The sequence below is a fragment of the Anabrus simplex genome, chromosome 2 (genome assembly GCF_040414725.1).
Source record: "Anabrus simplex isolate iqAnaSimp1 chromosome 2, ASM4041472v1, whole genome shotgun sequence".
NCBI lineage: Eukaryota > Metazoa > Arthropoda > Insecta > Orthoptera > Tettigoniidae > Anabrus > Anabrus simplex.
The window spans coordinates 681,013,484-682,166,916 of NC_090266.1; the positions used below are offsets into that span (position 1 = coordinate 681,013,484).

Sequence of the window (1,153,433 nt, forward strand, 5' to 3'; positions counted from 1 at the left end):
TCATACTAGTGTTAATTCTTGTGAATACGTGTTTGAGGCCGGACTTTCTAAACCCAAGTTGGCGGGTTCAACCCCAGCTCAGACTGATGGTTTTTGAAGGTGCTTGTTTCAGCAGAATTTACCGGCACGTAAATTAATTCCTATGAAACAAAAATGCCGGCATCTCGATGTTTCCGAAAAACGTAAAAATAGTTAGTGGGACGGAAAACCAGTAAGATTTAGTATTCCTCATATTATTATTTATTAATTATAGATAGAGATAACTTGTTGCACATGGCACGTTAGATCATACGCGGGTCATTATCTGTGGTATACGTCGTCAGAATGAGAACGATGCATTCTCTCTAGGTGAAGTCCTGGCTGCTAACTCTATTCTTAAGCTTGTACTGCACTGGACATCGTACGTCAAATCATTCAGGGTGGTAATTCCTGAGGATCCTGACAGCGCGCGGCGATAAGATTGAGGTAGAAAGGTCAAGTGAGCGTGACGATTATTCCTGAATTTTCTTTTCCATTCTTGGAGACTTCGGACTCGCTATGAATACTAGCCTTTATGCCATTCATAGGTATGGTTAAATGCAGTGTCTCATGCATGTCCAAATTATTACAGGGCATTTATCAATAAGTTAAATATAAATACCCGTATGAGAGCAAGGCATACCCTATACACTCTGTAAGTGATGTAGCTTGCTTGTAATGATAACAAACACTCTTTAGGAAACGCAATCATGAGATAATTCCTTGTCTGTACTTTAAAATTAATCCTTCTATGTACTACTTACGCTTGTCGCAGGCAGATTTAGATTTGTAAGTACTGCATCATACATTTTAATGTATTGTATGCGCTTGTCTGCGTTTGAATCCTAACTTCAAGAAAGTTGTATATTGATGTGCACTGTTAAAGTTAAGACCGAAACCCCTGTGGAATGCCTGACAAGTATCGGTTTTTCTTTCTGATATGATAGTGGTAGAAACCTAAATTTCTTGGAGGATAAGCAGATTCAGAATCTATGAAAGTTGCACAGATTCTTAAAGCGCGAGTCTACTGGAATTTCGAGATGAGTTTCCTGGTATGTGAGTTTCAACTCGTGATGGAATAAGATTAAATGTCATAAATTCAAACGTATGGGCTCGGTGTTAAGTGATAAAGCTGTTACGGAGGCGCCAGAGCTGACGGCCCTGTTATACCATTTTTTTCTAGTTGCTTTACGTCGCACCGACACAGATTGGTCTTATGGCGACGATGGGACAGGAAAGGGCTAGGAGTGGGAAGGAAGCGGCCGTGGCCTTAATTAAGATACAGCCCCAGCATTTGCCTGGTGTGAAAATGGGAAACCACGGAAAACCATCTTCAGGGCTGCCGACAGTGGGGTTCGAACCTACTGTCTCCCGAATACTGGATACTGGCCGCACTTAAGCGACTGCAGCTATCGAGCTCTCTGTTATACCAGTAATTCATACTACTTTCATCTCGTTTACTTCCAACTTATGAGTAAGGCATCTTGAGTCCACCCAACTTCAGTCTCTTACGGCAAAGTCGATCTGAAAACATACCGAAGCAAAAACAGTTTCGTCTAGGAGTTAACTTCTTTATCAGGAGCCCGACTGAGTAGGTCAGGCGGTAGAGAAATGGCCTTCAGAGCCCAACTTAGCAGGCTCGATCGTGGCTACGTCCGGTGGTATTTAAAGGTGCTCAAATACGTCAGCCTCAAGTAAAACGACTTATTTTGGACAACATTTCGGCACCTTGGTGTCTCCGAAAATCATAAAAATGTAGTTACTCGGATGTAAGAACAATATACTGTAGTTATTTTATTATTTCGATTCTTTCTCCTCTTTCAAAAGTTCTTGAACGAGTTGTACACGACCAGCAAGTAGAATTCTTAATCAGACATTCTCTTTTTGATCCATTGCAATCTGGTTTCAGAAAGGAACACAGTACTACGACTCCACTACTTCGGGTAACAGATGACATAAGACTAGCAATGGACAAACGGCAGGTGACGATACTGACACTCCTTGACTTTAGTAGTGCGTTCGACACGGTAAATATAGACATACTATTATCCAAGCTATGCTCTCTGCATATCGGCCCGATAGCCCTAAATTTTTTAAGTCATACCTTACAAATCGTCGCCAGTACGTATGTGACTTGCCCTTCTTTGGAGAACAATTGAACGAGAAATGCAGCTATCCAAGCTAAGGGCGCCAGTCTTTAAGTTGATGACTTAAAAACAAAATCTATCTATCTATATATATATAAAGTAGCTTGTCCTGACTGACTGATTCATCATCGCCGAGCTTAAACTACTGGACATAAAGAGATGAAATTTTGGGGATATATTCATATTATGACGTAGGTGCTCGCTAAGAGAGGATTTTTGGATATTCCTTCGCTGAGGGGGTGAAAACGGGGGTGAAATTTTAAAATGAGTTGCTCTATATCTCAAAACTTTAAAAGTTTACAGATGTAAAAATTGGTATTTAGAATCTTCTTTAAAAATAAGGAAACACGTATTTTTTTGTTTTCAGAAAATCCCAATAGGAGGGGTGAAAAAGGGTGAAAATGGGGAAAAATGGGTTGAATGCCTTTAATCAGGATACCGGTACCTATATCTCAGAAACTGAAGATATTACAGACCTGAAAATTGGTACTTTTGACCTCTTTTAAAAATAAAGAAACACGTATTTTTTTGTTTTTGGAAAATCCAATTAATGGGAGGGTGAAAAGGGGGTGAATTTTTAAAATGAGTGAATCTATATCTCCAAACCTTTAAAGTTTGCAGATGTAAAAATTGGTATTTAGAACCTTCATTAAAAATAAAGGAACACGTATTTTTTTGTTTTCGGAAAATCGCAATAGGAGGAGTGAAAAGGGGCTAAAAAGTGGTTGAATGCCTTTAATGAGGCTACTTATATATCAGAAACTGAAGATATTACAGACCTGAAAATTGGTGTTTGGGATCTCCGTTAAAAATAAAGAAACACGTATTTTTTCGTTTTTTGAAAATCCAAATATTGGGGGGTAAAAAGGTGGAGGGTAAATTTTTAAAAATGAGTGTGTATACATCTTAAAACTTTAAAATTTACAGATGTAAAAATTGGTAGTTAGAATGTCCTCTAAAAATAAAGGAAAACGTATTTTTTGTTTCCAGTAAGTCCCAATAGGAGGGGTGTAAAAGGGTGAAAAATGGGTTGAACGCCTTTAATGAGGATACATATATCTCAGAAACGAAAGATATTACAGAACTGAAAATTTGTATATGGGATCTCCTTTAAAAATAAAGAAACACGTATTTTTTAGTTTTGGAAAATCCAATTAATGGCGGTTAAACAGGAGTGACAAATTGGGTGAATTTTTGAAAGACTATATCTACAGAATATCTTGGAAACGAAAAATGTTACAGACGTAAAAAGTGGGTGTTTGTAATATCCTGTAAATCTAAAGAAACATAGGTGATTTGTGTTTGGAAACTCCACTTAAGGGGAACTCAAAAGGGGTGAAATTTTAAAATGAGAATTTTTACAGTTTATCTCAAAACACGTAACATATTACAGAAGTGAAAAATGGTATTTTTTATCTCTATTAAACATAAAAAGCGTGTATTTTTAGCTTTCGGAAATACCACTTGGGTGGAGGGGGGGGGGTAAAAGTGACTGAAAATGGTGTTGAATTCTTTTAATTAGGCTACTGGTATCTCAAAGATGAAGATGTTACAGACGTGAAATTTGATATTTGCAACCTGCTTTAAAAATCAACAAACACGTATTCTCGGAAAATCCAATGAAGGTGGGGGGGATGAAAGAATTCAAAAAATTAATTGAATTAATTGAATGAGAATACATACATGTAATAAAAACTAAAGTTGTTACAGGCGTGAAAATTGGATCTCCTTTAAAAACAAAGAAAAACGCGTTTTTGGGGGAAACCATCTTGGAGGGCGGGAGTGTAAAGGAGTTGAATTCCTTTCATGAGGACACATAAATAAAAAACTGAAGAAGTTAGAGTCGTGATAATTGGTATTTAGGTCCTTCACTATTAAACAAACAAGTATTTTTTGCGGGGAAATTCACTTGGGAGGGGGGGAGTAGTGTGAAATGAAGTGAAAAAAGTAAATTACTTTTATGGGGATACTTATATCTCAAAACTGAAGGTAATAGATGTGAACATTGGTGTTTGGAATCTTACTTAAACATAAAGAAACAAGCCTTCTTTTAATTTTTTTTTTGGGGGGGGGGTGGCGGTAAATCAACTTAACGGCGGTGGGGTGTAGAAGGAGGTGAGACCAATTGATTTTACTGTTATTAATGTACTTATAAGGATCCTCCGTTGCTCAGGCGGCAGCGCGCCGGCCTCTCACAACTGGGTTCCGTGGTTCAAATCCCGGTCACTCCATGTGACATTCGTGCTGGACAAAACGGAGGCGGGACAGGTTTTTCTCCGGATACTCCGGTTTTCCCTGTCATCAGCCATTCGAGCAACACATAATAGTAATAATAATAATAATAATAATAATAATAATAATAATAATAATGTTCCGGACCGTCGTCAAATGTGCGGACCGCGCTGGTAACGGCTCTTGGACGGGTAATGACTAAAAATGCAGTCCGGCCGCGGGTTCAGTGCCGCCAAGGCACACAATATGACACCACGCCGGATCTCCTGACGGATTTTATCCATATTAAAAATGATTAAAGGAAAAGATGGCAAAGATTTACGGACCCAACTGACCAGGAGGAATACCTGAGCCTAGCCCGGGAAGTACGAAATCGAGTGCTGGAAAGGAAGATTGAAAAATGGGAGGAAACGTGCGGTAAAATAATTGAAAACGAGTCAGATCGCGAATTCCGGCGGATTATATATCTAAAAAATAAGCATTCAATTATAAATTTCAGTATAATACCGTAGCGAAGCACGGGTATCTTGCTAGTATATATATAAAGTAACTTGTCCTGACTGACTGACTGATTCATCATCGCCGAGCCAAAACTACTGGACATAAAGGAATGAAATTTCGAGGATATATTCATATTAAGATGTAGGTGCTCGCTAAGAGAGGATTTTTGGATATTCCGTCGCTAAGGGGGTGAAAAGGGGGTGTGAAATTTTAAAATGAGTGTGTTTATATCTCAAAACTTTAAAAGTTTACAGATGTGAAAATTGGTATTTAGAATCTTCTTTAAAAATAAGGAAACACGTATTTTTTTGTTTTCAGACAATCCCAATAGGAGGGGTGAAAAAGGGTGAAACAGGGGTGAATGCCTAATCAGGATACCGGTGCTTATATCTCAGAAACTGAAGATATTACAGACCTGAAAATTGGTACTTTTGATCTCTCTTAAAAATAAAGAAACACGTATTTTTTTGTTTTTGGAAAATCCAATTAATGGGAGGGTGAAAAGGGGGTGAATTTTTAAAATGAGTGAATCTATATCTCCAAACTTTTAAAGATTGCAGATGTAAAAATTGGTATTTAGAATCTTCATTAAAAATAAAGAAACACGCATTTTTTGTTTTCAGAAAATCACAATAGGAATCGTGAAAAGGGGTGAAAAATTGGTTGAATGCCTTTAATGAGGCTACTTATATCTCAGAACCTGAAGATATTACAGACCTGAAAATTGGTGTTTGGGATCTCTTTTAAAAATAAAGAAACATGTATTTTTTTGTTTTTGGAAAATACAATTAATGGGGGGGTGAAAAGGGGGTGATTTTTTAAAATGAGTGTATCTATATCTCAAAACTTTTAAAGTGTATGGATATAAAATTTGGTATTTAGAATCTCCTTTAAAAATAAAGAAACACGTATTCTTTTGTTTTCGGAAAATCCCAATAGGAAGGGTGTAAAAGGGTGAATAATGGGTTGAATGCCTTTAATGAGGCTACTTATATATCAGAACCTGAAGATATTACAGACCTGAAAATTGGTATTTGGGATCTACTTTAAAAGTAAAGAAACACGTATTCTTTCGTTTTTGGAAAATCCAAATATTGGGGGGTGAAAAGGGGGGTGAATTTTTTAAAATGAGTGTGTCTACATCTTAAAACTTGAAAATTTACAAATGTAAAAATTGGTAGTTAGAATCTCCTCTAAAAATAAAGGAACACGTATTTTTTGTTTCCTGTAAATCCCAATAGGAGGGGTGTAAAAGGGTGAAAAATGGGTTGAATGCCTTTAATGAGGATACTTATATTTCAGAACCTGAAGATATTACAGAACTAAAAATTTGTATATGGGATCTCCTTTAAAAATAAAGAAACACGTATTTTTTAGTTTTTGGAAAATCCAATTAATGGCGGTTAAACAGGAGTGACAAATTGGGGTGAATTTTTTGAAAGACTATATCTACAGAATATCTTGGAAACGTAAAATGTTACAGACGTAAAAAGTGGGTGTTTGGAATCTCCTGTAAATGTAAAGGAACATAGGTGATTTGTTTTTGGAAACTCCACATAAGGGGAACTCAAAAGGGGTGAAATTTTAAAATGAGAATTTTTACAGTATATCTAAAAAAACTTAACATATTACAGAAGTGAAAAATGTTTTTTTTAAATCTCTATTAAACATAACGAATCGTGTATTTTTAGTTTTCAGAAATACCACTTGGCTGGTGGGGGGTGGGTAAAAGTGACTGAAAATGGTGTTGACTTCTTTGAATTAGGCTACTGATATCTCAAAAATGAAGATATTACAGACGTGAAATTTGATATTTGCAATCTGCTTTAAAAGTAAAGAAAGACGTATTCTCGGAAAATCCAATGAAGGGGGGGGGGGGGTGCAAGAATTGAAAATGTAATTGACTTGATTGTATGAGAATGCATACATCTAATAAAAACTAAAGTTGTTACAGACGTGAAAATTCGTATTTAGATCTCCTTTAAAAACAAAGAAAAACGCGTTTTGGTGGGGAAACCATCTTGGAGGGTGGGAGTGTAAAGGAGTTGAATTCCTTTCATGGGGACACATAAATAAAAACTGAAGAAGTTAGAGTCATGATAATTGGTATTTAGAAGATCTTTTACTATTAAAGAAACAAGTATTTTTTGCGGGAAAATTCACTTGGGGGGGGGGGGGAAGAGTAGTGTGAAATGAAGTGAAAAATGTAAATAATTTTTATGGGGATACTTATATCTCAAAACTGAAGGCAATAGACGTGAACATTGGTGTTTGGAATCTCCTTTAAACATAAAGAAACAAGCCTTTTTTTTAATTTTTCTTGGGGGGGGGTGCGGGGGTGGCGGTAAATAAACTTAACGGCGGTGGGGTGTAGAAGGAGGTGAGACCAATTGATTTTACTGTTCTTAATGTACTTATAAGTATCCTCCGTTGCTCAGGCCGCAGCGCGCCGGCCTCTCACAGCTGCGTTCCGTGGTTCAAATCCCGGTCACTCCATGTGACATTCGTGCTGGAAAAACCGGAGGCGGGACCGGTTTTTCTCCGGATACTCCGGTTTTCCCTGTCATCAGCCACTCCAGCAACACATAATAGTAATAATAATAATAATGTTCCGGACCGTCGTCAAATGTGCGGACCGCGCTGGCAACGGCTCCTGGACGAGTAATGACTAAGAATGCAGTCCGGTCGCGGGTTCAGTGCCGCCAAAGCACCCAATATGACACCGCGCCGGATCTCCTGAAGGATTTTATACATATTACAATTATTATAGGAAAAGATGGCAAAGATTTACGGACTCAACTGACCGGGAGGAATACCTGAGCCTAGCCCGAGAAGTACGAAATCGATTGCTGGAAAGGAAGATTGAAAAATGGGAGGAAACTTGCCGTAATCTAATAGCAAACGAGTCAGATCGGGAATTTTGGTGGATTCTCGCAGAAAACGAGGCAGATCGCGAATTTCGGTGGATTATATATCTAAAACAATAAGCATTCAATTATAAATTCCAGTATAATACCGTAGCGAAGCACGGGTATCTTGCTAGTTTATAATAAAGTTCGGACGGACTCTCATCACAATGCACTAATCATTAAGCAGGAGATTTAGAAATCACAAGGCTAATTAAGGCAGACTGATTACAATGAACCAAGAAAATAACATTTATTATACTGAATAAAAAATGACTACGGTTTTACGAGAACTGAATTTAAAGTAGGAAATGAATTTAACAAAAAATCGAATGACTCTACCTCGCGGGAACTTACAATATTTTTAACTCGCTTGCTCACCATGTGGTCTTGTTCTGCTGGTCCTTGGAAAGCCTCCGTCCTTGTAGCTGGAACATCACCGGTCGTCTTTGAGATATCTCCATCTGCCGCCAAGTACCATTCCTGCCTTGCCAAGTGCATCAACCACTAATAGGATGTTGGCTTTAAAACTACCCCTCCCTGTTATGCTCTATCCCATATAATGGAGATGAGCCCTGAATCACCGTTAGATAAACCCCTTGGGTTATGCGGAGAGGATATTGAATTAGCAATCCTTCTAACTTTACTGAAAATGTGTACCGTAGTTTCATTTCTAGCTAGTTTAATGCTACCTATTGTTTTAGACTGGTACAAACTGGTCTAGTATTACAGCTGTTTGTACTTCCTGATGAGAGTGGTTATACGCCCATCATTCAGAAATTCCTAAGCACCACGTCGTGGTAACGAAGTGAAGCATGAAGAAGTGATAAACTATCAAACTAGTCCACGATGGTACATCAACCATAAGACAAGTTCTCAGACCTAAAGCGAAATACAAGATAGAATCGAATCGAATCGAATTTAATGAAGCCAAGAGCTCCAACACGCCCTTAAGTAAGCGTTACTGGCTCTAATTACAGGTCGAAACACGTGGTCCAATCAGGTGACACGTCTCTCCCTACCCCAGATATCGAAGATGAAGGGTCCCCACGATGATATCAACTGTTCTTCTATTATCCATTTCACCCAGTATCCTTTGAAAAATGTAGGCAGTAACCAGTTTGAATTACTCAGCTCGGAACACAGTAGCTGCGGTTACAACGCCTGGACACGTGCCGGCTTTTTCCAAGAATTGAGTTCTAAATTTGTCGCTTCTTCTTCCTCGATGATGTGGCAAGATAGAGGAAACTCTACTGCAAGTTAAATTTACACAAATGTCGCAAGAATCTGTGTTAATATAAGGATATTCAGCCCTCGTTTAAAAGTCGTAGTTACAAAGTAATGAAATGATAGTGAGCAAATGATCACACATGAATTATAATAAAATTACGTGCGAAGATAAATATCATGACGTCAAATATACCATTCCTGAATTAATTAAACATAATAAAATTAATTACACTGTGACGTCTGGAACGTTACACGTAGTGGTAAAAAATCAAAGATCCCAATGGGCTGTAAAATCATCCGGTGTCCCTCAAGGGTCTGTTCTAGGGCCCTTACTGTTCGTCTTGCATATTAATGACCAGGGGGCGGATTTCTGTGACCTAAAATGTATGAAATATGTATGCATTTATGACCTAAAACATAAAAATATGACCTGTAAAATTCAAAATATGACTTAATGAATAGCATCTACGTTACATAGAAACACTTTTATTACGATTGCTACAGGCTGCAATTAATTTAGAGTTTAAAAAGTTTTAATTCTTCGAAATCTTTAACCCAAAATTAACTAAAATGATGAATATTTCATGAACTCGTTAAGGTTACACAGCATACTCCTAGGCAAGGACGGACTCTGTGGAAGACATAAACACTACAGTTACTTTCACTGTTCAATAATGAATCATTTTTAATTAATACACAAAACATATGTTATTTGAATGAAACTTTCATACCTGATCTAGTCTCAATTATCAGAATTGTTGCAATTTATGACCACATGCATCTTAAGTTTGTTGAATGAGAATCCCCTCCTGTTGTCGCTGAGTATCGTCTTGCAGCGAGAAAATCTTATTTCGACATCACATGATGTAAGGGGAGCGTATTTGAATAGAGTTAAATCACGTGAAGAAAATACCTGGAAATCTGCACATGAAGGGTTTCCACAAAGAATGTCACTTATTCCAAGCAGGTACACAAGTCCGCTATTTTTTCCAGTACATTTTTTAATTTTCTACACACCCTGGATGCTATTGTTCCTTTCGCATGCTTTAATTACTGTTCAATGCACTTTACAACATCCAGTGCATCGCTTAGTTCTGCACCTGAAACTTCCAGTTGTGTGATTGCTCCAGATAAAGAATTAAAATTGGACTTTATGTAAGCCAGGTCCCCTTTTAACGTAGTGCTTGAAAATAAATCTTGCGTGGTTTTTATGGAGGACGATTCTGCAGGATCAAAAGACTTCACGATCTTCTCCACGACATCTAGGTTGTTGCAATAGTACACTGTGGCATCAAGCCAAGTCCCCCATTGCGTTATAATTGGCTTGGGAGGTAGGTGTTGTGAAGGTGCTTCTCCTTGAAATTTCTGAAAGCGAAGTGGAGATTTGACAAACAGTTTCTTACAGTTCGATATTAATCTATCAACTTCAGGGTAGCTACTTCTAACTTCTTCAGCTGCCCTATGCAAGGCACGTGCAAGACATGTCACATGCATCATTTTCGGGTATAGCATTTTATGTCCCTTGGCTCCCTTCACCATATACGGAGCAGCGCCAGTTATTAATAGAAAAATGTGCTCCCTCTTTGCCCCGTTTAGCCACAACAGATTCATTGAATTGTCGAAGAGAACTGCAATGGTAGAATGGTTTGTCTTCTCTAGCACTTCACATGTCAGGAGGAACGTATCTCCATGCTTCGGCTGTTAAGTTTCTTTAAAGGAATATTAGATGAAACCATAATCTTGCAGAGATCTTGTTAAAATTGTGAACACTGTGAACTTGATGTCGGGGTTTCGAATAGCAGACGTTGCCTATTTTCGAGTGCAGTATATCTAGTTACACAATTCTTATGTTTTACAGTATTACAGTGTTCTTGCACAGAAAAGCGTTTTTCGGCAGTAACTTTTACCTCACACAATTTACGGAATAATATCACTCCATCCGTACTGAATATGTTTTCACTGAATTCGCGAACAAAACTTCGCAACTTTCCACAAATTGAGACTTTCGTTTTAGGCATATTAAAAGGAACTGAATGACTGAAGCTCCCTAATGACCAACGTCATTCAGTGTGTTGAAGGTGGAAGAGGGAAGGGCGAAGGAGAGAGATAAGAACAATGACAAATAACTCCAGAATTACCTCTGCTTCCGTGTAAACAATAGCCCGGTTTCCAGGAATTGACCCAGCGAGCAAACAATAGCTCCTACCTGTTAGAAACATTCCATACACTACTTTAGAATGGTTCTTCAGTAGTATATTCCAGTCTATCCTCAAAAATAATTTCTAGAGCTAATTCTGATTTTTATAAAACGAAATTCAAATGAAAATTACCAAAATATGCCGTTATAATGATATATTGTTCAACATATGCCATAAAACTTAAGAAAGCCTAATAAAACCTGTTTAATTTTGATTATCATGCTTGGAAACGTGTTGAAAAAACAAGACTATAAGATATAATGTTAAGGGAAAAATTGACTTGTCATAGAAATCCGCCCCTATTAATGACATATCTTCCACACTTCATTATTGCAACTACCACTTATATGCTGATGATCTGCAGATATACAAACACGCCACTACAAACAATTTACATGAAACAGTTCAGCATATTAATTCGGATATTGAAAGGCGAACATGACATGTTCCAGATAGAGTCGGAACTCCTCTAGTGCTAATAAAACTTTCAAACCCTCAAGATCATGGATGGAATATTTGGCGTCTTCAGCCGATAATGTCCTAGAAACAAAAGCAATGGGTCGCCTTGAGAGTTTCCTGTCTGTCTGACTTATTTTACAAACCTTACAAAACTGCATTTATATTGAAAAATCTGAAATATCTGCATTTAAAATGGAAAATCTGAAAATAAATATTCATTAAATAAAATACACACTCGTCGGACTTTGTACTCACACTCACGTGTTACCTGCTTACTTACACATACGTTATTTAAAGGGCGCCAGCTGCCACTCAGTGCAGCATTAATGGAATGAGACTCTTGACTATCTCTAGGGTGTGGGGTAATAAGCTTACTTTTGACAACATACCATATAAGTTCTGGGAAAAGGAGATTGGCGTTCGGTTTCCCCATTAATTTCGAGGTTAAGATATTTTACTTTCATTGAAATAAAACCATGAATTCGTTTGATAGAACAATATATATTCTTTAAATCATATATATCAAAAAATAGTGAGTCTTGTTGCGATAAAACAGATGAGAATATGAAATTATAACATTGCAACTGAAAGAAACTAGGCATGAATTTGAATTCTTCTTGACCGGACATTTAACAATTTATACGAAATATTTCCCTCACTGATTCACTTGACTGTACCTTCAACACTTTGAGTGTAATTACGACGTATTCCTTTGATCTGGTGTTTACTGTAGATGTGTCACGCCTAACTTGGTGATACATCCTTGTGACTGCTTCTTCTCCATGTCATCTGACTTCTTTGTAAGTCAATATGATATTACCTCTTGGCAGGTCCAGGGTTGCCCTCTCTGACTCTATGGTAAGCCCTTGCGTCCGTGTCTTCAACTGAGTGAGCGACCAACCTTTTGGTCTCACTCTCTCAATGACCAATAATTAATGGCTCACTGAGTCTTCACCATCTCTCGTTCACACTCGTAGACTGACCAACTAAGGCCTCTTGATCTAGTAGACTTCTTCACTGTACTGCTTCCGTTTAAGTAATGACTGACGCTACAATATGCACCCACCTTTTATAGATGTTGGTTGACACAGCTACGTAATCTCCAGAAATAACAATGACATACTCCCACCTACGCGACAGATATTACATTCAGTGGTGAAATACCCCGGGGCGGCTGAATCTCTGAGCGAATATTCTAAATAAATACGATGACGTAGCCATGGCTTGGCAATGACTTGGCAGAATCGCCACCAATCTTACACAATGTACCAACGTCACATCCAATCTCTGATATTTACAACAATTCTCACTGTACAGGTATTGAGTGTTATTCTACACATACGTATATATGCATACATCTAAGTACAATCTTGCAAGCAACAGGCATTGCAAAATAGAATTGAATAAGACTGATAATTACAATAATAGTAATAATATCACAAATAAAATAATAATAATAATAATAATAATAATAATACAGATAAAATAATAAAATAATAAAAATACAGATATCATCTTGTAACGGGATTTGAACCGTTACAGCCTTCCGAGTTCCGTTTTCTGAAGAAGGACAGCAGCCACGCCCGATGACGAGGCGTCGGTTTGGTCAATGAATTTCTTTGAGAAATCAGGCATAGCTAAGATAGGGGCGTTACAAAGAGCTAATTTCAGATCTTCAAAAGCGGCTTGCTGAGACGGCCCCCATTCAAATTTGACACCTTTCCTACGAAGCAAGTTCAAGGGCGCCGCTCTGTTAGCGAAGTTAGGAATAAATTTCCTGAAGAAATTCAACATGCCTATGAACATGGCAATAACTTTGATGTCCTTAGGAGGTTTGAAATCACAGATGGCCTGTGTTCTAGAATGATCAATGGAAACACCATCGGGCGACACAATATACCCTAGGAATGACATGGAAGGTTTAGCAAAGGCTACCTTATATAATTTGACAGTCAACCCAGATTTACGAAGGCGATTGAATACCTCCTTTAGGTGATCTAGGTGGTCTTCAACGGTCTCAGAAAATTCAACGACATCATCAAGATAGTGATATAAGTATTCAGATTTGATGTCCGAGAAGACCCTATCTATCTTCTAAATTCTACAAATTTAGAAAACATTCCCAGCGACGGAGAAAAATCTTAGAGTTCGACGTGGATCCAATGTTTAGCCGTCAAAAGGGGCTTAATTTAGACCCATTCAACCACGCTCTGCTACCACTTGTTAATGTGTTTTCGTGGATCACAGAGGGGTGAAAGAAGGTACGGGCTTGAGGGGGTCTAACTACAATATCAAGAATTGAATAGAAACTTTAAATAAAGTTAATATTTCTTTTAGAATTTCAAACTTAACAAATTTCTTCACTGCTTGAACAATAACAATGAAATCTCAGGTACAATGCCAATTCAGTTACAAGGGTGGAACACCCCAGAATAGAGAATTTAACAATTTTGGGCCTTGAGCCCTCAATTTACACGTTTACAATTTCAAAAGAGGTATTGCTTCGACAAAGATAAAAATCTCACGAATACAAGAGAACTTTGCTCCAAGAAAGTTACCGCCTTCCAGAGGCACTCTTCAATATAACCGAAATTTAGGAAAAAGCTTACATGCTCTCGATTTCTTACAGCCTACTCAAGGCAACAATACATCAAAATCTTATAATCTCTGGCTTCTCAAGGCACGATTCACAAAATTTATTTTACACAGGGGTATCTATTACCCAACCTACTGGGCCTTTACGGAAAGAGAACAGGTTAAATGACTGGCCCAAACATAAACTGAATGGAGGCGTACACGTGCGCACCTAGAAAATGAAATATTAAAAACCTAACAGGGCTCTCGGCCCGAAGAAACAGGGCCTAGTCCCAAGCTACTGTGGTGACTGGAATGAAAAAAAAATTAATACATTACAGGAAAGAAAATAGTACGAAGTCGTAGTTACCTCAAAGCAAGATGAAGGGGGGCTCAAGAGGGTAACACACTCTCTATCCCGATTTACAGTTAAAGAATTTATGAAATTTTACTTAAAAGGGAGAAGTTTACATTAAAACGGTTACATAGTAAGAAATTCGGACCTTTCCCTCGTATAAATTCGCGGAGACAGCAAGAAGATATATTTTAGGTGGCCATTACCTGGCTGTTGTCCTGCCTGCCGAAGAATGAGGCGTCCCGCCTCCTGCCTTAACACACACACACTCAGAAAGACGACGATCAATGAGACAAGGTGGCCAGAAAGGCCGCAGTTTATATACCAGGAGGGAAGGTTCGAGAGGATTCTGGACTAATCCGGATACACCCTGTAAATTGTATTGGTCAATTCAAACTTTACACCAAAAAAAAACAAGAAGAAGCCTGTGATAGGGTGAAACATAATTACAGAAAATTATTATTGGCCAGATTCAAAACTGGCGGAATGAGAAAGAAGTGTTGCAACCCTTGAAATATATCAGAAAAACAAATAAAAGTTAATTTGCTAAAGAAAACCCATGAACACAAAATTTCTTTTAAAAAAACTTCCTTTACCTTGCACCAGAGTGCATGACCATAGTGTTTTGGTAGTGACATCTGTGGAGACATGTCCAAACTTCTTGAAGTAAACAAATACACAGCAAATAAATCCAGTCAGCTTAGGCAACTTCAGAATAACACAATTACTCAATCCTTCAGTAGTGACATCTTCTGATTAAAGTCTCAACTTTATGTAGTAGCAGTTGCACATTTGTTGGATAGATAGAGTTCATTAAGGCTTTTCTTTTGAATGTGCGGGGTTGAGGTGTACCTCCCGGTACATTATTATTATTATTATTATTATTATTATTATTATTATTATTATTATTATTATTATTAGACTATTATTACAAGCAAGATACCCGTGCTTCCGGGTTTAAAATTTAAGTTATTATTCAAAGTTTGACATATTGGAGAGCCCACTCTCAGCTGAGCCTGTAATATACGTTCTCATTTCGTACGTCAAACGGTTTTGTGGGAATGATTACTTATTTTATAATTTAGCACCCACTTGAACCCCGCAGGGAAGAATTTGAATGTTTTAATCCATATCGGATTTAACATCTAGGACGTAAAAGCGACCAACCTGTGATATTTTGATTTTGTACGTTGAACAGTAATGGAGGAATGAATAATTTTTAAGGGGTGTATGTTTTGAAATATTTATTAACATCTAGAACACAGAAGACAACCCTTCATAAAAAAGTCATTTTAGAGATTAAGCTTCCACGGTGTGTAGAATTATAAAATAAACTAAAAAAAGAATTTTGTTCGTATCTGAAACGGTTTCGGGAGGATGGATATCGTGTTTTTGAGAGTCAACCACTATCTAAACTTCTTAGGGGAAAAATGTTTTGAAGTATACGGAATTTTACACCTATGATATAAAAGAAGACCTTCCTCGTAAAATTAAAACTATGCACGCCAAACGGTTTTGGAGGGATGAATAATTTCGTTTGCGGAGCTAACCTCATTTGTCACTTTAGCGGTGGAACGTTTAAAAATATTTCCTATTTCACACCTAGGATTTAAAATATATATAGCTATTTGGAATTTTGTATTCGTACGTTAAACCGTTTCGGATGAAGGTATTAATATATTTGTTTTCAGATCTTAACCCCCATTTAACTATCTGAAGGGTAAACTTTGATTCAGAACTTCTGTTATTTAACGCCTAGTATATCATTTGATATTTTAACTTCGTAATTCAAACGGTTGCATATAAACGTACATTTTTGTCATCATTCCTTATTCTTCAGTGAAAACCCCCTTAGAGGTGTATTGTTTTAAGTCCACATATTATTTGTATCCCCATAAAAATAATTCAACTCTTCTTATATCCCTCTTAAGTTGATTACCTCCTCCCCACAACAAAAAATACGTGTTTATTTATTCCAAATACCAATTTCCACGTTCGTAACATCCTTTGTTTTTTGAAATAAGTATCCTCATACAAAGAATTAAACTCATTTTTCAATTCATTTTACCCACCCTTAATTGGATTTTCCGAAAACAAGAAATACGTGTTTCTCTATTTTAAAGAAGATGCCAAATACACATTTTCATATCTGTAACATGTTCAGTTTTTGAGATATAAGCATACTCATAAAAATAATTCAACTTCTTTTCAGTCCTTTTTATACTCCCTTTAGGTGGATTTTACAAAACCAGAAAAATACGTGTTCCTGTATTTCAAAAGGAGACCCAAAAACCAATTTTCACGTCTGCAATATCTTATTATTTTGAGATAACAGTACCCTACTAGAAATAATTGAACCCCTTTTTCAGACCTTTTTACCGCGCCACACAAGTGATTTTTCCGGAAACAAAAAAGTATGTGTTATTTGTATTTAAAAGAGATTAATAATACAAATTTTCAAGTCTGTAACATATTGCATTTTTTGAGATATACTCATCTTGAAAATGCACCCCCGTTGTCAGTTCTATTCAACCCCCTCCCTTAAGTAGATTTTCAAAAAACAAAAGACAAAAAAATACGTGATTCTTAATTTTTAAAGGAGATCCGAAATAAAATTGTCATGACTGCAACAACTTTAGTTTTTGAGATATACAGTATTTATCCTCAAAAAGGTATTCAGCCCTTTTCTCACCTTTCTTCACGCCCTTAAAGGGATTTTTCCGAAAACGAAAAAGTTCTTGTTTCCTTATTTTTAATGGAGATTTCATTTACCATTTTTCACGCCTTTAACATTTTCAGTATTGGATGTATAAGTATTCCCATAAAAATAATTCAACTACGTTCACTTCTTTTCACCCACCCCGCCCCGTTAAGTGGATTTTCCGAAAACAAAAATTACGTGTTTATTTTTAAAGTAGATTCCAAATACCAATTTTCATGTCTGTAACACCTTCCGTTTTTGAGATGTAAGTATTCAAGCTGAAGGTTGTCACTTTGAAAATTTCCTCTGATACATGTTCAGAATGTTTCAGCTGCCGTTACAGATGTACGGTGTAAATTTACAAAAGTTTGAATAAATCTGTAAGTATACGTCTCCGGACCCATGTTGTCATAAATTTTTATTCTTCTCTCTACGTGAGGAATCCATTCCTAAATTCTTGCCGTGCTGGAGCACCATCATGCATGAAAAGCATTTGTCGACGGGGTGCAAGTGGCATGTCTTCCAAGTAATCAGGCAATACAGTACGCATGAACACCAATGTTTAGGTCTGTAAACGTTTAAGTTTTTGAGATATAGATATCCTCATTTAAAAATTTCACCCCCCCCCCCCTTTTCACCCGCTTAGCGACGGAATACCTAAAAATCCTCCCTTAGTGAGCACCTACACCCTAATATAAATTTTCATTTCTTTATCTCCAGTAGTTTTGGCTCGGCGGTGATGGATCAGTCAGTCAGTCAGTCAGTCAGTCAGTCAGGACATGTTATTTTATATATATAGATTATTATTATTATTATTATTATTATTATTATTATTATTATTATTATTATTATTATTATTATTATTATTATCAATCCTCGCATCTATTTTCAAGTCCCAAGAAATTAGATTGCTTCAGCAGAGTTTGCCGTTAACAGGAAGTCACCGACATAGAACAAAATGCTTACTATATTTCAACCCAACTGAATCCCTCCCTGCCATTTTATTCCTTTCACTATATAATCCATGTAAACTATGAACAACAAAGATGGAAGATTACACAATTGTATAAACCCTCTACCAACCTTGATCCAAGATCTCATTTTACCATCAATTCTCACTGTAGCCGAAACGTCTTTGACTGCCTGTAATATACTGCCCTAATACAATAATTCCTCGATTCGTCTAACATAGTTTTCCCTGTTTCCATGACATATGCATTCTCCAGATAGGCCTATACGAAAAAGAAACGTAACTGTCCATTTCTATTCTAGCAGTTTTCAGTTAATTTTCGAATACTGAAAATTTGGTCCAGACAATCTTTCTGTGGTCTCAAAACGACACCGATTTTCATCCAACGTACTCTCTACCCTTAATCATACTATCGGTTCCAAAATATCAGTGAACACCTTGCCTGCTGAAATTCCTCTATAGATTTCGCATCCTCTCTGTTCCCTTGCTTATTATTAAGTGACCGGGCGAGTTGGCCGTGCGGTAAAGGGCGCCCGGCTGTGAGCTTGCATCTGGAGGATGTAGGTTCGAACCCCACTGTCGGCAGCCCTGAAGATGGTTTTCCGTGGTTTCCAATTTTCACATCAGGCAAATGCTGGGGCTGTACCTTAATTAAGGCCACGGCCGCTTCCTTCTCATTATTAGGCCTTTCCTATCCCATCGTCACCATAAGACCAATCTGTGTCGGTGCGACGTAAAGCAAATAGCCAAAAAAAGTTAGTGCAATTTGCCGTTTCGTACAAAGGCATCTTACGCAAATTCCATGGTATTTCTATTACTTTATGAAGCCAGTTCATCCCTGTATTCCCACTGTATTTCACCATTTCAGGTCTAATTTCATCTATTCCTGCCGTTTTATGACGATGTACTGTCGTTTATTTACCATCCTTTCCACTTCCTCGAGCGTAATTTCACTGCCATTGTTCGTCTCCTTCCCATGAAATGAATTCAGTAGATAGATATCTTTGTACGTTGAGAATATCTAAAAAATATTTCTTCCATCTGTCCAGTGATTCCCTAGGATATAAAATGAATTCACCCGATTTTCCTCAAACGCTATTAGTTTCCCTGAAAGGTTTCCCTGTCACTTGACCAGGCGTTCCCATGTTATTACCGATTTCTTCCCACGATCACATCTTCACAATTATTTCTTTCGCTCCGTTCCTGTCATCTACCGTAAAATTGCCTATCTGCATCAGGCCTTGTTTGGATCCATTCTTGATGCGCCTTCTTCTTACATTTACAAGCTGCTCTCACTTCATCATTCTACCAAGATATTACCTTTTTCCTACTTTTATACACATTTGTTCCAAGCCATTCTCTTGCTGTTTCTACTACATCATTCCTATATGCCACCTAATCTATTTCTATTTCCTGAGACTCCTTACAATATATTCTTCGGAACTTCTTACATAAATTACCCATGTTCTGCTGTCTAATTTCCTCACCCTGGGGATTCTGTACCGTTATTCGTCTGCAGATAGACTTCACTTTCTTTATGCTAGACCTTGGGTTTCTTAGTTTACTGCAGATGCGGAGTGTTCTTTATCGTAGAAAAATCCTCGGGATATCCGCACAGTTCTAATAGATTTCGTGAATTCAAATTCGGTTACGATATTGCCCCCAGATTGCCTTAGGGGATATGGTGGAATATTTAATTCATTAGGTTCTGTGCAGAAATAATGTAACATTCAACCATTTTAGCGAGCACTGCAGAGTTGTCACAGCCCACCATAGTGGAAGATTTAAGCCACCTTAGAAGAGGAAGAGCACGTTCTGTTGGGGGTTGTTAAGCAATTATATCATAAATGCACTTAGCCAGGCTATTACCTGGGAACTTTAGCCCGCCACACCCTGGAACCAAACTTCTGGAGTTTTTCACGCATCTGTGTTAGACAGAGAAACCTGAGATATGCATAAAAGGACATAGAATAGCTGAAATCCTTGGAATTAGACGAGTAGACCCCGTAAAAATGGCGCAGCCAATCAAATTGCTCCATACTTTATCGCCGAAATTCCCCGCTGAGGTTATTTTAGTTTATCTTGTGTGTTTGTGTAAGATTGCACATCAACTGGGCTTCTAATAACTGTATCGGAGTGAATATAATTTTTGGTTGACCCATTTAAATTAATTACAACGTAGGTGGAATATAATCGTTGTGCGCGACTGATCACGTGTGGATAGCGTTGGTGCAAGCGGAAGTAAAAACAGTGTCGCCAACAGACAAATGGCTTACGTTAGTTTAATCGAACCAACGCCAAGTGAATTATACAAAACGGTACGATCGTACTCATACTTTCAACTCCGTACCGTGATACAAAAAATAAGGAACCACGGACACCTGCTAGTGACTTAGCGAAGGTAATGGATTAATTTGTGGCGCTCCGTGATATCACCGGATGCTGAGTTAGAATCACGTAGTCAGACCGAAGGTTTATAACAGAGACGTGAACCGAACCATCGTTCAGTCCAACCCCCCCAGTTCGCAATATCCGTTCCTATCCACCCCCACCAAGCTACCCCTTAACGCCAGCACCTACATCTGACCTTGTCCGCCTTCTACTCACATCCCTCGTGAATATATCCTCCTTCTATCACATCATTGCACTTCACTTTCATCCCGGCACCCATGTAAGTGTAGCAACATTGTAATAATCTTATGTATTGCAGCAAATCAAGCCAATTGTACAAGAATTTAAATTAAGATAGCATGTAAAAACCAATGTACTAATGCAAAATCCTAATAAAGCACTACATAGTCAAGAGGTCGAGACCCCACAAAACCTCCTTCACTAAATCAAACCTCCATCCCCCCTCTTCCAACTTCATCATATCACCAAAACCCGCCGCATCTCCTGGCCAAAGAGAAGGCGTCACCTTCTAGATGGCCCGCCCCTCCCCTTCGGGGAGGGGAATGAGAACTTTCGCTAGGTCCTAGGTTCAGTCCATCAGTCAGTCAGGGAGCAGTCAATCAGTCTACACTACGTGTGCGTGTGCAACCGAATTCGAGCGAACGCCAAGTGACAGACTATTCCGATCTTGTATCAATATAATGCGGAAATGTACGTGAATATTCATAAACTATATTTATTCACTTCCCGTGGAGAAAATAGGCTCTAAGCAGGTGACATAATTAACGTAATAACTTGCTGTTGCCTAGGACAATGTACGATTTCATGAGAAAAGGGGAGAAGTACCACGTCAAGATAAACGTAGCCGGTTTGTCTTAAAAACAGTGGAGGTGGATAGGTTAACATTCCGCAGAGGCTAACGGAACATTTTGAGCAGGTCTAGAAGGGACGATTTTTATAAATGTGTAGTCACTTGTCTTCAAGTTCGAAACCATGTCCTTGAGCTCATTAAGGACATTCCTTGGACCAAACAAGCAGAGGACAATGAACGAGAACGGAAGAGCGCAAATAATCCCTGGCCACTCGTCTAGAACTGGTATCCCATTTGACCGAGACTGCCATTTTTGCCGCAGACCAGACCAGCTATAGCAGGGTCAGCCAACTGCGTGTACGTGTGATGTCAGGTAACACGTCACAAACTCTGCTCGGGCAGCGAAACGAAGTACTTAGTACTGTAACTGAGAAGTGAAGGCTAGAGGGGCGAGGGGAAACACAACGTCATTTGTGGGGGGAGGCCCAAGGGCTGCAGGTAGTACAATGCGGTTATGTGTAGTACATATTTCTCTCCACATAATTTATTGTAACGTAACTTTGTTATGCTAGTTAGTTGCTTTACGTCGCACCGACACAGATAGGTCTTACGGCGACGATGGGACAGGGAAGGACTAGGAGTGGGAAGGAAGCGCCCGTGGCCTTAATTAAGGTACAGCCCCAGCATTTGCCTGGTGTTAAAATGGGAACCCACGGAAAACCATTTTCAGGGCTGCCGACAGTGGGGTTCGAACCTACTATCTGCCGAATACTGGAAACTTTGTTATGAATTAACATAAAAGTGATAAAGCAACTTTATTTCTACATATACGAACTAAACTAGCTTTTTCCGGTGAATCTTCGGAACTGATATTGAACACAAAATTGCTGTGCTTTACAATATCATCCGCCGTAAAAAATAATGCTAATAGTAACAAACAGCACAGTTTTACAACAAAAATAGTACAGAGTGTAATCTGTAAACTCAAAACATACGTTTTATCTCATGATATCGATACTCAGTTTCCACTTGTGGGTTTCTTTGATTTTTGTAGTCTTGTTTCGTTTACTAGTTTTGCAATATTTGGAGTTAATGTTTGAGGAAACACTAAGTTTAAGAGCACACTTCAAATCGTGATCTGACAACTGGCTTCAATGTTTTGGTTTTGTTGATTTAAAATAGAAAAGATTCGTTCACAGGCATACGTGGAACCGAAAATACTCAACATTCTCGCTGCAAACATATGCAATCAGGGAAACATTTTTTTAATATTATGAGCCCAACTACTCCAGAATTGCGCCCTACCATGGAAGGTGCACCATCTGTTGCTATTGAAACTAGTTTGTTCTATGGCAAAGAAGCATTTTCAACAACACTTACAATGCAGTTGAAAATGTCGATGCCTTTCGTGGTATTCTTCATAGGCACTAAATCCAGTATTTCCTCCCAAATTGTAAAGTTTTAGTCAACCCCTCGTATGAAAATGGCTAGCTCGGCCGTGTCAAAAATATCTGTGCCCTCGTCAATTGCTAAGGAGTATGCCCGGAAGCTTTTTGTCAGTTCTAATAATTGTAGGTGGACATCATCAGATAGGTCTTGAATTTATGACGACACTGTGTGCGCGGACAAGCTGGTAGCTTCGAACTCTTGAATGATATTTAGACAAAACTCCTCACCTGCTAGAATTAAACATTCCTTTACGAATTCACCACCACTGAACGGTTTAAGTTTCTTTGCAATTAAATATGAAATTTTATAACTCAGTCGAACTGCTGACTCACTGATCGAATGCTCGACATGGTTATTTAATTTACCTTTCAGTTCTGTAATTACATGTCCCCTTTCATCTCCTTGATTCTGATCATAATCTGCTGCTTGATACAAACTGTAGTGGCGTTGCAAATGTTATACATTTACGTACTGTAGCTCTTTTCTACAAACTAAACATTTAGCTCTACCCTAGCAATCCTATCATTTTCAACAAATAAATATAGATCTTCCGATAAAGATAAAAAGATCGAAGGCGTAGATAGCTTCTCGCACCGTGATGTGCCCGGTTCGTCCATACTTATGTACTGTCCTGTGCCACTAACACCATACGGCTGAGGATATTGATAGGTATGTCAAAATCATTTTAAAAAAACTTTATTCGGAATTTGATCCTAGATTTAACAATTTGGAGTGTCTGAAAATTTATATTCAATTTTAAACCACGCCATTTTCAGATGTTGCAGATAACGTTGATCTAGACCTACAGTTAGAGTTATTAGATTTACAGTGTGATAGAGAACTAAGAGATACATTTTTAAATAAGAAGGATTTGTGTGGCTTTTTGTGAAAATTGTCTATAAAACCCGTAGCCACCAGCATGTATTGCACTTCACGTGTTTACTACAAAGCGAGGCTGTCTTTTCGTCTCCAGTCTACCCACCTTCTGCGCTCTTACGTTACATGGGCTCTCCGACGTCACACGGTCTCTCTTACATCACACGCCAGCCAGTTGGCCGACCCTGAGCTATAGGAAGTTATGTAAAAGTAGAACAGTGTCACAAATTACGCTGATGGAGTGAGATCATTTCCGGAAGCGGGTTAGAATAAATATTAATGTTAGAGCATAGAATTAAGTTGAAGAAGAGTGTTTCGTGTGTGCGTAAAATAATTTAATTTGGATATACAAAAATCTTCACCATGACAACGCTAATATTTAATATGGCTTAGATCGAAGGAAGATGCAATGGACCACATGGGATAGTCCAACGAATGAAACTTGGAGAATGTAAGTACCAGATCATTGAAATGTTGTTTTAATTACGGTAGTATGTAAATAATTAACTATACCCGTGATTACGCTGTCATCCGCTAGAGATAATTATGCCAACTCTTCTTTATCATAGATTTTAGAAAGGACAGCTCATATTGCTTTAAATGTGTAATAGTAGGTTACGTACCATAAATTACGGGCATGTCGTGAATTAATGTTGAGGGTTCGATGTTAAATCATTATCTACTTAACGTGTATGATTTCATTATGTTCAAGATTTTGGGATATCTTCTGTGTCGTTTAATGATCTAAATTTATATTTACCGTGTCCCTAATTTCTAAGCCATATCAGAATAATAATAATAATAATAATAATAATAATAATAATAATAATAATAATAATAATGCTCTCGACGACGTGGTTAAAAATAACTGTTTATGAACTTTTGTAAATTCAGATAATAATAATAATAATAATAATAATAATAATAATAATAATAATAATAATAATAATAATAATAATAATAATAATAATACTGTTGCGATTTCCATGAGTTATTCAACTGACCCTAAGAAGTGAATTTTACGAGGTTTTTAACATAACGTCAGAAGAGGTGGATACTGATATCCATGGGAGGATCTCTCGTTGATTAACCAGGTAGTATTCGTATATAATTGGGAAGGCAGTGTATAATTGGGAACTTATAAGAAATACATTATAAATGGTTTGCATTGTTTACGTAACGGTGAGTAAACTGATACAGTGCTGACCGGATGTGTAGAAGTGAGTTAAGGTCTGATAAAAATGAAAACATCAAGCAACAAGAAAAATGAGAGAGAAAGAAAGAAAGAAATCCCCCAAGAGGAGGAAATTGTTGAGGTACCAGTGGAGAAAATCCTGGGTGAATAAGTGACGAGCTAGTGAACAAATATCTACGAATAAGGATGGAAGGAATATTAAGAAAGCTTCGATGAAATAATAAGATAGAAATAAGAATCTACGTTGAAAATACGAAATGCAATAATGAGGGTCTAGGCGCTTTGTAAAAGAGAAAGGCAGATGCCTGCTTATAAATGTTCGAGTACAAGAGATAAAGACCGCCGTAATCATCCAGACGCACTGGAAATATTTAATTGATATTGAGTTGATTCCAGATTGTGTCCTCTGATATGAAGCAGAGTTAAATTGATACCCAATTATTTTATACTTTAAAATTACACCTGTGAATAATAATAATAATAATAATAATAATAATAATAATAATAATAATAATAATAATAATGATAATAATAATAATATAGATACTTGACACGGTAACATTTTAATAATGAGGTTAAACATTCATTTATTTATGTACAAGAAATTTTATTGACCTTTTATTCGTAATTTTATCATGGAAGGATGAGTATTGAATAAAGTTATGAGGATCTTTCAGCCGGATGTATTTTCAGTGCGAATCTAGCCTAATTTCGGTCGGATTCTTTGATGTTAAAGTTAGCGACGTTTCAGACTTGTTTAAAGTATTATAGTGACCATGATATGCGGTAATTGGACTTGGTCACACACACCTTACACAGTGAGACATTGCCATAGCCACTGTGCCGGGTGAAATCATTAGAGCATTCGGCGAAATTTAGTCATTTGTATGACAGGTGCGGTCAGCATCTGAGAGGTAAATAACAGTCAACTGGTACGTGATTTTATTGCTCTTTATAAATACTATCGGTTAGATGCGATAGGGTGTCTTCTCTTTCAGGAGTGTATTTAGATGGTAGAATTAGGATAGCTGAGGCTTAGCTGTTTCTTTATTTTGTCAGTGTGTTTTATGGTCAACGAGGGGGCATCCACGCTATAATGTAAATATGAGGTCCGTAACCTTAGGGGAGGAAATCAGCTTGGTTACGTATTTTAAAACAACATATCGCTGACAGTATCCAAGCAAATTGCAACTGAATAGTTAAATCACTGAATGGGCCTCTTTAGAAATGAAAATAAATAGGACTGTAAGTGTAAAGCTGTAGAATTAAGACGTTTTTTTATAACTGGATAAATTATACGCGAATCATGCAGACCCAGCAGGGTTAAACATTTGAATGCGTAATGATAATATGTAAATATGAAAATTTCTAACTTAGAGAATCCATGCTGACAACACAGTGACCATGAAATACTCATGGATTAATTTTGTTTGAGTATCCATCCAGGTCATGAACGGTCAGGACCATATTTAATGTTATGCTAATATAAAATAATAATAATAATAATAATAATAATAATAATAATAATAATAATAATAATAATAATGTAACGGGGAACAGTAAACTCCCAAACTGATGTGTGTTCTCAGGAAATTCCTAATTATTTATTCGGAACAGTGCCAATTCATATAATTCAATGTATGTCTTTTAATTATTTTATTTTATTTTGGTAACTGTCAATTAACTAAATATAACTTTAGCACTGCTCATAGTTACTTTATGTAACAATCATTGTATTTGACATTTTAGATGAAAGTTAACTAGGTTACGTCAGTCATTAATCAACATTGCACACCGGTGGTGTCAGCAATTTCAATTTAATCAATCAGTTATGGAGAGATAATTGTTGCTTATTGCGTAACCTAACTGTTGATTGTTATTTTACAGTTCGAGTCAATTTGATATTTTATTGCCCACTTAAAATGTTTTTGAATGTAATTAATTTCGATTAGAATAAATTAATTAGTAAAAATTTAATCTGGTCCATTCTCATTCAGTAGTGATAGTACCTGTAGTACTTGATTCCCTTGTGTACCAGCATTAGAAGAAGAATGACGAGCCGATCACACCCCAAGCAGATGAGAGTCTCCGAGCGGTAAATATATTTTATTACAGAACGCCGTGAGAGAATGATAGAGAAGATTACCGCTGATTCCACGATTCCAAGAGTACAATATAAGCTAGTCTATTACGGATCTGGTGTCCCTACCCTCTCATGTGTCACAGCGAATGGCCTTGTGCTAAAAGAATGAATTTATAGCTGCCGAAGGGCTAATTAATAGTCTCTCTCACTCCCATCCAATAAGGTTGCCTTCCACTGAGGCAACGGCCAAACAAACTGACCTGATCTTTCTCCGGAAATCCCTCTCTACCTCTACAGAAATTCATCCCTTCCAACGTCTTCCACTTGTTTACTGCTCAGCTCAGAGAGGCGAAGGAGTTACCCTTTTCCCGCCTTCGCCTGTACCTCTGCCTTTCAGAATGGCTTTTATCGGCGCTCCCCAAAGCTATGGAATTTGCTGTCAGGGAAAATCAAGAAAATGCCTTCTTCCAAAATTTCAGATATATGTAAAGGAAAATGTAATTTAATGCAAAAACTGCATGGGTTTGTGAGTGTGTCTAGGAAGAAGGAATGGCAGATTGGTAGCGTGAAACTATGCATGCGAGAAAAGGAGGAATGAGTGAATGACAGACTGGTAGGAGGAAAGGAAGTATGTGAGCACAGGAGTGATGGAAGGAATGGGTGATTAGGTAACTATCGACACAGAAAATGAATGAGCATTAAGAAATTAAGCATACATGCATACCCTGCACAGTAGTATTTAATAATTTTGTAAACCATATAAAAATGAAAACCTACAACCTGTTTTCCAGTCAGTGACCGGGTCAGGGATGGAATGAATGAAGCCCCTGGCTGCCGAAGCCTGTCGCACACCTCTGGGGCAATGATTAATGACTAACAGATGAAATTAAATGATATTGGAGAGCGTTGCTGGAATGAAAGATGGCAGGGAAAACCGGAGTACCCGGAAAACCTGTCCCGCCTCCACTTTGTCCAGCACAAAACTCATATGCAGTGACCGGGATTTGAACCACGGAACCCAGCGGTGAGAGCCCTACGCGCTGCCGCCTGAGCCACGGAGGCTACTTGTAAACCATGCAAATATTTTATACCGGTATAATATATCATCTTAAGATAGGTCTAGGGAACATTTTATATGTACATGGGGCTCCCTCTTTTCCTTACAACTGAGCTGAGTAGCTCAGCCGGTTGAGGCGCTGGCCTTCTGTTCCCAACTTCTCAGATTCAAACCTGGCTCAGCACGGTGGTATTTGAAGGTGCTCAAATAGGTCAGCCTCATGTCGACAGATTTACTGTCACGTAAAATACTACTACTACTACTTCTTCTTCTTCTTTATCTGTTTACCCTCCAGGTTTGGTTTTTCCCTCAGACTCAGCGAGGGATCCCACCTCTACCGCCTCAAGGGCAGTGTCCTGAAGCTTCAGACTCTTGGTCGGGGAATACAACTGGGAAGGATGACCAGTACCTCGCCCAGGTGGCCTCACTTTCTATGATAAACAGGGGCCTTGCGGAGGGATGTGAAGATTGGGAGGGATAGACAAGGAAGAGGGAAGGAGGCGGCCGTGGCCTTACGTTAGGTACCATCCCGGCATATCCAGATTTGTGGGGCATTCAGATGTGACAGTGACCCGATGTTGGACTGCATGGGAACGTGAGGGCAGACATACTTGTCGTCGAGGTTCCGGACAAACACGTGTGACCAACACAAGGCAGGATCACCATATTGTGCATCAAGCACATCGTAACACCTTCACATCTGTGCCTGCCATCCGAGAGCAAGTAATGGACTCCCTGCAGCATTTTGGTCGGAGACTAGAAGCAGCCGGACGAGTCCCATGCTTAGGCTGTCATTAACTCCACAACACAAATGGCTCGTTTGGAGTGGTGAAGTGCCCGGGAAGCATGGACTGCAGATGAATAGCGTCACATTGTGTTCAGCGATGAATCGCGGTTCTGCACTACCCCGGATGACCATTGTCTGCGATTATGGTGGCGACCTGGGGAGAGGTCCCATTCTTCCAATACTTTGGAGAGGCACAGCGGTGTTACTTCTAACGTCAAGGTATGGGAAGCCATCGGGTATGAAATCAGTTCACGGCTGGTAGTGATTTAGGGAACTCTGACGGCACCACGGTTCGTCACGGATATCCTCCATCGTCATGTGTTCTCTCTCATGCGACAGTATCGTGGTGCCATTTTTCAGCAGGACAATGCTCTTCCACACACGGCACATGTCTCTATGAACTGTCTGCGTGATGTTGAGGTACTCCCGTGGCCAGCAAGATCCCCATATCTATCCCCCATACAACATGTGTGGGACCAGATCGGACGTCAACTCCGTTCCGGTGCCAGTATCCAGGATATCAACGACCAGTTACAACGGCTGTGGCCCAGCATGCCTCAGGAGAGGATACAACGGCTTTATAACACCCTTCCCAAGCGAAACAGTGCATGCATTCAGGCCAGAAGGGGTGCAGCGTTATACTGATAAATGGACTCGTTCTGCCAAGTTCTTTGTAAATTTGACTCAATTTTGTAATCACTGAAATAACATCACGTACCCTCCCAGTACGTGAAGTTTCATTCCGTCTCTTCCTCCCCTTCTGGGTGCTTCATGTCTTTTGTCAGCCAGTGTATGTAATTAGCTTATGATACAGGTCACATTATAGATTTTTTTGTATTACTGACCGAGGATAACTTCCGTCTTTCTGACTATTTTTGCTGATCAACAAAGTAATTTAGTTTATTTATTTAATCGTGCAGAGGCTATATCATACACATACAATTTTAGGGGTTCCGTTGTCTGTAAAGTCATATATTTCGCCAAATTTGTATATATTTATCAGTTTCAGGTCAGTTCAAAATCGTATCAGTAGTTTTTTTGCTTTCGTGTCAGTCTGTTTGTTTGCTTGTTTGTTTGTTTGTTGTTTGTGTTTTTGTTTGTTTCTTTGTTTGTTCCACCATCATGGGTAAAGGGCTGAATAGATCTTGGCCAAACTTCATATTTAGAGTCTACACATCCAGAAGCAGGTTTTGATGTGCATATCATTTAAAAAATCACTGAAGTGACTGGGAGTTTGTAGGAAGACAAGAAAGGTCTTTTCCAATATTATCTTACACTATTGAATATATCTCGACCAAACTTCATATTTAGAGTCCACTCATTCAAAAGAAGGTTTCGATACGCCTACAATTTAAAAATCACTGAATAGACTGGGGATTTATAGGAAGACTGGCAGATTTTTTAATTTTCTCATACACTACTGAATATATCTAGATAAAACTTCACATTTAGAGTCCACTTATCCAAGCACAGGTTAAATATGCATATCGTTTAAAAATCGCCGAAAAGACTGGGGGTTTATACGAAGACCAGAAGATACTTTTTTCCATTTCCTCTTACACTATTGATTATATCACCACCAAACTTCATATTTAGTGTCTACTCATCCAGGAGCAGGTTTTGATATGCATAACTGGGGTTACTTTGTGACGGTTTCGACGATTTTTTCAATATAATCAGAATAATATCATTATGTATTAAGGTTTTTCTATATTGTCGTATGATTCCATCCTTTATTCGTGTTTTGTAATAATTTTTATGTGTATTTGCATTTAAGCTCTTAATATTTCAAGAAGAACTTGTCACAATGTTACCCCGTTAGGTGGGGTTACTTTGTGACACCATCTTTTTACCATTGTATTTCCATGTTTGGTGCAGATGTCACAAAGTTACCCCCATTAAGTGGTTAATTAAGACTTTGGCTAAATATAAAAGGAGAATTTCTTTCATAACCATGATAATACAACACACTGTATATTTTTAATCTCTCAGATATAACCACTTGAAATATTTGCATCATTCAAGAGAGAATAGTTTACAAACTGTTTACTTTTCGCTGTGTTTTGTAAGTTCTGGAATGTCATAGATTTCAAGTTTTCTCCTTTGTATGGTTGGATTAATTTTACACCATATTTCGTCATCTGCGTACTATATTTCATCCTTGATATCCACCCACTTCACGGTGCTATCCATAGCATTGACAACTGCGCCTTGATAGCACACATTCGTTATGATTCCTGGACAGTACTTGCCTTCGAATATTACAGTTACGCGTGTCCCAACAATCTTATCATCGGATTCCAAGATACGATGTTCACGAATAGGAGTTTCTTCAGAGTCAGAATTAAATTCTCCTTCATGCAGTGAACTGTCTTCTGACTCAGTACAGATGTCATCGTTGTCATATTTACTTCAATCCCCTTTTCGGGTGTCTTTAAAGTTCTTTCAGCGACAGTTCCCATCGGTGCCACTACAGCTAGGAATCTCATCTACAGTGTCAAAATCTGAAGCTGATATACTGCACTCATCATTTGAGCCTGATTGGTAAATTTAATTTATTATATCTGATATTGGATGGGAGATGTTTATACATGTCATCAAAATTATAAAATTATGGGACACTCAGGAGGCCACTGTATGTGAACAAAGAATTAGAAGAAGCCCAAGCTTCCTTTCTTTTCTGTAAGAAAATGCTATCTTTGTAAGATAAACAGTTAACATCCGGTCTGTTGCATCAGAATAGAAATTGCGCAGTAGTAGCGGAAAATTCCACTGGATGAGTGAGACAGAAAACAATGAACATTACTACCTGAAATCCCTTGGTCTGAAATAAACTCGTCCATACAAGTGACTGGCGAATATATCTGGTCCAATCAGGTTTCACCATTCAAATAATTTCAAAATTAGCGCGACGGAATATTAAATCGATCTGCAATAAAGGCAAATAATTAAGATGGACTTTATAACAGCAGGATATTGATATTGATCAAATAATTTTAGGACCAAGCAAATACATTAATGGTAATGGAAAATACTAATTGCGCACTGAATTCTCAGTTAGTAACAGAAATGTGCAGTTCCCGATACTAAGGAGTTGGTTCGACAGCGCAAGAGGAGAATTAATCCGACTAACGCTATCAAGATCATAAAAAATATTACAAACAATTTTTGGATCATGCTATACCAGTATATTGCCACGCATTTTATATAAGTAATTGAGTAATGCATTTCATCTCTTGAACATTTTATTAGGAGACGCACTCCAAAGGAGATTTTTGTGTGACAAAAGTATGTATCCTTCCGCCGATATGTAACTACACCACTGCAGAACCCGCAATTCGCAATAGCAGTTCTTCAGAAGGGGTCATGATGATAAGACGCGTGTTGAGTATCGCTCCGTATTCGTAATTATTTACAGTGAACAAAGTGTATCTGTCTATGTATACATACAAAGTTAAGTCACAGAAACACCCAGTGCCAATAACAGTGTTTTTCAGAATATCAGGGAGTGAAAATGATGGAAAAACATATTCTATGAGCCAATATACATATTGCAGACACGAGATTTTGAGTTGCGTAATAATTACTACACAATTGTAATACGGGTTTGTTATGCTCACTAGTGACGGAATTTTGACATTCTAACATACAAGGATATCACTGCAGTCTTGAGAACACTTTCCTTGTTCTGCTGTAGTAGTCAGCTGGCAAACAGCTATTTGGGGTAATCTGCACTTTCACCAGCAGGTTCTCTCAAGGCTAAACGCCACCCTCGCATCTTAAACTTTTCTTTTGTCAAGACCGCAGAGAAGGCCGACAACACCAGGTATTTGACGGCATGTGTATGAAACGAAAAGACGTCTAAGACGAAGAATGTTATTAAGTCTTTCGTGGTTGAGCACGAGATAGGATGTGTACATATTAAATGATTAGTGTTCTGATATCTTATACAAGAAGCACAGTGAAAATATCGTGTGAAAGTGTAAATCATCAAATATAATATTTTCTGTGTTAAATAATAAGTAGTGATTAAGCAATATAGACACATCAAGAAAAATGAAGAATAATAATAACGGAAGTAACATGGAATACTAACTTCCTATGGCGGGATTCTCTGACGGGTGGAGTAGTTGCTGTATGTGAGTATTATTCTCATATTATTATGTAGAGTCTAAAACATATCTTTATTGTGATTTAGATGTGGGTACGCGAGTCGTAGATTTAGACACGAGGGCACAGTCAAATTATTTAGGGTACTTTTTATTTTATATTGTGTAAATGTGCTTAGATATAATAATACACTGACTGACAGAGCAAATGCAACACAAAGAAGGAGTGGTTCGAAAGGGATGAAAGTTGGGGAAAAAACAGAGACGGCACGGACGAATAATTGATGTTTATTTCAAACCGATATGCAGGTTACACAATGCGCACGGCATCGACTCAGTAGGATGTAGGACCACCGCGAGCGGCGATGCACGCAGAAACACGTCGAGGTACAGAATCAATAAGAGTGCGGATGGTGTCCTGAGAGATGGTTCTCCATTCTCTGTCAACCATTTGCCACAGTTGGTCGTCCGTACGAGGCTGGGGCAGAGTTTGCAAACGGCGTCCAATGAGATCCCACACGTGTTCGATTGGTGAGAGATCCGGAGAGTACGCTGGCCACGGAAGCATCTGTACACCTCGTAGAGCCTGTTGGGAGATGCGAGCAGTGTGTGGGCGGGCATTATCCTGCTGAAACAGAGCATTGGGCAGCCCCTGAAGGTACGGGAGTGCCACCGGCCGCAGCACATGCTGCACGTAGCGGTGGGCATTTAACGTGCCTTGATTACGCACTAGAGGTGACGTGGAATCATACGCAATAGCGCCCCAAACCATGATGCCGCGTTGTCTAGCGGTAGGGCGCTCCACAGTTACTGCCGGATTTGACCTTTCTCCACGCCGACGCCACACTCGTCTGCGGTGACTATCACTGACAGAACAGAAGCGTGACTCGTCGGAGAACACGACGTTCCGCCATTCCCTCATCCAAGTCGCTCTAGCCCGGCACCATGCCAGGCGTGCACGTCTATGCTGTGGAGTCAATGGTAGTCTTCTGAGCGGACGCCGGGAGTGCAGGCCTCCTTCAACCAATCGACGGGAAATTGTTCTGGTCGATATTGTAACAGCCAGGGTGTCTTGCACATGCTGAAGAATGGCGGTTGATGTGGCGTGCGGGGCTGCCACCGCTTGGCGGCGGATGCGCCGATCCTCGCGTGCTGACGTCACTCGGGCTGCGCCTGGACCCCTCGCACGTGCCACATGTCCCTGCGCCAACCATCTTCGCCACAGGCGCTGCACCGTGGACACATCCCTATGGGTATCGGCTGCGATTTGACGAAGCGACCAACCTGCCCTTCTCAGCCCGATCACCATACCCCTCGTAAAGTCGTCTGTCTGCTGGAAATGCCTCCGTTGACGGCGGCCTGGCATTCTTAGCTATACACGTGTCCTGTGGCACACGACAACACGTTCTACAATGACTGTCGGCTGAGAAATCACGGTACGAAGTGGGCCATTCGCCAACGCCGTGTCCCATTTATCGTTCGCTACGTGCGCAGCACAGCGGCGCATTTCACATCATGAGCATACCTCAGTGACGTCAGTCTACCCTGCAATTGGCATAAAGTTCTGACCACTCCTTCTTGGTGTTGCATTTGCTCTGTCAGTCAGTGTAATTATTATTATTATTAATAATAACATAAATATGGGGCTACTTCAGGTTATTTGCAATGATTTTTATGATTGTGTGAAGCATAGTTTCAGTTTAATGTGGTGTCGTAAACATATCTATTTTGAGATATTTATAGGACCGTCGTTGGAAAATAATTTTATATTATTAATTAATTAATAGTGTTATTTTATTTGTGTGATCCAGCATATCGAGTTAGGATTGTAGTAACTTAATTCATTATTGACCAGAAATTATTTGAGTTACTATCATAATCTCAGTAAAGATGATAGTAATCGTTACTTTTTTTGTAGTGGAATCTCAGTAAATAATTGGGTGATTATTATCACTATAAAATGAACTATAAAAAGAACTATTTGTCAATGAAATGAAATGCGATGTTGAGTGACGATAGCGGTCAGTGATTTGTTGTGGTCCATATTTAACAGAATAGTGTGATATGTGATGTCATTCTCAAAGGAAAATTGAGAGATTATGCATTAGCTGTTGACTGGAAAATGTAGAGAAATCAGCGATGCAGCTGATGTGAATTGAATGCCGGCATTATGAAGCCGAAGTAACATTAGTATTGAAAAGCAGATATGCTAATGAACCAGTTGAAAATATTAAGTAGTTGAAAGGACCTAATGACGCGTTCGTAGGCTACTTGTGACGCAACATCGATTATTGATAGGTAAAACTTTAGTGAATATTTAGATTGCCACAGAAATATCGTGTTGATACGTGGAACACCCAATTGATTGATTAAGATTGTTAGATTATTGCTTACCTTCAGGAACTACTTTTTGCGTGAGACTACATATTATTATTATTATTATTATTATTATTATTATTATTATTATTATTAAAATATTTTTATTTTATATTTGGCATTCTTTTTTGTGCTACAGTCATTAGTGTTGATATGAACCTCATTTTATGAGCTTATAAAATGATTTTCACTCTGAATCAGGTTGAATAAACTACGAAAGTAATTGGTTTATGCTCGTGGTCAATGGTTGTTTCAGTGAGTTACTATTACCTGGACACTAAAATTAACCAATAATCAGTTGAACTAAATGCGATAACCTGATATGATGATTTTCTTTGAGAAAAGTTGTAGATACGACTTTTAGTGTATATTTGTAAATAGTCAGTGATAGTTAGTTGTTCCAATTTTTTTGTTAATGTGTTAGGCTATTTCATTTGGCTGTGTCTCTTGTTGTAAATAATACAGTACTTTCAGGATTTATTTTTTTCTTAAGTGGGAGAGTTATTTCTCTTTGATTTAAGTTATATTAATTTAGGGTAGGACTCGCGTACAATATAAGGAAATGTTTTAGATTCTAATGCAACAACAACAAACCCCGTGAATTTCATGTGTTACTGTACTGGATGGTCTGAACTAACATTTATGTATTTCAAAATTATATGTTAATGGAACATGAATTATGGTTGGACGGTTCAGTAACTATTTAGCAAAGAAATTATTATTATTATTATTATTAATTTGGAAAAAATATTCTGTAGGCAGTTGACTTATCTTTATTTTACACAGTGAGCAGTCTCTTTCTTTTGAATTGAAACATGTTATGGCAACTGTCATTGAAACAAGTGTTTAATAAAAGTATGTAAATGAGAGTAAATTGTAATCACCAGTGGTGTGATCTATCGGAATGTGAATGTTCTGAATCATAAATTTCATATACACAGTGGAAATGAATTATAGTGGACACCAGTGGTTAATTATTATTATTATTATTATTATTATTATTATTATTATTATTATTATTATTATTATTATTATTATTATTATTATTATTTTCAGTATGTTATCACTATGATTTACCTAGTATTTTTGAAGGCCTAATAAAATGATTGAGGCATGATATCAATCTTTTGAAGCGGTTAATTATGCATTTTTTTGAATTAATTATAATTTTAATTAATTAAAATATTAACATATTTATTTATTTATTTATTTATTTATTTATTTATTTATTTATTTATTTATTTATTTATAGGTAACTTCTGAGAAATTTTATTATCATTTTAACTGAATTTGATGGATGATTATTAGCACTTCTGATGCTTGACTTTGGTTAGCCACTGGAAAGTAATTTCGATAAAATTATTATTATTATTATTATTATTATTATTATTATTATTATTATTATTATTATTATTATTATTATTATTATTATTACTACTGGCCACTTATTATTATTATTACATTTATAAATGGTTACTATTACCATATTACCGTGCAAGTGTGTACATTTACACAAGTATTTAATGAATTTAAGTAACAGATTTGGTAATTAATTATAAAAATATTTCGAATTAATTAACAAATGATTTATCTTAAGAATTAATCAGTGATGTGATAACATATTTTATTTTATAAAAACATACTCTTGGATATTGTGACAACGTGACATTGAAGGTTTGAGTCTAAATTTACATCACGTTCACTAATTATGGATTAATTACATTTCTTCATTTTTCTTAATTATGATTAATAAAATTTATTTACAATTTTCAAAATCAGTCTGTGTCATGATTTTCATTTGGTTAGATAACTATCCTTAGTTGAGTTATACCTTATGCATCCCTATATCGACGACAGGAACTGATCGCGACTGAGATGGATCTCACAGCTTCGGTAAGTATATTCTTTTCAGGGGCATCCGTGGCAATAGTGATCTTCAAGTCAATACCGAAGCAGCTCTAGAAGGGTGCAATACCTCTTCCAGGTGGCACATCTATATATCTCCCATTTCTTCAGCCATTATCTGTTACCTTACCTCTTTTGAGATTCAGGTGATCAATGATACCTACTCACAGCTTGTTTCACAGCATCACCTTCTACATCCATTGCCCTGTTATACGTATGCTTCAGCACTTCCTCCTCGCTTAGAGGGCAAATACCACATTTCCTGAACAAAGAACGTAGATTATTCGGACCATTTTCAACTAGTTCTCCATTAGATCTTAACAAGAGACGGACATTCTTGCTTCGGTATAGTGGAACATCGTTTTCAGACTCCAGATTACTACAAAAGTCAATTTTAGAACACAGGGATTGCTTTGTGGCTGAGTCATTTTTGTCACAAAACCTCAAAGCGACATGAGAATCGTGCATGTTTATCAGGAAACATGAAATTAAGATTTCCACTAACTTTGGTGTGTGTACCTCATTAAAGTTTTCTGTCGCCGACAAAAGTTCCCCGCTATTCACAAAATCACGTGCTCAGTACAGTACACCAAAAGGCTCTCTGTGGCCAACAATCCAACACTTAGGAAATTATCATTGTACACACAGGTAGCAGCATTATTGAGGAGTGAAAACATATAGTGTTCATTGTCAGACCATCGATGCATATCCCGCAAAATATGAAATTATTATTTGGCACGCACCTGTCACAAAGTAACCCATGCAGTCACAAAGCAACCCCGGTTTACGGTATTATTTAAAAATTACTGAAGAGACTGGGGGTTTATACGAAGACCAGAGAGATATTTTTTTTCATTTTCTCTTACACTATTCATTATATCTCGAACCAACTTCATATTTAGAGTCTACCCATCCAGGAGCAGGTTTCAATATGCGTATCATTTAAAAATCACTAAATAGACTGGGGGTGTACAGGAAGGCCAGAGAGCTTTTTTTCAGTTTTCTCTTACACTATTGATTATATGTAAAATCTGTAGACTATATGTGAAACTCCCCTTTATTTTAAATAATTCTCCATAATTTCGCTTACTCTTCAAATGACGGAGAAAATGTATATTTTCTATGGGCTTCATGCTCTGCAGCCAGTGACGGACACCCTCGCAGACGTACAGCTATTTGAAGGATCCATAACAGGACAAAATCAGAGGATGCATCATATTTATTTCTCTCGGCTTTGAAATTACCCCCACCTAAAGTAAATGCTAGTTGCTTTACGTCGCACCGACACAGATAGGGCTTATGGCGACGATGGGACAGGAAAGGGCTAGGAGTGGGAAGGAAGCGGTCGTGGCCTTAATTAAGGTACAGCCCCAGCATTTGCCTGGTGTGAAAATGGGAAACCACGGAAAACCATTTTCAGGGCTGCCGACAATGGGGTTCGAACCTACTATCTCCCGAATACTGGATACTGGTCGCACTTAAGCGACTGCAGCTATCGAGCTCGGTTAAAGTAAACGAACACCGAGGTAACATGATGTAGACTTTTTCCTTTGGCGTCTGTCTGTCTGTCTGTCTGTCTGTCTGTCTGTCTGTCTGTCTGTCTGTCTGTCTGTCTGTCTGTCTGTCTGTCTGTCTGTCTGTCTGTCTGTCTGTCTGTCTGTCTGTCTGTCTGTCTCTTTGTATATTCCTAAAATTGGAAAATTGCTGGACTTATTTTAATCAAACTACGTACTTGGATTCTACTCACACAGGATTCTGTCATCAGGTGCATATGATATTATGGTATTTATAGGAAGATTTTTCTCAAATATTTTCGTTGACGTTAGGTCTATCAAAAGACTGTATACAACAAACGTTTAAGAATATGTTATTTCCGTTCCTTTATGCCATGTACGTATTTATCGTACGACGGATAATAACGCAGATGATTACGAATTTTTAGTCCATGTCCCTTCAATGTGGGCAACGGAAAAAACTAAAGAGCCAGTTTACTATTTTCGACAGGACAGATATTAAGGGAGGTCATCCCTCCATGCAGGGTTGGCGTCAGGAAGGGCATCCGACCGTAAAAAAGAGCCAAATCCACATATGTGTGACAAAGTTCGGGCACGCGACCCCACAGGTGTGGGAAAAGCGGTAGAAAAAGAAGAAGAAGATGTTAAGGGAGGTATCAATAATGTCAGAGGTCCACGACAGTGGTCAGAGATACAGTACAACATGCAACCTGAGAACCACAGAGAATTTCGCACAACTTCGGACCAGGAACTGTATCGTACAATAAATTCGGATTTCGTCATCATTATCTCTGTACTCTGTTCAGCTTCATCATATTTCATGTTACTGCCACGCGCTTTCGTACGAAAATATAATTTTAACATGTGGCATTAAACGTGTGAGTAGAGCCATGTTACTTCGCATAAATTTCTGAATTAAACATGTAATCCACTGCAAATTCCCGGGCGAAGAAGGGGGTACGAATGCTAGTCAGTCTTAAGTATAAGATTAACATTATAAATACAATAGAAAAGGCAAAAATTCAGCTGGACTATAAGCGGTCTTATCATAACCGTCAATGATAGGTTAGAAGAATCTGCATTAGATATTACTATTTGACCAGTATTTTGCGTCAGGTTTTGCCCTCACCAAGTTAGCTGGACATCAGAAGGTGACGACGCATGGTGGTGTCGGAAGTGTATCCCCGTTTCTTCATATTCACCTTGGACCTATCTACCCCGTCGCAACCTGTTCAGAAGTGATGGAGTAAAACTACATTGTACAGCAATTCAAGTGTTTTACTTTTGTCTCCTAAAATGATGTGTAAATGATTTACTTAACTTAAAAAAATGCAAATTTTTGAGCACTTTTGGACGGAAAAAATGATCCCCTTAAGCCATTCTTCTATTATTTACCTGATATCGGAATGGTTAAAAGGGTTAATGGAGATGTATTCTTACATGTTAAGACGATTTGGAAGATATTTTATCGTAAAGCTTGACTAGTTTCTCAGTTTTGTTATTGAAGATTCCTTCTATTAACCCACCCCCAAACACCATGGCACAACAGCCCCTAAGGGCCGTGGCCTACCAAGTGACTGCTACTCAGCACGAAGGCCTACAGATTACGATGTATCGTGTGGTCAGCACGACGGATCCACTCGGCCGTTATTCTATACCGGGGCCGCTATCGCACCGTCAGATAGCTCCTCAATTGTAATCACGTAGGCTGAGTGGACCTCGAGCCAGCCCTCAGATGCAGGTAAAAATCCCTGACCTGGCCGAAATCGAACTCGGGGCCTCCAGGTAAAAGGCAGGCACGCTACCCCTACACCGCGGGGCCGGCCCTTCTATTAAGGTCCGTTGAAAATATTTGTCACAGCTATATTAAAATTATTTTAATTTCATTCAATTATTCATTCTTCTTCTCTTCTCCAGGGTCGGTTTTTCCCTCGGACTCAGCGAGGGATCCCACCTCTACCGCCTCAAGGGCAGTGTCCGGGAGTTTCAGACTCTGGGTCGGGGGATACAACTAGGGAGGATGACCAGTACCTCGCCCAGGCGGCCTCACTTGCTGTGCTGAACAGGGGCCTTGGTTAGGGATAGAAAGATTGGAAGGGATAGACAAGGAAGTGGGAAGGAAGCGGCCGTGGCCTTAAGTTAGGTACCATTCCGGCATTTGCCTGGAGTTGAAATGGGAAACCACGGAAAACCACTTCCAGGATGGCTGAGGTGAGAATCGAACCCACCTCTACTCAGTTGACCTTCCGAGGCTGAGTGGACCCCGTTCCAGCCCTCGTACCACTTTTCAAATTTCGTGGCAGAGCCGGGAATCGAACCCGGGCCTCCGGGATGGCAGCTAATCACAGTAACCACTACACCACAGAGGCGGACTCAATGATTCATTTTAAATATTCCTTATAATGGAGTGTGAATTAGGTAGTGGTCTATCTGCTTGCTGCACCCAAGTGGCCGAGGTTCGAACCCCGTTCAATTCTGAGAGGAATATTTATCTTGTCGGGAAGAACATCTGGCCTTAAACCTCTGCCCAACACCCAAAATGGGGCAAATAGTTTCAGCTATCCCACAAATACAGTAAATTATATAAGCTGATGCCATTTGTCAGAGTACATAGGTTCAACGTTAGACTCGATAGTTATTGCCATCAAACAAGCTGAGATTCCTTTGTCTACTTCATTGCAAGGACATCACTAGGGCGGTCGCGAAAGAACTAGGGAGCTATACAGTAACATTTGGAATTTTAAATCAATCTTCTCCTCTCCTATATGCTCCTCTATTCTTTCTCGTCTTTTCCCCTCTTCTTCTGTCTTCTTTTCTCTTCTCGCCTACATTCCTCTTCGTTCTTTTCTTTTCTTCTCTTCTCATCTCTTCTCTGCCTGAATGACGCCCCAGGTTGTTGTTGCTCTAAAGATTTCAGCTCTGCTCTTCCCTTGAGAGTTTTCCTCTGGAGAATGAATTTTCACTGTCTTAAAACTCCTAGCGGGATTGAAATGATGCATGGTTGAGACGGAATCGACTGCAGGTCAACATGCCAGGAAGCAGATATCCCTATACGAACCCCTCGATCGCGATTAAAGACAACAAAGGAACACCCGAGTACATAACAAAAGTATTGATTGAAGGTCCAAAACAAAATGAGCACAAATTAGAAGGGAACAATATAACAAAATATATGGGGATATTACTTGGTATAAAATATAGCGCCGGCCCCGTGGTGTAGGGGTAGTGCTCCTGCCTCTTACCCGGAGGCCCCAGGTTCGATTCCTGGCCAGGTCAGGGATTTTAACCTGGATCTAAGGGCTGGTTCGAGGTCCACTCAGCCTACGTTATTACAATTGAGGAGCTATCCGACGGTGAGATGGCGGCCCCGGTCTAGAAAGCCAAGAAAACTGGCCAAGAGGATTCGTCGTGCTGACCACATGACACCTTCTAATCTGCAAGACTTCGGGCTGAACATCAGTCGCTTGGTAGGCCAACGCCTTTCAAGGCTGTAGTGCAATGGGGTGAGTTAGTTGTTTGCATCATATAGTAATGACAGTAAGCATGTCAGGAACATCACATAAGGTTACTGCAAGTTTTCATGACCAGATCCCGAAGAAATTGGTAAAAATAAAGTAAATTCGTGTCCTCATTCCGAGGTGGTGCAGCTCTTTTCAGGCACACCCCCATTGGAGGTGAGCTGCATGTACCGTATCAACCACATACCAGCCCTCCTGTCAGTTTTCTTAATTTCTGGCAGTACCGGGAATCGAACCCGGGCCCCCGAGGACGGCAGCTAATAACACTAACCGTTACGCTACAGAGGCGGACGAAGAAATTGGTGACAAAATAATATTGTTTAACGTTCCTCCTACTACTAACGATACCGAGCTCGATAGCTGCAATCGCTTAAGTGCGGCCAGTATTCGGGAGATAGTAGGTTCGAACCCCACTGTCGGCAGCCCTGAAAATGGTTTTCCGTGGTTTCCCATTTTCACACCAGGCAAATGCTGAGGCTATACCTTAATTAAGGCCATGGCCACTTCCTTCCCACTCCTAGCCCTTTCCTCTCCCATCGTCGCCATAAGACCTATCTGTGTCAGCGCGACGTAAATCAACTAGGAAAAAAAAAACTACTAACGGTGCTAACAAATGCCGAAGAATCGAAATTTTGTCCCGCAGAAGTTCAGTCACAACATACATTTTTCGCCACCAAACTTAGCCGCGACCGATTCCACAAGCCTGGAAACAAAAGGTCAGTGACTGACTAAGCTTCACACGGCAAAATACAAATCGAAACCATAGCACGAATTTTTCCTATATTATTTTGGTTTGGTCCTGGTACCCGCTGCTCAATAAGACCTTGACACTGTGTGACAATGACAGTCACCCCTACCTCGGACTACCTCACTCTTTCTCTCCGTTACTTCGCGAGCTGCCGGCATTAATTTCACAATGCTAACGAGTACTTAACGGGACCTGTGAGGAGGCCAACGTTACCCTCGGTCATGTTTACCTACATGACTCGTGCACTTTCCGCATGACTTTTAGAAAACCTCAAATTGTCAACACCAACCGACAATATTAATTACCTTTTTTTTTCCTGAATACGTATTGTCCTTTACGGATTTCGACGAGAACGGTTAAGGTGCAGTTTCCTCAAACTCTAACCCGACCGAGCTCGATAGCTGCAGTCGCTTAAGTACGGCCAGTATCCAGTATTCGGGAGCCCTGAAGATGGTTTTCCGTGTTTTCCCCATTTTCACACCAGGCCAATGCCGGGGCTGTACCTTAAGGGCACGGCCGCTTCCTTCCCACTCCTAGCCCTTTTCCTATCCCATCGTCGCCATAAGACCTATCTGTGTCGGTGTGACGTAAAATAATTGTAAAAAACTCTAACCCGATGGTACGGCTGACCTGGTGTAGAACTGTTGCTGTTAAGAACATCATGTAGATGGACCTCAATAATAATAATAATAATAATAATAATAATAATAATAATAATAATAATAATAATAATAATAATAATAATAATAATAATTGTACCGGGCGGTACACCTCCGCGCCGCTAATTCAAACATTGCGCCTGTTGGAACTCCTCTACAGGAGGAAGCCTGAACTTTAACAACCATGTTAATTCTAAAGTTTCTCAGAAGATGTCTCTACTGTAAATTTTGAAGTGTTCTGAACTATGTCAATTTCGATTCGTGATTGTCTGCTCCATAGCAAGAACTTTGAACATTCTCTAACAGATGTCTCTACCAAAACTGATAACGCTCTCTGGTGTAAAGGAATGAACAATCCGAAAGAAATTTAACATTCATAAGTTTTGTTTTTGCTAAATTTTGTTCTGTGGTTTGAGGGTTGGCAATATAATCCTTTATTTCCGCTTGTTTTGTATGTAGCCAATCAGGAATTTCTGTAATTAATTTTCCACCAATAAGGTGTTTCTTCTTCGTCTGGTGTATTAGTTTTTGCTGTTATCCAATAAAATTTTGTGGGCGGGTTGTAATCATTCATGAAACGTCTCGAATCTTCCACGAGGGTATATAAACTGCTGATTTTCTGGTCTCCACGCCACTTCAGTAACATCTTTCTTTGTGTGATTACGTAGCAGGGGGCGGGAAGCGCCTCTTTCTTCGGGCAGCAGTTCAACCATCAGGTAATGGCCGTTTTATAACTTGTATTCTTGCTAGCTCAGCAGTTTAACCCTCGGGGCGGGTTCGAAACTTTCCTCATGTAACCTATATTTAAAATGTAAAAGACACTTGGTATAAATTCTGTTTCCTTAACTACAAATTGGGATAGAGAGTGCCTAACCCTCTCGAGCTCCCATTCATTTTGTTTTGAGGTGACTACTTTTTTTTAACAGTTTCCCTTCTACTCGTAATGTCATAACATTTTTCAATCGTGCCACCTCCGTAGTATGGGATTAGCCCTTGCATAAGTGGCCTAGTGCCAAATAGGTTTTAAAGAAGTGTATTAGGAGTGCAGTTACGCCTCCTCTCAAGTTGGTATTTTGGGGGCCATGTAATTGTCCTGTTTCTTTATTGAATAGGCCTCAGTAGGTTGGGTATTTTACCCCTGTTTTCATGTGCTTGGAGGACTGCTTGAAGGTGGAGTTTGGTGTGGCCTTTGATAGGCTTGAACTTTGAGAGCGGGTTGCTCTTTCTTAAATTTGGTTTCTGTGTGCCTCGAGCAGGCTTTACTGAGTAATAGGGAGCGAGTGCTCCTGGGCATGATTGGGGTTTTCTGCCCCTTTGTTAAACCTTGTGTATAAGTAAAGTTGGGCTCATTGCTCAGGGATTGTGTTTCTGGAACTCGAAGCCCAATATACATTAATAAACTGTAATTGTACATTCTTATTTTGTTGCTATATAACTAAGTTCCTGTTGTACTTGTTATTTCTTGATCTCGAAAAGGAAATATAACCTTGTTGAATTTTAAATTAACTTTAATTTCGTAAGTTGAGACCTGTTCATCCCAGCACCTTCTTTCACCTCTAACTACCACGGATAACTCCGTAATAAGTGGTAGCAGAGCGTGGTTGAACGGGTCTCAATTTAGCCCCTTTTGACGGCTAAACATTGTTTTTGATTCGAACTCTAACAATTTTCTCAGTCGCTGGAATTTTTTTTTCCTTCAAAAAATTTCGTCATCATGTCCGGCCCTCGCGAGGTTCTTCATCCTTTCTATTTCCGTAAAGAGGAATTAATTTATGAACTATCTCTCAGAAACGTTCAATCTGGAGGCACGGTTGTACTCGACTCCAATAAGCTAAAAGATTCCCTTGATTTACCTATTACCATCCCGACTTTGGGAGAAAAAGAGATTGACGATGCTCTCTCCACGATCAATGACAATACTACTGAGCTAGCATCTGTAGTTAGTTTTTTGAAGTAAGTGATCCATCACCTAATCAACTCAAAAGAGTACAGGCTAGGCTGTACCACTTTTATAATAGGGTGTGTGATCTATTGTCTCTGAAGTTAAATGACGTTCAGGGTAAGGAAGCTAGCGCCCTTGCCGAAAACTTGTCCCAAATGTCTAGTAAAGTTAGTCAGTTGTTATCTGGACCTGCCATCCCTAAAGTCGACCAACCTATGGTAGTAAATATTGTAAATGGGGAGGATTCCTCTAAAGAGGAAGGAAGTAGTACTAAGGCGACTACACAACGAACATCTGCCCCATTAGGAACCGAGTCCGATCGTCGCACGTCCATTCCACCCTTTGTGTTAAATAATGCTCCTTCTGAATCTGCTTCTCCGCCACTTAGGCCCCTTCCTACTACGTCTCCGGGTTTCAGCAGTTTGCCCCATCCTTTAGCAATGTTACTCAGAGGTATTTCTAAGTTTTCGGTTAACTCTACCAGTGACGTGATTTCATTCTTAAGGTTTTTAGTTGAGTTTCAGGATCATGCTCTTGTTTTTTCTCTTTCTGCTTGTCAGATTTTGCAAATCATCTATCCCTATGCAATCGGTGTTCTCTCCGACAAAATAGTTAGGGCAATTGCGGATCAGTCATCCATAGAAGACTTCCATGCCCACCTGTTGGCAAATCTTATCCCCGCCCGAGCTAGGTCTTCGCTCATTCAAAAGTACTACTACCGAATACAACGGTTGGATGAAAATTTAGCAGACTTCATCCAAGACATTAAGTTTTACACTAGGGTATTTGCCCTCCAATTTCCCGAAGATCAAATTGTTCAGGTCATAGTGAAAGGTATTTCCCCTTCATACCGCTCATACTTGTGTTTTGCATCACGTCCGCAAACTTTCGCTGAGTTAGAGGCTATGGCTGTCTCAGCCGAAGGAGTCAGATACGCCGATACCTTGCGTGTAGCGAAAGAACCCCCTCCATCATCTGGTAATTTTCGGCCTCCACCTCGCCGACCCATCACACCCCGTACATGTTACGCTTGCGGGTCGCCTGACCATCTTCGTAATAAATGTCCATTGATCAAATCTAGTAGGACAAATAATGGAGCAGATTCATCCCAAGGCTGCTTTAAATGCGGCGCGTTTTCACATATTGCCAAGAACTGCCCTAATGCTAACAGCACCCCCTCCTGCTCAACTTCGAACAACAATCATAAGTGACTAGTGGCTTCGGCTGAGTCGGCGAACCCATCTTCCCGAGGCTCAGCCCCGAGTAAACATGTCGAAATTTCAGGGAAACCTCAGTCTTCAAATGTATCTTTTGAAGGCCCTAAAGAATGTCTTAGGATTGCGGCGGATACCCCCGCACCTGTTCCATTTCTTAAGATTGAATTGAATAATGAGCCTGTAACGGCTCTATTAGATTCTGGCAGTGTTTGTTCTATTATTTCGGCTGAATGGTACTCTAAATTGAAAACAGTTTGCAAATTTCCTGATTTTTGTTCGACTTTGGTTCAATATGTTTCGGCTAATTCTTCTCCTTTAGAAATTTTAGGTTCCTTAAATGCCAAAATTCGTATTTCTAAATTTACTTGGAAAGTTAAATTGTTTGTGGCAAAGCACTTGTCTTGCCCCACTATATTGGGAGCCGACTTCATGTCCCATACTGGTCTAGTGTTCGATCTTCAGAGCAAGTCGTGCACATTCAAATTTGCTTCTAATTGTAAAATCCCTTTACTTAAATGTAGTTCTGTGTCATGTTCATCTGTTTCGCCTACCCAGGATGAGATGTTGTTAGATCTTAGACATCTACCTGAGGAGCAGGCTGATAGTATTCGTAAGCTGTGTCAGTCGTTTCCAGAGGTGTTCTCTGATACTATTGGTGTTACTGACCTTATCGAATACAAGATTGAGGTTACGGATTCGATTCCTGTCCGTTTTCCACCTTATAGGCTATTTCCACCTAAAATGAAGGCGCTGAAAGAAATCATTGATCAGATGCTGAAGGACGGTAATATTCGGCCCTCTAAGTCGGCGTATTCTTCGCCTATTTTTCTAGTCCCGAAACCCCAAGGTAGCTTCAGGCCTGTGATTGATTATAGGGCTCTCAATCGGAAGGTGGTGTTACAATCTGTGCCCCTTCCAGACCTTCACTCGTGTTTTTCATGGTTTCGTAAGGCTAAGTTCTTTACTATCCTATATCTTAACCAGGCTTATAATCAGATACCGTTAGCAGAGGAATCTAAACACCTGACGGCGTTTGCCACTGATTGGAATTTGTATGAATAAAACCGCGTGCCTTTCGGCCTCCCCATGGGAGCAGCTGTACTCACTAGATTGCTAGATAGGGTCTTCTCCGACATCAAATTCGAGTACTTGTACCACTATCTTGATGATGTCGTCGTATTTTCGGAGACCTTCGAAGAACATCTAGATCATCTGAAGGAAGTTCTCAATCGCCTCCGTAAGGCTGGGTTAACTGTGAAGTTGTCCAAGGTTGCCTTCGCTAAGCCCTCCATGTCATTCCTAGGGCATATTGTGTCGCCCGATGGTGTCGCAGTCGATCACTCTAGAACACAGGCCATCCGTGATTTCAAGCCTCCCAAGGACATCAAAGGTATTGCTACGTTCATTGGTATGGTGAATTTCTTCAGGAAATTTATTCCAAATTTCGCCAATAGAGCGGCGCCCTTGAACTTACTTCGTAGGAAAGGCGTCAAATTTGAGTGGGGACCTTCTCAACAAGCCGCTTTTGAAGATCTCAAATTAGCTCTGTGTAACGCCCCTGTTCTGGCCATGCCTGATTTCTCCAAGAAATTCATCGTCCAAACCGACGCGTCGTCGTCGGCAGTAGCCGCAGTCCTTCTTCAAGAGACTGAACTAGGGAGGCGACCCATCGCCTATGCATCTAGGACTCTATCGGCTCAAGAAGCCAAATATTCCATCTATGAGCTCGAAGGTTTGGCAGTCTTATTTGCTTTACAAAAGTTCCGTCTCTATCTGGAACACATCAAATTTGACTTGGAGACCGATAACCAAGCCCTAAGTTGGGTCTTAGGTAGGCCGCATCGTACTGGTCGTATAGCCCGGTGGGCCATCCGAATTTCTGCCTTCCAATTTGATGTTAGGCATATCAGAGGTACTGAAAACGTGGTTGCTGACGGACTAAGCCGTATGTTTTCTAATGATGTAGAGACGCCTGATCTGGATGATAGTTCTTCACCTCCCGTGTCCATACGACCTGAGGTTAATGCCATCTTAACAGATGCTCCCATGCTCTTTAGGGATATTGAGAAATATCAACGTGAAGATCCGACGCTGGCTCCGATCATGGAAACCCTTTCTTCTGGGGAACATGTCGTCCCTTATGTTTTGAGGAATGGTGTTTTATGTTGCCCGTCGAGGCATGATCAAAAAATGAAAGTTGTTGCTCCAGCTGTTCTTGTACCAATGATTTTCAGGTATTATCATGAGACCCCATTAGGGGGGCATTTAGGCATCTTCAAAACCCGTGAAAAGATTCGTGAAATGTTCATCTGGAAGGGTATGGACGGAGAAATCCGTGTGAATTGGTAAAATATTGTAAATCATGTTGGCTTAGTAAACCCACTATGTCCACCAAGCTAAGTCTATTGTCTTCTCAGCAAGCGTCGCGCCCTATGGAACGTCTCTACATCGATTACGTAGGACCCTTTCCCCAGTCAAAGGGGAACGCTAACAAGTTCATCTTTGTATGTGTAGATGGTTTTACTAGATTTTCTTGGTTATTCCCGAATAAGCTGGCTACCGCTCAGTCCACCATTACTTGTTTAAATTCCATTTTTGCTTCTTTCGGTCCGTGTCAATATATTGTATCTGATAATGGTAAAGCTTTCACATCCAATCTCTTTCGTAAATTCTGTTTTGATCTGTCCATATCTCATGTGACTACTTCGGCTTATTATCCTCAACCATCTCTAGCTGAACGGGTCAATCGCAATCTGAGGTCGGCCCTTATTGCCTATCATCACGACGATCATTCTAGGTGGGACACGTCCTTGCATTGGTTAGCTTTTGCTATGAATTCGGCGGTTCATGAATCTCATAAGTTTACTCCAGCTTCTTTGATGTTCAAATTTGTTCCCAACACGCCGCTCTCTAACCTTTGGTCTCTTAGTGATATTCTACCTGAGACAATAGATCCAGATAATATTAAAGATCTTTGGAAGAAGGCTAAAGCCAATCTTAAAGTATGTCATGAAAAGATTAGGGAAAGATATGATCGTAGACGGAGACCCACCCATTTGAAGGTAGGTGACCAGGTGATGGTCAAAAATTTTGTTCCCGCGGGCAAGCTTCCCCCATATTTCATGGGCCGTGCATAATCCTAGATTTTCTTACGCCGGTCACGTTGTTGCTAAGCAATCCAGCCACCGAGAGGATATTTAGGGTTCACCTGTCTCAGGTGAAACCTGTGTAATTTCCGCACTAACTTAGCTTGTTTTATTTCTTGTTACATTTTGGAAGAAATCTGAAGGTTATATTTTTGGTTTCATTTTGAGGCCTTCTGCCCGTGGAATTATGTTCTTTGTTTCCTAATGTTCATTGTACAACCTCCCCCGAACAGTTAAACTGCTATCCTGTCCTTGCCATGCCCATTACCACGCTCCCGTCTCCTGCTTAACCACACACAGTGGCTAATTAAAATGAAATAAAGATCTCCACGCCGCTGGCCCCTCAGCTCCACCACAAGTACTGTACCCGAAAATCATTATGGTCCTACAAATTCTGCCGCCGAGATCTTCTTGTTTCAGTGCCTCCGCAGCCGCGCGGCGCCGTGCCTCTCCTGGAGTAGAGCACGGGCCCGATCTACTTCAGTGAGGACAACCAGTGTACGGCGAGCCGGAGCCCTCCTCCCGGCCAAGGCTGATGTGCGGCGGACCACCTACTTGTTGCCCCCGGCCTGTAAACGTTCGCCGCGTGTGCGGCGTGCTTCATCACCACTACCCCTCTCATGGTGCGGGCGAGCGGTATCTCAGGGTACTTGAAGGGTCCGAGCGGCCTCTTCTGGGCACAAGCAGCGGCGGCTGGTCTGGCCGTCAAACTTAATCAACATTGAATGTACTTAATCAGCCGCATGGACATTTCATATCAACAATTACTACATTTTTGGAATTCAATTGCAATATTTAGTGGACTTAAATTTTTTTTTCCTTTCAAGAATTAAAAGTTTTCCTTATGAATTCAACTACTACAAGCATGAAGACATTACATCAAAGTTACTACAAAGAATTTTGAAACTGGATCCAACCAATTTAAGAAACTTGTTTGTAAATCCTCCTGCAATTAATTTCTATATCAACATCATAACTTGGACCTTGTTTTAAAACAGAATCTGGTGTTCTTCTGTGTTACCCCTTGGAGGGTCTTTGGGGGGGGGGGGAGGTCTGTACCGGGCGGTACACCTCCGCGCCGCTAATTCAAACATTGCGCCTGTTGGAACTCCTCTACTGGAGGAAGCCTGAACTTTAACAACCATGTTAATACTAAAGTTTCTCAGAAGATGTCTCTACTGTAAATTTTGAAGTGTTCTGAACTATGTCAATTTCGATTCGTGATTGTCTGCTCCATAGCAAGAACTTTGAACATTCTCTAACAGATGTCTCTACCAAAACTGATAACGCTCTCTGGTGTAAAGGAATGAACAATCCGAAAGAAATTTAGCATTCATAAGTTTTGTTTTTGCTAAATTTTGTTCTGTGGTTTGAGGGTTGGCAATATAATCCTTTATTTCCGCCTGTTTTGTATGTAGCCAATCAGGAATTTCTGTAATTAATTTTCCACCAATAAGGCGTTTCACCTTCGTCTGGTGTATTAGTTTTTGCTGTTATCCAATAAAATTTTGTGGGCGGGTTGTAATCATTCATGAAACGTCTCGAATCTTCCACGAGGGTATATAAACTGCTGATTTTCTGGTCTCCTCGCCACTTCAGTAACATCTTTCTTTGTGTGATTACGTAGCAGGGGGCGGGAAGCGCCTCTTTCTTCGGGCAGCAGTTCAACCATCAGGTAATGGCCGTTTTATAACTTGTATTCTTGCTAGCTCAGCAGTTTAACCCTCGGGGCGGGTTCGAAACTTTCCTCATGTAACCTATATTTAAAATGTAAAAGACACTTGGTATAAATTCTGTTTCCTTAACTACAAATTGGGATAGAGAGTGCCTAACCCTCTCGAGCTCCCATTCATTTTGTTTTGAGGTGATTACTTTTTTTTAACAGTTTCCCTTCTACTCGTAATGTCATAACATTTTTCAATCATGCCACCTCCGTAGTATGGGATTAGCCCTTGCATAAGTGGCCTAGTGCCAAATAGGTTTTAAAGAAGTGTATTAGGAGTGCAGTTACGCCTCCTCTCAAGTTGGTATTTTGGGGGCCATGTAATTGTCCTGTTTCTTTATTGAATAGGCCTCAGTAGGTTGGGTATTTTACCCCTGTTTTCATGTGCTTGGAGGACTGCTTGAAGGTGGTGTTTGGTGTGGCCTTTGATAGGCTTGAACTTTGAGAGCGGGTTGCTCTTTCTTAAATTTGGTTTCTGTGTGCCTCGAGCAGGCTTTACTGAGTAATAGGGAGCGAGTGCTCCTGGGCATGATTGGGGTTTTCTGCCCCTTTGTTAAACCTTGTGTATAAGTAAAGTTGGGCTCATTGCTCAGGGATTGTGTTTCTGGAACTCGAAGCCCAATATACATTAATAAACTGTAATTGTACATTCTTATTTTGTTGCTATATAACTAAGTTCCTGTTGTACTTGTTATTTCTTGATCTCGAAAAGGAAATATAACCTTGTTGAATTTTAAATTAACTTTAATTTCGTAAGTTGAGACCTGTTCATCCCAGCACCTTCTTTCACCTCTAACTACCACGGATAACTCCGTAACAATAATAATAATAACCGTATGGCCTAAGCTACCGTGCGCAGGCATTTAAATTTGAACCCCTATAGGCTGCCTGCATGTCAATTTTAGTGTTACGTTTTACTCTAACAGTTGGCAGAGGAAAGCAGGTCTCTGCTGAGAGATCTATAATTGTATATGTATGAGTTGTAAGTAATTTTATCGGATAAACACCTAAATCTCTCATCAGGCTTTTTTTATATGGCGACATGGTGTGTCGAATGGACTTTTTTCCACTCTTCAAAAATCCCTTCACCTCTGCCAGGTCCCAAACATAGATCTTTGGATATGGAGACAGTCACTCTACAACATATCCCCTTGGGTGCTATGATTCTCAGCGCTGTCGATGTCATGCAACCTAATTGGAACCTTTATATTTTAGAACCAGATATGTATTAAATTAATCTCATTTTGCCTCAGACTCTCATACAAGTTATAAATTCGATCCAAAACCAGGAATCGTACCAAGTAATCTTGCTGTATTAGGTGACTTAATCTTAATCCTTTAGAGGTTACTGATGAGCACACTATACTCTATTTATTACTTGATGTTTAAGTCTCGACTCTGTGGTGTATTAGTTAGTGTGATTAGCTGCCACCCCCGGAGGCCCGGGTTCGATTCCCGGCCCTGCGACGAAATTTGAAAAGTGGTACGAGGGCTGGAACGGGGTCCACTCAGCCTCAGGAGGTCAACTGAGTAGAGGGGGGTTCGATTCCCTCCTCAGCCATCCTCGAAGTGGTTTCCCGCGGTTTCCCACTTCAGCTCCAGGCAAATGCAGGGATGGTACCTAACTTAATGCCACGGCCGCTTCCTTCCCTCTTCATTGTCTATCCCTTCCAATCTTCCCATCTCCCGACAAGGCCCCTGTTTAGCATTGCAGGTGAGGCGGCTGTCCGGACGAGGTACTGGTCATTCTCCCCAGTTGTATCACCCGACCCAAAGTCTCACGCTCCAGGACACTACCCTTGAGGCGGTAGAGGTGGGATTCCTCGCTGAGTCCGAGGGAAAAACCAACCCTGGAGGGTAAACGGATTAAGAATAATAATAATAATGTTATTTGTTTTATGCCTCACTAACTACTTTTTAAGGTCTTCGTAGACGCCGAGGTGCCGGAATTTAGTCCCGCAGGAGTTTTTTAACGTGCCAGTAAATCTACCGACACGGGGCTGTCGTATTTGGGCACCTTCAAATACCACCGGACTGAGCCAGGAACGAATCTGCCAAGTTGGGGTTAGAAGGCCAGCGCCTTAACCGTCTGAGCCACTCAGTCCGGCAAACGGATTAAGAAGAAGATGTTTAAGTCTACAGCGTGTGTCAGAAATACTTCGACAGGCGGTGGAGACGGAAGTCCTATAAACATTGAAATTATTATTATTATTATTATTATTATTATTATTATTATTATTATTATTATTATTATATTATTATTACGGACTTTTCGTGGAACACAGAAGTGTACGAAGGTGCGGGCATGAATGGGTGGACAGAGAAAAGATCAAATCTTAATTTAGAACTCGAAAATTTGAAACTTTATTTCTTTCATTTCCTTTTCTCTTTTCAATATTAAACTTTGTTAAACAATAACAAAAAACAGTTGGATAGAGAGATGGGGAGCTCTTCAGCTCTTTTAATAATAGTTATTTTAAACCACCGGGCGAGTTGGCCGTGCGCGTAGAGGCGCGCGGCTGTGTGCTTGCATCCGCGAGATAGTAGGTTCGAATCCCACTATCGGCAGCCCTGAAAATGGTTTTTCGTGGTTTCCCATTTTCACACCAGGCAAATGCTGGGGCTGTACCTTAATTAAGTCCACGGCCGCTGCCTTCCAACTCCTAGGCCTTTCCTATCCCATCGTCGCCATAAGACCTATCTGTGTCGGCGCGACGTAAAGCCCCTAGCAAAAAAAAAAGTAAGTTATTTTAAACCTATAAACGATCAGGTGCAATAGGCATAATGATTTTTAAAGAGATGAGTTAGGCAGTTCAAACGTTACACTGTTATCAAGAGCACAACTGCTCCAATCAATTACAAGTTAGGTGACGGGGCTCCAAAATTTACCACATACAAAAGAGTGTCTTTGCTCCACACAATTAACTAGGAGACTTCTCTCCAAAATTTACAAGATTCAAGCCTCTCCATTGCACAATCTAACTTTTACATGAGGTCAAATACAAACGGTTTTCACAGCCTTATTCGCTCGATAGTCTAAGATACATTTAAATAAGAATAATTAACAGAGGCAACAAGAGCCCATTCTACCTGGCCTTAGTGAAAAAAGAAAATATTTAATATGTCGGCCGTAAACCAAAAATGTTAGAAGGCGAACTGTTGCACTCCTTTCAAGTTCACTAGAAAATTCTAAAAACCCTATGTGGGCTTATGAGCCGAAGTTACACAGGCTAACTCTATACTACAGAGGTGACTAGATGGAGAGAAAATTTTAAGGGGAGCCAGAGGTGGTCAAATCCAAAAAATTACTGTATTTCATGTTTACGACTAAAAATTAACTTGAACATTCCTCTTCAAGGCAAAACTTTGATTTATCATTCTACTCGCCCTAGAAGTTGAGTTATTGCTGTTTCTATAAGTGCTTGAAGAGGAAGTGGGCAGCCGGCACAGTAATGCTTATCCTTGTCGCTAGATGGGGCTTCATTCATTACATTCCTAACCTGGTCGAATGACTGGAAACAGAATGAGCAATTATTATTATTATTATTATTATTATTATTATTATTATTATTATTATTATTATTATTATTATTATTTATAGCTGGTGCAGCCCTTGTAAGGCAGATCCTCCAACGAGGGTGGGTGGCATCTACAATGTATGGGAACTGCGTGTTTTTGTAGTAGTGGATGTTGTGTGTGAGTTGCAGGAATGCTGGAGACGATACAAATATCCAGTCCCCGAGCCAGGGAAAATTACCATTTTTATGGTTAAAATCTCTGACCCGGCCAGGAATCGAACCCTGCGCCCTCTGAACCGAAGGCGACTACGCCATAAGACCTATCTCTGTCGGGGAGACGTAAAACCAATGGTTGTGAAGGTACGCCATAAAAATACTGATCCGTTTGAGAGCATCTACATAAGAAATAGAATAAAATTCTCTTGTGAATTTAATTTGCAGCATAATTACGAAGAGATATTGCCACTAGCACCGGTAAACCTTTGAGATGGAGGAGTCTGACTGTGTTCTTAAAAAGTCCCGATGGGCCGATGACCTTCGATGTTAGGCCCCTTAAAACAACAATCAACAAGGAAACAGTCCCGCCAACTTTCGCATCAAGTTGATATCCAAGTTGCCACAGATGTTGAAGTGCGGTGGGGAAGATATGATCAGTTTATACGGAAACTTGAAAAGAAATGTGGTGAGGTTTGAAATGGAAATGAAATGGCGTATGGCTTTTAGTGCCGGGAGTGTCCGAGGACATGTTCGGCTTGCCAGGTACAGGTCTTTGGATTTGACTCCCGTAGGCGACCTGCGTGTCGTGATGAGGATGAAATAATGGTGAAGACGACACATACACCCAGCCCCCGTGCCAAAGAAATTAATCAATGATGATCAACATTCCCGACCCTGCCGGGAATCGAGCCCGGGACCTCTACGACCAAAGGCCAGCATGCTAACCATTTAGCATGGAGCCGGACTTTGTAGTGGAATAAGTGTCCTAATGAATATTTGTAAAATGTTCTCGTATATGTACATCACATACTTACATGCTAGTTGATGATCATTTCATTTTGTGGAATGTGAATGCTTACATATTCAATTTAATACACTGCTCAGGTTCATGAAAATGCATATTATTTTGTATTAAAATATGTATTTATATTTTGTACTTTCCTGCCATGTTTCATTCAATTTAATTTCATTTGGTTTCGTTTCGTTATCTGTTTAACTTCCAGGGTTGACTTTTCCCCCGGACTCGGCGAGGGATCCCACCTCTACCGCCTCAGAGCAGAGTCCTGGAATGTGAGATATTTTTGGTCGGGGATACAACTGGGGACGAGGACCACAACCTCGCCCAGGTGGCATTACCTGCTATGCTGAATAGGGGCCTTGTGGGGATGGCAAGATTGGAAGGGACAGGCAAGGAAGAGGAAAGGAGGCGGCCGTGGCCTTAAGTTAGGTACCATCCCGGTATTTTTCTGGCGAAGAAGTGGAAAACCACGAGGATGGTTGAGGTGGGAATCGAACCCCCTCTACTCACTTTACCTCTCGAGATTGAGTGGACCCATTCCGCTTTTCAAATTTCGTGGCAGAGCCGGGAATCGAAACCGGGATTCCGGGGGTGGTAGCTAATCGCACTAAACACTACACCACAGGGGCGGACTCCTGCCGTGTACTCACAAAAATTTATCACAATCCTTAAGAACTTAGCTTTAAGCTCCATTTTCGCTAACTTAAATAATAGCCAGTGTGTAACGCGAACTAGTACAACCTGTGTCTGAAAAGTTCGCTGAATGGTCGCCTTGGTTGTACACCGTGCTAGTTCGGACGATGCGCTCGCGCATACACATTGCGAGACATGACACAAAGTGCCCCCCATCGGTCAACTCAACACAGTTAAACGGAGTTGAACTCTGCACATCGCACGGAGTCAGTGAGAGGACTCGTATCATTGCACAATGGAGTGCAAAACTGAGCAACGCGTTAACATGAGGTTTTGCTTCCACCTAGGAAAACGGCAACGGAAACACACGCACTGTTAATGCAAGTTTACCACGCTCAAGCAGTGAGTAAAAGTGCGGTTTTGACTGGTTTAAACGCTTTCGAGATGGAAAGGCGAGATGGAGGACGAGGCGCATTCGGGTCGACCAACCACAAGCACATCTCCAGACAACATCGAACTTGTGCGACAGATGCTTGCGAATGATCGGCGACTCTCCTTACGAATGATAGCAGATGAAGTGGGTGTAGGCAAGGATAGTGTAAGGACCATTGCTCAAGAACATTTGAAAAAGCGGAAGATTTGTGCCCGGTTTGTATCGCACAACCTTGTGATAGTACATATATCACACCCCAGAATTATATGTAGAAGTTAGAGATATTATTGTCAGTATTCGATTATTATTATTATTATTATTATTATTATTAGTATTTCATTTATATATTTTGCCATTTATATTGGTAAGCTGGAAGATATCCACATATGTAGGTATGAGTAATTTGTTTTGCACGAGTGGGAAAACATTGCTTTAATAACTCTGGTAATTTGAATGAGTCATCTGGCTACCCCAGTGTTTGTTGATGTACTTGTGTCAGGAAATTCCATTAGTCATGTATATATCCCAGCCTGATGAGATGAGCTTGTTGTTGTACCAGGGAAATTTGATGATTCATGTAAAACCCCCGAGTGTTTGTTTATAACTTGGGAGAAAGAAGAGGTTTACTCATGATTGGCTGGCAAGCACCAATCCAGACGTATCATCTGAGAGGAGGGGGATGTTGATGTCTATAAAGGTTGATCATACGGCGGCAACCAGAGACATTGTAAGGGTGATTGTAGAGGTGATTGTAAAGGAACGAGAAGGAAGACAACTACAACTACAACTGAGGCACTGTACGGGAAAGAAGTGGTGCTGATACACGGTACTGGAGTGACACGGCAGCAATGGACTGGACTTCAAACGTTCGTGGAGCGTAGTCTAGTTATGTTCGTGGAAAGTGGCTGACTGTGGAGAGTGCTTGCGCATTAAGTATTGTAGCACTTGTGGCGGCCTAGCATTATATGTTGGTGAAAGCTATCTCAGACTTTCCATAAATTTATGTTGAGGATCGACAGACGTGTGTATATATCTTTACAACAAGTGTTAAAATATGTGAACCCAGTAGTACAAGGTACAGTATCTGTGTGATGTGATAACTGCCGATTATGAGAATCGGTAAGTCGAATTGATATAGAGACAGTGAAGGGTATTTATCTTCATACATGTACATTGTCCATCGGACTATCTACAAATGGTAGCTTAGTTCTCGCTTTCGTTTTCCCACGATTTTCATTATTATTATTGTTGTTGTTGTAAATATGGAGTCTTCCAGCAATATTTTATGTGTGTATTATATGTATAATGTTGTATGTTGATGAGGTGCTCATGCACGGAATTTGTTCAGAATATAGTTAGCTATTTTAGAATCAGTGTTATTGATGAACCTAGGTGCAGTTCCTACCTAATTAATTGTTTTCAGGAGGTTAGGTAAGGCCTGCAGCAGATGTACCAGTACGCAGCATTATGTACACGCCCTGGGATATAAAGTTTATCATGCTCTTATCTAAATTCGAGGGATCCATTCTCGTGAACTCTGGCGCCCATACTACGGACATTTCGGTTAATTATGCTTATTAATTTTATTAAGTTTTGAGTAATTTTTATTCATGATTTATTTTATTATTAATATGATTATATTTATTATCATCAAAAAAATGTGACAACCTGACAGACGAGCAGAAGCAAACTCGGATGGAAACGTCAGAAGATTTCATTGACCTTTGTGACGAAAATCCGGAAATGTTGAAAACCATAATTACAGGAGTTGAGTCGTGGTGCTACCAGTATGATCCGGAGACCAAGACACAGTCAATGCCGAGGTGTTCAGCGTCTTCCCCGCCTCCCAAGATGTGTCGGCGCACAAAGTCCGAGAATAAGACAATGCTGATCGCCTTTTTCGACAGCAATGGTGTCATTCATCATGAATTTGTACCCCAGGATACAGCTCTCAACGCGGAATTCTACGAGGGAGTTTTGAAACGGCTACTGCAACGCATCAGACTGGTTCGGCCTGAACTGTACCGGAGTGGACAGTGGAAGCTCCTCCACGACAATGCCCGTCCGCACACCGCAATCCGCGTGACCCAGTTTCTCGCTGAACGCCAGGTGACTGTTCTTTCACACCCTCCGTATTCTCCGGATTTGGCACCGGCAGATTTTTTTGTTTCCCCTTCTTAAATTAGTCCCGAAAGGCCACTGGTTCGACAGTGTAGCCGGTATCCAACAACGCGTGACAAGGGTTCTCCGGGAAATTCCAAAAGAAGCGTTTGCTACCAGCTTCCAGCAGCTTTACAGTCGATGTCAAAAGTGTGTTGTAACGAACGGAGATTACTTTGAAGGCCAGTAAAGGAGTTTTGTGTGTAACTTACGTTGTTTTTATTTCATGAGGCCATTCACCGAACTTTTCAGACACAGGCTGTACATACATAACACCGTTCATTGAATACACGACGAAAATTCCAAGACTCTGAAGGACTGTGTAGAATAAATAATATATTTTCCCTCTCCTGAAAAATTTGGTGTTTGGACTATGGTTCACCTTGTAAAAGAACGCTTCAATTGTAAGTCATAGTGCTTCTTACCACAAAATGAACGGCCATGCAAAAATCCAAAGCGCCTTTAACTTTGTAACAGAAAGACTCAATGAGGGACATTGCACATTGCATTAACCATTTATAGCAGTAGTTGACACATTGTTAAATATTAATTTTAGAAGGGTACACTAAAACTCTGAAGTGTTTTGTGGTAGATATTGAATAGTTTCTTTTCTGTAGCTGTTTATCCACACTGGGACAGGAAGATAGTGGTACTTTAATTAAGGTGTTTCCCTGACGTGAAAAAGAGAAAACATGGACAAACATTTTCAGGGCTACTGGCGGTAGGGTCTCCTGTACTGTACGACCCATACCACGAAGCTAACTCGCACGATGTATTACGTAGTCTTTTAGACATGCAGTTTTCATGTAATCCTATTCTGACTCTCTTACTTTGTCCATAAATTGATGCATGGCACGTACATATTTACGGGGAAAAGGATCTCCCGCTCATCTACATAAATACAAAAGCAAAGCAAAGTCATCTCCGTACACGCCATGAAGGCCCTTGGAGGGGTGGAAGGTAAAGGCTTCCACTATCCGTAACCTCGGCACTTGTTGGGATAGAGTGGTTAGCTCTATGTCCGGCCGCCTTTGCTCCCAGGAAATAACCTGGCACTCATTTTTGCTGAAGGCTGAGTGAACCTCAGGGCCATGTGCACCTCCGGAAGTGGAAATCTCATTTCTTAAATTTTACGACTTCCTGACAGTGATTCGAACCCACGTCCTTCCGGGCGAACCGAGCACGTCTTTACCGCCTTAGTCAGGCAGCCTCTATCTACAAAAATACAGTACAATTATAATTTTATCTGTATACCTCAAATATTTGCCTCACACCTTGCATTTGTCTCAGATTAGGTCGAAAGCATGTTCAGTTAAGTTTTTGACTGTCTGGGTGTCTATATGTTTGTTATTTTGTTTGTCACATCATCGCGGGAAAACAGCAGAACAGAATTTCTTGAAACTCCGTATACAAGTTCAAGGATAGTTGGGTTTTGCACTTCGCTACATATTATTTGATTAGCTCACAGCAGCGTAGCAATATAAATGGGGACAAAGTAGGAAATGTCAAATGTCGCTGTTAATATTAACTGTATCGAAAAATTGTAAATAATAAGATGCGCAAAATATAATTTCCTTTTGTGTCATGTTCACAATTTCAAATGTCTTTGGATATATTTTAAAAAACCATGGTGCAACGGCCCCGAAGCGCCTTGGCCTACCAAACAACCGCTGCTCAGCCCGAAGGCCTGCAGATTACGAGGTGTCGTGCAGTCGGCACGGCGAATGCTCTAGGCCAGGGCCTCTCAAACACCCAAAATCTCACGCGTGCAGAGCGAGGCGCAAGAGCTCCGTGCACTGTGCATCGGTGTTGCTCGGCATGACTCGGATCAACGCTTCGTCTCTGGGCTACTCGGCTAAGCTCGGCTCTACTCGGCTATACTCGGCTAAACTCAGCCCGGATTTGGAGCGCTACGGCGCAAGTGGGGCAGAGGGAGACAGGGGGAGCGAGCGAGACAGGCGTGAGGAAAGAGAGAGTAAGCGCTATTGCTCCAAATCGAGGAGTGGGGGGTCTGCACTCAGGTCAACCAAGCCAAGTCGTCTTTTGCACCATGCACAGTGCATGCACCACGCGCATGCACCCTGAGAGGCCCTGCTCTAGGCCGTTATTCTTGGCTTTACAAAAACATTCTAATTTAATATAAGTTAGGCTACGTACGAGCTCTAATAATAGAGGAATTCACGAAATCAGACTTTTGTGGTAAGTCCATCAAAGGTAAACATCACCGTTGTGGTAACGAGTTAACTGGCAATGGTGGTGGTTGCTGTCCATTATACATAATATACTATTTGATAACCGATAAACAAGTATACTTACGGAGTTTCTAGGAATCATCTGACTGTTATTTTAGTCCATTAGTGTATGTTTGCCCGGTTTAATACACCACTTTTGCAAGCGACAAGGGTCTATATATCAACCGAGTAGTGTCTAATTAGCTTATCCTGCTAACCTTATGATTGTGACCAGCCAGCCAGCTTGATATCGGCATATGAAGATGTCTCTCTCTCCTCCAACTCGTCGTCACGATTCTGAACCAACTCTCCACGAAGTTACCCGACGAACTGTCACGCCCTAAAGATTTCCCGTACTCATTATCTCCTCCGAACAATCTCGAAATAATTCCGCGAACGAGCGAGTTTGCCGTGCGGTTATGATCGCGCAGCTGTGAGGCTGCATTCGCGAGATAGTAGGTTCGAATCCCAGCGTCAGCGGCCCTGATGATGTTTTTCCGTATTTTCCCATTTTTACACCAAGCAAATGCTGGGGCTCTACCTTAATAAAGGGGCCACGACCGCTACCTTCCCAATCCTAGCCCTTTCCCATCTTTCTGTCGCCGAAAACGTTTGATGTGTTAGTATGACATTAAACAAGTAGCAAATAATAATTTGACGCACTGCCACACCTTCATACTGTACATTGGGTTAATAGCTAGGACTAAAGAAATACTCCCAGCTAAGTCCTCCCCTGCGAACCGTGTGACCTTGGCGCGGTGGGGAGGCTTGCGCGTCCCAATGAAGCAGATGGCCGAGCCGCAGGTGTAACCATATCGGATGGGTATCTGTTGAGAGACCAGACTAAGGAATGGTTCATCGAAAGGGGAGTAGCAGCCTTTCGGAAGTTGCAAGGGCGGCGGTCTGGATGATTGACTGATATAACCTTGTAATAATATTGAACATGGCTTAGTTGTGTTGATACTGCTACACGGCTGAAAGCAACGGGAAACTACAGCCGTAACTAACTCCCGAGGACATGCAGCTCTCTCTGTATGAATGATGTACTGATGATGGCTTCCTCCCGGGTAAAATATTCCGGAGGTAAAATAGTCCCCCATTCGGATCTCCAGATGGGGACTACGTGAGAGGGAGCGATCATCAGCAAGATTGATACTGACATTCTGCGAGTCGGAGCGTGGATTGTTAGAAGTTTGAATCGTTGTGGTAGGCTAGAGAATCTGAAAAGGGAGATGGATAGACTAAAGTTCCATGTAGTTGGTATAAGTGAAGTACGTTGGCAGGATGAACAGGATTTCTGGTCAGGCGACTACCGAATTATCAACACAAAATCAAACGGGAAATGCAGGAGTTGGTTTAATAATGAACAAGAAAATAGGGCAGCGAGTAAGCTACTATGACCAGCATACTGAAAGAATTATTGTCGTCAAGATAGACACCAAACCAATGCCCACCACAATAGTGCAGGTCTATATGCCAACTAGCTCAGCGAATGATGAGGAAATCGAAAGAACATAATATATGAAGAGATAGAAGATTTAATACAATATGTAAAAGGTGACGAGAATCTAATTGTGATGGGAGACTGGAATGCAGTGGTAGACCAAGGAGGAGAACGTAATGCAATAGGAGAATTCGGATTGGGACAAAGGAACGAAAGAGGAAGTCGGCTGGTTGAATACTGCACTGATCATAATCTAGTCCTTGTCAATACTTGGTTCAAACACCACAAACGACGGCTTTATACGTGGACGAGACCTAGAGACACTGGATGGTATCAAAAAGACTTCATTATGATTAGGCAGAGATTCAGAAACCAGGTGTTGGATTGAAAACTTTCCCAGGAGCAGAAGTGGACTCTGACCACAACTTGTTGGTCATGAAATGCCATCTGAAGCTGAAAAAAATGAAGAAAGGAAAGAATGCAAAAAGATGATATCTAGAAAAGTTGAAAGAAAAGAGTGTGAGGGATTGTTTCAAGGAATATGTTGCAAAAGGGATAAATGAAAAGGCTGAAGGAAACACGATAGAGGAAGAGTGGATAGTCATGAAAAATGAAGTCAGCAGGGCTGCTGAAGAAATGTTAGGAAGGAAGAAAAGATCAACTAAGAATCAGTGGATAACTCAGGATATACTAGACCTGATTGATGAACGACGAAAATACAAAAATGCTAGAAATGAAGAGTGCAGAAAAGAATACAGGCGATTAAAGAATGAAGTGGATAGAAAGTGCAAGGCAGCTAAGGAAGACTGGCTGAAGGAGAAGTGCAAGTATGTCCAAGGTTGTATGGTCCTAGGAAAGGTAGATGCTGCATACAGGAAAATCAAGGAAACCTTTGGAGAAAGGAAATCTGGGTGTATGAATATTAAGAGCTCAGATGGAGAGCCACTTCTAGGGAAAGAAGACAAAGCAGAAAGATGGTAGGAACATATCCAACAGTTGTATCAAGGTGAAGATGTAGATAATTTGGTTCTGGAACTAGAAGAGGCTGTTGATGCTGATGAAATGGGAGACCCAATTTTGAGGTCAGAGTTTGACAGAGCTGTGAGCGACCTAAATAGGAACAAGGCACCTGGAATTGATGACATTCTCTCTGAATTACTGACTGCCTTAGGAGAAACCAGCATGGCAAGGTTATTCCATTTAGTGTGTAAGATGTATGAGACAGGAGAAGTCCCATCCGATTTTCGGCAGAATGTTGTTATACCTATTCCCAAGAAAGCCGGTTCTGACAGGTGTGAAAACTATCGCACCATTAGTTTAGTATCTCATGCCTGCAAAATTTTAACACGTATTATTTACAGAAGAATGGAAAAACAAGTTGAAGCTGAGTTGGGAGAAGATCAATTTGGCTTCAGAAGAAATGTAGGAACACGTGAAGCTATCCTGACTTTACGTCTGATCTTAGAGGATCGAATCAAGAAGGACAAGCCCACGTACATGGCATTCGTAGATCTAGAAAAGGCATTCGATAATGTTGATTGGACCAAGCTATTTATGATTCTGAAGATGATAGGGATCAGATACCGAGAACGAAGAATTATCTACAATCTGTATAAAAATCAGTCTGCAGTGATAAGAATCGAGGGCTTGGAAAAAGAAGCAGCAATCCAGAAAGGAGTGAGGCAAAGCTGCAGTTTGTCCCCTCTCCTTTTCAATATTTACATAGAAGAGGCAGTAAAGGAAATCAAAGAGAAATTTGGAAAGGGAATCACAGTCCAAGGAGAGGAAATAAAAACCTTGAGATTTGCCGATGATATTGTTATTTTATCTGAGACTGCAGAAGATCTCGAGAAGCTGCTGAATGGTATGGACGAAGTCTTGGGTAAGGAGTTCAAGATGAAAATAAATAAGTCAAAAACAAAAGTAATGGAGTGCAGTCGAACGAAGGCAGGTGATGCAAGAAATATTAAAACAGGAAATGAAGTCTTAAAGAAAGTAGATGAATATTGTTACTTGGGTAGTAAAATAACTAACGATGGCAGAAGTAAGGAGGACATAAAATGCAGATTAGCACAAGCAAGGAAGAGCTTTCTTAAGAAAAGAATTTTGCTGTCTTCAAACATTGATATAGGAATTAGAAAGATGTTTTTGAAGACTTTTGTGTGGAGCGTGGCATTGTATGGAAGTGAAACATGGACAATAACTAGCTCAAAAAGAAAGAGAATAGAAGCTTTTGAAATGTGGTGTTACAGAAGATTGCTGAAGGTGAGATGGATATATCGAATCACAAATGAAGAGATACTGAATCGAATTGACGAGAGGAGATCGATTTGGCTAAATTTGACCAGAAGAAGAGAGAGAGTGATAGGGCACATCTGAAGACACCCAGGTATTGTTCAGTTGGTTTTTGAAGGAAGTGTAGGTTGTGTGAACGGTAGGGGTAGACCAAGGTATGAATATGACAAGCAGATTAGAGCAGATGTAGGATTCAGTAGTTACGTAGAAATGAAAAGGTTAGCACAGGATAGGGTGGCATGGAGAGCTGCATCAAACCACTCTATGGACTGATGACTCAAGCAAGCAAGTCCTCGTTTACTGAAGTGACTCAACCAAATTTCCGATGTTATTATTTTCCGTCTCCTAAATTGTATTTCTCAAGCACTGAGCAATATTTCTTCTTCTTCTTCTTCTTTATCTCCTTACCCTCCAGGGTCGGTTTTTCCCTCGGACGCAGCGAGGAATCCCACCTCTACCGCCTCAAGAGCAGTGCCCTGGAGCTTCAGACTCTGGGTCGGGGATACAACTCGGGAGGATGACCAGTACCTCGCCCAGGCGGCCTCACCTGCTATGCTGAACAGGGGCCTTGCGGGGAGATGGGAAGATTGGAAGGAATAGACAAGGAAGAGGGAAGGAAGCGGCCGTGGCCTTAAGTTAGGTACCATCCTGCCATTTGCCTGGAGAAGGAGGAAACCACGGAAAACCACTTCCAGGATGGCTGAGGTGGGAATCGAACCCACCTCTACTCAGTTGACCTCCCGAGGCTGAGTGAACCCCGTTCCAGCCCTCGTTTCACTTTTCAAATTTCGTGGCAGAGCCGGGAATCGAACCAGGGCCTCCAGGGGTAGCAACTAATCACACTAACCACTACACCACAGAGGCGGACCTGAACAATACTCAAGACAACTTATTGCTCGTACATTGAACATATGCAATGAGTTAATACTGAATACACGTTAAGGCACAGTCAATACTGTAACTCTGCTCTTCACATCGGAGCCAATGGCTAACGCGCTGACAGGAGAAAATAAATGTGAACATGACCGGTTGGGACCAAATAATGCTCAGGATTGTGTGGAATAGGGTGTGAAGACTCAAAAGCAGATCCAGCACCAGCGGGACAAATAAATAAATAAATAAATAAATAAATAAATAAATAAATAAATAAATAAATAAATAAATAAATAAATAAATAAATAAATGATTGTTTTTATGTCCCCATGACCATTTTTACGGTTTTCGAAGACGTCTAAGTAGGCAACTGGAATTTTGTCCCGAGGGAATTATTTTATGTGCCAGTAAACGTACCGCTACGAGGTGGACGCATTCGAACAGCTTCAAATACTACCAGACTGAGCTGAGCTCGAACCTTCTAAAACCGAGCTCGATAGCTGCAGTCGCTTAATTGCGGCCAGTATCCAGTATTCGGGAGATAGTGGGTTCGAACCCCACTGTCGGCAGCCCTGAAGATGGTTTTCCGTGGTTTCCCATTTCCACACCAGGCAAATGCTGGGGCTGTATCTTAATTAAGGCCACGGCCGCTTCCTTCCCAGTCCTAGCCCTTTCCTGTCCCATACTTACCATAAGACCTATCTGTGTGGGTGTGACGTAAAGCCAATAGCAAAAAAAGTAGAACCTTCTAAACTGGGCTCAGGAAGCCAGCGATCTACCGTCTGAGACACCCAGCCCGGTAAATAAATAAATAAATAACCGTAAGATTAATTTCGGATTTGATACCGAACCCCAACTCTCGGTGATGATGATGATGATGATTATTATTATTATTATTATTATTATTATTATTATTATTATTATTATACCACTTTTTTCACACTTGCGGACTCGCGGATACGAATTGTGTCACACATGTAGATTTGGCCCTTTTTACGACCGGATGCTCTTCCTGACTCCAACCCTATGTGGAGGGATATGATCACTATTTCGTATTCCTGTGGTGGTTTGCAGTGTAGTGTGTTGTCTGATTATCAAGAGGAGAGTGTTGGGACAAACACAAAATACCCAGTCCCCAAGTCAGAAGACTTATAAAAATCCACAGCCTGTTTCCAGTCATTCGACCGGGTCAGGAATGGAATGAATGAAGACCCCATCTAGCGGCGAGGATAGGAATTGTGCCGACTGCCGAAGCCTGTCGCACTCCTCTTTGGCAATGATTAATGAATGACAGATGAAATGAAATGATATTGGAGAGTATTGCTGGAATGAAATATGACAGGGAAAACCGGAGTACCCGGAGAAAACCCTGTCCCGCCTCCGCTTTTTCCAGCACAAATCTCACATGGAGTGACCGGGATTTGAACAACGGAACCCAGCTCTGAGAGGCCTGCGCGCTGCCACCTGAGCCACGGAGGATCTCAGAAGATTTATTCAAACGCAATTAAAAACCCCGATCCGTCCAGGAATCGAACCCGGGACCTTCTGAACCATATGCCTCAACGCTGATCATTCAGCCATGGGAGTAGATTTTTCAACTTGCTTTACGTCGCACCGACACAGATATGTCTTATGGCGACAATGGGATAGGAAAGGCCTAGGAGTGGGAAGGAATCGGCAGTGGTCTTAATTAAGGTACAGTCCCAGCATTTCCCTGGTGTGAAAATGGGGAAACCACGGAAAACCATCTTCAGGGCTTCCGGCAGTGGGGCTCGAATCCACTATCTCCCGGATGCAAGCTCACAGATGCGCGCCCCTAATCGAACGGCCAACACGCCCGATGAGATTATTATTATTATTATTATTATTATTATTATTATTATTATTATTTCATTTTGATGCTGGGGTTAACGTGGACATTAGCCCCAAGAACTGGCGTACGCAGAATTTCTCAAGTGTGTGTGTATGTGTTTGCGTGTGTGGTGAGGGGTGTTCATGTTAAAACTTGTCATTCAAATACAATTTACCGGTATTGTTATTACGTTCCCAACTTCTACTACTTCTATACTTACCTTTCAACTATTATTATTATTATTATTATTATTATTTTTTTTTTTTTTGCTAGGGGCTTTACGTCGCACCGACACAGATAGGTCTTATGGCGACGATGGGATGGGAAAGGCCTAGGAGTTGGAAGGAAGCGGCCGTGGCCTTAATTAAGGTACAGCCCCAGCATTTGCCTGGTGTGAAAATGGGAAACCACGGAAAACCATTTTCAGGGCTGCCGATAGTGGGATTCGAACCTACTATCTCCCGGATGCAAGCTCACAGCCGCGCGCCTCTACGCGCACGGCCAACTCGCCCGGTATTATTATTAGTAGTAGTAGTAGTAGTAGTAGTAGTAGTAGTAGTAGTAGTAGTAGTATTTTCAATCTAATGTACTACTTTGTATGTGAGAAACTAAAAAAGAGATACAGTTAATAATAGTTATTATAGAGTACAGATTGTTTGAAGTTTCATTTTAATAAAGAAAGAATTTGAAATGTTTAGGGAAGGGTTGGTTTAAACCCGGTAACGCCGTGTGATGTCTGTAGAAGTCTGAACGTATAATAAACTGGCTGCGTATCATATTGCCTTCTGTTCTCAAGGTTTCGAGATAGAACCTTGAAGCAGTCAGTAGCACATTTTAAGGATACCCGCATCCGTAGATTCATTGCCACGCATGAGAATACCTTTCTCGGGACAAAATTCCAGCACTTCGGAGCCTCTTAAGCCAGACAGTAGTTGATCGGACGACTTGAGAATAGAACCACAAAAACTCCACTTTGGAAATATTCCGGTGAGTTTACTTTGCCCTAGCGAAACTCGGTTGGCATAGCAGAGAAGGTATAACGATTACTACCTATAGATGTCCTGTTTCATTCAGCGTAAATTACTGTACACATGTAGTGATCAAGAATCGAGACCATATTAGTGACAAATAAATAAATAAATAAATAAATAAATAAATAAATAAATAAATAAATAAATAAATAAATAAATAAATAATGTACTTTTTTAAATGTGCTGTTAGGTCTTACTGCAACGATGGGATAGGAAAGGGCAAGTGGTAAGAAGGAAGCGACCGTTGCCTTAATTAAGGTACAGCTCCAGCATTTGCCTGGTGGGAAAATGGGAAACCACAGAAATCCATCTTCAAGGCTGCCGACAGTGGGGTTCGAACCCCTCCCCTGTCCTGCGTGCCCCTTACCTCACGGTCACTTGCTCGGTGAATAAATAAATAAATAAATAAATAAATACATAAATAAATTGAAGTACAATCGCAGTTTTCTCTTGAGTTTGCGTATTATATTCTGTTTCAGATTAGTCATTGAGAGTCTTCATGATCCGAGACCGAATCACTCAACTTCGATTTCCTAACTACACCTCGACATTCCTTTTTTATCCTGTTTTAATCACCAGATGAAGTGGAGGACTTCTCTCCAACATACGTAATGACAGCAGACTTCGTCCACCTGAAACTGCTCGGAGCGCTGAGGATAAACAAAAGATCTTTGAACCCTGGTCTCCCCTGATCTCCCCACTGCGAGTTGCGAGGAATTAAATAACCTGTGGGCCATTGTACACATTCACTAATGTGCTGCCAATGGGACTGCGGTGGTGAAATTCACGTGTAAATTAAATTGCTTTCTTTCTGGGTGGTGCATGGGTTGTTTGTTTTGTCCACGTGGACGCAGCTGGCTCACCATTGGTTGTCAGCAGGTCACGTGTGCTGGAGTTCCGTGGCGGGGGTGTAGGCCGGTGGGAGTGACAGGAGAAGATGCACTTGGTGACAAGACGTGCTGCGGGTGAGCACGAATAGCGAGTAGACCCGGTTCCAAACTCAAGGCAATCCACTCGTCCGACTCAGGCTGTAAACACACCCCACCCCACCCGCTACTCGTCTCGTGGCTGGCTAGCGGGCGCTCGGGCTCGCTTCACTTGCAAGTAGTTGTCGGTTAGGGGCCCGATGGCGATTCTCCTCCTCGTGGTAGTAGCGCTGGCGGTGACTAGGGTGCGGGCCTTCTCCGACTGGGGGCTCCTGGGTGGGCGCCCCACTCAGCCCAACTGTGTGGACATCCCGCGGAACATGAGTCTCTGTCACGGGATCGGCTACAATCAGATGCGCCTACCGAACTTGCTGGACCACGACACCATGGCCGAGGTCTCGCAGCAGGCCGCATCCTGGCTGCCTCTCTTCAATGTACGTTGCCATCCGGACACTCAGCTTTTCCTGTGCTCGCTCTTCAGTCCTGTGTGCCTTGACCGGCCCATCTACCCTTGCCGTAGTCTCTGCGAGAAGGTGAAACAAGGCTGCGAGGGACGCATGAAGACGTACGGCTACCCTTGGCCGGACATGTTCAAGTGTGAAAAGTTTCCTCTGGAGAACGACATGTGTATAACTCCTCAGTCCAACGTAGATTCCACCAAGGGTAAGTCCACATCTCACATTAACATGCATGGCCAGATCTTGTAGATCCAGTCAGAAGTAGATTTCATCTGACTCGTACTGTTATTGATTGGACTTGTCATTCCTCTATCAATAGGGCACATCAAACTGTCATGCCTCTTGAGAACTCTTATATTTTAATTACGTTTTGATTACTCCTTATTTTGCACGTTGGTATGTTGAGATTCCCTCCGATTTATCGGAAATATGCGTTGATGTAACACATTCCTTTAATCATGCTATGCGATAATGTCACGTATCTAGTCGAACAGATGATAACCCGGTCGAATGGAACGGTGACTTGAACTGTCAAAAGTACTGAAGATTGGAATGACGGATCGATTGATAGGTGGTTAGAATTTTTAATCTGGTAAATCCCAGCATTGTCTTATGAGTGAATTATTTATCTATCATCGTGTCTATCTAAGCTATCTATCACGATCTGTCATGGGTTATTATTATTATTATTATTATTATTATTATTATTATTATTATTATTATTATTATTAACAGCTGTGGTTTTCGTGCTAAGTTGTAATATCATCATACCAGAAGGTGGAAATATAAATACTGTTTAATCTATACAAATATAGGCCTGTACCACACACCCTACGTGGACGTGTTTCTAAACAATATCTCACATGGTCTTCCCTGAAACCATTGAGTTCCTATTGGACTTTAATGTTTTGTCTGTATGTCTCCTATTTCATCACTTAATCGAAGGGTTAACTTTGCTGAGAAACAGTCACGTATTCAGCAGTTTGTTTCGGAGAGGATTTTGGATATTTTGCCGGTGAGCTGATATTTTGTCCAAAAAAACGTGAGGATGATGATTTACGTTAAATACCGGTATGTACTTTAAAGAAAATATTATGTCATTGTAAATTTCTGGGCACACACTGAAATACAGCAGTGCGATGATTATTATTATTATTATTATTATTATTATTATTATTATTATTATTATTATTATTATTATTATTATTATTATTATTATTTCCACCTCCGTAGCGGAACGCTTAGCACTGTTAGCTACCATCGTCGGAGGCCCGGGTTCGATTCCCGGTATTGCCAGATTTTTAAGAATGGCAGGAGGGCTCGCATGTACTTAAAATGGTACATGCAGCACACCTCGGGTTTATTTACTTTATTATTATTATTATTATTATTATTATTATTATTATTATTATTATTGTAAGCCTCCGTGGCTCAGGCGGTAGCGCGCCGGCCTATGACCGCTGGGTTCCGTGGTTCAAATCACGGTCACTCCATGTGAGATTTGTGCTGGACAAAGCGGAGGCAGGACAGGTTTTTCTCCGGGTACTCCGGTTCTCCCTGTCATATTTCATTCCAGAAACACTCTCCAATATCATTTCATCTGTCAGTCATTAATCATTGCCCCAGAGGAGTGCGACAGGCCTCGGCAGCCGGCACAATTCCTATCCTCGCCGCTAGATGAGGCTTCATTCATTCCATCTGTGACCCGATCGAATGACTGGAAACAGGCTGTGGATTATTATTATTATTATTATTATTATTATTATTATTATTCCATTGTCGCTACCATCATCGACCATTTTTCTTGGGTTCATTTGCAAGCGGAAGTACTATCCAAGCCTAGTGAAATACGAGGGATCTTGCGAATGTCATAATTTATGGATCCTTCAGGACCCCAATCAGCACCTTCCTCATAATGCCGAATGTTTCTAAAACCTCAGTCTTCTGCAGCTCAGTGTCGATGTTTTAAGCTTTATTGGGTGAAGTGCGTCGTACAGCTGGTGGGCAACTTGTCCTAGTGCCTGATTCCATTCACCAGAGGTGGGTAGTGGTGGTATCTTTCTGTGGCCTTCTTTTCGATTTTCTCAGGAGCTTGGATTGTAGTGTCGATCACATATGTGATCTTTAACGCCTTATTATTATTATTATTATTATTATTATTATTATTATTATTATTATTATTATTATTATTTCCGGTTCAGTGGCTAAATGGTTAGCATGCTGGCCTTTGGTTCAAGGGGCCCGAGGTTCGATTTCCGACCGGGTCGGGGACTTTAACTTTAATTAGTTAATTCCTATGGCTCTGGGGCTGGGTATTTTTCCAGTCTTAAACGTTGGAATTCATCGCAGGTAGGGCCCCATCCCCACAGACACGCAGGTCGCCCATACGACCTCAAATCCAAAGACCTGCACTAGGCCTCTCCGGAGGCCACACATTATTATTATTATTATTATTATTATTATTATTATTATTATTATTATTATTATTATTATTTCCCCGATTTGAGAACACATTTGAACTTACTTAGATGATGTGTTTGCTTTCTTCTTTTCTCAAAACCTCATCTTCTCTCTGCTTTTTCTTTTCTTTCGCCATTTGCATTACGTCGCACCGTAAGGCACAGTCTGGTCTTATGGCGACGATGGGATAGAAAAGGGCGCAAGGAAGGAAGGAAGGAAGGAAGGAAGGAAGGAAGGAAGGAAGGAAGGAAGGAAGGAAGTAAGTGATCGCGGCCTTAATTAAGGTACAGTCCCAGCATTTCCATGGTGTGAAAATAGGAAACTACGGAAAACCATCGTCAGGGTTGCCGACAGTGGGGTTCGAACCTATCACCTCCCGAGTACTGTATAAGCTCGCAGCTACATGATCAAACCACGTGGCCAATAAGCCCGGTGCTGAAATTTGTCTTGCGTTCTTCCGTCCAGGATTAGTCGGTTCTAGTTTTGAGTTTATCTGCAAATCGGTGACTGCCGACAAATATTCTGAATGAAAATCTGTCCTGCGCAGTTTTGCCTCTTATGAAGATTTCCTGCAGGTCCTTTCTCTTTCACCGAGCTCGATAGCTGCAGTCGCTTAAGTGGGGCCAGTATCCAGTAATCGGGAGATAGTGGGTTCGAGCCCCACTGTCGGCAGCTCTGAAGATGGTTTTCCGTGGTTTCCCATTTTCACACCAGGCAAATACCGGGGCTGTATCTTAATTAAGGCCACAGCCGCTTCCTTCCAATTCCTAGGCCTTTCCTATCCCATCGTCGCAATAAGACCTACCTGTGTCGGTGCGACGTAAAGCAAACAGCAAAAAAGAAAAAAAAAAGAATAAATCTTTCAATGAGTCAATACTGTTCTTGACATTTCGTGAGAGGGAAAGGTTGAGGATTCATTGGGTCAGTCTGTCATTATTCATTCTGAGCATGTTACCGTACAATTTCAAGCGCCTTCTCCTGAAACTGTATGAGATCTGTGAGATTGCCCTTATAGGCCTACCTCATCCAGATTCCCTCAGTGCAGAATGGGCCGAAGATTTTTCTTAGGGTATTCTTTTTTGCTTTTCTATGTTACTAATTAGTGACCTGTCCTCAATGATCAAGGTTTCCGATGCCTATCATACATCAGGTTTGAGATTTCTTATACGTAGTGTAGTTACTCACGATCTTTTTTTTTTTTTTTTTTTTACAATTTGCTTTACGTCGCACCGACACAGATAGGTCTTATGGCGACGATGGGATAGGAAAGGGCTAGGAGTGGGACGGAAGCGGCCGTGGCCTTAATTAAGGTACAGCCCCAGCATTAGCCTGGTGTGAAAATAAGAAACCACGGAAAACCATCTTCAGGACTGCCGACAGTGGGGCTCGAACCCACTATCTCCCGGATGCAAGCTCACAGCTGCGCACCCGTAACCGCACGGCCAACTCGCCCGGCACTTAGGATATTTGTCAAATTATTATTATTATTATTATTATTATTATTATTATTATTATTATTATTATTATTATTATTATTATTTCCGCCTCTGTGGTATAGTGGTTAGCATGATTAGCTGCCACCCCCGGAGGCCCGGGTTCGATTCCCGGATCTGCCACGACATTTGAAAAGTGGTACAAGTGGTGGAACTGGGTCCACTCAGCCTCGGGAGGTCAACTGAGTAGAGGTGGGCTCGATTCCCTCCTCAGCCATCCTCGAAGTGGTTTTCCGTGGTTTCCCACTTCTCCTCCAGGCAAATGCTGGGATGGTACCTAACGTAAGGCCACGGCCACTTCCTTCCTTCTTCCTTGTTCATCCCTTCCAATCTTTCCATCCTCCCAAAAGCATTGCAGGTGAGGCCACCTGGGCGAGGTACTGGCCCTCCTTCCAAGTTGTATCCTCCGACCCAAAGTCTACCGCTCCAGGACACTGCCCTTGAGACGGTAGAGGTGGGATCCCTCGCTGAGTCCGAGGGAAAACCAAGCCTGGAGGGTAAACAGATTTTAAAGAAAGGAAGAAAGATTATTATTATTATTATTATTATTATTATTATTATTATTATTATTATTATTATTATTATTATTATTATTATTATTATTATTATTATTATTATTATTATTATTACATATTATTTCAGGGATGGGAGGATTAATGGACGAATATCTGCATAAAGTTAAATGTTATGGAGTGTACCAGGTATATGAAGGTAGTTTTAATTCAGTGCGGATCCAACTATATCTCACGATAATGAAACATCATTGAATACATTTGTAAATTAGGCTATAATAATAATAATAATAATAATAATAATAATAATAATAATAATAATAATACGAAGAAGAAGAAGAAGAAGAAGTGGGTTCAAACCCCACTGTCAGAAGCCCTGAATATGGTTTGCAGTGGTTTCCCATTTTCACGCCAGGCAAATGCTGGGGATGTACCGTAATTAAAGCCACGATCACTTCCTTCCCACTCCTAGGATTTTCCTGTCCCATCGTCGCCATAAGACCTATCTGACCGGGTGAGTTGGTCGTGCGGTTAGGTGCGCGCAGCTGTGAGCTTGTATCCGAGAGGTAGTGGGTTCGAATTCCACTGTCGGCAGCCCTGAAGATGGGTTTCCGTGGTTTCCCATTTTCACACCAGGCAAATGCTGGGGCTGTACCTTAATTAAGGCCATGGCCGCTTCCTTCCCATTCCTAGGCTTTACCTATCCCATCGTCGCCATATGACCTATCTGTGTCGGTGCGACGTAAAGCAATATAGCAAAGCGTAGACCTATCTGTGTCGGTGTTACGTCAAGCAATATAGCAATATAGCAAAGCGTAGACATATCTGTGTCGGTGTGATGTGAAGCGAATTGTAAAAAAAGACGAAGAAGAAGAAGAAGGTCGTGAGGTTATTTCAGACCCTCTGACGAGGGTGGGCAGCTTCTGCCGTGTTTAACAAACTGCGTTTTAATGTGTTGGGGGGTAGTATTCTGGGAAGTGTGTGAGGTACAGGAGTGTTAGGGACAGTGCATGCAACGAGTCCGCGAGCCAGGGGAATAACCGTTGAACAGTGAAATCTCTTGACATGACCGGGAATTGAAGACGGAGCACCGAGGACCGCTGATCACTTAGCCGTGGACCTCGACGTCCTTTCGATAACTCTGTAGCCTATTTTACTCAGGTGAATGCAATCAAAATCACATACATCAGTGCAGGAAGAAAAGCTTCACAAAAGTTGCCAGGTGATAAAGGCTGTAGTATGTATTCTTTCTTGCTACTTGTTTTACGTCACACTGACACTGACAGGTTTTATAGTGACGATGGGATAGGAAAGTCTTAGGACCGAGATGGAAGCGACCGTGGCATTAAGTAAGGTGCATCCTCTGCATATGCATGCAGTGAAAATGAAAAACCACCAAAATCATCCTGGTAGTTCCCGATAGTGGGGCTCGAGCCAACCAACTCCCGAATGCAGACTCACAGCTACGTGACCCAAACCGCATAGCAAACTCTCTCGGTAGGTTGCATTCAGATAATGGGCCGGTCCTGCCAACACTCCATTGTTACAGTTAAGTTTATATATTTTTTTAAAACTACACTGACACACATGAACATACACACATGTAGGGGTAGTATTGTTATGGTAATCTGTAATGTACGAATTGTTCAGAATAGGATGGCAAATATTAAATGTAGATTCAGTAGCTAGCGATATATTATAACCAAGGATTACTTTTTAGGAGGTCCGTAAATCAGTTACCACCAATAAAAATTATGTTTCGTGATTTTATGAATGGACAAGATGCAGCCATGGCCTTGTACCCTCACTCTTTGCATGGAGCTTAATTAGGAAGCCACTATGTCAAGAATGGCCAATCCCTCTCCGGGATCCGTGAGCGCTCGCCACAGATTTAACGCATTTCGGCCGGTTGACTGGAGAAATAATATTGAATAACCTCAGAATAATGTCCCGTAGTCCATGTTTTACGAATCTGGTTTAGTGGCAGGAAAACGTTGCACATCATATTCCTGTTACCACTATGGTGGCAGAATACAGAAATACTAAGTATGAAGGTTATTATGGAGCTTTGAATTTAACAGTCCCTAAATAACGTTGCATTATGATCGTGAATATGGCGACCATAAACAGAATTTCTGTGCCGTTGCAGTTCAGTGAATCATGTATGTAAAGGAATACTCCGGATATTAAATATACAGGAGTGGAAGGATGTGAAAAACAAGGTTGTGAAGAACAGCGGGGAGGAATATTAAACACGAAAGGACATAATGGTGTCCGGGAAGAAACTTTCGAAAGAAGTATTACTCGTTCACTTTTTTTGTGACAGATGGACACCCTAGTGCTGAATCGGTCGACCTCGGTTATCTTCGAGATTCGTATTGGCAACCTTTGAAACATAAACTATGAACCGCTTATGCATCGCTGTGGGACATCTGGCGTACAATTTACGTACTAGTATCGTTGTTGTTTACACAACAAAGCCAAACTGTAGAATTCATGCTAGGAACAAGATTCTCATCGAGAAATGTTATATAATACTATATAATGTGTGTTTGTGTGTGACACAGTTGTTGACATAAGATAATAAAGGTTTAGAAAATTCATATCGATCGACCATATTATCGATTCAAGTCAGATTGCATTTCCATTCAGTTGGCAGTACTGCCGAAACCGGGAGAGCTCCCTCCTTACTCCTCATCCTGTACAAACATCTATCACTAAAATGTGTGCGATTAATAAGTGCATAAATGTTGCATATCCATGTAAAATAGTACTTTATATGCGGTGTGTAAATGATATTGTAGGGTAATTTAGGTAAAAGTAAAGTGTTTGTAATGTTATATTAGTTAATGTAGATTATTAATATTGTGTTCACGTGATTTACTGTCTCAGTATTGATATTATAACACATTCGAAGCATCGGAGATAGATAAGGAACAATCGTGTAATTTTGAAACGCATTTTAGGCATAGGCCTATTCTAATTTATAAAATGTCCGGCTTCACGGCAAAATGGTTAGCATGCTATCCTGTGGTCGATGGGAACACGGGTTCAATTCCCGGTCCGGTCGGGGATTTTATCTTTTATTAGTTAATTCCTATGCCTCGGGGGCTGGGTATTTGTGTTGTCTTCAGCATTAGAATTCATTTTAGAAAGGGGCCCCATCCTCACAGATGCGCAGGTCGCCCATACGGAGTCAACTCGAAAAGACCTGCGCTAGGCCTCTCCGCAAGCCACACGCCATTAAATTATTTTTTTTTATAAAATGACATATGACTTGCTGTATTACTAAAACAGTAGGTCTAGTAATTAAACAACCTGGAATTCTTTTTTATATGCATTTGTGTGTAAAATCTAAATTGTATTGTGTATACTGTCACCTGTAAAGTAGACGAAAAGGATTATGCAACATTACTCTCAGGACGTACTCAACTGTAGCATAAAGGGCTAACGTGCCGAACCTAGATTGTTCCTTTCAGACGTTATGGGTACAATCTCTCTTGGACCATGTAATGCCAGGCAATGTATGTGGGATTTTTAATTGAAAGGTCACGTCACTGTGGTTCATATTCCACGTAAAACTGAAAGTCCCGTGACTGTGATCATGATATTAATTGTAACTTGGACCTAAAAGCGAAGAATCCGTAGCTAAGATCACAATATCATCAGTCATGTAAAACTGGAGGTCCCATGGCTATCATCACAGCATCAACAGTTGCGTAAAATTACCATCTTGCAGTTTTTTCTTTTAAATATGTATTCATTTCAATGAAATGTTGTAAGAACTTAACATTATTATTCTTCTTCCTTCTTAATCTGTTTACCCTCCAGGGTTGGTTTTTCCCTCGGACTCAGAGAGGGATCCCACCTCTACCACCTCAAGGGCAGTGTCCTGGAGCGTGGGACTTCGGGCCGGGGATACAACTGTGAATGAGGACCAGTACCCCGTCTGCTATGCTGAACATGGCCATGTGGTGGGATTGGAAGGGATAGACAAGGAAATGGGAACGAAGCGGCTGTGGCCTTAATTTATGTACGATGCCGGCATTTGCCTGGAGGGGAAGTAGGAAAGCACGGGAAACCATTTCGAGGATGGCTGTGGAGGGAATCGAACACTCCGCTTCTCATTTGACCTCCCGAGACTGAGTCGATCCCGTTCCAGCCCTCGTACCACATTTCAAATTTCGTGGCAGATTCGGGAATCGAACCCGGGCCTCCGGGGGTGGCCGCTACACCACAGAGGCGGACGCTAAAATTTAATTTTTGTTATAAACATAGGTTATGGAGTTTATAATTTTCAAAAATATTCGCAAAGAAAGTTAATTAAGCATTTACAAAATCTGTGTTAATGCCTGAATATATTCGTAGCTGTAAAAAATAAATGCAAATTCTGAGAAATACCTTCAACACTGAATTTTTTCCGAACAATTACCATTAGAAATGTTCAGTGACTGTTAATAACAATAGAAAATACGTTGTAGAATAAAAAATAGAATAAAATACAAGACACGTTACAATGGTAAAAATTTCAGAAAATACATATTACAATGAAAAATCAATTTAAAAACCTATTTTCTGTCATATGCCGGCCCCGTAATGTAGGGGTAGCGTTTCTGCCTCTTACCCGGAGGCCCCGGGTTCGATTCCCGGGCAGGTCAGGGATATTTACCTGGACCTGAGGGCTGGTTCGAGGTCCACCCAGCCTACGTGATTAGAATTGAGGAGCTATCTGACGATGAGATAGCGGCCCCGGTCTAGAAAGCCAAGAATAACGGCCGAGGGGATTCGTCGTGCTGACCACACGATACCTCGTAATCTGCAGGCCTTCGGGCTGAGCAGCGGTCGCTTGCTAGGCCAAGGCCCTTCAAGGGCTGTAGTGACATGGGCTTTGGTTTGGTTTTATTTTCTGTCATAACTGTGTATAAAACATTTCCAAATGTTTGTCGCGGTATGACAAGCTTTGAAGCAAGGGAAAATGCTCTGAGCTACGTCACAGTCTTCATGCATAAGCTGTATTTTGATACCCTTTTCGTACCCCCCCCCCCCCCCTCGTCCCCTTTTGCACTGTAACTGGAATTCGTCTGGGAATTGGAAAAGTAAAAGTGAAGTTAAATGCCATTCTGTGGCTATTTAAGAAACCAGGTACACTCGCGGTTTTAAATTATTTTACCTCATAGGCTACTGTTAGGCTTTCTGGAGAGGCTCTTTCAGTACCAGGTTAATTCCCGGGGCGAAAACGGCCGGGCATAGAGCTAAGCACTCTATCCCGTTTCGTGTCTAGGTTATGTAACCTATACTTCACCTTCAATTCCTCCAAGGGCCTTTATGGCCTGTACAGAAATAGCTTGGGCCGATGACATAAAGGCCCCTTTAAACATCAGTCATCAGTCATCATCATCATCATCATCATCATCATCATCATCAGAGATGGCTTTGGGTTTTACATAATATATAACTTGCCGTCTTGACGAGTATGTTGTCAAGATGATTGATATGAGGAAACTAGTCTCCTTATCCGGTAAAATATCACCTTGATTTAACCTCTTAACTTGAATTTCGGGTTTTAAAATTTTACGAAAAATGCGAACCCCGAAAATATACGGGAAAATTTGTTTCTAACTTTTCTCCTTTCTGACGCAGAATCGAACCCACGTCCTTCCAGGTGAACCTGAAACCCCTTTACTGTCTTGGCTAAGGGGTCCTTGTACATCATAATCTGTTCATAAGTTACTGCATGGGGCATATTCAGTTGAACAGACCGCAGAAGAAACAAGAGTTAGTATAAAGATCAATACAGGAACTGACTACTTATCGAACTAGTAGACGTATGGGAAAATTAAATGTGATATTTAACCGCATGAGGAGACTGGCTACCATGTATTAGTCACCTTGACAATGTAATCGACAAGTCGGCAAGTTGTACACCTTGTAACGAACCCAAACCATCTCCGTACAGGCCTTGGTGGCCTTTCGGACTGCTTAAACAAAACTGTTATAAAAATAAGCTATGGAGGTCCAACTCCTCGGCAGAATGGTCAGGATTAAGGCCTTCGGTTCAGAGGGTCCCGGGTTCCATTCCCAGAGGGGTCGGAGATTTTAAACGCCCGGAGACCGGGTGTTTCTATTTGTCCCAACACTCTCCTCTTCATATTTAGACAACGCACCACGCTACCAACCACCACAGAAACACGCAATAGTGATTACATCCCTCTACATAGGGTTGGCGTCAGGAACGGCATCCATCCGTAAAACAGGGTTAAATCCACGTGTCACACCCGGGAGCCTACAGGTGTGGGAAAAGCGTCAGAAGAAGAAAAGAAGAACATAGGCTATGGAGAATCATAATTTTCAAAAATATTCTCTAAGAACGTTAATTAGACCGTTTTAAATAAATATTTTGTAAGCCCGAATAAATTCGTTGCTGCTAAAAGTAAATGCAAATACTGTTAAATGCTTTCAGCACGGCTTCCAGTTGATTGACTTTTTCATTGTAATGTGTCCCGTGTTTCCATTGCAATTTTTGCATTGTCCTTTGTTTATTGCACACTTCATTCACTCTCACATATAATAATAATAATAATAATAATAATAATAATAATAATAATAATAATAATAATAATAATAATAATAATGTACAACCTGTGTCTGAAAAGTTCGCTGAATGGTCGCCTTGGTTGTACACCGTGCTAGTTCGGACGATGCGCTCGCTCATGCGCATTGCGAGACATGACACCAAGTGCCCCCCCATCGGTCAACTCAACACAGTTAAACGGAATTGAACTCTGCAACACATCGCACGGAGTCAGTGTGAGGACTCGTATCATTGCACAATGGAGTGCAAAACTGAGCAACGCGTTAACATGAAGTTTTGCTTCCACCTAGGAAAACGGCAACGGAAACACACGCAATGTTAATGCAAGTTTACCACGCTCAAGCAGTGAGTAAAAAGTGCGGTTTTGACTGGTTTAAACGCTTTCGAGATGGAAAGGCGAGATGGAGGACGAGGCGCATTCGGGTCGACCAACCACAAGCACATCTCCAGACAACATCGAACTTGTGCGACAGATGCTTGCGAATGATCGGCGACTGTCCTTACGAATGATAGCAGATGAAGTGGGTGTAGGCAAGGCCAGTGTAAAGACCATTGTTCAAGAACATTTGAAAAGGCGGAAGATTTGTGCCCGGTTGGTACCGCACAACCTGACAGACGAGCAGAAGCAAACTCGGATAGAAACGTCGGGAGATTTCATTGACGTTTGTGACGAAAATCCGGAAATGTTGAAAACCATCATTACATGAGTCGAGTCGTGGTGCTACCAGTATGATCCGGAGACGAAGAGACAGTCAATGCCGAGGTGTTCAGCGTCCTCTCCGCCTCCGAAGATGAGTCGGCGCACAAAGTCCAAGATTAAGACAATGCTGATCGCCTTTTTCGACAGCAATGGTGTCATTCATCATGAATCTCTACCCCAGGATACACCTGTCAACGCGGAATTCTACGAGGGAAATTTGAAACGGCTACTGCAGCGCATCAGATGGGTTCGGCCTGAGTTGTACCGGAGTGGACAGTGGAAGCTCCTCCACGACAATGCCCGTCCGCGCACCGCGATCCGCGTGACCCAGTTTCTCGCTGAACGCCAGGTGACTGTTCTTCCACAGCCTCCGTATTCTCCTGATTTGGCGCCGGCAGATTTTTTTTGTTTCCCCGTCTTAAATTAGCCCTGAAAGGCCACCGGTTCGACAGTGTAGCGGGTATCTAACAACGCGTGACAATGGTTCTCCGGTACATTCCAAAAGAAGCGTTTGCTGCCAGCTTCCAGCAGCTTTACAGTCGATGTCAAAAGTGTGTTGTAGCTAACGGAGATTACTTTGAAGGCCAGTAAAGGAGTTTTGTGTGTAACTTACGTTGTCTTTATTTCATGAGACCATTCACCGAACTTTTCAGACACAGGTTGTATGTATGTACGTTGAGTAATCAGCCCGAAGGCTAGTCTGATCCCCAACAGCTACACCATCAGCTGTCATAGATGGCCTAGGCATCAATGAAGAGGCATGCTGGGGAAATGCTTTTTTTTCTCTTTTTTTTTTGCTAGTTGTTTTACGTCGCACCGACACAGATAGGTCTTACGGCGACGATGGGACAGGAAAGGGCTAGGAGTGGGAAGGAAGCGGCCGTGGCCTTAATTAAGGTACTGCCCCAGCATTTGCTTGGTGTGAAAATGGGAAACCACGGAAAACCATTTTCAGGGCTGCCGTCAGTGGGGTTCGAACCTACTATCTCCCGAATACTGGATACTGGCCGCACTTAGGCGACTGCAGCTGTCGAGCTCGGTACTGGGGAAATGAGGGATGAGGTAGTTTCCCATTGCTTTCCTCACCGAGCCAGAAGTTGAAGCCAACTTCAATTATCAATAGTTTTATTATTATTAATGTGTGAGCCAGTGGCGGTTTCTGGTATAGCGCAATGGAGCAATGAACCTCCAGTTTATATCATATTGTACTCAACTACGTAATTTTCATAACTCCCTTGTCAATCTCGAAGCTCTTGCTAAGTCCCTCTATCCGTAATATACTCGTACTGGCTTTCAGTTTATGTGAGCTGCGCAAGGTCTGTGGCTGGATACTTGTCCGGAATGAACCCCCTTGCAAAGGCGATCTCTCCGTCCGTACATAGGCGAAGGGAGTGGCGAGGTGCGGGGGGACGAAAGCCAGCACTAAGGCAAGACCAGGATATCGCAGAAACGGATCTCTGTTCTTTACGCATGCGCAATAGGCCACTGTCTCAAGACTAGCTAGTCGTGTTGTTGGGGTTGGGGTATGTGCCTGCCATCTGTTGGCCTTACGGGAATTTGACTAGGCAACAGAGAATAGTGCACGTAACTAGCGCTAGTGTTGAAAAGCATCGTTACTACCAAAAGTCACATTAAACTGTCAAATTCCAATTAATATCTTGTCCCAAATACATCATTACTTACTAAACATCTATTCATTTGCCTTCTTTGGAATAATTACCTTTTGGAGAGGAACTTAACTCAAAAATCATTGAGGCAAAGAATAGCGGCAAGGTAATACCAATGAAAACTTTTAAATATAGTTGTTACTATTCCCATGACATCGGAAGCAGAAAGGTGTTTCTCTACCCTGAAGATAATAAAGACTTTCTAGCGCAGCACAATGAGCGAGGATAGACTTATTGCTCTTGCTATGTTGTCAATTGAAAGGAACTTTGTTCGAGACTCTGCGGACTTCAATGAAGCAGTTATTTCTTATTTTGCATATGGTAAAACTCGGCATGTAGGCCTACCGTATTTTCTGCTCCTCTCGTATTTGATCACATTTCTAGAACTTATGTCATCTTAGTTTAGGAGGTTACGGCCCACGATGGAAGAGAAGCTGGCTGAGAGGGGGAGAGGAGAGATTTGGGGGGGGGGGGAAGGCAATTTTTTCTTCTTTTGAACCCCCAGTGATGAAAGTCACGCGCCGCCACTGGTGTGAGCCCTACAGCAGTGCTAAGCAGCCAGCTTAAAGAAACCGAAGAGCGTTATGTGTTCCAGTTGACAGAGTTTGATGAAACCATGGTACTTCTTTCTTTTAAGGTGTTAACGACTTTTTAATGGTATTTGTTGCCTGCTGTTGATTGATGTATACAGTACTAGCAAGATACCTGTGCTTCACTATGGTTTTAAACTGAAAGTTATTATTCAAAGGTTTACATACTGGAGAGTCCACTGTCAGCTGAGCCTGTAAAATACGCCCTCAGTTCGTACGTCAAACGGTTTTGGGGCAATTATTATTTATTTTCTGATGTAACGCTCATTTGAACCCCACAGGGAAGAATTTATTTAAAATCTAGGATGTAAAAGCGACCAGCCTGTGAAATCTTGATTTTGTACGTCAAACAGTAATGGAGGAATAAATACTTTCTTAAGGGGTGAATGCTTTTTAAATATTTATTAACTTTTAGGATATAGAGGACCACACTTCATGAAAAATAAGTTCGTGATTGAAACGGTTTCTGAAAAGTAGATATTGTGTTTTTGAGAGTCAACCACCATCTAAACACCTCATGGGAGAAATATTTTGAAGTATACGATATTTTACACCTAGGACGTAAAAGAAGACCTTCTCGTAAAATTACAACTTTGCTCGTTAAACAGTTTTGGAGGGATAAATAATTTCGTTTACGGAGCTAACTTGCCTGCTGCCATTTCTTGATGGATACAGTACTTTTGTATCCATCTTTTGGCACAGGCCAGAGTAAAGTGTAGCTTTCACCGAAGTCCCCGTCTCATCCATGGCTGTGACAATATGGAAGCTGCTGGGGTACGGGTGGTGCTGAGTAATGGCATTCAGAGCACGACTAGTGCATCTGAGTGTTATGAAAGGTGTTGCTCATAGGGTCAGTCGTGCTGCAATAGCACTTTCTGACCCAGTGAGGAAAGCAATGGCAAACTACCTCACTCCTCGTCTTGCCTAGTACGCCTCATTTTGGTGCTACCATTGGTTTTTGCGGTTTCCTTATAACCACATAACCTTTGGTGGTGCTATTTGAGGATCCAACCAGCCTCTGGGCTGATGACCTAACAGACAGACGGAGCTAACCTCATTTAACACTTTAGGGATGGAACGTTAAAACATATTTCCTATTTCACACCTAGAATTTAAAATATCTACCGGTATTTGGAATTTTGTCTTCGTACGTTAAACCGTTTCGGAGGATGGAATGAATATATTTGTTTTAGCATCTTAACCCCCATTTAACTGTCTGAGCAGTTAAATTTGTTTCAAACCTTCTGTTATTTAACCTGCTAAAGTAAAACATAGACCAAAGAAAAATAGGTAGGTAAATATTCGTTAAAGGATACAGTACTTTTGTATCCATCTTTTGGCACAGGCCAGAGTAAAGTGTAGCTTTCACCGAAGTCCCCGTCTCATCCATGGCTGTGACAATATGGAAGCTGCTGGGGTACGGGTGGTGCTGAGTAATGGCATTCAGAGCACGACTAGTGCATCTGAGTGTTATGAAAGGTTTTTCTAGAGGACTGTTCAACTCTCTTGTTGGTACAATCATTGTAAATGCCACATAACCGTGCTCTTTTCCTTGTCGCCTCCGGAGTCTCATACCCAAGTACTTCTCTCACACTACTTGCAGGATTGAACCTTTAAAACGTTCCATCCATCGAAAACACTACATATAACATACTTGCAAAAATACACACTATTACATATTAGGTATGTTGTAGTGAGTATGTGCCGGCCCCGTGGTGTAGGGGTAGCGTGCCTGCCTCTTACCCGAAGGCCCCGGGTTCGATTCACGGCCAGGTCAGGGATTTTTACCTGGATCTGAGGGCTGGTTCGAGGTCCTCTCTGCCTACGTGATTAGAATTGAAGGGCTATCTGATGTTGAGATAGCGGCCCCGGTCTAGAAAGCCAAGAATAACGGCCGAGAGGATTCGTCGTGCTGACCACACGACACCTCGTAATCTGCAGGCCTTCGGGCTGAGCAGCGGTCGCTTGGTAGGCTAAGGCCCTTCAAGGGCTGTAGTGCCATGGGGGTTTTGGTTTGTAGTGAGTATGTGTTATTATTAGTATTCTCGACAGAATGGAAGCCTTGTAAAGTTACATTAACTGAGTCGACACTTCTCAACAACAGAAGCAACAACAACAACAAACTTCTAGGACTGAAATCATGTAGCACGAACCTTGCTCTACCACCTCTAGTTCATTGATGAGCCCTATTTGGTATGGGTCCCATGCGGCTGCTCCATTTTCCAGGATTGGCCTCGCGAGTAGCAAATAGCCTAGCGCCTTCGCCTGAGAACTGCTGCCCTTTAACACTGAATTACTGTACTATGGTTACTAGCAGAGGCTCGAGTAACCTGACAGTATTGTTTCAAACCATGGAGAACCCTTTGTAATCAACTGTATGTTTTTGACTTTTACACTCTTCGTAGGATTTATAATGAAGTAACTTCGAGCTGAAATATACACGTCACAAAGGTGCCGAACTCTACTTGGTTACTACGTTATCACCAGTTTGTAGACGTGTGAGTGCAGAAGCTACCTGTTAACATATGTTACTGTCTTACTGTAAGTAGGAATTTCAGCCAGACAATATTTTTCGTGTCCCAGGACCGTCAGGTAACTACTACCACGGTATTTGTCATGGGCGATTATTGAAATCTTCGAACTATTAACTTAATAGATGAAATTGAAAGGAAACTATTCCCAGTAAACAAGACATTCTCTTTCGTTCTTTCAGTCCGAAAGGTAGACTTATCTTTTCACAACGAAAATTTCTATGTTGGGCCAGACCAATTTCAATTAAAATTGGCAGGATGCTCAATTAAGACATCAGAATATCGCTGCACGCCTGACGTTGCTACTCAGGCTGTCCGTATCAAAGCAATATGAGTGATTCTAAACAGGAATCCAGCAGTTCCCTCGTTTGTGCCAATAAAATATTAACAACATGCATGGGATGACCAAGATTCCATACTACATAATATTTTAGCTTGCATTGTAAGCGATACAGAAGTATTAAAACCTTAATATTTTGATATATTCGCATACTGTACGTGTAAGTAAAATATGTTTGTAGAGCGTGGAATTCTGTTCGTGTTGTCAAAACCTCATTTTTCTGTGTCAATTATTTGTATGTAATTTTAAAATAGAACTGTCAGTATAAGTCTGTATTGCATACATAACAGCTTCGAGCCGCCCATCCATTTTTCAGCAATAAATTATAACACTACCATAGACTTTACGGCATTATTATCATATTTAGCATAAGTTAATTTTATTGATCATTCACCCACGTTCCATTGAAATCTGTCTGGTCGAATGCAAACTGTTCTCTTGTCGGTAGGATGCCCTTAGCTACGAACGGTATAGAAAACCAACTGTTGAACTCATCGGCTCGTGCAGTCTCCAGATAAACAAAGCATTCTTCCTTCGCTCAATCCAACAGGTAGACACAACTTTTCGCTTAATATGCGGACCCCTTCAAGGTCTGTTCCGCTGCAGCCTCTGATCCTAAGCTTGTCTACGGAATATAATTATGTGCAAGTTTGTATATAGATTTACATATACTATTAGCATTTCAAATTGAGCATTAGGGTCTAAATCGTGCAGGGCCTTGTATCACCACTCTGCCTGATGTGATAACAGTATTAGTGTACACGCCACCTCTCGATAAAGAACTCTGGTATGTTGCTATGAACGGATAGGCTCCCACTCTTCGAATACATGAAGATTTAAAATTAGGCCTAATTGCGAATGAAATGACCGTAAGTCCTTTCCAAGATTATTATTATTTACTATATAAATAATAATAATAATAATAATAATAATAATAATAATAATAATAATAATAATAATAATAATAAGTTTACGTTCCACTAACTACTTTTACGGTTTTCGGAGACGCCGAGGTGCCGGAATTTAGTCTCGCAGGAGTTCTTTTACGTGCCAGTAAATCTACCGACACGAGCCTGACGTATTTGAGCACCTTCAAATACCATCGGACTGAGCGAGGATCGAACCTGCCATTTTTGGGTCAGAAGGCCAGCGCCTAAACCGTCTAAGCCACTCAGCCCGGCTATTATTATTATTATTATTATTATTATTATTATTATTATTATTATTATTATTATTATTATTATTTAACGACCCTTCACCGAGCGCCTGCGCAGTTCAGGTCACGTAGCCTTGAACACGCATCGGGAGATGGTGGGTGAGACCCCAGACCATTGGCAGTCTTGAAGATGAGTTTTCCATGGTTTCCTATTTCCACACCCAGCAAATGCTGAGGCTGTAACTCAATTAAGGTCACGGCCACTTCCATCCGTGTCTTGTGTCGTTGAAAACCTTCCATGCGTTAATGCGACGTTAAACCACAAGCAAAGGAAAAAAATGTCCCTCGATGTGCTATTAATTTTAACAGACGTCGAGGTGTCAGTATTTGTTGTCCTGCAGAACTTCTTTAATGTGCCGGAAGCGTTAAATACCACCGATCTTGGGAACAGGGGGTAAACATCTAACCGACTGAGACGCAGAGCTTCTACTCTGTAAGTCTGTTTCCTCCACTCAGCACGCTGTTGTTGACTATACAGTATTCGTGAAGATTTTCATGGACGGACGGTGTTGAAGTATTTCATGGCCTCGTGAAGTTGACGAACAACATGTACAGAACACGCACATTTTATTCATACCCATCTGTTGTCGAAATGAAAGAATAAATATTTTTTTACTAACCAGGGAACAGTCTGTGTTGGGCCAGACGGTTTTCAATTAACCTTGACTGAATGATCAAGTAAACCCCAAACCCGCATAGCACTACAGCCTTTGAAGGGCCTTGGCCTACCAAGCGACCGCTGCTCAGCACGAAGGCCTGCAGATTACGAGGTGTCATGTGGTCAGCACGACGAATCCTCTCGGCCGTTATTCTTGGATTTCTAGACCGGGGCCGCTATCTCACAGTCAGATAGCTCCTCAATTCTGATCACGTAGGCTGAGTGGAGCTCGAACCAGGTCCAGGTAAAAATCCCTGACCTGGCCGGGAATCGAACCCGGGGCCTCCTGGTAAGAGGCAGGCATGCTACCCCTACACTACAGGGCCAGGGAATGATCATTTGGCATATCCTAAATTTAATAGTAATAATCATTTTGCAGTAAAATTAACAATAGCTGAACAATAGCTGGGTGGCTCGGAAGAGTTAGCTAATAATGACGTAGAATTACAGTCCTGAAGATGGTTTTCCGTGGTTTCCAATTTTCACACCAGGCAAATGTTGGGGTTGTACCTTAATTGAGGCCACGGCCACTTCCTTCTTATTCCTAGGCCTTTCCCATCCCATCGTCGCCGTAAGACCTATCTGTGTCGGTACGACGTAAAGCAAATAGCAAAAAAACCGTGGTTTCCTACTTTCTTGCAGTTGGCTTTACGTCACCTCGACACATATAGGTCTTATGGCGACGATGGGATAGGAAAGGGCTAGGAGTGGGAAGGAAGCAGCCGTAACCTTAAGTAAGGTACAGCCCCAGAATTTCCCAGGTGTGAAAATGGGAAACAACGGAAAACCATCTTCAGGTCTGCCGACAGTGGGGTTCGAATCCACTATCTCCCAAATACTGGATACTGGCCGCACTTAAGCGACTGCAGCTATCGAGCTCGGTGGTCAAAATACGTAAATTGCAAAGAACATAAATAACTTATTTCTTACAATGTAAATTTAAAATGACGTGGATTTCTGCCTTCTTTGTTTCATTATTTTCTGCCTCCTTTTCAAACTCGGGTATCGCCGCAGTGATGGAGAGTGACTAGGAGAACTTCGCCCAACCTTCACGGCTTGTGACGTAGCCACAACGTCATTGTGGTTGAATAGCATAAGGTCATCGCCTCCCTCACCGGCTCCATGGCTAAATGGTTAGCGTGCTGGCCTTTGGTCACAGGGGTCCCGTGTTCGATTCCCGGCATGGTCGGAAATTTTAACCATAATTGGTTAATTTTGCTGGCACGGGAGCTGGGTGTATGTGTCGTCTTCATCATCATTTCATGCTCATCACGAAGCGCTGATCACGTACGGGCGTCAAATATAAAGACCTGCATCTGGCGAGCCGAACTTGTCCCCGGACACTCCCGGCACTAAAAGCCATACGCCAATTCAATTCAGTCGCCTGCCTACCCGCGGGACGAAATGTCCAGTGTGAGCACCTTTGTTCTAAATACAGGCTAAGCTAAATTGCACGTACCGCGTAACCAACTCATTCAGTTGATACATTTGTAATTTCTCCTTTTCCACCTTGTTAGTTAGTTTTCACTGCTCGTGGCGAAGTTAAACTCTCGGCTCTCTCTTACACTTACCTTCGTAAGCATAAAACTTCACAGAAACTCGAACGAAAAAAAAGTTTAACTATATATAGTAAACTCGCATGTAAGTGAAATTAGTTCTACTGATAATACAAGCGTCCGGCTCTGTGGTGTAGTGGTTAATGTGATTAGCTGCCACCCCCGGAGGCCCGGGTTCGATTCCTGACTCTGCCACGAAATTTGAAAAATTGTACGAGGGCTGGAACGGGGTCCACTCACACTCGGGAGGACAACGGAGTAGAGGTGGGTTCGATTCCCACCTCAGCAATCCTGGAAGTGGTTTTCAGTGGTTTCTTACTTCTCCTCCAGGCAAATGTTGGGATGGTACCTAACTTCCCTCTTCCTTGTCTATCCCTTCCAATCTTCCCATCCCCCCGCAAGGCCCCTGTCCAGCATAGCAGGTAGGCCGCCTGGGTGAGGAACTGGTCATCCTCCCCAGTTGTATCCCCGACCCAGACTCTCACGCTCCAGGACACTGCCCTTGTGGCGGTAGAGGTCCGATTCCTCGCTGAGTCCGAGGGAAAAACCGACCCTGTACGGTAAACAGATAAAGTAGAAGAAGAAGACGATACAAGCAAGAGAAAATAGAGTTAAATTTTTTAGGAATATATAAATGCTGTAAGACTGATGTGTAAAATAAAAGAACTAAATTACATGTCCGACTCTTTGGCTGAATGGTCAGCGTACTGGCCTTCGGTTCAGAGGGCTCCGGGTTCGATTTCCGGCCGGTTCGCGGATTTTAACCTTCATTGGTTAATTCCAGTGGCTTGGGGGCTGGGTGTTTGTGTTGTCCCCAACATCCCTGCAACTCACACACCACACATAACACCATCCTCCACCACAATAACACTCAGTTACCTACATATGGCAGATGCCGCCCACCTTTATCGGAGGGTCTGCCTTACAAGGGCTGCACTCGGCTAGAAATAGTCACACGAAATTATAATTATTATTATACTAAATTACATAAAAATGACAGGGTGGAAATAGTAATGTCCAGTTCACAACACGACGACTTTCATTCCTGGAACTGGAAACTTTCACACCCTCCTTGCATTATGAAACGGTACGAAGCAATACATTCGAACCCAGCATTGTCAAAAATGTGGGGGCGGAGTGTCCTTCAATCTGTACATACTGTAGAATATTGATAGTAGCGCAGAGGGGTAACAAGGTATGATACGAGCCTGACTGGAGGAAGGAAAATTGCCGCCGCCCCCAACCAAAGAAAATGTGTAAAACATATCAATAACACATATAAATTTAATTACAGCAGATAATATCATGCAATGTATATCCTTTAATATATATAAAGGGCTTGCAATAAGATTACTAAATTATTTAATTCATTAAAAAATGTTTGAAAGTTGAATATTTTGTTGGAATTGAAGTACAATCTAAATAAATAAATAAATGCTTCTATCTTTGGTTTTTACATTTTAAAAATGTACTGTACTCGCATTTCATTCTGAAGAAACTTTTTTTGCTAGTGGCTTAACGTCGCACCGGCACAGACAGGTCTTATGGCGACGATGGGATAGGAAAGGGCTAGGAGTTGGTAGGAACCGGCCGTGGCCTTAATTAAGGTACAGCCCCAGCATTTGCCCGGTGTGAAAATGGGACACCTCGGAAAACCATCTTCAGGGCTGCCGACAGTGGGATTCGAACCCACTATCTCCCGGATGCAAGCTCACAGCTGCGCGCTTCTAACTGCACGGCCATCTCGCCCGGTCTGAAGAAACTAGACCATGCAGCGTTGTTTATGGGATGCAGGGGCATTTGCAATTTCGATGAAATCCATGGATGACACATTCGATGCTGAGCAGGCTAACTTCACATAGTCTGTCTGGGGTCATAATATTTCTTAGGTCGCTCTTAGGCCCTAATGTTACGTCACTGTAGTAGCGTTTCGGAGACGGGGCTGGGGAGAGATCGTCTTGAAATATACTAACATAGTATACTCATAAATCTAAACAAATCCCTAACATCTAGAATTCAAACATATTTAAACGTTCAGACTCTCTGACGGTCGAGATGCTCGCCTCCTGACCCCAGCTTGGTATGTTCGATTCTGGCTCAGTGCGGTGGTATTTAAAGGTGCTCAAATACGTCATTCTCGTGTCGGTAAATTTACTGGTATATAAAAGATCTCCTGCGGAACAAAATTCTGGCCAATAACATTATTTTTTCATGTTTTACAACCTAAATTGGATTGCCATGACTACCTTCTATGCCGTATGACAATAGACAACCATTTTCATTCTCATTAATGCATCCCATACACACTGAAGTCTTGACTGGAAATGCTTGTAAGGTGACATTGGCCAGAGGCTTGGAATTTTGCTTCTGATGTCTGTCTGTCTGTCTGTCTGTCTGTCTGTCTGTCTGTCTGTCTGTCTGTTAAGTCTACAGCCCGGAGGCTGGTTTGATCCTCAAATAGCACTACCAAAGGTTAGATAATCATAAAAATAATGTTATTTGTTTTACGTCCCACTAACTACTTTTACGGTTTTCGGAGACGCCGAGGTGCCGGAATTTAATCCCGCAGTTCTTTTACGTGCCAGTAAATCTACAGACACGAGGCTGTCGTATCTGAGCACCTTCAAATACCACCGGACTGAGCCAGGATCGAACCTGCCAAGCTGGGGTTAGAAAGCCAGCGCCTTAACCGTCTGAGCCACTCAGCCCGGTCCAAAAGTTAGAAGCAAACCGCAAAAACCGATGGAGGCGCCATAATAAGGCGTACAGGCATGATGAGGAATGAGGTAGTTTACCACTGTTTTCGTTACTAGACCAGAAAGTACTATTGCAGCATGACGGCCTTATGACTAACCCCTTTCATAATATCCGGACTCGCTAGTCTTGCTCCGATTGTCGTTATTCAGCACCACCGGTACCTCGGCAGTTTCCATATTGTGACAGCCATAAATGAGAATGAGAGTCGGTGGAAGTTAGAGTTTGCTCTGGCTTGTGCCATGCCACAGATGCAAAAATACTACATTAATCAAGAAAACAGCAATAGTTGATGCGTCTCTAATGTCATTGAGGAGTTAATTACATCAGCTCGTCGCGGTGGCTGTGACCATATGTTATGGTTCGATTTTCAGGAATCTCTAGCGTACGACCTGACTAGGTGTTGGACAGGAGCAGGGAATTAAGGTAGCGAAATATGGAGGACAGAGAAAATGGAGTGTTTGCAGAAAACTCTTAGTACACTAAAATAGTCACATGCAGACTACCTCTCTCCGTATCCGGGAGATAGTGGGCAGTCGTTAGCCCTGAAGATGGTTTTCCGTGGTTTCCCACCGTAATTAAGGCCACGGTCGCTTCCGTCCCACTCCTAGGCGTTCTCCATCCCATCGTCGCCATAAGACTTATCTGTGTCGGTGCCACGTAAAGCAAGTTCTTCTAAGATAAATGTCTACAGAAAGGAGATACGTGCGCATAGGAACATACGTTCAGTACGTATCTGATGCATGTATTTTGGGCACGTCTCATTCTATTGCCTTGCTCATTATTTGTATCAATAACAACTGTATCGCAGTGAATGATCTTTCTTTTCAGGGACCGAGGAGATAATACATTTTTCAACCGCTTCAAGGGATGCATGCGTCGATATATCCTGTAATATATGTTACAGTATGAGTTCACGATATTATAATATGACTTTAGCTGTTAGAAAGCCGGTGTTGACAGGTGTGAAAACTACCGCACCATTAGTTTAGTATCTCATGCTTGCAAAATTCTAAGACATATTATTTACAGAAGAATGGAAAGACAAGTTGAAACCGAGTTGGGAGAAGATCAATTTGGCTTCAGAAGAAATGTTGGAACACGTGAAGCAATCCTGACTTTACGTCTGATCTTAGAGGATTGAACTGGGAAGGGCAAACCCACATACATGGTGTTCGTAGATCTAGAAAAGGCATTTGATAATATTGATTGGACCAAGCTGTTTGAGATTACGAAGGTGGTCGGGATCAAGTACCGAGAAAGAAGAATTATCTACAATCTATATAAAAATCAGTCTGCAGTGATAAGAATCGAGGGCTATGAAAAAGAAGCAGCAATCCAGAAAGTGGTGCTGGATACCGTGGTTCAAATCCCGGTCACTCCATGTGAGATTTGTGCTGGACAAAGCGGAGGCGGGACAGGTTTTTCTCTGGGTACTCCCGTTTTCCCTGTCATCTTTCATTTCAACAACACTCTCCACTATCATTTCATTTCATCTGTCAGTCATTAATCATTGCCCCAGAGGAACGCGACAGGCCTCGGCACCTGGCACAATTCCTATCATCGCCGCAATTTGGCTTCATTCACCCCATCCCTGATCCGGTCATTGACTTGAAAATAGGTTGTAGGTTTTCATTTTCAGTCCAGAAAGGGGTGAGGCAAGGCTGCAGTTTGTCCCCCTTCCTTTTCAGTGTTTACATAGAACAGGCAGTAAAGGAAATCAAAGAAGAATTTGGAAAGGGAATCACAATCAAAGGAGAGAAAATCAAAACCCAAGGATTTGGCGATGATATTGTTATTTTATCTGAGACTGCAGAAGATATAGAGAAGTTGCTGAATGGTATGGACGGAGTCTTGGGTGAGGAGTACAAGATGAAAATAAATAAGTTAAAAACAAAAGTAATGGAGTGCAGTCGAACGAAGTCAGGTCATGCAGCAAATATTAAATTTGGAAACGAATTCTTAAAGGAAGTAGATGAATATTTGTACTTGGGTAGTAAAATAACTAACGATGCCACAAGCAAGGAGGACATAAAATGCAGACTAGCACAAGCAAGGAAGAGCTTTCTTAAGAAAATAAATTCGTTCACTTCGAATATTGACGAAGCAATTAGAAAAATGTTTTTGAAGATTTTAGTTTGGAGCATGGCATTGTATGGAAGTGAAACATGAACGATAACTCGCTCAAAAAGAAAGATAATAGAAGCTTTTGAAATGTGCTGTTACAGACGAATGCTGAAGGTGAGATGGATAGATAAAATCACGAATGAAGGGATACTGAATCGAATTGGTGATAGGAGATCGTTGTGGCTAAATTTGACGAGAAGATTATATAGAATAATAGAACACATCCTAAGACACCCAGAACTTGTGCAGTTGGTTTTCGAGGGAAGTGTAGGGGGTAAGAACGGTAGGGGTAGACTAAGGTATGAATATGACAAGCAGATTAGAGCAAATATAGGATGCAGCAGTTATGTAGAAATGAAAATGTTATCACAGGATAGGGTGGCATGGAGAGCTGTACCAAACCAGTCTATGGACTGATGACTCAAACAAAAACTCTTGGCTAAGTCTAGGGGCAGAAAAATGATTGATAACTACTTATCCGTAACAGTAATTTACTGGGAGTGTGATAACTGCGTCTTGACTTTAAATTAGGTACTGTCCCATCATTTTCTGGGATGGAAGTGGAGGACTACACCGCGTTCAGCCCTGTGCTAATCTATAATAGTAGAGTGGGTTCACTATTAGAGGATGCCAAAATTAACTAACATCACCACTTTCTCACTCAGGTGGCTACGGTTTGAAACCCCGCTCAATACAAGTACGATCTTCGGAAATATACACCTTTCTGGTTTGTAATAACTGGGGCCTGTTTTTTGAAAAAGCATATGTGCATGTGCAAATGTACATTTCGAGGGTTCGGAGTATTGGTGTTATGTTCTAAACATAACAGCTTATGCGTTTGAAAGTAAGGATAATTTCTATATTCTCCGGCGTGTTGAACTTCCTTGTCGTTGCAGTATAATCATTTAATCAAGAGAATTTCGATCAAGTAAAAGACATGATGAAAACTTGTAGTTGGTTATGCTCATGTATCCGTGAAGCGAATGGGTGTCTGAAAATGATATTCTCTCTCAAGGTGTGAATGTCATGCAAGTGCAACATTTCTTCACTTTCAAAAGCCATTGAGAGCTTAGAATCCCGTGGCGCACTCCGCCATGATTTATTTTAACATTTTCAAAACTTTTTAAAAGTGTAACTTCTAAGCGAAACTGGAGAGAAGATTAAATGCAAGTTATAAGCAATGTTAAATTTGAACCCAGGACTGAGGATTTCAACCAGGTAGTACTTGAGTGGTAGGCTATTACGTACCTCTGCCAAATGAATGTTTCGAGCTTTTGCCATTAGCATGTAACTAGTGTCAAAATCACGCGGGTTGACGAAGAATGATCTTTCTTAGCCTATAACCTAAATAATGACCAATAAATTACATATATTCCATATATTTTGTGCATATTTCCATGCACATTTTAAGTGTGTTTAGTGCATAAAGATACGGGTCATGGTAATAACATTTTCCGAATATAGATTATAGGTACAGGAATGTGCACCTGCATTTTTAGTTCAGTCATTGACATGGGAAAGATAATTTATCATAAAAAGTGAATTTTACAGGAGAAGAAAAAATAGTTTTTCCAACATTCTGAAGCAGATGTTACTAAAAAAATGTAAAATTAAGCAATCCATTTATCAGTTTAACACGCAAATTTATATTAATTATGTTTCAGGCACAAATTTTGCGATAAAATACGTTGTGAAATATCACTGTCTAATCAGTTTGTATGTTTCAAGAGGAAATTTCACGATACTACAAATGATTTCTTTCATCCATAGCCAATAAGTCTTCTCTTCGGTTCGCTGATGGTTGGTCTCCTTCCAAGTGATTGTAAGGTCTGTATTTTGTAGATCGCATTAGGACCGTCCTCTTTTGAGGATATGGTGCTCCTTCCATGGTTCTAACTCGTTGAATGATTGCCTTGTCTTGACTGAGGGAAGTTCAGCTCCTGGAGTCCTTATCCAGCTCACAGTGCTAATATTAACGCGTTGAGTATTCAAAGATCTCTTGCCTTCCACGGCGAAGTCACGAAAATCCCCAGGCATCATCATGATTATATGAAATGGTCGAACATGTTTAGCCTCTCTGATTATTTCCGCATCTTCTTCTGGAACTATTGTTGGGCACACGTAGTAACGGTACCTATGTATGAAAATAAAGAACTAGTATGGACGTCATATCAAGATACTGGAAATACTGACTTACCACTTTAAATGGAATAGGTTTCGGAGGCATTCTGAAAACTGAAATATCACCAAGACGAACTATAGTAGCTATAAAGAAGGCTTACACGCACGAACTACACGCAGTTGACTTTCAACAAATGGCAAAGTTTATACCTAAATCTACCAGAGGCACGGGCTGACTTGCTACCTTCTACATGCCAAACCTCGTGGACTTAACACAGGTTCTGTCTTGCACCAATCTTAGAAACGAATCAACTTGCTACCTTTCCCATGTCATTGGCATGAGCGTTTAGTATGTTCTCCATGAAAAAAATAAATTTCGGTTGTTTTTTTACTTACTATCTTTCTCATGTCAACGCCTCAATTATTTGGTCATTAGTTGCTTGTGGATTGTGACTGTAGGGACACATTCACGAACCTCTGAATTCATGAAACCTACACCATTGGCAATTTACACCGAAATAAGTCAATCCTGGAGGAAAATATTCAGTAATATCGCGATGACGGGCAGACACAACATGCCTTCAAGCGAGTTTGTATTTTAATGTTTCTTCTAATTGTTGAGACCCTCAAATATATATTTTTCTCAAATCTTCCTTCTTGATATTCACATTCCAAAAATATTGTACACTAGTGTCCAAGAGTTAAGCGCAATCACTAATCGAGGCCATACCGTCTGATAGGAATGTCAGACGGATTGCTGAAGAAACGGAAGCTGACTCACACACCATATGTCACACAACTTGTCCAAAAAAAACAGTGAGAGAAAGGTTCTGATAGCTAAGGTACACACTTGACAACAACTAACAAAACTTCGCAATGTCTTCCACAACAAAGTATGCTGTTAATAGGGTGTATGGTTACCCCTAACTGCCACACATGCTTCGCAGAGACGTGGCATGCTCTCTATCAGATGGTCCAAGAGCTCTTGTGGCAGTTGATCCCATTCCTCCGAAATGACAATGCGAAGGTCTTAGAGGGTCCTTGGTGGAGGCTGACGGGATGCAATTCGCCTCCCCAGTGCATCCCAGATATGTTCTATAGGATTCAGATCTACAGACCTCGTTGGCCAGTCCATGCGATGAATGTCTTCCCCCCAGCCAGAAATTCATCCACTAGAGCAGCGCGGTGCGGTCGGGCATTATCGTCCATTAAGAGGAAGTCTGGACCAACCGCACATCTGAAGAGTCGAACATGTGATCTCAGTACCTCATCCCTGTATCTCCGAGCGTTAACAGTGTTCCTCAGACCACCCATAAAGATGCGCTGGTCCGTACGGCCATTCAACATGATGCTGCTCCATACCATGACGCCACCACCACCATACTGGTCCTGTTCCACGATGTTCCTGTGGTTGTATCGGCTACCCGGTTCTCTTCAGATTAATTTGCGATGGGAATCGTTGTGCAAACTGAAGTGGGATTCATCTGTGAAGAGCACATGTCTCCATTCGTTCATGGTCCAGTTTCGATGTTGACCGCTCCACAGTAAACGGGCCCGTCTCTGTGCTGGAGTGAGCGGGACGCACACCGCTGGACGTCGAGCATACAGCCCTCCTGTTCTGAGTCTCCGGTAAACAGTTTGCCGGGAAACGGCAACCCCTGAGACGGCTGCAAGCTCCGCCAACAATTGTCTTGCAGGTGCATTCCGACTTCGTCTGGCGTTTAAGGCCAGATATCTGTCCTGCTGTGGGGTGGTTACCCTTGGTCGACCTGGTACTGACCTATGACTAACATCTCCTGTGTCTCGAAATCGTCTCCAGAGCCTGGAAATGACACTTTGTGGCACATTCAAGGATACGGCGACTTCGGTCTGTGTCTGGCCTGCTTCCAGGCGGCCGAGTATTCTACCCTGCAAAACGGGGTCCAAGTGTTGTCGTTGTGCCATTATGTTATCACGTTCACCACGAGGCTACACTCCGCATGCTATAAGAGGGAAAACACGACTGAGGGAATATGGGGCATAGGCACAGGCTGTGTTTACCTTGTGGTTACGCCGCTATTCAAAGCACGGAACACTCCTTTCCTATACAGAGCGAACACGTAAGGTTGGTAGTTGCATATGTCGTGCGATTTGCGGTCTATTTCCTGTTGCCCTGCTTACTCGTAAGTTATGCTTAACTTTTGGACACTAGTGTAGACTAAAGTCGAATATTGCACTCAAGGAAGAAATGGCATTCGACTTAAGTCGAATGTCGCAGCGTAAGGGTACTCAGCGATATTAATATTTCTTCCAATATTATGTACTTATTTGTTCAACAGAACATCACATAATATGTTTGAGTTACTTTATAACAATATTAAATTTAACAAAATTCAAACAGGTAGGCCTATGTATTTTTTTATTATTATCATGTCCAAGAAAGGGTTAAAAAATTAACAAATCCTCTCTTCTGAAGGATATTTAACTTTTGCCTTTATAGTGTACTAGCAAGATACCCGTGCTTCGCTACGGTTTCAAAATTAAAGTTATTATTCAAAGTTTTACATTTTGGAGAGTCCACTGTCAGCCGAGCCTGTAAAATACGCCCTCAGTTCGTACGCCAAACGGTTTCGGGGAAGTGATTGTTTATTTTCTGATCTAACACTCATTTGAATCCCATACGGAAGAAAAATTTGAATCTTTTAAACCCTATCGTATTTAACATCTAGGGTGTAAAAGCGACCAACATATGAAATTTTGATTTTGTACGTCGAACAGTAAAGGAGGAGTGAATAATTGTTTAAGGGGCGAATGTTTCTAAATATTTAACATCTAGGATATAAAAGACCAACCTTCATACAAAATTAAGTTCGTGCCCGAAACGGATTCGAAAGAATCGATATTGCGTTTTTGAGAATCAACCACAATATAAACCCCTTAATGAAGAAATATTTTGAAGTATACGATATTTTACAGCTAGGACATAAAAGAAAACTATTCTCGTAAAATTATAACTTTGTACGTCAAACGGTTTTGGAGGGATGAATGATGTTGTTTACGAAGCTAACCTCAGTTAACACTTTAGGGGTGGAATGTTCAAATATTTCGTATTTCACACCTAGGATTTAAAATATAACCACTATTGGGAATTTTGTCTTCGTACGTTAAACCGTTTCGCAGGTATGTATGAATATATCTTTTTCCAATCTTAATCCCCATTTAACTCTCTGAGCGGCTAAATAAATTCAACTCCCTTTGAGATATAAGTATCCTGAAACAAAGAATTAAACTAATTTTTCAATTCATTCATCCCCGCCCCTTAATTTGATTTTCCAAAAACAAAGTAATACTTCTAATCTTATTTTAAAGGGAGATTCCAAATACAAAAGTTCATGTCTGTAACATCTGCAGTTTTTGAGATATAGGCCCTAAGTATCCTCATCAAAAGAATTCAACTCCTTCTTCAGTCCTTTTTACAACCCCCAACACTTAGTGTTTTTTCCGGGACAATAAATACGTGTTACTTTATTTTTAAAAGAGATTAAAATGCCTATTTTCACGTCTGTAAAATGTTACGTTTTTGAGATATACTGTAGATATGCTCATTTTAAACATTAACCCCTTATACACTTCCCCTTAAGTGGTTTTTCAGAAAACAAATTATGCGTGTACCTTTACTTTTACAGGAGATACCAATTAGCAATTTTCTCGTGTGTAACATCTTCAGTATTTGATATATAAGTATCCTCATAAAAAGATTTCATCACTTTCTTCACTTCTTTTCATCCACCCTTAAGTGGATTTTCCGAAAAAAATATGTTTTCTTTATTTTTAAAGAAGATTCCAAATACAAATTTTCATTCCTGCAACATCTTCAGTTTTGAGAAATAACTATCCTCATAAAAAATTCAATGCATTTTTCAGTCCTATTTACAACCCCCTTAAGTGAATTTTCCGAAAAAAACTGTTTCTTTATTTTTAAAGGAGATTCAAAATACCAATTTTCATGTCTGTAATATATCAGTTTTGGAGATACCAGTATCCAAATAGATATATTTCAACCCGTTTTTCCCGTCATTTTTACACCCCGGTAAGTGTTTTTGCGAAAACAATAAATACGTGTTACTTTATTTTTAAAATATTAAAAATACCAATTTTTACGTCTGTAATATGTTACGTCTTTGAGATATACTGTAGATATGCTCATTTTAAACATTTATCCCCCCATTAACACTTCGCCTTAAGTGGATTTTCAGCAGACGGATTTTGCATGTTCCTTTACTTTTACAGGAGATTCCAAATGCCAATTTGCACGTCTGTAACATGTTACGTTTTTGAGATATATTGTAGATATACTTATTTAAAAAATTCACCTCCTTTGTCACTCCTGTTTACACCCTCTTAACTAGATTTTCTGAGAACAAAAAATACGTGTTTCTTTGTTCTTAAAGGAATTTTCATGACCTCACATCTTCAGTTTTTGAGATATAAGTATCCTCATGAAAGGTATTCAACACCTTTTTCGCCTTTGTGCACCCCACTCCCCTTTAAGAGGATTTTACGAAAACAAAATACGTGTTTCCTTACTTTAAAGAAGATTCCTAATACCAATTTTCACGTCTAAGAGTATAAAGTTTTTGAGATATAGATACACTCATTTTAAAAATTCATGCCCCCACCCCCTTTTCACTCCCTTAGCGACGGTATATCCAAACATCCTCCCTCAGTGAACACCTACATTTTGATATAAATGTATCCTCAACATTTCTTTATGTCCGGTAGTTTTGGCTCGGCGATGATGATACAGTCAGTCAGTCAGTCAGTCAGTCAGTCAGTCATTCAGGACATGTTATTTTACACAAAATATATAGGCTCGCTTTCGCTCTACATTAGAAGTGATCATTTGGAAAATTACTGTGACGATCCGGTACGTCGTTACGAAAAACGGATTGCGCCACCAGACGGCCCATACTGTATATTCGCGTACATACGTTGGCCCCATAATAATATTCTCCTGTACAGTATAGAAATTATTTTCCTAACCAAATGGGTAGCTATAGTCTTGAAACTTGGTAGATCTATCGTGGATGAAACGTTCTACATTTTCGTTCCTTGATATTTTGTAGTATTTGCATCGGGTACGTCGTAGATTGGTTTAGAACCTTAGATTAGGAGTACAGTGTCCAAATATTCCTTTTGATTCTCCGTAAAATCTGAAAATGCAGCTCTAAGGCATAAGGGATCATGATACGACTAAAATCACGGGACCGAAGATGTAGATCTCTTCATTATGGGTTGCGAATGTCTTGTCCACTTGGCGATTCGACTTACCGTTTAGCCACAAAAAAAAAAAAAAAAAAAAAAAAAAAACAAGACGAGTATAGATAAGCGTCGATGATGTACACGTTTATAAGTGCAGACCGTCATTTGTAAATTTACTGTGGAGGAACAAACGGATTGAGGTATAAGACGGCCCCTTTAGAAGTCTACATTTTTGGTCCTAAGACGTTTTATCGTATCTCGGCTATTTATGGCATAGATACAGGCACATTTTTCGATGTGCACGTTTATAAGTGCTGACCTTTATTTAGACATTTATTGTGGCGTAACAGTTTGTCGTATCGACATACCGATTGAGGCATAAGACTGTCACTTTAGTAGCCTACATTTGTGGTCCTAAGACATCATCTCGTATCTCGGCTATTTATGGCAAAGACACAGGTAAATGTTTCGATCTAGGCCAAATTTCGTACGTTTGTCACTAGTTGAGAAATTATTTCGCCAACTTACCAGACAGCTACAGTCTTGAAATTTGGCAGAAGTATCGACCACAAAACGATCTGTAATTTTGGTTCTTTGATGTTTTGTCTTATTACCGTCGGCTTCACCTTAGATTGCTTTAGAAGCATAGATACGGCTGAAATTTGAGTAGTGTTTGCAGATATCCCTTCCGTTTTCCCATAGCTGCATGGCGGCAGGAATAATGAAAGCCGGTTTACGTATGACCAATCGACGTGGCAAGTGACCTGCTGAATTTCGTTATCCTACCTCTGTTATAAGTGTTTCAAGCAGTGAAATAATGTATGGAAAAGAAACAGAATTGACTCATAATCGGAAAATGAAGTTCGATATAAGGTAGAAGGAGTCGAGATACGACAAAAAGTCATAGGACGAAAGTTGTAGATCTCTTCATTCCAGGGACCGAACGTGATATCCGTTTTTGGATATAAATTACAGCTTAGGCACAAAATTACTCGAAAGGAATGAAGATTGCCTCAAAATTTTGATACTTTTGGGAGTTAAAAGTTAAACAAACAAAAAAACCATGGTGCAACAGCCCCGAAGGGCCATGGCCTACCAAACGACCGCTGCACAGCCCGAAGGCCTGCAGATTACGAGGTGTCGTATGGTCAGCACGACGAATCCGCTCAGCCGTTATTCTTGTCTTCCTAGACCGGCGCCGCCATCTCACCGTCAGATAGCTTCTTAATTGTAATCACGTAGGCTGAGTGGACTTCGAACTAGCCCTCAGATCCAACTAAAAATCCCTTACCCGACCGGGAATCAAACCCGGGGCCTCCGGGTAAGAGGACCCCTGCACCACGGGGCCGGCAAAAAGTTAAACATTGGAACTTTATATAATTTCTCCGTCGGTTAAAGGGTAACAGCTATAATTTTGCCAAATTTCAATTTTCTAACATGCCCGAAATTTGAGTCCGCCATTTTCTTTGGGTTGGGGCTAAATATGAAAAATATGAACTTTCTGAAATTTGTTTCTTGGGTTACAACCTAATAGCTATCAGATTGCCGAATTTCATGTTCCTAGCTTATCTGGAAGTGGGTAAACATTAATGTCAGTGAGTGAGTGAGTGAGTGAGTGAGTGAGTGAGTGAGTCAGTCAGTCAGTCAGTCAGTCAGTCAGTCAGTCAGTTAGCCGTCTGGCTTTATATGATAGGGTGCATATATATATATAGAAAGATATGATACAGCCAGGCAATGTCTACGCTAAATAGTGCACACGTTCATTTGGAAATTTATTTCGGTGAAACTGTACCTCGTAATGACAAACGGATTGCGCCATCAGACGACGCTTTTAGTGGCCTATATCTTCTTTCAGAAGACATTTTGTCGTATCTCGGCTATTTATACCGTAGACAGAGGTGAATGTATCGATCTACATCAAATTCCGTACGCAGTTCACAAGTTGAAAAATTATTTTGCCAACTTCGCAGAGAGGTACAGTTTTGAAACTTGGCAGGCGGCTCGACCACGAAACGATCTGTAATTTTTGTTCTTTGACGTTTTGTCGTATCACCATCGGCTACACCTTAGATTGCTTTAGAAACTTAGATTAGGCTGAAATTTGAGTAATGTTTCTACATATTCCTTCCGTTATCTCATACCTTCATGGCAGCTATAATAATGAAAGTCGGTTTTCGTATGACCAATCGACGTGGCAAGTAATCTGCTGAATTTCGTGATCCTACCTCTGTTATAAGTGTTTCAAGCAGTGAAATAATATATGGAAAAGAAACAAAATTGACCCAAAATCGGAAAATGAAGTTCAATCTAAGCTAGAAAGAGTCGAGATAGGATAAAATGTCATAGGATCAAAGTTGTATATCTCTTCATTCCAGGGACCACGGTACTATCCATTTTCTGATAGACATTACAGTTTAGGCACTAAATACCTCGAAAGGAAGGTCTGCACCGGCATGAAAATTACCTCAATATTTCGATATTTTGGGGGGTAAACAGTTAAACATTGGACCTTTTTTATAATTTCTACGTCGGTTACTGGGTAACAACTATAATTTTGCCAAATTTCACTTTTCTAACACGCCCAAAATTTGAGTCCGCCATTTTGTTTTTGGGGGGGGGGGCAAATATGAAAAATTTGTACGTTTTGTAATTTTTCCTTGGGTTATGGCCTAATAACTATCAGATTGCTGAATTTCAAGTTCCTAGCTCATCTGGAAGTGGGTAAACATTAATGTAAGTGAGTGAGTCAGTCAGTTAGCCTTGTGGCTTTATATAATAGGGACAATGCATTCATGATAGCTAAGTTGAGGATACTTAGCAATTAAATATCCTGTTTAGGCAGCCTAAATAGGCATTAAAAAGGTTAAAATTAGCCCTGAAAGTAGGCACTACCAACATTTGTATAGGCTGGTGTCAAGTATTACTACTAATTTTACCACTTTTCTCAGATCCTGGTGAAGTCACAAGTGCGAACTGTGATGCATACAGTATTCTCTTTTCCTGTGGTGGTTGGTAGTGTGATGTGGTGTATTGTGATGTAGGGCCTATATGAAGGGTAGCGTGTGTTGGGGACACACCCAAACACCCGTCACCGAGTCAGGGTAATTGAACGGATGCGGTTAAAACCCTCGACCTGGCCGGGAATCGACCACGGGACCTTCTGAACCGAAGACCTCGACGCTGACCATTCAGCCAAAGAGCCGGACTTTGTATTAACTACTGCATTTGCCTTTTTAATTATATCCTGATCACTATTAAGTAGGGATGTAACAATGTTTAGCTGGCCCCGTCGTGTAGGGGTAGCGGAGGCCCCGAGTTCGATTCCCGGCCAGGTCAGTAACTTTGTACCTTGACCTGAGGGCTGGTTCGAGGTCTACTCAGCCTATATGATTAGAATTCAGGAGCTATCTGACGGTGAGACAGCGGCCCCGGTCTCGAAAGCCAAGAATAACGGCCGAGAGGATTCGCCGTGCTGACCACACTACACCTCGTAATCCCTTGGTCTTCGGGCTGAGCAGCGGTCGCTTGGTAGGCCAAATCCCTTCAAGGGATGTAGTGCCATAGGGTTTGGTTTTTTGGTTTGGTTACACTGTTTAGAAGTGCCAGTTTGTTGATGATCTCAGTTCTGTGAAGACAGGACGGAAGTGTAGTGAAACTGCTGAAGCAACTTACTCTCTAGCTGCTATAGGCTATATGTTTCAAGGTTTTCTGGTGTAAATGTATGCCTGGTTTCAGTCAGGATATTCCTAAATCGAGAAAATGGCCTCTCAATCGCACAGGACCAACAAGATACTGTACATTGAAGCAAAACGTAGAATTAAACGTAAAATATTCGAAGATAAAGTTTTAACTCTTAAAGAGTCCGGCTCCATGGCTAAATGGTTAGCGTGCTGGCCTTTGGTCACGAGGGTCCCGGGTTCGATTCCCGGCAGGGTCGGGAATTTTAACCTTAATTAGTTAATTTCGCTGGCACTGGGGCTGGGTGTATGTGTCGTCTTCATCATCATTTCATCCTCATCACGACGCGCAGGTCGCCTACGGGAGTCAAATCAAAAGACCTGCACCTGGCGAGCCGAACTTGTCCTCGGACACTCCCGACACTAAAAGCCATACGCCATTCCATTCCAATTCTTAAAGAGGCATTTACCACAAAGTTGGCTCTGACGCTCAAAATGGGCATTAACAAATGCCTTTTATTCGTCTTAATTTGACCAAAAAACAAATTTTTAACTTTACTCCGCATGTTTAGCAGTTAAGTTACAGGAACAAGAAACACTTTAGGAAATCTTTTAAAAAAATTAATCCGTTTATCTGTTAGCGTTGGTTTTCCCTTGGACTTAGCGAGGGATCTCACCTCTACCGCCTCAAAGGCAGTATCCTGGAGCGTGAGACATTTGGTCAGGAATACAGCTGGGAAGGAGGACCCAGGCGGCCTCACCTGCTATGCTGAACCGTGGACCCTTGCGTGATGGGAAGATTGGAAGCGATAGGCAAGGAAGTGGCTGTGGCCTTAAGTTAGGTACCATCCTGTATTTTGCCCGGAGAATAAGTGGGAAGCAACGGAAAACTACTTTGAGGATGGCTGAGGTGCGAATCAAAGCCCCTCTACTCAGTTGACCTCCCGAGGCTAGGTGGACCACGTTCCAGTCCTCGTACTACATTTCAGTTTTCATGGCAGAGCCTGGAATCGAACCCGGGCCTTGGGGGTGGGGGCTAGCAGGTAATCACATTAACCACTACACCACAGAGGCGGACATTAGGAAACCTCCTTAGCTTAATTACAACTAAGCATGTGTGAAATTTTAAATAAAGACTAGTAGCATTTTCATGCTCATGATTTTTTTAAATTTTGGCTTTCGGTCTTAACGGCCATTTAGCCAGCAACAGTTTTGTATGTTTCTGATTATTAAGTATTAATTATTAAGTGACTTGAGCCGGAGAAATTAACCAGACGAAGTTAAAATCCCCGACCCGGCCTGGAATCGTACCCGGGACCCCAGTGACCAAAGGCCAGCACGCTAACCATTTAGCCATGGAGCCGGACATGCTCATGATTGGGCTATGAGTTATTCATTAGTCATTACATAGGACGGCACCAAATGACGGTTCATGAATCAAGTATTCAAACTCTTTAGGCCTAATCAATCGCGACATTACCAGCACTTCGCCCTAATGTGGCACGGGGCCCGTCATATGGATTGCCACAGCTTTCCAGGACGCTGGCGGCTAGTGCCCCGTTGAGACGCTTCTGCAAATCTCCTTCGTGGGACAGTGCAGTGACAGTGCAGTAGGGGAGATATGTGCCAGAAAGCAAACGTACACCGTTACAGATCGTGAAGGCCCTTGAAGCACTATACTTTACCTCGGCACTAAGTAGGCTATTTCTTCTTCCCCCTCTTTATCTGTTTACCCTCCAGGGTAGGTTTTTCCCTCGAACTCAGCGAGGGATCCCACCCCTACCACCTCAAGGGCAGTGTCCTGGAGCTTCACACTCTGGGTCGGGGATACAACTGGAGAGGATGACCAGTACCTCGCCCAGGCGGCCTCACCTGCTATGCTGAACAGGGGCCGCACGGGGGGATGGGAAGATTGGAAGGGATAGAGAAGGAAGAGGGAAGGAAGCGGCCGTGGCCTTAAGTTAGATACCATCCCGGATTTTGCCTGGAGGGGAAGTGGGAAACCAGGGAAAACCACTTCCAGGATGGCTGAGGTGGGAATCGAACCCACCTCTACTCAGTTGACCGCCCGAGGCTGAGTGGACCCCTTTCCAGCCCTCGCACCATTTTTCAAATTTCGTGGCAGAGCCGGGAATCGAACCCGGGCCTCCGGGGGTGGCAGCTAATCACACTAACCACTACGCCACAGAGGCAGACAAGTGGAAATTTAATTTCTTAATTTTTCGACTTCCTGACGAGGAATCGAACCCACGTACTTTCGGTTGAACCAAATACGCCTTTACCGCCTCGGCTAGGCTGCCCCGTGGTGTTATGCGCCTCTGCTTCTATAAATGCCGGTCTCTTGTAACTTCATTTAGAGGCTTGACATTGTGATAAATATACAAAATAATTACGTCGCACAGACACAGATAGGTCTTATGCCGACAATGTGATAGGTGAGGGAAGTAAGCGACCGTGGCTTTAATTAAGGTATAGCTCCAGCATTCGCCTGGTGTGAAACTTGGAAACCATGGAAAATCATCTTCAGAGCTGCCGATAGTGAGGTTGGAACCCACTATCTCCCGAATGCAAGCTGATAGCTACGTGACCGGAACCGCACAGCCAGATCCTTGATGACACTTTGTGAAGTATCGTGATAACTGGCATCACTGAGTTGTCCGTCTTAGTGTTTATATTTGGAGGTCTTGGTCTTGCTAATGGCATGATCTCGGCATTCACGTCAAGGTGAAATGAGGCGCTTAAAAGAAGTTCAAAGTTTAGATAGAAAATAGAATTCCATGCTGAATATAAAACCATTTATACCGATTATGGCAAACTCAAATGCATGTAGATGTATTACTTTGCAGGCGTGAAGGTTTAGGGCAGATTTGGTAACAACAGCATAGCAGTGCAGTAGGTATGGTTTATCTTGGCGATCAAATGCCTGTGTCCGAATGTAAAATGCTTTTATACAAATAAGTGCAATCATAGAATAACGAGATAAATGACAAAAGCTAGTATTTCATATATTTAAGCATATACTATAATAATAATAATAATAATAATAATAATAATAATAATAATAATAATAATAATAATAATAATAATAATAATAATAATAATAATCCCACCTGCAGTACCTACTGGGTGGATTGAGTAGTTCAGTAGTTGCTGTTGCCGGTCCCAAGCCCGGGGAAAGGAGGAGGATTGGCTCAATGCCGTAAAATGACAGCTAGAGAACATCTTGAGGCAACCTCTAAGGGTCACTACCTTAATTGTAATTATTGAGGTTGATCACAATCAATCTCCCCAATATCTTCAACCTATTAGCGTGATGTTTTTCAACGACGCACCTTCCCCAGGAACTAGTAGACATACTAGTTTTTCTCGGTCATCGGATTCTGGGGACCGAAAACATCATGCGCGAATGTTTCGGAGCTTCCTAAATATCTTCGCCCAAAATGTAAGACTTTCATTGGTAGTCTAAACATCAACACACATCGGAAAACTGGGAAGTTAAAGCAATTAATAGACATGTTGGATAAATTAAACATCCAAATGTTAGCACTTCAGGAAACCAGATACACGGATGAAAATCATTTTGACTGAAGAAATTATAGAATTTACAAAGGCAAGCCAGCAATCTCCCTTTATAAGAAGCCATTAAAATTTGGCACTGGATTTGCTGTAAGAAGAAACATTATTAATTCAATACTTAACTTTCTTCACCTTCTGAAAGAATTTCAACATTATACATTAAATCAGGAAACAAAGCTTATACATTGATTAATGCGCATGCTTCCACCAATAACTACATTCGAAAAGATCCGTAAATGATGGAAGACTTCTGGAAATTGCTAGAAGAAACTACAGTCACAATTCGAAAACATCACATAAAAATTCTACCAGGAGATTTTAATACCCAAATTGGTAGAGAAAAATTATTCAGGACCATTGTAGGACTGTATCCAGCGCACAATAGGACTAGTAAAAATGGAGAAAGATTAATTGGCTTTTGCAAAAAAAATTTGATCTCAAATTAATGTCAATACATTTCCGGGCGCTTCCACACAAGAAAAAACCTGATCCTCAAATTTTCATTTATGATAATTTCAAATAGATCATGCGGCTATTTCCAAGAACAATCAAAAATAAATTATGAATATTGAAGTTAAGAAAGGAATCATTGACTCTGACCACTATTTATCCTTAATTAAGGTAAAATTTTAACCAAACTGGTCCATACCAAGAATAACAAAAACCCTGCGCGTCGGTCCGGAATTTCTTAAACAGATCACCAGTACTTTCATTGAATGTATCCCTACTCGCAATCGTTCGAACTGGGTAGAACTCAAAGACATACATTTGAAGCCTCCTCAAAATGTTGGCACATCACCCAGGAAACGCAAACATAGGTGGTGGAATGAAACCTGCGACAAGGCCATAAACTTTAGAATTAAAGCCTGGAAGAAATGGAATTATCATAAAACCGAACTAACCTGGCAGGAATTCACCAAAATACAGAAACAAACATAAAAAATCATCACGTGTGAGAAACGCAAATACAGTATGATCACTACAGATTGGCAAGACATTGAACAAGATTTTAGAAAAAACAATACACGTAACTTCTAAACAACTTTCCGAGAAGAATTATCAAATTATCAGGCACCTGGTCTTTGCTTCAAATGCCCGAATGGAATATTAGAAACGAATAATCAAGAAAACTGCAAACTTCTATCAGTGTATTTCACAGGTCTTTTAAAATGTGAATCCCCTAAAGAACAACTCACCTTTGAAACACCCTCATCTAATCAAAATTCAGAACCCCCAACATTGGAAGAAGTCAAAGAAATAATCCATGGTCTCAAAAATAAAGCCCCGGAAGATGGCATAATTGCCGAAATGTTGAAGGTATGAGGTGAGAGTGTAGACCGCAGAATCCAATGGATTCTTGAAAACGTCTGGATCACTGAAGAAATCCCTGAAAATTGGAATTGTGCGCTAATACATCCACTACACAAGAAAGGGAATAAAACTAACATCAATAATATTTATAGAGGAATTAGCTTGACACCAGTTGCTTACAAAATTATTCCTAGAGCCCTGCTTACTAGACTTGAGAAACAAAGAGACCATCTCAGTGGCGAATACCAGGCAGGTTTCCGAAAAGGAAGATGTTATACAGAACAAATCTTTGATCTTAAACCTACCCTACAAATACGCAAACCCAGACAAACTGTCATTCCTTTTGTAGATTTCAAAAAAGCGTATGACTTTATAGACCGCCAAACACTTTTCAGTACTCTAGAAGAATTTCAAGTGGATAAAAAACCAAGGGCATTAATCAGACAAACATTAACTGGCACTACTTCACAAGTTAAATTCCTAGGCGAAATATCTGATCCTTTTACTATTAACACCGGGGTCCGTCAAGGAGACGGATTATTAATGTCCAGAAAGGTTTCCCTGCTGCTTGACCTAGCCTTTCCAGGTTATTACCAAAATCTTCCCACGACGTCTTTTGGATTCAACAACTATTTGTTTCACTCTTGCTTTTTCATCTACGTACAATTCCCTGTCTGCATCAGCCCTTCTTTGGAGCCATATCTGATAAGCTTTCTTTTTATGTTTACTAGCTGTTCTCACTTCACATTCCATCAAGATGTTCGCTTTTTCCCATCTTAACACACAGTTTTACCTAGGCATTCCTTTGCTGTTTCTACTACAGCAACCCTGTAAGCCATCCATTCTCTTCTATAACCTGAACCTGTTTACTGTCCACTTTTCGAAACTTCGCACTAATCATATCCTTGTACTTCTGTCTAATTTCCTCGTCCTGGAGATTTTCTACCCTTATTCGTTTGCGGACAGATTTCACTTTTTCTATTCTAGACCTAGAGATACTTAGTTCACTACAGATGAGATAGTGGTCTGTATCATCGAAAAATCCCCGGAAAACCCTTACATTCCTTACAGACTTCCTGAATTCGAAGTCGGTTAATATATAGTGCACTATGGATCTGGTACCCATAACCTCCCATGTTTTTTTTGTTTTGCTTTACGTCGCACCGACACAGAGAGGTCTTATGGCGACGATGGGACAGGGAAAGGCTAGGAGTGGGAAGGAAGCGGCCGTGGCCTTAATTAAGGTACAGCCCCAGCATTTGCCTGGTGTGAAAATGGGAAACCACGGAAAACCGACAGTGGGTTTCGAACCTACTATCTCCCGAATACTGGATACTGGGCGCACTTAAGCGACTGCAGCTATCGAGCTCGGTTCCCATGTTGTTTTCATTGCTATTTTCTTTACGTCGCACCGACACAGATAGGTCTTATGGCGACGATGGGATAGGAAAGGCCTAGGAATGGGAAAGAAGCGGCCATGGCCGTAATTAAGGTACAGCCAAGCGTTTGCCTGCTATAAAAATTTGAAACCACGGAAAACCACCTTCAGGGCTGCCAACAGTGGGGATCGAATCCGCTATCTTCGGGATGCAAGCTCACAGCTGGGCGTCCTTTACCGCACGGCCAACTCGCCCGGTAAGCCTCCCATGTGTAGCGGTGAATAGCTTTATGCTTGAAGAATGTGTTCGTGACTGCTAAACCCATACTTGCACAGAAGTCCAGCAAACGCTTCCCATTCCCATTAGCTTCCATATCGTAATCATATTTACCAATCAGCATTTCTTCTCCTTCAGTTCTATTTCCAACACTCGCATTGAAATCGCCCATTAGTACTATTCTATCCTTGTTGTTGGCCCTGACTACGATGTCACTCAAAACTTCATAAAACTTGTCAACTTCATCCTCATCTGCACTCTCACATGGTGAATACACTGAGACAATTCTCGTCCTAAATTCTCCAACTGCCAAATCTACCCACATCATTCGCTCATTTATGTGCCTAACAGAAACAATGTTGCGTGCAATAGTATTCCTGATAAACAGACCTATCCAACATTCTTCTCTTCCCTTTCTAACACCTGTCAAGTACACTTTATAATCTCCTATCTCCCCCTCCTCGTTATCTCCCCTTCCCCGAATATCACTTTCTCCTAGCACATCCAGATGCACCCTCTCTGCTGACTCAGCCAGTTCTACTTTCTTTCTTCCCTAAACCTCATTAATGTTGATAGCTCCCCATCGAATTCCATTTCGTTCGCCAAGTTGTTTCCAAGGAGTCCCTCGCCTGCCAAATAGGAGTGGGACGCGGTAACTCCCATAGGTCCGAGGTTTGCTGAAAATGTTCTGAGCTCGGTAAATTCACGAAGCAGGATGCTATCGTTCTTATATAGTCTAAGTGAGGATGTCTCCTCTAACGGGTTAGGGGCAACCGTTGGATTGTATCGTCTGAGAACAAGGAGGGTCATGTCATAACTGAGAATACGTCCGAAATGCCCACTTCCATTCCATAGCAACTGGTATCCCGACTCTCAGGACCACTTACTAGGCCACTCAGCCGTTGCCCATGGTTCACGAACTAGGACGTGACTACAGTAACCCACACCGTGAACCATTATTATTATTATTATTATTATTATTATTATTATTATTATTACTGTTAGCCCGGCTGAGTAGCTTGGACAGTAGAGCGCTGGCCTTCTGAGCCCAACTTGGCAGGTTCAATCCTTGTTCAATCCGGTGGTATTTGAAGGTGCCCACATACGTCAGCCTCGTGTCGGTCGATTTACTGGCACGTTAAACAACTCAAGCGGCACGAAATTCGGGCATCTCCGCGTCTCCGAAAATCGTACAATGTGTTAATGAGACGTAAAATTAAGAAAACATTATAAAATTTTCATTATTAAATTAGTATTATTCTTCACTTCCATAGGTTCGGGACGGTTCATTGTCATCAAAATCTTCATCTTCGTGAGATGTATGTCTTGTCCTCCCAAGCAAAACAGCTGTCAGTTTCTCACTTAGACTTTTTTTTACTGTTTGGTTTACGTCGCACCGACACAGATAGGTCTTATGGCGACGGTGGGGTAAGAAAGGGCTATGAGTGGGAAGGAAGCGGCCGTTTCCTTAATAAAGGAATAGCCCCAGCATTTGCCTGTTGTGAAAATGGGAAACCACGGAAAACCATCTTCAGGGCTGCCGACAGTGGGGTTCGAACCTACTATCTCCCGAATGCAAGCTGACAGCGGCGCGTCCCTAACCGCATGGCCAACTCGCTCGGTCTCACTTACACTAAGCTATATCTCCTTGGAAACCAAAAAGTTAAAAAAAATTCAATGCTTAAATCTACTTTATTTTTCTTAATTTCACTTGGGGTCGTTTCTGAGCGCTCAAAGGAGAAACCACTTGCGGAGTATCATTGTCAACCATTTTATGCTCACGCATGTAGAAAATTGCCGTGTAGTTTTTCGTGTGTTCTTCCATGCTGCGAAATTATATTGTGTCGAATTAGTTCGTTTTTCCGGGCGGATCTGGAAATTTTCTTCTTCTCCTTAATCTGTAGGCCTATAGCCTTCAGGGTTGGCTTTTCCCCCGGACTCAGCGAGGGATCCCACCTCTACCGCCTCAATGGCATTGTCCTAGAGCTTCAGACTCAAGGGTCGGGGGATGAAACTGGGGAGGATGACCAGTGCCTCGCCCAGGCGGCCTCACCTGCTATCCTGAACAGGGGCCTCTGTGGGGGATGGGAAGATTGGAAGGGATAGACAATGAAGAGGGAAGGAAGCGGCCGTGGCCTTAAGCTAGGTACCATCCCGGCATTTGCCTGGAGGAGAAGTGAGAAACCACGGAAAACCACTTCCAGGATGGCTGAGGTGGGAATCGAACCCATCTCTACTCAGTTGACCTCCCGAGGCTGAGTCGACCCCGTTCCAGCCCTCGTACCACATTTCAAATTTCGTGGCAGAGCCGGGAATCGAACCCGGGCCTCCGGGGGTGGCAGCTAATCGCACTAACCACTACACCACAGAAGCGGACTCTGGAAATTTTTCCCCCTTAATTAATTTCTGTAGCTCGGGGGCTGAGTATTTATGATCGTCTTAATACACATTATACACACCACAGTACCAAACACGACAGACACGCACTAGTGGATACGTCCCTCCACATAGAGTTGGCGCAGAGAGGGCATCCTATCATATAATTGGAATTACTGAGTGAGTTAGCTGTTGAGTTTGCATTCGGGTGGTGACGGATTCGAGGATACTTTTCCGTAGTTTCCCATTTTCGCGTTATGCAAATGTACAAATTAAGGCCAAGTACGGGTGTTATAGTACATACATCGAAACAATCTATACGTCATTTCTACGTAATTACTTATTCGAAGTAGTATTGTTTCAGAATATGCACAAAGTTAACAAAATTTGGCTTATTTCATTCTCTCTTCTTATGGTATGTTAACAAAAATATAACAGTTTATATAATTAGCACAAACATATCGTAAATACTATATTTATAATATATATGGTATTATATACATATTAGACTACATATATAGATATATGTATAATATATTCGTACGACTGAGAAAAGCTATCGGATGTGCTGAGAGATAACATTTGAAGGTGTTATAAATAAGGCTTTCTCTTGTATAAGGTGAAGGGAAAAGTCATCTATGGATTTTCGTAGTACTTGGAAATATGTGGGATATACTCCTTTCTTCTCTACAACTTGCTTTACGTCGCACCGACACAAACAGGTCTTATGGCGACGATGGGGTAGGAAAGGCCTAGGAGTGGGAAGGAATCGGCCGTGGCTTTAATTAAGGTACAGCCCCAGCATTTGCCTGGTGTGAAAATGGGGAAACCGCGGAAAACCATCTTCAGGGCTGTCGACAGTGGGGCTCGAACTCACTATCTCCCGGATTCAAGCTCATAGCTACGCGCCCCTAACCGCGCGGCCAACTCGCCCGGTAGTTATACTCTTGTATGACGTATTTTTACTTTGGGTTGTCGTGTTAAATGATGATTAAGTATTTGGGAAATTGGGGGAGTGAGTAATACAGGGCTTACTACATCTTAGTGACAAATAAAGGACTGGAATAATAAATGACAAATAAACATGCATAGCTCTGAACCGGCGAGCCACTAAGTCTGACGTCCGACGTTCTCATACCACTTGTAATAGAGAACAAAGACTGCTTGACAAAGCTTGAGCATGAATCAAAGGAAGTTGTTGGCTTGGCATTTTTATTTGCCAACGTACCGCTGCGTGGCTGGTGTACTTGAACTGCATTTTGTTAGCCTCATGGACTTCCAGTGAAATATCCCCCAGGCTCTGACAAGCCAGCAGTCTTAATTCTGTGGCTATAACCCATGGGATCTACCTCAGGAAGGCAACATTCCATTTCAAGTGTATCTATCACCCGCATTGCCTTGTTGAGAATCTCATTGAGTCATCACGCTCTTCCTCTGGGCTCTAATGTTGTCTACTCTGAGTCTCCAGCTCAATTGGCAGTTAGCGGTGTGTACATGCTAATAATAATATTACTGGCTTTACGTCCCACTAACGGTTTATGGAGACACCGATATGTCGGAATTTAGTCCCGCAGGAGTTCTTTTACGTGCCAGTAAATCTACCTATAGGCTACCAAGTTGACGTATTTCAGCACTTTCAAATGCCACCGGACTCTGGCAGGATCGAATCTGCCAAGATGGGGTCAGAAGGCGAGTGCCTCAGCCGTCTCAGTAACTCAGTCCGCTGGATATATATAAAACTTCCACTGCTTTATTAGCGGGTATCAAGGAGTTCGGGCTGATATGTTGTAGGGTGACTGTACGAGATTTAGGAACGTGATCTCAAGCACTCAAGACAATTTGTGAAGTCTTTTACCTAGCTGGTCCCAATATCTAGGAGTAGCAAGCCAGAGGCCCCTTGTTCGATTTCCGGCCAGGTCAGGGATTATTACCTGGATCTGAGGGCTGATGAGGTCCACTAAGCCTATGTGAAAACAATTGAAGAGAAATCTGACGGTAGATACCGGCCCCGGTCTAGGAAGCCGAGAATAATGGCCGAGTGGATAGGTTACGCTGACCAAGCGTCACCTCCTAATCGTCACGCCTTCGGGCTGAGGAGCGGTCGCTTAATAGGCCAAGGCTCATACGAACTGTAGAGCCATGGGGTTCGTTTTGGCTAGCAGACCATACTGTGTATTTTAAGATCCCTCTACCTTACCGCTTTATGGTGATTGTATGTATGTATGTATGTATGTATGTATGTATGTATGTATGTATGTATGTATGTATGTATGTATGTATGTTGAGTCCTCAGCCCTAAGGCTGGTTGGATCCTCAACAGCTCTGCCATCGGCTGTCATAGATGGCCTAGGCATCACTGAAGAGGCGTACTAGGGAAATGTGGAGTGAGGTAGTTTCGCGTTGCTTTCCTCACCGAGCCAGAAGATGATATTACATAGTATGCCAAGCCCACTGAAATGCATGCATCAACCAACCATATGAGCAACATTTTCACACCATTCCTGGCTGCAGTTGGAATGGTATTACTAGCATCGCTCATACCTCAGTCACTTTCATATTGCCAAAGCCAAGGATAAGACAGAGATAGATCAATGAAAGTAACAAATATTATGCTGTTATCAGGAATGTGTGATACTTATTGAAACAGGTCCTCCGATACTTGCCGAGAATGTCCGTGGGAGTGCAGCAGACAAGTGTACCACGTTTTAAGGTCAAACCACTCAACATTGACTTCCCGGTCCCCAATCTTAGATGTGGGAGGTTGGTTAGACTCCATCTAAACGACCAGTACGTACTTCTAAAACTAGAGAAAGACGGTAACACTTGCAGTGGTGAAATGTTAGCTACTGGTGATCAACTCACTAAACAGGAATCTAGTGTTGCTTTGTTTATAGACTAGGGACAGCTCGGTCATCATAACGTGTTCTCCTTTGGAATTGGAAGTGGACATATATTTCTATTCCAATCACAAGAGTCGAAACACTTGACCTTGATCTCGTCATGGTTAATGAATTAAAGTGCTCAGTTGTGCTTTATACCCAGCAAGTGCTCGGATTGAAGGAGAAATGACTGTGCAACTGAGATTCGAAGTGGGTTCTCCTGGCTGGAGCCGTGGTCCTGCATTTGGTGAGAACAAGCTGCTGTGGACTGTGGAGTGCTGACGTGTAGACTGGCTGCAGTCGAGGGTGACATCATCTGGTCGGGTGAACTCGGCTGAACTCGCCGCGTCTCGGCTCATGGGGATGGACACCAGTCTCGTGTGTAAGCGAGGCCTAATTGAGTGCTCACTGGCCCCCAAGTGGGAGTGAGTGAGTGGGAGAGAGAGAGAGAGACATGGCCTCAGGTAGCCTGCCCACACTCATTGTACCAGTGAACTTCTCGCAATTACGCCTGTTAAATAATACAGATTAAAACAGTACACTTTAAATCCATATGGAATGGAAACAAAGCCAGGCGATCTTTCACGAGTCTATGTGAGACTTAGTTCTTGTAGATAAAGTGGAAAATAGACAAAGAACGCGACCTTCCTAAGAGGTACTAATATATTTTCTCTCATTGTATAATAAACCTGCATTTCGTGGTTCGTTTAGTTACATTCTATAGCTGGGTCGAGGTACGGATTACTGCGACTGAAACAGATTATATTTATGAGCTTATGTCCCTTCTGATTCGTATCTCACTGACCCTTCTGTCAGTTTAAGATGAAGGCCTCAGGGAGAATTACAGCAGGAGCAGAATGACAAGAAAATCGATGAGAAAGAGAAACGTGTGTCTGACTCCCCGATTGTAGTGACTATAGCCGAGAACAATGGTTCGGTATAATAATTTCGTGTGGCTATTTCTAGCCGAGTGCAGCCCTTGCAAGGCGGACCCTCCGATGAGTGTGGACGGCATCTGCCATGTGTAGGTAACTGCGTGTTATTGTGGTGGAGGATAGTGTTATGTGTGGTGTGTGACTTGCAGGGATGTTGGAGATAGCACAAACACCCAGCCCCCGAGCCATTGCTTGTTGTTTTAAGGGGCCTACCATCGAACGTCATCGGCCCCCTGAGCCATTGGAATTAACCAATGAAGGTTAAAATCCCCGACCCGGCCGGGAATCGAATCCGGGACCCTCTGAACCGAAGGCCAGTACACTGACCATTCAGCCAACGAGTCGGGCAATGGTTCGGTGACCTAGTAAGAAGTCTCGAGATAGTGAACCGTCCGAAGTTAAGCATGTTCAGTACAGGTAATGTTAATAAACTCATATACAGTTATGTTTTAATCGTCTTAGATCTACTGAAAGGACTGATTTCTTCTTTCTCGTAACAAATTGAGGACTTCCTGGAAACGGAACCGTAGGCCTAATCGATATCGAATTTGTTGGGGATACGTTGCAGTAAGATGAATACACTCGCTGAGATAGTAAGTAGGATGGGACTGGATGTCTTAACTTACAGAGATGTTCTGGGGTGGTTGGCACTGTAATGTGTTGTGTATAAATGATGTGAATTAAGACGATCATTAACACCCAGACTGTCCGGCCCCACGGTGTAGGGGGCAACGCGTCCGCCTGTCAACCGGCGGCCCCGGGTTCGATTTCCGGCCGGGTCAGGGGTTTTTAATTGTAAATGATTAATATCCCTGGCCTAGGGACTGGGTGTTTGTGTCGTACTTAACGTTCCTTTCCTCACATTCAACACTTTACACTTCCGGCATTTATAAAATACACGCACGTTCCTCACATGTGGTGCAAGTAGATCTTTCTAGGTCGACGCCCCGAACAAATAGCATTAAAAGAAAGCACCCAGCCTCTGAGCTAGAAAAATTAAAGCGCAGTAAAAATTCCCAAGCCGGTCGGAAAATCGAACTAGCAAAAATTATTTTTCGGGGAAATATATGTAGATTGCAGTTTAAAAGGTCTGTAGCGACTGAAATATACAGATGTGTAAATTGTTAATTCACTTACATTCGTTTGTAATGTCCTTCACATAGTTGTTTTTAAATAACCGTCGTGTAGAGAACATTGTAACTTCGCTAGAGACAAAAGTGAGTGAGTCTCAAAGTGCCATACATTTTTGGTCAAGTGTCCTACATTTCAGGCTTCTGTGTCCTCTATTTCATCATTGTCATGTGGTAACCGTAATAGTAGATTTGCTCATTCTGGAAATGCTGGGGAATGCTGCAAAAACTGAGCAGACTCCTGTGCAGAAGAATCACCGGGAACTGTTGTGTACCTGGTCACGTCTTTAGTAATGAAATATTATTTCTTGTCGTATTCTTTGATATACAGTACATGTGAATCGAGGAACCGCTGTCCCATCAGAGCAGTTTAAAGATATAAACCGCATTATTTGAATTTCTACGTCACATTTGTAAGCTATATGTATGTACATTTAAAGTGCTACTCGAGGAAAGAAAATACTGTTACGTGCTCATGCCGCGGTAGCCCCCCTCTAGTATTTCCTGAAAAGGATGAGGGCATGTGACGGATGCTCCGGATGCACCCCGAAGATTCTATTATTGCCGAGTAAGTGGCTACGTGGCTTGTGCCTCGCAGCTGTCAGCTTGCATTCTGGAGATAATGGGCTTGAATCCCACTGTCAGCAGCCCTCAAGGTAGTTTTCCATGGTTTCCTATTTTCACACCTTAATTAAGACCACGGTCGCTTCCTTCCCACTCCTAGCCCTTTCCTGTCCCATCATCGCCATAAGACCCATCTCTTTCGGTGCGACGCAAAGCAGACTGAAAAAATCTAGTACTTCATCACTCGGGATATAAAAGCAGGGTCTCCGCGAACAAGAAAGAGTTGTTCGACAGTGTGTGTTGGTGTGTTTGAGCAGACTGTTAGTGTTGAGAGAATGTCGTCGTGATTCTGTATTGGTAGTGATGGAGTCACTTTCGTTGTTTACTGGTTGATGCTAAATTGTGCTGTGTTATTGTCTTGCCGAGCGATATGTTTTTATTTTTTACGATTTGGTTTACGTCGCATCGACACACGGCGACGATGGGTTTTAGGAAAGGGCTAGGAATGGGAAGAAAGCGACCGTAGCCTTAATTACGGAACAGCCCCCAGCATTTACCTGGTGTGAAAATGGAAAACCACGGGAAACCATCTTCAGGTCTGCCGACAGTAGGGTTAGAACCCTCTATCTCCCGAATGCAAGCTGATAGCTACATGACTCAAACCACACAGCTTACTCGCTCAGTCGAGCGATATGTATTAAGTAGTTCAGAGTGTGGGGCAGTCACGTGAATTGATAGTGCGAGTTACCGGTCTTTTGTCATTCATTCTCAAGTATGTTTGTATGTGTGTGCACTACCGTACATTAAATTAGTGGAATAAAAGAGTCAGTGTTTTATTCGTAAATATTGTAATGTTTAAAAACTGATGCATTGCTTTATTTAAACCAGCTGGACTTTTGTTGATATCTCTGTTAGTTTGCGTGTTGTTGAATTTGATGCTGTAAGGTGGGCGAAGCATTGGCATACCATAGCTGTACAGGTACATGTTTTTATGAAAATCCACAGCCTGCTTCCAGTCATTCGACCGGGTCAGGAATGGAATGAATGAAGCCCCCATCTAGCGGCGAGGATAGGAATTGTACCGGCTGCCGAAGTCTGTCGCACTCCTCTGGGGCTATGATTAATGAATAAAAGATGAAATAAAGTGATATTGGAGAGTGTTGCTGGAATGAGATATGGAAGGGAAAACTCGAGTACCCGGAGAAAACCCTGTCCCGCCTCCGCGTTGTCCAGCACAAATCTCATGGAGTGACCGGTATTTCAACCACAGAACCCAGCGGTGAGAGGCCGGCGCGCTGCCGCCTGAGCCACGGAGGCTCTACATGTTTTACTCTATCCCTTATTCCCCAATGTGTACGTCCTTTCTCATACAAAGAGTACGTTTTCTCCGGAAGTATCAGTTCCTTTAACAGCAAAATTTTCAGTATACGTTCTTTCATTGTTGTGCATCAATCTGAATTTACAGTAAAAATAATAGGAGTAGTCGTAGTAGTAGTAAACCGACTGAACTATAGGTATGCAACACTGATCAATATTCTTCCATACAAGCCTACATGTCCGCCTCTGTGGTGTAGTGGTTAGCGTGATTAGCTGCCACTCCCGGAGGCCCGGGTTCGATTCCCGGCTCTGCCACGAAATTTGAAAAGTGGTACGAGGGCTGGAACGGGGTCCACTCAGCCTCGGGAGGTCAACTGAGTAGAGGTGGGTTCGATTCCCACCTCAGCCATCCTGGAAGTGGTTTTCCGTGGTTTCCCACTTCTCCTCCAGGCGAATGCCGGGATGGTACCTAACTTAAGGCCATGGCCGCTTCCTTCCCTCTTCCTTGCCTATTCCTTCCAATCTTCCCATCCCTCCACAAGGCCCCTGTTCAGCATAGCAGGTGAGGCCGCCTGGGCGAGGTACTGGTCATACTCCCCAGTTGTATCCCCCGACCAAGAGTCTGACGCTCCAGGACACTGCCTTTGAGGCGGTAGAGGTGGGATCCCTCGCTCAGTCCGAGGGAAAAACCGAACCTGGAGGGTAAACAGACGATGATGATGATGACAAGCCTACATCATCGCTGTGTGTATGACATTTGTTGGCTTATTTTCGGTATAGCGTGAGTAGTATTGTGTGCTTCGTTAGATCAATGACTGGTAACCTTGGGGTAAGTGTGTATATGGGAAACGTAGGAACATCCCTCCTTAGTTATACAGCATTACTGCCAAAACAACTAAGAAAACTGGTTGTTTTACGCAACATTTGATATCGTGAAACCACGGGACATCCAATTTCATGTGACTGTTGACATCGTGGTCATAGCCACAAAATATTCATTTTTCCGGGACTGTTGTTATTATTAGACCTTATTATTATTATTATTATTTACAATTTGCTTTATGTCGCACCGATACAGATAGGGCTTATGGCGACGATGTTGGTATTGTAATCATAGCCATGGGACATCCAGCTGTACGTGACTGTTGATATTTCGATTAAAGTCACAGAACCTCCAGTTTTACGCGACGGTTGATACATGATCATAGTCACGGAACCTCCAGTTTTACGTGATTGTTGATATTATAATAATAACCACGGAACCTCCAGCTGTACGTGACTGTTGATATTATAATAATAACCACGGAACCTCCAGCTGTACGTGACTGTTGATATTATGACCATAGTCATGGAACCTCCAGTTTTACGCGACTGTTGATACATGATCATAGTCACGGAACCTCCAGTTTTACGTGACTGTTGATATTATAATAATAACCACGGAACCTCCAGCTGTACGTGACTGTTGATATTATTATAATAACCACGGAACCTCCAGCTGTACGTGACTGTTAATATTATAATAATAACCGCGGAACCTCCAGTTTTACGCGACTGTTGATATTATAATAATAACCACGGAACCTCCATCTGTACGTGACTGTTGATATTATGATCATAGCCACTGCACCTCCAATTTTACGTGACTGTTATGATCATAGCGATGGGAAATCCAGTTTACGTTACTGTTGATATCGTGATCGTGGCCAAGGGACATTCAGTTTTACGTGGAATCCGACCCATAGGAACGTGACTTTTCGTTTCTCAAATTCAACGTGCATTATTTAAGGATTAACACCAGTACGTTAGCTCTCGGATCTTCTTTTAATGCCGGACTATGGAGGTAACTGAGCTATCACTCAATTTCACGGTATTATTTCAAACTCTGGTTTAGTACCCTGTGGTTTGTCACTTGACCACGCTGTAAACCCCACCAATGAAAATGTACTAATTTTTTGTTTCTTGTTTCTGATACTGGGACGTGTAAATACATAATGAACGGTTTCTTCGCCCGGTTTTTTGTGCCACGTTCCGCACTTAGACCTGTCATCATGAATGAGGGTGAGCCAGCTGTTTGTTTAGAAGCCTGTAGTTCTCAGTGGCAAGAGAGGAGGGAATTCCGTGATGATGTCCAGAAGGAGAACGCTTAGTACGTCTGGGGACTTGTTTAGTGTGGAGCTTGTGTTCTTACAGTATTTGTATTAGTGCACGTATATGAGATTAGTGTAGACTAGAATGCCACGTAAAGAATATGAATCTGGGCCAGGTGGATCATTTCAAGTACTTGACGTGTGTTCTCCCAGAATGATGGTCTATCAAGGTGCAGCGAAACTAATGCAGTTATCCCGCAGTTGTGGTCAACTGTAAGAAAGAAGTCAACTGTCGGAGGGAATAATTTCTTTACACTGGTCTGTTATCTAACTGACTTTGCTATACGGGAGTGAAAGGTGGGTGGACTCAGGATATATCATTCATAAAATAAAGTTAACACACATGAAGGTAGCGAGAATGATCGCTGGTACAAACAGGTGCTAAACAATTGTAGACAGGTACACGTAATGAATAGATAGATTCTAAGTTAGGAGTAAACTCGGTGGATAAACTTTTGCGTATAAACCAGCTTTGGTGGTGGGATCTTGTGAGGAGATTGGAGGAGGATACAGTATTTTAACTGTGGTCTCGAGCATGGTGTGTAAGAGAAGTAGAGGGAACCACGGGGAGGATGGTTAAACACGGTTTATAATGATTTAGGCCTAATGATAAAAATGTTTGGAACTATCGAGGCCACAGAGCTAGTTGCAATAGAGGATTCGGAGGTGCTTAGTTAATTCATGGAGGCTTGAAGACTAAACACTGAAAGGCGTTGGGGCCTACTTCTGTATTTTTTGCTATTAGTTTTACGTTGCACCGACCCAGATAGGTCTTATGGCGACGATGGGATAGGAAAGGCCTAGGAATGGGAAGGAAGCGGCCGTGGCCTTAATTAAGGTAAAGGTAGCTGTCATGTTGCATTCGGGAGATGGTTGGTTCGAACCCCACTGTCAGCAGCCTTGAAGATGGTTGTCCGTGGTTTCCCCTTTTCACACCAGGAAACTGCTGGGGCTGTACCTTAATTAAGGTCACAGTCACTTCCTTCCTCCTTCTAGCCTTTTCCTACCTCATCGTCGCCATAAGACCTATCTGTGTTGGCATGACGTAAAGCAAATTTAGTGTATGTATAATTGAGGCAACAAGATGGTTAATTTACAGGCTTGGGCCATCCTAGCCATCACCCTTGGGCTCTGTCTGTATTTATAAGACATCCCCGACAGACTGTGTTATTGTGGGATCCACATTGATTGGCGTTTATTTTGAGCAAGGGATTTGGGAGGAAGAGATCGTGGCCTTTGAGGAGGGGACCCTACCAGTATTTGCTCGGAAATAAAGCAAGTCATCTCCGTACAGGCCATGAAGGCCCTTGGAGGAGTGGAAGGTAAAGGCTTCCACTATCCGTAACCTCAGCACTTGATGGAGTTGAGTGGTTAGCTCTAAGCCCGGCCTTCCTTCCCCCCCAGGAATTAACCTGGTACTCATTTTTGGTGTAGGCTGAGTGAACCTCAATCTCAGGGCTATGAGCACCTCCGGAAGTGGAAGTCTAGTTTCTTAAATTTTACGACTTCCTGAAGGGGATTCGAACCCACGTCCTTCCGGGCGAACCGAGCACGCCTTTACCGCCTCGGCCAGGCAGCCCCTGCTTGGAAATAAAGGCGGAGATATTTCTAGATCTAGGATGACTGATAGCAAGATTCGACGGCACGGATATCCAAAACATGTCCTAAGTTTTGTTAGGAATAGATTTTCTCCGAATCACAGTGAGACATTTTCTCAAGGTTCGTTTGGAGAGAAGGTAAAGTAATTTGTAGACCTGATTTTTTTTACAGTCTGTTTTACGTCTCACTGTCACAGATAGGTCTTATGGCGGCAATGGGATAGGAAAAGGCTAGGCATGGGAAGGAAGCGGCCGTGGCCTTAATTAAGGTACAGCCCTAGAATTTGCCTGGTGTGAAAGTGGGAAACGACGGAAAACCATCTTCAGGGCTGCCGACAGTGGGGTTCGAATCCATTACCTCCCGAATGCAAGCTCACAGTTGCACGCCCCTAGGAGTCCGTCGTCTGCAATATCATTTATTTAGCCAAAGTTTGATATATTTATCAGTTTTAGGTCAATTCAAGATGATATCAGTAGTTTTTAGCTTTCGTGTCTGTTTGTTTGTTTGTTTGTTTGTTTGTTTGTTTGTTTGTTTGTTCCACCGTCACGAGTAAACGGCTGAATAGATCTCGACCAAACTTCATATTTAGAGTCTACTCATACAGGAGCAGGTTTCGATATGCATAAAACTCACCGAATAGACTGGGGGTTTATAGGAAGGCCAGGAGTGTGTTTCTTAAATTTTCTCTTATACTATTGAATATATTGCGACCAAACTTTATATTTAGAGTCTACTCATACAGGAGCAGGTTTCGATATGTATATCACTTAAATTCACTGAATAGTCGCGGTGTTTAAAGGAAGACTAGAAGAGTTTTTTTTTTAAATTTTATCTTACATTATTGAATATATCTCGACCAAACTTCATATTTAGAGTCTACTCATCCAGAATCGAGTTTCGATATGCATATCATTTAAAAATCACTGATTAGGCTAGGGGTTTATACGAAGGCCAGGAGAGATTTTTTCCATTTTCTCTTACACTATTGAATATATGTGGACCAAACTTCATATTTATAGTCTTCTCATCCAAGCGCAGGTTTCAATGTGCATACGATTTAAAAATCACTAAACAGACTGGGGGTTTATACGAAGACCTGAAGAGTTTTTTTCCATTTTCTCTTATACTATTGGCAATATTTAGACCGAACTTCCTATTTAGTCTTCTCATACAGGAGCAGGTTTCAGTATATATATAGGCTATCATTTAAAAATCACTAAAGAGAGTAGGGGTTTACATGAAGACCATTAGAGTTTTCTTCAATTTTATCTTACACAACTGACCATATCTCTGCCAAACTTCATATCTATAGTACTCATCCAGAAGCATATCATTTAAAAATCACTTGAATAGATTGGTGACCGAGCTCGATAGCTGCAGTCGCTTAAGTGCGGCCAGTATCCAGTAATCGGGAGATAGTGGGTTCGAACCCCACTGTCGGCAGCCCTGCAGATGGTTTTCCGTGGTTTCCCATTTTCACACCAGGCAAATGCTGGGGCTGTACCTTAGTTAAGGCCACGGCCGCTTCCTTTCCATTCCTAGGCCTTTCCTATCCCATCGTCGCCATAAGACATGTCTATATCGGTGCGACGTAAAGCAAATAGCAAAAAAAATAGATTGGGAGTTTATAGATTGACTAGAAGTGTTCCTTTTTCAGTTTTCTCTTACACTGTTGATTATATGTAAAATCTGTAGACTATAAGTGGAACGCCCCTTCAGTTTAAATAACTTTTGTTATGTACATCATTTCTCTTACTCTTCAAATGACGGAAAAATGACTAGTTTCTACGAGCTTCATGCTCTGCAGCCAGTGACGGACACCCTGGCAGACCTACAGTTACTTGAAGGATCCATAACAGGAGAAAATCAGGGGATGCATCGTATTTCTCTCGGCTTTATAATTACCCCCACCTAATGTATCTGAACACCGAGGTAACATGAGTTAGAACTTTCCCCTTTGATCTCTAGGTGTCTGTCTGTATGGTTATCTATCTGTTTGTATATTCTTAAAAGTGGAAAACTGCTGGACTTATTTCAACCAAACTACGTATTTGGAATCTACTCACTCAGGATTGAGTTATCAGATGCATATGATGCCATGGTAATCACATAGAGTTGGTATTTGTAGGAAGATTATTCTCAAATATTTTCGTTAACACTAGTTCCATCAAAATACTGTATACAACAAATGTTTGAGAATACGTTACTTCCGTTCCTTTATGCCTTGTACGTATTTATCGTACGACGGATAATAACGCAGATGATTACAAAATTTTGGATTTTTAGTTAAACTCCCGTGGGACATGTTGTGCATGTCACTTCAAGATTTATAACGGGAAAATTTAAAGAGTCTGTGGTGTATTGGTTAGCGTGATTAGCTGCCACTCCTGGAGGCCCGGGTTCGATTTCCGGCTCTGCCACGAAATTTGAAAAGTGATACGAGGGCTGGAACGGGGTCCACTCAGCCTCAGGAGGTTAACTGAGTAGAGGTGGGTTCGATTCCCACCTCAGCCATCCTGGAAGTGGTTTTCCGTGGTTTCCCACTTCTCCTCCAGGCAAATGCCGGGATGGTACCTAACTTAAGGCCACGGCCGCTTCCTTCCCTCTTCCTTGTCCGTCCCATCCAATCTTCCCATCCCTCCACAAGGCCCCTGTTAAGCATAGCAGGTGAGGCCGCCTGGGTGAGGTACTGGTCATTCTCCCCAGTTTCATTCCCCAACCCAAAAGTCTGAAGCTCCAGGACACTGCCCTTGAGGCGGTAGAGGTGGGATCCCCCGCTGAGTCCGAGGGAAAAACCGACCCTGGAGGGTAAACAGATTACGAACGAAATTTAAAGAGCCATTTTACTGTTTTCGACAGGACAGGTATTAAGAGAGGTATCGTCAATGTCAGAGCGCCACGACAGTTTGTCAGAGATACAATATGCAATCTGAGAACGACGGAGGATTTCGCACAACTTCGGACCAGGAACTGTACCGTACAATAAATTCGGAAATCTTCATCATGGAAATGGAAAATCAACAGCATGAATTACATCTAAATACAATAATTCACCCTGACAGGTAATGACATTTCAACTCTAGATTAGGTAACATTTTTGATGTCAATGAAATCAAGTCCTCAAATAGAAAAGCTACTATGATTTAATCAAGTTCACAGGTTTTTTAGAGATGGATGCACAATCGGAGGATACACATTTGCAATTCGCCGGGAGGCCTTACTCATGGTACAATTATTATTATTATTATTATTATTATTATTATTATTATTATTATTATTAATTTTATTATTATTATTATTATTATTATTATTATTATTATTATTATTATTATTATTATTATTGTACAGGGGTACACCTTCTCTAGCCAGTTAAATTGCGCGCCTTCTATAAAGCCATCTATGTAATCTATCTTGAACTGATGTTATGCAAGATGATAGGGGTTTTTAACCGTTAGATATCTCTGTCATCGGTTTTGTTGCTTCCCTAACGGGTCGAAATCTAATTAATTTATTAAGAAATGCGTATTGTGACAGGTGGAAAATCTTACGTTTTGAAGTTTGTTCTGTTAATGTGTAAAAGTTTTCAACACTTCTACTGGTTCCTTCTCCAGTTAAGTGCGGCGTGTCCTAACGGAGGCAGGGGCCGCGGGTGGCTTTCAGAAGACCCAGCAAAGCAAGGTATTGGCAGAATTTTCATAACATGTGATAGCTCCGGCAGATAGCTTGAGGAAAAGTTTCCAAACTTCTTTTATTTGTGTTAAGTTCTAAATTGAGTGGTTTAAATGTAGAATTTCGGCAAGTATGAAGACTCTGTTCTCTTCCCTACTGGGAAACATGTAAACTAAGGGAACAAAGAGTGACTACCTCCTGTTGATTCCCATTCAGACTGGAATGGGGTGACTAAGATTTCTAAACCTCAAAATTTCTTAACACTATCTTGGCATTTAATGTTTCTTACTTAGCCTCTGCAGAATAGGCTTAGCCTATGTATCATTGGGCCATAGGCCCACTTAGAGTTTTTAACCATTTCTATAAGGAGGGAAATAGTTTGACCTCCTATACTTTTGTTTATAGCAGATCACGTATAACCTTTTCCTTTTACACTAAGGCCTGGTAGTATGGGCAGTCATGCTCCTGTTTATTTGATAATTGTGTGAGGTGTGAAGTTCCCGTTAAGAAGAGTAAGTTATAAAACTGTTCTGCAGAAGATAAGCCCAAATCAGGGCTGCGTGACTATAAATACCTTATTTGAAGATTGTCAGGTATAACCCTGTGCGCTGTAAGAAATGTATGCCTCTGAGAGGCTGGACTATACAGTGTGATACAGCAGCCCCTTCCAATATAGTTTGCTGCAGCCCAACTGACGTGCACATGGTTATAGGAGTGCTATTCCCCTGCAGGCGTACTGTATGGTACTAATGTTCAGTGAGCACATTTTGCGCACGATTCTGAACCATAGCGAAATGTTATATCATCCGTTCGCAAAACATGACGCCTTGAAATCATGAAGCAACGTCCTTTTACAATGTAACTATGTTAATGTGTCGTGCCTCGTGACCGGGTGTAACGAAGAGGGGGATCAAATCATAAAACTAGGTAACAGTGCAATAACGAATGTCTTAAACACTGAACCGGATGGCGTAGGTACTCTGCTCTCGTCGTAGTACCAGCGTGTTTCCAGCAGTGTAGTGTAGCGGATGTGGTTAGATGTTCGGCTAGCAATGTACGGAATGTGCCAGCGGCGGATCGAATCCAGCTTCGTTCAAATGTTTTTGCATCGGTATGATGTTAGAATACGTAAACACAGACCCACGTTTGCCACATTCAAACAGTATAATGATCCTGTTATTCATCTTGTGCCCTGAGCATATTCCGCTGGTTAGGGCCTGAATGTACTGTAATCTCTGCTTGTCATTCGGCATGTTTTCCACAGAGGAATAAGTTGACATGCTCCTCATTTATGGGGAGGCAAGACAAAACGCGTGCAAGGCGCTACGTCTGTACTATGAATGGTATCCCGACAGGCGACACCCGGCTGCTACGACATTTCGCCGTGTTAATTAATTAATTTCGTGTGGGTATTTCTAGCCGGGTGGGCGGCATCTGCCATGTGTAGGTAACTGCGTGTTATTGTGGTTTAGGATAGTGTTATGTGTGGTGTGTGAGTTGCAGGGATGTTGGGGACAGCACAAACACCCAGCCCCCAAGCCATGGAGCTCTTGGTAAAGCTCAAGATGCTATGGGTAGAATTTCTGTTCATGCAGTAGTCGCCAGACGGACGGCTGGCTCGTGTTCACCTGTCATGCAGTCGCCCTTGTACTGATGTGTGGATTATTACGAGCTGCCTTCAGAATTACTTCTTCTGTTTCACCCGATGTAACGGTTCTATCGCGGACTGGTGGCTGGTTGGAAATCCCGCCTGTTGACCTTAGGTGTCTTTCAACACGGCGGAATGTCCGACTCATTAGCTAATGGTCAGCGTACTGGCCTTCGGTTCAGAGGGTCCCGGGTTCGATTCCCGGCCGGGTCGGGGATTTTAACCTTCATTTCTTCGAGGGCCATTGGACGGGCCAACGCTACATGCACTTTCTGCGTCAGGAACTCCCACTGCTACTGGAGGATGTGCCCTTGCACGATTGTTTGACGATGTGTTTGCAACAGGATAGAGATCCACCACGTTCGACTTTGCCCATTAGTAATCAGTAGAACGAGGAACTGCCCGGGAAATTGATAGGACAAGGCGGTTCTGTTACCTGGCCCGCTAGACCACCGGATTTAACGCCGTTAGACTTCTTTTTGTGGGGATATTTGAAGAACGCCGTTTACACTCAAGCGCCGCAAAACCCCGACCAGGTCTGGCAACTCATCACGGACGCCTGCCGAGCAATTACACCTGGGATGCTTCAGCGCGCAAGGCGATCTATTGGACACCGGGCCCGAATGTACATAAACCAAAACGGTCATCACATCGAGCATTTGCTGCGATAAAATATTGTCAGGGCAGTTGTGTTCTTATTATTTCCGGTCCGCATGTGTCCGGCCTGCTAACTAATTGGCCCTTCTTAGGACCACAAACACATTCATTCACATACAATTTGCATGAAAGCGGGTATTGAACTTACATTGCGTGCGGTACGTATTAAACAAATATTTCAAAAAATTGTAATCTTCCCCCCCGGACTCGAACCTCCCACGTGGCACGCATGACCGCTCCACCACCAACTACCCTACGGTTCCGTACGGCATACTGGGCAGCTTATAGCAAGTATTAGGTTTACTGCGGTCACAATATCAATTCAGTGTTTCGCCGGCGTGTCAGGTTCATATTATCTAGAAGACACACGCATGTCTTCCGGTGTTTAATACGAGTATAACATTACGGCGTCCTATCATGGTGAGGCGGTAAATACCAAGACATCCGGTTGTGTTGTCTGAGCATACCGGCAGGGCAGATGTTTTCAGGACGGAATGAATATTGTGGGTTGCATAAAACTACATTGAAAGGGGCGGTTGAATCACGCTGTATTAACTTTTGGAGCTTAGACTTTTAGGCTATGTAAGTGAGTGGAGCGAACATTCTCTTATAAAATAGTGTACCTGTTCAAAGCTATAATGCTCATCACTTTGTATATTGTCGTGTTGATAATTCTCTGTAGATTTTGTACCTGATTTTCGGACTCATAGTCCGCTGTTGTTATCGGAGCTGACGAGCTCATTTTTATTCTATTTCACAGTTATTTGTTCCAAATCTTCTATTTATCAAATTTTAAACTCAAAAAAGGAAAGAAATAAAATTTCGAATTCCGTTAAGTTCTACTCTTGTTAATTACTTGTCCACCCATTTACCCCTCACCTTCTTATCCCTCCGTGAGCCACGGAGACCGCGGATCAATTATTATTATTATTATTATTATTATTATTATTATTATTATTATTATTATTATTATTATTATTATTATTATATAATTCGCTGGGGCCATCAAGGACCACGTTAAGTCTTGTTGCATTTGACACTGAACTTGGCCTTCTTTAGAGCACAAATTTCCCTCATTCTTTGTGAGTGGGCCTGCTTACGCTCCTCTGTCCAAGGGGCATCGTGTCTTCTCTTCGGTTGCTCGTCTCGGTTTAGCCCGTTCGTCAATATTTTCTTGCGGAAGAGATCTCTGTTAAGGGTGTCTTCAGCTGAGATATGTAGCATTTGCAGGTCTTCTTTGGTATTTCTAAACCGGGGAATTGTGGTTTTGGGGTTTGAATCAAAAAAATTATTATTATTATTATTATTATTATTATTATTATTATTATTATTATTATTATTATTATTATTATTATTATTATTATATTTCATTGCATTATTCGTTTTACTTACAGGGTTGGTTTCTCCCTCGCACTCAGCGAGAGATCCCACCTCTACCACCTCATGGGCAGTGTCCTGGAGCGTGAGATTTTTAGGTCGGGCATACAGCTGGGGATGAGGAATAGTACTTCGCCCAGGTGGCCTCTCCTGCTGTGCTGAACAGGGGCCTTGTGGGGGGATGCGAAGATTGGAATAGACAGACAAGAAAGAGGGAAGGTACCGGCGCTGGCCTTAAGTTGGGTATCATCCCGTCATTTTCTGGAGGAAAAGTGGGAGACCACGGTAAACCACTTCGAGGATGGCTGAGGAGGGAATCGATCCCTTCTCTACTCAGTTAACCTCCCAAGGCTGAGTGGACCCCGTTCCAGTCCTCGTACCACTTTTCAAATTTCGTGGCAGAGCCGGGAGTCGAACTCGGGCCTCCGGGAGTTAGCAAAAAGGGTAATCCTCTCCCAACGAGTGGATTCAAATACCCCAACATTGGAGACAGAAGCAGAATCTCGCCTGCTGCGTTAGACAGCTGCCTTAGCCGCCCAATACATGGCACTGTAAGAATAATATTACCGGAGTCATAATGTTGCGTCAAACTTACGGTTGTTACAAGGTACATAAGTACTGCCTCGGGAGGAAATACTTCCGTTTATACGCGGGGAATATTACGGATACATGCTTTGTCCTTTTCATATCATATTATCATAATCTAAGCCTTTTAATTTTATGGGCAATCTTTATTCCCCATAAGAAATACGTCAATGACTGAATGTAGTAATATATGACAGCACGCACCTTCATCCACACACCTGCGTGAACGGTGCTTCACTTCAAATGCTATTTGCTTAGCTGAACGTTCGCGCTGTAGCCCGAGTCAGACTTCGCCTTTGAACACGTGACTCCTCGAGCTTGGCGCATGTCGGGTCGGCTCGATACCGCTCGAACACGGGTATCGTTTGCCCATCACTATCAAACACCTCATTGTTTGAGAAGCCTTTTTCGTGGACAGTCGAGATTTTCTTCTGATGACGCAGAGCACAGTTCTCTGCGAAACGTAAAGAATTTTCTTGACACGGCATTAGCCCAAAAGCCTATATCATGTCTATAACTAAATTGTAAAACAGTTGAAAATACAATTTCCAGGATTTCATTTTTGTAACGACATTGAACTGTCTGAGACAGTGTATAGCAGGTTAGTAAATTATCCTTTACAGATATACAATGCTGCGCACTTACGGGTTAATTGGCGCCTCATAACGTCTACCCTTCATGTCACCCAACATAGAGGTCGACGGTTGCGGAGTGGGCTTCGGCTGGTACGACGGCTCTTCATTCCGACCGACCAACCGAGCAGAGGAGGGGTGGTCGCGGCTCTACGCCTCTACATTCGGGAGACGGAGAGAGGCTGGCCCCCACCGTCGACTGTCGTGAGAATGGTTTTCCGTGGTTTTCCTTTCTCCTGCACTAAGGCGAATGCCGGAACAGTTCCTAGTACAGGCCACGGCCGCCAACCCCCTCGCCTTCTCCACACGTCTCGATCACCATAACAAATCTCCTGGCCTGAGAGACAGCGTCACCGTCCAAGAGGCCCGCCTCCCCCTTCAGGGGAGTAATGAAAACATTTTAGTAGTAGTAGTAGTAGCCAACATAGAAAGAGTCGCGCCACGCCAAGTACAGACGAATGACTGCCCTGTAATAATGCCACCTAGTGAACTCACAGGTTTTCTACAACCTAACCTATCAATGCACTCCTATCGAAACTACCCTGAACATTTTCCGAGAGAACGAACATCTTCTAGAAAGGCTATACGCAAGATAAAACACAGCAGCGACTTTTAATTTAAGGTTGAAAAGTATGCATTAGGGAAACGTGCAGGACCAAAAGGAATTTGTCATTCGAGTTGATATTGGAGATATGGAATTGTGCCAACATATAAAATAACATGTCCTGACTGACCGACTGACTGACTTATTCATCATCGCCGAGCCAAAACTACTGGACATAAATGAAATTTTGGGGATACATTCATATTAGGGTGCAGAGAGGATTTTTGGATATTCCGTCTCTAAGGGGTGAAAAGGGGATGATTTTTTAAAATGAGGATTGGTATTTGGAATCTCCTTTAAAAATAAAGAAACGTGTACTTTTTTGTTTTCGGAAAATCCCATTAAGGGGGTGAAAAAGGGGGAAAATGGGTTGAATACCTTTTATGGGGACACTTATATTTCAAAAACTGAAGATGTTACAGACATGAAAATTGGTATTTGGAATCTCCTTTGAAAATTAAGAAACACGTATTTTTGTGTTTTTGGAAAATCCCATGAACAGGAATGACAAACGGGGTGAATTTTTGAAAATTATCTCAGACACGTAATATATTACAGACTTGATAATTGGTATTTGCAATCTCCTGTAAAAGTAAAGAAACATAGATAATTTGTTTTCGGAAAATCCACTTAAGGGGAACTGAAAAAGGGGGTGATTCTTTAAATTAGCATATCTACTGTATATCTCAAGAACTTAATGTTACAGACGTGAAAATTGGTATCTTGACTCTCTTTTAAAAAATCAAGAAATGCGTATCTTTTTGTTTTCAGAAAATCCACTTAAGGGGGGTGTGAAAGAATTGAAAAATTAGTTGAATTATTGTATGAGAATACTTATATCTAAGAAAACTAAATATATTACAAACAAGAAAATTGGCATTTGGAATCTCCTTTAAAAAAGAAACACGCATTGTTGGGGGAAATCAATTTGTGGGGGTGGGGATGAAAAGGGAGTTTTTTACGAATATACGTATATCTCAAACACTGAAGATGTTACAGTCGTGATAAGTGGTATTTAGAAGCTTCTTTATACGTAAAGACACACTTTTTTCAGAAAACTCACTTAAGGGGGGAGTGTGAAAGGAAGTGAAAAGAAATTGAATTCCCTTCATGGAGAAACTTATATCTCAAAAATTGAAGGTTACAGACGTGAAAATTGGTATATGGAATCTCCTTTGCAAATAAAGAAACGCGCACTTTTTTGAGGGGGGGGGGAGAATGAACTTAACATGGGGGGGGGGGGGTGAAAAAGGAATTGAATTCTGTTTATGAGGATACTTATATCTCAGAAACTGAAGATGTTACAGACGTGAAAACTGATATTTGGAATCTCCTTTTAAAATACAGAAACAATGCATTTTTTGTTTTCGGAAAGTCCACTTAAGGGGAGGATAGGGGTGGAAAGAAGTGAAGAAGAAGTTGAATTATTTTTATGAGGATACATATATCTCAAAAACTGAAGGTGTTTCAGACGTACAAACGTGAAAACTGGTATTTCGAATCTCCTTTAAAATTAACTAAACACATTTTTTGTTTTCGGAAAATCCACTTAAGGGGATGAAAAGAATTGAAAAAGCGGGTTAATTTGTAAAATGAGGTAAAAAGAAGTGAAAAAAAAGTTGAATTATTTTTCATGTGGGTACTTATATTTCAAAACTGAAGATGTTACAGACGTGAAAATTGGTCCTTGGAATCTCCTTTAAAAATAAAGAAACGTGTATTTTTTGGTTTGCGGAGAATCCACTTAGATGGATTTGGGGGTGGGGGAAGGACTAATAAAGGGGTTGAATTGTTTATAGGGATACATACATCGTAAAAACTGAATATGTTCCAGATGAGAAAATAGGTGTTTGGAATATCCTTGAAAAATAAGGAAATATATTTATCTATTTTTTTCGACCAGAGTACAGTACAGTTCTATGTCGCATGGTCGTCTTTACCCCAAAAGGTAATACCACAAACGTGGTTTACAAAGAGTTTCTGTGGTAAATGAATCTCAGTTTCTCAGTGAGTTTGTATACTTTAGGGATTTTCTGATAATGTATTAGTGCAATGTTGAGGAACGATTACTTTTATTAAATTTCACGACCGAGCTCGATAGCTGAAGTAGCTTAAGTGTGGCCAGTATCCAGTAATCAGGAGATAGTAGGTTCGAACCTCATTGTCGGCAGCCCTGAAGGTGGTTTTCCGTGGTTTCCCCACTTTCACACCAGGCAAATGCTGGGGCTGTACCTTAATTAAGGCCACGGCCGCTTCCTTCCCACCGTCGCCGAAAGACCTAACTGTGTCAGTGCGACGTAAGGCAAATAAAAAAAATCCACGCGAGCAAAGCCGCGGATAACTGCTAGTTTCCTATATGCAAAGCAGGTTAGAGCTTAATTAAAAGATTGTATTTATGACTTGCGGCCTGGTGATGATCATACAGCCAGCACAAATGCATAGTCTGAACCAGATTATACAGTAGAAAATTGACAGGACAAGTACATATCACATACGCCTTACAATTTGCACCGGTGAAAGTTCTCACCATGTCCTGCACAGATATTCAGAATGGATCAGAGTTGATCGGTGGATGGCATGTTTGAGGTCCCAAGCTTGCGTTCAGAGTTAATGAAGTTAGGTGAGGAGGGTTCGCAGTGTGTATTATATGCAAAGGCCTGTATTCTTCAGATACTTTGTGATGTTTGGGACATCACTGCATGTTTTCAATTATTGAACTATATATTCAATTGATAAGATGTATATATTTAATCACTGATAGGTCATGTTTAAATTAATATATGTATAGGGAAGGGTTTTATCATCCATTTCAATCATCATTTCATTTCTTTGTATCCTGGCTATAACATATTCTGAACGAACAAATTATTGGGTAAAGTATTTCAACATCATTCATATTTATAACTTGCAGTAAATTTTCCAATAGCCGTTGTGAGGTGACCAGAGTCAGCAGGCTAATTTCAGCCCATTTCCAGGTAAAGTACGTCATCTAGGTTACGAGAGACCTCACCCTCTCTACTTCATGAAGAGACAGTTGATACATTATAAACGCCCACTTTTCGAACTTAGCTACCTGACGCTTTATTTCAGCGGGAAAGTTCAGCCTATGTGAATGAACGTAATGAAGCAACGTGATGGATTCACAGCAATACATAGGAGAAGGGATGAGACCTCGAATCTTACTGGACCATGTGATATGGCTGATGGAAGGTAACTTTTGAACGGATATACTTCGGAGACAAGAGCTGGAGAGGACATTCTGATTCTGATTCTCACTCTTGGAAGACACTCTTACTACGATTCTACGTCTGCACATCGGAGAAGATTTTAACTTAGTTCACTTCGCATCTGAGTAGTACCGTAGGATACTACTCAAAAGTTACTCACATTGGGACTTGTTATCTCAATGACGAGAGGTAGTCAACGGGAGACCGGTTTTGACTAGTATAGGGAAGGAGAGCTTTTATTATGAATTTAGCTACACTCCTGTTCCGTAATACGGAAGAATACAAGTGTATTCTCTCCATGAACATAACCCATGGTGGTTTTGCATTTAAAATTAGGACTCATTACGACTTTATGTAAGGAGTAAAGTAGGAAGTGTTAAAGGCTGGAAATGCATAAGTAGGACTGGAATCCAACAACAGATGAGGCAGCCGGTACGAGATCCACACATCATCAGCTTCAAGACAACAGAGTCTACATATGGTGAGCTTATGGCATAAGTTACTGCAAGTCTTCGCGCAACAGTTCATTTTCTTAGAGTTAATTTCATTCACTTTTTCTTTTGCTTCCGTAAGTTCAGATTTCGTTAATACGCCGTTACGTCACGTTTTTCATCCTAATAAATAGCTGTTTTAATTTGTATGTTCTGAAATTATTATTAATGATCCTTAAATTCCAAGTTAGTGTACTTAATGAATTTGTGTCCCGTCACCCTACCCCTGGGAGTGTTTTGAGTCTCATTACGTATTATTATTATTATTATTATTATTATTATTATTATTATTATTATTATTATTATTATTATTAATTATCAACTTTCGTTTTCAAGCCATAAGCTTGAAGACTGGCGCCCATGGGATATTGTTTATGGAGAAACAATGTAATATTATTTATTTATATTAATATTAAAGTGACCCGCCACGTTATCATTTTGTCAAACATCTGTGGGCCAAGTGGGTACGTCACAACTTCTGGCTGGTGGAGTACACTACGGTGCGTTTTGTAGCAAGTAAAGATGACATTCTGGTTGGTAGTGGTTCTTGTGGACAATTCTGCTGTTGTATTTAGGAACGTTTGTTGCCGGTTAGTAAATCGGTTGCGCTGAAAAACAATGTAATCAGGTTCTCCGAGGACACTCCGTCAACCTGTACAGTACTGAGTTTCGGCAACATGAATACGGAATAAATGACTGAGAAAGCTACCGTGGTTGAGTCTGATTCTGGTGATCCTTGTTATATATCACCTGTTCGAATTCCATTTAGACAACCAAGGCTCTGGCGATGGACGAGGTTGTATCGACAATATTGTAAATGATGTTGCTTGGATACAATTCTCTCTTCGTTCCACATATCGTGTGCTCGTTGTTTTGCCATACGAGTGCAGTCTATTGGATGTAAAGCACATCTAGGAAGTTGGCTTGATACTGGTGCTTGTTTTTTAAGAACTTGCTTCACGTCGCACCGACACAGATAGGTTTTATGGCGACGGTGGGATAGGAAAGGCCTAGGAGTTGGAAGGAAGCGGCCGAGGCCTTAATTAAAGTACAGCCCCAGCATTTGCCAGGTGTTTAAAGTGGGAAACCACGGAAAGCCATCTTCAGGGCTGCCGACAGTGGGGATCGATCCCACTATCTCCCGGATGCAAGCTCACGGCTGCGCACCCCTAACCGCACGGCCAACTTGCACGGTGTTGTGCTTGTTTGGTGATGTTCTCTACATATTCATTGCAGATAATTCCGCTGAGGGATTATATCCATACAAGAATGGCAAAAAAAACTCGGTCGGTTCCGTCTTGATATTTTCTCGAATATGTTAATAATTTTATCGACTCCATATCGCACCGGATTCATTATTGTTGGAGCTCGGAGTGGCTAAACCCTGCACTGACCTGTGTCCACATGTACGCACAGAGGACCCGAACGTATTATCATCCTATCACTACCATGCACGCTTGAAGCATTGTAGGCACACCCCTTCATGATGTGTAAGTTCCATTTTCCGTGTTGTACAGAGAAATCTCGCAAGAAGTAGCAGTCACTCCTTACTCAGTGCAGTTGGTGCTTGTGCCATGTTATCCTCACAGATCAGCCTGCCAAAACTCACCTCTTGTGAGATTTCACTCTCTGTTTCTGGACGTTGTTGTTGAAACTCGCAACTGTCTCATCACAAGAGGGGGAAGGATGGAAGTTGCCTTGCTGAAGCGAAAAGACTGCCCGGTTCATCCATAAGGACGTGTCTTCGATTCCCTGCTAGACAGTCAGAACATTTAGAAACGAGATTTCCACTTCTGATGAGGGATATAGCCCGGGGGTACACCCCTAAAATGAACACCAAGTTAATTCCTGGGGGTAAAGGTAGCCGGATATCGAGCTAACCACTCAATTCCCTATCGTGGGTAGGTTAAGAATAGTGGAAGCCTTTGCCTTCCACTCCGTCAAGGGCTTTCGTGTCCTGTATCAATCAATCAATCAATCAATCAATCAATCAATCAATCATACTGATCTGCATTTAGGGCAGTCGCCCAGGTGGCAGATTCCCTATCTGTTGTTTTCCTAGCATTTTCTTAAATGATTTCAAAGAAATTGGAAAATTATTGAACATCTACCTTGGTAAGTGATTCCAATCCCTAACTCCCCTTCCTATGAATGAATATTTTCCCCAATTTGTCCTCTTGAATTCCAACTTTATCTTCATATTGTGATCTTTCCTACTTTTAAAGACGCCACTCAAACTTATTCGTGTACTAATGTCATTCCACGCCATCTCTCCGCTGACAGCTCGGAACATACCACTTAGTCGAGCAGCTCGTCTTCTTTCTCCCAATTCTTCCCAGCCCAAACTTTGCAACATTCTTGTAACGCTACTCTTTTGTCGGAAATCACCCAGAACAAATCGAGCTGCTTTTCTTTGGATTTTTTCCAGTTCTTGAATCAGATGATCCTGGTGAGGGTCCCATATACTGGAACCTTACTCTAGTTGGGGTCTTACCAGAGACATATATGCCCTCTCCTTTACATCGTTACTACAACCCCTAAACACCCTCATAACCATGTGCAGAGATCTGTACCCTTTATTTACAATTCCATTTATGTGATTACCCCATTGAAAATATTTCCTTATATCAACACCTACAGTAGATACTTACAATGATCCCCAAAAGGAACTTTCACCCCATCAACGCAGTAATTAAAACTGAGAGGAGTTTTCCTATTTGTGAAACTCACAACCTGACTTTTAACCCCGTTTATCAGCATACTATTGCCTGCTGTCCATCTCACAACATTATCGAGGTCACGTTGCAGTTGGTTACAATCTTCTAACTTATTTATTACTCTATACAGACTAACATCATCTGCAAAAAGCTTTATCTCTGATTCCACTTTGGAAATTCCTGTGTAGTGACTGCGTGAGAATGAAGTTATATTTCCGCAGCACAGCTAACTGTGAATACTCTCCTTGTGAGCGAGACTCCCTGACACAATAAAGGTAATCAATTTATTCTATAGCTTTCCATTTAAACTGTCAGATGACTAACGTTATGTAAATACTGAACGGTGGGAGAAGACAAACGAGGTTCTTATGGAAATGATGTGGTCTGCATTAAGTAAACACGCCTTAGTAGGCGAAGTATAGGCAATTGTCAGGTCAGCATGAAGAAAGTCCGAACACAGTCGGAAAGCGTATTTACAGCCACGCCCTTCTTTTTCTTTTTCGTCTACTTCTTATTATTTTAATTATTATTTCCTTACAGTTGAACAATTTCTGTACTAACTCGACCGTAACATGGCACTAGAGCCCTGAAGGGCCTTGGCCTACCAAGTGACCACTACTCAGCCCGAAGGCCTGCAGATTACGAGGTGTCGTGTGGTCAAACGGCGAGCACTCTCGGCCGTTATTATTGGCTTTCTAGACCGGGGCCGCTATCTCACCGTCAAATAGCTCCTCAATTCTAATCACATATGCTGAGTGGACCGCGAAACAGCCCTCAGATCGAGGTAAAATCCCTGATCTGGCCGGGAATCGAAACCGGGGCCTCTGGGTAAGAGGCAGGCACGCTACCCCTACAACACGGGGCCACCCCTACATACGTTAGGGTTACGAAATATAATTCCTGGGACCGAGGATATCTCAGACTGAAAACTAGGATGTTAAGATTAAATACAGTAGAAATGATTTTTACGAGATAAAGATATGTATTTACTGATTGTTAGGTGCGCACCTTCTTTGTTAGGGTAAATTAAAGCTGTTCGGAAAGATATCACAGTGTGAAATTTCGCTTCTAGTTGCGAAAAGTGGCATTTTTTACGCACCCTTTTCCCCTTTTGGTACCTTTATCCCTTTTTCCTACAACCATGCCCATAATCCCATTTCTCCCCTTTTTTAAGTTTAATTCCAATTTATTCTATAAGATTTCTAATCAATATAAAATATTTAACTTTCAATTAACGTCTCCTCAGCTTGGTGTGTACGTGCGAATAGTAAGCCTATCTTTTTCAGTAAACACCACGCGGGAGTTGAGAGCAAACCTGAATCAATGGAAAATAATTGTGTTCGACAAAACTTCGTTCTCTCGCTTTACCGCTATAATGTAGCCCCAAATAATGAAATTGACAATGAGTGATTCTATTCCACCAGAATCAGTAGCCTGCTGTTCGTGACTGTGAGTTTGTTACTCTGAGAGACATAATCTGTTCGCATGGAGGCGGAGGCTGGTGACGCAGAGATGTCAGCAACCGCGCCCGTGTAGTTCCGAGAATTGAGACTGGGTTCTGCTCGAAGCTACTAGAAATCGCTGAGACTGCAGTTCCAGCATGAATGAGAAGATTCTGGTAACTGTCGTGGTGTTATGAGAGAGTGTGGACAGCAAGTGAGCGAGTGAGCGCAAGAGTGAGTTGTGTGATAGTCGCATTGAGTTAGCAAGTGAACTGCTGTTAGCAATTTGTTACATTACTAAATGAGTGTACTACTAAATGTTATCATGCCAGAGGTGTCCAGTGCCCGATTTATTGCTCTGGCTCAGGAATTCAAATAAGATTTCATAGACACTGATGGAACTGTTATGCGATGTACTATTTGTGATTCAAGAATTTTGTTAGATGAAAAACACCAGCGAGATCGCATCAAACAATTCATTTCTAGCTCTAAGCATCAAATGAATAAGGCTATTCAAGCAAACAAATCGCGGCAACCTCTATTAAAAAATGCGTTTCAACAGATTTTTTCAAAAAGCCAAAATTTGAAGGAATTAAACATTGATTTGTGTGCAGTTCTTACACAAGCAGGAATTCCACACTCAATAAGGTGAACCATCCATCCTTCGAGGGATTTGTTGAAAAATACACAAATATGTCAATGCCCGATGAGAGTAAGAAAAAACTACATGGAGCTTGTTTACCAAGAAACCATAAAAAGAATCAAGGAGAAAGTGTCTCATTGCGATGTGGGAATCATTGTAGATGAAACCATAGACTCAATTGAACGATATGTTTTGAACATTTTAGTTTTTCCCTTAGCAGGGGAAAATGTTAAGCCCATGTTGATAAAAATGTATGAGCAGCAGAAAGCCAGTGCCAGTACAGTAATGCAATCAGTTATGGACTTCCGTCAAAAACTCTGGCCTACTGGTATCGAGTTTCAAAAAGCTCTTCTTGTGGTTATGGACCAAGCTCCATACATGGTTTCAGCTGTTAACCGACTGAAACCTTTATTTTCTAAGTAGAACCAAGTGAAATGCTTGGTTCATGCCCTTCACAGGGTTTGAGAATCCATAAGGAACGAATACGACATCGCAAATCAATTCATCTCTGCCCTGAAGGAGATTCAACTGAAAGCTCCGAGTCGTGTTGTTGCCTATAGGGAAACCACTGGCCTGTCCCTTCCAAATTTCTCGGTCATTACTCGCTGTGGATCGTGGATTAAGTGCGCTGCTATGTTGTGTGAGAATGTTGACAAAATTAGAGAGTTTGTGTTTTCTTTGGATCCAACCGACGCAGGTGCAATTTCCAAGGCACAGCAAATTCTGTTACAGGAGGAAATACCTAATTTGCAGACAGAACTATATTGTGTCCATCGTTACAAGTACCTGACTGCAGTTATTAAAGATTAGAAGAACAAGGTCTGGAAAAGGGAAGGAAGCAGCGAAGGAGCAGTTAGATGGCTTTGCCAAAGACAAACTTGAGTCTAGTCTTCAGAAGAATCCAAACATTGAGGAATTCGCCATTCCGAGTGAATACAAGGTTTGCCCCACTGGTTTTTGTGTATGTCGAAAGAAGCTTTAGCATCTACAAAGACATTCTATCTCGTAACAGAAACAGACTTACTTTTCAAAATGTAGAGATGCTTCATATCTTGAAGTACAACAGCTTCATGTTTTCCCTTCTTTTGATGAGTGATAATTTGGTGTACTTGTTTGTAATTCAATAAACTAGAATAGAGGAAAGAGAAATCGTTGAATTAGTTGAATATACTAGCACCTTTTTGTCCCATTTTACTTTATTTGAGCATCTTTTCCCCTCCTCTTTTCATCTGAAATTTGCACCTAAAAATCCTAACCCTGGTAATAATAATAATAATAATAATAACACAAACATTACCGAGTGAAGTAGCCGCTCGTGTTAACCCGCTACGGCTCTGGAGCCAAGATCTGCTTTCGGGAGACGCATGGGTTCGAGCCCCCACCATTGGCTCTTTTCTGTGGTTTCCCATTTTCACTTCCAGGCAAATGCCGGGAAATTCCTATTCGTAGGCCACAGCCGATTCTTTCCACTTCCTTACCCAATTTCATCCGGATGTAGTCCGCCTCCGTAGCATAACGTTAGCACTATTAGATGCCGTCCTCGGTGGCCCGGGATCGATTCTTGGTATTGGCAGAAATTTAAAATTGGCAGAAGGGCTGGTGTGTGGTTGAATCGGTACATGCAACTCACCTCCATTGGAGATGTGCCTGAAAAGAGCTGCAATACCACCGGACGAGGACACGAAATTTACTTATCCGGCCATAAAAACTTGCCATATAAATTCATCTCATGTCATCCCCGACCCCGTATCAGGAAACGGGACTAAGAGGTGGACATACGATAACGCAAACTTTATGTTGTAACAACAGAAAAGATAGAGAGTAAATCGAACGCTGTACTTTTCTTTCTTGCCTATAATTTCACTCAGTTTTCCATTTATTCTAAATATATTTATAAAAATCTGTGCATTCCACATTCTGAAAATTGTATCATACAATATGGTACTCCTAATGGAGTCAAGTGAGAGACGATTTCATTCTTTTGTTAACTTCTTATTCTTCTTCATTACCCTCCAGGGTCGGATTTTCCTTCGGACTTAGCGAAGGATCACATCTCTACCGCCTCAAGGGTAGTGTGCTGGAGCTTCTGACACTGAGTCGGGATATACAACTGGGGAGGATGACCAGTACCTCGCCCAGGCGGCCTCACCTGCTATGCTGAACATGGACCTTGTTGGTGGATGGGAAGATTGGAAGGAATAGACAAGGAAGAGGAAAAGAAACGGCTGTGGCCTTAAGTTAGGTACCATCCCCGCATTTGCCTGGAGGATAAGTGGGAAACTACGGAAAACCACTTCCAGGATGGCTGAGGAGGGAATCGAACCGCTCTCTACTCAGTTGACTTCCCGAGGCTGAGTGGATCCCGTTACATCCCTCGTACCACTTTTCAAATTTCGTGGCAGAGCCGGGAATCGAACCCGGGCCTCTGCTATGGCAGCTAATCACATTAACCACTACACCACAGAGGCGGACCTTTTGTTAACTGCCTACCGTATTTTAACCTGAGATAAGAAAGATCGTTGTAAACTTGTCAGTGACACCAACTTCTCCTTCCGTAAAAGAAAAAAATGTCAGAATCTTAATTTTCTAACTAATAACTGGCTCATCCATCATACTCGAAGACGTCTGGTGAAGCAGAGAAGTAATACTAATGGATTTCTTCACACTATGAATGGTATTTAGGAGAACAACCTTGTAGATTTAATTTGGCTAAAGAACTGCGAACCGGGCGAGTTAGCCGTGCGGTTAGAGGCGCGCAGCTGTGAGCTTGCATCCGGGAGGTGGTGGGTTCGAATCCCACTGTCGGCAGCCCTGAAGATGGTTTTCCGTGATTTCCCATTTTCACATCAGGAAAATGCTGGGGCTGTACCTTAATTAAGGCCACGGTCGCTTCCTTCCAACTCCTAGCCCTTTCCTTTACCTTCATCGCCATAATACCCATCCGTGTCGGTACGACGTAAAGCCACTAGCAAAAAAAAAATACTGCAGAGTCTTGGGAATTACACCAGTTCGCGATAAAATTATTGGAAAGTTGGTTACAGTATGATGTTTCCATATGGGTTGTATTTCTGTTAACAGTTCCATGTGCATCGATATATTTGATCCCATTGTGTGCAATTGCAAGTTTTGGACAGGGGAACTCTGTGTGAAATGCGGGCCAGTGACCATCACCCTCTATTAGAAATGCAGTCTTCCTAGGTTTATCAACAAAGATGACATCTGATCTGTAATACTAATAGTGACTTTTGTTACTATGTGTGAAGGTGCTCAAATACATCAGCCTCCTATCGATAAATTTACCGGTACGTAAAAGAAATCCTGTGGTACAAAAATCCGGCACTTCGGCGTCTTCGAAAAGCGTAAAAGTGGGACGTTAAACCAATAACATTATTATAGTTACTACATATCAGACGTAAAAAGAGTTTATGACTTAAGTTTGCCAGTACTATTTTTGGAGTATAGCTAGAGGATGGCCGAAGAAGTTTATACTGGAGGAAATATTTCTGGCTGGTGATTGTTTGCGTCCGCCTCTGTGGTGTAGTGGTTAGCGTGATTAGCTGCCACCCCCGGAGGCCCGGGTTCGATTCCCGGCTCTGCCACGAAATTTGAAAAGTGGTACGAGGGCTGGAACGGGGTCCACTCCGCCTCGGGAGGTCAACTGAGTAGAGGTGGGTTCGATTCCCACCTCAGCCATCCTCGAAGTGGTTTTCCGTGGTTTCCCACTTCTCCTCCAGGCGAATGCCGGGATGGTACCTAACTTAAGGCCACGGCCGCTTCCTTCCCTCTTCCTTGTCTATCCCTTCCAGTCTTCCCATCCCACCACAAGGCCCCTGTTCAGCATAGCAGGTGAGGCCGCCTGGGCGAGGTACTGGTCATACTCCCCAGTTGTATCCCCGGCCAAGAGTCTGAAGCTCCAGGACACTGCCCTTGAGGCGGTAGAGGTGGGATCCCTCGCTCAGTCCGAGGGAAAAACCGAACCTGGAGGGTAAACAGATGATGATGATGATGATGATGATGATGATGATTGTTTGCTATTTGGTCGTGTCGATATTTGTAATCGGAATTGGCTAGCTATGAACAACATAAAATAATCACATGAATGCTTTCTGTTAATGTGAATCAGCGTCCGGCTCCATGGCTAAATGGTTAGCGTGCTGGCCTTTAGTCACAGGGGTCCCGGGTTCGATTCCCGGCAGTGTCCGGTATTTTAACCAAAATTGGTAAATTTCGCTGACACGGGGACTGGGTATATGTGTCGTCTTCATCATCATTTCATCTTCATCACGAGACGCAGGTCACCTACGGGAGTCAAAGACAAAGACCTGCATCTGGCGAGCCGAACTTGTCCTCGGACACTCCCGGCACTAAAAGCCGTACGCCATTTCATTTCAACTTGAAGCAGCGGCGACCACGACAAAAATTGTTCTGATGGACTGCATGTCCATGTGTAAATAGGAGGCGTGACCAGACATTATGGGTCGTTTGTTTGTTTAGTCCTCAGCCCGAAGGCTGGTTGGATCCTCAACAGCTCTGCCATCAGCTGTCATAGATGGCCTAGGCATCACTGAAGAGGCGTGCTAGGGAAATGAGGAGTGAGGTAGTTTCCCGTTGCTTTCCTCACCGAGCCAGAAGTTGCTATTACATATCAGTCTGCCAAGCCCACTGAAATACAAGCACCAGCCAACCCTATGAGCAATATTTTCACGCCATTCATAGCAGGGACTGGCTGCAGAAGGAATGGCATTACTAGCATCACTCATACCTCAGTCACTTTCATTTTGTCAAAGCCAAGGATAAAGCTGAGACAGATCAATGAAAGTAACAAAATTGCTCTAGCCCATACCAGAAGACATAGTGCACTGTAAACACTAGGTCTGCCATCAAAGGCATTTTGGGTCGAATACAATGAAAATAGATTGACATTTCTTGCCAGCAGCTGTGTTGATATTAGTGTTGGTGTTGTTATTTCCAGTTTCTATGCCGTAAGGAATTGTATGAAGATATATTTTTACTTGTATTGTTAATAGTGATATGAGTTCTGTTTTGTGGGTCATAAAACTTGATATATTCCTATAATTTAAGTGACACGGTAGTATGTGTATATATATAATTTCTTACTTTTATTTCTTGTTTATTTCTTTGTATGTTGTAGTCTAATCGTATAGCCACAGGTACATTGCGCAGATATATCGATTCGCCAACATTTAGGGTGCCTTCGCATTAATTTCAATTTCTCTTTTCCTCTAGGGGTCGATGACCTTCGATGTTAGGCCCCTTAAAACAAGCATCATCATCATCATCATCATCATCATCATCATCATCTTTTTCTCTACTCTGCTAGATGTCAGAGGAAACGTGGACCTTATTTGGCGATCTAAGGCTGAGTTATAATTAATTCCGTCGGGTAAACACCAATTGTGTTGCCAGAGATTTTTATGTGCCGATATCGGACGATATGGAGTGTCGAATGGACTTGTTTCTGCACTCCAAAATATGACTACTTCTGTTGGGTTTGAATCCACGATCTTAGGATCTTTGATTTTTATTCCCTCTGTGCAGTCTCTAACCTTAAATAAAACTTCCATTATTTTTCAAGGACGTGATTGGAAGGGAAGGTAATTTCGTGTTTATGAATATAAATGTTATATTTTCAGTTAGGTGCCAATTTTCGAGACTTCATTCAATCTCTCGGTGTTAATAAGATAGAGCTCTGTTCTGAAAACTGAGATCTTCCTGTGATCTACCGCAGTATTGTCAAAAACGGTCACTGGTGGACTTCGCTGTCGTTTTGCCACAAACCCCTGCTCATGGTTGTTCGCGCTCACAGCTTGCAGGTCAGTTGTAAGATGGCAGTGAGAGGAGGTTGACACTGCATGAATAATGGCTGCGTGTTTTACAGGTCACGTCCTAAAGCGAATATGATTTTCAACTTATTATTAATATTAAAATACGGCATGTGTTTCTATATATCAAATACCAGCTTTTGTCCTTTATCTGCCGGGCTGAGTGGCTCAGACGGTTGAGGCGCTGGCCTTCTGACCCCAACTTGGCAGGTTCGATCCTGGCTCAGTCCGGTGGTATTTGAAGGTGCTCAAGTACGTCAGCCTCATGTCGGTAGATTTACTGGCACGTCAAAGAACTCCTGCGGGACTAAAGTCCGGCACCTCGGCGTCTCCGAAAACCGTTAAAGTAGTTAGTGGAACGTAAAGCAAAATAACATTATTATTTTCCTTTATCTCGTTATCTCACGATTGCATTTACTGAATAAAAACATTCTGAAAAAGTGAATTTTAACATTCGGGCATAAGTATGTGGTCGTCCACATACACCTTTCCTGCTCCACAGCTATACTTTCTTTGTCTTTTCTTCTTGGGCACGTTGTTGTTGCGTCATCACGCTTACACTGTATACGTTCTGGTGCCATATGAGCCTGGCATTAGGTTTATGACATGGGTCACTGGAAGTAAGAAACTGAGGTGTTTGTTCTCAGACCACAGCAGTTTTCAGCAGCTATATTGGAAAAGGTGTACCCCAAACTTCTCCATACTCATGACAAGAAAATATTCAGATATTAGGCTACCTAGTTGAAGTCCTACAGCTTTCCTGCTCCTCTGCCTTCTATCCGAACGTGCTAGGTATTTCTCTATGATATGGCCGGGAAGTGGTTCGAACTCACGCCTCAATTACTTCTGGCTTCATTGCTGAGAGTATATTTCCCCCAGGTTCTTCCACATTCATGTCAGCGAATGCCATGAGAGTATCTGCGTTCAGGTCCTGAGTACTGGAATCAACCTTAAACCTTCATTAATTGCATCGCTTATTTGAAAAACTACGCATGTTCGTATTCAGGAAAAATTGGTCAGATATACACAGGGTAATAATATAAGTATTTACATATTCTAGAGAGAAAGAACCGAAATCAACCTCATTGTAAGAATATAACTATACTCTTAAACAACTTGTTTATTTGAGAAATCGCACATGTAATCAAAGACGAAAAAGTATCTTTCGAAAGAAGACATTGTCATAATTTTACTTCAAAATCCAAGTAGCTTGATCAGTGATTGCAAGACCGTACATTGGCAGTTAGGTAAGTCATATACTCCTGCTATCTACAACATCTACATTTCCATATTTACCCACTAGGCCTATCAAAGCATACCCAGAAGGTCATGTGCCAATCATTATGAAAAATCATCGTCGTGAATAAGGTACAGATTATTTACTCCATGAGAATGAAATTGAAAGCATCTACAAAAAGAATTCTCCTAGACTACTGCTAACAGGGAAGTGCACCTGAAGAACTCGAATAAAAGAAATGCAGCCTAACAGCTACAGTATTTAGTGCGAACTGCGAATCGTACACTGATATTTATTTACCTTTCTATAAAACATTTTCCTCTTGTAAAAGTTACATTTTTCATTTAGGGTCATCCTCATAAGTACTACTGAAAATTATTTTCCAAATTCAAATTCTCTTTGAGAGTAACACAACCTAGATGGAGGAATATTTGCTATAATATAGCAACAGTCTCTCTGCTGATAAGTTTTAGAGTATGATAGAGAGTTATGGTCAAGGTACATCACAGAGGTGGATCGCAGTATACTATAGCTGAGCACTGCGATCCCGTTGATGACAACACAGGAGCTCTGTACTAGTAACATGAGCAACAGTGCTCCGTTGTTGTGACGTTATAACAGGCAGATACTGTAACTGTTCATTTGTAATAAGACTGGCTTCAGAAGATTAGAATCAGTCATTCCAAAACGGGCACTTCTTAAAAATCATGTATTTTAATAATTTTTCAAAACGTGTATTTCTTATTTACATTATTTCGCCGACCGAAATTTCAACTAACATGGCTTGACAAGGAATATATCACATGCTTGCATGCATACGAATATTTTTGTTTCTTCACTTAGGTCTTTCCCGGTAAAGGCTGACATGTGCACATGTGTCCTCTTTTACAATGAACTCGTGATAATAGTTTTTTCTTAATTAAAGTGACAGTTTAGTGTAATAATAGTTGGCCGGACGAGTTGGCCGTGCTGTTAGGGGCGCGCAACTGTGAGCTTGCATCCGGGAGATAGTGGGTTCGATCCCCACTTCGTCAGCCCTGAAGATGGTTTTCTGTGTTTTCCCATTTTCACACCAGGCAAATTCTGGGGCTGTAGCTTAATTAAGGCCACGGCCGCTTCCTTCCCACTCCTAGCCCTTTCCTATCCCATCGTCGCCATAAGAACTATTTGTGTCGCTGCGAAGTGAAGCAAATAATAATAATAATAATAGTTGAAATTGTTTACGTCTATAAATGAAACAATTAAGGCCATGATAATGTATGTGCATTGCATATTGATTTTAGAAATCTAGAGTGAAATTTTAAACTGAAAGAGGCTGCTATGTAGAATAAACAAATGTGATGCATTTAAGTTGCAAATACACAAAATTTTATAAGAAACAATTACATTAAGTAAAACAACGTTTTTGTTCGTTACATACTAATCGCTCTTTTCTTGCAATATATCTTGTTCTTAGCCATATTCCCCATCATTCCCACTATTTTCCTTGTCTTGTTTTCCAGTCTACGCCACCTTTCTGGACCACTTTTGTAGCAAATCATACAAGCCATATAATAGCACATAGATCTGCCTGCTATTTTTCATTGACTGTAACACACTCAGCTGGACAGGGTTTCATAGTAGGCAAAGCTGGAATGACACCTGAATCTGCACATCGGGGCTGAGACCGTACGATTATTATTATTATTATTATTATTATTATTATTATTATTATTATTATTATTATTATTATTAAGGCATGTTTTCAACATTTCAGAGACATTACTGTCTCCCTCTAGTACATTATTCTATACACATGGTATACATGTGTACTTTCCTTCTACACTGTACCATGTTTCTAACGCTCCACATTATAGCCTAGCCATGGAAAGATGATATATAAGCACTTTATCTGCTGAATGGTATACATATCTACCTATGAAGATCACGTAACCAAACGAATGCAATTTTCGTAAATACGTCACATGTGCCTTTCTTCAAATGACAGATTCAGTTTCTGCGAAGAGTATTTACTAAACGGAATGGTAGCCTACATTTTCCTACAATTTTTTTTTTTTTATTTGTGCAAAATAAGGATTAGCTTATGTTAAATATTATTTCATAGACGAAAACTAGTTGGTTTCGCGGAAAGCTGTTATGGCAATTGGTTAAAAGATGGCAGTGGATTTGCACCTTCAGGTCGAGATTAACATTACGCAGATGTAGTTGGGGCAGAGGCCGACGCAGAAAAAGTGTTAAGGATCGATTCCCTGTTTATGAAAAAGGATTTTTTTTTGCTACTTGTTTAAATTCGCACCAACACATCGAAGGTTTCCGGCGACGGAACGATGGGAAAGGGCTAGGATTGGGAATGTGGCGACCGTGGCCTTTCTTAAGGTATAGCCCCAGCATTTGCCTGGTGTGAAAATGTGAACTACGGAAAACCATCTTCAGAGCCACCGACGGTGGGATTTGAACCCACGAATGAAAGCTCACAGCTACGTCACCCCAACCCACTGTTAACTACAGAGACTATTTTGGATGCTGTTGCCCACATGGGCTGACAAAAAAATTACGCTGTTATCCCTAAGGTAACTTTATCTTATAATCGTTAATAACGGATCAAATATTCATAAATCAATGTTTATAAAACAAAGAGTTATTCTTATCTTTGTGTCACCCCAACAAAATACGGTAAAAATACATATTAATAACACCACCAAACAAAATATATACAATTCCATATAAAGATCTATAGGGTCTTCTCGTCTTTCATATTTATTTAAGCCTTTTGACTCAAAAGTTAAATTCTACTTATTACACGGAGACAGTTAATGTTTCGTCAAACCATTCATTCCAGCCTTTGACAGTGGTGAAAAAAATTCAGAGTAAGTAATTCACCTATTATCTTGGTATGTTGTTATATTGTCTCCAAATTAAGTCTGCAAACTGGAGAGTGTACTTCTCATCTGAATTCAGAATACATTTTGTCCTGATCAGAAATACATTCTTGTAAGGAGACTTTAATTTATTGATTCTGATTGAGAACTTTAAATAAATTTAAGTTACTCGATCATAAAAAATACCACCTTTTGCCCTAGAACACCACTAGGCTAGAACATGTTGTGACATCGCTTTTAAATTTTGTTTAGGTTTGAATTTCTTACCCTGAAGAGATAAGGCGGGCCACGTAAGGGGTGCCAACCTATCTTTGGCCAGGAGATGTGTAGAGGAATACTAAGGAGAATCAGACACCGGTGCAAGCTATCCTGTGATAAGTCCAGTGCATGGACGATGTACTAGAGGAGATATGCCTCTCTTCTTTCTATATATGCCCTTTTAGGCTTCCGTGATCAAAAGGAAACTTGAATTTATTGCTTCCGATTGAGAACATTACGTAATCGTTTCGACTGAGTAATCTGAATGTATAATTTTTTTATGTTCATATTGAGCTTTCTGCAATAATTTTCTCTTTGTCTTATTTCCGATGACTCTGTTTACCATAGATATGAAGCTCCATGGGGCCAAAGTAACGCCGTATGTGCACTCATCCCTTTTTGACACCAAAGATATACCGAGCTCGATAGCTGCAGTCGCTTAAGTGCGGCCAGTATCTAGTAATCGGAAGATAGTGGGCTCGAGTCCCACTGTCGGCAGCCCTGAAGATGGTTTTCCGTGGTTTCCCATTTTCACACCAGCAAATGCCGGGGCTGTACCTTAATTAAGGCCACGGCCGATTCCTTCCACTCCCTAGGCCTTTCCTATCCCATCGTCGCAATAAGACCTATCTGTGTCGATGCGACGTAAAAACAAATAGCAAAAAAAAAGACACCAAAGATGATAATTATTTAGAAAATCCCTTTAAAATAATTGAAGTTTGAATTGGTTCTCACGTCCAGGTTTCCTTAAATTTATGATAGAGGCGGGAATCAAGCCCAATAGGGCCTTGATCCCGTGTGGCAAGCAGGGACAGGAATTGTACGAAAATGCATATTTCTTCTCCGCTGTCAGAAAATATGCTCACGTGGTGTATGAGTTAATTCCTAAATTTCCAACCAAACCAAACCAAACCCCATGGCACAACAGCCCCGGAGGGGCTACTAAGCGACCACTACTCAGCCCCAAGGCCTGCAGATTAGTGACGTGTGGTCAGCACGACGAATCCTCAAGGCAGTTATTCTTGGCTCTCTAGACCGGGGCCGCCATCTCACCGTCAGATAGCTCCTCAGTTGTAATCACGTAGGCTGAGTGGACCTCGAACCAGCCCTCAGAACCAGGTAGGAATCCCTGACCTGGCCGGGAATCGAACCCGGGGCCTCCGGGTAAGAGGCGGGCACGCTATCCCTACACTGCGGGGCCAAATTTCCATACATCGTAACACAATTTTATGTTGTTTATAACGCATATTCTGCTTGTTATTTCAATAAGTATATGCAAAATTATGCTGCATATTTGCTTGTTTTACTTGTATATTTTGTAAATATATTTTAATTTCCGAATAATATGTTCCATCGAGTCAGTCTTGAAATTGGCAACACTGTAGAAGCTAATACGCAACGCAAACATCAGCTCACGCCACATTGGTGAATTACCGATTTATCTGGTCGTAGCTGTTGCCTCACGGTATGAAGGTGGCTGTTAAGAAGTTCTCGGTATTGACTTCAAGTGTGGTGGTTATAGCCTACATAATATTACGTTTAGTTAAGTTTAATTTTTATTATTTTGGTATCTAATCCACTAATTTACTCAGAGGAAATTATTTCAAAATATTTAACCGTCGATCGCTTTAGAAATCGAATTCCGAAAATATCCCTGCAGGTTTACAATTGTTGTCCAGTTGAAACTTCAGGTCATTCAGTTCAGTCGTGCGGTACTTGTAGATAGTGAAGGCCTTGCGCTTGCCAAAAGCAAAAGCGAGCGACAAAGCTAGGTTACAGAGGTATCATAGAGAATTTGGCGCACATTCGCTAACTGCGGACGGTATAATTTTGTATTGCGGAGCGAGTGAGCAAACAGTTGTGACAAGCGTTTTCTAGTTCTTCAGCATTTGCATACTAATGAAGACAGAGTTAATATTAAAAGTAAATCCTCGAAAAGTGTCCCTGTACAAAAATTGTTCGGTGAATTTTCAAACAGTAACTTCTAGCAGTTCTCCATAGATTTGTGCGAAACACTCTTATTTGGCAGAACGTGCTGGGCAACATGGCTATGAGCAGCTCTGTATTACACCGAACATTGTGGAAACTCACAAACCCCACCGTCCGAAATTTCATTGATCAGTATACAAAGTTTTTAACCGAGCAAGTGGCCGCGTGGTTAGGGGCGCGAAGCTATGAGCTTGCATCCAAGAGATAATGTGTTCGAACCCCATATTTGGCAGCCCTGAAGATGGTTTTCCGTTTTTTCCCATTTTCACACCTGGCAAATGCTGGGGCTGTACCTTAATGAAGGCCACGGCCGCTTCCTTCCCACTCCTAGCCCTTTCCTATCCCATCGTCGCCATAAGACCTATCTGTATCGGTGCGACGTAAAGCAAATTTAAAAAAAGAAAAGTTTTAAGTGCCGGACCAAACTACTCATCGTGAAAATTATGTCAATAGGTATTACGATCTTACAATTGAATAGCGAACAGATCGGAAGTCATTTTGTGCGGATGCCAGTCGACGAAGTACAAGACAGGCAAGGACGGTTTATTGCGAATTTTATAGTTGGATCTCTCCATGAAACGGATCAACCACCCCATTTCTCCTTGAAGATGCAAATAGCTTTTCTGTTTCCAGTTATTTTGTTGACTGCCTGAACTTGCTATGGCCAGATGGTATTCGCTACGAACGTGCCCGATGTTGCGAGCCACATGATCAAAGCTGGTAATGCTCTTAAGTTATATTTCCAAATATGATACTTTTGACTTGTCTTGCCCATAGGTTACGTTGGGTTGCAGAAACAATTCGTGCAAATTTCCCGCTTGTAGATAAGCTGATATAATCTGTAGAGAAAGTATTGGTTAAGACGCGCTGTAGAAAACAAGCATTTAAAGCACCACCATCAAATGTTACAGTTCTACCAGAACCAGCTTTCACGCGCTGGGGAACGTGGAACGTTTGGAAACAATAAGGAATGTAGTGAATGCATTTGATCCAAATTATTCTTCTTTAGTTAAAATTGCTCAAGATATATTGAAGAATACAGAAGTGGAAAGTAACCATTCTTAAATATCCGCACATTTCTCTCATTTCCTTCCGCTATCAGTTCCTTGGAAACCAACCGTATTACGTTGTGCGTGTCGTTAATGAACTACAAAACCGCTATCTCTAAATTCAATTTGGTATCTGGAAGTGTTCGCAATGTAGTTAAGGAAATGATGCATAGTATTTTTCCAAAACCGCAGGATATAATCGAATGTGTGAGATTGAAGAAATCTTAGCAGGGCTAGTGAATTACCACTAAAAGCAGATCAAATTTCAGCTTTCGTATACGCAACTCTGAGTTCCTGTGAGGTGAAGAGAAGTTCTTTCCGCTATGAGAATATCTTAAGAAGCAATAGGAGACGGCTAACTCTAGAAAACTCAAAATATTTGGTGGTCGTAAACTGCAACAGAAAAGAAGTTGAGAATGTGGAGAACTAAAACTAATAATACTTTCGTGTGGCTATTTCTACCCGAGTGCATCCCTTGTAATGCAGACCCTCCGATGTGGGTGGGCGGCATCTGCCATGTGTAGGTAACTGCGTGTTATTGTGGCGGAGGATAGTGTTATGTGTGGTGTGTGAGTTGCAGGGATGTTGGGGACAGCACAAACACCCAGTCCCGAGCCACTGGAATTAACCAATGAAGGTTAAAATCCCGGGAATCGAACCCGGGACCCTCTGAACCGAAGGCCAGTACGCTGACCATTCAGCCAACGAGTCGGACAGAACTAAAACTGTGAGTACCATTATTTATTGGGAGTTTTTCATTCTTAAGGAAAATATATCTCTCTTCAATATCAAAGAAATTTTGACAACTTAAATAATTGGTTTCATGCTTCCTTTCAACGATGCAGATAGATCTTATGGCGATGATGGGATAGGAAAGGGCTAGGAGTGGGAAGGAAGCGGCCGTATACTTAATTAAGGTATGGTATGAATGTTGGAAACAACGGAAAAACATCTTCAGGCCTGACGACAATGGGGTTCGAACCCACTATCTCCCGAATGCAAGCTCACAGCTGCGCGACACTAACCGCACGGCGAACTCGCTCGGTCAAGTGGTAGCCACATTATATTTATTGACAGAGAGATGATATAAAATTGCCTTAAATTTTTATGTCATTATGATGTCTTAGCACTTTTTATATAGGCATATTTATGTGCATATTATATACGTTTTCAGTGCATAAATGGAAAGAGATTGTCCCTAGTGGTATGTCTAGACTCATGCGAGTCATGGCAGTACTTTACTCCTATCGTCTGTCAGTTGCCTGTCACTCCACTCTCCACTCTCCACTCTCCACTCTCTCCTACGAATCCTGACAAGTGTGCTAGTTATCTCAACCCTCTGTCACACCTTACCATTCAGAGATAGGCTATTTATAGTAAGGTATGCTAGGGTCTCTCTACCCACAGCGGGAATGGAGAAGCTGAGGAATGTGGATCGTCACCCTTGAACAGTTCGATACTGCAGAACCTGCTGTTCTATATCACCATGCATTGTCATCTTTCACGTTGAGCTCGCAGGTCGCATGCAAGTGTGCGACACATGGAGATGTCAACGCTCTGGGAACCCAAAAGTCGCGCTCAAGACAAAATTATACCTGATCAAAACACATAAATTGCGCTCGGTGGTCAAATTTGGGTGTACAGTCAGAGGCGGATCCAGGGAGGGGCTAAGGAGGGATTCAGCCCCCCCCCCCACGTCCCAGTTAAATTTAAAAGTTTACAAAGCTGTTTTTGTTCAGTAAAATTATACCTAGTCCGCCTCTGTGGTGTAGTGGTTAGCGTGATTAGCTGCCACCCCCGGAGGCCCGGGTTCGATTCCCGGCTCTGCCACGAAATTTGAAAAGTGGTACGAGGGCTGGAACGGGGTCCACTCAGCCTCGGGAGGTCAACTGAGTAGAGGTTGGTTCGATTCCCACCTCAGCCATCCTGGAAGTGGTTTTCCGTGGTTTCCCACTTCTCCTCCAGGCGAATGCCGGGATGGTACCTAACTTAAGGCCACGGCCGCTTCCTTCCCTCTTCCTTGCCTATCCCTTCCAATCTTCCCATCCCTCCACAAGGCCCCTGTTCAGCATAGCAGGTGAGGCCGCCTGGGCGAGGTACTGGTCATTCTCCCCCGACCAAGAGTCTGAAGCTCCAGGACACTGCCCTTGAGGCGGTAGAGGTGGGATCCCTCGCTAAGTCCGAGGGAAAAACCGAACCTGGAGGGTAAACAGATGATGATGATGAAAATTATACCTAAAAATTTTTTCCTGCATTAAATACGTAAGCTCTCACCAAAGATCGCTAGGGATGAATAGTAATACAGTGAAATGCTTTTAGTGTCGGGAGTGTCTTAGGACATGTTCGGCTCACCAGGTGCAGGTCTTTTGATTTGACTCCCGCAGGCGACCTGCACGTCGCGATGAGGATGAAATGATGATGAAGGCTACACATACACCCAGCCCCGTGCCAGCGAAATTAACCAATGATGGTTAAAATTCCCGACGCTGTTTGGGAATCGAACCCGGGACCCGTGTGACCAAAGGCCAGTACTCTAACCATTTAGCTATGGAGCCGGACGGTAATATAGTGACTACAGGATAGTACATACATACATACATTTATTGAACATAACAGGCGACTTCGCCCCTATACATGTTCACATGCAGAGTAAAATAAATAATAATAATAATAATAATAATAATAATAATAATAATAATAATAAGGATAATATTAATAAGAATAATATAGTATTCTTCTAGCAGTCATTAGAGGAGATAGCAGGGTTGAATATTAGATACGTCGATTAGATACCGCCGACTACAGGGCTTCACGACAAGTCACAGCGAGTTTGTGGATTGCGGTGCATAACCCTCTCACAAAGAATAAGTTTCTTACTTCACAAGTAATATTTGAAATAGTACTTGGAAGTGGATTATTTTCTATGCAATGAATAACAAACGTAAATGCTCTAGTGTTTCAATTTTTTCGTTTATAAAGCCAAAAGAATGAAGTAGAAGATAAAAAGTATCAACATTCTGCAGATAAAGGCTTCTTCTAGTGGTGCTGGCATGATTACTACTGAAAAAGAGAAAAAATCTGCAGATCGATGAAATAAATATAAGTGCAGTTACCGTATTAGTACCAGTTGCTGAAGGTAACGGACGATTGATTAGCAGCGTATCTAAGTATAGAACATTTCCATAAGTTAATAGTTAATGAATACTACAATAACTAACACGTTTCCGCAATGTTAGCAATGTCGTAACATACATAAGCATGTTTTAACGTGATTTAATAGAATCTAAGGGCGTTGTTGTAGAGCGAAACATGTAATTCTTTATTTAATAATAATAACGCTATTTGCTTTACGTCCCACTAACTACTCTTTTACGGTTTTCGGAGACGCCGAGGTGCCGGAATTTAGTCCCTCAGGAGTTCTTTTACGTGCCAGTAAGTCTACCGACACGAGGCTGACGTATTTGAGCACCTTCAAATACCACTGGACTGAGCCAGGATCGAACCTGCCAAGTTGGGGTCAGAAGACCAGCGCCTCATCCGTCTGAGCCACTCAGCCCGGCAGTTCTTTATTTAATAGGATATTTTTTTACAGGTATGGTGTAGTCATCTTTCTTTCTTTCTTTCTTTCTTTCTTTCTTTCTTTCTTAATCTGTTTACCCCCAGGGTTGGTTTTTCATTCGGACTTAGCGAGGGATCCCACCTCTACCGCCTTAAGGGCAGTGTCCTGGAGCGTGAGACTTTGGGTCGGGGGACACAACTGGGAAGGAGGACCACTACCACGCCCAGACGGCCTCATCTGCTATGTTGAACAGGGGCCTTGTGGGGGGAATGAGAAGATTGGAAGGTATAGACAAGGAAGAGGGAAGGAAGCAGCCGTAGCCTTACGTTAGGTACCATCCCGGCATTTGCCTGGAGGAGAAGTGGGAAACCACGGAAAACCACTGCCAGGATGGCTGAGGTGGGAATCGAACCCACCTCTACTCAGTTGACCTCCCGAGGCTGAGTGGACCCAGTTCCAGTCCTCGTGCCACTTTTCAAATTTCGTGGCATAGCCGGTAATCGAACCCGGACTTGGTGGGGTGGCAGCTAATCACGCTAACCGTTGTAGTGTCATATGTGTTATAATCAGTGTTTTCGTCAGGCTGGAAAGCTTGGTTTTACGACCAACTAACTACTTTTACGGTTTTCGGAGACGTCGAGTTGCCGGAATTTTGTTCTGCACAAGTTTTTTTACGTGTCAGTAAATCTACCGACACGAGGCTGACGTATTTAGCACCTTGAAATACCGTCGGACTGAGCCAGGATCGAACCTGCCAATTTGGGGTCGGAAGACCAGTGCTCTACCATCCGAGCTACACAGTACGGCGCTCAAAAGCTTTGAATTTACATTAGTAAGATGTTTGTGAAGCTACTGATAAAATGTATTTACGTATTCTACCTACACTATCTTTCATGAGTAGATATATAATATAAAATAAAATAAAACTGTCATTTTTCTTTACGTTAGGTGCTGCCTGGCGGAGGGAGTAAAAGAGTGCTCGGTTCACCCAGAAGGTCGTGGGTTTGATTCGCCGTCAGGAAGTCGAAAATGTAAGAAACGAGATTTCCACTTCCAGGCATGCACATAGCCCTGAGAGTCATTCAGCCTGCACTAAAAATGAATACCAAGTTAATTCCTGGGGGCAAAGATGGCCCTGCGTAGAACTAACTACTCTACCTCACTAAGAGCCGAGGTTAAGGATAGCGAAATTCTTTACCCTCCACTACTCCAAGTGCCTTCATGGCTTGTATGGATATGACTTTTCTCTACGTTATTTCTGTTTTCAAAACAGTGAATGTAAGTAAATTCTACTAGCAGCCCTTTTACTGCAAATACAATTTAACAGCGAATGTTTTCAAATTTCAGGGGGTCCTTGAAGAATATCATACTTACGATATTACTCATGCTGTTGGCAAGATATTGCGTGCATTTACAACGTTACATTTCTTGACTTAATCATGGAGACCTCCAGTAAACTTTTCCTTCCATGGGAATTTGGAGGACAAGCAGACACGCAAATTCAGGAGGGAATGGTTAGACAAATTTAAGTGACTTGCCTACAGTGAAGAATGGTGCGGCTATTTCTGAAAATATCGTGTGCTGTACAGTTTCCTCCCTCGGGGGCTGATGTGGACATAAAAACTGCATTGTCATTGAGTTGTAAAAACATGGATTAAACTTTCAAGATTTCGGGCTCAGGACTTCGATGTCGGATCAGATATGTCAAACTAACTCACTCCTCACCAAGCATTGTATGCCTGATTATGGGGCCACCATCGGTGCTTGCGGTTTCCCTGTAACTAAATAACCTTATGTGGTGCTTCTTTAAGGATCCAATTATCCTACAAGCTGTAAACTTGACAACTTGGAAGTAACGGATATGAAAGTAGCGAGAATAATTACTGGTACGAGCAAGTAGATCTCGGTGTAGTGGTTAGTGCGAGTAGCTGCAAACCCCTGAGGTCCAGGTTCGAGCCCCGTGTATGCCACAAACTTTGAAAATTGGCACGAGGTCTGAAACGGGGTCCTCTCAGGCTCGGGAAGTAAACTGAGTAGAAGTGTTCTGTGGCTTCCCACTTGTCCTCCAGGCCAATGCTGGAATGGTACCTACCTCAAAGCCACGGCTGCTTCCCTCCCTCTTCCTTGTCTATCCCTTCTGATCTTCCCATCCACGCACAATGTCCCTTTTCAGCATAGCAGGTAAGGCCTCCTGGGCGAGTTACTGGTACTCCTTCCCAGCTGTATACCCCCGACCTGAAGTGTCATGCGCCAGGACACCGCTCTTGGGGTGGTAGAGGTGGGATCCCTCGCTGGATCCGAGGGAAAATCCAACCTTGGAGGGTAAACGGATTGAGAAAGAAAGAATGAAAGAAGGAAGGAAGAAGGCAAACCGATTGAAACAATTGCAGGAGGTTATTCAGAATGAAGACATAAAAGCTTCGTTAATGATAAACTCTATGGTTAAGGCATTCGTACAACGCGACTTCGGTGGTGGGGTCATGTGAGGTTAATGGAGGAGGATAGGTTACCTAGAGGAATAACGGGTTTGGCACTGAAGGGTAAGAGAAGGAGACCAAAGCGACGTATACTTAGACTCAGTTTTCAATTACTGTATCTAATAAGAGGTGTGGTACAGAACGCGGCCACAGAGTCAGTTGCAGTAGTGGAGTGGGGGGTGCTTAGTTATTTCACAGCGGCTTGCAGACTGTACGCTTAAAGGCATAACAGTCTATAATGAAGATGGACGTATTATGTTTTATATAATCCTTTCAGTAGATGTGTGTCGGAATTTTGTCCCATGGGAGTTCTTTAACACACCGAAGTCAACGGCACGCCATCGCATTTAAACACCTTGGGACAACAGTTGGGTTCTTACCTGCTATCATGGTACACAAGGACAACTAACCGGGAGAGTACACAACTGAAAGGGTTCATTCGGGTCTCAGTGCGAGGTAGTACTGGGAACGAACGGAGCGGATGCGGAGGTTCCCGCGCATTCAGTCGGAGGCACAGAGTACAACCGCAAGTGAAATCCTGGCGGGAAAACAATCGTTTCCTTTTCTCTCCTTCAGGCGTCGCGGTTGGCTGCGAATCCACATTGCTAGGTCCGGTGCCGGACCTCCGCGGTGCAGGCTGCAGGACAGAGTCCGGATCAGCTGAAGTAGGCGTCACGATCCGGTTGTCGGTGTCGCTGGTAGAGTTATTTTTGTCATGATGGTTGGTCTTTTTTCTGGATGATGTAAAGGTAAGAGCACCAAGACTGTAGTAGGTGTCTCTTGAATTGAAGGTCCGCACGACTTCATCTGGTGGATATGTCTTGGCCATTGACAGATATTGTGTAGTTCAGCGCTCCATCCTTACTTAGGACTGTACCTATGAGCCAGTTTTTATCGGGAGAAATGTAGTCACGAACGGCTACTCTTTCGTCTTCGGAGAAATACCTATCGTAGAAGGATGTTGTCTTTCTCATTTTTTTCATCACGTCCCTAAAGGGAATCCGGTTTCAGGATGTCCAGTGAGGACCGTATCTCACGCTGCAAAAACCGCTGGTAGACGGGCACATCTTCTTTCTTGTCCAAATTGAGCTGGTTGGGCTGAACACGTTTCAAATTAGATGTTCCTCCTCCTGTTGCAAATGAACGCTTACACAGTTTACATTTGGCCCACTTCTTGCCTGTCTCTCGTTCGAAGAACGACCTAACTGCAGATTGACGACGCGGCATTTAGTCGAAAAATGTGTGTACACCGGGCAGGGCTCACTTGCGTACTAACCGCTCCTTCCCTCCTAACGTCTTCCGGTTACTTCAGTGTCACTCGCTACTCCGAGTACTTCGCTGCCACTCGGACATCGCCGGTTATCTCCGGAGGGGCGCTGTAATCGCTACTACCGATCGCCGATTCAATCACTCGGAACAAGCGCTTCGCTCCCAGCACTAGTTCGAGGTACTTGTGAATGTAATCGATAAATATAATAATAATAATAATAATAATAATAATAATAATAATAATAATAATAATAAAAAATATATAAAATTATTATTATTATTATGATTATTATTATTATTATTATTATTATTATTATTATTATTATTATTATTATTTGCTTTACGTCCCACTAACTAGTTCTACGGGGTTTAGGGAAGCCGAAGTACCGGAATTTAGTTCCGCAGGAGTTCTTTTACATGCCAGTAAATCTAGGGACAAGAGGCTAATGTATTTGAGCACCTTCAAATACCACCGGACTGAGCCAGGATCGAACCTGCCAAGTTGGTGTCAGAAGGCCAGCCCCTCAACCGTCTTGAGTCAGTCAGCCCGGCCCGATAGATAGACTTGCGCTATTATTTACTTTCGCATCACAGTGCAATACACTACATTTTATAGAATTTGTTGGGAAATATATTTTCTATTACTGCTGTTGATCACTTTTAAAACCATGGGACATCTTTGATTGTCATCCTTCTGCTGTATGTATAGCCTGTCATATAACTTGCGTTAATATGTCATTGGTGGTGGTGTGAGTAATCTGCAGTAATCTGAATTAAATATTGGGGATAAGTAACCCTGAACTTCTCCGCCCCGTGCTGTAGGGGGCAACGGGTCCGCCTGTCACCCGGCGGCCCCGGGTTCGTTTCCCGGCCGGGTCAGGGCTGTTAATTGTAAATGATTAATATCCCTGGCCTGGGGACTGGGTGTTTGTGTCGTCCTTAAAAGTTATTTTCCTCACATTCAACACTTTACACTTTCGCAATTACAATTACACGCAGGTTCATAACATATATGGTGCAAGTAGTGGCAAAAGATCTTTAGAGGTCGACGCCACGAACAAATAGCATTATAAAAACCGAACTTGAAAATATATTACTTTCACAGTGTTTGCCTGGAAGAAGAGAAGAAATATCTCCTACAAGGAAAGTGTATGAAGTTCCGGCTTAGGGTTTTGACAGAACTCTCGCAGTTGAACATGATATAGGATTTACTCTCGGGTGAAGTCAAAAACATTTCGCAATCATATCTAAGGGTAAACAGAAAGCGAAGAAAAATGTACTAGCGGAGGTTGGGCTAAATTCGCAGCACGGCTATTTCCGCACTAACTGAAACATAACTTTACCTCGGCTGTACCCCAGTGTGAGGAGTTCTGGTCGGCTCATTACTTCCTCTAGTACTCTGATGGTAAAGGTTGTAAATTGTGATGCGGATCCCTTTGGTGGTAACATCAAGAAACTTCCGTACTTATCCTGTTTACTGTGTTTGGAAGATAGGCTTTTACAATATTTGTTACTACTTTAAAGTAGCATTTTTGCATTATTACTGGCATCAAATTCAAGTGCTACTGTGGAATTACCGAGACTGCTGCAGATTTGTCCGAAGTATTACAAGTACAGGTAAGTGAATAAATTGAAACAGTAAATTATAATATTGTTTTGAACTACAAAAGAATAGCGTAAGTAACAGTTGCTCGGGTGTATAAATATTATTTTGATAATCATTCTCAACATTTGTCGTATTTCCAATGTTGCCTTAATATTGAGAATTTTGCCGAGTCTCCTCTGTGAATCGAACTCGGGCCACCGAGTACGGCGACTAATAGTGCTAACCGTTACACTACGGAAGCGGACTATGAAGACATTGGGCCGATTGCAGAAACGGCATTTAGACGATGTCTACGGTTAAACAATGCCTAAGTATGGCTGCCGCATTGCAGAGACGTTATTTATCACTTAGACACTGTCTAAAACCGATGTTCAACCGGTCATGTTTAAGCACTGCCGAGAGCACTGTTTAACCTCAAATGACAGGAGTGAATCACAATCAGAGGTTATGTACCGTGAAATATGTAATTTGTATTATCATGTTGAGACGATTCCGGAAAGAAAGGTTAGTCCGACGGCCTCTCTGTGGGTCACCCGCTGCTAAATCGCAGCAATTCGTTTGACATGCACGGGGAGATAATCAAAAAATAAGGTTCCGCTTTACGAGAGACTTGTTTCTTGAGACTGACAAAGTGACAGTCCGGTAACTGTCAACTTGAACAATTCTTGGCAATCGATATATTTTATTATATACATGGGGTAATTTCCATGGATTTATAGGTCACTTCGACTACATACATATCACAATTACGTGTCCCAATCGTCTGAGGGCTGTCACATACATCAACCGGGAGAGATTCACTTATATTTACTGCCAAGTAAACACACATAATAGTGAAAACTAAAAAGTAGGTTGTATGGGATTTTTATGTATATAATCGCATAGGTTTTCGGCAACTATCAGATAGGAAAAGGTAAGTGGTGGTGATTATCGTTTAAAGAGGACTGGGGAAGAAGAGCCGTGGCCATAATAATAGCCCTAGTATTTGCCTGGTGTAAAAATAGGGAAACTACGGAAAACAATCTTCACGGCTGTCGATGATGCGTTTCGAATCTACGATCTCCAGAATGTAAGCTACATCTATATGGCCCGTACAACACACTCGGTTACACATTACTATTGCTTCATCTTCCCTTTGTCGAAGCTACAGTATTTATGAGTAGATTACACTCACTGTAACAACATTATAATGAAAGCTACACTTCCCCGTACCGTGGCGTGTCGCTTTAGTGTCGATAATATTATGAGATTTAATTTGCACCGAAAGCGATACTCTTATCTGTGGGCAAGTCATGCTCAGCCATATTTGAGTAATGTGTAGGAAGACAAACAGCTGACTGGCGTTCGGCGCGCGCACCGGCGAATTTCATTGGTTGCGACAAGCAAAGAGTTACATGAAAGATACTTCTGTCTCCATTTTCAAACCAAAATTGAAACTTTAAGGGATGTCTAGTTAAACATCGATTGAACATTGTTTATGCAATGGAAGATCGTGAATGATTTAGACGTTGTTTAGATAGACGATGTCTAAGGCTTAAAACTAGTCATCGTTTCTGCAATCGGCCCATTGCATTTATTGTGTGTTGTCGGTGTGAAAAACAGCTATGTTTCCAGCACAACGTTGTGGCAGTCCACGATCATGACCTGGAGTTTCATATCCCTACACCTTCGCAGTTGTTTGTTTTGTTTTATCATCTGATCCACCTTTATAATATACAGAGGTCTGCAAGGCTGTGATCAGTTTTTAATTTCTTTATAACAAAAAAACCCGAGCGAGTTAGCAGTTCGGTTAGTGGTGCGTGGCCTTGAGGTTGCATTCGGGAGATAGTGGGCTCGAACCCCACTGTCGGCAACCTTGAAGGTGGTTTTCCGTAGTTTCCCATTTTTACGCCAGGAAAATGCTGGGGCTGTACCTTAATTCAGGACACGGCCATTTGCTTCCCACTCCCAGCCCTTTTCTCTCTGTGTCGATGCGACTTAAAACAAATTGTAATAAAAATATAATTTGAACCTTCGTCCTACGGACGGTGACACGACTGAGTGTGAGCTAGCAGGTGAACAGTGTTCGCCCTTCTCTGGAAACTGAAGTTGGAGGTCATCTAGAAATAAGATTGAAAAGGGAGGTCATTGTCCTGTCCACCCTTTGCAAACTAGTTTGCTACCGAGTCTCGACCGCATGCATCCACAACAGTTACCAGCTAAAGAGGCAGTGCAACCTATTCTCGTATTGGACACTGTATTAGCCGTTGTGTACTCGTCGTTGACGGGTTCGTTTTTGTGATAATGGAAGCAGTAATGCCATCTAACGGAGGCGAGTGACAGTAGAATGGGCAAAACACATCTCAATAATCACCAACAGTAGTCATCAGTCACTATAATGTTATTGCTGATAAGGAGCTTGGAACACTTCTATATGCTTCTTCAACTAAAATATCTACAAACTCACAATTTGCAACATTTGAACATCACTTCAAATTTTGAGATGGTCCATAGTGATCCTATTTGAAACTGTTCTTCAACTTCTATTCACCAACTTCATATCCTCAACGTGTTCTACAACTTCACCATATGCATCTGACTTTCGTCTTTTATCTTCAAGATCATGATTAACTTTGGATCTCTCGACTAACTTTTACTTTTATTCTCTCTTCTTTACTTTGATTATGTAAGATTTTTCGCCATCGTCTAATTATAACCGCCAGACTATCAACTTTACTTTTATGCAATCTTACTACTTGTTGTATAACAATCTGTTGTTTTATCCATTGTACTTATTTTAGCAGCCTTCTAATGTTAATTTTGTTAATACTTCCACTATTGTATCTCATCACATTGTATTTTCAAACCATCATTGTTATTTTTAATGTTATTTCACTTCAAATCTCTTCAAGATTTTAAAATTCATTTCATTACTACATGTTATTTAGACGCTTATTTTTAATTTAAGGTTAAGACTATGGCTGATGATGCCTTCAGGGAAGGCGAAACATGTACCACTATTAGCTAACAAATTTATGTAAATCATCCAAGACGATTTTGTATTGATTAGGTGGTCTAATAAATAACTTAATGTTATTATTTCAAACAGTGTAAGTCGTCATAATTTTTCTTCCGACTCGGCGAGATTAGGACATTCGAGGCCTACGCTTTCCAACCTTCCCTATTATGAATCCTTTTTTCCCCTCTTTCTTCAAATGATGGTCCCTTCCCGTTTTCCTTGTAATTTCGATGGGCATCGTTGTTTTCTTGATCAAATGGAGCTAATGATCACACAGATTTCAGCTTATAAAAAATAGCATTTTCCCCACCGCCAGTAGGTTCATTACCATGACGACTGAATATTTTCAACCGGCGCTTGAATACTTGAATATCTCCATCAGACGGTAAACATGTATTACCGGTACGTATAAAAAATTATATTGGAGCCAGATTCCCTATCAGTTGTTAAACCCCAAACTAACCCCACGGCACTACAGACATTAAGAGCCTTGGTCTACCAAGCGACCGCTGCTCAGCCCAAAAGCCTGCAGATTATGAGGTGGCGTGTGGTCAGCACGACCAGTCCTCTAGGCTGGGGCCGTCAGATAGTTCCTCAATTATAATCACGTAGGCTGAGTGGACCTCGAACCAGCCCTCAGATCCAGGTAAAAATCCGTGACCTGGCCGGGAATCGAACCCGGGGCCTCCGGGTAAGAGGCAGGCACGCTACCCCTACACCATGGGGCTAGTTGTTTACCAAGCCTTTTCATAAATGATTTCAAACAACTTCGAAATTTATCGGACATTTCCCTCGATAAATTATACCAATCCTTAAATTCCTCTTCCTATAAATGAATATTTACCCCAATTTCTCTTCTTGAATTCCAACTTTATCTTCATATTGTGATATTTCCTACCTTTAAAAGCTCCACTCAAGCTTATTCGTCTACTAATGTCATTCCACGCAGTCTCTCCACTGATAGCATGGAACATACCACTTAGTCAAGTAGCTCGTCTTCTTACTCTCAAGTCTTCCCAACCCAAACTTTACAACGGTTTCATAACGCTACTCCTTCGTCGGAAATCACCCAAAACAAATCGAGCTGCTTTCCTTTGGATCATTTCCAGTTCTCGTATCAAGTAATCCTGGTGTGGGTCCAATACCCCGGAACTATACCCGAATTGAGATCTTACCAGCGACTTAGGCCTATACGTCCTCTTCATTACATTCTCACTGCAGCCCCGAAATACCCTCATAACCATATGAAGAGATCTGTAACCTTTCTTTACAAACTCGTTAATGTGATCACCCCAATGAAGATATTTCCGTATGCTAACACATAGGTACTTAGGGATCTCCGTGAGGTATTATCACACCATCAACTCAGTATTTTTATATTTATTTGTTTGTACTTCCTACAATGATAGGTTGCCTAAATCTGACAAAGTATATCATAACACTTGAATGCTGAACTATGAAGAGTTTTCTGGAGTTAATCCTTCCAGAATATGAATATATACAAAAAAAAAAAAATCTCGGTCAATTGCGAGTATATCTATTCTCCGGTTGCTTCCACCGCCAGCAACACATGGCACCTCTTCATGTACCTCGTAACCTTCCTGGAAGAATACTGCTGCAATTCTAGATCATATTCTGTTGTGCCTAACATTCCAAAGCAAGTCCCCAAGCCCCCCCCCCCAACCCTTTCCCCCCGTGGACATGAACCAGGAACATGAGCTAGGGTTTCAGGCACACTGCAGTAAAAAAAATGAAATGGCGTATGGCTTTTAGTGCTGGGAGTGTCCGAGGACAAGTTCGGCTCGCCAAATGCAGGTGTATTGATTTGACTCCCTTAGGCGACCTGCGTGTCGTGATGAGGATGAAATGATGATGAAGACGACACATACACTCAGCCCCACTGCCAGCGAAATTAACCAATGATGTGTAAAATTCCCGACTCTGGCGGAGAATCGAACCCGGGACCCCTGTGACCAAAGGCCAGCACGCTAACCATTTAGCCATGGAGCCGGACCACACTGCAGTGTGTGCAGTGGACTCCGCACTTAGACGTTTCCGCTTGGTGAAATTACAACGTGAATGTTGTAAATGTAATTTCGTGTGGCTATTTCTAGCCGCGTGCAGCCCTTGTAAGGCAGACCCTCCGATGAGGGTGGGCGGCATCTGCCATGGGTAGGTAACTGCGTGTTATTGTGGTGGAGGGTAGTGTTATGTGTGGTGTGTGAGTTGCAGGGATGTTGGGGACAGCACAAACACCCACCCCCCGAGCCATTGGAATTAACCAATGAAGGTTAAAATCCCCGACCCGGCCGAGAATCGAACCGGGGACCCTCTGAACCGAAGGACAGTACGCTGACCATTCAGCCAACGAGTCGAACAACGTGAATGTTCATCCCGTTTACCACCATGACATTATCTGCTGTCCATCTGGAAATATTGTCGAGGTCGTTTTTCAGTCGCTCACAAACCTGTAACTTATTTTATATTCTACAAACTATGTCTTATCCGTGACTCCTTTCTTTATTCACATCATTCATATACATAAAAGAACATAAAGAACCGAGCAAGTGGCTGTGTGGTTTGGGTCACCAAGCTATCAGCTAGGGTTCCAACCCTACTGTCGGCAGCACTGAAGATGGTTTCCCATTTTAGCACCAGCACTCCTAGCCTGTTCCTATCCCATCGTCGCCGTAAGACCTATCTGTGTCGATGCGACGTTAAGCAAATTCTAAAAAAATAAAGAATAAAAATAAAAGACCAGTTAATTACAGTCTGACTCGTTGGCTGAATGGTCAGCGTATTGGCCTTCGGTTCAGAGGGTCCTGGGTTCGATTCCCGGCCGGGTCGGGGACTTTAACCTTTATTGGTTTCTTCCAATGGCCTGGGGGGCTGGGTGTTTTTGCTGTCCCCAACATCCCTGCAATTCACATGCCATACATAACACTATCCTCCACCACATTAACACGCAGTTACCTACACATGGCAGATGCCGCCCACCCTCATCGGAGGGTCTGCCTTACAAGGGCTGCACTCGGCTAGAAAAAAGCCACACGAAATTATTATTATAGTTAATTACAGATAGAACTCATATCTTTGGAGACATTTGGAAGTTTGTGAAAAATGTAATAATCACGAATATCTCCGTTATTTCTTTTAGGGTAAAAACGTATAAAATATAAAAGATACGAAATTATATTTTACAAAATTTGTATTTTGTATAGTTTTTAATATTAATAATATGAACGCAGAAATGTGACATCTCCTGTTTCGACCTCCTTAATATTGCTACGCCAGGCGGTAAAGGCATGCTCGGTTCGCCCGGAAGGACGTGGATTCAGGAAGTCGTAAAATTTAAGAAACGAGATTTCCACTTCCGGAAGTGCACATGGCCCTGAGGTTCACTCAGCCTACACTCAAAATGAGTACTATGTTAATTCTTGGGGCAAATGCGGCGGGGCGTAGAGCTAACCACTCTACCCCACCAAGTGCCGAGGTTACGGATGGTGGAAGCCTTTACCTTCCACCCCTCCAGGGGCCTTCATGGCCTGTACGGAGATGACTTTGCTTTTTGCTTTGCAGTGTTTATCGGTCGAATAATGTACAGCCTAATGTAGGCCTACACCCCGGCTGTCCCTGAACATAAATACCGCGTTGCGAGAAATTCTGTTCGGTCGTGTTCGCATAATGTGAACACAAACAAACAAACAAACAAACAAACAAACAAACAAACAAACAAGCAAACAAACAAATAGGCTATATACCTTTACACTTGTGTATACTTAATCCGAGATGCATACGAAGTATGATGCAAATATTTGAATTATACGAACAAAATTATAATGTTATTTATTTTTCCAATATGCAAACATTCGAAAAAAATCTATTTCTGGGAATACATTCTGTAATTACGGGATCTGATAAAACCTTTTTGCAGTAGTGTAGGCCTAATTCCGAACCAAGAGTACAAACCTTTTTTTGAGATATTTCACCTGAAATGTATCGTAGCCAGAAAGTGTAACTGAGGCGCTGTGTCAGGATCCGCACTTATATTGTTTTAAATTCCACAGAATTAGAATATTTGTCTGTGCGCAGTAGTAACAACAGCGGCCAGTAGCTACTAACAGTCGTGAAACAGACCCACAGTTCAGGATGGAGATGTAGTCGAGATGATTCCAGAGGAAACGGGTGTACTCTACGACAGGAAGTCTGTCAACGGTCACTTTATCTGTCATAAATTCTGCGTTTGTCAAGCAAGACAATCTCCTAGCTTGAGGACTGCTGGGTACAAACACTAATGGGGCAATAAACCTGAGAGGAGCGGCCCACGGAACATGTACATTAGAGTACTTTATTTAGGCCCTAAACCAACCTCTGCGGCTCTCAGAGAGGGGTAATGACTTCTTGGTATTGTGCTTCTTATTTTCAGACTTATGGTACTGCTAGGCCAACTGATATTGTAGAAAATCTGCAACACTTTAGCAATCTACATCTGAAAGTAAAAGAATTGACCTACCTCCTGTTCCTTTTATACTTTTGGTATCTTCTTCTTCTTCTTCCTGGCATTTTCCACAATTTATTGAAGTTGTCACTTTAATATGGATTTGAACCAATTCTTGCGGCCGGATCCCCTTCCTGGAAGAAATTATTCAATGTTGTGTGTTTCTGTGATAGTTGGTGGTGTGGTGTTTGGGATATGGATGACGAGAATTGTATTAACACTAGCATGAAGATCCAGTCCCCGTGTCCGAGATCTCAACCATATGCTGATAAATTCCCCGGTCCTGTTGGGAATCGTATCCGGAGCCCTCTCAACCGAAAGCTAGTACCCTGACCATTCAGCAAAGAAGCAGGACCTTTATCCTTTAGTAGGCTAGTTGAACTAAAAAAAAAGTTCACCGAGTTTTCGTGAAAACATCATGGGTAGAGTATGTCTTTTATAACAATGAACGACCGGGCGAGTTGGCCGTGCGCGTAGAGGCGCGCGGCTGCGAGCTTGCATCCGGTAGATAGTAGGTTCGAATCCCACTATCGGCAGCCCTGAAGATAGTTTTCCGTGGTACCGGGCGAGTTGGCCGTGCGCGTTGAGGCGCGCGGCTGTGAGCTTGCATCCGGGAGATAGTAGGTTCGAATCCCACTATCGGCAGCCCTGAAGATGGTTTTCCGTGGTTTCCCATTTTCACACCAGGCAAATGCTGGGGCTGTACCTTAATTAAGGCCACGGCCGCTTCATTCCAACTCCTAGGCCTTTCCTATCCCATCGTCGCCTAAGACCTATCTTTGTCGGAGCGACGTAAAGCTCCTAGCAAAAAAAGTTTTCCGTGGTTTCCCATTTTCACAACAGGCAAATGCTGGGGCTGTACCTTAATTAAGGCCACGGCCGCTTCCTTCCAACTCCTAGGCCTTTCCTATCCCATCGTCGCCATAAGACCTATCTGTGTCGGTGCGACGTAAAGCCCCTAGCAAAAAATAAAAATAAAAATAAATAACAATGAACGAACGCAAATATGGGAATGAAAAATTTGGCTTATTATATAACATTTGTTTATACGTTTTAGGGGAATGTTCACTTATCCCAAGTATCAACTAACAAGGGATTAAGCTCAGACGTTATTGCTTTATAAGGGGCTGCCTAGCTGAGGCGAGCAGGCCTGATCAGTTCACCCAGAGGGACGAGGCTTCGATTTCCCCAAGAAGTCGACGTTTTTGAGAAGTTAATGACGCTGCTTCGTGCCCTGGATGCCCATATGTTAAAAGAGCAATCAATGCAAGACACAACAAACACCACAAAAAAAAACACAAACGTACATAGCCGCGCGCACACCGCTCATCACTACCTGCCCCGCACCACCCCGACTCCTAAACCACCAGACCAGTCCCACTTTAAACCCAGACTTCTGTAGTCTCACTCAACTTCTAATCTTAAACTTAGTCTCGAAGTACTGGAATTAAGGGAAGAAGCCGAGGCAGTGCCTTCAAGAGATGCTGTCACACAACTGCCCTTTTCTAAAACACAACGACATGCGTCACTAACTTACTCTGACTCACAAAAAAATGATTTTACAATCTCCCCGCAACAGTCAGCTGTAATACCTCGTTACACTAAAATTAAGCAACATTGGGCGTGACGGGCTGAGTGGCTCAAAGGGTTGAGGCGCTGGCCTTTTGACCCCCAACTTGGCAGGTTCGATCCTGGCTCAGTCGGGTGGCATTTGAAGGCGCTCAAATACGTCAGCCTCGTGTCGGTAGATTTAGTGGCACGTAAAACATCTCATGCGGGACCAAATTCCGGCACATCGGCCTCTCTGAAAACTGTAAAATAGTTAATGGGACATAAAACCAAAAACATTATTATTATTAACACTGGGTGTCGTAGTGTGTCAGTCACGCTACCTAGCCATGGAGTTGTCCTCACAAGGCCTTTGACCCATCATTTTAATTTTAGTTAATTTACTTTCTCCTCAATTAATTTAAAAACCTGAAATCTCCTACCACATCGGAAATTACATGCCCCAACTACATCAAACTCTTTCAATTCATCTACTGTAAATAGTTATTTCATTTTTTTTGTTTGCTATTTGCTTTATGTCGCACCGACACAGATATGACTTATGGCGACGATGGGAGAGGAAAGGCTTAGGAAGTGGAAAGAAACGGCCGTGGCCTTAATTAAGGTACAGCTCAGGCATTTGCCTGGTGTGAAAATGGGAAACCACGGAAAACCATCTTCAGGGCTGCCGACAGTGGGGCTCGAACCCACTGTCTCCCGGTTACTGGATACTGGCCGCACTTAAGCGACTGCAGCTATCGAGCTCGGTTTTCATATAAATTACTTTATTCCATATTTTAACAAAACAATTACTGTATTGAAATTCGATAGTCGAATCCAAAACTTTCCCTAAGATTGGCAGAGGAGCGCTGTACCAGTGTTTTCAGAAGCGTGTGCCGCCCGCCCTCACCCGAGTACCAGGTTATTCCTGGCGGGGTAATGGGAGGGGCACGGCTCAGTTTAGCGGTACTTGAAGGTGTTCAAATATGCCATCTTCGTGTCCGTAGATTTACCGGGGCGTAAAAGAATTCATGCGGGACATGACTCCGGCTCCTTGGCGTCTCCGGAAACCATCCCAGTAGTTAAAGGTATATAAAACCAATAAAATTACTCTTATATTCACTACAGTTATTTACTGCACACCTCCACTATTTTCCTTTACAGTCAATCTTGTAGCCTACATCGAAATTTGAAATCGTCGCGAACCAATTACCTCTCATGTTTAATATTGAGAACAAGGCGATGCTTATTCGAAGGAATGTCATCTCATAGGTACTACTACTGCTTATCTCCGAGTGCTGCCCGACTGGTACTACGTGTTTCAGACTACTGCTTGTTTACATCCTGTGGTCTGTCATCCAGCTCTGTCACCAGGTACAGCAGCGCGCTGAATATATGGCGGCTCAGCCCTTGGGAGTTAGTGGTTCTTTCGTTGTAACGTTCTGTATATTTAGATTTATTTTATTGTTCGTTTGTTCATTTGCATGTACATTAGTATGTATTGTATTGTTTTTGCCTTTGTTGTACTCACAGATTCATCTTGTCCTGTCAGTAAAGCGAGACTCGTGTGATGGCTGTACTCGGTCCACTGACATGCCCGCTGCTCACTCCGCTGTCCTCTACCCACCGGGATAAACAAACATTAAAGTCCAAGTAAAATCACATTTTGAATAAGTAATGTACTATTTGGTGGCAGTAATAATATTTCGTGTGGCTATTTCTAGCCGAGTGCAGCCCTTGTAAGGCAGACCCTCCGATAAGGGTGGGCGGCATCCGCCATATGTAGGTAACTGCGTGTTATTGTGCTGAAGGATAGTGTTATGTGTGGTGTGTGAGTTGCAGGGATGTTGAGGACAGCACAAACACCCAGCCGCCGGGCCATTGGAATTAACCAATGAAGGTTAAAATCACCTGAGCCGAAGGCCAGTACGCTGACCATTCAGCCAACGAGTCGGACATTTGGTGGCAGTGATACATCATGATTGCACTATGTGACTATGCGACCGCGATGTTTAAAATATCCATGCGGGCTAGGTGACCGTTTGACAGGGTAATGTCTCAAGGGAGGGGAAGCTGGACGTAGAGGAAGCAGCAGTAGACTTGGGAATTAAAGTGCCGGCATATATGTATCAAGAAACAAAAGGTAATGAGTACTGAGTACATGGGTCAACCCGTTTTTGAAATGTTAAGCAAACATTGCACACATTTTACAAAAAAGTGAAATTTTACATTTTGGAAAAGCGATGAATTTAAAATGTAAAACATATAATAGGTCCGCCTCTGTGGTGTAGTGGTTGGTTTGATTAACACCCACCCCTAGAAGGCCGGGTTCGATTCTCGGCTCTGCCACGAAATGTGAAAAGTGGTACGAGGGTTGGAACGGGGTCCACTCAACCTCGGGAGGTCAACTGAGTAGAGGGGGGGGGGTTCGATTTCCACCTCAGCCTTCCTCGATGTTTCCCACTTCCCCTCCATGCAAATGCCGGGACGGTACCTAACTTAAGGCCACGGCTGGTTCCTTCCCTCTTCCTTATCTATCTCTTACAAACTCTCCCCCACCCCCACAGCGCAAGGCTCCTGTTCAGCATAGCATGTGAGGCCACCCGGGCGAGGTACTGGTCCTCCTCCCCAGTTGTATACCTCTACCCAATGTCTCACGCTCCAGGACACTGCCCTCGCTGAGTTCCAGGGAAAACTAACCCTGGACGGTGAACGCTATGAGAAAGAAAGAAAAGGTATATAGTCTAATAGTATTCTGAATTCTTACCTGTGACGAAGATAACAGTTAACTATAACTAGCATTATTTTCAAATTTTATTGAAGGGCAACGAGGCGATTCTCGGCGTCAATGATGTCCTACGTGTCTACCCTCGCCACTCCTATCGCTACGAGGCTGCTCAATCGAGAGCTGGCAGTGGAATTTCGTAAATTAGTTTTAAAATAATGTAGTGCATAATAAATTGGGAGATTTTAAAGACATACATTTTAATTATGTGAATGGAGGAGAAGCTGCATAAGTTTGGGGGAAATTCAAGCCTCCGCCAATTGCCGTTCCTACCTGTGGGACAAAATTCCGATACCCCGGCGTTTTATTGACCGTTTACAGTTAGAAAGGTTCTTTAAAATATGAATTAATACATTTTTACGTCACAGAGTGGTAGTGCGGGGCACTGAGAATTAGCGTTCTGTACGTTGCCTAGGTCACGTACACGGAACTTGGTAGAGAACCTGAGGCTGTATCTCTTGGCCAGTAGGACAGTACACCCCTCCTGCAACTGGTTTTAATATCAGCCAGCCTACGATAGAGAGAATTAACAAGGCACCTGAACAAACTAAATTTCTCATTCCAGTAGAGCACGAACAATTTGAAATTGTTTATTCGCATTGAACAAAAGGAAATCGACAACATTTTCCTTTCCATTTTCTTCGGACTTAGGACTTTCAGCCGTCATTTATCAGCGTGGGGCTGAGTGGCTCAGACGGTTGAGGCGCTGCCCTTCTGACCCCAACTTGGCAGGATCGATCCTGGCTCACTCCGGTGGTATTTGAAGGTGCTCAAATACGTCAGCCTTGTGTCGGTAGATTTACTGGTACGTGAAAGAACTGCTGCGGGACAACATTTTGGCACCTCGGCGTCTCCGAAAACCGAAAAAGTAGTTGGTGGGACGTAAAGCCAATAACTTTATTATTATTATTATTATTATTATAATTATTATTATTATTCATTTATCAGCGCTGGTTTGGTTAAAATTAAAATCATGTAACTGTTTTAATTTAAAAATTGCAGTGACAGACTGCTCGTATTACACATTCTGATCAAGAAATTATTCCTTTCTTGTACTGAATATCTGTCAAAATATCGCATTTTTAATGTTTCATCGAATGGTTGTCCGGCTCCATGGCTAAATGGTTAGCGTGCTGGCCTTTGGTCACAGGGGTCCCGGGTTCGATTCCCAGCAGGGTCGGGAATTTTAACCATCATTGGTTAATTTCCCTGGCACGGGGGGTGGGTGTATGTGTCGTCTTCATCATCATTTCATCCTCATCACGACGCGCAGGTCGCGTACCCGTCCTCGGATCTCCCGGCACTAAAAGCCATACGCCATTTCATTTCATTTTATCGAATGATTTTCTTTTGGTGAGTGCAAGTTATATAAACCTCTGTTTCTATTCTCTTAGAATAACAAAAATTGCATGCATATTTGGATGTGAACCAGTAAAATCCTTACGGAATTTAGAACGAAATCTCCCGCAAGCATTTGTGCCTCTTTGAGTTTCTGTTAACCCACATACCCACATTTGTGGAGGGAATAATGCGGAATCACTTACGTATGTGTCTGCTAAATAATCGTTGAATCCGCTGACTTCGGTAGGATGACAGGACATGAACTCTTCAATAAACGATACGTCGACTTCCGTTGGATCAAGGCAGATAAGCCCGAACACTGAACGCATCCAAATACCACATTCGGATTGTTTTGTTCTTGTAGAATGCCGATGATCATTCGGTCAAGGAGCCCGACAGCGTTTTCTAAATTTCGTATTATTAAAAAAAATATTTTAAATATTTTGGGGAATATGAATGTGTTCCATCCATCAAGAAAACGTAAGTTTGTTTATGCAGAAAATATTACTTTTACAATTGGCTTTACGTCGCACCGACACAGACATGACTTATGGTGACGAAGGGATAGGAAAGGTTGAGGAGAGGGAAGGAAGCGGCCGTACCCTTAAATTAAGGGTACAGACCGAGCGAGTTGGCCATGCGTTCAGGGCGCCCTGCTGTGAGCTTGCATTCGGGAGATAGTGGTTTCGAAACCCACTGTTGGCAGTCCTGAAGAAGATGGCTTTCCGTGGTTTCCTATTTTCACATCAGGCATTTTCTAGGGCTTACATTTATTAAGGCTACGGCTGTTTCCGTTCAACTTCTAGCCCTTTCCTACCCCATCGTCGCCATAAGATCTATCTGTGCCGGTGTGACGTAAAGCCAATTGTAAAAAAAATAAGGTACAGACCCAGCATTTGTCTGGTGTGAAAATGGGAAATCACGGAAAACATATTCAGGGCTACCAACCGAGGGGTTCGAAGAACCCACTATCTCCCGAATGCAAGCTCACTGCTACGCGACCCTAACCACACGGCCAACTCGCTCAGTAAAAATATTAATAGAGGCCTAAAATTAACAGGAAGAGAATGTTTACCTGAAGTGCTGTCAGTTGTCGTACTATGTAAAGCTTCGTGGTTATCGTCCATATTTTTAGATAGCTTTGGATACGTAGCGCATATAGCTGTGTAAGCATTTTGTTCAAACCGGAACAAATCTTTCTTTGTCAGATGGTCAGTGGGACTGGAACGAGTCAACGCTTTTCGAATCACTTTTCTAACCACTTCGGTTAAATCTTCACTGCCGAACGAGTTGGCCGTGCGGGTATGGGTGCATAGCTGTAAGCTTGTATTCGGGAGATAGTGGGTTCGAACCCCATTCTCAGCAGCCCTGAATATATGTTTCCCTGATTTCCTATTTTCACACCAAGCGAATGCTGGGGTCGTACCTTAAGAAAAGCCACGGCCGCTTCCTTCCCACTCCTAGCCCTTTCCTATCCCATCGTTGCCGTAAGACTTATCTGTGTCGGTGCGACGCAAAGCAAATTGTGAGGAAATATTCACTTGCCTTTCTTTTCTGCACTGTTTGAAACGTTTCTTTTTTGGTGGTGGTTTAACGTCGCACTGACACATCGAAGGTTTTCGACGACGCAAGGATAGGAAAGGATTAGGTTTGGGAGGGTAGCAGCCCTGGCGTGAAAATGGGCAACCACAGAAAACACCTGAAGTGGTGCCGGCAGTGGATATTCATTCAGCCGTAAAATAATAGTCACATACTTAAAAGTGTTGCTGCGGTTTTAGGGCGTTCGTAAACAACGTGAAGTTGGGTATGTGAGCGTAAGAGAGGTGGTCATGAAAATCCACAGCCTGTTTCCAGTCATTCGACCGGGTCAGGCACGGAATGAATGAAGCTCCCATCTAGCGTCGAGGATAGGATCTGTGCCCGCTGCCGAAGCCTGTCGCATGGAGGGTTGCTCACGCCTATAAATAATTTAAAAAAAATCAGTATCTCTCACCGTTGCGATTATATCAGCTGCTGAATTTAGTCAGTCAGACCGCTTCGTGGGCGAATTCAAATGGGCTTTACGAGCCGGTGTTTCTAAACTTGCACGTGGCTTAGGACAGGCCTCAGAGCCATGCCGAGGAATCAGAATCAAGCACAAACACACCGTGGGTTTCAGCTGGCTTAAGACAGGCTTCAGAGCCATACCGAGGAATCAGAATCAAGTACAATCACACCGTGGGTTTCAGCCGGCTTAAGACAGGCTTCAGAGCCATGCCGAGGAATCAGTATCAAGCACAAACACACCGTGGGTTTAAGCTGGCTTAGGACAAGCTTCACAGTCATGCCGAGGAATCAGGATCAAGCACAAACACACCGTAGGTTTCAGCTGGCTTAGGACAGGCTTGAGAGCCATAAGGAGGAATCGGGATCAAGCAAGAACACACCGTGGATTTCAGCTGGCTTAGGACAGACTTGAGAGCCATGCCGAGGAATCAGGATCAAGCAAGAACACACCGTGGGTTTCAGCTGGCTTAGGACAGACTTGACAGCCATGCCGAGGAATCAGTATCAAGCACAAACACACCGTGGGTTTAAGCTGGCTTAGGACAGGCTTCAGAGCCATGCCGAGGAATCAGTATCAAGCACAAACACACCGTAGGTTTCATCTGGCTTAGGACAGGCTTCAGAGCCATGCCGAGGAATCAGAATCAAGTACAATCACACCGTGGGTTTCAGCTGGCTTAAGACAGGCTTCAGAGCCATGCCGAGGAATCAGAATCAAGCACAAACACACCGTGGGTTTCAGCTGGCTTAGGACAGGCTTCAGAGCCATGCCGAGGAATCAGAATCAAGTACAAACACACCGTGGGTTTCAGCTGGCTTAGGGCAGACTTGACAGCCATGCCGAGGAATCAGTATCAAGCACAAACACACCGTGAGTTTCAGCTGGCTTAGGACAGGCTTCAGAGCCATGCCGAGGAATCAGAATCAAGTACAATCACACCGTGGTTTTCAGCTGGCTTAGGACAGGCTTGAGAGCCATAACGAGGAATCAGGATCAAGCACACCGTGGGTTTCAGCAGGCTTAGGACAGGCTTGAGAGCCATAACGAGGAATCCGGATCAAACACACCGTGGGTTTCAGCAGGCTTAGGACAGGCTTGAGAGCCATAAGGAGGAATCGGGATCAAGCAAGAACACACCGTGGATTTCAGCTGGCTTAGGACAGACTTGAGAGCCATAACGAGGAATCAGGATCAAGCACATCGTGAGTTTCACCTGGCTTAGGACAGGCTTGAGAGCCATAACGAGGAATCCGGATCAAACACACCGTGGGTTTCAGCAGGCTTAGGACAGGCTTGAGAGCCATAACGAGGAATCACGATCAAACACACCGTAGGTTTCAGCTGGTTTAGGACATGCTTGAGAGCCATGCCGAGGAATCAGGATCAAGCACAAACACACCGTCGGTTTCAGCTGGCTTAGGACAGGCTTGACAGCCATGCCGAGGAATCAGGATCAAGCAAGAACACACCGTGGGTTTCAGCTGGCTTAGGACAGGCTTGAGAGCCATAAGGAGGAATCGGGATCAAGCAAGAACACACCGTGGATTTCAGCTGGCTTAGGACAGACTTGAGAGCCATGCCGAGGAATCAGCATCAAGCAAGAACACACCGTGGGTTTCAGCTGGCTTAGGACAGGCTTGACAGCCATGCCGAGGAATCAGGATCAAGCACAAACACACCGTGGGTTTCAGCAGGCTTAGGACAGACTTGAGAGCCATGCCGAGGAATCAGGATCAAGCACAAACATACCGTGGGTTTCAGCTGGCTTAGGACAGGCTTGAGATCCATGCAGAGGAATCAGGATCAAGCAAGAACACACCGTGGGTTTCAGCCAGTGTCACCATAGCGTTTTTGCTGTGGCGCGATCTTGTCAGTTGGAAGTTCCATATTCAAATCCCTGCCTTGGTAAAGTTGTTTCTTCGTATGGTGCTTTCAAGTCGGACGTGAATCACATACAGAATTAGCAACTCAGCCCCGCAAAGCCCATTTGAACCATTTACTGTCGCTCGCGAAGCCATCTGATTTAACTTCAGTAGCTGATAAAATAACAACGGCGCGAGATGTCGAATTACATTTTTCAATTCTGAGATGAGTGGCTCGGACGGTTGAGGTGCTGACCTTCTGGCTGCAACTTGTCAGGTTCGATCCTGGCCCAGTCCGGTGGTATTTGAAGGTACATCAGACTCGTGTCCGTAGATTTACTGGCTCCTAGAAGAACTCCTGCGGGACTAAATTCCGTCATCTTTGCGACTCCGAAAACCGTAAAAGCAGTTAGTGGGCGATAAAGCTATTATTATTATTATTATTATTATTATTATTATTATTATTATTATTATTATTATTATTTCTTTCTTTCTTTCTTTCTTTCTTTCTAATCTATTTACCCTCCAGGGTCGGCTTTCCCTCGGACTCAGCGAGGGATCCCACCTCTACTGCCTCAATGGCAGTTTCCTGGAACGTGAGACTCTGGGTCGGGGGATACAACCGGGAAGGAGTACCAGTACTTCACCCAGGCGGCCTCATCTGCTATGCTGATCGGGGACCTTGTGGAGAGATGGGATGATTGAAAGGAACAGGCAAGGGAGGGGGAAGGAAGCGGCCGTGGCCTTAAGTTAGGTACCAACCTGGCATTTGCCTGGAGGAGAATTGGGAAACCACGGAAAACCACTTCGAGGATAGCTGAGGTGGGAATCGAACCCATCTCTACTCAGCTGACCTCCCGAGGCTGAGTGGACCCCGTTCTAGCCCACGTACCACTTTTCAAATTTGGTGGCAGAGCCGGGAATTGAACCCTTTCCTCCGAATGTGGCAGCTAATCACGCTAACCACTACACCACAGAAGCGGACATTATTATTATAATTTTCCAAATAATTTATCAGTATGGCCAACCCTCTGATACTCATATACCCGGTTCACGTTGTTTCCGACAATCCTGTATACGAGGGCGAATCAAAAAGTAAGTTACACTAGCTCGCCGCGAGGGCACGCTGTGTGTCGTAACCGTGGCCAATGCGGAGCAAGCTACAGTAACTGCTGACACGTCCGGTAGGAAGGTTGGTGTGGTATCCCGTCGTGTTGTGTGTGCAGAGCGGGCTAGGCTCAATGGCACGAAACTGGATGTTCACTCCAAATTGGAGGTGCGTGCAACGATCAGATTTCTGTGGGCCAAACGGCTCAATTGCACGGACATTCATCGTGAAGTCACTGTTGCATATGGTGAGCGTGCAATTTCTCGCCCATGTATTATAAAGTGATGTAAGCAGTTTGACGCCGGAGGCACGGATATCACCGAAGAATATCGCGAAGGCAGGCCCGCAACGTTCAGTACCGTTGCAAATGTTGACCGTGGGGTGGGATCATTAGAGAGAATCGGCGCATTACACTGCAGGGAATTGCCAGCATGCTGAATAAAATTTCTTATGGCGGTGTGTTCTCCATTGTTCACCAGCACCTTGGATTTCTTAAACTGTGTCAAAGATGGGTCCCACTTCTCCTCACCGATGTTGACAAGGGACAACGTTTCCAATCGTGAATGGTATTTTTGAAACGACACTCTGTGGAAGGCAACGAGTTTCTGCGGCAAATCATCACGGGGGATGAAACGTGGGTCCACCACTTCACCTCCGAAGCAAAGAGAACATCGATGAAATGGGTGCACACCACATCACCACCACGAATGAAGGCCACGATCCAACCTTCAGCAGGAAAGGTTATGGCGACAGTGTTCTTTGACATGGATGGTGTGATGCACGTGCAATGTATGCCGAAAAGCACGACAATCAAGTCGGCTTCGTATTGTCAAACGTTGAACCGATTGCGTAAGGCAGTTGAAGAAAAGCGGTGGGAAAAATTGAGCGCCCGTGTGGATTTTATTGCACGATAACGCAACACCTTACACGGCCTGCCAAACATCTGAACTGCTGCAGCGATTCAAGTGGGAGGTATTGCAACATCCAGTCCAGACTTAGCGCCATGCGATTATCATGTGTTCGGCAAGCTGAAAAAGGATCTCGGTGGACGACGATTCGGAAACGATGAGGAGGTGAAAGGCGCTGTCTCCAAGTGGTCACATAGCGCTGGAGGCGATTTCTACGAATCCGGAATCGGAAAGTTGGTTAACAGTTTCGAGAAATGTTTACAGCCTATTGGGAACTGTGTGGAAACGCGAACTTATATTGCATGTTGTCATAGCCATGGTGCCTATGTTTAGGTGGTTTCGTAAATGACCAGAACTTGGAATTGTAACTTACTTTTTGATTCGCTCTCGTAGATCACGTCTTATTCGTTCTGGAGTTAGAGTTCTAGGTTCTCTCCTACACTTAAGAACTTAATTTATGATACACAACTGCTCTAGAAAGGAGTGCATGGTATTGTACGAGTTCTGCGTGGGTACACTTTTCACAGAAACAATTGAACCTACAATAATTGGCTTTTACGTCGCACCAACACAGATAGGCCTTATGGGGGACGATGAAATAGGAAATTCTAGGAGTGGGAACGAAGCGGCTGTGGCTTTAAATAAGGTACCTCCCCATCATTTGTCTGTTGTGAAAATGGGAAACCGCGGAAAACCACCTTCGGAGCTGCCGACACTGGGGTTCGAACCCACTATCTCCCGAATTCAAGCTCACAGCTGCACGCCCCTAACCACACAGCCAACTACAGATATAATGTTTGTTGAGGGTATCGACAGGGTTTTTTGTATCTGCATGGGAGGTGAGTTATATATTGATAACAATCTAAACGAAGTCTGATGAAATTAGAAATACGAGGAACATACGCTCATTCTTATTTTTGAGCGACTGTACAACATTATACAATTTAAACGGACGTGGTGTATTGAAGGGTAGAATTATCAATTAAGACGTCAGAACATCGCTACTCGCCTGCCGTTGCTACACAGGCTGTCCACAGATTGACAAAATGCATGATTCTGAACAGGAATCGGGCAGTTTCCTCGTTTGTGCTAATAATTTATTATATTTAGAGGTCGTAAGTTCAGGCATTTATTTTGGCTAAAATAGGCATATAAAATGACGAAAATAGGCAGTATTTTTTTTTTAGAGTTTTACTGCTACTTAATATTTTACTGCTACTTAATACATTTTTGCATCGTATTTTAGCACTTCAGGATCTTGTACGGGACCCGGCAACCCAATCGACCAGTTGCTTGCGTAATGAGATCCTCAGTGCAGATTTGTGTAATACCAAAATATCGTTCACGCTTATGTTATTTATATATTAAATTAAAATGAAATTGATATCTTTATTATCAATACAGTACATTGGTTCTCTTTATTAATAATACAGTGCATTGTCCGACTCCTCGGCTAAATGGTCAGCGTTGAGGTCTCGGTTCAGAAGGTCCCGGATTCGATGCACGGCCGAGTCGGTGATTTTAATCGTGTCTAATTCTCATTGCTCGTGCACTGGGTGTTTTTTGTTGTCCCAGCACTTTCCTCTTCATATTCAGACAACACACCACACTACCAACCACCACAGAAACAGGCAACAGTGACTACATTCCTCCTCATACGGCAGGGTTGGCGTCAGGAAGGGCATCCACTCTTAAAACCGTGCCAGATAGACATGTGCGACCTGCGACCTCACAGGTGTGGGAAAAGCTGTAGAAGAAGATTATTAATGGAGTGCATTCTAATTATATTTTATTTCCACTGATTTTAGTATTTTTACAATAGCAGAAAACGCCTATAACAACTCAGAAAAGGCAAAAAAGGCATTAAACTTTCAAATAGGCAACGGAATCTAAAATAGGAAAAAAATGGCAAAATAATTACTGGCTCTCGTTTTCCCAAGTGTACGAGTAAGGTGAGGGTGTATTTTTCCCGAACGCAGGTCCGAACCTCCGCAGAGGTGTGCCTGAACCGGAGTTTACGTGCGGTAGGGTGGCCATTTCCTTTCCGATCCTCCATTCCCTTACCCCCACCAACAGCACGTGACAACCCATCCAAATATTGACCACGCCCAATGTTGCTTAACTTCGGAGATCTAATGGCGGTGTTTAACACGGCTACGACCGTTGAAACATGTTTATTTCTAACTGACACCTCGATATATCCATCCACCTGAAAAAGGCATATTGGATAACTTCCGGGCTCTAATTGTATTAATAACATGCACGTTTTTAAACAGATCAGCAAGATCTCAAACTACATAGTATTTTAGGTTTCATTATAAACAATTCAGAAGTATTAAAACCCTAATATTTTGATGTATTCGAATACTGTACATATCAATAAAATAGATTCGTAGAACGCACAATTCTGTTCTTGTCAAAATATTAGTTTCGGTGTATAATTGTAAAGTAGAACTATTGGTGTATTTCTACAGTGCATAGTCTAGCTCCATGGCTAAATGGTTAGCGTGCTGGCCTTTGATCACAGGGGTCCCGGGTTCGATTCCCAGCAGTGTCGGGAATTTTAACCATCATTTCGCTGGCACGGGGGCTGGGTGTATGTGTTGTCTTCATCACCATTTCACCTTCATCGTGACGTGCAGGTCGCCTACGGGTGTCAAATTGAAAGACCTGCAACTGGGCGAACCGAACATGTCTTCGGACATTCCCGGCACTAAAAGCCATGCGCCATTTCATTTCATTTATAGTGCATACGTCATCACCAACTAAATACTCTGAGCCGCTCAGCTAGTTTTTCAGCTATAAATTATAATGCTACGGTTGATTTTACAGATAAAGGATTACTACCATTAAATTTAGAATATGTTTGTCTATCATTCACCGAAGTTTCATTGAAATCTCTGAGCTCCTACCAAACAGTTCACTTGTAAGTGGGATAGAGTGATTAGCTCTAGGCTCTACGGCCTGCTCATGATATTCATTGTCTGTGTAAGCTGAGTGAACCTCCGGGAGATGTGCCTCTCCGGAGTGCAGATCTCGTTTCTAAATCTTTGACTTCCTGACGGGGAATCGAATCTGCGTCCTTCCAGGTAAACTTAGACAGCCCCTATCGTGATCATAACCTCTATTAGTATTTACGCACTGATCGTGAAGTATGAAAATGAACGTTAGGACGAGTCAGTATAATGATTCATAAACCGAGGTGACCGGAATGGTATTGGTTCGACCAGGTGGAGGACGATGTTCGTCTGAGGAGATAGGGTTCGAGTTAGGAGTCAACATACTGGATGAGGCAAATGTACTCTTTCATGCTCCACGCTAATTTAGGTCCCCGAAGATGCGCTATTATAGAAGGTGGTCACTGAGGTTCTGGACCTTTCAGAAATCACGTCTCGGTAAGTTATCTTTGTACAAGACGAAGTATGGCGTAATCTTGTGTGTCCTCGTTTTGCTTATCCTGGAGGTCAATCTGTGGACTTGACTTGGATGGATCACAAGTTGTTGCGTCACAGTCTCCATCGGTACTGTATAACGTTTATTAATAATACCCAAATTAAGTGAAGTACCTTGTATTTTATTCACTTGAACACTAGCCAGGGAAACAATCACTCTAACTGGGTAGAATAAAGAAACTGCAGATTTCCTTTCTTGGTACCGAGCAAGTTGGCTGCAGCAAATCCATCCACCTCCTCGTGACATGCACTTGCATACAGCACTACGCTCCCACGTAACGCAGTTGGTCAGCTCTAGGCTAAAATATTCGTGCCTACCATAATAGCATCTAAGATTCGAATCCCGACGAGAACGATTTTCTTTGTCCCCGTATAAATACAACGTGATGTCGTCAGGCAACGAACACAGCAAGTTTGGCCGAGCTAACTTCGATGATAAATGCTTCACTCCATTCTCACGTAGTATGCTATTCACACACGTCAAGAGAGCAAATGCTGGTTCTCGTCGAATACGGCAATTTTTGCACTCATGAGGCAGCGATTCGGTGTCGCGTTTCACCTAGGACTGCTCAGAGAAGGATACAGTAGTGGGCATCTACCGGGCAGCGTTTAAAGCGAGTTTCTACTAAGGAAAATGACACAGTTTAGTTGAAACTTCACAGGAGAACCCATTTTTAAATTCGGTGGTCCTCATGCAGGCGACCAACTTTCTTGAATGCCCATACATGATCCGAAAAGCAATTACGAGAAGGCGGGTTCCAAGGAATCTCTTTCCGATGAACATAGGGTCATTCGGTGCGCCTTTGCCGGGATGGAGTTTAATCGTAATTGGATCATGTAATCTTCCCTGATGAAACTTCTTTCATTTCGATGGAGATCGGACCGTTTGATGTTTATAGGGCACGGGGAGTCCGATACGACAAATGACATGCTTTTTAGTCGAGTTTTCACGCAGCAGCCGCACATCTGTGCTTCAACCGACAGGCGACCGTCTCACATCCGATTAATATTTGGACATTTTGCAGAATACTATGGTTCCGAATGTAAGAGAGCGATATTCAGAGATGATGTAACACAATTCGTGCAAGACAACACCCCAGTTCACACAAGCGGTCGTGTTCAGGGCTGGTTTCCTGAGCAGGAGTCCACTGAACTGCTCCAGACTTGAGCTCCATTGAACATGTGTGGGCAACATGGAAATGTTATATAAAGAAACACTAACCCCACTCTTCCCCGCGTTCGCATGATTTTTTTTTTTTTTTTTGCAATTTGTTTTACGTTGTTCCAACACAGATAGGTCTTATGGCGACGATGGGATAGAAATAGCCTAGGGGTGGAAAGGAAGCGGTCGTGGATTTAATCAAAGTATAGCCCCAGCATTTGCCTGGTGTGAAAATGGTAAACCACGGTAAACAACCTTCAGGGGTGCCGACAGTGGGGCTTGAACCCACTACCTCCCAGATACAAGCTCACAGCTACGCGCCCCTAACCGCACAGCCAACTCGCCCGGTCATGATGTTTCGTCGGACGTTACATTGGATGCATGGGAGGAGATTGCCCTCGACGAGGAATGCTTTAAGAAGCTTGAGTCAATACCACGGCGACTCAGATAAGTTGTTCAAACCGATGAATACTGGAAGAAGTATTCACGGCCTGTACTACGACTGCCAGATAAACATCCAGCCGCGTAGACTACAGTTTTGCAATTCTGGAAGATAAATATTTACTTGCATACTACCAATCTTTTTAGCTATGGAATTTATGCGGAATATGTAATAACATTTTTGTTGCATTGGCAGGAAGGTTACTGAAAATGTAGTAAATTTAGCGCGGTGGTATACCCGTTCCCGGATGTTTCATTTGTTTAGCGCCATTTCTTTTGAAATTGTCCAATATTAGACTATTGTTAAGCTGTAATGCGGACGTCCCAGCCGAGAAAAGAATTAGAACTGAAATCTACACAAAGGAAGAAACTTTAAAATTATTTTAGTATGTAAAGAAATTGTCCGCCTCTGTGGTGTAGTGGTTAGTGTGATTATCTGCCACCCCCGGAGGCCCGGGTTCTATTGCCGGCTCTGCTACAAAATTTGAAAAGTCGTACGAGGGCTGGAACGGGATCCACTCAGCCTCGGGAGGTCAATTGATTAGTAAACGGGGGGCTCGATTCACACCTCAGCCATCCTCGAAGTGGATTTCCTTGGTTTCCCACTTCTCCTCCAGGCAAATGCAGGGATGATACCTTATTTAAGGCCTCGGCCGCTTCCTTCTCTCTTCCTTGTCTATCCCTTCCGATCTCCCCATCTCCCCACAAGACCCCAGTTCAGCACAGCAGGTGAGGCTGCCTGGGTGAGGTACTAGTTCTCCTCCCCAGTTGTATCCCCGACCCAATGTCTCACGCTCCAGGACATTGCCCTCGAGGCGGGAGAGGTGGGATCCCTCGCTGAAGCCGAGGAAAAACCAACCCTCGATGGAAATCGGATTAACAAAGAAAGATGCATAACCCGAATCTTACGTTTTGCATCCAACTATTTCAGTCTTTTTATTTTCTACAACAATTTCTGAGTTTCGTTTCAATGCTTAATTCATTTTAAAATGATTTCTTCGAATGTGTATATTTCAATCCTAATTCTTTTCTTGACCTAAACTTCCACACATAGCGTAATAACATTCTAATATAGGACTCTAGTAATACAATTTCAAAAAAAAAAAAAAAAAAAGGCACTAAACAAAGGAAAACACCCGGGAAAAGGTAAACCATCGCGCGAAATTTCACTATATTTTCAGTAACCTTGTTGCCAACGCAATAAAATGTTACTACATATTCCGCGCAACAATCCCGTAGTTGAAATCCGTTGGTAGTACGCAAGAAAATATTCAACTTCTAGTTTGCAAAACTACGCATCTGACTGTTTATCTGACAGACGTAGTACAGGCCCTGAATATTGTAAGGCACGCAGCATATTTACACTTCTATGACAGTCCTTCGAGGAGTCTGTGATAATGAACTACGCGCTCATTGCTAGCATTCGAAGTTGAAATACAAAGAAGTTACACAATAGAGAGAGTAACGGGTTCCAGTAAAAAAGAGAAAATGCCGTTATTAGTAGTCGAACCCCGGATCACGTGATTGATAACCATCAACCTTTCCCCTTCATTAACACTTATATGCTGTGAAGTGCTTCCCATCGAGCCTCAGTTGCCAGGCGTGTCTCTCACCTCATATATTCTTTAACCATTATGGCAGTTTATCGTCCATTTCATTGTATTTATGTCATTCTGATACGCGGATAGTTGCATTGTGTACTAGAGCAATTCGTCAGGACATGGTTAACGATAAGTGAGTTGCATATCTTTTCTTTTGGTAGCTGTACCGCCTCACCCGGGAACGATGATACCCGATACAGAATTTCAACATCTGTCATGCTTCAGTTTTTGATTGTTCATCTGCACATTAAATGTCCGGCTCCATGGCTAAATGGTTAGCGTGCTGGCCTTTGGTCACAGGGGTCCCGGGTTCGATTCCCGGCAAGATCGGGAATTTTAACCATCATTGGTTAATTTCGCTGGCACAGGGGCTGGGTGTATGCGTCGTCTTCATCATCATTTCATCCTCATCACGACGCGCAGGTCGTCTACGGGTGTCAACTCAAAAGACCTGCATCTGGCAAGCCGAACTTGTCCTCGGACACTCCCGGCACTAAAAGCCATACGACATTTCATTTTTTGTACATTAAATGAAATATTGTTGTTGCTATTTTGCTTTACGTCGCACCGACACAGATATGTCTTACGGCGACGATGGGAGAGGAAAGGCCTAGGAATTGGAAGGAAGCAGTCGTGGCCTTAATTAAGATATAGCCCCGGCATTTGCCTGGTGTGAAAATGGGAAACCAAGGAAAACCATCTTCAGGGCCGCCAACAGTGGGGCTCGAACCCACTATCTCCCGATTATTGGATACTGGCCGCACTTAAGCGACTGCAGCTATCGAGCTCGGTGAATGAAATATTAATACAGTACTATTAATAATGTTGTTGCTGTTGTGATAAACATCTCGTGGTGGTTTTTGCTTTCGATACATATTGTAAGTAAAAACTGAAATAATATCACGTTTGTGTTGTTTCACATAATGGGGAACTGTGATAATAAATAAATTATTTCCTGCTCAAAATAATTAGGAATGCGTATAAATAATACATCAATTTCATGTAACCTACTTGTGGAAAGAGAGATGGGGATATAGGTGTTCAATAACTGAAATTGTACAGATCATAAGTGAAACATGTACAAAAACTATCTCAGAACATGGAAGGTCAGTTTGGAGCCTCACACTCGAGTTGTGCCGTGAATATCGTGATGGTGGTGATTATTGTGTTCAGTGATGTTACGTAATATTAAAGGAGAGTTAAGTTTATTTTTATTTACCGGACTTCACTGCAGGTGTTGAGATTGTATTGAGGAACAGATTTAAACTATTTGGACATGTTGTTTAATTTCGATTTTACGCTTTATTGTAGGAAATAGACACAGTAATATTTCCAGGTTCGAATTCATTTTTGTAGTGAATTTCACTTCATTGTGTTAGAGTTTCAACGAGGATCAGATTTAAATATCCGGACATTATATTAAATTTTCGATTTCGCCTGGCAGTATGAGTGATGTGTAGATACCATAACGTTGGCTCAACGATAGATCTAGGATGCCGCGTGCATTATATAACTTTAGGATGAGTTGACACAATAACGTAGGCTCAACGACAGGATTAGGGCGTCGTCTGTACATAGCCAAGTCATAGGTTAGGCATTTTTGCGAATCGACTTGAACGATGTTAGTGTTTGCAGTAGTGGATACGAATGTGAAAGATATTAGCAGGTACTATTTAGTCAATGTTTCGGCATAATTCTTACTAGCCAGAAGGTGCTCTCATAATAGAGATGCCTCAATAATGGCATGAATGTAAGGGTTGTCCCATGTGGAAACCTAGCTAATGGAGACTGATCCTTACTGCTTAGCCGCGCGTGTTCAAGTTCGATCAACTTTTGTTCGTATTTAATTACTTTTCTTCACTTTAATATTTATTTGTTCGGATGTCCGGTATATTATGATAGTGCCGTGTGTTGACACTTACTTGGTTTATATAGGATTTACATTACGAATGCGGTTTCGATTCGTCAGCTGCTAATATATTTTATTTTCATCTTTCGTTATTCACATTATTCAGGTGAGACGTTGATCTACCGACCACTTGTAGTTTAGTGTAATGGGACAAGTTTAGGTAGACCGATTTGTAATTGTAGTCGTAGTTATAGAAAATTGGAAAGATTTCCTTTAGCTTGTTTTATATTGTGGAATTGTAATTTAACAAATTTAAGGACGTAACTGTTTCATAACCTGGAAGTTGGTTTAGTAAGACAATTTTCAAGGGATGTATCAAACTTCAGTGTTTGGCATTTCTTCTAAATGCAAAATGAATTAATGTTAATATTATGTTAATAATAATAGTAATGATGAAAATATAATAATAATAATAATAATAATAATAATAATAATAATAATAATAATAATAATAATAATAATAATAATAATAATAATAATAAACTTCTGCATTCCATACACACGTGTTTTTGAGTGCTGAAAATATAAACACGAATACTCGTAAATGTTCAATGAACAAGTGCTTGGTGTAGATATATTCAACAATAAACATGCAGTTCTTACTAGGGAGGGTGGTTACCTAGTTGTACTTCTCATAAAACAAAAATTACCAACACCTCTTGCTTTGACTAAGATCACTATATTAACAGTCGGGTCAAACTTCAAGTTTAACTGTACCAATTGTCCGCGTTTAGTTCAACTCTTCTTGTTGTTGAAGACTCATCGTTGGTGTACGCAAGAGGGGGAGGGGGATGATTTTATCGGACTTAACCCACCATTAGAATTTATCTTTTCTTAATTGAAACGTAAGCCAGCCCGCGGTGAAGGAGTAGCGTGCCTGCCTCTTACCCGGAAGCCCCGAGTTCGATTCACGGCCAGATTAGAAACTTTTACCTGTATCTGAGGGCTGGTTAGAGGTTCACTCAACCTACGTGATTACAATTGAGGAGCTATCTGACGGTGAGATGGCGGCCCCAGTCTAGAAAACCAAGAATAACGGCCGAGAGGATTCGTCGTTCTGACCACACGACGCCTCGTAATCTGCAGGCCTTCCGGCTGAGCAGCGGTCACTTCGTAGGCCATGGCCCTTCAGAGCTGTTGCGACATGGGATTTTGGGTTTTAATTAAAACATAAAACAATATGATTATAATAGGTACAGTAATTGCATTTCATTGCAAGTTTCTCACATTCAGAGTAATACCTAAAATTATAGCATATAATAATAATAATAATAATAATAATAATAATAATAATAATAATAATAATAATAATAATAATAATAATAATAATGAACTTCATAGGCCCCTGTTCAGCATAGCAGGTGAGGCCGCCTGGGCGAGGTACTGGTCATTCTCCCCAGTTGTATCCCCGACCAAGAGTCTGAAGCTCCAGGACACTGCCCTTGAGGCGGTAGAGGTGGGATCCCTCGCTGTGTCCGAGGGAAAAGCCGACCCTGGAGGGTAAACAGATGATGATGATGATGATGATGATGATGATGATGATGATGATGATGATGATGAACTTCATCATTCCATACACATGTGTTTTGGACTGCTGAAAATTTAAACTTGAATTATTCTAAATGTGCAATCACCATGTATCTAGTTTATATATGAAAATGAAAACCTACAACCTGTTTTCCAGTCTTTGACCGGGTCAGGGATGTAATGAATGAACCATATAGGCTATCATTACAATGGGGTCGCCACTCCCAAGGTGATATATTAATAAGTGATAAATTGTATGAAATGATAATGGAGAGTGTTGCTGGAATGAAAGATGACAGGGAAAACCGGAGTACCCGGAGAAAAACCTGTCCCGCCTCCGCTTTGTCCAGCACAAATCTTACATGGAGTGACCGGGATTTGAACCACGGTATCCAGCGGTGAGAGGCCGACGCGCTGCGTCTGAGCCACGGAGGCTCTTAGTTTATATATACTGTATTAAACAATAAACACACCGAGCTCGATAGCTGCAGTCGCTTAAGTGCGGCCAGTATCCAGTATTCGGGAGATAGTAGGTTCGAACCCCACTGTCGGCAGTCCTGAAAATTGTTTTCCGTGGTTTCCCATTTTCACACCAGGCAAATGCTGGGACTGTACCTTAATTAAGGCCACGGCCGCTTCCTTCCCAATCCTAGCCATTTCCTATCCCATCGTCGCCGTAAGACCTATCTGTGTCGGTGCGACGTAAAGCCAATTGTTAAAAAAACATGTAAATCTTGCTTAGGGAGGATGGTTACTCAGTAAGTAATTGCAATCAATGGATGCACCGACCATTGATACCAACCAATGCACACTCGGCCCTATACCTTCAAGATAATTCCTGTGCTGATTCCTGCGGCACGTTGGAGTTCGGGAAATGTTAAAGCTTAATGTAAAATGAACCTATCTTGTAAAGAAATAAAACCGATAGTTGCCAGCAGTCAACACTATTGAAATATAACTGATTCTTAAGTTCATTGTTAATGTCTTAGGACAGTAGTAGCAGAAGGAAACGTAATTGAAATACATTGCATTTGAATAACAAGTTTAAAAAATGAACTCCCCTCCGTCCCCTTTGACGAAATTCTGCATACACCACTGATACTAATCATCTCTCCAATTACTTGTTAAAAAGGGGTGAAATGTTTGACGTTTCTTAATGCGATATACATAAACGGTGACTGTATTTAGCCATGCCAGGAAGGTCGTCTTTTGCTAGGAAAGTGTGTAATAGCAGGTAGTTATTGTTTCTCCAGTGCACGATTGCTTTTAATGTGAAAGGAAAATGTGGAGCGAGCTGCCGATGAGAGCTGTGCTGGGCACAGGGGGACGTGCACAGTAATTGATGTCATTTCCTCCCCGACTGTCAAGTCCTTGTGGTAAACTGTCAATCTAGTACCGTCTGTTCCCCAACTCTCTGCACCCCCCCAGCACATGAGCAAACGAACAGTCCCGGGCAGCCATCTACCCATTAGGAATAATACATACCCTTTCATGTCCTAATTCGCTCCTGTATTATCTTCTTCAGACTCAACGTCTACGTTTGGAGATAAATAGAATGATATTCTCTGGAATCGCAGTACTATCATTATGACTATCCATACTTGTAGCTTGCGAGTCGAAAATATATTGTTTACCTTCTTCATTTACAGATTCTGGGTCCTTATCTATATCCGTAGGTAGAATAGACTCTCAAATCAGCCATTTAGCGATTTTTAGCGTAAAAATGACTCAAAGAAAGAATTAAACTTTTCTTTTAGCGTGTAGGACCAAGAAAGCCGAAGAAGAAGTTGTGAAAACATAACAGAAAACCTTCTGTGGTGTGCGGAACGTTCGTCCTTTACATGTTGGGTGTAGCTCCTGCCAGGAATAATTATACAGGACATTATCACTGCTCAAAACATCAGTCGAACTTTAAAGCAACAAAGTGTCCGACTCGTTGGCTGAATGGTCAGCGTACTGGCCTTCGGTCCAGAGGGTCCCGGGTTCGATTCCCGGCACGGTCGGGGATTTTAACCTTCATTGTTTAATTCCAAAAGCCCGGGGGCTGGGTGTTTGTGCAGTCCCCAACATCCCCGCAACTCACACACCACACATAACACTATCCTCCACCACAATAACACGCATTTACCTACACCTGGCAGATGCCGCCCACCCTCATCGGAGGGTCTGCCTTACAAGGGCCGCACTCGGCTAGAAATAGCCACACGAAATTAGCAACAAAGTGACTACAGAATGTTAATAGTCAGTCAGGTTATAAAATCAAGCTTCGAGACCGTATCATAAATGAAACTCTTGGGAAATTACAATTATAGTCAGAGACTAGCAAGATACCCGTGCTTCGCTACAATATTATACGAGAACTTATAATTGAATGCTAAACGTTTTATATATAATCCGCCGAAATTCGCGATCTGACTCGTTGTCTGACAGAATCCGCCAAAATTCGCGATTTGACTCGTTTTCTGAGAGATTACGGCAAAGTTCCTACCATTTTTCAATCTTTCTTTCCAGCAATCGATTTCGTACTTCCCGGGCTAAGTCCAGGTATCCCACCCGGTCAGTTAGGTCCCTAAATCTTCGCCATCTTTTCCTATAAGCATTTTTAATATGGATCAAATCCTTGAGGAGATCCGGCGTTGTGTCGTCTTGGGTGCCTTGGCAGTAATGAACCTGCGGCCGGACTGCATTCGTAGTCATTACCCGGCCAGGACCTGTTTCCAGCGCGTACCGCACATTTTGACGACGGTACAGAACATTATTATTATTATTATTATTATTATTATTATTATTATTATTATTATTATTATTATTATTATTATTATTATTATTATTATGGACCCCACAGCAAGATGCAATACCGCTACTTGGCGATAAATTACATTTGCTGCCATTGTCATCGCTGACAATGTGACCAGCACCATTGTCGTACGTAGGCAAGTGTGCTGGATTTCTGGCGATACGAATGATATACTTACGTGCATTATGGACCTTATTATAGAGGTGAACAATTGCACGTTCAATATCATTCCTATCGTTTATTTCAAATGTGTTTACATTTTTATTTATATGCCGGGAGAATCCACTGTAATCTAAGAACGTTCTCCAAAGGAAAAGATGGCTCTTGTAAACGAAACCAGAAAAGATTAAAAATGATCGGTTTATGATAAGAATAAGTACATTGAAAATCCACAGCCTGTTTCCAGTCATTCGACCGGGTCAGGAATGGAATGAATGAAGCCCCAATCGAGCGGCGAGGATAGGAATTGTGCCGGCTGCCGAAGCCTGTCGCACTATTCAGGGGCAATGATTAATGCATGACAAATGAAATGAAATGAAATGAAATGAAATGATACTGGAGAGTGCTGGTGGAATGAATGATGACAGGGTAAACCGGAGTACCCGGAGAAAAACCTGCCCCACCTCCGCTTTGTCCAGCACAAATCTCACATGGAGTGACCGGGATTTGAACCACGGAACCTAGCGGTGAGAGGCCAGCGCACTGCCGCCCGAGCCACGGAGGCTTCTAATAAGTACATTATGAACAGTAAAATCAATCGGTCTCAACACATTTTTCACCCCACCGCCGTTAAGTTGATTTACTCCCCCCCCCACCAAAAAAAATTCGTGTTTCTTTATTCTATGTTTAAAGGAGTTTCCAAATACCAATGTTCATGTCTGTTACCATCAGTTAGAGATATAAGTATAACCATAAAAATAATTAACTTTTTTTCACTTATTTTACACTCCCCCCCCCCAAGTGAATTTTCCGGCAAAAAATACTTGTTTCTTTAATAGTAAAGGATCTTCTAAATACCCATTATCATATTCAGTTTTTGAGATATGTGTCCTCACAAAAGGAATTCAACTCCTTTTCACACCCGCCCCCGCCCCCCCCCGCCCCACCCATCATCATTCTCCTCTAAAAACGCGTTTTTCTTTGTTTTTAAAGGAGATCCAAATACCAATTTTCACGTCTGTTACAACTACAGTTTTTATTAGATGTAAGTATCCTCATACAATTAATTTTTCAATTCTTTCACCCCCACACCCCTACCTACATTGGATTTTCCGAGAATGCGTGTTTCTTTACTTTTAAAGCAGATTCCAAATACCAAATTTCACGTCTGTAAAATCTTCAGTTTTTGAGATATCAGTATCCTAATTAAAAGAATTCAACCCCATTTTAAGTGTTTTTTACCCCCACACCCCCACCCAAGTGGTTTTTCCGAAAACATAAAATACATGTTTCTATATTTTAATAGAGATAAAAAATACCTATTTTTCACTTCTGTAACATGTTAAGTTTATAGATATACTGTAGAAATGCTCATTTTATAACTTCACCCCCTTTTTAGTTCCCCTCAAGTGGATTTTCCAAAAACAAATCACCTATGTTTCTTTACTTTTACAGGAGATTCCAAATACCAGTTTTTACGTCTGTAATATTTTACGTTTCTGAGATGTACTGTAGATAAAATCTTTCTAAAAATTCACCCCAATTTGTCACTCCTGTTTAACCCCATTAATTGGATTTTCCAAAACAAAAAATACGTGTTTCTTTATTTTTAAAGGATATCCCAGGTACCAATTTTCAGGTCTGTAATATCTTCATTTTCTGAGATATAAGTATCCTCATTAAAGGCATTCAACCCATTTTTCACCCTTTTTCGTCCCTCCTATTGGGATTTTCAGAAAACAAAAAAATACGTGTTTATTTTTAAAGAAGATTCTAAATATCAATTTTTACATCTGTAAACTTTCAAGTATTGAGATATAGATACACTCATTTTAAAAATTCACTCCCCTTTTCACCCCCCCTATTTCGATTTTCCAAAAACAAAAAATACGTGTTTCTTCATTTTTAAAGGAGATCCCATATACCAGTTTTCAGGTCTGTAATATCTTCATTTTCTGAGATATAAGTATCCTCATTAAAGGCGTTCAACCCAATTTTCACCCCCTTTTCACGCCTCCAATTGGGATTTTCCGAAAACAAAAACTACATGTTTCTTTATTTTTAGGGGAGATTCTAAATACCAATTTTTACATCTGCACACTTTTAAAGTTTTGAGGTATACATACACTCATTTTTAAAATTCAGCCCCCTTTTCTCCCCCCGTTATTTGCATTCTCCCAAAACAAAAAGTACGTGTTTCTTTATTTTTAAGGGAGATCCCAAATACCAAATTTCAGGTCTGTAATATCTTCAGTTTCTGAAATATAAGCAGCTTCATTAAAGGCATTCAGCCCATTTTTCACTCCCCCTATTGGGATTCTCCGAAAACAAACAAATACGTGTTCCTTTATTTTTAAAGGAGATTCTAAATACACATTTTCACATCTGTAAACTTTAAAAGTTTTGAGATATAGATACACTCATTTTAAAATGTCACCCCCCTTTTCAACCCCTTAGCGACGTTATATCCAAAAATCTTCCCTTAGAGAGCACCTACATTGTAATATAAATGTATCCTCAAAATTTCATTTCTTTATGTCCATAAGTTTTGGCTCTGCGATGATGAATCAGTCAGTCAGTCAGTCAGTCAGTCAGTCAGTCAGTCAGGACATGTTTTTATATATATAGATTAAAATGTATTTGTCCTCGCATGTGAACATTGGGTCTGAAGATAATATTGTTATATTTCTTCCATGCTTCCCACCTTATTTGACCATGCGAATAATAATAATAATAATAATAATAATAATAATAATAATAATAATAATAATAATAATAATAATAATAATAATAAAGTTATTGGGTTTAAGTCCCACTACCTACTTTTAATGTTTTCGAAGACGCTGAGGTGCCGGCCTTTTGTCCCGTAGAGGTTCTTTATCGAGCCATTAAATCTACCGACACGAGGCTGTCTACCCGAGCACCTTCAGATAGCAGCGAACTGAGCCGGGATAGAACTCGCAAACTTAAGCTCAGAAGGCCAGCGCCACACTGAAATCAAGGCCATTAGTTTTTGATCTTACGGTGGAAGCTGTAGAACCCTGTGTGTTACCACATGTACTAAGGCCCACGAGAGTTGGAGTCTAACGTCTAGCGCCACCGGCGAGAAAAAGTCGACTAACGCTACTCGAAAAAATGGTATGTTGCTATGGCAACGATAACAGCGTTGCCACATTTAAGGAAGTAATCGCCACGCGGTTTGGCTTGCTCTATTTGTGATATTATTCGGAGTGGTACTGTGTCAGCTATGTTAATTGTTGCTGCTTTATGTATTTACGTGTTTGTATTCTGAATATTATTTTCGTAGTTAGTTTTTTGTAAATTAATCAGTGGCTAGTTCCATTTTGCTGTTGAGGTTATTGTCAGAAACTACTGATTTTGTTAGTAATATGACATCTAATACTTATCGACAATGACGAGTTCTGTCTTAAATGCTGGAATTATTTAGCACGAGCTTAGGAACGGGTCATAATTTATTGAGTTGCATTAGGCCTACGTATTTTATTAAACACTCAGCCGGTATGAAAGGGTGATATGCCGCAGATGAAGGTAACTATGACAGTGCAGCGTACTTCGTAGTTACTGCTTTCGCTGCTCAAATGTCCGACTCCAACTCCCGTGGGCCCAACTATAGCTTTTGAACGATGCTATTCTTTGATTTCAGTTGGGCTACTGTCCTTGTTAGGTACCCTTTGAAGGGCAGTATTCTGTCAAGTGTGACCCCAAGATCCTTTGGATATTTATTATTTGTTTATTTCCATTGGCCTCGTTTTTTGTCCTGTCAATTTCACGATATCTACTGATTACATCTTCTGTAATATTAGTTAGATTGTTATTTCCTCATTCTCTTGTTGTGTTCCCATCATGACCACCAACTACTATCTTCCTGTTACACTATTATGTAGTTCATTAGAGTCGGCAAATATCTTCTTATACTCTCTGCTTCTTTCGCAGAGGAGTTGGAGGAATATGACTCAGGGTTGGGGAGCGTGAACGTAGGGAGTGGATTTCTCTGTACTTATAATGATGCGCATAGTTTGGTTTAGCTGGACGTCGATCAATTTTGTGTGGTAACTACTTAGCCAAAGAGGGAGCAGTATTCTGCTGTGGAGTGGATAAGGCCAACGACTGATGATTTAAGGTGGTACTACGTAATTTTTAAATTATGTATTCCTTGATGTCATTTTAGCTGTTGTCATTGTCAGGTGTGACCCCCAGATACTTTGGATATTGACTAGACGATTGTCAGCGCTGTAGTCCCAAAATTCTCACAGGGTATACTGTAACACAGGGCATGAAAAATTCCGGATGAAAGACCAACCTCACGCATAAAATTAGTGGGTTACAGCTAGTTACAACAAACTTCCTTAAATTTGGCGTACATTAGGTATATAGAAGATATTCTATGATGACAACAAAGAAATCCATATTTTAATTCACTAGTTTGAAAATCTTAATTTGCTCACACGGTAGTCTCCTACTGGACCCCACCGAGCTCGCATCAGGGAGATAGTGGGTTTGAATCCCACTGTCGGCAGCCCTGAAGATGGTTTTCCGTGGTTTTCCATTTTCACACCAGGCAAATCCTGGGGCTGTACCTTAATTAAGGCCACGTCCGCTTCCTTCCCACTCCTAGCCCTTTCCTATCCCTTCGTCACCATAAGACCTATCTGTGACGGTGCGACGTAAAGCCACTAACAAAAAAAAAGATAGCTGCAGTCGCTGAAGTGCGGCCAGTATCCAGTATTCGGGAGATAGTGAGTTCGAACTCAACTGTCGGCAGCCTTGGAGATGGTTTTCCGTGGTTTCCATTTTAACTCCAGGCTGTACGTTAATTAAGGCCACGGCCGCTTCCTTCCCACTCCTAGACCTTTCCTATGCTATCGTCGCCATAGGACCTATCTGAGTCGGTGAGATGTAAATCAAATTGTAACAAAGAAAACAAATCTACTGGACCTACTTCCAGCTATGTAACAATCCATGGTGCCTCTTTTCATTTGCGATCACACTTTTCATTGGAACAAACTTTTGAATTTGTGTATGTTGTAGTACGGTGGTTTTCCAGCCACGTCTTCATACATATATTTATCAGGCTAAAATCTGTCAGCGGTGAGGCATTTGCATGTAAGAACGTAAGGCAATGAACAGTAGGGACCTTAAAACAAGTGATGGCTGATAATGTTATTTATCAAGCTGAACCATAGATCTTCACGATTGCGAGCGTAGCTGGAGAGAGAAAACTCACTGACAGAACGGTGAAATTAAAAAAAGAAAAGAAGCCAAAGTTGAAAGTATACGCAAGAAATAATAAGGCATACTTTAATGAGTGGAGTTAACCAGAGGGTATATGGCGTATACCCGCGTAAACCCTCCACTACAGCCCTGGCGATTGTCCTCTAAATACTCAGTCCACGTTGGCAAACTTGCTGCTTCAGTTTTATTACTGTCGATAATACTTTCCGCCTGAAATAAACAGGCTCCATTCTAAACATCCTCTAGTTAGGACAGTTAAGGCCTGGCAGAAAGCCTACTAACTTCCACATCAATGTGACCAAAAAGCAAGAATCGATTAGTAATTCTCCACCGTAGCTGCATAGTTACTCTAAATTTGCCTCGCAGAACGTGGTCGACACTGAACACGGACAGAAACAAAATTATGAGAGATGTGCTGACCTGTTGCACAAGTGGGAGAAAGTACTGAGATCATCATGCAAATGTGGATTTCCTGACGAACGTCAGATATACTGTCTTATGACTGGAAATTTTCTGGATTTCTTGGATGCTACTTGAGGGGCACTACAATTTATTAATAATTTAGAAATTTGTTTGTAATTTTTTCTTACCGTATTGGTGATCTTCGTGTCCGGCTCCATGCCTAAATGGTTAGCGTGCTGGGCTTTGGTCACAGGGGTCCCGGGTTTGATTCCTGGTAGGGTCGGAAATTTTAACCGTAATTGGTTAATTCCACTGGCACGGGGGCCGAGTGTAGGCCTATGTGTCGTCTTCATCATCATTTCATTCTCATCACGACGCGCAGGTCGCCTACGGGTGTCAATTCGAAAGACCTGCAACTGGCGAGCCGAACTTGTCCTCGGACACTCCCGCCACTAAAAGCCATACGGCATTTCAATTTTTTCCTTGGTCTTCGTAATGGCATACGCTAAATAAATAACATAGTATATTTCCTCATTCTCTTCATTCTCCCCCTCCATGTCTGTCTATTATATAGTTTATTGTTTTCCCACCATGTCTTATAACTACTATCTGTCTGCCAAATAATGTATTTCCTCGTTATCTTCTTGGCTTCTCACTTTGTCTTCTAACCACTACCTGTCTGTTATATCATGTATTTACTCATTCTCTTCTTATTTTCCCACTATTTCTTCTAACTCCTATCTGTCGGCTGTAGCATATATTAACCCATTCTTTTTTTGTTTTACCCGCCATGTCTTCTAACTGCTATCTGTCTGTTACTTAATTTACTTCCTCACCCTCTTCCTGATTTCTCTTCACGTCCACTAACTACATTCTACCTATTACATTCTTAATTTTCGCCGTTATTCAGATTAACGCAGTCTAAAATTAGCACTCGGTAGTGAAACGTTTCCCAGGCATATTGACCTAAAGGAACAGTAAAACTACACTAAGTATAATATTTCTTGGAATTAATTTTCAAATTACTCCGTCGTGTTGTGTACATATAGTGCATACCAAAGATATGTTAAGTACAGAGTAAAAATAACTATGCCGGGCTGAGCGGCTCATAAGGTTTAGGCGCTGGCCTTCTGACCCCAACTTGGCAGGTTCGATCCTGGATCAGTCCGGTGGTACTTGAAGGTGCTCAAATACGTCAGCCTCGTGTCGGTAGATTTACTGGCACGTAAAAGAACTCCTGCGGGACTAAATTCCGGCACCGCGGCATTTCAGAAAACCGTAAAAGTAGTTACTGGGACGTAAATCAAATAACATTATTATTATTATTATTATTATTATTATTATTATTATTATTATTATTATTATTATTAGCGTATTCTCCCATTAATGGAAGACGTCAAGCAAACAACTCAATCAAGCTTTCTTTGGGTTCTTCTTGTTCTTCCAATAGGCTTTCATTCTCTCTGAGAAGGCTTGTTTACGTTCTTCCGACCATTTCGGTCTGCACTGTTTTTGCTTTGGTTGCTCTGATGTAACTTCCCACTTGTTGACTTTGTGTCTGAAGGTGTCTCTTTCTAAAATGTCTGTTGCACATATGTTTGCGTTTTTGAGGTCCTTTCGAAGTTCGTCCAGCCAAGGTGTTGAATTCTTAAGTGAGCTAACATAATTTAATATTCTTTTTGACAGTCGATTTTCTGGTAATCTTGTGAGGTGTCCAAAGAATTTCATTCGTCTTTTCTTAATGTCAATTTCAATGTTTGAAACTTTTTCTGTTGTTTTGATTGATTGTAGCCTGTAACCATCTTGGGTATATCTTGCTCCTAGGATTTTCCTGATGATCTTCCTCTCTTGCTTTTTTATTTCTTCTAATTCCTGTTTACTGTTAAGTGACAATGTTTCACTTGCGTAAAGGACTGTTGGTTTTATGACTGTGTTGTAATGCCGAATTTTTGTCTGTCTTGACATGCATTTTTTGTTGTAGATGTCTTGAACTAACCCTAATGCCTTCTTGACTTTTTGGAGACGGTTTTGCTGTGAGATCTTCTCAAGGCCTGTCGGTTCGATGAATTCTCCGAGGTATTTAAAGTACGAGACCCGGTCGATTTTACCGTATTTTGTTCTCAGGCTCGTGATATCTGTCTTTGAACAGAAGAATTTAGTTTTCTCAAATGAAATCTGTAGTCCCACTTTTTCTGCAGATTCCTTAAGTATCTCAAGCTGCTTGATGGCAGTCTCCTAATCCTCTGTTAAAATCGCCAGATCGTCCGCAAATGCAAGGTATGGTACGTAGAGGTGGTTTTTGGGAAAGCCCAATCGGATCGGTTTCCAAGATTCACGTTTCTTGAGTTCCTTCTCCCATTCTTCCATAACCTTGTCTAGGACGACGTTGAACAGAATAGGAGAGAGTACATCACCTTGTCTCACACCTGTTTGAATGTCGAAGGGTTCTGAAATTTCTCCCATAAATTTCACTTTAGATTTTGTGCCCGTTAGTGTTTGTCTTATGAGTTCTAGGGTTTTGGGATCTAGTCCTCTCTCTTCTAGAATTTGGAATAGTGAGGGTCTGTCTATCGAATCATATGCCTTTTTGAAATCTACAAATGTGCATACTGTAGGCTTTTGTCTAAGGGCTCGTAGTTTAAGTATGGTTTTGAGGTTGAAAATTTGTTCTGGGCATGACCTGTTTGGTCTGAATCCTGCTTGAAATTCTGATAATTTGGGTTCTAATTGTTGTTGTGTTCTATGCAAGAGACAGGCTGATAGTATTTTGTATGTGACTGATACAAGAGAGATTCCTCTGTAATTGTTTACGTCTAACTTGCTGCCTTTTTTATGTAGTGGATGGATTAGAGCAATCTTCCAGTCATCCGGGAGCTTTTCGGTTTGCCAAATGTTTTGGATTATTTGTGTAATTTCTCTGAGTGAATTTGGGCCTAAATATTTCAGAAGTTCAGCTACAATTCCGTCTTCCCCTGATGCTTTGTTGTCTTTAAGTTTCTTGATATGTGAATAAATTTCTTCTTGAGTTGGTGGTGCCGAATTTTCCGGTATGATTTCTGGCTGTACTTTCGGGAATCTCTTTTTGGGTTCTGGACAATTTAAAAGCTGTGAAAAATATGTAGCTAATTCTTGTCAGTTTTCCTTATTTGTCAAGGCTAGTTTACCATCGTGCTTCCGAAAGCAAAGGTTCTGTGGGGAATATCCTTTAATTTGGTTCGCAAAGGTCTTGTAGAAATCGTGTGTGTTGTAATTTTTGAAGTTGTCTTCAATTGACTTCAGTTGGACATTGACGTATTTCCGTTTATTTTGTCTTAAAATCTTGGATACATGCTTGCGAACTTCGAAGAATTTCTTCTGTGTTTCTTCTGATTTGTTACAATTGTAGTTTTGAAATGCCTTTTTCCTTTCTTCTAGTGCGGTCTCACATTCTTGATTCCACCAAGGATGTTTTGGTTTCTTGCGAAGAGGGATTAGGTCCTTCGCCGTTTCGATGATTTTAGTCTGGAAATTCTCCCAGCTCTCTGCAGGTCGTTTTTCACATTCTTCTGAAATTTTGGAGTCCTTGATTTTGTGCAGATCAAATTTTGGAATCACCGATGTTTTCCTGTTGAATTTCCCTTTGGGTGTGAATTTAATTTTGATTCTGCTTAAATAATGATCCGAATCGATGTTAGCACCTCTGCGCACTTTCACATCATGAATTTCCTTTTGGTAATCATATGATATTGCCACATGATCAATCTGAAATTCTCCTAAATGATGGATGGGTGATCGCCAAGTTTTTTGCTTTTTGGGATTCTTCCGGAGTGATGTTGACATTATTTTGTTGGCATAACTCAATGAGGCGTGTGCCATTTTTATTGGTGAATCTGTGGGCTGGATAGTCTCCCACTGTCCTCCTGTATTTGTATTCTCTGCCAAGCTGTGCATTGAAATCACCGAGTAGAATTTTCACATCATTTTTAGGGATTTTGGCCATTTCTGTTTCAAGTTCTTCCCAGAATCTTTCTGTTTTTTCAGGCTCCTTTTTATTGTCTCCATTTGTTGGTGCATGCACATTAATAAAGGTGTATTTTTTGTTAGTATGCCTGATTCTTAAGGTCATAAGCCTATTGTTGATGGGTTTCACCTCTATTACTGAATCCAAAACTTTTTTGTCTACACAGAAGGCCATTCCTAACAATGCTGCTCCTTTACCAATTTTCTTGTTTGTTCCACTTATGAAGATCCTATAATTATTGTAATCCATCGTTTCTGAATCAGTGAAGCGTGTTTCTTGTAGGGCCAGAATTTGGATTTTCTGCTTTGTAAGTTCTGTTGTGAGATTGTGCGGTTTTCCTGTTTGAATCAGTGTCTGAATGTTGAATGTGCCAATGAAAGTGTGAGTCTTCCGTGGAAGTTTATCAGAGCACTCCGACTTGCTCTCTCGTATTCGCCCAAGCTCCCCAGAATCCGAATGCTTGGTTGCCACTTTAGAGTGGGTGGATTGTCCACCTGGGGTAATTTTGTCTTTACTTGTACGAGTCATGTCTGCTTGTAAGCAATCTTCTAGCTTTCGCTAGTGGTGTAGAACCAGGGATTGTTAGTTCCTGGAGCATATTTACAGCCGCACCTCTGGTGATCAGACGCTGACCACTTGCCGCTTGCTACAAGTCAGACGCGAAGTGGATTTGATTCGGTTCTTCCGCCCTCTCTGCCATTGGGATATGTCCTCTTCTGCCGTCGAGGCCGTTGACCATTTCTCTGTTTACCTCAGTTGATCCGGGGGGTGCTTATTTGGCTAAGCCTTATTCACACCTGTCCTGCATATCTAAAGGAGCTTCCCCTATCAGCCATATGGGACCATATATAACCAACCAGACCACAGATCCTAACCGACAACCTTCCAGTTTCACGTCGGATGCTGTACCGTTTCAACTATGGTGGCCTAGGACATATTTGCTCTGTTCAAAAGGATGCGAGCTGTTGTACTGCCAGCACAAGCGCGCACTCTACGCGAACTCGGAAGGTGTCCATTGATATTTCTTCCCTTCCGATTGATGGTTGGACTGATATTGCTTATGTAACGCAATTGATCTGGTGGAAATAATAGATTTTATTTGACATTTGATCTCTTTCCTCTTTTAGTCCGCTATAATTGCTTACTGTTTATTGAAACCAGCCTAATAAATAAAGTTAATTTCTTCAAAGATCAGCTTTCTATTTCTCCTTTGAATTTAGCATCCTTTGAGGGGCGTAAAAGGCGAGTGGCATGGTCACATGCTTCCCGCCACATGCTTCCCACATGCTTCGAATCCCTACTGTCCTTAGATGGCCAAAATCGAAAATGAAAATAAAATAAAAGTATCAATAATAATAATAATAATAATAATAATAATAATAATAATAATAATAATAATAATAATAATAATAATAATACGGTTTTCGGAAACGCCGAGGTGCTGGAATGTTGTCACACAGGAGTTCTTTAACGTGCCATTAAATCTATCAGCACGAGTGTGGACGTATTTGTGCACATCAAATACTTCCGGACTGAGTCGGGATCGAACCCGCCAACTTGAGCTCGGAAGGCCAGCGCTCTACCGTCTGAGTTGCCCAACCTGGCAATAATAATAATAATAATAATAAATTAATAAGAAAAAGAACAGACACCCGTATTGGAACACCGAATGTGACCAAGTCGTATTGAATACAAAAAAAAAAAAACGCATACCAGAAGTTCATCAGCAACCGTACACCTGAAAACTAAGAAAAATTCCGCCAAATCCGCAGACAGACCTCTAAACTCATCATACAAACCAAGAGGAAATACCTGGAGGACCAACTGAAGTCGGACTACAACACCAGAGATTTTTACAGCGTCTTCCGCAACAGATAAAATGGGTGCACGCCCAAGAACCTCTGCTTCAGAAAACAAAACGGAAAATTGGCACTCACAGATGACGAAATCACCTAGGAACTCGCCAGATACTTCGAGTCACTACTTAACTGCCCAGAACCAACGGAAAGGTTTCCATTTAAATCCCACCCGAACCCAAACCCAGACTCATCCCCACCTACACAAGAGGAAATACACCGACACATACAACGACTGAAAAACAACAAGGCATCCGGAGACGCGGCATCGTAGCAGAGCTTCTTAAACATCTAGGAAAGAATTCTCTCCAAGAACTCACACAAATCATACAAGAAATTTGGACAACGGAAAAACTACCAGAAAATTGGACAAACACCCTCCTCGTTCCACTTCACAAGAAAGGTGACCGAACAGATGTGAACAATTACAGGGGAATTTCCCTGGTGCAAGTCGCATACAAAATCCTCTCCGCAGTCCTCCTCCAAAGAACACAGGAACTACTAGAACCACTCATAGGCGAATACCATGCGGGCTTCAGGCCCCACAGATCCTGTGCAGAACAGATACTCAACCTGAAAACCATCTTGAAACTATGACACACAAGAAAATAACCCACAATCTGCACCTTCGTGGACTTCCAGAAAGCATACGACTCCATTGACGGGCAATCCCTCTTCCAAACACTGAGTGAATACGGACTGGACAACAAGACTCAAAAAATCATCAGACTAACTCTCACCAACACAACCTCCCAAGTAAAATTCATGGGAAATATATCTGAAAATTTTCAGATAAAAACCGGTGTCCGACAAGGAGATGGACTTTCCCCACTACTCTTTAACATAGCCCTGGACAAAATCATGAGAGAATGGGAACAAGCTCTAAAAGCTCAAGGAAATTGGCAACCATTAAGTATGACAAGAAAACATGTAAAAATCTCCTGTCTCGCTTTCGCAGATGATCTCGCGATCCTCGCAACAAACGAACAACAGTCAATCAGCCAAATCGAAACCATCAAGAAATACTCAGAAAAATTCGGCCTACAAATCTCCTTCTCAAAAACCAACGTCATGTGCAACCACTGCAGCCTCCAGAATTTGAACACGAAATTTGGCACAATCGAAAAAGTAACTGAGTTCCGATATCTCGGAGAAATTATAGTACCAACAGGAAAAGAACAGAAGGCCCTCGAGGTGCGCATCCAGAAAACGAAGAGAGCCCTCGGCCGAACGCAAAACATTTACAACAAAAAATGCCTTTCAATCTTCACCAAAATTCGACATTACAACACTGTGATCAAACCTGAAATACTATACGATCTCCACAGGAAAACAGTACTCGAAGACATCCTGAAAGAGGAACGTAAAATCATCAGAAACATTCTCGGCCCAAAACTGACTGACGAAGGATATAGACTGCAATCTCGTACAAAATCCGAGGAGCTCTCAAACCTTGCGGCCGACATCAGAAAAAGACGCCTGAAATTTTACGGACACATCAAACGCCTTCCAGAAAACAGACTGACAACAATCTTACTTGAGGCAACAGAAAACATCAAAACAAATAGGCGGACAACGGAAATCCGCCATGACCTGGAAAAATCAGGAATCAAAGTGGCCGACATCGCTGACCGAACCTGCTACAGAACGAAAATCAACAAGTGGGAAGTAGAGTCAGAGAGAAACCACAAGAAGAAGACAGGAGCTAAGTGGACAGAAGAACGAAGAACTACGATGAGAGAAAAATTGAAGGCTGCCTGACGAGGAAGGAAATGCACAACTTCTAAGTGAGCTTTGCGTGATCAGTTTTCTGGTCTTTTTCGCATCTAATAATAATAATAATAATAATAATAATAATAATAATAATAATAATAATAATAATCGAAAGCTAGCATTTTCAAAACTAAAGTGATGCAGCAAAAACGCGGTGGGGTCCTAGACAATACTCACAATTGGTGGTAGTAGTGTTAATAAATTGTTATATGTCCCCTTCCGTAGCGTAACATTTAGCACTATTAGCTGCCATCCTCTTGAGTCTGTGTCAATTCCCGGTACTGTCAGAAATTTTAGAATGGCAGGAGGGCTGGTATGTGGTTAACATGGTACATGCAGCTCACATCCAATGGGGGTGTTCCTGAAAAGAGCTGCACCACCTCGAGATGATGACACGAGTTTACTTCAATTGTTATATTTTAAAATAACTTACTTTCAGATATAACAGGAGAATAAATATTGAGCAAAAAAGCATAAAATGACAGAAACTATCGCTTATTATTCTCCTTCAAAAGTATTTCGAAATTAATCTACAATAACTTGCTAACTCACTACTAAAAATATACCTACATTGGACTGTAACCAAAAAAAAACCCTCAAAATAATCACTTCTATGTCTTCTCAATAAATCAGTGATTCAGAAAATAACGACATTTTGAAATAAAACTAAAAGACTCCAGAAATTGAAATCTACAAATTTACTGTTCACAGTTCAAGTTACAGAAGTTTTCACAGGATTGTTTGCGAATCTGCAAGCAACACTGCATGCAGACTGATTTCTTGCAGACAAAGCATGTCTAAATAATAATAATTTCGTGTGGCTATGTCTAGCCTTTCCTTGTAAGGCAGACCCTCCAATGAGGGTGGGCGGCATCTGCCATGTGTAGGTAACTGCGTGTTATTGTGGTGGAGGATAGTGTTGTGTGTGGTGTATGAGTTGCAGGGATGTTGGGGACAGCACAGACACCCAGCCTCCGAGCCATTGGAATTAACCAATGAAGGGTAAAATCCCTGACCCGGCCGGGAATCGAACCCGGGACCCTCTAAACAGAAGGACAGTACGCTGACAATTCAGCCAACGAGTCGGACAGCACGTCTAAATGAACCCAGTAATGGACAGAGAATGATGTTAATAGTATCAATGCAACACACTGCGCGGCCTCATAGATATCACCACGTTAATTGAAGGTAAAATATCCGGCCGAGAATACAAAACTCGAACAAATGATCATTTCATGTCTACTTCTGGACAAAACATGGCGGCCTCAGTTCCTGGAAGCGAGCTGGAAGCCAGCAGTCAATCACACCCTGCACCCTGCTGAATTAATGAGTTTTAAGTGATCCTTGTTTGGTGTGAAAAGGTTGCCAAACCACTTTCTTCCACACTCTCTTCAGTCTTTGCACTTTCTTCGTGTCGAGTGCAGAAGACGATTTGGCCACTCCGGCTGCAGTAGACGTAGTAAATCCTATAACCGCTAATAGACAGCGGACTGCGCTGGAGAGTAGTGGTGTGAGACGAGGTCCTTGTGTTTTGTCTCCGAGTATGTTAAGGATATGTATAGTCCCAGGTCGTTAGTAGGGGAAGCCACAGCTATCAGGTTACATATTTTGTTCAAACCTTGGGAAGTCAATCTACTGTACGTCAAAAATAAATAGACACGTGACCGAGGTTTTGTGTCACTGACCGATTTTAATGAGAAAATGGCCCTCTAAATTTAGCAGCCTGCATGCCTTTTTGCAGTCAGGTTTTACGTTTAGGCATCTTTCTGTTTCAGCCTATGTGGTTTTTTTCCTGACCCTTATTACCCGATTACATCGCTATTGATACCCATCACCAAATCTGGCCTGGTAACATGATGAGTTTGGGGACAGGCAGATACTCCTGTAGTATCACACTCCCACTCCTCCCTTCTATCTTTTTCTTCTTAGAACTAATAGCACGTCGGGGGCAATGTAGAATAGAGTCGATTGCCACGCGGGGGGAGCGGGCTACGAGGCTTCTCGAGAAAAAAAAAAAAAAAAAAAAAGCCTTTTGGCATTTTGCGTGAGACTACCTGTACCGCTGATAACCTAGTGGTCTGCATTCCTAACTTCCATGTGGGTGTCTCGGGAACGAGGATCGCCAGCGCTTAGGTGTTTCTTCACCTTTTCTTCTCCCTTTTCCTCTTCATTTTATTCTTAATCTGTGGCATTGTGGGCTAGGAAATGCGATATAATACGAGCTGCATCATAAAGTCCTTTACTATCCTCCCATTTTGCTACTCGTAGCTTGCCCAATCTTAGATTTTTCAGTTATTTCTATACCCACTGCTGCATTATGACAGGAGATCGAGAGAGAAAGAAACGATTTACTGCTGCAACAAAAAATCACAGTAGGACTATAGTAAACTTGTTTGTAAGGATACAGCTTATATCTAATCTGCATTTGTTAACAATAAATATACATAGAAAAAAGAAAATCAGACATAAGACAAATGAAAAAGAAAAAGGGGGAAGAACAGAAAAAGTAAAAGTGAAGTTCTACCGCCTTTCGAGCCAGAGACGTCAGGATGTCAGCTACTCGCATTAAAATTGCAAACAGGTATGCAGGCTGTTAAATTTAAACGGCCATTTTCTCGTTAAATGAACCCACGGATGCATATGTTTGTTTTTGACGTAGATCAAGCTCCCGAAGTTTAAATGAAATTGGTGAGCCCACAACCCTACCTCCATCCCCAACCTCCCCACCCTTGTAAGTGAAATTGAATCGAGGTCTAGCAATGCTAACGCAATGAGCTCGCAACAGTCATGGACAGAATTATGTAAGAAAATTGTCAGCTACCGGATGAAACTATCCTCACATAGGTCTGTACTTCGCTGTACGGGAGTAATGGCTGCGTGGACTCTCGATATGTTATTCCTGAAGCGAGATTAGTTGATGGTACAAATAGGTGGGAAAAATGGCAGGAGGGTACTCGGAATGAGGAGATAAAGGCTAAGTTGGGAATGAACACCATGAATGAACCCGTGCGCATAAACCAGCTTCGGTGGTGTGGTCATTAGAAGTGAATGGAGGAGGTTACCTATAGGGAGAGTATGGAAGGTCAGGGAAAAGGACAGGCCCCCTGCATGTAGTACCCTCTGACCTGTTGAAATAATCAGCTAAACATATCCACTATTTACAGGTTAAGTAACAAGGTATAATTTATGTGCATTTCTCATTTACACATATTTTCACTTCCTGGTTCATTTTCCACATTTTCTCATCGCATACATTTACATTTTTGTGTTTAATGCTGCCGAAATGTTGTTCCGAAACCGCGCTGAACGAGCAAAAGAACCTAGTTTGAAGGACTTATTTCCCCAAAAGGGGGGGGGGGGAGGGGGGTAAAAGACGCACCCATTTGCCCCCTGCGGACGGAGATGTACGATAAGGAGAGTCGAAGGAATGGCGAAAGGGTGAATGGCCCTCGTAAGGGACAGGTACAAAAAGCAGACGTCTCTTTGTTTACACAAGAAGGCGATTGATGGAAGGGAAGGCAGACGGCTGTTATTGTAGCCTATAATAATAATAATAATAATAATAATAATAATAATAATAATAATAATAATAATAATAATAATAATCCACTTGTGCCAACCGCCTACATAAGAATATAAGATGAACTTATATGTTGTGCGTTCTTAATTCCGCAGTGGCCAGAGATAGCTTGAATCCTTCCTCAATCAATCAATCAATCCATCAATCAATCAATCAATCAATCAATGCTGATCTGCATTTAGGGCAGTCGCCCAGGTGGCAGATTCCCTATCTGTTGTTTTCCTAGCCTTTTCTTAAATGATTGCAAAGAAATTGGAAATTCATTGAACATCTCCCTTGGTAAGTAATTCCAGTCCCTAACTCCCCTTCCTATAAACGAATATTTGCCCCAATTTGTCCTCTTGAATTCCAACTTTATCTTCATATTGTGATCTTTCCCACTTTTAAAGACGCCACTCAAACTTATTCTTCTACTAATGTCATTCCACGCTATCTCTCCGCTGACAGATCGGAACATACCACTTAGTCGAGCAGCTCGTCTTCTTTCTCCAAATTCCTCCCAACCCAAACTTTGGAACATTTTTGTAACGCTACTCTTTTGTCGGAAATCACACAGAACAAATCGAACTGCTTTTCCTTGGATTTTTTTCAGTTCTTGAATCAAGTAATTCTGGTGAGGGGTCCCATACACTGGAACCATACTCTAATTAGGGTCTTACCAGAGACTTATATGCCCTCTCTTTTACATCCTTACTACAACCCCTAAACACCCTCATAACCATGTGCAGAGATCTGTACCCTTTATTTACTATCCCCGTTATGTGATTACCCCAATGAAGATCTTTCCTTATATTAACACCCAGATACGTACAATGATCCCCAAAAGAAATGTCACCCCATCAACGCAGTAATTAAAACCGAGAGGACTTTTCCTATTTGTGAAACTCACAACCTGACTTTTAACCCCGTTTATCAACATACCATTGCCTGCTGTCCATCTCACAACATTATCGAGGTCACGCTGCAGTTGCTCACAATCTTGTAACATTTATTACTCTATATAGAATAACATCACCCGTCCCCTCTTAATTATTACAGGGTCAGGTAAAGCTTAGCCTACTCTAATTCTCTGAGATCTACCTTCTAGAAATATAGCCACCCATTCAGTCACCCTTTTATCTAGTCTAATTGTACTAATTTTTTCCAGTAGTCTCCCATGATCCTCCCTATTAAATGCTTTAGACAGGTCAATCGCGATACAGTCCATTTGACCTCCTGAATCCAAGATATCTGCTATATCTCGCTGGAACTCTACAGGTTGAGCTTCAGTGGAATAAACTTTCCTAAACCCGAACTGCCTTCTATCGAACCAGTTATTAATTTCGCAGACTTGTCTAATATAATAAGAAAGAATGCTTTCCCAAAGCTTACATGCAATGCATGTCAAATTGACTGCTCCGGAATTTTCAGCTTTATGTCTATCACCCCTTCCTTTATACACAGGTCTACTATAGCAGCTCTCAATTCATTTGGTATAGCTCCTTCATGCAAACAATAATCAGATAAGTACTTCCGATATGGTACTATATCCCAACCCATTGTCTTAAGTATATCCACAGAAATCTTATCAATTCCAGCCACTTCTCTATTTTTCAATGTTGTATCTTATTGTAAATGTCATTGTTATCATAGGTAAAGTTTATACTTCTTTAGCATTAGTCACCTCCTCCATCCGGACCCTGCTGACTGAATACATCTCCCTTTTGAAGATCCCCACATACACACTTTCCTTGTTCATAAATGATTCCTGGAATGTCCTTCTTGGAACCCGTTCCTGCCTTAAAATACCTATACATACCCTTCCATTTTTCACTAAAATGTGTATGACTGTCTATTATGCTTGTCATCATGTTATCCTTAGCTGACTTTTTTGCTAGATTCAATTTCCTAGTAAGTTCCTTCAATTTCTCCTTAATTCCACAGCCATTTTTAACTCTATTTCTTTCGAATCCGCACTTCCTTCTCAGTCTCTTTATTTCTCTGTTATAATAACGTGGGTCTTCACTATTCCTTACTACGTTTAAAGGTACAAACCTGTTTTCACATTCCTCAAAAATTGCTTTAAACCCATCCCGAGAGTCTGTTTACATTCTTATTTACCGTTTTCCACCGATCACAGTTACTTTTTAGATACTGCCTCATGCCTGCTTTATCAGCCATATGGTACTGCCTAATAATCCTACTTTTAAGACCTTCCTTTCTATCACGTTTATTTTTAACTACGACAAAAATAGCTTCATGATCACTAATGCCATCTATTACTTCGGTTTCTCTATAGAGCTCATCTGGTTTTACCAGCACCACATCCAGGATATTTTTCTCTCTAGTTGGTTCAATCACTTTCTGAATCAGCTGTCCTTCCCATTTGTTGGTCATGCTTCCTTTCGTTCGCATTTCCTTCCCAATTGACATTTGGTAAATTCAGATCTCCCGCTACAACCACATTCCTTTCCATGTCATTTCCCACATAGCTGATTATCTTATCAAATAATTCTGAATCCGTGTCAGCGCTAACCTTTCCCGGTAAGTACACTCCAAGGACATCAAGTTGCCTATTATCTTTAGAAATGAGCGTTACACCTAGAATTTCATGTTTCTCATCTTTAACATTTTCGTAGCTTACAAATTCTTCTTTCACCAGAATGAATACTGCCCCTACCACCATTCCAATCCTATCTCTACGATACATTCTCCAGGTCTGTGAGAAAATTTCTGCATCCATTATATCATCTCTCAGCCCTGATCAACTCATATTACAATATCTGGTAAATATATACTGTATCTATTAAATTAATTCTATTCCTTTCTTTACAATACTACAGTTCAACACTAACATTTTATGTCATCCCTACTTGACTTCCAGATCCCTGTACCCTTATCACCGCTCAGTTGGACAGCCTGATGATCCAGGAAACTTCGTTCTCCTTTTCGCAATGATGTCTGTCGTAGAATTCCGCGTTCCAATCAGACACGGGGTTTGTGCAAGATAAATGCGATTATTTTTCTTAGTTGCAGGTCTTATTCGTTGCTTTCTTACATTAATTTACTTTTCTCTATGCTCCTGTATGTATGTTGGGTATTCAGCCCGAAGGCTGGTTTGATCCTCTGCAGCTCCGCCAGCAGCTGTCATAAATAGCCTAGGCGTCACTGAAGAGGCGTACTAGGGAAATGAGGAGTGAGGTAGTTTCCCGTTGCTTTCCTCACCGAGCCAGCCACTGCAATTACATATCAGTCTGCCAAGCCCACTGAAATGCATGCACCAACCGACCCTATGAGTGATATTTTCACTCCATTCATAACAGGGACTGGCTGCATAAGCAATGGTATTACTAGCATCACTCATACCTCAGTCACTTTCATATTGTCAAAGCCAAGGATGAGACTGAGACAGGTCAATGAAAGTAACAAATTTGATATAGCCCATACCAGAAGACATAGTGCACTGTAAACACTACTTCTCGCCAGCAAAGGCATTCTATGCTCCTATATCAACAAAATGGTCAAACAATCGAAAATTCCATGTTTTAGAGGATTGTGTTTCCTTTGTAACAGTACCCAACTGTCCAGGAGAATGTACGGTACAGCAAGCAGGTAAATTCTCCTTTACACATGAGCAGTCCTGCACATTTAACGGTTAAGCACTCTGAAATTTCAACGGGCTGTGTCAGGATTCGATTTGGTAACCTTGAAGGTAGGAAGCGAGTGCTACGCAGCTGACTTCGATACATAATCAGTGGTTAACCTAACCTGAAATAATAATCTTGTAGTGATAAAATGCCTGACGAGACAAGGACGGTGAAGGTAGGAACTGTGGTTGTCGCTCCAGGCAGTTCACAAAGAAATAGCAAGCTCGACCACTGCAGTTTGTTCCACAAAGAGCAGTACATTTGCTTGCCCTCTATATAATAATAGAGTTGTTAAGTTACGCGTGCCTGAAATAATGATAAACCAATCAGTGCCCTAGGCAGATACAAACATGGGAGTTGCTTATTAGAATTCCTCTTGTGCTGGTATCATTCAGAAATGTTCAGTAAACATGCTTTCTGAAGTTGTTATAGTTAAGGTGTGTTCTCTTCCTGCCAAGATGAGCAAGTTCCGCAGAAGGACCCGGATATCCGCCTCCTTGGGTAATTCTGACACTCCTGTGATTTAAATTCCCTTCACTTCAAACTGAGCAGCCTTCTTCATTTGCATGGCACAGTTATCTTTCTGTTTAAACACTTGAATTGGCCATTTGCAAAAACCTTTATGTCTAAGTAAACAGAATGCTGAGAAGTGAAGTCCAAGTCCTACAATGCAGACAGATATGTGATTTCTCTTGTACTTTCTTTCTAAACTCTTTTTGAAATAAACTAACCCCATGGCACTACAGCCCTGAACGGCCTTGGCCTACCAAGCGACAACTGCTCAGTCCGAAGGCCTGCAGATTTCGAGGTGGCGTGTGGTCAGCACGACGAATCCTCTTGGCCGTTATTCTTGGCTTTCTAGACCTGGTTTTGAAATAAAGCGGGAGCGTATACACGTGTAGCTCAAAGGGAAATGTGTCAAAATGCTGAGATTTGTTTAGACAAAGCACGTTTTGCAGCCGCTGGAAGGACATGTGTTTAAATATCGATACTGAAAACAATGGTTATTGAAGCAGGTTGATGTGGAACTTTGACAGGACAGTAATATATTGAGAGACGTAATAAAATAAACAGTATTATATCTATTATCGTATTCTTCTTTTCCCAATTTCTTGGGGTCGGCACTTGGTGTGGGTTTGGCCCATTCTTAAGGCCGAGTGTCCTTCCTGACGCCAACCTTATGTGGAGTGATGTGTTTCTGTATGGTGTGTAGTGTGTAAATCAAGATGTGTATTAAGACAAACACGAGCAACCAGTCCCTGAGGTAGAGGAATTAACCAGACGGGATTAAAATCCTCGATCCGGCTGGGAATTGAACCCGTGCCCCTGAGAATCGAAGGCCAGTATGCTGACAATTCAGCCAAGGAGCCGGATTATATCTATTATTACCATTACGCTGTATTTCATTAATGCATTTTAATGGAGTGTGTAATTAATTTTGGTTCAGAAATCAACACAAACGACAGTAAGATGCTTTATGCTGCCCACTGAAAAACAAGACAATGGAGAAAACTGCTCCTTGAACCACAAAATCATGCATCCTAAGAATACCTGAAAGATATACAGTAACACTCCCCGCATCTGTACCTAACGTTTGCAGTCACTTCTACCAAGGATACAACACGTTCAGCGACTTTGTTTGTAGCCTTGTCGCTAAAGGTATTTTCGGAGGGACATAACACATTTCGCTAATGTGCTACTCACTTCATGTTTGTATTTCAGTGCATTTTTTCAGGAATTATGAAATGTTGCGGTAGGGTGGTCAATAAAGATAATTCTACTAATTTCAGATACCCTTGCTTAAACATGTTTCTGGTTCTTGATGAAGAAATATGTTAAGAAAAATGTATACGGTCACCACAAGCACATTGGATGTATGATGCATTTGGAGTTGAAGAAATGTGTTAATTAATAATGAGAACGACAATAAGCATTTTGGATGGATGAATGAAGAATTTGTGCATTTGGAGCTGAGCAACACTAATCTTCAGATATCATTGTCAGCTGATTATGGATAAGCGCATGATATTGTTACGTCCCTGGAGGTCAGTATCAGTGTTGTCGATAAACGTCGCTCACAAAAACGTTTGGCGTACTTCTTCCATTGACGAAGAAAGTATACAGGTCCTACCAAAAGTTTAAGGACACCTGCATATTTCATGAACATGATTCCTGTCCATTAAAATTTTAGTCTCAGGCATACGACTGTTTACAGGGAACTAGAACATATTTAGAGGACCATTTGATGAAATTTTCATTAAAATATCGGTCTTTGTTTCGATGTTATTGAATTTCTCGTTTATAATAATTAGAAAGAAAATAGCTATTTTTTTAATACTCGAGGATATTTGGGCAGTACCTTATGGGGATTACAGTAATAATCTTTGTTATGGAGAAATACAGATACTTGAACAATATTTATAATTGTAATAGAACAACTGAATATGTTTCCGTTTAAAAATATCCCCCGTTTAATAGCTCGCAGTAAAACCACAGAAAGTGGTAAAAGAACAAACGCCGAGCTCGATAGCTGCAGTCGCTTAAGTGCGGCCAGTATCCAGTAATTGGGAGATAGAGGGTTCGAGCCCCACTGTCGGCAGCCCTGAAGATGGTTTTCCGTGGTTTCCCATTTTCACACTAGGCACATTCCGGGGCTGTACCTTAATTAAGGCCACGGCCGCTTCCTTCCAATTCCTAGACCTTTCCTATCCCATTGTCGCCGTAAGATATATCTGTGTCGGTGCGACGTAAAGCAAATAGCAAAAAAAAAAAAAAAAAAAAAAAAGGAACAAACATTCCTTGACCTTGGCTGGACAGGTGGCCCCTGAAGCTACGGAGATCGTTTTTGTGTTACGTTGTACTGTAGATATCCCGCTATAACGTAACATACATATGATATTGGTAACTTGAGGGGTCTCCTGTCCATCCTAGGTGAAGGAATGTTTGTTTTTTTACCACTTTCTGTGGTTCTGTTGCCAGCTATAAAACGGGGGATATTTTCAAATTGAAATATATTCTGTTTCTCTATTACAGTTATAAATATTCTATAGATATCTGTGTTTCTCCACGACAAAAATTATTACTGTAACCCCCATATTGTACTGTCCAGATCTCCTCAAGTATTAAAAAAATAGCTATTTACTTGCCAATTATTATAAACAAGAACTTCAATAACTTCGAAAGAAAGAGCGATATTTTAATGAAAATTTCAGCAAAGGTTCCCCTAAATAGGTTCTATTTCCCTGTAAAGAGTCGTATGCCTGAGACTAAAATTGTAAGGACAGGAATCATGTTCATGAAATATGCAGGTGTCATTAAACTTTTGGTAGGACCTGTATACGGTATTCAATGGTTGAACAAAGGAAGTTGTACCAGGCAGAGTGGTTGTTACCTGCATGTGTTTATCCAGAATTGCGAGTACATTTTGTTGGTGACTGGAAATCAACTTGCTTTACTGTCATCTAGTGGATCATTTATGCCTATTTACAAAAGATGAGAAAAGTACCCGCTAGGTACTTCGGGATTTTTCCTTGTAAGGCATCTCTTCTTTTGCCACTTCAAGGTGGCGATAACTTCCAGAGTACTTTTTCATAGGCCAGGCATGTTAGTAGCCAAGATAGGTCGATGGGGGAGGGGGTTTATAGTTACAAAATGATGGTAGAATAGAATGAAGGTGCTTGCATTACAGAGGCACTGATGTGAGTGAATTAAAGATCTGTTGCTTCTACAATTATGTCTCTAAATGTTTATATGATTTATTGTTTATCGTCATTTTCGGTTTATTTTCTTTTTGTAAAAATTCCTTGCAAGGGTTTTCTGACCCCCTCCCCCCCTGACTTTGGCACTCGAATTTCTTTATACAAGAGTGTCAAGTAAGGATGCATGTTATTTAACATTGTAGCGCTTTTGTACAGAGAGGGGACATTGGGCGTTTCTTGGTCGTCCCTACAGTCCTCTTCCTCTTGGATTCCCTTATACCAGTGAAACTCAAATCAGCTCCACGGGCCAGACGCAACCATCCATGACATTACATCTTGCACACGGACAGCATTGTAGTAATTAGGAGGCGAATTTTAATGACCTAAAAATATTCAAAATATGAAAGCAAATATGACTTAAGAAGCATTCAGATATGATCGAAAAAGACAAAACATATGGACTTACACGTTAATTAATTACAATAATTCGGTCTTACAGTTAAATTAATTCACATATAACTAAAACATCCTAATCATTACTGGTTACATACTATTTCTATTATCTGTCTTTGTTCCATTTCGTTTTCTGCTATAGCAAGTAATGTGTCCTGAAAAGTAAAAGTACAGTAAACAAATTACAACAGTCAGTGACGAAATACTTGGACAGTGTCTAATCTGCTAATTATTTGCATAATGTGAATAAAATATTCGTACATGACATTAATTCCCACTATCAATGGAATTACACTGGATAATCACGTGCATTTTCAAGCTGGCAAACTGAAAACACTTTGGTTGTCAGACAGGGTGTGTTTATATCTGAAGAAACTCTGCTCGACGTCACATGATGTTATGGGAGCAAATTGGAATAAAGTTATTGCATCCGGGGAAAATTCTGGTTGAGCATCCTCAAATTTTGCTTCGTGTCCACAAAGAATGTCACCTATCTTGCGAAGAGTAGAATAACCTACATTAGACACCAACGCCCTTTCCGATTTTGTACTAATTCAACCAGCCACATTACCTTTTGCTCGCTTTGGATCATTCTCAGTTTGTTTTACAATTTCCAGTGCATCACGAAGTGGGAGCTCAAGACGAGTGATCGACCTCGACAATGTCTGGTGTTTTCTATGCCACGTTTCTGAACAAGTTCTTGTAAGAAATCAAATATAGCACGATTTTGATACACAACGAATCAGAATGACCATACTCTTGAATTACCCTTTCAAAGGAATCGCACTTTCTTTCAGTAATATTGAGTAGCATCGCGCCACGTCCCTCAGCGAGTAAGGATAGATAGAGGAAGGAGAGGTAGAGCAGGCGCTGTTTCTTTTACCTTCTTTAATCGAAGTCGAGCTTTCAGGAACATTTTCATCCCGTTAGAAATTAGCCTGTCTACGTCGGAGAAGTTGCTTCGAAGATCTTCTGCCACTCTACAAGTAATGTGGACCATTTCGGGGTAAAGTAATTCATGTCCTTTCCCTACCTTGGTCATTTACGGGACGGCATAGGTTACAAACCGTAGAATATTTTTCCTTTTTCACTGTCTGGTCGGAGTAGCTTTACAGCCTCAGCAAACAGCACTTCAAAGGCGGAATAATTTACTTTCTTCATATTTTCACATGTTAGAATAAATACTTCACCAGGCCGGTTTTCTTTCGTTACACCAATAATATCGTTTAATTACGTTGTGACTACTCCTACCACTACTGTAACATCTTAATCTCCTTCACACAATGTACATTACATTTGTTGAGCGCCATTTGTTTAAAAAAATTCGGAGAGCATGCCTCTTATCTCAGTTATCTCAAGGCGTGAGGTGATAAACTCACACATCTGGCAATACACAGGAATATGGATCAGGACACTTGTAGATTACGGTTGCATTTCCACAATTGAGGATTGTACTTGGAAATAAAATTACTTATTATTATTAAAATAAAACTGAGTTTATGACTATAATTTACGTCACAATGAACTATCAGTGCCTTACTTTAATTTAACAATATATATTGTTAAATCCTCAAATCCTCGTAGATGAGCTGAAGTCGGGAACCGTCTGCTGTTATCTTCTTATGTAACCTGGAGTTGACCTACATTCCCTGTACGAGTGTAGTAAACTCCAATGCAGTTACGTCCACTCAATGTTGATTGTATATATATATACCAAGTGAGACTTGATGTTACAATCAAAGAGAAAATTTAATCTAAACAAAGAAAGCTATTGACATGAACTTGAAATGAAATATGATATCGCCGCTGATTACATTCTTCTTCATGTTATTAATGCATAACATGTCTGATGCTGTAATTACCTTATGTCTGCACACACCGCTCTTGAACTTGAAATTCCTGGAAAAACCAATGAGCTGAAGTCGGGAACCGTCTGCTGTTATCTTCTTATGTAACCTGGAGTTGACCTACATTCCCTGTACGAGTGTAGTAAACTCCAATGCAGTTACGTCCACTCAATGTTGATTGTAAGAAATTGGAAAAATTTACTGAAAGGACCTGTATTATCCAGGCATACTATCTAGTTTCACACGTCCTGAGAATTAATATAGAGACTGTTGAAATAAAACAACAGTTCTATGCGATATTAGATGTATCTACGTAAGATTCAATTCTCGAACAAAATTCGCGAATAGCGTAGTAGAATTCAATAAAGAATTTGAAGTACCATGGCGACAATTAACTGTAAATAATCTTACATTGCGAACTTCTACCTGATGTTGCAATATCAGCCTAGTACAAGTCTCTGCTCAGCTCAGACCACCACTCGTAGACCTCTTCGACGATTCTTAGACCACTCACGAAGAACACCTCCTCGGAACTTCGTGACTCTTTTTGTACTCCTTGAGCATGGCTTCTGTTTCAGTGCAGCGTAATCTTTAAATTATAGAACTGCGGCGTCCCGGTAACTAATTCGTAACCCCTGTTTAGGAAAGGCTGAATTTCTTCGTCAAATACCTGAGGAATGTTCAAGAGAGAGGGGATGGGTTGGTTATCTGGAGTACGTCCTAATTAGCTGTCCCTCTGCTGCATGGACGTTAGAAAACCCTGATAGACTGCTGATATTTTTACAGTGATCGCAAATGGAACACAACCGGTTCAGTTGCCCTCGCATTTCCAGGAAATAAAAATCCTGTCACCTTGACCATTCAGGTAAACCTGAGATTAAGTCAAACTGCCTTATTCAAGATACGGTGTCCTGTCAGTCGCCCCCAGTGTCAATCGCTCCCAGCGTAAAATTTGTGACAATCGCTCCCAGTCCGGTCCAGCTGTTCACCGTAGAAATCGCCCCCAGAAAGGACCATTCTCATTAAAGAGTATTCCTGAGGGTGTTCCCCACCACTTATCTTTACTATTTAAATCCAGCAGTGTTCTGCAGGCCACCTACGATTATTGTTTTAAGAGGAAGTACAACTAGGTACTAATCAGAGAGAGAAAAAGAAAGACAAGTGCCACATAGGGCGTGAAAATGAAAGACTCGCAACCTCTTAGCTTTCTGGTCAGAAAAGAACAAGAGTTGACCAAGGGAGGTCACATAGGATAGATGAAAGTATGGAGCCTGGCACAAATAAATGGAAGCAATGCCAGGACTCAGTTAAGGGACCCGTGGTCGCCATTCCACGCTCTCCGAGCTCAGAACCCCTTTAGTCGCCTCTTACGACAGGCAGGTTATAAAGTGGGTGTTATTCTACCGCCCCCCCCCCCAACCCACAGGGAGAGGCCAGCTACGTACGGGCAAAGTGTTACACTGACTGTGGGTGACTATCAGTTGTGTTTAGGATGACTAACTGACTCCCATCACACTTTATCCAGGCTTTGAACTGGCTACACACAATATATTTTGTATATAGGCGTGTTTAAAATCAGCTATTGGCTTCGTCAGTTACTTTGTGCTAAAATTAAACTCCGTCAGTTTTAAGCATGGACATTTACTGTATTTACATTTCTCCCTGATTCTATTTACACTATTTACATATTTACTCTCGCCAATCAATGATGAACCTTCTGGATTTCATAGCAACTATTCAAAGTTTTTGGAGATGGGAAATTGTTTTCAAACAAGCGACAATATTACCACTTTCTTCATATTTTTAACGGTTATGTAGCCCATACATATCCACGAAATGCCACTGTAATATTTGTCCCAAGTGGAACACAACAATTCCTTTTACACAAATGAAGTGAAAAATCTGCGGTAAATTAAGAAATACCGTCGTTACTAGAGAAATATACATACGTACTTACGGGATGTAGACAGGACTCCCTTATGTTGTATTCCACTGCTCGTGCCGTCTTCTGTTTCTTTCTTGAGGTCCAGGGCTAGCACCGACGAATGGGAGTGCTATGTCTGTGAGTTCTCATTATCTTTGTCCATATGAGTAGCGTGGGCAGTTCAAACAGCAAAATAGCATGATCCTTGGACCAATAAATATATTACTCTTTGTAGAAAGGAAAATAGCATGATCCCTGGACCATTAAATATATCATTTAATGAATGAGTTAGGGCACAAAACGAATAAGCAACATGAAGAAAACGACAACTAATTAATGCAAACAACTTCAGTGAGCAAATACATCACATGCGAAAGTGTTAGACAAACAAAACACATACGGAAGTGCTGAGACGTAGCAGAAAAAAAAATAGTTGCAAGGTGGTAAAGTATGTATCCATATCATTCTCTGCAAATAAAATATTTCGTACTATTTCTTAATTTATCGCATATTTTCGACTTTATTTGTGTTAAAGCAATTATGGTGTTCCATTTGGGACAAATATTACAGTGATATATCGTAGATAGGTATGCGCTACGTAACTTTTTTTAACTGTTCTTTCCAGTCTCTCATCTAGAGCGATGTAGCGGTCTTTCTTCGTTTACCTTCCATATTGAGCTGGGCCCTTATCAGAACACATGGAGAGCTCTCTGCTTCTTTCTTTAGACATTTGATGAGGTCTTTGATTCGAGAATTTGGTCTTCCAAGTTCGGCGTTAATTTTGTTGTGCTATCCCTCGACGGACTTGGTTGTTCGATGACGCCTGCCGTAACAACTCCAAATCCCGACTGGAACTTCTTCATTCTCCACCCAAATTTCTACGAAATGGTCCAAAAATGCAGAAAGTTTTTCATTGTCAGGTACCCTGGAATGTATTTCCAACCAGCCATCGAAAACATCTTCAGGTCGAAGAAACGCTAAAGAAGCACACATCTCACTTCTTCGTTCTTCATATCCTCACAAGCAAGTTCCAAATCTTGAACTTTTCTCCAGATGCACCTTTTCATGTGGAAGTAGCATCCTTTTACCTCTACTGCTGGAAATACAACTTTAATGATCGAAACTGCTGCGGATTCAAAATCGACCGTCACTCTCGCTGTATTTCACTCTGGTATGGCCTCAATAAGAAGGCGAAAAAGCCGAATATATGATTCTTTTCTTTTGTTTGGCAAGAGAGCAAATATAGCTGGATATATATTTCTTTCGTTTTTCGAGCTTCCAATGTCTACATGAATGGTGTAAATTTGCGAAAATTGTTCACTGCAACTCTTAAAAGTTCCACCAATAAAAAAGTTTTGCTTACTTCTCAAAGCTTCTTTTACTAAAGTTCCACTAAAAATAATAAGCCGCTCGCCAGTGTTGTCTTTCAAAAGAAAACTATTCCCATCTGTCATGGTAAGCAATTCCATTTCCAGGATGACATCTTCAGACGATTCCGATTCTCGTTGATTACCTTGCGATTTGGCTCTGTGACGATATAATGCCCTTTTCGTAACTTGCTGTTGCTGGTATTTCGTTTACGAAATTATAGCCCTTGTTGTTGACAATACCCCTTTGTTCACAGTATATTTTAGAAACTGGCGTGGCCTCCTCGCGTGCTCTCTTCTTCGCCTGATTGAGAGCTTTTAATACTTCTAAGCGAGCTTCATCAGGAGGTCCACATTGATGCTTGCTTGAACACAGCACTTCACCACGTTGGCTCTTGATTGATCCTCGGCAACGTGCCGATCTCTTCTTTGTACAGCACCAAATTACAGTTTCATCTTCGTTTGTCCTTTTGACATTGTACGAGTAACCTTGGTAGTGAGCGCAAGGCCTCCCGTGACTGTTCGTTGAAACATCCAAATCAAGCACAACTAGAATGCACTAAATGAATATGATCAGAACACGATGACACTCGGAGCGAAAGTGAGAGGAACTAAGGCTAGCAAGCAAGTGCAATTTTTAGAGTGAAAGGGTTAGTCCTGTGGAATTTTCAGGAGGGAGCCGGACTGTGAGTGAGTCACGCTCAGTTGTAAACATCTAATGGACTGGGGGCGATTGTTATACATTTTAAGCTGGGAGCAATTGTCACTGGGGGCGAATGACATATATTAAAAAAAATGCAGTCTTTGACTGTCAAGGTTGAGCTCATTAGGAATTTCCAGTAAGTCTCCTTTCTTGATGCTTTTACTGCTACCTGCTATATACAGGGTGAAGCGAAATTCGCGCACTTGGGCGTCGTAGCGCGACTGCTCACATGCTAGCAATAAAAAATGTATCTCACAAAAGTTGGTCCTGCGAGTATATCCGGGAGAAAAAGGACGTTGAAGAGTGGCAATCTGGCAACACTGTAACCACATGTAGGGTAACTACCTCTGTCAGCAGATATTAGTCGTGCTGTACAGTTGGTGCAGTGGATAGAGTTTTGGGTTAGCGTGCAGGAGGTCGAGAGGGTCGATCCTGGTTTGAGGCGTATGTTTTTTATTTCGTAAATGTAGTTCAGGTGGTATGGTATCTAGCATCTTAATCGTCAACAGCGATTGCAGCGGGTCCTCTAGAAACGATTTGCACTTACATACTACGATGCTAGAAATGCACGAACATTCGTTTTCATTGGTCAGCTTTGAAAGACGCCCTTTCCACGTCGTGGGCGAGAATTTATTCGAACCACTTCATCTACTAGATGCGTTACAACGTGTTCAGCGTTACTAAATTTTGTAAATGTAGGATACATGTGACCTAAGAAACGGTGTCTTACTGTATTGTAGTATGTAATGTGCGATGGAAATTAGCAAATAAAAAAGTGCCCCAACCCAGGATCGACCCTTCGACCTCCTGCATGCTAACCCAGAACTCTATCCACTGCACTAACTGTACAGCATGACTAATACGTGCTGACAGAGGTAGTTACCCTACATGTGGTTACAGTGTTGCCAGATTGTCACTCTTCAACGTTCTTTTTCTGCAGGATATACTCGCAGGACGAACTTTTGTGAGAGACATTTTTTATTGGTGGCATGCGAGGAGTCGCGCTGCGATGCCCGAGTGCGCGAATTTCGCTTCACCCTGTATAGACTAAAAGTGAGAAATATTCCTTCCGCAGAAAGACACCACCTACCCGTTGCAGTAGTAATATATGCAAGTTTGCCACAGAAACTCGCGTACTGGTAAAATAACATTTAATGGAATTTGACAAAAATATGACTGTATAGACTTCTTCTTTCTCTTTTTCCTTTATGCCCTCGCAGGCGTCGGGTCCTTCAGCCACTTCCCATATGAAGTCCGGTCCAGTGCCAATCTGCTGAATTCTCGCCAATTCGTCGTCTTGTGATCCGTCCGGCTTCAAATCTAATATTTCTCTGAATTGTTGTGAAATTCACTCCATACGGGTAATTGACCCTGTGATGGAGCTAGGATAGTGAGAGGGCTGCTCCCTTAAAGCCTCTGTCCTTGCTTGATTTTCTTTCTGGGTTTACTCCCATAGCCTTTGGGTTAAAACCGTATCCAGAAAGCAGTGGATTGCCTTAGTTGATCCGCGGGTGTTTATTTGGTATAACCTTATTCGCACCTGCCCTGCACATCTACAGGAACTTCCCCTATCAGCCATTGGGACGCGCCGTGTCGGGGTTGAGGCCCCCCATCAACGTCTGTTCCCTGAAGAGTACTGACTGGCTCCTACTCAATTGAGAAACAGTCCCCAACCGGGACTAGAACAAGCACGGCTGTATAGACTTAAGCAGAAATATGACCAGTACCTCAAAAAGGTCCAGAATATAACACCAGAAGACTTACACACACTGTATGTCTTCCTATAGTTTGAAACCCAAATAAAGCTCTTAGAACAAATATAACATGCCATAGAAATCCGCCCATTAAGAATAACAAGTGACCGAGCGGGTGACTGCGCTGCTTGAGTCACGTAGCTGTCAGCTTACATTCGGGAAATAGTGGGTTCGAACCCCACTGTCGGCAGCCCTCAAGATGGTTTTCCGTGGCATCCTATTTTAACACCAAGCAAGTTAATTAAGTCCTTAATTAAGGCCATGGCCGCTTTCTTCCTACTCCTTGCCCTTTCACATCCTGTCATTGTCATAAGACCTATCTGTGTCTGTGCGACGTAAGGCAAATTGTTCGTTCGTAATCTGTTTACCCTCCAGGGTCGGTTTTTCCCTCGGACTCAGCGAGGGATCCCACCTCTACCACCTCAAGGGCAGTGTCCTGGAGATTCAGACTTTTGGGTCGGGGATACAACTGGGGAGAATGACCAGTACCTCGCCCAGGCGGCCTCACCTGCTATGCTGAACAGGGGCCTTGTGGAGGGATGGGAAGATTGGAAGGGATAGGCAAGGAAGAGGGAAGGAAGCGGCCGTGGCCTTAAGTTAGGTACCATCCCGGCATTTGCCTGGAGGAGAAGTGGGAAACCACGGAAAACCACTTCCAGGATGGCTGAGGTGGGAATCGAACCCACCTCTACTCAGTTGACCTCCCGAGGCTGAGTGGACCCCGTTCCAGCCCTCGTACCACTTTTCAAATTTTTGTGGCAGAGCCGGGAATCGAACCCGGACCTCCGGGGGGGGGGGCAGCTAATCACGCTAACCACTACACCACAGAGGCGGAAGGCAAATTGTAAAAAATAAAAAATAAAATAAAAATAACGAAGTGTACTTACTTTATATTACTTTTGTCTGCAAGCATGCTGCGGGATGTGAAGGTGTTGCGACAAGTTACCCAGTTCAAGAGCTTTCTTCTATGTTCCCTCACCCACTTACATTTATGACTGCACGGGCCAGGCTAGCTAATTATCTGAGCTATTGTGATATCTTATGGTCGATCACTTGGGCAACAACTGATAGCAATTTCAATATAATTTTGCTGTAGGTTGGAGGTAACAGGCGTTAATAAATTGGTTTGGTGCTGGGTTCACTCCTGTTCAAGTGGTGTAGTTGAGAACTTGATTCACTGTTAGCAACTGTGTCTGATGTCGCGTACGAAATGCAGAAAACATGATACCAAGTGTCGAAAATTTAAAATTTAATGATTATTGACGTGGTAAATATATCTCTAAGGAACAGGGATACGGTGCATTGTGTTTAATATGTAATGAAAGAGTATCGGTATTGAAAATTTATAACATTAAAAGACATTTTTCAGTCTATGATCCAGTTGCTGGTTCAGAAAGACTTTGGATAAAAACAGAAGACTGTTGCTGTCGGAGCAGGGCCGTCACAACGAGTAAGTTAGCAACACATGCAAGCTACGAAATTACAAAGTTGATTGTTGAGAATGGAAGATCATTTTCTAATGAATTCGTCACAGAGTGTTTAAAGTAAATAATATTTCCTGAAAAACAGAAAGTACTACATTTGATACGCTTGTTATTTAAGACTGTGACACCATGTGTGGAAGACCTCGCCTCTTATATTCTACATATATAGCACGACAAATTTAGAAAGTTTCAAACCTTTTCTCTTGCATGTGACGGAAGTTCAACGTAACTGATGCTAATTTATGTCCGTGGCGTTGCTGATAAATTTAATATGACAGGAGTTGGCAAAAATATACAGTAAGCACGGAACAACTACTTGCGCTGATCTTCTTGAAGCCATGTAATGTGTGTTCGAATTTAATGACGTCAAATGGATGCAGCTGTTCATTCCTCTAGGTCGGGGACTGGATACTTTATTCACAATTTGCTTTACGTCGCATAGACACAGATATGTCTTACTGCGACGATGGGACAGGGAAGGGCAAGGAGGAGGATGGAAGCGGCCGTTATCGTAATTAAAGCACAGTCCCAGCATTTGCCTGAAATGAACATGGGAAACCACGGAAAACAATCTTCATATAGCACTTGGCGTCAGGAAAAGGCACCCAAAAATTCAACATTTAGGGCTGTCACCCAGGTGGCAGATTCCCTATCAGTTGTTTACCAAGCCTTTTCTTAAACATTTTAAAAGAACTTGGAAATTGATCGAGCTTTTCCCTTGAAAAATTATTCCAATCCCTTGCTCCTCACCCTATAAATTAACATTTCCCCCAATTTTTCCTCTTGAATTCGAACTTTATCTTCATATTATGATCTTTCCTACTTTTAAAAGCTATGGTCAAACTTATTCGTCTACTGATGTCATTCCGCGCCATCTCTCCGCTGACATCTCGGAACATACATCTCGTCTCCTTACTCCCAAGTCTTCAAAGCACAAAGTTTGCAACATTTTCATGACACTACTGTTTTGTCGGGCATTACCCAGAACAAATCGAGCTGCCTTCCTTTGGACTTACAGGGGGAGTTGGCCGTGCGGTTAGGGGCGCGCAGCTGTGAGCTTGCGTCCGGGAGATAGTGGGTTCGAGCACCATTGTCGGCAGCCCTGAAAATGGTTTTCCGTGGTTTCCAATTTTCACACCAAACAAATGCTGGGGCTGTACCTTAATGAAGGTCACGGCCGCTTCCTTCCCATTCCTAGGCATTTCCTATCCCATCGTCGCCAAAAGACCTATCTGTGACCGGGCGAGTTGGCCGTGCGGTTAGGGGCGCGCAGCTGTGAGCTTGCATCCGGGAGATAGCGAGTTCGAACCCCACTGTCGGCAGCCCTGAAGATGATTTTCTGTGGTTTCTCAATTTCACACCAGGCAAATGCTGGGGCTGTACCTCAATTAAGGCCACGGCCGCCTCCTTCCCACTCCTAGCCCTTTCCTACCCCATCGTCGCCATGAAACCTCTCTATGTCGGTGCGACGTAAAACAAATTGTAAAATACATCATCTTCTTCGGATTTTTTCCATTTCTCTTATCAAGTAGTCCGGTGTGGGTCTCATACACTGGAACCATACTGTACATGGCGTCTTACCAGAGACTTATATGTCCTTTCCTGTACATCCTTAATACAACCTGGAAATACCCTCGTAATCATGTGAAGTGATCTGTAACTTTTCTTAACATTCTCGTAAATGGAATTACCTCAATGAAGATTATTCCTTATAGGCCTTTTAACACCTATGCACTTAAAAGTTATCCCCACCGAAAAAGTGCCAAGCGGTTTGGACCAAGTATTTATCAGGTTGCACTCGGGAAATAATGTGTTCGAACCCCTGTGTCCGCAGCGCTGAAGATGGTTTTCCGTGGTTTTCTATTTTCACACCACCGGGCAAGTTGGCCGTGCGGTGAGGAGCGCGCAGCTGTGAGCTTGCATCCGGGGGATAGTTGGTTCGAATCCAACTGTCGGCAGCCCTGAGGATGGTTTTCCGTGGTTTCCCATTTTCATACCAGACAAATGCTGGGGCTGTACCTTAATTAAGCCCACGGCCGCTTCCTTCCTTTCCCATTCCATCGTGGCCATAAGACCTGTCTGTGTCGGTGCGACGTAAAGCCAATTGTTAAGTGATCCTCAGTGATACCAGCTTGTTAAACATGGCCATGTCCACGTGTATGACACAGTTCGTGCCCTCGACTCCAGATTATGGGGAGAAGTAAGGCATGGAAGAAGAAGAAGAAGATAGTGAAGAACAATGAAATTTGCTTTGAATGGAGTAAATAAGGAGGTATGAGCTATAGTCCAATGTTGTATTAATAGAAGTAAGTTTGTCAGTCATGTTGCTAGATGTATGTAAGAGGGGGATGAAGGTTGTCACTGTCTATTAGACATTTCATTGTGTATGTCTACTCCTTAGTCCCGTTTCCTTATACGGGGGAATATATATATATATATGGCACATTTTTACCCCCGGATGCCCTTCTTAACGCCAACCTCAGATGAGGACCTAAGGTCCTAATGCTGAAAGAAGCATTCTGACGGTTCTTAGAGGGAGGTCCGTTTACTGCCTGCCTGGGTATGGAGAAGGGAGTAGAGGGTATAGTTGCAATGGAAACGTGGGTGGGTTCACTGCGGTTGCCATGGAGATAAGCCTACTGGTCGGCTCATGTTGCTTGGTGTTGCCAAACCTCTCACTTTTGAGTTAGGTACAGCAGAACACAGCGGTCTGAACGAACGAATAAGTGAGGCGGAAGCAAGGGGAAGGAGAAAGGAATGCAGGAATGTGGCAACACCGTGCAGTGGCACGTGCAATGCTCCTCCCTGCAGCCTTATCTGTCAGAATGCTTCTTTCTGTATTACGGGTATAATGAAGATTAAATGAATGAAGGTGAATGCAGTTGGATTAAGAAGATGGAATGAATAGGCTGTGGCCTATGAATAAGAACTGTCCCAGCATTTGTCTGGAAGTGAAAATGGGAAACGACAAAAAGCCATTCTGAGGACAGCCGACGGGGGGTTCGAACCCACTCGTCTCCCGAATGCAGAGCTTGCTTGGTTCTATAGCCGTAGCGCCACTCCGCTCGGTAAACATTTCATTACCTAACTAAATTGCCGTTCCTCTATGTTCTTGCTCCACTTCAGTATTCGAATACTAGCAGGTTGTTGGTCTCCGCACCCCATGATCGCGTGTTCAAACCCGGCAGAAGTAGTAGGATTTTTGAATGGTGGAATAAAGACTATCGTACAATGTCGATACGCAAAGTATTTGGTATTTACCGGGTTTTGGATTTTCCTTTAAAGATAAAGAAACTTTTTTTTTTTTGGAAAATCCAATTATGGGGGGCGAAATGGGATGAATTTTAAAATGAGTGTATATATGTCTCAAAACTTTCAAAGTTTACAGATGTAAAAAATAGTTTTTAGAATCTCCTTTAAAAATAAAGAAACGCATAATTTTTTGTTTTCGGAAAATCCCAATAGGACGAGTGAAAAGGGGTGAAAAAGTGGTTGAATGCCTTTAATGAGGATACTTATATCTCAGAAACTGAAGATATTACTGACCTGAAAATTGGTGTACGGGATCTCCTTTAAAAATAAAGAAACACGCATTTAAAAAAATCCAATTAATGGGGGTTAAACAGGAGTGGAAAATCGGGGTTAATTTTAGAAATACTTACCTCAGAAACGTAAAATGTTACAGACGTAAACATTGGTGTTTGGAATCTCCTGTAAAAGTAAAGAAACATAGGTCATTTGTTTTTGGAAACTCCACTTAAGGGAAACTAGAAAAGGGGTGACCGGGCGAGTTGGCCGTGCGCGTAGAGGCGTGCGGCTGTGAGCTTGCATCCGGGAGATAGTAGGTTCGAATCCCACTATCGGCAGCCCTGAAAATGGTTTTCCGTGGTTTCCCATTTTCACACCAGGCAAATGCTGGGGCTGTACCTTAATTAAGGCCACGGCCGCTTCCTTCCAACTCCTAGGCCTTTCCTATCCCATCGTCGCCATAAGACCGATCTGTGTCGGTGCGACGTAAAGCCCCTAGCAAAAAAAAAAAAAGAAAAGGGGTGAAATTTAAAAATGAGAATTTCTACTGTATATCTAAAAAAACTTAACAAGATACAGAAGTGAAAAATGGTATATCTCTACTACAAATAATAAAAGGTGTATTTTTAGTTTTCGGAAGAACCACTTGGGTGCGGGGTGGGGGGTAAAAGTGACTGAAAATTGGGTTGAATTCTTTTAATTAGGATACTCATATCTCAAAACTGAAGATCTTATAGACGTGAAATTTGGTATTTGGAATCTGCTTTAAAAGTAAAGAAACACGTATTATAGGAAAATCCAAAGAAGGGGGTGGGGGGCGATTTGAAAGTATTGAAAAATTAATTGAATTAATTGTATGAGGATACTTACATCTAATAAAAACAAAAATTGTTACAGACGTGAAAATTTGTCATTGGATCTCCTTTGGGGGGAATCGTCTTGGGGGGGGGGGGGCGGGAGTGAAAAGGAGTTGAATTCTTTTCATGAGGTATTTAGAAGATCCTTTACTATTAAAGAAACAAATATTTTTTGCCGGAATATTCACTTAAGGGGGCGAGGGGCGTGTGAATAGAAGTGAAAAAGTGAATTATTTTTATATGGATACTTATATGTCAAAACTGAAGGTAACAGACGTGAACATTGGTATTTGGAATCTCCTTTAAACATAAAGAAACACGCCCTCTTGTTTTTTTTGGGGGGGGTGAGGTAAATCAACTTAACGGCGGTGGGGTGAAAAAGGAGGTGACACCGATTGATTTTACTGTTCATAATGTACTTATTAGAAGCCTCCGTGGCTCAGGCGGCAGCGCGCCGGCCTCTCACCGCTGGTTCCCTGGTTCAAATCCCGGTCACTCCATGTGAGATTTGTGCTGGACAAAGCGGAGGCGGGACAGGTTTTTCTCCGGGTACTCCTGTTTTCCCTGCCATCATTCATTCCAGCAACACTCTCCAATATAATTTCATGTCATTTTTCATTCATTAATCATTGCCCCAGAAGAGTGCGACAGGCTTCGGCAGCCGGCACAATTCCTATCCTCGCCGCTAGATGGGTGCTTCATTCATTCCATTCCTGATCCGGTCGAATGACTGGAAGCAGGCTGTGGATTTTCAGTGTATTATGCTGATCATAAACCGATCAATTTTAATCTTTCCTGGGTTCGTTTTCAAGAGCCACTTTTCCTTTGGAGAACGTTCTTAGATTACAGTAGATTCTCCTGGCATATAAATACAAATTTAAACACATTTGAAATAAACGATGGGAATGAGATTTAAATAATAATAATAATAATAATAATAATAATAATAATAATAATAATAATAATAATAATAATAATAATAATAATAATAATAATAATGTTTTGGACCGTCATCAAAATGTGTGGACCGCGCTGGAAACATGTCGTGGACGGGTAATGACTACGAATGCAGTCCGGCCGCGGGTTCAGTACCGCCAAGGCACCCAAGAAGACACCACGCCGTATCTCCTCAAGGATTTTATCCATATTAAAAATGCTTATAGGAAAAGATGCAAAGATTTAGGCACCCAACTGACCGGGTGGAATACCTTTACCTAGCCCGGGAAGTACGAAATCGATTTCTGGAAAGAAAGATTAAAAAATGGAAAGAACTTTGCCGTAATCTCTCAGAAAACGAGTCAGATCGCGAATTCTGGTGGATTCCCTTAGAAAACGAGTCAGATCGCGAATTTCGGCGGATTATATATAAAACGTTAAGCATTCAATTATAAATTTCAGTATAATACCGTAGCGAAGCACGGGTATCTTGCTAGTCTATATATATATATATATATATATATATATATATATATATAAAACATGTCCTGACTGACTGACTGACTGACTGTCCGACTGATTCATCATCGCCGAGCCAAAACTACTGAACATAATGAAATAAAATTTTGAGGATACATTCATAGTACAATGTAGGTGCTCGCTAAGGGAGTATTTTCAGATATACCGTCGCTAAGGGGGTGAAAAGGGGGGTGAAATTTTAAAATGAGTGTATCTATATCTCAAAACTTTAAAAGTTTACAGATGTAAAAACTGGTATTTGGAATCTTCTTTAAAAATAAGGAAACACGTATTTTTTGTTTTCGGAAAATCCAAATAGGAGGGGTGAAAAAAGGGTGGAAAAAAGGGTTGAATGCCTTTAATGAGGATACTTATATCTCAGAAACTGAAGATATTACAGACGTGAAAATTCGTATTTGGAATCTCCTTTAAAAATGAAGATACACGTTTTTTTTTGAAAATAGAATTAATGGGAGGGTGAAAAGGAGGGCGAATTTTTAAAATGAGCGTATCTATATCTCAAAACTTTAAAAGTTTACAGATGTAAATTGGTATATGGAATCCGTTTTAAAAATAAAGAAACACGAGTTTTTGTTTTCAGAAAACAGGAGGGGTGAAAAGGGGGTGAAAAATGGGTTGAATGCTGTTAATGAGGGTACATATATGTCAGAAACTGAAGATATTACAGACCTGAAAAATGGTATTTGAAATCTCTTTTAAAAATGAAGGAACATGTATTTTTTGTTTTTGGAAAATCCAGTTATTGGGGGGATGAACACGGGGAGGGGGGGTTAAAATGAGTGTATCTATATGTCAAAACATTAAAAGTTACAGATGTAAAAATTGGTATTTGAAATCTCCTTAACAATAAGGAAACACGTAGGCCTATATTCTGTTTTCGGAAAATCCCAATAGGAGAAGTGAAAAAGGGTGAAAAAGGGGTTGAATGCCTTTAATGAGGATACTTATACCTCAGAAACTGAAGATATTACAGACCTGAAAAATGGTATTTGAAGTCTTTTTTAAAAATGCTGATGCTGTACCTTGATTAAGGCCACGGCCGCTTCCTTCCAACTCCCAGGCCTGTCCTATCCCATCGTCACCAAAATACCTATCTGTGTCGGTGCAACGTAAAGCCACTAGCGAAGAAAATAAAACAGGAATATCTTGGAAAGGTCTGTTTTCTCGCGATTATAGCTTTTTTTTTTTAAAATTACTGTTCCCCATTCAGCATTTCGCTGAGTAGTGGAGGTAAGCTTCGTAATGTAATGACACTCGATCGCCACCGTTCCCTTCCTCCAAAGTACGTTCGCTCTCTCGCTTCATTGTGACGTATGATTGCTACGTAGACTGCTCGCATGTACGTCACGCCAGCCCGGCCGCCCTGGGCTAGCCTCAGCGGGCGCCCAGCTGAGCACCTCTGCTCATTCGCTCTAACACTCATACAAACCGTTTACGTATTTAAGAGGAAATCTCGACAAAACCCCTTAAATGAGGCTATTGAAGTGCTAATTTGGATAATGACAGGGAGGGAATTCCATAGCCTTGCACCAGACACCAGAAAGGAGCGGTTGTATACTGACGAGTCATTAAAGGGTACCATGAGAGTTGAAGTCGATCTGGTAAATAAAATGAAATGGTGTATGGCTGTTAGTGCCGGCTCGCCAGATGCAAGTCTTTGGATTTGACGGCCGTAGGCGACCTGCGGATCGTGATGAGGATGAAATGATGATGAAGACGACACATAACCCCAGCCCCGTGCCAGCGAAATTAACCAATTATGGTTACAATTCCCGACTCTGCCGGGAATCGAACCCGGGACCTCTGTGACCAGCTCGCTAACCATTTAGCCGTGGAGCCGGACGTCGATCTGGTGTTATGCCCGTGGAAGTAGAAGAGAAAGAAGCGTAGATTCATTGAGCAGTCAAAGTATTAGTGTCGCTTTGTGCTAGTTTCTTATCTTTTTCAGTTTTCAGCGAGGAGACTTCCTAATAATACGGGGAGATGTGTGTCGGGAAGTTCCAATACACCTTTTGCACAAGTTCATTGCCTTCCGATGTTTCATTGTTTGTTCTACAGTTGTGTCAGCACAACATCACAGTCACTAAATATTCGCAGAATGAATGTTTGAATAAGAGTTATTTTCATACTCTGTGGAAGAATGGATTGTTTAATTTGCAGGAGATGAAGAGATGTGTAAACTTTTCTGCAGACGCCTCTTATGTGATCATTTCAGTTTGTTGTGTTATTCTTGATGGCACCTAGTTTCTTGTGGACTCTTGAAAAGGTATGGATTCCCCACAGAGCAACGAAGTGGGTGAAACCTTGATGTTTAGGCCATTTAAGAGCATTGGCTGCCCTATTATGATTGCTTGAGTTTCCTTCGGGTTAATGAAGATAGAAACTTTCAAAATTCGGTTATCTTTCGAACGAGCCTCATAGTGTAAAATAAAAAATTAAAACAGAAAACCTGAAACAGAACTGAAAACGTACACTTGATTGGACGAAATGATACTCTTTCAGTTCTTACGTCGTAACTTTTGATTTACATTATAATGTGCAGACTGAACGATGAAAGACTTAACAGTCTATAATGAAGATGTATGTATTATATGTGTTCGATTTGCATTTTAAAATCATTCAGTGTTAATAAGTCGATTCTGAAAAGCAGCATTTCTAATAAAAATGGCTGTTGTGTCGTAAAAAGATATTAATTCCATGTCAAGTGATACCCTAATCTGAAGATACCCTGTACAACTCTAGACGTATCAGAACGCGTCATACTGTTCCCTATTGATCCGAGAATGGCTATACGTCATGTACATCTCGTTAAATAAGAGACAGCTGAGTGTCGTGGACCTCAACACCTCTTTCTCCCCCTCGTTCGCACGAGAACAGTGATTCATTCCCCAATATGGAATCTGCACACTCATTTACCTTCATAATTTGTACTGACTTGATGGAAGGCAACATGGCTCTTTCCCTAGTAATGCAGGCCGGTCCCTCCTGTATACTATCAGAGATTCTCATCAGGAGGGCTAAAATGATTATCAACCAGTCCTCTGTTCCATCTTCATCTTTCACGAAGTTACAGATTCTCCATATGAATCATCCAGTTAATCAGCTAGAAGGGGCGTATTTTCACACTGATAGAACATGGAAGGAAGAAGCTGGGTGATCGAGGCAACAGGGACGCCACATGCATATGCACTACTCTTTCTTTCCGTTTATTCTCTCCTTATTTTCTTGTATTCAGTATGAAACCTTAACCTCTACCTCTATTATTGACAATTGGAGGGGTTTATCACCTGATATTTTGACTCAGTTTTACGGCCGGAAGCCCTTTCTGGTACCAACCCTATGTGGTATGTATTCACTGTTGCGGGATTCTGTGGTGGTTGGTAGTACGGTGTATTTTACGTACATGAAGAAGAGATTTGTATTGAGACATAAACATAAACACTCAGTCCCCACACCGCACGAATTAATCATATGTAGTTAATTTTTTACAACGGTCTTTACGTTGCACCGACACGGATAGGTCTTATGGTGACGATGGGATTGGAAAGGGCTAGGAGAGGGAAGATAGCGGCCGTGGTCTTAATTAAGGCACAGCCCCAGCATTTGCCTGGTGTAAGAACGGGAAACCACGGAAAACCATCCTCAGGGTTGCCGACAGCGGGGTTCGAACCCACTATCTCCCGAATACTGGATACTGGGTGCACTTAAGCGACTGCAGCTATCGAGCTCGGTAGCAGGAAGCGACCGTGGCCTTAATGTATACTTTGCTTGGTGTAAAAATGGGAAACCACGGAAAACCACGTTCGGGTCGGCCGACAGTGGGGTTCGAACCCACCATCTCCCCAGATGTAGTTAATATTTTCGGCTCGGTCTGGAATCGAACCCAGGGTCCTCTGAACCGAAAGCTAGTACGTTGACCTATCAGCCAAGGAGCCGCGAAATCTACCTTATATGTTAAGAGGTGATTGTTCAGGAGGGAGTGAATAACAATAATGTAATTGATTTTACATCTCATAATTACTTTCATGGTTTTTGGAGACGCCTTGTCGCCTAAACAATTGGTATTCAAAGAGTGGTACGTGTACCATTGGGGGTAAGCGGGGTCGTCTCAAGGGGTACGCAAATTTATCATAGTTAACTGTTTTCAACGAGCAATTCAGAGAAGGGTTGAGTCCATTCATTTTCAATAAAATCTTATTTTGATATATAGGCCCCTGCCACTACACGGAGTCCCCTTTCCGAACACTGCATTTCAAAATATGTGCCAGTTTGTACCGAGGTATGTTCTTTTTTAAATTTTGTTTTGAAATCCACTCATTCAGCTCAGAGCAAATGCAACACCAAGAAGGAGTGGTTCGAAAGGGATGAAAGTTGGGGAAAAAACAGAGACGGTACGGACGAATAATTGATGTTTATTTCAAACCGATATGCAGGTTACACAATGTGCACGGCATCGACTCAGTAGGATGTAGGACCACCGCGAGCGGCGATGCACGCAGAAACACGTCGAGGTACAGAGTCAATAAGAGTGCGGATGGTGTCCTGAGGGATGGTTCTCCATTCTCTGTCAACCATTTGCCACAGTTGGTCGTCCGTACGAGACTGGGGCAGAGTTTACAAACGGCGTCCAATGAGATCCCACACGTGTTCGATTGGTGAGAGATCCGGAGAGTACGCTGGCCACGGAAGCATCTGTACACCACGTAGAGCCTGTTGGGAGATGCGAGCAGTGTGTGGGCGGGCATTATCCTGCTGAAACAGAGCATTGGGCAGCCCCTGAAGGTACGGGAGTGCCACCGGCCGCAGCACATGCTGCACGTAGCGGTGGGCATTTAACGTGCCTTGAATACGCACTAGAGGTGACGTGGAATCATACGCAATAGCGCCCCAAACCATGATGCCGCGTTGTCTAGCGGTAGGGCGCTCCACAGTTACTGCCGGATTTGACCTTTCTCCACGCCGATGCCACACTCGTCTGCGGTGACTATCACTGACAGAACAGAAGCGTGACTCATCGGAGAACACGACGTTCCGCCATTCCCTCATCCAAGTCGCTCTAGCCCGGCACCATGCCAGGCGTGCACGTCTATGCTGTGGAGTCAATGGTAGTCTTCTGAGCGGACGCCGGGAGTGCAGGCCTCCTTCAACCAATCGACGGGAAATTGTTCTGGTCGATATTGGAACAGCCAGGGTGTCTTGCACATGCTGAAGAATGGCGGTTGACGTGGCGTGCGGGGCTGCCACCGCTTGGCGGCGGATGCGCCGATCCTCGCGTGCTGACGTCACTCGGGCTGCGCCTGGACCCCTCGCACGTGCCACATGTCCCTGCGCCAACCATCATCGCCACAGGCGCTGCACCGTGGACACATCCCTATGGGTATCGGCTGCGATTTGACGAAGCGACCAACCTGCCCTTCTCAGCCCGATCACTATACGCCTCGTAAAGTCGTCTCTCTGCTGGAAATGCCTCCGTTGACGGCGGCCTGGCATTCTTAGCTATACACGTGTCCTGTGGCACACGACAACACGTTCTACAATGACTGTCGGCTGAGAAATCACGGTACGAAGTGGGCCATTCGCCAACGCCGTGTCCCATTTATCGTTCGCTACGTGCGCAGCACAGCGGCGCATTTCACATCATGAGCATACCTCAGTGACGTCAGTCTACCCTGCAATTGGCATAAAGTTCTGACCACTTCTTGTTGGTGTTGCATTTGCTCTGTCAGTCAGTGTATTTGTTCGGGGCGTCGACCCATGTAGTTCTGGCACCATATTGGAATCTTGTGTGTGAGGAAAGCAAGATTAAGGACGTCACAAACACCATACCCCAGGCAAGGGATATTAAGCATTACAATTAAAAAACCCTGACCCGCCCGGGAATCGCACCCGGGGCCGCCGGGTGACAGGCGGACGCGTTGCCCCCAGTATATAGTAGAACAGTAATTGTTTCGTTAATAGTATTATACGTGTGTGTGTGTGTGTGTGTGTGTGTGTGTGTGTGTCGTTCCTAGGCAATGACAACCTCGTAATTCCACTCAAGAGAAGACCACGTTCCTCGATCTGCCTTGTGAACGCTTACCGCGTTACCTGAGAAGGGAACAGAGGACTCCAATGGTCGAATAATTGGGATATCGTTAAGGAATGAAAACGCCAGGAACCGCTGTCCGGCCATTGCTGATCGCTCAGTTTCCATGGCTAAATGGTTAGCTTGCTGGCCTTTGGTCACAGGGGTCTCGGGTTCGGTTCCCGGCAGAGTCTGGAATTTCAACCTTAATTGGGTAATTCCCCTGGCACGGGGTTTGGGTTGTGTGTCGTCTCCATCATCATTTCATCCTCTGCACCATGCCTCTCCGGCGGCCACGCGCCATTATTATTTATTACCGCTCAGTTTTGGGCTTCCCTTGTAAACTTTACTCCAAACTAGTTATGGGGTTTCGTTTGCCCAACGACGATATATATAATTGACATTATTGTTATTATAGGGGAACATGGTGGTGTAGTTGCTTAGCTGCTTACCTCCATCTCGGCGACCTTAGTTTAATTCCCGATGTTGCTGAGATGGGATTTTCAGTTGAAAATCCCGTGGTGTCAGGAAGGGCATGCGACCTCAAATCCCCGGCCACAACTCTTGAATATCTCAGTGCGTGCAGGGACCCTGAGCAAGCGGGATAAGCTGCGAAACATGATGATGATGATGATGATGATGATGATGATTATTATTATTATTATTATTATTATTATTATTATTATTATTATTATTATTATTATTATTATTATTATTATTATTATTATTATTATTACGGAGTTTCCGTGGAGCAGAAAGAGGTGAAAGAAGGTGCTGGGTAGAATGGGTCTATCTAAATTAAAACTTTAATCCAAAGGTTATATTTCTTTACAAATCACAAACTTAGCAAATTTTCCACTGAGTGAAAACAACAAAATCTCAGGTACAATGCCAATTTTGCTACAAGGGTGGAACACCCCAGAATAGGGAATTTAACAGCGTTTGGCTTCGAGCCCCAGATTTACAAGTTCTGAGCTACAAGCTCCAGTTTACAAAATTTACAACGTCTGCAAAATCGTAGTATTTAGACAAGGACAGGAATATCCCAATTAAAGAGCACTTTGCTCCAACAAATTTAAGCTTTCCAGAGGCACCCCTCAATATTACAGTTGAATTTAGAAAAGAGCTTACATGCTCTCCAACATTAACCAAGGAGACTGCGCTCCCAGTTTCTTACAGCCTATTCAAGGCAATGTTACATCAAAAATTTTATGAATTTCTGGCCTCTCTAGGTCCAACATATACTTTACAGTTTAGTTTCTCACGGGTAACTAGTACCCAAGCTACTGCGCCTTCGTGGGAAAGAAAAACAGGTTAAATAACTGGCCCGAACACAAACGGAATGGAGGCGTACACTAGCGCTTCTAGAAAATTAAGTAGGAAATCCTAATTGGGCTCTCGGCCCGATGATACAGGGGCTAATCCCAAGCTACTGAGGTGACTCAAATGAAGGTTAATTTAATACATTACAGGAAAGAAAAACAGTTACAAAATCGTAGTCACCTGAAACCAACTTGAAGGGGAACTCGAGAGGGTAACGCACTCTCTATCCCTGATTTACAGTTAAAGACTTTATGAAATTTTACATTAGCTGAAAAAATTTACATTTTAGAAAAGTTTGGTTACATACTGTAATTAGAAATTCGAACGTTCCCCTCGGATAAGTTTGCGGAGACAGCTAGAAAAATAGAATATTGGTGGCCATTACCTGGGCTGTTGTTCTGCCTGCCGAAGAATGAGGCGCCTCGCCTCCTGACTTAACACATACACTCAGACAGACGACGATCAATGAGACAAGGTAGCCAGAAAAGCCTCAGCTTATATACCCGAGGGGATTGTTCGAGAGGATTCTGCACTAAATCCGGACCCGTCCTCTCATTTTTATTGGCCGAATCAAAAGTTACACTCAAAAATCAACAAGAAGCCTGTGATAGTCTGAAAAATAATTATAGAAAAATAGTGATTGGTCAGATTCAAAAACTGGCGGAATGAGAGAGAAGTGTTGAAAACCTAAATATATATATATAAAAATGAAAGTAAATTTACTTGAGAAAACCTATAAAAACAAAATTTCTTTCAATAACAAATCATTCCACTTTGCACCAGAGTGCGTGACCTCAGTTTTGTAGAGACATCTATGGAGAACAGTTCAAACTTCTGGAAGTAAACAAACACAAAGCAGATAAATCCACTCGGTTTAGGAAACTTAGAAATTACAAACTTCTCAGTTATTCAGTAGTGGCATCTTCTGATTAATGTCCCAACTTCATGTAGTGACAGTTTCACGTTTTGTTTGATAGATAAGAGTTCTTTAAGGCCCTTCTTTTGAATAAGCGGAGTTGAGGTGTACCTCCCGGTACAATTATAATAGTTAATGCCGTTGCTGGCGAGATGTATTATGTACAGTGCACTTTGTCTTCTGGTATGGGCTACAGCAATTTGTTACATTCATTGCCCTGTCGGAGTCTTATCCTTGGATTTGACAGCATGAAAGTGACCAAGGTATGAGCAATGCTAGTAATACCATTCCTTATTCAGCCAGTCCCTGCTATTAATGGTCTGAAAATATCGCTCATAGGGTTGGTTGCTGCAGGCATTTCAGTGGGCATGGCAGACTAATATGCAATAGGAACTTCTAGTTCGGTGAGGAAAGCAACAGGACACTACCTCACTCCTCAGTTCTCTAGTGTGCCCCTTCAGTGACGCGTAGGCTATGATATCTTTCGGTGGAGCTGTGGAGGATCAAACCAGCCTTCGGGCTGAATACCCAACATGCATAATTTTTTTTTTTTTGCTAGGGGCTTTACGTCGCACCGACACAGATAGGTCTTATGGCGACGATGGGATAGGGAAGGCTTAGGAGTTGGAAGGAAGCGGCCGTGGCCTTAATTAAGGTACAGCCCCAGCATTTGCCTGGTGTGAAAATGGGAAACCACGGAAAACCATTTTCAGGGCTGCCGATAGTGGGATTCGAACCTACATGCATAAATACATGCATACATACATACATAGTATAGTTAACATTATTTGACATCCAGCAGCAGTCATTCATTGTTTCTGGTATAATCGCAATATACTAGTACTTCGGGGATTCGAAGGTAAAACAGTTGGATTTTGGGGTACGCCAACCAGAAGGTTTGAATACTACTGGTCTAAACCACTCGGCCCGGAACTGGACTCAATCTATGTACAGCATACATCTACCGAATTATGTGTTACGATAAGTTTTTAAATTTCAGTAAATAATAACAAAAAAACCGATATTGTAAAGAAAACCATTTTGATGAAGGGTATTAGTAGCGGTGGCGATAAGGACCGCGCAGACCTGCACCTCCTTCTTAGTCTCTTTACTTCTCTGTTATAATATAGTGGAGCTTTACCATTCCTTACCACCTTTAAAGGTACAGACCTATTTTCACATTCCTCAACAATTGCTTTAAACCCATCCCAGAGTGTGTTTACATTTTTATTTACCGTTTTCCACCGATCATAGTTACTTTTTAAGAAATCCCTAATACCTGTTTATCAGCCATATGGTACTACCTAATAGTCCTAATTTTAATATCTTCCTTACTTACACATTTATTTTTAACTACCACGAAAACATCTTCGTGATCACTAATACCATTTATTACTTCGTTTTCTCTATAGAGCTCATCTAGTTTTACCAGCACCACGTCCAGAATATTCTTCGCTCTAGTTGATTCCATCACTTTCTGAATCAGATGCCCTTCCCCTATTAACTTATTTGCCATTTGTTGATCATGCTTCCTGTCGTCGCATTACCTTCCCAATTGACATTTAGTAAATTGAGATCACCCGCTACAATCATGTTGCTTTCCTTATCGTTTCCCACATAGCTGATTATCTTATTAAATAATTATGAATCAGCGTCTGCGCTACCCTTTCCCGGTCTGTACACTCCAAAGATATCAAGCTGCCAATTATCTATAGAGATGAGTCTTCCACCTACAATTTCATGTTTGTCATCTTTAACTTTTTCGTAGCTTACAAATTCTTATTTCACCAGAATGAATACTCCCCCTCCTACCATTCCTATCCTATCTCTACGATACACCCTCCAGTACCATGAGAAAATTTCCAGTTGGTGTGGTCATGATAAAACCCACGACCTCGTGGCGAGTCAGCCTATGTAAAGCTCATGAGTACGTTACCCCGCTCACAACAGGTGCATGACGACTGTCTTATTTAACTAAATGTTTGATATAAATATGCTGTTTATATCGGACATTCTCATCGCTAAAAATGCTGGAGACTAAAAAGAAGCAAGAGTTGGCACGTTCATGTGGACTGCACACCTGCTTATTTGGACCATTTCCCAGATGACGATGTCAACATTTCCAGTTCACAGCAGCTGGGATGTTTCCCAGGGCCCCTGATTCTTCACAGTCCAATATTCTCGTAGATAGGAATATTAATATCGTTATTATAATGCCTGTGGAAATGTATTTATTTATTTATTTATTTATTTATTTATTTATTTATTTATTTATTTATTTATTTATTTATTTATTTATTTATTTATTTATTTCTGGTTTACGGCAGTGTAGCACGCCCCAATAACAGTAAAAGTACAATGATCCGTTACAACATAATAACTATCTTAGTTATAATATAGTCTAGGCTACTTGCTACTATAAGTTTACGCTAGTTTAAGCTATTGATTAACAATGAATTGTTCTTTTTTACTTCCTGTCGCAATGTTATTACTTCTTCAGCGTTGCAACAACATTTTGAACAAATAGATTAATTTGTAACGCTAGGCCTAGATTCCTATGTTATAGGGCAAGTTCACTGGAACTATTGCCCATTCTGTATAGTGGTGAATTGTTGTGGGGGATTGTTAATGCACTTTCAGTTCTGAATACAGTCCATGAATTCAGGCGAGGTACGCAGGAGTCCAGTAATAGAAAGGAAGTTCGGATTATCTGGGTTATGGTTTACGATTTTGAAGAAAATCAGAATCATATATTTTTCTACGAATTCTCAAGAAGAACCTAACTGTTCATATTTTCTAATGTGTTTATATATAATCCCACGTTCGTCTTTCTTTCACGGTGATATTAAGGAAACGAGGCGTTTCAACAGCTGAAATTGGCGCTGGTTAAATATCACCAAAATATACAATGAACCTCTCCAGATCACTATTTTTGAACTTGTTAAAGAAATATGTTTCTTTCAGTGAATTGATTGTTTCATCTTCGCCATGTTGACGCGCACGGCCCCATCTATCGGCAAGGGTTAAAGCTACATCCATATTGGAGTTCTGTCTCCTTCCACGATGATACTGAGCTACATTTCAGTGATTAGTTATTGATTATTACAATTACACTTACAGTATGTTGATTGATCATTCATCCGTGTTCTATTAACATCTGTGTGGTCGAACCCAAAGAGTTCTCTTATTAGTGCCGGGGTTGCAAGGGCTCTCGTGTCCTGTACAAAGACTGCTTTGAACATGCAAAGAAAAACACTGTTATGTACTGGTCCCAACCGTCGGCTGTCCCAAGAATGGTTTTCCGTGGTTTTCCATTCTCCTGCACTAAGGTGAATGCCGGGACATTTTCTAGTCTAGGCCACGGCCGCCAATCCCCTCACCTTCTCCGAGCATCTCCTTCATCGTAACAAATTTCCCTGCCAGAGAGACGGCGTTACCGCATAAGGGGCCCGCCTCCACCCTTCAGGGGAGGAATGAAAACATTTTAGTAGTAGTAGCTGTCATTAAATAACAAATTATATTGAAAAGTAGGAACATTCTTATGAATGTAATTTCACACTGAAGTAAGTTTCATTGTACAAGTATAGGAAGTGAAAATTCAGTGTTTCACAAGAGAGAATCTTAGTAATATTTATCCCCGGTTGATAGATTGGATGTATAAATGAATGAATGAATAATGGTCGTTTAGGACTTATTGGCATAGCTCTCAACTTTCCACTGAAGCAGATAGTTTTAGAATACTCACCTATGTCTGTCTGTTAGGTCATCAGCCCAGAGGCTGGTTGGATCCTCAAATAGCACCACCAAAGGTTATGCGGTTATAAGGAAACCCCCCAAAACCAATGGCAGCACGAAAATGAGTCGTACTAGGCAAGATGAGGAGTGAGGTAGTTTGCCATTGCTTTCCTTACTGGGTCAGAAAGTACTATTGCAGCACGACTGACCCTATGAGCAGCACCTTTCATAACACTCAGATGCACTAGGTGTGCTCTGAATGTCATTACTCAGAACTATCCATACCCCAGCAACTTCCATATTGTCACAGCCATGGATGTTAACTGGGACTTCGGTGGAAGCTACACTTTACTCTGGCCTGTGCCAAGAGATGAATGCAAAAGTACTGTATCCATCAAGAAATGACAGCAGGCAGACTCACCTATATGGGATTGATATTTCACATGAAGATCTATCTTGTATTAGGAAGGACAAACCGACCTTGGACGTATATTGGACAGTGAGATATAACTGACTTGAACTGTAGGAAAGTATAAAATATATCAATTTAAAGTGTTTAAACAGTTTTTATGAAACCTTCACGCTTACAATACGTGTTTTGATAACAACGAAACGTTGTAAACTTGTAAATGAATAAAACACTTTTTAATTATTTTATTATCCGACTCACTCGGACTCCATTTTAGAGGAACTTTCACTTACCTCAAATATCAACTACCAAAGGATTAAGCTCGGACGATATTGGTTTACAAAATAGTGTAATCGAACGAAGGCAGGTGATGCAGGAAACATTAGATTAAGAAATGAAGTCTTAGATGAATATTGTTACTTGTTTAGTAAAATAACTAACGATGGCAGAAGTAAGGAGGACATAAATGCAGACTTACACAAGCATGGAAGAGCTTTCTTAAGAAAAGAAATTTGCTCACTTCAAGCATTAATATAGGAATTAGAAAGATATTTCTGAAGACATTCATCTGGAGCGTGGCATTGTATGGAAGTGAAACATGGACGATAACTAGCTCGGAAAGAAAGAGAATAGAAGCTTTTGAAATGTGGTGTTACAGAAGAATGCTGAAGGTGAGATGGATAGATCGAATCACGAATGAAGAGATACTGAATCGAATCGGTGAGAGGAGATCGATTTGGTTAAATTTGACGAGAAGAAGAGATAGAATGATAGGGCACATCCTAAGACACCCAAGACTTGTTCAGTTGGTTTTTGAAGGAAGTGTAGGCGGTACGAACGGTAGGGTAGGCCAAGGTATGAATATTACAAGCAAATTAGAGCAGATGTACGATGCAATAGTTAACGTCGAAATGAAAAGGTTAGCACAGGATAGGGTGACATGGAGAGCTGCATCAAACCAGTCTATGGACCGATGACTCAAACAACAACAACAACAACAACAACAACAACTGTTTACAGTGTGCTTATAATTATTACTACTACAGTATTATTATTTTATTGTAATATACTAACATACTTTTTCTTAACAGTGCTTAAAATGCACAAACACATTAACGGAACATGTTATATATTGTGCCCTTTTCAAGGCACCCAATGCGGTGGTCTTCTTTCTTGATATGTGCGCCGGCTGCTCCTGCAAATAATGACATTTAAAATACCTACCGCCTCATGCAGACTCTTCTCCTCAGGGGTGGTGCGTTCTTGGATCCCTCGGGTTGATGGGCCACTCGTCGATCGGGGGTGAGGAAATGAAAGATGGCGTAGACTAAAGTATTAAATGACGGTACCCAAAGACTGATTAAAATTTAAATAAATAAAATGGTTTATTTAACAAAATTTGCAAAGTGTAAAATGAAAGTAAAATGGTGTAAAATAAAATAATATGAAATGAAATTAAAATTTAAAACGATTAAAAGATATGCATTACAATAAGTTAATTGTCTGCCTTAATAAATTTCGACTGAAGGTCGATTAAATTTAAATATTCTGGGTTACATCGAACCACTGTCTCCATGACGATGACGTGACCACATTTAAAACACTGGTCAGAAATACAGCCTCATTTGGATAAATGATTTGCAATACCTTGGAAAATGTCCTCTCAAAATATATTTGAGTAATTAATTAGTTAATTTGTTAATTCGTCAAATTGACATTGACTTTGAGGTGTCTATCAAATATTTAACCCATATTCAAATTCAGTTGGGAAACACCCAACTCTAAAATAATAATAGAATACACTAACCATGTGTAACAATAAAAAAGAAGAGAGAAAAAAAACAACCATGAACATGGTACTTTATCCGTTATATAACCTTTGCCACATACTTAAACTACTCGTGGCTGAAAACAAGAAAATTTATGGAACCAAAAACCTGAGTGCTACCATCACTCATTTAATTAATTAAACCTTACTTATTTAACTGTGATAGTCTGGACGCTTAAAATACTTAAATTAATTAGGCCAAGTGCCTCAAGTTTACATCTCAAATGAAAGCGATCCCTTTACATCGTTAACTTTACCTAGTTTGCCGCTGCCTGCATTTTCATTACGAATGCATATTTGTGTGGTACCAACTCTAGATGGCGGCAGATTCCATCTTATTTATGTAACTCATTTGCGGCACTTGTGATACAATTGCTTATTAAATATCGGTTCATTTGCCTAACTGAAATGTAGTGGATTTCTAAGGCTTGGTTATTACTAACTGTCTTCCGGTATGAGCATACCACTACTATGGTTTTGACTATGAACTGATCGATGATCTATCACCCTAACACATGAAATCTTATTTACATAAATGAACATGTTAATGGAGAAACACTGCTCCCAAGAAATAATGAAATTAAAATAACCTGACTACACCTATTTTATTTACATAAATTAAATACAAACACTATTCACGTATCATCAGATTCTAAAATAATACGGTGACAAAATATATACAAAGTAAAGATATTATAACAATAATCCAGATCCCAAAAATCGCTGCCTAATAAAATTTTAAAATAAAAATTCGCAATATCGAAGTATAAAATATTACCCTGATTCAAGTAGCAAAATTATGTGAATTTGATGGCAATCTTCTAACATCAGACGAAAAATGTCTGGACATGACACTATTCAATCTTTACGGACAATAATTATTGGTATTACATGTCATCAATGATTGTACATGACTGTCGAAACACACATTGATCGGTCCCTCTGTTCACAATTCACCTCGGACTCTAACTTGCATGTTTTCTGAACATCTATTTTCCCTGGAAACTATTTGAAACAATACAGGCTTTTCACCTACAACCATGACACATGTCATCGCATATTTAACACTCTCGGTTAAATTATTCATCTCTCAATTCTATTTATTCATCAATATATCTCGACGTAGTAACTCATAGTACGGCCTCGCTCGTATCAGGCGGGCGAAATAACTGTGTCGTTCACATATCCATTTTTACGACATTATTCATGACATGGTCCAAATATCACATTTTCCATTTTCAACGCAGATCATCAGGGATATTACTATTACTTTGCTCGTAATTTTGATCATCTACCGTTTCACATATCATGAGATATCAGAGCTAACTTATCAATGGCTTCCTGTCACTAATTATTTAACTGAAATAACGAGATTGCCTCTCAAAAACACGGCTATCAAAATGTGTAACCACGTTTACATAAAGAAATTAAATTTTGCGTATCAACAATATCGTCGCTAAGTACAAAGTATGAGAGCTACCGGAAACGGCCATCTGAATAATGATTACATAACATGAAATAATAAACTGGATGCGCTAGTAGCAAAAGTAAACATTTAAACTCACATGGCGGCATCTACAAAATCAAAACGTCAACAAAAATACCGCTCATTACCGTAGTTATTATTATTATTATTATTATTATCATCATCACTTTAAAATCTGCACTACACTGTATGTAAATTTCTTAGTAAAATAGGATTCTCATATGTCAAAATGACTTACTTCAAAATGATCCAGAAATAATATGAAAAACATTTACTTAAGGAAACTACGCAAATAACACTCGCTAACACTTATTTATTATTATTATTATTATTATTACGATCATGATTTTATAATTACTATTATTGTGACACTATGGCATTTATATTTCGAGTCATCAAATATAATTGTCGTAGTCTCACGTTTAACTCAAAAAAGAAAATGATATCAAACTATCATTAATATCATCCGACACGTGAATTATTTACAATCCTATCTAAAATTCTAAACTACATTTTTTGATCATCGATTGTTCATAGTCCTACATATTTACATATTTATATTCTGCTCATTTACCTTATTTGTGCTGGAGGCAGGTCGGATCACCCTCTGGCCTCCGTCATGATGAATTTAGTACTCCATCTTCAAGCTGATGTGGTTATCCGAGATGTCAGACGCACAAACTTGATGCATTTTTACGATAGCGTTGCACAAGTCCATATTTATATTAGCACTCGCATTTTAACACTCCTATGAAGATTATTCAATGACACTGCATTGAGCACCTGACGTGAAGTTGAAAGTCTGGACACCGCTACCTGCCTAGCCTCCTACTGTCGTCTCTCTCTCCCCTCTCAGTTTGTTTGTGTAAAGGATTATTGGTTATTCACCTTCTCTGACCATAACACTGGACTCAAAGTCTTAGTGCCGCAGCATTCCACTAGTGAGAACAAAGTCCTTCTCCCTGTAACTGGCTTGACTAATTCTCCTCCCAAATATCTCACTTGCAATAATAGTTCTATGAGAGTGTGGAAAAAATTAAATGTAATGTTCCCGATGATATGTGGAGAATTTTATAATAATCGTCCTCCAAAATATGACTTTTCCACGAAATATACAAGCTACACGTGAACTAGGAAAATGTTATGCAGCTACGTGTTACGAAGAGATTCATTGTTCATCTCGGTCCTAGCATGTTATAAGTTCATTCAAGGCAAGTGTTGAGAGTATAACTATCATTGTCATTCGTTAATTTAATTGCCTGATTATCTCTGCATAAACTAAAGTTGAATAAAAGTTTGTCAAAGTGTTCATTTCGGCTAAGATATTACTCACACAAGTAAATACATTACTCACTCGGATGCCAACAACTGTCTCTTACCGCGTTCTGTAAAGTCGCCTCCGTACATTTAAGTTCTCCCGCAAGACTGTCGGTTCGGACAAGAGTAAATTCTCAAACAAGACTGAAGATTCGTACAAGACTGAGGTTTACCACACTGGTGTCGTTGGTTTTGTAAACTGTCCTCCCCCCACTTCGAAAATAGTTCTGTGGAAGGGATGTAGCGTAATAATCCTGCACTTGGGACCGATTTATCATACGTCCTTAGGTTAGAATTTTAGAAAATGTGTTCAAAACATTCCTAATTTTGGTCCGATTTACGTGTTACATTGCGTTATGAGAAACGATCACAGGTTAATTTATACGACGGCGCGCGTCACTGGCTCTCTATTTTCTGCAAGAGTATGGCACCTTCCCGCCATGACTGTTCATTTCCTGGGCGATACCACTCTTCCATGTAAAATTGAAAATTTCTTATTTAACCACTGATTAACCACGCATTTGCACTGATAAATCCTCAAATATTGTTTAGAAGTCAGGACACAATCTTTCACAGCTACTTCGGGCACCAAATCGCGAAATACTAGCTGTAGATTCCCGCTATGACAAGACATTAAAATTTGCAATTTTGTGATTGGCTGAGACGTTCGCGCCCTTAGTGGCTTGGATTCTTCCACTTTCTGCTAAGGGATGACGGGCATTATTCGTTTCTCTGTCGCACATCTAGGTAGGGCGGATTCCGATGTGCGGATTCACGTGGGAACTGGATAGAAAGTTTCCACTTCTCGTCGGCATCATAAACATAATTGGACGTACCACTCAGGCCAGCTATTTCCTGTTTGTGCCTTAAGACGTATTCTGTGGATATATTTTCAGTCTGAACGGCGCCTGAATGTTGCTTTGTGAGACGGCAAGCTTTTCCCAGCCTTCTGCATTATTCCCATATGCGAATTATTAAACATTTAATTTATGCATCTATTATGCACATTCGCTTATGGGTGCAATATATAGGCTTGTTTTTCACCCTCAAGTTATACTTAACAGTGGTTTAAGACGACATCTACTCCCTCCTTTGGTTCGTGGGATCCCTGGTTCAGTTCACGGCCGGGTCGAGGATTTTTAACTTCGTCTGGTTAATTTCTCCGGCTCGGAGCCTGGGTGTTTGTGTTCGTCTTATATAAGTTCAGTTCATCAAGTCAGTTCATACTTAATAATAAGGAAAATACAAAATTGTAGCTGGCTGCATGGTCGATAAGACCGAAAAAAATAAAAAATAAAGTAAAAAGACCACGTCAGAGTACACGCGTGCACTATACAGCTGTTGATAACGCTGTATGTGTGTGGCTTGTGACCAAGTCGGCCCCCCGAAGAATCCTGCTCTACGTTAATAAATAAATAAATAAATAAATAAATAAATAAATAAATAAATAAATAAATAAATAAATAAATAAATACCGCATGCATCCATCCATTGCGTGTCAAACCCGACCGAAGTGATATCTTTGCGAAGACGGGAAATTCTTAAGACACTCGTTTATGTCGATATGTAAAAGAGCCCTGGAGACACGTCACCGTAGCGGTTCTTTTGGCGAGATTTTTACGGCATTCTAATGTGTGTACGTAGACTCCTGATTTCTCTGGTAAGAACGGACTCTAGTTATCTACAGCGGCGTGACCTGTTAGCAACGAAACGTCGAAACTTTACACTCAGTTCTCCCACTGACGTCAGCTCAGAAGAAAATTCAGCAGCTGAGGCCGCAGAATATATACTATTTATTGCTGGCTGTTTAAACTACACAGATACATTTTTGGTGACGCTGAAAGAGGAAAAATCTAGGACTGGGTAGACAGGAGCCGTAGCCTTAATTTAAGATGTAAACAGGAAACCATCTTGAGGGCTAGCGATGATCGGGTGCGAACCCAATATTTTTATACAGCTTAATAATCCGTACCGAATTGCCAAGTCGCACGGTACACGATATTATTATTAGTTTTTTCGTCTGAGTTAGATCGTGTAGTTCTATATACATTATGTACAGGTTTCTGGCGTTTGGAATACATGATATTATTCTTTTGAAAAGGCATCTGGAGTACCCCTATTCTATCCGAAGTAAGCAGTGTCCGCCAGGTAAATTAAATCGACTTTATTATTATTATTATTATTATTATTATTATTATTATTATTATCCGGCACATTGGCCGAATGGTCGGCTTCGTGGTCTTCCGTTCAGAGGATATTGGGTTCGATTCCCAGGCAGAGTGGAGATTTTGGTCAATTCCTTAGTCTCAGGGACTGGGACTCAGCACTAACCGCTTTATATACAGACGACACACCACACTACCAATCATCTAAAAAACGACACCATACTGAATACATCCTTCCGTGTGTATTTGACGTCAGGAAGGGTACTAAAACAGGTGCGTTTCATTTCGCACATGCGAACCTACCATGGTATAGGAAAAGTGGCTGAAGAGAAACAAGAAGAAGGAGGAGGAGGAGGAGGAGGAGGAGGAGGAGGAGGAGGAGAAAATGTTTATTATTATTATTATTATTATTATTATTATTATTATTATTATTATTATTATTATTATTATTATTATTGACCCTAGATACCTATCAAGATCAGAAAGGAAATAAAAACATAACTACGCTGTTGCCAGTCCCGAAGGCCCAGGATTCGTTTCCCGGTCAGTTCGGGATATTTTACCCGAGTCTAAAGGCTCAGCCTATGTGTCGCACTGACGTTCCCTCGTACTCTATAGGCCTTGGGGCTGAGCAGTGGTCACACGCTAGGCCAAGACCCATCAGGGCTTTACCTTCCAAAAGTAAGCAAAGTCATCTCCGTACAGGCCATGTGGCCCTTGGAGGGGTGGAAGGTATTCATTCTATTCTGTTCTGTTCTATTCTATTCTATTCTATTCTATTCTATTCTATTCTATTCTATTCTATTCATAACCTCGGCACTTGATGTAGTAGAGTGGTTAGCTGTACGCCCGGCCACCTTTGCTCCCAGGAATTAACCTGGTACTCATTTCGAGTGAACATCAGGGCCATGTGCACCTCCGGAAGTGGAAATCTCGTTTCTTAAATATTTCCACTTACTGACGGGGAATCGAACCCACGTCCTTCCGGGTGAACCGAGCACGGGTGAACCAAGCACGCCTTTACCGCCTCATCCAGGCATCCCCTGGGCTTTAGCTGCACGGTTTCAAAATATATACTTTTAGATAAAACATAAATTACATGCAGTTTTCAACTACTGGCTGTCTTTGTTGCGTAAACACATTCTGTATTTTGGAAACCAAGTGGAGTGTAGAGGAAACACCATCAACTGCACATCCATACTACAGCAAGTCCGTTTGCATGTTTGTTACGAGCATCTCTCACACCGTAGTACAATGACTGCTGCCTTCGTCACTTCGCAATGCGGCTCACCATGCCTTACATGGACACGCCTGGCCCTCCTTAGACAGAGAGGTCGTCGCCCCACGACGTCTCTTCCTCTCATCGTCGTTCTCTTGTGACGAACCTTTTTACGGACATCGTATCTTCTGGATTGTTAATGTTTGAAAGTACAATACCTTCCTGGCACAAACATTTGTTGGCTGAAATTTTTACAAGTCCCCTGGTACAAACACGACGGAAAGGAAAGGGCACGCGATCACAGTTTCTTTTTGGTAGCTCATACACGGAAGTTTATTTACACTTGTCAGAAAAAGAGTGCACTTAACGAGTTTAAATTAGTACTACTGACTATGCATGTTCACGAATAAACGTGTATAAGTACAGATTTAAGATTTTAGCATTTTAAAATTAAGAATTTAGCATTTAAAAATTAACATTAACATTTTTAGCATTATCAATGTTATCATTTAGCATTTTGCAGTGTTCTTCAATAGATATTTTCAAACAGAGAGCTGGATTTTGAAATATCAGTGTTATCAGCTGATGGATTTTCTAGGTTTCTTAGTTTAAATTCGATAAAATAACTAGGAAACAATAACTTTGAAGTAAAATTATGTACATTAATAAACCCGTAAGTATTATGGACCTGCTCACTCATAAAATATATCTACGTGCAATGCATTTAGAAATAAGTATTCAAGGCGGTAAATTACATTTTTGGTAATTTGAGCACACCCTTGAAATGTTTAACACAAATTAACTTATTTCAATTTTACTTTCACTCACCTTGTTAGCCTGACATTCAGTGATCACATCACTATTTAAGGTATTATGGGAGAGTGACCAAAATACAAGAAATATCGCAACCTGCGCCAGCCTTCTGATGTAAAATCAATTGTAAGTATAATACAGAGAGCGCATACACCCCGTCATGACTATTTTGCTTCTTATACACGAGGATATATCAAAAAATGTAATTTCGCTCCTAATTCGTGGAAGCACCTGCATTTCGCATTTTATATTCAATTTCATTTTTCTCAGGAATTAAAATACCACAATGATGAACTTAGTTGTCTTTTAAAACATCGAGTTCAGCATTCATCGCACATGCAAAAATCTACCATCTCGAATTAAAATCTATCCCTTTCTGATTTTCGTCTATCCATATACGGACATAAACGGTTTCACGGTTAGTTTTACACGTTTAGTAACGGTTTGAAGAACGTGTTTTCATTTTAAAGGTGTATACGTCTCCTAATTACTGTGCTCTCCCTTGTTCTTATTTTTCTGTATGAACGTTACAACTAACGACATTTTTCAAGTTCCTAATCTCTGCTGTTAAAAACACTTTAAAAAGGCTTCTATAACCCTTTAAATTATAGGAATAAGCAATCCAAATTAGTATTTAGTAACGTCAAACTGTTGAAGGTCTATGTTGAGCTATCTATAGGTTCACAATATGTAAACTGAATGTCATCATCAGGTGCCTGTGTGTAGCTTCTTTAATGCGTAACTAGAGGAACCGTTCTGCTCCGCAACATTTCTTTATGAATAGGTGAAATAACGTGTCTTGATATACAATTGCTTCATGCGTTACCCGGGTACATTCTTCAATGTTTGTTTTTAGGATTTACATTATCTGTTAGTTTGGTGTAAATTGAATTTTTGTACATGTCTTTATTGTGACGTTGATTTTACCAACTATTCTTGTCATCTTAGAATTCTTGTTGTGTGTTTAATTCAAAGTTTTAGCTTTATATTTTTACGTGGAAGTTCTCGTTGTTGAAGCCCATATTGTCTGGGAAGTAGCCAGTTCATTCAAACAATGAATAAAAGTAAGTGACAATTGTATGTTTTTACGTGTCGCGCTATAGATATGATGTACACGATCCCCACTCTCATTGGGACGGTCACCAGTTAGCCTAGCGAACCCGAGAACTGTGGATTCAACTCTAATCTCGACCATTTTGGACATTTTCTTTTTCAACCCTCCTGACTCCCATGCCTATGGAGGCTGAACTTGGACTTAAACGGCATCCAGAGTGTCAACATTCTTCTCAGCAATCCCGAAATGTAGGGATCCGACACTAATATTTTTCGATGATTTTTACATGTCACGCCTTACCAAACATCCAGCCGTAGGGGTGCTGGGAATGTCCAACCCTCGCAGTATTTTTCTCCAGATAGTAAGTTACACGTGTACTAAGTTTAGTTGCCTACAGGCGCCTGTCATTTTCGCCGATATCTTGACGTAAATATGTTATTACTTAACTCTGCGGAACCCGCTAAGTACAGAATGTATTGCAGACTAGTGCAATCCTTCGCCAGCAATTATTGAAGTGATCATTTATTGATTTAATTTTAGGATTACTCGAAGTTGACTGAAATTAGAGATTATCAATGCCTGATGATTCACCGGAGGGAAATTACGGAGAGAATTCTGGTACAGTATAACGGCTGGACGGACAGGACAAAGCTTGTCGTGATCCTAAGGATTATCAACAGGCTGAGGACTTGGGTTCGGAGCTCTGGGAGCGTATAGTCAGATCGGCAAAGTTTGAGAATTACCGTATTTTATCGCGTAATTCCCCCCTTTTTTCTCGAAATTGTTCTTGAAAACCCTAGGGAGGGAAATATGCGAGTGGTGCTTCTAGGCATTCAGAAAGGAAGGAAAACCGATGTATTAGGTAAAAGTTACATTTAGGTAATACCGATATGTGAAAAAAGTGGTACCTACCGGTATTTATTTTCAATTAACACAAAAGAATACTACGGTTTCATTGGGCTACAATGAAGAGCGGCAATGCATTGTTTCATTGTTTCTTTTCTCTCACTATTCTGTGGCCTCACTTTCTTCACTCTTATCACTATTTTCAGGCTCAGATAACACATCATCTTCTTCATATTCACTATTCCACAACATGTCGTCCTCGGAACCGTCAATGGCACAAGAAATTCCAGTTTTTTAAAAAAAATTCTTCTTAACAATATCGACACTAATTTTCTCCCACGCCCGGATTATCCACTCGCATATCGTCGGTATTGATGGCTTCATTACCTTGCCTCCTGGAGTCACCTGATGAGATCCCGCCGCCATCCATTCTGAATACAGGCGTTGAAGATGTTCTTTGAAAGGTTTGTTGACGCTGACATCTAAAGGTAACGACTTGTAACAACTGACCTAGAAGCACGTCTGCAACTTCACTGTTGAAATTTACGGTATGTTGTGACAATGGAAATATTTTTATGTCAAGTACCGCTGTGTTCATTGTTGTCCATTATCAAGTCATTTGAAGGCCACTCCAGTAAGAACAAACCAGGAGAGGGAATTATGCGCGATATTAATAAAATCATTTTTAATGATGAAAAATCGTAGGGGAGGGAAATATATGAGGGGGGAGGCTTATGCGATAAAATACGGTAATTATATTCTAAACCCAAGAATATTCACACACAAATATATACAAGATAAATGTACAATTTAAACACAATATATCTGACACCATTTACTCTCAATCCCTTCTCAACTTCAGACCCTTCTGAATGTCTCTTAAGTTTTTAAATACATATAATAATTATTATTTTGTCCACTTTTGGATACTTAACTACGGAGTAGAATTTGGGCACGTCCAATTGAAGTCTTCTTTCCTTGTCTCTTCGTTCTTCTGCGTAGATATCCCTGGGACCCGTCACTATTCACGGTGAGGCGTTATTCTCCCAAATATAAGTATTTACTAGTTTATGACGATGACTATATTCCAACACCTACTTTGACAATCGGTGTGGTAAACCCTTGTGATCGCTCACTGACGAATCACACTTATTTTCAGAGTCCCTTTACTTGCTAACAGTTTTCAGCTACTTACTCGCGGCTCTTACTCAAATTATACCAGCACTCCAACAGCTCCCTGAGCGATACTGTCCACAGTTGAAAAGCCTCCTTCGAGGGATGGAAGCCAAAAAGCCCTGTTGTTTACAAGTTATCAAGTTATATAGTTTCTTTCTATTATTTCTCGAATAATCCTACTGATTCATATACCACCACCACAAGTCACTAGTTCACGTCACGACGGCACTGTTCTCTGATTGGTTCCTTAGTATGGAAACTCCCTGTCACGTTTCATTACACACATTGTTCCAGAAGCTCTGAAAAGCTATTCCTATGTTCCTTACACGTAACAGTGTACATTTCCAACCCAGAAGAAATACGTGTTTAACTTACACAATGTTTCACAATATTGAGACACAAAGCTCTTGGCTTACGAGCTCCTACGCAACATCGAATGTTCTAAATCCTTCTTAACCGAGCTCGATAGCTGTAGTCGCTTAAGTGCGGCCAGTATCCAGTAATCGGGAGATAGTGGGTTCGAGCCCCACTGTCGGCAGCCCTGAAGATGGTTTTCCGTGGTTTCCCATTTTCACACCAGGCAAATGCCGGGGCTGTACCTTAATTAAGGCCACGGTCGCTTCCTTCTAATTCCTAGGCCTTTCCTATCCCATCGTCGCCGTAAGACATATCTGTGTCGGAGCGACGTGAAGCAAATAGCAAAAAAAAAAAAAAAATAAAAAAAATAAAAATCCTTCTTTGAAATATTCTGTCATTCCCATTATTATTATTATTATTATTATTATTATTATTATTACTATCATTTATGAATTATGAATTATAAACATATACAGACTCTCCTGTAATTTCCCATCATATTTACATGCGTTTATATGCCTGCTACTTTTTAGATCACAGGCTTTCTACCTTGGAGTTCGCGGATTCGAATCCCCTTCGAACCCGTTCGCTCTCTCGTTAACACGCGCAAGGCGCGTCGTGAACCGCCGTACACCACAAGCTGTTTTAGTAAACATTTTTAATATATAGATCAGACGTCATCACGTAGTTGCTCTAGGGAGCCGGTGTTACTTGCTCCGCTCGGGAAGGTTGTTTTTGTCACGTGACAAAAGATCAGCAGTCAGGCGGGTTGCATACCGTGGCCGTAATGTACTTGCGCCACTGGCCATCAATACATACTACGTCATGCACTTCCCCTACTTCTTCCCCTACTTGCCCGCTAAGGTGCTCTCATTCCTCGAGAGCGGGGAGCAAACCAGCTCCGAAGGCATTTCGCTCTCGACTGACGATGCCTGATATAGATAATACTTAATACTAACATACGCTATTACTAAAATATTTCGTACCGGGCGAGTCGGCTGTGCGCGTAGAGGCCCACGGCTGTGAGCTTGCATCTAGAGATCGTGGGTTCGAATCCCACTGTCGGCAGCCCTGAAGATGGTTTTCAGTGGTTTCTCATTTTCACACCAGGCAAATGCTGGGGCTGTACCTTAATTAAGGCCACGACCGCTTCCTTCCAACTCATATAACATTCCTATCCCATCGTCGCCATAAGACCTATCTGTGTCGGTGCGACGTAAAGCCCCTAGCAAAAAAATATTTCGTCCAACTCCTTGGATTAATGGTCAGCATTGAGGTCTACGGTTCAGAGAGTCCCGTATTTGATTCCCGGCCAGGTCGAGGATTTCAATCCCGTTTGATTAATTCTTATGGTTTGGGGACTGGGTGTTTGTGTTTGCCCCGACAGTCTCCTCTTCATATTCATGCAACTCCAAAATGACCTCGATAATGTTGTAAAATGGACAGCAGGCAATGGTATGATGATAAACGGGGTTAAAAGTCAGGTTGTGAGTTTCACAAATAAGAAAAGTCCTCTCAGTTTTAATTACAGCGTTGATGGGGTGAAAGATCCTTATGGGTATCACTGTAAGTATCTAGGTGTTAATATAAGGAAAGATCTGCATTGGGGTAATCACATGAATGGGATTGTAAATAAAGGGTACAGATCTCTGCACATGGTTATGAGTGTGTTTGGGGGTTGTAGTAAAGATGTAAAGTAGAGGGCATATAAGTCTCTGGTAAGACCCCAACTAGAGTATGGTTCCAGTGTACGGGACCCTCACCAGGATTACTTGATTCAAGAACTGGGGAAAAAATCCAAAAAGAAAAGGCAGCTCGATTTTTTCTGGGTGATTTCCGACAAAAGAGTAGCGTTACAAAAATATTGCAAAGTTTGGGCTGGGAAGAATTGGGAGAAAGGAGACGAGCTGCTCGTCTAAGTGATATGTTCCGAGCTATCAGTGGAGAGATGGCGTGGATTGACATTAGTAGACGAATAAGTTTGAGTGGTGTCTTCAAAAGAAGGAAAGATCACAATATGAAGATAAAGTTGGAATTCAAGAGCACAAATTGGGGCAAATATTCGTTTATAGGAAGGGGAGTTAGGGATTGGAACAACTTACAAATGGTGATGTTCAATAAATTTCCAATTTTTTTGAAATCAGTTAAGAAAGGGCTATAAAAACAACAGATAGGGACTCTGCCACCTGGGCGATTTTCCTAATTGCAGATCAGTATTGATTGATTGATTGATTGATTGATTGATTGATTGATTGATTGATTGATTGATTGATTGATACAACACACCACACTGCCAGCCACCGCAAAAACACGCACTAGTGGTTACATCCCTCCACATAGAGTTGGCGTCAGAAAGGGCATCCAGCCGTAAAACAGGGCTATATCCACAAGTGTGACACAGTTCACCCCTGCGACCTGACAGGTGTAGGAAGAGCGGTAGAAGAAGAAGAAGAAGAAGAAGAAGAAGATTTTACTAAAATATTTCGACATATTTTCTAACCCCATTTGGAGGGATGTATTCACTTTTGCGTGCTCCTGTGGTGGTTAGTATTGTGATGAGTTGAGTGCATAATAATAATAATAATAATAATAATAATAATAATAATAATAATAATAATAATAATAATAGTAATAATAAGCGTATTCACTATGCAGAGGCATGAGACTCTCATACTCATTTTTGTTTTTGAAGGGAAGGCGATAAGACTGATCGCCAACAATGAAATCCTTATAATCATCCCAGTCAGCTACAATTTCTACAACAGTGTGCACATGCAGCTCACGATGACGTTCTTCGATTTGATTTAAACTGTACGAAACTGCTCTAAATGAGCAATTTCCATCACATAATATAGGTACAATCATTCGGGTTTCCATAAGAGTAAATTAGGTGTCCAGCTGAGTGGCTCAGACGGCTGAGGCGCTGGCCTTCTGACCCCAGCTTGGCACTTTCGATCCTGGCACAGTCTGGTGGTATTTGAAGGTGCTCAAATATGTCAGCCTCGTATCCGTAGATTTACTGGCATGTAAACGAACTCCTGCGGGACTAAATTATGGCACCTCGGCGGCTCTGGAAATCGTAAAAGTAGTTATTGGGACTGTAAAGCCACTAACATTATTATTATTAAATTAGGTGGACAATGTTTGTAACAGATAAATGAGAGGGAAAAGACCCTCTTAAGGTGAAAACGTGAAATGGGAAGATGGAGAGGAGCAGAAACTCTACTTCGACTGGAAGAAATGGCGAGCGCTTGTACATCACCCCCGGGAAACTGGAACTGGAAAATGATAATGATGATTGTTCGTTTAGTCGACGTGAAATACTCTCGACAAACCACGAGTCCACGACTGACTGTTCGGTTATGTAGACCACACCGAGGAGACGTCATACCAGTGTGTCCGCGCATGCGTGGGTACCCTTTGGAATTCCCATCACGCACATGGCCAGCAGTGGACCAACAGGTGGCCTTGAAGTACTGGTGAGCGGTTTGGCCAATCAGAATGCTATATTCTTCTTTACTAATTTAAACATATCCGGCAGGAAATGTGTATGCTGTTAAAGACACTCTGCAAATTTACAGGCCAAGAGCTTTTGTCGGAATGCTTTACGATGTCAAGCGGTTCAGCCGTTCTCCTAAACTAGTGTTTTAAATATGTATTAAATGATTAAATATACCAAATAATGTTTAATCCTGCAAAGGAACCTAGAGCCACGCTATAATTTTACCTTCATACCCCTCAAAAAAGTTATACATTATTGAAATTACACACATTAAAACAAGTTTTGCATTACCCCTGTGTGTCGTATAAGTGTTGCTATCTTGGCCTGTTCTGGCAGATCGAAAATACGACCCTTAAGATGTTTGTATACACAGAACGTCACGCTCAAATGGGAGGCAGCATTTCACTAGTGTGGAAGCATTAGAGGTGTTTTCTAAGCTGTGTAGTGAGCATCTAGGATGGCACAACGTGCAGTGTTCACATGTTGAACTTGCTAATCACATAATATCAAGAAGAATGGTCAGCAAAGACAGTTGCTCGACTTGTGGGCCGTTATGTGGTTCGAACATGGAAGCGTAAGTTACAGGGAAGCAGGAACTATTGAGAACTTGCCTCGCGCAGGTCATCCAAGCTACGACTACAGTCGATGACCATTACTTTTGAATTTCAGCTTGAAGCAACTTTGAACGCAATGACAGCATGCTGAATAATGATCTTCGAGCGGCCGCATGTCGCCGCGTTTCAATTCAGATTGAACGAGTCACAACTCACTCTCAACGGCCGCGACGAGGCTTACGGTTAGCGCAGTACAGTTGGCCCTAATATTATACCGAATGGTCTCTTCATTATTGACATAAAGTTCTTTTCTTCGATAAGTGTCACATAAGCCTTGTTCCTGACGATCGCCGGCAAGACTATCTGCTCAGGCTTCACGTCTCGGACACACTCAAGGTTCTTAAACACTACTAAAGTTTGGGCCCAACGCCAGCCGAGCTGCTATTGGTTAACGAAATGACGTCACAGTAGGAGCAAAGCAGTCGAGCCCAGCGCGCAAATCAGTAGGAATCTCATAATATCAGCAAACATTACAGTTTCTCGGAACTAATTGCAGACCAGACATAAAGATTACTGCTGTTATAAGATTGAAAAAGAGTACAGCATAGTAACTTTTCATTACTTCCATTACGAATAAGGCGTAAATGTAACGTGATGGCACACTGACCAACGCTTGAAATTTGTTAACATTTCCAGGTTCCTCTATTTAGTTTGAGGAAGGTTACGCGCTTTCAAATCTGTAAACATAAATATTTAGAGATATAAAATCTTTGTCATATTAAATCTTTACAGCAGAAATTCCGTGATGGAACTACCGTATGCTAACATACGATATACTGACTCACCTCCGCAGGTATCGAGTTTAAAAGCTTAACACATATTATAACAGCAGCAGAAGTTCATATACGAAACCATGCATAGATAGTCCTGGAAAACCTACAACCTGTTTTCCAGTCTTTGACCGGGTCAGAGATGTAATGAATGAACCATATATAGGCTATTATTACAATGGGGTCGCCACTCCCAAAGTGATTTATTAATGACTGATAAATGCTATGAAATGATAATGGAGAGTGTTGCTGGAATGAAAGATGACAGGGAAAACCGGAGTACCCGGAGAAAAACCTGTCCAGCCTCCGCTTTGACAAGCACAAATCTCACATGGAGTGACCGCGATTTGAACCACGATATCCAGTGGTGAGAAGCCGACGCGCTGCCGTCTGAGCCACGGAGGCTCCGCATAGATAGTCTACTTTTTAAAAATTAAACAATAAGAAAGGACAGGAAAAACACTTCATTAAAACACAGTTCTACCTGTGAAATTAGATGTCATGGAGTGGTTGCTTTTGAAGATGAAATCCACTGTCGTGCCTTTCGCCGATGAGCTGCTATGGATTTTTCAGTTCTTGTACGAATGTTCATTTGTCGTATGCGTATAAATATTCTCGTTCTAACATACATTTTTAATATATACTGCTAATTATTTGACACACTTTGCGTATAATGTTGGGTATGCGTCACAGTTCAGCACGTCCGTGAGTGTCCCTGAAAATTAACTCAAATTCTTTTATTTGGTTTACCATTCTAACGAGTAGACCTCCCCGAGATAACATTTCTATCTATCCCACAGGGGCTGTACCAGAAGAAATGGAAGGCATTTCCCCAGTGAGACTTCGCATTGACCTGTCAAATTTTCTTTCACGGTCGGCGATGTAGCCGGCGAGGTACCGAAATCCCTCTGCTGAACAATCAGGTGTCGCTGTAGATTGCAGTGAATCCTTTTTTTTTTTTTTTTTTTGCTTTACTTCGCACCGACACAGATAGGTCTTTTGGCGACGATGGGACAGGAAAGGCCTAGGAATGGGAAGGAAGCGTCCGTGGCCTTAATTAAGGTACAGCCCCAGCATTTGCCTGGTGTGAAAATGGGAAACCACGGAAAACCATCTTCAGGGCTGCCGACAGCGGGGTTCGAACCCACTATCTCCCGAATACTGGATACTGGCCGCACTTAAGCGACTGAAGCTATCGAGCTCGGTCGGTGAATCATTAACGGCACAGTTTTCTATCGCAATGATACTGTACAATGAACACATAAATTTCACTCCAGCTACTATTACACTGTTCACGCAACTAACGAAAAGAAAATAAGTTCACCTCACTGCACGAAACACAGCAACTTAACAGAGATCTCACAGAAACGAACTACGACACATACACTGCGCAAAATACAGTAGGCCACTATATAAACCAACAGCAATATACGGAAAGAAATTACGTATAGTTATTACGTGGAAATCCTTTCTTTATAAGACAGACATATATAAACAACGAAATGAGATACCCATGCGGTTGTACGCTACACAGTCACGGTGCTCCTGTGATGACGTCACGAGCAGGACGAGGGAAAACTAACATCTACTGCGCAACCAATCTGGGCCACCCGTGGGACACACTGACCAGCACGTGCAGCAAGGTGGTGGCTTCCTGATGTTTTGGGATGGGAATATGTGGGGCTACCGTACGGCACTCCTAGCCATGCACAGCTGTACGATACGGGGACGACATCCTCTGACCCGCAGTGACACCGTATCGCCAGCATTTTGGAGGAAAATTTGAATTTATCGATTATAATACGCCCATCAGTCGTGCATTTCTCATTAATGACTTCCTTCGTGATCACGATATCGCTTGACTAGAGTGCCCGCCTTGTTACCCGGAAAAGAACCCTATCGAACATGCCTGTCATAAATTAAAGAAGGCCGTTTATAGACGTCATGATCCGCTCACTACTCCCTGTGATCTACGCCGAACCACCATTGTGCAGTGGGACAGTTTTGACCAATATTATCTTTATGAACTAGTGTGATGGATCAAAGCAAGGGGACGTGTTACCCGATATTAAAGGTACCGGTACTAGTTTGTGCTGTGTTCTGTTACCCAAATTGAGAAAGCAAAGATGCATTGTTGTTGAGGCTCTCATTCGTTTTATTCGGCATTAGATAACGCTGATATGGTACCTATGTCCCTCTTTCTTTTTTGTAAAGAGTGAGGAACTCTTCGGTCCGAGGTGATGCAAAGCTTTCTTCATGTGTATGTAAAATAATAATAACAATAATCATAGCGTTTGTCCCACAATGGAGCAGAGTCCGCTGTTTTGCAAGCCAATCTCCACTTGGTTATTTTAAAGGCATCATTAGAAACAACATGAACGTAGCGCATGTCTTCTTGAAGGCCAGCGTTTCTTAGGCCGACCACATGGCTTATTGCCAGATTGTGCGAAGTGCCATCTGTACAATAGATGACCCTTCTCGGCGCATTACTTGGCCATACCACCGAAGTCGGGTCTTAAGCACCTTGTCTACGATCGGGGCAACTAACATGATTTTCTGGATTTCTAGGTTGGTGACATGATCTAGCCGGGTCAGTCCAAGTGACCAGCCAAGCATGCGCATCTCCATGACACGAAGTGCTTGCTCGTGCTTGACTATGATGCCTTCGAAGAGCTTCAAGGCATGATATATTAGGCGAATGGACCGATGGTTTTGCGCAATCATTGACGTCACCCTTGCCCTTCCAAATATGAACAGTGATGCTTGTTGACCAGGACGATGGTAGCACTTCTTGTATGATAAACTGGTTGAACAAGGTTGCAATCAGCCCAGCACCTTGTTGTCCAAGCATTTTCCATGCTTCAGCTGGAATGTCGTCAGGTCCAGTTGCCTTTCCAGGTTTCATTTTCTGCATGACTTCCTGAAATTCCGAAGAAGTTATCAGTGAGACAGGTCCTCATATTGGTATTGCACTGTCTAGTGGAGTATTGAGTAATTCTGTGGTCTATTTTCTCTGTTGCTGAGGTTGGTGAGTCTCACTATTCAGGTCGGGACAAAGACAAGAAGCTGTCAGAGTGTGGGCTGTTGCTGGTACGTATTAGGTGCTTGGGATATCTTTGGTCGCGATTTCTTGAACTAGTGAATCGAGAAAGTGGACTAGCACATGATATAGTGGGGCCAATGGTAGTCTCTTCGCTAAGATTTTAGGTTGAGATGGTTGCTCCAAGACTCAACATATGGTACCATCCTAGCCTTTCCTAGAACGAATACGTAAAATTCTGCAACAAGAATCGTTCGCAGGATAGCTATTTGTCAGCAGAATAATTTGAATCTTATTGTACGATTTAACTGTACGGCTACGAAGGTGGATGCACTGTTGGCTGGTATCCTGGGCGCCGAACAGAAGAGTCAACCGACGTATTAATATTACACGCTCTCCGTAAGTTCATTTATTTGTTTATTTATTAATGCCTTTCTGTACACGGTGGGTCTCAGGCAAGGAAGCCTGCTATTATGCCAAACCAAGTTCAGATGTGGAAAATGAGAAGAGAAGAAAATAAGGCAATATCAGTTTTCTCCAAGTACCTCGTGTATGTTTGTGTGAATGGTCTACTTTCCGGCAGAAAGCAAGTATAAAAGTTAAACAGAAATACTCCCACGTAATGCAAATGATCTTACATGCGATAGATATAACGAACGTTGCGTGTCGCTGGGCATGTATGTAAAAGCAGTAGACATCCAGCGTGAAGGCATCAAGTGTGAAGAAAACGACTGGCAAGGGCCGTGAGCATCTGGTGCTCTAAGAGCGCATTCATGGGCTGACATTAATGACGTTACGCATTTGCTTGCTTCATTAGTTAACGTGAATCGGAGTTCAGTGCACTCGCATAGTACACGAGATGATAACCAGAAAGCTGTTCTGAAGCTAAATTCTTCACAAAATGTGACTCTAAAATGCACACAGTGATTTAGGAATTGATCTAGAAATGTTTTTTTCCAGAAAGGAAGTGTAACGCTAATGTTTGGAAGATGTGAAAATATTATCTTAGTTTAATTGTTCGTGTGACATGATTTAAAAGTATATTACTTGTAGGCCTATAGACAACTGAATATAGCAAAATAGTTGTTTCCCAACTTATTATGTGTAATATTATTGATCCACAAATAATACCAAAATAGGCTTCGATATGATGGTTTGCAAAATGTAGAAAAGCAAGCTTACAAATTTACGTGATTGTGAATATGATGATCATAGGGACAGGCCCTCCAAATTTACATGAACACCGAACCACAGCGACTTGACTCTTCATTTCAAAAATGTCACGCGCATTGGCTGGGATTAAACCCGTGGCCCACCTGGTGAAAAGTCAGTGGCAGTATAACTCTGCTATCATGTCTCCAGTTTGCTGCAGCAAATATGTTCCATCGATTAATGCTGTTGAGTTCTTTTGGCGTGTTAATGTATTATATTCCCTCGTCAATATCATAATTCTTGCTACTGGCTCTGCACCACGAGTATAAGGCGAGAGCCTTGTGTACTCTACACGGGGAAGGGCGAGTGAAAGTGGTCACTCAGTGACCTGAATGTGGAGGGTAAGGCTCCACATACTCTCGGTGTCTGGAACAGAGGATAAGGAACTGTCATGTGCTTACTTCACACACATCGGCCTGTTTTCTTACGTTAGAGGAAACCCACCGATCAAAGTGTCAAGCAGGTCATCTAGAAAGTGTACATGAAGGTAGGACGGAGGGGAGATCTTGAAGTACCTTTTACAGTAGGGGTTGGACTGAAATCTTTCTTATGAATTGATTCAGTACAGCTCACAATGCAATACAGCAGCGACGAATTAAAACATGGCCTGTCTAGTTTCAGAAAGTCAGCAGAAAAGACAATCGTGACTGTCACACAACTTCAGTATTGTACTGATCAGGATGTGGATGACGGCGAAGAGACCCCAAACTCAAGTTTGACTACCCTTCCAGCACTGTTCCACTAGCTCTCTTCTTCTAATTTTGTTTCTAACAGTGTATTTTATATGTTCTATGGAAAGCAGGGTAGGAGGTAATCGAAAACACGTTGCGAATAAGTTAAAAGTTTTAAGGTTATCCTGATAGGTCTTACTTTGAAGGTTTCTTTGGTGTATCTACTCAGTAGAGCATGTTCTCCCCGCCTCCTGCTACACTTCCATACACTAGGCTAGATGTTGTTCGAGTGGCCGAGAGACAAGAAAAGCAGCAGTTTTTATACCCTCGTGGAAGATTCGAGACCTTTCATGAATAATCAAGCCACACCCTCTTTCTTTATTGGTCCGTTTTGAAAATACACTCAAAGTCGGAGAAGAAATCCACGAAATGTCAAAAATTAATTACAGAAATTCTGGATTGGCTCAATTCAAAACTGGCAGAAAGAAAAGATTAAAATTGCCAACCCACAAATGAAAGAATGAAATATAGTTACAGGAAAACTTATGAGTACAAAATATCTTCAAGAAAAGTTCCTTCACTTAGCACCAGGGTGCATGATCATAGTTTTTTTAGTAGATACATCTATAAGAGAATGTCCACACTTCTTGATCAATGGAAAACAAAACAAGTTGAACTCCACACAGTATTGACAACTTCGTAATCACAAAATTTACTGTAGTGACATCTTCTGAGAAACTAATGAGTTGATCCAGTTTTTAAAGTTCAGAGTTTCTCTTGTAGAGGAGTACTTTAAGGCAGAAAATTCAAATGTGCGGCGTAGAGGTGTACCAGCCGGTACAATTACTATTATATTTGCAATGTGCTTTACATCTCACCGACACAGATAGATCTTATGATGGTGATGGCTAGGAGTGGGAAGGAACCGACCGTGGCCTTAATTAAGGTACAGTCCCAGCATTTGCTTGGTGTGAAAATGGGAAAGCACAGAATACCATCTTCAGAGTTGCCATCAGTGGGGTTCGAACCCCCTATCTCCCAAATACAAGCTGATAACTACGTGACCCAAACCGCACAGCTATTTGCTTGGTAGAAATCGAATTAACTAGCCACAACTTTCTACAGATTCAAATTAAATGTGGTAGTATACAATATAGTCAAGTCTGCATAAAATTAGATTTCTCCGAAATTAAGGGATAAAGTGAACGTCCACAGTTTTGAAAGTAGGTGACAATTAACTTCGAGCAGAACTTCAGAGTTTCTGTACAAATCTGTACATGAGTGGGCTGGTAGCGCAATTGAGGCGTTTACTTTTTGCAGTTTGTATGGCGTCATCGAATCCTAGCACAGACAGTTGGCATAAAATCTGCTTAAATATAAGAGACACGCTTTAGTAGATTACTTGCAAGTTAATGGAGCACATTTAACTAAACAATACCGCCAGATAGGCGTTCCTTAACACCTAGAATAGTTGAAAGGACTTCAAACACATAGCGTCATTATTATTATTATTATTATTATTATTATTATTATTATTATTATTATTATTATTATTATTATTATTATACAGCATGTATCAGAGGCGGAAGAAAACGTTTTTCGGCAAATAACCATGGGTCTGATAAGAATTATTGACGGACAAAATCAGAAACTGTACTGTAAGTTGTTGTTGTTTAAGTCATCAGTCCATAGACTGGTTTGATCCAGCTCTCCATGCCACCCTACCCTGTGCTAATCTGTTCATTTCTACGTAACTACTGCATCCTACATCTGCTCTAATCTGCTTGTCATATTCATACCTTGGTCTACCTCTACTGTTCTTACCACCTACACTTCCTTCAAAAACGAACTGAACAAGTCCTGGGTGTCTTAAGATGTGTCCTATCATTCTATCTCTTCTTCTCATCAAATTTAGCCAAATCGACCTCCTCTCGCCAATTCGATTCCGTATCTCTTCACTTATGATTCGATCTATCCATCTCACCTTCAGCATTCTTCTGTAACACCACATTTCAAAAGCTTCTATTCTCTTTATTTCTGAGCTAGCTATCGTCCATGTTTCACTTCCATAAGTGTGAAACTTAATTATGACTCTCACTCTTCAAAACCTCCAGTATACATATCTCATAAATATGCCATGACGTCAGAATGTAATGTCTGTTCTGTGACAACATGCAGTACGTTCTTGTTCGCTTAGTGCAGGGCGAGAGAGTGTATGAGACTCCAGTTGAGTTCGAGGAAGAGCTCGTAGCTCGAGCTGCGTACTCTCTGCAGCACAGGCGTGGCGTCTTTCAACGCGTACGACAGTCAATGGCACGTCGTTGCAGAATGTGAACTGAAGCAAGAGGACGCACTTTTGAGCATTTTTTTGAAGCTTGGTAGGATGATCAATGAAGACATCAGAACATCGCTGCACGCCTGCCGTTGTTTATTGGTATCCACCTAAAAATCTACTACTATTGATTTCCGACCTGTTGTTATTTAATTTTAAAAATATTTTTCGCCCTTCTCTCATTCCTAGAAATTTGAGTATTGAATTTTCGATACACTACGTTGATCATACACATATTTTAGATTGTTATGCCTTTTAGCCGTCCGCCTCTATGGTGTAGTGGTTACTGTAATTAGCTACCACGCCCGGAGGCCCGGGTTCGATTCCCGGCTCTGCAACGAAATTTGAAACTTGGTACGAGGACTGGAACGGGGTCCACTCAGCCTCGGGAGGTCAGCTGAGTATAGGGGTTTCGATTCCCACCTCAGCCATCCTCGAAGTGGTTTTCTGTGGTTTTCTATTTCTCCTCCAGGCAAATGCGGGGATGGTACCTAACTTAAGGCCACGGTTGCTTCCTTCCTTCCCTTTTCCTTGCCTATCCCTTCCAATCTTCCTATCTCCCACAAAGTCCCTGTTCAGCATAGCAGGTGAGCAGGCAACCTGGGCGAGGTACTGGTCCTCCTTCTCAGTAATACCCTTGACCCAATGTCTCACGCTTCAGGGCACTGCCCTTAAGGTGGTAGAGATGGGGTCCCTCGCTAAGTCCGAGGGAAAAACCAACCCTGGAGGGTAACCGGATTAAGAAAGAAAGATGCCTTTTAGCCTTCAATCTGCAAACATCTGTGAATTCCCTAAGTGGCTAAGTTTAGTTTAGTTTAGCTTATCCACAGCGTAGTGGCCTTTGGTTCACAGGGCCCCGGGTTCTATTCCCGTCCGGTTCCTGGATTTCAATCATAAATGGTAAATACCCTTGGATTGGGGACTGGGTGTTTGTACTATCCCCAACATCCGTGGAACATATACACCACACACAAAACTATCGTCCACCACAATAACATACAGATTCCCATACACGGCAAACGTCTCCCACCCTCACCGGAGGGTCTGCCTTACAAGGGCTGCATCAGACTAACAATAGTCACATGAAATTTTATATCATTAAATCATTAAATTCTCGTTACGTTCACGTCCATTAGTTCTAACTTATGAATGAGGTATCCTATGTCCACCGAGCTTTCACTCACATACCGTAAAGTCGATCTGAAAACACATCGATGTAGAGATAGTGTCGTTCGAGGCTAACTTCTTTCTTACATGATGTCGTTGATCGCAACTGCAAACTTACTTCATTAGTTTCGCTGCACTTTGATTCAATTTCGTTTAGTGTACCATCAACTTGGGAGAATGCACATTCTATATACATAATAAAGATCCACCTGTTCCAATTTCAATTTCCAGTGTAACATTCAATCCTCATAGGTTTCTTCCCTACTGACATCAATTTCGTCTTTGAAATGCTAATTCTCAGATCAAACTCGCTGCACCTCCCATCAAGCTTCAAGATGATATTATTATTACTGCTAGAAGTAGCAGTAGAAGTGGTGGTGGTAGTAGTATTCTCTTTTAAGTAAACAAACACAGCATTTTTACACTATTCAGTCGGGCACATGGGTACACTAGGCTCCTTACGCAACTAAACTCGCATTAAGATTCATAACATACACAAAATATCTTACTTGGACACGTGTTACATATTTCATGAGGAATTCTTCGAATTGCCCGCTTGGAACAACGTATCTAGTAGTCTGTTAATATAATAGCCCAAACAGCGTTCCTCATCCCATGGGAACTTCAGAAATACGATCTGACTATCGTACCTTCTAAGTATGACCGGCAAGAACAACGAATGATATTCCTTTTAAGAGACCATTAACGTTATGTGTATGCTAATGGACGATACATACTGCCTGTCGTATCGTGTCCACTTTCTATTTCATGGAAACGAAATATTGCTGAGGGTTATCCAAATTGAAATGCGAAGGATATTTGTGGTCCACTGAAATGATTTCACGAGCTTCATGTCGCTGTGTGGTAGCCAACCTCGTAGTGCCAGGCTTCAGACCTGGCATTTTCCCCACAATGGTAGAGGTATCGTCAGTGATGGTAGGTCTGATGTAAACAGATTAAGAATTTAGCTTGTCCTTCTCAATCTGTGAGTTCGAAGAGTAAACAGGTGAGTTGAGATGCTTCAATCACAATGGCAGACAGGTTATTTTATTTCATCATAAAAGGCATGACATAGGGCAAGATTAATTGCAATTTTACGTCCTTTAATATACTTTTCAGGTTTAGATTACATTTAGAGTATGTAACTTGTATGAAAGGGAAACCTTCTGCGAACTTCAACTTTTTAATCGAAAGGAAATAAACTTTCGGTACCTTATACCTTTACGATAATTACATACAATTACAATAATTATAAATTTCTACCTCACCTAAGAAATATCAACATTTCAGAATTTTCAAGGAGAGAAAGTTGAAAAGTTGCTTTTGGTATGTATGAGACTTCCAAATATAATCAAATAATATGGAATATTAAAACCACTGTAAAAGAAGTAAAACAATGCATTATTGCTGTTGTGAAATACAGCCTATAGCATACGTATTCCCGACCAGTACCCGTATTTTCAGGGTGAAAAGGTCCAAATTCTTCAATCATGCTACTGTTCGTAAAGAAATGATTTTCCTCAACTGTACGAACAATAGCTGTGTCTTGTTCAGGTTTACTTTCTTTCTTTTTCCTTTATTTGCCTGTAGAAGATCTGGTAGGTCTTACTCTCCACCTGTTTACCAAACGTCTGTCCATCACTGGATGGTCTCCAGTTTATATGGCGCTGCATACGTGATTTTTTCTGGAGGCATATGTGCCTCCCATATACCAACAATTGGATCTATGTTTATTGTTAGTTACATTAGTTACATGCTAACATGAAAGCACATGCTACTTACGGCATAACATGCCCACCATTAAACGAGGAAAAGAATGAATTCCACCCCTTGGAGTAGGCAGGCGATCCAGTGATCCTTACATGGACATACCATAGCTGACGATCCTGTAGCAAAAATATGTTCCTTTTTGTTTGTGATGAACTTGTGAACTAGAGCATTAACCCAGCATTTCGGGGGTTGAACTGCAATGTTCTGTCATACAATTCGTTTCAACGTTTTACAAGTTTAGAATCATTGTGCAAAGATTTCCTTATTTTGAACCTTTACATTCTTAGCCGTCTACAGGCAGGGCCGCACTTTTGTATCTGCATCCTAGCCCAGGATTGTGAGGAATTGCTGAGGGACCTAGACATTGTTGTGAGATGGACAGCGGAAAATTGTATGGTGGTAAATAGGATGAAAAATCAGATTGTAGGTTTTGCAAGAGAAAAAGTCCTCTCAGTTTTAATTATTGTGTTGATGGGGTGATACTACCTCAAGGGGAACAGTGTAAGTACCTAGGTGTTAATATGAGAGATGGTCTTCATTGGGGTGATAACATTAACGAGGTTGTTAAGAAAGGTTACAGATCTCTTCACATGGTTATGAGAGTATTTAGTGCTTGTAGTAAGGATGTAAAGGAGAGAGCGTATAAGTCTCTTTTTTTTTTTTGCTAGTTGCTTTACGTCGCACCGACACAGATAGGTCTTATGGCGACGATGGGACAGGAAAGGGCCAGGAGTGGGAAGGAAGCGGCCGTGGTCTTAACTAAGGTACATTTGCCTGGTGTGAAAATGGGAAAAAAAGGAAAACCACTTTCAGGGCTGCCGACAGTGGGGTTCGAACCTACTATCTCCCGAATACTGGATACTGGCCGCACTTAAGCGACTGCACGTATAAGTCTCTGGCAACACCGAAGTTAGAGTATGGCACCAGTGTATCGGAGCCACACCAGAACTACTTGATACGAGAAATGGAAAAGGTCCGTATGAAAGCGGCGCATTTTGATCTGCATGATTTCTGACAAAGGAGTAGCGTTACGATCATATTGCAAAGTTCGGGCTGGGAAGACTTGGGAGTAAGGAGACGAGATATGGTATGTTTCGAGATGTCGGTGGTGAGTTCGCGTGGAATGATATCAGTAGTCGAATAAGCTTGAGCGGAGCTTTGAAAAGTAGGCAAGATCATAATATGAAGATAAAGTTGGAATTCAAGAGGAGAGATTGGGGCAAATATTGATTTATAGGACAAAGGGATTGGAATAAAGTATCAAGGGAAATTTTCGATAAATTTCAAAGTTCTACGATTAAGATAAAGATAGATAAACAATTGATAGGAAATCTGCCACCTGGGCGACATTTCTTTAAGACTTCATTTCCTAATCTAATTTTTTTAGTTCCGTTTGGGCCTGCTATGGACCACATGGTTCTTATCTCTAGCAGCTTTCTTCTTTGACCAGTACTCCTTCATTCTTGCACTGTGAATGTCTTTTCGCTTCTGAGTCCATATCCACCTCCTCCCGGACGTACTGTTTTTCTGTTAGTGACTGGAGAGAGTTTTCTGATCAATGTTCTGTACCTGTTCCTGTCATAGATTTCACTGGGAGCAATGTCCAATTCTTGCGGGTCTTTTCTGACAAGTCTTGCCCACTTGGCATTAGTCGCTTTCTCTCTAGAGATGATGTGGAGGATTCTAGAGGTGAGCGTGTGATTGTCCATTCTCATGACATGACCATAGAAGTTCAATCTTCTCTTCCTCGTAGATGTTGTAATGCTCTCCAATTGTTGGTACAGTTCGTTGTTGTGCCTGATTCTGTACTTGCCTTCTTCTTTACTAGGGCCCATGATTTTTCTCAGGATCTTCCTTTCCTTCAGCTCCAGTTTTCTAAGTTGTCCTTTTCTTACCATGTTTAGGCATTCTGAGGCGTATAGTACTGACGGTCTCACTACAGTAGTGTAATGCCTGATTTTGAGGTTAAAGGAGAGGGATTTGGATTTGTACATACTCTTATATAGGTGGTAGGCGCTTTCCAATTTGATGAATCTGCTGTTCATGGCCTGAGCTTCATTCATGTTTGGCGTTATCCATTCTCCTGGGTATTTGAAGGAGTCCTTTTTTAATGCTATTTTGTTCGGGGCGTCGACCTATAGGAGCCGGCCCCGTGGTGTAGGGGTAGCGTGCCTGCCTCTTACCCGGAGGCCCCGGGTTCGATTCCCGGCCAGATCAGGGATTTTTACCTGGACCTGAGGGCTGGTTCGAAGTCTACTCAGCCTACGTGATTATAATTGAGGAGCTATCTGACGGTGAGATAGCAGCCCCGGTCTAGGAAGCCAAGAATAACGGCCGAGAGGATTGGTCGGGCTGAGCATTGGTCGCTTGGTAGGCCAAGGCCCTTCAAGGCCTTTAGTGCCATGGGGTTTGGTTTGGTCGACCTATAGAGATCTTTTGCCCCTACTTGCACCATATGATATGAACCTGCGTGTAATTGGAATGGAGGAAGTGTAGAGTGTTGAATGTGAGGAAAGGAGCATTAAGGACGACACAAACACCCAGTCCCAGTTAAAAACCCCTGACCCGGCCGGGATCGAACCCGGGGCCGCCGGGTGACAGGCGGACGCGTTGCCCCCTACATCGCGGGGTCGGACAGGAGTTAGTCCTAATCTAATATTATAATGGTTAATGTAGTAATAGACTACCTAACTGTAGGGCTAATAAGAACATTCATCGTCGCCATAAGTCCTATCTGTGTCGGTGCGACGTAAAGCAAATTGTAAATCTATATAATGCATGTATTAAGGTGTAATGCAGACATTTCGATTACAATAAATGACTCCCCAGTTACAGATGATCCGGAACTATGGGACTGGAGTATTCTATTCGGTGCTATTGTACATGTACTGCTCAATACGATCCAGTTGAAAGGTTGTGCTAAGTGATCTCCTGTGGTGGAACCTAGATGAATGTTGTAAAACATGAATTAGAGAAATGACATGGAAATTAACTGTCGAGGTGAAAGGGGCATGCATTAATAGTGAGCCTCGTGGGAGCAAGGAATACAATGCCATTGTGGATGAATCGGTAAGGACGGTTTGAACTAGAAATGAAGCCACTGTTGGAGTCCTGTTCCAGGAGATAATTTGAAATAATTCACAACTTCGTTGTACCTATGTACCTATGTCACCCTGTCACCCGGCGGCCCCTGGTTCGATTCCCGGCCGGGTCAGGGGCTTTTAATTGTAATGATTAATATCCCTGGCCTGGGGACTGGGCGTTTGTGACGTCCTTAATGTCCCTTTCCTCTCACACAACATCCCACACTACCGCCATTCGAATAACATGCAGGTTCGTACAATATGGTGCCAGTAGGGGCAAAAGATCCACATGGGTCGACGCCCCGAACAAATAACATTTTTTAAAAAATGTACGACAGAATGTCTCTTTTGATACTATTAATACAATGTTATCTTAAGCATGTATTCTGTCTGAACTGACACCTGTAAAAAAGGTTACAACACAAAGCTTGTTCATTCACTCGGGTAGTAACAATAGTGAGCATAATAGTTTTCACTCATCTACACTGGCAGTATGTTAGAGTTGATATGCTACTCATTTATGGAGATACATGACAGAACTCATTACTCCTGTATCACAACCGATTTTACGAGAAAATAAAACCGGCAGTCAATACGTTCTGGAGCTTTGAACGACGCTTATGTGCAGCTGGGGCACTTGTTGGATATGCTCCTTTAATCAAGACTTTGCTTTAGACGCTGTCTGGAATGACCCTCATATTGGTACACAGACCAACCTCAGCCGGTCGTCAGTTAAGGGAGTATTACATAACAATACATTTCATTCGTACCATTTGTAATTATCCGACTCTGTGTTGTAGTGGCCAGTGTGATTAGCTGCCACGCCTCGAGGCTCGGGTTCGATTCCCTGCTCTGCAACGAAATTTGAAACGAGGACTGGAATGGGGTCCACTCAGCCTCAGGAGTTCAGCTGAGTATAGGGGATTCGATTCCCATCTCAGCGATCCTCGAAGTGGTTTTCTGTGGTTTTCCACTTCTCCTCCAGGAAAATGATACAGTATCTGTTCGTAGGCTAAATGCGCGCTTCCCGTTATAACGTGTTATTCGCAGCTGTGATAGTTCCGTGCATTCATTACAATGTCCATAACTGAATTACCATTGGGGGCCGCCTCTGTGGTGTAGTAGTTAGTGTGATTAGCTGCCACCCCCCGGAGGACCGGCTTCGATTCACTACTGCAAACACTAACATCGTTCAAGTCGATTCGAAAAAATGCCTAACCTATGGCTCGGCTATGTACAGACGACGGCCTAATCCTGTCGTTGAGTCAACGTTAGAGTATCTACTCATTCTTAAGTTATTATAGTACACGCGGCATCCTAAATCTATCGTTGAGCCAACATTATGGTATCTACACATCATTCATACAGCCAGGCGAAATCGAAACATGTAACACAATGTCCGGATATTTAAATCTGATCCTCGTTGGAACTCTTAACTCATGAATTGAAATTCTGTACAAAAATGATCTCGAACCTGGAAATATTACTGTCTATTTCCTCCAATAGAGCGTGAAATCGAAATTAAACGTGTCCGAATAATTTAATCTATTCCTCGATACAATCGCAACTCATGCAGTGAAGTTCGCTAAATAAAAATAAACTCAGCTCTCGTTTGATATTAGGCAATATCGCTGAAAACAGTAATCACTACCATCACGATATTCACGACATAACTCGAGTGTGAGGCTCCAACCGACCTGCAATGTCAACACTCCAAACAGGTGTCACCGTGAACTGTCCAGTGAAGTAACTTGCCGTCGATCTACGCAACTATACTCTCATTCTCATAACATTTATTTTTCACACCCGCAGTATTTCCAGGCAGCGGTATTTTCGCCTCGTAAAGATACAGAATAGAAATCAGTTTACAATAATTAAGTATTATCTTGACCGTGTGTCAGAATGTATTTTGTTCGTGAGGTCGGCTATCACAAAATACACTTCGCTGGTAACAAATAGAACCGTCCCTTAGACTTAACTGCCGTTACCTACAATCTTACATAAAATAGTAATCATGGGAGAACATCAACTTGTACTTAAAATAGGCGTTACAACGCGCTCACTTGGATTTGACAACCTTTACATTCATCAATCGTTGTGGATTGCTACAGGACATCGCTCCTCTCATATTACACCTCAACCTATACACCATTTCACAAAAAATGCTCTCCAAAGAAATACAGGGCCTCTTATCCTCGGCGTCCTGCTTATTCTATATTACTCATAAAATACAGGCTCACTCTGCCTTTAACAGCTTTCTAACTATTCTCATAATATTTCATTTCCATTACAATCCATTTCCTTCTTGCTTGAAACTTTCTTAAATACAAGCGATCCCATAATCAAACAACTTTATAACTATCTCACAGTTAACTTCTCGAAATTTTTCCTGACCTCAGGAGCAAAATGGCATACCGCGATTTTCTGTATCACAAATACACGCTGTCACAAAATTTAAGTTTCCCAAAAATGCCTACTTACGATTTTCTTCACTGTATTTCGATATAAACCGCAAATCTCGTTTGACGTAACTGCTGAACACATAATTTATCATCTCAATTTTATCCTGACGTGAATATTGTAATTATTATTATTATTATTATTATTATTATTGGATAAATTGATATTTGACTTTATAACACTCATAACGGTTATATATATCGTTATCATCATAGTAACTTTTACCGGCCCGAACATTATTTCTTGATTTACATTGCAATATTTGACTTCACTTTTAAATCTTTTTAAAGTCTCGCGCGCTGATATAAATAATAGAGAAATCACCTCCAGACTAGAATAAAGACAAGACACATCATCGTCGTCGCAACACTTAACTTTACACACGCAACATGTACAACGTAATGTTTTTTAATTGATTTAAAGGGACAAGCATTTACATTTCTAACTACAAAACATGGTATTTAAATTAGACAGACCTGTAATTTCGTCGTTGGCATGGAGTTATCTTGGCTTCATTTTATGCCAGCAACCTCGGACTTAGCCTCTCATAATTGTAGGACACATTCTTCACTTAAACACTATCTTAAGAATACGTAGATTCTGCACTTGGCTTGAAGCAACACACATTATTATTATTTTTTTTAAATATCTAACACTTGACAATAAACTTTATTATGTACACTTATACAACAGTTAAACCACCCCGCTTCGTATCGAGAACTCAACTATTACAGTTCGTGGAAACCTCCCAACTCCTTCCTATCCAGATATTTCATAGGTGTGACTGACGGTGAGACACAAGCTCATCTCCGTCAGACTACAGTCCTCCCTTACCGATTACCAAAAATAACATTGTCCGCAGTAATTCACAAGAGCTATCTATGAATCTGCTGTCTCCCTATGAGAAGTTCAGGAATCCTACGATTATTTAACTTTTGATTTTCTTCCCCGACCTGGATGGATATCGTGGATACAATGTTATCAATATCTAATTTGTCTCCGTTACCATTTAGCACTTGGTAATATATTCCTCCCTCAAGCCACTAGCTTTAGAGATTTTACAAGTCTATTTAGCCCACTTTGAGCCTTCTTCTTAATGTCGCCTGATCCGCACTTTCGGGCCATTGAATGTTGACTGGCGCTCTTGGTTGAGGAGGGAGTATTTATGCATGTAGAATGGACGCTCTGCTTGACGTTATCTACTGTAGTTCAGTCATTCCAATTGATGACCATTGGACCGATTTCTTCGGGACTCACTCCGGAGATTCCAGTTATTTTTCCAGCTATGATGGTGTTGTTTGCTGATTTTCCCGTTTCTTTAACGGGCGTAATTAATTAATTTCGTGCACGAGGGTTCCCGCGTATTTTGACAGTATATCCTTGACACGTGTACCCCACTCTGCCAGTATGGATGCCAAATTTTCTCCGAGCCTTATTAAATACATTTCCACCCTGTGGACTTTAGTTTCATTTCCCAAAATTGTTAATTCCTTATTTCTCTCGCAATGAGGCTTATTATCCAGAATTTCATTATTAATTACCCGAGGTCTTCCGAAATGTTCCGACCTCGTTCGATGTTTGGTAGGCCGCTTCCCGCTGTAAGTTGTCATGCCACAGAACGCGAGAAAAAGCTTGCAATAAAAATATGGATGCACTCCATCTTGTAGTAGAAATTTAAGCAAGGTAGAATTATGGGTTCAATACGAAACATGATTATGTATAAACTCAACACTAGCCAGCAGTTACATTAGGAGGATAGAAAAGAGAGCACACTTTAGCTCATAATATGGAAAGGATATATACGCTAACCTAGTTACACAAGAACTTCCATATGCTGTAGTTGCAGTGAAAACATTTCAGCTTTGTACAGCCCTGATATTCACAGTAATTTTATTCCATTCGCAAGACGTGAAACGTGAGGAGGAGTTAGTGAACGCGGTTGTTATGTGTACCGTTAATGCAAGGAGGGTGGTGTTACGTGCTCGGGTATTTCTGTCATTGTGTTAGGAGAGGTAATTGAAGTAATTTCTAAGGGAGGTGGGTTGTGAAGAATTCAGTACTTTATGAAGGGAACTTAGAATGTGGTAAGTTCGTCGCACGCCTAGACATAGCCAAGATAAATGAGTAATTGTTGGCGATAGATGTTGGAACTATTTATTTATTTATTTATTTATTTATTTATTTATTTATTTATTTATTTATTTATTTATTTATTTATTTATTTATTTATTTATTTATTTATTTATTTATTTATTTATTTATTTATTTATTTATTTATTTATTTATTTATTTATTTATTAGTTGTAGCCTGAGGAGGCTGTTTGACACTAATAGTATAAAACATTTCACTGCTAATAACATAGCAATGAATAGAAATAAAATATAACAACACAATCACAAAATAGCAATTAACAAAAGTAATAACAATAAACAACATTAAAGACAACAATGATGATACAGCCAAGAATCATACCCCGGGAGAAGTAGCTATGGAAGAAGGAAGGAGAAATCTACAGCAAGGTCAGGTAAAGAAAGGAAAACCCTGGCTAACACTACATTGATCTTCTAGCTGTTTGCTTGGATGTGGTATAGGGAGAAAATATATCAGTGTTTGGAAGGGATTTACCGGTGGTAGGTAGTCGTTGAAAGACATATATATATATATACATTTTACAATTTGTTTTACGTCGCACCGACACAGATAGGTCTTATGGCGACGATGGGATTAGAAAGGCCTAGGAGTGAGAAGGAAGTGGCTCTGACCTTAATTAAGGTACAACCCCAGCATTTGCCTGGTGTGAAAATAGGAAACCACGGAAAACCATCTTCAGGGCTGCCGACAGTGGGGCTCGAATCCACTGTCTCCCGGATGCAAGCTAACAGCTGCGTGCCCCTAATCGCACGGAAAACTCGCCGGGTAGTGAAAGATTAAGTGTTTCTGCAATTCATGGTATGGTGGAGACACATGATGCAAATAATTCCTGCGTGTTGAGCGGGAGGGAATATGGATTGGAAAATAGGACAATAACATGTTGCGTTTAGTATGTCCTTTCATTATCTTATGTAGACAACACAGGTTGAGAACTGTAAACGGTTTCTCAAATCAAGTACAGTACATTGAATCGGTTTAAGATGTCTGATTTGGCACGTGTCTTAGAGAAGGATTACGAGCTTTACCGGTGGAAATGAGGAAACTAAAATCAATTTTCAACTTATAAACGTTAGTTATAGCAGATGGGAACCAAATAGAAGAAGAAAAATCTGAGATGGAAATGACATGACTGTGTAAAGTATAATTTTAAATCATGGGGATCTTGAATTTCTGTAAATATGTGAAGAATACAAAGACTATGCATAGCGGAGGATATTTTTTTCAAAGTGAGGAGGGAAGGTGAGTTTACTATCATGTATAATACCTAAATCTCTTACCTGTAAAGCCATTTCCAGTGCATTTTCTTGAATTTTACACAATGTCTTCATCCTGGATTTCAGTAATCAAAGGGGCATAGTGAAACACTTTATAGTATTAGCAGATTTGTTTCGATTCTTTGAACTAATTAGTACACAACTTCACAGCTATCTGTAGTTCAGAACTTTCACCAGGACTGGACACTTGTTGGAGAATCTTGAGGTAATCAGCGTACAGGAAGAGAGAACACGAGAATACTTCAGACTGTAGATGTATCGTACACGTGCGTTCTGCCCTCCATGCAGCTTCCCTGAACACAACGTCACAGTAACGAAAATGCTTCGAACATTTTTCGTTTAACTAAGTTCATGATATGTGGTCGTGACTGTACCAGTGCAACATTTCAGCTCCGCTCGTCTCAGCAATTGGATATATCTCTCTCAATTCAACCATCCTTGTTAACCACTACCGAGCTCGATAGCTGCAGTCGCTTAAGTGCGGCCAGTATCCAGTATTCGGGAGATAGTAGGTTCGAATCCCACTGTCGGCAGCCCTGAAAATGGTTTTCCGTGGTTTCCCATTTTCACACCAGGAAAATGCTGGGGCTGTACCTTAATTAAGGCCACGGCCGCTTCCTTCCCACTCCTAGCCCTGTCCTGTCCCGTCGTCGCCATAAGACATATCTGTGTCGGTGCGACGTAAAGCAACTAGCAAATTTTTAACCACTGGCTAATTTCAAGTCTTGATAACTCGCGCCCAGGATTCTAATTAGGGTGCTTCATAACTATAAATCCATGGATTAAGTTACATCAATCAGTACATCACACACATTAAGATACCGGAATCTATATATCTAAACTCCTACTTGATATTTTGTCTCAAAATTAACTTCAATGAAATATGCGAGAAACGGTGATAGACAAAAGGAATATTCATCTCAGTATATTTAGCTTCCATAAAACAGTCTGCCTTAGATTCGATATGCAATTTGAGATACAGGGTTCTGAAGACAGTTTTAGTTTGCTTGCGACAACAAATTGAATGGATTAGTGCAAATATATACTGGAAAATTGTTTGACTGTATTGGTTATAGTGGCTTTCATTTTCGAGAAATTTTATTTTATGTCCGTCAATCCGAAGATTGAAACTAAAATAACCAACATTTCTGTTAATTTGTGGAAAGTATGGCGATTAACACTTTTTCTATTACGTGAGATTAACATTCAAACTTTCTCATGGTTTTAGAATAGCGTGTGGAATTTATTCTGGGGTTGGAGGAGGTTTTTTCAGGAATCTACACTTTCATTTCAGCGCACATATGATAATTGTCGGAGCCGGGCAGAATGGCTCACCGGTTGAGGCGTTGGCCTTCTGACCCCGGCTTGGCAGGTTTGATCCTGGCTCAGTCCGGTGGTATTTGAAGGTGCTCAAATACGTCAGCCTCGTGTCGGTAGATATATTCGTACGTAAAAGAACTCCTGCGGGACTAAATTACGGCACCTCGGCGTCTCCGAAAACCGTAAAACGTAGTTAGTGGGACGCAAAGCAAATGATATTATTATTATTATTATTATTATTATTATTATTATTATTATTATTATTATTATTATTATTATTATTATTATTATTACAATTTGCTTTAAGTGGCACCGACACAGATATGTCTTATGGCGATGATGGGGTAGGAAATAATTAGGAATGGGAAGGAAGTAGCCGTGGCCTTAAATAAGGTACAGCCCCAGCATTTGTCTAGTGTGAAAATGGGAACCTGCGTAAAACCATTTTCAGGGCTGCCGACTGTGGGGTTCGAACCCACTATCTCCCGGATGCAAGCTCACAGCTGCGCGCCCTTAACCACGCGGCTAACTTGGCCGGTATTATTTTATTATTATTATTATTATTATTATTATTATTATTATTATTATTACCGAGCTCGATAGCTGCAGTCGCTTAAGTGCGGCGAGTGTCCAATATTCGGGAGATAGTAGGTTCGAACCCCACTGTCGGCAGTCCTGAAAATGGTTTTCCGTGGTTTCCCATGTTCACACCAGGCAAATGCTGGGGCTGTACCTCTTAATTAAGGCCACGGCCGCTTCCTTCCCACTCCTAGTCCTTCCCTGTCCCATCGTCGCCATAAGACCTATCTGTGTCGGTGCGACGTAAAGCAACTAGCAAAAAAATATTATTATTATTATTATTATTATTATTATTATTATTATTATTATTATTATTATTATTATTATTATTATTATTATTGATAACTGTCGGAAGTGTGTGTTTGACCTCACTGGGTATTCATCCTTTCAACCACAAAGGTCTGGGCTCATGTTAGGTAAATTAAATTAGGTCAGTGTTCCTCGGGTGGGCTTGGAAGGTGACGAAGGCGCTATGGACGGATGTATGCCTCAAACTGGTTACAAATAGGCGTTTGGTAGTTTATTGTCTGGCTGCTCATCTTGACTGCAGCAGTTTATCGTCCGTTTACAGAACGTGATTTTCTGTTCCTGCATAACGTTTCACGGCTCCACTGGAGTCGTATTTCCCATTAAAATGCAGAGAACCATTTGTAAAAGTCAATTTATTACCTCCTCATGAAATTCGTTTTGTGGCAGCCTTTTATAATTTAACGGACACTTCTGCCACGTTTGCTTTGTTAGTTTGAGTGGTCATAGAGCTGTCGAGTGGAGTGTCGGTGATAAGCAGCGTCTCCTTTCAAGCAGAACCCGGCCCCCAGGCTTGTCTCCTCCATGGTGGTGGCGATGGGCATATCGCACTCAGATGAACATCGAACAGTCTGGGATTTCAGATACCGATAATTTCCAACATTCTGTTCCTCGCAGCTTACTCCCACAGGGTATTCTCCATATTAAGATTTGCATTTGAGTTATTCTCTGCTCAAGATTGCTAGGTCGAATCCCGTCACACCAATTAGCTCTGAGAAGCGTTTAAATTCAAGTGACATGTGTTAGTAAAAATGGGCTGCCTAGCCGAGGTAGTCAAGGCGTGCTCGGTTCACCCGAAAGGACGTAGGTTTGATTCCCGTCAGGAAGCCGAAAATTTAAGAAACGATATTTCCTCTTCCGGAGGTACACATGGCGCTGAGGTTCACTCTGGCTACAAGAAAAATGAGTGCCAGGTTATTTCCTGGGGACAAAGGCGGCCGGTCGTACCCCATCACGTGCCGAGGTTACGGATAGTGGAAGGCTTTACATTCAACCCCTCCAAGGGACTTCATGGCCTGTACGGAGATGACTTTGCTTTGTATTAGTTAAATCACTGGTATTTTAATAAACCTTCATTCCGGGTGAAATTCCCGCATTCAAGGGCCTTTCAATACATACAGGGGAGGCTCGGCTAAATCCGCAGTAACTGAAATGTAACTTTACTGCGGCGTGGGGTTATTACTTCCTCTAAACACCTTGCACTATGATAGTAAAGGTTGTGAACTGTCCAGTGGATCCCTTTGGTGGTAGCATCAAGAGACTTCAGTCCTTATCCTGTTTACCGTATTTGAAAGGCGGGCTACTTTAACGTGAGTCCTTCCGTAAAATGTATTTACTACTTTCAAGTAGTAGTATTTTCACCTATGTTGGCATCAATTTTCACGGACTACTGTGGGATCAGCCATAACATGTCACGAAATTACCCAGACTGCGGTGGATTTAGCCGAAATATTACGATTTAAGTAGTCTAAGTGAATTAACTTAAAAAGTAAATTATAATATTGATTTCAAGTACCAAGTGAATGTCATCATAAGTAACCGTTGTTTGCCAGTGATAATCATTCTCAAAATACGTTATACTTCCAATTTTGTCTTAATACTGCGGATTTAGCCGAGTCTCCCCTCGTAGTTGAATGGTCGTTAAACATATTGAATGCCGGGCTGAGTGGCTCAGACGGTTGAGGCGCTGGCCTTCTGACCCCAACTTGACATGTTCGAACCTGGCTCAGTCCGGTGGTATTTGAAGGTGCTGAAGTACGTCAGCCTCGTGTTGGTACATTTACTGGCGCATAAAAGAACTCCTAAGGGACAAAATTCCGGCACCTCGGCGTCTCCGAAAACCATAAAAGTAGTTAGTGGGACGTAACACCAATAACATTATTATTAAACACAGAATAATTATTCTTATTCAGATTCTTAGTATTGTCCGACTTATTGGCTGAATGATTAGCATTGAGGTTTTCGGTTCAGAGGGTTCGATTCGATTCCCAGCCGGGTCGAGCATTTTAATCGCGCCCGATTAATTCTTCAGGCTCGGGGACTCGGGTTTGTGTTTGTCCCAACACTTTCCTCTTCCTATTCAGACAACACACTGCACTCTCAAACGTCACAGAAACACTATAGTGATTACATCCCTCCATATAGGGTTGGCGTCAGGAAAGGCATCCGGCCGTAAAACAGGGCCAATTCCACATATGCGACATCGTTACAGATGTGGAAAAATTGGTAGTAGAAGAAGAAGAATATTATTATTATTATTATTATTATTATTATTATTATTATTATTATTATTATTATTATTATTATTATTATTATTATTATTATTATTATTTCTTTCTTTCTTTCTTTCTTTTTTCCTTTCTTTCTTAATCTGTTTACCCTCCAAGGTCGGTTTTCTCTCGGACTCAGCGAGTGACCCCACCTCCATTGCCTCAAGGACAGTGTCCTGGAGCGCGAGACATTGGGTTGGGGGATAAAACTGGGGAAGGAGGACCAGTACCTCGCCCAAGCGGCCTCACCTGCTATGCTGAACAGGAGCCTTGTGGAGGGATAGGAAAATTGGAAGGGACAGGCAAGGAAGAGAGAAGGAGGCAGCCGTGGCGTTAAGTTAGGTACCATCCCAGCATTTTCCTTGAGAAGTGAGAAACCACGGAAAACCACTTCGAGGATGGCTGAGGTGGGAATCGAACCCACCTCCACTCAGTTGACCTCCCGAGCCTGAGTGGACCCCATTCAAGCCCTCATACCACTTTTTCAAATTTCGTGGCAGAGCCGGGAAACGAACCCGGGCCTCCGGAGGTGGCAGCTAATCACGCTAACCACTACACCACAGAGGCGGACATTATTATTATTATTATTATTATTATTATTATTATTATTATTATTATTATTATTATTATTATTAAGACTGGTGAACGTCTTTACTGTAGAGGCAGGTGGAGAAGGTGGGGATTGTTACTGTAAGAGGCGAAATACATCTTCGGATGGTTACAGCCCTGATGCGCTTTGGCCTACCACGCGATCGCTGTTCGTGCGAAGGCCTGAAGATTACGAGGTGACGCATGGTGAGCTCGAAGAATCCCTGGGATCTCTTGTTCACCGTCAGATAGATGTACACCGGGCGAGTTGGCCGTGCGGTTAGGGGTGCGCGGCCTTGAGCTTGCATCCGGGAGATAGTGGATTCGAATCCCACTAGCGGCAGCCCTGAAGATTGTTTTCCGTGGTTTCCCATTTTCATACCAGGCAAATGCTGGGGCTGTACCTTAATTAATGCCACGGCCGCTTCTTTTCAACTCCTAGGCCTTTCCTATTCCATCGTCGCTATAAGACCTATCTGTGTCGGTGCGACGTAAAGCCACTAGCAAGAAAGAAAAAGATAGCTCCACAGTTAAAGGGTCTTACGCTAAAGGGAACCAACTGATATAATTTGATTTCAAGAAATGGAGAAAATGTTGGCACATTCCCACAACTTATTTACTTACGGTATGAAACCAGTGCATAGTTGTAATAATAATAATGTTATTTGTTTTACGTCCCACTAACTACTCTTTTACGTTTTTCGGAGACGCCGAGGTGCCGGAATTTAGTCCCGCAGGAGTTCTTTTACGTGCCAGTAAATCTACAGACACGAGGCTGACGTATTTGAGCACCTTCAAATACAACCGGACTGAGCCAGGATCGAACCTGCCAAGTTGGGGTCAGAAGGCCAGCGCCTCAACCGTCTGAGCCACTCAGCCCGGCGTGCATAGTTGTAGTTGTAGAAAAAAAGGTTTACTTACTTACTGCATATAACAGAGTTTGTGAAGCAATTTAATAATAATAATAATAATAATAATAATAATAATAATAATAATAATAATAATAATAATGCTTGATTTGAATTATTTCGTGATTAATGTAATAATGATCTTGAACTGTAATGTTTAATACCTATAACTTATTTTGTAGTACGGTAACACATTGTAGGCCTACTACCAACATCATGCCACAAGGAAACCAAGCCTATCGGACGTTAAGAGTACGAATACCGTAAGGTTGTCCCTGACATAAAAAGAGCGAGCTTTACGCTTCCGTTTGATGTGGTTAACTTTGTTTCTAAGAAAATAGGCTAACTCCATCCAGTTGTACTCACGCAGGATGAGTGAATCCCGAACCACTTCGTGACAGGCTGACTAATCCTCGAGTGTGGGGCTGGCCTTCAGATAAACCAGGTTACTAAAATGTATCCCTGAAAAATGTTTAACCGTGGATTTTGCAAGGCTAGGAAATGTAAATGAGCACCTAACCACGTATGCCACGCAGCCGAGATAACTGCATCTTACATCACCTCACGAGGACTTCTGTAACGGCGGTGAAGGGCGGAGTATTGAAAGACAACTTTTCAGCTTATCTCACGTATTTCTGAGATCGTAGGAGCCAACTCGCCAGAGTTTAATATCGGACGCCTTTCCTGACACCATGCCAATTTTGAGGTGAAATTTCCAACACAGGATCGACCAGGATTCGAACCTGGGCCTTCTGAGTAAAAGCCAATCACCTAAACCACTTCGCTAATCACTCCCCGTGGTGTAGTTTGAAGAACGATCCCCCATAATCCCAAGGTGAAATGGGACATTATTACAAAGGAGCATCTAAACTCAGGTTGTAAGAAGTAAACTCGATCGATCAGTCAGTCAGTCAGAGAGTCAGTCATTGAATGAGTCAATTCATTTCACCCTCATCAATACACACTTTAATCGGTTTTATGACGAAGTTTCTTAGGCGCATTCCTCTAATAATTGAAGTAATTCCATCGAATCCAGTAACAGTATGGTATGGTATTTAAGAGTCCTTAAATGCAAGAGGCCACCTGTTTCAGTTTCTTGACGGATGTAATATTTTCCATCTGTCTCTTGACACAGGCCAGAGCAAAATTTAGCTTCCACCGAAGTCTCGGTCTCATTTATGACTGTAACAGTGTGGAAGCTATTGATGTATTAACATACAGAGCACGACTAGTGCATGTACATGTTATGAAAGGTGCTACTCTTGGGGGCAGCCCTACTACAATAGCACTCTCTGTCCCAGCGAAGACGGGGCGAGTTGGCCGTGCGGTTAGGGGCGCGCAGCTGTGAGCTCGTATCCGGGAGATAGTGGGTTCGAACCCCACTGACGGCAGCCCCGATGGTTTTCAGTGGTTTCCCATTTTCACACCAGGCAAATGCTGGGGCTGTACCTTAATTAAGGCCACGGCCGCTTCCTTCCCATTCTTAGCCCTTTCCTGTCCCATCGTCGCAGTAAGACCTATCTGTGTCGGTGCGACGTAAAGCATGTTCCAGCGAGGAAAGCAATGGGTATGGAATTATAGTGTCGCCGTCAGCATTTGCTGTTTTCTTACAACCGTATGAGTGAGCGAATGCTGCATGGTTTGCATCACATAGGTGTCAGCTTGCATTCGGGAGGTGATAATAATAATAAGAATAATGATGAAAATTAAAACCTACAACCTGTTTTCCAATCTTTGACAGGGTCAGGAATGGAATGAATGAAGCCCCATCTTACGGCGAGGATAGGAATTGTGCCGGCTGCCGAGGCCTGTCGCACTCATCTGGGGCAATGGTTCATGACTAACAGATGAAATGAAATGAAATGAAATGAAATGAAATGATATTGGAGAGTGTTGCTGGAATGAAAGATGATGTGGAAACCCGGAGTACCCGGAGAAAAACCTGTCCCGCCTCCGCTTTGGCCAGCACAAATCTCACATGGAGTGACCGGGATTTGAACCACGGAACCCAGCGGTTAGAGGCCGACACGCTGACGCCTAAACCACGGAGGCTTATAATAATAATAATAATAATAATAATAATAATAATAATAATAATAATAATAATAATGGCGTGTGACCTCCGGAGAGGCCTGATGCTGTTCTTTGTAGTTGACGCCGTATGGGCGACCTGCATGTCTGTGAGGATGGGGCCCTACCTAAGATGAATTCTAATGCTGAGGACAGCACAAAGAACCAGCCCCCGAGCCAGAGGAATTAACTAACTAAATTCAGAATCCCTGGCCCGGTCGGGAATCGAACCCAGGACCCCTTGGACCAAAGGCCTACACGTTAACCATTTAGCAGTAGAGCTGGACATTCCATGGTTTCCAATTTCACACCAGGCAAATGCTGGGGCTATACCTTAATTAAGGTCACGACTTTTCCTTCCCGCTCCTACCACTTTCCTATCTCATTATCGCCATAGGACCTATCTGCAACGATACGACGTAAAGCATATTGTAAATGCAAAACGAAAAATCAATAATAATAATAATAATAATAATAATAATAATAATAATAATAATAATAATAACCCTATGAACATCGGTGGAGCTGTTTGAGGATCCAGCCGGTCTGTGAGCTGATAACTTGATTTACAAATGGAAGAGACGCATGTCAGTAGATTCATGAGTCATGACACTAAAGAACCTCCTTTCAGGGCAAACTTGGAGCTCTGTCACTTTTCTTTAGGCCGACAGTACAGCGAATTATATTTAGCCTTCGTCAGCAGTCCACGATGGGTATTAGGTTAGTAGTGTTTAAGAACCTTGGGTATTAGACAATCCACTAACGAGTTCCGTCGGTTGTCAAGTTGCCCTCGCATTTCTGCTCTCCCAAATTAGATCAACAGCAGCACACGCGCACATCATCATTTTAATTTTTAAATGATTACTAACCTGTGTTATAGAAGTTCTTGAGAGTAGTGCCCATCTCCAGTTGCACATCCTCGACACTTAACCAACTTTCCATTCATTTTCAAGAGCTTTGCTTCTGCAATTCTCAAAAGCAAGTTTGCAGGCTTACAGATTTACGTGTTCAAAAGCGCAGGTCATTCATTTTTATGTGGATCTGAATCATAGGGGTACGGCTATTCATTAAAAAAAAATCCAACGTGCATTGACCGAGATTCGAACCGCTTCTTTTCCGGCTAGCAACCTGACATGTTGTCTGTCAGTTATGACAAGCCCTATAATATATCAATTTTCTGGCCTGATATTTTCTTCAAATTCCTGTTTTTATACACTGGTTTTTTAGACTTCCTCGCAGACAAATCAGAAAACTACGAATGATTGCCTACCTGCTGCCATCAGCAAGGGAACTATTCGCTGTGAGCGAAATCCAAAAAAAAATCCCCTTAAAAATGTATATGTAACAGAAGTTGAGCAAACTATAACTTCGGATCCCTTATGTACCATGCGCCGGCCCTGCGGTCTAGGGGTAGCGTGCCTGACTCTCACCTGCAGGCCCCGGGCGCGATTCTCGGCAATGTCAGGTTTTTTTCCCTAGATCTGAGGGTTGGTTCATGGTCCACTCAGCGTATGTGATTACAATGGAGAATGTATCTGACGGTGAAATGGTTACCATGGAGTAGAAAACCAAGAGTAACGGCCGGGAGGATTCGTCGCACTGATCGTGCGTCACCTCGTAATCAGCAGTCCTTCGGGCTGAGCAGCGGACGCTTGGTACGCAAAGGAAGGAAGCGTTCTTGGCCTTAATCATGGCACAGTGTGTCTCTGGTGTGAAAACGGGTAACCACACGGAAAACAATCTTCAGGGCTGCCAATGATGTTTTGAACCAGTGAGGAAGTATTGTTCAGTTGGCTTCGTAACGAGCTAAAGATGGTATCCAGCAGGTAGCAGAAGCATAGTCTCATATAACCTCAAAAATTACATTTGTTGGACGGTGATTGTTCTTGTAATATAAGCCTCAATTGCTACAGATTTAGAGGAACGCTCGAATATCACAAGTTTTCTTGAAGAAGTCCCTTTAACGAGTTAGTTCATTTGAAGAGAGAACCCCACTCTTGGCAGCCCTGAAGATGGTTTTCCGTGGTTTCCTATTTTCACATCAGGCAAATGCTGGGGCTGTACCTTAATTAAGGCCACGACCGCTTCCTTCCAACTCCCAGCCCTTTCCTATTCCACAGTAGCCATAAGACCCATCTGTGTCGGTGCGAAGTAAAGCCAATAGTAAAAAAAAAAAAAAAAAAAAAAAAAAAAAAAAAAAAAAAAAGGAGAGGTGTGGAGTGCCACAATTTGTCCTGAAGAAGGACACTAACTAGTTGGTTAATTTAAAGAGACGCTCTGGAGCCACAATTTGTCCTGGAGAAGGACACTAACTAGTTGGTTAATTTAAAGAGACGCTCTGGAGCCACAATTTGTCCTGGAGAAGGACACTAACTAGTTGGTTAATTTAAAGAGACCCTCGAGTGCCACAATTTGTCCTGGAGAAGGACACGAATTAGTCGGCTAATTTAAAGAGACGCTCGAGCGCCACAATTTGTCCTGGAGAAGGACACTAACTAGTTGGTTAATTTAAAGAGACCCTCGAGTGCCACAATTTGTCCTGGAGAAGGACACGAATTAGTCGGCTAATTTAAAGAGACGCTCGAGCGCCACAATTTGTCCTGGAGAAGAACACTAACTAGTTGGTTAATTTAAAGAGACGCTCTGGAGCCACAATTTGTCCTGGAGAAGGACACTAACTAGTTGGTTAATTTAAAGAGACCCTCGAGTGCCACAATTTGTCCTGGAGAAGGACACGAATTAGTCGGCTAATTTAAAGAGACGCTCGAGCGCCACAATTTGTCCTGGAGAAGAACACTAACTAGTTGGTTAATTTAAAGAGACGCTCTGGAGCCACAATTTGTCCTGGAGAAGGACACTAACTAGTTGGTTAATTTAAAGAGACCCTCGAGTGCCACAATTTGTCCTGGAGAAGGACACGAATTAGTCGGCTAATTTAAAGAGACGCTCGAGCGCCACAATTTGTCCTGGAGAAGAACACTAACTAGTTGGTTAATTTAAAGAGACGCTCTGGAGCCACAATTTGTCCTGGAGAAGGACACTAACTAGTTGGTTAATTTAAATTGACACTCCGGAGCCGCAATTTGTCCTGGAGAAGGACACTAACTAGTCGGTTAATTTAAAGAGACGCTCGAGCGCCACAATTTGTCCTAGAGAAGGACACTAACTAGTTGGTTAATTTAAATTGACACTCCGGAGCCACAATTTGTCCTGGAGAAGGACACTAACTAGTTGGTTAATTTAAAGAGACGCTCTGGAGCCACAATTTGTCCTGGAGAAGGACACTAACTAGTTGGTTAATTTAAATTGACACTCCGGAGCCACAATTTGTCCTGGAGAAGGACACTAACTAGTTGGTTAATTTAAAGAGACCCTCGAGTGCCACAATTTGTCCTGGAGAAGGACACGAATTAGTCGGCTAATTTAAAGAGACGCTCGAGCGCCACAATTTGTCCTGGAGAAGAACACTAACTAGTCGGCTAATTTAAAGAGACGCTCGAGAGACACAATTTGTCCTGGAGAAGGACGCTAACTAGTCGGCTAATTTAAAGAGACGCTCGAGTGCCACAATTTGTCCTGGAGAAGGACACTAACTAGTCGGCTAATTTGAAGAGACGTTCGAATGCCACAATGTCGATTTATCTACTCTACGCTTTAGTACTCTAAAATGCCAAACGACTCTACCAGGTTCAGTTCCACGACCTTGAACTTATGAAGTGAGTTCTGGAACGAGCCAACTCAAGGGGAATGCAGTGCCAAACCGCAGGCTAGTGCCGATGCATCACATCACTTTCACTTAAAATCCAACTTGACCTGCGCCGCGTTGCCTTCCTGACGTCATAGCCAGATAACCTGTGCTGTTTGTACAAGACAGCCTCAAACTGGTTCTAGTTTATATTGCTTGTCATTTCACACCAACTGTTTGGCCTTAAACTTGTTCTAATTGTTGCAATTATTTTGTAACTGTGATTTTATGTAATGATTTATTGGGCATAATTATAGAGATTTAGAGTTAGCATGGCCAACATTCCTCAGCACAGTAGTCTGCTCACCCGGACTATGCAAATGTGCTCAGGGACTCTAGCAGTAGCAATGCACTTGGGCTACTTGCCTGACAGGGAGCCCTTCTCCAAACCTACCTCCACGGCCATGTTCTGAGACTGATTTCTCCTGCTTCAGAAATATACCTCAGTGTAATATTCCCGAGGGGCTAAATGCCGTGATGTACGTATAGAAGTTTTCAAGGTTTCAGAATCGCACGTTAGAACATACACCTCAATAACATGTTGAAAGGTTTTATATGCCGAAGCCCATCGCACTCCTCTGGGGCAATGATTAATGGAATAAAAAGATGAGAGGGAAAACCGGAGTACCCGGAGAAAAACCTGTCCCACCTCCGCTTTGTCCAGCACAAATCTCACGCGGAGTGACCGGGATTTTAATCACGGAACGCAGCGGCGAGAAGCAGGTAAAAAAAATGAAATGGCGTATGGCTTTTTGTGTCGGGAGTGTCCGAGGACATGTTCGGCTCGCCAGGTGCAGGTCTTTCGATTTGACTCCCATAGGCGACCTGCGGGTTGTGATAAGGATGAAATGATGATGAATGCGACACATACACCCAGCCCCAGTGCCAGCGAAATTAACCAATGATGGTTAAAATTACAAACTCTGCCGTGAATCGAACCCGGGACCCCTGTGACCAAAGGCCAGCACGCTAACTATTTAGCCTTGGAGCCGGACGAGAGGCAGGTGCGCTGCCGCTTGAGCCACGAAGGCTAGTTTCAGAAATGTTGATTATCCTACGTAAATGCACAAAAATGACTAAATAACTCAGAACAAAGAAAGGCGGATTTCTGTAATCAGGGCGCGATAATCAGGATTCAGTTAGCAATGTGTAAGATGCACCAATTAAAAATGACATTTCATCAAAATCCTGACAATAATAATAATAATAATAATAATAATAATAATAATAATAATAATAATAATAATAATAATAATACTTTAACATTCCATGAGTTGTCGGTTTTAAGATACGACTGATTGTGAGTGCCATAACTGTGTTCAAAAATTAAACCATTTCTGAGTCCTAGCTCAGTAAACTGGTTGACAAAGGTGTAATCATATTCATATGAATTGAGTTTCCCAGTAACGACAGGTACCACAGACAGTAGTTTATGAGGACTGTTCACCGAAAGACGTAAGTTCGGTTCATACGCTGAATGGTTAGCGTACTGGCCTTCGGTTCAGAAGACCCCGGATTCGGTTACCGGCTGGGCCAAGTATTTTAAATTGCCTATGATTACTTTCTCTGGTTTGTGGACTGGGTGTCTGTCTTAATACACATCTCGCCATCTGCATAAAACACCAACCTACACAAAAACACGTGACAGTGCATGGAGTTGACGTCTGGAAGGGCATCCTATCATAAAACTAGGCGGTGTGGTATGAAAATCAGTATTTTCAGGACTAGAGTCATAGCGATTCGAAAGAATTCTAAGAAGATTGAATAGCCAGTCAGAAAACTTGAAGGGAGCGAGTTGGCCGTGCGGTTAGGAGCGTGGAGCTGTGAGCTTGCATCCGGGAGATAGTGGGTTCGAGCCCTACTGTCGGCAACCCTGAAGATGGTTTTCCGTGGTTTCCCATTTTCACACCAGGCAAATGCTGGGGCTGTACCTTAATTAAGGCCACGGCCGCTTCCTTCCCACGCCTAGCCCTTTCCTATACCATCGTCGCCATAAAACCTATCTGTGTCAGTGCGACGTAAAGCAAGTTGTAAAAAAAAAAAAAAAGAAAACTCGAAGTTTGAGGATTGTTTCAAGGATTTAGGGCAGAGATGGCAGTCTTTTCCGACTAGTGAGCCAATTAAAATATGGTATATTATCTTATGTTGCCTGCCATGCAATCTGTTATTTTCCTTTAAAAGTAGTCCTCGTAAACTACTGTCTGTGGTACCTGTCGTTACTGGGAAACTCACTTCATATGAGTATGATTACCATTACACCTTTGCATAGACCAAATCCACATGCATTTTCGACCTCAATAAATTGGGGGGAAAGATCCATAAGAAAATATTTACTCAAATACATAAAATACTAATGGTAAAATTCATTAGGAAGGAGTATTCCAAGCAGCCTTTCTTATGTCTATGAACTTTCTCTAGTGGAAGACTTTGCTGAAATCTTAGCATCGGATATCTTGGAACCTGAAAAATAAGCACAGTGAGTGTGGTATGAAAATCAGTATTTTCATGACTAAAGTCATAGCATTTCGAAAGAAATCTAAGAAGATTGAATGGCCAGTTAGAAAACTCGAAGTTGGAGGACCGTTTCAAGAATTTAGGACAGGGATGGCAGAGTTTTCAGACCAGTGAACCAATTAAAATATGGTATATTATCTTATGTTGCCTACCATGCAATCTGTTATTTTTCTTTGAAAATCTCTCCTTTGACTTCCACCTTCGAAATTATGTTTTATGATATATTATTTTATCATTATATTGCATCATGCAGTACATACAGTAAGTATATTGGACTGCATGTTCATGATTTTATTTTGTAAATACCGCACTAAGAAGCAGTATTCCAAGCAGCCTTTCTTATGTCGATGAACTTTCAGGCAAATGCCTGGATACCAAACTGAAGGCCACCTGGGCGAGGTACTGGTTCTCCTTCCCGGTAGTATCCCAGGCCCAAGGTCTCACGCTCCAGGACACTGCCCTAGAAACGGTAGAGGTGTGATCACTCGCCGAGTCAGAGGGATAAACCAACCCCTGGAGGGTAAGCGGATTAAGAAGAAGAAGAAGAAGAAGAAGAAGAAGAAGAAGAAGAAGAAGAAAAATACCACGTAAATTGCATTTTAAAATTATACATACCAGGCGAGTTGGCCGTGTGGTTAGGGTCGCGCAGCTGTGAGCTTGCATCCGGGAGATAGTGGGTTCGTACCCCACTGTTAGCAGCCCAGAAGATGGTTTTTCGTGGTTTCCCATTTTCACACCAGACAATACTGGGGCTGTACCTTAATTAAGGCCACGGTCACTTCCTTTCCACTCCTAGCCCTCTCCTATCCCATCATTGCCATAAGACGTATCTGTGTCGGTGCTACGTAAAGCGAATAAAAATGTTGTCACATTCCATAGCCCGAACAGGACACCGACGACGTGCTCTTTCTCCATGTAACAATTTGTTGCGAAACCTCCGGCAGTTAATAACAAAATATTGTTGTTTTTTTCTTTCTTTCTTTCTTTTTTTTTTTTTTTTTTTTTGCTTTACGTCGCACCGACACAGATAGGTTTTATGGCGGCGATGGGACGGGAAAGGCCTAGGAATGCGAAGGAAGCGGCCGTGGCCTTAATTAAGGCACAGCCCCAGCATTAAAATATTGTTTCATGTAAGTACAGTCGCAGATAATACCGCGTAATATGATAAAGCAGACGTGTTTGCATTCATTATCGAACTTCTACGTTATCTCATTACGCAGGAGAATAACACGCGGTGACCTACTCAGAACCGAAAGCTTTCTATCTATGAGCTGAATGGCTCAGACACTAGAACGCTGGCTCAATCCGGTGGTATGTTCAAATACCCCTGTCTCATGACGGAAGATTTGCGAGCACGTAAAACATTGTGGGGCAAAATTTTCGGCATCTCGGTGTCACCGAAAACCGTAAGAGTAGTTGGTGAGAAGCAAAACCAAGAAAAGGGTCTCATTCACGTCGAGATATGTACGATACGGGTGTCGGTAAAAGTAGCTTGCGATACATGTATCTCAGATTTGCATGCAGTATCAATTCAAGGTGCACATACTGAGACAGAATCATGAGACATCAGTTGTAAATGTACCAATAGATGACACCCTTGCCTGGCAATACCAATAGGCGTCACTCTGTCTAAACGTCGTAACACTAAGGGATTTTCACTTTCCCAGGGTGTAGTGCAAGTACTGGCCGCATTGGTGGCCCTTACTTGACTACCTGAACTGATCCCTAGGATCAGTGGTGTATTTGTTTTCATGTGAAACAGATCCTTGAAAGGCTTGTGAATGTACGACTCAATATTTCCCTTCTTCTAGACACATTCCTTATGAGGTAAGTTAGAAGTTTATTTTCTTATACAACTTCTTTTATGAAGGACGGTGAAGTTTCTTATTCTATAATGGGTTGCAGGCTCTATGCATTTGCTTTACTTGAAAAGATTAATCTTAAATTACATATGTTATTAAGGGGTGTCATCTATTGGTCTTACTGAACCCCATTGGCCCAATGGTTGACAGGGGTGTCAGGCATTGGGATCTTGTTCTACAAGGGAGTTGGCTATGTTAAGAGAGTTATTTTTAACATACATGGTAAACCGTGTTAATTTCATTATAATTTGAGTTCCAGAACCAGTAGTTGACAGGAGGTGTCAGGCATTGGCTCGTTGATTCGTTTCACAATTTCTTTTCTCTTTTTTATCCCTAAATTCAAAATGTAAAAAAGAATGTTAAATTATTCACAAGAGACCATGGCTGTTGCCATAGAAGAAGCGAGAAATGAAAGTTCTCTGATGGCAGCGGCCAAGGGAGTTCTTAGGGTGACACTATCGTATAAAGTCATTTGATTTCATTGTTTGTGTGGCTTGAATTTTTAAAAATTTGAAGACTGATTTCATTGTATTTTTACTCCAAAGACTTATGGCTTTTTTAATTTGAAAACTGATTACATCGCCCTTTTAACTTTAAAGTCTGTTTTTATTCAATTTTTTACCTAGGAGGCAGACATTTTATATTTTTTAAGTACTAGCAACTGTTTTCCTTGACTAGAACTATTATAAATATTCTTCCTTGCAACATTGATCTACATTAAATGTTTTTGTGTGTTTTAAAATATGTCGTCTATTGAGCCTAGACGTATGCCATCTGTTGGATATCTTCACTTGAGGGGTGTCACCTATAATGACTAACGCTAAACGTGAGGGTAAATGTAATTATCAATAGTCTAATGACGAAAATGGAAAACTAACCCCATCAGTTCTCATTTTGCCATTTTTTTTTCTTTAACGGTGTCATCTATATGTGCCTTTACCTTAGTTCAGAAAGCTATACCAAAGTGTTGACTCTCCAATCACTGTTTGTAGCATTGCAATAGCATTATCATAATCCTTAAAAATATAGGTGAAGCAATGAAGCTCAAAACAAGTTTGGTTCGTATATTCGGTAAGAAGATGCTCCACTTTCCACTGAAGCTAAAACATCTAAAGTTCTCTTCGGAAGGCGCAAAGAAAGCTGGGCATTTTTTGGTAACGAAAACTACTATCCGCCTAAATTTTTCAACAAATTCTGTTATTTCCGCTTCCCAAAGTTGTCCGTTTTAAAAGCCTTTCGACTTAGAATCTCACAAATATGGGTATAACCCGTGCATATTTAATAACTCTTAAAAATCCTCAAATGCAGACATATTTAATTGTTTTATTAACACGTTACAAAGATATTGACTCATACTCATGAAACATAGAGCAATTCAGACCTGTACCAGCATATCATGGTTGTGTTACAGACAACTGATTACCGAGATAATCGAACACACGTTGTAATTTATGACATGATACTGGTATGTGCAAGATGTATCGATACCAATATAATCATGTGTGTGGGCCTTCACTCTTTCTCCAGCAGGGAAGCGTGAACACTGCACTGTATGATAAATTTATCAAACTACAGTTTCCAATAATAAACACTGGAACATTGCCAGTATTTCGGACGGTATTTCAAAAAAAGCACACAATGAAAGTATGATAGTGTGATTAAGGTCGGGCCCTAAAAAGAATCCTTAGTGGCCATTTGAAAACTGTGTAGTGGCTTTAAGCATAGTCCCCAGTGCTTCTGGTGGCGCTTCTCTTGGCAGCGTGACGATTTTCCTCAGGCTACCAGGAACGCCGTCTGCAACATATCGGTCTCAAAATGGAAGTAGAAGGAACAGCACTTGTTATTCATCTGTGTACGTGGTTGCGGAATCTCCGGAAATGCAGAAATGGAAGATTTTTGGGTTCACGCATATTGGCAAGAAATGGCACTATTCGTCCACTGTACTTTGATTTTCAACAGAAGAAACAGTCTTCTAGGATGTGATCATTAGCTATTCCCAGTCTTTTCTCCTCACACTCCTACGCGTGTATTCCTCGGTATTCACATCCCACAAACCAGGACTCTGGAGTAACACTGTCTACGTTAATAACACCATAGTGGATGTACATACTTCAGAGATATTCAGCTTCTAAACGGTAATCTATTGAGGCGTTGACATGGAAAAGGTAATAAGTAAATAAAAAATTGAAATTTGGTATTTTCGTGGAGAAACTCAGTAAACGCTCATGCCAATGACATGGACAAGGTAGAAAGTCAACTGCTAAAGTAGATTATTTTCTACGATTAGCGCAAGACGGAACCTGTGTTAAATCCACGAGTGTTTGCCCACTCCTCTGGTGGAATTACGTATAACCTTTGCCAACTGTTGAAAGTCAACTGCGTGAAAATTTGTTTATAGCTATTATAGTTCGTCATGGTGATAGGCCTATTTCACTTTCCAGAATGCCTCCGAAACATATTCCATTCAAAATGGTAAGTCGTTATTGCCAGCATCGTGACATGACGTCCATGCTAGTTCATTGTTTCCATAAATAGGTACTACGTGTGCCTAACAATGGTTCCACAAGAAGATGCGGAAGTAATCCGCCAGGCTAGACATTTTCGACCACTTCATGTAATCATGATGATGCATACTCCTGAAACGATTTCGAACCGTGGTAGGAGCACATGATCCTCATAAGAGGACGGTACTATCACGCGATCAAGAGCATACAGACCTTACAACCACTTGGAAGGAGACTAACCATCAGCGAACCGAAAAAAAGGACTTATTGTCTATAGATGAAAAAAATAATTTGTTTTATGGTGAAATTTTCTCTTGAAACATACAGTCAGCTGACAAACTGATTAGACAGTGATTTTTCACAACGTATTTTATCGCCCATTTTGTACCTGAAACATAATTAGCATAAATTTGCGTATTAAACTGATAAATGGTTTGCTTCTTGATTTTACATTATTTTATTTTCAGTAACATCTGCTCCAGAATATTGGAAAAACTATTTTTTTTTCTCTTGTTAAATTAACTTTTTATGACTTTCCTTTCCCATGTCAATGCCTCAATTGGTCAGCAACTTTTTGGATGTTAAAGAAATCTGACACAGCCATTGGAACTAAAGTGCTGTGGAAGGATTCCGAACCTTAGCGTCTCTTACAATTTTAAACAGATCACTCTAAATGAAACCTTTCCGTTCCTCAGTCACAGCGAAATGAGCGTCACGTGGTAAAGAGTGTGTTTCTCACATAGACCTAGCTCCTAGCAATATAGCACCTTTGTAGGTAAAACCAGCATTTTTGTGATTTTAGCACTATCTTGAGGAATCCAGTTGAAATAATGCAAACAACAGGGGTTTTTTATGCATGATTATTTAAGAAGATCCTTCCAACAGCAAATCCATACAATATCTAGAATATGATGCAATGGACTGAACAGGAGCAATTTACTGTTAATAAACTTAACCATGATAGGTTAATATTGTGTTTGGTCCGTATTGACTGGTCTGAATGTGTAATATAACTATCTATAATAGTTTATTTAAATTCACCTTGATCAATACACTCATTAAATGAAAGAAACATTATTAATTAAACCATACATGTTTCGGGAAATCTCAACCATTCCCTTCATCAGTGGTTAGATCAAAGAATAACACAATATGACACAATCTTTTGTTTTACAATTTGAAGGAGTATTGTGTCCCAATACAACATATCAAAGAGTAAGGAGAACTTATGAAATATTATAAAAATGATCAATACATACAATTTTGGTTGAACTGAATGAGAACACTACACAAATTTAGGATCTTCAAGTTTTTCTTTTCTTTTTCTTTTTGTTCCTTAAATGATTATATGCTAGCCTAAACAGTGGGTTATCTTCTGTACTTTTCTCATTTAAACTTGATTCAGAATTACATTTTTGTGTAAGGTAAATTTCTAAATTTTCCAAAACATTCATCAGTTTTCCCTTTTTGGTCGAATGTAATAATTTCATGTCATTGGAAATGTCTGTAAATTTATGGGAGAACATATGGTTGAAATGAATCATAAATTTACAGACATTTCCAATGACATGAAATTATTACATTCGACCAAAAAGGGAAAACTGATTAATGTTTTGGAAAATTTAGAAATTTACCTTACACAAAAATGTAATTCTGAATCAAGTTTAAATGAGAAAAGTACAGAAGATAACCCACTGTTTAGGCTAGCATATAATCATTTAAGGAACAAAAAGAAGAAGAAAAGAAGAAAAACTTGAAGATCCTAAATTTGTGTAGTGTTCTCATTCAGTTCAACCAAAATTGTATGTATTGATCATTTTTATAATATTTCATAAGTTCTCTTTACTCTTTGATATGTTGTATTGGGACACAATACTCCTTCAAATTGTAAAACAAAAGATTGTGTCATATTGTGTTATTCTTTGATCTAACCACTGATGAAGGGAATGGTTGAGATTTCCCGAAACATGTATGGTTTAATTAATAATGTTTCTTTCATTTAATGAGTGTATTGATCAAGGCGGATTTAAATAAACTATTATAAATAGTTATATTATACATTTAGGAGCAATTTATTCAGAATGCCGGAAAAACTACTTTTTCTTCTCCTGTAAAATTCACTTTTTATTCCTTTGGTATGAAATTACACTGATGTTTCAAGTACGTGACCGGCTGCGTAGCATGGTTGATTAGATGCTTGCCATCAGTGTTCAAGCTTACTCAATCAATTCTCGGCACAGTCACTTGACATTTAAGAGTGCGTAAAGTTATTATGCCTATATATTTACTGGCACGTTAAGGAACACCTTTTCAAAACAAAATTCCCTAACATCGCCGTCTCCTACGACCGCTACTTGAAAGGGCATTACATATAGAGGGACATGATATCAGTGTGACGTTGTCGAAGACTTCTGATCAAGAGAGCCATGTGGGAGGTATGGCACTGTCGATGTTAAAATTGGATACCCCGTGGCTATGATCACGATATTAGTAGTTCCTCCTTTCTCTCATATGTTCGGTCATCCTGTTGTCCAAACCTCAGAACATGCCTCATTTTTCTTAAATATTTCAATACTGTATTTGAATTGTTCAGAAGAAGTGTAAAATAATTAAAGTGATGCACGTCAGTACCGAAAGAGCAGATTGCAGATTGTGTGTGTGTGCCTTCCGTCCTTCTTTCTTTTTTTTTTGCTAGTTGCTTTACGTCGCACCGACACATATAGGTCTTGACAGGGAATGGCTAGGAGTTGGAAGGAAGCGGCCATGGCGTTAATTAAGGTACAGCCCCAGCATTTGCCTGGTGTGAAAATGGGAAACCACGGAAAACCATTTTCAGGGCTGCCGACAGTGGGGTTCGAACCTACTATCTCCCAAATACTGGATACTGGCCGCACTTAAGCGACTGCAGCTATCTAGCTCGGTCTTCCTTCTTTCTGACCTTTTCCCCAGTTTATTGGGACTGGCACTTGATGTTCAGTTTAACACCGGGTGCCCTTCTTGACGCAAACCCTATAAGGAGGGATGTAATTATTTTCGCCTCTTTCCACCGCTCTATGTGCAGATGAAGATAAGAGTATTGAGACGGACACAAACACTCAGTCCATGAGTGAGAGGATTAACCATACGCAGATAAAATCCCCAGTCCGATCTGGAATCAAACCCGTGGTCCCCAGAACCGAAGGTCAAGGTTCTGACCATTCAATCAAGGGGCCGGACTGAGTATTTATTTATTTATTTATTTATTTATTTATTTATTTATTTATTTATTTATTTATTTATTTATTTATTTATTTATTTGTCATCAGTCTGTACAGAGTTCTCCTCCATTTTCACAGACACTATACATAGGTGTACATAAATGCCTGAATGAGTTTTTTTAAATGAATGATTCCATGACCGAATTAAATTGTCATGCATCCATGAATAAATGAATGAACACTTCCCTCCCAGTCACGGATAGCCACCAACTAAGGAGAGAGCATTCGGTCCGCAGGATAAATGCATGGATGGGATTATGCATAACTACTGCCCGGTCGTGTTATCCACCCCTGGTGAGAAAAAATTAGCCACCTTCCTAAGGATAACACGTCCGGCCCTTTCTCTTGAGGCCCAAACGTAAGACCCCACCTGATCTAATAGCTGTCAAACACTAATTTCTCACCATTCCCTAATTTCTGTGAGGCACACGTACGCGGAAATCCAGCTCCCCATGTTCCCCCGTCCCTATTCTTCTTTCTCTGTTGCATTTAGGTCACTCTACATATTCGATTGCGATAGGCCCGTCCTATCCCGTCGTACTTCGGTTATAGACTGAGTATTTACATACGGGATATTCGGAAAAATTGGCCCAAATTTTCGAACGAGTTTGGGGGCCTAAAAAGTGACGTAAATAGTGCATTCTTTTGGAAGAGCATGGTGGTGATACGCTCCTCTTCTCCTGACGTAACTCAGTACTTACCGATTATTCTCACCAATGGGTCGCGATCAATCCACTGCCATATCTTCACGGTGTAATCCCAAACCACTTGAAATATTAGACTGATATTTATTTTAAAATCCTTTCAATATGTTTATAATGGGCCGAAAAAACAAATGACAAAACATATTAAATAACTAGCAACATACTCGTGCTTCGCTATGGCTTTAAAATGAAACTTATTATTCAAAGTTTTACATTTTGGAGAGCCTGTAAAATACGTGCTCAGTTCGTATGTCAAACGGTTTTGGGGAAATGATTATTTATTTTGTAATCTACCAATCACTTCAACCTTGTACGGAAGAATTTGAATGGTTTAAACAATATCTGATTGAACATCTAGGACGTAAAAGCGCCCAACCTGTGAAATTTTGATTTTGTACGTCGGACGGTAATGGAGGAATGAATACTTTTTTTAAGGAGTGAATGTTTTGAAATACATTTATTAACATCTAGGATACAGAAGACCTCCCTTCATAAAATAAAAGTTATGTTCGTGCCTGAAACGGTTTAGGAAGAATGGATATTATGTTCATGAGTCAACTACCATCTAAACCTCTTAGTGGAGAAATGTTTTGAAGTATACAGTATTTTACACGCAAGACATAAAAGAAGACCTTTCTCCTAAAATTACAACTTTGTACGCCGAACGGTTTTGGAGGGATGAATAATTTAGTTTACGGAGCTAAGCTCATTTGACACTTTAGCGGTGGAACGTTTAAAAATATTTCCTATTTCATAACTAGGATTTAAAATATATACCGCTATTTGGAATTTTGCATTCGTACGTTAAACCGTTTCGGAGGAAGAAATTAATAGGCCTATATCTGTTTTCGGATCTTAACCCCCATTTAACTCTCTGAGGAGTTAAATTTGTTTCAAACCTTCTGTTATTTAACACCTGGGATATCATTTGACATTTTAACTTCGTAATTCAAACGGTTTCATATAAGCGTATATTTTTGTAATAATTCCTCATCCCCCAGTCAAAACCCCTTAGCGGTGTGTTGTTTTAAGTCCACATATTATTTGTATCCTCATTAAAATAATTCAACTAATTTTACTCCCCCCCCCCAAAGTTGATTCCCCCCGATAAAAACGCGTGTTCCTTTATTTTTAAAGGAGATTCCAAATACCTATTTTCACGTCCGTAACATCCTTCGTTTTTGTGATATAAGTATCCTCATACAAAAAATTAAACTCATTTTTCAATTCATTTACCCATCCTTAGTTGGAATTTCCGAAAACAAAAGAATGCGGGTTTCTTTATTTTTAAAGAAGATTCCAAATACAAATTTTCATGTCTGAAACATCTTTGAGATATAATTATCCTCATAAAAATAATTCATCCCCTTCTCGGTCCTTTTTACAGCCTCTTTAATTGGATTTTACAAAAACAAAAAAATACGTGTTCCTTTATTTTTAAAGGAGATTTCAAATAAAACTTTTCAAGACTGTAAAATCTTCAGTTTTGAGATATAAGTATCCTAAAAAGTTATTCAACACCCTTTAAAGGATTTTTTCCGAAAACAAAAAATCACGTCTCCTTATTTTTTAAAGGAGATTCCAAACACCAATTTTCAATCTTTCTTCCCAGCAATCGATTTCGTACTTCCCGGGCTAGATCCATTCATTCCGCCCGGTCAGTTGGGTCTCTAAATCTTTGCCATCTTTTCCTATAAGCATTTTTAATATGGATCAAGTCCTTGAGGAGATCCGGCGTGGTGTCGTCTTGGGTGCCTTGGCGGTACTGAACCCGCGGCCGGACTGCATTCGTGGTCATTACCTGGCCAGTACCCGTTTCCAGCACGGTCTGCACATTTTGACGACGGTCGAGAACATTATTATTATTATTATTATTATTATTATTATTATTATTATTATTATTATTATTATTATTATTATTATTATTATTATTATTATTATTATTGTGGAGGTATGTTGATGATGCATTCGTGGTCTGGACAGAAGGTCCCGAGAAACTTCATCTGTTCCTAAACCACCTAAATCAGCAACATCCGTCAATAAATGGAGATGGAGTCGGACGGATGCCTTCCTTTCCTGAATGTTCTAGTAAGAAAGAAATCGGACGGCTCCTTAGGACATACCGTCTATCATGGGCCTACCCACACAAATCGCTATCTTCATGCAGATTCTCACCACCATCCAGCACAAAAACAAGGCATTCTCACCACACTCGCCAAGAGGGCGAGACGAATTTGTGAGCCATCACATATCCAGACGGAGATGGTCACGCTCAAAGTCGCGTTCAAGAGTAATGGTTACAGTGATTTGCAGATTCATAGAGCCCTACATCCCAGAGAAACGACCAAGCAAAGCTCCCAGAAGGAAGAAGTGAAGGGAACTGCCTACTTGCCTTACATTTACAACACCACAGATCGAATTGCCAAGGTCCTCCGCAGTTCGAATTGCCAAGGTCCTCCGCAAACACAATATAAAAACCGTGTTTGGCACCGCCACTAAAACTGCTCACAGTCTGAGTAAAACCAATGACAAATTGTCCCCACTTTTGCATCCTGGGGTATACGAAATTCCCTGTACGTGCGGTGAAGTATACATCAGCCAAACTTGCCGGTCCATTGGTACCCGTATCAAAAACATGAACGTAATATTCATCTCAACCAACCTGACAAATCGGCAATAGCTGAGCACGCTCTATCGCCGGATCATGTCATGTTCCAAGATGCTCGAGCTCTTACCCACACTAGACACTAAAGGTCCAGGATTATACGGGAAGCAGTGGAAATACGTAGAAATCCTAACAATTTCAAAAGGGACACCGGCTATCAATTAAGTAATGTCTGGTTGCCAGCCATTAAGAATTTACGTATTTAGTTCCCTTCCATGTCCCTTCACTATTGTTATTTCGTCTCGGTGTTATCCAAATTCATACGTTCCTCGTCTCCAGATGTTTCATTCCAGGCTTATGTCTATGTCTTACACCTGTCATATGTTACGCAAACACGTTATGTGAACCGCTTAGTCTGATTGTGATGGTTCGGTCAGCTTCCGCTTCGAACGCTAGCGTTGTGCCACGTCCTGGGGGCCATCTGGTGGCGAATGAACGTACCATTTCCACTTCTATTATAACGTCCAAATTCAAAGAGTCATTGTTTAAGGAGCCTTTCTCGTGGACAGTCGAGATTTCTTCTGAGGACGCACAGCACAGTTCTCTGCGAAACGTTAATAATTTCATATTATTTTCTTGATGCTGCATAAGCCCAAAAGCCTATACACTATCATGTCTATAAGTACGGGCCGTGAAAGCATTAATGGCAACATTATTATTATTATTATTATTATTATTATTATTATTATTATTATTATTATTATTATTATTATTATTATTATTGTTACCGTGTTTTTGTGGTAGTTATGCGTGAAAGAAGGTGCGGGGTGGTGAACAGGTCTCAAGCTACGAAAGTAAAATTAATTTAAAATTTAACAAGGTTATATTTTCTTTTCAAAATAAAGAAATAACAAGCATTGCAGGTACAGAGTAGCAAGTCACAAAAGGTAGTTAGAATATTTACAGGATTCGGGCTTCGCGCCCTGACTTTACAATGCTTGGGCAATCAGCCCAACCTTACTTCAAAATAAGTATTAACAGAGGGGCAGAAAACCCCATTCATGCTCAGGAGCACTTGCTCCAAATTACACCGAAAAGCCTCCACGAGGCATCCAACACTCAATTTTCGAAAAAGAGCTACTCGCTCTCAACTTTAAGCCTCTCAAAGGCCACACCAAACTCCACCTTCAAGTTGTCCTCTCTGGACATAGACACCGGGGTAAAATACCCAACCTACTGAGGTCTATTAGATGAAAAAAAGGGGTAATTACATGACCTCTAAAATAACAATTTGAGAGGAGGCGATCTGCACTCCTAATGTATTTGTTTCAAAACCTAATTTGGCTCTAGGCCACTGATGCAAGGGCTAATCCCATACTACGGAGGTGACTTAAGAAAAGAAACAAATTTACATAATGTTAAAGAAGAATAGGTTGAGAAAATAAGTTCACCTCAAAACAATATGAGTGGGAGCTCGAGAGGGTTAAACACTCTCTATCCCAATATGTAGTTTAAAAGATAGAATAAATACAAGTTTCTTTACATTTTAAGGAAGATTACATAATGGAAAAACTTCGGACCCGCCCCGAGAGTTAAACTGCTGAGCAAGCAAGAAAAGAAGTCATTAATCGGCCATTACCTGGTTGTTGACCGCTGCCGGAGAAAGAGGGGCTTCCCGCCCCCTGCTATGTACTTTACACACTGAAAGATGGAACAGAAGTGGCCCGGAGACCCTAAAATCAGCAGCTTATATACTCTCGCGGAAGGTTCGAGGCGTTAGGGGAATGAAAACACCCTCCCACAAGCACTTTATTGGGTAGGATACAGCAACATATTCAAGTTGGGGGAAGATACATCCGATAGGTCAGAAATTAATAAAAGAAATTCGGGATAGGCTAAATACAAAACAAGGGGAAAGAGAGGGGTATACAGCCAACTTAAACAATAACAGAAAGAAATTTAACAAGAAACAAACTTTTGACGTAAAAATTTCTCCAAAAAAATAGTTCTTTCACTCCGCACTAGGGTGCACTTTTGTTGATCTTCAGTAGTGTCCTCTAGAAGAGAAAGTTCATACTTCTTACTACAAGCAAAACAAAAATACGTCGAAAATGACACAGTTCAAAAACTCCAAAATTTCCAGGTAGTGACATCTTCTGAGAAACTTGAAAGTTTATACCGTCAATAAGGTTCAGACTTCCTCCAGCAGAGGAGTTTCAACTGGCGCACATTTTAAATTAGCGGCGTGGAGGTGTACCGCCCGGTACAATTATTATTATTATTATTATTATTATTATTATTATTATTATTATTATTATTATTATTATTATTATTATTATTATTATTATTATTATTATTGACGTTCTGGACCCCGCAGCAAGGTGCAAGACCGCTACATGGCGGTAAATTACATCTGCTGCCATTGTCATTGCTGACAATGTGACCAGCACCATTGTCGAGCGTAGGGAAGTGCGCGGGATTTCTGGCGATAAGAATGATATACTTCCGTGCAACATTGACCTTATTATAGAGGTGAACAATTGCACGGTCAATTTAATTCCTATCGTTTATTCCAAATGTGTTTACATATTTATTTATATGCCAGGAATCTACTGTAATCTAACGTTAATTTCTCCAAAGGAAAAGATGGCTCTTGAAAACGAACCCAGGAAAGATTAAAAATGATCGATTTATGATCAGAATAAGTACATTATGAACAGAAAAATCAATTGGTCTCAACTCCCTTTTCACCCCACCGCTGTTAAGTTGATTTACCGCCCCCCCCCCCCCCAAATGCGTGTTTCTTCATGTTTAAAGGAGATTCCAAATACCAATGTTGACGTCTGTTACCTTCAGTTTTGAGATATAAGTATCCCCATAAAAGGAAATAACTTATTTTCACTTCCCTTCACTCCCCAGCCCCCTAAGTGAATTTTCGGGCAAAAAATGCTTGTATCTTTTATAGTAAAGGATCTTCTAAATACCAATTATCGCGACTCTAACATCTTCAGTGTTTGAGATGTGTGTCCTCATAAAAGGAATTCAACTCTTTTTCACCCCCGTCCCCCCCCAGATGATTTCCTCCCAAAAACGCGTTTTTCTTTGTTTTTAAAGGAGATCCAAATACCAATTTTCACGTCTGTAAGAACTTTAATTTTTATTAGATGTAAGTATCCTCAAACAATTAATTCAATTAATTTCTCAATTCTTTCACCTCCCACCACACCCTTCATTGGATTTTCCGAGAATTTACTTTGAAAGCAGATTCCTATTACCAATTTTCACGTCTGCAAAATCTTTCGTTTTTGAGATAATAGTATCCTTATACAAATATTTCAACTAATTTTTCAAATACATATTTCTTTATTTTAAAGGAGATTCCAAATACCGAATTTCACGTTTGTAATATCTTCAGTTTTTGCTATATCAGTATCCTAATTGATAGAATTCAACCCCATTTTTAGTCACTTTTACATCCCCATACAAGTGGTTTTTCAGAAAACAAAAGATACATGTTTCTTTATTTGTAATATATATATCCTCAGTTTTTGAGATATCATTATCCTAATTAAAAGAATTCAACCCCATTTTCAGTCACTTTTACGTCCCCATCTAAGTGGTTTTTCAGAAAACCAAAAATACATGTTTCTTTATTTTAATAGAGATAAAAAGTACCATTTTTCACTTCGGTAACATGTTAAGTTTTCTCCCACTTTTTAGTTCCCCTTAAGCGGAGTTTCTAAAAACAAATCACCTATGTTTCTGTACTTTTAAAGGAGATTCCAAATACAAATCTTTTACATCTGTAACATTTTATGCTTCTGAGATATACTGTAGATATAGTCTTTCTAAAAATTCACCCCTAGCAAGCTCGATAGCTGCAGTCGCTTAAGTGCGGCCGGTATCCAGTATTTGGGAGATAGTAGGTTCGAACCCCACTCTTGGCAGCCCTGAAAATGGTTTTCCGTAGTTTCCCATTTTCACACCAGGCAAATGCTGGGGCTGTACCTTAATTAAGGCCACGGCCGCTTCCTTCCCACTCCTAGCCCCTTCCTGTCTCATCGTCGCCGTAAGACCTATCTGTGTCGGTGCGACGTAAACAACTAGCAATAAAAATTCACCTCAATTTGTTACTCCTGTTGAACCCCTATTAATTGGACTTTCCAAAAACAAAAAAATACGTGTTTCTTTATTTTTAAATGATATTCTAAATACCAATTTTTACATCTGTAAACTTATCAAGTTTTGAGATATAGATACACTCATTTTAAAAATTCATCCCCCTTTTCACCCCCTTAGCGACGGAATATCCAAAAGTCCTCCCTTAGCGAGCACCTACATTGTATTGTTTTTTGTCATTTTTTCTTCTAAATTTGTTTATTATTATAATTTTTCAAAATCTGTTGTTAATTTTTCGTGATCTTTTTCTGTTTTGCAATGCATGTTATTGTACTATATTTTGTAATTTCTGTTGTTATTGGAGTGCAACTCTGTTACAGACATGTGTCATAAATAAATAAATAAATAAATAAATAAATAAATAAATAAATACAGTAAATAAATAAGTGAATAAATATATATGTACTCGCAAAATTTTATTTCTTTATGTCCAGTAGTTTTGGCTCAGCGATGATGAATCAGTCAGTCAGTCAGGACAAGTTATTTTATATAATATATAAATATATATATAGATAGATAGATGAGCCACTGAAATCTTTAAAATACTCTATGCAATGTACAGAACCTTAGATTCATCCACTGAACATCCCTCATTTAACAAAAGTTTATATCTTTAAAATACCATGGCTCGGATTGCACATGAATCCTTTAATAAATCTTCCCTACATGGGAAGTAAAACCTCAGTTCGCTTTTCACACAAGAAAGATGAAGTAAACTTTTGTTTCGCATGAATCACCAATGAGTAATTCCAACAGAAATGTTTTCTTAACAAGATCCATCTGAAGAGACCGTGATAGGCTCCTTATTGATGACTAATGAACAAAATTAGATTACTATTTAAATTAATTAGGACCTTCATTTGGTCCCTTTCGCTATCAAAATGCTAAAATATTGAGCTGTCAGCTTTAACCTGCTCATTTATAGACAATTTCATCATTGGGAATATTCTAAAAATGTTCGTTAAAAATGAGAAAATTCAAATGAGGGTTCAAAAACTTAGCCACAAATATTACTGTGGGCATAATATCATCCACATTCACACCTGACAGGGAAATACTAGAATAACTCACTGGACATTCTACAGTGCACAAAAAGTGCCTAATATATAAATCAGATGCTACCTTCACTTTCTAGTCTAATACCGTCCTTCTATGAACCAACATTGCTGATACGAAATTAATTCAAATACTACCACAGGATTCAATTCTACTGCAAATCATATATCAACACTGGGATAATTGTTATATGTCTTCGACGTTCCATCTAGTCAAATAATTCTGTTGTCACAACTTTAACACTTCAGCATTTTAGGCCTAACTCAATGGCACTGTAAAACAACTGTACACATGACCTCTTATATATTTTCTCTCTAAAAAACGGATCCCATTATTGTTATTATTATTATTATTATTATTATTATTATTATTATTATTATTATTATTATTATTATCATTCTCAAATTACTGACACTACGACACCACAGCACAGTCAGCTGGAGAGAATCGTCTCCACAAAACATGCCTCCTAAATGAATAATAACATATTTTTGAATACTGTGGCAAAAATTGGCCACTAAACCTTAAAATTATTACATATATGACACCTAGTTTCACATATACAAGAGAAAGATAAGATAAGATAAGGTAAGGTAAGATAAGAATTTTTATTTATCCTGGCAAAGTTAGGGATGTACTCCCTTTCTTACACTTAACCAGTCTTGATCCAGAACACACTTAATAATAACTACTACTTTATGTTGCAAAACAAAACGTAATAAGACGAAAGAATGTTTACAATACTAACAGTAATAATATAAATATAATAATCAATCCTATTGACATTAATGAAGAATCATATCCCACACAAAAACAAATCATGTCACGTATATACAAAAATCATATTTTACGTACATGCAAACATGAATATTAAGCACCAGCTAACACTGATTAAAATAACATTTCAAAGAGATATACGTTTCAAGAAGATACCGAAATATCGCCTTCAGTTGAGAGGTGAAGAGAAGGAATAGTGCGAGGAGAGAAAGAAAATGATCTTTGAAAACAAGAGGGAAATAGTGATGATGAGGAAGTAGGAGGAGGTGTTTTGAGGTCACAACTAGATGATTCATTCATGGTTTCCTAGTACTTCGACAGGGCATATTTAAAAGCTGAATTGCTGGACATTCATCTGACGTCCACTGGTAAGAGATTCCATTGTTGATCTGCAGTAACGGTGGATGATTTCGCGTATATTTTTGTTCTGTGGATAGCAGGGATAAACATATGGTGCCGCAGGATTGGGCACTTTTGTTATGGTCTTTGGAGAGGAGTTTGATGCGATTACGGGGATAGGCAGGTTGAGAAGTTTTCAGAATATTTTGCAAAAAGCAACGAGTATGAAGTGTGCATTGCACTTGCTAGCGAAGCCACCCGAGCCGCGTATACGACTACGGTGTGACATGGTCAGCGTAACGAAGCCCAGAAATAAATCTCACACAAGCATTCTGAACACACTGTAATTTCCTTCACCATTCTACTCCAAGGTGGTTTGTAAAGTATATCGCAATAATGAAAATGAGGTAATGCAAGTGATTCAACAAGAATTGTAGTTTAAAAGGGAAAGTGGATTTAAATGTGCTGAGACACTGTGGTTTTCCGTAGGCCTACATAATCTTATTCGAACGGGTACTCACTCATAATTCAGAGTAGGGTCATGGCGATGTCACCACCGCCCACTAAGAATAATTAGCCAGGCATAGATATGGCTGATTCATCCTGGTTTCTGCTCTTGGCGTTGTCATTAACATCGTAACTTTATTACACTATGTTCTAGAGTAAACACCGTCCAGTGGCATAGATAGGGGGGTATGAGGTAGGATATACTTACTATTATAAATATATATATATATACATTTGCTACTTTTAAGAAGGTAAATCATAATAAAATAATAAAAATTTCAATTTGTAGAAATATCCATTTTAAAATAGTATTGAAACCAACCCCCACGGCACTTAACGCCGTTGAAAGGGCCTTGGCCTGCGCAGCGACCGCTGCTCAGCCCGGAGGCCTGCAGATTACGAGGAGTCGTGTGGTCAGCACGACGCATCCTCTCGGCCGTTATTCTGGGCTTTCGAGACCGGGGCCGCCATCTCACCGTCAGATAGCTCCTCAATTCTAATCACGTAGGCTGAGTAGACCTCGAACCAGCCCTCAGGTCGAGAGAAAAGTCCCTGACCTGGCCTGGAATCGAACCCTGGACTTCCGGGCGAGAGGCAGGCACGCTACCCCTACACCACGGGGCCGGCTTAAAATAGTATTACTATTATCAATATCCATATCCCCCTGTGAATTGCATTTAAATGCACCACTGCATATTTAAAATGTGTATTAATAATAATAATGCTATTTTCTTTACGTCCCTCTAACAACTCTTTTGCGGGTTTCGGAGACGCCGAGGTGCCGGAATTTAGTCCCGCAGGAGTTCGTTTACGTGCTAGTAAATCTACCGACACGAGGCTGACGTATTTGAGCACCTTCAAATACCACCGGACTGAGCCAGGATCGAACCTGTCAAGTTGGGGTCAGAAGGCCAGCGCCTCAACTCACTGAGCCACTCAGCCCGGCAGAATGTGTATTATTATTATTATTATACCGCCCCCCCCCCCCCGCTGTCCGGCTCCATGGCTAAATGTTTAGCGTGCTGGCCTTTGGTCATAGGGCCCCCGGGTTCGATTCCCGGCAGGATCGGGTATTTTAACCATCATTGGTTAATTTCCCTGGCAAGGGGGCTGGGTGTATGTGTTGTCATCATCATTTCATCCTGATCACGACGCGCAGGTCGCCTACGGGGGTCAAATCAAAAGACCTGCACCTGGCGACCCGAACCTGTCCTGGGATCTCCCGGCACTAAAAGCCATACGCCATTTCATTTCATTACCCCTCTCCTCCCGCAAGGAAAAGTCGTATCTACGCCCCTGCCACCGTTATTCCTATAGATCTTGTCAACACACGATTCTTTCCACGTAGAAATATTGTTTCAAAACATCCCTACAATACGCCCCCAGTCAGCTCTATCCCTAACAGCTGGTGTTCTTGACATAAATGCTGGGCTCCGTCTGTTTTTCCTCAAGTTATTCTTCCCCGGTATTTGCATCGAAGCCTTACTGATATAACGTAATAATAATAATCTCTTACTTAGTGATTATTATTATACCACATAAAATGCCCCTTCGTAAACATCGCGAATGGTAGAAATATATTTCTAGCCTTCAATGTCTGACTGCGGCGAACTGTAATGTAAAGTTAGGCGCATAAACGAGTTTACGGCTTGCGACATGATGTGACGTGGGCTCACACTCTCCAACACTTCGTTAGAACTGAGTTACGGATTAATTGACCGCAGCGCGGTATAACATAGATTATGCTCTCGATTACATCGTAGATCTGAATAGGCCTATAACTGTGTAACTGCGGCATTAAGTAACGTGGGTTCTGTACTTAAGCACCCATGTAGAACTGATATTATGAACTGTTTTACCACGGCACGAAGTGACGTCGGGTGTGCTCTGCAGCCCTCCATTAGAACTAATGTGGGTTAACTACTACTAAAATATTTTCATTCCTCCCCTGAAGAGGGAGGCGGGCCTCCTAGACAGTGACGCAGTCTCTCAGAGGCCAGGGGATGTGCGGAGGTGAGGGGGTTGGCGGCCGTGGCCTGTACCAGGAACTGTCCCGGCATTTACCTTAGTGCAGGGGAATGGAAAACGACGGAAAGCCATTCTCATGACAGGCGACGGTGGGGACTAGCCTCTTGCCTTCTCCCGAATACTCGTGCCTAACAGGTTGGCTGGTCCGAGTACAGAGCTTTCGGACCACGGATCAGCCGTGGCAACTTGTGGGCCGATACCCACTCTGAATCCGCCGACTTGTGGGTTCAAGTGATGCTCTCCTTACAAACGGTATGTGCTCTGCGTCGTACATAACACAAGGAATTCAGGGATTCGCCCTTCAGCACTACAAAAATTATTCCTCTGGCCTGATTTATCTGATTAGCGAATTTTCGCATTCTTTAACATTGCTACAATTGTTCTTAAAATCTGTCCCTGCTTTCTCATACAGCTGCTTGATTTCTAAACAGGATTTTTATATTGCTTTACATCGTCGCCTTATTAGATCTAATTTCCTTCCGCGGTAGGTCATTCGGTAGCCACTCCCAGCTTTTCAGTAACGACGCCCACTTGACATGTGTTTCATAGAGTCGTGTGCAAATCAAAATACGCACAATTGGACATGGCATATTACAAAAAAAATATGCTGGTAATTCATAATAAAGATTCGCCATGTTCAATTAATTATCCGCTTTATTAATTAGGCTTTGTAAATCCATTTTTCTCGAATGGCAGGCTTCTCGTGCTTGGAACAGCGGAATAACGGAATCTTCCTATTGATCGAAGTCAGCCAAAGACGACGTTTATCTGAAGCAATATCGCTTATCCGAAAAGGAATAAACAACTCTTCCTCGGTCTCACTTAATGCGTCGTAACTTTCTCGGTATATCCCTTTTTTCAACTACGTATTAGGTTGCTGGTTCATCACAGAATAACGATAATGTTACAAAGGAATGTATAGTACCGGGTGAGTTGGCCGTGCGGTTAGGGGCGCCCGGCTGTGAGCTTGCATCCGGGAGATAGTGGGTTCGAATCTCACTGTCGGCAACTCTGAAGATGGTTTTCCGTGGTTTCCCATTTTCACACCAGGCAAATGCTGGGGCTGTACCTTAATTAAGGACACAGCTGCTTCCTTCCAACTCCTAGACCTTTCCTATCCCATCGTCTCCATAAGACCTATCTGTGTCGGTGCGATGTAAAGCCACTAGCGAAAAAAATGTATAATCAGTCGAAAAAAGAAAGAGCGCACGGTATTGAATAATTTGTGAGACTTAATTTCATTTATTATCGAAATATAATTTACCTTCCACGTAGATACGAACTCTGTGGATACCCACAGCGAACATTATATTTATAGATTCAGTTGTTTCTGAGAAGAGTGTACCTGCGAAGAACTTAAAGCAGCCTAGGATGCGATCACATGATAAGATATCAGAGCACTCCCACTGTATGGTATTCGTACTTCTTGCACGGAATTCACCCTTTTCTGGAAGTTGTCGATCTAAGAAACTGAACGATAGCCCGAATATCGTCTGAGTGAGCAGACACTTCTCTAAAGAAGCAGAGCCCACCGCCCACATAATCGAAATGCATGTCCATCTTTCCTGTCTAAATGTATCGCTACGCGTCAACAGCGGTTTAACACCAGTACCACAAAGAAATGACTAACTCATAGGGCGGTTCCGGCAGTAGCAATGCCTTCTAATGAAAACGTAAGGAAGTACAGTGCCCAGCGTGGAGGATCTGTAGATCGCAGGAAAAGGGATGCAAAGCCGTGCTACCTTTGTTTATGTCATGCCTTTAGGTCCCTACTGTCATCCGAATTTCTTTGGGCAAGCATTTCCAGAACCATATATCTAAATATGAATAAATATGCGGCTGTGAACTTGTTTAAATATATAGTGCAATTGAATTTCATATGTTATGCAAATTAGCATTTAATGATGCACATCAAGTTCTGAACTTAAAACTCAATACAAAATGATGCAGCCTTCTCCTGTTCATCAACAGATGTTTCTGTAAGTCATCAACACAGCTAACTCCCAGGCAACCAAAGTCTAAGAAATTCTATAATACTATTACTCTGTGAAACAAGATATGACTCGAGATGTTTCCTCCAGTTGAGTGCAAATTACTTTTTTACCCTATGTTACAGGCTGTTCCCCACATCTGAGGGCAACCATCCGCAAGATCGAGGAAATTGCCATAAAAACACGAAATTCGACAAAACCCATCATTTATTAAGTGAATATTCATTTTGAAGTGCTACGTGCAATCATTATTCTGCGTCACCCCGTGCCACATGGTCAGACAGTGAATGCTGTGTTTTATGAGTTTATTGTGGAGACTCATTTACATTGTGACGTTGGAGAGAAACGTCCTAAACCGCTTCCCAATGCCGTCATCCTTCATTACAGTGCAATCACCCACACAACAACCACTATTAAAATTTACTTCAGCATCACCTATATTCAGCAAACATTCCACTATTTGACTGATGGGACCACCGTTGCGAGGGAGACGCTCTTGTACACGAGAGGAATCGTGTAATGCAGGGCAGCGTGAGTGGGCAAGGCTTACCGATTGCCAAGATGGTGCCATTTGCTGTCGTACTCTTCGTCTGCAACGAGTAATTGAATTTATCCCGGACTAGAAAACCAAGAAACGACCGAAAATGTTCGTCGCACTGACTATGCGTCACCCCGTAATCTGCAGGCCTCTGGGCTAAGCAGCGATCACTTAGTAGGCCAAGGCCAGTGAGCGCTGTAGTGCCACGGGGTTTGGATTGGTTTAATTTAAATTATAAGAGATTCAAGAGGCATTTTTCATCAGGATAATGCTGGGCCGTACACTGCAAGGGAATCACAAAAATGCCCCAACAAAATTGCCACTTTTCTGCGGTCTGCCTGATCGCAAGATTCATTAGTCATTCAACATGTCTGGGATCAATTGATCGTCAACTTCATCAACCTAAGAGTTTACACAATCTAGAGAACCAGTTGCAGCAAATAAGAACAGATATACCGCAGAATACCATAGCAAATTGTATGCCTTCATGCCTGCTTATACCACATCTTGCATTCAGTCTAGAGGCGGACCCATAGGATACTGGAGTCTCCCTTAAAGAGTTCAGTTTTCCATAATAAACACGAATTTTTCTGGTATCACAATAAATTATTTACAGCAACGTTACAATCACCCATATCAAGATTCATTCAATTCCGACAACTCATTCTTGGTGCGTGATTTTTAACACTGTGTGTATATTAACAAGAGGGGCTGCCTGGCCGAGGCGGTAAAGGCGTGCTCGGTTAGCCCGGAAGGACGTGGGTTCGAATCCCCGTCAGGAAGTCGTAAACATTTAAGAAACGAGATTTCCACTTCCGGAGGTGCATATGGCCCTGAGGTTCACTCAGCCTACACCAAAAATTAGTACCAGGTTAATTCTTGGGGGCAAAGGCGGCCACGGCATTATTGCCACGTAACGGATTACGCTGTTTTGACCACTACTAGTATTCGTTATAGCGAAATATCTCTTGGAATATTACGTCATAGATAATGGTGGCTACCGAAGGTTGGGTACAAAAATATGGTGGTATAGTATTTTTCCACAGGGAACGACCGTGCGTGTTAGTTGTTTAAAAATATAGTGCGCAAACGAGTAACATTTGCCGGACTGCAATGACTGTGTGGATCTCGCAGAGTGTGTTTCTGTAGTTGTTGTTGTTGTCGTCGTTGTTGTTGTTGTTGACCAGCCTGTGCCAGGCCTAAAATTTATCGATGCAAAATTAGAATCAAAGCGCTCTGTGCAAAATATCTGCCTCTCCAAAGGAAACAGCTGTTTTAAAACATTCCACACATGAGGGTAATGTTGAGAAATGAATTGCTAGAAACATATAAAATGGAACATTTGGCTCAACCCTTTTCATATAATAATAATAATAATAATTTCGTGTGGCTACTTCTAGCCGAGTGCAGCCCTTGTAAGGCAGACCCTCCGATGAGGGTGGGCGGCATCTGCCATGTGTAGGTAACTGCGTGTTATTGTGGTGGAGGATAGTGTTATGTGTGGTGTGTAAGTTGCAGGGATGTTGGGGCAGCACAAACACCCAGCCCCCGAGCCATTAACCAATGAAGGTTAAAATCCCCGACGCGGCCGGGAATCGAGCCCGGGACCATCTGAACCGAAGGTCAGTACGCTGACCATTCAGCCAACGAGTCGGACTAAACTCGTGTCCTCATCCAGAGGTAGTGCAGCTCTTTTCAGGCACACCCCAATGGAGGTGAGCTGCACGTACCATTTCAATCACACACCAGTCCTCCTGTCATTCTTAAATTTCTGGTAGTACCGGGAATCGAACCCGGGCCCCCGAGGACGGCAGCTAATCACACTAACCGTTACGCTACAGAGGCGGACTTTCATATAAATTGCTCCAATTATGTTAAAAGCCATCACATGTGTAATTTCTTGTCATTACTTGGTATTCCTTCTCCAAAGAATTAGTTTTGAGCCATCTAAAATATTATAAATTATTTTTGTCATTTTGTTGTGTCAAATAATGGGAAAACTTGTTCAGTAAACACCTAATTAGAGCGATTGTGCTGACACCTTTCTGGAACACGTATAAGAGAAAGTATTTTTAGCTCTTTTCCAGACCTTGTACCCTTTACAAAAATGTATTTTTAAAGAAGGAATCAACAAAAATGTTTTCAGGTGGGAGATAGGATATCTAAAATTTTTCTTTTAATTTTTCTGAAACTCAAAATACAATTAGGTACCAATGGGTAAAAATCGACAAAGGTAAAATGTTCTTCCATGAAATGCTCAGTAGTTGTTAGATCTAATGACAAAGATGCCATGTTGTCAACACAGCCAGTGAAGGAGGCGACGGAAGTCTTTTTAATAATGTTATTTGCTTTACGTCCCACTCACTACTCTTTTACGGTTTCGGAGACGCCGAGGTGCCGGAATTTTGTCCCGCAGGAGTTCTTTTACGTGTCAGTAAATCTACCGACACGAGGCTGACGAATCCGAGCAGCTTCAAATACCACCGGACTGAGCCAGGATCGAACCTGACAAGTTGGGGTCAGAAGGCCAGCGCCTCAACCGTCTGAGCCACTCAGCCCGGCAGACGGAAGTCTGGGAAGCTTCCTTTAGTATCTATATTCACCTTGATATGAACGAGTTAGCCACGCGGTTGTTAGATATGTCGCTTCCAGCACGTCCTGGGAGCCATGTCATAACATATAACTGCAGTAAGGGCTTGCTTGATAAGCATGACTTCTGTTGATAATGATCGGAAGAAAGATGTTCCTCACAGAAATAAGAATCATCGACTAATTTGCCCTGAAATGAACCAGGACTTGGAGTGCACAATGCGTGTCTAACCCATATACCCCGTTTTATGTCCATTTTCACACCAGAAAATTGCAGGTGCTATACCTTAATTAAGAGCACGTCACTTCATCCCCAATCCTAGCCCTGAGTCACCAAAAACCTTAACACTCTTCACTTCTGACAAACAACATTCTGGCATGTTTCCAAGCACTGCACTTAGAGAAACGGTTAAACATAGGCTTACCTGGTTATTATTTCAGATCAATTGAAGTTGAAATCGAATGATAAAATCTTATTTTCAAATTTCCTCACTTTGTAAAACAATCTTTCTCACGGAAAACCATACAGAAGAGAAAAGCAGAATCAACTGGATTCCAGAAAACTGTCCTTCAAACATTTTGGGTCGACCAAAGTAGCGTAGCTTGGTAACTTAAAATCTGTGGGCACTTATGAAGTAGCTTTCCCAAGTATTGTACCTCATTTCAACTCCAGATATATGTCATAATTGTATTTTTCTTACCACAGTCAGACCCAATGTCCATTATAATGTAAACCAAATGTTGTATTTCTTTCTAATATTGTGCCGAAATGTATTACTTTTGATATGCCTTATTTGCATTTACGAACTACTCTACTTCAGGTTTTGGTTACACAACTCCATTTAACTGAGCCTGCTGAAACCAGAAGAAGAATTGAACAGCGGCCTGCAAGCATGGCTGACTATATACCAGATACATCTTCTCTTCCTCCTCGTCGGCAGGTGCAAAATGGGTCTCGGCCCACAAGTAGCCTTTGTTCATTTATTAACAAATAATCTCGAGTCACACACACACACACACACACACACACACACGCGCGCACACACACACACACACACACACACACACACACACACACACACACACACACACACACACACACACTGTTAAAGCCTTTGTTCATTTAATAACAAATAATCTCGAAAGTAATCTCTAAATTCTCTTCATACACACACCAAATGTTAAAAACTTTGTTCATTTATAAAAAAATAATCTCGAGAGTAATAATTTCTCTTCATATATACACACAAACACACCAAATGTTAAAACCTTTGTTCGTTTATTAACAAATAAGCTCGAGTGTAATCTCTATATCCTCTTCATATACACACAAAACAACTGTTGTTGTAATCATCAATATCTCTTCGCTAGCTAACAGATGTAACCTCTAAGTATTTGCAAAGCACAAACACATATATTGTGGGTGTGGAATAAACTTATTTAGTAACCGAATAGGTTATTTGAGGCTGTGCACTACTACTAGTTTTGAGAAAAGCGGGGAAAAAACTGTTTGCAACTTGCTAATATTTTGTTTTGAATTTTATACAATGAGTTTATGAGATCCTTCGTGATATTTCTGAACATTTTCTTAAAGAAATTCTCTTCTTATATAAGGGTGATATGGGATCCGGAAGTTCCTGGACACATGTGGTTTCTCAAATAAATAATCCCTTACCACCAAAACAATAAATAATTGTTTTCTACCTAACATTTACAAACAATATTTTAGTACAGTACATAGTCGCATTCATATCTGGAAAGTAAGTTGTGGCTTTAAATCTTCTCCATTCGTACAACAAAATTAATGTCAACATTCTGAACATTTTCTAATTATCTTTCTTTTTAACAATGTATCTTATTAAAGTTTTTCAGGTACAACATCTCTATTAACGGTACATCCGGAGAATTTCTTGCAAGGTGCGACGCGACGTAAGGCAACGCTTTTATTTCCATCCTCATCTGGCAAATATGTCTGTAACTTCTCCACACCCGTGATCTTTTTTCAACACGGATTGGCAAATATTCTTCTGTGCATGCTCTGTAGTAGGTAATGATGGAGCTGTAGATGTTGTAGACAGCCAGATTGTCCGACTTACGAGACTGTCAGTGACTGATCTAATTACTTGGTTTTTGAAAGTAAAGTAGTTACATTTGCTGATTTCGCAAGGTAATCTCTTGTCGTTTGCATGTGTGAGTTTTCAAATATACAAGGTGTTTAACACCCTTAAATTGTCCAGCTCCATTGCTGAATGGTCAGCGTCTTGGCCTCCGTTCCTCGGGACCCTGGGTTCGATTCCTGACCGGGTCGACGAATTCCCTTGGCTTGGCGACTGAGTGTTCGTGCCGAACCCAGTATTCCTACAACTCATATACTACCCACAACACTATTTTCTACCACAACACGCAGTTCTTTTTACACACGGGAGACGCCGGCCACCCCTGCCGGAGGGTCTGTCTTACAAGGGATGCACCAGGCTAGCAGTAGTCACACAAAGTAACATTATACCCGTACAGTGAGATGGACGTGTGTGTTTTGTCTCTAAAATATAGTATTATAACTTAGGCGTCGGATCTCTTTGGGTAAAGATAGACATATGTGCTTTGTCGAATAAACGACTCAGTCGTCGACGGAGGTCTTGAGCCCGAATCCTTTGCTCCCCAGATGCATAAACCAATCCCGCCAAGACATTCTACCCACAAAGAAATCACTCTGCAGCACTTGTTGAATAGCTGTTTGTGGTAGGGTTGGCAGGTGTCCCGTATTATATGGGGTTTCCGTATTTGAAGGTCTGAAGTACTATCCCGTTTTAACAGCGTGCGGGACGCCCTTTTTCCCATATTTTATAACTCACTTCTGCCACGGTTAAAATGATCTATTTACAGTAGCTTTTAATGAAGCAATCCTTCAACTTGAAAAATTAAACTTGCGGTTGCTGAAGCTTATGATACAAAGTTAACATTCACGACCAAGATAATTTCTAGAAATGATGATAATTTTTTTCGGTGGGGAAGTTAAATCAATAAAGGATCAACTCCTTCCAAACCTTAGGAATTAATGAAGTGATTTCTAACCTCAAGAGCTTTTACAGTGCTGTAATAAATTATCTGGAAGAAGCTTATGACTCCAGTGATGTTAATAGTTTTAAGAAATTGCATGCTTTACATTTAAAAGATGTTACATTTTCTGCTTTTGAAGAAAATATTAATTCTTTGAAATTTGATGTAATTTGTCCAGCTTTTAACTTGGATAGCTTTCATGAAGAATTTTCTTCCTATAACATTGAATTACTTGATGCTGAAGCTAGATATACGATACTGATAGTGATCAGAGTTGTAATGTGAAAGGAAATTGGGTGAATTTCCCTCTCAAGTTAATTTAGATGCTGTTTCAAATATACTAATGCTGGTATCTTATGTTCTAAGTATACCTGGTTCGAATGCATATGTTGTTACAGTTTTTCCATCTCTTAAAGAATGTAATGATGAAAGGAATATACGTTGAGCAACCTGCATGAAACTCCACAGCCTGTTTCCAGTCATTCAACCGAGTCAGGAATGGAATGAAGCTCCATCCAGCGGTGAGGATAGGAATTGTGCCGGGTGCCGGGTGCCGAAGCCTGTCGCAGTCGTCTGGGGCAATTAATAATGAATGACAGATGAAATAAAATGATAAAGCGAAACCTGTGCCCCCATAGCTCTTGCTTCCCCTTGTAGAAGAAGCTTGGCCTTTATGAAGGAACCAGATAACGAGAAGGTCCCGTTGAAAAATGAAATGTCGTATGGTTTTTAGTGCCGGGATATCCCAGGCTGGGTTCGGCTCGCCAGGTGCAGGTCTTTCTATTTGACACCCGTAGGCGACCTGCGCGTCGTGATGAGGATGAAATGATGATGAAGACAACACGTACACCCAGCCCCCGTGCCATTGGAATTAACCAATGAAGGTTAAAATCCCCGACCCGGCCGGGAATCGAACCCGGGACCCTCTGAACCGAAGGCCAATAAGCTGGCTGTTCAGCCAACGAGTCGGACAAGGTCCCGTTAAGAGCGATCCAGTACTCTCGATTTCTCCCTCTAACACACTTGAGTATTCTGAAAGCAACAAGTGCGACGTTTTTGCTTGGCTACCATCCAATGTGCCGAGGGGGAGACAAACATGCCAGGATGTGGCACAGCTTGACGCCTGTCCACCTCAGTCCATCCCTGCTTCACGTGAGTCCGCATCCTGATTTCAGTATTTTCCGACTTCGTTCTCATCTTCTCAAGTGAGAAGATTATCTTTTATCTAGACGAAGACATTATCACTAGTTTATCCATATCCCACGGTTAGCTCTTGTTCTCTTGTGAGGTTACCTCGTCCCTCATGGCCTTATTATCTTATAATTGAACGTTCCAACCTTAACCTTCTTTCTTAATAGGGCTGATGATCTCAAAGTCTACCCGAAAATCTGAACGCCATTCAATCAAACAATCGATCGAACAAGCAATTATTTCATCATCATCATCATCTGTTTACCCTCCAGGTTCGGTTTTTCCCCCGGACTTAGCGAGGGATCCCACCTCTACCGCCTCAAGGGCAGTGTCCTGGAGCTTCAGACTCTTGGTCGGGGGATACAACTGGGGAGTATGACCAGTACCTCGCCCAGGCGGCCTCACCTGCTATGCTGAACAGGGGCCTTGTGGAGGGATGGGAAGATTGGAAGGGATAGGCAAGGAAGAGGGAAGGAAGCGGCCGTGGCCTTAAGTGAGGTACCATCCCGGCATTCGCCTGGAGGAGAAGTGGGAAACCACGGAAAACCACTTCCAGGATGGCTGAGGTGGGAATCGAACCCACCTCTACTCAGTTGACCTCCCGAGGCTGAGTGGACCCCGTTCCAGCCCTCGTACCACTTTTCAAATTTCGTGGCAGAGCCGGGAATCGAACCCGGACCTCCGGGGGTGGCAGCTAATCACGCTAACCACTACACCACAGAGGCGGACAATTATTTTAAAAATATTTAATTAAAACTGCAAACTTGATAGCTCATCGACATTTTCTCCGAATACAGTACTCTCCGGTTCGAACCTCTGCCGAAGCTTACGTCATTTTTAAATTCAAAATCCTATACCATATGGTTCAGATTTTTCGTAAAGCTAAATGCAGTATCACTTTGATTTGAATAATGGCATTTCCGTAAAATACTAAACTTATTTGCTGTATTATTCTTTCTGGCCTTTACTCAATTTCTTGAAGTCGGCAATTTATGTGGATTTGGCCCAGTTTACGGTCGGATGTCCTTCCTGACGCCAATCCTATGTCCTCCTTCCTTTTCGTCATCGTTTCCACATCCCATCATGGACCTTTTCTCCCTCTTCTTACTTTTTTCTTTTCTTCACCTCTATTGTATACTGAGAGCGATATATCGGTATCTTCTGGAAATTCGTATTTTTTCCTTGTGTTTTTTAGTTAGTACATTTACTAGTCTCAAGAGGTCAAGTGGACTTCATCGCCTGAATCTAGTTTGTCAGCTATATCTTGCTGGAAACCTACAAGTTCAGCTTCAGTGGAACAATTTTACCTAAACCCGAACTACCGAGTATAATTCATGTGACAGAAAATGCAATTAACAGTTGTTTTAATTTAGTATGTTCTACAGTACCGCAAGACAGGGCATCGTCGCCGCCATTTCAGGCGTGTTCCGCTCCTTGACGTAGTCGAAAATCGCAGTCGTGAATATCCATGAACTGAAAGTACGGTTCCTTGGCTGAATGATCAGCATAGTAGCATTCGATCCAGAGCGCCCTGGCTAGAATCCCGGCTGGGCCGTGGATTTTGGCCACGTCGTGGCCTTAATTAAGGCACAGCCCCAGCATTTGCCTGGTGTAAAAATGGGAAACCACGGAAAACCATCTTCAGGGCTGCCGACAAAGGAGTTCGAACCCACTGTATCCCGATTACTGGATACTGGCCACACTTAAGTGACTGCAGCTATCGAGCTTGGTCTCTGGAATATTAAACGGACAACGCAGAACCGGGTACATGCTCTTGATCACTGCTGAAATAATTTGAAAGCACCAGGGAGTTTCAACAGAATATGAATAACACTGTAAGGATAATCATTTCACCCTCGTACCATATACTGTATCTGTATAGCACTATGTCGAATAATATAATACCGAGCTCGATAGCTGCAGTCTCTTAAGTGCGGCCAGTATCCAGTATTCGGGAGATAGTAGGTTTGAACCACACTATCGGCAGCCCTGAAAATGGTTTTCCGTGATTTCCCATTTTTACACCAGGCAAATGCTGGGGCTGTACCTTAATTAAGGCCACGGTCGCTTCCTTCCCACTCCTAGCCATTTCCTGTCCCATCGTCGCCATAAGACCTATCTGTGTCGGTGCGACGTAAAGCCACTAGCAAAAAAAAAAATAATATGTTCACATTCTTCGAAATAATGTGGAACTTTACGACATTGTAGTTATTTACTGCATACAATTTCTACACCAGCATTAAAACGTACCGTCAGATACCATTTTCAGTGCACGTACACCAGTTACTTAGGTACTAAACAGTTGGCTACACTGCGTCATGTGGGCGATTCAAATGGACGGTTTGAATGATGTGCCCTGAACTGAGCGAATTAGTGTGCGCTTCTTGTACCCTGTGTTCAATCGAGACAAGGAACCAATAAAGAATAGATCAGCTTTAAGATCAGTAATACATTCTGGTTCTCCCTACGAAAAACAATTCTGAGGAAAACTAACAGCAGCCGCATCACGAACAAGATGAATTTGAAGAAAGTGCAATCTTTAGAGCAGGGCCTCTCAGGGTGCAAGCACCTGGTGCATGCACTGTGCACGGTGCAAAAGACGACTTCCCTTGGTTGACCAGAATGCAGACCCCCACCCCTCGAATTGGAGCAATAGCGCTGTCTCTCTCTTTCCCCACGCCTGTCTCGCTCGCTCCCCCTGTCTCCCTCTTCCTCACTTGCTCCGTAGCGCTCCAAATCCAAGCCGAGTTGAGCCGAGCTTAGCCGAGTAGCCCAGAGACGAAGCGTTGGTCCGAGCCGAGACGAGTGGGACCGATGCACTGTGCACAGGAACTCTGCGCCACAGTTTGCACGCGTGAGATTTTGGGCGTTTGAGAGGCCCTGCTTTAGAGGAATGCGGGGCTCATAAACCTAATCCCCAACCATCAACGTCGAAGACAACTTGCCAAAGAAAGAAAACAAAATGATACAGGAAGAAGACAGCTACTACGCTGGTTGAGGCAAATATTTTACCGATGATTGGATAAATCGTGGCAGTTGTGAAAAATGGCGACACGAGGAGTGCTCTGGTCATGAAGGGATGGGTGCCGTCACATGCAACCACTGTTTTTAGATACGTTTTAGGGTGCGAACTGTTCAACGACAACATCATGGACTCTTCGGCAGACTGTTCTGGCAAGGGTACTCATTTACATGCTATACCTCTTTTGGGGTTTTCTATTTTTCAAAGAAACATTTAATGTTATTGCTACATTGCAGATGTGTAGACTACTAGGCAATGGCAGTGCAAAGGCCTTCTCACTTACTCGATTGATTACTTTGAAAAATAATCAGTAACCCGTTTCCGCTAATGGTTTAAACGATGTGCCTTGAACTGAGCATCCTAATGCGTTCATATTATTTAAATAAAAATAAATACATTGAACATGGAATTAAATACAATATTGCACGCTGCAACGGGAAGGTGTTTCTCGAAATTGAACATCTCAAGCCATACATTAAACCTCTCTTCCGGCTTTTGTAGTCGGGCTGAGAAGCTCAGACGGTAGAGCGCTGGCCTTTTGAGCCCAACTTTGCAGGTTCGATCCTCGCTCAGTCCGGTGGTATTTGATGGTGCTCCAGATACATCAGCCTCGTATCGGTAAATTTTCTGGCACGTTAATGAACTCCTTCGGGAAACATCCCAGCACCTCCTCCTACGTTGATCAGCCTTATCCGAATGGCGTTGTACCTGGTTACGGAACTTGCAGATATGGTGTTCATGTATGGTTAAGCAAATGGAAGCAGCAGAGAAGCCGGACAGTTGTACAGCAGGACCATATATCCACATAGGAGACATCCTGCTCACACCATGTTTCCACGATTGTTCCAACGATTAAGCAAAACAGGGCAGTTGGTAACACAGTACAATGACGGAGGAGGACGTTTGCTTCTGCTCGTCGGGATTGTCTCCCCTGTTGCACTCTTAGCACATGTAGTGTACGGTTCAGTCGGAGGTATCAGACCGATTTTTGCTTTAACTTATGACTGCCGGCCGCAGTGGTATAGTGGATACGGTGTTGGTTTACTAATCCCAAGTTAACGTGTTCAAAACCGACTGGGGTCGCTGGCTTGTAAGGGTGTTTAAAGGTGACAACCCCATGTCGTTGGCTTCCGTCACGTTGAAGAACTACTGTGGGACGAAATTCCGACCCCCGGCGTCTGTTAAGAACGGACGGACGTTAAACAACTTGGATTATAAATACATTTTGAGCCGTGCTGTGTGGTTCAGACAGTTGAGGCGCTGGCCTTCTGACTCCAACTAAGCAGGTTCGATCCTGGATCAGTCCGATGGTATTTGAAGGTGCTCAGATACGTCAGCCTCGTGGCATCTCCGAAAACCGTTAAAAAAGTAGTTGGTGGGACGTGAATCAAATAACATTATTATTATTAACACAGTTTGACTCGAACCTTTTCCGGACTGCAGTTCCTAATTTCAAATGGTCCGGCTACATGGCTAAATGGTTAGTGTTCTGGCCTTTGGCCACAGGGGTTTCGGGTTCGATTCCCGGCAGGGTCGGGAATTTTAACCATCACTGGTTAATTTCGCTGGCATGGGGGCTGGGCGTATGTGACGTTTTCATCATCATTTCATTCTCATCACGATGCACAGGTCGCCTACGGACGTCGGATCGAAAGACTTGCTCCTGGCGAGCCGAATATGTCCACGGACACTCCCGGCACTAAAAGCCATAAGCCATTTCATTTTTTTGAATCTCAAATTGATGTATTTGCAGTCCTCCATCATCCCTGAAAATTTGTAACATAATCTCGATACATTCTGTTCATACAATACCTTATTGTTATCATTGGGGAGCAGGGTGGTGTAGCGGCTTAGCTGCTTGCCTGGCATCCCGGCGAACGTGGTTTGATCCCTGGTTTTGCTGGGATGGGATTTTCAGTTCAAAATCACATGGTGTCAGGAAGGACATGCGACCTTGCGGGTGCGGGTGCGAACTGCGTCGCACATGTGTATTTGGCCCTGTTTTACGGCAGGATGTCTTTCCTGCCCTATACGGAGGGATGTAATCACTAGGGCCCGGATTCATATGCACTAAAATCTCCAAAAATATGCATGCACATATGCACTAAAAATTTGAAAATATGCACGAAAATATGCACTAAAATAAAACAAAAATACACTTACCAAACGCATTATTTAATTTTAATTACATATTAAATTGATAAACATGTTTCATTCCTTGTAAAATGATTCATGGCAGTAGGTTATTAACATTTTTTCGATGTTTTCAGGGGTCAATGACTTTCTGTTGTCGGACAGAATTAATTTGTACGCTGAAAATTATCGTTCTACGTCGATGCACGTAACTGGGCAATACTTGTACACTGGCACTGATTGCTTGGAACATTCTTCTGGCAAAGACTGCCTGATTCCACTTATGTTGTTGCTTATGGATTGAAATGTCAGAAAGAAGGAAATAGCTGTTGTGAAAAGGGCCATTATCCGTCTGCGACACTGAAAGCACTGTCCTTAATCAGGGAAGGCTTCTCGTGTTGCCCAGGGATGTAAAACATATACAGAGTTCATTATATTTTTCATTTCGTTCAGAAATCTTAAACAATCGAACGCACATAAGAGAAAAATATATCTATATATGCAGTAACGTTCAAAATATGCACTAACATTCAAAATATGCATTTGCATATGCGCATATGCATTATTAAAATATCCGGGACCTAGTAATCACTATTGCGTGTTTCTGTGGTGGTTGGTAGTGTAGTGTGTTGTATGAATATGAAGAGGAGAGTGTTGGGACGGACACAAGCACCCAGTCCCTGAGCAATAAGAATTAATCAGAAGCGATTAAATTTCCCGATCCAGCCGGGAATCGAACCCAGGACCCTCTGAACCGAAGGCCAGTACGCTGACCGTTCAGCCAACAAGTCGGACAACATGCGACCTTGAATCCCCGGTCATAACTCTTTCACGCCTCAGTGTGTGCAGGGACTCTGAACAATCGGGATAGGCTGCGGGAAATGGTGATGATGATAGTTAAGATTATTTGGCATCCATCAACAATCATTTGTTATTTCTGTTATAATCGAAATATACTCCTACTTCGGGGTTACGAAGGATTTTGGGGATACGCCAACCAAAAATTTGAATACCACACTCCTAGACGGTTACGCCGTAATTTAAGGGCCCCCATACACGTTACGTCTTTGCGCCCATCTTGTCTGGGCAGTTCTAAGACCCTCCACCGTCTTAGGCTTGGCTCGAAGTAAATCTGTCGTCGGTTGATTTTTCTGTGCGTGTACAGGTAAGCTGGCGAACAAGTTGGAGCCTGTGTGCAGTCTTCAGTCTTAGCATCAGTAAGCAAAGCAAAGTCACCTCTGTACAGGCCATGAAGGCCCTTGGAGGAGTGGAATGTAAAGGCTTCCACCATTGTTAACCGCGGCACGTGATGGGGTAGAGTGGTTAGCTCTACGCCCCCAGGAATTAACCTGGCTGAGTGAACCTCAGGGCCATATGCACCTCCGAAAGTGGAAATCTCGTTTCTTAAATTTTACGATTTCCTGACGGGGATTCGAACCCACGTCCTTCCGGGCGAACCGAGCTCGCCTTTACCGCCTCGGCCAGGCAGCCCCTCTTAGCATTAGTATTAACGAATATTGCTCTTACTGTGCACTTCACTCGTAGGTTGTAACATCGGACTTCATCCGGCTGTACCGTTTTAATCCCTGCTTGTGGAAAAAAAGGAACGAGTACAGGGGTAAAAAACAAATACAAAATGGCTGGGCTGACTGGTTCAGATGGTTGAGGCGCTGGCTTTCTCACCCCAACCTGGCAGGTTCGATTCCGGCCAAGTCCGGTGGTATTTGCAGATGCTCAAATACGTCAGCTTCGTGTGGTAGATTTACTGGCATGTAGAAGAACTCCTGCAGGACTAAATTCCGGCACTTCGGCGTCTCAGAAAACCGTAAAAGTAGTTAGTGAGACGTAAAGCCAATAACATTATTAAACACAAAATGTTGCTTATGAATAGGTACTGTACACTCGAAAGCTTTAGTATCTCGCGGCCAGAAATATTCATTTCAGGCAAGAAATCAGTACAGCACTCAGGAGCACCCAGCACCTGCTTACACACTCTCATCGTTTACATCCATAAGTCGCGTTAACACATGCACACATCTGAAGAGTGAGGGGAGGAGGAGAAAACGAAGTACGAGGATATCGAGCATGAACGAAACACACGCGGATGGGAAGGTACTTGCTTCCCCGCTTGCCCACACGCCCCACTGGCTCGACAATGAAGGGAGAGGGGAATGAACGGAGGAACAACACGGCTCCTTCAAGGCAACAGACGTAATGTGTAAGTCAACTCATTGAGGGTCAAATTCTCCAGTTTCTTTGCAATTCTTGTGTGCGAAATCTGGCTGAAATGTTAGCGGTCTCACCTTTGACTTCATTATCAAATGGCATCGCGCTCAACCAGTGTAAGAAAAAATGACCCTTATTTTCGTCAATGCCCTTTTAAATACTAGTATTACTACTACTACTAATACTACTACTACTACTACTACTAATAATAATAATAACAATGATGTGCCGTTGCTGGCAGGACCTAGTGTTTACAGTGCACTATACCTTCTGGTATGGGCTAGAGCAATTTTGTTACTTTGATTGATCTGTCTCTGTCTTATGCTTGGTTTTGACAATATGAAAGTGACTGAGGTATGAGCGATGCTAGTAGTGCCATTCCTTGTACAGCCAGTCCCTGCTATGAATGGTATGAAAATGTTACTCATAGGGTCGGTCGGTGCATGCATTTCGGTGGGCTTGGCTGACTGATATGTAATAGCAACTTCTGGCTCAGTGAAGAAAGCAACGGGAAACTACCTCACTCCTCATTTCCCCTAGTACGCCTCTTCAGTGACGCCTAGGCCATCTATGACGGCTGATGGCAGAGCTGTTGAGGATCCAACCAGACTTAGGGCTGAAGACTGAACATACATACAATAATAATGATATTTTATCCTCAAAAACCAAAGTAAAAATAACCTGGAATTAAATAATTATGATTATCAGTGACGCAAGGGGTTTGGAAAACCGTTCCTATGAAGTTGTTGTCAGCGCTGATCAAACAATTAAATGCCATATATTGGGTTGGGATTACATTGTACATACTTCATCGCAATTAAATTACAGTTAATTAAATTTTTACTTGATTAGGAAAATCTAGTATAGCCAGAATGTTTAACCATAGAACCATCTTAATCAGTTCCCGAAAAAATTGAACTGAGAGTGACCTCTGAGTGCGCAACGTCGCAAGCCACACCTCCTGGAAGACGAACACATCGTCAGGGTTGGCTGAAATCTTCGCCCAAACGTTACCTGTTTCCTTTCCCTCCCGAAATTCTTGTGATCGCGATTGTACGCGTAAAGTTGTCGGAGACTGATCCCGAAACTACATAAGAATCTGTGGTAACAACACCATGTACCTTTTTTAATATTACACTGTAAGCTTACGTTATATATAATGTTGATTAATATTTTTAAAGGAACGTGGAATTCATTTTTTTTAACTTGTTCCAATAACTTAGAGTTAAATTGTTCATTAAATTTATATGCGACCGTTTACCTCGTTTAAGGAACCAAGCTTTTGTCCATTTTGATCCAGTCCATTTCTTCTTAGCTTTGATTTCAAAGCTAATGCTGCAGTGGTGAAAATTAAAAGTTCCTCTAACTGACCGCGACACTGACAGACCGTATTCCGTTTTAGTTAGAACTGCGGAGGCAAGACGGGTGCTATAGGCCCCTTTAGGCCGGGGAGATTCGTGTTGGTGATGTGATTTGCGGAGAAAGTTGGGTGGGTACGGCCGTAGCCTATACATGATCTGTCCCGGCATTCGGCTTAGTGCAGGAAAACGGACAACCAAGGAAAACCATTCTGAGGACTGCCGAATGTAGAGCTGCAAGACTCTAGCCAAAACTAGCTGCTGTTAAGCCGAAGCCTACTCTATCACTACTCTTACCACTCATAGCTTAGCTATCTTCATATCGTTTATAGTTGTCCTTTGGCATAGTTAAATTTGTAACTTTTAGTCGGAGGATTAAGTAATGAATAAGATACGAAAAGCGGACCTTACCTTCAAGTACTAAAGTTCTCTTCCTTTTTTTCTTTCTTTCTTAATCTGTTTACCCTCCACGGTTGGTTCCTCCATCCGACTCGGCGAGGGATCCCAGCTCTACCGTTTCAAGGGCAGTTTTGCTGGAGCGTGAGACTTTGGGTCGGGTGATAAAACTGGGAAGGAAGGCCAGTACCTGGCCCAGGCGGCCTCACCTGCTATGCTGATCAGTGGGCTTTGTGGGGGATGGGAATATTGGAAGGGATAGACAAGGAAAAGGGAAGGAAATGGCCCTGGCCTCATGTTAGATACCATCCCGGTATTTGCCTGGAGAAGAAGTGGGAAACTACGGAAAACCACTTCCAAAATGGCTGAGGTGGGACTCGAACCCACTCCTCTCTCTACTCACCTGACCTTCCGAGGCTGACTGGATCCGGTTCGAGTTCTCGAAGCACTTTTCAAATTTCGTGGCAGAGCCGCGAATCGAATCTGGACATCCGTGGGTTGCAGCTAATCACTCTAACCACTATACCACAGAGGCGGACAGCAAAATTCTCAGGGGAGCAAAAATTATAACATGGGGCAAGATTTATTGATTTAGGAGCACCGGGCGAGTTGGTCGTGCGGTTAGGGGCGCGCAGCTGTGAGCTGGCATCCGGGAGATAGTGGGTTCGAACCCCACTGTCGGCAGCCCGGAAGATGGTTTTCCGTGGTTTCCCATTTTCACACCAGGCAAATGCTAGGGCTGTACCTTAATTAAGGCCACGGCCGATTCCTTCCCACTCTTAGCCCTTTCGTATCCTATCGTCACCATAAGACCTATCTGTGTCGCTGCGACGAAAAACAAATTCTAAGAAAAGGAAAATTTAGGAGCAAGCGCTTTCTGCACTCCTGAACAAGTAAGGGAACGGTTTGGTTCATGATTTAACCTCCAGATAGCATTGACATGCTATTTTTCTGAACTCTTGTAAATGCAAAGAATTTATGTTCAGGAAATTCATTACATATGTTTTCAAAGAAGATTTTAACACCAAAACTATATAATACTGAACTGTTTTCTTTGTTTCCATTAATACATTAATTCCGTATTGACGTGGGTGAAGTTATGTTTCCATTTCATAGAACTGCTATAAATGCAAGTGATTATTTTTAAATAAGATGACAGACGCTCTTGCGTATATAATAAAGCTGACTCAGTGGCGCACTCCGTTAGTCTCTGTTCCCAGAATAGCAGCTTCGATGCCGACTAAGGTCGGTGGCTTCTGAGGCAGTTCGAATGCGACAACAGGACAGCACGATTCAAAAAAGTCTCCCCTGGAGCATAATTCTGACACCTTGGAACCTTTTAAAATCTATTGCACTTAAACGGACGTTAAAACAAACAACGTTCTTCTTCTACCTTGAGCTTTCCACTTGTTGCAGAATCCCATAATATGTCCCTTCTCCATACATTTCTCTCCGATTTAGTCTGTCACATAACTGAACAGATCCCCTTTTAAGACACACGTACTTTTCTCCAGATCTTAGCTGATGTACTGTCCATGGCTGAATAGTCAGCGTCTTGGCCTTTTGGTACTCAGGTCTCCGCGTTCGACCTCCGGCTGGGTCGAGGGATTGTAATCTGAAACGGTTAATTTCCATAGTTCGGGGACTAGGTGTTTGTGCTATTCCTACCGTTCACACATAGCACAATCCTTCACCACATTAATACGCAATTTCCGTACACGGAAGATGTCACCCACCCTCGTCGGAGTATTTGCCTTTAAGGGCTGCAGCAGGCTAGAAATAGCCACATGGAATTCTTAAAAAAGCCGATGTACTCAAAATTCTGCACTGAGATAACAGCTGTCTCTTCTTGCAAGGAATATTTTTGCGTCTTGGAAAGCAACGTTAATTCTTAAGTTTTATCCACGTCTGGTGATTTTTGGTGGTCACTTAAATTTAAATTTTGAAGGTTGTGTAAGTTTTCTTTTTGTTTTGTGTCGCGCGAATGTCCCGCGAGGCTGTGGCCCTTGCTGTGGGACTATAGAACGTGAAGCAGTTAAGTTAATTTTTAAATACCGGAAAGTAGTTGGTGCACACGATCCCTTTAGGCTCGACTAATATCGGGCTATGTTTGTTTTTTCGCAAGTCTATTAAACTAAACTGAGCGTGGCAAATCTCCCAGAAAAGAAATATGTTAATCCCCTAAAACTAAACCAGGCCATTGAGGATTTCTTTCTCGTGATTTGGAGAATTAGGAGTCCGAGAAAATTAACTGAGGAACGCTATAAGCGAAAGATGTGGGTAGAAAGTCTTTGTGGAGCGAATTTTGTGCCCAAATATATTTTTAATAACAATAACAACCGAACCTCATTCACATTCTTACTCCTTTGCGTGTTCTTTTAGCATTGAAGCTAAGTTTTATTTCAGTTACATATTATTTCATGGTTCATGGTATGGGATTCCGTAATCTCGCCCTTGTTCATGAAACATGGGCAATGCCCCAGTGGCTTTGTAAGTAGAGTCGGGATACCATTTACTATGGGACGGGAGATATTCTGAGTCGTGGTCCTCCTTGTGCTCAGGCACCAAGGAATATACAATCCACCGGTGGTCCCTAAACCGTTCTCACTGGGACTATATGTACGTTGGGTAGCATCCAACCTAACATAAATTCACCGGGTTCAAAATGCTTTAATCGTGCCCCGGACCTATGGTAGTGACGGAGTCCAACTTCTATTTCACAGGTCAGGGGTTCTTTGGAAAGAACTTAGCGAAGGAAATGAAATTCGATGGGCAGCTGCAATTATTAATGGGGCTTATGGAAGAAATAAAATAGAATTAACTGAGTTAGAAAAGAGGATGCGTCTGGATGTTGAAGGGGTTCATGATGTTCGGGCAAAGGAAGATAACGGAAAGATATGAGATAAGAATAATAATAGCGTGTGGCCTCCTTAGACGCCACGTCTTTTGAGTTGACGTTGTATAGGCGACGTGCGCGTCTATGAGGATGGGGCGCTCCCTATGATGAATTCTAATGATAAAAATGGCACACACACCCAGCCCCCGATACATTGGAATTAGCCAATGAAGGTTAAAAATCCCCGACCAGGCCGGGAATAGACCCCGGGACCCTCTGGGCCAGAGGCCAGCCATGGAGTCAGACGGTACGTATATGAGATTATAAGGTGTTCTAAACAGATGTTACAAGGGGAAGGAAATATCGTGCGGGTGCGGCACGTAAATCAACGAATAATGATTATAGATTTGGTGGTTACAGGGATTAGGACAAGAATCGTCTCAGTGTATTCATAATGTGATATAGGTGGCACGTTTTGCATTGAGTGACGTCGTAGTTAGCGTCAACAGAAAGGACAGCATAGTGCTAATGGGCAATTTCAATGCAAGAATTTGTTAATGGAACTCCAGAATATGAGTATCCTATGTGGTGGGTACATGTGGGGAAGTTATTGAAGCTAATTGGAATAAGAAGCGTTCGCTGGACTTCTGCACTAGTATGACATTGTCAGTTAAGAATACATTCTTCAAGCATAAGGCTAATCGCCGCTACTCATTGAGGGTAGAGACAATGAATCCATAATAGACTACTGTATATCATAACTAGAGCGCGGATTATATGTAGAATAAAAATAACAAATATGTACATAAATATGTAGCTAAAATTGATAAAATATGTAGTTATGTATGTAATTATTAAAAAATATGTAACTTAAGATCTAAGCTTTATTTGATGTAAGGAAAAGGAAACAAACCCGAAAAATGTTAAAATTGCAGACGTTATTCAAACTGTAATTTTCATTTGGGGGCGCAATTAATAACTAATTATTTTCTAAATTTTCTGAGGTCATCGAATGCCTTCTGTCTGTTAGGATGTTCTTATGTACACTGACTGACAGAGCAAATGCAACACCAAGAAGGAGTGGTCAGAACTTTATGCCAAGTGCAGGGTAGACTGACGTCACTGAGGTATGCTCATGATGTGAAATGCGCCGCTGTGCTGCGCACGTAGCGAACGATAAATGGGACACGGCGTTGGCGAATGGCCCACTTCGTACCGTGATTTCTCAGCCGACAGTCATTGTAGAACGTGTTGTCGTGTGCCACAGGACACGTGTATAGCTAAGAATGCCAGGCCGCCGTCAACGGAGGCATTTCCAGCAGACAGACGACTTTACGAGGGGTATGGTGATCGGGCTGAGAAGGGCAGGTTGGTCGCTTCGTCAAATCGCAGCCGATACCCATAGGGATGTGTCCACGATGCAGCGCCTGTGGCGAAGATGGTTGGCGCAGGGACATGTGGCACGTGCGAGGGGTCCAGGCGCAGCCCGAGTGACGTCAGCACGCGAGGATCGGCGCATCCGCCGCCAAGCGGTGGCAGCCCCGCACGCCACGTCAACCGCCATTCTTCAGCATGTGCAAGACACCCTGGCTGTTCCAATATCGACCAGAACAATTTCCCGTCGATTGGTTGAAGGAGGCGTGCACTCCCGGCGCCCGCTCAGAAGACTACCATTGACTCCACAGCATAGACGTGCACGCCTGGCATGGTGCCGGGCTAGAGCGACTTGGATGAGGGAATGGCGGAACGTCGTGTTCTCCGATGAGTCACGCTTCTGTTCTGTCAGTGATAGTCACCGCAGACGAGTGTGGCGTCGGCGTGGAGAAAGGTCAAATCCGGCAGTAACTGTGGAGCGCCCTACCGCTAGACAACGCGGCATCATGGTTTGGGGCGCTATTGCGTATGATTCCACGACACCTCTAGTGCGTATTCAAGGCACGTTAAATGCCCACCGCTACGTGCAGCATGTGCTGCGGCCGGTGGCACTCCCGTACCTTCAGGGGCTGCCCAATGCTCGGTTTCAGCAGGATAATGCCCGCCCACACACTGCTCGCATCTCCCAACAGGCTCTACGAGGTGTACAGATGCTTCCGTGGCCAGCGTAATCTCCGGATCTCTGACCAATCGAACACGTGTGGGATCTCATTGGACGCCGTTTGCAAACTCTGCCCCAGCCTCGTACGGACGACCAACTGTGGCAAATGGTTGACAGAGAATGGAGAACCATCCCTCAGGACACCATCCGCACTCTTATTGGCTCTGTACCTCGACGTGTTTCTGCGTGCATCGCCGCTCGCGGTGGTCCTACATCCTACTGAGTCGATGCCGTGCGCATTGTGTAACCTGCATATCGGTTTGAAATAAACATCAATTATTCGTCCGTACCGTCTCTGTTTTTTCCCCAACTTTCATCCCTTTCGAACCACTCCTTCTTGGTGTTGCATTTGCTCTGTCAGTCAGTGTATATAGAAAAAGACCTTTCACTTCACATGAAGTCAGTGGCGCTTATTTCAAGTAAGGAATGATACTGGAAGATAAGTTCTCATTCTCAGGGAGTTGAACCCAATACGTTGGTCATACTTCTTTTAATTTGTGTCTTTCTCCGTAGTAGCAGCGACATGTCATTGACCCACCCTTCTCACTGTACTGTTACTTCTTAATGGATGCACAAACCATCAACATAGCTAAGGGATGCGATTCTTTGACAGAATACTTCACTTTAAATTATTAAGTAATTTGTTCAGATGTTAGAGATGTACAAACTTTTCAAACTATTTTCAAGTGTTTAATTAAAAAAACGTAAATTGATGTAAAATTAGTGAAAAGAGAATTGTGCTTTCTTTCAGATGCGCAATATCCTTCAAAATATTTAAAATATGTAATACTTATCAAAATGTTTATTATGCATCGAAATATGTAAAAATATGTAACTTTAAAATCCTGGAATAATTGTCCTTTTAGTGTGATTCCCCGACATTTTAGCTTTTCTTACGGCTACATATATGGGAACAGAATATGTGATTACATATAATCCAGGCTCTAATCATAACCGACATTGGAAATGTGTTAGGAATGTGCGGGCATTCCGGAGAACTGCAGTGAACTAAGAATCCCTAGGACTAGGACAGAGAAAATTAAATCAGTATGCAGATGGATACGCGTGAAAGTCCCCAGAGCGAGGGAATTAGACAAATGTATGCATACATGGGTAGACTACTGAAATGTTCCAAATAACAGACAGTCAGCAGGTTCAGAATAGAGAAAGAGAATGGGTGGCATACAGGGATACTGTTGTTGAAACAGGAAGGGCATGCCTAGGGCAGCTTGCAAACATAAGAAAGCTTGAAACTGGGACTGATGTAAAAAGGAAATACGAAGACGAAAGAAATAATGCGAAACAAATCATTATAGAGTTGAATAAGAAATTGAGATTGAGAAGAATTGAGATTATGGGGAGGCGAACAACGAAGGTAGTGAAATTACGTCCGAGGAAGAGGAAAGTAAGATAAATTAAATACGTTGTCATAGAGCAGCAGGAATAGAAGAAGTTATGTAGATTTGAAGTGGTGAAATATGGTGGGGAGAGAGAGATTAAATGGCTTCATAGAGTAATAGGATTAACATGGAATGTTAGTAAGATACCTTCTGGTCCGGTCCCGCGGTGTTGGGGGGTAACGCGTCCGCCTTTTACCCGGCGGCCCCGGGTTCGATTCCCGGCTGTTTGTAAATGATGAATATCCCTCGCCTGGGGACTGGGTGTTTGTGTCGTCCTTATCGTTCCTTTCCTCACATTTAACACTCTACACTTCCTCCATTCCAATTACACGCAGGTTCATATCACATGGTGTTAGCGTGATTAGCTGCCACCCCCGGAGGCCCGGGTTCGATTCCCGGCTCTGCCACGAAATTTGGAAAGTGGTACGAGGGCTGGAACGGGGTCCACTCAGCCTCGGGAGGTCAACTGAGTAGAGGTGGGTTCGATTCTCACCTCAGCCATCCTGGAAGTGGTATTCCATGGTTTCCCACTTCTCCTCCAGGCGAATGCCGGGATGGTACCTAACTTAAGGCCACGGCCGCTTCCTTCCCTCTTCCTTGCCTATCCTTTCCAGTCTTCCCATCCCTCCACAAGGCCCCTGTTCAGCATAGCAGGTGAGGCCGCCTGGGCGAGGTACTGGTCATACTCCCCAGTTGTATCCCCCGACCAACAGTCTGAAGCTCCAGGACACTGCCCTTGAGGCGGTAGAGGTAGGATCCCTCGCTAAGTCCGAGGGAAAAACCGAACCTGGAGGGTAAACAGATGATGATGATGATGATGATGATCACATGGTGCAAGTAGGGGCAAAAGATCTCTATAGGTCGACGCCCCGAACAAATAGCATTTTGAGAAAAGAAAAAAGGTACCGTCTGAGTGAAAGAAAGCAGTAACTAAGCAAGGGAATAGGAAGGAATGCAACAACTATCCAGGTATTTCATTGATCATTATACCAGTGACTCTTATGAATGAATGCCCTGAGAGCCCTTACGACAACTTTTTATAAAGCAGAGACATTACGCTTCTAACCTCCCATATTTTCATCGAAGACCTAAGCCATGCTCGAACAAAGCTCCTTGAAATTCCAAGCCAAGTCAAGCTCCAAACATAGTTCCAGAATATTCTAATTACTGTACTTTTAATTCGTTCCTTGCACCAGCAGACTATAGAATAAACATAAACACAAAATTGATTGCCCCTTCACAACATTTCTTGTCCTTGTCTTTCACCACACACCAAACTACTGATCATCACTGGCAATAAAATTTTACCGTATATAAATGCAACATGAGCCTCCGTTGCTCAGGCGGCAGCGCGCCGGCCTCTCACCGCTGGGTTCCGTGGTTCAAATCCCGGTCACTCCATGTGAGATTTGTGCTGGACAAAGCGGAGGCAGGACAGGTTTTTCTCCGGGTACTCCGGTTTTCCCTGTCATATATCATTCCAGCAACACTCTCCAATATCATTTAATTTCATCTGTCATTTATTAATCATTGCCCCAGAGGACTGCGACAGGCTTCGGCAGCCGGCACAATTCCCATCCTCGCCGCTAGATGGGGGCTTCATTCATTCCATTCCTGACCCGGTCGAATGACTGGAAACAGGCTGTGGATTTTCATTTCATAAATGGAACATATGAATTATATCTATTAATTTTTGCAAAACTTGTCATCTGAAACATATTAGTTGCAGTGAAACTTGGGCACTGGAGTGGTTTCTGAATATTCCGATAGTGTCCTTCAGTACAGTTGTTGCATTATGTATCATGAAGGCCTTCGACAGTCCAAACTGTTTACAGAAATTCTCAGAGAAATGTGAAATGGCCCCTCTGTCACTAGTCATCAAACCGAATAAAGTGATGATTTCCAGATGCTATGTCTCCTTGGTTGATATTTGAGTCTCTTCTTTGAATCTACTTATTCAGGCTGACTCTTACAGTTCTCAAGCCTGATTGTAGGGGATATGATGTAACATTGAGACGAGTTTGGTTTAAAGGTGATACTCACTGGAGAGACCACGTGGTTTATCCCTATACCTTCAACTGTTCACCTTGCTCCATGATGACAACAGTTGTCGAGACGTTCACTATGTGGACAAGCTCCCAGGACGTGAACTAGATTCGGACTACGGCAACGCTGGCAGGGGTTGTTGCCCTGGGATCTGCCCGGTACGGTCCTTGCGGCTGACACATTCGCGGTCATCATAATGCCTTCTCTCAATTCGCTACGTTGTGTGGTTTCCACAGAAATGTTCGACATATTGCTCCGAGGGACACCTCTTGACAGGAATTTAAGAAAGAAATGCGAAAGTGATTACCAAGGCTTAACTGAAATATACAACCACCTCAATCAAGAAGTAGGTGCAGGGAAAAAGAGAGAGCAGATCACCTAATCATCAACAAATAAGGTAGCTAGTATAAATCATTTCCATAACCACGAGCTAATTTTGTTATAAAACTAATTGTACCTGAAAGAAGAAATACTTGAGAGTACAGCAATGTTAAAACTATTACTAATATTCGGCTCACACGAGTATATTAACCACTGACTAGTCAAGGAATATGATATTTTGCAACTTACATAGCATTAATTCCACGAATTCCTGAGACGTGGTCAAAATGTTCGTTTATAGGGGTCACTGAATATGTCAGTCAGAAACAAGGAGTGTCTGTTCAAAAGGTGTTATTTCCATCACAATAAATTTGCGGGAAAACGCATAAAACGTAGAATGAAAGGCATATGGAACGTACCCTGGTCAGGTACGGTACACATTCTAAGGCATGGGATCTTTTTTGGTCTGGATTGCTGATGACGTTCGATAGTATTCAACTACTGCAATGCACATGGAAGAAATGCTAGTTTTTATTTTGAAGTGGAAACAGCACCTTTTGAACAGACAGACACTCTTCAAATACTCACTTCAACTATGTACCGTAATGAACCTGTGCAAGGGCTTTGGACTTGTCACGTACAGTTGGTTAAAGGATGTTCTTTTTTTATTTGATCTTTCCATTTTCTGCCCATGCATGAAGCTTGTATGGTCAATGACTGGGTCTTCTGTTGACAGTGACACTCTCCGTACGTAACAATGAACAGTTCGGGAAGGCCAAGCCCAAACCTATTCCAAATCCAGTCTCGCAATGAACAGGTGGCGAATTCCGTCCTGTGTTACATAATTCAACGTCTCCTGCACCTGCTGACGCGGTGCTATTCTCAAAGAGTGCTGAGTGAGGCATGTACTGATCATGCCCCATGCGTTAAAATGAATGGGTGTCCGAAGATTGTGCCGGTCATCTAACGTGTCGAACAATTTGTTGACGAGCAGATTTCTCAAGTGGGTGGATACTATGATTCTGGATATTATAACTTACATCGCATTCCATTTACAAAAGTGGCTGAATAATGCAGTGGACATTGTTCTTTACGTACCTCCCTACCTACTGTATAATTTTCCTCACAAACACCAGAGACGAGCGGGAATTGATTTGTTGTAACTTTTACCAAGACAGACTTGAGTGCAGTGGGTGAGCATACATACGCAAACAAACATCAGGAGGGCAAATGTAGAACTCATTCTTATTATTAAACGTTACTAAACTACATTCGATCATTCAGGTGTTTATGTCTTTATGCCAAAGAGACATGAAAGACGGCGTTGTGCTGCGATAAGTAGAAGTCTGACCAGAGATGTGCGTGCCCATACTTCTGCTGCATGTAATAATGATTTTCAAAGGTCTTATGAGGTAGTTTTCGGTACCAGTATTGCTTGAATGACTAAAAGTATTCTATGAATCTCCATGCAAAGGAAACATTTACAGCCGGGATGGGTGGCTGAGAAGGTTGAGGCGCTGGCCTTCTGACCCCACCTTGGCAGCTTCGATCTCTGTCCGGTGGTATTTGAAGGTGCTCAAATACGTCAGCTTCGTGTCTGTAGATTTACTGGCACTTAAAACTCCCGTAAGACTAAATTTTGGCATCTCGACGTAGTTAGTGGCACTTAAAGCCAATAACATCATTTTTTGAAAGAGTTGCATAATAAATGAAATGGCGTATGGCTTTTAGTGCCGGGAGTGTCCGAGGACAAGTTCGGCTCGCCAGATGCAGGTCTTTTGATTTGACTCCCGTAGGCGCCCTGCGCGTCGTGATGAGGATGGAATGATGATGAAGACGACATATACACCCAACCCCCCTGTCAGCGAAATTAACCAATTATAGTTAAAATTCCCGACCCTGCCGAGAATCGAACCCGGGACCCCTGTGACCAAAGGCCAGCACGCTAACCATTTAGTCATAGAGCCGGACAGTTACATAGTGTACCTTCTGCTTGAAGTACTGAAGATGCCTATTTTTTCCTTGTAATCTGCTATTATCACAACGATCCTCGTCACAAATAAGGAATTGTTCGATTGATAGAATTGCATTCATTTAATAATGGCAGAATCCAAGTGTATCATCTGATGCTCAGTCAAGCTGTCATGTGAGGATTTAAATTCTACTAGTACCATGCATTCAGTTCATTCAATGTATTATTTAAGTTAACTGAACAAGTAACGGATCAGTCTGTAGGCAACGTCCGCCTCCGTAGCGTAAGGGTTAGCACCATTGGCTGTCATTGTCGGAGGACTGGGTTCAATTTCAAATACTCCCCAAAATTTAAGAATGGTAGCAGGGCCCCTATGTGGTAATGGTGCATGCAACTCACCGTGATTGGGGAGGGGGGAGGGGGTGGAAAGAGTTGCGAAACCTCGGGGTGAGGACACGAGTTTAGTTTTACTAGCCAAGAATACATAAGTCAAGAAAAACTTTCACATTCTGAAGGATATAATTGATCATTATTTAATATTTTATTTAGGTCTAATAATTTTTAAACGACGAAAATGCAAAAATATTCCTAATACCTGGTGGGACGCAGTAAAACTTGTAGAGAAAGTAGGATACATACGGCAAATTTACAGTCAACCTCCTAAACAGAGATCTAAGATTAACAGCTTCGCCCTGTCTCTTTCATTTTCTCGACTCCTTTTCAACTTCATTACCTTCTTTTGAATGATCTTTCACCATTACAGGCACATAAGTTCATACAATCTGGTGTAAAACTACTTGTCCGAACAAACCTTTTATGCATAAAGTACGTCATTAAAATATAGATGTGCATCCGGGAGATACTGGGTTCGAACCCCACTGTCGGCAGCCCTGAAGATGGTTTTCTGTGATTTCCCATTTTTACACCACCAAATGCTGGAGTTGTACCTTAATTAAGGGCACGGCCGCTTCCTTCCCACTCCTAGCCCTTTCCCATCCCATCGTCGCCATAAGACCTATCTGTGTCGGTGCGACGTAAAGTAAATTCAAAAAGAAAAGATATTATCTTAATTTTTCCTCTCCTATTTCCCTTCCTTTCACAAGGCCTTAGGGACCCTTTGAACGAAAATCCATTCCCAATTTTGAGTTGTGCCACCTCACAAAGCCAGCTCTGGTATACAACTCTTGCTTCACATTATCCACTTCTCACTGCGAGCGTGTGGCGTGTTCGCGGAACCGGTTGCTCTCATCCGGACCGACTCCAGCGAGGTGTTGTCGAATTGGTCCGATGGTTATATCAATTTGGAGATCGACCAATAGTGGGGTCTAACTGGTGCGACGGTTGGCACAGGGGATGGGGTCGAACTGGTTCGACGCTAAAATATCAAAACCAAGGATCGAAGAAGCCTTGTCGTCCGCTCATATATTATACCAACTCTCCCAACAAAATGACACGGACAATATAGTAAATATATATTGGTCAGTGGCATGCACTGAACCCTATCTACCCCAGCGCTGCTGGGGTAAACAACTTTGTATTAACATCTTTCTAATGAAATGAAATGTCGTATGGCTTTTAGTGCCGGGATATCCCAGGACGGGTTCGGCTCGCCAGTTGCAGGTCTTTATATTTGACACCCGTAGGCGACCTGCGCGTCGTGATGAGAATGAAATAATGATGAAGAAACACATACACCCAGCCCCCGTGCCGTAGGAATTAACCCATTAAGGTTAAAATCCCCGAGCCGGCCGGGAATCGAACCCGGGACCCTCTGAGCCGAAGGCCAGTACGCTGACCGTTCAGCCAACGAGTCGGACATCTTTCTAATTATTCCTTAGAACGCTTTATATAATGTTTAAAAATTGCGAACATCTAAGCCAAGCTAAGTACAACTGTCTCGACAGTCTGCTCGCACTACCGCAGCTTAGCTTCTCCAGCGAGCTGGGTTTCTTTGCCGGCGCGATAGAGAGCTACCCCCAGCGAAATTTAAGGGCGCTTGGGTGACGCATGCACTTGGAGCTTCCTGGAGGCGGAGCTGTAGCCCCAACCACGACAGCAATTTACGGCGAAAGGCCAGCTAGCCTAGGTAAGGGGTGTTAGTTTTAATACTTAACACTCGAAGTCTTCAGCGCCACACACTAGAGACGGCAAGAAAAATATCAACTTCTTTACAGTACAGCCACTTGCACATCGTCTTGCTAATAAAAACAGAGCCAGTATATGAAATCAATTGTAATATAGCAGAATATATTTTCGTCCTTGGTTTCGGCATGTATACAGTTTTTTCGAGCAATTCATTGATGGTTTGTGTACAGTATGTGTTCCGATAGCCGCAGAAAAATATTTAGGTTGCCCAGCCTGAACACAAAGTTAAGTGCGAATGGTTGTCTGTGATGGTGGTATATAGTGAATTATTGTAGTGTTCCTCTTGGATTATAGGTGAAGGTTTCGCGAGTTCTGTGGCATTCTTCATGAATATAGCGTGTGTTATACGTCGAGACAAATATTTTCCCCCGTTTGTCGTTGATGCACGTACACTCAGTATGCGAGTGAAACTATAAAACTTCAACGACGGTAAAATACCAGTTAAATTTTGCTGATTAGTTTAGATTAGGCTTTTTAAGTAAAAACAAACAGTTAGTCCCAGTGTATTTTTGTGAAAACCATGACTGTACTATCACGAAGCGTCACCGGATGAAACTGTGAGTACATTGTTTAAAATCTGCTATAGATTAAGTTATGATGGTGTCGTCACTGCCGTGGATATCAGTTTGGAAGTATGTGCGAGCGTGTGGTTGAAAATATTCTTGAATTATCTTTGTCAGGTAGACCTTTCCACGGAAAAAGACCTTTCCACGAAAAATACAGCCTTATAAAATGGTAATGTTGACTTTAGAGAGTGTGGTGGGGCTACGATTGTTAATATCTAAACACATTTTTGCAGCTGGGGTAATTAATATGTTCACCGCACGCTACTGATATTGGACTTTCGGCGTTGTCAAATAACTTATAATTTCATCCTTGGATCGAAAAAGCCTTATTGTTGTCTCATATTTTATACCAACTGTCCCAATAAAATGACAATTTAGTAAATATATTCAGCGGCCTTTCGGCCTCGTCAAATAATGTAGGGCCTATATATGTAGTGGCCTTTAGGTTAGGTTAGGTTCCCCACTTTTCACCCGATTGTACCTTGTCACCTTTTGAATGTTTAAATCCCTCTAAAACGACTAAATTCAAGCCCTTGTCACTTAACGTGGATACCGTTGTACATTTGTGTTAGTACTACTCTGCACTGAGCCTGCCCGAGAACTGACACTGAGTCTAGTTGGTGAGGGGTCGGGATTAAGTTAGTAGGCCATTCGGGAATTCCTGCCTTTACCTGCCAACTATCCGGCGGACAAGTTCTACCGCGACCCTTCTCTATGGAATATTTTGACCGTGGAGCCATTTCTCAATAGTGATGATCCTCACGGTTCGAGGGATTGAGCCCTAAACTCTCTGAACCGAGGGCCAGTACGTTGATCTTGTACATCCCTACCTTTTACTTTTGTTGTCCATACTTCACAAGAATGATTTGCTGAAAGGCGTACAGTAATAATAATAATTTCGCGTGGCTATTTCTAGCCAGGCTTTTTAAGGCAGACCCTCTGATGAGGGTGGGCGGCATCTGCGTGTTATTGTGGTGGAGGATAGTGTTATGTGTGGCGTGTGAGTTGCAGGGATGTTGGGGACAGCACAAATACCCAGTCCCCGAGCCATTACAATCAACCAATGAATGTTAAAATTGCCGACCTGGCCGGGAATCGAACCCGGGACCCTCTGGACCAATGGCCAGCTCGCTAACCATGGAGCCGCACAGGTATACAGTGACAGGGTGGGATTCCGTTGGTTAGAAATCTGTAAGCAATTTGACATATGCTGAACACAGAATGTGCTGAAAAGTTACTATCTCCTACCCTGGGAGTTAAATGAAGAATCAGGGAAAGATAAGTTGGCAAGGAGACCGAAGATAACTTGCAGCTAGGAGAGAAATTAAATCAAGATGTACATAACCCTGTACACAATCTTCGTAACTGAAATGTACTGTATTAGTTCACAGAATAAAATGTCGTTATATTGAACGTTTTTAGTGAGTTAATATTCTCTCTAGGCCATGGGGGTTTTACGTGTTTCACGCTAAAGTTTACGGCATGATTCAATCCTAACCCAAATTCAGCATAAATGCACTCACCAGAACAAACATTACAGTGTCATCAAAGCAGCGGTTACAGTTTGAATGCCTATCGATGCATGTGGAACTATTGATATGAAAAGATATGTCTCAGCGTTATGGATTCCACGAAAAGTTGAATTTCCCGATATCAACATTCATATAAAAGCCTGCTTTCTTCAGGACAACACAGCCTTCACAATGCTGGATATATTTTCTGCTGTTTGAACCCGAAGCTTCGAGCTCCTTTCGTAAAGCAACACGGGAATCACTGAAGTTTATTCGGTAGGGAAATAATTATATGGTATCCGTACTAAAAGTCCACTCTGATTCTATACTCCTGGAAGTGATTTAAGAAATTTCGGTCTCATGCACCTCAGTGGCGGTTGGTCTTCACTCTGCGGATTTTAGACTCCTAGATCATTTTCTTTTAGTTTTCTTTAGTATTAGCGAGGAACATTAATACCTGCAACTTATAAATAAATGCAAATAATCTTAAGTGGCTATTGGTCAGTAGACATTATCCTTGAGACGATCTCCAGTCCCAGCCTTCTTCTCCTTCATGGCCTTTTCCCTATTACATGCGGTCGGCAATATGCGTGAACTGAGCCGAGTTTTATAGCCGGATGTCCTTCCCGAGGAGGTATATATTCACTATTTCATATTTCTGTGATGGTTATTAGTGTAATGTGTTGTATGTGGATGAATATATGAATTACGACGAACGCAGATACCCCTGAGCTAGAAGAATTAACCAGGCTTGTTTAAAATGTCCAACATGGCCAGGAATCGAACCCGGAACTCTCAGAACCGAGGGTCTCTACGTTTATCATTCAACCAAATAGCCGGACTCTGCACAGACGGTGATATTTGGGATATAATCATAATAATAATAATAATAACAATAATAATAATAATAATAATAATAATAATAATAATAATAATATAATTCCTTCAACTTTATGGGTCTTATGAGAAAGCCGGAATGTTGATCTAAAAGATCATTCTTTCATAAGCCTGTAAATCTGCCAACACAGCTCTCCCGCATTTAAACAATAGTCTTATGTCGAAATTCAGTCCGAAAGCCTTGAGTAAAGGAGGAAAGGGAAGGGGCCTTAAGAAAATTGGTGTGCAAGAAATGGATAAAAACTGTTGAAGAATTACTTTTGACCTCGCCAATGTGGTAAAAGTGACAAGTTACTTGTGGATTCAGACCTTTTATCTCATTTATTTCATGGCCTTCCCTCTAATTACATGGGAATTCTGAAGGGTCTTCCCACTTTCCGGTTCCGGATCCTGTTGAGCTCGCAGCTAGAGAAAAGCACGACTATACACAGTATTTGCCATGCAGGAGCGATGATTATGGGTTACGTAGCGAGCATGTAATTTTATGAGTGCGCTTCTTTACAGTTGTCCGCCAGCCCACAGTTAATGAGCACTTAACCCGCACGTTCCCGCTGTAGCTTTATCCACGCAAGGTAGAGGAGTAATGGGCAACGGAACTAGCACAAGAAATAGGGGAGACTCAGATAAATCAGCAATATCAAGGCAAAATTGGAAGTAAGGCGCATTTTTAAAATGGTTATCAAAATAGTATTTATACACTGAAACAACTATTACTTATATTTTTCAGCACTGCAAACTAATGTTATATAAGGGACAGTCAAATGAAAATTGAACACACGCCATAATACACAATCTTCGTGAAAGGTGGCAACACTGTTGTTACGTATCGACACTGCCATCGCTGTGGTAGAAGAACTGCATAGTGACAACTCTAGTGTGTTCGCCCAGCCAATTGCAGACTCCGCGGAGCTGTGGGGGGAACCATGGCTTGTGAGTGGTCCATGCCTGTTTCTTAATTCACTACCTGAAGAGTGATTTTATGTATTGATAAAGCTACAGAACACAACATAGTATTATTTGTATTACAGAGGGTTATTCCAAACTTAGGCCGTCGTAGTGCAGAGCTTTTTCGTCAATAGTACAGTAGTTATTTCTGAAAGAATGTGGGTTTCCTAACCTGTTCCAATAATAACCATCCCTTGCTGCCACTCACAACAATCAACAAGGCTTTTGAAGTAGTTAGCCAGTTCTGAGAACCCAGTAGTCAGCGAAGATGCAATAACAAAGACATCCTCCTTACGTAACCTCTAAATACTGAAGTTTCGAGCCTGTTTATAATTTATTCTCTGCAGTCAGTGTAGCTAAGTAGGCTTACTATGGACGGTTGAGTTGTAAATTATTTGGTCCTAGGAACGAGATTATCTCTTAATATTGTGACGGTCAGCGTATTTTGGTAATCATAACTGGAATATGCATTTCTTTTGTGTGTGTTCGTACCATATAAGTGTATTATTTTAATTCTTTTGGATGTGAAAACTAAAGTATGTATTTATTATTAACATATTATTATTATAATCGTTGTGTCGTTGTTGTTCATTGTAATAATGTACTACGAAATAAACTTGTAACTTTCCTTATCAGGAAAGAGGGGCCCATTTTCAATTATTGCGTGTGGGGGCCGACCTTCTTAGCGTCGCTACTGCAACCAGCTGTAGAAATTGAGGCAAGCAGAGAAGTGCGGTTCGTTTCCTGGTGGCTGAGGGGGTAGAGTAGCTATGTCTGCTGCATGTCCAGGACGAGTGTGCACGAGTGGTATAGGAGATTCCGAGAGGGCGCACACAACTGCAAGACGATGCGCATCCAGGACAAGCCCGTCGAGTCGGATGTGATAGGGTGGATTGATGGTCTTATCCGGGAAAACCGACGAATCACATTTTAGCGACCTGAAGAAAGTCATTTGTGGACGTCGGTTTCATTCGGACGAGGAAGTGCAGGAGTGGGTCCGTCAGCGGCTTACCTCTTTCTACAAAACTGGAATTGATCGCCTCGTCTACCAGTGGCACAAATGTGTTAACGCTTTTGGTAATTACTTTTGAATAAAACCATTCCATGGTCATGTTGTAGTAGGTGTTTGGTTTTCATTTGATTGCCCCTTATAATTTACTTTTACAATTAACTCAGTTATTGTAATTGTAATACTTCGGCCAAATCCACAGCAGTCCGGGTAAGTCAGCTACGTGGTATGGCTCATTCCCCAGTAGTCCATGGTTTAATTGATAATAACACTGCAAATAACACTGAAATAGTTATAAATATTGTAGGAAAAGTCATATTAAGGAAGCCTGTCTTCCAAACGTTGTAGTCTAAACAAGAAAAATGCTGAAGTTCCTTGCTCCTACCACAAAAGGGATCACTTCACAGTTTACCATCAGAATACCAGATGTTTAGAGGACGTAATAACCCTATCAGAACTTCTACTCACTCGTGCGTAAAGTCACATTAACGTAATATTTCAGTTACTGCGAATTTAACCGGGCCTCCTACCGTTTAATTCCTGAATTTTGATAAGCATCTTCTTGGTTTCTCTGGAACGGGAATACTTCAACTAGACATTTCACCACTATTACGTCTTTTTGCTTCTCATCGTGTTTATATACTGTAACTGAACCTTTGTTATCAACAGTCATTTGAAACAATACTCAGGAGAATGTGAGCAGATAATATTTACAATCTGCTTTACGTCGCACCGACGATAGGATAGGAAAGGGCTAGGTGTGCGAAGGAAGCGTCAGTGGCCTTAATTAAGGTACAGCCCCAGCATTTGCCTGATGTGAAAATGGTAAACCACGGAAAATCATATTCAGGGCTGCCGACAGTGAGGTTCGAATCCACTATCTCCCGAATGAAGCTCACAGCTGGGCGACCATAACCGCACGGTCAACTCCCTCGGTGAGCAGATATTTATAGCACTAACATTGAAATAAGAAAGAGCAGTCTTGTAAAGGGCTAATACGCCACATTGTGCAGAGGGTAAATCGTCCATAAAATAACCATTTAACAACCATAAAATTGCACATTTACATTGTCATTAATATTAACGCTGTTAAGATACAAAGTTTTCCTCAGTTTACGTCTGAATAATGGGGACTTGAATTACTTGGTTTAGTAGCTCCTACGGCTGTCGGTGAAGAATGTTTTATACACCGTATGTCACACAACGACGCAATTCTCTTTCAGTGATTTTCTCTCCTAGTTCATATTTTCACTAGACAGCTCTTTGCTCATTTGACAGATTGTTTTGCATCTAGAAGTTTTAATTAATGGCTGAATTTACTTATCGAATGTAATTTTAGTAACACCGTGAAAGTCACTTGATATGAAATTTTGATTCATCAGACAAAGTGAGTACTGCGAAGACTTATTTCGAGCCTCCAAATAAATTTAGTGTCGTGGTAATTGACGTAATGGATCTTTCTCTTAGTATCATCTTCAGAAAATCATTTTTGAGCTGTTGTAATGCTATTTATTTCACACCAAATTTTTTTTGCTAGTTGTTTTACGTCGCACCGACACAGATAGGCCTTACGGCGACGATGGGACAGGAAAGGGCTAGGAGTGGGAAGGAAGCGGCCGTGGCCTTAATTAAGGTACAGCCCCAGCATTTGCCTGGTGTGAAAATGGGAAACCACGGAAAACCATTTTCAGGGCTGCCGACAGTGGGGTTCGAACCTACTATCTCCCGAATACTGGATACTGGCCGCACTTAAGCGACTGCAGCTATCGAGCTCGGTCACACCAAATTGACTACATAGATTTCCTTAATTAATGATTATTAGCCGATGACAGAATGGAGCCAAATAATAATTTATTACGACAGTCATGAGTAAAATATGAACTTTCACATTAAAATCTGTATTTCGCCCCAGACTGTGTATTTACTTGCACTATCAACCGCCGCGCCGGTCAATTTTTTTTCTTTTTTTGAAGGTGTTAGTTACAAACTACAAACTACTTCCTATGTAAAAAAATTGAGAAACACACATTTCGCATATAAATTCTGGCTCTACCTATTACTGTATCGCTTTCGTATAAATTTAGACCGTTATCGTAGCTGATCGCTATCTGGCCAGAGTCATGCTCTGCTTCGGTATAGAGGAGACCGTACAGCCAGTGACTCCACACTGAGTGCTGGTGACGGAAACTAACCTGAAAACCAAAGGGAGGCAACAGCTTCGTACGAATGAGCTCCTTGATGTGGGGCGGTGGGCACTCAGAAGGGAAATGCCATTGGAACGCACTGAAAACATAATGTCGGACAGCAGCGTCATCAGTATCGAGTGGATGAAGAGAGCAGGTCGTGCTCATGCAGGGTCAAAATCGAAGAGCCTCAAGCGTAACCCAGATTTTTGTTTTTTCGGTTTAGTTATTGCGGTATGGAAGAGAGAGGGGACTCACTACACTATTATTCCCATAAACGCTATCATGGTTCTTGGTTTAATGGATATAGTTCATCATGCTACCCGGCTGACAGCCGGCTCTTCTGCGGTTCTAGGCCGCAAAGTATGAAGTTTGCAGTTGAAAGTATGAAACAGGCTGTGGCTACTCGGGACGAAATGTGACTTTTCGCTCCAGGAATACAGTACAGTGCAAAAATATAGGAAATAAGTGAAACTCACTGGAAATACAATGAACATTTCAGGAGTGGTAGTCATTGGGTCTGTTTTTCTGGAAACGGTGAAAAAGGCAGTAGTGGAGTTGCAATTTTGATCAGCAAACTGAATGATCTAGTGGAAGGATACAAACCTGTTTGTTAAATCACTACGCCTCAAGTGAGAGTCTTTCAGTCAACACCAGATGCTTCTGATGAAGCCATAGACCTCTTACATGAAAATCTTGATGCTACTGCTTCAGCTTCCCAAAATATAGAAATGACACGATGAGCATGTCACAACATCGGTAGGAAGGTATGGAATAGAAGCAAGAATTGAAGGAGGGGGCAGGTTTCTGGTGTTTACGATTAATTTCTTGTGCAAAGAGAGTTCTTTGGCAGGGAAAACTGCCCCGAAGTATGTTTGTGCTCCACAGTAACGCATTTCAACTAGCTGCAAACACAACACTGGAGAGTCGACGCTGTTTGGCTTTATATCACCCTCCTTGCAGCCAAGATCTCTGTACTTGCGATAGTCACGTCTTTGGTCAACTTAAGATCTCACCATTGATCGAGCGGTTCCTGATGCTCTGGACCAGTGGTTCAACAATCGTCCAGTGGCCTTCATTTTGGAGGGTATAGAGACACTTGTTCAGCGTTGAGATAGGTGCCTGAACGGTGGGGGTGATACTCTGTTGATTCTCTCGAACTGTCATCAGTATGCTGTCGTTTCGATATAATATATGTTGTCCGGTATCTACTATAGTGTAATTTTCTAGACACCAGTCTGTGTTTATTTATTTATTTATTTATTTATTTATTTATTTATTTATTTATTTATTTATTTATTTATTCAAAAACACAACATACAGCTACACTGAGCACATTTCACTTGTACTGTCAACAGACTAATTAACAAATGTGAAGTTTTGTAATAAAGCAACTGAGTAACAAGATCAGGTACACAGCCTACTAATAAGAACCGTCCAATCGAAAACCATGATAGTGCCCATGTTCATAGCTAAGTGGGTCAAGATGGCTGTATACCTACACATCTTATTCATAAGATATTATTTACATGCCTCTGGAATATAGTTTTGGTAGATACTATACCAAGCTCTTGTACCTTATTCATAATAGAACAACCTTTATGGAAGACTTGTAGTTTTCCTAATGCAATTTGAAATCCTTTCTGATTTGCTACGGTTCGTATTAAATGACTCGTAATTGTATTGATTAATAACTTCTGTTCTCTTTGTTTCCAGCGGAGGAGTGCGAAGTCTGCAATCAGGTGGAGACCTACGAAAACATTCTGGATAACTTCTGCCGAGCAGAATTTGGTGAGAGAAAAAAAGCTGTTTTATAGTATTGAGTAATGTTTAGTCTGAAGATATTATCTTTGGGGTGAATTACTTGAATATTTACTCTAATATTTGAAAATAATAAGAGAAGGTTACACCTTCAGAACTTCCTTCCTCTCTTAATTCATTATTCATTTTTGGCAACTTTATAATATTCAATTTCCAGTTGTCTTTCATGGCTGATGGATTATTGCATGTGTACTCAATGTAATATAAATTCAATATAAACTACGTAGGATTAGTGTGCTAGTGAATAACGAGATACAACTTGAAACACTTTGAATAAACGCCACCAAGTTTCTATCCAAACACAGAGCATGCGCGCAGGTCGTTCGTGTTTCGTTTTCCGCTAGTTAAAAATACAAATTAAGGGAACTGGTATGATTAATACAATATAAGTACGTCTTATTGATATTTCCAGATCAGTAAAAATGTATTTATACCTATATCTATGTTTGTACTGCCTCTCATATACTTCCAGGCTGCTGTAACATAATATAAGAAATATTAAATTAAGGACTGAGGCCCTTATAACAGGTTTCATTTCTGATCATTTACCGATTGAAGAAGTATTCAAAGATTAGAAAGAAGTGGTCACTGTAAAGTTCAAACAAACAGGAAGTCCGCCACCATATTTCTTGTATCTGTTATATTTCGAGGCACTAAACTGAGGAAAACTTGGTATTCTTAGAACATTCATTTCGATGATTATATATAAATATGGATTTTTTATGTTCCGTAAGTGGTTATTTAATGGAGCACTCACCCTAGTTCGAAATAGTACCTTATTAGATTTAATGTAATTCGTAATCTGTTGACATCAGAGCTTCAATTACTGCTTCACACTCGGCCTGCCAACGTTCCTTGGTCAATATGTTTAGCTTCTAGGGGTTCGATGCTTAGGAGGCGGCTCGAAGGCTTTGTTGCACATACGTGTCCCTTGGGTGCTATCTGTGCTCTGTACAGAGCTCTGATGAAGCTTGAAGTGATAGTGTTACGTTTAACAAAGATGTATTTAAGAAGAATACAATGCCATTTCTGAGTTTCATTACTATTACTGTCGATGAATGTCAAGACTGGGGAGGAATAAAAATATCAGTGAAACTCTTCCAATAGTAGATTTACTTAAAGACAAGAAAATGAAACTATTCTTCCGCGATATTCTCCAGACGAAGTACGAAGTCATTTCCATATTGACGGGTTGCAAGTTAATATCCTTCAACTCTTAACAAATCTTTATGGTTAATCAAAGTTTTTGATAAAAAATATATGTTGGTACATATTGAATTTCATTGTCATTAGTCAAGTTGGACATCTTTCATTCCCAGAAGTCTTTGCGAGAATCCCCTACATTACTACAATGACATTACTTCATAAGTTTGAACTCCATCACAGTGTCGTCATCTGCAATAACTGAGTAATGCCTACCTCATATCTGGTAATGGTTTCTCTGACCATCGCGCTCATCAAACGCGTCTCAGTGCTGTAGTTGTACGAATAGTTTACATCAGTCAATTCTTGAGGCTGCAGACGGACTCATTGGCTATGTCACTTCTTCAGCAGGGTCAAATTTCTAGCGCGCAGTTTCTTCACCAGGACTCCTTCCTGATCTCAGCTAAGATCATGTAGAGTAGAGGGAGATATTTTCCAATGGTGACCAAACTCATGTTAGTCATTCAGTTCAGTCCACCTCCAGAATGTATTGACCATGTCACAAATGACCCCGTCACACTGATACATTAAAAATGGAAGTGAATCAATGATCTGTAAGAAGTTTCACTGACTTTTGGCTTATTTTGGTGTCAACATATCTTCTGAATGTTGGAATGTAGCTTACTATCTCTTTTCCTTAGGGAGGAAGATACGCTATGATCTAAAGGTATGTCTGCTCTACGAAGCCAATGTGTAACAGATAAAACATGAAATCGTTTGATAACCCTGTCTTCTGTTTGTTTTGTTAAATTGTGAACAAATTTGAGAGTCATAGAGTAGTTTTATAAACGCTTTCATATTTCACTAGAATCCTTGGATTTCTCATTCGAGTCTACTGCGAAGTGTTTGTAATTCCAAAGAAATTTCACAGTTCCAGGACTCGAATCGGTAATCTTAATGGAGATATAAACTTTCCCCTTTGATCATTCTCATCACATTGTAATGTGTAATGTAAGGGTGCACTATTTTTACAGTGTGACATAGAGGCTCACCACCGGTAACGTTAGGCTGCATGTTCTATACCGAGTGAGTCAGCTGCGCCTGACGTTTCTGCTTTTAGGCATCCCATCGAACGTCAGTGGGGTGTTGGTCGATTTTCCTTTGTCGTATACCAAGCTACAGTCGCCTTTAAAGCACTTGCTGCGTCATCACTGCACGACGTTTGCAAAAAACATGTATGCGACAGGCATTTACACAATACATCAAACTGTCATACGGTTATGTAAAATGTACGTTCCAATGATAAGCTATCGATTGGTTATGAAATTATCGCTAAAAGCGATGTCATACTGATAGAAAACGTGTGTGTTTTTGTGAAGCGGGACGTAGTTTTGCACCAAGTAAGCTTTCTGATAAACTGTAGGCAACAGTCACCGTGGCGTAGTGGACTAACCACAGAGGTGTTGACGCATGTTGTGTTGGTAGGTGGGTTCGAATCCCACGAGCGATAATTACTTTTCACTTTTTAAACTTTGAGGATCAAATAAAGGGCCATTCGTGCCACATTCGACCAACAACATGCATGTTGAATGTGTAGTGGCCTGACACTTGGTGTAGCCTAGCAGTCCTGGTAATTTCTTCGCTGTGTATTCAGCAGATGAGTATGTTGACATGCTCCTCATCTACGGCGAAGCAAGACAGAATGCACAGGATGCACAACGCCTGTACCAGGAAAGATTTCCACACAGACAACCAAACGCAAATATGTTTAGGAGGGTGGAGCGACATTTGCGTATAACTTCGTCACTTTCCCGAACAGGTCCTGTTAGAGAGGCATAAGCTACTTCCGGTGAAACTGCTGAGATAGTTTTCGACACTTTCCGGGAGAATCCTCACACGAGTACCCGGGGAGTAGCACAACAGGCCAACATCAGCCAGTCGTCTGTTGTAAGGATATTACATTCCAGCTTTTTTCGTTCGTATCACCTGCAACTACATCAAGAACTCCACGGACGAGATTTCGAAACTCGTGTTGATTTCTGTGCGTGGATACTGAAACAAGTGGCAAATGATTCAACGTTTGTATTTCACATTTCATTTTCGGACGAGGCACGATTTCATAATAATGGCTCTGTGAATCGTCATAACATGCACTACTGGAGTGTTGAAAATCCCCACTGAGTAAGGCGGGCAGCATTTCATACACGATGGGGAGTAATTGTCTGGTGTGGTATACTGGGTGATCTCCTAATTGGACCATACCGAGGATCATTTGACAGGAGACCGGTACCTACAGTTTCTTCAAGACCAACTACCATTGCTGCTAGAGGATGTGCCCCTGGGTGAGCGTGTAACCATGTGGTATCAACACGACGGAGCTCCCCCTCACATGTCAGCAAATGTTTGCAACTACCTGAATGTTACGCATCCCGGTCGATGGATAGAAAGGCGAGGACCTTTCACCTGGCCTGCTAGATCCGCCGATTTGACGCCACTGGACTTCATCCTATGGGGCTATTTGAAGGATGTAGAGTAGGCTCGGTAGCCGGAAAATCCTGAAAGCCTACTAGATGGACTATTACTTCCGCTTTACAAATGCACACACCTTTCCTATCAGTATGTCATTGCTTTTAGCGTTCATTTCATACCCTACTGAAAGCTCATAATTGGCACGTACTTTTTAGATACCTGTATGACAGTTTAATGAATTGTGTAAATGCCTGTCGCATACGGTACATGTTTTTTGCAAAGGTAATGGTGCAGTGAGTGATTAAAGGCGAGTGTTGCTTGGTATACGCCAAAGGAAAATAGACCATAACGACACCAGTGACGTTCGGTGGGATGCATAACAGCATAAAACGTCAGGCGCGGCTGATTCACCCGGTGTAGCTTTCGTTGCCTCAGCTGCCAGATGGAATACTTGGTCATCGGCTAGTTCATCAAACCGCCGCGTCCCGAGGACTGACATATGTTGTCAGCTACATATCTCGTTGGTCAACGGTAGCTAATCCTACTATAGTTTACCTATCATAATGAATACAACACTACTTTTCTGAAATTCACCGCGTATAAAATATTTACCTTGATGGCAGGTAACTGAAGAAGCAAGGAACCGTCTATACTTGTGGAACTCTTCCTTCATCCTTTCCTCAAATCAAAGTTTCATCAGCAAACAGTGTTTATTCTTCTGCCATCATGGTTTCTTCTGCTCTTTCATGATGTAAGGTAAAGGTGTGTTCTGCCCGAAGGCATGTCCGAACCTCCGCAGAGGTGTACCTGAGCCGGAGTTTACGTACGGTAGTGTGGCCAGTTCCTTTCCGCTCCTCCATTCCCTTACCCCCCCCCCCCCCACCAATAGCGCGTGGCAACCCATCCACTTCTCGACCACGCCCAATGTTGCTTAACTTCGGTGATCTCACGGGATCCGGTGTTTCAACACGGCTACCGCCGTTCTTCATGATGTAATATCTTAAAATTATGAACGGTAAAGGTGACCATACATTTAATAGCTTCAAGACAATCCGATTAGTAGACCGTAACTTTCGGTATTGATATAGGGTAAAAATGAAGTTATTAACATGTATGTAAAGGATTCAATTATTGTACTATATGATCGACGTTGTCAGTTACAGCTGTACAGTATGTTATTTAACGAAAATACAGTTATTATATTCTGTTCTGTCCGCCTCTGTGGTGTAGTGGTTAGCGTGATTAGCTGCCACCTCCGGAGGCCAGGGTTCGATTCCCGGCTCTGCCACGAAATTTGAAAAGTAGTACGAGGGCTGGAACGGGGTCAACTCAGCCTCGGGAGGTCAACTGAGTAGAGGTGAGTTCGATTCCCACCTCAGCCATCCTGGAAGTGGTTTTCCGTGGTTTCCCACTTCTCCTCCAGGCGAATGCCGAGATGGTACCTAACTTAAGGCCACGGCCGCTTTCTTCCCTCTTCCTTCCCTCTTCCTTGCCTATCCCTTCCAATCTTCCCATCCCTCCACAAGGCCCCTGTTCAGCATAGCAGGTGAGGCCGCCTGGGCGAGGTACTGGTCATACTCCCCAGTTGTATCCCCCGACCAAGAGTCTGAAACTCCAGGACACTGCCCTTGAGGCGGTAGAGGTGGGATCCCTCGCTAAGTCCGAGGGAAAAACCGAACCTGGAGGGTAAACAGATGATGATGATGATGATGATGATGATGATGATGATGATGATGATGATATTCTGTTCTACTCCACTATATTACTTTCTGTTCCAAAATGCAATAATTAATACATGAAGGAACCAAAATAAAGCCTACAACATTTGATAAAGGTAAATCACTCGCAGACTCACATTGTTAATATATATCTCCACTTACTTCTATTCAAATAGAATACTTCTCTTGTAGTTTAGGTTCCTCGTTTCGATGTCATTTTATGTTAAAACAATTAAAGTAACAATAAATATCACCTTCAGAATCGTTTTTACTTTTCCAAGCAACATCTTGAACAAGATCGGCGAATATCGTGTCAACGCATCTTCCAGTGTGAACCATACAAAGAACTACACACGTTTCTTAGTATTAAGCTGGCAATCTACGGTGTGCGACTCGTGCAAGCCACATGCTAACGAACGCAAGTCCTTCGCAAGTGTCTTCGCGGTGCGATTCGGGAAGACAGATGGGCGACAGCTAGCCGGGTGTGTGTAGATTCACCGTGGGTCGTGGAGATAATGCACCTTAAGCTGTTTGACATAAAACAGTTTACCATCTTCTTCTAATCACACCAATGTTCTCTTCAGAGCGTCGTGCACTTCATTACGATCATGGTGCGATGGTGCTTTGTGTTCCAGATCACTACTTCTTGTTAATAAAATTCAATGAATTTAAAAATTTTCTCGTCTGACAGTTCCATTGAAACCAATGTGCAATATGACTACTTCTTTGTACCAAGAGCAGAAATGCTTGGTATACACATGCAAACACTTGGAAATGGCACGAGTGAGAGCATAATTAAAGCAACAAGGTCTAAGTCCGTGTAGCCGGCACCACAACCTTCACCGAATCACTTTGCGATTCGTCCATTAAACCTCTCCAAAGCGATCTTAGGTATTTGGTTCGGTGGAGCACGATCCGCACTGCGCCTTACCGGTGATCTGAATCATCATTATCAGATCCAAATTACGGGTAGCGCAAGTCCGCGAAAGTCTTTTTGGATACATAGTGTACTGAAAGAAGAATCAAAATAGTTTGTACCGTATTCTGATGACTCTGCCACCAGAATCGCAAGCGTACGTAGATCACCAATCTAACGTTGATCACCACGTTACCTTAAAGGCCCTCCACACTAGTCAGGCAAACACACAACAGGAAATCGAAAACAACAAACATACGAACTGTATGCTATCCTCCCCACGAGTCAACCAGACAAGCAAGCATCCCTCAGTATAGGTTGATCAAATATCATATCATGATCAATTTTATTAGTAAATTATTGTTTCAAAAAGTCCAGAGGTTGCTTGAGGTTCGAGTTTTGTAAGGCTACATTCTTCGCATCCATTTTGGAATGGTTTTCATGTGAAGAATCTCACAAGAAGTAGAATCCCCTGCGCCATGTTCGCAAGTGGTGGTAGTGTGGATGTCTCCTTTGTTGGCACGTTGACTGTGTAGAGCAGAAAACAGCAAAATGCCCTCCGTTTGGGTTGATAAAACAAGCCTTTACACTATTCAACCTTTCCATCAACTTGTTTACAGTTTACTGTTGATCTGTTAGGTTGGCTAATATGGAGGGCCTTTATGAGCTACAAGACCATGTACCTCAGTTAAAAGGACATTTTAAAGGCATCGGTTCTATGACTAGCGAAGAGTAAAGGGAAGATATTTTTTACAATTTGATTTACCTCGCACCGACACAGATAGGTCTTGTGTCAGCGATATGATATGAAAGGGATAGGATCGGGACTAAAGCGATCGTGGCCTTGACTGAGGCACAGACGGTGGGATTCGAACCCACTGTCTCCCGAATGCAAGCTGACAGCTACGCAAAAAGAAGAAGAACCCCCTGGAGTTATTAGGGTAATAGAATGATGCTCTTGGTCTTGCAAATCGAATATCGCAATATTCGTTATAGAACAAAAGTTTAGGAAGGAAGGTCGTACAATAAATACGAAACGATATAGGGTAGCACTAGTTCGTATAAGGAATGTAAAGTTCAACTGGCGCCCCCTAATTGTCAGGTACACCCCACAAAATAGCAGCCTGGAGAGTATGGTTGGACAAGTATGAACAGTCCACACTCTCCCTCCCTTATAACGAGAGTGTAAGAAGTGTGATGGCACTCTCTGTACTGTACTTGTGTTAAGGAACCCTTAGAACTGATCTGGTATGGCACTGTCATCTTGTGTAGCTTGTCATAATAACCTCTGCCTTTACAGTCGGTCAGCGCGTGAGAAAATTCTGAATGGATTTGGGCAGTTGATTAATATAAAAAATAGTAAAACACTTGAGATACATACAAAGCAAAATGATGAATACAATCGATTGCTTAGATACCTGACAATAAACAAATGAAGGGTAGATAAGAGCTTGAGAGATGAAATAAATGAAAGGGAAAATGTTTAGTGACTGAAAGAGAAAGACATACAGTATTCGAAAATAGACTCAAAAATCTTATCTCAAAGAGGGAAGATGATTTACTGTACATGTTTCGATCACCAAACAATCATTTGTAAATCCATGGACATTAATTCTGATATTTGTTATATATAACTCGTTAAATTATCACTCATAACTACTACAGTACGTTTAGAAAATCTGAAAATTCCCCGGTCTAGCTTCTCATAGAATGAGATGAGAGAGAAATTCAGTTGTGTGAAATGTAACCGATGCATGTCCTTCCGTTTCAAGAAGAATATCTTCTACGGAGCGAGTTGGCCGTGCGGTTAGGGCCAAGTAGCTGTGAATTTGCATTCGAGAGATGGTGGGTTCGAATCCCACCGTGGGCAGCCCTGAAAGTGGTTTCCGTGGTTTGCCATTTTCACACCAGGCAGATGTTGGGGCTGTGCTTTAATCAAGTCCACGGTCACATCCTTCCCAATCCTAGCTCTTTCCCATCCTTGCGTTGCCGAAAACCTTCAGTGTGTTAGTGCGACGTTAAACTAGCAAGAAAAGAAAAAGAAGAACATACTCCTCGCAGTAGCTGTTGGTGATGACAAGGAAATAAATAGGTAATTACGACTGATGAAGCGAGAACGGTAATTTTCTGTTGTTCTTGTAGCCGTCCATATTCATGCCGTAAAGCACTTCTTTCGTTTTAACTGCTTCTCTTCTTTGGTGTGTTTTTACGTCGGACCGATACAGAGAGGTCTTATAATGACGATGGGATAGGAAAACGGAAGCGACCGTAGCCTTAATTAAGGTTGCCTGGTGTGAAAATGGGGAACCACGAACTCTATCTTCGGGGATGCTGACAGTTTGGTTTGAACCTACTTCCCGAACGAAAGCTCACATCTATGTAACACAAGCCGCGTGATCAACTCGCTCGTTTTGACTGTTTCCAACAAGGTCGGTTTCCTTGTTCTGCTCCAGAGTCCTGCATAAACTGGTTTAGACTCGGTTCGACTTCGACCGGCCAGCGAACATAATGCAACGGTAAATAAAAAATGGTGTATGACTTTTAGTGCCGGGAGTGTCCGAATGCAACGGTTATACTGGGCCAAACATTGCATAGCTGTTCGGTATTACCTCTGCGTTTGGTGTCATTTAAGAAGCAACATCGAGTAGCTAACAGGTTACAGCCAAACATGGTAGTTCAATATCACGTAACTAACATGGGCAAATACGTGTTTTCTAACTTCCAAATTAGTTGAGCTACTTTCTTTATAAGAGAACAAATAACAAGACTTCCGCAACACTTTTAGTTTTCTTTGTTTCTTTCCTTCTGGAGTAAAATTAGAATTTTGGCGTTTCTTAGGTGGCAGTATAGATTGTGTTCGTACGAATTGGCAATTAATTTAATTTCGTCTGGCTATTTCTAGCCGGGTGCAGTCCTTGTAAGGCAGATCCTCCGTAGAGGGTGGGCGGCATCTGCCATTTGTAGGTAACTGCGTGTTATTGTGGTGGAGGATAGTGTTATGTGTGGTGTGAATTGGCAATTCAAAACTCGTTACTCTGATGAATGTTATAACAGTAAATTTATAACACTAAATTATTATTAACTTACACTCCTTCCTTTGTTACATCGAATATGTTTCATCTGTGTGTGTTGAAGTGCTCTCACACTAAATTGTAAACGTCTTAGACTAGGTGCAAAGAAGATTTTTGTATTTTAAAGATAAATATTTTTGGGATTCACCCTATCCTTACTTAAATGTATTCTTCTTCTAAATTATTATATAATGCAATACCTGTATTCACACTTCATTAACAAATATATGTATGTTAATTTATAATCGAGACCAAATTATTTTCTTACTGACAATAGGAATTGAAACAGAAAAATCACCATATCGCATTACTATGTTGTTGTTGTAAGTGGTAGTACGATTCCACTGCAAAGAAAGGAATTACACGAAGAGAAATATTTGACACACGTAGAAAAGAGCGAACATAAATTCGACCGGATCTTTCACATTCGTTTGTAGTTTACAATACTGCTTCGCAGAAACGTTTGGAGGTTTGCCGATATAGCCGGGCGTCAGATTGTTTCATTTAACCTTTGTCTTCATCCTCGGTCATGCAGGACTCTATTCAGCTCGTTCTCCCGTTGCGACTGGGCTTAAAACTCATGAACTGACACAGTAAATTAGTAGTAACTTACTGTCTTTCCTTTCGTACATCGAATGTGTTTCATCTGTGTGTATTGAAGTGCTCTCGCACTAAATTGTTAACGTCTTAGACTATGTGCAAAGAAGTTTTCTTTATTGTATTTTAAGAAGTAATATTTTTGGAATTCACACTATCCTTACTTAAAGTTAACTAATGCGTTGTTTTCCTGTGCACGTTTTCAAGATTTATTTCCCAGAAATTAAATAAAGCGAATATATGCTGTAACTGTGTAACTATGGAAACGAATAACAGGTAAGGAAGTGAGTTTTCAGCACGAGGTCCACTATTTCAGGAACAGAAAGATGTTCGTAAACTACAGTATTTAAAGACCGTTCAGAATATATTTTACAGTATTTCTAGTCCTGGCGCTCATGTAATAATCCTAGACATAAGTAGTAAATGGTAAATATTTGCGGTCATTTCAAGTGTTCTTGTTTATGAGAGCCCAAGTCGTGCAACAGGCATATTTGACCCTTTTGTGTAGATGTGTGTGAAGAACAAGATGTCCATCACCACTAATTGAAGCTGCTGTAGCAACAAACATAAGAACAGCAAGATATAACTAAATTTGTTTGAATATTGCCTTAGACATTTTCCATGAGACGTTTGCGCACCCACGTAAACTTAAACTGAAAGAGACTTGGAGAGAGTAGGAGAGAGAGGCCGAAACTGCATCGTGCCCGTCTGCGAACCAATAGTCCAGCCGAGCGAGCACTGTTCCTCAGACCGTGTGGTAAAGCAGACTGACTTGGGGTGCAGTGAAGAATTCGCGAAGGAAACGAACTCAGGAATTCATTATTGTACAAATGAATTTTACATTAGATCCTCTCAACTCTCCATTTCTAAATTTAACAAAAGCTCGCTGTACAAAACTATTAGTGGATATTGAGATGTTCTTTTAAAATGCAAATATTTCAAGTATTTCTTTTGCACCACTTCAAGTTGACAAAGATGAGTTTTGCAACTAGGGCTCCGCACCACGTTCGCATATTCCAGTTTTGGCTTGACCAAGGTGTGTTGTACAACTTAATACACGTTTTTATGTTTTAAGTGGCTTCACATTTCTTATCAGGAGTCCTAAAGTTCTACCACCTGAGGAGTGAAAGTCAGCTCCCGGTCTAATAATAGTCCGAGGTTTTTTCATTCTGTTGCGGCTCTCAGGTCATCGTACCCTAATTTGTACGTGAAGAGGATGGGTGCTTTACTTCGGCTCAACGACACTGACACACATTTTGGAATGTATAGATATAAGTTATTTTCTATTGCCCAGTCCGTTACGTTATTAAGTTCTAACAGAGATGTTCATAGTCGCTAATTATTGAAGTTACTGAATATTTTGAAGTCATCAGCATATCAGCAGCCATCAGAAAAATTCACTCGATAAAGCCCAATAAATAAATATTAACAGGCCCAAATTAAACCCTTGGATTGCTCCTGATTTTACAGCGTATTTTTTAGAGTTATATCTTCCATACGGCATATATTGTTTCCTTCCACTCAGGTAGGAACAGATTAAACATAACAACGAATGAGAGAACCCTAACTCATTTAATTTATTTAAAAGTACATCATGATCAATTTTACCGAAAGCTTTCTCAAAATTCGCGAGTATAACATCCATCCGATCACCGCTACCTAGTGGTGTGGATACCGACTGTGTAAAATTAACCAAATTTGTAACTGCAGATCGTTTTGAAAGGAATCCATGCGGTTTTTCTGATATTAAAGGTCTTATGTGATTCGATGTTCTGAAATATAGTACATATTCAAATATCTTTGCCACTGTTGATAATATAGATACCGGCCGATTATTGTTAATTAGCGTGGAGTCTCCTGATTTAAATATTGGGCACAATCTCGACACTTGCCATATGAATGGAAATTTGAAGGTTTAAAAATATAAATTGTAAATGAAAAGAAGGGGATACTTAAGATGGCCCATACAACCTTTAATTACATAATGTGGTATCTGATCTAGCCCCGCGGATGACTTTGGTTTAAGTTTCTTCATCGCCATTTCAACTATTTTATGGTTATAGTGCTGATGTATAAATAGTTTAAATTAACACATGGATTGCTCGGACAAATATATCGCACTATATCTGGAGCATATACCGAATAGAAGAAATTTGTAATCCTTCTGGGATATTCTGATCGTTATCTAATATGTTATCCCGTATTTGAATGCATTGCAATTACCATTACTGAATTTTCTCTGTTATTTGTAAGATAAGCCCCAAAATATTTTGTATTATTTAATATATATTGTTCTACTGATGCTATATACCTTTTGTAAGCTGATCTTGTCGCCGATTTTACTTTCGACCTTAATATTTTAAATTGTCTATTACAATATTCTGAAGTGTGCTTTCGTTTTCTGAAGTATTATTTTTCTTTTCGTAGTTTTATTATATAATTAGTAAACCAAATCGGATACTTTCTAGAACGTATCTTGCATGTTCCAGGAACAAATACGTTTATTGCCGAATATACGTTAGTGTAAAAGCAGTATACGGCATTATCGATAACAGTGCATTCGTGCTCCCTAATTTTTTACTTCCTAGCCCAAAATCAGCTCTCCTGAAATCGTAAGCTGTTTGGGAGACTCCACAACCGTTTCTACGATCTGGAGTGACCTGGAGTTCTGCTTCCAGGACGGGGCTGTGAGCGTCCTTAGAGAGTAGGCCTATGGAATCAGCGCTCTTTATACATAATACCGTTTGTTACCGACCGGCTAATTATCACTAAGTCCAAAGTTCTATCTTTATAATTTGAAACAGAGTTATATGAAGCCAAACTGTATACGTTTGTGAAATTTGTAAGCTCCTGGGTTTGTCTATTTAAATCTAGGTCTGTTTCATTATTGTATGTTGATGACACGTTAAAATCTCTGGGAATGATTTTATTGCTGTCGTGAATCTGAAAGTTTATGTTTTACACTCACACCTTGAAATTTTCCCTTAGAATCTGTGTTCCTTAAGCAGGGTAATAGGTTATACAGAGATTTAAAGAAGGTTGGGAAAAGTTTTCAAGGGTGATGTAATATCAGCAATACCGTCTGCATGTCCATATATTGTGCAATTACACTGGCACTGAAAATACACAGTAACAATATGACTATTAAGAGTAGGATTTATTCAGGAAATAGCGATTAAATTTACCGATTTATAAGACTGTACACTTTTGAGGAATGAGAGGGATGTAAATTATTTGTAAACTATATGGACATTTAATCACATATTTCAACAGATTGTCCACTTTTCATTTAGTCTGTGATATATTTTAAAGGCTTGAAATACAAAACCGATCTTCAAAATAAATAACCTCAGAGAACCTCATGCATTAGTAAAATATAGTTAATGCAAATTTTTCAACCTTCCATACGTAATAACAAAAACCGAAAAACAAACGAATTATGTTTTCAGATTTGGAGCATCAGCGTTATGTTGAATCACTTTTAGGTTTAGACCGTGTTCGTAAGGTCGAAGTTCTTGGTTGTCCTGTCATTTCTAACTGCTAGAAAAGGACAGATGTTTTTAGAACTGGATCAACACTGTCGACTTATGCTACGTTTTCTGTAGTTACGTTGAAGATGACATCACCGTGGATGGCTAACATAATGTTCTTTGTCTCCAGGAACAGAGTACCTTTGTCTGCTTTGTCCACTTTATCGTCATGTGCTTGGCTTCTTATTCTTCTCTTCCTTGAGTGGGTTGTGGTACCCAAGTGACATCGTCACTGACTTCTCTCCAAGGCAGCCACGGTTCGAATCCTGGTCAGCGCATTTGGAATTTTTAAATGAAAACCCACGTCCCCGCGGGTAATCCACGTATTATTCGCGGTCTTGAGTCTGTTGCCATGACACCATGTAAGCGATGATCTTGCTTACTTGTTTTCATGGGAGCCCCTATTCCCTAATGACATTTCTGTTTTCATTTGTTCTAATTTAGTGATGAGAAGCATATCATCCGTCTAATTCTACCACCTTTTACATGCCCTGAAGAGGCACGTTTAGTGTTCAACTATGCCTCATGATTGCGGCTTGACAGTTGTTAACTCCCTCTCTCTTTCTCTTCCATGTTTTGTATGTTATACTTCCATTCTAACTACTAGTCTTGTGGGTGTTGAAGCCCTGCTTAGTACTCAAATATGTTGTACATTGGTTGTAGTGTATTTATAGTAACACGCAGTTAAGGAGAGACTGTAGTCCATATGCTTACAACGATAAATTACCAATTTTGAGCCAGATTTTCTTCAGAGACCTGCAGTAAAAATGTAACTATAAGTATTCTTTCTTTTCGTTGTCCCAGTTTCTTTTGAATCTGAAATTTAAAGTGTAATTGTATTATACTTTTTTGAAATAAGAAAATATTTCTTATTTTGCTAATAAAATACACCAAGGAAGTTGGGATTCGAACCCTGAACTGGTCGTCCCGTATTGCTGGCATAAATCCCATTGGGATACGCTTGGAAGGACCGTCGGACAACGTGACAACACCACCTTGTCACAATTGAGAACTGGAGGAGTGGAATCGCATCCCCGTAGATGCCTTTCAACAACTTGTGAACAATATACCTGAGTGGCTACAGGCCGTCTTGGACACTAAGGATGGAAATACCTGTTTATAGTGACCAGTGTCCTCATGAAGTTCAGTACAAACATTAATATTTGAACATTTTAAATGGATATTAAAAAACCGATATATTTTAGTGAATACACAAGAAATTAAACTGTTCCGCTTTCTTTACCGGTCAGTGTAGTTTTGAGATTGTTCTTTCTAAGGTTCAACATGAAAGTTTTGCTGATGTCGTAACAAATGGTGCTGCCACATGCACCGCAGAATTTACACTTTATAATATTACGAACAGCGAATGACAGCATCTCAGTATTATCAAAATGTTCCCATTCATTGATTTTGTTTTTTACAGACAGAAACGTCATAATCATCTTCACATACAATCTCATTCAAACTATTTGCAGTCATACAAACAAAAAACAGTTTTCATTTTTTCAGGCATGACAATATCGTATCGCTATTATGATCACGATATGCACATCGGTTTCCATGATGTGTACGCTAGTTTCCGAATTACTTACACAATGGACAGTATTTGCACAGGTAATCTTCTTTCTATGAAGATCTTTTTTGCATTTTGCAGAAAGTCTTTTGAAGAAGCATCATGAACGCATGAAATCAGTAACCCACTTATTAATCAGATAAACAAAAACAAAACGGAGTGAAAACACACTTATTGGACAAACAAGGCTACAATTCGATGAACAATATTACCAGTATAAGTCACTAAATGATTATAGTCAAGATGTTTCATGGAGAACAGTTCCAAGGAATGAATGGGATCGTGGCATCGAGTGTTGAGGGACATTTGAATTGGATACTTATAAGCAGACAGGTACAAAGAGCCGAATTTGTAAACAGTAAGTTATTGATAAAAAATTGTCCCTGACAAACTGTTTAATGGATTTCTCCTTCTTTATCTGTTTGCCCTCCAGGTTCGGACTTTCCCTCGGACTCAGCGAGGGATCCCACCTCTACCGCCTCAAGGGCAGTGTCACGGAGCTTCAGACTCTGGATCGGGGATTCAACTGGGGAGGATGACCAATACCTCACCCAGGCGGCCTCACCTGCTATACTGAACAGGGGATTTGCGGGGGGATGGAAAGATTGGAAGGGATAGACAAGGAAGAGGGAAGGAAGCGGCCGTGGCCTTAAGTTAGGTACCATTCCAGCATTTGCCTGGAGGAGAAGTGGGAAACCACGGAAAACCACTTCGAGGATGGCTGAAGTGAGAATCCAACTCAGGTGACCTCCAGAGGCTGAGTGAACCCCGTTCCAGCCCCCGTACCACTTTTCAAATTTCGTGGCAGAGCCGGGAATCGAACCCGGGCCTCCGGGGGTGGCAGCTAATCACACTAACCATTACACCACAGAGGCGGACGTTTAATGGATTCAATTTTGAAAATTGAATCGGTCATTGACAATAGATTGACCACCACCACCACCATCATCATCATCATCATCATCATCATCATCATCATCATCATCATCATCATCATCATCCTTCTGCTTGTCCCAGTTATTTCTTGGCTCGCTTGAGCCTCCCAGGCTCATTTTTTTTATTTCGGCCGGGGTTTTAAGGCCGGATGCCTTTCTTGAAGCCACGTGATTCTAGAGATGAAAATGTCGACCGAGGATCGACCGGGACTCAAACCTCGTCCATCTGGGTGTAAAGTTAGAAGCTATGCCACTAAGCTAGCTACAAATTGATGGCCAAGTTAAAATAGCCGCACTGAGAAACGAACAAAAATGACAATTTTATGTGCTATGTTTATTTTATTATTCAAAGTTCTGCAAGTAATAATACTTTTTATGTTCTTCCTGGACCAAACAGGGAATTATGACCTTCAAATCGTTCATAGTTCTTTTTTAGAGTGACATAGAGTGCATAGAGCGGTTGATAATTAATGTTTCTGATCATGTTTCCCTTTCTTCCGAACCGTTACCGTACGGCATATTTCAGTCTCACTGTATAATTATTTTATGTGGACACATTGTAATTCTGAGGAGTCAAAGGTGATGCTGACAGCTTTGGAAATATTCAGAGATTTTACACTGATAATATTACCTGCCATAGTTTGAATGTCAAAGTTTTGAATAGTTTTGAATTCTTCCGATATCAAATGCAGACAATGAAAGGAAATCAAATGAATAGCACATTTCATATTTTATACGTGAGAGCTCGGAGATTTATTAACAGTATCACGTCTTTTTGTCTTAAAATCTCTCTACAGTCTTCGCTGGACCTACCTTCCATATGTAATGTCTCTTGGCACTTTGCAGCTATCTGGCTAATAATTTAAGTTTCTTCTTAAATTTGCCAATTTGTACCTTTCTACTAATAAGAAATGAATTGTCGTTTTAAGCCCCTGGATGTGATTTTTAAGCAAACACCTTTTTATCCCAATAAATTAGAATCCTAACTACTATTCCCAAAATCTGAATTCGAAAGAATAATCTAAATTGACAACAATCTCACGTTAATTATCCCGAAAGTTTCGCTACCTCCGCTATATATCGCTTGAACTATGCATGTTTATCTAGTTGTACTTCACCACAAACTCCATACCGGGTGAACAATGGATGGTTATCTGGTTGTACTTCACCACAAACTCCATATCGGGTGAACTAGGGATGGTTATCTAGTAGTACTTTACCACAACCTCAATACCGGGTGAACAAGGGATGGTTATCTAGTTGTACTTTACCACAACCTCAATACCGGGTGAACAATGGATGGTTGTCTAGTTGTACTTTACCACAACCTCAATACCGGGTGAACAAGGGATGGTTGGTTATCTAGTTGTACTTTACCACAACCTCAATACCGAGAGAACAAGAGATGGTTATCTAGTTGTACTTTACCACAACCTCAATACCGAGTGAACAAGGGATTGTTGGTTATCTAGTTGTACTTTACCACAACTTCAATACCGAGTGAACAAGAGATGGTTATCTAGTTGTACTTTACCACAACCTCAATACCGCGTGAACAAGGGATGATTAACTAGTGGTACTTTACCAATATCTCCATACCGAGTGAACAAGAGATGGTTATCTAGTTGTACTTAACCACAACCTCAATACCGAGTGAACAATGGATGGTTATCTAGTCGTAATTTACCACAACCTCGATAACGGGTGAACAAGAGACGGTTACCTAGTTGTATTTCACCACAAACTCCATACCGAGTGAACTAGGGATGGTTATCTAGTAGTACTTTACCAATATCTCAATACCGAGTGAACAAGAGATGGTTATCTAGTTGTACTTTACCACAACCTCAATACCGAGTGAACAACAGATGGTTATCTAGTAATACTTTACCAGTATCTCCATGCCGGGTGAACAAGAGATGGTTATCTAGTTGTACATTACCACAACCTCAATACCGAGTGAACAACAGATGGTTATCTAGTAATACTTTACCAATATCTCCATACCGAGTGAACAAGAGATGGTTATCTATTTGTACTTTACCACAACCTCGATACCGGGTGAACAATGGATGGTTATCTAGTTGTACTTTACCACAACCTCGATATCGGGTGAACAAGAGATGGTTATCTAATTGTACTTCACCATAAACTCCATACCGGGTGAAATAGGGATGGTTATCTAGTAGTACTTTACCTGTATCTCAATACCGAGTGTACAAGAGATGGTTATCTATTTGTACTTTACCACAACCTCAATACCGGGTGAACAATGGATGGTTATCTATTTGTACTTCACCACAACCTCCATACTGGGTGAACTAGTGGATTGTTATCTAGTTGTACTCCACCACAACCTCCATATTGGGTGAACTAGTGGATTGTTATCTAGTTGTACTTTACCACAACGTCCATACTGAGAGAACTAGTGGATCGTTATCTAGTAGTACTTCATCACAACCTCCATATCGGGCGAACAATGAATGGTTATGTAGTAGTACTTCTTCACAACCTCCATACCGGTTGAACTAGTGGACTGTTATCTAGTTGCACTTCATCACAACCTCCATACTGGGTGAACTAGTGGATTGTTTTCTAGTAGTACTTCAATACAACCTCCATACCGGGTAAACTAGTGGATTGTTATCTAGTCGTACTTCATCTCAAACTCCATACCGGGTGAACAAGGGATTTTTATCTAGTACTACTTCATCACAACCTCCATAAGGGGTGAACAAGGGATGTTTATCTAGTACTACTTCATCACAACCTCCATACCGCGTGAAGAAGGAATGGCCATCTAGTATTACTTTACCACCGCCTCCATAACTGGTGAACAAGGGATGGTTATCTAGTTGTTCTTTACCACAATCTCATTACCGGGTGAAGAATGGATGGTTGTCTAGTTGTACTTTACCACACCTTCCCTACCAAGTGAATTAGAGGATGGTTATCTAGTTGTGCTTCACCACAACTTCCATATCGAGTGAACTAGGGGATGGTTATCTAGTTTTACTTTAACACTTCTTCCATACCGAGTGAATTACGGGATGGTTATCTAGTTGTCCTTTACCACAACTTCCATACCGGGTGAATTAGAGATGGTTATCTAGTTGTAGTTCTCTACAACTTCCATACCGATTGAACTAGGGGATGGTTGTTTTGTTGTACTTCACCACAGCTTCCATACCGAGTGAACTAGGGATGGTTAGCTAGTTGTACTTCACCAAAACTTCCATACCGAGTGAACTAGGGAATCTATATCTGGTAATACTTCACCTCAACTTCCATACCGAGTGAAGTAGGGATGGTTATCTAGTTGTACTTCACCACAAACTATACGTCCCTCTAGCTACATTTACGGGTTTCGGAGATGCTGAGGTGCCGGAATTTTGTCCCGCAGGAGTTCTTTTACGTGCCAATAAATCTACCACATGAGGCTGACATATTTGAGCACCTTCAAATACCACCGGACTGAGCCAGCATCGAACCTGCTAATTTGGGGTGAGAAGGCCAGCGCCTCAACCGTCTGAGCCATTCAACCCGGCTAATTTTTTTTCACACCAGGTAAATGCTGGTGCTGTGTCTTAGTTAGGCCTAAGGCCACATTCTTTTCCTTTTCGATCCTAGCCCTGTCCCGTTGTCACCATAAGACCTACCTGTGTCGGTGCGACGTAAAGCAAATTGCAGAAAAATCCTTCTGTTATTTAACACCTACGATATCTTTTGAAATGGGGTACTCGTTTGTGGTATTATTTGATTCACTTTTGGGTATGAAATTCATGACATTAAATCCATCATAAATGAAAATATCCCCCGACGATCGCTCCTTGCTCTCATATTAGCGCATCCGGGAGACAGTGGGTTCGAATCCCACTATCGGCAGCCCTGATAATTGTTTTCCGTTGTTCCCATTTTCACACCAGGCTAACGCTGGGGCTGTACCTTAATTAAGGCCACGGCCGCTTCCTTCTAACTCCTAGGCCTTTCCTATCCCATCATCGCCATAAGACCTATCTGTGTCGGTGCGACGTAAAGCAACTAGGAAAAAATGTAAATTATGTTAGCAACTCGCTGCTCTAACCCACAGTACACTATAACTCAGAGAATTCCACTAGAGCGCTCCGAACGTCGTGACTTTCCCATTCCTCATACGACGTGACATTTCCTTTCGTAAATCCCATATGCAGTTTCTGGGAATCAAACCTGGATCGTCTTGGTGAGAAACGAGCACAATTGCCACGGGTATTGTTTCTATTACACCCTATTTTATTCCGTTTTTTCCTGCGGGATTGAGGGTTGTAGGAGATTTGGCAAAGTTTTACGGCCGGATAGGCTACTCTTCTTGACGTCAACCATTAGAGGAGAAATACTGCTTGTTAAGGTAATGGTGGTGAGTGTCGTGTCGTGTCGTGTAGTTGGCGACACATATCCACAAGTGACGCATTCTACACACGGCGACACATCTGTTCTGCGTCACTGACAACAAGCCACATGCTACACAAGAGCAACATTTGTTGCCAGACGCATGCTACATGTCACCCTTTGCCACAGGCAGTGGAATCGTACCTTTACAGTGTAGTATTAGGATATAAAAGTAACATAATATAAGGTTCAGGTCAGTTTTGGGGAGGAACAGGCATCTGCTGCAACTTGCAGCCCCTAACCAAACGTTACTTAGTACGAAATAGCGGTACTCTACCTCCATTTAACTTCCTCTACTCCCTTGTTCAATCCCTCTATCCCTTTCACCAGTTCGTCACCCAGATTCTTAACTATTCCAAGAAATGTTTGCAGTGACCCATTTACATTCCTAGTACTACGACGTGGTCAAAATAACAACCGGTTAAGTGACTTTTAACACTACACATTCTTCTTCTTCTTTCCTAGCGTTTAGTCCCGCACTGGTGCAGGGCCAGCTTAATACCACACACACATTATTACATATATATTGTATTTTTAATTTCGTGTGGCTATTACTAGCCGAGTGCAGCCCTTGTAAGGCAGACCCTCCGATGAGGGTGGGTGGCATCTGCCATGTGTAGGTAACTGCGTGTTATTGTGGTGGAGGATAGTGTTATGTGTGGTGTGTGAGTTGCAGGGATGTTGGGGACAGAACAAACACCCAGCCCCCGGGCCATTGGAATTAACCAATGAAGGTTAAAATCCCCGACCCGGCCGGGAATCGAACCCGGGACCCACTGAACCGAAGGCCAGTACGCTGACCATTTAGCCAACGAGTCGGACATATATATTGTATAGTGACCCACAAGCAAATAAGAATACAGTAACATATCGTCGTTGTGCCTGAAAAACCGCCATGTAATAACGTTTTTGGATAAATACTGACCCGCAGCACAATGTAATTCAGAGCGAGAATTCTTTGAAATTATTCACACAATATTGAACTTTAGATGACAGAAGTTTTCCGGTCAAAGTTCTAAGCTGAAATAGTGGTTTTCGCAGGAGCAATGCCATTACATTCATACATACTTCATCATTATAGACCGTTCAGTCTGCAAGCCTCTGTGAATTTACAAAACGTCGCCACAATCATCTGTTTGCAACTAGTGCTGTGGCCTCCCTTAGTTCTATACCTCTTATCTTTAAATCTTTAGAAACCGAGTCTAACCATCGTCGTCTTTGTCTCCCTCTACTTCTCTTACCTTCCGTAACACAGTCCATTATTCTCCTAGGTAACCTATCCCCTCCATTCGCCTCACATGATCCCACCGCCGAAGCCGATTTATGCGTACAGCTTCATGCATCGAGTTCATTCCTAACTTAGCCTTTATCTCCTCATTACGAGTACGCTCCTGCCATTGTTCCCACCTGTTTGTACCAGCAATAATTCTCGCTACTTTCAGGTCTGTTACTTCTAACTTATGAATAAGATATCCCGAGTCCACCCAGCTTTCGCTCCCGTAAAGCAAAGTTGGTCTGAAAACAGACCGATGAATAAATAGTTTCGTCCGGGAGCTGACTTCTTTCGTACAGAATACTGTTAATCGCTACTGCGAGCTCACTGCATTAGCTTTACTACACCTTGATTCAATCTCACTTACTATATTACAATCCTGGGAGAACAGACAACCTAAATACTTGTTATTATCTACCTGTTCCAGCTTTGTTTCACCAATCTGACATTCAGATCTCTTGGAGTTCTTACCTACTGACATCAATTTAATCTTAGAAAGGCTAATTTTCATACCATACACATTGCACCTATTTTCAAGTTGCAAGAAATTAGGCTGCAAGCTTTCGGCACAATCTGCCATTGAGACCAAGCCGTCAGCATAGGCCAGACTGCTTACTACATTTCCACCTAACTGAATCCCTCCCTGCCACTTTATACCTTTCAGCAGATGAACCATGTAAACTATGAACAATACAGGTGAAAGATTACAGCCTTGTCTAACCCCTGTAATTACCTTAAACCAAGAACTCATTCTACTGCCAATTCTCACTGCGGCCCAATTGTCAACATAAATGCCTTTGATTGACTTTAATTATCTACTCTTAATCCCATAGTCCCCCAGTACGGCGAACATCTTTTCATTCGGTACTCTGTCACATGCCTTCTCTAGATCTACGAAACATAAACATAACTGTATATTCCTCTCGTAGCAGTTTTCAGTTAACTGGCACATACTGGAAATCTGATCCTGACAGCCCCTCTGTGGTCTGAAACTTCCTCTCAAACACTGATCGCATCCTCCCTTCCAAGATGCCAGTGAATACTTTGCCTGGTATACTAATCAATGAGATACCTCGATAGTTGTTGCAGTCCTTCCTGTTCCCTTACCTATAGACAGGTGCAATTACCGCTTTTGTCCAATCTAAAGGTCCCTTACTAACACTCCATGTTAATCTTCTTATTCCATGAAGCTATCTTATCCCTGCCTTCCCACTATACTTCATCATGTCAGGTCTAATTTCATATATTCCTGTTCCTTTATCACAATGGAGTTTATTTATCAAGCTTTCTACTTCCTCAAGCGTAATTTTACTAACATAATTTTCCTCCTCCCCATGAGCTCGGATGTTTGCGACTTCACAACGAAGGTACCCTTTTACGTTGAGAAGATTTACAACATATTCCCCCCAATCTCTCCATGATTCCTCGGGATCTATTATGGGTTCACCTGATTTACACAAAACACTATTCATTTTCTTTTTCCCTCCCTTCGAGGATTCTTGATTACTGTCCAGAAAGGTTTCCCTGCTGCTTGACCTAGCCTTTCCAGGTTATTACAAAAATCTTCCCACGACTTCTTTTTGGATTCAACAACTATTTGTTTCGCTCTGTTTCTTTCAGCTACGTACAAATCCCTGTCTGCCTCGGCCCATGTTTGCAGCAATTTCTGATAAGCCTTCTTTTTACGTTTACAAGTTGCTCTCACTTCATCATTCCACCAAGATGTTCGCTTTTACCCATCTTTACACACAGTTGTTCCTAGCCATTCCCTTGCTGTTTCTACTACAGCATCCCTGTATGCCACCCATTCTCTTTCTATATCCTGAACCCGCTTACTGTCCACTGTTAGGAACTTCTCACTAATCACATCCAAATACTTCTGTCCTCGTCCTGGATATTTGTACCCTTATTCGTTTGCAGACATATTTCAGACTCTCTATCCTAGACCTGGAGATACTTAGTTCACTACAGATCGGATAGTGGTCTGTATCATCAAAATATTCCCGGAAAACCCGTACATTACTAACAGATTTCCTGAATTCTAAGTCGGTTTATATACACTTTATTATGCTTGAAGAATGTATTCGTTACTGCTAAACCCATACTAGTACAGAAGTCCAGCAAACGCTTCCCATTCCTATTAGCTTCCATATCATCCCCACATTTACCAATCACCCTTGCATATCCTTCAGTTCTGTTTCCAACTCTTACATTGAAACCACCCATTAGCACTATTATATCTTTACTGTTGACCCTAACTACGATATCACTCAGTGCTTCATAAAACTTGTCAACTTCACCCTCATCTCATCCTCATATGGTGAATACACGGACACAATTCTTGTCCTAATTCCTCCAACTGCCAAATCTACCCACATCATTCGCTCATGTACGTGTCTAACAGAAACTATGTTGCGTGCAATGGTAATCCTAATGAATAGCCCTACCCCACATTCTGCCTTTCTCTTTTTAACACCAGTCAGGTACACTTTATAATGTCCTATCTTTCCGCGTTATCTCCCCTTACCCGAATATCGTTTACTCCTGGCATATCCAGATCCATCCTCTTTGCTGACTCAGTTCTACTTTCATTCTTCCATAAGCCCCATTAATAATGGCAGCTCCCCATCGAATTCCATTTCGTTCGGTAAGTTGTTTTCAAGCAGTTCCTCGCCTGTCAAATGGGAGTGGGACTCCGTTACTCCCATAGGTTCGAGGCTTGCTTAAAATGTTCTGGGCTCGGTAAATTCTGTGAAGCAGGATGCTACCCTACTTGCACATAGTCTATGTGAGGATCTCTCCTCTAACAGGGTAGGGATCACCGGTGGATTGTGTAGTCCTAGCCGCCTGAGCACATGGAGGGCCATGACTCAGAATATATCCGATATGCCCACTCCCATCCCGACTCTCACGACCACTTACTGAGCTACTCAGCCGTTGCCCATGGTTCAGGAACTAGGACGTGACTACAGTAACCCACACCATGAACCATCGTTACATTCATGATTATTATTATTATTTAATTTATAAAAGCTATACTAATTAAAAATCAATATGAGCTGCGAAATTTTAAGTGAAAGTAGATGGTCTCTATTCTACGCAGGAAGTAAGAATTTATGTTTAAAAACAAAATATTTCCCAAGTTTTTCGAGCTTAGGCGCGTTCAGCGAATGTTTATCACGTATCCTGCTTTAGAGAACAATCTTTCGCAGGACACAGAGGTAGCAGGAATGTCGAAGTTAAGCCGGATCAATTTTGATAAATGTGGAAAGAGGTAACAGTTCTCACTCCACCATTGTAGTGAGTCCCGAATGCTATGCAGCAAATAGTCATCCAGGTATCGATTAATTTCAGTGGTAGCAGCTGACATTGGTTTGACCAATAAAGAAAAGGACGATAATAATATCACATAAAATTGATTATTATTATTATTATTATTATTATTATTATTATTATTATTATATTTCATTATATATAATTCACAATTTTATAATTGGGTTTACGAGCTTCTTCGGTACAATGTACATGGAAGAAGTACTATTTGGTACATACGCACATATGCTTCATACATATCGGTATATACTTAACATTGCTGACAACTAGACTTGACAGATATTTATGAGATATTTACTACATACAAACGGCCAAAATTATTAGTGGACGATTTTCATTAGTCCTCTGTGTATGGTTCATGCCAATAAACTTTCTTACTATATGGCAAGTGGCCATTATTATTATTATTATTATTATTATTATTATTATTATTATTATTATTATTATTATTATCTACCGGTAGGTTTTCCAGAAGATTTCACTTTATCAAAATCGGTCCAAATACAGAACTCACTCCTGCAGTCATCTCTTTCCAGAACTTGCCCACCATCATCTGCGTTAGCTAAAACATGCTCTTGTTTGCTGGATTTTGACAACGGATCAATTGCTCGCCTCTACTTAGAAATTTTATAAATTTTATGAAATGTGCAGTGACAGTGAGGTACCTCTCTGCATTCCTACACGTCCGTCCAGGAGTCAGTAGTTAAGCAGACACTGGAATTCGACGTTAAATGTTGACGAACAACTTTCATACGCTGCTGGTACAAGTGATGAAGTAACATTCTTCATATCAGGCAAAATGTAGGCTGGGTTTAATCCAGTACAAAACTCTGCAAAACCTTCATCTTCCAATATAGAAAAAAGACTGAAAATGGTAGCTTATCCAGCTTACTTTCCTGTACATCACTCATTTTTTCTTGGTACTGGTAAAGATGATGACAGTGGCTGTTGCCTCACTGCCCCATGGGCTGCAGGCGATGATGACGATTCAGGAGAACGGATAGTTACACGAGGTAGCACTTCCGATGTCTTTCCAGGACGTGATATTTGAGTACCGTGAACAATATCAGACCTACATGCACTGGTAGAATTCTGAGAGTTTAACAAGGACACATTTATTGTTGGGTAACTTCATTCAATGTGTTTCTTCAGGTTAGAATTCGTTCCACTGTAACTGAATTTTTGCTCATAGAAATCACATCCGGCAAATTTATTTGACAGTAAAATAAGATCATAGAGGACTCGTTTTCTGTCGCTTACTTATCGCACAGCGTAAAACACAAAATATTAAGTGAAGATACCACGCAAAACTGTTACGAGAAACTACGCAACTGTATACAGAATGTACCAGAATTATACCAGCAAAGGAATCAGGGATGCTCTTCGTGTATTATTAAGAACGAATGTGGAATCGGATTGGCGGAGAAAATCTTTCGATTCAAATTGATAAACTCGTCGCGTTTGCTATGCCAGAGCACAAAAGGAAGAAACGGAGAGGGAAGGGAGGTGGTGTGTATGACGGAGACAGAGATACCGCTCCGCGCGTATGCACAAGTTTCCTCGTTCGACCCGCACAGGCAATGTCCACAGTTCGTTTATTAAAGAGCAATAACTGAACACACAGTACAAGAACACGCTGTAATTAAGACACACTTGTCGGTCAAAGAATGCACCCTTTCTCCTCTCGTCTGTTGGTCGCAGTAACATTCTTTATTATTTAACATGCTCGAAGATGCAACGTTCCGGCCTAAGATTGTGTATTCCTTCACTCACAACATTGTAAATGGATCGAAATACTAAGCGAAAGAAACATCACACCCAGTAGTTTGATTACAGTAGATGTTCAATATGCCCCCCTCCCCACTTACTTCGATGCATAGTTTACAGCAGTGTAGTAGTGACGTTTGGACTGTGTTCATGATCTGTGGTATGTCACGAGCGACCTGAAAAGCTGCCAGTATTCTTAGTACAAGCTCATCTTCTCTTTCTACGGGGTTCGCATAGTGGGTAATTTGTGCACTGCCTTCTGGGGCTGACAAGTGACTCTGCGAAACGAACGAGAAACTTGTGCAGTCGCACCGAGCATTACCTCTCCCTTCCCTTCCCTTCCCTTCCCTTCCCTTCCCTTCCCTTCCCTCCCCTCCCATGACGCACAGCAACAGACAGTGGATGGCTCTCTGTCATAATTAGTAAATATGGCAAGTTCGTCAATTTGACTCGTGCGCCCGAAAGTAAGAAAATAACCCCGTTTTCTCGAAAAGAAAAAATTTCTCCGTCAATCCGATTGCACCGTCGTTCCTAAAATTACACGAAGAGCATCCCTGATTTTGTTGTCGGCATATTTCTGATACACTCTGTATAGTAAGTAACTAGTGAGCCTAATACAGCGCTCTTTAGACAACTAAAGAATATCTGTAATTCGGTAACCGGCTGATAAGTAACAGTGTAGGAGTATCAGTACTGCCTCTAAGCTGTTACGAAATTATCACCCGCCCTTGTGTAGAAGTGCGCGCATAAAGCGAGCTGCCGTATTGCTTGCTTTCTGAGGGTACGAACATACCGAAGATGCATCGCAGCTCGCGGTCGCGGTTTACATCGCCTCGATGTCACCTCCTGGTAACACAAACACACAGTTTTAAATGGAACCGTTCATGTCAAAGATGCTCGCTTCCATTCACCATCGCGATTTGCCAGGAGGTCTAGCGCGATGACAAGAAAGTTTGTGTTCTCATTGCTGTAGAACGGGAGGCATCGATATAGCTTGCTCCTGATTGGCTTGTCTGGATTGAGATCACGTGATATATCTCCCCCCCCCCCCGTTCTGCTGTGCCCTTGATCCAGGTGTTCACAGAGCCCGCGTGTGTATTCGTGTGGTAGTTATTGTACTTCACAGTATCAATTTTTGATTCCACATTGTGATATATGTATTGGAACGTCTCAAGGGACATTCTCATGTATGAATGGAATCTGTCCGGGTAGTGTTTCATTTTTTCAAATAAGTTGTGATATTCCCCCAGCTCCTTCCTTCTTTGATTTATAGGATGAGCATTCCACTGGCGGGCTGACTGATTTGAAAGTAGCCACCATCGTGTGCTTGTGCACAATGAATCACTATCTCCATTGCCACTTGAATATATACTCTATACTCCTAAAAGCTCAGCTTTAGAGGTTAAATTATCTTTAACTTGAACGCGGAGATCTAAACATTACGTCCACTCACTGTAAACAAATCTCAGAACACTGAAAGGTAAACCTCCCCGGTATGTTCACCCTCCATCGACCGCGACCGCGAGCTGCGATGCATCTTCGGTATATTCGTACCCTTTCCGTTAGCCAATCAGGAGCTCCCTTGGTTTTCCTGAGACAGTTACTATTGTACTGCGTTAGGGTCTCGGATGGAACAGAATATTATTTCTGGAACAGTTTACTATGATGGAATAGGATGGATTATCATGTTACAATATGTAACTCCCATCTCTGCTGCTCGTTCGATTACTCGCGCAGTACGGAATGTAGACCGTAATTTTCGCAACAAAACTCTGATAGTGTGTGTCTCCCATCTCTTTAAGAACTTGGTTAGGACTTGCCATTCATATGTACGTCTCTCTTGTGCTTGTTATACTCCTCCAAATTTCATTGATATGGTCCTCCAGAAAAGGTTAGACGAAGTAAGTGCCTAGTCGGTGGTCGGGCAAAGGGGTGGTCTTTAAGTTTAGGTACAAAATACTTTATACTTCTGGTACTTTAACTCGGTTCCTTTAATAATCAGTCTTTATGAGGGATGGTTTTTCAGACAGGTTTCACTGTATATATAAAATATGAATATTGTGTTTTATCCGCTAAACGTATTTTTAGAAGGGTATATACGGTGTAATTTTTTTTTTCTATTGGTTTTACGTCGCGCCGACACAGATAGGTCTTATGGCGACGACGGGAGAGGAAAGCGCTAGGAGTTGGAAGGAAAAGGTCGTGACCTTAATACAAATACAGCCCCAGCATTCCCATGGTGTGAAAATGGGAAACCACGGAAAGCTATCTTCGGGGCTGCCGACAGGAGGGTTCGAACCCACTATCTCCCGGATGCAACGGTGTAAAATATTAATTACAGTAATTGATAAGTTGGCCCTAATGTAAAATAAGTCATTAAGTAGTTAGTAAAAAATTGTTTATAACTAACGAAACCTAAATTATAACAAAAATAAAGAAACCTATCGGGATGGTATAAAGGAGAAATACTTTCATTAGTGCGAATGTTAATTAATAATTTAGTTACACAATAATTCACAAACAGCTGTTTTGAAAGCGAAATGAAGGGGAATGACTAGTGATAGAATGTGAATTTCAGTGGAGTGTGTCACAAACATTTGCCAGCGAGTTCAATAGCTGCAGTTGCTAAAGTGCGGCCAAAATCCAAATTGTAGAAAAAAAAGCTGGGCAGATACTAGCAGCAAGCAGACAGGATGACAGTGGAGGCACTTCACTGGCAGATTTCATATTTTTTACAACTTTCTTCTCTTCACACCAGGCAAATGCTGGGGCTGTACCTTAATTAAGGCCACGGCCGCTTCCTTCCAACTCCTAGGCCTTTTCTATCCCATCGTCGCCATAAGACCTATCTCTGTCGGTGCGACGTAAAGCCCCTAGAAAAAAACTTTCTTTACGTCCCACCGACACAGATAGGTCTTATGGCGACGATGGGAGAGGAAAAGGCTAGGAGTGGGAAGGAAGCGGCCGTGGCCTTAATTACGGTACAGTCCAAGTATTTACCTGGTGTGAAATTGGTAAACCACAGAAAACCATCTTCAGGGTTGCCAACAGTCGGGTTCCAACCCACTATCTACCGAATGCAAGTTATGTGACGCAAACCGCTCAGCTCGGTCTGCACAGCTCTGCGGCAACAATGTATATTTAAGTATAACGCCTTGGCTGAGTCGTCAGTAGAGCGGCCTTCAGTTCAGGGGTCCTGAATTCGATTTCCGTCCGCTGCGGAGATAATCACTCCTACATTTACAGACAACACACTCAATTTACAACCACCACTAAACGCGTAATGCGAGAATACATCCCTCAGTCTAGGGTTGGTGTCAGGAAGGGCATGAGGACGTACCACTGGGCCAGACGTATATCGCAACTGCAACTCTACCAGGGTGTGACAGAAGCGACTAAGAAAGGACGAAGTACGATACAGGTTACTTCATAAGTGTTAAGATTTCGAAAAATCAATACATGTTTGATAAGTTATGAAATGCATTATGAATGAATCTATTCTTAATAAAATGTTCGCCTGAGTACTGTAGGAATTCAATGGATGGGGTGTAATGTAAATATATTAACGTGAAACGCGAGCCGGAATGTAGGCTACTTACGTAACGCACTGTACTCTCCAGCTCAGTGATATGATACAAAATTGCGATTGACAACCTGCGGTTTTTTCTTTGAAAGGCTCTATTTAGAGATCCTATTTCCGAATAATCGTGTGTACCGCATGCTGAGAATAACTTAAAAAGAACATAACATTTAGGAGTATCGAGTATCTCTTAATTTTCACTGCACCGGGCGAGTTGGCCGTGCGGTTAGGAGCGCGCAGCTATGAGCTTGCATCCGGGAGATAGTGGGTTAGAATCCCACTGTCGACAGCTCTGAAGATGGTTTTCCGTGGTTTCCCATTTTCATACCAGACAAATGCTGGGGCTGTACATCAATTAAGGCCACCGCCGCTTCCTTCCAACTTCTAGGCCTTTCCTATCCCATCGTCGCCATAAAGACCTACCTGTGTCGGTGCGACGTAAAGCAAGTAGCAAAAAAATGTCACTGCAAGTGTACAGAATGCAGTGTATATGAATCTACTAGCTGCTGTGCCCATCATTTACGGCACAGTCACTTTTGTCGACCATTTATTGTGCATTCTACACAGAACTATGACTTTGAAATATTCGGATGCTCATTGAATGCATTCGTGTTTTGAACTTTCATTTCTATTGATGGATGTCAGTGTATGGGTACGGGCCCTGTGTGGAACATTTTGACTATATAAAAACCCGAAAACTGAAATAATATGGCACTCGGTTTTCTCCCTCTCAAATTGAATTTGCAGTCCCATTAATCCAAGTCTGATTGCTAGGACAATTTGAAACGCAAAGAACAAACACAGTCAACAGTTACGAAAATTCACCCTTTCTTTTTGATAAGTGTCTGACAGAATTTCCCTGGTTTTCCTTATCTTCACATCTTCTCTGCCCTCAGGTAGATCAAAAATTTCAGGCATAAAAACCAAGAATCAATTTAATATTTAAAAATTAGGCGGTTGGCTGTCACTAATTTAACGACAGCAGGGATCTGAGGGTTTCGGAGACTTACTTATTTTTTTTTTTTTTGCTATTTTCTTTACGTCGCATCGACACAGATAGGTCTTATGGCGACGATGGGAGAGGATAGGCCTAGGAATGGGAAGGAAGCGGCCGTGGCCTTAATTAAGGTACAGCCCCAGCATTTGCCTGGTGTGAAAATGGGAAACCACGGAAAACCATCTTCAGGGCTGCCGACAGTAGGACTCGAACCCACTATCTCCCGGATGCGCGCTCCTAACCGCACGGCCAACTCGCCCGGTGACTTACTTATTAGAAACTGACATCGATATATGCACAACGACAGCTAACCTCCAACTGAGTGCGCGGCTCAACACACCGCCATCTTATAACGGAGTATGCGTGTGACGGCACATATTTTGCACAATTTTTGCCTTATTTTGAAGCGCTATTTCATTAAAACTACTTTTCAGATCTTTTTCTTCTTATTAATTTTTTCAACGGGTAGTCTCCTCTTTTATCTGTCAATTGAGACAACAAACAATACTCTCGCTGATATACGCGTCTACCCAATCACTAAAAGCATCTTACAAGTTTTCTTTCCATATACCCGTTGTCGAGGATCGTAAGTCTACGCCAGGGCCTCTCAAACGCCCAGCGTGCAAACAGCGCCGCAGAGTTCTTGTGCACTGTGCATCGGTCCCGCTCTGCTCGTCTCGGACCAACGCTTCGTCTCTGGGCTACTCGGCTAAGCTTGGCTCAACTCGGCTCAACTCAGCTCGGATTTGGAGCGCTACGGAGCGAGTGAGGAAGAAGGAGACAAGGGGAGCGAGCGAGACAGGTGTGGGGAAAGAGAGAGACAGCGCTATTGCTCCAAATCGAGGAGTGGGGGTCTGCACTCTGGTCAACCAAGCGAAGTCGTCTTTTGCACCGTGCACAGTGCATGCACTCTGAGAGGCCCTGGTCTACGCAAACAACACGGACAGATGTACAAGGCCTTTAAAAGGCTGGTTATTCGCTGTTGGGCTTCAACGTTCATACGACTGATATTTCACTGATATTTCCTTTTTTCACTGTATGGGAATAAGTAAAAGGAACCGCAATGGAGATCCGTCGAGTTTTATGTATTAGGCTCCTTCTGATACCTCCTTGTGATATTTTGAACAACCTACTCACCTTTATCCTAAACTTTAGTACCAAGATTCATGAAAATTCACCGATCCGTTCTCTCATGGTGCTCTAATAGACAAATGGACAGATAAATAGACAAAAAATAAACTAAACACGAGTCCTCTTCGGTATAACAACCAACCATCAGGTTATTATTCATGAAGTACAGACAGAATACGACTTTATATATAAAGAGTACCGAGCGAGTGGATATCTGGTTTGGGTCACGTAGCTATCAACTTGTGGGTCGGTAGCCCTGAAGATAGTTTTCCGTGGTTTCCCATTTTCACACCACTGAAACGCGGAGGCTGTATATCCTTAATTAAGGCCACGGTCGCTTCCTTTCCACTCCTAGCCTTTTCCTACACCATCGTCGTCAAAGACCCATCTGTGCGGTGCAACGTATAGCATATTGTAAATAAAAATAAATTATATATATAGATTACAGCCCCTCCAACAAGTGTAACTTTTCCTGGATATCTCTCTCCCCGAATTTAACACTCTCAGAAAATCTTCGCGTAAATGGCTCCCGACATCGTGATCAATAATCAGTTGATTTATTTATTTATTTATTTATTTATTTATTTATTTATTTATTTATTTATTTATTTATTTATTTATTTATTTATTTATTTATTTGGCTTCTATCAAGTGGTGAAGTTAGGACGCCTGACGCTCTCTTACACGTAACCACATTTACAACACTTATCTGCAAATACGTTAATAGACTACTAAGACTCTCACATGTGTAAAAGAATTAAAATAGTATAGGTCCTACTGTACATTAACTGATATGAAATAATATCAAATCAAATCAAAATCGCTTTATTTGCAAATGAGGTGTCTTGTTTCTGGAACGTAGTATTTTTATGTTTGTGAGAAGTGACTGACATACAACTTAGTCTTGTATCGTTTTGTGGTGGCCTGGTATTACATGTTGCTGAAAGCTGGGAGGTGCTATATTTCAGACTTTCCATAATTTATGCTGAGGAACGACAAGCGTGTGTTGCCCAAATGTATATATCTTTACAACAAGTGTTAAAGTCTGTGAACACAGTATTACGAGGTACAATATCTGTGTGATTTTATAAGTGCTGATTATGAGAATCGGCAAGTCGTGTTGATACAGAGACAGTGAAGGGTTCTTATATACATATATGTACATTGTTCATCGGACTATCTACAACTGGTAGTTTAGTTCTCGCTTTCGTTTTCCCACTGTTTTCATTGTTGTTGTTGTAAATATGGAGTCTTCCAGCAATATTTTATGTGTGTATTATATGTATAATTTTGTGTGTTGATGAGATGCTCATGCACAGATTTTGTTAAGAATATAGTTAGATATTTTAGAATCAGTGGAGTTATTGATGAACCTAGGTGCAGTTCCTACCTATTTAGTCGTTTTCAGAAGGTTAGGTAAGGCCTGAAGCAGATGTACCAGTACGCAGCATTATTCGTACGTACACGCCCTGGGATATAAAGAATTATCATGCTCTATCTAAATTCGAGGGATCCATTATGGTGAACTCTGGCGCCCATACTACGGACTTTTCGATACATTGTTTTTATTAATGTAATTTATTTCAAGTATTTTATTCAGTTTTGAGTAATGTCATTTATTTATAATTTTATTTCTTCAGTTATTTATTTTATTCTTCTTCTTCTTATTATTATTATTATTAACAGTAAAGTTACAAGGGGGACGTGTCAGATAGACCAATTAAAGGAAATGATAAGATATCATTATAAGGTGTTAAAGGACTTAAGGCAGTGCGTTAAGAATGAGGTGGAAGGGGTGAAGGAAAACGTTGAGAATAACGAAGCGGAGATGGAAAAAGTGCGAAATAAAGTTCAGTTGCTGAAGGGGGAAGTGGCCAAACTGAAGAGAGAAGTAGCGGATGGAAACCAGGAACGAACGAAGACGAAAATTTTTATATATGGAGTTGAAGAAGCTGCGAAAGAAGATAAGGTGGCACTAGTTTATAAGGACGTGGTGGAGTTGGTACAGAACAGAATGAAGATAAACTTTTATGAGGTCGAGAAAGTGGGAAGAGTGTAAGGTTGTAATATATGTGGATAACAATTAAAATAAGAATTATTAACCATAACAATAAGATGAAAATAATCAAATATGAATAAAATAAATAGCGGTAGGGCAGATACTAAGGGATGTATCATCAACGTCAGAGCGTCATACAAGTAGTCCGAGATACAATATGCAACCTGAGAACCACGGAGAATTTCGCACAACTTCGGACCAGGAAGTGTACCGTACAACAACTTCGGAAATCGTCCATATTCTCTCTCGAATTTGTTCAGCTTCATCATATTTCACGTTACTGCCCCGCGCTGTCGTAGGAAAATATCATTTTAACATGTCGCATTGAACGTGTGAATAGAGCCGTGTTACTTCGCATAAATTCTTGATGGAAACATGTAATCCATTTCAAATTCCCGTGCGAGGAATGGGTACAAATGCTAGTATATACGTATATACGTGAAACTTGTATTAAGCGACCACCGACTGTTCCAAGAACATCTTTCTGAATTTTAGAAGCAAAGTGTATGTGCCTTTAAGCATAGTTACTGCAGATTATTTAACACGTTTACACTGCAGTTCTTTACTTCAATATACAGCACAGCATAAACGTTATGTCTAAGCTTTTACAAATAAAAAATGAACTTTGTTTCATTTTCATGAGGTTTTTTTAACTTCATTTTCCAAATTAACCACCCAGTTTAAATCCCCTTGTGATTTTAAAATGGAATTAATCTTAATTTCTGCTACATTAAAATTTTTGGTAATACCCTTTCCGGTAACTCAATTTCACTATCGCAGATAATTTTTACGCAGTCTTCAAGACATTCTTATAGTAAGGCCCACGAGGGCTGGAGTTGGACGTTTAGCGCCACTGGCGAGAAAAAGTTGAGCGCTGCTCAAAAATGGTCTGTTGTTATGGGAACGATAACAGCGATGCCACATTTAAAGAAGCTCTCGCCACTACTCTCAGTCACGTTTGTGATTGTACTGTGTTAGCTGTGTAGTTGTTGCTGTTTTATGTATTATTCACGTGTTTGTTTTCTGAATATTATTTTGTTGTTAGTTTATTCTTTGTAAGTTAATTAGTGATTAGTTGTACACTTCTATTCTGTATTGAACATATGCATTCGTTGAGGTTATTGTCAGAAACTGATGATTTTGTTAGTGATTATGGAATCTAATATTTATCGGCAATGACGTGTTCTGTTGCTCTTGCTGTAAATGGAAGTCTTTGCAACGTTGATTCAATGGAGTCGAAAATATCTACTATCTCCTTGATTTTGTCTCGGTGATCGGTATCTTGTTGGTAGAGGGTCGACTCAAAGAGAGACAAAATTGTAAAATCAAGAAATCTCTTGAATCTGATAACTAAGAAGCCTCGAAAGTTGTACCATTCGCTGTAAAAGTGTTCACTTTGAACACATTTTTCTTGTTCTGTATTTTAATGTAAGATTTTGTAATGTACCGGTGCTGCAATCTGAATATCAACATAATTTATATGTGTCAGTGTCCGTATTATGACACGTCATGCATGCACGCACCACACAAGCACCTTCATTGTGTTCTATCATTTTGTAACTATGCACACCCCCATCGGTCGATCCTGGCTATGCTACTAAGCCTCCAAGAAGGTTGTGGACATTTATACAGCTATCCCGTTCTGTGCAATCTAAGAAGGTTGTGGACAGTTATACAGCTATCCAGTCCTGTGCAATCAAATAAGGTTGTGGACAGTTGTACAGCTATCCAGTCCTGTGCAATCTAAGAAGGTTGTGGACAGTTATACAGCTATCCAGTCCTGTGCAATCTAAGAAGATTGTGGACAGTTATACAGCTATCCAGTCCTGTGCAATCTAAGATGGTTGTGGACAGTTATACAGCTATCCAGTCCTGTGCAGTCTAAGAAGATTGTGGACAGTTGTGTAGCTATCCAGTCATGTGCAATCTAGGAAGGTTGTGGGCAGTTATAGAGCTATCCAGTCATGTGCAATCTAAGAAGGTTGTGGACAGTTATAGAGCTATCCAGTCATGTGCAATTGAAGAAGGTTGTGGACAGTTATACAGTTATCCAGTCATGTGCAATCTGTATAAAAAATCAAAAATTTATAGCTGCATATGGTTTCGATAAAGAATATAGATTTATTAACGGATCGGCTGCTTTAGCTCTTTTGTCTCTTAAAGTCCCATTCAGCCCTTTTTTGATTCAGAAAGATTCTCACATTAGCGAAAGCTCCAGTAGACCGATAGCCGACTCTCCACTCAACCTTTCATTAGCCCCGGAGGAAACTCATTTGGGAAGCTGAGTGAGGCGTCCTGGAGCTTAGACCGTTATGGTTGGAAAGTTGTATTTCGACCAGAGTATCAGACTGGTCCTCAGGAACTTAATACACCATTCAGTATTTTCACAGAGCGAGTGTTGGAATTCCTGGAGAACACCTGTAGTCAAAATATTGTCTGTGAAAATTCTCTGCGCCTTAGGTGGATCATCTGCACTTCAATTTTCAATTCCTGTGATTCAGTGCGATTTATTGCGACTGATTGTTTTGATGGGCCGATAAAGTCATAATTAACCTTTTAAAAGAACATGCACATTTTCATGATCCTGAACTCTTGACATTCAATGCATAGTTATTAAAGGCACTCGAAGAAGTAGGGGAGAACGGGGCAAGTTGACGATGATAATCTCCCTTTGGACATTCCGCCGGAATATGGCGCGTTTTACGCCTGTGATGACATGCTTATTACTACTTACCTTTTCATGCAAGAGTACTGCAATGTTCAAAGTTCTTGTTTAAATAGCTTTTTCATAAAGTAGTAAAGTTTAACTTTATGTAAATTCGTCATCTTGCCCCATGCCCGGGGTAAGTTGACGAACCTATTGGGGTAAGGTGACGAGCATTCTTCTCAGCTATTTCAACACGGAACTTCACTGAAATTTGTTAAACATACCACCAAAACTTGAAGTAACTTAATTTTAATTATGTACTACACAAGGGCATACATTTCTAAAGAATATAAATGTGAAAAATGTTAAAATACTTTAAAATACATTTAAAATATTTTTTAGAAGTTCCTGCTTGAGCAGTCTTTCACGCCACCACAATTTACAATTATCACACGTCGATCCAATCTTCATTTAAAGGATGACCATAGGCTAATTTTATTCAGTGTTCTTCATAATGTCTTTCTGTTGTCACTTCTGGAGAGCAATCTTCCTTCAAATATTTGTGGACTGAGTGGGTCAATTCCACATGCTTCAAATCTTTCAATGGCGTAGTTTCATTACAAGACATCTGAGATTCTTTGACAGCATGCATTGCGGCTATCATGCTGACTTCATCCCAGTCCCGTCAATCCGTCTTCCGTTGATCATTTCTAGGTATTTCTGTAATTAGCGTACGGGTACGTGTGACTACGTGGCCTATACCTGACGAATTCGTCGACTTGCCCCAGACTACTTAGGAAGCGGTTTGGCCTTATAAAAGACAGATGTCTCGAAATCAAGATTCGGTTAAGACTCAACTAATTTGGAAATACATTAGCATTTAAAGAAAATAAGACGGTTAATTCATACTGTGAGCACACTATAGGCACCGTGCGCGTCGCTCTAGCGGCCGGGCGGAGAACAACACGTGAGGCAGACTCCAGACTCGCAGTAGCTTTTCTGTTATGACTGAGCGTGTAGTTACTCCGCTGATAATGGCAGAGAAAAGGAGGTCAAGTTAACGCAATTGTTGTGTTGTCGGATGTTCCAATACTCACGCAAATACGGGAAGTGAAGTACAAATATATTGTTTTCCAAAACGAGCGATAGATGTGGACCGTAGGAGGCGATGGATAATACAAGGAGTTAACCGAACGAAGTAAGTAGGCATACACATAGGTACTGCACATGTTTGCAATAAGTTCAGTTGATCCGATTTAATTTAATTTTTAGCACTGATAGATCACTTTGGCAACCTACGACTTACTCAAGAATATGTAGTGCACATTGCATCGGAAACAAAAGATCTGGACACCTATTAAGTCAGCCTATGTTCCGACAATATTTCCGGATGAATCCAAGAAGAGGAATATGTCGCCGGGATCCAGCTTACAGCGCTTTCACTGGCAACTCAAGCGTTTTAAAAAGGAAGAATGACGGAAAATTTTCAAGTACAGTTTGCCCAAGAAACATAACCAAGGATGCATCCGTGGGAACAGATGCATCTGAATTTCATTGTTCAGGCTTCATGTTTTCTTGTTCAATAAATGAAAACGACGTAAATACACAAGCATGTATTCCACTTAATTTCGGTCTGGGAGGGGACATTACGAAACATTCTAAAATCTGTGGAACGGAAGACTATCATGCAGACATCAAGGGTCCAGGTTTCCAAGGCTACGGTTCCATAAGGAACAATACACAAATGCGTGATTTAACAGGTGTGGACTTCAACGTCTTTGCCATGCGTTATTACCAAACTGTAATGTTTTGAAATTATGTAAAGAAACCAGATTATTCATTTTCCTAATGAAAATGAAAATCGCACTGTCCTATTCTGCTTTCAGAGTGTTCACAGGACAACAATTTCACGTACTTTGATGACCGTGCTTATGCAACTGGCACTGCTTACGAAACATTCCATATTCTGGCCTAGTAAGGAAAGTGTTCAAGAAACAATGTCTCCAGCATTTAAAAGAAATTACGGTAATTGTCGAGTCATTATTGACTGCACGGAATTTAGGGTTGAACAGCCTCCCCAAGTAGATCAAGAGATTGTATTTCTATTCTCAATACAAGGGTTGCTACACTGCAAAAGTTTTAATTGCAACCACGCCTAATGGCATGATCGCTTTAAATGTAAATGTTACGGTGGAAGAGCTAGCGATTCATTCATAACAACCGTCAGTGGTTTACTTTCCTTCAACCTGGCGATGAGGTCATGGCTGATAAAATATTTAGGCATCAGAACTAACTTATCTGGCCGCGGTATCATAATCGTGACACCACCGTTCTTACATGACGGGAGATTAACAGCTGAGGAAGTTGAGAGTACTTACAATATTGCGAGTGTTAGAATTCACGTAGAAAGGTGTATTTAAAGAATCAAAATATACAATATATTATAGAAATTGCCAACAGAACTTTTCCACACGTAAATGACATCGTCTATGTGTTGCGTGTTAACGAATTTGCAACCTCATCGAATACCACGAACAACAAATGAACTTCCATAGCATTCTATTGCTTCACTTTCCATTTCACTTCTGTAAGAATGTTCAAAGCAGCTCCCCCAATTGGAGATTCATTTACAAATGCGAGAGCTAAAATATCAAAGTTATGTCGCCTAGTTTTGATCCGATTTGCTTTCGTGCTAGCAGATATTCTTATCTTTTTTTCTTGAAACCATCGAGGGCTTCCTGATTAAGATAGTATCCAGGGAGATTTTAATTATATGATCTGTATCAACCTGCACTTTGCTGCTAAAAACATTTCGTCACTCACAGTGCGAAAGGTGTATTTGTCTGGCAAGCGCACGTCGTTAGAGACTTGTAAATATAATAGCTGTGTCACAATTTCCTCACATTCTTCTCTCTCCACATCATTCACTACCCTGTCTATCAACAAGGTGACTACGGCCCTGCATGATTCTTCGATTTCAGTACTTGCTTCTGCTCGATACTTTTTACGAAGACTGCAAGGGATGTGTTTTAAAATATCCTCAGCTAATTTGAAAGGGGGAAGAGATGTCCTCAATCTTTTTACCGAACAGTTCTTCTACGCGTTTGCCTTTTCTATATTTTTCTGTTGACATTGTTTTCGGGCTCGATTTTCCCCACTGTTGCGGACGATCTGTTTTGGAGACAACCCTTTCATTATTTAATATAATACACTACCGCAGCTACGCGTTTGCAAGTTCTTCTGGCGCCGGCAGGACAGGAACATTCGCTGGTAGAGACATTACAATTCCGGTCAACCTGAACACAAAATAAAAATGCGTACTACTTAGCAAACATGCATCAATTAATCCTTACTAAATAAACTATATACATTTTTACCTAACTACACCTTGCCTACCTTGTAACTTTTTGATGATGATAATAAATAAAAAATATAAAATATATCATAAATAAAAATATTTCTAAAAAACTTAATAAAATTAATAAGCATAATTAACCGAAATGTCCGTAGTATGGGCGCCAGAGTTCACCAGAATGGATCCCTCGAATTTAGATAAGAGCATGATAGACTTTATATCCCAGGGCGTGTACATAATGCTGCGTACTGGTACATCTGCTGCAGGCCTTACCTAACCTCCTGAAAACGACTAATTAGGTAGGAACTGCACCTAGGTTTATCAATAACACTGATTCTAAAATAGCTAACTATATTCTGAACAAATTCCGTGCATGAGCACCTCATCAACATACAACATTATACATATAATACACACATAAAATATTGCTGGAAGACTCCATATTTACAACAACAACAATAATGAAAACCGTGGGAAAACGAAAGCGAGAACTAAGCTACCATTTGTAGATGGTCCGATGAACAATGTACATGTATGAAGATAAACACCCTTCACTGTCTCTATATCAATTCGATTTACCGATTCTCATAATCGGCAGTTATCACATCACACAGATACCGTACCTTGTACTACTGTGTTCACATATTTTAACACTTGTTGTAAAGATATATACACACGTCTGTCGATCCTCAACATATAAATTTATGGAAAGTCTGAGATAGCTTTCACCAACATATAATGCTAGGCCGCCACAAGTGCTACAATACTTAATGCGTAAGCACTCTCCACAATCAGTCACTTTCCACGAACATAACAAAACTACGCTCCACGAACGTTTGAAGTCCAGTCCATTGCAGCCGTGTCACTCCAGTACCGTGTATCAGCACCACTTCCTTCCCGTACAGTGCCTCAGTTGTAGTTGTAGTTATCTTCCTTCTCGTTCCTTTACCTTCACCTTTACCATCACCCTTACAATGTTTCTTACAATGTCTTTCTTACAATCTCCTGGTTGCCGCCGTATGATCAACCTTTATAGACATCAACATCCCCCTCCTCTCAGATGATACGTCTTGATTGGTGCTTGCCCACCAATCATGAGTGAACCTCTTGTCAAGACCAAGCCCTGAACTACTTCTTCCTCCCAAGACAATAACAAACTCTCGGGAGTTTTACATGAATCACCAAATTTTCCTAATACAACAACAAGCTCATCTCATCAGGCTGGAATATATACATGACAAATGGAATTTCCTGACACAAGTACATCAACAAACATTGGGGTAGCCAGATGACTCATTCAAATTACCAGAGTTATTAAAGCAAGGTTTTCCCACTCGTGCAAAACAAATTACTCATACCTACATATGTGGATATCTTCCAGCTTACCAATATAAATGGCAAAGTATACAAATGAAATAATAATAATAATAATAATAATAATAATAATAATAATAATAATGATAATAATAATAATAATAAAATAGAATACTGACAATAATATCTCTAACTTCTACATATAATTCGGGGGTGTGATATATGTACTATCACAACCTCAAGTTTCACGATATATGGCGGCAAATTGCCAGACGTTTGTCGGGTGACTTTTCCTGTGATGTATCCGAAACTATTCGAAATTAACTCTTCACTGCCGTTCACGTGGCCACTGACAACAAGGTTTCTTCTTTTATTGCATGATGATTCACTTAGATCCCCGAATTGAATCGTTTTAAACCCACAACTTGTTCGAATGTTACCAAATAGCTTAATATTATAAGCTATTTGATGTTACACACGTTGTACTGAGACTCTCGCACTGCGCCTAACCTCTTGTTTCAGAACGGGCCACTATGCAGCGCTACTAGTAGCATTTCGATCTATCTGCACGGTGCCTATAGTAGTAGAAGCTTCCTGCACATACCTAAGATGTTTGAGTGCGACAGCGCCAGACACACAACCCCCTACCACTGCTTGTCACAGACTGAAAGAAATGTCCTTCTATGTGTAAGTTATACGTGTGAGATATCGGATCCAAGGTCACGCGGTAGCTAACTTAGTGAACACAATACTACAAAAGTTATGGTCAATTCGTCATCTTGCCCCGCTCGTCATCTTGCCCTGGTTTCCCCTACACTTGGGGCGAGATGATGGAGAAGAAGCCTACGTAAAATTTCAAGGAAACATTTTCACATTTAAAAAATGTGTGGCCAGATATGTTAGTTTTGTTGTTAGTAGTATAGACGAGACCAAGCGAGCTGGATAAGCCTACACGGTATGGGTCGCGTACTTGTTAGTTTGTATTCGAGAGATGGAGGGTTCGAACCACAACATCTGCGGCCCTTAAGATGGTTTTCTGCGATTTCCAGTTTTCACACCAGACAAACGCTCGGACTGTACCGTAATTAGAGCCACGCATGCTTGTTGCCCAATCCTAGCCCTTTCCTATTCCATCGTTGAGGAAAACCTGCAATGATGCGATGTAACGCCACAAGCAAAACTAATAATAATAATAATAATAATAATAATAATAATAATAATAATAATAATAATAATAATAATAATTTATCTTCCACAGTGAGACTTGTTTTAAATGATAATGCCCTACATCCTTCTGCAGTCATTTATTTGAAACATTAAACATTCTCATAAGGGCTCCTTGGCAAACCTCTGGAAATTAACCTAGCGCCTCCCAATCATCATTTTGCAGCCAGCTCTGTGACCTCATTTACAGTAGTTCCACATCTCCTACCATTAAATCATAAAAGCCGGTCTGAGTAGCTAAGAGTGCAGAGTGCTGGCCTCCTGATTTCAAGTTTTTAGGTTCAATCCTAGCTCAGTCCGGTAGTATTTGAAGGTGCCCAAATACACGAGCTTCGTGTCGGGGGATTTACCGGCACATAAAGGAACTCCTGCGGGACAAAGTTCCAGCACCTCGGCATCTCCAAAAATCGCAAAAGTACTTAGTGGGACGAAAATAACATTATTATCAGATCGTTATAAATTGTGTCTAATCATCTCCGCCTTGGTCCCCCTTATTCCTCTTTGCTTTCTTCCTTACAGACATAGCTTTAATCTGGGAAATAGTAATTTTCATATCATATTCACTACGCCTCTTTCAAGCTTCGAGATATTAGATTACAGACTTTAAGCACAATCCGTCATTAACTGCTACTGCTACTGCTACTACTACTACTACTACTAACAGGTCGTGAGGGTGACTTCAAGCTTCGTAGCTGAAGATGGTTTTCCGTGGTTGCCAGTTTTCACACTGTGCGTAGCCTATGCCGGGATGGTCCCTTTCATTAAGGCCACGACCGTTACCTTCCAAGTCCTAGTCTTTTCCCATCCCAGGATCCGAATACCTATCTGTGTTAATGGGAAAACCTAGAAAAAGTATACATGAGCGCTTCTGAAGTGAACGATGTGTCACTTGCTATTACGAGCATTCAAAAGTTTTGAGAGGAAATCCATATCACCTTGCATGAAGTAGGCAGTTAGCCTTGAGTGGAACTATAAGAGTTTAATTCTTGTTATTAATAGCCTGCATTACCATGCAGTGCATTGATTGAGGCATGTCTTATTATGCAAAGTACATTCCACCCATGCCTCGGGCCATGCGCTCTCTCTCTTCCCAGAATCACTTCTGCAATCAGTTACCCATTGTGCTCTCGCCTGACTGGCGCTACTTTACAATAAATATACACTTGTCCAGATTTAATGAATTATGGATCTGGTATTTGGACGTTCGTGTAGTGCTGCTGATGTAAATGACAACGGTGTTCGTAAAATTCTCAGCTAGATTCAATTATGTTAGATCCGGTTCAGACAGGAAGTGCGTCAGCTGTACGTGTGGCTGTGTAAAACAAGAAGAACTTGGCGCACTTAAATCAGGAATCTGACTGGACTTCTTAAAGAAGTTACAGTATTCGCAAATGCCACCAGAACTCTAAAGTTCTAGCGAGAAAATCCAGGGCACTTTTTCCGTCGCACTGACACAGATAGGTCTTATAGCGACGGCGGGAGATGAAAGGTCTAGGAGTAGGAAGGAAGCGACCGTGGCCTTAATTAAGGTACAGCCCCAGCATATGCCTGGTGTGAAAATGGTAAACAATGGAAAACCTTATTCAGGGCTGCCGACAGTGGGGTTCGAACCCACTATCTCCCGAATGCAAGCTGATGGCTACGTGGCCCAAGCAGTGCAACCACTTGCTAGGTCCCAGGGCATATGACGTAACAAGAACTGGTCTAGCGAGTAGACACAATGCAGAGCGGGGTCACCACATGGCTAAATCTTCTAAATGTTTTTGACTCAGTAAATGCAGCCACGGGATAACGAGATTGTCCAGCTTCTTGGCTGAATGATCACCGTGGGCTCGATTCCCACACGGACTGGGGATTTTAATCGTGACTGGTTAATTCCTCCAATTCGGGGCTTGGTGTTTGTGATTGTCTTAATAAACCTCTTCATTTATACACAACACAACACACTGCTAACAATCAAACCATCACGGAAACACGCACTAGTGAATACTTCCCTCCCAACACTGTTGGCGTCAGGAAGGGCGTCCGAACGAAAAACTAAGATTAATCAAAATTGTGGAGACCCCAGATAAAAGGGGAAATGGGCAGGGAAGATTGAGAAGAGGATCAAGAATAAGAAACCTAGTTTTAAATATATCTAAGCAAATGCTTATAATAATAATAATAATAATAATAATAATAATAATAATAATAATAATAATGCAAATAACATTTTCTTCATCAGGGGGTAATGAAACACAGGATTAAAAACTGACCTCTTCTGTTATTATTATTATTATTATTATTATTATTATTATTATTATTATTATTATTATTATTTACTTGAAAAGAGGTGCAATGAGTATGGTATGGAAATTAGCCTCTCGAAGACTAAATTGATGTCAGTAGGTAAGAAATTCAACAGAATTGAATGTCAGATTGGTGATACAAAGCTAGAACAGGTCGATAATTTCAAGTATTTAGGTTGTGTGTTCTCCCAGGGTGGTAATATAGTAAGTGAGATTGAATCAAGGTGTCGTAAAGCTAATGCAGTGAGCTCGCAGTTGCGATTAACCGTATTCTGTAAGAAGGAAGTCAGCTCCCAGACGAAACTATCTTTACATCGGTCTGTTTTCAGACCAACTTTGGTTTATGGGAGCGAAAGCTGGGTGGACTCAGGATATCTTATTCATAAATTAGAAGTAACAGACATGAAAGTAGCAAGAATGATTGCTGGTACAAACAGGTGGGAACAATGGCAGGAGGATACTCGGAACGAGGAGATAAAGGCTAAGTTAGGAATGAACTCGATGGATGAAGCTGTACGCATGAACCGGCTTCGGTGGTGGGGTCATGTGAGGCGAATGGAGGAGGTTAGGCTACCTAGGAGAATAATGGACTCTGCTATGGAGGGTAAGAGAAGTAGAGGTAGACCAAGACGACGATGGTTAGACTCGGTTTCTAACGATTTAAAGATAAGAGGTATAGAACTAAATGAGGCCACAACACTAGTTGCAAATCGAGGATGGTGGCGACGTTTAGTAAATTCACAGAGGCTTGCAGACTGAACGCTGAAAGGCATAACAGTCTATAATGATAATGCATGTATGTATGTATGTATGTATTATTATTATTATTATTATTATTATTATTATTATTATTATTATTATTATTATTATTATTATTATTATTGTAAGAACATCAGTTTTAAATCGTGCCAGAGTGCCGGAATTATGCCCTAAAATGAACTTTTGGACATGCGAGAAAGCATTAACCCTATTAAATGCCGACGAAGTCCGGCTCGTTGGCTGTATGGTCAGTGTAGGGGTCTTCGGTTCACATGGTCCTGGATTGGATGACAGCGGGTATTTCAGCCTCCTTTGCCTTGGAGACGGGATTTTTGTGTTTTTCTTAACACACACTTCTTCATATACACACAGAACAGCACACTACGAAACACCATAGTAGGGAATACATCCCTCCACGTAGGATTGGCGCCAGGAAGGGCATCCTGCTGTAAAACTGGGTCAGGTCCACATGTTCGACACAGTCTGCACACGCAACCTCACCAAAATGCCGGGGAAAGTGGCAGGAGAGTAAGAAGAAGAATGAAAAACAAGAAGAAGAAATCCCGATAAACTCTGCCAGATCTCCAACCCATAATCTTGGCTGGAGGAGGTGAATGCCTAAGTACAGTAACTAGACTATTCATTATCTCCGCTTTCCATTTTTTCTGGGAACAGCTTATCGTACTTTCAGGTTGTGAATGATTGTGGAGGTTGTTACAAATGGCTTTGAGGTTAGCTTATTGGCTGCACGATAAAGTTCATGTAGCCGTTAGCTTTCATACTCGAGATGATGAGATCGAACTTCACTGTCCCTAACTCTGGAGATGGTTTTCCATGGTTTATAAATTTCACACCAAACATATGCCTCGGACAAGGCCACGGCTCTACCTAATCTGTGTTAGGGTGACATTAATAATAGTTTTAATTGTATCGAATGATTCCAAGTACGAGCGCAGTACTCGGTCATTAAACGGGCGTGTTGATCTATACCACCTTATATGTAGCTGTGTAACACTGAACCACGCCTGCACGTTCTGTTGGATCACGCCGACATTTGTGGAAATAACTGCTAAGTTCCTGTTATGACGCTCTCTTATGAGGTGCTTCCAAGAAACCTCGAACATATCCAGAAAAAAAAAATATATACGTTTAAGAATTGGTTCGGATACAGTAGTATCGTCTGACCCTGTTTCTTAACTGAAATATTACCAAAACCCAGCCGATCATTCTAATACTGAAGGTGGAAGAAATACAGTTCTGAGCTTAAACATACATGTCCTAGTGGTGGGCCCGAGCATGTCCGAATTACCAATTACTGGCCGAGTATTTGTAACGTGACTTCCCATCTCCCCATTTTTCTTGCCTTAAATAGTTTGGGAAGAAAAGGAAAAAGACTCCTTTTAGCATTGAAGCAGAAAAACAACAGGTCCTGACAGCCTGTGAGCAAAAACAGACAAGTCACATGCGGTTTGGGCAAAACCATATATGTCCATTTATGCGCATCGAATTATTTTTTTTATTTTTTGATCCGTGTTAGTCATAGAGAGACCTTTCCTGTGTCAATAAAATATTGCACATTCATCAACTGCTATCCAGTTGCTAATTTAGGCATACGCTTTTTCTTTCTTCCTGATAACGTTTTTGTTGTACTTTTTCTCTAAAAATACATTTTTGTGATGGGCACATTGTCTAGAAAAGAGAAAAAGTGCTAAGAACACTATTTCTACAATACGTGCTGTGGAAAAGTACCGACACTGTCGTGCTAGTTATGTGATTATTGAGCATATGTTCCAATCATTTGACGCAGAGGAATCATAAAAGCTAAATATGCTAAATGACTTCGGGGAAGGGGGGAGTACAAAATAATGAATGTAAATTATACTGCTCACAATTTTCATCATAAATTAATTGAACCAATGGATACAAAAAAGATTCAGTCAGATGTTCCATTTAATCTGTTTCTAGCACGCCATTTCTCAACATTACCCACATGTGTGAACCATGATAGTCGTTGTCATTCTCTTCCCAAGAAAGTGGATTCGATCCTAGGTAAGGTCGGTGGCATTTGAGAGTGTTTAAATGCGACACCACCATGACATTCGCTTTCGGCAGGTTAGAGGACTCTTGCAGGACCAAATTCCAACAGCCCATCGTCTTTTAAAATATTTAGCCATTGGAGGCATGTTGTTGTTGTTGTTGTTATTATTATTATTATTATTATTATTATTATTATTATTATTATTATTATTATTATTATTATAGACTGTTATGCCTTTCAAAGTTCAGTCTGGAAGCTAAGTCTGTAAACTAAAATATATTTATCTCCAAAACTATTCCTGATAAAGTAATGCAATTTTCCAGGAACGTAGGTACTGTACTAGCATTTTCTTTTTCCCGTACTAAAGTAAATTGATTTATTTTATTTATGTTATTTTTATCTTATGGATATTAGTGGATATGTGATTTTGTCGGGGACTTCAGACACACTGATCCTATTGAATGGCCATCCCAAATCGTCAGTGTTCAAACTGAGGACATCTGGGTTGGGAGTCGAGTAGTTTGACCACTGCGCCAGAGCAACACAGTGTGAGATATTGCTCGACTAAACCAAGTCTAGGAAGCTGGTCACCGAGCTGTAACCACCAGATACTATCAGAACAGTGATTTCGGAACAAAAGGAGGATACAATGTTTACATAATGCAGAAAGTACCTTGAGTATGCGCATTATTAGCACAGTACTATGCAGAATATACTACCATCAGGTATGTGACCTTTGCCGGTGTAAAATTACGACAGGTGGGCAATAAGACAGACACTAAATGACTTCTCTTCTTTTTCATACCGGTTAAGTTTTGCTCAGAATTCTCTAATTAGAATACTGTGTCTAATTGGTTAAATATTTATGCAAGCGACCCGCCCAGGCCTCGCATGGAGCTTTTTTTTTTTTTTTTTTTTTACGTCGCACCGACACAGATGGGTCTTATGGCACGGAGCAATTTTAAATGTATGGTGATAGACACGTAAGATTTCCTCGTAGAGGACATTAGATGTTTTCCTCCTTATGTGTGTATAGTCACTCAATAAAAGAAAAAAAGAAAGGAGAATGAAGTCATGGTACTGTAGGCCTATGTTTGCACATTTAATATTTTATAGACTTATATTTTAATTATTATCAAAATAAATTCATCTCCCATGTAGACACAAACCCTATAACATTATAAGTTGTTTCTGAGTAAAGTATACCTGCGAGGAACTTCTACGGTACCAGGCGCTCATTCCTTTTTCGAGTGACTCTGCGTAGCCCAGTGTGACTTTCTCCAAGGCCTTTCCAGCCATCTGTCCGTTAGCTCGCTCCTTTCAGCCCATCCGAAATTTAAATCATTCCTGTGCGTTCACTTAAACGGCGATAACTCCTAAATTATTCACAGAAATTGTGTACTATTCAGGGTATTTTTATCTTAATTAAATTAATAAGTTGAGTAAACCGTTCTTTTTGATAAGAATTGCGTGATTAACCTCAAAATACAGTTGTTTTTATTTCTAGCGTTTTCAAGTCCCACTAAAACATACGTTTTCGGTGACGGAAGAATGGGAAAGGAAGAGGCCGTGGCCTCAGTCAAGGGACAGTTCCAGCATGTACCTGGTGCAAAAATGGGAAACCACACGAAATCACCTTCAGGGATGGCGACGATGGGATTGGAAACCACCATCTCCCGAATGCAAGCTCACAGCTAAGCGACCTTAACCGCATCGCCAACCCTTTCGGTCAATATAGTTTCTAATTTTATGGTTGAATATTTTGCTTCAAATTGTAACATAAAACCTCTTACTGGGCTATAACTTTTGCAAAAAAGTATAGCGTATAACGTATCTGATTGTACCCTAGAACATTTCATATTTAACAATTGCTCCACTCGCTTGGGGTCTGTCGTTGACAGTTTAGGCAGCGTAAGGCAAATAGGCGCTCGGATGGCCGTTTTTCTTTTTCACTTCTTTCACAAAAATCGCCTCTGCTCGACCTTTCTTTCACCGTCGATTTATATTTTAGACATCTAAATGCTGTTCGATAACACAACGGTGAATACCGCATGAAAATAGTTCGTTGGTTCTCGAAATAGCCCGCAAAAACGCACACAGTCACCTATTGGGGATTTAATTGAATAATAAATATAGATCTGCGTTTTTCAACCGGTGGCACGTAATCAGATGGCTGGGTAAAAAAATGAAATGAAATGTCGTATGGCTTTTAGTGCCGGGATACCCCAGGACGGGTTTGGCTCGCCAGGTGCAGGTCTTTCTATTTGACTCCCGTAGGCGACCTGCGCGACATGATGAGGATGAAATGATGATGAAGACAACACATACACCCAGCCCCTGTGCCATTGGAATTAACCAATGAAGGTTAAAATCCCCGACCCGGCCGGGAATCGAACCCGGGACCCTCTGAATCAAAGGCCAGTACGCTGACCGTTCAGCCAACGAGTCGGACAGATGGCTGGGTGAAATTTTAAAAATGAATTAAACCTTTAAATAATATTAGAAAGGTTTCTTTTCAGAAAAAATAAAACCTGTTACATGCCCTATCACAAACTTCATTACTTATTTCCCTGGAAATATTTACTGTCAAGACAGAGTCAGGGATCCATTTTATGATCGAGACACTTTGCCAGCAGTGTTGATAGATCGGAGAAAAGAACATGCTATTGAACTTCCATGTTGCACTACACTAAAAATGTTTTTTCCAAAACTTTTTGACTTACGAAATAAAGCGCGATGTGATTACCGCGAGATGGCCGAGAGGGCGTGGCTCTTCAACGACATATTTGATTAAGCAAGGATTTTCAAGACGTGCTCATAAAAAGAAAAACACATCAGAGTATGAGCGGGCACCGAACTACTGCTAATGATGAGCAAAATGCAGCATAATGGGAATAAACTGCATGCTCAAATATCTAATTACTTTTATGTCTATTTTACTCACTTTTTGAAATTAAAATAACCGAGAGAGTTGGCCGTGCGGTTAGGGTCGCATAGCTGTGAGCTTGCATTCAGGAGATTGTGAGTTTGAGTCCCACCGTTGGCAGCCCTAAAGATGGATCTCCATGGTTTCCCATTTTCACACCAGGCAAATGCTGGTGCTGTATCGTAATTAAGGCCACGGCTGCTACCTTCCCAATCCTAGTTCCTTCCCATCCTTGCGTTGCCGAAAACCTTCAGTGTGTTAGTGCGACGTAAAACCACTAGCAAGAAAAAGAGGAAAAAAGAATGTAGGATTTATGTTGGGTAAAAGAACAGTGTCCTATATTGTGAGATAATGGCACAAGTGATACTACCTTCAGCAACATCCATGCTGGGAAACAACTTCATTTATCAACAGGGCAAAGCGCTTGCTACAAATCCAAAGTTACACCTCACTGGTTTCATGTCGAAGTGATACCATGGCCGGCAAGAAGACTTGGCTTAAATCCTATATAGAGAACCTCTAGAATTCAGTGGCCTACAATTTAGGGAATGTGAAACCTACAAACAGTGAAGAATTGAGGTTTCAAAGCACCAATCTCTGGCGCCAGGTCACCCGAATCGAGTGTGTTAAGCTGATCTACACAATGCCATAACTCTTGGAATGGCCAATTTTTGTATGTCCTTCACTAAAATCCCCACTGCTCGGTTTTCTTTCGTCGTATAGTAATGTTTCATACCTCTAAACCTGCCTTGATAAATGCTCTACAGAACAGTGAAAACCTCAACAGAATCAATTCGGTGGTTCGGGAAATTAAGCCGTACAGACACAGGCAGACACCAATCGGGGACTTAATTTAGTAAAAAGTACAGATGATACTTCTCTATCAAGAGTAACCAGTTCCACGTCAAGCTAAACAAAGTTATGTAAATAAAATAAACTTACTGAATTCCAATTAATCCATTTACAGATTTTGAAACTTTTGCACATCCATAGAACATTTCTCTATACAGAGGCAGACGCTTTTCGCAAATTTTCCATCGTTCTGTGGGCTCGCCGCGTTATGTCAAATTGAAATTAAAACAGAACGCACCTAGTGCAAGCGTGAAATTTCGCGGCAGATCATGCAGCATCAGCAGGTTCAGTGAGTAGAGAAAAAGCACAGCAGTGTAGCACGTACCGTTTTTGTTGGCGACCACATGACTATGTCCTAATGTAAATCTTTACTCTCTTCCATATTGCTCCAATTCAATAAATGCAATAATAGTATTACGAGAAAAAGGGCAACAGTTTGTATTTGGTGTATTTACGCATATTCTCCATTAAATAATAATAATAATAATAATAATAATAATAATAATAATAATAATAATAATAACAATACTTTCTTTCTTAATCCGTTTACCCTTCAGGGTAGGTTTTACCCTTGGACTCAACAAAAGATCCCACCTGGTACCGCTTCAACCAGTGTCCTTGAGCGTGAAACTTAGGGTCGGGATTTACAACTGGACAGGAAGACCAGTACCTCGTTCAGGTGTCCTCACCTTCTGTGCTGAACAGGGGCCTTGTGCGGGATGGGAAGTTGGGAAGGGAGAGACAAGGAATAGGGAAGGAAGTGACCGTGGCCTTAAGTTAGGTACCATCCCGGCATTTGCCTGGAGGAGAAGTGGGAAACCACAAAAAAAGAACCCTTCGAGGATGGTTGAAGTGGGAATCGAACCCCCCCCCGTCCCATTCTGCTCAATTGACCTCCCACCGAGCTCGATAGCTGCAGTCGCTTAAGTGCGGCCAGTATCCAGTAATCGGGAGATAGTGGGTTCGAACCCCACCGTCGGCAGCCCTGAAGATGGTTTTCTGTGGTTTCCCATTTTCACACCAGGCAAATGCTGGTGCTGTACCTTAATTAAGGCGACGGCCGCTTCCTTCCCATTCCTAGACCTTTCCTCTCCCATCGTCGCCATAAGACATATCTGTGTCGGTGCGACGTAAAGCAACTAGCAAAAAAAAAAAAAAAAAATTGACCTCCCGAGGCTGAGTGGACCCCTTTCCAGTCCTCGTACAACGTTTCCAATTACTTGGAAGAGCCGGGACTCGAACCCGGGCCTCCGTGAGTGACATCATTTTCACGGATGGACAAAAAGTGCAAGTGAGTTTTAAAGATTCGATGTTTTAGGCAAATGGGAGGCAATTTACGCACAGCATTTCTAGTAAACAATATGCAATTGTCATATAAACAGCCCCGTTGGAGACAATGTTCCTCACCCCATAGGTTGCTTGTATTAGTTCCCGAGCACATTCTGTGAAGCTGTGGATGTCGCGGAGATGTAGAAGGACCAGAGGCCACCTGCTGAGTTGAGTACCAATTAACTGATGGCAGGGCAAGCCTCGTGGCGACCAGCGTTAGCACGCAGCTCCCCTAATATTTACATAAGATTGATTGAGTGGTTCTGAATCACCGCAGGGTATGTCCAAGAACTATACGTCATCTTTGTTAACGCAAAGGAGAAGCCGTGCTTGGCGCTTCATAATTAAACTAGGATATGCAAGACATATGACAGTACCTTCTCAAAACTCAGTCATTTCAGGAGGACAGTACATATGAAAGTGATCCGCGTTTAACACTGGGCGTTTTACTTCAGGACTTGAATGGTTCGAATCCAGATCACGAATTTTCAGCGTTTACCCCGTGTGTGGATTTACCGTGGAGTCTGCTGTACTCCAGACAGTATCGCCATTCATACATGCATACCTACCTACCTACCTACATACATGCATACATACATAGCGTACATACATCTTTATTATATACATTTATGCCTTTTATCGTTCAGTCTCCACGTCTCCGTAAAAGAACTAAGCGCCTCCATAATCCTCTATTTGTAAGTAGCTCACGTTATTTCAACGCCTCTTACATATAAATCATTAAAACTTCAGTCACCGAGCTCGATAGCTGCAGTCGCTTAATTGCGGCCAGTGTCCAGTATTCGGGAGATAGTAGGTTCGAACCCCACTATCGGCAGCCCTGAAAATGGTTTTCCGTGGTTTCCCATTTTCACACCAGGCAAATGCTGGGGCTGTACCTTAATTAAGGCCACGGCCGTTTCCTTCCCACTCCTAGTCATTTCCTGTCCCATCGTCGCCATAAGACCTATCTGAGTCGGTGCGACGTAAAGCAACTAGCAAAAAAAAAAAAAAAAAAAAAACTTCAGACACCGCTCGGGTTTCTTTTTCTCAGCGAAAGACAATCACGGAGGGATAAGATGACCAGGAATACCATCGATTAAAGTGAGCACTGGATAGATATTCCCCCAACAGAAGGTAGTGGGATTGTGTCACTCGTAACCATACGTAATAATAATGTTATTTGTTTTACGTCCCACTAATTACTTTTTAAGGTCTTCGGAGACGCCGAGGTGCCGGAATTTAGTCCCGCAGGAGTTCTTTTACGTGCCAGTAAATCTACCGACACGGGGCTGTCGTATTTGAGCACCTTCAAATACCACCGGACTGAGCCAGGATCGAACCTGCCAAGTTGGGGTTAGAAGGCCAGCGCCTTAACCGTCTGAGCCACTCAGCCCGGCGTAACCATAAGGTCAGTTGTTCGGTCCGTATGTCATACATGAACCAGCTTCTTCAAATGCAGCCATCCAAACACTCCCAGGTTTAAGATGTATGTAGAGAATTCGTTTGCGCCGACATCCCTCTTGACAAAATAAATAATACGGGACTGAGAAATTTCCTAACAAAATATATTCATTTTGAGACTCCAGGTGACCTAGCTCGATAGATGCAGTCGCTTAAATGCGGCCAGTATCCAGTATTAGGGAGATAGTGAGTTCGGATCCCACTGTCGGCAGCCCCGAAGATTGTTTTCGGTGGTTTCCCATTTTCACACCAGGCAAATGCTGGGGCTGTACCTTAATTAAGGCCACGGCCGCTTCCTTTCCACTTCTAGCCTTTTCCTGTCCCGTCGTCGCCATACTACCTATCTTTGTCGGTGCGACGTAAAGCAACTCGTAAGAGACTCCAGACGAATCCACACTTATACAATGTCATGCGTTCATTATTTCATTTGTTAGTGAATGTACATACAGGGTAATGAACAAACAATATATATAAAGCCCGTTCAAAACATAACCGAACTTTGAAAACACCACGCACTTGCGAAGTCTTAGATGTTTCCGGTAAGTGACGCTGTATAGTGGTGTCCTTCCTAAGTAACCAACCATTTGCTGCGCATTACGGAAACAGTTATCACTCAAAAGCTGTTAGTTTTCCGGTATGTAGATTATGTGTTGCGATTATCGTGATGTCTGACTATTACGTGCAGCGTATCAACATTTCACTTCTGCTTCAAACTGGTGCAAATGTAACGGAATCACACGGATGCGTGGGGAAAAAATCACAAAGACCGAAGAAAACACAACAGGTCAGGTCAAGCATAAATGTGTTGTCGACAATCTGTTTTTCTTAATACCGTTATACGAAAGGTGGTGTGCACCATTAATTCGTACCTGAGGGTCAAACGGTTAGTTTGAAAATACTACGCGATTGATTCGCGAATTTTTGATGACTGCGAAGGCTCCTCTGCTTCCCGTTCCAACCTCCTCACCTGATCTAGCCCCGGTAAACATTTTTGTATTCCTCAAACTGTAATTCACGCTCAACGGACGGCTACAATTCCGACCAGTGCACGTGAGTTTTTTGAAATAAGAAGTAATTGCCTGTTGTTCGGGTTTGAGGTAAAGCTTTTGGTCCCGCGGCTCCTTACGCGATATCAACAGTCACGCTAGTGTACAAGCTCACATATTACTTCGGCTATCGACTTCATTCTCTTCAAGAGAATAGTTTTTTTCTTTTTTGTTAGTTGCTTTACATCGCACCGACACAGGTAAGTCTTATGGCGGCGATGGGACAGGAAAGGCCTAGGAGCTGGAAGGAAGCGGCCGTGGCCTTAATTAAGGTACAGCCCCAGAATTTGCCTGGTGTGAAAATGGGAAACCATGGAAAACCATCTTCAGGGCTGCCGACGTTGGGCATCGAACCCACTAACTCCCGAGTGCAAATTACGTGATATAAACCGCACAGCCACTTGCTCGGCGCATCCTGATATCTTTTGATAAGCCTTTTCATATGGAGCGATTATAATAAGTGTGAAACAATTCACCAAACATGCTACTATCACTTATTTGTCAATGACATATCTTATAATTCTTCTTCTCCTTCTTTATCTGTTTAGCCTCCAGGGTATGTTCTTCCCAAGGACTCTGCGAGGGATACCGCCTCAAGGGCAGTGTCCTGGAGCGTGAGACATTGGGTCGGGGGATACAACTGGGGAGGATGACCAATACCTCGCCCAGACGGCCTCACCTGCTATGCTGAACAAGGGCCTTGTGGGGGATGGGAAGATTGGAAGGGATAGACAAGGAAGAGGGAAGGAAGCGGCCGTGGCCTTAAGTTAGCTACCATTCCGGCATTTGCCTGGAGGAGAACTGGGAAATCATGGAAAACCATTTCCAGGATGGCTGAGGTGGGAATCGAACCCAGCTCTTCTCATTTGACCACCCGAGGCTGAGTGGACCCCGTTCCAGCCCTCGTACCACTTTTCAAATTTCGTGGCAGAGCCGGGAATCAAACCCGCGCCTCCGGGGGTACAGATAATCACACTAACCACTACACTACAGAGGCGACTATCTTAGAATTAATTTGGTATTTATCTTGTCCTAAAAATTACATTACTGCAAATTTGAAATCAAGCATTTACAATCTAAGTTGAAGGGGAAAAATATGGCACAAGGGAATTGCTGTATGGTGGCGATATCAGGTGTTGGCGGGGAGGGTTTTCGTTTGGTCGGTCGGAATGGGGAGGGGGTTCTTGCCCCGCGGGAAAACTAGGCTACTAAGTCCCTGCAGGGAGCTAGCAAGCCACTGTTCAAGCATCCTGAGGCAGCAGGCTTGTGCTACAAGCAACGTTTAAGTTTCATAGTGTAACCGTACGTATGTACGATCCCCGAGTTTTTAGGTTAGAAAATTTTCGTATAGTTTGCAATGTTAAAATCATGTAATTTTGTTTATTTACAATGTAAAAACGTAATATTATAAGAAGAATGTGTAGTTAGGGAATATTGCATATGTGCATCATTATATTTTGTATACATTTCCGTTTGGGTAAGAGTCTGTAAATATGGCCTAGCCGTAAGGATTGTGCAACCGGGAAAACAGCGACTATATCGGGAAGGACGGTTGAGGTCAGTTGTGTGTGTTGCAACTAAGTGGCTTGGAAACACCGGGTACGGCAGGTTGTATCGGTTGAAGAATTGGAGTGGATCAATGTGGACATACATGAGTGGACGTTCTATGTCACATCAAATACTCGATAGCCAATGCGAGGGCTTTGTTTTGAGCGAGGTTTGGGTTGACTGAGTGACGCGGGAAGAAGTGCCTGTGAGAGCGTTGCTACCAGTAAACTTTTCAGGACGCTATAACCACGTGTAGCAAGCCTATATAAGCGTGTACGCGTGTGCGGCGAGTCATTCTCATTCTGATTCTGATACTTATTCTGATTCTGACTCTGATGCTGATTCTGTGTGTTTCTCATTTGTACCGGTCTGCGGGAGCTACGTATTTGCGCAGTTTGCTATGCGATCTGCTATTGTTTGTGAGTATCTGTTACGGAGTGAACATGGTATAATCACAACGACTTACCGGCTTTGCAGTGGACTTTCTGTAAAAGAAAGTGTTTGTTTGTAACTTGTCAGCCGAGTATGTAGCTTCAGTTGATGGAGAATTTTGTTGTTTGCTTGCTTCCGGACATGTAACGCTTTCTGTCCAGCCGGCAATTGGAAAGGATTCAAGACGTCGACGAAGAAGTGTAAATAAGCTTAGGGATGCTCTTCGTAAAGAAGGTTGCATCCATATGTAGAGAAATAGTCGTCGTACTTTTCTCTACCAGATTAGGATTCACGGTAACAGTGGAGTGCAGTGGGGCTCTTACCTGGAGGTATGTTAAAAGTATAATGATGTTGTATTTTTCATTGGTGATTTTAGTGGTTTGTAATTTGCCTTTGTAGACGGCAAACACGAGTTGGTCTCGTTAAATGATATTTTATTTTATTGGTGATTTTAGTGGTTTGTAATTGGCCTTTGTAAACGACAAACGAGTAAATCTCGTGAAGATATGATTTTGTTGGGTAGTATTGTGTACATTTGCTCTATGTAAACGGCAAGCACTAAGTGGGTTGCATAAGTGTTGATTTTTGTTGGTGTATGTCACATATTAGTTCTTATTCTGGGAGTAAAGTCATAGAATCAAACTTAAAGTGAGTCTTTTGTCAGTGGAGTGAGGCTGAACCTGGCATGTTACCCAAATTTAATTTCAGGGGTTATATAGCAACAGGTAAGGTTATAAAGTAAGTCTGGAGCCTCGTCAGCCTGATGACCGTCGCCTTGGGAGAAGGAGTGGCTCGTTGCTCTACATAATTAAATATTCCTGCAATTGTTTTGCAGGTGGCGCCCATTATCCTTGTTATTTACACTTATTTGAGTCAACGTTTATCTGTTCAGTATTTCAATAGCTTGCAATAGTTGCAATAGTTGGAAACTACGTAATATTTGTATTTTTATGTTCATTATTATTATTCTTAATGTTATTAATTGCAGTGGAATTCAACAACGCCTTTCGTATCTTTTTTGGGAGCCTTATTCTGTCTAATTCACTTTTCACTGCAAACCGCTGGATGGAAGCAACCAAGGGCTGCTGAAGTTCTTACCGGTGATGGAGATACGATCACCCATGGAACCATTCTAAATCCCGTTTCCTAATATTCTTTGCCAGTTGTTTTATGTTTTTCTCTGCAGTAAGAAAAGAAAAGTCAGCAATGCTTGCAAGATATTAATTTGGCTGATTCGTTGCGGAATTACGTGGTATAACGCATTGATATCATCGGGCATTAACATATGGCAGGTTTTTTCACAGTTTTTGCAGATTATACTTCATATTACGATCATTTCGCCATAGAGCAAGCTGTCATCCCATCTTGTCCAACAGGAAACGTAATCGGGGAAGCAGCGTACTTGGTAAAATATTATCCACATTTGTGGAAAATAAACTTGTTTTTGGTTCTGGTATGAAATGAGTACCTTTTCCCGAAACATTGTTTAAAATCTCTCTTCTTTTTCAAAAGAAATGTGGCATTATCTAATTCTAGACACCTACATCCACCGAGAAACTAAACTATTTTTAAAACTCAAAGCAAATAGGATACCTTGAATCTTTGAGGACTCTCTCACTAAATTACAAATGTTTTTTGCAAGTATTGCTTCAAGATACGAAATAGTTTGTAGCATATAGCACTGTAAAATCTGCATTACTGTATGAGTCAGGGACAAGGGAAGAAATGAAAGTAGTCATCTCCAAGCTGCAGAATTTCGTCAATCGCTGTTCGTGAAGAATTTTGAACATCTACGGGCCAGAAGTGATATCCAACCATAAACTCTGGAGAAGGACAGATCAAATGGCAAACATGGAAATGGATTAGGGATGCTCTGAGGAAGGTAAAAGAAGCCATCGAAAGAGAGGCCTTGCATTGAAACCCGCAGGAGAATGGAATGAAAGGAAACTCGGGCATTCGTTGTCAAGATCTGTCCAGTCTGAGGAATTGGAAAGGAAAGGAAATTAAATTGCGTATGACTCGCCAGGTGCAGGTCTTTCGATTTGACACCTGTAGGCGACCTGCGCGTCGTATTGATGATGAAGACAACACATGCACCCAGCCCCCGTGCCAGCGAAATTAACCAATGATGGTTAAAATTACAGACCCTGCCTGGAATCGAACCCGGAACCCCTTTGACCAAAGGCCAGCACGCTAACCATTTAGCCTTGGAGCCGGATATTGGAAAGGAGAAACACATCGAGTGAAGTGAAAAGGTTGGCTGTCAACAGGAGATGGCGAGACTTTGTGTTGATACCTGATGCCCTGTGTTCCACAAGGGACAAAAGAGTTAAGACAAAGCAAATCATTGCATCGCGAGGTGAATTATATTTCATAACCGAGCCTTAAAATGCTGTATATTGTCCTTATAAAGACTATCAATGAAAGGAAAATGGCTAAGCTTCTAAAGTAATATCACATAAAGACAAATGAAGGAGTGGAAAACATTGCATGAAGAAAAAAAAGGTGATTTGTTCGGTTACGATGCATTGTTCAGTGATATCATCTCCTTGATCCTCAGCCTCTTTCCTTCGTGCGTACAGCTCGAGTTCTTCCCCAAATAGCGCTAATCAGGTGCTGACCATATCTGTCTTCGAATAGTTTCATTCTCTCACAAGCCACCTTTCCTCCACTTTTGGCAGGGGATTGAAAATGGCCTTGTTTTGTTCCTTAAATCAACAATTCAGTACCACCATCACCATCGCCAAGTATAGTCTGCCTGTCATAGCTACACATAATAGCTCACCTTGGACGCCCAGAATCGGATTTCTAGTCCAGGTGTGCCCCGGAAGATTTTGGCGCGGAAAGCTGTAGGTAATGGTGTGAGTGCGACCCGGGAACATCTGAGTTATGGCATGAATACAAGCAAAACATTCGTACACATCTTGCAGATTTATTGGAACGGTGTACAACCATGCGTTACTAAAGATGGACAAGTACCTGCGTACAGTGTGTACAATTTGTTACAGATAGGTATGGTTAAAAATATTGTTTAAAAAGCTATAGCCTTAGTCAATGACCGTTGAACCTTTCATCTGTCGTGGTGAAAGACATTTCCTTGCCTTTTATTTACTTCTGCTTTACGTCGCACCGACACAGATATATCTTATGGCGACGATGGGATAAGATAAGATAAGAAAAGAAAAGAAAGGGCTAGGAGTTGGAAGGAAACGGGCGTAGCCGTAATAAATGTTCAATCCCAGCATTTGCCTGGTGTAAAAATGGGGAAACCATGGAGAACCATCTTCAAGGCTGCCGAAAGTGGGGTTCAAACCCACTATCTCCCGGATGCAAACTCACAGCTGCGCGCCCCTAACCGCACGGCCAACTCGCCCTCTTGACCTTTGCACTGGTAGCAACATCATTGAAACTGCCTTTACAAACTGTAGTCAAGTGACGGAATTCTGCTGCATCCTTAAGAAATTTGTTTTTACTTGCTTGTTGGTTTCTGAGCTTTACATATGTTTCGACTTGGATGTTCTGTGGAACATTTATAAGAATATTAAGATGGCTCGTATAAAGTAGCCCACTTGACGTGAATGAAATGTCATTTGTTGTTTGGCATTTTGAAGCGTTGAACTCCGACCGGATAATGGAGGGGAGGGGGGAACCTTGCATCACTCACGACATAATTTTCCTAATTAACAGTACATAATGTACATTTTATTTCTTGACCATAGTTAATTGCTAATTTCCAAGTGTGGCCGCACATGACCATCAAATATATTCCAGGCCACATTTGGACATGCCTGTTTGCTCAACTCTTCATCTAGGCCGCATATGGATGGATCTTAGTTCATATAATGTGAAGTGCCTCACCTATCAAAAGCGAACAGTTTGAATCCAATTGTTCAGCATCATACATAATATTTGCTCGGCTCTTTTTAGATTCTCTACAGAGAAATAATCGTGCGGTAACCTTTCTCAAGTCCAAAGTTGCCTTTCTGTTTACTAATGACAAGCAAAGCAATAAGTATTGAAGATATTGGAGTAGCCCAGGATAATAGGCAGAGTTCGCTCACGGCTCTAAGTTCCGAGTGGTGATGACTGCCCTTTTCCTACCCATTCAAAGGAAGCAAAAACAACAATAACAACAATGAGGAAATAAGAATATATAGCTGCTGTCCATCCTCCAGACAATCGCTGTTTACGCTTAGTGTTTCCATGTGTCCACTACGCACCTGAGTGTTTCATTCATATCACGACTCTGCTTTAACAAGAATTGTGACCACTGATGCAGAAAGAAGACGAGGAATACATTTTTGCTAACAATAGTGTGTCTCACCAGTCCGGTTCCTTGACTGAATGGGCAGCTTACTGGTCTTCGGTTCAGAGGGCCATGGATTCCATTTCCGACTGGATTGGTGATTTGAATTTTGTCTGGTTAATTCCTCTACCTCCCACTGTCGGCAGCCCTGAAGATGGTTTTCCGTGGTTTCCCATTTTCACACCAGGCAAATGCTGGGGCTGTACCTTAATTAAGGCCACAGCCGCTTCCTTCCAACTCCTACGCCTTTCCTATCCCATCGTCGCCATAAGACCTATCTGTGTCGGTGCGACGCAAAGCCACCAGCAAAAAAAAAAAAAAAAAAAAAAATCCTCTACCTCGCGGACTGGATGTCTGCATTCGTCTTAATGAACATCTTTATATTTACATACAACACATCGCACTACAAATCAATGCAGAAACACGCAATAGTAAGTACCTCACTTCACGTAGGGTTGGCGACAGGAAAGGCATCCGGCCGTAAAACTTGACTAAATCTATACAATGTGCTGACCCCAGGAAAGTGAGAAAAGGCCAGGAAGAAGAGAAAGAAGAACAAGAAGAAGAAATCTATTGAGCATCTCCACGCGCGATAAAAGCTACGACTCACACTGCAATATCTTGAATGCCGGATTGAGTTGCTCAGACGGTTGAGGCGCTGGTCTTCTGATTCGAGCTTGGCAGGTTCGACCCTGGCTCAGTCCGGTGGTATTAGAAAGTGCTCAAATACGTCAGCCTCGTGTCGGTAGATTTACTGGCACGTAAAAGAACCCTTGCGGGACAATATTCCGGCACCTTGGTATCTCCGAAAACCGAAAAAGTAGTTAATGAGACGTAAAGCCAGTAACAATGAATACCTTGAAAGCTCTATGATGATTTTTATTTAATTCAAACAAGTTTTTCTCCTGCACACATTTCGTGGACTAACGAAGGTATGGTAAATGATAGGCCTGCGATATGACATGTTGTGAAATAAGTAGTGTACTTGTGATAGTTCTGGCGCCAACTCACACCGCACTAGTAGTACGAACCTAATTTCCCGCTATCTTTTTTTAATTTTTTTTTCATTTTTCGACAATTTGTAATATAATCTGAGGAGGTACGGGTCGGAGCTGGGCCAGGGGTTAATGTACAAGACGGCGCCCGCGCGCAGCCTAACCTATCCTATTTTTTATTTTTTCCGAGTTTTTGATTTTTTTTTTGCTAGGGGCTTTACGTCGCACCGACGATGGGATAGGAAAGGCCTAGGAGTTGGAAGGAAGCAGCCGTGGCCTTAATTAAGATACAGCCCCAGCATTTGCCTGGTGTGAAAATGGGAAACCACGGAAAACCATCTTCAGGGCTGCTGATAGTGGGATTCGAACCTACTATCTCCCGGATGCAAGCTCACAGCCGCGCGCCTCTACGCGCACGGCCAACTCGCCCGGTTTTTGAATTTTTAAACATGGCTTCTCCTCCAGGTCTGTTGATGAATATTATGGATATTATTTCCTATTGGATTGTAGCCCTGTCGCCCACACCATCTAGCGGCTCGCTATCCGAGGATTCAACTAACCTGCCGGTTCACGAAACTCAATTTGCAAGCCTACGCATGGAGAGCAGGCTGCTGGCTATCTGAGGATCCAATCACCTGAAAGTTCACGAAAAACGACTTACAAACTTGCACAATGGATGCGGTCGATGCGGCAGGTGTGATTAAACACGTACAGAGGCAGAGAGAGGATAGACACAAAGACACGTGGACCAAAGACTACATATTGTCAAGAGCGATCTCATTGACGAAAGACAATATCTATAATGAGCAGGAACATGAAGTAATACGATTGGCTTCCCTAACATACAGTATATGGGCGCCGCCAGAAAGTACTATTTGGATAATAGGGTGAATTTTTTACAGCGATTAGTGACAACCGTAACTGAAATGAAATGGCGTATGGTTCTAGTGCCTGGAGTGTCCGAGAACAAGTTCGCATCGCCAGATGCAGGGCTTTTGATTTGACTCCCGTAGGCGACCTGCGCGTCGTGATGACGATGGAATGTTGGTGAAGACGATACATACACCCAGCCCCCGTGCCAGCAAAATTAACCAATAATGGTTAAAATTCCCGACCCTTCCTGGAATCGAACCCGGGGGCCCTGTGACCAAAGGCCAGCACGCTAACCATTTAGTCGGACCCTAACTGGAAAAGGGCTATACAGCAAAGGATAAACGGTTAATACAGGTCGCCAATCCTGAGGATAAACAAGACGTATGTAAAAAAAACGGTACCTAGCTTCGAAATTAAGCAAAATCGGGACTATTCAGTATGGGATTGTTTATATGAACGAGCTGAGACTGAGAGATGCAGCCAATTCTAACAATCCTCTCGCTATTGTCACCAAACAATACTTGAAAAGTGGGCTTATTTCTTGCATGGACAAGAGGGCTGTTAAGATTCTGACCGTGTTGAATTGAGGCCTAAAAGGTAATGTATTAGCAGGTGAAATAGTGCAGGTTCTTACAGATCATGGTGAAGCTACGTTACATTAGTCACAGGAATAAGAAGATGACGACGAGGGGTGGGCTCCAATTTGTTTTGCAAGCGGCATGCAAAGCATACCGAGGAGAGATAGATCAACGATTAGCATGACAAAAAGCCGTGCGTGCGGCACGAGTGCACGTGAGTCCTAAGAGTAGACTAATGTTACAAAAACGCAGGCGTGTTATCCCCGTGCCTAACGGGGAGGCTTCTTACCGGATCCATTCACAGGAATTGCTGTACTGGGTTCACTGCTGGGCGGTGCGAATGCCGTCGCAAATGCAGTGAAGGTCGTCGAAGAAGCAAAACAAGAGCTGGAGGAAAATAAACGGCATAATCAAACCATTGCGTTGCGCGGGTAAGTCGTAAACATGAACAAAACGGGACTCGGTATTATCTGACACAAAAACGTGTCTTAGTTGCACTGCTGCCACGAGCAGTGACCCACGAGGAAGTAATACGATATGATAAACAGTTGCAAATTCCCCATTTTTGCGGCGTGTTTATGCGTGACTGATTACCGCTACGTCCATGGCACTATGAAACTACTGTCATCAATCTAGAGGATTGTCATGGACTCATTTTGTGGCTTACGTACAGCGCGGCTCAACCGTGTGCTACTTTCACAGTTTCGGAATTCTTTCTCCTCCGGCAGAGCTCATGCGTTATTTCGGAAGCAGTGTAACAAAGCACTACAATGCGAAACGAGAGCAGAAGTTTAGCAGTCAGGACAGCGGACGCCTTTGTCTCACTTCCCTCTATAAGACCTGCTTAATATGGACAGTATGTTAACCGAAAGTAGAACGTTCGATGTGCATGGTAAAGGACCTGAAGTAACAATCTTCTTTAATCCACATATTCCACTGTGATATATCCCTTTGTGCTGGCACTTGTCTCATTTTATTGTTATAATAGACTCTGTAAAGTACCGTACGTAAAGACATCAGCGACAAGTATTACGAGGACTCCCCTGCGTTCATTCCAATGCCCGGTAGTTATTACTGAGACGATATTTTCGACTGCATCTGTGATGTCCTCGTTAGAAAATTCAACGAGAAAGTTTTCCTACCGGGAAAACCTAAGTATGAACTTTCAGTGGACAACGTGACACATCACTGTAACATTCTGTCCACTTTTAAATCGATTTTAAATTACAACCAGACTCAGTCGGCCGACTATTAGGTTTCTCGGCACGGGAAATTCTACCGAACGTGTCACATCAGTCTGACCAGCCAAAAAATCGCTGGAAGACCATCACGTATCCATCAGGTAGCCGTCGCGTATCCATCACAGACGTATACGTCAATCAGGTACCTTAGTATTCACTCCACGATATTATCATTACTTCGCCAAGTAGGTATATCATATCATACGTAAAACTCGAGCCGTGGTACTCTATCATTCGGTGAGTGTAATCCACATTAGATATATAAGTTTAAGCCTGGTGAGTAAAAACAAACGTTTCATCCAGTTTGACACTCAGACGCCCGTGACTACACTTAAAACCAGCATGAAGCAAGTGTACAGAATAGATCGTGCTATATAGAGAGTACAGACATTTTGTGCAGCCCACCGTCAGTTACCGACAACGTAAGCAATCACGCGTCAATAAAAAACTCATAATGAATTCTGTTATGGAGGTTGCAAACCCGATTGAGTTGCAGGAACGCATCACAAGAATTGGCCAGCATTCCTATCAACCTTTTGTTCAAGGTCTGAAAAATAATGATCGCATTCTTATCACCATCGGTCGGCAAGATATTCACACCCTACCGCATATGAGTTATCTCCATATCGAGGGGCAACTTACGAAAGCGGATGGTACCACGCCGACGACATTGACTTTGGCTAACCATGCACTAGCCTTCCTATTTTACGAGGTGCGTTACGAGGTCAATGGTGTTGAAGTGGACAGTATCCGAAGCGCTGGTATAACAAGCTGTAGAAACTTTAGCCCCCGTACGGAAGTGAAGAAAGTAAAGACGTTCGTATGGCTGGTGATGTTCCGAGTCTACCAGCAACTGGATGATTAGTACCGATGAAAAATTTACAGGCTATCTACCTCTAAAATTAATACTGGGGTTCGCAGAGGAAAACAAGCGGGTCATGCTGAATGCAAGACGATAGCTCATTCTTGTTCGACCGGGCAAGTTAGCCGTGCGGTTAGGGTCGCGCAGCTATGAGCTTGTATTCGGGAGATGGTGGGTTCGAATCGCACCGTCGGCATCCCTGAAGGTGGTTTTCCGTGGTTTATCATCTAACACCAGCCAAATGCTTGGGATGTAGTGCTACTGCCACTACCTTACCAATCCTAACCCTTCCCCGTTCTTGCGTCTCCGAAGACCTTCAATGTGTTAGTGGGACATTAAACCACTAGCAAACAAATATTCTTTTAGTGTTTGAAACGGTGGAAACTATGGCAGAAAACACTACGGGCTATTCTTTTATCATTCACGAGACGCAAATGTACTAGTTTCCACTCTCCAACATTTTCAGCAGAGTATGACTAATATAGAGTCGCTTAGAATAGAAAAAAAAAATATATATATATATTTTCTCACCATTTCTCAAGGCTATTATTAGTTTAATTTGTAGTATATTGTTAATTAACGATACGGACGCCTTAAGCGAAAATAGGCTTGTTTAAACCCCATATTTTGAAACAAGACGACTTAGCGACCTGCCTTTAAACCAATAATTTCCAATTACCGGGAGTGGGGAACACAAACTAGGTAGGCCCTACGGCCCACGTATTCTCTGTCGATGTGATGAATTCACCGTTTTCCTACCTAGTCGATTTGCGACGCTATAGACATCAGCAGTAGAATAGTCGAAACATTTTAAAAATAACTTGGCAGGCAGAACGGGGTATTTTAGTGTAATTTGAAGAGGAAAACATTTAAATGAGAGTGTCTTAACAGTTACTTCTAAATATCAATATTGGAGACACAGCACTTCATGCAATTTGGTGAAAAAACTGTTTAGGGAACAACGATGACGAGGCTGGAAGGAAAATATTTTGGTTTAAAGTTGCAGATATTGCCTTGAATATAAAAATGTCATCGCGAAGCATTTAAATGAAGAATATAAAAACCACTGTGAACCCATAATTCTACGATGAAAAATAAAAGTTCAAGGCTTCAACTGGGCAGTGTTGTATGATGTCGGATGACATTATTTTTTTATACATTCCTAATTTAGAGCCTTCTGTTTTAGAAAAATGAAATCATTCTCTCTCACTGTACCTCAAGGTTTAATAGAACCACGTTTAAGGACATATACTGCGGTGGTGAGAGTACTGCAGTGGCGGAGGCAGAAGAAAAGGAGTCATCAAACTTTTACGGGTTAATTGACCAGATCATCGATCTGCTCCCCTTTCAGCTCCATCTGCCAGGCTACCAGTATTTGGGGTCCGGAACCAAACAGGACATACGACTAACGTGTGGTGATTTGGGTATAAATGATCTTGGCGCAGCTTGTAAATAACATAATCTTGCATATCGAGCGAGTAAACGAAATGGAAACCCTGAATTGAGACGTGTAGCCGATCTAGTTCTACTTAAAAATAAGCAACGCCACTCGCAACCTCATCTACGACACCGGTGACAAGAATGAATAGATGCATTAATTTCTGCTGCTGCCATGAAGGGAAAAACTTGTCATTAGCGGTAATGGTCTAAAAATTAGACCTATTTTATAAGTTAAACATATATATGCAAATCAATTTGTAAAAACTTACACACTGTACGCACAGGCTTGATGATTGGTACCACGAGTCATGAAATCATGCTTATGACGCATTTAGCTTTTACTTGCTCTCCACGTTTTTGTACAACTAGTAATAATGTAATACCCATAAGCATGCGTAGTTATTCTATCTTTTGCGATTACTCTCCAATCATCATCAGGAAACAAGGCAATCTTTTTTCAGATATACCGTCGATATGTGATGTTAATTTGAACAATATCTCGACTGACTTTTAAAAATCTCTACTCCATTATCATACACTGTCCAACATTGGGAACAGAGTATAACTAATATAGTGTAGCCTAGAGAAACCAAAATTATTTCCTTGTCTATGGCTCATTGAGATTGAAATCAATTGAGATTTAGTCTGCCGCGTAATCGTCAGTTACGTGTCAGTTACCTAAGAGACTGCACAAATGTTTACTATCGTGAATCTAATCAACTAATCATCACTTTACTACCAACTACTGAATTGAAGAGATCATTCCTTAAACGACCATTATATTCAAAAGCGATCTGTATCCTAAAGGGTTTTCAAGACGTGAACCTTCAGCGTCACAAAATAATATAACATAATTCAAAAACTATTGTTTGTCCTTATTGTACAAACTTATTTAACAAACATGATGCTGGGCTGAGTGGCTCTGACACCTGGCAACTTGGCAGGTTCGATCCTGGCTCAGTCCGGTGCTATTAGAAGGTGCACAAACACGTCAGCCTCATGCCGGTAGATTTACTGGCTCGTAAAAGAACTCATGTGGGACAAAATTCATGCACCTCGGCGTCTCCGAAAACCGTAAAGAAAGTAGTTAGTGGAACGTAAAGCAAAGGAATATTATTATTCCAAGAACGAAAACCATTTCGTCTGGCATAAAAGACTACTGCTCTCCAAGTTCATAACAATAAGGTATTTGGGAAAGAAATTATATGTTTATTTTGTAATTACTTGATAGGAAATGCACATTTGTTGAGACAATGTGAATGTACAAGGACATTACGGGTAACATATTTGGAAACAGAAGAGCGAAATAATATAGAAAGGTAATCTGAATACCACACAATGTTTTTTTTTTTTTTGTTTTTGCTAGTGGCTTTACGTCGCACCGACACAGATAGATCTTATGGCGACAATGTGAGAGAAAAGGCCTACGAGTTGGAATGAAGCAGCCGTGGTCCCGAGTGCAACGAGTTGTCTCTAGACCTACCATGACTAGACGGTCATGAATTTGAGAATACGCAATATGAGTCATAAACATCCCTAGGACATTATTCTCAATTTCGCCAGTCTCGTATAAGGAGATTTATAAGTACGTAAAACAACTTCTGCGGTACAAAATGTCGTCGTCCGGGCGTTTCCTAACATCTACTGCGATTGAAGGGGTGTTGTTATTATGTTCAACCACAACCAAGTTTGAGCTGTGTAAATGGTACGAGGTGATTACCTTTCCTGGTAATTAGCATGTTCCGTATAAAAGACAGGCACAAAACACGTACGAAGTGCGATCCAACTCACAATCTCACTTTCTCTCGCCAGTACGTAGCAAGTATAATGCAGCCATTTAGAATAGTTCTGCTAAAATGCTGTACAACGAACTTGCGTCGTTTCAGCTAAATTTAATCTGATATAAGGGGGCACATTAATATTTCACTAATGAAAATGTGACCCTGTTACAAATTTAGTTTCTCCAATCCTATACGCCCCATTACAATGAAATTCAGTGTGCATGTATTTGAAAATATTGGTCCTCAGTCTACAGAAAAATATATCCTATTTATTAAAAAAGATTGATTGGTAGGTTTTCAAAATCCTCATTGTAAAATTTACGCAAAACTATAATTTGAAAAATATATTCGAGATGTTTAACATATTGAAATACTTTGAAAACCCTCACCGGCGTGACATAAGAGCGATTAGGAAGTGTGGGACGTGGGGGTGTTACAAACGGTGCTTAAACACGTCCGTAACGAATATAATACTAGCTGCATTTGGCATGTGGAAGAATTGCAGGGTAGGGTAAGAGTTCCTATGTTATTTATGTATGTTGTGAAGTGTTCTCTTACATTCTGGTCTTCGTAGACGGCATTTGTATTCACCTGGATTTTATGAGTAACCAGGTCCAAGATGTTCGCTAATGTTTCAGTTTTATATGATCCAGAAGTTATTTTAAAATATTTAAACTGGATAATCTAGAAAATCCAGCAGTTGATATTTTACCATTCAACTCTCTCTATTCGAAAATAACACTACTGTCGTAAATGCTAATATTAATAGAGCATCTCTAGATATGGATAGCCCAAACAAGAACCTGATAAATTTTCATTCACACGCCTGTTACTTTTTGAACAGCAAGGCCGGGCTGAGTGACTCAGACGGTTGAGGCGCTAGCCTACTGACTTCAGCTCGGCAGGTTCGATCCTGGTCCAGTCCGCTGGTATTTAAACGTGCTCAAATATGTCAGTCTCGTTTCGGTAGATTTAATGGCACGTAAAAGAACTCCTGCGAGACAACATTCCGGCACCTCTGCGTCTCCGAAAACCGTAAAAGTAGTTAGTGGGACGTAAGAAAAGATAACATTAATTGAAGAAAATGAAATGTCGTATGGCTTTTAGTGCCGGGATATCCCAGGACGGGTTCGGCTCACCAGGTGCAGATCATTCTATTTGACTCCCGTAGGCGACCTGCGCGTCGTGATGAGGATGAAATGATAATGAAGACAACACATACACCCAGCCCCCGTGCCGTAGGAATTAACCAATTTTAGGTTAAAATCCCCGACCCGGCCGGGAATCGAGCCCGGGACCCTCTTGAACCGAAGGCCAGTACGCTAACCGTTCAGCCAACGAGTCGGACATTGAAGAGAAAGTCGCTATGTATTCTTGATCTTAGTGCTCTTCGTCAAAAGATGCACGTGACATGGCTCTACGTTCGGTACACATTGCTTCTAGGCAGCGATTATAGTAAGATAATGCCGTCCCTCCAAGGCCTTACCTTGCAAGGTAAGGAATGATAGATTTCCCTCTTTCCCTGTGCAACTGGGTTTTCAAGGGAATTGTAATCCCGAGGTTTTCGTAGATATTTTGGCTTAAAGATCGTTGCAGTCCTAGATTTTGCCTACACGGGACAATCAAATAATTTCTCAGGGTCTTCACGAACTCCTTGGGAGTCTTTCGTGACCATGGGTAGCCATTTTCCCCCAGAGCACTTGTTTCCTATTAATATTATCTTATTTCTAAAATCATTGCTTCCAGAGTCATCAGATTTTGACGGGTCAAATGTTGCTTGGGTGCTCAGCATAAGATCTGAAGGGGCTGTGACTGATCACTAATTTCACCAGCATTCAACGAACAACAGTTCTGTCGTTCCTTTGCATCGCTTTTCTCCTTCCTCCTCTTCATAAAAGGGATTACCATCGTCATTATCGTCGCTAGTCTTCTTCTTTTTCAACCGCTTTTTCCCACACGTGTGGGGTCGCGGGTACGAAGTATGTCGCACATGTGGATATGGCGCTCTTACGGCGGGATGCCCTTCCTGACGTCAACCCTATGTAGAGGGATGTAATCACTATTGCGTGTTTTCTGTGGTGGTTGGTAGTGTTGTATGATGATGCTTGTTGTTTAAAGGGGCCTAACATCTAAGGTCATCGGCCTCGTATGTTGTATGAATATAAAGAGGAAAGTGTTGGGACAAACACAAATACCCGGTCACCGAGCCAGAAGAATTAATCAGACGCGATTAAAATCCCCGACCCGGCCGGGAATTGAACCCGGGACCGTCTGAACCGAAGGCCTCAACGCTGACCATTCAGCCAAGGAGTCGGACTCATTATCGTCGCTAGTACAGTGCCTGAATGGTCAGCGTACTGGACTTCGGTTACGAGGGCTCTGAATTCGAATTCGATTCGCGGTCGGGTCGGGGATTTTAACCTTAATTCGTTAATTTCGATGGCTCGGGGCCTGGCTGTGTATGTCGTCTTCATCATTAGAATTCATATAGGTAGGACCCCATTTTCACAGACGTGCAGGTAGCTTATCAGGTGTCGTATTATTATTATTATTATTATTATTATTATTATTATTATTATTATTATTATTATTATTATTAGTAGTAGTAGTAGTAGTAGTAGTAGTAGTAGTAGTTGTAGTAATATCACCAGGTGAGTTGGCCATGCGGTTAGGGACGCGCAGCTGTGAGCTCGCATCCGGGAGATTTCGGACACCACTGTCGGCAGCCCTGAAGATGGTTTTCCGTGGTTTTCCATTTTCACAGCAGGCAAATGCTGGAGCTGTACCTTAAATAAGGCCACGGCCACTTCCTTCCCATTCCTAGGACTTTCCTGTCCCGTCGTCGCCATAAGACCTATCTGTGTCGGTGCGACGTAAAGCAACTAGCAAAATAATAATAATAATAATAATAATAATAATAATAATAATAATAATAATAATAATAATAATGAGAACATGGAGTAGTGAATATACGGTTGCAGTCAGGAATGGCACTCGGCTGTACAACTGGGCCAGATGCACTTCAAGTGCCAACCCTGATAAAATGGACAACATGCCAGGATGAACAAAAACAGATCGTTGTTTGTACCATTGTAATATCCTTCTTCACGAAATCGTCCTGTTTTCCCTCGCCGCTTCATCTTTATCTTCTTATCCAGTTCCATGCACTCTTCTTCTTGTCCCTGACCTACTTGGGGTCGGCGTTATAATGTGGATTAAGCCCAGTTTTGCAGCCAGTTGCCCTTCCTGACGCCAACTCTATGTGGAGGGATGTATTCGCTCACGTGTGTGTGCGTTGTGAAGTGTTGAATGGAAATCAAGATACATATTGAAACGTTCACACACACCGAGACCCCGAGCCGAAGGAATTACCAAGATGTGGCTAAAATCCCCATGTTTCCAAATATGTAGGAAGTGATTGGGTGTTGGATGGTATATCCGAAAACAACACAAAAAGTCCGTATGAGCATATGCCTTGTGGTCGTCTGTATTGGTTATTAGCCTAGTTAGTTGGAGTCAGGCATTCCGTTACGAACAAGGTTGCAATGCCTGGAGTGTTCGAACGTGTCGTGTATGCTGGAACACCAACATGGCGACAGCTACTAGACAAGGGATGTGCCAGGTTTGCCACTACTTACACTTCTGAAGTCTGTAGCTCCTGAACGATCGATCGCAGTTTATGATGTCTGAAGCCATCTCTTTCCACTTTCGTCTCCATTAATTTATAATCGTTACGTTAGAATCGTTCTATGCTACAATGCAGAGAAGTGAGCATAAGTTCCAGATTTCAATTTTTAAAGATTTAAACAGAAATAAATACAAATATTTATCTTCTTCTACTTCTCCTTTATGTGTTTACCCTCCAGGGTCGGTTTTGCCCTCGGACTCGGCGAGGGTTCCCACTTCTACCACCTCAAGGGCAGTGTCCTGGAGGTTCATACTCTGTGTCGGGGGATACAACTGGGGAGGATGACTAGTACCTCGTCTAGGCAGCCTCACCTGCTATGCTGAACAGGGGCCCTGCAGGGGATGGGAAGATTGGAAGGGATATACAAAGAAGAGGGAAGGAAGCGGCCGTGGCCTTAAGTTAGATACCATCCCCGTATTTGCCTGGAGGAGAAGTGGGAAACCACGGAAAACCACTTCCAGGATGGCTAGGGTGGGAATCGAACCCACCTCTACTCGATTGACCTCCCGAGGCTGAGTGGACCCCGTTCCAGCCCTCGTACCACTTTTCAAATTTCGTGGCAGAGCCGGGAATCGAACCCGGGCCTCCGGGGGAGGCAGCTAATCACACTAACCACTACACCACAGAGGCGGACCACTTTCATCTCCGTTAATTTATAATCGTCCGGTCTCGACAGCCAAGAATAACGGCCGAGAGGATTCGTCGTGCTGACCACACAACACCTCGTAATCTGCAGACATTCTGGCTGAGCAGTGGTCGCTTGGTAGGCCAAGGCCCTTCAAGGGCTGTAGTGCCAAGGGGTTTGGTTTGGTTTTTAATTTATTATCGTTACGTTAGAATCATTCTACGCTAGAATGCAGAGAAGTGAGCATAAGTTCCAGATTTCAATTTTTGAAGATTTAAACAGAAATGAACGAATGTTTATTCATTTCTAAATATTTTGAGTGTGATTGATAGAATCTGATGATGTTCTTTCAAGGACGAAACATGTCATTCTATTTTTAATTAAGTTAAGTTATTTCCTTTTTCAGGTATTATTCTGTTACTATATGTTTTAATTCTCCTGTACTTTATAAATGTATTTATTGTCCGGCTCCATGGTTAGCGTGCTGGCCTTTGGTCCAGAGGATCATAGGTACAGTTCCCAGACGGGTATGGGATTTTAGCCCTGTTATACCTTGATAATAATAATAATAATAATAATAATAATAATAATAATAATAATAATAATAATAATAATAATAATAATAACATACGCCCGGAAGCACTGTACGCAGCAGAATGCCTTGCAATGAACAGAAGAGGTCTGATGGAGAAGCTAGAAGCTAAAGAAAGAAAAATCCTGAGAAAGATTCTTGGACCAATCAAAGAAAATGGTGAGTACAGGAGACGACACACCAGCGATCTGTACCAGCATATGGAGAGGATAACGGACACGATTCGGAAAAGGAGGATTAATTTTTATGGCCATATAGCACGCATGAGCACACAGAGACAGACCAATAGGATATTTTCCTACTTTCTTAATAAGAAAACCAAGGGACCCTGGTTTATCGAAGTTGAAAAAGACCTTCAGGAAATAGGAATCACACTCGAAGACATCCAGAAACGTGCTCCTCTCCAGAAAAAGCTCCAGGGATACAAGAGGTTCCAAGAAAGGCCAAAGTTGAAAACAGGCAAGAAGTGGACTGATGAAAGAAAGGAGGCTCACAGAACGAGAATGCGTGAGTACTGGGGAAGAATTAAAGCTCAAGGATGCAAACGGTTGAAATAACGTGGTCCACAGCAGGCCGAAACGAAGAAAGAAGAAGAATAATAATAACAAATACATCGGAATTGGGAAATATCCCGGTGGTAATGATCTCTTACAGTAGTTAAAACACAATCCACCGGGCGAGTTGACCGTGCGGTTTTGGTCGCGCAGCTGAGAGGTTGCATCCGGGAGATAGTGGGTTCGAATCCCATTGTCGGCATCCCTGAAGATGGTTTTCCGTGATTTCCCATTTTCACACCAGGTAATGGCTGGCCCTGTACCTTCATTAAGGCCGCGGCCGCTTCCTTCCCACTCCTAGGCCTTTCCCATCCCATCGTCGCCATAAGACCTGTCTGTGTCGGTGCGACGTAAAGCAAATACAAAATAAAAGGATAATCCAAAATTAATTTCGGCAGACTGAGGATCCTAACCGTTATGGATTGACCGTAGGGCATATTATGTTCAGAGGAACTTTTTGTGTCATTTTGGGATACACTATCAAACCTTCGATTAGTTCCCACATGTTTGGAAACACACTGCATAATACGTACCAGAAAGGAAAGTATATGTAGGCCTCGTAGGGGTTTACATACGTAAGAGCCAAAAGTGGTCCACCTCTGTGGTGTAGTGGTTAGAGTGATTAGCTGCCATCCCCGGAGGCCCGCGTTCGATTCCCGGCTCTGCCACGAAATTTCAAAAGTGGTACGAGAGCTGGAACGGGGTCCACTCAGCCTCGGGAGGTCAACTGAGTAGATGTGTGTTCGATTCCCACCTCAGCCAACCTCGAAGTGGGTTTCCGTGGTTTCTCACTTCTCCTCCAGGCAAATGCCTGGATGGTACCTAACTTAAGGCCACGGCCGCTTCCTTCCCTCTTCCTTGTCTATCCCTTCCAATCTTCCCATCCCCCACAAGGCCCCTGTTCAGCATAGCAGGTGAGGCCGCCTGGGCGAGGTACTGGCCATCCTCCCCAGTTGTATCCCCCGACCCAGAGTCTGAAGCTCTAGGACACTGTCCTTGAGGTGGTAGAGGTGGGTTCCCTCGCTGAGTCCGAGGGGAAAACCGACCCTGGAGGGTAAACAAACAAATAAAGAAGAAGAAGAAGATCCAAAATTGTAGTTCGCATTTATCTGAACACACTGTAATAGTATCCTTGGCTTAATGGTCAACGCACAGACCTCGTTGCAGGGTGTCCCATGTTTGATTCCCGGCCAGGCGAACGATTTTAACTGTGTATGGTTAATTCCTCGTGTGGTTATGTTCGTCTCAATGTATAAGTTCATCTCAGCACGTCAGTTCATAACTAATATAGAAAAAATTCCTACAGTATATAGAAATGCTGTACTAACAAGTACTGTATAAGAAAAAAAATAGAAGTAGAGGCTGGCTACATGGCCAAATAAAACCGAAAGCCAAAATTTAAATAAAAATGTATGGTAACTTCCAATACTCATTTACATTCCCAGGAAATGCCTTCGAGGAATATGTATTAGACTTAATTGTACGTGTGTTATTACATTAGGGATGAAATAGTAGTTCAAACCCAACTGTCAAGGCCCTCCCTGTAATGTCTGTTGGCTACTTTGATGGATTTGACCTCATTTTACGAGTGCTCTCGCTAAGTACTGTATAATGTGCATTCTTGACACCAACAACTGCTGATATCAAGTTCCAGCGTTATGGAACACTGAGCAGCTGAGAAACTGCAAACAAACGTCATGGGCTAGAGCAGGGGTGTCAAAGGCGTGCTGTGTGAGTATCACGTAAACGAATTACGAGAACATCGGAACATAATACCGCATATGAATTTTATTGGGAGAGCTGGTCGCACAGCTTTTGTCACATAGATGTCAGCTGACATTCGGGAGATAGTGGGTTCGGATCCAACTGTCAGCAGTCCAGAAGATGGTTTTCCATGGTTCCCCATTTTCACACCAGGCAAATACTGCGGTTGTACCTTCATTAAGGCTACTGTCCCTTCCTTCACATTACTTGCGCCTTCCTATCCCATCGTCGCCATGCATATTTGTATGGGTATGACGTAAAATATTAACAAATGTACACACATTGACAATTTATGTAACGCCTTCAGAACTGACAGTTTTTCCACTGACAGAAGACTTAATATTTACAGACTTTGGCCTCTTAAAGGCACACAAAATGAGCACCATCCATCAAAAGACGCTATGCTGTACATTTATGACGTTCGTGCTCAACTACACGTTGCACTGATAAAGGCTGTCGGCTGTTTTTAATCACTTATAATTATATGTTGTACAGAAAATAAATTGCATACAGTCTATTAAAAAAACACTTACCCACCCATGAAAACGAGTCCAACTCCTTGGCTTAATGGTCAACGTCGAGACCTATGGTTCAGAGGGCCCCGGGTTCGATTCTCGGCCGGGTCGGGGATTTTAATCTCTTCTGATTAATTCTTCCGACTCGGGGACTGGGTGTTTGTGTGTGTCCCAACACTTCTTCTCTTTCTACCGCTTTTCCCACACCTGTGCGGTCGCGGGTGCGAACTGCGTCGCACATTTGAATTTGGCCCTGTTTTACGGCAGGATACCCTTCCTGACGCCAGCCCTGTATGGAGGGGTGTAATCACTAGGCCTATTGCGTGTTTGTGTGGTGGTTGGTAGTATGGTATGTTTTCTGAATATGACGAGGAGAGTGTTGGGACGGACACATACACCCAATCCCCGAGCCAGAAGAACTAAAATCCCCGACCCGGTAGGGAATCGAACCCTGGACCCTCTGAACTGAAGGCCAGTAGGCTGACTATTCAGCCAACGAGTCGGACTGTGTTTGTCCCAACACTCTCCTCTTCATATTCAGACAACCTATTACACTACCAACCACCACAGAAACACGCAATAATAATTCTATCCCTCCAAATGGGTGGTGTTAGGAAGGGCATTCAGCCGCAAAACAGGGTCAAATCGACGTGTGCGACACAGTTCGCACCCTCGATCCCACTCGAATGGGAAGAAGCGGTAGAAGGAGAGGATTTATGAAACCGAAACATTTGATATTTCCTTAGCTAGTGCGAGTTTAGGCACATTTACAAGCTGTGGTTCATTTATTCAACTACTTTCAAAAAGTAGCATTCTTTTTCAGCTTCTTCAGCTTTTCTCACGCCTTTGTGGGGTCACGGGTGCGAACTGTGGTGCACATATGGACTTGTCTCTGTTTTACGGTCGGATGCCCTTCATAACGCTAACCTAATTGGAGAAATTTTATTCGGTATTGAGTTCTTCTCTGGTGGTTGGTAGTGGTTTGTAGTTCAGTGTATTCAGATGGACACAAGCACTCAGTCCTCGAGTGAGATGAATTAAGCAGACGTGACGGAAATTTGCGACTTGGCCGCGATTCGAAGCCGAGACCTCCAGCGCTGACCAATCAACCGAGGAGCCGGACCCCTGTCAGATGGCGCTATGTTATCAAAAACAAATGCAGCTAAGTCCATGAATACGTACACTTGATTTCAGAAGTGATGAGCGAAGATGTATAACTAGAAAATGTGTACGAATACACGGTGTTTACATCAGATGTGACATTAACCAAGCCGAAAATTGCAGAAGTAGCTTTTCCATTTTTTGGTAGCCGGATAACGTCGTACCAACATAAACAAGATAACCTATATCTAAGAAACTGTAACAACACCGAGGTGGAAGGGGTGATACCTGGGATCAACCCAAGAAAATATGTGCCTGCGTCCTACAGTTCAGACGTTGCATGAGGCCACGACAATATTGATGTTTTTGTCGATCATCGTCCGTTTTCTTCACCGACGAGGCCTATTTTCATACCAGGCCAATGCTGGGGCTGTACCGTAACTAAACCAATGATTACTTCCTTCCAAGTTCTAGTCCTGTCCTTCCCCATCGCCACGACTTGCCTTTGTTCGGTGCAAGAGAACAGAGACGAACGTCGTCTCGGGCTATAGTCTATGTTTGATATCCCTGAGGTAGATGACTGAGTGTTGGCAAGCCGACTAGCTCCCGACAAGAGTGAGGTCTCTAAAGGACAACCACTTACACTCAAGACAATATATCTCTGTAGATTACAAAATAGATGCTTTTCCCTATTATTTCGGGTCAGCAATACATGTGGATTTGGAACAGTTTTACGGTAGAATGCTCCTCCTGACGCCAACCCTATGTGGAAGGATATATCTATTCAGTGGTTTGTTCTGTGGACAAGAAGATAATAGACGAAAACAAACTCACGGACCCCGAGCCAGAAGAATAAATGAGATGTGGTTAAAATGTCCGGCCCAGTCGAGAATCGAAGGTTGCTTAGTCGGTTGCTTAGGAGTCGGACACAGTAATGCATACTTTCAAATTATTCGTACAGGTTGAAGGTAATTAGAAAATGTGCGATCTCTTTGTGGCAATATCGTCAAAACTAACGTGGTTTGGAATTGTCATGGCTGAATGTGGTAATCCACAGTAATAGTTTCAGTTCTGTTCTCGACCTCGGCACTTTGGGCGCCTGTCCTGCGTTCATTCAACTCTGGATTTTCACTGTTATTTTCAAGAAAATGACTGTATAGTGCCTTACCTTCGGTTTCAAGGAACGTATTCCAAACCTACTCACAAATAACAACACGTTGAGTCGACGATCTCCAGCAAGGCGACGTCGTTGAAATGAGTCCCTATGCCAGGTGTAATTCTGGAGTCGAGTACATGATCACCGTCTTCGATACCTGCTCCAAACTGGCTTTCGCAGAGCCGATACGTAATAAATCAGCAAATCTGCAAATGCAGCATTCAAACGCATCATGCAGAGATCTAAACGTCAACCTAAACATCTGCAAATGGCTTAAGGTAAGGTGTTTTCCAACAGCGTTCTTTCCACCTGTCTACGATCCCTAGGTGTTTGTTATTATTCCACCTATAGACATCTAAATCTAGCGGTGTGCTTCGTTTCAATCAAACTTTAAAAACGAACATGTGGCAAGAATTTATGCCTGGAAATCATATCATTGGCTCGATTTACTGCAAAGCCTAGAGGCGTATTACAACGATAGCGAGCATACAGTAGAACCATCGGAACAAAACCACGACTCGTAACAAAAAATATTCGACGGTTAAATAGTGCCGTCAGTGCAGTTGATCAGCGACGTCATCGATTTCGTACAGGTGATTGTGTTCGCATGAGTAAGCATTAGTCTGTCTTCGCCAAGGGTTACACACTAAACCGGAGCACGGAGATTCTTCGCATTAAAAAAGTTAAACTGACTAACCCAGTAGCCTATTCACTTCATAACCTGAGCGGCTAGCCCATCGATGGAGGATTCTACATGAAAGAACTTCGAAACACGCAATATCCCAAGCGCTACCACGAATAGAAAATATTTTACAAAAATGTGGCAATGAACATTACGTTAAATAGTTAGGCTTCAGTTCTGCGTTTAATTCTTGGATGAATAAATCTGATCTGGTTTAGCCGTCACTTCAAATCTTGATTTCTCTCTCTGCCTCTGTGTGTGTTTTTTAATCACTCCGGTCGTGTTGATCGCGTTCACCGTGAAAGTTTGTAAATTAAGTTTCTTGAACCTGAAACTTGGCTGGATCCTCAGATGAAATGAAATGGCGTATGGCTTTTAGTGCCGGGAGTGTCCGAGGACATGTTCGGCACGCCAGGTGCAGGTCTTTTGATTTGACACCCGTAGGTGACCTGCGAGTCGTGATGGGGATGAAATGATGATGAAGACGACACATACACCCAGCCCCCGTGCCAGAGAAATGAACCAATGATGGTTAAAATTCCCGACCCTGCCGAGAATCGAACTCGGGACCCTGTGACCAAAGGCCAGCACGCTAACCATTTAGCCATGGAGCCGGACATCCTCAGATAACGATCCGCTATATGATGTGCTCGACAGCGCCAGCAATCCATAATGGAAAACTCCCTAACATTCAGCAATAGACGTGGATAATTCTCCATCTTTAAAAAATAAAAAAAATAAAGAATTATAAAATAAAATTACGGAGGAGGCGAGGTTGCGCGTGGTCGTCATTTTATGCAGTAACCCCATCTCCAGCTCCGACCCGTACCTCCTCAAGTTAGGTCAGGTTATGTTTCAAGAATCAAAAAATTAAATAAATGAATCAAAATAGGAGTGACGAGGCTGCAGAACTGTCACAAATACAGTACAAACGACTTTTGATCGTGAAGAGGAATTTCATACCAGACATGGGGACTGCCACTGTCCCAATATCTTGAATTCTGACCATTTGCATACCCATTTACATGGAAACAAGCTTCATCGATCACAATTTAAAGCAGGGCCTCTCAAACTCCCAAAATCTCACGCGTGCAAACCGAGGCTCAAAGACTCCGTGCACTGTGCATCGGTCTGACTCGGCTCAACTCGTCTTGACTCGGATGGTGCAGTGCGCTGAGAGCGACGATGCCTTCGGTCATAGACAGCTTGTTTATCAGTGAAATAGACAAGCGCAAGACAACAACATAATAATGCAGCAACCTGTTTCGAAGGAAGTAAACACTTCCGAAACGCTATTTCAATCGAACTGGGAACTTTCGCATTTTTTCTCAGTCGTGATGATAAAGCCAGATGCTTAATCTGTGGGACAGTAATTACGTGATCATCAAAAATACCTATTTTTCAGTACAAAGGCTTTGCTGGAATTCTACGAAAATTTGTCGAAGGAAGATTTTCCTAAGATGCATCGAGAATCGGCTAAGTTTATTTCTACGTTTGGTTCCACATGTATATGTCGAAGTTTTCTTTTTTTCTGCTTTGATTTGTACGAAAACTAGATTGTGTGTGAGTATTTCTGATCGTAATTCAGAGAACGCTCTCAGAATTACTGTCAGCCGATCCCTCGTTCCAGATGTTACTGGTACAGTTGCAGAGAAAAAGGAAAAGAAGAGCTAGAGAAGATAAATTGTCTGCTCAAGCCATACTGAAAGACGAGTTTTTAACACCGGTAACATTGTCCCAAATACAACTGAGTGTCTCCGCTCACCGCACATAAACATTTCCCAGTGAGGGGAAAATCAGTGGGGAAGGTGAAAAAGACGGGGACAGGCCGAACGGGTGAGAGAGATGTAGGGAAAGAGGAGTGGGGGTTTGCATTCTGGTCAACATAGTGAAGTCGTCTCCAGCACCTTGCGCCGTGCAGTGCACGGGCGCATGCACCCTGAGAGGCCCTGATTTAAAGAGGAGGATGGACACTACCATCATTGGTGGATTGCAGCTTCTACCGACAGACGTTTTCGTGGGCAACTGGATCCCGTTGTGTTAACTATGTGCCACTGACACTCTGTAAGGATAAAGGTATGGAATTTTCAGTCTCCATAACGCCGATCCTTGTAAAATATACCACACTCCTGCGCCAATTGCCTTGAAGATGTCGTTGGGCTGATATCTCTTTTTGCTTGAAAATCTGCAAGCTTCTCCTCTGTTAATAACTTCTTTTGTGGTTCTCTCTTGTAAAACATACTCTGTTTCCCGTCATTTCCTGAATGACTGGGCTATGTGTGGTCTCGAAGGTATTACAGCGCCATGGAAACGACGTAAAAGTTTACGAGCAGTTCTGTCATACGATTTCTTCTTTAGGAGAAATGTTTCAATTCTATTTATCCGTTGTCCAATACTGTACATCACCATACTGATAGGAAATACAAATAACGTTCAACAACATGAGTAGGAATGCAACACTAATAACGCTAATACCGTGCGCTCATCAAGAACCCTACTCGTAAACATTATTATTCCGTACACTTACCGCTAACCATGCTCACTGCGCTGCCTGACCGCGCACTCTATTCCCACCGCTCTAGAACAAATAAAGCATTTGCCCAGTCAGTCTGCTCGGCAGTACGGGTAATTTTTTGCTGCCTCTCCCTGTAGATGACTATAATCCGTACTACATAATACTTTAGCTTCTATTATAAAATCTGCAACAGTATGGTGATGATTACTGTTTTCAGAGGAAGTACAAAACACTAATCAGAAAGAAAAATGGAATGCTCTAAAACTGACGGGGTCGGAAAAGAACAAGAGTGGACCAAGGGAGGTCGGACAGGATGGATGCAAGCGAAGAGTCTGGCACAAGAAATTGGAGGCAATGCCAGGACTCAGCTATGGGCCCCGTAGATGCCAACCCAAGTTCAGAGCAGTATTAAAAAGCCATATATACCCGCAGCCCATAGTACACCTGTTAGTAAAATAGGTGTCCGACTCGTTGGCTGAATGGTCAGCGTACTGGCCTTCGGTTCAGAGAGTCCCGGGTTCGATTCCCGGCCGGGTCGGGGATTTTAACCTCCATTGGTTAATTCCAATGTCCCGGGGGCTGGGTGTTTGTGCAGTCCCCAACATCCCTGCAACTCACACACCACACATAACACTATCCTCCACCACAATAACACGCAGCTACCTACACATGGCAGATGCCGCCCACCCTTGTCTGCCTTACAAGGGCAGCACTCGGCTAGAAATAGCCACACGAAATTATTATTAATATAGTAAAATAGGTATGTGCTCAACAGCGTTATTGTCAAAATCTCATTTTCGCGATAACGTATTTTATGTAACGTTCAAGTAGAACTATCGGTATATTTCTACGCCATCATCAGCTAATTGATCTTAGTCGGCCAGCTATTATTAACCCATTAATATAAACTAACGCTCATTTTACGGCAAAATAATTATCACCTTTAAATTTATGGTATCGACGATGTCAATGCAATATCTAGTCTCTACATATGTTTGCGATTTTCAGATTTTTACGTAGAATTACGCGCCGAATTACGCTGGTCCTTCTGGAAAAAGACATGAAATTGTTCGTCGAATACTGCCTGAGATAATTAAGAAATAACACTACCTCGCAACTGTTTGTTAGTGCGAAACTGAGCGCTATACGTCGTATCGGCAGTCGTGTTTGTTTGTGCTGATTCTCGTTGTGAAGGTAAGTTTATACACTGACTGACAGAGCAAATGCAACACCAAGAAGGAGTGGTCAGAACTTTATGCCAATTGCAGGGTAGACTGACGTCACTGAGGTATGCTCATGATGTGAAATGCGCCGCTGTGCTGCGCACGTAGCGAACGATAAATGGGACACGGCGTTGGCGAATGGCCCACTTCGTACCGTGATTTCTCAGCCGACAGTCATTGTAGAACGTGTTGTCGTGTGCCACAGGACACGTGTATAGCTAAGAATGCCAGGCCGCCGTCAACGGAGGCATTTCCAGCAGACAGACGACTTTACGAGGGGTATGGTGATCGGGCTGAGAAGGGCATGTTAGTCGCTTCGTCAAATCGCAGCCGATACCCATAGGGATGTGTCCACGGTGCAGCGCCTGTGGCGAAGATGGTTGGCGCAGGGACATGTGGCACGTGCGAGGGGTCCAGGCGCAGCCCGAGTGACGTCAGCACGCGAGGATTGGCGCATCCGCCGCCAAGCGGTGGCAGCCCCGCACGCCACGTCAACCGCCATTCTTCAGCATGTGCAAGACACCCTGGCTGTTCCAATATCGACCAGAACAATTTCCCGTCGATTGGTTGAAGGAGGCCTGCACTCCCGGCGTCCGCTCAGAAGACTACCATTGACTCCACAGCATAGACGTGCACGCCTGGCATGGTGCCGGGCTAGAGCGACTTGGATGAGGGAATGGCGGAACGTCGTGTTCTCCGATGAGTCACGCTTCTGTTCTGTCAGTGATAGTCACCGCAGACGCGTGTGGCGTCGGCGTGGAGAAAGGTCAAATCCGGCCGTAACTGTGGAGCGCCCTACCGCTAGACAACGCGGCATCATGGTTTGGGGCGCTATTGCGTATGATTCCACGTCACCTCTAGTGCGTATTCAAGGCACGTTAAATGCCCACCGCTACGTGCAGCATGTGCTGCGGCCGGTGGCACTCCCGTACCTTCAGGGGCTGCCCAATGCTCTGTTTCAGCAGGATAATGCCCGCCCACACACTGCTCGCATCTCCCAACAGGCTCTACGAGGTGTACAGATGCTTCCGTGGCCAGCGTACTCTCCGGATCTCTCACCAATCGAACACGTGTGGGATCTCATTGGACGCCGTTTGCAAACTCTGCCCCAGCCTCGTACGGACGACCAACTGTGGCAAATGGTTGACAGAGAATGGAGAACCATCCCTCAGGACACCATCCGCACTCTTATTGACTCTGTACCTCGACGTGTTTCTGCGTGCATCGCCGCTCGCGGTGGTCCTACATCCTACTGAGTCGATGCCGTGCGCATTGTGTAACCTGCATATCGGTTTGAAATAAACATCAATTATTCGTCCGTGCCGTCTCTGTCTTTCCCCAACTTTCATCCCTTTCGAACCATTCCTCCTTGGTGTTGCATTTGCTCTGTCAGTCAGTGTATTTATCCTGGAATAATTTGAAACAAAACTGTGGGTTAATTTAATTTAATTAGTCGAATAATTTATAAATTTGTAAAGTCGTAAATGGAAGTATTTATGATCGTCAAGGAAAAGAAAGAAAAATAAATCTTCTTACAAATAATGTGAACTTGAACAATTTTCTTCTTTGCCTGATCTGTACAAAGTCTACATCCAGAAGTGTAAAGAAGAAAACAAGTCACCGTTGTCCGGGAACACTTTAATTTTCATGTTCAGTTCAATGAACCTACAACCTTTTCGCCTTCAGAAGGATACAGCTCGAGAGAAGGACCAGGACCTCGCCGAGGCGGCCACATCTGCTGTTCTGAAAAGGAACTTTGTGGGGGCGGGGAATATTCGAAGGGTCAGGCAAGAAAGTGGGAAGGAAGCGGCCGTGGCGTTAAGTTACCTGTAGGTACCATCCCGGCATTTGCCTGGTAAAGAAGTGGAAGAAATGCGAAACCACGCAAAACCACTTTGTGGATGACTGAGATGGGAACTGAATCCCCTCTACTCAGTTGACCTCCCGAGGCTCAGTTTCAGTCCTCGTACCACTTTTCAAATTTCGTGGCGGAGCCGGGCATCAAATCCGGGCCTCCGGGTTTGGTAGGCTGGTAGCTAATCACACCAGCCACCACAGAGGCGGACGGCATATCTTCAAAAGGGAAGCACGTGCGGTAATGAGAACTGAATGTGTATTGCTGAAAGTGTGGGGGATTTAGTAGCGTATTATAAAATTATCAATGTCTGATGAGTTGCCGATGAATGCATTACCAATACCTTGTGTTTGATTGAAAAAGCGAACTCGTTCACAATTATTCATTTTCTCATGCTGTGGGCGGCCTATGTAAGAACTGCAGGCGTGCAGTGCAGCGATGTTCTGATGTCTTACTTAATTGAACACCCTATCAAGTTCCGTTGCATAGATTCCTTCGATACACCACATTCCACTTAAAACTTACTTTTAAGTTGATGATGGATTAATTTATCGTCCTACCCAGTCGCATTGCAATCGATCTGGTCCAACCCAAAGAGTTCTCTTTAAGTTCGGTTTTAATAATAATAATAATAATAATAATAATAATAATAATAATAATAATAATAATAATAATAATAATACAGTGTGGTTTCATACCACAGAGAGGCTGTCAGGATCAGATTTTCAGTATGCGGCAGGTACTTTGTAATTGAAAAATGCTACGAGAGGAATAGACAGTTGTGTTTATGTTTCGTAGATCTAGAGAAAGCATATGGCAAGGTACCGAGGGAAAGGATGTTCACCATACTGAGGGACTTTGGGATTAAGGGTAGCTTATTGAAATTAATCAAAGGCATTTAGGTTGACAATTGGGCTGCAGTGAGAATTGATGGTAGAATGAGTTCGTGGTTCAAGGTAATTACAGGGGTTAGACAAGGCTGTAATATTTCACCTTTGTTGTTCGTAGTTTACATGGATCATCTGCTGAATGGTATGAAGTGGCAGGGAGGGATTCAGTTAGGTGGAAATGTAGTAAGCAGTTTGGCCTATGCTGACGACTTGGTCTTAATGGCAGATTGTGCCGAAAGCCTAGTCTAATATCTTGCAACTTGAAAATAGGTGCAATGAGTATGGTATGAAAATTAGCCTTTCGAAGGCTTAATTGATGTCAGTAGGTAAGAAATCCGAGAGAATTGAATATCAGATTGGTTATACAAAGGTGCAACAGGTAGATATTTCAAGTATTTAGGCTGTGTGTTCTCCCAAGATGGTAGTATAGTAAGTGAGATTGAATCAAGGTGTAGTAAAGCTAATGCAGAGAGCTCGCAGTTGCGATCAACAGTATTCTGTAAGAAGGAAGTCAGCTCCCGGGCGAAACTATCTTTACATCGGTCTGTTTTCAGACCAACTTTGCTTTACGGGAGCGGCAGCTGGGTGGACTCAGTATATCTTATTCGTAAGTTAGAAGTAACAGACATGAAAGTAGCGACAATGATTGCTGGTACAATCAGGTGGAAACAATGGCAGAAGCGTACTCGGAATGAGAAGATAAAGGCTAAGTTAGGAATGAACTCGATGGATGAGGCTGTACGCATAAACCGTCTTCGGTGGTGGGGTCATGTGAGGCGAATGGAGGGGATAGGTTACCTAGGAGAATAATGGACTCTGTTATGGAGGGTAAGAGAAGTAGAGGTAGACCAAAACGACGATGGTTAGCCTCAGTTTCTAACGATTTAAAGATAAGAGGTATAGAACTAAATGAGGCCACAGCACTAATTGCAAATAGAGGATTGTGGCGACGTTTAGTAAATTCACAGAGGCTTGCAGACTGAACGCTGAAAGGCATAACGGTGTATAATGATGATGTGTGTGTATGTATAATTACTGTATGTCAAGTATGTGAATATTATTTTACGGCAGGATGAATATTACTTTTACCACGCAAGTGGCTGTGTGGTTTCGCACACGTAGCTATGAGCATTCGGGAGATAGTGGGTTTAAACCCCGCTGTCGCAGCCCTGAAGATGTTTTTCCTTGGTTTCCCATTTTCACACCAGGCAAATGCCGGAGCTGTACCTTAATTAAGGCCACGGCCGCTTCCTTCCAACTCCTAGGCCTTTCCTATTCTATCGTCGCCATAAGACCTATCTGTGTCGGTGCGACGTAAAGCCACTAGCAAAAAATATTGATAAGACTAATTAAAAAACATTTGCATACGTAAGGACATTTAAAATTGAATATTAGCTAACTTTGTTAAAGTTTCAAGTCATGTAGTCAATACAATTTACGTGAATTGTTTATTAAAATTCTTGATGACAAAAGTTCCTTCCCATTCCTCGCCATGTTCTGTCCCATCGTCGCCATAAGACCTGTCTGTGTTGGTGCGACGTAAAGCAAATTTTTTGAAAAGTATTACTTTTAAGTTTATGATGGATAAATTGATCATCCTACCCGGTCGCATTGCAGTCGATCTGGTCCAACCCAAAGAGTTCTCTTGTATGTTCGATTTTAATAATAATAATAATAATAATAATAATAATTGGAAATTGTAAAACCTTCGTTAGGAAGCCAATGAACAATTCCAGGGTGAGCTCATCCAGAATACAGTTTTGATCGCTAATTTGATGGTACTCTTATGTGGAACAAAGGCTACTTGCTACTTGGGAAACCACGATGTGTATCGCGGTGTGTTTCGCTTGTTACTGGTGGTCAGAGAGTCGTATCCAGTTTGGCCGGTGGAGGCGAGAGCAACTCAGCTGGCCTTGAGCGCTCGCCTGACCTTCACTAGCTGAGTCAACATATCTATGCATTGCATTCACTCAGCCGCTGCGCATTCGACTGCCGAGGTTCAAACACCCGCATTGACACAATTAGCATTCGTGTATTGTAGTACAGTTATGGCCATTACCAAACGTTGTAGTACCGTAGTATAATATTGACACTACCGTCAAACACTGTAGAGTGCATCATATCGTCATAACATCAACGCATCATATCGTCATAGCATCAAACACTGTAGTACGCATCATATCGTCATAACATCAACGCATCATATCGTCATACCATCAAACACTGTAGTACGCATCATATCGTCAGTGCCATCAAACATTGTAGTACTATATCGTCACTGCCATCAAACGTAATACTCATCATATCGTCATACCATCAAACAGTGTAGTACCATATCGTCACTGCCATCAAACGTAATACGCATCATATCGTCATAGTGTACCATCAAACATTGTAATAATATATCGTCAGTACAATCAAGCATTGTAATATCATATCGTTAGTGTCATCAAACAACGTAGTACAAGTTATATCGACTCTATCGTCAGATAGTATAGTAGCCTACACAGCATCTTATGCAGCCGCCGGAACTGAAACGGGGAATTATGCCCTAGCTTAGCATTTTCATGTTGATGAAACCGGCATAGATACGTCGTCGATCCGAAATTGCTTCATTCACGAATGGAAAACGTCTTGACGAATAAGTAGGACATTTTCCCGGCTCCATGGCTAAATGATTAGCGTGCTGGCCTTTGGTCACAAGGGTCCCGGGTTCGATTCCCGGCAGGATCGGGAATTTTTTACCATCATTGGTTAATTTCGCTGGCACGGGGGCTGGGTGTACATGTCGTCTTAATCATCATTTCATCCTCATCATGAAGCGCAGGTCGCCTACGGGCCTGCGCCTGGCGAGCCGAACATGTCCTCGGATACTCCCAGCACTAAAAGCCATACGCCATTTCATATCAGTAGGACATTAATTTGAAGCATGACCGTGACCTGCACGTAGGTTTTTAACCGGGCGAGTTGGCCGTGTGGTTAAGGACCCGCAGCTGTGAGCTTGCATTCGGGAGATAGTGGGTTCGAATCCCACTGTTTGGCAGCCCTGAAGATGGTTTTCCGTGGTTTCCCATTTTCAAACTAGGCAAATGGTGGGGCTGTACCTTAATTAAGGCTACAGCCGCTTCTTCCAACTCCTAGGCCTTTCCTATCCTATCGTCGCCATAAGACCTATCTGTGTCGGTGCAACATAAAGCCCCTAGCAAAAAAAGTAGGTTTTAAACACTGAAATCCTGCAGTGCTTTGAGTGAAGTGCAACATTTTGGGGTAATGTGTAAGTTCCTCTATTCGATCCGGACCATCGGCAGTATTGGAGACGGTTTTCTGTTTTCACATCAGGCTGTACTTTAATTTAGGGTACGGCCACCAGCTTCCTAGTCCTAGTGCTTTCTCATTCTGGCATCACCGAAAACCTGTAGGCCCTATATGTTTGCGTGACGTAACTACTAGGAAGAAAATATGTCCTTCATGATCTTATAAACTTCGGCCAAGTTGAGTTTTAACTCTTTTAGATCCTGTTAATTCCAGAATATGTACGACTGTCATTTTGAATGCGTTAATTACCTGGGATTTTAGCTTCAACCATGTAAAGTCCCTAAACGTACCCAGCGTATCCGAGATTAGGGGTATTGGCGCCACCGCGCTAATTTTGCGATTTGCCGGTGGTTAAGACTGAATGCCCTTTATGGCACGACGTGATTATTGAGATGACAGTTCGAACCCAGAATCCACCGGTTTTCGAAACTCGCCCGTCCATATGGAAAGACTGCCGCTAAGCAACACCACTAATCTCTTTCTCTCTCTCTATTTTTAACTCACTTAATCGCACGCACACACACACCATCGTATTTCTTTTGCAGCAGACAAATATTACCTTACTGGCAAGATTTGCTGTATTCACTTAATTACATTTGCAGCTTATTTATTGTATATGTAAATAATACGCACAGCCACCATCCTTATCCATTGACACAATGGTCGGTCTTGTGAGGCACATCCATGCCTACTTTTATGATACCTACCAAATTCTGTTTGGAGTAATCTATTTTAATGTTACCTTTAACAGAAGTAGCCGAATTCTGGTATTCATACAGTCAATAAATATGTGTTCTTCGGAAGTGGCGTACGCAGAATTGTGTTTGGGGGTCATTATTAAAATTGTTTACAATTGATATTATCGGTATTTTAAATTGTATTATTATTATTATTATTATTATTATTATTATTATTATATCATGTTACGGTTTTTGTTCGACTCCTTGGCAGAATAGACAGCATACTGTCCTTCAGTTCAGAGGGTTCCGGGTTCGATTCCCGGCTGGGTTGGGGATTTTAATCGCTTCAGATTAATTCTTCTTGCTCGGGAACTGGGTGTTTGTGCCTTCCAAACGCTCTCCTATTCATATTCAGAAAACATACCACACTACCATCCACCACAGAAACACGCAATAGTGATTACATCCCTCCATATAGGATTGGCATCAGAAAGGGCAATCGGCCATAAAACCCCACACCCACGACCCCATAAGTGTGGGAAAGGCGGTATTAGTCGAAGAAGTAGAATTACGGTATATTTATTATACCATATTCGAATGGTAATTATTAGGAATTATTATGACTGAGACCCTAAATTTGACTCAACAGGTGATAAGCACATGTAATAAAGTACACAAATGCTTATATCCTCTGAAGTGATTCTGTAATGCATTCTCGGTTCGACTTAAAGTGCAACTAATTCACTCTCTTATACTACCTATACTTGACTATTGTGACACTGTGTTGACTGAAATTACCTGCGACAGTAACAAGAAACTGGACCGGAGCCTGAATAGCTGCTTAAGATATATATTTAATCTGTGATATGATGCTCATATATCACCATATTATAAGGAACTGTCGTGGCTTCGAGTGCGCCAGCGCTGTGAATTTCACATGTTATCACTTCTGCACAAAATACTTTCCACTAATACTCCCAACTATCTTTCTTCACCATATTCTTACCTCTCGTCATATCATGACCACAATACGAGATCTGGCTCCTCTCTTACCATACCTGTAAACCGCACTGCTGCGTACAACCGCTCCTTCATAATCTCTGCGTCCAGGCCATGGAATTTGCTACTGGCGAACATAAGGGACAATCCCTCTCATCGCAAGTTTAAAGTGGCATGCCGCGAGTATTTGTTGAGTAGATCCTGCTGACTTGCTGGATAATTGTTGAGTGAATGAAAGAATGAATGGGATGAATGAACGGATTATTGCAGTTACATCACTTAAGTGTATTTTACTTTGTGCATTTTAAAATTAAGTATTATTTTATTGTCATTTTTAATATTATTACTCTTGTTTTTGTTATTAATATTATTTGTGTTATTTGTATTTGTAAGTACTGTATAAGTTATATACATGTATACTCTTCTAGTGGTTAAGTGTAAGAGAGGGCCTTGAGCCACCACTAAAGGCATTATCTATCTATCTATCTATCTATCTATCTATCTATCTATCTATCTATCTATCTATCTATCTATCTATATATATATCTATCTATCTAAATATTCATAAATACCTTAATAATATCTTCTAAATGTATTTTTTCACAGGCTTAGGGTGCATTTTATGAAACAAATTGTATAATAAAAATGCTCGTGCCATTATTACACTTAGGCTACATAATACCTTCCTCTCAATGGCCCGGTATGCATCAGCGTTTATTGCTGCTCATGGTGGGGTCGCACAGTACTGATAATCCATGTTCTGTTGTTGTCCAGAACTTAAGTAGCAATCATGTCAACTGTGTATGATGAGTATTCTGTTCAATATATATATATATATATATAAAATAAGAGTTTTGTCTGTACATTGCTCAGAATTTGAAAATAATGGTATTTCTGTATCGGTCATGTCCATAGTAACAAGAAAATGCACTTTTTGCTTTTCCGTAATTTCTGTCTGTCTGTATGTATGTACACGCATCACGAGAAAACGGCTGGAGAGAATTTAATGAAAATCGGTATGTGAAGTCGGGGGATGAGCCTCTACAATCTAGGCTATAAATAATTTTACTCACGCTGAGTGAAATGGTAGTTTAGGGGAAGGACTAAAATTGAATTTTCATTATTTATCTTATTAGTGGTCTAATGAAAATCGGTATGTGAAGTCGGGGGATGAGCCTCTCCAATCTAGGCTATAAATCATTTTACTCACGCTGAGTGAAATGGTAGTTTAGGGGAAGGCCTAAAATTGAATTCTCAACTATATATGTTATTAGTGGTCGTATTTTGAAGAAAATGGGTATGCAAAGTTGGGAAATATGTTTCTACAATCTAGGCTATCAATAATTGTATTCACGCTGAGAAAAATGGTAGTTTAGGGTAAGGCCTCAAATTTAATTCTCAAATATTATTATTAGTAGTGCTATCTTGATGAAAATCGGTATGCAAAGTCAGGAAATAAGTCGCTATAGTCTGGGCTGTAAATTATTTTATTCACGCTGAGTGAAATGGCAGTTTAGGGGAAGGCCTAAAATGTAATTCTCAAATATTTCTTATTAGAGGTTTAATCGATGAATGCTACATAACTAAGGTTATATAGTATTCAATTTCCTATTATTCATGTCTTATACATTGTTACCGTACTGGCTGATTACAAATATATTCATGAATTTGAATTTTTGTTACTAAGTCCATATCAGCGCCGAGTAACGAGAAAATGGGTAAACAGTATTTAATGAAAATCGGTATGTAAAGTCGGAGAATAAGAAACTACAGTTTACGGTATAAAATATTTTACAAATCACAGAGTCGAAAGAAAACTAAATGTGAAGGCCTACAGTATAGAAAGCTCATAACATTGATCAACAATACCATTACATTGACCATTGTTTGCCGTGATGTGCTTTGTGTCTTCTGTTGCCCCCCATCTCCGGTAGATATGATTACTGCTGCGTACAGAGTACTTTTTATTTGATTTACGTCGCACCGACATAGATAGGTTTTATGGCGATGATGGGATAGGAAAGGGCTAGGAGTGACTTAGGCCTTAATTAAGGTACAGGCCCATTATTTGACTGGTGTGAAAGTGGGAAACCATAGAATACCATCTTCAGCACTGCCGACAATGGGTTTCGAATCCATTATCTCTCGGATGCAAGCTCACAGCTGCGTACCGCTAACCACACGGTCAACTCGCCCAGTCGTACAGAGTGTAACAGCCTGCCTGAATATTGATGGGAAGTAGCTGGGGAGTTAGATAACTTTCTTCTTTAGCATGCCATTCCCCTGGTTTATAAATTTTCTGATACTACTGGTACGTAACACACTGGATCATCATAGCATTCGGGCTATTCAATCCCTACTCTGAGGCACTGATTGGAATGAACAGTGTGCATATTTAGCAGAATAATGGCAGATGAGTGTTCATGGCAATCTGCAGCCTGGTCATCCCAGCTCTGGAACTTTGGACTATTAGATTGGCACCGCAATCTAACCGCAGCACGGTTTGTTAAAAGTGATCAAACGTGCGGCTTTCCATTTGATCGAGTATTTTATATGATAGCATTGCTTTTAATCGCTACATTCATACTTACGTTTTTGTAATGACCTATGTTGATTTCAGTTAGGAAAACCACAAAGTCAGTCTTTCTGAGAATCCCGTAGCGAAGCACGGGTACATCAGCTAGTATATCTATATATCTAAAAGAACACGTCCTGACTGACTGACTGACTGACTGACTGACTCATCATCGCCGAGCCAAAACTACTGGAAATAAAGAAATGAAATTTTGAGGATGGATACATTTATATTATAATGTAGGTGCTCGCTAAGGGAGGATTTTTGGATATTCAGTCGCTAACGGGGTGAAAAGGGGGAGGGGTGAATTTTTAAAATGAGTGTAGGCCTATCTATATCTCAAAACTTTGAAAATTTACACTTATTCAAATTGGTATTTGCCGGGCGAGTTGGCCGTGCGCGTAGAGGTGCGCGGCTGTGAGCTTGCATCCGGGAGATAGTAGGTTCGAATCCCACTATCGGCAGCCCTGAAGATGGTTTTCCGTGGTTTCCCATTTTCACACCAGGCAAATGCTGGGGCTGTACCTTAATTAAGGCCACGGCCGCTTCCTTCCAACTCCTAGACCTTTCCTATCCCATCGTCGCCATAAGACCTATCTGTGTCGGTGCGACGTAAAGCCCCTAGCCAAAAAAAAATTGGTATTTAGAAACTCCTTTAAAAATAAAGAAACATGTATTCTTTTGTTTTCGGAAAATCCCAATAGGAGGGGTGAAAAAGGGTGAAAAAGAGGGGTTGAATGTCTTTAATGAGGCTACTTATATTTCAGAAACTGAAGATATTACAGACCTGAAAATTGGTGTTAGGTATCTCCTTTAAAAATAAACACGTATTATTTGTTTTTCGAAAATCCAAATAATGGGGATCAAAAGGGGGGTGAATTTTTTAAATGAATGTACTTATATCTCAAAACTTTAAATGTGTACAGATGTAAAAATTGGTATTTAGAATCTCCTTTAAAAATAAAGACCGAGCTCGATAACTGCAGTCGCTTAAGTGCGGCCAGTATCCAGTAATCGGGAGATAGTGGGTTCGAGCCCCACTGTCGGCAGCCCTGAAGATGGTTTTCCGTGGTTTCCCATTTTCACACCAGGCAAATGCCGGGGCTGTACCTTAATCAAGGCCACGGCCGCTTCCTTCCACTTCCTAGGCCTTTCCTCTCCCATCGTCGCCATAAGACCTATCTGTGTCGGTGCGACGTAAAAAAGCAAAATAGCCAAAAAATAAATAAATAAAGAAACATGTATTTTTTCATTTTCGGCAAATCCCAATAGGAGGAGTGAAAAGGAGTGAAAAAGTGGTTTGAATGCCTTTAATGACGATACTTATATCTCAGAAACTGAAGATATTATAGACGTGAAAATTGGTATTTGGGATCTCCTTTAAAAATAAAGAAGAACATATTTTTGTTTTTGGAAAATCCAATTAATGGGGGGGGGGCGTTGGAAAAGGGGCTGAATTTTTAAAATGAGTGTATATACATCTCAAAACTTTTGAAGTGTACATGTGAAAAATTGGTATTTATAATCCCCTTTAAAAAGAAAGAAACACATTTTTTTGTTTTCGGAAAATCCCAATAGGTGGGGTGAAAAAGGGTGAAAAAGAGGTTGAATGCTTTAAATGAGGATACTTATATCTCAGAAAAAGAAGATATTACAGACCTGAAAATTGGTATTTGTGATCTCCTTTTAAAATAAAGAAACACGTATTTTTTTGTTTTTGGAAATCTAATTAATGGGGATTAAACAGCAGTGACAAATTGGGGTGAATTTTTAGAAAGACTATATCTACAGTATATCTCAGAAACGTAAAATGTTACAGACGTAAAAATTGGTATTTGAAATCTCCTGTAAAAGTAAAGAAACATAGGTGAATTGTTTCTGGGAACTCCACTTAAGGGGAATTAAAAAGGGGGTGACATTTTAAAATGAGCATTTCTACAATGTATCTCAAAAACTTAACATGTTACCGAAGTGAAAAATAGTATGTTTTATCTCTATTGAAATTAAAGAAATATTTATTTTTTGTTTTCTGAAAAACAACTTGGGTGGAGGGGTAAAAGTGACTGAAAATGGGGTTGAATTCTTTTAATTAGCATACTGATATCTCAAAAACGGAAGACGTTACAAACGTGAAATTTGGTATTTGGAATCTGCTTTAAAAGTAAAGAAACACGTATTCTCGGAAAATCCAATGAAGGAGGGAGGGGTGAAATAATTGAAAAAAATAAATGCATTAATTGTATGAGGATACTTACATATAATAAAGACTAAAGTTGTTACAGACATGAAAATTGGTATTTGGATCCCCTTTAAAAACAGAGAAAAACGCGTTTTTTGGGGGGAGAACCATTTTGGGGGGGCGGGAGTGAAAAGGAGTTAAACTCCTTTCTTGAGGCCACATATCTCAAAAACTGACGATGCTAGAATCGTGATAATTGCTATTTAGAATATCCTTTACTATTAAAGAAACAAGTACTTTTTGACGGAAAATTCACTTAGGGGTGGGGAGATTGTGAAGAGAAGTGAGAAAAGTAAATTATGTTCTGGGGGATACTTACATCTCAAAACTGAATGTAACAGACGTGAACATTGGTATTTGGAATCTCTTTTAAACGTAGAGAAACACGCCTTATTTTTCTGGGGATGGGGGTTTAATCGACTTAACTGCAGTGGGGTGAAAAAGGAGTTGAGACCAATTGATTTTACTGTTCATAATGCACTTATTAGGAGCCACCGTGGCTCAGGTGGCAGCGCCCCGGGCTCTCACCGCTGGGTTCCATGGTTCAAATCCCGGTCTCTACATGTTAGTTTTGTGCTGGGCAAAGCGAAGGTGGGACAAGTTTTCCTCCTGTTACTCCGGTTTTCCCGGTCATCATTCATTCCAGCAACACTCTCCAATATCATTTCGTTTCATTTGTCATTCATTAATCATTGCCCCAGAGGAGTGCGACAGGCTTCGGCAGCCGGCATACTTCCCATCCTCGCCGCTAGGTGGGGGCTTCATTCATTTCATTCTTGACCGGGTCGAATGACTGGAAACAGGCTGTGGATTTTCAATGTACTTATTCTGATCATAAAACGATCATTTTTAATCTTTCCTGGGTTCGTTTTCAAGAGCCATCTTTTCCTTTGGAGAACGTCCTTAGATAAGTCTACAGTAGATTCTCCTGGCATATAATTAAAAATTTAAACACATTTTAAATAAACGATAGGAATGACATTGACGGTGGAATTGTTCACCTCTATAATAAGCTCATAATGCACGGAAGTATATCATTCGTATCGCCAGAAATCCCGCGCACTTGCCTACGCGCGACGATGGTGCTGGTCACATTGTCAGCGACGACAATGGCAGAGGATATAATTTACCGCCAAGTAGCGGTCTTGCATTTTGCTACGGGTTCCAGACCATCAATAATAATAATAATAATAATAATAATAATAATAATGATAATAATAATAATAATAATAATAATAATAATAATAATAATAATTTTCTGGAACGTCGTCATAACGTGCGGATCGCGCTGGAAATGGGTCCTGTCCGGGTAATGACTACGATTGCAGTCCGGCCGCAAGTTCAGTACCGCCAGGGCATCCAAGACGACAGCACGCCGGGTCTCCTCAAGGATTTGATCCGTATTAAAATGCTTATAATCCCACTATCGGCAGCCCTGAAGATGGTTTTCCGTGGTTTCCCATTTTCACACCAGGCAAATGCTGGGGCTGTACCTTAATTAAGGCCACGGCCGCTTCCTTCCAACTCCTAGGCCTTTCCTATCCCATCGTCGCCATAAGACCTATCTGTGTCGGTGCGACGTAAAGCCCCTAGCAAAAAAAAAAAAAAAATGCTTATAGGAAAAGATGGCAAAGATTTAGGGACCCAACTGGCCGGGTGGAATACCTGGACCTAGTCCGGGAAGTACGAAATCGATTGCTGGAAAGAAGGATTGATAAATTGGAGGAACTTTGCCGTAATCTCTCAGGAAACGAGTCTGATCACGAATTTTTCGGATTCTCTCAGAAAACGAGTTAGATCGCGAATTTCGGCGGATTATATACAGGGTGGCCCACTTAAACGTTTCACCGCAGATATATCTGGAACAACAAGAGATATTGAAAAATGACTTTCACAGGCATGAAGGCAGGGAAGGGGCTAATTAAAGTAAATACACTGACTGACAGAGCAAATGCAACACCAAGAAGGAGTGGTCAGAACTTTATGCCAATTGCAGGGTAGACTGACGTCACTGAGGTATGCTCATGATGGGAAATGCGCCGCTGTGCTGCGCACGTAGGGAACGATAAATGGGACACGGCGTTGGCGAATGGCCCACTTCGTACCGTGATTTCTCAGCCGACAGTTATTTTAGAACGTGCTGTCGTGTGCCACAGGACACGTGTATAGCTAAGAATGCCAGGCCGCCGTCAACGGAGGCATTTCCAGCAGACAGACGACTTTACGAGGGGTATGAGAAGGGCAGGTTGGTCGCTTCGTCAAATCGCAGCCGATACCCATAGGGATGTGTCCACGGTGCAGCGCCTGTGGCGAAGATGGTTGGCGCAGGGACATGTGGCACGTGCGAGGGGTCCAGGCGCAGCCCGAGTGACGTCTGCACGCGTGGATCGGCGCATCCGCCGCCAAGCGGTGGCAGCCCCGCACGCCAGGTCAACCGCCATTCTTCAGCATGTGCAATACACCCTGGCTGTTCCAATATCGACCAGAACAATTTCCCGTCGATTGGTTGAAGGAGGCCTGCACTCCCGGCGTCCGCTCAGAAGACTACCATTGACTCCACAGCATAGACGTGCACGCCTGGCATGGTGCGGGGCTAGAGCGACTTGGATGAGGGAATGGCGGAACGTCGTGTTCTCCGATGAGTCACGCTTCTGTTCTGTCAGTGATAGTCACCGCAGACGAGTGTGGCGTCGGCGTGGAGAAAGGTCAAATCCGGCAGTAACTGTGGAGCGCCCTACCGCTAGACAACGCGGCATCATGGTTTGGGGCGCTATTGCGTATGATTCCACGTCACCTCTAGTGCGTATTCAAGGCACGTTAAATGCCCACCGCTACGTGCAGCATGTGCTGCGGCCGGTGGCACTCCCGTACCTTCAGGGGCTGCCCAATGCTCTGTTTCAGCAGGATAATGCCCGCCCACACACTGCTCGCATCTCCCAACAGGCTCTACGAGGTGTACAGATGCTTCCGTGGCCAGCGTACTCTCCGGATCTCTCACCAATCGAACACGTGTGGGATCTCACGCCGCTCGCGGTGGTCCTACATCCTACTGAGTCGATGCCGTGCGCATTGTGTAACCTGCAGATCGGTTTGAAATAAACATCAATTATTCTTCCGTGCCGACTCTGTTTTTTCCCCAACTTTCATCCCTTTCGAACCACTCCTTCTTGGTGTTGCATTTGCTCTGTCAGTCAGTGTACTATGAACCAGTCTAAAACGTAGGAAGCGGCCAGTATCCAGTATTCGGGAGATAGTAGGTTCGAACCCCACTGTCGGCAGCCCTGAAAATGGTTTTCCGTGGTTTCCCATTTTCACACCAGGCAAATGCTGGGGCTGTACCTTAATTAAGGCCATGGCTGCTTCCTTCCCACACCTAGTCCTTCCCTGTCCCATCGTCGCCGTGAAGACCTATCTGTGTCGGTGCGGCGTAAAGCAACTAGCAACAAAAACGTAGGAAAATAGTATTTTCAACATCAACTTACGTTTTTTTAAATGGAAACCCTGTATTATTTCGTGCGCAATCGTTAACATGAAAATTCACATAAGTAATGGCGTTTGTTTTATCACAATAGGTCAATTACATCCCGAGATATTGCAACGTGAAGTTGACGCTTGAGATAAACGAAACGCGCAGCAGTTGCACATCCCGACAGTCAAGCGCGAAACTCACGGTCCTCTTACTCGGGATATGATTGCCGTACTACGATGCGACAGGCGCTATACTTAATGCTATTTGCACTGTTATCAAGGGGGATGAAAATAAGAGAAGGGTTTCCTGCCACAGCAAAAGGATATGTAAATAACGGTTTCTCCCTTGCGTGTTTTATTTACCTACACAGTACATTGCAGTACTCTGTACTGTACTACCTCAGAATGTACATAATTCGTACAGCAAAGTTACTGTAACGAAATTCTCTTATTTTCATCCCTCTTGATAGCAGTGCAAATAGCATTAAGTATAGCGCCTGTCGCATTGTAGTACGGCAATCATATCGCGAGTAAGAGGACCGTGAAATTCGTGCTTGACTCTCGGGATGTGCAAATGCTGCGCGTTTCGTTTATCTCAAGCGTCAACTTCACGTTGCAATATCTCGGAATGTAATTTACCTATTGCGATGAAATAAACGCCATTACTTATGTGATTTTTCATATTAACGATTGCTTACGAAATAATACAGGGTGTCTATTTAGAAAAACGTAAGTTGATGTTGAAAATACTGTTTTCCTACGTTTTAGAGTGGCTCATAGTATTTACTTTAATTAGCCCCTTCCCTGCCTTTATGCCTGTGAGAGTCATTTTTCAATATCTCTTGCTGTTCCAGATATATCTGCGGTGAAACGTTTAAGTGGGCCACCCTTTATTAAACGTTAAGCATTCAATTATAAATTTCATTGTAATACTGTAGCGAAGCACGGGTATCTTGCTAGACTATATATATAAAATAACTTGTCCTCACAGACTGACTGACTGACTGACAAATTCATCATCGACGAGCCAGAACTACTGGACGTAAAGAAATGACATTTTGGGGATAGATTCATATTAAGATGTAGGTGCTCGCTAAGAGAAGATTTTTGGATATTCTGACGCTAAGGGGGTGAAAAGGGGGAGTAGAAATTTTAAAATGAGTGTATCTGAATCTCAAATCTTTTAAAGTTTACAGATGTAAAAATTGGTATTTCGAATCTTCATTAAAAATAACGAAAACGTAGTTTTTTGTTTTCGGAAAATCCCAATAGGAGGGGCGAAAAAGGGTGCAAGAGGGGTTGAATGCCTTTAATCAGGATACCGGAATTTATATCTCAGAAACTGAAGATATTACGGAACTGAAAATTGGCACTTTTGATCTCTCTTAAACTAAGGAAACAGGTATTTTTGGTCTTTGGAAAATCCAGTTAATGGGAGGGTAAAAAGGGGGTGAATTTTTAAAATGAGTGTATCTATATCTCGAAACATTGAAAGTTTACAGATGTAAAAATTGGTATTTTGAATCTTAATTAAAAATAAAGAAACACGTATTTTCTTGTTTTCGGAAAATCCCAATAGGCGGGATGAAATGGTGTGATAAAGGGGTTGAATGCCTTTAATGAGGATACTTATATCTCAGAAACTGAAGATATTACAGACCTGAAAATTGGTATTTGGGATCTCTTTAAAAATAAAGAAACACATATTTTTGTTTTTGGAAAATCCAATCAATGGGGGTTGAAGAAAGGGCTGAATTTTTAAAATGAGTGTATATACATCTCAAAACTTTTGAATTGTACAGATGTAAAGTTGGTATTTATCCCCTTTAAAAATAAATAAACACGTATTTTTTGTTTTCGGGAAATCCCAATAGGAGGGGTGAAAAAGGGGTTTAATGCTTTAAATGAGGATATTTATATCTCAGAAACAGAAGATATTACGGACCTGAAAATTGGTATTTGTGACCTCCTTTGAAAATAAAGAAACACGTATTTTTTGTTTTTGGAAAATCTAATTAATGGGTGTAAAACAGGAGTGACAAATTGGGGTGAATTTTTAGAAAGACTGTAACTACAGTATATCTCAGAAACGTAAAATGTTACAGACATAAAAATTGGTATTTGGAATCTCCTGTAAATATAAGAAACATAAGTGATTTGTTTTTGGGAACTCCACTTAAGGGGAACTAAAAAGAGGATGAAATTTTAAAATGAGCATTTCTACAGGGTATCTCAAGAACTTAACATGTTACCGAAGTGAAAAATAGTATTTTTTATCTCTATTGAAAATAAAGAAACATGTATTTTTTGTTTTCTGTAAAACTACTTGGGTGGAGGGGTAAAAGTGACTGAAAATGGGGTTGCATTCTTTTAATTAGGATACTAATATCTCAAAAGCTGAAGATGTTACAGACGTGAAATTTGGTATTTGAATTTCCTTTAAAATAAAGGAATACGTATTTTTTGTTTTTGGAAATGGTGCTGGTCACATTGTCAGCAATGACAATTGTAGAGGATGTAGTTTACCGCCAAGTAGCGGTCTTGCATCTTGCTGTTGGTTCCAGACCATCAATAATAATAATAATAATAATAATAATAATAATAATAATAATAATAATAATAATGTTCTGGACCGTCGTCAAAATGTGCGGACCGCGCTGGAAACGGGTCTTGTCCGGGTAAGGACTACGATTGCAGTTTGGCCGCGGGTTCAGTACCGCCAAGGCACCCAAGACGACACCACGCTGGATCTCCTCAAGGATTTGATCCATATTAAAATGATTATAGGGAAATACGGCAAAGATTTAGGGACCCAACTGGCCGGGTGGACTACCTGGACCTAGCCCGGGAAGTGCGAAATCGATTGCTGGAAAGAAAGATTGAAAAATGGGAGGAGCGTTGCCGTAATCTCTCAGAAAACGAGTCAGATCACGAATTTTGGCGGATTCTCTCAGAAAACGAGTTAGATCGTGAACTTCGGCGGATTATATATAAAACATTAAGCATTCAATTATAAATTTCATTATAATACCGTAGCGAAGCACGGGTATCTTGCTAGTATATATATATATGTTATGATGGCTCACGTTCTGCTTGGTGTCGAAATGTTAATGGCTGGCAGACTACTTGTAATGTGGACATAATTTATCTGGAATTACCTTTGGCGTCCGCCTCTGATGTGTAGTGGTTAGTGTGATTAGTTGCCATCCCCGTGGGCTCGGATTCGATTCCCAGTTCTGCCACGAAATTTGAAAAGTGGTACGAGGGCTGGAACGGGGTCCGCTCAGACTCGAGAGGTCAACTGAGTTAGAGAGAGAGTTCGAGTCCCGCCTCAGCCATCCTCGAAGTGGTTTTCCGTGGTTTCCCACTTCTCCTCCAGGAAAATTGCGGAATGGTACCTAACTTTAGGCCACGGCCGCTTCATTCCCTCTTCCTTGCCTATCCCTTCCGATCTTCCCATCCCCTCACTAGGCCTCTGTTCAGCATGGCAGGTGAGGCGCCGCATGTGTGAGGTGCTGGTCCTGTTCCCAGTTTTATCCTCCGACCCAAAGCCTCACGCTCCTGGACATTGCCCTTGAGGCGGTAGAGATGGGATCCCTCGCTGAGTCCGAATGAATAACCAACCCTGGACAGTGAAAAGATTAAGAAAGGAAAAAGAAGGAAAGATTACCTTTGGCCATATTTAAAGACAGTTATTCAGTTGCACATTTAGTTAACGATTTTAATATTGAAGTGCAGTACTACACCTAGCCATCGTAATGAGCTTGAACTAGGGAAGAACATAAGTATAAGCATAAATAAACGGGCGAGTGATATAAATATCCGAAGGGATGAAAGAGAACATTATTATTGGATATGTGAACCTGTTTGCACTTCACTTTTCAGGCGACGGTGGAAATGGATACCTGAACGTGGCATAGAAACTGATTAAGTGTGATGCACAATACCTCATTACTTCGAGATGTTCTTCTCATTCCTCCCTAGTTACTAGGTTACTTTGATGTAATGCACTACACTCTACTCTAGTTCCATGCGGATCGAGTGCAACTCACCTGCTGTACTCGACGACCGAGCGGGTGGAGCCTGAGTAAAAGGAGTTTTTGTTCGTCTCTAGTTCGAACAGATAAACGGGCTGCACAGCTGTGTGGTCCATGGTATTGACCTTATCAGTCACTGCGCTTCAGTGTTGAAGTGGTAAGTGTAGTTGCCATTATGAACCTATGAAGTCACACACAATCATGAGACAAAATCAAATATAACAAATTTCATTATAATAACTCATTTTACCGGGCGAGTTGGCCGTGCGCGTAGAGGCGCGCGGCTGTGAGCTTGCATCCGGGAGATAGTAGGTTCGAATCCCACTATCGGCAGCCCTGAAGATGGTTTTCCGTGGTTTCCCATTTTCACACCAGGCAAATGCTGGGGCTGTACCTTAATTAAGGCCACGGCCGCTTCCTTCCAACTCCTAAGCCTTTCCTATCCCATCGTCGCCATAAGACCTATCTGTGTCGGTGCGACGTAAAGCCCCTAGCAAAAAAAAAACTCATTTTCATACATACATACATACATACATACATACATACATATTATGCCCTTTCGCCACATGGGTGCAATACATACATACATACATACATACATACATACATACATACATACATACATACATAATGTCTGCGGCTGACAAGAAGTCGCGGCTGCTTGTAAGTATGGCACGGGTAACAGATACTACACTCTGTGCTACAAACATTAGTCGCGACAGACAAAACGAGCTGTTTGAATCCATGCATATACCTCATCAAACTGTGTATATAATACACGTGTAACTAAGACACAATTGTACTACCAATTTGAAACTTCACGACAGCACTTGATTTCACAAGAGTCACCGCGGACAGAACAGGTGTTTGTTATCAGGTCTTGGGACTTGAGACAGGCGCATGCGTGGCAGCCATGCTTACCCCTCGCACCTCTTACCCCGCATCCAAGCGACTTCCCGCCAGACACCCATGTTGAAAATGAAAATCCACAGCTGGTTTCCAATCGTTATGATGGCTCACGTTCTTCTTGGTGTCGAAATGTTAATGGCTAGCAGACTACTTGTAATGTGGACATAATTTATGGAATGGAATGAATGAAGCCCCCATCTAGCGGCGAGGATACGAATTGTGCCGGCTGCCGAAGCCTGTCGCACCCCTCTGGGGATATGATTAATGAATGACAGATGAAATGCAATGATATTGGAGAGTGTTGCTGGAATGACAGGGAGAACCGGAGTACTTGGAGAAAAACCTGTCCCGCCTCCACTTTGTCCAGCACAAATCTCACATGTGGTGACCGGGATTTGAACAACGGAACCCAGCGGTGAGAGGCCGATGCGCTGCCGCCTGAGCCATGGAGGGTATACAGACGTCCATAGTACGTCTTGATTTTTGACTGCTATGGCTTTTAGCGTTCAACCTGCAAACCTCTGTGAATTAATTAACCGCCTCCATAAACCTTTACTTGTAACTCGATCTGTGCCCTCATTTAGTTTCACATCTCTGTTCTTTAAATCGAGTCGAATGATCGTGGTCTTGGTCTCCCTCTAATTCTCGTACCCTCCACGACAGAGTGCAGGGTAAGCTATACTCCTCCATTCGTCTCACATGATCCCGCCATCGAAGGCGATGTATGCGTACAGTTTCATCTATCGATGAATAATAAATTCTCACGGCAACATTGTACTCGAAACAAACCGTCAACGACCGAGCGAGTTGGTCGTGCGGTTAGGGTCACGCAGCTGTGAGCCCGCACTCGGGAGATAGTGGGTTCGGACCCCACCGTCAGCAGCCCTGAAAATGGTTTTCCGTTGTTTCCCTTTTTCACACCAGGCAAATTCTGGTGCTGTACCTTAATTAAGGCCACGGCCGCTTCCTTACCACTCCTAGGCCTTTCCTATCCCATCGGCGCCATAAGATCTACTGTATGTGTGTCGTTGCGACGTAAAGCAACTTGTAATAAAAACTAAGAAGTTGTCAACGTACAGTATATATAGGCCTGTTACTTATCGGAGAGATAATAATAATTTCGTGTGGCTACTACTAGCCGAGTGCAGCCCTTATCTGCCATGTGTAGGTAACTGCGTGTTATTGTGGTGGAGGATAGTGTTATGTGTGGTGTGTGAGTTTCAGGTATGTTGAGGACAGCACAAACACCCAGCCGCCGGTCCATTGGAATTAACCAATGAAGGTTAAAATCCCCGACACGGCCGGGAATCGAACCCGGGACCCTCTGAACCGAAGAGCAGTACGCTGGCCATTCATCCAACGAGTCGGACAAAACTCGTGTCCTCATCCCGAGGTAGTGCACCCCATTGGAGGTGAGCTGCATGTACCATTTCAACCACATACCAGCCCTCCTGTCATTCTTAAATTTCTGGCAGTACCGGGAATCGAACCCGGGCCCCCAAGGACGGCAGCTAATAACACTAACCGTTACGCTACAGAGGCGGACAACAGATACTGTGAGTAGGAACGAAGCATAGCAGTGCAGCAGATACTGTTCTGTTGGTGATCACATGCCTATGTCCGAATCTAAAACATTACACGATTTGAGCTTGCATCCGGGAGATAGTGGGTTCGAATCCAACTGTCGGAAGCTCTGAAGATGGTTTTCCATGGTTTCCCATTTTCACACCGGGCAAATGCTGGGGCTGTACCTTAATTAAGGCCACGCCGCTTCCTTCCCACTCCTAGACCTTCCCTATCCCATCGTCGCCATAAGACCTATCTGTGTCGGTGCGACGTAAAGCAAATAGCAAAAAAACAAACAAAAAACAAAAACTTTATGCCATAAATGCAATCCTGGGATAACGAGATATTGGACACTAGGTAGTATTTGATGTATCAGGTGAAATTAGCTGCCCCTACCATAATTTCGTTCTGCAACACAACAAACGTTTCAGATCGACGTGTCGTGAGGTCGATATTTCTCTGCTAGCATCCCGTATGGTACTAATGCACGATAAGCACGTGCCTGTCTTTCATGTAACAAGCCTTAACAGCTTCATTTTTATATAAACCGGTATTGGCTATAAAATCAAGTAGAGAATATTTAAAAATAACTTAAATATCATATTTAAGCGGTCCGACTATTCAATACATATAAAATGTATTAAATCTAGTACAAGTTTCTTCCCCTAAGGAACACCACCAGCTAGAATAAATCACACAGTATATCAGATACAAAAATTACATGACTAGATTGGTAAGACCGGGCGAGTTGGCCGTGCGGTTAGTGGCGTACGGCTGTGAGGTTGCATACGGGAGATAGTGGGTTCGAATCCCACCGTCGGCAGCCCTGAAGATGGTTTTCCATGGTTTCCCATTTTCACACCAGGCAAATGCTGGGGCTATACCTTAAATAAGGCCACGGCCGCTTCCTTCCCACTCCTAGGCCTTCCCTATCCCATCGTCGTCATAAGACTTATCTGTGTCGGTGCGACGTAAAGCCACTAGCAAAAAACGGATTGGTAAGACAAATTAACCCTCTACTGCAGGGCCTCTCAAACGCCCAAACTCTCACGCGTGCAGAGCGAGGTGCATAGGCTCTGTGCACTGTGCATCGGTACGCTTCGCCTCAACTCAGCTTGACTCGGATGGTGTAGTGTGCTGAGAGCGACGAAGCGTTTGATGGTAGACGACGTGTTTATCAGTGAAATAGATAAGCGCACGACTACAACATAATAATGGAGCAACCTGTTTCGAAGAAAGCAAAGACTTCCGAAAGTCCATTTCAATCGAACTGGGAACTTTCGTTTTTTTTTTTTTTTTTTGTTTTTTTTTTGGTTTGTTTGTCGTGAAGATAACGCCAAATGCTTAATCTGTGGGACGATAATTACGTGCGTAAGAAAATCGTCTATTGAAAGACACTACAACAGACTACATTCGGAAAATTATTGTGAAATCATAGGAGACGTCAGAGAGAAAGAATTAAGGAAGTTGAAACAGCTTGAAGAAGAGCATTCTATATCCACAAATGAGGTTTGTTCCAGTACTGTAGCATTTTCATTTTGGTTACAAGTTCTGCATTTTCTTTAAATTATGTTTACATTCCTCTCAAACATGTATGTGTATTTCTAATTAACTTTTTTAATTTTTTAATAACACTGGTAACCTTGTCCCATACAACTGTGCGTCTCCGCTCACCACACGTAAATATTTCGCAGTGGGGGAGAAACAGCAGTGAAGGTGAGGAACGCGGAGACAGGCCGAACGGGGAGACAGGTGTAGGGAGAGAGGAGTGGGGGGTCTGCACTCTGGTCAACCAAGCGAAGTCGTCTTTTGCACCGTGCACAGTGCATGCACCACGCGCATGCACCCTGAGAGGCCCTGCTCTACTGCATACTGTTGCCTTTAGGCAACAAATAACTTTTCACCTGTATAAATGGATAAATATTGTAGACAGAGGTAGTTTTACGGCACACCTTCAACTGTACAATCAATTAAACACATATCCCATATCACATAAGACAAAACAGCCCTACAACCAAAGGTACTCCTTCCACCCCGTCAACATCCACGCGAACCAACCACCGTTTATTTTACGTGGGCCCTCCCAATCACATTACCACAGGCTTCAGGAGTACCTCTGGCTCAACCTCAAAGACATTACCGACCTACGATTCTGCAAGTTGTACTTGCGCCTTGCAGTACGTACCCATGGCCAGTAGGTAGTAATGTTCGGTCTTTGAATGTTAAAAGCTTAGCGTAAAATCGTGAAAACTCGTATATATATTCAACTATGGCAATCCACATCACATATGAGTGTTAAGCTATTAGCCCCATTTAAGAATTGCTGGTACATCTAATACACTGACCGTATGTTGAATATTAAAGCTTGAAATTTTCTTCACCAAACGAAAACGAAAAATAATTCATGCAGTAGAGGGTTAAAAACACTTTTATACACAAGGACATTTAATATTGAATATTAGCTTTCTTAAAGTTTCATGTCATGTAGTCAAAAAAATTTATGTGAATTGTTCATTAAAATTCTTGATGGCAAAAGTTCGTGGAAACAAAGATTTGTATTCGTAAAACGAAGAATTTAAAATTCTTGATGCCAAAAGTTCGTGGAAACTAATATTTGTATTCGTAAAACGAATAATTTTAATTACATCTTCGTTTTCTCTACATCGTTATGAAGCTTCAGGGCTACAACACAGGCTAGAGTGTGCCACATGCAAGCAGTAAAACGTCGCTATTATTGCTTTTGTGCGCTGTGCACATTGCACTGCGGAATGAAGTCGCTTCAGTCATTCACCCACGTTGACATGCTCCTAATCTAGGGGAAGTAAGAGAGAATTCGTTGTAGGCACTTCAGTTGTATCAGGAAAGTTATTCGAACAGGCGACATGCGACTGCAAAGACTTTCCGCAATGCTGAAAGGAGTTTACGTAAAACAGGGCTTCTTCAGACGATACCACCTGTCTGACAGAACACAGTAGCATATGGTGAGATTGAAGATGTTCTGGACACAACTCGCAAAATCCCACGGACACGGACAGTTTTACAATAGGTGAACATTAGCTAGGTTTCCATTGTACGAATACTGCATGCGCACAAGTACTACACCTTTTCGTCTACAGCAGAGGTGCTCACGCTGGGCGAGCAGGGCGAGCAGGCATGTGAGGAGCATGATATTCAGCCACAGTGACGTTGCTGTTACGTCACAGGGGGCGAAGTTCCGCTAGTCACTCTCGATCAGTGCAGTGATACCCGAGTTTGAAATGGAGTCAAAAATAATGAAAGAAAGGAGGCTTCCCCGAATCTGACTGCAGGGACCCAGTGGGAAGAACTGTACTTTTTTTAAATGTGTGTGTATTCAATCAAGAGACCGTGCAAAATGCTTACTATTTCGGCAATTTGTTATATGAAAGTCCGCCTCTGTGGTGTAGTGGTTAGCGTGATTAGCTGCCACCCCCGGAGGCCCGGGTTCGATTCCCGGCTCTGCCACGAAAATTTGAAAAGTGGTACGAGGGCTGGAACGGGGTCCACTCAGCCTCGGGAGGTCAACTGAGTAGAGGTGGGTTCGATTCCCACCTCAGCCATCCTGGAAGTGGTTTTCCGTGGTTTCCCACTTCTCCTCCAGGCAAATGCCGGGATGGTACCTAACTTAAGGCCACGGCCGCTTCCTTCCCTCTTCCTTGCCTATCCCTTCCAATCTTCCCATCCCTCCACAAGGCCCCTATTCAGCATAGCAGGTGGGGCCGCCTGGGCGAGGTACTGGTCATACTCCCCAGTTGTATCCCCGACAAAGAGTCTGAAGCTCCAGGACACTGCCCTTGAGGCGGTAGAGGTGGGATCCCTCGCTAAGTCCGAGGGAAAAACCGAACCTGGAGGGTAAACAGATGATGATGATGATGATGATGATATATGAAAGAGGTATAATGTAGAATGTCACTACAAAACGCAATATCCTAATTCGCATGAGACTTCTGAATTAACACTCCAGTGGTCGCGCGGATCACAATAGTGATCCAGCCGTTTAGTTCCTTTTCCTCCTGCTTTTTGGTATCTCTCTGATAACGCAGTAGTCTGCTAACATTGACTGATGGTTGTTGCGTTATAAAGCAATTTATTCTTGTGGATCACAACTGTGATCCGTGCGACCACTAGCGTGACTTCTTTTGACTTTGTTTGTTTTCTTATTACGGTGTCTAGTTCATGTGCATATATCTAATTCGTTTTATGAGTTTATGTTACTTTTTGGTATATAAGTACAAAATGGATGACTTTGAGAATATAAATCGACGGCTGAATGAACCAGACTGTGAGGTACCTTATGGAGGGAGTAAGTGAGACAAATCACAAAGTTCGGTAATTTTTCAGGGATTGTTTATAAATGCATGCATGATTATATTCTATTGTACAGGAAATGAAGTTCTTTTCACAATGCATAATTATATTCATTGAATAAATAGCATAGAATAGCCTTATATTATAAAGGAAGTACGGATCACAACTGTGATCCGCGCGACCACTGATGTGACTTTCCTTCGCGCGACCACTGGAGTGTTAAAATGGTTAAAGAAGAAACATTTGAACGACGTAATTTCAATAAAGACTGGCACAAACTGTCTTTCTTTCGTAGAAGTGACTGCGTGCGCGATCTCGTCGCGTATAGAGGAATTAAATACTTAAAGCTTCCTTCCCAGCAAGTATCGTGATAATAGCCCTCGTCAGTCAAGCTGTGGCAGCCGTTAAAAGCAGGTGTGCGTTTAGTCGCCTCTAAACATTCACCACGGCTGATTTTCGTGAGCACCGTTACGCAATAAAGTTTTGTGTTCGCTTGAAGAAAAACGCTTCGGCAACCTACGGAGAGTTGAAGAGAGCTGGGACTCTGTTACGTCTCGTCGAGCTTTGCTTCCGATGGCATAAGGCAGTTAAGGATGGTCGAGAAAGCGCTGAACTGCAGGTAGAAAGAGCATCTGTCACAGCCTTAATGCCTAGTTTACACGATGCCGGGTGATGAGACAATTGTCAGAAGACAGTTGACAACGAATGGAGAATTACATGTCACAGTGATCTAAACAGTTCACTCTAGCAAATCAAAGGCGAACGTCTTGGAAATTGTAAAGTGTTCGGGACGATAAGCTATATATATCCATTCTTATAGAATGCGTAAATAATCGTATTTCTATAACGTTCCAATGCGAACTGATGGAATATAAGCGAATGCGAACCAGTCCGTCGTGCAGTTTATCGTGAAAATGGCTATCCTTTATGGGAATTGCTGCATATAGTGCGTTAGTATGTTTTGTAGGCACGAAAGAAACAAACAACCAGAAGCAAAATTTGCCCAATGGTTGCAGGTGCTTGGGATTGAAACGTACACACTTTCCAGGACGGAGAGTTCCCTCTAAAACGGCATGTTTTAATGCAGACCATGGAGCAAGCAACAGAAACTTGTTGTCACCAGTTATGGACCATGTCACCGTTGTTATATCAATACGATTATCTATGCATTTTATAAGAGTGGATACCATGCAGATCTTCTTGAAGACCTTACAACTCCCATGGAGTTCGTCCTTGATTCTGCTAGTTATTATCATTATTCGAGTCAAGGGTATCACAAGCAAAGTTACAAACTATTTACAGTAACTATAATATATGCAAATATGTACATTAAAATTGGTGGCTACACTGTAGCATAGTGAAATTCAAATACGTTTTGCCCAGTGGCGAACAACATTAATTGTCGCAGGGTTAGCAGCCATCAAATCTTCGAGTGTGCACTGGGTTGAAGAAAGTGTGCACTGGTGCAGATAATCTGCTTGGATCTAGTGATGCCTGTGCAAAGCCTGTCCAGTGTCCGCCTTACAGACCAAGTCTCCTTGTGCCCAGCAGCTATGTTTTCAGATAATAGTATCATCCAATGTTGTGGAGAGTAGTTTTCCCAAATCTCTACCTACTCTGGAGATCTTCCGCTGGTTGGTGGAAGCTGTTCCACTCAAGAAAATTTTCCTTGACTTCAGACGTTATGGAATGCGCTGTTGAATCAACTACCTTATAGCGGACAGTTTTATAGACACGCTAACAATTGGTCGCAAAATGTGATCTTCCGAGACAAGTCCCTGAACACAGACAAACGGAAGTAAAACGACACAACATACTCAACTACTTCGCTTAGATCAGAAGGTGTATCAGCAGCGGAATCTTTGATATTCAGTTCTCTTCGTATATTTTGTGTGCAATGTAGAGGCTACACGGTCTTCTAAGGTTGGAATGTGAGGATAAATATTGTTTTACGAAGTCGTAACAATGTTTAGTGTGCTTTGAGATATGAATTATACAGATATGGTATCAGATTTTTTTAAAATATTGACCCTTCTAAATACCCACTTCTCAGGTTATTAGCTACCAGCATTGGAGCAACTGTATGTTCGGGCCTATCAACATTTATGAGGAGTTCTTTCGCAAATGAACACCCTAAAAACTCGAAGAACTCTCTTAAAAAATGTGGGCCTTCATTCACAATATTAACGGCAGGTACTTTTGAGGTAGCTCCTAACGTTGAGAGTTTAGAGAGGTTAGTCTATCAAGTGAGTTTGCCGTGCGGTTGGTGGCATGTAGCTGTGAGCATGCATTCGGGAGATAGTGGGTTCGAACCCCATAGTCGGCAGCCGTGAAAATGGTTATGCGTGGTTTCCCATTTTCACACCAGGCAAATTCTGGGGCTGTACCTTAATTAAAGCCAGGACCGCTTCATTCCCACTGCTAGCCCTTTCCTAATCCTATCGTCGCCATAGGGCTTATCTGTGTCGGTGCGACGTAAAGCAAACTGTAAAAAGAATGTTACTGGTTTTAAGTCTCATTAACTAATTTTTCACGTTTTTCGGAGACGCCGAGGTGCGGGAATTTTGTCCCATGGGAGTTCATTTACGTGCCGTTAAATCTACCTACACAAGGCTAACGTATTTGAGCACGTTGAAATACCACCGGACTGAGCCGGGATCAAACCTGCCATCGTGAGCTCAGAAGGCCAGCGCTCTACCGTCTGAGCTTCCTAGCTCGGCCTTATTTGCTACAACTGATTTGCACACATGGTGTGTATTAATTCACTGATGAAACAGTAGATGAACCCATGATTCAGCCTGCTTTCTTGGTTTCAGTTTTTCTCACTTTAGAAACACTGTATCTTCATAGCCAAAAATACCACCCATTACTGGTGGAAATCTATGTAGCAGGTCTTCTTTTTGTTCATACACAGAAACACTGCAAGAAACAAATTAAACGTAAATCCGCTGCATCTAGGAAACATACCTTGCCGAGCTGAGTGTCTCAGAAGGTTGAGGCGCTGGCCTTCTGACCCCAAATTGGCAGGTTCGATCCTGGCTCAGTCCGGTGGTATTTGAAGGTGCTCAAATACGTCAGCCTCGTGTTAGTAGATTTACTGGCAAGTAAAAGAACTCCTGCGGAACAAAATTCCGACACTTAGGCGAAAAAGCAGTTAGTGGGACGTAAAGCAAATAACATTATTATTATTTAAACTTACATCGGTTTCGATCGTTATTTCCGTGACCAGTGATCAGTTTTGAGACTTCAAGAATTGGCGTTTGGTGAGTCAAAATTAATTCAGAACTTCAACTCAATTCAGCATGAAGTATGCTCTTTGCGCTCATCAGTAAACACCACCTGTAGTTTTGTTTTGGGCACCGGGTCGACGAGTGCGTAGAGGTGTTTGTACGCGCGGACGGAGAAAATCTCTTTCACTGCAGTGTTTAGTGGCGGGTTGCTTGTGTTACTGGATTAAGCAGTGACTGTTCAAAAGGCGCAATTTCCGCTCTCAGAAAGTTATGGAAAAACGCAAGGAAACTTACAATAAAAGGCACATGGAACGTACCCACGTTCGGGTATGGTACTACTTTTAAGGAATTGCATCTTTCTGGTCTGCATAGCAGTCCATAGTATTCAACTATTGCAATGCATGTGGACGAAATACTAAAAAAAATGTAATGAAAATAACACTTTTTGAACACATACTCCACAGTTATGACTAATAAAAGTTAATTTATTGAAGTTAACTGGAAGTTATTTCGATCCATTATGAAATTGTATCACGTGCGTACTAAGATTTTTGTATCACATACGAGGTCTGGTGTGAGGGTGGCCGTCATAAGCAGCTTATAACAAAGAAGGGGTAGGATGACATTGGTTTTTCTTTCGTAAATGTAGTCCAGGTGGTATGGTATCTGGCATCTTAATCGTCAACAGCGATTGCAGAGGGTCCTCTAGAAACCATTTGCACTTACATACCACGATCCTAGAAATGGAAGAACAATCGTTTTCATTGGTCAGCTTTGAAAGACGTCCTTTCCACGTCGTGGGCGTGAATTTATTCGCACCACTTCATCTACTAGATGTGAAACCTGTTTGTTTCAGCTGTCTATTTCTTATTAGTCTAACCAGGTATTTGTTGTTTCAGCGTTACAAAATGTTGTAAATGTAAGATACATGTGACCTCAGAAATGGTGTCTTACTGTATTACAGTAGGTAATGTCAGATGGAAATTAGCAAATAAAAAATGCGCCTCAACCCAGGATCGAACCATCGACCTCCTGCATGCCAACCAAAAACTCTACCCACTGCACCAACTGTACAGCACATCGAGAACGTGCTGACAGCGGTAGTTACCCTACATATGGTTACAGTGTTGCCAGATCGCTACTCTTCAACGTCCGTTTTCTACCGGATATACTCGCAAGACGAAAATTTGTAACAGACATTTTTTATTGCTGGCATGTGAGGAGTCGCGCTGCGACGCCCGAGTGCGCGAATTACGCTTCACCCTGTATACAGTATTCTTCTATATATACACTGAGTGGCCATTAGAAAATGTGCTGTGTATGATGACCCCTGAGCGTTGCGACTAGCTGAGCAGGCTGTCACAGACACCACTCTCGTGAAGATGGTAACACGTCGTGAGTTAACCGACTTTGAACGTGAGATGATCATCGGCGCACGGGTCACAGCATTGCGGAGATTACATGCGAATTCGGGATTCCGACGTCAACAGTGTCGAGGGTGGGTCTTCAATATCGCACAGAGAGAACGCTACCACCCGCATAAACCGCCCCACGGGAAGATCACAGATGTTTAACGAACGGACATCACGTCGCCTCCGCAGAACCATACTAGGCGCTCGACGGGCTACTGTGAGTCAGATCACCTCCCTATCGAATGTTGGGAATCAGGAACGCATTTCTACCAGGACTGTAAGAAGGCAACTGGACCGCATAGGCTTCACCAGTCGACCTTAGCTGACACCTCGACACAAAGCTCAACGACGTGCATAGACCCGCGAACATCGGCAATGGACCATGGAACCGTGGCGACGTGGGGTATTGTACAATGAATCCCAGTTCCAGTTGTATCGATCTGATAGGCGCGTGAGAGTGTGGCGTATGCCCCACGAAACTATGGGTCCTGCGTGTCAACAAGGTTGTGTCCAGGCGGGAGGTATGGGCGGCGTTCTCATGGTCGCAATAAGGCCCCATTGTCCGGCTGCAGGGAGCACGTTATGTGTACATTCCTTCAGATCATCTGCATCCCTTTCTGGCCCTAGAGTACCCTGATGGATATGCCATGTTTCAACAGGACAATGCGCCATGTCACCGCTCTGTGGTGGCACGCAGGTGGTTGGAGGAGCACTCCAGTGAAGTTACAACCATGGATTGCCCATCCAGATCCCCGATCTTAATTCAATCGAACATTTATGGGATGCTGTCACGTGGCACAGGCCGAAGAAAAATATAGCTTATATTCAAGTCCCAGTCTCATTTATGGCTGTAACTGTACTGACGTTGCCGAGATATGAGCGGTGCTCTGAGTAATAACATTCGTAGGACAACTCATGGAGGTACTCATAGGGTCAGTCGTGCAGTGATCTTCCTATTCATTATATTTCCTAAAGACTAGTCATACCTCCCAGCCTAATATGGACATGCAGTCCATCAGAACAATTTTCGTTGTGTTAATTTTCCTGTGCCAGAGTGTAAATAATTGCATAAGCTTTATGTAGTCTTAAAATATTAATACATTACATCATTTGCATAAATATTAAAAACATCCCCGGGCTGAGTGGCTCAGACGATTGAGGCGCTGGCCTTCTGACCCCAACTTGGCAGGTTCGATCCTGGCTCAGTTCGGTGGTATTTGAAGGTGCTCAAATACGTCAGCCTCGTGTCGGTAGATTTACTGGTACGTAAAAGAACTCCCGCGGGACTAAATTCCAGCACTTCGGCGTCTCCGAAAACCGTAAAAATAGTTAGTGCGACGTAAAGCCAATAATATTATTATTTTTAGAAATATCATATTATTCAATTCAGTCAGGCGGGCTTGAAGAAGGGTCTACCATCAGAACTGCCTCACCAAAATATTTCGGAATTTTTCTTTGATTGTGGTAACAATGGATGGGTGCCCGTAAAGCATGTTTCTGGTCTTACGAAGTACCGAAAAATGGAACATGTCAGATGAACATAATATTTAGCAGTAGTTTTTGTCCAGAATCCCTTTTATTAAGAACAAACAAAAATGTGAGTTTATTTGTGGCTCATTCTTAGTTACGATGCGTAAATTTGTAGTTACACATTTTGTCGACAGTTATTTGTATGAGTACACTGAGCATATTAGACCTTTCTGATTATTATGATGTTTATTATATAAAGGGGCCTAATATCCAAGACACTGGCCCACTTAAACCATTCTACTTGGCATAAATGGTAAATAGAGATAGTAGAATTTAGCATGATTACATTTTTGAAACTATGATAGCTCGTAAACTACTTATACTAGAATCCTGAGTAAAACACAGTTGACATCTACCTTACTCTAGTTTTCTTTCATTAATGCCAATAGGGATTGTTTCATTTGAAAAATGTAACTTGTTAAAAATTACACATTATAATAATTACGAGGGCTGTTTCTTCAACCTCCGATGGACTATAAAAAACGTCATATTGACATAACAGAATTATTTTACCACTAAATGTTTAGGACTATCATACTTACTTTTCCACATAATCGCCAAAACGATTTAGGTATTTGTCGTATCGTGACACCAGGTTTCCGATGCCCTCTGCAAATAAGTCTGCCACCAGTAAGGTAATGTGCGTTTGGACAGCCTCCTGAAGTTCTTCGTTTGTACGCCACAAATGGAGGTTTACGATCAGTGAATTTTCTACAGGTCCGCCTCTGTGGTGTAGTGGTTAGCGTGATTAGCTGCCACCCCCGGAGGTCCGGGTTCGATTCCCGGCTCTGCCACGAAAATGTGAAAAGTGGTACGAGGGCTGGAACGGGGTCCACTCAGCCTCGGGAGGTCAACTGAGTAGAGGTGGGTTCGATTCCCACCTCAGCCATCCTGGAAGTGGTTTTCCGTGGTTTCCCACTTCTCCTCCAGGCGAATGCCGGGATGGTACCTAACTTAAGGCCACGGCCGCTTCCTTCCCTCTTCCTTGCCTATCCCTTCCAATCTTCCCATCCCTCCACAAGCCCCCTGTTCAGCATAGCAGGTGAGGCCGCCTGGACGAGGTACTGGTCATACTCCCCAGTTGTATCCCCCGACCAAGAGTCTGAAGCTCCAGGACACTGCCCTTGAGGCGGTAGAGGTGGGATCCCTCGCTAAGTCCGAGGGAAAAACCGAACCTGGAGGGTAAACAGATGATGATGATGATGATGAATTTTCTACAGCACTCCCAGACATTTCAATGTTTTCACTGTACGCAATTGTGACTCAGTACTTAAGATACTAGAAACTTTGATCACGTTGGGTCCCAACAATGTTGACTGACGATCACAAAAGTCAGCGAATGGCGTCAGCCATCATGTTTCTCACGTATTACCATTATGAGAGGAAGAGGGTTTTTTTGTTTTTTTTGTTTTTTTAATCTTTCGTTACTGACGAAGAAACTTGAGTCCTGGATGCCACTCCAGAAACCAAAGAACAGTTCAAACAGTGAATACATCCTTCTTCTCCATACAAGCCAAAAGTTTAATATAATTATAATAGATGAATAAAATACTGAAGTAATTAAAAATAATAATTGAAATAAAAATAATTACTCGAAATGTCCGTAGCTTTGGCGACAGATTTTACCAGAATGGATCTCCCAAATTTTAATAGAGCATGATAATTCTCTTTCTCATGGCGTAAACATAAAGCTGCGTGCTGGTACACCTGCTTCAGGCCTTACCTAACCTTCTGAAAACGATTAAATAGGTAGGAACTGCAGCTAGGTTCAGCAATAACTCCACTGATTCTAAAATAACCAACTATATTCTGAATAATATGCGTGCATGAGCACCTCATCAACACACCAAAATTTACATACAATACACTCACAAAATACTGCTGGAAGACGCCAAATTTTCACAGTTTTCCAACAACAAAAACAAAAAACGGTGGGAAACCAAAAGTGAGGACCAGGCTATCATTTGTAGTCAGCCCGATGAACATTAATTATAAAGCATATATATGTAGATAAATACCCTTTACTTCCCATGTGTATCAACACAACTTGCATATTCTCATAACTGGCACTGCCGGGTTGAGTGGCTCAGACGGTTAAGGCGCTGGCCTTCTAACCCCAACTTGGCAGGTTCGATCCTGGCTCAGTCCAGTGGTATCTGAAGGTGCTCAAATACGACATCCCCGTGTCGGTAGATTTACTGGTACGTAAAAGAACTCCTGCGGGACTAAATTCCGGCACCTCAGCGTCTCCGAAGACCTTAAAAGTAGTTAGTGGGACGCAAAGCAAATAACATTATTATTAATAGCGTAACGGTTAGTGTTATTAGCTGCCGTCCTCGGGAGCCCGGGTTCGATTCCCGGTACTGCCAGAAATTTAAGAATGGCAGGAGGGCTGGTACGTGGTTGAAATGGCACATGCAGCTCACCTCCAATGGGGGTGTGCCTGAAAAGAGCTGCATCACCTCGGGATGAGGACACGAGTTTACTTTATTATTATTATTATTATTATTATTATTATTATTATTATTATTATTATTATTATAACTGGCACTTGTTATATCCCGCCTCTGTGGTGTAGTGGTTAGCATGATTAGCTGCCACCTCCGGAGGTCCGGGTTCGATTCCCGGCTCTGCCACGGAATTTGAAAAAGTGGTACGAGGGCTGGAACGGGGTCCACTCAGCCTCGGGAGGTCAACTGAGTAGAGGTGGGTTCGATTCCCACCTCAGCCATCCTGGAAGTGGTTTTCCGTGGTTTCCCACTTCTCCTCCAGGCGAATGCCGGGATGGTACCTAACTTAAGGCCACGGCCGCATCCTTCCCTCTTCCTTGCCTATCCCTTCCAATCTTCCCATCCCTCCACTAGGCCCCTGTTCAGCATAGCAGGTGAGGCCGCCTGGGCGAAAGGTCATACTCCCCAGTTGTATCCCCCGACCAAGAGTCTGAAGCTCCAGGACACTGCCCTTGAGGCGGTAGAGGTGGGATCCCTCGCTAAGTGCGAGGGAAAAACCGAACCTGGAGGGTAAACAGATGATGATGATGATGATGACTTGTTATATCACATTGATACTGTACCCTTATAATTCTGTGTTCACTGATTCTAACACTTGGTTTAAAGGTACTTTCACTCGATCAACACACGCTTGTTGTTCCAGACCATAAATTATGGAAAGTCTGATATACAGCACCCCATAGCTCTCACCAGCATATAAGACACCAAGCCGCCACAGGTGATATAATACTAAGTGCCTAAGCACTCCTCAGTTTGTAGGTCAGTGCCACACATCACATTCCAACAAAATTCACGTCAACAACGTTCCACGAAAGTTTTAAGTCAAGTCCTCTCCGTCGTTTTCTCGCATGCCTAAATAGACCTCAGCTTCCCCCCACCCCTACTCTCACATGATACGTCCAGATTGATCCTGGCCATTCTCACGAGTGGAAGATCCTCTTGCCATACCAAGACCATGCCCCGAACCTCTTCCGGGTCCCAAGACAATAACAACCAGGCTGCGTCATTGGACTCTGGGCTGTCCGCATGACTCACGGAAACTTTCCGAGTTGTAAATAGCACTGTTTTCCAATACGCTTGTACAAAACAATTTACTCTCATCACATATGAAGACCTTCCAGCTTAAAATTATAAGAATAAATATACAAATGAAATAATAATCATAATAATGATACGAATAATGGAAGTTTCTCTTGCTTCTGAATACAGTGCGAGGGTGTGGCATATGTACTATCACAACTGACGCTGAGGAAGAGGAAAACAATGGCTACCGTTTTTTGGGACCATAAAGGTGGCCATATATGGCCTTTATGGAGCAGGAGGCTGTCGAGACTTCTTTGCAGAGGGCATCGGAAAGCTGGTGCCACGATACGACAAATGCCTAATCGTTTTGGCGATTACGTGGAAAATTAAGTATGAAACTACTAAACTTTCAGTGATAAAATCATTTTGTTATGTAAATGTATCATTTTTATAGCCCATCGGAGGTTGACAAAACAGCCTTCGTATTAAACCCTGTATATTGCTACAATTATGAGCCTTTAGTTACACTTAATTTCTGTGAAAACAGCACATTCCATTTGAAAAATGTTTGGGATACAAGTTTTAAGTGATTCATCCTGTATTATTTATTTATTATTTACATATTTTACGCCCACATTGGAGCACTGAAATCAATACATTTGAGTTAATTTCTTCTTCTTCTTCTCCCAGAACTTTTTCATCCTCTCAGACCTGGAAGCCCTTTGTGTGTCCGATATAGTATATTGTTTCCGTTCAACTGCTTTTAGTTTGAGACTTATGCTTTTGTTCTTCAAAATCCTCTTCTCTTTTCTGTCTTTGATTTGTTGCTGAGTTATACCCAATTCTTCCAAATCGTCCTGAACTTCTTTGAACCAATTATTATTGATTTTATTCTTCAAAAAGTAATCGAATAGTTGTTTCAATATCCTGGTGTCTGCTAATCTTGATATGTGACAGAAAAAGGAAATTCTTCTTTTACGCATTGTAGATATTATTGATTCACATTCACGATAGACAATGTTGTTAGGCAACAATCTCCACTGTCCATCAACTTGGTGTTTTTTATTAATAATTGTTCTAAGAATTCTTCTCTCAGTTTTCTGTAATTTGTCTGTTGTAGATTTTACATTTAATTTGAATAAAGTTTCACTAGCATAGGTTGCCTCTGGTTTAACTATGGAATTATAGTGTTTCAGCTTAGCGTTTATCGAAAGAGATTTTTTTTTATAGGTTGGCCAGGTAAGTCTTTGTGCTTGTTTAAATTTAGTTGTTCTGTGTTCTATTGCTTCTTTTTCATTTGTGTTCCATGTTATTATTTCCCCAAGATATTTGAATTTCTGAACAATTTTAATCTCTTTATTACTGTTCAGCTGAATAACTGGTAAATCAACTTTAAAAGTTGGCATCATTTCTGTTTTTTCAAATGAAATTTGTAATCCCATTTTTTTAGCTATAATTTCTAGTTGTTCAATTTGAAATTTAGCCTCTTCATCCTGCACATAAAAATCGGTATTCATGGCGCTACTTTTCTTTTTGTCTTTTGAACACAGACATTAAAAGTGTAACATATATAATTTCAATTTTACTTACGATTTGCTTTACGTCGCACCGACACACATAGGGCTTTTGGGGATGATGGGATAGGAAAGGGCTAGGAGTAAGAAGGAAGCGGGCGTGGCCTTAATTTAGGTACAGCTCCAGAAGTTTCCTGGTGTGAAAATGGAAAACCTTGGAAAACCATCTTTAGAGCTGCCGGCAGTGGGGTTCGAACCTACTATCTCCCGAATGCAAGCTCACAGCTGCGCAATTCTAACTGCACGGCCAGCTCACTCGGTCAATTTTACTTTCATTTAACATTTTACTCTGCCATGCACTGAGAACATTACTATTCAAGGTTATATGTGCACTTAACGTCAATTGAAGCAGTCGCTGAAAGTTTAGCAAACAACAAATTGTAATTTAGTTTCCTTTTAGTCTGTTTCGGCTGTCTGCAATAGTTAATTTGTACGTGCTGAAAGAACTTTCTGCATCCGTGCCATTAGTAGCTGACCAGATGGACCTGAAGTGGCTACTTGAGGTAATTTTCGTTGAATTGCTAATCTGTAGGCGCTCGATCTATGAATTTCTCCAAGTACAATTGATTAAATGTTTGTGAAACTAATCATAACAAAAAAGTGATCTGTGTCTACGCTGTTAAAATATGGAATATTTGTCTTCAAGGCTAGCATTTTTTTCGCATTTTTTTACCCAATTTGACATTTTATTGTGGACTAGCGGATGTACCCGTGCTTCGCTACGGTATTCTACATTGTATTCGGATATCCAAGTAAATAGTGTACATGCAGTAAATAAAAATTGTTTTAAAATTGCATGTCTCTTAGCGTTATCCGAGAAAGAGCATGGGGAGGTCCCCGTACGTTGTTTCCAATGTAAAGTGTTTGTTACGGATTTGTGATATAACGGCAGGCTCACTTGCCTACTGCCATTCACAATCGAGTTGGGAAGTTTACATTATAATTGCAGGCCCAATTGCCTACTACGCGAACAGAATCGATTTGGGGAGTTTTCGTTAAAATGGTAGCCCCCCTTTCCTACTTCCAGACAGATTACAGTTGAGGAGTTCTATTATAATGGTAGGCAATTACCCTACTATTACTCGAAATTGAGTTGTGCAGTTACCATTATAATGCCAGGCCCATTTTCCTACTGCCAGCCAGCTTACTGCCAGTCACACCAAGTTGGTGAGTTTCCATCAAAATAGCAGGCCACTATGCCTAATGCCAGTCACATTTTAGATGAGGACATTTCTTTATAATGGCGGGCACCCTTGCCTACTGCCAAACACAATCGGGTAGGGGAGTTTTAAACAAAACTGCATGCTCACTTGCCTTCTGCAAGTCAAATCGAGAAGGGAACTATTCATTACAATTGCAGGCCTTCCTTACTAATGACAGTTACACAGGAGTTGGAGAAGGAACCCTTTCCTACTGCCAGTCAAAGTCGGTGTGGGGAGTACTGATTACAATAGCAGACACACCCTTTCTCGATAGCTAAAATTCGACATCAGTGAATATATAAAGATCGACATACGAAAGTATATGCGTGTTTAAAATACTGAAGACCTTCATTTACAGATTAACTGCTACTAAACGTACGTCATATCGACAAAGGATTATACCATAAGACACGCCGGATTTAGTGGCCTAAATGGCTGGTCCTATGATATGTCATCTATTCTTAGGTCAGATTGAGTTAGAAACTTGGAACAGGGTAAAGGTTTTGTAAGAGTATCTCACATTACATTACTTTTCGGATAATTATGTGACAGCTACATACATAGAATTTGGCTCACATATGGCTACTGGGTGGGCCAATTTTCGTGAAGAGTTTGATGATTCTGTATTTCATATAAGTAATTGAAAGTATGAATTATGCATGTGAAAATTCCAAATTGACTTAACATCGATTAATAGAGAAAAATCAAACGTAAAAGGGATACAGATAAGGCAAAAATCATAAGACCAAGTTTGTAGATCATTCCAAATTGAACGGAGATTGTGCTATCCGTTATGTGATAGGAATTTCCGAAGGTCTTCACCATCATTAAAATTGCCTGCATATTTCGAAAACTGTAATGATCTTGGTAGTTTTCCGTTCGTTACAGGCTAAAGCGTATAATTTTGTCAAATTTCAATTATCTTCTTTTTCTTCTGGCAGATTATGCCGCAATGTGGATTTTGGGCGAGGCAGGTAAAAATTAGGACTTTTAGGAAACTAAACCAAAAATTATGGAGATGGTCATTATTACCCCTTAAACGGAAAGCTATACGAAAATTTCGCCAAAATAGTCAGTGTAGAGGCACACAGTCGTTAGGATTTGATTTATATAGATAAGGAATCTGCTCCATGTAAAACACCTTTTGGGCTATGTCCGCTGGACTTAACCTGCAAAAGTGACCATTCATGATTTCTCCCTTATTAATCCTCCTGACGAAAAAATGCACATGAAGAAAAAAGGTTTAGAGGTGGAATTCCATCACGTTTGGTCGATTTCCAGTCAGGTTGGTCTTGTTCTGTATATATTGTGGAAGAGTAAAATCATCATTTGTGATCCCTATAAACCGCCAGTCCATTCCGGAACATGAAATGTTACTTACGTTTAAAACCTACCTTCAGTAGTCTTCAGTAGTTTTCAAGTTGTAAGGAATACGCTTTACACGCACCCGCTCGTGAGTCAAGTCCGATGGGACTTGTACAGAAAAACGGTCCGTTAATGATATCTCCCTTATTAATCCTCGTATCGAAATGATGCACATGAGAAAAAAGGTTTAGAAATTAATTTCGACCAAGGTAGGTAGATTTCCATTAAGTTTGGTTGTGTATATTTTGTGGAAGTGCAAAATCACTGTTACGGTTTCGTATAAACCCCCAGTCAGTTCAGGGATTTAGAAACAATATTTGCCATAAAACCTGTCAAGGACAGGTGTATTCTAAATATGAGTCTTGGTGGAAATACATCCAGTAGTTTGTAGCACTCGCGTACATACGGCGTAATTAAGGAAGAAATAATACAGTTAAGAAAGTTGAAAGTAATAGAAAATGGATTATAACTGAGGACAGCCGGATAACGACAAATATGTAAATGCCAAGTGAATGTATTGGAAAATCAAATGCCCCTCAATAAATTATGTTAGTGTGAGTTATGGATATAATAAAGCGGTAACAGAGAAGAAATTTAGGTCCAGTGATTCTTAGGTAAAGAAATAAGAAGAAGATGACTAATGGTGTTATTACTTTATCTATTCGAGGGCGGTGATAACATCCAACGATATTCCGCCAATATCCCGCAGATAGGCCGATTGACGCCTCTCTTGCCTTCTACCCAAGGAACAACCACGAATTTAAAAGCATGATGAGGAAAATGGCAATACGTTACTTCCCTGCTGGCATGCAGTCAGAGACGTTGCCATGGTAACCTGTAGGTTCGTTGTCGGTCTGTCGGTCACTCAATGCAGAGCATGATACCAGCGGAAAATTGTAAATTTTTCCGTCATGTGAAGAGTAAGGTAAATTATGAACATAACGAAAGTTGTTTATAATGAAGAGACTTTTCACGTACGGTAAACGAAGTTAACAGAAATTCAATAGTATAAGAGAAAATGGAGGAAAACCATTCTGGTTTTCCTATAAACCCCACGTCTATTCAAAATTTTAAAATGATATGCATATCGAAACCTTCCCCGGGATGAGTATACTCTAAATATGAAGTTTGGTTGAGATCTATCCAGCCGTTTCGAAGTGATGGTGGAAAATCCATTCTGGTTTACGTATAAACCCCCGGTCTATTCAAAGATTTTAAAATAATATGCATATCGAAACCTTCCCCGGTAGGAGTATACTCTAAATATGAAGTTTGGTTGAAAGTATCCAGCCGTTTCGAAGTGAGGGTGGAAGAACCATTCAGGTTTTCCTATAAACCCCCCCCCCCCGTATATTCAAAGATTTTAAAATGATATGCATATCGAAACCTTCCCCGGGATAAGTATACTCTAAATATGAAGTTTGGTTGAGATCTATCCAGCCGTTTCGACGTGATGGTGGAACAGACAGACAGACAGACAGACAGACAGACAGACACGAAACGTAAAAACCACCGATTCGGTCTTGAGTTGACCTAAAACGGATAAATATCTGAAAAATTGGCAAAACAAAGGAAATTACAGACAGCGGACCCCCTACAATTTTATTTATATAGATTATAAAATCAAAATGGTCACATTAACCACACTGAATGATCATTTAAACGTGAAATACACTCATTTATACAGCATCTGGCCATATTTCGTTTTTGTTGTGATTGTGAAAATCTGCCGTCCCTAACGAGATAAAAAAATCATGGCAGATCATTTACATGAATATGGAAGTGTTGCTCTGTTGCAGTGCCTGATTAATTGTTTGTGAAATTAATCATAACAAAAAAGTCAGCTATGAGCTTGCGAGCGATTACGTACCTGAATCCCTTCGGAAATAGTGGTAAAGTAAATTCATATCCTCATCCCGAGGTGTTGCAACTCTTTTCAGGCACACTGTCAGTGTACAATTTGAACCACATACCAGCCACTCTGCCATTCTTAAAACTCTGGCAGTACCGTGAATCGAACCCTTGCCTCGAAGGACGGCGTCTAATAGTGCTGACGATTACGCTTCGGAGACGGACGGAAATAATGGTGATAATAATGTTATTGGCTTTAAGTCCCACTAACTACTTTTACGGTCTTCAGAGATGTCGAAGTGCCGCAATTTAGTCTCGCAGGAGTTCGTTTACATGCCAGTAAATATACCGACACGAGGCTGGCGTATTTCAGCTCCTTTCAAATACCTCCGGACTGAGCCAGGATCGAACCTGCCAAGTTGGGGTCAGAAGGCCAGCGCCTCAACCGTCTGAGCCACTCAGTTCGGCAAATAATGGTAAAGAATCAGATTAAATAATTCGCCTCCCTACTTGCCATGTTGTAATATTTAATATTGTCCCAAAACTACGGCTCTACACTGGAGAGTGCATATCTCATCTGAATGCAAGGAAGGAAAGAAAGAAAGAAAGTAAGAAAGAAACAAACAGACAGACAAACAAACAGACAGACAAATAAATAAATAAGTAAATAAATAAATAAATAAATAAATAAATAAATAAATAAATAAATAAATAAATAAATAAATAAATAAATAAATAAATAAATAAATAAATAAATAAACGAACAAACCCCAGGGCGCTACAGTCCTGATGGGCCTTGGCCTTCCAAACGACCGCTGCTCATCCCGAAGGCCTGCAGATTACGAAGTGGCACGTGATCAGCACGACGAGTCTTCGCGGCCGTTATTTTCTTTCTAGAATCGGGCTGCTATCTCATCGCCGGATATCTCCTAATTTGTGATTACGTAAGCTCATTGGACCTCGAACCAACCTTCAGATCCAAGTAAAAATCCCTGCCCTGGCCTAGAATAGAAAGGAAAACGCATTTCTCATCTGAATTCAAAATAGCCTATATATTTGTCACGTTCATATTAAGATTTTTCAATGATGTTATCCTTGTCTTGTTTTCTATTACGTTATTGACCATATGTATGAATAAGGCTGTCAAAATTCCTTGGGGCCAAAATCACGTCATTTGGGCACCCATCCTTTTAAAGTTAGTCTTCCTGACCGCCCTGTGCACACACACCACATATACTCGTTGCAAGTTGTCTCGAGTGTTCTCATTGTTGGTGTGGAAGACACCCTCAAGGAAAGCGCTGTAATGAAGGAGCTCTAGTGAGGTTGTTTTCTCTCCCTCACACGTCGCGTACATATCCACGGTACTCGAGGGCTCATCCCTCTATGGACAGGAAGCTTGCAATTGCTTTCGATTCAAATAATTCGAGTATGGTATTAAAAATTAGCATTTCCAATCTTAAAGTGACGTCAGTCGGGAAGAAACCTAAGAGGATTGAATGCCATCTAGGGAAAACGAAACTCGAACATGTGGATTATTTTGAGTACTGAGGATGTGTGTTCTCCCAGGATGGTAGTACAGAAAGCGAGATTGAATCAAGCTGCAGAAAAACTAATATAGTGAGCTCAAAGTTGCAATCAACAATATGTTGTAAAAAAATACCTCTTGGACGAAACTATTCTTAGATTGTTCTGTTTCCAGACCGACTTTCCTGTACGGGAATGAAAGGTAGCTGGACTCATAATATATTATTCCTAAGTTGGAAGTAACAGACATATTAATACATCAAATGGATGTGGGCTGAATTACGTGTGCAGACGTACGTAAGTTATTAGAATAATTGATCAATTTTGTGGGGTTTTTTTTGTTATTTAGAAGAAAAAGAGTCAATTTCTTGATAGATGCAGTACGGTATATTTACATCTGTCACGTGGCACAGGCCTAAGAAAAATATATCTTATATTCAAGTCCCAGTCTCATTTATGGCTGTAACTGTACTGGAGTTGCCGAGATATGAGCGGTGCTCTGAGTAATACCATTCGTAGGACAACTCATGGTGGTACTCATAGGGTCAGTCGTGCTTCAATAGCACTTTCTGGTCCGGTGAGGAAAACAATGTCAAACTATCTCACTCCTCATCATGCCTTGTACGGCTCAGTATGGCACCGCATTCAGTTTTTACGTTTTCCCTATACATAACCGTATAACCTTCGGTGATGTTATTTGAGGATCCAACCAGCCTACGGGAAGAAACAGTAAAGAGTTCTGTGGTCCATGTATTGTATTATGCGTATATTTTAAGGACAGTTATTTCCCTTTCTATAAAGTTTCCTGACGTTGTTTGCCCAAATCAGCTGTCATTTGGCGATTGTAGAAGTCGATTTCCATCATTTGTTGCATATAGTTGTAATGTTTTCCGCCAGGATTAAAGACTACAGCAGAATTTTTTTCATATTCTTTTATATAATACCATTTAGTCCAGTTTTGGTGTGCGATTGTTCTTGAACACTTTTATTTAATTGATTTGGTTTTTAAAACGAATTTCAGGAGCCCTGTTCTGTGTGAGTTTACGAGGAAGGAAACAGATCTATTTTCTCGTAAGAAGACATTGACTGAATGTTAACTAAAGTAAGGCAGATTTTTTTCAACAAGATATTGCTAGGTAATTGAGTATTTCATAGGCAAGCGTTTGCAGAATAGATTCCTCGCTGACTCTTTGCTGCCAGTAGTGATTTAACGTCACGCTAAGGTTTTCGTATACGAAAGGATGGGAGGGGTCTAGGATTGGAAAGGAAGCGGCTGTGGCTTTGATTGAGGTACAACCACAGCATTAGGCTAGTGTGAATATGGGAAAACACGGAAGACCATCTTCGGGGCTGCCGACGTTGAGATTCGAACTCACCATCTTCCGAATGCAATCTGGCAGCTACGCGATCCGAACAGCATTCCTCACTGAATGTTGATGAAACCCACAGCCAAACGTAAGGGGAATATGATTGCACGCACTTACCGAACCCTGCGTGAAACGGAAGCAGTTTCTAAAGGCCCAAAACAATCAGAAACAAGTAAGCATTTATGCAATTTAGTTGAGCTCACTGGGCTATCACTTGCTGATTTTCTGCACTCTCTAATGAACTGAGAAAAAGGATGGGGTCGTCTGGGAGAGTAGTGGAAGTCGTAGGTTACTCCGCCTGAGAATGCGTTCGGTGCTCTCCTCAGAGTCGTATGTGGATACAGTGGCATAAATACGACTTTTCCTTGGGGGGAGAGGAAATAATAATAATAATAATAATAATAATAATAATAATAATAATAATAATAATACACATTTTAAATGGATGTTTTTCAAATGGATTTTGTATTATTTTTATCTTTGTAAAATTATTAATGTATCAATTTATGATAATGAGTACAAGACTCTCATGAGGGGAGATATATCCCCCTTACCTACGCCACTCTGTGTATATATGACTGGACTTTCTGTGAAGAGATATAATCGGATAATATGTTGTCTATGTACAGTGAAAAGGGTGTATAATTGGGAGTCGTACGCAACTACAAATTTCATAAGCCAGCGTGATCAAAATTGGATGTGCACAAGCAAGACCTGTTCAGTGCATTTACAGTGGGTAAAATAAGTACACAAGAACCTCGTTTGTCGAGCCCTCATTAATCTGGATATCCGGTTAATCCGGATCGAAAATAATAAAAATTCATTTTTACTTGTACAATATTTTTTTTACGGGGTCGACTCTTCTTGAACGTCTTTTCCGCCAAAGATATTTAGGGATAGGAATTGGAAGTAATTCAGCCACGGTCTATCAAAGGTACCGTCCCGGCATTCGCCTGGAATTGAGAATGGAAAACCGTGGAAAACCATTCCCAGGACGGCCGAGGTGGGATTCCAACCCACGCTCTTCTGAATGCAACGCACTACTAATTCACTGATGGTGAATTTGAAAATGAAATCGGCGCTCAGTCAAAAGAAACAATGATTCATGGTGAGGCAACAATGCAGCTGGACATACTGATGGCCTATTTACAATCCTAGGCTGAAATCACACCGGCAGAACTGTTGTTAGTAAAATGTCTTCGTGATCGTGCTGCGCGCAAGATATGGGGCAAGCCGCATATGCCGTGTACGAATACTTATTTTACCCGGTGTATTTCCGAGAGGTGAGAATAACTGTGTGTTATGTGGTTCTCATAATCATGGTCGCAGCACTACGATCCACAGATAATTTACTTCTGATAGTGAAAAGAAGCGTGCGACGATATCTGTGAACTTCATTGAAAGGTGGTAATGTTATTTCACCCAGAGAACCAGTCGTGATGTAAACATAAGCACGTGCTTGGGTTAACGTTTATTGGTTAGTGCTGCCGCGGCACACCTACGCGGAGACATGAAACTAGTTCGTTAGCCACATCATGGCTAATGCGATCCTAGATGCAAAATGTCCGAAATATAATTCCTCAAATAATTTAAGTCAGAGAAATATACAAGAAACTATTTGTATTCAATGTTATTTAATATAAACAAGCATTTCAAATTGAAGAGCACAAGGGACGCATTCGCTCATGCTTGACCCGCCATTTTGTTAAGCTGTGAGCTTAGGACGCAAGCAGATACAGTGTGTGAGTGAGACATTACTTGTTCTTGTGCAATGTTGATCACCGAGTTGAGTTCGCTAAGCATCGCAAAGGGAAATCTTTGAAAAGTGGTGCGAAGGCAATTGCATTGAATGTGTTTCATAAATTTTGTATGAAATACCCGACTTTAGCTTTAAAGGATTTGCGAAGCTGACATCCGAGTTCACTTGTGTTTCGGAGTGGAGCATTAATACCGCGCGCAGCGAACGACTGCACCAAGGATTGGTAAGAACAGCTGGGAAATCGAAGAAGCGCTTACTTGGAAGGCGTTCGTCCTTTATCATATTCTGATTAGGTAAAGTACCGGTACTGTACATTTTGTTTTAATATTGCCTCTTCTAAGTTCCTCGCTAGAATTTTATTTGATTAGAACATTAAATATGTGAAGTTTTACTTATATGCGCTGTTATGATTGATTTATTACGTATTTACGTTTCGCCCATAAATTCAAATCTACCTTTCTTTTCTGATATGTTAAATATCGAGATGCCATTTATCATTCATTGTTGTTTATTTTTCGCGGACAGTAAGTACAATTTGTGCCGTAATCCGCATCACAATTGCCTGTCAACTACTGTACATGTTGACGTCAGTGGTATCCGGCAACAGTCTATGTAGAGCTAATCCTGATGTAATCGCCGCAATCAAGCGAGGTAACGACAGTTTCAAGACTGCCCACGTGGTTCCTGCCATGTGTCCGAGAGTAGCCCAGTGATTCTCCAATCAGCGTTTAAACCGCGGATGGATACATACGGATACACATTTTTCTTTGTTTACATCAGGTTCGGTTCTCTCGGTGACGGGAGAAGTGGCAGGCCCTAAACAGATTGCGGGTAGTTTGCTAAGTAATGATGTGCGCTTTGTTGAATGGAACATTGCGGCCGTGAAATGGAGAGACTTGCCACCTCTACGTAAAAATGCGGAGAAAGTTTATGATGTTCTGGCCACTATAGACATAAGTTCAAGTGCATGAAGGAGAGAACCATATTGTCGCTGCACGAGCAATGCCGCGTATCTTGGAACGCTCTCCCTATCCATTCTTTTCCTTAAGACTGGTCACGCTTCCCAGCTACATATGGTTATGCAGTCCATCAGAACAATATTCGCCGTGTTCATTTACACATTAGCGTAGGAAAATGAAGCTTAGTGTACCGCACTGCAGGAATGTATTCCACCCTCTACCCTTCTAGCCTTTGAAATGTGGCACCGGCATAAGTCAATCCCAGGGTCGCTGACTGGGTACTACCCACAGAGATATCTTCGAATATTATAAACTAACCTTAAATTATTAAGCAGGATGGATATGAGAGAAGGTAAACTTAAATAAAAAGATCTGAATGAGAACCTTTTAGTAAAAACACAGATTTATTGAAATAAAAGGTTAAACTTTGGGAAAGTAAAATTCCTACACAAATAAGCAAAAATTCGGACTGTACATGGATACGTCATTCATTATCTTCGTCAACTCATATGAAAACTGGGTTTAATTTTACACAATTATTTACGAAGTCACTCCCTAATATCATTATCTATTAAGAATTTGTCAGCCTAAGTTATCAAATCAATGTTTCTTCTATGTCAACTATGACCATGAAAAACCAACAATCTTGTCCATGAATTCAAAATTCATCCAAATGCATCACTTAATTGAGTTCATATTACATCTCATTATCATTTACCAACATTACTTTACTCCACTAATTCCTTTTACCCAATTCATCTCGGTTTTTATTATGTTTGGTTGACACCATATTTCAAATAATAATAATAATAATAATAATAATAATAATAATAATAATAATAATAATAATAATAATAATGTAGCTGACCATCATTACATCCATCACTTTCGTCAGAGTGACCTTTGAAATCCAAAAAGAAATAAATTCAAAATACATCCCTCCACTCATGAACTCACTCTCCTGTATCAACTTCCCATACTTTCAAAACTATTCACTTATTAAGTTATAAAATCTTGTTATTATTATTAAATTATTTACATTGTTACAATACTTTCCATCATGGAATCGTGAAGCTGTTTGAAATTATTAAATCCTGACATTTGTTTCATCATTCATGAACTCCATAAGTTATTAAATTTCAAATCATTAAATCACTAATGATCATTAAGTCTGAGGTCATTACATCATTAAATAATCATTAAATCTGAAATCATTAACATTATTCAGTCCTCCAATTTGTTAAATCATTAAATTATTAAGTCCTCAAATTTTGTTAAATCATACTTAAAATTGTTAAGTCCTCTCAATTAAATCATTCTTTTATATCGGCTTCCTCCTCTCATCTATATATAGTTAACACGGAACGTGACCGAATCGATAATTACCCCTGACACCAATAAATTTAACTTACTATTCTGATTTATCATTGAAAAGAAAAATATTTCATATACGCATAATCAGCTGTTTCACTAATACATAAAATAAACACAAACTCCACAAACTCTGTAGCAAAGGACCTACACTAAACTGAAATTCCACCAAACTTACTCTACACTGAATCTATGACAATAGGACAGAACCATATTGCCGCAAACATATCAACCACAAGTGAAATGAATTCACACATCAAACAAAGGTTACAACTGCAAACCAGAATTTGCATTGCCAAAAGCATAGTAAAATACACATCACATATGCATCACACACAAAATCAGTCAAATACATAATTACCAGGAAAATCATGTTCATTGACTGGCCGGGCGTCGAACTCCGACCACCTGAATCGCAACATTATAGTGACCTATCATTTCCTATATTACAATGGACCGTCACGAAGTATACTTAGTATTTTAACTTCAATGTGCTGTTCCTAAATCACTCAATCAGAATTATATAAAAATGACATTTATTCTTTTATTTTTAAGACCCTAATCGACGCAGTTTGAATCTCCTTTAATATACACGTCCAGCAGTAAACGAACGTCTTATTTCCGAGCGCAACTCATATCTGTTTATTCCACTGACACGGCAATCTCTCCGTCAACACAAAATGAATATCTCTCCGTTCTAATTAACATATGTTTCTCTTAAATCATCTTTCGTATAACTGAGCCTTCCTGGGCGACAATAACTAGTATTTATGCGCATTCAACGCTTTCAATGCACGTTATTCATTCCATACTTCACATATTTAATTGCGCACTCCTCACAGGATTCGTAATATATTAAGAAACACTTACTTCACTTTGCCGGCACTATATTCAAATATTACGCTCCACAATATCACCGGTTCGTCTCCTGCTACTGGCGTTCGTATCTTCAAGGTCATACTTCGAAACTAATCTCACTAAATCTCAAGTGAATTATATGAGAGAATACCTATTCCCTCGCAGCACATTTTCATCTACTGGTTCAAAATACGTGTTACTTATTGATGAAACAGATTCTAAAATTTCACTGTAATGTGCATGGATGGCCAATGGTTCGTATCTTCAAGATGTCAATGAATTCTCTCTCGACGATCTTAACTTAACATCATGCAACATGCCACAACTATCCTACCTTATCCCCATGAATATAAAACACACACTGATTGCCATCTACACTACTTAAGATATTTACACACACGGATATCATTAGAAGATCACACATTATAAAAGATCGTATTTCAACACACGTTTCTTATTACTATAGAAGATCGTATTTCAACGCACATATCTTATTAGTTATTATTATAGAAGATCATATTCCAACACACGCTTCTAATTCTACATAAATCACTCCTCCAAGGCATCAGTATTGAAAGTTACTCCCTACATCTAGCTACCCTTGCTACAATAAAAAAGTATAAAGTGAACTTTCCATGCAAGAAAATTATTTACAAATTAAAAAACACAGCGGATCATATAATATAAGCAAAATATAATGAATCAGGAAATACTCATCGAGTTCAGTGGCGTTCCATGTCAGCCGCACAGCATATTTGACCTCAGGTCGGCCCCATGATGTGGTTTATTCCATCATAATGGTGGCATTAACATGTGCGCAAATCCCTTCCTCGATATCCGTGTTCTTCACTCTTGTTGGTTTTAACGTTTCACACGGCTTCACACGCATTATTACACTAAAAATACACAGAAATATATACATGAGTTACATATAAGTACACATTACACTCTTATCACAAGGTAATAATACTCCGTCTCTGCAATACTCTGCGATTCCCGACACGTGGCACTGCAAAGCGTCCCGCGACTTGATATCGTTCCGGTCTTTACTGCCCAACAAAAAGTTGATACCGCGAGACTTTATATCTCCAAATTCTAGACTATTTCCACTCCCAGTATCTAAGTGAAAATGAAATCCATCGGATCCAGTTATACTTTATAAATTGTTAAAGTTATTCGGCTGAGAAATGCTCACGATTTTATTCTACAGCGAACACCATGCGCCTTCCGTCCGACTCGGTCCGAACCACACAGCATAGTGCTTCTCCCGGACAGCGCGTGGCTTCTTCCTGCACGCTTGCCTCCTGGCATGGAGCTCAGGGAATCCCCTCATCAGTGGTGTAATATCCTGTCGTATATAGCTACATTTATTAATCGCAATAGTTCATTAGGAAAATGTCGTCTTAAAATTTCATCTATGTAAGAGCCTGAAATTTCTTCTACATTATCCCCCAGCGAATTTTTGCCAATATTGGAGGGCTTACATGCTGGCGTCCATATTTCTTTTCCTACCCAGCCTCAGGCGTGTTGTGCTCTGATTCGCTACTCAGAAGTCCTACCAACTTAAAATCTGATTAGCTCTATTACACTTCTTCTCAGTCTAGCGTGGAATATTCCATTGCTTCCATATTGCGCCATCAAATGACCCTGACACGTGGACTCTGGCTACGAGCTTAAACAAGCAGAATTTGCAACACATATCCGGCCTCTCGTGTAACTGTACTCCATTATTCCCGTAACTTTCTATAATTTTCAATATTCTATGCCAATGATATGAACCGTTTGTGTTCAGTATGTTTGCATGGCATCAGTATTTACGCACTCCTACACTGTGATGTATTTGAGGTTCATTTTCCTTTACATTCTGGCAATTCTAGAAATTGAACACAACGAAAATGGTTCTGATGGACTGCATATCAATATGCGGCTGGGAGGCGTGACCAGTCTTGAGGGAAATAATTGATAGGGAGAGCGTTGTCAGATACGCGGTATTGCTCGCGCAGCGACGATGTCATACACACAAACACCAAACCAAACACCGTGGCACTACACCCCTTGAAGGGCCTTGGCCTGCCAAGTGACCGATGCTCAGCCCGAAGGCCTGCAGATTACGAGGTGTCGTGTGGTCAGCACGACGAATCCTCTCGGTCGTTATTCTTAGCTTTCTAGACCGGGGCTGCTACCTCATCGTCAGATACCTCCCCAATTCTAATCACGTAGGCTGAGTGGACCTCGAACCAGCCCTCAGGTCCAGGTACACATCCCTGACCTGGCCGGGATCGAACCCGGGGCCTACGGGTAAGAGGCAGGCTCGCTACCCCTACACCACGGGGCCGGCGATATCGTACACAGTTCAAAAAAATTAGGGGAATATGTTTTGTAACGACTGGTATGTGAACGTTAATTTGATAGATGGGGTTCCAGTGGTCGTACAGCATACCTTGAGACCTTAGCTGCTCAGGGTATGTCAAATTGAAGTCTATAGGCGTACCCATGCATTAAACTGTCAGGTGACCCTTCAAAACAAAGTGAATAGCGGTGCGTCCGTTTGTCGTTGTGAGGTACACAGACTACTGCGATCATTTGAGCACGTTGTACGTAAACTAGCACATCCCATGAGACATCTTAACGAGGTTCAAGTCGCAGGGGCCGTCACTTTGATCCACTTTTCAAAGTGTCTCCGTCAGTTATTCAACGCTTGTGGAATAGCTACAAGGAGACAGGCCAGTTCACAAGAAGGGTTGGTCAAGGTCGTGGAGGCATGACAACCCCACAGGATGACCGATATCTGACCATGTGTGCGTTGCGGCGTCGTTCAGTAACTGTCAGAGGACTGCAACAAGACGTCAAGAGAGTCACTGGAGTCACGGTGTATGACCAGACAGTAAGGAACAGGTTAAGAGAAGAGTCCATACGACCCAGACGTCCTGTTCGAGTGCCCCGTTTAACGCAGCAACATCGCGCAGCTCGCCTTCTGTTTGCTCGTACCCACGTCAATTGACAACTTCGCCAGTGGAGACCTGTGTTGTTCACAGACGAGTCTAGATTTTCCCTGACACAGCGTGATGGACGTCAACGTGTATGGAGACGCCGTGGTGAGCTGTACATGCCAAATGTTACCCAGGAAGGCGACCGATTCGGACAAGGTTCTGTGATGGTGTAGGGTGGTATCAGTATTGATGGCCGTACGGATCTTGTGGTCGTCCGTGGTAATCTTACCGCTGCGGGTATATCGAGCAGGTACTTCTACAACATGTGTTGGTTGCTGCATACGGTGTTGGCCCTGAATTCGTACTCATGTACGACAATGCCAGGGCTCGTGTAGCGCGCATCACCAGAGCTGTCTTGCGAGAACTAGACATTCAAGAGATGGAATGGCCAGCAGTGAGTCCCGACCTTTTTCCCATCGAGCATGTGTGGGATAGGCTTGACAGAATTGTTCGTGGGCATCCTGTTCCACCAAAGACTCTCCAAGACCTCGAACAGGCTCTCATTGAAGAATGGAACTTGATACTGCAACGTGACCTCCGTCGACTTACACGGAGCATGCCACATAGGTGCCAAGCTGTGATAAATGCTCGAGGAGGACAACAACATACTGAAGCTCTCCAACTGTGATTAAAAAATCCACCCCGGAGGACTGTTATCACTTTCTTTTCGCCTCTATTTGGACATTTCCGTTTGTGTTCTGAAAATGAACGCGAATCCATCGATGTTATTTTGTGTACTTCAACGGTAAAGAATAAAGGTTTAGTTGGTAATATACTTGGCTGTGAGGTATTGTTTTGTGGAGCATGGCATACATTCAAAAACGTGTTCCCCTAATTTTTTTGAACTGTGTATTATCTGTTGCATCAAATAGAGTGTATCTTTGTGAGAGAGACTGTTTTCAAGGACGGAACGTTCAAATCTTGTTATAAATTACTTTAACAGCTCTTCACAATCTACGGGGAAGAAAATGGAAATTACATGCAGTTTGTAGTATTTCTGCTCAGTGATGAGAACAATACATTTATTCCATGGCAAAGTTACAGTAAGCGTAAAATTACTTAATTACAGTTATAATATGATGAGTGCAATGCAGCCTGTTAAGCGGCGGGGGAGTAACAGAATCTGCCCAGGGCTACTTCTTCTCTTCGGAATATCCCATCGTACAGAACTCGGATACACCCCAGCTAACGTTAAGTAAATCCATACTTGAATCCTAATATTTACGTTTTGATTACAAAAATGAATACATTCAGAAGCTTGTTCCACAAATAAACTCTATTGAGGTGTTGAAGGCTAAAATAGTACACTCGTATTCTGGCGTACCCCAAAAATACTAGAACTTACTGTAATCATTAGGTAGGCCCGCCTCGAACAGACTAGTGTTGAGTAGTCGCTTACGAATCGTAAACTGGGAGTTCAGTGTGTAAGTTGATTGTTCCAAGTTATCGGTTTTCTACAGCAGTTGTGTGTTCAGATAGCCAACGTGCGTTCGAGCCTCGTTGTATGGAGCTGCTGTGTGAAGTTTCTGTGGTGCATGCACAGCGAAGTGAAGATGAAACCTGTCAGTCAAGATTACGGAGGATCGCCTGTTCCAGGTGAAAACTGCCCGCCACAGACCCGCTGTAAGGACAAGCTAATAGCTAATAATTAGCGAAGTGTTGTCATTCATTATCGAGTATAATTGTGTGTGGTGGTTTTGCCGATATAGACGGGCGTCAGATTATTTCATTTAAGGCCGGTTTTATCAAACTCCTTTAAGGATTTACCGTCACGTAAAACTGCTTTAACGGGATTATTAACAGAATGGCTGTTTCATCTACCGTCGTTAACGCTAACGAGCCGTTAAATTCGAAGTTAATTTAACGTGGCACTCTCGTTCTGTTAAGCTGTTTAACGTCTTGTTAAAATAAAAATTGCTGGAAGATATTTTGTGTTTGGTGCTCAGGTGCTCTATTTAGATTACCTTCAAAATGCTGAGAGACAGGAAGTTTCACGGAAAAGTAATGACATACTTGAACTCACAGAAATGTTTTTGAACGGTATAGGTTATCTAAACCTGTCGTAAGGAAAGTACTCGAAAATGTAGAAGAGAGGTGAAAATACCCTACAGGATGAAATTCACCCCTGTCTTCAATGCAGCAATTCCTGATTGCACTGAGATGTTATGCAACGGTGTCATTCAGATCATTACGGGCGATATTATTCATTTGTTTATGTACAGGTTATCTAAACCTGTCGTAAGGAAAGTACCCGAAAATGTAGAAGAGAGGTGAAAATACCCAATGCAGCAATTCCTGATTGCACTGAGATGTTATGCAACGGTGTCATTCAGATCATTACGGGCGATGTTATTCATTTGTTTGTGTATTTATTAGTGCCTTGTTCAGCGGCGAAGTTAGGGCTCTAGGCCCTCCATTACACTTAACCACACTTTGATTACAATCTAAAATCAAATCCAGTGCTGTGAATTGTAGTAAAGGGATAAGTACATATACTGATATCCCATTAATTATTAACATGTAACAAACACTACGTTTTGTACAGAATATAAATTCAAAGGACGGGGAATCATCATCACATGTATCCTCCACCGTGTATAACATGGTAGGCCTAATTTCTGATATGATTGTGTACTGTAGTCTGTCCAGTTAATAAATATAAACTTAAAACCTCCGAATGGTGCTACGGAAGACATATCTCACACAGTAACACAATAACAATAATTTCATATAATGATACTTCTAATGTCTCATGATAAAGCAATAAATGGTGGCTCGCCGTGATATTCTGCATCACAGCCGATGCCATTACGAAGTGGCTTAACTTCCTCGACGATTAATGCAATAATCTTCGAAGTCATCTATTTAAATGCTGGAACAAATGTACCACCTCCAGTCTTCGACCGCTCCAACTTGCCATTCGAATAATCTTTTATATTTTGCGCTTCTTTCAGGTTGTCTTCTTCTTAAGCCGTCGTCTCCAAACGGAGGTAGATGATCCACACGGCCAGCTCCGATCTTGACGTTGCAGCCATGCCATGTGGATTTATTGGAATATCTCTCAGGATCTTTAATGCAGTGGTTTCCCGTTGCCTTCTGCATCCTAATGCCGTTGACCAAACTGGCTCCTCCGCCTTTGCGAACAATTTCTTGTCTCCAGGACAATAGAGTGCCCTTACCCATACCCGCTCATCCACTCTCAAAGAGACTGTTGGCACTTGATATAGGGGATCTCCTTATACCGGGAGATAATCGGTCCCTTCATTCGTTAGCCGCCTGCATATAAAATAATATTTTTATATGCAGTCGTTGCCCCCTTTCTACCGCGGGGAGGTGAATGTCATTGAAACAAGGACCAAATGGCATTTCCTTGTTTCTCTGGTTCTTTAGAGAGGTTTCAGGTTGTACAGGTATTTTATTTTTTTGCTGACCGTGTGGCCACATACAAGTGACTATTGAATTCATTTACTAATTCATTCCACGCCTTTCATTTCCCCTTTAGGTATGTATCATCCGTCTTTTTACATTCTATAACGCTCCCACATACGTAGCCAAGTCAACGAGTATCTGCAATTCTGCTCTAATTGTCTTTAGGTTGGCTCTATGGCGTCGTGTGCTCACCAGCTGCTAGATGGTACCGTTGCCTACGTCTGCGGTAGGTTTCAGCGTTATCAGATCAGTACAGCTTGCGCTGTTGCCACGTAAGAATGGCCGCGCCACTGTCTGTTTGCACCAAGGAAGAACAGCGTTCCGTTATCCGTTTTTTGTGGTCTGAGGGTGTACCAGGAGCGGAAATTCTTAGAAGACTTTCAGTGCAATACGGGGACAATTTTTTGCTACAGCGAAGTGTTTACCAGTGGATTGAACAGTTCAACAGGGGTCGCATGAGCGTGAAGGATGAGGAAAGATCCGGGCGACCATCTGCAGCCGTAACTGATGCTAATATTGAACAAGTGCATGATATGATCCTGATTAACAGACGAGTGATTGTTGATGACGTGGCAAACCATATGCACATTAGCCATGGTTCTGCATATGAAACCGTGCATAACAGGCTTAACTTTCACAAAGTCTCTTCTAGATGTATTCCAAAACAACTCAAATAAGAGCAGAAGCGCAATCGTGTAAGAATCTGTCAGAACCGACAGGACCATCATGCTAACGAAGATGAAACGTTTCTGAAGCGGATCATCACTGGAGATGAAACATGGGTTCACCACTTCGAACCTGAGAGCAAACGTCAGAGCATGGAATAGAAGCATCCTGGATTCCCAGTCAAAAATGAATTCAAGAGTCAACCTTCTGCAGGAAAAGTGATGCTCACAGTGTTTTGGAACTTTCAAGGGATTATCCTGAAACATTACCAGGAAATTTGGTAAACAGTAAACAGTGAACGTTACAGTGATATGCTGGTAAACAAACTGAAACCTGCAATTCGCAAGAAACGCAGAGGTCGATTGTTGGAAAGAGTTCTCTTGTCGCATGACAATGCGCTTCGACATACCGCCGTCCACACCGCTCAAACTCTTCAGGTGCTGCGTTTCGAGGTGTTGGAGCATTCTGCGTACAGTCCTGACCTCTCCCCGTCGGATTACCATCTGCTCGGTCCACTTACAAATGCTCTAAGAGGCCGTCGATTCAGCTCCGATCAACAGGTGAAGGAAGCGGTGCATGCGTGGCTTGCTGCGCAACCAAAAACGTTTTTGCAGAGGGAATCAGAAAGCTTGTGAAATGGTGGACATGTGCATTGAAAAGCAGGTTGACTATGTTGAAAAACTATATCACTAAAATGTGTATACTCTTTTTGTAATAAATTATAAAATATGATTGCAGATACTTACTGACTTCTTTCGTATTTTCGAAAGTAAATTGACAGTCGTTGTTTTCTCCAGTGAAATAAAATTATTGCCCCGAAGATTATTTCCCTTCACCTACCATTATGATTTTCTTTTGTGCGTAGTCTGATTTACTATCTCTTCTAATCAAGAAGTAAGTTCAGTTTGTAATGGGACCTTTTATTTCGCGCAAAAGGAGTACAGCAGAAAGCTGACATGCAGATCATTATACCTGACACTGTTCAGAAGAGCGAAATAATGTTAATGCTACGCACTGCTGACTTGATCGTTAACGTTAATGCCACGTTAGTTAACGAGCTTGTTAACAGTGCTCTGTGAAATGCGATTTACATAACGCTAGAATCTTGACAAGGTGTTAACTGACGCTCCGTCAGCGGATTTTTAAAACTGGTTGATGAAACTGGCCCTTAATCTGTTGTCTTCATACTCGGTCATGCAAGACTGTCTCGTCTGGACGTCCATTATAAATCCCTGCCGAAACAAGTTTAGACTAGCTTCGACTTCGACTGGCCAGCGAACATGATGTGATTGTTGTACTCGTCCGAACATTTCATAGCTGACTGGTCTTCTGCATTTTGTCCCTACGCGGTACTGCTTGATAAAAAAACATTGCATAGGTGACAGAGTACATCCAAATGTGACGCATACATATCGCGTAATTAACATGGACAAATACGTAGATAAATTATGTTTTTCTTTTACATAAAAAGTAGCTGAAGTATTTCATTATAAGAGAACAATTTCTATGATTTCTGGACCATTTTTTTACAATTTTATACCCCGTGATACAGCTGCCCCTATTCACTCAGTTTTATGCAACCCGCAGATTATAGTCTAACCTAAAAATATTGACCCTGGCTACTCACACCAATGCAACCAAAACAGCATTAATGATGGTAAAGAATCGTGAAAATTCTGTATCACAGCAACGTCATGTACGGAGAATAGGATGGCTGAATGACTAGAAGTAGTATGGACATAACAGCGGTCAGCGACAACGCGGTATAGCCGAGCGTCCTGAAAGCTAGAGGAGGGAATCGGTGTTCGTTAGGTGCAGGTTCGAGTACGATATAGGATGAATATTTTTATTTCGTTCTTAATGTTCCTGTGAGTCCCGTTGTCGAAGACAAATCTAAATAATGATCAGTTCTCATTTTGCAGATAACTCCGCTATGTTTGTTTATAAGTAGCTCTTAAAAGAGCTATTGCACTAAAGTAAGCTATTACCGATAGACGTGCAATGGGCTTGGGTATGGTCATTCAGTTAATGAAGCAAATGTTCAAAATGACCACCTCCTTCGTTAACGCAAATCTGAGCACGGTTGAGGAGACACATTCTTGTTTCCTGCAACATATGCGATGTAACCTGCCTGCAGGCTTCAGTGATGAGCTGCCGTAAATGATTTGGTCTCTCTGGCTCCTGTTCAAAGACAATTTCCCTTAAATAACCCCAGAAAAAATGTAGTGGAGTAGGTCAGGTGATCTAGCAGGTAATGTGACAGGACCCCCTCCCCCTCTTGTGCAATCCATCGTCCAGGATATATCCTATGCAAGTGGTTCCGTACTGCCAACGACCAGTGTGAGGAGCTCCATCCTACTGGAACCGTGTCATAAAAGGCACACATATCCAATAAGAGCGGGAGGTATTATCGAAGAGACTGTAGATAGCGTCGCCCCGTGAGGTGTCCTTCGAAGAAATATGGTCCAATTATCTTGTCTACACCGCACCATTGTACATGAAATAGAGCTCCCCTTATCCAGTGAGGATTTTCAACGCTCCAGTAATGGAAGCTATGACCATTAACAGTTCCCCTGTTGTGAACTCTGGATTCGTCACTAAAGAGAATGTCCGTTAAGAAATCCGCATCTGTTTCAACTCTTTGCAGTATCCATGGAGAAAATTCTATCCGTTTTTGAAAGTCATCTCCGTGAAGTTCCTGACGTAGTTGTTGATAGTAGGGGTGGAATTTATGGCGGTGCAATATGAGACGTACAGATACATGACTACCGGGCGAGTTGGCCGTGCGGTTAGAGGCGCGCGGCTGTGAGCTTGTATGCGGGTTGTACGCTATTACATTTTGAATGTCTTCTTCTTCTTCTTCTTCTTCTTCTTCTTTATCTGTTTATACTCCAGGGTCGGTTTTCCCTCGGACTCACCGAGGGATCCCAACTCTACCGCCTCAAGGGCAGTGTCCTGGAGTTTCAGACCCTGGGTCGGGGGATTCAACTGGGGAGGATGACCAGTACCTCGCCCAGGCGGCCTCACCGGCTATGCTGAACAGGGGCCTTGCAGGGGGATGGGAAGATTGGAAGGGATAGGCAAAGGAAAGGGAAGGTAGTGGCCGTTGCCTTAAGTTAGGTACCGTCCCGGCATTTGCCTGCAGGAGAAGTGGAAATCAACGGAAAACCACTTCCAGGATGGCTGAGGTGGGAATAGAACCCACCTCTACTGAGTTGATATCACGAGGCTGAGTGGACCCCCTTCCATCCTTCGTACCACTTTTCAAATTTCGTGCCAGAGCCGGGAATCGAACTCGGGTCTCCGGGGGTGGCAGCTAATCACACTAACCACTACACCACAGAGGCGGACGACTTGAAAAATCAAGTCTTCGTAAAGGATGCCTAGGCGAGTACGAATTAAAAATTTAAAAAAAGAATCGCTCAAGGATGGTTCGGACCCTCACCGCTGCAACTTGCCTATCCATCTACTTCTACCGTGCGCAACTTCGCGCAGCTACTTCAAGCGTGAAAGTTGTACTCTTATAACTCTGTATTCATGCGGACAGCGAAAGTTCTTGCTTCGAAAAGTTGCTGATGTGTTACATCCTTAAGGCCTGATTTTATGCCTTTATGGATCGCTCTAATGGTAGTAATTACATGGAGTAAGGAATCACATCTGCTGTACAGCATTTGCGTGTCATAGATTATAAAATACTGTTAAAAACACGTTTATATCAATTTCGATGTGATGAGACTATGCAAACCGGTCTAGAAATCCAACAATAACGGCCGAGAGGATTCGTTGCGCTGACCACACGACACCTCGTAATCTGCAGGCCTTCGGGCTGAGCAGCGGCCGCTTGGTAGTCCAAGGCCCTCCAGGGCTGTAGTACCATGGGATTAGTTAGTTAGTTAGTTAGTTAGTTAGTTAGTTAGTTAGTTAGTTAGTTAGTTAGTTAGTTAGTTAGTTAGTTAGTTAGTTAGTTAGTTAGTTAGTTAGTTGAGACTATACAAAATGGCGGTGAACTGACACGTCTGTAATCGACCCTAACCTATCACGTTACCTATGATACCGCGACAGCCCTTTTCTATCAAAAGAAAATGGCCTCTTGTACCAATCAGATGCGCAATTCTCTACCAATAGCTAAAGGAGTGGCTATGGTTTTTAAAGCACAGTAACATTTCGTAAAAATGACGATTAGTATTGGACTCCGCTCTACATAAAATGGTAGAGCGTTTTTGAGAAAGGCTACACTTACTGCCTGTTGTACCGTTTTTACATTGTGCGGGGAAGTCTATATCGGGATAACTACACGTAACATTGCTGCAAGATAAGATAGGGATAAGAGGCATTTAATTCCTAACCGGTTGCATATTGTCCGCCTCTGTGGTGTAGTTGGTGTAGTGGTTAGTGTGATTAGCTGCCACTCCCAGAAGCCCGGGTTCGATTCCCGGCTCTGCCACGAAATTTGAAAAGTGGTACGAGGGCTGGAACGGGGTCCACTCAGCCTCGGAAGGTCAACTGAGTAGAGGGGGGTTCGATTCCCTCCTCAGCCATCCTGGAAGTGGTTTCCGTGGTTTCCCACTTCTCCTCCAGGCAAATGCCGGGATGGTACCTAACTTAAGGCCACGGCCGCTTCCTTCCCTCTTCCTTGTCAATCCTGCTTCCAATCCCCCACAAGACCCCTGTTCAGTATTGCAGGTGAGGCCACCTGGGCGGGGTACTGGTCATCCTCCCCAGTTGTATCACCAGACCCAGAGTCTGAAGCTCCAGGATAGTTCCCTTGAGGTTGTAGAGGTGGGATCCCTCGCTGAGTCCGAGGAAAAAACTGACCCTGGAGGGAATACAGATTACGAACGAACGAACTAGTTGCATATTTCTTTTCTTTCTTAATCTGTTTACCCTCCAGGATTGGTTTTTCCCTCGGACTCAGCGAGGGATCCCACCTCTACCGCCTCAAGGGCAATGTCCTGGAGCGTGAGGTAATGGGTCGGGGGATACAACTGGGGAGAATGACCAGTACCTCGCCCTGGCGGTTTCACCTGCTATACTGAACAGGGGCCGTGTGGGGGGATGGGGATTAGGATTGACAAGGAAGAGGAAAGGAAGCGGCCGTGGCCTTAAGTTAGGTACCATCCCGGCATTTTCCTGGAGGAGAAGTGGGAAACCACGAAAAACCACTTCCAGGATGGCTGAGGTGGGACCCGAACCCATCTCTACTCGCCCTCGTACCACTCTTCAAATTTCGTGGCAGAACCGAGAATAGACCCCGGGCCTCTAGAGGTGGCAGCTAATCGCACCAATTACTACACCACAGAGGCGGACTGTTGCACATTTTTGGGAAAACATAGGGGCAGCTGTACCACCCGGTATATTTTTTCCCTATTGGTACTGGTACTTACATGGTGGCATAGAGATTGTGTCCACGAGCATTCGTGACACATAACTGTAAGATTAATACTATAAGCGATGTAATATACTATTTTTCTATATTATTTAAACATTGCACATTTTGTGTTTTCATAATATCTCATTGCGTTTACAAACACATGACACAGTATTAATAAATGGCTGGAGCATAATAATCGGAAATGCTCTCATAATGGCAAATCAAGCAGGAAAGTGCCTTGCTTTGAGACTAAGTTGTGATACGATTCTGCGGCAAATAAGTGGAACCAGAAGGGACGTAATTCATGCAGACACAAAGGACCGAACATATATTTAATACTCAGTTATATAATGCTCTTATTTTACAAGGAAACTTCGCATCATTCTGCCGCTGCCTGACTTCCTACTCTTCCGATTGCAGTTTGGGAAGCCAGGTACACAAAACGAAAAACCTAGATTACAACGGACTCCTGCTCATACCTTCCCTGTGTAACGGCGGGGAGCGAGTTCCGTTATTACCGGCAAATCAAGACATTTTGCCGCTTCAGAATAAAATATAAATACACGAATGTAAATATTTAAAATATTGTACATGTATATACATGTTTATTACTCATCATTTATTTCACATATTGTTGAAAATTACCTTCTCCCTCTGTAAGACATACCTGATATCATTTAAACAAATTATTGGCCACTTTCTGTAATTCCGCTTCAGTAATGGACTGGTATTGCACGTGTTATTTCGGCCTTACGTTCTTCTATATTACTGGGATTATTTCGGTAAACTTTGCCCTTTATGATTCCCCAAAGATAACAATCATAGTAAGTTAGGTCGGCTTATCTAGCAAACCATTAATCTATACTAATTATACGGTCATAAAACATACTGGACATTTTTTAAAAGAGGAATTTTTAAGTTACTACTAAATTTGAATATGCACGACTTGCTCTGAAGATCGGGCACGAGACTAGAATGCGACATAAAGTCTGCCCGCTGTATTAACCGGGCAAGACAACTGTTTAGCAATTTAATTTTCCAAGTAAATTTAGAAATGCGAACTTTAGCAAAAATTAGGCCTAAAATTTCTAAGGGTGAGGAATTTGCCGAAACGCATTTCATAGAAGACAAACGATAATCCGTAAATTTACAGCAAGCTTTCAATTTAAAGTACCACTCCTCAGAAATAATAAGGCTGATACTTCCAGAGGCTAATAGAGCAAGTTGCTTTACGTCGCACCGACACAGATATATCTTATGGCGACGATGGGACAGGGAGGGGCTAGGAGTGAGAAGGAAGCGGCCGTGGCCTTATTTGAGGTACAGCCCCAGTATTTGCCTGGTGTGAAAATGGGAAAGCACGGAAAACCATCTTCAGGGCTGCCGACAGTGGGGTTCGAACCCACTATCTCCCGAATACTGAATACTGGCCGCACTTAAGCGACTGCGGCTATTGAGGGCTAATAGAGCAGTGGCGGGTTCATTATTTATCTCGATTTTGAGAAATGGCACAAATCCTGGTGTCTCAGAAGTAATTTTAAGGCATTCCCTTGGGCCTTCAAAAGATAGAGAGGGTTTATTCCTCGAAGGGTTCGATGCCCGACTTAACGTGGGGTGAGTCTCGTGAAGTTGAACTTGTTGACTCAGCCGACGGTTCTAGTCATTTCCTATCGCCTAAGTTTGTGGATATCTCACTCTGGGTAGGCAAAATAGGTGAAGACGAAGCGGAATTACATTATGGAGGTTGCACTAGAAGTAGAACAGGAAGGTTTGCTGTTAGTTGAAGTACAGTTTTTGGCCAGGTGGAAGAACGACCCGCACTTAAAAACAACTCTGGGACGGGCCTGCTCCGTTCCTAGTTCCACTAGGTTTTACAACGGGACACTTACTGCGAAGATGTTCTGCCAATCCTCACGCATAGCACTTGCGTGGAGTGATTGTTCGGCGAGGTGGTGGCCGAGAACTGTTAGATGACGGATGGGACTCCCTAGCGACTCGTAAGGTGTCATCGTACCTCACTCCCTCTGCTGACACTGCCATAGCCTCAAGTTCGGAAAATGTCCTAGTTCTAGAAGCGAAACATAAATACAACCGGTAGGATGGAGAAATCCCTTCGACAATGGTCTGTACAATTTGATCTTCGGGGAAATGAAGAGCGAATACCCTTGTTTAAAACTTTATGTCTTGAATGAAATCAGTTAAATTCTCGTCCAACCTTTGGATTCGGAAATAGTACTTCTGTATTAAGGATGACATTGGTCTAGCTGGAATGAAATTGGCCAAAAGATGAGCATGGAAGTCTTCTATAGAACATCCGTCAGCTATTGCCTTCAAAATTTTATTTGAGAGGACGTCCTGAGAATATGGGTAAATTGTTTGAAGAATTTGAAAATGAGACAGAGCAAACACCAAAGCATGATCTTAGAATTCTACTAGAAAGCTCAGAAAAGAAATCACATCGTTAGTTGAATTCACCGAAAATTTTGAGTTGTCCTTAAGCAGCATGGCTAAGGGGTGGGACAAGCTGATAAAACCTGGTGAAATAATAGGGGACGGCATTGGAAGTTGAGGGGGGTTCAACAGCTGCGTTACTGATAAAGAAAGGTGGAAGTTGTAGATGATCAGATACTTGTTCCGATGAGGCAGACGTTTCCTGTGGAACCACCGATTTCCTACTCTCAGCAGACTTACTAGGATCCTCCTCCGTTGTTAAGTTTACAGTTTGAATATAGTCGCTTTTAGCACTAGCGGTCCCGGACAACAATAGACTAACCCTATTTGACATGTCGGAAAGGTGTTCCACTAAATTACTGGCTTCCTTAGCATGCTCATCCTTCAGTTTCAGGAACAATAGGTCCCACGCCCTTCTGTAAAAATGGAACAGTATAGCTTGAACACGCTTAAGCTGACTGGTAGGAAGGTCATTTACTTCAAAGAAACGTACAGCAGACGCTAGCTCAGTGGTTTTGTCAGTTATGGTGGACAGAGCCTAATCGATATCCTTCTCCTCAAACACTGGAATACAGATGGGAAACTAAAGATTCTTTAAGTTTCGCAATATCGGTAGCAACCCTGCCACCAGACTGGACTTTCCTAATTAGAAGTTCATAAAGTTATTCCTCCTTGCGCAGGTACCCCGGTGCAAGGACTTCTCGAGAACCAGACATAGTGAGTGGTAAGCTGACAACATTTTGAAAATTCCAAAAACGGAAAAAAATTGAGTTCGGTTTCAGATTCTATGAGGTGCCGTCAAAAGAGGCTTTATCCAGACCCATTCAACCGCGCTCTGCTACCACCTGTTACGGAGAGAGGTGAAAGAAGGTGCGGGCATGAATGGGTGGATAGAAAAAATTACTTGCAATTTAAAACTTCAAAATTTGGAGTATATTTCTTTCCTGAGTTATTTTTTATCCTTTAAAAATTTACACTTTTCTAAGCAAATAACAAAGAATGAGGTACAAGGTCTAGCTCGTGACCTCGAGAAACAGTACATGAAATATCTTGAATAATCAGATAACAAAAATTTAGCAACATGAGCTTGAAGCTCCCCCGTTTCTTTAAATGCTGTTTGTTCGGGGCGTCGACCCATGTGGATCTTTTGCCCCTACTGGCACCATATTGTATGAACCTGCGTGTAATTGGAATGGCGGTAGTGTCGAATGTTGTGTGTGAGGAAAGGAAGATTAAGGACGTCACAAATTCACCCTATGTGTGCTTATAGCCCGACGTTACAGGGGCTAAGCCTATACTACGGAGGTGACTAGATGGAGAGAAAGTTTTAATTTACAAAATTTAGAGGTATGTTTTAAAGATTACTTAACCATAGTCACCTCAATATCAAGTTGAGAGGGAGTACTAGAGGTTTCTCACTCTTCATTCCCTAAGTTCGGTTAAGTTGTTTAGACTAGTTTGAGAACTTACATTGAGAAATAGAAGTTGCATTTCGAAACAATTTTAAACCTTCCCCTCGCGCTATCTTTCAGAGACTATTATGATTACACGAAGTCTGCCATTACCTTGAGCTGGCGGACCTCCCGGCGATGGACGATGCAGCCCTTCCCCTGCCTCCACTACGAACACACTCTAAACCTCCTGACTGGAGCGATCGAAAAGACAACATGGCCCGAACGGTCCCAGCTTTTAAAGCAGAGAGAAAGGTTCCAGATTTCTCTGGGCCGAAACGCTGACACACACCCCTTTTCCAATTATATTGGATAATTCAATAAATATCAAAATCGCCCCATTGGTTAATTAAGTAAATGTACAAAATTCCCTATTGGCTACAATATTAAGTTTGCGGGAAGAGAGAGAAGTGTAGATAACTTTAGAACACCAAAAACAAACTATAAACAATTCAGTTTAGGAAACCTTAACACACAAAATTACTTTGCAAATTAATTGCTCATTCTCGCCCCAGAGGGCGCACATAAGTTCATAGTAGCGACATCTGTCGATAAAATGTTCAAACTTCTTCTACCACATAGTTTGAAGTACAAGTCACAGATGGCCTTCTAAAAGGCGCTCACTTTAAATACACGGAGTGGGTGTACCTCCGGTATTTTGCTATTGTCTTAAAGCTAATATAGTACATTTTTCCCTCCGGTGAGATATGGTGCAGGTCTTTAGAGTTGACGCCGTATAGGTGACCTGCACGTCTGTGAGGATGAGGCCCTACCTAAGATGAAGTCTAATGCTGAAGACGACACGAACACCCAGTCCTCGGGCCATAGGAATTAACTAATGAAATTTAAAATCTCCAACCCGACCGGAAATCGAACCCGGGACTCCCTGGACCCCTTGAACCAAAGGTCAGCATGCTGACCATTTATGCATGCAGCCGGACGACGTAAACTTGAAGTAGGTTTGTTAGTTGGTCGTACTGGAACTTAGTTCCGTTATGTAGACAGACGTCGGCATTTGCTTCTACAAGGAATTTTATAGAGATATTAAAGATCAAGACAGTTAATTCATTCATTTAGTCTCAACACTTGGAGATTAATTTGGAAAAAAATGCTTATTTCTATTTTTCGTAAGAGTTCTACGATTATCTTCCCGACACACTTAAACCGAAAAAACATTTCATGAAGCATCCGATTATTCTGCGCGATATAACTGAATGATACTTGAAACTCATTCGAATATTTGAACTGATTATTCATTCGATTATTAAACGTATTCCATTATCCCAACACTAATAGGGTGGATATTTATCCATTCAAAGAAGAACTGGCCCTGCTCGTGAATTTTGAAACTGGCCCAGGTGGAGAAACTTACTCTTACTAATCCTCTTCCTGGAATTCGTGAGTTTTGAGACGACACGCAATTCTCAGAAGTGAATAACTACTGTGATGTTTTGTACACCTGGCTACTCGCGCCGCAGTCAGGGAAATGGGAATTCGGCCAGTGGCAGAATAAGTTTCCTTGCAAAGTGAGAGCACTGTTGTATACAATACTGCTTCACGGAGATGTTTGGCGCTTTGCCGATGTAACCGGGCGTCAGACTGTTTTATGTATTCTATGGTCTTCGTACTCGGTCATATAGGACTCTAGTCCAAAAACACCACATTTCAATTTCTCCCACAGTTGCGCAATGAGAATCATGTCTGATGAACATGAAAACCTTTCCACTCCACGACGGTGGTAGATGTTAACGATAACTGTACGACTTGACACGTTAATATCTCCATAAGCAGCCCTTTCATGATCGTATTTATAGACAATTCTCCGCCAACACTCGATACTAATATACTGTAATTCTTAGTTTACTCCTATCATTTCTCTCATTTCTGTTTGCATTTCAGACCTTCATTCTCATATCTTCGTTTCTCAATTTGTCTTTCCTTGTCTTTCCTCTCATACTTCTTATGTATTTATTTCACAGGCTTGAATTTTGCTCTCCTCCCTACTCGTCATTGTCCAGGTCTCAGCCGCAAAAGTCAATATGTGTCTATATTACATTTTGTACATTATCTCCTTACACTTCCTTATTCCAGACAAAATTTCTTACACTCAGGTAGAATCCATTGCCCTGTTGCACCCTCCTTCTAACCTACATGTCCAGCTTTGTATTTTGCATTAATTCACTCCCTAGGTATTTGAAACTGTCAACAATTTCAAGGCTTTGGCCACCAATTTTCACAACGCCTTTCCCTTGACTTTCTTGTCTTGATATCACCATGGTCTTACTTTTCTCTGCGCTGATTTTCATACCATACTCTTCAATTTTCTTGTTCAATCAAGTTGTTCTTGTACTTCTTTGCTGTTCGTTCCCGAGACAACAATATCGTCTACAAATAGTAATCATTTCATCTCCATATTCCCAGATGCTTCCTTTGTTTCTTTTACCATTGGGAACAGAAAAGGCGACAGCACTCTCCCCTGTCTTAGTGCACTTTCATTTCTAAACCATTCTGTCTTTCGAAATGGAGTCTGCACGCTGCTGACACAGATTTTGCACATTGCTTGCACAGTTTCTACAGTTTGTGTACCCAGTCTCTTTTTGTCCACGGTTTCCCAAACCTTCTCCCAGGGAACAGACCAGACCAGACCAGACCAGACCAGACAGAACTGACCAGATCCATTCCATATTCCCAACTCTTTTCCATTAATTGCCTCATGCTGAAGATTAGGTCCACTGTAGATCTTCCACTTCTAAAGCCATACTGTTCCTCTTGCAACTCTCCTTCTGCCTTTCTTCTCATTCTCCTCTCTAATATTATTTTCAGTATTTTTGCCACTTGTGATAAAAGTGTGATTGCTATATAGTTATCCCACACCTTTTTGTCCCCCTTCTTAAAGACTGGTCTTATTATTGCCTTTCCCCGGTCTTCTGGTACACGTTTCTGTCTCCATATGCACTTTAACAATCTGTACACCCATTCTAGTCCAAGAGGTCCAGCTGCCTTCATAAAACCACTAAGTAAATAAGTTAATAAGGAGAAGACGAATAGCATAAACTGTTCCGAGGATTACAAGCAGTAGTTTCATAACAAACACATATTCTTGAGAAATTAAGTAAGTTTAAAGAAACATTGCGTTCGTTACCATCAGTAGTTAAAACTACGCCAAACGTATAAATCCAAATGTTGTTGTTATTATTATTATTATTATTATTATTATTATTATTATTATTATTATTATTATTATTATTATTATTATTTTCTGGCCTTTCCCCAATTTATTGCGAATGGCGCCTGGCACAGATCCGGTACAATTTTACGGCCGGATGCCCTTCTTCAGACCAACCCTATTTAGAGAGAAATATTTACAATTACGTGTTCATGTAGTGGTTGATAGTGTGATATGTTGTACAGTATATAAATGAAGAGAAATGTATTAAGACGAACACAAATACCAAGTCACAGACAAAAAGGAATTAACTACACACAGTTAAAATGATAATAATAATAATAATAATAATAATAATAATAATAATAATAATAATAATACTGGTTTTACGTCCTACTAAGAAATTTTACAAAGAGCTCGATAGCTGCAGCCGCTTAAGTGCGGCCAGTATCGAGGATGCGGGAGATAGTGGGTTCGAACCCCACTGTCGGTAGCCCTGAAGATGGTTTTCCGTGGTTTCCCATTTTCACACCAGGCAAATGCTGGAGCTATACCTTAATTAAGGCCACGGCTGCTTCCTTCCCACTCCTAGCACTTTCCTGTCGCATCGTCGCCATAAGACCTATCTGTGTAGGTGCGACGTAAAGCAAATAGTTAAAAAAAATTACGGTTTTCAGAGACGCTGAGGTGCCGGATTTAGTCCCTAAGGTGTTCTTTTACGTGCCAGTAAACCTAGCGACGCGAGGCTGACGTATTTGAGCACCTTCAAATACCACCGGACTGAGCTAGGGTTGAACCTGCCAAGTTAGGATCAGAAGGTCAGCGCTTCAACCGTCTGAGCCACTCATCGTGGCATTATTATTATTATTATTATTATTATTATTATTATTATTATTATTATTATTATTATGATTATTATTATTATTATGTCCGACTCGTACTAGCGTACTAGCCTTCGGTTCAGAGGGTCCCGGGTTCAATTCCCGGCCAGGTCGGGGATTTTAACCTTCATTGGTTAATTCCAATGGTTCGGGGGCTGGGTGTTTGTGCTGTCCCCAACATTCCTGCAACTCACATACCACACATAACACTATCCTCCACCACAATAATACGCAGTTACCTACACATGGCAGATGCCGCCCACCCTCATCGGAAGGTCTGTCTTGCAAGGGCTGCACCCGGCTAGAAATAGCCACACGAAATTTAAAAAAAAATATTATTATTATTATTATTATTATTATTATTATTATTATTATTATTATTATTATTATTATTATTATTATTATCGGCCCGGAGGGAACTCACCCAGGTCCAGCATCTCTAAGATTGCTATCAACAGCACTACTCGTGTATGACTCATTTCCGCCTGGCGGGCGTCAGTGTCGCGTCATCCTCTCCGCACATCGGAAATGCAACAAGATTCCTGCTATAACGGGTGACCATGTCATCCTTGTCTATAGGAGGTCTAGACATCCCTAAATTCTCCAGCCACTTTCACTGAGTTAGAAGTGCAGGTCTGCATGATCTTGCGTGCTGTTCTGTCCCACCCTCTGTTCCTCTCACTCCTGTACTGAGTCAAGGAAAGCTAAGTCGAAATAATTTCAAACAATTCCCATCAAGGGGGCCACTTAAGGCCACGGCCGCTTCCTTCCCCCTTCCTTGTCTATCCTTTCCAATATTCCCATCTCCCCTCAAGGCCCCTGTTCAGCATAGCAGGTGAGGCCGCCTGGGCGAGGTACTGGTCATCGTCCCCAGTTGTATCCCCCGACCCAAAGTCCGTTCCATGGAGAAATGAGATCAAGGGCCATTTTCGCAGAAACTCGTGTACAGTGGAGTCGCGATTTCCGACAATAATGGGACCTTGATGTAGTCGGTTACCTGAAAATATCGGATAATGTAAAATAACTAAAATGGGAAATATAATGGAGTGCAATTCAAATGAGAATTAATGACCTTAGATGTTAGGCCCCTTTGAACAATAAGCATCATCATCAAATGAGAATTATACACTTAATTTAGTTAATTCCATTTTACGTACTAAATAACATAAGAAAATAATGTAATAATCAGTCCGGCCCCGCGGTCTAGGGGGCAACGAGTCCGCCTGCCATCCGGAGACCCCGGGTTCGATTCCTGGCCGGATCAGGGGTTTTTAATATTGTAAATTATTAATATCCCTGGCCTGGGGACTGGGTGTTGGTGTCGTCCTTAATGTTCCTTTCCTCACATTCAACACTTTACACTCCCGCCATTTCCAAATACAGGCAGGTTCACAACATATGGTGCAAAGTAGGTCGACGCCCCGAATAAATGGCATTTATAAAAATATATATAATGTAATAATCATAATAATTAATTGGAAGGTAGAAACAACGTTCAAATACGTATTGTAATATTAAATATGTCCGCCTCTCTGGTGTAGTGGTTAGTGTGAAAAGTGGTCCTCAGCCTCAGCAGATCAGCTGAGTAGATGTGGGTTCGATTCCCACCTCAGCCATCCTGGAAGTGGTTTTCCGTGGTTTCCCACTTCACCTCCAGGTAAATACCGGGATGGTACCTAACCTAAGGCCACGGCCGCTTCCTTCCCCCTTCCTTGCCTGTCCCTTCCAATCTTCCCATCCCCCATCAAGGCCCCTATTCAGCATAGCAGGTAAGGCCGCCTGGGCGAGGTACTGGTCATCGTCCCCAGTTGTATCCCCCGACCCAAAGTCTGAAGCTCCAGGACACTGCCCTTGAGGCGATAGAGTTGGGATCCCTCGCTGAGTCAGAGCGAAAAACCGACCCTGGAGGGTAAACAGACAAAGAAGAAGAAGAATATTAAATATAATGTAGGTAAAGCACTAACCTTTTTAGAAAAAAAGAAATGACTAAAGGGAACAAACACACACACACACACTCACACACACACACACACACTCACACACACATGTAGGGTATTCGAACCAATAATGTCGGAGAGAGCGTGCATCTACACTCCCCGTCAAAAGTGAAACTTCAGTCTACTACTAAGCCTGCCTGGTGGCCGTGTCCGTTAGGTTGGCAAGTACCTTGGTTGGCCGGTGTGAGTGCTCTTGGTGGAAAATGAACTCCATTGATTCCATTCCTGATAATAAGCTGGGAAACCATTTGTTCTACGTCCTTCACTGTACTTAGCACTAGATTGCTTGTCAATCATCTGCGCAGGTCCATATGGAGTGAGGGCATAAGACGCTGTTAATGGTGATTTGTCCGTCGGATGGAGACGTTAATACTTGAGCACATCCCTTGGTAAGCTGTGGTGCCGACACCGCGTTTCACTCTCTCCCTCGGCGCTAAAAGCCATACGCTAAATACAGTGAATACATTTGACGAGTAATACAGAATGTCGGAAAACTTAGATTCTTCTCCTTCGGAGGTTGATAGGATCCTCATATAGCATCACTATAGATTATACGGTTGTATGGAAACAGGAAACACCGATAGTGGCGGTAAAATGAGGCGTACTAGGCAAGATGAGGTTTGAGGTAGTTTGCCATTGCTTTCTCCACTGAGCCAAAAAGCCATTGCAGCACAACAGTAACACTCAGTCATGGTCCGGCTGTCATTACTCAGCACAGCCCATACCTCAACAGCCTACATACTGTCACAGTCAAGAATGAGACTGGAAGTTCAGTGGAAGCTACATTCTGCTCTGGACTATGCCAAGAGATAGATGCGAGAATACTGCATACTTCAAGAAATGGCAATATGTTGATCATGAGCCATGCCCACATTAAATGCTCTGCTAGCTATACGTATGCATAACGCACGGGATTTCATGCTGTTTTCTTTTTCTTTTAAAGAATTTGCTTTACGTCGCACCAACACACATAGGTCTTACGGCGAGAAAGGGTTAGGAGTGAGATGGAAGCGGTCGTGGCTTTAATTAAAGTGCAACCCCAGCATACATGCCCGGTGTGAGAATGGGAACCGACAGAAAACCATCTTCAGGGTTACCGACAGTGGGATTCGATCCCACTATCTCCCGAATGCAAGCTGACAGCCACGTGCCCTAAACCACGTGGCCACTCGCTCTGTGGATTTCATGGAATAGAGCCTTGATGAGTGATGCATATCTGTTAGCCAAGTGCTTGCATGGGGTCACTAAATATCCCAATGAGTTTTAATCACATCATTTGAGAAAGAATACCAAATAATTAATTATTATTGGTCTAGATATTCTTAAAATGTGTGTTCTACGGTAGATGTAGTAATCTGTTGCAATTATGATGTAACATCCGGGATTGAAAAATATGGGAGTGACATTTGGAACCAACATAGCAAATTCTCTTTTTGTAACTTTCAAGAGACGTGTACATGAAGCAGAAAAGTTAACTGGACGAAATCTAGAAGCAGAAAAATGAAATGGCAAGTGGAAGAATCCGGAAATTACTGCGGGGATATTCTGAAGTTACGGTTGAAGAAGTGTTCCCTAACAGGGACCCCTTCATTTCATCTGCAGCGTGTTCAGAAGAGAGATTATGCACCGTGGTATCTTTAACATGAGCCAGCACCTCAGCTGCCCTCAGCGTACTGAGTACTGTATACCGGTACCGGACTCTCCAATCAGGTAAATAGTTCTTAGGAATCAAATCCCCTAACTCTTGCAGACTTTCACCAGTCTTGTAGATAATGTACGGAATCTCAGAGCAAATTATACTCGATTATTAAAACAGTTTACCGAGTGAGGTGGCTGCGTGGTACGAGTCGCATAGCTGTTAGGTTGCATTCGGGAGATGGGGTTTGAACTCCACCATCGACAGCTTTGAAAGATGGTTTTCCGTAGTCCCTCATTTTCGCAGCAGGTTAATGCTTGGGCTGTATCTCAACTGAGGCCACGACCGATTTCTTCCGTCCAAGACCTTTCTTTTCCCATCTTCGCCAAAACCTATAATAGTAGTTGTGAGGTTTAAAGACCATAAAGAAGGAAAACATATTGATATTTCGACAACATCCCTTAGAATTTCGGTTGTCCTCCCTAATCCAACATTATAAACAATTTTATTTTTAAAATATACTGTGGAAGTAACATTAGTTTTATTCGCCCTTAAGGCACCTGCCATAGGTTTATACCGGGTGGTTGTCCGGCCCCGTACTTTCTACGTAGAAGTGTCCTGCATGCACTGATGATGAATGGGATGCCTAATCGCTGGTTTACAAAGGAGCGCTACAGCGTGCTATATTTCACATGTGAAACAAATAGCAGTCATTTTACTACACACGTTCTGTAACAGGGTGCATTTATAAATACGCCAAAGATGCGGAAAATAACGTTCAATAACGCATTAACTTATACACATACAGACATTGCACTGTACATTCTATGTGCTTGAACGATCCATTTGCTCTTAAGTGCAACTCTCTTCGGCGAAATACGTTTATAGAAGGCTGGCGGCTATTTGAACACCCCTGCACATACCGTCTGTGAGCTTCGGCTGCATTCCGACCAGATTCTCCGTTGATTAAAACTCCATGTACTTGTCTGAGCACACCAGCCATTGCCGAAATGTCGACAGCAACTGTAGTGCTGCTGTACCAAATACCAGCGTACTACTTCAATTTCGGAAACGAGGCTCACTAACGCAAGGGGGCGCATTTGACGGGTAGCGCTTAGGAACATGCCATTGAGCAGCCGTCCACTTGTTATCTCTTCGTATTCTTACGTAGCCTTCCAGCAGGCAGTAATACTTCCGCGGAAGTCAGTTATTAGATATACCATTCATGATGAGTGCTGAACACAACTAAGTAACAGTGGCGCTGGCGGGCTACCTTGTATATTTCTATTCAGTTGATTTTTGATTGTAAATAGGCTCCCCATAAATTCATAGCCCGGACAGTTGAGCCTAAACTCACATACAAAGCCAACAACTTGTGCCTCCTCTAGTTTTTCCGTGTTATAAGCCGCACAGGTAAATCATACTCATTAACATTCAACGAACATAATCATTCCTTTTCAGAGCGTTGTCTTTCTACATATAAAAAAACATTTCACAACATTGAGATCACCCACTTTTTCATATTGTGAACCATTGGTGTTCATATATTGGGGATTTAGGTAATTTCTCTCTCTCACACACACATACACCTACCTATATGTACATCAAATTAATTATAATTGATCTGCATTTAGGGCTGACGCCCAGGTGGCAGATACCCTATTAATTGTTTAGCTAGACTTTCCTTAAATTATTTCAAAGAAGTTTGAAATTTATCGAAAATTTCCTGTGATAAAAGTATTCCATTCCCTACTTCCTCTTCCTATAAATGAATATTTGTCCCAGTTTGTCCTCTTGAATTCCAAAATTATCATCTTTCCTATATTTATTCGTGTACTAATGACATTGCATGTCATTTCTCCACTGACAGCACGAGCATCCGGCTTAGTCGAGCTGCTCGTCTCCTTACTCAAAAGTCTTGTCAGCCCAGTGTTTACAACATCATCGTAACACGACACTTTTGTCGGAAATCGCCCAGAACAGAACGTGCTGCATTCGTTTGGATCCTTCCAAGTTCTCTATCAAGTAATCCTGGTGTGGGTCCCATACACTGGAGTGATACTCTAATTGGGGTCTTTCCAGGGGCTTACACGCCCTCTTCTTTACACCGTTACTACAGCCCCTAAATACTCTCCTAGTCACATGAACAGGTCTGTAAACTTTCCTCGTTAATGTGATTACAGTGCCAGTCTTCTGCCCCTTTGAATGTAGTTTCAGGCCACACTTCGTACACACGCTGTTTATAGACAGCCTACAATCATCGGGCCATGCCGGTGTGCACATACTACGGATGTTACTGAGTACTTCGTCGCCATAAGACCTATCTGTGTCGGTGCGATGTAAAACCAATTGCTCAAAGAAAAAGGTTAATTAGTACACTCCGTAGAGCTCTGACGGTGTTATGCCATGGATTTAGGAAGAGTAACGCTCCTGAATGAACTCATTAGCCATTCGCAACTGCGAGTGAAACCTGTATACACGTACAGTAGAAGAGTGCATTCGGTGTACGCGAAGTGTACTGGATAAGCATAACCCTTACATTTATTTTGCCTTACTCCTGGGCATGTTGTCTCACATAAATGTTTTCAGGCCGGGCTGAGTGGCTCAGACGGTTAAGGCGCTGGCCTTCTAACCCCAACTTGGCAGGTTCGATTCTGGCTCAGTCCGGTGGTATTTGAAGATGCTCAAATACGACAGCCCCGTGTCGGTAGATTTACTGGCACGTAAAAGAACTCGTGCGGGACTAAATTCCGGCACCTCGGCGTCTCCGAAGACCTTAAAAAGTAGTTAGTGGGACGTAAAGCAAATAACATTATTAAATGTTTTCAGCGACTGGTGATCTGTGTTTTGATGATCAGGTCTGTACAGGAACATTTTGGCCGGTGGAAGGGACTGAGTCACGTGAACACAAGTTCGGTAAACCAGTGTGTGCTCGAAATGGTGACCTTCGAGTTTAATGCACCTTTGGGAACGCCGTTGAAATGAGACTCTGTAAGGTAACGGGTCTGAAGGCCTCCGTAATTAGATTTCGAAGGCTCTCCAGGATCTTCCGGCTGTTGCATGTGGTTATCTAGCGATCCACGGGACAGGTCCTCCCTTTCCCATCCACTGACCGGAGTGTGTAGCATTTAGGTGGTTGCGGACGTCTGCTGAATTGTGCGGTGCAGCTCCGTCATGCTGAATCCACATAACACGCTGTACTAGAGGCGCATCCTCTAACAATAGTGGTCATTGATGGCGGAGAAAATGGACATAGTGGGTTCCTGTAAAATAGCTCTCAAATAAACGTGGGAAAATTAGGTGGTTACACAAAATACCACACCAAACATTTACTTCCATCCACTGGTGACTGTCAACGCTCTAATAACGCGTGTTATGGCGATTTATTTTACCATTATTGTGAAACGCAATTCGTCCGAAAACGAGATTTCGAAATAAACGCGCCATCATTTGCTACTTCCTTGCGTATCAATTCAGCCGGCCCCGGGTTCGATTCCCGGCCAGGTCAGGGATTTTTACCTGGACCTGAGGGCTGGTTCGAGGTCCAGTCAGCCTACGTGATTAGAATTGAGGAGCTATCTGACGGTGAGATAGCGGCCCCGGTCTAGAAAGCCAAGAATAACGGCCGAGAGGATTCGTCGTGCTGACCACACGACACCTCGTAATCTTCAGGCCTTCGAGCTGAGCAGCGGTCGCTTGGTAGGCCAAGGCCCTTCAAGGGCTGTAGTGCCATGGGTTTTTTTTTTGCTAGGGGCTTTACGTCGCACCGACACAGATAGGTCTTATGGCGACGATGGGATAGGAAAGGCCTAGGAGTTGGAAGGAAGCGGCCGTGGCCTTAATTAAGGTACAGCCCCAGCATTTGCCTGGTGTGAAATTGGGAAACCACGGAAAACCATTTTCAGGGCTGCCGATAGTGGGATTCGAACCTACTATCTCCCGGATGCCATGGGGTTTGGTTTGGTTTGCGTATTGCGCCGTTCCCGCGTCCAGGCAAGGACACAAGAGATCCAGACTAGCTCTAACTTCAATAAATCCGGTGACTGAGTTCTACGGGTGTGAGTTCCGCAACAGAAAAACATCCAGGTCAATCAACGGTATTCTCTAACTAACGCAGAAAGACGTCTCTTACTCGTATTTAGTTAGGTACCATTCTCATTAATTCTTAAGGAAATCGTCGTCGATCCTTACCACTACAGTCTTACAACTAATCCTTATGCTAAGAACACAGAGAAAGAGTTTTTAGGTTTCACCATTCAAAATTTATTTAAATATTAAATCAGATATTCAAGAAATTATTTCAAAATTTTACCAATGAAGTAGCCTTTGTAATGAGTGACTCATTGTCGACCTAGTAATCCATGTCCGTCGATAACTTTGGAAAAATCACGTCTTTCGACTTCACCCTAAATGATTGAATGCCTTCTCGGCTTAAATAGCTTCCTTTCTTAGTACTCATTCATCTCCGAAATCATCAATTAATAGTGTAAATGACATGTAACATGTGGGAAGATTCTTAAAAAGAAACTGCCCTATCCTTCTCTTTCAATTCACCTAGCGAGTTGGGTGATGAGTAAATAAATTAAATTGACCACAGCTAATAGTATTTACAAGTGCCTTCTTGGCAAGAAAATAAAACATGAAAATTATTTACATTAAAAATGTAGGATGCATCCACAGAAAAGAAAAGAAAACTCCTATCAACTATTATTTACAGTCTTTCTAGTTGTATTCCTTTGAGAAATAAAGAATCGCATATGGAATTTCTGAGCTATTGTTCAGTCAAGAAATGGAGTTCCATTTGTTTAAGTCAACCATTCTTGGAAATCGCATTAGATTATGGTAATTAACACTTGATATTTATTCTAAAAACTGTCACATTACTTAAATTTTCACTGACTGATTGGCTGTCTGTAGTTTTAAGACTATCAATAAGGCTATTATAAACTCTTCTTGCGTTGTTCTGACAAGTACACACGTATATGTTTTACGTCTTAAATATTGATCTCTGCCTATCTAGTCGCTTCTTAGACACTCATATTTCCTTGCGTTACACATCATGAGCTAAGCTACGTCCATTGTAAGCCGTAATCATCCAATAAGTAACATCTTCGCAAGATTTAATTCATGAATTTAAGGTAATATGACCTTATCTTATTGACATAGACTACGTGCGTACGAAGTAGCAAGAAACGTCACCACACTGGTTATACAGGGTTATAATAACACATGCTACCAATGAAAAATCTACTTAATCGGATGACACTATCTCCAGCTAAAAGAAAATGATTCTCCTTCGAAAACCTAGGTCACCAGTGATCGGCCTATAGATTGAAATTTATACAGAAATGTAATTATTCAGTGAGAGTTCTCGAGATCTTCCTAAGCGAATCAGTGAAGGCTCAAATCTATCCAGAGTAAGCATATGCTTCTCCAGGTAACTTAATATGGATAAAAGAAACATTGCACTACACGTCCCGAGATCATGTCCTGAGCTAGATAAAATGCGTAGGCTTAGAATCATTGCGTGGAATTGGCGAGAAATCAGTGACCTTCTCAATTATAACATTTGAAGTCACGAGACCTTATTTCATGCAACTATGACTCTCTCTCGAAGAAACAATAACTACAACCATCATACATCATCAACAACTCTATATCATATCCATGACGCGTTAATCATTACTCTTATTTCACATAACCACACTATCACTTCATCACGTAATTCATTACCTTGACTTGCACATCAACGTGCCGCGACATTACTAAAATGCCTACTTTACTTACTACAGTCATAGTGCCAAATTTAACGTAACTTGGAGTAGTCTACTGCCATTCCTTCATAACACAAATCCTATGCATGATCTCGAACAATTTGACGTTGCTTAAGTTTATGACACGCAGATATAAATGCCTACTTCAATCTTTACACATCACTGATAATAATAATAATAATAATTTTAGCGATCTCTTCACGCATATCTCTGGAAAACATTACGATCGGGACATCACTTGGTGACCACGCCTACAAATGGAATTGACGTTTCATACGGATGAGTACCTACTTCCAATCAATTTAGCTAGATGTTTATTTACGCACTGTGTTCGCACAAATAAATATTACCAAGCAAATAAAGAAATATCTTCTTACTTACGAAAACGACTTGGATATTGGACTTAGCTTTGCTCACGATGGTCTCGGCGTTTCCTCCTCTCCGGTCATCTGAGACTAGGAACTGGTCATCTGGTTCCTCCACAAGTGGTCGGGTACATCGTGGCTTCTTATCATCGCTCACTGGTCATCCGGGACAGCCAACATCGTCTCGCCTCGTCAGGATCCAAGCAGCATCGCCTTGCTTCCTTACAGACCCATGGTGAAGACTCGTGCGTATGGAACAGAACAATGATAGAATATTTGACTCATTGCTGATATTTTCCAAGTACTATAGCTCTTGCGTTGCTCAGATTGCATAGGTTTTTACTGGGACACAGTTAAATCAATAAATAGTCTAGAATTGTCTAAGACATATATTCGGTATATTCTGATTTGAAATTAAATTTCTTTCCGCCGTCTTTTATCAGCCTAAATGCATTCAATTACTGGTCCGTAAGTGTCTTTCAATGTTAAACGGTGTCGGGCAAATTTCATCAAGGGCTTGCGTCACTGCGTGACGTAGTTCCACAGTAGTATATCTTATCTCTTATTGTTTCTCGTATTAAATCTCCCGCGCGGCGTTTAAATCTTGATCTCCGCAAAAATGCGTGTAGTCGGGAATTAATCTTCGTTTCCAAATCTCCAATATATCGCTCCGCTGGATAATTCCTTTAAAATGAGTTTTACGTCTTCTTAATACACCGAAGTCAGATTAGATAGTAAAAAATGAGCATCTTTTTTCTTGAATAATGGTTTCAAATAATGTCCATCTGTCATTTTTTTCTGCGCCTTCTAAACGCGGCTATTACCGTAACCGACTGACGAAAAGACTTATAATTTGGCCCGTACTGACGTTAAATGTATTTTATTTGAGATTTTGACCGCAGAGACTCCATCTTTGTTGCTCTAGCTCTTATAAAGAATTGTGAAACGGCACAGTATCAATTCACACAAGTTGACCCGGTGGTGATATTAGTGAAAGCGACTGTAGTACAAGATGCGTACTACAGACGACTGGCTGATATTAGCCTGTTGTGGCACTGCTTCCTGCTGGCCTTCTCACCCCAACTTGGCAGGTTCGATCCTGGGTCAGTTCGCTGTTATTTGAAGGTGCTCAAATACGCCAGTCTCGTGTCGGTACATTTCCTAACACGTAAAAGAATTCCGGCGGGACAACATTCCGGCACCTCGGCGTCTCCGAAAAGCGTCAAAAAGTACTTAGTGGGATGTAATAATAATAATAACATTATTACTATCAACATTCTGTAGATATTTAAACATTAAATAGAAGCTAAGGAATGACGATAAGCAAGATCCTTGCTCATTAACTACATCTCTTAAAAAAGGAAAGAATTTTCGTCTCTCCTATAACATGCAAATACGTAACTGTACATAGTAAAGTTGATTTACCGGCAATACATTAAACATTATGTACTGGGATTTTGTGGTGAAATAAATATCAAATTTCCTTAACTAGCCTTTAATATACTATAACAACTTCCTTAAAATTAACTTGGGAAAATTTAATCACTTCTTCTTCTTCTTTTTTCTAAAGCTTTCTCCCACACTACGGAAGTAAAATATCCCAATTACTCGTTGTTTTTGTGTTGTGATATTTTCCTATAGTTAGCCCCTCCCTTTAGTGAATCTGGATCCGCCTTTGATTTGGACTGTCGCGTCTAATTGGCAATACTGGTGTTACAATCGACAGCAAAGGAATACATTCGCTGAATCGGTCGTTGGACAAAAGTAATCTATATCTATATATATAAAATAACTTGTTCTGACTGACCGACTGACTGATTCATCATCGCCGAGCCAAAACTACTGAACATAGAGAAATGAGTTTTTGAGGATACATTAATATTACAATGTAGGTGCTCGCTAAGGGAGGATTTTTGGATATTCCGTCGTTAAGAGGGGAAAAAAGGGGGGGTGAAATTTTAAAATGAGTATATCTATATCTCAAAACTTTAAAAGTTTACAGATGTAAAAATTGGTATTTAGAATCTCCTTTAAAAATAAAGAAACACGTATTTTTTTTTTGTTGCTAAGGGGGTGAAAAGGGGGGTGAAATTTTTAAATGAGAATATCTATATCTCAAAACTTTAAAAGTTTACAGACTTAAAACTTGGTATTTGGAATCTCCTTCAAAAAAGGAAACACGTGTTTTTTTGTTTTCGCATAATCCCATTAAGAAGAGTGAAAAAGGGGGAAAATTGGTTGAATACCTTTTATGAGGATTCTTATATTCTAAAGACTGAAGACGTTAAGACATGAAAATTGGTATTTGGAATCTCCTTTAAAAATAAAGGAACACCTATTTTTGTTTTTGAAAAATCCAATGAATAGGGGGTGAACGGGAGTGACAAACGGGGTGGAATTAAAAATATATATCTAGGCCTACAATATATCTCAGACACTTAATATGTTACAGAGTTGAAAACTGGTACTTGGAATCTCCTGTAAAAGTAAAGAGACATAATGTTTTTGGAAAATCCACTTAAGGGGAACCAAAAAGGGGTGAATTTTTATAATGAGAATATCTACAGAATATGTCAAAAACTTAACATGTTACAGAAGTAAAAATTGGTATTTTTAATCCCTATCAAAAATAAGTAACACGTATCATATGTTTTCGGAAAAACAACTTGGTGGAGGGGGAAGGGGCGGGTAGAAAGGACTGAAATGTGGGTTGAATTCTTTGTATTAGGATACTGATTTCTCATAAACTGAAGACGTTACAGACGTAAGGATTGGTGATTGGAATCTCATAAAAAAATGCATATTTTCTTGTTTTAGGAAAATCCACTTAGGCGGGGGTGAAAAATGAAAAATTAGTTAAATTATTTATATGAGTCTACTTGTATCTCAAAAACTATAGATGTTGCAGACATGAAAATTGGTGTTTGGATTCCCCTTTAAAAGTAATGTAACACACATTCCTTTGATTTCGGAAAATCCTATTAAGGGGGGTGAAAGAATTGAAAAAATTATTGACTTATTTGTATGAGGATACTGATACCTTATGAAAACTAAAGTTGATGCAGACGTGAAAACTGATATTTGGAATCTCCCTTAAAATAAAGAAACGCACATTTTAGGGGGAGAATAAACTGGGGGAGGGGGTGAAAAGGAATTGAATTCCATTTATGAGGACACATATCTCGAAAACTGAAGATGTTACAGTCGTGATAATTGGTATTTAGAAGAGCCTTTATAAATAAACACGTATTTTTTGTTTTCGGAAAATTTACTTAAGGAGGGAGGGTGAAAGGAAGTGAAAATATTGAATTATTTTTGTGTGGATACTTATATCTCAAAAAACTGATGGTTACAGACGTGAAAATTGGTGTTTGGAAGCAAATGACTGTCGAAATATTCCGATTGGCTAGATTTGCTATAGTGCTGAAATAAATTTGATGCGACTCTAGCGATCAAGGAAGGGAGATGATATTGCTCTCTTCATTTTTTCCTTCCGCGTCGCAACTTGAACTACGCATTACGAATTGAGTGACTCCCTGTTTCTCTCTCGTCTTTTGCGATGTAGCTTACGGGTGCATTACATACGACTTTTTCCTTATAGACTTTATGTCATTCATTGTTTATTCAAGTAAGTTCCTCAGAGATCCCTTATTTAAAACTTATGTGTGTGGTCTCGTTCAGTTTCACACCGCTTATAATGAAAACATTAAAAACTGAGTTTAAACATCGTCACTTTGGTCTCCCTCTACATCTCCTACCCTCCACAGTCCGCCTCAAATGGCACTACCACCGAAGCCGGTTTACGCGTATAGCTTCACCCATCAGTTTTTTCCTAACTTAACAATTATCTCCTAATAATAATGTTATTTTTTACGTCCCACTTACTACTTTTACCATTTTCGGAGACGCCGAGGTGCCTGAATTTAGTTCCTCAGGCGTTCTTTTACGTGTCACTAAATCTACCAACACGAGGTTGGCGTATTTGAGCACCTTCAAATACCACCGGTCTTGAGCCTGGACCGAACCTGCCAAGTTGGGGTTAGAAGACCAGCGCCTCAACTGTCTGAGCCACATAGCCCGGCTCCAGGAGAATAAAGGAAACCTTTGGATAAAGGAATACTAGGTGTGTGAATATTAAGAGCTCAGATGGAAAACCACTTCTAGGAAAAGAAGACAAAGCAGAAAGATAGCACGAACATATCTGACAGTTGTATCAAGATAAAGACGTAGATTATATGGTTCTGGAACAAGAAGAGGCTGTTGATGTTGATGAAATGGGAGACGCAATTTTGAGGTCAGAATTCGTCAGAGATTTGAGCGACCTAAGAAGGAACAAGGCACCTGGAATTGATGACATTCTCTCTGAATTACCGACTGCCTTAGGAGAAACCAGCATCGCGAGGTTATTCCATTTAGTATGTAAGATGTATGATATACGAGAAGGGCCATCCGATTTTCGGCAGAATGTTGTTATACTTATTTCAAGAAAGCCGGTGCTGACAAATGTGAAAACTACCGCACCATTAGTTAGAATCTAACGCCTGCAATATTCTGACACGTATTATTTACAGAAGAATGGAAAGACAAGATGGAACTGAGTTGGAAGAAGATCAAGACTTGCATAACATTACGTCAGAGCCAGTTCTATATAAAAAGTACTGTGTACTGTCATCAGCGGGATGTTCTTGCTGTCAGTGGAGAAACGGCATGGAATTATATTAGTAGAAAATAATAGTAGGTGAAGAATTATCTGACCCTGTAATAATTAAGAGGTGAATTCCTCAAGGCAGTATTATTGGACTTTTATTATATATAAATTATATGAGTAAAGAACTGATCTCAGAGGCCAGGCATTTGGCGGATGATGTTTTACTGTCTTCTTCCTCTTTTTCTACATCTCTTCCCACACCTGTGAACTGTGTCGCACGTATGGATTTGGCCCTGTTTTACCGCCGGATGCCCTATATGGAGGGATGTAATCACATTGCGTGTTTCTCTGGTGGTTGGTAGAGTAGTGTGTGTGAATATGAAGGGGAAATTGTTGGAACAAACACAAACACCCAGTCCCCGGGCCAGAAGAATTAATCAGAGGTGATTAAAATCCCCGATCCGGACGGGAATCGAACCCGGCACCCTTTGAACAGAAGGTCTCAACACTGACCAATCAGCCAATCAGTCGGACGGATAGTGTTTCTCTGTATAGAGTAATAAATAAGTTACAAGATTGGGAGCAACTGCAAAAAAGGCTCGACAATGTTGTGAGATGGACAGCAAGCAATGAAATGATGATAAACGGGGTTAAAAGTCAGGTTGTGAGTTTCACAAATAGGAAAAGTCCTCTCAGTTTTCATTACTGCGTTGATGGAGGTGAAAGTTCATTATGGGGATCACTGTAAGTATCTAGGTGTTCATATAAGAAAAGATCTGCATTGGGGTAATCATATAAACGGTATTGTAAAGAAGGGTACAGTTCTCTGCGCGTGGTAATGAGGGTATTTAGGGGTTGTAGTAAGGATGTAAAGGAGAGGGCATATAAGTCCTTGGTAAGACCCCAAATAGAGTATGGTTCCAGTGTATGGGAATCTCAGCGGGATTACTTAATTCGAGAACTGTAAAAATCCAAAGAAAAGCAGTTCGATTTGTTCTGGCTGATTTCCGACAAAAAAAAAGCAGCGTTACGAAAATGTTGCAAAGTTTGGGATAGGAAGACTTCGGAGAAAGGAGACGAGCTACTCGACTAAGTGGTGTGTTCCGAACTATCAGTGGAGAGATGGAGTAGAATGATATTAGTAGAAAATAAGTGTGAGTGGTATTTTTAAAAGCAGGAAAGATCACAATATGAAGATAAAGTAGTAATTCAAGAGAACAAATTGGGGCAAATATTCGTTTATAGGAAGGGGAGTTATGGATTGGAATAACTTACCAAATTTCCAGATTATTTGCAATTATTTAAGAAAAGGCCAGGTAAATCACAGATAGGAAATCTGCCACCTGGGGCTGCCATAAATGCAGATCAGAGCTGATTGATTGATTGATTGATCGATTGATTGATTGATTGATTGATTGATTGATTGATTGATTGATTGATTGATTGATTGATTGATTGATTGATTGATTGATTGATTGATTGATTGAAGGTTAGTTTGGATTTAGAAGAAATGTAGGAACAAGTGAAGCAGTCCTGACTTTATGTCTGACCTGACAGGACCGAATTAAGAAGGACAAGCCCGCGTACGTGTCGTTCGTAGATCTAGAAAACGAATTCTATAATGTTGTTTGGGCCAGGCTATTTGAGATTCTGAACGTGATCGGGATGAGATAACGAGAAAGAATAATTATCTACAATCTGTATAAAAATCAGTCTGCAGTGATAAGAATCGAGGGCTTTGAAGAAGCGGCAGCAGCAATTCAGGAAGGAGGCTGCACTTTAACCCCCTCCTTTTCATTGTTTATGTATAGAACCGGAGATAAAGGAAATCAAAGAGGAATTTGGAACGGGAATCACAATCCAAGGAGACGAAATCAAAACCCTGAGATTTGCCGATGATATTATTACTTTATCTGAGACTGCAGAAGGTCCGACTCGTTGGCTGAATGGTCAGCGTACTGGCCTTCGGTTCAGAGGGTCCCGGGTTCGATTCCCGGCCGGGTCGGGGATTTTAATCGCTTCTGATTAATTCTTCTGGCTCGGGGACTGGGTGTTTGTGTCCGTCCCAACACTCTCCTCTTCATATTCAGACAACACACTACACTACCAACCACCACAGAAACACGCAATAGTGATTACATCCCTCCATATAGGGTTGGCGTCAGGAAGGGCATCCGGCCATAAAACAGGGCCAAATCCACATGTGCGACGTAGTTCGCACCCGCGACCCCACAGGTGTGGGAAAAGCGGTAGGAAAAGAAGAAGAAGAAGAAGAAGATCTGAGACTGCAGAAGATCTGAAGAAATTGCTGAATGGCTCAAGATGAAAATAAATAAGTCCAAAACAAAAGTAATGGAGTGCAGTCGAACGAAGTCATGGATCCAAGAAATATTAGATTAGGAAATTAAGTTCTAAAGGAACTAGATGAATATTGTTACTTGGTAATAAAATAAGTATTGATGGCAGAACTAAGGAGAACGTAAAATGCAGACTAGCAAAAGTAAGGAAGTACTGTCTTAAGAAAAGAAATGTGCTCACTTCTAACATTGATATAGGAATTAGAAAGACGTTTTTGAAGACTGTCGTCTGGAGCGTGGCACTGTATGGAAGTGAATCATGGTCGATAACTAGTTCAGAGAGAAAGAGAATATAAGGTTTTACAGAGAAACGCTGAGGGTGGGGCGGATAAATCAAATCACGAATGAAGTGGTACTGAATCGAATTGGTGAAAGGAGATCGATTTGCGTAACTTTTGAGAGAAAAAGAAATAGGATAATAGGACACATCTTGAGACATCCAGGACTTGTTCAGTTTTGTTTTTGACGGAAGTGTAGGCAGTAATATGACAAGCATCTTCAAATTCTCCCCCCCAAATATTATATACCTTCCGGGATACTCACCCCACATATTCTTGTAAATGTAAGGCCCACCCGTCCCCTATCACCAACAGAACGGATCTCGTAGCCGACTCTCCCACTGGCTCCATACACTCTCTTTTTTCCACCATGAAACTTAGAGGACCTAATCCACTTCATTACCAAACCTCCCACTCAGGTCTGAACACACACTTCACCTTCACCCCCCTCGAGACATTGGTTTAGCTCCTCATAGTACCCAGGCCCCTTTACTATTCTGTCCACTCACCCCCGCTGCCCACTCGAGGATGACAATGGTTATAACTGGACGGGACACCCTTCCATAATTTCCATGCACACCTAGCATAGCAGTCATCCAAGGTAACTCAAATACTGTGGCAAAATATGTACCTTGGGTACACCGAGCTCGATAGCTGCAGTCGCTTAAGTGCGGCCAGTATCCAGTAATCGGGAGATAGTGGGTTCGAGCCCCAGTGTCGGCAGCCCTGAAGATGGTTTTCCGTGGTTTCCCATTTTCACACCAGGCAAATGCTGGGGCTGTACCTTAATTAAGGCCACGACCGCTTCCTTCCCATTCCTAGTCCTTTCCTATCCCATCGTCGCCATAAGACCTATCTGTGTCGGTGCGACGTAAAGCAACTTGTAAGAAATTCAAATGATGACTTAACCCATTTAACCCTGACATCCTTCCAGAAGGATGAATGGGTAGTATGATTTCAACACCATCTAGCGGTGAACACGATTAGTTTGTGGCACGACTTACTTTGTTTACAGGATGATCTGTATCCTCTCATCGGTTAACAATCGTCTTCATTACAATGCAGCGTGCGACTGAAGTGAAATAACGTTCAAAGTGAAACAGTGTTTTTGGAATGGATGAACTGACTGATGTCATTGTAGAAGTGTGGGTATTATTTACCTAGATTATTTTCAGATCATTCAAAACATAGCTGATACTATACTAGATATGTCGTTTTAAGTATGAGATGAGCTTTTAGTGGGCTTCATCAGTGCTCGCCTACATAATTATGACCTAAAGTGGCGCATCCTTCCTGAAGGACATCAGGGAAATACAGTTACTTTTGTTTCAGGAAAGCCCTTACTCTGAACGAACTATTAGGGATTCTCGAAGAGAATGAAGTTCCCGACACTGAAGCACTCAACATAATAACTTTCCCTCCTGTTATGTCACAGATGAAGACTCAGGAGAAGAATATTTCCCTAAAATTGACCACCTTCCAGGTTCACAGTTGCGATCAGAGTTACAGCAGCAACTAACTTCGACACAGTGAACCCTCTGAATAAGGTTCTCCGCTTTTCACGTGTGCAAAGATGAACTATCTCAGTGACACAACTGCATTTGTTTTCAGTTTACAACAAAGAAATGGGTGAGATCGATCGGGCTGATGAGAATAATTCACTCTACAGGGTGTCAATCAGTGGAAAGAAATGGCATTTTCCCCTGATAGCACACATTTAGTAGAACAAAATGCCTGGAAACCCTATCGGACAGATGGTGGAAAACTAGATCATTTGAAGTTTAGAAAAGTGTGGCCACATCTAATTTGAAATCCAATAAAAGAGTAATTTCTGGTAAAGGTAAAGGGAGGCCATCTAAAAGGTAAAGTGGATGCACGTTTTGACGGAGTGGAGCATTACGTGGCAGATCTTTCAACTGACACTCACACTAAGAAAAAGAAAGCATCTTCATTGCAAACATTGCTGAAAGAAGTGTACTACAAATTGTATAAAATGTAACTATGCTTTGCACGTTTCATGCTTTGTACCATTCCACACAAAGGTGTAATGCTTAGAATATGATATGTGATGAGAAATTAATTACTTCATTAATGAAAATTGAATAAATAAATGAACGTTCTGGAATCGGTTAAAATTTATTTCAACAGTAGTGGATGATGTAGTAAATAGTGTATTTCCCTGACGTCCTTCTGGAAGGATGCTCAGAGAGTGGGTCTCCCTGGCGTCCTTCTGGAAGGATGCTCAATTTTCGACATACTAAGCAAAGGAATTTCGGCAAACCTTTTTCTTTCGCTTCATTTACAACCTCAATGATAGATTTCCATGGTAAAGTTCCTCATTACAAACAAAAACGAATTCAGGGTTATCTGGGTTAATGATGTGTATATAAAAATCTATGCTTACATTGTACATAATCTTGTCGACTTTGTAAACTGTATAGCCTATATCATATTGTCACTGTTAAAAATGGTGTGAAAGAAACATAAAAATAACACATTTTTAAATAATAAGAAGTTTAAAAAATGAAAACAATGAGAAAATAACAAAAGGTTAAAGTGGTCACCAAGTTCCACTGGTGTAAAGTTATTTCTCTGCTTCGAAGTAATACCGACCAAGCAAGCAAAATTCCTTTCTTTTGTATAATGTAAATTTTAGGTTCGAAGAAAATACCGACCAAGCAATAACATTTTTTATAGTGCCTACTTACTATTGTAAACCAATTGATGTCATAAAGAAGCTCATCCATAAGCAGAAAAAACAAATGCCATCTCCTTCTTACTTCACATCCTTTATCCCTCTCCTCAATCGCTCACTTCGTCTTCAATCTGCCTGCATCTCTTGGTCTTGGAGAGGGTGTAACCCTCTAGGTAGCCCACCCCATCCATTCAGGGTGGGGAATGAAAACATTTATGATCATGATGGCCAAAGGAAACATTTTCCTATACTAAGGTTAATGCCGGGACAGATCACTTTACAGTCCACGATAGCTAACCCCTCACCTTCTCCGCACCTCATATCACCACTGTAAATCTTCTTGGCCTGAGAGAGGCCCGAAGTACCCCTTCAGGTACGGAAGTAAAGCTTCATAAAAGAAAAGAGTAGGAAACCGAGAAGAGTACGGTTCGACCTAAGAGCGCCTAGTTTTGGATAGTCTTGCGAGAGGCAGAGGGACTGGTCCCCACATTCGGCTGTCCTGAGAATGGTTTTCCGTGGTTTTCCATTTTCTTGCACTAAGGCGAATGTCGGGAGATATCTTATTTTAAGCCATGGCTGCACCCATCTTCGCAAATCACATCACCGGAACAAAATCTCCCTGGCCTGAAACAGGTTGCCCACCATACGAGGCCCGGATATGAAATGAAAACCTTAACCGACCCCCACCGAATGAAAAGGACATGACCTGAATCTTCTGTAAGCACTAATAATTCATTTTTGTGACAAATATGTCACGCAGTGCAATGCCGAAAGGTTGACGTTGATTATTCTGCACCAGAGTCCGCTCATCTTTATGAAATGAACAGGACAGCGATACGGAGTCTGTAAATCTATGGACGATGAAGATAAGAAGCATTATAATCCTCATGAGCACAAACAGCATAAAGGGAGAGGATTTACGGGTAAGAAAATACATGAACAGGGAAATAAAAAAATTAATGTGTACTGAACTTGTCCAGCGCACGTGACCTGACGGCTGCTATCAGCAATCATCCAACACGAAACATATTCATATTGATTGTAACTGAAAACGAAGTTTCAGAGGGCTTTGTTCCCCGTGGTGCGTGCTATAATCCACTGCGCCCTACATCACGTGACAATGATGTTCCACTATGGGGCTACAATCGCCCAGAAGATTCCACCAATTTCGCTCTGCCATGAATGTAAGACTTGTTTTAATCAGAGACAACAACCCTGAGTAGATAAAAACCTACTCCACTTCATGGGTCATGGGAGGCTCCTTCCCAAACTTCAGTTCCAGATAATCGCAGATGAACGCGCTAATAGAGGCACCACATCGACGTTGGTTGTCACTAGTGCCCGCATTTTTATGTAAAATAAAAGTGCAAAACATGTACGGGAAACGTAGTAAATATCATCATCATCATCATCATCATCATCATCATCATCATCATCTGTTTACCCTCCAGGTTCGGCTTTTCCCTCGGACTGAGCGAGGGATCCCACCTCTACCGCCTCAAGGGCAGTGTCCTGGAGCTTCAGACTCTTGGTCGGGGGATACAACTGGGGAGTATGACCAGTACCTCGCCCAGGCGGCCTCACCTGCTATGCTGAACAGGGGCCTTGTGGAGAGATGGGAAGATTGGAAGGGATAGGCAAGGATGAGGGAAGGAAGCGGCCGTGGCCTTAAGTTAGGTACCATCCCGGCATTCGCCTGGAGGTGAAGTGGGAAACCACGGAAAACCACTTCGAGGATGGCTGAGGTGGGAATCGAACCCACCTCTACTCAGTTGACCTCCCGAGGCTGAGTGGACCCCGTTCCAGCCCTCGTACAACTTTTCAAATTTCGTTGCAGAGCCGGGAATCGAACCCGGACCTCCGGGGGTGGCAGCTAATCACGCTAACCACTACACCACAGAGGCGGCAGTAAATATCAGTGAAATATATAATTAGGTGTGTAATATTCACAAAATAAAAAGCAAAGCAAAGCCACCTCCGTACAGGGCATGAAGGCCCTTGGAGGACTGGAAGGTAAAGGTTTCCACCATTTTTAGCCTCGGCACGTGATGGGGTAGAGTAGTTAGCTCTACGCCCTGCCGCCTTTGCCCCCAGGAATTAACCTGGTACTCATTTTTGGTGTAGGCTGAGTGAACCTCAGGGCCATATGCACATCCGGAAGTGGAAATTTCGTTTCTTAAATTTTACGACTTCCTGATGGGGATTCGAACCCACGTCCTTCCGGGCGAACCGAGCACGCCTTTACCGCCTCGGCCAGGCAGCCCCTAATCTTCACAAAATATGTAATTCAATATGCCATATTAATAAAATATGAAGCAGTATCAATGCATTAAATTTAGAAAAATGTTCTATATTCCTTTTATTATGATTTATGTTTATGATATGAGACAATGAAATTGTTTAAAACACCTCCATATTTTACGATAAAGTTATCGTTGTTGCTGTAGATAATTTACACAGTATATTGCTTTGTAATTTTGACAGTAACTTTAGTTACTTATTAAATAATCAAATTAAAGTCATATTCAGAATACTTCGAATATTCAAAAAGAATGTTACGCGCTGCAAATCGCGAAGTACACTCATGTTCTGTCGTGATCCTAAGGATTCGGCTCCCTGGGGACTTGGATTCGGATATTTCGGGAGTTTAATCTTAGAAATAACAAGATCATCTTTACACAGACACACTCTTCCCTTCACCTGTATTGATCAGGCACATATTATACATTTACAAATTATACCATTAAGAAACCTGAAAATCTTTGTACAGATTCACTTGGTTAGATAGTATATCTCAAAATCCTTGACTATCCAGTTCATTTACACTCTGTAATACGATAAGATCAAACCCTACCAAAACTTGGTAGTTACTTAGCTTTTGATTGAAGATTTCTTCTTCCATCTGCATCGTCTTCTCTCTTGACTTCTCTGCGTCCACGATACCGTAGCCGCGCTGAGTGATGCAATATTTAGTTCAAGTGGATGTGTAAATACAGGACTCGAACACAACACCCTCAAACTCCGTCATTGATCAGAATAGTCTATCTCCCAACAGTTCTGACTACTAGGTTATGTTTACTGATAGGATAGGCTCGCTATGGCACTCGGGCTTCCTGACAAACAGTTCGATGTTCGTGTCGTTGCAGCTCTAAGTCTTTGTACTAGCAGCCCGCTAACTATGTTGCACACAGTGATTCCCTCACTGCCTCGCGTATCCCTTTTCAACTTCTGGACTGTTTCTCCCTTTGTAATGCACAGCCACCCACATGTTGTTCACACGGTAGTCGGACAGATTCTCCCCGATCTGTCGAAGTATCACGCCCTATATCTACGTTCGATGTTTCTCTGAGCTTTTCCCCTCTACTTCTGTAGAAGTAAGATTTTTTAAAGTCTGATTGGTTCACGAGTTCCTCCCACTAACTGATGGGGAGTGTCATGGAATTCACTAGAACAATTCGTTTCTTACTGCGTCAACAATCCACGCAATATTTGCTTCTTTTCGCTTCTAGAAACACTTACAAAACTTTCTCTTGCGTTTTCTGTTTTATCCCGACGCCGTGTAGCTGACTATTGCACAACATTACATACACTGATTTGAGTTGCACCAGCTTGCTTCAAGTAAAACTTGTATGAAGTCTTATGCTTTGAATACTCATAACGTAGAGCCCGGATTTCCATGCACTATCAAATCTCAAAATATGCATGCATTAATGCACTATAATATGGCAAAACGTGCACAATAAACCGGAAAATATGCACTATCAAATTTCAGTTTCCCTTGAAACTTTGTACAACTACCGTAATTTCTGCCAATGATCTTAATTTAAGCTCATCCTTTTATCTGTCAGCATATTCTTAAACACAGAAAATGATTTTCTACGTCAGCAGAAGTGACAGGTGGACACTTAAATGAAAACATTAGGGATAAATTGTAGCCAAATTGTACGTATTTTGCATTTTTACCACAATCTATCTTAGGCTTCGATCACATTGGAGGCACGCTTGTGCAAGTAATTTGGTGGCGCGTGCGTGCGCAAGCGTGCACATATAAACAAAATCTGCAGGAGAGCGACAGAAACAAGTGGTGACTTGTCCATCGCCGCTCACACTGCCCGCCACAAGCAAGTGCACGCTTGCGCAAGCTTGATCCGACCCAACTTCGAAAAAAAATATTTGTTTTGTAGTAGCAAGCGTGCATGATCTCAGTTGATTTCTGACCATCGAAACAGTGACAGTGTAATAATTTGGACTTCTTCAGGTGGCACACACTTTCGGAAATTAGACTGCCTCCTTATTCTAGGTGTGATTTTGTACAGTATATAGTAGAAAGTGTCTGGTATCATTCTGAAGTATTCAAAAAAACTTATCAGGCTGTCTAAGCAAATCGTTGAATATTCGTGCATACTCTCTATCTTCCTCTCTGTCCAAAAAATACTCGTTCTCGTTCACGCACACTTCCCTGATTTTCTGCTCATCCAAAAATAAAAGCTTTAAAACACCATTTTCCAAAACAATGTCCTCATCGTGTGACATCTCCATTTCGACTGGCCTGTTCATAATAATTAATTTCCACCTACTTGCATTTAGTGTGAGCCCATTGCTGTTCACGCCAGCTTGCGCACGCGCGCGCCACCAAACTACTTGCACAAGCGTGCCTCCAATGTGATCGAAGCCTTATACAAGCTTGACGAATTCAAAGTCAGGATTTGTACTGATCACTTTGTTCGCAGCTACTTATCCGTGCGATGATTGCAGACACTTTTGAATGTCTTCATTAACTGGTAACGATTGCCTGCTGCGATAACGAAGACGTGTGAGGGGTAAGAGTTCCGGGTAGGATATTCCATGATCACAACAGAAGAGGGTTCAGTGCAAAATCAAGGTTTGTGAGCTGCTACCTCAGTACCGTAACGCGGAGTCATAAAAGTGTGATACAAGGGATACAACACATGAGCCGTCAATAAGTAATGCACAATTTAAGGTTCAGTTTATAGCTGCGTATAATTGGGACACCTTTATTCCTAAGAATTACAAAGATCGACGTGTGGACTTCCGGCTTACGTCAATGTTTACTCAAGCAACAGATAAGAAAGTGCTTTGGTAATTGGATTATAGGACCTCCGCAATATGTACTGACTTTGATTGTCAGATAGGATGCCAGGAATACATTCTCCCCGTCTCTCAGTAATAGACATACTGTATAATGTAGAAAAATGGTCCCAAATTCTGCAAACCAACATTCATGAAAGGCATTATCATGCAACTTAACATTATATATGCGCCAAAGTCAGAAGAAATGTCACTATGCAATATAAACGTCCAAATATTCGCTATTATATCCAAAATCTTCAAAATATGCATTATGCATGACTTTTCTTTTAAAAAGGCCAAAACATGCAAACATGCACGAAAAAAATGGTTATTTGCAATCTTTAAGCCATAAAACGAATATTTGTAAAGACTGAGAAGTGTAACTAGCTTATTTAAAAACATGTATTTGCATGGAAATCCGGGCTCTAGCTCATAACTCTTTTTCACTTAATAAAATTGTCACTCAACATTTGAAACACTATAACTTCTCGCCACTGTTACATGATCATATAAACTCTAGATCAATACTCAATATCCTTGGTCTCGGAGGTCGCGGACTCGAGACTCGCTCGAGTCCGTTCGCTCGGCACTGAGACATGAAAGGGGGCGCGTCGCGACACGCGGTCGTGACAGTTCATAAAAACAGAACACTTTGAAAGACTAGAGATAGGACGTTCATGTTCACAGGACATGTTTATTAGTATGTTCTGCAGAAACGAGTAGCATTTCAGTCACCTAGGTTCAGCATGTGTCCTGTTGCCTAGTAGGCACTGGGTCCTCCATGGGCACTGATGACTTGTTCCATGCGTGATGGCATCGACGCGTATAAGGCGCGAATGGCGTTCTGGGGTATAGCCATTTATTCTGCATTCACCTGGTTTCACAGTTCATCTTTGGTGGTGGCATCACAGCGCCGCACCCGTCGTTTCACCATATCCCACACATTTTCGATCGGCGATAAGTCCGGTGAGCGGGCGGGCCAGAGCAATAGTCTGACATCCTGTGACAATAAGAAGGCACGTTTTCGTGCAGAAACATGTGATCGCGCAATGTCTTTCTGAAATATGGCGTCTGGGGTGTCGTACAGAAAGGGTATGGCTACGGGTCGTAGGATGTCATTCACGTAGGTCAAACTGGTCACAGTGCCCTGGACACGCACCAACTGTGATTTGTGGTTGTACCCAATAGCAGCCCACGCCATAAGGCCTTGAGTTGGCGCGGTATGACTTGTGGGAATGCAGTCAATGTGATGCCTCTCCCCCTGTCTGCGACGAACCAAAATGCGACCATCATGTTCAAACAAACTGAACCTGGATTCGTCCGAAAACATCATCTGCTACATCCTGTCCCCAGTGACGTCGTTCCATACACCATTGCAGTATAGCATGTTTATGCACATTAATCAAAGGTAGGCGGGGAAGTGGACGACGTGCCGGTAACTGAGACTGTAATAAACGGTGACGGACTCTCACTCCTGATAGTGTACGATGTGTTACACTGTTCTACTCTTGCGTCAGAGTCGAGGAGGCCGCAGATCTGTCCTGCAATGTCATTCGGATAAGGTGTCGGATCTTCTCGGGGGTGGTCTGGGTGGTGCGACAAGATCCATTCGTCATGTTCTACGGCCTTCTGTGAACGATTCTGTACACACCCGTTTCACTGCCGACACACTTCGTCCCACACGAGCAGCAATTTCCCGGATGGGTGAATCACATTCTCACCGAGCTCGATAGCTGCAGTCGCTTAAGTGTGGCCAGTATTCGGGAGATAGTAGGTTCGAACCCCACTGTCGGCAGTCCTGAAAATGGTTCATTGTAGAAACTAACAGCTTGAAGCCAAGTGTCCCATCGTGTTAAGATAACCTCAGGTGACAAGGCAATGTGCAGTAGATGTCCTTTGTAATATTGGGGCTTTCACAAATATTTGTTTGTTATAGCTATCAAATTATTTACCCTCGTATAATTCCTTCTCACGCTGAGTGAAAGGGTAGTTTAGAGGAAGGCCTAAAATTTAATTCTCAAATATTTATGTTATTAGTTGTCCTATAGTAATAGAAATCTGTATGCAAAATGGGAGAACAAGTTTCTAAAATTTAAGCCATAAATAATTTTATTCACGCTGAGTGAAATGGTAGTTTAAGGGAAGGCATAACATTTAATTTTCAAATATTTATGTTATTAGCGGTCATATCGATAAATACTACATAACTAAAGTTATTCAGTATTAAATTTCTGATAATTTATGTCTTATACATTTTACTGTACCGGCTATGATCACAGAGATATTCAAAATTTGGATTTTTGTTAGGAAGTCCACATTAGCGCCGAGTCACGAGAAAATGGGTAAACAAAATTTAATAAAAATCGTATGTAAAGTCAGAGAATAAGGAACTGCAGTGTACGTTGTAAATAATTTGATAAGACTCCCTAATATCACAGAGTCTAAAGAAAACTAAATCTGAAGGCCTACAATATAGAAAGCTCAAAAATTGATTAACAATAACATTACATTGCCCATTGTTTGTTGTGATGTGCTTTTTGTCTTCTGTTGCCATTCATCTCCGATAGAGAGGATTATTGCTGCGTACAGAGTTTTTTTAATTTGCTTTACGTCCCACCGACACAGATACGTCTTATGGCAACGATGGGATAGGAAAGGACTAGGAGTATGAACGAAGCGGCCTTGGCCTTAATTAAGGTACAGCCCCAGCATTTGCGTGGTGTGAAAATGGGAAGCCACGGAATACCATCTTTAGGGCTGCGAACAGTGGGGTTCGATTCACTATCTCCCGGATACAAGGTCACAGCTGCGCCCCCCTAACCACACGGCCAACTCGCCTGGTCGTACCGACCGTAACAGCCTGCCTGAATATTGGCCGGAAGTAGATGGGGAGTTAAATAACTTTCTTCTTTAGCATGCCATTCCTCTGGTTCAGAAACTTTCTGATACTACTGGTACATAACACATTGGTTCATCATAGCATTCGAGCTATTCACTCCCTCCTCTGAGACACTGATTGGAATGAGTAGTGTGCATATTCAACGGAATAATGGCAGAAGAGTGTTCACGGCTGTCTGCAGCCTGGTCACTCCAGCTCTGGAACTTTGGACTGTTAGATCGGCACCGCAGTGATGTTCTTTAAAAGTGAGAAAACGTGTGGTTTTTCATTTGATCGAGTATTTTATATGATAACATTGCTTTTAATCGTTGCGTTCCTACTGACGTTTTTGTAATGACCTATGTTGACTTCAGTTAGGAAAACCACAAAGACAGTCTTTCTGAGAATCCCGTAGCGAAGCACCCCATCAGCTATTTATAATATAAAAATGTGCTACTAAGATAACAAGCTTGGTTTTGAGATCTCACATAAGTCTAAATGAACAAAAATGTGTGGTTAGTAACGGCGACCACCATGCAAAATCGAAAAGCTTGAAGCAGATGGTCATTGGCGGTAACCATCATGAATGACTGGACAGTTGAGGGGGCAAGTGGAAAAGAAGCATGTCACATTGCTGGTAATTTTGAGAAAAAGTTATCAACACGCAGCCCGTAACTTTTTTGTTATTTACGAATAACAACCTTGTATCTCGCACTCACTCACTGTATATAATCCGAAAAATGTCTTGTTTATGAACTTCGGCTATCCTTTGTGTAAAACAGTCCCATCCCACATGTGTCGCTACCCTAATGAATCCTTGTTTCTCATTGGCTAACATGGTTGAAATAAGGGCTGCAAAATGTAGGGATTTACAGTATCTACTCTAGCTTGTGCTTCCTGAGACGTGATAACAGTACCAGAAAACTTGCACTCTCAGATAAACCAATAATAACGCTGGCTGCATAATCACAAGACTGGATACCACTGGAAAGCATAAATCAGGAAATAGATATATTGTAGTGATCTGTCATATAATTCTGGTTCTTGATATTATATAAGCCCTACTTCGTCAACAAAACTGCAATAGCCACTTACCTTATTGAAAATAATACCGTATTTCGGAACCCTTTCATTTTACAAACGAAGTATTAGCTACACAATGGGCATATGCCACAGATTCAGTGTTCTTTCGTCCGACTCGTTGGCGGAATGGTCAGCGTACTGGCCATCGGTTTAGAGGGTCCCGGGTTCGATTCCCGGCCGGGTCGGGGATTTTAACCTTAATTGGTTAATTCCAATGGCTCGGGGGCTGGGTGTGTGTGGCGTATTCAACATTAGAAATCATCATAGGTAGGGCCGTCATCTTCACAGACATGCAGGTCGCCTAATAGGCCGTCTACTAGAAAAAGACCTGCACCAGGCCTCTCCGGGGGCCATACGCCATTATTATTATAGTGTTCTTTTCATTAAATGGATAATAAATGTTTAGTATGTGATTATATTTTAGCAAGTAGATTTGTATGTAATGTCGTCCCTTCTGCTAATGAGTTTCAATATTTTCAATTTCATGCCTCATTTTTACACAATAGAGACTTAAACAAACTCATCTTTCCTGTAAACTTATGGTATTATGGCATGCCCTTGCCTTTCACTGGGCTAATCCCTGTGCTGCGAAGAACACAACTGCATACGAAGTTTCCAGACAGGCCAATAATAAAGCTAGCTGCATGATCACATGGCCGGATACCAACATATGATGAGTTACTTTCGGTGGACAAGCAGATTAGATTTCCGTCTCACTACACCATGTCACATTACGTCTAATTTGTTCAGTTAGGAAGAAACGAGTTTGATGGAAATTAATGTGCGGGACGTGACGCTCTTTCTCATTACAATTTCGAATGAAGTAGCTCTGTGGAACTTGGAGCAGATGATCATTCTCCTCAGTAGCTCACACATGAGGAGCTGCAGCACAATCTGTATTACAAGTTACATGATGTCACAATACAAAAATGCTCTTGCTGAGATCGAGGCCCATGTTCAGCTATGTAGAACAGCAAACAAAGTCGGGGTGTCGGAATTTGTCCTATAGCAGATCTTAAACCCTTTCAGAACTGACAAGGGGGATGTTTGGATTGGACCTGACAGATGTCAACGAAACTTCGGAGAATGTTAACCTAACATAACTTTAATGGTAAAGAACATATTGCCGTGAAATCAACGTCAATTTTGTAATTAATAGCTGAAATATGGATGAGTGACTGAGAGCAGTTAGGTGATTCTGATGTTGGAAGTCTGGAGAAGTACAATATGAACTTCCACCTTTCACAATGGTACGCCGCATGGTCCTTTCAACCATTTCCGAGCAAAAAAGATAATTCACCATTGTGGCACTTTCACCCTTTTCAATTTTCTCTCTTCATTTATGGCACGTATATGTTCACATAAAAGTTGCTCTGAACACTTCCTGGTATAGTGTACAGAATGAGTATTATATCCAAATTGAATATTTGTTATAATACATAAATTTATTCTTCTTCTGTTTACTCTCCAGGGTAGGTTTTCCCTCGGACTCAGCGAGCGATCCCACCTCTACCGCATCAAGGGCAGTGTCCTGGAGCTTCAGACTCTGGGTCGGGGATACAACTGGGGAGAATGACCAGTAACTCGCCCAGGCGGCCTCACCTGCAATGCTGAACAGGGGCCTTGAGGGGGGATGAGAAGAGTGGAAGGAATAGACAAGGAAGAGGGAAGGAAGTGGCCGTGGCCTTGAATTAGGTACCATCCCGGCATTTGCCTGGAGGAGAAGTGGGAAACCACGGAAAACCACTTTCAGGATGGCTGAGGTGGGAATCGAACCCACCTCTACTCAGTTGACCTTCCGAGGCTGAGTGGACCCCGTTCCAGCCCTCGTACCTCCTTTCAAATTTCGTGGCAGAGCCGGGAATAGAACCCGGGCCTCCGGGGGTGGCAGCTAATCACACTAACCACTACACCACAGAGGCGGACTATACATAAACTTTCTTTCCTCATAAACAATTGTTTACGTGAAAACATCATGAGCAGAATACGTTTTTATGAGAATGAAACGACACAGACAAATAACTGAAAAACTGTACTTATAATATTTTATTATCTGACTTCAGTCACTCCTTTTTTAGAGGAACTTCTCCCAAGTATCAACTACGAAGGGATTGAGTTCGGATGTTATTGTTTTATTAATATTAACAACGTGCTTGTCCGGCCCCACGGCGTAGGGGGCAACGCGTCCGCCTGTCACCCGGCGGCCCCGGGTTCGATTCCCGGCCGGGCCAGGGGTTTTTAATTGTAAATGATTAATACCTTGGGGACTGGGTGTTTGTGTCGTCCTTAAAGTTCCTTTCCTCGCATTCAACATTCTACAGTTCCGCCATTCCAATTACACGCAGGTTCATATCATATGGTGCAAGTAGGGGCAAAAAATCTCTCCCGAAAAAATAGCATTAATTAAAAAACGTGCTTATAAATTATTTCTACTATAACTAGAGGACCCGTACTGCTCCGCACCGTTCGTTATAAATAGCTCAGATGTCTTATCTTGCTATAACATTGCTCCAATGATTATGACCGGGCGAGTTGGCCGTGCGTGTAGAGGCGCGCGGCTGTGAGCTTGCATCCGGGAGATAGTAGGTTCGAATCCCACTATCGGCAGCCCTGAAAATGGTTTTCCGTGGTTTCCCATTTTCACACCAGGCAAATGCTGGGGCTGTACCTTAATTAAGGCCACGGCCGGTTCCTTCCAACTCCTAGTCCTTTCCTATCCCATCGTCGCCATAAGACCTATCTGTGTCGGTGCGACGTAAAGCCCCTAGCAAAAAAAAAATCAATTATTATGAAGGCGACACACGAACCCAGACCCCGTACCAGCGAAATTAACCAATGATGGTTAAAATTTCCGACCCTGCCGGGAATCGAACCCGGGACGCCTGTGAGCAAAGGCCAGCATGCTAACCATTTAGCCATGGAGCCGGACTGTATTACCTGTTACTTATGTTTAAAATGAATTTTTGTAATTTGTTCATTGTGACAAGTGATATTCTACGGCCTTTTTTTGTTTTGTTTTAAAATGTGTTTTATGTCGCACTGACACAGATAGGTGTATGGTAACGATGGAATAAAAACGACTAGCAGTGGAAAGGAAGCGACCGTATAACCCCTATCATTTGCCTCGTGTGAAAATAGGACCTCGGAAAACCACCTTCAGAGCTGCCGACAGAGGGTCTCGAACCCACTCTCTCCCGAATGCAAGCTCACAGTTACGTGACCCAAACCGCGCAGCCAACTCGCTCAGTTTTTTTACGAAAAATGTTGTTGCTTTACAGTTATTGTTGTGTGCTTTTAATTTAAAGTTTTCGTTTTTTATTATTTTGTTTCTCATTGAACTTGGTCCTTTAGACAGGCCAGATTGTCTGGGAAGTAGTTGATCCTAAAAAAAAAAGAGTGATAACTCTACATATTTACACGTCGCGCTGTAAATATGCTGTACGGCCACCGGGACTGTCGCCGATCAGCTTAGCTAACCGGAAACTGTACGTGTAATACTGTCTACAAACCACGAGTCCACGACTGACCGCTGAGTTATGAAGTCTACAGCGAAGAGACGTCACACCAGACGATGCATGCGTGTGCGCCCTTTAGAATGCCCGTCTTGCACATGTCCGGCATTGAACCAGTAGGTGGCCTTGAAGTACTGCCAAGCGCTTTGGCCAATCTGGATGCTACATTTTCTTTAATAATTTAAAAATATACGCAGGAAATGTGTATGCTTATCAAGACTCTCTGCATATCGACAGGCCAAGAGCTTACGTCCGAATGCTTTAAAATGTTTATTGGTTCAGACGTTCTCTTAAACTCGCGGTACCGGCAGCAAAAATCAGCCTAGAGTTTTGAATATATAGATTATTTGCCCTAACATAGTTTAACATACACAAACAGATAAACGGAATATGTAATACTAATATACAAATGTGCTGTAAATAAATAGGCTTACTTTTCACTTCCTGAAATTATACTTAACGACTGTGTAGCCTGCGACCACGGCAGTTGATAATAATGTCCATGAGTCGCTCTACAAGAAGTATCCGAAGAAACGGATTCTACGTTAAAATGTGATTGATTTTCACGTTATATACTCAGCCATGTTTCATGTTCACTTATGCTTCTAATTCTGATGAGTCCTGGTTGGTGGCACGGTGTTACAAAACAACAGAGCCAAAAACGACAAACTCAAGCGAAACCTTAGAAATAAGGTTAGCTGTCGTTTTGAATACATCGTGGTCAGTTGTATAGGATAAGAAATTATAATGGACACCGGGTCTGAATGAGAAGCCAGCCACACGACCTTGTTGCAGTTAAATACCTTCAGTGCACTAGACTCTCTAGGTCCTCAGTAGTCCGGTCTTTAGCCGTGATGTTAATTAGGCAGAGATGAGCTTCTGTTCTATCAACCGCTGTGCTACAACAATTATATTTAATTTAATTTAATTTCGTGTGGCTATTTCTAGCCGAGTGCAGCCCTTGTAAGACAGACCCTCCGATGAGGGTGGGCGGCATCTGTCATGTGTACGTAACTGCGTGTGATTGTGGTGGAGGATAGTGTTATATTGGTGTGTGAGTTGCAGGGATGTTGGGGATAGCACAGACACCCAGCCCCCAGGCCATTGGAATTAACTAATGAAGGTTAAAATCCCCGATCCGGCCGGGAATCGAACCCGGGACCCTCTGAACCGAAGGCCAGTACGCTGACCATTCAGCCAACGAGTCGGACAACAATTATATAACTGGACGCTAACCATTCTAACGTAGGCAACAAACTTTCGTTTTCAGTGTTTGTGAAGAACGCGTATAGCGTCGAGACTATTTATCATAGGATTGTGTTTAATGTCTCAGTTGACAGATACAAGAGGAGGCTACGTGTTGTAAAAAAAATCTGAAATGTATTTTTCATAAAATAGCGCTTCAAAGTAAGGCAAAATTTCTGCTAAATATGTGACGTCTGTTATAAGATGGCCCTGTGTTGACTCGCGCTCAGTGGGAGGTTAGCTGTCGTTTTGAATACATCGTGGTCAGTTGTATAGGATAACAAATTCATATCATATCACAGACCCATACTACACTGAGTTATTACCCACATTCCAAGTGTACCAAACATGTATTAATATTAATAATAATAATAATAATAATAATAATAATAATAATAATAATAATAATAATAATAATAATGATGAAATAAAAATGAAATGGCGTATGGCTTTTAGTGCCGGGAGTGTCCGAGGACAAGTTCGGCTCACCAGATGCAGTTCCTTTGATTTGACTCCCGTAGGCGACCTGCGCGTCGTGATGCGGATGAAATGATGATGAAGACGACAAATATACCCAGTCCCCGTGCCAGCGGAATTAACAAATTATAGTTAAAATTCCCGACCCTGTCGGGAATCGAATCCGGGACCTCTGTGACCAAAGAACAGCACGCTAACCATTTAGCCATGGAGCCGGACATAATAATAATAATAATAATAATAATAATAATAATAATAATAATAATAATAATAATTCTGTCCGCCTCTGTGTTGTAGTGGTTAGCGTGATTAGCTGCCACCCCCGGAGGTCCGGGTTCGATTCGCGGCTCTGCTTGAAGACTGAAGGTATAGGAGTCTTCTTTTTTACAAGATGCTTTCGTACCACCGACACAGATAGGTCCTATGGCGACGACGGAACAGGAAAGGGCTAGGAGTGGGAAGGAAGCGACCGTGACCTTAATAAAGATACAGCCCCAGAATTTGCCTGGTGTGAAGATGGAAAGCCATCTTCAGTGCTGCCGACAGTGGGATTCGAACCTACTATCTCCTGGATACTGGATACTGGCCGCATTTAAACGACTGTAGCTATCGACCTAGGTACATAACAGTCTATAATGAAGATGTAGCTCATGCAGAGTTTTCGGAAAGTAGCTGTACAGTTGGACTGCGGTTTACATTATGTTGTAAGTTCGAATCAGACTAAGTGTTTTCTAGAACCTTGCCGCAAGGCATATTAATAGAACTCATTGTTCATTCTTGTGTAACTTTTCCTGTATTAATTTGCTCCACTCTCGCGTGGCAATGGACTGCTTAATTCAACGTTAATCTGATAAATACCTATTGAGAATGCTGTGCTAGTGTAGTGTTTAATTATTTAATTTACCGAGCCAGTTGGCCGCGCGGTTAATGTCGCGTAGCTCTGAGGTAGCAATCGAGAGATGGTGTATTGGAATTCCATCGTCAGCAGCCTAAAGATGGTTTTCTGTGGTTTCCGTTTTGTGACAAAGTAAATGCTGCGGCTATACCTTAACCAATGCCACGACGGCTTTGTTAACACACAAAACACATTATTGTGTCAACGGAGAATCCTTACTCCACCCGACTTTTATCTGAGGGAAACTGTGAATTCCCATAGCGTACCGTGACCGCCCACGCGCGCTTTGTGATTTTAAAATCGCAGTGACTGCGTACATAACATATCTCAAGCACATCTGAAGAATATGTTTTACAGAAAAATTAAGCGGGTTCAGTCTCGTATAGCCACTCATGGACATCATTTCCAATATTATATTCATATAGGCCTAAGTGCACAAAAGCTTTCTGAATACCTCTTATTTCTACGGTTAGAATATATTATCTATGTAGACAATCCCCTGCCATTTATCGCCATTCCGAAAAATCTACCTTCGTTTTCAGAATTTCAGTCCCATGACAACAGAAAGCGACGTGAGGGAGGAGGTGATGCAGGAAGCGAAAGCAGAGTATTGAACGAGCGTGCCGACGATTTGGTCTCATCGAAACTTACACCTTAGAGTTGTCATGCAACTATTGATCGTTCCGTTACGTTCATATAATTCACTCAACAGGGATCATCGAACTATTCAGGTGAATGTGGAATATGTGGTTGTAGAAATGGACCAGAATATTTCCTAAGTAAGATGTAGTATCATTTTGGACGAAACAGAGTTTAAGCACTTGGCATTACGAAAACGATAATGAAGGTAACTGCACAACATAAAATCAAAGTATTATGTGTATATAGAACATCTAAAGGAAATAGAACCCTCAAATTTTACCAAATTTTGAGGATTCAAGTATTCTATCTTTGAATACTTGAAATTCATGTCAGTGTGAGAATAATTTCTTAATATCTACAATACAGTGAATGTTGGGATTTAAAATGTACAGTGAAGTTTTTTAAAAATTTCCTGGCATAAAGTATATGACCTACTTTTAAATGTTTGCTTTTTATAATCATTTCCCAGGTGACACTGAAAGTTTTAAAAAAGTCGGTATGAGACTTTGCCTGCATGGATATTTCTTAGACAAGAACAATTACTACAATTGTTTCAAGTTTCATATTCACTTTTGAAATTTGGCCACAAAATATCGGAAGAAAATAAATTTGATGTAAGAGAGTCATTTATGCTTCGTATATTTTACTGAGCGTACTCAAAAATGTAGTTACGACGGTAACAAGAATGCAAAACCGAACTACTCAAAATGCTTGTAACCGAACTCGATAGCTGCAGTCGCTTAAGTGCGGCCAGTATCCAGTATTCGGGAGATAGTAGGTTCGAACCCCACTGTCGGCAGCCCTGAAAATGATTTTCCGTGGTTTCCCATTTTCACACCAGGCAAATGCTGGGGCTGTACCTTAATTAAGGCCACGGCCGCTTCCTTCCCTCTCCTAGCCGTTTCCTGTCCCATCGTCCCCATAAGACCTATCTGTGTCGGTGCGACGTAAAGCAAATAGCAAAAAAAAATGCTTGTAATGTTGGAAATTATTATGCACACAGCAAAAAAGGACAGACTACACACCCGTAATTTTTAATATTAAATTTGTATAACGGTGGAGGCTATGTAATATCGCAGTCATGAACTAATGGTAAAGGGTTCTGTGTTTGTCGTATCAAACTGCATATCAGTTGTGCATTCTGTTGCTGGGAAAAATAGGTGTAATGTGCCCTCTATCTTAACGGTTAAAGCCGTTGATTTCCCTTAAGAATAATAGCCTACATTTGACTTCTTAGAAATATAGCACATTTTTTATACACACTAATTCCTTTCGGTCTTAACAGGCTCCTGATTTTAAAATATAATAATAATAATAATAATAATAATAATAATAATAATAATAATAATAATAATAATAATAATAATACTTTTATGTTCCACTAACGTATGTTACGGTTTTCGAAGACACCGAGGTGCCTGAATTTTGTTCCGCAGGAGATCTTTTATGTATGAGTAAATGTATTGACACGAGGCTGACGTATTTCAGCACCTTCAAATACCACCAGACTGAGTCAGTATCGAACCCACAAGCCTGAGGCTCAGAAGTACAGTGCCCCTTAAGCTATTTGCAGTGCCCTACCAACTGAGAAACTCAGACCGGCTATTTTAAAAGAGGTTGCCTAACCGCTGCTGTAAAGGCGTGTTCGTTTCACTTGAAAGAACATAGGTTCGATTTCTCATCAGGAGCTCAAAATTAAGAAACGATATTTCGTTTTCTAGAACGGCACATGGCACAAAAGTTCAGTCAGCTTGCCCGAAGAATGAGAACGAGGTTAATTGCTGGAGCCAAGGGTGGCTACCCACTCTATCCCACTTAGTACCAAGGTTACGGATACTGGAAGCCTCTAACTTCCTTTCCTTCCACGGAGAACCATTTTCAGGGCTGCCGACAGTGGGGTTCGAACTCGCTATCTCCCGGATGCAAGCTCACAGCTGCGCGCCCTTAACCGCACGGCCAACTCGCTCGGTACGACCGTTATTTTAAGGTAGTTTAGTGTGATGATGATGATGATGATGATGATTGCTATTTTAAGGGGATAAAATTCGAGTTCATCTCCTCCTGGTAGTTTATGTTATGTTTAATTTAGGTTTATTGGTGCTGTAAAATGTACATAGTGTGCAATCTACAGACTGTTGGCTAGCAGAGTAATGATCTGTCACGGTGAGCCGAAGCATTAAACCACTAGGCGCGCATCTTTTATGATCGGGAAAAGTAATTAGCGGGAACGCAAGGCTGCCCCTCCATTGTAGGCATTTGAACGGAGTGTGGATAAAAATATCAGTGAAGAATACATTTCTTAGTTTATTTTGTGAATTTAGGTGTCCTCTCTTCGGGTACTTTTATGTGATACTGTACTCGTAGTTGACACGGAGTGGTATTTAAGACAATGCTATTAGAAGCAATTTAAAGTATATTCTAGCCTGCCCGAGAAAATAGTAAAACATTGTATAACTCATATTATGGCTGCACCACGAGGGTCAGTTCGTCCACAGTTCGAGGTGGCCGTGGGGACTAGACATGCACTGACGCACTGTGGATACATCCCTGCCAAGTCTTTTTGCAATATTGCGGAAAGAATATGTGCTCTTCAGTTGGGAATTGGTAGCATACAGCTTGTTTGATTTACTATTATAAATATTGTTTTGATGTTGACTGGAAAATGAGAATAGGTTAATGAGCCCACAGATACAGGTAAAAGTCCCTGACCTGGCCGGGAATTGAACCCGGGGCCTCCGGGTAAGAGGTAGGCACGCTACCCCTACACCGCGGGGCCGACAATTTTATAAACGCAATAGGGAAAATTGAAGTATAGCGCCATGAAAAGGCGTGCCCACCCTGAACTGTTCAAATCGTTCTTGGTTTGGCCAAAATAATATAAGTTAAGTAAAACTCTTTGGGAAAACTAGAGCTGTAAAAGCACTGGAAATGACTCGCATGTTACCTATTATACTGTTAATTATCATGGTAATGTGTAAGAAAACTTCAAAAAAATAAAAATAGTGTTTAGAGGGAAAAAGGATTTACAAACCTGTACTGAAATAATTTCGCTTTATTTTATTTACTACAAGTTAGTTTAAAAATGCGGCACAAGTAGTAAAAGTCAGTTCTCCTTAAATAATTTTATAAACAAACCAAACCAAACCAAACCCCATGGCGCAACGGCCCTGAAGGGCTGTGGCCTACCAAGCGACCGTCGCTCAGCCCGAAGACCTGCAGATTATGAGGTGTCTTGTGGTCAGCACGACGAATCCTCTCGGCCGTTATTCTTGGCTTTCTAGACCGGGGCCGCTATCTCACCGTCAGATAGCTCCTCAATTGTAATCACGTAGGCTGAGTGGACCTCGATCCAGCACTCTGTTACAGGTAAAAGTCCCTGACCTGGCCGGCAAACGAACACGGGGCCTCCGAGTAAGAGGTAGGCATGCTACCCCTACACCGCGGGGCCGCAAATTTTATAAACACAATAGGGAAAATTGAATTATAGCAGCATGAAAAGGCGTGCCCAACCTGAGCTGCAATACATTGCTGAATCCTTCGTGGTATGGAGTGAATAAAGTCCTGGATCACGTCCTACGAATTTGCGGCCCATGGTTGCTGCACCGCATCGGTCGGTTCGTCCACAGTTCGAGATGGCTGTGGGGACTAGACATTCACCTTCGCACTGTGGATGCATCCCTGACAAGTCTTGCTGCAATATCGCGGAAAGAACATTTACCACCTCGTAGCCCTATTACACGGTCTCGTTCAAACTCAGTAAGCTGCTAACATTGCCTTCTTCGTCTCTTTAAAGGCATGCTTGACTCACATCTACCTCTCAACATCAACACTGGACACTCACGAAGTGTACAGTGCTTTGCAAGGTTATAGTGGCGCTACTAGCACCACTTCTCGTCGACTAGTATGCAAATTTGAACAGGTGTCATATTTCAAATGTGCAAACATGCCTCCCGGATTTCGTTTATCTAGCGCAACTCGTTCTTGGTGTTGGGATTTCATTTTCTGCCAGTTTATTATGTAGCATGAAATCTTGGTCATTTACACTGCCAGAAAATCAAATTCCTACACCAAGAAGAATGTAATTTAGGCTAAGCAACTGTCTAGGTAACGTATTTTTTTAAATTAATGTTTCCAGGTCACAGGTTCAAGTATGCGCGAGAAGACATGTGACATGGTGGTGCATTAATAACCGCTGTAGTTGCCGCGATTTTGGTTGCAAGCATGCAAACGTGCAGGAATGATGTTGATATGTCATTTTGTGGAATTGTTTTCTACGCCTGTTACACTTGGTCAGTCAAATCAGCAACGGTTAATGCTGTTAGTGGATGACGCTGGATTTGTCATCCCGTAATATTCCATACGTGCCCAATGGATGAAAGGTCTGGTGATGTCGCAGGCCAAGGCAATTAGTGGCACACTATAGAGCAAGTTGGGTGACAGCCGGTTCAGTCTGACGTACAAATCCGCTATTAAGGTTATTGGGATAACGACGAGAGTATTCCCACTGTCGGAGGGAATCGCTTCTCAGACCATAACTCCTGGTGCAGGTCCAGTGTGTCGTCGCTTCAGACAGTTTGGTTCCAAGCACTCACCTGGCCCCCTTATTACGAACCTACGGCCATCACTGGAACCAAGACAGAAACGGCCATCGCTGAGAACACAACAGATCTCCAGCTGGACACCACTGCAGTCTCAAGTGGCAGTGATTCGGAGTTAACGGTATGAATGCTCCAGAACGTTTGGTTCGGAGCTCTTCCTCAAGTAATCGATTTGTTACAGTTCGCTGTCACTCTGGTGCCAACTGAAGTTTCTGCAATATTATGGAAAGTACATATTACACGACCTCTTGCAAACTCAGTAAGCTGCTGACACTGCCTTCTTCGTCTCCATAAAAGAATGTTTGACTCACATCTACCTCACAACGTCAACACCGGATGATGACTAATGCTCACGAAGTGTACAGCGCGTATTTCAAGCAAACTTGCGTTGCAAGGTCATAATGGTGCTTCTAGCACTATTCTTCGTCGACTAGCGTGCACATTTGAATAATATTCAACTTTACAATTTATAACATATTTTATTTGTTTCGGCAGAGTGAAAACCATAACAGTGATATATTACCTTAGTCGGAAATCCGGCCCCGCGGTGTAGGGGACAATGCGTCCGCCTGTCACCCGATGGCCCCGGGTACGATTCCAGGCTGTGTCAGGAGTTTTTAATTGTAAATTATTAATATCCCTTGCCTGGGGACTGGGGTTTTGTGCCATCTTGAACGTTTCTTCCCTCACGTTCAAGACTCTACACTTCCGCAATTCCAATTACACGCAGGTTCATATCATATGGTGCAGGTAGGAGCAAAAGATCTCTCTAGGTCGACGCCCCATACAAATAGCATTTTTAAAAGAAACTTAGTCGGAACTGAAAAGAGATGGCTTCAGATATTACAAATTTGAATGGGTGTCATTTTTCAGATGTGCAAACACGCCTCCAGAATTTCGTTGATCTAGCACAGCTCCTTCTCGGGGTTGGAATTTCATATTCCGCCAGTGTATATACATACTAATGAGGAGAAAAATAGTGTGAAAATGGGAAACCACGGAAAACCATCTTCAGGGCTGCTGACGGTACTCACTATCTCCCGAATAGAGGCTAACATATACATAGCTGTAACCACGCTGTCAACTTCTTCGGTATGATTTATTATTATTATTATTATTATTATTATTATTATTATTATTATTTCTGCCTCCGCAGCGTAATGGTTTGCGCAATTAGTTGTCATCCTCGGAGGCCCGGCTTCAATTCCCGATACTGCCAGAGATTTAAGAATGGCAAGTGGGCTGGTATGAGATTAAATGGTACATGCAGCTCACCTCCAATGAAGGTGTGCCTAAAAAAAGAACTGTACCACCTCGGGGTGAGGACACGAGTTTACATTATTATTATTATTATTATTATTATTATTATTATTATTATTATTATTAAAAGAGCACAACATAGAAGTAGATATGTAGGCTTGTATGTATGCCTATGTATGCGTGTGATCGAGTGCTGGAGTTGGAACAGCTAGTGCTCAAACCTTGCGACACACTGGTAACGGAAGTCTCCACTCGTACTGGAGTGAGTTAGCGGCACACTTGGGAAAAACGATCAACGTAATAGTAGGCATAGCATCATAGAGCTCTTCCTGTACAGGCAAGGGATCAGAACTTATGGCTCACACACATTTCACTTGAAGGAATTATAACGGAAGGATTCATTATATTTTCACTTGTAGACTATTAGTTACTCGGACGAAGATATAGGGGCTGATGCACGTGTTGTGTACGCTATACCCCTGGTGATGGTGGCTGTAAGGTCAACTGGATATGATGCTGATAATAATAATAATAATAATAATAATAATAATAATAATAATAATAATAATAATAATAATGTAAGTGATAGAGTGGTTGAGGCAAAAAAAAGCTCTTTCCTCACTCATCCCTCTCATAGTTTGTTCGATTGTAATACCTTTCCTGGATTGATCACATCAATCACCCATGTTCGACTTTGCCGCTGTCAGTATCAACCTCGCAGTGATAATAAGCAGTTGCGGTTTATAGCGGTCCGAGTGACCGCATGTCCATGGTTTGTAGCTAGAAACAGAACACAGTGAAGAGTGGCCGATCCTGTACAGTAGTACATAAAATCAGACGATCTTGATATGTTGATTGAGAACTGAAAGAACGTTATTTTGTAGATAAATAAAACAGCTGGTGAAGGACTTTAATATTCAAGTTAGAATGATAAAGGACACCTATTTCTTTCAATATTTGCAATTTGAGCACGCCTGTTTGCAGTGTTTAGAATTTGCAAGCTGTTGAGAGTCAAATAAGATATGAATATGTGATATTTGATAGTTTGAAGGAGGGTTTTAAAAATAAAAATTTTGTTAATCCTCTGTCCTCTAGAATAGTATTAACATCTAAGCGGTCACTGAGATCATACTCCCATGTCAGTGTACAGATAATGTGTATATATGTATTGCACATTGTTAAGGAATAATAATAATAATAATAATAATAATAATAATAATAATAATAATAATACACCAGCAGATGACCAAAACAGGGTAATCTTCAGATGACAAATGGCAAGTTGACCAAGAGGAAATACCAAAGAAAAAGATTAGAATAACCTGGTCTAAAGGAAGAAAGGAAGCCCACAGTAAAAGAATGAAAGAAATATGTGTACGAAGGAAGGCAAATGCACGCCTGTAATTGTTTTGCGTAGTCCTAATGGACTTATTCGCATATTATAATAATAATAATAATAATAATAATAATAATAATAATAATAATAATAATGAACCAGCTTCAAACACAAGCTGCAAAGGCGGGCCTCCAGATCTCCTTTGAGAAAACGAAATTCATTACAAACATCAAACTGGCGTCAAGTGAGCTAGAAGGGACTCACGGAAAAGTCAAGCGGGTTGAAAAATTTAAGTATCTAGGTGAATGGTGTAATAATCGTGGTCGCCACGACATTTACATAATTTGATTGCCCACCCGAATTAATTGTATATATATGTGTATCATGTATCATATATAACTTTATTCATTATTAACGTCCATCATCATCATTTATGTAATTGTACGTAAGAACGAGATATTATTTTTATTTGTAATATATTAGAATATTCCGTGGTAATGCCAAGACAGGTCTTGCGCTAACAGGCTACTTGCTATCTTGCAATAGTCCAGGAAGGTTAATTTTGGATGGTTCTTGGAAACGTACGCAACAGCAAGGGGAAGATACATAATTTCGTTGTTGGGACGCTAAATTACCCCATATCACGTGCTCCTATCAGGAGGGCTTTTTCTGTCAAGGACAGATACTTCATCTATATGTAGACAGGGTAGTGACGTATATCGGATCTTATTGGAACGAGATGTCATGTGACACCAAGGGAGGAAGTGGGAATATGAAGAGGATTTATATAGATCTACACGGCGTGGTGAAGTTCATTCACCATTCGTGATTCCTCTTCATTCTGTATTCTGCATTCTGCATCCGACTCTGCTATTTGGGTGCATCGCTTACGATGTGCTTATACTCAATATTTCTTATCGGCTCTGTGAGACTTACTCAGTTTATTTAGAAAGACAAGTTCAAATAATATAGAAGGACTGGATGTTTTCCGTTCTCTATATTCAATTAATTCCGATGTGGAATTTCACATTGTACGGCTGGTACTATGGTTTTGGTACTCAGCAAAATAGGGAGTGATAGATTCAGGGTGGAATCCATTCCATGAAGCAGATGACAAGGATGATGCTGTTGGAAGAGGGACGACAACGATCAACCACGGAAGCAGACTACGAGAAGATCAACTCCGGTGAGCATGAGTTAGCCCTGTTATCGCAAGTCCACGAGTGTAGTATTGAATTGTAATCTCAGTCAGTAAATTTTAATTTTGATATAAAAACTCGTTTTTACGTAATTTCATATTTTTTTAGAATAAAACTGTTTGCTTTTTACATCGTTAAATAATTGACTTTTTAGTAGGTTCCCTATGTTTTTCCACATGGTATTTAATGGTTAGTATCCCTATACCTCACGACCGAGATAGTCTCATTAAATTATGTTTAGTACTTTTTATATCTAAATTCGGTTTCAAATTACATTTAATTTCGAAGCCTGGCGTCCAGCGTGCAATTGGTTTTAATTATCTATATCGGGTGTTTGATCCGTTACAATGGATAGAACCTAACATATCCGACAAAGAAGCCTTTGCATCACGCATGAATAAAATTGAAATAGCTTACCATCTGACTAAAAATGCCTATAACAAAATATCTATGTCTCTGAATGCAACAAGCAAACACTATTGCACTGTCATCCGGCCAGAGGCTCTATATGCAGTGGAATGTCTCGCCATGAACTCAAAAGGCATGATGGAGAAATTGGAGGCTAAGGAAAGGAAGATTTTGAGGTAAATCTTGGGTCCAGTCAAAGACAATGGCGAGTTTAGGAGACGACACATCCAGGAGTTGTACTCGCATGTGGAGAAAATAACCGACGTGATGCGGAAAAGGAGGTTTACTTTTTACGGACACATGGCCCGAATGAAGTCAACACGGTCAACCAACCGCATTTTCACTTTCCTGCAAGAGAAAACGTTAAAGGGGGCATGGTTCAGTGAGGTACAGTAAGATATGCAGGAGATTGGGATCTCATTCGAAGATATCTAGGAGCGTGACCCAATTAAGAAAAAACTCCAAGAACATCAGAGTTTCCAACCAAAGCCGAAGCTGAAAACGGGAAAGGCTTGAACGAAAGAGCGAAAGGAGCTACACAGTCTACAATTGAAGGAATACTAGACTAACATTAAAGCTCAAAGGAAACAATTGAAATGCCGTGGTCCTTGGTTGGCCGAAACGAAACAACAACAACAACAACAACAACAACAACAACAATAATAATAATAATAATAATAATAATAATAATAATAATAATAATAATAATTTTTGCTAATTGCTTTACGTCGCACCGACACAGATAGGTCTTATGGCAACGATGGGACAGGGAAAGCCTAGGAGTGGGAAGGAAACGGCCGTGGCTTTCATTAAGGTACAGCCCCAGCATTTGCCTGGTGTGAAAATGGGAAACCACGGAAAACCATCTTCAGGACTGCCGACAGTGGGATTCGAATCCACAATCTTCCGGATGCAAGCTCACAGCTTCGCGACTCTAACCACACGGCCAACTCTCCCGGTAATAATAATAATAATAATAATAATAATAATAATAATAATAATAATAATAATATATTCATTATAGACTGTTATGACTTTCGCCGTTCAGTTTAAATGCCTCTGTGAATTAACAAAGCGTCTCCACAATCCTCTACATCCAACTTGCTCTGTGGTCTCCTTTAGCTCCATATTAGAGTCCAGCATGACCGGGTATGAAGACCATTACATTAAATGAGATAGTCTGACGCCCGTCTACATCGGCAACCCACCAAACGTTTCTGTGAAGCAGTGTTATATAATGCAACCGAGCATGAAATAACGGCTGAGTACCTACGTTTATATTCGCTTCTTTCTGTCTGCATGAAATGCATTCCTTCTGGCTTCCTTTGTTTTCTGTACAATCACACCAACACCACAGACAACAACAACAACAAAAACAACTTAGCCATACGGCATGGTGTTTTCCTGTTTTAATTGTCATCATGAGTGAGAAAATAATTTTGTTTGAATTATTATGCACTAGTCATTAATTAATGTAATTATGTTTGTAAACACAATGATGATACTGTGAGGGGATCGACGCCGAAAACCGTCTATGGGTTAGTTCGACGTTCAACCATTAGAAAAAATACTATGAGAATACAAAATTTGCAATATTTACATCATTTTTAATGAGAATATATCCACGGCCCCTACACACACACACTCCAATTATTATTATTATTATTATTATTATTATTATTATTATTATTATTATTATTATTATTATTAACAGATACATCATCATCATCTGTTTACCCTCTAGGTTCGGCTTTTCCCTCCGACTCAGCGAGGGATCCCACCTCTACCGCCTCAAGGGCAGTGTCCTAGAGCTTCAGACTCTTGGTCGGGGATACAGATGGGGAGAATGACCAGTACCTCGCCCAGGCGGCCTCACCTGCTGTGCTGAACAGGGGCCTTGTGGAGGGATGGGAAGATTGGAATGGATATGCAAGGAAGAGGGAAGGAAGCGGCCCTGGCCTTAAGTTAGGTACCATCCCGGCATTCGCCTGGAGGAGAAGTGGGAAACCACGGAAAACCACTTCCAGGATGGCTGAGGTGGGAATCGAACCGACCTCTACTCAGTAGACCTCCCGAGGCTGAGTGGACCACGTTCCAGCCCTCGTACCACTTTTCAAATTTCGTGGCAGAGCCGGGAATCGAACCCGGACCTCCGGGGGTGGCAGCTAATCACACTAACCACTACACCACAGAGGCGGACAACAGATACATCACAATTTGGAATTGGTGGCAATGATCACTTACAATAGTAGGATAATGAAGTAAACTTTTCACTAGCTTAACATTACAACTCCGTCATATACAAATTCACACGTACCTAAAGTATTTCAAATTTTTTACACTATTATCTTAGCATTGTAAATACAACACGTTCATGTACAAATTCACACTTACCTTGTGTTTTAATTCCTTGATAATACAAGTTACAGACCGGGCGAGCTGGCCGTGCGGTTAGGGGCGCAAGGCTGTGAGCTCACATCCGGGAGATAGTGGGTTCGAACCGCACTGCCGAGAGCCCTGAAGATGGTTTTCCCTGGCTTCCCATTTTTACACTAGGCAAATGGTGGGGCTGTACCTTAATTAAGGCTACGTGCGCTTCCTTCCCATTTCTAGGCTTTTCCTGTCCCACCGTCGCCATAAGAGCTATCTGTGTCGGTGCGACGTAAAGCAAATAGCAAAACTAATATAATAATAATTTCGTGTGGCTGTTTCTAGCCGAGTGCAGCCCTTGTAAGGCAGACCCTCCGATGAGGGTGGGCGGCATCTGCCATGTGAGGTAACTGCGTGTAATTGTCGTGGCGGATAGTGTTATGTGTGGTGTGTGAGTTGCAGGGATGTTGGCGACGGAACAAACACCCAGCCCCCGGGCCATTGGAATTAACCAATGAAGGTTAAAATCCCCGACCCGGCCGGGAATCGAACCCGGGACCCTCTGAACCGAAGGCCAGTACGCTGACCATTCAGCCAACGAGTCGGACAATAGCAAAACTAATAATAATAATTTACAGTGGATTGAGCGTTACATTAAAATATGACACCACCACATAGAAATTTACACACAATTTACAGAATGCTCGAGGCTATTCTTTTTTACAATTTGCTTTACATCACACCGAAACAGATTGGTCTTATGGCGACGATGGGACAGGAATGGCCTAGGAGTGGGAAGGAAGCGGTCATGGCCTTACTTAAGGTACAACCCCAGCATTCGCCTAGTTTGAAAGTGGGGAAATCACGGAAAACCATCTTCAGGGCTGCCGACAATGGGATTCGAACCCACTATCTCCCGGATGCAAGCTCACAGCTCCGCGCCCCTAACCGCACAACCAACTCGCCCGGTGAGTCTATTCTTGAAGCATCTTACAGTTTTAGGAAAATGCTCTAAGACAGCTGCAGGTAGTGCATTGCAATAATCAACTCCCCGATTTACAAACGACTATTTACCATAGTTAGTTTTGTGCGGTCTACCTTTTACTTCACGCTGATGATCTGTCCTACTTATGTAACAGGGCTTTTCCAGTCGAATGTTTAACTCTCTCTAAGCTGGCTTATTCCTATAAGCATTATACATGACACATAACAGTGTTCGTTTCCTTCTAGTCGCCAGTGACTTCCACCCAAGTTCTTCTATCATAGGCTACTTGTCACACTGTTACTAGGATTGAAATCATTCAGCCTTTCACTGTACCATCTCAAGTTCCTGTTTAGTGTGGAGTCCATATTCCAGGACTGGCCTGATGAGTGATATATAGCCCTACGCCTTGGCCTGGGATCTGCTGCCCTTTAGCACCCTCATCACGAAGTGTAAGGACTTGTACGCTTTGGTAATTACACTTCCTACGTGGGTGTCCCATTTTAGTTCTCTCTTTACGTGGACTCCTAGGTACTTGGATGAGCCACGCTCTATACGGCACTATTGAAAGTCCCCTTGCCATTCTTTCCCATCCTAATATGACTGTATTTTCATTTTCATTTTGCATCCAGTAACAGTTATGAAGTATATTTAGATCGGCTTGTAATAACCTATTAGGGGCTGCCTGGCCGAGGCGGCAAAGGCGGGCTCGGTTCTCCCGGAAGGACGTGGGTTCGAATCCCCGTCAGGAAGTCGTAAAATTTAAGAAACGAGATTTCCACTTCCGGCGGTGCATATGGACTGAGGTTCACTCAGCCTACACCAAAAATGAGTACCAGGTTAATTCCTGGGGGCAAAGGCGGACGGGCGTAGAACTAACCACTCCACCCCTCCAAGTGCCGAGGTTACGGATAGTTGAAGCCTTTACCTTCCACCCCTCCAAGGGCCTTCATGGCCTGTACGGAGATCACTTTGCTTTGCTCTTTGCTTTTGATTTTTGTAATAACCTATTATCGCCAGTATTCTATATTCTTCTGTATATTATACAATCTTCCGCGAACAATCTGCAGGCACTTCGAATTCCGTTCGGCAGATCGTTGATAAACGCCGTAAATAAGAGTGGCCCTGTACTACTCCCGACGTTATAAAAACTTCGTCGGAGTATTTATTTCCCACCTCTACACTCTGCGTGCGATCTTCCGAAAAATTCCGGATCCAAAGAACCACCCTTTTATCAGTATTTATTTCTACTAATCTTCGGATCAGAATGTCATGTGGTACTACATCAAATGCTTTAGCAAAATCAATTAACAACATTAATCTTACAATTCTGAGTTACGAATTCCAAATGTTGTGGACACAGTACCATGTAAGGAAAAAATGCAAATTTTACACCAGAAACAAAGAAATATGTAACTGTAAAAAATGTCCACAAGTTTTAGGAATTTGTCCCATAGGCTATAATGAAATAGCATTAGTCAACCTTTAAGTTAGAGAAAATAACACCATTTCTGAACGTATTTGTCGATGTTACGCGATATTGAACCACCGCATTTGAATGTATTCTGTTCGCTTCGCGATGTTGTTTGTCAAACTACGGCTTTCGCAGGGGCGATATCGATCCGCTATGAAATATTCCTCCGAGTACAAACGTCGTATTATTCTCGCTGGCCGGTCAAAGTCGAATCGAGTCTAAACTAGTTTCTGCATGACTGTATCCCACACTTCTTATCATTAAATCACTCAAACCTGAGTCTAAACATCGTCACCTTGGCCATCTTTAGCCCTTCATGTCCGAGTCCATTATTCTCCTACGTAACCTATTCGCCTCACATGATCCATCACCGAAGCCGGTTTATGCGTATATTTCATCCACCGAGTTTATCTCCTCATTTCTAGTACCCTTCTTCCATTGTTCCGATATATTTCTACCAGCAATCAGTCTTGTTGATTTCCTGCCTGTTACTTCTAACTTATTTTCGCCTTTATTCTAAATACTGTACGTAGAACATTTAATAAATGGTTAAGTTGGCAGGAAGGTATTCTGTTGGGTGGAAATGTAATCAGATGGGCTTTCACCGATGACTTGGTCTTAATGACAGACTGCGCTGAAAGTCTGCAATCTAACATCCTGGAGCTTGTAAAGAGATGGAGCGAGTATGATAGGAACATCAGAAGACTTAAAGAGATGTAAATAGGGAAGAAACCTTAGAGGTTTAAATTTGTGACTTTTTTGATGATAATAATAAATAAAATCATGAATAAAAATATATAAATAAAATTACTCAAAAACTTAATAAAATTAATAAGCATAATTAACCGAAATGTCCGTAGTATGGGCGCCAGAGTTCACCAGAATGGGTCCCTCGAATTTAGATAAGAGCATGATAAACTTTACATCCCAGGGCGTGTACATAATGCTGCGTACTTTTACATCTGCTGCAGGCCTTACCTAACCTCCTGAAAACGACTAATTAGGTAGGAACTGCACCTAGGTTCATCAATAACACTGATTCTAAAATAGCTAACTATATTCTTAACAAATTCCGTGCATGAGCACCTCATCAACATACAACATTATACATATAATACACACATAAAATATTGCTGGAAGACTCCATATTTACAACAACAACAATAATGAAAATCGTGGGAAAACGAAAGCGAGAACTAAGCTACCATTTGTAGATAGTCCGATTAACAATGTACATGTATGAAGATAAATACCCTTCACTGTCTCTATATCAATTCGACTTACCGATTCTCATAATCGGCAGTTATCACATCACACAGATACTGTACCTTGTACTACTGTGCTCACATATTTTAACACTTGTTGTAAAGATATATACACACGTCTGTCGATCCTCAACATAAATTTATGGAAAGTCTGAGATAGCTTTCACCAACATATAATGCTAGGCCGCCACAAGTGCTACAATACTTAATGCGCAAGCATTCTCCACAATCATCCACTTTCCACGAACATAACAAGACTACGCTCCACGAACGTTTGAAGTCCAGTCCATTGCAGCCGTGTCACTCCAGTACCGTGTATCAGTACCACTTCCTTCCCGTACAGTGCGTCAGTTGTAGTTGTAGTTATCTTCCTTCTCGTTCCTTTACAATCACCTCTACAATCACCCTTACAATGTCCCATTACAATGTTTCTTACAATGTCCCTGGTTGCCGCCGTATGATCAACTTTTATAGACATCAACATCCCCCTCCTCTCAGATGATACGTCTTGATTGGTGCTTGCCCACCAATCATGAGTGAACCTCTTGTCAAGACCAAGCCCTGAACTACTTCTTCCTCCCAAGACAATAACAAACTCTCGGGAGTTTTACATGAATCACCAAATTTTCCTAATACAACAACAAGCTCATTTCATCAGGCTGGGATATATACATGACTCATGAATTTCCCGACACAAGTACATCACAACAAGCACTGGGGCAGCCATATGACTCATTCAAATTACCAGAGTTATTAAAGCAATGTTTTCCCACTCATGCAAAACAAATTACTCATACCTACATATGTGGATATTTTCCAGCTTACCAATATAAATGACAAAATATACAAATGAAATACTAATAATAATAATAATAAATCGAATACTGACAATAATATCTATAACTTCTACATATAATTCGGGGGTGTGATATATGTACTATCACATAACGCCCCCTTGGTGAATCGATGATATCACATATTATGATTCACCATAAAACAGAACTTCATACATAACCTTATAATGGCATAACTGAACACATAATTTACAGTAATAATGATATATACATTGCGTCTACTGCATTGTATTCGCACACACGAAATACAATTTGTCCAAACAACAATAATAATAATATGGCTATATACACACAACTCTGATTGTTTCATATAGCATTGAACACAATCCCTTCTTGCTACTGTACACATACATTAAAATTGATAATATATACATCCAAGGTGCAGATCCTATCTCTTATATCTGCGAAGGCTATAGATATTAAATGTCCCAAGAACCTTATTTTCAGCGGTTAGGAGCCTATAAGCACACTTGCCTATTCTACTGTCCACAGTATACGGACCCTAATATAAATGAAAAAACTATACATAAACTTAACATTGGCATCGATAAGCGAGGAATGCGTACCGTAATAAAACTCTAACTACTCTAGAATACATTCTATCTCACACACAAACATTCATCCCATTCGGTCACACAAGAATTATACAAACTTTCATTCGGAACATTCATAAAAAGGAAATCCCTATTTCTGAAATGCGCGGGAATCTCACTACGTTTACTCTTCCACAAAACCATAATTAATGCAAGCAAACAGATCACATACTTTTTCACACATTCCACATTGATATCACTCAGCAAGTCATTCACACAACTCTCAGTCTTAAATAAAACGTTACACACTCGCTTGAATAGACCTTCTTTCATCTCAGGCACACTTCCATTCTCACTTACGCTCACTCTATTACTAAAATTCTTACCATAATACACATCGAAATTGCTGCCGTTACTACTTAATGACCCAACAATTATACCATCTTCACCACATTCCATATCAGCTCCTACTTGCACCACTTTCATGCCAACAACACTGCTACTTTCGACTCTCCTATCAGAAGTTTCATTAATATCAAAGTCACCATTTTCACACATAATGGACCTAACTTTACTCTCCTCACGTACACTTAAATCAACAAAAACATCCTCATGACGTATACTCCGTGAACACTCTTCACTTACTAAACAACCTTCATCAACTTCACAAAAAACTTCACTTTCAATTTCAGAAACTTCTACAAGATTATCGATCGCAGCACCGCTATTACCATCACCACTAGCACAAAGTAAGACATCCGACACACCTTTCTTACTTTCATCACGCCCCCTATTCTCAAAATCTCCCTGAACACAAAACACAGGGTCATACAATAATTCCTCTTTCACGTCTACCTCGTAACTTACCTTTTTTCATCGCGTGAATAGGAATTTCGGTATCGGACTGCCTATCTGACCCAACTAAGAAGTCCGATTCCGGTTTAAATTACTTGACGTGGACTGTTCACTGTTATCATTTCTCGGCACTTGATCTGGAGGTCTTTGATCCGTACGCCCCCTACTTTCTGATTCCCCTTGATTAGGTCTTCTGCCATAATCTTCCTGGTGATTACCTCCTTGATTAGAGTGTCTGTTTCCCTTTCCGGAATTACCACCCTAATTCCCTTGCCTATAATGACTGAAATTCTGATTATTCCTATCTTCCCCTAGCTGATTACCTTGTCTCCCATTATCCCCGTAATTTCTACCTTCACTTTGCCTAGTCCTCCCCTGCCCTTCCAAAGCATCAAATCTCTCTAACAGCTGCTCTAATTCTTTAATCGTAACAATATTCTGCATACATGCAGCTAATACGACCTTCTCAGGAAAATGCCTCAACATCTGGCGGACTGTATCTCTCTCCGATGCTAGACCTTCAATATTCTGGCTGATCAGAACATGCGCCAAGAAATATTCCGTCATAGACACACCTTCCTGAGGTCTATATTTGCCAAATAGCACGCGATCTGTTTCCCTTCCCTGAATAGCATCACTCCAAAATTTAGAACTAAATTTCTCCCTAAATTCCTCCAAACTCGAAATACCCTGTCTATAAACTTGAAACCAGGATCTCGCTTCTCCAACAAATGCAATATCCAACATCTCATCAACCATACTCCATTCGATCAAACCATCGTCAAGATTCTTGGAAAACCGTTTCTCCACCGTTTTCAAGAATTCCATCGGATTAAACTGCCGACCATTAAACTTGGGTAATTCAGAGTCCTTCGTACAAGATACGTACCTATTACATATGCTGCTACCTACTTGGATTTGACTGATCTCCTGCCTTAACTTTATATGACATGCTTTAAATCCTTCTTCAACTACCATTCTGGCATTTCCTTCTACTGACTTGAGGTCATCTTTTACCGACTTAAGGTCTTTCTCCAATTTCTCATCCTTCTCATCTATACGCTTCGCTAAAACGTTATGATTGGATTAATTCTATCTATTTCTTCGACTTTATCTTCCACTATTTTTATTCTCTTATCACATTCCTTGCTGTTTTCAACAGATTCTTTCCTAACTACATTAAATCGGCATTCAATTTTCTCAGTCAATTCCAAGCGTTGAGATTCAACCTTATTATTGACTTCTTGAATTTCCCTGCTTTGATGGTCAAACTTCTGGTTCAATTCATCTATTCTACCATTCACAGCACTACTTAAACTATCAATTTTACTAGACAATTCAACACTCACTAAATTTAACTCCTTACTTTGATTCTCAATCTTACTGGACAATTCCGTACTAACTGAATTTAATTCACTATTAATACTGTATATTTCATTACTTAAAAAACTCAATTCACTCTTCAACTCTTTACTCTGACTATCAATCTTGCTAGACAATTCAACATTATTATTATCGATTTTACTGGACAATTCAACATTATTATTATCGATTTTACTGGTAACAGCATTTAATTCAACACTCACTGAATTTAATTCCTTACTCTGACTATCAATTTTACTAGACAATTCAACCTTCAACTCTTCATTCTTACTGTTTAATTCACCCTTCAATTCATTAAGTAGCGATTTAAGCATAATGAGCATTGAAGCCTCGCCTTGATCCCCTACATTCTGAGTTTGAGACAGGTTACTCGGTTCCTCACTTATCGTTGCCAATAGATCCTTCCTACTATCAGCCATTTTGCTACTCTCACTTAAATTAGATAAACTCAATGTGGTGAAATTCTTTTGCCTTCTCTTCTCCTGATTCTTAGTACCAGCAACTTTAAAAACCTCTCTATTTCTTAATTTTATAATACTCGACTCGCTACAACATTTCTTCATACTCCAAAATACACATGAAACATATAAAACACTTCACTGACATAGTTTGCAGAATTCCAACCACACCTGACAAGTGCACCTACGCTTATAAGCCTAACAGATGTACCAACCATTCAGCCCCACGTTGGGCGCCAATTGTGACTTTTTTGATGATAATAATAAATAAAATCATGAATAAAAATATATAAATAAAATTACTCAAAAACTTAATAAAATTAATAAGCATAATTAACCGAAATGTCCGTAGTATGGGCGCCAGAGTTCACCAGAATGGGTCCCTCGAATTTAGATAAGAGCATGATAAACTTTATATCCCAGGGCGTGTACATAATGCTGCGTACTTTTACATCTGCTGCAGGCCTTACCTAACCTCCTGAAAACGACTAATTAGGTAGGAACTGCACCTAGGTTCATCAATAACACTGATTCTAAAATAGCTAACTATATTCTTAACAAATTCCGTGCATGAGCACCTCATCAACATACAACATTATACATATAATACACACATAAAATATTGCTGGAAGACTCCATATTTACAACAACAACAATAATGAAAATCGTGGGAAAACGAAAGCGAGAACTAAGCTACCATTTGTAGATAGTCCGATTAACAATGTACATGTATGAAGATAAATACCCTTCACTGTCTCTATATCAATTCGACTTACCGATTCTCATAATCGGCAGTTATCACATCACACAGATACTGTACCTTGTACTACTGTGTTCACATATTTTAACACTTGTTGTAAAGATATATACACACGTCTGTCGATCCTCAACATAAATTTATGGAAAGGCTGAGATAGCTTTCACCAACATATAATGCTAGGCCGCCACAAGTGCTACAATACTTAATGCGCAAGCATTCTCCACAATCAGCCACTTTCCACGAACATAACAAGACTACGCTCCACGAACGTTTGAAGTCCAGTCCATTGCAGCCGTGTCACTCCAGTACCGTGTATCAGTACCACTTCCTTCCCGTACAGTGCGTCAGTTGTAGTTGTAGTTATCTTCCTTCTCGTTCCTTTACAATCACCTCTACAATCACCCTTACAATGTCCCATTACAATGTTTCTTACAATGTCCCTGGTTGCCGCCGTATGATCAACTTTTATAGACATCAACATCCCCCTCCTCTCAGATGATACGTCTTGATTGGTGCTTGCCCACCAATCATGAGTGAACCTCTTGTCAAGACCAAGCCCTGAACTACTTCTTCCTCCCAAGACAATAACAAACTCTCGGGAGTTTTACATGAATCACCAAATTTTCCTAATACAACAACAAGCTCATCTCATCAGGCTGGGATATATACATGACTCATGAATTTCCCGACACAAGTACATCACAACAAGCACTGGGGCAGCCATATGACTCATTCAAATTACCAGAGTTATTAAAGCAGTGTTTTCCCACTCATGCAAAACAAATTACTCATACCTACATATGTGGATATTTTCCAGCTTACCAATATAAATGACAAAATATACAAATGAAATAATAATAATAATAATAATAATAATAATAAATCGAATACTGACAATAATATCTATAACTTCTACATATAATTCGGGGGTGTGATATATGTACTATCACAAATTCCAGGTTCGGAATACAAAACTGGAACGGGAGGATCATTTCAAGTATTTAGGATCTGTACTGAAAGTGAAAGTGAATCAAGGTATAGCAAAAAAACTTTTGCAGTGAGCTCTCAGTTGCTATCAACCGTATTCTGTAAGAAAGAAGCCTCTTTTCTGACAGCTGTGCCTCAATAAGCAGGACCTGTATCGCAACCTCGTACTTTTATAAAAAGCCTCTTCAGTGTCCTAGCACTTCACCAGGCATGCAGAAATAGCATGAACGTGAAGATTCGTTCTTCCTGACCATTTTCATATTTATTTGGGATCGGCAGTTTTGAGGTTCAGGCCTTGTTTCGCGGCTAGATATCCATCCTGACGTCAGTTCTACGTAGAAGGATGCATTCACTAATGCTTGTTCTTGTTTTTGTTGGTAGTGTGATGGACTTTGTCTATATGAAGAGATTTGTGTTGATAAAAACACGCTGGACCGAAGACCTTGATCTTAGGCCCCTTTTAACTACAAGCAGCATCATTATCATACAAATACAAACGCCTAGTACCCGAGTCAACGGAATTAACCAGACGCTGTTAAAATCCCCGATCCAGCCGGGAATTGAACCTTGGGCCCACTGAACCGAAGGCCATGATGCTGATCAGTGAGCCAAAGCCTCACCTGTAACCAACTATCTTAGCCAGTCCCATACGTAAATGGTGAATGCGTGGATTTCTAATATGAGGACACCAGTACCTCACCCAGGAGAGACAAGGAAGAGCGAAGGAAGCGGCCGCGGCCTTAAGTTAGGTACCATCCCAGCATTTGCCTGCAGGAGAAGTGGGAAACCGTGGAACACCATTTCGAGGATGGCTGAGGTGGGAATCGAACCCCTCTCTACTCAGTTGACCTCCCGAGGCTGAGTGAACCCCGTCCCAGCGAACTCTGGTGGGCTAAGCTCAAATTAATACATACATACATACATACATACATACATACATACATACATACATACATACATAATCATTAAAGACTGTCATGCCTTTCAGCGTTCAGTCTGTAAGCCTCTGTGAATTTACTAAACGTCCCCACAATCGTCTATTTGCAACTAGTGCTGTGGCCTCATTTAGTACTATACCCCTTATCTTTAAATCGTTAGAAACTGAGTCTAACCATCGTCGTCCTGGTCTCCCTCTACTTCTCTTACCCTCCATAACAGAGCTAATTATTCTCCTGGGCAACCTGTCCTCCTCCATTCGCCTCGCATGACCCCACCACCGAAGCCGGTTTACGCGTACAGCTTCGTCCATCGAGTTCATTCCTAAATTAGCCTTTATCTTATCATTCCGAATACCCTCCTGCCATTGTTCCCACCGGTTTGTACCAGTAATCATTCTCGCTACTTTCATGTCTGTTACTTCTAACTTATGAATAAGATATCCTGCGTTCACCCAGATTTCGCTCCCGTAAAGCAAAGTTGGTCTGAAGACAGACCGATGTAAAGATAGTTTCGTCTGGGAGCTGACTTCCTTCTTACAGAATACTGTTGATCGCTTTATGACACCTTGATTCAATCTCACTTACTATATTACCATGCTGGGAGAACACACAACCTAAATACTTGAATTTATCGACCTGTTCTAGCTTTGTATCACCAATCTGACGTTCAATTCTGTTTAATTTTTTACCTACTGACATCAGTTTAGTCTTCGAAAGGCTAATTTTCATACCATACTCATTGCACCTATTTTCAAGTTCCAAGATATTAGACTGCAGGCTTTCGGCACAATCTGCCATCAAGGCCAAGTCGTCAGCATAGGCCAGACTGCTTACTACATTTCCACCTAACTGTGTCCCTCCCTGCCATTTTATACCTTTCAGCAGATGATCCATTTAAACTACGAACAGCAAAGATGAAAGATTACAGCCTTGTCTAACCCCTGTAAGTACCCTGAACCAAGAACTCATTCTACAATCAATTCTGACTGAAGCCCAGTTGTCAACATAAATGCCTTTGATTGATTTTAATAATCTACCTTTAATTCCATAGTCCCCCAGTATGGCGAACATCTTTTCCCTCGGTACCCTGTCATATGCTTTCTCTAGATCTACGAAACATAAACACAACTGCCTATTCCTCTCGTAGCATTTCTCATTTACCTGGCGCATAATGAAAATCTGATCCTGACAGCCCCTCTAAGGTCTGAAACCACACGCCCAAATTAAATTAATTTAAGAAGTAATTTAATTTATTGTAGTTGGTAAACTTTTTTTCCTGGTTATTTTATTTTATGTGCCGAAGTTGTCTGTACTTCACCTGGTTCCTCTTTTAATGTAATTTGCCTCTCACTTGTATGTAACTAAATCTTTAACCAATCAGAATCCAGGGGAGTGTATTCAAATAAATGGCTAACGTGTTGGCCTTTGGTCACAGGGGTCTCGGGTTCGATTCCCGGCAGGGTCGAGAATTTTAACCATAATTCGTTAATTCCGCTGGCACGTGGGCTGGGTGTATGTGTCGTATTCATAATCATTTCATCCTCATCACGACGCGCTGGTCGCCTACGGGTGACTAACCGAAAGACCTGCATCTGGCAAACCGAACTTGTCCTCGGACACTCCCGGCACTAAAAGCCATCTTTTCATGTATATGTATAAAGTAAATATTGTTGAGGCAGAGCCTTATTTATTACTTTTCTCCACTTGTTTTGTTCTCTTTTGTACTGCCAAAGCATTCTTCTTGATCCCCTGTCCCAACTTCCCTGTATAGGCAGCACCCAACAAAAATCCTGAGTACAGTAGAAATCCTTATGTAGAGCCTGGAGTCGAAACTAGGGCCATACGGGGAGATGCCTCTTTGGACCTAGGAGGTTTGTCACGACGACGAAAGATAGTGATAGTTAGGCCTACAATGTACAACTTGTGTTATACTGCCGTACTTAGCATGTCAGGTAGGCTAATTACACGGCTGTCACTCTCTCTACCAGCTGGCGTGTTGTTTCTGGAATCGGCCACATCACCACAGACAGCCTGGGGCTGGCCTCATGCTAATGGACTCTAATGGTCCAGCCCTGTCGTCTGCTCATTTCAAGCCACATAGGCTAGCCAGCCACTGGCTGTTGCTAATGGCTCACAGTCGACATCGAACAGTGACCTACGTCAAGTAACAGCTCCATCTCCTTATCAGTTCAGATACCGTCATCAATGATACGTCGATGTAAACAAAGCTAGAGTGGGGCTGATTCTTCTCAATTTGTGGAATCGAATGCTTAAGAGGTTATGCAAACGCTTCCAGTGCAGTGGCATTTCGATTTAACCAATGTAGAATAAAATACAAATCTATGTATTTTAACTTCCCTGCAAACCATGAGACCTTGCCGCGGTGGGGAGGCTTGCGTGTCCCAATGAAGCAGATACTCGAGTCGCATGTGCAACCATATCGGATGAGTATCCGTCGAGAGACCAGACCAGCGAATGTTTCATCGAAACGGGGTTAACAGACTTCCGAAAGTTGCAAGAGCGGCAGTCTGGATGATTGACTGGTATGGCCTTGTAATAACAGTTAACATAGCTTAGCTATGTTGATACTGCTTCGCGGCTGAAAATAACCTGAAACTACAGCCGTAACTAACTACTAAGTATATGCAGCTCCCTCTGTATGAATGAAAGTTGTACTGATAATGGCTTCCTCCCGGGTAAAATATTCTGAAGATAAAACAATCCCTATTCAGATCTCCAAGTAGGAATCACACGACTGGCGGCAGTCATCAAAAAGATTACTGTATACCGACATTTCGCGGTCAGAGCGCGGAATGTTAGAAGTTTTAATTGTTGTGGTAGGTCAGAGAATCTGAAAACGGAAATTGATACACTAAAGTTAGATGTATTTAGTACGTTGATAAGTAGAGCAGGATATTTGGTCGGGTGATTGCAGAATTGTTAACACAAAATCAAATAGGGGAAATACAGGAACTGGTTTAAATATGAATAAGAAAATAGAACAACGGATGCTTTACTATGACCAGCGTAGTTCAAGGATTATTGTTGTCAAGATAGACACCGAGCCAATGTTCATCACAATAGTGCAGGTCTATATGCCTACTAGTTCAGCCGATGATGAAGAAATCGAAAGAACATAGGAAGAGATAGAAGATTTAGTAAAATACACAGTATTAGACGAGATCAGAAACTAATATTGAAATGGGAGGCTGGAATGCAGAAGTAGAGAATTCGAACTGTGACAAAGGAATGAAAGAGGAAGTCTGCTAATAGAATGGTGTCGTCCCATTTGCGATCATTCTTATCAGTGACATACAAACAGTCAGGTTGCAGTGAGGGAATTCCCTACTGAAGGACTGGTACAGGAAGACATCCCTCAAGTAACTGGCGAAACTACATACTAGGATTCTTACGAATCGTATGTTGAAACTCGTTAAATTACTTATATTTACCTTTTGAGACTGATGCGTTAATATCGGGACTGACAGGGAATAAACAGGGCTCAAATGAACCTTTTATTTAGAGTTACTAGATGGTTGTAGGTGTAAAGGCGGTTAAATGACAGTGGGTTTTTAAGAAGAACAAAAGATGGGCGTATTAAAACCGTTGAATTTTAAACTTTCCAATTTCAAAACAAAGGTTTTTGCTGTAACACTTTGCTTCTTCGAGAGTGCTACCCTTTTTGAAGTGATTTTATTTCATCTCAAACTTAACAGTTAACCTACACTTTCTTATACAATAGGGGACACTATTAAATTACTGCTTAAATAATATTCAAACTGTTCAGACATCATACTGACACGTTAAGTAAACAGCTGCTCAAAATATAATTAGCCCACTTTCCATCTATCTTTATGTGTGTCTACCCCTTAATCTCGTTTCTTGATACCGAGTCAGGGTGAGATGAGATTAATGTATACGGGATGTTTCTGGGGCCAGATACCCTTCCTAGTACCAACGTCAGTTGAAGAACTAATGAAGATGAAATCTGTTATGGTGAATTAAATTGGGTAAGGGGTGAGAGAACTCAGCTCTGGCCTATGAATAGGAACTGTACCGACATTTGCCTGGAAGTGAAAATATTAAACCACAGACAACTATTCTGAGAACAGCAGACGGCGGGATTCGAACTTACACGTTTCCCGAATGCAGAGCTTGGCTCTATAGCCGTAGCGCGTTAAAACCCGCGGCCTCTCAGCCTACTTTCACCTATATAAGTAAAATTATAATTTTTGTCTGTACGCTCGGATTAGATGTACAAGATTCTAGAACTTAATGTCAAGAAAATATTTAGCTTGAAATAAGTTGAAGAAATGATAATTCTATAATGATAGCGCGAAAAGATGAGATTGCATTCGGGAAATAGTGGGTTCGAATCCCATTGTCGGTAGCCTTGAAAATGTTTTTCCGTGGTTTCCTATTTTCACAACATGCAAAAAACGTTCTGGGGCTGTGCCTTAATTAAGGCCACGGCCGCTTCCTTCCCACTCCTAGCCCTTTCCTATCCCATTGTCGCCATAAGACCTATCTGTGTCGGTGCAGTGTAAAGCCAGCGATGAAAAACCCATGTCACCAAACATCCCTGACTTTTCCGTAAATTTCTGTAAGAGTATCCATTATATAAAGCACAAGGCTTGCCTTTATTCGTCTCAATGACCTGCATATCGTAAGTAAGCACGCAGATAATAACATTACAAACAAAGCCACATCGACGATGGATGCCTACAGCTGGAATAATAAATTACAGTATGTTAAAAACTATAGACTAATATTACCTCAACCTTCAAGAGAGAGGTTGTGTGGAGTACACCTTAATTAGCAGTCCCCCTGCTGCATGGACGTTGGAAAACCCTGATAGACTGCTGATAATTTTACAGTGGTCGCAAATGGGACATGAACTGGTCTTTCTTCACATTCTTGTTTTCCACAGTAATGGGAGAGATTGCAAATGGGACAACTTTTGCTGTGGTCGCAAATGGGACACAACCGATAGAATTCTGCACCGATCATAATGTATCCCTTGCATTTCTTTGGTTCAAATACCGCAAACGACGGCTGCATGCGTGGACAAGACCTGTAAACACTAGAAGGTACAAAAAGTTCATTATGATTAGGCAGAGATTCAGAAACCAGGTACCAGCGAGTTGGCCGTGCGGTCAGGGTCCTGGAGCTGTGAGCTCGCTTTCAGGAGATGGTGGATTCGAATTCCAACGCTGACAGCCTCAAAGACGGTTTTTCGCAGTTTTTCATGTTTACACCAGGAAATTCTGGGGCAATACCTTAATTAAGGCCACGGCCGCTTCCTTCCTTTACCCATCCTTACTTACGTCGCGAAAAACCTTCCATGTGTTCGTGCAGCGTTAAACCTGTAGGGGAAAAAAAAAGGATTACAAAATCTAGATGATGGATTGCAAGACATTCCCAGGAGCAGACGTGGCCGTGGGCTCTGATCAACCTTCGGTGGTCATGAATTGCTGTCTGAAGTTAATAATAATTTCGTGTGGCTATTTCTAGCCGAGTGCAGCCCTTGTAAGGCAGACCCTCCGATGAGGGTGGGCGGCATCTGCCATGTGTAGGTAACTGAGTGTTATTGTGCTGGAGGATAGTGTTATGTGTGGTGTGTGAGTTGCAGGGATGTTGAGGACAGCACAAACACCCAGCCCCCGGGCAATTGAAATTAACCAATGAAGGTTAAAATCCCCGACCCGACCGGAAATCGAACCCGGGACCCTCTGAACCGAAGCCAGTGCGCTGACATTCAGCCAACGAGTCGGACGCTGTCTGAAGTTGATAAATTGAAGGAAGAATTGTATCGAGATGGGATATAGGCAAGTTGAAGGAAAGGAATGAAATAATAACAATAAATCAAAAGTCTTTACGTCCCACTGACTACTTTAATGGTTTTCGGAGACCCCGAGATGCCGGAATTTAGTCCTGCAGGAGTTCCTTTTACATGCCCGTAAATCTACCGACAGGATGCTGACGTATTTCAGCACCTTCAAATACAACCGGACAGAGCCAGGATAGAACCTGCGAAGTTGGGGTCAGAAGGCCAACGCCTCAACCGCCTGAGCCTCTCATCCCGGCTGAAGGAAAAGAGAATGAAAGATTGTTTTGAGGAATATGTTGTACAAGGACTAAATGAAAAGGCTGAGAGAAATAGAATAGATGTAGAATGTTGTTTGTTGCTAGTGACTTTACGTCGCACCGACACAGATAGGTCTTATGGCGACTGTGGGATAGGAAAGTGCTAGGAATGGGAAGGAAGCGGCCTTGGCCTTAATTAAGGTACAGACCCAGCAGTTGCCTGGTGTGAAAATGGGAAACCACGGAAAACCATCTTTATGTTCGAACCCACTATCTCCCGAATACAGACTCACAACTGTGCGCCCCTAACCGTTCGGTAGATATTGTTTCTAACGTAGTAGAATAATTAACAATGGCTGGAGGAGGACATAACATGCAGATTAGCACAAGTGTATGAAAGTGGAACATGAACAATAACTAGCTCGGAGATAGAAGCTTTTGAAATGTGGTGTCAGCGTGATGGGCAGACCGAATCACCAAGTAAGAAATACTGAATCGAATTAGTGGGGGGATAAACATTTGGGGCTAAATTTGGCAAGAAGAGATACAACGATAGGGCATAGCTTGAGATACTTTGGCTTGTTTTTTGAGGGAAGTGTAGGCGGGAAGATCGGTAGAGGTAGACCAAAGCATGAATATGACAAACACATTAGAGTGGACGTAGGATGTAGTAGTTACAGGATAGGGTGGTATAGAATACTGGATCAGACCATTCTATGGAAAGATTACCCGGAGAACCTCAACATGTCCTTTAATATCTTTTGCGTGTTTAGACGAATTTTATAGCCCATAAGTTGTAGAAAAGTCAAACTTTTCAGGAAGTCCAACCATTTAAACGAGAGGAAATTAAGTACATAACATCCTCACATTCAACTAGATTCATGACTTACGAATTAAAGAAAAATAAATTTTATTTAAATGCTGCTTTTAGTAAGTGTAAGACTATCAAATTATTATAATTAATGAACCACCTTTCCAATACACAAAATCCTTATATTTAGGATGAAACCATTTAATCACAAATTGGACATGTTTCACTCAACTTTGTGAGCATCATCAGCAATAGTTAACATAAATCATTGGTGGGTCAGGGCCCTGATCCTGGTGTATATCACAAAAGAATGTCTAATATACATTGATAAAAATATATAAATTTAACACTTTAAAAATAATCAATAAGATTATTTATGTCTATTAAAACAAAAATTTTTTCATTCAAATTGTTTAAAATGTAAAACGGAATGGATGGCTTAAATGTTAAAAATGGTATATGGTAATTAGATGTTCTTAAAAATAGTTGTCTAACATATCTACGCTCGATTATATTAGACTGTTTATGATAAAATCAGTTTTTCATATCAGGGTGAGTTCTTATTATAGACTATGTTAATTGTATTAATTATAATAATTAATATAATTAATAATTATAATAATAAATTAATTATAATAATTTGATACTCTGAACTCCAATACGGTTGGAAAATGAGATTTATAACTTTTAAGTGTAAGACTTCCAAATGATAGAATCAAATAATAGATAATCTTATTTAAACCATCGTAAAGGAAAATAGAACACTTCATTATGAATGAAGAAATATATACAATATTACTTTTCGCAAAAATAAACAATATTTTCAGGATAATAATGAGCATCAGCACATTTCGAATGCAACATCTGAAGTCCGCCCAGGCAACATTACTGACCAGTATGCGTGGCATTCCTTGTAAGATTTGCCTGCAGGCAAATTTGCTTCTCTCATACCAACAGTTCGACCCCTGTTGACCTGAAAAAGTATTGGAGCCATGCTAGTTGCGGAATAACTTGTCCACCATTGACCGCGGAAGAGAGTGCACTGTGGTAACCCCGCCCCCTACAGCAAGCAGGCGACCTTGTGTTTGTTTTCATCAGCCTACTTTCGCTGACGAGGCCTGTACATGAACCACCGAGTTAATATTTATAAATTTATTTATTCGCAATTGGCGTTCAGACCATACAATAAGCTACACTTATTATTAATTGATATTTCTAAGTTTCTTTTGACATCATTCATTGTTCACTAAAGTGATGTCAGAAGGGAAGAAAGCTAAGAGGTAGCAAATACGAAACTGGTACGGGTGGATCAAGTATTTAAAGATATTTATACTCCCAGGATGGTAGGTTAGGCTACTAATTGAAACTGAATATATTTTATAAGACTACCTCTGTCATATCTGAACCCCTGATCCCGGGGCCGACACACTGCCATTTTTCCACAGAGGGAACTTTGGAAGGAAGATGTAAAGGCTAAATTAGAAATAAACTCGATGAGTGAAACTATACGTATGACTCCAATATTACTAGAAATTACATCGAAAGAAGAAATTTCATGATAACAAAAGAATAAAAAGGAAGTACATTTAAACAAGAAACAAAAACCGCAATTAAAAATGACATTAAAAGCAATAGCAAAGAAATGGGCACGAAATTTGCAGAAAGAAATCCTTTGCGTGTAGCGAAACGTAAATACAACGCAGTTACTTAGAAATGCTCCCAAAATTTACAAAATATTCCATTTCAAGCAGTGCACCGCAATAATAGCTGCAAGGCAATTGCACATAAATTCACCCATAACTCAAATATTCCCAATTCCTTAATACTACGAGTTACAGTAGATTGGGCGGTACAAAGACCTACTAGTAGTCTAAAAATATAAAAACAACACTGCCACATACAACACTAAGATTTATAGAAATTTACCCAAAATTTGCAGGGCACTGGTGTCCATTCTTGAAGCAATTTTTGGAAAAGGCTCTAAGACAGCTACACTCTAATTATGAAATCCCGGATTTACGAACGAACATTTACCATAGTTACTTTTCTGCGCTCTACATTTTACTTTACTTTGCTTATGTAACAAAGTTTTTCTAGTCGACTGCTCAACTCTGCCCAGTCTGGCTTGTTCGTATAGACCAGACGTGTTGACGCTGGGCATCTCGTCCCGCAGGCGCCCAGCATTGCTAGCTAGCCATACACGTACAGAAAATCCTCAAGGGAAAATCCTCCGGGATTTCATTGGGGATTTCCTCAACCGAACCCTCGCCCACACACGGAGAGGAATTTCTTGAGGAAATCCTCAAGGAAAAGGCCTTGGGGATTTTCTTAGGGTTCAACTCCAGGTCAACACAACAGTTCTGTTGACTGATGGTGGTTGGTTGTTCACGTGGTGTTGGAAATAGTTTTCATCATAGTAATGTTTTGAACTCGCTTGCCACAAGCAAGGTTCATTCTGGTATATTTGTATAAATTATGTTAAAAGTTCTCGATACATGACGATACAGGACACTCCCGACAATCACTTCACTTCACTTCACTTCACAAATCCTCAACATATACACGCATACACGCAGCAAGAGACTGGGAAAATCCGGCCTGCTTGGCCTCAAGGCGAAAAAGAATTGAATTTTGTTCGGGATTTTTGGATCTCTCGCACCCAGCGCGGCCTCAAGGACGCCGCCACACACGTTGGGGAATTCCTCAAGGATTTGGACTGTTCAGGCCGAACCTTGAGGAAATCCCGCTCGTGTATGGCCGCCTTAAGTGGGCGGGCAGGCAGGCGATAAGCGTATGCTATTCAACCACAGGTACGTTGTGTTTACGTCACAGGCCGTCAAGGTGGGGAAGTTCTCTCAGTCACACTCGATCATTGTGGCAATACCCGAGTTTGAAATGGAGGTAGAAAATACTTATTTATAATTAAAGAAAGAGGGCAGAAATCCATGTCATTATCAATTTATATTCATCGCAGTTTATGTATTTTGACCGATTACAGTAAAGAGTTAGGCCTACAACCTCAATTAGTTTTGTACTGTTCGTAATTAATTGAACTTTTCATTATTCAGTTTTAAGAGGTGCTTTAGAAACATTTTCAATACAATACGGAGTTAACGTGGCTAAGCTGTGGCTTGTGGTTGCTTGGGTTTCAGTTAGCTGATAAACTCACCAACAATCCAGTCATGCTTACCGGGAATAACATCAGTTAGGTTATTTATATGAAGGCATACTCTCTATCTGCCGGCCCCATGGTGTACGGGTAGCGTGCCTGTCTCTTACCCGGAGGCCCCGGGTTCGATTCCCGGCCAGGTCAGGGTTTTAACCTGGACCTGAGGGCTGGTTCGAGGTCCACTCAGCCTACGCGATTAGAATTGAGTAGCTATCTGACGGCGAGATAGCGGCCCCGGTCTAGAAAGCCAAGAATAACTTCCCAGAGGATTCGTCCTGCTGACCACACGTCACCTCGCAATATGCAGGCTTTCGGGCTGAACAGCGATCGCTTGGTAGGCCAAGGCCCTTCGAGGGCTGTAGTGCCATGGGGTTCGGTTTGGTTTTTCATACTCTATATCTATTTGGTAGATACATTTACACTGTGTTTGCTGCCTGGGAGACTGATTACCTCGGATCGAGTAGGGGTATTTCAGTCGCCTTGACAAAGAATACTGCAATGTACTCGAAACGTCGGCAAACTGTACGTAATGTACAGATAACAATAACACGGTTCAACCCGGAAAATGATCTAAATAATTCTACACACCGTTGAAGCTTCACTGTTAACATTTACACTCTTGTTGTACTTTAATCTTGGATAGTATATATATCTATGTCTTCTCTCGTAATGAAACTACTTCACCATTTAGAGGTTAGCTATTATCATTGGACGCCTGATAGATACGTTTTAAATACTATTTTCGGAAATTCAGTGAACAGGGAAAGTCACATAACACTGTGCAAAATCAAGCAGTACACTTGCTGAATTATGTAAATATATTAAGTTTTGCTGAATGAATAACAGGAATTTTAACTGTTTTAATGGTAATACTGTTATTCCCATCCAAGTATCCTAAATAGTAGCTTGTACTCTTAAACCCTGTAACTTTGTACATTATAACACCAAAATTATAACGTCTTAGCTTTCTTTGAATGTATTAATATAAGAAAATAAATCTAAGTCTTTATATCGAGCGTAGTATAAATCAAGTCCGGAATATGTTGAAAAGGTCGGATTCTCTTGCGGTCAACATTTCACTGAGTAGTGGAGGAGAGCTTCGTCGTCACAGTCTAACACCACTGCTTCACTTCCCTGCCAAGTGTGTTGGCTCCCTCGCTTCACAGTGACGTAAGCATGCTACGTCAGCTGCTCGCATATACGTCACGCCAGCCCGGCCACACTGGGCTAGCCTCAACGGGCGCCCAGCTGAGCACCTCTGGTATAAACATTGTATATTGCACATTAACCGTGCTCTTTCCCTTCTAGCCCCCAGAGTCTCTCACCTAATTTTTTCTGTTATACGTTTCACACTATTTTTAGGATTATGCAACATCGTGCATAGTTATTTCTGATACCCTGCTGCTCACCCTGATTTACGACGGCCGTTTTATTCTCTCGGCCAAATGCTAGACTAAATTTGGTGAACCTGCCGGAAAGGATCAGATCGTAAGTACAGTGGTGACAAGCTGAATAATTACACGGTGCTCAACAATGTTTGGCATATTATGATTTTATATGGTATACGTCATAGCACTTCACACATGTTTACGGCGTAGACCTTATGCTATAGTCTGGGACACAAAGTGACGCTAAACCCAGATCAGGGTCGATATTCGTCCGATAGAAGGCACTTCTCTTGTCCATCAGTTTTACATCATCATCTATCAGGTGGGTGGTGTATAGACACTTAGACAGCACGTGCAGGACTGAGGTAAACATGGCAAGATTACTCATATTTGCAGTCAGATTTGATTCCCGGAATTTTTGTCACAGCAGAAACGTACCGTGGACATTTTGTCACACATTAAATCAATGTCACACGGACGTAATGTCACGAAATCAAAATTGCCACCGAACTCTATGTCATACTAGAACGTAACACAGACTTCTTGATGAAGATCACACGAACGCAGTAAAAATATGATTTTCCTGGTTATTTTATGCTGATTACTGATCAATCCATGCTAATCAGTAACATTTTCGGGCATGTGAAATTTACAGGTATAATTAAATCCATAAACTAGATTTGTTACAACTGGCAGGGAAGGGAAGAAACTTATTTACAAAGGTTATATATATTTGAAACACAGACCAATGAAAAAGGGAATAAGATGGGGGTGTGTATTTAGGGAAACCTGTGGTGTCATGATTATTGCTGCAAGTGATGTAATTGGAACACAAGTGTTGTCTGAATAAGAACATACACATACTCCTGACTGGGACTCTTCTAAAGACTCCGAAGGTAAGGAAGAAATTAAAAATTCAGCTAAGAGATCTAGGGAACCGCCTACTGCCATAGTACAAAACTCATTGGCTTCTACGTCAAGTGAAACTAACTTAAAAACTCCACAATAGAAACGCTGCGGAGAACTGTTAGACGCATAAGAACCAAAAAATTTACCTCCCGAACCAACGTCAATAGAAGGTTTAGAAGATATTCCTCAGATTTGTAAATAAACTACAGATTTAAAACGATGGCTACTTCACCTGGACACACGGGTAGGGCTAGTTTTATTCAGTTCAGACCGTAACTTACGAATAATCAAGGCATAGAAATATTGGATATGTGACGGTTCGTTCAGAGTTGCTCCCAAAATTACAGCAGAACAATATAGTATCCATTGCAGACTGCACGATGTCTTCTTCCCTGTATTATTTGCCCTCACAAAGATACGCAATAAAGTAACGTACGATGAGATTTTTCGTGTCCTGAAATACAACGTTTCTGCAAATATAATGAAGACCTTCAACCAGATTATATCTCTACTGATTATGAAGTTGCATGCTGTTAGGGAAGCATCTCCAAATAGTAATATCGCTGGGTGTTTCTTTCATTTTGTACAAAGCCTCTGGAGAAGGACACAAAAGGAAGGATTAGTGAAACAGTATCAGGATGAGGAAAATTCGGAATTACGTGTGCAGTTCCAGTCACTGTTAGCCTTGCCCTTCGTTCCTGTCAACCGGGTACCTGAAGCTTTGAAATCCTGAGAGATGTTGATGACGATCTACAGGCGATTTGTGATTACCTAGACGTAAATTATGTTTTAGGAAGATGGCATGGCAGAAGACGAAGAGCACCTCTGTTCCCTCCCGCAACATGGAATTGCTACGAGAGAGTACTATCCAATTTGCTACCAACAACTAATACGTGTGAGGCGTGGAACAACTGCATAAATAAAATTAACGGTCAGGATCATCCATCAATTTATAAACTCTTACATTACTTACAGATTGAGAATGCAGAGATATTTCGGGATATTGAAAGACTGGAAACCGGCCATTCACACAGGAAGAAGAAGAATAAGAGAGTTTACGTAGATTTCGATCGACGAGTTGAAAAAGTTATTGGAAGGTACCAGGAATACGAGGCCGTAGACAGACTTCTACAATATCTGAGAAACATTGGACGTAATTTTGCTGGTGTCTCTCAAATTTCTAAAATAATATTTTTGATTTGTAATCAATCTTATTTTAAGCCTCACTGAAAATGTTCATGTGACGAAAATAATAATGGCATTCTAGCAGTGACATTACATGGTTGTGACGAAGTGTCCATGTGACTTAAAGGGTGTGACGAAAAGTCTCTGGTACATGTTTGGTGTGGCAAATAGTCCGGGTACGTTCAGATTTTGGTATTGCTGCAGAAGGATGACGACAAGTGTATGTCGCCACTCTTGTTGGAGTGAAACATTTTTTCTACAATTGGCTTTACGTCGCGCCGACACAAATAGGTCTTATGGCGACGATGAGTAAGGAAAGAGTTAGGAGTCGGTTGGATGCACCCGTGGCCTTATTTAAGGTGCAGCTCCAGCACTTGCCTGGTGTGAAAATGGGAAACCACAGAAAACCATCTTCAGGGCTGCCGACAGTGGGGTTCTAACCCACTATCTCCCGAATGCAAGCTCACAGCTGCGTGCACCTAACCGCACGGCCAACTCGGTGAGTAAATCATTGATGTGTGAAGAGCTTGGGTAAAGTTTAGGGAGACACAAACGGTTTCTGATCGACAATGGACGCGACACCCACGCAAAACAACTCGCTGGGAGGATCGGTATTTGTTGCTTTCAGCACATCGTAGGCCCTCTGCTACTGGTGTCTCATTCCTCTTGGATCTTTAGAGGGCCACAGGAGTGAATGTGTCAGATCAGACAGTGACGAATCGGCTGCACGACAGTGAACTGATGTCAAGGATGCCTGTGCCAAAAACTCCTCTTAACCCTTAGCATAGGGCAGCTCATGTGAGGTGGGCAACAACTCATAGTCCATGGCATCAGGGACAGTGGAAACGTACACATTTTTCTGATAATCTTGCACCCATACAACAAGAGCATGAGAGTCTGGAGACGACCCGGTGAACGATGGAATGAGCCATTCATCCTGGAGCGTCATCAGCAACAAGGGGTTCCGTCATCTCTTGGGGTGGGGACATGTTCGATCCACATACGCCTCTATCCTGTCGAGGATAACATGACTGATCGTGTTCTTACTTTTCGTGTCCAGGTCAGATGCAATGTATCCAAAATTTAGCAACCGAGATGGCCTTGTCGTTTACTTCCAAAGTATCTTGGGAAGTGCAGTGCTCATTTATTCTCCCTCATTTCAGAAGATATGCCTGGTCCTGGGTGGCTTCGCACTCGCACTGTGTGCTGCTTCCTGCCGATATTCGTCCCCACTTTCTCTGTTTTGCCTACATCCTGAAACTCCGATTCTGAGCCTGTTTATAGATCTACAGATGGTCTAAGGGAGGTTTACCCCGGGGCTAATTCTTCCCTGACCTGCATTTCTGGACCATTCAGCTTCTATTCCACAACTTCATGCGAGTGCTTTCCTGAGATTGTTGAAGCGCCTGGCGTACAGTAAAGAAGCTCTTCCTAAGATTAAGACGACATTCAGGTTGCCTCCATACAGATGGTGGCATGCTCGTACTGGTATAGTTATAAGGTACAACATCCTCCATCCTGTAGTTACAGGATTTGCTGTCAATGTAGGCGAGAGGTTTACACTACTGGATGATAATGCTCCTGTCCATCGAGCCAGAGTTGTCGATCGATTCCTTGAGAAGCAACGCATACAGCGAATGGTGTGGCCGGCATACTATGCGCACATGAACTGTATTGAACCTGAATGGCGTGAAATTAAGAGATAAGTTGCTCACTATCGTCCTGTTAAAATTCAGAAACTGATTGACACTGCTATTCAAGTGTGGGATAACTCGCCCCAGAAAAATTTGGACATTTTGGTACTGAGTATGCCTCGCCATGTTCAAGCATGCCTCAGTGCCAGAGGTGGAAACACACGGAATTAATCTGCCACACAATGAACGATAATTTAGCGTTCAAAATCCCACATTACCAACTTTACGCTTTTGTTAAGTTTCTGTTGCTTTTGCATAGCTGACAGTACAATTTATGATCAGTCATTTTGAAGGTGACGAGTCGAAAATTGATGACGATATGTTGAACTATAGTGGATCATAGGTTTCATAACCATGCACGTACACATCGTAAAATAATGACTCAAAAGTATGGAACAGCATAATTTTAGTATCTTGTTCTGTTTTAATATTTGTCCACTTTTGATCGTATTCGTTCTGTGCCGTTTCATTGTTCTGAGAGCAATTACGAGGAGTCGAACTGCATGCGATTACCGCTAATGAATTTAAATAGTACGCATAAGATGTTAAAACATCAAGGAAATATGTAATTCCACGGAACAGTTACGATCAGAATCATAGTGGCCGTGAGCGAGACAAAGTAATGGTCGAATTGTTAATGCCAACACTTAGAGAAATAAAATCGAATTGAATGAACACTGAAAGAAAAAGCGCACGCAAGTCAGCTGCAAGAAGAGCGATTCGGAAGGAAATACATCAAGGTTATAATATCAACTAAAGAAAAAAGAGATATTATACGCTTATACGTGTAAGATACGTACAATTTTAATATTAACATTAAAAGAATTTCATTGAATACACGGCAAGACTCACCTAGCCAGATCATAAGAAGAGGGCATTGAACAGGCCTTTGTTTATAAGAAGACAGATTCGACTAGAAAACACAATTTTAGCCAAGCAAATACATTTAGCAATTGCAATTGAGATAAATACGTAAAGCTAAAGCAGACGTATTGGTAGTCTGCATAGAATTTTAAAAAACATAAATATTTATCTAAGCCGATACTTAAGACCATTATCATACAAGAAGGCTTTGCATTTGTCAATATGTTTTCACTAATCTCTTCTATGATTTCGTATTTCCCAAATTTCGCAAGACACCTACGTCATGGAGCTGTAAAGAAGAATATGGGGAAGCTGTCCGTAGGAAACCCAGCCGATTTGACGGGCAAAGCAGAGCTCCATTCCCGAAGAAATCCCGATGGTTGGTGGGGGAACAACGAAACTGATCAATGCAACTGACGGCTAAACAGAATTAACGCAAGCGCGGCAGGCGGAGAATAATATAAGTTTCAGAGTAATATCAATTGAATTCCGTAGTACCGAGCAAGTTGTCCATGCGGTCAGGGGTACGTGACTGTGAGCTTGCATCCGGGTGATAGTGGGTTCGAATCCCACTGTCGGCAGCCCTGCAGATGATTTTCCGTGGTTTCCCATTTTCACACCAGGCAAATGCTGGGGCTGTACCTTAATTAATGCCACGGCCGCTTCCTTCCAACTCCTAGGCCTTTCCTATCCCATCGTCTCCATAAGACCTATCTGTGTCGGTGCGACGTAGAGCAACTAGCAAAAAAAGAAATTGCGTAGTTTTCATGCATTGTAGATTGTTGTATTTTGATTATCATGTGATAGATCGTTTATATCTTCGAGACATATCAATCTAAGCTTTTTTCTCGCTGGTGACCCAATAGTGTGTCGTTTTAAGGAAGGAATTAGGCAGTCTTCTTAAGAAAATAAGATCATATCCAAGTAGGAAAGAGACTATATTGTATGATAGTGCGATTTCTACGATATCAATCAGTTATAGTATATCATGCCATAACTGTGTGAAATATTTTAAGAATAGGATGTCGTGGGAAGTTAGGGGAAATGTAGGATATCGTATTTATCAAATATAAGTTACCTGTTGCCATAAATGCGTGAGATAAGTTTAGATATGGTTATACAGATAGACGGAAGACTTGTTGATATTGAAAATGTAAATATTGATCCAGAGATTGATTTATTTTTAAAATGAAGAGAATTTTTACGCCAATGTGGGTTATATAAGATGAATATTGAAATGTGTTACGTTAGATATGAAGTGAAATATGAGAATAGAGATATGAGATGATGTTATATAAAAATAGGAAGGAAAGAATTGAGAAAAGATATTAATGCTGCGAGGATATAATTGAAATGAATGAAATATGAGAAGAGAAAGAATAAAATATTGGCGCTGTAACCTTTTGATGATAATAATATCTAAATATAATCGATAAAATATCATAAAATATATCATAAATGAAAATATTCAAAACTTCATAAAATACTTGAAATAAATTAATATTACTCAAAATAATGTATCGAAATGTCCGTAGTATGGGCGCCAGAGTTCACCAGAATGGATCCCTCGAATTTTGATAGAGCATGATAAACTTTATATCCCAGGGCGTGTACATAATGATACGTACTGGTACATCTGCTGCAGGCCTTACCTAACCTTCTGAAAACGATTAAATAGGTAGGAACTGCACCTAGGTTCATCAATAACTCCACTGATTCTAAAATAGCCAACTATATTCTTAACAAAATCCGTGCATGAGCACCTCATCAACACACAAAATTATACATATAATACACACACAAGAGATTGCTGGAAGACTCCATATTTACAGCAACAACAATAATGAAAACAGTGGGAAAACGAAAGTGAGAATTAAGCTACCATTTGTAGATAGTCCGATGAACAATGTACATACATGTAGATAAATACCCTTCACTGTCTCTGTATCAATACTGCTTGCCAATTCTCATAATCAGCACTTCTAACATCGCACAGATACTGTACCTCGTAATACTGTGTTCACAGACTTTAACACTTGTTGTAAAGATATATACATTTAAGTAACACACGCTTGTCTCTCCTCAACATAAATTATGGAAAGTCTGAGATAGCTTTCACCAACATATAATGCCAGGCCGCCACAAGTGCTACAATACCTAATGCGCAAGCACTCCACAATCTGTCGATCAGCCACTTTCCACGAACATAACAAGACTAGGTTCCACGAACGTTTGAAGTCCAGTCCATTGCAGCCGTGTCACTCCAGTACCGTGTATCAGCACCACTTCCTTCCCGTACAGTGTGTCAGTTGGGGTCTCTTCCGTAGTGATTGTCTGGTTCCCGCCGTTTGATCAACCTTTATAGACATCAGCATTCCCCTTCCTCTCAGATAATACGTCAGGATTGGTCCTTGCCAGCCAATCATCAGTGATCCTTTTAACAATACCATGCCCTGAACTTCCCCTTGGTGCCAGGACATAAACAAACGCTGGGGTATATCACATGAGTCATCGAACTTTCCTAGTACCACAACAAGCTCATCTCATCAGACTGGGATATATACATGACTCATAGGACTTCCCGACAACAAGTATATCTCAACAAACACTGGGATGCCCGCATGAGTCATCCGAATTACCAGAGTTCAAGATAGCAATGTTTTCCCACTCGTGCAAAAACAAATTACTCATACTAGACATACGGTTACCTTCGAGCTTACAAAGATTAATAACAACATATACAAATGAAATACTGATAATAAATAATAATAATAATAATAAATCGAATACTGAAAATATCTCTCACTTCTACATACAGTACGAGGGTGTGAAATATGTACTATCACAGCGCAGACATGGATCATTAATATTTATTGAAGCAATAAAGATGTTTCGTTGGTAGGTAATCCATATCACATAATAAATGGCAGCATAATATGATACTTATAAATAATATGGCAGGAACTGATCATCAAAATAAACCCTAAAATGCATGATTATTCGTTTAAATGAATATTTCAACATTAGATACCTACTTATAGGTTGCATTTGATAGTATGTATAGTATGACAGGCATTTATTGGCATGCATTGTCATTAATACATCTTATTAATAATATTGAGAGGTTGATAGTCATTTCAAATCTTCATCCATGGTATTCCCTATACTTAAAGTTGAACTTCATGCCATCATACATTGGATTTCCAATTCAATTGAGAAAGTATTTGGTTACTTATAATATGTTTATTTGATTTTGAAACATAATCCATGTTTTAATGCGCGCTAATCCCCAGTAATATTTTAATTTTGAATGAATTGTAGTCCGTGAATGCCACATAGGTACAAAACTAATCTTATTCTTTATGCCAAGTTTATGACAAGTTTAATATGAACAACGAAAGTCATTGCCCGTGAAATCATAGATTAACATATTATAAAATGAAGAATGTTTTGTGTGAGCAAGACTGAACAATTGATTTAACTGGATTAAACTCACGCGAATTTGTAAATAATTTATTTCTTTTATTTTCTTGTGTAATGTTAGACAAATATGAAGATTCTATTAATTCATACGACGGCTAATGATTATGTACAGTAATTTGAAGACTGTAACCTGAATCAGTTGATTAATTTTGAGATTTTCAAGCAGATACTTTACAATTTATCCAGCACATTTCCTTTTCATGAATAAATATTAGTAAATAAGGTATAATTTAATATCATTTATAGTTGGAATAGTACGTAAGTTAGATTTAAGATAGCCCAATTTGTGATAACCGATATCACTATTGAACGTTTGGTGGAGACGTCCATCAATATATATATATATATTTTGTGGATCGAAGAAATGCGTACTTAAGTATCTGCATCATCTGGAATCCACGTAAAAAAGGATAACAAATTTAAATTTAACTTCGATATTTACCCTGAGATGCCTACCAACCCTGGCTGGAGTTTTCTTCGACGCCAGTCATCTTGGACGCGGGAGATGGCGCAGTTTATATTCGTATGTTGTATATTTTCTAGTTGGTATTATTTCTGTTCATTGATATGTTATCCGTACTGTATTTCTATAAAATTGTGTTTGTTTGTTTGTTTGTTTGTTTGTTTGTTTGTTTGTTTTGGCTGTACTAGGTATACGCCTAATTGCCAATAAACTGAATGCTGTCTCCTCAGTTTCTGGCAGTCCGAAACTGGAGGAGGGGAGTACCGGTATTCTATTCCGTTCTATAGCCGATCATGGATGCCGGTTTTGTAGTCATACTAACAATGGTCAGCAATAAGAAACTGAGTGAATAACAGGAAAACTAGTAAAGAAATACTTGTAGTAGAGTACAGGGATATAATATATCGTCGCTGCTGGGACAAAACCTCCTATGTGAAATATTTTAGCTTAGAACTTTGGCCGGTAAGGTTCTGTCATTTAAGGTGCAATATTGTGTGAATTTTGTCAAGGCATTCTCGCTCTTCATAATGTATGTACTGCGGGTCAGTATATCTCCAAAATATTGTCACATAGGTGGTTTTGTCCCGGCAACGAAAATATGACGTTGACTAATAATATGTTCTGTCTGTGAGTAGGATATTAACTCTTGAAAATGAAGACACTTAGAATGCGGCTTTATTGGAAATCGGTGAATCGTGACCAAAGTAGAAAACTGAAGCCGAATGTGCCAAATTTCAGTAAAGACAAATTTCGATGTCTTCGTTGATCTTTAAACTCAATGCAGGAACTGAGATGGTACATTATTATTATTCAAACTCTTCTCAAACGTACAGCAGCTCATGCCAGTAGCGTAATCGGAATTGACAAAGGCTAACCGAGTAGGATTTAGATGTAAATAACCATATTTATAACCCTTTTTGTTCTCTCCTTAAACCAGCATTCCCGACCATCACACTGCTATCACAAACAGGAAATACCGGTCGCCCTCAGTCCTGTGTTAGGTAACTGTTCTTGTTCTCCTTTGCGTTATTTGCGCGTTGCAGCGTTGTCCGAATGTCTGTTGTCGCGGTCACCAAATTAGGCGGGTGAGGAAAACTGCGCTGTCGTCAGATATGGGAACGGCGAAGCGACAGATGGTCGAGAGTCGCTTACCTCCGAGCACGGATTGGCAACGCTGATCGTGCAGTGCTGTCTAGTTGAAGTCCGAGTCATTCCATGTCATGCATCTGTTGAGCTCGCACCGTAAGTGCAGTTAAAGATGGATAGTAAATTTGTTCAACCTGGTGTTTTTTTCGGGTCTATTACCTGAAAAGGACGAAGTAAGTGCGAGGAACGAACAACAAACTCCTCTGAAGCGTCATCGGTTGGAAGCGCTTAAGAAGAAGGATTTAGTCAGCCAGAACAAAATCCGTAATTGTGAATGTATTGCAATACGTGCAGAAGTTGGCCGACTCAAATATTTTGTAGTCTGTGAACTTCAATAAAAGCCAAGAATTGGCTGAAAAATGTGTAATTTTAGCCTTCGTTCGGTACAGAGATGTGTTAATGAAGCGAAATATTCACCCAAACATAAAATACTTTCATCTTCAAGGAAAACTTGATAAATTATCTCTCTCTTGGGGCCATGAGGTAGTAAGGTTGCCACCCTACCGCTGCCAATACAACGAAATTGAAATAATTTGGGCTCAAGTCGAGAGAGAAGTGGCAGAGAGGAAGAACACATTCAAAATAAAGGACGTAGAAAAACTCACGTCAGAAGCCATCGACCGTGCGACTGCTGCAGACTGAGAAAAGTGCTTCAAACGCGCGGAAAATGCTCAAGCAGACGATTGGGCCAAAGAAATAATAAGGGACGAAAGAATGGAGCCAATCATCATCAGTGTAAATGACGACTTGACTGATAGTGAGATGAGTGATGACAGTGACTAAGGAATCTTAGACTGCCTTTGAGCTAGAAACCTATTCTTAATTCATTGTAAATTAGTGTATACCTATTCTTTAAAGCAGTTCTTTTTCTATATTATTCAGTACAATATACATTATTCAAATATTTAAAGTTATAATGTAATAACACTCATACAGATTAATATGTAATCCGAAAGTACTTAGGCCGTCCTGCAGCCTGTGCTTGCGCACGCACCCCGAAGTGGCTCAGCTAGCGACATTTACATGATCGCTTTGCGGGAAATTTTCCACGAAAAGTACAAGTCTCACGGAAATATGTTTCAGATCAGAAATGTAAATCAGGCGATTTTTTTACATTTTTCCCGCAGACAAAATTTTATTGGCTGAAGAAATAAAAAAAACTTGGCCGCTTACTGAAATTTTCAATACATGATTCTACGGATTTAAATGTACTCGTTCAAGATTTTATTTTTAATAATTGTTTAAAGTGGTTTATGTGGAAAATAGTTATACCACTGAAATCAGCAGTCTTTTCTGAAGCTTGTAGTATAATTTGTTTCGAAACATTGTATGGAGTAACATCAGGAGCTTGAGAGAGAACAACCTGCCTCGCGCTCCGAAGTGATGTGTTCAGTTAAGGTCCGCTCCCACCTAGTGGAATCGAATCGAACCGAACAGTCGAAATTTCCGCTCGGCCGCTCACATCTAGCAGCCAGCAGCGGAATAGAATCGAACGGGATTCTACGCGGGAAATATAAGGCACGCAATGGACAGTTTAATAGCGCTAGCACTTTTGTGTGAAGAGGCGGAAAATGAAGATAATGAGAGGAAAAGAGATCGGAGAAGATTCTGGGTACATGAAATTAATTTAACAAGAGAGCCGAAAGGAGAGTATGCAACTTTATTTGAATATTTATTGCGCGATGAAGCTAAGTTTCGGCAGTACTTCAGAATGAGTGTGTTGAAATTTCAACAACTATTTCAGATGGCAGAACCACATTTAACGAAACAGTTTACAAGATTTCGTGCACCAGTACCTCCTCTTCTGAGAATGATCGTCTGCTTGAGGTAAGTTGTAAAATTTTTAAGCCAAAACCGAATATATATATATATATATATATATATATCATAATATATGATAATGACAATTATGTGGGTAGGCCTATGTTTAGACACTTCGTTATCAATCCTGTTGAGTGTTTCCGGCAAGTGAGCTTGTTGTGGGCAAGTTTTATTACAAATTATTGACGAAATTCTACCGAGCTGTTACGGAGAATGTTAATTTCTCCATAGCAGTACCGATATTATTTTAACGTCAACTCGAACGGGAAGCCTAACCAGTCGTCAGCTGACTGGGAAATTTGATAGCAATAGAAGTAAATAAAAGCAATAATTGTTATATAATGACTGCAGTAGAAATGCAAACTAGCTCCATCACTTCACCGTGAAATAATCATCGCATGCATCTCTACCGGTACCTACCTTGTAGAAATTTACTGGAAAGAGCAAGTTGGCGTAATCCCGCCGTGATCTTCTAATTTTACTTATTTGTTCTATTCCCTGTCGAATAAGAGTTTTGTGAAGTTCGAAAGCTACTCGGTGTGAACTTATAAGATAAATGACTTATCCTTATTCATATATTCGTTATTAATGGCTATAAATAGGTTTTTCTGCTGCATTCAAACTTTGAGTTTTAGGCCTAAATTCTAATAACAGCCTACATCGAAATAAAATCTTGATCATGACCTTTTAGAGCATTATAAAACTTTGCATTTGTTATTCTGGCTACTGACAACCTATAGCTATTCTGTTCTACTTTTTTGAATTCCTACAAGACAGCAAATTTAAATTAGTGTGGTGCTTTCCAAGTATTAGTGGGCTATTATGTTCTGTAAAATTAGGACTATAGATTGTAAGAGTGGAACTTGAACTCACATAAAAATATCAAAGGAAATATGTTCAAACTTAAAAAAAGAATAAGGAACGTAAAATACTTTCAACACCAACAACTCAATTACCCCCAGAATATCAGAAAAAGTTGAATGAGAGAAAATTGTTCATTTCATACTAGGCCTATTGGTAGACAGATAGGAATAGTCCTGCATAGAATCCTCATTAGAATAATAATTTAAATCCTCTAAGTTTATAGCATTGGGCTTGACAGCAGCTTTATTAAACATTATTAAATTTAAATTTGCTGTCCTGTGGAAAATCAAAAGTCAAACAGTATAGCTGTAGGGTGTCAGTAGCCAGAATAACAAATGAAAGGTTTTATAATGCTTTAAAAGGTCATGATCAAGATTTTATTATAATATAGGCTGTAGGCCTAATTAGAATTTAGGCATAAAACTCAAAGCTTGAATTACTTAAATTTAAATTTTCACTGAATAACTAGGGCTACTAATTTTTAATTGCACTCTGGTTGTACCTGATAATGAAGGTGCCCCAAGTTCTTATTGGAACTAAAACAAATTTTATTTTGTTTTTAGTTCTTGTTTGAGGTTGTTCCCAATAAGTTGGCCTACTAATTGTTAACCTAATTTGAATGATATTTGTACCAGTAGTATTAACATGGTTGATGAAAGTAGATTTGTCTCCAGTACCTATGTTAAAACATTATTAATGGGAGACCTTGTAATAAATATACAGGCAGGTTTCTTAGCAAACTTTTTACAACCTGTCAGTAAGATATTTTCTAATTTCTTGATTCATTGGGACCAGATCATATGAGTTATAGGAAGCAGTTGATGTTAATTTTGAATAACTCGTAACAGGTCGAAGGTAGATACCACTACAGAGAGATTAAAAGTAGCATTCATTGATAACACATGTGATATACAGGAAGGTTTCTTGGAATACACCATAATATGAGGGACTAATGTATATTTTAAGAAAAAGTTTACCCAGTTTTGAAGTTTCTGAGAATAATTACTTGAGGTAAGCTGCAATAATTTTAAATTTAATAAAAACAGTAATTGAATCTTAAAATAATCTATTTTATTACAACTTATAGCAGTGAACAGAACAACAACAAAATAATGTACTTTTTGTACTCTTCATTGATAACCCTGTCGGTTGACTGCTTCCATCTCAGCATCTGTCACAGCTTCTAGTACCCTTCTCTTCGTAGCAATTTGAAGGTCCAGAGGCAAATATTTTACAGTCTCTGCCATACTTAAAAAGAAGTGTGTTATCGCATCAGTTTTGTTTGTTTCAAGAGGGTTCACCTTTTCCAGATAATTAGACAAAACTGTAGCTACAGATGTGGATGGAGGTGTCTGAGATCGTTTCCTTTTAAAACCAGAATGCACTGTTTTTGTTGATGGTGAGATTGTTGCCTGTGAAGTAGATGGTTTTTCTTGTGTGAACTGGTTAGGATCTGCAGCACAAGTTCCTTCAGTGGTTTCTGGCTCAATATACACTACAGACTCAGGTGTTACAGGTTTGGTTGATATAATGGTGTCATTGTCATTCAAAAGAAAATATTGAGTTGGTTCTATTATTAAATTCTGGGATGTGTTTTCTGTGGAAATATTGGATAACTGTGGGGAAATTGGTGCAAGTTATGGCTTCAAGAATGACAGCTCATTCTGAAATCTCCAGTCTTTTTTTACCCCTCCCTGACTTCCACTTTTTTCTTTCTTGATCAGAGATTTCCTGTAGCATTCTCTCAAACGCTTCCAGGATTCTTTACATTCAGTTGCTGGAAAAGAAAACAGGCCCATAAGTACCATAATTTAAATTTGTAACATAAATACTATATAAGGCAAAATATAGTGAACTGTTCTCTATTTTGTTTCAGGTTCCTTGCTACAGGGGATAGCTTGCGAACAATTTCGTTCAGCTACAGGTTAGGACATTCCACAGTCGTCAAAATTGTTAATGAAACATGTGAAATTTTATCGAACATTCTTCATCCTATATACATGCCAAAACCGACTGAAGAAAAATGGAAAAGTGTTGAGAAGGGATTTCAAGAACGATGGCACTTCCCAAACTGTATAGGTTCCATTGATGGGAAACATGTCATCATACAAGCACCAAATAAAAGTGGTTCTTTGTTTTATAATTACAAGGGCACATTTTCTATTGTTCTTTTGGCATTGGTGGACTCGAACTATAAATTCATAGCCGTGGATATTGGAGCATTTGGTTCTAATAGTGATGGAGGAATTTTTCAAAATTCAAATTTAGGAAAAGCGCTGGAAACAAAAAACTTGAATATTCCGGAAAAGAAAAATCTACCTGGTACGGATATCCATTTACCCCATGTTATTGTAGGGGATGAAGCATTCCCCTTAAAGACTTATTTGATGCGACCTTACTCCAAAGCTCAATTAAATGGCAACAAAGAAAAGAAAATATTTAATTACAGACTCAGTAGAGCGCGAAATGTAGTAGAGAACACATTCGGAATAATGGCTCAAAAGTTTAGACTGTATCAAAGACGTTTGCAGCAAACTCCTCAACATGTAAAGAACATAGTTTTCACAACTTGTGTACTGCACAATTTCTTGAGAGACGATGTAATTTCGTTCGTTGAAGAGGAATCGTTAAATTCAACTTCAGTAGCTCTGCAGCGGTTGCATTTTACAGGAGGAAATGCTACTTCTGTTGCAATGGGAGTACGTGATGAATTTAAAACTTATTTTAATGCAGTAGGTTGCGTACCATGGCAAAACGACATCATTAATAGAGGTAGACTGAACACAAATTAAAATCTGTGAAGTGTTTGTTGTCCGCAGCAAAGTGTAGCACTTATGAAATTGTTCAATGTAAATATATATTTTTTATTGTAAATACTGTAAATATAATAAATATAGGCCTAAGTGATGTCAATTATCGTACTAGTATATTATATGTGTACTTCAACATGATACAATTTTATAGTAAGGTCAACAACAATTATGAAATAACTTGTATATAATCTTTCTAACCTGTTTGATTTTTTATTTCCTTGCTTATTTCCTCCCAGGCATTGTCTCTTACGTTGTTGTTACAGTAGTGCTTGTGGGACTTGTCATAAAGAAAACTGTATTTCTGAACTAAACTGATCAGCTTTTCTGTGTCCATTATTATAAATAAAGCAAATTAACTATCGCAAATTAAAACGTCTCTTCAATCTGTAGGAAACAGCTGACTTCCACCTGATACACATTTGCCGCCAAATCCCCGACCGAAAGATGCCGATCGTTTACGAAGTTACACGAATGTTGATAATTCTGTTCGATTCCGCTCCGCTAGTCGAAAAATATTCTTGGCAGAGAATCCTGTTCCGTTCGGTTCGATTCGATTCGACTCGTGGCGATCGCCAGCTCTATCTCCCATTTAAACACATGTTAAAAAAAAATTCTGTTCGGTTCGATTCGATTCCATTCCACTAAGTGGGAGCGGGCCTTATTAGACATTCCTTCGCCAGTTGCTACATAACCTTGGCAACAGCGTAATTTCTCTGACCCGCCTAATTTGGTGGCCGCGACAATAGACCGGCTTCAGCATAACCGTCGATCGAAGGCATTATCTTCCTTGAGATCAGAATTTCGCATGTCAGCGTCCATTCGATCCTTCAATCTCGTCTTCGGGAGTCCCCTAGGCCAGTGCCTTACTACTATTATGTCTGTGAATATCGTTGCCACCATTAGGAGATCTTGTCTTCCTTCATTTATGTTTCTGGGACTCCTGAGATTTGATGCCACACTAAGGCTGTTCGTCCACTGGAAGCGACTGCGCGTGATTGCGAGATGAGACGACTACAGGTGACTAATTCATGCGAGTATACGTGACTGGCGTCGTCCACTGCAGGCGACTTCACGCGACTGTCAGTTGGCGTATGTACTCCGTACAGGTCTGTGTGAGTTTCAGTAGGAGGCGTTGCCAAGCTATTATGATCGTTAAAGATTCTGTGAGATGGATGATGAGGCTTTATTTTTACTTTTTGGAGATTTACTAACTGATTAGACTTCGGAGGAAAAATCGCAAAAGGAGATATCCGTGTTAACACTAGCCAGTAGCGTAGCCAGGATCGACCGTGGGGGGTTATAGTTACAGAATGATGATAGAATATAGTGTAGGGGCTTCTGAGTGTGTGGTGTGCGCAGGACACTGATACAAGTGAATTGTGTTGATGATCAGATTGCAGTACACTACAAAATCCTACATTAAAATACAGATCAAGAACAAGGTCAACAGTTTACAGCGAATGTTATGTTCAGATTACAATCTAAAATCCAGCTTTCGAGGCGTCTTGGAAAATAGATTCAAGAGATCTGTTGGTTTTACCAATATATTATCTCTGTGAATGTTCAAAAGAGCCAACTCTTTGAGTCGACTTTGAGAATTATAAAAAATAAAAAGACAATTGTCACTTTCCGTTTATTTTCTTTCGTAAAATGTTCGTGAGGGGGGGGGGTAGGGAATTCTAACCCCCAGTAACCTCCCCTTGGCTACGCCCCTGACACTAGCTAAAGGGAAGCCAATGGGATATTCAGTCATCTGTTCGATGACTTGAACAACGACCACCAGAAGTTCTTTGATTAATATCGGATGCGGCCAGGAACGTCCAGAAACTACATTCTGAATGCAATAGACCAAGAATAGCCAAAATACCACACTTCAGGGAAACAATAACACATTTGAAACGTTTAAGTGAGAATAGATAGTAAGTGATATGAATACTTTTTAAAAGCTTTGAATTTTTAAAAGAATCAAAGGTCGAATAAAGCATGTAATTTAAGATAACAATGCAACATACAAAAGTAAGAAAGGTACACATCCATAAGTGAGTTTTACGTAAGAAGAGTTAAACAGAAATATATAACCTTTCTAATTTCAACAGTCTCTACATGTTGTGTTTTGTTCATACCCCACTGTCGGCAGCCCTGAGGATGAGTTTTAATGGTTTCCGATTTTCACACCAGGCAAATGCTGAGGCTGTACTTAAGATCACTCCTTCCCACTCCCAGCCCTTTCCTATCCCATCGTCGCCATATGACCTATCCGTGCGGTGCGACGTAAAGCAAATTGTAAAATTTTAAAAATGTCACGTTGTTTTTAAATATTGTCTTTTTATTTTTTTATAATTCTCAAGAAACGTTGGTTACAACTCCACAATACATATCACGTTAACATTGTATTTGTTACGATGTACCAAACAATTGTCGTAAGCCCACATCTATATCACCGGATTTCGCTTGAAGAGTGTCGTTGGGTGGGCTTGTTTCTGGTTTTGGTTTGATGGTTCAGGATGATGGGGATCGTTGTATTTATACGCAGATGACATGAGCAGAAAGGTTTGGCGTAATTCATCCCCTTCTTTAAAAACATGCTGGAGCTTATTTCTCACAGCCAGTTTGATTGTCAGGAACCTTCTTCATATATGGAAGGAGGCTTACCAAAAATTGATAATCGCTGTCGTCCTTAACGGCACTTTCGAAAAGTAATTGCAATTTTGTTCTCTTTATTTCAAAGAATTTTTCGTCGTCGTCATCATCAGTTTTTTTAACGTTTGTTTTCTTTTGCTTATGCCGTTCGGTGCTAGTTGTTGGAGGTCTCAATTTCGTTTGTTCAGCAGAAGAGCTACGCTGCTGTGGACCAATTATAGAATGCTACTGACATTTTAAATATATTGTAAATAAAAATTTAATAAGACCACTTACCATTATCAGCACCCACTGAGCGGAGTAACAACGCGTGTTAACGCGCTACGGCTACGGAGCCAAGCTCTGCATTCGGGAGCCACGTGGGTTCAACCCCACCGTCGGCTGTCCTGAGAATGTTTTTTCTTGTGGTTTCTCCTTTACCACTTCCAGGCAAATGCCGGGACAGTTCCTATTCATAGGCCACAACCGATACCTTCCACCTCCTTAGCCGGTTTTATTCACCATCATATTTTCGTTGGCTCCTCAACTGAGGTTGGCGTCAGGAAGGGATCTAGCCGTAAAACACGCCATGTAAATTCATCTCACTTCATCCCCGATCCCGCGTCAAGAAAGGGGACGGAGGGGTTGACATACATACCACTTCCTCTGTAACATTCACCCATAGTTTGCGTTGTATATCTCGAAAATGATAGCATTTATCTTTCACAGGGGTGTTTTAACAACAACGACAACAACAACAATGTTGCATATGACGACGGGAGAAAACAAGTGCTTATAGGAATAGTAGTGTACTGGCGACTACAAGCGACAAATCCCCTTCGAGGGGGATCTGTCGCTTGTCTCCTGTTGTCAGCTGTAGTAGCGTGAAGTTTGTCGCTCGAGGTCGCTTGCAGTGGATGCGGTTTCGTTTACGCTGTGCGATAAGTCGCACTAGTACGCACTTAGTCTCCTAATCTCGTAATCGCGCGTAGTCGCTCCCAGTGGATGAGCAGCTTAAGGGTGTTCCGTACATCTTCATTCCTGACACTATCGAGTTTCCACAGTCTAATGGAACAACGAAGCATTCTCATTTCCATCGTTTATACAATTGTATGACGCTCAGTTGTTGGCCAGTATTCAGCTCCATATTCTGTAGCGCGCCTGGAGAGACAACAGAGCGATACATTTTTGATTTTAAATGTATCGGCATCCTTCTGTCTCACAGTATACCCGTCACGCCACATCTCTCCGCTTCATCCACGCCGTGGTTCTCTGGCTCTTTGGCTGAACAGTCAGCCCAGTAGCGTTCGGTTCAGTGGGTCCTGGATTCGATTCCCGGCAGTGTTTGGTGTTTTAATCTTAAATAGTTAATTCCGCGAACTCACTAACTAGGTGTTTGTGCTGCCCCCACTATTCCTGCAACTCACACACCAAGCACGACACAGTCTTCCACCACAACAACACGCGGTGTCCCATACATGAGAGATGCCAGCAGCCTCATCGGAGGGTCTGCCATTCAAGGCTTACACCGGATCAGTAAAAGCCACACGAAATTAAATTCAGAAAAACTGAAATTTTCGGAACGTCTCACTTTTAGTATGTCATTGGCAGAAGAATTAACACACGCATATTCCTTCACTGGAAAATGAATTAATGATAAGCGTTTTTTAAATATAAAAAATATTAAAATAAAATTAAAATGTACTGTTATCACTTTGTTCACAGCTGTGAAGACAAAAATTCGACGAGTTCGGAAAACGAAACTCACATGTAAGAAGGCGAAGGTTCTAAAGGGCCCAACTGAGCTCAGCCGCCAACTTCGGCGCCCAGTACTTGTTCTTCAACCGTCAGACTCCTGCTGCGAGGAGAAGACTCAAAAAAAGGGGGAAGTGTATCTTATAATGGGACACAACCGAGATGCCAAGCTGGTCCCTAGCTTCATCATGCCTTGGGGAAAACGTTCCAAGGTGAGCACATTAGTGTTAACTTCCATTCCTCACACGCTGGTTCTAAGTTTCATCATGTCTGAGGAAGCGTTCCAAGGTGAACACTTTTGTTAAATACCTCTCCTCACAAACTGGTTCCTAGTTTTGTTACGGCTTGAGAACGTTCTGAGATGAATACCTTTGTCAACTTCCTCACCTCACAAACTGGTTCCTAGTTTCATCAAACGCTGAGAACGTTCCGAGATGAACACTTTTATCAATATCCTTACCTCATAAGCTGGTTCCTAGTTTCATCACACCTTGAGAACGTTCCGAGATGAACACTTTTATCAACTTCCTTACTTAACAAACTGGTTCCTAGTTTCATCACACCTTGAAAACTTTTCAAGACGAATGCTTTTATTAACTCCTCGCCTCAAAAACTGGTCCATATTTCCATCACACCTTGAGAGCGTTTCAAGATGAATGCTTTTATTAACACCTCGCTTCAAAACTGGTCCATAGTTTCATCACGCCTTGAGAACATTCCAAGATGAACAATTTCAATAATTTCTCGCCTCATAGACTGGATCCTAGTTTCGCCACAACTGGAGAGCGTTTCAAGATAAATGCTTTTATTAACTCCTCCCCTCAAAAACTGGTCCATACTTTCATCACACCTTGAGCTTCAAGATAAACTCTTTTATTAACTCCCTCGCCTCACAAACTGGTCCGTATTTTCATCACACCTTGAGAGAATTCTAAGATGAACATTTTCGTCAACTTCCTCACATCACAACCTGATTCCTAGTTTCATCACACCTTGAAAACATTCCGATATGATCATATTTGATAATCTCCTCGCCTCACAAACTGGTTCCTAGTTTCATCGCACGTTGAGAACGTTCCAAAGTGAATAGCGTTGTTCTTACATAACAAAAGTCTGAGTGAAGTATATGACTAAGGATGGTTATCTCTACTGTGAAATTCCTTCGATAATTTACTGCTTTGAGCAATCAATTTAGAGCACTGTTTCCTCATCCAATAAAGTACCCACTATACTGCACGATTCCAAATAATACTGACAACGGTTAGTAAGGTGTGCGGCACTACAAACTTTTTGACAGAGAGGACCCATGTCCGTAAATGAATGGTCTGGGCACTATGGTGCGTCAAAGTTTGACAAAGCTTCGGGTATGATGACGGGCAAACGTTTCACACTCTTCAAGGAACCTCCAACAACCCAAGAAAATAATCGTATACATACATACATACATACATACATAATTATAGACCGTTATGCCTTTCAGCGCTCAGTCTACAAGCCTCTGTGAATGTACTAAACGTCGCCACAATCTCTATTTTCAACTAGTGCTGTGACCAAATTTAGTACTATACTGCTTTATCTATACTGCTATATCTTTAAATCGTTAGAAACCGAGTCTCACTCACCTATCCTCCTCCATTCACCTCACATGACCCCACCAACGAAACTAGTTAATGCGTACAGCTTCATCCACCGAGTTAATTCCAAACTTGGCCGTTATATCTTCATTCCGAGCACCCTCCTGCAATTGTTCCCACCTGTTTGTACCAGCAATCATTCTCGCTATTTTCATGTCTGTTACTTCTAACTTATGAATAAGATATCCTGAGTCCACCCAGATTTCGCTCCCGTAAAGCAAAGTTGGTCTGTAAACAGACAGATGTAAAGATAGTTTCGTCTGGGAGCTGACTTCCTTCTTACAGAATACTGTTGATCGCAACTGCGAGCTCACTGCATTAGCTTTGCTACACCTTGATTCAATCTCACTTACTATGTTACCATCCTGGGAGAACAAACACACTAAATACTTGAAATTATCTACCTGTTCTAGCTTTGTATCACCAACCTGACATTCAATTCTGTTGAATTTCTTACTTACTGACATCAATTTAGTCTTCGAAAGGCTCTTTTTCATATCATACTCATTGCACCTATTTTCAGGTTCCAAGATATTAGACTGCAGGCTTTCGGCACAATCTGCCATTAAGGCCAAGTCGTCAGCATAGGCAAAACTGCTTACTACATTTCCACCTAACTGAATCCCTCCCTGTCAACGAACAACAAAGGTGAAAGGTTACAGCCTTGTTTAACCCCTTTATACACCCTGAATCAAGCACTCATTCTACCATCAATTCTCACTGAAGCCCAATTGTCAACATAAATACCTTTGATTGATTTTAATTATCCACTCTTAATTCCATAGTCCCCCAGTATGGCAAACATATTTTCCCTCGGTACCCTTTCATATGCTTTCCCTAGATCTACGAAACATAAAACATAACTGTCTATTCCTTTTGTAGCATTTTTCAATTACAAAGTACCTGCCGCATACTGAAAATCTGATCTTGACGGCCCCTCTGTGGACTGAAACCACACTGGTTTTCATGCAACTTCTTTTCAACCATTGATCGCACCCTCCCTTCCAATATGCCAGTGAACATTTTGCCTGGTATACTAATCAATGAGTAAACCTCGATAATTGTTACAATCCTTCCTGTTCCTTGCTTATAGATAGGTGCAATTACTGCTTTTGTCCAATCTGAAGGTACCTTACAAATACTCCATGCTAATCTTATTACTCTATGAAGTCATTTCATCCCTGCCTTCCCACTATACTTCACCATTTCGGGTCTAATTTTATCTATCTATCTATCTATCTATCTATCTATCTATCTATCTATCTATCTATCTATCTATCTATCTATCTATCTATCTATCTATCTATCTATTACTGTCCAGAAAGGTCTAGAAATGTTTCCCTACTGCTTGAACTAACCTTTCCAGGTTATTACCAAAATTGTCCCACGACTTATTTTTGGATTCAACAACTATTTCTTTCACTCTGTTTCTTTCATCTACGTACAATTCCCTGTCTGCATCAGCCGCTGTGTGGAACCATTTATGATACGCCTTCCTTTTACGTTTACAGGCTGCTCTCACTTCATCATTCCACCCAGATGTTGGCTTCTTTTTTCATCTTTACACACAGTTCTTCCTAGGTATTCCCTTGCTGTTTCTACTACAGCATCCCTTTATGCCACTTATTCTCCTTCTATATCCTGAACCTACTTACTGTCCACTGTTCGGAACTTCTCACTAATCATATCCATGTACTTCTGTCCTCGTCCTGGAGATTTTCTACCCTTATTCGTTTGCAGACAGATTTCACACTCTCTATCCTAGGCCAAAGCTATTTAGTTCGCTACAGATCGGGTAGTGATCTGTATCTTCAAAACATCCCCGGAAAACCCGTACATTCCTAACAGATCTCCTGAATTCGAAGTCAGTTCATATATAGTCCATTATGCTTGAAGAATGTGTCCGACTCTTTGGCTGAATGGTAACCTTACTGGCCTTCAGTTCAGAGGGTCCCGGGTTCGATTCCCGTTCGGGTCGGGGATTTTAATCGCTTCTGATTAATTCTTCTGGCTCGAGGACTGGGTGTATGTGTCAGCCCCAACACTCTCCTCATCCTATTCAGACAATATACCACACTACCAACCACCACAGAAACACGCAATAGTGATTATACCCCTTCATATAGGGTTGACGTCAGGAAAGGCATCCGGCCGTAAAACAGGGCCAAATCCACATGTTCGACGCAGTTCGCACCCGCCATCCCAGAGCTATGGGAAAAGCGGTAGCAAAAGAATAATAATAATAAGAAGAAGAAGATGCTTGAAGAATGTATTCGTAAATGCTAAACCCACACTGGCACAGAAGTCCAGCAAATGCTTCCCATTCCTATTAGCCTATTCCTATTTACTAATCACCCTTGCATATCCTTCGGTTCTATTTCCAACGAAACCGCCCATTAGCACTATTATATCCTTACTGTTGACCCTAACTACGATATCACTCAGTGCTTCATAAAACTTGTCAACTTCATGCTCATCTCATTCTCACATGGTGAATACACTGAGACAGTTCTCGTCCTAATTTCTCGAACTGCCAAATCTACTCACATCATTCGCTCATTTACGTGCCTAACAGAAACTATTTTGCGTGCAATGGTATTCCTACCCCAGACTCTGCCCTTCCCTTTTAACACCCGTCAAGTACACTTTATAATGTCCTATCTCTTCCTCGTTATCTCCCATTACCCGAATATCGTTTACTCCTAGCATTCTCTTCGCTGATTCAGCCAGTTCTACTTTCTTTCTTCCATAATCCCCATTAATATTGATAGCTCCCGTCGAATTCCATTTCGTTCGCCAAGTTGTTTCCAAGCAGTTCGTCGCCTGTCAAATGGGAGTGGAACTCCGTTACTCCCGTAGGTCCGAGGCTTGCTTAAAATGTTCTGAGCTCGGTAAATTTTGTGAAGCAGGATGCTACCCTACTTACACATAGTCCAAGTGAGGATCTCTCCTCTAACAGTGTAGGGACCACTGGTGGATTGCACAGTCCTAGCCGCTTGAGAACAAAGAGGGCCATGACTCAGAATATGTTCGAGATGCCCACTCCCATTCCATAGCAACTGGTATCCCGACTCTCGAGACCACTTACTAGGCCACTCAGCCGTTGTCCATGGTTTATGAACTAGGATGTGAGTACAGTAATCCACACCATGAACCATGAAAACCTCCTGCATTGAACTGCAAAATAAGTTAGAATTGTCGACCTCCAACTTGATTACAGAGCCTTCATTGCCGGTGCAGTGATTAGCGCACACCGTCAAATGCGTGTGTTTGTGGGCTGAGTATTTCAGTCGCTGAGTGAATTCGTTCGATATTGTCCTCCTCTGATGGTATAGGAGTCTCGTACACCACACTCGTGTTTCGTACATCGTACTCTTGGTAGTACCCCAAACGGAGACGTCTTTGACTACGTGCTCTGATCTCTGGAGGTTAACAATACGAACTCATTTCGTACGTAATTCAATGCACGGTGTGATGCTCTTGTCGAGTCGGTGGAAGTTTCTTCATCCCTCCACCGTAACTGAAGCCTTGTCACACTTTGACATCCCTTAGCGCCCAATAGATGCTTTTACAGATATGGTTCCCTTCTTTAAAAACAATCAGTTTGCCTTCCCGCACAACATGCTAAGATTATCTGTGTAATTTAAAATGACCATGTATTCATTATCAATTTTTGTTCAAGTTGTAAACAACTAAATATTGTTCCAGGAATCTCAAAAGGATGTTTTTATACATAACTGTGTCATCCGTACGCTTATGTTTATCTTTATAAATGTGATGTATTCCAATATAGATGTGTTGTAACCGAATAAAAATATTTAAACAATTTCGTCGCCAAGAAGATACAATTCTATAAATTCAAAATAAAAGCAGCCCGCCTCTGTGGTGTAGTGGTTAGTGTGATTATAGCTGCCACCCCTGGAGGCCCAGGTTCAATTTCTGACTCTGCCATAAAATTTGAAAAGTGGTACGTGGACTGCAACGGGATACACTCAGCCTCAGGTGGTCAGCTGAATAGTGGTTTTCGATTCCAACCTCAGTCATCTTTGAAGCGGTTTTCTGTGGTTTCCCGCTCCTTCTCCGGGCAAATCCCGTGATGTACCTAACTTAAGGCCACGGCCGCTTTCTTCCTTCTTCCTTGCCTAACCCTTCCAGTCTTTCCATCCCCCCTCAAGGCCCCTGTTCGGCATAGATGAGGCCGCCTGGGCGAGGTACTGATCCTCCTCTACAGTTGTATCCTCGATCAACTGTCTTATGCTCCAGGACACTGCCCTTTAGGCGGTAGAGGCAGGATTTCTCCCTGAGACCGGGGGAAAACCAACCGTGGAAAGTAAACGGATTACATAAATAAATAAATAAATAAATAAATAAATAAATATGAAAATATAAAAGTAAAGTAGTCATAAATAATCATTTGGTGATTGGTGGATCAATTTTTCCTCACAGGACATGTCACAAAGTAACATGGTTTTCACCAAATGGGAGAACACAAAATCAAATTGATCACTTTTTAATCAGCCAGACGTAGTGATGATCGCTCTTAGACACTCGGAACAAAAAAGGCGCAGATTGTGGAAGCGACCACCACCTGGTAAAAGCTGAAGTTAAACTGAAGATTGCTACAGTAAATCGAAGAAATAAACGAAGTGGAAAGAGAAAATTCAACGTCGAAAAACTGAAGGATGCTGACGTTAAAAAGGATTTTGTAATCAAGCTGAAGAATAGGTACAGTTCACTTGATCTTGATAACGAAGGAGGAGTCCCAAATGAAACGAGAGTGAATGGAAAATGGGAAAGGATAAAATCAGCCTTCCTGAATACAAGCGAGGATATATTGAGATTCAAGTAAAACGGGACAAAGGTATGGATATCAGACAATACGTGGAAGAAGATAGAAGAGAGGAGAGATATCCAAACAAAGCTAAATCATTGCAAAGATGAAACAAAGGAAAGAAGCTTGAGAGAACAGTTCAGTGAACTGAACTGCAAATAAAGAAAGCAGCAAGAAATGATAGAAGGAATCAGGTAAATAGCCTAGCAGAGTCGGCGCAGGAGACAGCACTTAAAGGAGACTCAAAACAGCTCTACAACATTACAAAACAGCTGCTTCAAAAGAAATTCAAGCAGCACAGGCCAGTAAAATCCAAGGAAGGTAAGAAGCTTACGAATAGTGAATAACAAATGAGAAGATGGAAAGAGCATTTCAGAGAAGTGCTAAAAGAAAGTCATGGTACAGGAGGATCAAGGAGAGGAAGACTACCGACAGGTTCCGGAATTGAGAGTGAATATCAAGCTGCCGACAAAGAGTAAGATCATAAAGTCACTGAAAAGCTGCAAGGCAGACAAAGCTCCTGGCGTGGAAAATAGTGTGGTGAGGTGTTGAATGTAGACTACGAGTTGACAGCTGAGATGCGTTTTCCATTGTTCGAAAACATATGGAATATGCAGACACTCCCAGAGGATTGGAAGAACGGCATTTTAATAAAACTACCAAAGAAGGGGGATGCGCCTTGTTGCATCAACCGGCGAGGAATTGCACTCTTGTCTATACAAAGTAAAGATTTTTCGAGAATCATACTGAACCGATTGAGAGAACCATTGGAGGCCAAGATCTGGAAAGAGCAGGCAGGTTTTAGAGAACACCGATCCTGTATAGACAAAATAAATTGCTTACGAATTATAGTAGAACAGTCCATGGAATATCAGTCTTCACTGTACTTGGCATTCGTTGACTTTGAAAGAGCTTTTGATAGCGTACAGTGCGAAGCAATCTGGAGAGCCATGCAGGGGTATGGGGTTCCAACGAAAAGCATCAACATGGTAAAACTGTTATACAGAGGTTACACCTGCCAAGTGGAACATGATGGAGTCGGGAGTGAGACAAGGGTGCCTGCTCCCACCTTTGCTGTTCTTGTTTACATTAGATCACGTCATGAGAAAAGTGGTGGAAGGGAAGCAGAGGAAGATACAATGCGGGATGATGGATCGTCTGGAACATTTGTACTTTGCGGATGATATATGTCTATTATCTCAGTCATTTAGACATATGACTGAGGAAATGAAAGACCTCGAAACGGAAGCACAAAAGGTGGGACCCAAAGTAAACATTGCCAAGACAAAGGAGCTAAGGATCAATGCCAGAAACTGTAGAATCTTCCTAACTCGTTTGTTTGCTTTACATATATACAAATCTGAATTAAAATGAAAAATATGAAAATTAATATTCATTAAATAAAATACGCAATCGTTGTACCTTGTATTCACACTTTGTTCTTACCTGATTACTTACACATACGTTATTTGATGGGCGCCAGCTACAACTCAGTGCAGCAATAATAGAATGAGAATCTTGAATATCTCTAAGGTGTGGGGTAATGAGCTTACTTTTGACAACATACCATATAAGTTCTGGGAAAAGGAGATTGGCGTTCGGTTTCCCCATTAAATTTTAGGTTAAGTAATTCTCCTCTAGAAATAAAACGATAAATTAATTTGATGGAACAAAACATATTCTTTAAATTGTATAGAAGAATTAGTAAGTCTTGCTGTGATAAAACAGATGAGAATATGAAATTATGACATTGCAACTGGAAGAAACTAGGCATGAATTTGAATTCTTCTTGACCGGACATTTAATATTTATACACGAAATTTATCCTTCACTGGTTCACTTGTCTGTACCTTCAACACTTTGAGTGTAATCACAACGTATTCCTTTGATTTGGTGTTTGCTGTAGATGTATCAAGCCTAATTTGGTGATATATCTTTTTTGTTTCACTGACTACTAAGTATCTATGTGACTGCTTCTTCTCCATACAGATGACTTCTTGGTAAGTCTGTCCTATATGACTTCATGGCAAGTCTATCCCTCTAACTGAACTGACCGCCTGAGGTGTCACCTTCCACTTGACTCCATCACTGTTCACCATCCACTTGACTAATGACCGACTGAGACCTCTCCATCTCGTTGACTGAAGCTATAAGACGCCGGTCCTAGTATTTATAACCATTGGCTGACACACCAACGCAATCTCCACAAATAACTATGATCTACTCCCACCCTGCTCAAACTGTTTCACACTATGGTGAAATTGCCTGGGGCGGCATGGGTTACTCTAACAAAGTGAGCTCACCGCTAAATACGCACGATGACAGAGCGATGACTCGGCAGTTACTCAAGCAGTATTTCGCAATGTTACAATGTCACAAGTTATTGCACACACTACATCCACATCTGATATACAGCAACTCTTACTGTAGGCCTACATGTTTTTAGTGTTAATCTACACACACATATATATACATACATTCAACTACAATCACGCAAGCGATCATCACTGCATAATTGAATTGAACAATACTAATAAATAGAATAACAGTAATAATAATAGTATAGACATAATAATAATAATAATAATAATAATAATAATAATAATAATAATAATAATAATAATAATAATAATAATAATACAAATACAGATATCATCTTGTAACGAGATTTGAACCGTTACAATTCGCCTCCCTCATAAATAAATCGAAGAACAAAGAATCTATTGATTTATGAACAAAATGTTATATATAACACTGACACATCTGAACACTTTAAATGAGTATACAACAATAATTTTTTTTCAACATCCATACATTGTCGCCATAAGACCTATCTATGTCGGTGCGACTTTAAGCAACTAGCAGAAAAAACATCCATACGTTTTATAAAATATCACAGATATGATAATTTTCCTCGCACATTGTCCTCATAGATAACTGTCCAGTGTCCCATTCTCTCCTTCTCATACAATTCACAAGAGTATAGCATTAATTTAACACATACAAATAATTTTAAATGATTATACAACATTCCTCGTTTTTACATATCAAAACATTTTATGAAAAATCACTCATATATGAGAATTTTCTTGTATATTGTCATCACAGATAACTGTCCAATGTCTCGTTCTCTGTCATACAATACATGACAATGTAGCACTTATTCCTCTAATGCACCAATACCACACTTGGTTCACACGCAAATTCACAGAGGTTGGTTTTATTTTGCCAGTTTCTTACAAAATTATTCATCTTATTATTATCTCAGTAAATCTCACGTGATATACTTCCTTACATTGCTGTTATTATAAATACCGACAATATTCTCTTCCTGATTTTTTAAAGAAAATGCACACTTCCCGATACGGTTCACAATAGTGAAATTCCCCTGATACTAAAGGAAGTATTTAGACATATTTCCCGTCTTTGCAGACGATGAAAAAGGAATTCTGAGTAGCACCTTGTCACTCAAACTGAATTAATTTTGCCCTTATTAACTTACATATCTCAATAAATCACATCCTTCATGGCCATAATACTTCAAGAATCAATACCATGGCTACAAGATGGTTCAATTATTCCGTAATTCAGCATAATGCTTATTTGTTCTACGACGTCACTATCATATTCAAGTTGAATGGGGTACTTACATCCCACAAATGATGAATGGTCATGTACTACAAATTTATGTTCATATACGTGTTCTTCCTGTCTTACCACTAAATACATCTCGATGCTTACCTAACATCGAACACAATTGCTCCTCCTGCAATTCACTCAAATTACCTCTCGTCACTGCCTCATATAGACTATCCCTCGGATCCTGGTTGTATAGACACCTGACACACATCAAAACATTTCCTCTCACTAGGAACACTTTCACTTACCTCACTTATTATATCTTTAATAGAACACACGTTACAAACACTTACCTCAGACCATCATAATTGACACGTACTTCCTTACTAGTTTTCTCCCAGAACAAACACACACTCCCTAAATCAAAGTCTATTCTACTTCCATGATTTGCAACCCAGTCAGCTCCTAAAATAACTGAATACACAAGCTTTGGTTAACAAGAGGCATGGCTGAAACTTACATTTATCTTCAATCGTGATTGGTACCGCTATCATCGTATTAATTCTATGTGACTTGTTACCAACAGCTGTTATAATATCTAATAGTACCTTCACTTACCTTCTTCATATCATAATTTCTATCGTCGGAGTTACTACCTCACTATTTACAGTATATTCTCAGTATTATAAGTACTTACATCACTTAACAGAACATTTCTTACGTCTACCATTAATTACTTCATTATCCACGACTACGTCATTACTTAAATATCTCACTTAATATTACTTAGGTCACAATCACACTGTTTTCTAAATCTACTTTCACTACATAACTATTTATACTACATACCTGTTCAACTTCTACCTTCTGCCTGTTCACTTAACTTACTTTATCCGATTCCCTATGAGTTTGAAATACTCTGGCTCGATAACGATACCTTGACAACCTTCATATTCAACCTGTCATAATCCCTCTGATAACTCAAATCCATAAGCCTCCCATCTTCAGATTCTCTCTGGTTACTCTTCTGACCCCTATCACTCTCGACGTAACTTTTAATCCTCTGCTGATCACTACGTCTCCTCTAATAAACGGATAACATTTTCCCCCTCTCACTACTGTACTAATTTCACCACACATCATGCGCTCTCTCTCGCGCGCTTGCACACATTCCTCCCAAAGCCTGTCAATGAACTTCTCTTTAAATTCTCCTGAATTAGACATATTACCCCAGTACACTCGAAACCATACTTTACTTTCACCCATAAAAACATTAGATGAAATCTCCAACACGTATTCCCATTCAATGATATTATTCCTCAACTTACTTGCAAAACTTTTATCAACTAGTTTTTTTTTTGCTAGGGGCTTTATGTCGCACCGACACAGATAGGTCTTATGGCGACGATGGGATGGGAAGGGCCTAGGAGTTGGAAGGAAGCGGCCGTGGCCTTAATTAAGGTACAGCCCCAGCATTTGCCTGGTGTGAAAATGGGAAACCACAGAAAACCATCTTCAGGGCTGCCGATAGTGGGATTCGAACCTACTATCTCCCGGATGCAAGCTCACAGCCGCGCGCCTCTACGCGCACGGCCAACTCATCAACTAGTTTTACAAATTCCATAGAATTAAACTGTTTTCCAGAAAACCTAGGTAAATCACAATCCCTACTGAACAAACCGCTCGCCACTATCACCTCTCCCACAGTCTCGCCTCTACCTTCTTACCGTATCACACTCTGGCAACTCAAAACTTCCTCTTCCACTACTCTCTCAGCATTCCCTTCCACTATTCTCACTTCTTCACGCAATTCATCCTCTCTATCTCTCTCTCTCTCTCCTGCCGTGATAGCGTTTCCCGTTCGTTCCGTAGTTCAGTGACCTCCACATGTTTGCTTTCAATTTGTTCATTTCTACTAATCTGTTCCCTTGTATCTTCCCCAACTGCATTGTAAATCTTGTCCAATCTTTTTTCAACTATCTCATGAATTTCTTCCCGATTGCTAGAAATTTTATTACTTAACGGCATGATGTTGTTACGGTCTCCTGTACATGTTTCCTTGACTTGCTCGGTCTGAATGTGAAGGTCGCTCCGACTCAACTCCATTTCAACTTCAATTTCAACACACTTTTCATTAGACTTACTTTCTAACATACATGTTTGATCAGTTACTTCTAACATACTTGTATCTCTTTTACTAATTATCGTATTACACTTTTCGTTATTACTACTAATTACTTGTTCCATTTTGCTAATTATCTGTTTATTACTATTTTCATTCCTACTAATTATTTGTTCCATTTTGTTACTTTATAGAGTTAAGCTGTTTACTACGATTTTCACAAATCATATCAATCTTTTCCTCCATTCGTTTATTACTATTTTCGTAGAGCTCGGTCATTTTGGCCATCAGCAAATTAAAATGTTGTAAAATCATTACCCCTGAGACTTCCTTTTGAGTTTCAGTGTGCCTCTCAATTTCTGCACTTTCCTGGCACGCTTCAGAAACTTCCATCGTATTCACCTGCTCCCTATTTTCAACCTCACCTTGGATGTTCTTAGAAGCAATGACCTCCTCGTCACATAACTTGTCGTTGTCTTCCTTGTCCATCTTTGGTTTACTAGTAATATTACGCAATCTCAAAATAATTTCCCTCTTCAAATCCCTTGACATACGCCCAAAATACAAATATATATCACAAAATTACACTCCTGACATTTACCGGTAATAATTCCGTTGGCTTAAATATGCATACTGTTCCCAAAATGAACCCATGATATGCTGTCATTCAGAACATGTTCTGAATTTATTCGTGCCCCACGTTGGGCGCCACTTTGTAGAATATTCCTGACTCGTTTGCTTGCTTTACATTTATATAAAAATCTGAATTAAAATTAAAAATATGAAAATGAATATTCATAAAATAAAATACTCAATTGTTGTACCGTGTATTCACACTTAGTTCTTACCTGATTACTTACACATACGTTACTTAATGGGCGCCAGCTATACCTCAGTGCAGCAATAATAGAATGAGAATCTTGAATATTTCTAGGGTGTGGGGTAATGAGCTTACTTTTGACAACATACCATATAAGTTCTGGGAAAAAGAGATTGGCGTTCGGTTTCCCCATTAAATTTTAGGTTAAGGAATTCTACTCTAGAAATACATGCATACATACATTATCATTATAGACTGTTATGCCTTTCAGCGTTCAGTCTGCAGGCCTCTGTGAATTTACTAAACGTCGCCACAATCCTCGATTTGCAACTAGTGTTGTGGCCTCTAGAAATAAAACGATAAATTAATTTGATAGAACAAAATATATTCTTTAAATTGTATAGAAAAATTAGTAAGCCTTGCTGCGATAAATCAGATGAGAATATGAAATTATGACTTTGCAACTGAAAGAAACTAGGCATGAATTTGAATTCTTCTTGACCGGACATTTAACAATTATACACGAAATGTATCCCTCACTGGTTCACTTGAGTGTACCTTTAACACTTTGAGTGTAATTAAGACGTATTCCTTTGATTTGGTGTTTGCTGTAGATGTATCAAGCCTAATTTGGTGATGTATCCTTTTTGTTTCACTGACTACTAAGTATCTATGTGACTGCTTCCTCCCCATCCAGATGACTTCTTGGTAAGTCTGTCCTGTATGACTTCATGGCAAGTCTATCCCTCTAACTGAACTGACCGCCTGAGGTGTCACCTTCCACTTGACTCCATCACTGTTCACCATCCACTTGACTAATGACCGACTGAGACCTCTCCATCTCGTTGACTGAAACTATAAGACGCTGGTCCTAGTATTTATAACCATTGGTTGACACACCTACGCAGTCTCCACAAATAACTATGATCTATCCCCACCCTGCTCAAACTGTTTCACACTATGGTGAAATTGCCTGGGGCGGCCTGGGTTACTCTAACAAAGTGAGCTCACCGCTAAATACGCACGATGACAGAGTGATGACTCGGCAGTTACTCAAGCAGTATTTCGCAATGTTACAGTGTCACAAGTTATTGCACACACTACATCCACATCTGATACACAGCAACTCTTACTGTACATGTTTTTACTGTTAATCTACACACACGTATATATACATACATTCAACTACAATCACGCAAGCGATCATCATTGCATAATTGAATGGAACAATAATAATAGTTACAATAATAGTAATAATAATAATAATATAGAAATAATAATAATAATAATAATAATAATAATAATAATAATAATAATAATAATAATAATAATAATACAGATATCATCTTGTAACGGGATTTGAACCGTTACAAAACACGAACCCATCTGTATTGGAGAACGAGATAGAGAGACTTGACACGTTCTGTTACCTAGGAAGTATTATTTCTAGAAGTGGAGGGGCAAATGAAGATTTCCAAAATAGGGTAAACAAGGCCAAAGGGGCCTTTGCCCAGCTCTGGCCGGTGTGGCAGTCCAGATAATTGAGAACAAAGACTAAATTGAGGCTCTTTGAGACATATGTCAAATCATTTCTCATCTACAGGTGTGAGACGTGAAAGATGACTGGAGAGATAACAAGCAAGATCCAGACTTTCATTAACACTTGTTTAAGACCTATCCTGGGAGAGCGATTGCCAGATATTATATCAAATCAGGAGTTGTGGAAGCGTACGCAACAACGCAAGGCTGAAATCCAATTACAAGAACGTAAATGGAAATGGATAGGTCACACACTGCGTACAGGTCCTGACAGCATTCCAAAAGAGGCTCTTGAATGGAACCCGCAAGGGGCTGGAAGAAGAGGGAGACCAAGGATATCATGGCGTCGAACAGTGTAAGCGGAAGCGGTGTCATTTGGGAAGTCCTAAAAGAATATCAGAACGGTGGCAGCAAATCGAGTCAGATGGAGAGCTCTTGCATGTGCCTTATGCTCCACCCAGGAGTAATACGAATTAAGTCAAGTAATCAAAGCAGTGATAATTTAAGGTGATAGATCTCAGGTTGTGTCCGATGATTCGAGAATCCAATGTTGATGGCAGGCTTTGTCGCACCCTCACCAAGCGAACTGGTTCTAAGGACGTAAAAGAACAACGGAAATGGATAATCTACTGTTTATACAAAAAAACTTCAAATAAAAATACACTTTACTGGAAAACATTAATTACAGTAGTGTGTTACTAGGATACTTGTCTCTTAATAATCAAGTTCGCAAAATATATGCAGTGAATTAATTGTTTCAAAGTTAACCTGGATAACCTCGCACAAATAAGAAATATGTTTTAATTCATAAAGATAATACGAGCTCCATTAGAACAGCAGATTGACCTAAGGCTTGGTTGTCTTTCTTCTTCCACTTGCGGATCTCGTTGAAGTCGTACAATCTGAAAACAGGCGAACTTGTGCCACGGAAATTTTTAAGTTTCAGTAAACTGTAACTTGACTTTAATACTCCCCTTCTTGTATCTGACGCTCTGTGCCTCTGGTTAATTTGTAGTAAACCCCGCAAGGAGGGGGTAAAACTCAGTGTTGCCAAACTGTCTTCGGAAATCGGAAAACGTGTTTTGCTTCATTAACAGTGAGGGAAAATATCATCGTGTGGAGTATGAAAAATTAGGTTTCTCATTTTTAAATCGATAAATTTTAAATCTTACAAAATATGAAGTACTGTGAAGATATTTCATGAAGGATGAAAATGTTCCTGATCTAGAAAGCCAAGAATAACGGTCGAGAGGATTCGTCGTGCTGACCAAATGAAACCTTGTAATTTGCAGGCCATCGGGCTGAGCAGCGGTCACTTGGAAGGGGCTGTTGCGTCATGTTTTTTTAATACTATGAAATATAACTTTCTCTTCAACCGAACTGAATTCTACCCCCTGCAGATCATAAACTTCCTTGTTCCCACAGTGCTGGCAGCCATAGGTTATACAGGGCTGCCCAAGCGCTCCCCATTGCGGCATAGTACCTCTTAAGTACGAAGTGTCTCCGAGTATTTGTGCTAAGCGACAGGCGTAAGGATGAGGCGGAACCAGTGCGGCTGAGTGTCGGGCAAGTTACTAGGCTGATGATGACTCTTCTCGTTGAGTCAAGTGGCTTATTTCAGTGTTATAGTTAACACAATATGCATTTAAAGAAGCGAAGACGTGGAGAGACATCACAATAATTTAAAAAGAACTAGGACTTGCAGTTTTACGTCCTTTTTTACAACCTGCTTTACGTCGCACCGTTACAGCTAGGTCGTATGGTGACGATGGGATAGGAAAGGGCTAGAACTGGCAAGAAAGCGACCGTGGCCTTAATTTGCTTGGAGTGAAAATGGGAAACCACGGGAAACTATCTTCAGGGCTGCCGTGAGTAAGGTGAGAACCCTCCCGAAAGCAAGCTCACAGCGCGCCCTTAACCCCACGGCCAACACGCTCGCTTCCGTTATTTAATAAGAGAACAACTCTAAATGTCTGATATCGCCGGTCACCGAAAATTTACAGTAGAATACCGAAACACAGCTGTCCACAAGGATGAACACGATAATTTAGTAGGTGAAGAACACGAAACAAAGCATCGGGAGCTTCAAACACGTTACCGAATTCAGCAATTAAATTCTGACGTAATTTTTAATTTGTAAGTGATGTATTCATATTTCACATTTGTGATTATTATTTGAATTGTGTGCCGCTCTCAATTATCTAGGGAGAAAACCGCGATTCACCAGCAGTACGCAAGATGGAAAAGCCAATTTTCGATTAAGGATTCGTCAGAGAGTGTTTGGTTGACACACCAAAATTTATCTGTCCCATTGATGCCAGCAAATATGAAACATCGTTCTTTCCCGCCAAACAGTGACATGTCGCATCCATGCCATGGTTAGTGATGTAAACAGACATCTAATTAATAACATGAAGGAGTTCGTCGCCTCCTCAATCGCCTTGGGTGAATCAGCAGATATATCTGATACTTCAGACCTATTTACACCAGTGTCTGAAAGTTAAGCATAATCACTAAACGAGGCCATACCACCTGGTAGGTATGTCAGACGGATTGCTGAACAAACGGAAGCTGAATCACACACCATATATCACACAACTTGTCCAAGAAAACAGTGTCAACGGTTCTGATAGCTAAGGTACACCGTTGACAACAACTAACAAAACTTGGCAATGTCTTCCACAAAAAAATATGCTGTTATTAGGGTGTAGGCCACACATGCTACGCAGGGACCTGGCATGCTCTCTATCAGATGAACCAAGAGCTCTTGTGGCAGTCGATCCCATTCCTCCAAAAGGGCAATGCGAAGGTTTTGGAGGGTCCTTGGTGGAGGCTGACGGGATGCAATTCGCCTCCCCAGTTCATCCCAGGCATGTTCTATAGGATTCAAATCCGCAGACCTCGCTGGCCAGTCCATGCGATAAATGTCTTCATCCACCAGAGCAGCGCGGTGCGGTCGGGCATTATCGTCCATTAAGAGGAAGGCTGGACCAACTGCACCTCTGATGAGTCGAACATGTGGTCTCAGTACTCCTCCCTGTATCTCCGAGCGTTAACAGTGTTCCTTGGACCACCCATGAAGATGTGCAGGTCCGCACGGTCATTCAACATGATGCCGCTCCACACCATGACGCCACCACCACCATACTGGTCCCGTTCCACGATGTCCCTGTGGTTGTATCGGCTACTCGGTTCTCTCCAGATTAATCTGCGACGGGAAGCGTTCTGCTAACTGAAGCGGGATTTTTCTGTGAAGAACACATGCCTCCATTCATTCATGGTCCAGTTTCAATGTTGACGGCTCCACAGTAAACGGGCCCGTCTCTGTGCTGGAGTGAGCGGGATGCACACCGCTGGACGTCCGGCAAACAGCCCTGCTGTTCTGAGCCTCCGGTACACTGTTTGCCGGGAAACGGTAACCCCTGAGACGGCTGCAAGCTTCGCCGACAATCGTCTTGCAGGTGCACTTGATTTCGTCGGGTGGTTAAGGCCAGATATCGGTCCTGCTGTCGGGTGGTTACCCTTGGGCGACCTGATTCTGGCCTACGACTAACATGTCCTCTGCCTCGAAATCGTCTCCAAAGCCTGGAAATGACACTTTGTGGCACATTCAAGCATCCGGCGACTTCGGTCTGTGTCTGGCCTGCTTCCAGGCGGCCGAGTATTCTACCCTGCAAAACGGGGTCCAAATGGCGTTGCTGTGCCAATATGTTGTCACGTTCACCACGAGGCTACACGTCGCACACTATAGCAGGGCAAACACGACTGAGGGAATATGGGGCTCAGGCACTGGCTGTGTTTACCTTGCGGTTAGGCCGCTAGACAAAACAGGGAACACTCCTTTCCCATCCAGAGTGAACACGTAAGGTTGGTAGGAGCATATGTCGTGCGATTTGCGGTCTATTTCCTCTTGCACTTCGTAATCGTAACTTATGCTTAACTTTTGGACACCGGGCGAGTTGGCCGTGCGGTTAGGAGCACGCGGCTTTGAGCTTGCATCCGAGAGATAGTGGGTTCGAATCACACTGTCGGCAGCTCTAAAGGTGGTTTTCCGTGGTTTCCCATTTTCACAACAGGCAAATGCTGGGGCTGTACCTCAATTAAGGCCACGGCCGCTTCTTTCCAACTCCTAGGCCTTTCCTGTCCCATCGTCGCCATAAGAGCTACCTGTGTCGGTGCCACGTAAAGCAACTAGCAAAAAAAACTTTTGGACACTAGCGTGTTTACATCCGAGGAGTCGACAGTGACCTATGCACTTCGAAGGAATTTTTAGACATGGTGTCCCTGAAAGACCCCACCACTGATGTGTCGAGGTTAATTGACGGTCGTTAGCTTAGCTAGGTAAAGTTTGGAATAAGGACGCTATAATGCAAAGCGAAAACCAAGTCATTATTATATATATAAAATAACATGTCCTCACTCACTCACTCACTCACTCACTCACTCACTCACTCACTCACTCACTCACTCACTCACTCACTCACTCACTCACTCACTCTTCATCGCCGAGCCAAAACTACTGGACATATAGAAATGGAGTTTTGAGGATATATTTATATTAGGGTTGAGGTGCTCACTAAGGAAGGATTTTGGGTTATTTCGGCGCTAAAGTGGGTGAAAAGAGAGGGGGTGGGTGATATGTTTGAATGAGGATATCTATATCTCAAAAACTTAAAAGTTCACAGACGTAATAATTGGTATTTGCAATCTCCTTTCAAAATAAAGAAACATGTATTTTTTGTTTTCACAAAATCCATTTAATGGGGTGAAAAAAGGGTGAAAATTGGTTGAATACCTTTTATAAGGATACTTATAACTCAAAAACTGAAGATGTTACAGACATGAAATTTCCTTTAAAAATAAAGAAACACGTATTGTTTTGTTTCTGGAAACTCCAATGAATAGGGGGTGAACGGGAGTGACAAAATGGGTGAAATTTTAAAAAGATTATATCTAGGCTTACACTATATCTCAGACACTTAACTTGTTACAGACTTGGAAACTGATACTTGGAATCTCCTGTAAAAGTAAAGAAACAAACATAATTTTTTTGGAAAATCCACGTAAGGGAAAATGAAAAAGGGGGTGAATTTGTAAAATGGGCTTATCTACAGAGCATCTTATAAACTTAACATGTTACAGATGTGGAAATTGGTATTTTTAATCTCTTCAGAAACATGTATATTTTTTTTTGTTTTCGGAAGAAACCACATAAGGAGGGGGGTAAAAAGGACTGAAAAGGGAGATAATTTTTATTACGATAGTGATATCTCAAAAACTGAAGATGTTACAGACGTCAAAATTGGTATTTGCATCTTCTTTAAAAATAAAGAAATACGTATTTCTTTTTCTCGGAAAATCCACTTAAGGGGGTGAAAGAATTGAAAAATGAGTTGAATTCTTTTTATGAGGATGCTTATATCTCAAAAACTAAAGATGTTGCAGACGTGAAAATTGGTATTTAGAATCTCCTTTAAAAATAAAGAAGCAAGTATTCTTTTGTTTATGAAAAATCCATTTAAGGGGAGTGAAAGAATTGAAAAATTAATTTAATTATCTTTATGAGGGTAATTAAATCAAAAAAATCTAACAGTGTAACAGACGTGAAAACAGGTAAGGGGAATATCTTTTAAAAATAAAGAATCAAGCATTTTGGGGGAAATTCAAGTTGCGACGGGGAGGGAGAAGTTGAATTCTTTTTATGATGATAAATATATCTCAAAGAGTAGATGTTACAGTTTGGATAAATGGTATTTGGAAGATCCTTTGTAAATAAAGAAGCACGTATTTTTTATTTTCGTAAAATTCACTTAAGGGGGAATGTGAAAGGAAGTGAACGAAGTTGAATTTTTTATGGAGAAAATTATGTCTTAAGAACTGAATGTTACAGATGTGAAAATTGGTATTTGGAATCTTTTTAAAATCAAAGAAACACACTTTTATGAAGGGGGAATGGACGTAACGGGCGGGGGGTGGGGGTGAAAAAAGAATTGTATTATTTTTATAAGGATACTTATATATCAAAAACTAAATGTTACAGACGTGAAAATTGGTATTTTGAATCTCCTTTAAAAATAAAGAAACACGCATTTTGAGGGGGGCATCAACTTAAGGGGTGAAAAACGAGTTTAGTTATTTTTATGAGGAAACACACACTGTAACAGTTGTGATAACTGGTATTTGGAAACTCCTTTATAAATAAAGAGACACGTATTTTTTGTTTTCGGAAAATCGATTTAAGGGGCGAAAAGAATTGAAAAAGCGGGTGAATGTTTAAAATTAGTACCGTTATATCTGCAGTATATGTCAAGAACTCAACATGTTACAAACAAGAAACAAGGTATTTGGAAAGTCCTTTTAAAATTCAGGAACATGTACGTTTTTGTTTTCGGAAAAGACACTTTACGGGGATGAAAGGAAGTTGAAAAGTGAATTGAATTTTTATGAGGATACTTAAATCTCAAAAAATGAAAATGTTACACACTTGGAAATTGGTATTTGGAATCTCCTTTAAAATAAAGAAACTTGTACTTTTTTCGACTTGAGACAAGACTGTTTTTCACATGTACAGTACTGTGTCACATGCCCCAAAAGGCAATACCGCAAACGTGGTTTACAAAGAATTTCTGGGGTAAATGAAACTCTGTTTTTCGGTGAGTTTTATACTTTAGGGATTTTCAGATAATGTCTTAGTACAGTGCCGAAGAACGAGTACTTTTTTCAAATTACAAAATCCACGCGAGTGAAGCTGCGGGTAACTGCTAGTTTATAATACGATAAAAAAGTGGAATTGTTCACCAGAAAGCTTACACTGTGGGAAAATCAACTTGGGTGTGGAACCGCAGTGTATTTCCCTACTCTAAGATACGGCCATGAATGTGCTACTATAGTTGTACTTTTGGTATTCAGCCCGAAGGCTGGTTTGATCCTCAACAGCTGTCGCATATGGCCTAGGGATCACCGAAGAGGCATGCTAGGGAAATGAGGAGTGAAGTTGCTTCCCGTTCCTCTCCTCACCGAGCCAGAAGTTGCTATTGCATGTCAGTCTGCCAAGCCCACTGAAATGCATGTATCAACCGACATTATGAGCGACATTTTCACACCATTCATAACAGGGACTGGCTGCATAAGGAATGGTATTACTAGCATCACTCATACCTCGGCCAGTTCCATATTGTCAAAGCCAAAGATGAGACTGAGACAGGTCAATGAAAGTAACAATTTTATTCTAGCCCATACCAGAAGACACTGTAAACACTACATCTCGCCAGTAAAGGCATATTTCACCAATGTGTATAAGTTATTGTACAATTCAAAGAACATTTTTCAAAACGCTTTCACCATAATGCCAGACTGTCTTCTCTTCTTCAAACGTTTGCTAGACCATTCGCTGTATCAGACGATGACCTGCCAGATGGCTTATAGATGGAACCTGTCTATCTCCGCTGTAACTCGAGATTTCGAGTGAAGTTATTCCTTTTTAAAAGCACGAGAGAACAACATGATCATTTACTTCCGCTAGACTTCCCATATTTCAACATGAGACTGCTAAATCTATGTCAATATTTGGTTCATTATATGTTTATGAAAGATTTTCTGTCATGAAACTTCACAAATCACGGTTGCGTGCGAGCATGTCCTATTAATGCTTATGAACCAGCCCGCGTTTTCCTGCGTGTCGTACATTTGTGCCGGATGTACGTTCAATCATCGCTTCGACAAAATGTCATTAAGCTCACAATTTCTTGGGCCGTGAAAACTTATTTGTGTTCCTTTATAGCGTGTCATACACATTCTCACTCGCACTAAGAAAATTCTTGATGTTCTTGATTTTGTAAGTTAATTCTCCGCGATACGTAAAATAAGCCAAATACATTGGATATATAAGAAAAATTTTTAGTGAAGACACGAAGAAAATATTTTCATTACGCAGACTGACAGTTTCACCGTTTTTATTCGAAATTTCGTTAACTAAGGAGTTAGGGACGTAAAGGGGTTAGCAATAAGTTGAGAAAGATTAATTACATCACATCATTATGCATTGTTGTATCACAGATACTTCTGTCGAATAATGGGAAAGGAGTTGAGTGGCTTATTCCATCCACAGCCTTCCTGCTTAAAGCGGGACACGCGTACTGGGAGAAGATAAGAATAAAATGGGAAGAACTGATCAGGTAAGAGGCCGGTGACCTGACATGCACGTGCGTGAAAGTGTGTGATTCTTGGTCTCCCCTGGTTTAGAATATGACATTTCATATTTTACCTGCTTCTTATCATGAGAGCAAGTAATAACAAGCAGTGACCATATAACAAGCTAGCAGTTACCCGCGGCTTCGCTCGCATGGAATTCGTAATTTGATCAAAGTTTCATTTACCCCAGAAATTCTTTGTAAACCATGTTTGTGGTATTACCTTTTGGGGCCAAAATGACCATGCGAGACAGAACTGTACATGCGAGAAACAGCCTTCTCTCAAGTCGAAAATATAAATACATGTTTTTTTAAGGAGATTCCAAGTACCTATTCCCACATCTGTAACATCTTCAGTTTTTGAGATATACATAAGGATCACCATAAATATAATTCAACCCCTTGATCAGTCCTTCCCCCCCCCCCACCCCCATCTAAGTATATTTTAAAGGACACTATAAATATCAATTTTTACGTCTCGTACTTCTTCAGTTTTTAAGAGATAAGTGTCCTCATATAAAATCATTCAACTATTAATCACTTCTTTTCACCCACGTTAAGTGCGTTCTCCGAAAACAGAAAGGTACATGTTCCTGTATTTTTAAAGGACTTTCCAAATAACAAGTTTCTTGTCTCTAACATGTTAAGTTTTGAGATATAATGCACATATACCTGTACTCACTTTAAAAAATCACCCGCTTTTCCAATTCTTTTCAACCCCTTAACTGGATTTTCAGAAAACAAAAAAATACATGTTTCATTCTTTTTAAATGAGATTCCAAATACCAGTTTTCATGTCTGTACGGCTGTAACCCCTTCAGTTTTTGAGATAAATGTATACTCATAAGAAAAATTCAACTTCTTCTTCTTCTTGTTGACCTTTTTCCACCCCTCACCCGCCTTAAGTGGACTTTCCGAATAAAATACGTGTTTATTTATTTTGAAAGGAAATTCAAAATTCTAACTTTCACGTCATTAACATCTTACCGTGCTTGATAGCTGCAGTCGCGTAAGTGCGGCAAGTATCCAGTATTCGGGAGATAGTAGATTCGAACCCCACTGTCGGCAGGCCTGAAAATGGTTTTCAGTAGTTTCCCATTTTCACACCAGGCAAATGCTGGGGCTGTACCTTAATTAGGGCCACGCCGCTTCCTTCCCTACTCCTAGCCCTTCCCTGTCCCATCGTCGCCATAAGACCTATCTGTGTCGGTGCGACGTAAAGCAACTAGCAAAAAAAAATCATTAACAGCTTCAGTTTTTAAGATAAATTATAATCATAAACATATTACAACTCATTATTTACTTATTTTCAACCCCACACCCCTTCCGTCGATTTTGCGAAAAAAACAAATGCGTGTTTCTTTATTTTTAAAGGAGATTCCAAATACTAATTTTCACGTCTGTAACATCTTCAGTTTTTGAGATATAAGTATCCTCATAAAAGTAATTCAATTCCTTTTTCACCCCCTCCCTTCCCACCCGTTAAGTTGATTCCCCCTCCCCAAAAGTTCGTGTTTCTTTATTTTCAAAAGAGATTCCAATTACCAATTTTCACTTCTTTGACAACTTTAGATTTTGAGATATAAATATCCTCATACAAAGAATTCAACTAATTTTTCAATTCATTCACCACCCTTAAGTGGATCTTCCAAAGAAAAAAGAACACGTGTTACTTTACTTTGAAGGAAGATTCCAAATACAAATGTTCATGCCTCTAACATCTTCAGTTTTTTAGATTTAAGTATCCTTATAAAAGGAATTCAACTCCTTTTTCACCCTAGCACATTAATTTGATTCCCCCCTCCAAAAAAGCGTGTTTATTTTTAAAGGAGATTCGAAGTGCAGATTGTCACGTGTGTAACGTTAAGTTTTGAGATATAAGTTTCTCCATAAAAAGAATTAAATTTTTCACTTCCTTTCACCCTTCTCCCTTAAGTGAATTTTCCGAAAACCAAAAATACTTGTTTCCTTATTAATAAAGGAGCTTCCAAATGCCATTATCACGACTGTAACATCTTCAGTTCTGAGATACCGATACATGTATCCTCATAAAAAGGTACTAAACTCCTTTTTTACCGTCCCCGGCCCCAAGTTGATTTCCCCCCAAAAGTCGTGTTTCTTTATTTTTAAAGGAGATTCCAAATACTAATTTTCACGTCTGTAACATCTTTAGATTTTGTGATGTAAGTATCCTCATACAAAGAATTCAACTAATTTTTTAATTAATTCAGCCCCCTTAAGTGGATTTTCCAAACACAAAAGGTTACGTGTTTATTTACATTAAAGGAAAATTCCAAATACAAATTTTCATGTCTGTAACATCTTCAGTTTTCGAGATATAAGTATCCTCATGAAAATAATTCCACTCCTTTTTCACTCCACCCCCGCCCGTTAAGTTGGTGTCCCCATCCCCACCCCCACCCAAGAAATGCCCGTTTCTTTATTTTTAAAGGAGATTCCAAATACCAATTTCCACGTCTGTAACCTTTAGTTGTGCGATATAACTTTCTCCAGAAAAATATTTCTATTTGTTTTACTTCCTTTTCACACTCCCCACTCAAGTGAATTTTCTGAAAACAAACAGTCCCCGTTTCTTTAAAAAAGCTTCCAATTGCCAATTATCACCATTGTAACATCTTCAATTTTTGAGATATATGTATCCTCATAAAAGGAATTCATCCCCCTGTTCGTCCCCCCTATCAAGTTGATCCCCTCCAATGCGTGTTCATTTATTTTTAAAAGAGATTCGAAATACCAGTTTTCATATTTGTAATATCTTTAGATTTTTGTATATATATTCATACATTAACATACAAATAATTCAACTAATTGTTCAATTCTTTCAGCCCTTCCCCCGGTTAAAGGTTGTTTCCGAAAACCAAAGAATACGTGTTTCCTTATTTTTAATTGAGATTCCATATACCAATTTTCACGTGTGCAACAAGTTAAGTTTTTGAGATATACTGTAGATACGCTAATTTTAAAAAATCACCCCCTATTTCAGTTCCCCTTGAGCGTTCCTCATTTCCACATCCTAGGCCTTTCCTATCCCATCGTCGCCATAAGACCTACCTGTGTCGGCGCGACGTAAAACCACTAAGAAAAATGTAATATGGTACGTCAGTACAGCCTAAGCCACTGACGAGTGCAGACGTGTTGAGTGGAGGGTCCCTGGAGTGGGAGAAGGTAGTGCGGGTGCTGAGTGCAGGAAGGTAGTGAGGAGTGTACTGGCAATGATTGGTGTGGAGCAATACAGGGCAACCGTAGGAGGATGACAGGGGAGAAAGAAGGAAGAAGAAGTGGAACCAGGAGGGTGTAATAAGGAAATGGAAACGAAAGGAGAATTAATGGTAGTAGCGGCGGTGATGATAATATTGCTATGGATTGGGGGGGCCGAGCTGAACCCAGGTCCGACTTCAAGTGGAAATATGAGCTGGGAAGACATGGAAGCAATTAGAAGAGTTGTAAAAGAGGTGGTCGTAGAAGTCTGCCCCATTGAGCAACTCAAAAATATGATACAAGAGCAAACAAGGGAGTTTGAAAAAATGAAGGGATGGTTCAGAGAAAGGGTAGAAGACACAACATCGCAGGTGAGGAAAAATACCGAAGAAATTGCAGCATTAAGGGAGAAAATAGGTCGCTTAGAAGAGGAGACGCTGAAACTGAAAGCAGAAGTGGAAGCCAACACTCTAAGTCGCAGGAAGAAATGCCTATTTATATATGGTGTGCCTGAGGAGAAGAGGGAGAACAAAGTGCTTACAATTTATAAAGTAGTGGACCTAATTCAGGGGAAAATTAAAATTAAATTTAGCGAAGTGGATATTGACGATGTGCAGAGTGTGGGAAAATTAGAGGCAACAGGCTTATCAAAGTTCAACTGTTTTCTACGTTGATGGCTGATATTATGGTTGGAAACGCGGGTAACATGCAGAGAGGAAAAATATGGTTGAAGAGGGACGTGGGAACTGAAGCGATCAGGAACGATAAAATTCTGAGAAAACATTTGATACGAGCTAGACTGCAAGGGCTGAGAGCAATTATCAGAGTACAAGATCTAGTGGTGTCAAGCAGCAGCTGGAGTAGAATCTGGTCTGTGAATATATTGATGGATCTAGAAACGAAGATAAAACAAGATGAAGAAAAAGAGAGGAGTGTAGCGATTAGTGGGGAAGATTGGCAAGTGAATGATAGTGATATAGGAAATACCAAGGAAAACAGAAAGCGGAATGAAGGAGAACAGAGAGTGGAGCTTAGTGAAAGCGGAATCGTTAATAGTGAAAAAGGAAGAGTGGCAGGCAATGGGGTGAGATTAGGAAGGCCTAGGGATGCAGCTACGGGCACAGCAAGTGAAGAGAATAGGCAGAGAAGAGAATGCAGTGAAATTCTGGAGGTGCAGAGTGAAAAGAATAACGCAGAAGTACCCAGGCAGAGGAGTGAAATGTGTTTGAGCAGAGGAAGCAAAGGCGGCTTACGTGAACTGTGGGGATTAAGACGAAATGAAGTGGGCATTGTAACAAGAAGTAAGAACTCTAATAATATTAGTATGTAGATGTAGTAAATGTTTTTTGGATGAGAGAGTATAGTGGATATGACAGTAAGTGATCGGTGGTTTACGTATTTGTATAATGAAACTAAATTTAAGTTGGGGGAGGGAGAAGTGGTGGAAGACGTAATGGCAGAATTTAAGTGTTGAAAAGGATGAGAATACAGTGAATTTGATGGTGATTGTGGTACGTGTTCGTAAAATAGGTATAGTGAATGAATGAAGTAAGTTGTAATTGGTATGTAGTAAGGCAATTGGGAATTGATTTGGAGTGTTAAGTGTAAGTGAATGGTGACGGTGGTATGTGGTGGTATAATAGGTACAGTAACTGATATGTAGCAAGGTAATTTGGAATTGATTTGGAATGTTAAGTGTAAGTGAATGATTGTGGAGTTGGATGGAGTTTTTGGTAGATGTGGTATCTTTGTGAAATGGGCTATGATCATTTTAATGTTATTTGCATATGAATCTGTGTTTGGTATAATGTAGGAATAAGAGGCGAATGGGAGGTATAAGGGAATTGGTAAAGTAAGTAGTGTGTTGTTTATTGGATACAGGAGTGAAGTTTGACAATTCTAGGTGAATATGCGTTTGGTATGAATTGTAAGGAGATGTGGCAAGTAATTAGTGTGTTGTTTATTGGATTTAGGAGTGAAGTATGGCAAAGTTATGTGAATATGTATTTGGTATGAAGAGTGAATTGATGAATAGGGTGGTATAAGGTGAGAAAAGTGAATAATTGGTGTATTGACGATGAGAGCTTGAAGGCAATCTGAAGGTTGAGAAAAGTGAATAATTGGTGTAGTGATGGAGGTATATGTAGGGTGCTATTTGTAAGTTTGTAGGTAATGTGGGAAAGCAATTAGTGGGTTAATTGATGGTGCTATTTGTTTGGAGGTTATTTATGGTGGTGTAGGGATGAGAAAAGTGAATATTTAGTGTAAGGATAGTTGGTATTTGATATTCGTTGAGTAATTATTAGAGCAGATATATTGGATATAAGTATATGGCATTGTAGTAAATAGAACGGTAAGTAAGCCAATGAGTGAAGAAGGCATGTAATGGAAATTGGAAATAGAGTTGGCTGAGTATGTGGTCGAGGAGTTCTCATTGCACAGTTGAGGGCAAGATGGAAATCTAAATAGTGCAATACTGGTGAGATAGTACAGGACAGCAGATTGAGTAAGTGTAATAATGTCATTATTTGGTATGTAGTAAGGTAATCTGGAATTGATTCGGAGTGTTAAGTGTAAGTGAATGATTGTGGAGTTGGATGCAGTTTTGGTAGATAATCAAATATAAGTTGCAACTGGTATGCAGTAAGGTAATTTGGAGATTATCTGGAGTATGAATAAGGTGGTATAAGGTTGAGGAAAGTGAATAATTGGTGGAATGATAGTTGTATATGTATGGTGCTATTTCTAAGTTTGAAGGGAATGTGGAAAAGTAATTAGTGGGTTATACGATAGTTTTGTTTGTTTATTGGAAGTAGAGTTGGCAGAGCATATAATTGAAGAGGTCGAAACGTTGAACTGCCTTCTCATTGCTCAATTGAGGACAAGCTGGAGCTCTAAATGGTGCAATGCTTGTGAGGTAATAGAGGTAGTACAGCATTGCAGATTGAGTAAGTGTAAGAATGTCTTTAAGGAATTTATATGATAGAGGACTGGCCTGTGTAAACAGAAAAGTCAGCGCACTCAGCAGTAAACGCGATCGTGCCTGGGTTAGCTAGGAGTGGAAGTGTGCTGCCAGACTAGCTGACTCAAACAGACAATCTGGGACAGGGTTAATGTTGCGTAACCCCAGTGGTTACGCAACATTCTCAAGTCAACTGGTATCAGCATCTGTCGTTCACTGTCATTTAATTTTGCTCCTATCAGTGGCGCATTTCATATCATTTTAGTTTGTCTTATTGCATTTAATTTTGCCATTATATTCTAACAATTTAATTTTGCCTGTTTGTAATATTATGCCTTTGCTGGCGAGATGTAGTGTTTACAGTGCACTATGTCTTCTGATATGGGCTATATCAAATTTGTTACTTTCATTGACCGGTCTCAGTCTCATCCTTGGCTTTGACAATATGAAAGTGACTGAGGTATGAGTGATGCTAGTAATACCATTCCTTATGCAGCCAGTCCCTGCTATGAATGGTGTGAAAATATCTCTCATAGGGTCGGTTGGTGCATGTATTTCAGTGGGCTTGGCAGACTGATATGTAATAGCAACTGCTGGCTCAGTGAGGAAAGCAACAGGAAACTACCTCACTCCCCATTTCCCTAGTACGCCTCTTCAGTGACACCTAGGCTATTTATGACAGCTGTTGGCGGAGCTGCAGAGGATCAAACCAGCCTTCGGACTGAATACCCAACATACAACATGTATGTAATATGTGTGCCGATACTGCCGTAATGCCATGGCCATTGGATCTCCGGAAAGGAGTTGTGCATGGCCATTTATCAACATTTGTTGTTTATATCACTTTAGTTTAAATATGGCTGAAGGTTGTACATTGTTATTTTTCTCATTTATCGGATCAAAAGGGCATTTGTTTACTGCAGATCTCGAGAAAAAATAATAAACATGAATGAATGAATGAATAATATGGTTCGTGTCTGAGATCATTTGCAAATATAGTATTTTTTAAAATTCACCCTGTTTGTCACTCCTGTTCACCCCTATTCATCGGATTATCAAAAACACAAAAATGCGTGTTTCTTTATTATTTTCAAAGGAGATTCCAAATACCACTTTTCATGTCTGTAACACCTTCACTTTTTGAGATGTCTCCTCATAATAGGTGTTCAACACCTTTTCCCCCTTTGTCATGCCCCCGATGGGATTTTCCGAAAACAAAAAAATATGCGTTTGTTCATTTTTAAAGGAGATTTCAAATACCAAATTTTACGTCTGTAAACTTTTAAGTTTTTGAGATATAGATATATTCATTTTAAAAATTCACCCCCCTTTTCACCCCTTTAACAACGGAATATCCAAAAATCCTCCCTTAGTGAGCACCTACACCCTAATATAAATGTATCCCCAAAATTTTATTTCTTTATGTCCAGTAGTTTTGGCTCGGCGATGATTAAACAGTCAGTCAGTCAGGACATGTTATTTTATACATATAGATAAAAAATGTAGGGAAACCAGCTATAGAATGTACTACTCTAGAAAGAACATCGGTTTAAAACGAGACATACAGCTTATTAAAGAAATTGATCGAGAAATAAGTAATGTGACCGTCGACATGTTACCAGTGTCAAAATGTCTTCCTACATCCGCAAGTACTAATACATTTCGAGGATCGCCGTAAAAGCACGAGCAAGCTGTATCGAAATAAGTGTAAAGCTGATTAACGTTTATGCACGCAGCGGTACTTACAAGGGAACGGATTTCGGTGTAAAATTATAATCTTTTTGAAATTTAGTACACAATATTCCTACAAAGTTGCACAATGACGTAGTGAAAACCGCACGGACCACTTTCAATTTTGAACGCCAATATTGAACGCCGAAAACCTGCCGGGTGACGGCATTATTGAGGAGGTGGGTAGAGGTAAAGCTGACCTTGAGTCATAGAAGCACGCGATGGCGCGTGGCAATCAGGCAACGACGTGCCATGCTGCGTTGCTTTCACCACCTTCCACCTTCCCCTCAACCCTTCACTCCCTTATCAGTTCGGTAGGGCTATGCAAAACAGTCGGGATTTTTAGGATGAACAGGTCCGTAATCGTTCCGTCATCAAGTGTGACAATTTTAGTTTGTCTGTTTTTTTTATTTTACTGGCACAGACAATTAGTTTAAAAAAGGTTAATTTACAGTGAGATTACTGTATTTACAATGTCAGAAATTGACAAGGACGATTTTTAACTTAAATATTTGGAAAATTTTCATCCCTCCAATGTGGTAGTTTGTCTACAAAGCTGCTTTGCTGAAAGTTATCGCTATGAAAGCCAAATAAACACCTGGTGAAAGAGAATTGTGTTTAGAACTGCACCATAATAAAAACGCTGTTTACATTTTCTCATCGCAAAATTAGACATGCGCCAAGACTGAATCATGATCCTTCTTTGCAGACCTATCTATCTATCTAAGAATGTTTTCATTCCCCACCCTGAAGGGGTGGGGCGGGCCACCTAGAGTGTTACGCCCTCTCTCTGGCCAGGAGATGCGCGGGAGTTGGGGAGATGTGATGTAAGAAGGAGGTGGGTAAAGGATGTGAAGAAGGAGGAGATGGGGGAGGAATTTTGCCTATGCCTAAGGATGATACTACTGTGTTTATTCATTTATTATTCCTTTTCTTTTTTTTGAACATACATACAAGCAACAATTATATGCATAATAAAGTGGAAGGGTTTCAGACAGTTTGCTTTGCTTTTTTTTTTTTGGTAATAACATAATTTACAGCGTTTACAAATCTTCAGGGATTGTCCATTATCCGACGCCTGGGATACTAGTTATGAAGACAGACAGCGAACGATGAAAATATTTAACCATGGGACATTGTTCTTGTAAAACACTTAGAGACCTGGAAGATATACGGGAGCGTACGGGAGGTTAAACCATTGTTTCCAGAGGAGGGAAACTGAAATGAGAATTTAAGCCGGAATGCGTGGTGGAGAAGTGGAGGGTTTTTTAAATAATGTTATTTGTTTTACGTCCCACTAACTACTCTTTTACGGTTTTCGAAGACGCCGAGGTGCCGGAATTTAGTCCCACAGGAGTTCTTTTACGTGCCAGCAAATCTACCGACACGAGGCTGACGTATTTGAGCACCTTCAAATACCATCGGACTGAGCCAGGATCGAACCTGCCAAGTTGGGGTCAGAAGGCCAGCGCCTTAACCATCTGAGCCACACAGCCCGACAAGTGGAGGTTTAAGGTTTGGTTGGCTGCGGCCTGTAGGTGATGGAGGACTAAGGAGCGATTGTAGGGGTGAACGTTGAGTAGGGAGAGAGCGACAAAACGGATGAGATCTTCTACGGTGGGTGGTGAGAATAGAGGGCGATGTGGGCAAATCTACGGTTCTAATAGGGACCACCAGGTCTGGGCGATTATGGGGAGGGGAAAGGCGGCTTCTACAACGGTGGGAGTATACGGGGTGAGTGCCTCCACAGGTATGACACTGGGGTGGTTGGTGGGTGTTGGGACATCGGAACGTAGCGTGTTGTTGGTTGCAGTGTCCACATGATGGGCGTTGGGCAGTGCAGTGCGTGGTGAGATGATGGTTGTAGGTGAGGCACCTCTCACGCCTGATGGATTGGGGAGGCGGTGCACGTGAAGGTTCAACCTTATGGTGGTGACGGTGAATCGAGACTCCGCTCTCCAGTACCCGGTCGATGTCTGCTGGTGAGGGGAGAAGAATCCGGACCATGTAAGTTGGACCCGTGGCGTTCCTGATCCGGAATGCCTTTTTCGCCGGGATGCCTTCTGCGTTGAGCTCGGAGATGATTGTGTATTCAGAAATAGAGGGGTCGACGCCGCGAATAACGCAATTAAGGAAGCTGTAGCGTGGTGGGGGAGGTGGAGTTTTGAGAGATGGCTGTGGGAGGGGTTGAAGACGTTGAGCGCCGATGGACGTGGTGAGAAGGTTGGCAGCAGTGTATCCGTTGACCTGGATGATGACTCCATCTGTAGTTTTGCGGATAGCCGCTACGTCTTCTCGGCGCATGTTGTAGCGTAATAGGGTGGAGAAAATGGCGTGGGGTGAATGGAAGTCAGAGGAAGGACTAGTAAGTAAGAAGGAATTAGTTCCTGCTGGGGCGGGTTGGAGCAAACGGGAGCGAGTGATAGGGCGTCGAGTACCGGAAACAGCGGAGAAAGTAAGCTGGGGAAAATTGGAAGTGGGGGTGGCAGTAGTGGTTGGAGGAGGAATAGCCTGAACGGAGGTGTCCATGGGTAGCGATGGATCAGTTCGTGCCACTGCTGATGCGTGTTGTTGGACTCGTTCCTCGGGTGCTGGAGAACTTGGTGGCAGACTCGAAAATTTAAACTGACAGTTGGAGGCATTCCATTGTGGAGCTGGCGTCGTTGGGATGAATCTGGCCTGGTAATCTGGCGCTGCAAAACTCGACATGACCGCCGAGTGGTAGGCGACTGCGGCTGATGGGCTGAGATCCGTGATAGTGGTAGTGGTGGTACTAGTAGTAGCCGTTGTAGTAGTCGAACAGTGAGGAGAAAATGGAAACATGGTGTTCACGTATGTTCCAGTAGACTGGCAGGGCAATGTAGGCACCCTGGGTGGTGTGGTAGTTCCTGGCGATGGGCTCGTCCTGAGGTGAAACCTCCCCGATTTTCGTTGTCCACCTGTTCAGTTCACTTTTTCAATAGGGAATGCCCTACGTGCCTGACTTGCGGTGATTGAAAACCGTTGAACGGCGAAGGATCCCTTTACAGGCCTTATTACAGAAAAGGTTGGTAATGTGCAGGTCGCCATTGAACAGGAAGAGACGTTAGTTTTGCCTGACAATAACTGTTATTATAAACGATGAATTTGCAATATCCTATGCTGATTGTGAAAAAGATGGTACCACAACACCTGCAATAAGTATCACATTAAAAATCGGCTGAATATAGGCAGAACAAAGGAGGAAAAGGCCAGTTAAAGTCATCAAGCACCAATTTAAAAAGCTACGGCACAGGTCGGACTTTTCTAGATGGAAGCTACAAGTAGAATCAAGATGCGCAAAGGTTTAAAAATTGAAATTTATCACCAAAAGGAACATTTGAAGAATTTAAAAGGGGAGGCTGAACAACAACAAAAACGACCGGGACGTACACAGTAGAAAATGGGCCCTGGAGAATGCCCGGCATGTTCATGACGATACCTTCCACGTCTCAACTTTCTCGGTACGAAAGTTTAAAAATAATAATACAATATTGGTTTCCGGAAAGTTACGAAATTTTTAACCAAAAGTTACACAGCCGATCAGCTTGTCCTTGCGTCGAACGCAACAATTTTTGTAGGAGAGGTATCCGAATTAATAAACACTCACTCTCCAAAGTGCGTTTTTAACACAGACCAAGCGCGTTTAACGAAGAGTTCCATGCTGGACATATGCCACACTTAAAGGAAGAGTAAAACATATTCGCAGAAGCGCAATCGTTTAACTCATTAACACACAGCTATACAATTCAGCCTATAATTTCTGCGGATGGAGAACTGTTACCTAAACTGTTAGTTGTGTTAAAAGAAAACGACGGTGAATTTGGCCCTATTGTTAAAAAGGTTTGTTTACAGCAGATAATGTATTTGTTTTGCCTTCACCGTCCGGGAAGTTTACTAAAACGTTACCTCAAAAGTGGTTACAAGACGTTTATTTTCAAAATGTACCAGACTACAGTGTTTTACTCTTGGATTCATGGAGAACACAAAGTTAAGCTAATATATAAGCGTCATAACCCGCCAACAAAACTATAATTGTTAAAACTATTCCCCAGGGATCTACTGGAATGATTCAGCCGTTGGATGTGCTTGGTTTCCGGGTATGGAAACAATTCGTTCGTTTTTTATGACCTGATTGTATTATGCAATTTTGATATTAAAATTCACTTATGCAACAATATTTTAAAAACCCAATCGTTGACAGTAGTATAATTGGATGGTTCGGGCGCCGCCTCCTCTCCGGGCTCCCGGGGGCCCCTCCGCCTCCGGCGGGAAATTTGCATTTTGGCGGGAAATTTGAATTTTGGCGCGAGATTTGAATTTGTAAACAAAGCCAAGTGCTTTTTGACAGCTGTCATCGACAACAACGCATCGCTAACCTCACTGCTGCCATCTTGACGGGCCTAAACCTCAGTGGTACCAACTTAACCTAACTAGCGGGAGATTTGAATAGGTAAACAAAGCCACGTGTTTTTGACAGCCACGTGCTTTTTGACAGACAACAACGCATCGCTAACCTCAGTACTGCCATCTTGACGGGCCTAAACCTCAGTAGTACCAACTTAACCTAACTAGCGCGAGATTTGAATTGGTAAACAAATCCACGTGTTTTTTGACAGCCACGTGCTTTTTGACAGACAACAACGCATCGCTAACCTCAGTACTGCCATCTTGACAGGCCTAAACCTCAGTAGTACCAACTTAACCTAACTAGCGCGAGATAAACAAATCCACGTGTTTTTTGACAGCCACGTGCTTTTTGGACAGCTGTCATCCGCCATCTTTAAGCTACAGAGCACCGTGCTGCCCTCTTTATCGCAGTAGCTGCAAATTCGTCACCTGTCATCGGCAGTGCTGCCATCTTGGCGGGCCTAAACCTCAGTGCTACCAATTTAACCTCACTAGCGCGAGGTTTGAATCGGTAAACAAATCCACGTGCTTTTTTGACAGCTGCCATCCGCCATCTTTAATCCATAGAGAACAGTGCTGCCCTCTTTAGCTACTTACCTTTGAAATGTGGTGGCGGATAATTTGAAAAATGCTTTTTTTTTTTTTTGACAGCAGCCTTCTTTAATCCAGAGAGCACCGTGCTGTCCTCTTCAGCTAGATACCTGTGGTGGCAGGCAATTCCACGTGACAGCAGCCATCTTTAATCAAGAGAGCACCGTGCTGCCCTCTTTGTGGTGGTGGCAATATCCACGTGCTCTTGTTTGGAAACAAACTCGCGTGCTTTTTTCTGACAGCTGTCATCCACCATCTTTAATCAACACTGTGCTGCTATCAGGCGGGCAATTTTGTCAGCTGTCATCCGCCATCTTTAATCTACAGAGCACCGTGCTGCCCTCTTTATGACATGTAGTAGCGGGCAATTTGAAGAGTTCTGTTAGCTGTCATCCGCCATCTTTAATCAAGAGAGCACCGTGCTGCCATCTTTAGCTAGATACCTTTGAAATGTGGTGGCGGCACAACGTCATGAAGCCGTGTGTAATGTAGCATCATCGGGAGCAAAATACAAAGAGCTCAACCATATTCCAGCGAACACTGATTTATGTTTAAAAAGCACACCTCTGCGAGAGATTTTTAATTCTCCCTTGTTGTCTAGACCTGCTGCAAGTTCTGCTAATAAAAACAAACTTCAAGATAAAGAGAGGCAAGATCATGATTATGATAATAAGGATAATGATGTTGATGGAAACAGTAGTAAAGGGAAAGTAGTAGAAGAAGAAAATCTTAATGTTTCATTGCCATTACAGCTTGATGATTTTACATTTCCTAAGCTTACTACACGTTCTGTCGCAGTGCAAACATCTCAAGAAGAGATGCAAGATAAAGAAGAAGGAAATTTCAACGCTTCATCGCTATGGAAACAAGTTAAGTTTGTACCTAGAAACGATACTGCTGAAACACGTATTACATCAAAACAAGTCCCTACACATCAACTGTCTGCATATAGACTCAAAGTTCACAACAAGCCTCTGTTACCCTATGTAGATATAAGATACTGTAAAGACCCCAACGTACTCGTAAAACGTTTACAACTGCTAAGAGCCTATCATGATGCTGGTTACACACAGTACAAAGAAGATATTTTTGAAATAGAGCATGAATTACATCGTATAGGTATTATTAAGTAAGCGCTTACCCTCACCTAAGTCATCCATCTGTAGTATATAGTCGATCGAGTAGCTATATTCGTATAGATTATTTCCCAACATTCTTCCTTCCTTAGGGTGTTAACTCCGCCTCTAGTTGTAGAGCCGGCCTCAAGCCCGGATAAAGAGAGGAGAGGCACCCTAGCCCTTTAGCCCATTAGCCCATTAGCCCATTAGCCCTTTTGCCCATTAGCCATTTAGCCTATTAGTCCTACAAGGAATGTGCGGTAACCTAATCTTCTTAGAACAAAGGTATCCCCTGACATGTTCTAAACACATGTTGTATCGAGTACAGTGTTCGGTTCTACTAATTTAGTGTTCTAAACACTTCAACCAATGTTCCGATCACATGATAAAGTGAACGGCATAGAGTGCAGTGTTCGATTCTAGTCTTGTTATGTTTCTTTAGTGATTTGCAAGTCTAAACATGCATAATGACGTCATCACTGCAGCACGTGCTTACTCTAGCTATCCCGATGCAGGTTTAAACTTGTTCGATAGAGCTATGCCTTGACATAAGAGGAGGCCTTAACAGCTTATGTATAGCCGCTATTGTTTAAAGATAGCTGCTGTTAAGAGAAAAAGCACGTAGAATTTTTCAAATTACACGCCACCACATTTCAAAGGTATGAGGTTTAGTGCTGTAAAGATACCTGCACGATGCAAAGCTAGCTTTCTTCATCAGAGCAGCCACCATCTTGTGTGAGCACCTCTAGGCCGTATCATAAGGAGCTGTGTATAGTCACAGTCTTGTAGCTGCTACCTTGCGCAAGCACCCCTAGGGCGTCTCATAAGAGCAGCAGCCATCTTGTGCAAGCGCTCTTAAGCTGTCTCATAAGAAGCTATGTATAGCCGTCATCTTGTAGAATTAGATAGCTGCCAATGCCAAAGGGCCTAAGTAGGGATCGAACCGTCGATCTCATCATTAGACTATGTTTTTCTTATGCTATCATGTTCCTGATACTGTAAACCTAGGTATCAGGTGGAAAATTTTTATCCGTTTGGCTCTACGATGCACCGTTTTCGAGATATTTAACATTTTGCATTTAAGCCCCAAATTTAATGAATCGAACCCGCACGGCACGTTATACTCTCTACCATAGCTAGACCTGATCATGTTACGAACACTTGCTTCAATACAAGCTAAAACAGAGCGAATGCCAAAGGGCCTAAGTAGGAACCGAACCGTTGATCTCATCATTACTCTATGTTTTTCTTATGCTATTATGTTCCTCATACTGCGAACCGAGGTATTGGGCAGAAAATTTTACCCGTTTTGCTCTACGATGCACCGTTTTCGAGATATTTAACATTTTGCATTTAAGCCCCAAATTTAATGAATCGAACTAGCACGACCTGTTAGCCTCTAAGCTAGTTTTCTTCATAAGAGCAGCAGCCATCTTGCGCAAGCCCCTTAAGGCGTCTCATAATGAGTCGTGTATAGCCGCCATCTTGCGTCCGCCATCTTGCGCAAGCATCCTTAGGGCGTCTCTCTAGCCATCTCGTGCAAGGACCCTTAAGCCGCCTCATAAGAGCAACCGCCATCTTGCGCAAGCATCCCTAGGGAGTCTCATAAGGAGCCTTGTATAACCGCCATCTTGCGCAAGCATCCCAAGGGCGTCTCATAAGAACCTATGTATAGCGGTCATCTTGCATAAGCACCTTTATGGAGTCATGTATAGCCACCATCTTGTGCAATTAGCGTCGAGAGATGACTGCTGTAGAATGTTTCTTTTTAAATCATCCGCCACCATATTTCAAAGGTATGTACCTAAAGAGTGTAGCACTGAGGTTTGCGATGTAAGATGGCGGATGGCAGCTGACAAAAAAGCGCGTGAGCTTGTTTACTAAACAAGAGCACGTGGAATTTTTCAATTTGCCGCCGCCACATTTCAAAGGTATCTAGCTAAAGATGGCAGCATGGTGCTCTCTTGATTAAAGATGGTGGATGGCAGCTAACAGAACTTTTCAAATTGCCCGCTACTACATGTCATAAAGAGGGCAGCACGGTGCTCTGTAGATTAAAGATGGCGGTTGACAGCTGACGAAATTGCCCGCATAATAGCAGCACAGTGCTCTATTGATTAAAGATGGTAGATGACAGCTGTCAAAAAAGCACGTGGCTTTGTTTACTAAACAAGAGCACATAGAATTTTTCAAATTGCCGCCACCACATTTCAAAGGTATCTAGCTAAAGATGGCAGCACGGTGCTCTCTTGATTAAAGATGGCGGATGACAGCTAACAGAACTTTTCAAATTGCCCGCTACTACATGTCATAAAGAGGGCAGCACGGTGCTCTGTAGATTAAAGATGGCGGATGACAGCTGACGAAATTGCCCGCCTGATAGCAGCACAGTGTTGATTAAAGATGGTGGATGACAGCTGTCAGAAAAAAGCACGTGAGTTTGTTTCCAAACAAGAGCACGTGGATATTGCCACCACCACAAAGAGGGCAGCACGGTGCTCTCTTGATTAAAGATGGCTGCTGTCACGTGGAATTGCCTGCCACCACAGGTATCTAGCTGAAGAGGACAGCACGGTGCTCTCTGGATTAAAGAAGGCTGCTGTCAAAAAAAAAAGCATTTTTCAAATTATCCGCCACCACATTTCAAAGGTAAGTAGCTAAAGAGGGCAGCACTGTTCTCTATGGATTAAAGATGGCGGATGGCAGCTGTCAAAAAAGCACGTGGATTTGTTTACCGATTCAAACCTCGCGCTAGTGAGGTTAAATTGGTAGCACTGAGGTTTAGGCCCGCCAAGATGGCAGCACTGCCGATGACAGGTGACGAATTTGCAGCTACTACGATAAAGAGGACAGCACGGTGCTCTGTAGCTTAAAGATGGCGGATGACAGCTGTCCAAAAAGCACGTGGCTGTCAAAAAGCACGTGGATTTGTTTATCTCGCGCTAGTTAGGTTAAGTTGGTACTACTGAGGTTTAGGCCTGTCAAGATGGCAGTACTGAGGTTAGCGATGCGTTGTTGTCTGTCAAAAAGCACGTGGCTGTCAAAAAACACGTGGATTTGTTTACCAATTCAAATCTCACGCTAGTTAGGTTAAGTTGGTACTACTGAGGTTAGCGATGCGTTGTTGTCTGTCAAAAAGCACGTGGCTGTCAAAAAACACGTGGCTTTGTTTACCTATTCAAATCTCGCGCTAGTTAGGTTAAGTTGGTACCACTGAGGTTTAGGCCCGTCAAGATGGCAGCAGTGAGGTTAGCGATGCGTTGTTGTCGATGACAGCTGTCAAAAAGCACGTGGCTTTGTTTACAAATTCAAATCTCGCGCCAAAATTCAAATTTCCCGCCAAAATTCAAATTTCCCGCGGGAGGCGGAGGGGCCCTGGGAGCCCGGAGGAGGAGGCGGCGCCCGAACCATCCAATTATACTACTGTTGACTCACAACCAATTATCTTCGTAACATGTGGGAGTATAGTTGGTACAAATCCGGTTATGTGGAAACACAACCCGCTTGCTATGTGAACCCCGTTCAGTTTTATTTCAAGGATGGTTCTATCCGAAATATTTGCGATATGTGTACAAAAGAAAGTGTTGCAAGGTGCGCGTGGTGCAAGCAGTCTCTTTGCAATGACAACTTTTTTGTAAACATCCACTATTGCAAGAATTACAAAGTGTAAAAGAGAAAAAACAGAAAGCCTGTTTGTTTATTTATTTACAGTATGGCCAAGCGCAAAACATCAAATTATGTTGCATGTTATACTCTAATCGAGAGGGTAAAAGAGTGAGGGAAAGGTGGAAGGTGGGGAATGCAACGCAGCACGGCACGTCGCTGCCTAGTTGCCACGAGCCACTGCGTGCTGCAAGGATTCAAAGTCAGCTTTACCTCTCCCCACCTCCTCGCGTTCAATATTGGCGTTCAAAACTGAAAGTGGCCAGTACGGTTTTTACTACGTCATTCTACAAATTTGTAGGAATATTGTGTACTAAATTTTAACCAGATTAGAATTTTACACCGAAATCCGTTCCCTTGTTAGTGATCTTTCGGCTGTACATCCACTCACTCACATTGTCGTCAGTACTGTTGAGTTTAATCAATTTATTACTGTCTCTCGCATTAGGCATCATATCCCAGAGTTAATCCGACGTTCGTGTCGCCGGTTGCCGCATTCAACGCTATACGTTACGTCCAAACGAAAACAACGTGGCATGGGTCAAGTCTTGTGTGAAGAAAATTCTTTGACCGCGAAAACTCTCACGAAGTCTGCTTGTGCTCCACGATCCATATCTATTTGATGATCAAATCATCCTTGGGTGACCTGACTAATGTGAACTGGAGAAAGCTCTAGGTGGTTCTGGATAATCACATCGTGAGTGTACACGAATGCAAAGAAATGGTGACCCGGCATAAACAGTCAACACTGCTCCATTCCAGTACTGAAAAGGAAGGAAGGGATTGAAATGGTATTGTTGAAAGCCAGTCCAGTACCGAAAAGGAGGGAAATGGGGGGGGGGGGGAGTGAACGGTTAATGCTATACATCCACTGCAGTTTCCATTACAATCACAATAGTCTTGTAGTGGGCTGACTACCTGAAGCAATGCGTTAAGTGAGGAGGTGGAGGAACGCCATGCTTTGTTTATATGGAGACACCATTTCTGTGCATGTGTGTACAGACTTTACACTCGATACACTTGGCTACTGATGTGCATTACACAATAGTGCACAGTCTAAATGACTTCATTAATTTTGTTTGAAAGGAAAATAAATCACGTTGTTGGAGAACGTTCTAACGCGTGGATGCGATCATCCTCAGTATTTCTGACAAGTGTACTGCAGTCAGTTTAATACCGTACAGTAAATTCCCGTCATATATTTAAAGATTGTTCAATCGTAACATGGACAAAACTGGCAACACTGCGAATAACTGAATTGACAGACAAGATGTGGCAGCACTGCATGGTTTGGTGTTAGCAGTAACAGCTCAGAACGTGGTCAGTCTGAGACATACTTCCGTTAAAACGAATAATTTGAAGCAACATTGGTTTTTAGCGGTGACGTCCAAACCAATGTAATGTGGCATGAATCAATTATTGTGCAAAGAAAGTACTTTGGCCGGGAAAACCATCACGAAGGGTACATGTGCTCCACGGTAACGCACGTCAACACGCCGTCAACACAACAATGGTCACTCGGCGCTGTTTTTGGTGGGGCATTACGAATCACCTGTATTACAGCCAACTGGCTTTATAGCAGTCACGTCTGTGATCTAGAAAGCCTTCATGAGTAAGGGTTTTACCACCGATCAAGCGGATCCTGATGCTGTGGAAGAGTGGCTCGATCAGCAACCAGCGTTCATCACTGTGGAGGGTATAGAGAAATTTGTTCATCATGGGACAGGTGCCGGATTATCTGTAGAATCCGTCAAAATGTCTGCAATATACTGTCATTTTGATATAGACTATGTTGTCCGATACATATCGTGTAAGTTTCTAGGCGCCATTATATGTTTCAATTCAACAACCCGCATACATTTTGGCAAACGGTGAAATGGTTACCAAAGCGATGAAACATTTCTGGCCCATCCAACAACATCCAGCCTCCTCCCAACATAACTCAGAGTTGCGTTCAGGACGTAAACGCTGCCCCACGTATCAGGTTCTGCTGAACTGGAGACGATAACCGAACCGTCAATTGCTTCAGTAACTGTGGTCGTGACCATTAAAAGCTTGCGATCATAATCATCATATTGTAGTCGGTTACACATCGTCCTCAAGCAGTAGCGTCGTTCAGCTGGGTTGTGCTTAAGAATGGATTTTCCTTAGCGGTAGCTACAAAGTAGTTCTGCCGATGAGTAGACAATATTTTTAAACCAGTCCCAGACACCGATCACTTTCCTCTGTCTCTGGCCACAGTTTGACCCAGATCTGTGGCGCTGCAAATTTCATGCCTCTCTCAGTATGCGCGCAATGGGACATACAGTAATAATGTCAGAGTTTACGTCCTAGTTGCTAATTATACTGTCTTCAGAGACGTCGAGGTGCCGGAATATTGTCATGCAGACGTTCTTTTACGCGCCAGTAAATCTACCGACACGAGATTTGCGCTTTGTGATCACCTTCATATATCACCGCACTGAATTGGGATCGAACCTAAGTACTTGAGTTCAGAAGGTGGATGTTGTAAGTCTGAGCTACTCATCCTGGTTACTTTAATCGTTTGGTCTTAGTCTTATCTAATACTGCACAGTCATTATAGAAAGACCGAGCTCGATAGCTGCAGTCGCTTAAGTGCGGCCAGTATCCAATATTCGGGAGATAGTAGGTTCTAACCCCACTGTCGGCAGCCCTGAAAATGGTTTTCCGTGGTTTCCCATTTTCACACCAGGCAAATGCTGGGGCTGTACCTTAATTAAGGCCACGGACGCTTCCTTCCCACTCCTAGCCCTTTCCGGTCCCATCGTCGCCGTAAGACCTATCTGTGTCGGTGCGACGTAAAACAACTAGCAAAAAAAAAATTATAGAAAGACAAGGCCATATTTAGAAACAGTGTTGATGATTTACAATTCGATCAAAAGAATTAGAACACATTCTGTATCAGCACAAATTACTTTGTTATATTAAAACCCGTCTTCGGAAATAAATTCCATCGTCAGTAACATACATTTAGATTTAAAGTTCCTAAAACATTATAAAATACGTAACAATCCACATAAAATATATCGCGATTAAAATCCGAGGTGGCCAGATCGGTTTTTCCTAAGAACGTGAAAGACTGATCGAACTTGTCAGTACGAGTCAGCTGTTGCTCTAGTACTAAAGCTGCAATGTTTTAGAAACTTTAAATGTAAATATATATTACTGATGAAAGAGTTTAATTCCGAAAGCCGGGAATTTTAACCATAATTGGTTAATTCCCCTAGCATGGGGACTGGGTTATTGTGTCGTCTTCATAATCATTTCATCCTCATCACGACGCGCAGGTTGCCTTTGCCTACGGGCGTCAAATCAAAAGACCTGCATCTGGCGAGTCGAACTTGCCCTCCGACACTCCCGGCACTAAAAGCCATACGCCATTTTATTTTATTTTAGTATCTTCGTCTCTTAATCCGTGACTGAATGATATCCTTCCTTCCATCTAAAATCTATAGGTGCTCCTGAGGATACTTGCCAAGACCTTCAAGGTCACTGACTGTCTACTAGCCGGTGACAGCGAGAGACCTATCACACAGTTTCAGTTCGTAGATTGGCTCCATTAACTCCCAGTGCCGTATGTGTCACATTAGTGTGCTGAGGAGGGTTGAAATCAAAGTAACTGAAAGAACGTTAAACATTATAGAATCATATTATTATTATTATTATTATTATTATTCATGGTGCGGGTTACTGTAGTCACGTCCTAGTTCGTGAACCATGGGCAACGGCTGAGTGGCCTACTACAAATACATTCTTCAAGCATAAGGCTATTCATTGCTACACGTGGGAGGGTAGGAGTACCAAATCCATAAGAGACTATATCATAACCGACTTTAAATTCAGGAAATCTGTCAGGTATGTGAGGGTATTCGACGGTTTTTTTTATGATACAGACCACTATCTGGTATGAAGTGAGCTAAATCTCTAGGCCTAGGACAGGCAAAGTGAAATCTGTCTGTGGACGGATAATGGTAGAAAATCTCCACAACGAGAAGATAAGACAGAAATACATGGATATGATTAGTGAAAAGTTCCAAACAGTGGAGAGAAAGCAGATTCAGGATATAGAATGAGAATGGGTGGCACTCAGGGATGCTGTAGTAGAAACAGCAAGTGAATATCTAGGAACAACTGTGTGTAAAGATGGGAAAAAGCTAACATCGTGGTGGAATGATAAAGTGAGAGCAACGTGTAAACGTAAAAATAAGGCGTATCAGAAATGGTTCCAAATAAGGCCAGACTCAGACAGGGAATTGTATGTAGAAGAAAGAAACAGAGCAAAACATATAGTTCTTAAATCCAATAAGAAGTCGTGGGAAGATGTTGGTAATAACTTTGAAAAGCTAGGTGAAGCAGAGGGAAATGTTTTTGGACAGTAATAAAGAATCTTAAAAGGGAGGGAAAATAAAATTAATAGTGTTTTGGGTAAATCAGGTGAAACCATAATAGATCCCAATGAATCACTGGAGAGATGGAGGGAATATTTTGAAAATCTCCTCAACGTAAAAGGGTATCTTCGTTGTAATGTCGCAAACATCCGAGCTCATGGGGAGGACGACAATGATGTTGAAATCACGCTTGAGGAAGTGGAATGGGTGGTAAATAAACTCCATTGTGATAAAGGAACAGGAATAGATGAAATTAGACCTGACATGGTGAAGCATAGTGGGAAGACAGGGATAAAATAGCTTCGTAGAGTAATAATATTAACATGGAGTGTTAGTAAGGAACCTTCAGATTGACAAAAGAAGAAATTGCACCTATTTATAGGCAAGGGAACAGGATGGACTGCAGCAGCTTTCGAGGTATCTCATTTATCAGTATACCAGGTAAAATATTCAATGGCATCTTGGAAGGTGCGATCAGTGGTTGAGTGGAAGTTGGAGAAAATCAGTGTGGTTTCAGACCGCAGAGGGGCTGTCAGGATCAGATTATCAGTAGGTGACAGTTAACTGAAAACTGCTACGAGAGGAATAGGGAGTTATGTTTATGTTTCGTAGATCTAGGGAAGGCATGTGAGAGAGTACCGAGGGAGAAGATGTTCGCCTTACTGGGGGGCTATGGGATTAAGAGTAGATTGTTAAAATCAATCAAAGGCATTTATGTTGACAATTGGGCTGCAGTGGGAACTGACACTTAGGTGGGAATTTAGTACGCAGTCTGGCCTATGCTGACGACCAGGTCTTAATGGCAGATTGTGCCTCATCTGCACCCTCACGTGGTGAATACACTGAGACAGTTCTCGTTCTAATTCCTCCAAGTGTCAAATCTACCCTCATCATCCACTCATTTACGTTCCTAACAGAAACTATGTTGCGTGCATTAGTATTCCTGATGAACAGTCCTAATAGGTGCAATGAGTATGGTATGAAAATGAGCCTTTCTAAGACTAAATTGATGTCAGTAGGTAAGAAATCCAAGAGAATTGATTGTCAGATTAGGAATACAAAGCTAGAACAGGTAGATAATTTCAAGTATTTAGGATGTGTTTTCTCCCAGGATGGTAGTATTGTAAGAGAGATTGAATCAAGGTGCAGTAAAGCTAATGCAGTGAGCTTGCAGTTGCGATCAACAGTATTCTGTAAGAAGGAAGTCAGCTCCCTGACGAAACTATATTTAAATCGGTCTGTTTTCAGACCAAATTTACAGTGAAAGCTGGATGGACTCAGGATAGCCTATTCATAAGCTAGGAGTAACTGACATGAAAATAGCAAGAATGATTGCTGGCACAAACAGGTGGGTACAATTGCAGGAGGATTCTCGGAATGAGGAAATAAAGGTTAAGTTAGGAATGAACTCAATGTATGAAGCTGTACGCATAAACCGGCTTCGGTGGTGGAGTCATGTGGGGCGAATGGAGAAGGATAGGTTACCTAAGAAAATATTGGACTCTGTTCCAATGTTTTAAAGATAAGTGTACTCAGTACAATCCGTACTGTTCAAATGGTAACTCAAACGCACAGTTGGATTTGCTTTTCTTGAGTAGAGTAACTATCTATGAGCTCGAAAATGCAATAACGAATCTCAAGCTGACGAAATTACCAATATCAGATGGTACTCCTCCGTTTGTTTTCAAGGGATGCAAAGATCCATTGGCAATACTGTTCAATATGATTGTTAGGTCTTCGATTTTTTCTTGATGCTTTGGAATATTCGAAAATTACTCCCAAAATTGGCCAAGTTGTTGTACTTACTGACTTTCAAAAAGCTTTTGACAAAGCAGATCATGATATACGTTTGAAGGAAGCCGATTCCTTGAATTTCTCTCAGGGCTTTTACTACTTGATAAGATCTTACCTAGATAACAGAAAACAATATATGTGTTATAAAGGATATTCATCTCACAATATATAGCCAATTCAGGTGTACCTCAGGGCTCAAATCTAGGACCTTCACTGTTTATACTTTATGTTAATGATGTTGTAGATCTCGTGTCTAAGTCTGAAGTATTACTCTTTGCCGATGATCTGAAAGTGTTTTATTTATTTAAAACCACTGATAACTATAAGAATTTACAAAATTATCTAAATGCTATATCACCGGGCGAGTTGGCCGTGCGGTTAGAGGCACGCGGCTGTGAGCTTGCATCCGGGAGATAGTGGGTTTGAATCCCACTGTCGGCAGCCCTGAAGATATTTTTCCGTGGTTTCCCATTTTCACACCATGCAAATGCCGGGGCTGTACCTTAATTAAGGCCACGGCCGCTTCCTTTCAACTCCTAGGCCTTTCCTATCCCATTGTCGCCATAAGACCTATCTGTGTCGGTGCGACGTTAAGCCACTAGCAAAAAAAATGCTATATCATTGTGGAGTAAAGTAAATAAGTGACCACTCAATGTAAATGAATATGTACAAGATGTCGCTATCACATCGAGTATACCTACTTATTACATCAACGGTTCCGTCTTGAAAGAAGTCAAACAAAAGATGTATTTAGGTATTCAGTTAAATATTGATTTGAAATTTGGAAGTCTAGGCTATATAGTTAAAAAAGCCTGTAGGAATTTGGGTTTCATATTCGAAATTAGTTACATTTTCAACGTACAACGTTATTTGTTTTATACAACTCATTAGTAAGACCGAAACTAGAATATGGCACCTTTATCTGGAGTCCTTCAGACACAAAGTTCATGAAATTAATTGATACAGTACAAAAGCAGTTCTTAAAGTATGTGTACTGGAAGTATTCACACGAGTACCCGACATTTCTGTCCTACTCCACAATGTTATCACACTTTGGTGTTAAAACTTTGAAACAAAGACGTAAAAAGTACATGATATTATGTTTTTATAAAATATTGAATAGTAAAATTAGTGATGAGTTACTTGGAAGTATACCATTTTACGTTCCTCGGAAATCTGGCAGGTTGAAGAACTTATTTTACATCATGAAATGCCACAAATGAAGCCAATGATAATTCTCCTCTTAATAAAATTCTGAAACTTTATAACAAATTTAATACATATAATGTGGATATCTTTTTCATGAATCAAATCAAATTTGAATTGTTGTGTGATACTTTCCTATAATACACATACTGTTGAATATTATCTCTGTTTTCTGTACATCTCTGATTTCTTTCTTATAGTTGTTCTTTTATTTCGCTTGTTTTATTTGAATCCACAGCTTTTAAATGACCGATGATTTAAACATTTTTTGTCTATTTTTATAATATTATTTTGCATAATGTGTCATGTTTATTTCGTACTCGTTTTAAGACTAAGACTGTATAAGTTAAGTGTATAACTGAATGTGTTACTTTGTGTTAGGAACCACTGTAAAATAATTATTATTGTGGTAACTGTATATTTCAAACTAGTTACAAATAGAAGATTTAGGTGGCGATTAGTAAATTCACAGAGGCTTGCAGACTGAAATCTGAAAGGCATAACATTCTATACTGAAGATGTAAGTATATTATTATTATTATTATTATTATTATTATTATTATTATTATTATTATTATTATTATTATTATTAACTGCAACATGCCCCATTGATTATATGTATGACAGCTGATGATGGCATTGTAGGTTACCGGACCAGCCTTCGAATAATAAAGGCATTGCTTTTACGTCCCACTAACTACTTTTACGGTTTTTGGAAACGCCGAGGTGCCAGAATTTTGTCACGTAGGGGTTCTTTTACCTGCCGGTAAATCTACCGATATGGGGCTGACGTATTTCAGCACCTGCAAATACCACCGGGCTAAGCCAGGACCGAGCCTGCCAAATTAGGCTCAGGGAGCCAGCGCCATAAGCATCTGAGCCTCTCAGCCCGGCACCAGCCTTCGAGTTGAAGTCTTAAGTTATATTCTTTAATTCATTTGTAGAAGCCTATCTATCACTGGGCTGAAGATACGGAAACAAATGTCATTCCAGATGACTGCAGAGCGTCGCAGTCCAAATATCGCATCCTAGGTCTAGTTGTTTCATTTCTGCGACTTGGGATATCTTTGGTTACCAACCGTATCTGCTTGTAAACTTAATAATTCATAGGTGTGAAAAACAATTAAAAATGAAACAGGCTTTCTCCTATAGCGCCATATATGAACTGCGCATCTATGAGAAAATCATACCACATATGCTCATAAGATGCATTAGTGATAAACAATAAAGAGTAGAAAAATAGAAAACAGAAAATGTTATAATCATATTTTAGCACTGTCATAAATGCATATGCTCCTTTGCTATAAATGTAAAAAAGGGAATTAGTAGTCGCTAATAGGGGATATGATCAGTTCTAACGGCGATGCATGCATTGCATCATGTCTCTTCTTTGGACGAGGTTGTTCAGACGTTCTGTGCGATTTAAATCGGAAGAACAGAGAGGCCAATCCATCCGTCGAATATTTTCGCTATCCAACCTCTCGTAAACAGCTGCAGGATGGTGCGGCCTAGTATTATAGTCTATAGACAAAACCTCGGAGCCGATAGTATCGTTGAATAAACCCACGTGGGTAAGAACTATTTCATTGCAGGCCGTTCGCCAATGACAGTATCGCGTTATAATTTCTGATGTTCTGGCACTTTCAACCAACATAGTGCCTTTCGAGATGAGACCACCTGCACCACCTACATCTGTGTCCCTTTCGGTAACATTTGCAGGGCAGCACCGTGTTCCAATCTCTCACCAGATTAACTGGGGTCCACAGTCACTGTTTAGGCTCAATCTGATCCAATCAACTGTCCGGTCCTTGTGCATTCTTCATCACTGTAAACGGTATCCCCTATGGACATGTGTTAATGGGTTACATCGCGCTAGTCGTCGGGCAAACAGTCCACCTCTATGTATTCTTCTGGCTACGGTAAAACGTGACCTGTGTACGGTGAGTCCTGTGTCCATTTACACTTGTGCAATGTTACCCGCAATCTGTCCTCTGTTCCCTTTCTTTAGCTGTCCTCATTTAGTGCGTTTTTCGTGAACAACCTCCAATGATCCGTCACACAGCTGTATCTCTCGTTCTGAAGGCTCTCCATGCTTGCGATACAATTGTGCACCAAAGTCCATAGCTACACTTGTCACAATCCACCCTTTCTCATCATTATACCTGAAGTAAAATCATCCAAACTTTCTGTGTGGGCCAATCAATCATTTTTCGTGCTCGATATCATGAAGCGAATCTCTTTTAACAATGTTTTCCCTCGGGAGACTGCCTTTCAAATGGTGCATTTGCAGTATACTCAAACATAGAGCTCATACAAGCACTCAGGCCATGAACACAACAAGGCACTGTTTATGCGCTGCTAGCTAGTTCTTCATCTGGCCATGCCCAATACGACATTTAGTAAGGTTGAAACAATTGTCAACAATTTTATGTGGTGTTTTACACTTCGTCCTTCCGCCAGTGTATTTTTATAGCATGTGTTATTATGGCGCGTGCTTAATGCATATAACTCTCCTTATATTTGTATAAATGCTCTAGGAGAGCGTTTGAAAAAAAAACGTGAAAACCTTCCAGCATAGCTACTGTTGGTACTAGGGTTTAAGCCTCAGAATGACGTAGCTTCTCTGCCCTACCTTAGAGTAGACTTAATCGCTTAACTGTGAAGGTGGATCTTCTTACAGTGCAAATACATTTCTAGACGCTAACAATAATTCTGAAACTTCTATCGAGATCCAAGGGAAATATCATGACGCATGGAAAGCCGCCTATGGTATTTTTATAAACAGATTGTTATAATATAATTCACCTTACACTTGTATTTAGTTTTAAAAAGGTATCACTCTGCACATTTAAAACCCTATTAGAAGTGTATTACATGAAATCATGCATTTTATCATTACATTTGGTCAAACAAATGCTGCAGAATAAATAAAATAAAACAGTACCATTCTCTGATAACCATTTATCTCTCCATGTTATGTAACGTAATCTGGATTCGTAACAATTCTTAGTCTTTTGTTAATCGCCAGGCTTCATCCAGCAGTTATCACTTCTGGTGGGAGTTATTATTCCTATTATTCCAAAATCCTTTTAGTATCGTTAGTAGCCTCGCGATTCCTGGCCATCGCCGAATATCTGGTAAACACCAGGCTCCACCGAGCAGTGATCACTGCGTGGAGAGCCCACTATACCTATCACAGCTTGTTTATTATTTATAACTGTATGTTAGATTTGATTTGTCCACTACTAACAACACAGGGTCTAAGTTGGAGGAGAGCTCTGTATAGGCTCTTTGGAAATAAATATGATATGATATGGTATGGTGACCATTTATGGAATTGAATAGTTTTTTTCTTTTTCCCAAAAAGGTGTTATTTGTGACTCACGTCATTTTAACCCCATTCAGTTCATAACCACTAGTCATTAAACTTATAATCATGTTTGATACAAATTGTCCTGTTCCCCTACTAATACAGATTCATTTGCTTTTCAGCCATTTAAAAGAGCGGTGAGAATGTTCAAGAAGCTGAACTGCTCCGATCCCAAGCTAGTGTCCGACTCGGTCATAGGAGATGCCTTCGGAAGCAATGGATCTGCTACAGGAAGTACCGCTGGGACCTCGGGCAGAAGGAAGCGTGGGAAAACTAAAGGCAGACGCAAGAAGACTGACTCCTCTCCTGTACCTCCGAATGGAGCCTCCAAAGTCACAATGGCTGTTGCTTAGGGTGTGCAATATTTCTTAGAGATGGGCCAAGCTGCTCTTCTGAGATCAACAGTCCAGCTCACTTAGAAGAAAGAACTGTTCTAAAACACGTGGTTCCCACCAATTCAGGACAACAATTCAACAGTTCTAGTCTATGTCTATAGCCAAGCGAGTTTTTCCAGAAGAGGAAAACGCGGTGGGTGAAGTTGGTCCCTACTTAGCCAGCTGCTTTCTACAGCATTTTTCTCAGCTTCATGAACTATCTTTAACATTTTCTACAGGCTGTATGATATGAATATTTAATAGGCTATCAGAATCACTTCTAGGTTGTGTTTCTTAATAATTTACGGTGGCTTGATCTGAATAGTTGTGGCACCCTGGGACCCACCTTCAACCTATTACAGCACATCGCTCGCCAGTGCGGACGAAGGGGTGGTGTGCCTGATCAGTAACTGGTTCATGCTGAAAGGCTGAGCAGCTGTGCATGAGGACTATATGAACGGCTGTTCCTTGGGAGCATGAAGTTTTAGGTGAACAGCTCTTTTGAAAGTAGTTAACAGAGAGAACTGTTAAGTAATAACTGTTCTGTTCGTTGGAGCCCATCTCTTATATTTGTGAGCTATTAGCAAGGGAAGAAACATTGACAGAGTTTTAACCTATATCTCCGCTTAGACTTGTCTTATAGACTTACTGCTTTGACATAATTATAAATATGCTTGTAGTGTTTCTGAATCTAAAGTAATACATACTGTATTTGTGATATTTGAGGGGCGTTTAATGAATAAGTTTCTTGGGTCTGACAAACTGACAAACCATTGCTAGATGAAAACATAACAATACTTGATAGCCTCAGTCTTAAAATTTCTTAACATAGTCATATTCAATATGAAGACATTCGTTTAGATGATGTGCGCATGTTTATTAACCACCTCTTTGTGAAGAGGCCAGTGATGAAAGAAAAGCAGCATATTGTTTCTGTTATCCGTGGGCAAAAGTCAGCAAGAAATAAGAGGCAAGTCATGTGCTTCATATTAGGTGCTTCATATCTGTGTCTGGAATTGTAAATAAATACTGCCTAAAATATACTAAAATGAGTGGACTGTAATAATGGCCTTTATTGAGAACAAGTTACAGCTTTACAAGCATTCACAACTCAGCATATCCACTAAACATCTAGACGCACGTCACTTGAACTAGCTGTTCCCAGCCTCAACCTTCCGCAGATTCATTCTATAAAAAAGATGACACTCTATTTTTTGTCGTGGAAATTAATCCGAAAATGTTATCACGTTTGCTTATTTCTAGGCCTTTGACAAGTAAATGTATTACTCTGTAATCATCTTGTTGCACCACCTTCATGACCCGTACCGTGTAGTCAACTCATTCGTTACTATTTCTTCCTGCCTTTTAATGCCTTTCTCTTTGATATTCACATACAATTTACATAATTGAGCAAATCTCATATCTGAACATGAAATCCAGAGATTGTTCAGATATAGCCTCCATCGGGATGAATACCAAGGTTCGTCTGCTCGAAGACCTAGTTTTCTGTACTTTATTGACAGAATGGAAGCTCTTAAGTAGGGTTTTGATTCTTCACCTGCCGGGCTGAGTGGCTCAGACGGTTAAGGCGCTGGCCTTCTGACTCCAACTTCGCAGGTTCGATCCTGGCTCAGTCCGGTGGTATTTGAAGGTGCTCAAATACGTCAGCCTCGTGTCTGTAGATTTACTGGCACGTAAAAGAACTCTTGAGGGACTAAATTCCGGCACCTCGGCGTCTCCGAAAACCGCAAAAGAGTACTTAGTGGGACTTAAATAACATTATTATTATTATTATTATTATTATTATTATTATTATTATTATTATTATTATTATTGTTATTATTATTATTATTATTATTATTATTATTATTATTATTATTATTATTATTCAACTGTGCTTTCGCCATCACACAGCTGTGCCGAACACCATTCTCATTGAAGTTGATCTCCAGTCGTCAAGAGATAACAAATATCACCAGAAAACAAGTGTACTGTACCCTGAATAAGCTTTCTTGTCTGATAAAGATACCCTTATCTCGCTACTTCACTCAGAACATAGTACCGTAGTGACGAAAATCTCACCTATCCTTTCAGAGAAGTCAGTGACGTCACTTAACGTTGCGATATGACAGTACTTTTGAAAAGTCCAATGGCATGGCCAAATCTCTTGAATTCAGTTTTCAACACTTCTTCAGGCTGAGTGGAGATACAGCTGAAATTGTGGACATATTTACGGTTCATGGCATCATATCCACCAATATCCTTCAATTCCGACGCCCCACTGTTTCTTAAGGGCATTGAGCTCAGGTATTTTCACGGTCAATAAGGAAATTCTGCAAACTCTCCCAACATGATGTAATATTCCCGAGTAAGTATAAGAAACGGTAAGCCGACCATCAGTGGAGATGAGGTCAAGCAGAATGACAGGGCGTTACTGATCTGACACTGTCCAAGGTTTCCTTGCGGCAGCTATTCTTTACTTATTGAGAGCACCACTGTATTAATACGAGAATACGAGGGTCGAGTCATAAGTCATGGCAACTTTTTTATCTCGCGAAAAGGAGACAACACGGACAATCTAAGATATGCATTTGGAAATATAGGGCATGTACTAATGCATAGTGCCTGAAGACAAATTCTGACTTCAGGAGATTCTCATAGGAAATTGACAGAACACAGGCCATTGGTAAACATTGTTTTCTTATGGTATAGACATCAAATACACAAGATTACGTACAAAGGACAGGACTCCACTGGTTACAGACCTTCGAAATAATCACCCAATGTTTCCACTATGCGTTGCTAGCGGTGGGGCAGACGCTGAATACCATTCGCTGCATGTGTATCGCTAACGTGTGACACCTCTCTCCGAAATGCTGTTACGATGGGCATGACATGCACACCTAATGCTTCCCGCAGCTCTGCGTGGCATTGTCGTGCATTTCTGTTGCGGAGAGCTGCTATTTTAATATTCGATCGTTGCTCCTGCTTGTTGACTTCCATTTTGTGACGCTCTCACTCACTCAACTTGGGGGCATGCTTAGACCCACACTGTTGTTTACATACACGATCTAGTGGCATCATACGCAAGTACATACCGAACGTTTCCAAATGTGTATCTTAGATTTTCCGTGTTGTCTGCTGTTCGCGAGAGAAAAAAATAGTTGCCATGACTTATGACTCGACCTACGTATGAATCAAGGCTTGGTCGTAGTGCAAGGAACTACTTCTCAGACCTTCCTGGACTCTCCTTGTCAACTCTAATTTCACCCAAATGTTACCGAATGGTGAGAAATAACCACGCCAGAGAATTGCAAGAGTTTTTAAAATTATGTTAATCATAAATTTCTTGTGACTAAATGTACTACTTTTACACGAAGTAAAAGATTAAGACTTCCCCTTAGTTCAACATCATTAGCTTAGCTAGTTGATGTGCTTTCGGCTTAGAACTAGAGCCCGAATGTTTAGGCACATAAAATGGTTAAAATGGGCAGGCAAAAAGGGAGACTGAACATCCAAACAGGCACTAACTTTTTAAAAGTGATTTAAAAATATATTTTTAGATATACTGCTAACATAAATAAACTGAATTTTCATATATTACTGAAAGATGATTCTCCAAAGTCTGTTCAATCACCCCATCCTTTAAAAAAAAAATAGAGTAATTTAGATTGCTGCATATCACCACAAGATGTTACGTCAAATTCTCGGAATTTAAACTCTGCCTCTTATTAGACAGAATACATTTCATTGCGCCGGGTTGAGTGGCTCAGACGGTTGAGGCGCTGGCCTTCTGACCCCAACTTGGCAGGTTCGATCCTGGCTCAGTCCGGTGGTATTTGAAGGTGCAAAAATACGTCAGCCTCGTCTCGGTAGATTTACTGGCACGTAAAAGAACTCCTGTGGGAACAAATTCCGGCACCTCGGCGTCTCCGAAAACCATAAAAGTAGTTAGTGGGACGCAAAGCAAATAACATTGAAAATGAAAATCCACAGCCTGTTTCCAGTCATGCGACCGGGTCAGGAATGGAGTAAATGAAGCCCCCATCTAGCGGTGAGGATAGGAATTGTGCCGGCTACCGAAGCCTGTCGCACTCCTCCGGGGCAATGATTAAGGAATGACAGATGAAATGGAATGATATTGGAGAGTGTTGCTGGAATGAAATATGACAAGGAAAACCAGAGTACCCGGAGGAAAAGCTGTCCCGCCTCCGCTTTGTCCAACACAAATCGCACATGGAGTGACCGGAATGTGAACCACGGAACCCAGTGCTGAGAGGCCGGTGCGCTGCCGCCTGAGCCACGGAGGCTCCGAAATAACTTTACTATTATTTACTACATTTCATTACTCTACGTTGACTGAAGTGATGAGGTAATGAGAGGGTACTTAAAGCAACGTAATATACATGAATTACCGGGCGAGTTGGCCGTGCGGTTAGGAGCGCGCAGCTGTGAGCTTGCATCCGGGAGATAGTGGGTTCGAACCCCACTGTCGGCAGCCCTGAAGATGATTTTCCGTGGTTTCCCATTTTCACACCAGGCAAATGCTGGGCTGTACGTTAATTAAGGCCACGGCCGCTTCCTTCCCATTCCTAGGCCTTTCCTATCACATCGTCGCCAAAAGACCTATCTGTGTTGGTGCGACGTAAAGCCAATTGTAAAAAAAAGAAAAAAACCGGGCGAGTTGGCCGTGCGTGTAGAGGCGCGCGGCTGTGAGCTTGCATCCGGGAGATAGTAGGTTCGAATCCCACTATCGGCAGCCCTGAAAATGGTTTTCCGTGGTTTCCCATTTTCACACCAGGCAAATGCTGGGGCTGTACCTTAATTAAGGCCACGGCCGCTTCCTTCCAACTCCTAGGCCTTTCCTATCCCATCGTCGCCATAAGACCTATCTGTGTCGGTGCGACGTAAAGCCCCTAGCAAAAAAAAAATTTAAAAAATATTACATGGATTTACATCTATGTCTTCTGAAAACTCACCTTCCATAATCAGGCAAATTTGTCTCAGTTTCCGTAACCCTAGATTTGCATACAAAACACTTTTGCATTTTTTTCCTATTTGCTTTACGTCGCACCGACACGGATATGTCTTATAGCGACAGGAAAGGCCTAAGAATGGGAAGGAAGAGGCCGTGGCCTTAATTAAGGTACAGCCCCAGCATTTGCCCGGTGTGAAAATGGGAAAACACGGAAAACTATCTTCAGGGCTGCCGACAGTGGGGTTCGAACCCACTATCTCCCGGATGCAAGCTCACGGCCAACTCGCCCGGTTTTGCATTTTTCACCGATATCACACCCTACTTCACTTGGAACAGCTTCAGTAATGTTTACAGTTTCTTCAACAATGTTGATTGTAGCCACAAGACGCTCCCTTCTCTTTTCAAGCTTACTGATCACTTCTGGCAATTTATCGGAAAGACAAACGATTCCTTACACTACCATACGTGAGAAGGTTCTTCAACACAAGTTGATGGGGCGCCATTTTCAGGGAGCGCGGCAAACAATTCATATATCTTGTCCGAGTTGTCTGAATAGTACAAGACAGCAGAAATATCGGCTATGGAGGAAGTGCGAGTTCAACCTCCTTGAAGATCTGGATTCCAGATGGAGCTTCTTCGCACTAGAAATTAATTAGTTTATATCGGGAAGAAAACTGCGTACGTTCTCTGCAGTTCTGTAAAAAATTTACCTCACATGGTCTACTTCCGGAAAGAAAATTGTTAAAGCCTGCGCACTTTTCTCCATATACCGCGCTGAATCTGTTATGAAAAGGAGGATAGCACTGTGACGAATAACCTCGGCCCAAAGATATTTTAGGGAGCTGGTGCATAACTGAGCAATAGTTGTACTGTTAACTTTTTCAAACTGCTGAGATGTTAGCAGAAATGTTTTTGGTATTCCATCTTCAAGTCCCATTGTATAGTTCTTGCAATTTCCTCGTTAACGACCGGCAAGCTTTTGAAACCTAGTTGCCCGGCTGTGTTTTCATTATTTGTCCGAGGAGTGCTAGGATTTCCCCAACTGGAGACACACCATTGTTACCTCTCCGTTTTAACTACTTAGCCTCTGAGAGCGAGCAGCGAGATTGGACAGAACTGCGTGCAGCTGTGCAACACTGGAGACATGACAAGTGAGTCGGCTTCAGGACGGGCACGCTTTTGGAGTACTCCAGGTGGACTGTCACTGACTAAGCAATCATGCTATTGGTCACAACAGAGACGACAGCAGACAGTCATAAATCCGGTTACTGTCAGGGGCTGGTACTGCTTAACGTTTGTGTCACCGGTCGTTAACGAGGAAATTGAGAGAACTACACCTGTGATAACGTTCGCGATGTGCCTTCCCACTATCTCCATTGTTTCATCAATTGAAACCCATGTTTTCTCTTTGCTGACCTCACTGCGAATATACCTATGTTGGGGGTTTGCCCAAAATGAGCTGCACCACCTTGGGATGAGGACACGAATTAACTCGGGACTGCCAATATTTCAGATTACATTCTCGTAACATTCGGGCAAGTAATTTTTTCGGAACGTTGTTTCACGTGGTACACTTTCCCCTGTACCAAAAACGTTCTCAGCATTTCGTTTACGAGCTTCCTGAAAGGAATTCTGGAATCGACAAAAGGTTTACACAAATCTAATGTGAACTGAGACTGTCCTAGACACTGCAACAGCTGTTGATAGTAACGATACCTTCTTTTAACCACTCCTGGCGGTAAGTGCCGATTTATGCTGAGTATAGGAAATGTGTTGGATTAAAAATACTTTTTTCGTGATTAACTGTATTTTTCGCAGGCTTTACACAGTAAAACAGATGTTGCATCAGTTGAAAATACTTCATCACTGAACTCGCGAATGGAGTTTTCTGTTCAATAGTCTATTTACCTTGGCCATATTAACTACGTGTGGTAAGAGAAGTACCTCTTCCTATAATTCCGGGCCACCTTTTGAACAGACTAAAGCGGAAGTAATGTCATTGGATCGTCACGCTCGCCTTGGTTGCCAAATGAACCGGCGCGCGATTGCAAATTGTAATCCACCACTATAACACAGCACAGCTCACCGGTTGTAACTTGAGCACATTTGACAGAATTAATGCATTAATGTATTAGTGGAGTTCCATACCGCCACTCCTGTTTTAAACGGACTATGATAGTAAGTGCACCCAGGTGGTGAAGACATCTACTGAATAAATATGGCAGCTCCTACTTAGGTATACCACTGCCGGAACTCGTGCTGACAGAAGATATGAAATGCGCATCCCCTTGCCCCTCTCCTATCAAAGCGACAACACGCCTCTCACCCGCGTCTTCCCCTGGCTTATACCCTCTCTTTCGCTTTAGTCTGCTCAAAAGGTGGCCCGGAGTACAGTTGCTGGTAGGTTGTGCATTTCGCAGAAAATTAAACCCTTAACTTTGGTAGACATATGAGGAGAGTGGAGAAAAGGGGATTGACAAACAATTGCTACCCAGGCTCAAAACAATTAGCATTTATGCCTGTCATTTCAGTGAGGTTTTCGAGGAATCCCACCCATCAGGCCGGCCCCGTGGTGTAGGGGTAGCGTGCCGGCCTCTCGCCTGGAGGCCCCGGGTTCGATTCCCGGCCAGGTCAGGGATTTTTCTCTCGACCTGAGGGCTGGTTCGAGGTCCACTCAGCCTACGTGATTAGAATTGAGGGGCAACCTGACGGTGAGATGGCGGCCTCGGTCTCTAAAGCCCAGAATACGGCCGAGAGGATGCGTCGTGCTGACCACACGGCCCCTCTTAATCTGCAGGCCTTCGGGCTGAGTAGCAGTCGCTGGGCAGGCCAAAGCCCTTTCAAGGGCGTTAAGTTAAGTGCCACCCATCAGCCTTACCGTTGTTGGGTGCCGTTGTGAGATGGAAAGGCAAAGTACACTAGGGATTTCATGACAGCTAAAGAGCACCCTAAACGCACTTGTTAAATTTACTGGAGCTGGGAAAGTGGCTTAGTTTCATACCGTAGGCACAATTACGTTATTTAGTAGAGTGCCGATTAAAACTATATATTCCGAACAATATGAATAACATAATATTTAATAATTAAGAGTGTGAGTTTATAACTTAATAAAAAGCAAAACTGGGCACCAAGTCTTTTAAACAGTCACTAAGGGCTTAAATAGGTAAAGTAGGCCAATTAAAAATGTTGCCCTTTCGATCCCAAAATAGCCGAAACTTGCTTATCTATGCGTAACATTTTCACATGGCAAACTGGTAGGGAAAAAGAAAGGCATTTTGCCAAACATCCGGGCTTTACTTATAACATTCTTAGGAAAATCCAAAGTTTCCTATGGATTATTTGAAAGTCGCGTATTGTTGCTGCTGCCTCGCCAAACCTATAGCAGCTCATAAAGTGTGTTTTCATCATTTGACAGAGGACTACAGAGCCTTAGAAGACCAGAGGATCTCTATGTATTTTTATGCCTTTGTAGCTCAATAATCTGATCTTTCAGTCTCAAAAGACATTTTTAAAAATATATATTAATTAAAAATGTGTTGATTATCTCTGCGTAACTTTTTATATGGCAATCTGATAGGAAAAAAAGACATTTTGCCAAATATCCGGGCTCTACTCCAGAGTAAGGAAGATGGAAGTGAACTTCTCCTGGCTCAGTCCCAGTCGATGTGAAACTGCTGGCCTGTGGTAAGTAGATAGGCCCATACCGCGTTTCTGTCCTTGCTAATTCATGAAAATCAATGTCTACACGTTGAATATGATTTAATTATCATTATTTATAAAAGTTGTGTCGTTTTGTCAGACTCATGAAAGATATTTATTGAACTATCTGTGTTCATTGTGAGGGACAAAAGCTCTGTATAAAGTGTATGTTAGTATAAGTTAGGAGTTGCTATGTTACCCAGCTATGTGCCATGTGTGTGTGTTAAGGAATATATCCATACTTATATGTGAGAGAGTAAGGGAAAGCCCCTAAATAATATGCATCTCATTTTTCAGGATGACCACATCCTTCATCAACAATAGGTCTATCCACATATAGAGGCAGAGGTTTTCTTTTTCCCGACTCCCTGTAGCCATTCTTTGATTTAAGGTTCAATCTGGAATACTGTAGACATTATCTAATTGACATATTTAATGTCATTTCACAGCATGTCAAAAACATCCTAGAAAATAATATTAATTATATGGCAAATGATATTGTAAATTAATATGATTAAGTGTCTAACGTCTTGTACAGTTTGATGAAATCACAAGTAATAAGAGGTTAATCTCAATTATTCATATTTGGAACTTACTTTTGTAAACCATTTAACCTAATGTATGAAACGAGACAGTGGCGTGCGCTAATTCTCTAGGCAGGTGAAGCACTGAATCCAAGTAACAAGTGACAAATTCGAATCTAAAATCTCCTTCATATATCATAATCAAGTAATCTTTCTATTCATTTTGTGTAATCGGGTATAAATTATTTTAATTTATTTTAAGAGTGTTGTATACTTTTACATCAATTTATAAACTCATATCCATCCATACAGGCCTATGGATATCGGCTCTTCTTCACTGTAAAAACAACAACAACCTGTTACTGATGTGTCGTTCGTTTGCTACCCAGGTACAAAACGGAAATTTCTTTCCTTTCCCTTCAGACAGGTTATTGGCCTCGACTCCACACTCGAGGATATGATGGTAACTTACTACTGTGTGTTGATGGACGAAGGAACTGCAACACAACCAGATGATGCATGATTCAGTTCGAAATGTCGAAGGGAATACTTTGCGGGCGTGGGATGTTGCAGGGGCATCATTCTGTAACCTTTATAGCGCTGAAGGCTCGATTACATGAGCGAGTTTGCTAGCTTCTAACCGGCGAATTCACTAGCTGCCAGTAAATTCGCCCAGTGTACCGTAATCCTGTTCACTAGCTAACTGAGAGAAAAGTTGAAACCCGGGCTGCTTTACTCGCTGGCGTGTGTCATCATAGTTGCTATTCATTCCATATTAAGAAAACAGTATTGCTCTTACAACAACAAGGTTGACATTCGAACAGCTCTGCTCAACACGGGAAAATGGCGGCAGATATATTGGTGAAACTCAGTATTTAATTTCACGATAAAAGGGGGGAGAAACTAAACCGAAAATTGTTTTTACGAAAACAAGCATAGAGGGGTTTCAGAGGGGAATTATTTAGGTTTTAAGAGCAACAATGGTAAACTACGGCACATACAAAACGTCAGTGTTTAAATTCAAGGCAAATTGGGTGAGAAAATAAACAGATAATTTTATAGGGTCGGGAGGGTGGAGGTTTAATTAATTGCATTTAAAAAGTGCCCAAACAACACCAGGTACTACTGTGTTGTCGTACCGCTCCACGAAAAGAATGGTAAAAATAAAATGCACTTGAGAAACAACAGCTAAATAACAAAGCCAAGACCGGGTGAGTTGGCCGTGCGGTTAGGGACGCGCAGCTGTGAGCTCGCATCCGGGAGATAGTGGGTTCGAATCCCACTGTCGGCAGCTCTGAAGATGGTTTTCCGTGGTTTCACACCAGGCAAATGCTGCGGCTGTACCTTACTTAAGGCCACGGCCTCTTCCTTCCCATTTCTAGGCCTTTCCTGTCGCCATAAGACCTATCCGTGTCGGTGCGACGTAAAGCAAATAGCAAAAAAAACCAAGCATAGATAAAAATCATAGCGGACTTCTGAGTCAGTACAAGTCATACCGTGATGTACGCTCAACACCACGACATCAAAATCATCAGTAACAACTGGTGTACGGTACAAGAATATTAGAACACATACACAAATAAATAGTTTACTTCTCTTCAACAGTGATAAACTGGCGGTGATTCACAGCGTAATGGATTACGCGGTACATGTGCCAGAGCAACTCAGAAGGAAAATGAAGGAAGGCAATCAAGCACCATTGTGCTTTCTTCCTGCGAATATATTTCTGAAATAGAGTATTTTCTGTGGTGTAGTGGTTAGCATGATTAGCTGCCATCCCCGGAGGGCCGGGTTCGATTCCCGGCTCTGCCACGAAATTTGAAAAGTGGTACGAGGGCTGGAACGGGGTCCACTCAGCCTCGGGAGGTCAACTGAATAGAGGTGGGTTCGATTCCCACCTCCGCCATCCTGGAAGTGGTTTTCCGTGGTTTCCCACTTCTCCTCCAGGCGAATGCCGGGATGGTACCTAACTTAAGGCCACGGCCGCTTCCTTCCCTCTTCCTTGCCTATCCCTTCCAATCTTCCCATCCCTCCACAAGGCCCCTGTTCAGCATAGCAGGTGAGGCCGCCTGGGCGAGGTACTGGTCGTTTTCCCCAGTTTCATCCCCCGACCAAGAGTCTGAAGCTCCAGGACACTGCCCTTGAGGCGGTAGAGGTGGGATCCCTCACTGAGTCCGACGGAAACCCCGAACCTGGAGGGTAAACAGATGATGATGATGATGATGATGATGATGAATAGAGTATGTTAAGCAGTTATTTCAAGAACTCATGGGAAAAAATGCCTTATCCCTTTTCTCCTTCATAATACAATATAAAGTACATTATAATATTCCTTAATCACGAGAAATTACGGTTGCCTAGGAGGGGGAGGGGTGTTCACTCCTTGTAGGCCCATAAGAACAGTACTGTTTTCTTAACATGGAATGATCTGTAGTGGACAAGCTGCGACTATCCCGGTGGTTCCTGGCTTCAGTGTCTAGAAAATGTTGACGGAGCTAGTTCGTGCGGGAGTTGTTATTTTAACTCATGCTATCAAAAATGAGTTACAAAAAAAGGAAAGCAGAAATTGAGGCATAGTAAAGTGTGGGTAAAACCATGGATAGAAAGACGTGAGGAATATGGTGCATCGAACAGTTCACTGACAGAGTTGAAGGATGAAGATCGAAGTATTTTGAGATTAGACTGTACCCATTTTGATGATTTATTGCAGATGGTAAATCTTCTTTTTCTTTTTCTACCGCTTTTCTCACGCATGTGGGGTCGCGGGTGCGAACTGTGCCGCACATGTGGATTTGTCCTCGTTTTACGGCCGGATGCCCTGCCTGACGCCAACCCTATATGGAGGGATGTAATCACTATTGCATATTTCTGTGGTGGTTGGTAGTGCAGCGTGTTGTCTGAATATAAAGAGAGAAAGTGTTGGGACACACACAAACACCCAGTCCCCGGGCCGGAAGAATTAATCAGAGGCGATTAAAATCTCCGACCCGGCCGGAAATCGAACCCGGGACCCTCTGAACTGAAGGCCTCAACGCTGACCATTCAGCCAATGGTAAATGGAATGCTAAAAAAATTAAAAAATACGAAAATGAGGATGACAATCCCAGTAGCCTCCAATTCACTGTTTTTCATTAAGTTCATTATAAAGACGGAAAATATCACCTTTCCACTGCATATTTTAATGCTAGAACAGCCAGAAAAGTTCAGCAAATGAAAGAAAACAACAGCAACAAATTCGCTAGCTGATTGGCTACTGAGCGAATGGAATGCACTAGTTGCCTCGCCCGATTCTAAACTCCCCGGCTAACAACTCAGCAGCTCACTGACGACAGGAAACTGGAGCGTTCAAACAAAATGAAACAGCAAATGCTGCTTCATCTTAAAGGACATTTGAAAGTAATTTGACTGCAGGTTTAGGTTAGTGAAGCGGTGCTCCATTTGCTTCGGCCCAGTGCACGCCACTGAAAGAAAATCATAATCCTACACTTAACTTAATTAACTCTAATTTCCGTGTCCTGTTTCTTTTTCAGCAACCGAAAATTATCTATTGGTTTGAAATTAAAATACATGACTTTATTTTGGGACATTCCTTTACAGAAACAGTCAGCGGCGATTGCTGATTCTGGACTCAGCAGAAGAGCCAGGGTTATTTGAGAGTATCGATACGAGCACTTTTAGAGGTCACATTAGTTAGCTCAGTTGTCATAATCCTGGCTCTACTAGCTGACTAGTTATCGCTTACTTAGAAAATTATTGTTATTTGCGGACTTCCAAATTTAAATACAACTTCATTATAATGTTGTATATAGTTCCCATGCTGTCTGTAAATAATATCTGCATGTTTTGTCTTTCTTTGTACATAAGTATGAAATTGGAACTGATATTTCTTCATTTAATAAAGAACCTATTTCTACAATTGTAATAATGTAATTGATATTTTCAGACCGAACCTGTATTGAAGTATATTCTATTCACATTGATCTAGAATAGGAAGTTTATCTGTGCTTGTACCGAGAGTACCGAGCGAGTTTTCTGTGCGGTTATATAAGGTCGCGTACCTACGTGCTTGAATTCAGGAGGTGGTGGCTTCGAATCCCATCGTCGGCAGCGCTGAAGATGGTTTTCCGTGGTTTTCCATTTTCACACCAGGTAAATGCTTGGGATGTACCTTAATTAAGTCCACTGTCACAACCTTCCGAGTCCTAGCCCTTCCCCATTATTCCGTTGCCAAAAACTTTCAATGTGTTAGTGCGACGTTAAACCAGTAGCAAAAAAAGTACGGACAGTAATGCACTACAAACGTAGGACGTTCATTGGGAAACATAACCCATCTATTCACTAGGCAAGTAAATGGCCAGTAGCAGTTAATGACAGCTCTCTACGCTCGAGCATTTTTAATAAATATGCATGATTAAAATACTGAAATAATGAAATACTAAAATACCTGTTTCTTCACTTATTTAACGGTTACACAATTGTCCGGCTATTAATCCTTATTGTGGTTATTTGAGTAATCAGTCTATAGACTGGTTTGATGCAGTACTTCATGCCACCCTATCCTCTGCTAACCTTTTCATTTCTGCATCCTACATCTGCTCTAATCTGCTTGTCATGTTCATACCTTGGTCAAACCCTGCCGTTCTTACCTCCTACACCTCCCTCAAAAACCAACTGAACAAGTCCTGGGTGTTTTAAGATGTGTCCTGTGCTTCTATCTCTTCTTCTCGTCAAATTTAGCCACAACGATCTCCTCTCACCAATTCGATTCAGTATCTCTTCATTCGTGATTCGATCTATCCATCTCACCTTAAGGATTTTTCTCTAACACCTTATGATATGGGGTCAGAAAGCACCCTGTCTTAGCAATATGCCTCCCTAAAACAGTTTGAATACAACCTCTCTTAGCAATATGCCTCACTAAAATAGATTGAATACAACCTCTCTTAGCAATATGCCTTACTAAAACAAATTGAATACAACTTCTCTTAGCAATATGCCTCACTAAAACAGATTAAATGCAACCTCCCTCAGCAAAATGCCTCACTAAAACAGATTGAATACAACCTCTCTTAGCAATATGCCTCACTAAAATAGATTGAATACAACCTCTCTTAGCAATATGCCTCACTAAAACAGATTGAATACCACCTCTCTTTGCAATATGCCTCACTAAAAGTGATTGAATACAAACTCTCTTAGCAATATGCCTCACTAAAACTGATTGAATACAATCTCTCTTAGCAATATGCCTCACTAAAACAATAGATTGAATACAATCTCTCTTAGCAGAATGCCTCACTAAAACAACCTCTCTTAGAAAAATGCCTCACTAAAAGTGATTGAATGCATTGACTGGCACATCTCGTACAATAAACTACGCTCCCAGTAAACTCCATTCTCTATTTGTGTGATATTCCTTCCATCTAGCAGGAGAAAGTCTATACGCTAACTACAAAACACTACACTCTGGGCCTACCGAGGTCGAATGTAAGTAAGTAGCAAACATGTATAGGAGTTCTACACGGCTTTGTCTATCCCATAGTCCTGTCTCTTGTTACGGGGTCGGGGATGAGGTAAGATGAATTTATGTGACATGTTTTTACGGCCGGATGCCCCTCCTGACGCCAACCACAGTTGAGGAGCTAATGTAGATTAAATTAAAGATGGTGAATGAAATTATATAAGGAGGTGGAAGGAACTGTCCCCTGGCAGGGGTGAATGGCTCAGACGTTTGAGGCGATGGTCTTCTGACCCCAACTTGGCAGGTTCGATCATAGCAGTGAGTTGCGGTCAGGAGTGCTTTCAAGACCATGGGATTTGGGCCCGTGTCATGGTTTAACGAGGTTCATTAAACTCTGGGTGGAGGTTGGTTAGCTCCTGCAGCTGGGAAAGTCCTGATGCTCTTGTTGTATTATTTAGGGGCCAAGCAGTGGAGTGCGCTGAACACATTACAGTAGTTATCCCAGCTGCAAATATATATTGTTTTTAATATAAGCAATCGTAGCCCCATTACACTCTCAACATTACCATTTTATAAGGCTGCATTTTTCGTGGAAAGGTCTACCTGAGAAAGGTCTTTCAAAAATATTTTCAACCACACACTCGCACATATTTCCACATTGATATCCACGGCAGTGACGACACCATCACATCTTAATCTATAGCAGATTTTAAACAAAGTACTTGCAATTTCACCCGGTGACCCTTCGTGATAGTACAGTCATGGTTTTCACAAAAATACTCTGGGACTAAGTATTTGTTCTTAACTTCAAGAAAAAGGTGTGTCTTCTGCCTGAAGGCACGTCCGAACCTCCACAGAAGTGTGCCTGAGCCGAAGTTTACGTACGGAAGGGTAACCAGTTCCTTTCCGTTCCTCCATTCCCTTACCGTCCACCAACAGCGCGCGGCAACCCATCCAAATCTTGACCACGGCCAATGTTGCTTAACTTCGGAGATCTCATGTGATCCGGTGGTTCAACACGGCTACGGACGTTGGCGTCAGCTTCGAACGCTTAACCTAAACTGAAAAAGTAAAATTTAACTGGGAATTTACTGTCGCCGAAGTTTTATAGCTCCACTCGCTAACTGAATGTACAGTACGTGCATCAACGACAAACGAGGGATAATCTACGTCACGACGTATAATACACATTATATTCGTGAAGAATGCCACAGAACTCACGAAACCTTCACCTGTAATCCAAGAGGATAACTACAAAAAATCACTATATACCACCATCACAGACAACCAAATACAAAATTCTTTTACTTCGCACTTAGGTCTGTATTTATGCTGGGGAACCGAAATATTTTTCTGGGGCTACTGGAAAACATACTTTACACGTGCCATGAATGAAGTACTGGAAAAATCTTTATACGTGCCGAAATCCAAAAATAAAGTAAATTCTTCTATATTATAATAGATTTCATAAACTGACTATTTTATCAGCAAGATGATGAAATGAAATGGCGTATGGCTTTTAGTGCCGGGAGTGTCCGAAGACAAGTTCGGCTCGCCAGGTGCAGGTCTTTCTATTCGACACCCGTAGGTGACCTGCGCGTCGTGATGAGGATGAAATGACGATGAAGACAGCACATACACCCAGCCCCCGTGCCATTGGAATTAACCAATTAAGGTTAAAATCCCCGACCCGGCCGGGAATCGAACCCGGGACCCTCTGAACCGAAGGCCAGTACGCTGACCGTTCAGCCAACGAGTCGGACAGCAAGATGATGTGCAAGTCGCTATACTGTTAACATGTTGATATTGTTCTTGTAGTCACTAGTGTGTGGCGCTGAACACTTCGAGTGTCAATATACCTTACCTAAGCTAGCTGACTTGTCGCCGTAAATTGCTGTCGGGGCAAGACCCACAGCTCCGCCCCGCTCCCAGGACAAGGAAGCTTCGCGTCAACCAAGCGAGTAAAATTTCGCTGGGGTAGCCATCTTTCGCGCCGGCAAGGAAATCCAGCTCGCTGGAGAAGCTGAACTGCGGTAGTGCGAGCGGATTGTCGAGACACCTGTACTTGGCTTGGCTTAGACATTTATAAAAAGCGTTCTAAGGAATAATAAGAAAATGTTAATACAAAGTTATTTACCCCAGCAGCGCTGGGGTAGATGGGGCTCAGTGCACGCCACTGGGGTCAAGGTATTGGGAGAGTAAGTTTTACAGCACAACCTCAGGTATGCTACAAGGTTTTTTTTGGGCTTGCTCCGTGTGTCAGGGGAACATGCACGGAAAGCGATAGCTCGGTCGGGTGACTCATTTGCCGAGAGATATATTGCTTCATGACTGGTTAAGATGATCTATTTCAGTACGGTAGCGATAAGCATTGCTTCACAGCAATAGTTTAGTTCAAAATCTGTGGCATTGGTAGTGTGTTTAATGTGTTCGCTTTAAAATAGTGTAGTTTCCGCAGGAATACTAATCATGTGTTTAACGAGTGATGTATAGAGTAGAACAGCGTTTATTCATTGTGTTGTGCTATGCGAAGTATTCTTCTTATACAGAATGCCGCTTTCGATTCATTCAAAAATTTTCTGCCATCCTCCTTCCCCATAGGAGTACGGTACGTAAATGTGTAAAGAAGTTCCGCACCACCGAGTCCATTCTTAACGAGAAATCACGCAGGAGACGAACCGTTTTAACAGCGGAAAAGCTTGACGAAATAGGAGCTCTCTTGGAAAGAACTCCAACAAAATCCATGACGCGTCTCGCCGTACAAGCTAATGTGTCATTGCCTTCTGTCCATAAAGAAACAAAACTATTAAAAGCAAAACCGAACAAACCCACCCCTGCCCAATATTTAAGAGGAGCTAACAGTTTCGCTAGGGTTCGGTACTGTAACTGGTTGCTTCAGTCAGTTCACGATGGGTATGTTGACCCAGAACTTTTATTTTATAGTGATGAAGCGTGGCTACACTTAACTCGCTTTCTAAATACGTAGTCAGAAAATCCCCACCAGCTGCATGCCCGTCCACTTCATGATGTAAAGATAGGAGTTTGGTGCGCAAAAAGTGCTCGCAGAATTACAGGGCCTATATTTTCCCGTGAAACAATAAATGCTGATCGATGTATATACCTTATTCTCATACCATTATTTCAAGAGCTGATGGAACAAGAAAGGAGTAATGGTTACTTTATGCAAGATAATGCGACGGCACACACTACTAATCGGTCTATGGAGGTAATACGGGACGTTTTCTAATTATCCCCCTAGATCCCCTGATTTAAATCCCTGTGATTATTACTGCCTGTGGCGGATACTGAAGGGAAAAGTGTATGTGAACAACTCTCACACAAGAGAAGAACTACAAGAGAACATTACACATGTTATTTTGAACATCACACGGACTGAGATTAGCCGAGTGTCTGCAAACCTATTTACGAGGTGTCAGGCGTGTTCGACAGCTGAGGGACAACAGTTTGAACATCAAATGTAATGCCAGGTAGGTTTTAGATTAATAGTTTAACTAGAAATGGATTTCTATAAGTGTTAATTGCCGTGAGTAGTGGGGAGGAAAAGCGGGCATTATACCGGCTAGCGACGGCATGTCATTGCGCCAGCCGTGCCGTGCTCTGAGTGGTGCTGCGGAGCGAGCCAAAAAAAAAAAGACCCTGTATATTAGATAGATCTGCATTTGACTAGCGGTAGAATCCACCTTCCTGTCTGGAGTAGGGTCTCGTAGACGAGATTTCCACATATCTCAAACTGTGCATGCTTGTATCACTATTAGTGAGGTCGCTTTTGAAGTGGAATATCTTACACTGCAAAGGTCTGAGTCAGCGGAGGTCTTATGGGATATTTGCATGATTGGATGACGTGTGGACGTCACTCGGGCGTAACAACTTTGCAGATTTAGAAAACCCATCATATCCACCGTATGTTCGAGACATCCGAGCGTGCCTCAATTATTAAGATAAAAATATTTCTTGAATATGTCCTGTAAATTATTATCTAATTAATTTAACCCAAATACAGTAGAGGAAGGTGTTCCAGTTGTTAAAAAGCTTAAAATTTTAAAGAAAATATCTTATTGTTGCTTCGTGTTACTTGAGACATCTTTGACAACAGTCTCGTTCGCTGTGTGTATGTGAAGACTGCCTGAAATTTGTGTAGATGTGGTGTCTCTACTGCGTGTATATTTCTAGTTAATTGAGGCTAGCCTATAAATTTCACGATCATCCTGGTATGCACATGCGGTGGAAGTGAGGAAACCACGGAAAACGACTTTTAGAATGGCGGAGAGTGAAATGTTTAAAAAAATAATTAAGCTTGTGAACAACAGAACCCTCATCGCAATTTTTACACCGACACACAGTCTTTCGTAGATCTGGTTTGTAAAGAACTATGGAACATTCCTTCGTTCTCCAATGCTGAAATTTTCAATGGGACGGGTCGAGTTGCACTCATCGGGTTATACCTTGCAAAATATCCTATCATAAATGAGCTGAGCCGGGCTGAGTGGCTCAGACGGTTGAGGCGCTGGCCTTCTGACCCCAACTTGGCAGGTTCGATCCTGGCTCAGTCCGGTGATATTTGAAGGTGCTCAAATACGTCAGCCTCGTGTCGGTAGATTTACTGGCACGTAAAAAGAACTCATGTGGGACAAAATTTCGGCACCTCGGCGTCTCCGAAAACTCTAAAAGTAGTTATTGGGACGTAAAGCAAATAATATTAGCTTTGTTCGTGCAGTAATACGAAACTATCCAAAACTGTCAGGCGCATGTGCACATGCACTTCGCTGTATTTGAAGCGTTCGTGCAGCCGTAAATTCCAGTTTCGTACAGTTTGAGAACAGTCAGCAGAATTTGTGGACTGTTTTCGGATTTCTAAATGAGGCTTGCGCATTAGCCCTTGTCACACATGGTTCACAAAGCACATATCCTTATAAATATATTTCTTCCGTGTCTTTCTTTAAAATAACATTCCTTGACGGCGGTATTTTGAAATGAATTCTTAATTAAATGTAGCAGTTGCACATTCCGTTTAATGGTCGTACATGAGCGGTTACTTTGCATCCAGATCGTTAATTAAAACCAATATCACGATAAAATGCATGTGAACTGTCAATCTATATAAGTCTAGGTACAGTGGATAAACTAGGTGCATTTTAATAATCTGTTAGTCACTGACTGGCAGGTAGTGACTAATCGCGAATATCACAGACTGTTGACGATATCAAATCTTGTATATTTTCAGATATCACACATTAGTTTTACGAGTGACTCCAGTGAATCTTCAACTGATGATGACAGTCTAGATTTATTTGATGATATTGCCGGTAACCTGAATAGAGCACGGCCGAAGAATGAACATTATTTTTAGGTTATTGTGCCAAGATATAATGATCAAGAGTTCATGGAACATTTTAGAGTCAGTCGACAAGTGGCAGAAAGTTTGGCTGAACGTTTCTCCAACAGCCAAGATTTTAATTATCAAGCAGGGGAAAATGGGAAATTAAGTAGCTTCCGATGGACGCTCACATGTTTGTGTTTTGCTGGTCATCAGACAGCTTCATATCGTGATGTAAGTGATAGATTCAATATCACCTTAAGTACACGGCACAAAGTCATACAACGTATGGTGTACTTCATAAGTAATTTATCTGACCAAATAATAAAGTGGCCTACAGGAGATGAAATCACAACTATTGAAAGACACTTCAGGCATAATCATTTTCCCGGAGTAATAGCAGTGATAGATGGTACACATATTCGTATTGATAAGCCAAAAAATGATCCTGATTCCTACCTTAACAGGAAATCTTTTTATTCCATCCAGGTAAGATACAAAGTTTACTCTGCCCTTCATTTTATGCTTTACAAATCGATAAAATGGTTTCACTTTATCAAGGGAATACGATAACCCTAATCACGAAGCCGAAATTTTGTCTCAGATACAGGTTGTGTGCGATAACACAAGGAGAATAAGGGACGTGTTTCTTGGATTCCATGGATCAGTCCACGACAGCAGGGTATTTCACAGATCACCATCACAGCAGAGCTTGCCAGAGAAATGCGGTGAATTTTATATCCCGGGTGATAGCGGCTACCCTTGTCTGCGCAACTTGTTGACACCTTTTAAGGACCGTGGTCAACTGAGGCGTGCAGAGAAAGAGTACAACGTGAATCTAGCCAGAAACCGATATGTGATAGAACATTGCTTCGGCTTATTAAAACAAATGTTTCGTCAATTATATCACATAAAATTGAAGAATATCCCCGATATTGTGCACTTCATTCGTGCTTGTTGTCTTTTACATAACCTTGCTCTTGACGACAACTTTGAATATCATGAAAATTAAGAAGCAGGTTATGAGGTGCCGATTGTTCAAGAGGAGACAGAGGTGGTCGGAGTAGAGGATAGAGATGGGATAGCCAGGAGAAATCATGTTGCCTTTAACATACTTTGAACAGTTTGTAACTTTTTGATGAATACTAATAAATAAAATCATGAATAAAAATACATAAATAAAATTAACAAAATTAACAAAAAATTAACAAAAAATTAACAAAATTAACAAAATCCGTGCATGAGCACCTCATCAACACACAAAATTATACATACAACACATAAAATATTGCTGGAAGACTCCATATTTACAACAACAATAATGAAAACAGTGGGAAAACGAAAGCGAGAACTAAACTACCACTTGTAGATAGTCCGATGAACAATGTACATATACACTGACTGACAGAGCAAATGCAACACCAAGAAGGAGTGGTCAGAACTTTATGCCAATTGCAGGGTAGACTGACGTCACTGAGGTATGCTCATGATGTGAAATGCGCCGCTGTGCTGCGCACGTAGCGAACGATAAATGGGACACGGCGTTGGCGAATGGCCCACTTCGTACCGTGATTTCTCAGCCGACAGTCATTGTAGAACGTGTTGTCGTGTGCCACAGGACACGTGTATAGCTAAGAATGCCAGGCCGCCGTCAACGGAGGCATTTCCAGCAGACAGACGACGTTACGAGGGGTATGGTGATCGGGCTGAGAAGGGCAGGTTGGTCGCTTCGTCAAATCGCAGCCGATACCCATAGGGATGTGTCCACGGTGCAGCGCCTGTGGCGAAGATGGTTGGCGCAGGGACATGTGGCACGTGCGAGGGGTCCAGGCGCAGCCCGAGTGACGTCAGCACGCGAGGATCGGCGCATCCGCCTCCAAGCGGTGGCAGCCCCGCACGCCACGTCAACCGCCATTCTTCAGCATGTGCAAGACACCCTGGCTGTTCCAATATCGACCAGAACAATTTCCCGTCGATTGGTTGAAGGAGGCCTGCACTCCCGGCGCCCGCTCAGAAGACTACCATTGACTCCACAGCATAGACGTGCACGCCTGGCATGGTGCCGGGCTAGAGCGACTTGGATGAGGGAATGGCGGAACGTCGTGTTCTCCGATGAGTCACGCTTCTGTTCTGTCAGTGATAGTCACCGCAGACGAGTGTGGCGTCGGCGTGGAGAAAGGTCAAATCCGGCAGTAACTGTGGAGCGCCCTACCGCTAGACAACGCGGCATCATGGTTTGGGGCGCTATTGTGTATGATTCCACGTCACCTCTAGTGCGTATTCAAGGCACGTTAAATGCCCACCGCTACGTGCAGCATGTGCTGCGGCCGGTGGCACTCCCGTACCTTCAGGGGCTGCCCAATGCTCTGTTTCAGCAGGATAATGCCCGCCCACACACTGGTCGCATCTCCCAACAGGCTCTACGAGGTGTACAGATGCTTCCGTGGCCAGCGTACTCTCCGGATCTCTCACCAATCGAACACGTGTGGTATCTCATTGGACGCCGTTTGCAAACTCTGCCCCAGCCTCGTACGGACGACCAACTGTGGCAAATGGTTGACAGAGAATGGAGAACCATCCCTCAGGACACCCATCATGTAAGAAACAATTTTCAGTCTGTCTTAAATAGAACATTTGTTATAAAGTATCTTCTGATTAGAGACATGTCGTAATTTCAAAGTTTAAAGAGTTATCTTCCTTTTACAGTATCTTAACAATTTAGGATTAGCAAGGGAAATCTGAAGGGAAATCCCAGACAGACAAAGATTGAGTCACGATCAGGTCTCCGAACCCAAACCTCATTCAGGTAGCTCAGCATTCCCTCTACGTAACTGTGCCTGTGAGTGTTGTTGTGACCTAAACTCTACTTCTATTTAAGAGGACACATACACCTGAAACTTAGACAATTTTATATAATTTTGCTCGTCCGATCCCGTAAGACCTCTCACAATAAAGTTTAGCAAGCGAAACTTCCTCTTTAGTCTACAGAAATAACGTATATTCTTATGGTCATTGTAAAATTTGCAATAAATCATCATTTTTGAAAACTATTACTAACAAGACTTTCAACATTTTGAAGTGATTTCTTATTTTATGTGAACAAACAATAATTTCTTATTTCTTTCTTATTTTTTCTGATCCTAAATTGTTAAAATACTGTAAGAGGAAGACATTTTTTAAACTTGAAATTACGACGTATCTCTAATCAGAAGATACTTTATAACAAATGTTCTATTAAAGAGAGATTGAAAATTGATATTCAGATTATAAACAACACTAGGAGGAACAGTTATGCAAAACTAATTGCAATTATACTGGAAACTGTACAAGTTATGGTGTAAGTGGTTAAAAAATAGTTTTTGAGAAAATAATTTTAGACTGCAGAAAACATTGGATGAAGACTGTCTGCCAAATCTGATCGCATGAGAATACAATTTATTTAATAACTCGGTCAATTTTATAGATATCTGGAAATATCGCAGCTGTTAAGGCGAAAGTGTATTTTAGTTTAATATTGTAAAAATGTAAAACTATGTTTTTTACGCAGGAAGGTGTATATACCAACCTTCCCCCCGCCCTCACACTTAAGCAACAAACCAGTTGTGCGTATGTCCCACACATATCCAAACCACAGTTCTTCGTGTGGTGTCCATTATCGTTATGATTGATATCTCCGAAATTTTTAACTGTTAGTGCTCTCTTGTGTTCAGGGATTATAATTTGTAATTTTGAAACATTTCTCATTTTCACGGATACTAATAATGCAAGCATCTTATTGGAATTATAATTAATGAAAGTGGCTCATGAGATTGTATTCAGTATCAGCTGTGTTGTTAGAGACTGACAATTATACAAAGTTGTCTTACGGACCACAGGCCTCCACATCCAAATTTTCTACAGGGTTGACACGAATATAAATTTCAAACATTCTGATATCAAGAAATTGTACTTAAGAATGAACCAAAAACTACAGTTACGAAGAGTTATAGTGAAATAAATAGTGCTTCACTGTTTTATGTGGATTCAAAACCGACTGATATTTTAGTATTGCAACTGTTAATATTTTGGGGGATAAATACGGTATATATTGGACCATTTTTTTAACCAAAGAACAATAATAATTATAATTTTGTGTGGCTATGTCTAACCGAGTGCAGCCCTTGTAAGGCAGACCCTCTGATGAAGTTGGGCGGCATCTGCCATGTGTAGGTAACTGCTTGTTATTGTGGTGGAGGATAGTGTTATGTATTGAACCCTTAGGCCATAATGAAGGATACCTACCTTCCTTACCTATCAGCAATTTTCATGAGACCTGTCCCTTGGGTCGTTACGGGTTCTTCGTCACTTGCTGAGGTAAAAGGTAGGGTTCAGTAATCCTAATCTATTCACTCAAATGAAAGGTCTATTCAAGAAAAATATATATTTATTAATGAAATCACAATGAAAAATATTAAAATTCAATATAATTTGGACTCAATCTTGTCCACTTGACGCCACTATAATTTACAACAGAGAGGAGTAGAATACTGGTTTGAGCCTTTGACTTAATTGCCTGATGGGCATCCTTACTAGAAACCATTGTCTCGAATATTAAATGAAGAAGAGAAAGTCTGGAAATCCTTAAGTTCGGCTTCCATGTAAGACTGCATGTAACATCATAATGATTCGTGATGATCCAGCCCTCGTAACACTAACTCTGGACTCTGGGTATAATTAAGGCAGTCCAATCGGTGTGTGCCACACAGTGGTTGTACGGCATGGACCCTTAATTGAATCGATGTGACCTGCGACTATGTCGTGGACCGACATCTAAACTTATAATTTACTTGAAAGTCATTGTGGATGATGACCGCGAGGAAAATGATGCTATAGTAACATATGGCCTTAATCTAAGTCACTGAGTTTGATGACCCCATGACCATCCAAGTTTCTAAGCTGAAGGCTAAACACAAACCCAATTAAGTTACATCAGTTGATGACTAAAGTTTCCACTTTACTAATCCCAGCACATTTAATGCTCAATCAATCAAAGTCAAACAATACAACAACAACAACAACGCTCACAATACTTTGTGGCAGTAAAATCCATTACCATCGGATATATCCCCTTAGGCGTTACGTTAATATTTGAACTTTCCCAGAAATATATAAACTAAGATTTCCAGAATGCACCTTCAAGTTATTCACTTGCTTTAAAGTTATTTCACAAATACGATTTCCACTGATTTGAATAATTTAATAAATTTAAATGATTTAGTGAATCTTAATTAACAACAAATTCTATCTCCGCGGACGAATGGTTTCTTTAACAAGTCCCTACTCAAATTCTGACGTAGTAATATTTTATAATTGTTTTTATAAGTGTTTATAATAGTTTATATAATAGTTTAGAATCATGCAGCTGGAAGAAAATTTACATCATTTATTTCCAATATTATATCTTGTTTCATGCCATCAAACTTTAAATTTAATCTAATACTAGCAATTATTGATACTTGGATAACCCTAATAATTAAGTACAAAACAAATCTGCATAAGTAACTCGCCGTAAAAATGTAAGCCAATTATTGTGTCATATCCCACCATGACATTTCCATAAAGATTTGTGCACCGCTCACAAATAAATCAGTCATCACTACCATCACTCTATATATTGGACAACCCTGGAATTGGCTAACTTCGCTCATTATACTCTAACCTCGTGGTTTCAACTCTACATTACGATCTCAATTAAACAAATTAATAGTATCTAATAACCTACACGTTACCCCCGGATGAAAATTCATTCAACTAGTTCTTGCAAATTTAATGATCCATTCTAAAGAATACAATCTCATTTTAACACGTAACAGGCAACACACTCCCATTATCTTCGAGCGGCGAACTCCTGATCAGCTGGCGGTATCGGACCCTTACAACCCCCGCTCTCAGCTTTGAAATAAAACACCTGTCCTATGTTATGCTTAACTGGTCTACAAGAATGAAATCTTCGACTTCGCAAATAGAATTAAAATACGATATTCCTGACCAAAGAGATATGCACATAGATTTACCTTTCTAATGTCATTCAATAATTGTACACGTCGCAAATTAACACTTACGTGGACTCTCTCACATTTTTCCATCCCAAACATTGCACAAATATCCTCCTCGGGCTCACATAGAACCCCCGGCATTATTACAGGCTTCCAATCACTTGATTCGCAAATCCTATCTCATCTCATACGACAAATCTAACCTCTTGCCTTCAACTCGACGACTCTCACCGACAAAAAGAAATGGAATAAAAATCCTTAGAATCCATGACGCATAAATTACGCACAATACATTAATACCTTGTAATGAACAACTTCTCATACAATGGCCTCGTATTTTAAAACGTGGATTTTCACAAACATAACTGGCAAACTTTACTGTTATTTATTTGCCAAGCAAACATAGTTTAAACGGACATAGAATAGCATTCCCCTTCGTGATAAATATTCACTGATCTAGATTACTCAACACTTCAACGCGCTTCCACCCGATTGAAACTGGGTAACTACGGATATCTTGCACCAATTCCATTATAATCAATCAGAAAAATGTTTTCATCAAATAAAACATCTTAACATGACATCACAAAAATATAGGCAATAAATTCACGGAAATGACGATCTACTTTGGACGTGATATCACTTCGTAACCCTCATTAATAACATTTTACAACCTGTTACACGGCATTCGTAATACTTTAAAACTTTATCCAAGCAGAAAAAAACAAATGACCTTTCGTCGTATTTCTGACCAACGAAGGTTCAAATCCTTGACCCGGCCGGGAATCGAACCCGGGACCCTCTGAAAAGAAGGTCAGTACACTGACCATTCAGCCAACGAGTCGGACACCAGGAAACAATGAACGTCCATAGATACTGCATACACTTGATTTTACTGCCACCTTTACCTTTTGAACAGGACTTCATCAAAATTCCCATGGTTCACATTTCTACGGAAGAAATTTATAAAAAGGTACTCGAATATAATTGCTGGATAAAATGTGAGATTGCTCTCCCCGGGTCTCTTGCACACAGGTACCTGATCTCAGTCCCTGAGGATAGTACAGAAACCATACTCGATATGGCTGAAACTTAAGATCTGTTAGGAGACAGCCTTCACACCTTAACGAAAAACACAGCAAATGTGAATTCCTTAAAAAGGTATCATAAATATGTGGAAAAGGAAGATGGATATTTTCAGTATCTCTTTTCATGAAATAGGCAAGCTAGCAAGTAGAGTAAGTAAGTAAGTAAGTAAGTAAACTTTTAATTACTTTCATTTCATGGGTAAATATTTATGTTCGGTTGCATTACCATCATTCACACGGGAATGGTTTGAACTGCACTAGATAGATTTCAATGAATATTAGCTGGATGATCAGTGGACATATCCTAAATTTAATGGCAGTAGTCATTTTGCCGTCAAACTCACAATAGAGCAATAATTAAGTGATGAATAAATGGCTGGATGGTCGGAGTAGTTAGCTGATGATGCCACAGAATGGCTTTGTGTATGCTCTGTCGAAATATAGGTCCAGAGATTTCTACTTTAAAGTTACAGAAAGCATTATACAAGGTGTCCTTGAAAAAGGTTCCAATATTTACAGAGGAGGCAGCACGCAACAAGGTCCTATAAACATTGATCGCAAACACAATATCTTCGGAGTTGTGGTCCACTATCGCTACTAGCAATGATCACGATCTTCCAAAAATGTACGGAGGGTCATATGCAACAAAAAACGGAAATACGTTTCTAACTAAACATTCGTTATAAGCCTACCATCGTTTTGTGTTATGGTCTTATTATGCAGAAGGGACATATCTTACACTCCGAGCCCTTTGCCACGAGACAAATGCGAAACCGTTTTACGTGGACAACTGATGCAGTGCATAGTGCATCGTGTGTGTGTGTGCATTTGTTCTGTATCAAGCAAGAACGAAACACACTAGTCAACGGGGAGCAGTGATATTCTGATGTCTTAATTGATCATCCTACCAGATTTCATTGCAATCAATATCTTTGATACAACACGACCCATTTAAAAGACTGCAGCAACACGTGACTGTCATTAAGTACATAAATGTTGTTTTACGGTAAACGGAATTTTACCATTGAGTTTAGGATGCCTTAATTGGTCATCCTACCAAGATTCGTTGCAATCGATCTAGTTCCAACCAAACAGTTCCGTTGTCACGAACGTTACATTCACAGAGACCATCGATGCCGAGTACTATTCGTATTTCGATTACTCATTGTGTACATAGAGTTGCACCTGACTCGCTTAAGAAGTATTTTATACTTTCTTCAAATTAAGTAATCTTCTTTGTGGGCTATGGAATTGATCACATCGCAAAGTAGACTGGTGCTGAAACCAGATCGTAAAGTTGTGTAGTCTTAATCATGCGCTATTTTGTCGAATAATACAAAACTCTAAGGCACAGTTTTAAGAGCACGAGTCATATTATTATGTTCACCAGGTAATATCCTGAGTATCCGCGTGGAGAGCAGATAGACGGGCAAGGAATAACTCAATAAGATGCTGGTGAGTTGTCAATGGTATCTGGAGCCATGCTTCCCATACTGTAGATTAACAGAACAAACACAAAAATCGATGTAGACCCATATATGCTAATTGGGATAATATCCAGCGAATTACACCGGGGGGGGGAGAAGGGCGTGCAGGGAAATTCTTGGTCGTGCTTTCCTAACCACAGTCGAACATGTCCAGTCGTGTGACATTCCGCATTGTTTTGGTTGAAGATCCCATCCGCCCCACGGACGCCAATCAGCAGATATGGGCTACGTAATCCCCAAGGATGTGTTCATAACAAAATCGGTTGGGAACGTCCTCATATGTATGTCGTGTGTGTATGAATGGTCCCTGAGAATGCCAAGAAAATTTCCCCGGCCACGACGCTGCCGTCACCAGCTTATATTCTTCCTGCAATGTTTGCAAGGTGTTTATTCGCCTCTGTTTCTCGCCTAATATGCAAACGTCCATTTGTTCAACGAAGCAGAAATTAAGGCTTATTGGTGAATGTTTCATTGCACTTATCAATCAATGGAGGAGCAATTCCTATATCGTCGGGCAAACTGATGCATTTTCCGTCGAGGTACCTTCTTTAATATAGGTGCAATGACCCGTTAGGTTAGGAGTCCAAAACTGGCGTTTTAAACACGTATGAATACGCGTTTGCACCAATGAAGAACAGCGTTCCGTACTCCGCTTTTTGTTTTATAAGGGTGTACCTGGAACGGAAATTCATAGAAGACTTTCAGCACCAATACGGGGATAATGTGTTGCAACAGCGAAGTGTTTACTAGTGGACTGAACAGTTCAAAAGGGGTCGCACGCGCGTGAAGGTTGAGGAAAGATACGGGCGTACATCTTCAGCCGTAACTGATGCCAATATGAACAAGTGCGTGACGTGATCCTGAATACCAGACGAGTGACTGTTGATGACGTGGCAAACCGTATGCACATTAGCCATGGTTCTGCATATGACATCACGCATAACAGGCTTCACTATCAAAAAGTCTGTTCGAGACGGGTTCCAAAACAACTCAATGAAGAGCACAAGCGCAATCTTGTAAGAATCTGTCAGCACCTACTGGACGTCAAGCTAACGAAGGTGAAACGTTTCTGAAACGGATCATCACTGGAAATGAAACATGGGTTCAGCACTTCGAAGCAGAGAACAAACGTCGGTGCATGGACTGGAAGTATCCCGGATTCCCAGTCAAAAATTAATTCAAGAGTCAACCTTCTGCAGGAAAAATGTTGCTCACAGTGTTTTGGGACTCTCAAGGGCAAATCCTGGAACATTAACAGGAAAAGTGGGAAACAGTAAACTGTGAACGTTACAGTGATATGGTGGTAAACAAGCTGAAACCTGCAATTCGCAACAAACGCAAAGGTCGGTTATCGGAAGGAGTTCCCTTGTCGTATGAAAATGCGCGTCCACATACCGCCGCCCACCCAGCTCAAACTCTTCAGATGCTGCGTTTTGAGGTGTTGGAGCATCCTGCGTACAATTCCTGTGTCGCCCCGCCGGTTTACCATCTGTTTGGTCCACTTAAAAATGCTCTAAGAGGCCGTCGATTCAGCTCCGGTCAACACGTGAAGGAAGCGGTGCATACGTGGCTTGCTGCACAGCAAAAGATCCTTTTTTTTTTGCAGAGGGTATCAGAAAGTTTGTGAAATGGTGGACCATGAGCATTGAAAAGCAGAGTGTCTATGTTAAATGATATCAATAGAACGTGTGTACACTTTGTTCCGTTTCGTGTTCGAGTGGATCACTCATGTCGAACGAGACGTAGTTCATCCCACAGTCCACGAAATGTATTCCATCATTATAATTAAGTGCAAAGGGAAAGCCAACATAATGTACATTACATCATTTATTCACTAAACTAATTACACAGTACTGTGCCCTTTTCAAGGCATGTGTGGCGGTGATCCTCTTGTAGACTCTTGCCTCGGCTGCTGCTGAACAATAAAAATACCGCTCACGTAGACTCTTACCTCGGGTGCAGTGCGTCCATGTTCCTCGTATTAGGGCTGATGGGGGGGGGGGGGAAAGAAATAACTACGGGTCAAGCTAGCTACAAATAACGTTACCAAAGACTGATTTAAATTAATTAATAGAATTTATTAACCAAAGGAAACGAAATTATGCAAACTTCAACATTTTAACTTGAATTGCAATAAAATGCATTAAGTGAAAATAATTAATAAAAGAACTGATTTTAATGGGATTAACTAAGAAAAGAACTCCTGGATTCGCTTAGATTAAACAACTAAACAAATGGATAAATTCCAAATTAAACAACAAAACAAAACGGATTAGCCATACTCGTCGAAAGGACGCTAATGCAAAATCTTGTAGCAATCAATGTTAGACTCATACAGTCATAAACTCAAGCCTCAAGTTATCATACAACAACGATAGAAAATCGTCTGAAATTAAATACTTAACCAATCAAAATAACTAGCATAGCTGCGACAACTCACATAGTTACATAACTTCACACTCTCAGATCATGACTTCCAAACTGGTCAAACAACTCAAGTGTTACCTCGAAAATAATGTAAAATCAAATTTTAGACCATGGACACTGTTTTCCAGTTGAGACCTTACTTCTCTTATAATTGTTATAAACCTTGACACACTCTCCTCCAAGTGGCTGAAAGCTACCTCAAATGGCTGTCTTTACTCGTAAATTAAAATAAATGTCACAAATTAATTAATCAACCATGATACAATCTAACTTTGTTCACTCTGATGGCTACTGGACAAAATATTACAAATAACAGGAAAATACCTCTGTTCTATCAAAAGTTAAATGAACTCGCCTTCTACACCAGAGATTCATTACAGCTTGTTACCCTTAACCTACATAAATCATATGTAACACATACCATTGTTACTGGTGGCAGGTTCCACCATGTTACATTAGATTTTGCGGCATTAATTTACATTAACATACAATCCAAGGTCGGTTCATTTGCATGATTCAATGCTAATTTACATAAGTTTGTAGTGGTGACTAGTCTGCCTATTTTGCAGTGCCTTTTTAGCGTAAAGAGCATGCTGTGATTCATAGACCGTGAATAACGGGCGATCCTTGTATTCCTACCAACTACAAACAATTCTGTTTGAAATATTTACAAATATTACACAACACTGTTAACATAGTGTTCATTACAACAAAGAGAAATCAAACACACAGACAAACCTAAACTACGCCTATAATGAATTCATTGACATGATCTGATATCCGCGTACCTGCTACGCGACCTGGGTTTTAATCACGGTTAATGAAATTGAGTCATAATTACTGAACAAAAAGTCCTCACGCAACATCAAAACAAATTAAGTACACGGTTAATCAAACCAACACGGCTATAATTTTACTGTTAGCTTTTACAGACGGTGAGGTGCTATTGGTGGAAATCAAACTAAATATTTGTAACCCATAACATAAAATTTTAATCTAAAAATTAAAACATTTCCTCGACAATCACAACATAACTCCATTCCCATTGCCAGCTCGCTCAAACTTCGTGTTTAAACTCGGCCCCTTCATTGGAATATCTCTGAGTATCTCATCATCCCTGCTATATATTGCGTATTCAACAGTTTCTTTCAGTTATCTTTATCGACGTAGACCTGAAATCCAGTTCACCTGAGCTAATAACTTGGTTTACTGACACATCCAGCCTTTACTTCTCACGTATATTTCAAAGTAGTTTGAGCTCACTTTACCTGAGCTAATAACATCATCATTTCCCATATTTCTCTCATTATTTCAACGTAACCTTGCTCTAATTCACATGAGCTAAATAGCTTCAGAGGTTCATTTTGTCATCCTCTCAATCAATCAATTAATCAATCAATCAATCAATCAATCAATCAATCAAGCAAGCAAGCAAGCAATCAATCAATCAATCAATCAATACTGATCTGCATTTAGGGCAGTCGTCCAGGTGGCAGATTCCCTATCTGTTGTTTTCCTAGCCTTTTCTTAAATGATTTCAATAACATTGGAAATTTATTGAACATCTCCCTTGGTAAGTTATTCCAATCCCTAACTCCCCTTCCTATAAATGAATATTTGCCCCAATGTGTCCTCTTGTATTCCAACTTTATCTTCATATTGTGATATTTCCTACTTTTAACGACGCCACTCAAACTTATTCGTCTACTAATGTCATTCCACGCCATTTCTCCGCTGACAGCTCGGAACATACCACTCAGTCGAGCAGCTTGTCTCCTTTCTCCCAGCTCTTCCCAGCCCAAACTTTGCAACATTTTTGTAACCCTACTCTTTTGTCGGAAATCACCCAGAACAAATCGAGCTGCTTTCCTTTGGATTTTTGCCAGTTCCTGAATCAAGTAATCCTGGTGAGGGTCCCATGCACTGGAACCATACTCTAGTTGGGTCTTACCAGAGACCTATAAGCCCTCTCCCTTACAAACTCATTAAAACCCCTAAACACCCTCATAACCATGTGCAGAGATCTGTATCCTTTATTTACAATCCCATTTATGTGATTACCCCAATGAAACTATTTCCTTATATTAACACCCAGATACTTACAATGATCCCCAAAAGAAACTTTCACCCTATCAACGCAGTAATTAAAACTCAAAGGACTTTTCCTATTTGTGAAACTCACAACCTGACTTTTAACCCCGTTTATCAACATACCATTGCCTGCTGTCCATCTCACAACATTATCGAGGTCATTTTGCAGTTGCTCACAACCTTGTAACTTATTTATTAAGAGAATAACATCGCCGGCAAAAAGCCTTAACTCTGATTCCACTCCTTTACTCAAATCATTTATGTATATAAGAAAACATACAAGTCCAATAATACTGCCTTGAGGAATTGCCCTCTTAATTATTATTACAGGGTCAGATAAAGCTTCGCCTACTCTAATTCTCTGAGATCTATTTTCTACAAATACAGCAACCCATTCAGTCACTCTTTTGTCTAGTCCAATTGCACTCATTTTTGCCAGTAATCCACCATGATCCACCCTATCAAATGCTTTAGACAGGTCAATCGCGATACAGTCCATTTGACCTCCAGAATCCAAAATATCTACTACCGGTATATCTTTCTGGGATCCTACAAGTTGAGCTTCACTGGAATAACCTTTCCTAAAACCGAATTGCCTTCTATCGAACCATTTATTAATTTCGCAAACATGTTTAATGTAATCAGAAAGAATGCCTTCCCAAAGCTTACATGCAACGCATGTCAAATTTACTGGCCTGTAATTTTCAGCTTTATGTCTATCATCCTTTCCATTATATACAGGGGCTACTATAGCAACTCTCCATTCATTTGGTATAGCTCCTTCAACCAAACAATAATCAAATAAGTACTTCAGATATTGTACTATATCCCAACCCATTATCTTTAGTATATCCCCAGAAATCTTATCAATTCCAGCCACTTTTCCAGTTTTCAACTTTTGTATCTTATTGTAAATATCATTTTTATCATATGTAAATTTTAATACTTCTCAACAATTGCTTTAAACCCATCCCAGAGTCTGTTTACATTTTTATTTACCGTTTTCCACCGATCATAATTACTTTTTTAAAACTGCCTCATGCCTGCTTTATCAGCCATATGGTACTGCCTAATAGTCCTACTTTTAAAACCTTCCTTTCTATCACATTTATTTTTAACTACGCCAAATACAGCTTCGTGATCACTAATACCATCTATTACTTCGGTTTCTTTATAGAGCTCATCTGGTTTTATCAGCACCACGTCCAGGATATTTTTCCCTCTAGTTGGTTCCGTCACTTTCTGAATCAGCTGTCCTTCCCATATTAGCTTATTTGCCATTTGTTGGTCATGCTTCCTGTCGTTCTCATTTCCTTCCCAATTGACATTTGGTAAATTCAGATCTCCCGCTACAATCACATTAATTTCCATGTCGTTTCCCACACAACTGATTATCTTATCAAATAATTCTGAATCCGTGTCAGCACTACGCTTTCCCGGTCTGTATATTCCAAAGACATCAAGTTGCCTATTAACTTTAGAAATGAGCCTTAACCATAAGATGAATTTCATTTGATATACGCGACGTGGTTCTCTAGACTCTAACCTTTTACTTCATAATTATATTCAGGGATGCCATTTCATACTTGTAGTCATCTTTCCATATTTCATTTCGGGTCTCTGTATCACAATACATTTCAACATGTCTATCTCGGCCAGTCAGCAATGGTTCCTTACTTAAACCTTTAATTTCTGCTTCGGCAGGGCGTTTAAAATTTCTTATTTTCTGATTGGCCGAAAACTGCCTACTGCTGTACTGACGTGCTTGAAGAAGTACCCAACCAATTTCGCAGAGGGATTTCACGTATCATTCTGTCTCATGGGCTAGTGCTTGTTCGTCTCTCTTTAAGGTGCGGCAACTTTCATTCCAATGTCCCCTTTCTCCCGGGAAAGTTTTGCTGGGGTGTCCCGCTGTCGGCTCGTTAATTGCGTTGGAGGCTGTTTATTATCCTTAGGTCTTCCTGGGACGTGCTTTAAAGCAAGTTGAGGGTATGTATCTTCTCCCTGTGAGGTCTCTTTGTTGCGAACTTGTGAAATATCTCCACTGAATTTGCCATCTGCAGTTTTCACATATTGAACTGATCATTTAATTCATTTATACTTCTGGCTATTCGCCTTATAGGTGCAGTACAAAATATACACACAGGACGCTGTGGTCCATGATGTAGCACACAAAACTCAACACATACCCACGATAGTTCAAGTCTCGTTACTCACTGACGCCGGTGAGTCGCGTCACCTAATCTCCCTTTCCACGAGGGATGTAGCAGTCTGATTAGTGCTGCCCTCTGATGGAAAAACATTCTTTTGTAATAAATTTATAAAAATTGATTGCTAATATTTATTAACTTGCCCTCGTACACCTCTCATATCTGTGGTATGTGGAGATCCGCAGTTGATGCTATTTGTTCATTCAAGATACACTTTCACAACAGCACCATGAATACAATTCACAGGTCTGCTTCAGTCATGTAAACTCCATATGGATTTATTCATCAATAAGGCCGTATTTTAAAGTGTTAAGATGCGGATATTTTTGCAATGTTGGTATTACCTGTTGCTTATTATTAATGGGCATCCCTCTTCCCCCCTACATCTACAATACAATTACATTTCCAGTAAGTCCAAAAATAATACGTTTATAATGCAAATAAATTAAGTACTCTTCTCTGTGGGCACTCGAATTGATCACATCGCAAAGGAGACTGGTGCTGAAACCAGATCGTAAAGTCTAACAGTCTCAAGCATACGCTATTTTGTCGAATAGTGTAAATCTCTAAGGCACAGTTTTAAGAGCAGCTATGTTGGCTCACAAATGTTATTTTGCTTTCCAAATATAATCTAAATTTACTGGGCTGTTATACATTGCCCTCATTTTACGATATTCTGGCTCTGGTCAACTTCCGGCTTTCTCAACAGCAGCGTGGAAAGCCAGGTGACAACACTACGAAACTAGAGTGAACCGAAACCGGCTCACACTTTCCGCAGGGAGCGTGTTCCGTTACTACCGGCAAATCAAGGTATTTGAAGGGTGAAGGGAAAGAAGGGGCTCATAAACATTTTACTAACCTTTCAGTGGAAGCATTCTAAACTTGAAAGCGTTGTAGAACCTGTTCTTTATTGATTTTGAAGTCCAGAAACGTACAGATCTTTGTACATTCACCATAAATGTGTTACTTATTTTCATTATGGAATTTTAGCATGCAATAAGCCCAAAAATAAAATATTTTGTAACTACGTACATGTGTGGGGAAAAGGGGGCTCATTGGACTGAACTACCATCTCAAGTCTTTGCATTAGTGTTTATTTACCTTTTCATTAGTAAATTAACACGAGCAGTATACTATTAACATTTTTCAAGACCCTGACAAGCAGAAATTAACATTTTACAGTATTTACATTTATTTACCAGTTACTTAAGTAACTATTACGTCCATCACATCCCGTAACACAGACTACAGTCAACCATCCCCAATGAATTGTTGAGAAGTAATCCCCTGCCTCACCGCCACAAAATCTCGTTAACTGTTGTGAGTCTTTGAACTTCTCGGCAGATATGGACAAAGTTCCTAGGGAAGAAAAGCATTGTATTAGATTTCATTGCGCTATGTTGGGGTAATTAAGTGCAGGTGAGAATTGTACAATGAAGGGAATGATACACTCCAGAATTTAAGTGGCTTGCTAACATGTTGTTTTGCGAACTCCAACCTCTTCCGTCTGTTTATCTTACTTGTCCAGGATTTATATTTGCTTATACGGTCTTTCATACCAGCTCTGTGTAACACATGTCTTAAAACAGTATCGGTGCTGATGTTCATCCCGCCTCATGATTCTTCATCTGCTGACAGTAGAGGACCAGGAACATGCGAATTTTGAACCACAGGCTGCGTGCCTCTTCACGCTGTATGAGCTTCCTAGGGCGTCCTGTTCTTGATTTATTTATCACAGTCGAAGTGGTTTTGAACCTGTGAATAATACCTTCTACTGTTGATCATGGCATTCCTGTCTTCTCAGCAATTTGTCGTTGGAAATGTCCTTCATTGTGGAGTTCAAGGATTTGCTCCCGTTCAACGAGTGTTTTCCCTCGTTTTCCCCATGCTAACCCTGAATTGATGTCTATGTATTGCATCATCAGCATGTATTGCTCGCAAGAACCCTGACTCATGTAGGTGATCAGATCACCACATTCTTTGAAAACCTTGCAATAGGCCTTTACCGTGCTTTATTTCTGTATGTGTGTAATTAAACAGTCTAGCCTAAGCAAGCAGTGAAAGCGGACGTGCTGAGTGGAGAGTACTGAGTGGCGAGTGCCGAGTAATGATTGCATTGAGCAATATCGAGCCGCAATTGGAAGATGGCAGGGGAGTTTTAAGAGGAAAACAAAAAAAGAATGGAGTGCAAGGTTGATCTGAGAAGTATGAGTGATGTGATTTTGATGGCAGCTGTGGTGACAGTGTTACTAAAGATTGGGGGCGTGGAATTGAATCCCGGCCCGAATTCAAGTGGAAATATCAGGTGGGACGACATTGAAGCTATTAAGGACCAGATTAAGGAAATGATTCAGGATCAATCAAAATAGTTCGAAAACATGAAGAGGTGGATCCAGGAAAAAATGGGTGAGTCAATGTCCAAGGTGGGAAGTAATGAGGGAGAGATTGTGCTATTGAGGAAGAAAGTAACTATTTTAGAAGAGGAGGTGATTAAATTGAAGGAAGAGGAAACAATCAGCAGTCAGGAACGTTCGAGGAAATGTATATTTATATATGGTGTCTAGGAGGGTGTGAAAGAAAATACATTTGACATAGTATACAAAGTGGTGGAAGTAATACAGAACAAAATGATGATTAACTTCAGTGAATTTGACATTGATGATATTGAAAGGATAGGCAAAGTGAGAGACTATAGGCCAATTAAGGTCAGGTTGTTATCTACCGTGATGGCCGATATAGTGGTGAGAAACGCTGGGAATTTACATGGAGAGAAAGTGTGGGTGAAAAGAGACTTGCGGAGTAAAGGTAGCAGGAGCTTCAAAATCTTGAGGAGGCACCTAGTGAAAGCCAGGCTCCAAGGACTGATGGCGTACCTCAGGGGCCAACAGCTGGTTGTGACTAATGGTAGATGGGTGAGAACGTGGTCAGTGGCCAAGCTTCAGGAAACTAATGACAAGCTTAAGCAGGAAAAATGCATGGTGACGAGGCAAGGTGACAGACTGGTCCCAGGGCGAACGGAAGGACGTGATGAGGCAAGAGGCAGGCGCTTGGCAGGGGTCAGTGTCTAGGCCAGCTCAGAAATGGAAACGATTATTCAGCAGGTGTTGGTGGAGGGAGGAACTAAAGAATCTGCAAGTCCAGACACTAATGTGCACGTCATTGGTAAAGATGAAGGTGAGAGAGAAGAAACAAAAGAAGAGAGGCCTTGAACAAAGGGAGAAGTCTGAGGTTAAGGGACTTGTGGGGAAAGAAAAATAAAAGTGTTGAGGATAAGGAGGGCAAATAGCGTCTCAAAATATCCAAGAAAGATGGAATGGAACTGGAAATTGAGAGGGCTATAATAAAGAGATGTAAATCAAGTAATGTGGCAGAGGGGAGTAAAAGTAAGGGAGGAAGTGGAGATGCAGGGGAGGCTAGGTTATAGCTAGACTGGAAGATAGGAGTTGTAAATATTGAAGGGTTGTTAAGCAAGATCGGTAATGAAGAAGTAATACAATTAGTGGAAAGCTTCGATATTGTGGCGCTCCTAGAGACGTAGTTAGAATTACGGAAAGTGTTAACGTGGAGGGGGTTTGTGGTCAAGTACAAATTCAAAAGATGAGAGCGGAACAAAAGCAGGACGCCGGGCGGGATTGTTGTTCTAATAAAGGAAGGGATTAGTGAGTTAATCGAAGACATTGAGAATGAGATGGAAGAGGTGGTCTGGGTCAGGTTTAATATGGGGAGTGAGAAAGGGAGAGAAAAGAACGTATGTTTGGCTTTTCTATACTGTCACTCCAAGAGTTCCACATATGCTAATGATAAATTATTTGAGGATTTATTATTGGAAACAAGTGTCATAGGGGGTAAATATGAAGAAGATGGAATGTTGCTATTTGGTGATTGGAACGTCAGGATAGGTGATCTGTGTCCTACGTTCAGCAAAGAAGATGAGATGATGATGGGGGGAAAAGATGTAGCGAAGATAAAGTAATAGTTTTGGGAGACAGCGTTGAGAGTAGACAATGTTGATAGAGCGGTGGAATTAATCGAATACCCGTTTAAGAGGGTAGCCCAGATAGCTTGTTGTAAGAGAGGAAAGACGGGAGGGGAAGAAGTGTGGTACAGTAAAGAGTGTAAGGAAATGAGGAAAATAGTCATGAAGTCCTTATAAGATTATAGAAAACACGGATGGAGTGCTAAAGGAGAAGTTTTTTGTAAATTAAGAAAAGAATAAAAGCTTAAAATTGCCCAGAGGAAGAAAGTATGGATGAGAGAACGAGTAGAGGCAATAAATAAGGAGTGCAGAATGAAACAACCTGAAAGGTTGCGGGACAGAGTAAATAAAATTAATAAGGGGGAAGAGGGTTGACAAACCGAGTATCGACTTCGACCAGTGGGTGGACTACTTCCGAGAATTATTAGGAGGTAAGGATAGATGGAATGATACAGGGTGGAAGGCCATATGGAGGGGCGTGGATATACAAATACATTAGCTTGATAACGAAATATCAAAAGAAGAAGTATTAGGTTTGATAGGAAAAATTAAGGGTATGTCGGCTGGTGGATGCAATGGTATCAATAACTTGTTTTGGAAAGAAATAGGCAAATATAGTCAGATGATAGAGGGTATAGTAAAACTATTTAACAAGGTTTTCGAGAGTGGCAGGTTTCCAAAAGGGTGGCAAACGGGGATTATATTCTCAATCTATAAAAAGAAGGGTGAGAGGAATCACCCGAGTAATTATAGAGGTATAACCTTACTAGACACCTTGAGCAAGATTTATACAGGTGTGTTGACGAACAGACTGGGTGACTGGGCGGAAGAGCAGCCGATACTGTCAATTTTGTCAGGGTGGATTCAGAAAGGGTAGAGGAACAACAGATAATGTAATGACAGTAAGATGATTTTGGAGAAATATTTGAACAAGGAAGGAGGTAAAGTATATCTAGCGGCTATTGATTTTGAAAAAGCTTTCGATACAATGAATAGATGCGCGTTAATAGAAAAATTAGGATGGGTGGGGTTTCAGGAAAGTTTTTCCGAGCGATTGAGGTTATATATGATAACGTTTATTGTTGTATTAAATTGGAAAAATTTAGTAAGCAGTATGATTGAATGTAAGATGGGATTAAGACAGGGTGTTGTAACCTATCGCCGATTTTATTTCTAATATTCATAAATGACTTTTGCAAGGGCACGGAGAGAATAACTGGGCATCCCCGGTTGTAAACGATGTAGAGATCCCAGGATTGATTTTTGTCGATGATTTGATATTAATGACATTAACAGGATGGGGCTTACAGAGACGTTTAAAGGCGGTCTCCAAATATGCTAGGATATGATCCTTGAAAGTTAACTGTAATAAATCGAGGTGATGGTAGTTCGAAAGAACAGGGCGAGAAAGAAGGAGAGGAAATGGGTGGTCCAGGGGGAGTTGATTGAAGAGGTTGAGTTGTAATATCTAGGAGTGCTTATAAACAAAGGAGGGGGAAGTGAGGATCAAATTAAGAGAGCGAATTTGGTTAAGATTCTGGAGACTAGGTACCCGGGTATAAAGTATAGTATTCAAAGGATGGTGTTAAAGCCATTCGTGGCGAGCAGAGTAATGTATGGAGCTGAACTATGGGACCTAGAGGAAGGAAGAGACGTGCTAAATCAGATTATTTTTAAATTTAGTAAGACCTTGATGCGACTCCCGCAGTGTACTGCAAATGCGGCGGCGATACTAATCTGTGGGGAGTTCATAGAAGTTGAATGTAAGAAGAGGGTATTTAACCATTGGATGCGATTAAAAAGAGGGTGGTATAGTGTTACAATCGGCCTACCAGCAACAGCTGAAAAGTATGTATGCTGGGAGCTGGCTGTGGAAGATTAAAATGTATGTGGAAAGGTTGAGTATGGGATACTTATGGCATCTGGTTTGGAATAAAAGGCGTAGCAGCAGTCGGAGAACGATTTTAAGGAGCGTTAAGGATATTCAACAGCAACGACAGATGGAGGAATACAGGAATAGTGCACCTCTAAGCATATTTAACAAGGTAAGCCAAGTATCAAGGATAAATATTGGTAATGTGGACAGATCAGCGAGAGGAGGTTTACTTTGGTGGATTTTAGGCCAATGCAAAAACAAGGGGTCGGGGGAATCAGAAATAAAGACAATTCATTATATATATTGTGTGGAGAAGTGAATGAGGACATGTACTTGCTAGGGCGATGTAAAGCAACAGGAAAAGTGAGAGTGAAACTTTTGAATTTAAGGCAGCAAGAGATATTAAAACAGAGTAACGAGCAGGAAATTATTGGGTGGGTGGTTAAAGAATGGAATAGGGTAGGGAATTTGATTTGGTATTTACATGTTTTAAAAAATTATGTGTTAAAAATTAAAAGAAGTGGCTGTGTACATTCATTTAGAGTAGGGAGTCGGAATAGGTATTTGTGTTAAAAAAATTAAAAGTTGAGACTAAAAGAAGTGGTTCTGTAAGTGGTCTAATGAGAGAATTGGACATGTAATTAAACGGGTAGAGCAGTGTGTGTAATATTTTGAGTTGTCTATATTGGGTACGTAGATAGTGAGTTAAAAGTAACGAGGAAGACAGGCCAGAGACTCAGCAGATGAACGGAACGACAAGGGTGAATCAGCAAGTCTTGTACAGTGGGGTATGTCGCAACAAGGAGAAACAATGAAACATGATTCAAGGACAAGTGTTGCTGTGCTCCAGCACGTGGAACGGAAAGTAAATTGATCAAGAGTTGCTGGATTCAACCGAGATTGGCGAGATAGGTTTTTATTCTTTGCTTTGTGCTGCCGTGTTGCCAGCATGCATTTCACCTGTTCAAAAATTAGGTGGTTGTGTGCTCAGTGTGTTATTGAACATTCTTTCTCTGAACAGGAGATTGGTCTTTTGTATTTGTTTGATTCTGTTTATTGTTTTAGTTTCCTTATGTAACTTGTAATTTTTCCCAGTTTTGCTTGGGTTTGTAGATGTTGCTATTTTTCTCCGTTGTGATCGATTAGGTTAGAATACTGTAAGTTCTGGAGAAAAATAAATATACTATACTATACCAAACTATGCTACACTATACGTAATTAAGCGCCCGTGTCCGTACAACCTATTCCTTTATACAACATTATCTCATCCGAAATAGAAGTTAATTCTTCAAAGGCTAACAACAACAACGTTGCTTTACATCGCACCCACACAGATACTTCTTATGGCGACGATTGGATAGGAAAGGGCTAGGAGTGGGGAGTAAGCGAGCGGCCATGACCTCAATTAAGGTACAGCCCCAGCATTTGCCTTGTATGGAAATGGGAAGAATGGAAAACCATCGTCAGCGGTGCCGACAGTGGGGCTCGAACCCACCATCTACCGAATGCAAGCTGACAGCTGCGTGATTTAAAATTCGCAGCCACTCGCTCGGTTCAAAGACTAACGCAGCATAGGACGAGAAAAGATGTAAATAATGTATTGTCAGGTAGAAGACACTAAACTGGAATATATGAACCAGTTGGACTTCAGGTGGTATGGTGAGAATGGAATCAAAAAGTAGCAGAGGCAATGCAGTGAATTTTCTGTTGCAAGCTTCTGTATCCTGCAAGCAGGATGTAAGTTACTAGTAAAAAATTATCTCAACATTTTTCAAAATTCAGGTCAAATCTACGCAGGAGATCGAAACAAATAAACGGCTTCAAGATATATTTCGCATAGACATGAAGTAAAAAGAATGGAAGTACAAGAACGATTACTCATATGACTAGAAGGAGTAGTTGTTCAGCGACATCTGCTGTAGGGATGTAAAGCCGAAAGTTGAGATTGACGCATTGTTTAGAACCATACTTATGAATCAGCTTTGACAGCAACACCAGGTTATGTTACAGGTGTAGACCTAGAAAATAATGCTTATGAATCAGCTTTGACGGCAGGACCAGGTTATGTTTCAGTGGTAGACCTAGAAAATAATGTTTACGAACGCGCTTTGATAGCAGGACCAGGTGATGTCCATGGGTGGGGGAGATTTCCCAGAACTGAACAGAACTTAACAGCTCTTGGAGGTAATGCTTAGACTAGACTCCCGCCCGATAACTCGACAACTTGACCTGCACTACTTTTTCTTCTTCCTTTTAATCGCTAAATCATTTCCGCTGCTCAGGCAGAACGTTATCATAGAAATAGTGTCGTCTGTTAAGAGCTAGACTGTATTACTGTAATTTCTAACATCGTCTAAACTGTGCAAACATTATGGAAATTGTGTTTCTCCATGTTCGACATGACGAAGCTGCACAAAGATTAGTACGAGATACGGTCAAGCGTCACGACATTTTTCCTGCAAAGAAGTAGTCATTTCTACAGTACTGCAGGTAACTTTCTTTTTAATTTTGAACAATTATTTTAGGATACGTTGTACTTTCCTGTGTCCTGTATTGTGCTATAACTGTCATTTGTGTAATATGTAGTAAAATGTTATGAGTTGTGAATAACTCATTCCTTATTTCGTAAAACTCGACTTTTCGGAAACTCGGCACTCTCTCAGCCCACACTAGGTTGAGTTTGCGGGACTCTGCTGTATTCACCGATTTCAATATCATAACAGCTGTCAGGTTCCGTGGCTAACTGAGCAGCATATTGTCTTCAGGCGACGGGATCCTAGGATAGATTCTCAGTCAGGTTGTGAGAATTTGACCTTTGGCTGGGCAGTAGTTGTCTTGCCAAGCCAATGCACTGCTAGGATATTGCACTACGGACTTCTTTTTCGTTTTTTGTTTTGTCTTGGAACCTCTTAGATCGTTCACATGCCGGGCTGAGTAGCTCAGCCGGCACAGCTCTGGCCTTCTGAGCTCATGATGGTGGGTTCAATCCCGGTTAAGTCTGGTAGTATTTGTAGATGATCAACTACACGAGTCTCGTGTGGGCAGATTTACCGGCACGTAAAAGAGCTCCTGCGGGACAGCATTCCGGCACGTCAGTATCTCTGAAAACCGCAAAAGCATTTAGTAGGACATATTCGTTTCTTTCTTTGAGCGACTGCACTCCCCGTTCTGCTTTGCATCTCTCTACTGAGGTGAACATAAAATATAGGGATTACGAATAAGACTTATTTTGTCAGTAATCAACAACGACAACTGGGCCCTTCTATTATCTACCCCATGTTTAGATATATGGTTAAGTCGTCAGCATATTGGTCTTTGGTCTTTGGAGCCCCGGGTTCAAATGTTCGCAGGGTCGTAGGATTTTAATTTTAAACCATTAATTATCTTGGCTCGGGGACTGGGTGTTTTGGTGTACATAACATTCCTTCGGGTCTACCTTACAAAGGTTGCACCAGTCCATAATAGCCATACTGAATAATAATAATAATAATAATAATAATAATAATAATAATAATAATAATAATAATAATAATAATAATAATAATAATAGTTATTACACAGATATTATTATTATTATTATTATTATTATTATTATTATTATTATTATTATTATTATTATTATTATTATTATTATTATTATTATTATTCCGAGTGGAATGGCCGCACGTATAACGCGCTACGGCTGTAGAGCCAAGCTCTGCATTCGGGAGACAAGTGGGTTCGAATACCAGTGTCGGCTCTCCTGAAAATGGTTTTATGTGGTTTCCCATATTCACTTCTAGGCAAATGCCGGGACGGTTCTTACTCATAGGTCACAGCCGATTTCTTCCACTTCTTTATCCAATTTCCTTCACCATAATTCAATTGGTATTCATTAGCTCCTCAATTGAGTTTGGTGACAGGAAGAGCATCCTGCCGTATAACGTACCATATAATATCATCTCACCTCTTCTCCAACCCCATACTAGGAACTAGAACAAAGAAAGATATTATTATTATTATTATTATTATTATTATTATTATTATTATTATTATTATTATTATTATTGATTTAACGTCACACTAACTCAGATTATATTTTCGGCGACGAAGGGATAGGAAGGTGCTATGGCTGGGAAGAAAGTTGCCATGGCCTTAATTAAGTTACAGCCCTGGTATTTGGCTGGTGCGAAAATGGGAAGCCACGGAAAAACATCTTCAGGGCTGGCGTTGTGGGGATCGAAACCACTATCTTCGTGACGAAAGTTCACAGCTGCGTGGCCAATATCACACATCCAAATCACTCTATATATTATTATTCTTATTATTAATTTTATTATTATCTTGAAAGTTAGAGCTTAACCCCATCATCGCCAGAGAGGCGCCTCGACTCAGGAACTACGAGTTCAGCAATGAGATGCCACTCTCTGATGGAGACCCCTTTTCTTTGTTTAACTCCTCTACAAATATTAGTCCTTTCAGAATAAATAGCGTAAGTTTATTTTCTGTCATGTCTTTTCTCAAGAAGCGGGGAACATGGCAGCTATACTGGGCGCTGTCTGGACCACTCGTAAACAGTAAGCTGAACTCACTGGCGCTGAATACAGAGGCAATGCTTGGAAGTAGAAATAGCCCTATAATAGCCAGTACAGTTTAACCTTTTCAAACATTTTTTTCCCTCAGAGATAGAAATACAGTTATTTTTTATTTTTGAAATTTGGTCTCCTGAAAAGACACACATTTATTTATTTATTTATTTATTTATTTATTTATTTATTTATTTATTTATTTATTTATTTATTTATTTATTTATTTATTTATAAATTTATTTATTTATTTATTTATTTATTTATTTATTTATTTATTCTTTCTTTCTTAAACTGTTTACCCTTACGGGTTGGATAGGGGGATACAACTGGGGGAGGACCAGTACATCGCCCAGGCGGCCTCACTTGCTATGCTGAACAGGGGCCTTGTGAATGGTGGGAAGATTGGAAGGGATAGACAAGGAAGAGGCAAGGAAGCGGCTGTGGCCTTAAGTTAGACACCATCCCAGCATTTGTCTGAAGGAGAAGTGGGAAACCACGGAAAACCACTTTGAGGATGGCTGAGGTGGGAATCGAACCTCCTCTACTCAGTTGACCTCCCTAGGCTGAGTGGACCCCGTTCCAGCCCTCGTACCACTTTTCAAATCTCGTGGCAGAGGTTGGAATCGAACCCGGGCCTCCGGGGGTGGCAGCTAATCATGCTAACCACTACATCAGAGAGGCGGATATTTATTTATTTATTTATTTATTTATTTATTTATTTATTTATTTATTTATTTATTTATTTATTTATTTATTTATTTATTTATTTATTTATTTATTTATTTATTTGACTTTAGCAGTGGCGAAGTTAGGGCTCGAGGCCTTCTCTTACACTTAACCACGTAAATTACAGATGTAAAAGAAATGTACTAATATATTATAAAATCAACTAAAACTAACCTAAATAACAGATTTGGAGAACATAAAATGAAGAACGAAAGCAAAGCTCCACAAATAAAATATTAACATGTAAGAAAATATAATTTGAAATGTATAATCCATAACGATATATTGTCTAAATCCTTGGCTGAATGGTCAGCGGCATGACCGGCTCCAATGGCCCCAGATTCGATCCCCGACCAGACCGAGGATTTTCACTGTGTATGGTTAATTGTGTTTGTGTTCGTCTTAATACACATCTCTTGATCTACATACAACATACTACACTACCAACCACAACAACAAAAAATGAAATGGCATATGGCTTTTAGTGCGGGAGTGTCCGAGGACAAGTTCGGCTCGCCAGATGCAGGTCTTTCGATTTGACGACCGTAGGCGATCTGCGCGTCATGATGAGGATGAAATGATGATGAAGACGACACATAAATCCTGCCCCCGAGCCAGCGGAATTAAAAAATTATGGTTAAAATTCCCGACCTCGCCGGGAATCGAACTCGGGACCTCTGTGACCTAAAGGCCAGCACATTAACCATCTAGCCATGGAGCAACCACAACAAATCAACACACAATAGTGAATACGTCCCTCCACACAAAGTTGTCGTGAGGAAGAGCGTCCGGCCGTAAAACGGGACCAAATCCACACAAAGTGACAATAAATTGGGATAGGGCCAAAAAGACGAATCCACGTTAAATTCATGTTCAGGAGCACGTTTTTCTGGGCTGAGTAGCTCAGAAAATCTACCGACACGAGGCTAACATATTTGTGCAACTTCAAATACCACTGGACTGAGCCAGGATCGAACCTGCCATGTTGGGCTCAGAAGGCCAGCTCTCTACCATCCGAGCTATTCAATCCGACCCATGGAATAAGAATAAAAGAATAATATTAATACAACGCTCACTGATGGTCTCATATTTCAATCTCATGTGTCAAAAGTAACGTCCTGCTTCATACTACCTTGTAACATTTAGTGAGCGATTTGTAATTTATCGTTTTTGTATCATTTTGGAGTCCGCCTCTGTCGTGTAGTGGTTAATGTGATTAGCTGCCCCCCCCCCCCGGAGGCCCGGGTTCGATTCCCGGCTCTGCCACTAAATTTGAAAAGTGGTACGAGGGCTGGAACGGGGTCCACTCAGCCTCGGGAGGTCAACTGAGTAGAGGTGGGTTCGATTCCCACCTCAACCATCCTGGTTTTCCGTGGTTTCCCACTTCTCCTCCAGACAAATGCCGGGATGGTACCTAACTTAAGGCCACGGCCGCTTCCTTCCCTCTTCCTTGTCTATCCCTTCCAATCTTCCCATCCCCCACCAAGGCCCCTGTTCAGCATAGAAGGTGAGGCCGCCTGGGTGAGGTACTGATCATTCTCCCCAGTTGTATCCCCGACCCAATGTCTCACGTTCCAGGACACTGCCCTTGAGGCGGTGGAGGTGGGATCCCTCGCTGATTCCGAGGGAAAAACCAACCCTGGAGGGTAAAGAGATTAAGAAGAAGAAGAATTAAAGTCACACTTGCGTGGTGCTAATCACAAAATAGAAATGTATAAATTATAATGGAATTGTACATTTGTTTTAAACTGATATCGGCTAAAGCATAACATAGAAAATAGAACAATTTTATATTGGTGCGAAATCATAATATAAAAAAGTGGACTTTCATGTGACAATGTTGAAGGAAATCATAGAATACACCTGAACATTTTGTTCTGGCATTCATGCTCTCCTAACACTTACAATTAAATTATATTCGCTGAAATATCATTCAGCACCGGCAACCTTAGTACGACCCTCGATACATAGCAGAGCTGCTTGGGGAAACTGGGTATGCAGGGAGTCGAAGGGTTACAAACAAAGCATTATTTGAAAGAAATCAATGGCTTTGCATTTATATTTCATTTTGGTATAAATTTCGCAATTTGAGTTAACGTTCCATTTTATCTCGTTTTCAAAACACATAAAATGTGATTTGATTATTGTTTGGTTGAAGGAGCTATACCAAATGAATGGAGAGTTGCTATAGTAGCCCCTGTGTATAAAGGAAAGGGTGATAGACATAAAGCTGAAAATTACAGACCAGTAAGTTTGACATGCATTGTATGTAAGCTTTGGGAAAGCATTCTTTCTGATTATATTAGCCATGTTCGCGAAATTGATAACTGGTCTGACAGAAGGCAGTTTGTAGCTTGTAGGATTTCAGCAAGATATAGAAGATATCCTGGATTCAGGAGGCCAAATGGACTGTATTGCGATTGACCTATCTAAGGCATTTGATAGGGTGGATCATGGGAGACTACTGGCAAAAATGAGTGCAATTGGACTAGAAAAAAGAGTGACTGAATGGGTGGCTATATTTCTAGACAGTAGAACCCAGAGAATAAGAGTAGGCGAAGCTTTATCTGACCTTGTAATAATTAAGATGGGAATTCCTCAAGGCAGTATTATTGGACTTTTATGTTTTCTTATATATATCAATGATATGTGTAAAGAAGTGGAATCAGAGATAAGGCTGTTTGCAGATGATGTTATTCTGTACAGAGTAATAAATAAGTTACAAGATTGTGAGCGGCTGCAGGATGACCTCGATAGTGTTGTGAGATGGACGGTGGACAATGGTATGATGATAAACGGGGTTAAAAGTCAGATTGTGAGTTTCACAAATAGGATAAGTCCTCTCAGTTTTAATTACTGCGTTGATGGGGGTAAAAGTTCCTTTTGGGGATCATTGTAAGTACCTAGGTGTTATATAAGAAAAGACCTTCATTGGGGTAATCACATAAATATGATTGTTAATAAAGGGTACAGATCTCTGCACACGGTTATGAGGGTATTTAGGGATTGTAGTAAGGATGTAAAGGAGAGGGCATATAAATCTCTGGTAAGACTCCAACTAGAGTATGGTTCCAGTGTATGGGACCCTCACCAGGATCACTTGATTCAAGATCTGGAAAAAATCCAAAGAATAGCAGCTCGATTTGTTCTGGGTGATTTCCGACAAAAGAGTAGCGTTACAAAAATGTTGCAAAGTTTGGGCTGGGAAGATTTGGGAGAAAGGAATGGTATGCTCCGAGCTGTCAGAGGAGAGATGGCGTGAGAGGACATCAGTAGACGAATAAGTTTGAGTGGTGTCTTTAAAAGTAGGAAAGATCACAATATGAAGATAAAGTTGGAATTCAAGAGGACAATTGGGGCAAATATTCCTTTATAGGAAGGGGAGTTAGGGATTGGAATAATTTACCAAGGGAAATGTTCAATAATTTTCCTACCGTGCTCGATAGCTGCAGTCACTTAAGTGCGGCCAGTATCCAGTATTCGGGAGATAGTAGGTTCGAACCCCACTGTCGGCAGCCCTGAAAATGGTTTTCCTTGGTTTCCCATTTTCACACCAGGCAAATGCTGGGGCTGTACCTTAATTAAGGCCACGGCCGCTTCCTTCCCACTCCTAGCCCTTCCCTGTCCCATCGTCGCCATAAGACCTATCTGTTAGGGGCCGATGACCTTCGATAGGTGCGGGCTGGAATGGGTCTAACTTCAAGTCCGAAAGATGAATTAAAATTTCAATAAAGGTTATATTTTCAAAATTTAACAATGGTGACATAACATTTTGAGCGTACAACAAATAACAAGAAGTTAAATCAGGTACACAATCAAGAAGTCCAAACTTAAAACAGTTTCCACTAGGGGAAATAACAAAATCAGGTACCAGAGTAGATTTACAAGAAAAGCCTGAGATACGGGTTCTTACAAGTTCTGGGCTTCGTGCCCCAAGTTACAATTCCTGAGCCCTCAGCTCATAACCACTAATTACCAAAGGGCAGAAAACCCCTAACTGCATGGAGCACTTGCTCTCAACTTTTAACCTCAAGCCTGCCAGAGGCACCTTTCACACACAAGAGCTGACCCACTCTCAATTTTTCAAGCCTATTTAAGAGGCCATAAACTGACTTTACACTAACTGCCCTCAAGGCACACGAAGAAACAGGGGTATTTAATACCAAACCTACAGGGCCTTCGCATGAAGAAAACAAATCATCAGGTTAAGTTAATGGCCCAAAGTACAGAAAGGACTGGAGGCGTGAACTTGCACTCCTAAATACACAACATTAAAACCTAAGTGGCTCTAGGCCGATACACAGGGGCTAATCCCAAGCTAGGGAGGTGACTCGTATAAAAAACCTTTAATACATTAAGGAAGAGAAGAAACGGTTATGAAAACGTAGTCACCTCAGTTTCAAAATGAAGGGGAGCTCGAGAGGGTGAAGCACTCTCTATCCCCGCTTTACGGTAAAAGAGATTTGTAGTTTTTACATAGACTGAAAAGGAATTTACATTTTAAAGAGATGGGTTACATATTAAAAGTTTCGAACCCTCCCCGAGAGTTAGACTTCTGAGCTAGCAAGAAATAAAAATGTTAAAAGGCCATTACCTTGTTGAAGATCTGCTGTCTGAAGAACGAGGCGCTTCCCGCCCCCTGCTACATATTCACACACTGAGTTAGATGTTATACTAGTGTCCCCGAGACAAGAAAATCAGCAGTTTTTATACCCTCGTGGAAAATTCGAGACCTTTCAAGAATGAGTAGACACACCCCTCAATTTTTATTGGTAGACAAAGACCCGGGATCGATCCCCGGCAGGGTCGGGAATTTTAACCATAATTGATTAATTTCGCTGGCACGGGGGATGGGTGTATGTGTCGTCTTCATCAGTGGCGGCTCGTGGCTGTAAAGTATGGTGAAGAGCTATTACCCGTTCGGTTTCGAGCGACAGATTTAGGAACTTCTTTCTTTCTTAATCTGCTTACCCTCCAGGGTTGGTTTTTCCCTCGGACTCAGCGAGGGATTTCACCTCTACCGCTTCAAGGACAGTGTCCTGGAGCTTCAGACTCTGGGTTGGGGGATACAACTGGGGGATGACCAGTACCTCGCCCAGGCGGCCTCACCTACTATGCTGAACAGGAAGCGGCCGTGGCCTTAAGTTAGGTAGAAGTGGGAAACCACTTCCAGGATGGCTGAGGAGGGAATCGAGTCCACCTCTACTCAGTTGATCTCCCGAGGCTGAGTGGACCCCGTTCCAGCCCTCGTACTACTTTTCAAATTTCGTGGCAGAGCCGGGAATCGAACCCAGGCCTCCGGGGTGGCAGCTAATCACACTAACCACTACACCACAGAGGAGGACAGGATTTAGGAACTACGTGTTGTTTTTGGTTGTTTTGTACTCGTACCTCGTACCTGTGACTGGTGGAGGGTCCAGCACGTGACCACGATTTATTGAATTTAATGTTTCGTCATGACCACGAAAAGCTAGCTCTTGCTTACTTAAATAGAGCACTGCATCAATTACCAACTGAAGGAAAAGCCTATTTAAATGTACATTTTCACTGAACTGTACAATTACAATATATAGTCTGGCATTTTCCTTCAGGACATCAGAGATCGTATTTTGGTTTGTTTCCAATGTCTTGAAATCTAGCTGCCGTATTTTATGTTCTGCAGAGTCTGAGTGCTTATGTAAAGAACGTGTTATGTTCAAAAGGGCTGAAAATCCTTCTTTATTCCAAACGTTATTTTTATTGATAAAAGGCAAGCAGGCCCAAACAAAACAACTTCTGTAGAGCTGGAGAGGAGCAAAACCATGGAAATTCCTTAAACCACGATCGTTTGAAACTAAGATTGTAAGATTTACCGGAATGTTTCACTTCTTTTGTAGCACAAATTTGCAGTGATTCAGTAGGGCGATCAAAACGTAGAACTTCATTCTGATCTTCGTTTCTCCAACGTGAAAATGGTGTTTATAATAAAATGCACACTATGTCTAAATAGGATACATATTTAAATAAAACAGCACAACACTACGAATGAACCACGATGCGTCAGTACTCGAGTTAAGTTTGTAGCTCAACAACATTTATATTTTTACAGGTACTGAGCTATCAGGTTCCGATAGTTCAATATCGCGCTGAGCCTTATCTATTCAATCGAAATGAGAAGACAATTTGATGTTACTTGTTTATTAACTTAGCTGATTATTCCTATGTACAACTGTAGATTAATTACATCTCTACTATGATCAGGGATCGAACCCGTGATCCGAGACGTGCGAAGCCTGAGAGCTTACTAGTCTGTAGCTGACTGGTTGACGAATGAGTGATAAGTCTTATGAGACTATTGGTTTTATATGCTTAGCTTTCAGGTTACAATCACGTGTCAGTCCACTGGAAAACAATCTTACATGTTTATGACAAGATGGGTTGGTGACGTATAGTTGAGCAATATTGCAACACACTTGTGAAATATTGCAGTAAGTCGTGAGTGCCACCAAATCTGAACAACACATATTTTCTCAGAAAAGGAGGGTAATCTTGTTATTGTCAAAGTTTGTTATTCTCAAGAAACCCATGTTTCTTGGAGAGCGTTTCCTAAGTGAAATAATGTGAAGCAATATAATTTTACTTCCTCGTGAAACGACCAAGTATGGTCTTAGTTTATAATATATATTTAAAATCCCAAATTCTGGACTGTGAAAGTCCTGGACTCGACACTAGTTGTCGGGATACATAACTCCTCCACCGTCAGTTGCTTATTACCGTCCTCGGTAATATCTTTCTTATTTTTACATTGATTACATAGTTGATACAGTCTTTTCCTAAAGATTAACGAAATAATACACAATATACTTATTATAAAAATTACAGTCGTATATATAAAATGCTTTGTAGTAGTATTACCTTTTGGGACAGGTGTCAGGTCTGATTTCAGTTTCTTTACATCAAGGTGGGAGAAATGGAATTTTATTTCATTCCTTACATAGGGTTCGTCCTGGATTGATATGAGTGGGAATGAGTATACATAATTTGTTGGATGCTGTTGCAAGGTTATACCCATGCTGGAAATAGGGCAGGATTCATTGGTATATATAATATTTGGTCCGGATAACTTGATAGTTCTTTGAAAATCTTGGCATGTCTGCAAAATAACCTGAGGGGTTTTGCTAAAAAAGAGAATATGTTCCCTGTTTAAGGGTTGAAATAATTGTACATCATTGTTAACAAAAGCAAATTCACATCCTGAAGTGTCTGTTAGATTACACTTAGTGGTTCTGACATTATAATATATACATACATAAGATTGAGTATTCTTAATACAAGGTACATTTGACCATTTCAAGGTGGAACCTTGTAAATAGTATCTTTCTGAAGGAATTAATACAAGATTGTTAATACTAGGCATAGGTGAAATTGAATACATTTGATACTGATTTCCATCTGTGATTGGCATAGCAAGAATCACAATCATTTCTTTGTCCATCATGAGAACTTGCGTTCTTGATAATTTAAGATTTTCGATTTGATGGTATTGATCAGTATGAATCAAAGTCTTAGTAGGATATATTGATATTAAATGATTTATTATATTTGATAGGTCTCTTTGTGAAAAGATTTTTATATTGGTCATTTCATTAAATGATAAATTGATGGTTTCTTGCAGCACTCGCACAATTTTATTAAATTTACTCGCGCACAGTAACACATATTGTAAATGTTCCAATATATTTATCTTGAAGTCTTCTTCCTGTAAGATACCTTGGATTACCTTCATATTATCATTGACATGGTTCATTTCATCATAGAATTTTTGAGTAATTGAGTTAGCAAATGATACAAGTTTATTTATGTGTTTAATTTCATTATTATGACTTTGTTTTAATGATTCTATTTGACTTTGCAAGTTGTCTAAATCGTTCTGATCCAAATTTCCAGAGATGAATTTGATCACGGTACCTAAGCCATTTATTAAACCTCTTTTAGTCCTAGGTGTGTTAGGTAATATTTTATTTAATTCCTTCTTTGCTTCCTTAATGGCTTCATTTAATTCGGACATTAAATAAGGGAAAGTGTTATTACTTCGAGATATTAGGCTTGTAACAGTGTTGCGAATATTATTATAAGATTCTCTTAAACTATTGAGATCAAAATGAAACATGAACTTGTGGTAATCGTTAATTATTGTGGCAGGTCCCATTGAGTCAGCATAAAATCCTTGGGTTTTTATGGGCTGAGTGAGGATGGAGCCGTATCCGAGGAGGAACCTGGAAGTGTAAGAATACTTCTTTTAGGTTTTATGTCCCGGAAATTTCTTACATGTATTTTACCATTTTTCATTTTACAATGTACCCTGTTTTCTTCAATTTTGGTTATTACACCTTCATTGTACAGGTTTTTTGATTTCTTGTTTCTAGTGAGTGGATCTAATACATACACAGTGTCATTAATTTTGTATGTATGATCAAAAGTGTCAGTGTTAGGTTTAGTGCAACTATCTTTTAGAATTTTCAATTGATTTCCTTGTCTTTCAATATACTCATTGATTTTAGGAGAGGGTGAGAAGGTATGGTCTAACGCTTGGTAGTAAGGACCATAGAGAACGTTAAATGGAGGTCGTTTAGTTGTGGAATGGATTGAGGAATTGTAATTTATGATTATTGTGGTTACAAGTTCCGAGAGTGGAGTGAATTTATCAGAGTCTCTTGAAATACGTAATTTTTCAAGCAAGGTTGAATTGAATCTTTCTACTGGAGAGTTAGACGAAGAATTCAAAGGAGTGGTAGAATGGTACTCAATATTTGTGGCTTTACAGTATTCTTTAATGACCTTGTTCTCGAATTCTCCTCCTTGATCATGGGTAATTTTCTTTGGAAACCCATGGTGTGAGAAATATACTTGTAACTGACTTAGCACGGCTAAAGCTGTGCCATTCGGCAGTACATATGCTTGTCCGTATTTTGAAAATACATCTATCACAGTTAAGATGCGATTCTGTTCAAAATGGAACGTATCAATGTGCACTTGCGAAAATGGGTGATCCGCTGTTATGGGACCTTGGTTCTCTACTTCGTTAGGGTGTCTCTCATATTTGTTTCTCTGGCAAAGATTACATTGGTTTATCAGTGTTCTAATGTGCTCACGTAAGTGTGGCCAATAGTACTTAGTTCGAAGGTGTTCATAGGTTTCTACGATACCATTATGATTTTCAGAATGATAGTGCAAGATTAATTGCCTCTGAGTTTCTGGACATTCAATGTCTTCCAAGAACTTGCATGATCTAATGATAGTTAGTTCAGAAGTAAATAATTTCTGACATGCTCTAATAAAGGGGATTTCTAGAGTTATGTCATCGAAATAAGTAGCATACTTATTAGATGTGACAATTATTTTGAGTAGCTGATCACTCAAATCTTTCTGAAAATTATTTCGTGTAACGATCATAATGTGTCGTGTATATTTCTTGAATAATTTTTGTTCAAGAATCTTAGGAGAATTGCCATATTTAACTATGATCTGATTACGATTCTGATTCAGATTTCGTTCAGATGATTTTAATGTAAATATGGGGTCTTCTTGGTTGGAGTGAATAGTTTCATTGTCCAATTCATTCTGGTATGCATCATCTCCGGGGATAGCTGCATTGGAAACTGTTTCATCATTTGCATTTATTTCTACTCTAGAGAGTGCGTCTGCTACATAATTAGTTTTGCCTTTGACGTACTTAATGTCAAAGTCAAATTCTCCGAGTTTTATCTTCCATCGATAAAGTCTCGAACTTGGGTCCTTCAGAGTGAAGAGCCATTGTAGCGGGCGGTGGTCACATTCTACTTGGAAGTGCCGTCCCCATAGATAGGGCTTAAAATGTTTGCTACTATCTACGATAGCGAGTAACTCTCTTTCTATTGTGGAGTAGTTTCTTTCTGCGGGATTTAAGGTTCTCGAGTAGTACGCTATGGGGTGTCCTTTCTGTGACAGAACGCTTCCCAGAGCAAAATCTGAACTGTCCGTAGTTAACGTGAATGCTTCTTCGAAGTCTGGGTAGACTAGCACAGGAGCATTTATTAAAAGGGTCTTAAGAGTTTTAAATGCGGACTTGTATTCAGCATTTTCTGCGTCGACTTTTGTTCCTTTCTTTAGGTAGCGAACCATGGGTTGTGCTACTTTCGCGAAATCCTTTATGAATTTTCTATAAAATCCAGCTAGGCCAAGAAATTGTTTAATTTCCTTGGTGGATTTCGGAATAGGGTAGTCTTTGACTACTCTGATTTTTTCAGGATTCGGTTTTACTCCATCTCGTGATACAACGTGTCCAAGAAAGGCGACTTCTTTATGGAGAAACTCCGTTTTGTCGAGTTGTATCTTGAGATTTACTTCCCTTAATTTCTGCAGCACAAGAGTTAAGTGTTGCATGTGCTCTTCTAGAGATTTGCTATATATGATTATATCATCAATATACACAAAGCAGAATTTATACAAAAAGGGGCGTAGGACATTGTCCATTACACGCTGAAAAGTGGCTGGAGCATTTTTAAGACCAAATGGCATTCTTCTGAACATTAGATGCCTATTGTCAATAGTAAAAGCAGTCTTCTCTATAGACCGGGGATCCATTTCTATCTGGTGAAATCCCTGGGCTAAATCTAAAGTACTGAAATATTGGCAATGACCGAGGTTGTCTAAAATTTCTGTTATTCTTGGGAGGGGATATTTATCCTCGATCGTCTTTCTATTTAGCTGTCGAAAGTCTAAAACCAATCTCCATTTCTTTTCCCCTGAAGCGTCTAGCTTCTTGGGTACAATCCAGACAGGATTACAATATGGAGATTCACTATGCGTGATTATTCCTTGGTCAAGTAGCTTTTCTACTTCGTCATTTAGTAGTTTCTTTAATGTGGGTGGATACCTATAGTTCCTTTGATGTACCGGATCTTCATCTGTAGTGCGGATGAAATGTTTTACTGCACTAGTAAATGTCAAGTCACATCCTGGGTAGTAGAAAACGTCTGAGAATTCAGAGCATACGCTTCGAATTGCCTGGTCTTGTAAATCGTTCATGTGTTGGGTACGAAGATATTCGTTAATGTCTCTTTCTGTGATTGAATTTATTTCTAATGGTTGAATAATTATATTGTCTAAAGGCTCAACTAAAATAGGTTCAGTGAATTCTTGTTTCAATTGGGTGTTTGTTGGATAAAGAACATGGTAGTCCTCAGCGCATAAAATTGCATCTGAAAAATACTTTCCATCATATTCGAACCCAGGAACGTATACGTCTCCTTGTTGAATATTGACTGGAATAGCAGTAGTGTGCGCATCTAATGTTGGTTGAAAACTTTTCTGCTTATTGGAGGAGTGAAAGTGAAAAGGTATGTCTTTGTTGGCTAGAACAACTAGGTTCGATGCATAGTCAATTTTTGCTCTTAATCGGGCAAAATCAGCAGTACCAATTAATGCGTCGAAATAATTATGCCATTGCATAACTCTGAAATTTACAGGGGTGTCAATATTATATTCGGAAAAAATAGGAAATCGGACATTGTCTTCTCCTATTGTTTCAGAGTGAACCGATTGTATGCAAAATGGGTCCTTGAATATAAAATCTGAAAATAATGTATGTGCTATTGACGGATTCATGATTGAATTGCAAGCACCACTGTCAATCAAAATTTTTAGTCCAAATAGGTTGATAAATGGTAATTTGGGAGTATTACAAATATTGTTTAAGTCTTCGACTTGGATGACTGGGTTATACGAAAATCCTGACATTGTTCTTCATTGTCGTACTCATTTGAACAGTAGGGAGAGTTAACCTCAATGCTATATTCATTTGAAAAGTTAGGTGAGTCTGACTGAGGGTCGAACTCATCTTCTTGCTGAAATATTCCTGCTACGGAATATAATTCTTCTGGCTGTGTATTTTCAAGTGGTTCCATGTGAGAATTTACATTTCCTCTAACGGTTGAAACACCAGACATAGGTTGCGGAAAGCTTTGGTTTGGGCGGTTAGTAGGAGTGAAACGTCTACCAATGTTATTTGGAGTAGGGTAAGGACGATTCGTCGGAGCTGTGGATTTAAAAGGTTGTTGCTTCGTAGGCTGGAAAGGTTTGAAGTTAGATTGATTTGGATTGTTATTAAAGAATGATCGGTTAGGTTGATTCTGAGGTATGAATTGATTAGTTGGTCTTTCTTGGGTATTAATGTTGTGATTTATGAATGGGTTGTGTCTTGTGTAATTTACTGGCTGAGTGTTTTGAAATCTGTTAGGAGGTAACTTTGGTGTTCCTCTCAACTGATCTATGTAACTCTCATGTGCCCTGTCATTGTCAAAAGATCGACAAAGTCTGAGCGCTTGATTTAGGTCTGTAATGTGTGCGTATCTTAAGAAAGAACGGTAAGGTTCTAAGATACCGGCTTTGAATGTGGTCAAACTCAAGTCTTCTAATTCTCGAAGTTTTAATTCTAGAATCTGATCCCGATAGTTTATTTTACACAAACTTTTACATTGAAGAGTCAATGTGTCCAGTTTGTCATGATACTCTGTATACGACTCGTTCCGTTTCTGGTAACAATTCGAGATCTCTTGAACCAAGAGTCTTTCATCTTTGACATTACCATATTTTCTTATGAGTTTTTCTTTAAATTTCTCATAATTACTGTTAGCGTCTAAGTCTAAGATGCTGCATGCTTCTCCTTTTAATTTGGCTTTAACTACATTAAAAAGAAAGTCATTAATTATGGCCGCATTGGGAGCTGTGGCAGCTCTTTTATGCGTGTTCAGAAAAGATTCACATCTTGCTATAAAATAATCTAGACTGCAAGATGAACTGCCGCTAAATTCAGGTAGTAATTGAATTTGCGCGTATTCAAATTTTGATAATAGCTCTGTTTCTGACATGTTGAGCTTATTAGTAATGAATAAGTATAATAAATATTTAAATGATTATTAATTCAATTAACTGTGACAAGCGAAAGGTCTTATAGATTCTACACTATATTCACGTTAATATGAAAGGCAAGAAATTATTATTAGTTTTGTTTAGTGCTCATTCGCTGGCTTCGTTTGTTACACATGAAATGAACCAAGCTAATTAATATTCAGGCTCACAAATAAGGTATTTGTAGTAGACTTACAGGCATGAAAAGATGATCAGCGTTGACTGCATCCTGCATGAGCTGTGGAAGTCGGGTGTCTTCTCTGGTCGTCGTGATGGTCCGAAAGGCGCCTGATCAGCGTTGTCGGTTCCAGCAGGTCGACAGGCGTTGTCAGTAGGCGGATGTGTCGAAAGGCCCCTTCCTTGAGGAGTTGTCGCTCGCCTCCGACAGTCTGCGATGATGAAGTAGTCGAAAGGCCCCTGGCGGAGTTGTCGTTCTACTTCTTTCAGAGCAGCTTGGCTTCCGATGAATAGATTTCTCAGTGTTGCGAATGGCTAATTTGGTGTCGCTAGCAAAGTCACGAAAGGCCTCCTTGTGAGGTTGTCAGTAAACTTCACCACCTTACTCGTAGATTATTGTGAATAATCATTAGCCATCCCGGACGCAGGCCCCCAGTTAAGTTTGTAGCTCAACAACATTTATATTTTTACAGGTACTGAGCTATCAGGTTCCGATAGTTCAATATCGCGCTGAGCCTTATCTATTCAATCGAAATGAGAAGACAATTTGATGTTACTTGTTTATTAACTTAGCTGATTATTCCTATGTACAACTGTAGATTAATTACATCTCTACTATGATCAGGGATCGAACCCGTGATCCGAGACGTGCGAAGCCTGAGAGCTTACTAGTCTGTAGCTGACTGGTTGACGAATGAGTGATAAGTCTTATGAGACTATTGGTTTTATATGCTTAGCTTTCAGGTTACAATCACGTGTCAGTCCACTGGAAAACAATCTTACATGTTTATGACAAGATGGGTTGGTGACGTATAGTTGAGCAATATTGCAACACACTTGTGAAATATTGCAGTAAGTCGTGAGTGCCACCAAATCTGAACAACACATATTTTCTCAGAAAAGGAGGGTAATCTTGTTATTGTCAAAGTTTGTTATTCTCAAGAAACCCATGTTTCTTGGAGAGCGTTTCCTAAGTGAAATAATGTGAAGCAATATAATTTTACTTCCTCGTGAAACGACCAAGTATGGTCTTAGTTTATAATATATATTTAAAATCCCAAATTCTGGACTGTGAAAGTCCTGGACTCGACACTAGTTGTCGGGATACATAACTCTCGTACTTCACACAGGATGACGCAGGGACTACGAAACATTCCGCTCTTCCGACAACTTCACTAGCACATTCCGCTATGTAGAAAGTACGCGGGTGACGTCACGGTTGTCATGGCAACCACCAAGGCCAAGCGCTAGGAGGGAGCACTTTGGAGGTAGAGGCAGCTGCGGAATCTCTCGTCTTCACTCAGTCTCACGCGCCGTACTGTGGCCGACAGCCGGCGCTTTCGTGAGTTCCCCTGGTTCTCATCAAGTGATGCGAGCTCTTGGTACTCCAAACGCCGTACAATAAAACATTTTCTTTTCGTAAAACCAACAAATGTCATAAGAAAAATAAATTTAAGTAATTCATTATGGTAAAAAAAAATAAGTGGTGAAGTGGCACTTCACCTGAAAAGCCGCCCCTGGTCTTCATCCTCATTTCAGCCTCATCACGACGCACAGGTCGCCTCGTCAAATCAAAATACCTGCATCTGGCGAGCCAACTTGTCCTCGGACACTCCCGGCACTAAAAGCCATACGCCATTTTATTTAAAACAGAGGAGATGCAGGCATTTTGATTTGACGAGGAATTAATTATCTTTTTTTTTTTCTCATGTAGAGGAAGTTGTGAGAAATTTTAGTGTACAAGAAGAATTAGGGGGAGAAATATTTCAAGACTTCCGGGATAGTTTTCCTCCAATTACTCTTTCTCATGGGCTTGGGTGCTGTACTGAACATAATCAGGACTTGGTACCAAAATTAATTTTCCAAGACATACGATGCCGATTTTATTTCCAAGTAAAAGAAGTAAGGAATGAAATGTAGGCTCGTACGACCGCAAAACATACCCGAAAAATGTCAAATGTGTCCAGTTAGCTTGTGATGGGGTGAAGTGCTCTTAAGATCCATCATGTTAATATATAATTTAAGTAGTTATATAAGAATTAAATGTGTATGACCTACCGGTACCTAACAATGATGTGGGTGCATGCAGAGTTATAAATATGTTTATATTACGTAGCATGTACACTAACAGTGAACATAGGTTTTTAAGGTTATCATTGATAATTGCAACTGAGTTTGATTTCGGAGTGAATTAATGAAAGAGCACATAGCTCTATAGACACACGCACGCTTGAGATTTTCGTCAAGATACTGACGTGCCAATTTCAGAAGTAATATCATTAAATTACTACTAAATGCAAAATATTTCCTAAGTATTTTGCATATATTACTTTCAAAACAACGAACGCTTTATCTTAATTTGAACGAAAACACAGTCGCCCATAAACACAGTCATCGGTCAGTAAACAGAATGCACCGTCCTGAAACATCACAATAATTAAGACACGGTTTAAAATCATTTATTTAAACGATAAATTCCTAATTAAGTCACATCAGATCTCATTTAGAATCACATGTTCGGAGACAGCTCACCCAGCGCGGCGCTGGGCTCACCTTCTTTCTACACCAGCGCCGCGTAGTGTAGGAACAAATCAACCAGCAGAAGTCGTCACACTATGCATTTCTATTCGTCCTGTTGAAATATTACTGTCTGTATGAATTAATTCCTTCCTAAAAATATTATTTTATTGTAATTCTCACTTATTTTTTACATTAAACCGTAAAGTAGGGAATTTAATACGGTTCTAGGGAAATGTAGGTACATTTTTGTTTCACACCTGGCGACACTGGTCGATTTTTTGGCCTTTGAGTAATGACTAAGGCTGGGCCGCGGTGGAGAATTAAGCCGTAATTGTAATGTTATTGCCTGGTATTTGTTAGTCTCAGACTGTTTAATTACGACGTGTTAATTCCTACCGCCTGTAATGCTCTCTTATATTTCACATCAGCTGGTATGGTGGAGATGATGTTTTCAAATTAAATGATTAGTTGTGAAGAATCAGCTCAAGTGAAATGAGGACCAGTTTTAACGTAAGCAGACTAGAAGTTTATTGCTTAAGTTAGACTTCGTTTTAGGGGACATGTTAAGCGTTCCGTTGTGTTACTCTTGATCAGTACTTACTGATTTTCTTGTATTTTGAAATAAACGTGTAGTCTTCGCCGGTACTCTTAACCTTCATCTGCAGGGAAGTTGGAAGAACTTTTTTTCTCCCCCTATTTGTAATTGCTTTCGTATATTCGTCTTACTGATTGCTTACCTTTAATTAAAGTCTGACAATTCATTCACTTAAGTTTCTTAAATAACTTGTTTATTAGAGTGGACTTAACCTATACATGCCGTGAAACCCGTATGATTCATCAAGACGTACGCATTACTGTTGTTTTGCAATATCCGTAATACAATATCGTTATGAAACCACGCCCTAATAAAAATTAACCTACTCCTTTAATACTGGTATTCTGACTCTACAAAGGAAGTACTTGAAACTTACTGGTATGACTAACCTGACCCCAAATAAGACTCTAGAAGAAAAGTTACCTCACCTCTGATGCTGGCATTTTCCTGATCAATTCTGAATAAAGGAGTATTTTTTGCCGCTTAAATTATGTGCGGAGGAAGCAAAGCCTTTTTTGGGAACTTCGTTACATACGAAGTGATAGGCCTATTGAGTAAACTACCCTGCTGATGCGGTCTATAAGTGGCCATTTCGTGATAAACCTTGGGTTTTTAACATTCAGGAGAAGTGCTTTAATCTTCTTTATTAGTCTTAGTACTCCTTACTATAACTAAATTTGACTTCATTGGCGGTGTAAGGGCCTTGGTAGGTCATGGCTCTTTGGGGCTCTTGCGCCTTGGGGCTGGGGGTTTAAGTGGGCATTGCATTCTATATGTTCCAGAAAGTGCAACCGCTGAACGAGTGAGCCGTGCGTTTAGGAGTGCACAGCTGAGAGCTTGCATTCGTATTATAGTGGGTTTGAACCCCACTGTCGGCGCCCTGAAGATTTTCCGTGGTTTCCCATTTTTTCATCAGGCAAATGCTAGGGATGTACCTTTTTAAGGCCACGGCCGCTTTCTTCCCACTCCTAGCCCTTTCCTATCCCATCGTCGTAAAGCAAGTTAAAAAAAAAAAAAAAGGGAAGTGCAACCAAAAAGCCATTTGAAAGTTGTAACTGATCCAATCTAGCTAAATGTTGCATTGACATAACCTCAGACCAAAGACATTTAGTCTGTTCTTTTGATCCCCAGAATTCTGTCGTTGACTTAAGTAGTTACACCATTGACTGAAATTTAAGCAAAGATACTGGTATTAGTAATTTAGCGAAAGTTAGAAAATGATTCTGTAACAGGAGTTTGGGTAGTATTAATTTATGCCAGTTAGGTAGCATTGAGTGAAGGGTAGTTTGATGAAAGGAAACTTTTTTTATGGAGTGATTTTTTAAGTGGCATGTTCATGTATTGCAGTGCTATGAGAATATTTGATTTTCTGAGGATTTTGTTTAAACATCTGCTTGTGCATTCATGAAATACTCCTTTATGTAGTGTTGTCATTGTGTTCACTATTCGGTTATACATAGGACACTAGGAAAGTTTTGCAATACGCAAAAATGGTTGGCTGGACACCCCTGTTATGGTGAGGGATGAAAAGATGGGTGAAAAGCGGTCTAGAAGACAGCAAGGCACGACCTTTACACCAGTTGTTGCCAAGTAGTGGGATTGAAAACAAGTTAAGATGTCTGTGTGGTCTAAAGGTGAATATCACGCAATTATCCGCTACACTTTTGCTCGTGGATTAACTGTTGACCAGTGCCTGGAGGAAATGACTCCTGTGCTGGGGAAAGACTGTCCACATTGGACAACAATTTTCCGCTGATACAAAGAGTTCCAGAGGGGAAATTTTGGGGTTGAAGACGATCTTCGTTCTGGGCGACCGTCTGAATCAATGACTGAGGAAAACTTTGAAGCTGTGAGGAAAATGTTGCAGCAAGAGTGGCGGTTGACATATCGGCAGGTAGAAGAGACCCTCCACATCCCTGCACCAGCTATTCATTCAGTTCTACACCACCATCTCCATGTTAGAAAGGTTTGTTCCCTTTGGGTACCCAATTCACTTTCAGAGGAACAAAGGGTACATCGAGTGAAACTGTGCCAAAAAATGCTAAAACAGTTTGAAAATGGGACTTCGCGTAACGTCAATAGCATCGTTGCAGGTGATGAAACTTGGCTTTATTATTACAATGTCTCAACAAAATCCCAGAACAAGGTGTGGCTGTTTGAAGATGAGGGTACTCCTGTGACTGCGCAAAAGTCAAGGTCAGTGAAGAAAAGGATGATTGCAGTATTCTTCACTAAATGGGGCATCCTGACTCGGGTTGTGCTAGAAATACAAAGGACAGTTTCTACGGAGTGGCACAGCGAGACTTGTCTGCCTCAGGTCATCCATACTCTCAAGCAGCTCCGTCCAAGGTCACGGCTGAACACTTGGCTCTTGCATCACGACAATGCTCCAGCACATTGTGCTACTGTAACAATGGATTTTCTTGCCAGATCAGGATTGACTGTGCTTGATCACCCTCCATACAGTCCTGATCTTGCCCCATGTGACTTCGCACTCTTCCCAGAATTGAAGATGAAGCTGAAAGGGCGGCGTTTTGCATCCGACGAGGAGGTTCTGCCAGCATGGGATCAAGAGTATGAGAATGTAACCGAAGAAAAGTGGCAAAGTTGGTTCAGTGACTGGTTTCCACGTATGGGGAAGTGTATTGAGTGTGGTGGAAATTATTTTGAAAAAGTCTAAAGCGTTTTCTCACATTGCAAAAGTTCCTTAGTGCCCTTTGGATTTGGTTTTCTTATCCCTCTATCATTTTCTGTAACAACAGTACATATGTTTGAATTTTGGGGATTTTCATCTCCATATATTTTTGCTTCTGAATGTTATTTATTTATTATTATTTATTTATTTTATGCCTTTGTATGTGGCGAAGTTAGGGCTCACGGCCCTCTCCTACACTTAACCACTACATACCGTACATAATTACATACTTTGGTAAAATAACATTAGCCGACCCTAAGAGCTACGTAAATTTATGGAGTAATATTATAACAGATTATAATTATTATTTTTAATGATTAATATTATCTAGCCTATCTACATCTACATCACCTAACAATAGTTCTAAATTATAATTGCACTCATACACACTAACATTCATACAAGCTGGTCACGTATTTAAGAGGAAATCTCGACAAGACCGTTTAAATGAGACTGTTGAAGTGCTATTACTAGAGACGGGAATTATAGGCACAAATAGGTTAGAATGCAAACGTATTTGAAGAAGTGTAATCCAGCCGGTCTACAGTTATGTCGGGGAATTCCATAAATTTTTGGGGTTCTGTTTGTCCAGACCGATAATATATATGCAAATCTCACCGCAGAACCGTCATGCGGGTAACATGCACCTGCGCCTTGCTTAAATACGTTTGCATTCTAACCTATTCGTGCCTATAATTCCCGTCTCTAGCTATTACGTATACTGACAGGGAGTGTGTTCCATAGCCTTGCCCCAGACACTTGGAAAGAGTGGCTGTATACAGATGAATGACCACCCGTTGCTGTAATAATGTTGTACATATTACTTTCACTTTACCGGAGATTGTTTAAGAGATGCTGACTTGATAGAAGTGTATTCTGAAATAGGTTTTTTTAAACATTCTTGTTGATCCATTGACTTGGGCCTCTTGTATTTAACGAGGTTCAGTATGGAACTGTTCGCTATGCTACTATTGAAGCATACAGTCGTGAACACAGGAGAAAGTTGCTAAATGAATGTGCCAAACTATCGACCTTTATGTTTTGTGTACTGGACCAGAAAATTTGTTGATCCATCCTACGTGTCTTTCCATGTAAATACATCTGAATTTTACGTTTCAGTTGGTGCTCCATGGATCAGGTAACATATTATCTGGATGAGCAAGTTCATCTACTTCCTTGCCAGCTTGTTTGTTCAAAATGCTGCATCTAGGACTAGATTCTCTTTGTGGCATCCAGAATAATGCAAGTATGTTAGCTTGTTGCTGTATCTTGATGGATGCAGTATTTTTGCATCCGTCCCTTGGCACAGGGCAGAGTTACATGTAGTTTCCACCAAAGTTTCTGTTTCATATATGGCTACAACAGTAATGAAGCTGCTGAATTACAAGTGGTGCTGTGTAATGACATTTGGAGCATTTTAAAGTGTCTGTGTATTATGAAAGATGCTACTTACTGGGCAGGTTATGCTGCAATAGCACTTTCTGGCCCATTGAGAAAAGCAGTGGCAAACTACTTTATTACTTATTATGCCTTGTATACCTCGCCATGGCACTGCCATGGGTTTTTGCGGTTTCGCTATAATTGCATTAAAACCTTTGGTAGTGCTATTGATCTAACCATCTTCTGGGCTGAAGACTTAGCTGACAATGTGCTCTTCTAGATTGGCTATAATGTATTGTGATGTGTTATCAAACAGACAGTGGAGGACTGAAGAATTAAAAATGTCACAATACATGCTGATCTAATTGTCTGTTTCAGTTTGCAAATTAAAAGCTTGTTGCATGAAACAAAAAATAATTTTAAAATGATTGGCTAATTCTAACCTGGTGCAGCCCTTGTAAGCCAGACCCTCCCATGAGGTTGGGCGGCATCTGCAGTGTATAGGATGCTGTGTGTTATTGTGTTGTGTGTGGTGTGTCAGTTGCAGGGATGTTGGGGATAACACAAACACCCAGTCTCCAAGCCAAGGGAATTAATCATTTAAGTTTAAAATCTCTGACCTGGCCAGGAATCAAACCCGGGGCCCTCTGAACCGAAGAGCACTACGCTGAACATTCAGCCAAGGAGACTGACAACAAATAATGTATTCCATGTATGGTCTTAAAAAGTGAGACACAAAAAGTTCTAATTAACTTTGTGGGGAAACAATTATAATATCATAGTACAGCTAATACGCTATATTTGTTACAAATATTCTGCGGATTTATTACTTCTGCAAAATATTTCCAGGGGCCAGTGACTTAGATGTTAGGCCACCGAGCTCGATAGCTGCAGTCGCTTAAGTGCGTCCAGTATTCGGGAGATAGAGGCTGACTTGCCAAGTCTCCCGATTTGAGCGGGAGACTCCCGATTTTTCATCGTTCCTTCCGATCTCCCGATCGCCGGGACAGATCTCCCGATTTTTAGAGCAGTATCAGTAATTTTCGTGTTATTTTAAACTCCCGCGGAATTCCTCGTTCTATCGATATATGGATGACTATGACTGGTCGATAGTAGTTCTAATAATGATACCAGATGGCAGTATGGGCACGGTGGTTAGTCATGTGCTCTTCTTTGATCAAGCGAGTAACCTAACCTCAGAAGTAGCGCGCCATAGTCGTCTACGCGGGCCGGGACCTGCAGAAGTGCTCGTGTTATGTCTTAATATTTGTTTTGGCCAAAATGTTAAAAAATAAATATGATGCAGTGTTTAAATTGCATATATTGTAGAGTTTGAGTGAATCCAGGAAGGGACCAATGTTCACATTTTGTACTATATGTATAGGTGTGATTTTTAAGTTGAGCGCGGCGGACAGTGCGACATACTCAAGCATATGCAAACGAAAAAACATGAGAAGAGTGTCCAGTGTGTGGAAAGAAAACAGAAACTGAACTTTTCATGTAAATTCCAAGATGTAAATCCTGTGATGAATGCTGAGGCGTTATTTACGTCATTTATCGTAGAACATACCGGTAACCTGCCTGTAAAATGTGTCGATCACGCGGGACCTTTGTTTCACAAAATGTTTCCTGATTCGGAAATCGCTAAACAATATGGGTGTGCTAAAACGAAAACAGCGGCTATCATTACAGAAATGTGCGTGGAAGAAACGGCAAAAATTGCATCACATTTGCAGGTGAATGCATTTTCGGTTGCTACTGATGGTAGCAATAAAAGCGACTTGAAAATATATCCCATTGTAGTAATATATTTTTGGCCTGAACTCAATGAAATTCTGTTGTCTACTCCCTGTGCCTGATTTAGAAGGGGATGCTACTGGAGCTAACATTGCCAATCTTTTGCTCTCAACTTTTCGAGAATTCCACATTCCATTAAAAAACTGCCTAGCTCTTGGTGCTGTTAATGCTCCAGTAATGGTAGGATTAAAGAATGGTGTTTGAAGGATGTTTGAAGCGGGAAAATAGTAACATTATCATCACAGGCTGCTCTTGTCACCTAATTAATCATGCTGCAGAGAAGGGTGCGGCGTGCTTGCCCGTAAATGTAGATGAAAGTATAATTGATATATTTTATTATCAGGAAAGGAGTGCAACGAGGAAAGAAAAGTTCAGAGAGTTTCAGACTTCACACATCACAGAGATCAGGAAAATTCTGGAGCATGTGCCTACTCTATGGTTATCACTAAGAAGGTGTTTAGGTAGGATTTTGCTGCAGTGGGACACTTTGGTTACTTTATTCAGGAGCGACTTTTTTTTTTCAATTTGCTTTACATCGCACCGACACAGATAAGTCTTATGACAACAATGGGATAGGAAGGGGCTAAGAGTGCGAAGGAAGCGTCCGTGGCCTTCATTAAGGTACAGCCCCAGCATTTGCCTGGTGTGAAAATGGGAAACCACGGAAAACCATCTTCAGGGGTGCCGATGGCGGGATTCGAACCCACTATCTGCTGATTACTGGATACTCGCAGCACTTACGCGACTGCAACTATCGAGCTCGGTAGGAACGAAATTGTGAGTAAGGATTCTCAGATGGGAAATTTGAAGACTTAACAAAATTCCTAAGCACAGTTTAAGTGCAGTTGTGTCTTGTTCGTCTCAAAAGGTGAAAGATTGTCATAACATTTCACCACACTCCTCAGTTAAAAGGAAAACCCAGTCATCAGTTTCACTAAAAAAAAATGAAACTACTGATGACACTAAGAGCCATGCATTGTCACATGAAGAATGACTGTTCATGTTCCTTTCATCAAACTTACATAAATCTTTGTGCCTTTTTCTCTCAAGTTTTATAGATATCTGTGATAATCCAAACGTAGCTCTTCAGTCAAGTAAGCCGCATATCCACTTACTGAGGTCAGTTTTGGAGGAACTATTGAAGAATGTGATGGCAATATTTGTGAAACCACACGTTATTAAAAGCTCCTCCTCTCTCCTTGATGTAGATTATCATACTCCAGCAAATCAAAAGGATGATTGTGATCTGATGATAGGGAACTAGTGAAACGGAACATTTAGATAAAGAAACTGATATTCTACGCTCCCAGTTCTGTAACTTTTAGCTCAAAGAAACAGACCTGACAAAAGGAAGAATTGATATTCAATGGGCGTTGGTAGGTCAGATGAAATCAGCTGATGGCGTACTTAAATATGACAGACTCTCTAAGGCGATGCTTGCTTTATCAATTTCACATAGCAATGCAGAATGGAAGAGAAATTTTAGCAGAATCACAAAGACAGAAACACAGTTCAGATCCTTTCTGTCTGAACAAACTTTGGAGACACTTTTAACCTTGAAATCTGTCAGCAAGACAAGTGCTTTGAGCAAAAATTTAGTTCCGAGTTTCTGAAGAGGGCTAAGTCAGCTACGGGTGTGTTGAACAACGTGATCTCCATGTTGAAGGATGAAAAGTCACATGTTCCTACAGTTCAGGTATGTCCAGTATTTAGGGTATTCACATATAAATGATGAAAAATATATATGTAGGCCAAATAGAATTGTTACTGTATTGAATTATTATGAATTAGTACATGTTCTGCCATCAGTGACGTGTCGTAATACGTCGCGATTCGCTGCCTAATTTCTCCTGATTTTTTAGTTTTGAAAGTTGGCATGTCTGTAGAGGGTTCGAACCCTACCGTTGGCAGCCCTGAAGATGGTTTTCCATGGTTTCCCATTTTCACACCAGGCAAATGCTACGGCTGAACCTTAATTAAGGGCATGGCCACCGCCTTCCCATTCCTAGCCCTTTTTTCCTGTCCCATCGTCGCCATAAGACCTATCTGTGTCGGGTGACGTAAAGCCGTGTCTGTTAGGTCATCAGCCCAGAGGCTGGTTGGATCCTCAGATAGCACCACCAAAGGTTATGCAGTTATACGGAAACCGCAAAAACCAATGGCAGCACCTAAATGAGGCGTACTAGGCAAGACGAGGAGTGAGGTAGTTTGCCATTGCTTTCCTAGCTGTGTCAGAAAGTGCTATTGCAGCACGACTGACCCTATGAGCAACACCTTTCATAACACTCAGATGCATTAGTCGTGCTCTGAATGCCATTACTCAGCACCAACCATACCCCAGCAGCTTCCATATTGTCACAGCCATGGATGAGACTGGGACTTCGGTGAAAGCTACACTTTACTCTGGCCTGTGCCAAGAGATGGATACAAAAGTACTGTATCCATCAAGAAATGGCAGCAGGCAAAACGTAAAGCAACTTGTAAAAAAATTTGTTAGGCCCCTTTAAACAACAAAACATCATCACAAAATATTTCTTAACTTCACTAGTGCATACTCCTTGATGTAACATACTGTAGACGTGATAGCAGGTAGCCCGAATATCAAAGCTGTATCACCAAGTTAGTCAGCCAGTACAACAGCTTCTTCAGTAACTGTATGTAAATCTTGAATGGTTCCACCTAATCTTAGCTATGTGCAGTGACAGCTGGTGCAGAAAATTAGTTATGTGCTGTAACCCATCCCCCCTCCAAAAAATGTAAATATTTAGAAACAAATGTGGTTTTCAAGAGGCTCTCCACTGAGTTTTCAATACTGAACAAATACACAAACAACCCCAACACATATGCACATTCCTCATACAAAACTAATTAGACACACAATAACACGTGCAATGACAAAACATTCATGAACTCAGAAACACTTGGTGTAAGCACGCAAAAGCAGAACATCTAAAATCATTGAAATAAAACCAGCAATGTTGTAATGCAAAATTACATGTCATGTTGTTATAGTAAAATTTATATACTAGACATTTTGTAATTAAAGAAAATCACAATATCTTGTCCTTATTTTGACAACATAAAAAGTACAATTTTAGTTTGTCGATTTACAAATGTGACTATGGAATAGGCAAGTTGAGAGTATAAAAGGAACTAGCGGGAACAGGTGATGGCTTCCTCTACAGTATTTTATTTTTCTGTTTGCTTTGAGTGATCCCCTCATAAATACTACCATTGAGTAAAGAGGGTGCCACCTGGCACGTTCTCATTTCGGTCGAAATGCAAGTGTGACCAGTGCTGCCTCTCTGTGGTTGAACGAAGGCTCACTGTGAAGTGGTATCCTTGGCTGTTGCTTCCACAGCACATCGGAAAAGTTGGGCACGCATGTGCAAAAGGCAGAGTTCCTGCTTTCTGTCAAAAGGCAATTCTCGCAGAGCTATGATATGCACAGCACCTGGTGTGGAGCGGATGACTAGTTACCTGGTTGTGAGGGGAGTTGAATGATTTCCTATTCTTTGGCTGACGTCTTTTTCAATGCACTGTATATGATGGTCGATAATATTATTAAAGTAATTTATTTTTCAAATAGACAATATGCTGCAGCACTTCAGCACAAAATATACAGCCGCCCCTGGCTATGTGATGGATTGTTTGAGGTGTATCACTGCAATCACAATAATGACTTGACTTTTGCCCATTTATGCTGTCAGAAGTAGCACCTCGCATGGTGGTTGGTGACTTTTGTTTAACAAGCAGGATTCAGGCAGAGGTGAAGTTGTGATCAGGCAATGGAATAATCCATCCATTCTCAGACAGGATTTCAAGACAGAAATAAGACTGTTATAGTATTTGTGGATCTAACATCAGCATACAACCCAATCTGGCAACTGAAATTATATGTAGTAGTAGCAGCAGCAGCAACAAAAATGTCTAATAAATATTTGTCTTCTCTGTAAGTAAGGCTCTTGGAATCCAGAGAATAAAGTAAGTGGAACTGTTATCAATGCAAGCCGTGAAGTTTAGGGAGGAATCTGCACAAGTTTTAAAACCATGTGATCAACCCTCTGTAGTTGGTGGCAACATTGCACATTGTTGTGGAGATGCATACATTCATAGCTAGACATCTGTCATTAAGTTTTCTTCCTGAGTAAATATTCGCTCCAGCAAGAGTTCTGTTTCTCCCATGTGTAAGCTGTCCAAGGTTTGAAGGTAATGGGAATATCAGAAAGATACTGGGGGTATACCAAGTAGCCTCACAGTCAACATAGGTTGAAGTGTTTACAGATATTTAAATAAAAAGTGAAGGGTGAAAGACTGGCTCTCAAAGTACAACCTGAAATGTCTGGAATTTACTGTGGCTCTTGAACTTTTTATTCATATCAGAAATTCTCTCGTAACATTTGGACTCCCTTCTTTGCAAGTTGATAGAAGATACCTGTAAAATGAGAAAGATTTGGATGGAGAGGAAAGAGATATCTCTTGTTGCTAGATGGTATCAGAACATCAGAGGAGGAGCAGAAAGCTGGTACAGTACTTCATAGAATACATTGCATTAAAATAACGGCATTTTCTCAGTAACAACTTATATTACAGTACAGGAAGAAAGAGCAAATATATATATGAAAGAAATAACTATGATGTTATTCTTTGCCGACTGACTAGCTCGGATGGTAGAGCGCTGATCTTCTGAGCCCTACTTGGCAGGTACGATCCTGGCTCAGTCTTGTGCTATTTGAAGGTGCTCAAATAGACCAGCCTTATGTTGCTGGATTACTGGCACTTGAAAGATTTCCTGCGGAACAAAATTCCGGCACCTCTGCGTCTCTGAAAGCCGCAAAAGTAATTAGTTGGACATAAATCCAATAACATTATTATTTGCTAAGAAAAGAACAATGAAAAGAATATATAAACTCTTGACTGATTATTTACGTGTAAACATTAAATTGCAACAGATATTTGCATATTGGGAGTTTATTTTGAAATTTGATTAAAATTGGAATTGGAATAGCAAACCTTGTGATGATAATTGTATTTATGGAAAGGTATTTAAACTGAGTATGTACATAAATACTTTACTATATTTCTCTTATTTATACCGGAATAGACGGTACTTGTGAATTACATTATGTTGCCATTGATGACCAGATATTGGCTTAACTGGAGCTACTATGGTGTCAGTATCACATAGATCTGCCCGTCACTGCTATTACGTTCTCAACCCTTCTTGGAAAACTTCCCAGAAAATTTCAGTGGAAGTCTGCTTATATTTTCTCCCATTCCCTTTGCAATATGGCAAACAGTTCTGTAGGAATTTTGGGGTGGTCTGATCTGGCTGTCTACTGGTGCTGTAACTAATCCCAGAGATGCCCAGTTGGATTTAGATCAGGGCTTTGGGCTGGCTATTTGATTTCATTCACTCCCATTTCAACAAACTACTTTATGAAAATGAAGGGCCAGTTTCAAATTGTTGCTACAGGGTGAGTAGCATAGTCTTTCCTATTCCATCGTCGCCATAAGACCTATCTGTGTCGGTGCAACGTAAAGCCACTAGCAAAAAAAAAAAAAAGTGTGATTCCTCTAGAACCTGATCAGTGTAATAGGTATTTTTTTTTTTTTTTTTTTTTTTTTTTTTTTGCTAGGGGCTTTACGTCGCACCGACACAGATAGGTCTTATGGCGACGATGGGATAGGAAAGGCCTAGGAGTTGGAAGGAAGCGGCCGTGGCCTTAATTAAGGTACAGCCCCAGCATTTGCCTGGTGTGAAAATGGGAAACCACGGGAAACCATCTTCAGGGCTGCCGATAGTGGGATTCGAACCTACTATCTCCCGGATGCAAGCTCACAGCCGCGCGCCTCTACGCGCACGGCCAACTCGCCCGGTGTAAAAAAAAAAAATATGTATTTTATCAATGCACATGAAAGCACATGTCATTATGATAACAGCATTTCATCAGATGGAGATTCATGTAAACATAATTTACCAAGCTTGATAGCTGCAGTCGCTTAAGTGCGGCAAGTATTCGGGAGATAGTGGGTTTGAACCCCACTGTCGGCAGCCCTGAAGATTTTTTTCTGTGGTTTCCCATTTTCACACCAGGCAAATGCTGGGGGTGTACCTTAATTAAGGCCATGGCCCAGTCCTAGCACTTTCCTGTCGCTTCGTCGCCATAAGACCTATCTGTGTCGGTGCAACGTAAAGCCAATAGCAAAAAAGTAGTAAACTTAATTTCTTAGACTGGTTGCATAATTTTGCTCTTCCCTCAAATGTATTGAATGATTTTAGATGGGTGGAGGTAAATCCAAAAACAATCAGAAGTATTGTTACAAATTTGAATTCCTGTAGTGCCCAAGACATTTATGATCTCTCCAACAATATAACCCAAGCAGTTATTGACATGAAACATTTAAAAAATATTTAATACTTAGACAAGGTGATTTTATTGAGTGTTTCAAGATGTCTAAAGTGGTACCTATCTTTAAAAAGGGAGATAGAATGTGCCCATCAAATTACCACCGTATAATAATAACCTATTCTAAGTAAAATGATTGAATCCTGTATATTTATGCAACTCGTAGAGTACTTTTTCATAAATAATTTAATGTATAACAACAAACAGTTTGGATTTACAAATGGTCATTCAATGATAAAAGCTCTTGAATGTGTCCATATCAAATAATTTTAGGAATAAAACAGTCACAGGTGCTACATTAATTGACCTGACAAAAGCCTTTGATTGTGTCTCGCATGAAATCTTAATTCACAAGCTCAGTTATTATGGGGTAAGGGGCCAAAAACTGAAATTAATGGCATCTTGTCTTCATCAAAGGAAAGAGAGTTTGTAATACGGTAAGCGATTAGAAATACGATATGAAAACTTTCAAAGCAGGTGCCCCACAAGGGTCTATTTTGGGACCTTTCCTATTTTGGTCTATATTAATGATCTAGCATTTAATGTTCCCTGCACATCTGTTCTATATGCTGATGATACAACTTTCTTAAATAGTATTGTTGATATGACAACACTAAGAAACCAAGTCAACACATCTGTTAAAATTGCTGAAAACTGGTTTCATCACAATAAATTAACTATTAATGTCACTAAAACAGAAAATATTATATTTACCTTGGATCACACAATAAATAATGACTGCCATAATTCTGTTAAATTATTAGGCCTACATGCAGATATAAGACTTACCTGGGAAATACTCTGTAAGAGATTTAGCCAGGGTGTGGTGTATGCTGAGGAAACTGAAAACCTGCATCAGTCAGGATATGCTATTTGCATCTCATCGTGCTTTCTTTCACCCTCTGTATGGGGTAATTGTCCTACATCAAATATGGTAATGTATTTATTTGACAGAAAAAGGCAGTTCATCTAATTGCTGGATTACAAATTAGAGACTCTTGTAAAACTTCCTTTGTAAGCCTAAAAATGATGGCAGTTTCATCCCTGTTTATATGGCCGATGACCTTCGATGTTAGGCCCCTTAAAACTAGCAACCTGTTTATATATTCTTACAAATATTATGCATGTAAAAGATAATCTTTCTGAATTTAAAGAACGTTCTACATTCCATATGCACGACACAAGATACAAGAATGATCTGGATATTCCTCACTCCAGGCTTAGTAAAAGTACATGAAATGGCGTATGGCTTTTAGTGCCGGTAGTGTCAGAGGACATGTTCAGCTCGCCATTTGCAGGTCTTTTGATCTGACTCCCGTAGGCGACCTGCGCGTCTTGATGAGGATGAAATGATGATTAAGACAATACATACACCCATTCTCCATGCAAGCAGAATTAACGAATGATGCTTAAAATTCCCGACCCTCGCGGGAATTGAACTCGGGGCCCCTGTGACCAAAGGCCAGCACTCTAACCATTTAGCCATGGAGCCGGAGAGTAAAAGTACAAAAAGCCATTGTTACCAACAGCTTAAGATCTACAGTAAGCTTCCACTACCAATTCAAACATTACACAAAAGTGCATTTAACAGGGTACTGTCACCATTTTTAAGGAGAAAGGCATTTTATAGTGTAGAAGAGTTTCTGGAATGTGTTATTTTGAAAACTGACCTAATATAGGTAGTCAAATTAATTTTTCCAATGACTAGGGGGTTATGGCTGAGATGTTGTTTGTAGATGGTGGAAGCAATAAACAAAACTAAACTATTTTCCACCATTTTACAAACAAAGTAATATAATTTTATGTTTCTACACAGTAGGGTAATGATTGTTTTGGACCTAGTGTTTGAAGGGCATTAGCTGTGACATTACTGAAAATTTGCAGAGCTAGTTTTGCATTTTGTTTTTCTAAGTTATTTAGTCGCATTGCTTTCAAAGTCAGACCATAACAATATTTTGCCAGTTTTTTGTGCTCAGTATCGCATAGCATTAGTAAGGTATCAACAGGCACAATGCATGCAAGAATCACTGTTCTGAAATGTAGGCCTAGGATAAATCATATAGGAATTTTTTTTTTTTGTTGCTTTAACCAGTTATGCCAGATGAACTTCATTATATGTACTGAGTCAGTTACAAAAAACAAAGGCCTCGTTGAATCATTAGGATGGTTATATAGGCCTACATAAGAGACTTCAGGGGATTTGAAAATGATGATATTGCCTTTCTATTAACAGAATTATTATCTGGAATTACAGACAATACTTCGAATCCTTTGTCTTCGAGACCCAATATGATTCTTGTAATCTAGTGATACAAATTATCACCTGTTAATTTCTTGACTAAAAACAAAAAAATGGTGTATAGCTTTTAGTGCCGGAAGTGTCCGAGGACAAGTTCAGCTCGCCAGATGCAGGTCTTTTGATTTGACTCTCGTAGGCGACCTGCGTGTCGTGATGAGGATGAAATGATGATGAAGACGACACATACACCCAGCCTCCCTGCCAGCAAAATTAATCAATTAAGGTTAAAATTCCCGACCCTGCCGGAAATCGAACCCGGGACCCCTGTAATCAAAGGCCAGCATGCTAACCATTTAGCCATGGAGCCGAACATTTCTTGACTTATAAGATATGAACAACATCTTTAAAAACTACTCAGTTTACTGCTAATCATGAAAACATTCATCATTAACCATACCAACAACACTTCCTCCTTTGTAATCAGAATATTCTTTTAGATGTATTTCATCTATTAGAAGGTTGACAGGCTATTCATAAGGTTTAAGAAATTTACATTTAACTTATATATATGGCTCCTTCTAGGGGAGCCGAAGTTCTAGGACACACTCCTTGAATCGTTGATGGATGAGGGCCTACAAAATAACCATAATCTCTGTTAAACCTATAAGCACATGGAGAAATACTGTAAGATAAACAAGAGAATATTATGAATGATGGAGTATATGGAATTTTCTTTGATGATAGGAATTTCAACTGTTCAGTGATAAAGTTTATGATTTTGCTATTTTTGTACTCATATAAATCAAGTGTCTGTAGAATCTCGCGTACAAAACTCACAGTTTGCTCTGTCATTGGGTACATTAATCTGCATATCAGCTTTTTCCACAGAGTCTAACAGATAACCTAATTCACCCATGGTTAGAAACTTATCTCCATTTAGGCTTATCTTGTTTATGCATTGGTTCAAAACAAATACTGATACATCCAGGGTTTCATTAACAAGGACAGAATATTTTATCACAGGAGCAGGAACTGTTTGAATGTTTATTAAACAATACAGATGTAGAGTTTGTAATCATAGGCTACTCCAGAAATAAGACAGTTTTAACATTGACAGTTTTGCCTTTAACTAACACAGTGTTGTAATGGATTGAGCTTCCATATATCTTTCCCTATCCTTCAGACTCTCGTGAACAACTGCCTTGAATATTTTCCTCTTCATGTTTCTGTCTCTTTGCCTCAGGACCAACCTTGTAGCTTACAGGTTTGCACAAATAATGAAGGCAATTTGGAAAAACTGCTGTTGAAGACAGACTTGATCTGGTGAGTGTGCAAGGTACTGCTTCATTTCTTCTGTTATCCACAGATGTTCTTATAATTCAACGAGGGTGAAGTCCGGCTCCATGGCTAAATGGTTAGCGTGCTGGCCTTTGGTCACAGGGGTCCCGGGTTTGATTCCCGGCAGGGTCGGGAATTTTAACCATCATTGGTTAATTTCGCTGGCACGGGAGCTGGGTGTATGTGTAGTCTTCATCCTCATTTCATCCTCATCATGATGCGCAGATCGACTAAAGGCGTCAAATCAAAAGACCTGCACCTGGCAAGCCGAACATGTCCTTGGACATTCCTGGCACTAAAAACCATACGTTATTTCATTTCATGAGGGTGAAAATGCTGTTCACACACCTACACAACAAATAATGTACATGTAAATTATCCAGGACCAATTACCATGATCCTATTAATGATGGAACTAATATTAGTGAAGGACTAGCCTCATACTTTACCTTAGGGCCTAAAGTAGTTTTTTAGAAACTTTAATATTTGTGAATGCTAAAACTTACCATATCTTGTATATATTTATGATCTGTAAGTTGAGTTATTGCAGTTCAGATTATATTCCAAAAATAAGAATACTGTATGGTATATTAGGCTATCCTACATTCATCATGACTAATCTTTTCCTTTGATAAACAGTTCCTAAAACGTTCACTGAAAATGGGTGAACATTACGAATGTTAATTTTTAAATTTAATTTATTAAATTAGTTCATGCACTAATTGTGGTGCCTATAGATCAGAATTTACAGTTCATGGATTATTTGTATGTCCCATTCATGTAAAGGAGTTAAGTTTCTATTATTATAGCAAGTTAACTGTTTGAAGACACCAGCATAACCTTGAAGTGTATACAGTGTGCTGAATTTATATGGTGGAATATGGTTGCGATACATACTGTACAGCCAGGCTGAGTGGCTCAGACGGTTAAGGCGCTGGCCTTCTAACCCCAACCTGGCAGGTTCGATCCTGGCTCAGTCCGGTGGTATTTGAAGGTGCTCAAATACGACAGCCCCGTGTCGGTAGATTTACTGGCACGTAAAAGAACTCCTGCGGGACTAAATTCCGGCACCTCGGCGTCTCCGAAGACCTTAAAAAGTAGTTAGTGGGACGTAAAGCAAATAATATTATTATTATTATTTACATACTGTACATCAGTGGTGGCTCGTGATCAATTCCGCGAGTTGGGCCCGATATACAGTTTTTGTCCATGAATATGGGATTGAGGCAGGCATTTTTGAAACATGGGTTTCTATACTGTACTGTACTATACTATTCTGTACCACAAAAACTCCAAAAGACAGTACATACTGTATAGCAAAATATATCAGCCTAAATATACGTACACTAAATAGCTATTAATAAAGAAATAGAACCGAATTGACCAAATGGCACATTACTTATACAGCAGTTGAGCGTGCCTATTCTTCTGACTGGTAAATATTTCAGTGACTCTTGTTGAAGTTGGGAATTTCACCAATTTCCTCCTTATGAATTGAACAACCAGCGAGTAAATTCAGTATGTTTTGACCCATACTATTCCTAAGGTAATTCTGGACTCTTTCTAATATGCTAAAACTTCGCTCTGCTTCCGCTGTTGAAACTGGAGTAGTTAGTGCAATTTGTAGAGTTTTGTGTACCTCAGAGAATGATTCTTCGAAGGAATGTTTCATGAAGAATGTGAACAAATCATAGACTGAATGAATATCTTTAAAGGCATCATTGCAATAAATCACTGAAAGTTCATTTCTCAATTTCTCTTGGGAAGTAAATGGACTGTAACTCAATGAAAAAGTATTTACTAAATTTGTTGGGAAAATTTCTCTGAACGTAGCAAACTTTTTCAGATCAATAATATTGAAACTACTAAATATATGAAACTGTTGGAATCGGCCTTCATTTGGTTGATCACTTTATCACACACTTCTTTGGCATCTACAGTCAGATTTACACCAGAGCTATATTTAGACTTTTTTGTTGGAGTAGAACATTCATCTTCATCTACGTGATACTTTTCAGTGTTCTCTCTTATTTCAGAAACAGCTGTTCAAAATCTTTTAATGTATTTGATATGGTAACTGCATTGGCACTCTGCATCTGTAAGTGTGTTATACAAAATATCAACATGTTTCATCATCTAATAGAAGAATTTCAGGAAAAAAAATTCTGAATTAAGTAGTTTTTTTAAACCAAAACACTCTCTTATTGTTACATCATCCCAACCATCTTCATTCTTGGTTTTCTCATTACATTCCAATAAATGTGATTTGTTTTCATAAACACTACTCACAACCCGAGACTAAAAGTTCCATCTTGTTGAAGAAACTGTTGGAATCTGCTTATTGGAAACTGATTGCAATACATCACTTCTCTTTGGCTATGAAGAGAAAAACATAGTGAATCCTGTAATGTTTGCGAAGAACAACCTAACAGATTTTATGTTCTTGCTACAAGCATTTTCACCAAATTTAGTTGTACCGAGCTCGATAGCTGCAGTCGCTTAAGTGCGGCCAGTATCCAGTATTCGGGAGATAGTGGGTTCGAACCCCACTGTCGGCAGCCTTGAAGATGGTTTTCCGTGGTTTCCCATTTTCACACCAGGCAAATGCTGGGGCTGTTAATGGGGCTGTTAATTAAGGCCACGGCCGCTTCCTTCCCAGTCCTAGCCCTTCCTGCCCCATCGTCGCCATAAGACCTATCTGTTTCAGTGCAACATAAAGCAACTCGCAAAAATTCATTATAGCCCCTCAGTGCTAAATTGTCAGTTCCACAAAATTTTAAGCAGTCTACAACTCTATTTAGTGTCTATTTTTTGTTACTACTTCATTGTTTCTGGATTGTAACCTAACATGCAGAGTCAATTTTTTTGCACCAGTGTTAACTGTCCCAAATATTTTGTATTTACAGGCATTTTCTAAGTTTAGTTTGCTTTCCTCGGGTGTTTTAAGTCATTCAATTGTTTGTTTTACATCCTTACACCCGGTCGTTGACCACAATCCTTCACCACAAAATAACACACAGTAAAAACAAAAAAGACTTGTTTCTCTTCACTCACTGTTAACCCTGACTTTTTATTGAACCCTGTATTTCTCTTTTTCTTGCCATCAGGTTGAAACAGTATGAAATCATTTGGTTGGTAAGCACCTAAACATTTAATTTGAATCTTTTCTTCTAGACTTGATGAATTGAAGGGAGGTTTTAATAAACAAGCCACTCTCTTCCTCTTATATTTGACACTCGTTTGTCCACCAAACAGTTGAGAATTGCCGTACTGCACTAATAACCCTTCTGCGCACAGCCAAATGAAACGTGAAATAAAGCCAGCGCAACGGGCCAGCTTCCTCTGGCCCCAGACAACATGATAACTTGCCAGCAACACCCATGAACACTGCCACTCTGCCAGGCAACCAAGGAGGGGCTGTAAGCCAGTCGACTGATGCGCCGCTGAGAACACGTGGGGAGGTGAGGTGGATGGGGCCAGCAGAGGCTGGCCCCTCTCACACGGTACCAAGGCCATTGATGGTCTATTAGCGTTGAATATCATAGTCGCTTCATACTGTTTGCAATTATAACTACAAATAATAAATTAAAAAGGATTACAAAGGTGGGGCCTGGTCCCTCTGGCCCTTATAGTAGATCTGCCCCTCCTGTACATATAAGATGTAACAACATATTTATTTATCCCTAATTCCTTCCTGTATTCATTACCTATTATGATTTACAAAGCTATTACTTTAAAAAAAAGGATGCATTCATGTTTTTATTATTAAATACGCCAATTTGGGTATAGTTATAAACATGCGTATATGCCTAATTAAGTCATGTTTTTGTTTATAAGTTTCTGGATTTTCAGTGTAAAAACAGGTATGTTAACAAGTGTATTAGTCCATGAAATAATGATATAAGATGCAATACATTTTATATTATAGGTACCCGGTATATGATATCAGTGGACGTGGTAACAAGCTTGAGAACCAGCCTAGTGCACATGTGTAGTTACAAACACATGTATAGGCGTAATTACGTGGATTTCAACGTTTCTTTCAACAATGAATCAATCAATCAGTCAATCAATTAATCAATCAGTGATGGTGATAATAATAATACAAAAGAGTAACACAGTTACTTTCTGGTGCCAAGTTATATGAAAACTTAAGGTGGTTCTTCACTTTTTTTTGTTGTTGTTTTTGTTTTGCTAGTGGCACCGACACAGGTAGGTCCTATGGCGACGATGGGATAGGAAAGAGCTAGGAGTTGGAATGAAGCGGCCGTGGCCTTCATTAAAGTACAGCCTGGTGTAAAAATGGGAAACCACGGAAAACCATCTTCAGGGCTGCCGACAGTGGGATTCGAACCCACTATCTCCCGGATGCAAGCTCACAACTGCGCGCCCCTAACTGCATGACCAACTCGCCCGGTCTTCACAGTATTAACTTCATACTACATTATAATAATAAAAGAACTGAAATGACTTACTTTTGTTGTTTTGCAGATACTTAAATTTTCCCTTGGGATAGCCTGTTTCAGGCGCGCCAACTTCGGGTAATTATTGGTGGTGGTGGTGGTGGTGGTGGTCGTGGTGGTGGGGGGGGATGATTAACATGAACAAGGGTGTGTGAAATGATACAGTATTAATGCAAACATTCATATATATACAGGGTGGCCCACTTCAACCTTTCACCGCAGATATATCGGGAACAACAAGAGATATTGAAAAATGACTTTCACGGGCATGAAGGCAGGGAAGGGGCCAATTAAAGTAAATATTATGAGCCAGTCTAAAACGTAGGACAATAGTATTTTCAACATCAACTTACGTTTTGTAAATGGACACCCTGTATTATTTCGTGCGCAATCGTTAATATGAAAAATCACATAAGTAATGGCGTTTGTTTCATCGCAATAGGTCAATTACATCCCGAGATATTGCAACGTGAAGTTGACGCTTGAGATAAACGAAACGCGCAGCAGTTGCACATCCCGAGATTCCAGCACGAATCTCACGGTCCTCTTACTCGCGATATGATGGCCGTATTACAATGCGACAGGCGCTATACTTAATGCTATTTGCACTGCTATCAAGAGGGATGAAAATAAGAGAATTTCGTTACAGTAACTTTGCTGTACGAGTTATGTACATTCTGAAGTAGTACAGTACAGGTACTGCAATGTACTGTGTAGGTAAATAAAACACGCAAGAGAGAAACCGTTATTTACATATCCTTTTGCTGTGGCAGGAAACCCTTCTCTTACTTTCATCCCTCTTGATAACAGTGCAAATAGCATTAAGTACAGTGCCTGTCGCATCGTAGTACGGCAATCATATCGCGAGTAAGAGGACCGTGAGTTTCGCGCTTGACTCTCGGGATGTGCAACTGCTGCGCGTTTCGTTTATCTCAAGCGTCAACTTCACGTTGCAATATCTCGGGATGTAATTGACCTATTGCGATGAAACAAACGCCATTACTTACGCGATTTTTCATATTAACGATTGCGCACGAAATAATACAGGTGTCCATTTTAAAAAACGTAAGTTGGTGTTGAAAATACTATTTTCCTACGTTTTTGACTGGCTCATAGTATTTACTTTAATTAGCCCCTTCCCTGCCTTCATGCCGGTGAAAGTCATTTTTCAATATATCTTGTTGTTCCAGATATATCTGCGGTGAAAGGTTTAAGTGGACCACTCTGTATATATATTAACAATATTCACAATCAAACAGTAAAACAGAAAAATAATAGAACTCGTTTCTCAAGTACATTTTCTGAATGAATCTTATGTACAGAGTTTTCAATAATATTCACAAAAAAAAAAAAGAACTTGATTAATCTACATAGAAAATAACATGTTCTGACTGACTGACTGACTGACTGACTGACTGACTGACTGACTGACTGACTGACCAATTCATCATCGTCGAGCCAGAACTACTGGACATAAACAAAATTTTGGCGATACATTTATATTAGAGAGTAGGTGCTCACTAAAGGAGGATATTTTGGATATTCCGTCGCTAAAGGGGTGAAAAGGGGGGTGAATTGTTTAAATGAGTATATCTATATCACAAAAACTTAGAAGTTTATAGGTGTAAACATAGTTATTTGCAATATTCTTTAAAACTAAAGAAACGCATATCTTTTTGTTTTCGGAAATACCATTAAGGGGCGTGAAAAAAGGTGAAACATGGGTTGAATACCTTTTATGAGGATAACTATATCTCAAAAACTGAAGATGTTACAGACATGAAAATTGGTATTTCGAATCTCCTTTAAAAATAAAGAAACACATTTTTTTGTTTTTGGAAAATCCAATTAGGGCCTCATGGGGGCTGAACGGGTGCGAAAATGGGGGGTTAATTTTTAAAGACTATATCTACAATATATCTCAGAAATGTAACATGTTACAGACGTGAAGATTGGTATTTGTAATCTCTTGTAAAAGTAAAGAAACACAGATAATTTGTTTTTGGTAAATCCACTTAAGGGGAACTGAAACAGGGGCTGAATTTTAAAATGAACATGTCTACAGTATATCTCAAAAACTGAACATGTTGCAGGTGTGAAATGGAACTTTCAATCTCTTTTTAAAAATAAAGAAACATTTATTATTTTGTTTTTGGAAAACCACTTAAGAGGGGTGAGGTAAAAAGTACTGAAAAGGCGGTTGGGGTGAATTTTTAAAATGAGCATATCTACAGTATATCTCAAAAACTTAACATGTTACAGACGTGAAAATTGGTATTCTTAATCTTTTAAAAATAAAGGAACATGTATTTTTCTTTTGTTTTCTGAAAAGCCATCTACGGGGCGTAAAAAGGACTTAAAGGGGGTTGAATTCTTTCTTTTAGGATACTAATATCTCAACTGAAGATGTTACAGATGTGAAAATAGGTATTTGGAGTTAGTTTCCTTTTAAAATAAAGAAATACGTATTTTTTTGTTTTTGGAACATCTCCTTGTGGGGCGGGGGTGAAAGAATTTAAATATTAGTTGAATTATTTGCACGAGAATACTTATATCTCAAAAACTAAAGATGTTGCAGATGTGAAAATGGGTATTTGGAATCTTCTTTAAAAATAAAGAAACGCGTATTTTTTGTTTTTAGAAAATCCACTTGAAGGGGCTGAAGGAATTGAACCATTAATTGAATTATTTGTACGAGGATACTTACATCTAAAAAAAAAAAAACTGGCCGGGCTGAGTAGCTCAGACGGTTGAGGTGCTGACCTTCTGACCCCAACTTGGCAGTTTCGATCCCGGCTCAGTCCAGTGGTATGTGAAGGTGCTCAAATACGTCAGTCTCTTGTCGGTAGATTTACTGGCACTTAAAAGAACGCCTGCTGGACTAAATTCCGGCACCTCGGCGTCTCCGAAAAAAGTAAAAGTAGTTAGTGGAATGTAAAGCCAATGACATTATTATTATTATTATTATTATTATTATTATTATTATTATTATTATTATTATTATTATTTGTTTTTGGAAAATCCATTTAAGGACCTGAAAAGAATTGATAAAGCAGGTGAATTTTTAAAATGATTATCTACAATACATGTAAAAAACTTAACATGTTACAGACATGAAACCTGGTATTTGAATAGTCCTTTAAAAATACAGGAACATGTATTTTTTTTTCGGAAATGAAATGGCGTATGGCCTTTAGTGCCCGGAGTGTCCGAGAACATGTTAGGCTCACCAGGTGCAGGTCTTTTGATTTGACTCCCGTAGGCGACCTGCGCGTCGTGATGAGGATGAAATGATGATGAAGATGACACACACACCCAACCCCCGTGCCAGCAAAATTATCCAATGGTAGTTAAAATTCCTGACCCTGCAGGGAATCGAACCCGGGACTCCTGTGACCAAAGGCCAGCACACAAACCATTTAGCCATGGAGCCGGACTTTGTTTTCAGAAGAAGCACTCGACGGGTGATGAAAAGAAGTGGGAAAAAAAAAAAAAGTTGAATTTTTTAAAATGAGGATACTTAAATCTCAAAAACTGAAGATGTTACAGACGTAGAAATAAGTATTTGAAATCTCCTTTAAAAGTAAAGAAACTTTTTTTTCAACTTGAGAGAAGACTCACGTGTACAGTTCTAGGTCGCATGGTCATCTTAGCCACAAAAGGCAATACGACAAACGTTGTTTACAAAGAGTTTTTCGGGTAAATGAAACACAGTTTTTCGATGAGGTTTTATACTTTAGGGATTTTCAGATAACGTCTTAGTACAGTACCGAGGAACGATTACTTTGATCAAATTACGAAATCCACGTGAGCGAAGCCGTGGGCAACTGCTAGTAAGTACATATTTAGATGGAAGTCTTATGTATAGAGTTATCAAAAATAACCACAAGTAAGTGGAAAAGGTAGAATGTGCTTTACAAATACATTATCTGAATAAATGTCCTATTACTGTGTATTGTTCAGTTCGTGATATGAAATGTGAAAATCTCTATCACCAGATATACCGCCTTAACAATCTCCATTACAAAATATAGTTCTCTGAAGGAATGTCTGCTTCCTAATCTCATTTCTTGATATAAAATCATCTGCCAACTTCTCCAGATCTAACACGTTAGCAGCCTCCTTGTGTATATGCTGAACTCCACATTTCATTGTAAAGGAGCTTAACATCTAGGAGGAGAATATTTTGGGGAGAGCAAAAGGACACACTGCCCACCTAAGATCTAAGATCATTTTTGTTCTTCCTTTTGAAATGAAAAAAACTTGCAGTTTTGGTTATGTCGGGTAATTTCCTTTACACCTGGTCACACAACGTCTGTAGGGCATTTTATCTGTTACTAATACAAAGTTGAGCTGTGCATCACATAAATAATGTTAAAAACAACTCATTAACACTCAGTTTCCATCTTCATTCTTCTAAAACAGTCACAATGTAAAACATTAATGTATTTCCAACCTCAGCATGATGCTACACATCACTAGTCACTTGCTGTTGTTATGACTACTCTTGGTATACACATCATGCTGTTTGCAGGGAACGCACATGGCTTCTTAATCTAGGCGATCCTGGTGAAACCTGGTGTCAGCACGTAGCGTACTGATAACAACAAGGGGTCTGCTCAAGGCTTAATGGCTCTATCCGACAGACAAATTGCCATCAACAGCGTCATATGCCCTCACTCCATATGAACCCTGCAGAGAGGTTTGTAATTGAATCCAGGCCTTTGGCATGCAATCTGGTGATTAGAAATTTTATACCACCACCTCTCCTACCTTACCAGCCAACATTCTGATGGTGAAAATTTTTTTCCACCAACAGCACTTGAACCAGCTAACCAGGGTAGTGGGGTAACAGAACACTCCTCTCCCTGGTTTGTCTCCTGTTATATTCTCTGTATCTTTCAGAACCCAGCACAGCTTAGTAGGCCTATAACTGCTAACATTGTTGAGTGCATGTTATTTATATGTTGGATGCCTGGTCCAAAAAAAAATATATTCTTCAAGATTATTTTGTTCCGTTGAAGAAACTAAACTGGTATCTACTACACAAACTTATGTAAACTTGAAATCTGCATCACTGGATTGTGAAGCAGTAACTCATATGGACACATCATTATTGTAAAACAAAAATTAAATCAGTTTAATATCATATGTATGGGTTCCAGGTGCTAACTTTAATTTTCCTGTGATGAAATGTGGGGGGGACAGGAAAATCTGTTTCTTTTGGCTTTCAAAATACAATTGGCTTGCAAATTCATAAGCAGCAGATGGGGCTTTGTGTAATTTTTTGCAATGAAAGAAGTTTGAATGAACACATTGCTTGAAAAATGTTGACTTTTAAGCATCAGGAATCATAAACATTCTGTTATTCCAACTCATCTCAGTGGATTCCTTGTGTGATTGCATATGATCTGTAGCAGTTAAGACATCTTATCATTATGTTATAGCCCTCCCCGGGTAAAATTCCTGGCCGTGCCACTAGTGCCATATCCATGTCTTTATTACATGAAGTGCATGATGGATTTTGCCTTATTTCCTCATGGGGCTTTATTCTAGTATATCTCCATTATCCACTTATTTCCATTTAATTAATATTTTGAGCTTTTTTATTGGTTTAATTTCACTTTAGAGTATTCTGTTTGTTTTCTCTTGCTATTACACCCTTCCTTGATCATTTTTTGATATCCTTCACTCTCTGGACCACTGCCACAGTCTTCTATTTAAATCTCTTTCCCAATAATGTGCTATCTAGTATTTTTGTGTAACTGTCTGCTCAGTTTCTCTTCTTTCAGTGTTTCATTTGATGTTGATACTCTGTAGGTAGAATTTCACCTGCTATCTCCACTTTTAGTCTTGGCTTGTGCTGTAATATTCTTTTAACAATATCTGCCTTTATATCCATATATTCAATTTATTCTCACTCCATTTTTTGCAGTACAGTATGACGATCTCGCAATTACTTTGGAGCCATTATTTATGACTACAGTAATAATATTCCTTCATCTTCTTGCCAAGTTTCTACTCCATATACAGAAATTACATTGCTTGTACTATGTACTGAATTGAATTGCTTGTTGTTGAAAGGCACTAAGTTCAATTTTTTAAGTTTTGAGATAAACACCCAAAAAACTGTTTTACCACTCTTGTAATGTAGTATGAGCTATAATTGTTCGTACATGCAAAGTGCATGTCCATGCCATTATATTAAAACTAAAGAAGTGTTGTTTTGTTGTTACTAACACTTTTACGGACAAAATCTGTAAATGGGCTTAGTTCCTTTCAACATGGAATGAATGGAACAACCTGTAAGCGAAAATATCATTCACGTTCTTGATTTATTACCTTTATTCTGAAATGAATAGATGTATATTAAAGTATCATGCATGGAATAGCTGTTATTTTCTTCAGAGACAACTTTTCAGTGACCCCAATATTAATAAATGGCTGCACTGAACTCAAAGATATTCAATAACAAAACTATAGTAGTCAAACAAGTCATAAGCCGTCTGTTAGAAGAGACATGTAATGCGTTTTCACTGACATGGCCATTGTAATACTTCATCAAAGAATGCTTTACTCGCCTCAGATGATCTGATATAACGATACACCTTCATGAGATCATTCTGTTTTGTAAATTTTATTTGCTACTCATCCTTCCTCAACTGATTCATAAGAGGACCATTTCTTGGTCCTAGCTGAGACTAATGAAATGTGTGATGGACTAGGCTCCCAATGAAGGGATGAGCAGCCACTCTGCCAGGATGATCTGCAGAATACTGGAACTCAGAGAATGATGCAGGAGCAAACGCCACCTTCGTTTCTAGGAACTTTTTTCCCTGTTAATTCATCACTCATAGTTGCTTTCCTGTAATGCATAGGCCACCACACATCCACATAGGTGATGTCAATTCCTTCCACCATTTTTATTGTAACATCCTTTTTTGCATTACCAGCGATTGCAAAATATTATTTTGGAGTGTAGATTCAGTGACAGCACTTAATTTCTTTCCTGAAAAATATCAAAATTCCTATTGCTAGGCAAGAAGGAATGACCTCTAATAGGGCAACTGTGAATAATTTCCTTGAATCATTTATATTCAACCAAATCCATGCAGAGACGAATAAATGAATAGTTCCTATTTTGGCCAGGACATCCGTCTGAGTACAATTGTGCCTAGTTTAATCTGATTGGTGATATAGTTCAGTAGGAAGGTCCACACTTCATTGGCCCCCTTCCTTGGCCTGCCCCTCATTTTACATGCATATTTTTCAGCTATTTTCTTGGAGGTTGTGTGTAGTAAATATATGCACCCATAGCTACATTAGATAGAATATTTCCTGAACATGAGGTAGAGGTAAATTTTGCATGTAGTCAAAGGCAACCCAAACTGTCTCACTTCACCAGATCGGCAGGATTCTGAGCGTGATTTCATAGAAATAAAATCAGTTATTTCTGTGCTTGTGAATATTTAGCTTACATGCTGCTGCTAATCTAACATTTTGCGATAAGCATGGAGACTTCATTTTGACTTGAAGTATTTTGCAGATACTGCACACATCTATTTGGGGTCTACTGAATCTATAGCTCAACTTTTTATTGTAATAATGAACATAAAATGTGTATTTTACTTCAAGATTAGGATGTTCCTCACAAAATAAACCGTGTATATTTTTTTAGATTAAGGCTTACATCCTAGTAATTTACTTCTTTCCCACCATAATGAGATGTTTTGACAGGAAACTTGAGAATGTAGTCCTGAATTTCTATGCAGATTTCATGTGATACAGCATGTGTCTTCTTATTGTATCCTCTCTTGGCCAATGGACTTTGCCTTTCGATGACAGCTTAGCAATCCTGAATATGTGCTTATGTGTTACTCCATCTAAACAAATGAATGAATTCCTACATAACTTGCAGATGCTCCTGATTTCTCATTACAAAATATGTATATTCTTATTTATTTATTTATTCACAAAACACAAGATACAGCTACACTGAGCAAGTTTCACTTGCACTGTCAACAGACTATTTAACAAACGTAAACTTTCATAATAAAATATAACAAACATAACAAAATATAACAAGATCAGGCACACAGCCTACTAATAACAACTGTCCAAATCGAAAACCATGAGAATGTCCATGTTCATAGCCAAGTCATCGTGGGTCAAGATGACTGTATAATCCCTTCACATCAGCTTATCTTTAAGAGACTATTTACTCCCCTCTCGAATATGCTTTTATTTGATGCTATATCAAGCTCTTGTCTCCTATTAATATTGTTAAAGAGTGTTGAGAGGCAGATTAGGAAAGATCATTGAAGTATTGAGTGCTGAGTGTGGGGGGGATGTGGAGAAGGTCTTTGGTTCTGGTGGAGCGGGAAGGAACACGGAGAGAGAAGAGTGAGACAAGATGTTCTGAGCGGTAATACCCATTTAAGATCTCGTGGAGGAAACTCAGGTCAGCTACCTGTTGCCTGATGTGCAGCAGTGACATATTAATTGCCATTAATACCTGCTGCGTAGACAGATTTCTGAGCTTGGGGTTTCTGTTCCTTACAATTGCAGCAAAGAAGGACACTGCTCTGTCTAACTGCTTAGTATTGGAGGGGGAGGCTGTTGTCCAAATCGGAGAGCAGTAGTTTAAGAGACGTTGAATGATCGTGAGGAAGAAGTGATGAAGAGCAATGGGGTCAGAAATTTCTGTGAAGCGATAGAGAATGCCTAGTAATTTCATAGCCTTGGTTGTATATGTTTCTATGTGGGTCTTAAATTGTAATTTTGTATCGAATATTACACCTAGGTCACGCTGTTGAGTAACTACAGTGATGGGCTTGTTGAGTAGGTAATATGTCGGTAGAGGAGATTTACGTAGTGTTATGGTCATGTGGCTGCATTTTTGTGGATTGGGGATAAGTTTCCAAGTACGGGACCAGTTCGAGAGAGCATTAAGTTAGGACTGTAGCAGAACTGCATCTGCTGGATTCCTGATCTCCCTAAATATCTTGCAGTTGTCAGCAAAGAGTAGGGTATTCACTGTTTTGTTGAGTTCGGACGGCAGATCATCCATAAACAAAGAAAACAGCAAGGGGCCAAGAGTACTGCCTTGTGGGACACCGGAAGTGACTGGTAACCATGAGGATAAAGTGCCTGATATCACCACTCTCTGCCAACGGTTATGTAGAAAGCCAGCAAGAAGGGTCAGAAGACTGCCATGTATATTAAATCGTTCAGAGAGTTTATGGAGCAACAGAGTATGGTCTACAGAATTGAAAGCTTTCGAAATGTCTACGTAGCAGATATCCAGCTGTGATTTAGCTGCAATGGCATGTTATGCAAAGCTATGCAGAGTGGCCAGGTTTGTTAGACAAGAGCCACCTGGTAGAAAACCATGCTGCTTGGTTGAGATATACGGCAAAGTGAAAGCGAGGAGATGCTGGTGTATAAGTTTTTCAAAAGATAAAGGATAGTGTGGGGAGAATAGAAATTGGTCGGTAAGATGAAACATTAAATTTGTTGCCTGATTTGAGAAGTGGAACAATATTTGCCTGTTTCCAGGTAATAGGAAAATAGCCCACGGCAAAACATCTGTTAAATAATTTAGAGAGAGGGATGTAAAGAGTGCTGGCAGTATTTTTTAGGAAAAGAGGTCCTATAGTGTCGGCACCGGTAGCTTTGTTGGTGCGAAGAGTTTGAAAAAGGTTATGAACTTCACTTGGTGTGGTAGTTATGCTTGATAGGTTCTATTTGAAGCTGTACCTACAGGAGGGAGTGGTTGGTTTTGTGAGGGAGGGGAGAAGTTGGAGAAGAAATACCTTTTGTACAGTTCATTGCGATTGACGCTGTCTGCTGTTGCATCGTTGTGGTTCACGCTGACAGGAATCTGCTCTGTCCTTCTCCGTGTGTTGATAAGACTCCAGTAGCGCTTGGGATTGCTGCGGACGTTTTTCAGTGACTGTGTCTATGTGTGTATTGTAGTCTCTTCTTACCATAAACCTCGCGTGGTGGCAGATTTTAACGAAGGTATTGTGAGTGTGTGGGTTAGGGAAGTCTTTCCACAGGCGCCAATCTCTCTTCTTATTAAATAGTATCAGTCTGGTCTCTTGTGATATCCAGTGTTGATATTTGCTGGTAGTAGCCCGTTGTGCAGGTACGAAGTCTTTAATTGCAGCTTGCAGCCAGTTGTACAGCAGGTCAAGAGCCGATTCGATGTCAGCTATTTTGAGCCGACTCCAGGGAAGGCATTCCAGGGCACGACACATTGCAGGCCAGTCGGCACGGAGCCAGATGTAGGTAGGGCGGTAGGATGTCCTGCTGTGAGGCTTAAAGGAGGGGTGGGGAAGGAGGAATGTAGCATCAAGAGACTGGTGGTCGCATAGGAAAAGGTTTCTGCCTGGGGTTATTGTTTTAAGTTCTAGTGAGGAGAGTATGAGCAGGGTGTTGGGGTCCACGGGTTGGGTACATATTAAACTGTTTCAGTCCGAGGCCATTAATAAAACTGTCTATAAAGTATGTGTCACAGTTGTTAGCTGACAGTCCGGTAGTTGGAGAAGACCACTTTATAGACAAGTTAAAATCGCCCATTAAAATTACTTCACCATGAGGGAGAGCTGCAATGACTGAGTCCAGGCACTGTTCAAGGTCACAGAATGGGCTGTTTGGTGGTCTGCAGTAACATCCCACAAGTACAGGGCATTGAGGAAAGAGTAGCTCTACCCACACTAACTTACAGTTCCGTTCGAGATCTGTCCTTCGTTTACACGGTAATGCACTGTTCACTGCTCGCATCACTCCACCACCTAGAGTAGCGCGATCACGATGAAATATGCTGTAATTAGCATTGAGTGGTAGTTCACTGTCACTAGCCCACGAGAGCCATGTTTCAGTAAGTCCGATCACGTCAACTTCTCTTAAGTCTGGCAGGGATAGTTCACAATCAGACAGCTTATTGTTTAGGCTTTGCACATTCTGACAATAGATGTTTATTACAAGATATTAGAATCATTCCGTATTGACAGTTTTCACTTTACAATGGCGAAAAATGAGAGTATCCTCCTATTCAATACATCATATATTCCGTCATTAGACGGAGCTGACAAATTCAAACATGTTTCGGCTCGCTTGAGCCATCTTCAGTGAAAAAATTAGGGGGGTTGGAATAATTTACATAATATAACTTGAAAAAATGCTAAAAAACATAATGAAAGAGCAAATGAAAAAACAAACAAGAGAGCCTAGACGGAAACAAAATTAGCACAAATATACAATATTTACATCAATATGCAGAGCAAAAAACAACTTATTGCGACAAAATTCAGTGAAACAGGTGTTAATTTAAAATAATAATTGAAACTAAAAACTGCGTTAACCTAAGAAACAAGGGAATGAGAAAACAAATGATGCAGATGGAAATGAATAATAGTAGCACATGGTGAGGTTGTGGACCTCATAGTTTACAAATTATTGGTTTAGTAAAAATGACAAAACAGTTTGAAATTGCTGTCAAAATCATCCTAGTAGAAACCCATCACATCAAATTGGTCAGGAGGAGAGCGGGAGCAAACATTTTTGAGAAACCAGCCTGATATAACCTGCAGGCGAAAAGCCTGTGACAAGGAGAAAAAATACCAATGAAATTTAAGGCTTTAGAAATAGCAGCATTCTCAATATCTTCTCAATCTAGCGGTCCCTTTCTTCATTATTGTTTCATAATGTTGGCCGCTAGATTGAAGAAGATATTGAGAATGCTGCTATTTCTAAAGCCTTAAATTTCATTGGTGTTTTTTCTCCTTGTCACAGGCTTTTCGCCTGCAGGTTATATCAGGCTGGTTTCTCAAAAATGTTTGCTCCCGCTCTCCTCCTGACCAATTTGATGTGATGGGTTTCTACTAGGATGATTTTGACAGCAATTTCAAACTGTTTTGTCATTTTTACTAAACCAATAATTTGTAAACTATGAGGTCCACAACCTCACCATGTGCTACTATTATTCATTTCCATCTGCATCATTTGTTTTCTCATTCCCTTGTTTCTTAGGTTAACGCAGTTTTTAGTTTCAATTATTATTTTAAATTAACACCTGTTTCACTGAATTTTGTCGCAATAAGTTGTTTTTTGCTCTGCATATTGATGTAAATATTGTATATTTATGCTAATTTTGTTTCCGTCTAGGCTCTCTTTTGTTTGTTTTTTCATTTGCTCTTTCATTATGTTTTTAGCATTTTTTCAAGTTATATTATGTAAATTATTCCAACCCCCCTAATTTTTTCACTGAAGATGGCTCAAGCGAGCCGAAACATGTTTGAATTTGTCAGCTCCGTCTAATGACGGAATATATGATGTATTGAATAGGAGGATACTCTCATTTTTTGCCATTGTAAAGTGAAAAAAATAGATGTTTGTCTCTTTTCATTTCACAAGTGGTGGGACCGGGGTTTAAGTGGACATCTACAGCCAGTAGTAGGAGGTAAAACAAGCCCCTAATCGCTGAGCAACCAGGCCTAGGCTCGTTAGGCTCAGAGCTAGTTGGGAGGCTCCTATAAGTCTGGAAAATGGCGCACCCAGTCAGAGAGAACGCCGGAATGTAGTGGTTTTTCTCTGCTAGTAGCCATGCAAAAGGAGAACTCACTTTTTCACTTGCACACGCAGATTCCTTAATTCGAATAGACCTGTGCAGAGAACCGTAAAGCGCAACAACTCTGATTATTACCACACAAACAACACAAACTGCAGCAGCACTAAGCTTGCGCGTGTCTACTCTAGCCACCATCTTGACTTTCAGTTGTTCTCCGTCTTGATGAACCGTCCTATGTCTCCGCCATTTTATAGGATGCCATTCAATGAGTCTCTGTAAGTGGATATCCTGTTCATTTCTGGCTTCATAATTGTAAAAAGCATCTGTGGCCTCTCTTGTTCTTGCAATCTATTGAAACAGAGATGATTGCATTTAAAACACACAACTAACCTTGGTAAAATATTTGTCAGACATTCATTAAGCAATCATAACTTCATTCACAATAATAATTTATGAAAGTGAAATAGTTGAACCGGTAATATTTAAGTAAATAGATTCATTTTCACCATACCTGCAGGGAGGTTCAGTACTTTTATGAGGGACTGCTTTACCGGCATAGCTTTGTATGTGCAGTACCTTTTACACTTGATCGCTGTGTTTTATTAATGGCATAATTTTCTTCTTTGCATTTGCATTCCTTTCCTTTCATAACTTCATTGTCCGTTACTAAAATTATTTTATAAACACAGAAAGAAAATAATGTGCACAGCACAACGGCTACGTAGGATGTATCGCCGCCGACAATCACTTAACGCCCACATAAACAAAAGAAAGAAACATGTCAATCTTGACTTATGAAACACAGCTGTGCCCTCTACATAGGTTGGTTGGCAAACTAATGCACTGAAAGACATTCCGTGTTGAAACACACCAACTGCAGGACTAAGTACATTTCAACATGGAATAACTACACCTGACTGCTGTGGTAATGGCACAGGAGCTGCTAGGACATTGTTCCTTTCAACATTAAAACATGCATTAAAACATGCTTCTTAGAACAAAATCATGGTAAAAGGAATTTGTCATCATTGACTTTGTGCCTGCTGTTATATCCTGAATTGACACAACTGATAAAATTTTAGCCTACCAGCTCATTGAATCAAATTAATTTTCTTGATCGATTTTAGTGATGGATAGAAGTTTTAATTTTTATGTGTGATTGAACATGAATACATGTAATAGACGTCATCAAATCTTAAAACTTAACATTTGATCATCAACATGTTGAGGAATTGCTTGTTGCCAACAACACACACACATTATGCCCACTCGGAAAGTTTGGGAAAAATAAAGAAAATGTCATTCTTTTCAATCAGTATATTTTTATTTGATCAACTTATCAAAAAAATAAGTTCCATCAACTTTTTAAAGTGTCATATTGAATCTGAAACTTATGGTAAAAATTACATCTATATATATATAATAACATGTCCTGACTGACTGACTGACTGATTGACAGATTCATCATCGCTGAGCCAAAATTACTGCACATAAAGAAATTAAATCCTGACGATGCATTTGTATTACAATGTAGGTGCTCACTAAGGGAGGATTGTTTGATATTCCGTCATTACGGGGGTGAAAATGAGGGTGAATTTTCAAAATGAGTGTATCTATATCTAAAACACTTTAACATTTTAAAGATGTTAAAATTGGTATTTGGAATCTTCCTTAAAAGTAACGAAACACATATTTTTTTGCTTTTGGAAAATCTTAACAGGAGTGGAAAAAGGGATTGAATACCTTTTATGAGAATAGTTATGGTCATTAAAATTGGTATTTGGAATCTGCTTTAAGTTTTCGGAGAATTCACTTAAGGACTGAAAAATGCATTGAATATTTCTTATTAGGATACTTATATCTCAAAAACTGAAGATGTTACAGAACTGAAAATTTCTATTTGGAATCTTCTTTAAAAATAAAGAAAAAGTTTTTTGTTTTTGGAAAATCCACTTAGGTGGGTGAAAAGAAGTGAAGTGATGAATTCTTTTTATGAGGATACTTATATCTCAGAGGAGCCTCTGTGGCTCAGACGGCAGTGCGTCGGCCTTTCACCGCTGGATACCGTGGTTCAAATCCCGGCCATTCCATGTGAGATTTGTGCTGGACAAAGCAGAGGCGGGACAGGTTTTTCTCCGGGTACTCCGGTTTTCCCTGTCATCTTTCATTCCAGCAACACTCTCCAAAATGTAGCTTATGAACACTTTTCACACACAAAATCACTATGCTACAATGCACTTTTTTGTTTTTTGGATGGGGTTTAATTTTGCTTTCTTCTTCCTGTAAAATGTTGTGGAGAAGCATTCTCTATCAATGCAACAAGACTTCTGTGTGTATTGTTTTTCCTTGGTATAGAAGACATTCCATTTTCTACATAGTGTAGTCCATGGAATATCATAGGACTTTGATGTTTTTGAAGGCTTCAGTCACCCAGATCTTACCATATCTACTGCTTCCCACCTGTTATGTCCCAGCTGTAGCACTGCATTGTTCTGACTCTCATTTTAGATGTCTATAAATATCGTGCAGTAACTTAAATTAATTCTTTCAAAATGTATTTGAAAAGTTTAGAATTTTGCAGTGCATTTCAGTCTGATCAGAAAGTATGTATAAGCCTACAGAAGAAAAGCAAGAATAGAGGAATAATGAAAACATTTCAATTTTTACTATTTTACAAAATAAATTTTAAACTGCATGTAAAGTATAACCCTGTTTACAGGTCAGTGTAAATCAAACAGAAACACATTCACCACCCTTAAAGGCCATGCTTTCACTAATGATATCCATCTTTTGTAATATAAACATAGTAGTGATGTAATAAATTATGTTTCCCATGCTTTAAAAGAGAAAATGGCATCGCCAGACTGACCTTTCAACATGGACTGTGTTCTATTCCCTTATAAAAATACCCAAAACAAGCAGAGATTGCTAGCACACAACTCAACGCACATAAAATAAATATGGCGTTGAATTTTAAATAACTGTTGTGGTTATTTCCCAAATGGTGTATAATCATCATCATCATCATCATCATCATCGTGGACCCTGCCATCAGGAAGGACAAACACTGAAGAAAAAGTTTATTATTTATCATCAAAAACCAAAGTAAAATAACCTGGCATTAAATATTTATCATCATCAGAGATGTCCGACTCGCTGGCTGAACGGTCAGCGTACTGGCCTTCAATTCAGAGGGTCCCGAGTTCGATTCCCGGCCGGGTCGGGGATTTTAACCTTAATTGGTTAATTCCTACGGCACGGGGACTGGGTGTATATGTTGTCTTCATCATCATTTCATCCTCATCACGACGCGCAGGTTGCCTACGGGAGTCAAATAGAAAAGATCTGCATCTGCCGAGCCGAACCCGTCCTGGGATATCCCGGCACTAAAAGGCATACGACATTTCATTTCATCATCAGAGATGTAAGGGTGTTTGAAAAATCGTTCCAGTACTGATCAAATACTTAAGTGCCATATGTATTGGGGCAGGACTGCATCATGCACATTTCTTCACAATGAAATTACAATTAATTAATTGTTACCCTTCATTAGGAAAAGCCAGCATAGCCAGAATATTTAATCATAGATACATCTTAATCAGTTCCCGCAAAAATGCCATTCTAGTAGGAGTAACTCGTAAGCATCTTGCGAGCGTGCGTTGTCATGGGCCACAACTCTTGGAAGATAAACGCATGTGACATTGCCCTGCTTGTCTTTTGACCATGCTCTGGGTTGGCCAAAATCTACGCCCAAACTTTAACCTGATTCCCTCCTCGCCCAAAATCCTAATGATCGTGAGAGTACATAGCTGGAATCAGGCTCAGGGCATGTATAATGTGATGATATGGACCAGAATGAGAAATTTCAAAAGTCAATCATTCAGTCACTACACTACTGATCTGCATTTAGGGCAGTCACCCAGGTGGCAGATTCCCTATCTGTTGTTTTCCTAGCCTTTTCTCAAATGTTTTCAAAGAAATTGGAAATTTATTGAACATCTCCCTTGGTAAGTTATTCCATTCCCTAACTCCCCAAATTTGTCCTCTTGAATTCCAACTTTATCTTCATATTGTGATCTTTCTTACTTTTAAAGACACGACTCAAACTTTTTCGTCTACTAATATCATTCCATGCCATCTATTCACTGACAGCTCTGAACATACCACTTAGACGAGCAGCTCGTCTCCTTCCTGTCAAGTTTTATCAGCCCAAACTTTGCAACATTTTTGTAACACTACTCTTTTGTCAGAAATCACCCAGAACAAATTGAGCTGCTTTTCTTTGGATTTTCTCCAGTTCTTCAATCAAGTAATCCTGGTGAGGGTCCCATACACTGGAACCATACTCTATTTGGGATCTTACCAGAGACTTATATGCCCTCTCTCCTACGTCCTTACTATAACCCCTAAACACCCTCATAACCATGTGGAGAGATCTGTACCTTTTTATTTACAATCACATTTATGTGATTACTCCAAATGAATATCTTTCCTTATATTAACACCTAGGTACTTACAATGATTCCCACAAGAAACTTTCACCCCATCAACGCAGTAATTAAAACTGAGAGGACTTTTCCTGTTTGTGACCCATTTTTACACCAGGCTGTACCTTAATAAGGCCACGGCCACATTCTTCCCACTCCTAGCCCTTTCCTGTCCCATTGTCGCCATAAGACGTATCTGTGTCAGTGCGATGTAAAGCAACTTGTAAAAAAATCCTATTTATGAAACTCACAACCTGACTTTTAACCCCGTTTATCATCATACGATTGCCTGCTGTCAATCTCACAACATTATCGAGGTCATTTTGCAGTTGCTCACAATCTTGTAACTTATTTATTACTTTATACTCTATACAGAATAACATCGTCTGCAAAAAGCCTTATCTCTGATTTCACTTCCTTACTCGTATCATTTATATACAGTGTTATTCACCTTACATGGAAATAACATCTAAACCATTAAAGATATCTGTATTCTGTTTTCATATTCGTAAATGATACCCAGGGGCTTGTAAAATAATGTGCTACTTATTCTCATGGGATGATTAATAACCAAAACATTGATACCAACCCCATATTTCTAAATGGAACGGGACGAATAGATACAGCTGGCCTAAAAGTTCAACTGCGTACAAGTTCAAATATGTAAGTACAGTAGAGTCTCGCTCATCTGACCTTCGCTTATCTGATATTCCGTGTTATCCGACACTGGTAGACTTAATTTGAACTTTTGGTGGAGACTAAATTCAGGGACACTCGGTGTGGAAGGTGCGACCGTGGGACAAGCACTGGCCTGACCGCTGGCGGTAGGACGTTTTTTTTTTTTTTCCTCAAGGACAGGTGCAGCGAGTCTTCATTGTTCATTGTAGTATTGGTTGGGTGCGGATGTTATAGTTTTCATATCCTCTGTGAGTATGGCGAGTAAACAGAAGAAAGTGATTGTTTCTATGGAGGACAAGTTGAGTGCATTAAAGAGACTGGACAAAGAGGAAACTCTTCGCAAAGTGGCTTCAGATTACGGTGTTGGACGTGTTACAGTGGGAGACTGGAAAAAAAGAGGGAAGAAATTGAAAAGTGGTGCTCTACCAGAGCAACAAGTGATGCACTGAAAATTAGAAAAACAATGAAAAAATATGAGTATGAAAACGTAACTGAAGCACTATTTCCTTGGTTCACTCAAAACCGGGAAAAGGGCCTGCCAATATCTGGCCTCATTTTGCAAGAAAGGGTGGCATATTTCCAGAAGGAGTTAATGAAGGAGACCCTAATTTTGCTGCCAGTGCTGGTTGGCTTGATCGGTGGAAAAAACGGTACAGCATTAGGCAGCTTAATATCTGTGGAGAAAAACTGTCAGCTAAATCCGATGAGATTGTGAAATTTGAAAAGGAATTTCAAGAAATAATTCTTGCTGAAGGATTAACCAGTGATCAGATTTTTAATTGTGATGAGACTGGGCTAAATTTCAAGATGCTGCCATCAAAAACTCTCGCAGCCCAAACTGAGACGTCTGAACCTGGCTACAAGCGTAGTAAGGAAAGAGTTACTTTTCTTGCATGTAGTAATGTTACTGAAAATTTAAAAGCAAAATTGCTTATGATCGGTAAAGCAAAGAAGCCTGGGGCATTTTAAAACATTTCTGTTCATGCTCTTCCAGTCCATTACACGAATCAGGAGGCTGCCTGGATGTCTGCTGATATCTTTAAAGACTGGTTCTTTTTAAGACAGTTTGTTCCAAAGGTAGAAACATTTCTAGCTTCGAACAATCTCTCTAGAAAAGCTCTTCTACTAGACAACGCTCCATCACTCCCAAATGAAGAGCAACTTAGAAGTGGTGACATCAAAGTCATGTTCCTCCCTCCTTTGTGACGTCATTATGCCAGCCAATAGACCAACGTGTGTTGGAAACATTGAAGAGGAAATATCGGCGGAAACTCCTTGCATCCCTAGTGTGCACAAGATCAGCTGTTTGAACTAACTGACACTGATATTATTGATTTTGTGACTGCTAATCAAAATGAGGATGATGAAGAATAAGAACGAGGCATTGTAGAACAAAAGGAGAAAACGATGACTCACAGTGAATGATTAAGTGCATTGGAAATGGTATTAACCGACGTTGAGCAACAGCCGGAAGCAAGCACAGTGGAGGTGTTGATCTTTCGTCGATGGCAGGATCTCACAGCAAGAAAACGTGGATCAGCAGGCAAGCAGACATTGTTGACGAGTTTCTTTTCGTAAGACATTTGGAATGTTTTCTTTCAATACTGCATATATTGTACAGTTGAATTGATAATTGTCTAAATAAAGTACCATAAAACATGTCATTGTTTTAGTAATACAGTGTAGCCTTCCTGTTTGTTTCAGTTCATTTTCAAAGTTATTCTGTATTATCCAAGATTTTTGGTGATCCGACGTACTCCAGGTCCCGTTTAGGTCGGATAATTGAGACTCTACTGTATTTTCAAAATCGGACAGTTACTTTTTGAGATATCGCGATACTGTCCATTTGATCTCCTGAATCCAAGATATCTGCTATATCTTGCTGGAATCCTACAAGTTCAGCTTCAGTGGAATAACCTTTCCTAAACCCGAACTGCCTTCCACCGAGCCAGTTATTAATTTTGCAAACATGTCTAATCAGAAAGACTGCTTTCCCAAAGCTTACATGCAATGCATGACAAACTGACTGGCCTGTAATTTTCAGCTTTATGTCTATCACCCTTTCCTTTGTACATAGGGGGTACTATAGCAGTTCTCCATTCATTTGGTATAGCTCTTTCATGTAAACAACAATCAGATAAGTACTTCAGATATGGTACTATATCCCAACTCATTGTCTTTAGTATATTCCAGAAATCTTATCAATTCCAGCCACTTTTCTAGTTTTCAATGTTCGTACCTTATTGTAAATGTCGTTATCATAGGTAAATTTTAATACTTCTCTAGTTTTAGTCACCTCCTCGGAGCATATCGCTTAGTCAAGCACCCCCTGTGGGTGGAGCCGAAGATGAAGAATACAACCACGGTATCCCTTGCCTGTTTTAAGAGGTGACTAAAAGTGGTAACCTAGATGTGGAAATGTATTGTGGCTTTGGAACCATGGGAAGATTTGAATACATCTGCCTGTTGCTGCCTGTTGTAGAAGGCGATTAAAAAGGTCATGTGGCCATCAGTACCTTCTCGAGAGTTAGTTGTAGGCCGATTAAAATTTATGTGCATGCTGCTTGGGGAAGGGCCTCTTACATGTGCGACTATGCTCGAAAGTCTGATCAAAAATTAGATGTTGGTTTTTCCCTCCATGGGAACTTAGAATTTCCATATGCTCGAAAGTCCAGAGAGTATCCCCAAACAATTGGGTGGGAGAGTTATGAACCCTGCAGTAGTATCTGCCCGACAACACAGGTCTCTGCGTAGCCAAATGCCAGAGCATATTACTTTTTCAGTTTATTTCTATTTATTTTCATTTAATTTTAATTGATATCATGCTCTGTTATGGATGATATGGGGGACGGACCCCTAGTGCTCATTACCTCAGTCAGCCCATACTAGGAATTGTTCAACATTGGACCATGGGCAGTACCTGCTATGACCAGGTAGGTATTGCCTTGGCTGCTTGGTTCATCTACAGAGGCCACTGATCAGAGTGGGTAGGATTTCAGTGAGGATGTTTTGCAGACATGACAAATAAACATCAAAAGCCTAACCAGGGTGGCCCACCACCAAAATCTTTAACCTTTGATACCCTCAGGGGGGCAATCCCCTAGGAACAAGCGCAGAGTGAAAGCGTGAGATCCAGCTTCTCTAGGTTCCTGGTTGCTACCAGAACTGATGGGCCAGATTTCAAGCTGGTGAAGTCTATTTTGTTTAGTAGACACATTAGTGGTGTCAACGGTGAACATGAAGTCTTAAAGAAAATGCGCAGCAGTAGTTTGTTGTTGAAGACGCACACTGCAGTTTAGACTGATCGGTTGCTTAAGTGTGACCACCTTGGTGAAATCCCTGCCAAAGTGGAAGAACACAAATCCTTCAATCTGGTTTGTGTAATCATCTTCCACCGCGACCTCATTTTCAGCACTGTCAAGGAGTTGATGGAAGACATGAAAAACCATGGCATGACATGTCCAGCACATTACTTGCAAAGTCAATGGTGAAAATGTTGCTATTGGTGCCTTGTCTCTTTCAAGCCATCAGCGTTACTAGAAAAAGTCAAGGTAATAATGTATCGTTGCAATGCGAGGCTGTACATCCCGCCTCCCGTGCGGTGTTATTAATGTCAAAGGTTCAGACATATGGTACTCGTTCAAATTAGTCTGTGTGTAGTACATGTGGAAGAACCTCATAACGCGGGAGAGTGTACACCTCCAGATAGGTGTACTAACAGCCCTGGTCTTCATTCTCCTCGAAATAGAAACTGTTCTGTCTATTTCAGTGAGATGATCTAGGAGATCGAGACACTGGATGGTCTTTCCTACCAGGAAGCACCCCATAAGTTTAATTCCTTGAATGCACCAACAAAGCCACTAGCCTTAGTGTGATAACAGTCTACCAGGTCCGTTCGTTTCTTCCAGAAACACCTGTAAGAATCACTCTGCTGTATGTGGCAGTTGCTCCTATGACCAACGCTGCAAAAAAAGTAAAAGCTGGAAGGTGGGGACCACCCAACCTTCCACCACAAAGAAGCCTGTGCCGGCTAGGAATCCTAATCTCATGTTTGTTCCGTATTGAAGATAATAATAAGTAAGATTCTATTAGATTAAAATAGGGTCAATAATAGTAATGTTTACTAAAGATCTGGAGTTTATAGATTAATGTGCACACAGTGTGGGTTCATGTGGGTCATACTGGGAGAAGCTTTTATACAAGGTATTTGGAACACTACAATGCTTCCAATCACAAGTATTCAGCCATGAGCCAGCATATGAAAGAAATGGGACACAAATTCACTTCAATTGAGAAAGATCTAACCATCTTTAGATACTTAGATAAGGGGGAATTATTGAATGAAATGGAGAACTTAAAAGTTTTTTTGGACCAAACCTATAATAAAGAAATTAATCTTAACAACGTCATTGACAACAAAAATCTGGTATATGAGATAACTCCAAAACTGATTCATACTGTAAATCGTGATAAGGTCCCTATTATTTTTCAACCACAGCACTCAAATGTTCCAATTACCATACCTAATCTTAGACCCGCCCACACCAGTTCGGGCAACACCTCCTTAGCAATAACACATGCGCACAAACCAAAACCCACTCCCTTTCCCCCTCTACGCTCCACCCATCCGCTACCGCATCAGTGTTTCACTAGAAGCAGAAAGGTTAGTCGTTCAGACGCAACCGGAACAAGTAGATCCAGCTAACATCAGACTGAAAGTGTAAGTTCAACCACAATCATGGGAATACACTATTATTATTAATCCGGGTTATAACATTCATAATTTGAAATTTCTTTTTCTTCTATTTATTTACAGACAATATACATTAACAATCCCATGGCAGAACAATGAAACACCGATAACATTAGTCTAAAAGGCATCCAAGTAACACTTCATAGAGGAACAGTTAACTACTGAATGACATTGGATAACGTACTCCAATATATACGAAGTTTAATACACAAAAATTGCTTAATTCCTTATAATAGTAACAACCTACTATGCTTCTTTCCTCATGGGATATTTCAAGATTTGCAAGAATGACAACAAACTATGGTTCCTATTATGTTGCTGCCAAACGAATGGCATAGGTGAACAAAAAGAACCTTGGATGAACATACTTTTTACAAACTACCAACCTAATGTTTCATCCAATGATGAAGAGATCCAACTGTTGCTTTGTACAGTTTGTAAATCTATATATATAAAATAAGAGTTTTGTCTGTACATTGCTCAGAATGTGAAAAGAATAGTATTTCTGTATCGATCATGTTCACAGTAACAAGGAAATGCACTTTTCACTTTTCCGTAATTTCTGTCTGTCTGTCTGTCTGTCTGTCTGTCTGTCTGTCTGTATGTATGTACACGCATCACTAGAAAACGGCTAAAGAGAATTTAATGAAAATCGGTATGCATGGTCGGGAAATAAGTCGCTACAATCTAAGCCATAAATAATTTTATTCATGCTGATAGAAATGGTAGTTAAGGGGAAGAACTAAAATTTTATTCTCAAATATTTATGTTATTAATGGTCCTATCTTAATGAAAATCAGTATGCAAAGTCGGAAAATAAGTCGCTACAATCTAGGGCATAAATACTCTTATTCATGCCGAAAGAAATGGTAGTTTAGGGGAAGGACTAAAGTTAAATTCTGGAATGTTTATGTTATTAGTGGCCCTATCTTAGTGAAAATCGGTATGCAAAGTAGGGAAATAAGTCGCTACAATCTAGGTCATAATTATTTTTATTCACACTCAGTGCAATGGTAGTTTAGGGGAAGGCTTAAAATTTAATTCTCAAATATTTGTGTTATTAGTGGTCCTGTCAACAAATACTACATTACTAAAGTTATATAGTATTAAATTTCCGATCATTTATGTGAAGTCGCGGAATAAGGAACTACAGTCTACACTATAAGTAATTTCGTAAAATGACCTAATATCACAGAGTCGAAAGAAAACTAAATGTGAAGGCCTACAATACAGAATGCTCATAACACTGAACGACAATAACATTACATTGACCATTGTTTGTTGTGGTGTGCTTTGTGTCTTTTGTTACCAGTCATGTCCGATAGATGGGATTACCGCTGTATACCGAGTATATTTTTAATTTGCTTTACGTCGTACCGACACAGATAGGTATTATTGCGACGATGGGATAGGAAAAGGCTAGGAGTGGAAAGGAAGTGGCCCTGGCGTTAATTACCGGTACAGTACAGCCCCAGCATTTGCCTGGTGTGAAAATAGGAGACCATGGAAAACTATCTTCAGGGCTCTCGACAGTGGTTTTCGAACCCACTACCTCCCGGATGCAAACTCACAGCTGCGCGCCCCTAACCGCACGGCTAACTCACCCGGTCGTACCGAGTATAACAGCCTGCCTGAATATTGGCGGGAAGTAGCTGGGGCGTTAGATAACTTTCTTCGTAAGTATGCCATTCCTCTGGTTCATAAATTTTCTGATACTACAGGTACGTAACAAAATGGTTCATCATAGCAGTCAATCCCTACCCTGATGCACTGATTGGAATGCGCTGTGTGTATATTTAACGGAACACTGTCAGAGGAGTGTTCACGGCTGTCTGCGGCCTGGTCATTCCAGCACTGGAACTTTGGACTGTTAGATCGGCATCGTAGTACTGTTCGTTAAAAGTGAGAACATGTGGGGTTTTTCAATTGATCGAGTATTTTATATGATAACATTGCTTTTAAATGCTACATTCCTACTGACGTTTTTGTAATGGCCTAAGTTAACTGTAGTTAAGAAAACCACAAAGACAGTCTTTCTGAGAATCCCGTAGCGAAGCACGGGTACATCAGCTAGTTGTTAGATAATTTTAAATGTATTCATGTAACATTTTGTTTTAATTGAAGTTGCACATTTTTATAATTGTTATACATATCACCTAAAGTAAGGCCCCTTTTTTATGTGTAAAAAACGGGAAGATTATTAGTTTAAGGTCATATTTGTATATATTGGTTCCAAATGTTTCTCACACAAGACCTGGGTCTTGACCTTAAGATTGACAATAGGCTGAAGATGCCCAAAAGCAGGGTGAAACATGTAGTGTATACAAATCACTTAGAATTTAATCACCACAAGCAGTGAATTGTATTGAATAGGTGGTTACAATAAATTTTATTCTAATAGAATCTTACATATAGAAATCCTAAGCCGAAGTCTCCCTCCCCCTCTCCTCCAAGATGTCACCAAAGCCGTGCCCAAGCTGGTGAAGGCGGCATCATCGACCAGGGCTGGGAATTCACCTCCCAGCTCATCTAAACAAGAAAAAAAAAAGCAGGTAAGAAGGAAGCCCTTACCAGGCACTTCTCCACCTATTCTGCAAATGGGGAAACATGCCCTCCATCCGGAGGGTACATGTCAGCACCAGCAGGACACCTGTTGTAAAACCTGCGCACTTCCCTTGTAGGAGGAAACCCTGCCACTGAAAAGCATCGAAGAAGCACTCGGTGTACATCACCTCGTTCAGTGACAAGGGGATGGACATTGAGCATTCATCTCCATCGTCAGATGGAGATATTGAAGTGGATGTTTAGGTTCATAAGCATTTCACCGCTTACAATCTAAAACTTTTTTTAAAAGTCCACACTACGGCACCGTTACAGTGGAATTGTAATAGTTATGATAGGCATCTTACTGAGCTGTGCCAGCTAATTAGTCCATTCGCGGTGAGTATGGTCTGTATTCAAGAAACTAATCTCAGACCAGGTCATCATAGGTATTGAGAAATTTTGGTCAATACTAGACAGAACAGGATTATGCTAACCGGGCATCCCGTGGCGTTGGTATTTTCACTTGTTCTGACACCTACAGCGAAGCAGTTTCACTAAGAACCCAGCTGGAGGCAGTAGCGATACGTGTCTCTTTGTTTGTCATATCTACAGTTTTTAATATTTGTTTCTCTCCAAGTCAGCCTCTTAATATCAATGATGTGTTTTGTGTTCAAGTGTCAGTGATTGCAGAATCCGACATGAGTACAATTTCCAATAATACAGCTGGTGTTGGACAATGGCATGCTCACTGCCTTTTGAGATGCCCATCTCCTGTGCAGTGTCTGTGATGTGTACTCTGCTATTGCTGCAAACTATTGCTCTGCTATTGCTGCAAACTATTGCATTGATTTGCAGAAAATTGTCTTCTATGATGGATGTTGATGGCCTTTCTGTCTAATCAGCATCACCTAGGTCTGTACATCCTTATTCAAATTGTTGGCACCATTTCAAAATGTCTGACATTGCATTTGATCCATACACCGCCACATTTTCACTGCGAATCCCAGTGCAAGTATGATGTTCTGCCCACAAAAAGCGTACTGTTCTGCATACTACAACTTCAAAGTGCACTTTCCAGTTGGTACTCGATTTCACTTGCGCACTATGATGTTCCTCTTACCGGTACTACAGCACAAGTACTGCTCCAGCCAGCTGTGGACTTGTACTCTATTTGGACAATGTTTAATACTTTCTGATTCAGATAACCTGTGAAACATATATTTAATGCCCCTCATATTACAAACATAGTTTCTGTTAGTGGTAGTGTCTCATGTGTGCTGAACATCGTTATTTATGAAGAAAGCGGCATTTAAATTTTATTCTGCTTAAATAAAGCTAATGTACACCATAAAAATAAGTTTCCACTCATTGTTTCAAATTAGTAGTATATAGTGAAAGCTGTGTGCCCTAGCATATTCATCTGCACAGTGAAGTTGGCCTTTCTACCTCACTACGTGCGCTAGTAATTCGTAATGGCTGCTACTGGTAAACAAAACATGAGGCTATCTGCTGGCATTATGGAATTCGAATATAAAGCATTCATAAACAAAACCATGCTATATACTCTTTAGATAAGACTTTGGTGAATGCAGGACATACATTGAAAGGGTGTCAGGACTGCACAGTAGTAAGCAAAGAGCTGACAAGGGACATGAGATAAGTGGGGTGGGAGAAAAGTACAGCCTGAGTGTGGAAGATATTTTCCTCAGTTCTTGGTTTGATTTGCAGTGTATCACAGGTTCTTTTCTGCATTATTAAAAAAAACCATAGCATGAAACATAGTTCCTCTAAGGCAGTGGTATTCAAAGTGTGGTACGCATACCACTAGGGTTACACGTTGTTGTCTCAAGGGGTATCGTAGCTTCTAACTGTTTTCAGTGAGCAATTCAGAAAAAAAGTTCTCTTCTTTTTCAATCAAAACTTGCTTGTAGTGTTTTTGTCTATGACTACATAGTCTCCTTTCTGAACTATTCATTCTAAAGAATGTGTCACTTTGTACCTCTCATTGACTAGGCATGTAAAAATGCTTGCTTATGCTGCATTGCTCTTTTTTTTCACTTTTTGTTTCAAAATCCACTCATTCTCTTCAGTTTTACCTACTAGCAGTGTATGTAGTACAAAAGTAATTATTGTTGCGTGCGCCATTCCTAGGCAATGAAAACTTCGCAATTCCACTCATGTTTCAAAATCCACTCATTCTCTTCAATTTTCCCTACTAGCAGTGTATATGGTACAAAAGTAATTATTGTTGCATTAATAACACGCGTGTACTGGGCGAGTTGGCCATGCGGTTAGGGCACACAGCTGTGAGCTTGCACCTGGGAGATATTTTGTGTGTGTGTGTGTGTGTGTGCGCGCGTGCGCGCACCATTCCTAGCCAATGAAAACCTTGTAATTCCACTCATGAGAAAACCATGTTTCTCCATTTGTCTTGTGAAGGCTTGCTGTGTTGCCAAAGGAGTTACGAGGTTTTCTTTGCCAAGCGATGATCATATCCAATACATTATTGTTATTATTGGGAACAGGGTTGTGTAGCAGCTTAGCTGTTCGCCTGTCATCCCAGCGATCATGCTTTGATTCTTGGTGTTGCTGGGGTGGATTCTCAATTGAAAATTCCGTGGTGTCAGGAAGGGCATGTGACCTTAAATCTGCGGCCACAACTCTTTCATGCATCAGTGCGTTCAAGGACCCTGAGCAAGCGGAATAAGCTGCAGAAGGTGATGTTGATGATGATTATTGCAGCTAATATTATTTGGCATCTAGCAACAATCATTTCTTATTTCTGGTATAATTGCAATGCTCATACTTTGGGGGTATGAAGGTAAAACAATTGGAATTTAGGAGTATGCCAACCAAAAAGTTTGAATACCATTGCTCTAAGGCATATAAATAAACCTGAAGTTGTTCAGGGGTTTCTTCACATGAAACATTTACGGAAAGATATAAAACGACAGTGGCAGGGATGAATTCAGTTGGGTGGGCATTTAGTTTATGCTGATGGCGTTGATGGCAGACTGTACTGAAAACTTGGAGCTTAATGAAAAATGCAGCGAGTATTACTGTGTATGGAAATTAGCATTTCCAAAAGTAAAGTGATGTTGGTTGCAAGGAAATATAGGGGACAATGTCAAGTTAGATATACAAAACAGGAACAAGTGGATCATTTCAAGTACTATGGATGTGTGTTTCCCCAAGATAGTAGTTTAGCAAGTGAAATTCAGTCGAAGTGTTGCGAAGGCACTGTAGTGAGTTCACAAATGAAATTAATGGTATTTGTTAAGAAAGATGTGCTTTAGCAGATTAGTGTACCGTGCTCTGCTATCAGATCTACTTTGTGGATCGAAAAGGAAAACAGGGCGAATTGGGATATCTTAATTCTTTTGCTAAAGATAACAGGCATGAAAGTATAAAGAATGATTGCTGTTCCAAACAATTGGGAACAATAACACAAAGAACCTTGCAATGAAAAGATAATGTTAAGTTAGGGATGAATTCTTATGGTATTCACTTCTGGGGCTGCTACAGATCAAATGTTGATGTTATTTTTTGAATACAGAAACAAGCTATCAGAATTATATCAGAGACATAACAGATTAGAGCATCGCAGACAGTTATTTAAGAGACTAGGGATACTCCCAGTACCAAGCATTTTACATGTGAAACAAAATACTGATCACTTCAGAAAGATTAATTGTGACAATCACAATTATGAAATGTGAACAAGAAATACAGTAACATCTTTATGAAGCACATGAGTAAATCCATTGCCTTGAGACACTGTTCAAATCAGATTATATAATAAGCTTCCAAATAAGGTTAAAGATATAGGTTCCATCAGCTCATTCATCCAGAATTTAAAAATCTCCTGTCGAGTAACTGCTTCTGTAGTACTGAAGAATACATGAGGAAATGCTGGTAATGATGCTGTTATTAACTTATAAATGCTCTTAATATCTTATAGGCCTAAATAGCTTATACGTATTTTTAATACTTTATTTACAGATTTTGTGTTTTCGTTTGTATATTATTATTATTATTACTATTATTATTATTACTATTATTATTATTATTATTATTATTATTATTATTATTATTATTATAACATGTTTTGAAAATTCAATCATACCTACATTGTTTCAAGTTTCTACTGTTTGATTTTGTCTCAACTAAACGGCAGTCTCTTAAATAATACTCCTCAATATAGAAAACACCTTGTGCTCTCTCCTGTTTGAATGGTTGTCTGTATTTGCTCTCCTGCTTGCGTCAATGCGCCACACGATATGCAGATTATATGAATGACTTGATTAATTAGGAAATATGGTATAAAGTTTTAATTTCATGCTTTGCACAATTAAGAGTTTTGTGTTCAAGTATTTTAATGGTAGTCTGTTTATTACACTTGCGTGGACAGCACTTTTTATGTCAATCTTGGCAGACATTCATTCTTAATAATATTATTGCTGAATTGTTTGTAATCCTTATATGTTATTCAAGTTATTATGGAATGTTGATTATATTGTTGTGGTTTATCTTTCAGGGCCAGTGGGTATTCTTCCCATTGTCTGCTAGTAGAAGACATTACCGACAGAAATGTTAGTCTGTGTAACGTGTTTATTGACAAAGGAAACTAGTTTTGTCATTGTCTGTTGACAAAGGACAAAGCTTGCATAAATATTGACCACTGACATCCTATTTAGAGATGATGAAAACTTTCTGCAGAAAAGAATGGACTTCTAATTTGTCATTTACTCTACTGATTGTAGCGGAGATGTGTGTGAAACTACGGATTTTGCTTTTTCCAAGCTGCCATATTTTCAAAATATTACTGACCCTCATTTTATTAATATTTCTCTTGCACTGTCTCAATCCTGGTCGTTTTCCTTCATCATATCCATTCATTAATGAGGATGACATTTTAAATGAGCTGGAACCATCTCCATTTGCTGTGGTATTGGCTGAAAAATCTAATAAGCCTTTGTGTGTATTAAAATTGTATAACCTGAGCAACTCTCTCCATTATCCTAGTAAAAGTGTGAGTGATTCTGATGTAACTGATTTGAGCTCTAAACTTGACATTAAAGCTGGTGGAAGTTGGGAACCCTCCCAGTGTGTATCCCAGTATCACATTGCTGTTGTTGTGCCCTTTCGAAATCGCTCATCTCAATTGCAGATATTTCTTTCATATATGCATCCATTTCTTCAGAATCAATTGTTAAGTTACCGTATATTTGTTGTTGAGCAAGGTATGAAAGGAGCTTTCAATCGTGCTAAACTTTTTAATATTGGGTATGTTGAAGCTTTGAAAATTTTACCTTTCCATTGTTTTATTTTTCATGATGTAGACCTAATACCTCAAAAATTACGTAATGTATATGCTTGTACTCATTACCCCCGCCACATGTCGTCTAGTCTGAACACATTTCGATATAACTTGCCTTATCAAGAACTATTTGGTGGTGCTGTAGCAATTTTACAAAAGCAGTTTGATCTAGTCAATGGGTTCTCTAATATATTCTTTGGATGGGGTGGAGAGGATGATGACTTTCAGAATCGTATTCATAACAGGGGCCTACAAATATGTCGATTTCCCCCACATATCGCAAGGTACATTATGCTGTCACATGCCAAAGAATCTCCTAGTGAGAGCCGTTACATTAACCTTAGGTCTGGAAGGGATCGTTTTGACACAGATGGACTGAATAACTTAAAATATAATCTACGCAATATTTCCTATCAACCTCTTTACACTTGGATTCTTGTTGATATATAATAAATCATCTGGAGAGATATAGAGATTTAACTCAGGGTTCTGACACCATTGATAATCATTGAAGTTAACAAATTCCTAATACTCTTTTTTTTTTATTCCAGTACATTAAAGAGATTATTAATGAAATATGATGAATGAAATTATTTTCATACTTATAATGAAAGAACACTGCCATTGACTTGGGGAGCACAGTCCAACCTTGTCCTTCCAAAGGAACACACAGAATTATGTTTGCATGCAAACTGTTGTTGCCAACACACGATGTTGTTGTCTGGTATTTTGTACTGCTCAAAGGGTGGACCTTGGTCCTGAGAGTCATTGCCCAAATTTGAAGGATACAGTCATAAATCATCTTGTGCAGTGTTCTGTTATCTTGCAGCATGAATTGCAGCATTTTCAAATACGAACATTGATATGACATTGTTCCATTTGTTTCACAATTCAGATGGAAAAATCACAAGCTAGTTAGAAAGTATGTAACTGGGCAATCAGGTGATGATCAAGACAAATTATTTTTCACATTGGGCACTCAAAAAAAAATTAAAAAAAAATAATTAATAATAATAATAATAATAATAATAATAATAATAATAATAATAATAATAATAATAATAATGTTCACATGTTTCAGAAAAATCGTGTTCTGTGCAGTATTGTTTCAGATGATACAGGTCATTTGGCAATACCGTACTCACTTTTATCAGATACCAAATCAGATTTTGGAATGATGGCACCAAAAACTTCAAGTGAACAAAAGATTGTAAACATATCAAATAACCTCAGCATCAAAAGTAGATGTCTGATCCAAACATAACTGCATCCGTAATAAAAGTCACCATATTTATGTCAGATGAAAAGAAAAAATCATCTGCAGGTTAAACAAGGCCAGTACAGTTTTCCTAGAATAATTTTTTTGATAAGTTCAATATCTGTTTGAATTTTTGAACTGAATAATTCATCATCCATATTTAGTTTCCAAGAATTTAACAGAAGAAAGAAAGTAAGTCTTCAGTCCCTGCACATTTGACTATAGGACCTCATTCAGAAATATTTTCAGATCTGTCCTGGACATATTGGCTGACATACTGACAAATATCTTAAGTTAGGGAAGTCACAGGCATCAATTTCAGAAACTGACCAATGGGTTCTCCTACCGGAATGTACATCAAAGTTAACAAAGTTCCAGCCATATTTATGAGTGGCAAGATAGTGTAAGAATGTGTCATTGCGGACATTGCAGCATGAACTCTCTTTGTTCGACACCATTCCAAATCCTTTCCAAATTACTGAATTACTGAGAGTCATTGCCCAAATTTGAAGGATACAGTCATCAATTGTGATTGATCCAAGTTAATTATTTCTGCAAGGCTTAAATCACATTTGTCAATTAACTATCATATTTCCCCCCCAAAAAATGTGAATGCTTGTTGCTGAAAATCTGTCTCTTCTTCGAAAGCCCTTTTCAGTAATTCGTGCATTATTTTCTGAGACACGATCTTATATCGAGTTTTGAATTTCTTCACACACGATGTTGTCTGGTATTTTGTACTGTTCAAAGGGTGGACCTTGGTCCTGAGAGTCATTGCCCAAATTTGAAGGATACAGTCATGAATCATCTTGTGCAGTGTTCTGTTATCTTTTAATTACAAGAATACACAGATTTATTTGTTATTGCAGTTCCATCACATTTCCTTTATGAGAAACTATGAGACATATTTCATTTTTGTACAGGTATTGTTGACTCTTGATCAATAATTCATTCTTCATAACCATTCTAATATTGAATAAACATAATTGATTGTCAATAGTGAACACACTCTTAACTGGCAGGCTTGGGGCTGGACTCTTGGTCGGATAACAAAATAACCTGTTTAACCATCGATATTAAAATTAAGGATTTACCTAGCAATTTATTGTAGATATTTTAAACAATATTTCAGAACATAATAGGCTTATAAACAGACTAAAAATAGCATCCGCTATTGTAAGCAATAAGCAACAGGAAACAAGTTGCATCTTGTCCACAAGTGAGGTGGGGTGGGTGGCAGCGCAGACGCTCTAGATCATGGGAAACCGGAAGTGACATTATACACCGGGTCAGCCAGTTAGTCTGAATGCTCCTTAACATAAGGCCAGAACAGTGACCATAATTTATTTTCCAGGGGAACGAAGAATCGGAGGATTAGAATGCAGTATATTTTTCATACCATTTTCTTTTCCATAACTTAAATGCATCTGCAAAATTACCTTCCAAAATTTTGATAGGAGTCTTTTTTGACAGTGATGGAGCATTTGCCAAACTACGGTATTACTTTCTACACCCACTTGATGTTGCACAATCTACTGTGTTATCTTGAAATATAACTCATCCATTTTCATCAAATTCGTTGCCTCCATCACTGTCACTAGCAGATGTGTTCTCTTCCATAAGGGTACCAATTTCATCAACAAAACTTCTTTCCTTAATAACTGTTCTTAGATTTATTCTGCAGTCAGATATTCATCAATAATGTTTGTGTATCATCTACTCTCCTGAAATAATCTGCCAGCAGTTTAACAATGACTTCCTTGGCTTCTTCACTATACACAAACTATGAGAATGCTGTCACTATTCTAATGCCATATACCATAGTCATACTTTGCACCTCACAAATACGCCACGTTCCTCTTACAAAGGGTTAAAAAAAAAAAAATAATAACCTTACATTTAAATACAAATCTGCTGTGTACCTGAAGTGCTTGTACTATAGTCTTTCTTATCAAATAAGGAATATTAGTGATCTGAAAAACAGTCAGACGAAACTTGTTATGGGGTTTATAGAAAAATGGCTCTAATGTGGCAAGTGTTGAACATTGCACCTTATGTTGTGTGAATCAACGTATATTTTTCAGGTTATTCTGATCAACCCTGTTTAATTGTGCTTCCTGTCCCAACAAACTGTGTTTTTTCCTTATAACAGTTTTTTGTAATTCTTTCTTTACTTTTGTAAGTAACAATTTTAAGTATAGGTGCTAATTAACCTGAAACACAGAAATGCTCAATTTTAGGAAGGCAGAGTTGTTTCTGCCATTGGAAGGAGAAGACAAATGCCTCAATGTTGTCTGCCGAGGAGCAATCTGAAATTTTAACGTTTAGATTATAGCCTCTTGAAATAATACGGTACCGGTAATTGAATTCTGGGCTCAGTTATTTTAAGAGGGAGTTATTCTTTACAATATCTGTGGTCATAATCGCATAGTATACATGGAGAGGTTTTTAAACATCTGAAAATCAAAGTCATGACTAATGTAGAGTCATAAGTTATGAATTTCATTACGCTCCATATTGATAATTGGTCACTATCAAAGGATAGAGAAAGGTCCACATATTCAATACCATTAGATTAATGTTGTTTCTTATATTAATATTGGTACCATGATCATGGCTGAAGATGACCTAATATAGCAAGGTCTATCCTTTGATAGTAATTTACAGTCACTCAGAAAAATAATTAGCACCTGGTATTGTACAGTGGTGCAAATATTTATTGAATCACCTTCTATAATTAACAATTTTTGTTTTAATCATTGATAACTGAGCTGAATTGGCCTGATTTCTCTCTATTTCTATCGGAATTGAATATATGCAATAATTTTTGTCAATTTTATTTTATTCTTAATGTTTGTTTCTATAACAAAGGTTTGTGTTTTATAATTTAACACTTTCTTGAAAAATGGATGTTAGTGGATATGTGAGCTATTCTGTTTGCTCTTCTGAAATATTTTGAAAGAAACACTGCATATTAATGTTGTAACATAACACTGATCGATTTTAGTGTTTGTAAATGCACTGTTGACTCATATAAATGCACTGTTGCCATTTAATACTTTGTTGTTCCACCACGTACCTTAATCACCGCTTGGCCATCGTGAAGGCATTGAAAGAATTAACTTTATAATGTAATCCCCCTCCCCTGTGAACCATGTGACCTTGCTGCGGTGGGGAGGCTTGCGTGTCCCAATGAAGCAGATAGCCGAGCCGCAGGTGCAACCATATCGGATGGGTATCTGTTGAGAGACCAGACTAATAAATGGTTCATCGAAATCATAATCTATAATCTTCATATCCGTATTGACGAAATACACAATTATAAATAGGAAAGGAATTCCACCTTATCAATACTTGTTTATTTTAATTATTATACTACAGTACCGGTTTTGTCCCCCAATTTTGGGTCATCCTCAGCTGAACAATACACTCACATTTAGTACATCAAGCAATGATTGATATTACTTTGTCTGAGGAATGCCATATGAACAAAAGTTTGAATACGTCCAAGTGGGGCATGTCAAATCGGGAACTGACATGTGTGTCACTATGCGTGATACTGTAAGTATACAGTATGTCTATAATAATATACTTTTAACTTAAAATTGGTTTGTACAACACTACCTTAACTTAAAGCTCATTTTATAAGTATATATGAAAAAAAAAAAAGAAACACTTTATGCACATAAACGTTCGTATCTTGCATATATCCAGTTCATCAGTTGACTTCTGTGTTTGAGTCTTTTGTCATGATTGTGCATTTGGTTGATGCTTTAAGCTTAAATAATATGATTTGCTTGTAAAATTGTCCTATTATTTATATGAAAGGTTTTTATCTTCATATATGTGCATAGAATAAAACACTTTTTGAAATTTAAAAATGAGTTCCAGGCGTGTTGTTACTATTAGGATAAAATGTATGTATACACCTCTGCTGTGTGTTAAATCTTTTTTTTTTTTTTTTTTTAATCGAATCATACTGTGCTGTGAGATTGATAAAATTTGGGTGGCATTAGACCAAGGTGGTAGCCCCTTTCCTATCTGTAGCTGTGCATTGGTGTTATGATATTATTGTTGGCGTGGTTGAGGTGCGTTTTGAATGAGAGGTCTCTGTATACTGCTTCTTGTTCATCTTGGGCTCACAATTATTGATAAGGTGGGATTCCTTTCCTATTTATAATTGGTTCATCGAAAGGCGGGTAGCAGCCTTTCGGAAGTTGCAAGGGCAGCAGTCTAGATGATTGACTGATATGGCCTCATAATACCGTATTTACGCGAATAATCCCCGCACCCTAACTTTAGGAAGGCTGATTTTGGAAAAAAAAATGCCAACATTGGCTCAAATAAAACCCGCACCCCAATTTCGTACCTCAATTTTTTTTTTAATATGCGGGTATTATTCACATAAATACGGTACCGGTAATACTCAACATGCCTTAGCTGTGCTGATTCTGCTACACGGTTGAAAGCAACGGGGAACTACAGCTGTAACTAACTCCCGAGGACATGCAGCTCTCTGTGTATGAATGATGTACTGATGATGGCTTCCTCCCGGGTAAAATATTTCGGAGGTAGACTAGTCCTCCATTCGGATCTCCGGGTGGGGACTACACGAGAGGGCGCGATCATCAGGAAGATGGATACTGACGTTCTCCGAGTCGGAGTGTGGAATGTTAGAAGTTTGAATCATTGTTTGTAGCTTAGAGAATCTGAAAAGGGAGATGGATAGACTAAAGTTAGATGTAGTTTGTATAAGTGAAGTACGTTGGCAGGGAGAACAGGATTTGGGTCAGATAACTATCAAATTATCAAGACAAAATCAAACAGGGGAAATGCAGGAGTTGCTTTAATAATGAATAAGAAAATAGGGCAGCAGGTTAGCTACTACGACCAGCATAGTGAAAGATTATTGTCGTCAAGATAAGACACCAAATCTATGCCCACCACAATAGTGCAGGTCTATATGCCTACTAGTTCAGTGGATGATGAGGAAATCAAAAGAATATATGAAGAGGGAGAGAAGATTAATACAATATGTAAAAGGTGACGAGAATCTGTGATGGGAGACTGGAAATGCAGTGGTAGGCCAAGGAAGAGAAGGTAATACAGTAGGAGAATTCGGATTGGGACAAAGGAATGAAAAAGGAAGTCGGCTGGTTGAATTCTGCATTGATCATAATTTAGTCCTTGCCAATACTTGGTTCACACACCACAAACGACGGCTGTATACGTGGACGAGACCTGGAGACACTGGAAGGTATCAAATAGACCTCATTAAGATTAGGCAGAGATTCAGAAACCATGTGTTGGATTGCAAAACTTTCCCAGGAGCAGACATGGACTCTGACCACAACTTGTTGGTCATGAAATGCCATCTGAAGTTGAAGAAATTGAATGAAGGAAAGAATGCAAGGAGGTGGGATCTAGACAAGATGAAAGGAAAGAGTGTGAGGGATTGTTTCAAGGAACATGTTGCACAAGGACTAAATGAAAAGGCTGAAGGAAACACAGTACAGGAAGAGTGGATAGTCATGAAAAATTAAGTCAGTAGGGCTGCTGAAGAAACGTTAGGAAGGAAAAAAAGATCAACTAAGAAATAATGGATAACTCAGGAGATACTAGAACTGATTGATGAATGCCGAAAATACAAGAATGCTAGAAATGAAGAAGGCAGAAAAGAATACAGGCGATTAAAGAATCAAGTGGATAGAAAGTGCAAGGTAGCTAAGGAAGACTGGCTGAAGGAAAAGTGCAAGGATGTCGAAGGTTGTATGGTCCTAGGAAAGGTAGATGCTGGATACAGGAAAATCAAGGAAACCTTAGGAGAAAGGAAATCTAGTTGTATGAATATTAAGAGCTCAGATGGAAAGCCACTTCTAGGGAAAGAAGACAAAGCAGAAAGATGGCAGGAACATATCCAACAGTTCTATCAAGGTGAAGATGTAGATAATTTGGTTCTGGAACAAGAAGAGGCTGTTGATGCTGATGAAATGGGAGACCCAATTTTGAGGTCAGAGTTTGACAGAGCTGTGAGTGACCTAAATAGGAACAAGGCACCTGGAATTGATGACATTCCCTCTGAATTACTGACTGCGTTAGGAGAAACCAGCATGGCAAGGTTATTCCATTTAGTGTGCAAGATATATGAGACAGAAGTCCCATCCGATTTTTGGCAGAATGTTGTTATACCTATTCCCAAGAAAGCCGGTGCTGACAAGTATGAAAACTACCACACCATTAGTTTAGTATCTCATGCATGCAAAATTTTAACATGTATTCTTTACAGAAGAATGGAAAGACGAGTTGAAGCTGAGTTGGGAGAAGATCAATTTTGCTTCAGAAGAAATATAGGAACACGTGAAGCAATACTGACTGTACGTTTGATCCTAGAGGATCGAATTAAGAAGGAAAAGCCCACGTACATGTTCGTAGATCTAGAAAAGGCATTTGATAATGTTGATTGGACAAGCTATTTAAGATTCTGAAGGTGACTGGGATCAGATACTGATAACGAAGAATTATCTACAATCTGTATAAAAATCAGGCTGCAGTGATGAGAATCAAAGGCTTTGAAAAAGAAGCAGCCATCCAGAAAGGGTGAGGTAAGGCTGCAGTTTGTCCCCCCTCCTTTTCATAGAACATAGAACAGGCAGTAAAGGAAATCAAAGAGGAATTTGGAAAGGGAATCAGTAATAATAATATAAAAGAATTTATTGGACTCCAACCTATTCAATACATTACTGGATGTTAACATTTTTAGTTAAACATCATTAAAATGGAGACATGTTTCGCCCTCCACGTGGGGCATCATCAGTCATATCAAAGCACCTCAAAATTAAACCAGACGTCTGGTTGGAAATTGTGAACAATATATGTAAGAAAGAATACATTAAAAACACGTACAAAGTCCTATCCTAAACGAAATAACAACAGACTAGTTACACATAGTAAAATACGCTAGTGGTTTCTTAATATTAAAATGAGGTTATCATATGCACAGTATAAAAATGGAAGTAATCAAAGTCCGTATGGTATTGAGTTCGATGGTAGTTCTGCGTAGTATATACAAATGTTGGCAAAATAAAACACAATTTATAATTACTGTACACTTATTTCTAATTGTTAAAATTGATGAGGTAAAACATTCCAATTTGTCTATTTGTAATTTGGCTCCAACCAAAATAATTCGCCCTAGGATTCATGAGGTAGTCAACTCCGTTGGTCACTCTCTATTTGAATGGAGTGCACAGTGCAAGTGAACAGCTTTTGCTGTGCTAAGACAGAGTTAAAACAACACCAGCTTCAAATGAAGATAGTTAAAAACATCATTAGGTTCTTCCTAGTTGACTAAAAATTTGCGTATATTTTGTTGTTGAAGTGTGGGAAAGTCAGTTGTTGGTTGAATGGGCAACGGTCGAAAATGTTGTGCAGTGCAATCGGTGTTTGAGCTGTCCTACATGTGAGGGAAATCTTGAAAGCTGTTGAGCTGTTACCTAATTGTTAGGAGGTTTTGGGGAACACTGCTCCATTCAACCAACAACTGACTTTCCCACACTTCAACAACAAAATATACGCAAATTTTTAGTCAACTAGGAAGAACCTAATGATGTTTTTAACTATCTTCATTTGAAGCTGGTGTTGTTTTAACTCTGTCTTAGCACAGCAAAAGCTGTTCACTTGCACTGTGCACTCCATTCAAATAGAGAGTGACCAACGGAGTTGACTACCTCATGAATCCTAGGGCGAATTATTTTGGTTGGAGCCAAATTACAAATAGACAAATTGGAATGTTTTACCTCATCAATTTTAACAATTAGAAATAAGTGTACAGTAATTATAAATTGTGTTTTATTTTGCCAACATTTGTATATACTATGCAGAACTACCATCGAACTCAATACCATACGGACTTTGATTACTTCCATTTTTATACTGTGCATATGATAACCTCATTTTAATATTAAGAAACCACTAGCGTATTTTACTATGTGTAACTAGTCTGTTGTTATTTCGTTTAGGATAGGACTTTGTACGTGTTTTTAATGTATTCTTTCTTACATATATTGTTCACAATTTCCAACCAGACGTCTGGTTTAATTTTGAGGTGCTTTGATATGACTGATGATGCCCCACATGGAGGGCGAAACATGTCTCCATTTTAACGATGTTTAACTAAAAATGTTAACATCCAGTAATGTATTGAATAGGTTGGAGTCCAATAAATTCTTTTATATTATTATTATTGAGATTCTTTCAATACGGAAAATAAAATGATTTTCATTACTTGCAAGGGAATCAGTATCCAAGGCGAGGAAATCAAGACCTTGAGATTTGCCGATGATATCGTTAATTTATCTGAGACTGCAGAAGATCTCGAGAAGCTGCTGAAAGGTATGGACAAAGTCTTGGGTAAGGAGTACAAGACGATAATAAATAAGTCTAAAACAAAAGTAATGGAGTGCAGTCGAATGAAGGCAAGTTATGCAGGAAATATTAGATTAGGAAATGAAGTCTTAAAGGAAGTAGATGAATAATGTTACTTGGGTAGTAAAATAACTAACAATGGCAGAAGTAAGGAGTACATAAAATGCAGACTAGCACAAGCAAGGAAGAGCTTTCGTAAGAAAAGAAATTTGCTCACTTCAAACATTGAGATAGGCATAGAAAAATGTTTCTGAAGACTTTAATCTGGAGCATGGCATTGTATGGAAGTGAAACATGGATGATAACTAGCTCGGAAAGAATGAGAATAAAAGCTCTTCAAATGTGGTGTTAAAGAAGAATGCTGAAGGTGAGATGGATAGATCGAATCATGAATGAAGAGACACTGAATTGAATTGGTGAGAGGAGATCGATTTGGCTAAATTTGATGAGAAGAAGAGATGAGAATGATAGGACACATCTTAAGACCCCAAGACTTGTTCAGTTGGTTTTTGAAGGAAGTGTAGGCGGTAAGAACGGTAGGGGTAGACCAAGGTATGAATATGACGTAAGCAGATTAGAGCAGATTTAGGATGCAACAGTTACGTCGAAATGAAAAGATTAGCACAGGATAGGGTGTTATGGAAAGCTGCATCAAACCAGTCTATGGATTGATGACTCAAACAACAACACAATGTAATTCCCACTCAGTTCATGAAACCACACATGCACAAGTGTGTCCAACAGTTCCCATTTATTCCATGGCTACTTTTTGGTGACAGCATTTCCCATAACCTTGCACCAGTTCTCAATAGGATTGAACCCCATTTTGCCTAAGGAAGGATTTTACCTGAAATGTAGAAATACGTGATAATTAACCACGAACGTCATCTGCTTCATGCTTGATACAAATATTTATCATAGGACTCACCTCCAATGCTCTGTGGCAAGGAGCGGAGTCATCCTGAAAAATGCAATTGGAAATATCTCCAAATTGGTCTCTTATTGTTGGCATAAGCTTCCTTTCAAGGATGCTTTTGTAAGCATCCATGTCCATTTATGAAGTCCAGATGACCTACTCCGTGACCAGAAATGCACCCCCACTCCTTGTGGGTGTTTGACTGAGTGTGTTATATATGATGGCAAAAATTCTTCACCATTCGTTTGACACACAAACACTTTTCGTTTGCAGATTAAATTTTGACTCATTTGAAAAAATTACTTTGCTAGTGGCTTTACGTCGCACCGACACAGATAGGTCTTATGGCGACGATGGGATAGGAAAGGCTTATGAGTTAGAAGGAAGCAGCCGTGGCATTAATTATGGTACAGCCCCACCATTTGCCTGGTGTGAAAATGCAAAACCACAGAAAACCATCTTCAGGGCTGCCAACAGTGGGATTTGAACCCACTATCTCCCAGATTCAAGCTCTCAGCCACGCGCCTCTAACCGCAGGCAAAGTCGCCCGGTAAGATTACTTTGTTCCACATCTCCGGTGTCCACGTCGCATGTGCTTTTGCCCATTTTAGCTGCTGTTGTTGCATTGTCTTGGTCAATACAGGCTTATTTGTAGGATGGTGGGCTGAGAGTCTAGCTCCCAGTAGTCTATTTCTTACAGTTCTAACTGGTTACTAAGATGACGCACATTTATTCCCAGTCTCGCATTAGTTCAGTTGATGACAGGCGATGATCCTTGAGCGAAAGCCTTTTCAATACCCTGTCCTGATTGGCAGTAGACGTCCTTATCCAACTTTTTCCTTTCTCCCTGTATTTTTCAGTAACCTCGAAATCGTAGACTGATTAAAACCTGTCTTAGAGGCTATCTCTGGAGTTGACCATGCGTGTAGAGGCGCGCAGCTGTGAGCTTGCATCCAGGAGATAGTAGGTTCGAATCTCACTATCGGCAGCCCTGAAAATGGTTTTCCGTGGTTTCCCATTTTCACACCAGGCAAATGCTGGGGCTGTACCTTCATTAAGGCCATGGCCGCTTCCTTCCAACTCCTAGGCCTTTCCTATCCCATCGTCACCATAAGACCTATCTGTATCGGTGCGACGCAAAACCCCTAGCCAAAAAAAAAAAAAAAAAAAAGAAGCTATCTCTCTGATGCTAAGACCAACAGACGAGTAAGGAAGTACGGCAGCTTTCGTTTCTGGCAATAATTCAACTGACCTACCCATATTCTTGTTCCAAAGTCTGAACTGAAAATGACTGTATAAACAACAAAGAGTTATATATTGTTGGGGAAAAAATGTGAGAAGAAGTCAAGCTATCAAGGTAAGAATATGTCAACAAAGTTTAACAACAACTAGACTGGTATAAACTGAAGCAAACAGCTGTAAAAGACAAAAATACAAAGTTATTCATGGTTATGCAATAAATATTTCCACCACTGTATGTTCCGTGCATTCAGTATATTCATCATCATCATCATCATCATCATCATCATCATCATCATCAGTGTCCCACTCCAGTCACCTGGGTGTGGTTAACAAGCCTCCTCCACTCTTTTCTGTCCTTCTACTTTTCCTGCTCCATTACTACAATAAAAATTATGAAATTAATGTCGTATGGTCCACCTTTTTCAATACTATATTATGCAAAATTATTGAATTACATTACATGGGACTAGTTTCGGCCTTGGCTGGCCATCTTCAGCCTTAATGTAATATATCTAATAACTAAACAAATATAAAAACACACAGTTGACATGAAAACTAATGTACAAACACATAATTAACATTAAAATCTGGGATGAACTAAGTGTAAAATCTGGAAAATAAATTAGGCTCTAAATTCTTAGCATCTGGAGTATGCACATCATCCAGGCTCTTTCTTGTATTGATATTCATAGAATTGTTAGTTCCATCACTGCTAATAATTACAATTTCAATTGCAAAATGGGAGCTGGTAAATGTTGATTCTGTAGTCAGATCATCAATCACCAAATCTACTTGAGTGGTGTTAGTAGTATGCAAGCCACTGGATGCCACTGTAAATAACCACCAGCTGATGCAGGACTGCTAGATGGTGTTTCCACATCAACCAACATTTTTAAAAAATGAGATGTTCCCGTAGTGCTTGTTAAAAACATGCTGAAAGGCTGTTGGACATTGTCAGGACGGCACATGAAGATGTGGTTAAAACTGACACATTCTTAATTTGTGGCTGGTATAAATTCGATATTCATTGCGGTGTCCATGAAGTTAACCTGAATAAATGATAGATAAAATTGATGGATAGAAGGGGGGGGAGAGAGGGAGAGGGAGAGAGCGTGAGCGTGTCAGTTAAATGGCATAGGTTACGAGAAGTAAGTCTCATATAACATATGCCATTTGACTAACACGCTCTCTCTCTCTCCTATATTCATTAATTTTATCTATCATTTATTCAGGTTAACTTCATGGACACCACAATGAATTGCAAATTTATACCAGCCACAAATTAAGTATGCGTCAGTTTTAACCATATCTTCGCGTGCCATCCTGACAAGGTACAACAGCATTTCAGCATGTTTTTAACAAACACTACGGGAACATTTTATTTATGTTGGTCGATGTGGAAACACCATCTAGCAGTTCTGCGTCAGCTGGTGGTTATTTACAGTGGCATCCAGTGGCTTGCATACTGTCAACACCACTCAAGTAGATTTGGTGATTGATGATCTGACTACAGAATCAACATTTACCAGTTCCCATTTTGCAGTTGAAATTCTAATGATTAGCAGTGATGGAACTAACAATTCTATGAATATCAATACAAGAAAGAGTCTGAATGATGAGCATACTCCAGATGCTAAGAATTTGGAGCCTAATTTATTTTTCAGATTTTACACTTAGTTCATTCCAGATTTTAATCTTAATTGTGTGTTTGTACATTACCGTAGTTTTCATGTCAATTGTGTGTTTTACATTTGTTTAGTTATTAGATGTATCACATTAAGGCTGAAGATGGCCAGCTGAGGCCAAAACTAGTCCCCAGTTTAGTAATGTAAAGGTGGACCATACAACATTAATTTAACAATTATTATTGTGATCACAATTCAATATGGATCAAAACCATGAAGTTTATATCCTATGCTCCATTACTTCTGCCACATCCAATCCAGCTTCCCTAATGTCCTTCCAGATCTGATCCATCCACTTTCTTCTCGGTCTTCCAACTGGTCTCTTTCCCTTAACTTCTCTAATTCCCTTCTTGTTACCCGTTCCTTTCCCATTCTGTTTACATGTCCAAACCATCTCAGTCTTGCTTTCTGAAAGTTCTGTAATATTGATTCTATATTTAGCTCTTCTTTGATTTTAGTATTTTGAATTCTATCTCTTCTTGTCTTTTTAACCAATGTTCTTAAAAATTTCATTTCTACTGCTTGGATCTTACTATCTTGTCTCTTATTAGTAGGGGGCAGATTTCTATGACCAGTCATATTTTTTCCCTTAATATTATATCTTATAGTCTTGTATTTTCAACACGTTTCCAAGCATGATAATCAAAATTAAACAGGTTTTATTGGGCATATAAATGCATATTTAGTCTTTCTTAAGTTTTATGGCATATTTTCAACAAAATATCATTATAACGGCATATTTTGGTAATTTTAATTTTAATTTCATATTATAAAAATCAGAATAAGCTCTAGAAATTATTTTTCAGGATAGACTGGAATATACTACTGAAGAACCATTAGAAAGTAGTGTATGGAATGTTTCTAACAGGTAGGAGCTATTGTTTGCTAGCTGGGTCAATTCCTGGAAACCGGGCTATTGTTTACACGGAAGCAGAGGTAATTCTGCAGTTATTTGTCGTTGTTCTTATCTCTCCCCTTCCCCTTCCCTCTTCCACCTTCAACACACTGAATGACCTTGGTCATTAGGGAGCTTCAGTCATTCAGCTCCTTTCAATATGCCTAAAACAAAAGTCTCAATTTGTGGAAAGTTGCGAAGTTTTGTTCGCGAGTTCGGTGAAAACATATTCAGTATGGACGGAGTGATATTATTCTGTAAATTGTGTGAGGTAAAAGTTACTGCCGAAAAACGCTTCTCTGTGCAACAACACTGTAATACTGTAAAACATAATAATTGTGTAACTAGATATTCTGCACTTGAAAATAGGCAACGTCTGCTATTCGAAACCCCGACATCAAGTTCACAGTGTTCACAATTTTCACAAGATCTCTGCAAGATGATGGTTTCGTCCAATATCCCTTTAAATAAACTTAACAGCCGAAGCTTCAGACAGTTTCTTGAAAAATATACAAAGCATCCTGCTCCCAATGAATCTACTCTCAGGAAGGACTATCTGACCCCTTGTTATGAAGAGATGTTGGATATAATAAGGCGTGGCATGGGAGCAGTAAGATATGGGTTTCAATAGACGAGACCACAGATGTGGATGGAAGATATGTAGCAAATGTGTTCGTTGGCACGCTGAAGGAAGACCGGCGTGGAGATACATTCCTCCTGACATGTGAAGTGCTAGAGAAGACAAACCATTCCACCACTGCAGTTCTCTTCGACAATTCAATGAATCTGTTGTGGCCAAACGGGGCAAAGAGAGAGCACATTTTTCTATTTGTAACTGACGCTGCTCCGTATATGGTGAAGGCAGCCAAGGGACTTAAAATGCTATACCCGAAAATGATACATGTGACATGTCTTGCACATGCCTTGCATAGGGCAGCTGAAGAAGTTAGAAGTAGCTACCCTGAAGTTGATAAATTAATATCGAACTGTAAGAAAGTGTTTGTCAAAGCTCCACTTCGCGTTCAGAAATTTCAAGAAGAAGCACCTTCACTACCCCTACGTCCCAAGCCAGTTATAACGCGATGGGGGACTTGGCTTGATGCCGCAGTGTACTATTGCAACAACCTAGATGTCGTGGAGAAGATCGTGAAGTCTTTTGATCCTGCAGAATCGTCCTCCATAAAAACCACTCAAGATTTATTTTCAAGCACTACATTAAAAGCGGACCTGGCTTACATAAAGTCCAATTTTAATTCTTTATCTGGAGCAATCACGCAACTGGAAGTTTCAGGTGCAGAACTAAGCGATGCACTGGATGTTGTAAAGTGCATTGAACAGGAATTAAAGCTTGCGAAAGGAACAATAGCATCTAGGGTGTGTAGAAAATTAGAAAATGTACTGGAAAAAAATAGCGGACTTGTGTACCTGCGTGGAATAAGTGGCATTCTTTGTGGAAACCCTTCATCAGCAGATTTCCAGGAATTTTCTCCAAGTGATTTAACTCTATTCAAGTATGCTCCCGTTACATCATGTGATGTCGAAAGAAGTTTTTCTCGCTACAAGACGATACTCGGCGACAACAGGAGGGGATTCTCATTCAACAAACTTAAGATGCATGTGGTCATAAATTGCAACAATTCTGATAATGTAACTAGATCCGGTATGAAAGTTTCATTCAAATAACATATGTTTTGTGTATAAATGAAAACTGATTGAATATTGAACAGTAAAATTAACTGTAGTGTTTATGTCTTCCACAGAGTCCGTCCTTGCCTAGGAGTATGCAGTGTAACCTTAACGAGTTCATGAAATATTCATCATTTTAGTTGATTTTGGGTTAAAGATTTCGAAGAATTAAACATTTTTTAAACTGTAAATTAATTGCAGCCTGTAGCAATCGTAATAAAAGTGCTTCTATGAAACGTAGATGCTATTCATTAAGTCATATTTTGAATTTTATAGGTCATATTTTTATGTTTTTTAGGTCAAAAGTGCATACATATTTCATACATTTTTAGGTCATAGAAATCCGCCCCCTACTTATTAGTTACCAGCATTTCTAGTCCATATGTTACAATTGGTATGAAATACTGTTTATATAATGTTAATGTTGTTCTCTTGGGTACTTTGTCATCCCATGAAAGCCCTCTGTTATTAATTTCAGGGTTGATTTCATTTCTTCCATTAATAATGCTACCCAGATATGTAAATTGTTCTACATTCTTTAACCGTTCTCTGTCTATGTTCACTTGGCTTCTCTTTTTCTCTTTTCCACAGTGCATGACTGCAGTTTTCTTTTTTACTAATTACCATTCCAAACTCCTTCAGATTTTCATTTCAAATGTCCAGTTTCCTTTGTACTTCCTTTTCTCCCTTTACCCAAATCACCACATCATCTGCAAATACCAAAGCATTCCCTTCATCACTACTGATACTCTGTTTTACACATTTTATGATTTCATCCATCAATGCAATAAACAATAATGGTGACAGTGCACTTCCTTGCTTGAGACCTTTCTTTGTATAAAATGTTTCAGAGTCACCACTCCCCACTTGTACACTGCTTTTACTCTCATGATACATTTTTATCTTGTTAATTAATGATTATGGTACATTCCTTTTCCTTAGACATTCCCATACATGTTTTCTCTTGTCATAAGCTTTTTCCAAATCCAAAAATACAAAGATTTCCTTGTTCCTATCCAGGTGTTTTTCCATTATCGTTTGCACACTAAATATCAAGTCTATTGTTGATCTATTCGGTCTAAAGCCATATTGTTCTTCCTCTAACTGTGTTTCTATTATATCCCTCAGTCTTTTATCTATGACTTTCTCCAATATTTTTAACCTATGAGATATTAGGGTTATACCTCTATACATTTTTTTTGTTGTAAATTCAGTATGCACTAGAGTCCGGTTAATCCGAACTGAAATATTCAATTTTTTTAAAAAATCTCCTTATTTAAATGAAAGAACATATTACAGAATGAAGATTTACTTGCATTTTATTAGTCATATTTTACTAGAATAACTTACTGTAAACATAATTACACATCATAAACCATCAATCACTGGTCGTTATCTTTACAAAGTCTGTTAGCTTCTTTTGCCGTAATGATTGGAACCTATTCGAAGATGCAGTGTTAAACCAGCGTCTCATAATCATCACATCAGTGGGCGTAGCAACGGAGTGTTTCTCGACGTAGCGTATGGCAAGGTCTAAGACCGCTGCGGCATCTGAATGTGACACTAGTTGTTTATTGTGGTCTTCTTCTTCGTCACTCTGTTCCTCATCAACTCCAGATTCCTTCTCCGCCATAGCTACAATTCCTTGGTCTGTTTGTAATTGATGACGGTCAGCTTCCATCCACACGCTATTGTAGTTTTCTCCTCTATGATTTCTTAACTACCCTATTGTAATTTTATACAGTATTTTATTAATGTAACTGCTAAAGAATGGACATTTCAAATTATAGTATGTACTGTATTGTAGAAACTATTTTCCTCAGATGGTTGAGGCGCTGGCCTTCTGACCCCAACTTGGCAGGTTCGATCCTGCCTCAGTCCTGTGGTATTTGAAGGTGCTCAAATACGTCAGCCTCGTGTAAGTAGATTTACTGGCACGTAAAGAACTCCTGCGGGAGAAAATCCCAGCACCTAGGCGTCTTCAGAAACCGTAAAAGTAGTTAGCTGAACGTAAATACAATAACATTATTATTAGAAAATATTTTCTGGTTAATCCGAAAATTTCGCAATCCAAACAGACTCTGGTCCCAATTAGTTCGGATTAACGAGACTCTACTGTATTATCAGAATTAATTTTAATTATTATCAGAATATAATTCAAATCTCATGCAGAGACAAGCCCTATGGATACCCACAACAAACATATCTATAGTTTCAGTTGTTTCCGGTGCTTTTTTTGTGGTGGTATGCAACAGTACTCGGTACCGGCATCTTTCTTGAAAATAAAAGTGAGTTGGATATTATTTGAAATGTTCCTATCACAATTCTTATAAGGAGATAATTTATGGCTTAAAATCAAGCTTGTTTGTCTACTTTTGTTAGCTTTCTATACACATAATGTATACAAGCACAAGCACATGATTAAAGTTTATTAAACTGCCATTCCAAACTAATCATTTCTGTCCTGTTCACCATTTCATGTCATCAGTTTGAAGTTAAAGAAGAACAGATAGTCTTGCTCATCTTTCACATTTTGGCTACTGCAATACATTGGAGTAAGGGGTTGGGTTTTCTACTCTTCAGCAAACAAACTGTTCTTGTCAAGGTCAATCTACCGGTATCTGTATTGCACCTAGTGCCGTTAATGCTAACGTAGTAACAAAGAAGTTGTAAACAGCTAACCATCATAGTTAATCTGTTGTTAATATATGTTTCAATTTAACTGCATTTGTTATTTTAAATATAACTTGAAAAGCATAAAAGCTTTGGTTTGTGCTGACGAGGCAAGTGAGTTCATGGTTGCTTAGTAGAAGCAAGAACACGTGGATCACGAGTTCGAGAAAACAAATTTTATTGTTGTTGTCCAGCCATTGTAGTCGGGGTCGGGTATGAAGTGAGACGAGTAATCTTCATAGCGAGTTTTTATGACCAGATGCCGTTCCTGACATCAATCTCATCAGAGGAGTTAATGAGATGACATGAATGACGTGATATAGGAAGGGAGAGGGTTAAACCTGTTGAGTAGCACCAAAGGGTCAGCTCAAGGCTTAACATCACCATCCGACGGACGAATCACCATCAACAGCGTCATATGCCATCACTCCATACAAACACTGCAGAAAGGTTTTGGAATTGAATCCAGGCTTTTGGCATGCAATCTATGATTAGAAATTGTATACCACTACCTCTCCTACCCTGCCGGCCAATATTCTGATGGTGAACATTTTTTCAACCTACGGGACTTGAACTGGCTGACCATGGTTTCAGACCATAATATTTGACCCCTTAATGATTATGGTCACCAGGCGGGCTAGAGAAGTGAAATGAATAAAATAAATACTGTATTTCTCCGAATCAAAGATGACTTCTTTTTCTCCAAATTTGAAGTGAAAAATCAAGGGTCGTCTTGCATTCGCGACCTAACAGTAATGAATACCACTGGCAGCTACCACTGTAACCACGCTGCTTCCCATCACCCTGCGCGCACACAAAACTCGACCTTTAACGTCCGCGTGTTTATTTTACATTGCTAGTCGCTGCTATCAATTGTACAGTACCCCTGTGTAACGTTACTGGTTCTCGGAAAATAGTGGACAGAATGACATTTTACCAGCATCTGCAGAAACGTTTCTCAAATCTGCAGAATGATATCAAAACATTGGGCCTACTGTCTTGAGGTAATTGCAAGATACCAAGGTACTTCCGATCCCCAGCTGCGCAGGAAATGTCATTCGAATTGGAATAGCGAGGATGCGACCCTTTGAATTCTTAGAAAGGCCATTGTTACTCAGTAACAGAGTTATAAAATGCTCTACTGTACATGACACGTAGTAAAAACAACCGTTTTATATACAACAGGAATACTTTCGTGATGGATCGTCGTATTGTAGAGACACGTGAAACGAGTATTGCCGACAAATTTTTAACAGGTTATCTTAGATATTATGATGCCAATTTTTAAATTAATGGTTATTAAACACATGGAAATAAATAATAATTGTGCAACTATGGCAAAACTAAAGCCAAGATTTGGTGTTGGCGTGAAGACAAAGGTAGTAAAAAATGCATACTGTACAAGAAAGGCATTTAGTGGCCCGCAACAAGGACGCTTTAAAGAAGTCTGATATGAAATTGTGAGGATGTGCGCGAAAAACACAAGGTTGGCATGGCCATAACACGAGGTGTGATATGAACGCGGGCTTGCGAAGAGAAATTCCCTGCTCTTTCAAAGGCCTTATCACATACCTCCATTGAAAATCATTAGGGAAATAGGAAGAATGTACTGTACATGATACTTGTGTGTGTTTATTTTACTTCTCAAATTAAATTTAAATTTGTTATAAATAAAATTGATTTCAAAAAGCACTTTTTAAGCCTGATTTAATTTTTTTGGAGGAAAAATTGGGGGTCCTCTTGGATTCGGAGAAATATGGTAATTATGTTTTACTAGTGTACAGTGAAAGAAAGCATGGCTATGCTTTTGAAGCATCTCCTGAACCTGCAGACAATGAATCAAGTGAATGTGAAGAAAAAACATAGCAAGTACCCTTAGTTTTACTGCAGTTCAAGAGAGAAACAGTTATGGCTATGATGGGCCCAATTGTTGGGCGTTAACTTTGAAAAATTACTTCCTTCAGAGAAACGAGTGACTTTGTGTGAAATATAAAATGCTTAGCTTTAAGGTGTGACAAGATATTACAAGTTTACAACCAGTGAAAATTTCTACAGAGTGGTTCAGTGATAAAATCAGTACCTTTGTAGAAAGTTGTAATAAACAATGAATTTCTTTGAAGAAAAATGATTTACAACCATAAGAAAAGTACAGCCCAGAGAGCAGCTTTTGAAATTAAACAAGAAGCTAACCACAAAGCTTTGGGGAAGTGTGCTTGAAAGCTTTGTCTCGTTACTGCTAAGGTGTTGTGAATATCTTATAAAATGGCAAAAAAAGTACCAACCATTCAACAATTTGGAGTTGAAACAAACCTTCAGGAGCTTAATGCTGCAGATATGGGCCACATTTTTCATTCTACCAGTGCCTGCATTAAAGTAATTAACCACATTGGCAGTGAAATGAGGAAAACTGTAATCAATAAAATTCTCAGTTGCAAAAACAAAATGTCCATAATTATCGACTAATCAACCACTTTTAGCATCAAGAGTGTTGTAGTGGTAAAATGTAATGTAAAATTACCTGAATTATCTGCTCAGGTGGAGTTTCTCCTTGATTCGATTGAACTTCATGATGTAACTGTGAAAGGGATTTTCTATTCATTAATGAGTCGACTTGAATGACAGAAGATTACCTAAAGTCACCTTTTTGTCTGTCATTTGTGATGGAGTTGCAGTGATTTTTGGTGTACGTAGTGGTGTTGGAAAAGTGCTGGAAGACAATTTCCCGAATGTTGTTATATGGCAGTGGAATTTGGAATTTTCCGTTAATGATAAAATAAGCAGCATGGCTGCAGTACACAGTTTTAAGAGTTTTATGGACAAGCTATATGTAACACACCTTGCATCTCCAAAAAAAGCAAGGCAGCAAACCCTGCATGGGCGGAAGCATATTTGTCTGTGCACGGACTGAAAATACGGCAAATTAAAACTCATCCAGAATTATGGAACACTAGCTATAAACATGCATATGTACATAATATTAATTACTTGAAGATGAAACAAACCTTCAGGAGCTTAATGCTGCAGATATGGGCCACATTTTTCATTCTACCAGTGCCTGCATTAATATACACTAGTGTCCAAAAGTTAAGCATAATCACTAAGCGAGGCCATACCGCCTGATAGGAATGTCAGATGGATTGCTGAACAAACAGAAGCTGACTCACACACCATATGTCACACAACTTGTCCAAAAAAAATAGTATCAGAAAGGTTCTGATAGCTAAGGTACACATTTGACAACAACTAACAAAACTTGGCAATGTCTTCCACAACAATATATGCTGTTAATCGGGTGTATGGTTACCCCTAACTACCACACATGCTTCACAGCGATGTGGCATGCTCTCTATCAGATGGTTCAAGAGCTCTTGAGACAATCAATCCCATTCCTCCTAAAGGGCAATGTGAAGGTCTTTGGAGGGTCCTTGGTGGAGGCTGACGGGATGCAATTCGCCTCCCCAATGCATCCCAGGCATGTTCTATAGGATTCAGATCTGCAGACCTCACTGGCCAGTCCGTGCGATGAATGTCTTCCCCAGCCAGAAATTCATCCACCAGAGCAGCGCAGTGCGGCCGGGCGTTATCGTCCATTAAGAGGAAGTCTGGACCCACTGCACCTCTGAAGAATCGAACATGTGGTCCCAGTACCTCATCCCTGTATCTCCGAGCATTAACAGTGTTCCTCAGACCACCCATGAAGATGTGCAGGTCCGTACGGCCATTCATCATGAAGCCGCCCCACACCATGATGCCACCACCACCATACTGGTCCCGTTCCACGATGTTCCTGTGGTTGTATCGGCTACCCGGTTCTCTCCAGATTAATGCGATGGGAATCATTCTGCAAACGGAAGCGGGATTCATCTCTGAAGAGCACAGGCCTCCATTCATTTATGGTCCAGTTTCGATGTTGACAGCTCCACAGTAAACGGGCCCGTCTCTGCTGGAGCGAGCGGGTTGCATACTTCTGGACGTAGGGCAAACAGCCTTGCTATTCTGAGCCTCCGGTACACAGTTTGCTGGGAAACGGCAACCCCTGAGACGGCTGCAAGCTCCGCCAACAATTGTCTTGCAGGTGCATTCCGATTTCGTAGGATGGTTAAGGCCAGATATCTGTCCTGGTGTGGGGTGGTTACCCTTGGTCGACCTGGTACAGGCCTACGACTAACATCTCCTGTGTCTCAAAATTGTCTCCAAAGCCTGGAAATGACACTTTATGGGACATTCAAGGATACAGCAAGTTCGGTCTGTGTCTGGCCTGCTCCCAGGTGGCCGAGTATTCTACCCTGCAAAACGGGGTCCAAATGGTGTCGTGCCATTATGTTGTCACGTTCACCACGAGGGTACACTCCGCACACTAACAGGGCAAACACGACTGAGGGAATATGGGGCACAGGCACTGGCTGTGTTTACCTTGCAGTTGCGCCGCTAGTCAAAGCAGGGAACACTCCTTTCCTATACAGAGCGAACACTTAAGGTTGGTAGGTGCATATGCCGTGCTATTCGCGGTCTAATTCCTGTTACCCTGCTTACTCATAACTTACTCTTAACTTTTTGACACTAGTGTAATTAACCACATTGGCAGTGAAATGAGGAAAACTGTAATCAATAAAATTCTCAGTTGCAAAACTCTTGATGTTAAAAGTGGTTGATTAGTCTATAATTATGGAAATTTTGTAATTAATATTTTTCTTGGCAGCATGTAATGGTTTAAGAGTCATTCCACAAAGCCCTTATATCAGACAGTGCTAGAGATGACCAGTCTTTGACTCTACATCCTCTAGTTGAAGGTGTTACCTGTGGTTTCCATTTGTTTCCCTGAATTACTGTTTCCTGGTGAATTATGTCAAAATTTCAGCATCAAAAAATTGTGAAAAGTACTCTGTAGGCTCAGTCGCCATATCAAAGTATGAATGTAAAATTGGTCTTTGATTAATATTATATATCAGAATGGTACTTAAAGGTCCTGGGTCTAAGTTACTCACGTCAGTCCTTTCGTCAACTCTTTTGTTCTCTGGGGCACTCGAGTTGCTGTTGCACTGAGAAGACTCACTGCTTGAATTTCTATCTTCAGACACTTCAAATGACAAAATCACTTTCATCCACATCCGTGGAGTTCAAAATTGAAGCAATCTCTTACTCATTGACACTCTTTTACTAACTATATTGCAAAAGAGCTCTATAAATCGAAAAAAGCTGGTCTCAGAACTCTCAACGCACACTTCACTGAACACGATCACCTCTGACAGCTTGTAAAAAGCTAGCAGAGACATTATGCAACTCTGTTTGTGGTTTCTCCTTTAAGCCAGGCCTAAAAGTGTAGTTGATGCCTCTGTTGAGTATTTTTATTACTACGTGCAGTGGTAACATTGGGTCTCTGACCATATAATATATTAAATTCTACCCTCTAAGAGTTGAAGGACTGTGCAGTAACATTAGATTTGCAGCTCCTGAAAATACGAAGGGTCTTGAGTATACAATTAGTATCAAGCTTCTATGCAATCCATGCAGCATGGCAAGATTACCCAGCACTAACTTGTCATTCCTGACAAGCACAGAAGGATGCTTGAAGCAATACAGAGCGATGTCTTTATGAGGGTCTGCTGTCATTGTCATTTTATTTTAGATTTGGGCTAATGTATGATGTTCTTCAAGAGCTGAGTGGTTTAAGTTTAGATTTTCAGGAAGGAAATATAAACTCTAACAAAATTGACAAGAAGATAAGGTGCATAATAAGTGTTTGAAGAATGAATTGTTAATGCTGGCCCCCCACATTCAGGGCCGGATTAAGGTGGGGGGGGGGGGTCTAAAGGGGCCGCAGCCCCGGGCCCTGGCCCTTGGCCGAACCTAAAATTGTACAAAAAGCCCTGCTGCTCCACCTCCGTGCATGTATATGAATATTTACGCACGCAAAATATCAAACACGCACTCTTCCTTCTTTCTTATCAGCTGTTCGCGTTAGTATTTCATCACTGCTAGAATCAATTACCACCGGGCGAGTTGGTCGTGCGCGTAGAGGCGCGCGGCTGTGAGCTTGCATCCGGGAGATAGTAGGTTCGAATCCCACTATCGGCAGCCCTGAAAATGGTTTTCCGTGGTTTCCCATTTTCACACCAGGCAAATGCTGGGGCTGTACCTTAATTAAGGCCACGGCCGCTTCCTTCCAACTCCTAGACCTTTCCTCTCCCATCGTCGCCATAAGACCTATCTGTGTCGGTGCGATGTAAAACCCATAGCAAAAAAAAAAAAAAGAATCAATTACCACCGGGCAAGTTGGCCGTGCGGTTAGGAGCGTGCAGCTGTGAGCTCGCATCTGGGAGATAGTGGGTTCGAACCCCACTGTCTGCAGCCCTGAAGATGGTTTTCCGTGGTTTCCCATTTTTACATCAGGCAAATGTTGGGGCTGTACCTTAATTGAGGCCACGGCCGCTTCTTTCCCATTCCTAGACCTTTCCTCCCATCGTCGCCATAAGACCTATCTGCACTGTAATTATAAAGGCCGGGCTGAGTGGCTCAGACGGTTGAGGCGCTGGCCTTCTGACCCCAACTTGGCAGGTTCGATCCTGGCTCAGTCCGGTGGTATTTGAAGGTGCTCAAATACGTCAGCCTCGTGCCGGTAGATTTACTGGCACGTAAAAGAACTCCTGCGGGACTAAATTCCGGCACCTCGGCGTCTCCGAAAACCGTAAAAGAGTAGTTAGTGGGACGTAAAGCAAATAACATTATTATAATTATTATAAAGGTTATTGTTGACGAAAATTTAAATCTGGCAGCTTGCGAGTACGGGCAGAGGGGAAAGGGGGGAAGAGGTCTAGGAAATGAGCGGGAGGGGACAGGGGAAGGACGGTGGAATGCGCATGCTATACTGTATATCTTTGCATCAGGAAGAGAACTTCAAGTTCACCTCTGATTATTGAACTATTCGTAAGTTACAACTGTAATGTTCTTGTAAAATGGATAGAAAATATCCTAGTGGTGCCAAAAGACGTGAATTAAAAGAACAACAGTTGAAAGAAATTGAAAAGTTGCCGAAGATATCAACATTTTTTGACAGGAAGTCTACAAGTGCATCGACGACTGAAGAGACTATTACTGGTGAATTGGAATCTTCTACTGGCAAGCGAATAGTGTAATATCTAAGTCTGCTGTTTTAAGAGAGATTAGGTCTTTACGGAATTGGAAAGCATGAGCATTAGGAAGATGGTTTTAGGAACAATGAAAGGGAATCCTAATGTTTATTTTAAACTTCAGTCACATTGTATGGAATACTCGGAGTCGTAAATAATAAATTGCCGATCTCGTTGGTGTAGCGGTAGAAATAATGACTGCCATGACTGCCATCCCCGAAGACCCAGTTACCTTCGCCGGCGCTGCCTGGTGGGGGGGCCTTGGTGTGGGGTCTCATTAACTTGTTCAGGGCACTCCGAATTAAACCCAGACCCGCACGAATTAAAAAAACCCCAATGGTCTACAGACGCGGAGGACCTTGCCTTACCAAGTGACCGCTGTCCAACCTCTAGGCAGGCTGAGTGGGCCACTTACCAGCCCTCAGGTACAGCTGAAAATCGCTGACCTGGCCGGGAATGGAACCTGGGGCCTCCGGGTGAGAGGCAAACACGTTACCCCTACACCGCGAGGATGGCTAAATACAAGAACACACAAGTAAAATTTTATATACTTGTGTTCTTAAAGAATGAGGCTGTGTGTGTCATAGAGCCTGGTTGCAGCTCTGCCACTGCTAATGATCTTTCACTGCTGATCTTGGTTATTGACCTGAGTGCATGATGGACGAGTTTAGAGAGCAATGTATTCAGCTTGGACCTCAATACTTCCAAAACCGTTCAGTTACGGGAAAGTACCTTGAATCGAAACAAGTGCAAAAATCACAAAATCGTTATTTGTCAGACAGTTTGTTTATGCGCAAACTCAGAAATGGAGACACTGTTGAAAGGACTTGGCTTGTATATTCGCCATCTACTGGAAAAGTGTTTTGTTACCATTGCAAATTACTTTCAAATGAGAAGATGAACGCTGCATTTTCTTCACATGGTTTTTGTAACTGGAAAAAAGCAGACGAAGCTGTCAGTAGCAATGAAAACAGTATAGAACATAGGAATGCAATTCATTCTTGGCTGTATAGGAAGAAAATTTCCTCACGAGTTGATAGTTAAACAGATAACTTTAGAGTCCCAGTACTGGGGCGAGGTGTTGAAACGAATTGTGGCAGTCACAAAATCTTTGTGTGTGCGAGGACTAGAATTTCGTGGAGAAAATGAGATTTTTGGAGTGTATAATAATGGGAAATACTTATGAATCCTTGAACTAGTTTCCCAGTTAGACTTTTTTTTTTTTTTTTTTTTTTTTGCTAGTTGCTTCACGTCGCACCGACACAGATAGGTCTTATAGGTCTTATGGCGACGATGGGACAGGAAAGGCCTAGGAGTTGGAAGGAAGCGGCCGTGGCCTTAATGAAGGTACAGCCCCAGCATTTGCCTGGTGACCATTTTCTGAAGGAACACATTTCAAAAACACGGTAATGAAGGAAAAGGGAAGTCTTCATATTTATTAAAAACAATTGCCGAAGAACTGATTCATTTAATGGGGGGGAATGTGTTAAATACAATGCTAAGTGAAATAAAAGAATCAAATTACTGTTCACTGATAGTAGACTCTTCCCCGGATTGTGCTCATGTAGACCAATTGTCAATTGTATGTAGATATCTGCATTCTGGGGAAGTCAAAGAAAGGTTCCTTTGTTTTAAGGCTGTAGAAAGCCACACAGAAAACTCATTGTTTAATGAAGTAAAATCATTTTTGGATAGCAAAAGCATACCTACCTTTGCGTCAATGTAGAGGTCTTTCTTGTGATAATGCGGCGAATATGTCTGGCCAGTACAATGGGTTTCAGGCACAACTAAATAAGGAAAATAAATGTGCCCCTTCGTGCCTTGTGCAGGACACTCATTAAATTTTTTCGGAGTAAGTGCTGTTGAATCCTGTCGTGAAGCTTTGAAGTTTTTCGCCTACCTGCAACGACTGTACGTTTATTTCTCAAGCTCTCCTCGTAAATGGGCTATGTTGTCGAGAAATTTGGAACCACACTTAAATTACAAACTTCTTCACCTGAAGAGTTTGAGTCAAACCAGATGGTGGTGTCGTTATGAAGCAGTGAAAGCCTTGCGTATCAACTATGACAATATTTTGTGTGTATTAGATATTATATGTGAGAATGCTGAAGAGAAACTTGAGTCCCGGAGAGAAGCAAAATCGCTGAAAAATAAGTTCATGAAATTTGAATCGGCTTTTATATGTGTCTATTGGCATGACATTTTGTATATATTTGATAAAGTTAGTGTGAGTTTACAGAAACCTACACTAGACTTGTTAACAGGTTGTAAACTACTGGAGTCTCTGGTTACATTCACAGCCAATGAAAGAGGTAATTTTGACAAATATGAAGAGGAAGATAAAACGTTATGTGAAAAATATCTCCCAGGTTTTGAGCACATTTGAAATACAATCAAAGAAGAGATATGCTGATGGTAATGCCCTTAACGAAACTATTTTGAAAGGAAGAAAAGAATTTGAAGTAGAAACATTTCTGGTGATCATTGATAGTTTATGTAGTGGACTTAATAATCGTCTTCAGTCTTACAAAACGTTGCAGTCATTGTTCCAGTTTCTAGTAGACTGTAAGGCTTCATGTGCTGTGGATGAAACTTCTCTCAATAACTGTTTACGTTTTTACTGAGATGATCTTGATGAATTAAACATTTTTACGGTTTCGTTAAAAGTGTAGATGTACGGTAGTTACTTGCCAGGAGATACCGGTAGCTAAATACATATACGAAAATGATTTGATTAGTGTATTTTCAAATGTATTTGTGGCATTGAAATTGTATTTGGTAATTCCAATAACCAATTGCGAAGCAGAGCGTTCTTTCTCTAAACTGGCACTAATCAAAAATAAATCACGGTCAACCATGCTTCAACTGGACGGTTTGTCTATCATGTCTTTAGAACATGACATAATAAATGAGTTGTCATTCGATGACGTTTTACAGTCATTTGCAAATCTGAAGGCAAGGAAAAAGACGTTTTAAATGTAAAAGTTATTAAACTACCAATTCGGTCACTTCAGTACAGCATCGATTAACCGAAAGAATTCGGGAATGGGAACGATCAGGTAAGTGAGTTTTCGGGTAGCCAATCATTTGCGAAAAAGTCTGCTCCTACGTCAAAAGAGCAATGCAGTGATACTGAACACTTTCAAAGATTTTTCTGTTTCAAACTTCCGTCCTTATTGTCAAATGCACGTATAATTTTCGAGTAAGTATCACTCTTCATTTAAATGTTCGTTACTGTGTCCTTCCAGCTCCAAATTCTTGAACTAATCTAGATCCGCCAACACCATCTTTAACTAGTCTAGTTTAAATTTATGGGATAAACAGAAAATGACCTGTGTTCCTTTAGCGTCATTGCGAACTGTACAATCATTCATTTCATTTCAATACCTGCCACAAGTGAAGATTCTTGCGCCTCTGACGGCAACGGCAGTATTGTTAACTACGTCGGAGTAAAAATTATGTAAGCTTTGATGAAAAGAGTTACAATTGGCTGAAATGGACCTAGATTACAATTATAATATATGTTAACGATATTTCTGTATATTTGGATGCGAGGCTGCTGACGTAGGAACGAGAAGGAGAAAACGTTAGATTGTCACAGTACTTGCTGATATGCATAACGCAGATATTTGAACTTGCTGACTGGGACATTTTCTTTTAGCCGATATGCCCGATATTTCTATTGATCGACATTCGGATAATCGATACTTTACTGCAGGCAGGAATGAGTTTGCCAATGATATAACGAAGGACATTGTAGTATTACTACTTGTTAAAAAGTAGTACAGTCATAATACTGCAATGTCCTTCGTTAGTTCATAATACCACTTGTGCTAGCTTTTTACATGTTGATTTAGTTTAAAATTTTAAATTAATGTAATGCCAATAAGATAATAATGTTTTGTATGTCGATTTGATAGTGATGATGAGACAAATGTAAAATATGGTTTGGCATTATGAAATATTAACGTGAAAAATAGAGAAAAATTGTAGTCTATTTCAACACTTCCCTATTCATCAAATTAAGTGGAAGTAGGTCTATGACTTCAGTGTGCTAGTCTTACGTGATGATACGAAGAAGGGGCCCCACATTTTTAAATAGCCCAGGGCCCCCAAACACCTTAATCCGGCACTGCCCACATTACAGCATCTCGCTGAAAAGTGAAAAGAACATAGTGTTCAAAGAGACTGAACTTCATAACAAACAAGAAGCATAGCTGTTCAGTGAATCCAGGCAACTTTTATCAGGGCCTGAAGGAATCCTTAGAAATAACTCTCCTGGAGGGGACAGCTATTGATTTGCCTGATTCTGCCAAAGACTTAGACTCCTGTTACTGACCAGGAAAGACTGAAAGACATGTCACATTTGGAGCAAATGAAAGAGAGATGCTATTCTTGGTGTTTGTGAGTATCCTGAGGAAGATAGACTGCTTCCTCTCTCTCAAAAACATTGAGCACCATTGCTGTACATCTTCCAGTGAATGCGAAAGAGGTTTTTCATAGATGAACCCGATGTCACCACCATCCAGATCATCTTTATTATTACAAAAACCTCTGCGCTCATGTTTGTAAAAGTAGTTGGAGCTCCTTTCACCGGTTTCAAACCGGACAGATATGTTAATTTGTCACTTTGCAAGGATGACGTTACACTTTGGATACAAACAGCAAGTAGCGATCAAGGAAAACAAAAGGGTACGTCTGGAGATATGAAGAAAGTGCGGGAGTTCCTGTGAGATTCAATAGTCAGAGGAGTGCAGAGACCCTCCAAGAGTTCGAGACAGATGTTGCCTGTCTCATCCGCTTGACCTACCTGTCAGCACCAGAAGATTTCCTTGAATCCTTGAACAGCTTGATAGGCAGACTTTCACACATGGATGATATGACCCAGATACCCAAGAGACCCTTCACCTCATCCACTACAAGACCTTTGGAGATGCCCTCCGCCACGCGTTGATTTCGAGGCAGCGAAGCAGGTATTGAAACACAGACTAGGGTGCATCACCTGGAAGTGGATGAAACTCCATGGCCACAGGAAGTTGTAGGAAAGTTCTCCAAAGCCAACTGGACCTCGTCGAACGAGGTAACGAAACAACACTTGAGCCAGTGGATGCCCTGAGGATCTGTGACCTGCTGGAATTGTGGTAACAGTGGCCACATTAGCCAAAACTTTGAAGAATGTTGAAGATGAGAGCCTCCAGCTAACAACAAGACATCTGAGAACTGCACTAGTAACATGCAAGTGGCTGTGCGGTTTAGGTCACGTAGCTATCAGCTTGCATTCAGCAGATAGTGGGTTCGAACCCCACTGTCGCCAGCCCTGAAGATTGTTTTCAATCGTTTCCCATTTTCACACCAGGCAAATGCTGGGGCTGTACCTTAATTAAGGCCATGGTATCACTTTCTTCCCGCTCCTAGACCTTTCCTATCCCATCGTCGCCATAAGACCTAACTGTGTCGATGCAACATAAAACATACAAATCAACAACATACCGATCAAGGAATAATTAGCCAGCCTTGCGGAGTGAAGATTTCTCGAGTTTAGTGCTGGCACTGTTTCTCGCGAGAAATTTCGAGAGATGTCGAGAGTGTTGTCCCCACATTGTGTGGCGAGGAGCGTATCATAGGCCTACAGGTAGCCGGAGCTTAACGTTGTTTGTGCCGAGTATGCGAAGAGCAACCACGGGCGTTTTCCATTCCGTAAGTACGTACCAACAAGCAAATATGGCATTCATTTCTACTGAGGTCTATTTTGATGCAGTATAACATAATTATAAAGGATACAAATTCTGGCATTGTATATAGCAGTAAGTACACGAATGAGTAGACTAAGTACAGAAACTGACGGCTACTGTAGGTGTACATCGTTATCACTCATAATTTATTAGATCAGTCTAAACTAAGCAGGCATCGCGAGCAGACGTGCTGAGTGGAGTGTGAGAGGTGAGTGGAAGATGGAAGTGAAGAGGAAGATGATTGGTGTGGAACGATATCGGGTAGTTATCGTAAGATGGCAGGGGAGAGGAAAGAAGGAAACCGCCAAGAGTGAAGGAGGTAAAGTGGAAATAAGATGGAACGGTGAGATGATATTGGCGGTAGCGGTGATTATGGTACTGCTAGTTATAGGGGGTGTGGAAGTAAACCCCGGCCCGACTTCCAGTGGCAACCTGAGCTGGGAAGATGTGGAGGTCATAAGGAGGGAGGTAAAGGAGGTTGTGGAAGAAGTATGCCCATTTGAGCAGATTAAAAATATGATGCAGGAACAAGTGAAAGAAATTGAAAATATCAGCCAATGGATCCAGGAAAAACAGACGAAACAACGAACAAAATAGGCCTCAACGAGAGAGAAACTGTGACACTCAAGGTAAAAATAAGGAATATGGAAGAAGAGATGGTGAAGCCGAAGGCAGAAATAGAAGACAGTAGCCAAGAACGCAGGAAGAAATGCTTATTTATATATGGATTGCCGGAAGAAAAAGGAGAGGTCAAAGTGTTGACAATCTACAAAGTTGTAGAAGTCATCCAAGAAAGAATGAAAGTTAACTTTAGTGAAGTGGATATAGACGATGTGGAAAGAATAGGTAAAACACAGGGTAACAGGCCGATAAAAGTGAAGTTTTTTGCCACCCTGATGGCGGAAATAGTGATAAGAAGTGCGGGTAATCTACGGAGTACAAAAATTTTGGATTAAAAGAGACGTGAGACGAGAAGAGAAGGGGTTAAGAATATAAATACCCTAAAAAAACATTTGGTGAGGGTCAGACTTCAAGGATTAAGAGCTTATATTAAGGGTCAACAATTAGTGGTAATCAATGGCCGATGGATCAGATTTTGGTCAGTGACGAAATTACAGGAATTGGAAGAGAATTTGAAACAAGAAATAATGGGGAAAAGAGTGGAAGAAAGGCAAGTTAGACACAGCAAGGTTGGAGAAGACGGACACGGTGATGAGAAAAACCAAGGGAAACAGGAAGTTGAACAAGGAAAAGCAGGGAGAAGAGCATAGTGAAAAAGAAATAGCAGTGGACAACGGGGTGAGAATAGGAAGGTTTAGGAATACAGCTATGGACATAGACAGAGAAGAGGAAAGGCAGAGAAGTGAACACAGTGAAGGAATGGAAGTGCACAGTGAAAAGGAAACGTCAGCAGAAACCAGGCAGAGAATATAACTGTTTATGAACAAAGGTAGGAGCAAGAGCTTAAGGGACATGTGAGGAATGAAAAAAATGATGAGGGTATAGTAACAAGAAGTAAAATCTCTAATAACGATAGTAAGTAAGGGAATAGTGGTTGAAAGCATGGTGGTAATATAAGGAAAGATAGTTAAATAGATTTAGATCATATGTTTCGAAACTTTATAGTTTGGTTTGTGAAGACGGAAGAAATCACAGTGGAGGTGAGGATTTGATATGGTTAAGGGAAGGGTATGGTATTTTAATTGAATATACTTTTAGCAAGTTAATGGTAGATGGGTATGTGAAGATTGTGGTTGTAGATTTGAAATGATTGTTGAGTAGTGAAAAAAAAGATGGTTAAGTTAATGGTTGACCTGTGTCATTATTAACTGTATGCTAATTGTAATTGTAATGTATAGTGAGTTTGATATGGTATATGATCAAGAGATTGGTATGATAAATTAAGTGAGCCTGGAATTTAAATGATGACTATGAAAGGTGGTTATGAGTTTGAAGATACAATGAAGGTTGGCTGAAAGGTGGTTGGAGGGTTTTCATGGCGTGATCAGAGTTATGATGGGTGAATGATAAGAGAGGTAGTGAAATTTAGTTGGTACTTATGGGAGATTTATTAGCAAGCTAATGATGGTTAAGAGAAGGGTTTAGTATTTTAAGTGAATATACTTTCAGCTGCAGTCGCTTAAGTGCGGCCAGTATCCAGTATTCGGGAGATAGTAGGTTCGAACCCCACTGTCGGCAGCCCTGAAAATGTTTTCCCGTGGTTTCCCATTTTCACACCAGGCAAGTGCTGGGGCTGTACCTTAATTAAGGCCACGGCCGCTTCCTTCCCACTCCTAGCCCTTCCTTGTCCCATCGTCGTCATAAGACCTATCTGTGTCGGTGCGACGTAAAGCAACTAGCAAAAAAAAGTATGTAAAGGTTGTGGTTGTAGATATGAAATGATGCTTAAAAGATGGGTATGGTAATTTGAGTGAACGTGGAGTGTGATTGTTATTGGGATTGGAAAAGCATAGTGCACCTAGTGGTTCAGTGTGGTTTTGATAGATGTGATTGAGTGATTGTTGCTAACTGTATTTGAAATGAACAATGAATACAGAAGGGAGATTATATAGTGATTAAGTGTGATTTTGATGGATGTGATGATAGACAAGTAAACTTGAATTATATGAGTTTTTATTTTGAGTGATTGTTGATAAGAGTGAGAAGGGTCAAAGATGAATGGATAATTGAATGTGAGCGAGTTGATGGTATATAGTAAGTGAGTTGAAGAGTGGAAATCAGTGTGATATTAGGGCTGGTAGGTGTTCAGTTGGTCAAGTTTGGCGGCCAAGTATGATAAATTTATTTAGTTATTAAAAGTTGGATGATGGTATAAATTGATATGTGATTATGGTTAGTATATGCAGAGTGTGATTGAAAGAGAGATGTAAAGGGAGCTAGTGATGCATAGTTGATAAACTATGGGTTCGGTAATATGGCAAGGAGTTAGATAATTATGGTATAGTGAATAATGAGAGGTAACAAGAAAGCAGAACATTGCACAAGGTAGAAACATGAAGATAATGTAGGACACAAACTCGGCAGTGACGTAACATGATGACTGTGCAGCAAGTGGTAGTAGATCGTGTGAGGAGAAGTAGGTGTGGAATGTTATGACTTGCTGTGTCAGTCAGGAGAGGTGGAGGAGGGTATTGTCCTCCATATGGGTGGCCTTGTGCCGGTGTGCCGTACTGCCTTATTTCATTTTAATTTTGCCAATGTAATTTTGCCTTTCCACGAACCTACTACGCTGGCGTAGCAGGGGGAGAGGTGATACTCCCAGGTGGCGCATAGGGGGGTCCTAACCGGCTTGCCGGCGGACTTGAGGGAAATAAAATACCTCTCGCGGACCAAACACACTACCCCCTGCGGGTGGGGGACGCACATGCAGAATTCACCCGCGGTATCCCCTACTTGTCGTAAGAGGCGACTACAAGGGGCTCTCAACTTGGGGAGTGTGGGTTGGCGACCACGGGGCCCTTAGCTGAGTCTTGGCATTGCTTCCACTTACTTGTGCCAGGCTCCTCACTTTCATCTATCCTGTCCGACCTCCCTTGGTCAACTCTTGTTCTTTTCCGACCCTGACGGTAATAGAGCATTCGAGGCCTAGGGAGTCTTTCATTATCACGCCCTTCGTGGCCCATTCCTTTCTTCGTCCGTTACTTCACTTTCCGAAGTGACGGATCCCTTCTTGTTTCTTCTTTTTTCTCTCTATCTACCCCCTGTGGGTGGGGGACGCAGAAGGAAAATACACCTACGGTATCCCCTGCCTGTAGTGAGAGGCAACTAAAAGGGGCGACCAAGGGATGATTGAACCAGAACCATGAAACTACTTGTGGTTATTACCATCACGCAGGGAACACCATGGGTCGCCTTTACTTGCGAGTAGTACCACTCTGTTCGGTACTCAATAGTTTTGTGATTCGTAGCAGTCCTGGGGGGTTCGCTGTGGGTTTCCAGTACCTGTGATTAATACCGCTAAATGCGGAACACCACGGATTTGGGCGTTGCCTGTGATTAGTACCATTATGTGAGACACACCACGGGTCGGGGCGTTGACTCTGGTTACTAATACAATATGAGCGACACCGTGGGTCTTCATTGCCTATGTTTAGTACCCACTATGTGAGGAACACCACGGGAATACCGGCGCCCGTGATCAGTACACCTAGGTGGGGAACACTTATGGGTTTGCGTTGCTTATGAGTGGCGACATTTTGTGAGAAATACCAGCGGTCTGCGTTACCTGTACGATGTAGAATACTTGTGGGTAGTACCATAATGTTTGGAACACCGTGAGTTTACGCTACCTTTGATTAGTACCGCAACTTGTGAAATACCATGGTTCTGCTTTACTAGCGATATGTGCCATTATGAGGGACCGTTGACATGGATATTGAACCCCTTTCGACAAGCATCACCGATCCAGGATTGTGCTTTTGAAGCAGCCCCTTGGTCAGTAATATTGTTTCTGGGATTGTGCGGTATTGCGGATCAGATCCACTGATTGTTTTAAATTCATATTCATTGTTCATCATCACGTTTTGAATTCTGGTCATTGGATGAATTTTGTACATTTAAATTGCATTTCGTCTCATTTCATACCATAGGGGCCGATAACTTCGATGTTAGGCCCCTTTAAGCAACAAGCATCATCATCATCATCAATTTTACCTTTTTGTCATTTGTTCATATAATTGCTGTACTAGCATGGCTATCGGTTCTGCGGGAGGGAGTAGTCCGTGGGCCATTTGTCAGCAGGTGCCAAATATTTTATGAGAATTTATTTTGTGTGTGTGTTTGTATAAGAGCTTGTCTAGGTCAGGCATTATTATTTTTCTTCATTAGCGGATCAATAATGGTAGTAAATCCTGTAGATCTGGAGGAAAATAAAGATGTAATACTCGCTGGCAGATTTAGTGGGTGGTCTGCAGGACTGCAGCTCCACCCCCCCCCCCCCGGTTCTTCACATGTAATTTACACGAAGCAACATAACATATCGTCGTTGCCGGGACAAAACCTCCTATGTGATAATATTTTTGGAGAATTTTTGGAGATACACTGACTCGCAGCACATACATTATGAAGAGCGAGAATGCCTTGACAATATTCACGCAATATTGCACCTTAGATGACAGAACCTTACCGGCCAAAGTTCTAAGCTAAAATATTTCACATGGGAGGTTTCGTCCCGGCAGCGACGATATTCAATAGGGAAATACTGCCAATCCGTTCTGCGAGTTCCTTTAACACTTGTTTTTCAACTCTGGAATAGCGCAATAATTTAATGCTTCTCTTCACATGATAATGTCCTATGATTCCACTTCCCTCTCTTGGAAGTGCCGGGGCATGGCTCTGTTATCTGGCCATAAGGCGTTGAATCTGCTTCCCACCAACCCCACTCTAGTGGTCTGCATGCATTGCAGATCAGTGTGTCTTATTTGTTGTCCACCGATCGCGATAGTAGTTCTAATAACAACATGTGTATTGTTAACTCAGTGCAGTTTTTAAAACTATCAAACTTAATAGTTTAACCCTAAATGTAAAGTGTGATATTAAAGCTCGAGGAAGACCTGCTGCGGAATTGAAAATCTCCCAGACTGGTAAGAGCCATGACAAAGAGCACACAAGAATATTCAATCCAGATGTATATAGTAAACATGAATGGTTGTGTGGGTGCGAAGTTTAAAATGCACTTTTGTTTCCCATGCCTTATTTTTGGAAGTGCCAGTGAAAGAACAAACAGTGCGTGGATTGATGCAGGAGTTCGTGATCTGAAGAGACTTAGTGATAAAATAAGGAAACATGAAAAATCAGCGAAAGATGTGAACAGTGTGCTAGACTTAGCTCTTCTATTTTCGATAGTTGCGCGCCAGAGTTTAAGTAAGGCCTATGAGGAATCTGTACAGCGTCATAACAATGAAGTAAGCAAAAATCGGCAAGTACTATCCAGAATAATAAACTGTATTAAGTTTTGTGGGTCAAACGAACTGGCGTTGAGAGGACATGACGAGAGGCCAGACTCCGAGAATAGCCCCTGTGGGTACGGGACGTAGATGAAAAATACACCCACGGTACCCCTGCCTGTCGTAAGAGGCGACTAAAAGGGGCCCAATGGGCTCTCAACTTGGGAGCGTGGGTTGGCGACCACGGGCCCCTTAGCTGAGATCTGGCATTGCTTCCACTTACTTTTGCCAGGGTCCTCACTTTCATCTATCCTGTCCGACCTCCCTTGGTCAACTCTTGTTCTTTTCCGACCCCGACGGTATTAGAGCATTCGAGACCTACGGAATCCTTCATTTCCACGCCCATGGCCCTTGCCTTTCTACGTCCGTCACTTCATTTTTCGAAGTGACGGATCCCTTCTTGTTTCTTCCTTTTTCTCTGTCTACCCTTGTGTGTGAGGGATGCAGACGAAGGATACACCCACGGTATCCCCTGCCTGTCGTGAAAGGCAACCAAGGGATGATTATATTAGAACCATGAAACTACTTTTGATTAGTACCATCACGCGGGGAACACCATGGGTTGCCTATACTTGCGAGTAGTACCACTATATTAGGTACGAAATAGGTTTGTGATTAGTAGCAGCAGAGAGTGGGTCACTGTGGGTTTCCAGTACCCGTGAGCCGTACCCTTGTGAGCAACACCACGGGTCTGGGCGTTGCCTGTGATTAGTACCACATATGAGCGACACCGTGGGTCTGCGTTGCCTGTGCTTAGTACCCACTATGCGAGGAACACCACGGGAATACCGGCGCCCGCGATTAGTACACCTAGGTGAGGAACACCATCGGTTTACGTTGCCTATGTGTGGCGCCATTATGTGAGAAACACCATAGGTCTGCGATACCTGTACGACGTCCAATACATGTGAGTAGTACCATCATGTGTGGAACACCGTGAGTCTACATTACTGTTAATTAGCACCCCAACAAGACAAATACCATGGTTCTCCTTTACTAGCAACAAGTACCATTATGCGAGGCCGTTGACCTGTATTTTGGACCCCTTTAGGCAACAAGTATCCTTGATTCAGGATTGTGCTTTAGAAGTGGTCTTTTGGTCAGTAATACTATTTTTATGGTAGTTTTTGGGTAAGATCCACTGATTCTTTTAAATTCATATCCATCCACCCATTCTTCATGCCATTTTCTTAAATTTTGGTCAGTGGATGTTTTAAAAACTTTTAATTTGTCATTTCATTTCGTACCATCAGGGGCCGATGACCTAGATGTTAGGCCCCTTAAAACAACAAGCATCATCATCATCATACTCCTAGAATCCTGGTCTATTTCTGAATTTAATTAAATACACGAGTGAACTAGGCTCTGTTTTTAAGTCACATCTCGAGAGTGCTTCGTGTTTCAATGGAACATCGAAAATGATCCAGGAAGAATTGTTGCAGTGTATGCTGGAGGTATGCAGAGATGCTATTTTGCAAGAGATATCCGAGTGTGAATTTTTAGCAATCGTGGCCGACGTGTCGGATGAATTTCAGCTTGTTCTTGTGCTAAGGTACTTTGCTTCGCAAGGTAATGGTGCAGAACGGTTTTGGGGATTTTTTAATCCTTCTGGTCAAAATGCAGAGGATCTTTCAGATTGTACTCTTTCCCAGCTTGGCGTTATTCTGAAAGATAAGAAGAATTAACTCATTGCCCAGACGTACGATGGCGCGTCTGTAATGAATGGTGCCGTCAGTGGCATGCAGACGAGAGTTAAGGAAGCGTACCCGAATGCCCATTTTATACATTGCTTTGCACACCAACTTACACTGACTGACAGAGCAAATGCAACACCAAGAAGGAGTGGTCAGAACTTGATGCCAATTGCAGGGTAGACTGACGTCACTGAGGTATGCTCATGATGTGAAATGCGCCGCTGTGCTGCGCACGTAGCGAACGATAAATGGGACACGGCGTTGGCGAATGGCCCACTTCGTACCGTGATTTCTCAGCCGACAGTCATTGTAGAACGTGTTGTCGTGTGCCACAGGACACGTGTATAGCTAAGAATGCCAGGCCGCCGTCAACGGAGGCATTTCCAGCAGACAGACGACTTTACGAGGGGTATGGTGATCGGGCTGAGAAGGGCAGGTTGGTCGCTTCGTCAAATCGCAGCCGATACCCATAGGGATGTGTCCACCGTGCAGCGCCTGTGGCGAAGATGGTTGGCGCAGGGACATGTGGCACGTGCGAGGGGTCCAGGCGCAGCCCGAGTGACGTCAGCACGCGAGGATCGGCGCATCCGCCGCCAAGCGGTGGCAGCCCCGCACGCCACGTCAACCGCCATTCTTCAGCATGTGCAAGACACCCTGGCTGTTCCAATATCGACCAGAACAATTTCCCGTCGATTGGTTGAAGGAGGCCTACACTCCCGGCGTCCGCTCAGAAGACTACCATTGACTCCACAGCATAGACGTGCACGCCTGGCATGGTGCCGGGCTAGAGCGACTTGGATGAGGGAATGGCGGAACGTCGTGTTCTCCGATGAGTCACGCTTCTGTTCTGTCAGTGATAGTCACCGCAGACGAGTGTGGCGTCGGCGTGGAGAAAGGTCAAATCCGGCAGTAACTGTGGAGCGCCCTACCGCTAGACAACGCGGCATCATGGTTTGGGGCGCTATTGCGTATGATTCCACGTCACCTCTAGTGAGTATTCAAGGCACGTTAAATGCCCACCGCTACGTGCAGCATGTGCTGCGGCCGGTGGCACTCCCGTACCTTCAGGGGCTGCCCAATGGTCTGTTTCAGCAGGATAATGCCCGCCCACACACTGCTCGCATCTCCCAACAGACTCTACGAGGTGTACAGATGCTTCCGTGGCCAGCGTACTCTCCGGATCTCTCACCAATCGAACACGTGTGGGATCTCATTGGACGCCGTTTGCAAACTCTGCCCCAGCCTCGTACGGACGACCAACTGTGGCAAATGGTTGACAGAGAATGGAGAACCATCCCTCAGGACACCATCCGCACTCTTATTGACTCTGTACCTCGACGTGTTTCTGCGTGCATCGCCGCTCGCGGTGGTCCTACATCCTACTGAGTCGATGCCGTGCGCATTGTGTAACCTGCATATCGGTTTGAAATAAACATCAATTATTCGTCCGTGCCGTCTCTGTTTTTTCCCCAACTTTCATCCCTTTCGAACCACTCCTTCTTGGTGTTGCATTTGCTCTGTCAGTCAGTGTAATTTGATAATGGAGAGAGCTGCTAATCAAAACACGAAAGAAAGAATATTTTTTGCAAATTTGTCTTCAATACCGGCATTCTTTTCCCGATCACCCAAAGGAGTGTCTGTTTTAGATTCTTGTGTGGCTAAAAGGATACCTGCTGCTGGAGCCACAAGATGGAAGTTTAAACCGAGAACAGTCAATACTGTATTCGAGAAAAAGGATGCTTAAATAGATTGCTATGAACTACTGATATAATCTTAGTCTTCAAGTGATATCACAATCAGAGAAGCATCGGATTTGTACAAGTACCTTCAGGATGAAGAGTCCAACTTCTGGCTGAAATTCTTTCATCATATCATGCCTCGTATTGATATTTTATACAATCAACTTCAAAATCGGCAGGCAGATGTAGCAAAAATTCCTTGCCATGTTTCAAACTTTGTTAAAACTGTTAATGATGTGAGAAATACAACACTGGACTCCAACGAAAATTCTGAAACCGTAAATGTAAACAAACGACGACATGTTCAGGAAATTGCGACAAGAGTGTCTAAGGCCAAAGAAGCCTGTGGTGTCATCATAACCAAGGCAAATAGCCGGTTTCAATTTACAAATCATTTCCAAGTGTTAACTCTGGTGATTCCATCATATTTTTCTACCTTCAAATCAGATTTCCCTGAGAAAGAGCTAAATGACTGTGTACGACTTTTTCCTACTTTTGACAAAGAAAAACTACAAACTGAACTATCAGTTTTATACTCCAAAGAAGAATTCAGATTACTGCCTGGTGCTATCCAGCTGCTTCAGACCATCATCTCGAACAATCTTCAGTCATCGCTTTCAGAAGTAGTGAAACTTCTTCGCATTGCAGCAACTCTGCCAACTACCACGAGTGAACCAGAAAGGTGATTCTCAACCATGAAGAGGATAAAAACGTACCTTCGCAGTACTATGGGTGAAGAAAGACTGACAGCTCTGGCAATGCTGTCAATAGAAACTATCAATGAGAAGGTTATCAACATATTTTCAACATACAAGTCTCGCCGAATGCAGCTCATCTATAAATAAGGTAAAATTCAGTCATTATACATGCAGCCCCTCCTAGGGTTAAATTCACGAGCCGCCACTGGTAATACTACATTCCTAATTTATCAGACCCCCACATTCAATATCCATTTGACTAATGCTTGTGTTTATCGACATGGTGGTGAAGAAAATAATTACTTACTATCTTATAGAGTTTTCGCGTCATAATTAGGTACTTTCGTATATGACGGTGCAATGTGTAATTTTGTCTTCTAATTGTAGGTGACAAAGCTTAAGACGATGTCCGAAACGTATCGTAAGTCGTAGACGTGGGATTATTTTCAAGAAATGCAACATAACGCAGCCTGCTGTGTTGTTTATTCAAAAGAAGTAAAATACGTCAGCAGAAATACTTCTGGGATGATCCGACACTTAAAAACACACAATACCGAAAGAGGTGGCCTTGCGGTTAGGGTCGCGCAGCTGTGAGCTCTCATTAGGGAGGTAGCGAGTTCGAACCCCACGATCGGTAGCCCTGAAGATCCACGGTTTTCTATTTTTTTTGCTATTGGCTTACGTCGCATCGACACAGATAGGTCTTACGGTGACGATGGGACAGGAAAGGGCTAGGACAGGGAAGGAAGCGGCGGTGGCCTTAATTAATGTACAGACCCAGCATTTGCCTGGTGTGATAATGGGAAACCACGGAAAACCATCTTCATGGCTGCCGACAGTGGGGTTCGAACCCACTGTCCCCCGAATACTGGATACTGGCCGCACTTAAGCGACTGCAGCTATCGAGCTCGGTGGTTTGCTATTTTCACACTAAGCAAATGCTGGGGCTGTACATTAAGGCCACGGCCACTTCCTTCCCATAGTGATGGTCAGTCTGAGACGAGGTCTCGAAATTTCACGAGAATAGCGCAGGTACTATTTCTGTCGAGAAAATTCGAAAGATCTCGAGAGCGTTGTCCCCGCATTGTGTGGCGAGCAGTGTGTCGTTGGCTTACAGGTAGATGTAGCTGAATGTTGTTTGTGCCGAGTATGCTAATAGCCAACCACGGGCCTTATCCATTCCATAAATACATGTCAACAAGCCACTAGGGCGTTCAATTCTACCGAGGTCTATTTTAACGCAGTGTAAATTATAATAATTGTATGCAGCAGTAAGTACACGAATGAGTAGGCTAAGTACGGAAACTAACGGCTACTGTAGGTACACCTACCTGGGTATTAGAGGCGTGCATTATGCGAACTAGAGACTGGGCAAGATGCGCCTTGCTGTATATGCAACCACCATTACGCATGAGTTGAACTTGTAATCTAAAATGCCTCCAATTCTTCTTACAGGTTGTCAGACCCCACATTCAATATCAAGTCCTCTCAGTTTTAATTACTGCGTTGATGGGGTGAAAGTTCCTTTTGGGGATCATTGTAAGTATCTAGGTGTTAATATGAGGAAAGATCTTCATTGGGGGTAATCACATAAATGGGATTGTAATTAAAGGGTATAGATCTCTGCACATGGTTATGAGGGTGTTTAGGGGTTGTAGTAAGGATGTAAAGGAGAGGGCATATAAGTCTCTGGTAAGACCCCAACTAGAGTATGGTTCCAGTGTATGGGACCCTCACAAGGATTACCTGATTCAAGAACTGGAAAAAATCCAAAGAAAAGCAGCTCGATTTGTTCTGGGTGGTTTCCGACAAAAGAGTAGCGTTACAAAAATATTGCAAAGTTTGGGCTGGGAAGAATTGGAAGAAGGAGAGCTGCTCGATTAAGTGGTATGTTCCGAGCTGTCAGCGGAGAGATGGCGAGGAATGACATTAGTAGACGAATAAGTTTGAGTGGCGTTTATAAAAGTAGGAAAGATCAAAATATGAAGATAAAGTTGGAATTCAAGAGGACAGACTGGGGCAAATATTCATTTATAGGAAGGGGAGGTAGGGATTGGAATAACTTACCAAGGGAGATGTTCAATAAATTTCCAATTTCTTTGAAATCATTTAGGAAAAGGCTAGGAAAACCACAGATAGGGAATCTGCCACCTGGGCGACTGCTCTAAATGCAGATCAGTATTGATTGATTGATTGATTGATTGATATGTTTGCCGATATTTTGGTGACGAAGTGACGAAGGAAATAATTCCTTACTGTGCTATAGAGTATTCGCGTCATGATTAGGTACTTCGGTATATGACGGTGCAATGTGTAATTGTGTCTAATTGTACGCGACAAGTTTAAGACGAAATACGAAACGCAACGTAAGTCGTGGTTGTCGGTTATTTTGAAGAGATGGCACAGCCCGCTGTTTTGTTTGTTCAAAAGAAGTAATGTACGTCGGCAGAAATAATTCTGGGATGACCCGGCACGTACAATCACACAATATCAATGAAGGGGAATCGTCGCAGAACACCTCCGGCTCGGTCTGCATCTCAAGAAGCTACCCTGTCGACAACAATTGCGAGGTATCCAGGTAGGTGTACATCCTGTCTGCAGTTATTAACAGATTATGAGGGTTATTCAGCTAAGATGACCACCTGGAATAACTTATGAACCGTTTAAGGTACTGACAATGTGTTTTCACTTTCGTTAATGGTATTAAGGGGTTGATATTTTAACATGCACTACTTTCCTAGGCTTGTGACAAAATTTATCGATACACACGTTTCTATATTAAAACTGCTGATTATATACTGTCATGCCTACACTCGTAGTCACTAGAATTCTGTTTTCACTTTCGTTAAGAGTTTTAAATGTAATAGTTGAACATGTAATACATTTCCATGCTTTTGACAAAATTTATCGGCTCACACGTGTCCATATGAAAACTTTATTTCATGCAATAACTGCTTGTGATATACTATCAAGCTTACACTCGTAGTTACTGACTGTCTCCTGATTGTCTGCAATGACCACAACCAGGAATTTCTTCGAAAATTTAGAACTGAGCCCTTCTCTCTCGATTATTTTATATTCACCGTATTGAATTTTAGCGATATCGCATCCTTGTTTCACGTAGCATTGTGAAATTCAGCTGAAAACTAATGGTTTACCATTACCTCAAAACGAATGGTTAACTCAACTAGTCCATCATCCTTTTATGCCTTCGAATTCCCAACCTTTGTTCCTTGTAAACAAGGGCTTATTCATTTCTGGATGAATCACGTCGTTTGCAGCGTCAGTAAGGAAAACAAGGTCATCCTCCCTAGTCAGCATACCTTGCATCGCATGCCCTGTCGAAACAATTGGAGCAAAGCTGGGACATTTTAGATTACACGATCCACCCATGTGCAATGGTGGTTGCATATGTAGCAAGACACATCTCGCCCCGTCTCAAGTTTGAATAATGCACGCCTGTTAGTATCCAGGTAGGTGTACACCCTATCTACAGTTATTCAAAAATTATGTAGGGTTATTCAGCTAAGATGTCCGCCTCAAATAAGTCGCGAACGGTTTAAGATACCGACATTCTGTTTTCACTTTTGTTAATGGTATCAAGGGGCACATAGTTGAACATGTAGTACCCTTTTCCAGGGTTTTTACAACATTTTTCGGCATACACATTTCCATTTGAGAGTCTCAAGATCGGTGACATTAGTCTCGAGCGAGAGCATTGCCCATCACTACATCGAGCCCCAGTAGTCCATTTCTGCGTAAAGAGACTATGATCCGACGGTAGCAGCGTGATGGTAGTCAGAATTGTCGGCGGAATAGTGCGGAGCAGATTGATCGACACCAGTAAATCAGGACCATCTTCAAGCCAATGGTTGCACGGCAGTGGAGAATTAGGCCCTTGCAGGTGAAGCTTAGCCTGACGACTACCACTGGAGAAAAGACACCTGCCCATGGCGAGATGGTGATGGAATTCTTTGTTGGACAGAGGACAGTGAAGCACAGGTTTCTTATGGCAGACATAGTGGATGAGATAATAATCAGATTGCCTTCCTGAATGGGCATAAAATCATCCTGTAGATGAGCTCCAACATGCTTTGGTATGAGGATGAAGAAATTGGTAAGCAACCAACTCAGGGAATATATTTTTTTTCGCCAGGTACAGCTGAGAGACGACCGCACCATCCCAGCTAGGACCAGATGGACGCAGACGGCGAACACTAAGATCCCTGCCGAAGCATCACTGTGGTGTTTGTTGTATACAAGGAATCGGTATACAGAAAACACAACATAAATTTATTGTTTCAATCAGTTTTTTCCAATATGTACATAAATGCAACTAAATTTTCTTGAAGCTGGATGAACTTGTGCGCAATCAATGATAGTATTACTGCAGACTGAGGGTCTGTGGAAATATACACTTTATATACATGAGAGTGTATATACACACACGAATCTATCTTGCGGAGATAGTCTGTCAATTAAGAGAGAGTGCCCAAGATAGTCGAAAACTATCTGCCTTGAAGAATTACAAGTGTAACTTGCAATGAAAGTTCGTACTAACAGAATGCTAGTAGTCGCCGTAGGCTTGTCAGGAGCTGACATAAATGTTCACAATTAGTAGAATACTAATGTTAATGTCGGAGCCTAAGTGAGGACTGTGGGATGAGTAGAATACTGACATCTGGGCTCGACGTGGCTACAGGAAGCGGGAGGTGAGGCAGTGTCTAGAGGTGATACCTCACAACCAGAATTTCAGTCCACCTGTTCGACACACATGTTTAAGAGGGATAGCCTCCGTGTTCGACTTGCAGTGTAATCTGGCGTTAGACACTGAGGAGTCCTCGTAAGGAGCGGAATGGAGCGTCCTTTTATAGCGCTGGCTGACGTCACAAGCAAGCGCACTGCAGTACCTCGTAGAGTCTGGAAAGATCCGGGCTGCGGCGTGTTGCGGAGCTATCGGGCGCAGAGCTGAGATTGCGAAGGACACACAACACCCTTCCCTCCTAATTACGCCGATACGGCGTGAAGCGGCGGCGGCGCTGGTGGCGGCAGCGATGCTGGACAGGAGAGTCGGCCGTCTCTGTTGTGGTGTCCGGAGCCTGGACTGGGCGAAGGGGCGCAGAATCGTCCTGAAAGGAACCCATGTTGATTAAGTGATCTAGAGCTCGTTCAGCCTCTTCTGACCTGATTGTGTCAGCAAGCCAAGAATTACATACATACATACATACATACATACATACATACATACATACATACATACATACATACATACATACATTTCCTTAAATCAAGATCTATGTACAAGGATCTGGGTTCCAGGGAAGTTCTCAACTCATGAGTCAAATGTTACCCAATTGCAACAGACAAGTTTTAGGGAGGAAGGGGGTCTGAGATTGCTCTTGGTAAACTGTCAGAGTGTAGTAAATAAACAATTAAAATTCGGTACATTGATTTAATCTTATGAGACTGATGTGGTGATAGGAGTGGAATCGTAGTTAAGAGAATGGGTGTGTAATAGAGAAGTATTTCCAGAAGGGTATACAGTCTATCGTAGAGACCGAGGAGATTAAATGGGAGGGGTGTGTTTATTCTGGTGAAGGAAACTTATTGTTCACCGAGATGAAATATTAGGGATAAAATTAGTTTGTGATAATATGAAGGATTTGGGAATTATAGGAACATATAGGCCTGAAGAGAGGAAAGAAACATAGAAATATTTGAGAAAATAATAGATTATACTCATAAAAACAATAATAATGATGTGATAATAATTGGGAGAGATCTAAACTTGCCTGAAGTTGAATGGAATGGAGCTGCAAGTGAAGCCCATGAACAGAAACTGGCAAATAAGTTAATTTCGGAGGGAGAATTTACACAAGTAGGACAAGAACCGACTCGTCTCAATAACTTGCTAGATATATTCGTGGTTAAACCATGGGAAATTGTTGATAAAATGAGGTAATTGAAGGAACAGGTGACCATAAGGCTATAATAATGGATGTAGGACTCGTACCAAAAATGCTTAATAAGAGGGTCACACAAGACAAGAAATTATACAGAAAAACTAAAGTTGATGTATTTGGGACTTACGGTACCTTAAATCACAATTCAGTATTTTTTTGCTACTTGCTTTACGTCGCACCGACACAGATATGTCTTATGACGACGATGGGACAGGAAAGGCCTAGGAAGGGGAAGGAAGCGGCCGTGGCCTTAATTAAGGTACAGCCCCAGCATTTGCCTGGTGTGAAAATGGGAAACCACGGAAAACCTTTTTCAGGGCCACCGACAGTGGGGTTCGAACCCACGATCTCCAGATTACTGGATACTGGCCGCACTTAAGCGACTTCACGATTCAGTTGTTGGATAAGTGAAGGGAGTAATGTGGATACGCTTTGGGCTAAATTTAAAGGAATCATTTGGGAAGGAGAGAACAGATTTGTACCTGTTAAGAAGGGTAAAATGACCTCAGACCCTGTTTATTATACAAGGGAAATTAGAAAATTAAAAAGAAAATGTAGAATAGTAAACAGGAAAATCAAAAAGGGTAGGGAGAATAAAGAAACTAGAAAAAGCTAATGAGGGAACTGAATAGAGTGAAAAAGGAAGCAAAAGAGAATTATATGACTGGCATATTTCAAGAGGGTAATGACCACAAAGGAAAATGGAAAAGCTGTATTCATATATTAGGAATCAGAAAGGAAAAGTAATCCAAATTCCTACAATGGTGGGAGAAGGGGTGAACATTATTCAACAGATACTGAGAAAGCAAATCTATTTAGTAGGGAATTAAGAGATTCAGTAGAAGATTATCAGAAGTTGAAAACCGTAACAGAAGATAGAGAGGGAGAGATGCATAGGGAAAAAAGAAGCGTCTCATTCACAAATGAAGATATTTTTCAGAGAAATCCAACTGCTTCAGCAAGGAAAAGCAGCAGGAAATGATCAAATTACTGGGGAGGTATTGAAGACAATGGTGTGGTACAACGTGCCTTATTTAAAATTTCTCTTTGACAACGTCATAAATAAAAGTGCAATACCAAAGGAATGGAAGGAATATATAATAATACCAATTTATAAAGGAAAGGGCGATAAAAAGAAACCAGAGAACTACAGACCAATCAACCTGACCAGTATAGTTTGTAAAATCCTGGAGAGTTTAATAGCAAAGTATATCAGAGGGATATGTGATGATAAAAATTGGTTCATGAGGAGCCAGTATGGATTTAGAAAGAAATTTTCTTGTGAGGCACAACTGGTGGGATTTCAGCAGGACATATCAGATCAATTGGATTCAGGAGGCCAGTTAGATTGCAGTTAGATTCCAAAGCCTTTGATAGAGTGGAACATGGAATATTATTAAAGAAATTGGAGGGAATAGGATTGGACGTAAGGGTTATACGTTGGATAAGAACATTTCTAAATTCAAGGGTTCAGGAAATCAAAGTAGGAAATAATATACCACAGGAAGAGAAAGTTTGGAAGGGAATTGCACAGGGTAGTATAATCGGTCCGTTACTTTTCTTAATATACGCGAATGATTTAGGGAGCAATACAACATCAAAAATAAGATTGTATGCAGATGACAAATTGTTTATAGGGAAATAAATAACATTGAGGATTGTTCAGAATTACAAAGGGTCCTTGAGAGTATCCAACAATGGGTTGAAGAAAATAATATGAAGGTTAATGGAGGCAAATCAACTGTTACAACATTTACAAACAGGAGCTTTAAAACTGAATTTGAATATACTTTGGATGAGGTAGTTATCCCAAAAATGGCAAGTGCAAATACTTAGGTGTGAGATTTGAAAGTAATTTGCACTGGAATGGTCATGTTGATGACATTTTTGGGAAAGCATACAGATCGTTACATGTCATAATTAGGATACTTAAAGGATGCAACAAAGAATTATAAGAAGTTACTTAAATATGGTTCGTCTATTATTGGAATATGCAAACTGTGTTTGGGATTTTCGCCAAGAATACCTAATAAAAGAAACAGATAGTGTGCAGAGGAAAGCGGCAAGATTTGTAACAGGGGATTTCAGGAGAAAAAGTAGTGTATAAGAAATGTTAGAGTAACTTGGGTGGGAAACTTTACGTAAGAGAAGGGAGAAAACTAGACTTAGAGGATTATATAGAGCCTATACAGGAGAAGAAGCATGGGGAGAAATCCGTGAGAGGCTTCAGTTGGAAAGCAATTATATCGGCAGAACTGACCACATGTATAAAATTAGAAGGGATTTTAGCAGAGGCAATTGGGGTAAATTTTCATTCATTGGGAAGGGCGTGAAGGAGTGGAACAGTTTACCAGGGGTAGTGTTTGATCCTTTTCCAAAATCTGTAGAGATATTCAAGAAGAGAATAAACAGCAACAGAGAAAATCCTAAATGAAATGTTAGAGGGCATTCGACCAGTGCAGCTTATTGTAAATAAAAATGTGTGTGAATAAATTAATTCAATCCCCTGGTCTATGGAGTTTGGACAGCCGAAGTAGGGGACTGCCTGTAGGGGTGAAGTACAGTGGGGACTTCGAGGGCCCTGGGACCGCTACGGTAGCTGTGAAGGCCCTTCAGGAACTCTTGAAAAGTGGTGGCAAAAGGGGCTCTGGTTAAGACGCAGCAGGTCGTTATTCTACTTAGTTTCCAAAATGGTTAATAAATAAATAAATAAATAAATGCAATGTAAATTTTAATCTTATACCAGTTGTATAGTATTATTTGAAGTAATTCCACATACTGTATATGAGTTGACTATGTTTGTAAGTACAGGCGATATTATCAGTAGAATTTTGTAAACAATATAAATTTATTAAGGATGAGCTGTGTGTTTAATAGAAAAAATTGTTGGCCTAAATTGTATAATATTGTATTCTAGGAAAATTTTCTTCTTTTCTTGTTAATTTAAAATTTAGTGCTTGACAATAATATATTTTAGTGTACCATTTGTCACCGAGGTAGACACCTCATTTGCAAATAAAAAGATTTTGATTTTGCATACATACATACATACATACATACATACATACATACATACATACATACATACATACATACATACATACATACATACCATATTCACTCGAGACCTATCCCACTATACTAAGGCTTGCTGATACTAATGCTGGGGACGGAGCGGAGCAGTTGTTGTGACGTCATCACCCGGTAGTACCGAGTGAACTACCGAGTGAATGTCCTGACGCGGGACGTTTAAACACGTTATAGGTATGGCACTGCGAAGGTATTGCATCCCCCTATTAATACCTTTCTCTCACAACGTAACAACTGTAAATAACTGCATATATATTCACTATAATTGTTATATACGTAACTGCTAGGGAGTAGGAGGTAGTATGTGGAATAAATGTTACTAACTCGTATAGTTAAATCATTCGAATAGTGAAAACAGTATGGCGCATATCTACCGAAAGGGTTTGTATACAAGGGGATTGGAAGTTAACAGGAAAGTAATGTATTAACAATTATTTCGTAAGTTCATGTGATACGGCACACTGTTAATGAGAAGAATAACCTGAATATAAAGAATCTTATCAGAATATAATGAAAAACACTGACATAATTTCATCTACAGAATGACAAAAGTAATTTCGTAAATGAACGTTAAGTGGAATGTCCTTCTTTGCAAATGTGATTACAAAACATATCTGACAACATATCCCAATGCCAAACAGCTATCAGTAGAATGCTTCTATAAATACAGTTATTATATTATATTATATTATATTATATTATATTATATTATATTATATTATATTTGATGTGCCACCACCCGTCGCGTTTGTGCGGCCACAAAATTTGCACTTTGCGTGTTTCCTATTATCAGTGATGTCAAAAAACTGCCAGGCATCCGACGGTTTTCGTGGCATTTGTGGAACAACGTTCTGTAAAAATTTCTTTAAATTCCTTTAAATGTTCTAAAAATATAACTACTATCTAGGAATATGTTTAAATATCACACTAACACCACAAATATAATCTAACAGACTTTACATTATCTACAAAACATAACAAGCGTAGGAAATATATACGTACATTCGAAACACACAGATTGAATACAGGTACTTTCGTACGTGTGTTGTGCGCTACACTGTGCTCAGGTCCTCCGCGAGTACTCGCAGTTGTAAGCGGAGGGGATCGGTGGTGCGCTCTACCGCTACAACCGGATTACTCATCGGTATTACTCGCTCCGTCCCCACCTCTAGCGGATACTATCATAACATTTCGTTAGCAGCTGAGTACGTGCCCTAATTCCTCTTGCATTTCAACTTGCTGTCTTCGCAGTATATAATCCTACCTACACTGCTCTACTTTATAATGTAAATTCATGTCCTCTTGTGAGTCCTCACAACCGCCTTTTATCTTTTTAATACCTCATTTATAAATGTATGTATCCACTTCTTTTAATATATTTACACATAATATTCTTTGACCGCACATAAATTCCGATTCAAGTTCCCTAACCTGTTCCATTTTTAATCACCTACCATAAAAAATTGCATCCCCTTGCTTTAATATCTCTTGATTATTGGCACTTAATAGCTTCCTTCTTACCTTTTCCGTTTCATTACTTTGGCCTATCAAGTGTAGGTCATCAATCATTTTCCCGCAAAATATACGTTGTAAATTATCTTTTTTCTTAATCCACCCCTTATTTTTGTACAATCCCATAAGCCACCACAATAGAACCCCACTCATCATTCTATCCACGTTCCTAATATTTATCTCTGCAACTTGTATTATCTTATTAAATAAACTAAGGGATGCCCTATTCATGCTTTCTTCTACCTGTCTTTGCTTTTGCATATTCTTAATCATCCTTATAATCGCTCTCTGGCTTCTGCTGCCCATTCTATTTCAGACCTCTTGCCAAATGTAGCCCATCCCCACCCTCTCCACATACATTTTAATTTTTGATAGCCAGAACTCAGCATACAAATTTTTCCGTTGTTGTTGGTAAGCCGCTTGCACCACTTCACCCCTTCTCTCTTTTTAAACGCATCCAATAATTAAGTACTCTCTTAACGCATTTCAATTCTATATACTCCCACACATACTCCCCGGCGTTCGCTGTGCACTGCGGTAGTCGCATTACCGCCTTACTAAATTTACAAATAATTTGATTTAATACATCTCTTTTTTTCCTGAAGACCCCATAATTCAGCCCCATGCAAAACTACTTAATACTAATGCCCTCAGTACTAACCTTAATATTTTATAATTTATCCCTGGGAACTTTGACTCTAGAATGTTGACAACTGGGATGGCCGCCCCCTCCCTTCAATTTTACTCTCTTTACTTGATCTTCCCATCCACCTCTTCTGTTTATAATCACTCCTAGATATTCTAACTTACCTACTTCAATCCTCTCTCCGTGAACCACCCATTTCATCTCGTTATTTCTTGCTATATTCTTGCACAATACCATCACCTTTGATTTATTTCCGTTAATTTTCAGGGACCACTTCCTAACACATCCCGAGACCGCATTAAAAATTCCCTGCATCACCTCCCCCCTGTTAAGGTCAGTAGAATCACGTCACCCGCAAAAATAAGTCCTGGGATCTCTAACTCGTTAACCACCGGCGCCACCCTGTTATTTTCTCCGTGCCCTTGCAATATATCGTTTATGAATAATAGAAATAGGATCGGGGAAAACTTGCATCCCTGTTTTAATCCCATTTTACAATCTATCGGACTACTTATTATATTTTCCTCCAGTTTAATGCACCAATACACATTTTGATATATCGCCTCAATCGCTCCTATAATCTTTCTTGACACCACAACCTTCCTAATTTTTCTATTAACGCTCTTCTACTCACTGTATCGAACGCTTTTTCAAAATCTATGGTAGCTAAGTATATTTTACCTCTTTCCCTGCTCAGGTATGTTTCTAGGATCATCTTCACTGTCATTATCTGATGTCCTTCCATCCTTCCTGAAACAAACATGAAAAATTGACAATACCGAATTCTCCTTAGTCCAGTCCCTTAGTCTATTTGCTAGAAATCCTGTGTAAATCTTGCTTAATGAGTCCAGTAAAGTTATCCCCTTATAATTACTCGGGAGGTTTTTGTTACCTTTTTTCTTATAGATTAGGCATATAATCCCCGTTTCCCACAATTTTGGAAATTTACCGCCGTTAAATAATTTTACTAGGCCCTGTATCATTTGCACATGTTTACCTATTTCTTTCCAAAACAGTGTGTACCGAGCTCGATAGCTGAAATCACTTAAGTGCGGCCAGTATCCATTCGGGAGATAGTAGGTTCGAACCCACTATCGGCAGCCCTGAAAATAGTTTTCCGTGGTTTCCCATTTTCACACCAGGCGAATGCTGGGGCTGTAACTTAATTAAGTCCACGGCCGCTTCCTTCCCACTCCTAGCCCTTTCCTGTCCCATCGTCGCCATAAGACCTATCTGTGTCGGTGCGACGTAAAGCAACTAGCAAAAAACCAATGTGTTGATTCCATTACATCCCCCCACCGACCTACTCTTAAATTTACCTATCACCTCAATTACTGTCCGATTCGTTGGCTGAATGGTCAGCGTACTGGCCTTCGGTTCACAGGGTCCTGGGTTCGATTCCCGGCCGGGTCGGGGATTTTAACCTCCTTTGGTTAATTCCAATGGCCCTGGGGCTGGGTGTTTGTGCTGTCCCCAACATCCCTGCAACTCACACACCACACATAACACTATCCTCCACCACAATAACACGCAGTTACCAATACATGGCAGATGCCGCCCACCCTCATCGGAGGGTCTGCCTTACAAGGGCTGCACTCGGCTAGAAATAGCCACACGAAATTATTAATTATTACCTCAATTACTTCCTCTTTTGCAATTTCTTTATCAAGTTTATTAATTGTTACCTCTATATCTCTCTATAAGGCCTTTTCCCCTGTCTATAATTCCATTTGTCCTTCCCTCTTCACCCTTTCTTTAGGAATCGCAGCCAGCTTCTCAGGGTGATTCGATTAGTTTAACGTGGATTCCGAAAAAGAGAAGCAAATGCCGATGTATCGTCTACGACGTTACTTAACTATCCTTCACTTACTTTATCATCTCCATCCGACTTATGTATGGCTTAAATTAATATAATCGAAAGCTTGACATCTTTGCACTAATGCACCTTATCCTAACGTAGAATTCATAAATAAACACCTCAAATTAAATTAAAACGTAGAATTATTTATTATGCAAATCAAAAAATATTCAGGAAGATAAAAATATAATTAGTGTTGGTTATCAAACTCATGAAGATTTAATAAGTCATCGTCTCTTACACTAAGTTCATTTGTAATAGGTGTCTCGAATCTTCTCTGTCTCACTTATTTACATCGAAATTGCATTGGAATTGGCTAAAATCTCAGATACGCTCACCGTTAATTATTTATAAGGTTAGGTCTATACAATCTTATCTTCAGAAAAAATTAATCTACAAAACACCTGCTCACCTCATAACAATTCACTATATGACGTATGTCTATATGAAACTATCACTTCTTATTATGTTAATTTATTTCTTAACTTCTTTCTTTCGGATTCGTGGCGTTATCTCATTCTCAAGTGTATGGTTTCGCAAGCCGTAGGATATAGTTTCATTTTATCTCAGCTCAAAATGCACTGACAGTACCTAACTTTAATCCATCATCTACCATAACAACTTAAAATTAGCATTTACGTGCAAATAACACAGTTAAAATATCATTTACCATATATCAACTTAAATACGTCTGAATAGAATAATAAGATCTCGCATAAGACAACTAATGTAATGGGCAGTTCATTTCTAAAGACATAGTGACCTTCACCTGATTTTTGATCACATAGTAAGTCTAGTTCACTGCATAACTTAATTTGTGCCCTGGTCTGCTTATAAAAATACCGCTGTCTACCTCAAGTTCTATATTATTAGTTCCAAGTCTAATAAGTGGCTTATTCCAAGAAAGATATGTTTTATTTGATGACTGTGATCTATCTTTCTAATTTATACAAGTTGACATACGTTGTAGTTACTATATATCATCTAGTTACTCGATAATCCATATAATTTGACAGTTCAACGCTCCTGTGGTCCTATTTCGCGTCATTATTTCCATTAAATATTCGATGCACTCCATATCTTGCTTCAATTTGACGTAGAATTCCTTTATATTTATTCTTTCATTCATTTCTTCACATAGCACATTACTCTCGTAAATCATTTATTTCAATTGGTACCTCTTGAAATCTTAACTGTTCTTAGCATTAATTACCTATCTTGGCGCATGAATACTTTCTTATACCGTATAAATATTCACACTTGGATCATTAGCTTGCCAATATATCGTAAACTTTCTCTTCTTCGAATGTCGTTCTATGATCAGATAACCTTCCTTAACACAACAACGTATTCCCTAAATGTGTTTTGAATCACATTGCCTTCAATCATATAACACTGTTACTTGGAATAGAGTTCATTTCTAATCCATTCTTATAACACGAATTACAGCATTGGTTATGGCACAATGAAACTTAGACTGGATACTAGTATGGAGCTACTAAATTGGGATTTGCTTATACCTTAAAGAAGAATGCCTGATTCCTTATAGATCGATCTCTAGTGAAATCACTCGCTAGAATATTGTATTGTATTGTATTGTATTGTATTGTATTGTATTGTATTTCATCCAACTGATCATACAGTGATATGGGACACGTCAATAGTCATATTTACAATAACAAAGAATAACACAGTAATATACATGCCATGAGAAATAAAGAGAAATATACAATGTGGTAAAGAGGCAAGATTAAAAAAAGGCGATACATAATTTAATTTTCAAGAGCTAAGTATTCTTCAAGAGAATAAAAACAATGGTTAGAAACAAATTTGAATAATTCTTTCTTAAATTTTGAACATGGTTTTATATTCTTAATGTAGTCTGGCAATTTATTAAATAAATGTACTCCTGCATAACTCAAACTTGATTCATATAGCTTAGTTTTGTGTGGTTCTATGTGCAGACTGTGTCTATTTCTAGTATGATACCGTACCTATGTACATCGGAGTTTATGGTGAAACTGTTTACATTGTCCTTCATATATACAAGTGTATGGAAGATATAAAGGTTAGGCATTGGTAAAATAAAATAAAGTTTAAAGTGTTTCTTGGAGCTTGTCCTCCTGCCGACACCGGCCATTCCTCTTATTACTTTCTTTTGTAACTTAAAGATGACTTCTCTATATCGTGCATTCCCCCATTAAATGGTTCCATAGGTTAGTATGGGATGGACATATGCAAAATACATTATTCAGCAAGCCTTAGAGACTTAAAACTATTTTTCAAAGATATTATCATGAAAAAAATTCTACTAAGCTTTTCCCCTATAAACTCTGTATGTTTTTCTCAGGTTCATGATTCATCCATTCACAAGCCAAGAAACTTTGTTGATGATGAGTACTCAACTATGGTTTCTCCAAATGATATTGGACTAATTTCCATATTTAGATCAATCTTATGGTGAAATCTAATCACAGAAGTTTTCTGTTTACTTAAAATTAATTTATCTTCAAACCAGCTCAGGATATTACTCACTATATTGCCTGCCTTTAATTCTAACCCTTCAGAACTTTCATCAGCTACAAAACAGTAATATCATCTGCAAACAAAGTTAATTGCACTCCTTGAATATCATCGACAATTTGAACGATATCATTAACAAATACTAAACATAATAATGGTCGTAAAACTGACCCCTGTGGAACACCATGATCTATGTTTCTGGCACAGGAATATACATTCTTAATTACATCTTTGCTCAAATCAGTACCGGTATATGATATTCCAACAATCTGTCTCCTATCCCCTAAAGTGATTTGAACCAGTTATAGGCTTTTCCCCGAACTCCATACATGTATAACTTTTCTAAAAGCAATCTGTGGTCAATTATATCAAAAGCTTTTGTTAAGTCTAAGAAGATACCTAAACATGCACCCTTCCCACCTAGTGTGTCATATATCCGTTCAATAAAGTTAATGAATGCCGTGGTAGTTGATCTGTTTTTACGAAAGCCATTTTGGCAACCAGCTAATATATTATGCTTCTCTAAGAATAATAGTCTATCGTACGTAATTCTCTCCAGTATTTTGGAGAATACAGAGGGGAGGCAGACAAGCCTATAGTTACCAGCATCTTCTTCACTACCTTTTTATGTATCGGAACAACTTTGGTTACCTTGAATTTTCTGGAAATTTACCAGTGGTTAGTGACAAATTTAATATTAACAGAGAGGCTTGATTATGTATTGGTAACAGCATTTAATAAGGTAGTTTGAATAACCATCTAAACCAGAAGACTTCTTTTTTTTTGCTAGTTGCTTTACGACGCACCGACACAGATATGTCTTATGGCGACGATGGCACAGGGAAGGGCTAGGAGTGGGAAGGAAGCGGCCGTGGCCTTAATTAAGGTACAGCCCCAGCATTTGCCTGGTGTGAAAATGAGAAACCACGGAACAGAACACTTCTTTTTTCCCATCTGTTTTATTACCTTCTCTATCTCTTGCTCAGTCACAGGAGTAATAAACATGGATGATACGTTCCTGTGAACTGTATTCAAGTTTGTTCTTGTCCGTGATGTTTGAAAATTTTCAGTTAACCTCAAAACTGCTTCTAGAAAATAGTTACTAAAGAATTCTGCAACTTCTTCTGGATCACTGACTTCTTTCCCTGCATTTGTAAGAGTAATATTCTTTTTTAATCGAAATAGAGTACCTTTCTCCCGTTTTATAATGTTCCACATACATTTAGACCTGCTTTTAGAATTTTTTATCTCATTCTCATTATGCAATTTTTGGCAGCCTTCAAAACTTCTCGATATATGTTCTTGTATTTCTCATAATTATCCTTCAATTCAGATGAGGTGTTACTCCCTTTCACATATTTGCTTTATAACCTTAATCGTCTACTTGAACTTCTAATTCCTGCTGTAATCCACCCATTCCTATAAATATTTACAATTACCCTTTTGACTGGTATTGCCACTTGATAATATTAGTCGAACAAACCCAAAAACTCGCTGAAGGCCTCATTAGTTGAGTTATTTCAATATATACTCTCCCAAGTTTCCTTTTTTTTTTTTTTTTTTTTTTTGCTAGGGGCTTTACGTCGCACCGACACAGATAGGTCTTATGGCGACGACCAAGTTTCCTTGGCCAATAACTGGCTAAAATATGAAATATTTTCCTTGTTACACATTCTAGTTTCCCCGTAAATTACATTATTTTTTAAATTACGGTTTCCTATTACCCTAAAATTTAGATGCACAATTTGAGCAAAATGATCTGAAAAACCTGTATCATGAACTTCTATTACATGATTCCACATTTCCTCATTCAATACAACATGATCTACTGCTGACTTTGTATCCCCAGATATTCTAGTTGGTTGATTTACAACTGCCTTTAGACCATACAATGAAAGCAACATTTCTAGCCTTTGCATATCTCGCCCACCATTATTCCCAAACAAATCTACATTAAAGTCGCCCATGATTATTACATTTTTGTTCTTATTCTGTAGGTCATCTAAAATAATTTCAAAATTATTATAAAAAGTTTAAACATTACTGGAAGGATTTCTATAAAAGCATATACGCATTAACTTATAATCCACTAGTTCAACAAAGCTAGCCTTGACATGCTCCTCTACATTCATTTTCAAATTTATCAATTGCTTACATTTGATTTTATCATTCATATATAAACACGAACCTCCACACTTCATTTTACTTCTACAAAATTTACTTGCTAGAGCATAACCTTCTAATACAAAGTTTGAAATCTCATCCTCTATCAACCAATGTTCAGTTAAACATAAAACATCATACCCTTGTAGGTTATCTGCCAACAGAACCTCCACACTTAGAATTTTATTTCTTAAAGATTGAACATTCTGGTGGAACAAATTTAGCTCTCCCTTTAGATTATTACTATTGCTACCTTTTACCTTAAACATCCTGCTTTAGTAATACTGGTCGTTTCCTTGTCCTACTTGACGTTCTTATTTCCGGTTGTTTAGCTTTCCCTCCTTCAGTTCGTCCTGATGGTGCTCCAACATCTCCAGTAACTCCTCTCCTCGTTCATCCAAGTAACTGCTACTGAAGAGCTCAATGGTTTCCTCACGTGTTTTCGCTGAGTACTCGGTACTTTCTGGTGTTGCTGTCTCCGATGATTGAGGTAGAATCACATTAATCCCTTTCAGCTGATTTTCTTCTCCTGGGCATCCTTCTTTAGTGGTAGCACTCACCTCAACTACTTCCTCAACTCTTCTTACTTTAATTACCTGCAAATGTTCTACAACTTCCTCATCTTTACCGAACAGCAATGGTATGGCATTATTCATGATAGTTGCTCCGGGGGTCTGTCGTATTTTTTCCTTATCATATTACATACAGTAGCTACTTTTTCCCTCTTCTGCTAAGATGCATGCCATGGTTTGTGAAATATCCTCGATCCATATTGCCCATATCAATTATTTCTGTATTTTGCAAGCATTTGACAATCTTCTGTAGCCACCTGTTTGTATCATCAACTAACTTATTTACAGAAGACCATTCAATTAAATCATGTCGATGTGGAATATTACATAATATTACATTGATGGTCTTTAATTTTCAAAGTTCTTTATTTACCCCAGAAATCACATTTGATGCTTCATTCCTGGTCTTTAATTTTCAAAGTGCTTTCTTTACCCCCAGAAATCACATTTGATGCTTCATTCCTAGCAATATCATTCGTTCCTGCCATAATAACCACGTAGCCATTCTCATTAAGTGTTCCCATCTCTTCCGTATCTGACTTAAGAACCTCTTCGAACAGAGCACCTGGCTTGACAAAACCTACAACTTCAGTCCCCGGTAGCATATCACCATGTTAGACAGCAATACCCCGACCATGGCTATCCCCGTACACAACTACCTTACATTCTTTCTTCCTCAACCCGAGTGCAGGCTTCCTTGTAATGGTTAGAATGTTATTCATCTTTACATATTCTTCTTCACGAGAGGTAATTGATTCAAGGACTTGGAACTTATTCCTTAATTCAATACCTAGGCCTACGCCCCGATCATGATTAGTTTTAGGCCTACTGTTGCAACTCCTCGTAATTACGTCCGACCATATCTCAGTTTGCACTTCAGTCACACCGTTTAAACTAAGTCTATTACGTTTAAAACTTTCAATGTCTTTCCTTAACATTCGAATAATTTCATCCCTTGAGTTCAGTTCGGATAATAAATTAACACAGTCAACACACTTTCCCGCTTCCGCATGCACGATGCGTGCGTCACATACACAAACACTTCGTGAATTATTTTCCCTTTGGCCTATGTCCTGATCCACACTTCCACTGGTATTTGAAACCTTCTTCTTCCCGTCATTCAATTCTATGCACTCACTACTTTCAATTAAACTATTACATTTCCGAAAATTCTCAACAGTTTGAGGAGCAACGCGACCGGCAAGCGCCGTACTTATGATACTATCTAACACTGGTTATTTTTCTGACGACTTAAGCGGCACAACACCTAACTTCCAATTACATTAGGTCGAGGTAATTATTATCTACTAAACATTTGTATTTTTATTAGAAACTTAGCTTATTCCTGCTGCTTGGGGACTGGCCTAGGTCTGCTCCTTCTGCTTCATCTCTGAGCGACGTCCATGCTTGTTATCTGGCCCTGCTGTCATCCACAGTATGGGAACAGCTTGGTTTAGCTCTGGTCATCTCGTGAATTCCGGTCCCTCATCCTTTTACATACCCGCCATGATGCAGTATTTGGTCATAGAATTACAAACATAATGAAAATCAGCTGATATATCGAAAACATCTTCAAAACCTTCAAGTGGATAATTCAATTTCTTGGTTTGGCATCCATTTCAATGCTTGATTCTACACATATCTACTGTTTTTACGGATCTTGTGATGAAAATTCTTTCTTTTAAATAGCTTTTGGCTATATTAATTACAATTTGGGATCTATCTCTTCTCTTAAGCCGTCTTGAATGTGGTGGCATTTCGTGGCTAGTTGGTATCCCGATCTTTTTATTGATTTGCGTTAATGTTACACGTTTCTTAAATATTTTTCAGGATATCTCGTGCGAAATACTAATTCAACTCTGCTAACGTATTTTTTTAAAGATCCTTCTTTTTCTTGGCGTTATTTTAATATTAGCTTCCTGCTTCTCTTCTGCGATTTCGTATCTCAAGATTTTGAGTCGATATTCCAATTTTTTTTTGTGTTAGCCCTCTCCTACAATTCGAATCTCTTACTTTTTTGTACACCGCCTTCATGATAACGTCTATTTCCGTACGGTATTAGCCCAGATTTATGAAGTTACTATGACATTTCAATCTGCTTAATTTCGTCGTGGATCATTTCTTTTACTCTCACTCGACCGAAAGATTACTTTTTTGAATACTGCAATGGTACATTTCCTTCCCTGCGACAATGAAATATATTGCTTGCGATATATTTACTCATCTTGTTCCATTTCTTAATCAAAGTAACTTTGCAGTATTCCTCATTAACGTATCACCTTTTACTATGTTTCGTGGCTTGAATGTGTAACTTCATATTGATGTTGATTCCAGTGGCGTATGCTGGAATCAAGACGTGGGCTACCACTAGACTTAGGTTACCCCTTTTCGATATTTGGTTTAGTGAATGTCAAGCGCTAAGCGTTCTGAGCTGCAGACAATAGCCAACGGAGAAGCCTGCTGTGTTATCAAGGCCGTTTCACAAGCTACTGCCCTGGTCTCCGCTACTGCCAATAATCAACATCTGATCATTGGAGATGGTAGCCTAAGGTTTAGCAAATTAAAGTCCGACTTCGGGGCGAAATGGATAGAATTTGGTCCGATGGGCCCTGTTCAATTCTTAGGCTCAACCCCTTCGAACTCTTAATTCCCCTGACTTGGGGACTAGATTTTTATCATGTCTCCGCCATTAATTTTGTCCTCATTAGTGTAACGGTTCAAATCACGTTAGAAGCATTTACCTGTGTTATTATTATTATTATTATTATTATTATTATTATTATTATTATTATTATTATTATTATTGTATCTGTATTATTGTTATTATTGTTGTTGTTGTATCTGTATTATTATTACTATTATTTGACTCAATTCTATAATTTGATTTCGCTATGTATTAATTAATTATCGCTTGCTTCATTGTACTTGATTTATGTGTATATATATATATATATATATATATGTGTGTGTGTGTGTGTGTGTGTGTGTTAGCATTAAAATAATGTAGAGTGAGAGTTGCTGCCTAATATCGGATATGGATCAATGGTTTGTGAAACTTTAAGACGTTACAACATATGGTGCAATGATGTTACACTAACTAGCGAGTCATCCCTCTGTCAATGTATGCATTTTTTTTGCTAGGGGCTTTACGTCGCACCGACACAGATAGGTCTTATGGCGACGATGGGATAGGAAAGGCCTAGGAGTTGGAAGGAAGCGGCCGTGGCCTTAATTAAGGTACAGCCCCAGCATTTGCCTGGCGTGAAAATGGGAAACCACGGAAAACCATTTTCAGGGCTGCCGATAGTGGGATTCGAACCTACTATCTCCCGGATGCAAGCTCACAGCCACGCGCCTCTACACGCACGGCCAACTCGCCCGATTGTGTATGCATTTAGATGTATGAGATAATTGAGGGAGTTCCTACTTTGCCTCAGGCTATTTCAACACAATCTGTAATACTTTGGAGCTGGGTGGGAGTGACATCATGGCTGTTTCTAACTATGGCGTGGGTGTTATACCATGTGACAACTAGTGGCTATATATAGAGGAGTATCCTATAGCGGCGAGTTAGTTGAATGTAGAGGCTTGCCATGGAGTGTTGTAGTATGATGGAAGTGGACTCTCAGTGAGTCGGTTAGTGAGACGGATAGTAATTTGGAGAGTGAGGCCACAGTTGGTCGGTCAGTCAGTCAGCTGAAGTACAGTGGCATGGACATGTAGTCTCGTCAGTGACCAAATGGATTAAATGGTCGGAGTGTGTTTCGTGTATCTGTTCGGCTGAGTTCTTGTGTCAGTTCGGTGACAGCCGAATACTGAGTCGTCGTAATGCAGACTAACAGTTATCAGTGAATTACTTGTAAAGTTGATTGTGAAGTGTGAATTTAATTTCAAGCCATGCTATATCTCGTTTGTGAAACTAAAAGGATACTTCAACTAATTAGGTTTGAGATACCTACAGCAGATACAATTCAAAGGAATACTTCGTAATAACACTCAATGTGTTCAAGGCGCGGTCAAGTGAAACAGTGAGGGATACATTTCTTGTACAACTTTTAAATGTCCGGTCAAGAGGATTTAAAATTTAACGCCTAGAGTTTCTTTCAGTTGTTATTTCAGAATGTTATATTATCATTAAAATTATCGCAGCAAATCTTACCATTTTTACTTAAAATTTAAAGAATATATTTTGTTTAGTATCAAATATAATTAATTGTTTTATTTCAATGATAGATCAGATAACCTCGAACTTTAATTGGGAAACAAAACGACATATCATTTTCCCAAAACCTATATGTTATGCTGTCAAAGTAAGCTTATTACTCACACCATAGAGATATCCAAGAATCTCATTCTATTAACGCCCACCAACAATTGTTTGTGTAAGTAATCAGGTAAGTACTAAGTGAGACGACATAGTCCAATAATTGAGTATTTTATTTCATGAATATTTTAATTCTGTTTCATTTAAAATCAATGAGATAACATCATTAGGTCACCACCAAGCCTATACAGATGCCATGAACCATTCTTATTACTGTATTATTATTATTATTATTATTATTATTATTATTGTAAGTATTATTGTAAGTATTAAGAATTGTAGTGTAAAGTATTGTAAAGAAAGGAATATAATTAAGTAATTTAATAGATATATACTTACCAGGTATTGTAATAGGAGTTGAATCATGGCTGAGAAATGATATAATTGATGCAGAAATTTTCTCACGAAACTGGAGGGTGTATCGTAGAGATAGGATAGGAATGGTAGGAGGGGGAGTATGCATTCTCGTGAAAGAAGAATTTGTAAGCTACGAAAAAGTTAAAGATGACAAGCACGAAATTCTAGGGGTAAGGCTCAATTCTAAAGATAATAGGCAACTTGATATATTTGGAGTGTACAGACCAGGAAAGGGTAGCGCAGATGCTGATTCAGAATTATTTGATAAGATAATCGGCTATGTGGGAAATGATAAGGAAAGGAACGTGATCGTAGCGGGTGATCTCAATTTACCAAATATTAATTGGGAAGGTAATGCGAACGACAGGAAGCATGACCAACAATTGGCAAATAAGTTAATATGGAAAGGGCACCTGAGTCAGAAAGTGATGGAACTAACTAGAGGGAAGAATATTCTGGATGTGGTGCTGGTAAAACCAGATGAGCTCTATAGAGAAACCGAAGTAATAGATGGTATTAGTGATCACGATGCTGTCTTTGTGGTAATTAAAAATAAATGTGAAAGAAAGGAAGAGATTAAAATTAGGACAGTTAGGCAGTACCATATGGGTGATAAAACAGGCATGAGGGAGTTTTTAATAAGTAACTATGATCTGTGGAAAACGGTAAATAAAAATGTAAACAGACTCTGGGATGGGTTTAATGCAATTGTTGAGGAATGTGGAAATAGGCTTGTACCTTTAAAGGTGGTAAGGTAGTAAAGATCCACTATATTATAACAGGGAAGTGAAGAGACTAAGAAGGAAGTGCAGGTTGGAAAGAAATAGAGTTAGAAATGGCTGTGGAAGTAAGGAGAAATTGAAGGAACTTACTAGGATATTGAATCTAGAAAAGAAGTCAGCTACGGATAATATGATGGCAAACATAATTGGTGGCCACACTAATTTTAGTGAAAAATGGAAGAGTATGTACAGACACTTTAAGGCAGAAACAGGTTCCAAGAAGGACATTCCAGGAATCATTAATGAACAAGGGGAGTGTGTATGCGGGGATCTTCAAAAGGCAGAAGTATTTTGTCAGCAGTATGTAAAGATTGTTGGTTACAAGGATAATGTCCAGATAGAGGAGGTGACTAATACTAAAGAAGTATTAACATTTACCTATGACAGCAATGACATTTACAGTAAGATACAAAAGTTGAAAACTAGAAAAGCAGCTGGAATTGATAAGGTTTCGGGGGATATACTAAGGACAATGGGTTGGGATATAGTACCATATCTGAAGTACTTGTTTGATTATTGTTTGCATGAAGGAACTTTACCAAATGAATGGAGAATTGCTATAGTAGCCCCCGTATATAAAGGAAAGGGTGATAGACATAAAGCTGAAAATTACAGGCCAGTCAGTTTGACATGCATTGTAAATAAGCTTTGGGAAAGCATTATTTCTGATTATATAAGACATGTTTGCAAAATTAATAATTGGTTCGATAGAAGGCAGTTTGGGTTTAGGAAATGTTATTCCACTGAAGCCCAACTTGTAGGATTCCAGCAAGATATAGCAGATATCCTGGATTTATAGCAGATATCCTGGATTCAGGGGGTCAATTGGACTGTATTGCGATTGACTTACGATATCTACGGCATTTGATAAGGTAGATCATGGGAGACTAGTGGCAAAAATGAGTGCAGTTGGACTTGACAAAAGAGTGACTGAATGGGTGGCTCTATTTCTAGAAAATAGAACTCAGAGAATTAGAGTAGGTGAAGCTTTATCTGTCCCTGTAAACATTAAGAGGGGAATTCCTCATGGCAGTATTATTGGACCTTTATGTTTTCTTATATATATCAATGATATGTGTAAAGAAGTGGAATCAGAGATAAGGCTGTTTGCAGATGATGTTATTCTGTACAGAGTAATAAATAAGTTACAAGATTGTGAGCGGCTGCAGGATGACCTCGATAGTGTTGTGAGATGGACGGTGGACAATGGTATGATGATAAACGGGGTTAAAAGTCAGATTGTGAGTTTCACAAATAGGATAAGTCCTCTCAGTTTTAATTACTGCGTTGATGGGGGTAAAAGTTCCTTTTGGGGATCATTGTAAGTACCTAGGTGTTATATAAGAAAAGACCTTCATTGGGGTAATCACATAAATATGATTGTAAATAAAGGGTACAGATCTCTGCACATGGTTATAAGAATATTTAGGGGTTGCAGTAAGGATGTAAAGGAGAGAGCATATTTGTCTCTGGTGAGACCCAAGCTAGAGTATGGTTCCAGTGTATGGGACCCTTACCAGGATTACTTGATTCAGGAACTGGAAAAAATCCAAAGAAAAGCAGCTCGATTTGTTCTGGGCGATTTCCGACAAAAGAGTAGTGTTACAAAAATGTTGCAAGTTTGGGCTGGGAAGACTTGGGAGAAAGGAGACGAGTTGCTCGACTAAGTGGTATGTTCCGAGCTGTCAGTAGAGAGATGGCGCGGGAGGGCATCAGTAGACGAATAAGTTTGGATGGTGTCTTTAAAGGTAGGAAATATCACAATATGAAGATAAAGTTGGAATTCAAGAGGACAAATTGGCGCAAATATTCGTTTATAGGAATGGGAGTTAGGATTGGAATAACTTACCAAGGGAGAAGATCAGTAAATTTCCAATTTCTTTGCAATCATTTAAGAAAAGGCTAGGAAAGTAACAGAGAGGGAATCTGCCACCTGGGCGACTGTCCTAAATGCAGATCAGTAGTGATTGATTCATTGATTGATATTATTATTATTATTATTAAATACAATTTTGAATTTTACAGCATTACCAGCAGTCCTACCCATTGTTCACTGATTTATTAGGTTCTTCGGGAGATCAGTGGTGGTATCCGACCCATAATCACAGGTTCGGTTCAACCAACCAACCAACCCACCAACCAACCAACCAACCAACCAACCAACCACCACCCACCCAACCCACCAACCAACCAACCACCACCACCACCAACCCACCAACCACCCAACCACCACCCCACCCACCACCAACCAACCACCACCAACCACCACCACCCACCCAACCAACCACCCACCACCACCCAACCACCACCCACCACCCAACCAACCACCACACCACCACCCACCCCAACCACCACCAACCAACCAACCAACCACCAACCAACCAACCCACCCCACCACCCACCACCAACCACCACCAACCAACCCACCAACCAACCAACCAACCAACCACCCACCAACCAACCAACCAACCAACCAACCAACCACCAACCACACCAACCAACCAACCAACCAACCAACCCAACCAACCAACCCCACCAACCACCCAACCACCCAACCACCACCACCACCAACCAACCCACCAACCAACCAACCAACCAACCCCAACCACCACCCAACCAACCAACCAACCACCACCAACCAACCAACCACCAACCAACCCACCAACCAACCAACCAACCAACCACCAACCACCAACCAACCAACCAACCAACCAACCAACCAACCAACCAACCAACCAACCAACCAACCAACCAACCAACCAACCAACCAACCAACCAACCAACCAACCAACCAACCAACCAACCAACCAACCAACCAACCAACCAACCAACCAACCAACCAACCAACCAACCAACCAACCAACCAACCAACCAACCAACCAACCAACCAACCAACCAACCAACCAACCAACCAACCAACCAACCAACCAACCAACCAACCAACCAACCAACCAACCAACCAACCAACCAACCAACCAACCAACCAACCAACCAACCAACCAACCAACCAACCAACCAACCAACCAACCAACCAACCAACCAACCAACCAACCAACCAACCAACCAACCAACCAACCAACCAACCAACCAACCAACCAACCAACCAACCAACCAACCAACCAACCAACCAACCAACCAACCAACCAACCAACCAACCAACCAACCAACCAACCAACCAACCAACCAACCAACCAACCAACCAACCAACCAACCAACCAACCAACCAACCAACCAACCAACCAACCAACCAACCAACCAACCAACCAACCAACCAACCAACCAACCAACCAACCAACCAACCAACCAACCAACCAACCAACCAACCAACCAACCAACCAACCAACCAACCAACCAACCAACCAACCAACCAACCAACCAACCAACCAACCAACCAACCAACCAACCAACCAACCAACCAACCAACCAACCAACCAACCAACCAACCAACCAACCAACCAACCAACCAACCAACCAACCAACCAACCAACCAACCAACCAACCAACCAACCAACCAACCAACCAACCAACCAACCAACCAACCAACCAACCAACCAACCAACCAACCAACCAACCAACCAACCAACCAACCAACGGGAAAGATTGCATTTCATTTCGACATATCTACCTAAAAAAGAAAAAATGTATTACTCCCATAGCAATAGCACTACAGCATCTTTCTACAAGGATGTAGAAGCAAAAGGGAGTGATATACCAGCAATCTGCTATCTGTATAATTAAGTCAGAAGTCTGTATACGATGAGGAATGCATATGTCAATTCGTGAACTTCCGGCGAACTTCGAGTCTTTGAGCTCTCGCTCCTTCGTTAGCAGTGGCGATCTGACGGACCGAAGCCTAGTACATCTATTGCCATGGTCCGCGCACCTATCGGGCATTCAACAGCAAGCCGCGCAAGTTGTGGTGAGGGGTGGGGGACTCAGTGCCTGGGCTTCAATATCTTTCTCCGATGCATTGCACTCACAAATACGAGCGACGTTTTATCTCATTGTGTTCAAGTTTTGTAAATGGAACTATGTGCCAGATGCTTACATTATAATTCCATCGTTCTCATTTTATGTTAGGGCTACACCGATAGCTTTGGTAGCCCTCATTATAAGCCACTGGTTGATTCCCATAGGGAATCTGAAATATTTGTCCCGAATGAGTAAATTTATAATACCAATATAAATGGTCCGTTATTGAGCATTATATATTTTCCAGCCAACTCATTCCTGGTTGCCAGCGTTTCGCCCCAGTGTGCTAAGTTGTGTTCTTCATTTGGTAAATAGCACACCTACCAAGACACATGGCTAGTGCACACTGTGGAGGCCATTGCGTAGGCTACTTGGTGCCACCGGCAGTGTCAATGCACTATGAGAGACTTTGTCTCATTACCAAAAATTGATGCCTGCCTGGCCATCAGATGATAAAGATGTTGATTCTCATCGCGAACCTGAAATATTTTTCCCAAATGAGTAAATTTATAATACCAATATAAATGGTCCATTATTGGGCATTATAAATTTTCCAGCTAACTCACTCTTGGTTGCCAGCGTTTCGCCCCACTGTGCTAAGTTGAGCTCATCAGTTGGTGAATAGCACGCCCACCAAGACGCATGGCTAGTGCACACCGCGGAGGCCACTGCGTAGGCAACTTGGAGCCACCGGCAGTGCCAATGCACTGTGAGACTTTGTCTCATTACCAAAAATTGATGCCTGCCTGGCCATCAAATGATATAGATGTTGATCCCCATAGGGAACCTGAAATATTTGTCCCGAATGAGTAAATTTATAATACCAATACAAATAGTCCGTTATTGGACATTGTAAATTTACCAGCAAACTCATTCCTGGTTGCCAGTGTTTCGCCCCAGTGTGCTAAGTTGAGCTCATCAGTTTGTAAATAGCACACCCACCAAGACGCATGGCTAGTGCACACCGTGGCGGCCGCTGCTTAGGCTACTTTGAGTCACCTGCAGTGGCAATGCGCTTTGAGAGACTTTGTCTCATTACCAAACATTGATGCCTGCCTGGCCATCAGATGATAAAGATGTTGATTCCCATAGGGAACCTGGAATATTTGTCCCGAATGAGTACATTTATAATACCAAAATAAATGGTCCGTTTTGGACATTATATATTTTCCAGCTAACTCATTCCTGGTTGACAGCGTTTCGCCCCAATGTGGTATGTTTGGCTCATCTGTTGGTAAATAGCGCACCCACCAAGACGCATGGCTAGTGCACACCGTGGAGGCCACCTACCACATCCGGTGCCCTATTTGGGTACAGCAGCGGGCAACTACGCCTCCCGTATCCTCAAGGACGGCGTCTACCTGCCTCGTCCACATGATGCTCCCCAGATCTTCAGGACCACTCGCACATCGCAGCTCATGGACCAGACCATCCAGGATCTCCTGCAGCATCACATCATCGAGCCTGGTGAGTGTTGGTCGGCGTTTCTCCTCTTTCTGGTCCCAAAGGGGTCCAGTGCTGCTCGTATTATTTACGACCTCAGTGCTTGGACTTCTTTTAATGTTCACACCACTTTCTCTCTCCGCAGTCCAGCGCAGGCGCTCACTTCCATCCCCCTTTTCATCTCGCTCTGAAGCTCGACCTTAAGTCGGGTTTTTATCAGATTCCAATTAGCCAGCATAACCATCACCCGTACGGGCGACTGTATCGCTGGACCTGCCTGCCGATGGGGCATATCCTGGCCCAATCTATCATGCAACGCTGGGCTACCGCCGTGCAGGAGCTTCTGTAAGATGAGTTTAACGTCCAGATGATCCCTTATCTAGACGATTGGCTCATCCATGCTCCCGACCTCTCCGTGGAGGCGGTCAGACTCAGATAACTCTACCTCATCGCAATCCTGGGCATCACCCTTAACTATTCCAAGTCGGTCCTGCGCCCGACACCCATTCTGACCTACCTTGGTGTCACCATCGACATTCCAGCCCAGGAAATCTCACTTCATCATAGCACTCAGCAACACACCCTCTCCATTGTGCGCATGCTATCTGATTTGACACCACACCAACTTCAGCAGGCAGCAGCCTATTTCTCATGGCTCACCTGGGTCATGGGATAGCCCCTATTTCTCGCTAAACACATCCAGGCAGGCGAATTTTTCTGCGTTCGCCGACTTATCTCACCAGACTTCATCGCTACTCCTCGGTCCATGACGCCTCGAGGACGCCCGTTTGCTGTATATTCGGATGCCACACCGCAGTCCATCGCCGTGGCACACCAGGCCTGGGCCCAAGCTTTCCGACGTTCTGGGACCATCACCGCCGAAGTCGCTGCAGCTATCCTAGCCGCCCATTGGGCAATCACCGATTTAAATGCTGTGTACCAATTTCCTCATCTGTGTGTGTTCACGGACAGCTCCGGGGCCCGGTAGACTGTTCAGACCGGCCGCGGGGCTCACTACATCGTCATCCCCTGTTAATTCATATGTATGTTGATCTAATAAAGAAAGCAAGTGAGAGGGGTATACCCTCTCGTGGTCACGCGTCGCCTCCGCTGAAAACCCGGCGGACGTACCCTCTCGGGAAGTGCTGACTTCCGTAATACACGCGAGCCTCCAAACCATATAAAAGGAGGCCTCGCCCCGAGAGTCGAGGACGAGTTTGACTGTCGTAGTGAAAGGACGTGTTCCTCTCACTCGCGCTCTTTCTCTCTCTCTCTCTTCTTGCCAGGCGATCTGTACTTTTCAAGTACTAGTCAGGCAGCTGTACTTGTTCGTACATCTCCGAAAGGGCATTGTCTACTGTGTGTACTTTTAAGTACGCAGTGAGCTTTGTCAGGAAGCACTTTTTTGTGCTATTTCTCTTTCAGATTTTTATTTCAGGAGTACAAGGATGGAGCAACTATCCATTCCAGCGAGACCAGCCGACTGCAACTACAAGGCAGCCACACAGGAATTCCAAGCGAAGTCGAGCTCTGTGCTCGCCCAAGACCTTAGTCTCCTGGCGCTGAAGGTGTTCAACCGATGGGGGAAGCACTCCTACCAGGAGACGATTTTCATAATCGATCTCCTCATAGTGATTGCGGAGCTCATCAAAGTGGAGCCGATCATTCAGCTCTTCGGCGAGGTGATACCTGGGTGGGCGGTCGTCATCCGCCCTAAGGACGCAAACCGCCTCCGCGTCTACGAAAAAGTGGCGTCCAAACACTTCCAGATAGTCCGGCTACCAAGACTCAGGGAACAGCTGGACGGTACAGGCAGCCAGGAGGCAGCCACCCAGTCGTCACAGGGGACGTCTGCAGTCGGGACGCAGACAGCCAGGAGGCAGAGGCACAAGCAGGTGGGAACGGACACACGCTTGTAGGCTCCTCCGGAGCCGACGACCGAGGACGACGGCAGCGCTCTCGAGCGCTGCGTGGTGCGACCCAGGTTGATTTGCTGTACTTCACGAAGTACAAGTACACGCAGACCAACAAGGCCGCCAACCAGGAACATCCACCATCTACCCGGGCCACCCAGGGAAGGCCTACCACCCGGGCGCAGACCAGGAAGGAGACCCGGACGGCGGAATACGGCACGGACACGGACGCCCTCGGGCGTTCAGAGGCTGTTACCCAGGCCCGGCCTGCTAGCACCTCGTTCACGATGCAGACGTCCATATGCGGCGCACAGGACAGGAAATGCACAGAGATGCCAGCAACGAGCGACGTCGCCGCCAGCCAGGAGGGAGAATACGTCCCTGCAGCGGGGCCACCCGCCACAACACGGTCACAAGGCCAGGAGGAGGAACGCTCCCAGGACGCGGCCTCTTCTCCCGCCGAGAAGAGACAACCACCGCCAGGAAGCAGACGCCGTCCTCGGACCAGGACGGAGGAGAAGAAGAAGAAGAAGAAGAAGAATGCAACGACGTCGGTCCACCAGGAGAGGGCCAATCAGCCGCAACCCAGGACTGTTACAGGGAAGGCAGCCGAACGATGAGCCAATCAGGAGTGGACCTCAACGTGTAGCGGCAGACAGGTGTGAACAAAATGTCCCCCTCAGCAGCTCTTGCAGTGTTTCCGCTGTTTGAGGTGGGGACACCGTCAGGTTAGCTGTGGGCTCCAAGTGAGGTGCAACCGCTGTGGTGGTGATCATCATTACACGGCCTGCGCTACACTTAGGGAGGCGCCGGAGTGTGCCAACTTCGCGGGGGTCACCCGGCCTCCCAGTGCCGTTGCCATTTATACCGGGCCATGGCGCGGGCAGAGAGGAAAGAGACCCGGCGCCATGTTCCGCATCCATCCAGCAGGTCTCCGCCTCGGCAGGCTTGCCCTCATTCTCCCGGATCGGAGACTGGGTACGAGGGACCCCAAGGGAGTCGGGCGGTGCGACAGGCCCTAGTGGCTATTGCTGAACGGCTCGGCAACCGACAAGGCCCGCGCTAGCCATAGCAGTGCCCAGCAGGACTGATCCCCTGAATAACTGGACTGGCGAGGAATAGGCTTATGACTTGTCCATGATACCTATTCCCAACTAACGCAACTACCTGGACCTCTCCAGAACCACATCCTTGCATGTGCTATCTACAAAATGTCAGGTTTTACATGTAGGCATATTTCTATTTCCGCCTATGTGGTATTGTCCTGGCCCATATTACCCGATTCCACTATTGATACCCATCACCATATCTGGCCTGGTAACATGGAGACAGGCAGATATTCCTGTAGTATCACACTCCCTCTCCTCCCTACTATTTTTTTCTTCTTAGAACTAATAGCATGTCGGAGGCAATGTAGAATAGAGTCGATGCCACGCGGGGGCAGGACATCGGGGCCCCCGTAAAAACCCGAGAGGGTCGTCAGTCGGCAGCCAGCGGAGGCCACGGGTGGTCTCAATAATGGATACTACTTAGGCTACCAATATGGCTCGACCACATCACCGGGTGCGTAGGCCCCTCCAGTCGGAGGGGGGCACTGTTCACAGTCGGAACGGATGGTCTTCCTCGCCTCCGACACGACAGTTCGTCGCCTAGGCACCGGCCCCCGATCTTGCCTCCACACTCCGAGAGTACTGGACGTCTTTCCAGCCCACTGCTGCCGAGGAGGAGCTCCCTAACATCTCAGACTTCTACCGTGTGGATCAACTTCGCCAGCGTTCGGCACCATGGGACATTCTGGAAGACGACGAGCTGTTGGCCATGGACACCCTCAGGGATGGGTCGGTCTCGCCCGACCCAGTCGAGGACGAAGCTGACGACATCGATTCTCTACTAAATACTGCCAGCCACCCACGGCGCCTTTCTCGGCCGCTCCTTTAGACGTTCCACTGGCACGTCCAGGTCAGCCGCATCTTCTGGATCTCCGGCGTCGACCAATGTGAACCTACCACATCCGGTGCCCTATTTGGATACATCAGCGGGCAAGTACGCCTCCCATATCCTCAATGACGGTGTCTACCTGCCTCGTCCACATGTTGCTCCGCAGATCTTCAGGACCACTCGCCCATCGCAGCTCATGGACCGGGCCATCTAGGATCTCCTGCAGCATCACATCATCGAGCCTGGTGAGTGTTCGTCGGCGTTTTCCCTCTTTCTGGTCCCAAAGGATCCCGGTGCTGCTCGTATCATTTACGACCTCAGCGCTTGGATTCCCCACCTAATAATGCAAACACTAATAATGCAACAGATACATAATGACAGTTATTGTCAAAGAAACGATACATACAAAGGAAAAGAACATCACATTTTCATAGCATCGGACAGACCGGTCAGAGACCATTGGTAGGACTGTAGTTGAGTTTGTCGGAGCTGACGGTGATGGGGCGAGGTTCACGTCACGGCTCGCTGACCAGTGGTCTTTCTTGTTGCAATCCTCGTTCCGCGTGTCCCACGTCCTCGGCCGCGCAGCGGGGGAGCCGCACTGCAGGAGACCGCCACCGAGAGTGGAGTGGGCTCGAACTGGAACCCCTCCGGGAGAATAGCCACGCTGTCCCCGGTGGCCCGTTCTACTTGGACGGCCACGTCCCACCCCTGGGGCATGGCAAGGTAGAGCAGTTTCGCTCGGTTGAAGTGATATTTTTGTTGTGCTTCGTCGAAAAAAGGCCAGGCGCTGAGAGCCCAGAGTAATGTGGTCGCGTCGTGATGGTCCACGAACCTACTACGCTGGCGTAGCAGGGGGAGAGGTGATACTCCCACGTGGCGCGTCCCTGGTGGCGGATAGGGGGGTCCTAACCGGCTTGCCGGCGGACTTGAGGGAAATAAAATACCTCTCGCGGACCAAACACACACCCCCTGTGGGTGGGGGACGCAGACGAAGAATTCAACCACGGTATCCCCTGCTTGTCGGAAGAGGCGACTAAAAGGGGCGACCAAGGGATGATCCAATCAGAACCATGAGACTATTTGTTATTAGTACATCACGCAAGGAACACCATGGATCGCTTTTACTTGCGTGTACTACCACTATGTAAGGTACGCAATAGGTTTGTGATTAGTAGCGACAGCGTGTGAATCAGGAGGTGGGTGCTACAGTACCTGAGAATCGTACCTATATATGAGCGACACCATGAGATTAACGACACTATGGTTCTGCCTTACCTACGCTCACTTCCCACTATTTGAGGAATTCCACGGGATATTACGAGTCCCTGTGGTTAGTCCACTTACGTGAGGAACGCCATACGTTTGCGTTGCCTTTATAGGTTTGCGTTGCCTATAAATAGCACCGCAATGTGCAAAACACCATAGGTCTGTGTTACATGTGCGCATTACAATATCTGTGAATAGTACCATAATGTGTGGAATACCGCGAGTCTCCGCTACTTTTGATTAGTACCGCAATATTACACATACCATGGTTCTACTTTCCTAGCGATAAATACCATTATCAAGGGCCAATGACCTGGATTTTGGACCCGATTCGACTATAAGCATAATCGATTCAGCATCGTGCTATAGAAGCAGTTCCTTGGTCAGTAATATCATTGTTTTGTGCCAGCTTCTGTGCATGTGAGGCACTGTGTGTCGGATCCACCGATCGTTTTAAATGCATATCCGTCCATCCATTCATTCTTCGTCCTCACGCTTTGAATTCTGGTCAGTGGAGGATTTTGGACTTTTAAGTTGTCACTTTATTTCGTCTCATTTGGTACCATTAGGGGCTGATGACCTGGATATTAGGCCCCTTTAAACAACAAATATCAATCAATCATCAATCGTCGTAATGGTCCCGGCCCTGAGGTGTCAGGGTAAGAAGGTCCTTGAGCGCCCTGGCGATCTGCTGAACCTTCTGGTTGCTGGGTGTAGGTAGACCCTTGTCGTAGGTCATGGGGACCAGGTGCCGCCACTCGTCTTCTTCGGCAATGGAGTGCTTCTGTCCGGTGTCGTCCCGGACGCCGTCTTGCCCTTTAAAGTATCAAAACGTCGTTCCATGTCCTTCTGGCGAAGCAGGAGCTCCTGAATGGTGGTGAGGACGTCCAAGGATTAGTCCCTCGGGAGAATGTAGTCACTGGTGTGATAGCTGTGGTGCGATCCTGAGTAAACCGGGGGGAGTTGAAATTGAGAAACGTTACGACCCGTTGATGTAGTGCGAGTCTTACGTGGAGTCGTCGATCGCCTAGCTGGGTATGACTCACTGATCTGGGTCTGCCATGGCATACTCCGATGTCCAACCAGGGCTGCAAGGTGGGTACGTTCCCAGGAACCCTGCGACTGCCGCGGAGATATTATTGCTAGCCCCTTCCGTGATAACAGACCCCGAGCTGCCGTGACCCCGGCCTTATACATGGTCGGGGCTACTGCGTGTACATTATAAACAGCACGGGCGTTAGCAGCAGGAGGAGGCAGCGAGAGGGGTCCTGAAAGGTACCCCCGTCTCGTGCTTTATTATTATTATAAAGAGTCAATTACAATCGAAGTGAAACGCACTCAAGAGAGAAGGTGGGGTAATTTCTTTTCTTTGCTATTTGATTTACGTCGCACCGACGCAGATAGGTCTTATGGCGACGATGGGATAGGAAAGGCCTAGGAATGGGAAGGAAGCGGCCGTGGCCTTAATTAAGGTACAGCCCCAGCATTTGTCTGGTGTGAAAATGGGAACCCACGGAAAACCATCTTCAGGGCTGCCGACAGTGGGATTCGAACCTACTATCTCACGGATGCAAGCTCACAGCTGCGCGCTCCTAACCGCAGGCCAACTCGCCCGGTGGAAGGAATTTCCCCTCCCCACCTTCTTAGAATAGAAACACTAATAATGCTACTGATACATAATGGCAGTTATTGTCAAAGAAACAATACATACAAAGGAAATGAACACGCGAGCCTCCAAACTATATAAAAGGAGGCCTCGCCCCGAGAGGGTCAGGACGGCCCCTGGCTTTCGGAGGCTGCTACCCAAGCCCGGCCCGCCAGCGCGTCTGTCGAGCTGCAGACAGGACGGGGAACGCAGTCGGGTGTCAGCACTGACTGAAGCCACCGCCGCCAGCTAGGAGGAGGAACACGCCCTCTCCACAGCGGGATCACCAGCAACCTCTGGGTCACCAGGCCGGGAGGAGGGCCACCAGGAAGAAGCCCCTTCCCCTGCCGAGAAGAGATCCCCAACCCCGGGAAGAAGACGACACCCCCGGACAAGGAGGAAGAAAACGACGTCGGCCCATGAGGAGAGGGCCGCCTAGCCGCAAAGCAGGACTGCTCCCAGGGCAGCAGCCGGCCGAGGAGCCAATCAGGAGAGGACCTCAGCGGGAAGCGGCAATCAGATGAGATCGAAACGTCCCCCTCGGCAGCTCTTGCAGTGTTTCCGCTGCGTGAGGTGGGACCACCGACAGGAGAGGTGTGGACTCTTAGTGAGGTGCAACCGTTGTGGGGGTGATCACCACTATACGGCCTGCGCAACACTTAAAGAGGCGCCGGTGTGCGCCAACTGCGCGGGGGCCACCCGGCCTCCCACCGCAGTTGCCCTGTCTACCGAGCTATGGAGCGGGCAGAGAGGAAGGAGGCCCGGCGTCATGACCCACCCCCATCCAGGAGGCCCCCGCGGCTCACTGGTATATTCCTGTATGCTTCGGCGTAACTGATCACCTTGAGTTTATATGATGCAGTATGGGGGAGGGGGCGGGGTGTAAAGGGATGCATAGGGAAGGGCATTAGCTATACTAAATACAGGTGAACGGAAAAGACAGGAGCTAAATGCCCTTTTAGGGAAGGAGCTGGATGTAATTAGGTGTGGATGGGAACAGGCCTTAAGGGAAGGTAATACTGATAGAGCATTAGAGCTAATCGAATACCCAATAAAAAGGGTAGCACAGGCGAATAGAGTCCCTAGGAGGTGGAAGAAGAACGAAGAGGGCTGGAACAACAATGAATGTAAAGAAAAGATAAAATTAGTGATGGTGGTGCTAAAAAAGTTTAGGAAAAAGGGCGGGTGCGAAGAAAGAATGGCGTTCTGTAACCTAAGAAATGAAAACAAATTTTAAATCGCAAAGAGAAAGAGAATCTGGATGAAAGAGCAAGTAGAATTAATAAATAAGGAGTGCAAGATGAAACAATTGGATAGGGTATGGAACAGAATAAATAAAATTAATAAGGGAAGGAAGAGGGTTGGCAAACCGATTATAGCGGATGACCAATGGTGTGACTATTTCCGGGAGCTGTTAGGGGGTGAAGACAAATGGAACAAAGTAGAAAGGGAAATGACAGGAGGGAGAAATTTAGAGGTTCAAATTCAGGAACTTGATAAAGAGATTTCTAGGGATGAAGTGATAAGGGTGCTGAGTAATCTTAAGAGCAAATCAGCGGGAGAATGTAATGGCATTAGTAACGTTTTTTGGAAGGAAATAGGCAAACACGAGCAGATAGTAGAGGGTATAGTTAAACTTTTTAACAGGATTTTCGAAGGGGGGAATTACCCAAAAGAGAGGGAAGTTGGCGTAATATGCCCTATTTATAAAAAAGGTTTATATGATGCAGCATTACTCAAATAGTTGCTCACTGTGGACTAACAAAAAATTTTGAGATCACGGAAAACGTATATCCCGTACCCGAAACACTCGAAAAATACGTTTGTACCAGACTGGAATAGAACAATAGAGCGTCACTAGTCACTTTCGCATTCATTCTTTCAATGAACTAGTGCAATGGCATTTCCTATAGACTGATAACAGCACGTTGCCCGGTATTGCAATAGGAAGGCTGCTACCTGAGTTTTTGACATCTTTATTTCGAATTGCATATGGAGCTGCGTGATGGATGTTCAAAGAAGTGGGTGCGTCAAATTCACTAGTCTCAGAAAGTTTAAGGCCGGTCTCCACTGATTTACATTTAACACCATCATGTTACAATTGACATGTATATTGTGACTGTTGTCTTCCAATTGACTTTGCATGTTAACTCAGAATGTTGAGGCTAAAGCCTCATTCACAATTCAAACGTAATCGTAAACTTAACGACGTAACGTAACCGTAAAATTAACGTAACATTTGTGGTATTCACAATGGAGGAACGTAACATTAACGTAAAGAGTACACAGCAGCCAATCAAAACACTGCCATGTTATTTAGCATGGAAGTCGGGTTTTGGACTATCTCGCAGTTTTATATTTCAATACCTCGATGGAATCAAACAACGTGGTAGCGGAATTCATATTACTTCAAACATCTATTTCTTTGCTCCTGGGAGCTGTGTAGGCCTACGGTACCTGAAAAGGCGATCTAAACAACGGTGCAGAAAATGGGTTCATCCCTTGAATCAAAGAAGGTTATCTCAGGGTGATTTCGGTAGAGTACCGGTACTGTAAGAAATGACCCTCATCAGTTCGTTTTGGACATGCGGATGAAACCTGAACTGTTCGCCTTTCTTACGATTCGCTTCCCCTTTTCTAATAAAAAGAAATGTAAGGTCTCCTTTACCGGCATCTATGACCCTATCTATCACACCCCGATGAGATGTTTGGATCTATTTGTTTGGATGATATCGTTTTCGTAAACTAGTAGTCCGTCATAACGTTAATACACAGAGACACTGTTTTATTTATGACAGGGATTGTCTCGTCCGTTCGCCAGCGCTGCGAGCTTCTCTCCCTCCATTTGCCGTCAGATTTCATTGCTACAAGATATTTATTTCCACCTATTACTTTTTCGGTACCGTACAGCGTATTTGTAATTCTTTTTCCTTCTATCACACATACACACAAAGATTATTTTGAAAGAGAAGTACAAGCGTTTCGTCGAAAGAAGTCATTATATTGTGCACAACACACAATGTTTACCTCTGCTCTGATTGGCTGGTTCTTAAAGTTAACGTAAAATTAACCGTAAGAGCTTGGAGTTCGCAATCCCTTAATTTTACGGACTCGCAGTTAAGTTTACGTCGGCTCATTGTGAATGGTTCCATTAGATAAGATGGCCGCTAACTTCTAAGTTAACGTTAATTTTAAGTTTACGTTACGTTACGTTTGCATTGTGAATGGGGCAGAACACTTTTAACATGGCGTGTTTTCCGCTCCAAGTGGAAAACATGTCAAATCAATTCGTTGTTCGTGAGATGTCGGCACAACTTCCGTGCTGTTTCCATACCATAGACTCGCCCATGAATTTTCACTTACTATGAAAAATAGGGGCTATTTGTCGAAAATCAACATGGAAATACCTAGGCCTATGTTTTTAGAACTAACTAGTTTTATTACACATTCACTAGATTTTCCTTTACACTGATCATTCACAGGGAGCTAGAAACACAATCACAACATCGTAAGCAATCACACTGCCTGTTCGTCTATGTGTCCACCCTTTACTTTCATTCCTGCTTTACAGATGCGTGGCATTCTAGCTGTAATATTATTTTTTTCAAAGTCTCGGTATTTATACATCCCCAGGTTTCTAACAGACATTGCCACAACCCATCCACACTGCCTGGCGCCTTTTCTTTCACTTTCCTGTCAAGTTCTTCCCACAAAAGTTCAATAGGTGACAGGTCGGGTGTTTGAGGAGGACAGACCATTAATTCCAATTTTCCTTCAGCTTGTTTTCTTTCCAGACACTGCTTGCACACATGAGAGGTGTGTTTAGGATCATTGTCCTGCTGTAGTACAAATCCTTCACCAATCAGCTTCATTTCAGATGGCACGGCATTGTGCGAAAGGATACGGTGATATTGTTTCTTTTTCAGTATTCCCCCTAATTTCACCAAATCATCAACCTGATTATTTCCGAAACATCCCCACGCCATCACATTTCCTCCTCCATGCTTCACAGACGGAATTATCAAGGATTCCATAACCCTTTCGCGGGGCGGCGACAAACGTATTGCCCACGATTGGAACCGAATTTTTCAAATTTAGATTCATCCGTCCAAAGCACACTTTTCCATTGTTCAGCGGCCCAGTTACCAAGCATTTTGGTCCATAGCAGCCTTTTCTGCTTGTGTACAGTTTTCAACAGTAGTTTCTGTGCTGCTGCGCGACCAATCAATCCTGCCTCAAGCAGACGATTTTTCACTGTTGTCACAGACACAGGTTGTTCTCTTGTTTTATTTATCTCTGAGCAAATATCTACTGCTGTACGCCTTCTGTCACGCTTACTGAGGATTAAAATACTGTTATCTTCAATTTTAGAAGTCTTCCTTGGACGTCCACTGCAAAGTCAATCCTCACGACTACCCGATTGCTCTCTGCGTTTCACTGCTCTGCGAACGCTGCACTCTAAAATTTTCAATTTTTCCGCAATTTTTCGGTTCGACCACCCAATTTCTTTATAAGTACAAGCCTTGGCTCTGTTTTCTTGGGTTATAATAATCTTCCCCATATTCGATTGTTTGATGTGTGTTGTTACTGTAGTTATGCTCAGATAACAACAATGTAAAAAAATAAACAACCTAGTACACAGATTAACATACAACTGCTCAGGATAATTTCTGTAGGCTACCTGTCGACTTCCAAGACAGCGAGGAAACAGGGAGGACAAGTAATCACGTGAGAGAGGCAAGTTTATTACCAGGCAGAAGCAGGCAGTAAGAGCTGGGGACCATAAATCTGTCAACTTTTTTGAAAAGATAAAGTAAAATCTCGCAATATGCACTGAAATAGCTTTATGAAAGTACTAAAAGCATCCATACATAAGTAACAGAACTAAAGTACCACTTATCATCCCACAGAAAACAATTATTTAAGAAAATTATTAATTTTCGTCGGTGAGTCTTAACTTTCTGACGCTAGTGTACCGGTACGTGAACATTTATTTTTCTCCACTTTGGACCCAAAAATATTGGGATGCATAAATTATGCAAGGGCGTTAATTGTGCGAGAAAATACGGTACCGTATCTGATATCAGTAAAAAATCTTCGTTTCTCCTTACCAATGGACATATGTCTGTTGCTGCAAACCAATCTTTTATAAAATTATCCTGTATTGTAGAGTCTCAGAACAGCTGGAGCTATTATTTGTATCTAATTATTTGTATTTGTTTATGAACAAACCTTTCCGCCCCAATACATGTTCACGAAACAACAAGGCTATTGAAACATAATATTAATAATAATAATAATAATAATAATAATAATAATAATAATAATAATAATAATAATGTTTAAATAAATAAATAATAATATAATAATAATAGTGATAATAGGAATAAATAAAAACAAAAATGATAATTAGCTGTAGCAGTCATCGGCTCGAGGATCCAGCAAACTCATCACTTGTCCTTATGTGTACAGCAACTTTCGTCACATTCATTGTTCCCTGACCTACTCCCGATCAGTACCAAAACATCGATAGTCAGCACTTACATTCTAACCAGCCATAACACAAACAAAAGTCCTTACCTTTATGAAATCACATTTCATTTACCCAACTCCACCCACTTAACTATGTACTAAACACCAATACTCTCCTTCCTATTAAATTTTTATCATACTAACTCAATCCATTGCATAATATCCGATTATTAAACACGCTTCCCATAGATATACATCCCTATTCCAAACACATACCCCCTTGTCCACCCTCTAACTCCCCCTCCTTCATTCTGCTCTCACAGGACTTTTTAACCGCACATAAATACCTGTTCAACTCGCCCCCGCTTTCCCACTGCTTAATAATCCATCTTAAAATAGATTGCTCATCCCCTCTTCCCAATAGTTTCCGATGCTCGGCACTCAGTAATCTATGTCTTATCTGACTCATTTCTTTACAGTCACTTAATAAATGAAAATCGTCATTCACTGCCCCGCAAAATATACACATTGTCTTGTCCCTTCCTTGCAGCCACCCTTTATTCCTATGCAATCCCATAAACCACTACATCATACCATACCTTTTTGACCTGTCCACGTATCTAATGTTTATCCCTGCTACCTCCTCTATTTTAATAAAAACATTCAATGAATTTCTCAGTCTACTTTCCCTCAATAATTCCTGCCTATGAATGTGTCTAATCCTCCTCTCAAGCATCCTCATCCCTCTAACTTCTGTCTTCGTCCAAACCTCCCCCCACAGGTGCCCTAATCCTATCATCTCCAGATATCCCTTAATTTTTTCTAGCCATCCGCCTTTATACATGCTCTTACGTTGCTGTTCATACGCTGCCTGTAAAATCCTCCCACCTTCCTGTCTTTTTAAATTCATCCAGTATCTGATTCTTTTTACACCCTCCGACTCCAAATCCTCCCCACACATTAATTCCGCCCCTGCATTTGCTGTGCACCTCGGCAAACCCATTACTATCTTACCGAAACTACTAATAATACTTTTTAATTCCCCTTTTCTCATCCAGCCCCCAAACTTCTGCGCCATACAATACCCTCCCGAAAATAACCGATCTTAGCACTAGCCTCAAGGCTTTATAACTAATGCCCGGGTATTCAGCTAACAAGTTTCTGACTGAGGCTAGGGCTGCCAGTCCTCTGTTTTTCACCCTACTAATCTGATCGTTCCAGGTTCCTTTACTGTTAATAAGAACTCCTAAATATTCCAATTTCCTTACTTGTTCTAACCTTTCTCCTTGAAGTACCCATTTCCCTTCCATCTTTCTTCCTTTGTTTACCTGGGCTACTAATATTTTAGATTTATTGCCATTAATTCTCAAGCCCCATTTCCTCGCAAACAGCGACACTGTATTTAACGCTCTATTCATCCCTTCTGAAGTTAGAGTCATCAATAACACATCATCAGCAAATATCAGACCCGGTACCTCCAGGCCATTTATTACCGGCACGGCCCAATTGTTTACCCCATGCCCCTCCAAAATATCGTTAATAAATAAAATAAACAATATTGGCGATAACTTACACCCTTGCTTTAAACCCACCTTGGACTCTAAGGGTCTACTCAATCTCTCGTCTCCCAGTTTTACACAAAACCTGACAACCCTATATATTACCTCCACTGCCCTCAACATCTTTTCCGAAATCCCCAGCCTGCCTAATTTCTCCAATAGAGCCTCTCTATTCACCTTATCAAACGCTTTCTCAAAATCTATTGCTGCCACATAAACCGTACTTCTAGCCAGGCTCTTATACTTTTCTAAAATAGTTTTTACTATCATTATATTATCCACTGTTATTTTCTTTTTCCTAAATCCCTCCCTGGAAATCTGTCAATATTTCATTTCCCTCAGCCCACTCGCTTAACCTGTTCGCCAACACCCCAGTATATATTTTACTTAAGGAGTCTAACAGAGATATTCCTCTATAATTGTTTAAACTGTTCCAACTACCCTTACCTTTAAATATTGGACATACAATTCTTGTCTCCCATTCCTTCGGGTACTTACATCCCTCATAGATCTTATTTTAATAGTTTAACTATGCCCTCTATCATTGTCTCATTTTTGCCAATTTCTTTCCAAAACTTATTATTTATCCCATTACATCCCCCGGCCGACTTACCACTAACTCTGCTTAACACTCTCAGAACTTCTTCCCTTGTAATTTCCTTGTCCAGTTCATAAATCACCACTCTCCTATTCCTCCAAATTACTTCTTCCCCCGTCCCACTCCATCTTTCTTCCCCCTTCTCCACTAGTAATTCACCAAAGTACCTCACCCATGGAACTTCCTCAATGCTCGTTTTCTCTATATTTCTTCCACCCTTAATTATTCTATTAATCTTTTCCCATACTTTCTCAATGTTGTTGGTCTTACGATCCTTATTTATGGCTTCAATTTGTTCCTCTAACCACGCTTTTATAACCTCACAAATTTTCTTTTTATACTCCTTCCTCAATTTGCAGAAAATCTCCCTTTCTGTGCCCCCACCTTTCTTTCTGTATTCTCCTAACGCCCCCAGCACCCTCCTCCTCACTCCTTCACACTCTCTATTGAACCATTCTTCACCGTCTTTCTTATTTCTCTTTCTAAATTCTGCCTTCTGCGCTATCATCCTTATTGGATGTAGCAGCAATTCCAAGGCTTTATCAATTTTATTCTCTTCTAACGCACCTTCCCACCCAAATTTCAGAAGTTGTACTTCCTCCTTTACTACCCTATTCCAATCCCGGCCCACTTTCTCTGACCATTTATACTTATTATATCTACTCCCTTGTTTATCCTCCGTCTCAACTTCCTTCCTTATACACTTCTCTTCCCCCGCTTTTCAACATAACCCACACTGGAAAATGGTGTGATTCAATCCAGTCTCCTATTTCCATCCTTATAATATCCTCTATCATTCCCTCTGAGCTTCAAACCACATCCATCCATCCATCCATCCATCCATCCATCCATCCATCCATCCATCCATCCGTCCGTCCGTCCGTCCGTCCGTCCGTCCGTCCGTCCGTCTTCCCCACAGCGCACATCTCTAGGAGCTTCTCCCCATAACTGTTTATAATTTTATCCTCACTCCTACTTTTCAACAACCGGGCGAGTTGGCCTCCTAGGCCTTTCCTATCCATCGTCGCCATAAGACCTTTCTGTGTCGGTGCGACGTAAAGCCCATAGCAAAAAAAACAACTTTTCAACATACACATTCCATCTTGTCTACTATATACTGGGCTCTGTTCCCCTATTCTCGCGTTCCAGTCTCCGAATAACAACATATCCTCTTCTCCTGCTAACTTTCCTTTTACCCTATTAATATCCACCAATAACTCTTCAAAAAATACTTATTTGCATATGCTGAACTACTAGGATGGCAATAAACAAACGCTAGATTTGTTTTCTTCCTCCTTCCCTCAACCCCTCCCATATTCAATCTCAACCATATAGTTTCTTTCATATCTGTCTCTATATCCTCTACCATTTCACTAATTTCCTCCCTAATTAAAACTATCATCCCTCCTGGTGCGCGACCCTTATTCTTCTCTTTCCTTCTATATTTATATTTTATCACAAACCCCTTCCATGAGATCTCCCTCCCTGTTTCCAGCCAGGTCTCCAAGAGTGCCACAACATCGAAACTTTCGATAACTTCCCGAACTTTCTTATTTCCTATTTTATTCATAAGTCCCTCAATATTCACACATCCTATTTTCCAATATAGTTATAACTTTCCCTCCCTCCCTTCTAAGTCTCCCCCTCCATTCCTGCTCCTTGTAGTTATCGACCTCTCATCCCTTGTCTCCATTCCTCCTTTTTCACCACCCTATTCCGTTCCATGTCCTCCGTATCCTCCATCCCTTTACGTACTTTTCCCCAGAGGTCTTTTAAACACCTACTTCTTCCTTTATTCAGAATTGCTTTACCTTCCTGTCGATCAGTCTTCTCGTGTCCTTTCTTGCTCACTACACCACTACACTCTGCTCTCACAGTTTCTTGCTGCTCACCCTCACTGACCCCTTCACTATTTTGATTTTCTGTATCCATATTGCACTGCCCGTTCTCTACTGATATGATCTCCTCTCCTTCCACGTCTCCCCTCCTCTTTGTAGCTTCTTTCTTCTTTCCATCTTTCCTTGTCATCTCTCCTCCCTCGGAAATAAGGCCATCGTCCATCTCCTTTAGCTTCGCCACTGAATGCTCCCTAACTCATCGCCCGTTTGTCACCACCAACCTCTGACCTCTTATTCGGGCCTTTAGCCCATGATTTCTCGCTCTCCTTAGGTGCCTGTTCAAGATCTTCATATTTTCACTTGCTTCTTTTCCCATGCCTCTTTTCACCCGTATTTTCTGTCCCTGTAAATTATTACTGTTACCTAACACAATATCTGCCATTAGGGTAGAGAAACATTTAACCCTTATTGGCCTCCGTCCTCTAGTTTTTCCAACTCTCTCTACATCATCAATGTCTACTTCACTGAAGCTTATCTTCATTCTGTCTCGTATGACTTCTACCACCTTGGATATCAGGTCAATCTTGCCCTCTCTCTCACCTTCCTCCACACCATATATAAATATGACTTTCTTCAATCTCTCCTGCCTGTACCTCTCCCCTTCTCTCTTCATCTTCATCACCTCCTCTTCCAGGTGTTTCACTTTCCCTCTTAATAACTCGATTTCCTTCTCATTAATGTCCACTCTCCTGCTCGACTCCTCCGTCTTCGTTTCTAGCCATTTCTTCATGGATCCTAACTCCTTTCTCTGCTCCTCCATCATGTCCTTTATTTCCTGCACCTTCTCCCATTGTCACTTCTCCTGAATTACCTCACTCGCTACCACCGTGAGTGCTGCCAAGTCCTCCATGCTAAATTTTCCGCTGGTATTTGGGTCTGGGTTTAATTCCACCCCCCCCCCCCAATAACCAGTAGCACCACTAACACTGTCACTACCAGCACCGCTTCACTCATTTTTACTCCTCGTTTTCTCAACACCCGTCTATTTTTGGTCTCCTTCTGCTTCGCCTGCCATTTCCCGATCGCGGCCCGGTACTGCTCAATACCAACCATGCTCGCCGCACGCACTTCACCACGCGACCTCGCTCCTCGGCTGCTCGAGCTAGACTGAGCTGGAGCTATTACTTCGGCGATATGTTTATTTAGATTACACAGAAAGTGCTACAAGATTATATGAAAAATAATCACAAAAAATGTTTTATTTTTTAATGAAACAAGTTTTCTTTACATATACATTTTTTGTTTAAAAAATTTGTACAGGAAGAATGACTACAAATTTGCAGATAACAGCAGCCATCGAACTGAGGGTATCCAAAATGAATTAGTCCATACTAACTGAAAGAAACCTCCATTTCAATTTGAATAAAACTCCAAGGTATGAAAAGAAAATTCTTAATTCAACTTCCTGTTAAAAAAAAGTTTGCATTATACTGCACTCCCAGTAACATATCCATGTAGAATAATATAAATTATTAACTGAAAAAAAAAAGTTGAAAGTAAAGAGAGCCATAGACTCTGCCTTTTATCATGGACTTAGGACACTTTGCACACCCTACCAATGTACATTTCAGTACTGCCTCTCAAACTTCAAATAGCAACTGGCCATTATATAATAATAAAAGACTAAGAAAAATTGAAGCAAAAAATTAAACATTTCCTTTCTTATACATTAGGAACAAGTAAATCACAACACTTGTGTCCTGAGGCATCTGCTTGCAACTGACAGTAAATTGTTTTCTTTTTTTTAACTTTGCATGTGGATAATGGCCTCAACAACTGGGCTTGATGTGACTTGTAAAAAATACAGAATACAGAATGCAGGAAATTGCAATCAAGTTAAAATTTATTTAAACTCACCTTTTGGCATAATACTGAAATGCGACATGAGAAAATTTCAAAAATAAAAATATTAAATAGTTGAATAAGCTGAAGAGGAAAACATTTCTGGGGATGATGACACCGACTCTAATGTCTCTGAAATTCTGACTTAAAAACAAAAATTGAGAAGGGCCACTCACTGATGTGATGAGGATACTAGATACGATACAAACAGCTGGAAAAAACTGATTTCACATGAATGTCATTCTTTCTTCACTTCTTCAGAACTAAAGGAGAACAGCTGAAAACACCATTGAGGTCCACAAGCAATGAAGGGCAGAGAAAAGAATTACCCCTGTTAAAATTACCAGAACTTTCATGTATTTCTATCCACACATGCACATCCTGGGATGTATGAGGAGTGCCTATTCTGCTTTCTACAGCTGTAGTGGGAGAGGACTGAGGGAGAAGTCGTTGACTTTGAAGCTACAGGAATACAGTGCAACTGTTTTCATCTTGCAGTCTTTGTTAGTGTACCTTTGAGCTCAGTTTGAAGTGAACGCTGTTTTGTCCGGTTGCCGAATATAATGAATAATCACAATAATCATTATTAAATTAATGTCGTAATGGCCCACCTTTTCAATACTATAATATGCAATATATTTGAATTACATTACTAAACTAGGGATTAGTTTTGGCCTTGGCTGGCCATCTTCAGGCTTAATGTAATACATCTTATAACTAAACAAATGTACAAACACACAATTGACATTAACATTTGGGATGAACTAAGAGTAAAATTTGAAAAAATAACTTAGGCTCTAAATTCTTAGCATCTGGAGTATGCTCGTCATCCAGACTCTTTCTTGCATTAATATTCATAGAATTGTTAGTTCCATCTCTGCTAATCATTACAATTTCAATCGCAAAATGGGAACTGGTAAATGTTGATTCTGTAGTCATATCATTAGTCACCAAATCTAATTGAGTGGTTTTAACAGTATGCAAGCCACTGGACGCCACTGTAAATAACCACCAGCTGACACAGAACTGCTAGATGGTGTTTCCACATCAACCAATGTAAATAAAATGAAATGTTCCCGTAGTGCATATTAAAATCATGCTGAAATGCTATTGAACATTGTCAGGACGACACACGAAGACATGGTTAAAAATAACACATTCTTAATTTGTGGCTGGTATAAATTCGCAATTCATTGCGGTGTCCATGAAGTTAACCTGAATAAATGATAGATAAAATTAATGAATTGAAGGAGAGAGCGGGTTAGTCAAATGGCGTAGGTTATATGAGACTTACCTGTCATTATGGCATGTGGTCTATTGATGATGATGATGATGATGATGATGCTTCTTGTTTAAAGGGCCTAACATCTAGGTCATCGGCCCCTAATGGTACAAAATGAGACGAAATGTTATGACAATTTAAAAATCCATAATCCTCCATTGACCAGAATTCAAAAACGTGAGGACGAAGAATGAATGGATGGATATGAAGTTAAAACAATCAGTGGATCCGACCTGCAATGTCCCACATTCGACGATGCTTGTAGTCGAAACGGGTCCAAATTACAAATCAGCGGCCCCTCATAATGGTACTTATCACTTGGAAAATAGAACCAAGCTATTAGTCATGTTGCGGTACTAATCAAAAGTAGCATAGACTCGTGGTATTCCACACATTATGGTACTACTCGCAGGTAATGAAATTCGCACATGTAACACAGACCTATGGTGTTTCGCACACTGCAGCACTATTTACAGGCAATGCAAACCTGTGGCATTCCTCATATAAGTGGACCAACCACAGGGACCTGCACTATCCCATGTTCCACACATATTGGGTACTAAACAGAGGCAAGGCAGAACCATGGTGGCGCTCATCGCATGGTGTTGCTCATACAGGGGTACGAATTACAGGTAGGCCTACTATAAAATGCATCCTGAGGCACACACTGTCACTACTAATCACAAACCTATTTTGTACTGAACCCATGACCTTTGTGCCCTAAGAACATTATGCATAATGTGACAATCATTTAAAAGTTGGATTCTTGATAGCATGGATTTGACACGTGACGAGGGGGTGATTACCTTCGGTCCCACGCTCTGGGGTACGTGACGTCAACCACACGTGTCGACGGCGGAAGAATCTCAAGTCATTTTTATGAACTATTTCAAAGCGCGTGTACATGGCGTGACCACGCCAAGTCAAAAAGAATATAGTGCCTATCAAAGGAGGTCAATCATCTCACAAATCGAACCCGTAAAAAATTTAAATGTCCGTGAACACTACCGCCAGAAATGTAGCAAGCATGTAGTCACTTTCAAAACTCTTGAAATTGCAGTTTAGGTAAGTCAGAAATTTATAGAAATTTTCTTGGCGGCAAAGGGAGAGATCCGAAGAGAGGTAACTGCTATAAATATGAAGGGACGCCATGACGAAGCCTCCTTCTCCGGCATTTGTGATACAAAGCGGACGAAAAATTGTTGAGTTGCTCTGCGAAATCAAACCAACGAAAGTAGACTGAGTTCAACTGCAGATTTTAGCCATTGCGGCTAAGTCTTGACTCCATGAGGAGATAGTTTTCTTGAGTGAAATAATTGTACCAGATAGGACGGTCAAAGTACTGAATAAATTCTAATGTGATTAAGTAATTCGTGTGCGGAAATAATTATAGTCCATCGTGTGCGTCAAGCAAACAAGTGAAGGGTATTTTCTTTTTTTATGCTTTATTCCAGGAAACCTGAAGAAATAATAATAAATTGTGAAGCCATGAATGTAAAAATGGCTAAATAAAATGCCAGGGTCACAGGTGAGCCCTATGACGAATACTGGCGTGACGACATGAGGTAGGTGACTTTCCATCTTACTACCTCTTATATCTTGTCTCGTGATTTCTTAAAGTGTATTTGAATGGGGATATACGACGCAGTGGCCACCCCTACTAAGTTTTGTAAATGTGAGAGTACGACTAAAAGAGTCATTTGTTTTATTTTCCACTTGGATAAAAGTTTGAAGTCTTGCGAGTGCCGTATAATGTTGTAAAAAGTTATTGAATAGGGTTCCGAAGTGATATCACGTCCAATGTAGATCGTCATCCGTGTGAGTGTACTGCCTATATTTTGTGATGTCAAATTAAGATGTTCATTCGACGTAAAATTCTTCTGTCTGCAATTTGACGTTAATAATAATAATCCATGGTCACTCATTTTCAATTGAGCGGAAGCGCGCTGTCGGGCGAGAACCTAGGGTGATGAATTTGGTCACGGAGAGAAACGTTTTTATTTAATGCCCATTTTAAACTGTGTCTGACTGACAAGAAAAAGATCTAGTAGAATGTTTCAGTCATTTCCCGTAAAAATCAAGTTATTAAATACGATATCATTTATGCGAAGTTATTCATGATTAATGCATTGTGCGATATTAGACGTCGGGATTTCTAGTGAGGATTTTATTCCAGTTCTTTGTCGATGATAATTGTGGAGCTGGGAAACAGAGGTTAGTTTTGTGAATCAGGTTGGACCTGTCATTGAAGCCGGGACACGGAAGCCCGAGGAATGTTTTATATGAGTTGAGATGAGATGTGCGAATCAGGTTAGAGTCCTGTCATTTGAAGCCGGGACATGATAGCCCGAGGAATATTTTATAATGTTGAGAATGGAAAGAAATTCATAGAAATCCATAGCGGTATCAATTGGCGACGCGTGTAATTAGTGTGGGCATCTTGAAGCATAACCTGTGCATTTTGTTGGTTATAATATCGTATTTGTTTAATTATGTCGGCAGAGTTTAAAGGGAGCATTTTGAGAAGTCAGTCAACTGTGAATAAACCAGGTGTTTCCTGTAACTGCCAAGCGAGCTTGGGGGGATGAGAGGCCTCAGCTATGATACCGGGAAAGGAGTGGAGTTGAGATTGTACTGTAATTCTCGGCCAGGGGAAACGTTAAAATGCTGGATTTAGTTGAAATTTCTAGCCGGTAATGATCTAAGTATTGTGAAATACTGTAATTGGGGACGTAATGAACATTTGAAATCACGAACTTTGAGTATAAGGAACAGAGTAACCTAATTCAGGGTTGTCCAAAATATAGAGCGATGGTCGTGATGATCGGTTTGTCTGTGAGGGGTGTGCAAAATTCATAATGGTAATGACGAGATATGACATCGTAATTATATGGCGAGTTGTTTGGTTTGTACGTAGATTATTAGGATATCCAAGTGTTAATAACGGTTAGGACTAGATTAGATTTTTAAGCATGATATCACGAGACAGGATATATATAGCTGGACATGAATTATGTAAATTTCTTTTCCAGCCAGATAAACATCGCAATATTGAACTCACATCACAGCTGCGTAGAAATTTGTGAAGAAACCAGAGTCCGCGGAGATAAAATTTGTTGTTCGTTAATATTTCGTTAAATCATTTAAATTTATTTAATTATTAAATTCAGTGAAACCGCATTTGAAATAACTTTAATCAAGCGAATAACTTGGAGATGCATTCTGGAAATTTTAGTTTGTTTTCTGGGGAATGTTAACATGTAAAGTAACGATTAAGGGGACATATCCGAAGGAAATGGATTTTACTGCCACAAAGTTTGTGAGCATTGCTATTGTTGTAATTATTGAACTTTGATTGATTGAGCAGTGAATGTGCTGGGGATAGTAAAGTGGAACTTTGGTCATAAACCGATGTAACTTAATTGTGTTTAGCCTTCAGCCTAGAAACTTGGATGGTCAGGGGGTCATCAACCTCAGTGATTTAGATTAGGGCCATATGCCATCGTAGCATCATTTCCTTGCGGTCATCATCCACAATGACTTTAAAGTAACTTAGAAGATTAGATGTCAGTCCATGACATAGACGCAGGTCACATCGATTCAATTAAGGGTTCATGCCGTAGAACCACTGTGTGGCACACACCGATTGGACGGCCTTAATTATACTCAGAGTCCAGAGTTCGTGTTACGAGGGCTGGACCATAACGAATCACTATGATGGTACATGTGGTCTCACATGGAAGCCGAATTTAAGGATTTCCAGACTTTCCTTTCTTAAATGATTAATAATTGAGACAATGGTTTCTAGTAAGAATGCCCATCAGGCAATTACGTTAAAGTCTCACACCAGTGTTCTGACATTTATGTAAAAATGATTGTGGTGTCCAGTGGACACAATTGACTATGACACCGTTGACATAGTAAATTACTTCAGAATTTCCTGAATAAATAGGAATCTTTTAAACAGACCTTTCATTCCAGTAGATAGATTAGAATTACTGAACCCTACCTTTACCTCAGCAAGTGACGAAGAACCCGATACGACCCAAGAGACAGATCTCATGAACTTTGCTGATAGGTAAGGAAGGTAGGTATCCCTCAATATGGACCTAAAGGGTTCAGTAACTAACATACTGGTACTACGTGCAAATAAATGCGACCCATGGTGTTCCCTGCGTGATGGTATTAATTACAAGTAGTCTCATGGGTCTAATTTGATCATCCCTTGGTCGCCCCTTTTGACAGGCAGGGGATATCATAGGTGTATTCTTCGTCTACGTCCCCCACTGACAGAAGGTTGTGTGTTTGCTCCGTGAGAGGTATTTTATTTCCCTCAAGTCCGCTGGCAAGCCGGTTAGGACCCCCCTATCCGCCACCTGGGAGTATCATCTCTCCCCCTGCTACACCAGCGTAGTAGGTTCGTGGATGGGGTCTATTGTTGTGTGCCTCATACTAACGGTTGTAATATTCAAAGGAAAAGGAAGAGGCGGAGCAAGGGGAGGGGGAGGGTGGAGAGGGGAATTAAGGCGGGGCCGAAGGATGTGGGAAAAGAGATGGCTGCTGCGGAAAAGTGCTGTGAATATTATGAAAAACTGAATTATGACTTCTTCGTTTGACGTTTCTAAAAATTGGAATTAGAAGGTCAAATAGGATATTTGGCTTTTCTGAAATGTCAATAAGATTATGATTTGGGTTAAAATATTGATCTATATGTATGAAGCAGCTTTCAGTCATGTGATGATGATTGATGTTGATGATTTTGAGAATTTCCATATCTTCTTTTATGTCTGTGAATTTGTGATTATAGTCATGCATATGCTGTCCTACAGCTGAAATTTATTGTACTTCAGGGCATTGACGTGTTCCCAGTACCTTATATTAAAATTCCTCCCGGTATGTCCGGCATAAGAAGAATTAAAACTGTTGCAAATAATCCTGTATACTTCTGATTTTGAAAAATAATTGAACTTGTTTATAGACGTGGCATTATGTAAGACTTGTGCATTCGTATTGGTTTTGAAAACTACTTTTACATCGTGCTTTTTAAAGTAAAGTTGTTGGTGACTGTAAATTTGTTCGTTGAACGTAAATATAGAAAGGAAGTTGTTTTGTTTATCTTTTTCAAAGTGGTAGAGGGGTGATATTTATATTTATTGATTATTTTTCAATAAACAGACTGTTGTATCCATTAGATTTAGCTATATTATGAATTGTATTAAACTCATTTTTGAAGGCTCGGTACACCATGCTGTTGTACGCTGCTCATTTGTGAATTTGGGGGTGTGAAGAATCTTGATGGATTGTAGTGACTGTTGGGTGGGTTTTCTGAAAACCTTATATCTTAAGTAGCTTGGGTGCCTGATAATAGTCAAGTCTAAAAAATTAATTTTCTGTTCAATTTCAGATTCAAGTGTGAATTTTATATGCAGGTCAATGTTATTTAGATTAATGAGGGTGGTAGCAGTGTCTGTGATGCTCTCATCCATAATTACTATGGTGTCATCTACATATCTTGCCCAGAAAAGGATGTTGTCAAAGTTATTATTATTATTATCAATTTTGGTGTGTTCCAAAAAATCCAAGTAAATCTTGGCTAAGATACTTGAGGCCGGCGATCCCATAGCCAATCCTTCTTGTTGATAAATAACATTATCGAAAGTGAAATAATTGTTGCTTATAACTAGAGCCCGGATTTCCATGCAAATGCATGTTTTTAAATAAGCTGGTCACAATTCTCAAACTTTGCAAATATTCGTTTTATGGCTTAACAATTCCAAATAACCTTTCTTTTTCCCTGCATGTTTGCATCTTATGACCTTTTTAGGAGAAAATACATGCAAAATGCATATTTTGGACTTAATAGCGAATATCTGGACATTTAATATTGCATAATATGACTTTTCTTCTTACTTTGGCGCATATACAATGTTAACTTGCATGATAGTGCATTTTACGAATGTTGGTTTGCAGAATTTGGGACCATTCTTCCACATTATACAGTGCGCCTATTACTGAGAGAATGTATTCCTGGCATCCTATCTGACAATCAAAGTTAGTACTGTACATACGTTAGAGGTCCTATAATCCAATTAACCAAACACTTTCTTATCTGTTGTTTGAGTAAACATTGACGTAAGCCTGAAGGCCCCACGTCGAACTCTGTAATTCATGGGAATAACGTGTCCCAGTTATAGTGTTATAAATCGAACCATAAATTGTGCGTTACTCATTGATGGCTCATTTTTTCGTCTTAGATGAACAAAACAAAACTGGTATCGTACTTCTGTGACGCCGCGTTATGAGCTAGCAGCTTAGAAACCTTGGTTTCGCACTTAACACTCTTCCGCTGTTATCCTGGACTTTCCTACCCGGAACTCTCACTTGCACTTTGTTATTGCAGGCAATCATTACCAGTTATTGAGGACATTCAAATGTGTCTGCCATCATCGCACAGAGAAGTAGCTGCAGCAGCTAGATATAAGTTGAACAAAGTGATCCGTTCAAATCCCGATTTTGAATTCGTCAAGCTTATAAAAGATGCATTGTGGTGAAAATGCATAAGACATACAATTTGACCTCACTTTGTCCCAAATGTCTTCATTTAGGTATGCACCTGTCACTTCTTGTGACATAGAAAGACAATTTTTTGTGCTTAAGAATGTGCCAACAGATAAACGGACGAGCTTAAATCAAAACAATTTGGAGAATGTTGTACAATGTTTTAAAAGGAACTGAACCTTGATAGTGCACATTTTCCATTTTATCGTGCATGTTTTGCCATATGATAGTGCATGACTGCATGCATATTTTGAAATTCGATAAGTGCATGGAAATCCAGGCTCTACTTATAACTAATTTAAGCAAAGACATGAAATCCTGTATTTCTAATATACTTAGGCCGCTGTATTTGCTTAAAGTGTTTTGAATGATGGGGTATACCTTGGAGATTTGTATGCTAGGATACATATTTACAATATCGAATGAGTGGAGAGAATGATTGGATTGAATGTTAAATTTTTAAATTTATTGATCAATTATTTAGTGTTTTTGATGGATTTGTTTGAGAAAAAATGATAGTAAAATCTTTGAATTGCGATGCTTTGCATAACGGACTTGGTCTGTAATTAATGATGGGGCGAATGGGGATGCCGGTGTTGTGTATCTTGGGGAGGGCTTTGGTGGTGGGTAAACCTGGATTCATTAATTCATTAAGTTTTTTCTTGATCTGTCAATAGATATGAAGTATTCTTGAGGGTCTGCTTAAGTTGATGTTGGATTCTTGGGGTAGGGTCCTTCTTTACTGTAGAGAATGAGCTATCTTTAAAAAATTTGTTTTGCTTACATATTCATTTTTGTCCATTATGACGGCAGTGTTACCTTTATCTGCTTTCATAATTAAAAGATTATTACCATTGATTTTCTTTTGGAGAGCATGTGTTTGCTTTTGTATGAGAATCGAATCCTTGTAGCTATTGTCATCATGAGTAGTAAGGGGTGAATTACCGGAGTTAATATTGTTTTTTGGGTTAAGAATAGTGTTTCATTTTCTTTTTACTTCAATTCTTACTTTGTCTTGTTTATCTGCTGGCAATTTGCTAATGGCTAATTCTGCTTCTACTGTTGTGGTGATGGCTGTATTCAGAGTGTTAAAATTATGCCAATTGTGTTTAAGGCCCCTGGCTAAAATGCCATTTGACTAACACGCTCTTTCCTTCAATTCTTTAATTTTATCTATCATTTATTCATGGTGTGGGTTACTCTAGTCACTTCCTAGTTCGTGAACCATGGGCAACAGCTGAGTGGCTTAGTATCCTGAGAGTCAGGATACCAGTTCCTATGGAATGGGAGTGGGCATCTCGGACATATTCCGAGTCATGGCCCTCCCTGTGCTCAGGCGGCTAGGACTATACAATTCACCGGTGGTCCATAACCCGTTAGAGGAGAGATTCTCACTTGGACTATGTGCAAGTAGGGTAGCATCCTGCTTCATGAATTTACCAAGCTCAGAACATTTTAAGCAAGCCTCGGACCTATCGGAGTAATGGAGTCCCACTCCCATTTGACAGGCGAGGGACTCCTTGGAAACAACTTGGCGAACGAAATGGAATTCGATGGGGAGTTATCAATCAATATTCTTCATCGGCATCCCCCACCCACAAGGGGTTGTGTGTTTGGTCCGTGAGAGGTATTTTATTTCCCTCAAATCCACCGGCAAGCCAGTTAGGACCCCACTATCCGCCACCTGGGACGCGCCACGTGGGAGTATCACCTCTCCCCCGACTACGCCAGCGTAGCAGGTTCGTGGTATTTACGTTGGTTGATGTGGAAACACCATCTAGCAGTTCTGCGTCAGCTGGTGGTTATTTACAGTAGCGTCCAGTGGCTTGGGCATACTGCTAAAACCACTCATTGGTGATTGATGATCCGACTACAGAATCAACAGTTACCAGTTTCCGTTTTCCAATTGAAATTGTAATGATTAGCAGTGATGGAACTAAATATTCTATGAATATTAATGCAAGAAAGAGTCCGGATGACGAGCATACTCCAGATGCTAAGAATTTAGAGCCCAATTTATTTTTCAAATTTTACTCTTAGTTCATCCTAGATTTTAATGTCAATTGTGTGTTTGTACCTGTTTGGTTATTAGATGTATTACATTAAGGCTGAAGATGGCCAGCCAAGGCCAAAACTAGTCCCTAGTTTAGTAATGTAATTCAAATATATTGCATTTCATAGTACTGAAAAGGTGGACCATTACGACATTAATCTAATAATTATTATTGTGATCATAATTCAATACGGATCAAAACCATGAAGTTTATATCCTATGATATAATGCCTAGTTTAAAGATCGAGCAGCACGTGCATTTTAAATTCCTTGTGAAAAAAAAGGTTTTGTAAGAGTTGTGAGGAGTCGGAAGGCTATAACCATCTGGGTCGTCCAATCACATAAAAAACTGATAGAAACATCCATAAAATTATTGAAACTGTGTGTGCAGATCGACTGAATATCTGGATGTTCCCAAAGTGAAAAGTATGTTGAAGGGAACACATTTTCAGTCCGTGGAAGAGTTGGAAGCAAAAAATGGCAAAGGTAATATGCAGGATTTTGAGCATTGTTATGAATAGTGGGAGATCTGTATGCAGTGGTGTATAAACAGAGAAGGGGTGCCGATTAAGTGAAGTTGTAAAATTCTTGCAATAAATCCTTTTTACGATAAGGTATCAGTCCTGTTTATTGATAGCCACACCTCAGATGAAATTTTTCGTTTCAGACCAAGGCAAAGTATTCACTGGCATCTTGGAAGGGAGGGTGCAATCAGTCATTGAGAGGAAGTTGGATGAAAACCAACCTAGGGTGCATGAAAGGAATATCATAGCCGAGCACATTACCTTCGGGTTGCGATGTTGTGTCCTAAGATAGTTGAGCTCTTGCCCACGTAAAGTATAATTGGTCTAGGGTTTTATGGGAGTAAGTGAAAGAAAGCAAAACATTCTGAAATTTTTTATTAGAACACCGACTAGCAACTAAGAAATACCTGGTTGCCAGTCATTTAACATCTGTGTATGTAGTTCTGCTCCATGTCTTTCATGGTTTTGTTTCAATTTTTCAGAATTTAGAACTGCTAGGTTCTTTTGCCTGCTGAAACTAATTTTGAATAAATTAATTATAAACTAAATATAAACTATCTGAAAAACAAAACAACAACTTAATTTTAAGATGGTATTTTCAGTCCATGGACGAGTTGGAAGCAAAAATTAATTTAAGTTATTTATTTTTCAGGCATAATTTTGTCACTGTATGTTTTCTTTTTTAGATAGTTTATGAATTTATTTAATCAAAATTAGTTTTGGCAGACTGAAGAACCTAATAATCATTAATTAACTGAGTGAAAACAGAAGAGATGGCTTGAGATATTACAAATTTTTCATTATTCACTCCCTGAAGCTCTTAGGGTACGTTCACACCGCACGCAGCGAGCTTAGCAGTAAGCAGTATGCAGGAAGGTGAGCGGCATGCTCCGTTTAGAAACACAGCTTCTTCCAATGAGACCGTCCACACCGCACGCTGCGAAGGTTTCAAGGACATGCCATGCCAACTCTCCTGCTTGCCTCGCAGCTCGACAGGCAGCAGTGTTTCTAAATCCAGCGTACTGCTTACTAGCTCGCCCAGTTTTCACCATGGAAGAAGTTTTAATCAGTGCTGTGTTTAAGAGGAGACCTTTATGGGATCCCAAAACAGCGTCGTACAAAAACAATACGATTAGTAGGAAAGTAGCTACAGAGGTGGGCTGTGATGGTAAGTATTCAATATTATTATTAATAATACTTACGAAATTGACTGGTGTTCTGGTTTTATTTTCTCAACTCTGTTTAACGATTAATATAGCAGATACATAAAATAAGGCTGCCTTTAGTTACATGAGGTTTACCATTTAACTAAATGAAGAGAATCTAATATTTTCTTAGCACTAAAAAATATTAGCAGTGAAAATATGACACCATCAAAATTAATGTGTAACTAGTCCCTCTCTGCTTACTTCAGCGTTTCTTTCCACAATGTTTTCCGGTATAGCATAATTATTCTGCCAAGCCAGTTTTCCAGGTCCACTAAAATAATGCATTAGTATTTCCCTAATTTGTTTAGCTGAATTCGAGAAGCGGAAGTGCGAACCAGACTCTTTATTTCGTACTGTTGCTGTTGAGGCCGTAGCAACGCTCATGAACTGAGGATCAATACCCTCTTCAGCAATAACAAAATTGTGTAATACACAAATAGAATTCACAATAGAAATTGCAAGATCAACGTTCGTTTCAATCGGTTTGTGCAAAATTCTCCATTGAGCACTCATGATCCCAAAAGCACATTCTATGCATTTTCTTGCTCTGGATAGACGGTAATTGAACACAAGTTGTTTATCATTTAAGTTTCGTCTAGGATACGGTCTCATCAGATATGGTAAGAGAGGATAAGCTTCGTCACCTACAAGGACAAATGGAACCTTGTACGGTGTCTCCGGCAATTCCGTGTGATCAGGCACATTCAAAATTCGTTTCTAATTTTTGAAACAATGAAGATGTCCTGAATGTACCTCCATCAGTCTGACGGCCTGCAGCACCCACATCAACTGCAATTAATCTGCAGTCAGCATCAGCTACAGCCTGAAGCACTACTGAAAAATACTGTTTGTCATTGTAGTACAATGAGCCAGACTTAGACGGACATTTCACTTCAATATGTTTTCCATCTATACTGCCGATGCAATGAGGAAAATTCCATTTCAAAGAGTACTGTTTTGCTACATCATACCACAATTCTGTTGTTGGCTCTGGTATATACTCTTCGTGCAGGACCTCCCATATTTTTTTACAGGTATCCTTGACAATAGCTGCTACTGTAGATTTCCCCACTCTAAAGCGAAGGGAGAGAGATGCAAACGAGTCACCAGTTGCAAGAAATCTGAAAAGAAGGAGACGAAACGTAATATAATTGTGTCTTCTGAAATTTAGAGCTTTTAAGATTAATGACGGACTTGTTCTTTCCCATTTATTTATTTTTTCCTTCAGGGATGGGTTAAGCATACAAAAAAAACGAACAGCGGGCAAAGTGTCTGGAACTGTATTAAGATGTCACCCTAGTATGTGTATGAGCAAGTAAGGAAAACTGAAACACCTTCAAAAATACGGTCGGTGAGAATTAGCGAAGCAGGGATACGAACTAAAATGGCATACTGAGAGGGATAGTTGCATATATCAACATTGTTTGAATCATGATCGTAACTTTTAATTAGTGAATCATTCTCACCCTCTTTTCTTGTTCTGTTTTTCAGTCAAACATGCCAGATCCCGCTGGAAAACACTGCGCGACTATTTTCGCCAGGAAATTAACAAAATTGAAAAGCCGAAATCTGGTACCGGTGGAGACGGGACGACAACTAGCTCTTGGCAGTTTTTTCAACTGATGAGTTTCCTGCATGATACGATGATATCAGAAGCTAGAAGTTCCAGTCTAGGAGTTTCTTCATTCGACTACTCCTTGTCTGCAGAAGTAGCAAATGAAGTAGTCCATAGAACTCCATAGAACCTTCTTCAGAGACATCACCTCAGGAAGAGATACCTTCGGACGTGTCATCGGTAAGCACTCAGAGTATGTGTAGAGAGAAAAGAAAAAGGTCACGCCCTGATATTGACGCAATATTGACTAAGAATGAAGCATTGATAGCAATAGAAAAACAAAAATTGGAATTTCTTCAGAAAGATATGGCCGAAGAAAAGGATGACGACCTCATGTTTCTAAAAAGCCTGCTGCTTGACTTGAAGTCTCTGCCTCGTTCTCGCAATCGTGCAGTGCGTTTGAAATTTCAAGAAATAATTTGCAGTGAAATTGATGCATTGGAGAGGCAGCCCTATTCTTTTGCTCCCAAACCGACTGAAGGAACTAATATTTCTACCGATGGTTACAGAGTGATGAGTTTAAATCCCAGTTTTCTGTCAGACAGTTTACACAATTCTTTGTAGTTTTTAATGGTTGTTGTGAGAAACGACAAGGACATTTTTGTGCTTTAATTCATTAATTTGTTTTTGCTAATTACTATACGCTCCTTATTATTATTAAATATAAATAACTTCAAAATTGTGAGTAAAATATCTGAGTGAAACTTGTCAATTGATAAAATATGATGATGCAGTAATAAATAATTATTTCCAGCAGATTTTACTACCTTTTCCATTTAAGAGTTTGTAATATGATTTCATTACTCACCTCAGGGTAATAACAAGTCGTTCTTCTGGTGATATTGGCCTCCTGAAATTAGTTTCTTCTCTGTAAAGGTGTCTCTCCAGCTTTCGTAGTAGGGAATCAAATGTCTCTTTAGTCATTCGTAGGTAGTTAAAAAATTTATCGTTGTACTTCCGAACATCACGGTAGAGACGATTAAACTCACCACGAGTGGCTCTAGACTGGTTAAATTCATGTACCCATGTACGAGTCAAGATCCTAGGATCATCCATCTTTACTGCAACACTTTCCATTAAATACAATCTTCTCGATAACTGATAATGCCATCTTACACAAAGCGAAACATGGCAGACAAATGATTAGCAGCAAACTGCCAAGCGTAGTGGTGTGAACACTTGTGCTGCTTGCTGCACACGACCCTCACCTAGCAGCAAGGTCACCCTGCTTACTGCCCAGCTTGCTGCGTGCAGTGTGAACGTACCCTTAGGTTTTTAGGTGTGTTTGCATCAGCCCTAGGTGCACAATTGAAATGTCAAAGAGGTTCAACCTTTTCAATACAAAACGTGTTGTATAAGAAGTTCACAACATAATATTTATTGAATAATAAGGACCGGTTTCGACGCTCACTGCGTCATCATCAGCTAACAAAGATCAACAAATAGGCAAAGTACATGTCATAATATTAAAATTTCTTACAGAACCAGCAATAGAAACATAGATATAGTTCACAATTCCAAATCAGTTAACAGGTCTGACACTTATGCAATGTCAGGTGTTTACCGTTTTCAATGCAATAACTGTCTTTCCTCATATGTCGGACAGACCGGGCGCAGCTTCAAAGTTAGATACTTAGAACACGTTAATGCCATCAGATATAATAGATTTTCCGCAATAGGCCAACATATACATGACTTAAAGCATAATTTTACCACCATAGAACAAGACCTAGAAATTCTCAAAAACATAAATAAAGGCCCTTTACTCGACGTTACGGAGAACTGTTTTATTCACCTAGACCAATTTTTTAACCCTAACTTAAATCTTAACGAAATCTCAGAAAAATCCAGCATTCTTTTCGACTACCTAATAGAAGTCTTTAGAGGTATAAAAACCACGAGAGAAAAATCGATCTTTCACGCTCTCCACAGTACTCTTTTACGTCCCACACCACTGCCACTCCGCCCTCCTGACCCACCTTAAACTCCGCCTCCCTACCCCTCTCCTCTCCACTTCCCCTCCCCCCCCTTTCACTCTAACTTCGCTACTCAGTCACACCTTCTCACTAGTCCAGAACTCTTCTTACACCACACACTCAGCACGCCAAACAAGGTGAGTCTCATATTCTATCACCCTTGACCGAACTCGATTTAGACTTCCATTTCACTAACTTAGTTTTTCTTTCCTCTCTTAAAGATTCACTACCCTGTTGAGCTGAGACTAATTTGAAGAGCAACCTTATTCAATCGCCCAACATCAGGTGTCCCGGCCTCGACAAAATTTTTTTATTGGTTTGACTATATAACATCGGACCTGGACTTATGTGCCTGAAGTGAACAACAGAAGAGTGGACAATTTTACCATTATATTATTTTTACCACATAGTTTTATCACCATATTCAGACTCTCATGCTCATAGCATCAGTTCAATTTTATGCATAATTTTTACCCATCAAACCACTATGTTTTATGTGTCACATCACATTATCATATTTTACTCAAGTTTCTCCTAGCTTTTATGACAAAGCAGTTTACCATTTGTATTCAGCCATACAAGAGTTATTAATGTAAATCATTCATGACATGTACTTTGCCTATTTGTTGATCTTTGTTAGCTGATGATGACGCAGTGAGCGTCGAAACCGGTCCTTATTATTCAATAAATATTATGTTGTGAACTTCTTATACAACACGTTTTGTATTGAAAAGGTTGAACCTCTTTGACATTTCAATTGTGAATCTCAGTTCAATACGGGAAAATGAAGTTTTTAACTTATAATGACAAAGCTAACCAAGCAAAATTTAAAGCCCATCAATACATGGGCCTTAGAATAAAGATCGCAAAACTGGGCAAGGACATTCGTTTCTTAAAACAATGTTTATTATACAATTTAACTCCGAACTTTCTTAAAAATAACTCGAAAAAAACGCAACGAAAATCTCCTCAACACTCGAAAACCCAAGCCAAGGTAAATAAAATCTGGCTTAAGAATGAAATAAGATTTTTATACAAGAAAAAATCTTTTTTAAATAACAAACTATATGAGACGCACCTTGAGACAGCACATTTACTTTCTAAAGCCCAATGGAATATTTTCCAAAGTAAAATTGCGGACAAACTGTTCTACATACTTGAACAAAAACAAGTAACACATGAGAAGAAACTCAACAACCTTAAAAATAACGCAAGGCTGAATAGTCCAACTACAGCATTTCCTAACGAATCGAGTACCCGTAACCTAGAGTCTTTAATAGAACATTTCCATCCCCCAGTAGTTAACTTAACAGAAATAACACTTTCGGACAAGGATAACGAGATCCTCGAAAAAGGACCAAAACACAATTGGCCCAATTCAAATAAAGTTAACATCGCTACCACACTAGTCATAGAATCCGAAACAGCCATAAATAAAATACCTTTAGATGCACAAGATGAGGTTAGATTCGAGGTCAAACGAACTTTAAACAAAATCAATAATCTAAAAAACAGGACAACTGCTACTAATATTATTTCACATAAAAAAATCTTTGCAGAACGAGAACACATTAAAAAACTCGCGGATAAAATTAAAGTTCATAACCTTATCATCACAAAAGCTGACAAGGGTAATACAACGGTCATCATGGATAAAAACGATTATATCGAAAAAACAAAAAGTTTTTTCAATACTGGTTCTTTCTCCTTAGTCAAAAAAGATCCGACACAGCAAATCCAACGTCTCCTAAAACAAACTTTAAAAAATACATCATTCCTTTTTACAGAACATGAAAAAACGAGATTAATTAATATGAATCCCGGCCTGCCTACCGCTAAAGCTCTCCCCAAAATCCATAAGACCGACGTCCCCATACGCCCCATCATTAACTACAGACCTAGCCCATTATATAAACTGGCCCAATTCATACAAAAATTTCTTAGTAGAAATTATAAATTTCAGTCGAAAAAATCCGTAAAAAACACCATCGAACTAATTGAAAAACTGAATAAATTTGAAATACTGCCATTTCATACCCTTCACTCATTCGATATCAATAATATGTATCCCAGTATCAACACCAAAAAACTCCTTCCCATAATACTAAAAAACCTAAAAACATATAGTGGGCTAAGTAAACTAGAGATCCAAGACTTTATGCAGGTCCTAAAACTCGTAATACATAACAACTATTTCGCATTTGATAAATGCATTTACCAACAAGATGGACTGGCTATGGGGTCGCCGGCCTCAGGAATTTTGGCTGAAATTTACATAGATTTCCTAGAAGACACTGCAATTAACACCAGTAACACTTTTTCAAATATACACTTCTGGTCTAGGTATGTTGATGATACTCTAGTTATTCTAGATGATAGAACGGTTAATGCAGCCACTACTCTTAATAACTTAAACAAGATTGATCCTAATATAAAATTCACATTAGAATCTGAGTCCAATTACTCGATCAATTTTTTAGACCTTACAATTAAACGACATCCTTCTTCTTTAGAATACAATATCTACAGAAAACCAACCCAAACAGCGACCACTATTAGAAACGACTCTACACATCCACATGCACATAAATGTGCCACTTACTATAGCATGGTAGACCGTGCACTAAAAATACCCTTATCCAAGGAAAACCTAAAGAAGGAATTGAACACCATTCGGGCCATTGCTAAATTTAACGGTTATAATGCCTCATTCATAGAACGCATCATTAACAAATGTAAACATAGACTGAAGTCAACATTAACCAAAGAAAGACATAACCCTGCCCTATTCGCCACCTTCACCTTTAATGAAAATATACACAGTGTAACGAATATTTTCAAGAAACATAATATTAAAATTTCTTACAGAACCAGCAATAGAAACATAGATATAGTTCACAATTCCAAATCAGTTAACAGGTCTGACACTTATGCAATGTCAGGTGTTTACCGTTTTCAATGCAATAACTGTCTTTCCTCATATGTCGGACAGACCGGGCGCAGCTTCAAAGTTAGATACTTAGAACACGTTAATGCCATCAGATATAATAGATTTTCCGCAATAGGCCAACATATACATGACTTAAAGCATAATTTTACCACCATAGAACAAGACCTAGAAATTCTCAAAAACATAAATAAAGGCCCTTTACTCGACGTTACGGAGAACTGTTTTATTCACCTAGACCAATTTTTTAACCCTAACTTAAATCTTAACGAAATCTCAGAAAAATCCAGCATTCTTTTCGACTACCTAATAGAAGTCTTTAGAGGTATAAAAACCACGAGAGAAAAATCGATCTTTCACGCTCTCCACAGTACTCTTTTACGTCCCACACCACTGCCACTCCGCCCTCCTGACCCACCTTAAACTCCGCCTCCCTACCCCTCTCCTCTCCACTTCCCCTCCCCACCCCTTTCACTCTAACTTCGCTACTCAGTCACACCTTCTCACTAGTCCAGAACTCTTCTTACACCACACACTCAGCACGCCAAACAAGGTGAGTCTCATATTCTATCACCCTTGACCGAACTCGATTTAGACTTCCATTTCACTAACTTAGTTTTTCTTTCCTCTCTTAAAGATTCACTACCCTGTTGAGCTGAGACTAATTTGAAGAGCAACCTTATTCAATCGCCCAACATCAGGTGTCCCGGCCTCGACAAAAATTTTTTATTGGTTTGACTATATAACATCGGACCTGGACTTATGTGCCTGAAGTGAACAACAGAAGAGTGGACAATTTTACCATTATATTATTTTTACCACATAGTTTTATCACCATATTCAGACTCTCATGCTCATAGCATCAGTTCAATTTTATGCATAATTTTTACCCATCAAACCACTATGTTTTATGTGTCACATCACATTATCATATTTTACTCAAGTTTCTCCTAGCTTTTATGACAAAGCAGTTTACCATTTGTATTCAGCCATACAAGAGTTATTAATGTAAATCATTCATGACATGTACTTTGCCTATTTGTTGATCTTTGTTAGCTGATGATGACGCAGTGAGCGTCGAAACCGGTCCTTATTATTCAATAAATATTATGTTGTGAACTTCTTATACAACACGTTTTGTATTGAAAAGGTTGAACCTCTTTGACATTTCAATTGTGAATCTCAGTTCAATACGGGAAAATGAAGTTTTTAACTTATAATCAGCCCTAGGTGGTTGACAATGTACATGTTTTCATAATGATAAATGAAGATATGCTCTACTGTGTTATATGTAATCGTAAATGATAAAAATGTATATCTGTACAAGTACTTACAGCTTTTTACCGACTTGACCACTTGCATAACCAACTTCTCATGCCCTCTTTTTATACGTTGCATTTATATTACCACCTAGCTTTATTTATTACTTTGTCATTCTGTCTACTTATCATTGTTTTTTTTTTTTTTAAATATTCCATGGAAATCTTCCCTCTTTCTTCTTAGGACTGCAAAGTTGAGGGTCATTGCTGGCCAGAAAACGGCAGGTTTTTATTTGTCCTTTTTTTGCCCTTTTCGGCGTTTCTTGGTTTATACATCCTTTTTTAGCCATTTTCTAGATCTCAAAGGTTTTTTTTTTTTTTTGCAACTTTACCTTCTTTAGACTACATTTTTACTGCCCATTCTCAATTCAAAACATCACTAGTTCATCCATCACCTCATAACCATCTTTTCTGTACCAAGAGAGAAAATGAAATGATTAAATGAAAAATTGAAACTAATGCTTGAAAAAGACGAGGGGTACCATATTATTGCAAGATAAGTGAAATACTGAAAGGAGAACGTTTTGATGTCAGTCTGTTGATGTGGAGAGAAGTTTCTTGATGTTTTGCAATTTACACCAACAACCTGGAGATGACTAATGTGATATACTGCAAAGATAACTGAGGTAAGGTTTCCAAATTCCAATTTCTGTAACCTAGTGTTATGATTCTAGTTACAGTAGTTTCAACTTCTTTCTCCAGGATGTCCATTGCAGATTTGCTGAATTCATTGTGGGTGGAAAAAAACATTTAAATCTAAATTCTGCAAGTATTTTTTTAACAAACATCAAATTCCTGTTTTTAAATTATGTTAATCTAGAAATATATTATAATGTCTAAAAGAAGAAGTATTTCACTCATATATTTTTGCACTGTATGTTGCATACCACCAGAATTTTGCATTTTAAAACTTTATATTCCTTCATTAAATATGTGTATGTATGTTGTGCATGTTGGGTATTCAGCCCAAATGCTGGTTTGATCCTCTGCAACTCCGCCAACAGCTGTCATAAATAGCCTAGGCGTCACTGAAGAGGCGTACTAGGGAAATGAGGAGTGAGGTAGTTTCCCGTTGCTTTCCTCACCAAGCCAGCCGTTGCTATTACATATCAGTCTGCCAAGCCCACTGAAATGCATGCACCAACCAACCCTATGAGCGATATTTTCACACCATTCGTAACAGGGACTGGCTGCATAAGGAATGGTATTACTAGCATCACTCATACCTCAGTCACTTTCATATTGTCAAAGCCAAGGATGAGAATGAGAAAGGTCAATGAAAGTAACAAATTTGATATAGCCCATACCAGAAGACATAGTGCACTGTAAACACTACATCTTGCCAGCAAAGGCATCATTAAATATGTATTAAAACTAAAATTATGCATGAATTTGGATCACAAATTTATGTTGTTTTTTCCCTTGATATTTTTGGGTCTTTTTACAGGTCTTCTTTAGGCAATTTATAACTCTTCAACTTCTGAGCCCTAGTGATGACATTGTTATTGACCTCTATCTAATTCACTGCCAAAGAAATGTTGGATTTTTGTGCAATGAGGTATTATGGGAAACTACTCTCTATATACTGATGCACAGTGATGAACAAGAGTACTTTTCCTTCACTCCAACCCTCAAAGAAGATCAAACTAGAAATTTTCAAGCTGTGTAATGTTTTTCTTAGATCACGTTCTTATGTGATAAGTTGCTACTCTCCATCTACCTATATTTCCTGACTAAATATGTAATAAATCATGAATTAATCAGACTTTCTTTCACATCAAGCTGCTCACGCAAGGGTGTTTCTGAATAATAAACACCTCGGTGATTTCTGTTACGAATGAACAACAGTCTTCAGGTTTTCCAAGGGATCCACGATTATCAACAATCAAACTAAACTATGGCTACTGCTTTCTGAAGCACGAACTAGACTGAAAGAAAAATTATATGCCTGTACTAAATGTCTCACGGGGTATAATGTAGAATCCATGCCCAGGGTTACGGCTGAAGACCATAACAGCATCTTAGGCAGAGGAGGAGACCTTTGGAATGACGAAGATGGTGGATGAGGCAACCCATCCTCTCTGGGGAAAATTAGAAGAGGAAACTGCTGCCTTGTGGAGAAGAGGGATCTTCAAAGGCCAAGGGAGTAATCCCTGAAAGAAAATCCTCAGATGTGTTAGGCTTAGCAGGTCAGCAGATGAGTAAATTTGTACTAGCTTTGAACTATAATACAAGCCTCAGATGGAAGTTTAAAAATGGAAATGGAATTGACAAGTCTCTGGCTACAGTTGCACAGTAAGATGGTAATGCTGATGTTCGTGCAAGTTAGATCAGAGAACAAAACCCGATTTGGAACAATAAATATTTTAACAATGAATGGGAAGGAAAATGAATTGATTGACCTAATGGAGAGACGAAAACTCGATATCCTGGGATTAAGTAAAATGGAAAGGGAAAGGAATGAAGAAACTAAGAAAGGGGCACACCTTGTACAGTAAAGAGAAAAGAAATGGAGTGGAATTTATAGTGAATCAGAATGTTGAACCAACAGCTGAAGTTGAGTATGTAAATGAAAGAAAGAATGCAAGAAAACAAGGAACTACTGAAGATAGTACAGGTGTGTGCTAAACAGACAGGATGTGGCGTGGAAGGAAAATATTACCTCAATGAACTGGAAACGCATACTGTTGGAAATGGGATCTTGATAATGGGAGATCTGAATGCCCATATGGGAACTGATAGAATGGGATATGAGAATCATCTGGGCCCACATGGGAATGGTGACAAAAATGAAGATGGAGGGAAACTGTAGGACTTTTGTATCAGAAATGATGCTTGTTGTTTTAAGGGGCCTAACATCAAAGGTCATCGGCCCTGTATCAGAAATAATCTGATAATAAAGAACACTTGGTTTATGAAGAGGAATAGCCATAAGATCAGCCGATATAGTTGGGATGGACAGTATAGAACACTAATCGATTTTATAACAACAGACAGAGAATGAGGAAGATACGTCATGAATACGAAGATAATCCCCAGTGAAAGTATGGAAGGTGATCATAGATTATTAATTGTGGAATTAAAACAAGTAAAAATCCCTGAAACTGTACTGAAGAAGAAACCAAAGATCAGGGATTTGGGAACTGGAGGAGGAGGATAAAAGAATGGCATTCCAAGATTGGATAAAAAGGAAGTTGCCCAACACGGAAATACAAAGTGGAGAAGAAGAGTGGGACAATTTAAGACATTTGTGGAAGCAGCAATTGAGTTATGTGGGAAAACAAAAGCAAAGGTTAAGGGAAAGGAGACACGGTGGTGGACAGACAAAATAAAAAAAGGGAAATAAAAGAAAGGAACAAGGTGAAGAAAGAAATGGGTAAGGAAAAGCAAAAAACATATCTGAGGGATGAGAATAAGATAGAAAGGTTACATGTGGAATACAACAGATTGAAACTTCAAGTAAAGAGGAATATGAAGGAAGAAAAGGAGAAATGCTGGGGAGAGTTTATGAACAAAATTGAGCAAGATAGTCCAGGAAATCAGAAACTATTATAGAGAGTAATAAAACCGAAAATAAATCAAGAAAAAAATCAAGGCATTAGAGAGAAAAGATGGATCCATAGTACATGACAAAAAGGGTCTTCAGAAGGTGATGGCAAAATGTTTTGAAAAACTTTATAATGAGGATGACTGCTCGGAGGAAGGAGATAAGAAAATGGTAATGATAGATGGAGAAAAAGAAGAGAACCTGCTAATATGGTTTGAACTTGAAAGGACAGTAAAGGCAATGACCAAAGGTAAACCAAGTGGAAAAGACGAATTCAATGCTGATATGATTAAGGCAGCAGGAAGCAGTGGACTACAGTGGCTATACCAAGCCCTCAGTGCATATGGAAGGATGAAAGGATACCTGAAGATGGCAACAAGAAAGCATTGTACCATTGTTCAAAAAAGGAAATAGGAAGAAATGTGAAAATTATATTATTATCACACGGGCTAAAAATAATGGAGAAAGTCATAGACAAAAGACTGAGGGATATAATAGAAACACAGTTAGAGGAAGAACAAGGGCTTTAGACCGAATAGATCAACAAGACTTGATATTTACAGTGCGAACGATAACACTAGGCAACATGATTTTGCGGTAACATAGAAAATATGTAATTCCTATGGAAATCGCTGCCCTGATTCCGAAAATAATGCTATTTTTTTCCTATCACATCTAGTTTTGATGCAATTCGGTGTTTTACTATCTGCATGAATTCGTAAGATGTAATGTTGAGGGATGTTCTTGCGCAACTTTTTTTAGAGTACAATTATGTGATTTGATTTGTTATTGTTTGCATTTTATTATAGGTTTATTGCTGTCTAAATTTTCATTTTGTAGTTGGGGATTTTCGGGTAAATTCATAACAAACTCCCCCAGATATGCAATAGACCGCGAGGTATGTAGGATTGAAGATAAGACAGTTGAGAGTTTGTCTTTCGTCTTAGACCACTTGAATAAACAGACGTGTTAAAAGCCCCAGCCCTTATGCAATGTTTATGATGGACTGATAAAGCAGTTTCCTTTCAAAGATAACAGTCCAAAAGTATTATACTCAAGAAGATGAACTAGTATTTTGTACGGATGTTTCAAATTTTCTACGTCAATTGGGAGAGAAAGAGTATGATCCTAGTAACTGGTGTGTGTTTTTTTTTTCACTCTTTGCTTCATAATACAAATGTTCTGGCATACGTACCACTTGCACACTCCACAAAAATGTCTGAAACATATGAGACCTTAAAGTTGGTGCTTAAAAAAATTAAATATCATGAGCATGGGTGGCAAATTTGCGGTGATTTGAAGATCATTGGATTGTTACTGGGACAACAAAAAGGCTATACAAAATTTCCCTGTTTCCTATGCGAATGGGATAGCAGGGCACGGTATAAACATTGGGATACAGTGAATTGGACAGAAAGGAAACAACTACAACCAGAATCCAAAAATGTCTTGAATGTAAGTCTTATTGACCGTGAAAAAAATTCTACTTCTACCCTTGCACATCAAATTTGGATTGATGAAACTGTATGTTGAGGCATTATATAAAAGTAGCCTATGCTTCCAATATTTATCCACTAAATTTCCCTCATTATTAGATGCAAAAATCAAAGAAGGCGTATTTGATGGACCACAGATTCGTAAAGAGATGAAGGATAAAATTTTCACAGACACGATGACCAAAGTTGAGAAAGAGGCATAGAACGCTTTCAAAGATGTAGTGACTAAATTCCTTGGCAACATTAAGGACCCTCAATACAAAGAAATTGTAAGGAAAATGTTGGTAAAGTTTAAGGAACTCGGTTGGAATATGAGCCTTAAGCTTCCTTTCTTAGCTTTGCATCTGGAATATTTCCCTCCAAATTTAGGAGCTGTCAGTGAAGAACAAGGTGAAAGGTTTCACCAGGATCCCAAAGATGCAGAACGACGCTATCAGGGACGTTGGGATGTGAGTATGATGGCCGATTACTGTTGGTCGATTGCACAAGACGACCCTTCTAGAGATCATTCAAGAACTTAAAAAAACCGGAAATTCCACGGAAAATGGGAAAAGACGGAGGTGTGAATCTAACCTGCACATAATGTAAGTAGCAAAACTATGTATGTTTAACCATGTAATTTTTATTCAAGGTACGGTTATATTAATTTAAAAGCAACTGTACAGTCGAAACTAAATAGGCGCTTTATGCTTCAGTTTCAATGAATTTCAATATACATAAAAAATATAATACATACTATCTACTTGCTTACAAAGCAGCATTTATGTGTATTCAATGCATGCAAAATATGATTACGTTTTGCAAGCTGAAATTGACATTAATACATCAAATTTAATCAATACTAAGTATCAACAATTTTACGTAAGAACAAAATAATATTTTGTAAAATTGCCACCAAACCAGACGTGATTCGCCAAAACTAATTTTTTCCTCGAATTCTGCGTTAAGAAATTCATAAAACCCACCTAGTTTCATTTTTTACCGTACAAAAAAAGTTTTATTTTGCAGGCTAGTGTAATGGAAAAACATCTGGAAAGGAACAAGGAAACCATCTTCGTATTTTTGGATTTGGAAAAAGCTTATGATACAGTTAAGAGAAAATATGTATGGGAATGCCCACGGAAAAGGAATGTACCAAAATCATTAATTAACAGGATAAAAATGTTGTATCATGAGAGTAAAAGCAGTGTACAAGTGGGGAGTGGTGACTGAAACATTTTATACAAAAAAAGGTCAAGCAAGGAAGTGCACTGTCACCATTATTGTTTATTATATCGATGGATGAAATCATAAAACGTGTAAAACAGAGTATCAGTAGTGATGAAGTGAATGCTTTGGTATTTGCAGATGATGTGGTGATTTGGGGAAAGGGAGAAAAGGAAGTACAAAGGAGACTTAGTAAAAAGAAAACTGTAGTCATGCACTGTGGAAAAGAGAAAAAGAGGAGCCAAGTGAACATAGACGGAGAACGGTTAGAGAATGTAGAACAGTTTACATATCCGGGTAGCATTATTAATGGAAGTAATGGAATCAACCCTGAAATTAATAACAGACTAAGTAAAGGTACAACATTTTATCATCAAGTTAGAGAGCTTTTATGGGATGACAAAGTACCCAAGAGAACAAAACTAACATTATATAAACAATTCTATATAAACCAATTGTAACATAAGAACTTGACATGCTGGTAACTAATAAGACACAAGATAGTAAGAACCAAGCAGTAGAAATGAAATTTTTAAGAACATCGGTTAAAAAGACAAGAAGAGATAGAATTCAAAATATTAAAATCAGAGAAGATCTTAATATAGAACCGTTAGTACAGAACATACAGAAAGCAAGACTGAGATGGTTCGGACATGTAAAAAGAATGATGGGAAAGGAACGGGTAGCAAGAAGGGAATTGGAAAGAGAAGTTAACGGAAAGAGACCAGCTGGAAGACCGAGAAGGTGGATGGATCAGATTTGGAAGGACATTAGAAAAACTGGATTGGATGTGGCGGAAGTAATGGAACAGGAAAAGTGGAAGGACAGAAAGGAGTGGAGGTGGCTTGTTAACCACACCCGGGCAACTGGAGTGGGATATTGATGATGATGACTGATGATGACTAAATGTCATGAAGTCTGGCAATCTGAACACAATCATGCCATGTGATGGACCATAGCTACATTTGAAATACTTGCAGCTTATTACTAGTATTTCCTATCAGATACTTCAATAACTTTTAGAAAATTCCTAGAATAACATACAAGTAAAAAAAGCACGTAATCGTAAATTAGGAACTATCATTCACTAGGGATGGGGGTGTGATTAGCGTAGTGGCTTAGCTGTTGGTTTTCTACATGAATGAGGTTCAATTCTTGGGTTGGAATTTTCATCCGAAAAGATCACATGGTGCAACGAACGGAACCTGGCCTTAAAACCACTGGCCAAAACTCAATATGAGCCAGGTGGCTGGGAGAAGCTGAAGACAGTTTATTATTCACTAGTTATAGCATCCTCAATCCTCATATGTGTAATGATAATTTTTTTTGCCATTTGTTTTACGTCACACCGACACAGATAGGTCTTATGGCGATGATGGGACAGGAAAGGCCTAGGAATGGGAAGGAAGCGGCCGTAGACTTAATTAAGGTACAGCCCCAGCATTTGCCTGGTGTGAAAATGGGAAACCACGGATAACCATCTTCAGGGCTGCCGACAGTGGGGTTCGAACCCACTATCTCCCAGATGCGAGCTCACAGCTGTGCACTCCTAACCGCACGGCCAACTCGCCGCCCGGTGTGTAAGGATCAAAGTAATTGGTTGCAATACTCTATTTGTGTGGTATGAAGCTAGATACTTTTTAAATATCTACATAATAAATTAATAACAAAAGTGAAACTTAAAAGAAAAAAGGCAGAGGGATCCTAAGTAACTACATTTGTCAGTGGTCCTTAGGATGATACAGAAGACAAAATAAAATTAACAAACACAATCTTAAATCCAGGAAAGAATGACATTAATGTTGCTCACTGCAGATTCTCTTCAATTTAACAAAGTGACAGCCATTTTTACAACTTCCATACCTACATTTACACTAACTATGGGGAGGACAAGAATTCAATACAGATTCCAAAATTTTCACATCTCATAATACCGTATAAAGAACTTTTATAGGCATTTGAAGAGAATTAAAACAAAATTGTGGCAGTGCCCAATATAACTTTCAAGATAACACTTTTTTCAGTTTTGAGAAATACTACTTGAAAATGAAGAGAAAAAGTTGTATCTTACGTGCACTTTCTTCCCTATAATGTACAAATTAGATAAGAATTCTTGGAATACTTTAAATAATGAATCATCCCTGATATTCCAAACAAAACAGAAGAGTCTGCTTGTCGTTATTTAGAATTTCTTGATGGACAATATTCTTGTTTTCAAACAGCCTTTGCTACAGTCAAGATGCAAGACAAAAATACTTCAATAGTAATATAAAGCTTGCCTTCATATTAAAAAAAAAAAAAAAAAAAAAAAAAAGAACAACTTGATCAAGCAATGGCATGATAAAAATACACAATATTAATATTTAATTATTTATTATATTGTAGTCTTGTAAAAAGTAACATGTTTTAGCATTTACTGAACATAAAAAAATAAGTATATTTGAACTTTTAAGGCTATGAATAACATTAATAAAGAACAATATAACATAGTTGCAAAACATTAGAGGAAGATAAAGGTTAAAATATACTACTTGGCAAAATTCTATCTAAAAAACCCTAGACAGAAAAGATAATGCTAAACTCACACATCTGAAATGTAGAATTATGAGCATCATATATACTATGGGAAAAAAAAAAAAAAAAAAACAAACATTATTGGTATAATAACCTTAAAAAGACATGACATAAATGAACTGAGTAAAGATATAAACTATCCTACACTGTTACACATCTACAGAAAGATGGAAATACAAATATTTCACTAATATTTGTACTTGGAATAAATCACAGCCAAATCACAGATACGTGTTTTAAAATAACTTATGGCAAGTAAAATACCAACTCCACAATGAAATGAGGTTCTTTGTTGATATCTTGCTTACACACATATATCTAACAAAACTCTTTCTCTACATTAATAAAACACTACTAATATTATTATATGGAATAAACTGTACATGACTCTCTTACTGCCATGGTTAACAAGTCTCTTTTGTCAGCTCCATACACTTTATAACTGATACAGGTACAACATTTTACTAGGAAAGATTGGTGTACATTTGAGGAACTTTGCGTTACATCTAAAAATCTACAATATCTACAAAATACAATAGTACCACTGAGAATTACTGTCCTTCTAAGAAAACTTACAGGACTTCTTCCACTTGTAACAGAGACAACATGGTAACAACGAATCACAATGGACTTCCTTAGTACATCAGTCTATGTAAATGATGAATCAAGCTGCATTTGTGTATTAAAGAAACACCACACACACCACCACCTTTTAGCAGTACCAAATCTTTTCCAAAATATAATTCTCATCCAGTTAAACTTGTGATATATTTCAGAAGTCCAGTAATATTCATGTATATGATAAGCTGTCAAAAACACAGTGCAGATATGTAACAGTTAACTAATTATGGAAATCTAAAAAGTATTCCAAAGTTTCTGTGTAGAATTGATACTTCAAAAGATGCATTTGATATACAGTGGCGGTCAAAATAATAGAGCCACCTCTATTGACGAGATTAAGAACTGGGATATCTATTAGTTCGCAAAATCTCCACGAGTGCCGTGTTGTCAGTCCCTTTGAGACAATATCAGGGAAGAAGTCGCTGCTGTCTGTAGTCGTGCGAAAGGAAGCGTTTGAGCTAGACGTTCGAAAAGAGGCATAAAGGTAAGAATCTTATGGGTCAAAATAATAGAGCCGTTTTACAAAAGTCCCGTTCAAATTGATTTTTTGCAGTTGTTTTGGGGGCTAGCGATATTATTTGTCAACAAACCTCCACTCAATATTATTTTGTATGTAAACTGACGTTTGGTTTTGTTTACATTCTTCTAGATGGGCAGAGCAGAGCATACAAGTGATGATGGTCGTATAGTAATGTTCCGGATGTTCAAAAGTGGGATATCCATGAATCAAATAGCCAAAGATTTACATGTTTCGCGAAAACGAGTCCAGAACGCCATTAGACTGGCAAAACAAACAAAGCCGCAGGTGGGGAACAGGGGGCGACCTCGTGTAACTACTCCTCGCGTAGACAGACTCATCACTAGGGAAGTAAAGAAACCCATTTTTGTCACCACCACGACTGAAAGCCATTTTGTTTAGCGACAAAAATGATGTTCAACCATCAACTTCAACGATTCAAAGACGACTGAGATCCGCAAAATTGAATGGGCGCATTGCGAGACAGGAGCCACATGTTTCAAAAGCTAATGTTCGGAAAAGGTTGGCCTTCGCCCGGAGAAATGAACACAAACCCAATATTAGGTGGAGGAACATCCTTTGGTCCGATGAATCCAAGTATAATAGGTTTGCCTCAGACGGAAAAGTCTATGTGCGCCGCCCACCAAACCAGGAATTTAATCCCAAGTACACTTTAAAAACTGTGAAATAAGGTGGCAGGAGTGTTACGGTATGGGGATGTTTTTCATGGTATGGCCTTGGTCCAATACACCGTATCAACGGCATAATGAACGCAGAAATGTACAACGACATCTTAGCAAATGCGATGCTGCCTTATGCTGAAGAGGAAATGCCGCTGAAATGGAAATTTCAGCACGATAACGATCCAAAGCATACTGCAAGGATCATAAGGCAGTTTTTTCAATATCACCATATCGAAGTATTAGAGTGGCCACCTCAATCCCCTGACGCATCATCCATCGAGAACTTATGGGAGATCGTAGACAAGAGAATTGACCGCTCAAAAGCTACGTCTTTAGATAAACTTTGGGAAGAAATCCAGAGAGCCTTGTATGCGATCAGCAGCGACGAATGCAGGCGTTTAGTCAACTCTATGGGTAAGAGGTGCAGGGAAATCCTCAAAAATAAGGGTTACACCACGAAGTACTAATGCACTCCTATGCAAAAACGACTGTTCCTGTAAATTTCATAAGACTTAGATCAAGTACAAAATATTTGTGTGTCAGTTGGCTCTATTTTTTTGACCCTGTGGTCTGGTATTATTTTGAATATTATTGATTAGTTTCAGTTGTGTTATCTATATAACTGACTGTGGTACAATGTGACTCTGTTGTAATGGTTCCTGTACAACGTAAACTTTTGTTTCCATCATAGTACAAACATGTCTAGTAATAAATGTGCACTTTATTCTAAACCTTTGCCAGGTGGCTCTATTATTTTGACCACCACTGTATATAAGAAAAATTATATTTATTAAATATATATACTGTACTAGAACACAACTTTATTACTGGACTCAAGTTTATATAAGACTTCTAGTGCTTAATAAGTACAGGGTCTGCCAAAAAACAGTATACACACTTGCATCTGTATACTGTTGTTGAATTTGAATTGAATTATCTTTACAACATATAGAACAGCATTTTCTTGACAGATGAGACCACTCGCATGACTGTAGAACAATAAGTCATACAACAGTGAAAGGAGATGGCTGAAGCAAGGTTGACTGTAATCGCTCAATGCGTAGCCCTGCCTATCTTAATGTGGCCAGGCGCGGGTAAACGGCGGGAGTAGCCTGGACTCTCTTAAGGTACGACTTCAGAAACTAAAGTTTACTTTAAAGTGGTATATGAAGTGCAAGAGTTTCAAACAAAACCCACAATATGCTTGACAATTACACAGTTTTGTGATTCAGAAGACCTCGTTCTGCTACAAGTCCTGTTTATTTAAGGTTTACATCATTGCTGATTTAAGCACCTCCCTTAACCGTGCAGGAACAGGAAACTTATATTTAACTTGTTATACAGTACTATAATTTAATTTAGAACTAACAACCAAGCTTCTTTAGTTGAAGTGTGTATACATTTTTTTTTTGGCAGACCCTATTCAATTTTATGATGTGAGCAAAGAATTTGCTCAGACAGTAAATGAAAAACGTAACAAGATTCTATCCAGTTTACAATGAAGTACACAACACTCATTTTTCCAGTGACGTCTATCAAATTTGCACCAGAACAAGTTTTAGGACCTTCATAAACGAATAAAAAGTAAATTCTGTGAAAAACAAAACATGAAAAAGTCATAAACACCTTGTTTGCAACACCATCCCTATGAATAAAGAACAGTTAAACTCTTGATTGCTCATGCAGATTATGCAGTACTAGTATCCCTGAAGGTGTTTTCTATTATGTGTACTGTACCGGTTTATAAAAGGCATATAACATTATCTATGGGGATGCGTGTGTAGAAGGGCGAAGCTTTGTTCTGCTGTTTATTATAATAATAAAGAAACGGAATCTTTGTTTGGCACAGTAAAATAGAGAAGTTTGGAACCCTATAGCAGGCCTGGCTCATTCATTCTCACGTCTCGCTGACTCCAGAAAGAACCCTTGTTTTGGGTGTTCTGGCAAATGTCATGGTGTTCCGATGAACATCAAGAGAGTGCGGGAAATATTCCACCCTTGTGTAAGAAGATACAAAGACTGCTTGTTAAAATTCTGCACGTGATTGGTTCCCTTGTTTTGGAAGGGTATTGCATGCAAACTGGTTTTTTACAATATCCTAAGACGCAATGTTAGCGCCAGGATTCTCACCTTGGTCCTCCATGGAGGTGGACGTGTCTGTTCCGAGCTCTCGCTCCGAAGGGGTGTTCCGGCCTGATGGGGATAAGGTAAATTTTTCGGTATTATGTATTAACTTGTTTCTCTTGCAGGAATTGTCTGGGACAGTCCTGCATCTTCGATGACTTAATTTAATCGAAAAAGTGCTTTTCAGCGCCAAGATACACAATTTATTTGGGAGCAGGCAATTTTACTATGTAAATCATAATATAAAAGTAATGTCATTGTATTTTTCTTTGTTTGCCTGTTTTGGGTTGAATGAAGCCCACTGAACAAAAGGAATCTCAAATCCAAAATACGTTTTGTTAACTACAGGGTCCAGTTCTTAAGACTCCCCTTGATGTCCGTTAGCTTACTTGTGTTTCCTAAATTGCTATTGTTTAACCTTTGTTTCTAAAATTTTAAATTCCTTTGACATCACTTTTAAACTTTACGGCATTTGGTGCATGGAACACCCCCTGGGTTCTGAGGGCAGGACCACGAACCCAAGTGCCTGAGCACAACTCCCACAGTGAAACGGTTCGAATTTTGTATGTCATAACTTTGTGTATTTTAACAGTAGATCTAATTTCCACCGTTAATTGTGCCTGTTAGGGGAACGAGGGGTAATTAGAACATTATCGTGCCAAAATACGAATACTTAAATGCCATAACAATTAATATTAACTAACGAAATGTGACACAGATTCTGAACAACCTTAAGATGTAATTCCCTATCAATTTTGTACTTTATTTTCATACATATGGTGTTTATATGATAATTTTCTAATTACCCCTGTTTCCCCTAATGTCTTTGGGCTATCTCTTTTAAATATATTTTGAAAGTCAAGTTGATTATGTTTAATAAACACCATTTTAAGGAACATGACTGCATAATCTGCATGATTTAAGAATTTAAGCACAACCACGTTATCATCCAGCCAGGGCTATCCAGCATCTTCCATATCCTGTTCTCTGTCTGCTCCTAACTCCCTTAGTTGTTCTTATTAAGTGCGTTTTGTTATTTTTTGTTTGCTTGTTTATTATTGCTTTTTTAATATGTTAACTGATACTACGCAGTACATGTACATTGAACTTGGCATTAGAACAAGTGTTGTATAATGACTAGACCAACAGTGAATAGCATAACACACTGTTAAAAACTAACAACAGAAGGGGATGAAAGCAGGTTTATGTCAAAACACAACCCAAAATAAAATTTAAAATCTGAGAAAGGAAAAAGAGTGATGTTCAGCCAACAATGATTCAACCTGACAGGCGCACAAAATTTGCTAGGAATTGAAGCAATTAACGTGCATTTGAAAATCAGATAAATGATCTGGATGCAGCACTATTACAAAAAATTTATCAGAAGTAGTCAACAGGAATATGGATTCAAAATGCAGGGGTGGTGAAAAAACATATTAAAAAAGCAATGGAATATTTATCTTGTACATCATCTGGCCGGTTTACTAACCTTATAGAACGACTCCACTTTCATTAAAAATGGTCACGAAGCACAACATGCACCAGGTCGTAAATCCTTACAAGAACTACATGTTTGGTATTATTCACAATGCTTCTAAAAATAAAATAATGTAATAAACAGGAAAATTTATTATCTAAAACAATGATTTCCTGTGTTGTTGGATTTTAAAAAATCTGGACACGAACATGTGGAAGACTGCTTGAATATTGCGTGTGAATCATACTTTAGATTTAAAATGAAAAACAAACTGTTATTATTCTGATTGGTAGAGAGACTGAAAGAAGTGAAACTGGGAAGATGGAGTTAATAATGATGAGAGATAATGAGCAAAAGTCACGGTGTACAAGAGAATAAAAGTCCATCACAATGCTGGTTTGTAATGAGGGTATGGAAATCATCATTCATAATTAATGTAATAACCTAACCCCATGGCACTACAGCCCTGAAGGGCCTTAGCCTACCAAGCGACCGCTGCTCAGCCCGAAGGCCTGCAGATTACGAGGTGTCGTGTGGTCAACACAACGAATCATCTCGGCCGTTATTCTTGGCTTTCTAGACCGGGTTCGCTATCTCACCATCAGATAGCCCCTCAATTCTTATCACGTAGGCTGAGTGGATCTCGAACCAGCCCTCAGATCCAGGTAAAAATCCCTGACCTGGCCGGGAATAGAACCCGGGGCCTCTGGGTAAGAGGCAGGCATGCTACCCCTACACCACGCGGCCAGCCTAATTAATGTAATGACTAACGCTAATGACCATTAAAATCCGGCATAAACTGATTATTTAATTTTCCTTATTCATATAATTGGCGATTTGATGCCTGCAATGTCTCTAGAACATCCTGTCTAGAAAATTAATGTTATTACTATATAAAATGTCAATTGGTGACAAACTGGGAAACTAATTGAAATAATTTTAGTACAAAATATAGTCATCTCCTAATTGGGGAAAGTTCACTTTTCAATTATTATTATTATTATTATTATTATTAAATTAGGTCAACCACCCAAATAATATAGAAATTTTGCCTATATCGATACAATCGACAGGGAGTCTACAAAAAAAATTCTGTACCCAGGAAGTAATTTCCTGTTATTATTGCTTACTATCAATTAAACGATTAGATATTCTAATCTGTAATTTGAAGCGAGTTGATTTACTCACATCACATCACGTGAAGAAATTCACCACAACATAAGAGATCTTTTTACTGAGGCGTAAATATACAAATCAATTTCTTTGCAGATGGTAGTTCTATGCTGTTTTCTGATTTTTAACTGCACTAGTAATTGCTTACAGTTATTATAATGGTGGAAAGTACAGTACCCAATATCCCATGTAAGAAACTAAGAGAGTTTGAAACAAATTCTTTAATACAAAAAGAAGGGGAAAATGCTAATGCAAGACACATTCAACACAGGGAAGTTTGCACAACTGTTATATTATAAAATGTGTGTTTAATGACAAGCTCAAAATCATCACAAACTATTTCCCAAAAACTTATTGCACAACTAATCAACTTACTTGACATTATGAATGCTGTATTCCTTCTGCAGCATGTCCTTTCCTATACTTAGGAGCAAACATGAGTTCTTACCTAACCTGGATTAGGAATGCAATAAATATAACCTTGAAAAATAGTATATCTTGGTCCTGATTGTGGCTGAAATAAACCACCACAAATAAAAATCTCAGAAATAATTGCTGGATGAACCATAATGACTCTGTAAGAGCAACAATATTCCTGCTTTCAAACAAGTAGATACATACAACTTACATACTAAAAAAGAACTTATCTTTGTATCGAATCACAAAAACTCATCTCTCTTATCTGTGATGTGCACACAGCCTTGATTAATCACAAAAGGTTCCTCAAAAAGGTATTGCACAATATTACAAAAGGCATAAAATTTTACTTTGGCACATCTATGCATTGTACTGAAGCACAAAATTATACAGCCTTCACTCTCTTCCGAAGTACCATAGAGAACTGTTCCACCTTCCTTTTCACCCTTCATTGAAGAATCAGAAGAAAAAAAAAGAAGGAAAAAAGCAATTAAAAAATTTTCTCATGTTAAAAAAAATAAACAGAATTCACACCAGCTCAAGAGCACTACACACTTCAAACTACAAAAACACAATGACTGCAAAGTGGGGACTGTTTACTAAAAGTTCAACTTAAAAATTATATCTAAAAATTTACAAAGAAATAAAAAATGAAATGGCGTATGGCTTTTAGCGCTGGGAGATCCCAGGACGGGTTCGGCTCGCCAGGTGCAGGTCTTTTTTGATTTGACTCCCGTAGGCGACCTGCGCGTAATGATGTGGATGAAATGATGATGATGACAACACATACACCCAGGCCCCGTGCCAGGGAAATTAACCAATGATGGTTAAAATTCCCGACCCTGCCGGGAATCGAACCCGGGACCGCTGTGACCAGCACGCTAACCATTTAGCCACGGAGCCGGACAATTTACAAAGAAATATATCTTAACTAGAGACATCTAAAGAAAAACATTCCAGGATCTTTTTATCTGTAGAATGCATCAGTTTCAATTGTCCACCTATGCTAATTCTGCCCGAATAACTGTGGACCATGTCTTTCCCTCTGTGCTTATAACAGTTCTTCAAGATACGTACCCTTAAAGCTGGTAAGAAATTGTAAAGACTCACTATACCGTGTGTCCAACCCTTGTCCCGTTTCTCAACGGGATTGGGTATGAAGTGAGACGAAACTTTGCAATGAGTTTTTACAACCAGATGCCCTTTCTGGCCACAACCATATCAGAGGAGTTAATGAGATGAGATGAAATGAATGACGTGATATATGATAAGAGGAATGGAAACGCTGAAACCCGGTGCTGGCATATAGCCTACTCTTGTCGAATAGCACCGGGGGGAAGACACACTTTATTATAATATCCACCATGTATGAAATAAATCTACAAAATTTTATGTATCTATGTAAAGCTAATACACTGAGGATTGTTGTGTTGACACGATATTTCATAAATGTTTTGACTAGTAAAATGTAGCCTGTTCAAAAAGTGTAATTCCTAAATTCAAAATAATAATAAAATTTTGGATCATAAGTACAAAAAAACTGAAATATGTCAAAAACAAACTGAAATACACAAATTATCAATAATGTACCTGTAATGCACTAGCAAAAGTTTCATCAATCTGAGAGGTATATTCTTGAAAATATTAGGGAAAATGTATTGGCATGCAAGTAAATAACTCACTGAATGGAAAACTACAAATTAAAATGACGTTGAATAGCAAAGCAGAGCCCATGAAGGTTTGTTTACAAACACTACAGCGATGGTGCAACTATGAATGAAACCGAACTCATGGCTGCTGTGGACATCGAGAACATCATGACATCTGTTGAAGAATTGAGGAAATTACGTGGAGAAATATATACATGTCGAATATTCAACAGTGCCACTACAGTAGGGACCAAAGTATCCAATATTCAAGTTACCAGTTCAAGGGTTAATAGGTGCAGGATAAAAAGAAATAAGAGTTAGGAATGTTTCTGGAAGTAAGGAGAGAATGAAGGAATTCACAAGGAAACTGAACTTAGTAAAAAATTCAGCTAGGGATAACATGATGGCAAACATAATTGGCAGTCATATGAATTTTATGAAAGAACAGAAGGGTACAAAATGAAACGACAATTTAAAAGCCCAAAATCATCCACTGACCAGAATTCAAAACGTGATGATGTAGAATGAATGGATGAATATGAATTAAAACAATCAGTAGACCGACCCGCAATGTCCCACATTCCCAGAAACTAGCTTAAAGCAATACAGTAGTATTAGTGACCAAGGGACTGCTTCTAAAGAACAACCCTGAATTGATGATGTTTGTTGTCTAAAAGGGTCCAAAATCCAGGTCATCGGCCCCTCATAATGGTACATATCGCTAGTAAAGTAGAACAATGGTATTTGTCATGTTGCGGTACTAATCAAAAGTGGCGTAGACTCGCGTTATTCCACATATTATAGTACTACTCACAGGTAATGTAATACACACATGTAACACAGATCTATGGTGTTTCTCACATTGTGGCGTCACTTACAGGCAACGCAAACCTATGGTGTTCCTCACAAAGGTGTACTAATCACAGGGACTCGTACTGTCCCGTGGTGTTCCCCACATAGTAGGTACTAATAATAGGCAACGCAGACCCACAGTGTCGCTCATACAGTGGTACTAATCACAGGCAACGCCCAGACCTGTGGTGTTTCTCACATAATCGTACTAACCACAGACAACGTAAGCCCATGGTGTTCCGCATGTAGTGGTACTAATCACGGCTAATGTAAAACACACCCTGATTCACACACATTATTTTGCTATTTGCTTTACGTCGCACTGACAGATAGGTCTTATGGTGACAATGGGACAGGAAAGGGCTAGGAAGCAACCGTGGCCTGAATTAAAGTACAGCCCCAGCATTTGCCACGTGTGAAAATGGGAAACCACAGAAAACCATCTTCAGGGCTGCCGACAGTGGGGTTCGAACCCACTATTTCCCGGATGCAAGCTCACAGCCGCGTGCCCCTAACCGCATGGCCAACTTCCCCGGTCACACGCTTTTGCTACTAATCACAAACCTATTGTGTACCTAACATAGTGGTACTACTCGCAAGTAAAGGCGACCCATGGTGTTCCCCGTGTGATGGTACTACATACAAGTAGCCTCATGATCCTAATTCGACCCCTTGGTCGCCCCTTTTAGCCATCTCTTACGACAGGCTGGGGATACCGTGGGTGTATTCTTCATCTGTATCCCCCACCCACAGGGAGTTGTGTGTTTGGTCCGCGAGAGCTATTTTATTTCGCTCAAGTCTGCCGGCAAGCCAGTTAGGACCCCCCTATCTGCCACCTGGGACACACCACGTGGGAGTATCACCTCTCGCCCTGCTACGCCAGCGCAGTAGGTTCGTGGTCAGATGAGAAATCCGCCATTGCATTATGCAATGCACCGGGACGTAGGATTCTGGGGAGCCCCTACATCTGCAATAAAGATGAGTCGGAGCATCCTTGGAAACCCTCCAGACTTAAATTCAAACAAAAACTTTTTGCAAGTAGTCTACATGGAAATTCTTTGCAAAAGGTTGGTGAACAAAGAGAAGTAGTCCTTGTAGATAGAAATGAAATTCGGATCTTAGCGGTACAAGAGACCAAATTTTTGGATGAGAATGTGACCGAGACAAAAATTACAGACTCTTTAAGGGTAAACATGCGATCAAAATTATGAAAGGAATGCAACTTCTAGGTACAGCTTTTTATGTACATAAAAAATTAAGACAACGTAACAGAATTCAAATCTAGCTTCAAAACATTATCTTCCTTTGCAATTAAATGTAAAAATAAAAATTATACATTTGTTAACTGTCATGAAAAAGACAGGAATACAAATAAAGTAGAAGAATTCTGGGATCTCTTGAAGCTAGGTGAATTTCAGCTGGACCAAGTAGCCATTAAAAAAAAAAGATGAAAGAAATCATGAATGTCACGTTAGTAAGAAGCAGGGAATTTGACTTTGACCATTACCTGTCTAAAATTACAAATTCTTACCCCACAGAAATCACAGGATGGAAAGAGTTAAAAAATATAACAGGCTACAAATCACTTAAGAAACATTAGAATCATTATCAGAAGAATTAGAAGTAACTGAACATGGAAAGTGGCAAGATCAGATCTGTCTAATGAAATAACCACCGCAGCTCAGAAAATATTTGGGCTAGCTAAACTGAAAAAGAAACCAGGGTGATATAAAATTAGTGAAGATGCGTTAACGGAAAGAACGATTCAATGGAAATGCTCTAGAAGGATGGACAATTATGAACGATTCGAACAACAAAGAAAAGACACTGCAAGAATAATAACGGAAGATAAAAGATAGTACAATACCAATATAATTGGTCCATTATTGGACATTATAACTTTTTCAGCTAACTCATTCATGTTGCCAGTGTTTCGCCATAGTGTGCCAATTTGGGCTCATCAGATGGTAATTAGCACACCTAGCAAGACGCATGGCTAGTGCATACTATGGAGGCCACTGCCTAGCCTACTTAGAGCCACTGACAGTGCCAATGTACTATGAGAGACTTCTCTTTTTCAAAAACTGATGCTTGCTAGGCCATCAGATGTTACAGAAATCGATTCCCCTAGTAATTTAATTTAAAATCAGTAATTTGTCATAGAATACTGAACTCTAAAGATATAGCAGTGACATTTGGGGATTTTAAAAAGGCCTATGATTCTGTTGATAGAAAAACCTTAGATAACACAATATGGGAATTTGGAGAGAAATCTAAATTAGCAAACCTAAAACGGGATCCACTTGCATACACAGTTTCAAAAGTAAAATTTATGGGCAAATTATCAAAACCTATCAAAATAAATACAGGTGTACAGCAAGGTGATGGCTCTTCGCCAATTCTGTTCAATTGCATCCTAGAGAAAATTGTAAGAATTTGGAATGAAAAATGAAAAAAACATAAAATTTTGCCATTAACTTAGGGGAGAAAAGAAAAAGGTTTTGAAATCGATTGCTTGGCATTTGCGGACGATTTTGCTATCCTTTCAGAGAGCTTGACAGATGCAACACAAATCAATCTCTTGGAAGAAATAGCCAACAAAACTGGTTTGAGAATCTCTGTAGAAAAATCCAAATTTATTACAAACATAAAAAAATGCTTTCAAATTTTTGACAACACAAGTCGAATATGGAAAGTAAAGAAATTGAAATACCTATGAGAAACAATCCTAGAAAATAGTTTAGAAAAATCTGCTGTAGAAGAAAGATGATGACGATGCTTGTTGTTTAAAGGGGCCTACCATATAGGTCATCGGCCCATAATGGTACGAAATGAGACGCAATGCAATGAAAATTTGAAAGTCCAAAATTCATCCACTGACCAGAATTCAAAATGAGATAATGAAGAATGAATGGATGAATATGAATTTAAAAGAATCAGTGGATCCAACCCGCAATGCCTCACCTTCCCAGAAGCTATATTACTGACCAAGGGACTGCTTCCAAAGCACAACCCTGAACTGTTGATGCTGGTCTAAAGGGGTTCAAAATCTAGGTCAATGGTCCCTCACAATGGTACTTATCGCTAGTAAAGTAGAACCATGGTATTTCTCAAGTTGCAGTACTAATCAAAAGTAGCGTAAACTCACGGTGTTCCAAACATTATGGTACTACTCACAAGTATTCTACGTTGCACATGCATACCTGCCAACTTTACAAAACCAAAATCAGGAGATTTTGATATGAAAATCAGGAGATATATTATTGGTCAAAACTGCTTATTCTACGTCCAGCACAGTACAGTACTATGATATATTTATAACACTTATTGTCTCAAAGCCCGACTGTTGCTATACGAGGCTACAATGCTAAAAATTACACATCTCTATTCCCTCACAGGAAGTATGTGAGTGAGATGATCGGTCTCTGATAATATTTCCAAAAATAGCATGAATTCATGCTCCACACGTGTGAATCAGTCATGCACTTAGATGCCATTACTTTGCAAATGCATAGATTAATACATTACATCAAGCTTCAGTGCGATTATGCGAAGCGCAATGCTATCTGTATCAAATAACTACCTGATGTACTCGTGCTGTGCTATGGAATTCTCAGAAAGACTGTCCTGACATTTTTCCGAACTGAAGTGTCAACATAGGTCATTACAATGACGTCAGTACTAATGTTGTGATTAAAAGCAATGCTGTTATATGAATATTCGAAAAAATGAAAAACAGCACATTTTCTTACTTTTAACGAAAATAATACGGTGTCGATCTAACAGTACAAAGTTCCAGAGCTAGAATAACCAGGACGTAGATAGCCGTGAACACGCCTGTGTAATTATTCCGTTTAAGTGTGCACACTGCTCATTCCAATCACTGCCCCAGAATAGGGATCGAATAGCTGGAATACTATGATGATCCAGTGTGTTACGTACCAGTAGTATCAGAAAATTTATGAACCAGAGGAATAGCATGCTAAAGAAGAGCGAGATCTAACTTCCCTCTTACTTCCTGCCAATATTTAGGTAGGCTGTTATACTCAATACTGGTACGCAGCAGTAATCCCATCTATCGGAGATAAATGGCAGAAGAATACACAAAGCACATCACAACAAACAATGGCCAATGTAATGTGATTGTTGATCAATTTTATGAGCTTTCTATACTGCAGGCCTTCACATTTAGTTTTCTTCCGACTCTGTAAAGTGAGTCGTCCTTTCTTTCATGATTTCCTCTTGTGTTATTATTCCAGCGATAGTTCCTTCATGACTTTTTTCTCATTCTTATAATCATCTTCACAATTTAATTTCATTTTAGTAGGTACACTAAAACTGAATAAGACATAAATAATCGGAAATTGTATTCTCTATTACTTTTGTTATGTAGTACTTTTCGATATGATCAATAAGATAGGTATCAAAAATGAAATTTCTGGCACCTTCCCCTAAATTACCATTTCGAACAGGGTGAATAAAATTACGTATAGCATAGACTGTAGTTCCTTATTCCCCGACTTAACATACCGATATTCATTAAATTCTGTTGTCCCATTTTCTCGTACCTCGGCGCTTATATGGACTTGGCAACAAAAATCCAAATTCATGAATATCTCTTATCATAGCCGGTACGGTAAAAATGTATAAGACATAAACGATACGAAATTTAATAATATATAACTTTAGTTATACAGTATTTATCAACAGGGCCAATAACAATATAAATATTTGAGAATTACATCTTAGGCCTTCCCCTAAACTACCATTTCACTCAGCGTGAATAAAATTATTTATGGCCTAGATTGTAGCGACCTATTCTCTGACTTTATATACTGATTTTCATTAAATTCTCTTCGGCCGTTTTCTTGTGATAGGCGTACATATATACATGCATAGACAGAAATTACGGAAAATTAAAACTTACATTTCCCCTTGTTACTGTGGTCACGGCCAGTACGGAAATATCATTCTTTTTTTAATTCTGACCAATGTGCAGACAAAATTCTTATATTCTATTTATATTGAGATAAAATTAGTCAGAAATGTCTCCAAATGGCTCCTAAAATCTCTAGAAAAGTCACTAGTCGTTATCATTGAAATTCTGTCACTAAAATTACTAAAAAAGACTCCATATGTAACGACTAGTCTCTAGAATCGTCTAGACTGATGTGAGCGAACACGAAAATAGCACGCGAGAACGAGATTGACAATCGATATATGCGTCGCGATATACAGGTTTCAATAAACATGGCACATTCAGGCATTAATAAACGTCAATATTTCGTTTGAAAGCAGCCAATGAGCGAAGGACTTCCGGCCACTGGTGTAAACAAGCTGAAACAGCGGGATTTGAAAACAAATGTCTGAAGTTCACCAAAAAATAAGCTAAAATCGGGAGGCGGGAAAAACTGTCGAAAATCGGGAGTCTCCCGCCTAAATCGGAAAAGTTGGCAGGTATGCACATGTAACCCAGACCTATGGTGTTTCTATAACAACAGCCCCTTTCATAGGCAACGCAAACCTATGGTGCACCTCACATAGTGGGCACAAATAGCAGGCAATGTAGACCAACAGCGTCGCTCATATAGTGGTACTAATCACAGGCAACACCCAGACCAGTGGTGTTTCTCAAATAACTGCGCCACTCATAGGCAATGCAAACCTATGGTGCACCTCACATAGGAGTACTAATTACAGCGACTCGTACTATCCCGTGGTGTCCCTCACATAGCGGGCACAAATCACAGGCAACGCAGACCAATGGTGTCGCTCATATAGTGGTACTAATCGCAGGCGAAGTAAGCCCTTGACTTTCTGCATATAGTGGTACTATCACAGGTACTGGAAACCCACAGTGAATCGCTCTCTGCTGCTACTAATCGCAAACCTATTGTGTACCTAACATAGTGGTACTACTCGCAAGTAAAGGCGACCCATGGTGTTCCCCGTGTGATGGTACTAATCACCAATATTTTCATGGTTCTAATTCAATCATCCATTGGTTGCCCCTTTTAGTCGCCTCTTACGACAGGCAGGGGATACCATGGGTGTATTCTTCGTCTGCATCCCCCACCCACACGGGGTTGTAGAAGAAAGGTTACACAAGATGGAAAGAGCGTATGACATCAATAAGAATGTTTAAAATAAGAAATGCTTATATAAAAATCTTAAAATAATGCACTACAATACAATGGTGAAACCAGAATGTCTTAATGCAAGTCAATGTCTAGATTTGAAATATAGTTTAGATAAAATGGAAGTACTGGAAAGAAGAATAACAAGAAATATCTTAGGTCCAATGAAAACAACAGAACAATGGAAATTAAGAAGAAACAATTAAATATACCAGAACATAGGAAATATAACGGAAATAATAAGGGGACATAGCTATTTCTTGGATATATCTATAGAATGGATGATAATAGATCGACAAAACAGATATTCAAGTAACTTCGGGAGAAAAAAAATCAAGAATGAAGAGGTCAAGAAGGATTTAGAGAAAAGTAAAATAAGAGAAGAGGAAACTACAGAAGATAAGATTTTTAGAAAGAATGGAAGGATTTCAAGGAAGAATGAAAAGGAAACCTGGTCCAAAGTACAGTAGTCTGAGGAGAGAAGAATAAAGCACAGTGCAATGACGGAATACTGGAAAGAACAGAAGAACAAGGAAGGATGAATTGAAATTAACGTGGGGTCCCTAGCGGGCCTCATAGTAAAGAACAAGAGCCCAGCAATTTCCCGTAATCTAAGAAGACATACCCAGTAGACCCACCTGTTGCTTGAGGTTATTCTTTTCAGTGATGACATGCTGAATAAAATACTTGTGTGGATACGTATAAAACTGGAAAATATTAGGAGAAAATACTCAAATATGGAAAGGACAGAATTGAGACCCTGAAGAGCTCTCTTAGCCTTCTCATCTACACTGCAGTATTCAGATCAAATAACAAAGACATTTGCTCTCTCTTCAGTATAGGCAGGAGAGGTTGTGATATTTTCCATATCACAATGTCATCAGCAAGGTTTGCTGTAATTCGCAACTGTCTTAAGATTTGACAGGGAGTTACACAAGATTTCTGATCCAGATGCTGCTATCAAGAACATTTTACAGAAATTCAACGGAAATTTGCAGAGGTCCTATACTTTAGGAGCTAATGCTACTGTGGATGAAATGCTAATCGCCTTTAGAGGGCGGTATAATTTAAAATGCATATTTGTTCCAAACCGGCAAAGTATGGCCTGAAGCTTCATATACGTTGCCAATTTGAGGACTATGTGTTCAACACACATTTTTAGTACAGGAAAGGTACTAATGGAGGACTTCCCCAAGATGAGAGGATGTATGCTGTTCCTACTCAGGCTGTTCTGAGAATGTGCAAGCAGGTAGTAACCGAAACTTTACTATTAATGACTGGTATGTTTCCACTGAACTTGCAAAATAATGGTTTGACCATAGTGGGGACCATGAAAAAGAAACCATCTTCAGGGCTGCCAATGATGAGATTAAAACTCACTATCTCCCGAATGCAACCTCACAGCTAAGCAACACTGACCACACAACCAACTTGCTCAATGCTGTGTTTTTTAGTGTCCTTGATATGAGTTTTATGAACGCAAATATTGTTCACCAGTCCTTCAAGGAAAGAACTGTACTTATCAGGATGAACATCATGATAGCTCTCGGGAAACAACTGATCGAACCTTTACTGTGAGAAAGAATAATGAACAAACACCTTCCACGCGAAAAGCGATTTTCTATCGGTCGAGTTGTGGGAGCTGAAGCACATCTCCACGAAGACCTGGACCTTGCGGCAAACTGCCGCGGGATGGAAGGAAGAAACGTCAAATTTGCCCACGGAAAAAGAAGAGGAAGACAAGCTATTTTGCATCATAAGTTCAGAAGGTTCATGTACGATCTGTCCACAGTGCGTGTAAGGTGATGCTGAGTATGGTCAATTTGAGTAGTGCAGATTTTTTCTGTACAATTTATTGCAGAAAACACTTATTTTGAGAGTAACATGAACAGATTACTTTCACAATGTTGAAAATACCTTTTGTAAACCTGTTGCATTTTATGTTTTATTTAGGAATAAATATGTTGTACAAAATGCAAAAAATTGTGATAGGTAATTTTTAAGTATGTTACCCACCTTCTGAACGCAGTCCACAGGATTACACAACTGTAGTTGTAGTACTCCACATGACACAGTCCACAGTTGATGGTGCTCTTTCATTCAGCAGTGATAAAGTAATTATTACTAAGGATAATAGAAAAAATTGGTCTGTAAATGACCCAGTTATTGGAATAAACAATTTGTGTTGGTATTTGTCGGTAGAAATCAGGATTAGCATTGTTTAAAATTATATGTTGGGTAATTCTGTTGGTGTTTGGTAGATTATGTACTGTAGGTTACATAGATTAGGTTTATTTTTTCCTCTCTGTGTTGGGTGAAACAGGAAATAATATTACATTTTTTTGGTTCAAATATCTATGGTTTCACTGATAGGGTACTCTATTAGTAAATAACTCAACTACGCAGCACAGATTGCACCTGTGACCCACAAGGGAGATTAATGGTGATTCATTAACAATCCCAGACTGTCAATAACGTTGCAGCGTGTCTTAAAGTTATAGGTATTAAAACAATATTTATCTTATAGCCTCAGCTACTGTGTGCAGACATTTAAATTTGACGCCATCTGGCTGTCCGCTCGTCAATTTCAACGTTCTGTTTTACTCTAAGCCCACTAGATGACAGACCGAGTAAACCAAAACTCTTTTGGGCGTCGATGGCTGAGGTTTAATGAATTTTGTCAGGTACACACCAAATGTGTCACCAGAGATCTTTTACATGGAGTGTCGAATGGACTTTTTGCTACCCTCAAGAATCAGACTACCTCTGCCAGGTTTGAACTAGCTATCTTGGGATCCGGAGACCAACACACTGATCCACAGAGGCAGCTAAAGTACATTAAATAACAAAGTGCTAGTTATAACTTTGCTTATTTTCATCCAAATAAGCATTGGTTCTGCAGAGTTAGGGTATTTCACCAAATCCCTTTTGCACCTGTGTCCTGTTATGCCTGTGTGTGTGTGTGTGTGCGCGCGCGCGCATGCGCGGACGTGTGACCAATTCAGCCTTTACTTGTAACTACTGCGTGTCGAACTGATCACAACTTACATGAAAAATAATATAGTTCAGAGAAATTACCCAAACCAACACTTCTGAATGTAAGGGATGAACTGAAATCTCAGAAACTATCTTTGCGGAATATTTCAAAATCAAAACATTCATGTTTATGAAATATTCACACATTTCAATTAATATCTCTAATGGAATCTGCAGCACTCCACTTGGAAATGGTACATAATAAACTACACTGACTGGCACAAAAAGTGCATCACTTCGTAAAAAAATGAACTGGAAACAAATAAACACCAACACACAAGAACACCTTCCAATGAGGGCGGTTTTATGAGCTAAGAAATGCATATGTAACAATTTTAGAGGTAAGAGATAGAGATAAAAGCCACTCCATAAGCAACTTTTCAACTCAAAGTGCATGGCACTGATTTTATTGCACCTTTTAAGTTTTTAGAAGGTTTTTTGATACTGGAGCAGAAGCTATGGATGGATTATCAATAACTAGATAATTTTTGTCACAAGTATAAACATTTCTTCAGTTTCTCTTTCACACTGGTTAAGTAAAGACACCTCTTAACCGAGAAGACACTGCAAGAGCAACTGTATTAATCAAGGATGGACAAAGTTTTAGTTACACCGCTAATATGATCGGTGCAACATTTGGGAGTGTTCAGCGTGGTCGGAGACAATTCCGTAAGCTCAGTAACTATCAGAGACGGTATGGATCAAGCAAATGCCAGGGAAGACGGGTTGCAGGTCTTTCAGGTCATGTGAGATTACCACACTACTGAAGTCCAAGCCATAAATCATCTTCAGGCAGTAACAAATGGCACTATAAGCAAGAAGAGTCTAAGATGAAGACTTTGAGAAACCTATTTGAGGTCAAGACGACCCATCACCAGCATGGGGAGCAGCTTACTCCTCAGCACAAAGCAGCACTTCAAGGGTGGAAACACACATTACCAGTGTAAGGAAAGTGGCCTGTGATGGCAAGAGAACTTCAGTTGCAAGACGGTAAATTAATATGTCAGTACCCCTTCAATTCTATTCAGTGAAATAACAAAAATTTGCAACTTGATGAAAAACATTGTGACCTCCAACAAGAATAATGACTTTTGGTTATCAGTCTGGATTGGAAATAGATTGTGGACCAATGATCAATGGTGCTCTTCAGTGATGAATAGCAATTTTGTCTCCGGTCACCTGATGGTAAACAGGGAGTATGGAGAAGGACTGGGGTGCGATATTCACACCGCAATATCTCCGAGAGTGTGCTATTTGGAAGGGGTATCAGCTTTGAGGTGTGAACGGAGCTTGCCGTCACTGATGGAGGTGCTCTGAATGCACAGCAGCGGCCACTCGAGTCACTCGTGTCAGAATTTCATGACTGTATACAAACCCTGAACAAACCAGCACATCGCCCAGACAACAATCCTATTGAACACCTATGTGATATGCTTGGGTAAAATGTCCAACATCAAAATTTTGACACCCTGAATGAAATGAGACAAGCACTCCCAGGGAAGTAGATGGATATCCCCCAGGAAATGATCCACGACCTTGTGGGTAGCATGCTGCAGTACATGGAGTCAGTCATAATCGCCAGGGGTGGAAACACACATACCAGTGTGAGGAAGGTGGTCTGCGACAGCAAGAGAACTTCAGTTGCAAGATGGTAAATTAATATGTCAGTATCCCTTCAATTCCATTCAGTAAAATAACAAAAATTTGCAATGTTTTGAAAAACAGTGTAACCTTTGAGAAGAATGATGACTCTTATTTGCCAGTCAGTGCATATTAGACAAATAATAAAAGCAACAGCAACAATTCTATATTTCTGTATGGAGGGCTGGTATTTGAATACTGGAAAGAAAAAAAAATGTTACAAATTATTATGTTCCTTGGTGGGAGGTGTAAGTTGTTTCTTTTACCATATTTCTATAATGGTTGACAAAAAGTGTACAGGAAAGAATGCATGTGTGTGTCTTTGTGTTTGCGTTCTAATTCCCAGGTACATGGATAAAAGTCCATTGGCCATGATGATGGGTTCAAGTTATTCTTTGCCTCAGGGGTGCACACAAGCAAATGTATTTCAGTGTGATGATTGCATGTTATGTGTTATGTAATACATGATAATAATAATAATAATAACGATGATGATGATGATAATAATAATGAGGCAGAGACAGGGTGAAGCCCGCTTTCAGCACTCAGCCTACTTTAGCTGAATAATTCCAAAGGGTCTGCTAAAGGCTTTAACGTCCCCATACAATGGATCAATCACCATAAACGGTGTCATATTCCCTCACTCCGTATGAGCACTGTGGAAAAGATTTGGAACTGAAACCAGGCTTCTAGCACACAATCTAGTGATTAGGAATTGTATACCATGACCTCTGCTGGCCGACATTTTGAGCTGAAATATTTTTCCACCAATGGAACTCAAAACAGCAAACCACATTGTCTGACCATAAACAATTTACCTTCTAACAATATCAGGCGGGCTAGATAGGAAATAATATTTTGAACTTTCTGTGTTCAATTAATTGTTCTTGTATGATGAACCATCACTGATAAAGCTGTGTAAAACTTCATTGAAAACTGTAAAAACAGTCTCTTGACGTGGCTATACACAATCAGGATGGCCACCAATTTTAAGATTCCCTGACATTTTCCCTGTTTACCAGACACAAAAATCTTCTTTTCCCCTGACACACACTAAAAATAAATTTAGAAATGAAGTTTCCAGCTATGACAGTAATATTTGAAATACATTCTGAAAACTTAACATCCAAAAAATAAATGCACAATTAAAGCGCATATGAAATTTCAAAACTTGAAGTTGAATTTAGTCTAAATTCACTTTAAGTTTTAAAAAATGATTACCATCACGGCTTCAGTGAGGAAATTTCTTCATCTATAGCCACCAAAGACTGCAGGGTTTCTGCCATCACCCTCCTTTTCTTGGGAAAAATCCAGCCCTCATTAAGGAAATCTTACTTGGAATGAGTGTCAGAGGAGAGATGTGTTCATTGTGATGTCTAGGAACCCACCATCCCACCCACAGAAGTACTTTTACTTTTATAACCTAACGTCAAGTTCAGCCAGTTCTTGCCATCCCTTTCAAGTTGTTTAAAAAAAAAAAAAAAAAAAGAATTTGAATTCTGTAGGTAATATCCCAGCCACAGCTACCAAAACAAACACTGTCACGTATTACTCCACTGCTGCTGCTTCTTCCATTAAAGAAGGTTCACCACCCTATAAAGCACCAGTGACTAATGTCTGCAGAATTATCTTTCAAGAGAGCAAGTAACCAAAGCTGAGGTTATATGGTGCATGCATACTGTCTTGCAACCTCATTCTTTACCTGCCAGTGAAGCTAGTGTATGTTTGTTCCCAGACTCTGGAATAGCTTCAAAAGTTCAAATGCATAGAACAAAAGTTGCATATACTCATGGTTTCCCTATTTTCATAAACAAGTTCTTGAGACATGTAGTAAGTGCATACATTTCACAGTTGGTTTTGACGAGTCACTGAATATAATTTCTCAGATAGGCCAAACGGATCTTGTAATTCGTTGTTTCAATCTGCATACAAACTCTTACAATTTTCAATGGTGATGATGATGATGCTTGTTGTTTTAAGGGGCCTAACATCGAAGGTCAATGACCCAACTTTTTTTTTCAATGGATGGTCCAAATGTGTGTATAAAAATTTCCTTCAGGACATGAATAATTTATTCAATCATTACTGATCTGCATTTAGGGCAGTCAACCAGGTGGCAGATTCCCTATCTGTTGTTTTCCTAGCCTTTTCTTAAATGATTGCAAAGAAATTGGAAATTAATTGAACATCTCCCTTAGTAAGTTATTCTAATCCCTAACTTCCATTCCTACAAATGAATATTTGCCCAAATTTGTCCTCTTGAATTCCAACTTTATCTTCACGTTGTGATCTTTCCTATTTTTAACGACACCACGCAAACCCATTCGTCTACTGATGTCATTCCAATTAATCGAGCAGCTCGTTTCCTTTCTCCCAAGTCTTCCCAGCCCAAACTTTGCAACATTTTTGTAACGCTACTCTTTTGTTGGAAATCACCCAGAACAAATCGAGCTGCTTTTCTTTAGATTTTTTTCCATTTCTTGAATCAAGTAATTCTGGTGAAGGTCCCATACACTGGAAGCATACTCTATTTATTAAATTACAATCCAGATGCTCCTATTTTGGTGAATATTGGATCTTGTGGCTTGCATACTGTGCACAATTCATATAATGTGGCAGTAAAAGAAACCCAGTGGAATATTGCCGAGTTTCTTCATGCTCTTCACTTCTTGTTTTGCCACGTTTCTGCGAGACATGCTGATTATACACGTTACTCATGTTCAAACACATTTCCTTTGATATATTGTGCTATAACAGAGGTGCTCAGGTGGGCACCTGTTGAGGCTAGCCCAGTGTGGCCGGGCTGGCATGACATAAATGTGGGCAACTTAAATAGTAAGCATACATCACAGTGAAGCGAGAGAGCAAACACACTTTTGAGGAAAGCGAGGAAGCGTTGACGTTCAATTGTAATTACGAAGCTCTCCTCCACTACTCAGCGAAGTGCTGATTGGGATACATTACTTTAAATAAAACTCTATAATCGCAACAAAAAACTGACTTTTTCATGATTTTCAGGTTTGATTTATACCACGTTAAATATAAACACTGAATTTCTGAAAATAGTATTTAAAATTTAACAAGCATCCGGTGATAATAGCTAGCCTCTAAATGGCGAGAGGGAGTTTTGTTACAAGTGGGCACATAGATAATCCTAGATTAAAGCACAACAACAACAACAACAACAACAACAACAACAACAACAACAACAACAACAACAACAACAACAACAACAACAACAACAACAACAACAACAACATAAATGTATCTACCAAAGTATGCCTTCAAATACATAACCTTATTGATTTTATTCCCGGTAAGTATGATTGGATTGTTGGTGAGTTTATCAGATAACTTAAAACCAAACAACCACAAGCCACATACTATCCACCTTAACTCCATGTTATATTAGAGAACTGTTTCTAAACCACCTCTTAAAATGTAATAGTGAAAATTGAATTTCATTACGTACATTATAAAAATATTTGAGGATATAAGTGTAACTCTTTATTGTATCTGGTCAAAATACACAAACTGCAAGTAGCGTAAGTATGCAACTTATTTCTTACAATGTAAATTGAAAATGACGTGGATTTTTGCCCTCTTTCTTTCATTATTTTCTGCCTCCATTTCAAACTCGGGTATCGCAGCAGTGATCGAGAGTGACTGGCAGAAATTTGCCCAAACTTCACGGCCTGTGAAGTAGCCACGACACTGTGGTTGAACAGCATACGCTGCGCTCATCGCCTGCCAGCCCGCCCACTTACATTGCTGGGTGCCCGCGGGACGGAATGCCCAGCATGAGTACTTCTGTGTTATAAGATGGCTTGAAAATTCGAGTCATTGAATGTCCTACATAATGTAGACAAATATGTGGAAGGAGGAAAAGAGATAAGAAAATCCACAAATGTAACAGCTTCAAAACAGTATCAACATTTAACCCCTTAACAGGGTACTAAATTCTCCACATGCGTAACCTGCCCCGAGTACTTTTTCCCCACTTCGTGATATTTAAATATTTCCTTCATAAATGTCTACGCAATTAGTTTAATCTAATACGATAGTAAATATTATTCTTCAATAATGAGATACTAACATGAAACTGTCGAAATACCCGCACAATCAAGCAGATCTCCTATACGTTTGGAAGCCATTCTTCGCAACATAAATGGCTGCGTGGGAACTTCGTGCAAGGTGCCAAAACAAATACATTTCACGAAGCTGTGACAGCTCTAAAAAACAATACACAGCGTGATCTCATGGAAAACACATCAACTAATGCGACAGATTCCATGCCAATGCCATATGCCTACATCCTCAAGAAAAATACGCGATAAATTTTACGATCGACTAATGCCGTCATGCCCACTGTAGCAGCCCAGTGCGAAAATGTCTAAAGATGTCATACCCACTTAAGGGGTTAAAGGTAAGCTTCTTAAGGCTAAGTTGTCATTTTTATTATCACTTGTTGGAGATTTCGAACCATTCTAAACAGTGAAGAAAATCATCTGCCTGCATCTAAAGTTGACATAGGTTATGCAGCTAGAGCAGCACTTCGTGGCACTCCTGGATTAAATAACAGAGATATATGTTTTGCACAGATTGTCTAAGATGAATGGTAGCTTTGTGCAAGAAGTTATTGGAATGGTTACCTCTAGCATATAAAGTGACTAAAGGAAGTTGTTGCCTTGATCCAAGTGTAGCCAAGCAACCACTACCCTTGAGCAGCAAACGGCTAAGAATAGCTTTAAATGCCTTTGTTGAAAATAAATAGATTTAGGGTAATGAAGCTGATCATATACAAAGGGAGTTCACTTCTGTTTGTGATATGGGGACAAGCAGAGAGATAATAAAGACTAGGAGCAACAATATGGAATACAATAATAACCGAAGAAAATGCAAAAGATCGTGAACCGTATGGAATGCCATGCATGCAGAGCGAGGTAGCTTAACCACGCGGTGATGTAGACAATACAGTTGGTAGAGAGGTTTCGAGATCGCGCTCAACTGATATAAATGGCAGCTTGGGATTGGCTGGATCAAGACCTAGCACACATAAATGTACTTCACAAAAACAAAATCTCTAAACCAACAAACAACTTTCATCTTACAATGTGATATCACTTTATTTCAAATCTTGTTCTGTATTCAAAAAATTATGCATGCATGATATTACAAACTACTAGTCATGCATCAAAACTTCTGAACCCTTCACACGAAAGATAGGTTAGAAACTAAAAAGGGTGAGGCCCAAACGGAGTCACGATGTACTACACATTTACACAAGGCTTGCCCACGTCAGCAAGTTTAATAACAATAATGAGCATTCAAGTATTATATTTTAGTTAATTTCATAATTTGCTGTATTCAGTCAGTGTATTTTCATCTTTTTTTTATATTTTATGGGTGGGGGTAACGCACATGCCATTACACAGCGAACAAACACAGTCATCCATTGGGTTGTGGAATTATGTCTATGACCTTATTTTGTGGTAGAAGCCATGTATCGCATTTAAGCGATTAGAAAAACTGCGAACGCAAAGTAACTGATCAAGCTCGTCATTCCCTACAACACAGAATATTCAATAGTAAGCAGATCAAAACATTACAAATTCAATCAATCGATTGTAGTCGCTACTACTTGCTACTAGTCTATCCAGGCTATCCATATAGCTATTGATGCTATAGATTACTTCACATTCAAGATCGCATGTTTTTTATGTTTATTAACTTTTCTTTACAATTTTTTCCCCTGGCATCCAATGGCAATTTCTCACCATACCGATGGATATGCTGCACAGTGCTGTTCACAAAATTGTCCCTCCACTATAGGTATTGTTGATGAATGATGGCTGACATGTTGAGCATGTGTTATAGCTAACATAGTCTATGCTAAACCTCAATTGTTATGCTAATTATTGCTTGTGTATTGTATGAAGCGCCACCTGTTGGTCATTTTGTATACTTTATTTTGGTGTCAATAAAACCCCATGTCATGCTAATCATGTATGTCAATTATTACTTCTCTGTCTTCAATATTCAGTGAAGTACTACCTTGTCAAATGTCAACAGACTTATGGGTCACTCTATATTACTAGGACAACTATCTTAAGTCGAATATTAGTAAAACACAATACACTTTTTCATCTACATAATCATGCTGCAAATTACAAACTTATCACCAGTTGGGAAGGAAGGCAACTTGAGTTCATCGCTGTTTTCAAATACCTAGTTCAGCTTCATCAGTTTCTTACTTTTAGAGCACATTGTCACTGTCAGTATGAAGGTCAGAATCAGGAATAGTTTACTACGCATGATAACTAGGTCAAGCTGGGAGCACATCCAGCAACTGTACGAACCAGAGACTTGGCATTTTCTTTCTCCACAGTTGAGCGTGGATCAACTCTGCCCCCATTCCAAGAAAGTGGATATTGCTTTGAACGATACATGTCGTGCAGTTTCCAGTTGCCTCAAAACAACCAACGCCACACCAGCGGCTTAGCTCCACCTTTCATCCAATGGCAAGTAGCAGCTGAAAAGGATCATTAAATGGTACGACAGCGTCTTGGGTCACGGAGGACTTTCAGCCATACCATGTGTTCTTAGGAATCAATGCTGACAGTCCACATTATCTGTCTAGAATCGTGTAACAGAAGGAACTCCAGCACATACTTCACAATCTTGGCCTGTCTGAAAGACCATCGACAGGATAAGAAGTGGAATGCCTGGTAACAAGGCTACACTCAAAAGATGGGGTTATACACAGATGGTCGTTTGCAACTGTGCTGCAATTCAAGGTCTTGAGCATTTACTTCACTGTCCAAACTGTCCTATGGAAACTCAACTTGAAGACTTTATTACACGGTGATTAAGCTATTGTGGCTGCTTCTTAATGAAGCGCTTTCAGCATCTGAAGATACTTGGAAACCACCACCACCACCACCACCACCACCACCACCACCACCACCACCACTCTACAGGAAAATGCTGGGATAGTACCTACCCAAATCTTAGCCCTGAGGACTACAGCCACCACTAACACTGGTTATTAAAAACATCTTGACACACTAAACTACACGCCAGTGATAAGTGTATAATGGTCCAAACCCCTCAAACTAATCAACAATAACATTACCCTGACTGACAATTGTTAACCGAGATGTGCTCTCACTCTTCCGCTGCCACTCATCTGTGCTATATACCTGTAGCATTTATGATCCAACTATACAAACATCTAGCCCGCCAATGATACGTACAACAGCTAGTACTGAATAATATGTATAAAACATTACCTCATTTTACAAACAATGGTCTGTTTGTCCGCAGCCATGATATCGTAAGTTGAGGATGGAGCAGCACTAAAAACAAGAATAAAAATGAATTAGTAGATGGCACAAAGAATGATCTCTATCATCCAACAAGATTTCTTTCTCAATGTAATTTTCCATGTTTATTTGTAGTTGACACAAGTGCCCAGCTTCTGTTTAAAACTGGCTGAGGAGTTATGACGGGACGTCCTTGGTCCCATTGAAATTCAAACTCTAAGTCGCTGGGTTTCAAAGCTGAGTGGATTTAACACATTGAGGCCCACACCTGACCCTTACATGGTCTGCACAGAAAGCTCGCGCATCCCATGCCTGAGCATAGGCCGGGGAAATGTTTCATGCGTAAGTTCACGTGTACAACCAGGACTTGAGTCTGGGTTGATATGGATACATACAATGGTTTCCTCTCTTTGATGCTGTTGATCTGTTTTGCTATCTGATGACTAATTAGAGAATTATGAGGAAATATAAGACACACAATATAGCAAGTTCTCCTCGTGCCATCTTGGTGTTGTTTTAGAAGCTCTGCTCAGTAATAGTGTACCATATGATGCAGTTAAAGTGTTTGTTAGTGACAGTGCCCCGTACATGACCCGGTGTTATGAAACATTAACTGTGGTCATAGGGGATCATTTAATGCATCCACAGTGCTTGGCATGTAAGATCAGCTTGGTTGGCAATAGTTGGGTCGCAGTGATGACAGTTTTAAATCATGTGGTTGCGATGGTAAAGCCTGCATTTTTGAACTCAAGAAAGCGAAAACATAATTATTTACAATTCTTAACATCGAAGTATGGTGCTTCAAAGGAAGCAAAGCAAAGCTTTTTCCAGCACCTGTCATAACCCGATGGCATAGCTGGTTTCGGGCTGTCTTCTATTTGAGTGCTTACTTTACTGATGTTGTTACATTTTTCAAGATGTCTGACACAAAAGACATCAACAACTGTGGTATTAAGTACCTGACTGATCTGAGTGACCGAGAAGTGAATAGGCTTCACTCCCACACGGTTTTTGTCACAGATCATGCAGCTGGATTGCTTGACCTCTTTACTGAATCTGAAGGTCTCTGTATCCTATCTCTCATCTCCTTTATCCCAAACTGCATAACCTTGACGCCAGTTTTACCTTAATTTGTGAAGGGAATTTTTCTGCGCCAACTAATGATGCTTTGATTAAGCCCACTCATCTCCAGCAGGCTGCATGTAAAGACACATTTGTCAAAGCTGCTCATTCTTCAAAGTGCACGCTAGCCACATTGAAAGCTATAGACTACAGCCATAAGCATTTTGTGTCAATTACTCAAGCTTTGTATCCAAAAAATATAATTCTGAATAACACTGATAAATTAGATGAGCTTGTGAAGGTGTTTGGAGTAACAGATCTCTCACAAAATGATATATGCCCAGGTTACTGTTCTCTGAAACATGCAATTCAAATCCAGATGAAAGAAAGTGAAAAATGTGATGTCATGCTTGCATTAACTGCAGTGCAGACAGAGTTCAGCATATATGCTAAATACCGGTACTGTCTTGAGTTGTTGTGGACCCCAACGAACAATGTAGATAGCGAGCACGTGTTGCCTCATTACAACACAGTGGTTACAGAGAGACGGTTCAATTTGAAAAAAAGCAATTTCGAAGTAGTGACAATGCTTTCGTTTGAACAACGAATTTGTATTGTGTGTAAATCAAGGACAATAATTGCACTTCATAAACTTCGAATCATTAAAATTAATGATACCATGCCATTACACTAGGCTGCAAAAAAAATTCTTTGTGCGGTAAAAACGAAAATATGTGGTTTTTATGAATTTCTTAATGCAGAATTCAAGAAAAAAATTAGTTTTGGTGTATCACGTCTGGTTTAGTGGCAATTTTACAAAATGTTATTTTGTTCTTACGTAAAATTGTTGATACTTAGTACTGATGTAAATTTAAGCTTGCAAAACGTAATCATATTTTTAATGCATTAAATACACATAAATGCTGTTTTGTAAGCAAGTAGATGGTTAGTATTATATTTTTAATGTATAGTGAAATTAATGAAACTGAAGCATAAAGCGCCTATTTAGTTTCGGCTGCACAGTTGCTTTCAAATTAATATAACCGTACCATGAATAAAAATTTACATGGTTAACCATACATAGTTTTGTTACTTACATTATACAGTAAACTCGTGTCCTAATCCCAAAGTGGTGCAGCTCTTTTCAGGCACACCCCCATTGGAGGTGAGCTGCGTGTACCATTTGAACCACATACCAGCCCTCCTGCAATTCTTAAATTTCTGGCAGTACCGGGAATCGAACCCGGGCCCCCGAGGACGGCAGCTAATAACACTAACCGTTACGCTACGGAGGCGGACACTTACATTACGTGCAGGTTAGATTCACACCTCCGTCTTTTTCCGTTTTCCGAGGAATTTCCATGTTTTTGAAGTTCTTGAATATCTCTAGAAGGGTCGTCCCGTGCAATCGACTAACAGTAATCGGCCATCATATTCACATCCCAGCGTCCCTGATAGCGTTGTTCTGCATCTTTGAGATCCTGGTGAAACCTTTCACCTTGTTCTTCACTGACAGCTCCTAAATTTGGAGGGAAATATTCCACATGCGAAGCTAAGAAATGAAGCTTAAGGCTCATATTACAACCGAGTTCCTTAAACTTTACCAACATTTTCCTTACATTTTCTTTGTATTGAGGGTCCTTAATGTTGCCAAGGAATTTAGTCACTACATCTTTGAATGTGTTCCATGCCGCCTCCTCAATTTTGGTCATCATGTCAGTGAAATTTTTATCCTTCATCTGTTTACGAATCTGTGGTCCATCAAATACGCCTTTTTTGATTTTTGCATCTGATAATGAGGGAAATTAAGTGGATAAACATAGGAAGCATAGGCTACTTTTATCTAATGCCTTGACATACTGTTTCATCAATTCTAATTTGATGTGCAAGGGTGGAAGTAGAATTTTTTAACGGTCAACAAGACTTACATTCAAGACATTTTTGGATCCTGGTTGTAGTTGTTTCCTTTCTGGCCAATTCACTGTATTCCAATGTTTATCCCGTGCCCTGCTATCCCATTCGCATAGTAAACAGGGAAACTTTGTGTAGCCTTTTTGTTGTCCCAGCAACAATCCAATGATCTTCAAATAACCGCAAATTTGCCAACCATTCTCGTGATATTTCATTTTTTCAAGCGCCAACTTTAAGGTCTCGTATGTTTCAGACATTTTTGTGGAGTGTGCAAGTGGTACGGATGCCATAGCATTTGTATTATGAAGCAAAACAGCCTTTAAACTTCTTTTGGAAGAATCAATAAAAAATGCCAGTTACTAGGATCATACTCTCAATTGACGTAGATGATTTGGAACATCCGTACAAAGTACAAGTTCATCTTTTTGAGTATAATACTTTTGGAATTCTTTGTCACGATTTCGGTACCAGGAAAATGTAACACCGTGTGCCAACATATTCTTTTCGCGCAATCTTGAACCAAGTAATTCACATTTTTCTTTGGTTAGCTCTAAGTCCCTTATCAGATCATCGTACATACCTCGCGGTCTATTGCGTATCTGGGGGAGTTTGTTATGAATTTACCAGGAAGCCCCCAACTACAAAATAAAAATTTAGACAGCAATAAACCTATAATAAAATGCAAACAATAAAAAATCAAATCACACAGTTGTATTCTAAAAAAAGTTGCGCGAGAACATCTCTCAACATTACATCTTTCAAATTCATGCAGATACTAAAACACCGAATTGCGTCAAAACTAGACGTGATAGGAAAAAAATAGCAACAATTTCGGAATCAGGGCAGCGATTTCCATAAGAGTTACATATTTTCTATTTTACCGCAAAGTCATGTTGGCTAGTGTTATTTTAAATTTGTAAATAGATGCTAATTTTGAAACAAACAGATGCTAATTTTTCAGGTCCCTAGTGATAGGGTAATCTAAAAAGCCTCGTTGCTTCAAGAATGTGCGATCATTGCCTACTGCCAACGATGCCAACCATAAAGCTTGGATGACCTCAGATCTTAATGACCTTAATTAAGGTTCAGCCCCAGCATTTGCCTGGTGTGAAAATGGGAAACTATGGAAAACTTATCTTCAGGGCTGCTGACAGTGGGGTTCGAACCTAGTATCTCCCAAATACTGGATACGGGCCGCACTTAAGCGGCTGCAGCTATCGAGCTCAGTGGGAGAATATGTAAAAACATACTTGTGTGTTCCAGAATATCATGTGTTAGGAATAAATTATCAATCAGAAATTCTTTTCTTAGAGCAAAATATTTCAACAATCCCCTTCGTTAAAAAAAAATTATAATTGTATTTTACAGTAGTTGGAAATTGTGACAATATTTTTTATTATCTCTGCCATCTTTATGCAGATCAGTCTTTCAGCTTTCTATCGATGTATAATATGGATTTATTAAGATGAATATGTGATTACAGGCATGATTTTATTTTCATTGTGTATATTGAGGAAAATAACTGCAGCATTTGACAGATAAACCTGCAGCAGTTCTAAAGTTAAAGGTACATCGAAACTTGTTTTAAGTAACTAGACGGAACACATATGGGCTGGATATTATAAAATTGCAGATAATATTTCCACAGCACGTATGTAAAAAAGTAACAGCATCACAGTCTGATCCCAATCTGATGTCATCACACGTAATGACACAGTACTAAATTCAATCGCTTCAGTGAAGTTGATATAGATGTTGATTCCCATAAGGAATCTAAAATATTTGTCCCGAATGAGTAAATTTATAATACCAATATAAATGGTCCATTATTGGACATTATAAATTTTCCAGCTAACTCATTCCTGGTTGCTAGCGTTTCCCCCCTGCCATGTGCTAGGTTGGGCTCGCCAGTTGGTACCTAGCACACCCACCAAGACGCATGGCTAGTGCATACCGTGGAGGCCACCGCATAGGCTACTTGGAGCCACCGGCAGTGCCAATGCACTATGAGAAACTTCATCTCATTACCAAAAATTGATGCCTGCTTGGCCATCAGATGATATAGATGTTGATTCCCATAGGGAATCTGAAATATTTGTCCTGAATGAGTAGCCATGCGTCTTGGTGGGTGTGCTAGGTATCAACTGATGAACCCAACCTAGCAAACGGGGGCGAAACGCTGGCAACCAGGAATGAGTTAGCTGGAAAATTTATAATGTCCAACAACGGACCATTTATATTGGTATTGTAAATTTACTCATTCGGGACAAACATTTCAGATTCCTAGAGTTGGTGATTTTTAGCATTTGCGATAAATGCGAAATACGTCGAAACTTTGCCAGCGTATCTGCCTTCATATTATATGACCCGTACGAGTGGTTTTTAGCGATACTGAATTAGTGATAAAATGCAAAATTGGTTCAAAATAAAAAATTATGCAATTTATGCAAAACTCTCGGTTTTATATGAAATAAACATATTTCTTTTTTAAAAAAGATGCATTTTTCTTAAAAATAAGATATATGTTATTTATTTCCAGGAAAAAGAATTGTTACTGCACCCATTACGATCGTAAGGCGGTAATATACTTTGACGGGCACTTCCGTCCTGGTGCACGGAACATTTATAAGTTCATTATCGCAGTTAGCTGGTCAGAGAGATTTATTCTGTTTGTTTTGCAGCCTACCCGATTGATGTCAGATGATACCTGAAGCTATTTTCCCTGTGTACATAGTAACTCTGAGCTGAAAAAAAAAAAAAAAAAAAAAAAAAAAAAAAAAAAAAAAAAAAAAAAGCACCTCAGTTTGCCGCTCGTAAACAGTCATGGCGGCATCTAAGCGCGGCATGGATGAGGTTATTCGTAACTGGCTTGAAAATAGTTATGTTGAAAGTAGAAATGATTCTCAGGAGAGTGAAAATACTTCTTCAACTGAGAGTGATGAAAGTGATTCTGATTTCAGTTCCGAGATGATAGTGCCAATTGAAACTACGTGACAAAACCAGAATGCAACAAGAGTGAGTGAAAAGTCTAGTAAAATGATACTTGGAATTATGATCTTGTTGACATGTTGACAATAAGCCTGTTTCTGTAACATGCAAACTAGTTTCTGAAATTCACTCTATAGTGAGGGGGGGGTTGGGAAATAATCCGAAAGAAATGGACGTAGAGAATGAATTTCTAACCCCACAGCTCTGGGATCATGTTACTAAGGAAACCAATGTCTATGCCTCTATATTTCTTGCTAATTTATGTGCTTCCCTTGAAACTAATACTTACGAACAAAAACATTAGTTTCCTGTTACTACAGACGAGCTAAAAGGTCACTTTGCTCTGTGTATTCTTATGTATGTGATTAGTCAAATTTATGTTAAAGTGACGAAAAAATAAATAAAATAAATGGTATGCAAGGGAATATTTCCTTTCACAAGTAATGGTGGGCCAAAGGGTTAAATCATTCAATGTGTGGAATATCTTTCACTGGCCTAAGAGCACTGCAAAGAACAATCAATCATACAGCAAATACACATTCAAGCGCACATGTTCATTCTCTTTGTGTTGACCCTTGATCACAGTTGGTTATTCTTGACATTCCTGTTTTAAAGTACGGTAGCAATAGAAGCGAACTGATGATTAAACAGCATGCCGAGAGTCACAAATCGGGACATTTTTATGTAAGTGATACAGATAGGCCTATATTGATGTGCAGACTTTGCAATCAAAGACTTGAAGAAAAAAATAATGTTTTGCAGTCCTTCCTTTGCCTCGGCAGCACTGCTGTGCATTTGGGCCTCCACGAACAGTGTCGATATAGAATTTTTTTTAGAAAGTACAAGATAATTGTAACTGATAGGCAGTCTCGAATGAAGGAGGACACCGTTTAAACAACTGGCATGTTGTACTTCAATCGTCATTGAAATTCCTGTTCCTTGTAGGTGTATTGTACTGTGACAAATAAATATGTTCAGAATAGTATTTTTCACTTAGAAATTGTGTTTGTAAATTTGTAAATAAGCATATTCGTGTGTGTGCGTTAATACTTCTTGCAGTCTTATGTTGATGTTTTGTCTTATTTTCTATAGTGAATTCAAAGGTTGTTGGCTCGAATTCCACTGGTGTAGGGTTGACCATTTTTGTTCTGTACTTAACATCTCTTCAACACGTACTAAATGTAAGTAACACGACCTAATACGTTGAAAGCCGGTTTTGATTAGCAAATTATGCCTATTTTTAACCAATTTGCTACAAAACGCTAAATTTGAGAGATTTAGATGCTACAAAATGCTAAATCTGAAATATCAAAACGCTAAATCTCTGATTTTTAATGTTCTAAACCACGAACTCTACGGATTCCCTATGGGAATCAACATCTATATTATCTGATGGCCAAGCAGGCATCAATTTTTGGTAATGAGACGAAGTTTCCCATAGTGCATTGGCACTGCTGGTGGCTCCAAGTAGCATATGCAGTGGCCTCCACGGTATGCACTAGCCATGCGTCTTGGTGGGTGTGCTAGGTACCAACTGACGAGCCCAACCTAGCACACGGGGGCGAAACGCTGGCAACCAGGAATGAGTTAGCTGGAAAATTTATAATGTCCAATAACGGACCATTTATATTGGTATCAGTGAAGTTGTACGATTCATTTTAACTATGTCTTCACACAATATTTACCATGCTCAATTTGACAATGGATGTTCAAGTCTCCGCCCTGTTATAATGTAGTACTAGTTAAAAGCTATACTGGCAACAGTGCAGCATCTCTTTATTACATAAATACCTCTCTAATAATAGTTTAAAATGGCTACAGTATGTCCCCAAGTCTTCTACAAATTTTATCGGAACATTCTTTGCATGATAACCGCACCTCCTATTTTGGGACCTTAAAACTGGTATAAAAAGTGCAGCTGATATGTGAGTAAATATGACATTTCACATTATTTTGCCTTCCTTTTTTCTCTATCCTTCGTCTTCCTACATTTATTTTTGATCCACAAAGTTTTTCCATCAAGATCTGTTTTCCTAGTCCATGTAACTTAATCAAGCACCCAATTCAATGATAGATTTTGAATGAGTTATTCAATGGGGAATAGAGTATATCGTGGAGTTCATCTTGTTTCAGGGGGACAAAAAAATCGTACACACCTATCATCATTTGGACTGGAATAGCCAGATGTTTCTCCAGAGTCATCTCCAACGCAAGATTTCTTCGACAGCCTGCTGAAAAACAAGAAATAATTCACATCAGGAAACAATAAAATGAATAAAAACAGGGTATCACTGAATACATAGGTACTTCATCTCTGGCTAGCCAGCAAGCATATTAAAGAGTATTGTGGAGTGATATATAATGGCTCTTGGTTGTTTCAAACTCAATTTTAACAAGCAGACTAAAGGGCAACTTTATTTGTTTGCCTTTAATTCCCGAGACAACCAGGATTGCAGTTGCAAAAACTATTTAGACAGTGATTCAGGTTCTATATAATTGCTAAGAATGTACTTTGAATCAAATTAAATTTTAATAAAAAAGGAAAAGCTCAACAGATTCTATCATACACGTAATTGAATTCCTTGCACTTTCCTAGCCATGAATTTATGAAATACTAATAAGTATTGTTATTTACCTACGGACTCCGAAATCTACACGGGTGAACAGCAAAACTTAAGGACCAAGTGTAAAACAACACATAACATCGTTGATAACTGTTACAACCAAAAGGAAGGACTATCAGCACATGAACTTGAACTTGTGATACTGGTGGCCTCAGAGCTCGTAAGAGCTCTAGGTTTGAATACGGTGCAATCACACCACTTGAATAGGAGTCCTGGGAGGGAAAGTTAAGAGAGTTTCACTTGAATCATTGTGAGTTAAAAAGTAGTAAATGGGACACAGAGAATATCTGGATGACTTTACTTGAAGTAGATTCAGAAGCTTGAGGTAGGGCAGTGTGTGGCAAGTGAGGTTCGGCAGTTTGGTATCACCAATAGCATCAAACTGCAATGCATGGAAAGCCAGGTGCAGCTGCGCAACAGATTTATGGAGGTCAGCCACAGTGTTACAGCATTATGTATTTAAAACACTCTTCTCCAGAAACGGTTTCGGAACTGGCTCTTTGCTGTGTAAATCATTTTCAATTAATTTGTTAACAGGTGTGATTTCTCCCGGACCCCTAGTGATTTGTGGACTTACTTGTATCTCATGGATTATATTTCTGCCTGTGGACTGAAATGAAACATTTCAAAACTCCGTACACATATTTGTTAATTAACATGAATACATTTTTACGGTCCCTGATGTGTGCTGTGCTCTCGTGGTAGCGAGCTAAGCAGAACGCCCCTCCTACTGTTTCTTGTCCAATCAGTGTACGGATGGGTAGCTACAACAAAAAGAAGTTACGATGCAAACCAGTTCATTTAAGGAAGTAATGGGGGGTAGACGTGTTGGCTTGTCTCCGAAAATGTTGGCGTCTGGGTGGTGGATTGACCCAGGATAATAACCTCACGATGTGGATTTTATAACCCTCAACCATTTATGTATATTGGCATTGTTCTGTTATCTCTTCAACATTGAATTTATTTAATGTAACCAGAGAGATGTGTGTGCTGTGAGTATACTATAACTTCGAGCATACTCGCTCGATACTGGAGATCCACAAGTAAGTACTGTAAACAACATTAAATTAAACTTCTGTGATGATTGAACAAATCTCCGTCAAAATGTTCTTCACGTAAATTGTGCCTTCTGTATTGTGGAACCTAATGTCTTCATGCGGCTATCGGATGTTTAATAAATAGGAAAGAAATAATGATATGAAATTAAAATCTGCCAGCGAAATTAGCGAAAAGATAAACTTTGAGAGTGTTCTTTTTTAAAGAAAAAGGATTGTTAACTTCAATGTATCATTTGCCCACCTATAGATAGGCTATGCCTGAAGTATGAAATTACCATCAATCTCGTATATGTCTTTGCTGGCAAGATGTAGTGTTTACAGTGCACTATGTCTTCTGGTATGTGCTATATCAAATTTGTTACTTTCATTGACCTGTCTCAGTCTCATCCTTGGCTTTGACAATATGAAAGTGACTGAGGTATGAGTGAAGCTAGTAATACCATTCCTTATGCAGCCAGTCCCTGTTATGAATGGTGTGAAAATATCGCTCATAGGATCGGTTGCTGCATGCATTTCAGTGGGCTTGGCAGACTAATATGCCATAGCAATGGCTGCCTCTGTGAGGAAAGCAACGGGAAACTACCTCATTTCCCAAGTACGCCTCTTCAGTGACGCCTAGGTTATTTATGACAGCTGCTGGCAGAGTTGCAGAGGATCAAACCAGCCTCGGGCTTGAATACCCAACATACATACATGTGGCCTTAAGTATGTGCGACTTCGCATGGCCATGCAATTCTAGTTTCTTTTAGCTTATTTGAGCTTTATACTTTTTCATTAATTTAATTTTCCTGGTAATCTTTCTTTCCGTGGGTTGGTTTTTCTTTTGTTTTGGTGCTTGCCCCTTTGTTGCAGTCTTACACCGCAATAGGCCGTTTACTTTGTTTACCTATGTTGTCGGTTACCATAGCAATGATTATGATGGATTCTTTCTGAAGTGGGTGTGGCACTACTAGTTTGGTAGTTGGTTGGGTAATTAATTTCTGGTTTCAAAACTTACTAATGTAAAGTTTCCTATTGTTTACTATCTTTCAGTGAATGTATTTTCTGTTTGGTTTGATGTTTCTCGTTTTGTGGAAACATTTGTGTTCCTTTAATTAAGTTGGGTTGGACTAGATTTTCATGCTAATGCGAAAACCTACTCAGAGAAGTTTCTCCTGGTTAATGTTTAATTTCAAGGTTGTAAACTTTAGCTTTAATTGGACAATGACTATTCTAATTTGTTCATTTACTGTTATTTAAAGAACGATGTCACCTTATATTTTCTCATTTTATCTTTTTCTTGTTGAATTAAAATTTAAATTTAATTAAGACAGGGTGTTTTCTTTCATAAACTACAGTCATTTAGCGGGGTATCTGGTAATGCTATCCATGTTCTTTGAGTGTTAATGTGTTTTTGAGTAATCTGTGTTGGGCTTAGAAATTCTCAACACCACTCGCGACAGAGAAAAATTTCCAACGCGAATATAAACAGTTCAATTTAACTCGTATTTCAAGTGACTAACTATTTCTGAGACCAACTCAAGTGTTATTAGAACTTGTCTTATTTTCTCACGAGTGCAACATTTCTTCAAGTGATTGAAATATTTTGAATAACTCAGTATTCACATTCTAAGGTGATAGGAATATTTTTCCGATAATAAACTTTGATCTGTGCATTTAGTTTCATCAAGTGATTAAAATATTTGACGAAGTATAACATTACAACTGAACTTAGGATTTTTCGAGTGAATAACATTCCAAGTAGTACTTTATGAATTGTCACGACTTAGTGATTACTTCATTAAACTTGTGTTCTGCGAGTGGGGGACATTTCTCGCATATTTCATAAACATTCTTAAGATTCTTGATAGAACTTGTGTCTGTAAATAATAGTTACATTTCCTATAAGTCGAACCAAGGACTGTCTTCGAACAGATTATATTTGTGATACGACGTTATTGCCTGTAGTTAAGTGAAGTAAACGGAACTAAATTCACGAGATAGAAATCTTCATTGATAATTTATTGAAGTGATTAATTTCACGTTAGTTGAAAACTGTGTGAACTTATAAATAATCACCGAGTGAAGTACTTTACTTTTTTTCCCAAGTATCACGTTATTCTTAGGTCGATTTTATTAACATTCGACAGTGGTGATATAATTTTGTAATTTCCTAAGTGGCTGTTTTGCATTTTGAGTTCAGTTCCATTTTACACCCAACTCGGTCTAATAACATTTTCAACTGTATAACTCAGCTGCGTGTTCAACTCTATTAACATTCAACCTTATTTAATTTCTCTCAAGTGATTGACTTGCAAACGTGATCAGATTTCATTGACATTCTGTCGTGTGGAATTCATTAAGTAATTATTTGAGTGTGTAATCTACCAATGTAGTGATTAATTTTGAAGCCGTTGCTATTAATGATTTTGTCTATGCAGAAGCTATTTGCCTAGCCAAATACATCTCGGACACAAGTACATTGCCGTGTTCTACCTCAACGTCTACAAGAACATCTAGACCGCCTAGAATTTCGAGAACGTCTAGAATTACAAACCATCACTCTCATTTTTGTTCCGTATTGAAAACAGCGACCTCACTTAGTTTACAAAAGGAGTATATCTTTTACCCCACCTATTCAATACAATTAATACCACGTTATGTGGTTAAATAAACATAGAAATTCTAAATTTAAGGGGACATGTTTTGCCCTTCTTTTATTGGGCATCATCGGCCTTGTTTAATCTTAAAACAAACATTATTTAGAGGAACTTGACATTTATAATTTATGAAAATAGAACTGTGATTTCTTAAGGTTATAAACACTAAGGAATAGTAGTTATAAAATATGATGTTGAGACATGACACATACAACACATGTTAAAATCACTGTAAACAATTTTAAAATCTTTGTCCAAAAGAAAATTTAGGTCATATAAAATTCTAGAAACAACTCTTGTCTGGCACTGAAGTTCATCTCCTTAGTGTTTATAACCTTAAGAAATCACAGTTCAACTTTTATAAATTATAAATGTAAATTTCCTCTAAATAATGTTTGTTTTAAGACTAAACAAGGCTGATGATGGCCAATAAAAGAAGGGTGAAACATGTCCCCTTAAAATTTAGAATTTCTATGTTTATTTAACCACATAATGTGGTATTAATTGTATTCAATAGGTGGGGTAAAAGATGTAATCCTTTTGTAAACTAAGTGAGAACGTCTAGAATTTCGAGAACTTCCAGACCTCCCAGACCGTCTAGACCTCCATCAGAAGACGATACAGGGTGAACGAATATAGTAACAGGACCGTAGTGGATATTACCAGCCCAGACCAAGAAGTGGGCATTCTCAAAATCTTCTGTACACAGGTGATATGAAATCTAACATTTATTTTGTTAATAAATTCAACAGCAATTTTAAATAATTCATTATACTTGCTTTTCTTAGGCAGGCTCTCAATGGATGGGAGCTGCACGCTTCATTTTTACTGCATATCAACCTTCCTGCCATTGTTAAATCTCTGGCAATACGGTACCGTGTCAGGACAGATCACGTCACTTCACGTTTAAAGTGTTATTATAAAGTCATGAAACCACACCCGGGCGACTGGATGATGATGATATAAAGTCATGGTGGTATTTTTTTTTCACAGGCCAAAACAACAGGATTGTCAGCACCTATTAAACTGTGTACTGATATATGTGATATCGTGCATTTTGTCCTCTTATATGGAGGGCATTATCAATGCCAAAGTAAACACTGTACGAGTAGAAACTAAAATTTTCTGGCTCATTCTGATTGTATTGTTTACTTGAAAACAAAAATATGAAGTAGTTTTCCAGATTAAATCATCAGAATTTAACTCTTCAAGATTCCAACCATCTCTGTAGCAGAAAAGCAAAGTATACTGTTAGAAACCTGATTTACAACCTAACACTTGTAGATTTGAAAATTGGATTATTTATGGAAATAATATGTGTAAATAACTATACAAGAGTATTCAAGATATAAAAATAAAGGAAAAGTCAACTAGTGATAGCAAGCAAGCAAACTTATAGTTTTACATAACTGGTGATGCTGCGATCATGGCCGTGGGACCTCCAGTTTTACGTGGAATCCGCATCACAGGGACGTGACATCTCATTTTAAAAATCCCATGTGCAATGGCCAGGATTTGAGATAGGAAGCCATGAGAAAGATAAAGTTTAGATTAATGAAGGGTTATCAAATTGAGGAGGGATACAAGATTTTAATTAGCAGGCTTTGATTAGCAGGCTTTGATGCAGAGTTATGGGTAGGTTTAGACCAGAGATTGAGAAAATAAATCAAAATGCATGATACAGATACATTACCAACCTTTCAACATGACTGGAACTATCAAGAGATTTCTCAAAGCTCTCTCTGTACAACGAACCATTATCCTCCTCGAAATCAGACTCTGAGAAGAGACGTCTGAAACAGGAAAAAAGGAAGACAATAATTACAGTTTAGATAGATACAATTTGCTTTACGTTGCACAGATGTTGCAAATGCTGGGAAGGAAGCAGTCCCGACCTTAAACGTACACGATACAGACAATGAATTACCAACCTTTCATCATGACTGGAACTATGAAGAGATTTCTCAAAGCTCTCTCTGCACACTGAACCATTATCTTCCTCTAAATCAGACTCTGAGAAGAGACGTCTGGAAAAAAAAAAGAAGAAAAAATTAGATAGATACAATTTGCTTTACGATGCACTGACAGAGATAAGTCTTACAGCAACGATGGGATAGGAAAGGGAAAGGAGTAGGAAGGAAGCAGCCGCGACCTTAAAGGTACAGCCCCTGTAGTTACCAGGTGTGAAAATGGGAAACCATGGAAAGCCATCTTCAGAGGTGCCAACAGTAGGATTTGAACCCACTATCTCCCGAATGTAAACTCATAGCTGCACAGCACCCTAAACGCACGGCCAAGTTGTTCGGTGATAGATGATTTATTTATCCTTCCAAAGTTAAAGACAGCTGTCTCTGTCTTACACTTAACCAGTAACAGAATTAGACTGATAAATAACTAATTACTAATCATTAAAAAGTAACTATTCATAAACTTGAACTATGTAGAACTCCTGAACTCTAGCTGCTAACAGTAACTATTTATACTGTGCCATTATTTCCATGCAATATTTCTCAGAGACAAGATTAAAATTGACTGTAATAACATGCCGGAAATAAAGAGAGAGACCTTTGCGAGGCAAGATACTGTGCAGAGAATGTATGAGTAAGGTATCTGCAAAAGCAATGCTCTTTGACGGGCAGTGCTGTATAAAAACTGAACATAGACAGTTGTTCTCAAAACCTAGTCTGATTACTTAACCCATTAAGGCCCAACGTTACGTTAACGCAATATTTTACTTTTGTCCTCGCCCCGACTTAAGGTTTCAGTGAATTTTAAGCATTGATATACTGAAAGAACATCCTAGTAATATCGTTGATCCAGTTGTCCACGCTAAATATATGTAATGGCATTTTTCTAAAATTTTAAGATCGAAAAAAATCACATTTAATCAGGTTGAGTTCTGAAGTCCTTTCAGAAATAGAATAGATATTTATCTCTTTTTATATATTCAAATTTTATAGACATACTTGTAAGATAATATGTCTTTTTCACACAATGAATCTACATACCTGCCAACTTTACAAAACCAAAAATCAGGAGATTTTGATATGAAAATCAGGAAAAATCAGGAGATAAAATTGGTCAAAACTGCGTATTCTACATGTCTTCCACAATACATACATTATCGTAGCAAGCTCCATGCATCATGTCCACATTTAAATTAACACATATTTCCAGCAAAACTGAATGGAATCTAAATCCACAAATATCTTACTCTCACATATGTATTCGTATTCAGTGATACTTAAAATACACAACACCGGAAAATTTATAAGAATATATGGTATAAATACACAACACTGGAAAATGTATGAACATATATGGTATGCCTACCTTCCTTCCATCTTATTGATTTACAGAAGCTTCTCCATCAGTAGAAAATTGCTGTTGATTAAAGGAAGAAGCAGTGGCAGATTTTGCCTGTCTGAGAAATCCACTGTCAAAGATTTGTTGAAAGCAGTTGCCCTGCAGCCTTGATTTTACTGTCAACAACCTCTCCAAGTTTTCATCACCAATAGATGACCTGAACTGTGTTCGTGTTTTAGTCACCTGACTAAATATCCTCTCACATTCAGCGTTACTGTGAGGAATTGTTAAAATACCAAGAATAACACGAAGTAATCTATCATATTTTGGGCTCCCATCACCACTTCTTAATTTTCCCACCATCAACCACTGCACATCAATTCTTTCTTCCATTAAGATCTCATCTGGTATATCATGAGCTATGGCAATGACGTAACCAAGCGGAGTTGCCATACTTATTCACTAGATATCTTGACCACGTGGGTGCAGTTACTATCATAGTCCGTTTCAAACAGGAGTGGCGGTATAGAACTCCACTAATAGGTTAATGCATTAATTCTTTCAAATGTGCTCAAGTTACAACCAGTGAGCTGTACTGTGTTATAGTGTTGGAGTACAACTTTCAATTGAGCGCTGGTTCATTTGGCAACCAAGGCGATTGTGACGAGGCAATGACATTACTTCTGCTTTAGTCTGTTCAAAAGGTGACCCAGAGTATAGAATTTACAACAGAAAAGAGAAATGTTAGATCCACATACTAGGATGAAAGAGAACCTTAAATAAAATGACAGAAAATGTTTATTACAATGATATTTTAATAACATACCATAGCCCTTTCAGACCGTGTGCGCACAATTGTGCGGGTTCATATTTCATTTATGTCTGAGCTTATTTGACGTTTTCTTGGCGCTAGACCGGACTGCAGTGCTTGTGCGGGACATGTAGCATGTACTTCAGCTGTTTTTATTTAGTACTTGACCACCAGGGGGCAGGAAGAAGAGTTTAAAAATACAGTTCATTAGCAATATGGCGGGAAGCAGTAATGCCTAAAGTAAGTATTTTTTTATTGCATTCATATTAATCTAGAAGCTTTACTGAATATCAGAATATGTAGACTGTGTAGCAAATGTAAATTGTGTACTTTCAACATCGTACGTAATACCATGAGGTTTTGAATGTTGATACGCACATATGTGCGGGCTAGGTTTCCTTACAGCCAATGCATGCAGGAGTGCTGGGTGCTGTCACAAAAATGACTGAAAGAAAAACTCGTACTCTACATGAGAAATGTAATGTATAAGATTTTAATTGTTTAAAATCGTTCCACATTGTAAAATAGAACATTTGATCATGTACATGTGCATATTCACATGTACTGAGTTGAATTTTTTATTTTTTTATTTTTTGCAAGTAGTGAATGAAGTCCTGACACGTACAATTGTGAGGGTTCTGTTTTTCAGCCGATAGTTCTTATTTTGTAAAATAAACTGTGAAAACATGTATTTAAGAGCATTTTAGTAAGTTTTTGTCGTTTAGACACCTCCAGATTTCCTTCAGGTCTGACGACAAGCTGCTGCTGCCAAAAGGGCAGTAATAACAAAACTCCTCCTCAGTTTGTAAAATGTAACGTTTACTTGTGTTTGAACGAAGATTTAATTGTTTTAAATTATTCCCCACTGTAAAATAGAACATTTGATCATGTACATATGTATATTCACATACATTGAGGTAATTTTTCTTTTTTGTAAGTAGTGAAGTAAGTCCTGACACGCACAATTGTGCGGGTGCTTTTCTCTGATGTTAATTTTTATTTTGTAGAATAAACTAAAAATATAAGTATTTAGGACCATTTTAGTCAGTTTTTGACGTTCGAACAAAAATTCACACCGCCAGTTTTCTTTCAGGTCTGAAAGGGATATGCAAACATACCTCACTTCACTTCAGACTTTGGTCCTGGAGATATATCAGAAGAAGGAAGATCTCCATTATAAGATACATATCAGTTTAACATCAAAGTGTGACAGATATCCAAAGGTCTACACTTATCCTGAAGGCTACTGAAGAAATCAAATAAACTACAAAAATAAAAATAGAAGGAAATTTCATACCTTCCGGTGTTCCATGGGATATCCCTTTTGAGTGATCTTGACTGATAAGGAGACACACTATCACTGGATGAATCTTCATCTTGCAATAATCTACAACATAAATATTACAAAGCTATTAATCAGCAATGTGGCCTACAGTAACAAGGTTTCAGGCATTAAAAATTCCACCAGAGTTGCATATACAAGGAGAGGCAGCGAAAAGTTACCGGCATTTAGCCGACGCTGCCACGCAGGTGGATTGGGGGATGTGTTTGTTTTGTTTCCCAGTGGTGGGGATAGGGTGCATAGTCAGGGAGTGCAATAAGCATGGTTACCTGTAAGTGTACAGAATGATGTGGTTTATAAGTGGAGTTCTTGTTGCGTGCATGTTATTAGTGTTACTGAAGTTCCAATCCTACACTTGTCATTGAACATTATTTGTATTAGCTATCAGTATGGTGATGCATAACTCTGGACAACTGATATTTGTAATTCAGACAGAATGGTTTGCAAATTTCTACATCCAAAGGTCTACACTTATCCTGAAGGCTACTAAAGAAAACGTTAAACAAACCACAAAAATAAAAATAGAAGGAAATTTCATACCTTCCGGTGTTCCACGGGATATCTCTTGTGATCTTGACTGATAAGGAGACACACTTCGAATGCACTAGAACAGGCATTCGATGAGTGAATAATTAGTCAAGGACATTGGCTCCATTGGACATTTGATTTAAGTGTCAGCAATTTTTATTTGTAGGAAACATTAAAACAGAAATTGTACAAGAACAAACCATTTACCATAACGAGTAGAAGAGAAAGTGTGAGCTCTTAACCTGTTCCATGTTGGCTAGTATAGGGACTGCGATGAATCGTCCGCTAGGAGCAGCACCGTTGCTATCTGACGGTTGGTATCTGTAGTTGTAATACGGTTATGTTCGGTAGTGTTGTTCTGTGAAAGCAAAAACTTAATTGTCATGCATTACTGTTACGTGAAAGTGAAGAGCGTGTGATTTGGTGGTGGTATTCTTTTATTTAGTGTAAATATAGTGCAGAGTTTATAAAATTTACAAAAATACCTACGGAGAAAGGTAAACACTTCTTCAAACCACCTAAGAATGAGCAGAATTTTCAAAATGGGAAAAGGCGCTTCCCAGAAAGGACAAAAAGCTTTCTGATAAGTGTTATGTGTGCGATTCTCATTTTTCTGATGAATTTATTGTTAAATCAGATTCATTTTTAATACAAGGCGAACAGGTAAAAATTCCTAGAGATAGATGAAAACTGAAAACTGCCGCTGTCCTTCATATATTCCCCAATATGCCACAATATCTCACGAAACAAGTGAACAAACGAAAATCACCCCGTAAAAGACAGCCTCCGAAGACGGAGGAAGTTTCAAGGAACAAATCACACAGGCCTCACCGCAAATTAAATTTTGATGCTTTTTCTGAGAGTGCTAAAAGAAATGAAATAGATTCAGACACAGCTAAAAAGACAATAAGTTCACTTAGAAACAAACTAAAGAGACAGGGGCGTAATATAATGATTAATGACTATCCGTAATAAATTGAAAATAGCTAATGCTAAGATTTTGTTACTAGAGAAACAACTAAGAGATTCCAAATTACAGCCAAATTATTCAAGTGAGCCAAAATTAAGCAGAAAGCAAAAGGTGATTATTGACACCATGCTAAAAATATTGTCAGCTAAGAAATAAGAAATCGATGAAATATGATAATGAATTCCTTTTTGATAATCTCTTGTTTAAAATTAAATCACCTAAGGGCTATAGACACTGTTTAAGGCATGACATACTTCCCGTTCCTTCGGAGGCTCACCTGCGAAAATTAGTTAAAGGTCTTAAGTCCCCTTACGGGGTGAACACCCATGCCATTAGTGCTATTGAGAACTATTTCTGCGATGAGAAGAGTGAAAACAATCGCACGGGAATTCTCATATATGACGAAGTAAAACTGAGAGAAGAGGTTCGGTTAAACACCAACTCATTAAAAATTGATAGATTTGTAAATTCAGGAGAACACACCCAAGAACACGGGAAAAATAAACTCTCAAATCATGCGTTAGCGTTCATGTTTGTGCCCCTATTGCATAATTGGGTTCAACCAGTTGCTGTGTATGCAAGCCGAAATTCCACACCTGGTGATATTTTGTCACGAATTTTAATCCAGGTGGTCTTACAACTGGAGCAAATTGGCGCCAGAATTATAGGTTTCACCTCAGACGGAAGTCAGTCTAATAAAAAGGTGTGGAAATGTTTAGGAATAAATGGAAAAGAAGGGAAGGTCGTGTGCTCTATTTCTAATCCCTTTGATTCTAGTAGTAGACTTTGGGCCTTTTCAGGTGATGTACATATAATTAAGTGCATCAGAAATAATTTTCACGACAAGCAAGTCTATTACAATAATGAAGTTGTGGACTTTAAATTCTATCGACAAGTTTTTGAAACGGATAACTGCCATAAATTTGCAGGTTTGAAAGTTTGCCACAAGCTAACGTCTGCACGTATCGACCCCCACTTCATTTCAGCGCATGAACGCGAGACTTGCTTTTCAGTTATTTAGTAATTCTGTTGCAAATGACATAAAGTTCTTTAGACAGATAAACTCGGAGGGATTTGAAGACAGCGAACCGACAGAAACGTTCACAAGGGAATTAAACATCCTAATAGATGTATTAAATACTTCTACGCCAGCAGGGGCTCTTTATAAATATTCAATAGGTCATCATACCTTAATAAAATGGAGAGATAACTTCAGTGGGAAGAATAATACTTTTGCTTCAGAAAGAACTCTTGAATCCCTAAGAGTAACAATTGAGGGCACCATACAGGTGTCCGAGTATTTATGGAATAATGGATTCCGATATGTGCTCACAGCCAAATTTAATCAAGATCCTCTAGAACGGCACTCTGGTATACTACGCTCATGAAGTTGTGACGACCACCCTTCAACAATAGATGTTCTGAATTTACACATGTTGCAGTCTGTTTATAACCCAACCAAAACTTGCCCTGTCATCGGGTAGTAATTGTGAGCCCAAATTTGAACTGACATTGACATCATTAGTCAATCAAATGATGATGATGATGCTTGTTGTTTAAAAGGGCCTAACATCGAAGGTCATCGGCCCCAGTCAATCAAAGGAGAACACTGGCTAAGAAGACAGAAGAGACAAATAAGGCTGTAGTAGAAAATGCACAAAATAAAATAAGACAAGCACTAGACTTCACTGAGAACATGGATGACCTCTTACCGGGCTGGGAGAATAATTTAGGCGTAATTAACAGTGATAGCCGCAGTCTTGCAAAGGAGTGTTTGATTTAGTATCTAGGAGAATATATAGTACACAATGTGTCCAAGGTCACAAAATGTCATAAATGTGTCAGCCTGCTTCACGGAAAGCCTACAGAAGAAATACTTGCCACAGTCCTCACATTTATTAGGGTCTATTGCAATAAAGACAGCAATGACAGCACTTTCTTCAACCATCCTTCAAGAGCAGTTTATAATGTGTTCGTGCAAGTTGAAAGTGTAGTGGAACAAAAACTCTCCTGTGAACATAGTCTAGGGGGTGATATATTTTACGAGTGTTGAACAGTTTGCACAGTATCACTATTAATTCGAAAGAATTAGGATTCTGCGATGACCATGTCGCAGACATTATCCCTAAACTTGTGTTACATTATACATACCTGCCAACTTTTAGAAACAAAAAATAGGAAGATTTTTTAATTCTTGGATTTCATCACATACCGGTATATTCCACCACAGTTTAGGTGAAAAAAGGTAAAGATAAAAGGCATATATATCTACAGTTACAATGCGAATTGACCATTAAATTTAAAATCTTAAACTACCAAAACATAAAAATAGTTACAAGAAAATGTACCTAATCATTCTCATTAATGACACTTAAAACCAAACCAAACCACATGGCACTACAACCCTTGAAGGGCTTTGGCCTACCAAGCGACAGCTGCTCAGCTCGAAGGCCTGCAGATTACGAGGTGTCGTGTGGTCAGCACGACAAAATCCTCTTGGCCGTTATTCTTGGCTTTCTAGACCGGAGCCGCTATCTCACCATCAGATAGCTCCTCAATTCTAATCACGAAGGCTGAGTGGACCTCGAACCAGCCCTCAGGTCCAGGTAAAAATCTCTGACCTGGCCGGGAATCGAACCCGAGGCCTCCGGGTAAGAGGCATGCCCACTACCCCTACACCACGGGGCCGGCTAATGACACTTGCGTATAATAATATTTACGTCACACAGACACGCGCAACAAAATGCATAATACCGTATTTTCTCGCGTAATTAACACACTTTTTTGACGAAAAATACAGGCGAAAACTTTGGATGCATAAATTATTCAAGGAATTCAGATATTTACAATTCATTCACATTTAAAAGATACATCAAATATAATATAAATACAACTGCTTCAACTCATCGTCATTTGGCGTAAAATTCCGGCGTGAGAATTTTTCTGAAAAGTTAAATAGGGTACATCAGGTAAGTTAGACACGTGGGATTGAAGTACTGACACTGGAAAATATTCTTCCCATTACGAGCTGACAATACGACCTGAACTAAAATAAACATGAACAAACAAAAGTACAATTCATGTAATGTCACAACAATGACATACCGGCAAAAAAAAGAAAAAGAAAAAAAAGAAAACTGTCCAACACGAGAAGTGCCGGGCATCGAAGGAGGGACCCTGCTACATTACCCCAAACCGTTCGCATCCAATCTTGTACGAGTGACGTGTCCATCCACCCTTTTTATTGAATACGAACGTGGATCACTCGCGGACATTTTGCTTTAGACATTGTTTTTCATTTTAGAACAATGTGAGGTGCAAGCTTTCTGACATCAGCTGTTCCAGCAAGCATTGCAGTGCATCGTTGTTTTTTGCTTTCGGTAGCGCGCACGGTAACACTGTATATTCCTTTCTTATCGACCGTTTGACTTCGTGGCATATGAAAACTGATTGCCGTCGGACCTGCGGTTCCTATAAGGGAGATCAAATATTCCTTCACTTTACGCTTCTCAATCATAAAGCGATGAAAATGGTTTAAATCATTCATCATTTTTTGGCATGATGCTGTTCTCCGTCGAAACGGAAATCCATTTCTCTTCATAAAATTAATCAAGCCTCGGCTATGCTTCAAATCCGAGACACTGATTCCATGTGCTGCGGTTACTTCGCATTCTTTAAAATACTGCATTTCGTGAGAAATGGCTTATCCAACGTTGAGTAACAAGATCATATATTTAAGCAGATCCTCCTCTACTTGCGGAAACTTGCCGTTTTTTGGTCCACGAAATGCTTTGCAAGACTTGTTGGCCGCTTGAAGTGCACTTCTGTTACCGCGGTACGCAAGTTTCATTTGGGCATTGAACACTTGCTGCCCGCTGCCCTATTCCCGTATTTTTCGGCGTAACTGATCATCGCGAGTTGGTATGATGCAGTATTACTCGAATACTGTGAACTGAAACAATTTTGAGATCACAGGATGTCCCGTAACCGAAACACTCGTAAAACTAGTGCCGGCTAATAACAGCACGTTCACGTTGCCCTGTATTTGGAATGCCAGCTTTCGCAATAGGAAGCCCGCTACTTGAGCACTGTAGTTAACATCTTTATTTCGAAACGCATCCGGAGCTGCGTGATGGATGTTCGAAGTTGTGGTTACGTCAAATATGTGAACATTTCTTTTTCTCCACTTTGGACCCAAAAACATTGGGATGCGTAAATTATGCAAGGGTGTTCGTTAATTACGCGAGAGAATACGGTAGTTTCTTTATAAGACGGTAAAATGAACGCAAATTTATATGCATCTCTGAACACTTGAGATAATGTTATATTTTTTGGCCATAACGAGAAAATAAAGTACCTGAAACTGTCACCGACACAACCCCCTTAAAAAAATTCAACTCGTTAAAATTATGCACTTAAATACGCGAAACTACCACATACAAAACAATTCAATATGTCCCATACATTATTAACATACGACTTTGGCAGTGGGGGAAAGCATAGAAATGCAAGAAAAAACAAGTGGCCTACAACTCCCACGAAATTACGCATAGAAACGATATTAACAAGCGTCCGAACAATAACAAACTCATTCCTTCATCCCGATTAACTGAGTCGCTAGCACGCGCCAGCCTGTCTTGCTTGCTTGCTTGCTTGCAGGACGATTGCCCCTCCGAATCCCCCGCTGTATAAAGCGGACACGCTGCTGTGGTGAGCGGGAAATATGATACACGAATGCGCCGGACGGAACACTCACGAAATAAAGCAGCAAATAAATACGCTTGAAAATGAGTTTTCATAAATTACACAAGCACGTAAGAATTTATCCTAGCGGAAGAGTATTGGCCGTACTAGAAGTTACATTGGTCAAAAATAGGAAGTAAAAATAAATCGGAAAATCGGAAGACGAGTTAAAAACCGGAAAGTTTCCGGGTAAATCGGAAGGGTTGGCAAATATGATTATATGAAATGTCGATTTTATTTTGTAACAAGACAGATTAAAAATGAACTGAAATCTTCTAAGACCACAAAGTCTACCCGGAGGCTATCTAAACTATCTGAGAACTGACTTCTGGAATGGTAAGCAAAAACATAATATTTTGCATGCAATAATTGTCTTTTATTCGTATGCTGACTTGTAAGCTCAAGCTCAAATACTGCTCGGAGAGCGGCCTAGCGGAGGAACCAATGAACGAGGGGAGTGATCACACTTCTTCCTTCTACTCGCTATGCATGTACTCTAAAAGGTCTGAAGAATGAAATCAGATGACTGATACGTGAAATTTCAGAGGTGGAGTACGGGTGTTTTGGAACCTTTAATGACTGATTGTTTTTTAAAGTGGGACTTTTTACGCTAATGCAATATTTTTATTGAGAATAATGGAGATCATTTTCCAATGGCTACTTTGATGAAAGGTAAGACTATATTAGTTCTCAACTTCATTCATTGTTAACTATTAACTAATAATTTTGGCCTGCTGTAACAAAAGTGAACACCCGCCTACGCTACTACAGCCTACAAATGAGTCTAGCAATGGATTGAGGGAAATCTGTTCCCCTGGCTTCTCCTGCATAGTGTGGTAACTTTTGCCTGCCTCTCCCTGTATATTTCCTACATGTTACTTAATGGTAGTCAAACCTAACAGCACATAAAAAGTTGCAAGAGAGAACAGTATTTAATACCTATTTGTATAATTTCTCATATCTTATCACTGATTTCCTGTCATAAATTCAAATAATCTTTTAACACAATAGGGAAATCTGTCAGGTTTCAGGGAACCCATGCATTCACTTTGTGATGGGTACTAAAATTAGATAGTCCAAATGTTCTCTATACTGAATGAATTTTTGGACCTGGAGATATATCAGAAGAAGGAAGATCTCCATTTTAAGACAAAACTTTAATGGTAATCAATAGCAAAAAATGTACTGAAATAACTTTTTAAAAATGACAAAATTAGGCAAAAATTTTCACCACAAACAGGTGCCTCTATGCATACGTAATATGCAAGAAACAATTCTAAGTACATAACAGAACTGCAGCTGTACACATCACTTCATTGTGGCTTCAGGGCATATGCAAGCATAATGTGCTGGAAACTATTCTAAATATACCACTGCACCAGAGCTTCAGGTAGTATGCATGCGTCAGTTGTAAGGAAACTTTATACGTACAAGAAGTAAATTTTTTTCACACTAGAGAATATTGTAATGTATGTCAGGAAAACCCTATGTTGCGCATCATTTAATACTATCTGAGCTAAAAACAGTTTCCAACTTAATTTTTTTAAATTTTTGAACTAGGATATTATTTTGATGCCATTTTTATTCAGGGCCCGACCGATAACCAGCAGAAAAAATATTTGTACTTTTCTCACCAACACCATTTATACACTACAAGCCAAAAATTTTTAGCACTCTTAAGAAAAACTTGTTATTGGTGTATAGATTACGATACTGTACTTTATACAATAAATTTATCTTTGAGAAAGACTTACAGAATATAAAGTATCAAAGTAACAACTTAATATCCATTAAAAGTAAACAATTCTCAAGAATGTTTATTATCCTCCATGACACTTTTCCCCTTTGAATGCCAAAGTTTTTCAAGGAAGAACATCGAGGAATTTTGTTTTTTTAATCCGTTAATGTTTGAAATGTCCTAGGGGATATTCTGCTTAAACAATTCCTTCAACCTACTCTCTTGCTAATAAAGGGACACACTCACTGTTCTCAATGCCGAGCCTATTGGTCACTGTGAATGTTTTTTCATGCAACAACATGCCACTGACTGGAATGCTGAAATCACGGGTAGTCTGGAACCAGTTCTTCATATTTGCTATACGTCGCATACCTTCTTTTCTTACAGTTTGGTCCACTTTCATTCACCACTTCCATTATTGCGTCTTCATTTTTTCTATTGGGTTCAGCACCAAAACTGTAAGGTTTTTTCAAGTTCAACATGTGTTCCTTGATGATCTTCTACCTACTTGAGTTTTCTAATTTCTTCTCCATAGAAAAACACGTTCATCCCCTTATTGATCTATTTCTGGACAAGCGAAGTGTTGTTCACTTGTAACAGAAACGAGAAAACAGCTTGCTTGGCAATGCAACATAAAACACTTCAGCAGGATAGACCACAACGGGAACAATATAGCGAAGATGCAAGCAACAGATAAACTAAAGCTGAGGGATCACTGGCCAATGCATCGCATGCAGCCTTGTCCTGCACTTGTCTTTGGTACAGTTCGGCTCAGCTTTGGTAGCGATTGCCCACTTGACACGGGCTGTTGGCACTTAAGTGATCAAAGGGTATTTTGTTCAGTCCGTACCCCAAGTGTATTTTGTTGTTTTTTAAATCATCTTCCCTTTATGTTCGTTGGTCTACAAGGTGTAAAAAGCAGAAGAATTCAAAATTTTGATAACTTAAATGTGGGGACTGGACCGGACTGAATTGAGAACACAGGAAAACTGAAAGGACCGAGAATAATGTCATACACTACGGGAATGTAGCAGAGTTATCGTCAGTTACCTGAACACCATTACACAAGATCAATTCTCTCGAAAATAAGTATGTATTTTGCACCCACTCTTCTCGAATCCTAATGTAGTCTGTAGGCATTTATGAGGACACATCAGCAATCCCTTTTCAGAGCAAAATTTTGGCATTTCAGCATATCTTAAAATCACTAGTAGTTGGAGATGTGATTATTATTATTATTATTATTATTATTATTATTATTATTATTATTAACTGTATATATATAAATGAAGTGCTGGTTGTTATCCCTACTGTCAGAATAAGCAATTCACTTGACATACACATCAGAAAAAGAAGAATCAATTCTATTTCTATATAATGGACTAATGTACTTGTTGCTAGCCAGTACTTAATACAATGTTGGGAGGGAGGAGGAAAGGACAATTTTCTTTTTTACTATTTGCTTTACGTCACACACACACACAGATAGGTCTTATGTCGCCAATGGGATAGGAAGGATAGGAATGGGAAGGAGGCGACTGTAGCCTTAATTAAAGTACAGCCCCAGCATTTGCCTGGTATGAAAATGGGAAACCATGGAAAACCATCTTCAGGGCTGCCGACAGTGGGGTTCGAACCCACTATCTCCCGGATGCAAGCTCACAGCTGTGCGTCCTTAACTGCACAGCCAACTTGCCCGGTGGTCACCCAATTAAATCTATCTACTGGCATATTATGCCTCTTTAGCACTATGTTGTAATTTTCTCATAACCACATAAGCTATTGTGATTTCTCTTTCGGGTCCACCAAGCCTTCAGGTTGACCAAATAATCCCACATTTCTGTTATTAAATTAAAAAATTAAAAAAGCAAATTATATACTGCTTTATTGCAGGATTACTATATTTAAGGACTAACCTCTTCTTACAGGATGACAATTTCATCCAGCGCTGAGTCGATGGGGAAAGTGAAGCAAACCACTGACTACTCTGCAAATCTGAAGATGAAACAGGTGAAAAACTGCAATGTCCATCTGCATCTTCATCACTACTTTCTCTACAAGGTGTGCTATAGCGACCTTCTGATGCTGTGCTACGTGGAGTACTACTGACATGAGAGCTGTTCTTTACAGGAGTGACAGCAGGTTCCGAGTCTTGATCTGAAAGCATTAAAAGGAAAATATTAATACAAAAAACACCTATACATAACAGCTTAACAGATACTTGCTGCGAGAGGCTTGAAGTGACCCCCTCCCCAAAAAAATAATCCATGTACTGCCATGATACAAAAATAATACCTACTCCTTCTTTAAACTGAAGATTCTCCTGCAAAGTTCTTATTTACTATAACCTTAGTTTTTGGTAAACTTATTGCCACTATGTCTACTTCATGGTTAGGGGCGTGACTGGGATTGGAAATTAATCTATTATCCTTTATCCCTCTAATAACTGACATGAAAAATATTATATCAACAGAGGCTTCTCTAAAATACTTCCTTGTCCAGGCACTAGCTTCAGCTACATTGCTCTTCTCCATCATTTTGATACTCACATTCTCTCATAATCCTTTTATCATAAGTTCTGAAATATTTCCAACTCTAATATGTTCAACGTTGTTTCTAAAAATGGGAGCTGCCCCCTTACATCTCTGAAAGATTTTCTTCCACTCAAGTTCATATTTCTGATTCTCTCAAAATTATTTATTTCTTGATCCCGTAATTATTATAATTACACAGTGTTCCTCAATATAATGTTCCCTACCAACCTGTCAATCAATTTCTCCATATCAACAGTTTTTCTTCTTTGAGCTATTGATATGCCTTGTCTATGACCCTGCACCACATGTGTACCTATTCCTTTAAACATTGTTGCTCCAAACATACCCTCGTCTTTTGTAGTTACGCGTGTCAATATGCCACCCATTCTACTTTAATACCCTGGACCACCTTATAGACCATTCACTGAAAATTCCTTAGTCTGTAACTATTCTGAAGGCTCTCTACCCTCACTGACCAGCAAACAGACTTCCATGTTATGTACTTTGAGCCTAGCAATGTCAGCAGCAAATAAAATTATAGTATGATTGTTGACAAGAGCCTCCATGGCTCAGGCGGCAGCGCGCCAGCCTTTCCCCGCTGGGTTCTGTGGTTCAAAACCCGGTCACTCCCTGCGAGATTTGTGCTGGACAAAGCGTAGGCGGGACAGGTTTTTCTCTGGGTATTCCAGTTTCCCTGTCATATTACATTCCAGCAAAGCTCTCCCACATCATTTAAATTCATATGTCATTCATTAATCATTGCCCCAGAGGAGTGCGACAGGCTAGTGGCAGCCGGCACAATTCCTATCCTCGCCGCTAGATGGGGGCTTCATTCATTCCATTCCTGACCTTGGAAACAGGAAACAGGCTGTGGGTTTTCATATTTATTTATTTATTTTTGTCTTTATTAAGTGGCGAAGTTAGGGCTCTTGGCCCTCTCTTACACTTAACCACATACAATATTTTGATTTTTATAGTATTGATTTAAAAATCATTGTAATCAATTACAGTTATTGAGATAAGTAAGTCAGATAAGGAATAAAAATAATACAGTTAATTAAGATTACTATTGATGAAAAATTATAGGATAAGTAGAGAGTGGATAATAAGAAACAGATATCAACTTAATACCTAAAGAATATATCTACTAACTAGCTTAAAGGAGAAATTATTCAAATACAAGGCTAAAATAAATTAACTGAATATTACAATCAGAGTATACTAAAATCGATGCTACTATGTAATCTATTTCTAGGAACAGTATATGGCCTAAAATAAGAGTGAGAACGTAAATGGGATAGCTTAAGATACTTAAATCTAGTACGTATTTTTTCGTTTCATTCACATGTCATTCACTCTTACATTCATTCGAGTCAACTGTATGTACTTGGAGGAATTTACGGTAGGCTGTTTTAAATGTCCTAGCCGAGCAAGATTTTTTAATACCTCCTGGGATCGTATTCCATAACCTCGAAGCAGAGACTAGGAATGAATGGCTGTACGTATTTGTTCAATGCGGTGCTATTTCAAGTAGTGATCCGGAACAAGTGTTAATTTCGTGGAATGAAGAAGACTAAAATTGGACGATAGATAGGTGGGGCTGTTTGAAGAAAGCAACTGATAGATGAGGGTCATTTGGTGGGTTTTCCTACAGTCATTTAAACGTAACCATCCCAACTTTTTGTAGTAGGGTGTTATATCAGCATCATGTCGGAGCTGGAAGGCATATCGAATACAAGAGTTCTGAACATGTAGTTTAGTTTTGCTGCTTGTTCACAGGTCAGGTCAATCAATATACAGTCACAGTAGTCAAAGATTGGAAACAGAAGTGTTTGTATGAGTTTTAATTTAAGTCCAGTGGGAGAACATTTTTATGATGCTTCAAAGGATAAAGGGAGGCATATACTTTTCTGCACACATTAGTTATATGCTTATTCTAGGTCAGAGTCTCATTTATGGTGACCCCAAGGTTTGTAACTATCTTGGAGTATGGCACTTCAGTATCATCAATGGTAACTGGAGGAGGATTGTGATTATTATTTACAGGACATAGTGATTATTTTGTGTCCAATTATTATGCTTTGGGTCTTTCGTGGGTTGATGAGTAAGGCGTTGTTTCTGGCATACGTTGTGAGTTGTCATAGGTCTGTATTCATATGTTGGATCGCTTTGCATGTACTACCTCTACTAGTACGGTAATATACCTGTAAGTCAACAGCATACAGATGGTATTTACAGTGGACAAGTGGGGATGAAATATCAATGATATGCAGGCTGAATAGTAAAGGTCCCAGCACAGATCCTTGAGGCACACCAGATAACCTGATAGCCCATTTGGACGTAATATCGTTTACTGAGAGACACTGACGACGATTTGTGAGGTAGGATACAAAGAAATTTAGCACACTCCGGTCGACGCCAAGGGAGCGCAATTTTGAAAGGGGGAGTTGTATGCTGACTGCATCAAATGCACTGCTAAAATCAAGGAGCGTGAGTACCGTCACCTGTCGTTTATCCATAGCAAGCCTGATATCATCTGTTACCCTAAGAAGTGCTGTCATCGTACTGTGGCCCTTCCTGAAGCCAGATTGCAACGGGTCTAGTAGTGAATGATTTGTGAGATATTCAGTTAGTTGCTTGTTTATTAGTCATTTAAGGGCTTTCACAAGCGGAGGAAGTATAGATATTGGGCAGTAATCTGATGCATAGTTTGGTGTGGTGTACTTTAATACTGGAATCACTACAGCATCCTTCCAAATGGCTGGAAAAGTTGGTGAATTTATACAGTAATTGAAGATATGAGTAATGATCGGTAATACTGCACCGATGATATTTTTTATGAAGCCTATTGGAATATGATCTGCTCCTTTCGCTTCTTGAGATTTAATGGAATTTAAGACTCGTTTTACTTCATTTATACTAACAGTTCGTGATGAGAATTTTGGTTCAATATTCACATAATTGCCATCTTCGTGTGACGGGATTCCGGATTGGGGTAGAGTTCCTTTCATTTGTTTACCAGTGAAATGAGAGTTGTGTGTGTCGAGTGATATTGTTGGAATATGAGGTTCTTTAATTTTTCCAATTCCTATTGAACGTAACTGATTCCACGCATTAACTCTATTGAGATTTTTGGTTTGATTTCTGATATATTTAAATTTACTGTTTCTAGTTAATTGTTTCATTTTGTTCCGTAAAAGACAGTATTGTTCGAAATCCATTTGCTCTTTTGTTGCTCTATACCAGCGAAACGAAGGATCACGACGGGCCATTGTTGCTTTTATCTCAGTGTTTAACCACGGAGCAGGAGAGCAAGTAACACTTGCCTGCAGAACGGGAGCATGCTTGTCATAGAGTCCTGGCAATAAGGAGCTAAATCGATGTACTTATAAGTTCACGTTGTGCAACTGTCGTATGTCGTCCCAAGGCAAATTGTATGCGTCATGTTCTAGTTAAGTTTATATTTTTCATGCCTCTGTAGTTTATATACTTAGCTTTACACTTCGGCACCCGCAGTGAGTAGCACAGATAAATAAGATTGTGTGTAGGGATACCAGGGACAGCGATTTGTCCATGCTTGACAGCCTCATGGGGATTATTTGTCACTAAGTAGTCAATTAGAGTGTGGGTTGAGCTGTTACGTGTGTCTACGTGATTAGTTGCATCTAATGGTAAGAGGGTCATGTCCATTGAAATAAACAGTCTGCGGATTTGTTCCGAGTCACTATTCTGGATCAGGAGATTTATGTTAAAATCACAGAGGATTATGATGTGTTCGTAACCTGGTATAAGTTTCAGCAGATCCACTTCAAGTGCGTCTAAATTTCTTACCAGGGGTGGCTTATAGACGACTATTAACACTTTCTGGTGGTTGACAATCGCCTCAAGAAACATATATTCAGTATGCGGAGGAAAAATTTACCTCCAAGCCAGTTAGAATTCCTGCCGCCTGTGTAGTGAACTGAGATTTTCTGACTCACCGGATACTCCTAGGAAACAGGTTAGTAAAAGGGCATCGTTTTTGCCCTGGGACTCTCCACTATTCGACACGCCCACCCGGCCGAAATAAGACGAAGTGTGTTCACGGATCACGGCTGTCTGCTGCCTGGTCACTCCAGCTCTGGAACTTTGGACTGTTAGATCGGCAGTGTAGCACTGTTCGTTAAAAGTGAGAAAATGTGTGGGTTTTCATTTGAGCGAGTATTTCATATGAAAGCATTGCCTTTAATCGCGCCATTCCTACTGACGTCATTGTAATGACCTATGTTCATTTCAGTTGGGAAAATCACTAAGACGGTATTTCTGAGGATGTAAAAAGGCAGGTGGAAAGTGGGTGTCTGCCATTATAATGAAAACTGCCCAAACTGACTGTGACTGATGGTAGGCAAGGGGGCCTACCATTACAATGAAAATTTCCTAACCCAGTCTTCATATGAGAAAAGACTTCCCCGTCACGTTTCTAGGGTAACATTAAGTACTATGCAATTTATCACAACGTGTACACTACCTACCTGAGAATTCTGTATACAATGTAGAATTCTGTAGCGAAGCACGGGTACATCAGCTAGTGCCTGTATAAAGTAAACCCGTCTATTTGTACAAGCGCGGAACTGATACTGTTAGTCAACCAACTTTCACACAGACCAATTAAATGCATATTCGTATCAGTAATTATAGAACGGACTTCATCAAAGTGACTTAAAAGTGATAAACAGTTAATGTGGCAACATTGCATGGTTCTAGGAAATTGAGACAAGGCACGTTTCCATAGGATTCCTGTGGGCTCAGGTTGGGGTAGAGGAGCTGCTGGTGAATGTGAAAGAGAGCTGACACTGTCTTGGAATATGTCCGGGTCAATGACCTGCAGGAATTCGTCATCTGCTACAAGCACAAGCTCATTAGTCTTAGCCATTATCATGCATAACTAAACGAACACTTGCAGAGAATTTCCCAGGTACATTCGCTGACTCAATTCACACTCAGGCACACACACAAATATACACACATGAAAACTACTGAACATTTTAAGACTTAAACCTTAATTCACTGATATAGTGGGTTCTAACCCCACTGTTGGCAGCCCTGAAGATGGTTTTCCGTGGTTTCCCATTTTCGCACCAGGCAAATGCTGGGGCTGTACCTTAAGGCCTCGGCTGCTTCCTTCCCAGTCCTAGCCCTTTCCTGTCCCATCGTCGCCATTAGACCTATTTGTGTCGGTGCGACATAAAACAAATAGAAAAAAAAAATTCACTGATACACCTGATGAGGTTAGAGCTCTTTTCAAGTCACCTACAGTACTAATATATTCTTTCCTTCCATTATTTAGTAGCATTACTATGTGTCCTTTGACTGTTCATACCCGCTCATGCCCTAGGATATCCCTAGCTCTGTTTAGAATCTGTTTCCGGATACTCGTCAGCGATTCAGTTATTAAAAATTTAGATCCATTGAGAAGTTTTTTAACTCTCCAAACCCAGTTACGATCTTGAAACTTAAGGAATTTCACGATGATCGGTCGTCTTCCCGTCACTACGGCTTCAGCTGCTGAACGTTTCCGCTCACCAAGCCTGTGGCAGCGGTCAATGCCTCCTAGTGAGATGTCCAATTGTAGCTTATCCCTGATGAAGTCCGTAACTTTTCTGTACATGTCTTCATCAGGTTCCTCGGCAATACCATGCAGTAGGAGGCAGTTAATACGGCTATACTGAGCCAAATCGTCTATCATTTCTTCATGACGAGTTAGAGTCTCGTCCATCGTGGATATCTTAGTCCTTAGTTCAGCAATTTCAGTGGTAACTTGGTCCTTGAAAGTTTCAAAGTCGGCAGCCAGGCTCAGTATTTCTTGTCATGGGTTGGCAGTAGTGGCGCTAGCACTGGTGGTCGCTGCTGCTAGGCGAGCTTGGAAGTCACTCAGTTAAAAAATGAAATGGCGTATGGCTTTTAGTGCCAGGAGTGTCCGAGAACAAGTTTGGCTCGCCAGATGCAGGTCTAATAATATGCTTACAATATTGTGATTGGTTACATGTAATAAGATGCAGGTCTTTCGATTTGACGCCCGTAGGCGACCTGCTTGTCGTGATGAGGATGAATGATGATGAAGACGACACATACACCCAGCCCCCGTGCCAGCGAAATGAACCAATTATGGTTAAAATTCCTGACCCTGCCAGAAATCAAACCCGGGACCCCAGTGACCGAAAGCCAGCACGCTAACCATTTAGCCATGGAGCCGGACAGTCACTCAGTTGACTTTCAAAAAGACAGTTATTCTTTGATTAACTTCTTTAAGTGTCATGTTTTAGTGATACATATATTTTGACTAGAACACTACACAGATATTTTCAGTGACAAGAGTTTGCACGTAGATGGGGTTGTTCTTGCTGTTTTCGTAGGATATAACAGAGAGCACTTAACACTCACACTGCACCGGCTGCCATATTATAGCCAAAAGAGTAATTTCTATTCATATACTTCAAAATAATATTTTTGATTTCAAATTCATTTATGATATAGAGTAATTACCTAAAATAGGATCAACAATAATAGCAATAACATCAACTTGAAATGAGTTAGAAAATAGCCTTCTTACCTGTTTTACATATGAATTTCATTTCTAGAAGTGTTTCTAAATCTGAGCTCTTAATATTCATGCAACTAGTTTTCCTTTCTCCACAAGTTTCTCTTATTTTCCAACAACCACACAACTTTGATCATCTTTATACTTAACTTGAAGCTGTTTCTCCTTACCAGCTGTTATTCCTTTTTGCCCTCCTCACTTATCTTTTGCATTCTTGTTCTTCTGCCATTCACCAATCCAGTTTTCTGAGTTATCCACTGATTTAGACTTGATCCTCCTAACTTTTCAACAGCAGACCTACTCATCTCATTCAAGCCTATCCAGCCTGCACTGAATTTCTTTCACCCTTTTCATTTAGTCCAAGTGCAACATGTTCCTTGAAGCATTTCTTCACATCCTTTTCCTTCAACATATCTACACCCCATCTCTTTGAATTTCTTAAACTGCAAATGGCATTTCATGATCCAAGTTGTCCAGGTCTGCTTCCAGTAAGATAATGCAATCCAACACCCAGTTTCTAAATCTCTGCCTAACCACTATGCAGACTACTTGATATTTTCCAGCATCACTAGGTTTTGGTCACGTTGGTTTTTGAACCAACTTTTAGCAACAATCACCCCAGAATTCTACTAGCTAACATCCTCTTCCATTCCTTTGCCTCAGTATGTATTCCCTGGTTATATTACTTTTCTTCCTTAGTGTACAACTGCATTCCAGTCTCCTATCACAACAAGGTTTTCATCTCTTTTTACATTTTGCACTAAATCTCCTATATGTTTGTATGTTCTTTCTATTTCATCATCATCAGCCCGTTTGGTGGCAATGACCGTTAAGGTGTCAAGTCTCCACAGTGCGACACTGTGGTTAGCTGGTTTGAGTCCCGCTGGTCGAAATAATTTTCACCACCAGAATATTGGCCGACACAGTAGGTAGGAGAGGGTATTGTATACAATGTTTAATCATTAGATTGCGTGCCTAAGGCCTGGATTAAATTCCAAACCTCTCTGCAGTGTTCATATGGAGTTAGGGCATATTATGCTGATATTGGTGATTCATCCATCAGATGGGGATGTAAAGCTATGAACAGACCCCTTGGTGTTATTCAACAGGAGTAGGCCATGTGCTGACACTGGATTTTACCCTAACCCTACCTCGTGATCATCATCTCGCACACAGATGTGCAGGTCACTCACGGCAGTCAAATAGAAAGAACTGCACCCAGAGAGCCTAACATGACCTCGGACACTCCTGCCACTAAAAGCCATTTGATAAATAATTATCTGCTGAATTTTCGTGAGAGACATTGGCTTAAAGTCTATCTTGAGAACAACAATGTTCATAAAGCTGGCCATAGTATTGCACCTTTCCTGTTGCTCTATTTTCCTATTCATTATTAAATCAAGTCCTGCATTTCCCTCACTTGCTTATGTGTTGATACTTCTGTGGTCATGTTGCAAAAAATCCTGCACATCATGTCAACTTACTTCACCAATACCACCAACATCTAATTTTCCATTTTCCTTTTTAGGTTCTCTAATCATTCAGTAAAATCCCATGCATCAACTCACAAAATGCCAGTAAGCAACTACCCGATGATCACCCTCTTGGTAGTTCCTACGAAGAGAACCAAAATAGGGACTATCTTACCTCCAGAATATTTTATCAGGGAGGAAGCTACCATCAGTATATCATTCAAATCACACAGACCACAATAAAAAATCTATTGTGTACCTAACATAGCGGTGCTACTTGCAAGTAAAGGCGTTCCCTACATGATGGTACTGATTACAGGTAGTCTCATGGTCCTAATTCAATTATCCCTTGGTTGTCCCTTTTAGTCACCTCTTATGATAGGCAGGGGATACCGTGGGTGTATTCTTCCTCATCGGGAGTTATGATGATGCTTGTTGTTTAAAGGGGCCTAATATCTAGGTCATTAGCCTCTAATGGTATAAAATGAGACAAAATGTAATGACAATTTAAAAGTCCAAAATCAGCCACTAACCGGAATTCAAAACATGATTACGAAGAATGAATGGATGAACAAGAATTTTAAACAATCAGTGGATCCAATCCGCAATGCCTCACATTCCCAGAAACTAGCGCAAAACAATAGTATTTCTAACCAAGGAACTGCTTCTAAAGCACAATTCTGAATCGAGGATGCTTGTTGTCTAATGGGGTCCAAAATCCAGGTCATCGGCCCCTCATAATGGTACTTATCGCTAGTAAAGAAGAACCAGAGTATTTGTCATGTTGCGGTACTAATCAAAAGTAGCGTAGACTGACGGTGTTTCACACATAGTGGTACTACTCACAGGTAACGTAATACGCACATGTAATGCAGACCTATGGTGTTTCTCACACTGCGGAACCACTTACAAGCAACGCAAACCTACGGTGTTCATCACATAGGTGTACTAATCACAGGGACTCGTACTATCCTGTGATGTTCCTCACATAGTGGGTACTAATCATAGGTAACGCAGACCCACGGTGTCGCTCATATAGTGGTACTAATCACAGGCAACACCCAGACCCATGGTGCTTCTCACATAATGGTACTAATTACAGGCAAAGTAAGCCCATGGCGTTCCGGAAGTAGTGATACTTATAATGGGTACTGTAAAACCCATCCTGATTCACACACATTTGCTACAAATCACAAACCTATTGTGTACCTAACATAGTGGTACTACTTGCAAGGAAAGGCATTCCCTCGTGATAGTACCGATTACAGGTAGTCTCATGGCCCTAATCAATCATCTATTCGGGAGATAGTAGGTTCGAACCCCACTGTCGGCAGCCCTGAAAATGGTTTTCCGTGGTTTCCCATTTTCACACCAGGCAAATGCTGGGGCTGTACCTTAATTAAGGCCACGGCCGCTTCCTTCCCACTCCTAGCCCTTTCCTGTCCCATCGTCGCCACAAGACCTATCTGTGTCGGTGCGACGTAAAGAAAAAAATTCAATCTTCCCTTGGTCGCCCCTTTTAGTCACCTCTTATGACATGCAAGGGATACCGTGGGTGTATTCTTCGTCTGCGCCGGGCTGAGTGGCTCAGACGGTTAAGGCGCTGGCCTTCTAGCCCCAACTTGGCAGGTTCGATCCTGGCTCAGTCCGGTGGTATTTGAAGGTGCTCAAATACGACAGCCTCGTGTCGGTAGATTTACTGGCACGTAAAAGAACTCCTGCGGGACTAAATTCCGGCACCTCGGCGTCTCCGAAGACCGTAAAAGTAGTTAGTGGGACGTAAAGCAAATAGCATTATTATTTATTATCTTCGTCTGCGTCCCCCACCCACAGGAGATCATCAGAAGTTTTGTCTGTAGATCCTCGTTGTTCCTCTGAGCACCAGTATCAAGATACAGTACTAATCCATGAGAACAGTTTTATGATATTATCAACAAAAATAGTCCACCTTTACAAAACTCAATAAATTTAATCTTTGAAACAAAGTTAAAGGAACATGTTTCGTCCCTCTTGGGGATATCTTCAGCCCTACAAAGAACAACAGTTAAATGGTAGAGATACGTCACAGTAAACAAAAGATTAAAGAACAAATTATAGGCCCATCAGACACTGTTACTCCCATGGTAGTTAATTTGACCAAGGTACAATTTACGGAAGGAGAAAATGAGCTACTTAAAAGGGGTCCAAAACACAATTGGCCAAATAAAGATAGAGAAATAGACATCATTAACACTGTAGCAGAAGCAAACATCTCAAAAATCCCATGCAATGTACAAGACGAAGTAAGATTGGAGTTAAAGAAGAAATTGCCCAGATAATTAAAGAGATTTATACCAATTTTGATCCCAAACAACAGAAAACAATAAAAAAACATGAAATCGAAAATTGAAGATAATATTATAGCGACCAGAGCTGACAAAGGGGGGTCAATCATTTTGATGGATAGAAGTCCGCTATAGGGAGAATCCATAAAATCGAAAAATTTACTCGCTATAACGGATTGTCATTATATCCGATTTTTGTATAAAAGTCGGAAAAACCCCCATGCACATTAAAATCGGTATGAAACGGCAATCATTTTGTTCAAAACTTGCGTTTCCGCAGATGATATCCACACTATGGCTTACTTGTTTGTTATTTTTCATAATCCGATACTGCGTGAAAGTGTATGTTTAATTTCATTGTGAAAATAATATAGTACCGTATTTCTCCGAATCTAAGATGAACCCCACTTTTTCCTACAAAAAATTTAAATCAGGCTCAAGAAGAACTTTGTAAAATCATATGAATGCCTTGTTGTACAGTAGGCCTACGCATTTTTAGACGCTGAACATTGACTTTCGTCATGCCGTATTATTTTTTTTTTTTGGCTGCTGCTCAAATATTCTTTATTTCCGCGAGTTTAAGGACCATTAACTTAACATTGGCATCATAATACCGAAGAGAACCCGTTGAAAATTTTCCGGCAATACCTATTCCATGCGTCTCTACAATACAACGATCCATCAGGAAATTATTCTTGCTGTCTAGAAAACTGGTAGGTACTTTAACGCAGCGTCAGATATAACCGGCTGCCGATACACGCACCACTCGCTTGCCGCCTAGCGATGTATAGGCCTAATCGCGAACGTTGAAAGTCAACGAACGAGTTTATTGCGCCACGGTATTGCCATTCCGCCCTTGCGTTTTTCGTGCACATGCCTCACAATTTCATCTTCGACTTCTTTAAAGTGTCCTTGTTGCAGACCACTGAATGCATTTTTTTATACAGTACGCATTTTTTTTAGCTCTTTGTCTTCACGCTAACGCCAAATATTGGCTTTATTTAGGCCTATGCCGTATTTTCTTGCGGCTGCACCTTTATTCATAATCTATAATCTTCATTTCCGTATTGACAATTGCACAATTAAAAATAGGAGAGGAATTTCCACTAATCAATACTTATTTATTGTATATATTAAACTACAGGACCGGTTTCGACCTCATATTCAAGGTCATCTTCAGCTGAACCATACATACATATTTATATAATGAAGCTTTGATTAAGATTGTGGTGTTGAAGGAATGCCATATGATGATGTACATTTAGTCACATACAAACGGGGTACGTCTTAGCGTGAACTGGCGTATATGTCATTCTGTACAATATTGCAACTGTATGTCTAAAATGTTGAAGGTCTTAAAACTAGTGTATAAAACACGTCTTTTCCTAAACTAACTAATATATATGTACAAGATAAAAACAATATATAAACACTTCATGCATATGAACATTCGTTCTTGCTTGGTGGTCAATACATCGACTAACTTCCGTATTTAAGTCTTATTCACAGTTGTACACTTCAGCTGCTATTCTAGGAGTTTGTAAAATTGCATGGATAAAAGTTTTGTCTTCCAGTGCGTATGTGAGATAAAACACTTTCAATTTTAAAAGAGGTGCCAAATGTATGGATGAAATTCAAGTAAAATTTGTTCAGCTCTGCTGTGTGTGTTGCCCTTTTATTAGAACCAATTCATGTTGTCTTTTTGGCGTCCGTAAATTTGGATGACATTGGTTTCAAAGTAGTGGCTCCTTTCCCATTTGTAGCTGTGCAATGATTTTATGTTTATCTGTGGAAGATAAGATTGAGTTATAAGTGATATTGTGTGGAGGAATGTCTAAGGGTTATGTGTGTGAATTGGAATATGTATTTACTGTTGTTGGTGTAGCTGAGTTGTGTTTGACATGCGAGCTTGTAATGTACTACTTCGTGTTCTTCTTGGGCTTATACTAGCTGCTGTGAGGGGAGGGGAAGGAGGGGTAGGGAGAGTTGTTGTTGTTGTTGTTGTTGTGGGGGTAGGGATGGAGCTGGGTGTGTTGTTTGGTGTTTTTCTGTTGCGTGTTGCATTCTGTTTATCTATTAACTTAAGGTAAGGGTTTTTTTAGGGCGGGGATAACCGTATTGAAGATGATGTTAGTTTTTTCTGTGATTTCATTTATGTTGTAATTTGGATTGGTGTACTGATCTAGAGTGATGTAAAATTCTTCTGTTATGTTGAGCAGGGGGCCTTTGGGGTTTATGTTTAGGATTTGCATATCGTTATCGATGTTTGTAAAACTGTGTTTATAGTCTGCGACATGTTGTCCTATTGAGGAAAAATGATTGTGTTTCACTGCATTTATGTGTTCGTTATATCGGGTTAGGAAGTTTCTACCGGTACGTCCGATATAGCTGGTCTCGCAGTTATTACATTTGATACGGTATACCCCTGAGTGGTTGTATTTGTTGTTGCTGTTGATTGTCCTGACATTGTGTATGATGTTGGTACTATTGTGTGTAGTTCTGAATGCTATTCTTAGGTTATGTTTTTTAAAAATGTTAGTTATGGGGTATATGTGTACATTATTGAAAGTGAATAGTGCATAGTCTTTCTTGGGGTCGTTTACTTTTGTTAGTTTGGTTTTGGGTTGGGATTTTATTTTGTGAATGATTTTGTTAACCATTTCTTTCTTGAATCCATTGTTTTTAGCTATGTCATGAATTAATTGTAATTCTTTGTTTAGATCTTCTTTTGTTAACGGTATATTGAATGCTCTGTGTATCATGCTATAGTAGGCTGCTCTTTTGTGTATGTTGGGGTGAACGGAATCCATTTTAATTGTGTTTGAGGTATGCGTGGGTTTTCTGTATATTCTGTAAGAGAGGTGGTCATCATGTCTAGTTGTCGTTATGTCCAAGTAGTTCAGTTTGTGATTGTTTTCGGATTCCATGGTGAATTTTATATGGGAATCTATTGTATTGAGTTTATCTAATATATCAGTTTCATTTGTGGACCTATTGTCGAGGATGAAAAAGATATCATCAACAAATCTACACCAAAAAAATATATGGTCTATTTTGTTGATGAATGTGTGCTCTAAATAGTCTATGTAAATTTCAGCAATTATACCAGAAGCGGGAGATCCCATTGGTAAACCCTGTTGCTGATAGATAGTATCATGGAATTTAAAGTAGTTGTTACTAATGGCAAAATTAATTTAATGAACTCTTCTATTTCCAAAGTGCTTAGATTGCTATAACTTTTTAGGTTAGATTCAATGATTTCTATTGTTCGTTTTGTGGGAATGTTCGGGTACATGTTTATTATGTCAAATGATGCGAGTTTGTGATATGGTTCAATCTTTAATCCTTTTGTCCTATTACAAAATTCTATTGAGTTCCGTACTGTTTTATTAGCTAAGAATACGTAGTGCTTTTTGAGAAATCGTTGAATAAATTGCGAAAGTTTATAGGTTGGGCTTGCTCTGTAGTTAATAATAGGTCTCATTGGAATATGTTCTTTGTGTATTTTGGGATAAGCTTTAGCAGTAGGTATTTGAGGATTCATTACTATAAGTTTAGAGGATTCTACTTCTGTTAAAAGAAAGTGTGTATTTTTTAATAAGGTTTTGAGGTTCCTTTGTATGTTATTGGTCGGGTCCTCCACACAATATCACTTATAACTCAATCTTATCTTCCACAGATAAACATAACATCATTGCACAGCTACAAATGGGAAAGGAGCCACTACTTTGAAACCAATGTCATCCAAATTTACGGACGCCAAAAAGACAACATGAATTGGTTCTAATAAAAGGGCAACACACACAGCAGAGCTGAACATATTTTACTTGAATTTCATCCATACATTTGGGACCTTTTTTATAATTGAAAGTGTTTTATCTCACATACGCACAGGAAGACAAAACTTTTATCCATGCAATTTTACAAACTCCAAGAATAGCAGCTGAAGTGTACAACTGTGAATAAGACTTAAATACGGAAGTTAGTCGATGTATTGACCACCAAGCAAGAACGAATGTTCATATGCATGAAGTGTTTATATATTGTTTTTATCTTGTACATATATAAGTTAGTTTAGGAAAAGACGTGTTTTATACACTAGTTTTAAGACCTTCAACATTTTAGACATACAGTTGCAATATTGTACAGAATGACATATACGCCAGTTCACGCTAAGACGTACCCCATTTGTATGTGACTAAATGTACATCATCATATGGCATTCCTTCAACACCACAATCTTAATCAAAGCTTCATTATATAAATATGTATGTATGGTTCAGCTGAAGATGACCTTGAATATGAGGTCGAAACCGGTCCTGTAGTTTAATATATACAATAAATAAGTATTGATTGGTGGAAATTCCTCTCCTATTTTTAATTGCACATTTATTCTACATTTCCGAGTGTTTAATAACCATTAACTTAAAATTGGCATCGTAATATCGTCTAGCACCCGTTGAAAATTTCCTGGCTGTACCCTTTCCACGTATCTTTACAATACGAGTATCCACCACAAAAATATTCCTGCTGTCTATAAAACTTAATTTTACTAAGCATCATGTACAATAGACGCTTTATAACTCTGCCACTGAGTAACCATGGCTTTTCTTAGAATTCGAAGGGTCGCATCTTTTGATGCCATTCTGCAGATCTGAGAAACACACAGGCACTGTACAACCGGTTGTCGAAGCGAAGCGAAAACAAGTGATTTCACTCCCTCTCCTCAGACGAGGAGGGGCGGGCCATCAGCTCAACTAAGGAGCTCTTCGGCCGTGTAAAGGGAAGAATTGACAGAAAAGAGAAAATGTAGGGGGGGTGTGTTGTACACACCAGAGGGGGAAAAGAGTGAATGTATCTGGCGTAAGGGCACCGTCACAACAAGCCTGAACCCAGGGCGAAGCCCGCAAAGCACCCCGCGCAGGCAAACCCCCACGGACTGCAGGGAAAGAGGGGACAAGTGACTTTATTATTTATTTATTATTTATTTACAGATATGTACATAATCGTACTGCATATACGGTGTGGGGAGAAACTGGGTGTAAGGTGGAGTGTAGTATTGTGAGAGAAGGTAGGAAAGGTAGGCGGTAATGTTGGTAAGGGAAGTGGCAAGAAGACGGAGGAGATCTAGGGTCGGGAGTGGCGGTAGGAAGAAGTTAGGTTGTAGAGCTGGTAAGGGGACCGCTTACGGTGGGGGCGTGGGTGGCGGGGCGGACTATGAGAAGAGGTAAGAGGAGGGGAACGAGCAGGGCGGGGTGGGGAGCGAGAAGGCTCCACTCTATATGTTCGCCCGCGAAATCGGACGCTGGTGGTGATGAGATGGTCGACGTTGGCTGCAGAGGAGACTTGGAGACGAACCATGAAGGTCGGGCCGCTGGAGTTAAAGATGCGGAGCACTCGATGGGCAGGAACGCCGGCGGAGGTCAGTTCAGCCAGGATGTCTTGCTCGGTGAAAGCAGGGTCCAGGCCACGGATGACACAGCTCGGTGACGAAGGCCGGTTGTGAGCTGGTACGGAGGAGTCTTCAGTGTTGGGGGAGAGTGGCGGTGCTGCAACGGTGGCATCTGTGAAGTGAGCAGGGGGCGGCTGTGAATGAGCAGGTAGGGAGATAACTGGTGCAGACATGATAGAAGAGGTGTGACTGGACCAACGAGCTAGAATAACATAGAGAGGCGGAAGCGCTGCCTGGGTGAACCTAATAGAACGAACGCCCGCCATGTTTCCTGTTGTCATACAAGCAAGGGGGCATGGCCTTTAAATGACGAAAAGTGTAGAAAATGCGCATTTTAGAATCGCTGGGGGAGAATTAAAGTCCGTTGCCGAAAGCTTGAAGCATGAAAGCGAATACCGCCACTTCATCATATTGCGGCACGAGGCCAACATCACGATCAGTTGATTGTAGGGTAGTTCGAAATCATCGCACAGTGACATACGGATAGGCCTCGAAATCGGAACAAGAGCGTTACCCTGCTTGGCTGTTGTGGTTAAGCGTAAATTAGAATTAAAACGATGGACATAAATATTTATGACAGGAAACCTTAAAATCATAGGGACCTATAATAGGTTACAACCTCATTCTGTTAATATTTTTAAAATTATTGCATCCTCATGAGTACTGTGTTCCTTTCTTAATCTGTTTACCCTCCCGGGTTGGTTTTTCCCACGTATTCAGCGACGGATCCCACCTCTACCACCTTAAGGACAGTATTCTGGAGCGTGAGACATTGGGTCGGAGGATACAACTGTGAGGGAGGGCTGCACCTGCTATGCTGAACAGGGGCCTTCTGGGGGGGGAGAAGGAAGCGCCCGTGGCCTTAAGTTAGGTACCATCCCGGCATTTGCCTGGAGGAGAAGTGGGAAACCACGGAAAATCACTTCGAAGATGGCTGAGGTGGGAGTCGAACCCACTTCTACTCAGTTGACCTCCCCAGGCTGATAGCATCCCGTTACAGCCCTCGTGCCCCTTTTCAAATTAGGTGGCGGAGCTGGGAATCGAATCTGGGCTTCCAGGGGTGGCAGCTGCTCACGCTAACCAGTGCACCACAGAGGCGGCCCATGAATACTTTACCACAATAATCGTTTAGTGTAATTATTTATTATTACTAGCTTGAAAGTTGTCCATTATGAAGTGTGGAGTAGTTTTAAAAACCAAGGCAACAGACATCTACAATAAAGGCTGTATACATTTCAAAAATAGCAGTAAAATGCTGTATTTATCATGCTTGGTGTACGTTTCAACAAAATAAGTCATTTTTTGTGGTTACGTTTTCTTGGTGGTGGGCGTTCCATTTCCTTTATTTGTAAATGTGAATGAAAATTAAATAGGGCTGGAAATGTACAGAGAATAAGCAACTGAATTGAGTGATCTCTTTTTGCCCTCACAACGCATTGTTCAGTTAATTCCTTGTTCTTTAAACGAAATCTGAAACAAAATTCGACAAATAATTACCGTGGCTATCCGTACTTTCGCTAAGTAAACAATAAAATGGATTTAATTACAAACAGAAATTACAAAAAGGAATCTCGGCTATAATTCAGTAATACTTAAAGTACGATATATCCTTGGTTTTATTACTCCGATTAGTACAACCATACGCTGAGCTTACGGCTGGCATTCTTGAAAGCGAGAATCTATCTTTTCACTTCTTAAAACTTAGGGAATTAAATTGGCATGCACGATCTCCCTGTCACCTCAACATATGCTCTCGCGCCAATTCGCTTTGTTTTGACAACCGTTAACATGGCTGCCCCTTATCAACTTGCTTCAAGCAGGGAGCGCTGATGTCAGGTATACAGCCCCTCTATGTTATTCTAGCTCGTTGGACTGGACGTAACAGTGCAGGGGGAAGTAGACGGAGCAGAATGTACAGAAGTGGTGACGGTGGTGGTGGGAGTAGTAGTAAACGTGGGGGTGGAGTGAGTAACGATGGGAGGGATGGGAGGAGAGATGGGGAAGTCAGGAAGGGAAATCATTTGCTGTAGTAGATGCTCCGGAGTAGGGACTACAGCGTAGTCAGCATCATAGAGTCGTATACGTGTTCAATGATGCCGAACGGTGGGCCTGGAAAGCGGAAGACGGCGACGATGTCTGGAGAAGGTTGTCCTGAGAGGCCATCCTGGAGACGAAGAACAGCTTCAACAAAGGTTCCGTTGCGGCGAATTTCATCACAGATGGAGGTTGGAGAATAAGACGTGTCCACGCCCTGGATTAGGCACGAGTACATAGTGGAGTGGGGAGGCGACAGCCAACTAGGCGTCTGCCCGTTTGATTTTCCTTGGGCCGACTGGGTAACAGCAGAGATGAGCGCCACTCAGCCGAAAAGAGCGTGGACATGCGATGTTCGAAGAGAGTGAACCGGTTGTCGCGGCTAGCGATGTATAGTAAAGAGGCGGTCGTTTATTGTCAACGAGTTCAGTGCGCGTGTGAAAAGAAGCAGTGTGGTTACTGCGGTAGTTATCAGTGGTATCCATTAAATTACCATTAGGCCGCGAATGCAACAACCCTTGAGTTTTTGCATGAGATTCTGAGAAAAAATAAAACTCTTGTATTCGGAGAAATACGGTATCACTCCAGAGATTTCTGTGGCAAACACCTCGGCTTTCTTCTTCAAACAGCGCCACCTATCCTAACCGCATATGTATCATGAAAACATATTTGAAACGTATGTAGAGAAATAACCTCCTCGCAAAAAAATTACATGTAAATAGCCTTAGCTAGACGCGAGAAGATATGAAATATCCTCTGATATCAGTGATGTACATTGCCATATCTTGAGGTGTATCACATTCTTACTTAATTTTCGTACATAACATTAAAATGAAGATATCGTTTAGTTAAGTCTTTATTTTTAACGAGTTAAAACAACTGCTACCGACCACGTTATTTACGCATTTATTACGAAAACATGTTATCCTCTTTCATTTCGAATTTTCTTTAGAGAACAACAGTCGACGGGTACCTATTATTAATCAACTCCAACATCGCCTTTGAATGTCAACGAGAGCTCGGAAATGCACAAAGTGAGAAAACTATACCGTATCGATGATCGAATGCCATTTTGTTGCAAACGTATCAATTTTCTTATTCAAACAGCGTCACGTATCCTAACTTAACCGTAAAATACGTATGATGAAAACGCACTTCAAGCGCAAGTAGAAAAATGATAACTTTCTCGCTATAAATTTTCATAATAGACTTTCCGTAATTTAACCAGACACAACAAAATATAAACTAACCTCTAAAATCAATAAGCACTCTGCCGTATCTCGAGGTGTATCCCATTCTTACGTAAGTGCAGTATTTAGCCTCAAAAGTAAGCGGTCGTTTAGTCAGCCTTAATTTTAACGAGTTAACAACCGTTATCGGACACGTTATTTACGCATTTATTACGAAAATATGTTCTCTTTCATTTCAAATTTTCTTTACGGAACAGCTGTCGACGGGTATTACTAATCGACTCCGAATGTCGACGAGAGAAGTCGCCAGTGCACACAGCGAGGAAACGATGCCGAAGGCAATCGATCGTATGCAGTATCATCACTGGTGTGCATAATATCGGTAACGGTAAAAAATCGCGCGCGCTTAATCGCTCGTAATAACGGATGCGTCAGTTATAGGGTTCTCGCTGTAACCGAAGGACGACACACAGTTTAATATAGGAATTTTTGAAGGGACAGAAAAAAGTCGTCGCTATGACGGAGTTCTCGTTATATGCCGTACTCGCTATAGCGGACTTCTACTGTATAAAAACACTGAAGATTTATTTGATAATAACAAATACACACTAGTGACTAAAGATCCGTTAGCTAAAGTTCAACGTAACTTAAAGGCCTTACTTCAAAGATCCACATCTCTTTTCACCAAACAAGAACAACAAAACTTGTCAATATGAATCCTAGGCTCCCAGTGACTAGAGCTTTGCCCAAAAATACATAAAAAAGATATTCCGATTCGCCCGATAATCAATTGCCGAAATTCTCCCACATATAAGGTCTCCAATACATTCATAATTTTTTGAAAAAGCATTACACTTTTAATGACAAACAACCCTTAAGAAATTCAATTGACTTTTGTAACATTCTGAATAAGTTTGGCATGCGTCCAAATCAGACGATGTGCTCGTATGATGTAGTGAACATGTTCCCAAATATTCTGACAGATAAAACTGTTAATATTATTCATGATAATATTTATAAACACAGTAGTCTTAGTAAAATGGAAGTAAATTCAATTGACTTTTGTAACATTCTGAATAAGTTTGGCATGCGTCCAAATCAGACGATGTGCTCGTATGATGTAGTGAACATGTTCCCAAATATTCTGACAGATAAAACTGTTAATATTATTCATGATAATATTTATAAACACAGTAGTCTTAGTAAAATGGAAGTTGAAGAGTTCACCAGATTATAAATTTCGTATTAGACAATAATTACTTCTCGTTTAACAATAAAATGTATAAACAGAATGGATTAGTAATGGGTGACCCAATATCGGGCATCCTTGCCGACATACTCATGGATTCAATCCAGCACAACGAGATAATAGCAAAAATTAAAGGAATTGATTTGTTCGAGTGATCAGTCCATAGACTGGTGTGATGCAGCCCTCCATGCCATTCTATCCTGTGCTAACCTTTTCCTTTCTACGTAACTACTGCAGCCACCATCTGCTCTAATCTGCTTGTCATATTCATACCTTGGTCTACCCCTACCATTCTTACCGCCTACACTTCCTTCAAAAACTAACTGCACATTCCCGGGTGTCCTAAGATGTGTCCTATCATTCTATCTCTTCTTCTTGTCAAATTTAGCCAAATCAATCTCCTCTCACCTATTTGATTCAGTATCTCTTCATTCGTGATTTGATCTATCCATCTCACCTTCAGCATTCTTCTGTAACACCACATTTCAGAAGCTTCTATTCTCTTTCTTTCTGAGCTACTTATCGTCCATGTTTCACTTCCATACAATGCCACGCTCCACACGAAAGTCTTCAAAAACATCTTTCTAATTCCTATATCAATGTTTGAAGCGAGCAAATTTCTTTTCTTAAGAAAGCTCTTCCTTGCTTGTGCTAGTCTGCATTTTATGTCCTCCTTACTTCTGCCATCGTTAGTTATTTTACTACCCAAGTAACAATATTCATCTACTTCCTTTAAGACTTCGCTTCCTAATCTAATATTTTCTGCATCACCTGCCTTCGTTCGACTGCACTCCATTACTTTTGTTTTGGACTTATTTATTTTCATCTTGTACTCCTTACCCAAGACTTCGTCCATACCATTTAGCAGTTTCTCGATATTTTCTGCAGTCTCAGATAAAATAACAATATCATCGGCAAATCTCAAGGTTTTGATTTCCTCTCCTTGGATTGTGATTCCTTTTCCAAATTCCCCTTTGATTTCCTTTACTGCCTGTTCTATGTACACATTGAAAAGGAGGGGGGACAAACTGCAGCCTTGCCTCACTCCTTTCTGGATCGCTGCTTCTTTTTTAAAGCCCTCGATTCTTATAACTGCAGACTGATTTTTATACAGATTGTAGATAATTCTTCGTTCTCGGTATCTGATCCCAATCACCTTCAGAATCGTAAATAGCTTGGTCCAATCAACATTATCGAATGCCTTTTCTAGATCTACGAATGCAATGTATGTGGGCTTGCCCTTGATTTTATCCTCTATGATCAGACGTAAAGTCAGGTTGGCTTCATGTGTTCCTACATTTCTTCTGAAGCCAAATTTACCTCCTCCCAACTCAGCTTCAACTTGTTTTTCCATTCTTCTATAAATATTACGTGTTAAAATTTTGCAGGCGTGAGATACTAAACTAATGGTGCGGTAGTTTTCACAAATGTCAGCACCAGCTTTCTTGGGAATAGGTATAACAACATTCTGCCGAAAATCGGATAGGACTTTTCCTCTCTCATACATCATACACACTAACTGGAATAACCTTGCCATGCTGGTTTCTCCTAAGGCAGTCAGTAATTCAGAGGGAATGTCATCAATTCCAGGTGTCCTGTTCTTATTTAGGTCTCTCAGAGCTCTGTCAAACTCTGACCTCAAAATTGGGTCTCCCATTTCATCAGCATCAACAGCCTCTTCTTGTTCCAGAACCAAATTATCTACATCTTTACCTTGATACAACTGTTGGATATGTTCTTGCCATCTTTCTGCTTTTTCTTTCCCTAGAAGGGGCTTTCCATCTGAGCTATTACTATTCATACACCTAGATTTCCTTTCTCCAACGGTTTCCTAGATTTTCCTGTATGCAGCATCTACTTTTCCCAGGACCATACAACCTTCGACATCCTTGCACTTCTCCTTCAGCCATTCTTCCTTAGCTACCTTGCACTTTCTATCCACTTGATTCTTTAATCGCCTGTATTCTTTTCTGCCCTCTTCATTTCTAGCATTCTTGTATTTTCCTTGTTCATCAATCAGGTCTAGTATCTCCTGAGTTATCCACTGATTCTTAGTTGATATTTTCTTCCTTCCTAACATCTCTTCAGCAGCCCTACTGACTTCATTTTTCATGACTCTCCACTCTTCCTCTATTGTGTTTCCTTCAGCCTTTTCATTTAGCCCTTGTGCAACATGTTCCTTGAAACAATCCCTCACACTCTTTTCTTTCAACTTGTCTAGATCCCATCTTTTTGCATTCTTTCCTATATTCAATTTTTTCAGCTTCAGATGGCATTTCATGACCAACAAGTTGTGGTCAGAGTCCACATCTGCTCCTAGGAATGTTTTGCAATCCAACACCTGGTTTCTGAATCTCTGCCTAATCATAATGAGGTCTATTTGATACCTTCCAGTGTCTCCAGGTCTCGTCCACGTATAAAGCCGTCATTTGTGGTGTTTGAACCAAGTATTGGCAAGGACTAAATTATGATCAGGCGTGATTTGTGCATTGGAATTTCTGTATTTTTTTAGATCCACTGTGGTGCATTCAGGCTCTTTATTGAATGATTACCTATATCTTACAATTCCAAACTCTTCCAATTTCATCCATTTAACATCTTTCAAAGACACCTGTCAATGAGACCTAGCACATTTGATAGAGCACGTACATTAAGGAACTTATCTTTCATTTGTGTTACTGTAAAAGGCTTCTTTTTCCATGCCTGTGCCATTAATGTTGAGTATTCATCAACACTGTAAATGTTTTCCCTCTTTCTTACTTCCTTTTCTATTATTGCAAAATCCTGATCAGAATCAATGAATGTATGTCCAACCTCTGGAAATTTGTGCTGAATAGTTTCTATTTTCCCTTTCCCTTGCCACAGATATTCAACCTGAAAATTCTTATTTTGACCAACGGCTGAATCACTCCAAGCTATAATATTCTTATATTTGTAATGCTGTAGATGGAGCTAATATTTTCTAGGAAAGCTAGTAGAATTTAATAAAAGTGAAGAGGAAGAAGCTCTTTTTAGGGTTGAATTTTGATTTATTTAGTAATTGTGGTGCTATAATTTGGAATATGCCTAAATTGTAATTCTAGACCAGGTCATATCGCTACTACTAAGTGAGCCTCTGCCTTAAGAGTGCACACTGCTCATTCAAAACCGCGTCAGAGTAGGGATCGAATAGCTGGAATACTATGATGAACCAGTGAGTTATGTACCAGCAGAACGGTATCAGAAAATGTATGAACCAGAGGAATGACATGCTAAAGAAGAAAGTTTTCTAACTCCCCAGCTATTTCCCGCCAGTATTCAGTCAGGGCCGGTTCTACCACCTACTGTTAAAGTAGCGCGTAACTTGCCCTCCGCGTAATTTATCGGCCACTTCGAGAACCCGATAAGACTTTACCTGTCGGGCAAGTTTTGAGAGCTGAACATTATTAGTTGTGACATACAACTCAAATTAGCTTAGTATACTGAAAAAAGCATTATACTGTAACAGTGATCGATATTGTATTGCAGGATTTTGAACATCAATGCTTCCTTAGAGTTGCAACGGTCACACCAGCCACTCGCATTGATAGCGTAGGGAACACATTTTATACGTCAAGCTCTCGCAAAGAAACTCTAAAAGGATATAAAATCAAAACCTATTCGGAAATAATTTCAAATGAGATTTAATATTCTACTTTTTCAGTTTTCAAACACCAGGTATAACTTGTTTCTATGTATTCCTATTACCTCAAGGTACCTCGAGGCGTAATGGCCAACGCACACAGTTCATAATACGAGGTTTGCAGGTTCGAGTCTTCATTATGAGGAATCTTTTTTCTTTTCATTATTAGCGTTGTATTAATCTGTATGCCTCTTTCCATACGTTGTTAATAACATATTTCACTGAAATGTTTAATCACAATATTATGTCTACTAGGAAAATGCTTTATATGTGTGTGCTACTTATAGAAAGTGAAATTACAATTAATATAGCATACCGTATAGGACTGTCGCCCAGGTAGCAGATTCCCTATCAGTTGTTTACATAGTCTTATTGTAAATGGAAACTATCCCATTCCAGAATTCCTCTTCCTATGATGGATATTTACCCCGATTAGTTCTTTAATAGTACGGTACCTTCCAACTTTATCTTCATAAACATTAGAATGAAATGCATTATAAATAAATGGGAGCATGTGGAACTAAATGAGGTCACATAGAGCTAGTTGCAAATAGAGCATCGTGGGATACTTAATCAATTCACAGAAGCCTGCAGATAGAATGCTCAAAGGCAAAAAGTCTGTAAGGAAGAGGTTGGGTGTATATACGTATATGGAAGCAAGTGAAAAAGAGTTAAGAACAATGGCAGGGAACGAAAATATTTTTTAAAATGTAAATTAGAAACGATGAAAACCTGCGTACCTTCTATTACAGAGCGAGCGACTTGACCAATCTACTACGAGAATACTTTCCAAAAACGCTGCCTTACATGATAGGTTATAACTGACATAAGAAAATGTAATCTCGAGATTTTAATCCCAATTAGGTATTGATTTTGAAGCTCATAGATTAAAATCACGAAAGCTTGACAAAAATCGTTGTCGATAACTCTTAAGACTCCCCTTATTAGGCTTTTTGAAGATAATCAACAGATGCAAGCACAGGAAAATAAGACAATCGAAATGAGCTTCATACATCTAACGATAGATAGCAGCAAAATTGAAAGCGAGAAGTCGTTGAAAACCAGTCTAGCCAACTCCGTATATCGGTTTCTAGCTCCTGGTAGCTACCCAGTGCTTGCACGCAATGCAAAGTACCAGCTGCTTTACACCCCCAGGTTGTTTACCTCCCGGGCAGCTGCCAGCCACTTTACCAGCAGATGGTAGAACCGGCCATAAGGCTGTTATACTCGGTACGCAGCAGTAATCCCATCTATCGGAGTTGAGCAGCAGCATAAGAGACAAAGAACATCACCACAAACAATGGTCAATGTAACGTTATTGTTGATCGATGTTATGCGCTTTCAATCTTGTAGGCCTTCACATTTAGTTTTCTTCCGACTCTAATATACCACTCTTATCATAGTCAGTACAGTAAAATTGAATAAAACATAAATGTTCGGAAATTGAATTCTCTATAACTCTTTGTTATGTAGTACTTTTCGATAGGACCAATTACATAGGTATTTAAAAATTAAATTTTAGGCACCTTCCCCTAAACTATAATTTCATACAGGGCAAAAAAAAATTGTTTGTAACTTAGGCTGTAGTTTCTTATTCCCCCATTCTATATACTGACTTTCATTAAATTCTGTTAACCCATTTTCTCGTGGCTCGACGTTGATATGGACTTGGCAACAAAAATACAAATTCATGAATACCTGTTTTATCAAAGCCAGTACGGTAACAATGTATGACATAAATGACCAGAATTTTAATTCTGTGTAACTTTAATTATGTAGTATTTATCGATAGGACCACTAATAAATATTTGAGAATTATATTTTAGGCCTTCCCCTAAACTACCATTTCACTCAGTGTGAGTAAAATGATTTATAGCCTAGATTGTAGCTCATCCCCCGACTTTACATACCAATTTTCATTAAATTATCTTCAGCAGTTTTCTCGTAATGCGTGTACATACAGACAGACAGACAGAAATTACGGAAAAGTAAAAAGTGCATTTCCTTGTTACTATGGATATGACCGATACAGAAATACCATTCTTTTCAAATTCTGAGCAATGTACAGACAAAACTCTTATTTTACATATTATATAGATTAGTATCATCTTACTTAATCCAATCCTTGGTTAAATATGATCTTGAGAGGCAAACTTTAACCACGGAGTGTGTATTACATGTTCTCACCTGAGATTGATATATTTTCAACTTCATTAACATTGGTTCCATTTCACTAATTATTGTAAGTATTCTCTACAGAAATGCTGCTGGCACTGGCACCCTTAACATCATTTTCGCTTGAATCATTAAGAATATCTAGAGCTAATTTAACGAGCTTCCTTCCTCATTCCAATCTGTTACTGCAAATGGTAAAGTGGGAAAAAACAATGAAGGCAACTATGTATGTGTGTAGTAGATACCAACAAGAACAGCTAACCATGTCAAGAATGTGTTATTTCCAGAGTTAACACCTTCTTCCGAAATCAACACTGTTGGCACCTTCTTCCAGCTAGCCATGTTAAGAAGATTTCCAGAGTTAACACCTTCTTCCGAAATCAAAACTGTTGACACCTTCTTCCATGTAACAAAATAGCACTTTTCAGCTATAACACTATCCGCAAAGCAAATATCTCGGCCTCTGCTGACATCTGGAGAATTGTAATACTATAAGAAAGTAACTGAGTTGAAATATTCTTGCATAAAGAAAACTCAAATCTAAAAGAGTTAACACCTTCTTGCACCAAGGTCTTCATATGTTCACTGTACGAAATGGGAGGCTCTCACATATCAGACGAGACCCCATCTTACTTTCTGCGGCTTTAAAAGTGGGAAAAGAAAAACGGGGACCTAATATGTGAAGAAATAAGGTAATATAGCAAAAGTACATAATTAGAATGAAATCATACTTACAATACCCATTTTTAGAATTGTTCTCAGCACTGAGCAAAACCCCCTACATTTCTAGAAAGTTGCTGCCTGTCACTTGTTGTGATAATCAGTCTTTTCTTTAGAAGGCAAGTAGGCAAATCTGCAATAACTCCAGTATTCTACATCTATTTAGTTTCATTCTGAAACTGAATTATTCATGTAATATTAACATGTTCCAGAACATCTCACACACTGTGAAATGGTATAAAAGTGAAAGCAACAAATGGTGTTTAAAAATACCAACAAACGAATATTTTGTCCAGAAGTTCGTTTATGCATTACTAGATCTATCACCCATAGGCTGTAAACGGAAATGCCCTGATATGATACCGACCTAATCTATGAACAAACCAGCAATCATAGGTTCACAAGAGCCAAAACACAAACCATTTACCTCACGAAGACTAAGGTCTGACTTTCAGGCATAACAATATTTTCTCTGAGAGTATGAATATGAGGAAAGGTTAAGAAACAAGACATTAAAGAATGAAACGGAAGTAATGCCAGTCACCATGTAGCACTGACTAATGATGATGATCTGTGAGAGAAGAACAATGCACATTACCATAAGAGACATATTTTAGAGAGATTAAAAACATTCTGATATACACAAAAATTAATGTTACAATAAGTATACTTTAGATTGCATTTTAAATCAAGAACATATATATCTGAGATGGGAGTTTGTTAAATGCAAACTCTCATTTATCACCTTAAAATTCACATAAAATACACAGTTTAAAAATCTTAATACTGTATATTTAAATATACCTTACCAGATCGGCCTTTCCAGAATCCCAACGCTTGACTGATAATCAATCCGCAGTTTGAAACGGCATTCTTAGTAAAGCAGTAGCAATGTTTAATAGTGCGTACCTGTAATAAGAAAGGCCTTGATGAGAGAACTTATTCATAACTACATCATGGGAAAGAAGAAAAAAAATTCAATCTCACCATCTGATTAGGAACATAAAGACATGATCTTGAGATCTGAAGCAACCTCAGTCTACGATGTTGTAGTAACTGCTCTACAGTTGGACGAGATAACGGATCGCGAGACAGCATCTTACGTATCACATCACGGAACTCCTTGGATGTATCTGTTGAGAAAGAGAAAACTTTTGTTATGACATGAGAAATTTTCTTTAAGATCTTGAAATAACTTATGATAAAAAGTTGAAAATCTAAACCACACAAATTAGTTCTGGTATTCATTTTACATGGTTCCTGATTAAAAATTCCGTATTCTTTTTTAACCAACTTGTGAAAATTTGAATTTATAATTCCACCTTTACAATACTGTAATTATCTATATTAAAAAGACGACATTAGATTATACTCGTGATACATGTTTCGCCCTCTTCTTGGACATCTTCAGTCACAAATTCAAAACATTAAAAATAAATTGAGGACACGTTGAAATAAGTTTTTTAAAAAATCTTTGGATACTGTGACGCGGCGTGATGGCGTCTTGTCAATCTTGAATGTTAAAATGGTGCGGCATGAACATGATATGAAGCAGGAAGTCCAATTAAAATCACAGACTGAATTGTTGTAAAAATAAAACCGGATTGACCAATTATAAAACGTGGGTGGCTGTGCGAATAAAATTACATGCATATTGTACATAAAACAGTTTGATGGTAATGCCACATTAAAACAGCTTTCTTGATTAGAAGGTGGAGTTATACTGTTGATGTAAGTTGAACTTGATGGTGTGTTTGACGATAGGGGCCTAAAAAATAAAAATAAAAATATGAATGAACTAAAGAATAAATTCAATTAAAATGTGAACTAAGTGCCCATCCGGTCACTCACCTCCTTGCCCGCCCTACATCAACTACTCCACCACAAGTGCTAAAGCTAACTGAGTGATGTCCTCGAAGGTCGTTGAGGACTGACTGTGAGGGGAGGTTGAGGGAAGTTTGATATAAGGGGAGAGGCATAAGGTTAAGTATTATTCGCGCGCCTTCATGAAAAGAATTTATTGATTAACTCCTCAAAAAGTATATTGATTTCCTCCGATATCTCAATAAGATTATAAATCGGGTTGCATTTTTAATCAATATTTATAAAAATATTTTCTAAAATATTCAGTAATTTCCTTTCTCACATAAATGGAGAATTTGAAGGTATTGTTGTATGCCCATGAATGTATGATTGGTACTATTCATATGGGAACCGAATGCTGAGAATCTGCCGTACTTTGACGCATTAACATGTTCATTATACCTTATGTTAAAATTGCAGCCTGTCTGCCCAATATAACTGGCGGAACACTGCTGGCACTTTAATTTGTAAACACCTGACTTGTAAAATTTGCTATTGCCGTTATTGATAGTGTACTGATTAAAGAAAAGATGAGCGTTGTTATTGGTTGTTTTGAAAGAAACTTTCATATTAAGTTTCTTGAAAACATTCGTGATTTAGTATATTTTACTGTGACTATAGGTGAAAAGGGCGTAACTATCTTCCTTTTTGGTATCCTTGGTTAATGTTGAAAATGATTTCTTCTCAATTTTGCTAATAATTTTATCCACAAATTACCTGTTGAACCCATTGCTTTTTGCTATAAAATAAATAGTATCCAATAAATTTTTACGATCAACTTCTGACATGGGTAATTATAAGCTCTGTAAATCATACTGTAAAAGGAGGCTCTCTTATGTGCTGCCGGGTGTACGGAATTTTGTCTAATTACAATCGCTGTTTGAGTGGGTTTCCTGAATATTTTAAACCTAAGTTTATTAGAGTCATTAATAACTGTAATGTCAAAGAAATTTAACGCTTTCTTATTTTCACTTTCGAAAGAGAATTTAATCTGTGAATCCATATTCTTCAACTGTTCTGATACCTCCTCTCCATTAGTAATGCTATGATCAATTATTGTAAACGTATCATCTACGTATCTCAACCAGCTTATTATTCCTTTAATGTCGTTGATTATATTATTTTCAAGAAAATCCATATAAATTTCCACCATAATTCCCCATAGGAAGACCTCCCTGTTTATGTATTTGGCCGTTGAAGGTGAAGTAATTATTAGCGGTGATGAATTCCAAAATATTAATAAAATCGGCTATCTCTTGCCTACTCAAATTACTATATTTAAGTAGATTATTCTTTAAGATTTATCGTTTTTGATACTGGAATATTCAAGAACATATTTTTGATGTCAAATGAATACATCTTATGGTTCGATTGCATGTTTAACCCGTAGAGAGCCAGACAACGATGTATCGTTCTTTCGTATATACGCGTAAAGTGCTAACCACGATATATCGCTGTTTGGATAGCGCACAATTCTATACGAGTTTGTACAACTTGGGCCATGAGATTGCAACGTTTTATGTGTCCAGTTCATAGAGAATTGTCATTAGATTTTAACTACGTCGCTAGATAGTGCGTAAATTCATTCATTATCATGCATTAAATTTCTAAAGTCCGTGTTCATCTACAACGTACGATCTCCATGCCGCGTGAGTAAAATGGCGACTAGCGGGAGAAATTATTTTTGGTAACGATGACGAACTGGCTGTATATCTTAATAATTTTTAGTAAAGAAGGGGATGATGAAGACTCAGATAAGGAATTCACTCCCCCAACAAGTGAGGAAGGGGAAAGTGAAAGTGTTATTTGGTGTGATAACGGCGAGTTTTCTGTAAACACTGAACCACGTGCTCATTGTCTGAGTGTACACATTGAAAGTTGTAATGACCGTCTGAGTGACAGTACTGAAGATGACGGCTTATAAAATACCCAACAGCAAAAATGTCATGTTTTCCGTGAAATTCAATTAGGTCAAGATGCAAAATACCAACCCTCACTTGATTATTATGATACTCCGGCCCGAGACACGCCCCTTCGTCAGACGCAAACCTATAGCGTATTTTTATTTTATTTTTCACATTAAAGCTTGAAATTTTCTTCACCAAACGAAAACGAAAAATAATTCATGCAGTAGAGGGTTAATATGAACCCGGGTATTCATATTACTTCAAAGTGTTCACCAGAGTTCACGGAGTTCATTATCATCAGATCACAATCATCCTTTTGACTTGCTGGAGTATGATAATCTACATCAAGGAGAAAAGAGGAACTTTTAGTGACATGTGGCTTCACAAACCTTGCCATCACATTCTTCAATAGTTCCTCCAAATTTGACTTCAATAAGTGGACATGCGGCATACTTGACTGAAGAGCTACGTTTGGATTCTCAAAGATATCCATAAAACTTGAGAGAAAAGGACAAAAAAGATTTATGTAAATTTGATGAAAGGAATATGAACAGTCGTTCCTCACATGACAAAGCATACCTCATACTGTCATCAGTAGTTTCATTTCTTTCTGGGTAAAACTGATGACTGAGTTTTCCTTTCAACTGAGGAGTGTGGTGAAATGTTATGACCTTTTCAGACAAACAAGACACATCTGCACTTAGACTGTGCTTAGAAATTTTGTAAGACTTCAAAATTCCCCTCTGAGAATTCTTACTCACAATTTTGCTCCTGAATAAAGTAACCAGTGTCCCACTGCAGCAAATTCCTATCTAAACACTTTCTTAGTGATAACCACTGAGTAGGGACATGCTTCAGAATTTTCCTGATCTCTGTATTGTGTAAAGTCTGAAATTCTCTGAACTTTTATTCCCTCTTTGCACTCCTTTCCAGATAATAAAATTTATCAATTATAGTTTCATCTACATTTACAGGCAAGCACGCCAACCCTTCTAGCAAGATTAATTAGGTGACAAGAGCAGCCTATGATGATTATGTTACTATTTTCCCACTTCAAACATTTTGCCACACCGTTCTTTAATCCTACCATCACTGGAGCATTATCAGCAGCAAGAGCTAGGCAGTTTCTTAATGGAATGCAGAATTCCTGAAAAGTTGAGAGCAAAAGATTGGCAATGTTAGCTCCAGTAACATCCTCTTCTAAATTAGGCACAGAGAGCAGACAACTCTGAATTTTTTTGACTTCAGGCTTTAAAAAAAAAAAAGTTACAATAATAGGATATATTTTCAAGTCGCTTTTATTGCTACCATCAGTAGCAATCAGAAAATGCAATCGTCTGCAAATGTGATACAATTTTTGCCCTTTCTTCCATGCACATTTCTCTAATGAGAGCAGTTTTTTCGTTCCAGCACACCTACATCGTTTAGCGATTTCCGAATCAGGAAACATTTTGCGAAACAAAGGCCTTGTGTGGTCAGCACGAGTGACAAAGCCTCTGCATTCGTTACAGGATTTACATCCTGGTTTTTACATGAAAAGTTCAGTTTCTGGTTTCTTTCTACAAACTGGACAATCTCCTTATGTTTTCTCGTTTGCACATGTTTGAGTGCATCGCACTTCCTGCCATGCACAAATGAAAAATCACACCTACATATAGTACAGAATGTCAACGTTGGTCCCTTCCTGGATTCACTGAAACATGGAAACTCTACCCTATAAAAACTTTTAAACACTGCATCATATTGCTTTTTTGTCATTTTGCCAAAACAAATAGTCATACAACCAAGAAGCACTACTACGTGACATAACACGAGCACTTACACAAGTCCTGCCCCGGGTGGACGTCTATGGCATGCTACTTCTGAGGTTAGGTTACTCGCTTGCGACGTCACTTCCTATTATTAAGCTATTCGGGTATTCGACTATATTATAGACCAAAGTTAATCATCCAAAATAGGAAAAGTTTACAACTTGAGAAAGAACTAGGAGAATATCAAGGAGGTTTCAGACCCTGGAGGAGCTGCCCTCATCAGATCATGAGTCATAAGTTGATAATGGACTATACCAGAAGAAGAAACAGAGATATGGTGATAACACTTGTAGATTTCAAGAAAGCTTATGATTGCATCCATAGAGAATCTCTGTTTAAAATTTTAAGACACCTCCTTGGACTACATCCTAAATTAATAAACATGATAAAATTGATTCTCACTAACACCAAATCAAAAGTGAAGTTTAGGGGTGAAACATCAGAGACATTTGAAATTAAAACTGGATGACGGCAGGGAGATGGGCTCTCCCACTGTTATTTAATTGTGCTCTAGAAATGGTAATGAGGGAATGGTTTAGGAAATGTCCCCCAAAAATAAAGATTGGCCAAAAAATCAAAACAAATTGCCAGGGTTTCGCTGACGATTTAGCATTACTAGCAGTGGACATAAAAGCAGAAACCCAGATATTAGAACTTCAAAACATTGCAAATAAAATTGCCTCAAAATATCATTAAAAAAAAAAAAAAAAAAAAAACCAACAGAAATTATGCCTTAAAAACCAACACAACTAAAACAAGTTACCATAAATGGTAATAAAATCAAAATAGTAACTCAATTTAAATATCTTGGAGAAGTAATAACACATAACCTAAATGAAAAAATCTCAATCCAAACAAGAACAAATAGATTAGCTAAACCACAAAAATTAACATGGGATACCTACAAAAAGAAACGTCTATCAATACATGCAAAAATAAAACACTACAACACAGTTATAAAACTGGAAGCTAAATAAGCAGCAGAAACACTTTTCCACCTGAATAAACAATCAAAGACTGACAGACTTCAGAAAATTGAAAGGAGGATTGGAAGAACCTGCATCAACAAAAAATACCAGAAAGATGAACAATGACGGATAATACCGAACAAAGTCGTGTACAAAGAGCAAAAACCCATTACAGATACTATGCGTAAGAGGAGACTGAGATTCTTTGGACATATCATGGGTATGCAGGATTCGAGACTTCTGAAACAACTAGTACAATACAATCTCGTCTCAAAAAATACCACAACAGGATGTAAATGGATCAGAGAATTAAGAGAGGATCTGAAAGAAATAGGTCTTACAACAGAAGACACCACAAATAAGATAAAATTTAATGCAAAACTCAAGAAAACAAATACCCTTACAAGAAACAAACCAACAACACACATATTTTCAACTGATGAAAGGGCACGAAGATCGGAGCATCTGAAGACGTACTGAGAGGACCACAAAGCCTGAACAATCCCCTCAAAGAGACCTGAACGATAGACTGACTAAAGTGATCCTATGCGGCCATAAAAGAAGAAGACCAAAGAGGAGCACATGGCTGGCCACCATGCCCTGTACTGCTATCTGGTTGTGATTATTAGAACTACTATCAACCAGCCATATATCCATAGGACACGGAAACTTGTGAGAGTCTAAAATAATACGAAAATTACTGAAACTGCTCTGAAAATCAGGGGATCGGTTCCGGCGATTGGGAGATCAGGAAGAATGATGAAAAATCGGGAGTCTCCCAGTTAAATCAGGAGGGTTGGCAAGTCTGAAATTTCAAAATTTACTCTTGGGTACATAACTGGTACCTTCAATATAATTCTAAACAGGAATTCCACAGTTGCAATGTACCAAACCTGTATCCTTTGATGGAATGTACTGTTTCCACTGTAGGTGACTTTTCCAAGCGAATAGACTCTCATCAATGCAGAACTTAGGAAGGGACTGAATAAAATCAAAATTTTTCTTTGAAAATGTTTATTATAATTTAGTAAAGTCTATCGCCTGGGGATTAGAGGTTGTCAGAAGAGCGAAGCAACCTTAGAATGAGGGAAGAGTTGTCAAGAGGTAACGTTTTTTTTACAGCATAACCGTTAAAATCTAATCGCATAATCATCGCATTTACAAATTTTATTCATCAATCTGCTTAAATGGTAAATGGAACTGCAATATAAGTTGCATATGAATGCGCAATTTAAATACGTATATAGTTTATCAGCAATTTGGCAACACAGTCACATTTGCGAGATGTCGTACAACGGTTCAAAATTATAAATAAATAATACCCGTATATGTACGATGCATGGATCATTGGTAGTTTGACAACGTGGTCAAGAGACAGTGTACACCAGTGACATATTATGAGTTCTCATTTGAAATATGCAAGACTGCAAGTTAACGCTTGTCAGCAATGTCACCGGAATTTAATGTAAATCGGTATATACAGTCGGGGAATAAGAAACTACAGTCTAAGCTATAAATGATTTTATTCACCCTGGATGAAATTGTACTTTAGGGGAAGGCACCTAAAATGTAATTTTTAAATACCTATATTATTGGTCCTATCGAAAAGTACTGCATAACAAAAGTCAGAGAGAATACAATTTCCGATCATTTATATTTTATTCAGTTTTACCATACCGACTATGATAAGAGTGGTATTTCAGAGTCTGAAGAAAAATAAATGTGAAGGCCTACAATATCGAAAGATCAACAATAACATTACAATGACCATTGTTTGTTGTGGTGTTCTTTGTCCCTTATGCTGCCACTCAACTCCGATGGATGGGATTACTGCTGCATACCGAGTCTAACAGCCTGACAGAATATTGGCAGGAAATAGCTGGGGAGTTCGAAAACTTTCTTTTTTAGCATGCCATTCCTCTGGTTCATACATTTCCTGATACTGCTGGTATGTAACACACTGGTTCATCATAGTATTCCAGCTATTCGATCCCTACTCTGCCGTGCTGTTTTGAATGAGCAGTGTGCACATTTAAGGCAGAGGCTTACTTAGTAGTAGTAGTAGTAGTAGTAGTAGTAGTAGTAGTAGTAGTAGTATGACCACTTTCAACCATTTATGATGAAATATATGGTTTAAAAAGAACAGCAGCAAATCCAGTGCACAATGGGAAAGTTCAGGGTCACAGCTGATGGATGGCGCTACCGGGAGAAGTACTTGGTGGAGACCATCCAATAGTGATTGCAATAATGGTAGTGAAAAAAAATTGAAAGAATAAAGGAAATAAGAGAGAAGAAAATAAAAGTATGGAAACTGAAAGGTAAAAAAATATGTACAAGAGATATTGAAACAACAAATTCCAGCAATGGAAGTTGGAAGTGTGGAAGGGCCCCCAAGTTTAAAGACACATTTGTAAGCTGTGCAGAGAACACCTGCAATTCTAAGTGAAAAGGAGACATCATGGTGGGAAAGAAAGAGTGAAGTAAGTTGTAAAGGAAATGATGAGAGCAAGGCAAGAATAGAATAGAGATGAAACGGAAGTATGAAGAAATTAAGAAGAGATGTAAAAAAATTAGTAACTCAAGAAAAGAGGAAAGCTGGGAGAAATTCACAAGAGAGATAGAAGAGGATGTAGAGAGGAGAAAAAATGATGCTATATGCGCTTGTAAGAATCAAGAGAAGAGTATGTACAAAGCTTATGAAAGATGAAGGTTAACCCTGGAACCGGCAATCGTCGCGATCGCGACTCATTTCCCTGTTACTCAACCGGCAGAGTCGCTATCGAGATGCATTACGCCAGCACTGACTAATTTTGAGATAGCGCCTTGAAACTCAGCATCTTTATGACATATCTTGCATCATATTGAAGAGGAAACTCTACTCTATAAATACACTACAATTCTAAAGTAGTTTATATTGTAACAGAGTGTGCGGTATACACGTGAAAAAACGAGAACGCTTTGCAGACGGTCATTCTGTTGTGCTTGCTGTAATTGTCCGATGTGCATTAGCTTTCGTGGCGCAAAATGAATGAATTGTCAGGGAAGTAGTGAAATTCGTAATTGTTTGTTTGATCTGACGGCGAAGGTGATAGTGACATACTTTTAGAAGGAATTGACGATGATGTTGACAATAATTGGTCAGGTAGTGGCAAGTTATATGAGCCTGGGCTAAGTGATTTCGACACTGTTACTGACGATGATGTGGAACATAATGAACCAGCCACTGATGATAATAATGATAATGACGGTGATGCAGTTGACAAAACAGAACCGAAGTGGACAAGAGTTTATCCTCCAGAGCCAGAAATAAAAGTGGAAGAGAAGTTCAAGTTTAGAAACGCAAGTATATGAAATTGCCCTCCCAGGAGCATTCCTCCTCTAACATATTTCTATTTGTTTTTCTCCAATGCTATCCAGAATCCTTTAGTGACTGAAACTAATAAATACATACGCACAGGAAATTATACGAAATTAAACTAATTCCGGAAATATGGGTCCGTATTCACGTCTGCAAAGATGGGTTGACGATACAGTATAGGAAATGAAAAAAAATCATTTCTCTATTTATAAATATGGGTCTGAACCCCAATAACAACATTGAAATATAGTGGTACACTTCAAAATCGTAAATAACTTATTTCTATTTTTTCTAAAGTCATGTCACTCAAACGTTTCGAAAGAAATATTCTAACCTGTTGGTAATGGTAATTTTTGATGCCTATATACTCTGTAGTTTGAACACCGACCAACCCCTTGAACAGGAGTAATTTATGGTTAGTATTGTCGAAGGTCTTGTAGATGAAGAAACTCTTCAAAACATTCCACCTGGACCTTCAGGAGAAAAGGGACATCAGCTGGTACGCCTCCCAGGAAAGAAACTGCGGTTGTGCCCTGTCTGTTCGACTGCAGAAAAACAGTCACGCACCCACTTCTTGTGCCCAGGATGTAATTGTAATGTCCATCAACAGTACTTTCATAAATTAGAACATTTTTGGAGGCCTATGAAAGCAGGAAGAAAGATGAGCCACTTCGAAGGTAGCGAGGATGAATCTGACTAAGCAGACTCACGTCTTGGTGCGATGTGCCTGTGTTACTTCAGTTCTATTTTACTTTACAATACTTCAATGTAGTGAAACCTTTTGCACATATTATTAATCGGCATAAAATAATGCAAATTTTGTATATAGTAAAATTGTCATATGATATTACTTTTTACGTACACGTTGCCCATAACTTTCGGATTATTTTGGAATACTTAGTATGTGTTGGATACTTCGTCCATACTGCTTCAGGATACAAAATTGGTAAGTTTAATTTCCTACTATAGAATTCTCCGTCCTTTTCTGAATAAAATGACATGTTATACATAAAAATAAATCGAAAAACAACATTTTTATGAATTTTTTAAAAGTTGCTTGCAAAACTCGCCTAAATGCTTGCCGCTTGAAGGTGAACTGCTTGCCGGTTCCAGGGTTAAGAACTACTAACACAGCCAAAAGAGATGAAGAAAACATGCAAAGACTACAGTAGAACCTCGATAATTCGAAATTGGTTAATTCAAAATCCCACCTTATTCGAAGGAGGTCTCGTTCCCGGAAAAGTGAGATAGAGTTTTGCATGTTATTTAAATTGTTTAATTCGAAATACTGATAATTCGTAATTCGAAGTACAATGTCGGCCCCATTACCGAAATTCAGACTTTTAATTCGAAACTGCCTTTACATTTTAAAACAATAGTATGTTACAGAGTAATTTCAATTTGAAATTTATCTGCATCATAATAGAACGCGTGTTACGGAATGTGGAGGGGTACCATAGCTTTCCACATTTACACTCACTTCGGTGGGTCTACAGTGCACTTCATGATTACTAAGTTGAATGAAATCGGAATTCTTTTTTATTCAACCTTTTAAGGAACGCCGTAATATGCTACAGGCAGTGTGCGGAAAAACAGAATCCGCGAACACTGGCGATGCTGACAGTTGAACGAAAAAACGTGGCTCATATAAGAAATTTATAGGCACCGAACAGTATTGTCATTGCCGATGAAACTGCATTGCTTTATTTTAACGCGAGCCCAAATGGTCTTGTGGTTTTAAAGGAGAAAGTGCCAGCCGGGGGAATCGTACAAGAGTGGGGGATGGGGGTCATTGTAGTGCGTTGCAATGCACATGGAAGCGAGAAACTTTATCCCCTCGTCATAGGAAAGTTCGATAAGCGACAACGTTTTAAGGGTGTCGAGCACTTTCCATCCCAGTACAAAGCATCTAAAAATGCAAACAGTACAGAAATCCAAAAAATAATGCATTTGCACAGGGGAACCAGCATAATTTATCATCTTTGAATTGTGTGATTTTTTTCTTTCGTTGCATAAGGTTATGTCTGTCAGTGATTTATCCAAGTGCATTATTTGAACACTGTAAATTCACATTGTTGGATACATGTCGGAAAGTTTTTTTCCCATGGCATTTGAAAGGTTTAAACCATGAATCGAGGTGATTGCATGTATTAATGAGTCTTAGAATATTTTGTGACGCGGCAAGTGTTTACATTTCTGAAGTACGAGAGAAGTGCCATGGCGGGAAATCGTACAAGGATAGTCATAGGAAAGTTCAATTTTAAGGCATCGGGTATTTTCTGTGTAAATACAAGGCATCTAAAATGCGTACAGTATAGTAATCCAATGAATAAAGCACTTACACATGGAAGCCAGCATAGATTTCTCCTCGTCTTTGAATCGTGCTTTTTTCCCTTCTTTCATTACGTGAGGTTATGTTTGCCAGTGAGATATCCAAGTGCATTATTTGAATACTGTATATGCACCTTCTTGGATACATTTCGGAAATAGTTCTTTTTTCATGGCATTTGAAAGGTATAAACTGTGAATCAAGATTAACTGCATGCAGTAATGGGCCTTACAATATTTTGTAACGCAGCAAGGGTTGGTACTTCTGAATTGCGAATTGGCGGTTAATTCAAAATCACGTAATTCGAATCTGATTTTTGAGTCCCAACGACTTCGAATTAACGAGGTCTTACTGTATTTTGACAAATTCCTGAATGTGAGAAATAGTGTGTGAGTATGAAGATATGAAGCCACAGAAATAGAAAATAACAACACGATGTTACAGGCGGAATTAAGAGTTAAAAGGATAAAAATAAGGAAAGCAGTAGACACTGATGAAATCCGTATGGGGCTGATACCTAACGGAACAAAATTAAAGAAAAAGAATAGTGGAAGGAGAGAGGAATTTGGAAAAGTACCATAAATGCCCCAACCTAGCTGGATATGGAGAAATGGTGATGATAAAAATAAGTGTGTTTATGAAAAGAAGCATGGCACTGATGGTTTATTCACTGTAGAGACTAGTAAACTTCACATATCTTAAGTGGTGGTAGTGATGTTTGTTGGTTAAAGGGGCCTAACAGCTAGGTTATCTGCCCCTAATGGTATGAGGTGAAACAAAATGAAACAATAATTAAAACTTCACAATGTATCCAACGACTAAAATGTATAAAACGAATGTTGATGAAAAAATGACCAAGAATCCAAAACAATCAGTGGATCCAATTCACAATCCCTTCTTTTCTGAGATGATACTTGTTATAAAAAGGGGGTCCAAAATCCAGGTCACCGGCCCCTCATAATAGTACGAATCACTAGCAAAACAGAACCATGGTGTTCCTCCTATAGTGGTACTAATCACAGGTAATTCAGAGCCATGGTATGTCACACTTAATGGCACCACTCGCATGTAACAGAGACTCATGGTGAACCTCACATAAGGGCACCACCACTTGCCAGCAACGCAGATCCAGGGTGTTCCTCACATAGTGGGACTAATCACAGGTCATGTATACTCTTGGTACTGTGCACCTAGTGGTACTAATCATAGGCAATGCAAACCTATGGTGTATCACAAGTTATGGTAGCATCCAAAGTCAACAAAGACCCATGGTGTTCCTCACATAATGGTACTACCCTCAGGCGACGCAGACCCATGGTGTTCCTCACATCGTGGTACTAATCATGGGCAACGGCCAAACCCATGGTGTTCCTCATATAGTGGTACTAATCAGAGACAATGTAGACCGGGGGTGTTCTTCATATAGTGGTTCTACTTATACCTAACATAGACCCATTCTGAACACAGGACAACCAACACATTCTAGCGCAGCGAACGGCACCTTTTCCCACATGGGCATTAGTCCACGCAGACAAATGCTCCTCACATAAGGATACTACTCCTAGGTAACATAAATCCATGGTGTTCCTCACGTGGTGGTACTAATCACAAGTAACGTCGACCCATTGTGTTCCTCACGTAATGGTACTAATCACAAGCAGTCTCATGGTTCTAATTTCATCATCCCTTGGTCACCTCTTACGACACTTGGGGATACCATAGGTGTATTCTTCATCAGCTTCCCCCACCCATACGGTGGGGGGGAACATATCTTAAGTACAGTAGAACCCTGCTTAACTGGAACCCGACTTAACCAAAATGCTCTGGCAAAATTGTATTTTAATATTTTGTTTTTACCCTCTCGTTCTTAGCCGTCGATATCAGTAATTATCTTGCTATAAGTGTTGAGAGCTACCAGGCAAACCCTTAATTTATATTATGACTTACGCCAGAATGAAAGTGTAGCATACAATAAAACAGTTTAACAGTTTCTTACCCTGTAGTTCATTCCATGACACATTTTTTCTTGAACAAGCAGGAATAATAATAATTATGACAATAATAATTATTATTCGTCATGAAGATTATGCAGACGACTCCGACGTTGACAATAGCAGTTCTGAGAATGGCATTACATTATATGATGGATTTAATGCATTGGAGGTGACTGATTTAGAATTTTTATTAAAATACAGTACCACAAGCTTTAATTACAGTACTGTAATAAAATTATTGTATACAGTATTCAGTTCAGTAGTAACAAAACAATTGTTTAATTATTTCAGATCGCTTTGTGCTTTGTTGAACAAAGTAATGAATCTACACCAGCTGATGTATTCTTGATTAAATGGTGGTGCGACATGGCTGCACCAAGAAAATTCAGAAGAAAATCACTTATTTTATACGAGTGACATTATGTAAACATTTTAATGTTGATATACAGTATACACCTGTGCTTAACAGAGTTTACGCATTTTTATTTCAACATTTATCTTCCAAAAATATTTACCATGTGTCATTCGAAAAAACGTGTCAACCGAAGTGGCTCAGCACCCTTTATTTCAGATAAACGGGGTTCTACTGTACTTCATTTGCTACTTTCATGACTAAAATTCCAAATGATGACTTTCATTTCTTTCATGAACTGCAGACACCCTGCATAACCAGAGAGACAAATTATTGGTTCCACTGTCTGAAGAACGAAAAACACAAAAATGTGGACATAAAAGTTCTGGAGTAGGTCAGAGAAACAAGAGACAACGGCAATGCTGTAAATCACAAAAATGGTGCAGTTTAGAGCATATCAAACTGCATGAAGTCTTGGTGTTGCAGGAAAGGATTTTAAATCAAGCAGAGATTGGTCAGAATGCTTCATGCGCCGAAATGGTCTAAGTTTGCAGAGAAGGACATCACTGTGCCAGCGGCGTCCATGAGATTATACCAAAAGTGACTGAATTTCACCACTTTGTTGTAAAGTTTTGGAAACGGCATTTGTTTCTCTGGTCTCAAATTGGGAACGTGGTTCAGATGCCACTGTATTTCACCACTTTGTCATAAAACTTTGGAAACAGCATTTGTTTCTCTTGTCTCAAATTGACAACGTGGTTCGGATGCCACTGTTCTTCGATATTTCATCAAATGTCACTCTCAATGCAGCCAGTGCATCAAGTGTTGGAGTTAAAACTACCGGAAATTAAAAATTACAATGCATTGTGATGTTAGCAGTGACCACTGATGGCAGAAAGCCTCTGCTGTATTGCATATTAAAAGGAACACACTGCCGAAGAAAGATTTTCCTAGGGTCATCATACTTGTCCGAGTACAAGAGAAAGGTTGGATTGAGGCTGAATTAATGAAGGACTGGTTGAAGACAGTGTGGCAACATCGGCCAGGAGCCTTGTTGAACAAGAAGTCTATACTGGTGTTATACAACTTCTGTGGCCACTTAGTGAAAGCTGTGAAAAAGCAGATGAACCTGATGTAGACCTATCCAGCCATCATCCCCAGAGGCCTTACTTCAATTTTAGTCATTGACATCTTCATAAATAAGCCGTTCGAAGATCAAGTTACGAGGTTCTACATAATAACGATAAACAAAATGCGGCAAAAGCAAGCGACCATCCTTTCCTGTACACTGCGAGTGGATTGCAAGTGCGTGGCGACTGATCACACCCAATCATCATCATCATCATCATTGACCAACTCGTTTCCCAGGTGTGGTATATGAGCCCCCTTCCATTCTGTTCGGTCCATAAACCATTCTTCGTTCACAATCCGCTCCCAATCCTGACCTCTCTCCTCTACATCCTTCTTCAATAAGTCTGTCCGTTTTTCTCTAGGTCTGCCCACTGATCTCTTTTCCCTTATTTCTCTTTCATACTCCTTTCTTGCAGACCTGTTGGCACTCGTTCTTTTCACATGACCAAACCACTTCAGTCTTGGCTTTTGGATCACCTGGAGTAAGGAGTCTTCTAGTCCTATATCTTCTCTGACCTTTTCATTCATCCCCAGAGGCCTTACTTCAATTTTAGTGACACCTTCATAAATACGCCATTCGAAGATCAAGTTACGAGGTTCTACATAATAACGATAAACAAAATGCAGCAAAAGCAAGCGACCGTCCTTTCCTGTACACTGCGAGTGGATTGCAAATGCGTAGCGACTGATCACACCCCATCATCATCGTCATTGACCAACTCCAGTTTCCCAGGTGTGGTATACGAGCCCCTTCCATTCTGTTCGGTCCATGAACCATTCTTCGTTCACAATCCGCTCCCAATCCTGACCTTTCTCCTCTACAACCTTCTTCACTAAGTCTGTCCATTTTTCTCTAGGTCTGCCCACTGATCTCTTTTCCCTTATTTCTCTTTCATACCCCTTTCTTGCAGACCTGTTGGCACTCATTTTTTTCACATGACCAAACCACTTCAGTCTTGCCTTTTGGATCATCTGGAGTAAGGAGTCTTCAAGTCCTACGTCTTCTCTGACCTTTTCATTCTCGATTTTATCCCTCCTGATCTTCTGGATCATTGTACGTAGGAACTTCATTTCTGCTGCTAGGAGTTTTGACTTGTCGTTTCTTGTTAATGTAGTGGTTTCCAGGCTGTATGTGAGGATAGGGGTGTAGTATGATTTATACAGTGTCATCCTGGTTTTGAGTGGTACTTGTTTATCTCATAGTAGCTGTCTTACTTGGAGGTAAAAATGTACTGCTTTGCTGATTCGACTGTGTACTTCATAGTTAAGTTATCCTTGGACATTATACCATCCAAGTATTTAAATTCTGTGACACTGTCCAGCTTAGAGCCATTTAGCATGATTTCTGGCTGATTGTCACACTTCTTTTCTTTCAACACCACCGTTTTAGCCTTGTTGATGTTTAATCCATATCTCTCAACTCCTGACTCCACCCCTGCAGTCTCTCTTCCACATCTTTCCCTGAGTTACCCCAAATTACTATATCATCTGCAAATGCAAATGCAAATGCTTTATAAACCCTTACCCCTCGAATTAAAGTTCTCTGTGTTGTCTACTATGCGTATTTTAAACGTGAATTTTTATCTTATAAGACCTGTATTCATCTTTCACGATTTTGGAGATAGCACTTGCTTTTAAATGACGGAGTTAGGCTATACGCATTTACAGCAATCTATACTGGAGCAAATAAAGGCAATATGCGCAATTTAAGACAAATTTATTTTGCATTTTTATTATTATTACTACTATCGTTATCACATTCCGATTGATTTCATTAATGATTTCACTGAAAAAATCATCGGTAAAAAGCAATTGCAAAACTCTATTCGGTCTCTGGTTTCATACCTCACTGTAGTTTGTAGGCTGAAACCGCTGTAAACGGTGATTTCTTGAAATCGGGATCTGTCGATTTATAATTGCGCCAGCCGTCAGCATTAGCCACATGTCGGGTTACGGTACACAAGCCGACCATCGCCAGTTCACTTTTCGCCACCGTCAAATGCTATTAGATAATTCATTAGAGTACATTGGAGTAGAGGTGCGAAAATACTTTGGTTTTGTGTGTTACATGACATATACAACATTGAACAGTAAGCTATATATGACTAGAAGAGCACATAGCGACCATGTTTGTTTACTATCGCTTGAGCACGAGTGAACAGCTGACGGCTACACTGCCATCTAAATAATAGATTTTTGACTGACTCTCAAATAGTATCTGGATTCTACAAAGTTCGACGCTGAACCAAAAGATGGCAGTACAGAACAGCATCGTGTATTTTGTCGGCTAAGAAACGTCAGACGAGGGTGGGCGATACAATGTCATGTCGGGTCTTGCCCGACATGCGACCGGAACAGGAATATCGTAATGTTGGGTCTCCCCCGACAGACAAGGGGTAAGGGTTAAGTCTTGTTGACCCTTTCCTTTTAAGCGCCTTTAATACGGTATCCATTACAATGATAAACAATAGGGGCAACAAAGCACTACCTTGTTGTACTCCCCTTTTTGTCTCTAACCAGTCTGACAGTCCAGAACCGACTTGTACACAGCTTCTGGTTTTCTTGTAAAGCACCTGAACTTTTCAAATTAGACTGTCTCGAACTTTGAGCTTTCTCAGGCACTGCCAAATAAGCCCCCTTGGTATGCTGTCATAGGCCTTTTCGATGTCAAGGAACAGTAGATATAAAGGCTTCTCTTTTTCCCAATGTTTTTTCCATTAGCAACCTGACAGCAAATATAAGATCTATTGTTGATCTTCCGGGCCTAAAGCCATATTGTTCCTCTTCTAAAAGTGGTTCTACAATTTCTCGTAATCACACCCAATATTGTCCAAAAAAGTTTCAAGAAAACAGGAAATTCTTCTCCTCTGGATGGAACAGAAAACAATCTACTATGGGAAGGGAAGAGTGAAAATGAGGATGCGGACCAGCCATATGACTGCGAAAGCAGTGAAGATAGCAATGATCACACTCATAGCACACTACAGGAAAGGTAAGAAGAAATTTATTTTAATATATAATATATATTAAAATATTTTATAAAAGTCGGTCAATATTGGAACCAAATATTTTGTATTTAAGGCAGGTGCTGTGTGACAACACTGCAACCCTGCACAGCCTTGGACTCAGCTCCACACTGCGCTGTGTTGCTATGGCATGGTGTTTAGTCGTGTGACCAGTCAGCATGAGGGAGCTGAAACAAAACTGTTTAATGTGCAAATATAATTTTTTCTGCGTAAATATAGATTTAAATACCGTAAATATTTTGTGTGTTGATTTTCAGACCAACGATTTTTTTCCCTTTTAAACCATTCCAATCTAACCTATATTGCGGTATGTGATATTTTCACGTATTACACCCTCCCCAATTTTTGAAGATAAAAATTAGGGGGGAAACGGGTGTGTTATAGGAGAGTAAATATGGTATTTCATTTCCATAACAATTAAACAAACATGCTTTATATATTAATTTTAAAGGTTTGTTCTTTGCAAATTTTGAGGTATGGACAAAAATGCCTAACTTTTCATGACATATTCACCAAAATTAGTGCATTTTAAGCAATGAAATCAGAGTAAAATAATCATCATAAAATCACATCCCTACCAACACATTACACACACTGCAACTTGGATTCTTACATTTGGAAAGGTGTTGAGCATTTTATGGAAAATTATATACATTGGAAAATATAACAAATATTTTCTTGAATTAAAAAATGTTGTAATAACGAAGTTTTAAAGAACTGGCATTTTGGTGGCTACAAAAAGAACATATCTAGGCCATATATCTTCAGTAGTTTTAGAGAAAATGTACCTTTTATACAGCACAATCTGACATTGCTGTGATAGGGCATTGTAAGTCCCCTTAAATGCCAACTGACTTTGGTGGGACTTGACTCCCCTACCTGGAGTGTGAGAAGCTAGTGTCTAACTCACCATGTATACACCTGTTCAAAGAATGTTATTCTTCCTATGGTCATGATGAGGAAAAAATAAAGTTTGAATACTCACTTAGGAGGAGACCATCTGGGATACAATCATTCCGTAACTCATGCCATAACGGACCTTCTCCTGGCAGCACAATATCAGTGGCCACTTCTAGGAGAGTCATTCCCAAGCTGAATATATCAGCAGGTTTGGTGAAAATTTCTTGTAACACCTCCGGAGCCAAGTATCGAGAATCCCCATCCTCAGCATCATTTACACCATTCTGCAAAACACGAGAAATGTTATTAGTTAGGCCATCACAATGTTGTGAGCAGCATTCTCAACTGAAATGTAACTATGGAGTTCAAAGTGATATGACATTTTAGAATATACGGGGTGACCCAAAAGTCCGTTACCATCTGACGAGCTAATACTTCATGGAATATTGGAGGTAGAGAGGTAATAACTGACACACATGATTGGCATAACATGGAGTTTTATTGACACTAAAATAAAGTACATAAAATGACCAACAGATGGCGCTTCATAAGATACAAAAGCAATAACTAGCATAACAATCGAGATTTAGCAAAGACGATGTTCTTTATAACACATGCTCAACATGTCGGCCATCATTCATCAACAATACCTATATTCAAGGGACAATGCTGTGAACAGCACTGTACAGCATATCCGAAGGTATGGTGAGAAATTGCCTTTGGATGTTGTCTATTAGCATCCCTAATGAGGTTGGAAAATCGCGGTGGACTTGCGACTTCAGGTAACCCCATAACCAACGATCACATGGATTGAGGTGGAGCGGGGAAAGCATGACGGCCACAACTGCAGGTTCATCTGATGCCCTCTACCACTACAGCTCCTTTTATACCATACACAGGTCTTAGGCGGCATCACTGATGTGTTGCTGTCCTGCGCGATCTGTTGGCCTGTTTGTGCACTCGTCGTTGGTGTCCATGAAATCCTATGTCATGTCAAGCATGTGTGGCCATTTATAGCTGACATGTTGCTGTCCAGTGCCATTTGTTGGTCATTTTGTGTACTTTATTTGGTGTCAATAAAACCCCATGTCATGCCAATCATGTGCGTCAATTTTTACCTCTCTACCTCCACCCTGTAGTTTTATCTTTAAAACTTGACAAGCCAACACAGGAAAAAAATCAATTTAAAAAAATCTACTACTGAGATGAACACACCTTTCCCCTGATGAAGGCATATTCATACCTGCCAACTTTCAAAAAGATAAATCCAGAACATCCTGAAACGGAAAAATTTTAACAACACGCGCATCCGTCACAAAGTCTTGAGACATAGTGAAAAAGAAGGGCAAGGTGGGAGATTACAAACAATATTAATACAAGTCAAATACATGTTATGATCACCCCTGAAAATAAATACACAAAGTTACATCTTGATGAGTAAGTGCTCATCTGTTTTCACTTAACACTGGGAACAGTTCACACACTACACAAACAGTGTTTGTCTGCACTTTAAACTTGCGGGTCACAACATAAATGTCACTGTCAAAATTGAACTAAACATATACACTTATTTACAAAATTCTGTAACGTATGCAGGCTATTATGCATCACAGGTTGCTTTCTTTAGAAATTCTGGAGAAAAACTACTGGAGTAACATGGACCAGTACTTCTGGTTTTGCAAAACAGAAACAGAATCCAGAATTTCATTTGACATTGAGGACCTAAACTGATTTTGGTTCCTTTTCACCAAGCTGGACACACATTCACACTCAGCATTGCTGTGCGGTAGTCAGAACAGAAAGCATTAGCCTGGATATCCTATCATACTTAGGAACACCATCAGCTCCACAAATGTCCATCAAGCGAACCCATTTGGTGTCATCTGTCAGATTCTCACTCTCAAACGTAACACAGTCATCAATCTGAAGAGCTACAAATTGGTTCTGAAACACATTCATTGCATCCCCGACGACTCCCTGTCCTTACTCAGCAGTGATGGAAATCTTTCTATAAAAAAATTGTGGAGAAGAAAAGTGGGCATCTTCATTTTTTGAAACATCTGCAACCTTTGCATGTTTCAGTACTTCTTCACTGAGAGGGAACTTGTTAATAATATAACCACATCTGTGCAGAAGTAACCCCTCGCAGATGAAAAGAATGATGATTTATCTCTATCATTAAGTTTCTTCACCAAGATCATTGTCTCAACGCCAATGACTAGCTCATCATTGTCTCTCTGCCCCCTAAACAATTGATAATATTGTTTCTTAGTTGAACTCATTACGAACTCCGCTAAAAATACTAAATCGTTTACAAATTCATCACAAAATTCCAAGAGTTTCAGAACTACCGCCAATATTACTCACACCCATACACAAATAAAGCCTTTCAGCTGCTACAAAGTACGACGCAGTTATTAAAGTTGCTATATATAAATCCACAACCTGCTACTTTTCAGCAATATCTTTTCTTCAAAATCACAGCCTGCTACTTGTTTGGGAACATCTCAGTGAATGAGGTAGCTGTTGAGGTCGAACAGGCGACAAAAGCACGGTGATAATTGATAATGTGATTATCGATACATTTACTGGTCGAATTTCAAACACTGCATCTCGTATTACCAGCTAATAACGAAAGTCAAACAAATCCAATTGATCGCAGAAAGCGAAAACAAGCGCAGATATTCAAAATCTGTACAAGAACATTGTTCATCCGTACAACCGTAAAACACACTCAAAATCCGTTCATTTTATGAGAAGAAAAAAAAAACGGAATACTTGGCAAGTATGCATATTTATAGGGAAAGGGGAGAGGTTCACATTGATGATGATTGATGTTTGTTGCTTAAAGGGGCCTAACATCGAGGTCATCGGCCCCTAATGGTACGAAATGAAGTGACAACCTAAAAGTCCAAAATCCTCCACTGACCAGAATTCAAAGCATGAGGACGAAGAATGAATGGATGGACGGATATGAATTTAAAACGATAAATGGATCCGACCCACAGTGCCTCACATGCACAGAAGCTGGCACAAAACACAAAACAATAGTATTACTGACCAAGGGACTGCTTCTATAGCACGATGCTGAATCGATTATGCTTATAGTCGAAACGGGTCCAAAATCCAGGTTATCGGCCCCGGATAATGGTATTTATTGCTAGGAAAGTAGAACCAGGCTATGTGTAATGTTGCGGTACTAATCAAAAGTAGCGGAGGCTCGCGGTATTCCACACATTAGCGTACTAATTACAGGTAGTGCAATGCGCACATGTAACAAAGACCTATGGTGTTTCGCATATTGCGGCACTATTTGCAGGCAACGCAAACCTATAAAGGCAAAGCAAACCTATGGCGTTCCTCACATAAGTGGACTAACCACAGAGACTCGTATTATCCCATGGAATAAGAAATTATATTACTAAAAACCACCTTTCCAATACACAATAGTCCTTTATATTTAGGATAAAACCATTAATAGATATTACAATTAGGGCATGTTTTGCTCATGCTTAGTGAGCATCATCAGCTAGAAATAACTTAATCCACAGTGGGTCAGGGCCTTGATCCCGGTATATATAACGAAAATATGTCTAATATTACATTGATAAAATAAGAATTTTAAAAATTTTAAAATAATCAATAAGATTATATTATGTCTATTGAAACAAATATTGACCATCAAAATTGCTTAAAATGTAAGTGGAATGAACGACATGAAGATGTTACAATAATATGTAGTGATTAATTGTTCGTATAAATCGATGACCATAATAGTCTTCGCTCAATGGCATTAGACTGCTTATAATTAAAAACAGTTACTCACATAAGGGTGAGCTCTTGTAATGAATTATGACGTGATGAGGAATGCTAAAATCACGTATATTGGTTGATACCACATTCACTAACAGTGAAATGGACCTCTTGAATAAAGGCATGAAATTCAACTGGCCCAACCCAAGTAAGTCTGATGACCTCATTACCAGTATTGCCGAGGCTGAATCTAGTATTTTAAAACTCCCTATCGAACATCGAAATGACATGAAATACGAAATAAAGAAGAACCTCCCCTCCTTAGTTAAAGAATTGAAATTGAAGTCAATACCAAATTTCAACAAACAGATAACCGGAATAAAAAGTAAAATCAAAAATAACAATATCATAGCCACAAAACCGGACAAAGGTCCCACAACAGTACTACTGAATAAAGAACAATACATTCGCAAAACCGATGATTTCTTTTCTGCTGAAACTTATAATATAGTGGAAAAAAGATCCCACTTTAAAAATCCAATGAGACCTTAGGAACCTGTTAAAAAATCTTCTTGTAAACAGAAACTTACTATAATGAACCCTAAGTTACCCACAGCCAGAGCTCTACCAAAAATACATAAGCAAGGGATACCAATGCACCCCATTATAAATTGTACAAATAGTCCTACATATAACGTTTCTAAATTTTTGCATCGTTTCCTATTCAAACATTATAAATTCAATAATAAAGCCAACAAAAAGAATTCTGTCGACTTCTGCGACAAATTGTCTACATTCAAGCTAACAGACAATCATGTTATGATATCATATGATATCACTAACATGTATTCGAACATACATGTAAATGACACAATTAACATTGCAAAATCTAACCTTATGAAACATAACAATCTAAGCAGATGCAAAATAGACGATTTTATTAATTTATTGAAATTCGTACTTAACAATAACTATTTCACATTCAATAATAAAATATATCATCAAAAGGGACTAGCAATGGGCGACCCAATTTCCGGCATTCTTGCTAACATCTTTATGGACGATATGGAAACCAATTTAATGTATGCTGGGTATTCAGCCCGAAGGCTAGTTGGATCCTCAACAGGTTCACCATTAGCTGTCATAGATGGCCTAGGTGTCACCGAAGAGGCGTACTAGGGAAATGAGAAGTGAGGTAGTTTCCTGTTGCTTTCCTCACCGAGCTAGAAGTTGCTATTGCACATCAGTCTGCCAAGCCCACTGAAATGCCTGCACCAACCAACCCTATGAGCGATATTTTCACACCATTCATAGCAGCGACTGGCTGCATAAGGAATGGCATTACTAGCGTCACTCATACCTCAGCAACTTTCATATTGTTTTTTTTTTTTTTTTTGCTAGGGGCTTTACGTCGCACCGACACAGATAGGCCTTATGGCGACGATGGGATAGGAAAGGCCTAGGAGTTAGAAGGAAGCGGCTGTGGCCTTAATTAAGGTACAGCCCCAGCATTTGCCTGGTTTGAAAATGGGAAACCACGGAAAACCATCTTCAGGGCTGCCGATAGTGGGATTCGAACCTACTATCTCCCGGATGCAAGCTCACAGCCGCGCGCCCCTACGCGCATGGCCAACTCGCCCGGCCCTTCATACTGTCAAAGCCAAGGAAAAGACTGAGACAGGTCAATGAAAGTAACAATTTTATTCTAGCCCTTACCAGAAGACATAGTGCACTGTAAACACTACATCTTGCCAGCAAACTAATTAATAAAATTAACGGTGTAAAACTCTGGCTAAGATTTGTGGATGACATGTTCGCGATCATAGATAAACAACTGAACAATAGCGACAACTTACTCAGGCTCCTTAACAACCTTAACCACAATATTCAGTTTACTAGAGAGGACGAGGTCAACAACTCCTTAAACTTTTTAGACTTAACTTTGACCAGAGATAAAGAAAAGTTTACTTACCAAATTTACAGGAAACCATCTGACGCTCCTATAACAATAAAAAGTGAATCCATGCACCCCCACTCCCATAAGCAGGCTACATTTTACAGCTTGGTTCACAGGGCCATAAAAATTCCTCTCTCTAATGTTAATCGAGAAAAAGAACTACGTTTCATCAAAGAATTAGCTATGATGAATGGTTTTAAACCTGATATGATCACCAGAATCATAGGTAAAATTAGGTCAAAAGAGTACAATTACATTAGTTCCCGAAAAAACCAACAAATTTCGCTATTTTTACTTTCACCAACCCAGCTATTCACAATATCACTAAACCATTAAAAAAGCACAATATTAACAATGCATACCAGACCCGTAACACCAACCGTAATATTTTTTTTTCAATTCCAACTCCGTTAATACAATTTACGACAGTTTCTCAAACTCGGGAATATATAGACTCAGATGCACACAGTGCAATTTTTCTTATATAGGGCAGACCGGCCGTAGCTTTAGAATAAGGTATTTAGAACATTATAATGCCTTGAAACACAAAAAGCATTCCGCCATATGAGGGACACGGGGCATAATTTCAGTACTATTGATCAAGATATGCAAATACTTAAATACGTAAACAAAAGCAGTCTAATGACCGGGTATGAAAATGCTTACATTTCCTTGGACCAGTACTTTAATAAAAACAGTAATTTAAATGACGTCTCGGACATTAATAGCCCCATAATTGAGCAAATCCCCAATCTAATGACTAACTTTGGAATTAATGCTAAAAATTTCATGAAGATCTTTCATTATAAACATGCTTTCAATCCTCCTGTAGTAACAACAGCAACAGTAGCCACACCTACAACGCCTCCTCGCACTGCATCCCCTCCAATAGCTGACAACTCGCGTAGCGTCCCGCCCTCCTTCCCCTTCCCGCTATCTTCCCCGTCTCCACGATCGCATTCGTACAACACACGTAGCAACAAGTCAGTGACCATCAAACCTCCGTAAACAACTAAGGGACTAATCTCCCCTCAACCAACACACGGGTAAGCACCTTCTATTATTATTTCCTTACAGAAGCACGGCCTTTTAAATTCCAGCAACTGACACATATACTGTTCTTCCTTTCTCTTCTTTTTTACAGGGCACACCTGATTTATGTTTTTCACCTGAGAGGTCAGTAGTTCTCCATTTAAAGCCCAATAATAACACACTATCCTTACATAATAATAATAATAATAATAATAATAATAATAATAATAATAATAATAATAATAATAATAATAATAATGTTTGAAACACAACGCGAGGGAGTCCCATAAGGTTATTTACGCCGATCCAGACGACGTTTTATCCATCTGTGCAGTTCGTTTTTCAACCAATATACGTGATTTTAGCATTCCTCATCACGTCTATTTTATGAAACATCATAATTCATTACAAGAGCTCACCCTTATGTGAATAACTGTTTTTAATTATAAGCAGTCTAATGCCATTGAGCGAAGACTATTATGCTCGTCGATTTATACAAACAATCACTACACATTATTGTAAAATCTTCATGTCATTCATTCCACTTACATTTTAAACAATTTTAATGGTCAATATTTGTTTCAATAGACATAATATAATCTTATTGATTATTTTTAAATAGTAAAAATTCGTATTTTATCAATGTAATATTAGACGTTTTTTCGTTTTATATACCGGGATCAAGGCCCTGACCCACCACGGATTAAGTTATTTCTAGCTGATGATGCTCACTACGCATGAGCGAAACATGTCCTCATAGTAATATCTATTAATGGTTTTATCCTAAATATAAAGGACTATCGTGTATTGGAGAGGTGCTTTTTATTAATATAATAACTTCTTATTCTGAAATCCAATATGGTTTTATAATGAGATTCATAACTTTCAATTATCCCATGGAATTCCTCACATAGTGGGAACTGAGGATAGGTAAGGCAGAACCATGGTGTCGCTCATATAGGGGTACGAATCACAGGTACGGTAGTACCCTCCTCCTGATTCACACACTGTTGCTACTAATCACAAAACTATTGCGTACCTAACATAGTGATACGACACGCAAGTAAGGGTCCACATTGATGATGCCCCGTTGGACATTCTCAATTCTGGAAATTAATGACAGCTTAAGCCTGAAATTATGATGAACGTGATGTGCATACCAAAATCATATCCTTAACAGTACAGCAAACACAGTTGATGGGAAGTGTTGGGTTGTTGTAAAATCTGGAACTGTGGTGTGTGAAACAAGGTTTGCTATTATTATTATTATTACTATTATTATTAATATTGAAAGCCTCTGTGGCTCAGACGGCAGCGCGTCGGCCTCTCACTGCTGGACACTGTGGTTCAAATAACAGTTACTCCGTGTGAGATTTGTGCTGGACAAAGCACAGCCGGGACAGGTTTTTCTCCGGGTACTTCGGTTTTCCCTGTCATCTTTCATTTCAGCAACAGTCTCCATTCTCATTTCATATCATCTATCAGTCATTACTGAATCACTTTGCGCGTGGGGACCCATCATACTAATAGCCTATATATGATTCATTCATTACATCCCTGACCCGGTCAAGACTGGAAAACATGTTGTAGGTTTTCATTTTCATTATTATTATCAAAAAACCAGGAGATTATTCTTTTTGCGGCATACTCCACATGTTACGACACATCATTGATGATGTAACTTTGAAGCATATTTAACACAATATACTACTGAATTATGTAACACAATATACTACTGAATTATGTAATTTCTTCACTGTAACTGCCTTAGGGCTCTTCATAAATTTCTGAACTTGATTTATGCTCAAAGCCTTGTTGAATGCGTTTTACGGTTTAATTTTTTTCATAATTCTTTTTCGGGAAATATGCTAAGAAATAGTTTTAAAGTCGGCACTGTTATGGTGAAATGATAAACTAAAAGGCATTACATTAGAGATTCTGTCATACTTAAGAACACTACGAGCTGACTGCATCTGTCTTGCCAGTGCCCACTGAACATCAATTCTCTCCAGGTACTTAAAGAAAGCAGAAAAGCCTGGGATTTTCAAAAAATACAGGAATACTAAATCTGTTCTCAAAATTGTGATCAGGAGAGAGGGAGGAAGGACCAAAAATAGGGAGTCTCCCGCTTAAATCGGGGGAATTCGCACGTCTGTATTATTATATTATTACTACTAAATTAATGAGCAGTGAAAACTGCAGGAACATTGTGCATTATGCAAGTGCTATCAAGGTCATGTTAAGATCATTCTGCTACCGTGTGTGACAGCAGACACTACTACCTGTGACTGTCTGGCCGTGGGTCAAGCAGCCATTACCAAACCTGACACACAAAGGGAGACCAATGGCCACAGGTGGAAGAGTCCTCTCTATGGAGGCTAGGCAAAGCCTTTGTGTATGAAACGACACATAAATTCACCAGAAAGGAGAACATGAGCGACTGTTTATATGTAACAGTTTTACCAGGATAAGCATTGGAAGGAGATAATAGAGTTGTGACAGCAAAAATGAAATTGGGAAAAAAGGAAAATCTTAAGAAAATAAAGAGATAGTAAAATAAATTTCTGGAGAGACTGAAACAACAAATTCCAGTTACTGAAGTAGGAAATGTAGATGTGGAACTTCAAAAGGGAATTTGTAAGTGGGCCAGAGTAACTGTGATAGAACCTTGATGAGAGTGAAAGGGAAGAGGACATCATGCCGGAATGAGAAGGTGAGAGTAGCAGTGAAAGAATAGAAGAAAGCATGGCAAGAATGGAATATAGATTTTTTTTAAAATGAAAGCAAGAGGAAGTATCCTGTTTACAAAAGGAAATTGAAGATATTTGAGAGAGAAGAAAATTAGGGAAGAATTTACACAGAAGATGGAAACGTATGGAGCTGGCAGTAAAAGAATGCTATATGGAATTATACAAAGTAATAGGAAAGTATTTGTTTTTGCTATTTGATTCACATCGCACCGACACAGATAGGTCTTATGACAACGATGGGACAGGAAAGGCCCAGGAATGGGAAGGAAGCGGCCGTGGCCTTAATTAATGTACAGCCCCAGCATTTGCCTGGTGTGAAAATGGGAAACCACAGAAAACCATCTTCAGGGCTGCCGACAGTGGGGTTCGAACCCACTATCTCCCGGATGCGAGCTCACAGCTGCGCGCTCCTAACCGCACGGAACGAAAGTAAAAGTTTATACAAGGCTGACAAAAGACGAAGGTGAATAGTTGATAACACATTCAGAGGAAATAAAGAGAAGATGGAAGGAGTATTTTGATATAAACTGCTGAATCTGAACCCGGTCTAGAAAGTGAAGAATAAAGGCCAAGAGGATCCGTCGTGCTGACCAGTGGTCGCTTCGTAGGCTATAGCCCTTCGGGGCTGTTGCGCCATGGGGTTGTTTTTTTTTCCTTCTGAATGTGAAAGACAGTGCTGAGGGGACTAAAGTAATACGGTGTGATGACTCAACAGTAGAAGATGATACAACAATGTACAGGAGGAATTCACAGTCCATAAAATAAAAATTGGGAAGGCACCAGGGATGGATGAAATTAGTGTGGAAATGTTAAAGGCTGCTGGACCTGTTGGACTACAATGGATGTACAGATTGTTGAAGTGTATTTGTAAACAGAAACATGTGCCAGAAGAATTACAGAACAAATGAGGGACATGAAGTTCAAGGGCAAGAGCGCGAGAGGGAGACCTAGAACAAGGTGGATCAATTCATTAAAGAGTGGAAGAGAAAAGGAGAAACCTGGACTGGAACAAAATGGTGGAAGGAGAGAGGAAGGTGGAAAAGTGGCATAATTGCCCCGACCTGGCAGGAGCTGGATAAGTGGAAAGGAGGAGAGCGATGACTACACTAATGATCAGTGAAAACATCAAGGCCAATGTGTGTTATGAAAGAGCTATGATTATTTAAATGTGTGATGTATTACGTTATGTGCTATACACAGTCTACTGCACTGGAACCTCGATTCTCAGTTTTTGGAGGGACAACGGAAAAAAAAAAGGTACAATACAGGAAAACTGAAAATCCGGGAACGAATTAAAAACCATCAATAATTTAGCTAAACATCATAAAAATGAAATATGTATGATTATAATCTTAAAAACACTCCTATAACAAACCCAAAGTACAGACCTAATGGGACTACGCCTACCAAACAACCACTGCTCAGTCCAAAGGCCTGCAGATTACGAGGTGATGCATGGCCAGTGTGACGAATCCTCTCGGCCGTCATTCCTGGCTCACTATATCAGGGTCGCCATCTCACTATTAGAGAGCTCCTCAATTAACAGTAATCACGTAGGCTGAGTGGATCTGGAACCAGCCGTCATGCCCAGGTTAAAAAGCCTGACCTGGCCGGAAATCGAACCTGGGGCTTCCAGATGAGAAGCAGGCAAGTTAGACAGCAGGTTCGGCTTCAAACATTAATTATGCCAGTTAAAAATCTTTATATTTTACATTTAGTTTTACTGGGGAAACTTCATCAGTTTCCTGTGAAAACTTCTTTCAGGTCAGCAACTTTGAACAGCCAAACGCTTGTGAAAAATCGAATAAAATGGAGCCAAACAACAGTCGACAAGTAAATTCTCTATTCTAATAAAGTAAATCACATTAGATACAAAAGAGGCCAGCATGATGGCAACATCCCTTTTTTTTTTAATCTTCCATTGTAATATAGTCACCAGTATACAGTCTATAGTAAGTTTTTGGAAATCTTGTGCCACGTAAATTAGGCATACATTGCCTTTTAAAGGTTATGTTGAACTCCAGAATATGGTTTTGAACGTAAGTATTGATTCTCAAAAGTTCTCGAATGCACTATATTCAATTTTGCCAGTGACTAATTTTAAGCTAATTGGAAAGAGAAAAATATCATCAAAATTCCAGAAATTTTGTGAGCTTGAGCCCAGCTGGCAAGGGCGCTTGATGAACTCTTACTTACTATGTCATTTATTACAGACTTTAAAATAGAAATGTTCAAATCATAAATGAATAAAATCTATTAAATTAGTCACTATATGCTAAAATTTTAAATCTGCTCTGCTCTTGGAACTTAAGTCCTTATTTACATCTAAAAAAGAAATACAATTTTTCTTTGTGTCTAAATTTACCTTAACTTTGTCATTTAGTAAAACACTTCAAAACAGAATAATTTTCAATTCGTAAAATAAATAAATAATACCTATTAAGTAAGTCACTATCTTGAACTTAAAATATTTTCTGCTCTACTTGAAAATTTCTCCTTTTCTTAAGTCCTAAAAAAGAAAAACATATTTAAATTTCTAATCTGTAATTCCATTACCTTATTTATTCCAATAATTGTCACTTAACTTACAGCTATATTTTTGAGAACTCTCACATAAATCGGAATTTCCTCCTCTTAATCCCGTCCGACCATGCTAGCCATTTTAACCATCCAATTCCTTTAAAATAAACAACCAACAAACCAACTTTAGAGACATTTTTGCGAAAAAGATGACAACTCAGATGACTGGAGAATTTTATTTTACTTACTTCAGTTTCACCTAAATTTATCCACAAATTAAAATGACATAACACTGGTCTGAACCAAACAAGGCTTCTTAATAATTTCACCTTATTTTCTTGACCCGGCATAAGAACAAAAGCCTATATCATGTCTATTCTGCATTAATCAATGCTTCATCTTTGAACGGGAATTTGTGTACCATGTAGTCACGTGATGAAGAGAAACACTTTCTAACAGACTTAGAGAATATACACTTTTCCTCAAACTTCAATGCGTTCACCAAAACAAATACAGAGTTCCTTATCTTCAGATTAAAATCATCCTTTTGATTTGCTGGAGTATGATAATCTACAATTTGCTTTACGCCGGACCGACACAGATAGGTCTTATGGCGACAATGGGATAGGAAATGGCTAGGAGTGGGAAGGAAGTGGCCTTAATTAAGGTACAGCCCCAGGATTTGCCTGGTGTGAAAATGGGAAACCACCGAAATCCATTTTCAGGGCTGCCAACAGTGGGGTTCAAATCCAATATCTCCCGGGTGCAAGCTCACAGCTGCACGGCTCTAAGTGCACCACCAACTCGCCCAGTGTATGATAATATACATCAAGAAGAGAGGAGTAGCTTTTATTATCACGTGGTTTCACAAAACTTGCCATCACATTCTTCAATAGATCCTCCAAAATTTACTTCAATAAGTGGATGTGCGGCATACTTGACTGAAGAGCTACGTTTGGATTCTCAAAGATATCCACAGAACTTGAGAGAAAAAGGCAAAATGATTTATGCAAATTTGATGAAAAAACATGAACAGTCATTCTTCATGTAACAAAGTATGGCTCTCAGTGTCATCAGTAGTTTAATTTTTTTTCCTGGGTAAAAGTGATGGCTGGGTTTTCCTGTTAAGTGAGGAGTGTGGTGAAATGTTATGACAGGTTCACCTATTCAGACAAACATGACATCTGCACTTGGACTGAGCTTAGAAAATTTTGTTAAGTCTTCAAAGTTCCCCCTCTGAGAATCCTTACTCACAATTTTGCTCCTGAATAAAGTAACCAAAGGGTCCCACTGCAGGAAATTCCTATCTTAACACCTTCTTAGTGATTCAGAATTTTCCCGATCTCTCTGTTGTGTAAAGTTTGAAATTCTCTGAACTTTCCTTTCCTCTTTGCACTTCCTTCCAGATAATAAAATACATCAATTATATACTTTCATCTACATTTACACGCAAGCACACCCTTCCCTACAGCAAGATTAATTAGGTGACCAGAACAGACTACGATGATTATGTTACTATTTTTCCACTTCAAACATCCTGCCACACCATTCTTTAATCCTACTATTACTAGAGCATTATCAGCACCATGTGCTAGGCAGTTTTTTAATGGAATGTAGAATTCCTGAAAAGTTGAGAGCAAAAGATTGGTAATGTCAGCTCCAGTAGCATCCCCTTCTAAATTAAACACAGAGAGTAGACAACTCTGAATTTCATTGAGTTCAGGTCTAAAATATGTTACAACAATACAATATATTTTCAAGTCGCTTTTATTACTACCATCAGTAGAAACAGAAAATGCAATCACCTGCAAATGTGATACAAATTTCACCCTTATTCTATGCACATTTCTGTAATGATAGCCACTGTTTTCATTCTAACACACCCTTATCATTTAGCGATTTCCAAATCAGGAAACATTTTGCAAAACAACAGCCCCGCGCGGTCAGCACGATTTACAGGCAGGTTATGTTCTAAAATAAATAAAGCCGTGGCATTAGTCACAGAATTTACGTCTTGATTTTTACATGAAAAGTTCAGTTTCTGGTTTCTTTCTACACACTGGACACTCTAGGTATGTTTTCTCGTTTGGATATGTTTCAGTATATTGCACTTCCTGGCATGCACAACTGAAAAATCACACCTATATATAGTACAGAATGTGAGCATTGGTCCCGCTCTGGATTCACTGAAACTCCTCCCTATAAACGCTATTAAACACTGCATTATATTTCTTTAATGACATTTTGGCCAAAACATTTATTAAGACATACAACCAAGAAGCACTACTACATGACGTAACACAAGCACTTAGGCAGGTCCTACCCCGGGTGGACGTCTATGGCATGCTACTTCTGAGGTTAGGTTACTCGTGACTTCCACTTCCTGTTATTAAGCTATTTGAATATTTGTACTATAGACCAAAGAGGAACACATGGCTGGCCACCGTGCCCCGTACTGCTATCCAGTTGTGATTATTAGAACTACTATCGACCACTTATTAAAATGATAATTGTTTATTAAGTAGTCACCTATTCAAAATACAATAAAATCCTTGTGATTATGATATAAACGTTTACATTAGTTTTTTAATGGGACATGATTTGCTTGTGTTACAAGCATCATAAGCCAATCATATCTTCTCTAAATTAGAAACAGGATCCTGATTTTGTTGTTAAGTGTATGAGATTATCTCTTAAATGTTTAAAAATATTTACAAGTTTAAAAATACATTAGTTTTACACGAATATTTCATCAATTGTGAAGCATAAACACATCTGAAGGACAGATCTCAAGTCTTGAATTTTAGACGAATAATTCATTAACTGTGGAGTTGATACATATCTTAATAACAGTTCAAAAACTTTAATAACTTGTTTTTCAACCAGTGTTCTATTACAGCTGTTGTTACACTGTTCTTACAACACTATTTATCTTATTGAGGTAAAGATGAAAAAGATTAGCATAAGAAGTTCAGCTTAGAAAAAGTGTTTCATGTGGTGTTCTAGACTTTTCCATACATCACAGAAAAACACTTAACTGTTTTAAGTAGAATAATTGTGATTAATGTTTATTTTCAAACTTGTAAATATTTTTAAACTTTTAAGGGATAATTTTGTATGTTTAACAACAGAATCAGGATCCCGATTCTAATTTAAGGAGATATATTTGGCTGCTGATGCTTGTAAAACAAGTGAAACATGTCCCATTAAAAAACGAAAGTAAAAAGTTTATATCCTAATAACAAGGATTTTATTGAACTGAATAGGTGGTGACTTAATAAACAATTATAATTTTAATAATTATATTGAATTTCAACACCGACAAAAAATGATAATAATTACTTGCAATACTCAGCCATATATCGATAGAACGAGGAAACGCGCAGGAGTTTAAAATAATATGAAATTTACTGAAACTGCTCTGAAAATTGGGGGATCGATCCTCGTGATCGGGAGATTGGGAAGAACAATGAAAACTCGGGAGACTCCCGCTTAAATCCGGAAGGTACGTCCGTTAACCCTACCGCTCTGAAGGTAACGATTCGTCGGTACCCAAGGTTCCTACAAAAACTGTCATGGTAACGATCCACTATTACCAGCCTTTACTATTATTATTCGGTTATTTATGTGCCAGATAGCAGCACATTGCATGGAATAAGAAGGGCACAGTTTCAACTGACATAATCCGCGGAAACTGCCAGCTATACATATTTAGAGATATTCTACAAGTCTGAATCATGTGCTCACTGGAGTTCCGTGTCTTGTTTATGTCATGGTCGGCAGCAAAAAGCGTGCATTTCTCTCTGTTTTAGTTGATGATTATACAGTGAAATTAAACAGTATCATACATCATAATTATAGACCGTTATGCCTTTCACCATTCAGTCCGCAAGCCCCTGTGAATTTACTAAACGTCGCCACAATCCTGTATTTGCAACTAGGTACTGCTGTGGCCTCGTTTAGTCCTATACCTCTTACCTTTAAATCACTAGAAACTAAGTCTAACCATCCTCTTCTTGGTCTCCCTCTACTTCTCTTACCCTCCATAACAGAGTCCATTATCCTCCTAGGTAACATATCCTCCTCAATTCGCCTCACATGATCCCACCACTAAAGCCGGTTTATGCCTATACCTTCGTCCATAGAGTTCATTCCTATCTTAGCTTTTATCTTCTCATTCCGTGTACCTCCTCCCATTGTTCCCATCTGCACCAGCAATCATCCTCGGTACTTTCATGCCTGTTACTTCTAACTTAAGAAGAAGATAGGCTGAGTCCACCCAGCTTTCGCTCTCGTAAAGCAAAGTTGGTCTGAAAACAACCTGATGTAAAGATAGTTTCGTCCGGGAGCCAACTTCCTCCTTACAGATTACTGTTGATCGCAACTGCGAGCTCACTGCATTAGCTTTACTGCACCTTGATTCAATCTCACTTACAATATTACCATCTTAGGAGAACACACAACCTTAATACTTGAAATTATAAACCTGTTCCAGCTTTGTATCACCAATCCGACATTCACTACTCTTGGATTTCCTACCTACTGACATCAATTTAGTCTTTGAAAGGCTAATTTCCATACCATACAAATTGCACCTATTTTTAAGTTCCAAGATAATAGACTGCAGGCTCTCAGCACAATCTGCCGTTAAGACCACCTAGTCAGCAGAGGCCAGACTGCTTAATAAATTTCCACTTACCTGAATCCCTCCCGGCCACTTTATACCCTTCAGCAGACGATCAATGTAAACTATGATTACAGCCTTGTCTAACTCCTGTAAGTACCCTGAACCAAGAACTCTTTTTTTGTTTGTTTGTTAGGGGCTTTACGACGCACCGACACATATAGGTCTTATGGCGACGATGGGATAGGAAAGGCCTAGGAGTTGGAAGGAAGCGGATATGGCCTTAATCAAGGTACAGCCCCAGCATTTGCCTGGTGTGAAAATGGGAAAGAACGGAAAACCGTCTTCAGGGCTGCCGATAGTGGGATTCGAACCTACTATCTCCTGGAAGCAAGCTCACAGCCGCGCGCATCTACGCACACCGCGAACCAAGAACTCATTCTACTATCAATTTTCACTGCAGCCCATTTGTCTTTGATTGATTTTAATAATCTACCCTGAATCCCACAGTCCCCCAGAATGGTGAACATCTTTTCCCTCTGTATCCTGTCTTATGCTTTCTCTACATCTACGAAACAAACACAACTGTCTATTTCTCTCAAACATTTTTCAATTACCTGGTGCATACTAAAAATCTAATCCTGACAACCCCTCTGCTGTCTGAAACCACAATGGATTTCATCCAACTTCCTCTCAACCACGGTTTGCACCCTCCTTTCCAAGATGCCAGCGAATACTTTGCCTGGTATACTAATCAATGAGATACCGCGATAGTTGTTACAATCCTTCTCGTTCCTAGCTTATAGATAGGTCAATTACTGTTCTTGTCCATTCTGAAGGTACCTTACCAACACTCGATGCTAATCTTACTACTCTATGAAGCAATCCCCTGCCTTCCCACAACACCTCACCATTTCAGGTCTAATTTCATATATTCCTGCTGCTTCATGACAACAGCGTTTATTTACCATCCTTTCCACTTCATCAAGCGTGTAATTTCACCATCATCATTTTCCTCCTCCCCATGAACTTGGTTGTTCACGACACAACCAGGAATATTTCCTTTTAGGTTGAGAAGATTTTCAAAATATTCCCTCCACCTGTCCAGTTATTCCCTAGAATCTATTGAGTTCACCTAAATTACCAAAAACACTGTTTATTTCCTTTTCCCCTCCCATCCTAAGATTATTTGTTACTGTTCAGAAAGGTTTTCCTGTTGCTTGACCTAGCCTTTCTAGGTTATTCACAAAATCTTCCCAAGACTTCTTATTGGAATTCATAACTATTTGTTCCGCTCTGTTTCTTTCATCTATGTGCAATTCCCTGGCTGCATCAGCACTTTTTTGGAGCCATTTCTGATGAGCCTTCTTTTTGCATTTACAAGCTGTTCTCACTTCATCATTCCACCAAGATGCCCGCTTTTCCCCATCTTTCCACACAGTTGTTCCTAGGCAATCCCTTGTTGTTTCTACTACAGCATCCCTGCATGCCATCCATTCACTTTCTATATCCTGAACCTGTTTAATGTCCACTGTTCAGAACTATCCATGTACTTCTGTCTAATTTCTTCGTCCTGGATATTTTCTACCATTATTCGTTTGCAGACAGATCTCACTAATATTGATGGCTCCCCATAGAATTGCATTACGTTCGCCAAGTTGTTTCCAAGGAGTCCCTCGCCTGTCAAATGGGAATGGGACTCCGTTACTCCCATAGGTCTGAGGCTGGCTTAAAATGTTCTGAGCTCGGTACATTCATGAAGCAAGATGCTACCCTACTTACACATAATCCAAGTGAGGATCTCTCCTCTAACGGGTTATGGACCACCGGTGGATTTTATAGTCCTAGCCGCCTGAGCATAAGTAGGGCCATGACTCAGAATATGTCCAAGATGCTCACTCCCATTCCATAGCAACTGGTATTCCGACTCCCAGGACCATTTACTAGGCCACTCAGCTGTTGCCCATGGTTCACAAACTAGGACGTGACTACAGTGACCCACACCATGAACCATTGCAATAATATAGCATAATAACAATGTATCATGAAAATTAATATTTTTTAAAACATTAAAATATTAAAAAAAAAAAAAAAAACAGAGTCAATAGCATAAAACGTTGTAAATGGACTACATTTATATAAGATAAAACAACCCACTATCATAAAATGGATCACGAGGTCCGCTGATTACTCGTCATCTCGTAGGATGAGGGAGATGGTACTCGGGAATTTTAGACTGCGGCGCATATCCGCCAGGTCCACGCACTCCGTAAGGATGTGTACCACGGTAAGATGATCGCCGCAAATACACACCGGAGGGCCTTTCAGTAAATAGGAGTGCGTTACTATATCTTGGTTGATTCGAAGAAGACATAATACCACTACTTCCCTGAGAGAAGCGCAAAGGGAAGACCTCCATACCTTCGTTGTTTCTTTTATCCCTCTCAGCTTATCTGGCAGTGGGGTGGCCTGCCATTCTATCTCCAAATGGGACATAACCATATGTCTCAGCTTACAGTAAATATCACTATCTGAAACACTGTAAGGCAATGGGGGCAATGTAACAGACTCATTGGCAGCCTTGTCAGCTACTTCGTTTCTCTCTACACCCATGTCGCATGGGAACCAAATAAACGTGATTCCCTGGTGCCGGCATCCGAACCCCGGGCAGCAGGTCGTGGATCCGCTGCACCAGAGGGTGCCGAGGAAAACATGTATCAATAGATTGTAGTGAGGTCAAGGAGAAGGTACACAGCAGAAAGTGCCAGCGTTCATCAGATGGCATGTACCGCAGAGTTTCAAAGATAGCATAGAGCTCTGCTTTGTACACACTACAGGCTTCCGGGAGAGGAAAAAGAAACCTATCAGTGTCGACAACGAACGCACAGCCTACGTACGTTTCTGCCCTTGAACCATCCATGTAAACAACTACTGAATCTGGATATCGGCCAACAACAGACAGGAAGAGCCTCCAATAAATCGAGGGGTCCATGTTCCCTTCCGGGCCAGTGTGCATGTTCAGGATTATTTCAGGTCGTCGTATTATCCAAAGAGGTGCCCTACTCGGTCGTCTGACAAGGAACCAAAGGTTCATCAAACAATCTGCGACTGCTAACCAAGCGTATTTCAAGAGGCTGCGTTGCTCAAGGATAAGCAGCGCACAGCCGATGGTTTGCATTGTGGAATACGCAAGGATAACTTGGGTGAATTGGCATATGTCGCAAATTTGCAGCACAGGAGAGAAGCATATGCCGACGCCTCAGGTGAAAAGGCAGCACACCAGATTATGGCTATCAATGGGGCTTGTACGAAAAGATCCCGTTGCCAACCTAACTCCGCTCTGGTGGATACTATTCAGTTTCGCAAGGATGCTTTGCTTTGCTGATCCATATGCTGCACTGCCGTAGTCTAACCTGGATAAAACATATGCCCTATAAAATCGTAAGACCATCGTGCAGTCTGCCCCCCTCCCAAGCAGTGCTGCTAAGAAACTTCAAAATATACTGCTTCTTAATGCATTTCACTTTTAACTGCCACACGTGTGGCTCTCACAATAATTTGCTATCGAAAAGGAGCGCAAGAAACCAGTGTCAACTATAGGAAGAGTGCCATTTCCTATGAAAAGCTCAGGGAGTGAAGAGTGCGCTTCCAGCAGAGGTCTTTGCGGCTGAAAACCAAAAGCACATACAGCGATGGTATTACTGCTGAACCAGTAGCAGCGACAATAACGTTTATGGCAATCGTGAACAGAGTAACATTATGAACCAATCCCTGCAGGATTCCATTTTCTTGAACGTGGTATTGAGAGTCCCAAGATATACCCGACAGTTCCGATCTCGGGGAGAATGAAAACCAGGGCAGTTAGTGCATCTGTAAGGAGTTGTGTACTCTTCCGCGCCATGAGCTCCTCTGCCACATGTACCACACACAGACAAAGAAGAAGTAGAAGAAGAATAACAGGGAAATCACTTGTTGTTTCGTAGAAATAAAGTCTCGAGAACCGCATTCCGCATTAATTTTCAGGCGAAGTGTACCCTTTATTTCCTACACCCCAGAAAAGAAACGAATGTTTTGTTAATTTCTACGATGCATCGTGACATCAACATTGAGACTTCCACAGGAGAGAAAACGAAACCTGAAATAGTAACGTTTTATAATGCAGCCAAGTCTGGTGTAGATACAGTTGACCGAGTGGTACTTACGATGTGGCAAGGAAAGCTAACAGGTGGCCCATGGTTGTGCTTTACAGCATGCTGAATGTGGTGGGGATAAATGCTCAGACTATTCATCGCAGCAACAATGAGGCTGGTACAGTAGAACCTCGATCATTCGAAATCAATTAATTCAAAATCTCGCCTAATTCGAAGCAACTCTTGTTCCCAGAAACATGAGGTGCGGTTTTGCACGTTATTTAAATAGTTTAATTCGAAATACAGATAATTCGTAATTCGAAGAACAATGTCGGTCCCGTTACCGAAATTCAGACGTTTAATTCGAAACAGCCTTTACATTTTGAAAAAAAAAAAAAAAAAAAAAAGTATTTTACAGAGTAATTTAAATTCAAAATATCTCCGTGTCATGAAAGAACGCGTCTTCCGGAACATGAAGGGGTAACTTTGCGCATTTTCACCTACTTCAGTGTGTCTACAGTGTGCTTCATATCTGCCATGTTCGAGCAGAATCGTAATTATTTTGTATTCAGCGTTTTGAGGAAAGCCACAATATCACGTAGCAGGCAGTGTGCGGAGAGGAAGAATCTGCAAACACTGGCGATGCAGACAGTAGTTGACGAAAAAGCATGGCTTATAGCCTATAATCAATTCGTATGCACCAATCAATATTGTCAATGCCGATGAAACTGCATTGTTTGTTTGTTTAATTTTTTAAAATGCTGAGGCTAAAAGGACTTATGGTTTTAAAGGAGAGAATTGCCAGCCGGAAAATGTACTGTGTTGCTATGCACTTATGCAGTGCACACTGCACAATGAAGCGAGACTTCCTTCCCCTGTCATAGGAAAGTTCGAAAAGCCACGATGTTTTAAGGGCGTCGGGTACTTTCCATGCCAGTACAAGGCATCTAAAAATGCAGACAGTACAGTAATCCAAAAGATAAAGTATTTGCACAGGGGAGCCATCGTAATTTTTCCTCGTCTTTGAATCGTGTTTTTCTCCCTTTCGTTGCGTGAGGTTATGTTTGTCATTGTTTTATACAAGAGCATTATTTGAATAATGTAAGTGCACCTTGTCAGATAAATTTCTGAGATAGTGTTTTCCATGGCATTTGAAAAGTTTAAACTGAGAATCAAGGTGATTGCATGCATTAGGGCCATTTTCTCCAAATCGAGTTAAACCTGGTATAAATTAAACCCGTTTAACTTTAGTACCTAGTTTAAAGTTGCGTCCATTTTCTCCACCAATTTCTGACACTCGTTTAGTTTAAACGGGCGAGCTGTCGTTGGCGCTGACGTTGGCTGCACTGAAGGAATAGTCGAAGGCATGGTCGATTGGAATTGGCCAATCAGAGCCAAGTAATTCAATGACCGACATTTTTGTAATATCAGCTGTTTGTGGCGAGTTAATGCTATCGTACGTAGTGAATAAAGAACAAATTCGGCGGGATATTAGCTTTACTGATAAATAAATTGTTTACATTTGTGCGAAGTGTTGTGTTATATAATTCTACCTATTGCTGTCTACAATTTATTGGAACGCACTTTTATTTCTTATTTTTCTCTGTCATGCTTTACCATAAACAAGTACCGTGGGCCTAATACGTGTCTTTTGATGTCTATTGTCTTACGGAACACACGGGAACGTTGAAATATTAAAATCCTGGTCTTTCAGCAATAGGCCTACGGTATTCCTTTCCTCAGAAAATCAACATTTATGTGAATTTCAAGTAAACAAATTCCAAGCATGCTCGGGATCTATCTCCTATCAAAATCCATCGCCCTCGGCCGGGATCAATCTCACAAACCTTGGATCCAGCAGACAGACCACTGAGGATGTATTATTTGGAGATGTATTACTTGATTCCATATTCGTTTATAACATAACCAAGTTCGCGATATGTCGTACTGTATGCATAATACTCTTCTCCCTATAGCATTAATATTTCTATTGCTGGTATGCTGGCAATAGATACGATGAAACATTCTTAACTATAATCTATTCTATTACAAGTTTACTAGCAATCATGAAATACTTTATTGTTTTTCTGATCCTATAAATATATAATCTAGCGATTAGAAATTGTATACCACCGCCTCTCCTCCCGTGCCGGTCAACATTCGGATGGTAAAAATATTTTCGACAAATTAGATTCGAACCGTCTTGTCACGGATTCGGACGATGCTGACTACACGCTTTAGCGACCACAGCCACCACGCACCGCAGGAAGAGCCGACGTATTACACGACTTATGTACGAATATTTTTATGCTTCACATTACAGTATTCATACCACGAACAGTATTTTACAGTATATAATATTATAAGGAGACTGCAATTTAAGGTCGGTGGTCCCCGTTGTTAATGAAAAAAGTGCCTGCGCATCATATCTCAAAGCAACCAGAATCATTGCTTCGTGCAGTTGACGTTTTAAATGAATCCTTCTTCGATACTAGACAATCCTTGCTGTTCGCTTATGAATTATAAATCCATCAAAGAACTCCGTTACATCCGATTTTCCAAGATTGTAAACTTTTGTTGGAACGCGGCTTCGTAACCTCTCTTGCACATCAAAATTATTTCCTATTTAACCAAAGACTTCAATAAATTCTCCCATTTTTCTAATGCTAATACTAGGTTATAATTTTAGTACGTTTTTCATTAAAGTGCTGCAGTACTGGTAGACAAAACTAACCCTTCTATTAGGAAAATCACAGATACGTTAATAAAATGTCAAGAAGGTTGAATATAAACAGCAGTTTAAACCAACAATATAGAAGGTTTAACTCTGAGCCAGGTTTAAACTTGATACAAAGTTTAAACCAATATGGGGAAAATGAATGTTAGTTTAAACTCAGACTTAAACCAGATTAAAATAAACGTAGTTTAAACTCATTTGGGGAAAACGGCCCTTAATGGGTCTTAGAAGTGCGATGGCGAGAAATCGTACAAGTACAGAATAGTCACTACACTGTTGTTGTAACGTGGACGGAAGCGAGAGACCTTCTCTCCTCGTCATAGGAAAGTACGATAAGCCGCGATGTTTTAAGGGCATCGGGTACATTTTGTGCAAGCACAAGGCATCTAAAATGCATACAGTACAGTAATCCAATGAATAAAGCACTTGCACAGGGGAGCCAGTATAAATTTCTCCTCGTCTTTGAATCATGTTTTCTTTCTTTTGATTTCACTGCGTGAGGTTATGTTTGCCGGTGAGTTATCCAAGTGCATTATTTGAATACTGTAAATGCACCTTGTTGGATACATTTCGGAAATAGTTTATTTCCATGACATCTGAGAGCTTTAAACTGCGAATCAAGGTTAATTGCATGGAGTATCAGATCTTAGAATATATTGTGACGCCGCAAGGGTTGGCATTTCCGAAGTACGTGTTGGCGGTTAATTCAAAATCACGTAATGCGGAGTCCGATTTTGGCGTCCCAACGACTTCGAATTAACGAGGTTTTACTGTATATAACACAAAGCCAATTTCTAAAAGTATTGGCACGAGAACTGTCAGAGGATTTCCTTCATGTTTGTGCAATGTGCTCAACCATACCGAATGAACTAAGATGTGACATTCAAGGTCTTTTCCTGGAACTCCCTAGAGAAACAGCACCAACAGAAGCAATTTCTTGCTCCAAGAGGCAAAGGTGTCACAAGTGTGGCCGATCAAAAAAAAGATATACGCAGTATAAATGCAGATTATGCAAGAACTACCTTTGTCTGCAGTACACTCAGCCGATTTGTTCCGACTGCTAACCTGTTGAGCGGGTGTGTACTTTGGAGCATGCATACATGTACGTGTTCCTGTTGAAACGTATACATATATTGTATCTTATCTAAATTCCCTTTATTTTTCATTGAATTAAAAATTACAGTTTATTTATCGCTGGTAATTACAATTTATTTACTGAATTATTTCTTACAACTTGTAACTTTGTAATACATATTGTACCCGTCTAAATGGTACCTCAGTTAATTTGGGAAAGCTGGGAATATTTATTACGGAGCATTGCTTACGAGTGCGCGTGTACCAGCTGTGACATAGTTGTGCGAGAGCGAGCCGGCCGAAACTAGGTCAACAGCTGATCGAGGGTGACCAGAGCGCAGTTACGTCATGACACCAGCAGACGACAGAGGGGAGGAGAAATGTTCTCATAAAATCCACTCGTAGCGGTCAAGGACGAGCTATGGCGCAGGTCGATTACCAGCCAATAGAAATTGAGGAAAGTGCTGGAAATATTAGGATTGTTCTGGAAAAGTCGAAGGAAGTTCTTGTGTATGAACGACAGAACAGTTCAGGAGAAATTTCACGAGACGACGGCCAGAACAGTTTTCCAAGAGCACGTCGGACAGTGGTTTTCTTACGAGAAGTCGAACCGTGTATTCTCTACGGGAAAGAAGAATATTTTCAGACGACGTGAATACTAGTGTAATCCTTGTAGGGCACGATCATTACATTACTTGAATGCCAGTGTAATTCATTGTTAGCTCAACGCAGTATCCAGCGAGCTTATTACAGTCATGCATTCTCCCGGGTGGAAAATGTTAAACCACAGACAGTCAGCGTGCTCATTAAAGCCGATTCTTGCCATAGAAGCTTTAGGAATGTTCCATTGGACATTATGAAAGGAAGTCACGATCTCAAGTGGATAGACGAGAGGAAATCTAACCTTTATTTAATCATCATAATATTCAGCCCTATTATTTGTCAGCCTAAGGCGCATCGTAACTTAATGAATGTGTTCAGAAGACGAAGCTTATAGTAATAATGGACCTGAAGTACATCGTTGCGCCAAGTTAAGTGTTGAAAATAACTTAGTGAGTTATAGCTAGTGTGGATCCCTGTGCTAATAGAATATTTTAGTTTCAGCTATCTCCGAGGAAACCAAGTTGTCGACATGCGGCGATCAAGAAGGAAATCGAGAGATTTTCTGGGACTTTGCTGGAATAAAAGGAAGACGCTGAATAGAGCTACAGTCATGTGGAACTAAATTCCAGAGTGCACGCCAACGCGATGACTTTGTACATCCGTAAACCACCATAGATGAGGCAAGAGATGTCGTCGCCTGGAGCAGCATCCCGACGCCAAGGATTCTCACCGGAAATATGAGTACCCTTGTAAAATTTCTTCTCTTTTAGTAGATGACTAGATTGTATTCTTGCGTAGAGTAAAGTAGTTTCCTTAGTAATTTGTATTTAATGGTGATGGGAGAGCGTTCCTTACTTCGTTGATTTGTGATTTCAATATTGTTCTATCTTTGCATTTCCTTGGAATAATGATAGTTTTATTTTGGACGTGATGATGAATAATCCCAGTTGTTCTTGAGTCGACAAGAGTGAGTGATTATGATCTTCGAAAGTGACTTTAAGGGAGTAAGGCCTACTAACAATCATGATAATAATAATAATAATAATAAGAATAAATTAAACTCATAAAAATAGTAAATGAAGATATGATTAGATGTAGGAGTACACTATAATTAAATCGTAGTTTTAAAACCCTGTTAGTCATGTGTAGTGATTGATGGTAGAAGGGAAAGTGAACGACGAATGTGAGAAATATTCTTCGAGAGAACGATCTAGGAGCCATTATAGGATAATAATAATAATAATGCTAATAATAGTAAAGGTCGGATAATGTAAAAGTTGTTGAGATTAAACTTGTATGGTCATTGTGATAATGGAGTTCGCCATTAATGGACGACATGGGACTACTAGGGTGCATGCCGGGCCTAAAAGGTATTATGAGTCACAGTGATTGTAATGAATGATTATGGCGATAATGATTTATGAGGATGTACGAATTTAGTGACTAATAATAGGTCTATTTCTGGCTCAACAACTGAAATGAATAATACATGACTTAATTGTTATTAGATGTTTTCGAGGCTCGTGAGCTCTTATCACTGATGATGGTGATAGTTATTCTTCGAGAGAGAAATTTGGCTTTCTGTATCATCATAACTACAGTCATGAGCGAGTTTTTATTCTGGTCAGATGATTGTAAGGATCTTCAATAAAACTCAAGAGGAAGACGAGATAAATGACTGGATGATAATAATAATAATAAATATTATAGATTCATTGTGTGATAAAAATTTACTTAACCAGTTGGTAGAATTGGGTTGTTTGATGTCATTTACTTATATCATTCCAAGGAAACTTATCTTGTATATTTTTTTTTTGGTGACTGTGAAGCATTGTTGTTGTTGTTGTTGATTCCGTGTAGGATCTCATGATGCTCTATCCATCCATGAAATGTTAGGTAATGTAGAAAAGTTAAATAGAGTAAGGAAAGAATACAGTCAAGCGTAGTCTACGAGAGAGAGGGAGTTATGCCAAAGAAATTGTAAAAATATTTCCCAACACTAAAATGAAATTGTAAAGGAATTTTATGATGACAAGATGAGTTAGAGGATTTTCACAGGTAGAGTGAATGAATTTTCAAGAGATTTCCTCGAACAAGTAAATGCTGAGCTAATAGTAATTTTTCTTCAAAATGTATGAAATTATTTTACCTGTAAATGACTAAACATGAGTTATAACGGGAAATGACAGCTTTGCTAATTTTGTGGTTCATTCGATGTTGCAGAGTAAAATACTGGGTGGAGTTTCATTGAAGAAGCAATGGAATCTAACTCCAGAAGCATGCGAGGACTTATAGTCGTGTTCATTTATTCACAAGCCATTAAAGATTGAGATATTTCTTTTGTTGCAAAGTCACATTGTATTTAAAAATTTTTTTTCCTTTCATGCATTTGTCCAGACTGAGTTTCCGTTATGTTTTAATAAACGTTGTTGTTATTTGCCCTGATTTTCATTTATATTGTGTCACCTATCCAGTCACCAAGGGTCCTGAAAATATAAACTCTATGAAATTGTCCCTTAATAGCAAAATCGGCCCTGCGAACGGTCCACCCTTTTGGGACTCTCGTTTTGCCGACTGAGCGACCCCGGAGAAGGGGACATATTGTATACCAATTTTTTGTCTTCCTATTATCTACATATTTTACAATATGCAAAACAATAATTTTAAACCTCCAGAATAAATAATATGCAAGAAAAAGTTAAAATTAATGGATATGTAACGGCTTCTAAGGGACAATATTATTATCCAGATTTACAAATGCCACAGATGTGGATTTGCCCTTCTTTACTCTATCTTCTAAGAACAGAAATAAGGAGAGAATTGCTTCGTGTATGTTTAGTCCTCAGCCCGAAGGCTGGTTGGATCCTCAACAGTTTCACCATCAGCTGTCACAGATGGCCTAGGCATCACTGAAGAGTCATACTAGGGAAATGAGGAGTGAGGTAGTTTCCCGTTGCTTTCCTCACCGAGTCAGAAGTTGCCATTACATATCAGTCTGCCAAGCCCACCGAAATGCATGCACCAACCGACCCTATGAGCAATATTTTCACACCATTCATAGCAGGGACTGGCTGCAGAAGGAATGGCATTACTAGCATCACTCATACAATACACTTTCATTTTGTGAAAGCCAAGGATAAAGCTGAGACAGATCAATGAAAGTAACAAAATTGCTCTAGCCCATACCAGAAGACATAGTGCACTGTAAACACTAGGTCCCGCCAGCCAAGGCATAACACTATTTAAAATCCTATTTCATACTATACATACACTGAGGAACAGTTTCTTCTAAGGCAGCTACAATAATATACTCAGCCGGACAAATCAAGGAGCTGTCTAATACGAGAGGCTGTGGACCTGGGCACAAAAGTCAAGCAACATGGCTGAGGATGTTGTCACACTGACCACATGAAACTCCAGATCTCCAGGCCATCTGGCGAATGAAGCACATTTGAAGACATTTTCCTACACAACATTCCTCAAAGTTATTAGCATTAGTCTCGTAACTGCTACCCTCTTCATAAATTTGTAAACATTTGAAATAATGTCTCACGATTGACTACACAGCATTTTTTACACTAGTGATGAATTAATGAGTTGCACATTACTCCTACTCTGCCATAAACTAGACTAGAACACAGAGACCAGACTGAATGCGCACATATACTATGCAGTAACACCTCCGTACAAACAAAATGCATTGATCATAAACAAAAGACTCTCCTGGGTGTGGAGACACAACTGGGCAGGTAAATTTCGCCAATTACAAAGGACATTTGACATATAATAACGAAGAATCATCTAAACATGGAGGTTATTATATTTTCTTCACAATGTCAAACAAAATAAATATCGTGAGTGCAAGATCAAGAAATATAGTACTCTGAAGTGGAATAGGGAACCCTATTGTTGAAATCATTGATTCTATTAGAACTGAGTTTAAGGAGAGTCAAGCACAGATGTCACGTGAGTTCAAAGACAACCAGACTAGGTTAACCCAAGAAATTAAAGTGATGTCGCGTGATTTTAAAGATAGTCAGGCGAAGTTGAAACAAGAGATTGAACGAACGGTTACAAACTCGATAGCTAGCGTAGCGCAGGAGTTTACTGAGAGGCTAGGCACGCTCAAGAAATCAATTATGGATAATATGATCACACAGAAGACTGAGGTGGAAAGGAAAATTTCTGAGCTTAGCAACCAAATACAATCGCATAAGGAAAATACGACCGATGTGCAATTGAGGTGGACTAAACGATTTAAGGAAGTATGTGATAGTATAATTCAGGTCGACAAGGGGGTCAGACAGGAAATTCAGATGAGCAAAGAAGTCATTACTGGTGAAGTAGAAGGTCTGAAAACAGCTGTAAATGACAATAAGAAAGCTATCGGAGAAGTTGTATCCAAGGTGGAACACGAACTTCTTGCGTCCCGTGGGTTAGTAGGACAAATGGAGGATAAAATAAAGGGGATGTCAGACGAAATATCAAATATGACAACGGAATTACAAACGTTGCGATTGCATAGTGACAGCACACGAGTTGTGACTGCGTCCGTAATTGAAAGGCAATCACAAATGGAGCAACAGTTTAAAGCAGGATTCATTTGTTCGACTCCTAATGCAGCACAGGAGATAAAAACTTCCGGTCGAGCTAAGAATAATACCGCATCTTTAAATCAAATGGACGATAAAGGGAACAGGCCGCAGATTGTGAATATTATACGTCTACAGGACAATCAACCCCGAAAGTTCAACAATCAAAACGGACCTACACCTAAAACTTTTATTAAGGACCTACAAGAATATTTTAAAGATAATGACATTCCTCCTGAACGACAATTACGAGTGACGGAAAAATACCTAGATTCGTCAGCTCACACGTGGTTTATGGCATTCCGGTACAGTTTCGATGATTTCGAAGGATTTAAAGTCGCATTTTTCGATAAATTTTGGAACACAGATATTCAGCACAATTTAAGGACGGAATGGTATGCTCGTCGATATGCTTCGACGCTGCCTACGAAATTTTCCGAGTTTGCCGCAAATCAGATCCGGAAAATTCGAGAATTGGACGACCCACTTCCAGAGGAAGAATTATGCCGAGTCATCATTCGACAGCTACCGCCGGACGTACAAAGAATATTAATAGCATCGAACATCCGAACAGCTATAGAGCTGGAAAGAGTATTAAGACAGCGAGATATGACGTCTAGGGATCATACCCGTAATACTCGAGCCTTGAGTCAGGAAATCAATTCGACTTATGTTGAGAAAGAAAGGACGGTGGTTCCACAGAAAAATAAAGAGGTACAAACTAAAGAAAGGTCCGAACGGAGTGAAACAAGGGATGAGCAGAGATTACAGAGGGGCTTCCATGGATTTCGACCGTATTCGATGGGATCAAGAGGAAGAGATCGATATTTTGGCCGAACTTCCCGAGGAATAAAATATGCCGCCGAGAAAAGAAGAAATTGTTATCGGTTTTATCAACCAAGGGGGACAGTTGATGAAAACAAAGAACATGTCCGGGAACTCAAGGAGAAAACAGACGGAGGTGAAATATGGAGAAGAGCTATTTTGAATCAAAATACAGATCCCGACGTAACAGGCGCAGAATCCCTCGCATTTCAGGAAGAAAAAAAAAGACGGAAAGGAGAGGAGGAGACCGTCTGCCAGCCCGGAATGAGTCAAGGGGTGAAAAAAAAAAACGTCAATTTTTGAATGAAGAAATACCCGAAATATTGGCGAATGGTCAAGGGGACTGCTTTGAGATAATTCAGGTGGATTCATGGCTCACACGACCGCATGATTTATTGGAAGAAAGACGCCAGGACAACAACCCGAATAAAGGTAAATTACCTGTCATTACAGCACGAGTATTCGACAGGAAGGTATCCTGTTTAGTTGACACTGGAGCTACCATTAGCGTTATATCCAACAGTTTTTTACAGGAACTGCAGGGAAAAGGAGATATACCATCAATTCCGGTATCCAATATGAAGATTAAGGGTATCATACCGGATAAATCCGTAGAATGCAAAGTGCAGGTTTTCCTCACACTTCAGATAGGAAATTCAGAATTTCCTCACATTTTTGTAGTAATGTCGCGGATCCAATACAATATGATTTTGGGAGTCGACTTCTTAGAGTACTATCAAGCTCAAATTAAATTCAAAACTAATCAAGTTTTATCAAGGAAAAACGATTTTTCAGAAATCGTATCCCTGGAAGATGGGGGAAAAATCTCATATCAAGAATTGGTCACCAACCAATTGTCGTCGCGGGAATATCTTTGGAATCAAGAACAGAATGAAAATCCTGACCGAATTCAGCACAACATAGTGGATCCTGAAGAAGAAGTTTCCCTAAAAGAGATAGAGACGAAAGCTCAAGAGATTGAAGGGACGGCTGAACAAAAATTGATAGTTACATCAGTACTGTTAAAACATAAGGTAGTATTTTCGGACAAACCTGGGGTAATTCCAGACTTTAAATACACACTGTTAATCAACGATTGGTCTCCATATAAGAGGAAAGTATACCCTATCCCAGATAAATATTATGATAGAGTGGGAAAGGTGATTGAGAGGATGGAGAAAGATGGTATTATTGAGAAAGCCCGAACTCCGTATTTAAATGCTATTGTTATTATTCCTAAGCCTGACGGTTCCCTCAGACTGTGTTTGGACGCACGGGCTGTCAACGAAAGGCTAATTCCAGAGAATGATAGGATGCCTAATGTGAAGGATATACTCCGAAGATTTTCCGGCATGAATTTGTTGTCAATCATGGACGTAACGTCTTCATATTATCACATCGTGCTGGAAGAAAAGTCTAGGCTGCTTACAGGTTTCCTGTATGGACAACACACCTATGTGTTCGTTCGTCTCCCCTTCGGAATCAAAAATGCAGGGGCAGCTTTATTGAGGGCCTTAGATCGATGCCTGACGCCGGAGGTAAAGGAGTTCACCACTCGTTTTGTAGACGATATCGTCATCGCTTCCAAAACGTTTGAAGAGCACGTGATGAAGCTAGAAAAGCTACTCACAAATCTAGAAGAAGCAGGGTTGAGAATTAATTTAGGGAAATCCAAGTTTCTTCAGAAAGAAATCCAGTTTGTAGGCCATGTGATAGACGGAGGAAATATTAAGCCCAACCCCGTCAAGGTGACCGCTATTTGTGATTTTCCACGTCCACGAAGGATAAAACACGTACGTCAATTCCTAGGCATGTGTCAGTTTTACGCGAATTTTTGCCCGGGTTATACGAGAACGATCTCGCCATTGCAGGAATTATTGAAAAAGAACCAGAAGTGGAAATGGTCGGAAGTTGAAGAACAAGCTTTCATCCAGACCAAGGAAATGCTAAGGAACAATGTTAAGCTTAGCTACCCCAACTTCGAACGACCGTTCATTATTCAGACGGACGCCTCAAAGGTTGGAGTGGGAGCAGTCCTATTTCAAGAAAATCCAGAGAAACCGGACGTGAAAGACTTTATTTCGTTTGCAAGCAGGAAATTACGACCTAATGAGAAAGGATACACTATAACGGAATTAGAAATGTTAGCAATTGTTTACGCTTTGACGCAATGGAAAAAAATAATTTATGGGTTCCCCATACTGATCCGAACAGATCACCATGCCTTGACGTTTATGACGCGCACCACAATGAGTAGCGAAAGGGTAATGAGATGGACACTCTTTGTCCAGCAGTTTGATATCCAAGTCGAGCATTGCCCGGGAAAACAGAATGTGTTAGCAGACTATTTGAGCCGTAATCCGGAAGAAGATGTCGAGGTTTATTGGATCGAGCTAATTCCGGATGACCGGGAGCTCCTACGAAAATTACGATATTTTCCACAGATGCAGAAAAGAGATGCTACTTTAAGGCCTTTGATTGATTATTTGTCTGGAAAGATCGAACCGGGTGATCCCGGGTACAAAATGCTGAGGCGAAAAGCTAAACGATATCTTAACCAAGGGGGCATGTTATGTCAATTCGTGGACCCCATGAGGGTCAATTTAAAGGCCGTGGTGCCCATGAAAATTCGAGAAGACTTAGTATGGCATGTGCACAGAATTACGGGTCATGCAGGACTCGATAAAACTGTAGCAACTATCCAAGAAACCTTCACTTGGGATAAACTCCGCCAGAATGTACGTGAAATTATACGCACCTGTGATACGTGTCAGAGAACGAAAGCCAGCTCACACTTTGCTAAGCAAAAACCTATTCCTATTATTCCAGAGAGACCACTAAGCTTATTCGCAATGGACATATTTGGCCCGATTCCAGCCAGTAGATTTAAACATAAATTCGTAATTGTAACCATAGATGTGTTTTCGAAATTTCTAACCCTTTTTCCAATTCAGAAGGCGAACACAAAATCGATCCTATGGAGATTAAAGAAAAGCATAATTCCTATGATGGGGAAACCCAAAGTCTTGCTGACTGACCACGGATCGCAATTCACGGCTGAAGAGTTCCGACGAGGCTTATCTGAAATGGGGATCAAGCACACCATGAGTTCGATCCGAAATCCAGCCAGTAATCCCGCTGAGCGGGTGATGCAAGAGATTTCAAAATTTTGCAGAATTTATTGTAAAAACAGACACGATAGGTGGATCGCAGTGTTACCAATAATGATGGACGTGGTAAATAACACAGTGCATGAGGCGACGAAATTAATTCCCTCAGTCATTCACTTCAATCAATATCCCGTCCGAACTTGGGACAACGTAATTCCCCACCTGGATCAAAGACGTCCTACTCATGCGGAAGTAATTCTCCAAGCGAGAGAAAACCTTGTAGATCATGCCAACAGAAGACGGAGGAGAGTACGTAAGAAACGATTTCATCGTCCCTTAAATGTTGGAGAGTACGTATTACTCCGTAAACCCGCTATTTCAAGTCCTGTTGAAAAATTCTACGCGAAGTTCGCACCTTTATATGTTGGACCTTACAGAGTAATTAAAGACTTGGGGAACAACGCATACCAGGTAGAGAGCTTTGATGGACACTTTAGAGCTATTTATAATGCTGGGAATTTACGTGTCTATCACCAGTCCCGGAGAAATCCTAGAAATTAATCTTGAAAAGGAGCTGTTATGGTGCACATTTTCCGTGTACATTTAGAAAGTGAATTGAGTTGTTATGATTTAATCTACTAATTAAATCCTAAATCAACCAAGGGGGATTATGTACCCGTCTAAATGGTACCTCAGTTAATTTGGGAAAGCTGGGAATATTTATTACGGAGCATTGCTTACGAGTGCGCGTGTACCAGCTGTGACATAGTTGTGCGAGAGCGAGCCGGCCGAAACTAGGTCAACAGCTGATCGAGGGTGACCAGAGCGCAGTTACGTCATGACACCAGCAGACGACAGAGGGGAGGAGAAATGTTCTCATAAAATCCACTCGTAGCGGTCAAGGACGAGCTATGGCGCAGGTCGATTACCAGCCAATAGAAATTGAGGAAAGTGCTGGAAATATTAGGATTGTTCTGGAAAAGTCGAAGGAAGTTCTTGTGTATGAACGACAGAACAGTTCAGGAGAAATTTCACGAGACGACGGCCAGAACAGTTTTCCAAGAGCACGTCGGACAGTGGTTTTCTTACGAGAAGTCGAACCGTGTATTCTCTACGGGAAAGAAGAATATTTTCAGACGACGTGAATACTAGTGTAATCCTTGTAGGGCACGATCATTACATTACTTGAATGCCAGTGTAATTCATTGTTAGCTCAACGCAGTATCCAGCGAGCTTATTACAGTCATGCATTCTCCCGGGTGGAAAATGTTAAACCACAGACAGTCAGCGTGCTCATTAAAGCCGATTCTTGCCATAGAAGCTTTAGGAATGTTCCATTGGACATTATGAAAGGAAGTCACGATCTCAAGTGGATAGACGAGAGGAAATCTAACCTTTATTTAATCATCATAATATTCAGCCCTATTATTTGTCAGCCTAAGGCGCATCGTAACTTAATGAATGTGTTCAGAAGACGAAGCTTATAGTAATAATGGACCTGAAGTACATCGTTGCGCCAAGTTAAGTGTTGAAAATAACTTAGTGAGTTATAGCTAGTGTGGATCCCTGTGCTAATAGAATATTTTAGTTTCAGCTATCTCCGAGGAAACCAAGTTGTCGACATGCGGCGATCAAGAAGGAAATCGAGAGATTTTCTGGGACTTTGCTGGAATAAAAGGAAGACGCTGAATAGAGCTACAGTCATGTGGAACTAAATTCCAGAGTGCACGCCAACGCGATGACTTTGTACATCCGTAAACCACCATAGATGAGGCAAGAGATGTCGTCGCCTGGAGCAGCATCCCGACGCCAAGGATTCTCACCGGAAATATGAGTACCCTTGTAAAATTTCTTCTCTTTTAGTAGATGACTAGATTGTATTCTTGCGTAGAGTAAAGTAGTTTCCTTAGTAATTTGTATTTAATGGTGATGGGAGAGCGTTCCTTACTTCGTTGATTTGTGATTTCAATATTGTTCTATCTTTGCATTTCCTTGGAATAATGATAGTTTTATTTTGGACGTGATGATGAATAATCCCAGTTGTTCTTGAGTCGACAAGAGTGAGTGATTATGATCTTCGAAAGTGACTTTAAGGGAGTAAGGCCTACTAACAATCATGATAATAATAATAATAATAATAAGAATAAATTAAACTCATAAAAATAGTAAATGAAGATATGATTAGATGTAGGAGTACACTATAATTAAATCGTAGTTTTAAAACCCTGTTAGTCATGTGTAGTGATTGATGGTAGAAGGGAAAGTGAACGACGAATGTGAGAAATATTCTTCGAGAGAACGATCTAGGAGCCATTATAGGATAATAATAATAATAATGCTAATAATAGTAAAGGTCGGATAATGTAAAAGTTGTTGAGATTAAACTTGTATGGTCATTGTGATAATGGAGTTCGCCATTAATGGACGACATGGGACTACTAGGGTGCATGCCGGGCCTAAAAGGTATTATGAGTCACAGTGATTGTAATGAATGATTATGGCGATAATGATTTATGAGGATGTACGAATTTAGTGACTAATAATAGGTCTATTTCTGGCTCAACAACTGAAATGAATAATACATGACTTAATTGTTATTAGATGTTTTCGAGGCTCGTGAGCTCTTATCACTGATGATGGTGATAGTTATTCTTCGAGAGAGAAATTTGGCTTTCTGTATCATCATAACTACAGTCATGAGCGAGTTTTTATTCTGGTCAGATGATTGTAAGGATCTTCAATAAAACTCAAGAGGAAGACGAGATAAATGACTGGATGATAATAATAATAATAAATATTATAGATTCATTGTGTGATAAAAATTTACTTAACCAGTTGGTAGAATTGGGTTGTTTGATGTCATTTACTTATATCATTCCAAGGAAACTTATCTTGTATATTTTTTTTTTGGTGACTGTGAAGCATTGTTGTTGTTGTTGTTGATTCCGTGTAGGATCTCATGATGCTCTATCCATCCATGAAATGTTAGGTAATGTAGAAAAGTTAAATAGAGTAAGGAAAGAATACAGTCAAGCGTAGTCTACGAGAGAGAGGGAGTTATGCCAAAGAAATTGTAAAAATATTTCCCAACACTAAAATGAAATTGTAAAGGAATTTTATGATGACAAGATGAGTTAGAGGATTTTCACAGGTAGAGTGAATGAATTTTCAAGAGATTTCCTCGAACAAGTAAATGCTGAGCTAATAGTAATTTTTCTTCAAAATGTATGAAATTATTTTACCTGTAAATGACTAAACATGAGTTATAACGGGAAATGACAGCTTTGCTAATTTTGTGGTTCATTCGATGTTGCAGAGTAAAATACTGGGTGGAGTTTCATTGAAGAAGCAATGGAATCTAACTCCAGAAGCATGCGAGGACTTATAGTCGTGTTCATTTATTCACAAGCCATTAAAGATTGAGATATTTCTTTTGTTGCAAAGTCACATTGTATTTAAAAATTTTTTTTCCTTTCATGCATTTGTCCAGACTGAGTTTCCGTTATGTTTTAATAAACGTTGTTGTTATTTGCCCTGATTTTCATTTATATTGTGTCACCTATCCAGTCACCAAGGGTCCTGAAAATATAAACTCTATGAAATTGTCCCTTAATAGCAAAATCGGCCCTGCGAACGGTCCACCCTTTTGGGACTCTCGTTTTGCCGACTGAGCGACCCCGGAGAAGGGGACATATTGTATACCAATTTTTTGTCTTCCTATTATCTACATATTTTACAATATGCAAAACAATAATTTTAAACCTCCAGAATAAATAATATGCAAGAAAAAGTTAAAATTAATGGATATGTAACGGCTTCTAAGGGACAATATTATTATCCAGATTTACAAATGCCACAGATGTGGATTTGCCCTTCTTTACTCTATCTTCTAAGAACATAAATAAGGAGAGAATTGCTTCGTGTATGTTTAGTCCTCAGCCCGAAGGCTGGTTGGATCCTCAACAGTTTCACCATCAGCTGTCACAGATGGCCTAGGCATCACTGAAGAGTCATACTAGGGAAATGAGGAGTGAGGTAGTTTCCCGTTGCTTTCCTCACCGAGTCAGAAGTTGCCATTACATATCAGTCTGCCAAGCCCACCGAAATGCATGCACCAACCGACCCTATGAGCAATATTTTCACACCATTCATAGCAGGGACTGGCTGCAGAAGGAATGGCATTACTAGCATCACTCATACAATACACTTTCATTTTGTGAAAGCCAAGGATAAAGCTGAGACAGATCAATGAAAGTAACAAAATTGCTCTAGCCCATACCAGAAGACATAGTGCACTGTAAACACTAGGTCCCGCCAGCCAAGGCATAACACTATTTAAAATCCTATTTCATACTATACATACACTGAGGAACAGTTTCTTCTAAGGCAGCTACAATAATATACTCAGCCGGACAAATCAAGGAGCTGTCTAATACGAGAGGCTGTGGACCTGGGCACAAAAGTCAAGCAACATGGCTGAGGATGTTGTCACACTGACCACATGAAACTCCAGATCTCCAGGCCATCTGGCGAATGAAGCACATTTGAAGACATTTTCCTACACAACATTCCTCAAAGTTATTAGCATTAGTCTCGTAACTGCTACCCTCTTCATAAATTTGTAAACATTTGAAATAATGTCTCACGATTGACTACACAGCATTTTTTACACTAGTGATGAATTAATGAGTTGCACATTACTCCTACTCTGCCATAAACTAGACTAGAACACAGAGACCAGACTGAATGCGCACATATACTATGCAGTAACACCTCCGTACAAACAAAATGCATTGATCATAAACAAAAGACTCTCCTGGGTGTGGAGACACAACTGGGCAGGTAAATTTCGCCAATTACAAAGGACATTTGACATATAATAACGAAGAATCATCTAAACATGGAGGTTATTATATTTTCTTCACAATGTCAAACAAAATAAATATCTTGAGTGCAAGATCAAGAAATATAGTACTCTGAAGTGGAATAGGGAACCCTATTGTTGAAATCATTAAAAACACAATAGAGAAACAACACCACAGTACATTGCACTCCTTTGCATACCAGGTACAATTAAACCACCACAACAATTTTCATGCATAAAAATGCACTACTTTGTCCCATGTAGCCCATGGAGAAATTACACAGCTTCTCAGTTCACCCATAGTTCATCTGCCAGTAATCAAAGGACATTTACTGACTTTACAAGCATAACAGAATGCATGCAACTTACATTATTGATTTGATGTATCAAGCCAAAGTCCCCCAATTTGAAGACACCTTCATCAGTCACCAATATATTTTCAGGTTTAATATCCAGATGTATGAATTCTTGAGAATGAAGATGTTTAATCCCCTGAAAACCAAAAAACAAATCACTATTTAAGCCTACTACAGTGGTCTGAAAAATTCTAAATACAACAGCAAATAAATAAATAAATAAATAAATAAATAAATAAATAAATAAATAAATAAATCGCCAGCCCACTAGTGCACGGTTAGCATGCATGGCTCTTACCTAGATGCCCTGGATTCAATTCCCAGCCAGTTGAGGGATTTTAATTCTCGACTGCTTAGTTTCCCTCTACTTCTCTTACCCTCCGTGGCCAAGTCCATTATTTTTCTTCTAGGCAATCTGTCTTACGAGGACACTCCCCAAGCAGCACGCACAGTAAATTCTGAATTGGTCAAACCCACAAGAGGAAGAGGTTTATCCTGGCATGTAATTTTAACCATTGTCCCACTTATGTATTTTTTCTTTTTTGTCTATTCAAATAAATACAAATTTTGTCTAATTTTAAACATTCAGGGACATTGGTGAAATGTTTTACATTAGTTGCGCAGATTCTACATTTCATGCCCTCATCACTTATGCCATCAAATGATTACTCTACAATCCAAATAACAATATCTACCTACTACTTATAAGGCTTAATTTCCTAATCATATATTTTGGACATCACTTGACTTCATTCAACTAAATTCTGTTATTTTTGTTTTATGTTTGTCTTTTTATTAGTTTTTTCATCTTGTATTACTCCTCCCTGATGTGTGATTCCCCCTGTGATTATTTTACTACTTTTTCTTTATAAACATTAACAGGAGGGGGGGATGGGGAATGCAAAATGCAACCCTGACTAATTCCTTTCTGAACACTTGCTTCTCTTTCATATTCTTTATTCTTATGAATCCAGTTTGATTTATGTACCATTTATGAATCACCTTTGTTTTTAAGGATGGAGATTTCAGTCCCTTTCACAATCTCATAGAGCCATTTCCCAGCCAGTAATTCTCAGGGCCTATCGTAAATTCCACGCAACTTATTCTTACTTAAGTACATCAGAGCTCTGTCAAATTCCTACCTCAACATTTGATCATCTACCTCATCAGTGTCAATACCTTCCCTTTCTCTCCATGATCAAGTTGCTGAATATGTTACCATCACCTTCCTGCCTGGCCTTGTTTGCATGGGAAAGTTTTTTATCTACTAATGATGATGCCTCTCCTTTTCCATTCTCCAAATGTTATCTTGGATTTCCTGGGGATACTGTCATGTACATGTGGCATTTCAGTATCAGTAGGCTACCCAGCTGGACAGCAGTAGCCTTGGCAGGCCAAGATCCTAACAGGCTGTTGCATTATTTGTTTATTAGTAACTGGGGCTGCGATCAGGAAGGAAATGTACTAATGACCTTAGGTACTAGCTCAGCATTTATATGAAAATACATAGAAAATCACAGCCAGCATGACCACACCATCTTTTTTCCTTCTAAATTGATTTAACGTCACACTAACACATCAAAGGTTTTCGGTGATGCAAGGATGGGTACAGCCTGGAGTGAAAATGGGAAAACATAGAAAACTATCTTCAGGGCTGCCAACAATGGGTTCAAACCCCCCATCTCCCAAATGTAAGCTAAAACCATGCAACCCTAACTGCACGACCAACTCTCTCATCATTCCTATATGTTTCCTCAGTTGTACTTAAGGGCTAAATGACATAAAAATAATGTAAAACTATTTATGTAAATCAATAAAAACAATATATTGAAAAGGTGGACTCAAAAAATAAAAATTCTTTCAGAAAGGTATACGGTGCTCAATACGGACCAATGATGATATTTATAACTTTTAACAGTAAAGCAACTTGTAAAAAAAAAAAAAAAAATTTTACAAAACATCATCTCTTTTCCCTCACAGGAAGTATGTGAGTGAAATGATGAGTCTCTGATAAGCCTTCCGACAATAGTATGAACTCATGCTCCACGCGTGTGAATAAGTCATTCGCTTAGATGCCATTACTTAGCAAAGGCATAGATTTATATATTACATCACGCGCCCAGGCAATTATGCAAAGCGCAATGATATTTATCAAATAATAAATTAAAATTGCCAGAATTGTCTCCAAACGGCTCCTAAAATGTATAAAAAAGGGCACTAGTCGCTTTCTTTGAAATTCTGTCACTAAATTATTAAAAAAAGACTCCGAATCCAGCTACATCTCTAGAATCAACTAGACTGATATGAACAAACACAAACATAGCATGCGAGAACGAGAGATTGACTATCGATATACAGGTTTCAATAAACATTGCACATTCGCACGCATTTTTTGTATTAATAAACGTCGATATTTCGTTTGAAAACTGCCAATGAGCGAAGGACTTCTGGCCACTGACATACAAAGCTGAAATCGTGGGATTCGAAAACAGATTTTGAAGTTCACCAAAAATTAAGCTAAAATCGGGAGTAACAATAAAGTAATCGGCAAGCGGGGAAAACTGTCGAAAATTGGGAGTCTCCTGCCTAAATCGGTAAAGTTGGCAGGTATGAGAATGGTACAGAGAAATTGGTGCCGCTCATAATAGGGAAGTGGAAGTATCCAAGCAGTTTTAAGAATGTATGTACCTTTCCATGCCAGTACAGTGCAAATACCAATACTTGGATGATGTCATCAATTTTTGAGAACTTCTTGCTATCACTTGATGCCAGAATGGCAGAGCGGCAGAGGAAAATGATATTGTTTATTGACCAATGTGCTGCGAACCCAACTGATACATCTTATTTGAGAAATGTACATGTAGTGTTTCTTCCCGCAAACTGTACAAGCCATCTCCAACCCTTGACAAGGCATCATCCCATGTGTGATGTAAAAATGCAGAAAGATACCCATGCAGAAGAGGTTGGCTTTCCTGGAAATGGGTTTATGTTAAATCCCAATATTCTATGTCATGTATTTTTTTAAAAATCTGCTTGAGAATCTGTAAATGACACCACAATTCAAAACTGTTTCCGCAAAGTGGACATCGTTCATTCAGTCACTGATGATATTTCAATGGAAATAATGGAATGCACTGATCATATAGATGAAGAATGTAGGCAGCTGGGGACAGATGAAGAGGAGGTGAATTTTGCCAGGCATGCTGAATGTGACAACAATGTTGATACCTGCAAAATGAAGACGGTAGACGCAATTCATGAACAGCTGATGATTGATAAATATAGTACCGAGCAAGAAAACAAGGGTGGAAATGGAACCGGTGAGATCTGAGAATGATATAGGCTATCTACACTTTCTGAAAATGTGATGAGTATTTTTTTTTTTTTTTTTTTGCTAGGGGCTTTACGTCGCACCGACACAGATAGGTCTTATGGCGACGATGGGATAGGAAAGGCCTAGGAGTTGGAAGGAAGCGGCCGTGGCCTTAATTAAGGTACAGCCCCAGCAATTGCCTGGTGTGAAAATGGGAAACCACGGTAAACCATTTTCAGGGCTGCCGATAGTGGGATTCGAACCTACTATCTCCCGGATGCAAGCTCACAGCAAATGCACATTTTAAACAAATGGATTGCCGTTACATATCGACTGTAATGTGTGTGGGGTTTTTCCTGACTTTTATGACAATCTGATATAACGACAATCCGCTATAGCGAGTAAATTTTTCACCGTTATGAATTCTCACTGTAACGGCCTTCTACTGTACATAAAAGTGAATGTTTGTGTGCCAGTCTCGACTGAAAAACTACTGGACGACCTAGCTGAAAATTTCACAATTTGTTCTTATTACTCTTGGGAGGGTTTAGGAAGGGGTTTGAACAAAATCCAATGGGCAGTTTTTTATGATGAGTTATTTTATATAATTAATTTAATTGCAAAGCCGCACCACGACTGGATCTACTTGATCAACAGATTGTCACTAAGTGACACCAGCTTACGCTATATCATGATAGTCTGGTTAGAAATGCTGTATATAGGAGGATGGGAACATGCCGCCATGTATTATAAAGTACCTTTCTTACTAGGAGGATTATGACCGTGGCTGTTATTTGAAAATAGCAATCCAACATGCCGTGATCAATGTGTAGTCTACTTTCATGTCATAGGACCAACTTGGATGGGTCTGCCCAGTTTGAAGAATGTAGCTGTGTATTAGATGTGAAAATAGATTTAAGAAACTGTGAAAAATGCAGAATAGCATCAGTGGAATGACACGAGTTATCACACGCTCGTAATGAAGAACAACTGGGGATTCCCAACGAGCAAAGGGGAGTCGGTATAATCTATCTATACCTATATACAAATACACATGAAATACAGTTTTTTCTGTACATTGCTCTGAATTTAAAAAGAATGGTATTTCTGTATCGATTGTGTCCACAATAACAAGGAAATGCACTTTTCAATTTTCCATCATCTTTGTACGTATGTACGCACATCATGTGAAAATGGCTCAAGAGAATTTAATGAAAATTGGTATGTAAAGTCAGGGAAAGTGGCACTATAATCTAGGCTATAGATAATTTTATTCACACAAAGTGAAATGGTAGTTTAGGAGAAGGTCTAAAATTTAACTGTCATAGATTTATGTTATTAGTGGTACTGTTGACAAATACTGCATAACTAAAATTATACAGAATTAAATTTTCGATCATTCATGTTTTATACATTTTTATTGTACCTACTATGATAACAGAGTTATTCAAGAATTTAGATTTTTGTTGCTAATTCCATATCAACGCTCAGCCACGAGAAAACGGGTGAACAGAATTTAATGAAAAATCAGTATGTAAAGCCGGGTCCATCAGAATACCATTCGCGGAGTCACTATGACCTTTTTCTCCAGTATGTTCCTTTGCGAACATTTTAAGTCCCTCTTAGAATTCCATCTAGGTCAGGCAGGCCTTTTAACTTTCTCTATAAAGCAGACTGTTGGCAATCGAGCTACCAAGAAGAGAAGGATGGTAACAAATTTTGTTCAGTGGTTCTGAACAGTTTATCTGCAGGGTTATTCTTCATAAATTATATGAGCTTTGCAATAGTTTTTGTAGCCACTTGCTGGAACCTACTGTATTTTTGAATGTTTATTGCCTGTCATTACTTAGGAGTGCAAGAATATCTGCAACAGAATCACTTGCAACATCCTTTTCAGCAAGCTGTCATGCACTTTAAGGTCAATCAAGCTGGGGGTACAATTTATGAGCTAGTGGATAGGATACTCCTTCCAAACTGATGAAGATAACGACAGAAGAAGTGTGCTTTAGTAAATGTAGCTTTACACGCTATAGACTTCAGCTTTCCAAAAGTAAGGTCACTAAAATATTGAAGTACTGCATGATGTCATCGAAGAGCCCCAGCGAGTGATTACAGATAAGAGAAACAGCTTCACAGATTTTTTATTATTTGAGTAATTTTGGCAAGCCCATCTAACTTACGGGCTCAGCACTGAACATCTGTTATTGCTTGCCAATTAATTCAAACAGCCACAGGAAGTGACACGGTTACCAACTGCGTTCAGTTTTAATCGAGTGGCAGGTGGTAACGGCATAGCCTTCTCATTCTCCCGGAGGATGCTGTTCCTTCAATGATGCGTATCAACACCAGATACCCTTCGCAGGTAATGCTGAATGGTCAAATATGTAGAAAAATTGACACACACATTCCTATTTTAAAAAAACCCTTTTCTATTTGAAAGACAGTAACATTGTGGAAATAATATCCATAACACTCATTTTTTATTGAATATATCATGATTATGGAATGACGTGATTTGGAATTGCTATAATTTTTGCAATAATTTGCAGATATATATTGCAAAATTTATGAATTTTTATGAAAGAATTTAGATTTTCCGTGTATAAAATTAGTTTTAAGACACACACGGCGTACATTGTTAATACTGAAAAATCACACCCCTTATCATTAATACCACTGAACAAATTTTACATACTGAATAGCACCATAGATTTTGAAATATAACTCACCAGTGTCAAGTCCAACATCACATTCCACAACTTGTGTTCCTTAATTTCTTTCCAATCAGCCAAATAATGGTACAAAGTTCCTGAGCACAGTTCCATCTGGACGAACAGGTGGCCACCTTCTTCCCAAGCATGAACACACTGCACAATATGTTCGTTGCAGGAGATCTTCATATGCCTCCCGACAACCTCCAACAATCTTTGTCTAAAATATAACAATGTAACTACATTAATAAAACTAAATGCATGTAACTACATTAATAAAACTAAATGAATAACACATCTAGAACATGTTTACACTTCACTTATAAGACAATAGCAGTCGACTGACCACCCTTCAAATGACAAAAGATGATTTGTCTATATTTAGGCTGTAGTCCAAAAATGCACATGAAAAATCCTTCTCAGCTTGCGAATGTGTCAAATTAATATTGAAGGTACATGTAATACAATGAGTGAATTGCTTTCTAAAATACCTGGCAATCTTCCAGTGACTGGGACAATCCACCACAGTACTGCAATCTACACCTGTACGAATTGCATTTAGTACTTGGCTTATTAAAACAGTGACTGATGACATGAATTTAGTATCCACTGATATTTCAGGTATTAAAGTAGTAAATGTGTACAAACCACCAGCAGTGCCTTGGCCAAAGGAAGAACGGTTCCTCTCCAACCACCCATCTGTATGTGTTGGAGATTTCGATAGTCACCATCCGTACTGGAAATACAATGACGACACGGATGAATTTGGCTCCCAATTAATGACTTAGGCTGAGGCTAATGGCCCCACGAAGTCTGCACCGTTTTAAATGCTTTTATCCACGAGTTTGATAAGATTATGTGAAATCCAGTACAGGTTGTTTTCATAGGTTTCAGGAAAGATATGGCATTTCCCACAAGATTAAAAATGGTGCAAATAACGAGGCCCCAAAGGAAGTTGCACCTTAATGGCGGCTGGAGACCACACCAGCTGCCTTGAAAAAATATTTGCCAGGGGACATTTATAGTGCACATGAGACTGCATTATTCTACAAATTAATGCCAAATTAAACTTCTGAGTCAAAGGGAAATAAGTGCTTTTGGGGCAAAAGTTCAAAAGTACAGATAACTGCTCTTTTGTGAACAAACACCATGGTGATGGAAAAACTGAAGCCTCTCATGACTGGGAAGTTTGGGAAGCCAACGTGCTTCAAGCGGGTGCAAGATCTACCCTGTGAATATAGGCATGACACTACGGCATGGATGACAACAGTGACATTCGAAGGGTAATTGTTGTGCCAGGAACATCGGATGAAGCCCGAAAAGAGAATTCTTTTCATCATAGATAATTGCTCGTCTCATAATTGTGTGCTTTGCTATTTGGAGCATGTGAAAGTGTTATTCTTACCTCCAAATACTTGGCATATGCTGTGTAATACTGCCTCTGAGAGAGACATCAATAAAAAATATTGGAAGCAATGCAGATGTTCAATGCTGCAGGGATATCACTGAAACACTTTCATCACGTTTTTTTTTTTTCCAATCTCACTTAAATTGTGAACGTCGCTATCATTTCCAACATTAGCAATATCTTCATCACTCAACTATTGAAAGTCTTGTACACACTAGTCACTCAAAAACCATTCAGTTAAGTTATCCTCGTCACATTCTTCGAACCCTTCAGCTTTCTTAACATGAGCAAGAATTTCTTGAGAACTGTCATCTTCGCGAATATCCTGTTCTATTTACAGTACAATTTTCCTCCATGAGCGCGATATGGTGCAGGATTTTACTTTTCCCCATGCGTTATTTTATATTTTTCATATTTGTTCTCTTGTGTTTTTCACACCTTTTAATACTTTCCTCTCATCTTTAGAAATGGTAGAATGGCCTACAGTTTTCATTGTACCTGCAGATACACAACATAAAATGCCCTCATGTTGGAAAAAATCATATCTAGTGTTTACATATCCCTGTTGGATAGTTTTTATTCGTACATTCATTAGTATGTTTTTTGCTTAACACGTTCTTTTCCCCTGTCCCCTGTAGAAACGTCTAACAAGGTTTCACTGTATTTCAGTATAACAAAATTTCACTTTAACAAATTAATTTCTGAGGTCCCCGAAATTTTGTTATACTGGTATGTTACTGTATCCTGAAATGATGAATGAGTGAAATAACATTATCGTAAGTATAGCCTGTAAGATATTATTTTCTTTGTGAGGGAGGACTGAACAAATGATCAGATGAAGTCGGAGTTGAGAACACCTTCATTAGCTAACAAACCATAGACTAGGGGACATTTGTATGGAGTAATATGCTGAAGGTAGGATGGGAGGATCGGATCGCAAATGAAGAGACAATGAATCGAAGTGGTGAGAGAATTGATTTGGCAAAATTTAACTAGAAGAAAAAGGAGACTGATAGGATACATTTTGAGAAACTCACAACTTGTTCTATTAGTTTTTTTAGAGAAATGTAGTGGGGTAAGAATAGCAGGGGTAACTAAAGCATAATAAAAAACACTAACAGATTAGAGTAGATGTTGAAATGCAGTAGTTACATAGAAATGAAAAAGCACAGGATAGGATGACATTGAGGGTTGCATCAAACCAGTCTAAGGACTCACAGCTAAAATAACTCCAGGAAGCAAAACTAAGCAATCCAACAACTCATTCCACAGCAAAATTTTGAATGAAACACAGAATACCAATTTTTAAAAAACTTACCTATGCAACTGATCCCTGAATGGCCTTTTGTACTTCTTAACTGCATACCATTTCCTGTCATCTTTGCACAAGGCCTTGTACACAACACCATAAGAACCCTCTCCCAGTAGCGTGACTTCATCAAAACATTGCTCGAGATATGGAATTCCGATAGCCTTATTGTAAGCTGGGCTAAGAGTAGAAACTGTATAGTTAGTTAAGGCATCACATACGGAAAATGTATCTAATAAAACAGGCAACACAACAATGAAGTAAGCCATGATAGATCAGAAAAAAAGACAGCACTTTTCTATATCAGTCTTATATCACCATAAAATTCCTTCAAACTTCTTTCTATTCAGTGAGCAAAACTGCATTTTTTAAATATGAGAGGTGGTAGAGAAGTACTGTACTGCTTTTAAATCCCTCAACTTTGGGCACATTGCTTATGAATTTAGTTCCACTGTATTGCACAGGTGACACAAAAGCCTGATCTTCGAATACAGCTCAATCCAAGTCAGTTCCTTGGAATTTTAGTGAATCCCTATTTCAGGAATATTCAGAGTTAACGAACAATGAGCATCTGAGTGCAAAAGGAGCTAGATAAGCATGAGTGACAAAAGGAGCTAGATAACAACAATTATAAATGAATCATTAATACACACATGGTAGTTATCCTCCATTTGTGAACATTTAAGATGATGAAAAATCAGTTTGGCCATTAAATAAGCAGCCAATCTTTTGCTGTTTACATATTTGCTTTATTAATTTACTAGCACTTTCTGCGTTTTTTCCCGTGCTGAAGTCAGAGTTAGATTTCCGTACCATTAGTAACAATAGTGAACAGCCCAATAATAATTTACCCCTGATCATCCTCTCTGTAAAATTTCATCTCTCCCCTCAGCCTCTACATCAGAGGTGCTCTGATGGATGCCCACTGAGGCTAGCCCAGTGCGGCTGGGCTGGCCTGGTGCAAATGCGGGCAGCTTACGTATCAAGCATACATCATAGAGAAACAAGAGAGCGGACACACTTTGGAGGGAAGGGAAGGAGCACTGACGTTCGATTGTGATAAGGAAGCTCTCCTCCGTTACTCACCAAAATGCTGATCGCGGTACAATATTTAAAGTAAAGCACTATAATCGCAAAAAACAGACCTTTTCAAGAAATCATGGTTTGATTTATAATGAGCCCGATATAAACAGTCAGTTTCATTTTGTTATATTTATTCATTCGAAGAAAACTGACTCGTTATAATTTTCGTGTTACAATCTACAAAGGTACACGATTTAGGCGTATAAGCTACGATTTACAATTCCTTGGATGGGCATGACAGTATTTCCACTTTAAAAAAGTAAATTTCCTGTTATTCATCAAGCAAAAAGAAATATAATTACATAATTCAACAAGTTTACAGTTTGATTTTGCAGTGTTGTGTAACTATCCCTTTTCACTGAATTTTTGAAAATAGTATTTTAAATTTAACAGGCGTCTGACGATAACAGCTAGCCTCTAAATGGCGAGAGAACCGTATTTAATACAATATTGATTGGCTGGAGGAAATACTTAAAAAACTGTGAACACAGACGTTCTATTTGTCACGCTTCTGGAAACGGAGTGAAGTTTTGAAAAATCTGTTGCATTTCTTCACGGAAAATATAAGTATAGCAAGGATGTCCCCTTTCCTCCAGCCCTATTTTTGTTATATGCCTTTCTCCTTTATGTTATTTTAGCTGACGATGACCTCTAGGCTATGTCAAAACATGTCCTATACAGCTTTTGAAACTACTATGTAGCTTTTTAAACAGACCATTTATTAAATGGCAAACGTGTATTGAACAGGTGGACTTACACAATCAATTCTTTTAGAATTTCATCTTAGATATTTAAAGTCAATACAGAACCGGAATGAAGTTCATTACTTGTAATACAGCAAATTAAAACTCATCCAGAATTATCGAACACTAGCTATAAACATGCATATGTACGTAATATTAATTACACCCCTAAACCACAAAAAGATGGATTACGGAACGCTGTTCTTCCTTGGTGCAAACAGAGAGTGGTGCGGCCATCTTTACATCCCAACAACGAAAGCTGTACTGATTTGATAATGCTGAAACCTATCACAGACGTAGACAACGGTGTTATCTAGCGGCTGGTGATCACACAGCGTCATAGAGCCAACCTAAAGACAGAGCAAAACTGCAGATACTTATTGACTTGCCATCGTATTATACAGATATACTTCATTTTTGACTGAATATTACAGTTTATAGTAGTAATTTGTAACAACAAAAAATAAATTTAAATGAATGTGCAAACAAAAATACTTCAATAAGTATGATTTTAATCCACATTAGATGTATGACTTACAGTATCTCTCAAACATTGATGCTTTCACAGCTTTATGTTAAAATTAATCATTTAATACACATTTAACGTTCACAAGTTAAAATTAGTTTGGTCTAAAAACAACTGATACTGGCCGACTGAGAGGTAGTGCCATCCTCACAACAAAAATTAATGAGAGAATTCTAGGCACATAAGCTCAATGCTGGTTTCTACACGAGATTGGAAAACTTCTTACCGAACTGTGAGGTTAAGAAGTTAATTGTAACTGAGTTTTTATACAGGCATTATAGGTGGAGGCACCTGTTTATCGCACAGAACGAAATCCGAAATTTTTGCGAAATTTAGGAAATTTGGCTGAAAACGCGAAACTAGTTACGTTAAAGAAAAATCACGAAATTATTGACGAAATCATGTGCAATCACTCTTTGATCAAAGAAGCATCATTTACAACATTCTGATGAACTCTCATCTTTCTTTCTTTCTTAATATGTTTACCCTGCAGCGTTGGTTTTCCCTCGGACTCAGCGAGGGATCCCACCTCTACCGCCTCAAGGGCAGTGTCCAGGAGCATGAGACATTGGGTCGGGGATACAACTGGGAAGGATGACCAGTACCTTGTCCAGGCAGCCTCACCTCCTATGCTGAAGAGGGGCCTTGGTGGGGGATGGGAAGATTGGAAGGGATAGACATGGAAGAGGGAAGGAATCAGCCTTATGTTAGGTACCATCCCCGTATTTGTGTGGAGGATAAATGGGAAACCACGGAAAACCACTTCCAGGATGGCTGAGGTGGGAATCGAACCAACCTCCACTCATTTGACCTCCCGAGGCTGAGCGGACCCCGTACCAGCCCTCGTACCACTTTCCAAATTTCGTGGCAGTTGGGAATCGAACCCAGGCCTCCAGGGGGTGGCAGCTAATCACACTAACCACTGCACCACAGAGGCGAATGAACTCTCATATAATAAACACAATTCCCATTTTACAAGAATTTTTAACATCAGGATATCTTGAACCATACACAGTGTTTAGGGATATAGTTGGTAGTTCATGTACAACAGGCAAAGATATTGATGCGACTTTCTTCTTTCCCCGGTCTGAGAATATGAGTATTTTGTTGAAGCTGCAGTGAAGGCTTTATGGATCCTAGTCAGTATTATTGATAGTGAGAGATCATTTTCAAAATATTGTAATACAATGTCTGACAGGAGAACAGATCTGACCCCGAGTAATAATGAAACTCATGGCATCTCTCTCTTTTTCAGACTGATGTGTAAATTATATACGTGAGGTGGGCCCTACTGGTTAAAGTGGTGGGATAACATTTTTACATACATACGTGCTTTCGCATATGTAATGTGTGTTTTGATAAAACGAATAACGCTCATGTTCCATGTTGGTATGTAAAAATAAAATACAATATTTTACTGCAAATATGCTATCAACTATCTTTTGGTTTAGCTTTTACTGCTGAAAACTGGAAATAATATTTAGCGACATTGACGAAATGGAATAAAAGTAGCGAAAAATATACCTTTTTAATCATGACGAAATTAGACAAAAACATTTCACCAGAAACAGGTGCCTGTAAATATAGACAATGTATGCCGACTCATTGGCTGAATGGTCAGCGTTGAAACCTTCGGTTCAGAACGTCCCGGGTTCGATTCCCGGCCGAGTCGGGAATTTTAATTGCCTCTGATTAATTCTTCTGGCCCAAGGACTGGGTGTCTGTGCTTGTCACAACATTTTCCTCTTCATATTCAAACAACACACTACATTACCAACCACCACAGAAACACGCAACAGTGATTACATCCCTCCATATAGGGTTGGCGTCAGGAAGGGTATCTGACCGTAAAACAGGGCCAAATTCCCATGCGACACAGTTCGCACCCACGACCCTACAGGTGTGGGAAAAGCAGTAGAAAAATAAGAAGATTATAAGCAATGTATAACGCAAAATGGTGCAAATTTTCTACTGAAGGAAATTATGAATATAAATGTCCAGCCATTTTGTTCTTCGTAATATCACACTATTATAATTTGCATTTGGCAGACTTGTCTCAAAACTGGTCATAATGTTTACCAAGAGAGAGGAATGCAAACAAATGAAAAAGACAGACTTGTTGATGTTTAGCCGGAATAAAAATGCACATGGAAAGCACCAAAAGGAAGTCCATTTGAATTTGGCAGAGAAGGTAATAACGAAAAGAAGAAGGAAAAAAACCCTGACAATCGTACATATTTTCGTACAGAATAATTTCTGAAGAACCTGCATAATAAATGATGTGAACATGAATGAATAACAGTTTTCTTCTACCAAATACTGCTCTTCAGATTGTCATATTAATATTTCTAACCACTCTTTATCCCGGAGTGCTTGAGACATTGCGGAGTAAGCAAGAGAGCTCGAGGAAGAGGGATAAAAGATTGGCTGTTGCTGAAATACACAACCCTTTAACGTTCGAAATTATCCATTTCTGACTTGAAGACTACTTACTACCTTAACCTCTCAAGTGGTAATTACGGAATAAATCGTCATAGCCGCATGGCTTCCTAAGTGGCCATGACGGAATAACTCGTCATCACATTGCAAATGTTTTCGGCGATGGGTATGACGACTTATTCCGTCGTATGATCCGAGATCGCTTTCCTTTATGCGTGTATGTTAGTTTCGAGCATTATCTACAGCAGCAGCAGTACTCTCCTAAAACCATGTGTCCGGGCGAAATGCTTTTGTTCCGCGCGCAGCTGGCGGCCAGGCTGCTGAGATACATATTCTGTACTTTTGAACCTGATAAAAATACTATACTACACAAGAGTATCGCACTATATGTTACTTCCCAGTACCTTATGGAAAACGTGCCACTGTGTTAATAGTTCCACGAAAGAAATGTACAGCTTGACAAGTTAAGATAACAGTACTCTCATGTTAGTTCTGAGTACCAATTTTGTTATGCATGGTCCTATCTAGAGCCTCAACCGAAGTTTTGAGTGACATTGTAGCCTCACGCTATACTACTAATGAACAATTTTGAATTAAATTGTCTGTGTTACCTTATTTTGAAATATTATATACACCTACATCACTGCTAACTTTCAGAGGAAGCTTAAATGTTGCAAGAGCTGTTGTTCCCCTTTCCAAAAGAGTGGCTGCAATTCCAGATGATGCAATGGCAAGAGCAATATTCCCACCACACCTCACTTTGGCAGGGAACATATTAATCAAAAACGTTTGGCCTGTGCCTCTAGGGGCATTGAGAAAAAACATTTAACTTCCTTCTTTGTGATGCCACAAATGATGGTGTAATAAGCTTTTTTCTGATCGGGTTTCAGACAGTGTTCTTCTTGAGCAGTGGTTTGCAGAAGCTGAAAACCATCTGTACCATCTCCCCGAAGTACTTATTATTGTTTGGCTTTAAGTTATTGTTATCTGGGAAAGGAAGTCTAAACTCACAGATCGATTTACTTGCAAGTGATTGTACTATTCTGTTGACTTCAGCCAGCCTTCATCAAACAAATTTTGGTCATAGTTTAATTGTTCTAATCCTAGCTCTCAGTTTTTGGTTCAATGTGTCTTCAGACATGCTCACCCGGTGATTATACCAAAGACCCAATATGTCAGGAACTTGGCAAAAGATAATGGAAAACAAAGATCGAATTCATCTTACCAAACTACAAACATCAGCTTCTGATAATGTGTTTTCCTAGCACAACCCTCTTCCAGCAATCCCTTAACTCTGCATGCTTCTTGAAATGTGTCAGAAGTTATTCCTTCCACACATCTTAAAATATTAATTAATTTATAAATACTGAAATATTGTATGTATTTTATCTGTACTAAAATACTGCAAGTACCTGAGCTTTAGAACACATGACTCCTCATTGTAATTCTTCATAAATTTTTGAACTAGATTTATGCTCAAAGCACTGGCCTTGTTGAATGGGTTTTAAGGTTTAATTTTTTTCCAGTATTCTTTTTCGGGAAGCTTTGAAATGAATTGAGTTTTTGTCCTTGTAAATATGCTAAAGAAATATTCTCACAGTCAGCAGTGCTATGTGGAAATAATAAAATACAAAGCATTACGTAAAAAGATCCTGTCACATTTAAGAACACCACCAGCTAATTGCATCAGTCTTGCCAGTGCCCACCGGACATCAATTCTCTCCAGCTACTTAAAGAATGAGGAAAAACATGGGATTTTCAAAAACTACAGGAATACAGTACTAAATTTGCTTTCAAAATTGGGAGATAAGTCTCTGCAATCAGGGGAGAGGGAGTACTAAAAATAGGGAGACTCCCGCTTAAATCGGGGAGTTGGCACATCTGGACGTAGGACCTCCAACCACATGAACCATGTGCACACTAATCTACAATTACAGAAGGCACATTTGTAGCAGACAGAAAGTAGGAAGATGGTCCTGTCAAACCGACAGTCTTCTTTGGTGAAATTCATAACACTGCAGCAAGCATGGAGTCATGTTTATCACAATTTATTTGAAAGTTAAATTGTGTAGATAACATCTCTATATGGTACTCATTCAATAGACAATAGTAGCTGGGAAATCATCTAGAGAAGAGTCCCTTACACAAGTCAAGAACAACGAACAATTTAAAGAAATCAGATGAACAGGTTTTTAAACGTGTGCCCTATTACATAAAAACATACGTAAGAACTAAAAATGACAGATGATATAAGTGCCATCAGTGTTTTGGTATCTTTTAAACTCCATCTTCACCTAACCAAAAACATTTAAAAAAAAAATTATCTAGGAAAAAGATCAGAAATGTAGCTAATATGTTCAACCAGTAGGTATCATATTCATGCACAAGGATGAATGATACTCCAAACATAGACATCAACGTCTGCAGAAACCAGTGTAAGTTGCACTTAGGTGGTGGTTTATTTCTGCCAGTACACAACGGTATGCAGTACTGGCACTTTGTGTTTCATAGGCTTCATAGTTTGGTAATGCAGCTGGAAACAGGAAGTTGTGCTCACTTCTGACTGTTCGCCAGTGCCAGATAACCAGATCCAGTTAATTTTTTTTTCTAGTTATTTATGTAGTTACCTTATGTCAATTAAAAATAAGTAGAAATTGTCAAATCTATTTGTGATCCTGTAAAACACAGAACTAGCACCAAAAATAGAGGTGATGAAAAGGACCACGAAGAACAAGGATCCACAGTGTCAAAAGGAAGCAGATACTAATACGGTATTTACTCACCTATCACACCCCCTTTTTCCCATTTTTATAGCCGCAAAAAGTAGGGGGGGAGGGGGTCTCGAATATACGATAACCTCCCATTTTGTGCAGTTCTGGGTTTGAGGGTGGGATGTCGAATACATGATAGCCTCCCATTTCATGTAGTGACTTCTGATTTGCACATGTATGTACGAAGGTCGATCAAATATTAACAGGATTTTTATTCATGAACATCAACAGTTGCTAGGACTGGCCCCGCGCCTCTGCTATGCTGAGGCAGGACCATTAGGAGTGGGGAGAACATGCTGTTAGATATTTCCTGTCGTTTCGTCAGTAACGTTCACAATGTCGGAGCAACAGGTGCACCCCTCCACTGCGCAACGTATAATTATAACATTTCTTGCTCGTGAAGGAGTTACAGCGGTGGATATCTGCCAGTGATTAACTGCACAGTTCGGTGATCAAACATTGTCAAGGATGCGTGTCTCTGCCTGGCATAAAAAGTTCAAGGAAAGACGTGAACGTGTAGAAAATCAGCAACACGATCGCCGTCTCGGGACCAGCAGCTGTCAAGCTATCATCACAAACAACCTACAGTTCCGTAAAGTGTGTTCCAGATGGGTCCCTCGCCTTTTGACCGAAAATCTGAAATTGAGACGTTTCGAGGTCTGTCAGAGGCTTACAGTAAGGTTTGCGGAAGGGGATGCATTTTTGAGTCGGATCGTTACCTGCAATGAAACACAGGTCCACCACTTCACTTCCGAATTCAAACAAGCCAGTAAGAAGTAGCGGAGGAAAGGGGAGGCAGCACCAGTGAAAGCCATGACTCGACTGTCAGCTGGCAAGGTTCTTGCAACCGTTTCTTTTTTCGATCGGTGAGGCATTTTGCTGATTGCTTTTTTTGCACGAGCGACGCACAATCAATGCTGCTTACTACTGTGAGCTGTTGAACAAGGCGAGGGGTGCATATGGCCGCAAAAGACGAGACCAACCGATTCGACAGGTCATCCTCCTCAACGACAAAGCGCGGGCCCATACTGTAGGTCTAACTGTCTCCAAGCTACAGAAAATGCACTGGACTACACTTGATCCTCCTCCTTACAGACCGTACTTATTGTCCTGTGATTTCCATTTGTTCGGACCACTTAAAGAAGCTCTAGGAGGGCAACGATTTGAAGATGACAAGAGTGTGGAAGACTTTGTGCGCAACTGGCTGGTGACATGACCCGGTTCTTTTTACAACGAGGGCATCAAAAAGCTGCCCATACGCTGTGACAAATGCATTTCCAAAGCAGGAAACTAAGTGGAAAAATAAACTGTAAGTGCCTTGTGTTTTTCAATAAATTAATTTATATAAAAAATAAAAATCCTGTTTATATTTCATACCCCCTCGTATTCTACACTATTTTTCAACAAATTTATGATTGTATTCTGGACCTTACTGGCTTCCTTCATTGGAAGCAAGTATTTCTAAACAAAATTAAATAAATAAATGGTGAACATATGACTTTTAGGCTCACATAAGCCTATATTGTAAATATAAATCTGTTTTATTAACTCATATATCACATAATTCGTTTAATCTCATCAACTATTCGAATGAGATTGACCTCAAGAAGGGCATCTGGTATCACCCCCCCCCCCCGTTTTTCCGTTTTTATAGCCGCTCACTATGAAGATTCATCTAACTTCATACTCCAACCCCATAGAGAAAAGGGATAAGATTTGGACATATGGTTTTCTTTATCGTATTATGCAATATAAATACAAAAGAACAAAAAAGAACTTAATGGCCAATCATTTGCCTCTTGACAGTTGAGCAGGAGTAGTACAGATTAAACCTAATTACTGCTTTAATTTGAATTGCTCCCAACTTCCCTGCTAACGGCTTTGTTGTCATCCCAAATGACGTCGACTTCACTGCCATCAAGAGCATTCCGGATCCCAGTCTATTAGAAACTTTCAAAAAAAGTTTTGTTCCTCTTTACAGAATCCAAACAGTAAGAATCTATTTGCAAATGGTTTCTAGAAATGGTGTTTGTATTTTCCCAGTTGAAGTATGTAAAGAAGAAGCCACCCCTACCACATAAATTCATGCTGTAGAAAGCATACCACCCCACCTGGTGACTGCTAGCAAATGTTACGAATTGGTTGTACTCTACATGTACTACATAGTGATTGAAAGCATTCTTCGGATAACTGCGGCTGTGGAAAGCCAGGCCTTTACTTTTAAGTGTATTTCATGCCTGTTCTCCAGATTTATCACATCAGAATTTACCTAAACAGCTGTAATTGAGACAGAGAGATCACATTGTTTAGAGGTATGCTATCTCTAAGTGTCCGAAGTGCTTGCAGTTCCACAACGATAAAAACATTAATAAATAACAGGAAAGCTTGTCATATTTGTAGATACCTATGTATGGAGGTAATGCGTTTTAATACCATAATGTTTAATTTTCTTCCGTTCGTAGTCAAACGTTTTTATTAATGCATAGCATAATTTGTTTGGCATCTCCAAAAGCCATAAAAGTAGTTAGCAGGTCGTAAATCTAATGATAATATGATTATTTGTCAGGTAAGTTGACGACTAAAACAATCGTTACGACTGGATTGTTCTTTTTAATCACATATTCAACCTACTTCTCCAAAAATACCCGTATTAGACTGAGTTAAGAGATACTTAACGATCACTTTGTTATCAATCTCACCCACTATACTAATAGCAACAACCGTATTTCTTAACTCATCCCAAGGCGGCGCAGCTCTTTTTAGGCATGCCCCCCAATGAAGTTGAGCTGCATGTACAATTTTACACATTCTTAAATCTCTAGCAGTACCCGAGAATGGCAACTAATTGTGCTAACCATTACACTGCGGATATTCTTAATTGCAAAACACAAACATATCACATGACTGATTTGTTCTTGCAAAGTGCGGGTCGGACATACAATACTGTTTCCCTATCTGTGCAACATCATCAGAGTCGGAGTACACTAGATAAGCGGACAGACAGATAGGACACATACGTACCGCATGACTCTGATGCGTGTTTTCATCGCACAGGTCGGACAGACCAAACTATTGACCAATTTGTGAGAGATCACCGGAGATATAGTATGGCCTGTACCAGCTTAAAAGCGGAATCATTATCCTCTGGCGAATTATGGTAGGGGGGGATCTTACGCACGAGCTTTATTTTTTTCATTTTCTTTCTCTTGAAAAGCCACGGGCATCTAATACACAAGGAAATAGAGTAATGATTACCCAGGGTATATCAGAGTGTGTGTTAGAAGTGTGGAAGTTGCTGTAATTGCACCTATATGGTGAGTACCAGCAACTTTTCTCCAAGAAAAAGAGCACTGCACTTAGGTATATTTTCACTCTTTCTTTTTTTTTTTTTTTTTGCTATTTGTTTTACGTCGCACCGACACAGATAATTTTCATTCTTTCAACACCACCATATTACTGTAAATTCTAACTCTGTCGCAAACAGGCCCAATAAAATTTAACTCACACTTCCAATCTAGTCCTTGAATGTGACAGCACTGCGAACAGTCCTAGTCACCAATAACAAGTGTGTCCTGATAACAAGGCCACCCTGAATGTTCAAAAAGGGGTATTTGTAATTCTTTAGAGCAGTGCTAATTACTTAGTAGTGCAAATGGCACAATCATAGAAAGAATATCTTCCAATGGAAAAATATGTCTCGCTCATAGTAGACAAAAAGATGCATAAGAATGTACATTAATTACATACTTTCCCTTTGAGTATTATCACAAACAGAACTTCACCTTTCACAAAGAATGGCAGAAGAAAAATAGCAAAGGATACAAATGATATCTCTGGCTGACAGCACTGGGAGAGCATATGGTGAAAATTCATTCGACAATCTTAAGCTGTCTTTGCGAGGCTTACGGGGAACACGTGTTCTTGAAGCTAACTGGAAAAGAAGATGCATAAATCCACATTAAATAGAGATATGATATACAAAACAAAACATTTCAAAGAACAAATACTGTATATCACATGGGACATTTAATTATTAGCTCAACAGGCAGACACAAAATAACTAGCATTAGATTACTGAATTGCATTTCTCTACTCCCAAATACAAGTTATAAGGCATCCAATCTTATCACCAACGAAGGGGCTACTGACCTCAAAGTCAGGTTGTTCAAAACTGCACTCATCATCATCTCTAAGGATTACTATACAAATGTAATGATTTAACCCTAAACATTCTGCAGTGTTGAAAAAGGAGTTACAATTATTCTTGGCTATAGTTCCGTTTTTATAAGTTTCGACTTGACAGTTAGCCGGAAGTCAGCCGGTGGTGCCAAATTGCCATGAATACAAACAGCTGATTTATGATACACAACACGAACAGAAATGTAAATACTGGAATATAAGTCCATAATCGGTTATTCTTTGTAGCAACATACATCATTCACGTAAGATCAATAATGCACAACTCATTTAGGATAAGACTACAAGATAAAAATATGTCAATGCTCGAACAGATAAACCGTGAGAAAATTAAATTAAATTTCTACTCACCATGTAGAAGATCTCGCGTTGCTGTTAGATTCAGTTTCCTGTAACGAAGGAAATAATCCTACAACGCGAATATACCATTCATTTCTCAGTCACTATCGGCATTGTCATCGTCTGCTGAGGTTTCACTCTCGCTTGACCCTAAAGAGATAATAAAGTCTTCAACATAATCGTCTGAACTACTTTATGCCCGTTCCTTCTGGCTATCCACCACATAAACAGGGTACTGGGGCTGGTTTTGTTTCAAGAGATGCATAAGATGACCCTTCCCCATGTCATCGCGAACCGAAATATTGTGCTCCTTCAACCACTTATCAACTCATTCCTTCTAGCCGTCATTGTTGGTGCTTTGTCAAGAATGACTCTCTAACATTACAAACAATTTCCCGGGCCCGGCTCCTTAGTGGAATACCTCGTCCGAAGGGCTTTCTTCTCTTGGGAGCTTCATCCTTAAACGTAGGCATCGACATGACAGAACATCAAATTCACACACGGGCCTAAAATTAACCTACTATATAACTACCGAACGAAATGTTAAACTAAGCTACTATATAAAATAGATCAGCTGTTAGACACTATTTACTACAATATAACACGCTATACTATTAAAAATTCTAAACAATACATTTATAAACTCTAAACTGCAAAATATAAACGAACAACAACCTAGCACAAAGACCGCGAAAAGAACTGAGCTCAATACAACACACAGCTGATAGCACGTGGTTACAGTAAACAACAAATCGACAACACTGCTAACCGCAACTGGAGTCTAACGCGCTCTATCGGAGGGACCGGCTGTCTACGATTGGCTGTTGATGAATTCACTCACCCTCCGCCAAAAGGCAACGCTCAAACGTCAAGTCGAAACTCATAATAACTGAACTATAATTATTTTAAAAATCGTCACAAGGCCTTCTCCAGGCAAGCACTGGGGTTCTTACTCAAATTCCTTAATAACAACATCAGTTTTTTCATATATTCTATTTTTCGGAGATGCAGAGGTGCCGGAATTCTGTCCTGCAGGAATTCTTTTATGTGCCAGTAATCTACCAACATGAGGCTGACAAATTTGAGCACCTTCAAATACTACAGAACTGAGCGAGGATTGAACCTGCCAAGTTCGGTTCAGGAGGCCAGCGGTCTACCGTCCGAGCTATACCTACAACATCAGAGGACACGGAACATCGCATAGAGGCAGCCTGTGGTAGGATTACATCAGACATACTGCGCCGTGTTAGCCATTCATTATGCAGCCGATTATAAGGGTATGTGGAAAATTATGGTCAACACTCTGAACATTTAATCTGTAACTGAATGTGTACAATTCTCTGACAATTGTTTTCAATATAATACAGAATCTTTAGAAGAACAAAGTTATTTCGTAATAAAATGATGACATGTGCATGTAATGCGCTGTTTATTTCTTAACAAAACCATTCATACGACTAAGTTATATAATCACTGTTCTCCCTTCATCCCATTTTTTCCAATAAAGAATTTTTTTACAACTGGCTTTATGTTGCACCGACACATATAGGTCTTATGGCGACGACGGGATAGGAAAGGACTAAAAATGGGAAGGAAGCGGCCGTGGCCTTAATTAAGGTACAGTCCCAGCCAGCATTTCCCTGGTGTGAAAATGGGAAAGCACGGAAAACTATCTTAAGGACTGCCGACAGTGGGGTTTGAAGACACTATCTCCAGAATACTGCATAATGGCCACACTTAAGTGACTGCAGCTATCGAGCTCGGTAATACAGGATTGAACTGCTGAGGAGTGTATCTCAAATGTCAACTTCACAACACAATTACTCAGGATTAAATGAACATATTACATTGTAACAAATGACACTATTCTCTTCTTCCCTGCTTTCAATTATCCGAAATATAACAGGGGAATGAGCCCACCTAGTTGCCATCATTGTTAAGGTGTCAGGTCTATATGGTCTAACACCGTGGTTAGCCGGTTCGAGTCCTGTTGGTCGAAAACAAGTTCACCATCAGAATGTTGGCTGGCAGGGTAGGAGGTGGTGGTTTACAATTTCTAATCACTAGATTGCATGCAAAAATCCTGGATTCAATTCCGAACCACTCCACAGTGTTCAAATGGAGTCAGGGTATGTGACATTGTTGATGGCGATTCATCTGTCGGATGGCGACATTAACCCTTGAGCAGACCCCTTGGTGATATTCAACAGGAGTAAGCTATATGCCGGCACTGGTTTTCACCCTCTCCCTCCCTGCTATCATATATCACGTCATTCAGTTCATCTCATTAACTCCTCTGATGAGGAGCATCGAGTTGTAGAAACTCTCTACGAAGATTCACCTTACTTCATACCGGACCCCATAGAGAAACAAACATAATAGCGGAATGCAAGTTTGTGTTGAAAATTATGCTTCCGTACATTTTTTAAATTAATTGTATCCACTAATTTCATGATCCCCTCCCCTACTGTTCTGTCTGGGAAAGTTGTTTTTCAAAATTTGTTGTTGTTTAAGAGACATTACAGACGGTAATGTCAGGTGACTCGCAGATATATCATCCTATACATCACTTTTTATATCCAGTATGCTCACGTATTCAACATGATATACCTTTAAAGAAACCAAAGAAAAGTCTCCAGTTCATTTGGACAACCCTTATCATTACAGATCCACATGCATAAAAACCACACGTACACGGTTTTATTTACAATTTGCTTTATGTCGCACAAATATAGGTCTTATTGATGGGGTAGGAGAAGGCAAGTAGGAAGCGACTGTGGACTTAATATACAGACCAAGCATTTGCCTGGTGTGAAAATACTACACAGGTTATCATATGGTGTTCACTTCAGGAAAGACACGGCACTAATGAGGAATTTTCTAAGCATCCAAATGAAGCAACCATATGACTAAGTTATATAATCACTGTTCTCCCTTCATCCCATTTTTTCCAATAAAGAATTTTTTTACAACTGGCTTTACGTTGCACCGACACAGATAGGTCTTATGGCGACGACGGGATAGGAAGGGGCTAAAAATTAAAGCAAAATGGCATATAATCCCATGTTACAAATTACCATAAATGAAATTACAACATAACTGATAGAACTCTACAAGTGCAGACTGCCGTCCTTAGCATTCATGTCCCATAATCCAGTGGCAGAGTAAAGATTTCTATTACATAAATACAGTATACTCTTGATTATCTGGGCGCGGATTAACGGTGCAAGTTTTTGCCTTATAGAAAATACTGTAATTCAAATTGGTAAGGTAAGGGTGTATTCTGCCCAAAGGCAGGTCCGAACCTCCGCAGAGGTGTGCCTGAGCCAGAGTTTACATGCGGTAGGGTGGCCAGTTCCTTTCCGCTCCTCCATTCCCTTACCCCCCACCAACAGCGCGTGGCAACCCATCCAAATCTTGACCACGCCCAATGTTGCTTAACTTCGGAGATCTCACGGGATCCGGTGTTTCAACACGGCTACGGACACTGGCATTCAAAATGAATACATTTGAATTTGACAGTTTAACTGAGGTTGAAGAAAAAGAAAGCAATGAAAGTGTTTCTCATTCTGTGGCTCTACAGTGTATACATACGTTGTTTTATTATATGGGTAAAAGGGGAGTTGAATATAGAGATATTATTGCTACACACAAAATACGTCTCGAAGTACGGAAGCAGATGAACAACCAATAGCAGAGAACCATTACGGACTTCTTCAGAGCACAATAATGTGTGTGAGTTATCTCTATAAATGTATTAAAGCCTACTTTATATGGTACTGTAATTTAAAATATTTTAGAAGGCATTTTTATTGCAATATACACATGCTTTTGGATTATCCGTGCCATTGACCCCAGTCATTAACCCGGATAATCGAGAGTATACTGTAAGTAAAATGAATATAGCTTATTTATGATATGGTGCACAAAGTAACTCAAAGACAGGTATTTTTTTTACAACCATCCGTTTTTATACATCGCACTGGCACAGGTAGATCTTATTGCAACGAAGGGATAGGAAAGGGCCAGGAGTAGGAAGGAAGTGACCATGGCCTTAATTAAGATACCGCCCCTGTATTTGCCTGGTGTGAAAACGGGAAACTATGGAAAACCCATCTTTAGGGCTGCCGAGAATGGGATCTGAACACATTATCTCCCGAATGCAAACTGATATCTTCACGACTCAAACTGCAAAGGCCACTTGCTCGGTAACAAGTGTTAAATCATTAGCTCATATTTGAAAGCCTTTCCTTCATACACTGAAAAGTACATTGAACAGGAAAAGGCTACAAAATATTTATTTGCCTATTTCACATAAATCTATCCCATGAGGATTTCTTCAACACAAGTTTTCACCTCAAAGTAATTTTCTCTACCCATCCCTACAATAATAGGATTAGTACTCGGTAGGATGCACAGTGATTTGGCCTGGATGCAAGTATCTTAAATCAGCATTTCTCGACCTGGTATGCATGAAAACGTCTAGATAGGGATGGAATAATAATAATTTGAACATTTGTTTAGTTTCTGTTGCGATAATCTGCACGGGTCAAATTGGTATTAGTTGGAAACGACTAGACAGAACAAAAATTATGAATGAATTGAAATCCTAATACCTACTCCATTATCCACTGGGCTGAGTGGCTCAAAGCAGTAGAAGCGCTGGCCTTCTTAGAGTAAATTACCAGAATTGATTGTGGCTAAATCCAGTGTGTTTACAGGTACTCAAATATGCCAGCCTAAGAGCCGATAGGTTTACAGGCACATAAAATAATTCCTGAAAGACAAAGCCTGACACCTCAGCATCACCAAAAATTATTGTATTATTACATTTTCCCAATGCTAAAATAAAATGGCATGAAAGGATCTACTGGAGACCAGCTTACCAGTGGTGTCAATAACTATATTATACTCCGTACGGCTCTACTTCTAAATTGACGTTTTAGCAGATTTTGGCTCTGTCTGGTGGTTATGCGCTGAAGCATAGACATCCAACCAATCCGAAGCTGCCATTCATATCGATTTATATCGGCAGAGCACGATCTCGAAACTTAGTTGCCAACTCTAATATTCACATTCACCACGTGGTTAACCTATCTCGCTCAGCGTGTTTGGTATTCGGTACGGTTCGCGATCTTTTGCATTTTCCTTCAATATTTAGTGTGTTTTTCATATTGTTGGAGGGCTCCAATGACTGAGATCAGTAGAGTGTTCCCTTTGTAGGCCATAACCTCCTTTCTGTGCCAGCCATTAGGCGTTAATGATGTGTTATTTCCTCATTCTCTTTTATTGTTAATAATATATTCTCTTATAGTGCCAGATATTGTTAGAAAGTGTAGTTCTTGTGAATTTGTTTTCAATCCATATTCATTCGTTTTTCTGAGTACTGTATTACAATTTAAAAGGGCTGTTTACCGCGGTCATATTGCATCAGCTGTTCTCGCAGGCGTAGCGCGCTGGCAACAGAGGGAAGGCGATGCTCATCTGTTTTGCGAAACTTCAATTTAGAAGTAAGGCCGTGCGGAGTATAAGTAAGGAGTGAGGTAGCAGATCTACATAGTCGCTGGCTTCTCAAAAAATTGGCCACAAGTTAAATACCAGCCAAAGCAGTGGGGTTTTGGAAATAATATTAATTATTGGTTTTCATTGAAGGGCCAATGTTACGAACTTGAGGGCCCTGAGAAGGGCCCCTAGGTGTGATTCTACTCCGTTTTCCTTGACCAGGAGGTCGTATACGACAGTTCGGTCTCATCTTATTCTGATGTTGCTCACTTAGCACCACCCGGGGGACATATGTAGGGTAATTTAAGGTTAAACCTACGGACATGAGCAACAGTGGTCCCCCACCATACCATTCAGAGGAGAGAATCTACAGTATTGTAGTAACCCAAAATACCTGGGAGTCACCCTGGACAGGTCCTTGACCTACAAGAATCACCTCTATAATGTGTCAGCCAAGATCAAGACCAGAAATAACATCCTCCAAAAGCTGGCAGGTACATCCTGGGGTGCTAACGCTCAAGTCCTGAGATCCACTGCTCTTGCACTCTCTTATTCCGTCGCTGAATATTGCTGCTCTACCTGGCTTAACAGTGCTCACAATGGATTAGTAGACACCCAGCTGAACCAAGCAATGCGTATCATTACAGGATGCATCTGACCAACTAACACATACTGGCTTCCCACCCTAAGCCACATACCACCTCCATCCCTAAGAAGATCACAGTCACTGCTTAACTTGTGGAAGAAAATTGAAAACAATCCTCTCCTCCCTATTCATTCTGACATAGCAGCTTCCCCAGCTAAACAACTGAAATCCAGACACCCTTCTTGGCGTACTGCAATGAATTTACAGGGCACCTCCTTTAATGTATCGGACGCCTGGAAAGAACAGTAGCAACAGCAATCCTCATTACCACATCATCACATCATTGAGAACCCATGCAAGTGCCCAGATGGTTTTTCTCTTCCCAGACGGCAGTGGAAGATGCTAAATCGAATTAGGACCGGCCAAGGTAGATGTGGAGCCACTCTTTTCAAATGGGGATGGAAGACATCACCGCAATGTGACTGCGGACAAGGGGAGCAAACAGTGGATCACATTGCATTTGAGTGCCCTTTGCGTGGTTACAGAGGCTCTATAGAGGACTTAAACTGTGTCTCAAATGACGCTCTTCTCTGGCTACTAAATTTTGACATGGAACTTTAGTTATGAACTTGAAATGGTAGTTGTATATATTGTATATATAATATCGTATTCATCATATGCTAAATAAATAATTAATAAATAAAATTGTTGGTTTGAGCACCAATAACTAATTTTATGGTTTTTGGGGGTGCTGAGGTGCCAAAATTTTGTTGCACAGGAGTTTTTTTACATACCAGTAAATATAAAGAGGCAGGGATGACATATTTGAAAGCATTCAAAAACAACCGAATTTGCCAACTTGCACTCAGAAAGCCAGCACCTTAACGGTCTGAGTTTTTTAAATAATAACTCGTGTCCCTGTGGTTCAATTTTAATGAAAAACTAGATGTCCTGTAGCAATGACAATAATAACAACAGTCATATAAATTACAAGCCTGATTTTGCTTTTGTAAATATATTTAATTTTTCGTAACAATAATAAAGCAAAGGTCACAAAAAAGCTATATCCAAATCAATCACCTAGACAGAATCAAAATTACAAATTTTAACTAATATAAATCTGATGCAAGAAATAATCATCATTTCATTTTACCCAGGTACAGTTAGGTTACGTCAAATAGTGTTCCTTTAGATTTTGTTCACCACTTCTTAAGTATAACCATCAGCCATCACCAATATCTGTCGCCTTATGCCATCATTAACAAAGACCATCCATCGTAATTAGAGTCTTCCTCACCTTAATTCCACTGTTTGTTTTGATATTGTCCCTTCATTCATCCTCACGAATTGTACAGCCTTTGATATAAAAACCAAGCAGACATTTCTGTACACCCATACATTTACGTTTTGGTGCAGTATGGAAGAACCAATGTGTAACCTTATATACCTCATCCTGTAGAAGTGTCTTTCATAACAAAATATTTTTTGTACTACTTGTTCGTATACATTTGTCCAATAAACTTGAATATTTTAGTAAGCGATGATAAAATGAAAAGCAGTTTTGGAAGCAGCTGATTCTAAAAGCATACACCTATTTTTACTGACAAACAGTAGATAAACGTTAATGTATTAACTACCTAAGAAATTTCTGTGTTATCGTCACCATAAAACCTATCTATGTCGGTGCGATGTAAAGCCGCTAGCAAAACAATTTTTTTTTTTAAATTCTGTGACAGTGTACTCCTTCCTTTTTCAGTATACTTGTACTCAGAGACTTCAAAATTTTCAGCCAGCACTTTCTGTGCCATGAAGTGTACAAAACATCCCTGTCTATTTCCCCCTCCCCAATTAACATTTCCATTTTTTAATTTTTTCTTTCCTCTTATTTTATGTTTTTAACTTGTAACTATATTAACATGTCTTTCATCACACTACTACTCAGAAAATTCATTTTTGCCGTATTTATATGATTTATCATGTTTTGTTACTGTCCAGGACTTGGTCATAAATGTCACAACGAGGACTAGGATTTATATATAAGAATGGCTAAATATGTAAGTTATGGGTAAATATGTAAGTTACATATGGGCTAAAAAAAATTAATACTATGGAGTGAAATAATTACTATGTTTTAAAAGGTGAAAAATACTTTTAACAATAATTATCTACAGTGAATCAAACTTTAATACTTATAAGAAGTAGTATAATTTAGTAAAAGGTTTAATGCTTAAACATGAAAGCAACAAAAATAAGGATAAAAGTCACATAAAAAGAGTAACCTTTCGATGTGAGTCACAGCGGGTTGAGTGACAGGGCCAAAGTCAGTAAGAAAGAAAGAAAGATGCATAAAGTAGAATTATTACCATATTTCATAGACATACTGTACCAGAATCCAGCTTTGAATTAATTATGCCAATAAAATAAATTCTAAATGATTTTCTGGGAAAAATAACTCTGACACCCAAAAATTAGGAAGATATTTAAAATAATATGTTAAATTTGTGATGTTTGGGACATCACTGCATGTATTAAATTATTGAACTTGCATCCAGGAGATAGTAGGTTCGAATCCCACTATCGGCAGCCCAGAAAATGGTTTTCCGTGGTTTCCCATTTTCACACCAGGCAAATGCTGGGGCTGTACCTTAATTAAGGCCACGGCCGCTTACTTCCAACTCCTAAGCCTTTCCTATCCCATCATCGCCATAAGACCTATCTGTGTCGGTGCGACGTAAAGCCCCTAGGAAAAAAAAAAATTATTGAACTATATGAATAATTCATAAGATGTATATATATATATCATCATTTCATTTCTTTGTATCACGGCTATAACGTATTCTGAACAAACAACTTATTGTGTAAAGTTTTACAACATCATTCGTATTAATAGCTTGCAGTAAATTTTCCAATAGCCGTAGTGAGGTGACCAGAGTCAGCAGGCGAATTTCAGCCCATTACCAGGAAATGTACTATGAAGAGACAGTTGAAACATTATGAACGCCTACTTTTCGAAGTTCGCTACCGGACGCTTTGTTTCCGCGGGAAAGTTCAGCCTATGTGAATGGACGTAATGAAGCAAGATGATGGATTCACAGCAATACAAAGGAGAAGGGATGAGACCTCGAATCTTACTGGACCATGTGATATGGTTGATGGAGGGAGATTTTGAAGGCTATATACTTGACGAGAAGAGCTGGAGAGGAGAATTCACATTCATACTCGTACCCTTGGAAGACACTCTTACGACGATTCTACGTCTGCACATCGGAGAAGACTTTAACTTAGTTCACTTCACATCTGAGTAGTATACTAAACTCAAAAGTTACTCTCCTTGGGACCTGTTATCTCAATGACAGAAGGTAAAGTCAACGGGAGACTGGTTTTGACAAGTATAGGGCAGGAGAGCTTTTGTTATGAATTTAATTACGCTACTGTTCCGTAATACGGAAGAATGCAAGTGTATTCTCTCCATGAACATAACCCATGGTGGATTTGCTTTTAAAATTAGGACTCATTATGACTTTATGTAAGGAGTACAGTAGGATGTGTTAACCCATTGAGCCCTGCATATTTGTTGGATTGAAACTACATTGGCGCTGGGATTATTTTGGAGGAAATATAGTGTCGCTTCATATCATGAGAAATTTCTTACTTATAAGACCATTTAGATTTAAATATACATGAAAACAAAAGGCTTTCATACCACAAACTGCGGAACAAGGAATACAGTAAAACAATTTATTTTATTAGCATCATGGGACCGTACTCTGTCCGCCTGCTGAGCTGTAACACAGTCTTCTCTCTGCACTTCCTCTTCGATTTCCACATCTATTTGATCTTCAGGAGCGTTGCTCACACTAGTACTAATATTACTACTAATTTCACTGAAAAAATTACATTCCTAATCATCATTATTTCCTAAAAGGGGTTATATATCCGTAAATATCAGTTCTATACTGGCAGCCATCTTGTTTACAAGCGAATCTCAAAGCTAGAGATAGACCACTTCAAACTAATATTACCTAGCACATTATCGATATACATTAGCAACGGAACAGTTCCGTGGTCCGGCGTTTGGTTCACCGAGATGAAGCACGGAACAGTTCCGTGGCTCGGGCCCAATGAGTTAAAGGCAGGAAAGTCATAGTACAGCTAGTGTACTATGCACAAAGCAGAAGTAGGACTGGAATCCTCAAGAGATGACGCCGCCTGTACGAGAGATCCATCAATCATCAGCTTCTACATAACAGAGTCTACAGATGGTGAGCTAATGGCATAAATTACTGCAAGTCTTCGCGCAACAGTTGAATTTCTTAGGCTCGGTTTCATCAACACATGTTAATACTTAACAAGGTGTTAAATAATTTTAACATACGATTTAAGAAAATTTGCGTTTCATCAACAACTGTTAACATTAACAAATGTTAAACTGCGTATTAAAGTTAACATCAGCCATTTCCAATGTTAAATGGCTAACATTAGCATTTAGCAACCTGTTCCAAAATGGCTGCTGTGAATCTCGCTTTCGATGCGGAATTGCTCTATTTAGATCTTTTACAAAACAATCCTGATCGAAGAAGCGTTCAGCGACGCAATAACTTTTGAAAATTTGACGGATGCGGAATTTCTTCATAGATACAGGTTATCGAAAATAGTCATTGCTAAGGTTGTTGACGAAATTCGAGTGAGGTTAGAATATCCTACGAAGAGAAACTTAACCTCTTTCTCCAATGTTGCAGTTACTGATAATATTACGATTTTTTGCTACTGGTTATTTTCACATAATGGTCGGAGACAATGCTGGAATTTCTAAAGCCACTGTTAGTAGAGTTGTTTGACGAGTCTGCAGCAATAGCATCCATGAGGAGGAGGCATATAACATTACATTCCCTTCAGTAGAAGAGCGTCAGCAAATTATCCACGACTTCTATGAAATAAGCCGTTTTCCTAGTGTTTGTTCTAGGTGCAATAGATTACACACATGAAAGAATCCAATCGCCTGGAGGAAATTGGGCCGAAATATATCTTAATCGGAAGGGATATTTCTCTATTAATGTTCAGGTGATTAATGAGCCTAACCTCCAAATCAAGGATATACTTGCTAGGTGGTCTGGTTCTGCACACGACAATACAATATTTAATAACTCCCATATCGGAGCACAGTTTGAAGTTGGACAATTAACGAAGTGATTTTGTTAGGTGACAGTGGATACCCGCTAAAAAAGTATCTGTTAACCCCATTGAAACCATCGCGGACTTTCTCCCACGCCTCGTCCTTTTGTTTTATCGTCAAGCCATCCATGCGCTTGCACTCAATAACTTATACATTTACTAATTCAATGAACAACTCTTTTTCGAAGGAGGAAAAATTAGAACTACGATTCCATTTCACTTCTCGCGCCATATGTTACAGCTGTACGCAAACAAAAGCGCATCGGAGCGCGCTGTAAAACAGCATGTTTGTACCACTGCCTCCTTGATCCGCACCAGCTCGCAATATTGGGAGAGTTAAGAGTCGATTAGTTAACATTTCACAAGAAAGGTTAGATGAAACGCAAGAAACCTAGCAAGATGTTAAAATTTTAACTCTGTATTAACTAACTACTTGTTAGTATATATTTAACATGTGTTGATGAAACCGGGCCCTAGAGTTTATTTCATTCAAATTTTGTTTTTATCCGTAAGTTCCAGTTTCGTTAATATGCCGTTACGTCACGTTTTTCATCCTAATAAATAGCTGTTTTAATTTGTATTTTCTGAAATTATTATTAATGATCCTTAACTTCCAAGCTAGTGTACTTAATGGTTAGTGTTCCGTCACCCCACCCCTGGGAGTTTTTTTTAGAGTCTCATTACGTGTTATTATTATTATTATTATTAATTATCAACTTTCGTTTTCAAGCCATAAGCTTGAAGGCTGGCGCCCATGGGATATTGTTTATGGAGAAACAATGATATATTACTTATTTATACTAACATTAAGGTGACCCGACACGTCACAATTTTGTCACACATCTGTGGACAATTTTGTCACACATCTGTGGGCAGAGTGAGTACGTCACAAATTATGTAAATATATGAGAGTTATACTCAAATATATACTGAAGTTAGAAATATGGGCAAATATGGGGGAATATGCACCAAATATTCTAATTCATAAATAAAGTATATGACAAAATTTTAACAATAGCCAATGGAAAAAAAAAAAAAAAGATTTACATGGAAATCCCAGCTCTGATCATAACAGATGCATAACATACCTTGTACACTTAAGACACCATTGTATATATTTGTTACATTTTTTAATGTACTGAGTAAAGGGTCATCAGTGTCATTCAATTTACCGAATACTATAATATGAGAAATGTAGGAGAAACAGCGTGTAAATCAGGAAACTACAGAGATATTTACGGAATTAAGAGAGATCAATATCCAACATGATATCAGGTCCAGATACATATATGGTGATACTTTTATTACCTACTGAATCTTATGTAATACAAAAATTAAGCTATCTTCATATCCTCAACAAAAATTTCTCAATAACACATATATTGAGCAACCTGAAGGAAAATTTAGAAATAGAAAATGGCAACAATGACAAACAAAAAACAAGAGCATGAGATAAGTTGCCTATAATGAAATTCCATGAGCTTAGTGAATCCTTCCACATCAAAAAAGGAAAACAGAGAAAGATATTGATGAGGGTGGGGGGACATGTCAGAAAAACAGAATAAGTTCTGAAATTTTAGACTTTTTAAACATCCATGCTCCAGGTCATCCTATCATAAATTTAAAACTCCTACTAAGTTTCACTGCTATAATTCCTCTAGCATATAATTCCTTGTCTGAAGACTTTCAATGCATAATCCACACTAAAATGATAGAAGTTCTATTGATGCATCCGGACGTAGTGCTAACCACTCTACCCCATCAAGTGCCGAGGTTACGGATAGCGGAAGCCTTTACCTTCATGGCCTATACAGAAATGACTTTACTCTATAAATGCATAATAGTTTATATAGGGTCCATTCAAATTTTTAAATATAAAATATGATAATTACGCAGCATGTTATATATGAAGAAAAGGAAGGGTACACACCAATAAGTTGAAATAATGTTTGTTTTGTTCATCAAGTACCAGTATTTCACAGAGGTAGATTACTCATTACTAGGGGGCAGATTTCTATGACAAGTCATATTTTTTCCCTTAACATTATATCTTATAGTCTTGTATTTTCAACACGTTTCCAAGCATGATAATCAAAATTAAACAGGTTTTATTGGGCATATAAATGCATATTCAGGCTTTCTTAAGTTTTATGGCATATTTTGAACAAAATATCATCATAATAGCATATTTTGGTCATTTCCATTTGAATTTGGTTTTATAAAAATCAGAATAAGCTCTAGAAATTATTTTTCAGAATAGACTGGAATATACTACTGAAGAACCATTCTAAAGTAGTGTATGGAATGTTTCTAACAGGTAGGAGCTATTGTTTACACGGAAGCAGAGGTAATTCTGCAGTTATTTGTCATTGTTCTTATCTCTCTCCTTTGCCCCGCCCTTCCCTCTTCCACCTTCAACAAACTGAATGACCTTGGTCATTAGGGAGCTTCAGTAGTTCAGTTCCTTTCAATATGCCTAAAACAAAAGTCTCAATTTGTGGGAAGTTGCGAAGTTTTGTTCAAGAGTTCGGTGAAAACATATTCAGTACGGATGGAGTGATATTATTCTGTAAATTGTGCGAGGTAAAAGTTACTGCCGAAAAATGCTTCTCTGTGCAACAACACTGTAATAGTGTAAAACACAAGAATTGTGTAACTAGATATTCTGCACTCAAAAATAGGCAACGTCTGCTATTTGAAACCCCGACATCAAGTTCACAATTTTCACAAGATCTCTGCAAGATGACGGTTTCATCTAATATTCCTTTAAAGAAAGTTAACAGCCGAAGCTTCAGACAGTTTCTTGAAAAATATACAAAGCGTCCTGTTCCCAACGAATCTACTCTCAGGGAGGATTATCTGATCCCTTTTTATGAAGAGATGTTCAATATAATAAGGCGTGGCGTGGGAGACAGTAAGATATGGGTTTCAATAGACGAGACCACAGATGTGGATGGAAGATATGTAGCAAATGTCATCATTGGCATGCTGAAGGAAGACCGGCCTGGAGATACGTTCCTCCTGACGTGAAGTGCTCGAGAAGACAAACCATTCCACCATTGCAGTTCTCTTCGACAATTCAATGAATCTGTTATGGCCTAACGGGGCAAAGAGAGAGCACATTTTTCTATTTGTAACTGGTGCTGCTCCGTATATGGTGAAGGCAGCCAATGGACTTAAAGTGCTATACCCGAAAATGATACAGGTGATATGTCTTGCACATGCCTTGCATAGGGCAGTTGAAGAAGTTAGAAGTAGCTACCCTGAAGTTGATAAATTAATATCAAACTGTAAGAAAGTGTTTGTCAAAGCTCCACTTCGCGTTCAGAAATTTCAAGGAGAAGCACCTTCACTACCCCTAGCTCCCAAGCCAGTTATAACGCGATGGGAGACTTGGCTTGATGCCGGAGTGTACTATTGCAACAACTTAGATGTCGTGGAGAAGATCGTGTAGTCTTTTGATCCTGCAGAATCGTCCTCCATAAAAACCAATCAAGATTTATTTTCAAACACTACATTAAAAGCGGACCTGGCTTACATAAAATCCAATTTTTATTCTTTATCTGGAGCGATCACACAACTGGAAGTTGCAGGTGCAAAACTAAGCGATGCACTGGATGTTGTAAAGTGCATTGAACAGGAATTAAAGCATGTGAAAGGAACAATAGCATCTAGGGTGTGTAGAAAATTAGAAAATGTACTGGAAAAAATAGCAGACTTGTGTACCTGCATGGAATAAGTGACATTCTTTGTAGAAACCCTTCATCTGCAGATTTCAAGGTATTTTCTCCAAGTGATTTAACTCTATTCAAGTACGCTCCCGTTACATCATGTAATGCGAAAGAAGTTTTTCTCGCTACAAGACGCAACAGGAGGGGATTCTCATTCGACAATCTTAAGATGCATGTGGTCATAAATTGCAACAATTCTGATAATGGAGACTAGATCAGGTATGAAAGTTTCATTCAAATAACATATGTTTTGTGTATAAATTAAACTGATTGAATATTGAACAGTGAAAGTAACTGTAGTGGTCTTCCACAGAGTCCGTCCTTGCCCAGGAGTATGCAGTGCAACCTTAAAGAATTCATGAAATATTCATCATTTGATTTTGGGTTAAAGATTTCGAAGAATTAAAACTTGTTTAACTCTAAATTAATAGCAGCCTGTGGCAATCGTAATAAAAGTTTTTCTATGTAACGTAGATGCTATTCATCAAGTCATATTTTGAATTTTATAGGTCATAAAAATCCGTCCCCTACTCATTACAATGTTTGTTACTCTCTAGTTCAACGGCACAGTATTTTAGAGCAGGGTATCTTCTTGAAAATATGCCCAAAAAGCAGCTTCACATCTACCATGTGGATTCCTTGTTCCATACTCAGCTCAGTTAACTGAGTCACCTTATTTAACTAAGAAAATACTGGAAAGACATAAAAAAGAGAGGAAAATATATATTTTTTTGCTATTTGCTTTACGTCGCATCGACACAGATATGTCTTATGGCGGCGATGGGATGGGAAAGGCCTAGAAATTGGAAGGAATTGGCCGTGGCCTTAATTAAGGTACAGCCCCGGCATTTGCCTGGTGTGAAAATGGGAAACCACGGAAAACCATCTTCAGGGCTGCCGACAGTAGGGCTCGAACCTACTATCTCCCGATTACTGGAGCTGACCGCACTTAAACGACTGCAGCTATCGAGCTCGGTGAAAATATATCTGACCCTAGGACATTGCATAAATTGCCAGTTGCATCTCATTATCTTGCTGCATGGGTTAACGAATCACACACCAAGAAAAATGGAAAAGCTTGACGTTATTAGCTTCTGCACAGTGCTGATATCCTTTGAACAATGGTTTTTAATCTTCGTCATGATAGCCAGTAATTTACATTCATCCTCCTCCTTTCCCCTTATACAGCTCTGTCCGGGTTGGGGCATTATGGAACTTCACCTTCCTCTCTTCTTTACTGAAGATGATCCACCTTTTTCTCACTCTCCCTCTCTTTCCCTCAATCTTCACCTCCATTATCTGGTTTGGTATTCTTTCCTCCTCCATCCTCTTTATATGTCCAAACTATCTTAGTTTACTCATATCAATTCTCTCATTTAGGTTTTCCATTAAGACCTCCTATCGAACATCTTTATTTCTCGATCTGTCATTCTTAACATACTTCTTAGGTATTTCATTTCACTGGCTTGAATTCTACACTGCTCTCTACTTGTCACTGTCCAGTTCTCAACTGCATAGGTGAACAAGGGTGATAACACATTTTATACATTATCTCTTTAAACTTCCTTATTTCAGCCAAGGTTTCTTACACTCTGGTAGCATGCATTGCCCTGTTGCACCCTCTTGCTAATCTCCATGTTCAGCCTTGTATTTTGCATTTGAAACTGTCAACAATTACAAGGCTTTGACCACCAATTTTCACAATGTCCCTTGTCTTTCTACTCTTGATATCACCATGGTCTTGGATTTCTCTGTGCTGATTTTCATACCATACCCTTCAATTTTCTTGTTCAGTGCATCAAGTTGTTCTTGTACTTCTTTGCTGTTTGTTCCCCAGACCCCAATGTTGTCTGCAAATAGTAATATCATCTCCCTCTTCGAATATTCTTCCTTTGTCTCCTTTACAATTTCATCTATAACCATTAAGAAACAAAAGAGGCGACAGCACACTCCTGACCTACTCCACTTTCATTTCTAAACCATTCTGTCTTTCTAAACAAAGTCTGAACCCTGCTGACACAGTTCGTGTACATTGCTTGCAGAATTTCTACAGTTTGTGTACCCAGTTTTGTTTGACTATGGTTTCCCAAATCTTCCCCTTAGGAACTTTCTTAGATCTATGAACATCATTTCCACATTCCTGATTCTTTTCCATTAATTGCCTCATGCTGAAAATTGGGTCCACTGAAGATCTTCCACTTCTAAAGCCATACTGTTCCTCTTGCAACTCTCAATCTACCTTTTTTCTCATTCTCCTCTCTAATATTCTTTCCAGTATTTTTGCCACTTGTGATAAGAGTGAAATTCTTCGATAACTTGTGATAAGAGTGAAATTCTTCGATAGTTATCTCACACTCTTTTGTCCGCCTTCTTAAAGAGTGGAATTAGTATTCCCTTTACCCAGTCTTCTGGCACACATTTCTGTTTCCATATGCATATTAACATTCTGTATACACATTGTAATCCAACAGGTACAGAGGCCTTTATCATTTCCACACTAATTTCATCCATCCATGGTGCCTTCCCCATTTTCATTTTAAAGACTGCTAATATCACCTCTAACATTGTTATATCATCTACTCTTGAGTCATCGCACTGTATTGCTCCTGTCTCCTCTGCACTATTTCTCCCATTCATCAGTTTATCAAAATACTCCTTCCATCTTCTCTTTATTTTCTCTGGATGTGTTAACTCTCCATCTTCCTCTTTCATCAGCTCTGTATAAACTCTTTCGTATTACTTCATATAATTCCATACAGCAATCTTTTATTACCAACTACATCTGTTTCCATCTTTTGTATAAATTCTTTTATTATCAAGATACTTCCTCTTGCTTAACTTTATCTCTATTCCATTCTTACCATACTTTCTTCTTTTCTTGACTGCTTCTCTCACCTTCTCATACCACCACAGTCTCTCCTTTTCTTTCACTCTCAAAGATGTTCTACCACAGGCACTCTCTGCCCCACTTACAAATACCCTTTTGAAGTTGGACCATTCATCTTCCACATTTTCTACTTCAATGACTAGAATTTGTTGTTTCAGTCTCTCCAGAAATTCTTCCTACAAATTCTGATCTTTTAATTTCCACATTTTAATCGTACTATATCTTATCTCCTTTAACCCTTTCCCACGGACTATCTTTGACTCACTGCCTGGCGAAACCTAGAGTAATAATTTGCTTGTCATGTATACTTGTGGCGTTCCTTCACTAAATAATTTATTCTGTAAAAACCACTTAAGACATCAGTTTCCAATTTTGCAACAAAGGAAAATATACTATACTTATTCTAAAATGATACAATGAGATCACCTAATTACACGCAGGAACCCCCCAGTTCAGAATGATCAATCAAGAAGCATCCAACATGGTGCAAGTTAATGTTAAATTGCTTGTTCTTAAAGTCGGTCTGAATTGGTCGACCTGATGGGGCTGTTATTTTCTTGGTAATGCAAAGAACGCAGGACTTCACCCTGAATTCCCCTATTTACACCGTGTGATCAAAAGTATCCGGACACCTGGCTGAACGTGGCGTACAAGTTTGTGGCGCCCTCCATTGGTAATGTTGGAATTCAATATGGTGTTGGCCCACCCTTAGCCTTGATGACAGCTACCACTCTCGCAGGCGTACGTTCAATCAGGTGCTGGAAGGTTGCTTGGGGAATGGCAGCCCATTCTTCACGGAGCGCTGCACTGAGGAGAGGTAGCGATGTCTTTCAGTGAGGCCTGGCACGAAGTCGGCGTTCCAAAACATCCCAAAGGTGTTATATAGGATTCAGGTCGGGACTGTGCAGGCCAGTCCATTACAGGGGGATGTTATTGTCGTGTAACCACTCCGCCACAGGCCATGCATTATGAACGGGTGCTTGATCGTGTTGAAAGATGCAATTGCCATCCCCGAAGTGCTCTTCAACAGTGGGAAGCAAGAAGGTGCTTAAAACATCAATGTAGGCCTGTGCTGTAATAGTGCCATGCAAAACAACAAGGGGTGCAAGCCCCCTCCATGAAAAGCATGACTACACCATAACACCGCCTCCTCTAAATTTTACTGTTGGCATTACACATGCCATGAGAGATGTGGCGTACACTTTACGTGCTAGTACTGTGTTTTGTTTACACACCAAAGCATTCCATTTAGTATCTGCCACAGATTGGGAGGGGTATTGCAGAAAGGTGAAAGAACTGGAAGAGGAATACTGGAGGCACGACGGTGTCATGAAAATAGCCATGCACGAGATTGTAATTAATAGTACTACAGACAGCAGTAATGATTGTGAAAGTGATATTTCTGGGAATTCATGCTAGGTACAAGATTTGAATCAAGAAATGTTATAAAATATGTGTGTGACAGTTGTTAGCTAAGATAATAAAGGTTTAGAAAATACATATCAATCGATCATACTATCGATTCAATTCAGATTTCATTTCCATTCAGTTGGCAGTATTACCGGAACTGGGGTAGCTTGCTTCTCACCCCTGTAAAGTATCACTGAAAGTTTTGTGGACTGTACATGTACCTCACCTGCAAGAACATGGCAATCGAGAGTCAAATCTCCATAGTCAGCGGACACAGGACGGTCAAGTGGGCAACAGAACATAAGTTAACGCAGTTAGTTGAGACATCTAGCTTTATGTTCACATTCATTTCTGAGTAAATTATTAATTCCATTACACATTATCGTTACTGATGGTTCCTCTCGTAAGAACACATCCTCTGTAATTGAGACATCCGACCTACTATAGAGACATCTGGACAGAAAATATTTAAGCTTCTATTCATGGACAAGATGCTGAGCCTCGCAACATTGCAAATCAGAACACACAAGATAACATGCCGCTTTTCACCTTCCCTTTTACTTTAGCATGAACTTTAAGCAATATTCTAATGTATATTCCATAATTTTAATCTTAACGTCATTTTAATACACATTGATCATACCTGTTTGCACCAGTAATCATTCTTGCTACTTCCATGTCTGTTGCTTCTAACTTATGAATAACATATACTGAGTCCACTGAGGGAATCAAAGTAGACCCATTCTTTTGTTTCTTATACTGTAGACCCATGTAAACAATGAACAACAAAGGTGAACAATTCATTTGTAATAATTAAGAATGAATGAAAAGAATAATCTTCTCTCCCAGTCACGGTTGACCACCAACTGGGAAGAGAGTATTCATTTACTGTTATCATAATATAATACATGCAGTTCGTGTTTTTTTACAATATAAAATATTTAAAACAAAGTTACATCATTGTTACAACCATTCTTACATTCCTACCACACATGAATGGACGAAGACAACTAACAGATACCCCCCTCCCGAGTCACAGATAACCACCAACTGGGGGAGAAAATATCCGTCCACAGCAATCATATGCAATTAGTTTTGTTAGTAATTTAAAAAATACCAAAACTTTTTCTAACTAAAAAACAACCTGTCCCAAAACATCATTTACTGCTACAGTTCATTACATGAACTTAACATTTGAGGTACTGCCCAACGTCATAGACTCTAGGATACCTCCACATACATGTTCTTACTACTAACTACATGAATTCTCTGTTTTCATCTTCTTTTCCCCACATTCATCTTATCATATTACATAGTTTCACTGTCTTTCCTGGTGCCTTCCACGCCCTGTTTAGTAACTTTAGATCGATCTGAGTACACTTCCCGTACTGAAAACGTCATGTAAACGGGGACTCAGTTCGGACTGAGCCTCAAGGTCGATACTGTAAAATTTGGGATCGTATCATACTCGGTTCGAATTGAGTTCCACGTGAACGCGGATTGTACTGAAAATGACTGCGCACACACTCCATGTTTGTTCTGTCGAAATAACAAATATAATAAGCCAGTACATATATTTACCTGTATAAATGATCAACTGCCATCATATTATAAGATGACCAGCCCTTGCGATTAACAAAATCACGATAACCTTCTGTTGTGGGTAAAACTGGAATGTGCGTTCCATCTATTGCACCAATTACACTTGGAATACCACACATACTTTCAAAACCGAAAGTTATCTCCTGGGCTTCTACTGCAATTAGCGATTTGACGTTTTAAAATTCTAAGAGGTGATATCGATTTTACTACAATTTTTCATCGCACGTATTATATATATACATTTCAAAAAAATTTCAAAAAAAAATTAGGGGAACATGTTTTTGAACATATGCCATGCTCCAAAAAACAATACCTCACACCCAGGTATATTACCAACTCAACCTATATTCTTTACCGTTGAAGTATACAAAAGAACATCAATGGATTCGCATTCATTTTCAGAACACTAATGGAAATGTCCAAATAGGGGCGAAAACAAAGTTATACCAGTCCTCCAGGGTGGATTTTTATCACAGTTGGAGAGCTTCAGTATGGTGTATGTCCTCCACAAGCATTTATCACAGCTTGGCACCTACGTGGCATGTTCCGTACGAGCTGACAAGAGGTCCCGTTGCAGTATCAGGTCCCATTCTCAATGAGAGCCTGTTCGAGGTCTTGGAGAGAGTGTGGAGGAACAGGACGCCCACAAACACTTCTATCCCACACATGCTCGATGGGATTAAGGTCGGGATGCACTGCTGTCCATTCCATCTCTTAAATATCCAGTTCTCGGAAGACAGCTCTGGTGATGTGCGCTACATGAGCCCTGGCATTGTCGTGCATGAGTACGAATTCAGGGCCAACACCGTATGCAGCAACCAACACATGATGTAGCAGAATCTGCTCGATGTACCCCGCACCGGTAAGATTACCACGAACGTCAACAAGATCCGTACGGCCATCAATACTGATGCCACTTCACAAAAATCACAGAACCCTGTCCGAATCGGTCGCCTTCCTGGACAACATTTGGCATGTACTGCTGACCACGGTGTCTCCATACACGTTGACGTCCATCACACTGTGTCAGGGGAAATTGGACTCGTCTGTGAACAACACAGGCCTCCATAGGCGAAGCTGCTAGTTGACGTCAGTATGGGCAAACAGAAGGTGAGCTGCGCTAAACGGGGCACTCGAACAGGATGTCTAGGTCATAAGGACACTTCTCCTAACCTGTTCCTTACTGTCTGCTCAGATACTGTAGCTCCAGTGACCCTCCTGAGGTCTTGTTGCAGTTCTCTGGCAGTTGCTGAACGACGCCACAACGCACATAAGGTCAGATATCGGTCATCCTGTGGGGTTGTCATGGGCCCATGACCTTGTCCAACCCACATTGTGAACTAGCCTGTCTCATTGTAGCAATTCCACAAGTGGTGAATAACTGACAGAGAGACACTGAGATCCACAGCAACACGACAAAAAGTCCATTCTCAAAGTGACGGCCCTTGCGACTTGAACCTCGTTAAGATATCTCATGGGATGTGATGGTTGACGTACAAAGTGCTCAAATGACCGCAGTAGTCTGTGTACTTCACAACGACACATGGACGCCCGCTATTCACTTTGTTTGAGGGGTCACCTGACATTTTAATGCATGGCTAAGCCTACAGATGGAGTATAACTTAGATTTGACATACCCTGAGTAGTTAAGGTCTCAAGGTATGCTGTACGACCAATGGAACCCCATCTACCAAATTAACGTTCACATACCAGATGTTACAAAACAAGTTCCCCTAATTTTTCTGAACTGTGTATTTCTCTCTTATCGTTCTTGTTTCCTTACAGTCTTTTAATAAGCGAGCCACTTCCTCCATGTGTTTATTACATTACATAAAATGCACAGATTTTCCTCCTTTTTTTTGGTCTTAGGGTGGCGTGCACCAACTTGGAGTAAATTAGCGTTTACTAAAGAAGACCATACTACAGAACTAAATCATTATGGGAGTTATTCATTCCGGAAGTAACGTCAGAGAGTTGAAGCACAATGTACTCTTTTAGTCACTACTATAGAAGTAGCGTTCGTTACTCGCGGAGTGTAGTTGTGTTTGCGTGTTTTCTTCAAAGAAATGTAAGTAGAAAAGTATATGTGTGATAGGAAACGGGTGGAGGAAAACGTAAGCGAAAAAGATAAATGCTTGTTAGTAGAGAAAATGAGGATCTATGCAAAGGATATAGAGTGTAAGAAACACGACATAAAGATGCTGGATTTTTAAAAAAAAATTCATGGAAAGCCATGACAGAAGAATTCAATGCTTCGAGTGACGGAAAACGCAGTGAAGAGCAAGTTCAAATTCAGTGGAAGGACTTAAAAGTGAAGGCTAAATAAAAAAATAAAATAAAGCAGTCGTGGACACACGGGAAAAATTAAAACTGATAGTGGTTTCTTCATACAGATCACCTACATCCACAACAAAATTAAGGCCAAGGCCGCTTCCTTCCCACTTCTAGGCCTTTCCTACCCTGTTGTCGCCATAAGACCTATCTGTGTCGGTGCGACGTTAAACAAATTGTTAAAAAAAAGGAAAAAACCTCTTCCGATTTCAGAAAAGTTCACAGCTGTCACTGGAAGGGCAAATCTTTTTTGAATATGTGTGCAGTCAATTGCACCCACGATGTGTGGGAACGTGCCAACGTGAAGAATTTCCTTTTATTTTCCGAACAATCATCATCATTTGCAGGCATACCTCCCTCTTAACCCCACTAGTGCTTTAACCATGCGATGAAAGATACAGCTAGCAGTCGTGTGGTAACCGTTAATTAGATCACCGGCAACTATACTGAAATGTTCCGGTACAAAACATTCGTAGGGCACACAACAACTGTAATTTGGGAGATACAACAAAATTAAGACAGGAATTCAGATGTAAGTGATCTCCATGTAGATTTAGAAGGAAAGTAAAGGATTCCTTCCTAAGACGAAAAAGTTTCTGAAACTCTCTTCGTGTGCACATTTTATGGCTCTCACCTTTCACAGTCTGTACGCACTATTACATTTCCCGTCGTTTTCTGCATCGAGATCATCAATATAATCCAAGTAATCCATAAACATGTTTGAAACGTCTTCCCCTCATATATGGCACAATATTATCATTAGTCAACAAGTCTAACCCTAGCTTTCTCCATGCACAACGTGAGAGTAAATTCTAACCTATATTTGTGCATTATTTACTTCCTTAGTAATATACTACAAGAGGGTGCTCTTTAACATTTTACTCTTGCAGTAATTTAGTCCAGGAGTATCTGAAAGTACTAAAATAGTTTGGAAGTAATTTACTCTTGTATGGAAGTCACCGAATGCCGACTTCAAAAGTACTTTACTATGGAAGTAGAACTTCTCTTGGTTGGTGCTTTATTCTTATATACTCCCATCAGCACCAAATTATCCCTCTCATTTCCCTTTCTGTTAACACTGCAGTCCTTAATGTCATTTCTTCACTTATTTTACAAAATTCAACCAGTGTTCTCTTGCTATTACATTCTGTCTTTCACTCCTTGAACCACCGTTTTACACAATCCCATATCATTCCTTGATAAATTTCTTTCCCAATAGTATCCCATTCCTATGTCATCCAGTAGTTTCTTCACTCCATCCACCCAGCAACCCGCATTTGGATGTTTCATTTGGTGCTGGTATGCTATCGTTAGAATTTCACACCCTGCCCCCATCTTTAGCCTCAACCAATATTTAATTATTCGTTTTAAAAATATCTGCCTATATACTCATCCCTTCACACATCTTTCTCACTCCACTATTTGCAGTACAGCTTGGCAGCCCCATTATTATTTTGGCAAAATTATTTACAACCATGTCTAATGCTACAATTCCATCATCTACTCCCCATATTTCTGCTCCATAAAATAACTTTGTTTTAACTACTGAATTAAATACATCTTTCTGAACTTCATATTCGATGTTCAGCACCTTTTTGCCCAATATTTTTATACCAGCCAGAGCACTTACACCCTTCACTTTTGCTCTTTTTATCTGTTCTGTCCATCTGCCATTGCACCTTATGAACATCCCTAAGTATTAATTTTTTTTAACAAATTCTAATTTTGTCGTACCCATCCACCACAGTTCATTCTGGTTCCCTGTGGATTGATTTTTTAGATTCCATCTTTACAGTAATTTCTATCCCACTAATACTATTTTGCATTTTGATGGGGGTTAATGTAAGCAGCAGGATATCGTCTGTGAAGATAAATCTGGAATATGTTGAATCTCGAGACATGGAGATGCTCCTATCTTAAAGCCTTCAGAATGGAAAACATTAATAAATAATAAAAACAATATTTGTGATAATTTGCAACCTTGTCTGAGACCCAGCTTTGAAAATATCTCTCCCACTACTACCCCATCTTTCACTTTGATAGAACATTTAAATACTTCATACGTATTTTCAATTGCTCTTATCTTCCTTGATATTCCGATCTGACTCAACTTATAGACGACAGCCCGTCTACTGACAGAGTCAAAAGCTTTCTCTAAATCGATTGCTGTGATGTACAATTTGCCTATTTCCTTACGTATTTATCCATTATATTCTTAACAACCATTATGTTGTCACTTGTCCTCATTCCCTTCCTAAATCCTGATTGGAGTCTCGACAGGACTGAGCATCCCTCTGCCCAATTCATTAGTCTTTTTGCCAATATCCCTGTATAAATCTTACTTGGAGAATCTAGTAACGTTATCTCTCTATAGTTACTTGGATTTGATCTCTCACCCTGCTTCTTATATATAGGGCAATTAACTCCCTCCTGCCATGATTTTGGTACTCTCGCTCGTTTAAATATCTTATTGAATATTTTTACTATGCTTTCAAAGATAAAGTTGTTTTTTCTTACTTCTTTCAAAAATTCATTATCAATGCCCAAAATTGCCCCAGCTTTACCGTTCTGCCCTTTCTCTGTTTAAATACTTTATTTCACTAATTGAAATTTCCTGGTCTAAGGTAGGCAGGGTGTACTCTAATCATCTCGAAATCCCAGTCTTTTCTATGTTGGGTTTCCAACTATCCCCCCATCTAATAGCCATCTGAAATGCTTAATCCATTCCCCATTACTTATATTTGCATGTGTTGTACTTTTTCTATCTCTACAGACTTAGTTTAGTCTATTCCATGCTTTCTTACTGTCCTTTCTTTTGGAATCTCTGATTAGATTTTCTGCTTGTTTCTCCTACCATGAACACTTTGTGATTACTAATAGTTCTCTATACTCTTTTCGTTTACTACAGAATACAATTCTTGTTTCAAGGCCCCCTACCTTCCCATATGATTTTAAAGCTTTCGTTTCTTCTGCCCTTTCCTTTCTGCATTCTTCGTTGTACCACCCAGTATTTCTTGGCAGCCCTGTTCCCCCTTCACTTGCATCTTCTGTCCTGCTATCAATATTATTTTCTATCAGCTGAATTCTATTTGGTTATTTTCAGTCTTAAGTCCTATCCTTATCTTCATAATTTTAGAACTTCTCCCTTTAAAATAATCCTAATAATCTTTCCTGAGGTCTTCCTTCCATCTATATTTTGGCACTAATTTCTTTTTAATATTTCCCTGATAAGCCACTCTATGCTCTTCCTTATCAACTTAATGATTATTCATAAGTGGTTGGATTCTGCCGAGTCTTTAACAGGTATCCTTTTGACGAGTGGTAATGAACATAATACTAGGTCTATAACACTTCCTCCCGATTCTGTTATATACGTCAAGTTATCCACCTCATCTTCTGGCCACCACCCATTCAGAATATACAGTTCTTCTGTACCACATAGATCTAGTAATTTTTTGCCGAATCTATTATACACTTCATCTGGACTTGTTCTCTTATTAACTACTTTGTTACCATACACTGGTTTTCGATCTGCAATCCTCGCACTGAAGTCCCCCATAAGCATAATACCTACATCTTCATACATATTTCTTAATCTGTTTATTTCCGTTCCCAACTCAAGGAAGAAATCTTTCTTTGCAAATGGGGAATCTTCCGGAGGGCTGTAAACAAAACCAAGACATAAGCTAATTTCACCCTACCCATTCGTCTTTACTTTTACCCAAAGAACTTCTTCCATGTCTGTTTCTACAAGTTCAATTTTCTCCTCTTATATCATCTCTCATCTGGATTAGTATTCCACCAGGATACCTGCGCATTCAAACTCTCCTATCTCTTGTCTTGCTATGTATTTTAAACCGTCCACATGGACTTTGTATCCTGGTGCAATCCAACTCTCAAAAAAGATAATGTCCATTTCGGCTATTAATTGTTTCACATCTTTGTTTCCTACCTTGTTCAAAAATCCCCCTATATTCACACTTCCTAGTCTCCATTCTAGTTATTTTTATCCTCTAACAGGTCGGTAGCCTTGCTTCTTGTTACCCTCGATTTCTCTACTTCTAAAATTCTGCCTTCTAGTGAACTAATAATTTCCTTGTCCATAGTGTCCTCATGTGACTTGCCCTTTTTGGACCATATGTCCTTTAAAACTTAAACTTTTACCTTTGGCCATCGATTCTCTCCCCATATTCCGTCCCTCAGTGGATCTTGCACGTGACTCGAACCGGCAGTCGACTAGTCCGATGTCCACAACTTCTGCCAGTACAACTACTGGTTTGCTTCCTTTTTCTGACCTTGCAGTACGTTGAACCTCACAATTATCTGCCGTTTCACATGTTGCTCCACAAGCACTATCATTACTCGTAGCAATCTTGCATATTCCTCCATCTGCCGTACGCACCACACTTTGCTGTTGCTACTGTTTCTCATCCATTTCCTTTAGCTGCGCTGGTGTCCAAACTCGCCACCAATTATCAGGCGCTGTACTCGTAGGTACGCCCTGAGTTCCTTGCTCTCCCTACATGCAAACACAGAATTCTCAGCTCTGCAATAGTAACTTTGTCAATGTTACATTTCACCCAAATTTTTTCTCCTTTTAAGTTCCTAGAGGCCAATTCCAGGCATCGCGTGTTTACATTTGTACATTTCTTTTTAACATATAAGTTATATGAAACTTACTATCTAAACAAATCGAGATTTATGCATAATATGTCTAAATGATACTTAACAACCTCCACAAATTTCATTGTTGTAAACCTGATGTATGCAATTTTATAAAATTTTAAACGCAGTGATCGGTATTTACATGAAACGGACTTTTAACTTTACATACCTTTACGTTTTTTCTAAATTCTGCGAATTGTGGTAACTTTTATTGGTAATGTTAAGATATTGTTTACAAGAAGGACAAAGGTACATTTTTCGAAATAAACCAAGTGTGTAAGTTGAGTAATGTCTGCGTATTATAGTTAAAGATGATCGTCGCGTGTTTTGGGATTACACACTCGAATCAGTGCTATGGTGACAGGGGCTAATAATTCTTAAAATCCGCATCAAATACGATCACTGTATGATAAAATGTATATTTAATATATCGCATTAAGTAGTAGAGAAGGAGTGTGATGGCACAGCAGTCAAGCTGCTTGGAACCATCAAGACGGACTGGGTTCAAGGCCCGATTAATGCATATGTGATTTTCGAGGTGAAAGTCACATCCGGTGGTTCGGATTTCACATAAAATGAGGTCCCGTGGCTTATAATTGTGAGATTATCTATCACATGAAACTACAAGCTTCATTCCTCCTAATAATAATAATAATAATAATTAGGTATATAACTACAGATACTGGTACTGACATGTGGCCTACTTAATAAAGTAAAGTGTTTATTTAACAATAACAGTGAATGTAAAATAAACTAAAATATTTAAAAATAACTAAACATTCAATGCTTAAGTAGCCTACAGTTTGAATGAAGTCTTGGTCAGAAAAAAGTACAATAAAATGAAAAAAAAAATGTATATTCCTTCTGCGCCTGTTATAACTCATCAAAATACCATTTCCCACGAGTAAAACAAGTCACTAGTAATTTTCTATCGATTTCACTTATATTTAAAAAGCACTCTTCTTTCGACAGTGATTCCTAGCTTCATCGCTGCACTTGCGAAAATTTGTTACAAAATAAATATCACCGTTACTTTCAGTTATGGTTCAAACATAATATTCTGAACGTTTCATTCCGCTGTAGGCCCTATTTTCCAAGTACGAAGACACCAATTTCAAAAGCCGTATCACGGGGTGGATTTTAATCATCTGCATCTATCTTGTAGTCTAGAGTGTGTGGTAGTAGTTTCAGAATAATACTATTTTCTTGCCTGAACTATATATTTTTGAATGATTCCACATAATGAATATCCTGTGTTCGGGTAGTGCACAGAAATGTACTTTAGTCGAAGTCCACAATAAGAAAACTGACTGATTGCGTCATGAGTGTATTCTTGTTTAGAAACTTTGTATGCGTCTTGCATTGTGACGCAGATGAATCTTTTTTTTTTAATTTCTGGCCAGAACTGTCCTTTACGGAGATAAAATCTCTTGCTCGAGGAGATGGCCAACTGATATCATCTGGATTAAGAAATTTAAGAACTTCTTGATTTGGAAGTGAGACTTCCTGTGCTTGCCGGAGGTAGATGAACTTACACAAAATTTTACACTCAGCGCAGAAACAACTTCCCGTTTCTTCCGCGGACTCACTGGTAAAGCCTGCTCCGAACGCTTTACACGTTTACCGCTTTCCCCAATGTTTTTTTGTGCATTTATAAGCAGACGTTGGCGTACTCGGCTATGCAATCGACGTTGATGGTTGTGTTGTTGGACTTGTAGAACAGGAATTAACTGTTAATAAGCCCTGAAGTTTTTTTTTGAGCTCTGTGTTTCTTCACCGATTCTCGTACTTGTTGGTGGCGTACACTAAACTGGGCAGGTTCTCCTTGCATGCCTTCCCCTTTCTTTTCTTTTAAAATCCTCATCATTCTTTTACTTCTCGCGATACCATTTACAACATTCCTTGTGAGTAAGCGGCATTATTATATATCACCGTAGTGTGATCACCGATTGCTATTCTAAAATACGTCCTTTACAAGTGAGTGTGATGCAGAAACTGAATCCTGTGGGCAGCATGTTGCGGCAGCGGGGAATTTTCCGGTCGCCTGCTCGCAAGAACACCATAAATAGTAATTCTAAATTCCCATGGAGGGAATTAGATATTTTTCCACCAATAGAGCATATCAAAAATCAGATCAAAAATTAGATGTATGGCTTTTCAGGCGTTTGCTCTATTAACCAGCATTTCGTCTTAGGTCTGACACTATTTGGAATTGCTAGGCGGGCATTAATTCCATTGTGGAGTTTTATCTCCCGTATGCAGTTATCAGACTGTGCCACATAAGAGGCTTCTGATAAGTTCACCTGCATACACCCCAGCATCAGTGGGTAGGGTCTGACACATCCCACTCTGACGAGTCTAGTGTCAGACCTAAGACGAAATGCTGGTTAATAGAGCAAACGCCTGAAAAGCCATACATCAGAACACCATAAACACGCGACGTATTTTACTATCAGCTTCATATGAATCCATTTGAAATTTTAAACGAATTATAAAACAGCTTGAAAGCGTGTACAGTTGCATACTACGTTTTAATCAAATTGAGCCATGCACTTTTCATCTATAGAAACTTTTATACATCTTTCGTCGCGAGTTTACACAGCCTGCAGCAATAAATTTATCGCTTTATCACACCTTATATAAACTGTTAATAACATAAATACGAGGGTAATCCCAAAAATAAGATCTACATTTTATAAATACAGCACCCTGTTTGTGTGGCTGTTGGTCACAATATTGTGAAGAGTGTTTCCCACGCTCGCATATTAAAATCCGCAAGCCGCACTGAGGCACTCAGTCTTGGCTTGGCAGCCGTTGAGAATGGAGCTCCCATTGGATGTTACCACCAAGTGCGAAGTGCGCGCAGTTATTCGGTTTTTGAACGCAAAAGGTACTGAACCGATTGAAATGCACCGCCAATTACCAGAAGTGTATGGTGAGTCGTGCATGGATGTCAAAATGTTCGTAAGTGGTGTAAAGAGTTTGCAGCCGGTCGGACTGAAATTCACGATGAACGAACAAAGGAGCGGGAGACTGTCAATTTCTGTCGAGACAGTCGTGAAGGTAGAGCAAATCATGCGTGAAGATCGGCGGATCACCCTGGATGATCTCTGCACTTTGGTTCCTGAGGTTTCCTGAAGCGCCGCTCACAACTTCCTGAACAGCATGGCGGGAAGCCGGTATGACGTGGGCATACAAAAACTCTCACAGCGTCTACAAAAACGCATCGACCGAAATGGTGATTATGTACACAAATACCTAAATGTTCAAGCTGTAAGATGATGTAAACCATTGTAGAAAACATGTCTATGTATTTATAAAAAGATAGGAAACCTTATTTTTTTGGATTACCTTCGTAAGTACTTTACTGTGAAGTGAAAGAGCATTAGAATTAACATTTACTATAATTATTTTCATAACTTTTCAATCAATCAATCAATCAATCACTACTGATCTGCATTTAGGGCACTCGCCCAGGTGGCAGATTCCCTATCTGTTGTTTTCCTAGCCTTTTCTTAAATGATTGCAAAGAAATTGGAAATTTATTGAACATCTCCCTTAGTAAGTTATTCCAATCCCTAACTCCCTCCCTATAAACGAATATTTTCCCCAATTTGTCCTCTTGAATTCCAACTTTATCTTCATACTGTGATCTTTCCTACTTTTAAAGACACCACTCAAACTTATTCGACCACTGATGTCCTCCCATGCCATCTCTCCACTGACAGCTCGGAACATACCACTTATATTTTTTAATTTATTTAGTCTGATCCAGGACACCCTAGATTTGCCATAAGACACAGAATAATACACAATAACAATTTTGAGGGAAGATAAAAAGATTAATGTTAAAAAAAAATGATAGGTTACAATTAACCATGTTAAATGGCATGAACTCCATATAAATGGTGACGAAGAATCGAAACGGAGTACTTGATGAGTGAGACGACTATCTCATCTTGTAGGCTTCTCGCTGGTTTATATTTTTGTCGCCATGTGACGAAAGATTTGGGAATTGTTCCCCTCGCGCCAAAGAAAAGTCCAGTCACCGTAATTTTTTTTAAATGTAAGTATTATACTTTTATTATACATAAAAATTTTAATACATTATACTTTTAAGTATTATGTATAATTTTTTTTTTTTTGCTAGTTGCTTTACGTCGCACCGACACAGATAGGTCTTATGGCGACGGAACAGGGAAGGGCTAGGAGTGGGAAGGAAGCGGCCGTGGCCTTAATTAAGGTACAGCCCCAGCATTTTCCTGGTGTGAAAATGGGAAACCACGGAAAAACATTTTCAGGGCTGCCGACAGTGGGGTTCGAACCTATTATCTCCCAAATACTGGATACTGGCCGCACTTAAGCGACTGCAGCTATCGAGCTCGGTTGTATAAATTTTAACCACATAAAATAGTGGATACTGTATTGAATAGGTGGTTTTATAAATATTATTATAATATTGTGATATACGTCATCTTCAATACGGAAGAAAAATGAGACTAGTTACTTGTAACAGCGAGCAGCTTGCCTCCTTTCTCCCACGTCTTCCCAGCCCAAACTTTGCAACATTTTTGTAACACTACTCTTTTGTCGGAAATCGCCCAGAACAAATCGAGCTGCTTTTCTTTGGATTTTTTCCAGTTCCTGAATCAAGTAATCTTGGCGAGGGTCCCATACACTGGAACCATACTCTAGTTGGGGTCTTACCAGAGACTTATATGCTCTCTCCTTTACATCCTTACTACAACCCCTAAATACCCTCATCATAATAAACAGGAATTCTAAAAGTATTGAGAAATATCAAATGAATTTAGCCTCTACATAAAGGTTCAATTAACCACATAATTAAAAACTAAAAGACATCAATATGTGAATAAATATAATAAAATTAATAAAATTTCATGTTTTATTTATCATAAAAACAAATTGTTGAGCTTTATTTTAAATTTTACTTTATCCTACTTGGGTGGACTATTCTCTGGAATCAGCCTAGAGTTCCTTAAAATTTTATCTACCACCAGAGCCGATAATAACTTGATTTTAATTGGCCTCTTTCCTTTCGCTCTTCCCACTTTGTGAAGGTCATCTATGTCTGCTTCACTGCAATTTGCCTTCTTACGGTTTTGTATAACATACAGTACCTTATCCACTATCGTTTATATTTTCAGTTTCACTCTCTGGCATGCCGTAAATAAAAATATTTTCCCTCCTGTTTCCCTGGTTGACCCTATTTTCTTGCCACTTTACATATTTCAACTCCTCCTCTAAACCGTTTACTTTACTTTGATCTTCAGTATTTCTAAATGACCAGCATTCTGCACAACCTTCACTGTTATTATTCTCAGTTCCTCTTTTACCCATTCTTTTAACTCCTTCATTTCATTATACTGGTCACGAATGAGGTCCCTAGTTTGTTCCGCCTGACACGCCTCTTTAACCATTTCTTTGAACTTCTCATATCTCTTCCCAGCCAACTGATCCCACTGGTCTGGACCCAGGATTCATCTAGACACCCCCAATCACAAGAAGTATTGCTACCATTGCTGCTTCCATCAGCGATACCTGCAACCCGAAATTTACCACCTGAGCAACAGCCCTAAATAACATTCTACTGTAGACTGTCATGGTATTTAGTTGTTGGAGAGGCATACTCATCACTTCTGAAATAGAAGGCAAGGGGCTTGTTATTGGAACCTATTATGGTTTTGCAGTGTTCAGTATTCATTTTTGGTGAAATTGAAGATAGAAGTTTTCATTTTCCTTCAACTGATTCATAAGGAAAGTATTTCAGAACGGATAGGCTTGGTAGTGTTCACACCAGTAAAGATACATGTGAACAATATACAGGAAGTCAAAATAAAAGTTGAGGTAAGAAAGAGAGTCCTACCAATGCTTTGTAGAAAAACTTGTCACTCTGTACCAAGGAATTTACCAGTAACTTGGATGGAAGTACAGGATTTAGATTAATAGGTTTTTTATTGCAACGTGAGCAATTAGATCTGCTTACCAGTGTAAAGTTTGTGGAGACAGTAGTTTATGAACAGTGATAAGGGCAATCAACAAGTTCTTGTGTGTAATCTACATGTAGGCCTAGTTGTGACAAGTATCAGTCTTTGAATGTTACAAGAACTTGTTGATTGCCCTTATCACTATTACACTGCCAATTTACTCATAAGAACAATATTCCACAAGCTTTCCCTTTAGTTATTAAGCCAGTGTACAGGGCACTAGCCTTAACTGAACTTCTCTCAAGAAATGTACACACATTTATGTGAATACAGAGATCTTTATGAGAATTTAAATTTTCTACTTTGGAAGAGATGTCCATAGTCAACCTTTCTTCACAGCCATTTCGTAAAATTAGCTGCTTTTGAAGCTGATGTAGTCTTCAATGATGGAAATGAAGACAGGATTGACATTCTTGCAAAGTTTGGATTTGGACCTGGATTCTTTGCACAGAAGACAGTACAGAAATTCAGCCACATGCTCATCATGAAAGTGATATGCTACCATTCTGAACATGCTACAATAACAAAGAGGACGAGAGGCAACAAGAAATTTGCAGAGGATCATGAGGGAGAGAAAGAATACAGTTATGGGAGAAAACAATAAAAGGAACTACATTGTTTTTCCTTTTTTTTTTTTCAGTTTCACAATATTCAGAACATACGTGCATTTTTCTTTCTTTTTCCAATTTATTTACAGGATTTTAATGGAACTTGACACCCTATTTCTACATTAGGTAATGTAAATTTTGACTGGAAGCATTTCTTGATATATATTTTATTTGGTAGGTGGGGTCTCACCAAGTGGTGTGAAGAAAAAATGTAAAAGCTGTTAACACCCATCTAATAAACGCCTCAAAATATTATTTGAAAAGACAGTAATTACACCCTAAGAATCAATATCATTAAAAAGATAAGCATAAATTGTAATGAAGTCACAATTTAAGTACAATGAGCCACTGTTGTGAAGCTTTTGTTGCTATTTTCTCCCAGTCTTCCTTCTTTGGGAAAGTCAAGAATTCTGCCTATAATGGTCTATAAATGGCATCATGCATAAGAACAAATCCACTGATTGTATTGTGTGCAATCCTAAATCTGTAAGATGTACAAGTCACCAATGACCAAAAACCTGTAAATAAAAAATACATACATTTTCACTGTTATTTGTGGTACCTTCAAATTATTAATTAAAATTGATGTACATAAATGCATCCATTGTTTTCAGTCTATTTTTATTATCAATACTTTGTTACTAACCTGTAGATTGTAACGAAATGTACCTGCCACGAATCCTTTATTTTATATATTTTGCCACTGACACGTTAGTAAACAAGATCTTGTAGCCCTGTGCTCGTAAGTCTCGAATTCGTCTAAGGTAGGTATGGAAAATTCTAAATTCCCATGGAGGGAATTAGATATTTTTCACCAATAGAGCATGTCAAAAATGTCAAAAACATTCTGCTCTATTGGTGAAAAATATCTAATTCCCTCCATGGGAATTTAGAATTTTCCATTCGGAATTGCTAGGCGAGCAATAATTCCATTGTGGAGATTTATCTCCCATATGCAGTTATCAGACTGGACCTCTTATAATGGCTTCTGATAAGTTCACCTGCATACACCCCAGCGTCAGTGGGTAGGGTCTGACACATCCCACTCTGATCGAGTCTAGTGTCAGACCTAAGACGAAACGCTGGTTAATAGAGCAAACGCCTGAAAAGCCTTACATCTGATATGTTTTTGACATTTAAGGTAGGTATGTCAGGATGCAGCAACTGTGGAATTTATAAGCGGAAATAAAATTGAAGGTTGAAAGTAAACGAAGAGCTGTGTTCGTTGCATGCGTGATTACTACTGAACGCGGCAACACTGCGCCCGATTTCACCACCCGGCCTCCTGTTATTCTCATGGTCCGGCGCATACAAAACCAACTTTCAATATTACTCTTCATAAATTTGGTACCACACTGTACAGTTACAGTTGATGTAGTTTCTGATAACCACGACTGAGTGCTTCAAAACAAGCCCAAGTTTGCTGCTGTACGTTTATCCTCGGCTGAGAAAGAGTTGCTTTAGAAAAATGATAACTTTTTTCGGCATGGTTGAAAAAAATTGTAACTTGAGTATTACACTACAATACATATGGTTATAACATATAAACATTTCATTTCCATCAGACAAGTAGTTTTCCTTGTATATATTCCTAAGTGAGCGCTTCCTAGGGAAGAAGCCAAAAGCCCGGGCAATATTTATTACAACCAAAAATAAAAAATATTTCATGAACGTCGAAAACAATGTGTCTTATATTCGCTAATGTAGAATTAAACCAGGAAAGTATTGGTATAACTCGCGTTGCAATAGGCCTATTGGTTCGTTTGTAATTAAAGCCTAAACTCGCGTGTCAATAATAAAAATTCTGACAGTAGTTCCTGAATTTTCCTTCGTCATTCCACAACGAAGGCACAAGTTAGTGGAATTCTCCAAGGCTCTCATGTTTAAAGAAAATTTGCCTTGTCTGCTGTGATCGTCTGTTTTTTTAAAAATCCTAATATATTCATACATTAGAATATCTTCACCTGAACTATTGTTTTCACAACATGTTCTCTTGCGCTCATGAATATGAATTAGTCTGTAGCCTGTACGGTACTGGGTGTGAGTAACAGCTGTGTCCGTGCAATCAATCCCTCTCAATCGATGACGAATGTGACAAGGTAAATGAATTTGGTCGCTACTACTCGACAACAGTTGGTTGCTCTTGATTGTTTGTTGCTCTGTGTGACAGGGGGCTTAGGTTCGAACACAAGACCACCACCCTCTGCAAAACCGTCATCACCTCCAATGTGTAACACTAACAGTCACTTACCTCTCCCTGTTGGATTTTTTAGCCCTGTGCTTAATCCGAAAGAAATGCCTGTTTCTTCAACTTTACGGTAGTGTCTCACCATGCCTTTAATGTTGTTTGCCCTTCGTTAATCCAAATCTTGCCAAAATAGTAAAATTTACGCCCCTGTTGTCTAAATTCTCTTATCTTGCAGAGATAACGCCTATGCCACAATATAATATCTCTGTCCACTACGAAGCTTTTTAGATTTCTACTGATGAACTCAAAACCATTTCTTTCAATAGCTTGTGAAGGGAGGATTCTTTTAAATCTGGGAGTTCAGGATCAGAATTTACAGCAGATAACATTTTAATTCTAGGGAGTTCATTGTTTTTAAAAAATATGTGCACTTTCCTCATTATAGCAGAACTAACAAATTCATAGCACTGCACGTCTAAAACACTTCTAACACATGGCCTCTTTTTGCCCGGTGTGGTAACACGACCGGTACTAGAGAATTATTTCCGTGCATTGTAAACACTCGAAACAGACACACTGGTGAACTGTGATGTTACTTTCACAATATCGTCAGTTCAACTGTCGGGATATGTTTCCAAAAACTTATTAAATACGTTTAAAACAATAGTCTTCTCTCCACTTTTCAGAGGCTTCCCTTGCTTATGCTTTACAACACCAGCTATTAAAGCAAACTGGCTCAAGGTCGTGCAATCACGGACGTGACTTTCCTTGTGGTCAACAACTACTGATACAAGATAAACAGGGATTTTTGCGAGCAGATATCGGATATTTAAGTTATTGACCACAAGCTTAGAACAATAATATAATTTTCAATCAAGGAAATGTTTTCGCATCCAATACTTTATACTTTCATTAACTCGTATTCTTAAATTTAGAAATGAACTTTTAGTGGACGAAGAAAGAAAAAAGCATGAAGCAGTCAAAGTCACGTGGTTTTGTTTACCCTTTCTTTATTCTCTAGTTGGAAAGAGTTTATGATTGAAGGTATTTCTTGCCAATTTTCAACAAGCTCCATATTAACACGGGATGATTCTCCGCGCATCGCTCTGAAGTTGACACCATGTCACGTTCTGAACCTTTCTAGCCAACCATTCGAGGCTTTGAAACCTCCAATACCTAATTTTGCCACAAATTAGAACACTTTCGCTTGTATCGTTGGTCCTGACATAGGGACATTTTACCAAACCACTCTAGCGTTACCTTGCCTATGAGAGCTCCAGTACCACTTTGAAACAGTTTAATGCGCTGTTCGTTGCAGTTTAAATGTCATTCCTTCACCGGTTCCCCTTGATTTTTCACAATTTCAGCTGCATGTGTCTTTCCAATCTTGAACACTTCGGACAGTTTACGCACACCACACTTCTCACGTTTATGATAGTCTATTATGCCTACCTTTTCTTTTTGGAGTTAAAAGTTCCTCGGAGATATATTAAAATACACCAACGTAACGTAAAACTAAACACCTCAAACGCCCACAAGTCAATTAAAACTAATCTGACAGTGAAAGTACGAATTCCAACGCTGTCAAGCACGTCAGATCACACAAATTCCGGGAGTGACAGCATAGCTTAGTGTTGCCTTCCAAGAATGTGTACAACCTGCACTGCATGTTATGGTGCCTCCGTTAGAAGTTTAATTAGAGTTTCTAGTGGCCATGTTGAGTCCGCATATGTAATAAAGGGTGTCCATATAAGAGCGGTAAATAACTCATACACAACATGGGATTTAATTATGGACCTTGAAAATTGTCTGCCTGTGACAGGTGTCTGTTAACACGTTGACTGCCAGGACACATAGCAAGAAATGACCAGATGGCCAAAGCATTTTTTCTTTTATGCATGTAGTAAATAACCAGTAAAGCAAAATTTGAAGTGATATTTCACTGAAGTGTTCAATGTACGTACGAAATACAATAAAAATTCCCAACACCCCGAGGTACCACCGTGGCCCCACAGAAAAGTTCACTGCATGGTTTTGCCTAGACGGCCAGAGTGGTGCAGTCTAGCGGTACTAGAAGCTTGCATTGCTTGATAGTACACATTGTAGATAACAGAGCGTGCCATGATTTGTTTACTAGAGCTTAGGACTATAATCCCAAGGCACTCATTGTTTTAAAGCAGGGTGTGTGTGAAATACTTGCAAGATATTTCTAAGTTATTTTACCAGTGAATGGAGAGGTTAGTTATAAAAATGAAACTGTTTTCTTCTCGAACTAGGAAGATAATGAGAATTCTGGTAAGTAGTGTCCATGTCAAACTGATCTATTATGTTTTACAACACAAAAAACTTAAATTTGAAATATATTTATTTCCTATTTACTCGTTGCCAAATGCTCAATGGTAATGTAAAATCTTGCTATGTTTTCAATGAATGTTGTCAATTTAGAAAATGCAAATACGCTCATGTTTACGCTATATTTATTGTGATAAGCGTAGAAATCAGCTCAGGTATGGGTGCAACAATTTGGAAGGAATCAGTGTGGCCTATTGATTAGGTAAGCATAAGCTTGGGGTGAAAATGGAAAATCACAGAAAACCATAACCAGGTTTCCCGACAGTAGGCTTCAAACCTTCAATCTCCAAAATCTTGAGCTTGCAAGTTAGCTAACCCAGCACACCTAAGCTCATGGCTAAACTGATTGGACAAATACTCACATATTGCCAATAAAAGGAGGTTGGATTATTAAAAAATAAAGACTATATTTTGGAAACCAAGCACGCCAGGATTTGCTCCGGGGCCATAGCGGTACGCTAGCACAGCGAGTTCAACAGCTCAGCGATCTGCCGGCCCGGCAGGGAAAGTCATATAGCAACACCTGTCAGCGGTACTTTGTACCGCCGTGGTCTCATGAGACACTCACTCAGCGGTACAATGTACCACTCTGGCAGCCAACGTGTTAAGGCAGGTTTTACTGTACTTGTAACAACATGTTCTCTGTCCTCCAAATGCCCAATTGCAGGTGGTTTGTACACCACACATACAGCACATTTCTGACAGGCTACAATTACTTCGATAAGCATGAACTGGTGTCATCTACTGCAATTAAAATCGAGAATTTTCCACCTTTCAATGCATACAATTTATTATATTGTCATAGATGATGCTTAATCATGAGGACATGTTTGGTTTCCTATTAAGAAACATCTTCAGAAAATATCCACCACGGAATATTACGTGTTTTTACAAACTTTTTATCAGTTCATTAGGCCTACATGTGTTTTTAATTCAATGTATATCTTGTTAATTTGTATGGTGAACTAAAAGCAGGGGAAACTCTACTGAAAACTGTAGACCCACGCAGAATAAACACACAGCAAGAAACACGCCAAGTAAAATATGTAATTTAGTAGCTGTAAACTATCTTTCCAAATCCAGGCCAAGCTCTGTCACGAGAACAGTGGCCCCCTCTCCCTTCAAGTGGCTCTTAACTATCATACTGTCCGCATGGCAAGAAAAGTAATTTATTGGTTGTAACCTATATATATATTTCGCAACAACATTCCGTTGGACATTTCCTTAAAAGTTGGCAACAGTTCGGAGATCGCTGGCAGATCGTAAAGGACGCTCCTACCGGCAATCCCGTGTCAAAATCAAGGAGCATCACCTGCTGCCGAGCCTCCGTGTACAGCGAGCGCAGTGAATGGAGTGCCTACATTTTAGGGCTATGCCCTAAATTCCGGCACCTATGCGTCTCCATAATAAGAATGCTATTTACTTTACGTTCCACTACTCTTTTACGGTTTTCGGAGACGCCGAGATGCCGGAACTGAGTCCCTCAGGAGTTCTTTTACGTGCCAGTAAATCTACCGACACGAGGCTGACGTATTTGAGCACCTTCAAATACCACCGGACTGAGCCAGGATCGAACCTGCCAAGTTGGGGTCAGAAGGCCAGCGCCTTAACCGTTTGAGCCACTCAGCCCGGCTAGGCGTCTCCGAAAACCATAAAAGGAGATAGTGAAACGTAAAGCAAATAACATTAGGCCTACATATGTTTTTAATTCAATGTGTATCTTGTTAATTTGTATGGTGAACTAAAAGCAGGGGAAACTCTACTGAAAACTGTAGACCCACACAGAATAGAAACACGCCAAATAATAGAAACACTCTACTCCAAAAGTAGAGTTATCGCGTAATCTATTGTAAATCCAATTTTAATTTCAGTAGGAGAAATATAAACGTCAAGTTGAAACTATCTTTCCAAATCCAGGCCAAGCTCTGTCATGAGCTATCGATAATTTGTTCTGGATAGGTAGGATCTGAGAATCGAGAGTGCAGTTTATTTGATGTGACGTCTGCCTGCGAATGACTGCCGATTGTTTTTTCATTACCTCCATTGGTTATTGGTGTGGCTTCATGCGGTGGGTGCGTGGTTAGTACTCTGGTTCTGTTTCCAATGATGAGAAATTTACCGATTTCACGCAATTCAATCAACAGCACAACTTGCTTTCATGGAAGATAGTGTGTGATAAGTGTGGTCATGACGTAAAATTGACTGTGATTAAGAATAGCAAATGCATCATTTTCACCTATCGTTGGAGAAACCAAGAGGGTGTCCAATGCCGCTGGTATGCGAGTGCGCGAAAAAATACTTTCTTTGCTGATTCTAAGTTATCCCTGTTTGAAATTGGTTACTTTTTGGTTCTATGGTGTATTTTACCTAAACCTCTGGGCCTACTATAAAGTTGGAGTTAAGTTTTACTCAAACAACTTTTGTCGATTGGTATATCTTTTGTCAGGAGGTTTGTGTGGCGTGGGCGGGCGGGAATACGAAAAAATTAGGTGGTCCTGACATAGTAATGGACATAATTTTGAAAATCGAAGTACAATAGAGGAAGGCGTATGAGAGGACAGTGGTTATTTGGACAGGTGGAGAGAGAGACAATCATAAAAACTTTTTTGTTGTTCCTGGGAGAAAAGAGATAAGGAGACGTTGCTCGCAGTCATTAAAGAGTGGGCGTTGCTAGGCACAATCATTATTTCTGACTGCTGGAAGTCATACGACTGTCTGAAACACGAAGGATTCATGCCCCTTCTTGTCAATCACTAAATTCAATTCAGCAATTGCAGCAGGAGTGGTCATTTGAACAAGGGTAATAGGACAGTGATCCCAAGGAACAGACCACAGGTAGACACACAAAATATAGAGAACAGGTGGAGGCACCTCAAGCACGAGACCTACTCCATTCCCAGCTTCGGGAAAAGGAAAGCTCACTTTGCCGGCTACTTGGAAGAGTTCATATTTAAGACCAACTTTCCCACTGACACAAGGGTGCACACATTTTTTACAGCTGCAGGAGTGCTCTACCCTCCCCTACACTGAGGTAAGTTGAATTGAAAATTATTGTTGTTCTGTACCGTACATTGTTTTGTTACAGATTGCATTTGTGTTTTTATTGTGCGCAGGTTGGTAACGGGAATGCATTTTCACTCAACTGCTTGGCATGATGTCATATCAGATTGTGTTTCAGCCAATGGAAATGCTACTGCATACTTGAGCAATAAACATTGGCGTGTGATAAATTATATACTGTACAGTCGGCAACGATAACTTTCAAACACTGCCCTGTTTTCATGCGGCGCACTGTAAGCAGTAATTTAACCGTGGCGTCTCTTCATTTCGAGTAGCCTCTTGCTAATGTTGTCGAGGTTAGAACCAAAAATTACAGTAACCTGATTAGGCAAGTATATCCCCAGCAAATTACAATATTGTTGGTCACATGGAATTAATACAAATTTTAGATCGGACATTTTTAAATGTCAGTGACGAATGGAATCCTGATATTAATACTGTCCCAAGTGTTAATTCAATCGAAACATGTTTCAGAAATATTCCAACGTTCATCTTAGCAGTATAGGTAATGTGGGAAATGATGTTCTTCTAGCTTTGTTATCAGCTACCAGTCCATAGCTGTTATATTTAAATCAACAATGTAAAACATTTGGCCGCATTAACTACCACGCACGTATTTCCTTTCTAATATATGAAAATACGTCTGACTCGGTAATTTTTAACTAATAAGAACACAATAAATACAGGCGATAAATATGCTTTAAAGTAGTAACGAAAAACACAACACATAGGCATATAATGACAAGTACAAAAACTCACCAGCTTTGACATTTTATCCTGCACAACAAACATGCTTCAGTCAATGATAAATAAGCTATTTTCGGCAACTAGAATGTTTTATACGGTTATTAAGATACAATATCAACAAGGCATAACCCATTACATTTCTCGACACAAACACAACACGCCTGCAACACGCTACTTCCCCGCCAAAATCACATCAAAGCATAACATGCAGGGCACAGCCGTCTCGATCCTCTTATACTGCCTGCTCTATGCCACTCGTTTAACACAGGAATGCGCGACTACCGACATTTCTCCAAGTCGCCGTAAGAGGGCAGCAGTAGACGCACAATCTTTGCTGTTAGTGTGGGTGTAGCACTGTGTTATTGGTGCATGAATGTGTGTGTAAACCTGAGTTATTTCGTACAATAAGTAAACGTGTCTGGTCACTTTCGTTCGTACAAGAGATATTTTGTATAGAACTGTGAAATGAATTAATCTTGTTATGCTTATAGATATTTCAAAAGTGATTTTAAGGTGTATTTTTCGTAGAACTGAAACTTCAGATTCTTTCCCCGAAATATTCAACTGTTGTGTACCATTTTGCCCATCTCGGCAAGGTGGTTCACAGCCAGAAAAGATACGACTCCATGAAATACCGTCTAGAAGGGAATTAAGAGAAAAGCGGCTGTCGGCTTTATCTAGACAAGGACCTAATAAAGAAAGTAATTGGTTATCCTCAGATTACTCTCGCATCTGTGCCTTTACACCTTATTTCAGAAGGTGATGGAGCCTCCGCGGCTCAGGCGGCAGCGCGCAGGCATCTCACCGCTGGATTCAGTGGTTCAAATCCCGGTCAATCCATGTGAGATTTGTGCTGGACAAAGCGGAGGCGGGGCAGGTTTTTCTCCGGATACTCTGGTTTTCCCTGTCATATTTTATTCCAGCACCACTCTCGAATATCATTTCATTTCATCTGTCATTCATTAATTATTACCCCGGAGGAGTGCGACAGGCTTCGGCAGCCGGCACGATTCCTATCCTCGCTGCTAGATGGGGGCTTTATTCATTCCATTCCTGACCCGGTCGAATGACTGGAAACAGGCTGCAGATTTTTTTTCAGAAGATGATAAAAGCCGTGGAGGATAGTGGATTATATGTGATAAGAATTGTGACGGACGATCACAAAACAAACGTCTTCATGTTTAGACATTTTGGACAACCTCAGATATCCAGTCGATAATATTCCAATCAAACTAGAAACAGGAAATCAAATCCTAATTTGCGGGTACTAGGTTCATGTTGTTGAAGAGAGGATGGAGTGTGACATTTGTGTCAGCAACATCTCACTGCCTAGAGCTTCGACACCGCTAAATGGAACTGATTATGCATCAGGACAGAGGAGGAGTTCGATACCTAAAACCTTGTTTTGTTGCTCTGGTGAAGCATCTGCAGGAGTTCCCTGAAGCTGCTGTGCCCTATTGTCGACGTCCTTCAAACGTACGAGCTTAATACGAGGACTTGCGACGTTTTCTCTTTTAGAATACCGGGCGAGTTGGCCGTGCGGTTAAGAGCACGCAGCTGTGAGCCTTCGTCCGGGAGATAGTGGGTTCGAATCCCACTGTTGGCAGCCCTGAAGATGGTTTTCCGTAGTTTCCCATTTTCACACCAGGAAAATTCTGGGGCTGTACCTTAATTAAGGCCACGGCCACTTCCTTCCCATTCCTAGGCCTTTACATCCCATCGCCACCATAAGACCTATCTGTGTCGGTGCGACGTTAAACAACCAGCAAAAAAAACCTTTCAGAATGTGCTTTTTAGAGTGTGAGGTTAAAGAATATCAGCAAACTGTTAGTGATATTATCCTAACCAAGTTCGTAAGACCTCTATTTGTTTATATTCCGTAGGCAAGAACACAAAAAGTACGGTACCACTCCAACCCTGCGTCCAGGAAAATCTATAAATTGTGCATGAAGAGGCCAACTGCGACTTCATACAGGTAATTTTGTCGATATTTAATATTACTGATGTATTTTACGAGCTTCAGTGAACATATGACCATACTGCATAGTGTTTTGTAGGCTGTCGTCATGAGAATAAGTTCAGAACATTGTGCGTCTATGTCTGCCACCTAGCGGATAAATTATGTCGCAGCGTAGTCGCAAAAAGGCTCGCATAGAGCAGGCAGTATAGGAGGATCGAGACAGGATCGAGACGGTGGTGATGCAGGGAAAATACAACGAGCAGAGAATAACACAGTACAGGCAATGTGTTGTTAAAGCAAGACCGTAACACAGAAAAAACATGGCAGACATCGATTGGCGATATGAGAGGTTCTAAACGTTTTGTTTGTATCAATCAATCAATCAATACTGATCTGCATTTAGGGCAGTCGCCCAGGTGGCAGATTCCCTAACTGTTGCTTTCCTAGCCTTTTCCGAAATGATTTCAAAGAAATTGGAAATTTATTGAACATCTCCCTTGGTAAGTTATTCCAATCCCTAACTCCCCTTCCTATAAATGAATATTTGCCCCAGTTTGTCCTCTTGAATTCCAACTTTATCTTCATATTGTGATCTTTCCTACTTTTATAGACGCCATTCAAACTTATTCGTCTACTAATGTCAATCCACGCCATCTCTCCGCTGACAGCTCGGAACATACCACTTAGTCGAGCAGCTCTTCTTCTTTCTCTCAATTCTTCCCAACCCAAACATTGCAACATTTTTGTAACGCTACTCTTTTGTCGGAAATCACTCAGAACAAATCGAGCTGCTTTTCTTTGGAGTTTTTCCAGTTCTTGAATCAGGTAATCCTGGTGAGGGTCCCATACACTGGAACCATACTCTAGTTGGGGTCTTACCAGAGACTTATATGCACTCTCCTTTACATCCTTACTACAACCCCTAAACACCCTCATAACCATGTGCAGAGATCGGTACCCTTTATTTACAATCCCATTTATCTGATTACCCCAGTGAAGATCTTTCCTTATATTAACACCTAGATACTTACAATGATCCCCAAAAGGAACTTTCACCCCATCAACGCAGTAATTAAAACTGAGAGGACTTTTCCTATTTGTGAAACTCACAACCTGACTTTTAACCCCGTTTATCAACATACCATTGCCTGCTGTCCATCTCACAATATTTTCGAGGTCACGTTGCAGTTGCTCACAATCTTGTAACTTATTTATCACTCTATAGAGAATAACATCATCCGCAAAAAGCCTTACCTCCGATTCCACTCCTTTACTCATATCATTTATATATATAAGAAAACATAAAGGTCCGATAACACTGCCCTGAGGAACTCCCCTCTCAACTATTACAGGGTCAGACAAAGCTTCACCTAATCTGACTCTCTGAGATCTATTTTCTAGAAATATAGCAATCCATTCAGTCACTCTTTTGTCTAGTCCAATTGCACTCATTTTTGCCAGTAGTCTCCCATGATCCACCCTATCAAATGCTTTAGACATGTCAATCGCGATACAGTCCATTTGACCTCCAGAATCCAAGATATCTGCTATATCTTGCTGGAATCCTACAAGTTGAGCTTCAGTGGAATAACCTTTCCTAAAACCGAATTGCCTTCTATCGAACCAGTTATTAATTTCACAAACATGTCTAATATAATCAGAAAGAATGCCTTCCCAAAGCTTACATACAATGCATGTCAAACTTACTGGCCTGTAATTTTCAGCTTTATGTCTATCACCCTTTCCTTTATACACAGGGGCTACTATAGCAACTCTCCATTCATCTGGTATAGCTCCTTCGGCCAAACAATAATCAAATAAGTACTTCAGATATGGTACTATATCCCAACCCATTGTCTTTAGTATATCCCCAGAAATCTGATCAATTCCAGCCGCTTTTCTAGTTTTCAACTTTTGTATCTTATTGTAAATGTCATTGTTATCATATGTAAATTTTATTACTTCTTTGGCCATAGTCTCTTCCTCTATCTCGACATTATCCTTGTAACCAACAATCTTTACATACTGCTGACTGAATACTTCTGCCTTTTGAAGATCCTCACATACACACTCCCCTTGTTCATTAATTATTCCTGGAATGTCCTTCTTGGAACCTGTTTCTGCCTTAAAATACCTATACATACCCTTCCATTTTTCACTAAAATTCATATGACTGCCAATTATGCTTGCCATCATGTTATCCTTAGCTTCCTTCTTTGCTAGATTCAATTTTCTAGTAAGTTCCTTCAATTTCTCTTTACTTCCACAGCCAATTCTAACTCTATTTCTTTCCAGTCTGCACCTCCTTCTTAGTCTCTTTATTTCTCTGTTATAATAAGGTGGGTCTTTACCATTCCTTACCACCCTTAAAGGTACAAACCTGTTTTCGCATTCCTCAACATTTTCTTTAAACCCATCCCAGAGTCTGTTTACATTTTTATTTACCGTTTTCCACCGATCATAGTTACTTTTTAGAAACTGCCTCATGCCTGCTTTATCAGCCGTATGGTACTGCCTAACAGTCCTACTTTTAAGACCTTCCTTTCTATCACATTTATTTTTAACTACCACAAAAACAGCTTCATGATCACTAATACCATCTATTACTTCAGTTTCCCTATAGAGCTCATCTGGTTTTATCAGCACCACATCCAAAATATTTTTCCCTCTGGTTGGTTCCATCACTTTCTGAATCAGCTGTCCTTCCCATATTAACTTATTTGCCATTTGTTGGTCATGCTTCCTGTCGTTCGCATTTCCTTCCCAATTGACATCTGGCAAATTCAGATCTCCCGCTACAATCACATTTCTTTCCATGTCGTTTCCCACATAGCTGACTATCCTATCAAATAATTCCGAATCCGCATCAGTGCTACCCTTTCCCGATCTGTAAACTCCAAATATATCAAGTTGCCTATTATCTTTAGAAATGAGCCTTACACCTAGAATTTCATGTGTCTCATCTTTAACTTTTTCGTAGCTTACAAATTCTTCTTTCACCAGAATAAAAACTCCCCCTCCCACCTTTCCTATCCTATCTCTACGATACACACTCCAGTGCCGTGAGAAAATTTCTGCATCCATTATATCATTTCTCAGCCATGATTCAACTCCTATTACAATATCTGGTAAATATATATCTATTAAATTACTTAATTCTATTCCTTTCTTTACAATACTTCTACAGTTCAACACTAACAATTTTATGTCATCCCTACTTGATTTCCAGTTCCCTGTTCCCTTATCACCGCTCCCTAGGCCATCCCGTTTCCCTGAATGTACCTCCCTATTACCCTTCCAAACAAATTTCCTAACTTATACGTACCACTGCGGTTTAAATGAAGGCCATCCGAGCGCAGATCCCTATCTTCTACCCACCCATTAGGATCTAGAAATTTCACTCCCAGTTTCCCACATACCCACTCCATAGTCTCATTTAAATCCCCAATCACCCTCCAGTCAGTATCCCTCCTACACAGTATTCCACTAATAACAATCTCCGCTTTCTTAAACTTCACCCGTGCTGTAGTTAACTAAATGAAACGTCACAAGTCGAACGTCATGAAATGCAAGTAACTAACTCAAAATATGAATAATTATACTCCAAAAGTAGAGTTATCGCGTAATCTATTGTAAATCCAATTTTAATTTCAGTAGGAGAAATATAAACGTCAAGTTGAAACTAACACACCATAAAATATTTTCACATATTCAACTCCGGAAGGCAAATGAGGTAAATAGGTGTCGACAAACAGCATTATTAATCTTACATTAAATACCATGCGAAAACACAAGTACCCACAGCGTATTACGTAAGAAAAACATGCAAACAAATACATTTCTCGTACAAAATGTCAATAATAGTAATAATATTAATAAATACAGGAAATAGACATAGATTAATCGAAATATTTACCTTATTTCTCGATAATGCATCTAATTGCTGCTTAGTTTAATCTGTCTGCGTATCTGTAGTTTCAGTTCATTAGGATCATCAACTTTCCTTTTCGATTTTTGGCTTGCTAGGTTCCTGGCTATGTCTTTAGCGGAGTTAGAGATTGGAATAACTTACCAAGGGAGATGTTCAATAAATTTCCAATTTCTTTGAAATCATTTAAGAAAAGGCAAGGAAAACAACAGATAGGAATCTGCCACCTAGGCGACTGCCCTAAATGCAGATCAGGATTGATTGATTGATTGATTGATTGATTGATTGATTTTCTTCTAAGACTTGAATATAATCATTTATAAAAATGTTAGAGAGAATTTTGATACACTTCTTAATAAGATATTTGAATGGGGGTACCACATTTGCAGGCATCATCCCAGTTACTAATTATGCATTCACTTAGCTACGTGCCTAAGGTTAACAATCCATACTGCTGACTGTCTAATTTTATAAAGTCCTGTTCATAAACTTCACTAATAAGATCCTGGAACATTATGAACATCTGAGTACACAGAAAAAAAAGGTATGGGTAAGGGGCGCTTCAGTCCGCCACGGTTTACCAGAGTAAAGTAGGAATATACATCTGAATCACAATGTTCACTCATTTCTTCTCCTGACTGTAGCGCTTGCAAACAAACAGAACATTTACTACCTAATCTTTCTTTAACTTTAAAAGTACTATATCCTGCAATAAAAACCAAAACGCTGCGTGTCTCTAGGGTAATTGCAATACTGTCTAAATCTCCCAGGGCTGTTTCAGAAGTTTCTAAGTTTTCAATATTGTTTTCTACCTTTGCAACTTTATTAACGGCCAATGAGAAATCTTTCAAAGAAAACTCTCCAAGTTGTGTAGACTTAATTTTCAGTACACTCAGTACTTTAAGTTTGCTCTCAGATTCTAAAATCTGCTCTACTGATACATTGTAGGTACATCCACTTAGCCGTCTGTAGTCACTTGCTTTCAATCAATCATTTTGCAAATAGGCAGTAATTATATATGAAAAATCATATTTACTGAAGAGGTACTAACACAGGTGCTGCAGGCGTATGATTCAAGGCAATATAACTTTCCTGGGTCAGTGTGCCATCAGTGACTGATATGTGCCAGATATCAAGAAAAAGTTTAAAACTCTCTAGAAATGAATTCTTCGGATCATCAGGACCACTGATAGGATGGGCATAATCAATTCGAATGTATTTCCTTTTCATTGGGTGCTGCGCGTTGCAAATATTCCACCACATATTAATGAATTTAAAAAACTGCACAGTCCCAATTGAAATCTCCACCCCTTGATATTTTTGCATTTCCAATGTAGCGATATTCTTTAGGTTGAAAGTATTAACTGCTACGGTAACATTCTACCTCTCTATAGAAGATGGATATAGGGCTTTCCTGCATAAAGTTTGTGCCAACTTCAGTAACATACATTTTTAGAATAAAATAAATCCTTTAAATCGGAAACTTGGCTGCAACAATGGTGTATTCACAGTTAAGTGCTGCACCATCAGTAATACTTGACATGCCAGCAATTACATCATATATTTCCTGAACATTAAGGATGTTAAAGGTCTCGTTAGGTCTTTTTAAACAATTGTTGTGAAGACACTTCAGAATATGTACATTATCAAACAAAAGAAATATGCACTTTGATTAATCAAACGAGTTAGGTATACATGGTTATAAGGAACCACCACATAAAAGCCCATACTAGGGGCTTAAATGTAAGCAATGTATTTCTTATAGCGCTACGCGAACTGTTTATTTCACTTTCCGCATGAACTACATGCTTATAGCCCATGCCAACAGATTCAAATAATATATTTCCGAACTGAAATTTCAAGTTACATGTTTATCGTATCATTTTTCAACTGCTAGGGGCTTAAATATAACCAGTGTATTTCTTATAGCGCTACCGTACGCGAAGTGTTTATTTCACTTTCCGCATGAGCTACATACTTATAACCCGTGCCAACAGATTCAAATAGTATATTTCCGAACCGAAATTTCAAGTTACATGTTTATCCGATAATTTGTTCAACTGCTAGGGGCTTAAATGTAACCAATGTGTTTCTTATGACACTACGCGTCTTCATAAGAGCCCATATATAGCCACCATCTCGGGCAATGGTCCATAGTCATCATCCTTCTGTTTAAAAACATATGCATAGCCTCCATCTTGTGTAATCGCCCATGTCCCACACCTATCTCAATACGACAAAGTGTAGTAAATAAACAATTAAAATTCTGTAAATTTATGGAATCTTATGAGACTGAAGTGGTGACAGGAGTGGAATCGTGGTTGAGAGAAGGGGTGGGTAATAGAGAAATATTTCCAGAAGGGTCTATCGTAGAGACCTAGGAGATAAAAAGGAAGGGGGTGGTTATTCTGGTGAAGGAAAATTATTGTTCACATGAATGGTTTACCGATGAAAGGGATGAAATATTAGGGATAAAATTAGTTTGTGATAATATGAAGGAGGTGAGAATTATAGGAACATACAGGCCTGGAAGAGAGGAAAGAGACATGGAAATATTTGAGAAAATAATAGATTATACTCATAAAAACAATAATAATGATATGGTAATAATTGGTGGAGATCTAAACTTGCTTGAAGTTGAATGGAATGGAGCTGCGAGTGAAGCCCATGAACAGAAACTGGCAAATAAGTTAATATGGGAGGGAGGATTTACACAGGTAGTACAAGAACCGACTCGTCTCAATAACTTACTGATGTATTCTTGGTTAAACCATGGGAAATTGTTGATAAAACTGAAGTAACTGAAGGAATAGGTGACCATAAGGCTGTAATAATGGATGTAGGACTGGTACCAAAAAGGCTTAATAAGAGGGTCACACAAGACAAGAAATTATACATAAAAACTAAAGTTGATGAATTTGGGACTTACCTTAAATCACAATTCAGTTGTTGGATAAGTGAAACGAGTAATGTGGATACACTTTGGGCTAAATTTAAAGGAATCATTTGGGAAGGAGAGAAGAGATTTGTACCTGTTAAGAAGGGTAAAATGACCTCAGACCCTGTTTATTATACAAGTGAAATAAGAAAATTAAAAAGAAAATGTAGAATAGTAAACAGGAAAATCAAAGACGGTGGGGAGAGTAGAGAAACAAGAAAACAGCTAATGAGGGAACTGAAGTGAAAAAGGAAGCAAAAGAGAATTATATGAGTGGCATACTTCAAGAGGGTAATGACCACAAAGGGAAAGGGAAAAAGCTGTATTCATATATCAGGAATCGAAAATCAAAAGGAATCCAAATTCCTACAATGGTGGGAGAAGGGGGTGAACGCTATTTAACAGATACTGAGAAAGCAAACCTCTTTAGTAGGGAATTCAGGCATTCAGTAGATGATTGTCAAGGCAAACCTGGATATTCAATTCAAAACTAATTTCAAATACTTGGGAATCATTATAAATAATAACTTAAACGGTAGGGATTATATCGCAAGTTTAGTCAGAAAAGTAGGCAAAAGAATTCAAATTATAAGATTACTGACAGGACGAAAATGGGGAAGCGACTCCATTACACATTTAACGGTTTATACAAATACTATTGTACCCATGTTGGATTATAGCAATCATTTTACTGACAAAATCACAGATGAAAATCGTAGAAAATTGGATCGTATTCAATACCAATCCTTAAGAATACTAAGAGGAGCTTTAAAATCATCTCCAACAAATGCGCTTCTAGTTGAAATGGCTGACGCTCCCCTTGCAATTCGAAGAAAACAATTGTCGATAAAATATATGATAAACAAAAATGGCAATTGTTCAATCTCCTCTTATGGCAAAATTATAACATTTATCACAATATTACGACGGAAATTTACTACTGAAAATTAAAATGCCATCAATAGTATGGGCCTCTAACCAGTACTTTCACTACAGAAACGAAATTCTCCAAACTGGAATAAATGTGAAGATTATATTACCGTACGAAGTACCTGTATACCGCAAATTATTGTATCGACATTCGACAACAGAGAATCGCCTTTAAAAGGAATAAAATCGTCATCAATAAAATATTTCTGGAAAATAATATGAATCCTAATCAATGTCTAAATTTCCTCGCAGACGGGTTTAAACATCAAAACCCAACCCGCGTGGGTACCGCTTTTAACTATTCACAACATTAGATCAGTAATATATATACTTTACCGAGCCTCACGTGTATCTATACAGCAAAATTATTTGTAATCCGATAATCCCTATTATTTATAAAATAACACAAGATTCACACAGCGTTAATATTCACCGACTCACTCAGTGCATTATAATACATTATTCAATAGCAGAAATAGTAACTGGCATATACAAAATAACAGAAATACATGCCATGCACTCAACACAAGAAACAAAAATATCATCCTCGCTTGGATTCCGGGACATGCAGGGATTCATGGCAACATACGCGCCAACGAATCCGCAAATGAGTTTGGGATCAAATATTCTATGGCTGTTCCACATACGAATGTATGGGAAGATCTACGAACATTAACTAAAGAAGTATGGAATAATGAATGGCGAAGGTCGGCCGAAGAAAAAGGAAAATACCTATATTGCATTCAGAGCTAGATTTCTAAACGAACTGGGTTTGTAGAGTCTCCATATAGGTGAATGGAATGCAGATTATTACCTTTGTATCCCCGTGCAATCCCTATGTTCTCTTTTGACTATTTTTAAACCCAGTTATAAGGTATGGTAATTAGAACTGCCTGGTAACAGTCCTATAGAATCTAACCTAACGAAGAAACATGACTGACTTCACGACTGTTCGAGACGTTACTGTAAGGATCATGAATAGTTAATGTCAGTGCTAGCAAAGACCTTGGTGGCTGGTCAGATAGTTTCGGTTGAAATCAATCAAAATGGAGAATAATAATACGAAGAATTGAAGCAGCTTCAACAGCTTCAAGAAACAGTCCCGTTCCCTCGTTGGTAGAGCAGTTCAAGCTCTTTGCTTGAGGTTGTGTCTTCTTCTGCTTTCTGCTATTTGTGAACTGATCATTCATCGTTCGAGCGTCGAGTTTTCTGGACGGTTCCGGGTCTTGGCGTGTACGTGTGTTGGTCGTGCATCGGTAGTTGTTTGTGTAACAGTCGGCGTGTGTGACGATTTTTAGACAATGGATGATGAAAGTGGGGGTGTTGGGACACTACGTCCTCCTAAACTTGTGGTGAAGCAGAAAGATAAGACAATTAATTCTAACCCTACAAAACCTGATTTAACGTCTACTAATGCTCTCAGTAGCACTCAACTAACTAACAGTATGGACTTGGCTACTAATACCCCGAATGTCCTTGGTAGCACTCAACAACCTAATAGTATGGATTTGGATACTAATACCCAGGAAGAAGTTAAGGAAACCTATTCTCGCGAACATTTTGGCCCTTTTTTTGGTTATGGTAGAATCTATAGATCAACAAAATGTGGCGGGGATTCACCCTATGGCTTTAGGGAAATTATTTTATGAAAAAAATCCCAGGTGTTAAAAAAATTGTTAGAAAAGGGCGCAATAGAATACAAGTTGTTTTTAATCAAGCAGCAAACGCCAATGATTTCCTCAATAATCCTATCTTACAGGAGAGAAAGCTAAAAGCATATATTCCTACATCAAATGTCTATAGAGTTGGTTTGATAAAGGGAGTTGATAAGGATTGAACAGTACCAGAGATACTTGCGCACATTGAGTCCATCTTCCCAGTGGCCAAAGTGCAAAGGCTTAACCGCAAAGCTGTCACAGAAAATGGTATAGAATACCTACCAAACGGTTCTGTGAAAATTACATTTCGGGCACAAAAGTTGCCTATTCAGGTCAGTCTATTTAGTGTGGTCCTGGAGGTCCAACCATTTATCTTCAACCCCTTAATCTGTAAGAATTGCCAGCGTTATGGGCATTTAGCAGTTTATTGTCGTGCGAAATCACCTCGATGTGGACGCTGTGCTTTGTCACATCCTACCAATGATTGCCAGCAGGATTGTTTAATATGCCAACATTGTCAAGGGAATCATCAAGTGGGGTCGAAAGATTGTACGATGCATGAATATCAGATACATATCAAGAAAATAATGTGTACGGATAATATCACCTTCAAAGAGGCAGCTGAGCAATTACAACCTGCAACATATGCCCCCACCTTACACCCACAACACTTCCCCCCACTTAAGATACCAGCATCCCAATCAGCTGTGAATACACCCAGGAAAAGAAAATTTACCTCAATAGTTGCTAGGGAGCCTCGACCTGTCCCGAGGCCCGGTTATGATAAAGCTGGTTATCATCGTCTTCTTATTGGGCAACATCAGCCAGATACCCATTCGAGTATACTTACACTAGCGACTCAGACCGAGAATACTTTTACTACTACAGAGGCCTCTACCTCATATCTGCCAGTCCCACCGCCTAAAGTAGGCACAGCATCTACGTTTGTGAAACAACAAAATCAGTTGCAAATAGAAATTATTAACACTATATTGCAGTTCCTACAACACCTAGGGCCAAATGATCAGACCTTCCCTGTAGTAAATAAGCTGCGGGACACTGTAACTAATTCGTTCAAGTTAAATGCTCAGAATACTACAGTGGAATAGCAGAAGTATCCTTCCAAAACAAAATGAACTACGACTACTTATACAGGAATATGTGCCGCATATTATTTTATTACAAGAGACTTGGTTTCAACCATCCTCAAACTTTCATCTGCGGGGCTATACAATTGAAAGGATAGATGGATATGGATGTAATGGTATAGCTACTTTAATAGCAGCCAACTTGTCTTACAGAGTGATTTCGTTTCAGACCTATATCCCCAATCTATATGTACTTGCGATCCAGGTGCTCAATCTATGTGTTGTTAATATTTACTGTTCCCCGGACATATATCTTACACGAGTTCAATGGGCCTCCATACTTCATCAATTTAAACCCTATCCAAAGGTTATTATTGCTGGTGACTTCAATGCGCATCATACTTACTGGAGTTGTGTCGACAACTCATCAAAAGGCAACAATCTAAATCATACAGTAGTTGAACAACAACTCATAATTCTGAATGATGGTTCACCTACCAGGTTAACGGCCCCGGGATCTGCCCCAAGTGCAGCTGATTTATCTTTGTGTACAATTCCTCTCGCACATAACATATCATGGACCACCATCAAGGACACGCATCTTAGTGATCACTTCCCTAGCCTTATCTCACTTGGTGTCAGCAACTCGCATCCGACTAGTGCATGCCAAACATATCATTATTATCATCGATCACTCACTAACTTTGATCCAGATAATTTTCGAAGTTATATTTGGGCTTGCATGACTGAACACAGAGAGGACGTCCTCACTTATGATTGCTTATTAACTCTGATCAATCAATATTTGGATCTTCACCATCCATTGGTGATGACTATTCCAAAGTTTGTACAAGCCTCCACAACAATTCATTGGTGGGATCAACAATGCCATAATTTAGTCCAAATGAGAAGGCAGCTATTCAAAACCTATAGACATGAATCTACTCCCCAAAATTATTTTGTCCTAAAGAAACATCTTGCAGTGATGAGGCGCATCTTTAACAATAAGAGGCGAGAAGCCTGGAAAGCATTCATCTCCACCCTTACGATGACGACAAATGCCAAAGTCATCTGGAAGGCCTTACGTTCTCTGACACATAGGAATCATTCTCCAGGAGCTAACATAATTGAGCCAAATACACTTCAAGAGTTCTATCAGCAACTCCCGCCCGACACAGCACTACCTATATCTCCTCTCATATTACAACCATCGAGTAGCCAATTCAATACTTTATTGCAACCCATATCCCTTCAAGAGTTGGATTTCAGTATTATTAAGAACAAATCAACCTCTCCGGGCCCTGATTGTATAACCTACTGTATGATACATGCTTTGCCTGTCCCAGCCAAGCAGACTTTGATTGACCATTTCAACTTTATTCTGGTTACTACATTGATCCCCCCTGAATGGAATGATTTTTTTTTCTCGTCCCGATACCAAAAACAAACAGATATCCACCGACCCCAGCTGATTATAGGGGAATTGTTTTAGGTTCTGTTCTGCGAAAAGTATTCCTAAAGATTTTACTCTATCGCCTGTTATGGTGTCTCACTTTCCACAACCTTTTACCTCGTAGTCAATATGCCTTCATTCCAGGGAGAAGCACATAGGATGCACATAATGTGCTAATAACAGACATACTACTCGCAAGAGCTCGAAAACATACAGTAATGGCAACCTTTCTCGATATACAGGAAGCGTATGATAATGTCATAATTGATCTTCTCCTACGTAAGCTCCAAGATTTACCGTTGCCCTATAATTTCCTCATCATCTTGCGTAAGTTGTTGATGGGTCAAAGATTATTTATCAAAGCTCCCTGCCCCCCAATGCCAATCCCGTACTCCTCTAAAGGTTTGCCTCAAGGGGATATTATGAGTGGGATCCTTTTTGCCATATACTTACATGACCTGGAACGATTATTTCTACGAACAGCACGTATTATCTCATATGCTGATGATATATTGATTTACGATAGTCATGCCCATTTGGACACATGTAGGAGTATATTAACAAATACTCTACGGGAAGTTCATATATGGTTAACGGATCATGGATTGCAGCTATCCCCTTCCAAATGTGCCACGATGGTTTTTACACATCACCGGCAATATGACACCTCCCCTATTAATTTGGATAATATCAGCATACCTATAACCACCTCACATCGCTATTTAGGACTAATTTTGGATAATAAATTATCATGGAAATACCATTTTCAAGCATTAACCCAGCAAGCACAAGATTGTCTACATATTCTGCAAGCTGTAGTTAGAAGGCAATGGGGCGCGGACCCCGTTATTGCCATTGCATTTTATAAAGCTACCATCCGTTCAAGATTAGACTACGGTGCTCATCTTTTTGACATAGCTAAGAAAACACAACTTCAAAACATAGAGCGTATTCAATTTCGAGCCCTAAGGCTGTGTTTAGGAGCCCTCAAATCAACACCCACTAATACTTTGTTAGTAGAAGCAGGAGAACAATCACTACATATACGCAGGTTATTTTTAGCTAAAAAATATATCCTTAAGAAGATGGCCATGACTAGCACTGTCATTCTGCCCAAGCTCCAGCTTTTATATGAAATTCTCCAGCGCACTAACAAGCGTAACTTCCCTCAGCCGGCTTTGATTCAAGCATTCTACCAATTGTTGCAGTATGAAGCTGATATTCTACAGTGTATGTCCCAGCCACATTTTGCTTTTAGTTTGCATATATACTTTTATACTCCCTCAATCATATTTCCTTTGAAAAACTACAGTCATACACCCAACAACCATTTTCCACTTAAGCCTGCACCTATAAAGCGATTTCGGGTTGCTAACCCGTCACCCAGCTTGAAAATTTACACGGATGTTTCAAAAACTGCGACGGGAGTCGGAGCAGCAATCTACATGCCCCAAATGGAAACCCATCAAAAGATGTCACTACCTAATACGCTATCCATTTTCACTACAGAAATATTTGCTATAAGACAGGCTATTTTATTTTTCAAACAATCACGTCGCAATAAGGGTCACATTTTTACCGACTCCCTGAGCTCGCTTCAGGCCATATCATCTTTAAAACCCTCCACCAACTGGTACGTGTACAACGTTATGACTTACAAAAAGCAGGAAGACAAATCACGTTAGTATGGATACCAGGACAGTCGGGCATTACTGGCAATACCATTGTAGATCAACTGGCTAAGGACGCGGCAACTGAGACAGATAATATAAGAAACATTGCCCTGCCATATATGGATTTACTAACCTCAATACGGCTTGACAGCACCAATACTTGGAATGAGCTTTGGCAAGAAACATCCACATATAAGGGTCAATTTTATCATCAGCTTCAACCGCAGGCAGGGAAAAAACCCTGGTATTACACCGGTCACTATACTAGACGACATATTACAAATATCATAAGATTACGTTTCAATCACGCCCTCACCACAATATAAACACAGGTTTCATCTACAAACACCTGCTAGATGTTATTGTGGTAATATAGCGAGCGACGCTAATCATATTCTGTTCAACTGCACAAGTTTTCATACATCTCGGCAAAAATTTCTGCACTAATTAACACAATTAAACATTCCGTTTCCTACAAGTTTATGCTGTCTATTATATAAGCCTTCTCCGCAAATAGTTAATGTCATTAATCGCTTTCTTGATCAAAACAAGATCCATGTGTAGTCAGTAATACCAACATGGCTAGGAGGTGAACATCGTGCAGATTAAATCAGTCTTACCGTTTCGGCGCATTTCTCCGGCTCGATATATAATTACGTTTTAGTATTATATTGTAGCACCGGTTACGTGAGATAGAATTACTTACATTCAGGCTTTTTTACGAATCCCACAGAATTACCCGGTAGATTGCTAACTTTGTGTTTTTTGAGTGTATGTGTTTGTGTTTTTGTTTCTCTACCTTAAACTTTGTATCCCTTCCTCCTTAACCGTTCGTAACCTTTCTATGTCGGCCCGGTCTTGTGTGTGAAAGTAGAAAAGACGTCGAGACGGGTCACTCTGAAGTGAAGTTTAGAACCTTGTGTCCCTGTTTTTTTGTGTCCTCCTTTAAGACTACTTCAGATAATCCCCACTCTGCGTCACGATACAATTCCTGGGTTGGCACCCCGGTAGGAGGAAAGAAGAAGAAGAAGTTAATGAAAGAGCAAGTGCTCCCAATGTTAAAATTTCCTGTGTATCTTGCATGATCTGACTGTATAGTTTCAATTCGTGGTGACCTTAAGGACTCAACTGCATGTTTATTTTCAGGCTGCTACCTTAATGGGCACAAATGTAAAACAAGAAGCCCAATTTACATCAGGAAGAAGAAGAAGAAGAAGGAGTGAACTGATAGTAGCAGAGTATTGAGACTCCTTCGCAATTACTGTTCTTTTATGTCCATCTTGTTTATTAAATGCCCAATACTAATCTATCCGGAAAGATGTATACTAAACAATACTTACATGCACTTTTTGTTATGAAATTGGGATTATTGGATAAAGTAGGTGATCACTGTGAATTGGCACTGAATTATAATGCTTGTAAATGTGTTACTTATAGGAAATGTTAAAAAATGAGGTTAGAAGTGAATGTACTTCTTTAGGTACCCCAAGAACACTAAAGAACCAGTAAAAGTGTGGTTTTTTATATTTGTACATACAAAAATTAAGCAGGAAAATGTAAAATACTACCAGGAAAAGTTGTGAAAGAATTTTCCACAAATAGAACTTTTGGACAGAAAAATGTATTTTGCCCCTAAAATACCATAAGTGTACATAGTGTCGTTAAATAAATATGTTTCTCTGCACTGTAAGAGTGGGCTAGTATCATCATTCCATAGAAAGAAATAAGCTCTTGATATTGTTCCTTTCTGCCTCCCTGCTATCCTCATCCGTCTACTCAACGGGAGAATCAGCCTTCGGTCCTCCAGTGGGTCGAATAAAACCTCAAGAACTATTATAATGAAATAAAAGCAGGACAGGATCTAAGATACCAATTCGTGAATGATAAACCAACATGTTCCATTTCGACAAATTTATTACGATAAAACATAGAAATTCCTCTTTAAGAATCATAAAATATGATACCGAAATGATCACTGCAAATTTCAACAAATGATGGGTCTCTTCCCCATTCAAATATGGTCAAATACAAGTTTTCTGGTGACGTGAGATGCCTTATTTCTCTTTAGGTATAGTGAACGTCCTAGACTGAACAGATATGAACACTTTCATTAAACATAGGCAAAGATTAGCATGGTTAGTGCTACGGAATCCCCTTGGAATTACGGACGTAACATACTTAAACACTCGTCCAGGACCGTAAAATTTATACCACAAAATATTCACAGACTTTATTATTGGCACGATTTTTATATGCAAATGAATGAGTTCAGAAACTCGCATCCCTTCTGCAAGCATAACGGCTTATTTCACTTATAACAAAGACACTACTATGACAACAATTATCAAAACAAAAACACACCAAAGAAATGCACACGTTAAAAAGTGCACCTGTAAATACACACACACACACACACACACACACACACACACACTTGACTTGACGGATTGGTAATATCTGGAGCACGTAGTTAACCCTACGAGAAAGGTCATTGACCTCAGTGGGGCAATAGATAAGCAAGGCCGTCGGATATGGGCCATCATTCAAAACACGGCCCTTTAACTGACTGTAAATACAAAACAAACTCCCGACCCCTAGAACGGCGAGGGTTCTGCACAGCTGGTGGTCATATGTCATCAATTCTATGTCCCTTTCATTGCACGTGAAACAAGAACACTCATTATATCTGGGCGAAACTTTCCGACCGTTCACTGAGGGAAATTTCACAATCTCGGCAGTCAGAACCTCTCAAATATCTATCGAAATATCATCACATTGATCTGGTGCAACTATCCCCAGACCCACAAATTACATCAGAAAGGCCACGATGTATACTCTAACATCGATCTATCTGGAATATATTCAATATTTCTCTATTTCACATGCATTAGTCCTCGGTTCAAGCTTCACACACAGATGTGAATTACCTTCCGTAATTTCCTTGAAAACTCTCACTAATCAACGATGATGACACCTTGTCCACAGCCTTCTCTGGATCTCTGAAATCTCATGCACATCATTAATCTACTATGCACATCCTACCCTTAGGCTGGCTAGCCCTCTCAAGGATCTTCTCCCAGTTCAATTACTATAAATCCCTTTCGTCCTTAGCCTCTGGATGATCTCAGCACTCAAACTACTGTAACTCCAGACAAGACAAGCATACCATTATATGATATTGCAGTGAATCAAGCCTCTCTAACACATATCCTTTGTAACCAACTACAACCCAAGCAAAGCTATATAACTAGAATTACACATGCAACGGTCCTGAACCTATCTAAACTAACACATGGTTTGCCCTAGGCAGTTTAATGATTTATTTACATTTGAAATTCATCAACATCGCTATTCTGTCCCATGCTTATACATGTTCAGACTTATCTTATTCAGGCGTTGTCGCTCGGATCCATCTTAAGGATTACAGGCAGTGGCGAATTTCCCATACATGCGATTAATTGGCATTTGATCTGTCTCTCAATCAGAGAATGAGCCGAGTCTCCTTCATTCTGAGTGTGTCCTTTTATGAGATATTTGTGGGTTATGAAATTTATTCCAAGAGCATGAACAGCATAAATATACAAGCCCAACATAATTTCTTTTGCTGGCCAGCACAGTTATCAGAGTATCAACAGTTGAGTTAGCTTTCAGCTTTAAATTACTTAACATGCATGGACCTAATTCATTCACTCCCCAATTACCGTTTGACTCATCCCACACATAGCAATCACATCAATTTGTATTGAGGTCATATACAGTAAAGTTTAAGACATTCAGTTTTGATTTATAATAAAATGTGGAAACGTCACCCTTCGGCAACTGTACAACAGCCTGAAGGCCATACACTGCTACTATACCGTCGACGTTGTCTTTGTCATATTTATTTTCTGCACTTAACAAACATTTCTCAACCGAATGTTCATCATATTTCGCTTTCAGATGTCCCTTTTTTTATCAACAGAGTTTTCGTAGGCAACGCATGTTACACATAAATCCTTGTTAAGCATAAAAGAAGATAAATTGTACTCTTGCGTGAACACACGATGAAACACTGCATAGTTTGCATGAGGTTCATTTTTTGTTTCGCAGACGGCAACATAATCTCTGTGAATATCAGCAAGTGACCTGCTTCCATCTATAAATTGCCTTGAAGTGTTCGCCCGGGTGTAATGGTTTTCAATTTTAGGTATACCTTCAATATGCCGCCGAATACCAGCATGTATACATGGATCCAGTGTTTTCTGTTTGTCACGTTCTGCTCGTTTATCTGCCACAAGTAGAGTCTCCGCGACCTTATTACCTTTCTCCGGAACTGTTCTGATAGGCCGATCATTAATACCTAGGGTGTTCTTAGAATGTTTTACAAACACGAACTTCTTCATCATTCAGGCAAAAATAAAATGCATATTTATGTTACCGTGGAGGTCTACTGCCTCCAACACGAGTATAACGATACATAGGAACAATAGGCTTCATTGAACTGGCAATGAATTGCCGCTGGAGATCTACATCACCTAATGACCAGTAGGCCGAAAACAGTTGCAGTCCACGCTCATTACTAAACTGAACTTAAATGAGCATTGAAGCTTGCATTTTCCTTACACCCTGCCTTAATTTGCCTCTGGGATCGTACCTTTTTACTTTGTGTATGGGTTTTATATGCCTGACCAGTATTTATTATTCCCTTCAAAAGGTCCCTCTTCCACTTCGTAACATTTCTCTGCCGTTTCACACCTTTCTTCGAAGGACTCGCTAATATGGTGGTCGATATTACCTGCACGCCGGTTATTGAACCACTGTAAATTTCAGTGGAAGAGGGGGTAATGTTTGTTACTGGAGATACTTCATCTGGGATCTCCAGGGATTTCAGGCACAACAGAAATAGCAGTATCAGAACTGTCCTCACTATCATGTCCACCATCATTCTTGGTAGAATTCGTTTTGTAATTAAATACGTCATCGCAGTATTCAGAAGATGTGCTACTTGATGATGTATTTGATGACGAAGTACAGGAAGGTGAAGATCTGGTACGAGAACTTGACTACCTTGTCGAAGCTTCAGATGCAGGAATCGGGCAACTCGAAGTTCCTGGATCAAAAGAGAGAAAGGAATAACTGTACTACTAATTACTTTAAAAGTTTACTAATTAATAACTCTACAAAATATGAACACTGCACAATAACTACGAAGATGATGCTTATTAAGAGCAATGTATACCTGGTTCCGCTAAGGACGTTTACACGGCAGGCTCATTATACATTAAACACTGATTTTTCCAATCCGGTCCCTTCGCAATCGCCTCCTTTGTTTCAATCCATTCCATACCAGCGAGGGCTAGCTGAACGAGTACTTTTCCGCGAGAAGTCATGATCTACAGAGATGGAAAAAGGAAGTGCTTCAGTGGAGATTATAAAAAATAACCTTGAACTATCTGATCACTGGTTACAACTTATTCTAACAATAACGGCATAACTGAAAATAATCAGATGTCATTTCTTAAAAAAGAGACAGTCTTCGTAGCAAGAACAACATAATAGCATTCAGTACCTTTATTTCTACCCGAAATTATGTCTTTGATTTGTAGCAATAATGTCACAAGGTGAAATAGAACAAATAAAATAACTATTTCTCGGAGCAAGATGGTCATATTTCCTTATAATACACACACAACCTGGGTTGATTTGCAGTGCATGCTGCATTAAGTCTAAATAATACGTTATGCATGGGAAATTATATAACGTAATATACTAACCTTCCTCACAGCAAGGGTGTCACAACTCCAAATATGTCACTCTTGCACAACCACAAGCCCATGCCTTCCACACAACGCCAAGGTCGCAACTCAAATGGTACGTTATTGTTGCGCGCTCAAGGACCAAAGCAAGAAGAGGAAATAATGACACAACTGCTCTCCCTGGCCCCGTCATTGAACTTCAGATTATGACGTTCTGCCAGTTGAAAGTGCATGTGATAACACCTACACTAGTATGCATAACTCAAAACAGGCTGTTCTTGAGTTATGAGTTTGTTGTATTTAATGAGCGATATTTGCCTATATTCATTTAACTCGTATTTTTGTCCTTAAATATATTAAACAGGCTTTTAATATATCCTGAGATAAAATATATTTGCTGACACATTTTCAGTATCTTAAACCAAATCTTAAAATCGTAAGGCTGTAAACACACTCCCCTGAAGCCTGTAGAACCTCCCGGAGCGAACACTCACACTGCCTGTCACCAGGCAGGAGACAATATCCATTCACCTGCTGGAAAAAGCTCCATTTCATTATGTGGAAACATTACGGCATTCCCGTTTGTTCAGTGTGTGAATTATTCCGAAAGTGTCACGTTCCAAGTCGTCTTTAATTAAAAGTGGTTACAGGAGTTTCCCAATTTCACATCGGATTGTAAAATTAGAGTCTGTGACGTTTGCAACAAAGAGGTGAGTGAAACTTCTTTTATATTTCCCCCTAAAGAGTTATTATCAATACAGCATATTAAGCATGGTATTTTAATTGACGTTGCATGAACATATTTTAGAACCTATTTGAGATTTTTAGGCAGCTAAAATCACATTTTAGCATCTAAAAATCCAAGTTCTAGTAATCGCCTTCTGTGGTGGTTGGAAGTGTTGTGTGTTGCCTGAATACTTACTTACTCCTCGGCTCTACAGCCCTTGTAAGGCCTTGGCCTCTGTGAAGATTGTAGCCCAATCTTCACGATCTTCTGCACGCCTCCTCCATCCTCTTATTCCCATCTTTCTTAAATCCTCCTCCACATCATCCAGCCATCTTTTCTGGGGTCTTCCTTTCCATCTTCTACCACATGGATTTCCTTTATAGATCTTCTTGACAGCCCTATTATCTGGCATTCTCTCCACATGTCCAAACCACCTTAATCTGTTGCTTTTTATTTCGGTTACGATACTTGGATGTCCATAGAGTTCTTCCAATTCCTTGTTTTTCCTTATTCTCCACAATTCCCTTCCTTCACTGGACCAAAAATCTTTCTCGGGTCTTTTCTCTCCCATCTGTTCTACAGTTCTTCATCTACTTTGGTCATTGTCCATGTTTCAGAGTCATAAGTTACCACTGGTCGTAATACTGTTCGATAGATTGTCAACTTTAATCTTCTAACAAGGCTGCGTGATCTAAACACCTTCAGTAAAGCTAAGTAAGCCCTATTTCCTGCAGCAATCCTCGCTTTTATTTCCTCTTTCACTCCTAAATACTTAAACTTTTCACATCTCTCGTAGTTAATCCCATTTCATTTTATGTACTTGTCTTCCCTAACTACGGTCCTCCTAGATGCAAACAGGTAATGAATTTTGGCATTATTCACTCTTAGGCCCATTTCTCCTCCTTTTCTAATCTATCCAGTCCTTCCTCTAGGTCTTTCAGTCTTCTAGACAGCATATCAACATCATCAGCATAAGCCAGATTCTGTGTTATACGGTTGAACAGCGTACCACCTGGATTACTGACCTCCACCTTTATCATCACACGCTCCAATACCATATTAAAGAGCAGGGTAGATAACACATCCCCTTGCCGCAAACCTTGGTTTACTTTAAACTGTTTAGTAAGATTTCCTTCTATTTTAACCATGCATTTAGTACCTGTTAGGGTCATTTGTACCAGTCTTATCAATTTAGTTGTGAACTCCATGTCCATCATTGTTTGATACAGTTTCCTCCTTTTAACACTATCATAAGCCTGCCGAAAATCAACAAACAGCTGACTTAAATCCACATTATATTCATAGCATTTCTCCATTACTTGCCTGACAGTGAAGATGTGATCTGTTGTTGATCTACCCTGTCGAAAGCCACTTAGGTAGTCTCCTAGTACCTGCTCAACCAGTGGAGTGAGTCTCATAGACAAAACCTTGGCTAAGACCTTATAAACCACACTAAGCAAAGATATACCTCTATAATTTTCACAATTTGCTTTATCTTTCTTCTTATGAATTGGGCAAATAATCGCTAAGCTCCAATGCTCTGGCATTTGTTCTGTTTCCCAAACTTCCACAATTAGTTGGTGAACAAGTTGCGTCAACTGTTCACCCCAGTATTTAATCATCTCAGCTGAAATATTGTCACTTCCTGGAGCCTTATTATTCTTCAAGTACTTAATTGCCGTCCTCACTTCTTCTATAGATGGTACAGGCACTGGTTTTAAATCTAGGCTAGGATACTGCCAAGGCTGCCCATCCTCTTCTTCCAGTCTCACCGTCTCTGCAGCCACATTCAACAGTTCACTAAGGTATTCCGCCCATCGGTCAAGAATCCGGTCTCTTCCCCAATCATGTTTCCTTCTTTATCTATACAGAATACAGCATGTGGTTGAAAACCTTTCTGTACGTCCTTTATTTTCCTATAGAACTTCCGTACTTTTTGCATATCATATTGTTCCTCCATATCTGTAATCCATTTCCTCTCTGCCTCTCTCTTCTTTCTCCTACACATTCTGTCTGCCTATTTCATCTTCTTCCTAAATTCTTCTGCATATGTTTTTGTTTTCCTGCTAAACATTTTCTTCCTTGCTTCATTTCTCTCCTCAATTGCTCTTCTGCAATCATCATTAAACCATCCTTGCCTTTCAGTCTTTACTTCCACTCCTAGTACTTCATCTGCACTTTCCTGCAATGCATCCCTAAATAAAATCCACTTTCCTTCGATGTTTTCCACTGCCTAGCTTTGGTGTTTAGCCTCCAATTTCTTCTCCATCCTGGATTCATATGGCTGCGCAGTTTCTTTATCTTTCAATTTTGAGACCATATATCTCCTTGGAGATTTCCCTTTCTTAGCAGATCTGTAAGTTGCAATACGTTGCCTGTATTTTACCCGTACTAAGTAATGGTCCGAATCACAATCAGCTCCCCTACAACTGTCAACTTGTAGTATGTCAGATCCATGTCTCCGATCGATTACTACATGGTCTATTTGATTCAAGTTGACACCATCTGGTGAATACCAAGTGGCTTTCCGTATATTCTTTCTTTGAAGCCATGTACTCTTCACCACCATAGAGTTTCCCATGGCAAAATCTATTAGCCTCTGTCCATTATCTTCTGACTCATCATGCAAACTTTCCTTCCCAACTGTCTCCCTATAGGCTTCTTCTTTACCCACTTTAGCATTGAAATCTCCAAGTATGATTTTTACATCTTGTCTTGGGATGCATTATATTTCTTGTTCCAATTGCCCATAGAACATATCTTTCTCTTCATCCTTAGCGTCCTCTGTAGGTAAATACACACATACAAGCGTGATATTGAAAAAAAGGACCTTCGTCCTTAGTGCATATTCTTTCATTTACAGGTTTAAAAATCAAAACTGCTGACTTATATTTGTCATCCACTAGGAAGCCTGTGCCACCTATTGTACCTCTGGCTCCATCACTATGCAGAACTGTATATCTACCACTTCTAAAAACACCATTTCCTTTCCATCTGACTTCCTGAATTGCTGCTATCCCAATATTATATTTCTCCATTTCTTGTTTCAGACTGTTTAGGGCTCCTGGATGTTCAGGGTTCGTACATTCCAGGTTGCTATATACATATCATATTTCCGTTTGCATCTTCCATTTCCTAGCGTGGGTCGTTTACCATTGTCATCAGTCCGGCTATTCTTGTCAGTGGCGAATATAGAATATATTTTTTGGGGGGGCCAAGATTAATGTAAGGTTAGTTTAAGTAATTTTAAGAGGTCAGACGATTTCAAACACTTTAGAAAGGAAAAAGGAAACATTGATTTGGGCTGATACACACACACACATACATACATACATACATACATACATACATACATACATACATACATACATACATACATACATACATACATACATACATACATACATACATACATACATACATACATACATACATACATACATACATACATACAGTACACCAATGGTTACAAAACGAAGTCCAGGTTTCTTGGTACACTTGCAAACTTATCAAGAACTTCTTCATCACTAACTATAATGCCTCTGTGGATAGAGAGTAAAGCAAGCCCGTTAAGCCTACTTTCAGATGTGTTGTTCCTTAAGTAAGTCTTCAGTCTCCTTAGGCTAGAGAAAGTTCTTTCTACGGTTGCGACAGAAACAGGAAGAAGTGCGAGTAATTTGAGAAGGGTATAAATGTTGGGGAAGAAAGTCTTGTCACATTTTTCTAGAGAACTTACAGCCATTTTGGGAAGATTTGAAGGATTTTCCTGACTCCACTTTTCTTTCCACAACATAAACTCACTTTGCACAATCTCTTTATGTGACAGATCTCCTTCGTAGAAACTAAAGGCAGCCTCCAGTGAACCGAAATCTGTTACGATACACAATTGTGGAAGGATGTTTTGTAAGGATGCAACTATTTCCTTGTGAGATTCAAAGCGTTCTTTAGTTAGTTACAAAAATCGTCCAGGTATGGCACATAAACTGCTAACTGTTGGCTCGGTATCTCAACAACGATCGAAAATTTCCATCATTTTGGTCCGGTTCTTCAAGGCTTATACATTTTTTGGGGGGGGGGCCCAGGCCCCCTGGGCCCCCCCTTATATACGCCCCTGATTCTTGTCTATGAGTTTCGTAACGAGTTGTTTTTCCGATATAGGGTTGTAACCCCATGATCAACCTCAACCTGGAGGACCAGGGTATCCCTCTTAGTCTGGCCTATGACCTTTGACCTGTCCGGTTTCGGTGGCCCTACCAGGAGCTTATGCTCCCGCCGGCATAGCTCTCAGGATCACATAAGCATGCAAGCTCCCACATCGCGACAAGATGAAGATACCAGCGTGAGAGGTGTTGCCTGAATATGAAGAGAAAATTGTTGGAACAAATACAAACATCCAGTCCCCAAGCCAGAAGAATTTTTTTTTTTTTGCTAGTTGCTTTACGTCGCACCGACACAGATAGGTCTTATGGCGACGATGGGACAGGAAATGGCTAGGAGTGGGAAAGAATCGGCCGTGGCCTTAACTAAGGTACAACCCCAGCATTTGCATGGTGTGAAAATGGGAAACCACGGAAAACCATTTTCAGGGCTGCCGATAGTGGGGTTCGAACCTACTATCTCCCGAATACTGGATACTGGTCGCAATTAAGCGACTGCAGCTATCGAGCTCGGTGCCAGAAGAATCAATTTGACGCGATGAAAATCTCCGACCTAGTCGGGAATGAAATCCAGGACGTTCTAATACGAAGGCATCAACGGTGACCTTTCAGCCAAGTTTTCGGACAAAACGAAACCATTATTGAGTTTCTTTAAATAATAATAATAATAATAATAATAATAATAATAATAATAATAATAATAATAATAATAATAATAATAATAATAATAATTTTAGTGAAGAATGGAAGAGTATGTAAAGGTACTTTAAGGCAGAGACAGGTTCCATGAAGGATATTCCAGGAATCATTAATGAACAAGGGGAATGTGTATGCGAAGTCTTCAAAAGGCAGAAGTATTCAGTCAGCAGTATGCAACGATTGTTGGTTACAAGGATATTGTCCAGATAGAGGAGGTGACTAATACTAAAGAAGTATTATATTTTACCTATGACAACAATGACATTTAGAGTAAGATACAAAATTTAAAAACTAGAAAAGTAGCTGGACTTGATAAGGAATCGGGGGATATACTAAAGACAATGGGTTGGGATCACTGATCTCTATACCTGGATGGCTGGTAGCTTGGGTAGCAGTAAGCCGAATAGAAGATGACTGGCGCAGTAAGATGGCAGTGAGCGCACGGTGCAGTAGACCACGAGGAGCGCGCTTGCTTTGTTTATGCTTAGTTCAGTGACGCCAGGCCTCTTGATTGTAGTTCCACGAGTGTTCTGTGCTTTGTTATTGCAAAGTAAATAGTAGTGTATTTTACGAATTTAGGTTCGTTGCCTTGTAGTATACTTGTGGATTACAAGATTCAATGAGTCCGCCTCTGTGGTGTAGTGGTTAGCGTGATTAGCTGCCACCCCCGGAGGCCCGGGTTCGATTCCCGGCTCTGCCACGAAATTTCAAAAGTGGTATGAGGGCTGGAACGGGGTCCACTCAGCCTCGGGAGGTCAACTGAGTAGAGGTGGGTTCGATTCCCCCCTCAGCCATCCTGGAAGTGGTTTTCCGTGGTTTCCCACTTCTCCAAGCGAATGCCGGGATGGTACCTAACATAAGGCCACGGCCGCTTCCTTCCCTCTTCCTTGCCTATCCCTTCCAAACTTCCCATCCCTTCACAAGGCCCCTGTTCAGCATAGCAGGTGAGGCCGCCTGGGCGAGGTACTGGTCATTCTCCCCAGTTGTATCCCCGATCAAGAGTCTGAAGCTCCAGGACACTGCCCTTGAGGCGGTAGAGGTGGGATCCCTCGCTGTGTCCGAGGGAAAAAGCCGACAGATGATGATGATGTGTTTATCTGAAATACGAATGAAGAAACATTCTACGGGGTATTAACATACCGCAGTGTTCAGCTTATGGATGTACAAACAGAACCGATCAGTAGAAGGAGAAATCATTTCATCGGGGAGTTTTATACTGTACATAAGAATCTTCCTAGGGTAGTGTTTTGAGTTTTAGGTTTATTGTATCTTATTTCGCATATTCCGGGAGCAAAATGGCAATTAATTTTTGTAGGTTTCCTTTCTCCAGGCCCGAACATCTAAGATCATCGATTAGGAGTATCAGGCGGGAGAATTGGGAGCCTTCTAAAGCAGCTGTTCTCTGCTCGGATCACTTAGAGGAAGACTGTTTTGATAGAAATGGACAAACTGTACACCTTAGAAGTGATGTACAGCCAACTGTTTTCAATTTTACTGAACATTAACTGCAAGTAAAAATTTACTTATATTTTTTTTATTTCTCGTAATTAAACTGACGGTTTCGATGAAATAATTGACGTGACCTTATAACAATCTTAGAAAATGAAGTCTGGGGGAATTCTAGACCTTATTTACATCAGTAATAATTATGGGTGGGAGAAGGGAAAGTGTGGTGGGTGTTTGGGGCTATCCCATTGTACAATTCGTGGTATTTGGGACTCTTAACTGGCGTTACTTATATCTGATGATGACTATCAATATCGCTTTGCTAGCTGAATTTAATTAAAGAGGTCTATAATAGTAAATTAAGCTGCGGGTAATGTGATATATTGACAGGTTTTGAAAATTTGCTGGTTTTATAAATGTGTACATTTGCTTCAATGATATTTTAATTTGATAATATGCGCGTTATTTCATGGAAACAGGAAACAGAAATTCATTATCAAGCACCGATTACGAATGTCGAATCTAGGCCTGTATAGTGAGCTACGTTTATAGGTACATCATTTTAAGAATGCATAATTTCATGGCATACATGTATACAATTTACAGCAATGTTTCCAGAAACTGGTTTTCACTTGTATTGTGTTACCGATCGCTAATTGCATGTATTCAGCACCTAAGTTAATATTTGTCGGCCGTTATTATACACTCATGTTTATTGTTATCCCGGAGATTTAGTGACCTCGGAATGACGTGTCAGTGATCCCAATGTCCTTATGCTTTGAGTGAACATGTCTCTATATTTTTAATTATTCCAATGCGCCATTAATTGCGACTTAAAATTGACTATATTATCATTGCTTCCCCATAAGGAGAGCTCTAGGTTGGGTACGCCAACATGGCGAACCGCGCGCTCAACTTGGCGTACTTTCTCCTGCAGCGGAGACCTGCCATCAGCGATCCATGTATAGAGATCAGTGGTTGGGATATAGTATCATATCGGAAGTACTTATTTGATTATTGTTTGCATGAAGGAACTATACCAAATAAATGGAGAGTAGCTATAGTAGCCCCTGTGTAGAAAGGAAAGGGCAATAGACATAAAGCTGAAAATGACAGTCCAGGCAGTTTGACATGAATTGCATGTGAGCTTTGGGAAAGCATTCTTCCTGATTATATAAGACATGTTTGCGAAATTAATAACTGGTTCGATAGAAGGCAGTTTGGGTTTAGGAAATGTTATTCCACTGAATCTCAACTTGTAGGATTCCAGCAAGATATAGCAGATAGGGTAGATCATGGGAGACTACTGGCAAAAATGAGTGCAATTGGACTTGACAAAACAGTGACTGAATGGGTGGCTATGTTTCTAGACAATAGAACTCAGAGAATTAGAGTAGGCGAAGCTTTATCTGACCCTGTAATAATTAAGAGGGGAATTCCTCAAGGCAGTATAATTGGACCTTTATATTTTCTCATATATACCAGGTGGCTCACGAACGCCGTACTATCTACTTATAAATGTCCCAGATGCAGAAATGATGTGTGGGATGTCTACCAACTTATTTTCACAGGGGCAGTATTGCCAGCGGACAGGTTACGTCAGACTATGAAGAAATGAGAACCGCACTTTCACTCGCAGCATGTTACTAAGCGCTACAGGTCTAATGCATCCCTTGTAGTAGTAAACATCTTTTTCCACCGCATTGTTCTAGGCTGCTGTATGGTACAGCCGCACTATATTTGCTGCCTGCATATCGGCAATGGCTAGTGTGTTCAGTAGCGAGGAACACACCGATATTATTTTAATCTGGACACCCTGGTCGGAATGAAGCCGAAGCTCCAAACAGACGGATGCCTTCTACACACGTAATTCGTCGAACAGTATTAGTTTTTGTTTCATACAAGAGACTCGTTTTTTGAGTGGAATGTCTACACGTGCCGGTATATAAATTAATAAGTTATTAAATTTCCTTTTCTGCATCTTTGGCGTGTTTACAAACAGTAGCGACGATTAGGGGGTTGGGCGATTATGGACAGTCCCTCCCCCCACTTTGTGGAGTAAACATTACATTTTTATTTAACTTTAGCCATGTGGAACTAGGAATTATTTTTTTAAAGCAATTTGTACAAGCTTGTTGTATTATCTGCTCATTGTTTCCTGTATTTTCTTTAATTATTAACATAATTATTGGCGTGAATACGCACAAAATGCTGTTCGTCGAGGCTAACCGATGTGTATATCGCTACGGCAAGTAGTGGAGACTTTGCGTGTGCTGTAAGGAAGGGTAGTAGAGGTACATATTTTTTGGCCAAGGTCGTGGACGCTGAGTTATAATTCACCCGTTTACCGCGCGCATTCGTCAGTCTGGCAGTCTCCTTAATGTCTGTTAGTTTCTTCTTGTGTATTCAAATACTAAATGAATTTTAATTTCTTAATCATGCCGTATATTTATTTAACAGTACCGGGCGAGCTGGCCGTGGGGTTAGGGGCGCACAGCTGTGAGCTTGCACCCGGGAGATAGAGGTTTGGAATCCCACTGTCGGCAGCCCGGAAGATGGTTTTCCGTGGCTTCTCACTTTCATACAAGGCTGTACTTCAACTAAGGCCATGACCGCTTCCTTCCCACGCCTAGCCCTTCCCTGTCCTATCGTCACCATTAGTCCTATCTGTGTCGGTGCGACGCAAAGCCAATTGTAAAAAAATATATTTAATTGTAATTGCAATTTCAACGGGAGATAATAACAACTATACTTTCACCGGACTAAATTCTTTCGTTTGTGTTGTGTTATTTATTATGTAAATGCAATTACATTATATATTAAACATTAAATATAAAGAAAAACGTCTTTGTTTGTTTTTGGAAAATCCAATTAATGAGGGTTAAACAGGAGTGACAAAAGCCTCCGTGGCTCAGGCGGCAGCGCGCCGGCCTCTCACCGCTGGATACCGTGGTTCAAATCCCGCACACTCCATATGAGACTTGTGCTGGACACCGTGGAGGCGAGACAGGTTTTTCTCCGGGTTCTCCGGTTTTCCCTGTCATATTTCATTCCAGCAACACTCTCTATTATCATTTTATCTATCAGTCATTTATCATTGTCCCAGGGGAGTGCGACAGGCTTCGACAGCCGGCATATTTCCTATCCTCGCCGCTAGATGGGGCTTCGTTCATTCCATCCCTGACCTGGTCGAATGACTGGAAACAGGCTGTGGATTTTCAAGCAGAAATGACAAATGGGGTGAATTTTTAGAAAGACTATATCTGCAGTATATCTCAGAAACGTTGAATGTTACAGACGTAAAAACTTGTATTCGGAATCTCCTGTAAAAGTAAAGAGAAATAGGTGATTTATTTTCGGAAACTCCACTTAAGGGGAACTGAAAAGGGGGTGAAATTTTAAAATGAGCATGCCTACAGTATATCTCAAAAACTAAACATGTTACAGAAGTGAAAAATCATGTTTTTTCTCTATTAAAAATAAAGAAAAATGTATTTTTCGGAAAAACCACTTGGGTGTGGGTAAAAATGACTGAAAATGGGGTTGAATTACTTTTATTAGGATACTGACATCTCAATAATTGAAGAAGTTACAGACGTGAAATTTGGTTTTTGAAATCTTCTTTTAAAATAAAGAAATATTTTTTTAGGAAATCCATTTAAAGGCCGGGGGGCGAGGGAAATTGAAAAATTAGTTGAATTATTTTTATGAAAATACTATTATATCAAAAACGAAAGATGTTGCAGACGTGAAAATTGGTATTTGGAGTCTGCTTTAGAAGTAAAGAAACAGCTATTCCTTTGTTCGGAAAACCCAATGAAGGGGTGAAAGAATTGAAAAATTAATTGAATTAATTCTATGACGATACTTACATCTAATAAAATATAAAGTTGTTACAGACGTGAAAATTGGTTTCTAAATCTCCTTTAAAAATAAAGAAAAATGCATTTTTGTGGGAAACCATCTTGTGGGGTGGGAGTGAAAAGGAGTTGAATTCCTTTTATGAGGACACATATCTCAAAAACTGAAGATGTTTCAGTGGTGATAATTGGTATTTAGGAGATCCTTTACTAATAAAGAAACAAGAATTTTTCCGGAAAATTCACTTAAGAGGGGAGTGTGAAAGGAAGTGAAAAAGTGAATTCTTTTCGTGGGGATACTTATATCTCAAAACTGAAGGTAACAGACGTGAACATTGGTATCTGGAATCTCCATTAAACATAAAGGAACACGCCTTTTTTGGGTGGGGGTTGGGAGGAGTGAACTTAACGGCGGTGAGGTGAAAAAGTAGTTGAGACCAATTGATTTTACTGTTCATAATGTACTTGATTCTGATCATAAACCGACCATTTTTAATCTTTCCTAGGTTCGTTTTCAAGAACCATCTTTTCCTTTGGAGAAATTAAAGTTAGATTTCAGTAGATTTTCCTGGTATATAATAAAAATTTAAACACATTTGAAATAAACGATAGGAATGATATTGACCGTACAATTGTTCACCTCTATAATAATGTCAATAATACACGGAAGTATATCATAAGTATCGCCAGAAATCCCGCGCAATTGCCTACGCGCCACAATTGTGCTGGTCACATTGTCAGCAATGACAGTGGCAGCAGATGTAATATACCGCCATGTATCGGTCTTGTATCTTACTGCGGGCTCCAGAATAATAATAATAATAATAATAATAATAATAATAATAATAATAATAATAATAATAATAATAATAATAATAATAATGTGCGGATCGCGCTGGAAACGGGTAATGACTACGAATGTAGTCCGGCCGCGGTTTCAGTACCGCCAAGGCACCCAAGGAGACACCACGCCGGATCTCCTCAAGGATTTGATCCATATTGAAAATGCTTATAGGAAAAGATGGCAGAGGTGTAGGGACCCAACTGACCGGGCGGAATACCTGGAGCTAGCCCGGTAAGTACGAAATCGATTGGTGGAAAAAAATTGAAGAATGGGAGAAACTTTGCCGTCGGATCGCGAAATTTTGCGGATTATATATAAAATGTTAAACATGCAATTATAAACTTCAGTATGATACCGTTGCGAAGCACGGGTATCTTGCTAATACCAACATATTCCTCATGGGGAAAGTGTTGCCTTGCTTAATACGACAAAACTATCTGCGTCAACCTCATCATCATATATAACCACAGCTTGAATTGGTCTATTCTAAGAACCATAGTATTTAAAGATCTCTAGCGTCATTTGGACATTTCATTAGCTGGAGTTCGGGGTTGACATCCAGAAAATTCATTACTCTTCCCTTATGGCACAGATCTTCAGAAATTGCTGCAGGCAAGCTCTCCACTCCATTGGCAACTTCACTATTCACATATTACAGCATCGCAGTAAACATTTTCGTGCCTTGCTTGAAGGTTTAGAATTACCATAAAAAATTAGAATATGTTAAACTTGGCATGAAAGTCATACATCAAATTGAAAATGGAAGAAAGTTGATGTGCCTGGTCTGGTGACATATGAATATGTTCTACAAATTTAGGGGGAGGGTGCTATGAAAATGGAATATAATTTAGATTATGTGTATGGGAACGCAGTAGAATACAGAACAAAAGGTACCTACTCGTCTTATTCCTAAATAAAGAAGCTTTATGAGTACTCTACAAGCCACATTTTCGTTGTAAGTTTAATTGCACAAGCTAAAACTCTTTTGTAATAATGTAATAATGTAAATGTAATAATAATAATAATAATAATAATAATAATAATAATATTAATAATAATAATAATAATAATAATAATAATAATAAAAGGTATAATGCACGCAAGTGTAAAGTAAATTTTAAGATCAATCTGCCTTACAAAATATACTTTGCACTGTTACATTTTCTCCTCTTCATGGATATGTTTTTGTACTTAGAAGACGGGAGTGAGTTCATATCCACAATTCTGTGTCCTTCCGTAGAGTGGAGAAAATGAATGAGTGCAAAGTGCGAGTGTCTGTAATAGAGTACAGAGATTCAATGAACTATTGTTCAATAAGAAAAAATGCAATACTGATGGAATGATACAAAAATTTATTTACGCTTTAATGTACAGACGTAAATTTCGGTACACTAGTTATATTATACCCGGTGTAATGAACAGTGATAGCAAAAGTACGAAACATACTATGGGATTGTAAACTGGTTTACATGGTGGCTCATCCCAGCATTGGCTCATTTACTACTCCGCATAGTGGACGTGGCTACGTCGTCATTTAATTCGAGGGCGAATGTTTCACACATGAAGGAGAGAAACTCTTGACAAGGTGCTGACTTCAGATCGGCGATCAAATCACCCCCAAGTATGATAGGTAGTAAATGGTAGTCATTCTCGCGAAGCTTGTGATTTCACAGGAATGTATGGACGATGCTCCTGGCCTAGTTTACATGTATAACTAACCTGCTACTGTAATTGCAGACAGATTTCGAGCCCAAAATATATCCATGTTAACTGCATATGGGACTACAGTCTTTTCTCACATATCATGACATATTTTTCACATTGTTTTCCCCATAACCAGCACATGCACTGAAAGTCTGCTTGATTAACACTCTTCTTCCTGCACACTTTGTGGTGAAAACTGTGCACAGAAAATTGGGTCACCACGCCGCAAATCGTACGATGCCTGCATATTCCTGCGAGATCTTCACTCATAATGGTCATAATTTCCTCATATCCTTGTGTACATTGGAGAAGTAGCTGGAGTCTCAATTCCCAGCCGAAAGGACGCTCTCTCTCGTGAAGTCCTAGGCTAGGCACTAAGGCCTGAATTTTGATAACCAAAGAAATCTGTTTCAAGTATGGTGACAAATCTTCTCCAGCTTTGAAAAATGTCTGCATTTCAAATGCAGCCATATGTTCTCTAGCCCATATGAGGCCACCGAAGCAACTTTTAGGTGAAAGAGTCAGACTGCTGTTTCCAGTGAGAGGATTCTGGCATGCCTTATGCCACTCATTGTTCTTACAGCAGTATTCGCTCTCTGCTGGACATGGGTTGTGAAGACATTCCCGTGTGCCTGTAACGTGACCGTTAGGTACCTGAAGTGTGAGACAGGCAAGAGGGGTCCTACCTTTAAGGGGAATAACTCCACATTTACCTCCTTTTATAAAAGTCACCATCACTGTCACAGCCTTATTCAGAAGTAATTAATTTCCCTCTGCCTAATCAGTCACTCTGTTGCAGGCTTGCTGGAGATCATCTTCGCTGCTAGAGACCAACGCCATGCCATCCGCATACTTGTACAGCTTTACACTTTTTGGTAGTCCTCTGACAACATCTGCTGCAGCCATAGTAAATAGGATTCGGCTCAGTGGGTCTCATTGAAGGACTCTTATCGTCTGCTGTATGGTGTTGGATCTTGTTATGTTGTCACAGATTAATACATATTTCCTAGCCTGGTTAGGCAGTTCTCTTTTTCTATCAGGTTCTCCGACATACCAACACGAATTTGTCTGTTAATAATGTCGAAAAGAAAATGTGTAATTTCTCACCTGGCGATGACTGAGCATCTTCTGTATCTGACATGTGTTATGGATCTGCCCCTTCTGAACGCGTATTGTTCTCACGGAATATGGTCTTCTATTACTTCTGTCAGTCGGAGAATCTATCTTGGTAAGAATTTTGAACAATGTACATTCCAGAACTCCCCTGTAAGAGTTGGGGTCCCTGGTTTCTCCTTTCACTTTACGAATCATTTTCACCATTGCTCTTCCAGGTTTGGGATACAGTCCCTTGACGCAAACATTCATTGAGGAGATTTACTATGCCAGAGTTCAGCTTGGGGGTGACTGCCTTTAGATGTTCATTGTATACTTGATTGGGACCATTAGCCTTGTTGTTCTCTGTTGATTACTGTCATCACTTTCTTCTTCAGGAACAGTTCTAGAGGCCCCGTCTTGTCGGAGATTACATCGCATGTGGCAGAGTGAATTTCACTTGCTTGAAGCTCTGAGGACAGATGATCTCTCCATGTCTCCATCGGTACGTTATGCGGGAACCTGTGCTGCCTGGGGTTCAGTGCCTTGTACGGATTCGATTCTGCCTCTTCTATTAACTTCTTTTCCTCATCTTCTTTCAAAGATTTCTTTGCATCTTTTGTGGTATCCTTCTATTGTCTTCTTTTGCCTTTATAGTTCAGTTAGTTGGGCTCAGAATGATTTAGTTGAACAGAATTTAGTTCGCCTAGTGCTAATTTTTGAGCCAAACAGCATGTTTTGTTAAACCATGGTTTTGTTTTCCGCGTCGATGTACAAGTACTTGAAGACACCTTCTTCACGATTTGTTCTACTTTTGCTTTTGCTCCAACAATGTTTCCTGTTCTTGTTAACTCCTTGAAGGATGTGATGTCCATTTATTTTCCTAGAGCTGGAATAATATTCCTAGATATTTTCTTAAATGTGCTGTCTGTCCGATATTTTGTCTGTTCCAGTTCAAAGACAGCTTTTACCGGCAGGTGTTTCCGTACTGCATCCTCTAGTATATTCTGTCTCACCACTTTGATACCTTGTCTGTTTGTGAATACATTATGTATGGCACTCGTTTCATTATGGTAGATGAATGCCATCCATCTGTCCCATGCTATTCACAATAGTAACCCTTCCTCTTCCAGATATTTGAAGACTGCAATTCATTTGTAATGTGGTCTACCGATGGGGCAGTTCATATCCCCTGCTAGTATCAATGTGTCACTTTGCATTGTCTTCTCCGGAGCTATCAATATTTCCTCTATTATTTCTCGGCTCTTAAGGTATGGTTGAAAATACATACACGAATGCATAACTTTGTCTTGTCTGTAATATACATGACTTGAAAGGTGCTAGGATAGGTTTCAAAATGCATATGATACTTCCTTTAGGTCTTCATCTTGGTACTTGCTGTGCTAAAAATTATTGTATAGCCTTTACTTTCTTCCCACTCTGAGGTTAATAGAATCGCTATCATTATCGCAATCTTGTGTCGGTCAAAAAATCTATATGGAAGCCCTTTTTGACACTGGCCAGTCCTTCCACATTTCACAGTAAAGTCGTTATTGTTTCTTTTTGCTAGTTGCTTTACGTCGCAACGACACAGATAGGCCTATGGCGACGATGATACAGGAAAGGCCTAGGAATGGGAAGGAAGCGGCCGTGGCCTTAAATAAGGTACAGCCCCAGCATTTGCCTGGTGTGAATATGGGAAACCACGTTATTGTTTTTCTGTATGTCTTCGACTTGATGGTGCTGACTGGCTTCACTCGAGGTCTGCCCCTCTGAATAATTGTCTCTGCCTCGGTGCACAAAAAGCCTTACCACAACTTTTCTTGGCCAGAAGTCCGCCCTTTCTATCTGGTCTAGGTACTGATAAGGGAATACAAACTGGAAAGATTTGTTGGAGCGTAGGCTTATCAGGTCACATTTTCTTTTATGTTCTTCTTTGTCAGTTGTTGTCTGTTGTGACAAGCGACCCACGTACATCAATGCTATCCTTTTTCCCGACTTGTAAGATCAAGTCTCTTGAGTCGCTTCTTCCTTCAATAATGCTTTAATTTAATCTTTTATTCCTTCATTTAATTAAATCAACGCTATTCACCTATACTTCTCTTCCTATTTCGTCTCCCGTCTTGTGACCTTCTTCAGTTGCGGGGTATGACGGTACTGTATTGTGCTCTTTTCTGTTCTTCCCTCTGCTTTCTTAGTTGATTGACATCTAATGATCGCGTGGGGTTGTTGCGTACAGATTTATCGAGTTTGACTATTACAGGGTCTCGTAATCTATTGACTTTATCTTAATGACCTATGGAGGCCTTTCTTTGGCTTCTGTTTGAAAGGGTCTTGAGTGCCTCATCTAAATTATATATTTTCCTATTCATTTTAGTTCTAATCTTCTTTAATTTCTTTCAGTTTCGCTGCCTTTGTACGGCTGTTTCTGGGTAAGTTGTGTTATGGTGTTGATGTGTTGTATATTTTGCTTGTTCACCTTTCCTTTTGCTGTTAACGCAACCCTATGGCGTTTGTTGAGCGTAACGTCATTCCTGTTTTACTTGGGGTTCCGTTGCAGTATCAAGATTAATGTTACATTCATCATGCTGTTGACGTACACTATAATGACCTTAAACACTAACTGTATACAGATAGCCAGCAAACAGCAGCTTCTTAAGAAATTAATTCGTGACCAAGATGTTGATATATTATTGTTACAGGAGGTTTCTACAGATAATTTAATTAATATATTTGGGTATGAAAGTATAGTAAATATCAAAGAGAACAGAAGAAGTGCAGCTAAATATGTAAAAGATCCAATTCCCCATACAGATCCCGTATTTCTTCCTAGTTCCCGTGGCATAATTTTCAACATAAAAGGAATTCCAAATTTATGTACCTTCTGGTTCCCAGGCGAGAGCCGAATGAAATGACTTCTAAACCAGTGATATCATACGTCTAATTAAAAATAATAGGGATAGAATGGTTATTGGCTGCGATTTTATGCAGTTATCAACGCCAGAGATCAGAACGGGAGTTTTCAGAACTGTATAGCCTTAGTAACCCTAGTGAAAGGGCTCAAACTGATAGACACTTGCGAATTACAAGCATCAACCGACCCAGGCTATACATATTTTTGCGCTACAGGAGCATCGAGATTAGACCGAATATATGTCAGTCAAAGTCTGCAAGAGTTTGTTGGGAATGCTGATGTGTGCCCCGTCGAACTTTCGGACCATGCAGCATATATATGTAAAATAAAGCAATCAGAGCTGGGAGTAGCTCGGAGAAGGGGTGTACAGAAACACGGTATGAATACTCTCAACAGTGAAGAACTTAAGGAACAGTTTTCCGTGCAGTGGCAACTATGGAGGAAACATACTTCACGTTATACAACGAGACTTGAGTATTGGTTATTTTATGCAAAGCCCAATTTAATCAAATCCATGCTCACTATACTCGACGGATAAATAGAAAAATCTGAATTCTTTTACACGTGTTTACGTCAGCTGTATAGGGAAGATCCCAGGAACCCATCAACATATCTCCATATCAAGAAAACAAGAGCACTTCTCCTCAGATTATACAGAGAAATGAATAAAGACTTAAAATACGAGCAAGAGATCATCGAAATATTACTGATGAAAAGTCATCCTTGTACGTTCTCATTCGCGAGAATAAACGAGGCAAACAAAATTATATTTCGAAACTGACATCGTAAATATCATTAAGAACACAAATGAGCATTATTTTACACAATTGTATGAACAAACAAATTATGCTCTTATTGACAGCAACAGTGCCTTTTTTATTCTGTTAGAGGAAGACTGACACATGTACAACACGACTATCTTATCGAAGAATTGAGGGAGGAAGACATTTATGAAGCTTTACAGCGAAGTCTGCCTAAGAAATCCCCTGGAGTAGATGGCCTTGGACGAGAATTCTACCCGACATTTTGGCCAGTTATTAAGAAAGACCTTACGATAGCCTTAAATGATGTGTTATATTCAAGACCAAGTCGCTTAAAAGAGGGATTGATTTTACTGGTACCAAAAAAGCCCAATCCCAAATGTATACAAGATCACAGACCAATTACTCTACTGAACTTCGATTAAAAGTTACTCACCCGATGTCTTAAACAGCGAATGACCTTCCGTATGTCCGATGCTTTAGGTGCACACCAATCGTATGGAGCTCCCAGTAGATGCATTATACAGCCAGTATATGCAATAAGAGACATTATCAGTGATTGTAGGGTAAGAAGGCAGTGTAAACAACTGATATCTTTACATTTCGATCACGCGTTTTGCAGAGTAAATCATACCTATTTAACTGCTGTTCTACGTGCAATGGAACTAGATAACTGATTTATTAATATCCTACAGCATGTTCTTCAGGGAAGATCTACGAAAGTCCAAATTAATGGTTTTTCCACTAAGACAATTAGCATAAAAACAGGAGTACAACAAGGATGTCCGTTATCGATGTTATTATTTGTGCTATCTCTTGAACCACTATTGAGTAATTTAGCATGTTTAGGTGACAAAGATACGATAGAAATCCTTGCCTTTCTGGTGGTGTCACCATCATTGCGGACCGCAGAACAAACACACGATAACTTCAAATAAATAGTGACTTTTTAAATTAGAAGCAAGCCATGTACATAATGAACCATTGTTAAACTGGGCAATGGTGCAGAAAGAGGTCTTAGGACTTAGTTGTTTTAATAGTATTCACAAAATGATCCAGCATAACTGGGGCAAGACAGTGAATGTGAAAAGCGGACTGTTACAGTGAGAAAAATACAGGAATCTATCATTAATGCAGATAATTCAGGAAATAAATACATATATAATCAGTAACCGGGGATACATGGGTCAAATCCTACCTCTGTCCCGGGTATCGGGTGTTAAAATAATGTCTGCTATAGGATTGTACATATGGCAAGGTTCAGTCCTAAGGGTGAATCGTGATACTTTAACTCTGTCAAGACCTACTGGTGGATTAGGACTCAAGGATATCCAGAATCATATGACAGCCATATTCTTCAATCGACACATAAAATTCCTTATTGGTGAAGGTCATCCGTATTCTCAAAATTTTCTACAACAGTGGTGCAGCTAACAGCATATGCCTACCCCTCCTCCTTTCTATGATGTGAATACATTCGCCCCTTGAAATATTTGAAATATGAAATGAGCTATCTACCACAAACTTTTATGAACAATAACGTGACCTCGAAAACCACCTATATGTTTCGGTAGCGTAGCCTATATGTAGCTCCCAGGATTTAGCACTGTATTATGGTATGCAACTGGAATTGTATCTGGAGAAATATTACGCATAGGGTTCTTCCTCCTGAACTTAAAGCAAAGTGGTATACCATTGTTCATGACATTTTGCCGACAAATAGTAAACTGTATAATATTCGTATGGCAGAAAGTGCACTATGTACCGTGTGTCGCAGAGGAGAAGACACTCTTCTCCACTGTCTGCATGATTGTACCCGTGTTACGCAAGTTTGGCGATATGTGACGTACATCATCAAACGGGCTGTTCGATCCCGACATTTTCAAGTACCGCCGGAATGGATTGTTCGCCCTACTTTTGGGACAACTTCAGCTCATTTTACAATGTGCTAGAGCTAGTGATTGCAGTGTACGTGCATACAGTGTTAAAATCCCATGGAACATGGAACACTAGTCACCATAGTTTGTGTCCAGATATCCAAGATGGCATTGGTCAATTTTTTGTCATCACCAAAAGCTAAATATGTTGGGGAATATAGTCCGTTATTGTACTCAGTAATGGAAGACTTCTATACTGAAAACAATATGAATAGTTAAGAAACATATTTGTTATTTTAATCTGCCTTTGTAATTTCTGAAATTGATGTTAACGTTCCGGCTCGGTAATGCCAAAAAAGAGTGTGTTGCTATTTTTATTTATTTTATTTTTGTTATTTTTATTTATTTTATTTTCATTATTTTCATCATAACTGTTAAATAATAATGCTTCCTAACAAAATTTCAACAGTCTCACGTTATCAAGGCAAAAAGAGAACTTTTAATTATTCAGTATGTATATTTTTACCAAGACATTGTATGCTAATTGTGTAATATCATCTATATTATTATTGGTGTTGTATTCTATATGTGTGCCAACGGTACCAACAGTGCCGAAGGTTTAGGCACAAGATCTATTCATTGTTTTTACCCAAGAACAGGTCGTTACTGGTAATAAATTATTGTCATAGCAATGCAAGAACCAAGAAGAACCAAGAAGATAGAGGGAGTGGAAAGGACTTATTATAGAACAGGATACATGTACTATGTATAACTACCAACTGTAAAACTTGCAAACATGTATTTTTATCAATAAAATGTTGTATAAACAACTATTTATTCCTCTCGTAGCATTTTTCAATTACCTGCCACATGCTGAAAATCGGATCTTAACAGCCCCTCTGTGGTCTAAAACCACAGTGTTTTTCATCCAAGTTACTCTCAACCACTGATTGCACCTTCCCTTTCTAATCGTCTTTGAACACCTTGCCTGGTATATTGATCAATGAAATACCTCGATAGTTGTTTTAATCCTTTCTTGCTTATAGATAGGTACAGTTAATGCTTTCGTCCAAGCAGAAGGTATCTTAATAGCATTCCATGATAATCTTTTTACTGCATGAAGCCATTTTATCCCTGTCTTCCCAGTATATTTTACCATTTCAGGTTTCATTTCATCTAATTCTGCTGTGAAAATGTAGTTTATTTCCCATCCTTTCCACTTCCTGAAGCGTATTTTTACAAACACAATGGATAATTGCATTAATGTGAGTTTAGAAGCAGTTATTTTCACCACAAAATGAGCGTAACGAATTGTCATTTGAAAATTAACTTAAATTTTATCCAAGTGACAAGTTTTCAGAGCTACTGTCGTCTAGCTCAGGGAGATATATTGTAATAAGATGCTTAAAGGACAATTTGACTTGTAATGTGATATTTTATTGAAGAAAAAGCTATATTTGAAAATTATACTTGCAATATACAACCGATGTATTTAACTTCAAATAATATTGTCCTTCGGCTAGGTGGTCAACGTAGCAGCTTCCGTTCAGACAGCTTCGCGTAGGGATTATTCTTAGCTGTGTATGGTTAATTCTTCTGGCTCGGGGACTGGATATTAGTGTTCGTGTTAATACTCGTTCCTTCATTTATGCACAACAGACCATGCTATCAAGCAACACAAACTCACAACATTGACTAGGTTCCTACACACAAGGTTGGCACCAAGAAAAGTATTTGTCAATAAGACTCCAAGTAACTGGGAAAGAAAAGGAAAGAGAGAGGTAGGCCTACATAATACACAGAAACAAGAAGAAGGAGAACACAATTTACAGAACTTCTATGAGGCAATGAATACTGCTCGATTCTGTGTATAGTTGCCAGCATGTAATATACTTTATCTAGGGGACTGATATATCGCTGCTCGGTCCGCGGCAATTTGCCCCACTGACAACTAAAATAGACTGATCTCTCGTTTTCCTCTTCTCATGTTAGTCGTAGAAATAACGAAACATCCAAATAACCTGAATTTAAAGGAAAGTTATACAATTAGCTTGTATCGAATATCTATAATTCATAAATTACAGTACATAGAAACCCTCCAATTACTGAACATAGTATGGTAAATAATCATCTGAACGCCGTTCAATACCCACATTCCATACGTTCCACCGACGTTCTCTTGGCTCGTGTGGGCCTGAGGATGAAATATGTATATAACGAGACGCAGAGAAATCAACAAGGTCGTCAAGATTACATTGGATCGAGACAACATATTCGCAACATCAGTAACCAGTACACAGTGTACACAGAACAACGACACAAACCAACCCGGATAAGGAACGTACTGTGTGCTCTAATGGATGCAAGAATATAAAAATTTCATGTCAAGGATCAGGCACTTAGAACATTAACACCTATATTAATACGAGGGTGAGTCAATAAATAAGTCGCAACATGTGTGTGCTTTATACCACTTGAAATTACGCGCGCAAGATTTTCCAGCAGATGGAAGCATATGTATGCTTGTCGTACGACATCTCTCAGGCACTCAGTCAGTCAGAGGCTGTTAGTGCACGATGGCAAATGTGTAACATGACTGTACACGAGAAGAACAGCGTGCAGTTGTGCGCTTTTTGTGGGCCAAAAGACTGTCCATAGAAGAAGTGCATCGCCAAATGCATCCCGGCTATGGTGAAAACTGTTTCTCACGGAAAGCTGTGTTCAATTGGATCCAGAAGTTTAACCATGGACGATCGTCTATGAAATGGAAACATACTGCCTCCCAACAAGAAAGAAATTCAAGACAATTCCATCGGCCCGCAAGGTTTTGCTCACCGTGTTTTGGGACACGCGGAAAGTCATACACGTTGGCTGCGACAGCAACCAAAGGACTTCTTTGCTGCTGGCTTTCAAGGACTTGTAGAGAGATGGGATAAGTGCCTGAATGTACAGGGTTTATATGTGGAAAGGTGAAATAAATGTCAGAAAGTTACTTTGATTATGTTTGCCTCAATTCAGTTTTGCGACTTATTTATTGACTCGCCCTCGTACTTCCATTCATCTGTATCCAATTAGTGCCTACCACTTTTTTGCAGAATAAAACAAAGGCAGCCATATAAATGATTGACCTAAACTGCGAAAGAAATTTGAGTTAAGGTGATAATAAAACAACAGTTTCTATTTTATCATTCTTTTTTGTTTTGTAATGTATCATATGTAATACTGAAAGAAAAATGTGACCGCTGAATATGCAACAGATATCCACGTCATTTCTTATGGAGTTCATGAACATCAGCAAGCAATTGGATTCCCTCGCTTGATGATATGTGGAGTGATCTTGTCCACCATGCTGGAAAAGGAAATAACATATTTTAGTTACCGGTAATATATTTAATAGTTCAGGCAAGTCTAGTCTATTCAACGTTATCTTTAAGGAGACATATCCTAAAGTATAATACATTCTCAACGTTGATTATTCATGGCATGATATTATAATCAGGAGGAAAGCAATAAAAAACCGAGTACGGTAATCAAGAATCTCGTGTGCATTCCAATATACTGTGTGAAGTCTAGTCCAAATACCCGTGGCAGTATGCTGTCTGTACTCGTGTATTTGCATGTAACTAATTACGGTGAAGTCCTCTTTGATTTTAAGGGAATAACTCACTAGAACACTTCTCCTTTGTACACTATAATTAGAGGAAAGTACTGAAATACAGTGCTGAAGATTATTGACGTTTTTTCATGGATACATGACGAAGGAATGATTACTACTTAGCGATGGAAGATATCTTTCGGTTACGAAATATTAAATTAAATTCAACGTAAGTTATGTGGCACAAGCCCCTAACAGTTGAAATATTTCCATGGGTGAGAATTTTTCTATTTCCAGTAATGAAATCCATGTTACGAGGTCATCAATTCAACAGCCCGCAAGAAGTGAATATATAAAAGGAAGATATTTCGGGCGTATATAAAAATGGACTTGAATGTGCGTATGAGCAATGAAATAACCATTGTGAACAGTCAATTCACGGCGGAGGGGATGCTTTGAAAAATTCTACTATCCATGCAAGGGAAACAAATACCGTCCGCAGTCGTTGTTTGGTCATCCCTTGTATCCTACATAAAGTACTCACAGGCAATAAGAAAAAGAGAGTATGGAGGATGGGTGTAAAACAAAATAGTTTTAAACCGCGAAAAAATGTCAGGGTCAGTATCATGGTACGTGTCCATTACTGTATGAGAGGAAAAGTTGGTTATATTAATGTTTTCTTAATACATAGAAGGTGTATGACAGAGTATCAAGGAAACGAATGTTGTGAAAAAATGGTATGAAAAGCATTTTATATGAGGAAGGTGTTGTTGGTATATCTGGCTTAGACTAAAGACATTTCAGGTAAGAGTAACATCTAATTAGGCATTCTTCTCGTAAGTCGTTAAATATATTACATTTGGCTTTGTTTTGTATAATGTTTAAGACATACTAATACTCCTATAAATAATATACTTTGCTCGGTGCTGATTTCTCAGACGAGAGTTATTTAATAAAACAATTATCACGAAATCTCAGGTCTCCATTACTTGCAATTGAGGAGAATTTTCAGTATGGTCTTGCTGAATGTTATATCAAATGAAGAGTTGTTTAAAAGGGTTGTAGGGAGGTACATTCAGGGAAATAAGGTTGGACTAGGGAACGGTGAATAGGGCACAGAGATCTGGAAGTCAAGAACGGATGACATAAAAATGTTAGTGTTGAACTGTAGAAGTATTGTCAAGAAAGGAATATAATGTAGTAACAACAGTTATATACTTACCAGATATTGTAATAGGAGTTGAATCATGGCTGAGAAGAGGTAACTTATAATGGATGCAGAAATTTTCTCACGGAACTCGACTGTTTATCATAGAGACAGAATAAAAGTAGTAGGAAGGGGAGTATTCATTCTGGTGAAAGAAGAATTTTTAAGCTGCACGAAGTTAAAGGTGACAAACGTGAAATTCTAGGTGTAAGCCTCATCTCTACAGATAATAGGAAACTTGATGTTTTTGGAGTGTACAGAACTGGAAAGTGTGGGACAGACGTTGATTCGGAATTATTTAATAAGATAATCAGCTATGTGGGAAACAATACGGAAAGGAACGAGGCTGTAGCGAGGGATCTCATTTTATCAAGTGCCAGTAGGGAAGGTAATGCGAACAACTGGAAGCATGACAAACAAATGCCAAATAAGTTAATCTGGGAAGGACAGCTGAATCAGAAAGTGATGGAACCAACTAGAGGGAAGGATATTCTGGACGTGGTGCTGGTAAAACCAGATGGGCTCTATAGAGAAACTGAAGTAATAGATGGTAATACGGATTACGAAGCTATTTTTGTCGTAGTTAAAAATAAATGCGGTAGAAAGTAAGGCCGTAAAAGTAGGCCTATTAGGAAAGACCATACGGCTGATACGACAGGCATGAGGGAGTTTAAAAAGTAATTGTGATCGGTGTAAGAGAGTAAATAAAAATGTAAACAGAGTGTGGGATGGGTTTAAACCAGTTGTTGAGGAGTGTGAAAAAAGGTATGTAACTTTAAATGTGGTAAGGGATGGTAAATACCCACCATATAATAACAGTGAAATAAAGAGACTAAGAAGGTGCAGTTTGGAAATAAATAGAATTAGAAATAGCGTGGAGGTACGGAGAATTGAAGGAACTTACTAGAAAATTAAATATAACGACGAATTCAGCTAAGGATAACATAATTGCAAGATAAAATTGACATTCATACAAATTTTAATGAAAAATGGAAGGTTTTATAGGTACTTTAAGGCGGAAACAGGTTCCAAGAAGGACATCCCAGCAATCATTAATGAGAAAGGGAGATTATATGTGAGGATCTAGAGAAGGCAGAAGTATTCAGGCAGTAGTATGTAAAGATTGTTGATTACAAGGATAATGTCCAGATATAGGAGGTAACAAATACTAGCGAAATATTGAAATTTAGTTACGATAACAAACATATTTACAATATGATACACAAGTTGAAAACTAGAAAAGCGGCTGGAATTGCTAAGATTTCTGGGGATATAGTAAATACAATGGGCTGGCATATAGTAGCATATCTGAAGTAATTGTTTAATTACTATTTGTGTGAAAGAGCTATACCAAACGAATGGAGAATTGCTATATTAGCCCCTTTCTATAAAGGTAAAATAGATAAACATAAAGCTGACAATTACAGGCCTGTCAGTTTAACATGTGTTGCATGTAAGCTTTAGGAAAGCATTATTTCTGATTATATTAGACAGGTTTGCAAAATTGAAAACTGGTTCGATAGAAGGCAGTTCGGTTTTAGGAAATGTTATTCCACTGAAGTTCAACTTGTAGGATTCCAGCACGATATAGCAAATATCTTAGACTCAGGAGTAAAATGTTCTGTATCGCGATTGACTTATCTAAGGCAATTGATAGGGTAGATCACAGGCCAAAGTGAGTGCAATTGGACTAAACAAAGGAGTAATTGAATCGGTGGCTATATTTCTAGAAATTAGAACTCAGAGAATTAATGTAGGTGAAGCATTATCTGATTCTGTTATTATTAAGATGGGAATTCCTTATTTCTTATATATTTATAAATGATATGAGTAAAGAACTGGAATCAGCGATAAGGATTCTTGCGGATGATGTTATACTGTATAGAGTAATGAATAAGTTATAGGATCGTGAGTATATGCAAAAATACCTCGACAATGTTCTGAGATGGACAGCAGGCCATGGTATGAGGATAAGCGGGGTTAAAAGCTCCTCAGTTTTAATTACTGCGTTAATGGGGTGAATGTTCCTTAAGGGGATCACTATAAGTACCTCGGTGTTAATATAAGCAAAGATCTTCATAGGGGTAATCACATAAACGGGTTTGTAAACGGCGTATACAGATCTCTGCACATGGTAATGAGGGTATGTAGGAGTTGTAGTAAGGATGTAAATGTAGTAAGGATGTAAAGGAGTAGATATATAAGTGTCTGGTAAGACCCAAACTAGAGTGTGGTTCCTGTGTATGGGACCCTCACCTGGAATACTTGATTCGAGAACTGGAAAAAATCAAAAGAAAGGTAGCTCGGTTTGTTCTGGGTGATTTCCGACAAAAGAATAGCTTCACGAAAATGTTGCAAAGTTTGCAATTGGGTGACTTGGGAGATAGGAAACGAGCTGCTCGACTAAGTGGTATGTTACGAGCTGTTAGTAGAGAGATTGCGTGGAATGACATTAGTAGACGAATACATTTGAGTGGTGTTTTTAAAAGGAGGGAGGATCACGATATGAAGATAAAGTTGGAATTCAAGAGGACAAATTCGTTTATTGGGTTATAGGAAGAGGAGTTACTGATTGAAATAATTTACCAATGGAGGTGATCAATAAATTTCCAATTTCTATGCCATTTTTAAGGCATTCATATACATTTTAAAAATTCATAGTTTCACCAAAATTTTGAAATTTTTTAGTAATTAACTCTAAGGTAATCTAAGATAGTTATGGCATCCGATTGCTAAATTTACAATTCAAGAGGTGTCCAAATTATTTTTATTTAGGAAGTGGCACTTTTTATATCACCTAGCAACTACAAAAATGCATTTATTTTAATGTTTCCTTCACCGAACTATTATCATTAATGTTTTTCATATCCCACATTAAATGTATTAGTTATCACCATTACACCAAGAATTATAACACATTCTTTCGAAAATACAAAATTTTAAAATGTCATTTCTTCGTACTCAGTTTTAGTACATGACATTCACAAGTTAATGTTCTTTAGTTTGAGACCTCTTCGAGATAGGTAGCCGAATTGCAACTTGACTTATTGTTGTTTGAACCTGAAATAGAAACACAATTCTTTTTTTTGAGTAAAGTTTTGCGTTATGTTTAGATCTCTTTTTTCCTGCCTGAAAGTATTTGAATGCTCCCGATGCGTAGGTGGAACCTTCATCTTGAAGTTTCTTGTCCTCTTCTAGCTTTCCTCTGCCCCTGAGATACCTCCTTGGCTATCATTATTCAGCGGAGCTCTGAGGCTGACTTCTGCGTACACGCTTTTCATCAGCTTGCGACACTCCTGGTGCTGAGTTCGTGCCAGACTCAATTTTCGTTCTTCTTAAAACCTCTATTTCAACCTTGTTTCCATAATTAAAATGTAAAATAGGATCCATTACACTCGGTTTGAGACTGGACAGACCCACATGTGTATCTTTTCTACACCTCTTCCATACTGTAGCACTGAATGACTATTTGGTATACTGAGTCAAACCGTGAAGACAATTTCATAACATTTGTGGATCGCAGAGCCTTTCGTACACAGGCTTCATTCCAAGTCTAGTGGTATTCCTGCTTTATGGTTATGACTGTCAATTTGATTGCTAGCCTTGTCCCATTGGTATGAACTCCTACTCTCTGTCCCTATAGGACACCTGTGATGAGAACGCCTGTCGTTATTGGCAGCCAAATTATACAATGTTGCTCATATAGCATTTGTCATATCTTTTATGGAATTTCAGTTGCAGCGCAAAGAAATTTCAAAATAATTCTGATACGGAATGCGTTCCTGCCTTTTCGAAGAGCAAAACATCTTGTTTTCATAACCACACAATTCACATAGGTACTAAACAAAGAACTACAAACCATCCAATTCTTTGATTTTCGAAGTTCTTGACCTTCATGGAAAAACTTTGAATTCTGGAGGCAATCTGTGTCAATAATTATGTCAAAATTATCACCAGCTAAGTCACGGTGATCTGAAACAGTGTTATCACCTCTAGGTCTGATCTACGATTGTGATGAATAACTTTGTTCAGTACTTAGGAATTTTTCTTTGTTTTCACCGTTTCGGTTTCTACTGACGCCCTTGATAAGCAGTCGACATTTGAAATTTCAGTGCCCTTTTGGTAGATCACCTTGTGATGCTGCATAGTGCTGTAATCTGGCTGAAGTCATCCGTGGTAGTTCCGCATTTTAATGAAAATTTCTGGATAATGGTTGACTGTGTGTTACAAGGATACATTGTCTGCCAAATAGATATTGATAAAAATGATCATCTCCGAACCCAGCTCGCGGTTGAGCTGTGAATAATTCTGTTTAGGGAGCGTTAATTTTCGAGAAGAAAAAGCGATTGGATATTCCTGGGCATCGATCATACGTGACAGGATAGCATCAATGCCGGTAGGACTTGCATCGCATGCCAATTTAGAATTGGATCACGTTAGTAATCTACCACTTGCGATCTCATGTTCTAATTGAATGAAATCAGCTTCGCAGTCACTTTTCCATTGGAAACGAATGTTCTCCTTCAACAAATGGCATAGTGGCACTGTAATGGTTAAATGTTTGGAATGAACCGTTCATAATATGTCACTAGTCCCAAAAATGTATTTTCTTTCCCAAATGTCCTTGGTCTTCTCATTTCAGTAATAGCTTTAATCTTCTGTGGTGACTTGGAAATTTTATTAAATTCAATAATGTGCCCTAAAAATTCGATGCGTTGTTTGAAAATGCCTATTTCCGACGACTGAGATGTAGGTCTTACTTCCACAGTTGTTCGAGTGAGGCAATGGGGTTCGCTTTGCATTCTTCTTTGTCGCTCCGTGTATTATGATGTCATCAAAATACTTCTGTGTATTGAGAACGTCTCGTAGGATGTGATCAACAATTCTGTTGAACTAGGCAGGTGCTGTCTTCGTGCCGAAAATAGGCGGTTCGTTCGAATTTAAATAGATTGAACTTCACGGGATTGTTCGTCTACTGGTACATGTAAATAAGTTTTTAAAATGTCCAAACAGCAGAAGAAGCGCGAATCGTGTAGGCTGTTGAGAATGTCACTAATTTTCCGCATTGGATAATGAGCATCAATAATTCGGTAATTTACCCCAAATTTACAGTATACGCACAGTCGAACTCCTCCATCAGTTTTCGGTAATATCACAAGAGGAGATCCCAATCGCTGGTTTCGATTTTTGTAATGATACCAGCTTTTTCCAATGAGTTCAATTCCTTTTCGACTAGATCGTAATGTAGTATGGTATTTCCATTTCTCTGTCGAAAATTGGTTTCGCCTTTTCTCTCAGTTTAAGAGATACCTTGAAGTGGGGAACACAACCAATCTTCTCTTAAAATATCTTGGAATTTCATAATAATTTCGTCTACTTCTACAGCGCTGTAAATCCCTGGAGCTATTGTTAAGGACGTTTGATCCATTTCTCTCGAGTCTATTTTCAGTCGCCGTATCGAACTTCTTCCCAACAAAACTGCGTAATCTTCTGGTACAATGTAAATGTCGTTTTGAATTGTATGTCTTTTATATTCCACATTAATTTGAACTTTAGCATTAGGAGCGAAAATATCTTTTGTATAAGACCTGAAACTTACGTCCACTGGCTTTAAAGGAACGTAGAGTTTGAGTTCAGCAAACATATTCCGAGGCAAAAACATGTATCCAGAGCCTGAATCTATTTCGAACATAACAGATTTGCCTTGAATATTGACTAGAGTGTGAAAGCGTTGAAAATCAGTCGTTGTGGATTGATTATGACAATTTGGTCAAAGAATCGTATTAACCACTGGTACGTTCTGTGCTGAATCATTTTGATTATCTTTGGACTATAGTTTTAATAACTGTTCAAAAAGCCCTTGCTGAACATGCATAAACTTTGTGAACTGCGAAATATCCATATTGAATATAACCTATGTTGACTTTATCGAGAGAACAAAACAATAATAACTGCGAAGTTACCCATTAATTGATTTAGTGGTCTTGATGTTACGTTTATTCATGTTGAAACGGAAGGTGCGTTGTCGATTATATCCGTGAGTGCTTGCAATTACAGTGACAGCACGTCTTACATTTTTAGGTTGGGTCGATGTGTCGAGAAATTTCTTTAACTTCTGATTCCTTGTTTTGTCCGTCTGATATATGCATCAAGATTCATCCTCGTCGCCAACTTCTTGTAACTTGATGTCAAAAAATTTGATGAAAGAAACAGAGTTTTTTTGATATTGGTATACAGAACTTAATTCTCCTGTACTCCGATAACTATTGAACTGAACTATGCACAACCAAAACAATTCAAAGACAGGATCGATCTCGCAGAGCTCCAATTTATCGATGTAGCTACTCTCATAGAGTTATAATCGTTTTGAATACGGGTTACCATGAAAACTACGTTGTTTCTTTCTCACGTTTCGATATTTAGAACCAACGACGATTAATTTACACCCAAATGCACACAGGTAAACCGGCAACGTGACAATATTTTCTTTCAAAACACGCGGTTAAGGAAACCATGGAAGCTGCCTTTACCAAAGAGCATTACAGATTCATACAAAAAATACGCACCTGGAGCCATTTGTGGGTAGCTATCCTGCAATAACGAGCGCTAAACTTGAATTTATAACACCGAAAGGAACCATGAAATTCTCCGTGCAGCGGTGCCACGCCCACCTCAGATCGAGACACGAGTGCATCGATTCTTCTAAATTAATTTTCAGAACATATCTATGCACAAAAATGTAAAAACCACACATTTTCTTGAAGTAGAATAATTAAGCTTTCATCAGGAAACAAAAAGATAAAAGCGAGAATTCCGTCAAAGTACGTGATTTCAAACGTACATGAATACCTTAAGAAAATTGTAGGTAAACAAGAGATAGGGAATCTGTCATATGAGTGACTGCCCTATATGCAATTAAGTGATGATTGATTGATTGTGAAAGACTTCATGTTAAAAGGCCTTAGACGTGCAGATAAAGGTATGTCCTGAATCAGACACACGCTGTGTAAGATTCAGATGGCGGTAAAAAGGCAAGACGGTATATCTTGGGAATGTGTAGAAGAGGCATAAGGGGAAAGGTATTGAAGAAGACAGCGAAGGTAGAGGAGGTGAGACGACAGGAAGTTTGCTGGTAGAGTTTAAATCGATGAATCCTCGCTTCGACCAATGACCAAGCTTCATCGAAGCTCTACGTTGCACCCTTAGGAACAGGTACGTATCAATCAATCAATCAATCAATCAATCAATCAATCAATCAATCAATCAATCAATCAATCAATCAATCAATCAATCAATCAATCAATCAATCAATCAATCAATCAATCAATCAATCAATCAATCAATCAATCAATCAATCAATCAATCAATCAATCAATCAATCAATCAATCAATCAATCAATCAATCAATCAATCAATCAATCAATCAATCAAAACTAATCTGCATTTAGGGCAGTCGCCCTGGTGGCAGATTCCCTATCTGTTGTTTTCCTAGCCTTTTCTTAAATGATTGCAAAGAAATTGGAAATTTATTGAACATCTCCCTCGGTAAGTTATTTCAATCCCTAACTCCCCTTCCTATAAACGAATATTTGCCCCAATTTGTCCTCTTGAATACAAACTTTACCTTCATATTGTGATCTTTCCTACTTTTAAACACACAACTTTAACTTATTCATCTGTTGATATCATTCCACGCCATCTCTCCACTGACAGCTCCGAACATACCACTTAGAGAGCAGCTCGTCTCCTTCCTCCCAAGTCTTCCCAGCCCAAACTTTGCAACATTTTTGTAACGCTACTCTTTTGTTGGAAATCACACAGAACAAATCGAGCTGCATTTCCTTCGATTTTTCCTGTTCTTGAATCAAGTAACACTGGTGAGGGTCCCATACACGGGAACCATACTCTAGTTGGGGTCTTACCAAATACTTATATGCCCTCTAATTTATATCCTTACAACAACCCCTAAACGCAGTCGGCCAGTATCCGGTAATCGGTAGATAGTGGATTCGAGCCCCACTATCGGCAGCCCTGAAGATGTTTTTCCGTGGTTTCCCATTTTCACACCAGTTAAATGCAGAGATCTGTACCCTTTGTTTACAATCATATTTGTGTGATTACCCTACTGAAGATCTTTCCTTACATTAACACCTAGGTTGATCCTAATGCTAAAGTTCAAATTAATGTGGAATATAAAAGACATACAATTCAACCTAGGAAAGATCTTCAACCTTTTGTACATCCCTATCAAACGCCTTAGATAGGTCACTCACGATACAGTCTATTTGACCTCCTGAATTCAGGATATCTGCTATATCTTAATGGAACCCTACAGCCGAGCTTCAGTGGAATAACTTTTCCTAAACCCAAACTATCGTCTATCAAACCAGTCAAACTGACTGGCCTGTAATTTTCAGCTTTATGTCTATCACCCTTTCCTTTATACACAGGGGGCTACTATAGCAAATCTCCATTCATGGAAACAATAATGAAATAAGTACTTCAGATATGGTACTATATCCCAACACATAGTCTTTAGTATATCCCCAGAAACCTTATCAATTCCAGCTGCTTTCCTAGTTTTCAAATTTTGTATCTTACTGTAAATGTCATTGTTGTCACAGGTACATTTTAATACTTCCTTAGTATTAGTCACCTCCTCTATCTGAACATTATCCTCGTAACCAACAATCTTTACATACTGCTGACTGAGTACTTCTGCCTTTTGAAGATCCTCGCATATACACTTCCTTGTTCATTAATGATTCCTGGAATGTCCTTCTTGGGACCTGTTTCTGCCTAAATGAATCTATACATACTCTTCCATGTTTTTCACTAAAATTTGTATGACCGCCAATTATGCATGCCATTATGTTATGCTTCGCCGAGTTCTTTGCTAGATTCAATTTCGTAGTAAGTTCTTTCAATTACTCCTTACTTCCACAGCCATTTCTAACACTCTTTCACCGGGCTCGATAGTTGCAGTCGGCCAGTATCCGGTAATCGGTAGATAGTGGATTCGAGCCCCACTATCGGCAGCCCTGAAGATGTTTTTCCGTGGTTTCCCATTTTCACACCAGTTAAATGCCGGGGCTGTACCTTAATTAAGGCCACGACCGCTTCCCTCAAATTTCAAGATCTTTCCTATTTCATCGTCGCCATAAGACCTATCTGTGTCGGTGCGACGTAAAGCAAATAGCAAAAAATAAACTCTCTTTCTTCTTAATTTCTTTATCTCTCTATTATAATAAGGTGGGTCGTTACTATTCCATACTACCTTTTAAAGTACAAATCTATTTTCACACTCCTCAACAACTGCTTTAAACCCATCCCAGAGTCTGTTTACATTTTTATTTACCGTTTTCTACCGATCATAGTTACTTTAAATACTCCCTCATGCATGTTTTATCAGCCATATTGTACTGCCAATAGTCCTAATTTTAATACTTTTCTTTCACATTTATTTTTAACTACCACAAAAAAATCGTGATCAGTAATACCATCTATTACTTCGGTTTCTCTATAGAGCTCATCTGGTTTTACCAGCACACATCCAGAATATTCTTCCCTCTAGTTGGTTCCATCATTTTCTGAATCAGATGCCTTTCCCATTTTAGCTTATTTGCCATTTGTTTGTTATGCTTCCTGTCGTTCGCATTACCTTCCCAATTTACATTTGGTAAATTGAAATCACCCGCTACAATCATGTTCCTTTCCTTATCGTTTCCCACATAGTTGATTATCTTATCAAATAATTCTGAATCAGCGTCGGTCTGTACACTCCAAAGTTATCAAGTTGCCTATTAACTTTAGAGATGAGCCTTACACCTAGAATAACATGTTTGTCATCTTTAACTTTTTCGTAGCTTACAAATTCTTCTTTCACCAGAACGAATACTGCCCGTCCTACCATTCCCATCCTAACTCTACGATACACACTCCAGTTCCGTGAGAACATTTCTGCATCCATTATATCATTTCTCAGCCATGATTCAACTCCTATTACAATATCTGGTAAGTAGATATCTATTAAATTACTTAATTCTATTCCTTTCTTTACAATACTTCTACAGTTCAGTACTAACATTTTTTATGTCATCCCCGCTTGACTTCCAGGTCCCTGTTCCCTTATCTCCGTTTTCCCTCAATGTACCTCCCTATAACCCTTCTAAACAAATTTCCTAACTTATATGCACCACTGCGGTTTAAGATAAGGCCATCTAAGCGCAGATCCATATCTCCAGCCCACCCATTAGGATCTAGAAATCTCACTCCATGTTTCTCACATACCCACTCCATAGTCTCATTTAAATCCCAGTCAGTATCCCTCATAGACAGTATTCCACTGATAACAATATCCGCTTCCTTAAACTTCACCCGTGCTGCATTTACCAGATCCCTTACATGCCCAACTATGTTGGTACTTATACCTGTTTGTCTTACGTTGTTAGTACCAACAAGAAACAATATCACATTCTCTTTTCCATCCTCCTTCTCTTCTACTTTCCTCAACATCTGCCTTAACCTAATTTCTGGATAACACTCTACCCTGGTTCTCTTTTCCACCACACAATTTCCCCACATGTCTAACAATGTAATCTCCCATGACCAGAGCCTCAACCCTACCTACCACATTTGAACCCCCCACTCCTGGTCAGTCCTATCTTTATGAAGTAAGTAAACATTATTCGAAATCTGAAGCTAGTTGTGTGCTTCTGCTACAAAATACGTACGCTGTTTTTCTGTTGTTCTCGTTTCCCTTACTAATCGCAACATATTCTACTGAGATTAAAGCAGCCGCTGAAGGTACTTCCCTCTTCTTAAGCTTGCTTTTACTGTCTTGCTTAACTCGATCTACCCTCTCATTACCTTGAAAAAACCTTGCCTTGGCTTAAGTCGTCCTTCACCATCGACCTCCGTCTTTAAGAAGACTAACATTTCTGTCAAGCAACAGTCCGGTTCCTTGATAGACAGTTATTTTGAAACACGATACCTGTCCCAAATATTTAAACATAACCTCTGATAAGCCACTCTCCACCAGGAGATATATAACTTTGCCGCTTACTTATCCTTTATCACTCCTAATGAATGGTTCGGTTCCACGGCTAAAAGGTTAGCGTCCTGGCCTTTGGTCCAGAGGGTCCCGGGTTCGATTGCCGACCGGGTCAGGGATTCTAACCTTCATTGGTTAATTCCGATGACCCAGGGACTGGGAGTATGTGCCGTCTTCATTACTAGAATTCATCATAGGTAGGGCCACATCTTCATAGGCGCGCAGGTCGCCTATACGGCGTCATTTCGAGAGATCTGCACCAGGCCTCTTCGGAGGCCAAACGCCATTATAACTGTACCGGAGGTACACCCGCCCTGTACATTTAAATTAAGCGCCTTGGATAAGGCCCTCTGTAAACAAAGTTTGAAATGACTATTAAGAGAAGTTTGAACATTTCTCAACAGATGTCGCTACCATAAACTTATGTTGTGCCCTCTGGTGTGAAGATGAACTATTAAAATTCTAGAGTAATTTTGTATGTTAAGGTTTCCTAAACTGGATTGTTTATACTTTGTTTTCGGTGTGCTGAAGTTTACAACACTTATATCTCTTCCCGCCAACTTAAGATGTTGGCCAATGAAAAAATTGTACATTTACTTTTTGGCCAATCAAATCCTTCTGGTATTTATTTGATTATCCAATGAGAGTTGGGGGTGTGTCGGGCCTTAGCCCAGAGTTTTCTGGAACTTTCTCCTCGGCTATAAAAGCTGGCACTTTTCGGACCAGGTTGTCTTTGTGATCGCTCCAGTCTACCTCTAGTGTATGTTCGTAAGGGAGGCGGAAGCGCCTCATCTATCTTCGGGAGGTCCACCAGCTCAAGGTAATGGCGAATCCAGTTTTAAATCGGATAGTCTTTCAAAGGTAACTCGGAGAGAAGATTTGAAATCTTTAGTAATGTAACTTCATTTTCAAAAATGTAAATTTCAAACTCTAAAAGTAAAAATCAAATAAGCCGAAAGAACTTTACCGAAATCAGTGACCCTCTCGTATTCCCTCTCAACTTGATTTTGAGGTGATTATGATTTTGCAACCTTTTCTATCTTTTAATTTCTGTAACTTAAACATTTTTCTCCATATAGTCACCTCAGTAGTATAGGCTTAGCCTCTGTAACGTCGGGCCATAAGCCCAAATAGGGTTTTATGCATTTAATGTAAATTTTAAGGATCGCAAGAGTTCGCTTCCTCACCATTTTGGTTTTTCGGCCAGTAACTTTAAACCTTTTGTTTTCACCAAAGGCCATGTAGTGCAGGTACTTGTTATCCTGTTAACCTCTGTTTCATTCATTTCACGTTAAATATATCAGATTGTTGAGCGTATAAGACAGTGAACGCTGGTTAATTTTCTTAAATGTAGGTTGTGCCTTTGATAAGCCTGGAAAGTGTGAATTTTCGAAAACAGATTCCTATGTGTAAAATTATAGAGCAAAAATTATCTTCCCATTAATCTAATGGTATGAATGTAAAGGTTGAATGGTGCCTGTGAAAGCTGGAATAGTATAATGTTTGTAAATTTTGTGGAGCAAAGGTAAAATGAAATGGCGTATGGCTTTTAGTGCCGGGAGTGTCCGAGGACATATTCGGCTCGCCAGGTGCAGGTCTTTTGATTTGACGTCCGTAGGCGACCTACGCGTCATGATGAGGATGAAATGATGATGAAGACGAAACATACACCTAGCCCTCGAGACATCGAAATTAACCAATGATGGTTAAAATTCCCGACCCTGTCGGGGATCGAACCCGGAACCTCTGTGACCAAATGCCAGGATGGAGCCGGACTGTGGAGCAAAGGTGCTCTTGTAAGATAGGATATTTTAGTTACTCCGTCTCCTTGACTAGTGATTTATAGGAGCAGTTGTGCTCAGGTAAACTTTGTAATTGGTAGCTTCAAGCTCAGCCCGTAAAATTGTTCCCTGATTATTTGAAACCTGTCTAAAAGTGTTTTTCAAGCTTAAGAGCTAACTTATGTAAATAATTGTTAATTACTTTGCAAACTATTCAGATATTGTTGTTCGCTTACCGAGCTCGATAGCTGCAGTCGCTTAAGTGCGGCCAGTATCCAGTATCGGAAGCCTGAAAATGGTTTTCAATGGTTTCCCATTTTCACACCAGGCAAATGCTGGGATTGTACTTAATTAATGCCACGGCCGCTTCCTTCCCACTCCTAGCCCCTCCCTCTCCCATCGTCGCCATAAGACCTATCTGTGTCGGTGCGACGTAAAGCAACTAGCAAAATAAAATGTTGTTCGCTAAGTGAATTGTTTTTGTTAAAATTTAACATCTGAAAGTAAAAAATAAAAAGGGAAGGTTAAGGAAAGAAATAAAACTGCCAATTTTAAAGTTTTAAATCAATCTTTCAATTTTCGTATATCCACCATTCACACCAGCACCTTCTTTTACCTCTGCTCTCCATATCTTCGTAACAATTATTATTATTTACTCCTAATTAATCAAGCGCTATCAACTCTCCTTCCAGGCTGTCTTACAGTTTGCTATGGATCTTAAACTGTCTTTCTTTAACACCAAGAATAAAAGTTACCTAACATAGTATTCAATAAGTAATTCATCCTTCCCATACCTAGATTTTAACAATTCTATAGCCTTTTTATAGTTTTCCTTGGAAGGAGGAAAGTTTTCTATCAGTTTCTGAGCAGGTGAACCAGATTCCATACCCTGAATCAAATAAACAAATTTGGCTTCATCTTTCAAAGAATGGGAATTTTTTCTTGCAAGCGTACAGAGTTTTACATCAGATAAATAATCAGACTTCTGTAGATGAATAATGATGAATATATACAATGGTACACAAAACATCAGTATTACAGATTTTTCTAACTGTTCCACCTCATAGGAGTCACGTGGGATGTACGAAATCATATCTTAGGCACCTCATAACCCACCGAAATTTTGAAAGACAGAATCCCAACACATTAACAGAGAAAGAATCGTTCTCTGAGCATTTATACAAAAATTGTCCTACAACAATATTTGCCATAACAGCGATGCACTTTTGCCTCAGATGCAATAAAGGAAATTAATGTTTCTCAGTACAGGATATGGTCACACCTACAAATAAGTGAGTCGTCTGACGACGATTTGGACGAAGTTATTGAGGTGTTTTGGGGGGCTGACAGAGACCATTTTTTCATCAGCACTATCCTCAGTTGATATACATTTTTAGTGGGTGCTGACTGTTGATATCTCACAAGATACTTTCCCAGGACATACCACGAGTGTTCGTTGGGATTTAGAATGAGAAAACGAGCAGTCCCACTGTCCTCTCTCAACACCTGTCGTCTGTGACGTAATCTATACACATCAACTCACGGTCAAAACAAATACTGAATACAGGATGTATCTACATTATACCGACAAAAATGTCAGGGATGCTCTTCGTGTTATACAAAGAACGATAGCGCAGTCGGATTAGCGGAGAAAATGTCTCTTTTCGAGAAAATGAGAGCACGCGATTCAAATTGACGAACTCGCCGCATTTGCTGTGCTAGAGCGCAAACCGGTGCCCACCGCTGTGCTTCAGGGAAGGGAGGGGAAGGGGTGTGTATGAAAGACGGAGGCAGAGATAATTCTCGGGGCGAATGCACAACTTCCTCCTTCTTTTAGTGGCAGTCGTTTCCCTGCCCCTATAGGCGGTATAGAATTTGTCCTATCCAGATTGGCTACTAAGTTTGTGGTATAAATTGGTGAGAATGGCTCCGTTTTGGCACAACAGCGAAGAAGTGGCTGACATGCACGTAGCCTATGGCGCAGCAAATGACAACGGGAGAGAAGCCGCACTGATTTATGGCGTCCGGCACTCTAATCACTGCCAACCTCATCATTCAATATTCGTATCCATTGGCAGGTGACTGCGTGAAGGAGAGCGGAAGTGAACCCTCATGTGACAGAAGTGCGCACATTTCAGCGTCGGTTTAGTGTCAATATTTGAGCCGGCGTTGTTGGTGACTGCTTGCTTGGGCATTATGTCCTTCCGCCTCACCTCAACGGTGAGGAATGCTACCGTTTCTCAGTATAATGACTGCCTGGATGACTGAAGGATGTTCTCTGCGTATAGGGCAGCGAATGTGGCTGTGCTATATTGGCATCCCGCCGTATTTCACTCGCAGTGTCATGCAGCACTTAAACGACCATTATCTAGGGAGATGGGTATGCCGTGGTGGACTAGTTAAATGGCCTTTACGCAAGGTCGATTTCGCTCCCATAGACTTTTCTTGTTACTTGAAGATCGAGGTAGAAGGTGGAATATTGAAGATTTACTATAATCAAAGCATTTGGTGTATTATTTTCTTTCGTGGAGTATTTTATTCCTTTTGGAATATTACGAGTAAAGGACTGCACGATCG

General features: G+C 40.4%; 5 protein-coding genes across 8 annotated transcripts in view; 3 read left to right on the plus strand and 2 right to left on the minus strand.

The window, feature by feature from the left end:
* The first annotated feature begins 70,251 nt into the window (after positions 1-70,251).
* LOC136864365 (secreted frizzled-related protein 5) lies at positions 70,252-656,725 on the plus strand. Its single transcript, XM_068226252.1, has 4 exons — positions 70,252-70,871; positions 360,992-361,066; positions 604,397-604,638; positions 655,754-656,725. The coding sequence occupies exons 1-4, from the start codon at positions 70,409-70,411 to the stop codon at positions 655,982-655,984; spliced, it is 1,011 nt and encodes a 336-aa protein (XP_068082353.1). The 5' UTR covers positions 70,252-70,408; the 3' UTR covers positions 655,985-656,725.
* On the plus strand, positions 596,057-600,031 carry LOC137498605 (uncharacterized). The gene is made up of 2 exons (XM_068226464.1): positions 596,057-596,381; positions 599,116-600,031. The coding sequence occupies exons 1-2, from the start codon at positions 596,080-596,082 to the stop codon at positions 600,029-600,031; spliced, it is 1,218 nt and encodes a 405-aa protein (XP_068082565.1). The 5' UTR covers positions 596,057-596,079.
* A 61,688-nt stretch (positions 656,726-718,413) lies between the features above and the next one.
* LOC136864364 (beta-1,4-N-acetylgalactosaminyltransferase bre-4) lies at positions 718,414-770,352 on the plus strand. 4 transcript variants are annotated; one of them, XM_067141263.2, is made up of 3 exons: positions 718,414-718,620; positions 743,562-743,729; positions 768,601-770,352. In XM_067141263.2, exon 3 carries the CDS (start codon positions 768,763-768,765, stop codon positions 769,831-769,833), a length of 1,071 nt encoding a protein of 356 aa, XP_066997364.1. In that variant the 5' UTR covers positions 718,414-718,620; positions 743,562-743,729; positions 768,601-768,762; the 3' UTR covers positions 769,834-770,352. The 4 variants fall into 4 exon arrangements, with proteins under 4 accessions (XP_066997364.1, XP_066997363.1, XP_066997365.1 ...); XM_067141262.2 differs by lacking the exon at positions 743,562-743,729; XM_067141264.2 differs by lacking the exons at positions 718,414-718,620; positions 743,562-743,729 and adding an exon at positions 734,418-734,549.
* Positions 770,353-894,141: 123,789 nt separating this feature from the next.
* On the minus strand, positions 894,142-1,091,952 carry LOC136863639 (membrane-associated tyrosine- and threonine-specific cdc2-inhibitory kinase). Its single transcript, XM_067140004.2, has 15 exons — positions 1,091,789-1,091,952; positions 1,048,214-1,048,322; positions 1,036,839-1,037,022; positions 1,034,131-1,034,332; positions 1,028,102-1,028,224; positions 989,247-989,445; positions 970,510-970,655; positions 970,332-970,431; positions 942,051-942,291; positions 932,111-932,200; positions 928,628-928,723; positions 928,394-928,489; positions 922,532-922,606; positions 914,382-914,447; positions 894,142-894,220 (listed from the first exon to the last, which is right to left on the minus strand). Exons 1-15 carry the CDS (start codon positions 1,091,819-1,091,821, stop codon positions 894,160-894,162), a joined length of 1,821 nt encoding a protein of 606 aa, XP_066996105.2. The 5' UTR covers positions 1,091,822-1,091,952; the 3' UTR covers positions 894,142-894,159.
* A 44,442-nt stretch (positions 1,091,953-1,136,394) lies between these two features.
* The window catches only part of su(r) (dihydropyrimidine dehydrogenase su(r)), a 280,719-nt gene continuing 263,680 nt past the window's right edge, over positions 1,136,395-1,153,433 (minus strand). Inside the window, exon 19 of the mRNA XM_067141269.2 lies at positions 1,136,395-1,136,569. Coding sequence (XP_066997370.2) covers positions 1,136,512-1,136,569 — 58 coding nt within the window. The 3' untranslated portion in view covers positions 1,136,395-1,136,511. The remainder of the gene's footprint in view (positions 1,136,570-1,153,433) is intronic.

Coding starts and splice junctions, on each gene's coding strand:
- LOC136864365 (XM_068226252.1), top strand. CDS start 70,409: ATGGCGATTCTCCTCCTCGTGGTAGTAGCGCTGGCGGTGACTAGGGTG. Junction 70,872..360,991: donor CAACGTAGATTCCACCAAGG/GTAAGTCCACAT, acceptor CTTTGTTTCCAG/CGGAGGAGTGCGAAGTCTGC. Junction 604,639..655,753: donor CTTGGGGAAAACGTTCCAAG/GTGAGCACATTA, acceptor TTTGCTTTTCAG/CCATTTAAAAGAGCGGTGAG.
- LOC137498605 (XM_068226464.1), top strand. CDS start 596,080: ATGGACAGTTTAATAGCGCTAGCACTTTTGTGTGAAGAGGCGGAAAAT. Junction 596,382..599,115: donor AGAATGATCGTCTGCTTGAG/GTAAGTTGTAAA, acceptor ATTTTGTTTCAG/GTTCCTTGCTACAGGGGATA.
- LOC136864364 (XM_067141263.2), top strand. CDS start 768,763: ATGATGAAAACTTTCTGCAGAAAAGAATGGACTTCTAATTTGTCATTT.
- LOC136863639 (XM_067140004.2), bottom strand. CDS start 1,091,821: ATGTTTGTTGTGCAGGATAAAATGTCAAAGCTG. Junction 970,432..970,509: donor TTTATGTTCCTAATCAGATG/GTGAGATTGAAT, acceptor TTCTTATTACAG/GTACGCACTATTAAACATTG. Junction 932,201..942,050: donor TTGTCATCCTGTAAGAAGAG/GTTAGTCCTTAA, acceptor TTTATGTTGTAG/ATTATTGCAAGATGAAGATT.